The 1,112,939-nt window shown below is 46.7% G+C and overlaps 10 protein-coding genes, 3 long non-coding RNA genes, 3 other non-coding genes and 5 pseudogenes across 33 annotated transcripts; 12 read left to right on the top strand and 9 right to left on the bottom strand.

Annotated features, from left to right (window-relative positions):
- Positions 1 to 872: 872 nt before the first annotated feature.
- LOC101414038 (protein FAM228B) lies at positions 873 to 77,014 on the bottom strand. 6 transcript variants are annotated; one of them, XM_058287693.2, is made up of 15 exons: positions 76,925 to 77,014; positions 76,116 to 76,244; positions 64,711 to 64,779; positions 63,380 to 63,571; positions 62,667 to 62,747; positions 57,164 to 57,251; positions 56,911 to 57,067; positions 49,401 to 49,508; positions 39,232 to 39,376; positions 16,506 to 16,574; positions 14,751 to 14,942; positions 10,890 to 10,977; positions 10,151 to 10,307; positions 4,452 to 4,596; positions 873 to 1,091 (listed from the first exon to the last, which is right to left on the bottom strand). In XM_058287693.2, exons 2-15 carry the CDS (start codon positions 76,212 to 76,214, stop codon positions 879 to 881), a joined length of 1,803 nt encoding a protein of 600 aa, XP_058143676.1. In that variant the 5' UTR covers positions 76,215 to 76,244; positions 76,925 to 77,014; the 3' UTR covers positions 873 to 878. The 6 variants fall into 6 exon arrangements, with proteins under 6 accessions (XP_058143676.1, XP_058143677.1, XP_058143682.1 ...); XM_058287694.2 differs by having other exon boundaries at positions 76,794 to 76,931; XM_058287699.2 differs by lacking the exon at positions 76,925 to 77,014 and adding an exon at positions 64,077 to 64,222 and having other exon boundaries at positions 76,116 to 76,134.
- A 160-nt stretch (positions 77,015 to 77,174) lies between these two features.
- PFN4 (profilin family member 4) lies at positions 77,175 to 93,037 on the top strand. Of its 5 annotated transcripts, none has more exons than XM_058287702.2 (5): positions 77,175 to 77,269; positions 78,254 to 78,382; positions 78,734 to 78,871; positions 80,532 to 80,637; positions 90,846 to 93,037. In XM_058287702.2, the coding sequence occupies exons 2-5, from the start codon at positions 78,266 to 78,268 to the stop codon at positions 90,872 to 90,874; spliced, it is 390 nt and encodes a 129-aa protein (XP_058143685.1). In that variant the 5' UTR covers positions 77,175 to 77,269; positions 78,254 to 78,265; the 3' UTR covers positions 90,875 to 93,037. The 5 variants fall into 5 exon arrangements, with proteins under 5 accessions (XP_058143685.1, XP_058143686.1, XP_071068002.1 ...); XM_058287703.1 differs by lacking the exon at positions 77,175 to 77,269 and adding an exon at positions 77,331 to 77,400; XM_071211901.1 differs by lacking the exons at positions 77,175 to 77,269; positions 90,846 to 93,037 and adding exons at positions 77,411 to 77,587; positions 80,295 to 80,338 and having other exon boundaries at positions 80,532 to 80,617.
- An 11,048-nt stretch (positions 93,038 to 104,085) lies between these two features.
- On the top strand, positions 104,086 to 108,526 carry LOC101414470 (quinone oxidoreductase PIG3-like; annotated as a pseudogene).
- A 9,108-nt stretch (positions 108,527 to 117,634) lies between these two features.
- Positions 117,635 to 124,882, top strand: TP53I3 (tumor protein p53 inducible protein 3). Its single transcript, XM_004471808.5, has 6 exons — positions 117,635 to 117,958; positions 118,340 to 118,482; positions 119,616 to 119,883; positions 122,090 to 122,302; positions 123,175 to 123,371; positions 124,516 to 124,882. Exons 2-6 carry the CDS (start codon positions 118,345 to 118,347, stop codon positions 124,696 to 124,698), a joined length of 999 nt encoding a protein of 332 aa, XP_004471865.1. The 5' UTR covers positions 117,635 to 117,958; positions 118,340 to 118,344; the 3' UTR covers positions 124,699 to 124,882.
- Positions 124,883 to 125,209: 327 nt separating this feature from the next.
- Positions 125,210 to 136,445, top strand: SF3B6 (splicing factor 3b subunit 6). Its single transcript, XM_004471811.5, has 4 exons — positions 125,210 to 125,483; positions 131,622 to 131,740; positions 135,858 to 135,996; positions 136,172 to 136,445. The coding sequence occupies exons 1-4, from the start codon at positions 125,454 to 125,456 to the stop codon at positions 136,259 to 136,261; spliced, it is 378 nt and encodes a 125-aa protein (XP_004471868.1). The 5' UTR covers positions 125,210 to 125,453; the 3' UTR covers positions 136,262 to 136,445.
- Positions 136,446 to 140,192: 3,747 nt separating this feature from the next.
- On the bottom strand, positions 140,193 to 151,406 carry FKBP1B (FKBP prolyl isomerase 1B). 2 transcript variants are annotated; one of them, XM_058287687.2, is made up of 6 exons: positions 151,144 to 151,406; positions 150,465 to 150,684; positions 150,114 to 150,248; positions 147,019 to 147,066; positions 141,807 to 141,919; positions 140,193 to 140,803 (listed from the first exon to the last, which is right to left on the bottom strand). In XM_058287687.2, the coding sequence occupies exons 3-6, from the start codon at positions 150,148 to 150,150 to the stop codon at positions 140,675 to 140,677; spliced, it is 327 nt and encodes a 108-aa protein (XP_058143670.1). In that variant the 5' UTR covers positions 150,151 to 150,248; positions 150,465 to 150,684; positions 151,144 to 151,406; the 3' UTR covers positions 140,193 to 140,674. The 2 variants fall into 2 exon arrangements, with proteins under 2 accessions (XP_058143670.1, XP_058143671.1); XM_058287688.2 differs by lacking the exons at positions 150,114 to 150,248; positions 150,465 to 150,684.
- An 83-nt stretch (positions 151,407 to 151,489) lies between these two features.
- On the top strand, positions 151,490 to 186,149 carry WDCP (WD repeat and coiled coil containing). 3 transcript variants are annotated; one of them, XR_009183412.1, is made up of 5 exons: positions 151,490 to 151,709; positions 162,032 to 163,871; positions 173,494 to 173,608; positions 174,960 to 175,295; positions 181,051 to 186,149. XR_009183412.1 is itself a non-coding variant. In XM_058287685.1 (4 exons), the coding sequence occupies exons 2-4, from the start codon at positions 162,051 to 162,053 to the stop codon at positions 175,124 to 175,126; spliced, it is 2,103 nt and encodes a 700-aa protein (XP_058143668.1). In that variant the 5' UTR covers positions 151,490 to 151,709; positions 162,032 to 162,050; the 3' UTR covers positions 175,127 to 176,852. The 3 variants fall into 3 exon arrangements, 1 of the variants encoding a protein (XP_058143668.1); XR_009183411.1 differs by lacking the exon at positions 181,051 to 186,149 and adding an exon at positions 175,670 to 176,852; XM_058287685.1 differs by lacking the exon at positions 181,051 to 186,149 and having other exon boundaries at positions 174,960 to 176,852.
- MFSD2B (MFSD2 lysolipid transporter B, sphingolipid) lies at positions 186,128 to 194,717 on the bottom strand. Its single transcript, XM_058287649.2, has 14 exons — positions 194,631 to 194,717; positions 192,349 to 192,474; positions 191,433 to 191,557; positions 190,803 to 190,926; positions 190,482 to 190,560; positions 190,273 to 190,403; positions 189,251 to 189,341; positions 189,047 to 189,168; positions 188,685 to 188,768; positions 188,425 to 188,505; positions 188,174 to 188,283; positions 187,857 to 188,006; positions 187,457 to 187,633; positions 186,128 to 186,761 (listed from the first exon to the last, which is right to left on the bottom strand). Exons 1-14 carry the CDS (start codon positions 194,715 to 194,717, stop codon positions 186,737 to 186,739), a joined length of 1,512 nt encoding a protein of 503 aa, XP_058143632.1. The 3' UTR covers positions 186,128 to 186,736.
- Positions 194,718 to 197,484: 2,767 nt separating this feature from the next.
- On the bottom strand, positions 197,485 to 275,439 carry UBXN2A (UBX domain protein 2A). Of its 3 annotated transcripts, none has more exons than XM_058287684.2 (7): positions 275,226 to 275,439; positions 243,112 to 243,166; positions 239,245 to 239,383; positions 235,029 to 235,135; positions 230,957 to 231,094; positions 220,891 to 221,049; positions 197,485 to 201,568 (listed from the first exon to the last, which is right to left on the bottom strand). In XM_058287684.2, exons 2-7 carry the CDS (start codon positions 243,150 to 243,152, stop codon positions 201,376 to 201,378), a joined length of 777 nt encoding a protein of 258 aa, XP_058143667.1. In that variant the 5' UTR covers positions 243,153 to 243,166; positions 275,226 to 275,439; the 3' UTR covers positions 197,485 to 201,375. The 3 variants fall into 3 exon arrangements, with proteins under 3 accessions (XP_058143667.1, XP_058143666.1, XP_058143665.1); XM_058287683.1 differs by lacking the exon at positions 275,226 to 275,439 and adding an exon at positions 275,050 to 275,192; XM_058287682.2 differs by lacking the exon at positions 275,226 to 275,439 and adding an exon at positions 273,984 to 274,173.
- Positions 275,440 to 291,715: 16,276 nt separating this feature from the next.
- ATAD2B (ATPase family AAA domain containing 2B) lies at positions 291,716 to 537,450 on the top strand. Of its 2 annotated transcripts, none has more exons than XM_058287681.1 (28): positions 291,716 to 294,891; positions 330,237 to 330,388; positions 335,790 to 335,839; positions 336,208 to 336,361; positions 337,532 to 337,634; positions 338,670 to 338,778; positions 341,900 to 342,016; positions 344,077 to 344,152; positions 377,641 to 377,739; positions 382,328 to 382,439; positions 406,367 to 406,482; positions 407,986 to 408,160; positions 414,762 to 414,850; positions 419,831 to 419,990; positions 424,606 to 424,696; positions 430,324 to 430,635; positions 433,572 to 433,707; positions 446,091 to 446,277; positions 462,304 to 462,489; positions 487,600 to 487,735; positions 490,269 to 490,450; positions 493,526 to 493,685; positions 511,958 to 512,080; positions 519,970 to 520,107; positions 527,239 to 527,919; positions 530,212 to 530,339; positions 530,674 to 530,802; positions 534,035 to 537,450. In XM_058287681.1, exons 1-28 carry the CDS (start codon positions 294,676 to 294,678, stop codon positions 534,074 to 534,076), a joined length of 4,359 nt encoding a protein of 1,452 aa, XP_058143664.1. In that variant the 5' UTR covers positions 291,716 to 294,675; the 3' UTR covers positions 534,077 to 537,450. The 2 variants fall into 2 exon arrangements, with proteins under 2 accessions (XP_058143664.1, XP_058143663.1); XM_058287680.1 differs by having other exon boundaries at positions 490,269 to 490,465.
- LOC111758725 (small nucleolar RNA SNORA42/SNORA80 family) lies at positions 326,476 to 326,607 on the top strand. The gene has a single exon (XR_002792900.1). It is a non-coding gene; the product is annotated as a small nucleolar RNA SNORA42/SNORA80 family (small nucleolar RNA).
- LOC111758726 (small nucleolar RNA SNORA48) lies at positions 396,752 to 396,894 on the top strand. Its single transcript, XR_002792901.1, has one exon. It is a non-coding gene; the product is annotated as a small nucleolar RNA SNORA48 (small nucleolar RNA).
- A 1,218-nt stretch (positions 537,451 to 538,668) lies between the features above and the next one.
- On the bottom strand, positions 538,669 to 539,736 carry LOC101416225 (elongation factor 1-alpha 1 pseudogene; annotated as a pseudogene).
- A 5,821-nt stretch (positions 539,737 to 545,557) lies between these two features.
- Positions 545,558 to 546,681, top strand: LOC101416656 (bifunctional methylenetetrahydrofolate dehydrogenase/cyclohydrolase, mitochondrial-like; annotated as a pseudogene).
- A 6,860-nt stretch (positions 546,682 to 553,541) lies between these two features.
- On the top strand, positions 553,542 to 567,583 carry LOC131275946 (uncharacterized). Its single transcript, XR_009183410.2, has 2 exons — positions 553,542 to 553,849; positions 567,274 to 567,583. It is a non-coding gene; the product is annotated as an uncharacterized lncRNA (long non-coding RNA).
- Positions 567,584 to 574,931: 7,348 nt separating this feature from the next.
- Positions 574,932 to 577,238, bottom strand: LOC131275945 (mitoguardin 1-like; annotated as a pseudogene).
- A 6,999-nt stretch (positions 577,239 to 584,237) lies between these two features.
- KLHL29 (kelch like family member 29) lies at positions 584,238 to 882,014 on the bottom strand. 2 transcript variants are annotated; one of them, XM_058287678.2, is made up of 13 exons: positions 881,939 to 882,014; positions 717,310 to 717,639; positions 642,975 to 643,116; positions 640,165 to 640,677; positions 607,737 to 607,875; positions 599,183 to 599,385; positions 597,646 to 597,905; positions 595,188 to 595,386; positions 594,877 to 595,059; positions 594,435 to 594,615; positions 589,523 to 589,716; positions 589,130 to 589,274; positions 584,238 to 586,312 (listed from the first exon to the last, which is right to left on the bottom strand). In XM_058287678.2, exons 2-13 carry the CDS (start codon positions 717,592 to 717,594, stop codon positions 586,129 to 586,131), a joined length of 2,628 nt encoding a protein of 875 aa, XP_058143661.1. In that variant the 5' UTR covers positions 717,595 to 717,639; positions 881,939 to 882,014; the 3' UTR covers positions 584,238 to 586,128. The 2 variants fall into 2 exon arrangements, with proteins under 2 accessions (XP_058143661.1, XP_058143662.1); XM_058287679.2 differs by having other exon boundaries at positions 717,310 to 717,642; positions 881,939 to 882,013.
- A 696-nt stretch (positions 882,015 to 882,710) lies between these two features.
- On the top strand, positions 882,711 to 891,344 carry LOC105744393 (uncharacterized). 2 transcript variants are annotated; one of them, XR_009183409.1, is made up of 4 exons: positions 882,711 to 884,374; positions 884,473 to 889,758; positions 890,520 to 890,643; positions 891,071 to 891,344. It is a non-coding gene; the product is annotated as an uncharacterized lncRNA (long non-coding RNA). The 2 variants fall into 2 exon arrangements; XR_009183408.1 differs by having other exon boundaries at positions 884,473 to 890,643.
- Positions 891,345 to 940,182: 48,838 nt separating this feature from the next.
- On the top strand, positions 940,183 to 942,382 carry LOC139437605 (uncharacterized). The gene is made up of 2 exons (XR_011647458.1): positions 940,183 to 940,227; positions 940,906 to 942,382. It is a non-coding gene; the product is annotated as an uncharacterized lncRNA (long non-coding RNA).
- A 26,190-nt stretch (positions 942,383 to 968,572) lies between these two features.
- LOC101426456 (26S proteasome non-ATPase regulatory subunit 12 pseudogene) lies at positions 968,573 to 969,934 on the bottom strand (annotated as a pseudogene).
- An 11,904-nt stretch (positions 969,935 to 981,838) lies between these two features.
- LOC111759773 (U6 spliceosomal RNA) lies at positions 981,839 to 981,944 on the bottom strand. Its single transcript, XR_002793665.1, has one exon. It is a non-coding gene; the product is annotated as a U6 spliceosomal RNA (small nuclear RNA).
- Between the last annotated feature and the right edge of the window lie 130,995 nt (positions 981,945 to 1,112,939).

The raw sequence follows: 1,112,939 nt of genomic DNA, 5'->3' as shown, positions 1-1,112,939 counted from the left end.
TCCGCCCACACTTCCCGTGCCGCTGACGACAACAGAAGCAGACAAAGAAACAAGACGCAGCAAATAGACACCAAAAACAGACAACCAGGGGAGGGGGGGAAATAAAATAAATAAATAAATCTTTAAAAAAAAAAAAAAAAAAAGCAGGTCAAAAACCAGTTCTGGGGTTACTGGTGGCCACTGCTACAGAACAGTCCTTTTCCCAGGACTGCGGGGCGTCACCCCTCACTAGGATGAACTCTGGCTATCACCATTTCTCTATCTCTAGACATGTCAGGGTTCTTTGGTCGGATTCAGGGCAGCCTAAACTGCAGCATCCAGGAGCCTACCGGATCTGAGTCACCTAAGGTCAGGACACGCCACGCAGATCCTCCCATGGCAGGGGAGGGGGCACCTCAGACCACTGGGGCATATTCAGGGCCTCACACACCCTTGAACTTCCCCTCTGGTAGGAAGTCCCCAGCCAGCCCTTCCGGTGCACTTCAGAATCAGGATGTCGTAGGTGGGGAGGGGGAAGCGCCCTAGCCCCTGAAAGGGGACCCAACTTCTTAGCAATTTGGCCAACGTTACAAAGTCTGTGTGTATTGAGGAAAAAGGCACCCTAGCGGAACAAACATGTGCTTCGGCACCAGAGAAGCTGGAATTGCCACTCTCAAGGCGGGGGACTAACTTTGGCTATCGCTGAACCTCCCCGAGCGCCACGGGCTGGGAATACTACTACTGCTTTGCTGTGAAAACGCTTAAATGCCTGTGAAATACCTCACCTTGTTCCCGGATCACAACAGGAGCTCACTTAGCAGGAGCAACAGCTCAGCTTCTGGAGAGAGGGAACAGGTTTGCAGTATTTTAACTTTGGGGCAGACACTGCAGACTAAAATTCACTGAGGCTTTATTACAAACAGCGTCCCCACGTCCTTACAGGTGGTGCGCCCCCGGCTGCCTGGCCCGGCCCCCACCTGCAGTGAGGCCAGGTGCTGCGCCAGGACCTCTGCTGTCATCACTCTTCGTTCCACAGACCGAGGCCCCCACCCACGACGGTGGCCTTCCCCGGGAGCCCAGGATCGGGGTCTCTGCTGCCTGCTTCCTAAAGCCTGTTGACAGAGAAGAGCTGGGTGTGGGGTAGAGAGCCGAGACGCTCACCTGTCAGCCAGTTCCCAGCCCACCCTCCTGCCTCACCTCTCTCTCACTCCACTGGGTCAGCGACGCTCAGACAAGGCTTTCTGTAGCTTTGGGCTTCTAAGGGTACTAACCATTTTATGGTACTGCAGAGGCGACTGCACAAAACACATACTGTCCCTTCCATTGTGCTCAGACAGGCCAGAGTCTACTTTTTCCTGCATCGCACCCCCTACCGTTAGGGATTGCCATATCGCTGGGTCCCAGACAAGGAAGAGGAGAGGAAGTGAATTACACCACTTCCGGGCCAAGCCCAGGTACACCTCCTAAGGCAGCACCTCCACGATCTCTTCCCTTTTTCAGGCTGACAGGCTAACCTTGACAGGCTAACTAACATCCAGGGCAACCTTGGATGTCAGGGGCCTGAAAGAGCCCGCCTGCTGGCCGGCTGACCCAGCCAGTACTGGTACTGCAAGCAGCAGCAAACGTCTGTCGGGTAAGGCAGAACCCGCTTTTGGGCCTAATGGTAACAGCCGTTAGCTTACCCTACCGTGAGGACAGTGCTGACTACAGCCACGTTAGAACTGACTGTGCGGCTCCCTGCGCTCTCAGGTATAATTAGCTCAGAGGAAATCCCACCAGGGTGGCTATGGCGGACCGTCTGAGAACCCTTTCCTCTCTGGAGAGATGGCAGAACAACGGAATTGGGCAGGAGTTGGGTCACGAAACTATCTAACAGGTTGTGGGGTGGGGGGCAGGGGTGGAGGAAGCAGGGGGAACGAGGAGTTAATGTAAAATGCAGGTAGGGTTTCTGTTCCGGGAGTTGGGAAAGTTTTGGTAGTGGAAGGTGGTGAGGAGGCTGCAATGCTGTGCGTGTGGCCCACTGGATGGGTTGAGATGGGAAAGCCTGTTATATATGTTCCCACAATTTAAAAAAAAAAGGCAACTCAAGAGACAAGGACAATTAAATACAATACATGCTCGTCTCAGCAGGATCTCACTGACTGCCACAGTAAACACTGCCTCAAACGGCCGGGCTCCTGAGGGCTCGAGAGACATTTGGACACTATGAGTAGAGCAGACAAGCTCAGGAGTTCAGCGCCCTGCAGCGGGCCTCACTGTGGAATGTCTGCGCCTCAGCTAACAGAGTTATGCTCACTTATAGTTTCCTTACACATGGCTCTTCTGCCCCCTTCATTTAAACTTGTAATTAGCACTTGTTAAATATACATCCCAGACACTTAAATCTTCAGCCTGTTGAGCCCTGAATCTCAGCAGAGTGCAACAAGTTCTCTTCAGTTCATTGGACTCACCCAGGGCAACTAACAAGGGGAGAATGATGGACAACACCCATCCCAAGGAACAGAAAGTCTACATCTGCCAGCAAGACAGTTCCACCCATCCACCCATGGGACCTAAGCCCCCTCGCAATTAGAAACAGAGTGGGCATCTCCATCCCCAAATCCTCAAGATTGGGGTATGAACAGTGGACTAAAATAGACTTATTATTATTCTGTTATAGACTTATTATTAGTCTAGCAATTGAAGAATTCTTATCATTCATCTAAAGGCAGTGGCCACAGGAGGTTCTGAGGGGAGGGAGAGGGAAGAATAGGTGTAACACGGGGGCATTTCAGGACATTGGAATTGTCCTGAATGACACTGCAATGACAGATACAGGCCATTATATGTTTTGTCCATAACCTATAAAACTGTGGGGCAAAGTGTAAATTATAATGTAAACTATAGTCCACGGTTAGTGGCAATGCTTTAATACATGTTCATCAATTGTAACAAATGTACCACACAAATGAAAGATATTGTTAATGTGGATAAGTGTGGGAGGGGGAGGGGGTGGGGTATATGGGAATCCCCCTATATATTTTATTATTGCCCCTATATTTTTGATGTAACATTTATGTAATCTAAAGCTTTTTAAAAAATAAAAATTTAAAAATCTGCTTCCCCAAACTGTAAGCTTTTAACCTAATAAATTCCCATTATAAAAGCCAAAAATAAGTAAATAAATAAAAATTTTTTAAAATTTAAAAATGCAATACATGATCCTGGATGGGATCTGACAAGGGAAGAGAAAAGGCTCAAGGGGCCATTATTAGGACACTGAAAAACTGGAATATAGGCTCTAAGGTTAATATGAAGGATGAATCTCTTGAACTTGGTAACTGTTCTGAAGGTGTTACACAAGTGAATATCCCTGTTCTTGGGAAATGTACATGGCGTTATTAGGTGTTCAAGGAGCATGATGTATACAACCTACACTGAAGTGTTGTGAAGATGGACTGATAGACATACAGATAGATAAACAGATGGAGGGAGAGATGGATAGACAGACAGAATGATCTGCAAATGTGGCCAAATGTTAAAATTGGTGGGTCTGGGTATCTGGGGGTGTAGGGATTTGTTGGAGCTCTCTGTATGGGGATTTGCATTATTTTTGGAACTGCCCTGTATTTCATAATTTAAAAGTTGAAAGAATATATCTAACAAGGTTTTTGAAATAGAAGAAACAAGCCCTCATCCCCTCTCTGTGGTGAGGAGTTGGGGAGGTTGGAGAAAGCTAAAATGCAAAGACCCACTGTATTCTCCGTTATCCACTTAACTACCAGTGGGGGCGCTGTAACTCCCTGGCCGTGGCCGGAAGGGCCCTAAGCCTCGGGCTTTAGGCTCCAGGGTGTAGGAGAGAGGACAGGAGGGTGAAATGCCCTCAGACTGTGAGCTGTAAGCTGTGCCAGCCACCCTGGGAGCTCTGGAGAACAGATGTGTGCTCAGAAAACTGCAGAGAGTAATAAAATACCTTTTAAATATATGGACTTATTTTGCTCCTAATTTTTTTTAAACTATGAGATCCTTTTTTAAAAATTCCCACCCACTGTGATTAAACTAAGGAGAAGATTTTTGGCCTGGCTTGGATGTAATAAGTTAAAAATGCTAGGAAAACAGCAGAAGGGCCAAAGCTCAGGAAAAAACCTGAAGAAACCGCAGTGGCACAGATGGGCGCTGGCCGGCTTTCTCCCCTCAGCAGCTCCCCCTGCAGTGGGCAGCCTTGTAAGGGGCAGCCCAGCCCCTCAAGCGGGGTCTAGGGCCCCACAGTCTCCTTTTCTGAGTAGAAAGGGAAGCTTTTTGCAGCAACGCCAAGCCCGGAGGCCATCCTGTCACTTCTTCCAAGAATTTTTTCACTCCCTTCCTTAGCGACTTCCTCCTCTACCCTGAGGCACTGCCAGGGAGGGAGGGACGTGTCCGTGGCCCAGGTGGTGGACACGACACTTGCCCTCCTGTGGCGGCCACCTCAGCCCCTGCCCCAGTCCTCTGCTCACCAGACCCCTCCTCTTGTCCCTTTGAGTCTCCTGGCTGAGCTTCGAGGAGCGAAACTGCCTCTCAAAAGCACTCTGGCTTAGGTCAGCAGGCCTTCGCTCCTTATCAGACGCATGTTTCTCTTCTGCACAGATGAGCGTTTCAGGTCTGTGAAGACAAATCGAAAGAGTTACCTCGGCTCAGTACAAAGAGAATTGTTTCATTCAATGGTTGTCTGAAAAATCATTTAATGAACGCAACACTCACTTTTATGGAAAGAAAAGCTTAGACAGACATCATGATTTGGTGGCAGACAGTAAATCTGCCTGCCCCACACACCCGCTGTGGGCACACCCTCAAGCAGCCCGTGAGCTACGTGACCCGTCCCCAGCTGTGGCTGAGGGGACGGCCAAAGGGCATCTGGTGCAGAGCTGTAAATGGACAAAACCATGATTCCTAGAGTTGGACCTGGGACAAAGGGGCTTCAGGGCAGCCTCTGGATGAGCAAACAACAAAGTACATTTTCATTTTCCAGCACATGCATAAGAAAGCAAAGAAAAAGAAGTGGGGGCAGTTCACAAAGAGAAGCAATGACAAAAGCCACACTGTCCAAAGAGGAAGGGGCTGGCTTCTTGGCCCCTCGGGCACCCTGGCTTTCTCCCTGACCCTGGCTTCCAGGACACACCTGCGTTTCCTAACAAACCCGTCCCCGCTCCTCTTTGCCTGAGTGGGGCTCTGTGTTCTGTAACCCACCTGCCCCTGACAATCAAGCCACCCTGCTCGTAGGTCCTTTCCTTTCTGTAGCAGAGAGACTGGTAAGACAGCTCTGGGCGTGGCCTCTCAAAAGGGGCCTCACAAGGCTGCGCCTTTTCTGCCTGGGGAAGCCCAGCCCTGTGGAGGCAAAGGGGGCTTCTCCCCCCTTCCTCCACTCATTCATTCACCGACCCTCCCCGTCTGCTACCTTCCAGCTGGGCCCTGGGCACGCGAGGTGAATCAGGCGGGGCTTGCTGCTGGGGACAGGCAGGTGGGGGAGGCACAGGCGCACTACCACGTGCGGACTGACTCCCACCCTGTCTCCTGCAGTGGAAGGGGCAGCGACCGACCACGGAGCAAAGGCGTGGCATGCCCGCCAATGAGGGGACGTGCCAGTGGGCCGGCCTGGCAGAGAGATTTGCCTGCTGAGCTTACACTCCTGCTCTTTCGGGGAGGGGATTCCTTTTAGATGAAGCCAGGAAGGGAGGCAGGGCCCAGACAGCACCTCAGGGGCAGCGTTAAGGAGTCGGGACTTAACTGAAGGGCCTGCCCTTGAGGAGCATCCCTTCAACAAGACCAGTCAGGCCGCTGCGTGAAAGGCCTGCAGGGGCCCAGACTAGAGGGCGGGCCCCGGGGAGGGAGCTGGGGCAGCTGAAGGGAACGAAGCCAAGGAAAGCCTTTGTCCCGGGACGGAGAATTTTATAGTTACTGATGTTGACGTTAAAATGCTTGTTAAAATTTATAAAGTAACTGTGATTAGTGCAAAATGGGATATAAACCCTTCAAATAAATCACTAGAGGAAACAGAAACAAAGGAGAATTGGTTATTCCAACAAAACTCAGGTGGGAGATTAAAAAAAAAGAAATGCCAAGGAAGCGTAACAGGACTTCTCTTCTGTACCGAATATAGAAGTTGGCAGTGGGCCCACAGTCCTGCTGCAACAACTAGAAAAGCCAGAAAATGACCTCCCCAAAGCACATTTTTAAAGCCGCCGGGAAGCTGTGGAAAGCACCGCAGGGAGGGAACAGCCCTTCAGGAGTGAGGTGACCACCGCCGGCTCTTCTCCCTCCAGAAGCACTGCCAAGCGGGCAGGACTGTCCAGGGAGGAGAGACGCCAGCAAAGCTTTGGGCGGGGACTGAGGGCTGGCATGTCGAGTTAAAGCCTGGGCGGGGTGAGACGCGCCCAGGACCTGTCCCCGCAGCGACGCCGAGAAGCCGGGGGACCTGGCGGCACCAACGCACTCAGAGCTCTGGGAAACAGGTAAAGGGCTGAAGTGACAGAGCAAACACAGAATCAGGAAAAAGGCAACTTAAAGGCGGTAGGAAAACCTTGAGGAGACTTTCCTGGTCCTGCCCCCACCCCCTCCCCAGCTTGGTATAGCACTATCTCTTACTCCCAGTGCCGATCCCTGGTTCCGAGTTCGAGGGAGAGCAAACACATGTGTGCCCTGGGGTGTGTGTATGGCCGTACCAGTCCACAGGGTGGCAGCCTGAAGGGCTAATCCAGGGTGCTCGTCTGTTTCACCAGCCCCAGAATTGCTCTGAATACGCAAAAGTGGCTGGCAGGGCCACTAAAACGCCATAAGGAAACAGTCAAACCACAGCAACCTGTGTGGCACCGGGAAGGGAGAACTGGCAAGGCCACTTGCGCATACCCAAGACAAGCCCCGTGTTCAGAAAAGGCCTGAGAGGACACTACACTTCCCCGGGGCTGCTCCTCAGGCGCACTCCTCAGCTGCCGGAGAGCTGGAGGACAGAACACGCACAGAGCCAATCTGCAAAGAGCAGGAGAGGTGTTTTCTTTAAAAAAGGTTTTGGTGGTTGTTGCTAGTTCTGGCACTCAAAGTAACCTCTGTCATAACACTAGCTGAAACCAAGCTTAAGGAATGGAGCCTTTCGTAACTAACTACATCAAGGGATGTAGTCTTTGCATAAACAGTTTGGAAAAATCACTAAAAACATAGACAATAGCGTTCAACGATAAGAAGGAAAATAACTTAGCCAACCCTGTGGAAGGGGGAGAATCTGATTTCTACAGATAACATATTAAAATATTCAAATATTCAGATTTCAACAAAAAAATCACAAGGCATACAAAAAAAAAAATCAGGAAAAAGAAGGCCCATTTAAAGGAACAAAATAAAGCTACAGAAACCATCGATGAAGACGACCAGATTGGGCATACCAGATGAAAACTTTAAAAACACTGTCTTAAAAATGTTCAAAGAGCTAAAGGAAAGTAAGGGCAAAGAATGAAATGAAATCAATAAATGATACATATGAACAAAACCAGAGTTTCAAAAAAGAGATAGAAATTATTTTTAAAATGAACCAAACAGGGAAGTGGATTTGGCTCAACGGATACAGCATCTGCCTACCACATGGGAGGTACAGGGTTCAAACCCAGGGCCTCCTGACCCATGTGATGAGCAGTGCTGATGCACACAAGGAGTGTCGTGCCACGCAGGGGTGTCCCCCATGTAGGGGAGCCCCACGTGCAAAGAGTGCACCACATAAGGAGAGCGACCCCACACGAAAAAAGTGCAGCCTGCCCAGGAGTGGTGCTGCACACACGGAGAGCTGACACAGCAAGATGACGCAACAAAAAGAGACACAGATTCCCGGTGCCACTGACAAGAATACAAGCAGACACAGAAGAACACACAGCGAATGGACACAAAGAGCAAACAACTTGGGGGGGGGGGGCGCGGGGAAGGGGAAATAAATAAATAAAAAATAAAATAAAATGAACCAGACAGAAATATTGGAGCATCAAAGTATTGTAACTGAAATTTTTAAAAATTCTCTAGAGGGGTTCAACAGCAGATTGGAGGAAGAAGAAAGAATCACTGGCCTTGAAGATAGGATAATTGAAACTGTCCAGGTGGAAGAAACAAAAGTAAAAAAGAATGAAGAAAAGTAAGCAAAGCCAAGAGACCTATGGGACACCAAAAAAGCTTGACTTGATTATATGTTCTTTATAAGAGACTCACTTTAAATTCAAAGACACAAGTAGGAGAAAAGTGAAAGGATGGAAAAAATATTCCATGCAAATGATAACGAAAAGAGAGCTGGAGTGACTACACTAACATCACACAAAATAGACTTTAAGGCAAAAACTGTTATTAGAGACAAAAAAGGACATTATATACTGATAAAAAGGTCAATTCAACAAGAGCATAAGACAATTATAGACATATATATAAAGTAAAACTTGACAGAACTGAAGAGAGAAACAGATGGCTCTACATTAAGAGCAGGAGACTTCAATAAATCACTTTAATAATGGATTGAACATCTAGACAGAAGATCAACAGAAGACTTGAACAACATATAAACCAACTTGGCCTAACAGATATATGTATATATAGAATCCTTCACTCACAGCAGCAGAATACACATTTTTCTCAAGTGTACATGGATCATTCTCCAGGACTGACCATATGTTAGGTCACAAAACAAGTCTCCACAAATTCAGAAAGATCAAAATCATACAAAGTAGCCTTTCCAACTACAATGGAATGAAGCTAGAAATACCATAAATATTTGGCAAGTAAACAATATACTCTTAAACAACCAATGGGACGAAGAAATCACAAGGGAAATTAGACAATGCCTTGAGATGAATAAAAACACAAACATAACTTATCAGAACTTACAAGATGTAGCCAAGGCAGTGCTGAGAGGGAAATTTATACCTCTAAATGTTTATATATATTTTTTAAAACAGTGACAAATCAGTAATCTAATCTCAACCTAGGGAATTGGAAAATGAAGAGCAAACTAAACCCAAAGTGAGCAGAAGGAATGAAATGATAAAGATTAGAGCAGAGATAAAGGAAATAGAGAGTAGAAAAATGAAAGAATCAGCGAAACCAAAAGCTGATTATTTGAAAACAGCAATAAATTGACAACCCTTAAAAAAGAGAGAGGACACAAAAACTAAAACCAGAAAAGCAAAGAGGGGCATTACAATGGAGTATTATTCAGCCATAAAAAGGAGTGGCGTACTAACACATGCTTCAACCTGAAAGAACCTTGAAAACATCATGCTAAGAATGAAAGAAGCCAGTCACAAAACACCACATATTAAATGATTCTATTCATATGAATTGTCCAGAACAGGGAAATATATAAAGGTAATTAGTGGTTGTTTAAGGCTGGGGTAGGTGAGGGAGGATGGAGAGATGGGGGACGGAGGTGAAAGATGAAGGTACAGGCTTTCTTTTTTGAGGTAATGAAAATGTTCTAAATTGACTGTGGTGATGGTGGCACATATTTGTGACTATATTGAATTGTCCACTTTAAACGTGTGGTAAATTGTATGGTATGTGAAGCAAACCGTTAAAAAAGACATGGAGAAAGTTTAAATGCATTCTGCTAAGTGAAAGAAGCCAGTGTGGAGAAGAAGCTACCCACTGTGTGATTCCAACTATACGTCATTCTGGAAAAGGAAAAACTATGGAGACAGTAAAAAGACAATTGTTTGCCAGGAGTTAGGGGAAGAGAGGAAGGGATGAGTAGGTGGCGCACAGGGGATTTTTAGGACAGTGAAACTGTTCTATATGATACTGTAATGCTGGACACGTGACACTAGGAACTTGTGAAAACCAACAGAACTGCACAACACAAAGAGTGAACCTCAACAAAAATAATTAACTGGCAAATTAACTAAAATTTTTAAAAAGTGAAGCTAGCCCTGGGGGGAAGCAGGAGATTGTTATGAAGAAGGGACACATTCTATTTGTTGACCTGGGTGGTGATTTCACAGGACTGACAATTTGTTAAGTTGTACATTTATGTGTTATTCTGTTCTTTGGGTCTATTTCACAAAACAAATGTGAACACAGTAGTAAAACTACAAATCACTAACTAAAAGAAAGATCTGCATTAGGAATTAAACTGAACTGCTAGATAAACAAATACTTCTCTAATCCATTACCAATCTGGGAGGTCATTAATCTCTACCTGCATGGACCGTGAATTTTACTTCTCATGGATCTCACAGAAGCTTTAAGCCACTTTTTTGGAATCACACTGTGTAGAGTGAAAGCAGACTGGGGCAATTTGACAAGCAGCTTGGCCTTTTCTATTTCCTTAAGTTCTTTTATGGCATATCGTCTTCCTGCAGGAAAAGAAAAAGAAAATCTAAGTCACTAGATTTGAATCCAAGCTACTTTGGCTGCTCAAAGAGTATGAAATCATTAGACAATTAGCAGTCTCTAAAGAAGCCCAGGGGATCGAATCTGGCTCAACTGATAGGGTGTCCGCCTACCGCACAGGAGGTCCAGGTTCAAACCCTGGGCCTCCTGACCCGTGTGGTGAGCTGGCCCATGTGCGGTGCTGATGTGCACAAGGAGTGCCCTGCCACGCAGGGGTGTCCCCCGCGTAGGGGAGCCCCATGCACAAGGAGTGTGCCCCACAAGGAGAGCTGCCCCGCGCAAAAAAAAAGTGCAGCCTGCCCAGGAGTGGCGCTGCATGCAGGGAGAGCTGACAAAGTAAGATGACCCAACAAAAAGAGACACAGATTCCCAGTGCCACTGAAAAGAATGCAAGTGGACACAGAAGAACACACAGTGAATGGACACAGAAAGCAGACAACGAGGGGTGGGGGGGAAGGGGAGAGAAATAAATCATAATAATAAATCTTTTTGGAAAGTAAAAAATAAAAAATGAATAAAGATGAAGCCCAGTGGTTACCAAGTACCTGTCTCACACTGAAGGAGAGTCCTGTTCTCTTCATCCAGAGCTCGCTGTCTTTGAAACAGAGGATCACAAAACGGTGGGACTGTAACCTACAAGAAAAACGAGACTTCTCAAGATCCTCCTGCACTTTGAGAACTAAGCTTTGTAAATCTGTCCTAAGCATCCAAGTGTGTCCTTCTTGTCCCCCAAGCAGCTGAGAGAAAACCGCCTCAGGAGTACTGTCAGTCAGGAGCGTGGGAAGGGTCGCTGTCTCCTGCCCAAACAGAAGAGACTCGCTTACCCACACCCAGGGCTGCCACTGCGTCTGTCAGCACGCAGGCCTGCAGGCCGCACCCTTGCTACGTCTGGCCCTCAGGGACCTCTCAGTCTAGGGGCACTGACACGTAACAGACCAGGGTTCTGGAGCTCTGTCAGGGGTCAGCTCAGGACACCTGAGGAGCCACAGCCAGCCTGAGAGGAAGAGAGCCGCCAGGGGCGGCCGCCAACTCCACCTGAGGGCCCTGTGAGGACAGGCAGGTGAAGGGCTGCCTGGCTGTGGGGGAGGCAGACGGCACAGGGGTTCCTGAGAGCTTTTTCTCCCCCGCCCCCTGCTTGTAGCTTTACACAGGACTGCCCCCCTGCACCCTCTTTCTAGGCCCTGCAGTGGGCAGGGTAAACCTCACTCAACAGACGGGGCTGCCCCCAACATCTGCCCAGGGGGATGCTCCCCGCCCCAAGAACATTTTATCTTTACAATAATGATCTGTCTCGGTGTTCTGGGAAAAGCAAAATAAGCCACTTCTCGGAGCCATGCAAGTATTTAATGAATTGGCTGCTCAGGAGTAAAGCGGAAGCTACCCTCTAAATCTGGACTCGTATTGGAGCTCGCCTACGAGGACTCATAGCAGGTCATCTCGCAGCGTCTCTGGGCCGCTTTCCTGACACCCTTCCTTGTAGAAGGGTGCTCTCCCTCCCACTCCCCCGGCCCCTGGGTGCTCTCCCTCCCACTTCCCGGCCCCTGGGTGCTCTCCCTCCCACGCCCCAGGCCCTGCCCCGCCTCCCCTCACCGCTGGCTGCACTCGCAGCCACTTAGCTTCTCCTCCCTACTGTGCTTCAGGCTTACCGAGAAGGAGGGAGGGAGGCAGGGAGGGAGGGAGGGAGGCAGGGAGGGAGGGAGGGGGTCACAACATGCACGCCCTCTTCACCCGCTGCCAACTCCCCAGGAGTCTAAATTATTTTGGGTTCCTATTGTAAAAAGGAGGGGTAATATTTTTGCAGGTCTTAAAAAGATGAATACAGATAACTACAAGACTTCTAAAATAACTAGGTTGCCTCCAACCCCACGACTTCTTTTAAAATAAATAAATAAAAGTGAGAAACCTATTTTACCTTTCCATGATTTGGGACCTTTTTTAATCATATAAAAAAGGCTCGTATACTGCAAGATCATAATAGTTTTCTTCCGAAAAAAAAACATGCCTAAGAAGAAATTACTATATATACTAGTTTGCCAGGATTCATAAAAGTCAAATACACTTTGTTTCATATTTACATAAATTCATAAATTCAAAGAGAAGAAACCTCGGAAGTAATTTCGTCTGGGGGCAGAGCCACCACCTTCCAGAGAAGTCTGAAGTTATCAACTAGCCTTAGCTTGAGAACTTTCCACTCTTTGAGGCAGGTGTAATTCTAACCCCTAGGAAGTTTTCCCACATATTCAGTCTATCTCTGCCTTAAAACTTCCAGGCACAGAAACTGGTTCTCCACCTGCCCCCCGAAACCACACAGAACACCTTTATCCACCCCCCACAGGTGCACCTTTTAAATACTGAAAGGTTTCATTTCCCCTCCTGACAGCGCCAGCTCTTCCCCAGTACCCTCACGTCTTTCCTCTTTTCCTCTGCTAAGTGTGCCAGGCCCCATGCTCTTCTAAAGGCTCCGCGGCTGGCGATGTCCCCTCTACAGTGTGACAGGAGTGCCAGGGCAAGGACACGGTGGCCCAGCGCTTTGCAGCACCCCACCCTCTGCAGCCTTCCTAACATACGTCCCAGGAGCAGGTTTCCTTAGAAGCCGGCTCACCTGGCCAGTTCCCACTAAACTTACTGTCACTTAAAATCACGTGGACTCAAGTGATTTCGTGCCCTTTCTGGGGCCCGGCTTCCCCTCCCTATGGTGGCGCGCTCGCCTGTCTAAACACACCCGGTGGGCTCTGCACTTGGATTTCAGACAGACCTGAATTCGAGCCTGAGCTCGGCCTGAATTAGCTGTAAACCTGGACAGGCTTAACCTCTCTCAGGGTTCCTTTTCTTATCCACAAAACGGAGTTAATAATCATAATGCCCACCTCATAAAGCTGCCCTAATGAGAGTTTGAAATAAGAAATATGGGGATAAATTTTCCACATATCCAATTTCATTATAGTGAAAGCAATCTATTTCATATACTGGGTTATTTTATTACGGCATTTGTACATTAGAAATATAGGATTTTTCATATTCCTACTATTGTTTACATATCCAGAAATTTTGTTCAGGAAATATACCAAATACCCTGACATTCCAGTTAAATTACTCTAATAAATAAATACCTAGGAAAAAGACAAACATCTTGTTGTGAAACACAAAAAGCTGAAAGATTTAAATTTGGTACTGCAAATAGGTGGGCCTACATTTCAAAAGAAGATTCTGATTTCAAAGTTAAAAAAAACAAAACACAAGGGAAGAGGATGTGACTCAACTAACAGAGCATCCGCCTACCATACAGAAAGTCCAGGGTTCAATCCCAGGGCCTCCTGCCCACGCGGTGAGCTGGCCCACAGGCAGTGCTGATGTGCACAAGGAGTGCCCTGCCACGCAGAGGTGTCCCCCGAGTAGAGGAGCCCCACGCACAAGGAGTGCGCCCCTCAAGGAGAGTCGCCTCACGCGAAAAAAGTGCAGCCTGCCCAGCAGTGGTGCCACACACACGGAGAGCTGACGCAAGATGACGCAACAAAAAGGGACACAGATTCCCAGTGCTGCTGAGAATGCAACGCAAAACTTCAAAATAAGAAACATTCGTGTTCTTTTGTACAGGCACACTGATGCACAGAGCACAGAAACGGGTGGCTTCTGCACAGCGGCCGGCTAACTCAGCAGTCACGCAGTGTTGCTCACCCTCGCCCACTTCCACCCACAGACAGTGGAAAGCCAGGCACGCTCCTTCCCAGCCCCTTTCACACTAGCTCCCTAGGACTCAGTTCTGGTCAATGAGATCTAAGGGGAAGCCTGTTGGGAGCTTCTGGGGTCACTTTTTTTTTTTCCTTTTCTTTTAGGGAATACCAGGGATTGAACCCAGGACCCCATACCTGCAGAGCAGGCACTCAACCACTGAACTATACCTGCTTCCCCCGGGGTCACTTTAGTTTCCTGATAAAAGAAACAGGTATAAGAGAAGAGTCCCCTAGCGCCATTCCTCACCCCTTCTTCCTGCTTTGAATGCAGACCTGATACCTGGAGCTGTAAGCAACCGCCATACCAATGTGAGGCTGCTGGGGTAAGGACAGCAGAAGAGACCAACAGAAAACACCCAGTTCATCGACGACATTGTTGTGTGCTGCTAGAACTCGCCGCGAGGCCACCTTCCTCTGGATTTCTTGTTAAACAAACAATGTCCTTACGGTTTAAGCCACTTTTATTCTATTAACCTTTACTGAAAAGCATTCCTGATATATTTAATTCCAAATCAACCCTTCTATCCCTTTACCCAAAACTCCAGGTTTAAAGATGCAGTAGGTCAGTGAACTCAGCTTATATACAAAAAGGAGCTTGGCACTGCATGCATAACCTGTGAAAATGATGGTCCAACACTGTAAATTATACTACACATTTTTTAAAAGCCTTAGTACCGTTTTATTTGTGTGCTTTAAGTATTGTTCAAAATTCTCTTGTTTCATCTTTTCTGACCCTCTATATGAAAGTACTTTTTCCATAATTCTCTGCTGAAGAGGTTCTGCAACTTTTTGGATCCATTTTTTATGTAACATCTCTTTTTTTCTTTCTTTAAAAAAATCCAGATGCTGAAAATACGTGTCCAAGCTCTAATGAAGGGATACAAAAGAGGAAAATAAGTTATGACAAAAATTTCCATGTATTGTCCTTTGTATGAGGGGAAAACAAAAACACTTATTCCCACTGCTAAGCTCTCAGCCACATGCAGGTTGCAAACTCCTATCCCAAGTGTTCTTAAACTTTTTTGTTCCACGGACCCCTTTGCCAGTCAGGTGAAAACCACAGACCCCTTATTAAGTCCACACTATACTGTGTATTATTTAAATTAATATATCACACCCTCACCAATACGTCCCCACAGGAATAATGTTTTTGTGAATTTCAAGCTCACAGAGAGCCCTTATTAAGAACCCCTGTCCTAGTACAAGATAATTGAAGAACAAAGTTCTGAAAAGGAATGGAATAGGAAGAACTAAAGAAAAATTCTAAGTTACAACCATGCCTTCAAATTAAACCACATCTAAACCATTTCTAACTCATGAAACTCCTTCTTCTTTTTTCAGTATTTAAAAGCTTTCCCTGGTCCCCCCTTCCATGTCTCCAGCCTTCATCATCAGAAAATTCTATGACAAAACTGGTAGAGTAGAAAGAGCATTAGACTTGCTCTGGCATCTCTCTCTACATCTATGAAGAGAAGGTAATCCCACCTACCTCTTTTTATGTTTATATGAGAATATATGTGAATTCCCTTTATAAATTAGATTACAATACAAATGTCAGAGTATTATTGTAGCACCTAATTTTAATCCCTCTCACTGAAAACTCATTTGTGTTTATTAATTCCATAGTGACTATCCTTATTGGTTGGTCATTGCCCTCAAATTCTGTCTCACTTCTGTGGTTCTATATATCCCCACTGAGACGTGGTGACATTTGAGAAAGAAGGCGAGCATTAGTAGGAAAGAATTTCTATTGAGCACCAGGACAAAAAGGGAGAGGAGTTAGAGCAATCTCTCAAATCCCTGAAGGGTAGATCCACTTGGAATTGCACAGAAGGGGATTTCAAAGTGATATTGCAATGGGGCAGGACAATCTCAGATCCATGTATTACACACGATAAAATCTCCCCTGAAATGATCTTCCTGGAAAGCAGATGTGGCTCAACTGATAAAGCACCCGCCAACCATATAGGAGGTCCAGGGTTCGGTACCCAGGGCTTCCTGACCCGTGTGGTGAGCTGGCCCACACACAGTGCTGCCATACACAAGGGGTGCTATGCCATGCAAAGGTGTGTCCCCCCCCCACCAGAGGGGAGCCCTGTATGAAAAATGCACAGCCCACCCAGGAGTGGCGCTACACACATAGAGAGCTGATGAAGCAAGATGACTCAACAAAAAGAGACACAGATTCCTGGTGCTGCCTGACAAGAATGCAAGCAGACATAGAAGAACACACAGCGAATGGACACAGAGAGCAGACAACGGGGGGGGGGGGGGGGAGGCAGGGAGAAGGGGAGAGAAATAAAAAAATAAATCTTTAAAAAGAAAAAGAAATGGATCTTTCTGGCGTGGTAATCAACTTGATCATGTTGCTATACGTCACTTGCTCACCTAGGATACACTTAGAACACTTAGTCCATAGCCACCTCTTACCTTCACGATGTAATTTTCTCTAAATAATATTTCATGTACAGCTTTGTCAATGTCTTCTCTTGCTAATGCCTAAAATTATAAAATCAAATATCAGGATAGAAAGCCTGCAGAAAAAAATCAGAATGACAAAATGAAGTGTTTTTTCCCTGTTGTTTTAGTGAAAATCTAGTATGTACCACACAGCCTATTTTATAACCAGTTATTGTGGAAAATTTCAAACATGATTCCCCACAAACCCATTACTCAGGTTCAACAATGATCAACTCAGAGTCAATCTTACTTCATTTAAATCACCTATGCGCTTGGGATTATTGTGAGCCAAATAAATCCATGGTATCATTTTTAAAAGTACCAAGAAAATTTACTAATTAAAGGGATCTTCTAAAAAGTGAATTTCTTAATTAAGCATTCCCCGGACATTTTTTAAAGGGCCCCTGAAGATTCTGGCCTTCTGCTCCGTTTTTTTGTAAGTCAAAATCACAGAAAGTTAGACTGAGTTCAGCTAACCACAGTCATGAACTAGTTGGTGGCACCTCCTGGCCTTCCCACATTGTCTCACATCTAGGGACTTGCTTTTTCCTCTGTGTTTGGGTAAAGCTGAGGCACTTCAATCCTCACCTTAGGGCTTTTTCAGTAGGATCACTATGAATTGGCCTTCAAGCTTTTATTCTTATAGTACTAAATAGGAACAAATATCTAATGTCCTAAAAGAATTATTTCTGGTGTAAAGTAATACAGGTTCTTAAAAATATGTTATCCAATCTCCGGCTTTTCCTTCTGTCCTCCCATACCAAGTGTGTAAAAAAAAAAAAAAAAAAAAACACCCAATTACTAGGTCAAATACCACATCTGTGAACGAAATCCCAAAAAGGAGAGTTGTGGTTTTACCCATAGATTTAATAGTTTCACATGAAATCTTCAAGGACATTCAGACAGCAGCTCAGGTCTTCGCCAAAATAAAGCTCTTGATAACATAAACAGTCTTGCTTGAAAGCCTTCCCATCATTATTTTAAGATGGCATCATTATTTTAAGATGGCAAATTATGTAAAACAGTTCTCTCCCCTCACAAGACAATATAGATTTAGAGTAAGCCAATCTACTTCCTTGAAGAAGTAAAAATCCACACGTCGACAAGCCTTTGGGGAAATCACATTTTCGAATCATCCTGGCAACATTATGAGCCAACATATTCTCTTCGGTCATGTGTCACGCTTTTAAAAACCTTGGCTCTTCAAGAGGCAGCTTGTCTTCGATGGCTCCCCCCGTGTGAGTTTGCCAGGAAACAGAAGGTAAACTAAGCATTTGCAGCAGCCTGTTGCTAATGCACCGCGCCGTGCACACTCCACTTCACCGCCCCTGCCCAAGGGGCCAGTGACTTTCCTTTACAGGAGGCAAATTCTAGGATCATCTAAACCAAAGGCCCTTTCCGGCGGGGACAAGCATGACGCCAGCCGACGCTGCAGCTGCAGGCGCCCCGCGCCCCCGGCCCGGCCCGCGCGCACCTGCCCCGCTTCCCCGCGGCCTCTGCGCACGGTCCCCGCGGCCCGCGGCCCAGGCGCGCTCTGGGGCGCCCCGGCTGGCGGCCCACCCCGCTCCACAGGCCACGAGGGCGTCCCGGGGGGCCCACCCGCCAGGAAGCCGGCGGCCTGGGGGGCGCCCCCGCCGGAGGACGAGCTAGCGCCGCCTCCGCGGGGCTCCGTGTCGCGCCGCGCGTTTTACCTCCATGAGGGACACCGACTCGGGGTCTGGCCATTCTTTGAATCTTTCTGGGCCGAAATGCTCCCGGCAGGGCGCAGTCGTCATGGCAGCCGCGGCGGCCCCGTCCCTGAGGAGGACAGGCCAGGCGAGGGGGCGCGGGGAGGCGGTTGCGGAGGCCCGGGCCTCGGTGCTCCCGCGCGCCTTCCACGGCCAGGCGGTTGGCGCTCGGGGGCGGGGCCGGCGGGGCCGACGCGGGAACGGCGCTCGGGGTCGCCTCGCCCCCGGCCTGGGGCGCCCCGCACGCGACCCCGGTCCTCGCCCGCGACGGGCCCCGCCGTCTGGCCGCGGAGGGGCCGCGGAAGGACCGCGCGGTCCTGGGGCCGAGCGCAGCCCTGACCAGCCCGGAGGGCCGCGGGAGGGCTGCTGGAATCTTCTGGGCAAGGAAGGGAACGTTATTTTATGTTTTAACTTTTCTTTCATTGAAGTTTTATCGTTGGTACATGAACATTCATAAAAAATAAGTGTGTACTGAAAGTTGTGTAGTTACAAAACAAACACGCATACGTCATCATACAGGGCTCCCCTACCTCACCCCACACCAGCACCTTGCATTGTTGTGAAAACGTTTGTTACAAACTGTAAAATAGCATCCTCAAGATATTACCATTAACTCAGCTATCATAATATCTTACATTTGGTGTATTTTTCCCCAGACCCACTGGGTTATTAACACCCAGTATTAATATTAAATGCTGGTTATAGTTCATGAGAGAATGTTCTCATATTTGTCCTGTTACCCACAGCCCATCTTCCACCACTGGATTCCCTGTTATTCAGCCCCGTGCTTTGTACAATCCCTTCAACGTGTACACTCACTGGCTCTCATTTTCATCAGAGTTGGGCTGTCCTCACCTCAGTCAATTTTAGAGCATGTTCATTACTTCAAAAGAAAAATTCCATACCCTCTTACACCCCCCAATTGTGGTCCATTAGAATTGATAGATTATCTTTGCCATTGCTGCAAAAATAATGAACTATAATCCATAAATCACATTAGTTGTAATTTTCCTGTGTATCACCATATTCTTAACACTTTGTAAAAGAAGAATATTCTTATACTATTAACCACAATCTTCATCCACCACCAAAATCACTGTTAAACAGTGCCTATATTATTCTCTAGCTTCCTCTCGATTGAAATATTACATCCAAACACTACCCCTTTCAGCCACAATCACATTTATAAAACAGCACCATTAGTTATACTCACTAAAATGTATTACCATGAACTCTATTCATTTCCACACATTTACAATCAAACATTAAAAATTCTACACACATTAAGCACCTGCTCCCATTCTCAACCCACATTCTATTTCCTACTAACCTATGCTCTAGAGAGTTTTCTCATCATTTTAGTTCATATTAGTGAGACCATACAATATTTGACTTTTTGTGTCTGACATTTCACTCAACATAATGTCAAGGTTCATCCATGCTGTCATATGCATCCCGATTTCGTTTCTTCTTACAGCTGGGTAGTATTCCATAGTATGTTTAGACCACCTATTGTTTATCCATTCATTTGTTGATGGACACTTGGGCTGTTTCCATATTTTAGCAATTGTGATTAATGCTGTTAGGAACATCAGTGTGCAAATGCCAGTATGCCATCCTTGCTTTCAGTTCTTCTGAATATGTTCCTAGTAATAGGATTGCTGGATCTTATGGTAGTTCTGTATTTAGTTTCTTGAGGAACCACTAAACTGTCTTCCACAGAGACTGCACCATTCTACCTTCCCACCAACGGTGAAGGAGTGTTCCTATTTCTCCACATTCTCTTCAGCACTTAAGTTTTGTTTTATTATTATTATTACTATTATTAATTGCTATTCTATAAAGTGTGAAATGGTATCTCATTGTAGTTTTTTAAAAAATTTATTTCTGTCCCCCCCTCGTTGTTTTGCACACTCTGTTCTCTGTGTCCATTCGCTGTGTGTTCTTCTGTGTCTACTTGTCTTCTCTTTAGGTGGCACTGGGAACCAATCCTGGGACCTTCTGGAGTGGGAGAGAGGCGCTCAATCTCTTGTGCCACCTCAGCTCTCTGTTCTGCTGTGTCTCCTGTTCTTTCTCCTGTCTCTTTTTTGTTCCATCATCTTGCTGAGCCAGCACTCCATATGGGCCAGCACTCCTGTGCGGGCCAGCTAGCCTTCACCAGGAGGCCCCGGGAATCAAAACCTGGACCTCCTGTATGGTAGACAGGAGCGCAATCACTTGAGCCTCATCCATTTCCCTCATTGTAGTTTTGATCTGCATTTCCAAATAAAACTCTGCATTTAAACAAAAGCCTCTCTTCCCCCAAGCCGCCTCCACTCCCCTCCTCCTTCTCACTGCGGGGGCCCTTTCTCCCGGTGTAGTGGGTATGGGCCCTGGGAAACCACCTAGAGGACATCCCCAAAGGGGCCCAGACTGAGCCCCTAAAGGAAGATAGGTTGGCCCCTTGGGTCCACGTGGAAAGTTCAACTACTGAATCTTCTACCACCCTTCATTTTTATTTTTTTAAATATAAATTAATCTGAACAGAATTTAACCTTTATCTATATTATTGAGGGTGACAATTAGAGGAGAGAAGTGACCTTTAGTGAATTATCTGGCCTGCAGAAGAGCACAGGCTTCTTTTTGAAGCTGACATTGAAGGATATCGTTGGATATTTGTTGAGATAACCTATAATTTCCCAAGGAACTTGACCTAAATATTTAGTTGCTTTGATCACTAGTTTCCCTTAACCCAGAACTGCCAGCTAATAAATGACTATTTACTCTGTTCCACTAAGCCCAAGAACCCTGAGGAACATTTGCGCATCACATATTTACAGCTGAGGTCACAACTTGCTTATGTTTAAATTCAGGACTTTTTTTTTTTTTAGATTTATTTTTTATTTATTTCTCTCCCCTTCCCCCCACCCCCACCCCCAGTTGTCTGCTCTCTGTGTCCATTCACTGCCTGTTCTTCTTTGTCCACTCGCATTCTTGTCAGCGGCACCAGGAATCTGTGTCTCTTTTTGTGGCATCATCTTGCTGCGTCAGCTCTCTGTGTGTGCAGCACCATTCCTGAGCAGACTGCACTTTTCTTGTGCTGGGTGGTTCTTACAGGGTGCACTCCTTGCACATGGGGCTCCCCTACACAGGGGACACCCCTGCGTGGCACAGCACTCCTTGCGCACGTCAGCACTGCACATGGGCCAGCTCATCACACGGGTCAGGAGGCCCTGGGTTGAACCCTGGACCTCTAGTGTGGTAGGCGGACGCTCTATCCATTGAGCCAAATCCGCTTTCCAAATTCAGAACTATCTAACTCAGAAGTGTGTGCTCTTTACCTTAGGCTGTGGTGCCTATTCGTTATCAATATGTATTTCTTAATGTTCAATTGTTTGTCCCATACTTAACAGATTTAAATATCTTTTGATTTCCAGTGACAAAAATTGAAAAATCAATGCATTTATACTGCTCCTTTCTTCTCTTTCCCTCCCAATTTGTGTTAGTGTTTATAACACCAAAGTTCTCTTCCATGACCATAATCCCACTTTGTGTCAGTCTCTGTCCTACTGTTTAATAGCATCACGGTTCATTGTCACTCCTTTTGCTGTATTTGCTTTGTCTTAGTTGATGCAAGTTCATTATCTAGTAGTTTCTTAAAGACTCGTGGGAACAGTACTCCCCTAGTTCTTACGTATTTAAATATGACTTTATACTTTAATGACAGTTGGCTGGGAATTAAAATTCTTGGGTCACAGGCTCCCTGAGGGCTAGGTAGGCCTTTGCCGAGCCTTTTCTAGTGCTGATTGCGCTAGAACAATCAAGGTCACACTGATTTCTCTCCCTTTATAGTGATTTGATCTTTTTCCCTGACTATTTCTAGGATTCTTTATCTTTAAAGTCCAATAAGTGGGGCGGCGGGTGGGGCCGAGCGCGCATGTGCACTGGGCAGTCCTTTCCCATGTTCTCGTAGCCCAGGGGCCAGGCTACAGGTCTGTCCTTGTGGCGGTGGTGACACTGTGCAGAGTACTGCAACTGGTGCCATGGCAGGGCAGGCATTTAGAAAGTTTATGCCCCTCTTTGACCGAGTCTTGGTTGAAAGGAATGTTGCCGAAACTGTAACCAAAGGAGGCATTACGCTTCCAGAAAAAAATCTCAAGGAAAAGTATTGCAGGCAACAGTAGTAGCTGAAAGGGTGAAGATATTCAACCAGTTAGTGTGCAAGTTGGAGGTAAAGCTCTTCTCCCAGAATATGGAGGCACCAAAGTAGTTCTAGATGATAAGGAGTATTTCTTATTTAGAGATGGTGACATTCTTGGGAAGTACATAGACTGAATTAGATAGCTATTGAAATGGCATCAGGTGAAGCTGCCCATTCCACTGAAGTTCCGAAATCTTCCATCATGTAGATTATTTCCATGACTCTTTTGTAATAAACTAATGATAATCCAGTGTCTCTAAAATTTAGTTTCACTGTACTAATATAAACATTTTCAAATGAAAATATGTAAGTGAAAAAATAAATAAATAAATAAAAAGTCCAGTAACTGGGAAGCAGATGTGGCTCAAGCCCTTGGGCAACCCCCTACCACATTGGAGGTCCCAGGTTCAGGTCCCCATGCCTCCTAAAGAAGATGAGCAAGACAGCGAGCTGACGCTAGGGGTTGGCGTGGCAAGCTGACGCAACAAGATGACAACACAACAAGATGACAATGCAACAAGGAAACATAATGAAAGACACAACAAGCAAGGAGCGGAGGTGGCTCAAGTGATTGCGTGCCTCCTTCCCACATGGGAGGTCCTGGGTTTGGTTCCTGTGCCTCCTAAAAAATAAATAAATAAGAGCAGGGTGGGGAGAATAAATAAATAAATAAATAAGTCCAGTAACTTTACTAGGATATGCCTGGGTATTGATCTCTGTGTCATTTTTTTGTTTGTTTGTTTGTTTTGGTGGCACATGGTGTGTTCTTTCAATGGAAAGAGTCATGTATTCTTGTAGTTCCAGATATTTTTTAAAAATCTATGTTAACGTGTTTGGTCTCTGTCTTTATTTTAGTTTTCCTCCTAGGTGACTCCTATTGTGCGTAGATTACCTCTGCCTGTCTTCTAAGCCTTTTTATTTCATTTTGTTCCTTTTTCTTAATCCAGTCCACTGTGCTGCTGTCTTTTCAGCATTGTCTATTCCATGGCTTCACCATCATGATTTTATTTTTTTCTTTAACCTCATTCTAACTCATACTTCATGTCCTTTTTTTCTTCCCATTTCTTCCCTATGCATTCTTCTGTTTTATATTTTATTTTTCAGTAGCTCCTTTTTTAAAACAGCTGTATTGAGATATAGTTCACACACCACTTAATTCACCCATTATAAGTGTGCAATTCAGTGGACTTTTAATATATTCACAGAGTTGTACAATCATCCCCACAATAAATTTTAGAACAAATTTAGACCGTCATCCCATAAAGAAATCCTGTACCGATTAGCAGTCACTCACCTTCCCACCCCCCCACCCCCAACTCCCCAGCCCTAGACAACCTCAGTATACTTTCAGTCTCCATAGATTTGTCTGTCCTGGACATTTCATATAAATAGAATCACCAATATGTGATCTTTTGTGACTGGCTTCTTTCACTTAGCATGACGGTTTCAAGGTCTACCCATGTTGTCGCTTCTATCAGTATTTCATTCCTTTTTATTGCCAAATACTATTCCATTATTTGGATATACCACATTTTGTTTATCCATTTATCAGTTGATGGACATTTGGGTTGTTGCCTTTTGTTTGTTTATTTTGCAACTATGAGTGTTTTAGTTTCCTAGGCTGCTCAAGGAAATGCTATGAAATAGGTTGGCTTAAACAATGGAAATTTATTAGTTTACAGTTTTGAGGTTAAAAGACCATCCAAATCGAGGAGTCATCAAGGCAATGCTTTCTACCCAAAGCCCAGCCTTCTGGTGCAGGCTGCCAGTGATCCTTGGCTCCTCTGTCCCGTGGCAAGTCCCGTGGCAGCATCTCCTGGTCTTTCCCTTCTCTTCTGGGTTCTGTTGATGTAGCCTCTTGCTTTCTTGCAGCGTTCTCCTGTCTGTCTGAATTTCACTCGCCTTATAAAGGACTCCAGTTATAGGATTAAGACCCATCCTGACTGGTCTGGGCTACACCTTCTTAACTGAAGTAACCTCATCGAAATATCCTGCTCACCGTTAGCTCACACCCATGGGAATGGATTAAATTTAAGAACATGTTTGTCTGGAGTACATACAGCTTCAAACCACCACATTGAGAAACGCTGGAATGAACATCTTTAATTTTAAAGAGACCATTGCTTCATTTTTTAAATTCTTGGCAAAATGTCTGGTCACAAATTTCCTCCACAGAAAACACTTTCCTGGTAGGTGTTCTTGTCTGCTCTTCTTTTCTCCCGTTTCCTCATTTTTCCTTATATTGTTTTGTGTCCTGTGTTGGTTCTTTTTTTTAATTACTCATCTGTGGAAAAGGTGAGTTTTTCCTAAACCAGCTGTTGGCAGGAAGTTTTGGTGAGGGCTTCAGACTGGTCGGAACTTTCTTTGTAACCTTGGGTTTCATCAGTTCCTTTAGCCTTTACTTCTCCCCAGTCAATAGAACAATCAGCTACAGAGCTGTTGACAGTCGCTCTCTTCTACCGCTAGCGCATGAACGGAAAACACCACTGTCCGTGTGATTCCTTGTTCAGCACCATTGCTTCTGCTTTTCAGAGTGAACCAGGTTCCGGAAGCACCCACAGTGAGCTGTGCACCCTCTTTCTGCTTTTGCAAACAAGGGATTTGGGTCTCCCCACAGGCGTCCCCCACTTTGGGGAGTGTACTTCGCCAGTTCTTTCTGATATCTGCACTCCTTCTTTCCTGCTTTCTCTCCTGTTTTGCAGTTTGGACTTTAACTGTCATCCGGTTTCCTCAAAGAGGGGTTTTCTAGGTTTCTGTTTTATTTCTATTTCTGCTCTCCTTACTGCCTTTGAATGATTTATACGAAAAATAGTCAATGCTGACTCGACACTACCATCTTCAAATCAGAAGCATAATTTGTTTAAAATGAAAATCTGACCATTTCAGGTAAAACCAGCAAATAGCCTGCTGTGACAGCCAAGTCAGAGAACTTGAAAGTCCCTTCTCCTTTGGTTTCAGAAGTATTGCTAAGTCTTCCTGTCGAGTGTGCAAGACTCTCTCTCTGTCCCACTCTGCCCACCTCTCGTCATCACTTACTAGCTATGTGACCTTGGACAAGTTACTAAATCTTTCCACACCTCAGCTTACACACTAGTAAAATGGGCTTCATAACAGTACCAGCCTTGAAGAGTGACAGTGGCCACGGGAGTTGCTGAGGGCAGGGAGAGGGAGGAAGAGGCGTGATATGGGGGCATTTTCGGGACTTGGAGTTGTCCTGAATGATATTGCAGGGACAGATGCAGGACATTATATATGGACTGGGGGAGAGTGTAAACTACAATGTAAACTATAATCCATGCGGTGCAGCAGGGCTCCAAAATGCATTCATCAAATGCAGTGAACGTGCCACACTGATGAAAGAGGTTGTTGATGGGGGAGGAGTGGGCATGGGGGGGTAGGAAGTGGGGTGTATGGGAACCCTTTGTATTTTTTAATGTATTTGTGTGATCTATGTATCTTTTTTTGAAAAGATAATAAAAGATTTTAAAAAGAGCTGTTGAGAGGATTAAATTAGTTAATACATGTAAAGTACTTGGAAACATCTGACACACAGTAAGTAGAAAAAGAGTCAGAGTTAACTGTTCTGAAATGGTCTCCCTTGCGTTGTCACTTGCTGAGGGAAATTGGTTCTTAATCTGGACATTTTCACATTATATTATGAGACTCTGGATCTTATTTAAACCTTTCTCAGCTGGCTTTCTCTGGCACCTCTCACAGGGGAAGGGAGTTCGCCAGCTCGCCACTGCCCAGTGGAGGCAGGAGTCTGGGTTCCCACTTGGCCCCCATTTACAGTTGGGAGGAGGGGGCTCCTTGTTACTGCTGGGCGGGGCGGGAGCTCTGGCCTCCCTCCCCCATCCCCACAGCCACTGCAGTGGGGGTGGCCTCATCACCAGCGGGCAGCAGTGACAGTCTTACCTCTCCACCAGGCCCCTGCTACCTCCACTCCAGTGGGGAGGCGCGGGGACACCTCACCACTGCGGGCAGGGACGCAAGTCTGGCCCCATGGGGTCTCCACTGACGCAGTGGGGAGCAGGTGCCTTGTTACCGGTCGGTGGGGGGAAGGCGCTCTACTTGGCCTTCTCCAGCACCACCCTGTTGGGGTGTTGGGGCACCTCATATCAGCTTCACGAGGGTGGAAATCTGGGCTCCCCGCTTGGCCTCTGCTGGTGCGAGTGGAGCCAAAGCTTTTTGGGGTTTTTTGGGTCATATTTGGCTAGAGTAGAGTGGTAACTGTCTAAACACTTCCCATCTTACTAGCCTGCCCCTTTACTGGTCCTTTGTCTTCTTCCATTATGGCTGCCAGATTGCTGGCTTCTGCAGATTGAAGGCTGGGATGTAAGGCAAAAAGAAAACCCGGGGAACTTGTCACCATGTCATTCCTTGATTCTCAAGGCTTCTATCTGATCTGCCCTCTTCTTTCCACCTGTCGCTGCTTTCTTATAGTGGTTTATATATATAATGCCCAGGGTATTTAGTTGTACTTAAAGAGAGGAATAGTGAAAAGTACATCTAATCCATCTTCCCAGAAGAAGTCTCTCTCAAATGCATTTTTAAATTGCTGCTATGTTGTATTAAGTTACACGACCACATATATTAACTTATGGATGAATCTGGACAGGAGTTTTGTCCCTGGGACCCTTGTTTCTTCATGTTGTTTTGTTGCATTCATGGTAAATTTATGTGCCATTTCATCTGGAACCACTAAACTGTCAGGACAAGATATGTCAGATATGCTAAGATACAATCTAATATGTTGGGATATATCATTCATGTGACTTCAAACAGACATATTTGCTCTATATAATTCTTCTATATGTTGTGCCCTAGAACACAGGAATTCTAAGACATTCTGTTTCACATGATTCCTGCCCAAGAAGAAATATGGTGCAGTTATAAATTGTCTACCGTGTATATGAAGTATGTTTCTGACAGGAGAGAACTTCTCTTTTAGAAACCAAATCTTCTACTTATAGATTTACATGCCTGCTGATTGGAAGAATTCTCTCCAGACTAGCCTTTGGCTAGTACATTTCAAATGTTTCTCCTTTACTATCTACACCCTTCTGATATCTAGAACCATAGGACACATTGGCCCTGCAACTTCATGTCAGCTGAAGGCCATTCCTGTACCAGAAGGACTAGTAATAGCTTATCTATTCATGGAAGTGACTGCAAATCAACTTCCCCCTAGCCAGACCTAAAATTGTCCATTGCCAATCAAGCACCACCCAACATGAAAGGAAGTGTGACAGAAGAAAAATTGTATTGGAAAGAGACTCTTAACAAAATACAGTTAAGATATCTTACTTTTTAAAACCTTACAAAAATATCTGACCATGTGAACACTTTGCCAGGGCCCTCCCAGAGCCTCAGAAGGAGTCTTTGTGACTCCTTCCTGAAGCTTTAAGCTTCTCTAGCTTAAAAATAGATCCACTTCTGAGGCTACTCAAGCAGATATCCTTTTATCTGCTGATTTATCATTGAGGGAACTGAGGCTTTGAAGATTTAAGAGAGCTGCCTAAAGTCATATATCTAGTACGTGGTTCCTTGGCCAGAGCCCTTTCTACCACTGCCCAAACATCTGGCAGCTCACTCACCCCTGCTAACCTCTGGCCCCTAGAAAACTGACAGCTCATAAAATTCCTAGGTGCTAAGCAGCCCGTTTCACCACAGCTAAGGCAATGTTCACAACCTCTATATTCTGTCTGCCCAGGGGATATGTTTTGAATTTTTATAAGCACAGACAGGGGAAGACCTATGTCAAAAGCCTTGTTCTGCTCAGCATGGCTATGAGATTTTAGAGACTGTTGGATAGATAATAATGCTTTCTCTGCTGAGACCAAATGGTCTAAGAGGTAAACCCAAAATAAGAACTGGTTTAGGTAACTGTATACACCATGATGTAGAGGCTTAAGTCAGACAAGTTGAAGGATCATTCAGCAAACAATTTCATTACAGAGTATGATCTTCTTGACCAAAAGGGCTATGTGAAACTCACCTTTAGCCTTCCCCAAAACATCGAACTATCTATGACTGTTTGAATACAGCAACTCCCAAAAAGAGATTATGTTATTTAATCTATTCCTGTGGGTGTGAGTCCCTTTGATTGCATTAGATTCCTTTAAGGGACATTGATTAGATCACTGGATAGACCACTTCTGATTGGATTACATCAGTGAGGCATGACTCGGGTTAGGTCTCCCCCCTCTTGCTAGGTCTTATATAAACTGAGAACACAGAGAGAAGACAAACAGAAAGAAAGCTGCCATTTTGATCCTGCCATGTGAGAGAGAGGACTGCAGGAAGACAGAGAAGCTCCGAGAAGCTGAGGTTCGGAGTCTAGAATCCCTAGAGCACAGAGGCAGAGGAAGAGGCCCCCGAGGGGCTGGGCCCATGGAGCAGCTCCAGGCTGAGAGATGAGACATTTGCCTGATTGCCCAGAGCTGGGCTCAGGAAGAAAGCAGAGCTGCCAATGTTGAGAGAAGAGGACCTGAAGGAGATAGGCCATTTGCCTGATGGCCCATAGCTGGGCTCTGGGAACTGTGAGCCCAAAGGGGAAGGAAGGGACCTTGGCAGAAATTGGCCACCACCCTGCTTTGCCACATGGCAGGATGCCAGGGTCACAAGTAGCTGACTTTGGTGAGAAAGCATCACTGATAGTGCCTTGATTTGGACATTTCATGGCCTTGGAACTGTAAGCTTTCACCCTAATAAACTTCCCATTACAAAAGCCAATCCATTTCTGTACTTTGCATTGGCAGCCCTGTGGCAAATTAAGATACCATCCAAGACTAGCCCAAATAACAGGTAAACAGAAAATTTCTGTTGGATAGACTTGGGCAGAAAGTAGTCACACACTGATGGTTTAAATTGTATTAAGCATAACTAGAAGGGTATTCATGATAGTATTTGTGATTTCCATATAGCTACTTCCTTATGATCACCCTGACAGAATTCATTTCATTTGAAAATAAAATTTTCCCTGAACTGCTGCTTCAAATTATTTCAATCTCATATAATTTAAAAACTGAGCATTTGTTTCTTCACTCATTTCCGGGTGAGCAAGTCTTCTTTAAATGTTGGGAGTATTTTTAAAGATTGTGCTTTTATTTTATTTATTTTTTAAGATTTATTTATTTATTTCTCTCCCCCTGCCCCCTGGCCCCGGTTGTCTGTTCTCTGTGTCCACTCGCTGCGTCTTCTTCTTTGTCTACTTCTGTTGTTGTGAGTAGCATGGGAATCTGTTTCTTTTTGTTGTGTCATCTTGTTGTGTCAGTTCTCCGTGCGTGCAGCACCATTCCTGGGCAGGCTGCACTTTCTTTCACGCTGGGCGGCTCTCCTTATGTGGCACACTCCTTGCGCATGGGGCTCCCCTACATGGGGACACCCCTGCGTGGCACGGCACTCCTTGCGCGCATCAGCACTGCACATGGGCCAGCTGCACACGGGTCAAGGAGGCCCGGGGTTTGAACCGTGGACCTCCCATGTGGTAGGTGGATGCCCTAACCACTGGGCCAAGTCCGCCACCAGATTGTGCTTTTAATAGGTAGTCCCTTACTGATTCTCCACATAGGCTTTTGCTACTCTTTATACATACCCCAATTAAAGCAGTTCTTACGTATTAAAATATTTTGTTTACTATCTGTTCCTCCCACTGAACTGTAGGGCAGAGGGCACATTTTTTTTTCATCTTTATATCCCTAGCACCTGGAGCAGTCCCTGGCAAAATATAGGTAGTTAATACTTATTAAGAGGAAAATAAACAAACATAATCTTGACTTCTACATGAAGTGAAATTCACTGTCAATATAATAAAAAAGATTTTAAGAGCTGGGAAGCTCTTCTACCAAGGGAGCATCAAACCTTTTGAGGCTTTGCAGTAGGCCTCTGGTTGCCATTTTGGCCTCGTCATATCTCTATTCACTTACAATGTAGCAGACAAAAGCATTTTAATCCAAAAGAAAAAATCCTTTAAATCAAAAAGTCTCAGTATCATTTGTGAAGTATATATATCAATCCTGTCCTTAAGAACAAACTTGCATTTAGATTTCCAGGCTGAAAGTTTGAAATAGGTAGAGGCTGCCTTTTAAAGGCTCCTGAAATTTCCCAATCTCATCACCTGAAGAGAGGGACTGCGACCAATTCGGGTAGCAGAACCTTTTCTTTCTCCAGATAAAATCACAGCAAAGTAACAATACTCCTTGTAATGCTGATGTGATTTCTAACAGTCTGGTTTGACTGATAAGGTAGGATAAAAGAAAATAACCTAAAGAGTATTTTAAAATCCTTCACTGCCTCCCCATAAATCCCAAACCCCATAGCACGATACCTAAGGCCCCTGCTTGTCTCTCCATCTCGTCTTCCCATCTCATCTTCCATCAGTGACTCCCTGCTCTCCCAGCTCCTTGTGATGGACATGTAGTGAGGTCTGCTTCCCATTTCTCTGGAAAATTCTGATCGCACTCACAGGCGTGGGCTCTTGATTGCAATGCTCAGATGTGTGACCCTGTCCTGGGTGTGGCTATTGATCAAGCCAGGATCAGCTTGTCCTGGCTTTTCCCCAGGATTTTAGACTTTTGAATTGAAACAGAGACTGACACGGGACGTGTTCACAACAGCACTCCAGAGCAAGGGCTCTTCACCTTTATTGTTCCACGGACCTCTTACCAAGTTCACACTGTACTGTGGATTATTTAATAAATATATCACACCCATACCAACAGTCTGCACAAGAGTACTTTTCTGAATTTCAACTCAAGTTCACGGACCCCTTGTTAAGAACCCCTGCTCTAGAGAGAAGGTCCCAGATCTCTGGCTGCTCAGAGCCATGCAGTAAAGTTTCTCGCCCCACCTGATGAATTCATATCCAGGAGATACCTCAGTATGCTGCCAATGGATTTTTGCTTCAGTTAGTTCTGGTTAGTTACGTACAGCCACAAGGATGTTAATTAACATAGAAACAGCATCAGAGAGAGGATTACAAGAAACACCTTCAGAAGAAATGTGAGGTATTTGGAATTGGTATTCATAGCTAAGCACAGAGAGGGGCGTGGGAAACTATACTTTGTGATATGATGTATTAGCCAGGGTGCTATAGGGAAACAGAATCATCAAGAGATATCTCTCGGTAGTAAGAGATTTTATCAGAGCCTCTCTGGGACCGTGGGGATGCACAAGTCCAGGTTCCGCAGGCAGGCTGCAACCAGGAGCTCCAATGAAAGTCCAGGGAAAGTCCTTGTCATCTGGGAGATGTTGGCTGTTCAAAGACGAGCTGGGAAATTCTCACTCAATGCTGGAATCACTTCCCCTTTTAAGGCGTTCAACTGATTGGATAAAGCGTCACTCACTGCTGATGGCAATCTCCCTGACTGATGTCATTGTAATCCGCTATCTATGATTTACCACTGCAGTAAAGGCAATGGTGACTAAAGTCCATAAATGTCCTTGTATTACAATTAGCCCAGTGCTGGCTTGACCAAATAATTGGGCACAATTACCTGGCCAAGTTGACACATTGGCCTAACCATCACAACAATATCTGTAGTTTCCTTCAAAATTATACATTTGGAGATGAGAAGTAGGTACAGATATAGATGAAGCAAGATTGACCCTAGGGTCATCATTGTTGAAGTGGGGCAGTAGATATAGAAGGTTTTTTTAAAATAGGATTATCTCTATTTTTTATACTTTCTTGAAATTCCCCATAATATAAAGTTTTTAAAAATTAACACATGGAATCACAAGGGGAGACTGTCATGGTAGGACAATTTAAAGAGGGTGATGAGAAAATAAGACAAATAAGAAAATAATAACAAAAAAGACAAAGGATTTTAAAAAAATAAAGAGGATGATGAATATGAGAGATTAAGTAAAATGGATACCTTAACGCAAGAAAAGAAAAAGCAAGATGCCAGAATGCTATAGACAATGCATTAAAATAAATGTGAATATAATTAATACCACTGAATTATACACTTGTAAGAAGTTAAAGTGGCAACTGTTGATTTGTATATACATTACTACAATAAAAAGTTAAAAGAAAAAACAAAACAGGGCCCCCATCCTACATAACTTCCAGTCTGGGCTCTGAAGTTCGTAAACTGAGCTTGGGGTTGCCGAGTTGCAATTCCAGTAGATGACGAGACCATCAGTCTTCCAAGGAAAAGCCAGGGCACGGACTGGAGCAGAGGAGGCATTTGGCAGTTACATATGTGGGAGCGACAGCTGGAGCTGGAGAACTCAGACGCCCCCAAGCCCTTTGAGAGGTTCCCACGGTGCCCCCCACCTCTGCCCTCTATGCTCTATGCTCTATGCCCTATTATGTCATCCTATGCCCTATTATGTCATCAAACTCAACATGAGCCAGAGGGCGACAGGAAGGATAGGAATCAGCAGGGAATAGCTACACCCAAAATGAATTTTTAAACTTGCTAAAGAACGTTGGGAAAACCTGGGGAGAACACATGGGTATGGATTTTAAGGATGCCTACACCATGAGAACAGACCTCAATTTCAGGACAGGCCAAATTAATTGAGACGGCCACCCAGTAAGGTAAATATTACAGGCACACCTCGCTTTATTGCATTTCACTTTATTGTGTTTTGCAAACATTGCAGTTTTTACAAATTGTATATTTGTGGCAACCCCGCCTCGTCTATCTGTGCCTTTATCAATAGCAAGTGCTCACTTCGTGTCTCTATGTCACATTTTAATTAAGGTATATACATTGTATTTTTAGACATAATGCTTTTGCACACTTAATAGACTACAGTATCAGGTAAACATAACTTTCATATGCATTGGGAAACTAAAAATTCATGTGACTTGCTTTATTCCAAGTCTGGAACCGAGCCCATAATACCTCTGAGGTATGCCTGCATTATTTGGACGTTTCACACAATATTTCTTAACTTCTGGAAAAAATACATTTGCGATTACTGTCAATACATGGTATTGTCATTTCTTAATTATCACACTAGACACTGAGCTCAAAAATTAAATACAGTTTATTGCAGATGCTTTTCTTAAGACATGGAATAATTCTTGAATGCCTTCCTTGATTCTCACCCTGAATGATTTCTCCGAGCAGATGGCTTCCCCTAAAGCAGCTTCTTTCGGGTCCTCTTCCACCAGTCAAGGATCAGGGTGTGTTCTCTTTTGTTGCTAAAACCTTTTCAAAGTGACAGGAGAGAAGAGCTGGGTGTGATAGAGGAAGTTCCTCCGCTTACCTGAGCTGATGCCCTGAAACCTAGAACTCCTGCCCGAGCTGACTGCCACCTAACCTGCCTCTGCGTCTTCTTACACAGCCTGAATTCAGAAACATGCAGAGATTCGGGGACAGAGCCAGCCTTATCACAGGTGGGGTCGATCGCTGATCAGTCATGCTTTGAGGGCCCCCAATAGTCCTGCTTGCAGAGGTCAATATGCCCAGAGTGCTAATTCACACCAGGATTGTTGTGACAGAAAACTCCAGATTCCTTTCTTCCCTTCTCTCTTCAGACCTAACCTCTAACCTCCACCCTCACTATCTGCTGCCCTTCTCACGTCATTGAGAAAATGGAAGGAAATAGATGTGAACAATGTTCCCTTCACAAAACCCACCAGCCTAGCTTCACCTCTGCCCAGGTGCCCTGTCTTCCCTCCGCTTACGTTGGCTGCATACTTCCTGCGCGTCTTCAGAAAGCCCGCCCGTCCATCTGAGCCCCAGATGCCACCTCCTCACCCACTGAAGGACTCTGCTCTTGCACTTACGCCCGCTCTGGCATTATCAATTTTCCCCGTCTGCTGGAGCATTCTCGTCAGCAAACATACGTGTTAGATCATCTAGCATCTTATAAAAACTTTCCCTTGTCCCCACCCTCTCCAGCTACCATCCTGTACTCTCTGTTCCCTTCATAGCAAAATTCCTCAAGAGTTGCTTATCACACTGTCCCCGCATCCTCAGGCCCAATCTCTCTCAAACCCACTCTAACCAAGCTTTCATTAGAACTGCTCCTCAGGAAGCTCAGGAACAAAAATCACCAATTATTTCTAAACCTCACTGAATCCAAAGTCTAGTTCCCAGTCCCATCTCACTTGCCCTCCCAGCAGCACCAACACAGCTGACCGTGCTCTCTTTTGGAACGCTTCCGTCCTCAGGTTCTGTGGCATCATGCCTTCCTGCTTCTCCTCCTTCCCTCCCAGCACACACTCCTTTGCTTTCCTCTGGTGGCCCTGCCTCCTGGACCAACCTCTAACTCTGGGCGTTCCCTAGAACCAGTCCTCAACCCTCTTCCCTTTCTATACTCACTCCAGGATATCTCATCCAGGCACATGGCTTCAAACAGCATCTGCACAAGATGACTCCCGGATACAGATGTCCAGCTCCAGCCTCTCCCCTGAGCTCCAGATTTGTACATCCGCCTGCCTACTTTGCATCTCCTCTCAGAGTTCCCATGGGCATAAACACGATGCTAAAACGGGTCCAATCCTAGTCTCAGTACCAGCATAAGGAGACAGAGCTGGGTTCTAAAGTGAGGTGTGAGACCACTATTCAGGACTTGCCAAGAGGTCAAAACTATTTTCTGTGATTCTTAACCACTCACCCACATTAGGGGTATAAAAGGATCAGGAGTTGAAATTGAAGAAGAGGACTTGGGGCAAAAAGTTGCTGGTGTTCTGTGAGCCCCAGGTAGGTGGCAGAGCAACCCTTTCCCGAGCCCCTAAGTGGCTCGACAGGATCACTCAGCTACATAGTGGCCGATAATCAGCCTCAGCCTTTGAAACCTAAGACGCGAGGCCTGCCTAGAGGGGCCTGCGGCAGCAGACCAGGAGTTACAGTTACTGTTTAGGAAGGCATTGCCCTCCTGAAGCCAGGTCAGGGGTGCATGCTGGCAGTGGCCCAGAAATGGGCTCCACGTAAAAAAAAATGAATCAGGTTGGGTTGCCTTGGATGAGGTCTCAGAGGGCCACCTGGAGGAACAAGGAGATGCCAGCAAAACAAAGTAGCAGGAGTCTTCTCAGATGCTTAGGAGCCAAAGGCAGTTACTTATAAACAACTCGCTAGGAAGGAGTCACCGGGCAGGAAATCCCCAGCATTGGAGTTTTCTCTGAAGATCATCTGGAGTGCCCATGAGTGGGAGCATTAGCCTTCAACACCTGCCGAGCCTCGGGAATGCTTTGCGTTCAAAAGGATCTTCATAAAGTGAAGAGTTGAGAACTTCCCTGCCCTTCCGTCGCCTCTCCTTCCTCCATCCCGCAATGACTCTGAAGATATCAGAATTTAGACACGGGGCTTCAGAGTAGGAGTGGGATGGGAAAGAGGGAGGACGTCAAGCCGCTCCTTTCTCAAGGCAGCAGCCAGCCTGCAGCAGGCCCAGCTGGGGAGCGCGAGCTCACGTGAAGACTGAAGTTCCGGTCATTCCCCCAGATATATCTCATTAATTAGATGTATTAGTTACTAACTGAGACTTTTTATTATCTGAGGATGCCAGAGGAGGGGAAGAACTACACCCACAGGACAGGTTTAAATGGACAATGGGGAAAAAACTTAAGTTGCTTTATAATCATAGCCTACAAATCCTCCTTGTATACTGCAACAGTTACAAATATCTCAAATTTAGCCTGCCCCAGACAGAAATATTCCTTTCCCTTGCACTCCCCGCTCTCCCTGTCAAGCTGCTTTTCCTGCAAACTTCCCTTAGTTCAGGGAATGGGAGCATGTGGCAGTTCAAGATTATTTATGAATCCCCCAAAAAAGAGATTATGTTTGTGAACTGGTCTGTTCCTCTGGGTAGATGCCCTCTGATTGTATTAAGTTTAAAGGTTTTGAGTTTACTTCGATTAAATCAATTGAGGGCTTTTGATTCGACCACGTTAGTGGAGCATGACTCTGGTTGAGTCCCGCTCCCTTGGTGCTGATATTAACAGACACTCACTCAAGAAGACACATGTAGAGAGAGAGAGGCAGAGGAGAGATGCCTCAAACGCTGAAGCCTGGGGACAGATGAGCCCTTCGCCTGCTAGTTTGCTGCTGAGGCCAACAGAGCAGCCGAGCAGCTGGGGAAGTCCTGACAGACAAGCCCTCTGCAGGCGGTAGCTGAGGTCAGAAGCAGCTGGGCCCGCGGAGCTCCACGAGGAAGAGGAAGCCCAGGAAGGACCGTCCTGCTTCAGCACGTGGCATCTGACTTTGGAGAGAAAGCAGCCTTGAGGTTGACTCTTTAGAGCCTTGTAACTATAAGCTTTTGCCCAAAATAAATACCCTTTATAAAAGCCAGCAGATTTCTGGTACTTTGCATCGGTACCGCTTTGGCTGACTAATACAGATCATAACCCACCCCAGTGCTCAGGACGAAATCCTAGGAATTGTCTTTGATTTCTTGTATTCAGTCGCTTCCCATGTCTAATACACACAAGCTCTGTCGGCTTGCTCCCTTCTCGGCACCTCACTACACCGCTGGCCCCAAGCCGCTGTGATCTCGCCTGCTGCACTAGCCTCCTGTCTGGGCTCCCTGCTGCACTCTCGCCCCAAGCAGCAGTCATATTCTTCTTTTTAAAATATTAGATCACCTTTACCCCCTGTCCAAAACCCTTGAAAGGCTTCCCTTCACACAATGGGCTTTACTCAGCTCTTCACCGTGGCCTCTAGCCCCCAATCCTCTGGGGCACCTGCCTCCCCCCACCCTCCCCTCCTGCCTCTCTCCACTCCCCCTCTGTGCTGCAGCTTCACTGGCCTTTTCTTGCTGTTTTCTGAACGTGCCAATCTCACTCCCATCAGAGTTCTACTCGTGTCAGTTCATGTGCCTCAGACACTCTTCCCCCAGATCTATTTCTCATTCCCACATTCCATTCGCATCTCTGCATAAATGTCATCTCCTCTGAGGAGCCACCCCGACTTCTCTACCCAAAGTAGTTCCCCGCCCCACCCGTTCACCCATGTTCTCTTAATCTTTAACCTGCTCGCTTTTCCTCACTGCACTTATTACTGGCTCACACAACATTGTATGTTTATTGGCTTGTTTGTATTCTATCTCCGCCATCAAAATGGGGTCAGGGCTTCATCTGCTGGGCTTACCACTCTAAGTTCAGCCCTCAGGCACTGCCCAGCTCTGAGCAGGTGCTTTTTAAATTTTGTGGAAGGGAGAAAAAAAGCACATGGGAGGACACCAAACTATGAGAGTAAAAAATTTAAAACAGAAAATAAAGTTTTAATAAAATTTCGGGAAGTGGACTTGGCCCAATGGATAGGGCATCCGTCTACCACATGGGAGGTCCGCAGTCCTAACCCCGGCTCCTTGACCCATGTGGAGCTGGCCCATATGCAGTGCTGATGCGTGCAAGGAGTGCCGTGCCACGCAGGGGTGTGCCACATGCAAGGAGTGCGCCCTGTAAGGAGAGCCACCCAGCATGAAAGAAAGTGCAGCCTGCCCAGGAATGGCGCCGCACACAGGGAGAGCTGACACAACAACATGATGCAACAAAAGGAAACACAGATTTCCCGTGCTGTTGATAAGGATAGAAGTGGTCACAGAAGAACACACAGCGAATGGACACAGAGAGCAGACAACTGTGGGGGGGAGGGGAGAGAAATAAAATTAAAAAAATAAATCTTAAAAAATAAATAAATAAATAAAATAAAATTTCCATGAGTGGTATGTTGGTGGTCTCGGTGTAGGTGTTACATTATTTTTTGCAACTGTCCTATAGGTTTGAAATTGTTTAAAATTTTCATGAGTGAGTAGAAACAATAGCTCCATTATCCTTTAGGGGTAGAATTGGAGAAGTGGAGAGACAGTCGGAAAAGAAGAAAGATGCAAAGATTGACTTTACACTCAGAAAACAGGCTGCTTACGTTAATTTCTAACTGGGAGGTTGGGAGGGTGGGGGGTGAGCTATGCCTTCTCCTCTGATTCCACTCCTAGAAGAGGCTAACCTCCTGGGACACAGGTGGGGACGAGGGCAGAGGGGAGGAATGGCACCTAGACCAGGAAGCAGTAGGCTGGCCAGGCAAGCGGTGCCAAGTTCAACTGCAGTTCCCTGAGGATGAGGAAGCTGTGCTCTGTAAACACCTACATTTCTACACATTTTACATTTATAATTTGGGGGCTTTCATTTTACTTCCTAAGTTTTACTACTTTAATTTAGTATACGGTCCTTTTCAAAGATCTCTACCTATCTTGACTGAATTCAAAGATCTCTACCTGTCTTGACTGAAATAAGGGGAGCAAAATTTAGGGCTAGGTAGCAGATGTGGCTCAAGCAGTTAAACGCCTGCTTCCCACATGGGAGGTCCCGGGTTTGGTCCCCAGTGCCTCCTAAAAACAAACAACAACATAAAACAAACAGCAAGAAAATTAATGAAAAAACAACTCAGGAGAGCCAATGTGGCTCCTGGTTGAGCAGCAACTTCCCACATACAAGGTTCTAGGTTCAATTCCTGGCCCTGGTACCTCAAAAAAAAAAAAAAACTAGGGCCTGGCTTGGGTGTAATGAGTGGTAAATGATAGATGGAAGAAGGGAGAAGACTGGGGAGAGAGCAAGCTAGTGAAATCCTAGACAGTTCAGCCCATCTCCCAAAGAGCCCCTCTACTTCTGTAGCTTCACCAAGGTCAGGGAAGCCCTCTTCCCTCTGAATAAAGAAAACCTGCCTCTCAATTTTGTCTACTCTCTCCCTTTCTCTTATTTTGTCCACTGTTGCTTCTCTTCTTGGAAGCCTGCCCTACAGAGAAGAATTTCCCAGCTGCTCAGCTGCTGTACCAACAGCTGCTGACTCGTCTGTTGTAAAACGGGGCTACTGCATTTCTTACTTACCACTTCCTGCTCCTCATCCCTTTCGACCTCCTGGCTGAGGCTCAAGGAAGAAAGGAGACCTTCAGAGAGAGCCTCTTTCGGGCTTGGATACTTTGCATCCTGATAACCTAGAGGTTCCTTTTCCAGAGGGGATGACTCTTTGTTTCTGTAGGAAAGAAACAGAAAGGAAAGAATTCTCTGACCTATTTATCAACTCAACTGTAACATTAAGTATCTCTATTTAAATTTGTAGTTGATGAGTTCTATATGAATTTACACATTTTTATGAAAAGGAAACCCAAACAGGCAGCATTACCTTGCTCTAGTAATATTTTCATCTGAAACTCTTCCCTGCTTAATCAAACAGCAGAGTGAGGGTCCTTTTGAGTAAGTGACACCTTCACAGAGGTGTGCGTGATGCCCTCCCTGGCAAGACAGACGTGTCGTAACTGGGACACTTCTCTAACTCATGGAAGAGAATCCACGCCTCCTCTTTCTCTTTCCAGAGGAGGCTCCCAGACCTAAGCCCCTGGTGTAAAATGGAAGCCCCCAGGTATGCCGACAATGTAACGGTCTTCTTCTTGTTTAGGTCTCATTCTGCTAGAAGAGATATTTGAGGAAAAACAAACAAACTCCTCCTTTTACAGTCAGTTATAGAAAATACATAGAATTAAGATGCTGATTGTCCTAAAATCTTCCCCAAAACAGGTCTGTATGAGGCAGTAAGGGCTGTAAGGGATTGCAAAAGAACTTACTTCCCTGGAACCTAATATAAAAGAGACATTAGGAATCATTCCATTTCTAAGGCCTTCAGCTACCAAATGAATAGGGCTTAGTTTTTAAAACATTCTATTTTTCCCTCAATTTCTTCTCTTATTCAAGAAACAAAGCAGCAGATTGTTAAACCACACTACAAGGACACCGAGAACTCCACGGAAGTCAGGCCATCCCTAATACTCATCTGTTTGTACTTTAAAACATTAAGATCCTCATAAGGCAATGAGTTTTCTGCTGATCATGCCAGCACCGACCATCTCTAACCGACTGCCAGCTCTGCCATACAGGGTTTATTAATAAAATTCTGAGCCTATTCGGGAAAAGAAAAAGGGAAATCATTTCAGCTTACTTTGGGGACTTTCTAGTAACAGAGAACTATAGACCAAACAACTAAACAACATTATATAACCTAATTTTTATTCCTTCTTTTTAGTGTTCCTTTGTTATTTTAATGATGATGTTGTTATCGACAGTTTAATTGGGGTATAATTCACATTTCATAAAAATTACCCATTTTGCCAAACAACTAATATGGTGGCATAAGATATTCCAGGGTGCTGTGCCCCCACAAAATCTTTAAACAACTAGCAAAATCAGGCAGACCCATCTTTCTCAAAATTCTAGAACACAGCAAAGGGTTGCAGTAACTGGGTGTAGCAGTTTGATATTATTGATGAATTCCAAAAAGAAATACTGGATTATGTTTGTAAACCGATCTTTTCCTTTGGGCATATTAGATTATACTGGATTCATAGGTTTATTTGATTAAGTAATTATAAACCTCTTGTGCCAGTAGGGCTTTGAGTCCCCACCCTTTGGTGGGTGGGGACTCATAGATAAAAGACATGGCGAAGGACAGAGTTAAGGGTTTTCTGATATTGGAGTTTTGATGTTGGAGTTTGATGCTGAACTTTAAGCTGGAGCCCCAGGAAGTAAGCACACAGAGGAAAAAGAAGCAAGCCCCAGGACAAGAGGAAGCTTCACAGACATTGGCAGCCATCTTGCTCCAACACATGGAAATAGATTTTGGTGAGGGAAGTAACTTATGCTGTATGGCCTAGTATCTGTAAGCTCCTACCCCAAGTAAATATCCTTTATAAAAACCAACCAATTTCTGGTATTTTCCATCAGCACCCCTTTGGCTGACTAATACACTGGACGAGTGCCAAATCAAGAAAACAGCTTTAAAAAATGAGCTCATGGCACTCTTGCTGGCCCTTCATCCCAGCCCTCCCCAGCACAGTGTAGAACTAGACTATGCTCTCATTGTGGGTCCTTAGCCCTGTTCCAGATGGATCAGAGCAATCCCTCTGCACATACACTGGTGCCTGTAGGTCCATGCCATATACTGGGAAGCAGCCCGAAAGAGTGAACCAGGAAACTCCTCTCAGCGCACACTCCCAGAACTTGCCCTATAGGCAGAAGCATCTTGTGAGCACCCAAAGCAGTGTAAGAAATGAGTAAGTGCAGCTTGGAGAAAAGGATCACCTGCTTCAGGGAATATAATAGAGCACCCAGGTTTGGGGGGAAGGTCAATTTCATAGGGAAAAGAGGGGGCTTTGGGATTGCTGTAATCAGTAATTTCTACAGCCACAAGCAAGCACAATCCCAGGATATGACTCAGGCTCAGAAAAGACTGAGAGGACTATGCACTTCCCTTTCATCTTGGATAGATCTTTTTGACAGCAAGGTTAAACTCTGGATAGGACCAGCCACACAAAACCAGTTTGCAAAGAATATAAAAGGGTTTTTTTGCCTTGGTTTGTTTTTACTAGCTCTTGGCACTCAAATCTCTGTCATATAACTAGCTGTATACAAACTTAAGGGATAGCTCAGGGACTAAATTTTAGAGTTGACACTTTGAAATTTTTAAATGTACAGTATGAAACAAAAGGTTACAAGACAAAGAAACAGTAAATGATGATGGCACATCCAAAGGGACAAGATAAAAATCCAGAAACCACCAATGAAAATGACTGGACTTTGGATATATTGAGAAAAAACGACTTTAAAAAATTATCCTCAGTATGCTCAAGGAGATAAAAGAAAACACAAGGAAAGAATTAAAGGATATTAGGAAAATAATGAATGAACAGCATGAGACTCTGAATAAAGGGATAGAAATTTTAAAAAGGAACCAAATATTACTGCTGGAGTTGAAGACCACAAACTGAAATGAAAAATACTTTAGAAGTTTCAATTACACATAGCAACTGGTCAAAGAAGAAGCAGTGAACTTGAGGACAAGACAACTGAAACGATTCAGGCTGCGGAGCAGAAGGACAAAAGAATGACAAAAAGTAAACAGAGCCTAAGAGACCTGTGTGGGACACCATCAAGTATACCAATATATGCATTACAGGAATCAAAGAAGAAAGAGGGAAAGGGTCAGAAGGATCATTCAAAGAGTAATGAGAGAAAACTTCCCTGAAAAACATGAATATACACATTCAAGAAGCCTGATAGGTGGTGGACTTGGCCCAGTGGTTAGTGCATCCGTCTACCACATGGGAGGTCCACGGTTCAAACCCCAGGCCTCCTTGACCCATGTGGAGCTGGCCCATGCGCAGTGCTGATGCACGCAAGGAGTGCCCTGCCACGCAGGGGTGTCCCAGCGTAGGGGAGCCCCATGCGCAAGGAGTGTGCCACGTAAGGAGAGCCGCCCAGCGCGAAAGGAAGTGCAGCCTGCCCAGGAATGGTGCCACACACACGGAGAGCTGACACAACAAGATGACACAACAAAAAGAAACACAGATTCCTGTGCTGCTGATGACAACAGAAGCGGATAAAGATGCAGCAAATAGACACAGAGAACAGACAACCAGGGTGGGGGGGGGGAGGGGAGAGAAATAAATAAATAAATAAATCCTAAAAAAAAAAAAGCCTGATAAACCCCGAAAACAATAAACCTGAAGAGAACTACACCCAGGCACATAGTAATCAAATTGTCAAATGTCAAAGACAAGGAAAGGGTTCTGAAAGCTTCAAGAGAAAAGTAATGTGTATATGGGAGTCCCAATAAGATTAAGGGCAGATTTCTCATCAGAAATCATGGAGGCAAGAAGGCAGTAGAACAAAATATTTAAAGTGCTGGGAAAAAAAAACAAGAGCCAACCAAGAATTTTATATCCAATGAAACTGTCTTTCAAAAATAAAGTAGAGGGGAGCAGCTGTAGCTCAGTGGTTGAGCATCTGCTTCCCATATATGAGGTCCTGGGTTTAATTCCCGATTCCTCTTTCAAAAAAATAAATAATTAAAAAATAATAAGTAAAAGATGTAAGACATTACCAGATTAAGCAACAACCAAAAAAAGGCTGAGGGAATTTGCCACAAGATCTTCCCTAAAAGAAATGCTTAAAGGGGGTTCTTCAGACTGAAAGGAAAGGACATTAGACAGTGGATTGAAGTGGCATAAAGAAATAAGGACCCCTCGTAAATATAACCATATGAGTAAATACAAATGCCAACACTATAGTATTGCATTTATTGATATGTAATTCCATCTTTTCCTCCTTATATGTTCTAAAATGCAAATGCACAAAAGTTCTGATGAATCTATGACTTTGGACTTTCAATATATAAAGGTAAAATTTGTAACAAGTAAAACAAAAAGTAGAGTGATAGAGGGGTATAGAAATAGTGTATGCCTATGCTATTGAAGTTAAGTTGGCAACAAGTCAAATGTGGTTGTTATAGATTTAGGATGTTAAATTTAAGCCCCATCATAACCACAAAGAAAACAGCTGAAAAATATATACAGAAGGAAATGAGAAAGGACTCAAAATGGTACACTACAAAAAATAAAATAAGAAAGTAGGTGTTAATGGAAGAATCAAGGTATAAAAACTGGCATATGACATACAAAGACAGAATAGCAAAATGGCAGAAGAAATTCCTGCATTACCAGCAGTTACTTTAAATGTAAATAGATTAAACTCTGCAGTCAAAAGGCAGAGATTGGCAGAAGGACTTTTAAAAAACATGATCCAGGGGAGTGGATGTGGCTCAAGCAGTTGAGTGCCTTCCCATATAGGAGGTTCCGGGTTCAGTTCCAAGTGCCCCCTAAAAGAATAAAAAAAGCAAACAGAAGAAAAAAGCAACTCAGGGGAGCTGATGTGGCTCAGTGGTTGAGCACTGGCTTCCCACATGTTCAAACCCCAGCCCTGATACCTAAAAGAAAAATGAAAAAAAAAAAAAAAAAAGGCATGATCCAACTATAGGCTGTTTATAAGAGACTCACCCTAAACTCAAAGACACAAATAGGTTGAAAGTGAAAGAATGGAAAATATACCATGCAAATAGTAACCAAAAGAGAGCTGGTATAGCTATACAAGTATCAGATAAAATAGACTTTAAGTCAAAACCTGTTACAGGGGGCATAGAAGGTCACTATATACTGATAAATGGGTCAACTCAACACTCAGGCATAATATTAATTAATTAATTAATTAATGCCCCTAGTGCCAGAGAAACAAAATATATGAAGCAAATATTAAGAAATGTGAAGAGAGAACTAGATGGTTCTACTTAATAGCAAGAGGTTTCAGCACAACACTTTCAATAATGAATATAATATCTAGACAAAAGATCAATAAGGAAATGGAATACTGGAATGATACTATAAACCAACTAGACCTAAGAGACATATATAGAACATTTTACCCAACAGCAGCAGCAGAAAGCAAACCCTCTGGTGTGTATGAATCATTTTCCAGATATGTGAGCATATCTTAGGTTACAAAAGAAGTCTTAATAAATTAAAAATACTGAAATCATTCAATTTATCTTCTCCAACCACAACAGAATGAAACTAGAAATAAATAACAGAGGGAGAACTGGATAATTCACAAATAGGTGGAAATTAAACAACACAATCTTAAACAATTAATGGGTCAAAGAAGAAATCAAAAGGGAAATTAGGAAATCTCTTGAAGCAAATGAAAGCAAAAACACAACATACCAAAACTTACAAGATGCACCAAAGAAGGAAATTTATACTTACATCAATAAATGCTTATATTAAAAAAGAAGAAAGATCTCCTATCAGAAACAAACCTCACAACTGGAGGGTCTAGAAAAAGAAAAGCAAACTAAACCCAAAGTAACCTGAGGGAAGAAAACAGAAAAGATTAGAGCAGCATATAAAATAGAGAATTGAGAGAGAGAGAGGGAATTAATGAAACCAAAAGCTGGTTCATTGAAAAGATCAATAAAATTGACAAACGTTTAGCTAGACTAACAAAGGGAAAAAAGAGGATGCATATAATTAAAATCATAAATGAAAGGACATTACTACTGCCAGAAATAAAAAGGACTATAAGAGGATACTATGAACAACTGAACACCAACAAATTAGAAAAGCGAGATGAGGTGGACAAATTCCTAGAAACACACACAAACTACCTACACTAACTCAAGAAGAAACAGAAGATTTCATCAGACCAATAACAAGTAAAGAGATCGAATAAGTGATAAAAAAAAAAAAACTTCCCAACAGGGAGCAGATGTGATTCAAGCAGTTGAGTGCCTGCTTCCCACATGGGAGGTTCCAGATTCAGTTCCCAGTGCCTCCTAAAAACAAAAACTAAAAAACAAACAACAAGAAAACAAATGAAAAAACTGACTCAGAGCAGCCAATATGGCTCAGTGGTTGAGCCCTGGCTTCCCGCATGTTCAATCCCCAGCCCCAGTATCTCAAAAAACAAAACAAAACAAAACAAAACAAACAAACAAAAAACACAGCATGGTACTAGCAAAAAGACACATATACAGATAAATGAAATCAAAATGAGAGTTCAGAAGTAGACCCTCACATCGAATTGATTTTTGACAAGGCTGCCAAATCCACTGAATTGGGGAAAGATAATCTCTTCAACAATATCCAATATCTCTTCAACAATATCCAGTATCTAATTGGATATTCATATGCAAAGATATGAAGGTGGACCCCTACCTCACACCGATACAAAAATTAATTCAAAATGGATCAAAGAACCAACTATAAAATTCCTAGAAGAAATCATTAGAAAGCATCTTCAGGACCTTGTATTAGGCAACAATTTCCTAGACTTTATACCAAAAGAAGCAGAAGCAATGAAAGAAAAAATAGATAAATCAAAATTTAAAAATTTTTATAGCAAAGGACTTTATCATGAAAATAAAAAGACAGACTATGGAGTGGGAGAAAATATTTGGAAACCACATATCCAATAAGGGTTTAATATCCAAAATATAGAAAGAAATCCTACAAGTCAACATCAAAAAGACAACTCAATTAGAAAATGGACAAAAGACTTGAATAGTCATTTCTCCAGAGAAGATATACATACGGCCAATTGTTATAGACCAGCGATATCGACCAGACTCAGACTCTGAATAAAGTTCCAATTGAGAGCTTTATTAGCCGTGCGGCAACTGCCTCATCCTACGCAGAGGAGAGAGCAGCCCCGAGTCGCGGAGGGAGTTTGCTTATACAGGCCTTTCAGTTCAGGGCAGGGGGCAATAGCTCAGCAAGCAAGCATGTACAGAAGCAGGTGTTTGCGGTTAATCAAGTACTGGGAATTCTATCAGGGGAGATAAGCGGTTGGGGGTTTTTGTCATTTACAAGGGTCTGAGTCAGGTTGGTCTTTCGGCAGGGGCTGATGACACTTTCTACAGGAGGAGGCATTGAGATAAGGTTTTACAGTCAAGCAAGCTTGTTACAGAAGCGAGATATAGGTGGTTAGGGGGCTGTGGAATTTTCCTCTCGGGTGGGGGTGGTCACAGGCTCCTACTTCTCCACACAGTAAGCACATAAAAAGATGTTCAACATCCTTAGCTATTAGGGAAATGCAAATCAAAACCATGATGAGATACTATTTCATACCCAACAGAATCGTTACTATTGTAAAAAGTGGAAAATAACAAGTATTGGGGAGGATTTAGAGAAATAATAACACTGGTTCATTGTTGATGGGAATGTAAAATGGTTGCAGCCACCGTGGAAAACAGTTGGGTAGTTGCTCAGAAAGTTAATATATAGAATTACCATATGACCCAGCAATCCCACTACTAGATATATACCCATAAGAACTGAAAGCAGGGACTCAAGCAGGTATTTCCTCACCAATATTGATAGCAGCATTATTGATAATTGCCTAAAGATGGAAGCAACCCAAGTGCCCATCAACTGATGAATGTAATAAATAAAATGTGGTATATACATACAATGGAACACTATTTAGCCATAGAAAGGAATGAAGGTCTGATTCATGTTGCAACATGCTTGAACCTTGAAGATATCACGTTGAATATCTTCAAGATAATCAGACACAAAGGGTCAAATACTGTCTTAGTGATATGAAATAATAAGAACAAGCAAATTCATAAAGTCAGAAACTGGATAACAGTTACCAGAGGGTAGGGTAGGGGTAGGGAATGATGAGTCAGAGATTAATTGGTACAGAACTTCTGTATGGGGTCATGGAAAAGTTTAAGCAATGAATGGTGGTGATGGTAGTACAACAGTGTGAACATAATTAATGCTACTGAATTATATATTAGAATGTAGTTAAAAGGGGAAATTATAGGTTGTATATATGTTACTAGAATATGGGTTCATCAATTGTAACAAATGTACCACACTAATGAAGGATGTTGCTACTGTGGGAAAGTGTGGGAAAAGGAGAGAGTGGGGCAAATGGGAATCCCTTATATTTTTTATGTAGCATTTATGTAAACTATAGCCTCTTTAAAAATAAAAAAACTAATTATTTTTTTAAAAAGACATCAAACTGTATAACAGTGAATCTAATGTAAACTATGGACTATAGTTAGTAGTGTAATTATATTGTTTTATCAATTGTAACAAAGTTACCACACTAATGCAGAGTAGCAATAGGAAAAACTGAGCGAGAAAAAATATACAGGAACTCTACTTTCTGCATGATTTTTCTGTAAACCTACAACTTCTCTAGTAATTTTTAAAATTAATAGTACAAGTCAATAGGTGTTAGTATATTTATAGAGTTGTGTGCATCCATCACCACAGTCTTAGGAGCATTTGCAATCACTCCCTATTCCTACCACCAGCCCCAGGCAACTAATAATTTACTTTCTGTCTTCATAGATTTGCCTTTTCTGGACATTTCATATAAATAGAGTCATACTATACCATATAAATAGAATCATACCATATGTGGTTTTTGTGATTAGCTTTTTTCCCTGAGTATAAAGGTTTTGAGTTTTATGCATGTTGTACCATGTACCTTTTAATTGCCAAATAACATTCCATCCATAAGGATACAATATCACATTTTGTTTATCTATTCACCAGTTGATGAACATTTGGGTTGTTTCCATTTTTAGCTATTATGAGTAATTCTGCTTTTAACATTCATGTATGAATCTTTGTATGGATACGTGTTTTAATTTTCCCTGATAGAAACATAGGAGCACAATATAAAATTAAATGGTAAAATTACCATGTAATTTTATATTGTGTATTTAAGAAGCTACTTTTCAAAGTTGCTGTACCATTTTATATTCCCACAACAATGTATGAGGAACCTCATTATTTTTCAATCAGATAGTTAAGTTATATAAAACAATGTAGAAAAAATATCTTACTTTTAACTCCATAACTAGATTATCTTAGTTTATTAGGGCCATTAGGACAAATACCATACAATGGGTTGTCTTGAACAATAGGAATTTACTGTCTCACAGTTTTGGAGACTAGAAGTCTGACAGCAAGTTATTGGCAGAGCTGCTTGCTTTCTCGCGGAGTGAGTATCATTCTGGTGATGTTAATCCTCCGTTGTATGGTAATCTCTTTACCTCTCTCTCTTTCTCACTTGTCCTACTTCTGGCTTCTACTAACCTGGTACAATTTCCTTTGTTTATAAGGACTTCAGCCATATTAAATTAAGGCCACACCTTAACTAATAGCATTCCAATGTCCAGGGGTTAGGACTTGAACATGTTTTTTTGTGGGGGATATAATTCAATCCCTAACACTAGTTAATTGAGATAATTCCCATGCCACATGCATAGTAGTATGTACCATTTTCTCTGCTTATAACATCCCTTCACTCTGGATTCACTCATGTAACAGCTACAATCAACTAAAACTAATCAAAAATTCTATTATTACTACTCCAATTCAATTAAAATCTCCTTTTACCTTTAATACAAGTTATTGACAAAATACTTCCATTTCTGTGCTTGTTATTTCTGAATGTCTTAGCTACTTGTTCTTTTAAACCAGAAAAAGCTGATGGAGGGTCATCTCAGCCTGACACAGCGGTGAGAGATGCTTGATATCATGCCACAGTAGAGCCTGGTGTAGAGCTCAGCACTGACTCCAGGGGGTGGCAAAGTAACCAAATACCTTAAATGAAAGAAGAGCAAAGCTACGCAATATCAGGCTTACTTGTAAATAACGTTTTTTTCCACTTCCTGGGACTCTGGAAGATGAAGAGCTCTTGTGGAGGTTTTCAGATCAAAACTACTATCATTAACATTCTTTTTCACTTTTAACCTTTAATGAGACAACATGTGTTAGATTATTTTAAAAACAACACTAGTTTACATTTATATAAATTTATTGTTACACACTGATTGCATTTCTTGGATGAGATTAATTGTTTAGGAGTTGGTGAAACCATTTGGAGACTGACTTCCTATTTGTTGAGAACCAATAATCAACTTGGCAGAATTTAAAGCACTCCATTGGGAGCTCATATTCTAATGTAAAAAGAAGCTTTAGAGTTGTGTCATTTACAATCAACAATAGTGGATACTTGTCTCTTATGGCTACCCAAAATTGCCCGGACATCCCTTTCCCATTCTGGTAGTTCCCATTCTGGTAATTCCCCACAGTAAGCTTTGCCCAGCGAGAATCCAGACAGTCCATTTCTCAGCCTCCCTTGCCACAGGGTGGCAGACATGTGCCTTAGATTCTTTCAACCTTGCATCCATGCAAAGCTCAATGGGAAGGGTGATTCTGGCCCTATGTGGAGCACCCATTTTGCCAGCACAGATTATAGCAGAGCTAATGGGATTTCATGGCAGCAGCTGGAACCACAGCATCCTGATTCTGCAGTGTCTTAATCATGACAGAACAGCACCTCCCTTGGCTGGCCCATTCTACACTGTGATTTTGGGAGTTGTTCCTGCAAGCCCAGCCCTGCTTCTTAAGACCAACAATTCTGTGAGCAATCAAATCTTCAAAAATGAATCCTTTTTTATGATAGATTCTGTTGTCTGAAACTAAGAACGCTGACCATCATCTGAATATACTCAGTACACCCCGCATGCAGATAGCTATACAATGAATTAATGGAAAGTATCAGCCTGATCCTGATTTAATCAGAATGGGCCTTCCTAGAGAACATGGATTTTTTTTTTTTTTTTTTTTTTTTTTTTTTTTTTTTTTTTAAAGATTTATTTATTTATTTAATTTCCCCCCCTCCCCTGGTTGTCTGTTCTTGGTGTCTATTTGCTGCGTCTTGTTTCTTTGTCTGCTTTTGTTTCTTTGTCCGCTTCTGTTGTCGTCAGCGGCACAGGAAGTGTGGGCGGTGCCATTCCTGGGCAGGCTGCTCTTTCTTTTCACGCTGGGCGGCTTTCCTCACGGGCGCACTGCGCATGGCCAGCTCCACACGGGTCAAGGAGGCCCGGGGTTTGAACCGCAGACCTCCCATATGGTAGACGGACGCCCTAACCACTGGGCCAAAGTCCGTTTCCCAAGAGAACATGGATTTTGAAATATGTTTTTGAGTAAAAGAAAAGAAATGAGTATGGCAGACATATAGATTAGCATGAAAGCATGATTCGCATTTTTCATGAAAGGACAAGAGAATTTCCTTTATTAATAGAGCTGTGAAGGGCTAATGCAATAGTTCATTTGGCTGTAGGAATTTAATTTAGGCAGCGCTGTCCTTGGGCAAAACTTTGAGAATAAAAGTAAATAGTGGAAGCGGACTTGGCCCAATGGATAGTGCGTCCACCTACCACATGGGAGGTCCGCAGTTCAAACCCTGGGCCTCCTTGACCCATGTGGAGCTGGCCCACGCACAGTGTTGATGCGTGCAATGATTGCCCTGCCATGCAGGGGTGTCCTCGCATAGGGGAGCCCCACGCACAAGGAGTGCGCCCCCGAAGGAGAGCCACCCAGGCCGAAAGAAAGTGCAGCCTGCCTAAGAATGGCTCCGCACACACGGAGAGCTGACACAGCAAGATGACGCAGCAAAAAGAAACACAGATTCCCATGCCACTGACAACAACAGAAGTGGACAAAGAACACGTAGCAAATAGACACAGAGAACAAACAACTGGGGTCGGGGGGGAAGGGGATAGAAATAAATAAGTAAATCTTTAAAAAAAAAAAAAAAAAGAAAGTAAATAGCAAGGTAACCCAAGGAAAATGAGAGCTTTGGCAGGGAAGAGTATTACCTTAGAAGGCAAAATAAAAGTATGTACAGCTGGGAAGCAGAGGTGGTTCAAGCAATTGGGCTCCCATTTACCATATAAGAGGTTCAGGGTTCGATTCCTGGGACCTCCCAGCAAAGGCAAGCTGTCTTGTGCAGTGAACTGCCCCAAGCAGAGAGCTGGCTCATGCAGAATGCTGGCCTGCACAGAGAGCTGGGACAGCAAGATGATACAACAACAACAACAAAAACAGACACAGAGGAAAGAAAATAAAAGATGTGGCAGACCAGGGAGCTGAGGTGGCACAAGAGATTGAGCTCTTCTCTCCCACTCTGGAAGGTCCCAGGATTGATTCCCAGTGCTGCCTAAAGAGAAGACAAGCAGACATAGAAGAACTCACATTGAATGGACACAGAAGCAGACAGTAAGTGCAAAACAACAAGGTGGGGGAGAAATAAAACTTTAAAAAAAAAAAGGTATGTACAGGGAGCAGATGTGGCTCAAGCAGTTGAGTGCCCACCTCTCAGCAATTAGATATATAAAGAAATAAAAGGTACCCAAATAGGAAAGGAAAACTTTCACTATTCACTGATAATATGATCCTATATCTAGAAAATTCTGAAAAATCCACAACAAAATTACTAGAACTAATAGATGAGTATAACTAAGTGGAGGGATACAAGATTAATACTAAAAAATCAGTAGCATTTCTATATACTAGTAATGAGCAATCTGAGGAGGAAATCAGAAAAAAAATTCCATTTATAATAGTGACTAAAAGAATCAAATATTTAGGAATAAACTTAACCAGGGACATAAAGGACCTGTATTCAGAAAACTATAAAACATTGCTAAAAGAAACCAAAGAAGGGAAACAGATGTAGCTCAAGCAATTGGGCTCCCATCTACCATATGGAGGGTCCTGGGTTCGATTCCCGGGGCCTCCTGGTGAAAAAACACGAAGGCCTGCACAGTGTGGAGAGCTGGCTGGCCCACACAGCACAGAGAGCTGGTGCAACAAGATGATGCAACAAAAAGAAACACAGAGGAGAGACAGTGAGAGACACAACAAACTAGGGAGCTGGGGGTAGCTCAGGCGATTGAGTGTCTCTCTCCCATGTCAGAAGGTCCTGGGATTGGTTCCCGGTGCCTCCGAAAGAGAAGATGAGGGAAGAAGATGTGGCTCAAGTGATTGGGCTCCCATCTACTATATGTAAGGTCCAGGTTCAATTCCCAGGGCCTCCTGTGAAGGCCAGCTGGCCTGTGCCGCGGAGAGCTGGCGCAGCAAGATGATGCGACAAAGGCAGACGCAGAGGGGAGACAGTGAGAGACACAGCAGACCAGGGAGATGAGGTGGCTCAAGCAACTGAGTGCCTCTCTCCCACACCAGAGGTCCTGGGATAAGTTCCCAGTGCCTCCTAAAGAGAAAGACAAGAAGAAAAGATAAGCAGACATGGAAAGAACACAGCAAATGGACAAAGAGAGCAGACAGTGAGTACAAACAACAACAATGGGGGGAAATAAAAATTTTAAAAAGATTATTTTAAAAAAAGAGAAGACAAGCAAACACAAGAACATGCAGCAAATGGACACAGAGAGCAGACAGCAAGCACAAGCAGTTGGGTAGGGGAAATAAATAAATGAATAAATCTTTTTTTTTTAAGTATATAACAGTAATTTTTAAAAAAGAAAGAAAGAAACTAAAGAAGACTTAATAAATGGATGGACATTCTGTATTCATGAACTGGAAGGCTAAATATCATTAAGATGTCAATTCTACCCAAACTGATTTAGAGAGTCAACGCAATCCCAATTAAAATTCCAACAGCCTTTTTTGGAAAAATGGAAAAACCAATTACCAAATTTATTTGGAAGGGTAAAAGGGTCCCAAATAGCCAAAATATCTTTAAAAAAAAAAAAAAGTACAGGAAGCAGCTGTGGCTCAATCACTTGGGCTCCTGTCTACCACATGGGAGGCCCTGGGTCCACATCCTGGGGCCTCCTTGTGAAGGCAGCCTCGCCCACATGCTGTGGAGTGCTGCCCAGCCCACAAGCGCCACAGAGAGCCGACTCAGCAAGGTGATGCAACAAAAAGGGAGATAAGTAAAAACACAGAAGACCGCGCAGCGAATGGACAGAGAGAGCAGACAAGTAAGCCACAAGGTGGGGGGGGTGGAGTAAATAAAAATAATACAGACATACAGAAAGAACGCACAGCGAATGGACACAGAGAGCAGACAGCAAGCAAGCTGCAAGGGGGGTTGGAATAAAAAAAAAAGCACAAAGTTGAAGGGTTCTCACTTCTGGACTTTAAAGCATTCAACTTAGCTACAGTGATAAAACAAAAACAAAACAAAACACATGGTACTTGCATAAAGATAGAAAGATTGACCAATGGAACCGAATCAAGAATTCAGAAATAGACCCTCACATCACAGTCAAGTGATTTTTGACAAGGATATCAAGCCCACCCAGCTGGGCCAGAACAGTCTATTCAACAAATGGTGCTGGAAGAACTAGATAGCCACATCCGAAAGAAAGAAAGAGGACCCCTATCCCAGACACACACAGAGTATGGACATTATCTTTAAAAACATCTGGCACGCTGGGAGCAGATGTGGCTCAAGAAGTTGAGTGCCTGCCTCACATGGGAAGTCCTGAGTTCAGAAATTAAAAAAAAACAAACAACAAGTAAAACTAATGAAAAAGAAACAAGCAAAACAAAGGAAAAAACTAGCTCAGGGAAGTCAATGTGGCTCAGTGGGTTGGGTGCCAGCTTCCCACATACAAGGTCTCAGGTTTATTACCTGCCCCCTACCCCTCAAGACAAAACAAAACCACAACAACAGCAACAACAACAACAAACATCTAGCACATTGACTTAATGTACAAAGACTAAGATTCAGTGCAAGGGCTCAGATAAGAAGCCAGTCAATCCCAAGCACACCACCCCCCAGAGAAACAGGAGCAGTACAGATCACAGAGAAGAATCCAGACAACAGTCCAATTTAGTAACTAGAAACCACTAGTGCCTTAGTGAGGGTGAAAATAATACTGCAATCAGAACCTACTGTGTGCCCATTAACAGCTCACTACAAAATCAGTATTCTAAATATTATTTTCACAAACAACACAAATTAAATCTATTATAAATAGGTTCCTGCTTCTGTGGACACAACCTAATTAATGGGGGGAACATTTTTAAACTTCTCATCTATAAAATACACTATTAAGAAAATGAAAAGACAAGTCACAGACTGGGAGAAAATATTTGTAAAACACAATCCAATAAATAATTTGTATCCAAAATATACAATGTACTCTTAAAAAACTCAACAATAAGGAAAAACAACCCAATTGAAAATGGGCAAAATATCTAAACAAACACCTCATCATACAGGTGACAAATAAGCATATGAAAAGATGCTCAACATTGTATGTCAGCAGGGAGTTGCAATTTAAAACAAGAGATACCACTGTACCTATTAGAATGGCTAAAAGCAAAGCATTGAAGGCACCAAATGCTGGCAAGAATGCAGAGCTATAGGAACTCTCATTCATTGCTGGTGGGAATGCAAAATGGCACAGCCACTTTGGAAGACAGTCTGGCAGTTTCTTCCAAAGCTAAACATAGTCTTACCATATAATCTAGCAATCTCTCTCCTTTACCCAAATGAGTTGGAAATGTATATCCACATAAAACCTCTTGCAAATTATTATCTTTATTCATAATCGTCAAAACTTGGAAGCAGCCAAGATGTTCTTCCATAGGTGAATGGATAAACAAACAGTGGTACATTCATACAAGGGAATATTATTCAGCAAAAAAAAGAAATGAACTATTGCACCATGAAAAGACATAGAGGAAACTTAAATATATATTGCTAAGTCAAAGAAGCCAGTCTGATAAGACATAATGAATGATTCCAACTATAAGACATACTGGAAAAGACAAAGCTGTAGAGAGTATAAAAAGATCAGTGGTTGCCAGGAGATTGGGGGTAGGAGAAGTAGCATGAACAGGTAAAATACATGGGATTTGAGGGGCAGTGAAAATATTCTGTATAAAACTGTAATGGTGGATACATGACACTATGCATTTGACAAAACCCATAGAACTGTACAACACAAAGAGTGAACCCTAATGTAAACAACGTTCTTTAGTTCATAATAATGCATCAATAATGGTTCATCATGGTACCATACCAATGCAAGACATTAATAATAGGAGAAACTATGGGGGGAGGAGATACATAGGAGCTTTCTGTACTTTCTGCTTAATTGTTTTGTATAGTCTAGGCCAGGAAAACAGAAAACTTCCCTCTCCCCATGCCCTCACTATCATCCTAGCAACAAGCAATAAGCAACTACAGTCTGCTTCTGGGATAGAAGAGTGTGGAGAGAACTCCCTTCCACCTTTGTGATGCAGGTATGCAGAAATAGCTGAAAACTGAGGGGGAAGCAGGAACATTTGAAAAAAACCCTCTGGCACCTCATCCTCTATCCTAAGCATACCACTAGAGGAATTTAAAGCCTGTAGTGCACTGAAGGCAACAATATCAATAATAATATCCAAACCAGTTCAACTAGATTAATTCAACCCCACACTAACGCTTGACAGAATGGGCATGTCAGACAAATATTTAGTTCAGTCTATATTTTCTTCAACATCCAACGTCTGAAATTCAGTAAAAAATTGTAAGACATGCAACTAAGCAACACAAAATAACCCATTGTCAAGAGATTTTTAAAAAAATCAATGGTATCAGATTCAGAAATGACACTGATGTTGGAACTATCAGAGAGAGAATTTAAAATAACAATGATTAATATATTAAAGAATCTAGTGAAAAAGGTGAACATGCATGAAAAGATGGAAAATTTCCAGAGAAATGAAAACTATAAGAAAAAAATCAAATGGAAATGTTGGAAATAAAAATGTCAGAGATGAATTCCTCTAATGGGCTCATCAATTGATGGGACACAGTTGAGGAAAGATTCAATGAACTTAGAAATAGGTCAGTAGAAATTATCCAAGTGAAATATGAAATTGAGAAAAAAATGAAAAAACAAAACCCAGAACAGACTATCCCAGAGCTATGGAACTGTGGGACAGAGTCTAGCATACATATAATTGGAGTCTTATGAGGGGAGCTAAAAGAATGGGGCAGACAAAATATTTGAAGTGATAATGGTCTAAAATTTCCCAAGAATAATGAAAGACATCAAGCCATAGATCCAAGAATCTCAGAGAACTCTAAGTAGGATAATAGAAAAAAACAAACAAACAAACAAAAAACAATAACAAATACAAACCCTAGACATATCATAGTCTATTGAAAACAAAAGATAAAAGAGAATATACTTAAAGTAACCAAGAAAAATAATATCACATATAGAGGAACAAAGATAAGAATTACAGTAGGTTTCTTACAGGGAAATGAAGTTTTTAAGAAATCATAACCGAACACAAAATTTATATCACTGTCTCAAGAAAAAATATTAACCATTACCTGCTCCTTTCACAAAATTCACTTTCTATATAACATGCAGGTAATTTAAGCCAGTCATTTGGAGTCATAAAGAGTCTGGACTTAGATATACTTGGAAATCTGGAATGCAGTTTGGCCTTCTCAACCTCTTTAAATTCTTTCCTTGTATATATTTTGCCTGTAGGAAGAACAGTAATCTAAATTAGCATCCTCATCGCAACCCCAGTTACTCTTGGGCTATGAAATCTTATAACAATCAGCAAGAACTAAGTACCAGTCTCACACTGAAGAAGAGTTCTTTTGTCTTCATCCTTGTCATATTGTGCCTTTTTCAAAGGATCACGAAACGGTGGGATAGTAACCTAAAAAGGAAACACCTCGGGAAGCGGACTTGGCCCAATGGATAGAGCGTCCGCCTGCCACATGGGAGGTCTGCGTTTCAAACCCCAGGCCTCCTTGACCTGTGTGGAGCTGGCCCATGTGCAGTGCTGATGCGCACAGGAGTGGCCGTGCCACGCAGGGTTGTCCCCCATGTAGGGGAGTCCCACATGCAAGGAGCACGCCCCGTAAGGACAGTTGCCCAGTGCAAAAGAAAGTGCAGCCTGCTCAAGAATGGCACTGCACACACGGAGAACTGACACAAGGTGACGCAACAAAAAGGAACACAGATCCCCGGTGCCGCTGATAAGGACAGAAGCGGACAAAGAACACACAGCGAATGGACACACAGAGCAGACAACTGGGGGTGAAGGGAGAGAAATAAAGAAAAAATAAATCTTTAAAAAAATTTTTAAACACCTCTTTGAGGAATGAGCGGCAGGTCTGAATATTGAACTTTTTCAGTCTATCCTAAACATCCACATATGGTTCTTATACCAAAACAGCCAAACACTGTATCTAGACTAAAAGCAGACAAACCATTATATATATTTAACAGATTACAAAGAGATGAGAGCTCTCCAATAACTCTTTTAATGAAGTCAAAATGGCAAGATAAATTTTTGCTTCAAAATATAAGTTCAGTCTTCATAAAATTATTTTGTTGCCATCATAAATCCCCAAATTAAAAAAATTCCTTTACGATGAACAAAAGAAAAATACAACCATATATTCACATTAATCCCTAACATCCATAGTCAACAACATAATTAACAATTATGCAAAACCAAACCACTCAAAACTTAGATTATGAGAGAAGATATTGAAGCTCTAAATCTATTTTATTTTATTTCATTTTTTTAAATGACTGTTTTATTTTTTTTAAGCATTTATTTTATATATTTCTCTCCCCATCCCTCCTGTTGTCTGCGCTCTGTGTCCATTCGTTGTGTGTTCTTCTGCGTCCACCTGCATTATCCTGCAGCACTGGGAAACTGTGTCTCTTTTTTGTTGCATCATCTTGCTGTGTCAGCTCTCCCTATGTGCAGTGCCACTCCTGGGCAGGCTGGGCTTTTTTCACACAAGGCAGCTTTCCTTTTCAGGGCGCACTCCTTGCATGTGGGGGACCCCCACGCGGGGACGCCTCTGCATGGCACGGCACTTCTTGCGTGCAACAGCAGCACTGCACATGGGCCAGCTCACCACATGGGTCAGGAGGCCCTGGGGATCGAACCCTGGATCCTCCATATGGTAGACAGATGTTCTATCAGTTGAGCCATGTCCACTTCCCTAAATCTATTTTAATAAGAAATGTTATCAATATCAAAAATGACATTTCTACATAAGAAAACTGCATTCAGCAACAGTCACTTTCATGGCCTAGCTTATTCAATGCAATTCTACCGCAAGCTAAAAAGGCCATCTATGATATCTTTCTAATAATAATCAGGCTTGCTTTTCCATGTTAATTATAATACACAAAATGACCATGCTTTTATAGACGCAAGGAAGAGTGCTACTTATAAAATATTAAGAAAGCATTAACTCACTCTTAAAAGGGACAAAAACTGTACTATCACTTACAGATATTTGCATGTGACCTATTGATATATGAATAACAAATCAAATTTTAAATTAAGGAGAAAAACAATATTTAAAATGTTTTCCAACAATTATAAGTCCATCTGAGACTCTCCTAACTTTACCGACAAACAATTATAAAACATAAAAACTTGAGCGGAGGTATTTTGACCCAGTAATGCTCAAACTTTTTTATTTCATAACTTATTATTATTGTTACTCTTATTATAAACTCCAAAGAGTTTTTTATATATGTAGGTTAGAGTTATCAGTATTTACTGTATTAGAAATTAAAACAGAGAAAATTTTACATTACTTATTTTAAAATAACAATAAACCTGCTATATTTAACATAAGTTTTATGAAAAGTATTTCCAAAACAAAAATACTATTAGAAGAGTGCCAATATTTTAAGTTTCTTTAATGTCCTGCTTAATAGAAGACAACTGGATTCTCATATCTGTTTCTGTATCTGTTGAGAAATGTTTAATTTGACATATATAAAGAAAATCTATACAGAGAAGCATAGTTGGAAAAGGAAGAAGTATTTTAATAGCCTTTTCTGATAATTGTGGAAATTCTTCTTTGATACTATACTCAAACTTGACAAGGGGTAGTTTCTTAAAGATTAGTTACAATGTGGAATCTGAAAACTTATCAATGAACTTTTTAATATTCTGCTATATTAAAATCCATCAGTCTGTCTTGCATGTTAAATGGATGTTTTATCCATGTATGATTTTGTAACATCATAAATTGGTCATTTGGAAAAAACTGGATCGCTGAGTTACGTGAGATCTTCCAAACATCAACACATTTCATTATACAACATCAAAGAACCACATTCATTAATATTATTACCAATCTCATCAATAAAGTCTTTGAGTATTGGGATGCTGTCACACTCATTATGGTGAATAAGAACTTCCCAAGATTTGAAAGATTCAAGATTTGAAGATTCCCAAGATTTGAAGATTCTTTGAAAGTTCACATTTTATCACTGTAATATATAGTGCCAGTTGTTTTCCTTGAAGTGACAGGCTTACTTCATTTATTTTCAAGAAAATGTCTGCCAAATCGCCACAACTTAAATAGTTCGTAAGCTATTCTTACAAGTAAAATTGGTTTTCATGAAAAACAAAATCAACTAATAATTCAAACAGTCATACTGTATTTCAGAATGCAACAGAAGTGCTCTTTGTATACTTCCCATTTCATCACAACAGAGTATTAAAAAGTATTAAAAATGTCTCAAGGAGTGAGATTTAATAAAATCAACCATTTACTGTTTGATCAAGGATTTTAAGTAAAACTGCATTTTCTTTTTACTACAAGTACAGGACAGTGAAGAATATATCAACTACTAGTACAATTTGGTGACGTGCTTTAAGTTGTTCTAAGACACCAGTTTTACGCATCATTGTTTTTGCACCATTCAGTGCAAATATCAAAACAATGAAAAAGGCAAATAAAACATCATTTTTATGAAAATATGATTGGCCTAATAGACCCCCTGAAGGATTTCCCAAAGGTCCATGTACCTCACTTTGAGGACTACTTCTATAACCTAAAAGTGCTCAGATTTCCTTAAAAGGTCATCTATAAACTTCAGTTAGAAAGAAAGTATAGTAAAAGAATAGAATGTAATTTTGGTATCAAAATATCTGACTTCAAATTCCAACTCTGCCCCTTACTACCTGTCTTACTACTAGATGTTGTCTCTAAGACTCAGTTTAAATCTCACTTATAAAAATAGAATAGTACACATACACGCCAAAAAAAAAAAAAAGACCTAGAATTTCTGTGCAAATGCCAGCAGTTTAAAACGTCTATAATACAGATGAGGTGTTTTTTTTGTTTCATTTAATAATATCTACTACTAGTGAAAGTGTGGAAAAATGGACTCTGGTGTGAGTGTAAACATAAAATCTATCTGCAGGACAATTCAGCAATATAGATAAAAATCTGGCATGCCATACGGCAATTCTACAAGCAACTTTCCCAAAGGAAAAGATTTAAGAAATATATAGCTACGAGGATGTTCATTCTAATATCATTTAACAGCAACATGAAAAAAAAACCTAAATGTCTCAAATAGGTAATTCGTCAAATAAATGATGGTATAGCAAAATACCAAATATGATTAGAAACATCTATTGTTGGAGAAAATACAGCGCTACCTGGGACATGGAGACTGATTGACTATAGACAAAGAAAGATTTATTGAGAAGCTCTCCCTACGCAGGGGCTCTGAAGAGCAGACTTCAGCCCCCCCATCAGCATGGTGGGGGTCTAAAGAGAGACTTCAGCCCATTCCTAGAAGGGGGAGACTTGGATTTATCCAGAACTTTCCTAGGCAGGGAAAAGATAGTTGGTGGGAGGGGGTTGAGGGCCCTGAGTGAGGTGCAGGGGCCAATAGGAAGCCGTAGGGGTGAAAACTTTCCCTGACGATGACTAGAAGATAGTGGGTTAGGGAGTTAAGGTTTCTTGGAATGCTGCAGGAGCAGATGTTTTTTTGTTCTTTAGGAATTTTCTCTCTCTCTGATAGGCAGGTACGGAAGGTTTCCATTTCCCTTTACTTCCCTTCTCTATGTGGTTCCTTTGTTTAACCTGTGGGGAAGTGCAGTGCCCTTAGGCACATAGGCTTAAGGGGGATGAGGTTAGCCTTTCCCCAGTGCATATCAGGCGAACTGAGCTACAGCTTGTTAATTATTGCAAACCTCACATCTATGCTCTGCTCTTTACAGCTGTATGACCTGGACAAGTAACTTTGTACCTCATTTGCCTCATCTGTATACTACCTTACCCTGTAGGAGTGAAATTTAAATTAATTAGAAAAACAATAGTCCTAACACTCAATTAAGACCTCAATTCAAGGTAGCTGCTATTAATAATAGAATACCGTGCAATAATTAAAAATATATATTTGTATTTATTAACATAGAAAGAAGTAAACTATAAACTGTTGAGAAAAGCAGATTTTAAGACTAAATGTACACTATAATCTCAGTCCTGTAAAATAAAAATATACATATAGATATATGTAGAAAAAGTCTAGAAAGGTATACAAAAATATTAACAGTGAGTTAATTCTGGATAGTGGAATTAGGACTGATTTTAAGATTTTCTATATCAAAAGTCAATTTTTTTCATTTATCTATCATGAAAATGTGTTACTTTTGTAACAAATTTAAGTCTATGAAATTTTCAAATAGCTATTCTCAATTATTATACAAGATTTTCAAATTTTACAGAGATTTTAATTTACCTTTTTTTTTTTTTAATTTCTCTCCCCCCACCCCATTGTCTGCTTTCTGTGTCCATTCACTGTGTGTTCTTCTGTGTCCGCCTGGATTCTTGTCAGTGGCACCGGGAATCTGTGTCTCTTTGTTACGTCATCTTGCTGCGTCAGCTCTCCGTGTGGCACCACAACTGGGCAGGTTGTGCTTTCTTTGCGCAGAGTAGCTCTCCTTTCACGTGGGGCTCCCCTGCACAGGGTATACCCCTGCGTGGCAGGGCACTCCTTGCGCGCACCAACAATGTAGAGTGGGCCAGCTCACCACATGGGTCAGGAGGCCCTGGGTTTGAACCCCGGACCTCCTATGTGGCAGGCAAACACCCCATCTCTTGAGCTAAATCTGTTTCCCTAATTTACTTTGGTCTTTGCCTTTCTTTACCTTCTAAGATGTGGAGACAAGAAACTATTCTTAAAATGTGACTGCATACTTAGGGACTCACTACAGGATTACTCATATATTAGGGCTGCTCAAAACCACCAAACACATAATACCAAGGTTAAAATTAGAGATCTACCCTACCTTCAGAAAATTGGGGTCCACTTTGCTCCTATAAAAAGGATCATACTCTTTTGGATCATAATGTTCTATAAATGCATTTCCCTAAAGGAAGGAAATAAAACCACACATAAAAACAAGAAGTACACAATTAGTTTTCAGCACTACAGGATATGAGTCAAATACAAAATTCCATTCTTAAACTTCAAAGTGACATTGATGACAAATTCAAAGAGGAATAAGTCAAATTTGAAATTAATTTATCCAAGTAATAAATATTATAGTGATGGAAGGAATCTACTTAAAATTTGCAAGATTTTAATAAAGAATCTTGGAACACTAAAAGATTTGGGAATTTGTTTTTAAATGCTTACTAGTCAAAAGTCTCAAATCTCTCAGTGTATAACAGATATTTTATAGGCTTGCAAAAAATTGAGTTGTAGAACAAAAGAGTCCTGAACCCAGAGTGCAAAAATTTTTAATTGGTAAATACAATTAATAATTCCATGATAAAAAAAGAAAAAGACAATATAGTTCTAATGTACACATTTAAATCCAGGTCTACCCCTCCACCTTCCACATGCACTGGATTTAAGAATAGTATATACTATAACTGAGTATAGGTTATACATATAGAATATAGAGAAAGGAGAGGCAGACTATTTGGACATTTATAAATGAACAAATATAACCATAGTTTTTAAAACAACTGTAAAAAGCATCAAATGATTTAGTACCTTTTTATTTACATGTTTTAAAAAATTATCTAATTCTTCTTGTCTCCTTTTTTCAATCTTCTTATGTGAAGGAACTTTTTCTATAATTTTCTTCTGGAGAGGGTCTGCCACATGGTCAACCCACCTTTTATGTAACATCTCTTTTCTTCTTGCATTTAAGAAGTCATGATGTTGTAAATACTTATCTAGTTCCTAGTAAACAGGGACAGAAAAGGTAAATGTACTAAAACTGTCTGTTCTAAAATTTAAGCTTAATTCATACTCATAATAACCCAGAATGTACGGTATATGAATATATCTCAATAAAACTGCTTTTTAAAAAAGTAGATAAATTAAAAATAAATAAAATAATCTTTAAAAAAAGAATAACCCACAAAGAGTTTTGTTAATTCAGTCATACTGTGTGACATGTACTATGCTGGAATATATGGATAATACAGACAATATGCCTGCTTTCCAAGGGGGAGTGGGGCAGACTACAAAACAAATGCAATGGGAGGAGGGACAATATAGCAAGACAGATGCATATAAAGTAACTGAAGATATAGATGAGGCAGGACAGAATAGGGACCTGAGGAAGAAGGGCAGAAAATCCCAAGTACCAATTCTCAGAACACAAACATTCTTATTGGAATGCAACTTGTAACATTTTTGCACAGCAGAAAAGAGAAAAACAGAAAGTTCCCTGACCACCCACCTACTGTCATAAACATTTCGCACAGTAAACACACTGTGCAGGGCTGGTGGACAGTATCTCTAGGCCGTGGACAGTTTCTCTAGGCCGTGTCTCCCTAACTTCAGATAATAGCACACTCCAACCATTCCCAATGAATAGTTCCTTTCCTTTAAAAAGAACAATAAAGAAAATTCTTAAGAACATTAAAGAGGTAACCCACTCCAGTGTTTAGCGTGCCTCACAAGGATGTTCTTCTCTAATTAAACTGTCTCACGTGGACATTCTTCTCTAGTTAAATCCATTCTGCCGTTTAAAGCCTTGTTCTTACCTATGCGTGCCTGAGAATGTTCCAGTTACAGCTCTAAAAGATGAGCTCATTGACAGTAATTCTGTAGAAACCCCACAAAGATGAAACAGCAAGTGAATGGGGGAAAGCCTTATAAAGTGTCTGTGAAGGAATCCCCACCAAGTATGGGAAGAAAGGAAGTCTATTAGAGAAATCTCAGAGATCACTTAAGGTTAATTCCAGGTGGTAATAAGTATCTTTCCTTCATTCTGTTTTCTATATTTTCTAAAATGTTCATAATGAGGAGGTACTACATCTAAAACGCAAAAACAGAAAATATTTTTAAGACATACTAAAACCCATTCTTACCTTAATTACATAATTTTCTCTATATAAGATTGATTGAATAGCTGTATCAACATCTTCATTAGCTAATGCCTAAAATGACAGAATTAAACTTTGAAAATTAAATCTTGAAAAATTATTAGTATGATCTAGACTCATATTTTATATGATATACATATCCCTGAAAAGTTCTGTATAAATCCAGTTTTCGTACCTCAAATCATATCAAATATCTTTTAAGACGGGGGCTCTTAACAAGGGGTCCATGAGCTTGAATTGAAATTGAGAAAACATTATTCTTGTGGGGACGTATTGGTGCAGATGTGATAGATTTATTAAATAATACACAGTATAGTGTGGACTTAGTGAGGGGTCTGTGGTTTTCACCTAATTGGCAAAGGGGTCTGTGGAACACAAAAGGTTAACAACCCCTGTTTTAAGAGTATGTGATCTTTCTGCTCTCTGATACAACTCATTCTAGGGTAAAAAATAACCCAGATCACAGACATTTGAGTCCCAAAATGGTCAAATGACAGGCCCAGAGTCACACTGTAGTTAGAACCCATCTTTCCTCACATCCTAAAATAAATGTTATTACTTTTCTGGGTTAAAATTGATACAAAGACCTCCATTTGAGGCTTTTCAACTGCCTAAGGGAGACCAATCTACCCTGATTCTTACAGAACTAGCTATACATCAGTAGTCTCATTAAAAGCTCAGTGCTGCTTAAGGCAAGCTCCCCACCTAGAAGAAACGTCACTAGTGTAAAAATAATAAAATATTTTAAAATAGCTTCTTTTCAGTCTCCTGATCTGCTTTCTGTTCCTCCATAATAAATTCACAGATTCACCCAATGTTGTACTTGAAAATTATTTAAACATAAGCAAAAATAGAAAGTCTGTGGATAAAATGTCAAGGAAATGGGTTATGTTTTTATTCATAAACTTACAGATATACATGAAAGGTAAAATTACAATCAGACAGCTGATTTGTTCTTCGCAACCTGAAAGAAATCTCTTATTGTAATACGCAGAAACTTGCTCTTAAAGTCTTCCTATATTCATTTAATTAATTTGTCCATAGCCATTGACAAATTACCTGAAAGACTAAAACAATTTTTTTCAGATAGTAGGGATATAAATGTAGTTGTGATAAATTCATTTGGTCATCAGTAAAGATTCTGAACCTATTTAGATATTTTCAGATTTAAAAGCAATATAATCTTTAGGAATGGCTTGTAACAATGTTAGTCTTTTCCATTTTCATAATGCCAAAAAATATGAGAGGTTGATTTCTAGCAGAGAATTACCTTTGAAATCCTCTGATAATTGAACAAAACTAAAATATTCTCAAAGCAACTGTCAGTGAAAACAGTTATCTTCAGTTCCAACTATTCTTATGTACAGAACAGAAGAATAAACTCTCATAATCTAAGTCTTATCCTGCACCATTACACCGGAGGAAATCAAGGCTCAGAGAGGTTAAGTAAAAAAACTAGACACCTAGAAATTCCTGAGCTGAGCTAGGATTTAAATTCAAATGTGTCTAACTCCAAATTATTTTATTTTTTGTTCTTTCTGCCTCAGAAAGAAGAGTTGCTATTCCTGGCAAGTCTATTGTTTTCAACCAAGGTGGATACTGAATTAATACTCTAGAAAAAATATAGAGAGTAATAATCTGAAGACCCAATGGAGAGTGGCCAAAGGCAGGGAGAAACAGGTGGGTAGTTAACACTTTGAAGAAGGGAACAATAATGAATAAGTTTTATGGGCTTTTGCCTGAAAGCAGGTTGTAGTCAGAGTCAAAGGAGGTGGCTAAATCTTAAAAGACATGAAAATTTGTCGGTTCAAGAATTAGAAGGTAGACATCAAGGCAATAATGGGAACTAGAAGGTGAAAGGCAAATGCCTGAAAGAAGAGAACCATAGAGCAGTTGCCATAATTTCTGCAAATGAACTGACCAAATCACCGGCAGATCCTTAAACTATGTATACACATGGAAGACTCCAAGCAGCCTAGCTAAGGATAAAATAACCACACAGAGATTATCTACTCCCAACTGAAGAAGAGAAAAAGATTGGCATTTGAATTAAGTCAAGTACAACTGCTTGCTAAAGTAAAAGCTCAATATTCTTTACAGGAACATAACAGAAATCAGATATTCTACACAAAGTATCATTCATAGTGCCCAAAATGTAAGCTAAAATTACTAGACCCACAAAGAAACAGGAAAATGTGACCCATACTTAGAGAAAGACAATCAATGGGGACCAACTTAAGATGAACTATATGTTGAGAATAGCAGGCAAGGATTTTAAAGTAGTTATTATTACTATGATATTACTATGCTTAAAAATTTAAAGGAAAATATGCTCATAATTGATAGAAAATCTCAGCACAAAAAACAACTACAAAATTTAAAAAAGAGAAAAATAGAAACTACAAAAAAGAACCAAATGGAAAATATACTTTTTAAATTAAAAAAATATATCTTATGGGAAGCAGATGTGGCTCAAGAGAGTGGGCTCCTGTCTACCATATAGGAGGTCCAGGTCATATAGGACTCCTGGGCCCTCCTGGTGAAGGGAGGCTGGCCCACACAGCAAGCTGGCAAGCAGAGAGCTGGCCCACGTGGAGTGCTGGCCTGCATGGAGAGCTGGCGCAGCAAGAAGATGCAACAAAAAGACACAGAGGAGCAACAATAAGAGACACAGCAGACCAGGGAGCTGAGGTGGTGCAAGAGACTGAGCAACTCTCTCCCACTCCAGAAGATCCCAGGATCGGTTCCTGGTGCTGCCTAAAGAGAAGACAAGCAGACACAGAAGAACACACAGCAAATGGACACAGTGAGCAGACAGTGAGCACAGAACAATGGGGGGGGGGGGGAATTATATAAATATTTTTAAAAAGAAAATAAAAAACGTATCTCCATGTTCTTAACAACAGATTGAAGATGAAAGGAAAAAAGAAGAGTCAGCGATCTTGAAGACAACTCATTAGAAATGATCCAGTCTGAAATACACAGAGAAAAAAGATTGGGGGAGGGGAAATAAACAGAGACGTAATGACCTATGGGATAATATCAAAAGGTCCAACATGGCTAGAGACCCAGAAGTGTGGAATAAAAGAATGGAGCAGAAAACTGAAGCAATAATGGCTGGGATGAGTATTTCCATTTTCATACAAAATAAGCATAACAGAGAACAGACTTACCCTCTGACTGGAATAACTTGAAAAGAGGACAAAATAAATGAAACTCTTTCCAAGACACTAGTCATCAGGCAGTGAAGGACAGTGGCCCATGAAAAACAGAGGAAAAAAAGATGAGCCCTATGATAGCCCAGCTTAGTGCCTAGAGAGAATCTTCAGACTGAGGCATAGAGAGGAAGAATGCTGTAAAGCTTGGCTGTTTCCCTGAACTGAGGAGAAGACATGGAAGTTTGAGGAGGCCAGGGCAGCTAGAGTTCGATAGGGCAGAGTACCGAAGCGGGAAAGCTATAGAGAAAGAGCTCTGGAGATCTACAAAGGGTCAAATCTCCAGAGAGTCCCCCTTGAATACTAAATAGTGCATGCGTGTGGGAAAACTATCCAAAGAAATACTGGACAAAGAAATGCATGAAAGGATTAGGGAGAACAATCCCTAGAAATCAAAAGGCCCAGCAGTTGTTCCTCTTAACACCAACCGAAGTGAAAAATCCCATGGTTCCCAAGTAATAGAGTACCTTGGAGGGATTTTGTATTAGTAGTAGAGTAAAATTAGCCCTACACTAGCTGCTGCTGTGGTCCTTCCTAACAAAGCTGAAAGGATCTGACTGGGTTCAAGTAAGTTAATGGTCTACCAGAACAAAGCTCAAGAATACTTACAGGAGAGAAGTGAATGTGGCTCAAGAAATTGGGCTCCCATCTACCATATGGGAGGTCCATGGTTCAGTGCCCAGGGCCTCCTGGTAAAAGCAAGCTGGCCCACATGGTGAGCGGGCCCGAGTGGAGAGCTGGCCCACGCACAGTGTTGGCCCTCATGGCAAGCTGACCTGAGCAGAGAGCTGGCGCAGCAAGATGACACAACAAAAAGAGACACAGAGGAGAGATGACAAGAGACACAACAGACCTGGGAGCCAGGGGGGCCCAAGAGACTGAGCACCCCTCTCTGACCTCCGGAAGGTCCCAGGATCGATTCCCAGTACCGCCTAAAGAGAAGACAAGCAGACACAGAAAAATGCACAGTGAATGGAGAGATCAAACAATGAGGGGGAGAGGGGAGAAATAAGTAAATAAATCTTAAAAAATAATATTTATGGGAATATCCAGGACTCAAGATAAAAATTCACAACATCTGACACACAAACAGAATTCACCAGGCATGCAAAGAAGCAGGAAAATTTGACCAAAAATAAGGAGAATATCAATCAAAATATCTCCAGAAAGGACAAAGATGATATAATTAGTAGATATGGACATTAAAATAGTTATACCTGTAGTTTCTAGGTTCAAAAAGCTAGAGGAAAGAGCACACATACTGAGACTGTGAAGATATAAAAAAGAACTAAATAAAACTTCTGGGGGGGGCAGTTATGGCTCAAGCAGTTGAGCACCCGCCTTCCACATGGGAGGTCCCAGGTTCGATGCCCAATGCCTCCTGGAAAAAAAAACAAAAAAACTTCTAAGATCAAAAATAACAATGACTGAAATGAAAGATACACTGGATAGGCTTAATAGCAGATTAGATATTAAAGAAGAAAAGATCAAAAAACTTAAACCATAGCAATAGAAACCATCCAAAATGAAACACAAGGGGAAAAAAAGAATGAAAAATTTAACATTATCAGTGAGGTATGGGACAGACATTTTCAGACTGGATTAAAAAGCAAAGCCTAACCATATGCTGCTTTACAAGAAACCTACTTTAAATATAAAGATACAAATAGGTTAAATGGTAAAAGTATGGAAAAAGATATATCATGCTTAAAACAATAAAAAGAAACTTGGAGTGTCTGTATCAATACCAGATAAAGTGGATTTCAACACAAGCAATATCACTTCCGGGATAAAGAAGGTCATTTCAAAATGATAAAGAGATCATCAAGAAGACATCATTCTAAACATTTATGTACTTAATGATAATACCTCAAAATGCATAAAGCAAAAACTGATAAATGTACAAGAAACTGACAAATCCACAATTATCACTGATTTCAACATTTCTCCCTCAATAATTGATCAAAATAAATACAAAGAGGGAAGCGGATGTGACTCAGGTGACTGAGTTCCCACCTACCACATGGGAGATCCATCATTTGGTTCCCAGTGTCACCTAAAGAAGACAACAAGCTGGCATGACGGGCAGGCATGGAAAGCTGATGCAATGAGAAGACACAACAAGAGACACAAGAAGAAAAAACATAATGAGAGATACAACAAAGCAGGGAGCAGGGGTTCCAGTACCTCCTAAAGAAGACAATAAGCTGACACGACAGGCAAGCGTGGTGGCTAGCACACCAAGATGATGCAACGAGAGACACAGGGAGGGAAAACACAATGAGAGACACAACATGGCAGGGAGTGGAGACGGCTCAGCAATTGGGTGCCTCCCTCCCACATCAGAGGTCCCAGGTTCGGCTCCCAATGCCTCCTAAAGAAACAAGGAAAACAAACAGATAAAGCAAGTGCAAACAACGAGGGGGTAGGGAGAAATAAATAAAATAAAATCTAAAATAAATAAATAAATACAAAGAAAGTCAGTAAGGATATAAAAGACATAAATAACACTATCAACCAACTTAACCTAATGGCATTTTTAGAACATTCCAACCAACAACAGCAGAATACACATTTTTTTCAAGTAAACATGGAACACTTACCAAGATAAATCATATTCTGGGTCACAAAACTTTAAAGAGTTCAAATCAATAAAGTTTTTTTGTTTGTTTTTTGAGGTACCAGAGCCGGGATTGAACACAGGACCTTATACTTGGGAAGCTGGTGCTCAACCACTGAGCCATATCAGCTCCCCTGAGTTGGCTTTTTCATTTGTTTTGCTTGTTGTTTGTTTTTGTTGTTTTTTTTAGGAGGCACCGGGAACCAAACCCAGGACCTCCCATATGGGAAGCAGGTGCTCACTTGCTTGAGCCACATTCACTCCCCACCAACAAAATAAAGTTTTTCCTTAAACAAATTGAATTTAATTAGAAATCAAAAAGAAAAAAATACCTGGAATACCCCCAAATATCTGTAAACTAATTAATATGCTTCTTAATAACTAATGGGTCAAAGAAGAAATAAACAGAATTAGGAAGTATTAAGAACTGAATGAAAATGAAAAACAACAAATCCAAATCTGTAGGGTGCAATTAAAGCACTAAGCACTAGGAGGCAAATGTTTAATACTAAACAACCATGTTAGAAAACAAGAAAGGTCTCAAATAAATGACCTAAACTGCCAGCTTAAGAAAACAGAAAAGGAAAAACAAATTAGACCCAAAATAAGCAGAAGAAAGTAATACACTCATGAAATAGAAAATGAAAAAACAACAAATAAAAAAGTTCATTCTTTGGGAAGATCAATAAAATTGATAAACCTCTAGCCACACTGATCAGGGGGAAAAAAGAGATAAGATAAAAATTACCAATATCAGGAATGAGAAAGTTGTCATCATTACATATGCTATAGCTATTAAACGGTAATAAGAAAATATTGCTAACAACTTCATGCCAGTAAATGTGAAAATTTGGATGAAATTAATCAATTCCCTGAAAATCTCAAACAACAAAGGCCATTAAAGAAGATACACTGAATAGCACTAGATTAGTAGTAAGTTAATTTTTTATTAAAGATCTTCCCACAAAGGAAACTCCAGGCCCAGCTAGCTACAATAATGACTTCTAGTAAAACCTTACAAAAGAAATATAAATTCTATACAATCTCTCCTGGAAATCTGAAAATGAGAGACTACTTTCCAACTTATTCTATGAGGCCAGCATTACCCTAACACTAAAACTTTAGATCATTATCTTTTATGATTGTACATGAAAAAGTTCTAAAAAAATTTTTGGCAATTTGAATAAAATTGGTAACTTACTACGACCAAATGAAGTTTGTCCCAGGAATGAGGAATGCAATGCTAGTTTTAACATTAGAAAGTCCATCAAATGTAATTCACCAAATCAATAGAATAAAAAAAAAGTAAACCCATATGTCTCCCCAGTAGTTGCAGAAAAACATCTGAGAAAACAGAAGATTTATTCCTAAAAAAACTTTGCAAACTAGAAATTAAAAGGAACTTCCTCAATCTGATAAACGGTATTGCCAAAAAAAACCATAGTAACATCACACTTATAGTAATAGAAGAAACCCTAGCATTGATGTGGAAAAAGTGGCCACAGTACTTGCTGAGGGCAGGGAGAGGGAAGAAGAGATGTGATGTGGGGGCATTTTTGGCACTTGGAGTTGTCTTAAATGATACTGCAGGGTCAGATGCTGGACATTCTATATCCTGCCATAACCCACTGAATGTACTGTGGGAAAGTGTGAACTACAGGGTAAATTATTATCCATATGGAGCAGTAGTGCTCCAAAATGTGTTTGCTGAGTGTGATGAGTGTCATAATGATGGAGGAGGTTGTTGGTGTGGGAGGAGTGGGGTGGGGAGGTAGGGGTTTACGGGAACCTCTTATGTTTTTTTTAGTGTAACATTTTTTGTGATGTATATATCTTCAAAAAAATACAATTTACAAAAATGATGGGGGTGAGGAGTGGTTTATATGGGAACCTCCTATGTTTTATTATATTTTATTTTTTAAAGATTTATTTATTTCTCTTCCCTTCCCCTCCCCACCCCACTTGTCTGTTCTCTTTGTCTATTTGCGCATCTTCTTTGTCCACTTCTTTTGTTGTCAGCAGCACCGGAATCTTTGTTTCTTTTTGTTGCATCATCTTGTTGTGTCAGCTCTCCGTGTGTGCAGCACCATTCCTGGGCAGGCTGCACTTACTTTTGCACTGGGCGGCTCTCCTTACAGGGTGCACTCCTTGCACGTGGGGCTCCCCTATGCGGGGGACACCCCTGCATGGCAGGGCACTCCTTGCGTGCATCAGCACTGCGCATGGGCCAGCTCCACATGGGTCAAGGAGGCCCAGGGTTTGAACCGCGGACCTCCCATGTAGTAGACAGATGCCCTAACCACTGGGCCAAGTCCGCCGCCTCCTATGTTTTTTTAATGTAATGTTCTGTGTGATCTATTAACTTTAATTTTTAAAAAGTGTTAAAAAAAAAAAAAAAAAGACTATCTGCTTTCCCCCTAAGATCAGAAATAACACAAGGATGTCTATTTGCACCACTTGTATTCAACATTATACTGAGGATTCTAGAGAGTACACTAAGGCAAGAAAATGAAATAAAAAGCATCCAGATTGGAAAGAAAAAAGTCAAACCTTTAGTTGCAGATAACACAAACATATATGTAGAAAATCCTATGAAATATTAAAAAACACTAAGATTTATAAGATTAAAAATACAAGATTAATATAAAAATCAGCTGTACATCTATATACCAACCAGCAAGAAATAAGAAATCAGAAATTGGAATTTTTTAAAAACAGTATTATTTTAAAGGGGACCAAAAATTACATACTATTTAGGGATAAATCTGACAAAAGTTCTAAACTACACAATGAAAACTACAAGGCACCACTAAGAAACTGAAGATCTATAAAAATTGATAAATACACTATGTTCATGGATTAGAACACTCAAAAATTCTCCTCAAATTGATCGATGATTGATTCAATGCAGTCTCAATCAAAATGCCAGCAGGATTTTTGTAGACCATGACAAGCTAATTATATTTAATTCATACAGAAATGCAAAGAGCCTTGACTAGCCCAAACAACTATGAAAACAGAATTGGATGGGAAGCGGACTTGGCTCAATGGATATAGCATCTGCCTACCACATGGGAGGTCCACAATTCAAACCCCGGGCCTCCTTGACCTGTGTGGAGCTGGCCCATGTGCCGTGCTAGGTAGGGGTGTCCCCCACGTAGGGGAGGCCCATGAGCAAGGAGTGCGCCCCATAAAGGAGAGTCACCCAGAGCAAAAGAAAGTTCAGCCTGCCTAGGAGTGGCAGCCGCACACATGGAGAGTTGACGCAGCAAGATGATGCAACAAAAAGAGACACAGATTCCCAGTGCTGCTGACAAGAATAGAAGCGGACACAAAAAAATACACAGCAAATGGACACAGAGAACAGACAACTGGGGTGGGAGAAAGGGGAGAGAAATAAATAAAAATAAATCTTAAAAAAATAAATAAATTGGAGGACTTACACTACCCTTACCTGAGTTTAAGTCCTATTATAAAGCTACAGTAATTAAGACAGTATGGCATTGGCAAAAACACTGAAAAATAAATAGAATAAAATATCCAGAAATAAATCTTTACATATCTAGTCAATTGATTTTAGAAGGAAAGTACAAGGGCAATTCAGTGGGAAAAGGATAGTTTTTCAACAAATGGTGCTGGAACAATTAGAAATCCATATGCAAAAAAAAAAAAAAAAAACACCTTTGATTCATTCCTCACACCATTAAAAAATCAGGAAAGTGGATGTGGGTCAAGTGACTGGGCTCCCATCTACCATAGAGGAGGTCCCGAGTTCGATTCCTGGGGTCTCCTGCTGAAAGCAAGCTGGCCTGCCCAGAGAGCTCTGAGCAGAGCTGGCACAACAAGATGACTCAACAAAGGAGACACAGAAGAGGGACAATGGGAGACACATTGAACCAGGTAGCTGAGGTGGCTCAAGCAACTAAAAGCTAAAAATTAAAAATCAACTAAAACTGGATCACAGGTAAAACCTAAAACTATAAAACTTCTAATAGAAAACACAGGAGAAAATCTCTGTGACTTTGGGTTAAAACAAGATTTTTAGATGTAACACCAAAAGCACATTCCATCAAAGAAAAAAAATGGATAAACATCATCAAAATTAAAAACTCTTTTGCATCAAAAAAAAATCAAGAAAATGAAAAGAAAACTTACAGAATGGGAGAACATATTTGGAAGTCATCTATCTGATAAGGGTTTAATATCCAGAATATATGAAGAACTTACAAATCAACAGCAAAATGACAAGCAACTGGATTTAAAAATGGGCAAAGGACTTGAACAGACATTTCTTCAAAGAAGATAAACAAATAGCCACTAAGCTCATCATTATTCATCAGGGAAAAGCAAATCAACATTTTAAACCCACTAGGATGACTAAGGACCAAAAATATCAAGGGTTGGCAAGGATGAGGAAAAACTGAACCCTTACATTGCTAATAAGAATGTAAAACAGAGCAGCTGCTGTGGGAAAGTTTGGCAGTACCTCAAAAAATTAAGCAGCGTTGGGAAGCAGATTTGGCTCGATGGACAGAGAATCCGCCTACCACATGGGAGGTCCAGGGTTCAAACCCAGGGCCTCCTGACCCGTATGATGAGCTGGCCCATGCACAGCGCAAGGAGTGCCCTGTCACGCAGGGGTGTCCCCCGTGTAGGGGAGCCCCACATGCAAGGTGTGCCCCATAAGGAAAGCTGCTCAGTGTGAAAAAAGTGCAGCCTGCCCAGGAGTGGTGCCACACACACACAGAGCTGACACAGCATGATGCAACAAAAAGAGACACAGATTCCCAGTGCCGCTGACAAGAATATAAGCAGACACAGAAGAACACCCAGTAAATAGACACAGAGAACAGACAACTGGGGCAGGGGTGGAAGGGGAGAGAAATAAATAAGTAAATAAGTAAATAAATTAATGTAGATGTTAAATTGGGGTGTATCCATATAATGGAATGGCATTCAGCAATAAAAAGGAATGAAGTATTGATAAATGCAACATGGATGAAACACAAAATTATGCTGAATGAAAGCCAAAGATAATAACATACTCTAAGATTCCATCTATACAAAATTTTAGAAAATGCAAACTACAGTGGCAGAAAACAAATCAGTGGTTGCTTTGAGTGGGAAGGGAGGATTGCAAAGGGACGTTACCACAGCAATAAGGAAACCGGGGATTGATGAATAAGTTCATTGATTGTGGTGATGATTTCAGGCACGTATACATACACCAAAACCAAGCAAATTGTATACTTTATATGCAGTTCATTGGATATTAATCATATATCTTAATAAAGCTATTTAGAGAAAAATAAAAATCTAAAAAATACAATCTATCAAAATTTGGGAGAGGCGACTTAAAAAGAAAGGTATACAGTCAATGACTTAGGCTTCCACCCGTAAGGTAGGAAATGGAGAGCAAAGTAAACACAAAGCTAGTAGAAGCAAAGAAATAATAACGATCAGAAATCAAAGAAATAGAAAAAACTAATTTAAGCACAAGCCACTTCTCACTGAAACTAACCAAGTAAAAGGTTCAAAATGCCATGCTATTGTACCTCCATCAAAGAAAGTGGCTGTGGTTCCAACCATTCTTTTGAGCTCTTGAGCCTCGGAAGTTTGTCAGTTATCAGCTCATCACTGTCTAAATTTTTCATTGTGGTCACAACACAGAGTCCCTAGAAAAACTGAAAATTTACTAATTTAGTAATAAAAACTCAGAATCATCTTATTTTCTCTTCTGTTTAATAAATACTTGTAACCAATGAATGGCCATGGAACAGATTCTGAAAATTAGCTATTCACACTTTCCCGAAAAGGAGGCCTTTCACCGTAGGCTTGGGACGATGTCTCAGAGCCAGTCTTCTTCAGGAAAGGGAGGTCCCTCTTTGGACTGAACCCCCTCCCACCTCCGCCCCATTCTGCGATGGTTTCCAGAGGCCTATTATGTGTTCCATTCAAGTGTGTGTGGCAGTTTCAGCCTGGCCTATTATGACTCTGGTGGCCGTCATAATAGGTACATTTTCTGGGTATGAAGCACAGGCTGGGCTGCTTAGAGAGGGATTTTCAGATGGGAAGGGAGGGGCTTTCAGACAAAATAGGCCAGTCTTCAGCCTGAGCGCCCCAAAGCTCACCCCAAGGACTGTATAAGGGCGAAGCTGTCATTAGCGTGTCATTAGCGTGCGCTCGTGGTAGACGACAGCAGCCACCCACCCCCACCCCCACCCCCCAGCAACCTGACCGCCTGTCTGCAAGATACTCCGCGGCCTCGAGCCCCCAGGCTTGGGCCTTCGGCCTCGTGCGCGGACACTGCGCGCGCCGGTGACGCCCCAGGCCCGGGGCGAGGTTCGTAGGCTGCGACGGGCACCTCGGCTTCCCTCCCGGGCCTGGCAGGGCCTCCGGCTGTGTCACACCACACAGGGAACCCGGGGTCGTCCGCTGCGGCGGGAAAGCGAGCCCGCCCGGCTTGCGGCCCATTCGGCCCGAGCCCGCCGCTTCGAATGTGAGAATGTTCCCTTCTAGTGTCGCGGGGACGCAGCCCCCGCGAGGCCCTTCCGCGGTGGAGAGGAGTCCGCGGCGTCAGAGGGGCGGAAGGTTCGGAATTCTGCGGGGGACGCGCGTCCAGGCGGCGGACCCCCGCTGAAGCCCCGCGCCCCACGCAACTGCGCGCTGGAGGCCAAGGCGAGCGAAAACGGAACTTGGGGGCCCGAAGGTGCGGGCTCTAGGTAGTAGCCGGCCGCCGGGGCCCCGTCGGGGCTGGACTTCCTGCTCCTCGATGACGGGCAGCTGCCCCAGCCAATAGCGGGGCGCTTCGTCCTCCCGCCGGGCTTCTCCTTCTGGCGGGTGAGGGGCGGGCCCTCACCATGGCAGCCGCTTAGGGAGCGCTGAGCTCCAAGCCGGAGAGGGTGGTGGTTTCCGCTTCCTTTGGTTCTCCGGTCGTCAGGGCCCTAAGCCCATCTCCCCGGCTACGGGGACTGGAAATTAACCGCCTCCCACCCTGCTCAGTCCTGAGGCCCCATTATCCCGAGAGGTGTGGCGAGGAAACGGGTCCCCGCCCTTCGGTGTTCTTTGGAAGGGCGAATGTTCGTGGATGTTGCCCTGATGAGGGCGGCCCAAGAAGACTTTGGGAACTTGGGCGGAAAACGTTGGTTTAAATGTCACTGGGGGTGTAGACAGTTTCGGTGTCCATAAGTGGACTCATGCTGCTCAGCGGGAAGGGAATGTGAGGATTCATGACTATTTATGCCTCATTTAGTCTAGTTTACTTAGCTCCTTGGTTCTCTGTCCTGCCGGCACGCTAAAGCTGTCAGCGGCGCTTTTAGAAATTACCCATGCCTTGGTGCCACCCCCAACCAATGAAAATGGGTCGCTGAGGGTAGGGCCTCTGTAGTTTTGTTTTGTGTTTGTTTTTTTTTTAAATCCCCAAGTTAGTCTGATGTACGAGGAGAATCGAAAGCCATTGACCTGGCTAGAAAATCTTGAGGCTATCATTTTCCAAACTGATTTCCTAACCCAGTCGGTGAAGTGATTTTAATTTTCTTCTGTAAGTACTGGAAAACACCAATGATGGGCCAACTTTTTCACTCAATCCTTCCAAAGTACACATGCTGATATGAAAACAGTCTGAAGTATCAACCAGACATTTGTATTCACATGCCTTTTAAAAGTTAACTTCGATCACACTTCCCTTTTTCAGAGCTGAGGGAGCATGAGCCATTTACAGAACTTGCTGTTAGATTCCCTGCTGGGAACGAAGCACGTGGACAGCGCAGCTCTTATCAAACTCCAGGAGCGGAGCCTGTGTGTAGCGTCACCTGGATTTAGTGTAAGACAAAACAAGGTTGGGCATAAGAGCTTTAAGGGGACTTTTTCTGTAAAGAGCCAGATGGCAAATATTTTAGGTTGTAGGCCATATGGTATCTGCAGCTGTAAGGCAAGCAGCTATAAGCAATACACAAAAGGATGGGTGTGGCTCTGTTCCTATAAAACTTTATTTGTGGATACAAATTTTAATCTCATATAATGTTCACATCACAAGATATTCTTCGATTTTTTTTCAACCATTTGAAAATGTGGAAGCTATTTTCAGCTTACAGACCATTCAAATGCAGGTAGTGGGCCAAATTTGGCTGGTGGGTCATAGTTTGCAGACCCCTTGTCTATTTAACTTCTACAGGTAATGCCCAGAGATGTTCGAACACTTGTGAATGGATTTGCCAAGAACCCTTTGCAAGCTCGAAGAGAAGGATTATATTTTAAAGAAAAGGATTACAAATGTGTCCGGGCAGATGAGTATTCTCTTTACGCTAAGAATGTAAGTATTTAAGATTTGAAGATAGCTGGGTAAAAATCTTAAGAAAGGAATTTTACTCCACTTTTCTTTGTCCCTCCTGATCCTAGCTATGAAACACACTAAGCCCATTATTGCCTTTAGGCGATATCTGAGACAGCAGTCTAGTGCCAGGAAGGTATATGTTAAAGTACTATGATAGCCTGATTTTGAGAAGCGTTCATTCCAGATTCCATCAACTGAATCTTGCCTGAACTCTCTTCATACTCTACATCATCCTTTAAAAAAAGAAAAAAATAGTTCATGTTATCAGTCCTGTGTTTAAAACCTCTCTTGGCTCCCCGTTGCCTACAAGGAATTAAGTGGGTAAAATTCACATGTATTGGATGCCCTATATGAGTTAGGCACATTTTATCCATAGTATAACCTAAATATCATTTTACACATGAAGGAACTGAGGCTTTAAAAGTTAATATGTGCTGCAGGGACAGTTTCCGGGCATTGTGTGGAATGTGGGAGAGTGTGGGCTATGATGTGGACCATTGACCATGACGTGCAGCAGTACTCAGACGTGTATTCACCAAATGCAATGAATGTCTCAGGATGATGGAGGAGATTGTTATGTGGGGAGGAGTGGGATGAGGGGGTGAGGGGTTTATGGGGACCTCATATTTTTTTAATGTAATATTAAAAAAATAAAGACAAAAAAAAAGTTTAAATATGAGAAGTGGATTTGGCCCAAAGGATAGGGCATCCACCTACCACATGGGAGGTCCAAGGTTCAAACTCCGGGCCTCCTGACCCGTGTGATGAGCTGGCCCACACTCAGTGCTAATGCGCTCAAGGAGTGCCATGCCACGCAGGGGTGTCCCCCGTGTAGGGGAACCCCATGTGCAAGGAGTGCGCCCCGTAAGGAGAACCACCCAGCGTGAAAAAAGTGCAGCCTGCCCTGGAATGGTACTGCATACACAGAGAGCTAACACAGCAAGATGATGCAACAAAACGAGACACAGATTCCAGGTGCTGCTGACAAGAATACAAGCGGATACAGAAGAACACACAGCAAATGAACACAGAGCAGACACTGGGGGCGGGGGGAGGAGCAAAATAGATTAAATAAATAAATAAATAAATAAATAACAAAAGGTTAGGTAACTCTTCCATAGTCACATAGCAGAAAATGAGGGTGCTGAGATTCAAGTTCAGAACTAATTCCAAAATCAATTCTATTTCCATTATATGAGCTGTTCAAATTGGGATAGGCGTATATATTATAATCAACTGGGCAAATTTTTCAAATTACACATTATTAAAATTGTCTGAAACTTTTTTTTTTTAAGGAGGTACCAGGGATTGAAGCCAGGACCTCATACATGGGAAGCAGACACTGAATTACTGGGCTACATCTGCTCTCCAGTGATAAGTTGATTTTTTTGTTTGTTTTTAGGAGGTACTCAAGATTGAACCTGGGACCTTATACATGGGAAGCAGGTACTCAACCACTTGAGCTATATCTGCTCCCAGTCTGAAACTTTTTTGAGGAAGGACAACTAAAGTAGTAGAAAAAAGTAGTGAATCCAAAAACAAGCACATGAAAGGAAGTGATGGAAAATGTGGCTAAAGCATAACTATTGGTCCTGCAATTAGACCAAGAGAAGGGTATCCTCTTTTATTCTTTATCTAGGAAAACACTGGCGTGGTCGTTGTGAAGACCCATCAGTATCTTCTGATAGCAACTTACGTTAAAGGCATGTACCCCAGTGTCTGTGTGGAAGCTACAGAGAAGCTCGGTAAGTCGGCCTCCCAACCCCTACCTTTTTTCCCTGTGTTATTCAGGTATTCAAGTATCAGAGACCCAATTCAAACCAGCTAGGGCAGAAAGGGGGAATTTATTGGAAGAATACTGGGGTTACTTACATGACCACTGGAAGGACAGCAATACAGTTAAGCCAGGCAGAAAACAGATTCCAGGCATTGGAAAACTGTTAGGACTCCTCTTGTCTCTACTTCTCTGTGAGTCAGCTTTGTTCTGTCTTATTACAAACTATTTCCTCTCCTAGCTGGTATCACGGCCCAAGCCTCCCCTTCTACCTCTTAATTCCTCTGAAGACCCTGAGTGACAAGTCTTGGGTCATACAGTTTATCCCTTTATCGATCATCTATCTGTGGGGAGGAACCCTGCAGAACTATGGCTGCTGGGGGCCCAGCCTATAAAAAGGGGCTGTTACCAGAAAAGGGAAATCCGTGAGCCACAAGCAGCCAAGAAGGAATGACACTCCCCTTACATGTTTATTTGTTGTAGAGTATAGATCTAACATAGGGCTAGAAAATTGTATCTGTGGGAGTTAAGCTTAAAAAGTGAGGAAAAATTGTTGGAGTTTAAATTTCTTTGAAGTAGTAGAAGCCTCCGATGAGGAAAGCAGCCATTCATTCAGTCTTTCAACACGTACTCAGTGATGATCTACCATATGCCCTGCACTATCCTAAACAAAGTAGAGAATCAAAGCTGGCTAAGCAGGCTCTGCCTTCTGTGCCTGTACACATGTTGTTCTGCCTGCCTGAAATATCTTCCCTCACATCCAGTTGGCAAGTTCCTAATCATCATTAAGACCCAAGTCAGATTATGGCCTTCTCTTCACTGTGCTGTGTATTTTATATGCACCTTTAATATTACCCCCATTAGAGTTCTTTGCTTACCTACATTGTATGCCCCTGGAAAGCAAGATTAATATCCTAAACATCCTCCTATCCCTAGTACCTAGAATAGTACCTGATGTTGAATAGACAATTCATACATGTTTGATGAACAAATAAATTACTTCTGCTGGTCAAAAAGCCAGGGAAGACTCCAGAGAGCTAAATCTTAAAGGATTAATTGAGAAATTTTTACCGTCATAGAAACAAATTTTATATGTATACAAATGTGTATATGTACAGATCTTTCCAGTTGTCAAAAATAGTTGTCTGGGGGTGAGTGCCATTAACCATGCTACACAGCTGGCAGTGAGGTCTTCTGGGAGCAAATGGGACTGAGCCTGGCCAAGATGCAATTTAGGAAACACCTAATAGAAGGGGCTTAACTCCAATCCACCAAGGGCCCTTCTGAGCAGGTATCAAGATTTGAAGGAAGTTCAATTTCAGTGAAGTAGGGGAAGAGTATATTTCAGGGAAGGAGGGTATAACAGAGATGTAGAAAGGTATAACAGTGATGGGTAGGACTGGGCATTATCTAATTTAAGGAATCTGTACAATAAGGCTAGGAAGATGGGTCATGATGAGACTGTCAGGAGGCCAGGCTTTATCTTATCAGCTGAGCTAATTCCTCAGCTCTCCTGTGAAGACAAAGTCTCTGGAGACCATACATCTGTGCAGAAGTGGACCAAGGAAGATGTCTGACCCTGGTAATGAAGGTAGATGCTGTGACTGGCACTGAAGGATAGGATTCTTTCTCGGGGTTACAAAAGACTCCAAAGAATGTGGGCTGGTTAGAATGGCACAGCCAACATCTTGCTACTAAGATCCTCCTGCTCTAGTAAGGGACAGGCTGTCTTGGAAGCAGTTGAATGTTCCACTACTTCTATTTCCTTCACTTTTTTTCCTTTTAAATCTATTTTTTTTTCTATCAAAAAAAGTATACAAATGGTCATTATAGAAAATTCAGAAAGTAAAGAATTATGATTATCTCTAAAAATTTTTTACTATGAAAGATTTTAGGGGTCTATTTCTTAATTAAAGAACGCCTTCAAACAGCTTTTAGGTAAAGAATATTATGCTACTTTAATGAATTAGTCATGTTTTTAAAAAATTAATTTTTAATGTGGCAGAATATTCAGAACACAAAAAGCATTTTAACAATTTTAAGTGGACAAAGCTTTGACAGTAAGTACATGACAATACTCTAACTTTTACCACTATCTATTTCCTAATTATTTTCATCATCCCAAACCAAAACTCATACTCAGGAATCACTCCCCATTCCTCCCTCACCACTGCCAGTAACCACTATTCTGCCTTCTATCTCTATGAATTTGCTTCTTCTAAGTTTTTCTAGTAAGAGAAATCATACAATATTTTTCCTTTTCTGAATGGATTATTTCACTCAACATAATATGTCTTCAAGGTTCATCTATATTGTAACATGTGTCACTACTTCAGTTATTTTATGGCTGAATAATACTCTATTGTATGGATATATCACATTTTGTTTTTCATCTGTTGATAGACACTTGGATTGCTGCCACTTTTTTTTAAAGATTTATTTATTTCTCTCTCCTTCCCCCCCCCCCCAGTTGTCTGTTCTCTGTGTCTATTTGCTGCGTCGTCTTCTTTTGTCTGCTTCTGTTGTTGTCAGTGGCTCAGGAATCTCTGTCTCTTTTTGTTGCGTCATCTTGTTGTGTCAGCTCTCCGTGTGGGCAGCGCCATTCCTGGGCAGGCTGCACTTTCTTTCACACTGGGTGGCTCTCCTTGGTGTGCACTCCTTTTACCTGGGGCTCCCCTATGCAGGGGACACCCCTGCGTGGCAGGGCACTCCTTGCATGCATCAGCGCTGCGCGTGGGCCGGCTCCACACAGGTCAGGGAGGCCCAGGGTTTGAACCGCGGACCTCCCATGTGGTAGACGGACGCCCTAACCACTGGGCCAAGTCTGCTTCCCTGCTACCACTGTTTGGTTATTATGAATACTGCTGTGATGAACATTGGTGTACAAATGTCCAAGTCCCTGCTTTCAGTTCTTTTGGACATATATTGTATTAGACAGCCAAAGGGGTACTGATGCAAAATACCAGAAATTGGTTGGTTTTTATAAAGGGTATTTATTTGGGGTAGGAGCTTACAGATACCAGGTCATAAAGCATAAGATACTTCCCCCATCAAAGTCTATTTTCACGTGTTGGAGCAAGATGGTTGCTGACGTCTGCGAGGGTTCAGGTTTCCTGGGTTCTTCTGGGCTCAGCGCCTCTGTTTTCTCTACAAGGTCAGCTGTAGACTATGAGGCTCTCTAGGCTTTGCCTCTCTCTGCAAGGCCAGCTATAGACTATCATGTGAACGGCTCTGTCTCTCCCTGGGGCTCCAGCTTAAGGCTTCAGCACCAAACTCCAACATTAAAAGCTCTCAACTCTGTCCTTTGCCATGCCTTTTTTCTGTGAGTCCTCACCCACCATGGGGTGGAGACTCAACACCCTAATGACATGGTCCTATCAAAGCCCTAATCATAACTTAATCATGCCCAGGTACACATCAGATTACAAACATAACCAATATCTATTTTTAGAATTCATCACTATGTCAAACTGCTACATATACCTAGGAGTGGAATTGCCAAATCATACGATAATTCTGTTTAACTTACTGAGTAACTGCCAAACTGTCTTCCACAGCAGCTCCACCATTTTACATACACACCAACAACATACAAGGGTTCCTATTTCTTAGCATCCTTACCAACACTTGTTATTTTCAGTTTTTCAGCTAATGGACATCCTAGTGGATGTGGATGTGAAGTGCATTTTTTTAATGGCTAATGATGCTGTTTAACATCTTGTCATATACTTATTGGCTATTTTAATGATATAAAATATCATATACTTATTTATTGATTGATTTGGAGTAATGTCTATTCAAATCCTTTGCTCTTTTTTTTTTTTTTAAAGGTACCAGGGCGCCAGCCAGGTATTGAGCCCAAGACCTCATATGCGGGAAGCTGGTGCTCAACTACTGAGCCACATCCACTCCCCTGCCCTTTTTTTCTTTTTAAGATTTATTTTATTTATTTATCGCCCCCCCACCAGCCTCTTGCTTGCTGTCTCTGTCCATTCGCTGTGCATTCTTCTGTGTCTGCTTTCTCCCTTTGTTGCATCATCTTGCTGTGCCAGCTCTCCATGGGCATGGGCCATTACCTCTCTGCGGGCATGGACTAATTTGCCTTCACAAGGAGGCCCTGGGAAGCGAACCCAGGACCTCCCATATGGTAGACGGGAGCCCAATCGGTTGAGCCACATCTGCTTCTCCTCCCCTGCCCATTTTTAATTGGATGGTTTGTCTTTTTTTTTTTTTTTTAAAGATTTATTTATTTATTTAATTCCCCCCCTTCCCCGGTTGTCTGTTCTCTGTGTCTATTTGCTGCGTCTTGTTTCTTTGTCCACTTCTGTTGTCGTCAGCGGCACGGGAAGTGGGCGGCGCCATTCCTGGGCAGGCTGCACTTTCTTTCACGCTGGGCAGCTCTCCTTACGGGTGCACTCCTTGCTCATGGGGCTCCCCTACGTGGCAGGGCACTCCTTGCGCGCATCAGCACTGCGCATGGGCCAGCTCCACATGGGTCAAGGAGGCCCGGGGTTTGAACCGCGGACCTCCCATATGGTAGACGGACGCCCTAACCACTGGGCCAAGTCCGTCTCCCGGTTTGTCTTTTTGTTGTTGATTTGTAGGAGTACTTTATATACTCTGACTATTAAATCCTTATCAGATATATGGTTACCAAATATTTTCTCCAATTCTATAGATTGTCTTTTCACATTCTTGATAATGTCCTTGGATATTTCAAAAATGTGTTTAATTTTTATGAAGTCCACTTTATTTCTTTTTTTAAAGATTTATTTATTTATTTAATTCCCCCCCCCCCCCCGCCCCCAGTTGTCTGTTCTCTGTGTCTATTTGCTGCGTCTTGTTTCTTTGTCCGCTTCTGTTGTCGTCAGCAGCACAGGAAGTATGGGCGGCACCATTCCTGGGCAGGCTGCACTTTCTTTCGCGCTGGGCGGTTCTCCTTACGGGTGCACTCCTTGCGTGTGGGGCTCCCCTACGCGGGGGACACCCCTGCGTGGCGCGGCACTCCTTGCGCGCATCAGCACTGCACATGGGCCAGCTCCACACGGGTCAAGGAGGCCCGGGGTTTAAACCGTGGACCTCCCATGTGGTAGACAGACGCCCTAACCACTGGGCCAAGTCCATTTCCCTCTTTTTTCTTTTGTTCCTGGTGCTTTTGATGTAAAAATCTAAAATTCCACTGTAATTACTCAATTACTGCTCTTTTTGTATTTCGTTGCTTTTTTGTAGTGTAACATATTGATTCCCTTCTTTCCTTTTCTCTATATCTTTTTGTTATTTTCTTGATGACTTTCTTTGTAATTACAATTAACATCTTTTTTTTTTTAAAGATTTATTTATTTAATTCTCCCCCCTCCCCCAGTTGTCTGTTCTCTGTGTCTATTTGCTGTGTCTTGTTTCTTTGTCCGCTTTCTGTTGTCGTCAGCTGCATGGGAATTGTGGGCGGCGCCATTCCTGGGCAGGCTGCACTTTCTTTCATGCTGGGCGGCTCTCCTTATGGGGCGCACTCCTTGTGTGTGGGGCTCCCCTACACGGGGCATACCCCTGCGTGGCACGGCACTCCTTGCACACATCAGCACTGCGCACGGGCCAGCTCCACACGGGTCAAGGAGGCCCGGGGTTTGAACCGCGGACCTCCCATGTGGTAGATGGACGCCCTAACCACTGGGCCAAGTCCGTTTCCCTACAATTAACATCTTAAACTAATAACAACCTAGTGTGACTATACCAACCTAGTTTCAGTAGTATATAAACTTTGTACTCCTATATTTCTCCCTCCCTCCTCATTTTTATTGTTATTGTCTCATATTACATCTTTATATATTGTATGTTCATTAACATAGATTTAAAACTTCATTTTATACACTTGCCTATTAAGTCACATTGGCAGAGGGTGGCATTTACAAACCAAAAATACAATAATGCAATATTTAATATTTACCTATGTAATTCACTTTACCAGTGTTCTTTATTTCTTCTCATAAATTAGTTACTGTCTAGTGTCCTTTTATTTCAGCCTGAAAGACTCCTTTTTTGTAGGGCAGGTCTTTGGTAAAGAACGCTTTCAACTTTTGTGTATCTATAAATGTCTTAATTTTCCTTCATTTTTTAAAGATACTTTTGCCAGATATAGAATTCTTGTTGACAGTTTTTTTTTTTCTTTAAGGACTTTAAATATGTCACCCCATTGTCTTCTGACATCAGTGGTTTCTGAGGAGAAATCTGCTATTAATCCTATTGGAAATTCCTTGTATGTGAGAAGTCGCTTCTTTCCTGCTGCTTTCTTTTTTTAAGATTTTTATTTTTATTTATTTCTCTCCCCATTCTCCCCCCACCCCCATAGTTTGCTCTATTGTGTCCATTCGCTGTGTGTTCTTTTGTGTCCACTGGCATTCTTTTTTTTTTTTTTTTTTTTTTTTTTAATTTTTTTATTTTTTATTGACTTTGTAATAATATTACATTAAAAATATATATGTGAGGTCCCATTCAACCCCACCCCCCCACCCCCCCTCTCCCCCCCCCCCCCAACAACACTCGTTCCCATCATCATGACACATCCATTGGATTTGGTAAGTACATCTTTGGGCACCTCTGCACCTCATATACATTGGTTCACATCATGGCCCATACTCTCCTCTATTCCATCATGTAGGCCCTGTGAGGATTTACAATGTCCGGTGATTACCTCTGAAGCACCATCCAGGGCAGCTCCATGTCCCTAAGACGCCTCCACCTCTCATCTCTTCCTGCCTTTCCCCATACCCTTTGTCCATTATGTCCACTTTTCCCAATCCAATGCCACCTCTTCTATGTGGACACTGGATTGTTTGTGTCCATTGCACCTTTATGTCAAGAGGAGGCTCAGATTCCACCTGGATGCTGGATGCAATCCTCCCATTTTCAGTTGTAATCACTCTAGGCTCCATGGTGTGGTGGTTGTTCTTCTTCACCTCCATCTTAGCTGAGTGTGGTAATCCACTGGCATTCTTGACGACACCAGAATTCTGTGTCTTTTTGTTGCTTCATCTTGCTGTGTCAGCTCTCTGTGTGTGCAGCACCACTCCTGGGCAGGCTGTAGTTTTTTCATGCAGAGTGGCTCTCCTTGCGGGGCACACTCCTTGCATGTAGGGCTCCTCTATGCAGGCGATACCTCTGTGTGGCATGGCACTCCTCGCGCACATCAGCACTGCGTGTGGGCAAGCTCACTACACAGATCAGAAAGCCCTGGATTTGAGCCCTGGATCTCCTATGTGGTAGGTGGATGCTCTATCTGTTGAGCCAAATCTGCTTCCCTCTTGCTGCTTTCAAAATCTTTTTGTCTTTAAATTTTGAAAATTTTGCTATAATGTGTCTTGATGTAAATTTTTTAGTGTCTTTCCTGTTCGGAGTTTGTTGAACTTCTTGAATGTGTATATTCATATCTTTCATCAGATTTGGGGGGTTTTCAGCTATCATATCTTCAAATACTTTTTCTGCCCTTCTCTCTCTCTCCTTCTGAGACTCCAATAATGGGAATGTTGGTATGCTTGATGGTGTTTTTATTATTATTATTTTATTTTTGCTCCTTACACTGGATAATTTCAATTGTCTTATCTTTAAGTTTGCTGATCCTTTCTTCTGCCTGTTCAAAGCAGCTCTGGAATCTATCTACCTAATGAGTTTTTCATTTCAATTACTCTACTTTACAGCTCCACTAGTTTCCTTTTTTTTTTTTTTTTTAAGGAGGTACTGGGGATTGTACTGGGAAGTACCCAGGACCTTGTACATGGGAAGCAGGTGCTCAACCACTGAATGACATCTGCTCTCTGTTTGCTTTCCTTTCATAATTTCTGTCTATTTTGTTCAATGTTTTCCTGATTTCCTTTTGCTCTTTGTATATGGATTCTTTTAATTCACTGAACATATTTAAGATAATTTAAAGTCTTTAAATTGATTTAAAATCTTTGACTAATAGGTCCAACATATGCGCTTCCTCAGGGTTTATTTCTGGCAAATTCTTTTTTTCCAGTGAATGGACCATACTTCCCTTTTTCTTCATGTGTTTTGTAATTTTTTGTTGACAACTAGACGTTCTGAGTATTATTTTGTTATAATTCTAGAAATCTAGTATTCCTACTCCTCTGGACTTGCTAGGTTTATTTTTATTGTTGGTGGCAATATTGTTGTTGAGGGTTGGAGCCATCAATTTGTGACTTTTCCAAAATATTTTTGCTCCAAATTGGGGAATGGAAAAAATAGAATAATAATAATTTTTTTAAAAAGATTTCTTTATTTATTTCTCTCCCCTTCCCCCCCCCACCCCAATTGTCTATTCTCTGTGTCTATTTGCTGTGAGTTCTTCTTTGTCCGCTCCTGTTGTTAGCGGCACAGGAATCTGTGTTTCTTTTTGTTGCGTGCATGCAGCGCCATTCTTGGGCAGGCTGAACTTTCTTTCATGCTGGGTGGCTCTCCTTAGGGGGCGCACTCCTTGCGCATGAGGCTCCCCTATGCGGGGACACCCCTGCGTGGCACAGCACTCCTTGCGTGCATCAGCACTGCGCATGGGCCAGCTCCACATGGGTCAAGGAGGCCTGGGGTTTGAACCGCGGACCTCCCATGTGGTAGACGGACGCCCTAACCACTGGGCCAAGTCTGCTTCCTTAATAAATTTTTTTTAAAGGCATTACCTCTATAAGACTCCTCTGCACTTTTGCCTGAGGTGGATTGGAACAATGGCCATCCTCAGAGCTGCCTGCCACTGGGTAGTGATCTGAAGTTGATGTAGCTGATCAAAAGGTGATCAGCAATCAGACCACATGCTCCCAGATTTTGGAGGACTAGGTGCTTATAGCCCATCCTGATCCCAGCAAGCTGCACCAGGAGCCCAGGCTGCAGCCCTCATTGCTGCCTTCCCTGCAGCTCAGGGTCTGAGGGATGGTAGGGCAAAATTCATTGATATTTACCACTATTTACCAGCCTCTTCCTCCAGCTCCTCCCTGGATGCTGGACAGTGTTCTCCTAGACTCCAGAGTTTCTTTAGTGATTCCTGGTGTTTCCTACTCTGCTGCCTTCTCACAATCCTCTACCCAGGTTTGTTTTTAAAGCAAGTGTAAAAAAATAAATAAAAATAAAACATATATTAGTGAATTACACACATTTATAAAATGTTATCTTCTAAGTTGTCAGATCTAAAAAAAAAGGGAACTTATGCACATAGACAACAGTTTTCTTTTTTGTGATTTCTTTTTAGCATTATTATTGAATTAATAAAGAACTATGATTTTTTTTCCTTAAATTTCTTGTGACCTCTCTATAAATTAAGGTTGAAGAATAGACGTGGCTCCCTTAGAAGCCAACAAAGTTTCCTCATTTTTTCATTTAACAGTTGCCTCACTTTGTAACTGAATCTATATGCTAATGAACTAGAATCTGTGTTTTAATAGATAGATATAGACATGGATATACAGAGACACATACTTTAATAGTTTGGGTATTTTGTTTATTCTCATGAAAATTTCCTCCAGGGACCAGATCTCCAACTCTTTAACATAAATCAATGGGTAAATATGATTCATTTTGTGGAATTTGTCTTGCAGCTAACTTTTCAGGTTTTGTCACTTAATACATCCCTATTCTCCCAGCATTTCTATCTGTCATGTTTGCAATTGAGGAAGACAGCTTAAGTAATATCAAGCACTCAGTTTCAGAGATTAATATTTTTGGTGAGTTAAGCCTGAACTTCAAGGTTTTTTAAAAAAGCATTTAAAAATAAAGTGCTGAAATTCATTTCAAATTTAGGTCATAGATTGCACACAGGAGAAGAGGGCAGTAGTTTTGTTTTTTTTTTTGTTCCCCTAAACCTTCTCCCATTCTGTTCCCTTTGCCCCAATTATATGTATCCTACCTCTTCCTTGCATAGAAAACCAGTTCATACTACAGAACTCAGATGGAGTATCTCTGTTATGGCATTTATTACTGTGAAGTATAGTTGATGTATTTGTCTGTCTCTCCTACTAGACATAGGACTCATTGAGGGTAGGGACTGTGTCTTAAATTCATCCTTGTATCTCTAGTACCTAGCATAGTGCCTCGCACATGGTAGTCAGTCAACAATGTTTGTGGAATGAATAAATGAATGGGTGAATCATACAGTGATAATTTACTTCTTATAAATAATAAACATGTTCTGTTTTCTTCCAGGAGAATATCTAAGAAAAAAAGGAAATTAAGCCACCAGTGGGCTATGAAAGGCAGCCTTTATTATTTTAGAAGAAAACTTAGATACTTTAAAAAAAAAAAAAAGTAAGGCCTCATTTTGTGAATGAAAAGCACTAGGCAGAAGATACTGAAAAGGAAGAATGAGTTTAGGGAGCAATTTTCTCATTTCAAGAGATCATCTTCTTTAATGGAATTACTTATTAAACTTTATTCTTTTTTTTAAGTGTTGATCATTGGCATGGAATATAAGAGCACTGATAATTTCACAGAGCATATCTGTTGGGAGACTGTCTTCCATGAGTCTCTTAAACTCCTATGCATCTTTTGGGTATACCAAGAATGAAAGATCCTTATCACTCTTTATCTAGGTCATTTCTCAGGGTTTTGTTGTTGCAAGCAACCCCGAAGAATGAAATAATGTGTCCCTTCAGGACAAAGAGCAAGCTTGTTTACTGCCTGCTAAAAAAGAGATGGATTAGTTTCCTTGTTGCTAAAGGAAATGCAGTGCAATGGATTGGCTTAACAGTGGGAATTTATTGGCTCATGGTTTTGAGGCTAGAAATCCAAATTGAGGTGATGCTTTCTTCCTGAATATTGATGTTCTGGGACTGGCTGCTGGGTTGCTTGGTCCTGGGCTCCTCTGTCATGTGGCAGCCTCTCCTGGCCTCTCCCTTCCCTTCTGGATTTCACTGACGTTCAGCTTCTGGCTGCTTCCTTTAGCTTTCTCTCTTTCTATGACCTTACCTGTAAGGCCTTTGGTACTAAGATTAAGACCTGTCTTGGGAAGCAGATGTGGCTCAAGAGATTGGGCTCCCATCTCCCATATGGGAGGTCCAGGGTTCAATTCCTGGGGCCTCCTGGTGGAGGTGAGCTGGCCTGTGTGGCAAGCTGGTCTGATAGCTAGTGCTACAAGATGACATAACAAAAATGAGACACAGAGGAGAGTCAATGAGAGACACAACAAACCAGGGAGCTGAGGTGGCTCAAGTAATTGAGTGCCACACCCATATCAGAAGTTCCCAGGATCAGTTCCTGGTGCCTCCTAAATAGAAGATGAGAAGACAAGCAGACACAGCACACAGCAAATGGACGCAGCAGACAGCGAGCGCAAGCAGTGAGGTGGGGATTAAATTTTTAAAAATCTTAAGGAAAAAAGACTCATCCTGATTCAGCTGGGCCACAGCTTAACTAAAGTAACCTCATCAAAAGTTGCTACTTACTTTGAGAATGGATGGGGCTCAAGCAATTGGACACTTGCCTCCCTCTTGGGAGGTCCCAGGCTTGATTCCTGGTGCCTCCTAAAGAAGACAAGCCTCAACAAGCCACAACAGCTCAAACAGTTGGGCACTCACCTCCTACATGGGAGGTCCTGGGTTCAGTTCGCAGTGCCTCCTGAGGAAGACAAGCAGATTACAAGGGAGTCATCTCGAGGGGCGGGGGGAAAGGGAATTAAAATTATTTTTAAAGTTCCTATTTACAATGGATTCACACCCACAGGAATGGATTAATTCTAAGAACATATTTTTCTGGGGTACTTAGCTCCAAACCACCACAGATGAGTAGGTATGGGAGAGGGCAGAGAGCATTCAAAGTTGAAGAACAGCGTGTACAAAGGCACACAGTCATGAAAGTTCGTGTTATGTGGAGAGAATGGTGAGAAGTTCAATGTGGCTGTAAAACAATATCTATGGGAGAGTGGAAACAAATTGTGAAGACACATGGGTCCAAAAGAGAAAAGGCCTACATCCCTTGGGGTCACTTGAAAGATAGCAAGCAGTGTTATGGTCTGGACAGTATTATTATAAAACTGTTAAAAGTTTTTATCACAAAAATAACATACCCATGAAAAAAAAATGGGAAAATAAGTTACTCAAGTTTTTCACATTAAAAAAACTTGATAGTTTTATTTTCTTCCACTTTTTTTCAATGCATATAATATATATATAATCTAACCTAGATCACTGATGAATATGGTTTGATATGCCACTTTGTTAATGTTATAAGACTCTGAATGTCATTAAAATCTTTCAAAAACCTTTTTTAATCATTGCATATCATTCCTCTTTGTTAATTGTTATTTCTATTTTCATAACTTTTACATAACTCTTTGAGTCTCTGATTATGTTTCCTTGGATATAGAAGTAGAAGTACAGGATTAAAGAATATGGACAACTTTATGGTTCCCCTGAGTTTCTTTTTAAAGGGAAGGGATTTTTCCATGATGGTTTATAAGTGGCAGTTGGCTTTTCTTTTTTGGAAGGGGGGAGAAGGATTTTGCATCTTCTATCTTTAACTTGCCAGTCTTCTATGCTTGTGGGGTTGGTCTGAGTAGTCTTACTATATATGTCAGTAGGTGAGAAAGAGGAAATACTACATTCGATTAAACTAGGTGAATTGGACTAGAGAGGCAAATTACTCTTTGAATTCCAAATGATGCTAAATCATGCCAACATTGGATAGTTAAAACCTGCACCTTGCAATCCAGAGAGGCCCAAGAGGTTTGTAGAACAAACCAGGAAGCATTTCAGGACTTCTAGCCACACCTCCAAAATAGGCCAGGCAAGCTAAGGTCCCGAGTTAAACAGAAGGCTGCACTGTCAGTATTGCAGGCAAGTGAGATGCCCTCAATACCTGGAAATGAGGGAACTATGATTGTCCTCTAAAAGTTACACTATATTACCAAAACAAAATGAACTAGCTCTCAAGGATAGTTCTCAAGCTTGCAAGACTGAACTTCTGAACATGTTGATATATCTCTGGAAGGATTGTGCGACCATAAAAAATGAAGGTTAGAGTTGTGGATTGAATCATATCCCCCCATAAAGATATGTTCAGGTCCTAAACCCCAGTTCTGTGGATGTGAATCCATTTGTAAATAAGATCTTTGAAGACGTTAAGGTGAGGCAAACTGAATCAGGGTGGGCCTTAATCCAAAATAACTGGAGTATTTATAAACAGAGGAAATTTGGGCACAGGAGGAGGAGACAGATGAGGAGAGAGATGGCCATGTGGTGAATGCAGAGACTGAGTTACTGAGGATTGCCTGCAAGCCACCAGCAGAATGCTGTAGACTTCAGAGAAAATGTGACCTACTGAAACCTTGATTTTGATTTCTAGCCTCCAAAACTGTGAGATAATTCCTGTTGTTTAAACCAACCAATATGTGGTACTTGTTAAACAAGTTTCCTTGGCAATCTAAGACAGTCAGCCAAGGAAGTTCAGATAAAGAGTCATTGGAATAAATGCTGGTTGGGCCCATTTAAGGTGGGAGGGTCTTTGAGGAAACAAAATAGTCTGGTCTCAATGACAAGACTATAACTGATATAGAGGTTGATAATGTCTTGCTATATCTGCCAGATTAATTATTAAACATTCAGTTCATCTCTATCTTGTCCTGAGTCCTGGCTCATCATTTGACTTCCCTGGAGTTCAGTCCTCATGGCAATGACTTCTTGTAAATTAGCACATTGACATCTGAATTTTATAATTCATTTATGTGGACTCTGTACCCACTCTCCACATGCTTACAGGCTGCGGTTTTGAGCCTGTAAGGTAGAGGGTCTGCCCCTGGACCATGGTGATTTTCTTAAGTACTGAAAGTCACCATGACATCTCTTGACAGTTCACCAGCTGACCAGCCCTTCCTGGACACATGCCCAATGCACTGTTGGGTGGTAACTGGAACCCTTTGTCTTAAATTTCAAAGCAAATGTCTTACTATATGGAGCTCTCCTATGCTTCCTGAAATTTCTGTTATGAAGGTCAGTTGGGTTCAACTACTGAGGACACACAAAAGTGACCCTTTGGTGGTAGCTACACTGTACCTATGGAGGTGCCCAGGGAACAGATGATCCTCTGAAGCAGGGGGCTTCAGACTGGGGAAATTAAGTGTCCTGGGAATCACAAACACTTTAGAAGGAGCACACAGGGAAGCAGATGTGGTTCAATTGATAGAGCGTCCGCCTACCATATAGGAGGTCCAGGGTTTGAAACCAGGGCCTCTGGCCCATGTGGTGAGCTGGCCCACCTGCAGTGCTGCTGCGTGCAAGGAGTGCCATGCCATGCAGGGGTGTCCCCTGCGTAGGGGAGCCCCACCTGCAAGGAGTGCACCCTGCAGTGAGAGCTGCCCTGTGTGAAAAGAGCGCAGCCTGCCCAGGAGTGGCACCACACACGTGGAGAGCTGGCACAGCAAGATGACAAAACAACAAAAAAGACACAGATTCCTGGTGCCGCCAAGAATGCAAGCAGACACAGAGGAATACACAGTGAATGGACACAAGGGAGCAGAAGGGGGGGCGGGGGAAGGGGAGAGAAATAAATCTAAAAAAAAAGGGGGGGGGCACACAAGCATGAATGAATTTAAGGGATTTATTTTTTCTGGATCCTTAACTTCCATATGTACCTCCCTAAAACTGATCTGCCATGGTTGGAGTCATGCCAGTTCTACTTTCCCACCTCCCCTCTCCAACCTCCCTCCTCCCAGATGCATGCTGTCTTACCATCATGCTTGGGATGGGGTGTATCATAGTTTTCTAGGGCTGCCAGAACAAAGTACCACAAACTGGGTGGCTTAAAACAACAGAAATCCAAAGTCAAGGTGTTGGTAGGGACATGCCACCTCCAAATGCTCTGGAAAGAAGCCTTCCTTGCTTCGTCCTAGCTTCTGGTGCTTTACCAGCAATCCTCAGCATTACATGGTGTTCTCCCTGTGTCTGTTAAAATTCCTTCTTCTTATAAAGACACCAGTTGTATTGGATTAAGGCCTACCCTAATCTGGTTTGGTCTCAGTTAATCACACCTTCAGAGATCCTATTTCCAAATACCATCACACTCATAAGACTTGGGATGAGGAACTGAACAAATCTTTTTGGAGGACACAATTCAACCCATAAGGGTCTGAGAAGGTGAAGAAAGTGAAGAAAAGAAAAATTGTAAATATTTATTCATTGAATGAACTCTTCCATCCTCTGTTGTCAAAATAAAAAACATCACATGAAACAGTCCCGTGAGAGCAAAGAAAAAGAGCATCAGTGAGAAATAGTGAATATCTTTATATCATAATTCATCTAGGAAAGGAAAGATCTTTGCCTCATTATTGTACAATTCAGAAGAAAGATGGTTGTCATGAGGACGTGTATTAGCATGATTACTTGAATTGAAAAATAAATATAATCAAAATAATATGATTTGGCTGATTAGTTTACCAATGAGAACTGACTTTGCCATAAGAATATGTGACAAATGTTTTTCATAAATGAGCCCCAAGATGCTAGTGAAAATATATTTAAAGCATGTAAAAGGTAAAAAGGGCTTTATGCAAAAATATTGTTTCAGCGTAAGTACATTGGAATTAACACTTTTAGTTTCCCAACCTTTTCAGAGTATATCACGTTTAATGAGGTGCCTCTAAGTGAAAAAATAGCAGATATAATTAATAATCATTTGATAAATCTTGGCAAAGGTTTTTTGGTATAATTCCAGAAATGGAGAACCTAAGTAACACGACTAACAAATTTGTAGGTTTCCCAGACTTTGCTTTTACAAAATTGAAGGAGGAACCTAGTTAAGTTGTCAGATAACAGATCATTGGAAATAATTTTTGATGACAGGTCATTATGTTTTTTATCATGTAACTCAATCATTAAAAGAATTGGCTGACATTCCTATAATGAAATTTCTTTCTCATCTAATTTATTCAAACTAGTTTTCTCAGAACTTGTCTATAAAAATGAAAAATAGGGAGAATAGTAATGCTGAATCCAGTTAATATAGCAATAAGTAATACTCATCCACAGATTTAATAATTATTTGGAAAAATTCAGCCCATCAATAATTAAGAGATGCCCTTCAAAAAATATCTACTTTTTATGTTTAGTAATTATTTAACAATATTTAAAATAATACATGTTGTTTTGATCAATTGTGGATTAATACTATTGTAATGATAACAAAATCCAGAAGAAATTTAACATTTAGAACCCATTGGCCACAAGAAATAATAGTTAAAAATTAATTACAAGTTGCATACATATTTTTGTTGCAGAGAAGAATAACAGCATGATCGATAAAGCATAAAATATATCAGGTTATAATTCTATATGTGAGAAAAGTAGAATGCAAATATTATTATTAGAAGTAAAAATGAAGTTATAAAATGTCCAACTGTTGAAGAAGAGTATGCTTGGGTATTTTTAGTGAATGATTATAAATATCAAATCCTTCTGAAATCTGGATTCACTCGATAGCATTAAAAATCCTGATGGAGGATTAAAAATGTCTGTATTTATGACCAGAAATCAAATCTTTTGCAACTATTTAAATTTAGGATGAAAAGTTTTAGATATTGACTTGAAAATGTGAGAGAGGGTATGTAGCTTTTCAGAATGCTTCTTGGCGTGAGAACAAAAAAAGTGGGAAAACCACTGCCTTAGAATGAACAGGGACGCCTTGGCCCCTGAGCCATGGTGCATGGGTGCCCAGGAGGACGGCAAGGGCTGGTACCCAAACAGCCTCTAGAAGACAAGCGTGCACAAAGGGCCCCCATCGGGCTGACTCCAAGCCTCTCACTCCCCAGAGCCTCCCTCAGTCCCTCTGCTGGGATTTGCCCCAACAGCCCAAGGACAGCAAGTGGAGGAGGAGCCCAGAGAAAGTCCTGTTAGTGCAGAAGCTGGCGTGGTGCCCAGAGGTGAACCGCCCAGTTCCTCCAGGGACAGGTGTCAACCTTGATGCTGTCCCAGAACATGAGTCGCCACTGAAATTCCCAGACACCCAAGCTTGGGCTGCCTCAAGGTGATGCAGGGTAACTGCGCGGAACCCTCTGGAGGGGCTGGGAGCCCGCTGGATATCTGGGGGAGATTCCCCTGCAACTCCATTGAAATAGGGTGGGCAGCAGCGACTGCAGCAGAAGGTGTGTTGGGTTTCTGGGACACCTGCCTTCGCCCCATTCCTAACACAGAAGATGCTATTTGTTCTATAAAATGTAAGCCTTTGGGGGAGACTGCAGAGGTCAGAAATGGGGGCAAATGTGGACTACAGCCACTGCAACCAGTCATTTGACAATGTGATATTGATAGAAAGGGCATTAGGACAGGGGACTGACACCCTTTGGAAGTCAGTGCACACAAAGAGAAAATCTGTGCGGCACACAGGAAACCACCCAAGCGCCCCGCTGCTTCGTGGCGATCCCTTTTCCTTCCTGCTGTGAGGCCCACACATTTCCACCACCTCCTTCCTTCTCTCCTCCTCTGCCCTTTTTCTTCCTCCTCCAGTGAAGCGTTCAGGTGAAGCGGTGATGAGACTGTCTCCTGTCAAGAAAAACCCAGAGTCCCGGGTTCCAGGATCTGCTGTGCCTTCTGGCCAAGGCTCTACCTCTCTGAATCTCAGTTTCCCATCTGAAGACGGAGCTCAGCCCCCTGGCCTGCCTGCCTCCACGGGGGTGTTGTGAGGCTCGAATGCGCGCAGGCGCGTCCATGCATGGTGACCCCAGGCTCCAGGGCTGTCCCTGGGGTGCCTTGGGCTCCCTGCCCCTTTACCCGCCCCCTAGACTGTCCAGCCCTTCCCCTGCCCACCAAAGGGCTGGCACAGACCAGGACCCCCAAATATGTCTATCTGCCCTTGGGTGCTGGAGCCAGCAGGGGACACTGCTGTCCTTTTGCCCTCATGTTCTGGGAGAGAAGCAGCAGCCATGCTTACCTGACCACGTAGACTAGAACAGCCAGGCCCTTGCGCAGGGAAGTGTTGGAGAAAAACGGCGCTCACTGGGACATGGAGACTGATTGCAGGCAGGAAGTCTATTGGGAAGCTCTCCCAATGGAGGGGGTCTGAAGAACAGACTTCAGCCCACTTCTAGAAAGGGGGGATTTGAATTTATACAGTATATTCCTAGGTGGGGAAATGATAGTAGGAGGGGACTGAGGGTCCAAGTGAGGTGCAGGGACCAACGGGAAGCCCTGGAGGTGAAAATTTTCCCTGATATGGCTAGAGGGTAGTGGTTAGGGAGTTAGGTTGACTTGGAATGCTGGAGGAACAGGAGTTCCTTTCATCTGCAGGGAGTGAAGGTCTCTAGCTCCCTTTACTCCCCTTTCCATGTGGTTTCTTTGTTCAACCTTTGGGGAAGTGCTGTGCTTTCAGACACGTAGGCTTGGGGGGGGAGGGGGCTTGTCTTTCCTCAATGCATGTTACGGGGAAACTGAGTTACAGCTTGTTAATTATCGCCAACCTAGTGAAGGGGAACCTCTAACAGGAAGAAAATGAGCTTTTGTTGGGGTGGGGTTGTTTTTATCAAGGCCCACACTTGTATATCACTTTGATCATTAAATTAAAAAAAAAAAAAACCCAAGCAGATCCCCATGACGGGCGGTGGGCAGCCGAGCCCTCCCACCCGGAATGTGCCCAGTCCCTGATGCCCGGTGAGGCCGGGTCCCCCGCCCGGCCGAGGAGACCCTGGCGCAGGCTTCAGGTAAGGCTCCTCCGTGTCCTGGGCTCCCCGCCCCGCAGAGCGCGCAGCCCCCGGGAAGGCGGCTACCTGGTGGGGTGTTGTAGCCCCGTTTTGCCTCGGGTCATCCAGCTAGTCAGTGGGGGACCTGCGCCTTGAAGCCCAGTTTGTGTGCTCCCAAAGCCGGCTGCTGCTCTAGCCTCTCTCCCTGGAAAGATCGCCCAGGAGGTGGCCAGAGCCGGGAATTTCGTCAGGAAAGCCAGACAGAGAGTGAGCAGGTGTGTGCAGGGTGGGACTGCCGGGTGAGGCAAGGGCTGGCAAAGGCCGGCGCTGTCCAGGAGGTGGGTTGTGGACCCTGATTCGGAGAAGGGGGCCCCTTTCGAACCTGTCCCAGTTATCATGCTCTCCCTCCGTCCCTCCACCCTTGCGTCCTCAGAGAACACATTAGCTTCGCACTTTGACAAGCCAGGAGGTCCTCATGGAGGTGGCCAGGCCGAGCGCGCCCAGCGCCCTGAACTGCAGACTCGCTCCAGGTCCCAAGTCAAGTTAGGGGGGGTGGGGAGGGGAAGGCCAGGCGCTGGCCCTCGAGCAGAACTGCTGTCCTCAGGAGGTGACCTTCCAGCTGGGCTGGGTACGGGCCAGGCCAGGGGAGGCCTCCTGCGTGGTTCAGGTTCGCAGCCTCTGTGCCGGACTCAGAAGCGGGATTCCGGCACCCACTGCCCACGCCCTCGCTGCTGGCACTGGACTCCTCCCTCCGCAGGTCCAGCCTTGTGGGCCACCCTGAGTGAGCAAGGAAAGAAACCCTAGCTGTAGTGCCTGCTTCGTGCCCGGCGCCGCGCTAAGGGAACTCTTCTATTTAACCCATGGAGATGGGTTTTGTTTTGGTTTTGTTTAGATTTATTATTTATTTATTTCTCCCTACTCCTTGGTTATTTGCACTTGTTATGTCTGTTCGTCTTCCTTGTTTCTTTAGGAGGGACAGGGAACTGAACCCGGGACCTCTGATGCAGGAAGGAGGTGCCTAACTTCTGGAGCCACTTCTGTTCCCTGTGTTTTGTGTCTTTCATTATGTTTTCCTTCTTGTGTTTCTTGTTGCATCATCTTGTTGTGTCAGCTTGCCGCGCCTGTCAGCTTGCTGTCTTGCTCGTCTTCTTCAGGAGGCACCGGGAACCTCTGCTCCCTGCTTTACTGGATCTCTCATTATGTTTTCCTTCTTGTGTTTCTTGTTGTGTCAGCTTGCTGTGCCTGCCCATCATGCCAGCTCTCTGTCTTCTTTAGGAGGCCCTTGGGAACCAAACCAGGGGCCTCCCAGGGGTAGACGGGAGCTCAGTTGCTTGAGGCACATCTGCTTCCCCAGGATGGGTATTTTTGTCTCCATTTTTGTGTGTGATGAGGAACATGAGAATAAGAGCCAGTAAATTGCTCAAGTCAGAAACCTATCATTTATTTTTGCCATCTTACTTCCTTTTCTCCTCAGCCCCTACATCCATTGCACAAGCATGTGCCTTTGGTTCTACCTCCAGAATAAATCTCCCATTAGCCTGCTTCTGCCTATCGCCCCTGACACCATCCACGTCCAAGACCTATCCTCCCTTGCCCGGTGCCCGCAGCGCCCCCTGCAGTCCATCCCCCACACAGCAGCCGGAGCCATTGACTGAGAGAATGTGGTCACATCTCCAGCTTCTTCCTCTTCAGTGGCAATGCAGCCGCTTAGGATAAAGCCTTTTGTTTTTTAAGATTTATTTTTTATTTATTTCTCTCCCCTTCCCCCCCCCCCTCACTCTCTGCTCTCTGTATCCATTCCCTGTATGTTCTTCTGTGACCGCTTCTATCCTTATCAGCGGCACAGGAATCTGAGTTTCTTTTTGTTGCGTCAGCTCTCTGTGTGTGCAGCGCCATTCCTGGGCAGGCTGCACTTTCTTTCGTGCTGGGCGGCTCTCCTTACGGGTGCACTCCTTGTGCGTGGGGCTTCCCTACACGGGGGACACCCTTGCGTGGCACTGCACTCCTTGCGTGCATCAGCACTGCACATGGGCCAGCTCCACACGGGTCAAGGAGGCCCGGGATTTGAACCGTGGACCTCCCATGTGGAAGGCGGACGCCCTAACCACTGGGCCAAGTCTGCTTCCCAGGATAAAGCCTGAACTGCCCACCACGCCTACAGGCCCTGCTGCCGCCACTGCTGACCCCTCTCCAACTAGCCGGAATCCCTCTGCTCCTTGTTCACCACGTTGCAGTCACGCTGCTATTTCCAAGTGCTTCGCACCTCCCTGCCTCTGAACCTTGGCGAGTATCCTTCCCACTCCCCGGAAGGCTCATCAGCCATTCTTCGTCCGTCAGGGTCCTCCTCGTCTTTCCTGTTCACCTGAACAGTCACCTCCTCGGGGAGGTTCTCTGCCGCAGTCCAAAAGAGCCCCCTGCTAGTCTCTCTCCCAGCAGCCTGCTGTTACTGTTCACAGAACTTGCTCCGGTTTGTATTGCTAGACGTATTATTTACTTCTGGAAAGTCTGTCTCCTCCACTAGACTGCAGGCTTTACCACTAGTCGGCATGCAGTAAATGCTGGTTGTTTGGTGGCCCAAACGACAGAGGCAGAGTTTGAATGCAGATCTGTTTGGCTCCAATGTCCGGACAGGCCACTCTCAGGAGGGGAATGCCCTGCACATGGAAACAAACACCCTCAAGCCAGTGTGGGAGCCGAGCGCCACAGGGCGCAGCCAGAGGGCCACAGGGCGCAGCCAGAGGGTCACAGGGCCCAGCCAGAGGGTCACAGGGCCCAGCCAGAGGGTCACAGGGCGCAGCCAGAGGGTCACAGGACGCAGCCCGAGTGTCACAGGGCGCAGCCAGAGGGCCACAGGGCCCAGCCAGAGGGCCACAGGGCGCAGCCAGAGGGTCACAGGGCCCAGCCAGAGGGCCACAGGGCGCAGCCAGAGCGCCACAGGGCGCAGCCAGAGGGCCACAGGACGCAGCCAGAGGGTCACAGGGCCCAGCCAGAGGGCCACAGGGCGCAGCCAGAGGGTCACAGGGCGCAGCCAGAGGGTCACAGGGCCCAGCCAGAGGGTCACAGGGCGCAGCCAGAGGGTCACAGGACGCAGCCCGAGCGTCACAGGGCGCAGCCAGAGGGCCACAGGGCCCAGCCAGAGGGCCACAGGGTGCAGCCAGAGGGTCACAGGGCGCAGCCAGAGGGTCACAGGGCGCAGCCAGAGCGCCACAGGGCGCAGCCAGAGGGCCACAGGACGCAGCCAGAGGGTCACAGGGCCCAGCCAGAGGGCCACAGGGCGCAGCCAGAGGGTCACAGGGCACAGCCAGAGGGTCACAGGGCGCAGCCAGAGCGCCACAGGGCGCAGCCAGGATATCACAGGGCACAGCCAGAGGGTCACAGGGCGCAGCCAGAGGGTCACAGGGCGCAGCCAGAGCGCCACAGGGCGCAGCCAGAGCGCCACAGGGCGCAACCAGAGGGTCACAGGGCGCAGCCAGGACATCACAGGGCCCAGCCAGAGGGTCACAGGGCGCAGCCAGAGGGTCACAGGGCGCAGCCAGAGCGCCACAGGGCGCAGCCAGAGGGTCACAGGGCGCAGCCAGGAGATCACAGGGCACAGCCAGAGGGTCACAGGACGCAGCCAGAGGATCACAGGGCGCAGCCAGAGGGCCACAGGGCGCAGCCAGAGGGTCACAGGGCCCAGCCAGAGGGCCACAGGGCGCAGCCAGAGGGTCACAGGGCGCAGCCAGAGGGTCACAGGGCCCAGCCAGAGGGCCACAGGGCGCAGCCAGAGGGTCACAGGGCGCAGCCAGAGGGTCACAGGGCCCAGCCAGAGGGCCACAGGGCGCAGCCAGAGGGTCACAGGGCACAGCCAGAGGGTCACAGGGCCCAGCCAGAGGGCCACAGGGCGCAGCCAGAGGGTCACAGAGCGCAGCCAGAGGGTCACAGGGCGCAGCCAGAGGGTCACAGGGCGCAGCCAGAGCGCCACAGGGCGCAGCCAGAGGGCCACAGGGCGCAGCCAGAGGGTCACAGGGCCCAGCCAGAGGGCCACAGGGCGCAGCCAGAGGGTCACAGGGCGCAGCCAGAGGGTCACAGGGCGCAGCCAGGAGATCACAGGGCACAGCCAGAGGGTCACAGGACGCAGCCAGAGCGCCACAGGGCGCAGCCAGAGGGTCACAGGGCGCAGCCAGGAGATCACAGGGCACAGCCAGAGGATCACAGGGCGCAGCCAGAGGGCCACAGGGCGCAGCCAGAGGGTCACAGGGCACAGCTAGAGGGTCACAGGGCGCAGCCAGAGCGCCACAGGGCGCAGCCAGAGGGTCACAGGGGGCAGTCAGAGGGCTACAGGGTGCAGCCAAGCGTCACAGGGCGCAGCCAGAGGGTCACAGGGCACAGCTAGAGGGTCACAGGGCGCAGCCAGAGCGTCACAGGGCACAGCCAGATCGTTGCAGGGTGCAGCCAGAGCGCCGCAGGGCGCAGCCAGAGGGTCGCAGGACACAGCCAGAGGGTCGCAGGACACAGCTAGAGGGTCGCAGGGCACAGCCAGAGGGTCGCAGGACGCAGCCAGAGGGTCACAGGACGCAGCCAGAGGGTCGCAGGACACAGCTAGAGGGTCGCAGGGCACAGCCAGAGGGTCGCAGGACGCAGCCAGAGGGTCACAGGACGCAGGTAGAGCGTCACAGGACACAACCTCAGTCCCAAACTCTTTTGGACCCTCTCTGGTCCAGGTCCCGGGTCCGTCGAGCAGCAATGCGGGGACCACCGGGCAGGGACTGAGCTCAGGTCCGAGTGGGCGGCGTCTGACTCTCCATGCCCCGAGCCAGGCTGGCGTCCCTCCTGCCTCCCCTGTCCCCAGGCTGGAGCTCCCCCTGCCTGGTCTAGTTTCGAGCCTTTTCTGACCCCAGGAAGGCCCACCGTTCCTGCAGGAGCCAAGTTCAGCTCCGGCCCTGCCTCAGGGCTTCCCAGCTCAGCCCCCCGACGCCCGCAGCACTGACAGCTGACTCAGAGAGGGACTGGGGAGCTTCTGGGGGGGGCTCTCGCTGGAGTGGCTATTTTAAATGACTCTGAAAAGATCCTGGGGAGAAGCTGTTTCTAGAATGCCTGTTACTAGAGTAGCCCTTTGGAGACACCATCTGAATTTTCTCCCATCCTAGAACACAAAATATGGCTTCCAAGGGGGGTGGCCGTAGCTCAGTGGTTGAGCATCCGCTTCCCATGTACTAAGTTCTGGGTTCAAGCCCCGCTACCTCCTGATATACATATGGCCTTAAGCAAACAACCATCTTCTCTCTTCCACAAGGAGAGCTGATATTTGACCCATTTTGTCAGATCCGGTCACCCACGTACCACCCCTCTCTCTGCAGAGGCAAGGCCAGTATGCCCCGCCCCCAGGAACGAGCAGCATTTGGGGACTCGAAGCAGCTGGACACGTGGCAGAGCTGGGGCCTGGCTGCCAGAGCCACTGGAAGCCCGGAAACTCAGCCATGGCTCTGCTGCCCAGTGGGGGCCAGGCTCAGTATGTCACCGTCCCCGAAGGGCTGCTCATGCCCGTCCCAGCAGGACTGTCCCTGCGCCAGGCCGTGGCCATCCCAGAGGCCTGGCTCACCGCCTTCCAGCTGCTGCCCTTTGTGGGTGAGCACGTCCCCCACCCCTCAAGCCTCCCTCCTGCCAGCCCAGCCCTGGAACCTGAAGCCAGACGCCGACCCCAGCCCAGGCCTCCGGTTGACCCAACCCTCGCCTCTGAACCCCTCACGGATGCCCTGACACCACCCTGTCCTCTAATCACAGCCTCCAGCTCTGCTCCCAAAGCTGACCCGGCCCAGCCCCTAGGGAGACAGCTAGAGACAGGGCTCTTATGACCAGCGTGAGGTGGATCCGAGGTTCTCAGAGCCAGTCCAGCTGCCTGGCCCCATCTCCTCCAAGGAAGTAGGGGAGACACCCTTGTTCCATCGCTCTTCCACCCAAAGGGATCAGAGGGGTCCCGACATCTGTCCTAGGGCTGTCTCTGTCCCAGGAGCTCCACTGGCTCTTTCTTCTCAGAAGCTCCCCTCAGGACAGTTCTGACACTCAACCCACTCCAGCCCATCTGCTGAATTAACCGTGCAGAAGCACAGCTCTGACCAAGGCACCCTCTACTCCAGAACCTATGGTGGCTCCCACAGTCAGCGTCCTCTCTGACCGGCCTCCACTGAACCCTCCAGCCTCGCGTCTCATCCGGCCCTCCGTGCTCCACAATCCAGCACTCGGTGGCTTTTGTCTCTAAGACCAACCTATGCCTTCCCACGCCCCTGGACTGGCTTACTTAGGGCATTCTAACTTGGATCGTTGTCACAGGAGGTGTGCAAGAGGGGGAGACAGTGCTCACCCATGCTGGCATGGGGGGGTGGGGTGGGCACAGCTGCCACTCAGTTGACCAGCTGTTCACAGGCATCTCCCTGGTGACCACGAGCTCCAAGGAGAATATTCAGGTGACCCGGAGGCTGGGTGCCACGGCTGGGTTTGACTGTAAGAAGAGGACTTCTCCACGAAGCCTCTCAAGTTCAGACAGGGTATATGCATGTGCATTTGTGTGGGGGTCGGCATGCTGGATAAGGAGCCCGGCTGCTCCTCATCCCACTTTCGCCCTTCCTCTCTAGCTCTACATCCTCCTCCTCCATAACTTGTCCTCCTTCTTCCTCTCCTGTATTAGTTATCTGTTGCTGCATAACAAATTATCCCCCAAAACGGAGTGACTTAAAACAACAAGCATTTATTATCTCTGTTTTCAGAGTCTCGGGAATTTGGGGACGGTTTAGTTGGGTTCTCCAGCTCGGGATCTCCCATGAGGCAGCAGTCAAGTGTAAGCCAAGGCTGCAGTCATCTCCAGGCTCTACTGGAGAAAGTCTCCTTCCAAATCTACTCCCCTGGCTGTTAGCAGGCCAGAGGTCCTCAGTGACGGTTAACCAGAGACGTCAGTTCCTTGCCACGCACGTCTCCCCCGACGGTGGCGTAAGGTGGCAGCTGGCTTCCTTCAGAGCAAGTGGGCCAGTAGGAAAGAAAGTGCCCAAGACAACAGCCACATACCCTTTTGAAGCTAATCTTGGAAGCGACAGCCCCTCGCTTCTGCTGTATTCTGGCTGTTAGAAGTGGGTCCATGGGTGCAGCTCACTTCCAAAGGGAGGGATTACCCGAAGATGTAGACATCAAAGGCAGAGCTCATTAGGGAGTCACCCAGGGGCTGCCTCTCATTTGCCCTCCTCTTGTCATTCCCAGCCCCCTCTTCTTTTTCCTCCTTCTCCTTCCTCTCTCTCAACTGCCTGGAAGTGATTTAACCCCTCAGCATACAAGAAAAATTACTTAGAAAAAGAGTATATGAACCAAGGGAAGGAAAAAGAAAAGAAGATCTCATCCAGGTTAATGTGATGACTGTGATCAAGGATTATGTATGATTCTGAGCTTCCAGGCTGCCCTAGCCAAAAATAATGTAAAACAAAAATAGAAAGAGGGATGCATAGCTTTAATGATGAAAAAAGGAGGAAGCATACTGCCTTAGGGGAGAACAATGCCATTCTTTTTTTTTTTTTTCTTTTGAAGTACCAGGGACCAGGGATTAGACCCAGGATCTCATATGTGGGAAGCTGACGCTCAACCACTGAGCCACATAGGCTCCCCTCACTTGTTTTTTTTGTTTGTTTGTTTTGCTCGTTTGCTTTTGTTTTTTTTTTAGGAGGCACTGGGAACCAGACCTGGAACCTCCCGTGTGGGAAGCAGGTGCTCTGGCACTTGAGCCACATCCGCTCTCACAATGTCATTCCTGTGCTCCAAAGCAAGTACTCAAGGTCTGATAAGTCTGTGTTTGACACCACCATGAGATGTCTCCTTAGTTTAACATCTTCTGAACGCTAAATGCCTTGGCACTTTTTCCCATACAACTAAGTGCAGCCAGCATCCCAGAGAGTGATATTCCCTCCTGCTTGGTTTTCTGGCCCATGGGAGATGGGCAAGACGAGAGCTGAGGAGTGGGATGGTGGGGGGATGGTGGGGATGGGGTTTGCCAACTGCCTTCCAGTGACAACTACGTCTACTACTGATGCTTTCCTACCCAAGGTGTGGATGTCAGTGTCATCCTGGGCTGCATTAGTGGCTCCTACTGGGAGAAGGACACCGTTTGGCTCTGTATGGCCTCATGAATGGAGCAGAAGTCAACGGACCACTGTTTTCCAAGCTCTTATGTAAGCGAGGAAACCTGCAGGCCAGTCTGCTGAGGTCCAGGGACAAGAAGGTAGGTGACAGACAAAGGCAGAGTTGACAGGTTCTGGCCACTACCGTTATATTATGACCACCTGACCCAGGCCCGCCTTGATTTCCACGATTCCTATTTATTATCCTTCCCTGATACTGCCAGCTTTCCCGCCTCTGGATGGGACTCTCAGGGTCATCCCACCCCACTCTCCATCAGAAGACTCAGTTCCTTCATCAACTTTCTCATTTGACTGTGACATTTTACTTCCCTCTGCCAGGTCCTAGATTCACATCGGGGCTCCCACACTTTTACAGATTGGGGGTGGGGGCCCCCAGGGATTCTGGTGCCCAAGGGGATTTAGAATGACCGATGACCTTTCATCCTCCGTGACTCAGTCTGACTTCCTGGGGTCAAGGCTACTACTAGGGCCAGCCAGGCATGGTCAGATTTTCCCTCTGTTGCCTGAGGGACCCTTCAAAGTTCCATGAGGTTCCCCCTGGCCGCCCCCCCTCCCCGCCCCCCCATCTCAGTATAAAGAAACATTAATTAGTACTGGAAGATGGCGGATTAGAATGGCATGGGACTCTTTTATCTCCCAGAAAAATAGAGGACGGGCTGAAACAGCCTGGAAAAAAAATCTTCTAGGGTTTAGAACACCAGGTGAAGCTGGATACCACCCAGAAGAGAGAGGGACACAGAAAGGAAAAGAGTCACGATGCAAAACTGTGAGTTAACACCAGCAGCTGCTACTGCTGGCACCATCCCCCACACTTACCACACTTGAATTCTCTGGTCTCTGGGCCAACTACAGACAAAGGGGGCCTCAGGGATCCACCTCCCCAGGAAAAGGGAAAGAGAGCCAAGGCCGACTCAGCTTTTGACCCACAAATCCGTTCTACTGTGTCCCACGGGCCCTTCCAGGCCAGGCAGGGCAGAGCCATTGTTTGCCCTGGGAGCCAACTCAGGACTAAAGCGATCAGGACCAGAGATCCAACCCTCTTAATCTCCCTCTCCACCAACCAGGACTGACTGCTGAGAATGCAGATAGAATGGAATTATTTCCTACCTGGGAAAAGGGAGGGAGCTGCCAGCAAAGGGTAGAAAACTGTCTCTGAGAACGCGTGAATTGCAAGGCTCTCAGCCTTCAGGCAGGAACCTGTATTACATTGATCCAGTCTGGGTTGCAGCAAACACACTCCAACCGGACAGTGACCTGAGGGGGCTGCCAAGGAGAGCCATCTGCTGGCAGACCAAGGAAGTGCATGTGAGGAAATTAAAGAAGAAGAGAGGGTTTTTGTGGCCTTGACAGCTTCCCACCCCAAGGCCCGAGGAAGCAGGTCTGCGTCCCATTACTGGGTCCACAGCCCAGTTTTGAGCAACTAACAGACAATCCTAACAATCCAGGTTGAATCAAGAATCAAAGAGCAGAAGTAACATACAGACTCGCACCACTAAATCCCTACGAAAGAGAGAAATTGAGCTTCTGAGTACACTACCATCCTAATCAGATGCCTTGACATCAGCAGAAAATTCCAAGCCATACTAAGAAAATGGAAGATATGGCCCAAGCAAAGGAATATATCAAAGTTCCAGAAAAGACGCAGGATTTGAGACAACTAATTAAACAGATGCACACAAATTTCGAAAATCAAATTAATGAGCTGAAAGATAATATTGCTAAAGAGATAAATGAGGGAAGTAGGTGTGGCTCAAGAGACTGGGCTCCCACCTACCATATGTAGGGTCCCGGGTTCGGTACTCAGGGCCTCCTGGTGAAGGTGAGCTGGCCTGCATAGAGAACTGGCCCATGTGGAGAGTTGGCCCGTGTGGAGAGCTCACTCAACAAGATGACGCAACAAAAAGACACAGAGGAAAGACAATGAGAAGCACCACAAACCAGGGAGCTAAGGTGGCTCGAGTGATTGAGTACCTCTCTCCCACATTGAAAGGTCCTGGGATTGGTTCCTGGTGCTTCCTAAGAGAGAAGACGAGAAGATAAGACAAGCAGACATAGAAGAACATGCAGCAAATGGACATAGAGAGAAGACTGAGTATAAGTGATAAAGATAAATCTTTAAAAATAAATAAAGAGACAAATGACATCAAGAAGACATTGGATGAGCACAAAGAAGAATCTGAATCTTGAATAAAAAAGTAACAGTGTTCATGGAAATGAAAGACACAATAGGTGAGATCAAAAACACATTAGAGGGAAGCAGATGTGGCTCAAGCAAATTAGCTCCCACCTACCACATGAGTGTTCCCTGGTTCAGTTCTCTGTGCCTCCTAAAGAAGACAGTAAGCTGGCACAATAAGGTGACTCAACAAGAGACACAAGAAGAAAAAACACAATGAGAGATATAACAAAGCAGGGAGCGGAGTTTCCCGGTGTCTCTTAAAGAAGATGAGCAAGACAGCAAGCTGCCATGACAGGCAGGCATGGCAAGTTGACACAACAAGTTGATGCAGCAAGAGACACAAGATGAAAAACATATTGAGAGATACAACAAAGCAGGGAATGGAGGTGGCTCCAGCGATTAGGCACCTCTCTCCCACATTGGAGGTCCTGGGTTTGGTTCCCAGTTCCTCCTAAAGAAACAAGGAAGACGAACAGACACAGCATGTGCAAACAACAAGTGGGGGGAGATAAATAAATAGAATAAATCTTAAAACACATATACACATTAGAGGCACACAACGGCAGACTCAAAATGGTAGAAAAAAGAATAAGCAATACCAAAGAGAGAACAGCTGAAATTGAAGAGAAAAAAAAAGGAGAGGGAAACGGACTTTGGCCCAGTGGTTAGGGCGTCCGTCTACCATATGGGAGGTCCGCGGTTCAAACCCCGGGCCTCCTTGACCCGTGTGGAGCTGGCCATGCGCAGTGCTGATGCACGCAAGGAGTGCCGTGCCATGCAGGGTGTCCCCCGCGTGGGGGAGCCCCACGCGCAAGGAGTGCGCCCGTGAGGAGAGCCGCCCAGCGTGAAAAGAAAGTGCAGCCTGCCCAGGAATGGCGCCGCCCACACTTCCCGTGCCGCTGACGACAACAGAAGCGGACAAAGAAACAAGACAAAGAAACAAGACGCAGCAAATAGACACCAAGAACAGACAACCAGGGGAGGGGGGGGGGAAATTAAATAAATAAATCTTTAAAAAAAAAAAAAAAAAAAGGAGAAAATTGCACAGGGGCTCAGGGAGTTGAACGCTGAAATGCAGCAACAGCGTACATGGCATGGGAGTTCCAGAAGGAGAAGTGAGGGGAAAGGGGGCAAAAAGAGTATTTGAGGAAACAATACCCCAAAATTTCCCAACTCTCATGAAAGAAATGAACTTACATGTCCAAGAAGTACCCTATACCTCAATCAGAATAATTCCAAATAGACCTACTCCAAGACACATACTACTCAGAATGTCAAAGGTCAAAGATAAAGAGAAAATTTGAGAGCAGCAAGAGGAAGGAAACCATCACATATAAGGGAGGCCCAGTGATACTTAGTGCAGATTTCTCATCAGAAACCATAGAGACAAGAAGACATGGTATGACACAATGAGGATACTGAAAGAGAAAAACTATCAGCTGAGAATTCTTTTTTTTTTTTTCTGTCTGTGTTGTCTTCTCATTTTCTCTCTTCTAGGATTCACTGGGATTTGATCCTGGAGACCATTATGCGGGCACTGGCTCACTGTGCGTGCATGCTTTCTCTTCTTTTTCACTGTGTGGGCATGCTTTCTCTTCTTTTTCACTGTGCGGGCATGCTTTCTCTTCTTTTTCACCAGGAGGCCCCAAGGATTGAACCTGGTTCCTCCTATATGGTAGGTGGAAGTTCTATCACTTGAGCCACATCCACTCCCCGCAGCCAAGAATTCTTTATCCAGCAAAATAGTCCTCAAATATGAAGGTGAGTATAAAATATTCACAAACAAATAGGAACTGAGGGGATTCATAAAAAGGAACCCGACATTGCAGGAAATATTAAAGGAAACCTTAGAGCCTAAAAGAAAAAGACAGGAGGGAGAGGCTTGGAGGACAGTATAGAAGAAAAACTAGCAGAAAGGATAACCAAAAGAGTAATAAAACAGACAGAAATAAAATATGACATATGAAAACCAAAGAATAAAATGGTAGAAGTAAATAATGCATTTACAGTAATATCACTGAATCCGAATGGGTTAAATATCTCAATCAAAAGATGTAGGCTGACAGAATGGATAAAAAAACATGAATCATCAATATGCTGCTTACAAGAGACTCACCTTAGACCCAGGGATACAAAATGACTAAAGGTGAAAGGTTGGAAAAAGATACTCCATGCAACCAAAAAAGAGCAGGGGTAACCATACTAATATCGGACAAAACAGACTTTAAATGCAAAAAAGTTATAGGAGATACAGAAGGCCATTCATATTAATAAAAGGGACAATCCACCAGGAAGATACAACAGTCATGTATGTCTTAGGGTGCTCTAAAATACATGAGACAAATTCAACAAAACTGAAGGGAAAAATAGACATCTATACAATTATCAGTGGAGATTTCAACACACCACTAACATCATTAGACTGAACAACTAGACAGAAGATCAACAAGGAAACAGAGTAATTGAACAATATGATAAATCAGTTAGCCCTAACAGACATTCACAGAACACAGCATCCAAACTCAGTGACTTACACATTCTTCACAAGTGCCCATGGATCTTTCTCCAGGATAGACCACATGTTAGGGTACAATGTAGCTCTCAATAAATATAAAAAGACTGAATTATACAAAGCAACTTCTCAGATCATAATGGAATGAAACTGGAAATCAATAATAGACAGGAAAGAGGTAAATTTGCAAATGTGTAGAGGCTAAACAACATACTCCTAAATTATCAGTGGGTCAAAGAACAGATTGCAAGTGAAACCAGTAAATATATTGAGACAAATGAAAACAAGAACACAACTTATCAAAACATGGGGTACAGTGAAGGCAGCCTTGAGAGGTAAATTTCTAGTCCTAAATGCCTATATTCAAAATGAGTAAAGAGCTAAAATCAAAGATCTAACTGAACAACTGGAGAAACTGGAAAAAGAACAGCAAGCAGAAGGAAAAAAATAATGGTTAGAGCAGAAATAAATGAAACTGAAAACAAACTAACAAAATTAGAGAAAAGCAACAAAACCAAAGCCTGCTTCTTTGACAAAATCAATAAAATTGACAAACCCCTAGCTAGACTAACAAAGAAAAAAGAGAGAAGATGCAAATAAATACAATCAGAAATGAAAGAGGGGAAGTTACAACTGACCCCCCAAAAATAAAAAGGATAAGAAGATATTATAAGAAACTGTATACCAACAAACTAGACAACCTAGATGAAATGGACAAATTCCTAGAAATGCACAACCAACCTACATTCACACTACAAGAACTTAACAAACAAATCACATTTAAAGAGATTGAATCCATCATCAAAAAACTCCCAGCAAAGAAAAGTCCAGGACCAGATATTATCACAGGTGAATTCTACCAAGCATTTCAAAAAGAATGTTTAAACAGGATTGAATGTTTAAACTCTTCCAAAAAATTAAAGAGGAGGGAAAATTACCCAACACATTTTATGACGCCAACATCATCCTAATACCAAAGCCATATAAAGATACTACAAGAAAAGAAAATTACAGACCAATCTCCCTAATGAACATAGATGCAAAAATTTTCAACAAAATACTTGCAAATTGAATCCAACAGCATATCAAAAGACATACATCACTAAGTGGGGTTTATTCCTGGTATGCAAGGCTGGTTCAACATAAGAAAATCAATCAACATAATATACCACTTAAGAATTTGAAGGAAAAGAAACACATGACTATCACAATCGATGCAGACAAGCATTTGACAAAATCCAGCATCCTTTCTTGATAAAAGCACTTAGAAAGATAGGAATAGAAGGAAAAATCCTCAATGATAAAAGATATGTATGAAAAACCTACAGCCAATATTGTACTCTATGGGGAAAGGTTGAAAGCTTTCCCTCTAAGACTGGTAACAGGCAAGGATGCCCCACTGTCAGCATTGTTATTCAACATTATACTAGAAATTCTAGCTAGAGCAATTAGACAAGAAAAAATTAAAGGCATTCAAATAGGAAAAAAGGAGGTAAAACTCTATTTGTGGATGACATACTCCTACATTTAGAAAATTCTCAACTGTCTACAACAAAGCTACTTGCAAAGGGGCAGAATGCAAGAGTAACATGCAAAAATCAGTAACGATCTTGTACACTAGTACTGAACAATCTGAGGAGGAGATCAGTAAAAAAATTCCATTTACAATAGCAACAAAAAGACTCAAATACCTAGGAATCAATGTAACCAAAGATGTACAGGACCTACATGCAGAAAACTACAAAGCAATGCTAAAAGAAACCAAAGAAGACCTAAACAAATGGAAAGAGATTCCATGTTCATGGATTATAAGACTAAATATCATGAAGATGTCAGTCCTACCCAAACTGATTTCTAGATTCAATGGAATACCAATCAAAATTCTTATAGCCTTCTTTACAGAAATAGAAGAGGCAATTACTGATTTGTTCAAATTTTGTTTTCTGTTTTCTAATATAGTTTTATATTCTTCATAAAATGTCTGTACCTTTCTTGTTATTAATTTCTATAACTTATTCCTAAGCCTTTTATACCTTGTGCTACTATGTAAAAAAGGACATATTTTGTATTTTCATTTCTAGGAGCTTAGGTAGAATAGAATAAGGCAATTGATTTTGGTGTATGTATTATTTTGTATTCAGACAACCAAAAAAATTATAAATGTCAGTAATTGTTTTAACTGGTATCTCTTGAGTTTTCTAGGTATACAGTTAATCAACAGCAAAAAAGAGATAGTTTTATCACTTTTCCATTGTTTATATCAGTTGCTTTTTTGTCTTATTGAACTTATTAAAACTTCCAAAGAAATGTAAAATAAGGTCAATAGTTGGCATCCTATCTATTTACTATTTTAACTAAAACGGTTTTAATGTGTTTCTATGTAGAATGGTATTTGCTATGAGTTTTTAGTAAATAGTCTGCTATAGTTTCATTTTTATGATGAGTGGCTTCTGGATTTAATCAAAGCCTTTTTAGTACCTATTGATTGGCTCATTTGGTGCTCTCTCCTTTAATTTGTTGATGTTATGGGTTGTATTGATAGATTTCCTAATATTTTGTGTAGTCACAGTGTATAGTTCTTTTGATAAATTGCTAAATTCCATTGGCTAACTTTTTAAAGTTTTTCTCTATTAACGATTTTGCTGAGAAAATAAACTAACCCTAAATCTTAACAATTTGCAACAACAAATGTTTATTTCTTACTCAATTACAGCTATGCTGGGTCCTCCTGGGATCTACTGGGCTTGACCTAGGACAATGAGTTGGGTTCAGGTCTTTTCTGCCTGTTCCTCATTCCCAGACAAGCTGAAAGCAATACCTCCTGGTGGATGGCAGGAGGGCAAAAGAGCTGATGGAAATTACCACACTCTTAAAACTTCAGATAGGACCTAGTGAATGGTCACAAATGCCACATTCCACTGGCCAAAGCAATTCACAAGGCCAAGCCCAAAAGTAATGGGGTGAGAGAAAAATACTCCTCCTGTTAGGAAGTGGGAAGCTTAATTTTGCTAGAAAATCCTCCAGGGTCTCTCGATTTTATAAATGTATCGCATTAGAGTTACATGTAATTTAGTTTTATTATTTTTATAATGACTCCTGTATCTGTAGTTTTATCTCCTTTCTCATTCCAAGTCTTTCAGACTTTGGTTCTCTCTTGTTCCCAATTCACAATGGAGTCCATCTATGTTACTGGTTTTTATAAACCAATGGTGTTACTGGATTTATTCTTTCTAATTAAAAAAAAAAGCTTTTTATTTTACTAATGTCAACTTCTATTTTTCATTAAGTCCTTCTGTCCAAATTATTTTGATTTTGTGTTCCTTTTCTAATTTCTTAATTCCTTCATTTTTAATGTTTCTCATTAATAGTGAACACATTTAGGATTATTTTCTTTTTGTTGATTTCTACATATTTTGTAATTCTTCCTCCTTTCCTTTAATTTCCTTGTGAATATCCACTCTAATCCAAGGATTACCTCAGAACATGTTTCTTAACTTCCAAATAATTAAGGGTTGGGGGGAGGGACATGACACTTTTTATTGTTTACTTTTAATTTAATTGATGTGTGATTGACAAAATATGGTCTGTAAAATCCCTGCTGTTATGAATTTAAAATTTTTCTTTAGACACAAGTACTTAATTAATTTTGTAAATGCCCCAAGGACCTAAATGTTTATACTTTACTTGCAGGGTTAATTAAATCTCATTTACTGATTGCATCATTCAATTCTTCTATGTTTTCATTTTTTTCTCTATTAGGTTATTCAAATTCTGAGAGAAATATATTATAACTACATTTTTATCCATTTATCCTTGAGTTTCTAATGGGGTCTTGTGAATTTAGCTCCTTTGTTGTTTTATGTATTTAGGCACATAATCATATCTTCTTCATAGATGCTACCTTTTTAAAGTCATCTGTCAGTCTTTTAATGGGAAAATTTAGTCCATTTAAATTTATTATGGGAAGCAGACTTGGCTCAATGGATAGAGCATCCGCCTACCACATAGGAGGTCTGTGGTTCAAACCCAGGACCTCCTTGACCCGTGTGGAGCTGGCCCACACACAGTACTGATGTGCACACAGAGTGCCATGCCATGCAGGGGTGTCCCCCGTGTAGGGAAGCCCCACACACAAAGAGTGCACCCCATAAGGCGAGCCGCCTAGCGTGAAAGAAAGTGCAGCCTGCCCAGGGGTGGCACTGCACACCTGGAGGACTGATGGAGCAAGATGACACAACAAAAAGACACAGATTCCCGGGCTGCTGACAAGAATGGAAGTGGACACAGAGGAAAACACAGCGAATGGACAAAGAGGGCAGACAACTGGGGGGGAAGGGAGAGAAATAAATAAAATAAATAAATAAATCTTTTGGGAAACGGACTTTGGCCCAGTGGTTAGGGCGTCCGTCTACCATATGGGAGGTCCGCGGTTCAAACCCCGGGCCTCCTTGACCCGTGTGGAGCTGGCCCATGCGCAGTGCTAATGCGCGCAAGGAGTGCCGTGCCACGCAAGGGTGTCCCCCGCGTGGGGAAGCCCCACGCGCAAGGAGTGCGCCCGTGAGGAAAGCCGCCCAGCGTGAAAAGAAAGTGCAGCCTGCCCAGGAATGGCGGCGCCCACACTTCCCGTGCCGCTGATGACAACAGAAGCGGACAAAGAAACAAGACGCAGCAAATAGACACCAAGAACAGACAACCAGGGGAGGGGGGGGGAATTAAATAAATAAATAAATCTTAAAAAAATAATAATAATAAATCTTTTAAAATAAATTTATTGTAATAATTGATATATTTTATTTTTATTCTTCCATTTTAATTTATAATTAAACATTTTGTTTCCTCTTTTTCCTTGGCTGCTTTATTAAGAGGCTATCATTCCTGTTTATACTCTTATTAATTTAGAAGTTTTACTGTACATTTCTCAACTTCCATAAGATAAATTTTTACTAAACATAATCTATTTCCCACATTAAATTATATCCCTCCTCCTGTGAGCCCTCTCTTGATTCTTTCCCCCACCAAGGCATCACTGATAAGATGAAAACCCCTAGATTTGCTGAGATAGTTTACTACATTTAGTATTTAGCTATTAGAATTTCCCTCAAAGTCATTCCCTTATACTTTAAAGGCTCTTAATTTAGAACTTACATTACACATTCCTCATCTCTCCTTATCCATTTGGGTGGCTGTTTGCTTTTAATCCACTCCATTTTTTTAAAAGATTTATTTGTTTGTTTATTTATTTATCTCCCCTCCCCTCCTTGTCTGCTCTGTGTCCATTTGCTGTGTGTTCTTCTGTGGACCTGTTTCTATTCTTGTCAGCGGCACTGGGAATCTGTGTCTCTTTTTGTTGCGTCATCTTGCTGCATCAGCTCTCCGTGCCATGGAATATTATGCAGCTGTAAGATATGAAGTCATAAAGCATATGACAACATGGATGAACCCAGAGGACATCATGCTGAGTGAAGCAAGCCATCACAAAAGAACACACTCTGTATGACTGTGTTACTATGAACCAAATACATTGTGTAACATAGCATATGATTTAAAAAGAGAAAAGTATGTGTACCCAGCGAAAAAAAAAAAAAAAGAAGCCAGCCCAAAGGAAGGGCCGGATGCCAGAACCATCGTGTAAATGAGCTAAAAGCCTGGCCTGACCGGAAAACAGACCAAACCACACCTGGCAAGAAGTAAGGACTGATTCCCTACGGAAGAGAAGGAAGTTTTCTCTCCTGGCTGAGAGAGCTGAACTAAGCATTGCCTACAAGGAGGACAGAAAGGCTCGTTTTCAGAGGCTGCAGAGGAGAAAAAAAGGTGATGCGCTTGTCACTCACAGCTTTGCATTTTAAAGGGGGCAGGAGGGGCAGGCCGAGGCCGAGGGCTGGCCGTGGTCAGCCCCACCCCCCGGAACGCTCCAGAGGCCGGTGCGTCCCTCCAGGGGCGGCTGGGGCAGCCCCCGCGCTCTGGGGCCGGCTCCCAAGACCCACCAGGGCGCGCAGAACCGCGCGGCGCCGCTGGCACCTGGGCAGTGGGTGGACCGGCCCGGGCGCCAGGGACGGGGCGGGGCGGGGGCAGGAGGGCTGCGACCCGCGCGGGAGGTGGAGACCCGGGCCCGGGGCGGGGCGGGCGCCGCGGGCCTGCAGGGGGCGCCCGAGGGCGGGCTCGGGGGCCTTGACCTTGCCCTTGTGCGCCCAGGAAACATGCTGGCCGTGCACTTCGACGAGCCCGGCGGGCCCGAGACCCTCTACCTCAAGGAGGTGGCCAGGCCGAGCCCGGGAGAGGGTGAAGTCCTCCTCAAGGTGGCGGCCAGCGCCCTGAACCGGGCCGACCTTCTCCAGGTACCCGAGGCCGGGGCGCGGCTGGGGCGCGGTGGGACCCCGCCTCGCTGGCCTGGGGTCAGCGCTGGCCGGGCGCGGGGCACCCCCGGTGACCCGCAGCAGGACGTCCGCACACGGCAGCGGAGGGGGTTCTCAGCGCGCAGTCGTTTGGCCTCCCTTGTTTCCACAACACAGAAGAGCGTGGGCACTGGCCAGGCAGAGTGCTCCCTGTGGGCATCCGCGGTCCACCCAGGCCCCCGGACCCGGAGCCGTGAACGATCGTTGGTGGCGAGTGTGTGTTTTAGGCGGTGCGCTACTGGTGGCGAGTGTGTGTTTTAGGCGGTGCGCTACGCGTTCCCTCCTTCCCTCCTCTCAGCAACTTTGAGGAGTTCACCTGTTCACTATTTGTAATTTACGGGTCAGGAATCCGAGGGTTCTTTATTGCACTGGTAATCAGGCGAGCTGCGATTTGAGTCTTTGTGACTGCGAAGCTTGAGCTCTTTGCACCCTGAGTGTCCCGCAGTTGGCAGGATTCCAAGAGAAGACCTATTTTGCCTATTTCACCTGCTGTACCGGTTCAGCCGCGTTAGCTGGGGCAATTCAGAAATGAGCATCCGAATTGCCAGAGGCACTTTTTCAAAATAAATATAATTAGAGCCCAGGGAAGTGTCCTTTGAAAAAGCTGCTCAGATGGTTCTGGTGCATTCTTCTTCTTAATCTCCTCTGTTCTAAAGAACTTGGAGGACCAGAGGCTTCTGAGGAGTGGAATGCGTGCCCAGCACTGAGCCTGGCATAGTAGATATGGCAGCTACTCTTAAGGAAATGATGCTGAAGGGTGCCAGGGTTTTGTTCCTAGCCTTGCTGCTAATTTCGTTTATGACCTTGGACCTGGCCTTTCCCTGCTGGGGCCTCAGGTTCTCCATTTGTAAAACAAGGGGTTTAGATTAGATAAAGAGCTCAGGGAGGTCCTGGTTCTGACACCCAATGATCTTGTGACCTGCATAGGACAAATGACCTTTCCTCTCCCTTTTCCTACTTAGAAAACCTGAGAGTTTGGTCTGGGAGAAAGAGTCGGTATTAGAGGAGGGCCAGGGATGAGGACACAAGATTTCTGATCATGTTCACCACTCACCCATGCACCCCTCTTTCTGCAGAGACAAGGCCAGTATGCCCCGCCCCCAGGAACCAGCAGCATTTTGGGACTCGAAGCAGCTGGTCACGTGGCAGAGCTGGGGCCTGGCTGCCAGGGCCACTGGAAGCCCGGAGACTCAGCCATGGCTCTGCTGCCCGGTGGGGGCCAGGCTCAGTATGTCACCGTCCCCGAAGGGCTGCTCATGCCCGTCCCAGCAGGACTATCTCTGCCCCAGGCCGCGGCCATCCCAGAGGCCTGGCTCACCGCCTTCCAGCTGCTGCACTTTGTGGGTGAGCACGTCCCCCACCCCTCAAGCCTCCCTCCTGCCAGCCCAGCCCTGGAACCTGAAGCCAGACGCCGACCCCAGCCCAGGCCTCCGGTTGACCCAACCCTCGCCTCTGAACCCCTCACGGATGCCCTGACACCACCCTGTCCTCTAATCACAGCCTCCAGCTCTACTCCCAAAGCTGACCCGGCCCAGCCCCTAGGGAGACAGCTAGAGACAGGGCTTTTATGACCAGCGTGAGGTGGAGCCGAGGTTCTCAGAGCCAGTCCAGCTGCCCGGCCCCATCTCCTCCAAGGAAGTAGGGGAGACACCCTTGTTCCATCGCTCTTCCACCCAAAGGGATCAGAGAGGTCCCGACATCTGTCCTCGGGCTGTCTCTGTCCCAGGAGCTCCACTGGCTCTTTCTTCTCAGAAGCTCCCCTCAGGACAGTTCTGATACTCAACCCACTCCAGTCCATCTGCTGAATTAACCGTGCAGAAGCACAGCTCAGACCAAGGCACCCTCTACTCCAAAACCTATGGTGGCTCCCACAGTCAGCGTCCTCTGTGACCGGGCCCCACCGAACCCTCCAGCCCCGTGTCTCATCGGGCCCTCAGTGCTCCACACTCCAGCACTGGGTGGCTTATGTTTCCAAGGCCAACCTACGCCTTCCCATGCCCTGCACCTTTTCTTGGCCTGGCCACTGTCCATACCAGCCCCAGCACCTCACCTACTATACCAGGCATCGTATCAGGTCCTCAAACCTTAGAACTAATGGCTTGATGTTGAGGACGAAAATCATGGTTAGCAGAGAGAAGGCCGGTGCACAGCTTCACAGTGGAGGCCCAGCATTTGTCCAAGCTTCTCAAAGTCATATTGAGCTTCTCTCTGGAAGCCCAAGTGGAAAAGCACAGGGCCTGCAATCTCATTTATTCCTCCCCAAACCCCGCGGAGGCCAGCCAAAGCTCATAAGAGGGAGCTTAGGAAGACTGGGACCCTGCCTTTAGGGAGTTCAGTGTAACTGGGAAGACAGGGCACATTCACAAGAATTATACAGCAAACAGTTAGACACAGGATTTGAAAGGGTGATCTGTGCCTCTAACTACAATATAAGCTCAAGATGGGAAAAGTTGGTTTGGGCAAGGGTGGTCTGAGAAATCTTCCAGAAAAGAAGGATTTGAAGGGTGGGTAGAGTTGTGATGAAAATAGGTATGCCAGGCATCAGGGGTCACCTAAGAAGTGGCATGAAGGTGATATGGGCTGCTCAGAAGTGAAGGATAACTATTGTCCTTTGTTAGGGATGAGGCTGGAACCTTGAATGCCACGCTGGCTGGACTTGATGCAAATGCCTGTAAGAATGTTTTAGTTTCTCGGCTGCTAAAATAAGTACCGTATAATTGGGTTCACTTAAAAACAGGAATGTATTGGCTCATGGGTTCAATGGCATGAAGGTTTCTTCCCTGGGTCAGTATCTTCTGGCTAGATGGCACTCTTTGGGGTTCTATCACATGGCAATGCGCATGGCATCTCCATTCTCTTCCAGGTTCCATTGACTTCCAGCTTCTCTCTTCTCCCATGGCTTCTCTCTGTGTTCAGTTTCCTTTGCTTATAAGCCATACTGGATGAAGGCCCACCCTCGCTCAGTTTGGGCACACCTTAACTAGTAACCTCTCCAAAGGTCCTATTTACAAATGGGTTCATACCTATGCGACCAGGGTATTGGGCCCTGAACATGCCTTTTGTGGGTGACACGATTTAACCCCCAGCAAAGAACCACCTTAAATTTTGAGTAGAAAGTGGCATGATGAAAGCTTCATTTTAGGAGGGGAGTCCTGGTGGCTCGTGTCTGGTGCCTGGATGAGTGAGACAAGCTAGGGGCTGACGAGGCAGAAAGGCTGGCTTCGGGTGGTGACAGCAGGAATGGTGGTTAGTCTTACTGATTCAGGTCTAGAAAAGAGATGTGATTTTTAGTATTATTTCATAGGTAAAACAGAGCCGATGGGTGTAGCTGCTAATAATAATAACTGTTTCAAAAGGTGGTTTTTCACTTTGACGAGAGGCAATAAGGCAAAAAAGAACTGCCAAGATGGACAAAAAAAGGCAGTTAAGAGCGCAAGAGATGTGGCTCTTGGTGGCCCCAGGGCAGGGCGATCATGGTAGAATGTGCCCATGTGAGGAGTAAGTGGCAGTTGCAAAGTAAAGGGAACTATTCCTGTACTTTCTGTCACAGGAAATGTTCAGGCCGGAGACTCTGTACTGATCCACGCAGGATCAAGTGGTGTGGGCACAGCCGCCATCCAACTCAGCTGGATGGCTGGAGCTCTTCCTCTGGTCACAGCAGGCTCGCAGCTCAAGCTTCAGATGGCGGCAAAGCTCGGAGCAGCTGCTGGATTCAATTACAAAGAAGAGGACTTTTCTGAAGCAATACTGAAATTCACCAAAGGTAAAGAACTGCTTCTGCAGCTTGGCAGGAATTTCAGGGATGATTCAGTAAAACTCATCAGCCTCAAGGTTCCCAGTGCTCTGGATTGGTCTTGCCTTGGCTAAATGCACCACAGATGCCCTGATCAAATTCTACTCCTCTGGCGTTTGACCACTGGGGATAGGCAGTCAATATTTAGGACAAAGATGTTTCCGTGTATATTCTTGCAAGTGATATGATTTATACACATTTTAGAAACTGGATAATCACACAGAGTTGGCTTGGAATTATCTAGGACCTCATCTTTGCTACCTGCCACTCAAGGGAGTGAACAGGAGGCTTGAGATAGAATACCAGTTTTGAGATGGTCAGAGTAGAGTTGGGGTGGTAGGGAGATAAGTGGGAGAGGGGATGTCCATGTCAAAAAAATGCTTGGCTCATCTCTTTCAGTTTTTTCAGATGAGGAGAAAAGGAGAGATGAAACCACAGCCAGCAAGGCTACCATTCAGATACCCCAGTGCAGCAGTGCGTAACTTAAATGTGAATAACTAGCCTGCCCTTAGCCAGGGGAGACTTCCCCTGTTCTGTTCTTACTTGTGCCTGTGTGCCAGTGTGGTGAGAGAAGACAGGAGGTTTTGGTGTTGCCCCATTTTCCTCTTGCTGTGGCTAGAGATCACGAAAGATCAACTGTTTCATATGTGCTCTATCATGGAGTTCAGCACTTAAACTCCATTTGCGACAGTTCCAGGAGCAATGTTTCTAGTTCCAGCCCACAGATTTACCACTTGCACCTGTATATTTTCATCCCCACATAGCCACAATATATCATGGTTCTTATTTTGTGCCAAGCTTTCTATGTCTGACTGGTATCATGAATTTGTTTCACACGGAAGGTGCTGGAGTCAACCTTATCTTAGACTGCATAGGTGGATCCTACTGGGAGAAGAATGTCAACTGCCTGGCTCCTGATGGTCGCTGGGTTCTCTATGGTCTGATGGGAGGAGGGGACATCACTGGGCCCCTGTTTTCGAAGCTACTTTTTAAGCGAGGAAGTCTAATCACCAGTTTGCTGAGATCTAGGGACAAAAAGGTGAGTGATTCGTGAAATGAAAACATGTGATATAATTATTACCCAGAAGAGTGTAGTGTATTGGCATAACCCTGAAAACAGCACTGTCATATCTTAGGTTAGGGAGCCTGTATAGAAACCTACCCCCTCTCTCCCTGATAAAGAAGTAGCCCCAGTTCATAGAACTCATCAGGGTTGGTCAGTGAAGCCTCAGCATCTTGAAAAGAGAGTGGCTAACACCTCATATATTCTCTGAACTTTCTAACAGGATGAGCATATTAGGAAGTAGTTCCAAGACTTTGTTTTCAAAGGCAGAATGCTTTGTATATGCTAAGAAAATTTAGGAAGCCCCTACCTTCAACAGATTATTTGTTCCTGAAATCTTCTAGGTGGCATATCTAACAGGGGCCAACTTTGGAAATGTTTGTTTTGTATGTTTCCCAGCTGCTAAAACCCAATACCATACAATGGGTTGGCTTAACAACAGGAATTTATTGGCTCACAGTTTCGGAGGCTAGAAGGCTTGCTTCCTCCAGGGGTTGGTATCTTCTGGTTGGCTGGCAATCTTTGGGGTTCCTTGGCTTTTCCGTCACATGGCAATGAACATGGCGGCGTCTTCTTTCTTTTCTGGGTTCCATTTGACTTTCAGCTTCTGGGTGTTCCTGGTGGCTTCTCTCTCCTGACTTTCACTCTGCCTATAAAGGCAGTAATCCAGATTAAGGTGCAACCGGATTCACCTTACCTTATTTACAAAGGGTCCTCATCCACCACAATGTGAACCAAGACCAAGAACATGACCAAACTGGGGTGTAAGATTCAATCCCAACATGATGCTTCACACCAGCTGGGGGACAGCAGAGCTTAAGTGTCCCTTTTTGTACTGATCCCATGCAAGTCTTGTCTGCAGCTGCCTCCTGCTTGAAGCCTTTATTTAAAAACAGCCCTTACGTTGTCAGTGATGACAATATTTTACCCCAGGCCTTAACTGGGACAGAACCAGAGTTCCACACCGGGGGACATGCACCCACATGCTGGGACATGATGAGCGTACACGTGCGTGCTTTTTCAGTTGTGTACACTTTTCAGAGAGAGCATAGGCTGAACAGGATGGGAAGTGGCAGCGTAAGGCCTCTGTCCAGTCTCACACTCTCTTTCCTCCTCTCAGTACAAGCAAATGCTGGTGAAGGCTTTCACGGAACAAGCTCTGCCCCACTTCTCCTCGGAAGCCCCCCAGCGTCTACTGCCTGTTTTGGACCGAGTTTTTCCAGTGACCGAGATCCAAGATGCCCACGCGTACATGGAGAGTAACAGGAACGTGGGTAAAATCGTTCTGGAGCTGCCCCAGTGAAGGCTGCGGGGCCCCAACAGGACGTGGCCACCCAGGGCCTTCCCGCAGGCAAGAACCTGGCTGCCTCTCCCCAGCCGGCTTCCCCTGGCTCTCACCCGACCTCGGTACCAGATCCGTGTATATTAGGCTTGAGGAAATAAAGTGGACTTGAGATAAAATAAGTAAAATACATTTTTTTTTATTTTTGAAATGAAAGTGGACTGCTCGCACGAACTGGACCCGTCGGGGCAGATGTTAAATGTGTGTGTGGACGCGCGTCTCCGCGAGATGACGGGGAGGGCCGGGCCGCCCAGTGCTCAAACCCGGGAGACCACAGCAGAGCCGGGCCGCCCAATGCTCAAGCACGGTCAGCTGCGACACAACCCTCGTGTGCGCCCCGCGGTCAAGAGTCAGATCCACCACAAGCACCTCAGGTCCCGCCCCTTCCGGCCAGGTCGCGCGGCTCCGTGGGCCCCGACCGGAACACCACCCTTCTGAAACCAGGCCCCGCCCCTTCCGGTCCGGACCCGGAAGCGTCTCGGACTCTCGCCTTTCCGCCTTCTCGCCTCCGGCGCTCTTTGCCCTGGGAGTTTTTTTGAAGGGGGGCTCTACGTCAGTGCGTCTCGGCGTTCCCACGGCGTTTTAACAGCTTCCGGCGGAGCCTGGATGTTGATGTCTTGCTCCTGACTCCGTGTTGCGCTCGAAAGAGAGGGAAGCTCCGGCAGTGTCCCGAGGAATTCGCGTGTCTCCTGCGGTAACCTCATCAACCCGCCAAGATGGCGATGCAAGCGGCCAAGAGGGCGAACGTGAGTAGCGGGGCCTTTTGCGGAGGAGGGGGAGGACTTGGCTGTGTGAGGTAGCGGCGTGGATCAGAGAATACATGCCCCTCCTCCGTCCCCAGGGTGGGGAAGCCCAGTATTTCTTATCCCATCAGACGGGATTTGTCCCTGGCTCCGTCCTTAGGGATTGTGCTCCTTGAGCCACACTTCCTTCCCCACCCCTTTTGAGTGTTTCTTCAGTCTCTAATATAGTGTGAGCGACAGTGTTAGCCCTCCAGTCTTTGTTGATCTTCTCGGCCTAAAAGTTGATCGCACAGACGAGTCTCCAATAAATAGTTTAATGGTTCATAGGCAGCTAGAGCCTGGGATTCTCCTCCTACGAATTTACATGTAAATAGAGAAATTGGGCGATTGCTGACTTTTCTTTTAAAAATGAGTGATACCAGGTCATTTCCATGGTATGCCAGTGAGAATGATTTGGTAGAGCGGAGAAACTGATGATGTGGGAGAAAGATGACTTAATTTTAGGAGTGAAGTTTTGGGGTAGGTGAGGACTTGGCCTAGTAACAAAAGAGAGGGAGACAAAGTGGATATAGAGGAAAGCAGATTGATGGCTTTAGTGATGTGAATATAAAGTACTTAACCATTTGCTCATACCTCTTTTCTCCAAGATGTAAGAGCCTGGGGTGGACAGGGAAAGGGGTACAGACAATTAATTTCAGGTGTTGGAAGGAGTGGATGTGGTAAGCTTTGAGGAAAGAAGAAAAAAGGTGGTATAGCATATTGAAGAGTGAGAGAGAATTTACTTAGGAATTTTTTATTGTCTTTATTTTTTGTTGTTGTTTTAAAACTTTGTATTTTGAAATACTTTAAAACTTAACAGGACAGCTACCAAAATAATACAAACCCCATACAGAAAACTCCAACATACCTCTATGCCCCCAAGATACGTTTTGCTACGTTTGCTGTATCATTCTATCTGTCAGTCCACCTGTCTGTCCATCTGTCTAGTAATTCATTTTCTGAACCTCGAGTTTAGGTTTTATACATCATGCTCATTGAACACCTAATACTACTTATTCACAGTAAACCAACTCCTCCTTCAGTGAACATATCCCGTTCAAGAAATTCAACATTGGTATAAAACCTACAGTCTATATTCCATTTCTTTCATGTTCCAATAATGGCCTTTTAATCCTCCCCCACCCCTCTTTAGATCCCATCCAGGATCATCCATTGCCTCCAACTGTCACTTTCGCTTGTTTGCTCTTTTATTTTTTGGTTCTGAAAACATATAACACAAACCCTCCCCTTAGAGAAGTTGATTAGGATTTACTTGGCAGTGGTAACCACCTATTTGAACTTAACCTTAAATCATGACAGCTAAAACGTACTTGTTTACCATTTGTCACCACTGCTAGTCTGAGGGCAAGGCATAAGACAGTATCTTATTTGTACAATATTTAGCTTAATATTTGTAATAATTGCCAGCTTAATAAATAGTTTTTGAGAAAATTAATGTCTGTTAGGTAAATGAGTATGTTAATTAGAAGTACAGCAGTGAGATCTGGACTAGAGATATGTATCTGAGAATCATCAATTTACTGTGAAAACCATGGATATGATTAAGAGACCACTCAAAGAGATTGTAAAAAGTAAAGGGAAGTCTATCAAGGATCAAGAAAAGAAGACTAAAAGATAAAGCCCTGAGCAGCTTATTTGAATGGCAAAGAAGATTGAGAAGAAATAGCCAGAGAGGAGGCAGCAAAGGAAATAAGAATGGGACTAGGTAACAGTATAAGAAGCCTAAGTAGGATGAGAATTAAGCATTGCAATTAAAAGGTCATAGTGAGTAAAAGCAGTTTCAGCCGAGTGCTGGGGTAGAAGCCAGATTGTAGTAGGCTGACAGGTGTCACTGAGGCAGACTATGAAGCACTGGGTATAGATTTCCTCTTTTCAGACACTTGATGGGAGGGGTGGAAAGGAGCTGGCAAAATAGGATAAGTAGAGGGAGCTGATAAGTTTAGGGAAGGCAGAAACCTTGTGTTTTTCTCTTCATGATATATTCCTCATATGTGGCCTAATATGTACATAAAGTAAGTACTCATTAAACCTTTGTTGAGTGAATGAAGAGGAATCTAGAGAAGTATTTTTTGTTTTGGGTAAAGATAGGTGGGGATAGGAGTACCTGCTCATGTGAGGAAGAGAGAAGCCCATCAAGATGGCGGAGTGAGATGCTTCGGGGCATCATCCTCCCATAGAAGCTTTGAACAACCAGCAAGAACTGGCAGGTACACCTTTCCAAAAGCTCTAGAGAATAGTTAAAGGATTGCAGTAACAGGGCAAGCACCAGGGCAAAGACTACTTAAAAGTAGTGGGATCTCCTGGTACCCCAGCTGGCCCCTCCCTCACCCTCATAGGTTTCGTGTACACTCCCATTTTGGATAGCTGATCCTTTTCCAGGAGGGAGCAGAGTAACCCTAGAGCACATACTGGGAACACGTCTGTCTGACCCAGTCTGTTTGGTGATGACTGGAGGGACTCACTATCCCAAACCTTGCCCTGCGGAACTCTATGGGAGAGCTGTCAAATTGTATTGCCAGGGGCAAGAGATTGCCAGTCATACAGTACAGTGCCTGGGATCGAGAAGAAACTGTTTCTTAGGGAAGAAGGGACACACCCTTGTAAACAGAATTTCTAGGGCCACATGTGCATGCCCAGAATAAGACTCAGGCACAGAGGGAAGCAGATGTGTCTCAAGCAGTTGGGTGCCTACCTCCCGCATGGGAGATCCCAGTTGGGTTCCTAGTGCCTCCTAAAGGAGACAGCACACAACGAAGAGACACAGAGAGCAGACAGCGCAAACAGCGAGTGGGGAGGGGGGGATAAATAAATAAAGCTTAAAAAAAAAAAGTCAGGCACAGAAAGGATCCAGGCTTTGGCCTGGCGCTCTTCTCCTAACTTAAGCTCTGAAGGAAAGCACTTACAGGGTCAATCTGCAAAAATTGGGAAAGGTGTTTTCTTTTTCCATTCTTTTTTGTTTGCTCCTGGCATTCAAGAAAGCTCTGTCATAACACTAGCTGGGTACAAGCTTAAAGAACAGATGCCTCAGAGTCTAAATTCAGTAATAGCACATTAAAATATCAAAATGTCGAGGTTTCAATAAAAGGTTATACACCATACAAGGAAACTGGAAGTGATGATCCAGGCAAAGGAGAAGATTAAAGCATTAGAAATGATCAATGAGAACGATCAGAACTGGGGCATTCCAGACAAAGACTTTAAAAACAAACAAAAACCCTAAATGTGTTCAGAGAGCTAAAGGGAAACACAGAGAAAGAACTTAAGGAAATCAGGAAAACAACAGATGAAAAGAAAGAGAACATCAATAGAGAGACAGATATTATGAAGAAGAACCAAGCAGAGCTGAAGACCATGGTAACTGAAATTAAAAATTTCATAGAGGGAGCAGATGTGGCTCAAGCAGTTGAGTACCCACCTTCCACATGGGAGGCCCTGGGTTTGGTTCCTGGTGCCTCCTAAAGAAAACAAGCAAACAGACAAGGGAGCCAACACAGGGAAGCCACTGTAATTCAGTGGTTGAGTACCATCATCCTGCATATGAGGTCCCAGGTTCAATCCCTAGTCCTGGTATATCAAAAAAAAAAAAAAAAAAGTTTTTTTTTTTTTCCCTCAAGTGGTTTAACAGCTGACTGGAGCTGACTGAAGAGTCAGTGAACTTGAAGATAAGACAATTGACATTACCCAGTCTGAGAAGCAGAGGAAAGAATGCAGAAAAGTGAACAGTACCTGAGGAACCAGTGGGATACCATCAAGTATAGCAATATACATAATTGTGGGAATCCCAGAAGGAGAAGCAAGAAAGCAAAGAGAATATTCAAAGAAATATGCAGAAAACTTACAAATTTAACAAAAGGCATGAATATACACATCCAGGATGCTCAATGAACTCCAAAAAAGATAAACCTATATAGACCCCCATCACACCATGTTATAATCAAACTGTTGAATGCCAAAGATAAAGAGAAAATTCTGAAAGCTGCAGGAGAAAAACATTGTGTCACATCTAAGGGACCCTCACTAAGATCAAGGGCTGGTTTCTCATCAGAAACCATGGAGGCAAGCAGGCAATGGGAAGACACTTAAAATGCTGAAAGCAAAAAATTGTCAACCAAGAATTCTGCATTGGGCAAAACTGTCTTTCAAAAATTAGGGGGGGGAGCAGATGTAGCTCAAGTGGTTGAGTGCCTGCTCATGTACGCAGTCCCGGGTTTGATCCCCAGTACCTCCTAAAAACAAAAACAAAACCCAACTCTTACTGGGGAGCCAGTGTAGCTCAGTGGTTGAACACCTGCTTCCTGTGTATGAAGTCCTGGGTTCAATCCCTGGTACCTCCTAAAAAAGAGGGGTGGGAATTAAGACATTCTAAGATAAACAAAAGCTGAGATACTTCATCACCACTAGACTCGTCCTACAAGAGATGTTAAAGGGAGTTCTGTGGGTTGACAATTGACTGGAGCCACATGAAGAAATAGAGTGCCAATGAGGGTAATGACATGAGTAAATATAAATACCAGTTCTACCACTTTTTATTTGTGATTTACTTTTTTCTTCCTACAGGATCTAAAAGGCAAATGCATAAGATGTCATGACTGGGAGCAGATGTAGCTCAAGCAGTTGAGCACCCGCTTCCCACACGGGAGATCCCCAGTTTGGTTCCTGGTGCCACCTGAGAAACAGAAAACAAGTAAAACAAATGAGAAAAACAATTCAGGGAAGCCAGTGTGTCTCAGTGGTTAAGTGCCGGCTTCCCACAAACAAGGTCTGGGTTCAGTCCCTGGGCCCCGGTACCTCAGGAAAAAAAAGACATCATGATTAATCAGTCAGTGATTTTGGAATCATAATGTGTATTATGTAATTTGTGACAATAACTGCATAAAAGTAGGGGGACAGAGGAGTATAGGAGCATAATTTATTGTTGTTATTGAAGTAGTTAAGTTGGTATCGAAGAAAACAAGATGGTTACAGATTTAAGATGTTAAATATAAGCCCCATGGTAACCACAAAGAAAATATCAGAGACATATAACTCACAGGGACAGAAAGTAGACTACAGGCTACCAGGGTGGGGAGCAGGGACCGTGGGGACCTAATGCAAAATGAGAGTAGGGTTTCTGTTTGAGATGAAGGGAAAGCTCTCATACTGGATAGCAGGGAGGGTACTGCAGCATTGTGACTAATTAATCTCTCTGAGTGATATGCTTGGGAGGAGTTGGAATGGGAACATTTGTATATATGTTTCCACAATTAAAAAAAAAAACTGAAGAGATAATGACAGTTTTACGGAGTACATGATAATGGATAGAATCTAAGAATGGAGGAGAAAAGGCTCAAAAGGACATTTTGGGGACATAAAAAAATGGAATATAGAATGTAATCTTCATAGCAATTACAAATTTCTTGAGCATGATAACTGCACTTAAGGTGACTACATAAAAGAATATCCAGGTTTGCAGGAAATGGACATGGAAGTATGTGTTTAAGGAGTATGATGTTCACAGTATGCTCTCAGATGTTCAGAAAATGGAAGGATGGGTAGGTGGATGAATGGAGAGTTGATAAAATGATAGGACAAAGGTGACAAAATGCTAAAATGGGTAGATCTAGGCACCTGGGAAGGTGGAGGTATGTTGGAGTTCTCAATATGGGGTTTGTATTACTTTTGCAATAAGTTTGGAATTGTTGCACAATAAAAAGGTTTGTTTTTTAAAAAAAAAAGAAGCCAGTGGTGAGAAAAAGCCTGTAAATTTCAAAGAAAAATCATTGGTACAGCTGGTTTCTGAGAAGACCAGAGAAGGGCCATCAGTGGGAATTTTATTGTGCAGCAAACAAACCCCTGCTTTCTTTCCACACATGGTCTGAGGCATCGAGGACTTTGACATGAGGCTAATGGTCTTCCTAGAACGCGTGCCTAGGCGCTTTTCTGAAGAGCCTGCCGTTTAAACATCAGATTATCGTTCTTATTCTTGGCTTTTTACTATTATCACTGTTCATTCTCTTACTGTTTTATTTACTGTTAAGTTTTTTTTTTTTAAATGGTAGCAGTTGTGCCCCTAATTTTAACAATACACCTTTCTCATCTTAGATCCGCCTGCCGCCTGAGGTAAATCGGATTTTGTATATAAGAAATTTGCCATACAAAATCACAGCTGAAGAAATGTACGATATATTTGGGAAGTATGGACCTATCCGTCAAATCAGAGTGTGAGTCATACTGATGTTTTTAGAATGAAATTTAAAGAAAATGATTTCTTTCAACTTCATCTTTCTATCGAAGATTTACAAGTACAGGAGAAAAGATCTAATTGCAACAAGAATTCCATTTTAATTTCATCTAAAGATGGTTGGCACTATCAAATGATATTTATTGAACATCTGCTGAATACAAATCAGGATAATAGGGGCTTTTATTGGCATCAGCAATACTACAGCCTTGTGTGGAAGCGATATTGTATGTCTTTTACAGGTGAGACTGCCAAAGCCCAGAGAGTAAGAGGATCTTTCTAGCCTCACTCAGCTATTTAGTGATAAAAGATCTTCTGGCTCTATCTTGAATCTCTACACTATACAGTACCATGGCTGCTGCCACCCTAACTGGTATGAAAGGGATCACCCCAAAAGGAAACCCCATAGCCCTTAAGCCATCATTCCCCAGTCCTCCTTTCCCCAGCCCCTGGTACACACAGCATTCTGTGTATGCATTCAGGGGATACGTGGACTCATGTTAAGAAACCCTTTTCTGGATATACAAAGAATGGTATACAGCAGGTCCCTGATGTGATCAAGAGACAAGATTCTCCTTCAGGCTTTGTTACTAACATGCCTACCTTAAAAGAATATTCATGAGGATCAAATTAGGCAGTGCCCATGAATGTCCTTAGCTGTCGTGTGTTTCCTTAGTGTACATTAGCCATCCTTCTTCGGCTCCGCAGCACCTTCTGTGCACAGTACTCTTTTTTTTTTTTTCTTCATTTTTTTAGGAGGCATGGGGAACTCAACCCAGGACCTCCCACATGGGAAGCAGGTGCTCAAATGCTTGAGCCACATATGTTCCTCACAGTGTGATTTTTCAATTCTTCCCATCAAGTGATGGATTCTTTTTTTTTTAATACCATGGCTTTTATTTATTTCCCCTTCCCCGCCTCCCCCACCCCCCGCCCCCAGTTGTCTGCTCTCTGTGTCCATTCGCTGTGTGTTCTTCTGTGTTCACTTGTAGTCTTTGTCAGTGGCACCTGGAATCTGTGTCTTATTTTGTTGTGTCATCTTGTTGTGTCAGCTCTCCGTGTGTGTGGCACCATTCCTGGGCAGGCTGCACTTCTTTTATTTTTTCACGCTAGGCAGCTCTCCTTACAGGGCGCATTCCTTGCGCGTGGGGCTCCCCTACACTGGGGACACCCCTGCGTGGCAGGGCACTCCTTGTGCGCATCAGCACTGCACATGGGCCAGTTCCACACGGGTCAAGGAGGCCCGGGGTTTGAACCTTGGACCTCCCATGTGGTAGGCGGACGCCCTATCCATTGGGCCAAATCCGCTTCCCCACAGTACTCATTAGTTACCACCTGGTTTCGCTGTTGTCTGTGGGCTCACCTGCCTCTCCTGCCAGCCTTTTTGCTATCAGGGCGGGAAGCGTGAATGCTTTCAGCTTTGTGTTTACAGCACTTATGTCCGGTACATGATAAGAGATGCTTATATCAGTGAAGTTAGAAAATATTTAGGTGAAAGGGGAAGTAATCAAGCAGCGGCATTTTTATAAGAGGCCTTTGTACTTGCTGCTTCCTCTCTCTGGTATAGTTTCCCCAGCTCCTCATTTCTGGCTCCTCATTCTGCAAGCTCAGCTTCAGTGTCACCTTTTCAGAGAGGTTTTCCCTGACCACTCCAGCTGAAGCACCCTCCTTTCTTCCCATTATTCTCTCACACAGCCCCCTGTTCATTAATATCTTTCCCTAGGTGACTAGAAGCTAGAAGGAAGGGCTAATCCTTGTAGTTTTCACTGTTGTTTATACAGTGCCTGTCATGTGGAGAGGAACACAATCTGTATTTAATAAATTAATAATAAAAGGTTGGAGTGTAGGAACGTGGGTCCAGATTACAGCCTGAGAATTGGTTGTTTTTCTGTCCCATAGCTGTGGTCCTGCTTTGTCATGTACTTGGCACCTAGCACTAGGGTGACCAACCTCCCCGTTTTGTCCAGGCCTGGGGTTTTCTGGGAAATGGGACTTAACAGTGCCAAGACCTGGACAGTCCCAGCCGGGCTGGTTGGTACCCTGCCTGGCAGGTAGTAGACATAATCGGTATTGGCTTAGTGTCTAACCAAGTACATGCTTTAGAAATTCCAGATTATAATGCGGTTCTCAAAATAGGAAGTTGGGAACTAAGGCCTGGGATACTAGAGAGGGAGAGTCTGTAAAACAGGTTAGTTCCTATCACCATCCACTTCCTAAAATTTCAGAAGACGGAAGGGTAGCTTTTACTTTTGTTTTTTCACCTGCTGGAGAAAGGATGTGTAAGAAAAGTGATGGGAGAGGGAAGGTCTCCACCTTCCAAATACTTCTCGTGGGAGGCAAATGAAATCTAAGATCATCTTTGCTCTTGAGGAACTTAAAATCTCGTTAGCAACAAAGTGTAAGCATGTGAAATGTTAATTAATTCAAGTATTAAAGAGTAACGCAGTAGTGATCAAAGGAAAGTAGGTAAATGATTACTAAACGTAACTTAGTCAGTGTTGCTCTTATTTTGACACTTTATGTTTTTATTTCAAGGGAAGAATTAGATAGAATTTTGTGGGAAAACTTAGGCACAATGTTTTTTCCTTTGTGGAGTCCCCAACTTTCATGCCCAATGCATTCTTGAAAATGATTTGACAAGTCCAAAATCTGAAAGTTAGTAGACCATTCCTCTCGTGCTGCGCAACCTGACAGAGTTGAGAACATTGATTAATGCCAGCACCCTCCAGCCACCCCAGCACCTGTGCCTGTCCCATCCCCTTTTATAGGAAGTGCCAGCTCTGACTGGGGCTCAGGTTCTAGTCTTGTCCTACCTCAAGTCTAGCCAGGTGCCTCCTCTTCCCAAGGCCCACTGCCCTCCCTCGGCCCTACACAGGGACCTTGGAAGGTGGCGAGTCGGCCCACGGTCTGAACACCTCACCCGCAGCAGAACTGGGTGGCTGGAACACGGGGGTGGGGGGTCATCTTCATCACATGGAGGCCACCGCTGCCCATGGGGGCGTGCTCCCTCTGCTCCTCACACTTCCCAGCCCCCGTCCTGGTCGTAAACACTGGTTGATAATCTTCATAAAATATCCAGAAACACCCTTTCCCTACATTTTAGAGCTTATCTTGTCTATTAAGATCTGAAACTAGAATGAAAGAGAAAACCATAATCTTTCAAAACAAGGGACTAGTTTTTAGGTGATAGTATGGTAAATAATTACTTTAGAATTGGTTCTCTTTTCTAAATGCACAGTGAGAAAACCATCATTTTAAACACTGCTGGCTGATAAGAGCCATCACTCCCTTAACCAACCAAAGGCCTGGGCTTTCCAGCTCACAACTGAAAATTGGTTCCTTCTTAGAGAAACAGGAGAGACTGGAACCGGGAACAGGAAGGCTGCGACAGGGTTTCAGGCTGGTTCTCTGCTTGCAGCCGGTGCTGTAGTAGCTGTGCTCTTAGTATTCCTGGTAGAACAAAAAGTCTAACCTAACCCAACACAAGAATTCTCTAATTCGAGAACTTACAGGCTCATTCGGCATATCTATCCATAATGTTTATTTCCTTTAATGGTTTTCAGGTTGATCCCAAAATACTTAAATAAAACTTAATTTTGGGAAACGGACTTGCCCGGTGGTTAGGGCGTTCATTTACCACATGGGAGGTCCGTGGTTCAAACCCCGGGCCTCCTTGACCCATGTGGAGCTGGCCCATGCGCAGTGCTGATGCGCGCAAGGACTGCCCTGCCCCGCAGGGGTGTCCCCTGCGTAGGGGAGCCCCACGCGCAAGGAGTCACCCGTAAGGAGAGCCGCCCAGCGCAAAATAATGTGCAGCCTGCCCAGGAATGGCGCCGCCCACACTTCCCGTGCCGCTGACGACAACAGAAGCGGACAAAGAAACAAGACGCAGCAAATAGACACAGAGAACAGACAACCGGGGGAGGGGGGGAATTAAATAAATAAATAAATCTTTAAAAAAAAACAAAAAACAATTTCAGTTTACTGTCTTGGCTAATTTTGGTTCTCTGGTTAGTGGTTTAGAAGATGGTTCTGTTACTCAGCTGTCAGTGTTCAGGTAAATGTTTATTTTAAATAAGTCCAATTTAACTCTGCAGAGGGAACACACCTGAAACTAGAGGAACAGCTTACGTGGTCTATGAAGACATCTTTGATGCCAAGAATGCCTGTGATCACCTCTCGGGATTCAACGTCTGTAACCGCTACCTCGTGGTTTTGTACTATAACGCCAACAGAGTAAGTAGAGCCAAAGCTGTCCCCACATGTCAGCCCCGCTAAGAGGTAGTTTTGGGCTGTCCTATGGTGGGAAATGCCTACTAGGAGTTTTCTTTTTTTTTGGCTTCTGTTATTGGTGAAATTCACTTAGTTGTAGCTCGGTAACTGTTAACTTTGGTGCTTACCACATTTTCAGGCATTTCAGAAGATGGACACAAAAAAGAAGGAGGAACAGTTGAAGCTTCTCAAGGAGAAATATGGCATCAACACAGATCCACCAAAATAAACATTGTTCTGCATTTTCATTTTGAACTAAAACCCGTAAATGACCACCATCACCTTTTCTTTCTTTCCTTTTAAATTAATACTGAGTATTGTGATTTTTATTTGAGGTTCAAAATGTCCTACTTGGGAATTTGATACATGTGAGAATATATTATGTTAATAAACATTTTAGCTTTTTTGTTAAACATGTCAGCGTTTTCTCTTGAACTTTCCCCTCCTGTTTGATACCAGGAAAAAAAACCCCACAAGCAAGAGTTTTACCACATCGAGAATTGTTTGGTGAGAAGAGGTCCCACAGACGCCAAGCTTCCTAAAAGCAAGGATCTTTTCATATTCTTACGCCTCCAGTGCCCAGTCCAAGTGCCTAGCCATCAAAGGAGCTTTTTACAGCTGTTAGCATTTATTGAATGTCTATTGATAATGCAGTCCTCATAACAGCTGCATGAAACTGGTATCTCCATTTTGTAGAGGAGGAAACGGAAGCATATCATGTTGGTTGAATGAGTAAAGTATATAGAATAGCTGCTGTAACAGCAGCCAGTTACTAGTTACTCCTGGTACACTTGTATAGTACTTGCTTTACAATTAACAAAACATTTTTGTGTATATGGATACCCTTGTCCTTAGAGCAGATGTCTGTTCTAGAATTGGCCATTCAGATGACAGCACATTACTAGAAATTTGAGATCAGCTGCTTGGGTGGGTGTGTTGGTTGCTGCACACCTAAGATGGTGTTTATGTAGCTGTTCCCTTCAGCTATGAGGCTCCTGTGTATAGGCTATCTTTGCCATTAATAAAAATTACTTGATACTCATTCTTTTTTTAAAAAAAAAAAGATTTATTTATTCACCACCTGCCCCGCATTTGCACTCGCTGTCTGCTCTCTACGTCCATATGCTGTTTTCTCGTCTTCTCTTCTAGAGGCACCAGGAACCGAACCTGGGACCTCCTGTGTGGGAGAGAGGCGCTCAATTGCTTGAGCCACCTCAGTTCCCTTCTTGTGTTTCTCATTGCCTTTCTTCTTTGTGTCTCTTCGTTGCATTGTCTTGTGTCAGCTCACCACGCCTGCCTATCACGTCACTCACTGTCTTGCTCGTCTTCTTCAGGAGGCACTGGGAACCGAACCTGGGACCTCCCATGTGGTAGGTGGGAGCTCAGTCGCTTGAGCCACATCTGTTTCCCAATGCTCATTCTTAAAATCATAAGCTCCCAAGGCATGATAGTAACATGGTTGTAACGACGTTCATCATAGCTGCCAACTTGGAGAAAACAGCTGTAAATTTTTTTTTTTATAGTTTAGTCATGGGCCAAACAGAAGATGGACTAATTGTTTTATGTACAACAGTAACCTAAAAGAAATTTGAAGGCCACATGCACTGAAACATTTAAATGGACAGAGTATCCTACTTTTAAACATGTTTTTAACTTTTAAAGCTTTCATTACTTAAAGAAAAACAGGCTATCTTGTATTACTTGTACTATTTTTTCAAAGCCGACTTGAAAATGAGTAAATGATTATGTCTGAAAGTTTTTTTGAAAGTACTGTAAGAGTAGAAAGATTCATTTCTAGAAAAGTGTGGGCAGATAAGGGCACAGCTATAATTTTCTTTCATGTGAATGCTTTTATGAATTCTTAATTTTATTATGCATGGTTTGCCTTTAGTTATTTATAAATGTAAAATAATTTTCTGAAAGACTTTGGGGAAATTCTGAAATTAGACTTCCTCTTTTTTTTCTTGGAGATACTCGGGACTGAATCCCAGAACTCATACATGGGAAGCGGGTGCTTAACCACTGATTTATACCCACTTCCCTGGAATTAGACTCACTTATAGTGTGATTTGTCTAAGTGGCAGATTAGCTTTTCTCTAGTAGAGTTTTCTGTTGTTGTTTGTTCTAAAGAGGTACCGGGGATTAAACCTGGGGCCTTGTATATGGGAAGCAGGCAATCAACCAGTGAGCTATACCCGCTCACCTAATATAGTTGTTTTAAATTAATAACCAGGGGAAATTCTTCCTACTGAAAATTATAGCCAGTCCATCATTTGGATTAGTATATCAGTTAGCTGTAACCCCAACACTTCATGACCTAAAGCTAAGAGTCTAAAAAATTCCTTGTAGTTGGTAGGAAATTCTACAGCCTGTCCCATTTAAGTTATGGTGAACCACCATTCAGTGGACAGAGAGCACCGTCTGTTTACCGGGTAGAGTGCTAAGATGCTGAGGGATACAGTTATGATTGAACCTCTGCAGCAGGTATCTAAGACTCAATTTTTCAAACTGCTTTTAAGAGTGCAACAGATGTGTGTATGTACGTGTGTCTGCATATACATTTGTGCCAGAGCTGATTTACTTTGTTTAGGTTAAATTTTGAGCTTCTAAGATTTTGTTTGAATATAGAATTCACTGACAAAGTTTGAAAACTAAAGGTATGGCACAGATCTTATTATCACTCTTCTTAACAGCGTCCAGTGGCTCTCTCAGGACAGTGTCCAAACTCTAGCATACTGCATCATAATCTGTGTCATTTTAAGAGCTCCCAAAAGGCAGGGGTCAAGTTTAAGTTACCTACATGGCTCAGCATTTCAGCATATCCTCTCCAGGGGAAAACCTGGGAGTATTTGCATATTTTAGGTTCTCATAGTGGGTGTCACCATTTGCAACCAAGACTATAAATATTCTAGACCCTAAATATTTTATCCAACCACCTGAAATGGGCTTCGGTGCCATTCTTAGTCACCCCATTGTCGTCACAGCAGAAAACGCAGGTGTATCATTTCAGCACTCATAGTTCTGAGAAATTATGAAAGATATTCGGGGCATCAAGGAAAAGTGAAAACCAAGACATCCTGAAAGAAATATCCCAGGGAGGAATGAGTGCAGCACTTTCTCTGGCTAGTTATCCCACAGTAGCGGTGAGCAGAGGGACAGTTGGTGTGTGATGGAAATCAAAGCAGCCCTTTCTCATTTCCTTAAGTATCCTAAAGCACTGCCTCTTTGTTGACTCCTTAACACCGCAGCAGCAGAATCGGGCCACGCCGTATAAAAAAATTAAGGGGTGGCTGAAGTAGCCAAAATGGCAAGGTCCCACGTAACATGACATGAGACTTGTATCAGCGGGTCAATGAAGAAAACTAACAGTCCCTGTTACCAGCCCCTCCCTCTTCAACCTTGAAAGAATTCTAAGTTGTCACAGTAACCCTGAATATGACCAAGAGCTTTTCCCACCCTGTGCCAGCCAAAAGAAAAACCACCCACGCTGTCCCAGGCCCCTGTGGCCCACACACAACCCAAATTAAGTGGGCCGATTGTAAAACGTAACTACAGAGATTCCAATGCGTTTCAGTACAAGAAGATAAAAAAATAAGCAGTCTGTGTGGAAACAAGTTTAGATTCCAAAATTTCTTCTCAGGTAGCTTCCCAGTGTACAGTAGAGCAAGTCTGGGTGAAGCTAGGCAGAATATGTGAGAACAAGCTCAGAGTCACACCTTTCCAAAAGTTAGTTCTCAGTGTTTGTGTCTGCACCAGCACACCTTCAGTTTGTTCAGATGCTTCCATCTAGGAGTAGGAAGTAGAGAGCTCCTCCCTTGTACTCTATCCAAACAAACACAGATGGCAGGATACATAAAGTACTCGCGTCCCACATTTGATTGCTAGGCTGCAGGATATGAACACAATATATTCCTTTAATTCCACAGAGAGACTCCTGAGCGTGTGAGATGAGTGGCAGGTGACCTCTCCCTTGTAAGGCTGCATAAAGAATGTGAAAGTATGTAGACCAAAGCCCAGCACGTGTGGTGCTCACACCATGGCTATTGTTTATCAAATCACTCTCATGGCCACTTAGCTCTCTTCTAACCCTTTTTCCCCCAAGGGCAACTGGTTGGGTGATCCTTAAAGCACTTCCTATCTACAATAAGGATAGACAAGAATTTGTCAAGCACAGAGCCTTTATTATACATATTATTTCCGAAGAGAATGTCTGTTTAAGTCAGCAGCAAACATCTAAAAGAAAGTGACAGCAAAGGTAACTGGCTCAAGTCCCTCTGTGTACACCATGTACATTTCGTGTCTGAGCACCTTGTGTGTCTGGCTTAAGTGAAGGTAAGGCAGTGTAGATTGTGCGAACAAGAAATTGGGGTTCCGTGATCAGGAATGGCTACTACATGCGTCACACGAAATGTGCAACCTGAAATGTTTCATCCCGCAACCAAAGTTTCCTCAAGCATAGATGTGCATGAACAACGACGGACACATACAGAGCAACCTGGGCAGAGAGCATGGGTCGTGTGTTGGGGCCGTGAGGTTAGTGCACTGATCAAAAGCCCCAAACAGGAGGAGCCGTCCCAGTGGCAGAGCAGGCTAGAAGGGTGAGCAGCCGCCATCTCCAGCCACCTCGGATGCCTTCCTGCCTTCACTCTAAGTTGAGCAGCTCCACGTCAAAGATGAGGGTGGCATTGGGAGGGATGACACCGGGGTGGCCCGTGGCTCCATATGCCACATCCGGGGTGCAGGTCAGCTTCGCCCTCTGCCCCAAGCTCATCTAGCAGGGATGGGAGCAGGTAGGGAGAGGAGAGAGAGGACCCAGCTTGGTTTAAAAGAAAAGAGTAAGGTACCTGGCATTTCCCAAACCATCCTCTGCAGGTCTGAGATGAACCTTATATGTGGCTCGTCAAGATTGTGCTAAGAACGGTAACAAATAAATTCTTCCTCAAAATAGCTGAGACTTGACAATAATGTCCTCAAAATTGTCTCAAATTCATTCATCCAACAAATATTATTGGTCAATTAGCATATGGCCCAAACATTTTTGTTTGTTCACTACTGTTCCTCATTCTCTTCCAAAGAAGCCTAAGATGGCTGCATACAGAAGACATGTACCCACCCAACTAGATGATAGGAACGGTTCATTAAAGAGGTTAGAGGTCAGAGGCCCAGCCAGACAGGTAGGGCGACGAGGCTACTCTCTTGGGAGTGCTGTGTGACGTCATGGGACAGACCATGGAAGACCTTGAACTAGGGCTCGTCACAGCAGCAGTCAGGAACCCCCTTGGCTCGAGTGGGGCAAGTGAAATTTCAGTCAGGTCTATAGATGAGTTAGCAACATTGTGTTATGTAAATTTCCAGGTTTTGGTCATTGTACCATGGTTACGTAAGATGTTAACATTGAGGGAAGTTGAGTGAAGAGTACATAGGAACTCTGCCACTTTGGTAATATTTTTTAAGTCTAAAATTGTATCCAAATAGATTAAAACCACCGCCACCACCCTCATGTCCTCCCCTGGCCCAGCTCTCCCGCTGCCTCTGTCCTGAACGGCTGGTTCTGAGCAAGCCTGGGGTTCTGTGCTTGGGATAGGAGGCCCCAGGGACACAAAGGAGGGCATGACGCCGGCAGTGGAAGTGATGGGGACACAACTCCGGGACTGAACACTAGATGGCGCCACCAGGCCCCCACTGTAGGATCAAACAGTAGTGCTGGGTTGGGGAGCAGGGGTGGGTGCTGAGCCCAGATCCCCAATTCCCTTTCAAGAGTAGCCTCCTCCTACCTGGGCTGCGCCCTCTTCAAAGCCCTTGATGACCTCCTGTTTGCCAATTCTGAACTTGAAAGGCTTGTTTCTGTCTCTGGAAGAATCAAATTTCTTCCCATTCTGGAGCATTCCTGCCAAAGCAAGAAGAGGGTGGAAAAGAGTTCCGTGTTAACCCCTGATTCGGATTCAACATGTCTAAAATGGAATTCCTATTCTGGAAAAAAACTGCTTCTTTTCCAGTCCTCCCCATCTGTCCTGTCGCTCAGACAAGAATCCTGGACTTGAACTCTCCTTGCCTTTTCCCTACGTTCAGCCTGCCAGCAAGCCCTTCTTCATCCTCGCGTCTCCACTTCTCTCACCACCACCCTGTGGTTGCACCAGATCCCCATCATGCCTCACCTGTGTACAGGAACCACCTCCCGACTGGTCTCCCTGCTTCACTCTTACTCTCTTCTGTTCTCCACTCTGCACCGAGACTGATTTTTAAAGACGCAAATCTCCTGTTACTCCCCAGCTTCTAATGCTTTTCAGTAGCTCCCTACAACACAACCCAAAAGCCTACGTTGCCTGCAGGCACTTCAAGATCTGGCCGCTGCCTGCCTGCTAACCCTCTCTCTCTCTGCTCTCCCTGCTTGCACCCTCTTCCGGGCCCATCTTTCCCAAATACCTCTACAGTTCCTCACCCTGAAATTCTGCTTTTCCAGGCCTTTCAGCCTCAGGCTGAGTCCTGGTTTCCCGAAGGTTCCCCCAAGGTGCAAAAACCAAACATACATCATAAACTGCCATAAACAGTGATGAGGCGGCCCAGAGTCCACCATGACCCCAAACCCTATTCAAGCAGGGCTGGCTGAAGCCGGAACACCCCAGCTGCTGTCTCCACCAAGCCTCTGGCTGCACATGCCTTGTCATCCCCGAGCTCCACGTGTGGCCTCAGTCCAGTAGCTCGAGGCTCTACTTTCAAGTCTTATTGGTGACTCTGACCCAAAGATCAGGCCTTCTATACATGATGCTCTCCCACCACACCCTCCATCCCCTGGACCACAACAGAAAGCAAGCAGTTTGGGAACCGAGGAAGACCCAGCCGGCAAGTCCCTGTCCTTGCAGACACTGGGTTCTGACTTCACTAACTGCCCGTGTGACCTTGGGCAAGCCCCTCCTCTTCCAGCGTCTCAGATCTGCCAGGCTTAACATGGGTGGCCTGAACGGCTGAGGGCTTGAGCATCGAGGATTACACTTCCTAATCCCTCCAACTGAAGTATATACAAGAGAAACAGTTTTCCCTCTTTCTGGGTAGGATAAATTTGGCTCTTGCTCTGGATACTAAATCAGGAAAAGGAAAAAACCCTTTTCTGCTGGCTACACAGAGAAATACACAGATGGAAGGAGATGAAATACAAGCTCATGCATACACACAGGTTGCTAAGATATTCAAATACACAAGGATAATTATGCATGTTCACATGCACTTCTGCATACACATGCAGAAGAAAAATCGTGATGGCCAAACAGAGGCTGAGAAAATATTTAGATACCAAGACCTCCAGACAACACACAGACATATAATTGGACAACTACACACAGGGACATAAACACACATGCCGTCATGTCCACACACTCCATTTAAAGTCTGAATTTCTCATTCTCCAGTTTCCTCAGATTTCATAAAATTTATTTTGTTCCTGACCATATATAGTTATCAAATGCTACAAGTTCAGCCAAATGGGCCCAGTTCTTCAGCTCAGATATACATGGTGACCTGACTCGATAAAGGTGCTGCTGAGTTCAGTGAATAAAGGATGGTGCTTTTGGGAAGCAGATTTGGCTCAATGGACAGAGCATCCGCCTACCACATGGGAGGTCCAGGGTTCAAACCCAGGGCCTCCTGACCCGTGTGATGAGCTGGCTGACGCGCAGTGCTGATGCGCGCAAGGAGTGCCGTGCCACGCAGGGGTGTCCCCTGCGTAGGGGAGCCCCACGCGCAAGGAGTGCACCCTGTAAGGAGAGCCGCCTAGCACAAAAAAAGTGCAGCCTGCCCAGGAATGGCACTGCACACACGGAGAGCTGATGCAAGATGATGCAACAAAAAGAGACACAGATTCCTGGTGCCACTGACAAGAATACAAGTGGACACAGAAGAAAACACAGTGAATGGACTCAGAGAGCAGACAGCTGGGGTGGCGGGGAAGGGGGGAGAAATAAATAAAAAAGAAATCTTTTTTTAAAAAAAGGATGCTTTTGATTAATGTCGCTGGAGCAATTGTATATCCATATGGAAAAAAATTAAAAAGAATCTTGACCCTACTCGCCCATCCACAAAAAAAATCAATTCCAGATGAATTATATACCTAGATTATAAAAGGCAAAAAGAATAAAGCTTCTGCAAGATAATAAATAAGAGAATATCTTCATGATTAGGGACAGACAAAGATTTCTTGAATAGGACACTAAAAGTACTAACCATAAAGGCAAAGATTGATAAATTGGACTTCATTAAAATTAAGAACTTCCATTCAAAGACATCATTAAGAAAATAAAAATGCAAGCCCCAGTGAGAGAAATGTTTGGAATAGGTATAACCAACAAAAGACTCATAACCAAAATACAAAAAGAACTCCTATAAACCAGGAAGAAAAAGACAGGCAACCTAAGTTTTTAAAATGAACAAAATGCAACAAACAGAGGATTAAACAAATGGCCAGTAAGTACTTGAAAAGGTGCCCAACTTCATAATCATCCAGGAAATACAAGACAAAAACACAGTGAGGTATCTCTGGGCACCTACTCTAGCAGGTCAAAACCAAAACAAAAGAAAACCTCACAATACCAAGTGCTGGTGAAGAAGTGGAGTAACTGGCACTTTCCTATGCTGCGGGTGGATGTGTGAATTGGCACATGTACTTTGTTTTTTTTTTAATTTGTTGTTGTTGTTGCGTCAGCGCCATTCCTGGGCAGGCTGCACCTTCTTTCATGCTGGGCGGCTCTCCTTACGGGGCACACTCCTTGCGCGTGGGGCTCCCCTATACGGGGGACACCCCTGCGTGGCAGGGCACTCCTTGTGTGCATCAGCACTGCACATGGGCCAGCTCCACACAGGTCAAGGGGGCCCGGGGTTTGAACCGCAGACCTCCCATGTGGTAGACAGACGCCCTAACCACTGGGCCAAGTCCGCTTCCCAGCACGTGTACTTTAGAAAGCTGCTTGGCAGTAGCTGCTCAAGCTGAGCATATGGACAGCCCCTGACCCAGCAACTCCGTTTCTGGGTGGAAGTGTGATCCAACAGGAACACGAGTATCTGAGCACCAAAAGGCAACAACAAGACTGTCCATTATAACTGGAAACCAGAAACAACTCAAGCATTCCTCAACAACAGAAAAGACAAATAAATTGTACTGTATTCATATGAAGAAATTGTGTATGTGAATAAAAAATAACAAACAGGGAAGCAGATGTGGTCCAACAGATAGAGCATCCACGTACATATAGGAGGTCCAGGGTTCAATTCCCAGGGCCTCCTTGACCTGTGTGACGCTGGTCCATGTTCAGTGCTGCCACGCGCAAGGAGTGCCGTGTCATGCAGGGGTGCCCCCGGCGTAGGGGAGTCCCATGTGCGTAGGCTCACCCTGCAAGGAGAGCCACCCAGCACGAAAAAAGCACAGCCCACCCAGGAATGGTGCCACACACACACAGAGCTGGCACAGCAAGATGACACAACACAAAGACACAGATTCCTGATGCCTCCAAAAATGCAAGTGGACACAGAAGAACACACAGCAAATGGACACAGAGAGGAGACAACAGGGGGGAAGGGGAGAGAAATAAATAAAATAAATGTTTAAAAGCAAACAAACAACTGTAGACAGATCTCCCAGACATAATAAGTGAAATAAGCCAAACATAAAAGAGTAGGTACTCTAAGATTCCATTTACATAAAGTTCGAAAGCAGACAAAACGAATCTATGAGAACCAAAGTCAGCCTCAGGAGGTGGCACAGCCTTCTGGGGGTGCTGGTACCGTTTTATCGGTTTGTTGACCAAGGTGGTGATTGCGGAAGTGGGATCACTTTAAACAATGTGCTGAACCGTACCTCTTGGATTTATCTTCTCTACCGTGTATATTTATGTTTAATAAAAACATTTACCGCAAAGCCCCTACTACAGTCTCCTGTTTGATGAGCCAGGCCTCCCCCAGCCGCTGTGAGTGGTCAGGGCGCACTGCCCGCTTTCTATGTGTATTGTCAAGAGGCTGCAAAAGGATGCTGCAGCTTCGGTAACTTGATAAGTAGCGGTCTGTCTGCAGCATGCAGAACAGACAAATCAATTACACGGGTCAGGGGCCCCTGAGGACGCGTGGTAATTAGGCCACATCGCCGGGAGAGAGAACCCGGCTCCGGCCCACTGACGTCAGCGGCTGGCAACACGGCTGCTGAGATGCGTCCACGCCGCCTGCCTAGGTCGAGCCTGGTGCTTCACACTGGCCCAGAGCGCTGCTAAAAATGGCCCCACCTGCATGTGAATTAGGCCTTAAATTGGCCTTGCTGTCACCAGGCTCCCCGCATTGGGAAGCAGGTGGCGAGGCAAGGCGCTTCCCCCTGGGAACCGACACCTGCTGGCCACCCTCCTGCCAGCAGCCCCAGGCTCTAGAATGGCCCTCAGCCCACCTGGCCATCACAGGCAGACGAGCACCTGCGCTCCCACAGCACCTGTGCCCACCCCTCACATCGCGGCCCCCAGCCCCAGTGAAGGCAGGGTCCCCCTCCCCATCTGTGTGCCGCCCCCCTGGGGGCCATGCCCTGCATCTCACACACAGCAGGCGCTTAATAACAGGAGGCCGAATTGAACAGTAGGTATCCACCAAGAGGAGAGGAAATTCCGAGGCAGCCAACTTCCTCCTTTCTAACAAGCGCAGGATGAGAAGGGAGTCGCTGGGGAGGCTCAGGGCTCCCAGAGCCGTGAGAGGGATTTCCAAATACCGGGCAGAACCAGGAGGACCCAGGAAAGGGAAGGGCCCTTGGGATGCTGGCATCGTGATGGCCCTGGCTGGCATCAGTGGGGAGGGGTGTGGGCCCTCTCCCTCATTCCCACGGCTGGCTGGGAGGAGTGGGGGTATCTGGTCACAGGCAGAGGCTGCTGTGGGCTTCAGGCCTGACCCGGGGGGAGCAGATACCTCTGGAGAGGGGTGCAGAGGGGAAGCCTGCCTGGGGGAGGGGGCAGGCCTGCGGGAGGGACCTACCTGTGTAGTGCACCACGCACGTCTGGCCCTTCTTGGGGAACGTCCTTCCTGTGAGGAAACAGAAGGCAGAAGAACAAGGAGCGTCCTAGGGAGAGCCACCTGACCAAGCGCGCGGGCCCGCACCCTCTCTTCCAACCCAGGTCCCGGGCCTCGCCCCACAGCGGTGTCCCCAGCCCTAATCCTGCCCCGGTGCCCGGCGGGAGCCAGAACTAGTCACTTCGCCTCTCCGGCCTCGATTTAACCTTTCTTCCCTTCGTTTCCTCAATTCCACTCTCTCCTGGTCCTTTACCTTCCTTCAATGGCTCCTTTTACTTTCCCACGTCCCTCCTGCAAACATTTGCTAAGTGCCCACTATGTGCCAGATCTGGATGAGTTTCAGGAGACACAGAGCAATATATGAACACAAGCGAAGTTAGGGAAACAGATATAGACGTGGTAGATTATAATGCAGGGGGAGGACAGCTCTCAAGGATGAATAAACATCATCACCTGCAAATATTTACTGAGTACCTGTTATGGTGTCAGACCTGGGATTGATTCTGGGGATACAGCAGTGAACAAACAGATGAAATCCCTGCTGTTTTGGAGTTCACATTAATGGAGGAGGGCAAGCAAGACTCAAAGAAGCAAGATGATTATGGCTTGTGACAAATATTTTCCCGAAAAGAAACACGATGGTGAATTAAGAGAGCTACGCCAGGACGGGTCATTTTAGAAACTAGGGTGCTCAGGCTTGCCTCTCGGAGGTGACATTCCAGCTGACACTCGCCACTGCAGGAAGAAGTGGCAACACAGGCACAAAACTTGAGCTAGGAAAGGGTCGGTGTACTTGCAGAATCTGAAGGAGACCAGGTGACTGGAAAAAGAACTGGATTTAATTATGAGTGCAATGGAAGTCACTGGAGAGTTCTAAGCAACAGAATGACATAATCCAAATTCAGATTTTTTTTTTTAATAAGATGACTCTGGCTGCTGTGGGCAGGATGGACGGCTAGGTGTCTGTTGCAGTAATCCAGACAGGAAATCAATAATGACGCGAATTAAGGCAGTGGTAGCGGAGGCGAGAGTGAAATAGAGTGAAGATACACTCTGGAAGTGTGGCTGACAGGGCAGGCTAATGGATTGGATGTGGGATCCAGGAAGTGGGAACAGGAGAAAATAAGAGCCATGCCTGGGCATCCAGTTTGGGCAAATGGGTGGATGGTGGAGCTAGTTCCTGGAATGGGGAAGATGGGAGGGACCCAGATTTGTGCGGATGGCGATCGAGCAAGTGGGTTTATATTACAGGTAGGCAGATGGGCGGTCTGCACTGGAAAGGTAAAGGCCTAGGGCTGGATAACAAAGCCCAGAGAAGGTAGGGGCCAAGGTGACGCTTCGAGAACTCCGTGGGAGCACAGAGAAGGGAGCAGCTAACTGACCGGGGGAGTCAGGGAGAGCGACCTCGAAGAGCTCTTGATTAAGCTGGGTCCCCAAAGATGAGCAGGAGTTTGAAAAAAGAAAAGGGAGGTCATCTGGGAAGAGGAAACGGCTTGGTCACGGCTGCGACCCAGGGCCCAGCATGTGGAAAACGTGAGATATTTGCCGAATAAATGGCCTGTCTAACAACACGCGGTCAGCTGGGTAAAGCTGGAGGAAAGGCTGGTTGTGGCGGCAGGACAGGTGGTGAGGAAGGTAAGAAGAGGCCAAATCACCAAAGCCCAGTCTGCCTGGAAAAGGGCCAGAAGACGACAGGATTTCCTGTGGGGCCTGACTGAAGACAGGTGGCCCCAGCGTGGTGGCGTCCTTGTTGCTCTTTTAACTGGTGTTTCTTCCTCCTTGTGCTTCCTGGACACGGGTGTTTAAACAGGGCTGTAAGCAGAAAGCCAAAGCTCTCCTAGGCTCTCCCGACAAGTCTAATGTCCTCAAGAGAAAAATGCCCCTTGCCCCTGACCAAGGAGGGAGGATAAAGAGATTCCAAGGAGCCAGGGAAGGGCCAAGCGGCCTCCAGCCCCACGAGAGAACCCGGGGGTGGGCTGGGGGTGAGAAGGCCGGGGAGATGCTTCCTAGGGCCCCTGCCCTGCGGCTGCCAGGGCGGTTAAATAAGCCTGCGCTCTACCCCGAGCCCAAGCGCCAGCTGGGCCTCCCAGGACCACTGTGGCACAGCAAGGAGGGCAGCCAGGAGCCAAGGGACCCTCCAGATTTCCTGGGGGAAGGGGGTTTGGTAATGCCTGATAGGCAGTTTACCAATGGCTGATCTGCTCCGAATGAAATTTTAGCATTTAAAAGAAAAGTCTATTTCTTGGGTACCCAGACCCAATTATGCAAGGATGACTCCTTGGGCGTCTGGCTGGGGAAAGGAGGACCAGGGGACGCCCGAGAGGGCGCGCTTAAGGGAGGACGGTGGGGGGCATGCGGTCTGCCCTGGACCTGCAGACTTGGGAGGGATCCCTGGGTCACCCAGGTGTGCAGGTCGGGCAGCAGCTGGATACCGAGACCACTGTGACCTCCAAGCTCCCCTGCAGCCTCGAACCCCGGGGGGCTTCCATTCGGAAGCCAGAGGTTTCCAGAGGAGAACGAATGCCGTGGGAGTGGCAGCCCGCCGGAAGGGCGAATGGGGCGGGGAGAAGAAGGCGAGAGGCGATGCGGAGGTGGCAGGCGGGCTCAGTCCCTCCAGCCTGTCTCGCTGCCCAGCCCTGGAACCCGCCCCGACGGGAGGCCCAGCGTGGGGCGCATCAGGAGAGGGTCCTTCCCCAAGCAGGTCCCGGCCCCGGTTTCCAGGGCTCACCCAGGCAACGCAGAGCGACACCCCGGCCCTGGGAAATCGCCGGCGGCGGGTAGCCGAGCGGGTCCAGCGGCGACAGCCGGAGGCCCCCCGGGGCGGCGGCGGCGCGCAGACCCCCGCTCCCGGCCGCCGCCTTCTCCGCACTCGGGGCGCGCGCGCGCGGCAGGGCACGGGGCGCACGGTCTGCTGGACGCCTGGGAACCCCGGCTGCGGTCTCCTGCCGCCGTCCCCATCCCAGACCCCCGCCTCCGCCCCGGCCCCCTCCGGATCAGCCCCCCGCCCTCCCGGCTCCGCCCCGGGACCCCTCCCCTCCCCCGGCGCCGCCGCCCGGTACCGTCTCCGGGGGAGATGGTCTCGATCTCCACGCCCATCGCGGTCCCACAGGCCCCGCCTCCGGGGGTCCCCGCTGCTGCCCCGACCCCGGCTCGGCCCCGGCCCCGCTGGTCTCCGGCTCGCGTCCCCGCCGCCACTGCAGAGCCGGAGGAGGTGCGGCTGGAGTCGGGACCCGCGCGGGGAGGGGCCGCGGGGACGGGGGCGGCGGGGCGGAGCCGCGCGGAAAGGTGGGGTCGCCGGGGAGGGGCCCCGGGGAAGGGACCCTGAAGGGGCAGCTCCCGAGGCCCGCGGGGGCTGACGCGCGTGACCCTGCTGGGCGGGAGGGCCGCGAGGGGGGGGGGCGCCCACCCACCTGCCCACCGGTCCACGCAACACGTATCGATTCGGCTCCCACTCCGGGCTCAACTCTGGGGACTCAGCCCGGTCCCAGAGACAGGCAGGAGGAGGCCGGCAGCTAAAGCGGCGCTTGAATTGGGGTGCTCCCTGTCCTGGGGTTCACAGCGCGATGGCAGCGCCAGAGAGGCACCCACCTTAGCAGACGGGGTGGGGCGTCCAGGAGAAGCTTCCCGGACCTGTGGGAGGGCGCTGGGTGGGCACCAGTCCTTGCCGACCCTCCCCCACCCTAACTCTGCTCCCATTTTGTGTAGTTTGGCTTCCCACACATTTCTTGGGTTCCCACTTTTCTAGGGCAAGTGGTGCCTGCGGCACCAACTGAACGGAGACGGGACCGCGGTCGTCGAGGAGCTGAGTCTGGGACCAGGAGGGGACACAGCGAGGAGGGTCAGTGCCAGCCCCTTCGCCTCCACCCCGAGCAGAGCCGGGATCTGGAAGGGGTTGGGGGAGGAAGTAGCATTTGCTCGAAGGACGAGGGGGACGCCACCTCCCTCTCGTTTTCTCCTTCTTCGCTGCCTTGTTCCAAACCCGGGGGTGAAGGGAGGATTCTGCGGGGTGGCGCCGGGGGGTGGGCTTGGGGAGGAAAGGCGCCCCGAGGCGGCCTGGAGGTGCCCTTCCGGCACCTTCCCCACGCCCACCTGGCCAGGTCGTCAGCATGCCCGAAGAAGGACTCCAGAAGGAAGACGGTCCCCCTGCCTGTGGGCCCAGAGCCCCCCAGGGGCGCAGCGGGCCCGGGGAAGCCCGGGGCGCACCCGGAGCGCGGGGGCACGGTCACCGCGGGGCGGAGCAGCGCCGGGCTGCGCGGGTCCAGGGAGCCGCTTCAGCTGGCTGGGGGATTTTATCAGCTAGTAAAGGGGTCCCGGATCCTACGGCTCCCGGACGCCTTCTTAGACTTAGAACAGACAGGAAGTGGGGGCGGCGCTAAGGGTTTAAACTAGGGAGAAAGTGCGCCTGGCCTACGGGCCGTAGACCTCAGCGAGGACTACAACTCCCAGAGATCCGTGCGGCGAAGCCCCAGCTTATTGGTCGGCGGGAAGGTCGTTCTCCTAACGTGACAAACTGGGAAGCCAATAGACAGGGGAATTGCCGGGGTTGCCCCGCCGTCGCTCACCTATCAGAGGACTGAGGGCCGATGCTTCCGGTACCTGCTTGGGTCTTTGGATCCGCGCTCTGGTGAGGCGGGGCGGCCTTGGGGAGACGCCAGGTATTTTGCCTCTACTGCCCCCGGGTGTGGCCCGAGTGGGGTGGCTGCGGGTGGGCGAGGAAGGATGAGGAGGGGCAGGCTGTGGGGAGAGCGGGCAGGTCCAGGTGTACCGAGAACGAGGCGGTCCCACGTGTCAGGGGAGGGAGGAGGAGGACAGGGCTGGGGGTGGGTTGGGGAGAGTGAGTATATGGCCTGTGACTCAGCCCTCGAATGACATTTCTGGGAACATATCCTGAAGAAGTCCAAAATAAAGAAAAAGCTGTCTGCACACAGACTTCTATCATACCGTTATTTCGGGGGGGGGGGGGGGGGGAGGGGCGGTTTGCGGTACCGGGTCCAAGATTAAACCCCGGACCTCGTGTGTGGGAAACCGGCGCTCAACCACGAGCCACGTGGGCTCCCGAACACTGTCATTTATCATAGAATAAAGTGTTTATTCTATAGTCTCAACAGTGAGGAGTAGGTAGTAAATTGTGTGATGTTGCCGAGGAATGTTAAGTGATATCCAAAAGGACTTTTAAAACTTCTAAGTAACGTGAGAAAGTGCTATTATTATCCTGTTAAGTGAAAAAAAACTGATTTTACAGTATGATTGAAAAGCATTAACAACCCGAACCTGTGCATAGAAAAAAGCCTGGAAGGATATAGTCATAATTTTCTTGGATGAATGGATTTTTGTGAATATGTTTTTACCTTTCTTGTGTGTGATTTTTTTTTTTCAAGTTAAGTGTAAAAAAATTGACATTATTTTATAGTGGAGACATCATAAACCTAGAAACCTAGAAAAACAAATAGGGGTGTGTACCTCTGTGTAAACCTACTGGAAATGCCCCAGTTCACCGAAACCTCTTGGTTCTCATCAGGAGTTGTCTTTAAAGAAGATTAAAAACAGAAGAAGTAAATGGTCCTAAAAGTGAGCATCAGGACCTGTTTCTGAGCACCTCCCCCGGGGACTAAGAGTGATCTTTTTTTTCCCCAGAATACCCTGATTTCTACAGTGTGAAAATCACTTGGCTAGGCTCTATGGGGAATCAAAGATCATTTCAGAAAACTGACAGTCTTGGTGTTGAGGAACCAAGAGATAAACAGTTAGCTTGAAGCAAAATGTAAACTTTTGAAAGAGAGAGAGTAATAGGGAACACCTTTGTCACCCTTTGTCCTCTAGACTCTCTGACCTCTCACAGGGAGCTTGTCCACTGCTTTGCCTCTAATTACCAACGTAATGCCAACGATTCCCAAATCTTTACCTCTAACTGCCCAAGGTGCATTGCTAAATTCTTAAATGAAGCACATTGAATACTGAACTTACCACACACACTTCATATCCTTCTTACTTTGGAAACCTTCTGTATCTCTGGTTAATGGTTCAGCAGTTCCTCAAGCTAAAAATCTGGGTGTTGTCCTTAAGTCATCTTTCTTCCTCACCACTCTTATCGGATATCACTATTTATTCCATCTGCCTTAGAAATATTTCTTGAATCTCGACCCCTTATTCTACTGAAAAAGCGAAAACCTTGGTTCACATTCTCACTTTGGCATTCAAACTATTTCATGACCCCTTGTTAAACTTGTCAACTTTCTTCTCAGTTCCATCCTGCTTATTGTCACAAGAATGTGTGCTGTTTCCCCCAAATTCCTGGGCTGGCCTTTTATGATCAGGAAGATAAGGTAGGAAAGGTAAATCAATATCAGATAATAGAAGGCTATAGATGCCTTGCTAAGACATTTTGAGAAACTTATTTTTTATTATTATTGTAGTCTCTGGAGACGCATTAAAGGTTTTTGAGCAAAAGAGCAAAATGATCAGAACTATGGTTTTTTTTTACTTAATTTTTTTAAATTTTATTTTTTAAAATTTATTGAAGTATGTCACTCATACATAAACATACATAAATGATAAATGTATAGTAATAGTGGTGAATTTACAAAACAGACATACATAGCATCATACAGAACTCTCATAACTCAATGTACCACCAATACCTTGCATTGTTGTTAAACATTTTTAAACTAATGATTAAAGAGCATTGTCAAAATATTACTACTAACCAAAGTATTTCCCCCAACCCACCCTATTATTATTTTTTTTATATCATTTATATATGAACACATATATAAACAATAGGTGTATAGTAAAAGTCGTGGACTTACAAAGCAAACATGCAGAACATTATACAGGGGTCCCGTACATCAGCCCTCCACCAACATCTTGCATTGTCATGAGACGTGTTACAGATTGGGAAAGAATATTGTCAAAATCTCACTAGAACTGTCCTTTTTAAAAAGTTTATTCTGCTCAGCCACAAATGGCATCCAGGCTCACTTGGAAAGAGAAGAGACTGGTATCAAGGGGACTTATTTTACTCTCCTAAAACTGGGAGATGTGGTCAGAACCTGGAAGACCACCGTGTCATGAGGAGTGGAAAGAAATAGAACCCATTTTTGTAATTGCTGTTAGGTTTTGAGAAAAATGTCAAATATCTTCTTGTAATTTCTTTTAAAAACCTTGGTAACCTTTATTAGCATGTTTGCTTTTATTTGCAAATTCTTAAATGCTACCCCTGGCCACATACCTTTCAATGACATTAGACTCAATTAAATGGCTTAAAACATGTCATATAAATTGCCTTAGATATAATTATCCCATTAGGAATTTTCTTTTCCCAGGAAAATGTAATATGCATTGGTTATCAATAAAAGTCTTTTAAGGGAACAAATATGGCTCAAGCAGTTGAGCTCCCACCTCCCACATGGGAGGTCCTGGGTTTGGTTCCCGGTGCCTCCTGAAAAAACAAAAATGAGCAACAAGCAAAACATATGGAAAAAAAAAAACCAAATCAGGGAAGTCAGTGTGGTTCAGTGGTTGAGCACTGGCTTCCCACATACAAGGTCCCAGGTTCAATTCCCAGCCCCTGGTACCTCAAAATAAAAATAAACCTACACACACACACAACTTCATAAGTAGATACTATGGATCAGTGGGATAGAGATTAGTTTTCTTCATTAGTTAGTAATGACAGGAGACTTATTTTTCCATTTAGCAAGCCACTGCAGAATTTAATCTGATGTCACATGTAGAAGTGTAACATACCTTTCCTTTTTAGTAAGTCTGAGAGTAAGGATGAAGCTAGCAAAGACATAATTTACAGATAAGTTAAGGCAAATCACCAGTGTTGTAGAAAATACATTTCTTTGGATTTAGAGTCTGAAGACTTCTTCCTAAATTTTTTTTTTAATTAAATAAGTTGTAGGTTTACAGAAAAGTCATGCATAAAATACAGAGTTCCCATACGACACCCAGTTATTGAGACCTTGCATTACTGTGGTATATTTGTTACAATTCATGGAAGAACATTTTTATAACTACTATTAATTGTGGTCCATTGTTTACAGGGTTTACTCTGTCATAAAATCCTTTTTTAAAAATTTTATTCTGGTAACCTATATATAACTTAAAATTTCCCCTTTTAACCACATTCATGTATATAATTCAGTGCTTTTAATTACATGCACAATGTTATGCTATCATCACCGCCATCTGTTTCCAAAACTGTACCATCAACCCAAATAGAAACTCTGTACACCTCAAGCATTACCTTCCCATTCCCCTTACAGTCCTTTTTATTCCAGTGATGTCAGTGGTAATATGCCCCTTTTCATTTCTGATTTTCATTATTTTTATCCTCTTTTTGTCCACCTAGTTACAGATTTGTCAACCTTATTGATCTTTTAAAAGAACCAATTACTGGTTTTGTTAATGCTCTTGCTTTAAAAAATTTTTTCTTTTATTTATGCCCTCATTTTTCAGTTTGTTTCTTTTGTTTGCTTTGGGTTTAGATTGCTCTTTTACTAGTTCCTCTAGGTGTCCAGATAGGTCTTTGATTTTAATTCTTTCTTCTTTAATGTAAGCGTTTAGGGCTATAAATTTCCTTCCCAGCACTGCCTTCACAGCATCTTACAAGTCTTGATAGGTTGTGTTCTCTTTTTCCTTCATCTCAAGATATTTACTGATTTCCCTTTTGATATCCTATTTAACCATTGGCTATTTAAAGATATATTGTTTAATTTATAGATATTTTTTAATTTTCCATTTCTCCCTCTGTTATTGGTTTCTAGCTTCATGCCATTGTGGTTGGAGAAGATACATTGTATAATTTCAGTATTTTTTAATTTTTTAAGACTTGTTTCATGATCTAAGCTATGTTCTATCCTGTTGAATGTTCCATGTGCATTCGAGAAGAATGTGTTTTCTATTGTTGGATGAAATGTTCAACATGTTTGTTCTAGTTGGTTTTGAGTATTGGACAAAGCTTGTATTTTCTTGTTGACCTGACTAGATATTCTAGCCTTTATTGAAAATGGTGTATTAAAGTCTCCTACTATTAGTGTAGAACTGTTAATTTCTCCCTTAAAATTTTTCAGTGTTTGCTTCATATATTTTAGGGATCGGCTCTTGGATGCATACATATTTATCATTGTTAATTTTCTTGTTGAATTGATCCCTTTTTCAGTGTATAGTGACCATCTTTGTCCCTCGGAACTTTTTTTTTTTCTTATTTGTTGGTTGGTTGGTCTTTCACATTTCTCAATTAAATGTCCTGGATACACAGAAAACATTTTTTTTAATCATACAATGTTACACAGTATATTTGGTTCACACTAATGGAATCATGCAGTATTTGTCCTTTGTGTCTGGCTTGCTTTGCTCAACATAATGTCCTCCAGGATCATCCATGTTGTCATATGCTTTATGACTTCATTTCTTCTTAGAGCTACATAGTACTCCATTGTGTGAATACACCACAATTTGTTTATCCATTCTTTGGTTGATGGATACCTGGGTGTCTTCAGAGTAGGTCTATTCACATTTATTCTGATTGGGGTACAGTGTGATTCTTGGACATCTAAGTTCATTTCTTTCGTGAGAGTTGGGAAATTTTCAGCTATTATTTCCTCAAATACTCTTTCTGCCCCTTTTCCCTTCTCTTTTCCTTCTGGAACCCCTATGACATGTACATTGTTGCATTTTATGTTGCCATGCAACTCTCTGATCCCCTGCTCAATTTTTTCCATTCTTTTCCTTCTCTAGTCCTTCCTTTCTTCAATATTAGATGTTCTGTCAGTATCACTTATTCTTTCTTCTGTCATTTCGAGTCGGCTGTTGTATGCCTCAAATGTGTTTTTTAATCTCACCTATTGTGTCTTTCATTCCCATGAGCTCTGTTACTTTTCTGTTCAAGATTTCAAAATCTTTGTGCTCACTTAATGTCTTTTTTTTTTTTTGGAGGTCCTACTGAGATTTGAACTTGGATCGCTGGATTCATTAATGTCTTCTTGATGTCGTTTATCTCTTTGAATATATTGTCTTTCAACTCATCAATCTGATTTTGGAATTTTGTGCACATCTCACTGATTAGTTCTCTCAATTTCTCCATCTTTTCTGGGGCTTTGATATATTCCTTTTCTTGGGCCATGTCTTCTGTTTTCTTAGTATGGCTCTTGGTTTTTTGCTGATATCTAGGCATCTGATTAGGACGTAGTTTACTCAGATTCTCAATTTCTTTCTCTTTTGTAGGGATTTGGTGGCAGGAGTTTGCATGTTACCTCTGCTCTTTGATTCGTGGCTCAACATGGATTGTTAGGATTGTCCTGCTGGTTGCTCAAAACTGGGCACAGGACCCAATAATTGGTTATAAAGTCACTTCCTAGGGCCTTGGGGAGGGAGGCTATAGAGGTTGGAAAAAGCCTCTCCTACTTATTTTTAATTTTCTTGCATGCACTTCCTTGGTCTGCCAACAGATGCTGCTTTTTGGCAGCTCTCGGTTCAATTCCTGGTCAGCGTGTGTTTATTTGTAGCAACACTGACCTTCCTGTCTGGAGGCTATGAGCCTTGTAATTCAGACTTTCTCTGAGACAGTTCTCCAGCCTTCTCTGGCAGCCTTCCCGGGTTCGGAAATATTTCCACTCCCCTCTGAGTCCTCAATAATCAGTCCAGGTTAGTAGAGGAGGAGATTGGGAGGGTCGTACATCTTTAGCTGGCTCCAAGGCAAGCAATGGTGTGGCCCCACCTGGCCTGGAAGGGCTCCTGGGACACGAAAGACCAAATTTGTGGGTCAGAAGCTGAGTCAGCCTTAGACTGTGCCCCTCACCCTCCCCTTTCCTGGGGCACCCTCAACAGTTAGTCCCAGCTAGAAGAGAGGGCAATTGCCAGGGTCAGATTTCTTCAGTTCTTCCCTGGCTCCCAGGCAGTGTGTGCCCCACCTGGCCTGGAAGGGCTGGTGGGAAACGGCAGACCAAATTTGTGGGTCAGAAGCTGAGTCAGCCTTAGGCTGTGTCCCCCTCTCTCGCCTTTCCTGGGGTAGTAGATCCCTGGAGCCTCCTTTGTCGGTAGTCACGTGCCCAGAGGCCTGAGAATTTTGAAGTGTCTTTAGTGTGGGGGATGGTACCAGCAGCTGCAGCCACTGGTTTCAACTCACAGTTCTGTGTCATGATATCCCTCCTTTGTCCCTCTCTCCACTGGGCGGAGAGAATTTCTAGGGTCCTAAACCCTAGAACAGGCTGTTTCAGCCTGTTCTCTAGTATTTTTCTGGAGGAGAAGAGAGTCCTGTTGTTGCCAGATTTCGTTTAGGTTCTAGGCTATGCTGCGGAAATGAATTTCAAGAGCAAGCCGGATGAGTAGGGCCAGTAATTTATTTAGGTAGGGAAGGAAGAGAAATGGAAGAAAATAACAGGGCAGGGGTCCCAGGTAGAAAGAAAGGGGCTGAAAAATGATAAAGAGGGCTGATTTACAGGCTACAATTTCCATTATAGGTTATAAATGCCCAGGTTTTACTTGCGCAGTGATCTAAGCAAGGGAAAATGCAGCTGGAGTCTGGGGTCCAGAGGCAAGAGAGGATGAGAGACAAGAGCTCTTTCAGACATTGTGCCTGGCTTTTGAGCTGTTAATTATTCCACCCCTTTGCTAATGGCAGGGGAGGAGTTCCAGCTGTTTACTGTTTTTGATTGCTTATTTCCCCCATCAATCTCCCAGGAGGGCCCAATGATAAAGTCTTTAGGGAATATCCCAGGCTTCTCCTGGCTTCCGGAGAAAGTCTTCTTCTGAGTGGCAGAATCTTGGGGGAGGGTCTTCCAGCAGCCATTTTGGGGTTATTGATGTTCACGTGGACTTATTGCCAGGTTCCAGATCCATCTATTGATTCTCTATCTTGCTAGCCTGCTTCACCATGTCGTTCCAGTCCATCATCTTCCCAGAAATCCAGACTGACTTATTTTGATTGTCTTGTCTTCAGCGTTGCTGATTCTTCTGCCAGCAGTAGTCTTCAATCAAAACCCTTCTGGGAATTTTTCATCTCAGATATTCTGGTCTTCAACTCCACTAGTTCTGTTTGGTTCCTTTTTAAAGTTTCTGTTTACTTACTACGATTCCATATTGCTCATTCACTGTTTTCCTGATATACTTTAGTTCTTTCTCTGTATTTTCCATCTTCCTAATCTTTTTCTTTTAGGAATGTATTAGTCAGCCAAAGGGGTGCTGATGCAAAGTACCAGAAATCTGTTGGCTTTTATAAAGGGTATTTGTTTGGGGTAAATGCTTACCGTTACAAGGCCCTAAAGAGTCCAATTCAAGGTTATTTCCTTACCAAACTCTGTTACTAGTTGTTGAAGCAAGAAGTGGTGACGTCCATGAGGGTTCAGCCTGCCTCTTCCCTCTTAAGGCTCTGTGGGTCTGGCTTCTTCCTGTCTCAGCTGCAGACTGGCATAGGGCCCTCCCTTCCCAGGGCTCATCTCTCTGGGCTCAGCTGCTCTGGTCTCTTCATAAGGTCAACTGTAGACTATCAGGCGAATGGCTCATCTCTCTTCCCAGGGCCTCTGCCGTGTCAATGGAGCTCTCTCTCTTCCTCTGTGTATCTACTTCTGTGTGTCTCCTTAATTGAGTGTCTTTATATAGCCCACAAAGGGGGCAGGGACTCGAACTGAGTCACCCTACAGACATGGTTGAATCAAAGCCCTAATATTAATATAATTTAATCAAAGGCATCTCAGCTGAGTAAATACAGTCAAAAGGTATCACACCCGAGGAACCAACCAGTGTACAGACATGATCCCTCTCTTTGGAATCCATAAATAATCTCAAACTACCACAAGGAGATACCAGGGATTGAACCTGGGACCTCATTTGTGGGAAGCAGTTGCTCAACCACTGAGCTACATCCGCTCCCCAAGTTCATTTTTTAAAGTCTTTGTTCAGTGTGTACACATCTGGTCTTCCTTGTTGGTGTTTTCTGGATTTTTATCCTCTTCCTTTGGATGGAATATTATTTCCTGTTTCTTTGTTTATATTGTACTCAAAACTTTTCGTTTATACATGTTCAGTTTGATATGAATGTGGGCAGGGCTGATATAACCATAATGTTGGCTAAGCCCAACATGAATATGGTAATTCAGCAAAGAAACCAGGAGAACAGATGTAGATCTGAGAGTACTATACTTGGGAGATGATTATTGAAACCATGGGAATTTACGACATTGGAGGGGAGCACGAGAGAAAAAAGCCATGAACACTGAGGACCAAATTTTGGCTCTATCCACATCTAGATAAAATTTGGAAACAAGCTACCCATTGTGGAATCATTACATAAATTATGGTACATGACATACTATAGGATACCTTGCTGCTACTAATGTGGCTACGTAAAAGATTGAGTCAGATGTATATTACTGCCTTAGAAAGGTTCCCATATATTTTTTTAAATTAGCGAATAATTTGTAACATATGATCCCGGTGGTAATTGCCATTTTTAAAAAACCGCTTCCTAGTTTGGGGGTACCTCCCTTTGTGTGAGTCTTGGTGGGAGGCAGCGTGTCATCCCCTGTGGATAAATCTTCTCTCCCCCACCCTCCTCCCGGCAGCAGGGCTCAGCCAGCAGTACCTGCGTCTTAGCAGTTGAGGTCGAGCGAAGGGACAGTGAAGTTAGATTCTCAGGAGCTGCGGTGTCCAGCCCTGGTTAATTCTGCCTGGCCTCACTTGGTTCCTTTTGTTTTCTGAGCCTTTTTTTTTTTTTAAGTTTAGCCAGAGTGGTTTCTATTGCTTGTACTGCAAACTGCCTTATACCCCATTTTTGCTTAAAAGAAAAATAGACACATACAAGTTCCTGTAGGATTTTCGTAGACTTCTTTAGCAGTAGCAACAGCTACACACCAGGCTTTTATCAAGGACTTGAAATTTGGGAGGGGTGGGAGAGCGAAAAGAAGAGGGCTTGGCCAGGGATGGGAGGAAGCAGTTAGTTTTGCTTTCAACACTTTTGATTTGTTTGAATTTCATTGCAGTGAGTATGTGTGTTTTTGGTAAATCTGAAAAGAAAAACATGAAGAATGAAAAAATTGAAGATAATATTTGCCTACCCAAATTTACATTATTGTGAAGGATTGTTAAAAAGATAAAACGCAATAGGGAATTGTGTAAACATTCTGAAAATTATTAAATACTATTTGAATAGGAAGAAGTAGAAATAGTAATAGTGACTATTTTTTTTGGGAGATTTAGGGGTCAAACCCAGGACATCATAAATGAGAAGCAGGCATTCAACCGCTTGAGCTACATCTGCTCCCCAGTCCCTGACTTTTGAGTGTATTTCAGTAGAGGTAAAAGCCATTTTGAAGGGAGTTTAGGGAATAAGTACTTATAAATCAGGGCCATGAATATCGGTTATTTGTTGGTTTGGCAGTGAAAAGAAGCAAAAATTAGATACTAGAGGAGGCTTTTCTCTTTTCAACCTTTTAATTTGAAAAGTTTCTAACTTAAAAGTTGAAAGTACGATGATTACCTATATAGCCTTAATCTAGAGTCAACAATTACTAACATTTTGCTACATTTGTTTTATCTCTTTGCCTATCTGTATAAAATTTCATTTGTTTGTAAATCATTTGAAAGCAGATTGTAGATATGATGACACTTTGCCCTAAATACTTCAACATGCATATTTTAACGTAAGGACATTTTCCTGTGTAACCGTGATACCATGCTCACAGTTAAGAAAATTAATAACGCCACAATATCTTCTAATGCCCATTCCATATTTAGATTTCCCCAGTTACTCCAAAAATGCCTTTTTTGTAGAATATGCTTTTTCCCCACTCCAAGATCCACCAGTAGAGCTTACTTGTAGTCTCCTGCAGTCAATAAATTGTCCTCCTGTCCTTTTATTCCTCCACAGTATTAACAAGGGGAGGGCCCAGCCAGCTGTCTTGTAAAATGTCTTACCCTCTGGATTTGTCTGATTATTTTCTCATGGTTATATAAGTTACCTTCTGAACTATTTCAGGGAATTTTTCCTGGAAAGAATGGAGCTGGGAGAAGGACACCTTCTCAGGACTGGACGGGACGCCTTGTATCAAGCAGTACACCCAGTTCATGGCCTCGCCTGGACTGACGGGAGTCAGGTCGTCCTGACTGATTGGCAGCTTCACAGTGGAGAGGCCAAGTTTGGGGACTCAAAGGTCGTGGGGCAATTTGAACATGTCTGTGGGCTGTCCTGGGCCCCACCTGGTACTGCGGACATGCCCGCTCTGCTCGCTGTCCAGCACAAGAAGCACGTCACCGTGTGGCAGCTGTGTCCCATCACTACGGAGTCCAGCTGGTGGCCGATGACTCAAACCTGTGAGATTAGAGAATCGCTCCCTGTCCTTCCCCAAGGCTGTGTGTGGCACCCAGAAAGTGCCATCCTGACTGTGTTGACAGCACAGGATGTCTCCGTTTTCCATAATGTTCGCTGTGACAGTTCCCGGGTGAAAGTGGACATCGACACCCAGGGCCGCATTCACTGTGCATGTTGGACCCAGGGTGGCCAGAGGCTGGTGGTGGCCGTGGGCAGCAGCCTGCATTCTTATATTTGGGATAGTGCTCAGAAGACCCTTCGAAGGTGCTCCTTCTGCCCGGTGCTCCATGTGGACAGCCACATCCGCTCCATCCGCGCCACCGTGGACTCCCAGGTTGCAGTAGCCACCGAGCTCCCACTCGATAGGATTTGTGGCTTAAACGCATCTGAAACCACTGACATTGCGCCTGGTGGTGGGGACACCGGCCTGCACGCTTTACCAGTTATTGGTGACATGCCCCCGCTCGATAAGGGGCCAGTTGCTTCTGAAACAAATTCTGAAAAACTAGCTTCTCCTTCCTTGTCTTCTTCCTCTTTACATCCCCTGGATCTAACTCATCTGCATTTCAGTACGTCTAGATCTGAGGGTGGTTCTCCTATTTGTCTAAGACAAAAGGACTTCTTGACAGGAACTGACCAGGACTCTTCACAGTTGGTCCTTGTGACCTATGAGAGAGAGGTTCCCAGGACCAGAAAAGTGGGCATTCCAGGCCTGCTGGTTCCCGATCTCATGGCATTTAATCTGAAAGCTCAGGTAGTGGCGGTGGCTTCCAATACTTGCAACATCATTTTGATCTATTCCATCACTCCATCCTCTATGCAAAACGTCCAGCAAATTCAGTTAGAGAGTAGTGAAAGGCCAAAAGGCCTGTATTTCTTGACAGATAGACTATTATTAGTTTTGGTAGGAAAACAGAAATCCACTGATTTGACCTTTCTTCCTTCTTCAAAGTCTGACCCGTATATCATCCGCTTGACTGTTCGGGAAGTAATGGTGGCAGAAGAATCTTCAGTGACATCAAGTGAAAGCCACAGTGGCTGCTCTCCATTCAGTGCCCTGTTAAATAAAGCAATCAGAAAAAAACTAACTGCAAGTCTTTCTCCAGACTTTGGTCACCAAAACAGAGGGCTCTTATTAACAGTTGGGACCAGTAGCCAAAGTGGAAGTCTTGGACGAGCTCTTGTTAAAGAAATCCAAAGCCCCACATCCAGTACATGTGGTGACTCCGTAGCCCCAGAAACCCCAGATGCTAAGCCTTTTAACTGGTCAGAGCCCCTGCCTAGACCCAGCAGCACAGCGGAGCCTCCTAATTTGCCTCAAAGGAAGAATTTACAGAAGGCAAAGGAAGTTTATCAGCTGTCTAAGGAACTGAAAACTTTATCTAGGAACCTGGTTGAAATGCAGCAACGTCTGTCTGAACTCAAGGTCTTCCTACATCGGGGGAAGACGTCTTTTCCAGGGTACCCACGCTCTCAGGAGCCTCCTTATGTGCACATCACCTGCCAGGTAACTTCTCCTTTGAGGAGCTGCCACTGTATGTAAAAGCTCCTGTAGCCAGTCAGCTCTAAAAAAAAAAAGGGTTTATTGATGAGGAAGATGGTATTCTGGTTGTACTTCACTGAATTGGGCATATTATGTTATTGGCAAGTTGTTAAACTTCTGCAGGTTGGTTGGGTGTTAGCCTGCTAGCCAGATGGACACACATACCTGTATAGCCCTTGATTTTAGCCTGTACAAGCTACGAAGAGATGAATGATTATGTTCTTTCTAGCAATTTATATTTAGAAAACTATATGTTTTGTTTGTTTTGTTTTTGTTTTTGCTCGTTGTCTGCTCTTTGTATGTTTGTTCCCTTTAGGAGGCATTGGGAACTGAACCTAGGACGTCCCATGTGGGAGGCGGGCGCTCAACTGCTTGAGCCACATGCACCCCTAGAAAACTATATATATATATATATTTTTTTTTTAAGATTTATTTTAATTATTTCTTTCTCCCCACCCACTTGTTGTTCGCACTCGCTGTCTTTTCATTGTGTGCTTGTCTTCCTTTTAGGAGACACCGGGAATCAAACCTAGGACCTCCCATGTGGGAGGGAGGCGCCTAATCACTTGAGCCACCTCTGCTCCCCACTTTATTGTGTCTCTCATTATGTTTTCCTCCTTGTGTCTCTTGTTGTGTCAGCCAGTCTCATCAGCTCACTGTCTTGTCTTCTTTAAGGGGCACCAGGAACTGAACCTGGGACCTCCCATGTCATAGGCAGGAGCTAAATTGCTTGAGCCACGTCTGCTTCCCCTATATATATTTTAATAATTGTATTACTTTGATGTGAAACAATTTTAGGCAATGCAGGTACTCTTACATTTAAGAAAATGATTATGTTCATTTAAAATTTTCTAATGCATCTCTTTATGCATGTATATATAAACATGTAATAATACCTAAATGAGAGTTTTTACCGTGAACACTTTCACCTTGGAAGATGGCTGGGCCCTGCCTTAGCATAAACCACTTTATTTTTTTTTTTTTTAAGATTTATTTATTTTATTTCTCTCTCCTTCCTCCCCCATTGTCTGTTCTCTGTGTCTGTTTGCTGTATGTTCTTTTGTCCGCTTCTGTTGTTGTCAGTGGCACGGGAATCTGTGTTTCTTTTTGTTGTGTCATCTTGTTGTGTCAGCTCTCCATGTGTGCGGCGCCATTCCTGGGCAGGCTGCACTTTCTTTCGCGCTGGGTGGCTCTCCTTACGGGGTGCACTTCTTGCGCGTGGGGCTCCCCTACGCGGGGACACCCCTGCGTGGCAGGGCACTCCTTGTGCGCATCAGCACTGCGCATGGGCCAGCTCCACACGGGTCAAGGAGGCCCGGGGTTTGAACCGCGGACCTCCCATGTGGTAGACGGATGCCCTATCCACTGGGCCAAGTCCGCTTCCCGCATAACCACTTTAATGAGCAGCTTATTGTGGGTCTGTCCATATTTTCGTCTGTACTCACATGCTCTTACACAAGTCTGTGGGCCTATGTGTGTTTGTGGGGGGTTGTCTTTGTTTTACAGAAAGGGGATCATATGATACACTCTCTCCTTCCTGCTAAGAGTGTGCTGTTTATTCCGCTGTCCCCTTACACATTCATTCACTTTGCTTTCGGTTCTTGGCCACTCCACATAGTGCCACAGTGATACCTTCCTGTGTATTCACTTGTATTTCTGTTGGATTTGTTCCCAGATGTGGAAGTGCCAGTGTCAACAGTATATTCGTTTCTATTTTCAGTAAAGTTGCCAGATTGCCTTTTCAAGAGTTTTTGCTGAACCGTGCTTCATCACATGTTTACCAGTGACTTAGGAGCCTGTCCTGTTCCTCCCCTCCTCACCGGTCTCATGAGTGTGTAGTGGTGGTTCACTTTTATAAATTTGTGTTTCCTTTACTGTTAGTGAATTTGAGTATATTTTTGTGTTGGGGACCATTTGAATGTGAATTGTGTATTGTTCATTTTTCCTATAGGATTATCAGCTTGTAAGGGTTTAGGGGTATACTTTAGAAATTAATATACATGTAATGTCTAGATTTTCTTGCACTATGTTTATTATTCTATTTTTTACATTTAAGTTGGGTTTTGTTTTTTTTTAAGATTTATTTATTCCCGCTGCGCCTCCCCTCCCCCATCATCCACTTTTTTGTGTCCATTCACTGTGTTTTCTTCTGTGTCTGCTTGTATTCTCATTAGGCAGCTCTGGGACCTGGGAGAGTAGGAGAGAGGCAATCATTCTCTTGTGGCACCTCAGCTCCTTGATCTGCTGTATCTCTTATTGTCTTTCCTCTGTGTCTCTTTGTTGTGTCATCTTGCTGCACCAGCTCTGCGTGGGTCAGCACTCCTGCATGGGGCAGTACTCTGCACAGGCCAGCACTCCGTGTGGGCCAGCTTGCCACATGGGCCAGCTTGCCTTCACTAGGAGGCCCTGGGCATTGAACCCTGGACCTCCTATATAGTAGACAGGAGCCCAGTTGCTTGAGCCACATCCACTTCCCTAAGTTTTTAATATTTAATTAAGCTTTTGTGTATGATCCACTTCTGTTTTCTTTAGAGGTAAATAGCCAGTTGTGCTGGCAATATTATTGAAAATCCGTCCTTAACACTCCAAATTTGATGTCACCTTTGTTGTATATAAACTCATTTATATTGGGATCCAATTCCGGATTCCCTATGCTATACTTTATTTTTTTTAAGGTGTCAGGGATTGAACCCAGGGCCTTGTATGTAGGAAGCTGGTGCTCAGCCACTAAGCTACATGGCCCCCGAGTTCATTTTTTCATTTGTTTTTTGTTTTGTTTATTTGTTTTTAGGAAGCACTGGGGACTGAACTCGGGAGATCAGTCCATTTTAAAAGATATTTGCAGAAAGTAGGTATTGAAATCAGTGATAAATGTATAAATTACTATTTAAATAATGGGCTGAAGAGGCTTTTATGAGGCTTTTTCAAAGATTATTTCTTTATTTTCCCCCTTCCCCTCCTCCCACCCTGCTGTTTTTGCCGTCTGTGTTGTCTTCTCATTTTTTCTCCTCTAGGATTCACTGGGATTCGATCCTGGAGATCTCTGATGCAGAAAGGTTCCCTGTCAGTTGCGCCACCACAATTCCTGGTTTCAGCTGCACGTTACCTTGACTCTCTCCTTGTCTCTCTTCTGATGCTTCATCATCTTGCTGTATGACTCATTTGTGTGGGGCACTGGCTCATCACGCAGACACTCACACAGGCACTGGCTTGCCACATGGGCACACTTTCTCTTCTTCTTTTTCACCAGGAGGCCCCAGGGATTGAACCCAGGTCCTCCCATATGGTAAGCAGAAGCTCTTTTCACTTGAGGCACATCAGCTTCCCATGGCTTTTTCTTAAAACTGCAGCTTGACCAACTCAAGGATGTTGGTTTTTAGAAGAACCAAAATAGTTTTTTTGTTGTTTTTGTTTTTTTTTTAAGATTTATGTATTTCTCTCCCCTTCCCCCCTACCCTGGTTGTCTGTTCCCTCTGTCTATTTGCTGCGTCTTCTTTGTTCGCTTCTGTTGTTGTCAGCGGCACAGGAATCTGTGTTTCTTTTTGCTGCGTCATCTTATTGTGTCAGCTCTCCGTGTGGGCGGCGCCAGTCTTAGGCAGGCTGCACTTTCTTTGGCACTGGGCGGCTCTCCTTACGGGGTGCACTCCTTGCACATGGTGCTCCCCTACGCAGGGACACCCCTGTGTGGCACGGCACTACTTGCGCACATCAGCACTGTGCATGGGCCAGCTCCACACGGGTCAAGGAGGCCCAGAGCTTGAACCGCGGACCTCCCATGTGGTAGATGGATGCCCTAACCACTGGGCCAAGTCCACTTCCCCCAAAATAGTTTAAACACTGAATTAAAAAAAATTTTTATGATGAAAATTTTCAAGCATATAGTAAAATGTTTTTATTATAAAAAATTGTAAGAATATAGAAAGACTATAAAATGAAACTATATATTATCTGCATCTAACCATTGTTAACATTTTGCCATAGTTGCTTCATTTTTTTTGTTCTTTGAAATATCTTAAATAGAGACGTCATGGTATTTCACCCCTAAATATTTCAGGATGCTTTTCTAAAATGTAAGGACATTTTCCTTAATAACCACAATACCATTATCACACCTAATGACATTAACAATAATTAGTTGGGAAACGGACTTTGGCCCAGTGGTTAGGGCGTCCGTCTACCATATGGGAGGTCCGCGGTTCAAACCCCGGGCCTCCTTGACCCGTGTGGAGCTGGCCATGCGCAGTGCTGATGCGCGCAAGGAGTGCCCTGCCACGCAAGGGTGTCCCCCGCGTGGGGGAGCCCCACACGCAAGGAGTGCGCCCGTGAGGAAAGCCGCCCAGCGTGAAAAGAAAGAGCAGCCTGCCCAAGAATGGCGCCGCCCACACTTCCCGTGCCGCTGACGACAACAGAAGCGGACAAAGAAACAAGACGCAGCAAATAGACACCAAGAACAGACAACCAGGGGAGGGGGGGAATTAAATAAATAAATAAAATCTTTAAAAAAAAAAAAAAAAAACAATAATTAGTTAATATCATTTTTTATTTTTAAACAAGTCAATTTTATTGATGCACATCAAAAAGCATATAATTCATCCAGTGTACAATCAGTGGTATATGCTCTAATGACATAGTTGTACATTCATCACTTCAGTCATTATTAGAGCGTTTTCATTATTTCAGTAATAGTAATAATAAAAAACAAACAAAATTCCTTACTTCATTCTGTGTTTCCCCCACTGTACATAGCTGCTGTTTCTAGCAATGGCTTTTAGTATAATTACAATTCATACATTCATCATCTCAAAAATTTTAGAACAATTTAATTACTCTAAAAAGAAAGACTTCACACCCTTTAGCATTCCTTCATCAGACCCACATAACCCCAATCTCCTTTCATCTTTATAAATTGATTTATATTTACATTTTATAGAAATGGAATCATACAATATGTAATACTCAGTATAATATCATCTTAATACCTCCTGTTTCCCCAATTGTTGTCCCTGAAGAGTTAAATCACTGGTTTTTATTTTTTCTTATTTTTTTATTTCTCTCCCCTTCCTCCCCAAACCCCCCTATTGTCTGCTCTCTGTGTCCATTCGCTGTGTGTTCTTTTGTGACCACTTCTATCCTTATCAGCAGCACGGGAATCTGTGTTTCTTTTTATTGCGTCATCTTGTTGTGTCAGCTCTCCGTGTGTGCGGCGCCATTCTTGGGCAGGCTGCACTTTCTTTCGCACTGGGCGGATCTCCTTACGGGGTGCACTCCTTGTGCATGGGACTCCCTTACATGGGGACACCCCTGTGTGGCATGGCACTCTTTGCGCGCATCAGCACTGCGCATGGGCCAAGTCCACATGGGTCAAGGAGGCCCGGGGTTTGAACTGCAGACCTCCCATGTGGTGGGTTGATGCCCTATCCATTGGGCCAAGTCCACTTCCCAAATCACTGGTTTTTTAAAATAGCTTTTTTCAAATTAACTTTTCAACTACATTAGCAATCGCTTAGGGAAGCAGATTTGGCTCAACTGATAGAGCGTCTGCCTACCACATGGAGGTCCAGTGTTCAAACCCAGGACCTCCTGACCCGTGTTGTGAGCTGGCCCACATGCCGTGCTTATGCACACAAGGAGTGCCCTGCTACACAGGGGTGTCACCCACATAGGGGAGCCCCACGTGGAAGGAGTGCGCCCCGTAAGGAGAGCCATCCCATGCGGAAAAAAGCACAGCCTGCCCAGGAGTGGTCCCGTACACAAGAAGAGCTGACGCAGCAAGATGATGCAACAAAAAGAGACACAGATTCCCAGTGCCACTGACAAGAATGCAAGCAGACACAGAAGAACACACGGCAAATAGACACAGAGAGCAGACAACAGTGGGGGGGGGAGGGGAAGGGGAGAGAAATAAAAAAGAAAAAGAAATCTCTTAGTTATGTCATTTGCCAGAACTAATTGAAATAAATATTTATAAACACTTAACTTTTTTTTTTTAAATATTTAACATCTTTATCCTAGATCAGGGGTTCTTAACCAGGGGTCCACAGACCCCCAAGGGGTCTGTGAAAGATTTCAGGGGATCCATGAGCTTGAATTGAAAATTTTAAAAAGCCTTATTCTTGTGAGGGTGTGTTGGTGCGGGTGTGATATATTTATTAAATAATACACATATCGTGTGGGTTTAGTAATGGGTCCGTGGTTTTCACCCAACTGGCCAAGGTATACATGGAATGAAAAAGGTTAAGAATCACTGTCCTAGATTTTTGGACAGGCCTTTTGGCACCATTGTTTTTATTTTATTTATTTATATCTTTGTTTATTTATTTTTAGATTTATTTATTCCCCCTCATTGTTTGTGTTCGCTGTCTGCTCTCTGTGCCCCCATTTGCTGTGTGTTTGTCTTCTCTTTGGGAGACACGGGAAACTGAACCTGGGACCTCCTATGTGGGAGAGAGGCGCTCAATCATTTGAGCCACCTCAGTTCCCTGCTTCGTTGTGTCTCTCATTGTCTTTCCTCTTTGTGTCTTCATCTTGTTCATCTTCATCTTGCTTCATCTTGTGTCAGCTTGCTGTGCCTTCCCTGTGGTCTTGCTTCATCTTCTCCAGGAGGCATCGGGAACTGAACCCAGGACCTCCCGTGTGGTAGGCAGGAGCTCATTAACTTGAGCCACATCCACTTCCCCCACCATTGTTTTTAGAGACAGCCAGCCATCAACCGAAACAGATATTTAAATGGTTTTATTTAACTACAGGGGTGTTTCTGTGTATTTTTTTAAAAAATTGTATTATTTATAAATGTGAAATCTAGTTATTTTTTACCTCCCATGATTTAAAAACAAAACTTTTTTTTCCCTTTTTATTTCTCTTTTTAAATAAGTAATTCATTTACTTGGTTCAAAATTCAAAATAGTATTTTAGGAAAAAGGTATATACTGACAAGTCTTAATCCCACTCAATTCCTATTCAATCTGTTTCCTCTTACCTTCTATAAGTAACCATTTTAATTTCTACCTATTTATGTAGAAACTAGCAAGCTTTATTGTTTATTTCTCCCTATGTTACACAGAAAGTAGGATACCATATGCAGGTTTTTGCATTTTTCTTTTTTCCACTTAATAGTATATTATGTAGAGTTCTCTATATCAGAACACAGAGTTCTTTTTCATTTTTTTTAACAGCTGCACAGTCTTATTTTTTTCCCTAATTACAAAAATAATATATGCTCATGGAGGAAAAAATTAACTAATACAGAAATATTAAAGATTGTTGAAAGTAAAAATTTTCCATAAATCTTTAGAGAAAGCCACAGATATACTTAGGTATAAATGTTTTCATATATTTTCTATGTTTTTACTAAAATCTTTGTCAATTCAAAACGTAAAATATAATATTTAATTTATTATTTTATTAAACAATAATATCTTTTTGTTTTTTAAGCATTTGTAGATGTGAAATTCTATATTTTATTAATTAAATTTAAACAAAATATGTGGGGAAACGTATGTGGCTCAAGTAATTGGGCTCCCGCCTACCACATGGGAGGTCCGTGGTTTGGTTCCTGGTGCCTCCTGAAGAAGACAGCGAGCTGGAGTAACAGGCAGACATGGCAAGCTGACACAACAAGATGACATAACAAGAGATACAAGAAAAAAAACATAATGAGAGACGCAAAAAGTCAGGGAGCAGAGGTTCCCGGTGTCTCCTAAAGAGGACAAGCAGGACAGCAAGCTAGAGTGGCAAACTGACATGACAAGATGACACATCAAGAGACGCAAGAGGAAAAACATAACAAGAGACACAACAAAGCAGGGACTGGAGGTGGCTTAAGCAATTAGGCACCTCCTTCCCACATCAGAGGTCCCAGGTTCGTTTCCTAGTATCCTAAAAGAAACAAAAAAGACAAACAGACACAGCAAGTGCAAACAGTGAGGGGGTGGGGAGAAATAAAATACTTTTAAAAATAGATAAAAGAAATATGTTTTCTTGCCTTTTCAATTCCTCAACTCTTCTTTTTTTTTTTTTTTGGTAAGATTTATTTTTTATTTATTTCTCTCAGACTTCACTGCCTCCACCCCCAGTTGTCTGCTCTCTGTATCCAGTTGCTGTGTGTTCTTCTGTGTCCGCTTGTATTCTTGTCAGCGGCACTGGGAAACTGCATCTCTTTTTTGTTATGTCAGCTCTCTGTGTGTGCAGCACCATTCCTGGGCAGGCTACACTTTTTTCACACTGGGCAGCTCTCCTTATGGGGTGCACTCCTTGCATGTGGGGCTCCCCTACGCGGGGACACCCCTGTGTGGCAGGGCACTCCTTGTGCACATCAGCACTGCGCATGGGCCAGCTCCACACAGGTCAGGAGGCCCAGGGTTTGAACCCTGGACCTCCATATGGTAGATGGACGCTCTATCTGTTGAACCAAATCCACTTCCCAACTTCTCAGTTTTTAATGAAGTAATCCCAACAAGCTGTTATCTGTAGTTATCTTTGGAGAGTAGTAGTTTCAGAGACTACTTTCTGTATTATAGATTTCTGTTTTGTTTTTTTTTTTAAGATCGAGCCTATATCCATTTTCTACTGAGAAAAATAAAAGCAAAATAATCAAAAGCAAGGAATGGTTTCCCCTGTAATATCAGAAGCCACATTTCATAAGAGTTTGAAATAAATGATGTGTTTCTTCTGACTCTTACGGTTTATTAATGGGACTTCATTTAAAACCTCATCAGTAGACATATTCTTTGAATCACTCATTGTCTACCACAAACGGAATATAGTTTATCTTTCATAGTTGAAAATATGATTCTCAACAGTCAGTAAATGAGTAACAATAATTTTAACAAAATAAGTTGGCATATAAGTTATAAAATTGTTCTTTAATGCTTATATGGAGATATTGTTTCAAATAATACATAATTAGAAGTTAAAAGATATTGTTTTTTGTCCTATGTTTATACCTTTGAGCTATTAAGGTCTTCAATTAGAACTCTAATTTTTATATTTTCTTTCCCTAGGGTAGTTCAAACTATTTTAAGAAGATGACAATTTTTAATCTGACTTGTAAAATTTAAAAATCATTTACTTTCATTTGTACTTTTTCTAAACTAATTAATTTTGACTATAGTTTGTTTATTCTGTTTATACAAATCCTCTGCTACTCTGAAACTTAGGGCAGTCTTTCTTGGCATTTTTCCCCCCAAAAAAGAAAGCATGAAACGACTTGGTTATAGCTGACACTCCCAAGCAGTGGTTTCTCTGCGCCAGGTGGTGTGTCTTGGGCTGCTGTCATCCCTGGTGGTGTCAGTGGGTCCCGCCAGAGCTGGCTTCTCGTGGTAATGGGACATAACCGCAGGGAAGAGCAGAGCCATTGGAAAAGCACATCCAGGGCTGTGTTGTGTTCTGATCCTTAGGTTGTGTTAAATAATGCAGCTTAACGCTCCTTACTTAAAACAACAACAAAAAAAAACCTCTTTACTTAAAATTGAAGTCTAGTTGATGGTGGTAATAGGTAGGGATTTTTTCAAAACTATTTAAGCTTTCTATTTAAGCAACTCCATGGCTTCTACAGTCAGTTTAACAACTTTTATTTTTATAATTGAAGAGACCTAATGTCATTCCTGCTGTTGAAAAAAGAGTCGTGCTTCTCTGTGACAGCAAACTAAGGCTCAGTACGGTTCAACAGACGTTTGGCCTCTTTCTCATTGAAATGCTGCATGGTAAGTAAGATTCAGAAATCTCCCCTTCCCAGCTCCCCCTCTCTCCACTATGTGTTTTGTAGTTTTCACTGGTAGTGAAAATACAGTGTACCATCCATTCAGTGATTTCCTCAATAATTAACAAGTATTATTACTTCTTACCATATGACCCGACCTATCCTAGGTGCCAGAAACACATGGAAAATATAGATTCTGCGCTTAAGAAACTGAGAGTCTAACTGGAAAAATTAAGTATACATGTGAAATAACCAGAAAAAAAGTTACAAAGTAGTATATAACAGCTGTAAGGAAATAACATAAAAACCTTACATGTGCTGGTTGCACTAAAACCTAAAGATCATAGCAGAACAGCAGAATATTTCTTAAAGGAGCTGCCCTCCTAAAGTGCAGCAAACACAGGGACATCTTAGATGTGCCGTCAGATGTGGAGCCTGGCCGTTTTCTTAGGCCTCATTCTTTTCACAATAGCCACCACATTAAACAGAAAACTTTGTCTCATTTTTCCCCCTTAACATTGTATCATCAGCATTTTTCTCATTTTGATGCATGTTCTTCACAATTCTCATTTTTGTCATTTTGACGTCATTTTTGACTGTTCTGAAGTGTGTTTTTTTTTTATATTTAGGTTTTTTCCAATTTTTCATCATTGTAAGTAGTACTTAAAAAAAAAAAAGCCAAACCCTGCATGTTTTGTATGTTATTTTGGGAAAGAGTGGATTTTCAGAAGTGATATCAGAGTCACAAGGTGAGACACATTAGGCTTGAAGGACCCAGAGGAGGTGCAGGCAGGTGTTATGCCAGGGCCCCAGGTGACCCGGAACAGACCGTCCGGGACGATGGGGCCACACTCGTCCCAGCGCTGCCTCCTTGGGGTCTACAGATTGGGGTGGATCTCGCGGATAAAGAGCATTCTTCCTTAGGGCGGCTGTTCCCACCGCCAGAGTTTTTGGAGAAACTGGTTAACAACATGTAGATAAGGTAGGACTGTCCCCATGCAGCCCCTTAAACGTGTGCCCACACGTGCACGCAACCAACACACGAGCTCAGCTGCAGAAGACCCAGTGCGAGATGCCTCGCCTGGGCGCAATTGTACGTCTGGTAGCTGTGCAGAAGGGACCGATTTTGGGAGGGTTCAGTCATCAACACCCTCTCCCTGCCATGTAACGTGACCCTAAGTCATAGTCCTTCCAGCAACCCCATTCTCTGTAAAGTCTGATGATCAGGTTCAATATCTTCAATTGCTGTACTTCTCCCCTCAAAAAAAGCAAAACAAAACAAATTTGTTGTCATGTTTTTCCTTATAGAGTGAGATTCTGCCCTTAATTGCTTGTGTATTTATCTGGCTTTGCAGACTCCCTCTGGATCCTTCTCTCTGCTGACAGTGAAGGCTTCATCCCGTTAACTTTCACAGCCACACAGGAAATAACCATACGAGATGGCGGCCGGGCCAGGCCAGAGGGCTGCACGGACCCTCTTTGTGCTCAGAGTCTGGATCCTGGCCCTGCCTTGAAGTCTTAAGAGACCCTGCTGTCCAAATGTGAGTCCCGCTCACTGGCAGTCAGCGCGGCCAGGTGTTTGTCTGCAGAGCATTTGCTGTGTAGCTTTTCAGAGGAGACCATGAAAAGCAAGGCCTGTTTTCCACCGTGGACCCCGCCCCACCAGCTGGGAGTCTCACTGTCAGGCAGAGGTGAGCGCTTCCCACGCTGGTGTCTTCCAGGTTGCTCGCGGGCTGGGGCTGGCTGCTCTGGGGCAGCAGAGCTCTGTGGCTAGAGGGCTCAGAAAGTGGTGGTTTATGGATTCCCGGCTGCTGTGGTCTCGCCTACAGGCAGACCCCCAGGGTGAAACAACAGTGTGGGGGCCCTAGGGATGGTGTTTTGTGTTTCTCCAGGGCTTTGTGTCCCTTGCCTGGAGCTGTGGTGAAAGTTCTACGAGCTCTTCCAGGAGCACCTCAAAGATATCTCAGCTTTGTTATAGGTCTTTTTTTTTTTTTTTTCAGTATTCCTGTGGGTCAGGAATACTGGAGAGCATATGCTCTAGGGAGTCCTTTTTCCCCCAATCCAGAAAAAATCAGCAGAGCTCCTAGGAAGACAAAAAGCCGGTTGCTGACTCCTGTTCCCAGGGCTGCCTGACACAGGAAGTAGTTCTGCCTTTGGCTGGAACCCTCAGGATTTGAACCTACCCCTCTTGCTTCCCTAAAAATCTCCAGCTGACAGAGGACCAGCAGCTCCTAAAAATTGGCCTTGTGCTTCCTCCCTTCACTGCGTGAGTCCGTTGGGTAGCCGGAGGGTTCTCCAGCTCCCCCGCTGCCACGAGCACGGGCTGATGCTCCCGCCAGGCCGGTGCCAAGGCAGGCGCGGCCCGAGGCCTGATTCTGTGCTGTTGTCACTCATCATTTTCTCCCTGAAATGTTTTCAGTTGGGTGATCATTACATTTTCATATTTTCCTCCCAATAGGCAGCTACCTTAGTGAACTTAATTTGCCACTTCAACATTGATATTTTTCTTTTCCCTCCATCCAAGCTCTCAGAAACCTGTGTAAAGTCTTAGAGAAAAAAGTATTTCAGAAAGTTGGAAATTTCACTGAATCAGGGGTAGTTCTAGTAAATCCCAGTTGATTATACTTAAGGGCCCAAGTGCCAGCTCAGGAGAGCGGAGAGAGCCCTGATTCCCTTCAGACAGACGTCACCTCCAGCCGCCTTCCGGCAGAATCATTGATCTCAATTACTGCAGCGTAACAAATGGATCAGTGCGTGGCTCATCGGAGCACTTCTGCAGATGAATTATTTCAGCCATCGACACTCCATTAGCACATCCATACGCATCTTTTTCTCTTTTCCTTTAGAATTATCTGGAAAGGAGATATTTTGTGCCCTTGGGGCCTGCTGTCTGTCTGTTACAGTTTATGAAGACAAGGCAGGGACAGGAAAGAAGCTTAGGTCCGTTTTGTGGTTCAAATGCATTAGAGAGCCGCTGAGATAATGGAAGTGGAGGCCCCTTGTCTGTCATCAGGGCCTCAGAGCTGACGCCAGGGCGAGTCTGAAGCCTGGCTCCACTTGGGAAGGAAGCGTCTGGGCTCGATGAAATCCCAACAGTTGTGACGCCAGAGGCGGGGGCTGGGGGGCCCTTGAGCAAGATCAATGTGGGTGCCTCAAGGCACATGTTGTAACACGGTTTCTCTGGTCAAAATCCTCCAGATGAGTCCTCAATAAAATCACTAATGGCCCTGAGGGCTACTGTGGCTGTTTCCGTGATGTTTTCTGTGTGGTTATTGCTCCTATACAGAGCTGCTGTTGATTTTATGTGTGTATGTTGTCTCTGTATTTCTCTTTCTGGTGGACATTCTTTACAACAAATCTGATTCCATGACAACTCTCATACAAGAGATGTTTCCTTGGCCTCTGCCACTATTTTAGTCATTGGAACAATCAAAGATAATGCAGTATTTACTGGCTTTGGAGACAGGGAGAGAACTAAATTCTTTATATCATTATTTAATGTTGCATGAAGAAAGACATTGTTTATAAATCCCATTTTGTACCCAAACTATTCTTAATTTTGTCTGGGTATTATTTGATACATGCAATATGTAAGGAGTAGGAAGGCTTAGTAATAAATGAACCACCCACCACCTACCTTAAGAGCCAGAACATTCCGAGAATGTTCAAACTCTGTACCGTGCCCCTCCTTGATCCCTTCTCTGTAGTTCCACCCAGAAGTAACTACTCTCTTAATTGTTATAATGATCATTTCTTCATTACTTTTCTTTCCTTTTAAAAAATAGTTTTACCACGTATACATTGTTAGTCAAAACAATATGTTTATTTTTGCTTGTTCTTGAGCTTTATAAAAATAGTATTATATATAGTGTTTTGGAACGTGCCTTTTTTTTCATTAACATTGTTTCTAAGACTCATCCCTGTTACATGTGTGTTAGGTTACTTTCACTGTTTTGTAGTTACCGCACTTCCCATATTCCTGCCGTGGGCATTTGGATTCTTCCTCAGTTTTACTTCTGTGATTATAAACAGTATTGCTTTGAATAGTCTTATAAATGTCTTCTGATGTAAGTGTTTGAAAAGTCTCTCTAACATCTTTTACTGAAAAGCTGAATCGCTGATTCAAAAGATATGAGCAGGGAAATGGGTGTGGCTGAAGCGATTGGGCTCCTGCCTACCACATGGGAGGTCCATGGTTCAGTTCTCGGTGCCTCCTAAAGAAGACAGTAAGCTGGCGCAACATGTAGGTGCAGCAAGCTGATGCAAGAAGAGACATAGATGCAAGATGCAAGAAGGGCATAATGAGAGACAAAGCAAGCAGGGAGCAGAGGCTCCCAGTGCCTCCTAAAGGGGACAAGCAGGACAGTGAGCTGATGCAGCAAGATGATGCAACAAGAGACACAAGAGGAAAAACATAATGAGAGGCTCAATAAAGCAGGGGAACAGAGGTAGCCTTAGTGATTAGGTATCTCCCTCCCACACAAGAAGTCCCAGGTTTGGTTCCCAGTGCCTCCTAAAGAAACAAAGATACACAGACATGGCAAGTGCAAACAACAAGGGGGTGGGTAGAGAGAAAAAAATCTTAAAAAAAAAAACAACAGTGTGAGCATATTCAACTTTATGAGACAATGCCAAATTGTTTTCCAACATGGTTATATCAATTTTCAGCCTCACCAGCAGCTCAACACTGCTTAATTTATGGCAGTCCAGTGGTAGTTTTAAACGGTATCTCACTGTGATCCTAATTTGTACTTCCAGACCACCAGTGAGCTTGAGCATCTTTTAATGTTTATTGACCATTTGCGGTTTCTCTTTTGCAAAATGCCTATTCTTGTCTTTTATCCAAAACTTCTTTTGGGTTGTCTTTCATGTTGAATTGTAAGGATTTTTAATACAGTCTAAGATGTCATGAATACGTGAAAATAGAATCTTCATCTAGCTTGTGCCTCATCTTTTTCCTTATAGTGTGTTTTGTTAAACAAACTTAAAAAAATTTTTTTTTTGTTTATTATTTCCCATCCCTCCCCCAGAGATGGCTCCCTCGTCTGTCTGCTCATCTGCTAGTCTTTGGGAGGCACTGGGAACTGAACCTGGGCCCTACTGTGTGGGACCCACGTACCCAACCGTTGAGCCACCTCGGCTCCCTGCTGATTGTGGTATCTGCTCATTGTGGCATCTGCTCATTGCAGCACCTGCTGGTTGTGGCATCTGCTTGTTGTGGTGTTTGCCGTTGCTACATCTGTTCATCTTCTTTAGGAGGCACCAGGAACCAAACCCTGGGCCTCCTATGTGGGAGGCAGGCGCCCAATTGCTTGAGCCGCTCCCCTATTTTAATGACATCACATTTATCAGTCTCTTATCAAAGTGCTTCCTTTCACATTTATGTTTCTGTCATTATTCTGCTGAATATTTTAGGATTGCCCTCTGCAGAGCTCCTGAGTACTCTCTCTGCTTTCTCCTCCCTGCTCCTCTGCCTTGAGAACCCCGGCCACTTTGATCTCCCCAAATGCAAGCTGATCTTTTTTTCTTTCTTCTTTTTTTCTTTCTTTTGGTACCGGGCCAGGGATGGAACCCAGGACCTCATATGTGGGAAGCCGATGCTCAATCACTGAGCCACATCAGCTTCCCTGAGTTGGTTGGTTTTGTTTTGTGTTTTGTGTGTATGTGTGTGTTTTTTTAAAGATTTATTTCTCCCCACCCCCTCTTTGTTTGCACTTGCTGTGTCTGTTCATCTTCTTTGTTTCTTTAGGAGGCACCTAAACTGAACTGAACTGGGGACCTCCACTGTAGGAGGGAGGCACCTAATTGCCTGAGCCACCTCTGCTCCCTGCTTTGCTGTGCTTCTCATTATGCTTTTCCTTCTGTGTCAGCTGTTGCTCCATCTAGATGTGTCAGCTCACCGTGCCTGCCTCTCAGGTCAGCTTGCTGTCTTGCTCCTCTTCTTTAGGAGGCCCCAGGAACCTCTGCTCCCTGCTTTGCTTGATGTTTTTCTTCTTGTGTGACCTTGCCCTGCCTGCCTGTCGCACCAGCTTGCCGTCTCTTTAGGAGGCACCAGGAACCGAACCATGGACCTCCCGTGTGGTAGGGGGAGCTCAGTCACTTGAGCCACATCTGCTTCTCCCCGCAGTTGGATTTTTCATTTTGTTTTTTCAGGGGACACCGACCCAAAGCCGGGCCCTCCCATGTGGGAGGCGGGCACTCAACTGCTTGAGCCACATCTGCTCCCAAGCTTACCTGTTCTAACTCAGGGAGTGTGCTGGTCTCCAGATGGGTTCCCTTCGCTCTGGCGAGGAAAGTCTCTCCAGGCAGCAGGCGGGGCCTTGTGCCACTCACCCTGTTTGTTCCCATCTCTCGGGTCACTCCTTCCTTGCCCAGGGCCAGTGTCTTGAAAGTCTTGGCTTCTGTCCAGCGTAGGTTGTTTCAGGTGAGAAGCTACATCTGGTCTATGTTACTCCACCATCGCCAGAAGCAGAAATCTTTCCATATCTTTTGGTCTTATTCCTAGGTATTGAATATTTTTTGTTGCTGCTGTTAATGATATTTTTAAAAAATTGTTTTATAACTATTGCTGGTGAATAAAAATGCAATTTTTTTGTTAATCTTATATCCAACTACCTTGCTATATACTCTTTTATTAATTCTAGTGATTTGCCTATAGATTCTTTTGGATTTTCTATGAAGGCAATTATAATTATTTACAAATAATGACAGTTTTGTTTTTTGTGTTTTTTTGTTGTTGTTGCATCAGCTTGCGGTGCAGGCCAGCTCTCCAAGGCACGGGCCAGCTCCCCTTCACCAGGAGGCCCTGGGAACTGAACCTGGGACCCCCTATATGGGAGACAGGAGCACAGTCATTTGAACCACGTCCATTTCCCAGTTTTTTTTTCTTTTTAAATTCTTACACTGTTATCGTACTGCACTGGCTATCTCCCCTGATAGAGCGTTGAACTGCAGCAGTGATAGTGGCCATCTTTGCCTTGTTCTTGATTTGAAAGGTACTGTGTCTAAAGTTTCACCATTAAGAATGAAGTCTGCTATACATTTTTGGTAGATATCCTTTCTCAGGTTTAAACATTTCCTTTTCTTCTTGGTTTGCAAGTACTTTTATCATGAATGGATTGTAGACTTTTATCAAATGTGTTTCCTGTATCTATTGAGATTATCATTTTTTCCCTTTAATGTGTTAAGCTGGTAAGTTTTATTTGATTGATTTTTCTAGTGTTAAATTTTGCCTTCTTAGAAGAAACCAAATATGTTCGTGATATATTTATTTTTTATACATTGCCAGATTGGTACTAATACTTTGTTTTGGAGTCTTGCATCTATGCTCATGAGTAAGGTTAGCCTTGTAGACTTTTCTCTTTTGCTTTCCTTGTCCGTTGTGGCAGTTTGCAGATATTTATACCCCCAGAAAACCGTGTTCTTGGACTTCACCCATTCCTGCAGGTGCAGGCCCATTGCAAGTAGACGCTGTCGATGAGGCTCCTTCAGTCAAGGTGAGGCCCAGGGTGGGTCTTAATCCTATTACTGGAGTCCTTGTAAGCGAAAGAAATTCAGACAGAGGAAGAGAGAGCCACAGGAAGCCAAAAGCTGAAATTCAGAACCCAGAAGAGAACAGAGGCTGGGAGAGGCTGCCGTGAGCTTTGCGGGGTGACAGTCGAGCCAAGGACCGAGGAGCCCCAGCAGCACCGCAGAACACTGGTCTTCAGGAGCAGGCATCCCCTTGATGACGCCTTGAGCTGGGCTCCTCTTAGCCTCTAAACCGTAAGCTAATAGTCCTGCTGTTTAAGCTGACCCATTGCATGGTATTTGCTTGAGCAGCCAAGGGAACGAAAACATCCTGTTTTTGGTATCAAGCACTGGCCTCACATAGTGAGATACAGGGGGCGCTTTCTCGTTGTGTTTCCTGGAAGAGTTTGTGGACGACAGGAATGCTTCTTCACTGAAAGTTTGCTGGAACCTGGTAAAAACCATTTGATTCTGGCATTTTCTGTTTTAAATACTTGTTTAATTCCTTTAATATTTATGGTATCATTGAAGATTTCTACATCTTATATTCTTTTTGGTTATATTTTTCTAGAAATTTTCCTACTTCAACTAAATTTTCAGTTGTTTTGGTACAGAGTTTTTCTCTTTCAAACTCATTTTTATACCTGCAGCATCTTTAGTAAGGTCTGTTTTTCATTCCTAATGTTATTTCTTTGTGTCATCACTCTTTTTTCTTTATTAGCCTCACCAGAAGTTTGTGTACTTTTTTAGTTTTTTCAGAGAATTTGTAGTTTTGTTGAGCTTCTCTGTTGTGTCTTTAATTCCATGATTTCTAATTTGAGGAGCTTACAGTCTAGTAAGTAAGAGAAAACTGAAAAATGTAGAATAATTAACATATGGACAGGTTCTGGGAGCGCCAAGGAGAGTCGGTATCTTATTAATTCTGCAGATGGGGGAGCTGCTCTGCGCGGGACGCGTGGCCGAGGCTTTCTGTGTTGCTGTTGAGGAAAGGAGGCTGTTCCCGACAAGCAGGCTTTCTAGCACGGGGAGGGGTGTGACAGGCCGAGCACAGTGCTGTGGGCACATCAAGAACAGGGCAGCAGAGGGGCTGGGAAGAGAGGGAAGGCTTCACTGAGGAAGGTGCCTTTTGATTTGGATTTTTTAAAAACTTTTTTATTTTGAAGTAATTTCAAACTTCCTGAAAAGTTGCAAAAATAGTTCAAGGAACTTCCATATACCCTTGACCCCGATTCCCCAGTTGTTAGGATTTGTTGCATTTACTTTATGGCTCTCTCTTTCTCTATACACACACGCACACACACACACACACACTCAGTTCTGTTATAATGCTTGTTTTTAAAGTGCATATTTCTTCTGATACGGTTTATATATTAAGGAACAGTGATAGCAGAGTGCACATTTCTCATTGCTTATGTGCCAGTCCCATCTGTCAGAAAGACTAGGTGATCACCGAAATCTGCACCCAGCAAAACCGAGTCCCATTGGCATACATCAGACGTACCCGTGCACTTCTCAAGCACCTCGGTGCGCCCTCGGGTCACTTTGTGTTCTGAGCCACACGGCCCCCCACATCTGGTGTTACAAGTTTCCACCCAATTTCAAGCAGCTTCTACCACTTGATAACTCACTGGCCGTAACCCTTCTGTCCCGCTGCCCACTTCTGCAAGCAAACTTAGGCCAGTGAGTGGACGCAGGAAGGTGTGGTGGAGCGAATGGGAGAGGAAGGAGTCTAAGGAGATACAAGTTTGGGGGCGTACAGGGTGAATTCGAATGTAATTTTCTGAGAATGCAGGAGGCAGAACAAGAGTGGGGGGAAGGCCACGAGGTCCATTTTGGACATTTGATCCTTTAATTGCCCGAAGAAACCCTCAGATGAAATATTCATTGTGCAGCTGCCCCTGGGGACCCGAAGCTCAAGCTCAGCAGCGGGGCGGCTGAGAGCGTCCTATGGAAAGCCGAGGGGGGGGCGCCTCGGCCCCCGCTGCTCCTGGTCACCCAGTCCCTGAGGGCCTCAGCTCCCGTAAGCCCCAGGCCATCCCCAGAAGCAGGAAATCATCCATGTGTTTGTCCGAACAAGAAACGGAGGCTCAGGTTTCTTAAAGGAATTGACCTCTCACGAGGGAAAAGGTGGAAGCAACACGGACTCCTGTCTCCTTGTCTCCGCGTGGCATCCCTCCTGCCGGGCCGTGTCACCTCCTCAGTGAAGCGAATGGCAGGGACACGGGGAGCGACTGTCATGGCAGGAGGGCGAGTGAACGCTCACTCAGCAAACGATCGTGTTGAGTCTTACTTCTGGACCCAAGGACGGAGCATTCGAGAAGCCAAACTCTCTGCCCTCAGGACGCTTACGTTTTCATGGGGTGTTGAGCAATGAACACGTAACCATGGATAAATATTTAACTGTACAAAGTACCAGCAAAGCGGGGTAGAGATTAGAGAGCCCCGGGGGCAGCAGGAAGCGCCTCCGGAGGGAGCGACACGTAAGCAGCCACCTGATCACGCGAGGCTTAGGCCATGGTCGGGACCCAGCCTGTTGGGAGGCGAGGCTGGGTGGGAGCAGTGCAGCGACTCTGCGGGGCGTCCGAGCCCAGCATCACACCGTCCAAGTCACCACCTCCATTCAAGCCAAGCCCTCGGGTCACCACGAGCAGTGGACACACGGCCTGCCACTCGGCAGGGTCACTGACCCGGTGTCCTGTGCAGCCCTCAGAGGGGGGACCCCTGTGCCCGGGGACCAGCTCCCTGGCTCACAGGTCTGTCAAGTGAGGGGCCTGCGCTGGCCTCTCAGCTGTCCCACTTGTCTCCCATTGGCAAAATCAGGATTTTCTTCACTATCAGCGCTGGGTCTGCCCTGACGTGTGGGCTAGGGTTAAACTGTTTACTTGTCCCCAAATTCCTAACCCACAGGAAACTAGTGCGAGGGAAGGGGGTGTGGCTCGAGCGACTGGGCTCTCGTCTACCATAGGGGAGGTCCAGGGTTCGATTCCTAGGGCCTCCTGGTGAAGGCGAGCTGGCCCAAGCAGAGTGCTGGCCCATGCAGGAGTAACTGGCCTGCGCATGAGTGCTGGCCCGTGTTGTAACCTGGCCTGAAAGGAGAGCTGGCGCAGCAAGGCGATGCAACAAAACGAGACGGAGGAGAGACCATTAGAGCCGCAGCAGACCGGGGAGCTGAGGTGGTGCAAGAGACTGAGCACCTCTCTCCCACCCCAGAAGGTCCCAGGATCAGTTACTGGAGCGGCCTAATGAGAATACAAGCAGGCACAGAAAAGCGCACAGCGAATGGACAGCAGACAGTGGGGTGGGATAAATAAATCTTGAAAAAAAGAAAACGAATGCGAGAGAATTAAGCCCGGTTGGGTGTCACAGCGGGTGCTGCCTGTCCCCGCCACGCCCACGGAATGCTCCCCTAGATCATCTGAATCCCTGACAGCTGAGCCCTGGGCCGACCCGGAGGATGGGAGCTGATCTAAAGCTTTCGGGGGAGCAGATGTAGCTAACTGGCTGAGCACTTGCTTCCCGTGTCCTGGGTTCAATCCCTGGTACCTCCTAAAAAAAAAAGCTTTTGTACTTAAAAAAATGATAAAGCTTCCATCTGCAGTTTTTTATAGGACCTGCTTGGATTGTGAAGAATGTCCTCCCGTGATGAATTTCGTTTGCGAGCCTTTGGTGTTAAGCCTTTCTGTTCCATAGTACGGAAGTATCGTCCCTGCGCTTTTTCACTTCTCCAGCCTCCAGGCCTTCGTGCCAGCCGTCTTTCTGTTCAGATTAACATCCCACTGCGTCCCCGTGTCGTTGGCTCCTGGTCTTCCTTCAAGACTAGGGTCGGGCACCGCCTCTGTGGACTGGTCCCCGTCCTACCTCGCTGTTTCATGGTTGCCACTTACGTCCACTCCCCCGAGCTCCCGGGACACACACACACAGGCTGGCACGGCGACACTCAGGCTTCCAGGGATGCATCTGGAAGGCAGAGCTGGGATGTGCAGGCCCGAGGCCCCAGCTGCAGCCCCTGCCTCCCGTCCTGTCCCACCTGCAACGACGCCCCGAACCCAGGAGGGCGCAGAGACTGACTGCAGCAGCAGGCTGAGGTTCAGACCCATGGCCCACCCGTGGCCTTCCCGGATGTAGCCTCCAGATGGGCTGTGGAGCACCCCGCGGCGGCTGCTTTCCCACCAACACCGCTTCCTGGTCACCCCCCGAAACTGCTCCCATCCCAGAACGTCCCCTCCCTTTGCTCCAGCCGGGCCTTTGTTCTGTGATGCCCAGCATTTCTGCTGCTCACATCCCACCCCAGCATGGGGACCAGCTCAGATGCCTCCCCCTGCCCCGCACCTGCCATTTGGGTCCTGGGGGGGCCTGTCCCTGTGGCCCTCCCAGAGCCTGTGACGTCCCGGCTGGGTAGGGAACCCCGGAGGCAGGGAAGCTCTCCTGCTCCCTGTGTCCCAGCCAGGTTCCCTGGGGGCTCGCGAGGCTCAGCCACCCAAGAAGCAGCTGAAGGTCTAAAGAGGAAGCAGAGGGCGGCCTGGCCTGGGCTTGGGAGGGCCGACCCCATGGAGAGGGCAGAGCCAGGGCGTGTGGAGACCCGGGGGCAAGTCTGTGCCCAGGTCCCTCCGTCGGGTGCCCAGGCCTCTCCAGGCAGGAGGTGCTGGGGCCTCGGGCCTGCTGCACAGGGCCACTCCTAGAGTCCCAACTTTCTGTCTCCTCCAAAGCTAGGAAGTAACCACCTGCTGCCTGCTCCTGCGTCTGAAGAAATGCCTGGTCAAGGCTCAGAGCTGGCGGGACGTGGTCTAGTTCAGGGACTCTAGGCACCCCCGGGCTTCCCAGGAGCTGGGGTGGGAGGACTGTCCATGGCATATTTTAGACTAGTAGAAGATAAGCCTTTGAATTTGAAAAAATAAATCTCTGGATCTTTCTTCCCCCAAAGACATGGCCTCTAGGAAGCTGCGGTTTCCATGATTTTTATAAGATAGAATTTCAGAAAAAAATATTTCTACAGAAATAACTTTTGTTCCTAAGAAAAGATGGATCATCATTTTTAATCAGTGTCTGTGCATTTATCAAAACGTTATTGCCAACACATTTGAACAAAGGAAAAGGCTGTGTGACGCCTCTCGGGCGCTGCTCGGGCTCTCCACCGCCCCTGCTGCCGTCCCCCTTGTGGGGCTCGCTGTGCTTATGCCTGTCCCTCCTTGTTGGACATCCCCACCTTGCCCACGACGTGGTGTCTGTCAGCGTCTTTAGCAGAGTAGGCCAAGGGGCCGCCGTTCCTGTCCTCTGTCAGGTGAGTTTGCCATCTGAGCGATTTGGGGGTCCTGGTGTTCCTATAAGGGTCTGTCGGCCAGGCCGGGTCGGAGGTTTTTCCAGAACAGTTGCTCTTGGGGGGCTTTCAGGATCAAGGTTGCCTGGAGTGGAGTCAGAGGCACAGGCCTCTCTGGACGGTCTGGGGTCAGCAGGCGAGAAGCGGCCAGGTGGGAGTCCTGGAGAGGCCACGGAAGACCCCATATCTCAGGGGCAGAGCAGGCTGTGTGGTCAACTACTAGCGAGGTGCAGACGGGAGAGGAAGAGGGAGGCTGCGGCCCGGCAGAGGCTGGCTCCAGCTGTTGCAGCTCACGGGAGAAGCTCAAGACTAAGCAAGGCTGTAGCTGGTCCTCCTGTAGGAAGAGAGAGACGCCAAAGGGAAGCGGAATTGACTCAACAGATAGAGCATTGCCACACCGGAGGTCCAGGGTTCAAACCCCGGGCCTCCCTGACCCGTGTGGAGCTGGCCCATGCGCAGTACTGATGCGCGCAAGGAGTGCCCTGCCACGCAGGGGTGTCCCCCGCGTAGGGGAGCCCCACGCGCAAGGAGTGCGCCCCGTAAGGAGAGCTGCCCAGCGCAAAAGAAAGTGCAGCCTGCCCAGGAATGGCGCCGCACACACGGAGAGCTGACACAGCAAGATGACGCAAGAAAAAGAGACGCAGATTCCCGGTGCCGCTGACAAGAATACAAGCGGACACAGAAGGACACACAACGAATGGACAGAGAGCAGACAACGGGGGATGTGGGGAAAGGGGAGAGAAATTAAAAAAAAAAAAAAAAAGACGCCAAGGAGCAGGGTGGGTGTGGGAGGGGCTGTTTCAGACACCAGCAGGCAAGAGGGGTCTGAGGAAGGAGCCTGGGGAAGGTGGCCAGAGGGGTAGGAGAAAACGCAGGCAAGTCTGGGGTCCCTGGGGCCAAGGAAAGAAAGTACCTGCAACGGGCAGGACGGTCAGCTGGACAAAACCTTGAGGGAGCTCTGCGGGCTGCGCCGGCCCCCCACCCCAAGCCCGCCCACCCCCCACCCCGAGCCCTCCCGCCCGTGCCCACCTCCGGAGGCTCAGCTGGCGGGCGCTGGCCGGGCCTGGCACCTCGGGCCTGGGGCCGGCCCTGAGGACGCAGAGGCCGGCGAGGATCATGCAGGTGGGCACGGCGCTGATGAGGACCTTGAGAGTGACCGCCACCTCCTCCACCTGCTCACAGGCCCCTGCCTTGTACCCCGCGAACCTGGGGAACGCCACGCCGTCCGCTCAGAGCCTCTCCCCACCGGCCCCTGCACGGAGGGGGCCCCCACCCCACCCACGCTATCCTGCCACGGGGACTGGCCCGGCCACGTCAGCCTAGCTCCGGAGGAGGGCCCGCGTGAGGGGTGGCCAGGCAGCAGTCCCCAGAGCGGGCATGGGCGGGCCCTGGGGGGCGCGGCCCTCTCCAGCCCAGCCCTGGGGCTCACTCCAGGCTGAGGGTGGAGATGCCCAGGGCCCCCGCGCCCGAGAGCTTGGTGAAGAAGACATAGGACGAGTAGAAGATGGTCTCCAGGCCCGGGCCGTGCTGGCGCGGGTGCTGCCGCTGGAAGCCGTCCACCACGTCCGGCAGCATGGACCTTGGAGGGGGCGGGGCGGGGCAGAGTTAGCCCGGGTTTCCCCGCGATGGCCACCAGCCTGTGAGCAGTCGGGGTAGGGACCACGTCAGACGCACCCCGGGGGCCCCAGTGCACAGGCCGGGCCCAGGGACCCGCGCCCCCTGGCCCTCTCCCCTCCCTCAGCATACCAGGGCAGCAGCAGGGACACGGCGGTGCTCACGCCCGACACACAGGCCGCGACGTAGGCCACGGGCGCCGTGGGCACGACGGCCAGCAGGATCGCGAAGGGCACCATCACCTGGGAGACGGGCAGCCTTGCTCGCCACCCGCCCCCTGCCCCCCGGCCTTGCCCCTCCGGTCAGAGCCCCCCGCATTGGGCTAGGCATCGAAGACCCAAGGGACGCTGCCCGCCCCGCGCCCGGCTGCCCGCGCCACTCACGAAGATGCCGAAGGCCGACGTCATCTTCCCGAAGCGCTGCAGCACCCACTCCCACAGCGGGGTGCTCAGCACGGCTGACACCTGCGAGCACATGGCCTCGTGGGGCCCCGACCTAGCCCCAACGCCCCCCTCTGCTGGCAGGTGGCCCAGGCCGCGGCAGAGCCCAGAACGTGGCACCAGCGCAGAGCCCCACGCGTCCCCCGGGCCCGCCCTGTCCCCTCGGCCCCCCCGCGGCCGCCCCCACCGCGCAGGGGCCTCACCAGGACGGTCAGCACCAGGCCCTGGACGTGGCCGTGGAGCTGGGCGGCGTGCGTGCAGAAGAGCACCAGGTAGCTCTGCTCCACCTGCGAGGGCAGGGCCTGCGCTCAGGGCGGCCTCCCCGCGGCCCCGCGGGCGCCCCGCCTCGCCCCCGCGCCGCCCAGGGCAGCAGGTCGTTCCTGCGCTCACAGGTGCCCCGGCCCCCGGCCCCCTCTGCGGGGCTGCCCCCCGCCCACCCCGCGAGCCCTGTGGGGGTTCCCCTCTCCCAGCACCGGCCTCCGGGCCACGGTGGCCACGGGTTCCCGGAACCTGGAGTCGTTCTCCAGGCCAGGGCGGGGGCAGCGCGGAGCGGCCGGGCTCGCACCTGAACCGCCGCCGAGATGAGCAGGAAGGAGACCACCAGGCGCAGGTACGGGGGGTGCCGCGCGGTGAGGCCCAGCCCCGCCAGGAAGCCCAGGCCTGGGCCCGAGTCTGGGCCAGGGGGCTCTGCAGCACAGGACGGTGTCACCTGGGCGGGCAGGACCCAGAGCCACCCCCACACCCGCCCGGCCCCCCGCAAGCCCCATACCTGGCCGCTCCTTCACCCCCAGGCACAGGAGGCAGCTGCACACGGGGTAGGCGGCAGCCACCACGGCCGCCGCGATGCTGTACAGGCGAGCCTGGGGCGGGACCAAGGGGGGCCATGTCCCCAGTCTCCAGGGTGGGGGTCCCCAGGGCTGGGGAGGTCCCGTGGCCAGGCCTAAGGCTGCTGGGTGTCCTCCCGCCCCGGCAGGAGGGAGGCGAGGGGCCCAGCGCCCAAGAGCCAGGGACCTGCCATGCAGGGAGGTGCCCGGGTGCACCCAGAAATGCCTGGGGGCCCCCTTCTCAGGACGGAGGACGCCTCTGGGCGGGGAGGGGCACTCACTGGAGCCCTGAGGTACCCCCCAGCCTGTGTCTGGCTCGGGGTGCTGCAGAGGGAGCCCCGGGGCCCCCGCCACCAGCCACTGCCACCAGCAGCGAACAGACTTCAGAAGAATGTGACCCGTAAAGGGGATGGGATTTGGTCACAGATCGGAGGGGACGGTGGAGAGAGGGAAGGTGAGAGCCCCCAAGTTTCTGGAGGCCGCTGAAGCAAGGAAGGGAAACCAGAAAACAGACGTGGGTGCCCTAACTACAGTGGGACCTGCTCGAGGGGAGAGGAAGGGGCGCCGCGGCGGTTCCCTAGTCACCCGCACCGGGATGTGAGGGAGGGCCCGCCGGGGAGGCTCGGGCTGGGGCCGGGTGCGCCCTGGCCTGGGGAGTCAGCCGTCGGCGAGGGGCACGGAGCTGAGCCCCTGGGGGGCGACCCGCGGAGGGGGTCCGGGGGGAGCGGTGACCCTCGGAGGGGGCCGGGGGGGTGACCCGTGGAGGGGGCCCGGTGGGGGGGTGACCCTCGGAGGGGACGGGGGAGGTGACCCGCGGAGGGGGTCCCGGGGGGGGGGTGACCTGTGGAGGGGGCCCCGGGGGGGGGTGACCCGCGGAGGGGACCCGGGGGGGGGGTGACCCGTGGAGGGGGCCCGGGGAGGGTGACCCGCGGAGGGGGGGCCCGGGGGCCCGGCCGCGCGCACTCACCGCGTGGGGGGAGACGCCGCCCGGCCCGGGGAGCGCGGCCTCGTGGCACCCGCGCGGCTGGTGGGCGCCCGCCACCAGGAGCCCGTGGGCGGCGGCCCCCGCCAGCGTGCCCGCCATCTCCATGGTCATCCCTGGGGACAGGGCCGGGTGATCACCTGTCCCCAGGGCGCCTGCCCGCCCCGGCCCGCGCCAGGCCCGCGCGCACTCACGGTAGGCGGTGGCCGAGTCCCGCTCCTTGGGGCACTCGGTCAGGAGCATGGTGAGCGCCGCGTAGGGCACCTGCAAGGCCTGGGGGCGCGCGCTTAGGCGGGCCACGCGCTGCCCCCCGGGCCCCCCCCAGGTCCCCCAGGCGTGGTGCCAGACTGACCACCTGGCGCCCGAGCCGGGGCAGGAGGGGCAGCAGCCCGGGGCGGGGCAGCCGGTGGGGGGGGGCGGGCAGGGCTGTCCGGGGACGCTTCCCTCCCTCCCTCCCTCCCGGGAGAGCGCCCCCAGCAGGGGGGCTTGCGGGGTCCGCCTGGGCGCCCCCTCACCGTGCTCAGGGCCTGGAAGAGGCAGTAGAAGGCGGTGTACCACAGGCCGCGCAGGCTGGCGGCGGGCGGCAGGAGCCACAGCAGGAAGTAGGCCAGGGCGGCCAGGGGCGTGCAGCCCAGCACCCTGCAGGGCATGGGCACCGTCAGGGGGCCCGCCCCGACCTCGGCCACTCCCGGCGCGAGCCGCCCTGCCCTGCGAGAAGCCCTGGGCTGGGGCTCTCGGGGAGGGCCACGGAGCAAGGCCCAGGTAGGGGCCGCCGGGTGCGGCAGTGGCAGAGGGCACCGAGGGCTAGAGCTCTGGCAGGGGCACTTGGGTGCTGGGTGGTGTATCGAGGACACGGGAGGACAAGCAAGTTGCTCCTCTCTGGGGCCTCCCATGGCCTCGGCCCACCCTGACCTCCCTGGGAGCCGCGGGCCAGGCCTGAGGAGCCCGGAGGCCCCGGGGCCTGCGCTGTGCCAGGGCGCGTGCCCCAGAACGTCTGGGGACTGTAGCACGGTCGGACCCCAGTCCCGTCCCCTGCTGTTCGGGCGTATCCTCCGCCCGTCCACAGGGCTCTGCACCCCGAAAGGGGCGCGTGGCGCATCCCGTGACCTCGGGTCAGGCGCGGGCACCTGGACGCCGCTGCTCACCAGGGCATGAGGTGCCCAGAGCCCGTCCTCCTGCTTCTGTTGATGAGGAAGCCAGCCACGGGGTCCGCAGCTGCCCCTGACACCTTCCCTCCACACAGGACCAGGGACACCTGGGCAGCAGGGATCTGAAACGATTGGGAAGGGGACAGCCAAGGCCCCGCAGAGCTGGAGCGGGTATCCAGGCCTGCCCCCCCACGGGACCTGGGAGCCCGGCTGGGGTCAGGGCCACGGTGTATAGGGTCAGCCAAGCCCCGGCCCCCCCAGGACACCAGTCCAGAAGCCTCTGCACCGGGGAAGAAAGGGCAGGCAGGGAGGGACACGGCAGCTGACGTCGACACCGTCCATTATAACTTAAGCCCGGTCACCTTAAGTGGGGGTGGGGGTCCCCCACCTGGGGGTGCCTCAGAGCTTTGAGGGGTGCATCTAGGCTGCCAGAGGCAGACTTTTGGTTCCACAGTGAGAGTGCTTCATTACTTTTTCTTCATTCCCTCCTAGAGTCAACATTAACAGCCTACTGTGTACCCTGCTGTAACGTTCTCCATGCTCAGACACCCACATACGCGGGACGCGTCCTTGTCTTGTGAGGCCAGAGCGCCTCCTGAAGACTGGCTCTTTGCGCTCGGCCCTACGTCCTGCATGCCCTCGCAGTCCGCTGGCGGAGCTCTAACTCTCCATTTCGAACGGCTGCTCGCAGGGACAGCGCAACTTGGTCCATGCCTCTGTGTTGTTGTCTCTCTTCCACCACCAGCAGGGATGCAACAGACATCCCTGAGGAGCCCGTCCTCAACAGCGTTCCGCTTCTTGTCAGGCTCGGGTGAGAAGCGCTGACGTAGCACAGGGAGGGCTGGAAGGACTGGACGGGGAGCCGCGGGGGACGGTGGCAGCAGGGGACCCCGGGGCCACTGCCCTCGCTCACCTGGGCCACATCGAGCAGGAAGAGCTGCAGGTAGAAGGCTGTGGCGCTGGAGGCCATCTGGTTGGGGACCCCACCGATGCCATAGCACAGCTTCGTGCAGAACGAGAGGCGGCCGGCTCCGCTGTCCTGGGGGAGACCCAGCAGCTGAGCGCCCACCCCCGCAGACACCCCCACCTCTTGACTTCCTAAGTAGCCTGAGGTCCCCGTGACCTCGTGTGGGTTCCTCCAGAACCCCGCGGCCCTAACTGGCCCCAGCGCAACCTAAAGAGAAGTGAGACAGGAGGAAACCAAATGAGAGCCTAAATCATGACCTCTAAACATTTCCAGGGGGAAGTTCTTCCTTACATCCCCCTTCGTGCTTCCTGCCGTGGCCTGCTTCAATTTTCTGAGTCAGCATGCCAGGGTGAGCTGGGCAAAGGAGCCCTGGGCCTCAGCCCTTTCTTGGCCACCTGCTCCTTGTGTGAGCTTGCACCAGTCATTTTATCTCGTTGAGCCTCGTTTTCTTCACCTGTCAAGGGCCATATGCCTGCCAATTTCACAGCGTTGTTATGATGAGCCAAGGAGCTGGTGGCTCGAGAGCTGATGGTTCAATGTTCAGGAAGTTTGCAAGTGTTGAGCCAGGGGTGGCCTGAAATCAGCCACTGTGAGAGTATTTACAACACAAATCAGCAAACAGTACAAATCAACATCTTCTCCCCCTGGCCTGAAGAAATGTGTGAGACCCCCAGATGCACGCCCCTAGCCCTGAGCTCGCCAGGGAACTCCAGACTTGAATTTTCCACTGCCTCGTCGTTTCAGCTCAGCGGGTCTAACACTCGGCCAAACCACCTTCTAACCCTGCTGTCCCCACCGCCGTCCACCGAGGGGCTCAGGCCACCGACCTCAGTCGTCCTTGACTCCTCTTTCCACCCCCCCGCCCCTGCCTCTGCTGCCATCCCTCCACTGGGCTCGCCACCGCTGCACGAGATCCTTCCCTCCCCTAAATCTCCTCAGAGTCTCTGCGTAAAGCCCTCGAGGAGCTGCCGGTTCGGCTGGGGAAAGACCCGACGTGGCCCGTGGGCGCCGCCCAGCTGCGCCCTCTGCCCTCGTTTCGGGGGCTCTTCGGGGAGGACCACGCCTGTTGCCGCCTCGGGGCCTTTGCGCCTCCTGTGCCTGCGGCCCCACCTGGCCTCGTCGTTGAAGTCCTGTCACTCCGGCCTCAGCGGGCGTCTCCGCAGGCCTTCCTGGCCGCCCGGGTCTCCCTCACGCACTGAGGGGCCCGACCCTTCTCTGCCTCTCTCGGGGATGTAAGCGCTGTGAGCGGAGCAGCGGCAGCTTCGCCTGCACCGGTGTCCCCAGCGCGAGAACTGCGGCGCGCGGCGGGTGCACGACAGCGGGCTGCGGAAGGGAGGCGGGCGCCCGGGCTCCCCGCACGCCGGCCGGGGGGGACTGTGCCTCCCCGCCCCGCGTCCTGCAGGCCCGCCCAGATAAGGGCTTATCGCCAGCTCCCGCTTCCTACCCCAGGAGAAAACTGCGCCCCGGCAGGATGCGGTTTTCTTTTCTGTCATTGGTGCCACTCTCCTTTCAATGTCCAGGAACCTTCTCGAGCCCCAGGCGAATCCACCCCCCAGCCCTCCCCGCCCCGGGGGCTCCCGCTGCCCCCTGACGTGCCCGGCAGGCTCCTGGCCCCGCAGCCAGCGGCCCCTCGGGCGGCCCCCAGGCCGGGGGGCAGGGCGGGGGCGCCTCGAGCCCCCGAGGGGACCGAGTCCTGGCCTGAGTCCGACGCCCGCGCGGGGAGGCGCGACGGCCCGGGCAGCCCGGGGCCCCGCGGGGCGGGCGGCTCCTCTCGCCCCGTTTGCAAATTTCACTGGGAAATGCGAGGCCCCGCGCCCCGCGCCTGAGGCCCGGCCGGGGGCCGCACGGCGGGAAGCCCCGCAGGACACGAGCTCCCCGGGGAGCACCAGGTTCCTGCCCCCGGCCCTGCGCCCCGCGGCGGGGACCAGAGAGGTGCTGAGGGGCCCCCCGTTAGCCCCCGGCCCCGCGGCGGGGACCAGAGAGGTGCTGAGGGGCCCCCTACCCCCGGCCCCGCGGCGGGGACCAGAGAGGTGCTGAGGGGCCCCCCGTTAGCCCCCGGCCCCGCGGCGGGGACCAGAGAGGTGCTGAGGGGCCCCCACCCCCGGCCCCCGCGGTGGACAGCTTGGAGGTGCTGAGGGCCCCCCTTCCCCCGGCCCCCGCCCCGCAGCACCGCACCCGGCTGGCCCCGCGCCCGGCCCCGCTCCCTCCCGCCCGCGCCCGTCGCTCACCGAGCGGGACTCGGCCGCGGGCGCCTCGGCCTGGGGCGGCGGCGCCTCGACAGCCGGGGCTGGGGTCCCTCCGGGGGCCCCCGCCATGGCGCGCGGCGGCCGGACCCGGGTGCCACCGCCGCGCCGCGGGGCCGCCGACTCCTCGCTGCCCGCCGGAGCCCGGCCCGACGGGGCGCGGCGCGGGGCGGGTCCCTCCGCGTCCTCGGGCCCCGGGCGCTGCCCGCGCGGAAACGCAGGGGCCCCGGAGGGGGCTTGCCTCCCGGGGGCACAGGCCGGCAGGGCCCCGGGGCCCCGCTCCCGGCTAGGTCTCCGCGTGCGCGTGGGGCAGCGGACAGCTCGGCTAAGTCACCGCGGGGGAAGTTGTAGATGAGCGTGTTTTAAACGGAGCGAGAGAATGGACTTGCCTCACTAAGATTATGGCTGATCAGGCTTTCAGGCTGCTAATTTCCAGCCTTAGTGAATGAAAGCTGAATGCAAACACCACTGGTGCGTGCGATTCCCCAGAAAGGTCCTTTAACGGGTCACACCATACACAAGTATTAACCCAAAATAGATCAGAAACCCAAATGTAAGAGCTAAAACTGTAAAACTCAGAGGAAAAGACAGGAGCAAATCCTGGTAACCTTGAATTAGACAATGGTTTCTTAGGACACCACAAGCACAGGTGACAAAAGAAAAAAAATAAATTGGATTTCAACAAAATTAAAAACCTTAGTCCTCCAAAGGACACCACCATGAAAATGAAAAGAACCCACAGAATGAGAGAAAATAGTTGCAAATCATACATCTGATAAAGGACTTGTATCCATTCATAGGGAGAATTCTCACAATTCAATGGACAATCCAATTTTTAAAAAATGGGCAAAGAATTTGCATGGGCATTTCTGCAAAGAAGATGGAGATACCACTTCACAGCCACTGGGATGGCTATAATAAAAAAGACAGTAACAAATGTCGGCAAGGATGTGGAGAAATCAGAACCCCCATACGTCACTGGTGGAAATGTAACCTGGTACAGGTGCTTTTGTGAACAGTTTGGCATTTCCTCATAAAGTTAAACATAGTTACCATATGATCAACTCCTAGGTAAATATCCAACAGAACCTTGTACATGAATGCTCACACTAGCATAATTCATGATTACCAAAAGATGGAAACAACTGTTCATCCACTGATGAATAAACAAAAGGACAGAAACACATAAAATGGAATATTAAAGACTTGTCATTTTATGAAGCTGGTCTACCAACTATGAACCGTTTCCCTCTGGACTTTTTAAAGATTTTATTTACCTGCCCTGGCCTCATTTGTGCGTGCTGTCTGCTATGTCCATGCACTGTATGCTGTGTCTGCTCATCTTCTCTGCTCCCTGCTTTGTTGTGTATCTTTGTTGCATCAGCTCACTGCACCTGCGCAGCACACCAGCTTGCTGTCTTGCTTGTCTTCTCCAGGAGGCACTGGAAAACTTCGAACCCAGGACCTCCCATGTGGTAGGCGGGAGCTTGATGGCTTGAGCCACATCTGCTTCTCCTTCCTCTAAACTTTATTTTTTTAAAGATTTATTTTACTTATTTCTCTCCCCTTTCCCGCCGCGCCCCCAGTTGTCTGCTCTCTGTGTCCATTTGCTGTGTGTTCTTCTGTGTCCGCTTGCATTCTTGTCAGGCAGCACTGGGAATTTGTCTCTTTGTTGCATCATCTTGCCGTGCCAGCTCTCCATGTGTGCAGCGCCACTCCTGGGTGGCTCTCTCTGAGGGGCACACTCCTTGCATGTGGGGCACCCCTACGCACCCCGTGTAGCGCAGCACTCCTTGATTGCAGCAGCACTGTGCGTGGGCCAGCTCACCACATGGGTCAGGGGGCCCTGGGCATTGAACCCTGGACCCTCCGTATGGTAGGCAGATGCTTATCAGTTGAGCCACAACTGCTTCCCTTCCCTCTGAACTTTTGCAAAGGAAATACAGTTTTTGTTAGTGACTGTTAGAATTTTCTGTTACAGCAGAGTCTAATCCTAACAGATACATTACCCAATCAAAAGCAGGTGGTCCACTTTTTTTTTTGCCTCAATTCCTTAATCTACAAAATGGGTCCTTTCTGCTTCCCTGACAGCCCTCAGATAAATCATGTGTTAAATATTTAAATCCTTGGAAACTAAACAGAAATTCAAGCTGAAGTTTCTTTGGACATTATTTACATAAATATTTTATATACTCTTTTAGCTCGTTTAGAAAGTTTATTCCCAAAACTTGTACTTTGCTGTGTATAACATTTTAATTTTGAAAGGAGCCTGTTTTTTTCCCCCACAGCAAGGTAAAAAGGCATTCTCCTAATAGCTATTATTTTAGCTATTTTAAGGATACGCTCCTACTCCAATTTCTAATAAAAAACAAATAAGGTTAGATTTTAATCAATAAAGTAGAACTATTACAATAACCAAGAAGCATGCCTTTTATTTAAAAGACTCATATACTAAAAGAAATCTGAAAGAATGTACATGAAAATGTTTTAATTAAAAATTTTTTTTTCCTTTTCTCCCCCTCCCCCCTCCCCTTCCCTCCATCTTTCCACCCTGCTGTTTTTGCTGTGTGATCTTCTGTATCTATTTCTCTTTTTGTCTCTTTTCTCTTCAAGGATTCACTGGGATTCCATCCTGGGGACCTTTGATGTGGAGAGTTTCCCTGTCAGTTGCACCACCTCATTCCTACCACCACCAAAATGTTAATAGTGGTTATCTTTGAATGGTAGAATAAGTAATTTATAAATCACTTCAGCATATCTGTATTTTATAATTTTCTATAATAAATGAGTTACTTAAGCAAAAATATACTTTTAAAACAAATGACAAAGAACTATTAGCCACTATTGAATAAATTACTTATATTTGAGGATTTAGTGTGATGAGCAATTTTTAAATTAAATCGTTTGATCTTAAGGGGAAAACAAAAGAGTAAACCTTACAAAGGAGTCTTCATACTTGTTCAACTCAGGACACCAAGGATGACCAAAAAAATAAACATAACCACTGACATAGTATTAAAAATATTAAATTTGTACATTTGAGTATTCAACAAAAATAACACTGGTTAGTACCTGGCACACAGAAGGCACCTAATAAATATCAGTTGATTCTCAAACGTTATGATGTTGCCAAATAAAAATGACATATGCATCCACATGTAACTATTTTATAACAAACATGTAAATTATTTCACAAGTCCTTTTAATGAATAGTATTTCATCCTTAAGAGTTCTTTAACCATCAACAAAAGATTGCTTTCAAAATACTTTTAAGGCACTGATACAGATGCAAACATACTTTCAACACTAAAATTAATGAAAAGCACATTGAATGAGGTATATAAAATAAGATTACTTTTATAACTGTTTATGCATAGTAATTTAATTAGAATCTCTGAAATTAGATTTTTGCCCTAGCAATGACTTTTGGGAAATTGTACGATGAGTTTTGAGACAACTGCTTAGATCAAATTGTTATCCAAAACAAAAATTCTTACTTTTTTAAGATTTATTTCTCTCTCTCCCCTTCCCCCCGTTGTCTGTTCTCCGTGTCTATTTGCTGTGTCTTCTTCTTTGTCCGCTTCTGTTGTTGTCAGCGACATGGGAATCTGTGTTTCTTTTTGTTGCATCATCTTGTGTCAGCTCTCTGTGTGTGCAGCAGCATTCCTGGGCAGCCTGGACTTTCTTTCGCGCTGGGCAGCTCTCCTTACGGGGTGCACTCCTTGTGCATGGGCTCCCCTACACGGGGGGCACCCCTGCGTCTGCGTGGCACAACACTCCTTGGGCGCATCAGCACTGCGCACAAGCCAGCTCCACACGGGTCAAGGAGGCCCAGGGTTTGAATTGCTGACCTCCCATGTGGTACACAACGCCCTAACCACTGGGCAAGTCCACTTCCCCTTATTTTCAAGTTTTCTCTTGGTACATTTCAGTTTGTTTTTCAAAGTCAACCTGCTTTGAGTATTACAAACAGTAAATACCTATCTTTTTTTTTTACTAGGTTTACAACTTTTTAACTTTCAGGCAAAAAGCTAGTGGATGATTCTCATTCTAGAAAACTTCTGAGAATACAATTCACATTAATAAAAGTTTTCAGTTACAAAACTGAAGATTATTGCTGATGGCAGGTCTTACAGAGACCTCTTTGGGGTCCCTATAAAGACACACGCAAGAAAACCTCAAAATTTACCTTCTAATTATAAACCAAAAAATTCACAAAGGAGGCTTTTCTATATGCACATGTAGAACATTTCCACTGAGAGGCCCCTATGTAGAATATATGGAGATAAGGAGTTATGTATTGATAATTATGCAAATGAAATTTAAAATGCCACACGACAGGCCTCTGAAACATTTTCTTAAGAGTCCTGTGCATTAACAATCTTATTTTCTAGATCTGAAAGATAGTAAATTGATTTTATCCTTCCCTCATCTTTTTAAAAAATAAAACAATTTTTATTTTACTACAGAGAGGGCACTAAGACTGCTGTAAATGTTACTGACAATAAATATTGATTTTCTATTATGTACCTGTTCATTTCTAAAGGACTAAATGGCTCTTTTGTTCTCTCTCCCCAATAAAAAGATGGCCTTCTGCCATGTGGAAGGTTGGGAGCTAGGAAAGGAAGCATTCTTAAAATGGACTACAAACAGAAGATAAATCTTATAAGCCAGGTCATCTAGTTTTATATGTGTATTTCCCTTTTGCTATTCCTGAGTTTTTGATAAAAACATTAAATGTTCCAGCCTTGTCTCAGCTGTGCTACTGGAGATAAAGCACAAGGGTTGTTATTCATAGTTAAAGGTGAACAGTCAGAGCAAACTACTGGGGGCAAGGGGGGCGGGATGAAGATCAAAATTTAGAAGTCTAGCAGCCCCTTTTCAGTGGAGAGTCCTCCACTGCCCATGGTGAAGAGAGATTTCATTCCGTCAAGATGTAAGCTTAATGCAGCATTTACCAAAGAAGGGTTCTTTAATCACATACCTAAAAATCACGAGATTAAAAATGCTGAGATCTGGGATCCATACCAGATCTAATCAATATGAATGTGTGTGGCAGACGGCAGGAACAGGAATTTTTGAAAAACTTCCCAAGTGATTCTTATGCTAAGGCTTGAGAACGGATGTTTTATAACACTGGTTCTCCGAGTGTGGTCTCGGGTCTGGAGATCCCGGCAGGGGGCCGATGAGGTCGGGAACTATTTCATTATCACACTAAGATGCTATCTGCTTTCTTCACTCTGAGTATGCAGTGGCATTTGCCAGAAACTAATGATGTGTGATATTGCAGCAGACTGAAGTGAAGCAGATACGAGAATTTATGTCTTAAGTCAGACAAGAAAGCTATTTTCCAAACTGTAAGGCAATGCCATTTTTAACATCTTTTCATATTTTGGAAAAGTTATTTTTTCATTAAAATGTTAACATATAAGTGTCTACTATTCTGAATGATTAAATTTTAAACAGTTTTAATCTGATAGAATATTGATGGATATAACCCACAAAAACAAAAGGTCTTGAGACAATAAGTTTGAGAACTGCTTTAGTGGGTTCACCCAGCGCCCCATGAACACTGCTGTTCTCAGGCCTGGGCTCCGAGCTCTTCAGCACACTGAATGTATACTTTAACTCAAATCTGATTTAAGAGGCCACCTGCAAAAAGGCTTCTTAAACTTGTAATTCTCAAGCAATTTAATTTGATCTGACAGCAAAATACTGAAGTCTAACTGGTTTTATAGTTAAAAGTCTAAGAAACAAACCAAAAATGAGCAAAAAGAAAAAACGTCTAAGAAACAAAGTATGTTTTCCTGGATGACATCAGAATGTAATAAATAATCCTTTAACATATACATGGGTTGATTCTGATGCATGAAATGGAAACCATACTTTACATGATGCAATTTTTAAAATGGTCATTAATTAGTAATGTGGCAACAGACACATTAGCCTCTAAGTGGTGGCAAATGGATGGCTAACAGCAAATGTAAGCATCCTTTTCCACAGAAAATAAAATAGAAAAGGGATGAGCTGGTGTTCGTGGGGAGAAAAGAATTTTTAAAAATTATTTAGAAAATGTAGAAAGGTGAGGCAGAATAATATTGAATTATACTAAACTACAAAATTTTATTCTTATATGAAAATACATCATAGACACTATTGGCAAATTAATATTTGAGAATACCCTGCCTTTAGATAATGAAGATTGAGAACATGGAGAGGTTTAGGTTTAGCTGTGGTAAAGAGTATCATCTAACCCTCTGATTGTATCTGTGTTGTAAAATAATTATTGATACTCTTAACCTGCAATGTGTAATTTTAAATTTACTGCCACCTTTTTAATCTGAAACAGCTAACATGTTAATACATCACTGCTATTTGGGAAAGTAATAGATATGGCTTTGAATGAGAAGGATACTGTGAATGTATACCATATTAAGATTCTAAATGATAGTTATTATAGTTTACCTTACATTGATTCATTGGTAGCTGAAATTAAGCACATTTTTCTCTCTGAGCAGTCTTTTGGAAAAAGTACATTGGATACAGTTTACAGTCATATTTTACTTTGCTAAGTTGTACTTATTCGAGAAATTTCATTGGGAGAGAGCTAAGTAGTACTTGAATCAAAAGTCCAGTGAATCTGACTTTTTCCTTTCCCTCTACTTGGTTTGCATGACTATTTACAACCATTTCTCCGCATGTTTTCCTCTTAGTCTATCAAAAATGAATGCTATGAAAGTCCTCTAAAAGGTTCAGCTGTTTTGTGGAGTCTTTGAATGATTACAGCATTCTGTAAATCTGCTTCTTCCAGAGTGAGTGATTCATCTAGCAATTTGAGGAAAGGAAGAGCTGTGGCCAGAAAAAAGGGAGGACTTCTTTGAGATCCTTGGTATCTTTCGATGAAGTCTTTGATGTGGCTTATCCTGTAAAACAGCAAATAATAATAATAACTTGAGGTAGTAAGTATCTGGCTATGTAATACACAGAGAAATGAAACTATGATACAATAGAACTGATCCTCTGGGCTGTCTTTAAAAGCCTGACCCCTAGGTATTTGATGAGAGTAAAGAATTACTGTTAACTTTAGGTGTTAGAGTTTTATGATTACATTTTTAAAGCGTCCTTACCTTTTAGACATATACTGAAATATTTACAAATGAAAGTATATGAAGTCTGAGATTTACTTAAAATTAACTCAGAGGGAGCTGAGTGATGGACAGATGGAGGTTTCCTAAATTCTTTGCTTTTGCCTATGTCTTAAATTTTCTGTAACATGAAACTCATGTCCATATACCCAGCACTGCACTGATCAGAAATGGACAACTGATGGATCTACATAGACACAGGTTGTATCTCTTAAACACCAGGCCCGGTTGTGCTTCACAGCCAGTTAGGAAAATTTTTAAGTATAGCAATTTCGGGTGTTTTTTTTTTTTTTTTTTTTTGGTAATCCTTAATCTCAGTGCAGATGGAATATTTTGGTTGGTATAACAACAGTGTTATTCACTATCATTTAATATAGTCATTGTAACCTTGAAGGTACTATAGTTATGCTCACCTAAATTTATTATTTTTTAAGATTTATTTTTATTTCTCCCCCACGCCCCGCCCCTCATTCCCTCCATTGTCTGCTCCCTGTGTCCATTCGCTGTGTTCTTCTGTGTTTGTTGTATTCTCATTAGGTGGTTCCAGGAACTGATCCTGGAACCTTCCAGAGTGGAGAGGGGCAATTATTCTCTGGCGCCACCTCAGCTCCCCTGTTCCGCTACATCTTATTTTCTGTCCTCTATGTCACTTGTTGCATCATCTTGCTCTGCCTGCTCTCCATGCTGGCTGGCACTCCTGCGCAGGGCAGCGTTCCTGTGCGGGCTGGCACTCCGTGTGGGCCAGCTCACCGTGTGGGCCAGCTTGCCCTCACCAGCAGGCCCTGGGCATCAAACCCTGGACCTCCTATATGGTAGACGGGAGCCCAACTGGCTGAGCCACATCCATTTCCAACCTAAATTTATATATAAATTTATTTACTAAAAGTGTGAATGAGAGAGAGCACACATGCAGTTCACTGAAACTAAGATGGCCAATGATTTTAACATGCATCATTACTTTATGTATCACAAAACACTGCCAAATTATGACAAAGTATTTTACCATCTAGAACTTTTTCTTTATATTTAATGAAAGAACAGTTTTACACTTACTTTAGGCATAAATATACTCATGTGATTCCATAAAATGGAAAATATAAGTAGAATGAAATTAGTGTTATTACCAAATTTTCATAACATTATTCAGACTCCAATCCTTTCTTTCTTTCTCTTTTTTTAAAGATTTATTTATTTATTTAATTCCCCCCCTCCCCTGACATGTTGTCTGTGTCTATTTGCTGCGTCTTGTTTCTTTGTCCGTTTCTGTTGTCAGCGGCACGGGAAGTGTGGGCAGCACCATTCCTGGGCAGGCTGCACTTCCTTTCACGCTGGGCGGCTCTCCTTACGGGGCGCACTCCTTGCGCATGGGGCTCCCCTACGCGGGGGACACCCCTGTGTGGCAGGGGACTCCTTGCGCACATCAGCACTGCGCATGGGCCAGCTCCACACGGGTCAAGGAGGCCCGGGGTTTGAACCCCAGACCTCCCATTTGGTAGACGGACGCCCTAACCACTGGGCCAAGTCCGTTTCCCTCCAATCCTTTCAATCACTTAAAAAACTGAGAGCAGTTGAAGGTGTACAGAAAAATCATGTAGAAAATACAGAGTTCCCATTTACCCTACCCTACCCCCACAGTTCTCCCTATTAACATCTTGCTTTAGTGTGATACATTGTTTCATTGATGAAACAATGGCATTATAATTATGCTATTAAATTTAGCCCACTTGTTTACATTAGGTTTAAATTGGGTTCACTCTGTGTTGTACAGTTTTATGGTTAGTTTTTTGGTTTTGGTGGTAACACATACAATCTAAAATTTCCCATTTTATCCCTTTTCAAATATACCAATCAGTGGTGTTACTTTCACAAAGTTGTGTCTCCACTGCCTTTATCCACTGCCAAATATTCCATCACCCCAAAGAGAAACACTGTACCAATTAAACATTAACTCCTCATTCCCTATCTCCACCAGGCTCCTGGGAATCTGTATTCTAGATTCTGACACTATGAGCTGACATATTCTGCCTATTTCATATAAGTGAGATCATACAGTATTCGGTCATCTGTGCCTGGCTTATTTCACTCAACATGATGCCTTCAAGGTTCATCCATGTCACATGTATCAGAATTCATTCTTCTTCACAACCAAATAATATTCTATTTTATGTGTATACCATATATTTTTTAATCCATTCATCTGGTGATGGAACACTTGGGTTGCTCCCATCTTTTGGCAACCGTGAATAATGCTACTATGAATTTTAGTGTGCAAATATCTGTTGGAGTCTCTGCTCTCAGTTCTTTTGGGTACTGGAGCAGTTTGATATTACTGATGAATTCCAAAAAGGAATACTGGGTTATGTTTGTACACTGATCTTTTTCTCGGGCATATTAGATTATATTGGATTCAGAGGTTTGCTTAATTAAGTAATCATGTAAACCTCTTGTGCCAGTGGGGACTCACAGATAAAAGGCATGGCAAAGGAGAGAGTTGAGAGTTTTTGATGTTGGAGTTTGATGCTGAAACTGGAGCCCCAGGATGCGAGGAACCCTGAAGCCAGAGAGAAGCAAGACCCTGGAAGGGAGGAACCCAGGAAGCCTGAACCCTGGCAGATATCGGCAGCCATCTTGCTCCAACACGTGAAAACAGACTTTGGTGAGGGAAGTATCTTATGCTTTATGGCCTAGTATCTGTAAGCTCCTTCCCCAAATAAATACCCTTTATAAAAACCAACCAATTTCTGGTATTTTGCATCAGTACCCCTTGGCTAATACAGGTATATATCTAGAAGTGGGATTGCCAGGTCATATGTAATTCTATATTTAACTTTCTGAGGAATCGCCAAACTGTTTTACACAGTTGCCACACCATTTTACTTTCCCACCAGTATCTGAATCACTTTTTTTTTTTTAAAGGAGGTATCAGGGATTGAACTCAGGACCTTGTACATGCGAAAGGAGGTGCTCAAAAGCTGAGCTATATCCACTCCCCAAAGAGAGTTGTTTCTTTTTTCCCATTTGTATGTTTGCTTGTTTTTAGGAGGTACAGGGGATTGAACCTGGGGCCATATACATGGGAAGCAGGCGCTCAACCACTTGAGCTACATCTGCTCCCCTGAATCATTTTTTTTAAAACAAGTCAGTTTTACTGATACATATTAATAAAGTATACAATTTATCCAAAGTACACAATCAAAGGTATGTGGTATAATCACTTCAATAATTATTATAGCATTTTCATTATTTCAATAATAATAAACAAAAAAAAAGGCAAACAAGAAAATTCTTCACCTCTCAACATCTGTTTCCCCTGCTATACAGAGCTGCTATTTGATTATTCTTGCACAATTATTTACTTGTTAAGCAGTTTTACTGAGAAATATTCACATACCATATGATCTATCTAAAGCCCTGAATCACTTTTGCTTTAGTCATCAATTTTGCATTTTCCACATAATATCCATCCCCAGGAAACGGATGTGGCTCAACCAATTAGGCTCCCATCTACCGCATAGGAGGTCCAGGGTTCAATGCCCAGGGCCTCCTGGTGAGGGCAGGCTGGCCCACGCGGGAAGCTGGCCCACACAGAGTGCAGGTCCACATGGGAATGCTGGCCCACATTGGAATGCTGCCCTGCATGGGAGAGCCACCCTGCGTGGGAATGCCACCCTGTGCAAGAAAGCCGCCCTGTGCAGGAGTGCATGCTGACACGGAGAGTTGCACAGCAAGATGCCTCAGTAAGAGACACAGAGGAGAGAAAAGAAGACACAGGAGGGAACAGGGAGCTGAGGTGGCACAAGAGAGTAACTGCCTCTCTCCCACTCCAGAAGGTCCCAGGATCGGTTCCTTGAGCTGCCTAATGAGAATATAAGTAGACACAGAAGAACACAGTGAATGGACAGAGAGAGCAGACACTGTGGGGGAGAGGGTGCAGTGAGAAATAAAATAAATCTTTAAAAAAAAATTCCCATCCTCTCTACCACTGGGTGTGCTGGTAATGCAGAATTTCTAAGTGCTCCACTACCACTGTCTTCAGTGTTCTTTCATGCAAAACAAATGTTCTGAATGTTCTAAGGCAGATGCTAAGGCAAAGACATTTATGTCATGACTGCTACATGACCAATAAGGGATTATAGGGCACATCTCCATCTCAGAGACGCTAAACTGTGAAAAACCACTGAACTCAGAATTGACAAAATGCAGCACACTACTAAGGCCAATGAAGTCTCCCATTCAATCAATTCACAAAGATTCACTATGTGTCACTCTATTATGCCTGAGGGTTACCAAACACATCTCAGGCATGATCCTATGTATTTATTTAGGTAACAAAAACTGGGTAACTAAAGGCTAAAGCCTATGTCAATGACTATAAATTTAAAAAGGAAAAAAATAGAGGAACTGGGTGAACATTTACGGAGGTCACAGGACTTGAGTGGGGTCTTGAAAGACAGGTAAGATTTGGAAAGGCTAGAGAAATGAAGTTATTTCAGGTGAGCGACAAGCAATGATGGGGGTGGACAAACTATGCACATGGAGCAAGGAGGCAGCAGGCTTAGCAGAGTAGAGAGCAAATGCTGGGAGGAAGGGGACATGCACTTTATACAGTGAACAAGACCAAAACCACAGGCTTCCTTATATCCAGCAGAAGAGTTCAGTACTGGAATTCTGAAGTTAATATGTTGTTTACAGTTGACCGATTCTTCCATGCTCCTTTCTCTGCATATCTAATGTCACAAGCACTTGATGAACAGTCCAGTGAACAGGAGACTCCGACCTCATGGTCAATGTTTGCTGGGCAAGGTGTGAAAACCTGACCCCAGTTGAGTCATTCAGCTCATCTCTAATGGGAATCTGGATTTGGGACACAACTCTGGTCAGTCCCTTTAAAGGGCCTTAAGCAGGTCTGTATCCCTGTTCTTAAAATCCTGTGGTTCCAAACAGAGAAAGACAGCGGCTGCCTTGGTTGCTGAATGTTTTCTGGTTGCTATCCTAGTCCCTTGGAAGACACAGTCTCTTTTTATGCACATTATAACCAAAGGTGCTTACCTGAAGTGATTCCCTGTGACTGATACAACTTGTGTTTGGAATTTCAAGCTTGGAGATGACCTACTAAATGGATTAGGAGGAGATACCAGTGACAGGTATAACTAAGAGGTGATTTCTATAATCCAGGTCTGCACTGACACAGGACTAGGAAAGACTACAGCGGTGGAAGTAGAAATGAATAGGAACGACAAATTCACATGGCATAAAAAATTACAAGACTTAGATTGATTAAATTAATAATATTCATTATGTATTAGGTAGCAGATTAACATCAAAAGATAAGGCAATTCTTAAAAAAGTGTTTTTAAACTTATTATGCAAGATATATTCAACATAGAAAATACAGAAAATCTAATACAGAGAAAAACCACTGTTAATCTAACTCATAGTTTTGCTCTGCCTAAATATATTCACACATTGTGATTTATAAAAAATCTGATCATATTGTATGGAAGTCTCATTTTTCACACAAAATATACAGTTGAACTTATTCCCATTTATTCCATAGGAAGGAGGAAGGGAAGAAGGGAGGAAGGGCAAAGGTAGAAAAATGTTAAAACTGGTGGATCCGGGTATATGGGTTACAGTATACTAGAATTCTCTGCATGGGATTTGTATTATTTTTACAACAATCCTGTAGGTTTGAAATTATTTCAAAATAAGTTAAAATAAAAAAAAGAAAATGATGAATTTTATCAGATCTGAAAAACAACAGAAAGCACTAGATTATCAAACACAGTATAACTGAAATTAAGAATTTAAAGGCAGATTAGACCCAACAAAATAGAAGATAATTGAACCAGAAGACAGGGCAATTAAAAAAAAAAAAAAAAAGACATTGAAGCAGAAAGAAATATGATAGAAAGATCAGAAAATAATATAAAATATATATAAGGAGTGGGTATAGCCTAGTGATTGAGTACCTGCTTTGCTGTATGAGGTCCTGGGTACAAACCCTGGTATGTTTAAAAAGAAATACATAAATATATATATATATATATATTTACATATAGTGAAACATCTAACATGCATGTAATTGGAGTCTCAGATGGTAAAGACAAAGAGGATGGGATACAAATCTTCAATACTGGCTAAGAAATTTCTAAAACTGACAAAAGACATAAACTGCAGATCCAAGAAAGTCAGCAAATTCAAAGTTGAATAAATACAAAGATAACTAAATCTAGACACATCACAGTTAAACTGCTGAAAAACAATGAAACAAGAAAACTTTTAAAGCAACAAGAGAAAGACATATAACATTTAAAAAACAAAAGAGCAATGGCAGGATTTTCAATGGAAAGGATGGAAGTTGGAAGACCACATATTGGCCTCCTTAAAGAGCTGATGGAGAGGAAATATAATTTAAAAAAATTTTAAAAGCTGTTGGAAAAGAAACTGACAACCTAGAACTCTAAACCTAGTAAAAATATCCTTCAAAATGAAGATGTGTTCAGACACACAAAAAGCCAAGAGAGTTCATCACTAGCACAACCACAATGAAAGAGCTGCTTAAGGGAGCTCTTCAGGCTAAAGCAAAATGAATTCTAGATGGACACATGGAAATGAAAACAAAAAGCACCAGAAACAGTAATACAAATGAGCAATTTTAAGTAAATATTGACTATTTAAAAACATCAAAGTAATATCTTGGAGGCTATAAAAAAGTGGCTAGAGGTAATATTTGTTGACAAAAACAACATAAAAGATGGAAAAAGAGTAATGGACTGAAACTTGTTATAAGGTTCTTAGGATATTCAATGAAATGGTAAAAGCTCTAATTTAAAGCAGACAGTAAAAATTTTAAAATGCCTGTGATAATCACTATAAAAAATAAAAAGACAAGACAGTAGCCTAAAACCCAACTACTTCAGTGTATAACAATGGAAAAAGTGGACCAAACATTCTAATTAAAAATAACGCCTAAAAAAACACAAAAAACAAAGACTGAATGGGATCTAGAAACTTGAAAAAACATGTCTTCTCAAAGTGTTTCAGTGGCTACAAGAGTATATATCATATATCAAAATACTGCAATTGAGGAAATGAATATCAATAATATTCTGATTTCTCTTAGAAATATATACTTGGTATATTCAAGTTGAATTTAATAGGGTAAGTAAGCACTTAAGAAAAAGACACTAAACAATAATAGTTTGATTTGAATTGATTTATTTATATAGTGTTTGGTTCATTTAAATCAAGTAGATTCTTCAATAAGGCTTTCCATCTTGTGGAATTCTGGCATTAAGGTATTGTGGTCACAGTAGGAGGACAGGATGCTACATGTAAAGAGATTCTCTTCTGCTCTCTTTCCTACTCCAAATACTACCTCTGACTATTGCCACGCCTCTCCTCAGAAGGGAAAAAAGGTAAAAATAGAAGGGGTGAGAGAAACAGTTTTCACTCATCAGAAATAAAGGGAATGAAATTATAGTTCTCAGGAGAAGACTGGGAATACATTTGAATTTATTCTCCATCCCTCTCCACCCTTCTCCTTCCCAACTTTGGGCTAATTTCTCTTTCTCTCCCTACACTACTTTTATGCTTGTGTGTAAAAATGAAGGGAGTTTCTCATCTCATCCACATTACTTTAAACTATATAATTTAAAGTCATGATATAAGAATAAAAGACTGAAAATAAAAGACTAAAAACATTTGGTAAAATCTATTTTTGACTTAATGTCTTTTTTTATCCTGCTTCTCTCTTCTTGTTGACACTTTTTCCTATTTTGGTTTAAAATAAAAATTTAAAATATGGTAGGAGAAACAGTATAATGCATGAAATGTCTTACTGAAGCCAAAGGAACTGAATAATAAAGCTTTTGGCTTAAACCAGAAACAGACACAAAAACAAACAAAAAAGTCTGATTAATCATAAATTAATAAACATGATTGGCTAGCCAAAGTTTTAAAAATATTCCAGTCATTCAAACAAAAAAAAGTCCAAGTGATTTCTTGTCATTGAAAATGTCATAATTATTTCTCTAGACACCAAGGATTAAGTTAAAATATTTTATTTCCATACAAAGAAACAAATAAGCTTTGATCAAAATAATAAATCCCTTTTCCATTTTCCACATTTTAGCTTGTTCTGTTTTCATTTTAAAGGAATTTGGGTTACAGAATAACATTCCAAGGTACCATTTCAAACATATACTTCTATTATTATGATAATCAGTCTTCTGATACTAGCGGTCTAGGGTGCTTTTTTAAAAAATTATTATTTTTTCTTTTCTTTTAAATGTTACATTAAAAAAATGAGATCCCCATATACCCCCCCACCCCCTCACCCCACTCCTCCCACATCAACAACCTCTTCCATCATCGTGGCACATTCACTGCACCTGGTGAATACATTTTGGAGCACTGTGCACCCTATGGACAGTGGTCTACATTGTAGTTTACACGCCCCCCCAGGACACAAAATGTCCAGCATCTGTCCCTGCAGCACCACCCAGAACAACTCCAAATCCTGAAAATGTGCCCACATCATATCTCTTCTTCCCTCTCCTCTAGGGTGCTTTTGACAATTAGGAATAATGCAAGTGAAATGACTTAAAGAACACTCAACACACAGAAAGCACTCAGAAAACCACAGCTAAAAGCAAAACAAAAATCAAAAACACAAAACATAAATCAATAAAGACTGTTAGCTTAAATATAAAAGCAAAACTCAAATAAGTATTTACAAGAGATACCTTTATATATATATAGAAACATTAAAAAAACAGAGCTAACAACAACACTATAAGCCTAGATATGAAACAAAACCTAGATAATTAAATATAAACAGATAAACATACGATAAGTTGAAATTAAAAGGATGGAAAAAGATATACCATGCAAACACTAATTATAAGTAAGCTGGTGTCTGGTGTGACTATATTAGTATTAGGCAAAGTAGACTTCAACTCAAAAATTATCATCAGAGATTAAGAGGGACATTTCATAGTGCCAAAATGGTCAATTTATCAGAAAAAAATAATTTTCTTTTTCTTTGGCCCAAAATATATAAGCTTCAACACATGTAATGCAATAGTGACAGAACTGAAAGGAAAAAGAGACAAAATTCACAATCATAGCTACAGATCTTAGGAAAATTCTCTTGGTAACTGATAAAGTAAGCAGAAAAAATATAGGAACTTATTATTAAGCAACAATAATTAAAACAATGTGGAGTTTGCAAAAGAAAAGACAAATAGACCACTGAAATAGACTGGAGTGTCCAGAACAGATTCAGACATCTTGTTTACAAAAAGGTACTACAGCAATTTGGTGAATAAAGGAGGGTTTTTTCAATAAACAGTGTAATAAGCAGGACTTGGCCATGTGACATGCTCTGGTCAATACGATGCTGGCAGAGTAACACAAGCATATAAATACTTGCTCAGTCAGACCTGCCTGCTAGCACCTCTGCCCTTGAGAACTTGACCGGGTAAGCTGAGTATTTAAGAAGCGTAAGAGACAAGGAACAGACTTAGACTTCCTGATCTGCAGCTTAGATCACAGCTTCTCTAGAGATGAATGAGCCCAGCTAAATTAACAAAGCCACACATGTACCCACATAAAATACTTATTATTCCAAGCCATGAGATTTATGTTTATTACTGGACCATAGCTATATACCCATGTAAACAAATATAAATGTGGACGATTAACAATAAAAATGGAATGGATATATTATTATTTTCATATAATGGAATATAGTACAGTAATGACAATAAATTAAAATAGCTACACACATCAACATGGATGAATCTCAAAAATATAATACTGAGCTGGAAAAAAAAGTCATAGGAGAACACATACAATATGATTCCTTTCCTATCAACTTATAAAAACAAAACTGCCCTTCCCTTGCCTTTCTGAACAATTTGGTCCTAAAGCTGTAAGGTAGGGCAAAACATGGGAGGGAAAAGTGTTGGCCTAGAACAGGCAATCAGAGCCCAAGTAGGGTGAAAAAGACACCTGCACAGGAGAGCTATCAGAGCACAGTGCTGGAATGACCATTAGGAGGAAGGCATCCATGTAGGAGGGGAAGCAATTTGGTATAGGGAGGGGTACAGGGTGGGTAGAGCATAATCAGGATTAGGAGTGTGTCCACAAAGAAGAGCTGTTTCGTATGGAATGTCAGAAGCCTACTGGGGTGAGGAATATACCCAAATTGGGGGTGAGGAGCGATGACACATGGCAGGTTGTCCCAAGCATCACAAGAACATTCATATGGAGGAGTAGCCTTGTGCAGTGTCAAAACCAAAGAGGGGTTAAGAGGGCATCCAAGCATAGGGAGAGGCAGGGCAGTGTCAGCCCACGAGAACGGGGAGGTCATACTGGCATGAGGTGTCACAGTACAAGGAGCGTGAGGAGGCATCCTTAAGGAACGGGGGCCTAGGGTGAAGAGAACCAGAAGAGGAGTACATCCACCTGGGAACTCAACAAGAAGAGAGGCCCAAGTAGGGTGCGGAAGGCTTCCCAGTGGGGAAGGGGAGAGGAGTGGAGAAAGGAGATTGGTCACATATTGGAAAACTGATCAAATACGAAAATATATTAAGAAAAATGGAACTAGGCATAGAAGGAAACTTCCTTAACATGATAAAGGACATATATGAAAAATCCATAGCTGACACCATACTTAAGGGTAAAAAACTGAAAGTTTCCACTCTAAGATCAGGAACAAGACAAGAATGTTCACTGTTACCATTGTATTCAACATTGTACTGGAAGTTCTAGCCAGAGCAATTGGGCAAGAAATAAAAGGCATCCAAATTGGAAAGGAGGAAGTCAAACTTCTACTCTTTGCAGATGGCATGATCGTATATACAGAAAATCCTAGATACTCAGCAACAAAGCTCCTAGAGCTAATAAATGAATTTAGCAAAGCAGCTGGGTACAAGATCAATACCCCAAACTCAGCTGTGTTTCTATATGCTAGCAACAAACAAATTGAAGAAGAAATCAAGAAAAAAAATTTCACTTACAACTGCAACTAAAAGAATAAAATACCTGGTAATAAATCTAATCAAGGGTATAAAGAACTTGTATAGACAAAACTGCAAAACACTTCTAGAAGAAATTATAGAAGACTGATATAAATGGAAGAACTTTCCTTGTTCATGGATTGGGAGACTAAATATTGTTAATATGTAAATTCTACCCAAAGCACTATACAGATTCAAAGCAATGCCAATAAAAATTCCAACAACCTTCTTTACAGAAATAGAGAAGCCAATCATTCAATTTATACGGTAGGTTTATATAAAATGTAAATAATAAATCAATTTATAAAGATGAAATTAGATTAGTGGTTATGTTCGGCTAGGGAAGGCATGCTAAAGGATGTGGAGTTTTTCTTTCTGGAGTAATGAAATGGTTCTAAAATTTTTTGTGGTGATGAATGCACAACATTGAGATTATACTAAAAGCCATTGATTATACACTTTGGATAGATTGTACAGTAGGTGAATATATCTCAGTAAAACTGCTGCATAAATAAATAATTGTGCAAGAATAGCCAGAAATAGCAGCTATGTAAAGAACGGGAAACAGAGATTGAGAAGTGAAGAATTTCCTTGTCTGTCTTTTTAATTATTATTACTGAAATAATGAAAATGCTCTAACAATGATTGAAGCAATGAATGCACAACTGTGATTATACAAAATACCACTCACTGTATACTTTGAATGAATTGTATGCTTTATTAATATGTACCAATAAAATTGATTTGTTTAAATTTTTAAAAAATTTTATATGGAAGGGTAAGGAGACCCAAATAGCCAAAGCCATTTTTTGGAATAGTTGATCGAAGTTGGAGGACTCACACTTCCCAATCTTAAAAATTATTACAGGGAAGCCAATTTGGCTCAACTGTTAGAGCCTCTGCCTACCACATGGGAGGCCCAGGGTTCAAACCCAGGGCCCTCCTGACCTGTGTGGTGAGCTGGGCCATGCGCAGTGCTGATGTGCACAAGGAGTGCCATGCCACTCAGGGGTGTCCCCCAAGTAGGGGAGTCCCATGTGCAAGGAGTGCCAAGGAGTGTGCCCCCGCAAGAAGAGCTGCCCCGCACGAAAAGAGTGCAGCCTGCCCAGGAGTGGCGCCACACACACGAAGAGCTGATGCAGCAAGAAGACGCAACAAAAAGAGACACAGATTCTTAGTGCTGCTGACAAGAATGCAAGCGGACACAGAACACACAGCAAATGGACAGAGAGCAGAAAACAGGGCAGGGGGTAAGAGAAATTTTAAAAAAATTATTACAAAGCCATAGTAATCAAAACAGAATGGTTCTGGCACAAGAACAGAAATACAGACCAATGGAATTGAACTTAGAGCCCAGAAATTTACCCTAACACTTAGGGCCATTTGATTATTAACAAGAGGGCAGCTGATTTTTGACAAGGAAAAGAATAGGCTCTTCAACAAATGGTGCTGGAAAACTGGATCTCCATTTACAAAAGAATGAAGGTAGACCCCTACCTTACACCAGAAACAAAAAAAATAAACTCAAATGGATCAAAGACCTCAATATAAGACTAGAATTATCAAACTCCTAGAAGAAAATGTAGAGAAACATTAACAGGACACTGTATTAGGCAAGGGTTTCTTAGACTTTATACCCAAAACACAAGCAACAAAACACAAGATAGATAAATGGGACCTCATTAAAATTAAAAGCTTTTGTGCAAAGGACTTTATCATGAAAGTAAAAAGTGGAAACGGACTTTGGCCCAGTGGTTAGGGCGTCCGTCTACCATATGGGAGGTCCGCGGTTCAAACCCCGGGCCTCCTTGACCCGTGTGGAGCTGGCCATGCACAGGGCTGATGTGCGCAAGGAGTGCAGTGCCACTCAAGGGTGTCCCCCGCGTGGGGGAGCCCCACGCGCAAGGAGTGCGCCCGTGAGGAAAAGCCGCCCAGCGTAAAAAGAAAGAGCAGCCTGCCCAGGAATGGCCCCGCCCACACTTCCCGTGCCGCTGACGACAACAGAAGTGGACAAAGAAACAAGACGCAGCAAATAGACACCAAGAACAGACAACCAGGGGAGGGGGGGGGAAATTAAATAAATAAATAAATCTTTAAAAAAAAAAAAGAAAGTAAAAAGAAAACCTATACAATGGGAGAAAATATTTGGAAACCACATATCTGATAAAGGCTTGATATCCACAATATATAAAGCACATGAAAACATGAAAAACTACTTATCATTAGGCATCAAAACCACAGGAGATACCACTTCACACCTACTAGAATCCCTGCTATTTAAAAAAAATGGAAAATTACAAGTGCTGGAGAGGATGCAGAATAAAAAGAATACTCAATCATTACTGGTGGGAATGTAAAATGGCAGCAGCTCTGAAATACTGTTTGGCAGTTTCTCAGAAAGTTAGTTATAAAATTACCATATGGGAAGCAGATGTGGCTAAAGCAGTTGGGCCCCCACCTATCACATAGGAGGTCCTGGATTTAGTTCCCGGTGCCTCCTTAAGACGACGAGCAAGACAGGGAGCTGATGCAATGGACTGGCATGGTGAGCTGATGCAACAAGAGGATGCACCGAGAGACACAGCGAGGAAACACTGAGGGACAAAACAAGCAGGGAGTGTAGGTGGCTCAAGTGATTGGTACCTCCTTTCCACATGGGAGGTCCTGGATTCAGTTCCCAGTGCCTCCAAAAAAGATGATGAAGCAAGCACAAACAAGGAGGGGAGGAGAGAAATATTTTTTTTGAAAAATTACCATATGACCCAACATTCCCACTTCAAGTATATACCCAAAAGAAATAGAGCCTCAAACTGATATTTGCATACCAATGTTCATAACAGCATTATTCACAACTGCCCAAAGATGGAAGCAACTCAGGTGTCAATCAATCAACAGAAAAATGAAATGTGGTATATACATACACTGGAATATTATTCAGCCATTCAAAGGAACGAAGTTCTGATTCATGCAGTAACATGGATGAAGCTTGAAGACATCATGTTTAGTGAAATAAGCCAAATATAAAAGGGACAAATATTGTATGATGTCACTTATATGAAATAATTAGAATAAGCAAACTCATTAGAGTCAGAATTTAGAATACATGTTACTAGGAGATGTGATGGGGATAAGAGGAAGGGAGTTAAGGCTTAAAATGTAGTTTCTAGTGAACCGTAAGTTAAGCCATGGACTAAAGTTAATAGTACAATCATAAAAATGTGCTATCATCAACTGTAACAAATGTTCCATACCAAAGCAGGTTGTTAATAGGGTGGTATATAGGGATTCTGTATTTTATCCATGGTTGTTCTGTAAACCCACAACTTCTCTAATAAAGAAAAAATATATACAGTTTCAATTTGGAATGACAGAAATATTTTGGTAACAGATGGTGGTGATGGTAGTACAAAATTGCGAATATAATTAACAGCACTGAAATGTATATTTGAATGTGGTTAAAAGGTGAAATTTTGGGTCTTATATGTAAGCCATATGTTACTAGAATAAAAATTAAAGGGAAAAAAAAATCCATGGAACTGCACAACACAGTTAATATTAAGTTAATGGTGAATGGGGTACGGGAACCTCTTATATTTTTTAATGTAACATTGTGTGATTTATATATCTTAAACAAAAATAAAAGAGAATTTAAAACACCCACTAAGTTAAACCATGATGGACTATAGTTAATAGAACAATTTTTTAAAATGTGCTTTCATCAATTCTAACAAATAATTACACTAATGCAAAATGTTAATAAAAGTGGGGTATGTGGGAACTCTAATTTTATGCATTATTTTTCTGTAATCCTACAACTTCTCTAATAATAAAAAAATAATAATGGGAGCCAGAACTCTCACTGTGGGAGAAGAAATTTAAAATATAGAAACGGGAAAACTAGAATTAACCCTGTGGTAGCACTGGAGGTTTCTCTGGGAACTTATAGTTTTTGGTATATAAAGACACAGACAGGGAAGCAGATTTGGCTCAATTGATAGAGCCTCCGCCTACCACAAGGGAGGTCCAGGGTTCAAACTCAGGGCCTCCTGACCCATGTGGTGAGCCAGCCCACACGCAGCGCTGATGCGTGCAAGGAGTGCTATGACACGCAGCGGTGTCCCTGGCATAGAGGAGCCCCACGCGCAAGGAGTGCGCCTCTCGAGGAGAGCCACCCTGCACAAAAAAGGCACAGCCTGCCCAGGAGTGGCGCGGCACACACAGAGAGCTGACACAGCAAGATGACGCAACAAAAAGAGACACAGATTCTGGGTGCCGCTGACAAGAATGCAAGCGGACAAAGAAAAACACACAGTGAATGGACAGAGAGAGCAGACAACAGGGGGAGGCAGGGAAGGGGAGAAAAATTAAAAAAAAAAATAAAAATCTTAAAAAAAAAAATTAAAGACACAGACATAAATACAGACAGAAATGTATGTGCACGTGCCTAAGTGTATGTATGTGTACGTATATATCCCTGTGTCTACTGAGAGGGCATTGCAATAAACAATAAGTAAACCTAGTATCCAAATTCTGGCTTCTCAATACCATTCTCTACCAAGGCTTGTTGGGAAAAATACAGAATGAACCTAATACAAATTTTTTGTGCAAAAGGAAACGTTCCAAGAAGGATGTGAACATGTCAAAAGAACACAGGAACCAGTTTAAACAAGGTCCTGCTGAAACTGTGTGGGACAATCTGAGCTCAAGATAACTAATGATGGCAAGAGATAATATACCCATGGAATAAAACAGGAAACTATGAGTTTCTATTTCCACATAAATAAATGACTGTGATGCTTTATGAAGGATAGTTTTGCAATATCTAAGTTTTTGCCCTACAAATACTAATTTCAAAGGGAAAAGTATAACTTTATAGTGAAGGAGTCTGGCAGATACCACCCCAGTCAAGTGATCAAGCCTAACATCATTATAATGGAATATATGGAAATGATGCAGCCAGATAGAAAAAGTATCAATTCTGTGATAATTCTGCAAAAATTCATGACCTGAATAAGTCATACGGCAATATCAGACATAAAAAAATGGCCTATAATATACAAAAATGCCAAGATTTGGAAAGTCAGGGAAAGATTGAGAAAGTACTTCAAATTGAGATATAACTGAATGCAATGTGTGATTATGAGCTGGCCTTTTGTTATAAAGGATGATATTAAATGGCAAACTTGAGTAGAATATATTAGTTGGTAGAAGTGTATCAATGTAAATTTCCTGGTTTAGATGGCTGCATTGTGGTTATGTGGGAGAATGTTCTTATCTGTAGGAAACATACTGAAGTATTTGGGGGTAATGAGCCATCAGGTTGGCAACTTAAACCCTTAAATGGTTTGGAAGAAAAGGTTCTTTATACACTCCACAAAACTTTTCTCTAAGTTTGTGATTGTTTCAAATTTATAATAATTAAAAATGAGCAAAAGAATTCAGCATTTTTCAGGGATACATATACACTTGGTAAAACTATGAATAAAAGAAGAGGTTTAATACAAATTTAGGATACTGCTTATCTCTTACACAAAGGGACAGACCTATGTGATCAGAGAAAGGTAGGTACATAAGGATCTATGTGCTAGGTGGTTGTAGCAGTTTAATATTATTGAAGAATTCCACAAAGAAATACTGGATTATGCTTATAATCTGATCTGTACCTGGGCAAGAATGAGTTACGATTAGGGCATTGAGTCCCCACCCACCAAGGTGGGGATAAAAGGCATGGCAAAGAACAGAGTTGAGGTCATTTTTTGATGTTGGAGTATTGATGTTGGAGTTTGATGCTGAAGACTTAAACTGGAACCTTGGGAAGTAAGCTCAGAGAGGAAAGAGAAGCCAGCCCCAGGAAGAAAGGATCCTTGAACCCAGAGTAAAGCAAGCCCCAGGAACACAGGAATCCAGGAAGCCTGAACCCTTGCAGATGTTGGCAGCTATCTTGATCCAAATAGACTTTGGTGAAGGAAGTATCTTATGCTTTACAGCCTGGTATCTGTAAGCTCCTATCCTAAATAAGTACCCTTTATAAAAACCAACCGATTTCTGGTATTTTGAATTTCATATTGTGTTAAAATATTCCAAATTGTAAATTATAATACTAGAGTAGCTTTAGGTAAATAGCAAATAATTGCCTATAAAAGACTGACCTCACCTAGTTACCAAACCTTGGCCAAACTTTATCTTCCACCAGAAGAAAATTTTCATTTTTAAGCCTTTTATCTTATTCTCTTAATTCAGATATATTTGAACATCAAATTTTATCCTTAAAGTTTAAACAATTTTACAAAAAGTTTGTAAATATTAAAAAGTTTGTAAAATTATATTTGAAATCAGTGTACTTTTATAACATTGTAAAGGTCTAAAAAAATAGGCTTCAAGTATTTTTAATGTCTTTCAGAAACTTTGTGTAATATTGTTTGTTTTTCTAGATGTTTAAGATGTCCCATTGAAAATGTTACTTGAAATATATAAACTAATTTCTGATATTTACAGAAATCTCCTAGATTCATCTTTGCCAATCACAATTGAGGGTAAACATCAGATCAAAATGTCTCATTCTGACTTTTAAAATACTGTCCAGTTGAAACTTCCTGAACCATGTAATAGTACTGAACAAATTGGAAACTAACCATTTTTTATGTTGGACACTCCAAATATAGACTGAATACATATTTACTAATTAATCATTGATTGAAAAATTTTTACTTCTGGGGTACCTATTTTTATAAATGTTTTCATCTCGTTATAAGCATATGAGAAGTTTTGTAATAACGAACCAATAATTGTAATGTTCAAAATATTTATCTTCAGAATGTTATATTTTTATGTGAAATCAGTTTCTTATGGTTCAAAAAAATTTTAAGATAAACTGATTTTTAAGTAAAAAAATAAAAAAATAAAAATAAAAATAAATGTCTGATATTTTGCATCAGCACCCCTTTGGCTAATACAGTGGTACATATTTTATTGTTCTTTCAACTATGCAGTTATATAATATGTACTTATATTTATTTGCATAATATAAAATTTCCCGCAAAATAAAAATTCTTTTCAGTAAAGGAACTATATACAGTATGTTCCTACTTTTGATTAAAATGAAAAAATATATATATATTTTTAAGCAGTGATAACCTAGAAAAAGACATCAAACTGATAAAAGTGATTATCTTTGGTGACAGAATATAATTGACGTTAATTTCCTTCAATACTTTTTCATATTTTTCATTGTTTTTTCTACAATTAACAGAGAAATGTATATATGTTCATGACTGAGTATACAAATTATTAAATTATGTATATAGTTAGAAAAACTTATCAACTTACTAAAATGATAATCTATAAACCAGACTGAAAATACTTTTTAAAAATTAAGAAGTTTGTGATCTTTTTTTAAAGATACATAATCATACAAAATGTTACATTAAAAAATATAAGAGGTTCCCATATACCTCCATGAAAAAATTTTTTTTAAAGATTTATTTTTTTATTTATTCCTCTCCCCTTCCCCCCGCCGTTGTCTGCTGTGTCCATTCGCTGTGTGTTCTTCCGCATCTGCTTGTATTATCCTGAGGCACTGGGAAACCGCGCCTCTTTTTTGTTACGTCATCTTGCTCTGTCAGCTCTCTGTCATCTTGCTCTGTCAGCTCTCCGTGTGTGCAGCGCCATTCTTGGGCAGGCTGCACTTTTTTTTTTTTCATGCAGGGCAGCTCTCCTTGCAGGGCACACTCCTTGCATGTGGGGGACCCCTACACGAACACCCCTGCGTGGCATGGCACTCCTTGCACATGGCAGCAGCACTGGGCATGGGCCAGCTTACCTCATGGGTCAGGAGGCCCTCGGGATCGAATCCCGGACCCTCCATATGGTAGACAGACACTTTATCAGTTGAGCCATGTCCACTTCCCAATACTTTATTAATGTCTAAGAATTTCCACTGTCTTTGTGTATTATGTTTATAGAACTACTTATTAAAGTCCTTGGTTAGTTCCTAAAAAATAACTTGATAACTAAAAGAATGAAATGCAAACGTAGGGGAAAAATCAGACAATATCGAGACTGAAGACTCACCTATGTGAAATATTAAACTTCTGGATGATCCTTTTCCCATTGGCTAACCAGATCTGTATATTAGTGATAGGTTCCAAGCTGTTTAGTGGGATAGCAGACATACTATTTTTACTCTCAGCTTCAATACTCCTTGCTTTAGAAATAATTTTTGGCGTGGCACTAAGAAAACAGAAAACAAAAAGTCAGATACAACTTTTTCAATGAGCAGAACTTTATCATTAAACAATAACTATAAAAATTTTACATAAAAGTATAACTTTTAGGAAGATTTTTGAAAATCATAAATTGGTTTGCTGGAATCTAAAAAAAAACTCAAAGTAAAACTGAGAAATGTAAATACGAATAGAGATGAGAAGGAATCTTTAAGTAGCAGGAAACAATTTTATCTTAACTCTATCATAATAAAGACAACCAAATATTTTTAATTTATTGTGTGTCAGGTAAATGTAGACAAATTATACTCGTTTGTCTTATTAAATCTTCACAAACTAATGAAGAAAGTTCAATGTTACTGGAAACTTGAAGCTTAGAGATGTTAAGTGACTTGCCCAAAGGTCACAAAGATAAGTGATGGCATAAGACTGAAAACCAGGCAATCTGACCGAAGAGCAGTGCTGTCTAACAGAACTTTCCCATACATGAAAATGTCCTATATTTGCACTATTAATATAGTAGCCATTAGCCATATGTGGTTATTCAACATCTGAAATATGGCTAGTATGAATGAGGAACTGAATATTTAATTTTATCTAATTTTAACTAATTTTAATTTAGTTTCATGTAGCCGGCTAGTGTTTACCACATCAAAACAGTGCAGCTCTAGAGCCAGTGCTCTTATCACTACACAAAAATGCCTTTTATATGTGACAAAGGATAATATATATGCTACACAACAGAAATACAGATTTATGTCATTGCTCTTAACATTCTTTCATTGCTTCACTGCTTACATAATAAAGTTCAAATCCTTAGCAAGACAATAAAAGGAAAGCCCCCTCTGAAACGGATCCATAACTACCTACCTTTCTGACCTTAATTCTTGCTAAGTGCCTATACCCACCCTGTGCTCTGCTCATACCTACTTGCAATCTGGTATCCCACTTGCTCAACCAGGAACACCTGTCCCTCACCCACTATTTCTTTCTCCCTATCTGCTTGGTCAAAGAAAACCCTTAAGAGTAAGTGGAAAAGGGGTTCTTAATGTTGGAGTTTTGATGCTGGAGTTTGATGCTGAAGCTGGAGACCTTGGAAGAGAGGAACTCTAAGCCCAAAGAGAAGACCTGGAAAAAGGAATCCAGGAAGCCTGAACCCTGTCAGATTTCTGCAGCCATCTTGTTCCAACACGTGGAAATAGACATTGGTAAGGGAAGTAACTTTTCATGGCCTGTTATCTGTAAGCTCCTAACCCAAATAAATACCCTTTATTAAAACCAACTGAATTCTGGTATTTTGTATCAGCACCCTTTTAGCTGACTAATACAAAGTCTATGAAGAAAATGAGCAAGACCTGTTCATCCCTAATTTCATTCCTTAATTCAGACTTTCAACACTGAGTTATTTTCTCTAATTTTGTCCATTTCTCTAAATAGTTTATGTTGCCATTTTCTAAGCTTCATATTTACATACAATCTACTAACTTAAGATGATGACGGAAGTTGATGATCTTTCTTAATCCACTCCTTTCTTTTACACATATATTTGCAGTATTAGTAACATTGCTGTATAAAATTTTGAATTATTTGGATTAAATACTTCCTTTTACAGAATATTTTTGTTTCAGTTTTTATTTGTTTGCCTTTTCTGGAGTTGAAAATGCTTTCCTTTTTTCAAACATTATTTTATTTTCATCACAGCTACATATTTTTAAACTTTCAATCATATTAGGTTATCTATAGGTGTTTCCCCCAGATACATTTCCATTCTCTTGTTCTAATCAAAGCTAGTTGCTCTCTAAGCATACATTCATTCCCATGTATTATAACCTCTCAACTCTACAGAGGTAAATGCTTCTGTTTCAGAATTTCTTGGTTTCCTCTTTTTTGGTTTCCTGTCATTTTCCTGGAGCAAAATTCCCATGAAAGGGCACGCAGGAACAAACATTTTAATCTAGCATGTCTTAAATTTGTTACCTTACATTTGCCCATGAATGACAGTTTGTCTAGGTATATATTTCTATGTTTAAACTCATTTCATCCTCAGGACATTAATGTTATTGGGACATTTTTATCATAAATTTTAGTGTCCCTGAAATACTGGTCATTTAAATTATTATATTCTCTCCAGAAATATTTAGGATATGGTTTAGTCTTTTGAAATTAGTGCAATGATTCCAAGTATATTTCTTTTTCACATTCACTGTGTGAATACACATAGTTGGTCTAAACCATATTGAGATTGTGGCTTTAGTTTGGGAAATACCCCAGCATTATACTTGAAATAACATTCTTGTGTCTTTTTTACTCTTTTGAAAAGTTCTATTTTTCATATTGTTACACTCTTGGATTAGCTTTTATAAGTCTATCTTTGATATCTTTTTTTGTTGTCAGTGGTGACTGCCAACTCTATGTTTCCTTCATGTTATATTCCAAATGTTTCTACTTTTTTGCAATCATAATTTTCTTCTGAGGATCTGTTTCTTGTTTTTTCGATATATCTTTTTGATGTCCACCAGTTCTTCATTTCAGATAAATTCACTAAACTATCATGACACTGAGATTATATAGTTTGATTATTTTACATTTAAGTACTTTTTGTTTAACGAATCTATCCCTTTTTTATCTCAAGATTTTTTTTTTCCTGTTTATTAATCTGGGTCTTTTTCATTTTACCTCGTGTTTCAATTTCTGGTTGTCCCTGACTGTTTCTTACAGTGAAGAATGAAGAAAAAATGCGGCCTGGAATTCTGTGGTTGTGGAAATGTGACTGGTGCAATTTGTTCAGTCATTATGCAGAGTAACAGTCATTAGGCTTTAAAACCAAAAGACACATTTCAGAGATTATCTACTATGGGCATGTTCATTCTTTTTTAGTAAGCCACAGTGAATCTTCAGAGAAAGGGCCAGTAGCCTGGATCCAGGAGTTTTGTGTTCAAGGAGAAGGAGAGGATTAAGGAACTCATTAGCTTCCAAAAGAAACATCAGTATCTGTTTTCAGTCAGAAAAGTAGCTATATTAATAGAGTAAAAAAATAATCTTAGAATGAAAAACTATTTTAAGAGACAAAGACACAATATATTAATAATAAAAGTGGTAAACTATTAAGAAGAACAATCATAAATATTTATGCAGTTAACCAGGATATCCCAAATTACATGAAGCAAATAATGGAAAAATAAGGGGAGAAATAGTTGCCTCTATAATTATATTGGGGGACTTTAATACAGCATGATCAACATTAGAAATAAAAACTTGACAGAGTTAATAAAGAAACAGAGATCTTCAATAATATGCTAGATGATCTAGCCCTAATAGATATAAATAGAACATTATACCCAAATACAGCAGGGTATACCTTCTTCTCAAGTGCACATGGATCATTTTTCAGGATAGGCCACATGTTAGGACATAGAACAAGTCTCAATAATTTATAAATAGCCTCCTAAAGATTGCTTTGCAAGTAAATTTACCAAATAAGTAAGTAAATAAATCATGTATGGGTTCATTGCAAAAAAAAAAAAAAAGAGTGGAAGAGATCCTGACCCTGTTGCTGTTTTTCAAAAGTTAGGCACTTTTTGCTAGCCTAACCTTAAACATCAGTTATTTGCAACATTTATGATGGCACTTGCATATTATTCCAAGTCAGTTTATTTAATGCTTAGACAAGCATAAAAAAAAAACAATGGCAAGGAAGAATTTTGCCCCATTTGTCACTACAATACCTAGCACATCATACATGTTGTTTTTTTTTTTCCTTAAAAGGCAGTACCAGAGATTGAACCCAGGACCTTTTACATAGGAAGCAGGTGCTCAATTACTGAGCCACATTGGCTCCCCAATGAGAGTTGGCTTTTTCATTTGTTTCATTTGTGGACTGAACTCAGGACCTCACACATGGGAATCAGGCACTCAGTCACTTGAACTACATCTTAACACCATATGTGGTTGTTTTTTTAAAAGATTTTTTATTTTTCTCTCTCCCCTTCCCCCCTACCCCCCGCCCCCACTGTCTGCTCTCTGTGTCAATTCACTATGGGTTCTTCTGTGTCCGCTTGCATTCTTGCCAGTGGCACTGGGAATGTGTCTTTTTTTTTTAAGATTTACTTATTTCTTATTTATTTCTCTCCCCTTCCTCACCCCCTCCCCCAGACGTCTGCTGTGTCCATTCACTGTGTGTTCTTCTGTGTCCGCCTGTATTCTTGTCAGCAGCATCCAAAATCCTTGTCTCTTTTTGTTGTGTCATCTTGTTGCGTCAGCTCTCCATGTGTGTGGTGCCATTCCTGGGCAGACTGCACTTTTTTCGCACTGGGCAGCTCTCCTAACAGGGCACACTCCTTTGCACATGGGGCTCCCCTATGCAGGGGACACCCGTGTGGCACAGCACTCTTTGTGCGCATCAGCACTGTGTTTGGGCCAGCTCATCACATGGGTCAGGAGGCCCTGGGTTTGAACCTTGGACCTCCCATGTGGTAGGCGGATGCTCTATCAGTTGGGCCAAATCTGCTTCCTGTGTCTTTTTGTTGTGTCATCTTGCTGCGTCAGCTCTGTGTGTGTGTGGTGCCACTCCTGGAGAGGCTGCACTTTTCACACGGCGTGGCTCTCCTTGCGGGACACAATCCTTATGGGGGGGGCAGGGGACGGACACACACCCCTATGTTGGGGGCACCTCTGCGTGGTTTAGCACTCCTTGTGTGCGGCAGCACTGCATGAGGGCCAGCTCACCACATGGGCCAAGAGGCCCTGGCTATTGAACTCTGGACCTCCTATATGGTAGGCAAATGCTCTACCAGTTGTGCCATAGCCACTTCCCCATTATGTGCTTTTTTTTTTTAAGACTTATTTTATTTCTCCCCCCCAACCCCCCCCCCATTATCTGCTCTCTGTGTCCACTTGTGCGTTCTTCTGTGTCCACTTGCACCCTCAGTGGCACCAGGAAACTGCATCTCTTTTTTGTTGTGTCATTTTGCTGTGTCAGCTGTGTGTGTGTGTGGAGCCATTCCTGGGCAGGCTGCGCTTTTATCATATGAGACAGCTCGCCTTGCAAGGTGCACTCCTTCCATGTGGGGCGCCCACACATGGCACAGCACTCCTTTCATGCAGCAGCTCTGTGCATGGGCCAGCTCACCACACGGGTTAGGAGGCCCTGGGTTTGAACCCTGGACCCTCCCATATGGTAGGCAGACACTCTATCAGTTGAGCCACGTCCGCTTCCCCCATATGTGCTCTTGATACACATTTGTTGAATAGGTAAATACTAAAAATCAAATACTTTTAAAAAGCCTATGTTTTCTTTAATATTGCTTTCTAAAAAGCATTCCTATACTATGGTCTAATAAGGAATCTCCTTGTTATCAAACTTCTCTAATCTACTCAGCTTCCCCTAGTTTTTTTGCTAATAATATACTAACTTCCTCTACCATACCCATTTCACAAATTAACATAATACTATGTCTCCTGCATCCTCATGATATGCCTCAGTGAAAAATCTTCAAAAAATACTTATAAACAGAATGGCAGAAATATAAGGGCACCGTTTGGCAAACCCTAAGGAATCAATAATTACTACAGGCAAGGATCATCACATTTAAAGCAATTAAGTAAAAGGTTATGCTGAACTGAATGCTCAAATGGTGCCAAAGAATCTCTTTACTGGTTGCAAAAGAAAAAAAATATAACTTTACAACAAAGAGCTGTGGCTGTTACCACCTTACCCCAGTGATCATTCTTTGCATTATTCATACTGGGGCAAATACAGCTTTTTATGTGCCTCCTAAATACACATGAAGTGCAATTTCATCTATGATTTGTTTTGCCAAAAATGGCACTGTTCTAGAGGAAAAGAGGTTTGAGAGAAGTGAAAATCAAAAGAATTGTGGCTGTAAAGGGAATTTTAAGGTAAATTTTTAAGTATGTATTTGGCATTAAATAACACTAGGGAATTGTTAATTTTATTAGGTATGATAATTAATATGAATGGATAAACAAAATGCAGTATGCCCATACAATGGAATATTATTCAGTCATTAAAACAAGGGAAGTGCTGGTATAAGCTACAATATAGATGGACCTGGAAAACACCAGGTTGAGTGAGATAAGCCAGACAGAAAAGGACAAATATTCTATGATTTCTCTTACATGAAATACTTAGAATAAACAAATTCAGAGACACAAAGCAGAACAGTAGCTAACGGGGAAGGGGAAAATGGGAAATTATTGCTAAATGAGTAGGAGTTTTGGTTTGGGATGATGAAAATAGTCTGGAAATAGTGATGAAAGTAGCACAGTATTGTCAACATACTTAATGTCAAATAATTGATTTTTATGTTATATATGTTTTACAATTAAAAATAAATTTTTGCTTTATTTGCTTTCATAGGTTAATTTTTTTTTTTTTTTTTAATAACCTCTCTTACCCACAACCTACTCTGGCTTTTCTTCCTTCAGCATAAAGGGTGTTTACTGTGTAAAATATCAAGTGTAAGCAGCCCAGTGTTCATCAACAGATGAAAGGATAAATAAAATGTGGTATAGGGAAGCAGACATGGCTTAACTGATAGAATGTCCACCTACCATATGGAGGGTCCAGGGTTCTATACCACTGGTGAGCTGGCCCACGTGCAGTGCTGCCGTGCACAAGGAGTGCTGTGCCACACAGGGGTGCCCTTACAAAGTGGAACCCCACTCGCAAGAAGTGCTCCCCGCAGAGCCGCCCCACATGAAAAAAATGCAGCCCGCCTAGGAGTAGCACTGCATACACGGAGAGCTGTCGCAACAAGATGATGCAACAAGAAAGAGATGCAGTTTCCCAGTGCCACCTGATGATACAAGCAGACGCAGAGTAACACAGCAAATGGACACGAGCAGAAAATGGTGGGGAAGGGGAGAGAAATAAATAATGAATCTTAAAAAACAAAAACAAAACATGGTATAAACATACAATGGAATAGTATTCAGCCATAAAAAGGAATGAAGTTGATACATGGTATGTGGATGAACCTTGAAGATAACATGTTGAGTGAAATCAGAAAGCTACAAAAGGACAAATATATACCTTTATTTTAAATAGCTTAGATTATGCAAATTTACAGACAAAAAGTGGATTAAAGGTTACCAGGGATGGGGGTAGGTGAAAGGGGAATGGGGAGTTAATGCTTAACGGGCAAAGAGTTTCTGTTTGGGGTTATGGAAAAGTTTTGGTAATGGACAGTGATGAGAGTAGTACAACAATATGAATATAATTAACACCACTAAACTGTATACTTGAAAATGGTTAAAATGTGGTATTTGTGTTAACACAATGGAAGTTTTCAAAAAACCCACAGAATTGTTTCAACAGTTGTAACAAATATACCACCCTAATGCAAAATACTGATAATGGGTAAAACTGGGGGGTAAGGGGGAGGATTACATGAGAACTCTGCACTTTCTGGATCATTTGTTGGTAAACTTACAGTTCTCATAAAAAAAAAAAGAAATAGCAAGGGAACTGGAAAGAGAATGGACTCTGAAATCAGACAGACCTGGGTCCAAATTATAGTTCAGTTCATTGGTGAGATATGCAGCCTTTACTTTACCTCCTAAAGCTTAAACTTCCTCATCTGTAAAATGATGAAAGACTATCACAAATGGAATGTGCCCAATAATATAGTAGTTACTTTTACTACTAATTGTAATAAAATGGTGTGATATGGAGGACCTCTACTATTTTAAGAGTATGTTTACAGGTTCTGTTCTTTTTACTAGCTATGTAATTTGGCTAAATCACAAGCCGTTTCATCAATAACAAAGATTAGATTAGTTACATCCACCTCAAATGATAGTTGTAAAATGTGAATGAAATAATGCATATTTAAGAAATTCATAACTTTATAAAGTGCTACACTAGTGAATAAGTAGTAGCATTTGAATAGTGCTTTGCAGAATAGAACATTTTATAAGGTTGATAGATATATAGACTTTACCTTTACCTAGTCCCATTTCTTTTTTTTTTTTTCATATATAAGACTGTTTGTTTTTAAATTTAATTGTACTTTTTGGAAAATACATACATCACAAAAAAACGCTACATTAAAAAATAAAAGAGGTTCCCATATATCCCACATCTTCCTCCCCCACTCCTCCCACATCAACATCCTCTTTCATCACTGTGGCACATTCACTGCATTTGGTGAATACAGTTTGGAGCACTGATGCACTGCATGGATAATAGTTTACATTGTAGTTTACACTCTCCCCCACTACATTCAGTGGGTTATGGCAGGATATATAATGTCCAGCATCTGTCCCTGCAATATCATTTTGGACAACTCCAAGCCCTGAAAATGCCCCCACATCACATCCATTTCTAAATGAAATTAGATTAGCCCTTGGGTTACAAAGGAAAAGAAAGGAAACAAAGTATTTCCTGATCATTTGGAAAGTCATGTCCAGATATGTTTGCATATGTGGAAAAATATGTATGTACTTTACCAATTGTGGATAATTAAAACAAGAGAATTGAAGAGTGGGTGTAGCTCAGTGGTGTGAGCACCTACTTCCCATATATGAGGTCCTGGGATCAATGCCCAGTACCTCCTAAAAATATATATATATATATAGATGATATAGATACACACACATACACACACACACATATATATATATGGGAGAGAGAGGAAGGGAGGGGGGGAAGAAGGGAGGGGAGAGGGAGTTGATAAAAACCAAAGTGATCCCATGTGGTAGATTGAATTATGTACCCTGCCAAAAGATGGTGGTCTTAATCTTAATCCATGTTCCTGTGGGTGTTAAATCATCTGTAAATAGTATCTTTGAGTATGTTAAGGTGAGTCAGGGTGTGGACTCATTTGTGAATCGGATCTTTGAAGGTCCTAATTAGGTCTGGCCAACTGAATCAGGGTGGCTCTTAATCCACATTACTGGAGGCCTTCTAAAAAGAAAGGCACAGGAAAGAGACAGAAGTCAGGAGAAAAACCAGAAGAGCAAAAACAAGAGATCACCATGTGTTGGGAAGCAGAGATGCAAGCCAAGGCACCTGAAAGATTGTGGCAAGTCAGCACCAGAATGCTACAGACTTTGGGGCACGGCCTTGTAACACCTTGATTTTGGATTTCTAGGCTTCTATAGTGTGAGCCAATAAATTCTTGTTGTTATAGAGAACCTGGCAAACTAAGACATCCTGTATCTGAACTGTATTTTCTGTCATAAGGCATGGTTAGACTGTAAAATGTGAAAATAATTAACAAGCTTTGATGCTAGTAATACTAAACTTATAACAAACATTTTCATTTTTATGAACTCAAAATTGAGGTACTAATAAAAAAACGAACACTATAAAATGTGGTAACTACAAAATGGAACCTTAACATGCAAAAGCTAGCATATAAATCAATTCTGCCCACTGTCTTTAATAAGTCAGTCCTTTTGATCTGATAAAACCAAAAAAGTTTCCATGATTTTATAGTATAATGCCAGCATATGTTAATTTTAAAAATATATGTTTTCTATGTATATATGTATTTGTATGTATGTATTTTTATGGTACCAGGGTGGGGCTGGGATACTGTATGTGGGAAGCTGGCACTCAACCACTGAGCTATGTCGCCTCCCCTGAGTTGGTCCTTTTATTTGCTTGCTTGCTGCTTCCTTGCCCCTAGGAGGCAACCAGAAACTGAACCTGGGACCTCCATGTGGGAAGCAGGCACTCAACCACCCAAGCCGTATCTGCTCCCCAGCATATGTTAATTTACACTAAGGTAAACATGACTTAGAGGCTGTCGTAAAAGTGAAATGAAAAACCTGATTTCCAATGGAAGAAATAACTTGTTTGTGCAATCTACCTGAATAAAATAATGATAACCTGAATATTATTCAAGCCTCTGCTTAAGGAAAACATGGATCATGAACCTACTCACCTTCCTAGTCTGTGACCCTGTCCTGAGAAGGGCTGGAATACAGGCTTTGTTGACAGGCATACTTCATTTTTCTTATCTTCCACTTTAACATCCACCTCTTCTTTATGAAAAATTCCCTGTAATTCTAAAGGTAATTCCCTTGAAAGGCAAAGAAGCAAAATAAAAATAAAAGTTCCCAATGTTTTTTCTCTGAAAAGCATATACTGTATGCAAAAGAACCGAATAACATATAGAAATGAGGCATATAATATTCCCTGCAATAAAAGAATTAAATGTATTTAAAATAAATATCATTAAATAGTATGAACAATACTGAAAAAAAAACCAAAAAAACCTAGTAGAACAACAAATTTTTAAGGCCATAAATTGATGAATAACATCTTTTTCAGTAGCACTAAAAAAGTACTAAAGTCATGAAACATTTTACAACTATATACTGCTATATTTAAATAATTTAACAATTTTTACAGGTGCCCAATTAGGACTAATAAGTGATAGAAAAAATCAAACTCTCATTTCAAGTTTTGAGTGACATCAGGAATTACTCTGGAAATGACAAAGGTAAAATAACCAAACATATGAGAATTTTAAAAAATCCTTTCACATTTCATTCTCCAAACAGAGATTAAGGCAAGGTGAGATCTGACTGTCTACTGCTTTGTTTAGTATCCCACAGATGCATCCATTTTGAAGAATGGAAACTCCAGGTAAGGAGGAAACCACACGTTTGCTCAAAAACATACTCCAGTCCCAGGAACAGTGCATAGTACATAGCTAGACTTGGAAAGATATCTGTGGAATGTTATGATCTTTCAAAGGTAAGGTCTTTTCTAATGAGTCCTTGAAAGTTATAAATGTTGCAGAACATATTTAATATAAGCAATGAACTTCCAGGGAGACTTAAACATTTTAAATTTCTTTTAATATATTTTTTTGCTGTTAACAAAAATACAAACCATTTGGTATAAACTCATAATTTGTATTCTTTTCTGTAAAATGTCATACTTCAGTAAGAAAGTTAAATTTAAAAAAATAAATAACATGTTTAAAAAATCAAGACATTAACAAGGTAAAAATGTATAAACTTAGCAAGTGATAGCCTTTGCAATCTAACTCTCACCTAAAAACTTTTGATATACCCTCTTCTAGATTTTTTCCTATGGACATAGTAACTCCATATAATTATTTTAATCCCCTCACTCCCCCACAGATAGGCTTTATCTACACACACTATTGAGCAATCTGCCTTTTTTTTTTTCTTTCAATACAACATACCACAGATATCTTTCTCTGTTAACATATGGATAGAGGCCATTCGTTTGACCAGATGCATGCTATTTTCTATTCTGAAGTAGGTCCAAATGATACAAACATATAAAATAGGTTTTCCATCTTTATCTAATATGTGTATATATCAGCCATTTACATGATATATGTGTAACAAGTATTTCCAGTATCTTGTCTTTTGACTGTATGTGGTGTCTTTTGGTATATAAGGTTTTCATATTTATGTGATCAAATTTATCCATCTTTCTTAGATTGCTTCAGGGATTCATGTCAACCATAACTATATGTAATAACATGGATGATTATTCCCCTTCTCCCCTCCCCCAAAAAACACATTCCATTTATGTAAAATTGAAACAAAACAACAAAAAGCAGATAATACATAACCAAAAGAACTGAAAGCAAGGACTCAAAAGGATATTTGCACACCGATGTTAAGAGCAGTCTTATTCAGAACTGAATAAAGTTGGAAGCAATCCTAGTATCCACTGATGAATAAATTTTAAAATGTGGTATAAACATATGATGGAATATTATTCAGTCAAAACAAAAAAGGGAATAAAGTTGATACATGTGACAACATGGATAAACCTTGAAGACATCACGTTGAGTGAAATAAGCCAGTCACAGAACGCTTAATACTGTATGATAGCACGGATATGAAATAATTAGAATTAGCAAACTCAGAATCAGAAACTAGAAAACATTTACCAGAGGTGTGGGTGGAAAGAAGGAATGGGAAGGTAATGCTTAAAGGCTACAGAGTTTCTGTGTGAGAGTGGAAAAGTTGTGGTAATTGATAGTGGTGATGGTAGCATTACATTGTGAATGTAGTTAATACCTCTCAAATGCATATCTGAAAGTTGTTAAAATGGGAAATTTTATGTTGCATGTTACCACAGTAACACTTTTTAAAAACCAACATAACAAAAACCCATTATCTCAATAATTTCTTATTTTAAAAAATTTTGAATTATCCATTCATGAGCATATACAAATAAGTATATAGTAAAAGTTGTGAACTTATAAAACAAACATATATATCATCATGTAGGGCTCCTACACATCACTCCACTAACATCATCTTACATTGCTGTGAAACATTTGTTACAAATTATGAAAGAGCAAACTGAAAATATTACTAACAATAGTCCATATCTTACATTTGAGTCAGAAATTTTTCATAGTAGTAAAATGATAAATAATCTAAATTGCCAAGAGAGTGTATGTAAAATTATGGATCATCGTTATAAAATCATATGCAGGTATATTACAATTTTCCATGATAAATTTTGAAAGGAAAAATTTGTTTTGAAATAAATATTTGCATATTATACATGAATTGATATACAAAAACACCAGAAAGAAATCCACAAAAATGTGAATAGCAGTTATTTCTATGTGGCAAAAATGTGATTCAAATTCTTAATATATTCAAAATTTTTCTAGACCAGGCATATCAAAGAATCTAAATATATATTAAGTACTATAGAGCAATGGAAATCACTAGATTTAAAGACAATAAACATACTTAAACATAAACAATAAATAAAGAGAACTTTGGTATTCTTAGCAAAGTGAATTAGTTTAAGACTTTGGTTGATCAGTCCTCAAGTTCCTAAGCTTTTCTTAAAGTTACATCTGTGATCACAACATGGATGAACCTTGAGGTCATTATGTCAAGTGAAATAAGCCAGACACAAAAGGACAAATACTGTATGGGCTCACTAATATGAACTCAAATAGGAAGAATAAACATGTGGAGTTAAAATCTAAAGTACAGGTTACTAGGAGATAGGATGTGGGCTGAGAAGGGGTACGGATGCTTAATGTATGTCGAATCGTTAATCAGCTTGACTGTAAAAGTATGGAAATGGACAGAGTTCATGGTAACACATTGTAGTGAGTATAACCAGTACTGCTGATTTATAAATTTGACTGTGGTTGAAAGAGATAGTCCAGGGATGTAAATGTCAATTGAAAGAAAGCTAGAGAATAATTTAGGGACTAGTATAACAGTGAACTCAGTGGTGGATGAGAGTTGTGGTTAATAGTACAAATATAAGAATGTTCTTCTATGAACTCAAACATATGTCACTATAACAAGGTATGCAGAGTATGGTGATACATGGGAAAATACAATTACTGTAAATTATGGCCTATAATTAACAGCAATATTGTTAATATTCTTGAATCAATGTAAAAGAAGGTATTAAGGGTCAATAGCAGGGAAGTATTGGATTTTTTCTACTGGACTAAGGAAAACGTTATAAAATTTACTGAGGTGGTTAGAGCACAAATCTGTGATGAAACTGAGAGCCACTAAGTGTACAGTTTGAATGAGGACTGTACAAGATGTGGAACTGTATAACGAAGTGAACCATAATGGGGGGGGTTGGAAAAAATACACCAAATGTAAGCTATGGACCATAGTTAGCAGCAATATTTTGATGACATTCTTTCGTAATCGGTAACAAACGCTCCACAATACAAGGTACTGGTGGAAGGGTGATGTATAGGAATTCTGCACATTATTCATGATTGTTTTGTAAGTTCATAACTTCTCTAATAAAAAAAGGACATAAATTACATCTGTGGTTCTCCAAAAAACTTATCTTATGAAAATCTGAATTTACAAAAGAAAAAGTATGTCTGTGAATGTGAAGGTAATATGTAAACATTCATATGAAACATGTCTAAAATATCCTATTTAAACACAATGCTTACCCCTGTTTTTTTTTTCCATCACTATAAGATCTTTTATTTAGTGACATTTTCTGCTTACCCCTTTTTGATGGAGTTCAGAAACTGCTGACTTGCACCATCAGAATAACTTCTGAAATCATCATTGACTGTAAATCCATTTTTCCATAATTTTATACTAACATCTACCTTCAAAGCAATAAAAAGCATAATGCATTCTATTAATAAAATGAAAATTAGAAGTCCTTTTAAAATTTCTAACTGTATATATTTCATGTATCATTCCTACGCACAAAATCCAAACATAACATATAAAAAGCAATACACGTATTATTTTACATACATACATAATATGGTTCAACATCTGCAATATTTTAAAATAAACTATTTAGCTTTCTTTAAGAGAAATCAGAAAAATATATGGTGTCCTGTTTCAGAGAACATCAGAGATAAAGCCTTCTGTCCAGAAGATTTCCCAACAATTAAGAGGACTGCATCTGAAATGACTTTGATCGTTAAGAATAACGTACAGGAGGGGGGAAAAGCCAATGGCCAATTAATAAATTGCTATTCCCTCAAAAATAAAATATCAGAATTAGGCTGTTATCATTATTGTCTCATCCTTCAACATCTTGTTCAGCTCATAAGAACATGATTCATCATTCATTCATTCATTCATTCAAAGTAGTAAGGCACTATAGAACCTTAGAATGACTCATGAGTACAGGGGAATGCAGGGACGCTTAAGAATGAACATAAGATGATTGAGAGAAAACCTGTATGACAAGATATTAGACCCTATGAAACCCTCCCTTGCCTCTAGCATTTATCCATTTATTCATTCAACAAATATTTACTGAGTGTCTAACATGTAACAGACACTTCCCTTAAGGTGCTGGGGAAAAGAATCATCATCATAATAGCATATATTAGAAGCATCTCTATATGGGTGGTACAATCCAACTCCTGATGGGCAGGAGTTGGTGTGGCTGCAAGACCAAAGAAAGCACCTGGCACTTAGTGTGGCATAAATTTTATTGGTACTTATGGATAGGAGAGGCTCTCCAATGGTGGCGGTTTGAAGAATGAAGATAGTACTCTTTGCCAAGATATGGGAAAATGAGGGGTGATTTATGGGGTTTCAGAACAAGGACATTCCATAGGGTATGAGAACAGAGTTTCTGCTAGGGTCACAAGAAGAGTACACCTGGGGTGTGGTGATATTTTCACTATGCTCATAGGAAGGACATTTACTGCTTTGGGAAGATTATACTTTATGATACCATCTATACATTCTCTCCACTGTGGGGAGGGTTTTTAACTTTTAACTTACGTCTAGATCACACAGTTGGCTACATGATGAGGATTTAGAGGGGGGCCCTGGGTCCCCACAATGGAGAAACAGCAATACTGATTAATTAAATGACAAAAAATCACACAGTCAGTTAAAGGAAGAGCTGGGGCTTGAACCCAGGGGGTCTGGGCCATACTCTTAATCACTATACTTAATGAAGTATATTTATACCTTATTTATACCTGTGACCAAACTGCCAAGTCACACGAAAGACCAAAAACAAAACAAACCAAAAGGTAGCACATTAAAAAAAAAAAAAAAAAAGGCACTGAGGAAACCAGAAGTTTAAAACACCAAAAGCCCCCAAATGATAACACACTCATGTAAGAGAATATGATGTGTAAAAAGGGAGGGGGAAAAAGAACATTCGGGAAACAAAAGAGCTCTTGGAAATTAAATACAATGGAAATGAAGAGGTTTAAAATTAAAGTTGAAGAAATACTGTATAAAAAAACAAGGGGAGCGGGTGTAGCTCAGTCGTTGAGTGCCTGATTCCCAGTACCTCCTTTGAAAAAAAAAAGGGGGGGAAAGCAGACTTGGCCCAATAGATAGGGCGTCCGCCTACCACATGGGAAGTCCACGGTTCAAACCCTGGGCCTCCTTGACCATGTGGAGCTGGCCCGTGCGCAGTGCTGATGCGCGCAAGGAGTGCCGTGCCACGCAGGGGTGGCCCCTGTGTAGGGGTGCCCCATGCGCAAGGAGTGCGCCCCGTAAGGAGAGTTGCTTGGTGCAAAAGAAAGTGCAGCCTGCCCAGGAATGGCGCCGCACACATGGAGAGCTGACACAGCAAGATGATGCAACAAAAAGAAACACAGGGAAGTGGACTTGGCCCAATGGATAGGGCATCTGCCTACCACATGGAAGGTCCGCAGTTCAAACCCTGGGCCTCCTTGACCTGTGTGGAGCTAGCCCATACGCAGTGCTGATGCACGCAAGGAGTGCCATGCCACACAGGGGTGTCCCCCACGTAGGGGAGCCCCACGTGAAAGGAGTACATCCCATAAGGAGAACTGCCCAGAGTGAAAGAAAAGTGCAGCCTGCCCAAGAATGGCACCACACACATGGAGAACTGACACAGCAAGATGACGCAACAAAGAGAGACACAGATTCCCGGTGCCGCTGATAAGGATAGAAGTGGACAAAGAACAACATGCAGCAAATGGACACAGAGAATAGAAAACGGGGGAGTGGGGGAAAGGGAGAGAAATAAATAAAATAAATCTTTAAAAAAAAAAAGAATCTAAGTGAGCAGATATGACTCAAGCAGCTGGGCTCCCGCCTACCACATGGGAGGTCCCAAGTTTGGTTCCCAGTGCCTCTTGGGGAAGAGGAGCAAGACTGTGAGCTGACACGATGGGCTGGCACAGTGAGCTGATGCAACGAAGAGACACAATGAGGAAACACAATGAGAGACAGCAAACAGGGAGTGGAGGTGGCTCAAGCAATTGGGCACCTCCCTCCCAGAGGGGAGGCCCAGGTTTGGTTCCTAGCCTCTCCTAAAAAGACAATGAGCTAACAGTGAGCACAAACAATGAAGGGGAGGGGCGGAAGAAGGAAAGGAAAGGAAAGGAGGAGAGGGAGGAGTGGGAGGGAGTGAGGGAGGAAAGGAAGGAAGGGAGGGAGGAAGGAAGGATGGATCTGTGGATTTTGAAACTATATCAATGAACTGGACATGCACTGTTACATTAAAATCCTTTGATATATGTGACAGTCTGTGATTTAATAATACCATGGATTGGTCATTTGGACATTTGGTTTTATCATTTATGAGAATCTTTCAAATAGCACAGATATATATTACATTATATGGCAATATTTTAAAAATTATATTCATTAATATCACCACTGATCTCATAAGAAACTCCTTGTTTGAGGAAGCTGCCAAGCTCATGGTGGCAGTTTTCTAAAATACTTATTTTTGCTAAATAAGGATAATAAAATTGAATTTTATCATTGGCAAAAAATATGTAAGTTGTTTTCCTTGAAGTTGCAGGCTCATTTTGTTTTTGTTAATTTTTGAGAAAACGTCCATGGACCTAACTCTGACTAGCCATAGTTTGTCTATAAATCATTCTTTCACATAAAAAGTGTGCCATGAAAAAGGCAGATAGTTCAATTTGCAACTCAAACAAGCGCACATTTCCTTATGACAGCCACTGCACTTCCATATGCTGTGGAAGAGTTTTACATGTCCTCTACATTTTTTTTAAAGATTTATTTTATTTATTTCTCTCCCCTTCCCCTCATCCCCACCAATTGTCTGCTCTCTGTGTCCATTCGCTGTGTGTTCTTCTGTGTCCACTTGTATTCTTGTCAGTGGCACTGGGAAACTGTGTCTCTCTTTTTGTTGTGTCATTTTGCTTTGTCAGCTCTCCAAGTGTGCGGCACCACTCCTGGGCATGCTGCACTTTTTTCGTGTGGGTCAGCTCTCCTTATAGAGCGCACTCCTTGCACGTGGGACTCCCCTAGGCGGGGGACACCCCTGAGTAGCATAGCACTCCCTCCACGCATCAGCACTGCGCATGGGCCAGCTCCACATGGGTCAGGAGGCCCTGGGTTTGAACCCTGGACCTCCGATGTGGTAGGCAGACACTCTATCAGTTGAGCCAAATCTGCTTCCTGTCCTTTACATTTTGATACACAATAAGATGCATATTCAAGTTTGGAGTTAATAAAATTACTTAAGTTTTACTGTTTCATCAGGGACATTCTTAGTTGAAACCAAATCCCTGCAAGTTCAGGCAAGGATAGAATAACTACTAGTAAGGTTTGGTACCACTACCTTAACCCACCTTTGCTTTTGCAACATTCAAGGAAAGTCAACACAGAGAAAAGGGCAAAATAAAACCTTACATTTTTAGGAAAATTGTTTTGACCTCATGGACCCTCTATAAGGACCATACTTTGAGAATCACTTGTATCAAAAAAAGTAATGGACATTTACCTGTTTCTTTTTTTCAGTGGGTGACAAGCATTTGGCACCACCCTTCTGTGCTTCCTGAAACAGGCTGTCAACAAAATATTCACAATTCATTTGCTGGTTGTCACTAAGAGGTTGGCTGTCAGATCCTGCTTCACAAACCCTACACACAAACACACACACACACGAGGGGAGAGAAAAGAAAAGAAAAAACACTATTATTAATTCTCTCAAAAATTTCAATAGTTAAGGGTCCTGAGCCAAGATAGTACCTCCATGTCTGAAGTTCAGGATGTTTTCTAGGTAGGGGAGTCATTAACCTTTCTGGTCCCCAGAAAGGCTTCTCAAACTTGGTACTTTGACATTTGGGGCCTTCACACTGTTGTTCAGAAGAGTAAGTGAAAATATAGATAAAGTCCTATACATAGTGTCTGGTACATAGTAAGCTCTCAAGTGTTGGACAGTAATATCATTATAACCATTTTATGCTTTATGGCTTGTTTCTTCTGTTCAGAAAGGAGGTGATACTCAATTACTAAGTATAATACCAGCAAAGCTAAGCATTCACGATTTCAGGAAGTGAGCTAATTTGAAAAGCTGAGTTGCTAGAGTAGCTAAGTTTTATTCATTTATGTTATCTATTTGGGATGTATATATATACTTTTTCTCTTCTTTTTCTATTTTTCTCTTAAAATTTTTTCATTTTTATCTTTCTTTTTTGTTGTTCTTGTGCGTTTATAGCTTTTTTCTATTTTTTAAATTAAATTCTATTATATTTCATTATGCTAATTCAAGTCATTCAAATATTTATTATCTCCTATATGCTAGGAGATATTGTGAGGAGACATACAATAACAAACACAACAGAAAATGATAGGTACAATTAAAAATATATAAAATATGGTTCAAGAAAAGAACATGAAACCCACTTGTGGATCTGGCTTCACTGAGAAGGTGGTAATAGATTTCAATTTTGATGAGTACATAAGAATCTAGAGATGGACGAGGGGGCGGGGGGAGGAAAAAAAAAGGAGAAAAGGTATTCCTTGACAGGAAAGGAGTGGGAAAGTAAACTAAATATAATTTAAATTCCCTTGATAATTGAGAGGTCCTCTTTATCTTTTAATATTAAGCTTTCATACTGCAAAACCCCACAGGCATACTGAGGTATGAAGACCTGTTTGAATATTAACTATATCCATAAAACTTTATTATTTCATCTGCTTTTTCTATTCTTTATCTTTTCTCTTACTTATCTCTAACATTTTAGATACAGTATCACTAATCCTGCTCATATTCTGGAATCAGATTACCAAAGTTGTTATGACTAAGTAATCTTATGGTGCCAGGAATTCCTGTATTAAATAAAATCACACAAGCTTCAGGTAGGGGACTTTGAAACATTTATCTTGGCTGCAGTATAGTCTCTTTTGTTCACTTTCTGATTTTTGCCGTGCTCTGAATAAGTAAGCTAGTTATCGTCCAAACAGGAAGGATTTGGATCTGTACATGCTACAGTAGCACATGTGGTAAACATGGAACTTCACCATTTATGGTCTTCTTTTTCTTCCTATGCACTTGAAAAAAAATCAATGTTATTAATACAATTCTTACAAAGTGTACAATCAATGGTATCTGGCATAGTCACACAGTTGTGCATACATCACTTCGATCCCTATGTACTTCTTAAAAATTTATTCTGATAACGTATATATAGCATAAACTTGCTATTTTCACCATTTTTAAGTGTATAACTCACATTTATAATCTTTGAACAAAGTAACATTTAGGAAACCAGTCTTCTTTTAATTTTTTTACTGGACCTTTGTTTCTAACAAAATCCATTTTTGTCTGTATGTGTATGATCTATGCATCTTTTAAAAATCCACTTTTGTTACAAAGTTACAAACTCTTACCAATATTTTTGTGTAGATACCTAGTAAATATTTAAGTAATGATACATGTGCAGCCTGGATGAACATTGAAACAGTATACTAAATGAAAGAAACCAGATATAAAAGGTCAAATATTCTATGATTCCATTTATAGGAAATGTCCAGAAAAGGTAAATCCACAGAAAGAAGATGAGTGCTCATCAGGGACTAGAGAGAGAGAAGCATGGGGAGTGACTACTAAAAGGTATGGAGTTCCTCTTTGGGGTGATGAAATTGCTCTGGAATTCATGGCAATGGGTGGTGCATAACTCTGTGAATATACAAACACCACTGAAGAGAACACTTTAAAGTAGGTGAATTGTATAGTATGTGAATTATAGCTCAAAAAGCTGCAGCCAATAAAAAAAAAAATCAATGTTCTGTTCTTAATTTTATTTTTTTCACTATTCAATTTATCTTATCCCTGAGTAGAAAAGAGTTACCACAGAAGCCTGATTATGAAGCTTTGAAAGTACTGCTGACAAAACTGGTCTTTGAATTGTGTTTGAGAATCTGGATTTTGGAAGGGTTCTTATCACCCTAACTCATGACAATGGTTCACTGTGCCTACCTCTTTGTACAAACAATGTGGTTTATACTGAATGCCTGCTTTCCTTCTGGGAATCTGGAATTTTGATATGTGCTAGGCAAAAAAGTTCCTAAATGACCCAACCCCCAATAAAAATACTGGTAAATAACATTTCACACATGCTGTTGTGACTAGGTGCTAAGGGAATTAAGGTGTCCTTTGTAACTCCACAGGGAAAGGACACTTGAAAACATTTATCTGGTTTCCTCCAGACTTCTCCCTATGCACCTTTTCCTTTTGCTGACTTTGTTTTGTATCCTTTAGCTGTAATAAATCATAGCTGTGAGTACAATGATATGCTGAGTCCTGTGAGGCCTCTTAGGGATTCACTGAACTTGGGGGTGATTTTGGGAACCCCTGGTACAATCTCACATCTCGTTATATAATTATCATAAAATATTATAAGTATATGTGAAACAGAAAAATACCTAAGTGTAAAAATGACAAAAAAGATTTGTTTGACATATAAGCATTCACAAAGCATTTTCACAATTGTTGGCCACAATAATTGTCTGAGGCTGGTACTATCAATTATCTTCATTCAAAACATAAGACAAATGGAGGCAAGTGATTTACCAAAAATCATATAGTTAGCAAATGGCACACTGGAGACTTAAACTCCACCTTGTGACACCATTCCTCATTTCTTTCCTCTATACCAATCTGTATCTATATCAAAACTGTAAAGGGAAAGCAAGTATGAAGTAAATCCCTGTTTGTCTACTAAAATGGACCATGAATGAAAGAAATTTACCTCTTTAAGCATTTAAATATATAGCATAATACAGAAACAGATATTTCTCCTCAGATAAGCAAGATCAGAATATCCTATACTGATAAGAACCACAGGTTCTGCCTCTACCATTTAATGAATGCACTTCTACTAATACTAGGCTAAGTGCTTTCTATCAGCTATATAATTCTTAAAGATATCTTTCAGGTAGATATTTATACCCCCAATATGTACATGACATATTAAGGGTCTAAGAATTTACTTAAGTTGCCCAAAGGTCAGAAAGGTAATACAAAGTCATTATATTCCCACTATGCCTCCAAGACAGTATAACATAAGAGGCCAAGAAAATAAAGTTTCTTGAATTTCTCTCTTAAATAACAGAAGTAATATATGAACAGAGAGAAACTTAAAACATTTTGTTAATAACAAAAATTTAGTAATCTCACTAAAATGTGTTCATAATAACTAAGGTAAAAAAATATATATTACTTTAAATTATTACATTCAGGCATTTACTGAGGTAACTGTATATGATGAAAGTTTATTTTACTACTTTAGCCAGGGACATACAATACAAATAAATACAAGTAGAGAAAGGTATGACAAAAAAAAATTCAAGCAGTTTAACTTACCATTCTTCTTTTATACTATCAAGATTGTCCACTTCTTTCATTCTCTTTTGCCTTACTGTAAAATTAAAAGAAAAAGTTCTCAGTATTTTAAATAAATTCACTCCTATGTATCAGTATTCTTTAACATGTAAGTTATTAATTATGTAGCCCTAAAGAAATGCAAAATTCTTAAGAACAAGTGACCAAACTCAAAGATGTCATTTTCATTTACAAGTAAACCATTAACAAAAGTAAGTTCTGGAATTCAGTAATTTTCTGACAGAAAGAAAGATGCCTCAAAGATTATAATGGGGGAAGTGGATGTGGCCAAACTGATAGAGTATCCACCTATCATATGGAGGGTCCAGGGCCTCCTGACCCGTGTGGTGACCTGGCCCACGTGCCGCACACAAGGAGTGCCATGCCACACAGGGGCGCCCCAGCATAGGGGTGCCCCACGTGCAAGGAGTGCACCCCGCAAGAAGAGCCACGCCATGTGAAAAAAAGCGCAGCCTGTGCCACACATATGGAGAGCGATGCAGCAAGATGACGCAACAAAAAGAGACGCAGTTTCCCAGTGCTGCTTTACAATGCAAGCAGACGCAGAAGAACACACAGCAAATGGACACAGAGCAGACAACAGGGGGGAAGAGAAGAAAAATAAATAAATTTAAATCTTCAAAAAAAAATTATAATGGAAAATTATTTTTAAAAATGTAACGTACACTTTCGTTCAAAAGCAAATGAAACTGAATGATATTCCATTCAAACACCAATAAATAACAGAGTATCAAACAAACATAAACTTCATTTTACAATTCTTTGGAAAAACAAGCAAGATGTATCTACAAGTCAAAAATATTCAAATATTTTGACCCTGATTATCCACATTCCCGGGAGTTTAAAAGAAGATAAGCTATATACACAAAATGTCATTACAGTTGGGCATCTACCTCTGTTCCTAAGTTCTGTTCCCAGTGCCTCCTAAAGAAAATGAGCTGGCCCAACCAGCTGACAGCTGATGTGGCTCAAGGTTGGACACCTGCCTCCCACATGGGAGGTCCCTGGTTTGGTTCCCAGTGCCTGCTAACAAAGATGAACAGACACAAGGAGGAAGTCATCTCAGAGGGGGAAATTTTTTTAAAGTCTTATAGCTATTATTTATTAGAAAAAATATGTCAGTCATGGTATAGCAGCTTGATGAAATATTACCCCTTAAAAATAATTATGGCTTCTGCTTATCTGTGACATAACCAACATGGTAACATAAAATATCCCCCTGGAAAGTCTCCCCTCAGAAATGCCTAATGAAAGAACAAATTCCACTGACATGGAACTCTGGAGGATGACAGAGACTGGAGAAAGACTGCACAAAATGTGAACTGAAGAAAAAAAAGAAAAGTCATCTCCAAGACCAGGTAGGAGATATTCTTCCCAGACCTGCCAGACTGGACCCCTCTCGCTCACCCGGTCCCACGCAGCTTGGAAGTCACACACAAGTAGCATGGCATGGGTTCCTTATGCAGTGGATGCAGAGTACAGAGCCATTCACAGCAGTGAGTTAGAAGTTCACAGATATCCTGGCACAGGGACCTAACTCTGAAGAGACCTTGGGCAGAACACAAGTGGCTGAGGATGGCCATATTAAAAAGTGCCCAAAGAAAATAAACAAAAAAACAAAAAGTGCCCCCAGGTGGATAAACAATATATAGAAAGACAGATCATGGCAGAACTGGTACCAAGGGGTGCACACATTTGATCCAATTTCTGCTGACTGGACTGTATAAATATAAAATGTACCTTTCTGGATTGATACAACCTGGATCCCTGGGCTGGAATACCCTAACAGGGAAAAAACCAGAGGCAGAAAGCCATGCAGAAAAATAAAAGGTGGAGCAGGCAGAAGTGAACTGCTATAAAATAGGACAGGTGCTAGAATTGAAAAGTATAAGGAAAAGGGGGTATAGAGTAAGGGAGAGAATTTAAACAAATCTTTAGAGCTGGGCAGAAAATTCTGCACAAAAACAAACTGAATAGGTCAAGATTTCTGTAGAAAGAACAGAGGAAAGTAAGATTTATCCTAGAGGTGAAACAATTGCCCCAAAGTGCAATCTTAAGAACTGTACCACATATCCAGGGCAAATATCAGATGAAGAACTACTGAGAACATCTAAACAGTTAAACATGGGTTACTCTAAAGGTCCAGAATAAGTTGGGCCAAGCATCAAAGAGGAGTCTTAACACAAAGCCAATCAACAATAAGCCCCACTCCCAAAAGGGGGAAACTGACTTTCACTGTTAACTCATCAAGATAATCAGAGGACAGTGGATTAGAAAGACACAGGACTCTCTTCCATGTCAGAAAAACAGCTACAGGACAGGCAGAAATGGCCTGGAAAAAAAGACTTCTAGGGTTTAGGACACCAGGGGAAGGCTGAACAATGTGCAGAAGAGAGAAGGACAAGGAAAACAATCATGACAGCAAAACTGAGTTTAAAGTGGTGGCTGCTACTGCCAGCGTGCTCCTCCACACCAAAGACACTTTTGAATACTCAGGCCTCTGGGCCTGCAGTTACAGAAAACAGAGGTCCTAGGGATCCACCAACCCAGGAAAGGGGAGAGAACGGGACAGCCTAAGGGTAACTCAGCTTTTGACCAACAAATTTGGACTGCTGTGTCCCAGGAGCTCTTCCAGGCTGGGTGGGACCATGCCATTGTTTGCCTTGGGTGCAAGATAAAAGAGATCCAACCCTCTCAATCTCCCTCTCTACTAACTGGGACTGACTGCTGAGGATGCACCAATGTAGGTAAAGGGAGAAAGTGGGACATAGCCTAAGGCTGACTTCAGCTTTTGACAAATTTGATCCGCTCGGTCCCACCACCCTTCCAGGCTGGGTGGGGCTGTGCCATCGTTTGCTTTGGGAACCAGCTCTGGACTAAAGAGATCCCGGACTAAAGAGACCCCACCCTCTGAACCTCCCTCTCCACTAACTGGGACTGACTGTTAAGGGCAAACAGAAGTGGAATTATTTCCTACTGGGAAAAGGGATGAGGCTGCCAGTGAAGGTTGGAGAGCTGTTTCTGAGAAAGTTTGAATTGCAAGGTTCTTAGCCTCCAGGCAGGAACCTGTATCACAAAAACCCATTCCATATTGTGGTAAACACTCCAACCAGGCACTGAACAAAGAGGGTTTTAAAGCACACCATCTGCTAGAAGACCAAAGATGTGCACATGAGGAAATTAAAAGAAAAACAGACAGGCTTTTCCTGGTCTTTATAGCCTCCCTCCTAAGGCACTACAAAGCAAATTTTATAACCCATTACAGGTCCAGAGCCCAGTTTTAAGCAACTAACAGGGATAATCCTAAAGACCCAGGTTGAACTAAAATTCAAAGAACAGCAGTAACACAGCCTCCCACCACTGAATCCCTACAAAAAAGAGAGATATTGAGCATCTGAGTAAACTCACCATCCTGTTCAGATGCCTAGATATCAACAAAAATTATGAGCCAGAAGAAACACAGGATTTGAGACATCTAATCAATGGATGCACATAAATTTCCAAAATCAAATTAAGGAGTTGAAAGACAATATGGCTAAAGAGATAACGACATCAAGATCAAGAAAACACTGAGCGAGCATGAAGAATTTGAAAACCAACAGAAAAGTAACAGAGCTCACGGGAATGAAAGACACAATAGGTGAGATCAAAAACACATTAGAGGCATATAACAGCAGACTCAAAATGACAGAAGAATAAGTGAGGCAGAAGATAAAACAGCTAAAAGTGAGGAGAGAGAAAAAAGACAGAAAAGAATGGGAAAAATTGAGCACTTGAGAAGAATGGTGAATGATAACATGAAGTGTAACAACATATGTGTCATGGGAATTCCAGAAGGAGAAAAGAAGGGAAAAGGGGCAGGAAAGAGGATTTGAGTAAATAATAGCTGAAAATTTCCCAATTCTCATTAAAGAAATTAATTTATCCATGAAGCACAGCATACCCCAATTAGAATAAATCCAAATAGACCTAATCTAAAACACATACTACTCAGAATGTTAAGTGTCAAAGATGAAAAAATTCTGAGAATGGCAAGGGAGAAGCAAACCATCACATACAAGGGATACCCAGTAAGAATTAGTGAGGCTATCTCATCAGAAACCATGGATGCAGGAAGACAGTGCTATGATACAATTAGGATACTGAAAGAGAAAGCTGCCAGCTGAGAATTCTTTATCCAGCAAAATGTTCCTTTAAATATGAAGGTGAGTATAAAATATTCCTGAACAGAAACTAAGAGAGTTCATAAAAAAAGGATCCAGCTTTGCAGGAAATATTAAAGGAAGCTCTAGAATCTGAAAGAGAAAGACAGGAGAGAGAGGCTTAGAGGAGAGTATAGAAGACAAGAATAGTAGAAAGGATAACAAAAAGAATAAAAGACAAAAATAATTTATAACATATGAAAACCAAAAAATAAAATGGCAGAAGTAAATAAATAGCTTACAGTAAATCACTGAATCTAAATGGATTAAGCTCCCCAATCCAAACATATAGGCTGAGAGAAGAATGTATTTAAAAAACTAAAACAAAAACAAAAAAAACCATGGGACATCAATATGCTCCTTACAAGAAACTCACCTTAGATGCAGGGATACAAACTGGCTGAAAGTGAAAGGTTGGAAAAAGATACCCCATGCAAATAGTAACCAAAAAAGAGCAGAGGTAGCTATACTAATATTGGACAAACAGACTTTAAATGAAAAAAAGTTATAAGACATATAGAAGGCCATTAAATATCAATAAAAGGGCGGCAGGGGCCAAGCTACCTGTTGCGTAGGTGATGGAAGAACATTAACATGACCAAAGCAATTTCAACCTTAAAAAATAAGAAAAAAATAAAAGGGGCAAACCACCAGGAAGATATAACAGTCATAAATATCTATGCACCTAATAAGGGTGCCCCAAAATATATGAGGCAAATTATGGTAAAATTGGAGGGAGAAATAGGTATCTCTACAGTAATCGTTGGAGACTTCAACATACTATTCGCATCATTAGATAGTACAAGCAGACAAAAGATCCACAAGGAAACAGAATACTTGAACAATAGGATAAATGAGTTAAGACTTAAGAGACAAATACAGAATATTGCACCCACACTTAGCGGATTTTACATTCTTCTCAAGCTTCCATGGTTTTTCTCCAGAATAGATCACGTTAGGTCACAATGCAGCTCTCAATAAATATAAAAAGACTGAAATTATACAAAGCACCTTCTCAGATTATAATGAAAGGAAACTAGAAATCAATCACAGACAGGAAAAAGATAAATTTGCAAATGTGTGGAGGCTAGAAAACCACTCTGAAATAATTAGTGGGTCAAAGAAGAGATTGCAAGTGAAATCGGTAAATATATTGATACAAATGATAACAAGAATACAACTTATTAAAACTTATGGGAGGGTAGGGAAGCGGATGCGGCTCAAGCGATTGGGCTCCTATCTACCATACAGCAGGTCTAGGGTTCAATTCCTGGGTCCTCCTGGTGATGGCGAGCTGGCCTGAGCCAAGTGCTAGCCCATGCGGAGTAATGGCCTGTACAAGAGCAGCTGACCCACGCAAGAGAGGCTGGCCCACGAGAGAGGCTGGTCAGCATGGAGAGCTGGCACAGCAAGATGATGCAACAAAAAGAGACAAAGAGGAGAGACAAAGAAAAAGATGCAGCAGACTAGGGAGCTGAGGTGGCGCAAGAGATTGAGTGCCTCTCTCCCACTCCGAAAGGGCCCAGGATCGTTTCCTGGTGCCACCTAAAGAGAAGACAAGCAGACACAGAAGAACACACAGAGAATGGACATAGAAAGCAGGCAGCAAGCGCAAAACAATAAGGGGGAATGTGTAGAAATAAATTAAAATTGAAGGAAAAAAAAAACTTATGGGGGAACCAAATGGGGTCCAAGCAATTGGGCTTCTGCCTATCATGGAGTTCCCGGGGTTCAGTTCCTGGTACCTCCTGGAGAAGGTGAGCTGGTGTGACAGCAAGCTGATGCAACAAGATGATGCAACAAAAGAGACACAAAGAGGAAATACAATGAGACACACAACAAAGCAGGGAACTGAGCTACTTGGGTGATTGAGTGCCTCCCTCCCACATGGGAGGTCCCAAGTTTGGTTCCCAGTGCCTCCTAAAGAGAAGACAAGCAAACCAGGGAGCGCACACGGCAAACTGACACTGAGAGAACACAGTGACTGCAAACAAGAGGGGGATAGGGGATAAATAAAATAAATCTTTAAAAAAACCCAAAATTTATGGGATACAGCAAAGGCAGTCTTCAGATGTAAATTTATAGGCCTAAACTCCAATATTAAAAAAGAAAAGAGGGAGCTAAAATCAAAGACCTAACTCAGAGGTTCTTAATAAGGGGTTTGTGAGGGTGAATTTAAATTAAAAAACAAAAACAAAAACAAAACAAAAACAAATCCTTATTCTTGTGGGGATGTGTTGGTAGAGGCATGATATATTTATTCAATAATACATAGCACAGTGTGGACTTAGTAAGGGGTCTGTGGTTTTCAACTGACTGGTAAAGGGGTCCATGGAACAAAAAGGTTAAGAACTCCTGATCTAACTGAAGAACTGGAGAAACTAGAAAAAGAATAACAAACCAATCCCAAAGAAAGCAGAAGGAAAGAAATAATAAAGATTAGAGCAGAAATCAATGAAATAGAAAAAAAAGCAATAGAGAAAATCAACAAAACCAAAAGCTGGTTTTTTGAGATGATCAAAAAAAATGATCTTTCTTAGCTAGACTAACAAAGGAAAAATAGAGAAGATGCAAATAGATACAATCAGAAATGAAAGAGAAGTTATGACTAACACCACAGAAATAAAAAAGATCATAAGAGGATATTGGGAGAAACTGTATGCCAACAAACAAGGCAACCTATATGAAATGGACAAATTCCGAGAAGTGCACAACCTACACTGACACTATAAGAAGTATAAGAACTTCACAAATCAGTCACACTTAAAAGAGATTGAGTCAGTCATCAAACATTTTTTCAACAAAGCAAAGTCTAGGACCAGATGGCTTCAGAGGTGAATTCTACCAAAAATTTCAAAAAGAATCAACACTAATCCTGTTTAAACTCTTCCAAAAAATTGAAGAGGGGGGGAAATTACCCAACACATTTTATTAAGCCAGCATCACCCTAATACCAAAGCCAGATAAAGATACTATACAAGAAAACAGAATTATAGATCAATCTCTCTAATGAACATAGATGCAAAAATTCTCAACAAAAGATTTACAAATTGAATCCAACAGTATATTAGGGAAGCGGACTTAGCCCAGTGGATAAGGCGTTCATCTACCACATGGGAGGTCCGCAGTTCAAACCCCGGGCCTCCCTGACCCGTGTGGAGTTGGCCCACGTGCAGTGCTGATGCACGTGAGGCGTCCCCGTGTAAGGGAGCCCCACGCGCAAGGAGTGCGCCCCGCAAGGAGAGCCACCCAGCGTGAAAGAAAGGGCAGCCTGCCCAGGAATGGCGCTGCATACTCGGAGAGTTGATGACACAACAAAAAACGAAACACAGATTCCCATGCCACTGACAACAACAGAAGTGGACAAAAAGAAGAACACACAGCAAATGGACACAGAGAACAGACAACTGGGGCGGAGAGGAGGGGAGAGAAATAAATAAGTCTTTAAAAAAAACAACAGTATATCAAAGACATACATCATGTCCAAGTGGGATTTATCACTTGTATGCAAGGTTGGTTCAACACAGGAAAATCAATCAATAAAATATACCACATTAACAAACTGAAGGGAAAAAAACTACATTATCTCAAATAATGCAGAAAAGACATTTGAAAAAAACCAGCATCCTTTTTAAACAAAAACACTCCAGAAGATAGGAATAGAAGGTAAACTCCTCAATATGGCATATATGAAAAACCCATAGCCAACATCATACTCAATGGGGAAAGGTTGAAAGTTTTGCCTCTAAGATTGGGAACAAGACAAAGATACCCACTGTCACCAATGTTATTCAACATTGTACTAGAAGTTCTAGCTAGAGCAATCATACAAGAAACAAAAAATTAAAGGCATACAAATAGGAAAAGAGGAAGTAAAAATCTCACTATTTGCAGATGACATGAACCTATGTTTAGATTATTCTGAAATGTCAACTACAAAGGTTTCTAAGCTAATAAATGAGTTCAGCAAAGTGGCAGGATAAGAGATTACTACACAAAAATCAGCAACATTTTTCTACACTAGTACTGAACAATCTGAGGAGAAAATCAGGGGGAAAATTCCATTTACAAGTACAACCAAAAGACTCAAATAACTAGAAATCAGTTTAACCAAAGAAATAGAAGACCTACATGCAGAAAACTAGAAAACAATGCTAAAAGAAATCAGCGAAGACCTAAAAAAATGGAAGAAATTCTGTGTTCATGGATTAGAAGACTAGATATCATGAAGGTGTTAATCCTACCCAATCTGCTTCATAGATTAAATGCAATATCAGTGAGTAGATGTGACTCAAGCGGTCGATCACCTGCTTTCCACATTGGAACGTCCCCAGTTTGGTTCCAGTGCCTAAAAAAAAAAAGTGTACTGTGGGTGCATTTTCGGGACTTGGAAATTGTCCTGAATGACACTGCAATGACATATACAGGCCATGGTGTGTCTTACAATAACTTATAAAAGTGTGCAGGAGAAAGTACAACTACAATATAAACTGTAGTCCATGCTTAGTGGTAGAGCTCCAAGATGTGTTCATCAATTGTAACAGATGAATCACACTAATGAAGAATATTGTTAATGTGGGAAACTGTGGGAGGAATAGGGGGTTGGGAATATGGGGAGTCCCCTGTATTTTTAATGTAACATTTATGTAATCTAAGTATCTTTTAAAAAAATTAAAAATTATATTGAAAAGCAAAAACAAACAACAAATAGGTGAAAAACACAAGCTCAGGGAAGCCGATGTGGCTCAGTGATTGAGTGCTGGCTTCCTACATACAAGGTCTCAGGTTCAATTCCTGGCCCAGAACCTTAAAAACAAAACAAAACAAAATAAACCAATAGCATTCAAAATTCCAACAGATTACTTTGCAGAAATGGAAAAGGCAATTTCCAAATTCATTTGGAAGCAAAAGTGTACCCGAATAGCCAAAAGCATTCTAAAAATGAAGAGTGACATGGGAGGAATTTAACTGCCTGACCTTGAAACATATTACAATGCTACACTGGTCAAAACAGCATGGAGAAGGGCCCACAGAATGGAGGAATAAAATATGGATTAGAGTGGATTTACTGATATTCTACTATAAAATTATTGTGACTACCAACAGAAGAAATCGTATCATTGACGGGGAGAAAGTGGCCAAGGTAGTTGCTGAGGGCAGGGAGTGGGAAGAAGAGATGTGACAAGGGGGCATTTTTGGGACTTGGAGTTGTCCTAAATGATATTGCAAGGCAGATGCTGGATAGTATATATCCTGCCATAACCCACTGAATGAACTGGGGGAGAGTGTGAACTGCAAGGTAAACTATTATCCACATAGTGCAGCAGTGCTCCAAAGTGTGTTCACAGAGTACGATGAGTGTGCCACAATGATGGGGAGGTTGTTGGTGTGGGAGGAGTGGGGTGGTGCGATGGGGGGTATATGGGAACCTCTTATGTTTTTTATAATGTAATCTTTTTTGTGATGTATATATCTTCAAAAAAATACAATTTACAAAAATGATGGGGGTGGGGGTTATATATTTTTTTTAATGTAACATTCTATGTGACCTATTAACTTTAATTAAAAAAGTGTTATTTAAAAAAAAAACATCACGAAGAGAAGTGGATGTGACTCAAGTGATTGGCTGTGTGGCTACCACACAGAAGGGTCCGTGGTTCAGCTCCCGGAGCCTCCTAAAGAAGATAGTGAGCTGGCATGACAGGCAGGCATCGCAAGCTGACACAAGATGATGCAACAAGAGACAAAAGAAGAAACAACATGATGAGAGACACAACAAAGCAGGGAGCAGTGGTTTCCAGTGCCTCCTAAACAGGACAAGCAGGAGGGTGAGCTGGTACAACGGGCACGTGCAGGAAGCTAATGCAACAAGAGACGCAAGAGGAAAAATATAAGGAGAGACAACAAAGCAGGAAACTGAGATGGCTTAACAATTAGGCACTTCCCTCCCACACTGGAGCTCCCACGTTCAGTTCCTGGGGCTGCCTAAAGAAACAAAGACAACAAGCAGACACAGCAAGTGCAAACAACGACAGAGTGGGGAGAGATAAATAAATAAAATCTTAAAAAAGAAACAAAAACAAATAGCATGGACCTGGCATAAAGATAGACACATAGATCAGTGGAATCAAATTTAGAGTCCAGAAATAAACCCTCACCTTTATGGTCAATTGTATTTTGACAAACCTACAAAGGCCATGTTAACAGGACAAAACAGTCTCTTCAATAAGTGGTGCTGGAAGAAATGAATATCCATACGAAAAGAATGAAAGAGGACCCCTACCTCACTCCTTATACAAGAATCAACTGAAGGGAAGCAGATCTGGCCCAATGGATAGGGCATCCGCCTATCACATGGGAGGTCCAAGGTTCAAACCCAGGGCCTCCTGACCTGTCTGATGAGCTGGCCCATGCGCAGTGCTGATGCACGCAAGGAGTGCCGTGCCACACAGAGGTGTCCCCTGATGGGGGAGCCCCACGAGCAAGGAGTGCACCCCATAAGGAGAGCCGCCCAGCGTGAAAAAAGTGCAGCCTGCCCAGGAATGGCACCGCCCACACAGAGAGCTAATGCAGCAAGATGACACGAGGGGAAACGGACTTGGCCCAGTGGTTAGGGCGTCCGTCTACCACATGGGAGGTTCGCGGTTCAAACCCCGGGCCTCCTTGACCCGTGTGGAGCTGGCCCATGCGCAGTGCTGATGCGCGCAAGGAGTGCCACGCCATGCAGGGGTGTCCCCTGCGTAGGGGAGCCCCACGCGCAAGGAGTGCACCCGTAAGGATAGCTGCCCAGCGCGAAAGAAAAGTGCAGCCTGCCCAGGAATGGCGCCGCCCATGCTTCCTGTGCCGCTGACGACAACAGAAGCGGACAAAGAAACAAGACGCAGCAAATAGACACAGAGAACAGACAAGGGGAGGGGAAGGGCGGAAGGGGCGGAATTAAATAAATTTATTTAAAAAAAAAAAAAGATGACACAACGAAATGACACACTGATTCCAGGTGCTGCTGACAAGAATATAAGCGGACACAGAAGAACATACAGCGAATGGACACAGAGAGCAGACAAATGGGGGATGGGAAAGGGGAGAGAAAAAAAATCTAAAAAAAAAAAAAAAAAACAACTTAAAATGGATCAAAGACCTAAATATAAAAGCCAGGACCATAAAACTACTGGAATAAAATGCAGGGAAACATCTTCAAGACCTTGTAGTAGGTGGTGGTTTCTTGGACCTTACACCCACAGCATGCACAACAAAAGAAAAAAATAGGTAAATGGGACCTCCTCAAAAATAAATACTTTTGTACCTCACAGGATTTTGTCAAAAGCGTAAAAAGGCAACTGACTCAATGGGAGAAAATATTTGGAAATCACATGTCTAATAAGGGTTTTATATCTAGGATATATAAAGAAATGTTATAGCTCAACAATAAAAAGACAAACGATCCAATTAATGAGTGGACAAAGACTTGGATATTTGTCCAAAGAAATACAAATGGCAAAAAAACACATAATAAAATATTCAACATCACTAACAATTAGGGAAATGCAAATCAAAACTACACTGAGATATAATTTCACACCTATCAGAGTAACCACTATTAAAAAGACAGAGTACTACAAGTGTTGGAGAGGATTTGGAGACAGGAACACTTATTATTCACTGTTGGTGGGAATATAAAATGGTACAGCCACATGGAGGACTATTTGTCATTTCCTAAGGAAGATGAATATTGATTTGCCATGTGACCCTGCAATACCACTATTGGGAAGAACTGAGAGCAGCGACATGAAGAGACATCTGCATACCGATACTCAGACTAGCATTACTGCCAAAAGTTGGAAACAACCAAAGTGTCCATCAACTATTGAATGGATAAACTGTGGTATGCTCACACGATGGAATAGTACGCAGGTGTAAGAAGAAATGAAGTCATGAAGCCTATGACAAAATGGATATTACATTGAGTGAAGCAAGCCAGACACAAAGGACAAATACTGTATGACTGCACTACTATGAACTATAGTGTGCAACATATTTTATGATTCCATTTATATAAAATGTAAATATAAATCAATTTATGAAGACAAAATTAGGGCTGGGGAAGGCATGCTAAGGGCTGTGGAGTTTTTCCTTTTGGGGTAATGAAATGGCTCTAACTTTTTTGTGGTGATGAATACATACTAAAAGCCACTGCATATACACTTTGTTGTTGTTGTTAAAAATTTATTTATTTATTTATATTTCCCCACCCCCTCGTTGTTTGCACTTGCTGTGTCTGTTCATCCTCTGTTTCTTTAGGAGGCACCGGGAACCGAACCCAGGACTCTAACCTGGGACCTTCAATGTGGGAGGGAGGAGCCTAATCGCTTAAGTCACCTGCATTCCCTGCTCTGTTGCATCTCTTGTTATGTTTTACCTCCTGTCTATTGTTGCAACATCTTGTCATGCCAGCTCACCATCTTGCTCATCCTCTTTAGGAACCTCTGCTCCCTGCTTTGTTCTGCCTTTCATTATATTTTTCTTCTTGTATCTCTTATTGCATTAGCTAGCTGTGCCTGCTCGTCATGCCGGCTCACTGTCTTCTTTAGGAGGCACCAGGAACCGAACCACAGACCTCCCATGTAGTGGGCAGGAGCCCAATTGCTTGAGGCACATCCACTTCCCTGAGCATACACTTTGGACAGATTATATGGTATGTGAGTATGTCTCAATAAAACTGTTTAATAAACAAATAATTACGCAAGAATAGCCAGAAATAGAAGATATGTACAGCAGGAGAAATAAAGACATTTGGAGTTGAAGAATTTTGTCTGAAATAATGGAAATGCTCTAATAACAATTGAAGTGATGAATGCAAAACTATGTGATTATAACATATACCACTGATTTCACACTTTGGATGAGTTGTATGCTTTATTAATATGTACCAGTAAAATTGATTTATTAAAAAAAAAAAAGAGAGAATCAGATGCCCAGACATCAGGAAAAACTTACAAGCCATACTAAAAATCAAAATGATATGGCTCAGTAAAGGAAATAAATTAAAACTCCAGAAGAGGGAGCTGGCTCTGGACCTGGTGGCGCAGTCGAGCACTCTAGATCGGGACATGGCCTGCGGCTTCCGTCTGCGCATCACCTCTCAGCTTTCCGGAGTGTTGGATCTTCCACCGGAAAATTTGACCAAGTCAATATCCACAGTTTCAATATCCAAAAAAAGAAATAGTACCTTAATTTCAGCTTTCTGTGGATGCTCTATTAGAAAACAACAATGACCATTCAATACCAGATATTCAAGTTGAAGCCAAGAGACTGGCGGAGAAGCTAAAATGTGATACAGTACTGAGTGAAATCAGCACTGGCCAGGGAACTATAAATTTCAAAACAGAGAACTATTAACAAAGACAGTGCTACAACAGGTAATTGAAAATGGTTCAAAATATTGATTAAAAAGTGAACTTTTCTCTGCCCTTCCCCAAAGAAAGGTAGTAGTTGAATTCAGTTCACCTAATATTGCCAAAAAATTTCACATTGGACATTTGCGTTCCACAATCAAAGAAAATTTTATAGCAAATCTCAAAGAAGCTTTAGGACATCAAGTAACAAGAATAAATTATCTTGGAGATTGGGGCATGCAATTTGGTCTTCTGGGAACCAGCTTCCAACTGTTTGGCTATGAAGAAAAACTCCAATCCAATCCTTTACAGCATCTCCTTGAAGTCCCTTTCATGGCTTTTATCCAATTTAAAAAAACAATTTTTTTAAAAAGTTACATAGATCAGGGAAGCGGCTGTGGCTCAATCAGTTGGGCTCCCGTCTACCATATAGGAGGCCCTGGGTTCACATCCCAGGGACTCCTTGTGAAGGCAAGCTTGCCTGCACACCGCAGAGAGCCACTGGCCCACACGCGCCATGGAGCGCCAACTCAGCAAGGTTACACAACAAAAAGGGAGACAAGTAAAAACAGAAGAGCACACAGAGAATGGACACAGAGAGCAGACAACAAGCAAGTTGCAAGGGGGGGGATAAATAAAAATAAATACAGACGCACAGAAGAGCACACAGCAAATGGACACAAAGAGTAGACAGCAAGCAAGCTGCAAGGGGGGGGATAAAAAAAGATACATAGATCACAAAAATGTTACATTAAAATATATAAGAGGTTCCCATATACCCCCCACCGTACTCCTCCCACATCAGCAACCTCTTTCATCATTGTAGCAATGCTTTTATCCAATTTTAATAACTTTCCATTCTACTTCATTTGTCCCTTGGGTACTTTACCATCCTCAGACCTTTCCTGGAGTTCACTAATAAAACTCTTCTTGTCCAAGTTAAAAAAAAAAAAAAAAAAGAGGAGAAGCAAAATTTAGAACAATTAATTAAACAAGGTCAAGCAAATCGGCCAAATCAATTCAAGCAGATAATGAATATATGGATATAATAGGATAAAGTGGGAAACAGATGTGGCTCAAGGGATAGGGCTTCTGCCTACCATATAGGAGGACTCAGGTTCAATCCCTGGGGCCTCCCAGTGAAAAAGAAGAAAAAGCACGCCTGCATGGTGAGCCAGTGCCCACATGGTAAGCCAGTGCCCGCGTGGCAAGCTGAGTGCCCATGCAGTGAGAGTGCCCACCCGGTGAGCCAGTGCCTGTGTGAGCGAGTCATGCAGCACAACAATGATGCAACAAGAGAGAGATGAAGGGGAGAGTCAAGATGAAGCACAGCAGAAACCAGAAACTGAGGAGGCGCAGCTAAAAGGGAACGTCTCTCCAAATCAGAGGTCTCCAGGATTGAATCCTGGTGAATCCTAGAGGGGCAAAAATGAGAAGAGAAGACCACAAAGAGAAATAGATACAGAAGATCACATAGCAAATGAACACAGACAGTAAAAACAGCGGGGCGGGGAGAGGGGGAAGGGAAGGGGAAAAAATAAAATAAATTAAAAAAAAAAAAAAAAGACAAAGTGTGAGCATAATCAAGAATTTGCAAGTTTACCAAAAAAAAACCAAAATGATGGGGGTGAGAGGCACAATAATGGAAATTGAACATACACTAGAGGCATACAAAGGCAGGTCTGGACATGGAGAAGAAACAATCAGCAAAGAAGAAGACAGGAAATTGAAATCAAACACACTCAGAGGAACAGATAGAGAAAAGACTAGGAAAAAAAAAAACATCAAGCAGTTTCTCAGGATTTGAGTGACAGCAGGAAGCACACAAACATCATAGGTGTCCCAGAAGGAGAAGATAAGGCAAAAGAGGTAGAAGGAATATTTGAGGAAATAATGGCTGAAATTTTTCCCAAATCTTATGAAAGCCATAAATATACATATCCAAGAACTACAATTATACACCAAACATAAGTCCTGAAGACCTACTATGAGACATACTAATCAGAATGTCAAATGCAAAAGATAGAGAATTCTAAAAACAGCAAAAGGGATTCACATAAAAGGGATCTTCAGTAAGACTAAGAGGGGGAGCAGATGTGGCTCAAGCTGTGGAGCGCCTGCTTTCCACATGGCAGGTCCCAGGTTCGGTTCCCTATGCCTCCTAAAAGCAAACAACAAGCAAACTAATGATAAAACCCACTGAGGGGCTCCCGAATAGCCCAAAACATTCTAAGAAAGAAGAGTGATGTGGGAGGACTCTCACTGCCTGACCTTGAAACATATTATAAAGGCAGAGTAGTCAAAACCGCATGATACTGGCATAAAGACAGACACATTTATAAGGAGAATAGAACTGAGAATGCAGAAATAAACTACCAAAAGAAAATGTAGGGAAACATCTTCAAGATCTTTTGGTAGGTGACGGTTTCTTGGATCTTATACCCAAAGCACAAGCAACAAAAGGAAAAATAGATAAATGGGACTCCTTCAAAATCAAACACTTTTGCACCTCACAGAACTCTGTCGAAAGAGTGAAAAGGCAGATGATTCAATGCAAGAAAATGTTTGGAAATCACATATCCAATAAGGGTTTAATATCTATAATATACAGAGATCCTACAGTTCAACAGTAAAAAGACAAATGACCTGATTTTAAAATGGGCACCAAGTTTGAAAAGACAACTGTCCAAAGAAGAAATACATGAAAAAATGTTCACCATCACTAGCGATGAGGGAAATGCAAATCAAAACTACACTGAGGGAAGCGGCTGTGGCTCAATCAATTGGGCTCCCGTCCACGATATGGGAGGCCCTGGGTTTACGTCCTGGGGCCTCCTTGTGAAGGCAAGCTGGCCCGCGCCGCATATCGTGGAGAACTGATGGCCCGCGCACCGTGGAGAGCTGGCACAGTAAGATGATGCCAACAAAGGGAGACAAGCAAACACAGAAGAACACGCAGAGAATGAACACAGAGAACAGCAAGCAAGCTGTATGGGGGGGAATAAATTTTTAAAATTACAGTGAAATACAATTTCATACCTAACTAGACTGGCTGCTTTCAAAAAGTCAGAAAACTGTAAATGCTGGAGAGGATGAAGAGAGATAGGAATGCTTATTCACTGTTGGTGGGAATGTAGAATGGTATAGCCACTGCTGAGGACTATTTGGCATTTCCCAAGGAAATTGAATATAGACTAGCCATGTGACCCGGCAATACCATTATTAGGTAATATACACAGAAGAACTGAGAGCAGAGACACAGATATCTGCACACCAACGTTCATAGCAGCAATTCACAATTGCCAAAAGTTAAAAACAACCCAGGTGTCCATCGACTGATGAATGGATGAACAAATTGTGGTGTATTCACATGATGGAGTATTATGCAGTTCTAAGAAAAGATGACATTGTGAAGCATATGACAACATGGATGAACCTGGAGGACATTATGTTGAGTGAAGCAAGTCAGACACAAAAGGACAAATACTGTATGTCTGCACTATTATGAAATAAATATATGTGTAAACTTAGAGAGTTAATATCTAGAATATAGATCACCATAAAATACAATGAGTTTGAGAATGGAAAGCTGATGGTTAATCTGTGTAGAACTGATGAAAGATTGTAAATCTTTGGAAATGAATAGAAATGGAGAAAGCATATCATAGTGTTTGTAACTAGCAGTGCTACGATATATTTTGACAGTGGTTGAAAGTCTAAGGTCATGTATATTACTAGAAGGAAAGCTAAAAAAATGTAACATGGACTATATAGCATAGTGAAATCTCATGTGAATCATGATTATGAGTCATATTATATAATTAGACTGCTTTTCTTTACCAGCTATGTATAGCAAGGGAAGCATAGAGAGATTGAAAGGTGATAAGTTTTGTTTGTTTTTATTACTGGAATAATGAAAATGCTCTAATAATGATTGAAGTGATGAATGAACAACTTTATGATGAACCAAATGCCAATGACTGTACAATTTGGTTGGATTACAGGTCTTATTAACATGTATCAATAAAATTGATAAATAATATAACCAAGGCAAACTGGATAATTATTGTCTCAAGTATATTATAAAGACTTCTTAATCCTTTTGGTACCTCTCTGAAAAATTATTCCCTAGACTTAAATGAAAATAGATTATTTCATTCAAAGAATATTAGTCATTTGTCTAGTACATTAATATTTATTAAATGTATAAGGCACTAGACTAGTGATTAGATTACAAAGTGATGGTTAGGTATAAGTTATTATCAATGTTCTTTTAAGTTTATAGGTGTTTATAAGTTTATAATTTTTTATTAGAGAAGTACATTTACAGAATCATCATGCATAAGTATCATAAAATATAGGATTCCTACCTTCCATCCTATTATTAACACCTTGCATTATTGTGGCACACTTGGTATAACTGATGAAGCAAGCACATTAGTTTAATTGTACTATTAACTATAATCCACAATTTAACTTATGGTTCCCTGTTTGTGCAGTGCAGTTTCATGGATTAAAAAAAAATTTTAAACTCTATTACCATATATAAAACCTAACATTTCCCCTTTTAGCCACATTCAGATATATATTTCAGTGCTGTTAACTTCATTCCACTCTCTGTGTCTGTTCATCTCTTTAGGAAGCACCGGGAACATTCAATTGTTTGAGCCACCTCAGCTCCCTGTTTTTTTGTCTCATTGTTTTTCTTTTCCTCTTTGTTGCGTCATTTTGTTGCATCAGCTCCCCACGCCTGCCTGTCATGCCAGCTCACGGTTTTGCTTACCTTCTCCAGGAGGCACTGGGAACCGAACCCGGGACCTCCCATGTTGCAGGTGGTGGCTCAAGTGATTCAGACACATCTGCTTCCTGTGGTTTTGGTTTGCATTTCCTTGATGGCTAATGATGTTGAATATATTTTCATGTCTTTTCTGGCCATTTGTATATCTTCTTAGGAGAAATGTCTATTCAAGTATTTTGCCCATTTTTTAACTGCATTGTCTTTTCCTCATCAAGCTGAAGGATTTCTTTGTATATTCTGGATACTAAACCTTTATCAGATATGTGGTTTCTAAATATGTTGTCCCACTGTATAGTTTATCTTTCATGATAACATCCTTTGAGGTGCAAAAGATTTTAATTTTGATGAGGTTCCATTTATCTATTTTTTTCTTTTGTTACTTGTGCTTTGGGTGTTAAGTTTAAGAAATCATTTCCTAACACAAGGTCCTGAAGATGCTTCCCTACATCTTCTTGTAGGAGTTTAATAGTTCTGGCTTTTACATTTAGGATTTTGATTCATTTTCAGTTGACTTTTTTTTTTTAACTCAGTTTACCACTTTCTTTAAAAATTATTTTTACTTATTCCTCTCCTTTCCCTCCCATTGTCTGCTCTCTGTGTGTCCACTCACTCTGTTCTTCTGCGTTCATTTGCATTATCCGGCAGCACTGGGAAACTACGTCTCTTTTGTTGCATCCTGCGTCAGCGTTGTGTGCGTGGCGCGGCGCCACTCGTGGGCAGGCTGCGCTTTCTTCACGTGGGGCGGCTCTCCTTGTGGGGCACACTCCTTGTGCACGGAGCCCCCCCTACGCAGGGTCGCCCCTGTGTGGCACGGCACTCCTTGCGTGCAGCAGCACTACACGTGGACCAGCTTACCACATTGGTCAGGAGGCCCTGGGGATCAAACCCTGGACCCTCCATATGGTAGACAAACACTCTGTCAGTTAACAGAGCCAAGTCCGCTTCCCTTCAGTTGACTTTTGCATAAGGTATAAGATGGGGTCCTTCTTTCTTTTGTAAATGGAGATTCTGTTTATCTAGCACCATTTGTTGAAGAGACCATTCTTTCCCAATAGAATGGTCTTTGCCCCTTGTCAAAAATCAGTTGGACAGACCTTCTCATTTTTGCTTCCAGGAATAAGAAAATGTTTCTCAAAGCAAAACCAGACAGAAGGGTGTCAGGAGCACCTTAGGGCCCAGTACAGGGCCCAGTACATCTGTAGCTTTTCTCAGAAACAAAAAGCTTGAGGGACTGGCTGAAAAAGGAGTTATGAAGACCTTGCTAAACTGTGGTTAACAGCCACTGAAACCAAGGACAAATTTGATGTGCTTGAGACAATGCGGGACTGAGAAACTGCATGTACCCTCCTCATAAGACCCCAGCATCACTTATTTTTCTTCTCCCCTACCCCTCTCCTTTGCCTATAAAAACTTTCTAGCTTCCATTCTAATTTTTTAAAAAAGATTAATTAATTTATTTCTCCCCCTTCCCCTGTTGATTGCATTTGCTGCGTCTGTCTTGTTTCTTTTTAGGAGGCACCAGGAGCCGAACCTGGGACCTCTGATGTGGAAGGGAGGTACCTAAATGCTTGAGCCACCTCCACTCCCTGCTTTGTTGTGTGTCTCATTGTTTTTCCTTCCTGCTTCTCTTGTTGCATCAGCTCGCCATGCCTGCCTGTCATGCCAGCTTGCGATCTTCTTTAGGAGGCACGGGGATCTAAACTAGGACCTCCCATGGGGTAGGCAGGAGCCCAGTCACCTGAGCCACATCTACTTCCCTCCATTCTCATTTTGAACTGGTTTTGGAAAGAGTCCCCCAGTTCTTCCCTTCTGCGCTTGTAATAAATCTCCTTTTCCCTGGGGGAAAAAAAATCAGCTGGCCAAAATGCAAACTGTCCTTAGCAGAATCATGACAGTGCATCCTTATGTAACCACAACAAATAAAGCAAATTAGAAGGATGTTCTTGTCATGTTTTCAACTACCCTCTTTAGTCTTATGCCCAACATTTTCCTAGATGAGTTTCAGAGCATAGAAGGCTTGCTTCCTCCCAGCTTCAGTAGTGCATTCTGGCTGCTTATACTTTTAATAACAATCGGCCCATCCATAGATCAATGATGAATGGGATGTCTACAGGGAAATAGAAAAAAGGAAAAACAAACAAACAAACTTGAGCTACAACCATTAGGAGAAATGGATCAAAGACCTAAAGAGCTAGAACTATCAAACTCCTAGAAGAAAACATAGGGAATCATCTCAAAGACAATCTAATTTAAAAATGTAAAAGACTTGAACAGACATCTTTCCAAAGAAGATATACAAATGGCCAAAAGGGACATGAAAAGATGCTCAACATCATTAGTGATCACGGAAATGTAAATCAAAACCACAATGATACCATTTCATACCCATGAGAATGGCTGCTATTAAAAAACCAGAAAATAACAAGGGTTGGAGAGGATGCAGAGAAAGATGAACACTTATTCATTGCTGGTGGCAATGCAAATGGTACAGATACTGTGGAAGACAGTTTGGTGGTTCTTTGAAAGCCAATCCAGTAATCCCTCTTCTACATATAAACCCCAAAGCACTGAAAGCAGGGACTCAATATTTGCACACCTATGTTCATAGCAGCTTTAGTCACAATTGCCAAAAGATAGAAGCAATCCAAGTGCCTATCACCAGAAGAATGAATAAAACGTGGTATACACATACAATGAAACGTTATTCAGCTGTAAAAAGGAACAAACTCCTGATTCATGCAACATGTACAAACCTTTAGGACATTATGCTGAGTAAAATAAGCCAGACACAAAAGGACAAATATTCTATGATCTCACTGATTTGAAACAATTAGTATAAGCAAACTCATAGAATCTAAACATATTCTAAAACACAGATTACCAGGAGATGGGGTGAGGCTAGAAAATGAGAAGTTAAGGTTTAAAACGTACAGCGTTGCTATTTGGAATGATGGAAATGTTTTGGTAATGGATGATGGTGATGGTTATACAATATTGTAAATGAATTTAACAGTACTGAAATATATATTTGAATACAATTAAAAGGGAAAATGTTAGATTGTATATATGGTAATAGAATTTTTTTAAAAATTTAATCCAAAGAACTATACTACACAGTGAATCCTAAGTTAAACCACAGACTTTAATTAATTGTACAATTATAAGAATGTTCTATCGTCAATTTTAACAAATGTTCCACACCAGTGCAAGGTGTTGATGATAAGTGTGGTAGATGGAAATCCTGTATTTTATGCATGATTGTTTTGTAAACTGACAACCTCTCTAATAAAGGAGGAAAAAAAACCATGAAGAGGTTTTGAGAAGAAAAAGGGGTAAGCATAACACAGATAAAAACCTTATCTATCCTAATACAGAAGACAATGTCCAAAATTAATAACTCAAGAGACAGGAAAATATATACTGTTTAAAAATATGGCTGTACATAACAGAAGAAACAGCTATGAGTTCAAAGTAGTTATCTCTAAAGAAAGGGAGTGGAAAGACTTTTTAGTTTTACACTTTCTAGCATTAGTTGTCTTTTAAGTTATAAGCAGGTATTATTTTGATAAAATACTTTAAAAGAAAAGAGAATAATTAAAAAATATATTCAGAAAATCAGAATTCCATGCCCATTAATGTTTTCTCTTAAGATTTCTTCCTTCAATCTCATTTTTAAACTATTTGTCTCCCTTTAAAAATTGTTGAAATATTTCAAACACATAAAAGGATAAAGAAAAATATAAACATCCGTCCCAATCACTCAAATTTAACAATTGTTCACATTTCAACTTAGGTGCTTTTTTAAGAAATAAAGCATTACAGATACAGGTGAATATTATTTCATTTAAAAATATTTGCTAAATGGTACATTTTAAATATATACAGCTTATAGTATATCAAGTATACCTAAGGCTGTTAAAATATTTAAAATGTATATTTATTCAGTGTCTACTATGTAACAATCATGGTTCTAGGTGCTTAGATACATTACTGAAACAGAAAAAATTCCCAGCCCTTACAAACATTATATTCTGGTAGGCTTGTTTGCTTTTCACTTGACAGTTATCCATTATTTTCAACCAGTCCAAAAGAATCCTTTAGTTTAGATCTGATTTTTATTGTCTCATAAATATAACATGTTGGGAAGCGGATTTGGCTCAACTGATAGAGCCTCTGCCTACCACAAGGGAGGTCCAGGATTCAAACCCAAGGCCTCCTGACCAGTGGGGTGAGCTGGCCCATGCACAATACTGATGTGTGTAAGGAGTGCTGTGCCACGCAAGGGTAGCCCCACACGCTAGTGCACCCTGTAAGGAGAGCTGCCCTGCATGAAAAAAGCACAACCTGCCCAGGAGTAGCACTGCACATGCAGAGAGCTGACGCAAGATGACACAACAAAGAGACACACAGATTCCCAGTGCTGCTGACAAGAATGCAAGCGGACAAAGAAGGACAGACAGTGAACTGATACAGAGAGCAGACAATGGGGGGGGAGGGGGGGAAGGGGAGAAAAAGAAAATTAAAAATTAAAAAAATCTTTAAAAAAGTAAAAATAAAAATAAATATAACATTAATTCCACATGTGTTTCTATGTTCGTGTGGTAAGCATTCACATTCTAGGCATTCAATCCTAACCATCCTTCAAGTCGGAGATCAATAACAACTTCTAGGTAGTTGGGTGCCGCTCCATCCCATTCCGATGCATGCCATCCCATTCCGATGCATGCCATCCCATCCCAACACGGGAGTTTTTGCCTTCTGCTCCCGGTCTCTCTCAGGCAGCCACCCCAGTGGGCACAAGCCCAGGGCACGCTCCCTCCCTCTGCTTTACACTTCCCAGCAGTCAAGATCCCTGGAAGCTTTGAAGCTCAGCAAAGAAGGGAAATTCATTGAGAAGTCTGTACAGAAAGCTGTGTTTCCAAAGGTGTTGATTTCTTTTAATCACTCCTGTGGGAAGCTCCCTGGAGGCAGAGAGACATTTAACCTTGACATCTCATGTAAATCTTCCTGCTATCCTTGGAATAAGATAAGCACAGCACTGGCCTAACATCAGTGGGAATTGCTGATCTGTTAATTGTGAGGATCCCTATTATCTTTGTTACCCCAGTTCTCAATGGCTCATACTCTGGAGATAACTGTTCAGAAATCTACAATGGATCCTAAAATTTCCTGTGGAAATATAAAGGACTCAAAATTTCCCAATGTTGAAAAAGTGGAACAAATTTGGAAGACTCACACTTCCTAATTTCAAAATTTACTAAATGCTATAGTAATCTAGACATGTAGATCAGTGAAACAGAACTGAGAGTTTAGAAATAAGCCTTTACATTTATGGTCAATTGAGGTTTTTATTTTTAATATGACTATACTTTTTTTTTTTTTAAGATTTTATTTATTTCTCTCCTCCCAACCCCCCTGCCCCCCACCACCGTTGTCTGCTCTCTGTGTCCACTTGCTGTGTGTTCTTCTGTGTCTGCTTGTCTTCTCTTTAGGGGGCACCAGGAACTGACCCTGTTACACTTCGGAGTGAGAGAGGGGTGCCCAATCTCCTGCACCGCCTCAGATCCCTGGTCTGCTGTGTCTCTTATTGTCTCTCCTCTGTGCCTCTTTCTTGCTCCACCAGCACCCCACTCAGGCCAGCTCACCTTACCAGCTAGTTCTCTACTTGGGCCAGCTTGCCTTAACCAGGAGGTCCCGGGAGTCAAACCCTGGACCTTCATATGGGAGCCCAATTGCCTGAGCCACATCTGCTTCCCTCAATTGAATTTTGACACAAGTTGCCAAGATAATTCAATAGGGGAAACAATAGTCTTTTCAACAAAAAAGGGACAACTAATATCCCCATGTCACGGAATGTGAACCTATACTTTACACCCAAAAAAAAAAAATACACACACACACACACACACACACACACACCTTACACCAAAAACAAAAATTAACTCAAAATGTAAGTGCTAACACAGAAAACCCCTTGAAGAAAACATAGGAGTAAATCTTTTTGATCTGGGATTAGGTTTCTTAGATATGACACCGAACGCACAAGTAATAAATTTTTAAAAAAATAGATAATTTACACTTAACTGAAATTAAAAACTTTTGTGTACTAAGGGACACCATCAAGAAAGTTAAAAGATAACTCACAGAAAGGGAGAAAATACTTGCAAATGATATATCTGATAAAGGACTTGAATCCAGGAACTCTCTAGTTGTACACCCTGGATGAATTGTATGCTTTATTAATATGTATCAATAAAATTAATTTAAAATTTAAAAAAAAGAACTCTCATAGCTCAACAAAAGACAACCTAATTGAAAAATGACCAAAGGATAGGAATACACATTTCTGCAGAGATGATCTAGAAATAGCTACTAAGCACATGAAAAGATGCTTAACATCATTAGTCATGAATGGTATCACAATGAGATACCACTTCACACATCTTCTAAAATGGCATTACTCTAAAGGACAGGCAATAAGAAGTGTTGGCAAGGATGTGGAGAAACTGGAACCTGCATTCGTTGGTAGTGAGGATGTAAAATGGTAGACCTGCTTTGGAAAACACTTTAGCCTTTCCTCAAAATGCTAAACATAAGATTTACTATGTAGCCCAGGACTTTCACCAAGAGAAATGAAAAGGTATGCCTATGCAAAAATTTGTATGTGAATGCTTACAACAGCATTATTCATAAAAGCCAAAAGGTGGAAAAGTCCATCAAGTAATGAATGGATAAATAAAAATCATGAAGTACTGATACAGGTTACAACGTGGATGAACTTTGCAAACATTATGCTAAGAGAAATAAACCAGTCACAAAACTATCAAAACAGGGAAACGGACTTTGGCCCAGTGGTTAGGGCGTCCGTCTACCATATGGGAGGTCCGCAGTTCAAACCCCGGGCCTCCTTGACCCGTGTGGAGCTGGCCATGCGCAGTGCTGATGCGCGCAAGGAGTGCAGTGCCACGCAAGGGTGTCCCCTGCGTGGGGCAGCCCCACGCGCAAGGAGTGCGCCCGTGAGGAAGCCGCCCAGCGTGAAAAGAAAGTGCAGCCTGCCCAGGAATGGCGCCGCCCACACTTCCCTTGCCGCTGACAACAGAAGCGGACAAGACGCAGCAAATAGACACCAAGAACAGACAACCAGGGAGGGGGGGAAATTAAATAAATAAATCTTTAAAAAAAAAAAAAAAAAAAAACTATCAAAACAAAACACAAAACTTCTACCACAAAAGTGAAACAAATACTCCAACCCGACCCTTATTTATATCTCTCCCATAGGCTTTAGAGTCTGGGCACTTAAATAATACTACCTGATATTGTTTACTTTGTTTCTTTTGTGTCTTAGTTCTTTCTACTAAATCCAAGATCCTTGAGGACAGGTAGAGTGACTTAGACATTTCCTATTTCTTCCACAGTGTCCAACACGTGCAAAGCAATGAGTATACACCCTTAATGTAGTATTCTATATTTCCCATTAACAGGTTATCGTTCTCTAGCAAATCATTATTTAATTTTCTTCATACTTTTATAAGTTTAAGTTTCTGATAATTTTTTTCTTGATATTTAAGACAGCACAATGGCTAAGAAAGAACAGAACTTTAAATCAAGTTGACTTGTACTAAAATCTTGGCTACATCAATTTTGAGCTGGGTGACTCTGTGCATGCTATTTAACTTCTCTAAGCCCGAAATGCCTATTCTGTAACCCGAAATGCCTATTCTGTAAAACGGAGTCAATTATCCTCCTCAAAAAGTTGTTCTGAGAAAGGAGATACTGAAAAATACAATATTAGGCTGCATTCTTGTTTCCCTTCTCTCCACAATAAGTTCTATAATAGGAATTGGTAAGGAACAATTTCAGACAACCTTGACTGTCATGAATTTTTACTTTCAATTTCACTAAACTTTTCAAAGCATTAATTTATTTAATGAATTTCCTGCATTGTGTACAAGGCACTGGTTTAGAACTAAGGATAGAAGTTTAAATATTACAGACATAATCTCTATTACCATGGAGTTTACAGGCTAACAAGGAAAAAATATACTGAATTAGTAACTGCAAATCTGGCATCAAGTTATAAAGTAAAAATTAATTCTAACATGGACATGAAGTAACCATTATTTTAGGTACTTGCCATCATAATTAGTAATATGCAAATGAACCATGTAAACTTTATTTATGTCATCTGAGGTTTCTACAAATGTATCAAAGTTATATGATATGACTGAATCTAAGACCTGTACTCAACTATGGAGAATAAAAAAATCCATTTGACAGATAACTGATCAACAAGAAGTTGGGCATCAGAATGGGCAGATCAACAGAATTTCTTTTACTTTGCTTCAGTCTACTTTCAATTAGTACCACCATCTCAGATTTGTATAGTATATCACAGTTTACTGAACTCCTTCCCAAATTTATTCCATTAACTCCCAACAACTATAGTGATAAAATCAGTCAGCTAACAGAGTAGACTGAGTTTTGTAGAACACAGCCACTAAAAGGAAAATATGCTCAAAATAGACTGACTGCTAAGAAATGTAGTCTTTTTAATGTAAACACTAGAATTTGAGTAGAAAAGATCTGCATTTTACTAATTTTTATAAACAGGCCATTTTTTTAAGGTACAGATTTATATTAAGATATTTCTACACAAATAGGCATGCTGAAGTTTCTCCTTCTCATAAGGTAATTCATGGTATTGATCATTAGGAAAAAGAAACTTACAGATCACATTGCTACATAGGACCCCTTTCGCTTAGATCCCTATGGAAATAAATCTCTCCTACAAGGCTCCAGGAGCAACCTCACTACAGTAGCATCAAAAATACACACTTTAAAAAAGTTTATGAGAGCAGTGACACTAACAGACATCTGTACATGATATTCACAGAGATGTTATTCACGATTGTCAAAGGTGGAAGCAACACAGGTGTCCAATAACTGATCAATGGATAATCAAATTGTGGTGTACGGACATGATGGAATATTATGCAGCGTAAGACAAAATTAAGTTGTGAAGCATTTGACAACATGGGTGAATCTGGTGGGCATTATGCTGAGTGAAGTAAGCCAGACACAAAAGGACAAATACTGTATGATTGTGCTGTAATGAACTAAATATACTGTGTAAACTCAGGGAGTTAATAATTAGAATTTAGGTCACCAGAAATCGAATGAGAATGGAAATTTGAGGGTTAATCTGTGCAGAACTGGAAAGAACATTGTTTAGAAATGAAGAGAAATTGGGAAAGCACATCATCATGTTTTAACTAGTAGAGCTATTATACAGGTATGACAGTAGTTGAAAGGGTAAGTCATATCTATTAATAGAAGGTAGGGAAGTGGATTTGGCTCAATGGATAGAGTGTCCGCCTACCACATGGGAGGTCCAGGGTTCAAACCTAGGGCCTCCTGACCCATGTGATGAGTTGTGCTTGCATCACAGTGCTGATGCACGCAAGGAATGCCGAGCCGTGCAGGGGTGTCCCCCGCATAAGGGAGCCCCATGCACAAGGAGTGAGCCCCGTAAGGAGAGCCGCCCAGTGCGAAAGAAAAGTGCAGCCTGCCCAGGAGTGGTACCACACACAGGGAGAGCTGATGCAGTAAGACGACGCAACAAAGAGAGACACAGATTGCCGGTGCCGCTGACAAGAATGCATGTGGACACAGAAGAACACACAGCGAAAGGACACAGAAAGCAGACAACTGGGGGAGGGGGGAGTGGGAAGGAGAAGGGGAGAAAAATAAAAATAAATCTTAAAAAAAAATAGAAGGTAAGCTAAAAAAATATAACATGGGACTGGGTAGCATAGTGAAACCCCATATAAAATACAAATATGGATGATATTGCATATATAAGACTGTTTTTACAAAACATAAATACAAATAAACTAGAGACAGAAACAATAGCATGGGAAGCGGACTTGGCCCAGTGGTTAGGGTGTCCGTCTACCACATGGGAGGTCCGCGGTTCAAACCCCCAGCTTCCGTGACCCGTGTGGAGCTGGGCCATGCTCAAAGTGCTGATGCACGCAAGGAGTGCCCTGCCACGCAGGGGTGCGCCCACATAGGGGAGCCCCATGGGCAAGGAGTGCGCCCCATAAGGAGAGCTGCCCAGCACGAAAGAAAGTGCAGCCTGCCCAGGAATGGCGCCACACACACGGAGAGCTGACACAACAAGATGATGCAACAAAAAGAAACACAGATTCCCGTGCCGCTGACAACAACAGAAGCAGACAAAGAGGACGACGCAGCAAAGAGACACAGAGAACAGACAACAGGGGTGGGGGGGGGGAAGGGGAGAGAAATAAATAAGTCTTTAAAAAAAAAAAAGAAACCATAACAGCTAGAAACTGCAAGGTGATGAATTTTTGTTTTTTGTTTTTATTAGTAGTGTTATTGGAATAATGAAAATGCTCTAAAAATGACTGAAGTGATGAATGCATAACTATGCGATTATACCCAATAGCATTGATTATATACTTTTTTTGAGATTTATTTTTTATTTATTTCTCTCCCCCTCCCCCCACCAGTTGTCTGTTCTCTGTGTCCATTTGCTGTGTATTCTTCTGTGACAGCTTCTATCCTTATCAGCGGCACCAGGAATCTGTGTTTCTTTTTGTTGCATCATCTTGTTGCGTCAGCACACCGTGTGTGTGGCACCATTCTTGGGCAGGCTGCACTTTCTTTCGCGCTGGGCGGCTCTCCTTACAGGGTGCACTCCTTGAGAGTGGAGCTCCCCTACACGGGGGACACCCCTGTGTGGCACAGCACTCCTTGCATGCATCAGCACTGCGCATGGGCCAGCTCCACATGGGTCAAGGAGGCCCGGGGTTTGAACTGCAGACCTCCCATGTGGTAGGTGGATGCCCTATCCATTGCGCCAAGTCTGCTTCCCACGATTATATACTTTTGATGGATTTATGCCTTATTAATCTGTATCAATAAAATTGATCTGTTTTTAAAAAAGTTCATTTGTATATTTTGTGAATTCTGGCTTATTAAATACCAAATGATAGAAAATGAAATCTTTTTTAAAAGTTTCAGCCTATCTTAGTTATGCTCGAGGTAATGAAAATACATATTTGTCCTCTAAGAAAAACTGTTAATGAGGGAGTTATCTACTTCCAAAGACCAAAGTGGTATTGACAACAGTAATTTAGATGAGAAAATCCTGTGGAGCAGGTATAGCTCAGTGACTGAGTGCATGCTACACAAGTATGAGGTCCTGGGTTCAATCTCCAGTACCTCCTAAAAAAGGAAAAATAAATGTGAAAATTCTAAGGGAACGGTGATATTTAGGCAGACTGTCAAGGTTACCCTTCCATACCAAGAAATTTCCAGGGTCCCATCCTGAAATGTCATCTACCTGGCACAGGCCACCTCAAAAACATTCTCCTTTAGAGAACCATCAAGTATTCCTCCAGTTCATGTGAATACAGAAATACTACAAGGTTAGGGGAGCTTAGTTAGGTATCCTTAATAGTCACAATGTCTTCACAGCAACCACTCTGGTCCCAACTACGATTATCTCTAGTTGGTCTCCTCGAATCCATTCTTGCCCCCATTCAATCCAGTTTCTACAGAGCAGTCAGGGTGACCCTTTGGAGACAGAAATCTGACTGCAGACTTCTCTGCTTAAACCTCTTCAATGACTTCCAACTGAAAATAGAATAAGTTCAAATCCTTTGGGTTGTTACATGGGGTTGTCTTTTTTTTCACTATATTGAATATGCTTGAAATTTTCCACTTAAAAGGTATTAAAAAAAAAAAAAAAAGAAAAAGTGGTTCCCAAATTCTTAATTATCCGGCCCTAATCTACTTAATAACCAAACCATCCTTTAGCTTTTTCACTGTCAAAGAAAAAAATCTGCACCAGACCAAATGAAACAGGATAGGAGGACTTTTTGTTCAAAGTAATACCCAAAAGATAGAGAGAGACCGAAAGGCTACAGTAACAGAGAAAGAGAGACTAGATGCCTAGACTAGAGGAAAGTGAGGGGTCAACCCTGCTGAAGCAGAGCGTGGGGGAGTTTTTAAGGACTGAGATGAGCTAATGGAAAAGTAATGGAGGGGGAGGTGAAGCAATGACTTCATTTACATGTCATCTCAGTCCAGCTGGAAAGGCTTCACTCCCAATTAAGGGCTCAGGTGAGGGAGGTCAAGGGCCTAGAGTCAGGAAAAAGCTTGTCTAAAATGTAGACAAGCAAAGGAGAAGTTCTAGGACCATAGGGTTCAGGTAAAATTCAGAAGCATCATTACACTCCAACTGCTTTGACCTTGAAGTCCCCTAAAATGTGCCATCTTCACTAAGCCTTTGTGGGATCTATTTCCTTTGCCGGGAGCTTTCTTTTCACCTCTTGAGTGACATCACCATCAGCTAATTTCTATTTATCCATAATCTAAACTCACAGGTTACTTTCCTAGGAAAACACTTACCCGATTTCCCTAGCTGGGAAACGTCCCCACTGAAAGCTCTCACAACACCTGACATTCTTCCTTGTTCGCTTCTATCACACACTTGTGTGGTTATTTGTTTAAAATGTTTCCTCCAATGAGACTATAAATTCCTTTAAGTCAGAGTCGATAGTGGTCAACAGCATATCCTCACCACACAGCAAATAAGTCACTAAAGAATTTTGAAAGAAAAATTTAGTAATTTAAGTAGAGAGAAATGAATAGTAAGTATGCATTAAGTGATTAAAGTATGCATGCCAAGGACTCAGAATAGTTTCTGTTAATACCATATTCTGCTTTATATCATTATTTGCACGCTGAACCACTTCCTCCTCCCTGCACACAATTCTTACACATTTTGCCTTCCACCAGTGCCAAGCACTAACTTTAGTATACACGGGTGCTCGAAATTCGTTGACCCTAATTGCCTTTTAAATCAATTTGACCTTTGGCATATTGAGACAAAGACCCCCAAAATCAACTTCTAATCAAACCGCCCCCACGAACACTAGCTCATAATTCAAAAAATGATAAACTCACACGTTAGCCACGACTATGAAATAAAAGGTGATTTTCGCTCGCTTCTACAATCCCTCATTCTCTGCGGTGCCACATCGCTGTTCTCTACATAAATTTCCCATCTTTATTTTTAGACTTCAAATTACGCACTAAGGAATCCACGCCAGACGCCACCCCTGCTCTGAAAAAGAGCTGATGACCAGGCGTGGAAAGATAGAAAAAAACATTAACGAACTCTGAAAACCAGAGCTCATCAGACCTGAAAAGAAATGGAAGAAATGGAGAGACTAGTGAAGAAGGGAACCAGCTACGAAATGACCGCCTAAAGCCTTTTTAGAGGCTCGAAAACAGACGTCGTGTTTTCGAAAGGTGTCTCGGCAGTGCGCGTCCTTGGAAACGGAGGCATTTTGACCGCCCAAAACTCTTCAGTTTCCGAGAGAGAAACCACACTGCGCGCTCTCGGCTGACCCTTCCCGCCTCCACCGCGACAGGCGGAAGCACCGTCGGGAGACCGCGACCCCCGGCTCACCTGGGCGCGGCGGGAGCTTCGCCCCGGCCTCGGGGCCGCAGCCGCAGGGTGCGCAGCCCTCGGGACGCTGGAGGGCCTGGACAGCACCCAGGCCGCAGCAGCCTCCCGGCGCCGCCGGAGCCACGCCCGCCCGCCCGGGCCCCGCGCCCCGCCGGCCGCCGGCGCCGGAAACTCACCTCGGGGCGCGGCTGCGGGAGGGGGCCGCGCCGCGATGTCGCCTCACGGCTTAGTCCTCGGTCCCCTCAGGGGCCGCGGGCGCCCGCCGCCGCCGTTCGGCTGGAGCCCCTCAGACCGGGAGCCCCGCCGCCCCGCGGACCGCCTTTGGCTCGGCCGGCGCGGGTGACGCCGCCTCCCTCGGTTCCGTCCGCCGGGCGCGCGCTAGGCCGGCCCTGCGCGGGGGCGCGCGCGGGGGCGGGGCTTGCCCGGTCGGTCGCGGCGGGTCGCGGCGTTCCCCGGGCTAATGGCGGCCGCCGGCTTCCTGACGCTGGCGCGCCTGCTTGAGGCCTCATCACTGGGCCCATTTGAGCACCCGGGGTCTGCTGGCCTCTCTCTGTACCTCTTCGGCCTCACATTGACTCTGTGGAGAGATTTCCCTGCATTCTGACCATGTTGAACTTTACCTGAGCCCTGTGAGCCTGGAAAGCGACCGTTAAAGATATTCCCTCACCCCTTAGCGTTCTGGAAAGGACACATTGCAAGAAAGCACCCTTCCCCGTATGATTTAGATAAGACTCGCGGATGCCCTTGTTTCCTAGGACAACGTCCGATACAGACCTCCAAATTCCCATTTTTTCCTTCATAAATGATTAGCCTACCTCTTTGCACCCCCAACCAATCTGGACAAAATAAGGTCTACCTTGACTTCGGCAAACTTCAGTTAAACTTCTCCCCTTAGAAACTTAAAAAGTGAAGGGGAACAAAAAGAATATACATATGCCTAAGAGGAAACTTGTACCATGATGGCTTTATAATTAATGTATCTTCAGTGTGGTCTCATTGTTCCATGCTTTCAGAAATCGATGTGAGAAGACGACACTCATGCTGTCAACTTTGCACTTTGTTGCTTGATACTGCTTATTTAGAGAAGGCGTTCATATTAACACTCACTCTATCTTCAACCTCATTTCCTTTCTCCATCTTTCCATTTCTTAGACCCCTATTCTCTCATATTCCGTTCTTCCCACCCCTACTAATGCACAAGCAACAAAAAAAGGGAGTATTTCCCCAAATTGTATCAATTTAGTAAGGACTAAAAAATCATGATGTCCAATAAACGTGGTAAAAATTAAAAACAAACTACAGCAGGCCTGTAAATTTTTACTCAGCCTGAGCCAGCATTTAGCCCCTCAACAGTAAGTAGCCCCTAAAAATAGGCTGACCTCAGGGTACAGCGTTCTGTAATCACTGTCCCTTCTCTGCCACCGCCACCTGATCATCCCCATTTTCCCACACCAGATTCTTCTAGCCTTGTTTACTCGCCTGGCAAAGAAAAGCCCCTTTCTGCCTGATTGAAGACCAAAATTTTGCCTGAAGTTTGCAGATCTCATGGTTGGAGTGTTCTCTCTAGTGCAATAGCCTCCCTCCCTTTACTGCAAGAGTCCCTTTCCCTGTTTGCAATAATCCTTTTGAATAAAGTCTCTCCTACCTAAATCCAATTTTGTTTTGTTTTTGTTTATTTGACAGTTGAGTATTCTCCCTATTGCAAGTTTCCCTCCCCTTATTACAATAGTCCTTTCCCTCCTCTTACAATAATCCTTTCAAATAAAGTCTCTGCTTACCTAAATCCAGATTTATTTTTCATATGACAGTTTTTGGTGCAGCTCCACTGATAAGAGCCTGGGCCTCACTTACAACCCCCACCATCCCTGCCCAAGTAACCCCACCCTATAGGACCTTTGAACTTCTCTAGTCTGCTGAAGCACAGGAAGGAGTTACTTTGATTCATTTGGGTAAAGAGACTTTCTTTTGGCACTTCTTTGAGACCCCTTTTGTTTTTCATCCCAGAATCATGTGTCCCATTGAACGGTTGTGGCAGCCTTGTCAAAATTAAATTGGCCATAAATGTATAGATTTAATTCTGGACTCTCAATTCTATCCTATTTATGTATATGTCTGTCCTTATGCCAATAACAGACAGTTTTCATTACTGTAACTTTGTCATAGCTTTGGAATTGGGAAATGTGAGGCCTCCAACTTTGTTCTTGTTTAAGATTGTTTTGGGTATTCACGATCCTGTGTGATTCCATATTTTTTTTGTATGTTTTTGTTTATATTGTTGTAGAATTTGAGAGAAGTTCAGTTATTTGAGTATAGAGAGGCCAGGACTCAGGAATGATTTTGAGGAGGAAAAATGGTTTATTGACGGCCGGCCGGACTCGGGAGCTTTCTGTTTGAATCCCGAGCCCTGAACAAGATTTTCAAATGTCTTTTTTTTTTTTTTTTTTTTTTTAAAGATTTATTTATTTATTCCCCCCCACCCCTCCCCTGGTTGTCTGTTCTTGGTGTCTATTTACTGCGTCTTGTTTCTTTGTCCGCTTCTGTTGTCGTCAGCGGCATGGGAAGTGTGGGCGGCGCCATTCCTGGGCAGGCTGCACTTTCTTTCACGCTGGGCGGCTTTCCTCACGGGCGCACTCCTTGCGCGTGCGCGGGGGACACCCTTGCGTGGCACGGCACTCCTTGCGCGCATCAGCGCTGCGCATGGCCAGCTCCACACGGGTCAAGGAGGCCCGGGGTTTGAACCGCGGACCTCCCATATGGACCTCCCATATGGTAGACGGACGCCCTAACCACTGGGCCAAAGTCCGTTTCCCTCAAATGTCTTTTATACCACGAGGAAAGGCCAAATGGTCGCTTTGTTTCAGTTCTCAATAGGCTTCAATTAGCATATATATCTTCCACATCTTAGGTAAGCTTTTAGCCTGGACTCCAGACATTCTAGATAAGCCTTTAGCATATTTGGTTTGCATTTCTCCTGAATACTTAAAGTTTATAGACCTTGCATTGTTAAACTGTTTCCTGCTCCCCAAGGGCAGGACTGCAGCCTTTCATCATCCCACACCCACAAGTCACAGATAGTTTAGATTATCTCTGAAGAGACAAAGAGCCTGCCACCCATAGCCCACATCAATGTGACACTCTGGAAAAGGCAAAACTACAGAAACATACAACAGTTTAGTGATTGTTGGGATGCAGGTGGGGAGAGAGGTTGATTACAAAGGGACACAAGATGGGGGTATATGGGGACCTCATATTTTTTAATGTAACATTTAAAAGAAAAAAATTAATTAATTAATTAAAAAACAAAGGGACACAAGGGAATTTGGCAAGATATTTTGAAGTGGAACTAAAGAATAAAGCATCATTCAAATGTACTTCTTTCAGTATTTTTTATTTTAATTGTGGTAAAATATACATGATAAAAATAATTTAAATCATTTTAAGTGAACAATTTTGTGACACTAAGTACATTGAAAATATTGTGTAACTTCTACCACTCTCTATTTCCAGAATATTATCATCATCCCAAACAGGAACTCATTCCTAGGAAGCAATAACTTCCCATTTCCCAACCCCTAATGCTAGTAACTACTACTCTGTTATCTCTGAATTTGCTTATTCATAGTATTTCATATTAGAGAAATCATACAATATCTGTCCTTTTTGTGCCTAGTTTATTTCACTTAACATAATGTCTTCAAGATTCATTCTGCTGTAGCATGTGCCAGCACTTCACTTCTTTTTATGGCTGAATAATATTCCATTGTATGGATATACCACGCTTTGTTTATCCATTCATCAGTGGATGGACGCCTGCATTGCTTCCACTTTTTGGCTCTTGTGAATAATGCTGCTGTGAGCATCAGTATAGAAATATCAGTTCAAGTCCTTGCTTTCAACTCTTTTGGATATATACATAGGAGTGGAATTGTCAGGTCTATGGTAATTCTGTTTAACTTCCTAAGGAACCACCAGACTGATTTCCACAGCAGCTGCACCATTTTACATTCTCATCAACAATGTATTAAGCTTCCTATTTCTTCACATCCTCTCCAGCACTTGTGATTTTCTGTTTTTATATAGCCATCCTAGTGGATAGGAAGTGGTATCTCATTGTAGTTTTAATACGTATTTTTCTAATGGCTAATGACGTTGAACATGTTTTCATGTGCTTATTGGTCATTTGTATACCTTAGTCGGAGAAATATGTCTCCAAATCCTTGGCCATTTTTTATTCTTTTTTTTTTTTTTTTTGGTCTTTTTGTTGTTGAGCTGTAGGAATTTTTAATATATTCTGTATATTAAACCCTTATCATGTACATGGTTACCAATTATCTTCTCCCATTCTGTATGTTGTATTTTCATTTTCTAAAATGTCCTTTTTTAAAAATACATATTTATTTCTCCCCACCACCCACCCCCGTTTTTTTCACTCACTGTCTGCTCTCTGTGTCCTTTCACTATGTGTTCTTCTGTGTCTGCTTGTCTTCTCTTTAGGCAGCACCAGAAACTGATCCTGGGACCTTCCAGAGCAGGAGAGAGGTGCTCAGTCTCTTGTGCCTGCTATGTCTCTTATTGTCTCTCCTCTGTGTCTCTTTTTCTTGTATCATCTTGCTGTGCCAGCACTCTGTGTGGGCCAGCTTGCCTTCACCAGGAGGCCCCAGGAATTGAACCCTGGACCTCCTATATTGTAGACGGGAGCATAATCGCTTGAGCCACATCCACTTCCCATAATGTCCTTTGATGCACAAAAGTCTTTAATTTTTTTTAAGGATTGATTTATTTATTTCTATCCCCCTCATTGTTTGTGCTTGTTGTGTGCTCTCTGTGCCTGCTTGTCTTCCTTTAGAAGGCACTGGGACCTCCCATGTGGGAGGGAAGCTTCCAATCACTTGAGCCACGTCTGCTCCCTGCTTGTTGTATCTCTCGTTGTGTCTCCTCATTGCATCATCTTGTTGTGACATCTTGTGTCATCTCATTGAGTCAGTTCACCATGCCAACCCTTCATATCAGCTCACTGTCTTGTTCGTCTTCTTTGGAAGGCACCAGGAACTGAACCCAGGAACTCCCATGTGGGAGGCAGGCACCCAACTGCTTGAGCCACATCCCCTCCCCAAGTTCTTAATTTTGAACAAGTCAATTTTATTTCTTCTTCTTCTTCTTCTTTTTTTTTTTTTTTTTGCTGTTTGTGCTTTTGGTGTAAAACCTAAAAATCCATAGCCTCATAGATGGTCCTGAAGATAATTTGCTATATTTTATTATGAGTTTTTATAGTATTAGATCTTCTACATTTAAGTTATTGGTTCATTTTGAATTACTTTTCCTACATGATGAGAGGTAGGGGCCCAAATAACTCAGGCTTTTGCATGTAGGCTTCCAGTTGTTTCAGACCAATTGTTGATGAAACTATTCCCTTGGTGTATTAGGCAGCCAAAGGGGTGCTGATGCAAATACCAGAAATTGGTTGGCTTTTATAAAGGGTATTTATTTGGGGTAGGAGCTTACAGATACCAGGCCATAAGGCATAAGTTACTTCCCTCACTAAAGTCTATTTTCATGAGTTGGAGCAAGATGGCTGCCGACGGCTGAGAGGGTTCAGGCTTCCTGGGTTCCTCTGGGCTCAGCTTCTGTTTTCTCCACAAGGTCAGCTGTAGACTTGCAGGCGAATGGCTCTGTCTCTTCCCCTGGGGCTCCAGCTTAAGCCTTCAGCATCAAACTCCAACATCAAAACTCCAACATTAAGAAACCTCAACTCTTTCCTTTGCCATGCCTTTCATCTGTGAGTCCCTACCGCCAAGGGGCAGGGATTCAATGCCCTAATGATGTGGCCCAATCAAAGCCCTAATCATAATTCAGTCACACCCAGGTGCAGACCAGATTACAAACATAATCCAATATCTATTTTTTAAATTCATAATCATATCAAAGTGCTACACTTGGGTATATAACCAGAAGAACTAAAAGAGTGACACAGTCATCTGCACACCAATGTTCATAGCGGAATTATTCACGATTGCCAGCAGAAGAAAACAACCCAGGTGTCCATCAACCAATGAATAGATAAACAAACTGAGGTGTATTCACACGATGGAATATTATGCAGCTGTAAGAAGAAATGAAGTTGTAAAGCATACGACAACATGGACGAAACTGGAGGACATTATGTTGAGCAAAGTAAGCCAGATACATAAAAGGACAAATACTGTAGGATTGCATTACTAAGAACCAAATAAATTGTGTAACATATTGTATGATTTAAAAAAAAATTTATATGTATCTATCACATTTAATTGAGAAATACATGTTTTATTCAATTGTGTTTTCTTTTTTGTTTTTAATTGTTTATCTTTTCAATTATTAAAAGTACAAAATAAAGTAAAATAAAAAATTTAAAAAGACTTTTCTCCATTGAATGGACTTAGTACTCTTTTTTCTCTTTTTCTTTCTTTTTATTTTTTAGGATTTGGGAAAGGGTCAGTGGGGTTTGGTTTTAAAAAATCATTAATTTTATATCATAATCGTGACAAAAATATGAAGTATTTGGGGAAATAGTTAATATTGAATATGTATAAGATTTCCAAATAAAGCAAATAAAAATTTCCAATTTTTATAAATTTTAGTTTGTTTCTATACATCACTGTAATTATATTATTAATATAACAATTCTTTGTTGATATTTTACTGAAATAAAACTTTAACTCATTATAAAATGATTATGTTTAAGTCACAAGGTATATGACAAAATAATGATTTTTTAATGAATTATTATTTTATTATTATGGTAACATATAACTAACACAAAATTTCCCTTTTACCACTTGCAAGCATACAATTCAGTGGCATTAATTACATCAGTGATGTTGTTCTACCATCAACTTGGTACTCTTGTTGAAAATCAACTGGCTATAGATGTGGGGTTATTTCTGTGCTTAGTTCTACCTCATTGGTTTATATCTATCCTTATGTCAGAACCAAACTGTTTTAATTACTGTAGATTTATAGTAAGTTTTGAAATCAGGAAGTGTGAATCCTTCAACTTTGTTCTTCTTTTCCAAGAATGTTTTGCTATTTAAGGCCTCTTGCAATTGTACATAAGTTTGAGGATCAGGCTTTCCATTTCTGCAAAAAAAAAAAAAAAAAATGACTCCTAGAATTATCCTATGGATTGCATTGCATTGCATTAATAGATTGCTTAAGGTAGTACTGACATCTTAACAATTTTTTGTCTTTATTTTTTTAAATGTTACATTAAAAAAAATGAGGTCCCCATATATTCCCCACCCCTCTCACCCCACTCCTCCCATAAAAACAACCTCCTCCATCATCATGGGACATTCATTGTACTTGGTGAATCTCTGAGCACTGCTGCACCACATGGTCAATGGTCCACATTATACCTTACACTCTCCCCTAGTCCACCCAGTGGGCCATGGCAGGACATACAATGTCCAGTAATTGTCCTTGCAGTACCACCCAGGACAACCCCAAGTCCTGAAAATGCCCCCACATCACATCTCCTCTTCCCACTTCCTACCCTCAGCAGCTACCATGGTCACTTTCTCCACATCAGTGCTATATTTTCTTTCATTACTAATCACAATAGTTTCATAGTAGAATATCAGTAAGTCCACTCTCTCTATTCCTCCATTCTGTGACCCCTGGGATGGTTATATCCGCTCCACCTCTGTATCGAGAGGGTGCTTAGATTCCACTTAGATGATGGATGCAATTCTCCTGCTTTCAGTTGTAGGCACTCTTGACTCCCTGGTGTGGCGGTTGACCATCTTCACCTCCCTGTTAGCTTGCTGGGGTAAGTCCAATAAACCAGAGGGTAGGAGTTGCAAGTCTGCTGAGGCTCAGGGCCTGGCTATCACATGGACAGTCCAGAGAGTCAGGTCCCCTGAGTATACACTAAACCCCAGTGCCAACCACAGGTCCGGTAAAAGTAACAGGAGAGGCTTGTGAACAAAGATCACATCTGAGTCCAGCTCCATCACACTCAGGAACACAAACTCCAAAATAGGGCCAACTGACATGGCACTGAACTCCATCTGCCATGACCATAGAACCCGTGGGTCTCTGTAGCCCTCAGAAGAACCAATACCTGGGGTTGTATCTACTTTATCTGTCTCTGGGACTCTGCTGAGGTGTGCATAAGGGCAACCCCTCTGATAACCTCCCGGCTCTTTTTGGAGACTCATAGCCATATAAACTCATTTGTCCTTTCCATTTCTCCCTTTTATTCAAGGTCAAAAAGCATTTTTAACTCCTGATATTACATATAGGCTGAGATATTCTGCTGGTCTGAGTTGACCCTTTTATTCAAGACATCTTAACAATTTTAAGTCTTCCAATCTGTAAATATAGGTGATCTTTGCATTTATTTAGGTCGTCGTTAATTTCTTGCAATGTATTGTAGTTTTGTAGAAGTCTTTTACTTCCTTTGTTGACTGTATTCCTAGGTATTTTATTCTTTTAGATGCTATTGCAAATGGATTGTTTTCCTGATTTCCTTTTCAGATTGTTCACTACAGAAACCCCACTTACCTTTCCATATCTATCTTGTGCCCCGCCACTTTGCTGAATTCCTTTATTAGTTTTAATAGATTTCTTGTGGGAAGCAGATGTGGCTCAAGTAGTTGAGTGCCCACATCCCACATGGGAGGTCCTGGATTCGATTCCTGCAGCCTCTTGAAAGAAAAGACACCAAGCAGACAATGAGTAAAAACAATGTGCAAGTTCTCTGCCACTTTATAACAAAGATCACCTTTCTTCCGATTTCCAATAATACATTCATCATTTCCTTCTCAGGTCTCACTGAAGGTACCTTTAATGTTCATATTTCTACTGACAGTTTCTTCAAAGCAATCTAAGCTTTTCCTATCAAGTGCCTCACAATTCTTCCAGTTTCTACCCATTACCCAATCCCAAGCTCTTTCCACATAAATATATATACATATAAATTATATATATATATAATAGCACCCTACTTTGTGGAACCAAAAACCGTTTGAGTTTCCCAGCTGCTAAAACAAATACCATATAATGAGTTGGCTTATACAATGGGAATTTATTAGTTCACTGTTTTGAGGCTGGAAGTTCCCAATCAAGGCATCAGCCAGAAAATGCTTTCTCCCTAAAGATGGTGGTGTTCTAGGGCTGCCTGCCAGTGATCCTTGGTCCTTGACTTTTCTGTCACATGGCAATGCAAATGGTGATGTCTTCTCCTTTCTCCTCCAGGTTCCATTGATTTCTGGTTTCTTCCTCTTCCCATGGCCTCTCTCTCTGTGGCCTTCTCTATAAGGCCTCCAGTAATAGGCTGAAGACCCATTTTGATTTAACTGAGCAATCCACACCTTAACTGAAGTAACCTCAACAAAGGATCCTATTCACAACATGTTCTCACCTACAGGAATGGAGTAAGATTAAGAACATGTTTTTCTAGGGTACTGTATTAATCAGGGTTCTCTAGGGAAACAGAAATTACAGCAGATATCTGTAAATATTATGAGATTTTATAAAAGTGTCCCGTGACCATGGGAATGCGCGAGTCTAAGTTTCATAGGGCAGGTGGCAAGCTGGGAAATCCAATGAAGGTTTTCGATGAATTCTCCAATAGAAGCTGGCTGAGTGAATTAGAGATGGAAATTTCTCTCTTCTTACTGCTGGAATCATCAGTTCTCCTTTTAAAACCTACAACTGATTGGATGAGAGGCCTCTTATCATTGAAGGCAATCTCCTCATTTGATTGCATCCTGTAAGTTTTGGTATTTTTTTAAAAATCTGTTTTATTGAAATATATTCACATACCATACAATCCATCCAAATTGTACAATGGCTTTTAGTATAATCACAGTGTTGTGCGTTCATCACCACAAAAGACACTAGAAACATTTCATTAATCCAAAGAGAAAAACTCCACACACCTTAGCCCAGTCCTACAAAACCAATCTAATTTCATCTTTATAAATTGATTTATATTTACATTTTATATAAATGGAATCATACGATATGTTACACGATATAGTTTATAGTAGTGCAAATCATACAGTATTTGTCCTTTTGTGTCTTTTTTTTTTTTTACCATAGTGAACTCTCACGTGAAACATGAATATGGGTAACATTGCATAAATAATAAATTGGGAGGCAGATTTTTATTTCCTGAGGTGGGGATGACTGTGGCAGAGAATAACCCTTCCTTTGCTCAACTTGCTAATTTTCTTTTGAAATTTCTTCCAATTAAATAACACTCAATATTGCATATATTATTATTTTTCTTTGAAACTGAACAAATGCATGTCAACGTTGCAAGATGATAAATCAGGCAAAAAAAAAAAACAACCCCAAACAAACCACATTATGCTAAGCGAAAGAAACCAGACACAAAGCACTACATAGTGTATGATTCAATTTATATAAAATGTAAATATAAATCAATTTATAAAGATGGAATTTGGTTAGTAGTTATATAGGGCTTGGGGAAGGATAGAGGGATTGAAAGATGAATATTAAAGAGTTTGAGATATGTTGTGTTTTTGCTTTAATTCATCTCTAAGTATTTTCTTTTCTTTCTTTTTTATTTATTTCTCTCCCCTTCCCCTCCTCGCCCCCACCTGTTGTCTGCTCTCTGTGTCCATTTGCTGTGTGTTCTTCTGTGTCTGCTTGTATTCTTGTGAGTGGCACCTGGAATCTGTGTCTCTTTTTGTTGCATCATCTTGCTGTGCCAGCTCTCCACGTGTGGAACGTCACTCCTGGGCAGGTTACACTTTTTTTTTTTTTTTTTTTTGGAGCAGGGCGGCTCTCCTTATGGGGTGCACTCCTTGTGTATAGGGCTCTCCTACATGGGTGACACCCCTGCATGGCATGGCACTCCTTGTGCACATCAGCACTGCACATGGGCCACCTCACCACACTGATCAGGAGGACCTGGGTTTGAACCCTGGACCTCCCATGTGGTAGGTGGATGCTCTATCAGTTGAGCCAAATTTGCTTCCCTCTAAGTATTTTCTAATTTCCCTTATAATATCTTCTTTGACACATTGGTTGTTTAAGAGTGTGTTGTTCAAATTCCAGATATTTGTAATTTTCCCATTTTCTTTGTGATATTGTTTTCTATCTTTAATTCATTATAGTCGGAGAAAATACTTTATATGATTTCACTACTAAAAATGTATTCAGCTTAGATTAGTTGTATAACTTATGGTCTATTCTGAAAAATGATCCATGTGCACTTGAGAAGGAATGTATATTCAGCTATTGTTGGAGCAGTGTTCTACGTATTTCCATTAGGTATAATTGGTTCATAGTGTTGTTCAAGGTTTCTAATTCCTTACTGATTTTCTGTTTAGATATTCTATCCATTGAAAATGGTGTACTGAAATCTCTATTATTGAGAACTATCTATTTCTCACTTCAATTTCTGTCAGTTTTTGCTTCATATATTTTGGGGCTGTAGCAGTTTGATATTATTGATGAATTCCAAAAAGAAATACTGGATTATGCTTGTAATCTGATCTGTACCTGGGCATGATTGAGTTATGATTAGGGCGTTGAGTCCCCACCCACCAAGGGGCATAAAAGGCATGGCAAAGAACAGAGCTGAGGTCGTTTTCTGATGTTGGAGTTGTGATGTTGGAGTTTGATGCTGAAGACTTAAGCAGGAGCCCCAGGAAATAACCTCACAGAGGAAAGAGAAGACAGCCCCAGGAAGAAAGGAATCTTGAACCCAGAGAAAAGCAAGCCCCAGGAACGTAGGAACCCAGGAAGCCTGAAACCTCACAGATGTTGGCAGCCATCTTGTTTCAATACATGACAATAAACTTTGGTAAGGGAAATAACATGCTTTATGGCTTAGTATCTGTAAGTCCTACCCCAAATAAATACCCTTTATAAAAACCAACTATTTTCTGGTATTTTGCATCAGCACTCCTTTGGCTAACTAATACAGGGGCTCTATTGTTAGGTGCAATAAGTGTTTATAATTGTTACATCTTCTTGCTAGACTGAAACTTTCATCAATATATAATATCCTTGTTTGTCTCTTGTAATCTTCTTTGACTTAAAGACTATTTTGTATGTCAAACATATAGCCACTCTGGGTCTCTTTTGATTATTGTTTGCATGGAATATATTTTTCCACCCTTTTACTTACAACTTCTTAGTGACTTTGTACCTAAAGTGAATTTCTTTCAGACAGCATATAGATTGAGCATGCTTTTTCATCTAATTTGCCAATCTCTGCCTTTTAATAGAGGTTTTTTAATTCATTGACACTAACATAACACCTGAGAAGGAAGGATTTACCTCTGCCACTTGGTTATTGTTTTTCTGCATGTCATATATATTTTTTTTGTTTCTGACTTACTCCATTACTGCTTTTTTTTTTTTTTTTGTATCTAGTTGCTTTTTGGTAGTATATCCTTTTGATGTCTTTCTTTTTCCTTTTCCTATATATTTCTTAGTTATTTTCTTAGTGGTTACCTTTGCAATTACAATTAATATCTTAAACTAATACCAAACTTATTTCCATAGTGTACAAAGACTGTACTCCTATATATATCTGTCCCTCCCCTTTTATAGCGTTATAGTCTCAGATTATATCTCTGTATATTGTGTGCCTATTAACACAGATTTTAACTATTATTTTACATATTTGCCTGTTAAGCCATATATGGGGGGAAAAAGTACGATACAGGATTTTATATTTACCTATTTAGTTACCTTTACCAATTATCTTTATCATTCTTCATATGGCTTCAAGTTACTACCTAGTGTCTTTTTATTTCAGTCTGAAGGACTCCCTTTAGCTTTAGCCTTTAGGGCACATATTCTGGTAATGAACTCTTTCAGCCTTTGTTTTCTGTTAATGTCTTAATTTCTCCTTCATTTTTGAAGGAAAATTTGCCAGACATAGAATTCTTTTTTGACAATTTTTAAGGACTTTAAATATGTCATCCCACACTCTTCTGTGTTCCATGGTTTCTGACAAGAAATAGGCTGTTCTTCTTTTTGAGAGGAACTTGTGTGTGACAAGTTGCTTCTCTGTTGATGCTTTCAAAATCCTCTCTGGCTCTTAGATTTGGACCATTTCCTTATAATTTGTCTTGGTGTAGGTTTCTCAGTCTATTCTGCTTTGAGCTTCCTCTTTCATGAGATTTGGGAAGTTTTCTGCCATTATTTCTTCAAATACTTTTTCTGCCACTTTCTCTCTCTCGTCTTCATTACACCTTAATGAGGTATGTATTGGTGTGCTTGATGGTATCTCACAGATCTCTCAGGCTCTGTTTATTTTTCTTCATTATTTTTTTCCATCTGCTTCTCACACTGGATAATTACAATTCTCATAGCTTGAAGTTTGCTGATCCTTTCTTCTGTCTGTTCAAATCTGCTTTTGAATTTCTCTAGCTGGTTTTTCATTTCAATTACTGTATTTCGCAGCTCCACAATTTCAGGTGGGTCTTTTTTTATTTTTCATTTGTTTTTTTTTTTCAGACAATGTTTTCCTAATTTCCTGAAGTTTTTTGTATATGGATTCCTTTAGTTCATTGAACATATTTAAGACAGTTGATTTAAAGTCTTATCTAATACTTTAATATATGCGTTTCCTCAAGTATGGTCTCTGGTAAATTCTTTTATCTGTGGATGGGCCATACATTCCTGTTTCTCTGTGTGTTTTATAATTTTTTTTGAGAACTTGAGTATTATGTTGCTTTAACTCTGGAAATCTAATTCTCTTACTCTTCTGGGATTGTTATTTTTTTTTCCTTTTTTGAGGGGGGGAGTCATCCATTTGTGATTTTTCCAAACTATTTTTACTTCCAATCATAGAATGGAAAGAGATAAAAGAAAAGAAGATACTGTGTTCTCTTTTAAGATTTCTCTGCCAGTTTTTTTTTTTCTCTGCCAGTTTTACCTGAGGAGGGTTGGAGCAATGGGTTTCCTCCTAGCCAGCCCCAGGGATCTATAAGAGCTGGTCAAAAGTGGTGGTCTGTCACACACTTCTAGATTTTGGATAACTAGGTACTTATAGTCTACCCTGGCACCAGCATGCTATGCCAGGAACCAGAGCTGCAGGCCCCACTGTTGCCTGTCACGTTTTCTTCTGCAAGTTTTATGATTTTAGCCCTTGTATTTAGGGCTTTTATCTGTTTTTGACTAATTTTTCTATATGTCATGAGGTAGTGTTTCATCTTCACTTTTATGTATGTGGAGAACCAGTTTCCTTAGCACCATTTGTTGAAGACTATACTTGCCCTCTTTAATGTTCTTGGCACCCTTATCCAAAATCAGTTGATCATAGCTGAAAGGGTTTATTTCTGTACTTTCTATTCCATTGAACTGGATGTCTGTCTTTGTGCCAATACCACACTTTTGATTACTCTAGCTTTGTAGTAAGTTTTGAATTCAGGAAGCCTGAATTCTCCAACTTTTCTTTCTTTTTCAAGATTGTTTTGGCTATTTGCACCCTGTGTGATTCTATATGACTTTAAGGATGGGCTTTTCCATTGCTCAAAAAAAGTCTGTTTAATTATGATAGGGATGCTCTGAACTTATAGATTCCTCGGATAATATTGACACCTGTATTAGTCAGCCAAAAGGGTGCTGATGCAAAATAGCAGAAATCAGTTGGTTTTTTATAAAGGGTATTTATTTGGGGTAGAAGCTTACAGTCACAAGGCCCTAAAGAGTCCAACGCAAGGACCATAAGAGGTATTTCTAACCCAGAGTCTGTTGCCTTGTGTTGACACAAGATGACGGGTGATGTCTGTGAGGGTTCATTCTTCCTTCTACTCCCAAGGCTCCATGGTCCAGCTTATTCCAATCTCAGCTGTAGGCTGGGACAAGTCTTGTCTCTTTCCCGGGGCTTGTTTCCCTCCAGGCTCAGCTGCTCTGCTCTCTCCACAAGGTCAGCTGTAAACTGTGAGGTGAACGGCTTGTCTCCTCGAAGCCTCTGCCGTGTTCAATGGAGATTTCTTTCCTTCCTCACGTATCTGCTTTCCTGTGTGCTTACTCCAGGATCAGAACTCTTAACTTTCTCCTCTGCCGTGTCTTTTTTCTCTGAGTTCCCTCTCCCTTGGTGGGCAGGGACTCAACATCTTACTGCAAGCAGGAGAATCACATCCATCAACTAGGTGGGATCTAAGCCCCCTCTCGATTTAGAGGTGGAGTGGACATCACCATCCCAGGGTCCATAGGATGGAGGAATAAAATATGGATTAGAGTGGGCTTACTGATATTCTACTATAGAACTACTGACTCTAGCAATGGAAGAAATTGTATCATTGATGAGGAGACAGAGGCCATGGTAATTGCTGAAGGTAGGGAGAAGGAAAAAGAGATGTGATGAGGGGGCATTTTTGGGACTTGGAGTTGTCCTAAATGATATTGGAGAGACAGATGCTGGACATTATATATCTTGCCATAACCCACTGAATGGACTGGGGGAGAGTGTAAACTACAATGTAAACTATAATCCATGCAGTGCAGCAGTGCTGCAAAATGTATTCACCAGATGCAACGAATGTGCCACAATGATGAAAGAGGTTGTTGATGTGGGAGGAGTGAGGGTGGAGTGGGGTGTGGGTTTATGGGAACCTCTTATATTTTTGATTGTAACATTTTTTTGTGATGTATGTATCTTTAAAAAAAAAGACCAAAAAAAAAAAAAAAAAACAGAGGCACTAGGAATCAAACCCTGGACCTCTGATGTAGTAGGTAGGCACCCAACCACTTGAGCCCCATCCACTCCCTGGCTGTGGTGGTTTTCTTGTGGATTCTTTGCATTGTTTATATTAGGATATGTCATCTCCGAATATAGTTTCACTTCTTATTTTCTAATTTGCTTGCCATTTATTTCTTTCCCTTGCCTCATCGCTCTGGCTACCACTTCTAATACAAGGTTGAAGAGCAGTGTTGAAAATGGACGTCCTTGCCTTTTTCACTGTTGAGTATGTTGTTAGTCATGGGTTTTCAAAATGCCCTTTTATATGTTGATGAAGTTCCCTTCTAGTTTTAGTTTTCTGAGCATTTTTATCAAGAAAGTGTGCTGAATTTGTCAAATGTATATTTGTCTTCAATTTTGATGATCATGTGGTTTTTCCCTTCACTATATTAATGTGATATATTATAAAGAACAATTTTTCTTAAGTTCAACTACCCTTGCATTCCTGTGATAAATCCCATGTGATCATTATGTGCTATTGGATTTGATTTGCTGGTTTATTGTGAGATTTTGTATCTATATTCACAAGGGATATTGATCTGTAATTTTCTTTTCTTGGGCTGTCTTTATCTGACTTTGGTTCTAGGATTGTCTTTATTTTGTTTATTTGCTTTTGTATTACATTATATTTCCTTGTATGTTTTTTTAAATTTTTTATTGTGAAGTCACATTCATGAAAGATTATATTTTTGTGTCCGCTGTCGAAGTTCATTTTTTCTGAGATGCTTTATGTTTGCTTCTGCTTTGTGCTTAGGGTCAATTTGACTCAAGTCTATTTAATCTAAATTATGTCCTGGGGTTTTTCATACCTAACAGGTTTAGTGAATTCAGGGTGTAAACATGAGGACCAGTTTGTTTTGAATTCTCAAAAGATATGTTTTTTCCCCTCATTCTTTTTTTTAATTGTATTTTTAAATTTTCCTTTTTGTGTGTTTATTTTTATATTGTTCCCTTCTTTTTATTTATTATTTTTTGTATTATTCTTCCTCTCATTTTTAGTGTTAATGTTGGGAAAGGCAGTTTCCTTTGCTGTCCCCTAAGGGTGAGTGATGGCAAGGTTGGTGGGTTTATTTCTAAATCACTCCTTTTTTAAAAACTTTATTTTAAAAGAAGTTTTAGATTACAGAAATGTTACATCGAAAATAAAGGGGATTCCCATATACACCACGTCCCTCTCACATTTTCCCCCGTTAATAACATTTTCATTAGTGTAGTACATTTGTCACAATTGATGAACAAATATTGAAGTATTGCTACTAATCATGGTCTATAGTTTACATTATGGTTTACACTTTGCACCACACAATTTTATTTGTTTTTGACAAAATGTGTAACGGCCGGTATCCGTCATTGCAAAATCATGCAGAATGATTTCAATGCCCTACAATGCCCTATGTTCCACCTATTTTTCCCTCCCTCTCCCCTCAGAATCTCTGGTAATCACTATCTTTATATCAATGCTACAAGTTCTTCTGTTACTATAACAATAATGTCTATTTTGGTCCATGAATACATTCTTCCCTTGTTTGTTTATTCTTCAGTCTTGAGGATTTTGGGATGGTGATGGCTGCTCTGCTTCAGATTGAGAGGGGCTTAGATCTTATGGGACAGTCTAATTCACTCATATATTTAGGGTTTTCCTTGTAGTACCAGGATTTTGCTGGTGATTCCATTAGATTCCATGGCTTGAACAGTCATGGACTTTGTACCCTCTCCTTTACATCTCCTGAGGTAGAGGAAATAGAAAGTCAAGTTCACCAGGGTTGAGTCAATGCGTTGAAAATGAAAACTGCTTTTAGAATTTTGTTTACTTGTCTGAGTTTCTGCTGTCACTGAGCTTTTTCATCTTTGACTGCTCTTTAGTATCTTGCCAGATCATGGATACAGTTTCAAATAACACTGAAAGAAATATTTTACTAAAGAATTTTTAGTTATTTTCACCTGTTTATACTGTGGGAAACAGACAACTCTCCCATATCCTTTCAAAGCCTCCCTTCCTCTTTGTCCATGATGTTTCCTTTCTCCCTTTGGTTTGTGGTTCAAGATGAACATTGGGGATCATTACCTCTCAGAGGCTTTCCTTAACACCCATGCTTCAATTAGGGGTTTCTGCCTATTCCCCAATTGTGTTGCGGTTTAACTGGTTCTTTTCTGTCTCCCTCACTCAGTCCTTGTCTATGAACCGTTTGAGGGCTAGAACTATGTTGTTGTTTTTGAAAAACTACAGATTTCTGGGGCTGGGGAGTACCTTAACACGACTTGGGTTTCCACATTTGTTGATAGTAAATGATTTAGGTCATGCTAATCTGAATCTTGTTGATAGTAAACATTTGTTGGTAGTAAATGGTTTAGGTCATGCTAATCTGAATCTTATCTTTGCCTCCCCAGGTTAGGACAATGAAAACAAAAACAAACAATAGAGGAAAGGAAACAGGTTCTTTGTATACTAATTTGCATATCACAGACCTCCCCAGGAGGCACCATACTGTAACTAAAACCATTCTCTTCCTGCAGGCAATGAAAACGATCATTTCCTTGAGTCATCTTATAGCTAATTGACCGAGGAACACTTAGGTCTGGTTCTAATCTGCGGTCTCCACATCCATTAAAAGGCTGGTTTTTGTTGGAGGATGAAGCGTCCTGGGAGGAGCGTGGTATGCAAATTAGCGTTAGAAGGATTTGTTGGCTTTTTTGGAATCCATACAGCTTCCCAAAGTGAAAAACTGTATCCCCACTCTCTGAGCTACGTCAGTTTTGTTGAATGAGAGTTTGGATGTCCAGAAAGCCATAAATTTGATGACGCCATTGATTTTGGTAGGACTTTTTTCCAATCTTCAATTTTTTTGTGCAGTACACTGGAAAAACTTCTGCCTATTAGTAGGCTCTCTTCTATGCATCGTGAATTTTTTTTCTTTTTCTTTTTAGAAGGTACCTGGGATTGAACCCGGGACCTCTTATATGGAAGGCAGGCGCCCAACCGAGCTACACATGCTCCCATATCGTGAGGTTTTGCTATAAACATAATTTCTACTTTAGAGCAGCGGTTTTGATAATCGTAGTATAAAAATGTTCTTTTTGCCTATGTGTTTGATCAGGTATTCTCATTTTTATCGACATGAAAAGTTCGATTTCTGTTCAGTGTTCTGCCTCGGGTAGCTGCGGAATTCCACCTCCGCGCACCGCGTCCTCGTCACCAGCGCCCCCTCGACCTCCCGCCTTTGCTTGGATGTTCTGCTCCATCCAGGCGAGCGACGGTGATGGTGGTGGTGGTGGGGTGTCTGAGGTCCTCGGCCTGGGTGAGGGGTTCCCGGGCCAACTCCAGCACGCGAGCTCGGCCCGCGCGGGGTCTGGCCGGCTCTCGCCCGGCCGGCTGGCCCAGGAAACCATAGAGCTGACGCGGCCCAGAGCGTCCCTCCCCTGGCCGCCGAGCCGCCGCCGCGCCGCTGGGCGGGGCCTACTGGGCGGCGAGGGAGGAGCGGAGGGAGAAGCCGGGAAAGGAGGGGCTGGCCGGGCCGGCAGCGCCCCACAGCGGCCACGGCCGGAAGCGCTCGCGTCGGCCCTGCGGCGCTTGAGCCCTGACGCACGGAGCGACAGCGAGACCGAGAGAGAAAGAGGCAGAAATGGCGGCTCCGCCCGGCTCCCGCTGAGGAAGGCGAAACCGGCGGAGGGGCTGCGCTGTCGGCCCGGAGCCTCGTGCCCGCCTCCCGCGACTTGCCTTCTCACGCCGACTTCCTTTCCTCGGTCCTCCTCTCACCTGCCCTTGTCCCTGCTCCGCCGCGTCCGGACCGGTTCGTCTCTCCCGGGCCGGTTCGGCTCCAGTGGCCCTGCTTGCCCGGCCGGCGGCGACCTTCCTCGTCTCTCTCCTGGGCGCGGCGGGCGCGGCGTGGACCGCGTCCTCCGGCCGGACCATGGTGAACACGCGGAAGAGCTCTCTGCGCCTTCTCGGGTCCAAGTCGCCTGGGCCCGGGCCTGGGCCCGGGGCCGGAGCCGAGCCTGGGGCGCCCGGAGGCAGCAGCCATTTCATCTCCTCTCGGACCCGCTCCTCCAAGACGCGCGCTGCCAGCTGCCCCGCCGCCAAGGCCGGGGGAAGCGGCGGCGCCGGCGTCGCTGTGGACGAGGCCCGGGTAAGAGCGCGGCGGCCCGGGGCCGGAGGCTTGGCAGCCCCGGCCCAGCCGCCGGGGCTTTGTCTGGCCGGGTCGGGGCAGGAAGCCTCCAGGCTCGGGGGCCTGGAGACAGGGTCTGCGTGTGCGGTGGAGGGTGGCACCGGGCTCGGGAGGGCCGCGACAGCCCTGCTGGCCCGGCTCTTTTGTGTCAAGAACTGGACCTGAGTCCGGGGGGGGAGAGGGATTTGGGGGGGGGGTGTCTTTTGGGGGGCAGTAGAAGGGAAGGGTCTGCTCTCCGTGTCCTTGTCCAGTCTGCGAGGGGGCTTCTCGGGAAGCGAGAGCGAAGGGTCGGGTTCCCTCAGTGGAAGGGGCTGGAGAAGAGAAGTGAAAGTTTTCTGCGGTGTCAAACCCCTTCTTGAAAGTGTGTCAGCTCCTGCCGGTGTCTGAACTCCAGCTTACTTTCAAACTGTTTGGGGGTGGTTCAAGTTGGTGAGGAAGTGAACAGAGAACTCCAGTTGGCAGCCAGGCAGGGACGCTGAAAAAAAGTTTGTAGCCGCTATGACATCAACTTTAAAAACAAAATTAACTCTGTTGCCTCGCAAGGCAGGAGAGATCAAACCTGCTCGAAAATCAGCCAGCTAACCAGGGGGTTCGGGTAGGGACCCAGAGCTTTCAGGTCACAAAGGTGGAAGAGAGAGACGTATAATGTTTTGAATGGTAGGAGTTACCATCCCTAAATTGTATGCTTGCTTGGCTCTCTCCAGTTTTGTTATGGGAATAGCGTGAATTAGCACCACCATTGTCAGATGCAAAAGTGACATTTGAAGATGCCGTTGTTAGTTTTTTTTTTTTTCTTCCTTCAAGTGGTTGAAAGATGTTGAAATTGTATTACCCACAATGTAAAAAACTCTAAACTACCACAGATGATCACTTTAAAGGAATTAACAAGTTTGTATTAATCTTGAAATCAGAGAAATGTCTGTTGCTTCTGTCCAAAAGAAGCTAACTGAGCAAGAGTAACTTGGCTGGAATATGTTATATTTAAAATACTCCTTTATAGCCACAGAATTTCATTATTCTTATGGGGGGAAAACAGTTCTTTTTATGTTCTGGAGGTTTGCAAGATTGTTGTTTACTTTTTCTCTTTGTGTCATATTCTGACATGAATCAGAGAATGAATGTAGGCTAATACAACAGAAACAGGTTTTTTTTTTTTTTTTTTTTTTTACCATACTATTTAATGTATTTATTGTATCTTTGAAAATTTATGGCTTTTATTTTGCTAAAAATCTGGAAAGTATTTTAAAAACTTAGTCTTAATGGACTATTTTGTGGCTCACAGATCTCTTAGGTTGAAATAAAGCTAAAGAAAGTTGTGCATACTATTCAGGATAAATACTCTGAAGACAAGGCTTTCTGTAGAAGCTCTTCTAAAGATGTATAAACTTCTTGACTTCCTGAACCTATCTTATATTTTTAAAATAAAAGTAAGTTTAAGAAAAGGTCTGTAAAATGTTTAGAGTGTAAGCATTTAATTGTAGTCTGCTATGAATGCCTACTTTATTAGAGCAGTATCTAACTCATCTGCAGCAATTAGCTCATCTGTCACTGATCAGTTTGTGGTCCCATTTTTGAATTCATGGATATCATGCTGTCCTTACCCCCTGAGGAATGAGGTGAGGTAATTTGTCAAGCAGCTGTTAAAAGGCAAGAAATCAATAATCTAACGTAGAAATGAACATTTGGTAGCTTTTAAATTGCTGGAAGAATGAAAGATAATAGAATTCTTTCTAGAAGGATGCTAATGAAACTGTTTTAAGGACCCTTTAAAAATATTTGAAGACCATAAATACATAAATATCAGGCTAGGGAGGATTTACTTTGAAATATTTGTTTTTTCACTTTTAAGAAGATTTGTGTCATTGCTGTGGTAGATGATGGACTAATCTGATGGCTTTCTCTGATTTGTGTTTGGTCCTTTAGAAGAGGATAAGTTTTAATTCTGAATTAAGTTTATGAACTATGCATTTATGAAGCAGGTTGTATATTTCTATGCTCTGTGTTTCTGAAGTGGGTTGATTTGAGTCTGGTAAGCTCTTCCTTTCAATAGGTTTTATGTTACTGGTATGCATAAGGTTCCTCTGTTTCTATGGGCTCTTCGATAGACATTTGCTAGTGTCTAAAGTTTTAGTCCATGGAAAATGGATTGCTCAAGCTGTAGATTGAGAAGACCTTTTTTTCCCCATCAAAAATTTTTATTCTTTCAAATGGTTTACCAAATTTAGGTACTTGTTCTAATTTCATTCCATGGTGGAGCAGAATAAAAATTAATTAAAAATAGAAGTATCATGAAAATATTTCCACAATTTAACATGTTACAAAACACAGTTACGGAGTTTTAAAACTAAATCTTGTACACCCTTTGTGTTGTGAGTTTGATTTATTCAGTCCTTCCCATCTTTTGGTAGGGATACATTTTAGTGTTTTCCTCCTTGCAAACTTTAAAAAAATACATAATTGCTACTTGCTAAAAATTTCAAAAATGGCAAGTTTTTCTTTTACATGTTATACACCTATATAATTACCATTCAGTTAAATGTATAGGACATTTCTAGCACCTCAGAAGGCTCCCTTATGTTTCCTCCTAGTTAATAACCAGCTTTAAAGGTGGCTACTACCATTGCCTCTATAGCCAATATTTTTTCCCTCATAAGATTTTTTAGTTAGAGAGCTTGTATGTAGGCTTTCAGAAAAAGCATGTAAAAAATAGTATTCAGAATACCCTACCCCCTATTAACACTTTGCATTAGCCAATATTATTTATTTTTCCTGTTTTTAAATTTCTTTTAAATGGGATCCTGTAGCACATGCTCCATAATGCCTGTCTTCTTTGATTCTCCTTTCCAACTGCATGATTCATCCAGTAATAGTTTGTTCTTTTGCTCCCTTATCCTAATAGCTGTCACGACTACAGCTCAGATTCTCAACTATTTCTTTTGGTTCAGTAGGTGATTTCATGGAAATAGTGGCCTTGGATGTTGGTTATTTCTTTGGGTCATAGCTTTCCTAGCCAGGTAAATGTTTAAAATGTCAGGCAGTTCCTCACTATCCTTTGCTTTCTCCTGAATTTAACAGTAGAGATTTATATTTCACTCAACTATTTTGTTGTTGCTGTTGTTACTGTCATTATTAGAATAATCTTTGATTTACCTAGCTGGCTATTACCAGAGAAGCCATAATCATCATAACATTTTCATGTTTGTTTTGAAGGAGTCAGGCTCTCATGCAGCCCATTCAGTATTTTTTAGTTGTGTTAAAGGACTCAGAGGGACTCTTCGGTAAAAAGTTTTCTGTGCTCTGAGTCTAAGCAGTGTTTTCCCACTAAGGATTTAAACTGCAGAAGACCTTTTTTTTTTTGGTAGAGAGAAATTTATTCCTCTTTATTTGATATGTAATTGAGGGGTTCCCTGTTGCTACTTTTGTACTTTGTTGTTTACTTAACTGCCCTTGATCATGCTGATTTTTCCCTTCCTTTCCTTCTGACTCTTTTTAGATTATTTCCTTCACTGTGTCTAGAGACATTTAACTTGCTCCAAAAAGCCATACCACCAACAGGTGTTTCTCTAGTTTTGCCTTTCCCCCAGGTAGTGTGTGTGTAGGTAGGGGGATGAACTTATGATATATTCTGCATGTTATAGAATGATTTTCTTTTGATATGCTTTGAGTGTCCAGTTGAATTGCAGTGTGATGTATTTGCTGTTGTAATGTCATATTAAGCTCTCTGTTAATCTGAAAACCAAGAATTAGCATTTCTTTGCTCCACCAGTGTGTCACCCTTAGCAAACACACTGATATTGTACTCAGAACCTGACAGGAATCTTTGGAAAATATGTCAAACTCTTCCTACTGCTCTGTTTTAGGTCTGTCTGCTGGTACCTTTGGCTTTGTCACTAGTTTTTGGGCTTTTTGAAGTGGTCATTGAATCTCTCAGAGTCCATGTCTTATTTGTGAGGCTCAAAATAAGTATTTTGAGTAAATGTAAAGTGCTGTATTATTTAATTTTAATTTTAATTAAATTCCTGAGTTCTTCTGTAATGTGCTTTTTTTTTTTTATCACTCTGTACTTCTATTCATGTAATATTAACCATCATAATGCAATCACAGTGATTGAAGTGGAGGGTCAAATATGGGAAAAAAGTCAGAGGGAAATGTAATAATGTATTTGACTCTTGGATGATTAGGGGAAAATATGAGTTCCTTAGAGTAGAGCAAATTTTTCCTTATATCAAATTAAGGGATAGTTCTTATGTGAAGTGCAATGTAGGAGATATTAAGTAATGTGGAAAACAATGTTGTCGCCATTTTGAACCAAAAGTGGTGGTGTAGAGTTCATAGGATTATCTCTGGTAGCCAACTGAAAATGCACCTTTAAAAAATTCTGATACTGGCCATTTCTGTAGTCCAAATATATGGACTTTCAGTTTAGCTCATGGATTAAAACCTACAACATCTGTAGAAGTGAATACATACGAATTCCTTAAACAAGTTCTTTAATAGGTACTTATTGCATGTTTCCCAAATACCTAATTATGTAAAGACTATAAATCTGGAAACCAGCTGAATAGGTGATAGGATTACCACTTGTTGTGGAAACTAAGGAACAGAACAAAAGTGACCATATCCTTCAGGATCCACCTCAGAAAAGTGCTATCTTACTTTGAATTGTATATTTTGCATTTCTTTTGGACAATTAGTGAAGCTTCATTTCTGTACATTACTGAGCTGATTTTCTGAAATTTTTTATTTTAAATTTTCCTTTATTTTTAAAGGCGCTTTAGATTACCTAAATGTTAATTGAAAATATAGGAGATTCCCATATTCTCTACCTCCTCCCCCTGATATTTGCATTTTTTATCTTGTAATTGGAATATTTTATTTTTCTCATACTCCCCAGGGGCATTTTGTAAAACTGAGTTACAGAGTAAAAAGCATTTTGGGTTTTGGGTAAAAAGTTCTATGGAAGTACAGGGTTGGGGGGAAAAACAAGACATAAGGGAAGCAGATGTGGCTCAACTGATAGAGCATCCGCCTACCACATGGGAGGTCCAGGATTCAAACCCAGGGCCTCTTGACCCATGTGGTGAGCTGGCCCACATGCAGTGCTGTCACACATAAGGAGTGCCATGCCACGCAGAGGCATCCCCTGCATAGGGGAGCCCCACGTGCAAGGAGTATGCCCCTCAAGGAGAGCCACCCCGTGTGAAAAAGTGCAGCCTGCCCATGAGTGGCGTCGCACATGGGGAGCTGATGCAGCAAGATGATGCAGCAAAAAAGAGACAGATTCCCAGTGCTGCTGACAAGAATGTAAGCAGAGGGAAGCAGACTTGGCCCAGTGGCTAGGGCGTCCGTCTACCACATGGGAGGTCCGCGGTTCAAACCCCGGGCCTCCTTGACCCATGTGGAGCTGGCCCACGCACAGTGCTGATGTGTGCAAGGAGTGCCCTGGAATGCAGGCGTGCCCTCGCGTAGGGGAGCCCCACGCACAAGGAGTGCACCCCGTAAGGAGAGCCGCCCAGCATGAAACAAAGTGCAGCCTGCCCAGGAATGGCGCCACACACACAGAGAGTTGATGCAACAAGATGACGCAACAAAAAGAAGCAGATTCCCGTGCTGCTGACAACAACAGAAGTGGACAAAGAAGATGCAGCAAATAGACACATAGAACAGACAACCGGGGTGGGCGGGGGGAAGGGGAGAGAAATAAATAAATCTTAAAAAAAAAAAAAAAGACAAGATTCCCATGCTGCTGACAACAATAGAAGTGGACAAAAAAAGAACACACAGCAAATGAACACAGAGAACAGGTAACTGGGGCGGGGGGCGGGGGGAGGAGAGAGAAGTAAATAAAAAAATAAATCTTAAAAAAAAAAAGAATGCAGGTGGACACAGAAGAACACACAGCAAATGGACACAGAGAGCAGACAATGGGGGGGAAGGGGAGAGAAATAAATAAAAAACAAAACAAAACAATACATAAAATGTATTAACTTTATTTAAATATAACCTAGATATTTTTAGAGAGCGAAATGGGTTACATCAAAGATGGAAAAAACATCTACATTAAAGTTAATGGGTTATAATGTATATTGGCTTTTTGAGGTACTTTGAGTATGTGCTGCTCTCAGATCCTAAACTTACGATGTTTTAAAAAAAAAAAAAAGTATTAATTTTCCTCCCTTCCCCTCCTGTCCTGCAGTTTTTGTGGTGTTGTTTTCTTATTTTATTTCCTCTAGGATTCACCAGGACTCAATCTTGGAAACTCCTGATGTGGAGGGAGGTCCCCTGTCAATTGTACCACCTCAGTTCCTGGTTTCTGTTGTGTTTCACCTTGACTCTCCTCTTGTCTCCCTTTTCTTGAGTCATTATCTTGCTGCATGACTCACTTGCGCAGGCACTGGTTCACCGTGCAGGCACCTGTTGTGGGCACTTACGTGGGCACTGGATCACCGTGCGTGAGGACTTGCACTGACCATGTGGGCACTCGTGTGGGCACTGGCTCACTGTGCGGGCATGCTTATTTGTCTTATTTTTTCACCAGGAAGCCCTAGGGATTGAACCCAAGCCCTCCCATGTGGTAGGTGGAAGCTCTGTCACTTAAGCCACATCCACTTCTGATGCTTTTGAATTATCAGTATTTTGCTATTAGATTATTTTTTCATTTTTAGACTGTTACTGTAATTTTATCTGGAGGTAGGTATATACTTTTTTTTTCAAAGATTTATTTTATTTTATTTTATTTTATTTTTCTCCCCTCCCCCCCCCCCCCCCCCCCCCGCCCCCGAGGTGTCTGCCCACTGTGTCAATTCGCTGTGTGTTCTTCTGTGTTTGTTTGCATTCTTGTCAGTGGCACCGGGAATCAGTGTCTCTTTTTGTTGCGTCATCTTGCTGCATCAGCTCTCCACGTGTGCGCCCCCACTCCTTGGGCAGGCTGCAAGATTTTTGCTCAGGGCGGCTCTCCTTACGGGGCGCACTCCTTGCGTGTGGGGCTCCCCTGTGCGGGGGACACCCCTGTATGGCAGGGCACTCCTTGCATGCATCAGCACTGCGTGTGGGCCAGCTTCACCACACGAGTCAGGAGGCCCTGGGTTTGAACCTTGGACCTCCCATGTGGTAGGCGGATGCTCTATCCATTGAGCCAAATCCTCTTCCCAAGGTATATACCTTTGATTAAAGTTCTTCTCCCGTAGGCTCTTCAGTTAGAGTAGGCAATAAGCTCCATGAGTGCAGGCACTCCCTCTTCTCCCCTGCAAACAGCTCTACCCCAGTGCCTAGTGTGTCAGCCACGTAGAAGATGCTCAGGGAATATCTGTTAAATGAATGTATGAATAGCATATTGAATAGCCTGTTTTTTGAAATCACTGTGTACCATCTTTAGAATAGAGTATAAATAAAACACAGACCCTACCTTGAGGACTGAATAGTGTGCATATGAAAAATTATGAACAAAACCAGTCAGTTCAAGTAGATACCAAATGAATGACATAGCTATTCAGGGTGATAAGGATATCTAATACTTTAGTCATTTAATGTTTTGGTGTAACTCCTTTTTTAAAATACAGCAACTGTTGTGTACACAGCAGCTTTCTGAGTGCTCATAATAGTGACTGCCAGACGTAGTGCTCAATCTTTTTGAATGAATTGATGGAAAATATGCCTTCTTTTATTTTATATTTATTTTTATATTTTTTATCCTACCATGAAAAAAGTGTGTATATGTTTTTAAAGGAAATTCTCTTACCTTTTAGAGCATTAATATAAAATTCAGGAAATTTAACCTTGATATAATATTACTCTCAAATATAAGCCTGAATTCTAAATTTACAAATTGTCTCAATAATGTCTTTCATAGCAGTTTTTTTCTTGAGCCAGGATCCAATACAGGACCATGCATTGTATTTAGTTTCATCACTTGAGCCTCCTTTAATCACAAACAGTTAAGGAAATGTAACTATTTCATCTAAGAGATATTTGCACTCTTAGGGCACATCAGCTTGGTTGATTTGAAAGGCTTTAATAACTTATTTTAAATTATGCATTTTGCCCTTCTGCCCATTTGATGGTAGATTAATAAGGAGAGGAGTAAATTAAGGTTTGTTTAATTTGTCATATGAGTCAGGTGTTGTTTAATGTGTCTCATTTAAATCCTACTATAGTCCTATAAGGCAGGTGATAGTATTCCCCATTTTACGACTGAGGAAATTGAGTTGCCAGAGGGGTTAAATGTTTTATAGAAGACCAAATAGATACTAAGTAGTAGGGGCTGTCTTCTCCAGTTGTATATCGTTTTGTCTCAACTTTATTTCTTTATTTTGCTTATCAGTACTCTTTGATGCTATTCAATCAGTTGTTTCCACCAATATCTGAAAAAGTGAAGAAAGTAACTGGCATATAGTCAGTACAAAACAGCTGTTATACAGTAAGTGAATAGACAGATTTTTATCTGTCTTGAATTGTGGTGTCTAAGATTGTACTGGGATTAAAAATGGGAATAGTAGCCTGTAGGGATATGAAATACAGGACGGTGGTTTTCAGTATTACTTGCTGTGTTATTTAAGGGAGAGGGTCTAGGGAGAGGAGCAGGCATATTGTGCAGAGATCATTATTGCAAAATTTTGCTTCCCAGTATTTTAAAGATGGCACTTGGGGGAAAATCCATGTAAGGAGACTAAGTTTCGTACCTTGTGGTATCCAACAAAGGTGTTCTTGTGCTGCCATCTTTGCCTCTGCTTGGTGATTTTAATTTATCAGAGTGTACATTTTCTTTTTGCTCTGGAAAGTTAACTGTCTCAAAAGAGAGATAAGTGTTTTCCATTTGAAAAAAAAATTTAGATTAAACATCTCAAAAAGACATTATGTTAATTGCAACAAGTGTACCACGCTAATGCAAAATGTTAATGATAGGGTGGTATATGAAAACTATCTTATGCATTCTTTTTCTGTAAACCTACAACTTCTAAAAACAAAAGATATTATATAACATATTTACACATGAATATACATACTGTTGAATTAAACATATTTAGCATTATTAGTTTATATCTGTTCTAGGACCCAAACTAGGAGCCCTTAAGCAGTGGTGCTTCAATGCTTTAAAAAATAAGGGTGTAGCTCGGTGGTTGAGTACCTGCTTCCCATGTACGAGGTCCCAGGTTCAGTCCCTGGTACCTTCTAAAAAGCAAAAACAAAATGTTCTCTGAATTTGCTCAACAGGAAGTTGGAGGTAATTGAGATTAAAGCTTTTGTTGGAGAGGCTACCTTGTTCCTTTGTTCATTTATTCAAGAAAAAATTGAGCAGCTACTACACTAAAATGACCACATTGCACCATTGACACTGTGGTCTGAATGGCATTCCCTGGAGTTGTGCAGTATAGTCCTTGTACATCATATGCTATTGCCTGCCTGCAACCCCAGCATTGAACACAGTGCTTGGGATGAAGTAGGTGGGGAACAAAAAAATTTCTACCTTGTGGCACTTAACATCTAGTGAAGGAGACAGAAATAAACACACATATATATAATATTAGGTAGTAACATGCTGTAGTAATATATAAAAAATATTTAGCCCTTCTCTCAGTTCTAGTGCCACCTCATCTGTGTTTATTGAGATGATTTAGCAGCATTGCGTCAGACTCCAATCCTGTGCCCTTTTTCCTTTTATGGAACTGGTTCTCTGTGATTATTCTTCATTTTCAAGAATGCATAATTAACTTTTTTGTCTAGTTGATTTTTTTTTTAACAAATCAATTTTATTGGTACATGTCATAAAGCATACAATTCATCCAAAGTGCAATCAATGGTATTTGGTGTAGTCGAATAGTTGTGCTTTTATCACCCCAATCATTCCCAGGGGATTTTCATTAAGCCAGTATTAATAATAATAATAAAAAAAACTAACCAAACAAAAGTCATCACCTCTCAATCTCGCTGTGCATCCCCTGCCGTACATAGCAGCTATTCGGTCTCCTTTTCTCTAGTTTATTTGTATTTATATTTTGTAAAAACAGTCATATATGCAATGTCACCCATATTTGTTTTTTTACATGAGGTTTCACTATGTTATACATTCCCATGTTACATTTTTTTTAGCTTTCCTTCTAGTAATATATGTCCTTAGACTTTAGAAGGGAATTTTTTAATGTATCAGACAATTATGCATGTTATACAGTTAGTTACTTTACTAAGACCTGGTTTTGTAATCAGGATTTAGAGTATTTGAGAGAGAACAATTGAGGAATTCTAATGTTTGGTACTTAGTCTTGGACTTAAAGTTAGAAGTTACATAAACAACTTGTCAACCATGGTACTTTTTGTTTTATAGTAGAAATCTAATTTTAGAGAAATGGAGTAAACTTAAACTTCTTTGATTAATATTTTCATATTACATTATTTATTTAAAGTACACTTTGGTGTTAGCAAATATTTTTTCTCCCCAAGTGGTGAAGATGAGCCAGTTAGGAATAAATTTGATCTGTGAAAAGTAGAGTTTAGTCAATGAACCCTCTCCCTAAACTTTTCCCTGTTTTACAATTCTGTGAAGTATTTACTCTGTTAATTTTAACTCTTAAAGTTTGAGCATTATGTACTTTTGGAAGCACTTTTCAGTAAGAAATCTCAGATTGAGATGAACAGAAGTTACAGAATTATGCTACAAATTTTTACATGTTAATCTAGTGAAATTAATCTGTAAGTATCCATGTTGATGAGCGATCATAATGCCTAAATAATTTATGTACGTGTTTTAGCATGTTTTGTAGTTTACTTATCACCAATCATCTGAAGTCTAGGAAATTAACAGTTAAAAAAGCAAAGTAATGATTAAAAAATTTTTTTTTTTAAAAATCAGCATGTTCCTAGGTAACGGAGAATAGTTGTTAATAGGTGAGGTAACCCTATGTCTTGGATTACCTCTGACAGTCCTGGTTTTCTTGTCCCAATCACAATTTATTCTTGTCCCAACATGATTATTAATGACCACAGCAGTCTATTTAACAGCTTTGGATGATAAATTATCTGGTCACTGTATTAATAGGATAGGATATGGCCTAAGGCAAACTTAAAAAAATTTTTTTTGGGGACTACTTTCACACTTAGTAGTTTCAAAATTAATACAAACCCCATACAGAGAACTCCAGCATACTCCTACCCCCAGATCCACCAATTTTATTTTATTTATTTATTTTTTTTATTTTTTATTTTAAAAGATTTATTTATTTAATTCCCCCCCCTCCCCTGGTTGTCTGTTCTTGGTGTCTATTTGTTGCGTCTTGTTTCTTTGTCTGCTTTTGTTTCTTTGTCCGCTTCTGTTGTCAGCGGCACAGGAAGTGTGGGCGGCGCCATTCCTGGGCAGGCTGCACTTTCTTTTCACGCTGGGCGGCTTTCCTCACGGGCGCACTCCTTGCGCGTGGGGCTCCCCACGCGGGGGACACCCTTGTGTGGCACGGCACTCCTTGCGCGCATCAGTACTGCGCATGGCCAGCTCCACACGCAGATCCACCAATTTTAACATTTGGCCACATTTGCAGTATTAGTCTATGTATCTATCCATCTATCTGTTCATCTGTCTATATGTCTGTCAGTTCTATTTATCAATCCAGTTTTTGAACACTTGAATGTAGGTTGTATGCATCATGTTCCTTGAACACTTAATACTGCCACGCACATTTCCGAAAAACGAGAGTATTCACTTATGTAACTTCGTTAACTGTAGTATCACGTTCAAGAAATTTAACATTGGCATAAAGTTTACAGTTTATATTTCATTCTTTTATCTGTTCCAATAATGACCCTTCAAGCCTTTTTTTCTCCCTTGCTAGGTGCCATCTAGGATTATGTATAGCATTTAATTGCCATTCTCTCTTTATTTTCTTTAGTTGCTCATTTTTCTTTTTGTAAATTGTGGCAACATATATACAGCATAAACTTTCCTATCTTGACCACTCCCAAACATATCATTCGATGTGATTAATTACATTCACAATATTGTGGCACCCTTACCACCTTCCATTAGTAAAACTTTCCTATCCCCCCAAACAGAAACCTTTATTCATTAAGGAGTAACTCCCCATTTCCTGTTTCTTGCCCTTGGCAGCCTGTACTTTTTTCTGTCTCTAATTGCTTGCATATTCTCCAATATTTTGTTTTACCATGGGCTTTAATTTAACATTCTAAATCTGTGACAGTCTCATTTATTTTGATATTGACTTAACTCAGTGGTATGCACAAACTCTGTTCTTATACAACACCCCACTGCCATGTAGTTTTTTTCACAATATACATGTTTATACATTATGAGTAGAAAACCACTGATTTATCATTACATTTTATGCATTTACCTTTTAGATTCCATAAGAAGTGGCAAGTGGAATACAAACCAAAATGCAATAGTACTGGCATTTATTTTTACCAATGTCATTACCCTCACTGGAGATCTTTTTTCTTCACGCAGCTTTGATATATTGTCTATTGTCCTTTCCTTTCAACCTGCAGAATTCCCTGTAGCATGTGTGATGGTCAGGCTAATGTGTCAACTCAGCCAGGTAATTGTGCCCAGTTGTTTGGTCAAGCAAGCACTGGGCTAACTGTAACACAAGGGCATTTATGGACTTCAGTCAACATTGACTTCACTGCAGTGGTAAATCATAGATAGCTGATTACAGTTACATCAATCAGGGAGATTGCCATCAGCAATGAGTGACGCTTTATCCAATCAGTTGAACACCTTAAAAGGGGAAGTGATTCCAGCATTGAGTGAGAATTTCCCAGCTTATCTTTGGACAGCCAGTGTTTCCCAGAACTCATCAAGGACCTTCCCTGGACTTTCATTGGAACTGCTGGTTGCAGCCTGCCTGCGGAACCTGGACTTGTGCATCCCCACAGTCCCATGAGAGACTCTGATAAAATTTCTCACTGTCCACAGATATCTCTTGTTGATTCTGTTTACCTAGAGAATGCTAATACAGCATATTTTTTTCCCTCAAAAACCTTTATTTTATGAACTTTGAAGAAGGAAGAAAAATACCCACTTTAGAAAATAGTGATAGTGATCTATTCATAAAGTTTTTTAAAAGTTTTATTCACAGTTTATTTTTATTTTTAAATTTTTTTTTATTTTTAAAGAAGCTTTAGATTACATAAATGCTCCATAAAAAATATAAAGCTTTCCCATATGTCCCACTCCTCCCCCCTCCCACACTTTCCCACTCTAACAACATCCTTTGTTAGTATGGTACATTTGTTATAATTGATGAACATATATTAAAGTGTTGCTACTGACCATGGACTACAGTTTACATTATAGTTTATACTCTGCCCCACACAATTTTGTAGGTTATGACAAAATATACAATGGCCTGTATCTATTACTGCAGTGTCATGCAGGACAACTCCAATGTTCTGAAAATGCCCTGATAGTACACCTATTCTTCCCTCTCCCATTCCTCAGAACCTCTGATGGACCTGGCCTTTATATCAATGATAAGAGTTCTTCCACTGCTAGAATAATAATAAATCTATAGTAGAATAATAATGTCTGCCTTAGTCCATTGTTCATTCCTCAGTCTGGAGGATTTTGGGATGTGATACCCACTCTGCTTCTATAATAATTGAGAGGGAGCTTAGATCCCATGGGGCACATGGATGGAAATATCTTGCTTGCAGTTATAGACACTCTCTGTTTCTTGGAATGGGCATTGTCCATCACTATCTCCTTGTTGTCCTGGGTGAGTCCTATGAATTAGAGTAGGTTTTGCAACTCTGCTGAAAATCAGAGCTCAACTGGCACATGGACAGACCAAAGATTTAAGTCTTAGAAACATATTTATCAAGTATAGTGCTAATTATAGGTTCAAATGAAGAGGGCAGAAGAGCCAAATGTAGGGAAACTATAAATGGGTCTAACTTTATTACACTGGGGAACATAAATTCCAAACTGAGGCCAACTGGCAGGGTGCTGAATTCCTGATCTGTCTGCCCTGCTTATAGTTGCTGAATGTCTCTAGAGCCCTCAGGAGCCCTGCTATTCATATAGAGTGTGCATGTTTTTAAAAGATTTATTTCTTTACTTATCCCCCTCTGCCCCCGCATGCCCATCCCTACCCAGATAGCTCCTTTGTCTGTCTGCTTGTCTTCTTTAGGAGGCACCAGGAACCAAACTTGGGACCTCCCATGTGGGAGGCGAGTGCTCAGCTTCCTGAACCACATCTGCTCCTGGATGGCTGCGTTGTCTGCTGGCTGCCTTGTCTGTTCGTTGCAATGTCTGCTTCTTGTGGTTGCGGCCCTTGCTGGTTGTGGTGTCTGCTCGTTGTGGCATCTGTTTGTTGCAGTGTTTGCTCGTCTTCTTTAAGAGGTACCAGGAACTGAACCTGGGACCTCCCATGTGGGAGGCGGGCACCCAATTGCTTGAGCCACATCCAATCCCTTCATGTAGTTTTCTTTCTTTCTTTCTTTCTTTCTTCCCTTCCCCCTCCTTCATATAGTTTTTACACATCCGAAGAAGTTTAAATCAAATGCCTTAGTGGACAAAAATAGTACAGAAAACCTATATGCAGAAAAATTGAGAAAAATCCATCTCCTGAAATATTACTTTTGCCCACCCTCTCCAGCTGGAAATAGGGCAAATGTACTCAGTTAAAGGCCTCACTTAATATAGGAGAATCAACAGGAAATAACAGGAAGCAACATGAAGCCCTCTGCTAAGGCACAAAGGTAGTAACCAGTCCCCATGTAGTCAGGAAAAAGGTCTTTTTCCTCTGCTCTAAGTGCTTGCTTCCAGACTGGGCATGGGGAAGGGACCAGGTCATTTGAGCTAGTTGTCAATCATGGTCTCCTGTGGCTGTTTGAGTGTATTATGAATTACAAAAAGAGAGATTATATTTGTAAATTGGTCTGTTCCTCTGCGTGTGATACCCTTTGATTATATTAGATTCAGCTGAGATGTCTTTGATTATGTTACGATTAAGGCTTTGATTCAACCACCTCAGTAGGGTTTAACTCAGGTTAAGTCCCCACTCCCTTGGTGGGCTCTATCTAAATGGACACTTGCTCAAGAAGATACACAGTGGAAGGCACAGGAAGAAAGAGAGCTCCATAGACACAGAGGAGGAGAGAACTTGGTCATTTTGGTCCTGCCATATGATAGAAAGCCCTAGGAAGAGAGATGAGCCTTATGCCGGCCTACAGCTGAGATCAGAAGAAGCTGGGCCCATGGGGCCTTAAGAAAAAGAAGGAAGGAGAGACCAGGCAGAGGTCACTTGCTATCTTCCTTCAGCATGTGGCAGCAGACTTTGGTGAGGAAGTAACCTTGAGTTGGACTCTTTAGATCTTGTAACTGTAAGCTTTTACCCCAAGTAAATACCCTTTATAAAAGCCAACAGATTTCTGGTACTTTGCATCAGCACCCCTTTGGCTGAGTAGTACATACCCTTCATTTTAGCTTCCTTGGCTTCCAATTCAGCCAGCCTTTGCAGGGCTTCTTGCTCGTGCCTTTGTTTTTATTTTTATTTTTTATTTATTTCTCTCCCCTTCTCTGCTCCCCCCCCCCCCAGTTGTCTGCTCTTTGTGTCCATTCGCTGTGTGTGTTCTTCTGTGACTGCTTCTATCCTTATCAGCGGCACTGGGAATCTGTGTTTCTTTGTGGTGTGTCATCTTGCTGTGTCAGCTCTCTGTGTGTGCGGCGCCATTTCTGGGCAGGCTGCACTTTGTTTTGCGCTGGGCAGCTCTCCTTACAGGGCACAGTCCTTTCGTGTGGGGCTCCCCTATGCAGCGGACACCCGTGTGGCACGGCACTCCTTGCGCGCATCAGCACTGCTCATGGGCCAGCTGCACACGGGTCAAGGAGGCCTGGGGTTTGAACCATGGACCTGCCATGTGGTAGGCGGATGCCCTATCCATTGGGCCAAGTCTGCTTCCCTGCTCGTGCCTTTGTGTTCCAGCTGATTTTCAGTCACTTTGATGTTCTGTGCATACGAGTCAGCAACTTCTCTATCCTCAATCTTTTTCCTCTTCATCAATGATAGATACAGTGACAGAGCTGAATTGACCAATGTCTTTACTCCATTTGGTCATCACCACCTTTGTGTTAGCCAAAGGGTTGCTGATGCAAAATACCAGAAATTGGTTGGCTTTTATAAAGGGTATTTATTTGGGGTAGGAGCTTACAGTTACCAGGCCGTAAAGCATAAGTTACTTCCCTCACCAAAGTCTATTTTCATGTGTTGCAGCAAGATGGCTGCTGATGTCTGCAAAGGTTCAGGCTTCCTGGGTTCCTCTGGGCTCAGCTCCTGTTTTCTCCACAATGTTAGCTGTAGACTATGAGACACTCTAGGCTTTGCCTCTTTCCACAAGGTCAACTGTAGACTATCAGGCAAATGGCTCTCTTTTCCCAGGGCTCCAGCTTAAGACTTCAGCATCAAAAACAAAAATAAAATAAAATAAAAAAGCAGAAGACTTGAGCATAATAACCTCTGACTCTGTCCTTTGCCATGCTTTTTATCTGTGGGTCCCCACCCACCAAGGGGCAGGGACTCAATAACCTAATGATGTGGCCCAATTAAAGCCCTAATCATAAATCAGGTCCAGTTTCAGATCAGATTACAAACTTAATCCAATATCTATTTTTGGAATTCATAACCATATCAAACTGCTACAACCTTCTTAGGAGGTTCTTGTTTCTGAGTATATATATTTGTTTTCCCAAAACCCTGGCCACACTTAATGACTGCTCTATTCACGGTGAAGGCCACGGGAGCAGTCTTCAGCAGGGACTTGTAGAAGAGTGGCAGTCCACACTTTGCATACTTCTTCCTGTACTGTCGTTCAGTGCCTTCAGTCTCCTGGTCTTCTGTGTAACAAAACTTGTGGGCATGTTTGGCAGCATCTGTCACAGGGGACTGATCCTGGGACCTCATGGTTAATTTCTCTGACAGTCCTGCACCAGGACCTTTTGGCCTCACGAACAGTAGTAGACATGGAGGTGCTTCTTGCTGTCATCATATTCCTCTTGTTCCTGGGTATCTGGGCAGATTACTGACCACAACACTATTTTATTTTTTTAATAAAGGGTATTTATTTGGAGTAGGAGCTTATAGATACCAGGCCATAAAGCATAAGTTGCATCCCTCGCGAAAGTCTATTTGAAACAAGATGGCTGCCAACGTCTGTGAGGGGTCAGGCTTCCTGGATTCCTGTGTTCCTGGGGCTTGCTTTACTCTGGCTTCAAGGTTCCTTCCTTCCAGGGGCTGGCTTCTCTTTCCTTTGCGTGCTGACTTCCCAGGGCTCCAGTTTAAGTCTTCAGCATCAAACTCCAAAATCAAAACTCCACAGCACTGCTTTAGACATAGCTGAGGAGGACTTAATTTTTTTTTTTTTTTTTTGAGGTACTGGGGCCCGGGATTGAACCTAGGACTTCATATGTGGGAAGCTGGCACCTAACCACTGAGCTCTATTGTCTTTCTTTTTAGCATGTCTTACAGGGCTGGTCTAGTGGTGATGAACTCCCTTGGCTTTCGTTTGTCTCAGAATCTTTATCTGTCCCTCATTTTTTTAAAGACAGTTTTGCTGGGTATGGAATTCTTGTTGGCAGTTTTCTGCTCTGAGCACTTTCTAGATGCCATCCCAGTGACTGCTTGCTTTGTCAGCACTTAGTTTTATTAAAGCTCCTTTGTGTGTGACACATTGTGTTTCTTTTGTGGCTTTTAGAAGTCTCTCTTTGATGTTCAACAGTTTGAGATAATATGCTGCGGCATGGGTGTATTTGGGTTTATACTGTTTGGGATCTGTTGAGCATCTTAGATGTGTATATTCATGTATTTCATTAAATTTGGGAAGTTTTTAGCCAATATTTCTTTGGATATTCTCTCAGTCCCCTTTTCTCTTTCCTTCTAAGACTCCTGCAGTCTGTATATTGGTATGTTTGGTGGTATCCTACAAGTTCCTCAGCTCTCTTCACTTTTCTTTACTTTTTTCCCTGCTCTTCAGTGTGAATTATGCCAATTTTTTTAATCTTCAAGTCCTTCGATTCTTTCTTCTTCTACCTCCAATCTGTGGTTGAACCTCTCTAGGGAATTTTATTTTATTTTATTTTAATTATTTATTTATTTTGTCTAGGGTATATAAAATTTCTGTTAATCTGGTCTTCAGCTCTATTTGGTTCCTTTTCATAATTTACTTCTCTCTGATGATATTTTCTTTGTATTCTATTTTTTTCCCTGATTTTCTTTAGTTCTTTGTCCTTGTTTTCCTTTAGTTCTTAGAATATATTTAGGACCATTTTTAAAAAGTCTTTGTCTGGTATGTTCAGGTGTCATCCTCCTCTTTGATGGTATCTAATTCTTTATTTTTCTCCTTTGTCTGGGCCTCACTTCCTGTTTCCTTGTATGTTGTGTAACCTTTTGTTTAAACCTGAACATTTTTTTTTTAGGAGTTATAGGGGATTGAACCCAGGACTTCATATGTGGGAAGCTGGCACTCAACCACTGAGCTACATCTGCTCCCCAAAACCTGAACATTTTGATATTTTAATGTGTTATCATTAGAATTTAGACTCTGTTCCTTAAGCTTGTGTCCAGCTACGGTTTTATTTTTAATTCCTCCGCCTTCCGGCTTGCTTGCTGTCTACTCTCTGTGTCCATTTGCTGTGTGTTCTTCTATGTGTCTGTATTTATTCCCCTCCCCTTGTGGCTTGCTTGTTGTCTGCTCTCTCTGTCCATTTGCTGTGTGCTCTTCTGTGTTTTTACTTGTCTCCCTTTTTGTTGCGTCACCTTGCTGGTTGGCTCTCTGTGGCACTTGCAGGCCAGGTGGTACTCCACGGTGCTTGTGGGCTGAGCGGCTCTCCTCAGTGTGTGGGGGAGCCTGCCTTCACAAGGAGGCCCCTGGACGTGAACTCAAGGTAGACAGGAGCTCAACTGATTGAGCCACAGGTGCTTCCCTCCAGCTAGTTTTCTTTTTTTAAAAATTTCTCTCCCTTTCCCCCCTACCCCCCCCCAGTTGGCTGCTTTCTGTGTCCATTCGCTGTGTGTTCTTCTGTGACTGCTTCTATCCTTATCAGCGGCACCAGGAATCTGTTTTTCTTTTTTTGTTGCGTCATCTTGTTGTGTTAGCTCTCTCTGTGTTGTGCGCCATTCTTGGGCAGGCTGCACTTTCTTTTACGCTGGGCAGTTCTCCTTACGGGGCGCACTCCTTGTGCGTGGGGCTCCCCTACACGGGGGACACCCCTGTGTGGCACGGCACTCCTTGCGCGCATCAGCACTGCGCATGGGCCAGCTCCATACGGGTCAAGGAGGCCCAGGGTTTGAACCGCGGACCTGCCACGTGGTAGGTGGATGCCCTATCCATTGGGCCAAGTCCACTTCCCTCAGCTAGTGTTTTGACACAGCTTTCCTTAAATGCTAAGAGCTAACCAAAAATAAAAAACAAAAAAGGAAAAAAAGAAAATAAAGAAAGCAAGTTTCCCAACCTTTGCTCATTAACCTATGCTTGTCTTATCCTACAGGGCTTATCTATACAATGAGTTGGGAGGATAGTTCCAGGCCAAAGCAGAGGGCCTCATTAATCCTTTCTGTGGCTGTGTCTTGTCTTGGGCATGCACATGTGGCCCTAGGAATTTCCCCATTTACACATATACAAATGTCCCCTTCTCTCTAGGAAATAGTATCCTCGGTGGTCTCAAGCACTACAGTGTATGTTCTAGAACTGGTTATCCCTTGCCCCAGGCAGCATGACTTGACTGCTCTCCCATAGCATTCTGTAGGACAGTTTTGTGAGCTCCCTTGTACATGCAGGGCAAGTTCTGGGACAGTGAGTCCCTCAGGCCACCACCGGACAGATTTGGGCCAGACATACAAGCTCCTGATACGAACACCAAGGTTACTTTTGTCACTATTTACTTCCAGAATATAGTCAGACCTCTTTTTTTTTTTTTAAACTTTATTTGGTGTATTTAATATTTGAAAATTTAAACAATTATAAACTAAAAAAAGAAAATACAGTTGAATAAAAACATACTTCTCTCAATTAAATGTACTGGAGACCTATACATTTTTTTTTGGAATCATACAATATGTTACACAGTATATTTGGTTCATAAAAATGCAGTCACAGAGTATTTGTCCTTTTGTGTCAGACCTCGTTTTATGCAAACATAACACTTGCAAATTTAGATATATATGCTTGACAATAGAAAAAATAAAGGCAATGAGAATTAAAATTTAAAAATTTTGATTAATTTTATTTATTGCTACTAGAATGTTTATTTGCCTTATAATAATATGTGATAGGTATTTTGTATAAGAAATACTTATTAAATAATGGGGTTCACTAATATGCATATGCTGTGTAGAGTTGGGGAATTGGGAGTGGTAGGGTGACATGCTGGGGGAGGAGGCAGAACGCTGACCAGCCCCCGTCTTCAGGTATCACAATGCCACCCACTGGCTTGCTGATGTCAGGCACTTTGCCAGCCTCTCATTGATGGCCACTAATTTTTTCCCTCTGGGGGACGGGTGGAGAGAATTTGGGGCAAGGTAGGCTGGTAGGGTGTTGTATTAATCAGCCAAACGACTGATGCAAAATGCCAGAAATTGGTTGGCTTTTATAAAGGGTATTTATTTGGAGTAGGAGCTTACAGATACCAGGCCATAAAGCATAAGTTACTTCCCTCACCAAAGTCTATTTGGAGCAAGGTGGCTGCCAACGTCTGTGAGGGTTCAGTCTTTCTGGGTTCCTATGTTTCTGGGGCTTGCTTTTATCTGAGTTCAAGGTTCCTTTCTTCCTGGGGCTGGCTTCTCTTTCCTTTGTGTTCTGACTTCCCGGGGCTCCAGCTTAAGTCTTCAGCATCAAACTCCAACATCAGAACTCCAAATCAGAAAACCCTCAATTCTGTTCTTTGCCGTGCCTTTTATCTGTGAGTCTCCACCCACCAAGGGGTGGGAATTCAATGCCCTAATCATAACTTAGTCATGCCCAGGTACAGATAATATTACAAGCATAATCCAATATTTCTTTTTGGAATTCATCCATAATATCAAACTGTTACAGGTCTGTATGAATTTTAAAAGCTTAAAAACTTATTTGATTAATTTTGTTTACTTATTGTTACTACACTGTTTATTTGCCTTACTTATAAAAAAGTGATAGGTATGGTTGCATGAGAAGTAATAAGTAATGGGGTTCAACTATTATGTACCATTTTCAACTTACGCAAAGGGTCTTGGGATATATTGGTTATGTGAAACGAGGTCCTAATCTATTTGCATCATTCATTCATTTATTTATTCATTCCCCGCCCCAGTTGTCTGTTCTCTGTGTCTATTTGCTGCGTCGTCTTCTTTGTCCGCTTCTGTTGTTGTCAGTGGCACGGGAATCTGTGTTTCTTTTTGCTGCGTCATCTTGTGTCATTTCTCCATGTGGGCGGCGCCATTCATAGGCAGGCTGCACTTTTTTTCGCACTGGGCGGCTTTCCTTATGGGGCGCACTCCTTGCGCGTGGGGCTCCCCTACGCGGGGTACACCCCTGCGTGGCAGGGCACTCCTTGCACACATCAGCACTGCGCTTGGGTCAGCTCCACACGGGTCAAGGAGGCCCGGGGAAGAAATCATATATTATTTGTCTGGCTTATTTCACTCAATGATGTCTTCAAGGTTCACCCATCCTTGTAGCATATACCATTTTATGGCTGAATAATATTCCATTGTTATGGATATACCACATTTTATTTATCCCTTTATCTGCTGATGGACACTTGGGCTGCTTCCGTTTTTTGGCTATTGTGACTAACACTGCTATGAACTTTGGTGTACAAGTATCTGTCTGAGGTCCCGCTTTCAGTTCTTTCAGTTCTGTTGGGTATATGCCTAAAACTGGGTTATCACATAACCATGTATCATATACATAAAACTGGGTTATCATATAACCATATATCATATACCCAAAGGAACTGAAAGTGGGACCTCAGACAGAGACTGAGGTTATATGCTGGGTTATATGATAATTCTATATTTACTTTTCTTAGGAATTGCCAAACTTTTCCACAGTGGCTGCACCATTTCATAATCTCACCAACAATGTATAAGGGTTCCTATTTCTCCACATCCTTGCCAACACTTGTTATTTTCAGTTATTTTAATAATAGCCATCCTTATTGAGGTATCTTATTGTAGTTTTACTTCACATTTCTGTAATGGCTAATAATGTTGAGCATCTTTCCATATACTTATTGGCCATTTGACTATCTCCTTTGGAGAAATGTCTATTCAAATCTTTGGGCCATTTGGCAATTGTGAATAATGCTGCTTATGAACATTTGTGTGCAAATATCAGTTTAAGTCCCTACTTTATATTGTTTGGAGGTATTTATCTAGAAGTGAGATTAGGAGTCATATAGTAATTCTGTACTTATCTTTCTGAGGTCTAATTGGTTAATAGTGTGTTCAAGTCCTCTGTTTTCTTATTGATTTACTGTTCATTTGTTTTACCCATTATTGGAAATGGTGTATTGAAGTTTCCAATTATTTATTGAGAACTGTTTCTTGTTTCAATTCTGACGATTTTGGTGTTCTTTTGTGAGGTGGATGTATGTTTATAATCATTATATATTCTTGCTAGTTTGACCCTTTTAGCAATATGTAATAGTTATCTTTGTCTCTGTAATCTTTTTTGGATTAAACTGTATTTTGTCTGATAATGATATAGATACTTTGCTTCTCTTGATTACTATTTGCATGGACTCTTTTTCTACACTTTTATGTTCAACCCACTTCATGTAATTATTTACACTGCACTGGGGTGTTATTTTGTTTTTTGAAAGTACATTCCTTTACTAAACGTATATAAGCAAATACACAACTAAAACCACTGTTAAAGCTGTTGTATGTTCTTCCAGACCATTGCACAAGTGTACATGTATATGTAGGTAGTTTATATGTATATATATATATATTTTAAAGATTTATTTATCTTCCCCTTCCCCCCCCCGTTGTCTGTTCTCTGTGTGTATTTGTTGCGTCTTCTTTGTCTGCTTCTGTTGTCAGTGGCACGGGAATCTGTGTTTCTTTTTGTTGTGTCATCTTGTTGTGTCAGCTCTCCGTGTGTGCAGCACCATTCCTGGGCAGGCTGCACTTTCTTTCGCGCTAGGCGGCTCTCCTTACGGGGCGCACTCCTTGCGCGTGGGGCTCCCCTACGCGGGGACACACCTACGTGGTGCAGCACTCCTTGTACGCATCAGCACTGCGCATGGGCCAGGTCCACATGGGTCAAAGAGGCCCGGGGTTTGAACTGTGAACTCCCATGTGGTAGATGGACGCCGTAATCACTGGGCCAAGTTTGCTGCCTATATATATTTTTTTAAGCAATTGGAATCATATCCTATATGTTGTTTCTGGTAGTTAATGTTTTTGTGAGGATATTATGTTAGTGAAATAAGCCAGATAGAAAAGGACGAATACCTTCCTTTTAGTAGATGAGTATTTAGTCTACTAAATACAAATGAGTAGACTTCTGGAGTTGGACTATGAAGTGTAGGTAGGTGGGAGATAGAATGTGGGATGAGAAAGGGGAGATGACACTGGGTGTATATAGAGTGTTTAATAAGATCAAATGTAATTATGTGATAATGATTGGACTAGAAAGTAACACATTATAATGAATGTAACAAACTATTGATTTATGGACCTGATTGAGTCTGAAAGGAGTTAGTCTAGGAGATAAGTGTTAGTTGGAGGACAACTGGAGGATAATATAAGGAATGGAGGATAATATAGGGAATGGAGAATAATATAGGGAATGTAAAACAATGAATTTTTTTAGTAGATAATTTTTGTAGTTAATGATATAAAAACAGGAATGTTCTATAAGGTGTTAAGAATGTGGTGGTATATGGGAAAATATAACTAATGTAACTTATAGACTTTAGTTAACAACATTGTAATATTTTTGTAGCAAAAGCAGCATTGGTACTATGTTCATGCTTAAAGGTAAAAAAAAAAAACAATATGGAGTTGGTTTTGTTGAGATATAAATATGATTAAGCATTTTTTTCTCTTCATTTTTTTTGTTAATACAAAAGACCTTGACCATGTCATTTAACTAATCTCTGTTGATCTCTGTATCTTTCTGAACATTAGAGGAACAACTGAGTTAGTAGTTGGAATTAGCTGAGTTAAAAGTGCCTGGAAGGAGTAAATATAGCTCAAGTGATTGAGTGCCTGCTTCCCATGTATGAGATCTTGGGTTCAATCCCCAAAACCTCCTAAAATCAAACAAATGAAGAAACCAACTCTTATTGGGGAGCAGATGTAGCTCCGTGGTTGAGCGCCTACTTCCTGTTTATGAGGTTCTGTGTTCAATCTTCAGTACCTCCTTTAAAAAAAAAGTGCCTGGAAAGAACTTTTTAGGAGTAATGTTTACATAACTTGTTAAGCTACCTTTTTCTGTTATTTTTTTGAATTTGAAATGAAATTATTAAAAAAAGAGTAGGGGACTGTCTTAGTAAATATGCCTTGTATTTGACACTTGATACTTTTGTTTGTATGGGAAATTAATTATTGAAGGTAATTAATCTTACGAAGTTATATTAATCCAACAAAACCAGTTATTATCCTTACTTGAAATTTGTTTCCTCTTTCAGACTATACATGTAATATTTGTTATTTCTACTGGCTGATCTGATTCTTCTAACAATTTAAGTGGTAAATAATAGTTTCAGAATTACAGTGGTAGTGCTGCCATGTAAAACTGGTTCTAACTTCCTAGTCTGTACATTTTTCTGTACCACATGTTGTTTCTTTCTCATTTTAAGTAATGTGAAATTTTCAAAAAGATTATCTTTGGGGTGTGGATGTAACTCAGTGGTTGAGCTCCTGCTTCCCATGCATGAGGTCCTGGGTTCAATCTCTAGTACCTCCTTAAAGAAAAAAAAAGAAAAATATTATTTTCCACAAAGAAAAATGCGTTTTAAGTTGTTACAGACTTTTTACAATTCCTCAAATCATTTCCTCATTTCTAATTATTTTTTACCTTTCTTTATTCTTTAATGATGATTGTTTATAAATACTAAGCCAGTAACATAGTCGCTTTTGGGATATTTGAGGGCAAATTTAGGACATTTTGAGTGCCTGCAGTTTCAGGATTTTGTGGAGTAGCGTTGGTTCCACGTAAACAAATGGAAGTGTGATTTCGTTTTCTGCAGTTGTGGTAACCACTGTGCATTCTTTTTACAAATAAATACACAGCACTCCTAAGCTTTCTCGTAAAAAAAGGAGTACTTGTAAAAGTAAAAGATAGGCAAAAACGACAATCTTATAAAATTAATTGGAAATGATTGCTCCCCTTTCACTTTGTCATCTAACTTGAGGAAAAATGTTTCTCGTTTTCTCTTGCTTGTCTCTTAGAGGATCTTTCTCTCATCAGTTATCTTACCCTATTTTTTCTTTTTTTTAACAAATAAATTTCGATAAATATTAATAAAGTATAAACCCAGCCAAAGTGTATAATCAGTGGAATTTGGTATTATCACATAGGTATGCATTCATCACTTTAAACATTTTTAGAGCATTTGCATTATTTAAGTAATAATAATAAAAAAAACAAAAACCAACCAACCAATCAAAGCTCATCACTGCTCAATCTCTCTATGCTCTTTTTAAATTAAAAAAAAAAATCATTTTCTTTTATGGTTCCTTTTATTTATAAGCAAACCAGGTCAGCTTATTTTAAAGAAAACATTTTCCTTCTCTGATTTTATAACCTCTTCAGACTGTCTTATTAACTCTTTATTCACGCCCCCCCCCGCCCCCGCTGCTTGCACTTGCTGTCTGTTCTCTGTGTCCATTCACTGCACATTCTTCTGTGTCTCCTTGTCTCCCTTTGTTGCATAATCTTCCTGTGCCAGCTTTCCGTGGTGTGGGCCGCCAGCTCTCCACGGCATGACCAGTTTGTCTTCACCAAGGGACCCTGGAATTGAACCCAGGGCCTCCCGTATGGTAAACGGGAGCCCAGTTACATGAGCAGCATCTGCTTCCCTGTCTTATTAATTAGTACATTTCTTCTAAGAATAGCTCTGTAGTCATTACCTGTACTTTCTCTCCACTTTCAGTTTTTTACCTAGTGATTTCCCCTAGGTACCCTAACAGAAATTACAAATTTCCTAATTACAAAATCCACAGGCTTATCAGCTTTTGTTTTGTTTAGTCTTTTTGGAGCAAAGTTCAACTTCCTCCATTTTGCTTGCTCCTTTAATGTAGGCATTTTTCCCCCCACAAAGCACTTTAAAGTGTTTTTCCTTCATAATGTCCACTCTAAGGAAAACAAGGTATGTGTTACTTAATTTCATCAGATTTTTCTCCCTTCCTTCTCTGCGTATAGAAGTTCACTGTATCGCTGCAAAGCATAAAGAAAACAATCTAAAGACAGTGGCTCTTCCCCATAGTGTTAAAACATGTGAGCACTCCTGTGGGCACCTCTCTAGTTCTTCACCAGTGTCAGCTGAGTGGCTGCACCATGATGTATTTTATGGCTCTCAGAATGGCAGTTCTCAAACTTTTTGGTCTCAGGGACCCCTTTACAATCTTAAAACTTTATGGAGGGGGAGCAGATGTAGCTCAAGTTGTTGAGCGCCTGTTTCACATGTATGAGGTCCTGGGTTCAATCCCCAATACCTCCTTAAAAAAAAAGTAGCACGTATGATATGTTAGGTATTAAAGTAATAAATGGGACAAAATTCTTATGCAGGACCCCAAGGAGCTTTGTTCATGTAGGTCATAGTAATGTAGGCATTTTTAATTTCTGTTTTCTGCCCTCTTGTTTTTTCATTCTGTATATTAGCCTGTTTATAGATCATGATCCTTTCCTCTTAGCAGTTCTTTGTATCTCTATCTCTAGTCCTTATTTCACTCCATCTCAGAGCTGCATTGTCCACAGCCGGCTGGACATCTTCCTAGATTTCTGGCCAGAATTCCAGACCCAACTTGCAAAATCAAAACTCATCATTACATTTCTCCCCTCTCAACACCTGTGTCACCCCCTTCCACTCCTCCCAGCAATACCTTTTTTTTTTTAGGAAGTACCAGGGATTGAACCCAGGACCTCATACATGGGAAGCAGGTGCTCAACCACTAATCTACATGTGCTCCCCAATGAGAGTTGGTTTTTTCATTTGTTTTTAGGAGGTACTGGGGCAGGTGCTCAATCTCTTGAGCTACATCTGCTTCCCAACAATAACCTTTCCCCCACCCCAGATGGCTCCTTCATTGTGTCTGCTCATTGTCTGCTTGTCTTCTTTAGTAGGCACCACAACTGAACCTGGGAGGTGGGTGCCCAACCGCTTGAGCCACACCTGCTCCTTTGCTTATGGTGTCAGCTTGTCACATCTGCTCCTTTCTTTAGAAGGTGCCAGGAACTGAACCTGGGACCTCATATGTGGGAGATAGAAGCCCAACTGCTTGAGCCACATCTGCTTCCAAACAATAACCTTTTAAACGTACCTACCCTCATTTCTTTATTTTTGAATATTGTTATCAGACTCCTAGTTATTATTCTTTCCAAGATTGGTTTCTTATTTTCTCTTATCACAATTCTAGATGATGCCATCAACTGTTGAGTTACTCTCATGGTCTGCTTATTTCCTTGAAGCTCTCATTTTTTAATGCTATACTTGGATACATTCTTTTTTAGGTACCAGGGCCAGGGAATTGTACCCAGGACCTCTTATGTGGGAAGCTGGTATTCAACCACTGAGCCAGATTGACTCCCCTGAGTTGATTTTTTCATTTGTGCGCTTGTTTTTTTTTTTTTTTTTTTTCTTGTTTGTTTTTAGAAGGCACTGGGACCTGAACCCAGGACCTCCTATGTGGGAAGCAGGTGCTCAGCCACTTAAGCCACATCTGTTCCCTGTATACATTCTTTCTGTCTTTAGATTATAGCCTAGACTCTAGGAGAGTGGATGTAGCTCAAGTGGTTGAGTGCCTGTTTCCTATGTACAAGGTCCCAGATTTGACTCCTGGTACCTCCTAAAAACAAAAAAATGAGAAAATCACCTCTTATTGGGCAGCAGATGTAGCTCAGTGTTTGCCTGCCTGTTTCCCACGTACGAGCTCCTGGGTTCAATCCCCAGGACCCCCTAAAAAAAAGTCTAGGCTCTAGACCCTCAAATGATGTTCCTCTTGTAATCTTTATAACTGTATTTGCCATATCCAGCTCTCCTGTGTTCTTCCCTTAACATTTTGTTTTTGTGTCATATGCCATTGTTTTATTAAAAAAGTTCTCTTATCTTTTAATATTTTGCTCTGCCTTCAGAGAACTGAACACTTGCTCAAGTAAATTTTACTACATCTGTGATGCTTTCTTTGACTCCCCCAGAAGTTGAAATTATTTTTTTACCATGAAGTATGTAGAGCTTTTAATTTTTTTTTAAATGGTGCTTATTTTATCTGTTAAAATCGTATGGATATTTTTTGAGCTTGTGACCTTGCCATTCTTTTATTCACTAAATATGCACCCCTACTATGCGCAAGGCATGCTCAATCGTAGGTTTCAGGTATCCTGTAGCAAACAAGACAGATGTAGTCCCTGCTGTCATGAAGCATATTTTCTGTTTGGAGAGACAGAAGATCAGTGCTACAGAGAAGTACAGGTAGCTAAAATATTGCTATTCAGGGTACCTGAGAAATTTGATCTCAGAAGGTCAGCACGCCTTCTCTGAGGCAGTGTCTTAGAGCATTAATTGTCTTAATATTCATTGAATATAAATTTATCAACTAATTGACAACCAGAGCAGCATGAATTCTCTCCTTCATTAATCTCAAGTTCTTTTGCCTGATTTTAGGAGATTTGTGGCCGAATAATTGTCAGTATTGGTGGAAACTGGTGATTTATGGTTTAAGAGACTCTATTGGGGGGAATGATTTTGTGAATTTGAAAACATTATATAACTATTTTAGAAAGCTAGAATTTAGAGAAAAATAACATCTAAGTGGGAATGACTTTATCCTTTCATTATACTTTTCCTTTCTGTAGCATTTAACACTGTTACTATTATACTTTTCTTGGAAATTATCTTATACTTGAATCATGATCCTCTGCTCTTTCTGTGTGCTCCATTATTATGTTACAGAATATCTTTTCACTCTTACAGAACGCTCAGTGATTCTTTAAAGTCCTTATATTTGTGGTGTCTTCCTTACCCTCTACTAGCACTAATCACTGCTCATTTTTGGCTTTCAGAGAATTACTTCTTTTATAGTACTTACTATGTTTATGATATAACATGTTTCATAGTTGTGAGTGTTGCCAACCCAGCTGATTGTGTATTGAGTTCAAGAAAGTCTTATTCTTTTTTATACACCCCCATATCTTATGTACATAATAAGTCCTCAATAAGTATTTGGTAAATGAAATTATTTCCTTAGTCTGAGATGTCTTTCCTGCTCTGGATTGTGTTCTGACAGATTGCAAAATGACTGTATTTAGATTGCACAATCTCTTTTAAACATCTTCGTCAGGAAACTGGTTACGCCTTCCCTCGAAGCGTTAGGTCATAATGAGCTAGTAAAATTCTTTGAAGATGAAAACTTTTAAGGTTAAGCATTATGATCGTCCTGTTAAAGGTGAACTATTAGTATCAGGTGTGTGAGTAAAAGCTTTCCCAAAGCTTGAAGTTAATTAAATGGTGCTGAAGTAATTATTTTATACTTATTTACATCTTGGTTTCTTAAATCCCTTATGTCTTTGGAGGGAAGGAACCTTTTGTAATGCTATTTTTTCTGAGGGCTCATCACAGAGCCCAGTCATGGTTAAACCATCCTATGATAAGGGTACAGGAGTTAGGATGATGTGCCTCATTATTTTTAAACTATTATTATATGCTAGAGTTCCTCAAACTGAAGTGTATTAAGATTCATTTGGAGAACCATGTTAAAAATGTCTCACCTCCAGAGAGTCTGGTTTAGCAAGGGTATGATCTTTAATGAGAAATCTTGGTTATTTTTGATTCAGGTAATATGTGTATAATTCTTTGTGAGACACTCCTGAATGGAACTGAAAAAAGCCAGTAAAATATGAAAATGACCAATATGTAAACGTACAAACTAATTTAGGTTGATAGTCAACAAGTTATATACCCAGATCATTTAAAAAATTACTAGATTGCAAATATTTTATTTTTTTTTTGTCATTAACTCAATAGGTACATAGTACTTTTTGCCAGAATATTTTTGGAACTTCTGCATTTACAGGTGCTCTGTGTAAAAAGAGAGCTTGGTCAAATTAGTTTGTGAAATGTTATATACTGTATTCCATACTTAGAGATTTACACTGCATGTGACGGTATTAAAGACTCTTAGAAGTCCTGTAGCAAAGAAACTTAGACCTCATTGTTTCTCCAACTTTCCCTTCCTTCCTCCCTTCTTTTCTTCCTCCTTTCCTCCCTCCCTTCCTCCCTCTTTTTTTTTAAACAATAAATAGATCACAAAATATTTATTTTTACTCTTTCTTACTTTGCTAGTTGAGAGCAGGTAGATGGTGCACACGTACACACAATATTATAATAATAGTATTCATGTACTGAGGATAGTGTGAAGAGATGGCCATGCACATTTATTTCTCTTTAATACTAAAGATCTAGAAAGCAGTTTAGCAGTTTATATCAAGGAACATAAAAATGTTATTTCCTTTAATTAATTCAGTCCTTGAGACCCAATCTTATTTGAATATGAGCCCATCTTTGTTTCCCCTACTAATTCCTAATAATAATTTATTGAACAAACTTGGAAAAATCTTGTTTGTTACTTTTGCTTGGTGTTGTGTGGAATTAAAAAGAAATAGGGTATGTTTTTGTAGAGAGCTTAATATCTTGCTAGAATTTTGAAACTTTGACATCATATTTTAAAGATGGTAAATGCATAAATATTAAGTTGATTGTAATCAAGTGCCAAAATGTGTAGTAGGGTTGTGGCCAATTTAGGTTAGATTATTCAGGTAAGAATTCATGGAAGAGAAAAATGGGTCTTAAAGGGTGGATGGTGGGATTTGATTAAAGGAATTATGGCTGGCCTGTGCTAGCTAAAGTGGGAAGTAGTTGACAAGTATTAGTTTCTATGTTCACAAATATACTATAGCTTAGTACACAGAGAATAGCTTCCTCAGTCTACTTGTTAAATATATAGTTGTCTGCGTATGAATCATCCGGGGATCTTGTTAAAATGGTTTGTGATTTAGTGTGTCTGGGGTGAAGCCTTAGGTGCTGCATTTCTAACAAGCTCACCGATGAATGCCTGTGCATCCACACACCACATTTGAAGTAACAATAATCTAGTCTTGGGTAAGTGGTTGAGTTAGATGACCTTTACGACACACTTTAATATTGCCATTCTAAGAGAACTGTTGAAATAGAAGGACCCAAATTCTAGTTTTTTACTCTAATTCGGTCACTTGCTAGCCTTGTGACCTTGGGCTAGTTAGTTAACTTATCTCTGAGCTGCAGTTCTTTTCTCTGTTCAAGGGTTGGATAAGGTGAGGGCCTGGGAAACTGAAATAGTACAATTTAAAAATCACGCATTAGATGCATGGGTTTGGATTTATGGCAGGTCCGTCCCCCTGGACTTCTCTTAGTGTCCCATGCAAGAGCAAACTGTTGCCGCAAACAGTAACCTGGTCTTGTTCAGAGGCCTCAGTATTGAAGCGGGTTGCACAATGTAAAAGAAGAAATAAAAAAAAAGAAAAAAAAAGTCACACATTTGTTAAGTACCATAATATTGCATATTGATAAAGTATTACTCTATGATTGAATTTCATATTAAGTGGTTTTACTCCCTCTACTGAGGATAGTTTGGAAGTAGCTACTAAGCATTTGGGAAACTAACTTAATAAGTCATGATGTATATTACATCACTAACATGTTTATAGACACTCTGATGTTTGAATTTCTAATTGTTTTTCTCTTTATGCTTTTTAGTACCAGTGTAGTTTTATGGCTTTACAAACTAGATTATGGTAAATTGTATTACAATACAAAATTAGATATTGGTCTTTTTTGGGAAAAAATGTTAGCAAGTGAAGGCTAATTGTATAGGCTCTACTTGGATACCTTTTAAACATATTCAAATTATTTTCTATGCTTGCTTGTTAGTAACTACACTTTGTGAAATGTACTTGTCTTGCTTTGGGACAACATTATTTTTCAAATAATCTTGAAATTATTTGTGAAATGTTTCTTGCTTTGGGACAACATGGTATAGAAATGTGAATTTATGAAATGGATAGTTTTTATATGTTTAAAAGATGTGTAGTATAAAAGGAAACAGCTAGATTTCCTTAAATTTGTTCATATGGTAGCAAATTGAAAATGATCATACATACCACCGTTGACATAAATTGATATAAAGAATTAGCATATAAATTAAGTCTTCTCTAAAGAAAAGGTTAATTTTCCCTCTCTTCCGCTTCCCTGTCCATCCCTCTCTACCCCTCTCCACTCTTCCCTTGCTAGCATTGTAGGGAGGTGAGGAGGAAGGCTGCTGTGCAGAGATCTGCCTCTAGTCTGAGAACATAGGACTGGATAGGGGATGATGGAGGTGTGAAGGATGGAGAAGGACTCTGGAGTTGTTGAGAGATTGGTTATATTAAGTAAATGAATTAATTGAGCAAATGAATAAACATGCTGAAGAGATTGGAAGCCGGGTTTCTTACTGTCTGAGACATGTTTACAAACAGAAATGGTGAAGACCAGAAAGAAACTTAAGGTATATGGTTGGAATTAGAAGTATTGGTGTTTTTATTACTTATGCACAGATATAGAAATAAGTATAAATGTGTGTGTTTATATAAACTGTATGTCTATATATGGTATGCATTCATTTATCTCCTAGTTCTGTCTGCTGATAGGGCTTAACAGTAGTGAAATTCCAATAATAGTGAGCACAGGGTCTAAATAATTTCCTTGGTTTCTAAATAATTTCCTTGACTTAAAGGAATCAAAGCTACTTGGAGAAATGGCTAATTCTAGGGCTGTGGCAGAGAAAGTACAAGATGAGCTTAGAGCATTCTGTTTTGTAGGAAAGTAAGGAAGTAGTCAAGAAATGGTGGGTACATGTCAAAAGGATACAGATACCACCTTGAAGGGGCCCCTGCTGGCCAAATCTTGTATCGTTTTTTTCCATTAAAAAATTTATTGAAGGCTCTCATTCATACATCAACATAAACAATAAATGTATAGTATGAGTTATGAACTTCCAAAACAAACATGCATAACATAATATGGGGCGTCCATACACCACCTTACCACCTGTACCTTGCATTGTTGTGAAACATTTGTAACAAATTATGAAAGAGCATCTTAAAAGTATTACTCCTAGCTGTAGTCCATGTCTTACCATACCAAATCCTGTATACTTTGAGCAATAAAATAAGCTGAGGGAAGTGGATATGGCTTAACTGATAGCGTGCCTACCATATAGGAGGTTCAGGGTTCGAACCCAGGGCTTCCTGGCCCATGTGGTGAGCTGGCCCATGCACAGTGCTGCCGCGTGAAAGTCATACCATGCCACACAGGGTTGTCCCACGCGTAGGGGAACCCCACACGCAAGGAGAGCCACCCTGTGCAAAAAAAGTGCAGCCCGCCCAGGAGTGGCGCTGCACACACGGAGAGCTGATGCAGCAAGATGACGCAACAAAAAGAGACACAGATTCCAAGTGCCGCCAAGAATTCAGGTGGACACAGAAGAACACACAGCGAATGGACACAAGAGAGCAGACAGTGGGAAGCGGGGATGAGGGGAGAGAAATAAATAAAATAAATCTTAAAAAAGAAAAAGAAGATAAGCCAAATAGTGAATAACCCATAGAGTAAAACAAGGTTCTTTGAGTCCATATTGATATATATAAATGGATAAATGAATGGGGGGAAAGGGAAAGCTCTTTTTTTTAAAGCGGAATGCTAGCTTAAAATGTCGAAGAAATGATGGCATTAAATAATCACCCTCATAGTGATATAGGGTAACTGCAGGAGTAGGAGTAGTCAATGAATGCTAAGTCTGGTGGGTGGAAGTTTAAGGAGGAACTGGATATTGGTGAGTTATCACAGGACTCCCTAATAAAAGAGTAATCAAATACAAAAGGAAAAATCATGATTTTATAGTGGAGAAACCTGGAAGGCCCCAACTTGACAAGGTGATCAAGGTTAGCATCTGTAGTGGGGAGAGTTGCTATATTGCCCTGCGAATAGCACAGCATCATATTTATATATTCTTCCCAAGAATGTATGTCTGGAATCTGGTTAGAAGAATTTCAGATCCAGATTGAGAGTCATCCTCTACTGAAAGGCTGTACTCTTTAGGAAAGTCAAAGGCATGAAGGTAAAGTCTGAACTGTTTTAGCTTGAAGGAGACTGAGGAGATCTGACAACTAAATGCAGTGTGTGTTCCTGGATAGAACCAGAAAGGATACAGAGATATTGTTGGAACATTTGTCAAATTTAAATGTCTTTGTGATTTGGATCTGTGTTGTATCAGTGTTGGTTTCCTGATGGGAAGGGGTGTACGGTGGTAATATAGGAAAGTTTTCTTGTTTTGGGATATAGACCCTGGTGGAGCCTTTAGGAGGGAACCAAGTATTATCATAAAAAGGTATACACACCTGCAACTTTTCTGTAGGCTTGAAACTATTTTGGAACAGAGAGAAAATAAAATTTTTTTTTCAGATCTTAAGTTTATTTTTTTAAATTATTTTTTATTGTCTTTTTAAATATAGATAAATAGATCACACAAAAAGTTAGGTTAAAAAACATGAGGTTCCCAAAACCGCCCCCCCCCATCAACATCCCCTTTTCATCAGTACAGTACATTCACTGCATTTAGTAAATGCATCCTGGAGCACTGCCTTACCACATGGACCATAGTTTACATTGTAGTTCACACTCTCCCCCAGTCCATCCAGTGGGATATGGCAGGATAAACAGTGTCCCGCATCTGTCCCTGCAGTATCATTCAGGACAACTCCAAGTCCCAAAAATGCCCCATAACACACCTCTTCCTCCCTTTCCCTGCCCTCAGCAACTCCTGTGGCCACCGTGCCACATCAGTGATGCTACTACTTCCATTGCTAGAGTCACAGCAGTTCTATTAAATATTTTTATCATTATAAATTTAATCTTCCTAATTTTCTTTTTTGTTTCTTTATTCACAGATTATTACATTTTGCTGTTTGTAGTATGATTCATTCAGTAGTTATTTGTTGGTTGAGTAAAAATTATTTTAGATTACCCAAGAATATTAAGAATTCCATGTGTTTTACTAAAATAGTAATTACATTTTAACTTTGTCTTTCAGAAAGCTGAAATTGATGGTAGTTTGAGTGATAGCCATGTGTCACCTCCAGCCAAACGCACTTTGAAGCAACCTGATTCTGTTTGCAAAGACAAATCAAAATCAAGAAATACTAGTCAGCGAGAGGAATGGAACATATCAACTGGACAGGCCAGGTGAGAAGAGAGAACTCAATAACTGTTTTTTCATGTTTTTTATATGATTCAGGGCTGCTTAATTAATGCTGATTTCTAAACTTGTAAAATCATTAGTGCCTGCAAATACTTCTAAATAAATTACATTAAATTTATTTTATAATTTTTGTATGTAATTTTGTTTTTTCTTCCAACTATGGTAAAAAATAAAATATATTTGTTTTTACAAAGGTACGTTGTATAGTAATAGAAACTATTGTTAATGAAACAGTAAGATCTTGAATTTGCACACATTTGTATAGTCCTGAAGATTCAAATGGTCAGAATTATATTTTTTCATTTGAAAATAAAATCTCCCCTTTCTAAAATTATTTAATATTCACTTGAATTTATATACTAAAATGTAATGAAATCTTTTCATCCATTAACTTGTTTTCAACTTAAAATTTTTCCTTGATTTGGTATGTTTTGGGACAACCTATTTTACTCAGTTTCAAGGTATATGGTGATAATTTAATATGGATAGGGTAGGCACGGAAACAAAAGATTTAAACATTGGAATCAGAGTCTTTAGCTTCTCTTCTCCCCATTCTTTGATGTAGAAGTACTGATGACAAGCCAACTGCAAACAAAAGTAAAAGAAAAATTTTGTCTTCTTACCTATTTGAAGTATTTAAAAATATTTTGATTTTAGTTTTGTGTAGGTAAAATCTGGATACTGTTACATTTCAGTGGAAAAAATTGGGTTATGTCTGGATAACCTTGAAGATTAACACTTGGTATACTTTTCAATGGCTGCCATTAAACTAATGAGATAACTAAATACTTGAAGGAAGTGCCAGCCAATTCTTATTTAAGTTGTACTTACCAACTTGAGAGAAACTGTCTTTACTCTTAATAAAACAAAGGTGAAAATGTTCAGAATTAAATGTTTTAAAATCATTCCTTTTATTGTTATTAATTCAGTCTCCTCACCCCCGTGCCACCCTCTTCTATCAGAAAGCACAAAACAAAACAAGGAATAGGGAATTATTTGAATTCTCAGGTTTTTGTTATTTCCTAGACTTTGACAGATCCTGTAAATTTACTGGTTCCTGAAGGATCTGTACCTGCTTCAATATATTCCATAAGAAATACCATTTTATTATGTGTTTATTTTGCTTTGTCAGTTAAATAGAAAATACAGGAGTCATAGTCTGCTGATTTTTTCCCTCCCCTTCCCACACATTCATCTGTGAGAAGAAACAGATCTATATCATTATGATGTTACTTAAAATGAATACTGCCATTTAATTATACTTCTAGACTTACTCTTCCTGTTGTAATCTATATCCTTTATTTATTAAGAGAGTGAATCACATTGCTTTTCCTAGATACATGGCTTTAAAAAATTATCTTTCAGTGTTAAGTTTGACTTTTAACTAAAAGATAATTTTAATGAATATTCAAGTGTGAGTATATAATAGACTAGAGTCCTATCTTATCTACCCAGAGGGTATTTTGTGCAGATGGAATCTTGATCATGTCTTTCATGTGAAAAGTAACAAAAAAAATTTGGGGGAACCTGGGAGTTAGTTTTGCTTCCAGTACACTACTCGGTGTTATAAAAATACTAAGTACATATGAAATAAAAAGCTTAAATAACCACCAAAACATTATGACTTTGGTTTTGTCGGAAGAATAATTTTTAGCAGTTCACACAACTTTAAAAGTTTTTTGAGTTTATTTTATTTAGGCATATAAATAAGTGCTACATTGTTAGTATTAGAATCTTTTGGTGTCTCAGTAGCCTGAAAAGATAATGCTATTTGACCTATTAGAGTCAAAAGAATTAAATTTTAGGTAAAACATGTAGTTTAAATATTTTCAGATTTTGAGTTAGTGTAACTATAAAAATCAGATTTTAATTGAAAGCTTATATTTGTTTTTATGTCATGAACCTGACAATCCTGACTCCTTTAATTTTAAAAATCTAAATTCTTTTGAGCATCTGTGGTAAAATTAATGGAATTCTTTAAAAGATAGTTAGAAACAATTCATATGAAGGAAAATTGAATATAGACAAGAATAAGTATTTACTATGAAAAATAATGAATCCTAATGGACTTCACAAATACCACAAAATTCTTGAAAGAATTTACTACCAATTGATGTAATAACTTTTCTTTTTAGAGACAGGTAATTGGATGAAGATAGAAGTAAAAGTGGAACTAGAACTTCTTAGTTTTCATAAGTGATTTGAGATAGATGATGAGTTTTCATTTGAGGGGAAATCTTTGTTTATGTATTTCAAGGCACACATATATATCCACGTATTTTAATGATTAATAATTTTTTAATGAGGTGTTTTAAAATACACGTTCTTTATGTTATGTAGAAATTCACAAATATATATATATACTAATAGGGTCCTGTACTCAAGACAGAACCCCATTTCTTTGGTTTTTGTCAGCTGACATCCATTAATTAACCATTTATTTTGATCTTTGACAAGATTAAAATTCACTTAAAAGTAGCATTCCTAAAAATTTACTTTTGTGGTTATATGATGAGGGAGTAGTAAGGTTAGACAGAAGTATGAGCTATATTTGATTGCTGAGGCATATTAGAATTGAGGGGTGCTGGTGACTGGGTGAAGTCTTTCAGAACTAGGGCGTTTTCTAAATTGAGTTTTAGAACTCTCTTAAATCATTAAATGCTTTGGGCTTATATGGGAAAGGGAGAATAAGTATTGCTTTTCAAGTTTAATATTACATTGATAATGTGCCTTTGATAACTAAAGCCATAGCAAATGCTAATCTAGCACTCATGTAATATAAAGTGATACTTGACTCATTTAAAAAATTCGGGAAGGGGAGCTGATGTGGCTCAAGCAGTTGAGTGCCTGTTTCCCACACGGGAGGTCCTAGATTTGTTCCTCGGTGCTTCCTAAAAACAAAAACAACAAGCAAACAAATGGAAAAAAACAATTTAGGGAAGCCAATGTGGTTTAGTTGTTGAGTGCTGGCTTCCCTATGTGCAAAGTTCCAGTTCAATCCCATCCCCAGTACCCAAAAAAAAAAAAAAAAAAAAAAAAATCAGGAAATAAGAGATACAGGAGAAGATATTGGAGGGTTATTTAAGCAGTAAACCAAACTAGTTATGTCTTCTGTGATCATCTTTTGGGAACATTGATTTACAGAAACTTTTTAGACATGTTATTATGTAGGCAAGCCAATTCTTAAAATTCCAGTATTCTTTCTTTATGTACCCAAGTATTTCATGTTCTCACTCCATTTTTTTTAGCTCTCTCCTTTTTTTGAAGAAGTGCAATGATGGCAATAATCTATGACTCTAACACTTCTTAAAATTTTTAAACATATCTTTTTTTAGTAACCAAATGAAAGTCAAGAAAGCATTATTTTCTTCAGCGTGAACAAAAAGCTATTGTGCTTTTTCCCCTGCGATGTTGTCATTATTCAGAAAAGTTTTATATTTCTTTCGTGAAATGATTTTCAGGTCTGCAGTCTTACTCTTTTGAATAATTTAAATGATGCAAAATTTTTTTTTTTTATTGACTTTGTAATAATATTACATTAAATATATATATATATGTGAGGTCCCATTCAACCCCACCCCCCCACCCCCCCTTTCCCCCCCAACAACACTCGTTCCCATCATCATGACACATCCATTGGATTTGGTAAGTACATCTTTGGGCACCTCTGCACCTCATTGACAATGGTCCACATCATGGCCCATACTCTCCTCCATTCCATCCAGTGGGCCCTGTGAGGATTTACAATGTCCGGTGATTACCTCTGAGGCACCAAATGATGTAAAATTTTAACCACTTTTTGCAAATAGCCAAAATTCATTGGGAGCCAAGACTTGTGAAAAAATTGTTCAAATTGGGGAGCAAATATGGCTCAAGCAGTTGGGCACCTCCCTCCCACCTGGGAGATCCCGGATTCAGTTCCCCATGCCTCATAGAAACAAAAACAAACAACAAGCAAGCAAATGAGAAAACCAACTCAAGGGAGCTGATGTGGCCCAGTAGTTGAGCACCAGACTCTCATATATGAGGTTCCAGGTTCAATCCCTGGTCCTGATACCTAAAAAAAAAATTATTCGAACTGATAATACTTTATTGTGTAAAAGCCAGAGTGTAAGTATGTAGTAATAAAATTGATTTTTTTGTGTAGTTTTGAGTGGATTTTGAGATGGATTCTAAAGAATTCCACAATGCATTGTGCAGTGGCAGCACTGATAAAATAAATGTATGTATATTCCTCTAAGGTATGATCTATTCATACATACTCTTTATTACCTTATAGTCATACTTGTACTCAGAATCATTCACATTATATACAAGAGTGCTAAAAATGAAATGCTCTCCAATCTGATAGGTATTAGGACAAGGTAAATTTTTGGTTGTTGTTTTTTTGGGGGTTAGGGAAAGGGACTGAAGTATTCTTGTTTTTTGTTTTTGACAGGCTGAAGACACTTGGTACTTTGAGATTTTCTTTGTCCCTCTTAGTCATCCTGGCTGTGACCTTCATTGTGCAGGAGCATTGTGATAGATAGTTATTTATATTTTAACATGATGAGTCCTGGAATAACCAAGAATGTTAAAATATTTTAGTTAAAAATTTGTGCAAACCACAAAGAATAGCAGAACAGAAGATAACCATATATTCTATTTTCTGAATGTCCTTCCCTTTGTTTTTTTCTTCTGTCTTTGAAAATAGTGATTGTTGGGTATTTCAGAAATATCTTAGTAAGTTTATATTGACAACACTTTCATTATATAGCAATTTAGTTTTCTTTTTTGAACATTCTCATTATACTGTGGAGAACCCTGACTTTTTTTTCTTAAGTCTTCATGTTGGTGACCATTTAGTATCTTCTAGTGACTTAGTGTCTCTTCTGCTCCCCAACAGGGAGAATTATAAAATGACTGTTTTGAGAAATCAGCTAAGTTTTCATTTATTAGTTTAAATGTGTAGTAAAATATTTTGAAGAATTTGTTAATTAATATCAGTGTTAATGTGCTTTTCCTTCTTACAGTTTATTATTTGGATAAATTTGTTGTGGTTTCAATTTCATTTTGTCAGTCAAAACTGATAGTTAATGTCTGTGATGATTGCTGTTTATGACATCAGTTTAAGCCTTTTCATTGTAATTTTAATTATAGAGCTGAAGACAAAGTTCTGTTTATAATGTTATGAAAGATTTTCTTAAAGTGATGAAATGACTTTTACTAGTAGCATTTTTTACTAATTGGTATCTTACACCAATTTTAGAGTAAAATAATATCTTTACTCTTGAAAAAATAATATTGTTAACATTTTAAGATTAAAATGATTCCAGCAGTATTGCTTTTCTTGCTTCTTTAAATGAATGTTGATGTATTTGCATATTAAATATAATTGTGTTCTAGGTTAACTTCTCAGCCTGGTGCTACATTACCAAACGGACATAGTAGCTTATGTGAGTATTCTATTATGAAACTGGTTAGTATTGAAATTCTTGTAAGGGTGTTAGAGTAAGCGATAAAGTGGGGAAAATAGAGAGATTTTAATAGTATGCTCAGCATACACTTGGAGATGGCTGAATTTCTGACATAATAAAAACAAATGTAATTATTAAATTTTGAGAGATAGGTCACAACTGAAGTAATTTAAATTATTATGGCATATTGTAAAACAGTTATAGAAGTTTTAGATTATTGAATATTAAAGCCATTTAAGAGGTTATATTCAATTTTATAGTCATTTAAATAATTTCTTGATTTTTTTTCTTTTCTTGATTTTTTTTGTACTTTGTACTTTGAAATGGAAATATCTCTCTTCTTATAGCCCTTCGAAGCCATCCCCTTCGAGGGGAAAAGAAGGGAGATGGGGACCTTTCTTGTATAAATGGTGAAATGGAAGTCAGAAAAAGTTGTCGTTCCAGGAAAAACAGATTTGAAAGTGTGAACCAGAGTTTGTTATTTGATCAACTAGTAAATAGGTATGAATGCTTTATGCAGTAAGCAGTATCATTTAATTATTTGCTTTTAAAACCAATAATATTTTACAAAATAACTTAAGCACTATCTTAACAGTATTCACAATTTTTTAAAACTTAATTTGAATTAACAGTGGTTAGCAGTGTTTGTCTACTTTGAGTCATTTAACTAGGTTTAAATAGAATTCGAGTAATAGCTAAATTTTTCCCATCCCTTTTAAGCTCCGGAACATAGATAATATAAAAAGTAATTTTATTCTGTCTATTATTATAGTTCATTTACTGATAATGTAGTGAGTGGTAGTTATGTTTAATCAAGATTTTGAATTGAAGGTATTTTGAGGCTGAGTATGTGGGATTGAGTTATTTAGCTAGTGAGTGAGTCTAGCAGTCTAGCAGACTGCTAAGCATTTATATCCAATGAAACTTTATTCTTCTCAGATACTATATTATCCTACTTTATCCTTAAAACAGCTTGGGAGAGGTAGGTTAGTATAATCCTTATTTGACAGGAGAGGACATTATGTTATAGAGGTAATGTCAAATTTGGGGATTAGCTATTTGTTTAGCTCTTAGGTCAGTATCTTGGCACACAGCAAATGCTATGTTGTGTTTGTTAAAAATAAATGGAATTTATTAAGATGTTAGCATGTATTTCGTGGATGTCTAATTTCTAAAAATATCTGTTAACCTCATCAGCTTTAAACTTTTTACAAATCCTTTTATTTTGTATAGTTTTTAATACCTTCTTCAAGGAAAAAGATTAAATTGGTTATTATTTTTTGTTAGCATCATGGATCTGTAGTCAGTTATTTGTGGTGGCATTGTGGTTTTATTTATGTGGAGGCTTACAAAAGCCTATATTTCAAAGGCTTTTTTAAATATGTTAAGGTAGACAGTGTTAAAAATTACTATCAAATAAATCTACTCCAATAAGGTTTTCTTTCCTTTTTGTAAATTAAGTCCTCAGGATTTATAAACTGTTGTTGACGTTTTTTATTGGGCATTGTCTTTTGATGGATACTGATTATAAAGGAGTCAGTAAATTGGAATGTTATGGACAGTTACATATCAGAGATGAAGTAGTTAGGCTTTGATGAAGAGTTCTTTCACATGTATGATGCAGTATATGGTCCTACCATGGTCTAAACCCTAGTTTTATTATAATTGTAGTACTGCTGAAGCTGTACTACAGGAAATGGACAACATTAACATCAGACGGAATCGTCGATCAGGAGAAGTAGAACGACTTCGAATGTGGACTGATACAGAATTTGTGAGTGAATTAACTCTAACAGCATTTGCAAGTATTTTTCTTGATTAAAGAATTCAAAGGGAGAACAGACCACACTTGGATTTTATAGAATTAATATGCTTGTTCCTTGTTCTTTAATTCCACTTAATTTGAGGTTCTTTTCTTTTCTTTTTTTTTTTGAACATAGCCTACCTATGCCAACCTGGCTCCAAAGAAACCTGCTACGATTTTGCCAGATGAGTTATCTTAAAGTGCAGCTCTGATTCTGTCACTCTTCTGAGCCTCACCTTTAGTGTTTTTAAATTATGTACCTGTTATTACTTAAAAATAGCTTGACTCTCATAATCTGGCTTCAACTTAATCTTCTCATACACCACTTACCAAATATAAAAAACATTCTTGTCCCCATAACATTTGTTCTTATTAATACTTCTGGTTAGTGATTGATGTAGTCCTGCCTTTTTTACAAGTTCGTTTAAGATGCTGTCGCCTTTTTTACCCCTTAACAAGAGGAGGGTCATCTCTTCAAATTCTAGAGTAATTTGTACTTTTCTTTTTGATATTTTAAAAAAAATAAGTATTTCTTTTAAAAAAAAACCGATTTATTTATTTTCTCCCCTTCCCCTCCTCCCACCTGGCTTTTTTGCCATCTCTGTTGTCTTCTCTTCTCATTTTCTCTCCTCTAGGATTCACTGGAATTCAATCCTGGAGACCTCTGATGGGGAGAGAAGTTCTCTTTTTGGCATTTAACTTGTTTTAGTTTCTATTGTAATTGTCTGTGACTTGTCTTATTCCTTCCTACTAGGTTGTAATTTGCGGGAGTATGTCAGTGGCATTGTTTATTTTTAATCTTTAAGTATTTCATAAGTTTAATTTTATTTCTTTTTGGATCTTAAATTTATTGAATTCAGGAAACTCAGTTCTTACGAATATGTGCCTTGCAAATAGTTGCTTAATAAGTTTTATTGAGTGTGGGTCTGACCAGTTAGGTTAATATATTAGTGGTGGGGTATAAATGCCATATTAATATTTGACAGATTTCCTTTCTTTAAAAAGGAAAACATGGATATGTATTCAAGAGTAAAGAGGCGAAGAAAGTCCCTGAGAAGAAATAGCTATGGGATACAGAATCATCATGAAGTTTCTACTGAAGGTGAAGAAGAAGGTTTGTAAAGCACTGTACTAAATAAATATTAGAAAGTTCTGGTGGGCAGGAAGAAAAATATATACAAATAATATATGTGTAATGTTGGGTGGTGATTTTAACTTTTTGAGGTCTATATTACATAATTTGGGATAATTTTTATTCAGTTAGGCATTCTGAGCTTTCATTTCTTTCTATTGATAAAATGCTTTTAAGTGTATATTATACATTGTTATATAATGTATCTCATTAGTAGCTATTGACAGTACTTGACTCACCCAGTATGGTGTGGCATTTGCTGTGGGCTAGTTAGCTTATTAGGTGAAGCCTCTTTTTATATTTAGGCATCCTCTAGTAGGTTGTTTTGCTGTTCATAGCCTTGAAATCGCTGATTTACTTATTGACCGAGGAGCAAATGGTGAAGTTTAGAGAGAGGACGCTTACACTGGTGGAAGGGGGTGTGCTGTCCTTTCCAAGGTCTGTTTGAATTCTGAATGAAGAACCCATAGTGATCCAAGTGGAATCTAAGCGCCCTCTTGATACAGAGGAGGAGTGGACATAGCCATCCCAGGGTCCACAGAATGGAGGAGTGGTGTATGGATTGGAGTGTACTTGCTAATGCTCTATTCTGGAATTGTTGTGATTAGTGATGAAAGTAAATGTGGTGTTGAGGTGGGGAAAAAAACAAACAGAGGTCTTTAGACAACACAGTATTCCTTAAGCACCTGGGCAGAACTGTTCTTAGTAGTAGTTTACTTTTTTTCTTTCAAATTTGATTATGGCAATATGTATATAACATAAAATTGCCACTTGAACCATTGAAAGAAAAACAAAGAGAACCCATAGTGAATATGTAGGACAGGAACTGGGAATATGAGGAAAGCACATTGACCCCAAGAATTACAAACTCATAATTAGTATACATAAAGGATTTAATTCTGTAGATGTTAATCTTCTCTACGGATACAGATTTTCAAAAGATTTGGTATATTGTAAATAGTGATATTTTTACCAGGAAATCTTACTAGTTCGCACTATTTGTATAGGTTAGATGGAGAAGAATGGGTTTATTTCTCAGGTCAGCTGGTATTTCTAATGAAGGTACTTTATTGAGCAACTATTATTGTTGTTACAACTAGAACACATTGCTTCCTTTGGAGAAAATTAGTATAGGTGAGACAGCGTCATAATGTGATTTTTGCCTTTTCATTAACTGGCCATCTTGGTAGAGATTCCAGAGTAGATGTGCCTTGTGCAGAATTTCTTCCCATGGTAAATAGCCTTTTATTGTGCAGGCACTTTCAAAAAGTAATTTTTGAAGATTTAGGAAGCTTCTTTTGGGGCAAGTAATTTATGGTATTATTTAGATGAATAATAATTGAATTTGCTGATTTTCTCTGCAACCTAATACATTTTCAAAAGTTGGTGTAAGCTTTCAGATGTCATGAGTAAAATGTGAAGGCCTTTGCGTGCATTTTTGGTCTTCTCCTTCACTCAGCTTCACTGGCAGTTTTAAAATTTCTCCTATGCTTTGATATTATTACATCAACAATTCTTGTGATACACAGTTAATCATAAAATGTATTGCATTTGGGAAACATGTTCCTCTAAGTTTTCATCAAAATATTTTATTTAAACCTCTAACCAGCAATAATAGCAGAGTGAAACCACTTTTTAAAAATAGACTTTAAATACTGCATTACAGTGTACATGAAACCCAAGAGTACAGCTAGGTGAATTATCATAAAGCAATCATTTATGTCAAGAAATAAAGTACTATCAACACCCCAGACGTCTGCATTATGTTCCCTCTCATTCCTAACCACATTTTTCTATGCAAATGTAACTAATATCATGCTTAACTTTTGTCAGCAGGCCTGCAACCATTATATTGCCAACAAAATTTTTTCTTGCTGTAACATTAATAATTTGCTTTATAAGCATATATATTTATCTAACTACCAAGTTGAATTTGAGTAGTAATCTTATTCAGTGGTTAATTGGTCACCGATTGAGATTTGCTGTAGTTTGGTAAAATTCTTTCAAACATTTATTTTATTTCTCCCCCATCATTGTTTGTGCTAGCTTTCTGCTCTCTGGGTCCATTCATTGTGTGCTCTCTGTGTTTGCTTGTCTTCTTTTTAGGAGGCACCAGGAACTGAACCTGGGACCTCCCACGTGGAGAGAGGTGCTCAATTACTTGAGTGACTTCCACTCCTTGCTTTATTGTGTCTCTCATTGTGTTTCCTCCTTGTGTCTCCTTGTTGTATCATCCTGTTGTGTTGGCGCTTGCTGTGCCAGCCTGTTGGGTCAGCTTGCTGTCTTACTAGTCTTTTCTAGAAGGCCCCGGGAACCAAATCCAGGACCTCCCATGTGGTAGGCGGGCACTCAAATGCTTGAGCCTGAGCCATATCCACTTCCCAGTTCGGTAAAAATTTTTTTTTTTTAAAGATTTTCATTTATTTTATGTATTTCTTTCCCCTTCTCCCCCCTGCCCCAGTTGTCTGTTCTCTGTGTCTATTTGCTTTGTGTTCTTTGTCCACTTCTGTTGTTGTCAGCAGCACGGGAATCTGTGTTTCTTTTTGTTGTGTCATCTTGTTGTGTCAGCTCTCCATGTGTCAGTGCTATTCCTGGGCAGGCTGCACTTTCTTTCGTGCTGGGCGGCTCTCCTTACAGGGAGCACTCCTTGCGCGTGGGGCTCCTCTATGTGGGGGACACCCCTGTGTGGCATGGCAATCCTTGAGCGCATCAGCACTGCGCGTAGGCCAGCTCCACACAGGTCAAGGAGGCCCAGGGTTTGAACCGCGGACCTTCCATGTGGTAGATGGATGCCCTAACCACTGGGGCAAGTCTCCTTCCCCAGTTTGGTAAAATTTTAAGTCACCTTTTCTAGTTTTATGACCAAAGAAATTGAAAGGTCCTATACTGATCATTGATAGGAAAGCCTTGTTTTTTAAAATAGCTATCTAGGTTGGATTTTAATTATATTAATTTATGCTGTATCATGAAATGTTGGCACTTTTAAATGTCACCTGTGCAGAGAGAGTAAATGATAAAATATAAATGTTTAGTTCCTAAGTGAATCAGTCTTTGTGGATTAAAACAGTACTTTTTTCTTTTCTTTTCGTGTGTGGAAAACTAGAATCTCAAGAAGAGGATGGAGATATAGAAGTTGAAGAGGCAGAAGGAGAAGAAAATGATAGACCATACAATTTGAGACAAAGAAAAACAGTGGATCGATACCAAGCACCTCCAATAGGTAGCGAACCCTAAATAATTTTTTTCCTTTTTGTAGTTAATTAGCTTATTCTGCTCCAACCCTTCTAAAAAAATTAAAAAATTACAGAAGTGGCATATACAGGGCTGTAGCTTGGCCAGTCTTTTTTTTTTAAAAGAAGGAAAAAGTTAATTTAAAGTTGCTAAATCTGATAAGTAGTCTTTTCTAGAGGTATTGTTTTGTTGACCTTTTTCCAGTTCTTGGGAAATTTATCCTTTCTAAATTTTTAAAAATTGAGATATAATTCAGATACCATAAAGTTCACCATTTTAAGTGTACAATTCATTGTTTTTTAATATATATTTACAGAAGGTTTTTGTCACTTCAGTTCCTCCTTCTCTCTAGACCTTGGCAACCACTAATCTACTTTTTGTCTCTATGTATTTGCCTATTTTGGTCAGTTTATACAGATGGGATGATAGAACATGTGACCTTTTGTGTTTTACTTCTTTCACTTAGAAGAATGTTTTCAGTGAAGAACCAAGGTCTTTTGACTCAAAGTCTAAAGCAGTGATTTATTCTCAAGTATGGGGATGTATCAGGGTTATCTCAGTAGAGTCTTTGCTGTCCATGGATACAGACGCCTCTCTATGCCGGTTAGGAGTCACTGTCACAGCTAGCCCTGTTACTAATGTGGGGAGGGTGTTAGGAAAGGAAAAGGATTGTGTTCCATTGTTTTAGATTTGTAAATCAAAGCTTTATTGAGGTATAATTGAAATCCAGTGAATTGAATGTTTGAAGTGTATAGTTTGACAAGTTTCGAAATGTACACATGTGTATGTATTGTATTGGTACACACAGACACACACACACTCAAACCATCACCACAATCAATATAATGATCGATTTCTTCATTTGTAAGCTACTCTACTCCTTCTTGTGCTTACTCCCTCCTTTTCCAAAGCAGTCACTGGTCTGCTTTCGGTCACCATAGATTATTTTGCATTTTCTCAAATTTTATATAAATTAAGTCATAAACCCTTTTTTGTGTGTGAACTGTTTCACTCAACATAAGACTCACCAGTATTGTTGAATGTAAACAGTAATGTGCTCCGTTTTATCGCTGAAGAGAATTTCATTATACGGCTATACCACAATTTGTTTATTCATTTGTTGATGGACATTTGGATTATTTTCACTTTTTGGGTGTTAAGAAATAAAAGTATTATGACCATTCATGTACACGTCTTTATGTGAACGTACACTTTCATTTTTCATGGATGTATAACCGTATAACCTAGGAGTGCAATTGTCAGGTTTTATGATTAGATGTGTCTTATCTTTATAAGAAATTGCCAAACTATTTTACAAAGAGATTGTACCATTACATTTTCACTAACAGTGTATTAAAATTAAAAAAAAAGTAAAAAAATTAAAAAAGTTAATAAAGAGTGTGTGAAAGTTATACTTGTTCCATATTCTTGCCAACTTGGTATGGTCAGTCTTTTAAATTTAATTTTAATAGATGAATAGTGGCAGTTTTAATTTGCATTTTCCTAACAACTAATGATGCTAAACAGCCTTTTGTGTGCTTATTTGTTAATGATATATCTTTTGTGAAGCGCCTGTACAAATCTTTTGCCCATTTTAAAAGTTGGGTGCTTATTTTCTTAATGATTTTTGAGATTTCTGATTTATTCTGGCCCTCAGTCCTTTATCCATAAGTAATTTGCGACTATTTTCTTCCATTCTATGGGTTGTCTTTTTATTCTCTTTGTATCTTTGAAAGAGCAACTTTTTATATTTTGATGCACTCCGGTTTATCAATTTTCTAAATGGATTGTACTTATGGTATCTTACCTATGAAATCTTTGCTTCATGTATGGTTACAAAGATCTAATTTAACCTGTTTTTAGAATGTTTATTTGTAACTAACATTATTACCTCAAGGTTTATATTTTTTTTGTGCTCTTTCCAGACAGCATTTGGAATTTACAGACACATGACACCTCTAGGTTTTATTCAACAAGTTAACAGAAATAATTTCTGCAGTTTTAATACATTGATTCATTAATTACAGTTATTTATTTATTTCCTTTTAGTACCAGCTCATCAAAAAAAGAGGGAAAACACACTGTTTGATATTCACAGATCTCCAGCAAGAAGAAGCCATATCAGGTAAATTTTGTTTGTTTTTGAATGGAGTAAATATTTACATCTGTCGTTTGGATATGTGCTTTAGTCTTTTTTTTTTTTTTTTTTAAGATTTCTTTGTTTCCTTCCCCCTCATTATCTGCTCTCTGTGACCATTTGCTGTACGTTCTTCTGTGTCTGCTTGTCTTCTCTTTAGGTATAAAAGATAAGGAAAAGATAATACATTATCCTTGGGTCCACAATTATGAGCATGAAATGCTTTGCTCTAGCTTTACGCTCTAGTCTTCCATCCTCCCTCAGTAACATTGACATTGTTATTAGCTTTTTTTTTTTTAAGATTTATTTTATTTTTGCCCCCCTCCCCCCATTCCCTGCTCTTTCTATCCATTCGCTCTGTGTTCTTCTGTGTCTGCTTGTATTCTCATTAGGTAGCCCCAGGAACCGATCCTGGGACCGGTGAGTGAGAGGAGATCGTTCTCTTGCGCCACCTCAGCTCCCTGATCTTCTGCGTCTCTTATTATCTCTTCTCAGTGTCTGTTTTGGTTGTATCATCTTGCTGCACCAGCTCTCTGCGCTGGGCAGTACTCTTGCGCGGGGCAGTACTCTGCACAGGCCAGAACTCTGCGTGGGCCAGCTCCCTACACGGGCCAGCTTGCCCTCACCCGGAGGCCCTGGGCATTGAACCCTGGACCTCTTATATGGTAGATGGGAGTCCAATTGCTTGAGCCACCTCTGCTTCCCTTTTTGTCTATTTTTAACAGTTCTTTATATAGTAAGGAGATTAGTCCTTTTTGATATAAAGTTTTCCCCCAGTTTGTAATTCATCTTTTGACTTTGCTTTTGGTTTCCTTTGCCATGCAGAAGGCTTTCATTTTTATATAGTTAAATTGATTACTCCTTTCTTTTCTGGCTTTCAGATTTTGAATCCTAGAAAAGCCTTCCCAAATCTAAAGTTATAAAGGAATTTGCATGTCTTTATTTCTTTAACTTAATTTAAAAAAAAATTATTTTTTATCTCCTCGTTGTTTTGTGCTTGCTGGCTGCTCTCTTTGTCTGTTCATTGTGTGCTCATCTTTTTAGGAGACACATGGGAGGCACCCCCAATGGCTTGAGCCACCTCTGCTTCCTTCGTTTTCTTTTTAAATTCTTATATTTTGGAATGATTTTGAATTTTATTCTGATCTAAGGTTTGTGGTATAAATCCAATTTTTTTCCCAGATGAAAAATGAGTTCTCCTAACCTCATATTGATGTGCTTCTGGATGTTTGTTCCATTCATCTGTCCATTAGAACTTCAATTATTGGGGCTTTACATTGTAATATTATGTTGCAATCTGTTTTAATGTTTGTAAGGTCTGGTCCCCTTAACAGCTTTTTCAGAGTTTTCTGTTGATATGACTTTCCATTAAAGTACTTTATTTTAAATGTCATTGAGTTGCGTTTTAAAGCTCTCTCTCTCTGATTTTTGCACATATATTGTTAACTTTTTCTTTAGGTAACTTACTTTTCTGTTGTTTTGTAATAGATTCCCTCCCTTGCTGCTCCCACCCTTTTTTCTTTCTTCCATTGTATTTTCTATCTGGTTGTGGTTTATATGTATGAGAACAGTTGATATCTGTATATTAATTTGGCATATCACTCCTTTTTTCTGTTTACACCACTCCTTTTTTCTGTTTTAACAAATCAGTTGTATTAGTACATATTAATAAAGCATACAGTTCATCAGAATTGTACAATCAGTGATATTTCTTATGATCACAGAGTTGTGCATTCATCATATAAGTCATTATTAGGGCATTTTAATTATTTTAGCAGTAATAATAACAAAGGAAAAACAGACAAGAAAATTCTTCACATCTCAATCTCTCTGTTTCCCCTGCTGTATATAGCTGCTATTTGTGGCTATTGCACATTTGTTTATTTATTTATTAAACAGCTTTATTGAGATATATGCAAATACTGTGTGATCTATCCAAAGTGTATAATTAGTAGCTTTTAGTATAATCACAAGGTTGTGCATCCATCATCACAGAAAAGTTTAGAACCATTTCATTACTCCAAAAAGAAAAATTTCACACCCCTTAGCATTACTTCCCCAGCCCTACATAACCACTGATCTAATTTCATCTTTATAAATTGATTTATATCTATATTTTATAAATGGAATCATACAATATGTTATACAATATATTTAGTACATAGTACTGCAATCATACAGTAGTTTTCCTTTTGTGTCTGACTTGCTTCACTCAACATAATGTCCTCCAGCTTCATCTATGTTGTCATATGCTTTATAACTTCATTTCTTCTTACATTGCATAATATTTCATCATGTGAATATATATACTATAGTTTGTTTATCCATTATTGTGTGATGGACACTTGGGTTGTTTGCAACTTTTGGCATTTGTGAATAATGCCACTATAAACATCAGTGTGCAGATATCTGTTCAAGTCACTGATCTCAGTTTTTCTGGGTATATACCCAGTAGTGGTATTGTAGGGTCACGTGGCAAATCTATATTCAACTTCTTTAGGGACTGCAAAACAGTCCTCCACGGTAGCTGTACCACTCAACATTCCCACCAACAGTGAATAAGTTTTCCTATCTCTCCACATCCTCTCCTACACTTTCAATTCTCTATCTTTTTAGTAGTGGCCATCCTCATAGGCGTGAAATGATATCACATTGTAGGATTGATTTACATTTCCTGAATCACTAGTGATGGTGAACAGTTTTTGTGTGTTTTTTTTTTTGCCATTTGTATGTCTTCTTTGGACAAATATCTATTCAAGTCTTTCGCCCATTTTTAATCAGGTCATTTGTCTTTTCATTGTTGAGTTGTAACTTTTCTTTCTGTAGCCTGGATTATTAAACTCTTATCGGTCATTTGATTTCCAAATGTTTTCTCCCATTGAGTTGGCTGCCTTTTCACCCTTTTGACAAAGTTCTGTGAGATGCAAAAGTGTTTAATTTTGAGGAGGTTCTATTTATCTATTTTTTCTTTAATTGCACTTGATTTGGATATAAGGTCCAAGAAACAATCTTTAAGATGTTTTCCTACATTTTCTTCTAGTAGTTTTATGGTCCTGGCTATCATATTTAGGTGTTAGGTCCATTTTGAGTTGATTCTAATATAGGGAGTGAGATAGGAGTCCTTTTTGATTCTTTTAGTTATAGGTATCCATTTCTCCCAGCACCTTTTGTTGAAGAGCCTGTTTTGTCCCATTAACATGGACTTGGTAGGTTTGTCAAAAACCTGTTGACCATAGAGGTGAGGGTTTTTTTCTGGACTCTCTATTGTATTCCACTGATCAATGTGTCTCTCGTTAATCCAGTACCATGCTGTTTTGACCACTGTAGATTTTATTTTAGTATGTTTCAAGGTCAGGAAGTGAAATTCCTGCCATGTTGCTCTTCATTTTTAGAATGCTTTTGGCTCTTTGGGTGCACTTTCTCTTCCTCATGAATTTGGTAATTGCCTTTTCTATTTTTACAAATAAGATTGTTGGCATTTTGGTTGGTATTGCATTGAATTTATTAATCAGCATAATTAGGATTGACATCTTCATGATATTTAGTCTTCCAATCCATGAATGCGAATGTCTTTCCATTTGTTTAGGTCTTCACTGATTTCTTTTTAGCGTTGTTTTGTAGTTTCCTGCATGTAGGTACTGTACTTCTTTGGTTAAATTTTTGTATTTGAGTCTTTTTTTTTCTATTATAAATGGAATTTCCCCCCTGATTTCCACCTCATATAGTTCAGTATTAGTGTCCAAAAACATTCCTGATTTTTGCGAGTTGACTTTGCATCCTGCCACTTTGCTGAACTCATTTATTAGCTCAAGTAGCTTTGTGGTAGACATTTCAGAATTTTCTAAATATAAGATTTTGTCATCTGCAAAAGTGAAAGTTTTGCTTCCTCTTTTCCCATTTTGATGCTTTTAATTTTTATTTCTTGTTTAATTGCTCTAGCTAGAACTTCTAGTAGAATGTTGAATAATATTGGTGACAGTGGATATCCTTGTCTTGTTTCCAATCTTAGAGGGAAAGCGTTCATCCTTTCCCCATTAAGTACAATGTTGGCTGTGGGTTTTTCATATATGCCTTTTATCACATTGAGGAATTTTCCTCCTATTCCTATTTGTAGTGTTTTTTATCAAGAAAGAATTCTGGATTTTGTCAAATGCCTTTTTTGCATTGGTTGAGATGATCATGTGTTTTTTTCCCTTCAGTTTGTTAATGTGGTTTATTACATTGATTGATTTTCTTATGTTGAACTAGCCTTGCATACCAGGAATAAATCCACTTGGTTGTGATGTATGGGTCTTTTGATTTGCAGTTGAATTCAATTTGCAAGTATTTTGTTGAGAATTTTTGCATCCTTGTTCATTAGAAGGATTGGTCTGTACTTTTCTTTTCTTGCAGTATCTCTATCTGGCTTTGGTAGCCGGGTCATATGCTAATGCTGTATTTTCTCAGGAACTGCCAAACCATTTTCCACAGTGGCTGCACCATTTTAAGTTCCTATCAGCAGTATACAAGAATTCCTAGTTCTTAACATCCTTACCAGCACTTGTTATTTTTGTTTTTAATATTAGCCATTTTAAATGGTATGAAGTGGTATCTCATTGTGGTTTTGATTTGTATTTCCCTAATAGCTGATAATTTTGAGCATCTTTTCATGTGCTTATTGGCCATTTTTTCTTTTGAGAAATGGCTATTCAAATCTGTGGCTCATTTTTTGATTGGATTGTTTTTTTAATTGTTGTTAAATTGTAGGAGTTCTTTATTCTGGATATTCAACCAATATCAGGTAATGGTTTTTCCTATTCTGTTTTTCTTTTCACTTTCTTTTTTTTTTTAAAGATTTATTTATTTTATTTCTCTCCCCTCCCCCGCTCAAGTTGTCTGCTCTCTGTGTCTATTTGCCGTGTCTTCTTTGTCCGCTTCTGTTGTTGTCAGCGGCACAGGAATCTGTGTTTCTTTTTTTTGTTGTTGCATCATCTTGTTGTGTCATCTTTGTGTGTGTGCGGCGCCATTCTTAGGCAGGCTGCACTTTCTTTCGCGCTGGGCGGCTCTCCTTATGGGGTACACTCCTTGTGAGTGGGACTCCCCTATGCAGGGGACACCCCTGCATGGCACGGCACTCCTTGCGTGCATCAGCACTGCGCATGGGCCAGCTCCACACGGGTCAAGGAGGCCTGGGGTTTGAACCGCGGCCCTCTCATGTGGTAGATGGATGCCCTAACCACTGGGCCAAATCCGTTTCCCATCTTTTCACTTTCTTGATAATGTCATTTAATGAACAAAATATTTTAATATTTTTGAGGTCCAATTTACCCATTTTTCCTTTGGTTGCTGGGGCTTTTTGTGAAATATCTTAAGAGTCCAGTGTCTAATATAAAATCATGAAGGTATTCCCATATGTTTTCTGCTAGGAATTTTATAATTTTAGTTTTGTTTAAGTCTTGATCCATTTTGAGTTAATTTTTATATATGGTGGCTCATTTAACTTTCTTTTGCATGTGGATATTCAGTTTTCTCAGCACCATTTGTTGAAGAGACTATTCTTTCCGTTGAGTGGACTTGGTTCCTTTGTCAAAAATCAATTGACCATAGATGTGTGGGTTTATTTATGTGCTTAGATCTATTCCACTTGTCTGTATGTTCTTCTGTAAATACCGTATTATTTTGATTATTGTAGCTTTGTAATGCTTTTTTAAAAAGAAGCATCAATTTTCTTGATACATATTGATAAAGCATAGAAATCTTAAAGTGTACAATCAGTGGTATTGGTATAATGTAATACTTCTAATTAGGAAATGTGAGTCCTCTAACTTTATTCTTTGTTTTCAAGATGGCTTTGGCTGTTTGGGAATCCTTGCCCTTCAGCATGAATTTGATGGTTACCTTTTCTGTAAAGATGACTGTTGGCATTAAAAAAAAAATATATTTATTTCTCTCCCCTTCCCCCCCCTTCCTGGTTGTCTGTTCTCTGTGTCTATTTGCTGCGTTGCCTTCTTTGTCCGCTTCTGTTGTCAGTGGCACAGGAATCTGTGTTTCTTTTTTTTTTGTTGCATCATCTTGTTGTGTCAGCTCTCTGTGTGTGCGGCGCCTTTCTTAGGCAGGCTGCACTTTCTTTCGTGCTGGGCGGCTCTCCTTACGGGGCACACTCCTCACGTGTGGGGCTCCCGTACGTGGGGGACACTCCTGCGTGGCAGGGCACTCCTTGCGCACATCAGCACTGTGCATGGGCCAGCTCCACACGGGTCAAGGAGGCCTGGGGTTTGAACTGTGGACCTCCCATGTGGTAGACGGACACCCTAACCGCTGGGCCAAGTCCGCTTCCTGACTGTTAGAATTTTGATTGGGATTACATTGAATCTATAAATCACTTTGTCTAGCATTGACATCTTAATGATACTCAGTCCTCCAGTCTTTGAAACTTGCGGTTAGCAAGTAATTAAACATATTAGTCTAATTCTTCTTATTAGCTTTTTCAAAGAGATTAAAAAATACAAACTACAGACTAGAAGAAAATATTTGCAAATCACATACTTGATAAAGAACTTATATCTAGAATATATAAAGAACTTTTAAAATTCAGCAATAAGCAAATAACTGAAATTTTAAAAGTGAGTGAAAGATTTAAACAATTTACCAAAAAAGTTATATAGCTTGCAATTTAGCAAATGAAAAGATACTCAATATCATTAGTAACTAAGGAAATGCAAATTAAAATGATCAGTATCACTGCACACCTATTACAAAGGCAAAAAATAAAATCTGACCGTATTTAGTGCTTATAAGGATGCAGGAAAACTTGAATTCTTATACGTTGTTGGTGGGAGCTCAAAATAGTTTAGCCGCTTTGGGGAAATGGACTTGGCGCAGTGCTTAAGGCGTCCATCTACTACATGGGAGGTCCACGGTTCAAACCCCGGGCCTCCTTGACCCGTGTGGAGCTGGCCCACGTGTGGTGCTGATGCGCGCAAGGAGTGCCGTGCCACGCAGGGGTGTCCCCAGGTAGGGGAGCCCCATGCGCAATGAGTGTGCCCCGTAAGGAGAACCGCCCAGTGTGAAAGAAAGTGCAGCCTTCCCAGGAATGGTGCCGCCCACATGGAGAGCTGACACAACAAGATGACGCAACAAAAAGAGACACAGATACCTGTGCCGCTGACAACAACAGAAGCAGACAAAGATACTAGACGTGGCAAATAGACACAGAGAACAGACAACTGGGGTTGGGGGGGAGGGGAGAGAAATCAATCAATCAATCAATCAATCTTAAAAAAAAAATAGTTTAGCCACTTCGAACAATGATTTGACATTTTCCTATAAGTTAAACATACTCTTGTCATACAACCTAGCAGTCCTACTCCTAGGTATTTACCCAAATGAAATGAAAACCTATGTTCACAAGAAAACCTGTACATGAATATTTATAGCAGCTGTATTCATAAACGCCATAATCCAGAAGCAATTCATATGCCTTTAAACTGGGGAATGGATAAACAAACTGTGGTATGCCCATGTAATATAATACTGCTCAGCAGTAGAAAAGAGTGAATCAGTGATATACACAACAATCTCAAATGCTTTATGTTAAGTGAAAGAATCCAGACTCAAGATCCTACTACTGTATTCCACTTGTATGACATTTTCCAGGGCAAAACTAAAGGGGAATAAATGAAAAAATTATGGGTTGCCAGGAGCTAAAGTCAGGGGAAGAATTGATTTTCATGAGGCTCAGAATTTTGGATGGTGATGAAACTATTCTATATTTTGATTGTGGTTGTGGTTACACATTGTTTACCTTTGTCAAAACTCTCAAAAGTATACACTAAAAAGGATGAATTTTACTATATGTAAATTATTCCTTAATTTTAAAAATGGAGGGAGTTATTGCTTAATGATACAGAGTTTATGAGGTGATGAAAAAGTGTGCCAATGGCTGTGTAAGCAATGGTAGCTACACTATTTTGAATATAATAATATTAAAATACTGAAATGTCCACTTGTAAGTGGTAATTTTGAGTTGCATATATATTACCACAATAAAAAACTTAAAGAAACAAAACAAAACTAAGTACCAGTGGTGAAAGTGGGCATAGTGGTCTTGTTCCTGATCTTAAGTGAAAGTTTTCACTGTTTCACCATTGAATATGGTATTTTTCATATATGAAGCACAATATTTTATTTATTTATTTATAGTGCATTTGTAGGTTTACAGAAAAATTATGCTTAAAGTACAGAGTTCCAACGTACCACTCTGTTATTTTTAAAAAATTTATTACTCATTCATTTGTGTCCCATCTGCGCTTTCTTTCCACTTGCCATGTGCTCTCTTTGTTTGCTCCTCCTCTCTTCAGGAGCTGAACATGGGACCTCCCATGTGGGGGAGAGGCGTTCAATCACTTGAGTCACCTCCGCACCTGACCACCCTCTTATTAATACCTTATGTTAGTGTGGTACATTTCTCACATTTTTTTTTTACTTAAAAATTTTTCTTTTGTCCATTTTATACATACTAATAAAGCATACAGACCATCCAAATTACATGGTCAGTGGTACTTGGTATAGTCACATAGTGGTTCATTTCATTATTTCAGTCATTATTAGAGCATTTTCATTATTCTAAAAATAATAATAATAAACCAGAAAAAATTTAGCCCTTTAATAATTACCTCACAATCAGTTTACACTTCCCTTGCCTTCATAGCTGCTATTCTGTTTCTAATTTATTTGTTTTTATATTTTATATGGATGGAGTCAAATAACATGTAGTACCTTTTGTCTAGTTTCTTTCACTTAGTATATTTCCTGATTTTTTTTTAACCTTAGTGGAAAATTATTAATACATTACTATACACTACTGTTCATTGTTTGCTTTGGTTGTGTTTTTGCCTGATATTAACATCTTGTAACATTACCGTACATTTGTTCAGTTTCAAAGAAAAGCAGTTTTATATATGCAGTATTACCTATATTCATATTTCACATGGGGTTTTGCTATGATATACAGTCTTATATTTTTTTAGCTTTCCTTTTTTTTAAAAAAATTTCTCTCCCCTTTCCCTTTGTTGTCTGCTCTCTGTGTCCATTCGCTGTGTGTTCTTCTGCATCTGCTTGCATTATCTGGTGGTACTGGGAAATTACATCTCTCTCTCTTTTTTTTTTAAGTTTTATTTTATTTTATTTATTTCTCTCCCCTTCACTCCCATTGTCTGCTCTGTGTCCATTCGCTGTGTGTTCTGCGTCCGCTTGCATTATCAGTCGGCACTGGGAAACTGCATCTCCTTTTTTTGTTGCATCATTTTGCTGCGTCAGTTCTCTGTGTGTGTGGCTGGGTGGGCTGCACTTTTTTCACGTGGGGTGCACACCTTGCATGTGGGGCATCCCTACATGGGGGCACCCCTGCGTGGCACAGCACTTCTTGTGTGTGGTAGCACTGTGCGTGGGCCAGCTTATCGCATGGGTCAGGAGGCCCTGGAGATAGAATCTTGGACCCTCCATATGGTAGACGGATGCTCTATTGGTTGAGTCACAGCTGCTCCTCTGTGTCTCTTTTTAGTTGCATCTCCTTTTTGTTGCGTCATCTTGCTGTGCAACTTGTCTGTGCATCTTGTCTGAGGTACAACTCCTGGGTGGGCTGCGCTTTTTTCATGCAGGATGGCTCTTCTTGTGGGGTGCAGTCTTTACGCATGGAACTCCCCTACGCAGGGATACCCCTGTGTGGCACAGCACTCCTTGTGCGCTGCAGCACTGTGTGTGGGCCAGCTTACCACATGGGTCAGGAGGCCCTGGGAATTGAACCCTGGACCCTCCATATGGTAGGCAGACGGTCTATCAGTTGAGCCATGTCTGCTTCCCTAGCTTTCCTTTTACTAATATACATGACGATAGACTTTCCCTTTCAACCACTGTCATACCCTTATATTAGGGCTGTTTGTTAGAAATACTGTGATGTGCTTTCACCGTTTCTATTCATTTCCAAAGATTTATGAACAACCTTTTAACCAATTGTGCACAGATTAACCCTCAAATTTCCATTCTCTAACTTCATTTTATATACATATTTAAAAATTTATTTTGTTTATACCCCTACCTCCCCTTTGTTTGTGCTCAGTGTTTGCTCTCTGTGTCCATTTTCTGTGTGCTCTCTCTGTCTGCTCAGTTTCTCTTTAGGAGGCACCAGGAACTGAACCTGGAACCTCCCATGTGATAGGCAGGAGCTCAGTCGTTTGAGCTACATCTGCTTCCCCTCATATTTTATGGTGATTTCTCTTCTAGGTATTAACTCTGAGTTTACACAATATATTTAGTGCCTAGTAGCACAGTCATACAATAAGTATTTGTCCTTTTGTGTCTAGCTTGCTTCAATCTATATAATGTTGTGCAGGTTAATCCATGCTGTCACATGCTTCATGACTTCATTTCTTCTTACAGCTGCATAATATTCCGTCATGTACATACACCACAGTTTTTTATGCATTCATTACTTGATGGACACCTGGGTTGTTTCCATCTTTTGGCAATCATGAATAATGCTGCTATGAACGTAGGTGTGCAGACATCTGTTCATGTCACTGCTCTCAGTTCTTCTGGGTATGTATCTGGTAATGGTATTGCCGGGTCACATGGCAAGTCTGTATTCAACTTCCTTAGACCTGCCAAACAGTCCTCCATAGTGGCTATACCATTCTGCATTCCCACCAACAGTGAGTAAGTGTTCTTATCTCTGCACATCCTTTCCAGTGCTTGTAGTTTTCTGATTTTTCATACTGGCCATTTTAATGGATGTGAAATGATATCTCATTGTAGCGTTGTTGTTTTTTTTAAAGATTTATTTTTTATTTGTTTCTCTCCCCTCCCCCCACTTCCCGCCCCAGTTGTCTGTTCTCTGTGTCTGTTTGCTGCGTGTTCTTTTGTCCGCTTCTGTTTTCAGCGGCCCGGGAATCTGTGTTTCTTTTTGTTGCGTCATTTTGCTGCGTCAGCTTTCCGTGTGTGCGGCGCTATTCTTGGGCGGGCTGCATTCCTTTCGTGCTGGGCTGATCTCCTTATGGGGCTCACTCCTTGCGCGTGGTGCTCCCCTATGCAGGGGATACCCCTGCGTGGCGTGGGCCAGCTCCACACGGGTCAAGGAGGCCCAGGACCCAGTGGTTAGGGCTTCCGTCTACCACATGGAGGTCCGCAGTTCAAACCCTGGACATCCTTGACCCATGTGGTGCTGGCCCATGCGCAGTGCTGATGCGTGCAAGGACTGCCGTGCCATGCAGGGGTGTCCCCCGCGTACGGGAGCCCCACGCGCATGGAGCATGCCCTGTAAGGAGAGCTGCCCAGTGCGAAAGAAAGTGCAGCCTGCCCAGAAATGGCGCTACCCACATGGAGAGCTGACACAACAAAAAGAAACACAGATTCCCGTGCTGCTGACAACAACAGAAGCGAACAAAAGAAGACGCAGCAAATAGACACAGAGAACAGACAACCGGGGTGGGCGTGGGGGCGGGGGGGGGGAATGGAGAGAAGTAAATAAATAAATAAAACCTTAAAAAAAAAAAAAAGGAGGCCCGGGGTTTGAACCGTGGACCTCCCATGTGGCAGTTGGATGCCTTAACCACTGGGCCAAGTCTTTTTCCCTCATTGTAGTTTTGATTTGTATTTCCCTAATCGCTAGTGGTGATGAACATTTTTTCATGTGTTTTTTTGCCATTTGATTTTCTTTTTTGGATAAATGTCTATTTAAATCTTTTGCTCATTTTTTGTCTTTTTATTGTTGAGTTGTAGCGTCTCTTTATATGATGGATATTAAACCTTTATCAGATATGTGCCAATATTTTCTCCCGTCAAATTGGCTTCCTTCTTGCCCTTTTGACAAAGTCCTTTGAGGTGCAAAAGTGTTTCATTTTGAGGAGGTCCCATTTATCTGTTTTTTCTTTTTCTTTTTTTAAATTTCTTTTTAGTTCTAATTTTTCTTTTAATCCTTGTGCTTTGGATGTATTATCCAAGAAACTACTGCCTACCACAAGATCTTGAAGACGTTTTCCTACATTTTCTTCTAGTAGTTTTATGGTCCTGGCTTTTTTATTTAGGTCTTTGATCCATTTTGAGTTGATTCTAATACAAGGAGTGCGATTAGGGTTCTCTTTCATTCTTTTGCTTATGGATATCCAGTTCTCCTAGCACCATTTGTTGACATGACTTTTTTGTCCTAGTGACCTGGACTTGGTAGGTTTGTGGTTTGTCAGAAACCATTTGGTGGAAGCAGATACGGCGCAAGTGATTGGGCTCCCATCTACAATATGGGAGGTCCAGGTTTGATTCCCGGGACCTCTGGTGAAGGCAGGCTGGCCTGCTTGGCGAGCTGGCCTGAGTGAAGAGCTGGCACAGCAAGATGATGCAACAAAATGAGACACAGAGAAGAGACAATAAGAGCTGCAGTAGACCAGGGACTGAGGTGGTGCAAGGGATTGAACACCTTTCTCCTATTCCAGAAGGTCCCAGGATGTGTTCCCGATGCTGCCTAAAGAGAAGACAAGCAGGCATAGAAGAACGCACAGTGAATGGAGACAGAGAGCAGACAACAAGGGGGAGAGGGAGAGGGGAGGGGAGAAATAAATAAATGTGATCAATGCATCTATCTTTATGCAAATACTATGCTGTTTTGACCACTGTAGCTTTGTAATATGTTTCAGTGTCAGGCAGTGAGAGTCCTCTTACATTGCTCTTCTTTTTTAGGATGTTTTTGGCTATTTTGGAGCTCTTTCCATTCTTAAAAATTTAGTAATTGCCTTTTCTTTTTTCTCTAAAGTAGGCTTTCGGAATTTTGATTGATATTGTATTGAATCTATAAATCAGCTTGGGTAGGATTGATAACTTCATGATATTGTCTTTCTAATTCATGAACATGGATTATCTTTCCATTTGTTTGTCTTCCTTGATTTCTTTTACCAGTGTTTAGTAGTTTTCTGAATGTATGTCCTGTTCATCTTTGGTTACATTGATTCTTAGATATTTGAGTCTTTTTTATGCAAATTTGAATGAATTTTTTTTTTCTGAGTTCCTCTTCAGATTGTTCAATACTAGTGTACAGACACATTATTGATTTTTGTGTGCTGATTTTATAACCTGCCACTTTGGTGAACTTGTTTATTAGCTTAAGTAGCTTTGTCATAGACAAAAATCTGGCTTTGATATGAAGGTGGTATTGGCTTCATAAAATCTGTCAAGTAATTTTACCAGCTGCGGACTCGGCCCAGTGGTTAGGGCGTCTGTCTACCACATGGGAGGTCCGCAGTTCAAACCCTGGGCCTCCTTGACCCGTGTAGAGCTGGCCCAGGCGCAGTGCTGATGAACGCAAGGAGTGCCCTGCCACGCAGGGGTGTCCCCCGTGTAGGAGAGCCCTACGCGCAAGAGTGCGCGCGCACCTGTAAGGAGAGCCGCCCAGCGCAAAAGAAAGTGCAGCTGCCCAGGAATGGTGCCGCATACATGGAGAGCTGACACAACAAGATGACGCAATGAAAAGAAACACAGATTCCTGTGCCACTGACAACAACAGAAGTGGACAAAGACGACGCAACAAATAGACATAGAGAACAGAAAACCGGGGTGGGGGGAAGGGGAGAGAAATAAATAAATAAATAAATCCTTAAAAAAAAAGTAATTTTACCGTCTCTTCAATATTTTTGGTTGTCTTAATTTCTTTTAAGATATTTTTGGAAGAGTTAAACAGGATTGGTGTTAATTCTTCTTGAAATGCTTGGTAGAATTCACCTGTAAAGTGATCTGATCCTGGACTTTTCTTTGTTGGGAAATTTTTGATGACAAATTCAATCTCTTTAAACATGACTGGTTTGTTGAGTTCTTGTATTTTTTGTAGAGTCCATGTATGTCATTGTGCGTTTCTAAGAATTTGTCCATTTCATCTCAGTTGTGTACCGTGGTTAGGTGCGTAGATATTATTTTTATATCTTATTTTTTCCCTTGTGATTGTTCCTTTTATTAATAAATAATGGCCTTCTGTCTCTCATAACTTTTCCACATTTAAAGTTTATTTTGTCCGATATTAGTATAGCTATTCCAGCTCTTATTTAGTTATTGTTTGCATGGACTGTCTTTTTCCCACCTTTGACTTTCATCCAGTTTGTATCCTTGGTATTATATATGGATGATACATATTTTTTAATCCATTCTTTTGGCCTGTATCTTTTATTTTTTTAAAGATTTATTTATATTTTATTTTAAAAATTTGTATGCTTCCCTCCCCCACAGATGGTTTTCTTGCCTTTCTGCTCATTGTTTGCTCACCTTCTCCAGGAGGCATTGGGAACCAAACCCAGGACCTCCCACATGGGAGGCGAGTGCCCAGTGGCCTGAGCCACATCCACTCCGTGCGGGCTGTGACATCTGCTGACTTGTGTTACCTGCTCATTTGGGCATCTGCTTGTTGTGGCGGGTGTGGTCTAACTTGTTGTGGCAGGTGTTGTGTCTAGCTCCTTGTGATGGGTACAGTGTCTGCTCATCTTCTTTAGGGGGCACTGGGACCCAAACCTGGGACCTCCCATGTGGTAGGTGGGCGCCTAACTGGTCTAGCCACATCTGCTTCCCCCAGCCTATCTCTTTTGATTTAATCCCTTCACATTCAGTGATACTATTGTAAATGCATTATTTAATGCCACCTTTTTATTCGTTGGCTTTCATGTTTCATATCTTACTTTCACTGTCATTTTACCTTTTGGTTATCCTTTTTGCTAAGTCTTGCCTTTTATACTCTCCTCCAGGCTTCTTTCTCCTGTTTTTTTCCTTTAAGGCTGTACGGCTTCCTTTAGTATTTCCTACAAAGGTGGATTCTTTTTAACCAACTCTCTTAGTTTCTGTTTATTTGTGAATATTTAAAACTCATCTTCACATTTGAAAGACAGTTTTTCCAGATAAAGAATTCTTGGCTGGCAGTTTTTCTCTAGTAGTATTCTTATTTCCATGGTTCCTTTCCTTTTTTTTTTTTTTTAAAGATACATAGATCAGCAGAAGAACACATAGCAAATGGACAGAGAGAAGACAACAGGGGGCAAGGGGAAAGAAATCTTAAAAAAAAAAACATAGATCACACAAAATGTTACAGTAAAAAATATACGAGGTTTCCATATACCCCGTTCCCCACACCCCCCACTTCTCCCATATCAGTAACTTCTTTCGTTAGTGTGGTACATTTATCGAGTTTGATGAATACATTTTGGAGCACTGCTGCACAGCATGGATTATAGTTCGTGTTGTAGTTTACACTCTCTCCCAATCCATTCACGCTCTCCCAGTCCATGCAGGATATATAATGTCCTGTATCTGTCCCTGCAGTATCATTCAGGACAACTCCAAATCCCAAAAATGCCCCCTTATCACACCTCTTTTTCCCTCTCCTGGCCTTCAGCAACTCCCGTGGCCACTGTCTCCACATCAATCTTCCATTGCTAGAGTCATAATAATTCTATAGTAGAATACCAGTAAGTCCACTCTAATCCATATTTTAGTCCTCCATACTGGAGATCCTGGGATGGCAATGCCCACTCTAACTCTAAATTGAGAGGGGGCTTGAATCCCACATGGCTAATGCGTGGGATTCTCCTGCTTGCAGTTGTAGACTCTCTTGGATTCTTTTTTTTTTTTTTTAAGATTTATTTATTTATTTATTTACTTATTTCTCTCCCCTTCTCCCCACCCCGTGCCAGTTGTCTGTTCTCTGTGTCTATTTGCTGAGTGTTTTTCTTTGTCCGCTTCTGTTGTTGTCAGAGGCACAGGAATCTGTATTTCTTTTTGTTGCGTCATCTTGTTACATCATCTTGTTGTGTCAGCCCTCTGTGTGTGCAGCGCCATTCCTGGGCAGGCTGCACTTTCTTTCGTGCTGGGTGGCTCTCCTTACAGGGTGCACTCCCTGTGCGTGGGGCTCCCCTACTCAGGGGACACCCCTGTGTGGCAGGGCACTCCTTGCATGCATCAGCGCTGCGCGTGGGCCAGCTCCACACAGGTCAAGGAGGCCCGGGGTTTGACCCGCGGACCTCCCATGTGGTAGACGGATGCCCTAACCACTGGGCCAAGTCCGCTTCCCCCTCTTGGATTCTTGGTGTGGTGAATGACCATCCTCACCTCCTTGTTAGTGTATCTGGGTAAGGCCAACGAACTGGAGAGTAAATGTTGCAACTCTGCTGAGGTTCACAGCCCAACTGGCACATGAGAATCCAGAGATTTCAAGTCTCTTGGGCATACACCAACCCTAGCACCAAACACAGGTTCAGTAAAAGTGACAGAAGAGGCATGTGTAGAGAAGTTACATCTGACTCCAGTTCCATCACACTCAGGAGCACATATTTCAAAGTAGGGCTCACTGGCAAGGCACTGAACTCCAGAGCTATCTGCCATGACTGTAGGACTTGGGTGTCTCTGTGGCCCTTAGGAGCACCACTACCTAGGGTTGTATCTACTTTGGCTATCTCTGAGTTCTTGCTGAGAAGTGCATAAGCGTGACCCCTCTGATGAACTCCTGACTCACTTTAAAGTCTCTTAGCCATATAAACTCATTTGTCTTTACCTTTTCCCCCTTTAGTCAAGATCTTTTTCTAGTTGCATCACCAGCCAGTGATTAGTTGTAATACCTCTGTGCCAGGAGTCATGTCCCACACTGGGGGCAAGGTAATGCATTTATATGCTGAGTCTGGCTTAGAGTGGCCACATTTGAGGAACATGAAGGCTCTCAGGAGGTAACTCTTAGGCACCCCGCACCTCTAGGCCTAGTTGAAATTTTAAGCACACAGGCTCATAAGTATAGTCATCAGTATCAAGGGCCCATCATTGGACCATCCTTCTTCATTGGTCTTTGCCCTTGCACTTGGGGAATTGTTGCTGTTCCATTGGGAATGCGACAGAGCTCCACAGGATGGGAATTTAGCACTCCCTCAGTTGCCATTTGAAACTTTTCCCATTATGTCAATACCCAGTGAACATCTGAACACATCTATATACCCTATATGCTTGCCCTGGAGAACTCCCTTCTACCCATTAATGACATCCCCCACCAATGGTCCTTCCCTGCCACAGTTGAACCCCTCTGTGATCTAAAACTTCTTAAAAAATGAAGGCTAATATATTGCCAAATTCGATTAATAAGAAAATGAAATAATAATGATAAGGTTTAAAGATTAGAAATAAAATACATAATAATTTAGAAAAGCTAAATTAAAAAATTGGGTATTAAAAATGAAAAATATCATAAAATTTTTTTTGACCTTCTGCCTTTTGTCACTGTAATACGTGTTTCCCTGTAAGTACAGTGGCAGGGCAGTCTATTCCATTTCCTCAGTGTCTTACTTTTTTTTTTCCAATGTCTTCAAAAAAATTTTTAGGTCATAGTAGTCACATATAGAATACAGGGTCTCCCACATACCCAACATTCTCCCATTTCACCCCCTCCCCAGCAATGATCTTTTTACATGTGGCTATTACATTTGCTACAATTAATGTACAAATATTGAAACATAGCTACCAAGCATGGTTACATTATGGTTTACATTATGGTTTACATTTTAGACTGTACACTTTTATAAATTTTTGGGTACATTATGGTTTACATTTTAGACCATACACCTCTACAAATTTTTGGTGAAATTTAACATGGCCTGCATCTATTACCATACAGTCCTGCAGAGTACCTCCATTGCCTACCAGTTACCCCCTCTTCCATTTATTCTATTCCTCTCCTATCCCCCACCGGGGCCCACAGTGACAACCAAGCTTCACTGCCTGAAGGACAAGATCCATAGATATCTGCAACAGTGCTGAGGGCTTGACATACTAATCTGTCCTCCCCCAATGGGGACCACCTATGCTCTTGAGAGACACCTTCCCCTCTGTTTGAGAACATCAGGCCTCCCCGGATGTGGGTACAATACCTTCCTGCTCATTATATGGGTCTCCACCCACTGATACAACACAGTATGACAAGATGAGCACTCTCACACTTCCTAGAAGCCTGCCCCAGGTGCACCCTGTGCCAGGTGTCCCCCGTCAAATACCTTGAACCTATAACCCTTCATTATTGTATTTTCTGAAGAGTTTTCTCAACATTATAGTTTCAGCCACTACCCAACGATCTCCCATGTTCGTCTGCCTCCCACCACCCCTGCCCCCAACTCCATGGACCGTCTGACCCATCCTCCCAACCCTGGTCCCCTTCAAACCTGCAAAGCCTAACCTAATAGTATCCCTATACCCCCATTTTATCCCTTCACTGTACAACTACTTACCTCTACTTTATTATAGATTTTGCCTGTGTGCGCATTGGCTTACAACCTTTCTTATTTCTTGTAATCCTAGCTTCCATTCTATATCTCTCTGAGACAGCTTGATTTGCTTAATTCATATCAGTGAAGTCATGTAGTATTTGTCTTCCAATGCCTGGTTTGCTTCACTCAGCATAGGGTCTTCAAGATTCATCCATGTTATCATCCATGTTATCCTGTGTGTTAACTGTTTCTGACAAAAACAGAATCAGTTAGTAAAATATAGAAAACAGAATAGAAGTGTTAGAAAGAAAAAGCCAGAAAAATTGGGGGCTAAATAAAGAGAGGTAGAATTAAGAGCAACAACAGAAGGCTGAAGGTAGAAAGATGTAGGAGGGAAAAGAGGTAGCGTTGGTAGTTAAAAATCAGTATACACAGAAAAGGAAATAAGAAGAGGAAACTCAGCAAACAAGAAACAACCTGGGGGAAGGTGATGTGGCTCAGGTGATAGAGCTTCCACCTACCATATGGGAGAACCTGGGTTCGATCCCTGTGGCCTCCTGGTGAAAAAGAAGAAGAGAAAGTGTGCCCGCATTGCAAGCCAGTGCCTGTGCGAGTGCCCGCATGGTGTGCCAGTGCCTGCACAAGTGTTTGCATGGTGAGCCACTGTCTCACACAAGTCAGTCATGTAGCAAGATGAGGATGCATCAGAAGAGAGACAAGGGGAGAGTCAAGGTGAAGCACAGTAGAAACCAGGAACTGAGGTGGTACAATTAACAAGGAACCTCTCTCCCCATCAGAGGTCTCCAGGATCGAATTCTGGTGAATCCTAGAGGAGAGAAAATGAGAACAGATGACAACACAGACAGCAAAAGCAGCAGGGTGGGAGGAGGGGAAGAGGGGAAATAAATAAATAAATCTTAAAAAAAGAAAAAGCTGGCAGCATCTTCAGCAATCACTCTTTCTGTCAAGCTCTCCAGATTGATGCCCTGAAGCCTCCTACTTTGTAGGTTCCCCAAACAACTCACTCAGGCAAGATTTTGCTTCCACTCAGCCGTTTCTTGTAGGAGAGATGATGTGGGTGCACTTACTCCAGCGCCATCTTGCCCCTCCTCCTCCATGGTTTTGATGTGAAATCCATACTGAGTCTTAGTGGGCTTCCCTTGTTTGTGGTGATTTGCTTGTCTGTTGCTGCTCTAATTTTCTCTTTATCTTTGATGTTTGACATTCTGAGTAGCATATATCTTAGAGTACATCTGTTTGGATTTATTCTCATTGGATATGCTGCACTTCTTAGATGTGTAAGTTCATTTCTTTAATGAGTGTTGGGAAATTTTCATCCATTATTTCCTCAAATATTCTCCCTGCCTCTTTTCCATCTTTTCTCCATTTGGAATTCCCATAATATGTATGTTGTTGCATTTCATTTTATCATCCAACTCTCTGATCCCCTGCTCAGTTTTTTACTTTTTTTCTCTCTGTTCTCTTTATTCAATTTCATCTGTTCTGTCTTTGGTATCACTTATTCTTTCTTCTCTCATTTTGAGTTTGTTTTTGTATGCCTCTAAGGTTTTTTTTTTTTTTTTTTTTTTTTAAGGCAGGTAGCAGGGATTGAACCTGGACCTTGTACATGGGAAACATCTCAAATATTGAACACCACCACTCTTGTCTAATGTGGTGTTTTGTTTTTTTGTTTTTTGTTTTTGTTTTTTTGAGGTACTGGGCATCAGGGATTGAACCTGGGTGCTTGTATGTCAGAGGCCAACCCACTGAGCCACACTGGCTTCCCTGAGAGGTTTTTTCATTTGTTTTGCTTGTTGTTTGCTTTTTGTTTGCTCAGGAAGCACTGGGAACCAAGCCTGGGACCTCTCATGTGGGTGGGGGCACTCAACCAAGTAAGCCACATCAGGTCCCCTGAACATGTTTTATTTTTTTTAAACGATTTATTTCTTTATTTCTCTCTCCTCCCCCCCACCCCTGTTGTCTGTTCTCTGTGTCAATTTGCTGTGTTGTCTTTGTCCTCTTCTGTTGTTGTCAGTGGCATGGGAATCTGTGTTTCTTTTGTTGTGTCATCTTGTTGTGTCAGTTCTCTGTGTGTGCGGCATCATTCCTGGGCAGGCTGCACTTTGTTTTGCGCTGGGCGGCTCTCCTTATGCGGTGCACTCCTTGAGTGTGGGGTCCCCTACGCGTGGCACGGCAGTCCTTGTGCATGGGGCTCCCTATGCAGGGGACACCCCTGCGTGGCACGGCACTCCTTGTGCGCATCAGCACTGCACATGGGCCAGCTCCACACGGGCCAAGGAGGCCTGGGGTTTGAACCGTGGACCTCCCATGTGGTAGATGGATGCCCTAAGCACTGGGCCAAATCAGCTGCCCTGAACATGTTTTTGATTTCACCCATTTTGTCTTTCATTCATATAATCTCTGTGAATTCTTCTTCGTGCTCTTCCATTGTCTTCTTGATGTCCTTTATCTCACTTTGGGACTTGAATACATTCCTTTGCTTGGACCATTTCTTTCAGATTCTTAGTATGTTTTTAATTTTTGTTCATATATCTGATTATGATGGCGAGTTTACTCTGATGCTTAATTTCTCTCTCTTCTGTAGAAATGTAGTGGTAGGAGACCATGTGTTATTGCTCTTCTTTGATTCTTGTTTCAGTCTGTTCTAGGTCTTTAAGATTGTCTCTCTCAGTTGTTCACATATGTGACAAGGACCCAGTTACTGTTTGCAGACCTACTTCTAAGTGCCTTGGGGAGGGAGACTGTAAAGACTGGAAAAATCCTCTCATTTATTTCAATTTCCTTGCATGCAGTTCCTTTATCTGCCTGCAGATGGTGCTCTTCGGCAGCCATATCAGTTCAAATCCTGGTTGGATTGTATTTGCTGCAACACTGCCTGCAACAGTGTGACAGAGAATCCTGCCTCAAGGCTGTTCAGAGCCTGGCAAATCAAACTTTCTCAGAGGCTGTTCCCCAACTTTTGTCAGCAGCTCCTTCACTTTTCCTGGGTAGGAAATAATTCCACTTCCTTCTGTGTCTTCAACAACCAGTCCCAGTCAGTAGCAGGGTATTTGTGAGATTTGGATCTCTTTCATCCTCCTCTTTGTCCCAGGGCAAACAGTGGTGCATCCCTGTCTGGCCAGAAAGGGCTCTTGGACATAGCAGATGAAATTTGTTTGCGAAAAGCTGAATCAGCCTTAGACTGCGTCCCTCTCTCTCTCCCCTTTCTTGGGGAGGTGGACTCCTGCAGCCCCTCTGTAGCCTCTGGTCAGAGGCTGGAGAATTCAAAGCTGTTTGCTCCATGGGTAGGGTTATGGACTCTGGCAGCTGCAGCTTTTACACACTGAGTTTACCCTTTGAGATTCTTTTCCTTTGCCCCTCTATCTTCTGGGTGATGTCCAACCATCCCCTGGTGCCCTAAACCCTAAACATTTATTTCAGGCCATTTTTTGCCTCTCCTCTCATTATTTTACTGGGAAATAAGTGAGTCCTGAGTCTCTCTAATCTTCCATCTTCCCAGAAGTTTGTTCTTCTTTACAGGTGAGCCTCTTGGAGCATGAGCTGTGTTGATTGGTTTGACATTAATTTTTGTCTATGGTATGTAGTAAGCATAAAACTTCATTCTTTTGATGTGTCTATTCTTTCCCCATTGGATTGTCTTGGCAAACTTGTTGAAAATCTGTGTAGCATACATGTGTGGTTTTATTTCTGGACTCTCAATTCTATTCCTTTGATCTATTGTCTTGATTTCAAAATTTTAGAAAAGTTGTCCAAGATTGTTGGGCTTTTCTGTGTCATTTGTGATTCTATATGAATTTTAGACTCAGCTTGCCCATTTCTATGAAGAAATCACCTGATATTCTACTAGGGATTTCGTTGAATTTGTAGACTAGATTGGAGAGCCAACTTAAGAATTTTGAATCTTCTAATTCATGAACATGGTATTCCTATCCATTTATATAGGTCTTTAATTTATTTCTATGATGTTTTGTAATTTCCAGAGTATAACTTTTGTGTTTCTATTGTTAAGTTTATTCCTAAGTTTTTTATTCTTTGTGATGCTATGATAAATGTAATTATTCTTTTAAGTTTGTTTCTGAAATATTCATTGTTACCATATAGATGTATACTTGATTTTTGTATGTTAATCTTGATACTACATCTTTTTTTTTTTTAAGATTTATTTCTTTATCTCCCCCCATCCCCCTGTTGTCTGCTCTCTGTGTCCATTCGCTATATGTTCTTCTGTGTCTGCTTGTCTTCTCTTTAGGCGGCATTGGGAATGGATCCCTGGACCTTCTGGAGTGGGAGAGAAGTGCTCAATCTCTTGTGCCACCTCAGCTTCCTGGTGTGCTCTATCTCTTATTATCGCTTCTGTGTCTCTTTTTGTTGCGTCATCTTGCTGTGCCAGCTTACTGCACGGACTAGCTTGCCATGTGGGCCAGCACTCTGGTGGCCCAGCTCACTGCCTGGACCAGCTTACCTTCACCAGGAGGCTCTGGACTCGAACCCTGGACCTCCCATATGGTAGACGGGAGCCGAATCGCTTGAGCCACATCCGCTTCCCAGTTCTTAATTTTTTTGGAAGATTCTTTAGGATTATTTTTATAGAAGAGCATCATCCATTTATAAATTTTTTTTTTTTAAATCTATTTTAATTTATTTTTATTTTTAGTTTTTTGCTTAATTGCCATGACTAGAACCTCTACCACATTGTTGAATAGAAGTGTGAAAGTAGATATCCTTGTTCTGTTTGTAATCTTGAGTGAAAGGCATACAGTTTTAGCCTGACTGGCAAAGGGTCCATGGAACAAAAAAAGTTAAGAACCCATGATTTGGACTATCTCTTTCTTTTTTGAGTCAATTTGATATTTTTCATCTGTCTAGAATTTTCCATTTCCTTTAAGGTATCTAATTGTTGACATTTAATTGTTCAGTTTTCCTTCTTAATCCTTTTTATCTGTCTAATACTTTTTATCTGTCCCCTTCTGGGACTGCCACAGTGCATATATTTGTACACTTGATTGTGTCCTTTGTGTTTCTCAGACTGTCTTCACTTTTCTTCATTCTTCCTTCTTTCTGTTCTAAAGATGGAATAGTATCATTTGTTTTATCTTTAAGTTCACTGATTCTTTCTTCTGCCAGCTCTACTCAACTGTTAAACCCCTGTAGGGAATTTTTTTTTTTTTTTTTTTTTTTTTACGTCTTTTGCTGTGGTCTTCAGTTCTGGTTCCTTTTTATAGTTTCTTTTTATTGATATTCTTTTGTTTTCATTGTTTTCCTAGTGCACTTTATTTCTTTGTCTGTGTTTTCCTTTCATTCTTAGAGCATATTTAAGATCAAGTAAAAAATTTTTTTCCTGGTGTGTCCCAGGTCTTGTCTTCTTTGTTGCTGGATTATAATGCTTTCATTGTCTCCTTTGAATAGCCCATTGCTTCTTGTTTCTTTGTATGTTTTGTAATCTTTTTTTGAAAGTTGGACATTTTGATATTTTAATATGCTGTTGCTGGACTTTAGACTTTGGGACCATTGTTCCTTAGGCTTTTATCCATCTAATTTTGTGGTAGATATTCCCTTGAATGCCAGGACTTAACAATGAAAAAAAAAAAAGAAAACACCTTTCCCAGACTTTGCAGATTAGTTGGGAATGTGCTCCTTCACAGCTGAGCCATACAGTGAATTTGGAGAATGGCTCTGGGCAAAATGGTTTTCCTGGGTTCTTTCTGCATGTGATCCTGTCTTGGGCATGTGCACTGATCATAGGGATGCCTTTTTACATGGATTCAAGAGTCCCCTCTTCCTGGTGGTGGACTTGGCCCAGTGGTTAGGGCGTCCGTCTATCACATGGGAGGTCCGCGGTTCAAACCCCGGGCCTCCTTGACCCATGTGCAGCTGGCCCATGCGCAGTGCTGATGCGTGCAAGGAGTGCCGTGCCACGCAGGGGTGTCCCCCATGTAGGGAAGCCCCACGTGCAAGGAGTGCACCCCGTAAGGAGAGTCGCCCAGTGCGAAAGAAAGTGCAGCCTCCCCAGGAATGGTGCCACACACACGGAGAGCTGACACAACAAGATGACACAATAAAAAGAAACAGATTCCTGTGCCGCTGACAACAACAGAAGTGGACAAAGAAGACGCAGCGAATGGACACAGAGAACAGACAACCAAGGTGGGGGGGGAGGGGAGAGAAATAAATAAATAAATCTTTAAAAAAAAAAAGAGTCCCTTCTTCCCTAGGCAACAGCATCTCCTCAGTATCCTGGACTCTGCACTGTGTGTCCCACAGCTACCATCCCCTTGCCTTAGGCAATGAAAGCATGATTTCTCTCCCATAGAGTTTTGTTTGTTTTTTAAGGTGATACTGGAGTTTGAACCCAGAACCTCATATATGTGAAGCAGGTGCACAGCCCCTGAGCTACACCCGCTCCATTCCCATAGAGTTTTGTAGGAGACTTCTTTGAGGCATCTATATGCAGGTCAAGTCCTTATATGGCAATCTTGGGACCAATGTCCTGGCTCGTTCTTTCGGGATGCCACCAGATTTGGTCAGATAGTCACGATCCCAGGATGTGAATGAGGCCCTTTAAGTATATTCTGGGGCTTTGAGAAAGATGTTTCTTCAAGTTCTTTTTATTTTCTTTCTAAATTTCCTTGGGGCTATGGACTCCTTTGGTCCCTCACTCAGTCATCTTCATTCTCCCCCCTTCTGTTTTTTTTTGAGATACCAGCTGGGGATTGAACTTGGGCCTTCTTAAGTGGGAAACCAGTGCTTAACCACTGAACCACATTGCCTTCCCTGACTTGGTTTTTATGTTTATTTGCTTGTTTGTCTTTGTTTTTAGGAGGCACTGGGAGCCAAATAGGTATTTCCCATGTGGGAAGCATGTGTTTAACTTCTTGAGTTACATCTCCTCCCATCCTCCTTTACTTCCTTTTTAAAAAAGATTTGTTTATTTATTTCTCCCCACCCCCTTGTTGTTTGTATTTGCTGTGTCTGTCTATTGTGTGCTGGTCTTCTCTTTCTAGGAGACACCAGGAACCAAACCAGGACCTCCTATGTGGAAGGGAGGCACCTCATCGCCTGAGGTACCTTCACTCCCTGCTTTGTTGAGCCTCTCGTTGTGTTTCCTCGCTGTGTCTCTTCAATATGTCATCCCACTGCCTTAGCTTGCTGTGCAGCCACCATGCAAGCTTGCTATCTTGCTCTTCTTCTCCAGGAGGCCCTGGGAACTGAACTTGGGCCTCCTGTGTGGTAGGCGGGAGCTCAGTTGCCTGAACCACATCCACTTTCCCCTCCTTTACTTCTTTTTTTTTTTAGATTTATTGAAGTGTATCACTCATACATAAACAACAAGTGTATAGTAATAGGTGTGAACTTATAAAACAAACATACATAAGATCATACAAGGCTCTCATACCTCACCTCATCCTACCACTGATAGTTTGCATTGTTGTGAAACATTTTTAACTAATGATTAAAGAGCATCCTCAAAATATTCTCCTAATGAAAGGATCCTACATTTGATGTATTCTCCTCCCAACCCAGGCTGCTATTATTATTATCATTATTGTTGTTACTATATCGTTTGTAAATGAGCATACTTGAACAGTAAGTGTATAGTAAAAGTTGTGAACTTAAAAGCAAACTTGCATGACATCATACAGAGGCCCCATACATCAACCCACCATCAATACCTTGTATTGGTGGGAGACAATATTTGTTACAAATTATGAAAGAATATTGTAAAAATGTAACTACTAGCTATAATCCTTATCTTACATTTGGTGTATTTTTCCTCCAACACACCCTATTATTATTTTTAAAATATATTTTTATGACGAAAGTTGTAAACTTAAAAAACAAGCATGTACATGTGCAAATTCCCATAGAACATCCCTCTATCAACACACCACACTGTAGTAGAACATTTGTTGTAGATTATGAGATAATATCAGACTATGACCAGGTCCATAGCTTACATTTGGCAACTTTTTCCATATTCTCCCATTATCAACACAGTACATCTTTGGCATGGATGCATGGATATTACAATATTACTGTTAACCACAGCCCTTAGTCACTGTAGCAGTTTGACATAGTTACGAATTCCAAAAATAGATACTGGATTATGTTTGTAAACTGCTTTGAACCTGGGCATGATTGAGTTATGATTAGGGCTTTGATTGGGTTACATCATTAGGGCACAGATAAAAGGCATGGCAAAGGACAGAGTTAGGGGTTTCCGATGTTGGAGTTTGATGCTGGAGTCTTAAGCTGGAGCTCCAGGGAGTCAGCATGCAGAGGAAAGAGAAGCAAGACCCAGGAAGAGAGGACCTGAGCCAGGAGAAGAACACAGAGGACTAGAGACGGCTCCGTAGTCATGGCAGAAACCCCAGGGAGAGACAGAGCCGTTCACCTGATAGTCTACAGCTGACCTTTTTTTTTTTTTTTTTTAAGATTTCTTTCTTTCTTTCTCTTCCCATCCCGCCCCAGTTGTCTGTTCTCTGTGTCTATTTGCTGTGTGTTCTTCTTTGTCCACTTCTGTTGTTGTCAGTGGCATGGGAATCTGTGTTTCTTTTGTTGCGTCTTCTGTTGTGTTAGCTCTCCATATCTGTGGTGCCATTCTTGGGCAGGCTGCACTTTTCTTTTGCACTGGGCGGCTCTCCTTACAGGGCGCACTCCTTATGCGTGGGGCTCCCCTGCGCGGGGACACCCCTGCGTGGCAGGGCACTCCTTGCGCACATCAGCACTGTGTGTGGCCCAGCTGCACACGGGGTTTGAACCGCAGACCTCCCATGTGGTAGGCGGATGCCCTAACTACTGTGCCAAGTCCGCTTCCCTACAGCTGGCCTTGTGGAGAGAGGCAAAGTCTAGAGAGCCTCATAGTCTACAGCTGACCTTGTGGAGAAAACAGAGGAGCTGAGCCCAGAGGAACCCAGGAAGCCTGAACCCTCACGGATGCAACCATCTTGCTCCAACAAGTGAAAATAGGCTTTGGTGAGGGAAGTAACTTATGCTTTATGGCCTGGTATATGTAAGCTACTACAGCAAATAAATACCATTTATAAAAACCAACCAATTTCTGGTATTTTTGCATCAGTACCCCTTTGGCTGACTAATACAGTCATTCTAGTTGTATTTTTCCCATGCTTCTCCACATTTACATTACCCTGCAGTAGTGATGTACATCTACTCTAGCTCACAAAGGGCACTCTTTTATCCATACCATCAACCACAATTCTCATCCACCTCTGGGTTTACTGTTTTAGTCAGTCCCTAGTTTATTCTCTGGCTTTCTTTCAATTGGCATTTTTATCCCTAGACTACCCTTTTCAGCCACATTCTCATTTATAAACCAGCTGTTACTCACTAATGTGTTACCATCAACTCTGTACATGTCCACACTTTTACAGTAAAATTGATGAAAACTTCTACATATATTAAACATCAGTAGTCCATCTCAGTCCTCTTCTTATCTCCTTTAAGAATCCATCTATCACCAGGTCTTGAAGATATTTTCCTTCATTTTCTTCTAGAAGCTTTATGGTTCTTGCTTTTATATTTAGGTTTTTGAGTTAATTTTTGTATAAGGTGTGAGATAGGGATCCTTTTTCTCTTCTTTTGGCTATGGATATTCAGTTCTCTCAGCACCATTTATGGAATGGACTGTACTGCCCCAGCTTGGTGGGTTTGACAGGCTTGTCAAAAATCACTTGACTGGTGGCGGACTTGGCCCAGCGGTTAGGGCGTCTGTCTACCACATGGGAGGTCCGCAGTTCTAACCCTGGGCCTCCTTGACCCGTATGGAGCTGGCCCATGTGCAGTGCTGATGTGCACAAGGAGCGCCGTGCCACGCATGGGTGTCCCCTGTGTAGGGGAGTCCCATGCGCAAGGAGTGCACCCCATAAGGAGAGCCGCTCAGCGCGAAAGAAAGTACAGGCTGCCCAGGAATGGTGCCGCACACATGGAGAGCTGACACAACAAGATGATGCAACAAAAAGAAACACAGATTCCCGTGCCACTGACAACAAAGAAGCGGACAAAGAAGACACAGCAAATAGACACAGAGAACAGATAACCGGGGTGGGGGTGGGGGGGGAAGGGAAGAGGAATAAATAAAATCTTTAAAAAAAAATCACTTGACCATTAACTTGGTTCCATCAATCTGTGTGTCTGTCTTTATGCCAATATATACTGTTTTTACCACTGTAGGTAGGTAATATGATAAGGAGTCCAGAAGTGAGAGTCCTCCAACTTTGCTTTTCCTTTTTAAGATGTTTCTGGCTATTCAGGATACCTTACCCTTCCAAATAAATTTGGTAATCATGATTTCCATTTATTTAAAAAATGCTGGTGGAATTTTTATCCTGATTACATTGAATCTGTATATCAATTTGAGTGGAATTGACATCTTAATGATATTTAGTCTTCTATTCCGTGAGCATGGAATGTTTTTCCAATTGTTTAGATCTTTTTTTGATTTCTTTTAACAATGAGTTGTAGTTTTCTGAGTACAAGTCCTTTACATTGTTAAGTTTATTCCTAAGTATTTGTGTTTTATCTGTCATGTTTTATTTTCACCACTCTTTTTGACACTTTTAGTTACTTTTTCTGATGTAATCTTCATTTCTAGACTCTCTTCCAAGCTTCTCTCTTTCTCCCGTCTTTTCTTTTCAGACTGTAGCACACCCTTTAGTATTTCCTACAAAGCTTATCTCTTGGTTACAAACTCTGTTTCTGTTTATCTGTGAATATTCTAAACTTGCCCTCATTTTTGAAAAAGAGTCTTGCTCGATATAAGATTCTTGGCTAGAAGTTTTTCTCTTGCAGTATCTTACATATATCAGACCACTGTCTTCTTGCCTCCATGGTTTCCAATGAGAAATCAGCACTTAATCTTATTGGATATCCTTTATATGTTTTGTTTGTTTTATTATCTCTTCTTTTTTTTTTTTTTTTGGTCTCTTATATGTTATGCATTGCTTTTCTCTTGCTCTCAGAATTCTCTCTTTGGCATTTTACATTCTGATATTAGTATGTGTCTTGGAGTTGGTCTTTTAAGGTTTATTTGGATACGATTACATTGTGCTTCTTGGACATGGATATCTATACCCTCCAGTAGGATTTGGGAAATTTTCTACCATGGTTTATTCAAATATTCCTTTTGCCCCTTTCCCTTCTCCTTCTGGGATACCCATGATATGTATCTTGCATGTCTCTTGCTGTCGTTTAGTTCCCTGAGAATTTGTTCAACTTTTTCCATTCTTTCCTTCATCTCTTCTTTTGTATGTTCATTTTCAGAGGCCATTTCTTCAGGCTCACTGATCTTTTTTTCTGCCTTCTCAAATCTGCTATTATATGGTTTCAGTGTATTTTTAATTTCATTTATTTCATAATTTCATTCTTGTAAGGTCTGCTATTTTTCTCAGTATGCTTCCAAATTCTTCTTTGTGCTTATCCAATGTCTTCTTAATATCCTAATCTCTTTAGCCATCTCACTGAATTTATTAAGGAGATTTGTTTGAACATCTTGGTTTAGTTGTCTCAACTCCTTTATGTCATCTGGAAGTTTATCTTGTTCCTTTAACTGGGCCACATCTTCCTCTTTCTTGTTATGGATTGTAATTTTTTGTTGGTTCTTGTCGTCTTGCTTACTAGATGTATTTATTCTGTGTGCAGTTTCTCTCTTTAGGTTAGGGCTTTCTTGCCCATTCTCCCTTGCTGGTTGTGTAGTAGGAGCCAAGGATGTTGTTGTTGTTATAAGCTGTGGAGACTCAAGCTGCCCTCCTTGCCCCAGGGACTGATAAAGCGTTTCCCAACTTTCTCCTTTGCCAGGGGTAGGGACAGAGTCACAGCTGTCTGGAATAATCCACGTGCAGGCCTAGACAGTAGTTGCCCACAGAGACTGATGAAGCTTCACACCCCTTTCTCCTCTGTGGGGTGGGGATGGAGCTACAAGTGTGGGCAGCAGTCTATGCTGTGCAGGTCCATAATGACTGCAGTTGCCCCAGTCCATTTATGACTGTTCAGTCTGTGTCAGCCGAATGTTCCTGCAGTTACCCAGAGAGGCTGGTACAGGGCTCACCAGCTTCCTCCCTGTCAGAGGTGGGGCTGACACCTAGGCTAGGGCTGCAGGCTGATCTGGGTGAAAGAAATGGGTCTCTACCACCACTGTAATTGTCAGCCCAGCTTTCCCTTGTGCTGGGGGCAGAGTCACAATAGCAGCTACTGGCCTCTTTCCAACTTGAACACGTTCAAACTTTAGCTGTTCTTAGGGTTATAGTTTAGCCAGCTGAATTTACAATCAGTAGCTGAAAATCAGTGACCAATTGTCTCTTCTTCTCCTGCTTAGGAAATGGGGCTTCCAATTCCAGCCACAGAACAGCTCCCCACCAGTAGAATGATAACCTGCCTCTGCTGCGTGGCCTGTATTTTCCCAGAGAGGCTGGTGCAGATCTCCTTTGCTTCCTCCCTGCTGGAGATTGGGCTGGGACTTAGGCTAGATCTGCAGTGCAATCTGATGGAAAGAAGCTGGTCCCTACCAGCACTGTGATTTTCAGTCTGCTGCTTCCCCTTGGACCACAAGATGGCAACTACCAGCCTCTTTCTGACCTGGACAGGTTCAGAGTTTAGTGGTTTGAATTTACTAAGTAGTAGCTGAAGGTGGTGCCCAACTTTCTCTTCCTCCCCTGTTTTTGGGAAGTGGAGCTTCCAGTTCCAGCCATGAACAACTCCCGAGGCTGCTTCAGCCTCCAGTGGAGGATCACTGGCCTCTGTGGCAGGAGGGCTCTACTTAAGAATCTTCTCTGCAGATGGGCAGGTTTCTCCTTCCATTCCTTCAAGGATGTTGCAGGATGCTCTTCTGGTCTCCTGGAGCCCTCTTAACAGGTGCTTTAGATAGCTCTGGGTGATTATTAACTGCCTTGTAGCTGGAGCTGACTCTAGGAACTCCTTACTCTGCCATCATTTTGCTGGTTTTCCCACCTTTACTTCTGAATCATGTTTTCATTTAGTTCTATGAAGAAATTTGTAGTGGCTACTTTGAAGTTGTTAAATTTGATACCTGGTTGTCCTCATAGGCAGTTTCTGTTGCCTGATTTCTTTTCTGGTGTATGATCCATATGTTCCTGTTTATTTCCATTCCTATATATATGGAAACTAGATATTTCAGATGTTACATTGAAACAAGTCTGGTACTAGTCCCACCTTCCCACCATTCCCACTGTGTTAAGCTTCTGGAGTTCCTCTTCAAGGGGAGCATTTGGGTATATCCACAGTCACCCTGGGATGGAAACAACTTCGGGATGAAAGTTCACTTTGACTTATTTTTTTTTCCTAGCACCATTATTGCCGACTGATTGCTGTATTGTTTTCAACACTGATTTTGTGCCAAATTACTCCATAGACTAAGTCTATTTTAGGCTTCTTGGAAAGAATAGTTCATGAGGTTAGTGTTTGAAATTTGTTCTGACCCTGAGTGGGTTCATCCCAGCTGTTTCTTTAATGGTTCTCTCCTGCAAACTAGCTGGCCTGCAGTTTAGTCAATATGTCTAATGAGTTGAATTGTTTCCTTTCTCTTGCCTTGTATCACAACCTCCATTGTTTGAGAGTGCCTTTAGGTTTGAACTTATTAACACTCAATTGCAAATTATGTGAGTTCTTTGAGAAGAGGTCAGGATGTCTCTGTTTTTCCTGTGTTCTATTTAGCCCAGGCAAAATCTTGAGCCAGTGCTCTAGTGCTGGGGATGGAAACACTGGCAGACTTATGTGAGTGGCACCCCTCCCTGCTTTAGCACCTGAGCCCTGGGTCAAGTATTGTGGACAGTGGCTCCAGGTCTTCTCGGTTTGAGCTGAGGCAAATGTGATTGGAGTTCCAGAATTCTCAGCTGCTCTATGCCCAATGTAGGCCTCCTGTTGCAAAAGTGGAGACTCTGCTAAAGAAGGGAGCCCTACCTCAGCTGCCCTCATCTGGCTGGAACTTTGGTGTCAATACCAGGTAGTTGCAGGAAGGATGAGAAATGCTGATGCCCTGTCTCTCAGAGATCACTCTCTGATTGAGAGCTGGGGGGAAACGGAAACCTCTTTTCTTGGCTGTACCTGCCTGGAATGGAATTCTATTCACTGAGTTTGGAGGGGGTAGAGAAGGAGCAGACTTTGTTTAAATACAAAGACTTTTGCTTCCCACATTTTAGTAGATTTTTTTGAATATGTTTTTTCATTTGTTGTATATCCGTAGGACCATTTCAAGAAACTGTAAATGGTTGTTTTTATTTTTGAAATAATTTTCATTTGTTTTACTGGAGAATGGGTCCACAGAGCTCCTTATGCTGTTGTGTCATTTGTTCTTTCTTCTGCCTAGCTTTTTATATCAGTCTACTCTCCGCTTCCATGTTACTTATCTAGTTAAATTTTTAGTCTTCTCTTGAGACTCTCTTCCCTTCTTTGCACAGAGTCATGGAGTTTAGGAATTATGCTGATTCACATGAGTTTTTACGATTTGGTGATTGGTATAATAAATGATCGCACTTTTCATATAACACTTCTAACTTCCCTGTAGGGTTTCTGGGAGTGGTTGGGTTGTGAGAGATGTTACCAAAATACAGTATTTATTCAGTAACTTTTATTTTTAAGGTGGTGGGATTGGAGAGGTAGAGGATATCAGTGTTTAATTTTTATTTATACAATTATTAATAATTTGGTGTGTCTATGGGTGGTTAATTTTTGGAAGATTTTACAGTTTTGATTTTTAAATAAAAGTGGAAAAATTCTTTAGTTTTTTAAATGTCTGAACTGTTTCTGATTATTTGGGAAAGAGGGAATAATAAAAGAAAAAGACTTTTTTTCCTAACAAGATCCTAAAGTTATTTTTAAAACAATGACAGAAAATTCCTAAATTTGGATACAAATTAAATCTGTTGCCTGCCTTCTGCAGCCATCTGATTTAAAAAATTGTAGGCTTCTTATTCCCTTCTAATCCTTAAACTTCACTAGATGTAAACTGCATGAGGGCAAGGATATTTGTCTGCTTTGCTGTTATAGCAACAGCACATAAAACAATGTGTGGCATATGGTAGGCACTCAATAAATGCTTCCTGAATAGATGAATGTATTTTTTACTGTACCGTGGGAGATATGATGCTTATAGTGCGTTTCAAAAAGCACTCTAAATTTCAAAAATTCTCTAAAAAACAACAAAAAATTAACTACCATAAAGGTTTTAAGGATTTTATTCTGTTTAAATAGGAGAAAGAAGCATGCCATTCATAGTAGTGACACAACTTCATCTGATGAAGAACGTTTTGAAAGAAGGAAATCTAAAAGTATGGCAAGAGCAAGAAATCGGTTAGTAAATTTTTTAGTGTTATTTTCATGCTTGAAAAAAGGAAGAGCAGTTCTTTTGAATGAGGTGCTTATCTATACTGGCATTTACTAACATTGTTAAAACACACATTTATTCTTTAGACTAGAGTGAAAGAACTAACTTGTTTCTACTTAATAATTCTTATAATAGAAATGTAACCTTTGGAAATTTCCCCTAAATTAATTACTCTGTAAGCTCTCAGAAGAAAATAGTGTCTAGGAAGGTAAAGAAAGGAGAGCAGAGGAAAAGAGGCCAACCTGTTAGGACAGCATCTGCCTTCTCTTTATCTGTATTTCCCCCCTAATCCAAATCCTTTTAATGAGGCTGATTTTAGATGCTTATAATGATTACAGTACTCAGAGTAACATATTGTTTCTAATAGAATTGTCTCTGGATCCCTTGGAATTTTCCTGGAAAACTTGTTTTTGGTTGACTGAGTGCCTCTGGTGGTCGGATTCTTTTACTACATGGCTCACTAAACATCAAAAAAGTTTTCACTTTGGGAGAGAATTGTATTGGTGTAGTAAATAAAGTGTCAAATGGAAATCTGAGTTAATATTTTAGTTTACATTTATAATAAAAGTAAATTATATTTAGGGAAGCATTTCTTTACTTTGGTGATATATAAATATTGTAAAACTACCAAGTTTTCAGTTAGCAGTTTTTCTTCCCTCAAGAGTAAAATGTGAGTTTTATTTAGAAATACCCAAGTACAAAAATGAAAAATTATGTATCTAAGATTCTTAAGAAAAGGTTGAAACCACTAAATTGTTCCGAGAATGTTACTAATACACCTTGAATTTCAAATATTCTTTGAGATATAAATTATCTGAATTTCTTACATCTTTAATATTCAGATGTTCATTTTCATTTTCTTTTCAAAAACCATCTTTTAATAAAATGGCTCTACCATCTTATTTTTTTCCTTGGAAGACAGAGTTTTAAGCAACAAGTAGGTAATGCATCCTAATGAAAATAGGATACACCCAGTTTCAAAGGTACTTATCACTAGCAAGAGGGGTTTATAAACCTGGATGATTTTACTTTTAATCATATTTTTGTTTTGTCACACCAATCCATCAACAACAATAAGGCATATGGAAGCGTAGAAGGTCATCATGCTATATAATTTGATCCAGAAGCTTGGGATCATATTACTGATTAGGTAGTTATATCAAAATTTAAAAATTTCTATAAAACTGTTGAGAGGTTACACAATTTAAAGTATATAATACACTTCAAAACATACTCCCACAATTTTATGTTTACAGTATTTTTGAGAAGAGTTATCTTGAAATATAAATGCAATCAGATTTAAAATGAATGAATTCTGTGTTTTCAATGATACTGAGACTTTTCTCTTTGGTATAATGCACTGTAGTGTTAGTAACTTGGCAAGAGGGAAAAGCAATCTAAATTCATTTCCAACCAGCAATTTAAAAATTCTTAACAGTGAATATGTAATTAGTATCATTTACTTTAGCATATATATTTTGACCTTATACTTGAAAGTATTTTCCCACAAGTTGCAGTTACTGTGGCCATTTGCCAGATATAGAACTAATAAATGATACAGCAAATAAGAACAGTAAAAAATAAATCAAAGCATACTCCAACTTTTTAATAACTTTTGCTTGTGGTACCTTCTGTGATGTGCAATCCTGGAACCTCTGTTTTACATGTAATGGGAGCTGAAAGAAAAAAAACCCTTTGGTACAATAAAAACCATATACAAAATGAAATTACAAGAATTGTTAATTTTATAAAGAGCAAACACAGGGAAGCAGACGTGGCTCAACTGGTAGAGCGTCTGTCTACCATGTGGAAGGTCCAGGGTTCAGTCCCGAGGGCTTCCTGGCCCGCGTGGTGAGCTGGCTCACACTCAGTGCTGCCGCTTGCAAGGACTGCCGTGCCACGCAGGGGCATCCCTGTGTAGGGGTGTCCCGCACGCAAGGTGTGCACTCCGCAAGGAGAGTCGCCTCACGTGAAAAAAGTACTGCCTAACCAGGAGTGGTGCCACACCCATGGAGAACTGATGCAGGAAGATCGCGCAACAAAAAAGAGACGCAGATTCCCGGTGCCGCCTGATAATGCAAGCGGACGTACAAGAACACACAGTGAATGGACACAAAGAGTAGACAACCAGGAAACAAATAAAATAAATCTTTAAAAGAAATAAAAAATAAAAAATAAAAAAAAGAGCAAACATGCACCTAATATACTAGAGGATATCTAGCTCCTAGGAGACTATGGAAAAGAAAAAAAACCTCTACATTATTTCTTGAGGATTGATCCTTCTGTGCTCTCAAAAGTCTATGGCCTTGGCCATTATTTAATAAAAATTAGCATGTTCTATGGATTCTTGGGTGGAACAGAGTGGTCATTTTTACAAGATAAAAGTTACTGACTTTCATGTATGAAATTTGGGAATCCAATTTTAGAAACAATGGTTTAAGATGAAAGTATAAAAAAGCCCCTTTGTTTTATAATTCAAAGCATTGATAAATTATATTTGGAGTTGTCCTTTGAAAGTCAATGCTTTAACTAAATGATACATAAAGAAAACATAGCTATTATATGATCATATTCATTTTATCTACTATTGCTGGGCATTGTTCTAGGCTTTAAGGATGGATACATCAATGAAACAAAGATCCATGCCCTTGTAGATTTTACAAGATTACATATGAGAATTTCTCTTGTCCCTCCCAAACTATGAAATCCATACGCTGATTAAATCTACCAGTCATTGTGGATTTACTTCTCCCATTTCAAAAATGGAAAGCCACCCTGGCCATGATTAGGTTTTCCTGACTCTTCTGAAGCTGAGAGTTATAATATTCTGAAAATAGTGGGTTTGAAATAGATGTAGTGATTAAAACAAAAAGTGTTGCTCTGTGAGGAGCATAAGGAGAATTTAATGCTGCTAAATAGAGGTAATTGGAGTGAACAGAGGCAAAGACCTACAAAGTCAGGAAATAAGTCATGAATTTCAATAAGTCATGAATTTCAGTGACAGTCAAATAGATAAACTGACAAGGACATTGTGAGGGAAATAAAATGAGGGACACAAAGTACAGAAGGAAATAATAAAAACGTAAAAAAAAAATCTTCTTTTCTAAAACTTTGGAAACTAATTTTAACACATACCCATAACCTGTAAGCCTTGAGATTGTCATCCAAATGCTACTCATGGCTGCCCCATTGTACTGGGGCCCTCTGTACCTTCACTACATCTCTGTGTTTTTCCATCTATCACAAGCTCTGATATCAAAGCACAGGAGTGTGAATCGATAGCCTGGACCCCTTATTAAAATTAAAATTCTCATAGAACCAGTAACAGAATTTGTTCAAAAAAAAAAAAAAAGTGAGACTAGGAATTACTTTTTAAATAAAGTATTATTTTTATGTCTATGTTTCTCCAACAAAGTACATAGTTTTCACTTAGAGATGAAATTTGACATAATTAATGGTAGATTAATAGTCATTTGCTGTGTCCTAGAGCCATAAGCTGAGCTTTGAAATAAGAATAACCAATTTTTTTTCCTTAGCCAACTAACCCTTTTTACACTGTGATGTATTTTTATTTTACTCATTCATTCATTCACTCACTCACTCGTTTTGGCAAACATTTATGAGAATGAAAAATGAAAATCTGAATAATAGTTTATAATAATAAAGACAGATTATATTTAGCAAAGCATTTCTATACTTTGGTGATATATAAATATTGTAAAACTACCAGCCTTTCAGTTAGGTCTTAGAAATAAGTTTCAATTGGTATAGATTGTATTTTAAATAAGATTTTAGCGTGGATAATGGAAGGCAAAAATCCAATATGAAATAAAATAATGATTATTTAATCTGAACTATTCTGGTATCTGATACAGGAAAATATATTTTAATTCAGAAATGTCAGTGGAGGTATATTCATTATAGAATGTACATTTCAAAAAATGAAGCTATTTATGTTGTCTTTTGATATTTATATAAGGTTAAAAGAGGTAATAGATTATATTTACTTAAGGAATTAATAAAATTAAATAATATAGGATTTTAGATACCTGGAGATCTATTTTATAATAGCTACACAAAAGATAAAGCTTAGTTCTCAAGATGTGATCTAGAAATGGCCTTCTTTGAAAAAAGATAAAGAAATTTTCAGTTATGGGAACTAAGTAGACATAGAATATCTGTGGATAAATTTACTAAATTTTAATTTTATAATAAAGCTTAATTTCATTTTAATGCCATAAATATAAGTATATAGTAGATCTACTTTTATTTTATTCTTTTATACTATGAGGTTTCAGGTGTGTTAAGTTTTCCTAAATTGGAGTAAATTGAGCTCTTTGGGCAAATAGATTAATTATATTATTTGCTTTATATAGAGGATAACTTTTTTTTGATGAAAAAAATTTAGAAAAAGTTTAAAAATAAATTCTTCAGTGTTATTTTCTGGATTTTGAGAATAAGAAAAAGATGAAAATGTGTCAAAGACATAAACTTATTTAGATATTAAAATGTGAAGCTTTAAATGTTATTTTCTTGGGATTTCATGAATTTCAGTTGTTTGCCTATGAACTTCAGAGCAGAAGACTTAGCTAGTGGCATTCTCCGAGAACGAGTGAAAGTAGGTGCAAGCCTGGCCGATGTTGATCCAATGAACATTGATAAATCAGTAAGTTTTAGAAATGCTTTTCTAGAAGTAGCTTTTTTTTTTTTTTAATGTTTTCCTTATCTCTAAAGCTACACATGAAAAAAGCACAAAATTTGTATATAACCATTATTATGTTCTAATGTATATATTTTGGTGCGTAGAACCCTGGTCATGTGATTTTCAGTCAAGTTTTCCATTTTTTCCATTTCATTGTTAGTGGAGTAGAGAATGAAAAATGGGCATGGCATGTAATGGAGCTGAGAGGTGGGTCAAGGGCAAGACCTCATAAACCATGATAGGCTGTGAGCAAAGCTACTTAGTGTCGTGGTGAGATTTGTATTATATCACACTTACTACGACAATGTAGGTAATGAATTTCAGGGAAGGAAAGCTGACTTTAGGGAGACTAGTTTGAACATGGTTGTAATTAGGTAATCTAGAGTAATAATCATGGTAGAAAGTAGGATAATGTACAGAAATAGTTAGATTTTAAGAGAATTAGGAGGTAGATATGACAGAATTAGTTGTTTTTGGGGAATGAGGGAGAAAATGAAATTGAACATATTATCCTGGTTTCTGGCTTAAGCAACTGGGTGAATAATAGGTAGCTCTATTCCTTTCAGGTAGGGAACTTAAGAGATGAGTAAATTTGGGGTGAGAAGCTTTAATTAGTTGCAGACATGTTTTAGATACCTGTGATAACATCAAAAATGGAAGTAATTGGTAAGTAATTGGTTACTTAGGTATGGTATTAAGGAGAAATATCTGGGCAAGAAATTCAGGTATGAATTACCAATATAAAGGTCACTGTGGAAAATAGATGATAGTACCCAGGGAAAGTATTTGGCAAGAAAAGAGATATCAGATTTAAAGACATGGGGTAGATTCTTTAAAAAATTTCTTATTAGAGATGTTGTAGACTTACAGAAAAATCATGAATAAAACACAGAGTTCTCATAAACAACCCTATTTTTAACACCTTGAATTAGTGTGGTGCATTTGTTACATTTAATGAAAGAGCATTTTTATAATTTTACTATTAACTATAGTCCATGGTTTATGTTAGGGTTCGCTCTCTGTGTTGTATGTTTTTTTTTGTTTTGTTTTGTTTTTGAATTTTTCTTCTTTACTGCCTAAAATTTCCCCATTTAACCATATTCTAATACATAAATCAGTGCTGTTAATTACATTCGCAATGTTGTCCTCCCATAACCATCATCAATTAACTAAACTTTTCCAGCACCACAAATAAAAACTGCTGAATTTAACCATTAATTCCTCCTTCCATACTCCTTCTAGTTAATCTATATTCTAGATTCTGTCTCTATCAATTTGCTTATTCTAATTACTTCATATCAGTGAGATCATGCAGTATTTGTCCCTTATTTGTGTGTGGCTTATTTCAGTCAACATGATATCTTCAAGGTTCATCCATGTTGTCACATGTATCAGAACTTCATTCCTTCTTATGGCTGAATAATATTCCATTGTGTGAATATACCACATTTTATTTGTCCACTCATTAGTTGATGGACTCTTGGGTTGCTTCCATCTTTTGGATTTGTGAATAATGCCATGATGAACACTGGTGTGCAAGTATCTATTGGAGTCGCTCCTTTCAAATCTTTTGAGTATATATGTAGTAGAGGGATAGCAGGGTCATATGGTAATTCGGTGCTTAACTTTCTGAGGAACTGCCAAACTGTCTTCCACAGCGGCTATAACCATTTTATATTCCCATCAGCAATAAAAGAGTGTTCCTATTTTTCCACATCCTCTCTAAAACTTGTAATTACTGCTCTTTTAAATATTAATTATTGTAGTGCGTGTGAAAGGTATCTTATTGTGGTTTTTTTTTTTAAGATTTATTTATTTATTTAATTCCCCCTCCTCCCCCGGTTGTCTGTTCTCTGTGTCTGTTTGCTGCGTCTTTTTTCTTTGTCCGCTTCTGTTGTCATCAGCGGCACGGGAAGTGTGGGCGGCGCCATTCCTGGGCAGGCTGCACTTTCTTTCACGCTGGGCGGCTCTCCTTACGGGGTGCACTCCTTGCGCGTGGGGCTCCCCATGCGGGGACACCCCTGCATGGCATGGCACTCCTTGTGCGTGGCACGGCACTCCTTGCGCGCATCAGCACTGCGCATGGGCCAGCTCCACACGGGTCAAGGGGGCCCGGGGTTTGAACCACGGACCTCCCATGTGGTAGATGGACGCCCTAACCACTGGGCCAAGTCCGTTTCCCTCTTATTGTGGTTTTGATTTGCATTTCCCTAATGACTAATGATGTTGAGCATCTTTGCTTATGCTTTTTGGCCATTTGTATATTTTCTTTGAAGAAATGTCTACTAAGTCTTTTGCCCATTTTTCAATTGGATTGTTTTGTCTTTTTATTGTTGAGTCGAAGGATTTCTTTATATGTTCTGGATATTAAACCCTTATCACATACATGGTTTCCAAATATTTTTTCCCATTGTGTACGTTGTTGTTTTACTTTCATGGTAAAATCCTTTGATGAACAAAAGTTTTAAATTTTGATTAAGTCCCATTTTGTTGTTGTTGTTTGTGCATTTGGTGTAAAATCAGTTGGCTATAGAAGTGAGGTTTGATTTCTGAACTCTGAATTCAGTTCCATGGGCATGTATATATATCTTATATCCATATGTCCTTGTGCCAATACCAGGCTGCTTGTAATACTTTGGCTTTGTAATAAGTTTTAAGGTTGGAAAGTGTGAGTCTTCCAACCTTATTCTTTTTCAGGATGCTTACCCTTCCATATATATTTAATGATTGGCTTCTACATTTCTGCAAAGAAGGCTGTTGACTTTTGATTGGGATTGCTTGAATCTGTAAATCACTGTGGGTGGGATTGACATCTTAACAACATTTAGTCTTCCAGTCTATGAACCTGGGAGGTATTGCAGTTATTCTTTGATTTCTTTTCATAATATTTTATAGTTTGTAGTTTTCCTTGTATAAGTTCTTTACATCCTTATTTACATTTATTTTTAGTTATGTTTCTTCTAGTTGCTGTTGTAAATGGAATTTTTGTTTTGATTTTTTCCTTTCCATTGTTCATTGTTAGTGTATAGAAACAATACTAATTTTTGGGTGCTGCTCTTATAAACTGCCACTTTGCTGAATTCATTTATTAGCTCTAGGAGCTTTGTTGTAGACTCATAAGGATTTTCTGTGCATAGGATCATGTCATCTTGAAGTAGGGAAAATTTTTCTTCTTTCCAATTTTTGATGACCTATTTCTTTTTCTTGCCTAATTCCTCTGGCTAATACTTCCAATACAGTGTTGAATAACAGTGGTGACAGTGGGCATCTTTATGTTAATCCTTATCTTGGAGGGAAAGTTTTCAGTCTTTCACCATTGAGTATGATGTTAGTTCTGGGTTTTTCATATGTGTCCTTTATCAGGTTGAGAAAGTTTCCTTCCACTGCTAGTTTTCTAAGAGTTTTTATTAAGAAGTGGTGTTGGATTTTGTCAAATGCCTTTTTTGTGTTGATTGAAGTGATTGTTTGATTTCATGATTTTTTCCCAATCTGTTAATGTGGTATATTACATTAATTGATTTTCTGATGTTTAACCACCCTTTATACGTATAGTCGGGATAAATCCTACCTGATTATGGTTTATAATTCTTTTACTGTGCTGTTGGATTTGATTTGCTAATATTTGTTGAGGATTTTTGCATCTATATTCATTAAAGATTTTGATCTGTAGTTTTTTTTTTGTGGTATCTTCATCTGACTATAGTGTTGGGGTAATGCTGGCATCATAGAAAGAAATAGGGAGTGTTCCCTCCTCTTCCGTTTTTTTGGATAAGTTTGAGTAGAATTGGTGTTAATTCTTCTTGACATGTTTGGTAAAATTCATCTGTGAAGCCATCTGGTTCTGGGGTTTTCTTTGTCAGGAGGTTTTTGATTACTGATTCAATCTCTTTACTAGTTATTGGTTTGTTGAGATAATCTATTTCTTCTTGAGTCATTGTGTATAGTTTGTGTGTTCCTAGGAATTTGTGCATTTCATCTGTTATCTAATTTGTTGGTGTACGGTTGTTCATAGTATCCTAGTATCCTTTTATAGTCCTTTTTATTTCAGTGAAGTTGGTAGTAATGTCCCTCCTCTCACTTCTGACTTTATTTGTGCATTCTCTATTTCTTTGTTAGTCTAGCTGAGGTTTGGCAATTTTATTGATCTTCTCACAGAGCCAACTTTTGGTTTTATTAATGTTCCTGTTGTCTTTTATTCTGTTTCATTTTCTCTATTCTAGTCTTTCTTAATTCCTTCCCTCAGCTCACTTTGGGTTTAGTTTGCTCTTCTTTTTGTAGATTTTCCAGTTTTTCAGGTTAGGTTTCTGGTTTGAGGTCTTTCTTTTTTTATATTACAAGTTTTTAGAGCTATAAATGTCCCTCTCAGCACTGCCTTTGCTATATCCCATAAATTTTTGTACATTATGTTTTCATTTTCTTTTGCCTCAAGATACTTCCCTGTTTCACTTGTTCTTTTGGTGTGTTCTTGTTTAAGAACATCTTAGTTAATTTCCATATATTTGTGAATTTTCCCCTCTGTTGTTGATTTCTAGCTTCATTCTATTGTGGTTGGAGAAGATAACTTTGTGTGATTTCAGTAATTTTTAATTAATTTTTTTGATTGGAGTTTTAAAAATTAATTAATTTTAAATATTACATTAAAAAATATGAGGTCCCCATATACCCCCCCACCTCCCTCACCCCACTCCTCCCACAACCACAACCTCAACCTCCTCCATCATCATGGGACAGTCATTGCATTTGGTGAATACATCTCTGAGCACTGCTACACCACATGGTCAGTGGTCCACATTACAGTTTACACTCTCCCCCAGTCCACCCAGTGGGCCATGGGAGGACACACAATGTCCAGAAACTGTCCCTGCAGTACCATCCAGGACACCTCCAAGTCCTGAAAATGCCCCCACATCACATCTCTTCTTCCCATTCCGCCCTCAGCAGCCACCATGGCCACTTTCTCCATCTCAGTGCTACATTTACTTCCATTACTAATCACTTTAGGTCCAGAATAGAGTGTCAGTAAGCCCACTCTAATTTATACTCTATTCCTCCATTCTGTGGACCCTGGCATGGTTATGTTCACTCCACCTCTGTGTTGAGAGGGTGCTTCGATTCCACTTGGCTGATGGATGCAATTCTCCTGTTTGCAGTTGTAGGCACTCTTGGCTCCCTGGAATTTTTAATTTATTAAGATTTGTTTTGTGACCTATCATATGGTCTATCCTGGAGAATGATCCATGTGCAATAGAAAAAAATTTGTATTGTGCTGCTTTTGGGGAACATATTTTTTATATATATGTATAAAAAACGTTTTTTTTTTTAGGTCTAGCTGGTTTAGAGTTTGTTTCAGGTCTTCTCTTTTCTTATTGATCTTCTGTCTAGATAGTCTAGCCATAATTGAAAGCAGTGTATTGAACTCTCCCAATATTAATATGGAATTGTCTTTTCTTCCTTTAAATCTGTCATTATTTGCTTTGTGTATTTTGGGGTTCTGTTAGGTGAATACATATTTATAATTGTTGCCTCTTCTTGTTGAATTGGCCTCTTTTTTGTCCCTCATTACAATTTTTGACTCATTTTTTATCTGTTATTAATATAGCTACCCCAGTACTCTTTTGGTTACTACTTCCATGTTATATATATTTTTTCTGTCCCTTCACTTTCACCCAGCTTATGTCTTTCAGTTTAAGGTGAGTTTCTTACAAACAGCTTATTTTAATTTAAAGTAGCTATTCATAATGCAGATTTCTTCTGGCACTTTGCTGTTTTGTGTTTATGTCTTACACCTTTTTTGTCCCTCAATTCTTCCATTACTGCCTACTTTCATACTTACTTGGTTTATTTGCATTGTACCCTTCTGGGACCCTTCTCATTTCTTCCTGTATATATTTTTCATTTATTTTCTTTGTGGTTACCACAGGGTTAAAGTTTAGCACCCTAAACCTATGACAGTCATTGTTGATTCGATATCATCTATTTCCAGTAGCATGCAGGTACAGTATTTTATACCTCTCCATCCCCCACCTTTTGTTTTTTGTATTTGCTTCCAATTATCTTTGTAAATTGTATGTCCTAAACCATAGATTTATCCTTACTTTTTATTCATTTGCATTTTAGCACCTGTAAGAAGTAAGAAGTGAGGTTAAATACCAAAAAAATACAGTATTATAGTACTGGCTATTGATTGATTTATTTATTTTTCCAGAGGTACTGGGGACCTTGTACATGGGAAGTAGGCATTCAAACACTGAGCCACATCTGCTTCTTCAGTCCTGGTATTTTTAATTACCCATCTGGTTACCTTTATTGGACATATTTATTTCTTTATGCGTCTTTGATCCACTGCCTGTTGTCCTTTCCTTTCAGTCTGAAAAACTCGCTCTACCATTGCTCCTAGAGCAGGTCTACTGTAATTCTCTGAGCTTTCGTTTTCTGAGGATGTCTTAATTTCTCCCTCATTAAAAAAAAAAGTTTTTTTGAAATGTATTCATAAAGCATACAGTCCACCTGAAGTGTACAGTCATTGGCTTTGGATATAATCACAGAGTTGTGCATTCATTACTACAGTCAATGTTAGAGCATTTTTATTACTCCAAAAAGAAAAACGCTGTATCCCTAAGTAGTCACCTTTCAATCCCTCTATCCTTCCTGTGTCATCCATAACTGTTCATCTCTTTCCATCTCCATCCTTTTATTTGTTTTACCTTTTGTATAGATGGAGTCAAACCATACATAGACTTTGTGTCTAGTTTCTTTCACTTAGCCTACTTCCATTTTTTTACCTTCGAAGTATGAATATTAATATATTACTATCCCCTATAGTTCATCACCTTCATATTTTATTAAGTAGTTTTATTGAAATATATTTGTACACCACATAATCCATCCAGAGTTTACAGTGACTCTGATTATAGTCACATAGTTATACATTCATCACCGCAAACCACTTCAGAACATATTTGTTATCCCAATAAGAAAATCCCATACCCCTTTTTCCTCCCTATTACTGACTTTTAGCATTGAAGTTGTAACTTTTTTTTTTAATAAAGTACTGGGGATTGAACCTGGCACCTTGTACATGCAAAGCAGGTGCTCAACCACTAGCTACACCCAGCTTGCACTTTTTTATAATTGATAAAAGAATATTAAAATACTACTTTTAGCTACAGTCCATAGTTTGCATTATTTGTATTTTTTTCCATATACCATGCTATTGTTAACACTTCATAATAGTGAGGTACAGTTGTTTTACTCCATGAAGAACATTCTTATATTAGTGCTATTAAGCAGTCATCATCCCCAACAGTGTTCTCTGTGTTATACAGACCCACTTTTTGTTTTTTAAATAAAAAAGGTGTAGGTTTACAGAAAATTTAAGCAGTAAATACATTCTCATATACCCTGCTATTATTGACACTTTGCACCAGTGTGGTACTTTTGTTACCGTCGAGGAAAGAATATTAAAATATTATAGCCCCTTTGTTGCAATTGATGGAAAAATATTATAGTTTTTACTGTTAACTATAGACCAATAAAAGGTGGAGAACTGGTAAATGAATGAATGTATGGAGGTTGAACAACACATGCTTAAACACTCAATGGGTTAAAGAAGAAGTTGAAAGAGGGATCAGTAAGTATCTTGAGACAAATTAAAATGAGAACACAACACTTAAAAACGTATGGGATACATCAAAGGCAGTACTGAGGCAGAGGCAGAGGGAAGTTTATAGCTCTAAATGCCTACATTAAAAAGGAAGAAGGAGGTAAAATTAAAGATCTAAGTATGCAACTGGAGGAACTAGAAAAAGAAGAGCAAACTAATCCCAAAGCTAGCAGAAGGAAGGAAATAAAGTTTGGAGCAGAAATAAATGAAATTGAGAACAAAAACAATAGAATCAACAAAACCAAAAGTAGGTTTTTTTAAAAGATTAACAAAATTGACAAACACTTAGCTAGACTGTCAAAGAAAAAAAGAGAGACGATGCAAATAAATAAATTGGAAATGAGAGGGGAACATTATGGTTGACCCCACAGAAATAAAAAATGTTCATAAGAGGATACTTTGAATAACTGTACGCTAATGAAGTAGACAACATAGATGAAATGGATGAATTCCTAGAAAAACACGAACAACCTACACTGGCCCTAGAAGTAATAAAAGACTTCAACAAACCAGTCACAAGTAAAGAGATTGAATCAGTCATCAAAAACCTCCCCAAAAAAGAAAATCCCAAGACCAGATGGCTTTATAGGTGAATTCTACCCATTATTCCAACATAATTTAGTATGAGTCCTATTCAAAGTCTTCCAGAAAATTAAATGGTAGGGAAAGCTACCAAGTTCATTCTGTGAAGCTAATGTTACTGTAATACCAAAGCCAGATAAAGATAATATGAAAAAGGAAAATTACAGACCAATTTCTGTAATGAATATAGATGCAAATCTTCACCAGAATACTTGCTGAATCAATCCAAAAGCACATTAAATGAGTTATGCACCATGTTCAAGTGGACTGTATCCCAGGTAAGTAAGAGTGATTCAGCATAAGAAAATTAATCAATATAATATATCACTTTAGCAAATTGAAGGAAGAAAATCACATGAGCATCTCAATTGATGCAGAAAAGACATTTGACAAAATTCAGCATCCTTTATAGATAAAAACACTCCAAAAGATGGGAATAGAAGGAAGCATTCTCAACTTGGTAAAAGGGATGTATGAAAAACCTACAGCTAACATTGTACTCAAAAGGTCAAAGAGTGATGAAACCTTTCCTGCTGAGATGGGAAACAAGACATGGATGCCCATTGTCACCATGTTATTCAGTATTGTGCTAGAAGTTCTAGCTAGAATAGTTAGGCAAGAAAAAGAAATAAAAGACATCCAAATTGGAAAAGAAGAAGTTTAATGTTTGCTTTTTGCAGATGATATGTTCCTCTATCTAGAATGTCTCAAAAACTCGACAAAAGAACTACTAGAGCTAAAAAATGAGTTCAGCAAAGTGGCAGGATACAAGATTATTACATAAAAATCTGTAGTGTTTTTATAAGTTAGTAAAGAGCAGTATGAGGAAGGAATCAGGAAAAAATTTCCATTTACAGTAGCAACTAAAAGAATCAGATATTTAGGAATAAACTTAACCGGGGATGAAAATGATCTGTATTCAGAAAACTACAAAACATTGCTAAAATAAATCAAAGAAGACTTGAATAAATGGAGGGACATTCCATGTTCATGGATTGGAAGAATAAATACCATTGAGATGTCAGTTCTACCCGAACTGATTTACAGATTCAACACAGTCCCAATAAATACTCCAACAGCCTTTATTTTTTCCCCCAGATATGGAAAAATCAATTATCACATTTATTTGGAAGGGTAAGGTCTCCAAATACCCAAAAACAACTTGAGAAGGAAGAATGAGGACCCTCACTACCTGACTTTAAAGCTTATTCCAAAGCTACAGTGGTAAAAACAGAATAGTAGTGATATAAAAATTGACATATTGACCAATGGAAGCAAATTGAGAGTTCAGAAATAGACCCTTACATCTGTGGTCAATTGATTTTTTATTTTTTTTTATTTTTAAGGAGGTACCAGGGGTTGAACCAAGGACCACGTACATGGGAAGGAGGTGCTCAACTATCAAGCTACATCTGCTCCCCAATGATAGTTTTTTTTTCATTTGTTCATTTTAGGAGGTTCCAGGGATTGAACTTGACCTGGGACCTCGTATATGGGAAACAGGTGCTCAACCACTTGAATTATATCCGCTTCCCATGGTAAACTGATTTTTGACAAGGCTGGGGTGGAACAGTTGGGGTGGAACAGTTTGTTCAACAAATAGTACTAGGAGAACTGACTGTCCATATCCAAAAGAAAAAAAGATGACCCCTGTCTCACACCTACAGTTAACTCAAAACGGGTGGAACAGTTTGTTCAACAAATAGTACTAGGAGAACTGACTGTCCATATCCAAAAGAAAAAAAGATGACCCCTGTCTCACACCTACAGTTAACTCAAAACGTTTCATAGGCCTAAATATAAAAAGCTAGAGCCATATAACTCCTAGAAGAAAATGTAGGGAAACATCTTCAAGATTATGGGTAGGAGGTGGTTTCTTAAACTTTACAACCAAAGCACATTCATTGAAAGAAAAAATTGATAATTGATACCTCTCAAAATTAAATATTTTTGTGCTTCCAGTGATGTCACAAAGGTGAACAGACAGCCTACTTAATGGGAAGAAATATTTGGAAACCACATATCTGATAAGGATCTGATTTCCATGATATATAAAGAGATCATGTGACTCAGTAATAAAGGGTCAAGCAGTGCAATTAAAAAATGAGCGTAAGAATTGAATAGACATTTTTCCAAAGAGGTAACACAGGTTGCTAAAAAGCTCATGAAAAGATGTTCATTATCACTAGGTATTAGGGAAATGCAAATATATCATTTTCCACCTTGCAGAATGGCCACTATTAAAAAAACAGAAAACTACAAGTTTTGGAGAGAATGTGGAGACATAGGAACACTCCACTGTTGGTGGGAATGTAGAAAGGTATAGCCTCTGTGGAAGTCGGATTGGTCGTTTCTCTGGAAGCTAAATATAGAATTGCCATATGATGTGGCAGTCCTCCTACTAGAAATATATTCAGAAGAACTGAAAGCAGGGACTTGAACTGACATTTGCACACTGATGTTCATAGTGGTTTTGTTCACAATTGTCAATAGATGAAAACAACCCATGTCCCTCTACTGATGAATGGATAAACAAAATGTGATATATACATACAAAAGAAACTACTCAGCTATAAGAAGAAATGAAGTCGGGATGCATATAACAACATGGATAAACCTTCAGGACTTAGGTTGTGTGAAATAAGCCCAACAGAAAAGGGCAAATGTTGTATTTTCTTACTAATACGAACTAAATGCAGTGAGTAAACTCATGGTTCCTAGGAACTTGAACAAGGGTTGACAAGGGAGAGCTGATGCTTAATGTCTGCAGAAATTTTAATTAAGTTGATTATAAATGTTTGGAAATGGTTGGAGATGATGATAATACATTATATTGAGTATTATCAATACCCCTTATTTATGGATGTGATAGTGGCTTAACAGGATAGTCTAAGGTTGTAATTGCCAATAGAATGAAAGCTAGAGGCTAAACTTCAGAGTGTAAAACATAGTGAAATTAGTGTTGAATGAGGAATGTGGTTAATATATTAGAAATACAAGAATGTTCTTCCATGAACCAGAAAAAATGTATGTCACTATAACATTGTCTTCATTTTTTTTTTTTTTTTAATATATTTTTATTACAGAAGTTGTGAGATTGCCTTCGTTTTTGAAAGTCTTCCCTGGGGGATGGATGGGGTGAGAGGTAGGGATCTCAGTTGGGAATTGTTTTCTTTCAGTACTTTAAATATTTCATATCTCTACCTTTTTTCTTCATGACTTCTAATGAGAAATTAACTTACTGATATTCCCACATAACAAATTGATTTTCTCTTGCAGCTTTCAGAAGTCTCTCCTTTTTGCCATTGGGCAGTTTAATTACTGTGTGTCTAGGAGTGGTTCTTTATGAGTTTATCCTGTTAGAAGTTCCTTGGTGTTCTTGAATGTGCATATTCATGTCTGTTTTTCAGTTTAGGAAGTTTTCTGCCCTTTTCTCTTTGAATATTCATGCTCCTTTCTCTTTTTCTTCTCCTTCTTGGCCTCTCATAACACGTATATTGATGCATTTGATGGTTTCTAACAGGTCCCTTAAGTTCCGTTCTTTGTCTTCTTTTTGTTTCTGTTCCTCAGCCTGAATCACTTCAATTGTGTTGTCTTCCAGATCACTGATTCTTTCTTCTAACACCTCCAGTATGGTGTTGGAATCATCTGGGGAATATTTCATTTCAGTTATTTTTTGTTCAAGTCTAGTATTTCTGTTTTCCTTCCTATTGCAAATCCCAAAGAGATTCCTGTATTTTTCATTCATTATCTTCCTCATGTCCTTTAGTTCTTTCTTCTTATATTCCTTTATCTCCTTGAGCATATTGAAGATAATTTTTTTGATGTCTGCCTGGTAAATCCAAAGTCTCTTCTTCTTCATTGATGGTTTCCAGCTTTTTGTCTTGTTGCCTTGTATTGTCTTCATTTCCTCTTTCTTTTTCTTGTAATCTCTTGTTGCACATTTTAATATTTTGAAGTGTTACCTTTGGGATTTAGTCCTTGAGCTGTTTGTTCCTTGAATAGTATTAAGCTAGTGATATGACAAAGATTTTCTTAACTGCCAGGAGCTAAAGAAAACAAACCAAATAAAAATACACCTTCCAGTGTCTTTGTAAATTGGCATTGTTTTGGCTTGGGTCTCCTTCAGTGTTTAGTCTCCTGTCAAGCAGATCAGCCAGAGGCAAATGTGAGTACATTGTCCTCCCTGTCTTATCTGAGCCAACATGGAGCCTGACCCCCTATCCTAGCCTGGACCTGCTAGAAGGTCTAGGAATTCTCCATTGGCAGTTTTTGGGAGTTTGTTTGAATGCATCCTCTACTCTCCCTGTAATAGAATTTTATCCCTTCTGGGTACTCTCTTCAGTGAATCTATGCAGGTAGTCTGTTGCCCTGGCCACTTTTTTTTCTTTTTAATACCATCCCAGCTGTCTGCAAGTCCCTTTTCTGCCCTCTGGAAAAACTGTAGGAGGGCAAGCTAGACAAGTCTGGCTTTGTCGCTCAGATTTCTACCTGGCAGATTGGCAGTGAGTTAGTCAGCCAAAGGGGTGCTGATGCAAAGTACCAGGAATCTTGTTTTTATAAAGGGTATTTATTTGGGGGTAAAAGCAAACAGTTACAAGGCCCTGAAGAGTCCAACTCATGATTGCTCTTCTCATCCGAATTCTGTTGCCACGTGTTAAAACAAGATGGCAGGCGGTCTTGTGAGGGTTCAGCCTTCCTCCCTTGCTTAAGGCCCCATGGACCCAGCTTCTTCTGATCTCACCTGTAGGCTGGAGGGCTGGTTTCTTTCTGGGGCTAGCTGTTATTTTCTCTTTACAAGGAGAGCTGTAAACTGTCATGCAAATAGCATGTCTCTCTCCCAGGGATGGGTTCAGGATCCTCTTCTGTGTCTATGGAGCTCCCTTCCTTTTTTCTTTGTGTTCTTAATTGAGTGTCTATTTATAGAGCCCACCAAATCAAAGCCCTTACCTTAATTTAATCAAGTAAACATAAAGCCTTTGAGTTTAAATCAGTCAAAGGGTATCATGCCCAGAGGATCAGACAGACATAATCAATATCTCTTTTCGGAATTCATATATAATCGCAAACTGCCACATGCACTCAAGTATGTGCACCTCAGTATGTGCACAGGGTCGCTCTGCTCCCACAGTGGGAGCAGGAGCTGATTCTACTCAGATTAGTGGAGGGTTGGGAGAGGGGCAGCAAGTATCTTCTATTGCTTTTGAAGCTGCTGTTTCTTGATTCAGCACTTCCCTATCTCATACAGCCCTGTAGCCATCGTTTCTGATGATGATGGGTGCTTTCTTTAAGGCTACTCTGCTGCCTTTGTATGAGTGACCTTGGAACAATGACTGCCTTCAGTGCTGGCCCCTAGCCATGTTAAATTGCTCATCAAGTAGTTATTATTGATCAGGCCACCTACTCTCAGAATTTGGAGGACTAGATATTTATTTCTCACCCTGGTACCAGCAGACTACTGGGCTGGAGTCTGACTGAGCTCCAGTCTCCTCTGCTGCCCAACTCTGCATCGAGGGTCAAACTCCTCACGAGTATTTATCACAATTTATCAGCTTCCTCCTCCTCTTCCTCCCTCAATGCTGCACAGTTTTCTGCTGGACTCCAGAGTTTCAAAATAGTTGATTCAGACAGTTCTTGCCAGTGCAGTAATTGTTTTGGTGGAAGGGATGATTCCTGGAGCTTCCTACTCTGCCATCTTCCGACAGTCTTCAGCTGTAGATTCTCTCTTTTCTTTTCTTTTCTTTTTTAGATTTTCCCTTTTAGTTTCTTTATTGGGGCGGGGAGGGGGTAGGTGTTACTTGGGAATAAATTTGCTTTATTACCAAGAACTTATTTCATAGTTTTTTCTTTTGTTCCCATCAATGTCTTTTTACATGTAATCTAACTCATTCTTGTGAGAGACTTAAAAGATATCAAATGAATTTGTATATGTATATTTTATTAAGCAATTTTATTGAGATATATTCACATACTATACAATCTATCCAAAAAACATATAATCAGTATCTTTTAGTATAATCAAAGTGTTGTGAACTCTGTGGCAATGGGCAAAGAGACACCCGATTGGTGGTGGTGATCTTACATCAGCCAGGGCACAGCATTTACAGTCCTTTGTTCATCTCTAGCTTGATACCTGCTCGGTGGCCAGAGCTGTTTCATGCCTAGAGCACATACTGTCCTTAGAGTTGGACTTGTACTTTCTCCCTGGCTCCTAGATGAGAAAGAATAAAATTCTTGATCTCATGAGTCAATTGCTTTTTGGGCTCAGAGAATGTATTTCTCTTTCAAGAAGTATAGGGAGTGGGAGGGGGGAATGTGGCTTGAATGGTTGAGCACATACTTCCCATGCGGGAGGTCCTGGGTTTGGTTCCTGGTGCCTCCTAAAAAACAAAAGAAAAAACCTGCTTAGAGGAGCGGATGTGGCTCAGTGATTGAGTGCCAGCTTCTTACATAAAAGGTACTGGGGATTGAACCCAGGATTTTAGTACATGGGAAGGAAGCACTCAAACCACTGAGCTACATCTGCTCCCCTGTATTTCTTTTTAAATGTTCTGTGACAGAGTAATCATTCCAGTAGTAACTTTTGGATAAGGATAATGTAACCAGAAAGTTCTGTTCTAGGCATGTTCACTTTTAACAGTTATGTTCAGAGCATACTTCTCAAGGGTGAACATGCCTCACCTAGCTCAGATTGTGTGGCAGGGGTGCAGTGTAGTAGGACCATGTTTATGTCATCCAGTCCATTTGTAGCCTCGGTTACCAGAAGTGTGCTTTCAGAAGGCTAATTCAGGCTCTTAACTATCTAAAGTAAGAAGCCAAATTGCAAGTTCTTCAGAGAGGCAGTATAGTGAGACTCTACCATTTTGAGTTTACAGTTTTGAACTAGACTGAGTTCAAACCCTGTTTCTCTCTGCCACTTAGGAAAAAAAATGTTGTGCATATATCACCAAAAACAATTTTGGAACAATTTCATTACTCCAAAAAGGAAAACTTGACACCCCTTAGCAGTTACCTCAATTCCTTTGTCCTTCCACAACCCCACATAACAAGTAATCTTATTTAATCTTTATAAATTGACTTATATTTACATATTAAATAAATGGAATCATACAGTACATAGTACTTTTGTGTCTGGTTTCTTTCCCTTAGCTTAATTTTTTTTTTTGTCTGATACAGTTTGTAACATTAACATACCTTTGTTCAGTTTCAGAAGAATACAGTCTTATATATGTAATATTTACATATTACCCATGTTCATATTTCATGATGTGTTACTATGTTATATAGTCTGATGTTACATTTTTTAGCTTTCCTTTCAGTAATTTACATGACCTTAGATTTTCCCTTTCAACCACTGTTGTACCCATATAATAGCACAGTTAGTTACAAACACTGTGATGTGCTTTCACCTTTTCTATTCATTTCCAAAGTTTAACACACATCCTTTTTACCAATTCTGCACTACTTAAACTCACCAGTGTGCAGATGTCTATTCATGTCACTGCTCTCAGTTCTTCTGTGTGTATACCCAGTAGTGGTATTGCCGGCTTATGTGGCAATTCTGTATTCAGTTTCTTTAGGGACTGCCAAACAGTCCTCCACAGTGCTGTACCATTGTACATTCCCACTAACAGTGAATAAGTGTTCCTATATCTTCACATCCTCTCCAACACTTAATAATCTTGTTAATAGTGGCCTCTCTAATAGGTGTGAAATGATATCTCATTGTAGCTTTGATTTGTATTTCCCTAATTGCTAATGATGTTGAATATTTTTTCATGTGGTTTTTTTTGCCATTTGTATTTCTTCTTTGGACAGATGTCTATTCATGTCTTTTGCCCATTTTTAAATTCAGGTCATTTGTCTTTATTGTTGAACTGTAGCATCTCTTTGTATATTATGAATATTAAACTTATTGGATATGTGATTTCCAAATATTTTCTTGCATTCAGTCAGCTGCCTTTTCACCCTTTTTACAAAGTTCTGTGAGGTGCAAAAGTGTTTTAGTTTTGAGGAGTTCCCATTTATTTTTTCTTTTGTTGCTTGTGCTTTGGATGTAAGATCCAAGAAATCATTGCCTACCAGAAGATCTTGAAGATGTTCGCCTACATTTTCTTCTGTTAATAGTAGTTTTATGGCCCTGGCTTTTATATTAAGGTCTTTGATCCATTTTCAGTTGATTGCTTTGTAGGGAGTGCAGATAGGTGTCCTTTTTCATTCTTTTGTTCATGGATATCCAGTTCTCCTGGCATCATTTGTTGGAAGAGACTGTTTTGCTCCTAACATAGACATGGGGGAAGCGAATTTGGCTCAACAGATAGAGCATATGGGAGGTCCAGGGTTCAAACCCAGGACTTCCTGACCCATGTGGTGAGCTGGCCCACGCGCAGTGCTGATGCGCTCATGGAGTACCGTGTCATGCGGGGGTGTCCCCCACCTAGGGAAGCCCCATGTGCAAGGAGTGCACCCCTCAACGAGAGCCTCCCCATGCAAAAAAAAAGAAAAAAGCGCAACCTGCCCAGAAGTGGCGCTGCACATACAGAGAGCTGACTCAGCAAGATGACACAACGAAAAGACGGATTCCCAGTGCCACTGACAAGAGTTCAGGCAGACACAGAAGAACACACAGCGAATGGACACAGAGAACAGAGGGCAGCGGGGTGGGTGGGGAAGGGGAGAGAAATAAATAGAAAAAAAAAAAAAAACACAAAAAAAACACATAGACTTGGTAGGTTTGTTGGAAATCAGCTGGCCATAGAGTTGAGGGTTTATTTCTGAACACTCCATTCTATTTCATTGATTGATGTGTCTCGCTTTATGCCAATACTATGCTGCTTGACCATCCTAGCTTTGAAGTGTGTTTCAAGGTTAGTCAGTGAAATTTCTCCCATGTTGCTCTCTTTTTAAGAATGTTGTTAATTATTCAGGTACACTTTACCTTTGATAAAAATTTGGTAATTGCCTTTTCTATTTCTGTAAAGTAGGCTGTTGGAATTTTGATCGGAACTGCATTCAATCTATAAATCATTTCAGGTTGGGTTGACATCTTCATGATATTTAATCTTCCAATCCATGAACATGCAATGTCTTTCCATTTGTTTAGGTCTTCTTTAGTTTCTTTTAACTTTGTTTTGTAGTTTTCTATATGTAGGTCCTGCACTTCCTTGGCTAAATTATTCCTAGGCTTTTGAGTCTTTTTGTTGCTATTGTAAATGGAATTTTCCCTGATTTACTCCTCTGATTTTTCAGTACTAGTATACAGAAACATTATTGATTTTTGTGCATTGGTCTTGTATCCTGCCACTTTGCTGAACTCACTTATTAGCTCAAATAGCTTTGTGGTAAACATTTCAGAATTTTCTAAATATAGGATAATGTCATCTGCAAAAGTGAGAGTTTTACTTCTTTTTCTATCTGGTTACTTCCCTCACCTCCCCCATCTAATTCCTCCAGGTGGAACTTCCAGCACAGTGTTGAATAACATTGGTGACAGTGAGCATCCTTGTCTTGTTCCTGATCTTAGAGGGAAAGCTCTCATCCTTTCCCTGTAGAGTATGATATTGGCTGTGGGTTTTTCATATATACCCTTTATCATATTGAAGAAGTTTCCTTCTATTCCTATCTTTCAAAGTGTTTTTGTCAAGAAAGAATACTGTGTTTTGTTGAATGGCTTTTCTGCATTGATTGAGATGATTATAGGGTTTTTTCCCTCCAATTTTAAAATATGGTATATTATGTTAATTGATTTTCTTATGTTTGAACTCCCCCACCCTTGCATACCAGGAATAAATTTCACTTGGTTATGATATATAGTTCTTTTGATATGCTGTTGGATTTTAATTGCAAGGATTTTGTTGAGAATTTTTGCATCTATGTTCATTAGAGAGATTGGTCTGTAATTTTTTTCTTGTATCTTTATCTGGCTTTGGTATTATGGTGATGTTGGCTTCAAAATGTTTTGGGTAATTTTCCCTCCTCTTCAGTTTTTTGGAAGAGTTTAAACAGGTTTGGTGTTGTGAGCGGATGTGGCTTAAGCGGTTGAGTGACTGCTTCCCAACTGAGAGGTCCCCGGTTCATTTCTCAGCCCCTGGTACTTTACCTAAAAAAAAAAAAAAAAAGGATTGGTGTTAATTCTTCCCAAAATGCTTGGTAGATTTCACTTGTGAAGACTCTGGTTCTGGACTTTTCATCATTGGGAGATTTTTGATGACAGATGCAATCTCTTTAAGTGTGATTGGTTTGTTAAGTTATTGTATTTCTTGTAGTGCCAGTGTAGGTTGTTTGTGCATTTATGGGAATTTGTCCTTTTCATCTAGTTTGTTTAGTTTGTTGGCATATGGTTTCTCATAACATCCTCTTATGGTCCTGTTTATTTCTGTGTGGTCAGTTGTAACCTCCCCCCTTTAATTCCTGATTGTATTTATTTGCATCTTCTCTTTTTTTTTCTTGTTAGTTTAGCTAGGGGTTTGTCAATTTTTTTGATCTTCTCAAAGAATCACCTTTTGGTTTTGTTGATTTCTCTTTTTTTTAGTTTCCTTTATTTCTGTTCTAATCTTTATTATTTCTTCCCTTCTGCTTGCTTTTGTAATAGATTGGTGATCTTTTTCTAGTTTCTCTAGTTGTTCAGTTAGATCTTTGAGTTTAGCTCTTTGTTCTCTTTTAATATAGGTGTTTAGGGGTATAAATGTTCCTCTCAGCACTGCCTTTGCTGTATCCCATAAGTTTTGATATGTTGTGTTCTCATATTTGTTCCTTTCAATATATTTACTATTTTCACTTACAGTTTCTTTTGTGATCCACTGGTTATTTAGGAATGTTATTCAGCCTCTACTCATTTGCAGATTTTCTTTTTTCTGTCTATCATTGACTTCCAATTTCATACCATTATGATCTGAGAAGGTGCTTTGTATAATTACAATCTTTTTTATATTTATTGAGAGCTGCATTGTGCCCTAACATGTGGTCCATCCTGGAGAAAGATCCATGGGCACTTAAAAGACTGTATAACCTGCTGAGTTTGGATGCAGTGTTCTGTATATGTCAGTTGGTCTAACTTGTTTATCATTTTTTTAAAGTTCTCTCTTTTTCTTGTTGCTCCTCTGGGTAGTTGTCCTAGTGATGTGAGTGCGGTGTTGAAGTCTCCAGCGATTATTGTAGACATGTCTGTTTCTCCCTTCAGTATTGCCAGTTTGCCTTATGTATTTTGTGGCACCCTGATTAGGTGCGTAGACATTTATTACTTACTTCTTCCTGGTGTATTGTCCCTTTTGTTAATATATAATGGCCCCCTGTATCTCTCATAACTTTTTTGCATTTAACGTCTGTTTTGTCCAATACTAGTATAGCTACCCCTGCTCTTGTTTGGTTACTATTTGCGTGGAGCATTTTTCCCCCAACCTTTCACTTTGTCTATTTGTATTTCAGGGTCTAAGGTGAGCATATGGACAAATCATGTTTTTTTAATCCATTCTGTCAGCCTGTATCTTTTGATTGGGTTGTTTAATCCATTCACATTCAATGATCTTATTGTAAATGTGTTATTTACTTCCACCATTTTATTCTTTGGTTTACATATATCCTGTCTTATTTTTGTCTTTCTTTTACTCTTTTGGCTATCCTTTCTGGTATTCTTGCCTTCTACATTCTCCTCCAAGCCTCTCTCCTCTGTTGTTTTTTTTTTTTTTCCAGGCTGTAAGACTCCCTTTAATATTTTCTGCAAAGTTGGATTCTTTTTTATGAAATCTCCTAGTTTCTGTTTATTTGTGAATATTTTATACTCACCTTCATATTTGAAGGACAATTTTGCCGATTAAAGAATTCTTGGCTGGCAGTTTTTCTCTTGCAGTATCCTAATTGTATCATACCACTGTCATCTGGACTCCTTGGTTTCTGATAAGAAATCCACACTTAAGTCTTACTGGGCATCTTTTGTATGTGATTGCTGGTTTCTCCTTTTCTCCTCTGAGAAATTTTCCTTTTTCTCTGACGTTTGATGTTCTGATTAGTATATGTCTTAGAGTAGGTCTGTTTGGATTCATTGTGATTGGGGTACATTGTGCTTCTGGGACATATAAGTTCATTTTTTTCATGATTGTTGGGAAATGTTCATCTATTAGTTCCTCAAATACTCTTTCTGCCCCTTCTTCCTCCTCTTCTCCTTCTGGAACTCCCATGTTGTGTGTATGTTGTTGCTTTTCATTTTATCATTCAACTCCTTGAGCCCCTGCTCAGTTTTTCCATTTCTTTCTCTCTGTGTTCTTTTCTTTTTTCAATTTCAGCTGTTCTGTCTTTGATATCCTTTATTGTATCATTTTGAGTCTGCTGTTGTATGCCTCTAATGTGTTTTTGATCTCACCTGTTGTCTCTTTCATTCCCATGAGCTCAGTTACTTTTCTGTTCAGGTAGTTATATTCTTCCTTGTCCACTTTCAGTGTCTTCTTGATGTCCTTTATCTCTTTAGGCATATTGTCTTTCAGCTGATTAATTTGATTTTCGAAATTTGTTTCAATCTTGTTGATTAGTTGTCTCAAGTCCTGTGTCTAATCTGAGTCTTTGATAAATTCCTTTTCTTGGTCCATTACTTCCAATTTCTTACTATAGCTTGTAATTTTTTGTTGATGTCTAGTCATCTGATTTTGATGGTGAGTTTACTCTGTTCAATTTCTCTCTCTTTTGTAGAGTTTAATGGCAGGAGACTGTATTCTTCCGTTCTTTGATTCTTGGTTCAACCTGTTTTAGGTCTTTAGGATAGTCCCTGTTAGTTTCTCAAATCTGGGCCCTGGACTCAGTAATTTGTTGCAGACCTGGTTCCCAAGGGCCTTGGGGAGGGAGGCTGTAAAGGCTAGAAAAAGCCTCTGCTACTTTTTAAATTCTCTTACGTGCAGTTCCTTAGTAGGCCAGCAGAGGGAGCTCTTCAACAGACCTCTGCGATATCAACGACAGGGTCCTTGCCTGTGGGCTAAGAGCCTAGCAAATCACACTTTTTCAGAGACAGTTCTCCAGCCTTTTCCTGTAGTCCCATTAGTTGGCAGAGCGTTTGAGAGGCTTAGATCTCTTTAGTCCTGTGTTGGCTCCCAGGGCAAACAGTGATGAGGCCCCACTGGACCTGAAAGTGCTCCTGGTTCACCAGCTGAATCAGCCTTAGCTGAGTCCCTCTCTCTGCATTCCCTGGGGAGGAGGCCCCTGTGGCCCCCTCTGTCTGTAGCTGCAGGCCTGAGGCCAGAGAATTCAGTGCTTTCTCTCTTTAGGGTAGGGGTGGGGCACGGGCAGCTACGCGGCAGTCTCCTCAAGATCTTAATGTTGCCGTTCCTTTCTTGTGTCTCTCTGTCTTCTGGGTGGCATCCAGCCTTCTCCCAGGGTCCTGGACCCTGGAATTCATTTTTCCTAGGCCATTTCTGCCTGTCCTCTAGCCGTTTTTCTGTGAGAGAGTCCTGTGACCTTTCAATCTGCCATCTTCCAGGAAATCCCTGTGTGTGTGTGTGTGTGTGTGTGTGTGTGTGTATAGATAGCAGTCTGCTATCTAAAGTCATTGGGAAAAATATTTTTCTATTTTATCAGAGAAGGTCCTAAGGAAATTTCAGAGTATTGACTATACCTAGAATATCATGTTTAGTATTTCATTTTCTCAGAGGACCTTGTGTACTTCATTTTACCATACTCTCTTGAATCTAGTTAACTCTGCCAATCAATTAGAATAACTTGTTTCTTTATAATTTCATATTATATATAAGAAAATGTAGCTTCTCTTAGAACGTTTTTATTTTTGTAGTTTACTTAGTATTTTTTTTTTAACCACAGTAAAATATTTGTTGTAAACCATTTCAAGTACCCTAACAGAATAAAGGGGCAAAGAAAGAAATATCCCATACTCCAGTATTCAGAGGCAATTACTTAATGCTTTGGTAAAATTTCCTTCAGGCATCTTTTTCCTTGAGTTTTATTTTTCTTTGCAAAATCATTTTGCTATTGTTTTAGTTTCCTAGGATGCTTAAGCAAATAGCATGAAATGGGTTACCTTAAACAATGGGAATTTCTTCACTTATGGTTTTGTGACTAAAAGAAAGTCCAAATCAAGGTATCATTAAGGCAATGCTTTTTTCCTGAAACTTGGCATTCTGGGACTGGCTGCCAGGGATCCTCGACTCCTCTGTCACATGGAAAGGCACATGGTGGCATTGCCTGGTTTTTCCCTTCCCTTCTGGGTTCTGTCGATGTCTAGCCTCTTGCTTCCTGTGGCTCTCTGTTTGTCCGAATTTCATTCTGCTATAAAGGACTCCAGTAATAGGATTAAGACCCATTTTGATTGAGGTGGACCACGTCTTAACCGAAGAAACCTCATCACAGTTAACAATGGTTCACACTCACAAGAATGGACTAAATTTAAGAACGTTTTTCTGGGGTGCAAACAGCTCCAAACAACCATAGCTATTTTAAACTTTTCTGGGTGGGAGGTACACTTGCTGTTGCTTCTTGGAATTGGTCAGTTTCTCAAACATTTTTCATTATTGCCCCTACAAAGAGAAAAATTAAATTTCTCCCTAACTAGAGAAATTTAATATTTAAGGAATAAGACTTTGTGAGATAAGGTTGAGCTCTGGAAGAACACAAACCATTGTAATTGTGAAGATTTTCTTTTACCAACCAACACCCAAAAAAAGTTTTTATCTCCTTTGGGATAATATTGTTGTTACCAGATTTTATTTAGGCTCTTGGCTATGCTGCAGAAATGAATTTCAAGAGCATGTGAGGTGAGTTAGACCAGTAGTTTATTGAGGCAGGGAGGGACAAGAAATGGGAGAAAATAACAAATCAGGGGTCCCAGGTAGAGAGGAAGGGGGTAAAAAGTGATAAAGAGGGCTTATTTGCAAGCTACAATTTCCCATTATAGATTATAAATGCCCAGGTTTACTTGTGTGGCCATGTGGCAGAGGAAAATGGCGAGAGCGATGTGCAGAGGGCAGGAATGGGTCCAGAGGCAAGAGAGCGGAGAGCGAGAGTGGGCTTAGGCTCAATGCCTGCCTTTTTAAACTGCTAATTATTCCACCCCTTTGCTAATGGCAGGGGAAGAGTTTCGGCTGTTTGCTGTTTTGATTGATTACCCACCTATCAATTCCCCAGTGAGGACCCAATGATAAAGTCCTTGGGGAATATCCAGGGCATCTCCTCGCTTCCAGAAGAAGTTTTTGTTCTGAATGGCAAAATCTTGGGGGTGAGAGTCTTCCAGCAGCCATCTTGGGGGTTATTGATGTCCACGTGGACTCTCTGCCAGGTTCCAGATCCATCTATTGATTCCATATCTTACTAGCTGCTTCATTACCCCCTCTAAGGATGCATGTGATAGATGATCTTTTGAGAAAAGGCATTTAAACTATTAAAGAGTGTAAATATAAGATCTGCTGTAGATTCCATTAAAGTTTTAGTTTAGGCTTCAGTCCCAGTCCTTAGTTAATAGATTAAAGATTAACGGCTTTATTTGCCTGAACTAAAATTTAAACTTGAATTTTATTGCTTTAATGTTATTTTAATTATGTTCAAAAGCTCCTGCTCAAGGCATTTATTTTTGAACATAAGGCTAGCTCCTAAATTTTTTAAAAGTCTCTAAAACTTTAAAATCATTTTGTATTAAACTTTTCCTCTTCTTTCCAAGGTGCGGTTTGATAGCATAGGTGGATTGAGCCATCATATTCATGCACTGAAGGAAATGGTAGTATTCCCACTTTTATATCCAGAAATTTTTGAAAAATTTAAAATTCAGCCTCCAAGGTAATTAAAGTCTTAGATATTTATAATTTTGTTACTGTGAATTTGTCAAATTTCAATTAATTATAATTATTTTATAAGTATTTGGTATATATTTATTTGATATGATCTAGCAGTGAATATTAGGAATGAAAATTTATTATTTGGGGCTCAGAGGTTCTGAAACTAAGTTATGTTTCAGGATTTAGGAATCAGGCAGAAAAAATTCTTTATGCAGGCTTTGAATGTATAACTGGATTACCCAAAAGGATTTTCCTGAATTTGGCCTATAAATAGCATCATGCTTAATGCTATATATTGTTTGGTCTTGGAAGTGTATTTTCATTGTAGTGCTTCTTTGAATTGACCATAGAATATTTTTTAAATGGGGTAGCTTACTAATTTATTTTTATGAACAAGTTAATTATGTCTGATCATGAGATGGTTATCTAGTGAACTCTTAGAACACACTGAGAAATTATGTTAAAGAAAATTGGGCAGAATCAAATATTCTAAAAATGTACCTATAGAGTATTAGTAGATTTAGACTGTTGAATGTTCTTGTTAATTGAGGAGGCACTTTTTATTCAGATTTGGTCTTAATTTTTCCCCTTATATTTATTAATTAGCCTTTTTTTGGCTAGTAGGTTTAGCAGTTGGTCTATAGTTCTGTAGTGGATTCTAAAACTCAAAATATCAACTTATTTTTTAAATGATATAACTTATATTTAAGAAATCATCACTTTTTTCAAAGCTATAAAAATAGTACATAACATTACAAATAACTTAAAATAGTTATAAGCAGGAAGTATTATGGCACCTCCCCCCACCCAACCAAGGTAATCCTACTCCTTAGGGATCAACAATTTTGTATTTTCTTTATAGATTTATATTAGCAGATATATATGTAGTATGCTTATATTTTGCCTATATTGTACATTTATGAACATTTACTATAAATGAGATTATATATATAATATCCTTATGTACCTTTTTGGTTTTCACTCTACATTGTATTTTAGGGGTATTCAAATGTCAATATATGTGTATTATTCTTTATTCTTTTTGATCCCTTACAAATGCTGTATTGTATAGTTGTAACATGGTATATATAACTATCCTTTATTAATAGATAGTATTTATGTTTTTCACAATTGAAATCTATGCTGTTTTGAATATCCTTTAAGGACTGATATATTTTTGCACTTTTTTTCAAGTATTTCTATATGATACATTCTAAGGTGTGAAATGTCTGGGTTATAGGAAATACACATTTATAATTTTGGTAGATCTTGTGTAAAACTCTGTTCTAACCATTTCTTATCAAACAAATCTTGGTGCTTTGAGAATATCCTTTGGGGACTCAGCCAAGTGAACCTTCTTTCCATATACTGGAAAAAGCTTTACTAACATCTAATAATTATAATTTATATGAATATACTATTATATGGGAAGGACATTATTTTATATTGGTATCAGTGGTAGTGTTGACATTAATTTATTTTTCTTGATTGTTCCTTCTACTAGGGGCTGCTTGTTTTATGGTCCTCCTGGCACAGGCAAAACTTTGGTTGCCAGAGCATTAGCTAATGAATGCAGTCAAGGAGACAAAAAAGTAGCTTTCTTTATGCGAAAAGGAGCAGATTGTTTGAGCAAGTGGGTTGGTGAATCTGAACGGCAACTTAGGCTTCTTTTTGATCAGGTAAGAGATACCTGCTAATCTGAGAATGTCTTTACAATGTTTGATAGAATTTAGTCTGCAAAGACAAGCTGTTATTTCTTCCTGGTGGATTGTCCCTTTTTAAAATACTTAATGCCCTTGTATCTTTTATAACTTTTTTGCTTTTAAAGGCCGTTTTTTCCCATATTAGTATAGCTGCCCCTGTTCTTTTTTGGTTATTGTTTGCATGGAGTAGCTTTTTTCCGGCTTTTCAGGAAACTTTCAGCCAGTTTGTATCCTTGAATCTAAGGTAATCTCTTCTAGACAGCATATGGATGGCTCATGTTTTTCAATCCATTCTGTCAGCCTATATCTTTTGATTGCGGAGTTTAATCCATTCACATTCAATGATATTACTGTAAATGGATTCCTTAGTTCCACTATTATTCTTTGGTTTTCATATACCATATCTTATTTTATCTGTCATTTTACTCTTTTGATTATCCTTTCTGCTATTCTTGCCTTCTACAGTCTCCTTCAAGTCTCTCCTTTTTCTTTTGGGCTGTAAGTCTCCTTTTAATATTTCCTGCAAAAGTGGACTTGTTTTTACAAACTCTCTTAGTTTCTGTTTATTTGTGAAGGACATTTTTGATGGATAAAGAATTCTCAGCTGGCAGTTTTTCAGTGTTCCAATTATATCATACCGCTGTCTTCTTGCCTCCAGGGTTTCTGATGAGAAATGCACGCTAAGTCTTACTGGGTGTCCCTTGTATTTGATGGTTTGTTTTTCCCTTACTGCTCTCACAATTTTCTCTTTATTTTTGACATTTGACATTCTGATTAGTATGTGTTTTAGAGTAGGTCTATTCAGATTTATTCTGATTGAGGTACGCTGCACTTCTTGTACATGTAAATTCATTTTTATCATTAGAATTGGGAAATTTTCAGCCATTATTTTCTCAAATCTTTCTGTCCCATTCTCTTCTCTTCCTGGAACTCCCATGACACGTATGTTGTTGTGTTTCATGTTATCATTCCACTCCTTGAGCCCCTGCTCAAGTTTTTCCATTCTTTTCTCTCTCTATTCTTCTGTGTTCAATTTCAGCTCTTCTGTCTTCCGTATTACTTATTCTTTCTTCTATCATTTCAGGTTTGCTTTTGTATGCCTCTAATGTTTTTTGATGTCACCTATTGTATCTTTCATTCCTATGAACTCTGTTATTTTTTATTCAGGTTTTCAAAATTTTTTTGCTCTCTCAGTATCTTCTTGATGTCCTTTATCTCTTTATCCATGTTGTCTTTCAACTCTTTCATTGATTTTGGAAATTTGTATGAATCTCATTGGTTAGTTGTCTCAAATCCTATGTCTCATCTGGGCTTTGATATATTCCTTTCCTTGGGCCATTTCTTCCATTTTCTTAGTATGGCTTGTAGTTTTTTGCTGATGTCTAGGCATATGGTTATGATAGTTTACTGTGATGGTCAATTTCTCTCTAGTCTTAACTTTAAGTTCTGGCTTTATTTACTTGTGTGTTCCCAATTTCTTTGTTGGTCTAGCTCAAGGTTTGGCACGAAAGGTTTCCTTCCATGACTTTAACTATTTCAATTCCCTGTCTTCTTACCTTCATTGTTTCTGATGAGAAATTGGCACTCAATTTAATTGCAACTCCCTTGTTAATAGCGTGTTGCTTTTCTCTTGCAGCTTTCAGCACTCTCTCTTCATTCTTTGCATCTTACTATTTGATGAATATGTCATGGGGCATATTTCTCTTCAAGTTTAGGAAGTCCTTTGGGCTTCCTTTCTTTGCATAGTCATGTCCTTTGCTAAGTATGGGGTGTTTTTTGTCATTCTTTCTTTGAATATTCTTTCTACTTCTTTTTTCTTTTTCCTCCTTGTGAGATTCCTGTAATGTATAGATTGATATGCTTAAGAATGATGCCTATTTTCATTAAAAAAAAATTTTTTTTTCCCTGCTCCTTATCCTGACTTATTTCAATAGTCTTGTCTTTGAACTCACTTATTCTTTCCTCTGGTAGCTCTAATCTTTTGTTGAAACCCCCAAGGAGTTTTTAATTTCAATACTTGTGGTCTTCAACTCCAGTATTTCTTTTTGTTCCATTTTTGAATTTCAATTTCTTTATTACCATTCTTATATTGCTCATTATATTCCTACCATCCTTTAATTTTTTTTTTTCCATATTTTTCTTCATCTCTTTGAACATAGTGGAAGTCATTTTTTTCTAGTCTTTTTCCAGCATGTCAACAGTTTAGCCTTCTTTTTGTTTTCTGGATTTTTATCCTTTATTTTGAATTGGTCATCATTTCCTGTTTCCTTTTTGGTCTTGTAATCTTTTGTCACATACTGTACGTTTTAATATTCTGAAATGTAACTCTGGGATATCTGTTTCTTGAGCCTGTAACTACTTGGTGTTATGACAGAGATTTTCTTGTCAGCTCTCTTATCAGGAATGTCATCCCTTGACGAATGCAAAGTACAGGATCTTCCCTGTCTTTTCTGGTCCTGTGTCTTTTCTTGGGCTTGTGATTATTAGTGGCTTAGGAGTTCCCTGTTCATAGGAGTTTGAATGCCCCCTCTGCTTCCCAGGAGACAGGTCTTCTCCTCTCAGATATTCCACTGACTTAAAGCAGATAAGTCTTTGACCTAGACTTTCCCCCTCAGTAGTTTGTTATGCTGCTTTTGTTGTCTCAGGTTGCTTTTCCCTGTACAGAAGATCTTGCAAGGTGGCAAGGTGGCGTGCAGGGGCACACTGGAGAGGATCTTCCCAAGAAAGTCTTTTCCAGCCTGAATAAGCCCAGGGACCCGTAAAGTGCTGACTTCCTCCAAACTACCCTGGAGAGGGAGTAAGGGGGGGATCAGGAAGGACTCTAGGAGCCTATTCCAAGGCTCCCCAAGCTGCTATTTTTTGCCTCACCTAGGAAATATAGCCCTTCAGCTGTCTTCTGCAGCTCTGAGGAAGCATACTGTTCTTTAAGTCTTCTCTGCTGCCTTGGTCTGGGGCAGGTTGGAGTAATGGCCGCTCTCAGAGTTGGGCCTGCAGTGATCCTTAGGTGCTTATCTAAAGCTTTGATCAGCAGCTGGTCCATGTCTACCCCAACTCTTGGGGAAATGGACTTTTATGTCTCTCTTGTCATCAGCAAGCTGTCCCACTGTCCAGACCTCACTGTTGTCTACAGCAGGAGTGGGGGATGAGCACCAGTAACCACCAGGCAGAGAGAGCAATTTATTGGCATTTAATTTAACTTCCTCTTACTCCCCCTTTCCTTGCATGCTGTACAGTGTTCTACTCGACTCTGGTGTTTAGAAGTAGTTGATTCAGACAGTTCTTGCTTGTTTAATAGTTGTTCTGGTAGAGGGACTAAATGCTTGCAGCTTCCTACTCTGCCATGTTCCCACAATCCTGCTCTTTAAAGTTGTTTTGAAACATAAAAAGATGTACATTAATTTGAGTAAATGATATAATAAAGAGTTGTCTGTTGTCTTCTAATATTTATTCACCTTACATCAAGTTAGGTTTCTTCTAGATCAAAGAATTAAACGAGAAAAATGACATTGTGAATGTATCAGAAGAAATCATGGGATAATATTTTATATAATATCAGAATAGGGAAGGTCTAACTATGAAAGAAAAGACTGAATATATAAATTTTTTGAAGGCTTGCATTAGTAACAAAATATCATCAATAAAATTGAAAGATAAATAATACCCTTGCGGAAAAGTATTTGCATTTGCTTCCACAGATTGAAGGCTAGTATTTAAAATGAATAAATAGTGCCTAATAATCAATGAGCAAAACCAGTGACACAAGAGACATGAATAAAGAAAATGCACAGGACTTTCACAGCAAGAGCAGTATATGTGGCTCTTAAAGCTATGAAAACTGCTCATCTTCACCAATAGAAAAAAAAAAACAAAACTGAAATGAAATATTCTCCACCCTAAAGCATTAGCAAAGACCAAGAACTTTGATAATACATTTTCGGTGTACATCCTTACATATTGCTGGTAAGAGGGTAAATTGGTATAGCAATGGAAGGCAATTTGCAAATATATAACTAAATTTGAAATGGTCTCTGCCTTTTGAGTCAGGTGTTCCATTTTTAGAATTTATTATATAAACATGTTTATACTCATGTGAAATGTGCACAATTATGTACTGTCAGTGTTGATAATAGAAAGAGTCTGAAAATGGCCTAAATGTCTGTGAGCAGGGAACTAGTTTAATTATGGCACATACATTGTGATATTATGTAAACTGTTAAAAAAGAATTAGGCATCATTCTTTACCCAAATTCAATCCTCCTGTAAAGTTAAGTCAATCAAGACAGTGTAGTATTGGCTATAGAATAGACAAAGCAGATCATTAAAATAGAGGAGACATTCCAGACGGAGACCCACACAAATCTATTTGCCTAATCCTTATAAAGGAGCAGTGGCAGTTCAATGGAGAAAAGTGCTGGAACAACTGGACATCGATGTTCAAAATAATGAATCTAGACCCAGATCTTACACCTTTTACCTAAAAGTAAATCACAAAGTATACAATTTCTAGAAGATAGTAGGAGAAAATCTAGGTGAGCTTGGGGTGGTGATGGCTTCTTACCTGTACCACCATAAGCATGTTCAGTAAAGAAAAATAAAATTAATAAATTGGACTTAATTAAAATGGAAAACAAAAGATGCTATTAAGAGAATGAAAAGACATACCACAGACTGAGAAATTATTTGCAAAATACATATCTGGTAGAGGACTTGTATCCAAAATATACTGAGAACGCTTAAAACTCCACATTAAGAAACAAAGAACCCAATTACCAAATGGCAAAAGATCTGAACAGATACCTCACACAGATGGCAAATGAGTATATGAAAGGATGCTCAACATCATGTCATTAGGAAACTGCAAATTAAAACAACATATCACTACATACCTCTTAGAATGACTTAAATAAAAAACACTTAAAGCACCACACACTGGGCAAATGTGGAGCAACAGGAACTCTTACTCATTGCTGGTGTGAAAGCAAAACAGTACAGGTACTTTGGAAGGCAGCCTGGCAGTTTCTTACAGAGCCAAACATAGGCTTACCTTACAATGTAGTACTCATATTCCTAGGGAGTTAACCAAATGAGTTGAAAACTGTTGACCACACAAAAATCTGCATATGAATGTTTATAATAGCTTTACTTATAATTGCCCAAAATGGAAGCAACCAGATGTCCTTCAGAATGTGAGTTGATATACTGTTACATCCATACAATGAAGTATTATTGAGGGAAAAAGAAAGTATTATTGAGGAATTAACAGTCAAGTTACAAAAATATTGGGAGGAATCTTAAATGCGTACTGTTAAGAGAAAAAAGCCAGTGTCAAAATACAGTTGGTTCCAACTATATGACATTTTAGAAGGGCAAAACTATAGAGATAATAGAAAGATCAGTGGTTGTCTGGGGTTAGGAGGTGGAGCCCAGAGCATTTTTTAGCGTAATGACACTATTCTGTATGATACTGTAATGGTGGATACATGACATTATGGATTTGTCAACTCCCATAGAACTGTACATTACAAAGAGTGAACCCTAATATAAACAATGGATTTTAGTTAATAGTAAATCAGTATTGGTTAATCAAATGAAACATGCACCACACTAATGCCAAGGTATCAATAATAGAAGAAACGGTGAGTATGTGGGAACTCCCATATTTTCTGGGCAGTTTTTCTGTAAATCAAAAACTGCCTCAAAAAATAAAATCTATTAAAAAAAATATGAGGCAGGGAAGCGAATTTGGCCCAATGGATAGGGTGTCTGCCTATCACATGGGAGGTCCAAGATCAAACCCAGGGCCTCCTGACCGGTGTGGTAAGCTGGCCCACGCACAGTGCTGATGTGCCCAAGGAGTGCCGTGCCATGCAGGGGTGTCCCCCGCGTAGGGGAGCCCCACTCGCAGAAGTGTGCCCCATAAGGAGAGCCACCCAGTGGGAAAAAAGTACAGCCTGCCCAGGAATGGTGCCGCACACATGGAGAGCTGATGCAGCAAGATGATGCAACAACAACAAAAAAAAACGAGACACAGATTCCAGGTGCTGCTGACAAGAATACAAGTGAACACAGAAGAACACGCAGCAAATGGACACAGAGAGCAGACAACTGGGGGGAGAGGGGAAAGGGGAGAGAAATAAATAAAAAATCTTGAAAAGAAAAAACAAAACGATTAGTAGAAAAAAGCCCACCAATAAATGTCATATTAAAAAAAATGAGGCAGATCTTTATGTCCTTATGGAAGATAACTGAGTTATATTGTTATATGATAAAGGTGGAGTTATATGATTAAAGGAGCAAGGCGTATAGCATGCTATCATTTGCGTTTAATAAAACATTTTCTTGCATGTGTAAAAATAATATGTATGGAAGAATAAACAAACTGAAAACAGTGGCTGCTTACTGGGAGAAGACGTTGTGGTTGGAGACTGGGGTGGGAAGGAGATTTTCTTTTTCCTGTATATTCTTTTATACCTGCTGTATGTTGTACCATTTGCTAATATTTCATGAAAAAATAAAGATAAAATTTTAAAATGAAAACTCAAACAACAAATGAACATTTGTTTTCTTTTTACCCTAGGCATATTTGATGAGACCTTCTATAATATTTTTTGATGAAATAGATGGATTAGCTCCAGTTCGCTCGAGCAGACAAGATCAGATCCATAGGTAAGTTTTCCTAGTCTGTTATGTTGAGTTTTTTTTTCACTCACTGGCTTAATATTTAGCCTTAGTCCTTGGCTAACTTCTGTGAGGCTTACAAAGAATTTAAAAATGTAATCTGTGTACTTGAAGAAATTTTCAGTTTTAATAATGATATTTAAGGTTAAGTTTGAGTGACCAAGAGATGTGGAAATGATCTGAAGAGGTATGAGTAAGTTCTGGAGAGGAGCGATCTTTCCAAAGAGTTTATTTCTTCTAGAACTCTTTTGGGTGGAGAAGGCATTAAAGGATATATTTATTGAGCACATACTGTCAGTTATATGTAAGATACTTGTCTAGACAGTTGAGAGGGAGCAAAAATAGTTTTTCTTCTAGTATGTTACAGTTTAAATGATGAAATGAATCTAATGAATAAGTTTAATATAGAGTTAGAAATAGTTTATTCAAGGACTTATGTTCCTGGGACTACAGCAGGCTGAATTATTTGGGCCATATCCCCCACTGAAAACAGCTAAAAATTCTTGAATTGAAAACCAAGATATTCTCTGTAGCATGGAAGAGCTGACAAGATGATAAAATACCTGGTTCGAAGCTGAACGAAAATAAGAATTCTGAGTAATAGCTGAAGTGATAGTTGAAGTTCCTTTTTCCTTTAAGGCATTTTGCTGAATTTTGATGACTTCTTAAGGTTAGGTATTCTTTTGGTAGTTTGCTGCTTTCCACTCCTCTGTGTGGCTATCTTTCTCTTTGTCATTCTTCTTCTGACTGTGCCCATATTTTCTCCAAGAACTCTAGTCATGTTGGAGTCAGATATCCTATTTACAAATCAGTTCATACTCACAGGACTGGAGTTGGGACTTGAACATGTGTTGTGTGTGGGGGTATGATTCAGTCCATAACAGGTACATACACATTTATTGTTGTTATGTCTTTATGTTGAAGTCATCTTCTTATCATTATGAAATGCCTATCTATGGTAAAATATTTTGTTTCAAAATCTATTTTTATCAGCAATTAATTTAGATAGTCTAGCTTTCTTACGCTGTGTGCATGGGATATTTTTTCCTCTCATCTATTTTCACTAGAAAATGTTTACTTAAAATGTTTTTCTTTTAGATATTTGATTGGGTCTTTCTTATTCTGACCATCTCCATCCTTTTTATTTAACTGTATAATCTGTTAATGTTAAATAATCACTTATTTGGTTGATTTCTTGTTTTCTCCTTGTCTCTGCTAGTTTTTTTGTTTTCTTTTCCTATTTCTCCTTTCTTGTCTCTAAAAAAAAATTTTTTTTTGGAAAGTTTTCCGTTTCAACTTAGATTTTCTATTGAATTTGAATGCTTTATTGAGGTATAATTATACAATAAACTGCACATATTTAAAGTGTCCAATTTTGATAAGTGTTCACATAGGTTTACACCTATGAAAATGTAATGCAATCAAGTTAATGAATATATCTATCTCCCCACCCCCAATTGGCGTTTACATTTTATGATTATTAATACACTTATGTTTACAGCTGTCATCTTGATGATTGTTTTCTCTTTGTCCTATCTGTTCCTCACTTCCTTTTTCCTATTATTCTTCTGCATTAATTGAATATTTTTTTATGAGTGTACATTATCTTTTATTGGCTTATTAGCCATGACTGGTTTCACTGTTTTATTAGTAGCTTTAGGGTTTATATCAAATGATGATGTATCCTTTTACATATAGTATAAGAACCTTAAAATAGTATACTTGAATTTCTCCTCTCCTGAGATTTGTGCTATTGTTGCCATACGCTTTAATTTTGCAATGTTATAAACTTTAAAAAAATATACTTTTAATTTATTTTTAAAAGATACATAGATCACACAAAATGTTATATTAAAAAATATAGAAGATTCCCATATGCCCCACTCCCCACACCCCTCACTTTTCCCACATCAACAACTTCTTCCATTAGTGTGGTACATTCATTGTACCTGATGAATACATTTGGAGCACTGCTACACAGCATTGATTATAGTTTATGTTGTAGTTTACACTCTCTCCCAGACCATTCAGTGAGTTATGGCAGGATATATAATGTCCTGCATCTAAACCTTTAAAGAGATATAAATATTAAAATTTAAAAAATCTTAAATATTTATTCATATAGTTGCTCTGGTGTTTCTTATTCTTTTGTAGGTATCCATGATTCTATTCTGTAACATTTTCTTTCTTCCTGAAAGATGTTTAACATTTCTTTTACTGTGGGTCTATTCATGATAAATTATGTCAGCTTTAAAATTTCTAAAAAAACCTTTATTTAACCTGTTTTTAAAAAGCAGCTTTATTGAGGTATTTTTATATATCATAAAATTAATTTATTTCAATTGTATAATTCAATGATGTTTTCAGCAACTTTACACACTGTTACAGTTATCAACATAAATAGATTTTAGGATATTTTTCTCTCCCTAATAAGATTCTGTATACCATTTACAGTAGATCTTTGTTCCCACCTCCAGCCCCAGGAATCAGTAATCTGTTGTCTGTCTCCCTAAATTTGTTTTTTCTGGTCATTTCATATAGGGAATTATATAATATGTGGTCTCTTATGCCTGGCTTTTTTTTCACTCAGTAAAATGGTTTCTAGGGTCATTATGATAGAGCTTATGTCAGTAGTTCCTTCTTTTTTGTTATATTCCACTGTATAGTATTCTGACTGTATAGTTAAACCACACTTTGGATGAACATACAGGTTTTTCTAGTTTGGGGTTATTGTGAAATATGGTGTAATTAACATTCATATGTATGTCTTTTTGTGGACATATGTTTTCATTTCTCTTGGGGAATTATGTACCTAGTAATTGCTGGGTTGTGTGGTAGTGTTTTATGTTTACATTTTTGGGAAACTTAGCCTTTGTTTTTGAAAGATATTTTCTCTGGATAGAGATTCTAGGTTGATATTCTTTTTCTTTTCAACACTTTAAAAATGTTGGTCCACTGTCTTCTCACTTTACTGATTCAATTGGGAATTCTGATGTCATATTTACCTTTGTTTCTTTGCATATAATGTATCTTTTTTCTTCTGACTTAATGGTTTTTTATTGTTTATCACTGATTTTGTATAGTTTGCTTAATGAGTATCTTGGCAGAGTATTCTCCATTTTTCTTGTTCTTGGATTTAGTTTTTGGACCTGTGAATTTATAGTTTTCATGAAATTTGTAAATTTTTGGCCCCTATTTTTCAATTATTTTTCTGTTCTCTCATTTCTCTTCTCCTTGCCAGACTTTAAATAAAAACAAAGCAAGATTGCTGCATATTAAACAGACTCTCTTATTTCTTTATTTAATAACAGCTTTATTTAGATATGATTCATTCATTTATACAGTACAATTCAATGAATTTTAGAACAAATTCATCACCCCCAAAGAAGTCTTTCAGATTTTAGCCATCACTCTTTTTTTTTTTTTTTAAAGATTTATTTATTTATTTAATTCCTTCCCCCCCCCCCCCAGTTTGTCTGTTCTTGGTGTCTGTTTGCTGCGTCTTGTTTCTTTGTCCGCTTCTGTTGTCGTCTCAGCAGCACGAGAAGTGTGGGCGGCGCCATTCCTGGGCAGGCTGCCCTTTCTTTTCGCGCTGGGCGGCTCTCCTCACGGGCGCACTCCTTGCGCGTGGGGCTCCCCCACGCGGGGGACACCCTTGCGTGGCAAGGCACTCCTTGCGCGCATCAGCACTGCGCATGGCCAGCTCCACACGGGTCAAAGGAGGCCGGGGTTTGAACCGCCGACCTCCCATATGGTAGACGGATGCCCTAACCACTGGGCCAAAGTCCGTTTCCCTAGCCATCACTCTTAAACCCGCCATCTACCTTTCCCAACTCCCATCCCCATCTTTCCATAGGCAGCTACTAATACGCATTGTTTCTTTAGACTTTTCTCTTCTGTACATGTAAATGGAATCATGTAATATATAGCCTTTTGTGTCTTTTACTTGGCATAATGTTTTCAAGTTCATCATGTTGAAGCAAGTATCAGAGAACTTCATTCCTTTTTGTGATTAAATTTTCCATTATATGGATATGTTACATTTTGTTTATCCATTCGTCAGTTTGTGGACATTTGAGTTGTTTCTACCTTTTGGCTATTGTGAATAATGCTACCAGAAACATTCATGTACAGGTTTTTGTCTGGATATATGTTTTCATTTCTTTTGGATGTACCTAGGAGTGGAATTGCTAGATCATGTGATAATTCTATATCTAATCATTTGAGCAACTGCCAGAATGTTTTCCAAAGTAGCTACAACAATTTACAATCCCAGTAACAGAGTATGAGGGACTCAACTTCTTCATATCCTCCCCAACATTTGTTAAAATTTTTCTTTTTTATTATAGTCATCCTCGTGGGTGAGAGTAGTATCTCATTGTGGTTTTGATTTGCCTATCTCTAATGACCAATTATGTATTGTTTATCTTTTTGGAGAAATGTTTATTAAAATCTATTGGCTGGGGAGCAGATGTAGTTCAGTGGTTGAGCGCCTGCCTGCTTCCTGTGTAAGAGGTCCTGGGTTCAATCCCCAGTACCTCCTAAAATAAATAAATAGATAAATACATAACTTAAAAATTTCATTGGCTGCTTTTAAGTTGGGTTGTTTATCTTTTTATTGTTGATTTATAATAATTCTCTTTATTTTCGGGGTACTAGACCCTTAAATATATGATTTGCAAATCTTTCTCCTAACGTGTTTGTTGCTCTTTCACCTCCTTGATAATGTTCTTTTAAGCAGAAAAGTTTAAGTTTTTGATGATGTCCATTCTATCAATGTATTCTTGGAATACTTTTGGAAATGATTTCTTTAAATTACTTCACCTTGCATTAAGACATAATCATGTCACAATTATTTTATTAGCATTTAAGACTTATAAAATTATTATAAGCAGTTTTTTACAAACTTATTTTTCTTTCTTTCCTGAAAAAAATTTTCAATTTTGCCTGAAACTTTTTTTTTTATAGCTCTATAGTGTCAACCCTTCTTGCTCTTATGGATGGATTAGATAATAGGGGCGAAATTGTTGTTATTGGTGCTACAAACAGACTTGATTCTATAGATCCTGCACTCAGGAGACCTGGTCGTTTTGACAGAGAATTCCTTTTCAACCTGCCTGATCAAAAGGTAAGAGATTTTGTTTTCAGAATATTAAAATTTATGTATAATTTGAATTTGAAGCACATATATCCTTTGAGAGTAGTAATTTATGAATTTTCATTGTTCAGATTTTGCTGCTTATGGGATATCTTAGTTAATAATTCAGAGGAAAGCTCTTGATTAGGTTACTATATCTGCTTATTTGATATTTTCTTTAGTTCTCCAGATTGTTGACGATTTTGTTGTATGGCAGTTCGTGTGTCTGCGGAAGTATAGTTGGCCAAATTGGCTTTGCTTCTATAAAAACGATGTTTTCATAGAATATTGGTGGTTTATTAATAAGTGCCAGTATCCAAATTTTCATGAAAATCACCATAACATCATATTTAATTAACAACACAAACATTTTGCATTACAATGTAAAGTTGTTTTTTTTTTTAAACAATGAAGGTATAAATAAAACAGGGCAGTGTAGAGTCATTGATTATGTAAAATGTTATTTAATATGCTGTGAAAATATCTTTTTTCCTGATTCTATTTAAAATTTTAATAATAATTAGTCTTTGACTGGTTTAACCTTTGACTCTTCATTGGGAACTCATGGGTCCAGAGGAGAAACGTATTTGAATATGTACTTGTTGATATCAGGCTCTGAACTTAGATCTTTATGTGAAATGCTTGGTTTAATTTCAAATGTATGAAAGACTTAATTTATTGGGACAGGCTAGAATACCATAGGGAAACCAAGGCAATGACTTCGTGTGCAGAACAGTTAGTATCTCAGTTTGTTATTAATTTGCACAGCCTCTAAGCAGTTGTCTCAGATTTGTATTGACAGCCCAACTTGCAGTCTTTTAATTGGCACCAGGTTTACTTAGCTTTGTCAATACAGAAAACATAGCGTACACAACACCACTTTCATTGCACTAAGCACAGAGATGTGCTTAGTTGTAGGAGACAATGCTAAAATGAGTTCAGCCTTCACTAATATGGGGAGCCATCAGCTATCATGTTTTGGACATTTAACCACAGTCCAAGCACAGTTTCCAGACTCTAACATTACCCAGAGAATGAGTGTGCTTAGTTTGTTGTTTGTTTATTTTAAGGAGGTACCAAGGATCGAAACCCGGGACCTTTACGTGAGAGGCAGGCACTCAACCACTGAGCTACACCCACTACTGTGTCCTTAGTTTAAAAAAAAATCTATTTTAAAGAAACTTTAGATTAAATAAATATTACATAAAGAATATAGGGGATTCCCATATATCCCTTTTCCTTACCTTCCCTCACTTTCCCACATTAACAACATCCTTATTAGTCTGGTACATTTGTTACAATTGATGAACATGTATTGAAGCATTGCCACTAACTGTAGCTTATAGTTTACATTATAGTTTACACTGTCCCATGCAATTTTGTAAGTTATGACAGAATATAATGGCCTGTAACCCACTGGCTGTGTAAGCGACACAGTTGTCTTTTATATTGTCCTTGCCATGTAGGTTTCCAGGTCTGTATGTCAGTTCACAGCCCTTACAGTTTAGGAGCAGTCCACAAATCAGGAGTTCAGGAATAAAGTCTAAAACAGCACTGACCATTCACGTTTTCGGTGATGATGGAAATGTTCTGTATTTGCACTGGAAAGTATCCAACGTGATAGCCACTAACCACATATGGCCATTGAGCTGAGAAACTGAATTTTTAAATTCTATTTCTAATTTAAAATTTAAATTAGTGTTGCATGTAGTGGCTTCCCTGACATATAGTATGGATCTAGAGCAGAGTTTTCCACATTTATGTTAACTTTCTACATTTCGAGGAAATTGTGCTGTGAGACAGTAAACCTAAGATCATCTTCCCAGTACTGTATCTGTGGAAAAGGCCTAGGCTGGCCTTTCCCTTAGATAGTACTTAAGGTCATGAGACTGCAGGAGGTGACTAAATCTGTCTTAAGGAGCAGTCAGTCAGGTAAGAGAAAACTAGGAGGGGGGGTGTCCTGGAAGCCAGATGAGGAAAGTATGTTAGGGAGGAGGGCATGGTGAACTGTGTCACACTGCTGCTAAGTCAAATCAGATGATGACTGAGAATTGGGTATTGTATTTAGCATTCTGGAGGTCATCAGTAAACTGGAGCATTTTCAGTTAGAGTTCCAGAGTTTGACTGGAGTAGGTTTAATTTAATAGAGATTGGGAAGGGACGAATTAGAGATAGTGAGTGGAGGTCAAATTTCTGAGTTTTTCTGCAATGGGAGGTGTAGAAATGAGATGACAGATGATGGGGAAAGTGTAGAGAAGAGTAGGTGTTTGTTGTTTTGGAGAACTGTCAGCTTGGAATATCCCAAAAGAGGGGGAAATGTTGGTGATGAAATTGAAAAGGGAAAATTATCAGAGAGGTTGCTTTAAGTGGACAAGAGGTGATAGGGTTAGTGTATGAGTGGGAGATTGATCTTAGACAGGAACTGGATATTTTGTCTCTGAAAGTAGGGTGAACACAGAGTTTATGGGTGCATAGGCTGATAGATGATAGATTTGGTGTGGGAAGTCCATAGTAGTGTTTTTCTGATTGCTTTAATTTTCTCAGTGAGTTAGAAAGCAATGTCATAAGTGAGCTTGAAGATATGGAGAAGATATACACTAGACTGCTAAGAGAAAGGCATAATGAATGGCTTAAAGAAGCATTAGGTCAGTAATAAGAACCCATTTGGGTCATTAATTTAAAGTGATACCAGTCAGTATCTCATATTAGTCCTGAGGTTTGTTCTTTGAACAAGTAAAATATTTTAAACAGTAGGTCTTGATTCCAAATTTGAATAATTTTCTTAGATCTTTTGTTAGCTCAAATACTACATGTCTTCTTTGTGGAGTAATGCTTTTTAATTTCTTTAGTTTCCTCTTCCTCCTCCTCCTCTTCCTTCTTCTGCTTCATCTTTATCATCATCATTATTGTTATTAGTGTGTGCGTGTGACTGTGTATTTGTGAAACCTGGAAGACAACGGGGTAAATTTGCCTTTCACTCTTAATAGTAGAAGCCACTTCCTATCTGAGGAAGCCATTTGACTTACTATTCTGTATGCCATATAGAATAAACTATGTAATAAAACATTTCTTGCTTTAACTCTTTTTCATTCTATATCTTGTTTTCAGTATGATTTTAAAAAAAGAGACTGATTAGGTTGTATAGGGAAATAACATGGCACTCAACTGTTTTAGAGATGTAGAGTTAATTTTAAGATTTATTGATAACTTTCTGACCATAGGGCATTAATTTCATTTTTTTTGAACCATTGTTTACTTATTTTGTAAAATGAAATAACAAATCTTTTTTGAGTGTCTTTCAGCTTAAATTTTTTAAACACGCTTTTGATTTTTAAGGATCTTTTAAACTTTTTTTTAAAACACTCTGCTGCTAATGAAATCATTGTAGAGTCTTTAATATCATCTTTCAGAATAGATAAGCTTTCAGAATGACATTTCTTTTGTACTTTGACTTTATGCCTTTTTAGTGTCTGTTCAGGCAGATACTTCAAATTGGAAGAAGATAAGTGTCATAACATGCCTTTATTTTTGGTATCTCAGTGCTTAACTTAGAACTTGGAATTGAAACAATAGCAGTTGATTCCAAATTTTTCAACTTTTTGAGCAAGATTTATCTTGATGACTTTTAAGTTCTTTTTATTTTGGTACTAGACCCAATTTTCATATCAAGCCTGTAAGATACTGTTCTCGTGGTTATAATTTGCTCCTGTCACAGCATCAAGAAGCTTAGGTAGCGATGTTGAGGGGACTAGTGTTTTCAAGTTGTTTACTCCCCAAAGAAGTGTTTTCTTCCCAAAGAAGGCAAACAGGAAAAAAAAAAATTCTAATCTAACTCTTAATGGTAGTAGTATCTGTTCTTTATGGATTTTTATACTTTGCTTTTTCTTTTCTTTTACTCTGGGAAATAAGTTGAGTTTATTTTATAACCAAGACATTAAAATCATTGCTGTACTATACAGTCAGAATTTGACGTAGGGGATGTCATTTTGAGAAAAAATTAAGATAAAATTGTTTAAACTTTTGATTTTTCAATGAATTATTTTAATGTTTACTGAAATTACCTGGAAATATATGGAAAGCCAAAGCATCAGTTCACTTACAGAAGATAATAATATGCCTTATACTTAATTATTAGTTGGATATTTTTAAAATTAAAATTTATTTCTAGTTTCAAATTGCCTGTCAGCTGTCTGTTTAGTCACAATACCTTATAAATATTCTAGGGGCCACATTTTGTGAAATCTGAAGTTTTTATAAAAGTTATTATAGTGTTAAATTTTCTACTTTGCATATTTTTAAATGTTAAAAATGATGTAATGAAAAAGTAAAGTTTAGTTTTAAGTTCTAGTCTTATAGTAATAACTAAGTTGTCATGTGCCACTACTGAAGTTCCTTCACCTCTGAAAACCATAAATATCTTAGTGAAATAGAGACCAGATCTCTACTCCCTAGAGTTACTGTGGAATCAGACTTGATGTGGATGCCAAGGTGTTTAAACTTCTCTTAAAATAAATATTTTTTGTTTCTGTAATTTGGTTAGTCAAAATTTGTTCCAGCTAATACATTTGAGGGGTTGGTGATACTTTATCTGTACTTTTTTTCTTAGGCCAGAAAACACATTTTACAGATCCATACCAGGGACTGGAATCCAAAATTGTCAGATGCTTTTTTAGGCGAATTGGCTGAAAAATGTGTCGGTGAGTGCTGCTCTTGAGTGCTTTGATTGTCATTGTTTATTCTACTCAGCCTCCCTTTCTCCTGATATTTGGAATTTGATTGAGTGTAGTTATGTCTTTGTGCAATAGATGGCTCTGCCTTTATCTTAAAGTATTCTAAATATTTCATTTAAGGTTTGAATACTTCTAAATTAGAATTTTTTGCTATTGTTTGTTAACTGTTTGAGTAACAAAGTTCAGTAGTAGTATGCCGTGAATTGAGTGCTTGATATCCTTATTTATGGCATGCAAAATATTACTGTATTCTATAGTGGTGGCTGCTTTTAGGATTTGTCTCCTTTTGGAAATTTTACTCCAAAGTAATTAAACGAAGACTTGGGAGAGAAAGGTTCATGTCAAAAGCAGGAGAGAAGATTTTTACCTTGCAGATTACACAGTGAGCTCATCATCATACCTGAGGACTGGAAAGGAGCTGGATGTGAGAGGTCTTCAAAGAAAATAATCAACAGCCACTGCTATCTTCCCAAAATATAAAACTTCCCAATTTAGTATTAAATTAGTCACAGTGGAAGATTGCCCCACAGGGTAAATGAATAATACTGTCCTAAAAGGACATGGTGAAGACATTTCATGTATATAGATGATCTTATAATAGGAGATGGAATTCAGGATTTTGATTTTAATTAGGTTTGAAATAAAAATGGATACAGTATTAAGCAAGTGAATAAACACATAAGTATTTTTCCTTCATTCTGTTTCCCTCTTTTATCTTTTTCTTCTCATTTTCTCAAAAATATAAATTCTCTCCATTAACTTTTAGCATTAAGAAACCCCCAAATAAGTCCATAACAATCAATGGTCTACTTGGGAAAAGTGTAAAGTTACCAAAACCAAAAAGAACAACTTAGTTCAAAATTCATTGTAATCCACCATCAAATAATTAAAACTTAAATAGAACATTAGTCCATTCAGTTAGCTACATCCGAATTATCCTCTTCATCCACAGGGACTTCCATCTCCGATGCAGCATCCCTCAGCTTTTGAGCCACAAAGACCTCGACATCTTCTGGTGAGGAGAAAACGTAAATCTCTCCAGCACTACTCCAGTTTAAGCTTTGCCTGGTATAAGAGAGCATGCGCCAAACCCATTTCATGTAAATTTGGCTTGACCTTTGCAAAGCCTTGTGCTGCTTTATGGGAGAGGGTGGTATATTGGTATAAATCCAGTCTTTTCCCTTTTGAAATTTGACCCTTTTTATTTCCTGCTACTTTTATGATATTGTGTAGAGCTCAGATCAGACTGGAAAATCCTTGTAGATTTTCTGTGAATTTGTCCCAGAATAATTCTTAACTGAAATAAACAGAATACTTAGAAATTTGGAAATTCCCTAAAATTAGGTATATTAAAATTACTTTCTGTTACCCTTTTTACCATCTGAAATATCATATACCTTAATTAATTCTTCATACTAAATATTAGAATTTTAGTTTCCTTTTGCATTTCTTTTCCAAGTGATTTATTTTAGCTTTTAGTCAGTTTCTTAAGTCTTAAGACATAATTTTTTACAGGGCTGTAAAAGCTCGTGTGTGTGTATGCGTGTGTGTGGGTGTGTATGCATGCGCAGAATCTGCTTATATATATTGTTATCTTTCTGGAGAGTGACATAAATCCATTATAATTAAAAGAATTCTATTTTTGCTTATGACATTTATTAAGAAATCCGTTCAAGTAAAAAAAAAAATCAAATACAGGTCTTTAAACAGAAAGGAAATAGTAATAAATTTTAAATCCACTATAAATTAGTTTATGTATCCCAAACACATTTTAATATATAAGGGTTCAAGTCAGAGAAATTTATGCCAAACAAAAGAGTTTGCAGTCTTGATGAATAACTGCGAAGATAGATGACCTTTTGTTAGAGGTCATGGATTTGGTAACTTTTACCTTGAAAGGAATTCCCAAGAATTTAGAGGTTTTGCATAGACAATGGATAGGAGGTTTTTTGTTTGTTTGTTTTTTTTAGTAGTTTCTTGTTTTAGAGTTACATTTTTTTCATTTAAAAAAATTTTATTGAAGTATATCATTCACACATGAACACATAAGCAATAAGTGTGTAGTAAAAATTGTGAATTTACAAAACAAACATGCATAGCATCATACATGGTTCCCATACATCACCCCACCACCAATACCTTGCATTGTTGTGAAACATTTGTTACAAATTATGAAAGAGCATCATCAGAGTATTATTACTAACAATAGTCCTTATAATAATTTGGTATGTTTTCCCCCCATCCTACCCTTTTTTAGTTTTTATTCATAAACCATACACTTTGCTTAAAGTGTACAGACACTGGCATTTGGTATAATCACAGAGTTGTGCTTTCATCATGAATGTGATTTTTAAGTGGTGAAAATTTCAGCAAATGTACCTTGGTGTAGAGAACGTTTAAATAAATAGTAGGCGCTTAAGGTTAATTCTCTATTCTATTTTCACGAAGAGGGCTAAAACAGTGAAAGTAAAGCAATTATGAGGTTTCTATCTTGTGGGTCCTTGTTATGTTTGATGTTATGTTGTGGATCCTCTTTGTGTTTGATGTTTTACTGAAAACAACAACAACAACAGCTTGATAACATTTTGTTGTGATCTTCTTTCTAGACTAACCTCTCTAAATAGCTATCTTTGTAGTATCTGCAAAATTTCCATCCAGATAGCACTATTCAAGGATGGTCTTTCTCTGGTATCTAGATATTTGTGTTCAGGTCAGTAGTAGAATTGTAATGGTAGAATTAGTGTAGTTTTTAGAGTTCTTAGGAAAGGGGTGTTTGTAATTTCTTTGTGAACTTTTAACTTTTTAAAAGCTGTAATAAATCTTCAATATTACTAAAATGATCATATAATTTATTGTCCAACCAGAGAGCGAAAAGGCTTACTCTTAATTATGACAGAACAAAAGACATAAACCAGGACATTTGGTCACCCTAAATATAATCCATGTTAACCATGGTTATAATATACTTTTAATTCTGTTTTAGAATCTAGTAAAGGAAGCTTATTAAGTCAGTAGCTTGCAACTTTTTGTGTGTATATCAGAATCACTTGTTAAGGTTTCTCAAAAAATTTATGCTCTCAGCCTCCAAGAGATTATAATTCTCTAATTTTGTTGTGAGGCTTGGGTATCAACATATTTTGTTTAAGTTGCATGGTTTGTTTGTTTTTTTTTCTTTCCAGATGAGTATTAAAGGATGAGGTAAACTAATAATTCTCACTCACAAGCAAATGTGAAGAAACTATTTCCTATCTTTTATTATCTATTGATTATGAAAATCTACTTGAAGTTTACTTCTTCAAAGGGGATCTATTATTGTTGATAAACTTTTTAATTGTCTAGAACAAATTAGGAAAAAATGAATACAGTGTTATTATGTATGTAATCAACATATGTTATTAGCCACACATAAACATATAGGTAACATTTACTGCCTAAAATGTCTGTTAGTGGCTAATTTTTTTCCGTTTTGTGTTAAATATTTTTGAGCACTTTTTAAATGCTTGGTTTTTTAATTTAATTTAAAATAGGACCTTACAGTAACTGGGTACCTTAATAACTGTGTATATTTTTCTCTACTGAAAAAAAATTAATGTAATTGTTTATAACTGAAGATGATAGTATTCTTTACTTCCTCTGATTTGGCAGACAGACTTCATGTACTCTGATCACATTTATAGGTTGTTTTAACATGAGCTGGTATTCTGCACTCATTTTGTCGAACCATTGTAACAAATATGTAAGCCACAGGAAAAGATAATTTTTTTCCTATATTTATTCATTGAGAAATAGAAAATACAATGAGACTAATAGTAAATCCAGTTATTCTGAGAAATCATTTAGGAAATACATTGCTCTAATGGTGTACAGTATTAATGCTTAATTTCATAGTTTTATGAATTAAATTCTCTGAGGTCATAATAAGTTTTCTCCTAACTCTGAGAGCTTTCTTAAAGAATACAATAAAGAATGCAGTACTTTTCTATAGTTTTTCACAACTCTCATTTCTATTTTTACTTGCAGGGAATAAGTTGGTTTAATAATAAAAGAATTTAAATTTCTTAGAAAATACTTAAAAATCTGATAGTCACCCACTTTTTTTTGTAGTACATGATACCCTAGTAGTTCTATTTTCACAACTGTAACTTTGCAGTTACTCTCTTCTATTTTCACTCATTCTTTCACTCTTTCACTAACTCCACAAATACTTATTGGGTATCTCTTGTGTGCCAGACACTGATTTAGGTATTTCAGATATGTTAGTGAACCAAACAAAGATCCATACCCTCACATACCTTAGTTTGGGAAGCCAGACAATAAACACAATAGGTTAATGATATAGTATGTTAGAAGGTAAGTGTTATGGGGAAAAAAAAGTAAGATAGGGAGGGTTTTTCTGTTGTTTGTAGGCTTTGATTATTAACAGGATCATTTACCTTAATGATAATTGGGATAGAGTTAATTATAGATTGTATGAATGACTTGAATTTTGATTTGTATGCTTTTGTCCCTAGATGTCCCTTAATGGTCTTTTTCTGCCAGCTAATCTGGGCCTACTTCTCTGCTCATAGTTTTCCTGCCTCATCACCATTTTTATTTAAAGTATTCTGTAAGGTTATTGTGAGGTATAAAAAGATAAATAAACCTTATACCACTCTTTGCTGAGCTTAGAGTTCTATAACTAGTCCAAATAGTTCCCCCTGCTGGCATAACTGGTAAAGGTGAACAAATGTGAGTGTCATTGCTGATGTTAAAAAAAAAGTAAGGCCAGTCTGAGGTTTCCTTCATTTTTGGTAAAGACCTAAAAGTCCATGTTTTTATATACATTTGTTACTCAGATAAGTGAAATGACATAAAAGCATAAGGAGCTTGACCTATTGTTTAACTGTATAATCATTTAAATATGGATAATGCATGTTTATGTCTTATGTTGACATGCCGTTAGAACTAGATTATCAGTCATTTTATGCTAGAATGTATATATATAAAGGAAATAACTCTGGGAAACCAATGGGAACATTTTTAGCTTATCTTTAGTGCCTTTGGAACAGTTACAGGTAAATTAAAATTTTAAATTATAATTTTGGGAGAATGGATGTTAATTTACTAGTGGGTTGAACTCAGATTTGGTATTAGAGCAGTTTAATTTTTGAAACTTCTGCTTATATACTACTTTATATTACTCCTTTCTTTGTGTTTGGAAGTTAGTAATATTAGAAAAGTAATTTCTTTGTAAGTCTAATGTCTTGAGATCTAAACTAATCATTGGGAATATCACTAAAGAATTCAGATAGAGCTTAAAACCTTTGTAATTAGTGATTTTGACATATAACACATGGCGTTTTAACATTGATAGTTCATATTTTTGTTATATAAAATGTTCAAAACATTTTCAGTCTTACTGAGCATGTAACCCTTAATTCACTAATTTTATTAGGTTATTTTAAGTGGTCAGTTTTCATTTGTTGATAAAATTGTACGTGATTTTTGATTTAGTACTAATTATTACTTGAAAAGCTAAAGATAAGTGTGTTTGGAAAACATTGTCAGTGCCTAGAAGAATCAACTTATGTTATCCTTTTCCGTTTGTGCATTAGGCTACTGTGGAGCTGATATCAAGGCCCTGTGTACTGAAGCTGCCCTGATTGCCCTGAGGAGGCGTTATCCTCAGATTTATGCTAGCAGTCATAAATTGCAGCTGGACGTTTCCTCAATCGTGCTCAGCGCACAAGATTTTTATCATGCAATGCAGAATATTGTGCCTGCTTCCCAACGTGCTGTAATGTCTTCAGGACATGCACTATCTCCCATCATAAAGCCACTCCTGGAAAGAAGCTTCAACAATATTCTAGCAGTCTTGCAAAAAGTGTTTCCTCATGCTGAAATTAGCCAGAGTGACAAAAAAGAAGGTACCGTAAATAACTTTTTCATATTCTTAAAATGTGAAAAGTACAGTATTAAATAAACAAAATTTGAGTTTCCTCATAGGATTATTTTTATATGCTCTTTTATATGTGCCATGAACACTATATAGTCACTCATCACTGTATATTCCAGACCTAGTATACTCCCTGGTACATGGTAGGGACCCAGTGAATGTTTGGAGAATGAATGTTTGCTTGCTCTTGGGACATTCTGACCATCTTAATGTAGGAATTTTACTGTCTTGAGAAAAATTAGCTCTGATAATAATGACTTACATATATTTTATTATTCTAAAGTTCTTATATCTATTGTCTGTTATTGACAAAATAATCCTGTGGAATAGGTATTCTTATTATCCTTACCATATAGAGAAGGCAACTGGGAGATTTAGGAAGGTGATTTAACTTATGTAAGGTCGCTCAGTAAGTTCTGGAGCCTGCATTCAAAGCCAGGGAGCCTAACTTCAAAGTTCATGTTCTTAACTGTGTTGCTGTAATACTTCTCTGGATTCAGCTCATCAGTATATTTTGTTATTGGCATAGAGATTGGAGCAATACACAGACCATGGTTTTAAGGGCATAAAGAAGGTTAAACAATATAACTAAGGGGCTGTATAGAACCATAAAAGGGCCAAATATATCCTTTTGGAGGGGTTCGGGAAGATTTAATGAAGAAGAATTTTTGAGATGTACCTTAAAAAATAACTAGAATTTTAATGATGAGAAATAGAGGTTGAGGAAGGCATTCCAGGTAAATGGAACTTTTTGAATAAGTGATGGAGTAGGAAAGATTGAGACATATATAGGGTTTTCTGGTCTGATGGGAGCATAAGATACTATTTGTAGAGGATCTTAAATTTTAGCCTCAAGTTTATACTTTGGAACTGAGTGAAAAACAGAAAACTGCCTTTAAAAGCAAAGTACCTTGTACTTTGTTTGGCAGGTAGTCTGCACTAAACAGAACATTGTTCAATGAATTATATTGACACTTTAAATATTATATGTAGTAAAATATTATGAATATTGTTTAGTCACTGTAACAGTTCAATAGCACTATTAATTTTTTTTCCCCAGAACCTTTAATTTTTTTAGGGATAGAGTCACATGATTACTTGATTTCTTAAATTTAGCAAATAGGAAGTGGAACAAAATGTTTTATTGAATAGCTATGAGCTGGGCACTATACCACAAATTGTTCATTTCTTATTTCCGATTTTCATAACTAGAAATTTTCATCTTTCCTTCAGGTTCTCAACCTTTTAAAAACGAATATCTTCTTGAAAAAATACTATATTTCTTGCCTTCTCTTCTGAGAGATTATGACAGTCTCTATATCTACATTTGAGATTACCATTTTATGGTTTTATGGCATTGTTATCTATATTTTCTTACAATTTTTCCCCATAAGTATAAAGTATTGTGTTCTAATTTTTCTTCAGTTGATGGCACATACCAGTGGAGAAAAGAAACCAAATTTTATTTTAATTTTTAATAGTTTTAAAGTTATTTAAATGTATTATTCTGGTTTGTTTTGGTCTATAATATTTCCTAAGACAAATATCTTTCCTTTGTTTTATAAAATTATCATTCAGAAGGTACTCAATTATTTGCTAGGTTAATTAAAAAAAATAGTAGTTGTCTTAAATATTTAGATTTTAAAAGCCACTGAGATCTGTCTACCAGCACAATTCAGTATCTCACCTTAGAAAGCCTTCCTCCCTCCCTTTTTCTCTCCCTCCCTTTTTCTCTCCCTCTCTCTCTCCCTCCCTTTTCTCTCCCTCTCTCTCTCTTTCTCTCTTTCTCTGTAGGATTTCTGTCTATCTTCTTTTCTATAACCCCTACACATTTTTAGCATTGCTTTGTATTTGCATAAATTGGCACTTTTGATATGTATGTGTGAGGTATAACTATTAATACTTGATGTGGCCCAGGCAACTTTTTAAGTATTGTACTCTCGATAGTGATTTTAGTTCTACTTTAGTCCATTGAATAGTAAATTTAAGGCCCATATACAGCCCAATGCTACTTGAATGAGTGCATTTTCAAGATTAACTTTGTTCTGACTGAATTCTTTTTTTTTTTAAGATTTTATTTATTTATTTAATTCCCCCCCTCCCCTGGTTGTCTGTTCTTGGTGTCTATTTGCTGCGTCTTGTTTCTTTGTCCGCTTCTGTTGTCGTCAGCAGCACGGGAAGTGTGGGCGGCGCCATTCCTGGGCAGGCTGCTCTTTCTTTTTCGCGCTGGGCGGCTCTCCTCACGGGTGCACTCCTTGCGCGTGGGGCTCCCCCACGCGGGGGACACCCTTGCGTGGCACGGCACTCCTTGCGCGCATCAGCACTGCGCATGGCCAGCTCCACACGGGTCAAGGAGGCCCGGGGTTTGAACCGCGGACCTCCCATATGGTAGACGGATGCCCTAACCACTGGGCCAAAGTCCGTTTCCCTGACTGAATTCTTGATTCCACCTTAACTGGATTAAGTTTTCCTTAAAAAAAAAAAAAAAGTTGTGTGTGTTGTGTGTGTTGTTGCTTTCATAAAAAATGGCCTAGACTCAACTACTGTATTAACTAAACCAAGTATATTATATAAAATGGACTATGTTTGGTCTGAATTAGCTTAGTGATTTTATTAAGTAGGTAGGTGAGAATTTATGAGAGTGCCACTTCTTCTCCACACATGTTGCAGTTAGTGAAGTCTCTCAAATTACATCTTATAACACTTAAATGGAGAGTATGTAAAGGCAAAATTTCATTCATAAAATATTTGAAATATTGTACATGTCCATTTACCTAGTAAATCTGTATAATTTCATAGATAGTTTGTTAATTTCATTTGATTTTTAACCTAATTTTCTTTAGTTGTGGTGGGTCACTAATATTAAAGGATTTGTAAGCCTTATAACCTTCTCGATTTTTTAAACAGATATAGAAACTCTAATTTTAGATGATAGTGAAGATGAGAATACCTTATCAATTTTTGAGACCAGTTGTCACTCAGGATCACCAAAGAAACAGTCATCAGCTGCTGCTGTACATAAGCCCTACCTTCATTTTACAACGTGAGTATTTTATATTGAATTTCTTTTTATTTAGAGTTATTTTTGCTACTTACAGTTAGAATTATGGTTTATTTTTACTTATTGTAACCTTGAGGACTTTGTTTTTCTGCTGTTTGGACACAACTCTGGGAGACTTTTACTGTGCGTGCTTTTACTGTGTGGTAATAATGAGTTTGTTGGTTAACCACTTAAAATTTTTTTTCCCCAACAGGAAAATCTTATTTGCTGCAGTCTCCTTGCAGGGGATGGGGTGGAACAGGGAAGAATTACCCTTAGAAAGCCCCCAAATTTTTTGCCTTTTTTTTTTTTTTAAATAAAATTAGAAGTAATGAAATGTTTACCATGCTCTAAAAGTACTTTAAGTTGTACTAAGTTTCAGATGACAGTTTAGGGGCTCTGTACTACTGAAATTTTGGAATTAGAAATTGCTTGTTAATCAAACAACTTTTTGATTCTGCAGAACTTCATTAATTTACACTTTCTTAATTTGGGTTTTATGATTATTATGTTTATGTTTTTACTATGTTAAAGCACCTTTTGGTGTGCATTTTAATGGAGAAGCAATTTTATTGTGAATGTAATTCTAAATTAGTAGGCCAAATAGTTTTCAAATACTGACAGCCTCATCACATGCATTTTCATAAGCACCATAGTTAAAGGACCGCAACGCTCCAGTTGGGCAGGTCTGATAGTACTCCTTTGTAGAGCCTGGCTTGTGTGTACTTTTAAGTCATTTTTCCTTAGAGATATTTTGAACAAATTTAAATCTTCAACTTGAATCAAAGTTTTAAACTTGAATCATTATTTCCCCCATGTAGGTTTCGGTGAGATTTTGCAAAGTTAGATTTGATTATTTGCATGCATTGATAACCCTTTCTTTTTCACTTTTCTTATGCGAACCTAATTTACTTTCATTTAGTCTTTCTTCTTGATGTGCTCTTTATCAGCAAGCTTCTTCTATTAGAACCGTATCTTCTTCTCTAGACTCTTTCTTTTGTGTTCTCAGGGAAGTTTTCTTAGACGATTGCAACATTTTACCAGTCTATGTTATTGATGGTTAAAGGAGAGCCAAGTTAACATTTTTTTCTGGCTTTCACTTGACTAGATTTCGTGGAGGTGTGTGCATGCACGAGTGTGCACCTGTATGTATGTGTGTTTAACAATTACAGTTTTTCAGATTTAAATTATATAGCACCAGAACTCAGAAATTATCAAAAGACGTATTTTTCAGTTTTATAAGATAGCACTCTTGTCAGTAAAAGAATTTAGAAATAGATTTTGATATTAGAAAACTTCGTGTCCTAATTTGATTATTTTTTTAATACTAACATTCTCTGCCATTGATGCACTCTGTGTCACCTGGTATGGCTTGTTTTGTTTGATTTAGCTTTTCTTAAAGGAATTGGTTTAATTTCAGCATCCTTTATATAAGCTTTTCTAGTTCATTGATTTAAGACTTTGATTTATATCCTTGAATAATCTTTTTTCTTTTTATATGTTTGGATAGAATTTGTTTAGCTTTTTATACACCCACACATTCATCCAATTTTTATGTGTTTACTATATGCCAAACACTGTACTAAGTCCTTAAGGGATCATAAGCCTGAATAAGATATAACATAGTTCTCACCCTAGAGAAGTTCATCGTCCTAGAGGTGACAAACACTGTGATATGGCTAACGCGCTGTGAAATCAGAATTAAGAAGCTTCCATTAGGGAGTCCAGGAAGGCTTCACAGAAGAAATAGTCACATTTGCTGTCCTTTAGAATATTAAGTGATGGAAGTTAGCATTTGCTTTTTATAGAACAGACATTGTTCTAGGTATATGAAGCTCAGTACTTTATATATATGATATTTAAGCCTCACAATAGTCATTTTATACATGAGAAAACTGAAGCGCAAAGAAGTTAATTGCCCATAATCATGCTGCTAGCAGGAGTCAGAGCCGGGCTCTATGCTGTTTGTTCCTAAAATCATATTTTTTGTTATATTATGCAGCTTCTAAATGGATTTCTGAATTTAATAGTTAGAGAGGGACTTACCTTGCTCCTTTGGGTAAGGTGATTTCTCACTTTCTCCAAGAAACATGTACTTTAGAATAAAGGTCCTTAATAACACAGATGTAATGTGTTTGTTGTTGTTGTTTGTTTGGTGTGGTTTTCTTTTTGAACAACATGTTTTAGCATGCCAGGTTAATGCAAAAAAGGTGCTGGGCAAGTAGAAAACATGACCCTTAGTGATGGTCTCCAGTCATATTAGCCTGACTGCTCATGGGTTTCTGTTTCTGGGAATAGTCTCCTAAAACAATGTTGAGAACTTTTCTTTAGATTTAAGGTGAAATCGCAGTCAAGATATTTAAGGTCTACCTGTCTGGTAGAGAAACCTTATGATGGGAATATAAGTTTTCTTTCTTTCTTTATATTACCATAAGGAAATTAGAAGCAGAACTTTCTGAGGTTTTCCAAATGAAAATAGCTTTGTTTTTTCTGATTAGAAAGATGATATACTCTGTAGAAAATTCAAGTAATAAAGAAGAGAATAAAGAAGAAAGTAAAAATTAAAGCCCCAACACTTGAAGGTAATCTTTGTTAAAGTTTTGGTGACCACACTTCCATATTCTTTTTCTGTATATAGACAGACCCATTATTTTATATAAATTATATCTTCTTATAAATTTGTTAATGTATTTTCATTTTTGCTCATTGTATTGGGAATGTTATTTTATGTCAGCTTATGTTTAGTATCATTATTTAAAAATAGATGCGTAGTATTTTTTTTCTTTATTAGAGAAATTGTGGCTTTAACAGAACAATCACGCATAAAATATGGATACGTATATACCACCCTATTATCTGTACCTTGCATCGGTGTGGAAAATTCGTTGCAATTGATGATAGCACATTTTTATAATTGTACTATTAATTCTAGTCCATAGTTTAGGGTTCACTGAAATTTAAAAAAAAATTATTCTGCTCTCATATATAAATCTAACATTTCCTCTTTTAATCATATTCAGATGTATATTTCAGTGCTGTTAATTATGTTCACAATCTTGTGCTACCATCATAGATGCATAATATTATATTTTATGGATATTCTGTAATTCATATAACCTTACTGATAAAAATTGAAGTTTACAGATTTCCGTTTTCATAAATGGTAGTGTGATAATTTTCTAAGGTTATATCTTTCACCCGTATCTGATCCCTTCAGATAAAATTTGAGAACTGTAATTGCTGTGCCAAAGGTTATATACATTTAAAACGTGATATGGGTGGTGAAATTGCTTTCCAGAAAGGTTGTACCAATTTACATTTTCATTGCTAATCTGTGAGAGTGCCATTTTTCCTTTACCCATGTCAACTCTGAACACTGCTGGTCTTTTTAAAAACTCTTTACTAATTACAGATAGATGGAAATATTATTTGTTTGAGCCATTTGTTCATTCATTCATTCAGTCATTCATTCATGTATTTTGTAAGTGCCCATCATAGGCCAGACATCTTAGGTATTTAGAGTGTATCATTGAATAAAATGCACTAAGATCCCTGCCTCATAGAGCAAAATAAAACAATAAATGTAATAGATAGATAGATACCATGTTAGAAATGCTATGAAAACGTATGTGGAGAATGGTAAGCAGTAAGGAAGTCCTTGGGGTGGGGTGATTTGCAGAATATTCTTGTAAATACATTTTGGCATATTTAGAATTACAAATAAATTTCAGAAAAGTAAATTTTTTCACCCCCACTCATTGTGAGAATACCAGTTTTCCTATCTTCTACTGATAATGAATATTAAGATTAATTTTTAGTTCAGCAGTCTGAGAGATAAAAGATGTTTCTCATTATTTTCATTTGTTTTCTTAATTTTTTCATCTCTGTGTTAATGTCTACCAAATCTTTCTCAAGCCTGGATTGCTTTTGAGCTTTAGACTCTGTCCAGCTACCTGTCTCCCATAGATCATTGAACATATAACTGAACTTGCCCCTGTTTCTGTGAGTTTGTTATTTTGAATGGAGTTATTATTCATTCAGTTGTCCCAGCTAGACTTGGGCCTCATCTTGAACTCCTTCCTTTTTCTTCCTTTTTGTATCCCATCAGTGACCAAACTCTCTTGATTTTTCTTATTACATTAGTCTCTCATCTCAAGCTGTTTCTACTCACCTCCTCTGACGCTCCTTCTCTGTAGACTATCATAATCACTTCCTGTCAGTTTCTATAACAGTCTCCAAACTAGTGTTTTATTCCTTCTGTTTTGCTTTCTTTCCAAACCCTTTCTCGTACTGAGCTAGAATGATCTTCCCAAACACATATTTGATTGTTATTCCCCTTGCTTAAGTACCTTAGTAGTGGTTCCCCGTTGCCTTCAGTAAAAATTCTAGACTTTTAACATGGACTTTACAGGCTTTCAGTAGTCTGACTCTCTTTCCCTTCTTTCCCTCCCCAGCCCCAGTAGCTTTATCCTCCATTGCTTCAAACACCTTAAAAGCTAACTGTGTGAATTATCCCAAACGGCCATGTTCTTTCTAGCCTCTGTCCTTTGTACATTCTATTGTTTCTTTCTTGGAATTTATTCCTTCTGCCCCCCAGTCTGTTGGTTTTCTGTTTTGCTAACACTTTTCAGGAAAGGCTATTATGAGTTTGTAACTGGGGTCTTATAAAATACCCTGTAGTTAAACAATACCATTTATTAATCACACTGAATTACAGTAATCTGTATTTGTTTTTTCCAATAAATACCTCTTAATTATGACCTCTTTGATAACAGCGGTATTGCAGGATACCTAGGACTGAGGCATTCAGTGTGAGAGGCTTTTTACAAATGCCTATTGAATGAATTAACACTTTCAGAATGTTTTTATTTTTCTATTTAATTATCTATTTATGTCCTTTGTCCATGGTAGTATTTTTTTAAAATGCTACTCAATAAGTTCTTTATATATTAAGAATATTAAACTCTTTTCTTTCTAGTTTATGGTAACTTCTTCATTACATTTGGTTGTTTGCCATGTAGTTCAGATGGTAATTTTTGAGTTCTAAGGCTTTTAGATTTTGATGAATTAAAAATCTATGAATCTTTTATTGTTTAGTTTTTGTGTTTAAAAAGTCCTTCCCAACCATAAAGACATATTTGTTTTTTTCAGTCTTTTAAGTTTTATTTTTTAGTCCACAATTTATTTTTTTATGCTGTGAAATAAGGATCTGAATTCTCCCATGATTTTTAACTATTTATTTTATAATTCATTCCTGTTCCATTTAATTAATTAAAATTATGTGTTTACAGAAAAATCATGCATAAAATACAGGGTTCCCATCTATCACCCTATTAATACCTAATGCAGTACATTTGTTCACAGTTGAAGGCACATTTTAATAATAGTACTTTTTTTTTTAGAAGGTACCAGGAATTGAACCCAGGATCTTGTGCATGGGAAGCAGGTGCTCAACTACTGAGCTATATCCACTCCCCAATAAAAGTTGTATTTTTCGTTTGTTTTGTTTTTAGAAGGTACTGGGGATTGAACCCTGAACGTTGTTCATAGCTCAACCACTTGAGCTACATCTGCTCCCCAATAATTGTGCTTTTAACTATAATCTATGGTATAACCTAGGATCCACTGTGTTGTACAGTTCCAAGGATGTTTTTGAGCAGTTTTTGTTCTAATAACATATCTACAACCTAAAATTTCCCCTTTAACCACATTAAAATATTCAGTGCTGTTACTATGTTTACTATGTTGTGAACCATCCATTACCAAAATGTTTTGATCATCCCAAATAGTAAGTCTATACATTTTAAGCATTGACTCCCTATTTCCTATGCCTGCTCCATCCCCTGCTTCCCATGTACAAGGTAAGATTGTGACTCTATGAGTTTACTTATTCTAATTATTTTTATATCAGTGAGATCATGCAGTATTTGTCCTTTTGTGTCTGTCTTATTTCACTCAACACAGTGTCTTCAAGGTTCATTCATGTCACATATATCAGAACTTCATTCCTTTTTATTGCTGGATAATGTTCCATTGTATGAACCTACTACATTAGGCTTATCTCCTCATCAATTGATGGACACTTGGGTTGCTACCATCTCCTGGCAATTATGAATAATGCTATTAAGAACATTGTTGTACAAATACCTGTTCGAGCCCTGCTTTCAGTTCTTCTGGATATATATCTGGAAGTGGGATTGCTGGGTCATATAGTAAAACTGTCTTCCATGGCAGCTGCACCATTTTATGTTCCCACCAGCAATGAATGTTTTTTTATTTCTCCATATCCTTTCTAATGCTTGTAATTTTCCAATTTTTAAAATAGTAGCTATTCTCGTGGGTCTGAAGTGGCATTTCATTTTGGTTTTGATTGGCATTTCCCTAATGGCTAATGATATTGAGCATTTTTTCATGTGTTTTTTGGCCATTTGTATATCTTCTTTGGAGACATGTCCTTTTAAGTTCTTTCTTTTTATCTACATCAGTCTAGTTAAATGTTTGCCAATTTTAATCATCTTTTCGAAGAACTAGCTTTTGATTTTGTTGATTCTATTTTTTTTTTATTCCCTATTTCATTTTTTTCCACTCTAATGTTTGTAATTTTGCTTCCTGATTGCTTTGGGTTTAGTTTGCCCTTCTTTTTCTGGTTCTTACAGTTTTAAGAGTAAAAATCTGATTTGTAATCTTTTTTTCTGTTTTAGTATAAACATTTAGAGTTATAAATGTCCCTCTCAGCACTGCCTTTGCTGTAACCCATAGTTTTTTTTTGTTTTTGTTTTTTTTTTAAAGATTTATTTATTTATTTAATTCCTCCCCCCCCCCCCCCGTTTGTCTGTTCTTGGTGTCTGTTTGCTGCGTCTTGTTTCTTTGTCCGCTTCTGTTGTCGTCAGCGGCACGGGAAGTGTGGGCGGCGCCATTCCTCGGCAGGCTGCTCTTTCTTTTCACGCTGGGCGGCTCTCCTCACGGGCGCACTCCTTGCGCGTGGGGCTCCCCCACGCGGGGGACACCCTTGCGTGGCAAGGCACTCCTTGCGCGCATCAGCACTGCGCATGGCCAGCTCCACACGGGTCAAGGAGGCCGGGGTTTGAACCGCCGACCTCCCATATGGTAGACGGACGCCCTAACCACTGGGCCAAAGTCCGTTTCCCCATAGTTTTGATATGTTGTATTTTCATTACAGTTCACCTCAAGAAATTTCCTAATTTCCCTTGTTATGTCATCTTTAATCTATTGGTTGTTTGCACATATTTGTGAATTTTCCATTTCTCTCTCTATTATTGATTTCTAGCTGTGTTCCATTGTGGTTGGAGAAAATACATTGTATGATTTCACTATCTTTGTTATTGAGAATTTTCTTGTGACCTAATTTTCTTGTGACCTGCTGAATGATCCATATGCACTCTATATAAGTGTTAGGTCTAGTTTGTTTAGGGTATCATTGATCTTCTGTCTATTATTGAAAGTGATACATTAAAGTCTCCTACTATTAATGTATAACTATCTGTTTCTTCTTTCAAATCTGTTAGTATTTCCTTCATATATTTGGGGCTCTGCTTTTAGATGCATATATATTTGTAATATTTTAATTATTACATCCTCTTGTTGATTTGAACCCTTTATCAGTATATAATGACCATCTTTTTCCCTTGTAACATTTTTGACTTATGTCAGAATCTCCCAGCTCTCTTTTGTTTACTACTGCATGTGATATGTTTTTCCATTTTTCCACTTTCAACCTTCATATGTCTTTGAATTTAACATGAGGCTATACTTCATATAGTTGGGTCTGGCATTTTTATCCATTCTGCCAGTCTCTGCCTTTTGACTGGAGAGTTTAATCCATTCACATTTAAAACGACTCCTGATAATGCAGTAGTTTCTTCTGCCATTTTGTTATTCTTTGTAAGCCTTATACCTTTTTTGTCCCTCAATTCTTCTGTTAATGCCTAATGTTCATATTTATTTGATTGTTTTTTACTGTATTATATTGAGTACATTCTCATTTCTTTCTGGGTGTATTTTTAATATATTTTCCTTGTGGTTACCATGGGTTAAAATTTAACATCCTGTGGAGTGGGTGTAGCTCAGTGGTTGAGCATGTGCTTTGCATGTCCAAGGCCCCAGGTTCAATCCCCAGTACTTCTTAAAAAAGAAGAAGTGAAATAAATAAATAAAAATTAAGTTTTCAGTGAGAATCAGGGAGTTTGGAAAATTTAATATCCTAATTTATAACAGTCATATTTGCTTTGAAAGTTATTTGACTTGGATAGCATACATGTAATCTGTTACTGCATACTTCTCTGTTCCCCCCAGGTTTTGTACTTGTTATCACTTATGTCTTTGTACATTGTATGTATAAAATAATAGATTTATCATTTTCTATGTATTTTCATATTAGCAGCTATAGTGATTAAAAAATGGAGTTACATACCAAAATAAAAACAATAGTACTGCATTTATAATTACCCATATGGTTACCTTTACTGGTAGTCTTTTTTTCCTTTATGCTTCTTTGAATCACTGTCTAATGTCCTTTCCTTTCAGTCTGAAGAACTCCCTTTTGCATTGTTTGTAGGGCAGGTTCAGTGGTAATGGACTCCCTCAGCTTTTGTTCACCTGGGAATGTCTTAATCTCTCACTTACTTTTAAAAAAGTCTTTCCAGACAAGATTCCTTGAGCATATTGAAGAGTTTTTTTTTTTTTAGGAGGTACCAGGGATTAATCCCAGTACCTCACACTCAAACCTCTGAACTATACCCACGCCCCATGATCATTTTGATTAAAGTTTTTTTCAGTATGTCCAATGCCTTCTTCATTGATGTTTCCTGGATTTTTATTCTCTTCCTTTGGATGGGCCATCATTTCTTCTTTCTTTATCTTCTAATATTTTGTTGTACACTGTACATTTTAATATTTTAAAATGTTCACTCTGGGATTTTTCTCTCGAGATTTCTACTTCTTGAGTTTGTATTCAGTTAGTGATGTGATAGAGATTCTCTTGATAGTTTACCACTAACAAAACCAAGTAAACCTAAACAAAAAGCACCTTTCATCATCTTTGAAAACTCGGGTTGTGTTGGCTGGTGTTCTCCTTAAGAGTTCAGCCCTCCTATCATGAATCTCAGCCCAAGGTGGATGCGGAGTGCAGGGTTCTCCCTGTCTCTTCTGGGTCTTTGTCTTTTCCTGATCTATTGCTTACTCATGGCCTTAGGAGTTCTCGTTTTCACGTAGTTGGAAAGTCCCCTCTACTTCCCAGGAAATAGACCTTCTCCTTCTCCAGGGTGTTTCCCTACAGGTACAGTAAAATAGGTAAATCTTTGCCCCAGGCCAACTGCCTTAGTTGTTTCTGACACTGCTTTTATTGTCTTAAGTGACTTTTGCCTGGAGGGCAACTTTTGGGAAGGGGCCATCCTGAGGAATTTCCTAAGTCAGTCTTACCCAGCTAGAAGGAGGCCTGGGGTCCACAAAAGGAATGTTGATGGGCTCCAAACTGCTTTTGGGAAGGGCATGAGGGAGGGTTTGGGGAGTATGCCAGGAGCTTCCATGCTTTGCCAAAGCTGTGCTGACTTGACTGCACCTGCCCAGCAAATGCAGCCCTTCAACTGGCCTCTTCAGTTCTGAAAAAGTGTATTCTCTTCAAGATTCCTCTCCCGCCTTTGTTCAGGGCAGATTGGAACAATCACCACCCTCAGAGCCCGAGCCTCAGTAATTCCTTACTACCCCCTAACCCCCCATTTGCGGAACTAGATTTTTATGTCTCCTTCTGGCACCAGCAAGCGACAGCAGGGGCCTGATTCCACTGTGGCCTGCATTGAATGGAGGATGGGCAAAGTAACTGCCAAGAGGGGAGAGATTTACCGCAATTTGTCATCCTTTTCCTCCTCCTCTTCCCTGCATGCTCCATAGTGTTCTGCTGCAGTTTGGATTTTCAAAATAGTTGTTTCAGACAGTTCCTGCCTGTTTAATAGTTGTTCTGATAGAGGGACTGATTCCTGGAGCTTCTTCCTTTCCCATCTTTCCACAGTTCATCCCATATATTTTTTATGCTTTTTACTTTACATAAAATTGTTTGCGTTACTATGATTTATAACCTGGGTTGGCTAGTCTCTTCCATTGATCTGTGTTTCTTTTCTTTGGTATATTCTACATTCTTTTAATAATTGCTATTCTCTAATATATTGCATTATAAATAAGGACAAATCTTAACATAGTGCTTCAGAACCTGGGCTTTGCAATCATGTGGACTTGAATTAGATTTTGAACTTTCCTACCTAGATGTGTATCTTGAACATATGTCTAACCTCTCTGAACCTTGGTTACTTTACTATTTAGTAAAATGATACTGTTTACTTCATAGAATTGTTAAGAAAATTCAATAAACCTTCTGTGTGATGTGCTGGTCATTTAAACATATTTGAATGCTCTAAAATTGAAGCTAACCAGCTTTTTCGAACTTTTTTGGTGTTCTTACTTGGTTATTCTTTCAAGTAAAGTTGAGGATAAGTTTTAAATCTTTCCCCCACCGAAATAAAATTCTTTTGGGATTTTGATTCAAGCTTTTAAAAATGTACAAAACAAAATGTATATGTGTTACGGAAAATTTCTTCATTATGTATTTGGTCTTTGTGTCCAGACTTATGGTATATTTCTGTATAGTTTCATGCTTTTCTTGCTAAGATTATTACTTGATATTGTTTGCTTTACCTTTTGTATTGTTTATGCAGTTGTGAATAGGATCTCCTCTGCTTTATTTCTTTGATTGGTTATTGATGGTATATTAGTGAATCTCTTGAATTTTCTAATTCTTTCTTCTGTCTTGATAATTTGCTGGTTGATTCTGATATTAATTGATTCTCTTGGGTTTTCTGTGGATAATCATATTCTTTACAAATAATATTTTTTTCTTATTATTTCTTTCCATTAGTTCCATTTTTAATTTTCTTTTTTCTTATTGCATTGCCTAGAATTTTCAGAATAGGGTTATCTACAATAATAGTAGATTCTTTTTTATTTATCATTTTAATAGTGTTGTATATCCTGAGAATACAAGTTGAGTTTGGTTTAATATGTTTTCATAAACTTGCACTTTGTAGTGTATGGTGTTAGATATCATATTAGGATAAGAAAATTTTAGTTTTTTTTTTTTTTTTTAAAGATTTATTTTTATTTATTTAATTCCCCTCCCCTCCCCCGGTTGTCTGTTTTCTGTGTCTTTTTGCTGCGTCTTGTTTCTTTGTCCGCTTCTGTTGTCGTCAGCGGCACGGGAAGTGTGGGCATAGCCATTCCTCGGCAGGCTGCTCCCTCCTTCGCGCTGGGCGGCTCTCCTTATGGGTGCACTCCTTGCGCGTGGGGCTCCCCTACGCGGGGGACACCCCTGTGTAGCAGGGCACTCCTTGCGCGCATCAGCACTGCACATTGGCCAGCTCCACACGGGTCAAGGAGGCCGGGGGTTTGAACCGCGGACCTCCCATGTGGTAGACGGACGCCCTAACCACTGGGCCAAAGTCCGTTTCCCGAAAATTTTAGTTTTATTGTCTCAAAAACAGAAGTTGCTGTCATTGAATAAATAATACATTCTGAGTAATTTTCTTTTTTTTTTAAAGATTTATTTTTATTTCTCTCTCCTCCAACCCCCACCCCCCACCCCCAGTTGTCTGTTCTCTGTGTCCATTTGCTGCATGTTCTTGTTTTTGTCTGCTTCTGTTATTGTCAGCAGCACAGGAATCTGTGTTTCTTTTTGTTGCATCATCTTGTGTCAGCTCTCCATGTGTGCGGCACCATTCCTGGGCAGGCTGCACTTTCTTTCGCGCTGGGCGGCTCTCCTTATGGGGCACACTCCTTGCGCGTGGGGCTCCCCTACGTGGGGGACACCCCTTCGTGGCACGGCACTCCTTGCGCACATCAGCACTGCGCATGGACCAGCTCCACACAGATCAAGGAAGCCCAGGATTTGAACCGTAGACCTCCCATGTGGTAAACGGATGCCCTATCCACTGGGCCAAGTCTGCTTCCCCTGAGTAATTTTCTGATCCATCTTTTTGTTGGAGAAATTGATTTGCTTAACATTTGACCTTGGATAAGTGTCTGAAACATTATCCAAGTTAATTTAAGTGACATGATAGGATAAATATCCAGGTATTTTTTTCTTTCTTTTAGAATGGATTGTTTTTACTTTTATATCTTGGTTATTCATATGGTTGGAAATGTCAACATTTTAAAGCCATAATTAATGAAAAAATAATTAACTGTACTTAAAAAGTATAAATGATAAGAAATTTCTGTGAATTTGGAGTTTCATTATTTTAATGTAAATATTTTGCTTAATGTTTCATATTGCTTTTCAGAACACATGGTTTTTAAATAATTATGTCTTACATGTATTACAGGTCACCATATCACCAGCCAACCTCTTACAGGCCAAGATTATTGTTGTCTGGAGAACGAGGCTCAGGTCAAACTTCTCACCTTGCTCCAGCACTTTTGCACACTCTAGAAAAATTCTCTGTGCACAGACTAGATCTCCCAGCACTTTATTCAGTTAGTGCCAAAACACCTGAAGAATCATGTGCACAGGTAGGTGTGTTCCATATCAGAGTACTTCCAACTTTCTTACTGCATTATGTCTTGGTAAAGATTATAGATATAATTTTTTTCAAGAACAGTAATATGAATGTTAACTTTTTACTGGTTATTCATTGGCATTCTAGTATATGGGCAAATGATCCTTTTTTTGAATAATGTTTTAAAAGTGAGCTCGTTTTTTTTTTGTAGTGCTTATCCCTGTCCCAAAATTGTTATATATCTTGTTTCTTGTATTAACATTTTCATTAAACATTGTAGAAGTGAAGTTTGTCTTTTTCAGACCCTTTTCAAAGCTGTCGTTTCAGAACCTTTCTAAACTTCTGTCTTTATTTAGATCCTTATCATAGAAAGGAAAATGATATCTAGTTTGTGATGTCATGATTAAAAATTAATACCTAACAGTGATAATGGTGTAAAAATTATGAATATTTGTATTAATAGTCATGTATGTTTGATATTTGATTTCAGCTGCTTTGAATTTGCTAGTTTGTGATGTAAAATTCTTGTGGGGCTGCTTATATTTCTTGATACTTTTACTTATAACCATGAATACGTTGTAAATGTGTCACTTTGGAACATGAGCAAGGAAAATAAATATTTTGAGCCAAGGGACCATGTCTTAACCATTTCTTTATCTCTGCACAGTGCTCAGCTCATAGTAAGGGCTCATTAAATGTTTCAATAATAATGTTTAAATAAGGAAATTAGAAGGAGGAATGCTTTGATCTACTTTAATCTTTAGAAAAGTTAGATGAGCAGGGTAATAAAACTTAAGAGCATTTCACACAATTTCAATGTTCTTTTTTTTCCAGTTATGTTTTATGTAACTATGTAACTACTAAATACATATTACTTTAAGTGTCTTATTTGAAAACTGTTCTGGACCTTGTAGCAGAAAATCTTTTTTCTTTTAAACAGTTTGTAGTGTCGATTTAATTTCTCTTTTACTTAGAGTTCTCTGGTTATGCGTAACCTAGGAACATTTCACTGCTTATAAAGCCCTATTAAAGGGTTTCTTTCCAAAGCCCATATCCCAGATAGGAAATGTGTATGCCTCTGTTTTCCTCCAATTTTGTATATTTTACTCGTTCTGGCTGTGTTTCCCAGTAATGTTTCCAGTATATGTTTGCTTATAGTTTTACTTCTAGTGAAACAAATTATTTCAATTATATGCAAGTATAGACAATTATTTAGTATGATTTAAAATAAATCTAAATGATTTATTGGAAAAATGCTAATTAAAAAAATTGACCCCCAGAAAGGACAGAATCTAAATGAACACTTGGTGTAGAAAAATAAATTGAGCAAATGTGGAAAGACACTAATCCTTGACAGTTTCATAGCCTTTTAATTCTTTTAATCTTAAGTGATAAGGTTATTTTGATTCTACTTAAACTGTTCCAAACCCTAGAAAAAGAAGGAAAGCTGAAAAATTAGCAAAAATAGCAATACCAAACGTATCAAGAAAATTCCAGGAAAACTGTAAACTAGTCTTACTTAGGCATTGGTCATAAAGACAGCATTACAAATGGAATATAGCAATATATCTAAAGAATAACATCCCATTATTAAGGTATTCAGGATCTTTTATTAGACATTGAGATAGAAATATTGGAAAAGATGCATTGAAATTAGGAATATTTGCTCGTGATATGATACATATTTGGAAAACACAGGATGAATTGAAAAAATTTTAGGGACAATAAAAAGAACTCTATAATGTGGGCAATTTTGATGTTAATATTCTAAAATGGATAATTTCCTTTTATATAAAGAATAGTATCTTAGAAATATAATGAAAGACGAGATCCCACTTAAAATAGCAACTAAGTATTTCTAGAAATTAACTTAAACAATTAATATACAGGATCTAAAAGGAGGAAACAAATTAAGTTCTGGGTGAGAGTTGAATAAATGGGAGACATACCTTTTTAAAGTTACTGTACTACAATTTAGAGTACAGGTTCAAGTTAAATCACCCAGATTCAAATCTCAGCTACTTTGCCTATTATTTGTGACCGTGGACAAGTTGCTTAAATTCTATGAACCTTAATTTCCTCATCAATGATATGGAGATAATGGGATTTATCATATAAGGCTGTTGTGATTATTAAAATAAATTCATCTAATAGGCTTGGCACATAGTAAGTGCTAAGCAAATTTTAGCTGTAATCATGATTATCACTACTACTGATGCTGCTACTACTACTTTTACAGCTAATGGATGATGAGACTTATAATTGTAAAGGTGTGTGTTCTCTATATTAATCTATAAATTTAGTGCAATTCCAATTATAATCCCTAAAAATTTAAGAGGAGAGATTAATTAACAGCTCTGCTTTTCATCTAGAAAATAAATGTTGGAGTAGCAAGGATAATTCTAGTGGAAAAAGTGTAATGTAGGAGCCCTAGCGGATTTTGAAAGGTATTGAAAATTATTATTGCTAAAGAATGTATACTTGGGCATGGAAAAACAGATAAAGTAATACATGAGAGAATTCATACTTAGGTCTGTGTGGAAATGAGAATTTAGTATATGATGGTGACATTTCTTATTAGTAGATGGAAGAGATGAATTATTTAATGAATGGTCTTTGATAGTTGGCTAGCTCAATGAGGGAAACAAATAAGCTGGATTTCATATGTTTTTCTCTAGCCCAAAATGAATTCTACATTGCCAGTAAAACTGGAAAAGTACTAGGAGAGTTCAAAAGGTCACTATATTTATGATCTTGGTATGAGAAAGTAATTTCTAAGTGATGTACAAAAGTCCAGAAAGCATAAAGAAAGAAATGAAGAAATTTTGTATGGAATTTTAAAAGAAATTATTGCATTTTCTTTTTTAAAATTTTCATTTTATTTTAATTTTTAATTTTTATTTTTAAAGAAGTTTTAGATTACATAAGTGTTACATAAAAAATTAGGGGATTCCCATATGCCCCACCCATCCTTCTCCCACACTTTCCCACATTTACAGCCTCCCACACTAGTGTGGTACATTTGTTACAATTGATGAACACATATTGAAGCATTGCTACTAACCAGGGACAATAGTTTACATTATAGTTTATACTGTATCCCACACAGTTCTGTAGGTCATGACAAAATATATAATGGCCTGTATCTGTCATTGCAGTATCATGCAGGACAATTCCAGTGTCCTGAAAATACCCCCATATTACACCTGTTCTTCTGCCCTCTCTCTTCCCTCAGAACCTCTGGTGGCCACTGCCCAGTGCGGTGAGGATTGCTATACATGGCATTCAGAAAATGTTTAACTTGGAAGTGTAATCAGTTTTGAGAATGGTATGGTGCTATTGCTTTGCTACATATGTTAGATCAGAATTTACCAAGAAGTATTCAGTTTCCAACCCACATGAATACTCAATTTGCTTCACCAAAAAACTGGGCACCATTACCTGGCCAAGTTGACATATTAGCCTAACCATCACAGGGACCTTGTAGCTTCCACATTCTCCCTGGTGGGGCCTGGAGACCCCATGGTGAAGAGAAGACCCGTCTAGCCTACTTTGGAGGTGAGGCCTCATGGAGGAGAACTGAGGTGCCCCAGCCAGTAGCTAGCACCTGTGGTGGGTAAAGCCATCTGCAACCTACAAACCATTGTCTGTTTAGCTGAAGGCATCTATATGGGTGAGTCTAGGAGAAATCAGCAGAACTATCAAGCCTTCCCACAGAATCATGAAAAATCATTGCTATTTTAAGCCACTCAATTTTGGGGCATTTGGTTATGTAGCAATAGATAACAGATCCCAGTATGTGAGGACCTAAATGGAGGGAATTTTGACCCTCAGAAGGAAAAGGGAGCAGAGAAGGCCAGGGCACTGCTGGATTTTGTGTCTGAAAAGGTAGTAGACCTCTGAGCCCATCACGGTACCGGTCCTGGGAGGTATGAGACTCAGAAGGTAGGCAAAACCTTGCTGTATGGCATCAGGCAATGGCCCATGGCCAGGGGACCACCCCAGCATTGCAGCCGCCACACACACACCTCCACCAATTCATCCTCTATTAACTAGATAATTTGGAGCCAGGTAGTTACTCTGCAGGAATACTGCCAGGAATTTCCCATCAAATCACTAAAATGGGACCCAGCAACATATGGATATGAAAGATTGAACACTCCAGCAACAGTCCTTAACTTGCCCAGGAGGCTCTTCCGACATTTAATACTAATGGGTTGGGGGGTTACTTTATATATATATATATATATATATATATATATATATATAATTTTAAAAAATTTATTGAAGTATGTTATTCACACATAAACATATGTAAACTCTGAAGTGTATAGTAATAGTAGTGAACTTAGAAAAAAAAACATACTAATATCATACAGGGCTCTCAAACCTCACCCTACCACCAATACTTGCATTGTTATGAAACATTTTTAACTAATGATTTAAGAGCATCCTCAAAATATTACTGCTAACCACAATATATTACATTTGGTATATTTCCTCCCAACCCAACCTGTTATTATTTTTTTATATCATTTTAAACGTGAACATACATAAACAATAAGTATATTGTAAAAGTTGTGAATTTATAAAACAAACATGCATAACATCATACAGAGGTCCCATACATCAACCCACCACCAACACCTTGCTTTGTTGCATAACATTTGTTACAAATTATGAAAGAATATTGTCAAAATCTTGTAACTATGACCGTATCAATTACATTTGGTGTATTTTCCCCCCCACCCACCCTATTGTTACTTTTTAGAATATATTTTTATGACAGAAGTTGAAACAATTATGCACATGTGCAGAATTCCCATACAACACCCCTCTAGTAACACACCACACTGTGGTGGAACATTTGTAACAGATTATGAGATAATATCGTTAGACTGTTACCACTAACTGTGGTCCACAGCATACTTAAAAAAAAAAAAAAAAAAGATTTATTTATTTATTTATTTCTCTCCCCTTCCCCCCTGCCCCGGTTGTCTGTTCTCTTTGTCTATTGCTGCGTCTTCTTCTTTGTCCAATTCTGTTCTTGTCAGTGGCATGGGAATCTGTGTTTCTTTTTGTTGTGTCATCTTGTTGTGTCAGCTCTCTGTGTGTGTGGCACCATTCTTGGGCAGGCTGCATTTTCTTTTGCGCTGGGTGGCTCTTCTTATGGGGCGCACTCCTTGCGCGTGGGGCTCTCCTACACGGGGGACACCCCAGTGTGGCACGGCACTCCTTGCGCGCATCAGCACTGCGCATGGTCCAGCTCCACACAGGTCAAGGAGGCCTGGGGTTTGAACCGTGGACCTCCCATGTGGTAGATGGACTCCCTAACCACTGGACCAAGTCCACTTCCTCACAGCATACATTTGGCAAAATTTTTCCATACTCTTCCATTATCAACACAGTACATTTTTGGCATAGATGGCATGAATATTACAATATTGCTGTTAATCACAGTCCATAGGTCACTGCAGTTGTGTTTTTCTCATGCTTTTCCACATTCCCACCAACCTGCAATAGTGACATACATCTGCTCTAGCTCACGAAGGACACTCTTGCACCTGTGCCATCAACCCGTTCTCCTCCACCTCTAGGTTTACTGTGTTATTCAGTCCCTAAATTATTCTCTAACTTTCTTGCAATTGACATTTACATCCCTAGACTACCCTTTCCACCCACATTCCCATTTATAATATTTACAGTGCGTTACCATCATCTCTATACATTTCCACACTTTTAAAATAAAATTAATTAAAACTTCTGCATACCACTTAAGCATCAGTAGTCCATCTCTGTCCTCTTTACCTTCTTTAAGAATCTACCACTTACCACCAGGTCTTGAAGATATTTTCTACATTTTCTTCTAGAAGCTTTATGGTTCTTTTATATTTAGGTTTTTGATGTATTTTGAGTTAATTTTTGTATAAGGTGTAAGATAGTAAACCTCTTTCTTTTGGTTATGGGTATCCAATCCTCTTGGCACATTTGTTGGATGGACTCTTTTGCCTGAGCTGGGTGGGTTTATCAGGCTTCTCAAAAATCACTAGACCATAGATCTAAGAGTCTGTTTCTGAACCTTCACTTCAGTTCCATTGGTCTGTGTGCCTGTCTTTATGCTAGCACCATCCTGTTTTTGCCACTTTAGCTAGGTAATATGATTTAAAGAAGTGAGAGTGTTCCACCTTTGCTTTTCCTTTTTAAGCTGTTTCTGGCTATTTGGGGCCCCTTCCCCTTCCAAATAAATTTGATAATTGTGTTTTCCATTTATTTTAAAAATGCTGGTGGAATTTTATTGGGATTGTATTGAATCTATATATCAATTTGAGTGGAATAGACGTCTTAATAATATTTAGTCCTCCATCTCTAAAGTCTATTTCATCTGATGTAAGTATGGCTGCTCTGGCTTTTATTTTATTTATTTATTTATTTGTTCATTTGTTTATTACTTGCATGCATGGAATATCTTTTTCCAGCCTTTCACTTTCAGTCTATTGGTATCCTTGGGTCTAAGGTGAGTCTCTTGCAGAAAGCATATAGGTGGCTCATATTTTCTTATCCATTCCGCCAGTTTGTCTTTTGATTGGGGAGTTTAATCCATTAATATTCAATGTTAATACTGTAAAGGAAGTTCTTATTTCACCAATTTTGACCTTTGGGTTTTATCTGTCATATTTTATTTTCACCACTCTTTTTAGTTATTTTTCCTGGTATAATCTTCATTTCTAGACTCTCTTCCAAGCCTCTCTCTCCTGTCTTTTCTTTTCAGATTGTGGCACACCCTTTAGTATTTCCTGCAAGGCCAGCCTCTTGGTTACAAACTCTCTCAGTTTCTTTTTATCTGTGAATATTCTAAACTCGCCTTCATTTTTGAAAAGACAGTTTTGCTGGATATAAGATTCTTGGCTGGAAGTTTTTTGCTTGCAGTATCTTAAGTATATCATGCCACTGTCTTCTTGCCTCCATGATGCTGATGAGAAATTGGCACTTAATTTTATTGGGTATCCCTTATATGTTATGTATTGCTTAATGAAGAAGTGGGAGGACAGTACGGGAGCCCTGGGCCTAATAGTCTTTTCCTATTTTTTCAAGGATGTTACATGATGCTCTTCTGGTCTCCTGGAGCCCCCAGACAGGTGCTTTAAAACGCTCTGGGGGATTACTAATTGCCCTCTAGCACAAGCTAAATCATGGGGTTCCTACTCTGCCACCATCATGCTGGTTTTGTATGCAATTTTTAAATTACTCATAGAAAAAAATTCTTGGGGAGCTGATGTGGCTCAAGCGGTTGAGCTCCCACCTACCACACGGGAGGTCCCGGATTTGGTTTCTGGTGCCTCCTAAAGAAGACAATCAAGACAGCAAGCTTGACACTGTGATCTGGTGCGGCAAGCTGACACAACAAGGTGACTTACCAAAGAGACACAAGGAGGAAAACACCATGAGAGGAACAAGAAAGCAGGGAGTGGAGGTGGCTGCAGTGATTAGGTACCTCCTTCCCACAAGGGAAGTCCCTGGTTCGGTTCCAGTGCCTTCTAAAAAGAAGATGAACACACAACAAATAGACACAGCTAGTGCAAACAGTGAGGGGGGGCGGGAGCAGAAAGAGAGAGAAAGATCTTTAATGTTAATAAATCAACTATATATTAAATAAGGTGTCTTTAAACAAATACAATTAAACAAAGATAAATTTTTAAAAAATTCTTTAAAATTAATAGATATAACCTGGGGAACAGTATTTGTGACTCACATGTCAAGTAAGAGAGAATACGAACTTAATATAAAAATTAGCAAAAGATAGGAACGTTCTATTTATGGGAGTGTAGTAAAAAGAAAAAGCCACCAATAAAAATTTGGATAGATTCTTAGCCTAACTAGTAAGTGAAAAAAAATGCAAATTAAAGCAACAAGATACTGTTTTTTAAAAGAACATTCAGGGTTTCAAAAATAAGAACTTTAATAATAATCAGTATTGGAGCTATGAGACATACTCAGTGGGAATGTAAATTTACCTAATGGTTTTGGAATGTAGTTTGGCAGTATTTTTTAAAATTTCAAGTACATATTACCTTAGACCCAGGAATTCTACATTTAGGAATTCATTCAAAACATATTAGGTACAAGTGTTCAATGCTGAATATACAAAGGATAGTCATCACAGCATTTTCTTTAATTGCCAAATAAAATAAAACATAAAAAGAAAGAAATGTCCTTTAGTTGGGAATTAGCTAAAATAAATTGTTGGGTATCCATACATAGAATACTGTGACTCCATTAAAAGGAATGAGATAGATTTACCTAGCTTGATATGAAAAGATGGAGAAGATATTATTGTAAAAAGCCAATTGTAAATCAGTCAATCTTATATGATTTGTGTGAAAGAAACAATATATGTCTATATGTATACATGCTTGTATATAAGTACCAGTTTTATCCAAAAATACCCCTTGAAAAAAACTGTTCATTGTTGTTTTGCCTTTAGGGGCATGATTTGGAGAATCGGGGACTAGATAAACTGTCTTTTTAGTTTACACCCTGCTGTGCTGTTTGGAAGTTGTGTTGTTGTTTTTATAAGAAGCATATTTTACTACATTAAACAAACTAAAGATAAAATCATTTTCAAAGAGGGACATTTTAAAAGTAAGAGGGAGTGGCTGGAGTCCTATAGCTGTTCCCTTATGGTTAATATGTATATATATTTATAAACACATTAATGGTTTAATGTTAGTCAAATATAGGTAAGAAATCACTTAGGAAGCATTGTAGTAAGCTGTATGCTGATGTTATTGGGATTCGAGCCTTTTTTCCTGAATCCTGCTTGACAACATTAAGCTGAATTTGACTTCTAACTTCATAGTTTTTGGCCTCTCTCACATATCTTGGCTTTCACTACTTTTTTCTAGTGATGCTGAGGGGAGTGTGGAGACAGGCATTGCTTGGTAGAGCAAAATAACAAAAGCCCGTTGATTTCCATTTTTGGTTGTATTCCAAACTAAAACTTCTCATTTTCCCAGCTTATGCCGATGAGCATCTGGGTTGGAAGCAGAGTTTATTCTTGAGTGACTTCCTCCTGGATGTCCAGTCTGCTTGGCAATGAGATATTGGAGGCCGGATGGCCCAAGCCCAGATTTGCTCTGTACGCTGACCAGAGACCAGATGAACTGTCTTGGTTAATTCCTTAATTATTTGTATCTTCATAATATTTAAAATTACTTAAAATTTATTAATATAACAGTGCCCTTTGTAACAAATTCTCTAAAAAGAGACTATTATATAAAGAAACTGAGGAAGTTTTTCATTATTTGTTGATGATGGCAGGCCCGCGTATAAGTAGGTATAAAAGTCCTCGGAAAGAGACCACCCAAATCAGTTGCTAAAATGCTGGGAGGATTAAAATGCATTTCTCTTCTGTAATATGTTCCCTTCCTTTTCTTCCCCTTTGCCTTACCTCTCTTAGGAGCCAGTCCTCCTATAGTCAGGATTCTCTACAAATAGATGGGGAGTACACAGGTTTAGTCTGTGGCAAATTACTTTTGAATACTTCTCTCTTCCCCCTGGTCTCTAAGATACTTATTGTAAATTAAATTGTGCTATTTCATGTAACATGAACATCAACATGAAAGTCAGTCTTAAAGAGAAAAGTCTTAAATCACTGTGTTTATGTGAGTGATAATATAGAAAGAAGTGTAAAAGAGCCATACTTGGTATTTCCTTATTGTAGTGTGGGGGTCACATTTAATTGTATTTCTGTCTTTTAAAAGACACACATGCACACACACACCATGATAAAACTTTATTTTCTCCCTTTGACAGCCTCAGCTTTTCTTTAATGTTGTTGGTTGGGATAGAGGTGAAATATGGTAGAGGACTTAGTTTCTGCTGTAGGGTTTTTCTCAGTATTTCTCAAGTTAGAATGTGTCAAAATCACGTGGGGGTGCTTATTAAAATTTCTGATTCCTTGACTTTATACCAGGTTTGAGCTCCACAAATCTGTATTTCAAACATCTCACATTCTAGATCTTCAATAGATCATACTTTGAAATATAGTAGCCTTTATTGTGTGTGTGAGTATGTGTGTGTGTGTGTGTGTGTGTGAATTACTGTGCATTTCATGGTCTTCCAAAGGCTCTGAAAGAATGGAAAACCTGATATAGCCTGGAAGATTTATGGTTGTCCCAATCACTTGACAAATAATTATTGAGCCCTGCAACAAGGTAGGAGATATTAGTATCTGTAATAAAAGAGTTATTTATGTTTCTACTTGTCTTTAACACTACAAAAAAAAGCAACAACTATGATCCTACTTTTCCTGACATCCTCAAATGCTTTTTTTGCCTACTGTATTATTCCTACTGTTGGTTTTCTAAAAATGGGCTGATGTGTGTAGTGTTTTATCCATTTCATTAAGAAAGAAGTATGATTGAATTACTTAACTTACATATGGTTTATCATAAGCTTCAGAGTTGAAGTACTATATGGTGAATAATTTGAAATCATTGATAAGTTCTTTTTTGGTGAAAATGCTAGTATTTTTCTTTCCCTAGAAAGAAATTGTATCAGGAAATTATCAAGGGATATCCTGTTTTGCTAATTTGGATTAAGGAATTAATATATATACTTATGTGTATACTTTGGATGCTTTTGTGTTTGTGTGTATGTGTTTCTGCGTTTTTCTACAGCAGGCTTGGATGTTTTTGTGTTTGCACCCATGAGTTTCTGGTTTTTTCCTTAGCAACTTTTCGTTTTTTTTTAACACATCAATTATACTGATACATATTAATAAAGCGTACAATTCATCCAAAGTGTACAATCAATGGTATTTGCTATAATCACATAGTTGTGCATTCATCACTTCAGTCATTATTGGAGCATTTTCATTTTTTTCAATAATAATAAACAAACAAGAAATTTCCTCATCTCTCAATCTCTCTATACTTCCCCTGCTGTACATAGCTGCTGTTTCTGACTATTCTATCCAAAGTGTATAATCAATGGCTTTTAGTATAATCATAATGTTGTGCATTCATCATCTCAAAAATTTTAGAACAATTTTCATTACTCCAAAAAGAAAGGCTTCACACCCTTTAGTATTCCTTCCTCATCTGTACATAAATTAATCTCCTTTCATCTATATAAATTGATTTATATTTACATTTTATATAAGTCTACTCATACAATATGTAATACTCTGTGTCTGGTCTCCTTCACTTAGTATAAAGGGGTTTTTTTTGTGTCTGATACTAACATTGTATAGTGTTAATTTAAATTTGTTCTGCTTCAAAGAAAAATGGTCTTATATATGCAATTCTACCCATATTCATATTTCATGTAATATATTTATATTTCACATAATATTGTTAGTTCATAATAGGGCAATCATACAGTATTTTTCCTTTTGTCTCTGACTTGCTTCATTCAACATTATGTCCTCTAGGTTCACGCATGTTGTCATATGTTTCACAACCTCATTTCTTCTTAACACTGCACAATATTCCATTGTTATACTCCGCAATTTGTTTATTCATTTATCACTTGATGGACACCTAGGTTGTTTCCAGCTTTTGGCATTTGTGAATAATGCTGCTATGATGTGCACATATCTATTCGTGTCACTACTCTCAGTTCTTTGGAGTACCTAAGATACTACCAGGTCACGTGGCAAGTCTATATTCAACTTCCTTAGGAACTGCCAAACAGTCCTGCACAGTGACTGTACCATTCTCCATTCCCACCAGCAGTGAATAAGCTTTCCTATCTCACCATATCCTCTCCAACATTTACAGTTTTCCAACTTTGTTTTGTTTTTTCATTGAATATGTAAGTCAGTTTGGGTGGAATTGACATCTTAACGATATTTAGTCTTCTAAATCCATGAACACGGTATGTCCTTCCATTTAAGTCTTCTTCAGTTTCTTTTAGAGCTGATGATGTTTATAATCTAGTTTGGTCTTGCAAATACCTTTAAACTACCTACTGTGCTGCATTACTTAACCTTCTGTTGTTGTGCTGATATCGTTGATATATGTTGGCAGCAGAGGTTCTCAACACATATTCCTGGAAAACATAACCCAGAATCACTAGAATGGAAGGCAAAAAATCATTTTTCTTTCTAAAGGCATGTTTTCTTATTTCTTTTGTGCATTGGGCTTCTGGTAATTTGCCTAGTGCATATTACCACAAGCCCAGCTTGTGGTGAGTTTTGTAAGGTTTTTCAGTAAGTGATAACTCTTCAGTCTTTTTCATATAATTATCGTTCTCTCCCTGTTGACTCTCCTCAGATTTACCAGCAGAGTGGAGAGTTGGAAAGTGACAAAAGGAGTCAGTCACTGATTTCCACATACATATTTGATTTGGGTGGCACGTAGTACTTTTTTAATAAACAAATTCTTCACTTGCCTTTGTGTTCTCTGTGGTTCCTTCCCTTTGCTAGTATTTATGCTTGTTTTTCTCCTATGAACCTTCTACAAGAACCGTTGTGGGAACATGCTTGATCCTCTAGATTCTTGGCTGTTAGATAAAATACTTAAGAAAATGCCAGTTTAATTATGCCAATAAAGAGTTTATTGAGAAATGAGAGAAAAGAGAAAAGTACCCCACTGAGATGGGACCTCCAGGCAAAGAGGCATGCCTGGGGCAGGGGGTTGCCTTTATCAAAGCTGTTCTTCCCTCCTCCCCTTTTCAGCTGTTCGAGGTTCTAATTGGTTGCCCAAGGATTCTCACCTGTAGCTCTCAGGGGTCGAGTGAGGGGGCTTTTTTGTTTGGAATTCCCTGGGACCAATGGGGAAGCCTGTGTGGAGTTCTCCATGGCTTCCTCTTGAGCCCAGGAGGTCCAAATGGGACCTTGTGGCCAGAGTTGTGGCAGTCTTTCTGACTTTGTTCTTAGTGGCACCCTTCCCTCAGGGGGTTTCCAGGTGGGGTCTCATGTCCATGTTCTCTGCTGGGTCCCATCTGTGACAGGACATCTTCCCTCATCTTCCCTATACTAACCTGCTCCAGAACTTTGGAAGAAAAAAATCCTTGGATTTTCAAGATCCAGGATAGGAGGGGTACATGGTCTCAGAAAAGGTCAAAATTTGAGAGTCCTAAAGAAGTTGTCCTTGGACAACTGTTCTGGGTTGGAGGATATGTAAATATTAAAGGAAGGGAAGGAGCAAATATTACTTAACAATTTTTTTAAAAAAATTATTTTCCCTCCATCCCTCCTTGTTTGAGCTTGTTGTGTCTGTCTGTCTTCCTTGTTTCTTTAGGAGGGACTGGCAACCGAACCCAGGACCTCCGATATGGGAGGGAGGTGCCTAATTGCTTGAGTCACCTCCATTTCCTGTTTTGTTGTGTCTCTCACTGTGTTTTTCTTTTTGTGTCTCTTGTTGCATCATCTTATTGCGTTAGCTCACTGTCTTGCTCATCTTCTATAGGAGGCACTGGGAACATTCACTCCCTGCTTCATTGGATTTCTCATTATGTTTTCCTGTTGTGTCTCTTGTTGTGTCAGCTTGCTGTGCCTGCCTCTCACGCCAGCTCGCTCTCTTCCTTAGAAGGCACCGGGAACTGAACCAGGGACCTCTCATTTCCTAGGCAGGAGCTCCGTTGCTTGAACCACATCCACTTCCCCAAATGTTACTTTTGATATGAGTGATCATGACATCTACATTTTTCCAATTTGGGAGAAGAAATTTTATTTGATCATCTTTCATCTGGTTTATTATTGAATTGGTAGTATACTTTATTTCATACACCAGGTTTAAAGCTGTATAAAATGGAGTATTATTTTAAAAATTCATTCAAATGGTAAACTTACTATTAAAGAGAACTAATCCTTTTGATTCTTAGGTAAATTTCAATAATCATTACTAATCATTGTTCATCTTATATTTATATTTCTATATCTTACATACTACACAGGCTGATTGAAATGCATTAGTTTTAAAATAAGGGAAGATAAGTAGAGAATTTTGGAATAAGATTCTCCAATTAGATTGAAGAAACAGATTTTTACACTCATTCTTAAGCTTGTTGAAAGTATTGAAAGGCTGTCACAGGGAAGCGGATTTGGCTTAACTGATAGAGCGTCCTCCTACCATATGGGAGGTCCAGGGTTCAAACCCAGGGCCTCCTGACCCATGTGATGAGCTGGTCCACCAGCAGTGCTGATGTACGCAAGGAGTGCCGTGCCATGCAGGGGTGTCCACCGGGTATGGAAGCCCCATGTGCAAGGAGTGTATCCTGCAAGGAGAGCCGCCCCACACTGAAAAATGTGCAGCCTGCCCAGGAGTGGTGCCACACACATGGAGAGCTGACACAGCAAGATGACGCAACAAAGAGACGCAGATTCCCAGTGCCGCTGACAAGAATGCAAGCAGACACAGAAGAACACACAGCAAATGGACAGAGAGCAGACAACGGGGCAGGGGGGAAGGGGAGAGAAATAAATAAATCTTTAAATAAAAAAAAAAGGCTCTTAAATTAACATTTGAGAATTTGTCAATTTTTTTTTAAAGATTTATTTTTATTTCTCTCCCCTCCTCCCAGTAGTCTGTTCTCTGTGTCCATTTGCTGCGTGTTCTTTTTTGTCCGCTTCTGTTGTTGTCAGCGACACAGGAATCTGTGTTTCTTTTTGTTGCATGATCTTGTTGTGTCAGCTCTCCGTGTGTGGGGTGCCATTCCTGGGCAGGCTGCACTTTCCTTCACGCTGGGTGGCACTCCTTATGGGGCGCATTCCTTGCGCGTGGGGCTCCCCTACGCGGGGACACCCCTGCGTGGCAGGGCACTCCTTGCACGCATCAGCACTGCACATGGGCCAGCTCCACACGGGTCAAGGAGGCCCCGGGTTTGAACCGCAGAACTCCCATGTGGTAGACAGACTCCCTAACCACTGGCCAAGTCCGCGTGCCTGTCGATTGTCTGTTGAACTGTTGATTTTTATGTAAAGGGTGATAATTCTGCTTTATTAGCCAACCTGGTCTTTATTGGTGTTTGCTGGCAGATAGAGATTGATGCTATACATGCTCAGGACACTTTTTAACATCTGAGAAAAAAAATCATTTTGTATTTTCTGTCATTTCAAGTCTCAGAGCTCTTCGCTGATTTACTTCTTGCCCTTTCGAATGGTAATGGTGATTTGTGACTATTTTTTGGACATTTAAATTCTAAGATAATAGAAGGTAAACAAGTGGTTCAGTAGATAGTTCATTAATTGTAAACACCAAGATGGTGCATCTTGGTTAAAATGTTTATTTCATTCATATATTGAGTAATTTTAGGCAAAATGCACAAACATGTTAAATATGACTTACATTTCTTCTTTTGTGTATAGGTAATTAATATGTTAACATGGGTGACTTATAGGTACATGTTTTTGTCTTTATTTGCAGAATATTTTATAGTGGTGTTTTAACCACATCTTTACATGATAAATAAGTAGAGCAATATGATACCTTTATACTAGGAATAATAGGGAAACGGACTTTGGCCCAGTGGTTAGGGCGTCCGTCTACCATCTGGGAGGTCCAAGGTTCAAACCCTGGGCCTCCTTGACCCGTGTGGAACTGGCCATGCGCAGCGCTGACGCGCGCAAGGAGTGCCGTGCCACGCAAGGGTGTCCCCCGCGTGGGGGAGTCCCACGCGCAAGGAGTGCGCCCGTGAGGAAAGCCGCACAGCATGAAAAGAAAGAGCAGCCTGCCCAGGAATGGCTCCGCCCACACTTCCCGTGCGACAACAGAAGCGGACAAAGAAACAAGACGCAGCAAATAGACACCAAGAACAGACAAACGGGGAGGGGGGGGGATTAAATAAATAAATAAATCTTTATACTAGGAATAATAAAAGGGCAAAAAGATACCTATTTTTAGGGGGGGCAAGAATGAGTAAAAACTGTATGTAGGATTTATGTATGCTTCATGTCTTGAAGAACTTAAGTATGTGGGCTGGAACTAATGATAATAAATAGGCCTGACATATTTCATGTATTTGGAGGTTACTAGGTAGGCTTTAGTATAATATCAATTTCTGTTTTTTAATGCCAGTTTTTTCTTCAAATTAGATTTTTCGTGAAGCTCGAAGAACAGTACCTAGTATTGTTTACATGCCTCATATTGGTGATTGGTGGGATGCTGTCAGTGAAACTGTGAAAGCAACTTTTCTGACATTGCTACAGGATATACCATCATTCTCACCTATATTTTTATTGTCTACCTCTGAAAGCATGTATAGTGAACTACCTGAAGAGGTAAGAAATGACCAGATATTTATCTTTGCTTATGTTGTTTTAAGATGGTTGTTCTTGTAAATTGGATATACCTTAATTACTGTAAAATCAATACGATTAGAGTGCATACCCTGCCTGGTCCAACCATTTATTGGCTTTGTGATTTATGGCAAGTTATTAAACAATCTAAGTGTCGGGGTTGGTTTTTTTTTTTTTTTGGTAGAGGTGGGGTGTATAATGGCAATATCTTCTTCCTGAGATAATCAATAGTTAGCAGAGAACCTGACATATAGTAACTACTAAGAAAATATTGGCTGTATCATCATTAATTCCATTATAGTCATCTTCCTCATTCTTATCCTTTAAATTACTTGGTAGGATTTTATCTCTCAGCTCTTTATTTGGTAGCATTATGTTAAGTTGAATATAGTTGCCAATATTCATATTTTCAAGTCTGAAATTTAGCTTTCAGATCAAACCTGACTCATTTAATATATTAGAATAAAAGGTAAAATTGTATCTGGTTCAGAAAAATTAGTAGATCAAATCATGTGAATGAAACTGTTTTTTAAAAAATTGTTTTAATGATCCAGAGCGTACTCAGATCTTAAGAATCTCCTTTAGAAATGCTTAGAAATATTTTTCCCAGGAACGACAATAGGAAATGATTTTATTGTATTTTATTATTGCAGGGATAATAGAATTTAGTAGAATACTGTAGTAAGAGTCAGGAAAACCAACATCTTTTGATCTTGGATAAATATTAAATATGAGACAGTGTTTTGGTATGATATATATATGAGTTTATTTTGGAAATGAAATAATACAAAATGTTGGTTTTATATGAGTATTATGAAGTAGGAATGCAGTTAAAGTTGATTTAAAGGAATGGATTAAATCTAAACATAGCTAGTAGCCACCTTTTGAATTAGATCCTCACTCTCAAAGAATTTTATTATAATATAAAAAGAAAGAGATAAAAGAAAATTTGGGGTAATTAAGGTATCTAGTTGCAAATATATAATTAGGTTAAATTTTCCTCTATGTTGAAACATTTGCAAATAAGTCTTATGAGCTTATCTTCTTGACACATCAAGTTATATATTGCCTACTCTTGCCCACATGTATACATAATTTCGTTTAATAAAGTTAACATCATATCATATACAGTTTCAATGTTGCTATATTACCGTAAATTTTAATGGATTCATAAAGCTTACTGATTAACATATACATCATTTGTTTACCAGTACTCTTAATTGGAAGCTAAGATGGTAGAAATTTACTGTCATTGAATCCTGAAAAGTCATCTTTTTTTCCCTTTTTCTGCTGTACTCTGCCCTTTTTTTTACTAAATAGCTTTGAAGAATTTTTCATGGTTAAACACAGAGTTATAGCTATGAGGGTATTTATCATAGCCTTTGATCATAGTTTAGAAGCTCCTAAATGTCCTTTAGTGGGGGATTGGTTAAAGTGTAGTAGATTCATTCCATGAAACAAAACGAGGCCTTTAAAAATATTAATGTAAAACATTTAATGTCATGGAAATGTGTTTAAATACATTGTTTATAAAGGCAGGTATTAAGTAAATATATGTTATTATTCCTGTTTATAAAGAAATAAAGACGCTTATACATCAAAATGTTAAAAGTAATTATCTCTGAGTATTGACGTTATGATAATTTTCATTTTCTTGTTATTTGTATTTTCTAAAACTTCTGTAATAACTACTAATGTTCTAATAGAAAATAAACTCATAATTTTGATAATCATAGACAGGGATCTCTACTCTTTTACTAAAAATGGAACAAAATAAAAAAATCCACCATGGGAATAGTGTTTTATTTGGAATGTAGAACAACTACTTTTTGAGTTGAGGGAAACACAAAGTGGAACAAAATGAGAAAATCTCATCTTTTAGAGCCCTTATAACATTCTGTTTTAAATGTTTCTTTGTAGATATCTCTTTTCTCTTCTAGTCCAGTAGTCCCCAAATTAAGTTTGTACTCAAGATACCAGAAAAAAAAATTCAAATGTCTACTCATTTTTGCTTTTTATATTATCTTAAAAATTTTGTGTGCATATTTTATAAAAATAGTACAGTAATAGAATCATGTATATACACATATGAAGATGAATATTCTGAAGGGAATATTTTTAGTTTAGTTTTTTTTATTACTAAAGTATATGATTTTAAAAATTGAGGAGAAAAATCATTATTGTAGACCAGCTGTTCTCAAAGTATGGTTCAAGAACCCCTGGGATTCCCAAGACCCGCCAGTGGTTCATCAAGTTCCTCCATTTCCAGCTGCATATCAGCTGCTGTCTGTATTTTCTTTATTCAGACTAACATATTGCCATTAAATGCAGAAACAGGAATGAGAATCCAGTTGTCCTCCATTAAGCCAGATACTAAAGTATTTTAAAGAAATATAAAATTGCCATTTTTCTCACCAAATTTTATTTTAAATTTTATGTATTTCATATATTTTAGAATTTTTGGAAAAATATATTTTTCCAAGGAATATATTCTTAATGTTAACCTGTAATGTATTTTTAAAAAGAAGTGAATAATATAACATTTTCTTAGTTTTAGTTTTTAATATGCAAATAATGACCAATAAATCCCACATAAATAAGAGCTCTTTGGGGTCCTCAGTAATTTTTTTAAATTTTATTTCTCTCCCCTTCCCCCCATTGTCTCCTCTCTGTGTTCATTTGCTGTTTGTTTTTCTTTGTCTGCTTGCATTCTTGTCAGTGGCACCAGGAATCTGTCTCTCTTATTGTTGCATCATCTTGCTGTGTCAGTGCTCCGTGTGTGTGGTATCACTCTTGGGCAGGCTGTGCTTTTTTCGCGTAGGCAGCTCTCTTTGAGGGGTACGCTCCTTGTGGGTGGGGCTCCCCTATGTGGGGGACACCCCTGCATGGCACAGCATTCCTTGCATGTGGCAGCACTGCACGTGGGCCAGCTTACCACAAGGGTCAGGAGGCTATGGTTACTGAACCCTGGACCTCTTATAGGGTGGGGGGATGCTCTATCAGTTGAGCCACATCCACTTCCTAATCAGTAATTTTTAAGAGTATAAAGAGGTCTTAAGACAAAATGTTCGAGAACCTTTGATCGGGATCACAAAGTTTTTGAGGGGAGAGAACTTTCTTACTCACCTTCACATCCTATATCCTAGCACAGAACTGACACACAGCAATCATTCAGTAAATATTTGTTAAGTGAAGGAACTAAGAATTGACTCACTATATAGGCTTTACTTTATTTATTTTATTTATTTCTCTCCCCTTCCCGCCCTACCCACCCCGCCCCAGTTGTCTGTTCTCTGTGTCCATTTGCTGGGTGTTTTTCTTTGTCCGCTTCTGTTGTTATCAGCGGCATGGGAATCTGTGTTTCTTTTTGTTGCGTCATCTTGTGTCACCTCTCCATGTGTGTGGCACCATTCCTGGGCAGGCTGCACTTTCTTTTGCGCTGGGCAGCTCTCCTTACAGGGTGCACTCCTTGCACGTGGGGCTCCCCTATGCGGGGACACCCCTGCATATCGTGGCACTCCTTGCGCGCATCAGCACTGTGTGTGGGCCAGCTCCACACGGGTCAGGGAGGCCCGGGGTTTGAACCGTGGACCTCCCATGTGGTAGATGGACGCCTTAACCACTGGGCCAAGTCTGCTTCCCCATATAGGCTTTAAGTAACCTCTGCCAACCTCTTTCCATTTTTTGCAAAATTCTAGTCTTAACTAAATTTACTTCTGTAGACCCTTTCTGATGATAGAGAAATTTTAACTGAGGTATATGGAAATTTAAAGTTATTCCTGTTTGGGAGACTTAAAAAAAAATTAACTGAGGGTTGAAAATAGAAAAGACTCTTTTAAAGGAGAAACCAGAAAAATTAGAGATATATGCAAGAAGGAAAGCAAACCGAGGCCATAATTATTAAACTTATGTTTCTGAAGAGATTCACAGTATATGCTTTGATATTTGATTATTAAAGACAGACTGGAAATGTTATAATTTAATGTATTAGAAAGGAATTTAAAGGAAACATCTCTTCTGTCATACTGATGGAAGTAAAGATTTTGCATATAGCATTTGTCATCTTAACTATTTCATGTCATTTTGTGTCTCTGGGTTTATTGTGGGATCTCAGGTGAAAATAAGTAACTTCGAGTTAAAAAAAAAATCAAACGGGAATCAAAAACTTAGATGAATGATCATACATACCAGGGAAATATCCTAAAATTAATTCTTAGTAATGAAACAATTATATGATTCTTCTTAAAATCTAATTGGACATAAAACTGAAACAAAAAATAAAAAATCTAATTGGAAGGAGATGCTCACAAGTTTTTTTTTAACCTAAAAAGGGGTAATAAATAAACATTAATAATTAACTATTTTAAGATATGTGGAATATTGTTTATTTTGATTTTGTGGAATGTCTTCCCATTTTATCTTGGGGCAAGCAAGTTTTATTTATGAAAGCTTTCTTAGGTTCACTTCTGGGATCTTGCTTTCTACATCTTTTCAAGATCTTGTGATTTTTTTTTTAATTTGGCAAAACACATATATCATAAAATTTGTCATTTTTATTTTTATTTTTATTTTTATTTTTTTAAAGTTTTATTTTTTATTTATTTCTCCCCCCCCCACCCCCAACCCCCGTTGTCTGCTCTCTGTGCCCATTCACTATGTGTTCTTCTGTCCGCTTCTATCCTTATCAGTGGGACTGGGAATCTGTGTTTCTTTTTGTTGCGTCTTCTTGTTGTGTCAGCTCTCCGTGTGTGTGTGTGTGTGTGTGTGTGGGGCGCCATTCCTGAGCAGGCTGCACTTTCTTTTGCACTGGGTGGTTCTCTTTACGGGGCTCATCCTTGCGCGTGGGGCTCCCCTACGGGGGGGACACCCCTTCGTGGCACAGCACTCCTTACATGCATCAGCACTGTGCATGGGCCAGCTCCACACGGGTCAAGGAGCCTCAGGGTTTGAACCGCGGACCTCCCATTTGGCCAGCTGACACCCTATCCATTGGACCAAGTCTCCTTCCCTTAACTGTTTTTATTTTACACATTTCAGTGGCATGAACTATATTCTCAATGTTGTGGCTCTATCATTGCATTTAATCTATTTCTAAAACTTCTTTTTATCACCCCAAATACAATTTCTATATCCATTTTAAGCACAAACTCCCCATTTCCTTCTCCCTAGGCCCCTGAAACCTCTCATCTACTTAGTTTAACCTACTTTTTTTCTGTGAATTTGCCTATTCTAGATATTTCATATAAGTGGAATCATATGCTTTTTGTCATTTTGTGCCTGGTTGACATTTTGTGCCATTATGACTTAGCATAATGTCATAGTATATAAGGCATAACAGTGTAATGTTTCCAAGGGTAATCCATGGAACTTCACTCTTATTTTACTACTGAATAATAATATTTCATTGTACGTATATACCACATTTAATTTATCCATTCATCCATTGAGTGACTCTTGGATTGTTCCTACTTTTTGGCTATTGTAAATGAGGCTGCTGTGAGCATTTGTATACAAGTGTTTGTTTGACGCTCTGTTTTCAGTTCTTTGGGATGAATACCCAGGAGTGGACTTCCTGGATCATGTGCTAATTTTATGTTTAACGAGAGTCGCCAAACTGTTTTCCAATGGCAGCCACATAATTTTATTAATACGTTCCACCAGCAATGTATAAAAGTTCAGTTTCTACACATCCTTGCCACCCTTGCTATTTTCTTGTGTTTTTCTTTTCTCTTTAATTTTAATCATAGCTGTCCTCATAAGGTGAAGTGGTATCTCATTGTGGTTTTGATTTGCCTCTCCCTAATGACTGATGATGTTGATCATTTTTTCCATGTGGTTATTGACTATTTGTATATATTCTTTGGAGAAAAATCCTTTGCCCATTTTTTAATTGGGTTGTTTATCTTTAGTTATTTAGTTGTATGAATTCTTTTTATTCCGCATATTAACCCTTAGGAGATAAATAATTGGCAAATTTTTTTCCCATTCAGTATATTGCCTTTTCACTTTCTTGATAGTGTCCTTTGATGCATAATTGTTTTTATTTTTAATGGAATTCTGTTTGTTTTGTTTTGTTTTCCTTGAGTTGCTTGTTCTTTTGGTGCCATAGTTAAGAAATCATTGTCAAATCTAAGGTCATAAAGTTTTGTCTCAGTTTTCTTCTAGAACCCTATTGTTTTAGCGCTTAAATTTAGTAGCCTTTGGTCCATTTTCAGTTAATTTTTGCATATACGATAATGTAAGGGTCTAAATTAATTCTTCTGCATGTGGATATCTAATTTTCCCAGCACCATTGGTTGAAGAGACTTTTCTTTCCCTAATGAATGGTCTTGGGACCCTTGTTGAAAATCATTTGTTCATAGATGTGAGGGTTTATTTCTGGGCTTTCAATTGTATTCCATTGAATATAATTCAACAGATGTCCATCCTTATGCCAGTGCCACACTATTTTGATTAGTATAGCTATATGATAAAATTTTAAATTGGGAATTGGGAATTCTTCGATTTTGTTCTTCTTTTTCAAGGGACCTATGCAGGGTCCCTTGAATTTCCACAAGAATTTTAGGATGAATCTTCCTTTCCTTTTAATCCTGTGAGATTTTGGTTAGGAATTGCAAGGAGTATGCTCATCACTTTGACGCATGTTGTGATCTTAACAATATTGTCTTCCAATCTATGAACTCAATATGGCATTCCAATTATTAATATCTTCTTTAATATCTTTCAGCAATTTTTTTTTAGTTTTTGGTGTGCAAGTCTGTGCCTCACAATTAGTTAGGGTTCCTAAGTAAACAGAACCGATAGGTTATATCTGTAAACGTTATGAGAGATTTTATAAAATTGTCTCACATAACTGTGAGGATGCACAAGTTCTAATTCCATTGGGCAGGCTGTAAAACAGGGACTCTGATGAAGGTCCTTGAGTTCCCCATGTTGTCTGTCTGAAGTAGAGATGGGAATTCTCCCTCTGAATGCTGAAATCACTTCCCCTTTAATGCCTTCAGCTGATTGGATGAGATGTCATTCATTGCGGATGGCCATCTCCTCAGTTGATTGCAGATGTTACCAGCCATCTATGCAATCAACTCTCTGATGATTAAAGTCCAGGAAATGCCCTTGTATTATAGTTAGTCCAGTAGTTGTTTGACCAAACAACTGGGTACCATTACGTGGTTGAGTTGAAACATTAACCTAACCATCACAGTCCGCCTCTTGTAAACTTGGCAGCCATACCTATCACCTTAAAACATTCTAAGTCTCTAAATAAAGATGGTAGCACATATCTGTTTATAACAATATTTAGCTGCCCTATGTACAACTGGAAACGTACTAAATTCCTCCAGAATAGGAGGCAAGTTCACGGATAATATTCACTCTTAAACTTGACATCCTTAAATATTATGACATAAAACTAAAACAACTAATGTCATATGATTAGGGGAAAGATTAAGGAAGAAAACAAAGTTATTTGTTTCATGTACATATACAGACATACTCATAACGAAACAAGGAAGAAATTATTCATGACCATTGCAGTCCTTATTTCTGTAACTGGTCACATGGTTGATGTTTTTATTTTTACTACCTTCTTCCACTACCATTCTATGTTCCTTTTACCCTCAGCAAGCAAGTCAATGGCCATGCTTATTTGCCTAGTGGTGAGACCCAAAATTTCATTCCTGAAGATTCTGGGCCATTCTTAATCCTGCCTGGATTGGGACATTACAGTTTTCCATTAACTTTAATCATAGGGCATGGCAGTTTTAAGAGACACCCTAGGGGATCTCTTGTATTCCAGCAAACTCTTCTTTGCCTCCATTGTGTAGGTACAGTCCTATTTCCTTTGATGGTCAGGATCATTCACCCCAGCCAGTACAGTAATTCCCTTCTTTGCCTTTTTTTTTCAACTTTTAAAAAAATTTATTGAAGTATCTCACTCAAACATACATAAACAATAAATGTATGGTAATAGTTGTGAATTTATAAAACAAACATACATAACATCATACAGGGCTCTCATAGCTCACTTCCTCCTACCACCAGTTCCTTGCATTGTTGTGAAACAGTTTTCACCAAAGATTAAAGAGCATCATCAAAATACTACTACTAACCAAAGTATCTTATATTTGGTATATTTTTCCCCCAACTCACTCTATTATTACTTTTAAAATATATTTTTATGACAGAAGTTGTAAACTTACAAAACAATCATGCACAAGTGCAGAATTCCCATACAACACCCGTCTATCTACACACCACACCATGTTAGAACATTTGTTACAGATTATGAGATACTATCATCAGACTACTACTAGGTCCTTAGAGTACATTTGGCATACTTTGTCCGTACTCCTCCGTTATAAAAACAGAATGTCTTTGGCATAGATGCATGAATATTACATTATTACTATTAACCACAGTCCATAGGTCACTCCAGTTGTATTTTTCCCATGCTTCTCCACATTCACACCACCTTGCAATAGTGATGTACATCTGCTGTAGCTCACAAAGGACACTTTTGCATCTGTATCATCAACCACAATTCTCATCCACCTCTGGGTTTACTATGTTAGTCAGTCCCTAGGTTATTCTCTAGTATTCTTTCAGTTGGCATTTATATTCTTGGACTACCCTTTTCAGCCACATTCACATATCTAAACCAGCTGTTGCTCACTAAAATGTGTTACCATCAACACTATATATTTCTACACTTTTACAGTAAAGTTAATTAAAACTTCTACATACATTAAACAGCAGTAGTCCATCTCAGTCCTCCTCTTATCTCCTTTAAGAATCCACCACCTACCACCAGGTCTTGAAGGTATTTTCCTACATTTTCTTCTAGAAGGTTTATGGTTCTTGCTTTTGTATTTAATTAACATTTTGCGTTAATTTTTGTATAAGGTGGGAGATAGGAGTCCTTTTCCCTTCTTCAGGCTATGGATATTTGGTTTTCTTAGCACCATTTGTGGAATGGGCTGTTCAGCCCAAGCTTGGTAGGTTTGACAGGCTTGTCAAAAATCACTTGACCATACATGTGAGGGTTTGTTTCTGAACCATCAATTTGGTTCCATTGATCTGTGTGTCTGTCTTTATGTCAGTACCTTGCTGTTTTTACTACTGTATCTAGGTAATACAATTTAAAGTCCAGAAGTGAGAGTCTTCCAACTTTGCTTTTGATTTTTAAGATTTTTCTGGATATTCAGTACACCTTACCCTTCCAAGGAAATTTGATAATCATGTTTTCCATTTATTTTTAAAATGCCGGTGGAATTTTTATCGGGATTGCATTGAATCTGTATATCAATTTGAATGGAATTGATATCTTAATGATACTTAGTCTTCCAGTCGGTGAGCATGGAATGTTCCTCCAATTATTTGGTCTTTTTAAATTTCTTTTAGTGGTGAGTTTTTGTTTTCTGAATACAAGTGCTTTACATTGTTGGTTAAGTTTATTCCTAAATGTTTGTGTTTCATCTGTCATGTTTTATTTTCACCACTCCTTTTGACACTTTTACTTTTACTGATGTAATCTTCATTTTTAGACTCTCTTCCAAGCCTCTCTCTCCCATATTTTCTTTTTAGACTGTAGCACACCCTTTAGCATTTACTGCAAAGCTGGTCTCTTGGTTACAAACTCTCTGTTTCTGTTTATCTGTGAATATTCTAAACTCACCCTCATTTTTGAAAGATAGTCTTGCTGGATATAAGATTCCTGGCTGGAAGTTTTTCTCTTGGAGTATCTTAAATATATCACACCACTGTCTTCTTTCCTTCATGGTTTCCAGTGAGAAATTGGTACTTAAATCTTATTGTTTTGTTTGTTTTATTTATATGTTTTGTTTGTTTTATTTCTTCTTCTTCTTCTTTTTTAATCCCTTATATGTTATGATTTGCTTTTGCTGCTCTCAGAATTCTCTCTTTGTTTTGGCATTTTGCATTCTGATTAGTATATGTCTTGGACTTGGTCTATTCAGATTTATTCAGATGGGAGTACATTATGCTTCTTGGAAATGAATATCTATGCCCTTCAATAGAGTTGGGAAATTTTCTACCATTGTTTCTTCAAATATTTCTTCTGCCCCTTTTCCCTTCTCTTCTCCTTTTGGAACACCCATGACAAGTATGTTTTCATGTTTCTTGCTGTTGTTTAGTTCCCTGAGAATTTGTTCATTTTTTTCCATTCTTTTCTTCTTCTGTCCTTTTGTATGTTCATTTTCAGAGGCCATTTCTTCAGGCTCATTAATCCTTTCTTTTGCCTCCTCAAATCTATTACATGATTTCAGTATGTTTTTTTAAAATTTATTTTTATTTATTTCTCCCCTTGCCTCCATTGTCTGCTCTCTGTGTCCATTCTCTGTGTGTTCTTCTTTTGTCTGCTTGCATTCTTGTCAGCAGCACTGGGAATCTGTGTCTCTTTTTGTTGCATCATCTTGCTGCATCAGCCTCTGTGTGTGGGGCGCCACTCCTAGGCAGGCTGCACTTTTTTCAGGTGAAGTGGCTTTCCTTGAGGGGCGAACTCCTTGTGCGTGGGGCTCCCTTACATGGGGGATACCCCTGTGTGGCACAGCACTCCTTGTGCGCATCAGCACTGCACGTAGGCCTGCTCACCACACAGGCCACGAGTCCCTGGGTTTGAACCCTGGACCTCATATGTGGTAGGTGGACGCTCTGTCAGTTGAGCCACATCTGCTTCCCTGATTTCAGTATGTTTTGAATTTCATTTATTTCACTTTTCATTCCCATAAGATCTGCTATTTTTCTCTGTATGCTTCCAAATTCTTCTTTGTGCTTATCCAGTGTTTTCTTAATATCCTTAATCTTGTTAGCCATCTCACTGAATTTATTAAGGAGATTTGTTTGAACATCTTGGTTTAGTTGTCTTCACTCCTTTATGTCATCTGGAGACTTACCTTGTTCCTTTAACTGGGCCACATCTTTCTCTTTCCTGGTGTGGATTGTAATTTTTTGTTGTTGTCTTGGCATCTGGCATAGTAGATGTATTTATTCTGGGTACAATTTCTCTCTTTAGTTTAGTTTAGGGCTTTCTTGCCCATTCTCCCTTGCTGGTTGTGTAGTAGGAGCCAAGAATGTAGTTGGTGCTGCGAGCTGTGGAGGGTCAAGCTGCCCTCATTGCCCCAGGGACTGATGAAGCTTCTCCCAACTTTCTCCTTTGCCAGGGGTAGGGACAGAGCCACAGCTATGTAGGGTGCAGGTCTAGACTGTAGTTAACCCAGAAAGACTGATGAAGCTCCACACCCCTTTTTCCTCTACCTGGGAAGGAGATGAAACTGCAAGTGCAAGCAGCAGTCTGTGCAGGTCCAAAATGACTGCAGTTGCCCCAGTCTATTTCTGACTATTCAGTCTGTATCAGCTGAATGTCCCTGTGGTTACCCAGAGAGGCTGGTGTAGGGCTCAACATCTTCCTCCATGCTAGAGGTGGAAATGAAGCCTCAGCTAGGGCTGCAGGCCGATCTGTGTGAAAGAAATGGATCTCTACTACCACTGTGATTTTCAGTCAGTCTGGGTTCCCCTCATGCTGGGGGCAGAGTAAAAATGGTGGCCACTGGCCTCTTTCCGACTTGAACAGGTTCTTACTTTCGCTGTTTCTAGGGTTGTACTTTAGGCAGCCGAATTTACTAATCAATAGCTGAGATTGGTGGCCAACTGTCTCTTCCTTCCCTGCTTAAGAAATGGAGCTTCCAATTCCAGCCACAGAATAGCTTCCAGGCGGCTTGTGCCACCAGAGTATGATGATTATTTGCCTCCTTGGCATTCTGCGGGGACTCAGGTCCCCCCAGCTTCCTCCTTGCAGGTTGTGGAGCTGGGGCTTATTCTAAACATGCAGTCTGATCTGGATGGAAAAGAGCCGGTTCCTAAAGCAGTGTGATTTTCAGTCTGCCTTGCTTCCCCTTGTGCCAGGGGTAGAGTTAAGACGGCAGCTACTGGCCTCTTTCTAACTTGAACTGGTTCAAGTTTTAGCTGTTCTTAGGATTATACTTTAGCCCACAGAATTTGCTCATCAGTAGCTGAAGCTGGTGCCCAACCATCTCTTCCTCCTTCATTTTTGGGAAATGGAGCTTCCAATTCTAGTCGTGGAACAGCTCCCAAGGCGGCTTGTGCCTCCAATGGAGGGTGGGCACTATACTTAAGAATGGGCACTATACTTAAGAATCTTCTCTGCAGGTGGGCAGTATCCTCCTTCTGTTCCTTCAGGATGCTCTTCTGGTCTCCTGAAGCCCCCTAGCAGGTGCTTTTGATAGCTCTGGGTGATTACTAACTGTCCTGTAGCATGAGGTGACTCTAGGAGCTCCTTGTTCTGCTGTCATCCTGCTGGTTGTGTTCCTTCTTTGCCTTTGATTCAGAAGCATGAGGAGCCCAAAGTGGCCAGGTGGCAGTCTTAACTTAGAGTTCAATGGAATCATTGTTGTGTTTCCTGGTAGAAGTGCTCCTTCTTTTGGAACTAAGACCTGTAGAACAGCAGAGCTTAAGATTGCAGAGACAGGAGGCAAAAATTTCCTAGTGGATCACTCGAGGTTATAGTGAGTGGTGCCACTCCCATTCCACCCCTTGATTCCTGGACCTGTGAATCCTGGATATGGGAGAAACAGCACCATAGAGTGGACTCTGATTTAGAGCATATACAGCCTCCTGGAAAACATTGCCCCAGCCCTGCAAGGCATTGCCACCTAATTAGTGCTGTAATTGAGTCTTCAAAAGGCCATTCCAATGTTCTATCAATCCATTTGCTTCAGGATGATGGGCAACATGGTGAGATCAGTGAATTCCATGAGCATGTGCCCTTTCCCACACATCATATGCTGTTAAATTGGTGCCTTAATCAGAAGCAATGCTATTTAGGACATCATGGCAGCAAGTAAAACAATAAACATTTGGTAAATCCACAAATGGTAGTTTTGGCAGAAGCATTGCATGCAGGGAAGGCAAACCCATATCCAGAGTATGTGTCTATTCCAGTTAAAACAAATTGCTGCCCCTTCCATGTTGGAAGTGGTCCAGTGTAATTACCCTTCCACCAGGTAGCAGGCTGATCACCTTGAGGAATGGTACCATACTGGGGGCTGAGTGTGGGTCTCTACTGCTGGCAGATTGGGTACTCAGCAGTGACTGTAACCAAGCTGGCCTTCGTGAGGGGAAATCCCGGTTGCTGAGCCCATGCCCATTCCCACACATCCCTACCACCATAGCCTCTTTGTTCATGAGCCCTTTGGGTGATGACAGGAGTGACAGGGGAAAAAGGCTGCGTGCTAGCCACCAAGTGGGTCATCTTATCCAACTGATTATTAAAATCTTCCTCTGCTGAAGTCACCCTCTGGTGAGCATACACATGGGACACAAATATTTTTTGTTTTTTTTTCCCCACTCAGAAAAGTCTATCCACATAACTCTTTGTCACCAATTTTCCAATCATGTTCCTTCCAAATCCCTGACCATCCAGCCAAACCACTGGCAACAACCCATGAATCAGAGTACAAATGCGCCTCTGGCCATTTCTCCTTCCAAGAAAAATGAACAGCCGAGTACACTGCTTGAAATTCTGTCCACTGGGAGGATTTGCCATCACCACTTTCCTTCAGGGATGTCTGAGAAAAGGCCTGCAGTGCTGCTGCTCTCTGTTTTTGGGTGGTACCTGCATATCATGCAGAATCATCTGTAAACCAGACCTGAGTTTTCTCTTCCTAAGTCACCTGATTGTAAGGAACTCCCCAAGAGGCTATAGCTGTGAACTGGGAAAGAAAAGGTAATGTGGCAGGAGTAGCCTTTGGGCTAATTCCTCATGCAACTTACTTTTGCATTCAGGATCCACTCGAGTCCTATCTCATATATACCATTTGGATTTTATGATGGACTGCTGCTGTGCATTCCCAACTTTATGGTTTGCTGGATCAGATAATTCCGAACTTGTGATAGGCAACTTGGGTCTCATGGTAACTTGGTGTCCCATGGTTAGCATTCATTCTCTACTAAGGCCCTGTAGTAGGCCAAAAGCTGTTTCTCAAACAGAGAGTAGTTATCTGGAGAGGATGGCAGGGCTTTGCTCCAAAATTCTAAGTGTCTGTGCTGTGATTTCCTACAGAGGCCTGCCGGAGGCTCCATACCACATCTCTATTTGCCACTAACACTTCAGCACCATTGGATCTGCTGTATCATATGGTCCAAGTGGCAATGTAACTTGCACAGCAGCCTGAATCTGTCACAGAGCCTCTTCTTGTTCTGGTCCCCACTCAAAACTAGCAGCTTTTCTGGTCATTAAGTAAACAGGGTGGAGTGGCACATCCAAATGAGGACTATGTTGTCTCCAAATCCAGAGAGACCAACTAAGTGTTGTGTCTCTTTTTTGGTCATTGGAGTGGCCAGATGCAAAAGCTTGTCCTTCACTTTAAAAGGGATATCTTGACATGCCCCACACCACTGGACATCTAGAAATTTCATCGAGGAGGAAGGCAAAGGCCCTTGTATTTTTGTTGGATTTATCTCCTATCCTCTCTCACTCAAATGTCTTACCAATATGTTTATAGTAATTGCTCTTTCTTGCTCACCAAGTCCAGTCATCATGATATCATCAATATTATGGACCACTGTGATGTCTTGTAGGACAGAGAGACAATCAAGATCACAAGGACAATATTATGACATAAGTATGGAGAATTGATATACTCCTGAGGCATTAAAGTGAAGGTATATTTCTGGCCTTGCCAGCTGAAAGCAAATGTGATGGTCCTTATTAATGGCAATTGAGAATATAGCATTTGCCAGATCAGTAGCTGCATACCAGGTGTGAGGGATGTGTTGATTTGCTTACGTAGTGGTACCACATCTGGAGCAACAGGTACAATTTGAGTCACCACCTGTTTATGATAATTTACTGTCATCCTCCAAGGTCCGTCTGTTTTCTGCATAGGCCAGATAGGAGAGTTGAGTGGGAATCACCACCTCTGCACCCTTCAAATCCTTGATAGTGGCATTGATCTTAGTAGTCCTTCCAGGAATCTGGTATTGCTTTTTTTTTTTTAATCCCCTCCCCCTTGTGACTTGCTTGCTGTCTTCTCTCTGTGTCCGTTTGCTGTGCATTCTTCTGTGTCTGTATTTATTTGCTTTTTATCCACCCTCCCCCATGGCTTGCTTGTTGTCTGCTCTCTGTGTCCATTCGCTGTGCACTCTTCTGTGTTTGTTTTTTTTTTTTTACTTGTTTCCCTTTTTTTGTTGTGTCACCTTGCTGAATTGGCTCTCCGCGGCACTTGCGGGCCAGGCGGCACTCTGCAGTGCTTGTGGGTTGGCGGCTCTCCATAGCGTGCGGGCGAGCCTGCCTTCACAAGGAGGCCCCGGGATGCAAACCCAGGGCCTTCCATATGATAGATGGGAGCCCAACTGATTAAGCCATAGCTGCTTCCCCCTGGTATTGCTTTTTTTTTTTTTTTTAAAGATTTATTTTTTATTTATTTCTCTCCCCTTCCCCCCCAGTTGTCTGCTCTCTGTGTCCATTCGCTGTGTGTTCTTCTGTGACCACTTCTATCCTTATCAGCAGCCCCCTGGTATTGCTTTTGATTTGCTATTTTGCTAGGTAGGGACAGTTCTAATGGCTTCCACTTAGCCTTTCCTACCCTAATAGTCTTCATTCAACAAGTCAGGGATCCAGTGTGGGGATTCTGCCAATTTACTCTGATAGTGCATTCTGGAACTGGGGGAATAACCACAGAATGAGTCCAGGGACCCACTGGATCCGCTGTGAGACTGACTTGAGCTAAAACTCAATCATCTGACCTCCTTCAGCCCCTATTCTGACTTGTGGACCACAGTGGCTTTTTGCATCTCCTGGAATTAGTGTCGCTTCTGAGCCAGTATCTAATAATCCCCCAAAAGTCTGATTGTTTCCTTTTGCCCAATGCACAGTTACCTTGGTAAAAGGCCATAGGTTTCTTTGGGGAAATGTGGGAGGAAGATTAATAGTATAATTTTTTTTGCAGTGTAAAGGATCCTCCTGCAAGGGGACCTGGCCTTCCCCTCATTCAAGGGGGCTCTGGGTCTGTAAACCATCTCAAAATATGGGAATTGATTAAGGGGTTGTGACTCTCTGTTTCTGTAATTCTAGTTAGGGTTTTATTCACTCAACCTAAAACTCTCTTGGTTATACAGATCAGGTAGGAATTTAGGTGACTGCCCATCTCTTTTACTTCTAAGTATCCCATGATCTATTAGCCAATGCCATGAGTCTATGGGACTCAGAGTCTTGATTGCTGCTTTGAGTCTTCCTTTCATTGTGGTAGCCACACCCACCTTGTCTTTGGCGATTAAATGCTGCTGCTTGGCCTCTGCCAGCCTGGGATCCAATCATCCCCATAGCGTTTAAAGATTCTAGTTCCATGACAGTATTTCCCACAGTAACATCTGATCTACAGAAAAGATCAATCATAGAACTTTTCAGGGAAGATGGAGTTAGTCTCACAAATTTCTTCCTCACAGTCCTGGTAAAGGTTGTGTCCTCTGGACATTCCTGAGGTAGCTGGGCAGGTCTTAATGTGGTGAATGCATTCTGGCATTCCAATCTTTCTAAACCTTTGGATTCCCTCATCTACAGTATACCAGGGTAAATCGCCATCTTGACTTTAGTTAGTCATTATAAGCTATCTTTTGGTCCATGTTTCAGCCAATCACCTGAACAAACTAGCCCTTTCTAGCCTTTTGAGCTACAACATTGAATCTAGAATCTCTGCTTAATGGGCCCACATCAGTGAATTATGTCTGATCCAACTTTATATTCCTTCCACCATTATCCCATTCCCTTAATATCCATTCCTACACCTATTCCCCTGATTTCTGTTTATGTAATTTTAAAAACTCATGCAGTTCTTCTAGAGTATAGTGTACTTCCTCAACATTATACTTTGTACTTCAAGTTTGGGGGCTTGTGATTTCAGTCTAGTTATAGGCCTGAAATAGAAGGGGGTGGTGGGAGTGGGTAAGGGGAAGAATTAGAAATGTCTTGCAAGGTAATTCCCTCAGGGCATTCCATTGCATTTTCATTCTGTGAGACAGGATTAATCTCTTCAGGTAGGTTTTAGATGGCAGACTTCTCAGGGCAGGGAGGTGGTTGGGTGTTGGTTTTTTTCAGGGCAGGGAGGAAGTAGAGACTCCTTGAGGCAGGCTGAAAATTGGGCAATATAGGTTTGAGGTTGGGGGATACCCTCCTTAGAGAGGGGTCTGGACTCCTTGGGGTAGGCTGGAGGTTGGGTCATATAAGTTTGACATTGAGTGTTTTCTTCAGGGGCAGATCATTACAGTTTATCTGGCACAGTCTCAGCAAAATTTAGGTTTCAATATCCCCACCAATATCATCATCAACCCTTGCGTCTCCATCCTAATCTTCATGGTTCCACTCCTTTCCAATCAATGCCTTTACTTAAACAACAGACTATCTTGCAAGGTTGAGATTGTAGTTTCTGTTGTAACTCTGCTATTCATACAATGAGAGTCTGAATCTGGGTTTCAGAGATCTCAAGTCTGCAGCTGCAAAAACAAGATTTTTTATCCGCACACATAGAACCTTTCACATTATTTATACGGTGCTTATGTTGCAAACTTGAAGCCTTCAGCTCATCTCTTTCTTCTGTAACTCTGTCCAGTATCTTTAGGAGCAGCTTGCCAACATCATGGTACCTTTTAACTCCACAAAATTCTGTTAAGGTTTTAAAAACACTCTCACCCAGATCTTGAGTCTTTTTTAAGCATGTAAGTATTCAGTGGTGATATTTTGTGTCTCTCTCTTGCTAGCTCATGACATGTTGTTAGTGGCCTCTTGATTATTGGAAACAGATTCACTAGTGCCCTTGAATCTAATCAGAGTAGAGAGCCAATTGCAAAAATTCCAGAATCAATCCAGAAATCCCATTTTTAACATTCTGTTTCTCAAGAACCATTCCTGGTACCACGCTGTATTAGTCAGGGTTTTCTAGGGAAACAGAACCAACAGAAGATATCTGTAACTAATACAAGATTTTATAAAATTGCCCCATACAACTGTGGGGATGCACAAGTCCTAATTCCATAGGGCAGGCTACAAAACAGGGGCTTCTATGAATGTCCTTGATGAGTTCCCCAGGAGACACTGTCTTTCTGAAGTAGAGATGGGAATTCTCCCTCCAAATGCTGAAATCACTTCCTCTTTAATCCTTTTAACTGATTGGATGAGACATCACTCACTGCTGATGGCAGTCTCCTCAGTTGATTGTAGATGTAACCAGCCATCTTTGCAATCAATTCTCTGATGATTAAAGTCCAGGAAATGCCCTTGTATTACAATTAGCCCAGTGCTTGCTTGACCAAACAGCTGGGCACCGTTACCAGGCTGAGTTGACATGTTAACCTAACCATCACAGTTTCCTTGGTTAAATTTAGTTCTTCCTTAGTATTTTATTCTTTCTGGTGCCATTGTATATGGAATTGTTTTCCTAATTTACTTGTCGAGTCTTTCTGTTGCATTGATATAGAAATACAACTGAGTTTTGCATGTTGATCTTGTATCAAGCAACATTGCTCATGAATTCATTTATTATTTCTTCTAGATTTTTTGTGCATTCTTCGGGTTTTATAAATGCATGATCTGCAATGGAGATAATTTTACTTCTTCTTTCCCAATTGGGATTCCATTTATTTCTTTAACTTGCCTAAAAGCTCTGGCTAGAACTTCCAGTATGGTGTTGAATATAATTAGTAAAAGTTGGCATCCTTGACTTGCTCTTGATCATAGGGGAAAACTTTCAGTCTTTCACACTTGAGATGATGTTTGCTGTCAATTTTTCATTATAGCCTTTATCAGATTGATGAAGTTCCCTTCTATTCCTAGTTTATTGAGTGTTTTTATCATGAAATGTTGCTGAATTTTGTCAAATGCTTTTTCTGCATCAATTGAGATGATTCAAAAGATATAACAATTATAAACATATACATATCTAACAACAGTGCCCCAAATATATGAAGCAAACATTGAAAGAATCAGATAGACAGCTGTGTAATACTATTTCAAAACTTCAGTAACAGAGCAGCCAGACAGAAGGTCAACAGAGGAAAGAGAACACTTGAGCAGTACCATAAACCAATTAGACATGATAGACATGTACAGAATACTTGTTGAACAACAGAAAAATACTCGGTCTTTTCAGATGGCTTATGGAACAGTTCTGTAGGTCAGACCATATGCTAGGCTGCAAAGCAAGCCATAATGAATTTTAAAAGTTTGAAATGATTCCAAGTATCTTTTCTGATCACAGTGGAATAAAACTAGAAATGAGTAACAAAAGGAAAACTGGAAAACTCACAAATATGTGGAAGTTAAATCTCACGCTTTTTTTTTTAAGCAGTTTTGTTCACATACCAAAATCACTCACTCTTAATAAACCAGTGGGTCAAAGAAGAAATCAGGAAATATCTTAAGACAAATGAAAACAAAAACAACATACCAAACCTTATGGGATGTAGTGAAAGCATTGATCAGATGGAAACTTATTGCTGTTTACATTAAAAAGGAAGAAAGATCTCCGATGTACCTCATTGTACATCTTAAGGAACCAGATATAGCAGATTAAAGTAAACCCAAAGATAGCAGAAAGAAGGAGATAAAGAATAGAATGGCTATAAATGAAATAGATAATAGAAAAACAATAGAGAAAAATCAGCAAAACCAAAATTTGCTTCTTTGCAGGGATCAATAAAACTGACATTAACTGGGTTGACTAAGAAAAAAAGAGAATTACTAAAATCAGAAATGGAAGAAGGGACGTTATTACTGACTTTACAGAAATAGAAAGGGATTATAAGTGCATACTGTGGACAACTGTATGCCAACAAATTGGATTATGTGGATGAAATTGACTTATTCCTAGAAATACACAATCTAACAAAATTTTCTTGAGAAGAAATAGACAATCTGAATAGACTTGTAATAAGTAGGGAGATTGAATCAACCAAAATCATCCTAACAACAAAAACCCAGGACCAGATTTCTTCACTGGTGAATTCTACCAAACATTTCAAGGTGGATTAACACCAAATAATCCATTTCAGACTCTTCCAAAAAATCAAAAAAGAATGAACACTTCCTTACTCATTTTATAAGCCTGTTATTATCTTGATACTGAAGTAAAGACACTGCAAGAAAACTACAGACCAATACTCTTCATGAATATAGAAAATTCTCAACAAAATACTAGCATGTCAAATTCAGCAGTATATTAAAAGGATTATACACTGCACCATGCCCAAGTAGGATTTATCCAATGAATGCAGTATCATTCAACATATGAAAATCAATCAGGGCAATACACCACATTAATAGAATGAAGTAAAACAAGATCTTCAGTTTTTAAACTTCATTTTCTCTATTACAGCGGTTACAGGATCCCTCCCTTTAAAATTCATGACTAACAATTCTATTTAACATTTTAATATGTTTTAGTTTGCTATAGACCTGCCAATCCTAACTACCAGACATATGTTTGCGTTTATAAAAGGGATTCATTTGGGGTAGAAGCTTACAGTTTGAAGGCTATGAAATGTCCATATCAAGGCATCAACAGATCTTTCTCAGGCAGGGTCTTGCCGCATGGTGAAGAAAGATGGTCAGCGATCTCTACTGAGGTCCTTGCCTTCCCCTCCACAATCTCCTATCTCCCGGAGCTTAGCTGTGGGCAAACAGACATATGGCTTTTCTCCTCCAGTCCTCCTCTGTCATTCTTTTGCGGGCTTCTCTGGCTTTCTACAGCTGTAGGAGAACCTGGAGTCCTTTCTCTCATGTTGCCAGATCAAAATGGTAGAGCTCCCTTTTCCTGTGCCCTCTCTCCGTGTGTTTCCATTCAGATGAGACCCAGCAAGAGGGCAGAAACTCAATCTGAGTCATGCCTCACTGACATAGTCTGGTCAAAAGGATCTCACATTTGCAGGAATGGATTAGTTCAAAAACATAATCTTTCTCTTTTGAGGATTCACCAGATTCAGACAGTCACACTCCACCCTCTGAATCCCAGAAAGACTTGTTCCTTCCATAGCCCGAAGACATTAATTGCATCATAATATTTTAACAACCTGAAATCATTGCAGTAGCAATAATAAGTACAAAATCTCATAAAAATCAGTTAGAGGCATGCAGTTTGTCTTGGACAACGTTCCTTTCTGGCTGTAGACCTGTCAAACTTACAAAACAAGTTAGCTGCTTCCTATATACGAAGGAGGGACAAACATGGAATAAACATTTGCTTTAACATAGGGAGAAATTGGAAGGTAACAGACATAACGTGTCCCAAACAGTTCTGAAAACTTGCAGGGCATACTCCTTTAGATTTCAAAGTCTGAGAGTCATCTCTAGAATGATGTTGTCTTCTTCTTGGGACTTCATGGTTGCCCACCCCTTCCACGGACTTCCCAGTGGCCGTCCTCTCATTTCTACCCTCATCAAGTATCGGTGGCAGCTGAGCGTTAGCCCTCACTCTCCAAGAATATTGGGGTGATGGCCACACTTTCCACAATCTCTGGGGGACAGTCTTAATCCTCTTAGAACAGGGGGGTGGTGGCAAGATTCTCCATAATAATCTGGCATACAGACCCAACCCCCTCAGAACAGTAGGTGGCCACTGTTGGGTGAATAGACCCAACTCCCTTAGAGCAGAGGTGTGGTGACCTAATTCTCCCCAACCATTGTTGAATGTGCTCCACTCTCTTTACAACCTGGGATGACCAAACTGTCCTTGAGCAATGGGCTGGAGCATCCACCCTCTTCAAATGCCAGGGCAGACTCATCCTTTCCTTAAACACGGGCAGGGTCCCTCTCCTAGCTGGAGAAGATGTCCCAAGTCAAGACCTCACCTTCCACAGTTTTTATCTTGAAGTAGTCTGTCCTTCAATTTCTTACTTTTCTGTACCTTTTAGTGGTTTTGTTCATATGGATCTCATTTGCTGGGGATTCAAACCATCAAACAGTAAGACTTTCTGCACGTCGTTCTTGTATAACTTTGCTTCGAATCCTGAATTCAATGAAATGGCTCCCTGTTTCCAAATTCAGTTAAGTCCTCACATGGGCCACTACCCTTGGGAGGCTTGTTTTCTGGAAGCTTGGACTTTCCCAGACCATCAATTCCTGGTTTCTTTGGGCCCAGCAGTTCAGTTCTCAGCATATCTCTTTTCTCTCAAATTTTGCTGTAAGCAACAAGGAGAAGCTAGGCCACATTTTCCACATTTAATTGGAAATCTCCTCTGCTAAATGTCCAAGTTCATCATTTTCAAATTCTGCTCTCCATCTAACATCAGGAATGAATTTTGCCAAGTTTTCTGCAACTTTAAAACAAGGTTCACCTTTTCACCAGTTTCCAATAACACATTTACCCTTTCTGTCTAAGGCCTTATCAGAACTCTCTCTAGCATCCATATTTTTACCAACAGTATCTTCAAAGCAGTCTAGTCTTTTCTGTCAAGCATCTAATCTGATAGTTCCTCCAGAAAATAAACAGTTAATAAAGTTCAAAAACTTTTATTCTTCAAAGGACACCATTACGAAAATGAAAAGACAAGCTATAGACTGAGAGAAAATATTTAAGTATATCAAATTCACGTATGTGATAAAGGACTTATATCCAGAATATATAAAGAACTTCTTGCAACTTAATAATAAAAAGGCCAAACTTAAAATGTGAGCTAAAGATTTCAGTAGACATTTTACCAAATCATTTATCTAGGTGGCTAGTAATTACACGAAGTTGTTCAATATCATTGGTTGTGCAGGAATAAGATACCATTACATACTCTCTAGAATAGATATAGTAAAAAAGATAGATATAGTAAAAAAGACAGACAATATCAATTATTGGCAAGGATGTGGAAAACCTAGAACCTTTTCTTGGAGCTGGTTGTATTATAAAATGCTTCAGCCAGCTGGGAAGAATTTGGCAGTTTCTTAAAAAGTTAAACATAAATTTACCATATGAGAAAGGAAATCCACTACTAGGTATCTACCCACAAGCAAGGAAAGCATACGTTCCCACCAAGACTTAAATGTGAATATACTTAGCAATATTATTCATAATAGCCCCACATTGGAAACAACCCCAGTGTTCATTAATTGGTGAATGGCTACACAAAATGTGGTATATACATACAGTGAAATACTATTCAGCAATAAATGGAGTGAACTTTTAATCCATACTAAAAAGTGGATGAACCTCAAGATACTAAGCTAAGTGAAAGAAACCAGATACACAAGACTACCAGTTTTATGATATAAAATTTCTAGAAGAGTTACTTTTCTAGAGAAAGCAAATCAGTGGTTGCCTACAGCTGAGTAGTGGGATTGGAGAGTGTTTGCAAATGGGCATAAGGGAACTCTTTGGAGTGATGGAAATGTTCTTAAATTTGCTTGTAATGGTTTCACAACTGAATAAATTAAAAAATAAACATTTTTGGACTGCTGAATAAAACTTTAATAAGAGATATATTAGAATGTGTGACTAAATGCTTCTGGGAAAGTATTACTCCAAAAGCATGGGCTTGAATGGAGAGTTGAAGGTGTCTCCGGTTTGCTTTTGTAGACACAATTCCAACACAATGTTGAAAAATTATGAGAAGGAAGAATATTTAAAACTGAAACTACATGTTTCGCTGCCCTTGAAACAAAATTATGATACTCTGAGGGTACTGAGTTCTGTTTATTTTTCAAGACCTAGTTAATGTTAACTATTTCTGCTATATCTTATCTAATGCCTTTTTGCCCATTTCTTGCAGTCTCTCTCCTGTGTTTTTCTCTATGTCCGTTACAGCACTTACAGCCTGTTGTCATAAACTTTCTTATGAGACTCTGAAGATTTTGACAACAGGGACCATATTTTCTTCAGTTTTATCACTTCAATGCCTGTTATGGTGCTCGGCACATAGTAGGTGTTCAGTAGTAAAGTTTGCCAGAACTTTGGAAAAAAAGGGCCAGAGAAGCATAGCTCAAAGTAGTGGAGTTAACCCAGTAAGAGGTTAGACATGATAAATTGAGTGAACTATCCAAAGTTTACTGTTAGTGGCTAAATTTGGGCTAGAATCCCAGTGTCTTTAATCCTAATCCAATATTTCCACACTATCATGTTTGGTACTTTTCTCCATACTAGGGACTTTGTCCCTTTTTTATTTGCTGTTTCCAGACTGATGTGGGTTGGGAAACAAAAGCACAAACTTTATTCATGCAGTATATGCTTATTAAGTATTACTATGTACCAAGAATTGTGGTAGATAAAGGAGAACAGACTAAGAAACAGTCCCTGTTCTCAGGAGCTTGGTGTCTAGAAGATTGAAGCTAGACCTTCTAGAAAAACATAAATTTAAACAAAATGTTAAACTTCATGGTAGATAAATGTGGATGACATTAAAAGGATTTATCAGCTTATCTTGGAAGAGGAATGTCTAGGGTCAGAATTCTTATAGAGCAGGTGAGCAGATGAGAGGTAGATAAGCAGCAGGTGGAAGGAGCTGAGGGCTGTGAGAATGATAGGCTTATTTTTGCTTGGGAGCGTTTTGTGGAAGGTGGTATCATTGTGGCGCAGTCTGTGAAAAGACCAGAGGTATAGTTTATTTTCAATGGAGTGAGGATTTCAGAGGATACAGTGGAATAGATTTTGTAGGAAAAAGAGCACAGGAGGGAAAGCCAGTGGATAGGAAGTATGAAGAAACACGAGGACAGGAGAAGGCAGTGTTGGTGGCATTCTTCCATTTCCCTCTTATAACTTCTAGGTGATTATTTTTCAGATCTCATGCAAAAGTCACTTGAAATCCTTGCCATCTGACTATATTACAGTCAACTTGTTGTAGCTCTCTCTTTCCCAGATGTAGCCTTGTTTATTAATGATTTGGGCAACTGGATCATTCTTCCACTCTTGTTTAGTCCATGAGGTTGAACCTCTCAATAGCATAGGCTAGAACTGGATTAGTCTGCATGAATATCCAATGAGTATTGAAAATGGCATGAAAAATTGAAGAAGAAAGTGTAATTTGGTACAATATGTGAGCTTTTAATTCTCTGTATTTAATGTCTTTTTTTGTGTATGTGTGTAGGTTAAATGTATCTTTAGAATACAGTATGAAGAGGTCTTGTATATTCAAAGGCCTATTGAAGAAGACAGAAGAAAATTTTTCCAAGAATTGATTCTCAATCAGGCATCAATGGCACCACCACGAAGGAAACACACCGGTAAAGTTCTTAAAGCCATTTGGCAAATGGGGGGATGGAGTTAGGAAATGACCTTTCCTGGAATCAAGAATTTTTAAACAATTTCTTCATGAAAGTGAAGACACTTTGTCAAGTTTTTTTATCTTGAGAGGAGAAGTGGCCAATGTGTTCACTTAATTTAAGGAGGTTGAGGATACAGCCTAAATGTTAAAACTTTACTAATAGGTGACAGTTAATGAGCTTTAGAACCTTAGTCCAGATGCTCTGGTAGTTTTCACATTCCACGACTCAGAAAATCAAAGAAAAACATCTTCCATTCTACTCTGTTTTAGTCTCTTTATGAACTCAGGACTTGAACAGTCAAATTGTGAATGCCAGGTATTATGTTGAGTACTTTGTGGACTAAGAGCTGCCTTTTCTGGATTATTTTACGTATTGATTAATTTTTAAAATATTTGTCAGGCACCTATATGTTAGATATTTTACTTACGGTAGTCACTCAGAAATCTATCATGGCTTTGTATTTTAGTTTTCTTGAATTTGGATTCAAAGAGGGATATCAAGAATTTGCCACATCTGATCTCCCTGCTTAAGTAAGGATTGCATTCTAAACCATTCAACAGAGAGTTTCTTTTCCTAATCTTAAATGTGCATAAAGAATAAGATTCCTGCCTCTGTTTCTCAATCTGCTAAGACAAATATCACACAATGGGTTGGCTTAATACCAGGAGTTTATTGGCTCACAGTCTCAGAGTCTAGAAGGTTTGTTTCCCCATGGGGTGTCTAGCTGCGTTCTAGCTGCCTAGCAGTCCTTAGGTTCCTTGGCTTTTCTGTCACATTGCGATGCACATGGTGATGAGCTCTCCTTTTATTACTGGGTTCCCACTGACTTCCAGCTCCTCCCTGTAGCTTTTTCTATATATTTGAATTTCTTCTACTTATAGAGGACTCCAGTAATTTGGATTAAGGTCCACCCTCATTTATTTGGACCACATTTGAACATGAAAATAACATCATCAGGAGATCCAATTTACAATGGATCTATTTACAATACCCACAGGTGCTATGTCTAAATTAGGGTACATAATTCAGTCTACCACAATCCCCTAACTTAGTCTTTCATCTTCTACCAGGAAATAGCAATCCTGTTTGGTAAAAATTTTTAAGGGGAAAGCCTTTTCTTCCATCTTACATGTTTCTTATAACAGGTCTTGTAGCATGTTAAATAAATTCCTTTTCCTGCCAAGTCCTACTTTTCCATATTCCTTGCAGTTTTCTGTTTGTTTTCCATTGATTATATTAACCAACAGTTTAATAATTTTGTTGCTTTTTAGTGGCTTCTTTACAAATTTTCTCAGTGTGTAAAAATAAACACCAGGTGGCTATAGTTATATGGGTTTTCCCCTAGAAACCTTGGCAAATTCAATATGTAAATTATACCTTTTGATTATTAGTTGTTGCCTCCTCTTAATCTGAATATCAGTATTTAAAATATTTCATTATGAAACTGTTTAATCTCTTAGATCTGAAATTTCTGTGTTTAAGATTGACATGATTCTTTTTCTTTTTTAGTTGCTTCTGTTGAATTTAATGTTTCCTCTTAGGAGCTATCTAGAAATCAGTGAGACTACTTAGATTTTAAATCCTGAGCTTCAGTGTGATACCATGAAAATCTTTTAAGGAATTAGAGAACAATATGGTGAAGAAAGTGAATAGTTTATGTTTTAAAATTTTTGTTTTGGCTTAGGGTAATTAGTGAATACCAAAGATTTTTATATAGATTTGATTTCTTTCCTTCTCCTCCATGTTTCTGTGATTTTCTTTTTTTCTTCTACTCTTTTTGCTCCCTCCCAGGAGTGCCATTTACTATGCCTACTGTTGTAGTAAGAATACGAGGGTAGAGGACTTACCTAAAATCAGAATCCTATTGGGGATAGGAAGGATCAAAGAATTGTTACTTGCCATTTTTACTTTTCACGCTTGTAAGACAAGCCCATGTTGAGAAGCAGTTTAAAACAAGGTTGATTTAAGCAAATGAGTATAGAATGCAGAATCTTGAAGATATTTATGCTGATTTAAAGTATTTTTTATGAGTTGTGTGCAAATAATATTTGAAAGTCAAATTATTTAAAATCATTTGCCCTTAAAGAGGTTCTGTTGTGAGTTACTTTATAAAGAAGGTATTCCCTCATTTACTTTATATTTCCATTCATGTTTTTAACTTGCTGGATTTGCTTGGTTCACATATATTTATAATTCTCCAATGGTGGTGATGGTATCACAACATTGTGACTGTAGTTAAACAGCGCTAAAATATATATATATATGAATGTGGTTAAAAAGGGGGAAATCTTAGGTGGTTTATATAGTAACAGAATGAAAATTAAAAACAAAGTCCATGGAACTATGGACCTGTACTACACAGTGAACCCTAAGTTAAACTATGGACTGTTTCAAAAGTAGGGGGAGGGAGTATTGAAGGAATGCCAGAAATGTAATTTAGGTCCAGACTCTACCATATTTGAATCTTAATATTTTCTTCTGTTTTCTTTAGCTCTTTGTGCTATGGAAGTGCTTCCTCTTGCACTACCCTCCCCACCTCGTCAGTTATCAGAATCAGAAAAAAATCGGATGGAGGACCAGGAGGAAAATACTTTAAGAGAGTTGCGGTTGTTTCTCAGGGATGTAACCAAGAGGCTGGCCACAGATAAACGCTTTAACGTCTTCAGCAAACCGGTGGATATTGAAGAGGTCTTGTTTCAGTAGTGTGCAAACAGTGAAGTTGAACTGGCTAAAAGAAAATAATATTGACATCTTTTTTTGGAAGGAAAAAAAACCACAAAGGCATGGATGAATATTACCCCTAGCCTGTAAAATTTTAATCCATGTGAAAACTATCCAGGTCATCAGCAAACATCTGGTGACTTTTGTATAAAATTAGTAACTGATTTGTGTAACTCTTCTTAATTATTATTGATCCTTATGATCTCTTAGTCTTCAATTTAAGAAGAGAATTAAAAGTTACTTTCATGAAATGTCCATATATACTGTTTTTATTCCAGGATAAATTCTGCTCTCCAAAAGTATGTTGATATTAACTAATCACTACCAATTAATACTGGCATTTCCCAAATTATGTATACCTCATTGAAAGAGGTGGCTAAGAAACCTAAAATTTCTTTGTCTGTCATATTTTGGAAATGCCTATGGCTGAGATGCTGTTTGAAGTTAAGTATGTCATGTGCAGCCAAAATTATTTTTCTCTCCAAGGATTTGCTCTGCTTCCAGTGGAAAATTTCTCACTTTTTATGTGTATTGTTTTGTGTGCTTGTGGGAGCATGGTTTGTGATGATGAGAAAAGAGATTTTCCATTTGGAATCTACCATAATGGTATAACTATTTATTTTCTTTATCCTGGGATAATATAGTGTGTGGATGAAACAATTGTAATCTTTACTGGCTGCCTTCTTATAGTTCAGACTCCATGTTTGAACAGCTTTGGTGTTTTTGGTTTTGAATTTTTTTTCGTCATTTTCCCTTTTTAAAATTTGAGTTATAAAATGATTCAGAGTTTAATGTTGCATCCTAGTTGTGAAATCTGTGCTTCTGGATCTGAGTAGCTTCCTTTGGAACCATTACTTCATGTATGACTGGGAAGAATGAGCTAGCATTACATTTTTGCTCCCTGGCATGTCTCAAAATAGGTTTTCCCTTTTAGTGGAGTAAAGGGACTATCTATAAATTTATTTGCATATTTAGCCACAGTACACAGTTTTATCCATTTTATTCTCTCAACAACCTTGCAAGGTTAGTATTATCTCATTTGCAGCTGAGGAAATTGAGGCTTGGTTAGATGAAACAGTTGGCAAATGACATAGCCAAAACTATGTTTTTATAATTGAGTCCACATTGGCTATGCCACATTCTTTACACTACATCACAGATACCACCTTTCTTTTTCAAATGGGGTCATTTGCTTTTCTGATTAATAAATATCAGTTTATTTTTATGGAACATTTTTCCTAATAGTGTTTTCAGATCATGTTAAAACTCTGAGCCAATTTTAAAGAGGGTTTTAAATGTCTTTTTATTTTTTCGGATTGGGTATGTTTGGATTCTGGCACATTTTAATGCTTGGAGTAAACCAGTTTTGCCTTTATCCAGGAAAACTGTTTTTTTCCTTCTTTCTAACCAAAAGAGATTGTCAGATTTCAAATGCCATCTATATTAGAGTAAAAATTTTAGAAATGATGATAAGGCAGTGGAAGGGGAAATAGAAATTGGATAAACATTTTATTAAGGGATTGAGTTATGTTCCTTTTGTTTCTTCCTTTGTTCTCTCTTCTCAGGTTCATTCTGCCACTGGTTCTTTGCTCTTGAAACTGAAAGCATAGGAGCCCCTGGAAGAATTAGAGAGGACAAAATAAGATAACATTTTGATAACTTAAAACATAGTGTTTATATTCAAATAATAAATTTAAAATGTCTACAGACTTTATCATATTCCCAAACAGACTGCAGAGGAAACAAAACTAGAATATAAATGTTGAATATTAAAATGAATGAAGCAGAAGTACTCAAATTTTATAGCCTTTATGGTTACATAAATTTTTATTGTCATTTACAGTTTATAAAACATGTATTACATATGCTCAGGGCATGCAAAGTACCAGAGTCAAGACTCCAGTTGGTATCTTCTGCACTCTTACTTATTCCAAGTCTAGCTCCACTGCCCTATAAGGAGAATGACTGGCTTTTCAGCACTTAGAGGTCAAAAAAATAAATTTAAAACACACACACACACATACATACTCACACATGCCTAGCTAATTTTTTATATGTAATCTTAAAATTTTAAAGCTACATATAATTTACATGTATTTCTGTATATATGTAATTTTAAAAAGTCAAAACAATGGTGCCATCTCAAACTATGAGAAAATTAGCCTTCAGTTTCAGAGAGAAGAAATGACCCTGTCCCCAGAAATTGGTCATTGATTAATTAAACAGTATTGCTCAGATTGCTTTTATATCAGACCTAATTGCTTGATTTGCGATTTGCAACGGGGAAAGCCATGAATAGGTTGCTAGAGCTTTATTATTGATCAAGTGATATGAAATATAAAATTTTCTGGGCAAGCCATGAATTAATGTCTCAATTTTGGATAACCCAAAAAATCAGCACATAAAGCAAAATGTTTTTCTTTTTCATAGATTTCCTTACCAGGAAATCTTTTACTAGTCCTGAAAGCAATATTAGATTTTTTGATATTAGTGATTCAGAAAATCTGTAGTGCTTCTAAAGGAGTGGAAAGCACTTACCATGAAAGAATTTACCCTCAAAAACTGTAAAAAAAATAAAAATAAAAATAAAAGAAAGAAATTATTCTTATTTAAAATTTTTAAAGATTTGACAGAACAACTTCTCTAATAATAAGAAAAGTTGAGATTTCTTTTTTTTCTCTCATGACAACATTTGTTGATACTTATCGGGTGATTTTTGCTTTTATCCACACATTGTCTTCTCACATATGTCCAAAGAATTTGGGGGAGGGCGGGAGAAAGCTGAGGCAATTAGTTTCAGATATCAAGATGAGAAACATTTCAGAGAAGATTTTAATATGACTTTAGAAACTGATACCTTTCATGGAAAGTATGACATGATAATTTTAGTACGATAAGTTGTACTGTAATAGTTTCTTAAGTATCTAGATTTAATTTTTAAATAACTGTGTTTTTGTGTTTTTATGGATTGAGATCATTAAAAAAAAACCAGAAATAATTTTCATTAAAATATCCTGTTTGTTACAGGTTTCAGATTATCTTGAAGTAATTAAGGAACCAATGGATTTATCAACAATAATAACTAAAATTGATAAGCATAATTACTTGACTGCTAAGGATTTCCTGAAAGATATTGACCTCATCTGTAGCAATGCTTTGGAGTATAATCCAGATAAGGACCCAGGAGGTAAGCGTGCCTAGGGCAAGGTTGACTTTGCTAATTGCTGAGAAGATAGTTTAAACATTTATTCATGCCTGTGTTTTAGATAGTTTTAATGACCTATTGTGTTTAGAAACTTCTTGGTGAGAAACTAATAATATTCTTTAAACTAATATACTTAAATCAGAGGATTTAAAATTTGTTTTAGGTATTTTTTCAGAATTTAGTTTCTTCATTTGCCTTTCTTCCATTCTTTTTTTTTTTTTTTAATATACATAGATTACGATTTTGTTTAGGGTAATAATGGAAAACTGGATACTTAAGAATTTAAAATATATTGTCGATATCACCACTGCTCATAAACACTGGGGGTTTTGTGGAATCAAGGATGGGATAAGTATACATATTGAAAGACCAACCCCCTTATGTGATACATTATCTGTTCTATGAGTTGTGGGTATTTTAGTGAGTTTATTATTTTACTCCTGCTCCCACTACTTATGCTCAAGTCTGTGGTCCCCAGTCTTTGTCAGTGTTTTCCCTCTACCCTTACCCCCTGGAAAGACCTCAAGGAATATGTGTGAAGTTAAACAAGTTGAATTTGTTGATTATTGTAACCAGGACAGTGTGCACCACAGGGAACCATATAGGATTTGGGCTTATGTTAAGTGATTTTGAGGAGAGCTTAAGGAAGTGGGAGTTTGCAGTGGATTGGATGCTGTTAAGAAGTGGGGATAATTTTGTGATTGGCTCTTTTAAGACCCTAGGAGGCAAGAAGGAAAGAGTGTGGCAAAAGCTTTGATTGGTAAAGAAGCAGCAGTCACTCATAGGATTATATTTGGTTATTTTTGTGGTTAGGGCAATGTTCATGTTTTTGTCTGTGTTCAGACCTTATTACAGGGTAGTCTTGCTTTTATCTTGATCCATAATGGTTACAAGTGGCCTTGTCTTACATTGGTGTTCTGTGAAATTGTTTGTTTAACATGAAGACGTCAAAGCCTACCTGATAGGGCCTGGCCAGCCTGCAGGTGTCAGGGCTGTTTTTCTCTTTCTCACTCTTGAGAATTCTGTTTCTTCAACAGGTGATACACAAGTAGATGTCTTTTATTTTGTTTAAATTTATTTAAGCTTCTAGCTACAAATATTTACAGTACAGTTTCTGCTTTATATCTCTGTTTTTGGACAGTATTTCTCAAGATTTTATGTTAAAATGGCCTTAGTTTCTCAGTTCCACTTAAAATTAGGCATTTCTTGCTTAAATTTAGACCACAGTACATCCTAATCCAATTAATACATCTTAATTCCAAGTTAAGAGGCAGAATGAAGTTTTCACTTAGCTGTACCTGTTATCAGTTCATACACTTTGTAGTAGGGTGTTTGCCTCTTGTAGTTTTTGTTACATGTTTGTCTTGCTTCTAAGTTTGGCTTTTTATTATGTATGTCTTACAGAAAGACAAGTAAATGAAGATTAGAACAAAGAATAGAAATAAAATATCCTTTAATCCCATTATCTCGCGTTATACTGCACGCACAGCAATATATATGAAATATTTACAAGCATAATGTTTTTACTAAAATGATAGAATTTTTGTAAAGTTTGTCATTCATGTAATATTTGGAGAACAGCCTTCCAAATTAATGAATCTATTTCTGCCCCATTATTTTCATTATATAGATATACTATAATAGCTTATTCTCTGTTGTTGGACATACTAGATTTTTCTCTATTATAAAAACACTGATGAATATAGAGTAGGTTTTACATACCTCCTTAATTATTTCCTTAGGATAAAATCCTTAAGGTAAAAGTAGGTCAAAGAATATATCTCTCTTTTAAAGCTTTTAATGTGTATTATTAAAATTTTCTCACAAAATATTTTACTACTTTTTACTTCTGTCAGCAACAAACATCTGGACCACTGTTAGCCAAGAAGGCAGTTTTTGGGGAGTTAGAAACTGAATGCCCTTCTTCAGCGTGGATGCAGTCCTGCACCAAGACCACAGTTTTGGTGGTGTAGTTAGCGTGGGCTGGATTTCAGCCTCCCTTGCTGGAGTCTTATGTGCATGTACAACGTCTGGATGTCTCTACACAGTAATAGATACTTTGAGCAAAGTATTGAGGGAAACATAGAGATTGTTAACACCGTGTAGTCTATAATGGGAGCTTAAGTTTTGGGTTTGGATCTTAGATTTAGTTCCATTTCTACCATTTCCTAGTGTGGCTTTTTTTTTTTAAACTTTGATCAAGTTAACTCCTCTAAATTTTAGTTTCCTTATGTATAAAATAGGGGTAATAATAGTTCCCTTCTCATGGGGATGATTATGAGGATTAAGTGAGAAAAATGTATAAGGTAAGCCATATAAAATTGCCATTATCAGGTAGTTCAACCTAAAAATATTAAGCCCTTATGTAGCACAGTGGCTGGGACATGGTAAGTATTCCATAAAGGTCAATATAAAAATATATTTTTATTTTGTCCTCATTATTATTTAAATTATTCAACTTTTGCTTTAAACTTTCATAAATTGGTTCCTTACTGGGCACCTGCATATTTGTTTTGCATTAAACCCTTGTACTTTTACTGTCTACATTCCCTGGATGATGTTTTAAATTTAGTCCTATTTTAGAACAAATCTAGGGACTGATAGTGAAATAGAATTTTTAAGTATATAGAGAAAGCTAGCTGAGAGAAGTTCAAATTTTTTTAAAAGTAATTAATTATAGCCACATTGCTTCTTTCTTGAAAGTAATATTATTATACAGTAATTTCTGGTGCTTTCCTCATTTTACTGTGGGGTATAGTTGTTATAATAAAAATAGGACTATCTCACAGTTATAGTTAAGATGGTCAGTACACTTGTTATTTTCCTCCTTTGTTCTTTCAGATGCAAAAAGCATGTTATAATCCAGAAGTATTATTTTGGCTTTGTTCATATTTTCTCAAATCTTTAGGCAAGAGGCTTTTTCATTTTCTTGGCAACAGAATGACTTGTTATGTAACAGAAAAAAACCTCAGGATCTGTTGTGTAGCAGGTGGAATTTACATGAATGTTGTATTACTTTTACAAGCTCCCTTGAGTATTTGAAAACTTACAGTGCTCTGTTTTTAGAGCACTTGGCCATTTGAGATGAAAAACCTAGCATATACATAGAAGACAAAAGCTAACCTTTTGAAGGTTATATATGTTACCTAAGTTTTTATCCATATTTTCTCCCTTGAGGATAATGTGGATAGGAATTAAATATGGAAACAGAAGAAATTTAATTTGAGGTTCTAAATGTGTCAGATATTTTACTCTAAATATTTATCTCTTGGATGTGTGATAGACCGTGTTTAAATGCTCTCCAGTCTTGGTCTTATATTGCATTACCACACCTAACCCCGAAGCTCATCCATTTTCATATGTTGATTTAACTAATTTTGTTGACATTTCAACCTTAATCTTGTAGTCTTCTCAAACTCTTCTATTTTGTACCTGTGGCTTATGGAATAAAGTTTCCAGATACACCCTAGCTTTTGGAGCTCTCTGTTTTCTGTTCTTAATGCAATTCCTGAATTTATTTGCCATAGTGATATTTCCTGAGTTCTATGCTTCAGCCAAACTCATTTATATTTCCTGTTAGTATTTATGTGTGTACCATGTGAGATCACAAAGATGACTGTGATAGTTCCTGCCACTTGAGGCAGTGCTCATAAAATCAGTAACATATACTGGATAACTGCTATATGGCTGGTATTATTCTGTGTGTTATATATACAAAGGTAACTATAACAAAAGTTAGGAGGGACAATGCAAATATTTAACTAATTATTGGTAACTATATAACAGAAAATGATTATTAAAGTATAGAAACAGCAAAGAGGTAGCTGTAATCAATTTTGTCTTGAGATGGTAGCAGATGATTATAATACAGTGTCAAAAGGTCTGTATTAGAAATATTTACAAAGTGTTAGTGGAGCACAAAATGGATACTAACTGGAGATGAGCAAGACTGGGAAAGGCATTCATTCCAGGATGAGGGAAGTACTATAAGAAGAGCATGGCTAGAGAATAGAGTACTGCGGAGTGATGGGAAATTCATTTACTCACTCACTGCCATTTTCTGAGCACCCATTTATTAAATATTCTCTATAAATCATTGTGTTCAGCGCTAGAGATATGCAGATGAATAAGAAACAGCCCTGGCCTCTTAAGATGTCTGAAGCTTTCTAAGTGGAGAGTCTTACAGATAAATTAATATCTTAGTAAGCATCTTGTTTTCTTTTGAGCTTGTGTAAGGATTTTAGACTTAATTCTCTAGATGATAAAGGGTAATTAATATGGTTGAGAATAAAAGTGGTATGATTTGATTTGCATTTTAAGAGTTTTGTATTTCAGACAATTTCAATTATGGGTCAAGGATGGTGAGGTAGAAGTTGGGAGACCAGTTAGTATTTATTGCAGTGACAATGAAAAAATAATATATTCTATTATTAGTATACAGAGGAGTTGGTAATCAGTCAATCAGATGTGGCTGACTGAAATCTAGAATGGCTCCTGAGTTTTTGGTGTGAGTGTTAAAGAATCAGAGAAGGAAAACAGATAGAAGAGTAAGCTTGTGAGCAGGATACTAAGTTTAATATTGGACACGGTATGTTGTGAGTTACTCTTGGTATACCCAGATAAATGTAGATGTTGTATGTGGTTGGATATGTGATTCTGGAAAAGTTTGGGCATGAGATTTTGTTGGGAATTATCTCTGTTTAGGAATGAATGAAATCCCATAGGCAGTGTAGAATGAGAACAAAGGAGAACCCACTAGGAAGTTTTATCTGTATAGAATTGGTCCCAATCTTACTGCTTTTTTCCTGTGTTAAATATATTACCTTTACTGGGAGTGTGTATTTTTTTTAAACCATGTTTTTTTTGTTTTGTTTTGTTGTGCAAATCCTACTTATGTTTCAAGGGATATTAAATGCTATATTCATGTAAGTCTTTTCTGATTTCCTTCCAGTTATAAGTGACCTTTCCATCTCTGAATCTCATAAGCCTATGTCACTTTTCAAAGACATGTCGTACACTGAAGCAGTTATTTATATATCCTTATCCTTGCTTTAGAGTCTAAGCTAGTTGAGAACAGGATTTCATAGGCATTGTTTGAAACATGTTCTTAATAAGTGTGGCCAGTGATTAAATTTTATTAATTACTTTCTTGTCAAATACTAACTCAAAGTGTCTCAGATTAAATAGAAAGTATAGAATGGAGATATAATATTATAATGCAGATATGTAGAAATATGCATTAATACAGTAATGTATAAATATGTCCTACAGCCAGTAAAATTTCTTATTTATAAAATAATTTGGAACAAAACATACCATAAAAATTATTCTTAGAAATATTAAGTAATCTTACTGAATAAATCTGACTGATATTCTTCTGGTTTTTTCTTTAGTAGTGAATTAAAAAATAAAAGCTCAACAAAATACAAAAGAAATGTAGACATACTGTGAGAGGTGTGCCTTTCATAAAAGTAGTGATTCTATTAATTTTAAAGATACTCATCAGTTTGTCCTAAGTCATCATTACTTTTTTCCTGAAGGCAAATGGATATGGTAATATCTTTATTTTATAGGTAATGAGGTTAAGGCTCAGAGAGATTATGTAATTTGTATATAAACCAACAAACGTTTTATAGCACAACTGAGTGGATTGAGAGCTTTCTTAATTTCAAAGCCCACTATGTGGTTTTTGGCTGTGCTTATGTTACTTTCAAATATCATAGATTTGGAGAGTCTAAAGATGTTAAAGCACAAGACAAAAGATCTGATAAATATGTAGCTTTTATTTATGCACAGTTTTAAAGCAGGATGTTCCAAAAGAGTGTCTGACCAAGATGACAGTGTGGGATGCTGTCGGGTGCCATTTCCCCAAAGAATCTTCGAACAGCTAACAAACACTGACAGAACCATTTCCCTTAAACCCTGGGAAGCAGTTGAAGGGTTGCAGTAACAGGGCAAGTGCCAAATCAAGAAAGTGCCATTTTAAAAAGCAGTAGGAGAAGCTTGTAATTACGTTGCTGGCCCCTCCCCGGACTCTACCCTGGTGCGGTGTTGAGCCAGCTTACGCCCCCATTTGGAGTCCCTAGCCCTGTTATAGAGGGAACATAGTAATGTCTATGTGCTTACTGGTGTACCTGTATGTCAATGCTAACGTAGCAGGTGGAAACCTCAAAGACTGAACCATGAAGCTCATCTTGGGCTTGCCCTCCCAGAACCTGCTCTGCAGTCAGAAGCAGCTTTCAGATAAAGTAGTGTAAGAAAAAATTGTCAAAGTGGCTGGGAGCAAAGGATTATCTGCTTTAAATCATACAATAGAGCACCAAGGAGAGGAAGATGTCTGTTTTTGGAGAAGAGGCATTCGAATTCCTGCAAACAGAATTTCTAAGGCCACAAATGAGTTTAAGCCAAGTACAAAATGCAGGCTCAGGAAGGATAGGACCCTATACTTCACATTTGTCTTGGAATGATCTTTTTCATAGGAGGACTAAATTCTGAAGGAATGCATGGCTCAGCTCAAAGCCAATTTGAAAAGGCTGTGAAAGGTATTTTTTTTCTGCCTTGGTTTGTTTGTTTTCTTAGGTCCTGGCATTGAAGGCAACCTCTGTCATAATACTAGGTGAATAGTAACTTAAAAAACAGACAACTCAGGGACAAAATCCCAGAGTTAACCCCTTAAAATATTAAATTATACAGTGTGCAACAAAAGATTACAAGACAAAGAAACAGGAAATGATAGCCCATCTAAAATAACAGGATGAAAATCCAGAAACCATTAAAAAAAGACTGGACTTTGGGCATACCATTCAAAGACTTTAAAAAATGATCCACAGTATGCTCAAAGAGATAAAGAAAAACACAGAAAAAGAGCTAAAGGATATCAGGAAAACAATGAGCAAAAAATATGAGAACCTCAGTAAAGAGATATAAATTGTAGAAAGGAATCAAAATGAAGTGCTCGTATTAAAGACTATGATAACTGAAATGAAAACCCTCAGGAGGATTCTAACAGCAGATTGGAGCTGGCAGAAGAAAGGAACAGTGAATTTGAAGACAAGAAAACTGAAATGATTCAGGCTGAGGAGCAAAAAAGTAAATAAAAATTAAAAAAAAAAAAAGTTAACAGAGCGCAAGAGACCTGTGGGACACCATCCAGCATACCATTATACACATTTTGAGAGTCCCAGAAGGCAGGGGGGAAAGTGCAGAAAGAGTATTTATAGTAATAATGGCAGAAAATTTCCCAAATTTAACAAAAGCCAAAGATACGCATATTCCATAAGCCCAGTGAACCCCAACAGGATAAACCACATCCAGTCCTGTAGAAATCAAACTGTGGAATGGCAAGCACTTATGAAATTTGCTAGAGCAAAGCAACATGCTATGTACAAGGGAGTCCCAATAAGATTAAATGCTGGTTTTTTCATCAGAAACCACATAGGCAAGAAGGCAGTGAGATGAAATATGTAGTTTGCTGAAAAAAACAATGGTCAACCAGAAATTTTATGTCTGGCTAGAGTGTCTGTCAAAGATGAGGGAAAGATAAAGCCATTCCCAGATAGTGTTTGTCACTATTAGACAAGCAATACTGAAGGGAGTTGGTCAGACTGAAAGGAAGGGATATTAAGACAGTGGCTCATGGTGACATAACGAAAGTAAAGGTATGCACATCAGTAATTATAAATGGCACTACTATCATATTGTATTTTTTGGTATATAAGGCCAGTTACTTGTTACATCTTCTAAAATGCAAATGCATAAAATAATGATAAATCTATTGTAACAAATACAATAAAGAGGGGAGGTTATAGTGGAGGTGGTATAAGAACAGGGTATGTATATGATCATTTTATTGGCTCTGGGGTTTTATACTATACCCAGGGGACCTGAATCTCTGGACTGACCATGTGATAGCCAGGCCCTGAGCCTCAACAGACTTGCAACTCCTACACTCTGGTTTATTTGACTTACCCCACTCACCTAACATGAGTGGTCAACCACCATACCAGGGAGCCAAGAGTGCCTACAACTGAAAGCAGAATTGCATCCCGCATCCATGTGGAATCTAATCCCCCTCTCAATATAGAGGTGGAGTGTACACAACCATTCTAGGGTCCACAGGATGGAGGAATAGAGTATGGATTAGAGTGGACTTACTGATGTTCTCTTCATGAACTATTGTGATTAGTAATCGAAGAAGGTGTGGAATTGGTGTGGAGAAAGTAGCCATGGTGGCTGCTGGGGATAGTAAGTGGGAGGAAGAGATGTGATGTGGGGGCATTTTCGGGGGTTGGAGTTGTCCTGGGTGGTGCTGCGGGGATAGTTACCGGACATTGTATGTCCTCCCATGGCCCACTGGGTGGACTGTGGGAGAGTGTGGGCTATGGTGTGGACCATTGACCATGAGGTGCAGCGGTGCTCAGAGATGTATTCACCAAGTGCAATGAATGTCTCATGATGGTGGAGGAGGTTGTTGTTATGGGGGGAGGAGTGGGGTGAGGGGGGTGGGGGGTACATGGTAACCTCATATTTTTTTAATGTAACATTAAAAAAGACAAAAATAAATTTAAAAAATACTTTAGGTTACTTAAATGTTATATCACAAATATAAGGGATTCCTTTATGCCCCACTCACTGCCCCTTCCACCACTTTCCTACATTAACATCCTTCATTAGTGTGGTATATCTGTTAAATTGATGAACACCTTTTGGTGCACTGCCACAAAGCATGGATTGTAGTTTACACTCTGTTCTACACAATTTTGTAAGTTTCGACAAAATATATAATGGCCTGTATCCATCATTACAGCATCATTCAGGACAATTCCAATATTCCAAAAATGCCCCCATATTACACCTATTTTTCCCTCTTGCTCCCCTCAGAACCTCTGGTAGCCGTTGCCTCCACACCAATGATAAAAGTTCTTCCATTACTAGCGTAACAATAAATCTATAGTAGAATTACTGTAAGTCTACTCTAGTCCATCATTCATTCCCCAATCCTGAGGATTCTGGGGTGGTGATACCCACTCTGCCTCTAATTGAGAGGGCGCTTATATCCCATGGGATTTATGGATGGGAATATCTTGCTTGCAGTTACAGATTCTCTTTGTTTCTTGGGATGTCTCCTTGATAGTTGTCCTGGTGAGTCCAGTGAACTGGAGAATAGGTGCTGCAACTCCATTGAGATTCAGGGCCCAACTGGCACATGGACAGCCCAAATATTTAAGTTGCTTAGACATACACCTATCAAATCTAGTACTAACTGTAGGTTCAAATAGAAGGGGCAGAAGAGCCACTTCTTGTGCTGTAGGGAAACCACAAATGAATCCAACCCTGTCACTCTGGGGAGGGTAAATTCCAAAGGAGGCCCCACTGGCAAGGCACCAAAATCCTGAGCTGTCTGCCCTGACTATAGTGTCTGGATGTCTCTAGAGCCCTCTAGAGCCCTCTAGAGCCCCACTATTTGAGGCAGTATTTACTATGGCATGTAAATGCTCTTGAAGTTAATTTAGTATCAGATGAGATATGATTATTATAGATGTAGGATATTAAATTTTAGCTCCATGGTAATCACAAAGAAAATATATGAAAAATGAGGAGACTCAGAATGATAGCCCACAAAAAAAAAAAAAAAAAGAAAATAGGCATATAACAGGCAGCTTAAGAGACAAGAAGATATGAAACTGACAAGGACTGTTTTAGCAAAATAGCAGAAGAAAGTCTTACATTATGACTAGCCACTTTAAATGTAAATGGCTTAAATTTTTCAGTCAGAAGGCAAAGATTGGCAGCATGGATCAAAAAGCATGACACAACTATATACAGTTTACAAGAGATTCAAATGGAAAGACAAAAGTAAGATGAAAGTGAAAGGATGGAAAAAATATACCATGCAAATTGTAACCAAAAGAGATCTGGGGTGGCTACACTAATGCCAAATAAAATAGACTTTAAGTCAAAAACTTTTATGCAGGACAAAGAAGGTCACTATATACTGTTAAAGGGCTCAAATAAATTAGAAGACAAAACAGTTAAGACCATACATATACCTAATGATAGAGTGCCCAAAGTATATGAAACATATGACAGATTTCAAGGGAGTGGTTCTATGTTAATAGTATGAGAATTCAGCACACTACTTTTCAAAAACAGGACATCTAGTTAGAGGATCAATAAAGAAAAAGGAGACTTCAGTGATACTATATCACTAAATCTAAAAGACATGTATAGAATATTTAATGAATTGCAACAGAATATATATTCTTCTTGAGTGCACATGGATCATTCTCAAGGAAGGACGGTATGTTAGGTTACAAAACAAGTCTCAGGGAATTTAAAAAGAATGCAATCCTATGATATGTTCTCTTTAACTACAGTAGAATGAAACTAGAAATCAATAACGGGGAACGGCAAAATTTAAAAATATGTGGTAAGTAAACAACATACTCTTAACCAACCACTAGGTCAAAGAAAAATCATAAGGTATATGAGGAAATATCTTGAAATAAATGAAAATGAAAACACAACATACCAAAACTTAATGTAGCAAAGGCGGTCCTGAGAGGGAAATTTGTAACTCTAAATGCTTATATTAAAGAAGAAGAAAGATTTCAGACCAAAGACCTAATCTCACAACTGGAGGATTTAGGACAAGAAGAGCAGACTAAGCCAGAGCAACCAGAAGGAAGGAAATAAAAATAAGCAGAGATAAATGAAATCGAAAATTTAAAAAAAAAAAAAAAAAAAATCCAATGATGGCTTTTTGAAAAGATCATTACAATTGACAAATCTTTAGCTAAAATGACAAAGAAAAAAGAGTGAGCACGCAAATAACTAAAACCAGAAATGAAAGGGGAAGGCATTAATTCTGACCCTAAAGAAATAAAAAGGGTTATAAGAGGACACTATCAACAACTGTATGCAAAAAAAATATTAGATGACAGTTGAAACAGACAAATTCCTAGAAACATACAAACTACGTACAATGACTCAGGAAGAAATAGATTATCTTAACAAACCAATAATTAGTAAGGAGACTGGGTCAGTAATCAAAATCCTCCCCACAAAGGAAAGCCCAGAACCAGATGGCTTCAGTGAATTTGGTGAATTTACCAAACATTCCAGGCAAAGTTAGTACCATTCTGCTCAAACTCTTGCAAAAAATTGAAGGGAACATTCCCTAATTCATTCTGTGAGGGCAACATCATACTAATACCAAAGCTAGATAAAGATGCCATAAGAAAAGAAAATTACAGAGCTGTATTTCATATGAATATGATGCAGAAATCTGCACCAAATATTAGCAAACCAAATCTGACAGCCCGTTAAAAGAATTATGCATCATGATCAAATGGGATTTATCCCAGATATGCAAGAGTGATAAAACACAGACAATCAAGTAATGTAATATTCCTCATTAACATGATGAAGGCAAGAAAACTACATGATCATCTCAAATGATGTAGAGAAGGCATTTGGCAAAATTCAGCACCCCTTCTTGATAAAAACACTTAGGAATCTAAGAGGATAAGAAACTTCCTCAACCTGAGAAAGGGCATATATGAAAAACCCACTGCTAGCATCATACTCAGTGGTGAAAGACTGAAAGCGCTTCCTCTAAGATCAGGAACAAGACAAGAGTGAGACCACTGTTACTTTCCTTAAAATTGTACTGATAGTTTTAGCCAAGCACTTAGAAAAGAAAAAGAAAGAAAAGGAATCCAAATAGGAGAGGAAGAAGTAATTTTCTTGTTTGATTATCTATTTTTTCAATTATTATCAAAATAATGAAAATGCTCTAAGAATGATTGAAATGATGAATGAACAATTATGTGATTACACCAAATACCATTGATTGTACATTTTGGATCTATTGTATGTTTTATTAATATGTACCAATAAAATTAATTTGTTTCCAGAAAACTTTCTCTATTTGCATATGGCATGATCCTATATATAGAAAATCTTGAAAGATCTACAGCAGTGCTACTAGAGCTAACAGTCTCAGCTCAGTGATGGATACAAGATCAAATGGAAAAATATGTAGTATTTTTATACACTAGTAATGAGGAGGAAATGAAGAAAAAAATCCCATTTACTATAGTAACTAAAAGTATCAAATATCTAGGAATAAATTAACCAAGGATGTAAAGGACTTAAATACAGAAATGTACAATACATTGATAAAGAAAATCAAGTAGGATCTAAATAAATGGAAGAATATTTCACTTTCTTTCAATGGAAGACTAAATATTGTTAAGATGTCTTTTCTACTGAAAGTGATTTACAGATTCAGCACATTCCCAATCAAAATCCCAACAGCCTTCTTTGCTTAAATGGAAAAACGAATCATCACATTTACATGGAAGGGTAAGTGGTCCTGCATAGCCAAAGCCATCTTCAAAAAGGAGAACAAAGTTGGAGGACTCAACACTTGCCAAATTTTAAACTTATTATATAGCCATAGTAATCAAAGCAGCAAAATACTTGCACAAGAACAGAAATATAGCCCAATAGAATTGACCTGAGAATTCAGAATAAACCTTCACATTTCTTACGAGCCGATTTTCGACAAGGGAACCGAGTCCACTCAATGGGGAAAGAATAGTCTCTTTAACAAATGGTGTTTAGAAAACTGGTTGTCCAGTATACAAAGGATCAAATGGACCCCTACCTCACAGTATATACAACAATCAACTTCAAAATGGATCAAAGACCTAAATATAAGAACTAGGATTATAAAATTCATAGAAAAAAGCACAGGGAAGCATATTCAAGAGCTTTTGTTTGGCAGTGGTTTCTTAGTTTTTATGCCAGAAGCACAATCAGCCTAAGGAAAAAATAGATAATTGTGGCTTCATAAAAATTAAAAACTTTTGTGCATCAAAGGATCATCATGATAGCAAAAAGAACCAAAATTCTATAGTATGGAGGAATTATTTGGAAACTACATATCTGCTAAGGTCTTAGTATCCAGAATATATAAAAATCCTACAACTCAATAAAGAAATGAGTTAAAAATGGGCTAAAGACTTGACTAGAGGGAAACGGACTTTGGCCCAGTGGTTAGGGCGTCCGTCTACCATATGGGAGGTCCGCGGTTCAAACCCCGGGCCTCCTTGACCCGTGTGGAGCTGGCCATGCGCAGTGCTGATGCGCGCAAGGAGTGCCGTGCCACGCAAGGGTGTCCCCCGCGTGGGGGAGCCCCACGCGCAAGGAGTGCGCCCGTGAGGAAAAGCCACCCAGCGTGAAAAGAAAGAGCAGCCTGCCCAGGAATGGCGCCGCCCACACTTCCCGTGCCGCTGACGACAACAGAAGCGGACAAAGAAACAAGACGCAGCAAATAGACACCAAGAACAGACAACCAGGGGAGGGGGGGAAGTTAAATAAATAAATAAATCTTTTTTAAAAAAAAGACTTGACTAGACAATTCCACAAAGTTCCTATAAAATGGACAAAAAGCACATGAGAAAATGATCAACATCATTAGCCATTAGGGAAATGCAAATCCATACCACTGTAAGATAGCATTTCAAACCCATTCAAATGCCTAATATTAAAAATCTGAATAGTTATAGGTTTTAGAGAGGATGATTTTTCCCTTATAAAACTCATGTTCAAGTTTTAATATTTTGACAAAATACATGTTTAAGTCTTAATTTCTGTTCTTGTGGGTGTGAGCCCATTAGTAAATGGGAATTTTGAAGATGCTATTATTTTTTTTTTTTATTTTTTAATTTTTTATTGACTTTGTAATAATATTACATTAAAAATATATATGTGAGGTCCCATTCAACCCCATCCCCCCACCCCCCCTCTCCCGCCCCCAACAACACTCGTTCCCATCATCATGACACATCCATTGGATTTGGTAAGTACATCTTTGGGCACCTCTGCACCTCATATACATTGGTTCACATCATAGCCCATACTCTCCTCCATTCCATCCAGTGGGCCCTGTGAGGATTTACAATGTCCGGTGATTGCCTCTGAAGTACCATCCAGGGCAGCTCCATGTCCCAAAGACGCCTCCACCTCTCATCTCTTCCTGCCTTTCCCCATACCCTTCGTCCACTATGTCCACTTTTCCCATTCCAATGCCACCTCTTCTATGTGGACATTGGATTGGTTGTGTCCATTGCACCTCTATGTCAAGAGGAGGGTCAGATTCCACCTGGATGCTGGATGCAATCCTCCCATTTTCAGTTGTAATCACTCTAGGCTCCATGGTGTGGTGGTTGTCCTTCTTCAACTCCATCTTAGCTGAGTGTGGTAAGTCCAATAAATCAGATTGTAGGTGCTGGAGTCTGTTGAGGCTCAGGATCTGGCTATCACATTGTCAGTCCAGAGATTCAAATCCCCTAAATATATCTTAAACCCCAACATTAACTGCACCTCCAGCACATTGGCATGAAAGTCTTATGAAGGGAGATCCCATCTGAGTCCAGATTCATCACACATAAACACCATTTCCAAAGAGGGGCCATCTGCCCTGGTAGTTAACCCCATCGGCCATGACCATAACTCCCGTGGGTCTCTTTAGCCCTCAAAGGAACCAATTGAAGATGCTATTATTAATTAAAGTGTGGACTCCTTTATGAGTAGGATCTTTGAAGACATTTTAGATGAGGCCAAATTGAATGGGTATGTCCTTTAATATGTATGAGTGGACACTTTATATAGAGAGGAAATGCAGATGCATTTATTCTGAAGAACCACAGGAAGAAGCCTCAAGCCCATAGCAAAGAGAGAGCTCACTATGTGAGCAAGCATTGTCATCACTAGAATATTATAGATCTTGGATAAATCATGGCCTTGCTTTTGGACTTGTGGCTTTCAGAACTGTGAGACCATAAATGTTTTTTGTATGGTATTTGTTATAGAGGCCCTGGCAAACTAAGACACCAGTCCAACCCAGTATGACCAGATGTTCACTAATTACATCTGCAAAGACCCTATTCCAAATAAAGCACATTCTGAGGTTCTGTCAACCCACTACAGCTTCGAACTTAAGAAAAAGAAGAGCAAATGAAAAGTAAACAGAAAAAGAAAGTGGGGGAAAAAGGAAAAAAAGAAAAAGGAAGTGGAGACATTAGCAGGAGAAAAAAAAAAAAAAAGAAAGCAAGCAGTGAAGCCAAAACTTGGTTCTTTTAGAAGTTCAATCATTGAAAACCCTCTCTCTGACCTGGTCAAGGTAATGAGAGAAGACACAAGTTACTAATAACAGGAATGAGACAGGTGACATTGCTACATATTGTACAGATATTAAAAGAATAACAAGAGAGGATTAGATGTAGCTCAAGTGTTTGAGTGCCTGCTTCCCATATACAAAGTCCCGGGTTTGATCCCTAATACCTCCTTAAAAAAACAACTGAAGAAGCCAACTTGGGGGAGCCATTGTAGCTCAGAGGTTGAGCACCAGCCTCCCATACACAAGGTCCCGGGTTCAATCCTCGGCCCTGGTACCGCAAAGAAACAAAAAAACAAACAAAAAAAGGTCAACATTAAAAAAAAGAAGATTTTGAACACCTTTATGCCAGTTGATTTGACAACTTATATAAATTGGACAAATTTTTTGAAAGACCCAAAATACCTCAGCTCATGAAATTAGAAATAGGTAGCACAAATAGCCCTAAATCTAGCAATTGGATTTGTAATTTCAGACCTTCCTACAAGAAAACTTTAGTCCCAGATGGTTTTATTGTTAGTTTTACCGAATATTTAAGGAAAAAATTATAATTCTTCACAAACTCCCAAAAAATTGAAGTGGAAAAAATTCTTCTGAAATGTTTCATAAGGTCAGCATTACTCAAATACCAAAGCCAGAAGATGTTACAAGTGGACAAATATACACACACTGAAAAACTATGGACCAGTATGAACCTAAACAAAATTTTAGCCCATTATATTTAACTACATGTTATAATGATGGTACATTGTGATTGAGTAGGTTTTATTCAGGAATGCAAGATTGATTTAGTAGTCAAAAGTCAATCAGTGTAATTCACTGTATAAACTTGTAAACATACCCAGAAAGAAAAATCATTCCTTTATCTCAGTAGATGATGACATGATTTTCTTTATTATATAAATAACTGTTGAGAACCATATTCATCTGCCTGTGTGATCTCTTCATTTTGATATTTTATTGGCATCTCAAAATTTGAAACATCCCAAACTAAACTCTTGATCTCTAACTTCTTTTCTTCCTCCTCCCTCTGTGTATTCTCTAGGTTTTTTTTTGCATACTCATAAATGGTGCTTCTATGCATACATTTTTCAGGCAAGATGCTAGGGTATCATTTTTTTTTTTTTTTGAAGGTTTTTAAAGTAACATTTATTTTTTTTCAAACTTTTAATTGTGCAATATAGAGAACTGAATCATTTTTTGACACTTCTGTCACCCCCATATTTACTTAATCACCAAATCATATCATTGAGAACACATTTCAAATCTGTAATCTTTCTTCCTTCATGACTACTACCACCACTGCCACCACCACCACCCCAGTTCAAAATGCTTTCTTCTCAGTAGAAAAAAGAGCCTTTTCATTTTACTCTTTGGTTTTATTCTTGACTCCTTCTGTGTAATGTCCAGGTAACAACTGACGAGATCATTTGCAGGTGTTCATTTAAATCACATTACATCCCTGCTTATGTCTCATCAATGACCTCTCAGTTGCTTTAGGATAAAATATAAAATTCTTTAAAATGATCTGGTTTTCCCTAGTTTATCTTTTGCTTATTTTATTCTAACCACACGGACCCCCTTTCAGTTTTGTGAAATCTCTAAGCTGTTGTTACTCTTGGATTTTCTCACGTGGTGTTTCCTGAGCTGCACTGGTCTTTCCCCTAATCTTTCAGGGCTACTCGATGTATGCTTCAAGTGTCTGCTTGAACACCTCTTCTTCCGAGAGACGTTTCCTGATGTGCCCAGTTGAATTGGCACCTTCCCCAATACCCTGTAGGTTTTCTTGAGATCTAATAGTCAGGATTTTTTGTTTGTTTGTTTTTTGGAGAGTAGGGTGGGATATTTCTACATGTGTGTGAGAAATTATTGACTTAACACCTCTTTCCTATACCACAGTGAGAAGCTCCTCAAAAGTTGGGACCATGTTTGTTTTGTTTATGACTATTTAGCTAGTACCTGGCTCAGTTCATAGTACAGTTGACAATATTTGTTGAATGACTTTTTAGAGAAAATGTATTGACAGGAAATATACCAATGGTTGCCTTTGAGTAGTACATGTTTGTTTTTCTAAGATTTCCAAAATGAACTATTATAATTTTCCAATCAGAAAAATTAAAAATACAGTATCTCTTCATCTTTGTCTATACTTTTAGTCTTTACTAAAGAGGGAAAAGCAGATGCTGTTTTGTGACTTTGGATTCTTTATTCTTGATATTATTACAAAATTGATTACCTTGATATAGTAACTTGACTTTTAATATCTTTGGGTTGCACAGTTGTAGGGGGCACTGTTTACATTGTATTCTTTATGAATGGGACATACAGATCAGTGCAGAAGCCCTTCTTTTAGTACCATTTCTGGATATAGTTTACCTAGGAATATATGTGTGTTTCTCTGTTGGATCTACCTACAATTTATATACCATCTTGCATTCTTTAGCTCATCTTGCTATATTTGTCTGTTCCTGTCAACATTATTATTATTTTAAAAAAATTTTTAGTACCAGGGATTGAGCCAAGGACCTCATATATGTGAAGTACTCCCTCAACCATTGAGCTATGCCCGCTCCACCTGTGACTTTATTTTTAATGAGTCACTCTTACTTAGGATGTATAGTATTTTTTTAAACACAGTTTTGACCAATTTTAACTTATTGAAAAAATTACATAAGATTTTCTGAATTCTTAGTATCCATTTGTGGAAACTCTGGAGCTGGGTATATGGTGAATATCCTTTAAATCCATATTAAATTAAACATGTAAGAAAATTGTACATTTTCATCTTCAAAAATTTAAAATAAAACCATATGTCTTTGAGATAATGATTTGGTTAATATGCTTAGTACTTTGACATTCTCCAAGTACAATTCTTAGAGAATTATCTATCGATTGAGTAGCTTATTATTTTTACTTTTTACCTATTATTAAAATGAACCTGTTTCTCACATAGAAATGCTTTTTACAATTTAAATTCTTCTACTTCTTTACTCCTTTTCTTAAGATACTCTCTGTTAATGTTATTTTGTTTATTTCTATAGTAAATGTATATCAACTTTTTTAACAGACAAAATAATTAGGCACAGGGCTTGTACTCTGAAGGACACTGCACATGCCATCATTGCAGCGGAATTGGATCCAGAATTTAATAAACTATGTGAAGAAATTAAGGAAGCAAGAATAAAAAGAGGTAAGTTACAGAAATGAGCTTGTGACTAAACTTAAGATCAAGAGTCCTAGAATGGTATTTCTTTAGGGTTGCTGTATTATGAAAATAATATATTCTGAGGCAGAACATATACTTAATTTCTGATACTAAGATGTGTTGTGTAATTAACTGTTGTTCAAAGTTTATATTAGGTGTATTTTTCCCCCATATACCACCTAGTTGTTAACACCTTGTATTAGTGTTGTACCTTTGTTATATAACCCATGAAAGAACATTCTAATACTTGTACTATTAACCATAGTCCATCGTCTACAATAGGGTTCATTGTGTTATACAATCCTTTGTTTATCTTTTAATTTTTATTCTAGTAACATATATTAAGTAAAGTTCCTCTTTTAACCACATACACCTATATAATTTAGTGCTGCTAATTACACTGATAATACCATACACTGCTACCATCACCACCATCCATTTCTAAATCTTTACAATCAACCTAAATAGAAGTTCTGTACAAATTAAGTGTCAACTCCCCATTCTCTACCCCGGTTTATTCCCTGGTAACCTATATTCTAGATTCTAACTGTATGAGTTGGCTTATTATAATTAGTTCATATGAATGATATAAAATATTTGTCCTTTTGTGTCTGGCTTATTTCACTCAGCACTGTGTCCTTAAGGTTCATCCATGTTGTCGCATGCATCAGGACTTCACTCTTTTTTATGGCTAAATAATATTCCACTATATGTATATACCACATTTTGTTGATCCATTCTTCAGTGATGGATACTTGGGTTGCTTCTATCTTTCTGTAATTGTGAAAAATGCCATTATGAACATGGGTGTGCAAATATCTCTTCAAGTCCCTGCATTTTCTTCTGGGTATCTACCTAGTAGCAGGATTGCCAGGTCATATGGTTATTCTATACTTAGCTTCCTGAGGAACTGGCATACTGTCTTCCACATTGGCCCCACCATTTTCCATTTCTACCAGCAGTGACTGAGTGTTCCTTTTTCTCCACATCCTCTGCAACACTTGAAATTTTCTGATTTTTAAAAAATAGTTGCCATTCTCGTGTTTGTGAAATGCTCTTTGTGTTTTCTATTTGATTTCTATTTGTATTTCCCTAATACCATCTTTTTCATGTGCCTTTTTAAAGTCATCTGTATATCCTTTTTGGAAAAATGTCTATTCAAGTTTTTTGCCCATTTTATAATTGAGTTGTTTGTCTTATTACTGTTGAGTTATAGGTTTCTTTATATATTCTGGATATTAAATCCTTATTGGGTATGTGGTTTCCCAATATTTTCTCCCGTTGAGTAGGTTGTCTTTTCATTTTTCTGACAAAGTCCTTAGATACACAAAAGTTTTTAATTTTGAAGAGGTCCCATATATTCATTTTTTTCTTTCATTGCTTGTGCTTTCAGTGTAAAATCTAAGAAACAATTGCCTAATACAAGATCCTGAAGATGATTCTCTACATTTTCTTATAGGGGTGTTATAGTCCTTGTTCTAGCATTCAGATCTTTTGATCCATTTTAAATTAATTTTTGTATATGGTATAAGGGTAGGGGTCCTCTTTCATTCTTTTACATATGGAGATCCAGTTCTCACATTTGTTGAAGAGACTATTTTTTCCCCAGTTGATGGGACTTGGCAGCCTTGTCAAAAATCAATTGGCCATAGAAAAATGGATCTATTTATGAACTCTCAATTCAATTTAGTTGGTCATTATATCTGTACTTGTGCCAGTACCATGCTGTTTTAACCACTGTTTTTGTAATATGCTTTATTTTATTTTATATTTATTTATCCCCCCCCCCCCCCAGTTGTCTGCTCTCTGTGTCCATTCACTGTATTCTGTGACCTCTTCTATCCTTATCAGTGGCACTGGGAATCTATGTTTCTTTTTTTTTTTTTTTTTTGTCTTAATTTATTTTTTTAATGTTACATTAAAAAAAAATATGAGGTCCCCATATACCCCCCAACCTCCTCCATCATCATGAGACATTCATTGTCTGTGTTTCTTTTTGCTGCATCATCTTGTGTCAGCTCTCCGTGTGTGCGGCGCCATTCTTGGGCAGGCTGCACTTTCTTTCGCGCTGGGCGGCTCTCCTTACAGGGTGCACTCCTTGCACGGGGGGCTCCCCTATGCCGGGAACACCTCTGCATGGCAGGGCACTCCTTGCACGCATCAGCACTGTACATGAGCCAGCTCTACACAGGTCAAGGAGGCCCGGGGTTTGAACTGCGGACCTCCCATGTGGTAGGTGGATGCCCTATCCGTTGGGCCAAGTCTGCTTCCTCTAATATGCTTTAAAGTCAGGAAGTGTGACGCCTCCAACTTCCTTCTTTTTCCAAGATGTTTTCAACTATTCAGGGCCCTTTACCCTTCCAAATAAATGTAATATTTGGCTTTTCCATTTCTAGAGAAATTTGCATTGAAGCTGTAAATCATTTTGGATAGAATTGACATACTAACAATATTTAGTCTTCTGATCCATGAGCTTGGTATGCACTTCTATTGATTTAGATCTTATTTGAGTTATTTTAGCAAAGTTTTATAATTTTCTGTATATAAATCCTTTACATCCTTGGTTAAATTTATTCCTAGATATTTGATTCTTTTAGTTCAGGGGTTCTTAACCTTTTTTGTTCCACAGACCCCTTTGCCAGTCAGGTGAAAACTACAGACTTCTTACTAAGTCCACACTATACTGTGTATTATTTAATAAATATATCGCACCGATGCCTACATGTCCCCACAAGAATAGGGTTTTTAAAAAAATTTCAATTCAAGCTCATGGATCCCTTGAAATCTTTCTACAGACCCCTTGGGGAAGTTCCTGGACCTCTGGTTAAGAACCCCTGTTTTAAAACAGTTGCTATTGTAAATGGAATTTTTTTTCTTGATTTCTTTCTCAGATTGCTTCTTACTAGTGTTTGCAAACAGTATAACCTTGCCAATTGTTTATGGTATCCTCTTATGTGGGGTCAGTAATAATGTGTGACATTTTTCTGATTATATTTGTTTTCTTTCTCTTTTTCTTTGTTAGTCTAGCTAAGGGTTTGTCAAGTTTATTGATCTTTTCAAAGAACCAACTTTTCTTTTTTTAAATTTTATCTATTTTAAAAAATGCTTGATGTCACTTATTTCTGCACTAATATTTGTTATTTCTTTCCTTCTGCTTGCTATGGGATTAATTTCCTGTTCTTTTACTAGTTCCTCCGGGTATGTAACTAAATCTTTGATTTGAGTTCTTTCTTCTTTTTAAATGTAAGCTTTAGGTCTTTAAATTTACCTCTCAGCACTCCTTTGTTTGATCCTGTATGTTTTGATATGTTATGTTCTCTTTTTCGTTAGTCTCAAGATTTTTACTAATTTCCCTTGCAATTTCTTCATTGACCAGCTCATTGTTTAAGAGACTGTTATTTAACTTCCATGTATTTGTGGATTTTCTAGTTTCTGCCTGTTACTGATTTCTGTTATGGTCAGAGAGGATGCTCTGTATAATTTCAGGTTTTTAAAATTTATTGAGACTTGTTTTATAACTCAACATGTGGCTATCCTAGAGAATGAGCCATATGTATTTGAAAAGAATGTATATTCTGCTGTTTTGGGGTACACTGTTCTATATATGTCTGTTAGATCTAGTTCATTTATCATATTACTCAAGTCTCTGTTTCCTTATTGATCTTCTGTCTAGATGTTCTATCTATTGCTGAGAGTGGTATATTGAAATCTCCAACTATTATTGTAGAAGTATTTATTTTTCCCTTCAGCTTTTCCAGTGCTTCCTTAAGGAATTTAATGCACCTTGGTTAAGTGCATAAATATTTATGATTGTTATTTCTTCTTAGTGGATTGCCGCTTTTATTAATATATAATACCCTTCTCTGTCTCTTATAACAGCTTTTGACTTAAAGTCTATTTTGTTTGAGATTAGTATAGTTACCCAGCTTTTTTTGGTTACTATTTGCATGGAATATCTTTTCCAACTTTTTTGAGTCTTTGGGTCTAAGGTGAGTCTCTTGTAAAATTGTAAACAACATGTAGTTGACTCATGCTTTTTAATACATGCTTCCAATCTGTATCTTTTGATTGGGAAGTTTGACTCATTAACATTCAGTGCTATTATTGTATATGCAGTACTTCAGCCATTTTGTCCTTTGGTATTTATATGTCATCTTTTTTTTTTTTTTTTAAATCTTTTCTTTTATTGCAATTTCCTTTTCTGTATAGTTGGTCTTTTTGTAGTAAATCTGACTGATTCCTTTCTCATTTCTGTTTCTGTATATTTTCAAAATATTTTCTTTATGATTACCCTGGGGCTTATATTATTCAACCTACATCTATACCTACTAATTTTAAAAGATACCACCTTAGCTTCAGTAACTTGCAAGTTCTCTGCTCCCATATCCCCGTTTCTCCTCTTTATGTTGTTTTTTGCCGTCATTTGGGTAGTCTTTCTCCAGTCTATACCATCCTCCAACGTTCTAAGCAAGTGGCATTTGTCCTTTCATTTCCTGAGAACCTGGGAGGTTTTTTCCAGGGAATGTTTTACATCACAATATTGGATTTCACTCCCTTTTCATTCACTTTTTACTTTATTCTTCAGGAACTTAAACTCTGTAAGAAAGAGTGAAATATAAAACAAATTAAGTGCCGTGTGATATATGCAGTAGTTGTAACATGTTCAGAGCACAGTAGGTAACATGTATTCTAATCAGAGTTTATAGGAGTAGTCTCCTTAGTAGGGGAGATAAGGCAGTGACAGGGAAGGAGGCCCTATTGCAAGCAAGAGGAAACAGTAGCGTGTATATTGGCACAGAGGTGTGCAATTGCATGATGTGTTAGAAGAACTGAAAACTGGTATTGCTCAATATATACAGAATGGAGGGAGATAGGGCTTGAGAGGTGAGCTGGGCTAGGACATCAAAACTATGGAGCAGTTTTTCTTCTTTCTCCTTAGAGACCCTTTTCTTGAGCACCTAGTGTTATATAGACTGTGGTTATCATAGTATAGCACTTGGCATTTTGCTGTTTGTCTTTTTGTAGTCTCTTTCCTCCTTATTTAGAATAAAAATGCTGTAAGAGTGGTGGGTTGAATGTCTTGTCTATAGCTCTACTCCAGGCCTTAGAACTATCTGGTATATAACAAGTTTTCAATAAATATTTGAATGAATTAATGCCATGCTAAAGAGTTTGGAGCTTTCTTGTAGGTAAGTGTTTTTCAAAATGTGTGTATATATTATTCACAACAGCTTAGACAGAGAAAATTAGATTCTCTGAGAGAATTAGGCCAAGGAATCTGCTTTTTAACAGACTATTCAGGTGGTTTTTACTATACTAAAGTTTGAGAACTGTTGTCATAGGCAATAGGAATCATTGTACAGTTTTAAGATGCAGCAAAAAGACACAGTACAGACAACCGGGGGAGGGGAGGGGAATTAAATAAATAAATAAATCTTTAAGTAGTGAAATGAATTGGTCACATTTCTTTGGTCTGAATGTGACAGGGCTAAAAGATGAGTGAGCTATTAAAATGCTGCTGGAGGGAAGCAGTTATGGCTCCATTGATACAGCTTCTGCCTACCATATAGGAGGTCCAGGGTTCGATACCCAGGGCCTCCTGGCCTGTGTGGTGAGCTGGCCCATGTGGAGTGCTGCTGTGTGTCAGGAGTGCAGCCTGCCCGGGAATGGTGCCGCACACATGGAGAGTTGACGCAGCAAGATGTCACAACAAAAAAAGAGACACAGAGAAGAGACAATATGAGATGCGACGAACTAGGGAGCTGAGGTGACACAAGAGAATGATCGCCACTTTCCCACTCCTGGAGGTCCCAGGATGGGTTCCCAAAGCTACCTAATGAGAATATAACAGACACAGAAGAATGCACAGCGAATGGACACAGAGAGCAGACAATGGGGGTGAGATGGAGGGAGAAAATAAAAAACTAACAAAAAAAAAAAACCACAAAATGCTGCTTACGCCAGTTTTGAAAATCGTTCAGAAGTTTACTATAAGTTGAATGCAGATTTACCATACCACGCAACAATTATGGTCTTAGAAATCTACCCAAGAGAAATGAAAACATAAGCCTACTTAAAGACTTGTACATAGATGTTCTTACCAACATTATTCTAAATAACTCAAAGCTGAAAAGAACCCAGATATTCATAAACTGGGAAATGGATAATCAAAATATGGTATATATTCAGTGGCATATTATTAAGTAGTACAAAGAAACAAAGTACTGATACATGCTACAACATGAATGAACTTCAGAAACATTATATAGTAAGTGAAAGACACAAAAGGCCACATATTATATGATCCTATTTATATAAAATGCTCAGAAAAGGCAAATCTATTGAGAAAAAAAGTTAAGATTTAGTGGTTGCTTGAGGCATTGTTGCTGTGATGGGTATAGAGCTCTCTAAATTTACCAAAAATCATTGAATTGTATGTTTAAAATGGGTGATTTTTATGTTACATCAATTATACCTCAAAAAAGCTGTTGGGAAGAGGGAAAAACTACACTGGAATAGTCTAAGGCTTTAATTAGTGAAGTGAGAGTGAAGATAGAGATGATTAATATGAAAGATGTAGCTGCAGAGGTGGAGGAGGTTGTGAAGGAAAGGAAAAGTTGAAATTGGCTCCAGATTACTCATTGAATGACGTAGTAAATGCAAATACTACCAATCTAGATAGGGGAAATGTGAGGATAAACACTTTTTATATATGTGGGGAAAGATAAACCAGTTTTCTATAATTTGACCTATCTTTAGGATGTCCAGTTGGAGATATCAAATAGACTTTTGGATATGTGGGTAGCAAGTTCAAGAGGTGTTTTGGCAAAAGTTGCAGATTTGGGAATTATTATGTAATAGTTGTTTTAGTTTCCTGGCTGCTGAAACAAATACCATACAGTGGATTGGCTTAAGCAATGGAAATTTATTAGTTCATGGTTTTGAGACTTGGAGAAGTCCAAATGATCAAGGGGCAATCAAGGTGTTGCTTTTCTCCAGAAGACTGTGGCATTCTGTGATTGGCAGCTGTTGATCATTTGTCCTTGCCTTTTCTGTCACATGGCAATGCACATGGAAGCGTCTTCCTTCTCTTTTGGATTCTGTTTATTTCTAACTTTTGGCTGCTCCCCTTGGTTTCTCTCTGTGTGACTTTCACTCTGCTTGTAAAGGACTGCAGTAATCCAGATTAAAACCCAATTTTGCTCATTTGGGCCACATTTTAACTGACATAACATCTTGAAGAGATCTTGTTTATAGTGGATTAATGGGTTAATCCACTTAATGGATTAAATTTAAGAACATGTTTCTTTGGGATACAAAGCTCCAAGCTACCACAACTGGAGGTATCAGTGATACTTAGTGTTGACTAGCTTAAGAAAAGAATCTAATGAAGAAAAGGGAGATGGAATGGTTACTCTTAGGAAGATCAGTTACTTCAGTTTGATATTACAGGCACCTAAGATCAGATGGAAACAGTTCATGTGAATGGAGTTTAGTGGCCCAGTAAACACTTAAACACTCAAAGATGACAGGAATCATGACTTTTAGACAATATACAGTCTTGCTATCTCATAGTCATTATGTGAAATGTTTCCCTTGGAGAATTAAAATAAGTAAAATTGGGGCTCCTTTGGGGTTTAAATGTAAGCATCGCCCTGCTGGGTTGTTTTATTCTTAAGATTTTATATCTAGTTTCTTTCCTATCTTAAAACAAAAGATACTGTTTCCATCAGAATTGCAAACTGTCCCAGTATAATTAATGACTTTAAAAACTCAGGTCTGTATTTCAGGCTTTTTTTTTTTTTTGCCTTTAAAAACCTTGTTTTATGTAGCTAGGAATATTTAAATAGGTATGGCTTATCTTCTGTTTGCAGGCTTATCAGTAACAGCAGAACAAATAAATCCTCACGGTACTGGAGCTCGGAAGACAGAAACTAGAGTTGAAGAGGCATTTCGGCACAAACAAAGAAATCCAATGGATGTCTGGCACAACTCTGCAAATAAATGTGCATGTGAGTATAAGAGATCACATTATCCAACAGTGGGAACAAATAAGGATGATGCAGATTTGTTAGGAATTGGGTACAAAAACCAAAGTGCTGCTTTCACACAGCTCTTTGAATCTTTTTATCTTCAGAGGTGAAAAGCTTGTGGGATAAGATACTAAATCAGAAGTGTGTTTCTTTAGCTTTATTTGCTATTTTCTAACTCTATTCAGTACTTGCTGTTATAATTAAACTAGGTTTAAAGATTTTCAGTTTCAAACTTTGGTTTTTGGATGTTGATTTGGAGGCAATAAACTTTACCTGTTCCCCACCCCTTGCTTGTACACTCTGCAGGATGTTCTCTTTATGGTGGGAAAGGGAAACACCTACTATATAGAAGTGTCAGATTTGACAGTAGAGAGTTGATTTTTCTGTGATATTTTGTGCTCAACTTGCAAAATCTGTACAGCCTTCTTTATTTAGTTTTGCCAGAGCAAGATTAGTTAGAGGGAAAATTCAGTGTTCTAAGCTTTTTTTTTTTCCTCATTTTTCTTCATTCGTGCTCTTCTTCCAGCGTAAAAGGTGATCATATTGTTCCAATTTTCGGTAAAGCTGACCATAATATATTCTTTCTCAATGGTGTTAAGTTTGAATAAATAAACCATACCAACTTTCTTTTTTTAAACTTGTCCTCTTTTTGATAAATAGCATTCATATGTGAGAAAATTTGAAGGACTTAATGGTGCATTTAGCTGCCAGGAAACCGATTAAAGTGTTTTGGCTTAGTTGTAAATTAGATCATGACTTGGATTATGTAACACAGCACTCTAATTTAAACTTTGAAACCCTTTTCATACTCTGCACTAGATAGAAATGTTTACTAATTAAAACACACCAAGTACTTTGCTTTAAGCAGCTTGATTTCTTTTAAATATTAAAAATGTTCCTTTAATTTAGAAATGAGTTTTGTTTTTTTCCACCAGTAGATGGCATATGTGACACATTAACTGTGTATTTTACATTAACTTAAATCGTAAATCTACATGTTTCTTAGGGAGAGTTGCTTTCCCTAGTCTTAGTTTTAGAAACAAATTCAGTGATGATATAAAAATTGGCTCTAAAGATTGTATCCCTAAATGTGTTTTTCACACAGGGCACCCCTGAAAAAGGGAGTGATATATTAATATAGTTTTTCCACATGCTAGGTGTTTTGAAGATACAACCGTACATTAAACAGAGATTCTAGCTTTTATGTTGCGTATATTGTCAATTTCTCTTAGTTTGCCAAAATTATCCTAACCTTTAGAAATAATGAAATAAGAAGAATACCTCTAGTTCTGCTTCCCAAAGAATAAGAACATTTTCTCTCTCTTATTAACCAGGATGAAAACATTAGAAGGAAGCTTGCTTCAGTAAGGTTCCTAGCCTTTGCTTAATGTATTACACATAAAGTAATTGAGCTGGCTCTTGATTGAGCAGAGTTCAGCTTCTTGTAGAGTTCTGTGGCTTAGAGAGGATAGAAAAAGAAAAAGAGATGCTCCAGTACTTTTGGTTATATGTTTGCAGGGTAAGTGAGGTCACGGTTTCAGGAGTCTCTTGTCAGGCAGTAAAAACCTTAACAACTCCACCTTTTAGGATAGACAAACTGAACATTTTTCTTATATGAACTGAATTAGTTTTTGTATAACCAATGGAATGCTTATGAATGCTCATCACTTGATGTTATATACCAGCTTTTTTATTTTTTATTTTTGAAGAAGCTTTAGATTACATAAATGTTCTGTAAAAAATATAGGGGATTCCCATACTCCCCTCCCTCTCCCCCTCCCATACTCTCCCCCATTAACAGCATCTTTCAATAGTGTGTTACATTTGTTACAATTGATATACACATATTGAGCATTGCCACTAACTGTGGACTGTAGTTTACATTATAGTTTACACTCTGCCTTGAACAACTTTGTAGGTTATGGACAAAATGTAAAATGACCTGTATCTGTCATTGCAATGTTATGCAAGACAATTCCAATGTCCTAAAAATGCCCCCATGTTACACCTATTTTTCCCTCTTCCTCCCCTCAGAACCTCTGGTGGCCACTGACTTTATATCAATGATAAAGTCCTTCCATTGCTAGAAAAATAATAACTATAATAGAATAATAGTAAATCTACTTTAGTCCATTGCTCATTACCCAATCTTGAGGATATGGGTATGGTGATGATCACTCTGTTTCTGATTGAGAGGGGGCTTAGATCCCTTGGGGCAGATTGATGGAACTATCTTGCTTGCAGTTGCAGGCACTCTCTGTTCCTTGGGATAGGAGTTGTCCATCATCATCATCCTTGTTAGTTGTCCTGGGTGAATCCAGTGAACTGAAGAGTAGGTGTTGCAACTCTGCTGAGGTTCAGGGCTCAACTGGCACATGAACAGGAAAAAAAGATTTCAAAAAAATCTTTAAAGATTTAAGTGTCTGGGACATATATTTAACAAGTATAGTGCTAATTATAAGTTCAACTAAAAGGGGGAGAAGAGCCATGTGTAGGGAAACTATAAATGAGCCTAACTCTTTTATACTGGGGAGAATAAATTCCAAAGTAAAGCCCACTGACAGGGTGCTGAATTCCTGAGCCTTTCTGCTCTTTTTATAGTATCTAGATGTGTCTAGAGCCCTTGGGAGCCCTACTGTTGAAGGCACTATTTACTGTGGCAGTCAATGAGATCCTGCTGAGACGTGCATAAGTGTAACCTCTGGAATGACCTCCCAACCCACTTTGAAGTCTGCTAGCCATAAAAACTCATTGGTATTTAATATTTTCCCTTTTTGGTCCAAGTTTTTTCCCAACTGCATCACTAGTTGACACTTGGTAATAATCCATCGGTTCCAGGGAGGCATGTCCCATACTGAGGGGAAGGTAGTGCATTTGTATGCTGAGTTTGGCTTAGAGAGAGGCTAAATTTGAGCAACAAGGAAGCTTTCTGGAGGTAATTTTAGGCAATTTATAATATTAGGCTAAGTTTCAATTTCACAAGAAAAGATTCATAAATACAATCATCAGATCAAGGGCCTGGAGTAATAATCTGTTTTCCTTCACTAGGTACTGCCCACTGCACCTGCTTTAACAGTAGACAAATACAGAAACATTTTCCCTTATGCTAATTAACCTATAACTGCAAATCGTAACAATGGAAATTGATAGGAGAAAAAGAATAAAGAGACAGTTCTAATGGTATTACATCTTAAAGGAAAATATATTTCAAGACAGTTGACTCAGTAACTTAAATTTTGAAATTTTTTTTTAATTTTTTTTTAAAGATTTATTTATTTATTTAATTTCCCCCCCTCCCCTGGTTGTCTGTTCTTGGTGTCTATTTGTTGCGTCTTGTTTCTTTGTCTGCTTTTTGTTTCTTTGTCCGCTTCTGTTGTCGTCAGCGGCACAGGAAGTGTGGGCGGCACCATTCCTGGGCAGGCTGCACTTTCTTTTCACGCTGGGCGGCTTTCCTCACGGGCGCACTCCTTGCGCGTGGGGGCTCCCCCACACGGGGGACACCCTTGCGTGGCAGGGCACTCCTTGCGCGCATCAGCACTGCGCATGGCCAGCTCCACACGGGTCAAGGAGGCCTGGGGTTTGAACCGCGGACCTCCCATATGGTAAACGGACGCCCTAACCGCTGGGCCAAAGTCCGTTTCCCAAATTTTGAAATTGATTTCAGAAACCTTCAGTAGACATTTTCTTAGATAAGAAATGAATATTTATAGTGAAATTTGCCCATTTCTAGTGAATACCTTGGTATATTTACAGATACTCACTAGGGGTTAAAGTTAAAAGGATTAAACAAATATGTAAATATACTATACACTGTTAATAGATTACAAGTTCATATTAAGCAGTGGGAATATAAGAAACAAGTGTTGTCAGTATGCTTATGAGCCTTGCTCCTTAAGTATGAACTAGGCCTAGAGCTACAGGGTGCCTAAGAGTTACCTCCTGAGAGCCTCCATGTTGCTCAAATGTGGCCACTCTCTAAGCCAAACTAAATATATAAATGCATTACCTTCTCCCCAGTGTGAGACATGACTCCCAGGGATGAGCCTCCCTGGCACTGAGGGATTACTACCAAGTACCAGCTGATGATGTAACTAGAAAAAGGCCTTGAATAAAAGGGTCAGCTCACACCAGCAGACTTTCTCAGCCTACATGTAATATCAGGTGTTAAAAACTGCTTTTTGACCTTGAGTAAAAGGGGGAAATGGAAAGGACAAATGAGTTTATATGGCTGAGTCTCCAAAAAAGAGTCAGAAGGTCTTCAGAAGGGTCACGCTTACGCACGCCTCAACAGGGTCCCAGAGACAACCAAAGTAGATAGAACCTCAGGTACTGGTTTTCCTGAGGGCTACAAAGACCCACAGGTTCTATGGTCATGGCAGATGGCTCTGGAGTTCAGTGCTATGTCAGCTGGCCCTACTTTGGAGTTCATGTTCCTGAGTGTGATGGAGTTGGACTCAGATGTGACCTTTCTACACATGCCTCTTCTGTCACTTTTACTGAACCTGTGGTTGGCGCTGGGGTTAGTGTATACTCAGGATACCTGAATCTCTGGACTGTCCATGTGACAGCCAGGCCTGAACCTCAGCAGACTTGCAACTCCTACCCTCTGGTTTATTGAACTTACCCCAGCCAGCTAACAGGGAGGTGAAGAAGATCAACCACCACACCAGGGAGCCAAGAGTGCCTACAGCTACAAGCAGGAGAATTGCATCCATCATCCATGTGGAATCTAAGCCTCCTCTCGATATAGAGGTGGAGTGGTCATAACCATCCCAGAGTCCACACGATGGAGGATTAGAGTATGGATTAGAGTGGACTTACTGACATTCTGCTATGGAACTATTGTGATTAGTAATGGAAGAAATTGTAGCATTGGTATGGAGAAAGTGACTACAGTAGCTGCTGAGGGTAGGGAGAGGGAAGAAGAGATTTGATGTGGGGGTATTTTCAGGACTTGGAGTTGTCCTGGGTGGTACTGCAGGGACAGATGCTGGACAATGTATGTCCTGCCATGGCCCACTGGGTGGACTGAGGGAGAGTGTAGACTACAATGTGGACCACTGTCCTTGTGGTGCAGCAGTGCTCCAAAATATATTCACCGAATGCCGTGAATGTGCCATGATGATGAAAGAGGTTGTTGATGTGGGAGGAGTGGGGGGAAGGGGGAGGAGGTATATGGGAACTTCTTATATTTTTTTAATATAACATTTTTAAAAAATAGAGAAAAGAAATAAAAAAAGTGTTGTCAGAAGACCATATTCCCATCTGTCTCATGCACAGATAAAGTGTCAGTGAAAATTTATGGACTGATTATTTAAAATGCAATTTTTAAACTGTGGATTAAATAATCTACATATTTATATATGTTTTTTAAATTTTTTTTTATTTTAAGATTTATTTTATTTATTCTCTCCCCTTCCCTCCCACTGTCTGCTTTCTTTTTCTTTTTTTATTTCTCTCCCCTTCCCTCCCCCCAGTTGTCTGTTCTCTGTCTATTTTCTGCTTGTTCTTCTTGACCGCTTCTGTTGTCAGTGGCACGGGAATTTGTATTTCTTTTTGTTGCGTCATCTTGTGTCAGCTCTCCATGTGTGAGTCACCATTCTTGGGCAGGCTGCACATTCTTTCACACTGGGCGGCTCTCCTTACAGGGAGCACTCCTTGCGGTGCTCACTCCTTGTGCGTGGGGCTCCCCTATGTGGGGGACACCCCTGCGTGGCAGGGCACTCCTTGCACGCATCAGCGCTGCGCGTGGGCCAGCTCCACATGGGTCAAGGAGGCCTGGGGTTTGAACCACGGACCTCCCATGTGGTAGACGGACGCCCTAACCACTGGGCCAAGTCCGCTTCCCTACATATTTATATTTTATTTTTAAAATGTCTGTATTTAGAAAGCTTTTTGGTTTTGATATATTAATAGTATATAGTCTTATTTAATTAAACCAGACTTACTACTTTCAGAGCCTCAGAAAAAAATGGATTATTTTTACTCTCTGGTGGCTTATTTTCAACAAACTAATATTTAGAATTTACAATTGCAGAAGTAATAGGGCTTTAGTTTAACTGGCTTGCTTTACTAATTTTTGCATTTAAATCTTCTTTGTGCAAGTGTGCCAAATAGCCATCTAGAAATTAACTTCTTGTTTATTTAAAGAGCAGCGAGGTATACTTGCCTGACTACCATTGTTACATATACAGGATATTAAAAATCTTTGGGTCCCTCATTGCCTGGAGGCCTCAGCTGTGCTCTCAGAAGGCTCATGATTGGTTCTGGTTCTCCCTACAACTTTTATAGGTCTCCGTTTTCACATAACTAACCAAATATTTATTTTCAGTGTTTGGTTAATGGTGGTATTGTTGCTGTAATAGCAGATGATTTAATTCTCTCACATACTCTTAAATAACTACTTTATCAGAAATTGATGCTGCTAGGTGAGCTGTTTGTGTGAGAGGAGACTAATAGTTGGTTGATCACATTGTCCAACATAACCATCATAGGACTTGTGTCTATGACCATACTTATTGTGGGTGACAAAGGAGAGGCATAGGAGATTTCTTTGTGGGTATACCCATAACTGTTCTGCCTTGGGATATTGGACCTTATCTTCATTTCTTTTATTACTTAAGAGCTATTTTTGGGGGTTATCTTGCTGGCAAAGCACCCACCTTTCTGGCAGAAAACCAGGGCTGTGACCCCAAACCTTCCAGGCATCCTGGTAATATGGACATTCCTTAAATGGATGTATTATATACATTCATATATATTGTGTATATTGTATACAATGTACCTAGTGACCCTTGGATATTCGGAACAGCTATAAAATAAAATTAGATTCTAGGTCAGTAGAAAAGATTATCACTGAGTAAATTCATACAGGAAGTAAATTTTTAAAAAAGTCCTTCTGCAGAGGTTATGCCTAACATCATATCTCTTCCAACTGTAGGTTCTGAGATTTAATCAGCATGGATGTCAAGGGCTATGTATGGGTAGTTCTTGTTGGTGTGCTTTATCAGTGTGGGTTTACTTCCTTTTGGATCCTATTTAATAAACACTTGTAAGACAAGTATTTGTATTCCAAGTTCTACATATCTTTTTTCCTTCCTTAAAACACAGTTCGGGTTCGGAGAAAATCGAGGCGGCGATCCCAGTGGGGTAAAGGAATTATTAAGAAAAGGAAAGTCAATAATTTAAAAAAAGATGAAGAGGATACTAAATTTGCAGACTATGAGAACCATACGGAAGACAGGAAATTGCTAGAGAATGGAGAGTTTGAGGTAAGCACTGACTGCCATGAGGAGAATGGAGAAGAGACTGGAGACTTATCTATGACCAATGACGAGTCATCATGTGACATCATGGACATGGACCAGGGGCAGAGGCTTAACAATGGAGCAGGCACAAAAGAGAACTTTGCATCTACTGAAGAAGAAAGTTCAAATGAGTCCCTACTTGTCAACAGCAGCAGTTCTCTAAACCCAGAGCAGACATCTAGGAAAGAGTCTTTCCTTAAAGGAAACTGTCTAAATGGTGAGGCCTCCACTGACAGTTTTGAAGGAATACCAATTCTGGAGTCTCAGAACGGCAAAGCTGAAGTAGTTTCTTTCTGTAGTGGAGATAAGTGTAGTTCTGAACAAAAGTTTCTTCTGGAGGACCAGTCAAAAGAAAAACCAGAAACTTCAAATGAAAATCATGGAGATGATCCTGAGAAACTAGATGCACTGGAATGTAGCAATAATGAGAAGTTAGAACCTGGCCATGATGTGGAGGTTAAAGATGCAGAACTGGATAAAGAAGGTAGAATTAGTATTTTTTAAAAATCTTCTCTGAAGGCTTAAATTCCAGAGTAAATTCATTGCATGTTTTGTATGGTCTCTACTAACAGCAGTTGGTGAATAATTATTCCTCTTTGAGAAGCTGTTTTCATCCCTTCCCTAGAAAAAGTACACCTATACATAGTAAATTTTGTTGAAAGTTTCAGCGGGTTATGGTCCAGAATGTATTACCATCCTGATTGTTTACACAATGCCTTCCACCTGATTATCATTCTTGTCTTAAGGGATTTATGACTAAAAGCTGAGTAAATCCACAGGTGGTAAGAAGATGGAATTAAAACAGAATTATTGGCATGAGGTAGACAGAGAAGACTGAGATCAATAGCAGTGTAGTGTATTAGAGCCATATGGACCTACATTAAATAAAACATCACTTTGTGTCCATTGTAATCATGGGACTTCGAGCTAATCACATACTCAAACCCTGTTTTTTTCATCTTTTAAGTTAAACTTCAGATGGGTGTTATTGCAGGGATTAAATAAATTAGATAAATTAATTGCCTCTTTGTTTATGGTTCTTTAGCCTGATGGGGATGGGGTGAATTGGATATCTTAATATACATTTCCCTCCTGGGCATATAGTTTTCTTATCATTAAGTTAACTTTAAACTTTACCATGTTCTCTAGATTGTATGGAATACACAGCTTTAGCCTGGGATTTGGGCTAGATGGGAAGTTTTTTTCCTGCCAGTTTCCTCAAAAACCTCAAAAGGTTGCTTAGAGCCCTCTAGTAGAATTAGGAAGTAGAAAAGTGTAATTCAAAGCTTTAGAATTCTTCTTTTTAGTAAAGAGATACTTACTGTTCTTGAATGCTACCTGCTAAAATTATTATTTTTTCTCAATATTTAATAATAGAATATACTTTTAAGAACAGTATTCTGGGCCATCAGAGAGACAGAACTTTAAAAATGGGTTAAAGCTAGGGTTATGCTAGAGTTAAGTAATAAATGGGACAGAGTAGAAAAATGGGAGAAATCTAAGATATTATGGGCCAGAGTAGGTGTAATGAGGAGGATTGCATTCTAATACTATGGTACTGTAAGATTTTAGTAAGCATGCAGAAAAGTTTTGAATTAATACTGTATTCAATTTGCAATTTACAAGCTTTAATATATGTATTGTGTAAAAGCTTACTTGAAGTTTTTATTTGGAATTGTCAAGGCAGTATTACCTGATGCTATCCAAGTTCTCAGGCCTTTAGAAGTCCATGGATATGGTGTTGTGAGGATCCATATGGTCATAACAAAAGCCTAGCATATGTTATTGAATTATAAAGGCTGCATCTATAGTTGATATATTATGGTATGTATTTTTAAAGGTGACTTTTTAGTTCTTCACTATTTGTGGAACAGGCATGGAAGAGAAGGAGTTGTTTAAAGACTGAGGAGTAAAAGGATTAATGCAGAATGGAGGAAGAATGTTCTCCTTAGTGGTATCCTTCATGTGGGCCAGACCTGGTATAAAATAATCCCAGTTTGTCTTTGCATTTCTTCTCCATCGGACTCCTCTTAGACTGACTACCCCCTACTTTGAGGAGCACAGGTCTCGAAGGTCTCTCTATCCTCTCTACCCAACAGAGTGCCCAGGATGGTGATATTATGTTTACCCCCTACTCAGAACCACTATTTTCTCAGTGTGACTGGTCTCAACAAGATGTTAGAAGGGATTAGATTATACTAAATCATTCTAAGGCAGGAAAGAATGCTACCAATTATATTTAAAGTTGATTTATATTTATAAGAAAAAAATGTTATAGTCCAGATCAGTCTGTGATAGAATTTTGGGCAGTATAACAGGAAAAAAAATGAGATTTCAGATAGTACTGTAGTAAATGTAGGTTGGGAGGCAAACGTGTAGACAGGTTGGCCTCACATTATTTTAGTATCTGCTTTTCTAGGTTGCTTTCCTTCCTCCAATTCTGAAAGCGCTGAATTTTAAAATAATGCTATCAAAGAAAATGAAGGCTGTTTATAAGTCAGAGCTTGGAGGTGAAGATTGACTTTTAATCATCTTTTTAGTGGATATGTTTACTAGATGATGTTCTAATATGACTTGGGTTTCTTTCATGGTTGCAGTTTAGTTCTCCTTAATTATTTTTACCAAAAATTCACTGAAAGAATACTTATACCTTTCCTCACTCTAAAAAAAGATTTGTGCTGAATAAAAGAATTTATAGCTGTACAAACCTGATTTTTCTTATGTTTTACTTGCTGTGCTGTTTTTGTTTTTGTTTTTGTTTTTTTCTCATTTGTAGGTGCTTCTAAAGTTAAGAAATATCGTAAGGTAATTTTAGAGCAGGCAAAAACAACAAGCCTGGAACTGGTTCCAGAAGAGCCGTCTGAACCTGTGCCACCTCTTATAGTTGATCATGAGAGATTGCAGGTAAGTGTAGCTATTTCCAGTTAGGTGTAAAAGTTGCAGAAAGAGATCTGAATATGTTTGTATGTAGTTGATAAAACTAATTTTGGAAATTCTTGCTTTAATACAAATATCCATGCTTTAAGGAATATCAGTGCTTCTAAGAAAAATGAGTTGCATGTGTTTTGAAAGGTTGGAATTGTCTTGGTAATAAACTAAGTCCTAGAATTTTCTCACATCAGTTGTCATTGTTATGCCATAGCTTTATGATGCCTATTACATAGCCATTCAAATACAGTTTTCAATTTGACTAAGAAATCCAACTTTATTTTCTTATTTTTCTTCTCATTTTTCTTAGAGATTGCTTGATTTGCTGGTAGATAAAAGCAACAATTTGGCTGTTGATCAACTAGAGAGATTATATTCTCTTCTTAGTCAGTGCATCTACCGTCATCGCAAAGATTTTGACAAATCACAGCTTGTAGAGGTAAGTACTTCATTTATCTCTAGAATAAACAAGTATACAAGTATATGCTTTTGCTTGTTTCTATGAATAAATAATTTCCTCTAAGTCTGTATCTTTCACAAAGTAACTGAAGAATGTTATGAAGTTTAAGATTAGAGGAAACGTTCAGAGTTACGTTTTGAAGAGTAGAGGCTTTTTGTACCATTTCTTCTCAGGGCAGAAATATTCTAGGGTTTCTGAGTATGCCAAAACACAGAAATTCTTGGTGCTCAGGGTTGGCAGGTACACAGAATAGTATGTCACAGTTATTCCTAGCTTGCCTGGATAGCTACATGAAGATAGCCCTGGAGCAGGTGGAAGAATATGTAAGTGGACAACTGAAGAATAAGTATGGGGATGAGTTTATTTGAGGAAACCATGTGTTATAATTAAGTGCACAGAAGAGAAGGATGTGATGATGTCATTAGGTGAGCAATACATTTCATACTTAGACATATTTTTTATGAAATGTTTTTTTTTCTTTTTTTCTCTTCTGTTATATATTAATAATTTGTTCCCTTTTATAATAGTTGGTGATATTTTCACTGACATGGGGGTAAGATAAATGTATACAGTTGTTGGATTTAATTGTAAAGGATTCTTTCACATTTAAATTTGTTATTTTACCTCTGCATAAAGAATGTAAACAGAATTTGAAAAGGGATATTAAAAAAGAAAGGATGGTAAATGGATGTGGCTCAAGTAATAGAGCTTCTACCTACCATATGGGAGGATGTGGGTTCTATCCCAGGGGCCTCCTGGTGAAAAAGAAGAAGAGAAAGAAGAGGAACAAGGGGAGAGTCAAGGTGAAGTGCAGCAGAAACCAGGAACTGAGGTGGTGCAATTGACAGGGAGCCTCTCTCCCCATCAGGAGTCTCCAGGCTCAAATCCTGATGAATCCCAGAGGAGAGAAAATGAGAAGAGAAGACAACACAGACAGCAAAAACAGCAGGGTGGGAGGAGGAGAAGGGGGAGAAATAAGTAGATAGATAAATAAATCTTTAAAAAAAGAAAGGCATTGGCATGAACAATGAGACTGACTTGTCACCCCATTAATGGTTGGAAGAGAACTTAAAGACCATCTCATTAATCAGATCTAGGTCTGTAGCGTAGCCACATCAAGGAGTGGTTGTCCTTTTGCTTAGACATTTTTAGAGTGTGCTTCTGGACACGCTTCCTTTCTCAACCACTCTAGACCATAAGAAAGCTCTACTGTATAATAATATAATGAGTTTATATATCTCTATTCATATAATTTACATAAAGCTCCACTATTGTTTTTTGAAGTCATCTAGACAAATGTCATACCACATCTATCCATCAAAAAGTTAATTGACTTAATTAGATTCGCTCGGTTTATTTGCCTGTAAGTTTATTTATTTGTGGGCCATCTATCAAATATTTGTTTAGTATCTTTAGTGTCAGACACTGTCCCAGGTGTTTGGGATGAAAAAAATAAATAAGATAAAATCCCTGCTCTCAAGGAGCATTTCTAGTATATTAAAGATTTACATTTAGTGAATATGGTGCAAGAGAGCATTTAAAAATTATCACATTTTTATGAATTATATACTTACAAAGCTACGCTGTCATTAATAATAATGGAAATTACAGAAAAGCACAAACAAGAAAAAAACATCACTCGTATCCCACCATCTAGAGGAAACTAGTCAATATTAATCTTATGATAGATCTACCATCCTTTAAAAGTGTCTAGATATACATACATAGTTTGTATAATTGTGTGGGCATTTATTTAAACATTGGTATCCTACTGTATATTCTGTTTTATAATCTGACTTTTACCCCTACTTAGCAATATATGATAAAACATTTAGCAGCAAGTGATTTTGATTAATCATATAGAAACACTTTTTGATCATATGATCTCTCTTTTTTTTTTTTTTTTTTCATATGATCTCTTAATATGGCCTATTAGTTCTATAGTGATGTTTGAAGGAAGAAAAGAATATTAAATTTATTTGACATTTGCCCACATGAATCTGTCAACTGAGAAATAAAGCTGCAAGGCAATAAAGGCATTTATTTGGGCTCTTAAAATTGCATTTTGGGGAGCACAGTTTCAGGTGGCAACCCAAATCATGTCCATTTTGGCATTTCTAAGGAAGGGCTTTTAAAAGAAAAGATGATGAGACAAGTTGGGTGTGTGCTTGGTGGATATTTGATTGGATAGTTAACTGAATTCTTTATCCTGTGATTGATTATGGTGTCCGGATGTACTTAGGGTTCTGAGGAACCTGGTTGCCTGATGTTTTGGTGGCAGCTATGATACCTGGCTGAGACCTGCTGTAGAGTAACCTCCAGAATGACCTCTGGGCCCCATTTTAAGTCTCTCAGCCATAGAAACTGTTTTGTTTCTTTTAACAATCGAATGACGGGGATAGAGTTCTTTACCTTTTTTAAAACTTAAGAATATCTTTGTTGGTGGTTGAGATTTCGTTAGCTTAAATGGATTGAATACTCTTCAGCAGTGAAACTCTTCTCAGTAAGGGATTTAGAAGTTTTGTAATCCAGGAGCCTAGTTGACAGAAGGAAGGGGATCTATAGCAGAATCAGAACTGAGTGGCTTTCCTGGTGTTGCTGATGAAAGTGACTCATTCTAGCTTTATTTTTCTCTTGAAAGCCCTGGTTGGAGTGGATGGAAGTGAGAACAGGGTACATTCTATTCTGGCATAAGCCTAGTAACTATGCTGAATGCATTCATTTTGCTTTGGGAGTTCATAGAATGTTATGTAATGAGTAAGGAAGGAAAGGCTCAGACTCTGGAGTCTGTGTTCAGATCCATACCCTGCCACTTACTAGCTGGCAAAGGATTTATCCTCTCTGAGCCTCCCTTTTCTTACATGTAAAATGGGCATCATAATAATACCCATTTTCAAAATTTTTGTGGGGATTAAATGAATTAATATATATAAAAATTTTGTAGCATAGCATCTGACATAGTAAGTACTCATTGAATGTCACTATTATTATCCTCATTAGTCTAAATATAAAATAGGAGGCTCCTTGGAGTGCCCATTGGTAGATTGTTTGACAGAGCAGCTATGTTATTGTAATCAGGAAAATATTCAAAGATTAATTTGCATCTCAAATTTGTTCTGTCAAAAGTTGTTAAAGAGAATTCTCCCATAATGAGTATCTTTGTGGTTCCCTTAATAGATAACATTATCTTTTTTCTTTTTCCCTCTTATAGGAGATGGAAAGAACAGTTCATATGTTTGAGACATTCCTATGAACTTTCCAAGATGAGTGGTTTATCCTCTCCAATCTGCTCCTGACAGAGCAGTCTTCTGAGCCATTCAATTCCAAATTGCACCAATTATGTGCAGAGCCTTGGTCTTAAGTGCTCTCTCACTCATTCTCTCTCTGTTGAATTTGGTGCTATTGTCTCAGGTACCTGAAACCAACCAGCCTACAAGAACCAAACAGAACTTCAGAAACATGTTGTATTTTCCACAAATAAAAGATACAACCCTACAGCTTGGAGATTTTGGTGCTACAGAAACTGCTTTCGCTTCTGCTCCTCTTTTTGTGCACTCTCTTTTGGAGACCTCTTTAGGGAGCAGACCAGCAAACACGTGGAAACTGGATGGGGCAGTTCTAACCGTGTTGAATCGTTTGAACAGTGGGCAACCTGTTTGTGATTTTTTTTTTTTCCTCTTTTCTATTCCCTTGATATTTGTTTTCTTATTCTCTGGGTAAAGGACTGAAACCTGTTTTGAGTTGGCTGTGGTATATTCTGGTGGGATGAAGAAACTGGATGAAATTAGGTTAGGCTCTTTAGAACTGCCTTTAATGTGCCTTTTTATTCATTTGAGAAAGATAAGGCTAAACAGATGGGTGGGCTAGCTGGAAGCAAATGACAGAATTGGAATGTTTTCTTTGGTCATGACCCTGAAAATAAGTTTGCTATTCTGTGTCATTAAGAGGCAACTAGTCTTTCGGTATAAAATGCCTGTCTTGCTCTTAGAATTCAATCAAGACACTCAGCCATGCAATATACTAAAATGGTAAGTTTTCCTATGTGCTCTGTTTCTTTTTGAAGAAACACTTAATAAAACAACAAATAATAAACATTCCCCTACCCACCCACACACAAAAACACTTTTTGGTATTGCTGACAATAATGACCAGAAAATAGATAGATAGTTGCCATTCTTTCTTCTGTTAGTGAGTGGCAGTTTAATAGTTGCCGAGTTTGAGTTCCCAGAGAAGAATGATTTCGTATATAGTTTTGTTTTAAAGCCAGAACTTGCCAAATGGACGGAAAAGAGAGGAATTTGTCAGAAGCTCCAGTTCATTTTCTGTGTGTAATTGCAAGTGAGCTCTGGTATAACAGTATTAATGTTTAAATCTCTTCCCATAATCTTACCTTCACAACTATTCATTTTGATTGGAACCCATTTTGGATCTTGTTGAGTGATTTCTGTGAATTGTACTTATCTAAAATGAATTATGGGTTACTAGTTTTACAAAAACCTTGCTTTCTACAAATTTGGAGACACAGTCTAGGCAGTTGCAAAGAGGCAAAGGGAGTGCCGTGAAATTTTTTTATCAGATGATTTTTAAACAAAAAGTAAAAAAAATTTTGCTGACAAGTTGGCTCAATATCTTCATTCATTATAGCCGTTAGCTGCAGGTGTGTCTTTCCAATATATGCAACACATGTAGTTTAGGTTTTAATTAGAGCAAATGGTCTTGGACTACTGCAGAGATACTGAGCTACCTCAGCTTTTTTGTATTTTAGTTACCAACAGTGTTTACAGAGTCCTGTAATCACTTTGCCACAGTTTACATGCTGAAGCTAAGGTACTTGTCTCTGGTTGTTTGTAATGTGCTGGATGTTAGTGCAGAAAGCACGCTTTGCTCCTGCAGTAATCCTAAGTGCTGCTTTGCATTTGCATTTACATTTTACACCTTCTAATTCTAGCTGGATTTTTTTTTTTAAATGCCACTTGTTTTCTCTATACATAGTCTATGAAGTTTTCATAGTATTCAGTTAGTCATGTAATTCAAGATGCTACCCATGTAGACACACTGTATTTTTAAGATGGGCAAGTGCGATTAACGATGAACCATTTTAAAGGGGAGGTTATTTGAAGCCTCCAATTTGATTATTGGGAGGATTTTCATGCTTTCTTTAGTATTTATTACCATCATACCAGTTCAAACTATTTTACTGTCTAATACATTAGCATTTTGTATTTTGATGGAAATTGTTACAGAATTTAAAGATTTGATGAAATAAGATGTAGCAGATTTTTTGTAGCAAGTTTCTGGTAAAAGGGTTTTTTGCAAGTCTCAGGTTCTTGCTGCACTATTTTTTTTTAAATATTTATTCCAGTTACTCTAATTCAGAAGCATTCTGTTCAAGTAACAGCAGCACTTGTGAAAGGAAAAAAAAACGCACATGTTCTTAGTAGGTTACTAATTTGTACAAGTTAATTAAGATTTTAGCCATCAGTGAGTTTGACAAAGGAAATTTATTTATGTTCAGCATTAAAATGCTTCCATAAGATCAAGTCTTTTTATTTTAACCTTAACACGTAGATGGAGAAATAGGAGGCAACCTCAGTATAATAGGAACTGCCACTTTGAACAGTTTAGGTCTTAAAGAGAAAGCCAATCTAATGCCAAGGGGAGAAAAATGAGCTGATATTGTAGCAGCTCCTCTGGCCCCATTCCCTGCAAAAAGAAACACATTACACCAGATTTGCTTATTTTACAGATATCTGGGAGTTCTATAGTTTAAAGCAGCTTGTGAAATTATCCAAGTGGACTCAATTTTGTTTATCTTTCTCTAAGTTCTTAATTTTTGCTGTATAGCATTGGCAAAAATATGTACAAAATTGACCTCTGTTCTTATTTCCTATTGTGAGCATTATAAATGATAAGCTCCTGTGTAAAACCTTGCACTCAGATCAGTCAAATATATATCACAGCATAGCCCGACAATAGTTAATGCTCGGCTGTGGGGACCATGGGAGCTGTTTTGAAGATGATGGAACCGCACTAGAGTTGAAACTGATGGCTGTGGAATTAATTGTGTTTTTGAACTTGAATCTCACCTGTGATTATTATTATTTTTTTTATGTCCTTTCATGACTTGATTTTTCTCATATGCCAATGTATTTGTAGATTTACTGGATTTTGTTTTTAGGGAGTGGGGTGGTAATTTCTTATCTTCCCATTTTTTGATTAAGTTGGTTCAGCTATGGTGCTATTCAGTAGGTATCTTCAGTGTCAGGTCCCGTAGCTGAATGCCATTGTTATTATAATTATTATTTGTAATCACATTGTAAGCTTGAATTTGGGCTTGTACCTGCATCTTTTGTACTTTGTACATTTGGTTCTTTAGCGTTTGGGAGTCCTATTTGGTTTCAGTCATATATGTCTACTTTGTAGATTAAGGTAGACTTCATCAACTATGGTCTCTTTGGATTTGTAGTTTAATTTAGAATTGTGTTAAATTGATGTTTTGCATTTGACTTCATTTTACATTAGTTTGAAATAAATTATTTAATTTTTGAATTCTGGAATTTTGAACATTTACTGTAATTTGTAATATAACTGCTGTGAAATACTTGAATAAAGATGACAAGAAAAACATCTTTCTTTAGCCTAATTATGATTATTGTTGCCTACAAATGGAATGCTTCTATGCTGGCTGAAAGCATTCATTCTACAGTTAGAGCATATTGATGTCTATTATGCACCCCCCAAAATTCTCTTATATTTTCCTTTTAAATTTTAAGTAGCTCTCAGTGGTTTTTAGCTGAAGTTTTTATTTTGAGAAGGTATGGTTTTATTTTCAGTTGAAGGTTGTCTAAAATATTCTGTATAGAAGCACACCATTTTGTGATTGGAAGACTGCTGTAGCACAGTATGGCTTGGTTATTGTATAGTGTTTTTTCCCTTTTATTAGGTCATTATCAGCATGCTTTGAATAGTGTACAGAATTTTAAGTTTGGAGAGGAATTTCATGCCAGAATTTTGAAGGACTTGTTTCAAGTGAACTGAATATTCTTAGCTTTAGAATGCCAGTGTTTCTGCTGCCTGCTAGGAGAAAACTTTTCATGTTCCTATAGTATACTGATCTTCCACAATACAAATCCTCAATTTTCTTGTCCTTTTTTTTCCCCCTTATTAAACTTTGTTTTAATGAATCTCAGGATTCTGTAACACATTTTTGGTCAAGTTTCCATTTAAAAAGTACTGATTTAAAAAAAATAACTTAAAATTGCCACACAGTAGAAAAATGTGGTCCACAAATATTCCTTCCTTCTGAATATTTTATAATACATTGTTGTCATTAACTATTTTTTATTATTAAACATAAGTGACCAACTGAGACAAAACAGTTCTGAGACCTTCCACCACTAAGACTGGGGCAGCAGATGCAATGGATAATATTCATTTAGCCTTCTTTTTTCTTTTTTTTTTTTTAAGATTTATTTATTTTATTTCTCTCCCCTTCCCCCGCCCACCCCAGTTGTCTGTTCTCTGTGTCTCTTTGCTGTGTGTTCTTTGTCCACTTCTGTTGTTGTCAGCGGCTTGGGAATCTGTGTTTCTTTTTGTTGCATCATCTTACTGTGTCATCTCTCCATGTGTGCGGCGCCATTCCTGGGCAGGCTGAACTTTTCTTTCATGTTGGGCGGCTCTCCTTACAGGGTGCACTCCTTGCGCGTGGGGCTCTCCTACACTGGGGACACCCCTGCGTGGCACAGCACTCGTTGCGTGCATCAGCACTGCACGTGGGCCAGCTCCACACGGGTCAAGGAGGCCCAGGGTTTGAACCGCGGACCTCCCATGTGGTAGACGGATGCCCTAATCACTGGGCCAAGTTTGCTTCCCTCGTTTAGCCTTCTGAACTCTCTGGGCAGACTTGGTGACCTGGCCAGCTCCAACATCCTTCTTGTGCACTGCCTTGGTAACATCCACAGCAACTGTCTGCCTCATCAGAAATAGCAAAACGACCCAGTGGAGGATGGAGAAGCTCTCAACATACATGGGCTTGCTAGGAACTATATCAGTGATGGCATCAGCACCCGATTTCAGAAGTTTGGGGCCATCTTCCAGCTTCTTAGAAGAACAGTGATTCAATCTTCTTCGGCTCAGCAAACGTGCAAGCAGTGTGAGCTGGGTGACAACCCAGCACAGGTGCATGGCCAGTACTGATTTGGCCTAGATGGTTCATGATAATCACTTGAGCAATGAGGCCAGTTGCTTCTTTGATGGGTCATTTTGCTGTCAGCAGCCACGTTGTCATGATGTTCATGACACTGAAATCTGTGTTGTCTCCCGAAGGAGCTTCATTCAAAGCTTCATGGTGCATTCCAACAGACTTAACTTCAATTATAATGCTGGCTGGAGCAAAGGTCACTTCCATGCCTGGTTTGAGAACACTGGTCTCCTCAGCCCCCAGTTGACAGTGCTGGTACCAACAATTTTGTAGACATCCTGGAAGAGCAGGCACAAAGTTTGTCAGCTGAACAGGTAGTAGGTGGCAGGATGCTGTCCAGAGCTTCAAGCCATGTGATTCCCCTGATGTTGCCGTCCTTATGAGTGACTCTCCATTCCTGTTAGCACTTGGCGCCAGCACGGTGTCACCATTCCAGCCAGAAATTGGCACAAATGCTACTCTATGAGGGTTGTAGCCAACTTTCTTAATGTAGGTGCTGACTTGCTTCGCGGTTTCCTTTCTCTTCTGGCTGTAGGGTGGCTCAGTGGAGTCCACTTGGTCAACCGAACAGTTTGTCATTCCACACCCAGTGTCTAAGCCAGAAGGTCATGCTCATGGGTCTGCCCATTCTTGGAGATCCCAGCTTCAAATTCACCAACACCAGCAGCCACAGCCAGGACAGCTCAGCCAGCCTGATACATGCCTCTGATCATGTTTTTTATAAAGTCTGTGTCCCCTGGGGCATCAATAATGGGCATATAACTCTGACTGGCCTCAGGTTTCCCCAAGAACGTATTGGTGGTGATCCCACACTCAGTTCAGCTTTTCAGTTTATCCAAAACGCAGGCCTCCTGGAAGGAGCCCTTGTCCATCTCGGCAACCTCCTCCTCCTATTTCTCAACAGTTCTTTCATTGAATCCACCACCTTTGTAGATTAGGTGTCCAGTAGTGTGGGCTTGCCCAAACCTAACGTGTCCAACGAGGACAGTGTGGGTACGAGTCTTTTCCTTTCCAAGTTCGGCTTAAGGTGTAGTGGTGGTTTTCACAACACCTGTGTTCTGGTGACAAACCCATTGCAAAAAAAGCTTGTCCAATTTTTGATTAACAGTAAGCAGGAACTTTTTGAATTTGACAAGACTTTGGTCTTGATTTTGTAGGTTGTATAATTTTTACGTCTGATTGTTTATGTATATCAAAAGTAACTGAGAAACAGCAAGTACCAAAAAAATTCTACGTGAATGTTTAGGTCAGAAGTATGTAATTGCATCAAAGTTTCAGGATTCTGAAGATGAAGTGGGGTTTTATAGCTCCAGTTTTACTTTCCATAGGATACCAAACAACAGTAAAATAAGAGACTAATGTTTTAAATATTTTATGTTATTCCTATGCTCTAACACCTTCACCATTATCTGTTGGCTCCTTTTTCATACATAAATTCCCTCTCTCACCTCCATATTCATTATATCTGTTTTGTCCCAGGCAGTATGCTAGGCATATGGGATACATGGATGACACATTTCCTATCCTTACCTAGTTGATGGTCTACCAGGAGAGTTTGGTTCATGTGGCAGTTTGAAAATACTTTGTGAATCCCTTAAAGAGAAATACTTTGTAAACTAATCTACTTCTATGGGTGTTGACACCCTTTGAATGCCTTAAGTACCCTGGAAGGGTCTTTGATAAGATTATTCGGTAAGATTGATTTAGGGCTTCTGATAGGACTGCATCAGTGAGGTATCTCTGCCACTTTGTTGGGTTTGATATAAACAGACACACAGACGGATGGAGGGAAAGGGGAGCTCTACCATTTTTAATCTTGCCGTGTGAAGATAGGAGAGGATCTAGCAGCTGAGGCTCCAGGGAGCGATGAGCCATTTGCCTGATAGCTTGCAGCTAAAGTCAGGAAGACAGCAGCGCAGCCGAGCCGGAAAGAAGAGACCCGGTGAGAGACAAGCCCTATGCCTGGTTGCCTTCAGCCGAGCTCCGGAGGACGGTACAGCCCGGAAGGGAAGGCAGAGGCTTCTGCAGAGATGCCCGCCATCTTGCTTCAACACATGGCAGCTGACTTGGCTGAGAGCGCCGTTTATGGTCCCTTGAGTTGCACTTTCCACAGACTTGGAACTGTAAGCTTTTACCCTAAATAAATCCCCTTTATAAAAGCCAGCACATTTCTGGTACTTTGCTTTGGCAGCCCTTTGGTAAACTAAAACAATGTGTATACCAGTAGTAATGATCCAGTGGGACAAGGACTCTAATAGAAGGAACTAGAATAGTGTTGTTCAGAGTTCTGGGAAGGGAACCAATTAATTCTGTTTAGGAATGGGGAAAATGAGGAAAGGTAACAAAGAGTTGGCATTTTGTTTGCCTTTTGTTCAATGTGGCTTTTCTAAGTGTAACCCGACTTTACCAAAACTTTTCTCCATTTCTGTGACCCTTCATATCACATCATAGCATTTTATTCACAACAGTCACCTGGACTATCTTTTCTTCATCTATTGATATCCTGTTCATATTTCAGGACTGGGCTTAGATTCTCTATCCATACATCTCGCTTTTTAGCCTCACTCTTCCTTCCTGCTCTGAACCTGTTTTGTGCTGAGGCCATAAATTACTCTTGTTATACAAATCTTAGTAACTTATTCATTTAACAAATACTTTGATTGTCTGCTTAGTGCTAAGGCTAAGTTGACATGAATAATATATTTAATAATAACCTTAATTTTTTTTCTCCCTGCCAATTTTTTGCTTGTTTTTTTTTGGCAAAACACAGAGGAAGTTTATTTCTTTTGTATTTCCTGTAGAAATTTAGAACATTGCTGAGCACATAGTGGATGTTTATTGGTTTGATTGAGATGAAAAGTTTGAAATTTTTGGTTTGATAGAGATGGAAAGTTGAAATTTTCCTACATCATTCTGTCATTCATTTGCCCAGTATATATTAAGTGCCTACCATGAACCAGCAGTGAACAAAACAGCAAAGTGTCTGTCTTCATGGAGCTTAAAGTTCTTTTGGACAGAATGTTCCAGATTTCTGTCAGGGTTGATGAGAGTTCAGATTATTTTTTTAAGTGTTCTTCTGTCTTTAAGCACTGAGTGAAGCATTTTGTTGTAAAAATTTGCAAAGAACTCTCTTCTTTTCTCCTTGCTTTCCTTATAGTCCCTCTTTTGGGAATAGAACCATAAACCACCAAGTATCCGAAACCGGCAACCTAGGTGTCATCCTAAAATTTGTCTCCTTTTTAATGGCTGATTTCGTCCTAATCGTGACCACATGTTCTTTGACTTCTTTTCCCCCCAAACGTGTCTCATATCCATACACTATTCCTCCATCTTTATTGCTAGTACCTTCATTTGGGCACTGATTTTTGTTTGGACTAGTCCTATAGCTGTCAGTTCAGTCAACATTTAAACATTTATTCAGTGCGTACACAGTGCTAGGATAAAGGTGAATCTGACATTGTGCATATCTTCAGGAGACTTAAAGTAACATTTAATATATCATATTTACTATGTCGTAGGGACTTATTTCTGTACAAATATATAGGCTTTTCGTCCTTTGAGAACTTTTTTGAGAGATAGGTGCTGCTATTACCTCCATTTTATAGGCTAGGAAATAGACATCAGTTAAGTAACTTGCTCAAGTATTTTGTATGGCCAGTGTTCAAATGCAGGCAGGCTGGCTCCCAAGTTACTGCTCTTAAGCTCTATGCTTGACTACTTGTGGGGGCAGACACACAAACATTATTTCAACACAGTACGGCATGTGTTGAGATTGAGCTATGCTAAGGCATGTGCATAAGGTGTACAGAGGACGAGCCTGTAGCCCAATATCAAGGGCTTCCCTCCTGGGAAATCTGATGCCTGAGGTGAGTTAGGATTAATCTAGATGGGAAGGGACTTCCATGCAGAAGGAACACCAAAAGCATAGACTGAGAAGTGAAATAACGTGACAGCTACAGGAGAAAGTACCAGCAGTTCTGTACCACCAGATCAACATCTACTTAAATTTATTTGAGCATTACTGTTTGCCAAGCACAGTTACTGGCACTGGAGCTACAACTGAGGACAGGACAGCAAGATTCTGGTTCTCTTGGAAGCTTACAATCTAGTGGGCAAAGAGTAAACAAATAAGATTATCTAATAGTGATAAATGCTTGGATGACAATAAATGTGATAGTATGATAGCAGGGAACATCTGAGTGCCAGGTACTATTTTAAGCATTAAGTCATAGAATCATCAGTGCAGCTATGTGAGATAAGCACTGTTGTTGGTCCCACTTAACAGAAGGGGAAACTGAGATAAAGCATGATAAAGCATCTCTCCCAAGGTTACACAGGTGGCTGGGATTCTATCATGTGCTGTGGCTTCAGAGCTTAGATTACTCTGCCTAGTGCGTGTGGGGGCTTTCTTAGATGAGTGGACAGCAGTGTTGTCTCTGAGAAGATGACCTTTAGGCAGTAACTAAGGAAGAGCCATTTGCCCCCTCAATCCCCATGATCAACCCTTTTTCATCTAAATCTCTTCCAATGATATGGTCATGATAAAACATTCCCAGTTTTATCTTGCAATTATTCCAATAATTTAGCCTTTAAATAAAGTTCCTTTCCATAAATCAGCTTTGTAAATCAGTCTGTCATTAAAGCAAATGATAAATTCATTTGCCTTTCTTCAGGTTTTCCCCCTATTAATAAATATTTTTACAACTATAGAATATTGGAGAGAATAATAACATGTACGCTCCCACCATCTAGAATTAAATATTAACAGTTTGTCGTATTTGTTTTTAAAGAATAGATGACTACGGTCGAACACTTTTTATCCCTCCCCAGGCTCATTCCTTTTTATCCCCAGAGGCAGAGCCACTTCGTGGCTTTGATGAGTGTTCTTCCTGTCCATGTTTTTATTCTTTGATTCTAGAAGGTAATAGTATGCTGAAACCAGATCGTCTTAGTTTGAATCCTAGCTCTGTCCCTTCTTGGGTGTATGGCATGGAATAAATCATTTCACGTCTCTTCACATTAGTTTATTTAACTGTAAGATGGGGATGAAAGCACCAACCTCATGCGTGTTTACTGGGAGGTTGACATAGTTGAGTCATCTCACATAAAGTCAGGCACACAGTAAATGTTCAGTTTTAGTTATTTTAATTATTACTGCTGCTACATTTGCATGTATCCATTAAAAAAAGGTGATTTTAATCCTGCTTTAAAATTTTCTTTTTTGAATTGGAAATGCATGTATATATAATAGTTTAAAGAATAAAGTAGTTCTTAAAAGGCTTGTTATAAAATACAATAGTCCGTTGATGTCCTCCCCACTCCTCAAAAAGACATAGTCTCCTCAAGCCAATTGTTTTCAATACCTGGAACATTATTTTGGTAGGAATATCTTTATTTCTAAATAATATTCTCATATGGCTACTTTTTGATTTTTCAGTTTTTGCAATTTTGATTTCCCACTATAGAGAAGAGTAGTCTAAACATACCTGCCCCAAGTACACACCTATACTTCTTGTCTCGTCCTTCCTTTGTGGTTCTAATTTCAGTGAGCTCTCTCAGTATTTAAATTATGACAACTGAGCCATCAAAAAACTATGATTATTTTTCCTTTCTTGTGCACCTTTTTGTTAATAATAGTCTTCATTGTTGTTTACCCAGTTTTTTATATATTAACCACTGATTTTTCCCCACAGTCCAATTTTCTTATTAGTATTCTCAAATATATGATATTGTAGCATTCTCCCTTCTTGGGAAAATTTCTCCTAGAGCATTCTAACTTCATCCAGTTTTGCATTGGTATATACCAAGGTCTTGTGTAACCGTTTTCTTTCAATCTTCCATTACTATCATCCTTCACCTTTCTCTTATTCTGAATCCTCTGTTACTAGACCCTATTGCCATCTATATCCTTTGTTGCTGTTGAGAAGTCCAGTGTCGTTCTGATTCTTGATCCATTTTCCTAATTTTTTTTTCCTTTTCAGATGCTTTTAGAATCTTCAGTTTGTGCCTAGCATGGATGTTTTCTCCCCTATGTTTATTTATAGACTCCTGTTCAGGTATTGGGCCTCCTAGACTATACTGTAAATTCTTTTATTTCTTTCCTAGTTGGTATTTCTATATTTGATTTTTAATTTCCAAAAGCTGTTTTGCCTTCTTTGAGTTTTAAAAAAAAATGTAGCAGTTCTTGTTTCATAGATGGAAAGTTAGCTCATCTCTCTGAGGATATCAATAATATTTATTTTTTCCTTCATTATTTTAAGTTTTCTTCTTCCTGTGTAGTATTTCTTTCCTCCAATTGGCTTTTCCTGTTTGTTTTATCCTCTCTTTAGTAATACAAAGTTTTCCTCAAATGTTTGGTAATTCTTTGCAATCTGCTCATATTTAAGAGTGGGACACCAAAAAGCTGCTTTTAAACCTAGGGCAAAAATCTCCACATAGTTTTTCCAGAGCCATCCCTTGGAAATACTACCATCCCAAGTGGAAAAAGCTAAAGATAAGAACACTGGGGGAGCCCGGCCTGAGCGCGATACCAGCATGGCGGCATACTCTCTTGTGTCCACAGTGGCTGCCCGACTGCTCTGCCTTGTGCAGAGCTGCCATACCCGCCATCACCCCTTCCACCTCTTGGCAGTTGAGAATTATCAGTGAAATGATTTTGAAACCAGCTTCTATTTCAGAGGAAGAATTGTTGGACTTGAGCAATAAGCTAAATTATGATGCATCCTTGTTCTTGTGCCTCTTTCAGAGCACATTGATAAGAGAAAGATCTGCAAATGCTGTTTCTCCAGACAAGAAATAGATGGCTTTTGTGTAATTAATGGACAGTGAATATGTTTGGACTAGTATTCCATGTTCTCTGCTACCTGATGAGGAGTGTAGGAATAATTAAGCTGACTAGAAGCCCAACCCTAGGGAAGAATGTGGTTGTGGCTGGAAAGAATGTTGGACCGCCCATTGAAATTTTGCTACACACGGATGGGACAGGTGAACCTCCTGGAGGTGATGCCACTGTGACAGTATCTCATCACTATGCTCCCAAAGCCCAACTGAAGAAACATACAGTTCTTGCAGATATTGTGGTACCTGCCGCAAGCATTCCAAATCTGATCACAGCAGATATGATCAAGGAAGGAGCAGTAGTCATTGATGTGGTGGTTGAAGATCCCATAACCCCTATGGCCAAGTTGATTGGAGATGTGAGTTTTGAAGCTCTCTCATTTTTAGATTGAGAAAAGAGATGACAGACCTGGAATGTTAAAACAGTTCTGGGGAAAAAGCGATATTCCTGAAATTTGAGTAGGTGCTAGTAGATTGCTGTTCCTTGTTATTAAATAGTCAGGAAGAAAGCCAGTTACCTCACTCCAGTCCCTGGGGCCATTGGTCCTACTAGACTGGTGATAGTAATGAAATATACCATTACTGCTGACAAACAAAAAACAAAATAAAACAAACAAAAAAAAACCTGCTAAGGCCTGAAGAGCAAGAAGTGCTGAAGTCTAAAGAGCTTGGAGTAGCAACCAATTAACTATTTTATCTTCTCTTCCATGAACAGCCTTCCCAGGCAGTTCAAGAAGCAAAACAGGCCAATAGAAATCAAATAGCTTTTTAATCCTTCTGAAATGGCTTCAAATGGTGCTTTGTATTGATTGAAAGCTACATGGGTGGGTGTTTGCACACATAGCTTTCACCCAGCACCTCACCCAGCACCTCGCCTTGCTGGGCCATGGGACCCAAGAGGAGCCGTTCTCCAGAGGCATTGCCACATTGTGAATGGATGCTTAACGTTGTCAGGCCACTTCAGTTTTTAAAATTTGCCTTTTCTAGAATTGGATTTCCCAAGTCCTATTCAAATAAGAGTTGATAACTCACTTTAAGGTCCAAACCTTCTGAGTTCAACTGGTCAAACCAAAGGAAAATGTTGTCAGAGAAAATGAAGGGAATGGTAAACAGGAAGAAATGGTAGTGTAGCAGTTTGATATTATTGATGAACTCCAAAAAGAAATATTGGATTATGTTTGTAAATTGATTTTCTCCTCTGGGCATATTAGATTATATTGGATAATTACTTAATCGGGTAAACCTCTTGTGCCAGTGGGGCATTGAGTCCCCATTCCTTGGTGGGTGGGGACTCACATAAAAAGACATGGTGAAGGACAGAGTTAGGAGTTCTTAATGTTGGAGTTTGATGCTGAAGCTGGAGCCCTGGGAAGGGAGGAACCCTAAGCCCAGAGAGAAGATGACTTGGGAAGAGAGGAACCCTGGCTGCCATCGGCAGCCATCTTGCTCCAACACGTGGAAATAGACTGGTAAGGGAAGTAACTTATGCTTTACAGCCTGATATCTGTAAGCTCCCACCCCAAATAAATACCCTTTATGAAAACCAACTGATTTCTGGTATTTTGCATCAGCGCCTCTTTGGCTAACTAATACACGTAGCAATTGAATCAAAGAAAAAAAATTACCCAGATTTATACATGTATTCATTGATTGCCAGATTTATCTAGATAAAACAACTAGGTAGGAAAGAAGAAAAACTAGGTTCCTGGCCTTGCTGGGCTCCACGTGCCACTCTACTGTCTGCTCTAGCCCCTGCCCAGGTCAAAGGGCACCTGCGCAACCAGGGAGCAGCTGGGAACCCTGCAGCCCTGGGGGAGGGGGGTTCTGTGAGACAAGGATTGAAAAGCCGCTGGCAGCACCTGTTTAAAACCAGGACATGTGCTCTGGTGCTTGGCCTCTGACTGCTGCCTGACATGTGGCCAGCCATTTGCTGATAGTTTGTAGCTGACCTTGTGAAGAGAACAGCAGCTGAGCCCAGAGAGATGAGCCCTTGGAAGAGAGAGCCCTATGCCAGCCTGCAGCTGAGATAGGAAGAAGCTGGACCCACAGAGCCTTAAGAGGGAAGATGAAGGCTGAACCCTCACAGACGTCGCCCGCCATCTTGCTTCAACACATGGCAACAAAGTTTGGTAAGGAAGTAACGGTTGAGTTGGACTCTTTAGGGCCTTGTAAATGTAAGCTTTTACCCTAAATAAATACCCTTTGTAAAAGTCAACAGATTTCTGGTACTTTGGGTCAGCACCCCTTTGACTGACTATTATACATGTTAATTGGATCAGACTGTTTTGTAGGAAAGATATCTTGTTATTCCACCCAAAAGCCTGAGGTCTCTGGAGTGTGAGCTAGTCTGCTGATCAGCCTCTTAAAGTCTTTTCTAGAGCAGTGTGAGTAAGATAGAGGCACCCTCTGGACTAGCACAACCACCTCTCAAGCACTATTGCCATCATGCCCAAGAGAGAGGCAGAAGGCGATGCTAAAGGTGACCAAGTGAAGGGGAAGCATGAGTCACAGGCATCAGCATGGTTGTCTACTAAGGCTGCCCCTCCAAAACCAGCGCCCAGGCCCAAGAAGGCTCTGGCCAAGAAGGGAGAGAAACTACCCAGAGGGAGAAAGAGAAAAGCAGATGCTGGTAAGGATGGGAATAACCCTGCAAAAAACAGACATGTCTCCACAGTGCAGACACAGAAAGTGAAAGCACTGGAGATGCCAAGTGAAGTGTACGGTTTTGATAGCTTTGTACTCCTAGTGACTCTACTGTTTGAAATGCTATTTTTAAAATCAAGGTTTATAAAAATGTGGAAGTTCAGTTTACCTTTTTGTTGTTATGTTGTTAGTATACAGACTGCTTCATTGTTGTCTTTTGTGGAAAGGTCAAGTACCACTAATAGCATGTTTCTCAGAAGATGACTGAAATTGGGAAAATAGAATTTTCTATCCTGTATTTTGAAGACTGTTCTTTGTTCCCAGGAGGAATTCCCTGACATTTTGGCACAGAAGCCTGGTCATGTGGGGAAGCAAGACTTCATGTCCTCTTCTCTGATGCTATCAGCAGAGACTTGAAACGAGAGTTGATGTGTCCCTGGCACCCCTAAGAACAACTGTGTTAGGTAACAATACTCAGGCAGTACAGACTTTCTGGTGATGACATCAAGACAGTGTCATTCAAACCAGCCGAGATTCCTTTTTCCGTTTGCCGATTGCCCATTGACAATCCTACTTTTTAGTTCATTTCTTCCACGTTAGAGTTGGTCTCTGAAAAGCTCTTAAACTACAGCCTTATGTGAAATGTCTACCCTGGTCAAAAATTTTTCCAATTCAAAGGAACAAAAGAAGACTTCTCTAAATTTTACTGTGACTTTTTTTGGAGGGGAGTTTGGAAGTTGTAAAATGTTGCTTACCATTTGCTTATGCCCTGCTGGAAGTAACATGACTGTTTTTGAAAGGGTGTCTTAGAAAGCTAATACAGGTTGGCTTGGAGAGGGGGGACAGAATCATTTCCTACCAGAAGTCATAAAGATAGTCTCCAGTACTGCCTTGTAAAAGTTTTTTAGTTTTCCTTTTAACATCTGTCCTTAGGCTGCCCTCAACTGATTTTTGTGAAAATTGTGAAGTAGAAATCCTATTTAATATTTTTTCCGTATGGAAAGTGGTTGTCTCAAGAACCATTTACTGAAAAATCCATCCTTTCCCCACTGATCTGTAAATGCTGGCTCTTTCATAAATCAGTTTGTGCATGGGGGTGGGTGGAGGTGGGTTTCTTAGTGGGCTTTGTTCTGATACACTGATCACTCTGACTAACCTCGTACCAGTATTAAACTCTCCTGATGACTACAACTTTAGAAAAAAGTCTGTATCTCAGAGGGCAGATCCTACTTCCAACCCTAACATCACCACCAAATTTTTTTTCCTTGAGAGTATCCTGACTCTTCTTTGCCATTTGCTCTTCCGTGCAACGTCTAAAATTAGATTGACGAATTCTACAGTAAACAAAGTAAAACAAAAAAATCCTATTGAGACTTTGTTTGGGTGTATAGATTAATTTTGGGAGCCATGCCATCTTTACAATATTGCATCTTCCAATCTGTGAACATGGTATAGCTCTGTATTTGTGTAGGCCCTTTAAATGTCTTTCTATAAAGTTTTATTTTCTCCATTAAAAAACCCCCTAAAACTAGAAAAACTACAGGCTATGTTATCAGTGAGATCTCCCCATTCTTGTTTTCTGGGATTTAAAAGACTTATGTTATAAATTATTCATGTGTGTTGTCATATTTGGCTTTTGCTATATCTTTAAACCTCACTGTTAAATTTTTACTACTAAGGCGTGTCTAGGAGAGTGGATGTAGCTCAAGTGGTTGAGTGCCTGCCTCCCATGCATGAGGTCCCAGGTTAGATCCTCGGTACCCCCTAAAAACAAAACAAACAAATGGAAAAACCAATAAACCAATTCTCATTGGAGGGGCATATGTAGCTCAATGATTGATTACCTGCTTCCCATGTACAAGGTCCTGGGTTCAATCTCCGGTACCTCCTAAAAAAAAAGTGTCTATACTTTTTTTTGGTGTATCTTGAAGCCTATTTTTGAAAAAAAAAACTGATGCAGAGTTGGTCTTGGTAATCATGAAGGCAGCTTATATTAGTATGCAACTTATTTTTTTCACCAAGAATTGTCAGTAACTAACTTTTCTCTTTAAACCTGTTGGTTTTTTGTTGGAGAAAAACAGCATTCACTGGGACATGTAGACTGATATGACCATAAGCAAAGAATTTATTGAGAAGCTCTCCCAATGGAGGGGCTCTGAAGAGCAGACTTCAGCCCATTCCTGGAAGAGGGGGCCTTGAATTTATCCAGAACTTTCCTAGGTAGGGAAATGATAGTGGGAGGGGGTTGAGGGTCCGAGGGAGGTGCAGGGACCAATAGGAAGCCCTAGAGGTGAAAACTTTCCCTGATAATGACTAGAGAATGGTGGGTTAGGGAGTTTGGAATGCTGCCTAGCAGATGTTTCTTTTAATCTGTAGGGATTAAAGGGTTTCTTTATCTCCCTTCAATATATAAATAGTGAAGGTTTCCGTCTCCCTCTGATATGCAGGTGGAGGTAGTAAAGATCTCCATCTCCCTCTGATATGCAGATGGTGAAGATCTCTATCTCTTTACTCCTGTCTCTACAGGGTTCCTTTGTTTCACCTGTGGGAAAGTGCCTTGCCTTCAGACACAGGGGAGGGGGTTTGCCTTTTTCCCAATGCCTATCAGGGGAAACTGAGCTTCAGCTTGTTAATTATGGCAAACCTCTAATATTTTCCTAAAAGGATTTTAAGAACTTGAAATAATACTGATTTAATCAGACTTTCTAATGAAAGTTCTGGTTTTTTTTTTTTTGTTTTTTTTTTCAACCTCTGTTGGGGTATCTCTGATGTTTCTGTATCTGTTGGGACCAGCCTGAGGTTACCGGTTTTTGGGTGATGCAAGCACACTTTTTTTTTTAACAAATGAATTTTATTGATGCATATTAATAAAGCATACAATTCATCCTAAGGGTACAATCAATGGTATTTGGTATAATCACAGAGCTGTACATTCATCACTCAATCATTGTTAGAGCATTCTTTGTTTTAAATAAAACACTTTGGTATGGTGTGGGGGGAAAAAAGAACATTGGGGTTCCTTTATAAAATTGTCTAGCTAGATCACATGACAGAGTTGATTAGAAATAATAAATACAAAGACTAAGTTGGCTACTTTGATAATGTTCCCTATTCTTTAAAGAGCTGACCCTGAACCTTTGTAGTTGGCTGAACCTTTGTAGTTTGTCTCCCAATGTAAGTCTCCAGAAGGAATGCCTTGTTTTGTTTTGTTTTTATTATATTTACAAATGACTTTGAGATTTTAAAATATTTATATGTAATTTTTTGTTTGCTTTCTCCTTTGCCCTCCTAACAATTTTCCTTCCATTAGGCCAATATAATAGAGAAACTCAGAGGAAATTACAGTGTTCTTTGGAAGATTTTGTACTGATGGTTACTCCCCTCCACTGTTCCTTTTAGGAACAACAATTATCTTCAGAGTGCTTGGAGGTGATGGAATCAGGATTTCTCCTTTCTTTGACTTCTACTAATGCCAGCTGTTTTCCTGGTAGCACCTGTTGCTGTAGAAACGAAATGATTGCTCTGTGTAGGGCCATTTGGGAATGGTTAACGTGGCAGGTCTGAAAGGCCATACACCAAAGGTTAAGACGTCCTTAAATTTTCATGGTTCAGTTCTATTTCCTCCTGGAATTGTAGCTATCTACTAGTTACTCAGTGAGTGTTTCGATGAACTGAAACACACCCTAAAGAAGGCCTAGTCTAGCTAATTTATTCTTCTCTTTCTGGATGACTTTCCAGCTACAGAGGATGCAGGAAGACTGGACTGGAGGAAAATAACTGACTAAAGCAGAAAATAAAAGTTTAGAAGTTTCTTACAGATCTGTTTCTTTCTTTTTTTTCCAAGTTAAAAAGTTATCTTGGAGGAAAGTGAAGACCAAGATGGCAGTGCAAGATGTCCCAGGATGCCATTCCCCAGCAGATCTTTGAGCAACTGGCAGAACTGACAGAGCCATTGTTGGAGAAAATACAGCGCTTTCTGGGACATGGAGACTGATCGACCATAAGCAAAGAATTTATTTATTGAGAAGCTCTCCCAATGGAGGGGGTCTGAAGGATGGACTTCAGTCCCCCCACCAGCATGGTGGGGGTCTGAAGAGAGACTTCAGCCCACTCCTGGAAGGGGGGGACTTGAATTTATCCAGAACTTTCCTAGGTGGGGAAATGATAGTTGGTGGGAGGGGGGTTGAGGGTCTGAGTGAGGTAGTGGGAGGGGGTTGAGGAAGTTCCTGGCTTCTTGGAATGCAGCAGGAGCAAATGTTTCTTTTGATCCGTAAGGTTTTAAAGGGTTTGTAAATAGTGAAGGTTTCTGTCTCCCCTCCCTCTGCTAAGCAGGTAGAGGTAGTACAAATCTCCATCTCCCTCTGATATGCAGATGCTGAAGATCTCTATCTCCCTTTACTCCTGTCTCTATGGGGTTCCTTTGTTTCACCTGTGGGAAAGTGCCACATGGGGAAGGGGATTTGCCTTTTTCCTAATGCATATCAGGGGAAACTGAGGTACAGTTTGTTAATTGTTGCAAACCTCTAACATTCCTAAGTCTTTGTTTATATATATATATATAGGGGTACCTGGGTATTGGGGCGTAAGGTACTGGGCAGGATAGGAGGGTAAGGGGATTTGGGGCCTCGGCTCTGTCTGGCTACTTCCTGCTGTCAAGGGGCAGAGAAAAAAAGCTTTTTTCCATCCTGTACGGTGGGCTGTGGCTTAGGTTCCGCAGGGGTTGATACTGTTGTTCATGCAGCAGAAAGACACCGTTTACGTATTTCTGGGTTATTGACTATGAGATTCAGTGTATGAATCGGACAAAAAGCTGTGAAAGACAAGGACTAAAAAGAAGCAGCAGCAGTACTGTTCCTAATGATGTTATAATGGATGAAAGGATTGATTTTATGGGTGAAGAAAAATAAAAAAGGAATGAGGGATAGCCATGACTAATTTCCGTAATTATTATTTTGGATATTCTGAATGATTTCTATTTTTTTTTTTAAGACTTTAAGATTTTTTATCTGACCAGTTCTGTTAATGTAAAAACAAGTTTCGTTTATGATTGCACAGGTGCCTAGTCCATCCTGTTGGATTAGGGACAGGGGTGGGGTTTGGGGTGATTTGTTATCTGTTACTGCGGCAGGGGAGGCCTGAAATTCCCAACTCTTTTTGATATGGTTGGGGGAGGGGGAGAGCAGGAAGGCGTTGTGGGATTTAGTTACTGTTTTTCTTTTGGCGCTGAGGTGTTTTGGCTTCTGGCACGGCGGCTGGCACTATGTTTTTGCAGCAGGAGAAGATCGTGTACAGGATCATGGGTGACATCTTGGAGGCTGTCTGGATAAACTGAGTTATCGCATGAAGGTGTGTGGACCTGCTGATAGGAGGGGAATGAGAGTTATATTTGTGGTAAGGATAGGGATTAATTAGGAATTTTGGGGTGGGCTGTGAGGTTATCGCTTCCAGGAGTCTGAGGAGAAGGAATAAGATATATTCAGCATTAAACAATGGCATTAACGGTTGACAGTGAAATTACAAGATTGGATGGGCTTATACATATAGTTTTAGCTGGAATAGGAGACTTTAGATTATTAACTGTGGTTTTATAACAGTGTTTTTGAGTGATTTTTTAAATGGATTTAAGATTTCCAAGCAACAGAGCTGCATAGACCAGTACGGTGATCAAAATGACCACATTTTCCCCCAGTTTATATAGTCTGAAGCACAGGCAACAACAAATTATTGTAACTTCCCTTTTTGGGCTTGGAGCAGCTGGCACTTTCATTTGTAATTTAGACTTAGTCCATTGTTGTAAGGATTCAGTTATAAGGTTACGTGAGTTTCCTTGCGTGCCTGCAGCACTGAAAGCACACCTTGCCCCTTCTGAGAGAGAGAGGGGACGGATGTCATCCACTTGCCATCGTGCTGCTGGAGTCTGTGCTTGGCCAGTATGTTTCGTCCAGTGAGGCAGTTGTCACGGTCATTGGAGTGAGCACGATGGACACTCGTGGGTGCTGTTCCCGAGCAGCTGGGGAGCGACAGGAAGTTGCAGCTGCTGGACTAGGCACCACAAGGTCTGGGATCCATGATGTTTGCCTTTTTGGTGGAGCCACTCTGCTGCTTTTTGGATTTCAATAGTATGGCTCTGGATCTTCGTGAGAGCATCTGCCTTAACAGTTTCAAGAGAGATGTTAGAGGAGGGGGCAGGGACACGATAGACAGTTACCTGTCACTGCCGGCCGGCGTTCCAGAGGTTCTTCCACAGATTTCTCTTTTTTATACAGGGCAGCTTAAGACAGTTTATTGTTCTTGTTTTGCACTTGGGTTTTTTCTTGCAATTGTGACTGAAACTTAAAAGTGGTATTTGTTTAGAAAGTTGTCTTTGCCACAAGCCCCACCCAAAGCTACTTTGGTACTGGCTACATCCAATTTACAGGGTAAGTTACGATTCACCCCCTTACTGCTTGAGCCTGTGTTATTGTTTTAAAAGCAGCCTGCTGGGGGGCTCTCATTTCCGTGCACAACCTTTTCTAATTAGCACATATAATGGTTTAAATATCTGAATTAAATGAGGGATGAAGGGTTTTCAGTATCCCAATAATATGAGAAAACATTATACTTTATCAGTTAAAACAGAGGGTACAGTTTTTGTTTTATTTAACTAAATACTATTTAAGAATGTGATAGATAGGACTTTGTAGCTTGTCCTAATTGTTTACCTATTTTAGACTCTTAAGATAAACCAGTTGTTTTATTTTAGGACAAAATTATTATTTTTCCCTTAACAATAAAACACACTGTATATACTTTACATACATAAATTATTAAAATGATTTTAGAAACTTTTGAAGCAAATTTTTTAACATGCAACTATCATGATTAAATTAATTAGCAGGTATTTTATTTTAGCAATGCAGAAAAACTACTTTTCTCATTATTTTATGAATTAAGATTTCCAATGGAATTAAAATGATTTTTTCTCTATTACCATTGTAATATGCAGATTGAGGTGGCTTTTAATCATCAATTCAGTTTCTGTTTGAGATGATTTTCTGTAATTAGTTATTTGAATATTTCAATTTAAGCAATGCTTTACAAACTTTTTATAACCATTTATAACTGCATAGAGTTACTTCATTTTAAGACAAACTCCGCCTTTACAGAACACTTTCCCTTACTCAATGCTACCACAATACTTTCTACATTTGCATTCAAGTTTTGTCTTACATACTTCCATTCTGATTTTATGAAAACCAGCCAACTTATTTTAGGACAAAACACACTGTCTTGAACAAATTTATTAAATTTCAGTCAGCACTCTTAAAACTTTTCACTTCTTTCAATACTTACATTTCATTCTGTGAAGAAAAATAAACTTCATTTTCATTTAGGCAAGAACCATTTTTTAGGAAGAGATTTGTAGCAATTTTATCAGTCAAGATTTACAATTTTTTTCAATCATACCTACTTATTAACGTAAGTGCTTATTTAATTTTTGGCCATTTGAGTAGAGCTCTTGTAGGAATTAATATTACCATCCGGAGGTATGAAAATATATACTGGCAGTAAACAAACAGACAAACACAAAAAGAGTTTCGGCACACGGACAGAAACATAAAGTTCATTAATTTGACTTATAATTTTTACTCCTTTGATATGGTTATTTTACTGCTTTTAAGATTTCATTTTTTGGAATTAGTCTTGCTTGTAATATGCAACTTTGTTTTTGGAAACACGTTTACTAGGAATCAGCAACAGGAATATTTGAGCATGATAAATGCAGTTAAACTTTAAAACAGTTTAGATAGACAGATATTTAGCACATATATTTTAGATTACTGCTTTTTAGGAATGTATTTAGACTTAGGAGTCAGCTGAAAACTTACTTGTAAGAGGTGAGCAATTGTAGATTAAGGAAGGTTATTAGGGACAGCTGGGTATTGGTACAGAGGAATAGCATCTGAGAAGGTGTTTGATTTGGGAGAGATCAGATTGAGAAGGGGATGTGCTTTCTGCCTCAGCTCCTTCCTGGAGAGGGAGGACAAGAGCTGGGGAAGGAGCCTGGAGAGTAGGGAGCTGGGCTTGAGAGTGGTGGTGGGTGGGGAGAGGGGAGCAGGTTTACAGGGAGATATGGGGGCACTGGAGGAGGATGGAGTAAGTTGGGGTGTGGATGAGGCATATGGCAGTAGAGGAGGGGCGTGATCGGAGAGATCTGAGTTGGAAGAAGGGTTTTCTGTGTACGGATGGAAAGGAGGGGTGGGGAGAGAGGGGGGAGCTCCAGCCCTAGTACCTGTATGAGGAGGGGAGAGAGCTGGGGTGGAAGGCGGTGAGGACCAGAGGGGGTAAAGGGAGTTAGTGGACGTGGTGTATGAGGAATATATGGAGGAAGTGCAGGGGGAGTCTGATCAGCTGGATCAAAGTCGAGGTTTTTTGGGGAATTCGAGGTGCAGAAAGGAGAAAGAAGAAAGCTTTGCAAGAGGTTTTTGGTGTAAAAGAAGAACAGTATACAAAGATGAGAGAAGGCCTGAACGTCAGGAATCTCGCATGCCTGCCACTGCTCTAGGTAAAGTTTTTTAAGTTTTGGAGAACTTAGGAATTAAAAGTACATTGATTTTCATTGTCCAGTTGGTATTGCGGCCACACAGCGGTCGAATAGAAAATGAATTTTTTATGTCTGATGTTTCCTTCTAGGTACAGAGTTTTAAGGTTATGAAGGAGACAGCCCAGAAGTGTGGATTTTTGGGGAGCCGAACTTGAATTCCCCATTTTAGGTGGCTTGGGTGAGACTAAGGACCTCTGGAACCGGGGAGATTCTGAGTGAGACAGGCGTCCCCGAATCAGTCAGATATCTCCAAGGAAATGGGAAACCGCTCTTGGATCCAGGCATCTCTGGAGCCAAGGGGTTTCTTCCCACGAGGACTCAGGCTTACCGCCCGCCGTGGCCCGTGGGGAATGGTGAGGATCCTGCCCTAGCGCTAGGTGTTCCCCGTGGGTTGTCCTGGATAACAGAAAACGAGAGAGAGAGAGAGAGAGAGAGAGAGAGAGAGAGACAGCAGGATCTTCTGGTTGGGAAATCCTTAACTCACCCCGCCGAGATTCGATGTCGGTGTTGGATGGGCATTCAGCCATGGCAGAGGGGACATTCCTTTCTAGTCAATCAGTTTCAACATGATCCCAGTCCCGGGTTTTGGCACCATATGTTGGAGAAAATACGGCGCTTACTGGGACACGGAGACTGATTGACCATAAGCAAAGAATTTATTTATTGAGAAGCTCTCCCAACAGAGGGGGTCTGAAGGACGGACTCCAGCCCCCCCACCAGCATGGTGGGGGTCTGAAGAGAGACTTCAGCCCACTCCTGGAAGGGGGGGACTTGAATTTATCCAGAACTTTCCTAGGTGGGGAAATGATAGTTGGTGGGAGGGGGGTTGAGGGTCTGAGTGAGGTAGTGGGAGGGGGTTGAGGAAGTTCCTGGCTTCTTGGAATGCAGCAGGAGCAAATGTTTCTTTTGATCTGTAAGGTTTTAAAGGGTTTGTAAATAGTGAAGGTTTCTGTCTCTGTCTCCCTCTGATATGCAGGTAGAGGTAGTACAGATCTCCATCTCCCTCTGATATGCAGAGGGTGAGATGGTGAAGATCTCTATCTCCCTTTACTCCTGTCTCTATGGGGTTCCTTTGTTTAACCTGTGGGAAAGTGCCACACGGGGGGGGGGGGAGGGGCCTTTTCCCAGTGCCTATCAGGGGAAACTGAGGTACAGCTTGTTAATTATTGCAAACCTCTAACAGCCATCTTCCTAAAAACTCCAGAAAGCACTTAAAGGGTTGCAGTAACTGGACAAGTACAGAATCAAGAATATACAGCTTTGAATGATAGATGGAGCTTGTGATGCCCTCACTTGCTCATCTCCCCAACCCCTCGCCGGCACAGTTTGGAGCCAGCCTGTGTTCCCTTGTGGGTCCCTGGCCCTGTCCCAGAGGAAGCAGAGAAACCACTAAGCACATACTGGGGTGCCTTTATGTTGGTGCCATTCTGTCCAGTGGAAGCCTGAGAGACTAAACCCAGAGACTTGAACCTTGGGCTAGCACTCCCAGAACTTGATCCTGCAGACAGAAGAGGCTTGCTGGGAGCCAAAGCAGTGTAAGAAACAAATCAACTCGAGGTGGCCTGGGGCACAGGATTATCTGCATTAAGCATACAACAGAGCATCCAGGAGGAATAGAAAATCTATTGCATGGAGAGTAGAGGGAGCATTAGAATTCCTGTAAACAGGAGTATCCCTAAGGCCACAAGCAAGCGGAAGCCCAGCACAAGAAGCAGGCTCCAGCCAAGCTCAAATAAGAGGAAGAGGAGCCTGCACTTTGCATTCGCCTTGACCTGATCTAGAAAGGAGGAGACTACCAGCCAAAGCACAGCCAATTTGCAAAGACTGTGAAAGTGATTTTTTGCATACGTATTTTTTTTAAAGATTCATTTTTTATTCATTTCTCTCCCCTTCTCCCCTGTTGTCTGCTGTCTGTGTCTATTCACTGTGTGTTCTTCTGTGTCTGCTTGTATTGTCAGCAACACTGGGAAGCTGCGTCTCTTTTTTGTTGCATCATCTTGCTGTGTCAGCTCTCCGTGTGCACGGTGCCACTCCTGGGCAGGCTGCACTTTCTTTCACGCTGGGCGGCTCTCCTTACGGGGCGCACTCCTTGTGCGTGGGGCTCCGCTATGCGGGGGATACCCCTATGTGGCACAGCACTCCTTGTTTGCATCAGCACTACACAGGGGCCAGCTTGCTACACAGGTCAGGAGGTCCTGGGTTTGAACCCTGGACCTCCTATGTGGTAGGCAGATGCTCTATCATTTGAGCCAGATCTGCTCCCCCATATGTATTTTTTTTTTTAGATTTATTTATTTATTTAATCCCCCCCCTCCCCCGGTTGTCTGTTCTCTGTGTCTATTTGCTGCGTCTTGTTTCTTTGTCTGCTTCTGTTGTCGTCAGCGGCACGGGAAGTGTGGGCGGCGCCATTCCTGGGCAGGCTGCACTTTCTTTCCCGCTGGGCGGCTCTCCTTATGGGGCGCACTCCTTGCTCGTGGGGCTTCCCTACGCGGGGGACACCCCTGTGTGGCACAGCACTCCTTGCGAGCATCAGCGCTGCGCATGGGCCAGCTCCACACGGGTAAAGGAGGCCCGGGATTTAAACCGCGGACCTCCCATGTGGTAGACGGACGCCCTAACCACTGGGCCAAGTCCGTTTCCCCTTATGTATTTTTTAATCCCCCCCCTCCCCCATGGCTCCCTCAACTGTCTGCCCATTGTCTGCTTGTCTTCTTTTGGAGGCACTAGGAACAGAGCCTGGGACCTCCCGTGTGGGAGGCAGGCACCCTATTGCTTGAGCGGCATCCACTCCCTGATTTATTTGTTTTTGATAGCTCTTGGTACTCAAGGGAATTTCTATCATATCACTGGATGCATACAGACATAAGGAACAGACAGCTCTGGAGCTAAACCCAAGTTAATGCTTTAAAATATTTAAATGTACAGGTATGACATAAGTTTATAAGACAAACAGGAAATGATGGCCCAGCTAAAAAAAAGAAAAAGATAAAAATCCAGAAACCATTAACAAAGAGGATTAGACTTTGGACATACTAGATAAAGACTTTAAAATAAAAAAATCCTCAGAATGCTCAAGGGGGTAAAGGAAAACAGAGAAAGCACTAAAGAGTATGAGGAAAACAAACAATATGAGAATCCCAATGAAAGAGAATTACTGGAGTTGAAGACCACAATAACCAGAATGAAAAATTCCCTAGAAGGATTCAACAGAAAATTAGAGCTGTGTGAAGAATCAGTGATCTTGAAGACAAGAAAATGGAAATAATTCAGGCTGAATAGAAAAAAGAATTAAAATAAAAAGAACCTGAGAGACCTATGAGACATCATCAAGTGTCCCAACAAACACATGATGGGAATCCCAGAAAGAAGAAAGGGGCAGAAGGAATATACAAAGAAATGAGGATGGAAAACTTCCCAAATTTAATGAAAAACTGTGTACATTCAAGAAACCCATGGGAAGCGGACTTGGCCCAGTGGTTAGGGTGTCCGTCTACCACATGGGAGGCCCGCGGTTCAAACCCCGGGCCTCCTTGACCCGTGTGGAGCTGGCCCATGCGCAGCGCTGATGCGCGCAAGGAGTGCCGTGCCACACAGGGGTGTCCCCCACGTAGGGGAACCCCACACACAAGGAGTGCGCCCCGTAAGGAGAGCCGCCCAGCACGAAAGAAAGTACAGCCTGCCCAGGAATGGCGCCGCACACACAGAGAGCTGACACAACAAGATGACGCAACAAAAAGAAACACAGATTCCCGTGCCGCTGACAACAACAGAAGCGGACACAGAGAAGACACAGCAAATGGACACAGAGACTAGACAACTGGGGGGGGGGGGGGGGTGGAGAGGGGAGAGAAATAAATAAATAAATAAATCTTTTAAAAAAAAAGAAGCCCAACACAATAAACTCGAAGAGAACCACACCCAGTCACATGGAAGTGAAGCTGTTGAAAGCCAAGAAAAGAGAGAGTTTTAAAAACTGCAACAGAAAAGCACCGCGTACAAGGCGACCTATGGGTTATTAGAAATGGTACTGCTGGTGCTGTTATCTTGCATTTTTTGCTATGTAATGTCATTTTTCACTTCTTACAAGGTCCAAAATGCAAATGCATAAAAAGTAATGATAATTCTATGGTTTGGACATATAATAAATAAAGATATAATTTGTAACAAGTACAAGAAAAATGGGGGACAACAGGGTGTAGCAAAAGTGTATGTGTCTACAATTAAGGTTAAATGGGTACAAAATCAAACATGATCTTTATACACTTAAGATATTATAATTAAACCCATGATAACCATGAAGAAAATATCTGAAAAAATATATTCAGAAGGAAATGAGAAGGGACTTGAAATGGTACAATATGAAAAATGAAATAAATATGAAAGTAGACATCATGGAAGAATTGAGGGACTCAAATGTCTAAAACTTACAAATCAAAAATAGCAAAATGGCATAAAAAAAGGCCTGTATTATCAGTAGTTACTTTAAACGTAAATGGATTTAACTCTCCAGGCAAAAGTCAGAGGTTGGCTCCTGTAGTTGCTGTATCTCTGTCAGGCCCAGCTGGGTTATGGGATTGTGCATCTTCTATTTCCTTATTCGTCTTCTGTCTAGATGCTCCAGCCTTTACTGAAAGTGGTGCATTGAAATCTAGTTCTGTAAATGTAAAACTGTCTAGTTCTCCCTTCAAATCTGTCAATATTTGCTACCTCTATTTTGGGACTCTGTCATTAGGTACTTTGTTTTAGTTTCCTAGGCTGCTCAGGCAAATATCATAGATGGGTTGAATTAAACAATGGGAATTGATGCACTCATTGTTTGAGGCTGGGAAGAAGTGCGAATCAGAGTGTCATCAGGGTGATGCTTTCTTCCTGAAGATTGTGGCGTTTGGGGACTGACTGCTGGTGATCTTCTCCTGAGCTTGTTACGTGGTAAGGCCCATAGTCCCTCCTGGCCTCTCCATTCTCTCCTGGGTTCAATTGATATTCACCTTCTTGTTCCATGGCTTTCTTTCTCTCTGAATTTCATTCTGCTTATAAAGAACTCCAGTAATAGGATTAAAATCTATTCTGGGGTAACAGATGTGGCTCAAGTGGTTGAGCGCCTGCTTCCCCACCCGCTTCCCACATGGGAGGTCCTGGGTGTGATTTCTGGTGCTTCCTAAAAAACACACACACACACACACAAAACAAGCACACAAAGAAAAAACCAATTCAGGGGAGCTGGTCTGGCTCAGTATTTGAGCACCGGCTTTCCACATACAAGGTCCCAGGTTCAATTCCAGGCTCCTGGTACCTCAAAAAAAAAAAAAAAAAAGGACCTATCCTGATGGGCTGGGCCATACCTTGATGGCAGTACCTTATCAAAGCGTTCTCTTTACCAAGGGTTCACGTCAATGCATTAAATTTAAGAACATGTTTTTCTGGGGTACATAAAGCTTCAAACTACCACACTCCATCCTCTGGATAGAAGACATAAGAGCCATTATCAAAGAACTCAAAAAAAATAAATAAAGACTTTGCCTTTTGCCTCCCAACCTCCCACTTTCCGTGCTGGGGTTGCCTGATTCCCAGAAGAAAACACTCTCTTAATATTATGTTCTCCTGACCTAAAACCAGGTAAGGTTCCACAAATGAATTTGAATTTGTACTCCCAGGGCAGCAGTAGTGGGCAATAACAGGTACATCCGAGGGCTATTTTTCCTCTTTCTAGCCAGATGGCCAGGAGAGGGGGTCTGTGGGAGCCTCACAGCGTGTGAGAAGATCACGTAGAGAAGGGAGCTGGAGAATGAGATCCTTTAGATCATTTTACGAAGTCCTGGGTTCACTCCTTAGCTGCAAAAGCATAGAACTGACCAGAATCAACAAAGCAAAGGCTTTGCGAGCTGAACTATGCTGTAGACTGGACTCCTGGGTGGTGCACATGGGAGCTGCATTATTTATTTCTGCTTTAACAAATTATCAGTCTTGGTAGCTTAAGAAAACACAAATTTTATGTTTCTGGCACTCCGAAGTCCAAAATTGATCCTATGAGCTAAAATCGAGGTCTGGGTAGAGCTACATTCCTTCTGGAGGCTCTAGGAAAGAATCTGTTCCCTTGCCTGTTCCAGCATCTAGAGGCTGGCTGCATTTCTTGGTTCGTGGTCCCTCCCTCCAGCTTCAAAGCACATCACTCCAGCCTCATCTTCCATCATTCTATCTCCTTTTTAGAATTCTGATCCTCCTGTTTCCTCTCATAGGGACCCTTGTGATGACATTAGGCCCACCTAGAATTCAGGATAATCTCCCTAATTCGAGATCCTTCATTTAACCATGTCTGCAAAGCCCTATGTCCTCTCCATTCTGTTATTGAGCCCTTCCAGTAAACTTTTTATTTTCAGTTTTATACACTTCAGTTCTAAAATTTCCAATTTTGGGAATGTCTTCTATTTTGTTATTGCACACTTCTATAATTTCAAGACTTTTTGGCCTCAGTTTTGGGGGCACTGTTATAATAGTTGCTTTAAAGTTGACGATTATTTCAGGGTCTGGGCCATCTTGCGGTTGGTGCCTGTTGATTGCTTTTTCCCTTGAGAGTTGTTTATGCTCCTTGGTTCTTTGTTGAGTAACTTTGGATCCTGCCCTGGACATTTTGAATATCATTTAAGAGATTCTGGGCCCTATTATGGTCTTGTGGAGAATACTGACTTTTGTTGTTGTTGTTTGAGCAGTTATTCAACCTGGATAGGTACAGCCCTTGAGCCCTGGCCAGCTTCTGGGGATTGTGATTCTGGTGTCAGTTTAGTTTTCAGAGACTTTGCATTGCTTTTCCCTTCTGCCCCTTTGATGAACTGAACAATGGGGCAATGACGTCCATGTCTTAATTCTCAGAACTGGGGAATTTTTTGTAACAATACTTGCTAAAAGAGACCATCTTAACCGGAATCAGAATTTCTTCATTTCTTTGTTAAAGTTTTCCTGTTTTTTTCCTCCTCCCTTCTGTGTGTCTTATCTGTTGCTGTTGTTAAGATCCACTCTATGTTCTTCCTAGTTTAGTCTTCATTTCTAAAATACTTTTTTCTAATCCACTCCTGAGTTATTTCTTTCTTTGTGAGTCTAATTGTTGTGTATATTGTTCTTTCATTTCTTCTGTTATTTTCTTGTGTCCTTAAGCCTCCTTTTGAAATAGGTTATACTTTTCATGTATTTTATGGGCATGTCTTTGTGGAGTGCTTTTATTTCCTAAAAGGGTAGCCTTCTCCTTTTTGTTGTCCTTGAAATATATTTATATGAGATTTTCTCTCAATCTTTTTGTTGTTCACTTTAATATGAAACTCCTTTTCCCAAATTTTAGAAGGAAGCTGAATTTCACAGCTCTAGAGTGCTCTCTCCTGTTATTTTTGTGAAGTGTTCCAATATATGGCTGCTGACTTTTTGATGTTTCATGGCTTTGATCCCCTCCCCTACTTTTATCTGGACCTCTCTTCCCCCTTGTCCCTTTTGTCCCTAGGCTGCTCAATTTAGATTCTATCCCTGGCTTTTTTTTTTTTTTGTTTTTGTTTTGGTTTTTTTAGGATGGCCCTTTCTCCTGGCAGGGGCTTTGATCAGTTTTAAGAACGCTCAAGCCTTATCCTCACACAGACCTCCTTCAGTTTCAGGTGCTCTTCTTAACTTGGCCCCTGAGCTCTCCCATGGGTACCTGTTGGGATTTCAGCTCCAATATCTCCCAAGCCTCACGGTGTTGGAGAGTATCCATGGGTCCTTGGATATTTCACCCTTGTTTTCTGTACTTTTAATGGGCCATACAGGAGGATTGAAAAAAAAAACAGCGCTGCCACTGCTGCCATCCTCCACTTCAGTTACTCTGATTGAAAGGTATGGCCGTGTGAGATGGAGGGTTGGGTAGGAAACCTAAGGGGGAGAAGCGACAGTTTAGAATCGTCTCCAAAGAAAATGAGAAAGCGCTCTCTCCAAGAACAGATTGGAATGAAGGGAGGGTGCAGCGGAGGGTGGAGACCAGATCGTGCCCAAATCCCATGTCTTTGGCTAGTTACGTGTGTAGAACTTTCTAACATTCTCACTGTGGCCACAAATCAAAATTAATTTTGATATGCGATAACAGTCTTTCTAAACATTGTATAGAGTTCCTGTGCATAGAGCTTAAAGTTCCTTGAGAATATGTTGGACGTTAATTATAAATTTCTCTTTTTAGCATTTTAATGAGTGCAAAATAGTTTAACAAGACTTTTAAAAAAGAAGTGTGGCAATCCGTATGTAACATTTTATACTTAATAAATATACATACTGACATAAAGGCTTCTTGTGAGTGGTGGGAAATCTGAAATTACATGTATTTGAAAGATAGATAAGGGAGCTGTCAGTTGTACTTTACTGTGGTGCCTTGGAGCTGCATGGACCTCAGAAAAACGTGTTCTTAAACCTTGTCCATTTGTGCGGGCTCGAGCCCGCTGTCACGAGGACCTTTTTGATGAGGTCGCTTCAGTTACAGTGTGGCCCACCTCTGTCATGATGGGTTTAAACCTATTACTGGAATCCTTTATAAATAAAATGAAACTCATATATGTGTATGTGTATATATCTATATATAAAACCCACAAGGAAAGCAGCCAGAAGCTGAGCATCAATAGAGCCCTGAATAGAAGGGAGTCCAGGAGAGGCCGCCATGTGCCTTGCCATGTGACAAGCTAAGGACCAGCTCCAGAATGACACAATGTTTGGAGAGAAAGCCTTGCCTTGAAGATGCCTTGATCTGGACTCTTCTCTTAGCCTCAAAACCACGAGCAAATAAATTCTCCTTGTTTAAACTGAGCCGTTGCATGTTATTTGTTGAGAAGCCTCGGAAACGATAACAATTTTTGGTACCAGGAGAGTGGGCTGCTACTATTACAAATACCAAAAAATGTGGAAAAAGTTTTGGGATTGGGCAATGGATAGAGGCTGGAGGGATTGTGAGGCACTTCATAGAAATAACCTAGATTGCTTTGAAGAGACTGTTGGTAGAAGTATGGCTGCTAAAAGGTACTCCCAATGAGGCCTTAAATGGAAATGATGAAACCAGAGGAAAGGTGATCCTTGTTTTAAAGTGGCAGAGAACTTGGCAAAATTGAGTTCTGATATCAGATGGAAGGCAGAACTTGTCAGAGGCACGGGAATCTGTGTTTCTTTTTGCTGCGCCATCTTGTTGTGCCAGCTCTCCGTGTGTGCGGCACCATTCCTGGGCAGGCTGCACTTCCTTTCACACTGGGTAGCTCTCCTTAGGGGGCGCACTCCTTGTGCATGGGGCTCCCCTACGTGGGGGACACCCCTGCATGGCAGGGCACTCCTTGCATGTATCAATCAGCACTGTGCCTGGGCCAGCTCCACAAGGGTCAAGGAGGCCCAGGGTTTGAACTGCAGACCTCCCATGTGGTAGACGGATGCCCTAACCACTGGGCCAAGTCCACTTCCCATGGAAGGCAGAACTTGAAAGCAATGAACTTGGATATTTAACTGAGGAGATTTCCAAGCTAAATGTGGAAAGTGCAGCCTAGTTTCTCCTTGCAGCTCATACTGAAATGAGAGAGGAAAGGGATACGTTGAAAACTAAACTCCTGGGCACAAAGAAACCAGAAAATGAACCCTTGTGAACTACGTGCAAAGCTGACAAGTTTTTTGTGAGACTGGTATGAGTGGAACCACCGCAAGTCTGGACTGAAAGAGACAGAAGATATGGGGCTGCCAAACCATCAGGTCCAAAGGACAAACCATGGATTCATAGATGACTCTCAGACCTTGAAGTCCAACGGAGTTTGCCCTGCTGGGTTTCAGAATTGTTTGGGACCAGTGACCCTGTATTCCTTCCACTTTCTCCCTATTGGAATGGAAGCATGTACCCCTCCGTTGTCTACTGCAAGTAGATGACTTGTTCTCTAGGTTTCACAGGTCCGTAGACAGAGGGGAACTGTGCTCCAGGATAGACCCTAAATGATTTGAGGAGACTTTGTACTCAGCATCGTAACTGAAATGGCTTAAGACTTTTGGGATGTTGTGATGAGATGAATGTATTTGGAATGCAGAAAGAACATGTCTTGTGGAGTTCAGAGGGTGGCGGGTGGTGCTTTGAGGCTGTATGTACCCCCAGAAAGACATGTCCTTAAATCTAATCCATTCATGTGGGTGTGAACCCACTGAAAGACTCTTCTCATTTCAGGTGTGGCCCTCCCCAATCAGGATGGGTATCCTGTTACTGGAGTTCTTTATAAGTGGAGTGAAATTGACTGAGAGAAATAAAGAACCCACAGAAAGAGCTGCCAGGAGCTGAACCTCCTTGGAACCCAGAAGAAGATGGAGAGACCAGGAGACCCTGACTTGTGCCTTGTCATGGACCTAAGGGGTGCTGGCAGCCAGCTCCTGAACGTCACAGTCTTTGGGGAGAAACTATTACTTCGATGATTCCTTGATTTGGACTTTATCTTATTCTCAAAAACGTGAGCAAATAAATTCTCATTGTTTAAGCCGAACCATTTGTGCAGAGGATTTACTTGAGCAGCTCAGGAAATGAAAACATTTACCAGACTTTAATAAAGAAATTTATTTCACAGAATTATGTTTAAATGGAATTTGTAGCAAAGAAAGGAATCATTGTCTATCACACTGAAAAATATCAGTTTCAAATTTTTGGAATGTGTCTTTACACTACTTTTCACATTGTTCAGATGTAGATACTTATCCACAGGAATGAAAAAGCAAAAGATCATCAAAAAGCATTTTTTCCTGCTTTTTCATATGTTCAAGATTTTATGACTGGCATTGGATGGCACTTTTGTCTATTAACACTGACATTAATTGCAATACAAATATTAAATGGTATATTTTCATAACTATACCATTAATAAAATATTTTACCATTAATAAAATATTTTTAATGAAATGTTAGAGTTAATGTGAAATTTTTTAAATTTTAAATATAGAGGAGACAAGTGATTGCTTTTTCTGTTCTCTGCTGCAGCCGTCTTGTTGAAATGATTGTCATGGAATTCAATGTTATTAAAATATACAGCTTCCAAGAGTCTTCCAGAAATTGTCAGGTCACACTTTTGTAGCTATCAGTGGATGTGGTGATTGGGTACATTAGTTGATGTGTGGAGTGGTTATTGTAGGTGTGTTTATTTCAATTTTTTTTCAATTTTTTTTTGCATTAAAGTATGAGTAGAGATGCCGAAGTCTTTCTGGGACTCATAACATTACAGTGAAACATAGTTTGCTGTATTCAGAAAAAGGAGTTTGCTGGCTTCAAAGACTACTGCCCTTATTTTTTCTGCTACCGTATAAAAGTATATCCGTTTGCCTTAAGAAATAATGTGAGGATTCTCAATTAGAACTTGTTTCTGAATCTTTCAGAGTGTAACCTGTACTTTCTGCTGTGCTGCTTTTAAAGATGAGAGGGAGAGTGGCTCGACCCCACAATCCCATGACTGCTTGACCTTGTATCAGAATTTAGAAGAGGAAACCTTTCTAGATTTTGTTGCTCAGAGTAAGAGATTTATGGAAGAAAATAACTACCGATGGTATACACTGAGATGTGGAGTTATTGCACGAAATGTTAAGTTTCCCAGAGCTTGTTCCTTAAGAGCTCTGGTGTTACAGGATGCTCTGGGGAGTGAAGGGATGCAAATCTGTGGCCAGATAAGTTTGGAAAACTCTGCGTAGTGCGTTTACTTTGGCAAAGTTAGAATGAATGCTAGTCTATTTTTGACTCTGAGAAATCCTGTAGTAAAGAACATGTTTAACCTTGTTAAACCCAGCACTTCCCATATTTACTTAATCTTAGAGCCTTTTTTATCCTCCCACAGAATTTGTATTCTAAGGAATTTCTGGGAAATGGTGATCTAGATTTTGAAAATAAAAATAGCCAGGTTTTCTGAAAAAAAAAAATCAACCAACCCGGGAAGCGGCTGTGGCTCAATCAGTTGGGCTCCCGTCTACCATATGGGAGGCCCTGGGTTCGTGTCCCGGGGCCTCCTCATGCAGGCAGGCTCGCCCCCACGCTGCAGAGAGCCCCTGGCCCGGGCGCTGCCGAGTGCCCCCCTGGCCTGCAAGCACTGCGGAGAGCCCACTCAGCAAGGTGACGCAACAAAAAAGGGAGACAAGTAAAAACAGAAGAGCGTGCAGCGAATGGACACAGCAGACAACAAGCAAGCCACGGGGGGGGGGGGCAGGATAAATAAAATTAAATACAGACACACAGAAGAACGCACAACAAATGGACACAGAGAGCAGACAGCACGCAAAGCTGCAAAGGGGGGGGGATGAAAAAAAAAATCAACCAACCAATCCCAAGTGTGATTCAGGGATAAAAGTATTCCAAGGAACGCTTGAAGTTGTTTGTATTAGTCAGCCAAAGAGGGTGCTGAGGCAAAGTGCCAGAAATATGTTGGTTTCTTAAAAAGGTATTTATTTGGGGTAAAAGCTTATAGTTACAAGGCCCTAAGGAGTCCAATCAAGATCCCGTAAGAGGTATTTTCTCACCCAAAGTCTGTTGCCGTGTGTTGATGCGAGATGGTGGGTGAAGTCTGCAAGCGTCCAGCCTTCCTCTCCTCTTAAGGCTCCATGGGCCCAGCTTTTTCCCATCTCAGCTGGAGGCTGGCAGAGGGCCCTCTCTCTTCCAGGGGCTCGTTTCTCTCCGGGCTCAGCTGCTCTGTTCTCTTCACAAGGTCAGCTCTAGACGATCAGTCGAATGGCTCATTGCTCTTCCTGGGGCCTCTGCCGTGTCTGTAGAGCTGTCTCTCTCTCTCTCTATCTCCCCTGTGTATCTACCTCTCTGTTCTTGACTGAGTGTCTGTTTATATAGCCCACCAAGGGGATGGGGACTCAACCTTGCACTCTCTAATGACCTGGTCGAATCAAAGCCCTAATCTTAACATAATTTAAGCAAAGGCATCTCAGCTGAATCTAATGCAATCAAAGGGTCCCAGAAGAACAGACCAGTTTACAAACATAATCTAGATCTCTTTTTGGATTTCCTAAGTAATATCAAACTACCACATTGCTCAAAAGATTTTAGTCTTGTGATTAATAGGGATGGAAACAAGAAAGACATTTTGAATATCTTTAGGCTGTCAGATATGAGTATGTTTGTAATTTTGCTGTTAAATTCTTGGTTTAAAAAAGTCATTGATTAAAACTTTGTATAAAATACAGGAATTGTTTTGAGACACTTTAAGGTATATTTAAATTTTAAAAAGATTTTATTTTATTTATTTCTCCCCACCCCCTCATTGTTTATAATTGCTGTGTCTATTCGTCTTCCTTGTTTCTTTAGGAGGCTCTGGGAACTGAACCCAGGATCTCTGATGTGGGAGGGAGGTGCCTAATTGCTTGAGCCACTTCCCTTCTCTGCTTTGCTGTGTCTCACTGTGTTTTTCTTCTTGTGTCTCTTGTTGCATCATCTTGTTGCATCAGCTTGCCACACCTCCCCATTGTTTCAGCTTGCCATCTTGCTCGTCTTCTTTAGGAGGCACCGGGAACCTCCACTCCCTGCTTTGTTGTGTCTCTCATTATGTTTTTCTTCTTGTGTCTCTTGTATCAGCTTGCCACACCTGCCCATTGCACCAACTCGCTGTCTTCTTTAGGAGGCACCAGGATCCAAACCAGGGACCTCCCGTGTGGTAGGCGGGAGCTCAATTGCTTGAGCCACATCTGCTTCCCTCTTTAAGGTGTATTTAGAAAAATAGAAAAAAAAAAAATATATATATAAAAGTAAAAATATATGAGGCACTCTAGTATGGATGGAACAGTATGCCAGCATCTTCATTAGAAAATGAGTGACAAATGATAATATAATTACCAATGATAAATTTTAGTCCTCTGTAATATATTTTTTAGTCCTCTGTAATATATTTTTTTCCAGTAAAGTTAAATGTTTGTCAGAAAAAGTGAATTTTTAAATGATAATTAAATGTAACTTTCAGTTTCTGATACATGGATGTTCTGCTTTATTTCTGGAAATTTGGTTTTCGCTGGCTTCCCGATTATGAACGTTCAGCCTTGTGACTGGCCCTAGGCTTTCCTCCTGTCGCTGCTCGAGCCAGTACTGGTGGGAGAGCAAGGAAGCACCCCACTCTCCCGAGCAGACTGCCGGATTACCTGAGACCGACTGGCAGCACTAGAAGTGTTTTGTTTTTTTTAAAGATTTATTTTTTAAAATTTCTCTCCCATCCCTCCCCCCCCAGTTGTTTGCTCTCTGTGTCCATTCGCTGTGTGTTCTTCTGTGTCCGCTTGCATTCTTGTCAGCAGCACTGGGAATCGGTGTCTCTTCTTGTTGCGTCATCTTGCTGCGTCAGCTCTCCGTGTGTGCAGCACCACTCCTGGGTAGGCTGTACTTTTTTCGTGCTGGGCGGCTCTCCTTACGGGGCGCACTCCTTGCGCGTGGGGCTCCCCTACATGGGAGACACCCCTGCGTGGTAAGGCACTCCTTGCACGCATCAGCACTGCATGTGGGCCAGCTCCACACGGGTCAAGGAGGCCCGGGGTTTGAACCCTGGACCTCTCATGTGGTAGGCGGATGCTCTATCCATTGAACTAAACCCACTTCCCTAAAAATATTTTGGGTTATGAAAAATTACAAAGGAAAGGCCACACTATGCATTGTGTAGAGCCACTCCCGCGGCCTACCGGTGACTAAAGAAATAATAGGTTTTGCTAGAGTTCTCATTTATTCTGTGAGGAACATTCCTTCAACTTCGGTGAAGCTAGCCACTGCTCTGGTGTTGCAAAAACTGAACTAGACAGCCGTTTTGCCTTCAGATTTTGGCCCTGGGGGCTTTGCATCCTTGTCAGTAAAAATAAATCACTTAGGAGAAAAGAAGAAGAAAAGTCTCTTGGGCCTTTTAGAACATCCCCCCTAAATTCTCTAGACCCTTTCTATTTCTCTGCCTTATTTTAAGCTCTCATCACTGCTCACCTTAATTGTTCCAATAGACCCCTCCAAAAAGGGGGGCCATTTTTTTTTTGTAATAGCTTTATTGAGATATAATTCATACTGTAAAATTCACCCTTTTAAAGTGTGCAATTCAGTGATTTTTAGCATATTTGCAAAGTTTTGTGACCATTGCCACTAATTCCAGAATATTTTCATCACCCTGTAAAGAAACCCTGTACCCATAATAGTCACTTCCTCCCCCCTTTCCCCCTGGCAACCACTCATCTGCCTTTTGCTGCCCTTTTAACTTTTCATATAAACAGGACCATACAACATATGGTCTTTCGTGACTGGATGTGTTCACTTGGCATATTTTAAAGGTTCATTCCTTTTTTTTTTTTTTTTTAAAGATTTATTTATTTATTTAATTTCCCCCCTTCCCCTGGTTGTCTGTTCTTGGTGTCTGTTTGCTGCGTCTTGTTTCTTTGTACGCTTCTGTTGTCGTCAGCGGCACGGGAAGTGTGGCGGCGCCATTCCTGGGCAGGCTGCACTTTCTTTTCATGCTGGGCGGCTTTCCTCACGGGCGCACTCCTTGCGCGTGGGACTCCCCCACGCGGGGGACACCCTTGCGTGGCACGGCACTCCTTGCGCGCATCAGCACTGCGCATGGCCAGCTCCACACGGGTCAAGGAGGCCCGGGGCTTGAACCGCGGACCTCCCATGTGGTAGACGGACACCCTAACCACTGGGCCAAAGTCCGTTTCCCGAAGGTTCATTCCTTTTAATGGCTGATTAATACTCCATGCTATGGGTCAACAAAAGGCATATATTAAAATGGATACGTTTGGGTTGTTTTCATATTTTGGCTATTATGAATAATGCTATGAACATTTGTGTACAAATTTTTGCGTGGTCATATGATTTCATTTCACTTGGATATATATCTAGCGTGGAATTGCTGAGTCATATGGTAACTCTATGTTTAACATTTTGAGGAACTGCCAAACTGTTTTCCAAAGTGGCTGCACCATTTTACATCCTCACCAGCAATCTATGAGGGCTCCAGTTTCTCACTATAGCCTCTTATCTCCCACCCTCGGGTCCCTCCATACCCCTGCTAGAGTGATAATTCCAAAGCGTAATTCCTTCAGTACTTCTTATAGCTGTCAGGACAGAATACAGGTTCAGAAAGCTGACCATCCATTGCCTTTCAAGATCTGGCCTCTGTCGACATTTTTTTTTTAAAGATTTATTTATTTATTTAATTTCCCCCCCTCCCCTGGTTGTCTGTTCTTGGTGTCTATTTGCTGCGTCTTGTTTCTTTGTCTTGTTTCTTTGTCCGCTTCTGTTGTCGTCAGCGGCACGGGAAGTGTGGGCGGCGCCATTCCTGGGCAGGCTGCTCTTTCTTTTCACGCTGGGCGGCTTTCCTCACGGGCGCACTCCTTCCGCGTGGGGCTCCCCTACGTGGCAGGGCACTCCTTGCGCGCATCAGCACTGCGCATGGCCAGCTCCACACGGGTCAAGGAGGCCCGGGGTTTGAACCGCGGACCTCCCATGTGGTAGACGGACGCCCTAACCACTGGGGCAAAGTCCGTTTTCCATCTGTCGACATTTTTTAAAAGCTTTTTAAAAATTGTGACAAAATAGAAATAGCAAGCTTTGTGCCCATTAAGTAATAAATCCCCATTTCTCCTCTCTCCTGTGCCTGTTTCTGTCTACCTTTTCAGTGTCACATCTTGCCACTTGCCACCTCACATTTTACTTGATAGGGCATGTTAGTCATGCCTGCCTGACCTGAACATGCTACGCCTTCTTCCTCGAATGTGCTCTTTTAATAAAAGCCAAGTTGTTTTTATCTAATTATAAAATAATACATTTTCACTGGAAATTTGGGATATGAGAGACGATGTTTCAAAATTACTTTTTACCGCCCACAGATAATCAGTTTAAATTTTAGTGTATTTACTTCTATTTTTTTCTCTTTGTGTAATTTTCTAAAATATGGGATCATTGTACATTTTCCTGTTCATCGTCATGAGTGTTTCCCATATATGCCATCACATTTTCTTTAACTGTAGCAAGCATCATTTTACATAAATCTTAGTGTCCCTTTAGGAAAAAAGTAGAATTACTAGGTCAGAGGACATAAGTAATAATACTGAACCTCTTTTAAATACAGAGTGCCAAAATGGTTGATAGAAAAGTTGCACAAGTTTTCTCTCCCGCCTGTATATGTGAATGCCAAATTTCTCACACTTTCACCAACCCCACATATTATAATTTGTTAAAACTTTTGCCAACTTGGTAGGCAAATAAAGGTGCATTCTTTTTTATTTTTCTGTCTTTGGAAGAGGGTTTCTTTCCCCTGCTTAAATTTTATTACAAACAAATAACTTTACAATTAAAAATACATTTTCAAACAAAAATGAAATAAGCAACAAAATAGAATTTAAAAAAGAGAAAAAATTAAAAAAGTTAAAAAATACATTTTCAGGCAAAGTTAAATATGTTGATACCAGTTGTAATATAGTCTTGCAAATGTGGGTCATAAAGATCTTGGCTAAAGTATACATTTTCTAAGGTACAAAGTCTAAGAACTGCTTTTGAAAATGATACTGGACGTTTCTGGACAGTTAACAAATCGGTTAACTCCCCAAGTACTGGCTTCCATTCAAGCAGTATTTCTGAAAACAACACAGCATTTCATGACCTAAATTATTACCTAAAGATTGTAAAAACTTAAATTATTACCTAAGGACTGTAAAAACCCTCTTTAGATCCACTACACAGAGATTCACTAACAGAACTTCTGTGTACAAACAGTACGGTCATCTCATCCTTTTCTAGATTTTTTTCTCCTCCCTGAGACCACATGTACCAATTCTGTTGATTTTGTAATACCTTAAGATAGTTCCTAGCACATTCAACTTGTATGGTTCTTGTGGTAATTATTGTACTCTGGCTCTCAATAGCCCACTGGACGTGACAAGGCCAAGACTATTTGTACAAAACTACTCGTATGCCTCAGTGAATCTGCTCCAACCTGGGCGATTAAACATTCAGTACAGTGAATGCATAACTGTATAAGGTCTTCAGCCAAACTTTCTATATTTAAATAGCACACCTTCTCGAAGTCAAAAATATCTTTGAGAAAGATAAGAATTGGATTGTTAAAGAAGCAATGTAGGGAAACGGACTTTGGCCCAGTGGTTAGGGCGTCCGTCTACCATATGGGAGGTCCGCGGTTCAAACCCCGGGCCTCCTTGACCCGTGTGGAGCTGGCCATGCGCAGTGCTGATGCACGCAAGGAGTGCCCTGCCACGCAGGGGTGTCCCCCGCATAGGGGAGCCCCACGCGCAAGGAGTGCGCCCGTGAGGAGAGCCGCCCAGCGTGAAAAGAAAGTGCAGCCTGCCCAGGAATGGCGCCGCCCACACTTCCCGTGCCGCTGACGACAACAGAAGCGGACAAAGAAACAAGACGCAGCAAATAGACACCAAGAACAGACAACCAGGGGAGGGGGGGGAATTAAATAAATAAATAAATCTTAAAAAAAAAAAAAAAAAAAAAAGAAGCAATGTAAATCACAGAGGGATTTTCTAGGACCCAAAAAGTCCCAGGCTAGGACAGGGCTGATGTGCTTACAAATGTCATAAAAATGGGCAAAAAATCCATGTGGGATTTTCATCTGTTGCCTTTTCTGTTTCACCACTGACCAACAACTTGAAGCCACAGCAGTTTCTTTGGAGGAGGAGTTGAGCCAGCAATTGTTTACTACGTTCTGTATGGGTGTGGGTGGATTTGCTAACTCTTCAAAAGACACCATTAATATAAAATCTAGAACAAAGTCATAAAAATTTAGATTTTTCACCCCTCTCGAAGCAAGTTCTATTTCAGTACTATCCCAGTGATCAGTTGGCTCTAAAAAGTAGATCATTTCATCAAAAACATCTTCAAACTTCTTTGGATTCTTTCATGCCCTTGCAATTAAAGCTGATAAAATTTCCCTTCCACCTCTCAGCAAGGACTATCCTGTTGGCTGTTTCTGAAAGAATTACCTGAAAAGCCTGTCTAAGACAGGGGAGCTTGGCAAGAAAAGCCACTGCCTCCTAGGCCCTCCAACATTTCTAAGAACTCCTGAGTGAATCTTTCCTTCTTCGACTAAAGGCATGGCTTCATGAAAGGGCAGTAGTGAAGAGACGAGACCACGGGAATGTTGAGTTTCTCTTCGTTCTGCAAGCTCTGCTGCTGGAGGCAAAGGCATCTGTGGGTGTGATGCTCAAGGTGCCTGGCGGTGTACACCCTCCTCAGCCCCCTTAAGGTGATATCGGTATCTTTATCAGAGTCATCAGCAAGGGAATTAGGAGCAGATGCCAGAAGGGTGGCTGCAAATTCCTCTTGGAAGCAATATGCTCTTTCAGCAGAGTTTCAAGATTACTACAGGACGGATATCTACAGTTTCTTCAGCAGTGGCATCTCCTGCACCCAATTTAACAGAACTAAGAAGTTAGAGTTTTTTCCCGTTGGCTCAGTGCCTCTTCAAACAATTCCGTACCCACCAGCCTAAATTCTTAGGAGTGCTCACAGGAGTACCAACAAGTTCAATATGATCCTTACCTGCTTTGCCCCAGGAATTAGAGTTGACGCAAGCACAGGTATGACAAAAATGGACACTCTGAACAGAGGCCAGACCCTGCACAGAACCCGAATATTTACTGAAAATTCCTCCTTTGGCATAGTTACAAAACTGAGATCCTTTGTCTTTGGTGGAACTCCAAGATAATATCAAATTCTGTCTACTACTGGAACGACGGGAGCTTCGGTCTGATTCTGCTCTTTTAGTGTATGCAAGCATGAGGTACCTGTGGTTCCTGTGGCAATATATTTCCTTTCCCCGTCATCTTTTAAAGTGATCTTTTAAAGTAATTTTAAAGAAAAATTACAGCTACAGCACTTACTGCAGTTACCACACTCAACTTTTTCACTCCTGGTGAAAATTTACTTCAGAAGAAGTGAAAGCAGGGACTTGACCAGATATCTGACACTGATGTTTGTAACGGCATTACTCACAATTGCTGGAAGAATGAAGCGACCCAACTGCCCATCGACAGATGAATGGATAAGCAAATTGTCATATATACAGCCAGTGGAATATTATTCAGCTGGAAAAGAGACTATCCCAAGACAGGGGAAAATCAAGCACTCGGTGCTGCTCTCTTCAAGGAAACCTGTGACATGTTGACTGGTTCTCCTGACATGACTCCTCTCCTAATCTGGCACCGCAGCCCAGGTGCACCCTGGCTAGCACCTACTTCCCTGCCGCAGCCTGGCGAAGAGCAGCAAGCAACCTGGGTGTGGGTGGCGAGTCCTCTGGAAGAGGCTTTTAATACATCTCATTACCATTGTATTAATTTGTACATTGTTTGTTCATGTCCTTGCCCACTTTTTCCTTTGTGAGTTGCTGGTCATTTTCTTATTGATTTTCAAGAGCTCTTTATATGTGATGCAATGACACATAAAGGCACCCTTTGTCAGAAGTGCTACAAATACTCATCTAAGCTTGCTTGTGGTATTTTTGGTGGTTTTAAAGTACAGAATATGTTTTATGAGGTCAAATCTATTCATCTTTTCCTTTGTTTTCTGCATTTGCTTTTATGTATGGTGCTTCCTTAACCAATAATTTTATTTCTAGGTAATTATCCCAGAGCAACACTCCCACATGTAACCAAGGAGGCATGTAAAAAGATGTTTATTACAGCATTGCTTTCAATAGAGAGGGTGTGAGAGAGAAAGAGAGAGAAAGACAAGCACGTACGTGGCCTACGGTCCATCCAGTCTAATGAATACTATGCGGCAGCTAAAAAGAATGTGAAAAATCTATATCTAGTGATATGCAATGATTTCCAAGACCTACCATTAGTGACAATAGCAAATTTCAGAACAATGGGTTCAGTAGATCAATTATGTTTAAACAAAACCAAAATTCATATTTTTATGTATATACATGGAAATGCCTGGGATGTGTCTGAAAGGACACACAACTGGTAACAGAACTTACCTTCAGAGAGGAGTCTTTTGCCAGGGGGTGGATAAGGTAGACTTTGTATACATGTCTTATAATTATGTGACATGTCTCTCCTTCTAGCCTGAACTCTGTGAGGACCAGGACTGTGTCTTAAGTACCTTTGTATTTCCAACATTCATAGAGCCGACGTGGGGGACACCCGTGTGGCACGGCACTCCTTGCACGCATCAGCACTCTGCATGGGCCAGCTCACCACATGGGTCTGGAGGCCCTGGGTTTGAACTCTGGACCTCCCTATCTGTTGAGTCAAGTCCATTTCCCGGAGCTCACGTTCTTGTTGGAGGAGAGAAACAAGGAAAAAGGCCAGAGCAGTGCTGCACCAGTGAAGCCCGATGCAACGTCTTGCTCCTCCCTGTTCCATGTGAACTTACCCTTCTCCAAAGCTCATTCACGGATCATCTCCCCCGGCCAGTGTTGCCATCTCTGATACTGCCAGGCGGGGCTGGGGCCCGTTGTGTGCCTCCTGTATTTTTATCTAGCAATGTGCTGCACATGGGCCTGTGTCTTCCACGATGCTGAAAACGCGTCTTATTTCTCCCTGTGGCCCCAGCATCTGGCCCTTAGAAAATGCCTGGTAAATATTTGTTGAATTGAAGTGAGGCATGAGTCAGGAGCAGCTATGATGTAACGGAGGCAATGTTTTACTTTGCCTTAGAGGGTCAGGAAGTTTCACGGAGGAGGTGCGGAGTTGCCCTTTGAACGATGTGGTCTGGGTGATAAAGTCCTCCAAGCAGAGGGGAGACACGAAGCCTCTGAGCTGGGCAGAGCTGGAGCCCAGGTGAGTGGTGGCGTCATGGGGAGAGCCAGAAGAGGCAGAATTTGAAAAGGAAGGATGTTCTAGGACCTTCTCTGAAGTTTGGAGTTGTTCTTTTGAGGGAAGGAGGGAATTTGGAAAGTGCTGAAGGAGTTTAAGGACTGGAATTGAAAATCAGATGTGTGGGAAACGGACTTTGGCCCAGTGGTTAGGGCGTCCGTCTACCATATGGGAGGTCCGCGGTTCAAACCCCGGACCTCCTTGACCCGTGTGGAGCTGGCCATGCGCAGCGCTGATGCACGCAAGGAGTGCCCTGCCACGCAGGGGTGTCCCCCGCGTGAGGGAGCCCCACGTGCAAGGAGTGCGCCCGTGAGGAAAGCCACCCAGCGTGAAAAAGAAAGAGCAGCCTGCCCAGGAAAGGCGCCACCCACACTTCCCCGTGCCGCTGATGACAACAGAAGCGGACAAAGAAACAAGACGTAGCAAATAGACACCAAGAACAGACAACCAGGGGAGGGGGGGGAATTAAATAAATAAATAAATAAATAAATCTTTAAAAAAAAAAAAAAAAAAAAAAAAATCAGATGTGTGTTTTCAAAATAGTGGGCGGCAGAGCCCATGGTTTTAGTTTGGGAAGATGAACACAGTTCCGACTTATTTTTTTGGGGGGTAAAGAAATCCATGGGCTCCCTCTTCATCTCTGCATCCACCAGCAAATCCCAATCTTATTTTGACTGTATGTGGCGTGGGCTCCTTGTTTTAGCCAGGTCCTTGATCTCGAAGGGCAAACACTGGGACATCCTCCCTCCTCCTTGGGCACCAGGCTGGTGGTCGGTGCCCTCTGGACCTGAGGGGGTGCGGGCGGTCCTCACTCTTCCCTCCTGTCGAGCCTCCCGGGCACTTGTGGTCAGCAGGGATGCTGGAAGCTGCTCAAGAGGCCGCTGGAGAGGAAGGGCCGGCAGGAGGGGTTCCAGGCACGGCAGGAATGGGCCGTCTGGCTCTTCCTGCAGCGGGCTCGCTCAGACCCAAGTGTGCCATGAAGACGCCGAGCCTCTGGGGAAGTCAGCTCGTTGTCGGGCTCTCACCACGCCTTTTAGAAGCTGCTTCTAAAGGGGACTTGGACACAGAGCCGAAGGTCTCCTCGCAGAGTTCTCTGCTTCCGTACTGGAGGTTTCCGAGGAGGCTTGGGCAGGAGAAGCCGCCGTCTCAGTCCTAAAGGCCACACCGGGGGGCCGGGGAGGGCGCTGGGGGCGCACAGCCCCTCTGCAGGCCCGAGACCTGTGCCTTAGACGAACTCGCTGCTTCCTGTCCCCCACCTGGCCGCCTCACCTGAGTGAGAGCGGGGACCCTGCTCTGCAGGTGTGTAGCAAGGATTAGCTGCAGGATCGCTAAGAACCCTGGGGGCGAGGCCCAGCCTTTATGGGAAGGAAGAGCGGGGGTGGTGGCCTCTCTTTTAGGGAATCCAGAGGCCCAAGTGAGACAGTGTGCAATGACGTCATACAAATATATTATTAAGGTTTGCTTAGAGAAGACCCCGGAGGGATTTTGGTAACCCATTTCAGAGATTTAGCACTAATACGTGCATCCTTGTTTTGAACTAGAATTTCTCCTTTTTTAATTGCTTCTTTGTTTGACCTTCCAAGGACACAAGTATTTTTTTCTTCATGAAAATCTTCATGGAAAAGAACCACAAAACTTCATGTATGGAAAGATATAACCCACGCATCCTTAGCCTGTAGGTTTTTAAAAGAAATCTTGATTTTACTGTCAACCTATTTTCTTATCTGTCTTTGTTTCTTCATTCTTAAATTGCTCCATTGCTTATGGTGCCCAGATAAAGGAAATGATCTTTAAAAATGATCATTTCTGACTGGCATGTAGGGGAAAGATTAGTTGCTGTCCCTCATTCCCCAATGTCTTCTAAAAATATATCAAAACCTTTTTTATAGAAATAATATCACTTTACAGAAATTTGGGGAGGGGGGAAAATTGCTTGCAATTTCATCAATTAATAGTATGTATTATATACTATATAATATATCTGCTATAACCACAATCACAGTCATGTATACAAACATGAAGCTTGCTTTTTCCCTTCTTACATCCCATCATAAGCATCTTCTCTATTGCGGTGTGTGTCTATAGAGCACTTGTCTCGTATGATAGACTTGTGAGGAACTCAATGCCTTAAATGTGAAGCATGCTGCCCGGTCGATAAATGGGAGCTATTATTATACGACTTTCTCCCTAGTTTTCATTATTTTCTTAGGGACACCCAGAAGTGGGCCTGCTGGCTTGTGACGCACAGAGCCTGCCGCACAGCCTTCTAAAAGGGCCCGAGGTTTCCCTGTTCCTCACCAGCAAGGGAGTCTCCACCTCTTTTTTTTCCTTCAGTTTTGGGAGCTAATTTAGTAGGTAAAAGATACTACCTCATTTAAAAAATTTTCAATATATGAAAACAATTAAGGCTGAACTTTTTTTTTTTTAGGGGGGTGTGTTTACTAGCTGTGTTTCCTCTTTGTGGGTCTGTTTAAAACCTATTTCTATTCAATGGTTGGAATTATTTAATATATTCTTATTGAATTTACAGGGGCTCTTTGGTAAAGGTAGTAATCCTTTGTCGTATGGGCCACAAATATTTTTTCTGACCGTTTTCTTTTGATTTTGGCTATGGGTTATTTCAAACTGCCATACACAAATATTTCAAGTCATGTACTCTGAAATTTGGGTTGTTGGATTCAATCCAGTTTTTATAGCATCGCTTTACAATTAAGTGAGGTCAGTTGGGATTGAATTCCTGCCTCCACAGTGTACCGTCTCTCCTCCTCCCACCCTCAGCGTGGTACAGTTTAGACTCTTGATGAGCTTATTTCTGATCCAAGGGCTCAAATAAAATGGATAATTAAAAAAAAAGGAAAAAAAACACACTTTGGAGAAAATTCAGGCTGTGCAACTTTAACCAAGTTATTCAACCCCTCTGAGCCTCAGTTGCCCCACCAAAAAATAGGGACCGCTCACAAGCTTGTTTTGAGGAAAAAAAAAAAAAGAAATAATCTACATGAAAACACCCTGTAAATGGGAAATACTAAAAACCATGAAATGCTATTACCAATAAAGATGGCGACAGGAATGGCTCTAAAAGGTGGGTCCAGACCTTAGCTCAGTGTTGACTCAGTCACCTGATGTGGGGGCTGGACTCAAAGCTCCACGGGGGCAGGGGCCACATCGCCTTTGTTTATTGGTGTCCTCGGTCGCTGCCAGTGCCTGGCCCGTGGTCTCTCCAAGCTTGATCCCGCCCTCTTACGTCCAGAAGTAAGAACGCTGATCTGGACACGCTAATACGTGCTTCCATACCCATGGTTTGATTTGTCCCACTCTCTCTAGAATGTCGCTTTATGTTGGCACTTTCTAAGGATGGGCATATCTGCCCCTTTCTTCCTGGGCTCTCCGTCCCTTCAGACACCTTTTGAATATCTCGTTGCTAATATCACCTTTGCAGGAAGGTTCTCCATGGAGTGTGGTGCCAGGCCCCTAATGAGACCACAGCTGTGTTGTCTAATCTTGCTACTCCCTTCAGCCTCCCTTTCTCCTTACACTGCATGTGCCACGTTCCAGCTCTTTTTTGAATGCTGATGAAAAAGAAGTCAGACTGGGAAAATGGAAATTTGTTTTTTACTCTTGGACTAGATTATTTTATAAATCTCTTTGATTTCTAGCCAACCCATGTTTTCTGCAAGGTAAATTCTCTTAGCTAGAATCTATCTAGTGACTCTCATTTCTTGTTGCCTCCAACAGAAAGTTGCCCTAATATGACCTGAAACCTGCTCAAGATACATGGATCCTTGGATTGTTTTCTTAGCTGACGAACTTTTGCATGCACTAGACTGTAAGCTCCTTGAGGACAGGGCCTTTGTCTTATTCTTTCTTCTATACCAGTGTGGAGTAGAGGCTCAAATCCAGAGCAGAGGCTCTGGATAAATGGCTTTTTGTCTAACCGGATTATAAATTATCATTGAAGATCTGCACACACACACCACACAAAACATGCTGTCTCCTGCTGGTGGTTGCCACAGTGGAATTTCTCACCGTCCATGCCAGGTCTAATGGTAGTACCGTTAGTCCAGGGGTTCTTAACCTTTTTTGTTCCACGGACCCCTTTGCCAGTCAGGTGAAAACCGTGGACCCCCTACTAAGCCCACACTATACTGTGCATTGTTAAATAAATCTATCACACCTGCACCAATGCGACCCCACAAGAATCATGTTTATTTGAATTTCAGTTCAAGCTCATGGGTCTCTTGTTAAGAACCCCTGCTTTAGTCCTGCAAGAGAGACTCTCATTGGTTACATGAGCTCCTAACATAGCGGACAGATATGTCTTTTATGGTAAATGTAATCTGGTCACTACCCCGGCATTAAGTCTAGAATAAAGTCTCCAAGAACATTTCCCTTGATTTGGGGGTAATGGGGCAGGCAAGGAAGGAGCTAACAAAACTACTGTTTGGTTTTTATATCAGATTATAATTTCAGCTCTTTGTGATTGGAATTTTCTAGGATTTGCCATCCTTTCCTCTTGAACTAGTGTTTCTGAAGATATTGCAAATATTTATTTGGCAAATGTGTGGATCACTCAAAGGGTCTCCATCAAGTTCAGTGCAGAAGTTCCTCTCCCACCTACCTGACCCACCTTCTTAAGAGTGGAAGGAGCTGGTAGGTCTTGGTGAGATTTGGGGATTAAGTGTATGAGGCCTGTCGCATGGACGGCAGTGCTGGCAAGTCTGCTTTCTTCTACTGATCTGTTAAATCTACACTTCTTCAGGGGTGAGCAGTCCTCTCTGGTGTCCTCCCTTTCCCCCTGGGCAGCATTGCCTGCATGCCCTTGGCATAGCCAAATGGACTAAAAGTTGGCTTAGAGGAGAGCCCAGGCATTGCTCAAGAAGGAAGGGGAGGCCTCCCCCACTGACTCTGAGTATAGAAATACCTTATTTTTCTTCCTAGAGGAAGTATGTTGTATCCCTTCTCAGGTTGATGCGTTAGAGTCGCCATGTGGCTCAGCCCACGACAATGGGTCCCAGCCACAGGACTGACAGCAGCGGGACGCTAACTTTGATGCTTTCAGTTGCACAAGTCAACAAGAAGAACCTTTAAAATGGAAGGAAGAACCTCAGAGTCAATTCCAGAGTGTTTGCAAGTCCCTTATGACTTTGATTTCTAAATGTCCTGCATTCTTGGCTTCCTTTCCAGCTCTCTCCGTCCCCTTGCTAAGGAGTCCTCTCCTTTCTAATCATCACAGTCTGCATTCAAATCTAGTCTAGAGCCCAGAAAGCTGAGGTTGGGGAGGAAAATCGGGCCTCTACAGGTGCTCCTCTCACCATGGCAGAGACGATGGCACACGAGAACATCACATGGGCTTCCGGGTCTAGATCTATAAATATATTTATTATAATATAACAAGAACTTAACAATAAACATATACTATGTACAATGCCATTACAGAGAACCCTGTTTTAGATCATTCACAGAAACAGCCAGTTTTGCTCCAGTGTGATAGATGAGGAGAGACGGGATTTCACCGTCCTCTGCTGAGTCCCGCTGACCGCTGACACCTCCTTTGGAGGCAGATGCACACCGACACAGACCTTAGCCCTGCCCCAGGCAGTTAGAAAGTTGTGCTCCAGTCCTTGGGGTCACACTTGCACCCTGTTTGACATAAATACTTTCCATGACATACAACGTATGTAGTTTTGTGCTTATTACTCGGTAAAATAATAAATAATATTTAAAAACTGCATAACGAAGCTCGGTTGCTCGTCCAAGTGGGAGCCACACTTGGTGGCGCTAGAAGCCAACGCCCGACGTCAGAACGGGCACGTCGCGTCTGCCCACGCCGAAAGAGGCAACGCGGGCCCGGTCCTCTCCTTCTCAACGGGTCTTCTCGCAAAGTGACGGCACGTTGACCCCCGGGAGAGAGCAACGTGGTAGATGTGTATTTGGTACCAACGTCAACGAAACAGCGTGGCGGCGGCCTTCTCCCTGCCCTGGAGTGGAAACTGAGCCCCGCGTGCGGGCCGAGGCCTGGCGGGAAGGCCTCTCTCCTGGGCGCCAGGCCACGTGGTGGCCGCCCCTCCCGGCTTCCCCTGCGCCTGGCGACAGGCCACGAGCCCAGCGATTCCGCTCCTGCCCTCCGGCCTCGGCTCGTCTGAGAAGGCGGTGGGCATCCTGAGAGCTCTGAGGCAGCTGCCTTAATATATAGCTATGAATATCAAAAATAGTCTCCTGTGCTTTGTAGACACTGCCGTCCCCCCCAACTCCCCGCCTGGCTTAGGGTCCTCAGCTCGACCTCATGGAGGTTTCCTTCCGGAGGAATCTTTCCTTGACAATGCCTCCGCGAGGCACGGCTTTTTAGGGGGGCCCACCTGGGAGTGACTTTTTCTAAAAATAGAATGGGGGTGTTTGCCTCCCCCCCCCCAACCCCAGGAGAGATCTTCTATTCTTCTCTTAGAAAAACTAGAGCAAATGCCCCTTTCTGGCACTACTGACAAAGAGCTTTGGGAATTCCCACATCATTTTCCCTCCAGTGGCCTCCTCCTCCTCTTGTACTTAAAAATAGCCTTTTGTTTATCAAGAAAATGCCTTGGAAATCTAAATAATTCATATTGGATAAGAGAAAGCTAGCACAACCGCCTCGTCCTTCTCCAGCAAAAACACCGTAGAAAAACCCGCGAAGGACAGGCAGCTCTCCCCCGGCCCAGCCCGGCACTGGGGCGCAACTCCTCTCCGGCCCCTGCGGAGCCAGCAGCCTTCTGGGCGTCCTGCTGCTCGGGACTGTTCATCCTCTTCTCTCCACCACTGAAAGTGTGGCTCGGTTAAAAACAGGAGGAATCAAAGTGATAAGGATACTTTGATCGTCTTTCAAGAAAGCCTGATGCCTCCCATTGTCCTAGAATGACGGCGCCCTGGTGGGCTAGGCATCAAGCGGGCTCTGCAGGAAGGAAGCAGCTTCCCTCGCCCAGTGGAGAAACAGGGGACGCCCTCCTGCACCAGGCAGAGCGCGCGCCTCCGTTCAGGGCAGGAGCCTCGGCGGCAGGGGGCCCGGGCGGTCCCGTGGCGGCCGCTGCTCACAGCTCTGCGCCCTGGACTCACCTGGAGGCAGGGGCGATTCTCTACGTCCCGGGTAGAGACCCTTCCAAACGTCGCGTGCAGTGAGTTCCCAGATGGCGTTGCGTTGGCCTCTGATGGGGGTGGCTGAAAAATGATCCCGGCATGAAGGGGTGGCCTGGCCAGGCTCGGCGCGGGCTTTCTGCTGGCGTCAGCCGCTCTGAATGTACTTCTTGATCACCACACAGCCGTGCCGGAACACGGGGCAGGGCATGTGGGGCAGGAGGGTCCACGTGTTGGTGGCCGGCTCGTAGGCCTCCATGTTGCCCAGGGCAGGGCCCTCGCTGCTCACGATGCCCCCGGTGGCGTAGATCTTGCCATCGAGCACCACGGCGCTGGCAGAGAGAGAGAGAGCGGGGAAGGGGGTCATGCGCCATCCCACGCCTCTGCTTTGCCCTCCCACCCGGGCATGTTTCCTGTGGCCACTCGGGGCCCTGGACCTTGCCACCCTCCAGGCTGCTGGAGACACTGACGTCTCCAGGGCCACTCCCCCACCCCCCGCCCCGACCTGCTGGACGGAGGCACGATGGCCGGGAGCTGAACCGCCGCTGCCTGCCGGCCTCAGCTCTCCGGCCACTTCCTGGTGTGCTTACTGAGCAGCTTATTTTCCTGCACGGTTTTCCTACGGAAATTTTGGGGAATGAGAGGCAACGGGGTCACAAGGAGCCAAATCCTAACCAGATGTCAGTCGCGGGATGGAAATTCCACCCTTGGCCAAGGGGGTCAGGGCCAGACCTTCCTGCTGTGCCCTGAATGCATGCGCGTCCCGGTGCCACTGCCCACCCGTGACGCAAGAGCCAGACGTGCTCTCTGCGGGGGTGCTGATGGCTGCTCCCCCAGATCCCCCCTCGTGTGATGCCCACTGGCTCGGTCCTGTCGTCTCGCTCGGCCCTTCCAGTTGTGCGAGCTCAGCTCCAAACTCCTCTTATCTCTTAAGGAATTCCAGCTTCACCCTCACCCTGACCGCCCAATGGATGCTTCTAGCCCTGATTTCTCTCTTACTCAACTCATGGCCATTTCATCTTGGCCATCCCCTGAGACGCGACATAGAGTTTCAAGAAAGGTTCCATCCATTAATGCAATTCGGGGCCTCGAACAGAACCTGCTCCGAGCTCCCCTCTTCCAGCGCCAGGCCCCTGGACCCCCATGTTTCTCCTTGGTGGCGTATCTGTTCCTTGATTCTCTTCCAGGACCAGCTTAAATCTCTCTTCTGGCATTATGTTGCCCCTACAAGCAGTAACAGTCTTTATCGGCGGACAGTGTGGCCCTGCACGCTGCCCACATTTAGAACATGTCACGTGAAAGGGTGGATGGAGAACTGTAGACTCGGTGCTGACGGGTATGTAGCAGTGATCGGGCCCAACTCCATTTTGCAGTCGGGACAACTTCCCCAGAGCGGAGATGGCATTTGTCCAAGGTCACAGGACAAGTGAGCAGCAGCGTCCAGCTCTCCTGGCTCTGGCCATGAGCGTGCTTGGCCAACAGTGGGCACTGCACACACGCCTATGCCAGTCACGCCCTGAGGAGTCGGCCACCCACTGCCACGCAGGCCCAAGTGGCCTCCAGGGAGGTCTGTCTGGAAATGCTGAGCGGGGTTCTGGGGCATCTTTCTAGTCCTTGTTCCTCCAGGGAGGGCAGGGCCTGGCGTCTCGGTGCCCAGGGCAGCTGGGCCTCCTCTGACCCCACCTCTGTCTTCCTGCAGGAGCCGGTACGTGTGTCTTCACCCACGCAGCCTCGGAGACTAAGGCAGCTGTGCCTCGGGCCGCTTGCGGGGCCAGCGCCAGAGCAGCGCCCGCGGCCCCCTGCGGGGTGTCGCCCAGCCCTGGTGCTTCCTCCCGCCTGTGAGGAGGAGGCGAGCTGAGGGGCAGCTGACCTCCCAGTACCGCCCTCGCCTCTCACGGAGGATGCCTGGCCCTGCGGGACCCAGGCCCTCGGGTGCCCTTCATGTGTGCCTTCAGATGGGGTCAACTGGCGCCACAGGCTGCCCTGGTGCTTGGCATCCGGCTCTGGCCCCAATGCCCCGGGGCCTGGGGCTGGAGGGAGAGGGTGCGCAGCTCTGGGCCTTTGTGCTCAGTCCCTCCTCGTGTTTTTACTTCCCTTCCCCACGCAGCCTGAGTCATGTAGCCCCTCACCTGCACCCCCTCCCCAGGCACGCAGCCCTCACCTGCACCCCCAGGCACGCAGCCCTCACCTGCAACCCCTCCCCAGGCATGCAGCCCTCACCTGCACCCCCTCCCCAGGCATGCAGCCCTCACCTGCACCCCCAGGCATGCAGCCCTCACCTGCAACCCCTCCCCAGGCATGCAGCCCTCACCTGCACCCCCTCCCCAGGCATGCAGCCCTCACCTGCACCCCCTCCTCAGGCACGCAGCCCTCACCTGCACCCCCAGGCACGCAGCCCTCACCTGCACCCCCAGGCTCGCAGCCCTCACCTGCAACCCCTCCCCAGGCATGCAGCCCTCACCTGCACCCCCAGGCACGCAGCCCTCACCTGCACCCCCAGGCTCGCAGCTCTCACCTGCACCGCCCCCCCCACCCCGCGGCACACAGCCCCTCACCTGCACCCCCAGGCTCGCAGCCCCTTACCTCACCCCCAGGCTCGCAGTCCCCCACCTACACCCCCCCAGGCACGCAGCCCTCACCTGCACCCCCCCGCAGGACACAGCCCCTCACCTGCACCCCCAGGCTCGCAGCCCTCACCTGCACCCGCAGGCTCGCAGCCCTCACCTGCAACCCCTCCCCAGGCATGCAGCCCTCACCTGCACCCCCTCCTCAGGCACGCAGCCCTCACCTGCACCCGCAGGCTCGCAGCCCTCACCTGCAACCCCTCCCCAGGCATGCAGCCCTCACCTGCACCCCCTCCTCAGGCACGCAGCCCTCACCTGCACCCGCAGGCTCGCAGCCCTCACCTGCAACCCCTCCCCAGGCATGCAGCCCTCACCTGCACCCCCTCCTCAGGCACGCAGCCCTCACCTGCACCCCCAGGCACGCAGCCCTCACCTGCACCCCCAGGCTCGCAGCTCTCACCTGCACCGCCCCCCCCACCCCGCGGCACACAGCCCCTCACCTGCACCCGCAGGCTCGCAGCCCTCACCTGCACCCCCCCGCAGCACACAGCCCCTCACCTGCACCCGCAGGCTCGCAGCCCTCACCTGCAGAACTGGCGGGAGTGGTTCATGTTGGGGCCCGCCTTCATGCTCCCTTTCGCGGGGTCGTAGATGGTGGTGGCCCTGGCGTATGCGCCGCCCAGGATGAAAACGAAGCCGTTGAGGGTGACGGCGGGCGCATACTTGTTGTCTGGGGGAGCAGAGCGCGCGGTCAAGGTGCGTGGCCTCTGTGCCTCCCCCTCTTCCCCCGGGGGCCGGGGGAGGACCCCGAGAGGCCTGACTGCGCCGAGCCCTGGGCCTGGACTCGCCCCCCCCCCAACGGGCGGGCGCCCCTCCAGCCGCTCCCGGCCTTGGGGGTCGGCCCTCCCCGACACGGGGGCTGCAGGGCCACGGGCGGGAGGGGGGTCCCTGCCGGGCCGAGGGACGGCCGCTCCTCACCGATCATCGGGGACTCGATGAAGCTCCAGGTGTTGGTCTGCGGGACATAGGACTGCAGGACGCCCGCGGCGCGGCCCGCCTCGTTCACCCCGCCGAACACGTAGACCTTGCCGCCACACACCGTGGCCGCCGCCGAGTGCACGGCCTTGGGCAGAGGGGCCACGGCCTCCCATTGGTTGGTGATGGTGTCGTACCTGCTCAGAGGGGAGGAAACCTGCGTCACAAGCAGCCCGGGGCCAGGCAGGGCCGCCGCGGCCGCCCCTCGGGGAGCACCGCCACCCGCTTCCTGCCCGGGCCAGCCCCCTCGGCCTGCCCGAGCCTCGGCGGGGGTCTCTTCTGCCTGTCACGGCCTGTCCATACATTAAAAAAAAAAAAAAAAGATTTATTTTTTATTTATTTCTCTCCCCTTCCCTCCCCTCCCCTGTTGTCTGCTCTCTGTGTCCATTTGCTGCATGTTCTTCTTTGTCCGCTTCTGTTGTTGTCAGCGGCATGGGAATCTGTGTTTCTTTTTGCTGCGTCATCTTGCTGTGTCAGCTCTCCATGTGTGTGGTGCCACTCCTGGACAGGCTGCACTTTCTTTCACGCTGGGTGGCTATCCTTACAGGGCGCACTCCTTGCGCGTGGGGCTCCCCTATTCAGGGGAAACCCCTGCGTGGCAGGGCACTCCTTGCGCGCATCAGCACTGCACATGGGCCAGCTCCACACGGGTCAAGGAGGCCCGGGGCTTGAACCGCGGACTTCCCATGTGGTAGACGGATGCCCTAACCACTGGGCCAAGTCCGTTTCCCTGTCTGTACATTCTTGTCTCCTTACTGTTCACACCGTGCGCCCGCACCCTGGGCCCCTGCAGCCGCTCTCTCCAGCTCAGCCCTCCCCTTGCACCCACAGTCCTGCAATGAGCACGTCCTCTGTGCCCCGGCTCTGTGCTGGGAGCTGGGGAAATGGGGGGGATGAAACAGCCCTCCCGCCCTTCCGGAGCTTATACAGTATGACGACAACTATACAGTAAGTGGGTGAGAACCAAGGTGCACACAGTGGGCCATCTTGCCTGCCCAGATGGGTCAGGGTAGGCTTCCTGGAGGAGGTGCTGCCTGGCTGGGCCTGGAAGTTTAAATCAGCTACTGAGTCGGCACAGAGGGTGACAGGAGGCACGTGTGCCAAGTTGGCATTCGAGGACATTTAGAGAAGCTGAGAATGGCTAGAGGGGAGGGCAGAGGCTGGAGCTGGAATAGGGCCATGCCTGCCAAGCCAAGGCACCCGGCTGCATCCCCAGGGGGCTGCGCAGGGCAGTAACACGACTGACAGGGGCTCTGGACTGACAGGGCGGCTGTGGGCTGCAGGGCGGAGGGGGCGCTGGAAGGAGGAGGCGGAAGCACAGCACTAGCCACGAGGCTGTTCCAGGAAGCCGGGGAAGTGACAGCGGTTGGGAGCCGGGCGAGACGCAGTGTGGACAGTGGAGCAGAAGGCTCTAGGGGTTCCTGGGTGCTGGAGAGAGGGTAGTTAAGAGTGTCTTTGGTGGGGGAAGCTGGGCGGAGGGTGACACGGCCAGTGGGGCAGGGACCCAAGGAGGACGTGCAAGTCGGGGGAGGTTGGGGGAGGCGGGATTTCAGTGTTTTTTTAAAGATTTATTTTCTTTCTCTCCCCTTCCTACAATCCCTCTGCTCTGTGTCCATTCGCTGTGTGTCCTCCTGTGTCCACTTGCATTCTTGTCAGTGGCACCGAGAATCTGTGTCTCTTTTCGTTGCATCGTTTTGCTGCGTCAGCTCTCGTGTGCGCGGCGCTGCTCCTGGGTGGGCTGCGCTTTTCACATGGGGCAGCTCTCCTTATGGGGTGCACTCCTTGCGTGTGGGGTGTTCCTATGTGGGGGCCGTCCCTGCGTGGGATGGCGCTCCTTGCACGCGGCAGCACTGTGCATGGGCCAGCTCATCACATGGGACATGAGGCCCTGGGTTTGAACCCTGGACCTCCCATATGGTAGGCGGACGCTCTATCTGTTGAGCCATATGTGCTTCCCGGGATTCCAGTTTTATTGACAGTGAGAGTCAAGACCTGTGGGCAAGAAATTGGGGGCGTCCAGCAGGCAGCTGGCCAGGGGTCTGCGTGGCAGTCAGCTTTGGGCTCGTCGGCACAGAGGGAAACCGAGGAGGCGGAGGTAGCGTGTTCACGAGAAGAGTGTGTGGGCGAGAACGGGCTCGGGGGGGGGCCTTTGCTGGCCTGGAAGAGGGGAGCCGGGGGCGCCCTGGGAGAGCCCAGGTCGTAGGAGGCCACCTTCCAGGGCTCTTCAGCAGGATGAGAGGTGGAGAAGCCGTGTGTGCGCACCGAGAGGGAAAGCACGCTGGGCGCGCTCTGCCCACCGGGGCCTGGGGTCCCTCCTGGCCCAAGCCTCCAGCTTCAGGGGGGCATGGGGACAGTGGCAGGCTGTCCGCTCCGTGCGCGCCAAGACCCAGGATTCGAGAAGAGGCTGGATGATCTTACAGGGCAGCAGGAGCCCGTTCAATTAAGCCCCAGGCAAATGGGAGGTGGCCAGGACACAAGGGAGGAGGTGTGTTTTTGGACAGGGTCAGAAGTTCAGGTATTGGTGACTTGAGCCAGCGTGGCCGAGGTCCAAGGAGCTCCGGCGGCGGGGACCAGGAGCCGGTGGGGACACCGCGTGGCTGTCGGTCGTCAGTCTTTCGGGGGGATAATGGCACATCGCGCCGAGTGCGAATTTCCTGAGAGCTTGTTATTCCAGTGGCTGATTGCCAAGCCACGAGCCCTCCCGTCAGCTCAATCTGTCAGCTTCCTGCTGGAGCAGGATATGCTAATGACATGCAAATGACCTCGCGGAGCGAGGCACTGGGCTATCATTTATCCAGTAACCACAGCTACTGTGATATATTGCTAGAAAATATTAGCCCCGGTTATTTATATAATGATATAATACAGGTTTGTCTATGGCACTGTTGTTTTAATCTATAATTATATAATCTTGCTCTATCCCTGTAAAGCAGTAATGTAATATAATTATAATGTACCATATAGCTCGTTCATTATCCATGTACCAGCCGCTTGCCACAGTCCTGCCGCCTGGGGAACCACGCGCCTTCGCTTCTGTCCCCATTACCCTTCCTGTCACCCTGAATCCTCATCACGGCCACCACGTGGCACAGGAGGAGCCATGCCCAAAGGGGACCCCCGATATACAACTTGGGGAGCGGCGGGCGCGCGATGAAACCCCCTCCCTTGCAACCTCTGCTCCACCCACACACCCACGTGGGAGACCGAAGCCTGGGTCCTTTCTCCCTGCGACAAAGGGGCGCCCCGTTGGCCGGCCGCTCCCCCAGCGTGGGGATCTGGGTAGGCTTGCTCTGGGGAGCCGGAGCTGCCGTTTCACAGCCCGAGGCCTACCCCTCCAGGGAAGCTCTGGCTCCAGGGCCGGTGCCCTCTGATGGTCCACAAATCCCAGGAGTTATCAATAAGCCTGTTGCAGAGTGAGCCCTCAGCGTCTTAGGGGGTCAAAAACAGCTGACAAAAGCAAGACGGGATGACGGAGCTTGCTCAGTTTTCCTCCGACATCGAAAATGTCTCTTTTCTTATGTGTTCATTATGGGATGACAAATGATCGGAGGCTGGTGCTTCCAGAAGGCTCCGGGGCACGGGGGGCCGCCAGCGGGTCACGCGGCCAGCTGTGAGCACCGGGGCCGGTCCGGGTTCAGCGGCGTATTAACATCCTCCTCATCACACGGGGACTCCCCGTGATCTCCAAATCAATACGACAATTAACTGTTGTTACCGAGCCGTCCCCGGGCTCCACTGGGGGGAGGTAAAAGCCTACAGTGGATGCTCACATCCTGTCTCACTCTGCAACCATCTTCGCGGTAACATTTGTCAAGTGTCCAATTAGCCGCTGAGGGGGAAAATATACAAATTGAAGGGCGGGGGCAGCTGCACAGGCAAAGAGACGTCACCCAGGAACAGGTGCTTTCTGGGGACAGTGCGTGCCGTGGCCCGGGTGGCGGGGCGGGGTCCGGGGCGCTTGGGGGTGGTCTCGGTGGGGGCTCTTGGCCTCTAACTCTGGGCCAGGTGGGCCCAGCTGTCATTCTCCGGGGCACAGGTTTCTCCCGGGGCGGGACTGCCAAAGCCGCCCCATTTTTCGGCAGAGTCACAGGGCTGCCCGAGCTTTCCGCAGCCTCTCTCCCCGGTGTCTATTTTCTGCGAGAACACGCTCCCCGGCTCGCGGAGGAGGGTTTGGTATTTCCACGCAGGAAAGGGCCCCCTGGGGCCCCCCGGGCCTCACACCTAGCCGTGCCCCACACCAAGGAGCTTGGCTTCGCAGGGTCTCGGTGGTGACGCCAGCCCGAGACTCCAGCAGGGGGGACAGGCTTACCTACGAGGCTCTCTGGCTTCCATTTTCCCCTGGAGAATTCTAGAAGGCTAGCAGATCTGGCTGCCCTGGCCTTGGTCAGTTTGTGTGCAAACGAATTTCCTGGGAGCATGTGTGTGTGCGTGGGGCGCCTGTGGTGTGTGACCTCCAGCTTCTCAAGGTCAAGGACGGCCCTACCAGGGGCACCTTTTGGCCACTGGTTGCGGCTTTGTCTCCAGGATGCAGGCTGGCGCCTCTGTCCCTGTACGTCCTCTCTAACTCCTGTGCCTTTCTGTGAATGGATCTTGTGCCTTGTCTGACCCCTATGAGGGCTGTTGGGACAAGGGTGCCCCATCTCAGTCTCTGGATGAGGTCAAGCAGAAGTGGCCCTTCCGGCTTCTCTCACCACCCCACGGCCCTCTCCCCCTGCTGCGCTGGAGGGACCTGGGATCACTGCCTTCGGGACGGCCTGGCCTCAAGTCCACATCCATTGGGGGAGGAGGAGGGATATGGTTTTAGCGTCCAGGGGCTGTGCCCCGACACCCCTCTGTGGGACCGTGGCCTCATTACCTCTCCACATGGTCCAAGTTGCCCGCCACGCCCAGTCCCCCAAGGGTGTAAATCTTCCCGTCATAGACGAGGCTGTTGTGTCGGCAGCGGGGGACAGTCATCCTGGAGACCAGGTTCCAGTTATCCAGCAAGGACATGTAGCACCAGACGTCAGCCAGCGTCACGCCCGATTCCATCCCACCTGCAGGGACGGGCGGCATGGGGGGCAGGCGGGGAGTGAGGCTGGGCCCAGACGCGGCCCCCCCAGGGCTTGGCCTGCCAGGCCACAGGCCTCTTGGCCACCACGGGCCGCTGTCCCAGCTCCCAGCAGACACGGGGTACCGCGTCCCGCTTCCCGACCCTACCGTCCCCCGCCGGTCTTCTCTGCCCTTGGCCCTGACATTGCAGGGGAGGAGGTCCCTTTGGGAAGCCCCTATCCCCAGCCCAGCCCTGGGGGCCTCACCTGAGAGGTAGATGTTGTCCCCGGCGCTCACTGCGCTGAAGAACTCGCGGTCGTAGAAGGGCAGCGAGGCCAGGGGGTACCACTTGTTGTTCTGCGGGTTCCAGCAGGTGACGGCCACCAGCGAGCGCTGGCTCATGCCCACCATCTGACGGCCCCCGACCAGCACGATGACCTCGGCCACGCCTGCGGGGACACGGATGGGCACCCTTGGGACGCGCCCCCTCTTGGGGACCCACCGCCCGGAGGCCGGCGGACCCCGAGGCACCTTGCATGAGGGGTGTGTGTGTGTCCGGGGCCCGTCACCCCGGTACCTGCTGAGAGGCGGGGCCGGGTCCGGGGCGTCTGCATCTCCTGGCGGGCGTGGGGCAGCATGTGGTAGCGCTTGGCCTCGTTGACCAGGTCGCGGCAGGCCTCCGAGGACTTGATGAGCTCCTCGTTGTCCACCACGTTGAGCAGGTAGCTGGGGTGGATGAAGGGCAGGCGCACTACCGCCAGCAGCTCGGCTGCGTGCTGCGGGCAGAGCAGGCGCCTTAGCGTCCCCTAGGCCCGGGGGACCGGGCCGTCCCCCGGGTGGTGCTGGCACTGCACGCACGGGACGGCTCTGGTCTGCTGGGAACGGAAACGGGGAGGCTCGGGCCCCGACGAGGTGCCACGCGTCACGACCCGGAACGGCCCCAAAGGGGACCTCGGGGACGGGTGGAGGCCCCCAGCGAGGCCCACGGGACACGGTGACTGCCAGTCACCTGGGCCTCCCAGCACCAGCAAAACCCCCTGGCCGAGGCCCTCAGGGGCCACCTGGACCCTTTTGCCCCGCGCTCGAGGCTTCTTGTGGACCCACTCAACTCTCCCTCCTCCTGGCCACCCCGGGCTCGTGGCTCCCCTTTAGTGTCATCTGACAAATCACCGGTGAGCCCCGTGTGCCCCGCGCTGAGCTCGTTCTTGGGGTGCAAAGACTCCCAAGACCAGCGCCTGCCCCGGAGGTGCACCGTTCGAGCAGGGATCCTGCTATGCCCGAGCGAGTTGGGGGCACAAAAGCAGGAGTCGGGTCAGGGCTGGGCAGGGGGGAGGGGCAGATGCTCGAAGAGGGCGCAGAGGCGAGGGGAGGGGAGGCCTGCGTTTGGGGGGTTTCATGGACTACTTTCTCGTTGGATGCCAAAGGTTTCTGCCGGGGCGGGGGGAGACGGGGGGAATCGAGACCCCAGAGGGTGGCGGAGGCCAGGCGCGATGCGCTGTCAGGCTCGCCGAGGCTCTTGTCGTTTACCCTGCAGAGCTGATGATGAGGGAACTAATGAGAGGTTTAAAGCAGAGAAATGACAGGAGCGAATCTGCTCGTTAGAAAGATCACTCAGGCTGCGGGGTGGAAAATGGACCCGGAGGGGACAAGACCGAAGGCCGGCGGACCACCGGGGACAGGGTGGCGGTCAGCCCGGTGAGACCTGGGGGCCTGAGTGTGTGCGGGGGGGTGCAGGGAGCCCCATGTGAGAGAGTGCGGAGGTAGCAGGGCAGGCCTGGGTGCCCCACGGACGCGGGAGGCACGGGAGGAGTCGGGCTTTGTCTTGGGGGAGAGAAAGACCTGAAGTCAGACACACGGATGAGGTGTGGGGCTGGGGGAACTAGAGGGGCTTGGGGACACCCCGCTGGAGGGGGCCAGTAGGGACTTGGGGACACCCCGCTGGAGGGGGCCAGTAGGGACTTGGGGACACCCCGCTGGAGGGGGCCAGTAGGGGCTTGGGGACACCCTGCTGGAGGGGGCCAGTAGGGGCTTGGGGACACCCTGCTGGAGGGGGCCAGTAGGTAACTGGTGAAAAGGGTCTGGAGCTCAGGAGAGAGCCCTGGGCTGGGGGCAGAGGTGGGGGGTGGCAGACGGGGGCAGTCGCTGCCATTAGCTGCCCGGCCGAGTCCCTTCCTCTGGAAAGAACTCCAGCTGCTTCGCCTGGGTCGGCCGAGCATCCCATGTCCCTGGACTCCGTGACAGGTGGGGGGGCGGGAAAGCTGGCTCTGCTCCCGGCATCGGCCGACACTGCCGCTCCAGCCCCTGGACCCCCCCCACCCCCCACCCCGCATGCTCCCTGCTGGTGCCCTGCTCAATGAGCGGCCCCCACTGCTCCTGGGCCCTGGCCTCCCTGACCCCGTCGGCGTTCTCAGGGGGACCCCGAGCTCCCCCAGGAGCTGCTGAGCAGCTGCACTAACTCCCAGGGGGCTCCTTCGGGTGAAGCCGGAGGCGCCTCAGTGCTGGGCCGGCCAGGAGTCCTGCCGGGGGTGTGCTTGGACCCCACGGTCCCATGACCCAGCACCTCTCCCGGGGACACTGCCCTCTCTTCCGGCCTCTGGCTCTGATTCTCCCAGCTGCGCCAGCACAGCTTCCGTTTGCTCCAGGTGTCCTCTCACCCAAGAACCAGAGGCTGGGGCAGGGGGGGCTCCTCCTCCTGGGTTGCAGCTCACGGGAGCAGAGAGAGCCCCCGGCTGGGACACAGGGCCCTGGAGCTACACACCCAGGTGCTGCCCTCTCTTGCTTGGCCTGGGGTCTCCCTTGCATGGGAAATCCCCTGTCGAGTGTGGGATTTCTCACCCTGGGGCCTCTCGGCCACCACAGGCCCCTGTCCCAGCTCCCAGTGGACACAGGGTACCACATCCCGCCCCCCCCCCCCGACCCTACCATCCCCCACCAGGCCCTCCACCCAGCACACCAGGCAGGCCCCCTCCCATGCCTTCCAGCCCACCCCGGCCCCCGCGTCCACCCGCCAGGTGGGTGGAGGGCACCGGCCCCACCTGCGCGCGGGCCGCGGGGTCCTTCTTGATCCACTTGATGACCGTCTCGTACACCAGCTCCTCGGCCTTGGTGTTGAGGCTGTCGTTGGACACGTAGGCGATGAAGTCGTCCTTGGAGATGCTCAGGATCTCCTCCTGGGCCGCCACCTCGGGGAAGAGCTGCAGCGCGAAGGCCTTGGCCATGTGGTAGAGCTCGCCGCACTGCATGGCCTCGGCCATGGCCAGCACCCCCAGGCAGTTGCCGGCCGTCAGCTGCTTCTCTGGGGTGGGGCGAGGGGAGCCGTGTCACCCACCGAAGGCCCCGGAAGGTGGCTCGCGCCTCCCGTGGCAGCCTGGCCCGCCCCCCTGCCCCTGTCCTCCCCCACCCCGCGGCTCACGTCCCCCTGCCAGCCTCCATGGTCCTTGCAGAGGGACTGAGCCCAGGAGGGATGGAGCCTCCTGGCCACCTGTGTTGGGCAGGAGAGCCAGGGCCTGGGCTGGGGGGGCAGGGGTCAGGCTGGAGCCGGGGTGGGGGGTCACAGCGAGGCTCACGGTATCTTCTGTAATGGAGCCAGGTGTACCTGGTGTCATGGACTCTCTCTTTTTTCATCGTGGCACATTCATTGCATTTGGTGAATACATTTTGGGGCCCTGCTGCAGCACATGGATAATGATTTACACTGTAGTCTACACTCTCCCCCAGCCCACCCAGTGGGCCGTGGCAGGACATACAACGTTTAGCATCTGTCCCTGCAGCACCATCCAGGACAACTCCAAGTCTTGATAATGCCCCCATATCCCATCTCTTCTTCCTTCTTCCTGCCCTCAGCGGCTACCGTGGCCACTTGCTCCACATCAGTGCTACAATTTCTTCCGTTATTAGAGTCTTCCCAGGAGCGGTCCCCACCTTGCCCGAGCCAACCCTCTAGCCCCTGGGTCCGTCGGGCCAGCTCTCCTGAAGCTTTGGGATGGCAGGAGGCCACTGCCGCTGTGACCGAGCCCTGGGGCCAGCGGTCCTGGCCCCTCCAGGTCGCTCAGCTCCCCCAGGCCCCATCTCGGGGCCCCAGCAGCCTCGCGCTGACCTGCTCCCATCCCCAGGGGCGGCCCTAGTTTCCTCCCTCTGCACCCCACGTCCCCGGCCATTTGGCTCTCCGCCCCTCCCTCCCCTCCCCGCCCCAGGCCACACAGCACCCCACTATAAAGTAAGCGCGGTCCTTGGATAGGGCCTGCCGGGAGCGCCTGACATTCAGAGCCGTGCTCTGGGCAGCAAGCCTGGGCGTCCATAGGCCAGGTCGGGGGTTGACTTCAGGTGTGGACTGGGTAGGATGTACCCCAGGGGGGTAAGAAAGCCTGTGGCTAGTTTGTCCAGGGCTTAGAAAACAGGGCCGGGAGGGCCCACCTCGCCGCAGCCACCTGCTGGGAAGCAGCGCAGAGGCCTGAGCCACTGAGCAGGGGCCTTCACACCACGCCGGGGCCCTCGAGGCATGCTTGCGAAATCCGGCCACTGTCTGAGAGGGCCCGCGAGCTCCCCGGGGCCCGCCCCGCGTCCCGGCCTCACCGAGAAAGGAAACGCAGACTTTGCAGAAGGTGTGAAACTGGAACTTGCTGGCAGCCTCCAGCAGCGTCTTCGCGTTGGCCGAGTCGATGACCAGGGAGCCGGTGTAGACGAACTCCAGCAGCAGCTCCAGGACGTCGGCCCGCAGGTTCGACAGCGCCAGCTCCAGCTTCTCCCGGCCGCCCTGGCCGCCGCCGCGCACTGACCTAGGCACAGAGACCAGGGTGTCCTCACCTGCCGGCCCCTGCGGCCACGGCGCCGCTTCCTCACAGGGTCAGGTCTCCCCTGCACGCCTCGGACACGCCCTTCGTGTAGGGACTCAAGGGCCACAGCCATGGACACGCCTGAACCTAGTGACCTCGCACGGGATCTGCAAGAGAAGAGCCTGGCTAGGGGTGCTCGGAGGACAGAGACCCCGCGCGGCCACTCGGCATGTCCATGCAGGAGAAGATGCAAATCAAAAAGCATGAGCTGGGCATGGTGACGAGCACCGGGACTGGCCTCAAAGGGAAACAATACGGGTCAGCCCCTGCTCGGCCTGGCATCCCCCTCCCTGCATGGGACCGGCCAGTCTCGGGCCCCGGCTGCTGCAGCCGGGGGACTTTCCGGGGCCACCGAGGCTGGCCCAGCCAGTGGTGGTCAGAGCCAAGGCCAAGACCGAGGGCCTGGGCTGCCCTGGAAGCCGCCCTCCAGCCCACCTCTTCCCCGTCACATATTGTTTCCTTTTAGGCCTGGGAAGGGATCCCCTCCATGACATTGGCTTTGAAACTGAGGACGAGACGAGATAGACGGACAGAATGGTTAGAGCCGGGGAGGAGGGGAGAGAGGGAGGATAACCAAGGACTTCCGCCACAGACAGCCAGCAGCCATGACCTGGGACCTGGCCCGGGGCGGGGCCCTCCTGCCACATGGAACACGGGGTCAAAGTCAGAGTGGCCTGCGTGCAGAGTGTGCGTCGGGCTTGGGAACTGGGGGGAGCAGGGGAGGGACACAAAGATATCAGTGTGTTTAATTTCTGGTGTCTACAGAAATACGAGACCGCGGGCCGCCGCGCCCCTACAGCTGGACCTGGAAGGAAACAGAAGGAAGCAGAGACAACCCGGTACGGAGGTGACACCAGGAGGAAAGGCACCCAGGATGTTAGGGGGCAGGAGGCAGGCTGCTCGGAGGGGGCCGGCCAGGCCGCCCCCGCTTCCTGCCTGTCTCGCTCCCCCCGCTCACTTCCTAAGAGGCCAGGGGCTTCGAGAGTCTCGTGACGGGTCCCTTGGGCGCCCCTGTGGCTGGCAGCGGGAGCGGGCGAGGTCCAGGGCGGCCCGGGCACCGGGCAGGGACTCGGGCCCGGCTTGCCCTACCCCGGCTGGACTCTCGCGCCCGCAGACCCCTGTTCTGCAAAACAAGAGGCCGGACCCTGACGAGTTCCAAGTCCCCTGGGAGATTCCAGGGGGAGGGGGCTGGACGATGCCCTTCCCGAGACCCCCGGCACGCCTGGGGCCGAACTCCACCGTTAGAGCCGCAGCTCCAGGCTGGGCCCCGGGACTGCGGGCAGAGCAGGGGAAGGCAGGGTCCTGCTGTCCCCACGGCCCACCTGACGGGGACCTCAGGGCCATCGCGACCACGCCCCGGGCAAGCGGGAGGCTTAGGGGGATGGTGCCGGCGGAGCGCAGGGCCCGAGCTGAGCCCCCGGACACGGCGCGGACTCGCTCCGTGGGACTCCTTCCGGAGACTGCGCCGTTGGGGTGCGTTTCCGCCCTCGGGGGCTGTGCCAGGGTACGAGCAGGTCGCCCGGCCACAGGAACCCCGCGCCACTTGGCCCTCCGAGGCCAGCCGGGCTCCCTCCCGCCGCCTCCCGCTCCCGAGCCCCCGGCTTGGCCTGGGTTCCACGCTGCTACTGGCCTGTCCCTGCTCTACCACGGCCCTGGCCCCGGCTGCCTCCACTCCACAGAGTCCTCCAAGGTGCACAAAGCCAGCCAAGAGGCGAGCGGGACCTTAGGCTACGCGAGTGCGCCTCGGCCGGCCCTGGGAGCCCGGGGACCTCCTGAGGAGTGGGGCGCGGGGCTGTGGGAGCCTGAGCAGCCCGTGGCCCCGCGTCTGCTGCGGCAGGGGGCTGCGCCGTGGGTGGACGCCCATGCCCGGAGCCTCAGCCAGGGCGGGGGGGCTCAGGGACAAGCCTGTGCAACTGGGGGGCGCACGGCTTTGGTGGGGACGCACTGGGGTCCCTGCGAGAAAGGCGGTGGCTCTGCTGTTTCCGGGCCCCTTGTAGAACCCTGCAGAGGGGCAGGCGAGATGCGTGGAGAGTGGCTGAAGGCCACTGCCCGCTGCTGTGAGGAGTGACGGGGCACACGGGGCAGCCTTGACAAGATCTGCTGGCCGGAGGGCAGGGTCCAGGGCGGGAGGCGCGCACATGTGTCCTTGAGAGCTGCCGGGGCCGAGGGGGCCAGTGGGGAGCTCTGTCCCCAATGGGCTTGGGCAGGGCCTCAGTGCTCCGGAGGCCTCCTCCCTCCCTGGACAGGAATTTCCCGAGAAGCCAGTCCTGGGTGCCCAAGCCCCACGGGCGGTCTGGGGCGTGCTGCGTCATCGGTGTCCTGGAAGAGCCTTGGAGGGCGGCGGGGAGGCAGGGCCCGGCAGCGGCAACCCTGCCACGTGCAGTCGGCGCTACTGACCCTCGGGGAAGTCTGCATGGGAGCGGGGGGTGGGCTGGGCGGCCTGGCCCCCCTCAGGGCCCGAAGCTTCGGCCAGAAGACCCGAACTTCCAGAAGCCTCCGACCCCTGGGGAGGGCCCCTGCTCTGCGGGCCTGAGTCTGGGGACGTGCCGAGGAGGCCTCGTCCCGAGTATTCGGCGATTCGCTCATCCGGGCCAGGCAGGGCCTTGCCGCCTCTGGGAGGGGCAATCTCTTCCCCGGCTCACCCGGCTCAGTGGTCAGGTATTTTCATTTTGCGGTGTGGGTGGGCTTGGTCTGGGGCGCCCTGGAACGGGCGGAGGGGACGGGGCGGCCGTGGCGGGTGGGGGCAGCCGCGGGTGGGCGAGGAGCCCGGCTGGCACCTGCTGGAGGCACAGCTGCCTTTCCTGCGTGGCTCCCGTGCTGCCCCGCGTGCAGAAGCTCGGGCGTCACCGTCGGCTCCGGGGTACAAACAGGACTGGGCTCCCAGGCCCCGGCAGACCCCGGCTGCCCGCCCATTGTGACCTGGCGATGGGGGTTGGTCTCTCTCGGGCCCCTCTGCTGGCAGCTCCTCTTTTTTTTTTTAAAGATTTTTTATTTATTTCTCCCCCACCCCCGTCGTTGGCTCTCTGTGTCCATTCACTGTGTGTTCTTCTGTGTCCGCTTGCATTCTTGTCACTGGCACTGGGAATCTGTGTCTCTTTTTGTGGCGTCATCCTGCTGCATCACCTCTCCGTATGTGCGGCGCCACTCCTGGGCAGGCTGCACTTCTTCTTGCTTGGGGCGGCTCTCCTTACAGGGCGCACTCCTTGTGCGTGAGGCTCCCCTACGTGGGGGACACCCCTGCGTGGCAGGGCACTCCTTGCGCGCATCAGCACTGCGCGTAGGCCAGCTCCACACGGGTCAAGGAGGCCCAGGGTTTGAACCGCGAACCTCCCGCGTGGTAGGCGGACACTCTATCCGTTGAACCAAATCTGCTTCCCTGGCATCTCCTCTTGTCACCTGGTCCCCTAGCTCCAATCCGTCTACTCGCTGGAGAACAGGGGCCGGTGCGGCAGCCAACGTGCGCGAAGGAGAGGAAAGGCATATGTGGGGCTCGATTACGCAGTTAAGAACCCAGGGCCCATGCCCCTCAATTAGGCAGGTCTTTTCACAGCTGTCCTCCTCACTGCTGGGGAGGGGGTGAGAGGCCCACAGCCTAAATGTGGGGCTCTGTGAAATTACCTGGGAAGAATAAGTTCTCTCGTCCACCCATCCTCAATATGAAGACAGAATTGAACGCAAATGTGCTGGAGGCTCCACCCGGCTCGGTGAGATGAGGCTTCGGCTGGAGTGGAGAAGGCCAGGCCGAGGCCTCTGTCCCACGTGGCTCATGAGGGGGCAGCTCTCCTCTGCGGCTGGGCGTGGCCTTCCATGCGTGGCCTTGGGGAGTGTGTGTGGCAGTGCTGGCAGGGAGCGCAGTGCCTTGGCTACCTCTAGAGAGGACCAGTCCCCAGCCTCTGAGCAGGCTGCCGGCTGGTGAGCTGGAGGGACCCAGAGCTGCAGCCAGTGTCCCCAAGCCCCCCTCAGAGGTGCTTAGGCCCTGGCGGGTACGTGAAAGCACATCTCCGTGAGCCACATGGGAAACTCCAGGCAGATGGAGGCAATGACTGGTGGTGGCGAGAAGCGACTCTGAACTTGGGAGGCTGCAACCCCAGGGCCCTGCCTAGGTCAAGCCTGCTCCAAAAATTCCTCCTTCCTTCTGGAAGCCCAGGGCTAGGTCCACTTTCCTGTTAAAGCTTCATCAAGCCTGCTGGGGTTCTCCTCGGAGCCCGGGCGAGGGTGAGGCATGACCACTCAGCACCAGCCTCACGCCGTGCACAGCCCTTTCCCTGCAGGCCTTTCACCCCTGACATCACAGGGACTCAGGTAAGAGAGGGACAGGTGGGGCAGGCCCAGCCTTCTTGGCACGGCTCCGCCTTGAGCTTTCCGGTGACGGCGTGCATTCGCCCCAAGGCCCCCCAAGCCCCAGCCCTCTCCAGGTACGGGGGTGAGCGCCGGGGACCCTGTCTTCCTCGGGCAGGTTTCCAACAGACACGCACATGCAAACCCTGCGTACCCTTTTCGCCGTCAGCCCTGGGATTTCACTTTCCTCCTTCACAGACTTCGCGCCCAAATTAAAATGATATTTTTGTTTCTCTCTGAGTCAGCAAATTGTTGGTCAGAGCACGCGCTTGGGAGGCAGGCCTCACCTTGAATCCCAGCTGTGCTGGCTATTTCACTTCTCTGGGCCTCCATTTCCTCATCTGCAAAATGGGGACAATCACAGCCCCTGCTTCTAGGCATTTCCAGGATGACATGAGACATCTCTAGAAGTTTCCTTGTGGGCTGGGTCTTGCCCTTCTCAGATGAAGAAGACAGGTTTGAAATCCAAGAAGGGAAGAAGTAAGGGAAAGAAGGCCCGAAGACCTGGACACGTTTGACAAAGCGGGGTCAGCCTGGAGCCTGGCCTGGAGAGCAGGGTCCGTGTAGACCGTGCCCTGCCCCACCTACTCGGCCCCGGGCCGGCGGGCGGCCGTGCTGAGGGGGAACCAGGAGAGGATGGTCCGAGGCTCAGACGTGCCCGGTCTGCTGCCTTTTTTTGTTTTCAGAGATTGATTTTATTTACTCCCTCCTGTTGTCTGCTCTCTGTGTCCATTCACTGTGTGTTCTTCTGTGTCTGCTTGTCTTCTCATTAGGTGGCTCCAGGAACTGATCCTGGGACCTTCTGGAGTGGGAGAAAGGCGATTACTCTCTTGCGCCACCTTAGCTCCCTGTTCTGCTACGTCTTCTTATTTTCTCTCCTTTATGTCTCGTTGTGTCATCTTGCTGTGTCAGCTCTCTGTGTCGGCCAGCACTCCTGCACAGGGCAGCTTTCCCGTGTGGACTGTCACTCCATGTGGGTCAGCTCGCCGTGTGGGCCAGCTTGCCCTCACCAGGAGGCCCCGGGCATTGAACCCTGGACCTCCTATATGGTAGACGGGAGCCCAATTGGTTGAGCCACCCTCAGGCTTAAAACAAGCCACCGTGACCTGGCTCCTGCTTCCCTCTCAGGCCCCGTCCCATCCGTCTTTGCCGTCGCGCTCGACCTCGCGGCAACACCGAGTTACGTGCTTGGTGCTGAGTGCCTCCACCCTTCCTGGGGCATCACCTCGCACGGCACCGGCTCTCCGCCGGCAGTGCCTGCCCCCACGCCTCTCCCGGCAGGTTCCTAGTCTTGGTGCCAACACTGCGTCTGCTGCCGCCTCTTCCAAGAAGCGCCCCGAGAGGCCTTCTCCACGGAGGCAGGCAGCTGGTCTGGGAGCCTCTAGATCTCCACTTCCGGGGCTTTGCGCGAGACCCGGCACCTGTGCTTGCCTGCTGAGGGCGACGTAAGGAAATGCCCCGGCCTCCCACGTCTTCCTGTGGCTCTGGGTGAGGCCGTCCACGGGTGACCGGGGCCGGGAGGCAGCGTCCTGCCCGGGCTCAGGGTGCCGCGACGTGTCCTTGCTGGAGAGGGAGCGTGGACGTGTCCCCTGCCCCAGGCAGAGTCATGCCCGAGTCCCCGGGTCGGGGGTGGCTGGGATGGCGGAGGGTGCGTCACTGCTTTTGACGGTGCCCGCCGGGGCAGCTCTTGCCCTCGGGACGCGAGTTCCGGAGTGGTCCCCGAATGAGAGGCGCCTCCTCGGGTTTGGAGGGCAGGGCCGCCTCTGCTGCGTGGGGCCATTGCGGCTGCCCCGCCCAAAAGTCTCCCGGGGTCATGGACACAAAGGCGACGGAACGGCAGGGGGACAACACCAGCTGCTCTCTGACCGTTGGGAACGTGGAATTTGTGGTCATTTTACGTGGCCAGAAAGGAAACGCTCTTTTTGGAGGTATCTGTCTGCTGTTGGCAGCACGACGATGATGGACGCCTCATCGGTCAAGGGAAGTGAACGGCTCCGGTGAACGCGGGCTCTTCCACCGCGGAGTCCCTCTGGGTTTGGCTGCAGCCTCGTCTGCCCTGGCTCTCCGGCTTGGATTCATCCATCCGGCGGGCCCCCCGGCACCCCGACGCGGGTGCCTTCAGGCTAAAGTGCGCCCCGAGCTCACCGCCCTCCCCCAGCTCTCGTCCCCTCCCTGGGGCTCTCCTCGTGCCTGCAGGGACCTGCCTGCAGGCCGTGCGCTCTGGTGTCCCTGGTCCACGCCCGGCGCTTGACCTTGGGAAGCGTTGCTCTGGGGTGTCAGAGCTGGGAGGCGGGATCTGGACCCCCCCTTGAAGCAACCCCATTTCACAGGTGAGAAAACCCGAGGTCTGACAGAGGGACTGTGACTTGCCCGGGGTCAAAGGAAGCGGCAGAGTCAGATTTAGTGCCCATGGGGCGCTCTCTCCCCTCATCCGCTCCCGTGAGGCCGTCCCACTGCCCTCCCACCCGCGGGGCAGCCCTCCCTGCTCCCAATGTCCTTCCCCCAGTAACTGCCCCGGCCCTCCTGGAGCGCTCTGCCTCCTCCTCCGCGGCCTGCCCGGCGCCCTTCACCGCCCGCTCCCGCCGGCGCCCTGCTGTCTCAGGCTTCCGGCCCGGTGGGGTCCCCCTCGCTGCCGTGCGGGAGAGTTTGGCTCGGAAGGTGGGGCCAGGGCCTGCTGTGCCCCCCTTCCCTGCCCTGCCCCGCGTCCTGCCCCCTCCTGCTAATCTGAAGCTGGGGCCAAGGCCCCGAGGCGGCCACACTGGCAATTCGGCCCCAGAATCTGCCAAGAAGCAGCGGCACAGAGCCCTTCCCGGCCCGAAGAAGAAGCTGCCGAATGGGGCCCCGCACCCCCAGACCTCCTGCCCCTGACCCCTGTGCTCGGACGGAGAGGAGCCAAGCGCGGGGGGGTGGACGCGCGTTGCCCGCGAGACGGGGAGTCATAGAGGGCCGGCCCCTTCCGGCTCTCCCCCCGGCGGGCCTCGCAGGCCGAGCAGCTGGGCTTTACGTGAAAGGACACGATGGGGTGGGGCGGAGGTGCCGGCCAGCGTGCCATCCTGCAACAAAACACAGTCACTCTGGGGTTAGTTGGCGAGGTCACACACGGCAGTGGGAAGCAAGCACAGGTCTGTCCTCCTGCTCTGGGCCCAGTCCTGGCCCAGCATCCGCCCCGGAGAGGCTGCAAGGCAAAACGAGCAGTGGCATTAACCTGCTGGTGGGTGAGAGAAACGGGAGCGTGACCCGGGCCCGGCTGCTCTCTCCCTCGCTAAGGAGCTGAACGGTGTGGCCCCTGACTTCTTTGCCAGGGCGGGAAGCAGACAACTTAAAAAGTCAGCGGAATTGGGGGGGAAAAAAAAACAAGACAAAAAAGATGCGCATGTACCATGAAGAATCGTTCGGGTAGAAAAAGCCGGGGGCCGAGCGGAGAGCCGTGTTTAGGACACGCCTGCCCTGCGCCCAGATGGCGCTGCTTGAGGCTCGCGCACAGGGATCGAGCCCCGCGGCAGGGACGGGGCTCGGGCTACGCGTCTCCTGCCTCCCGGCCCAGGCTGGGGCCAGCGGCCCCTCGGGCACCCTGTGCTCCTCGGCAGGGGGCTAATATGGTCATCTGCGTCCCTGCCGCTAAGTTCACCGTCCACGGTGGGGATGAGGGTGGGGAACCCCCCGCTGGCCCAGTGGGGGCAGGGTGCGGCGGTCCCTTCAAATGGAGTCTACCGTCTTCCTAATCCCAGGGAAGGCTTGTGGGCCACTGAGAACAGGGGATCCTGAGGGGGACGGGCCAGGGGCAGTGGCTGCTCTGAGACTGCGTGTGAGAGGGGACCCGAGGAGGAGAAGGTGAGATGGCTACTGGCTCTGTGACAGGGAATCACGCTTCAGGAACCTGCAAGAGAGGGGAGGAGAAAAGCGACACAAAAGCGTCCTACAAAGGAACAGACCCGACAGCTGGAAGGAAGGCAAACCTTTGAATCAGGTCCTTGAAATACAAGCTGCAGGAAGCTAGAACATTTTGGTGGACTTCAAACTCTCTGCCTTCAACAACAATTTTCAGGTCTGTAAATGCTTTCGCTCTGCGCTGCTGGTTCAATTCCTTCAACATTTCTGCAGAACAGAGAAGACAGACAGGGCCAGGTTCCCATTAAGAGGTTTTTTTTTTTTTTTTTAAAGTACTATTTTAATTATTTTTTTCTCAAGAAGTAGAGAGATAGGAAATACTTGATACTGTTTCTTGGCAAGACTGGTTCAACACTGACAGTCAAAAAGAAGTCACAAACATAATGCGTGAACAAGCAGGGACTGGGAGGGGCCACATAACCAAAAGAATAACAACTTTAAAAAGCAAAACACAAGTGCAATAAACAACAACAAAAAAGTCAAACCCAGGAATTGAAAGTTTGGGGTGGGAGGAAGATTCCCACACTGACGACTGGAAACATGGAGAATACGTCATCAGAGACAATTAAAAACTGCTAGAGAACTATGCAACAAGACCTCCAATGCCGATGAGCGCGGATGGATTTGATACCAAGTAAAGTGTGGCACTGTGATGCAAGATGGGCTGGACATGGCTCAAAGAAGTAAAAACCACAAAACCTGCAAAAACAGCATCCCTTACGTTAGACACGGCCGCGCTGCGGGGCGAGCTTCTCGGGGAGGGGGGCCAGGGGTGCACTGGCCGAGAGAAAGGAAAGGGGCGTCCTTCCGTGTCCCACTTACCGGGATTGCTGGGAATCAAGCAGGGGCTAGGGCCTCTGACCCTCTTCCCATTTCCGGGGCCATCCTCCAGGGACTCCCGCCCTCCCCCGGGGTTCAGTGATGGGCAGCCCACCTTGCAGCCCCAGCAGGTCCCAGGAAGTGGCCTCCGGGGCTCCCCTCCCTGGGGCACACCTACCTTTGCCGGGCGTCACGTGGAGGCTGGCACAGAGAGTGCCCCAGCCCCTGGGCCCCCACCCTGGGGATGCCAGAAGCTTCTCCCAGACCCACCCTGGGGCTCAGAAGGGAAAGAGCCTGCAGCTGCCCGTTAGAGTTTATAGAAGGCTTTCATGTCCAGCCTCGCCTCACCTGCCTGTCCCCTCTGCAGGGGTCTCGGCATACCGGGTTGAAGTTCCTGCACGAAGCCTGCACGAAGCATCCCCGGTAACCCAGATTCCTGGGAATGACCCGGGCTATTTCCCAGGGGAGATGAGCAGATAGGGGCTTCTGCAGAGCTGAGCCCCTCACCCCAAACCAAACCAGGTCTCCGCTGAACCCCAGCTGGTGTTCTGGAGTCATCCCCCAGCGTGCCCTGTCCCAGCCTGACTGATCACTTCCATCCCCAGTCACCCAGGGGCCAGCAGAGCTGCCCGCTTGGCCACTGAGCCTTGGACGACCTGGGTGTCACCCTGAGCCTCTGCGCCTCTGCTTCTCCATCTCTGAAATGAAAGGTGGAGGCACCATGCCTACCGCTGAGCGTGGAAGCGCCGATGATTGAGCGGACCTTGGGGAGGGGAAAGGGCTGCCGTCCCTCCTTGGTGGGGACACACTGGGTTCTGCGCAAGGCCAAGGCACACGGTGAGAAGTGGGGAGTTCCCGGGGAATACGCTGCCCACGAGGACTGCCCACGGGGAGCTGCGGGCACTGCCAAGTCACCCGGCCCCACGCACCGGGCTCCACCAGGAGACGCAGCCACAGGAGCCACGGGAGGTGGGCCGGGAGCCAGGGCGTGCTCTGACCTGCGGTGCGGGCATGGGTCAAGCCCGTGGCTGCACGGTCTGGGGGCATGAGGGGGCCACGCCTGGGCTGGCCGCCAGCCCTGCCTCCCGAGTGCCTTGCCACGGGAGCGTGACCTGAACCCACAGCCAGCGGGGAGCCGCCCGGGGCTTCCGAGCCAGGGTGCAGCGGGAGTCTGCCTGGCTTCAGAGGAACCCCGCTGGCAGCGCCAGAGGCTGGGTGGGGAGTGAGGCGGGAAAGCACGGGGGCCACGGGCCAGCCGAGCGGGAGACCACGAGCGCGTGGCATATGACCCGGGGCAAGGTCCGGCATGTCCCCAAAGCCACAGGGTTTACATTTGTTGGGGGTCAAATGAGAGGTCACGGCGGGCTGCCAGCCGAGAGCCCCCCGCGTGGCACACTCGGCCGGGGGGTGACGCAGTTATGGCGATGGCGAGGCTCCTTTGGTGACGCACGTGGGGCGCGAGGAGGGCCCGGCCGCGGCAGCCCCGTGGGGACGGGGGCAGGGAAGCCGTGGCCCTCCGTGTCGGGCAGGATGGTGCCAGGGCGGCCGGGGACGGTGGTGGACTGTTTGGGGGGGGACAGCTTTTGCGCTGGGAGGCCGGGGGCTGCCGTGCCGGAGGCAGTGGGGGGGCCCTGGGACGGAGGACCTGGAGGCCGTGAGGCCAGGCGAGGCGGAGGTTGACCTACCGCGCGCTTGATGGACTCTACAGTTGCCGCCGGTGGAACCTCTTCCCCAACGCGCACCGGGTGGCGCTCCCTTGAGCGAAGTGGGGTCGGGGACGTGTCCTAGGCCTGGCCGCAGACGGACTGTGTGACCTGGGCAAGCTGCCCCGGCTTTCTAGGCTCAGCTCCCTCATGCAGGCAGGGGACACCTGCGCCAGTACGCGGCGGCGAGGTCAGAGGGGCTCCCACAGGCCAAACCATGACCGTAGACAATGCCTGTACCTTCTGGGCCCTGGAGATTTCCCCTTCAAAACGGGGTCCTGGCAACGGTGACATCTGCAGCCCCGGGCAGCCCCCCACCGAATCCTGGGGCCACGCCTGGGAGGTGCCTGGGGACCCGGGTGTCACCGCTGCACGTGGAGGCATTTTCCGCTCCTTGTGACTCACTGTGTGGAAATCTGGATTTACTCACCGGGCGGGATTACTCGCTTTCAGAAGAATTCAATTTATAAACGTGCTCACTCGGGGGATTCCTTTCACAGCAGGGCCCCGAGAGCCTTCCAAGGATGATGAGTGGGGATGAGCTCGCTGCAGCCGGCCGTGGGGACGGGTGGCACACCAGGGGGCGGGGAGGGGAGCAGGAGAAGGACCCAGAGCCCGCCAGACGGAGCCAGGGCCCTGGCCAGGCCTTGGGGCGCAAGCTGCCCTCCTCCACTCCCCACGCCTCGGCGAAGGCCCCCCTCGATCTCTGAGAAGCTTGGAAGGCTGTGGGTGCTGGGGAAGCTTCCGACCCGAGGGACCTGTTCCCAGGGTGTGTGTAGACCCAGCGGGGGCGGTAGACGGCAAAATGTCAATGCAGCGCCTCCCATCAAGGGCTGGAGGCCGCTTCCCCCCGCTGGCAACCCTCTGACTTAATTTGGGGTGCAGAATGGGGTGGAAACGACACTGTACGCTTGCGCCGGCTCGCTCTCCGCCACCGCCGCCACGGGAAAAGGATGAAAAACCACGGGAAGCACAGACAAGGGATCCCATCCGAGCCATTCGGATCATGATGAGCAAGCCACACCCAGATCAGCCTACACTGCCCGCCCGGAATCCCGGTCTGAATAAGTGCTGGTTTCCAGCCACGACGTTCTGCAGGGCGGTCTGTTAGGTCACAAGAGCCAACCGGCACAGAAGGCACGAGTGAGCGATGAAGGCGAGCGCACGGAGAGCTGTGCCCGGGCCAGGATCCCCTTTGCCACCACTTCCCAGCCCAGGCTCGGACCCCATCGCGGGTGGTGGGCCCGGCAGCGGAGGGGGCGCCGGGGAGGGTCTGCGCCGCGGCTGGAGGCTTCGTTTCGAGGAGGGAGAGGCCACAAACAGGCCCGAGATCCAAGATGAAGCTGCAGCCAAACTTCTGCATATTTTTCACCCAACGACACCGGTTATTTGTCAGAGACTAATGGGCTCGTTCCAGCTGGACTCGAAAGGCTGTCCGAGGTGGTAATAAAGAGGATGCGATGTCAAAGATTAAAAGGAAAAGAGCGCCACTGGCTCTGCAGCAGGGAAGTCCATTAAATCAGAGCCCCGAGAAAGGTTCTGCGGCCAAATACTTTTTTTCACAGCTCCAGGAAGGACCCGGCTAGGTGATAAATGCTGCCGAGTCCGTGGGTATTTATGACACCCCGTTGATGAAGGGCTCGAAAAAATTATAAACTCGGAGCAGGCGTGAAATATACCGAGAAAGCCCAGGGAAGACCGCGTCCCGCACGCCCAGAGGATAACTCACCCGGGAGCGGAGGGCGGGCGAACCCACGCTGGCAGGACCCCGGGCACCGCCGCGCGGCAGCAGGCGGCCCCCCGAGCCGAGCGTTGCCTCTCCCCCCGCCTCCCTACGCCAACCTCATAGACAAGCTCTCCTCCTCCAAGGAGGACCTGGGCTCAGAAGCAGCCTCGAGGGCTGGCCAGGCTCCAGCTTCCAGGCAAGACCCAACGACACCACCCGTGGCCCTCCGCCCACCCTGCCTGGGAGGGGCGGCCTCTCCCCTGGGACATGGCCCCTTCCTGTCGCCCATCCCTGTCTGCACCCAAAGTCCCGTCCGGGCACACCGGGAAACTCAGTCCTAAGAAGGTGGGGGCAGGAAAGACCAGAGCTGCTGCTGGACTTAGGGTTTCCGTGAGGAGACCTGGTTGTTGCCCAAATGGATACCCCCTGCCGTTTCCCTGGAAGGGACCCGATGCCGTGAGACAGATACCTGCCTTCTCCAAGCTGTTGCGTGCTCGGTGACAAGACCTATTTCTTGACTGGTGACAGTTTGCACCCAGGGTCCTCTCTGCCCCTACGGCCCCCACCCAGCGTGCACCCTGGTGCGTGCTTGGTATGCGCTACCTGTGTTGGTTACCTTGTGTTGGAAAACTCCTACGCCCTCCGAGATGGCAGATAAGCCATTCACATCCTCCTCTGTCATTTCTTTTGCAATCGTCATAAAATGGAAACACGCCCTTCTCATTCCCTGGGTTTGTGTTCCTGTCCCTTGGGTCTAAGGATGGACGAAAGGCAGCTGCCAAGATGGCTATGGGGTCCCCACGGCTCCCACTGACTCTGGGGTGGCCTTTGGCCACTGGGGGCTCCGTCCTCACGTAGGGCCCACTCAGGGGGAACGCCTTGACCCCTCATCTCCACCCTCCCCGTGATTGGCTCAAGCCCCCCACCCCGTGTGCCTCGACTCAGAGCTCCGTCTTCTGGTCATGCCCCCGCAGACCCTCATCCTCCCTCCGGGTTTGCTCACGCCCTGGACCGCCTGTCCCTGGCTTTGGTGGCTTCTCTTGCTGCCCCTTTGGCCAAGTCTTCCCCCACCCTTACTCGGTGGGGTCCCGTCCATCCCTCAAGCCCAGGTGAAAGCCAATCCTCCCAGAATTTTCACCGAGTTCCCTGGACAGAGCTAACTTTGCCCTGGGGCTGCCGTATTCCGGGGCGTGTCTGTCTGTCTGTCTCCTTTCTCGGCTGTACCCTCCTGGGGGCCTTGTCCCCTGGCACCTGAGCCCCGGGTGCCTTCCTCATCGGCATTCAGGGTGAGCCACCGAGCCCGTGCAGACGCATGCTAGGTGGACAAACAACCTTTCCAATACGTGATCCATCAAACCGTTTGAAATGTCACGGTCGCGTGGGGAGAACGCAAAAGTCAATCTCCTCGAACCGTGACGAGGACAGTCAGCGGGCGCGGGCCCTGTAGCAGGCGTCGGCGAGGCCGTCGGGCTCTGCCAGGGGCAGCGGCGATAACCCCACCGTTTGCCTGGCAGTCGAGGGGTGCTGAAGCACTGCCCCCTTTATTACCTGGGCCCTCCTTGGGGACGGGTGTGGTGATTCCCTGCTGCGCCAGTGGCTCCCAAAGGCCTTCTGCTGGGGAGGGCTGACCACCCCAGCAGCCGCTGGCACGGGTGCGGCCAGGGCCCCCCGTGCATCGCTGCACAACACCTAGCTAGTGTTCCATTTTATTCACCTGTTGTTTAGAACAGGGGCTTCCCACCTGGGCAGAGAGAAGATGCCCTCTCGGCGCTCCAGGTTTCCAGCTGCCCTGACGGCGAGAGCTGCCCCCAGGCAGGCCACTGCCTGGTCACAGCAAGCCCTGGCCTTGCAGCTATAGGAGGGCAGCCTGCCAGGAGGTGAGGGTGGGGTGGGGGGGCAGAGTTCCACAGCTGCAGCCCGAGGACCATGGCTGGAGGGTGCTCACTGCGGAGGTGGGGGCAGGCCCCAAGGCCGCGGGTGGAGGGAGGTGCCTGCTTGGGTCAGACAGCAGCAGCTCCTTTGTGCCCTGAGGAAAGAAGCACCTGCCTGACTCCCTCCCATCCTGCGAGGGGGCGATGTAAGCAGGAGGGATGAAGAGGGTCTGGGGGGTTAGGGTCGAGAGGAGGCCGGGGCTCGAGGGTGTTAGGTAAGAAATGAGCCGAGACCAGGGGAGCAGCGGGCACCGCAGGGCGCTGGGGCTCTAGGTTGGCATGCTGGAGCCGGGCAACTGGGCGCCGAGAGCTCTGTGGGGCTGGAAGCTGAGGTCGGGGCTCCAGCAGGGCCAGGTGCGGTGCCGGGGCAGGTGGGCTGAGAGTGGCCAGGAAGGGTGGGTGGCCCTGTGGTCCCTCTGGGAGGCAGGTGCCCCCTCAAGGGGTTGGAACTTGGAACTGGGGGTGGGGGTGGGCCAAGGGCTCCGGGAGCAGGACCCGTGGTCTTGGGTGGGGGAGGCTCACGTCCCCCTTTGTGCTCTCCTGATGCCCTGGGCGTCTAGGAAACTGCCTGCACAGCACCTTTACTTAGAGACTTCTCTTCCACTGGGTGGGGGGCCCTGGGAAGATGGGTGGGGTGCGGTTCCTGCCTGGAGGAACCAGAGCCAGGGCAGGGGCCCGCGCGGAACCAAGTTCAGCACCTTGGAGAGCTCCGGGGGGGGGGGTGGCCGGGGCAGCAAGCAGGGGTGCCCTGGAAGGGAGGGGGGCCTGGCAGCTGGGACCCGTCCCCCGGGGCCTGGAGGGCAGGGGGCAGGCAGGAAGCGAGGCCGGGGTGCAGGCCAAGGCCGCCCGAGAGAGGCCCGTAAGTCACCCTAAGGACTTTGAGCCCGGGGGGAGCACCGAGTAGCCACCCCGGTTACCGGGGGCACAAACGAGCAGGGCTGGAGGGGACCTGCCAGTGCTACTCTTCGAGCCCAAGGCCCAGCTTGGGGCCCCAGAAGGGGCGGAAGGGGGTGCCGAGGCCCGCTGGGGCAGCCAAACCCCAGGACACCCCGATTCCATGCGGCCGGGCAGGGGGAAGGGCTACCTGAGCCGGGGGTTGCCGCCCTCGGCCCCGGGCTCAGGGTTCACAACCAGCTCACGGGCTGCCTGCCTCTCGCCCTTTCACCATTTCCGAGCCCTTCCTGGGGAGGGTCCCCTCCTGGCCCGCCCCTCAGGTCCTGGCGGGCAGGGGACCCTCCTGCGACAAGAGGGACAGGCCCGCTCCAGTGTCCCTCTCTCTGTTTCACCATCATTTTAGGGGCGAGACGTCAGTTGCCCCAATACAAACGAGAATCCGTCGCCGGCCCCTGAATCAGGTGGTAACCTCAAGAGAGCCGAACCGCACAGGCCCCCCGAGAGGTATAAACGCTGGAAGGCAGCAGAGATGAGCGAAGGCACATCAGGGGAGCAGACGGCGGCCACCACCCCCCAACTCTGCCCTCGGGTGGAGAAATACGGGGTCCCCCAGCAGAGCCTCATGCACCGTCACGCCATCTGGTTTCCTTGCCTGGCGCAAGAGAAGGGCTGCCTTGCGCTCCGGGCAAGCGGGCACCGGGGCAGGGGAGGGTGCAGGTATTCCCAGGGGACTCCCAGCATGGCTGGGCTCTTTCTCCCACCTGGCCGCCTCGGTGTCACCTGTCCACTATCGACCCAGGGGCCCTGCTGCCGGGGGGTCCTGGGGGACACAGCTGTTTGCACGGTGCGGGGAAGCGGCGGAGTGAGCGGCGCCGGGGCTTCTGTACCCAACAATGTGGCCCCAGGTGGGGGGCTGCTTTGGAAATAGAGAGTGGCGAAGACCTGGGGGAGGAAATGGCATTTTCAGTGACGGGAGGGAGAAGCCGGCCTTCTCAGATGCCACCGCCGAAGCCCGAGGTCCCATGTGTCATGTGCCATAAGTCCTCGGCACGTGGCACGTGGGACCTTAACCCTTCAGAGGTCAGTGACCGGCCAGGGCCTCGGGATGGTCGGTGACCTGCCGTGGAAGGACCGCGGAAGGCCCGAGAGGGGTGGGTGAGGGGCTGGGGGCCGGGCCCGAGAGAGCCCTACAGAGAGGAGGGCACACTCCCACCGCACTTCAGCAAAACCCATTATTACCAGAACCCGAGAGCCACGGTCCCAGCAAATAAACCAACAGTTTCACAGGATCTGCAAGAAGGAGCGGACGGGGCCGGGAGTCCCACTGGCTCTGCGCCCAGGGGAAGAGGGACAGCAAGCGCGAACCCAGGGCGCCAGGGGCTGAAGCCACTCGGGACAGCGGCGCCGACGGAGGGTCCAGAGCCGGGGGCCCCCCGGGTCAGGAGGGAGCAGGGAGCATGGGGGTGGGGGGCGCGGGGACCCCCTCCTGTTGGCCCTTGCCAGGCTGGGATCTGTGGCATCAAATTCGCCTCCTGCTGTTTCAGAGCAGGTGAAATCCTGGGGGATCGTTTCCGGTTTTCCAGACGACTAATGTTTTATCTGATGATACAAGCAACCTGTGATCATTCTAGAAAACACCAACACAGATAACAAGGCAAAAAGCGAGCCGGGTGCGGTCAGGTCTGCCCTAAAGAGCCACACCCTGGGGAGCCTGCAGAGGGTGGCTCACTCCCTCGGTGCCCCCTCGGGTGCCAGGCCAGGTGTCCCGAGCCCCTGCCCGTCCCCCACCTGTTCACCGGCTTGCTGAGTTGTGCAGGCACCTCCGGCCCCTGGCCTGCGGAGGAGGCGCCGCTGGCCTGGGCCCCGGCAGTGCCAGGCTGGGGTGGACCAGTGGGCGCGACTCAGCCCCCTACCCAGCCACCGCGCAGTGCTGCCGCCTCCCGGTCTCCTGCTCGGCACCCGCCCTGCTGCCCGCTGCAGCCATCTCTTCCTCCCCGTGACGAGCTTTGCTGATGATTCTGTCTCCTGTTAAACGGTAGCTCTGGGGCAGAGTGGCCGCTCCACCCCATCCCCCTCGAGTCTAGCTTGGCGTGCTGTGTGGTCCCGCGGGGTTCCGCGCTGCGCTCCGGGCGCCCTGCTAAGTGCCCGAGACCCTGGATGGTGGAAGCAGGGCCCTTCCCGGGGGCAGACCCTCTGATGCCCTCTGCCCAGCGGTGCTGCGGCCGAAGTCGCCCTCCCTGCCCAGCCTTCCCTGCAAGGACAGCACTTGACCATTGTTCTGGAGGGGCTGCGCCCGCGAGACGCTCTAATGAAGCTACATGCGCCGTCTGAACAGCTCATCGTTGGCTCCCGGAGCAGCCGTGTGAGGCGGGGGCCGGGCCTGTACGCTCGGCTGCTCCCCAGGGACTCTGGGCCCGCCGCTCGGGTGGGCACAGCGGCCGCGCGCGGGGAGCTGACAGGGCAGGGGGGTGCCCAGGGGCACCCACCCCTGCACAGGCAGAGACACTGAGGAGCCAAGGCCCTGGGGGTGCCTGGCTCCCCCCCTCACTGCGAAGGACCCCCGGCCCCAGCTCCAGAGCTGCCTGCCGGCTTGACAGCTACTCACTCGGGGGTGACGCTGCCTTGGAAGGGAACTAAAGGCAGGGGCGAGACCTGTGCGAGGAAGGGCGCCACCTGGGATGCCCTCCTCTTCCTCGCCCAGAGGACGCTCATTGTCCTGGGCCCACCCGCTCTGCCCAGTTTACTGCCTTACCTCAGGCCATCTGGCCCACAGGTTGCCAAGGAGGGTGTCCCGGCGCTGACACCAGGCTGGGCCCCAGGGGCGTTTGTTGATCGAGAAAGTGACCTTGGACAGAGAAGGGAGAAGAAAGCTGAGAGCCCCTCCCAGACTGGGGGGTGGGGGCACCGTGCCACTAACAGCTCTGCGGTCCCACGGCCACACAGCGTCGGAGGGGACTCCTTGGCAGCAGCCCTGGACCCCGGGCCCGGCTCAGGCCCTGCCTAGCCTCAGTGGTGAGCCATGGTGCCCACTCAGGTCACTGCTCTTTGTGGGAATGGACCCCGTTTCCACAGCTCCGGCGTGGCGGCCTGGCTGGCTCTCCTCTCGGGGTGAGTGCTGCCACCCCCCAGGTTGCGGGGGGCATGTGGGGTATGACTGGGGAGCCTTGTGAGGTGGAAGCAGGGGTCAAGCTCAGCTCAGCGCCCGGGTGGGGTCGGGAGCTCCTTCCCCAGGGGGCCGCAGCTAGGCCGAGGGGCGGGCAGAGAGGACGCGCCCCGCACAGGGTCCCGGGGAACCCGCTAGGCCTCCGGGAATGGCCTCATGTGCCCCCTGAAGGTGGACCCAGGAGGCGAGTGGACGTGCCAGGCCTGGCTGCCGGTGGAAGCCGCCCCTGGGCTCCTGCCTGCTGCTCCCTCCCCGTGGAGGTTCTGGAACCAATGCTTCCTGCTTCCTCTGCAGGCCAGGGGACCCCAGCTGCCGTCCCTGCGGGCGGGCCCTCTGCACTGCGCCGCACAGCCTCTGGTCCGACCGTCCTCTCCCGCCCCCCGTTAACATGCTCCATCTGCACAGAGGGACGAGAGAGGTGCCAGGGAGGGGGCCAGGGTTCCGAGCACTCCTCAGGAGAGCCCCCCAAAGCACAGCCCGGGCCTGACAGGTCTCTATGCAGGCCCCCGGGGCTGAGGGCAGAGAGAGGGGGCCTGGCAGCTGGCAGGGGCCTGGCATCTGTGTGGACCACAGCTCCGGCCGCCGGGGGCCAGCTGGTCTGCCCTGGGCACTGCGCCAGCCTGGGCCTGGCACTCAGCCTGTGCAGACGGGGCGTCCTTCATCCCCCCCAGTGCCGCCTGTCAGGCCAGGCCCACCAGCTCATTTACATGCGTCCAGCGGGGACCCGGGACCAGGAAAGCTCCTGCTCAGGGCCAGGGACCAGGGCCCCCACCGATGTGTGCTTCTCAGGGGATGCTGACGGTGGGGTCAGCGTTAATCCATGCCCTTTCTTGTGTCCTGTCACTCCAGAACGTTCTCGTGCTGTTACCTCAAAGATGTGCTCGTTCTGCAGCCCACTGGCCGGTCGGCCTGTCCCCCAGGGTGCCATGAGGCTGACCGCTCCAGGGAGCTCCTTCCCGAGGCCGGACATGCGCCCCCGTGGATGCCTGGGTGGGGGGAGCTTTATGGGGGGGCCAGGGGGTGGTGCCGAAGAGCCACTGGAAAACCGAGCCCGGCTTCCTCGTGATGGCCATGCGGCCAGTCTCGGACAGCCCCGGGGAGCCGTTTGGTTTCTCGCCTCTCCTGTCGCCGCCTCCCGGAGGCCGTGGTCACTTGGGGCGCTGGGCTGTGATGGTCCAGGCAGGGCGTCATGTTTCTGTGACCAACATGGGGCCTGCAGACGGCAGGGGCTCAAGGAACGTGTGTCGACGGCTGGAAAGAGCGGAGGAGCCCCGACATCGACGCCATGCTCCCCCCTGGCTGTCCCTGTGCCTCAAGCTGGCGTGGGGGACGGGGCCTGGCCCCCCCGGGGAACTCCCCTCCAGGAGGGCAGCGGCGGCCAGGCTCCCGAAAGCTCCTGAGCCAAAAGGCAAGTTTCCCTGGGCACGCGTCTCGCTACCGGTTCAGTGGGTGGGAGAGGGAGCAGGAGACTGGAGACCTTTCTAGAAACTCAGGGACAGTGTCCCTGTGGGCTCCAGAAGCCAGTTCAGGTGCCATTCTGTCCCAGCAGACACTTGCTGCAGGGCCCTAGTGAGCACAAAACTCTCTCGGCCCCTGGTGACAGTCCACCCCCCAGATCCTCCTGCTGGGTCGCAGCCGAGCAGGTACGAGCCGGCTGGGGTGCGCCAGGGGACAGAGCGCTGCCTGGCCCGTACGACCCCCCACTCGCGCCCCTCCGGGGTCATTCTCGGTTCTTGTTGGCCCACCGTCTCACGGAGAAAGAGCTTTCCACCTTCGGGAAAGCTGAGCCAGCTGGCCCCGGCTGGCCCCGGCTGAGCCGCCCGCCTCCCCAGGGGGGACGCCGAGCCTGTCGGGGCCGTGGAGGCCAGCTGCCTGCTCCACTGCTGCGGGCTCAGACGGAGCTTTCAAAAGGCGCTGCTGTCCTTTGTTTCGGGCTGACCCTTCATATCCTCAGCTTTTCTGGGCTGTTCAGGAGATCCGCTGTGGCTGCACTCACTCAGTGCGGATGGGGGCTAAGGGACAAGGACGTAAAGGCCCCCGTCCGGAGGGGCAGGGGCTGTGGGTCTGGCTGGGGCAGGCTGGGGCCGAGAGGGACACGGGTGCGAGGGGTGGGGTGTGTGCTCAGGGGGATCCACCAAGCCGACAGCAAGCTAAGCCTGGACAATGCGGAAGCTTCTATCTCCTGCGGACCGTGGGTAGAGATCCGCGGTGGCGTCAGCTCACACGGGGTGCCGCATCTGTCACCGTGAGCCTAGAACAAGTCCAGATGCCGGAACCCAGAGTCCGGAACCAACTTAGAATTGACACCTGGGCCCAAAGCCCAAGGTTGAGCAGCGTCTGCCCAAGCCAAGCCCTAGGCCAGAGCTGGAAAGCTGGATTTCAGGCAACTGGACAGAGCCCCGAGAAGGCTCCGGCGTGCGAGAAAGTTCCCCGCACGGCCTCTGGCCCGCCGATTGGCACCTGACAGCATGCGGGTCGTTAATTACGTTCCAAGCTTTTCGACACGCAATAAAAAGCCTTTTACAATGTTCCGATGGGAGGTGATTAACTCTATTAAGTGGCATTATGGATCTCGCTATCTGTTGCTTTCATAAACACGGTTGTAGGCGGCATGCTTTATTACGGGCATAAAAACGTCCCACATTACAATGCAGAAGCACATATTGATGTTATATTTCTTTACCGAGCCACGCGCCCCAGTCCCCAACCACTCCGCAAAGAAACTACACGTCGCCACAATTTATGCTCCGAGTTTTAACCGGGATTATCAATGGCAGCTTTTGAGCTTTCTCTTTTGGCAACACAATAGATCATAGTAAAAACGCACCGACAAGCGATGTGTCCGTTTGATTTTTTCCACCTGAATCAGCAAGCCCAAACTCCAGACACAGCAGTTTAGGGCAAGTAGCATGCTGAAGAATTTAAGGCTAAGCATTTAATCTGTTCTTTCCATAAATTTCTGCTGCTTGCGCTTTATAATGATTCTACCCGAGGAAGTTTATTTATATCGCCGATTCTCAGCCTCAGCACATTGAGAACACGGCGGCGGCCGTTCCATCAATAGCTTACAGCCATGTATAATATCGCCCTGGAAATCAAAAGCCCATTTGAAGAAACGGAGGCTCAGATTAAAGTCACTTTTAGACATCCATAACCAGGGACTGGCTGAAGAGAAGTTATAAATACCCAGCCTGCGCGCATGCAAATACGCGTCGGCCGACGGGTCCCCACCGCCCGGGGACCTCCCGGCTGTCCCCTCCCGGGAGGCCGCGGCACGTGGCGGCAGGTGGGTGGGCCGAGTGGGGGCGTCACCGGGGGAGGCTCTGGTCCCCTCCCAGGGGCTCAGTGTCCAGCTCCTGCCCTAGAACGTCTGCCCTGGCTGCCAGGGGCGTAAAGCAGGTGAGGAGCTGGGACCCCACTGGGCATTACTAACCCGATAAACGAGAGACTCAAGGGCGTCCCCGGGTTGCTTGGGCTGCGGCACTTCCACTCTGGCTCAGCCTCTCGGCTTCCTTGCAGCCCCATACGTGCCCGACAGGCTCTCACCCGTCCTCTCCGGCGCTCGGCCGTGGGGAAGGGGAGACGAAGGAAGCCCCAGCCCTTGGAAAGGCCGGCTCCCGGGGTTCAAGTCCACGGCCGCCGAGAAGGGCTGATGACGTCACCTCCTCTAATCGTCACGGCAGCTCTAGGATGGATGGTGCCCATTTCACAGATGAGGAAAACGAGGCGGAGAGGACTTGTCCAAGGCCACACAGCCGGTGAGTGGCAGAACCAAGACTGGTGTCAGGCTCTGCTTCCTACCACACTGGGCTTTTATTGTTTCAAACCACTGCCTTGCACTGGTCGGCGCTTATCGGGGACCTCTTCCTCAGGGCGGGGTCGTCCCAGGGCCCGGGAAGTTTTAACACCACAGATGGCCATGATGGTGACAAGGCAGGACCGAAGACAGCCCAGCCTGGGCTGAGGAGGTGGCTCGGAGGGCTGGCTGGTGGGACCACTTGGGGGGGCTCCCTGGCGGGAGGGAAATGGCAAAGGCTCAGGTGGGGGTCTGCAGCCAGCTGGGGTCCTGGGCCCTGGAGTTGGGGTGGCACGGGCGCCTCGGGCCTGGGGGAGGAGAGAGAAGGCAGGGTGGACCTGCTTGGAGGGGCTGGGACCCCCGGTGGGGCAGGCAGACTTGACTGCTGGGAGCCAGTAGAAGGCGCCACGGGCCAGGCACTGGGGGGCAGAGCAGACCCCAACCCGTGCCCCATGTGGAGCGTGAATTCTGGGGGGACCTTGCTGCCCCGTTTGTCTCCCATGTGTTAAGAGCAGCTTCGGGGAATCCAAGGGCCAGGCGGTGTGCAGAGGGGTGCTCCTCGCCCCCCGTGTTCAGCTGCAGCCAGTCCCAGGGACCCGGCAAAGAGTTTTTCTGAGCTTCAAGCTATCGCCACCTGTCACCTTGTCCCTTCGTCCTAGCAGGGCCTAGGGGTCTCGTTGACCTGTTTCTGGAGACCCTTCCCGGGACAAGAGCCACGGGGGGAGGTCTCTGCTCCCCAGATGGGTAAAGCCACGTCTGTCCAAGAACGGCCTCGTCCTGGGAGGGGCTTGTCCACCGTGGCCCTCCCAGGGCAGGGGGGCTCCAAGTGGGCCCCAGCTGGAGTCCCCAGGGGTGTGGTGCTTATGGGACAGTCAGCCTGGAGCCGGGGCTGCTGTCCCCTGGCTGGACCCCCCGCCTTCCGACCGCCCGGGCAGCGGCTGGCAGGACCCCTCTGCTCCCCGCTGGCTCAGGCAGGCCCGGCTGCTGCCTGCCCCAGGGGGCTGGGGCCTCGTGAGGGGGACAGATGTTCACCTCCCTGGAATTCTCCTTCCATCCCAAGTCTCTTCTGGAAAAAACACAAGGTTTTTTCCATCGTTTTCTGGGCCAGCGCTCCATTCTCCTTTTTTTTTAAAAAGATTTATTTTATTTATTCTCTCCCTCCCCCCCGTTTGTCTGCTCTCTCTGTCCATTCGCTGTGTGTTCTTCTGTGTCCGCTTGGATTCTTGTCAGCGGCATGGGAATCTGTGTTTCTTTTTGTTGCGTCATCTTGTTTTGTCAGCTCTCCATGTGTGCAGTGCCATTCCTGGGCAGGCTGCACTTTCTTTTGCACTGGGCGGCTCTCCTTACGGGGGCGCACTCCTTGCGTGTGGGGCTCCCCTATGTGGGGGACACCCCTGCGCGGCAGGGCACTCCTTGCGCGCATCAGCACTGCACGTGGGCCAGCTCCACACGGGTCAGGAGGCCCGGGGTTTGAACTGCGGACCTCCCATGTGGTAGGCAGATGCTCTATCAGTTGAGCCCTGCGTGGTCGGGGACTGCAGGCATTATGCCCAAGCCCTTGATTCTCCCTGACAGCGCAGAGGCCCTGGGCATGGTGGCTGGGGTCCCCGACCACGGCACAGCTCACTCCCCACCCAGGACCAGCTCCTCGCTCAGGTGGGAGCGTCTGCGCGGCTCAGGGGGAGGCGGGGCAGGGCGGGCAGCGGGAGGCAGTGGGTGCTGTGGGTGGTATCCCTGTGTGGCTGACCGGAGCCAAAGATTCCTTGGAGGTGGGGGTCAGCGGGGGTAGGCGTGGCGGTGGGGGACCTGCGAGGCGGCGGCTCAGCCACCCAGGGGAGTCCTGGGAGTGGCCTTGACAGCAGGTGGGTGGGAGGTAGAGCCGGACCCCCTTGGAGGCCGACCGGGCCAGGAGGACGGCGTGGATGAGGGCGGGGCCAGGGCCCGGGGGGCCAAGCCTGAAGGCTCAGTGAAGAGGCACCCCCGGGCCTGATGTCCCTGTGGGTGCTCAGGCACATGGGAGGGCGCCCCGAAGCCTCTGCGGCCCCCGTAAGGGCTCAGGGTTCTGAACCCCCGAGGCTCACTAGCACCGGCCCCAGAGACCCCGGGGTGGTGGGGAGGCGGGGAGGGGCCGCGCCAGCTGCGAGCCAGGCTGCGCGCCCTTTCGTGTCGATGCGGGCGGGCCAGCAGGCACTGAGGACCGGACAGCGAGAACGGGCCAGGGCGAGGCTCCAGGGCCGGCCCGTGCATCCCGACCCCGTCCCTGACCAGTGCGGCCAACGAGGGAAAGTCACTTCAGGTCCCCGAGTCAGTTTCCTCGTCTGTGAAACAGGAGTCATAACCGTCCCCGCTGTGAGAATTAAACGCGCCCCAGCGGGCAACGTGCCCAGGACGGCGCCTGGAACCTCCTACCCTCATGAGCCCGCAGGGCCACTGCTCACAGTGGTTCAGGTTGCGCACTGCTCAGCTTAGGGGGTGCCGTGCGTCACAGATCCCTTTAGTCATTTTTCAGGCAGGTGGCAGGAAAGGAGCTTGAGAAAAGGGAACAGAGAATTGCAAAAGTGGCGGGGGGTGCCACCGAGTCATCCACAGTAGGGGGGACAGTCATGAAAACGGGCCATCAAGATGTCCGGTGGTAAGAAGTCTGCCCGGCGCACGGCGGGGTCAGTGGGAGAGGGGCTCTAAGTGTTTTGAGTCTGTGCCTCAGTATCCCTGCCTGGAAAGTGGGACTGATGGCAGCCTTGCCCGGGATGTTTCCGCAGACCGGCCAGGCCACGAGGCTGCAGCGTCCAGCCTGGAGAGGCCCAGGTCCCCCTCTGAATTCCAAGGTCAAGCTACGCAATGGGATGCCGCGTCGACGCACCTCCTCTTCCCCCTGCGCTTGAGTCGGCTGCGGGAAAGGTGGGTGGACCGAGACAAACAGCCAGGGGACCCGCGCACACCCCCGCGGTCAGCCCTGCGTGGGGTCCAGTGGGCGGGGACCGCGGTGCCCGTGGTGGACAGCAGGACCGGCCGGCGGGTCCCAAGCCCCCTGGGTCCCCCCGTCCCCCGGTCCTGGCCCCTGCTTGGGGGCCTGTGCTAGATCTATGGGGGGAGGAGGGTGGGTGCAGGGGGGCCCAGAGGTGACCTCCCCCCCCCAAGCCCCTGCCTCCACGAGTGGCCAGCCCGTCACCCGCAGGCTCAGCAGCCCGCCCTGAGGGCACATCGTGGCCACCCGGGGGTGCAGGGCTTGGGGGTTCTTCTTGAAAAGGGGGCTCAGGGTGGGATGAGGTGCTGCTGCACAGGCGTGGAGCCCTAGAAAGAGCCAGAAGGAGACCCCTGGGCTGGCCTCTTGGGGAGGGGTCTTGCAGGCCGAGGAGGAGAGGGGGGACGGGGGCAGGCAGGGCCAGGGGACTGACGGGCCAGGGGACGGGAGCGTGTGGGTCCCAGGCAGGGGGGTCTCCAAACTCCTCCTGGGGGCTCCCCAGGGCGCTCAGCTCAGGGGCCCGGCCGTCCCCGTGGGCCTCCGACGGGCAGCAGCCAGGGAGGACGTGCTTCCCAGAGAGCGGAGGCACAGGGGCAGGACGCCCACCCTCGGGGGGGGTCTATGCCTGCCAGGGTGGGGGCGGTCCCCCCTCCCAGAACCCAGGGGAGGAGGTGCTGGGGGGATGCCAGCAAAACGGTGGCCGGCGCCATGCGCCCCCGTGACAAGCCCCACAGGGCCCCAAGCGTCCCTCCCAGAGAGGGCCGGGGGACTTCTCCTGCGCAGCCGAGCGCCTCCGAAGCTATCAGCACGTGGTTAATCTTCCTTCTGTTCAGAAATGCAGAGTAATTTGCCCGAATAGGGATTTCTGCATATTTATCCTAATGTCTGTGTTTAAAGCTTATGAGACAGGGAATTGCTGAGAGATGTCCATTAGCAATACATACAGGCTGCAATTATTTCTTTATGGCGTGTGGCTTGACTGCAGAATATTTTATTTCAAAGGAAGGAGTGAGCTTTGCCTTCTGTGTTGTCTTAGGAGCCCACGTGAATCCTCAAGAGCAGGACGGAAGGGCGAAGAAGCGAGAAGAAAAAGGAGTGTGACCTTTTAGGCTTCTGAGAACCTTGAATACTCTCCCCGGGGTATACGGCCTCGCCTTGGAGTCTAAGTGTGTCCCCAGAATCCAGGATGGGCGAGGAAGGGGGCAGATGCCTGCCAGCCTTCCCCAGCCGTGGTGGGGCTCCCACGTCACCATCTGGATGAGCTGGGGACGTTCAGGCTAAGGGACCAAGGCTGTCCTCAGAGGCCCCCTGCCTCTGACCTGCAGCCCCTCCCCTATTTCCATCCTGGGACAGAAGCTAAAAAGAAAAGCAGGTTTCGACTTCCAAGAAAACATGCCTCCAATCCTTGGAGCAAGGGGCTCTGGGGTCTGCACAGGTTCTGGTGCAAACCAAACTTCTCTGAGTGAGACACACACATACACCGGGCAGGCCGGAGCGAGGACTGTTGCAGAAGCCACGAGCCGGGACCCCCGACATGATGATGGACGGGGCACGTCGGTCCAGCGGACATGCCGCCTGGAAGGCTCCGGCAGGGAGCCGGGAAGCCCTCTCCTGAGTGCTCTCTCCTGCTAACTTCAGGGTCCCCTCAGCCCCCAGCCCAGGCTCTCCTGGACCCCGGCCCTGCTTTTCCAACACTGACACCAAAGGGCTTGAGACAGATACACCGTAGCCAGGCCTCGCGGACCGATGGGACGCCTGCCCAGCTCTGGAAGAAACCTTGCGTGATCAGCCGCTAGAAGGAAGCCGCTCAGCCTGTGGCAGCCGCAGCTCGGAGAGCCATCCCAAGGGGCTTTGCAACGGGTTGGGGTGGTGGGCTGCAAAGAGGTGCCACCTGCCGGGGAGTCTCGGCCAACTGCTGACGCTATTTCTGCAGGGGCCGGGAGTGCCACCCTCCCACCCTCGGTTCTCCCAGGGGGTCCTTCAGGCTGGGGTCTCTGCACGGCAGGAGCATCAGGGCATCCCCACCAGGCCACGGCCCGCGCCCTCCCGCCAGCACCTATGGCGCGTGGCTTTCCTCTGGCGGCGCCGCGGGCCCCGGTGGACAGGGGCTCCCCGGTGGACAGGGGCTCTTCCTCTCTATGCCCCCGAGTGGTTCGCGGCCGTCACCGCCGACCCCTCACCGCCTGCTCGCACAGAAACCGCTTCCAGAACACAACTTTTGCCTCCGGCAGATGTTCTGCGGGCACAAGCGCCACCTGTGCTCTTGAGCAATGGGGCCTGGTGCCGACTGGGAGGGAAAGTGAAATGAGACAAAGTATGGGTGCGGGGTCCAGGGACCCCGGGCTCAGGCCGAGGCCAAACTGGCGTCTCTTCCGCTCAGCCGCGCCCAGGCTCACACGCTTCTGGAAAACTCTGCCTGCCCATCTTCCCCAAGCCCAGGGACGGCCCGGCGCCACGTCTCCATGGGCAGCCGCCACTGGGGATGTGCTGGCAGCCTCGCTGTGCCCTGCGCACCTATCCGAGGCCGGGATGTGATGGCTGCGGCTGCGCAGATGCTGTTTCGGAGATCCCTGAGCCACGGGCCGGTTTTATCACTTCCTCCCTCGAGCTCTTTGCTGTGGCGTTGTCCAGTGCCTGTGGTCATACGGGGCCAATCCCGGGACTTTGCAAAGGACGGGAACGGCTGGCCGACGTGACACCTGCTGCGTTCCCAAGGAGCCGAAGGCGGTGCTGGAAGCCGGCGGGGAGCCAAGTGGCCCGGCCCTGCGCCGGGGGCTCCTCGTTCCTTGGCGACAATGACGGAAGGCGTCAACAGCGACTTCTAAATGGATGTGCCGCTGTCGGGTGGATTTCAAGAATTTCATTCATTTAAAAGGGCATAAGCTCAATTAATAGACCTCATTAACTTCAAAGATGTATCATCTTTGCATGGAATCGGCTCCTTTGTAGGATGACGAGCTCCATTAACTTTATTGCATCGGCAATACTCTGTACGCAGCGCGGGGCTCGCAGAGATTGGGAAAGGACCCCCGTGGCCCCCGCCTGCCAAGCTCCGGCGGTCTTGGTGGTGGCTGGGACCCTGAAGCCTCCTCGCAGGGCCCAGTGTCCATCATGGACTTGCTTTGGGAATTAAGAGCTCTTCCCCGTCCTTCCATCCCACCACTCTTGCAGAGATGAGGAAAGGACGCAAGGGTCACCCGTGTATACTGAGAAATACCGGGCACGTGACTCTGGGACACATCAATAGTCACTGTGGGACTTGTCCATCCTTAGCCCAAACACCCCCAGTAACAACACAGGCTGGACCCGGAAGCTTCTGGGGGACTGGTGCAAAGGGTGGGGGCATGGGAGGCAAGCGCTTCCGAGATGGACCCCTGCTCCCCCTGGCCAGGGTCTCGCCACGCCTGGTTGGTTGTCTGTCCATCCCAGGGAAGCTCAAGGATGACCTAGCACTGCGCGACTAGGCAGTGAGGATAGCGCGGCAGGTCCACGGGCGCATTGGCTCCCCACCTCCGCGCCTTCCGGAAGACGGCCGCCCAAGCCCGATCTACCAGCATGGCCCGCCGGCCCCTGCAGCGGCGACCTCTGACCCGCAGCCCACCGCAGGGCCAGCCTCCCGTCCTCGGGTGTGTCACTGCCGCAGACCCCAGGGAGAGGCCCCGCACCTGCTCCTCTGCCCTCTGGGGGGATTGACGTTAAATTAGGAATCTCGGGGTCACTGCTCGGAGCCGAAGAAAACCTTGTCTCGTGAAAGGCTGAGCAGCCCAAGAAGGGAACGGACATCTCCACGTAGAGGGACGACTGGCACGGAATTACTTCCGGGTCCACCTGCAGTTCTGACCCCTGCCTGTTCAAGGAGCCGGATGGACCAAGCACCTGGCGGTTCCCAGACTCAGGGGCGGCCGGGGTCCTTGCAACAGGCTCCACCGGGGTCTGAATGGTGACCGAGGCACCCTGGGGGTGCTAACCGGTCCCCGGGCCGGCTCTTGAAGTGGACGTCCTCTGGACGGGGCTGCACACCTGGCCATCAGTGGCACCTGTCCCCTGGGCGGGGCCGTGCTCTCTAGAAGGCTCTCAATTTACTGAAGTAACCTCAGTGTGAGGCCAGTGCTCACAAACCACAATCCTTTTCTTTTTTTAAAAAGCTCACCCAGGGGGAAGCGGCTGTGGCTCAATCAGTTGGGCTCCCGCCTACCATACGGGAGGCCCTGGGTTTGTGTCCCGGGCCTCCTGGTGAAGGCAGGCTCACCCTCACGCTGCGGAGAGCCACCCTACCCACAAGCGCCACAGAGAACTGACTCAGCAAGGTGACGCAACAAAGAAAGGGAGACGAGCAAAAAAAAAAAAACCCCAAAAAACAATAAAAATGCAAAAGAGCACATGGTGAATGGACACAGAGAGCAGACAGAAAACAAGCCACAAGTTGAGGGGGGAGTGAATAAAAGATACACAGAAGAACGCAAGCGAATGGATGCAGAGCAGACAGCTGCAAAAAGTTGCGAGGGGGGCATTAACAATAATAAAAAAAAGTTCACCCAGTGTTTTGGGGACCTGGAGGGCAGGGCTCCCTCAGGGTGCGCTGAGCAGGCGTTTCCAGGAAGCCCCCAGCCCTGGGAAGGGACGGGGCTCGGGCCCCCATGTCCCAGTCGGAGCCTGCCTCGATCCCTGCCCCTCTCCTTTTTGGGCGACCCTCCTCTCCAGGCAAAGCACACCCCATCCTGCCCCCTCCTGTGCCTGGGGCATGCGTGCCTTATCCCTACTCGGCCTCCCTCACCCCCAGGCATGGACCCACAGGGGCTCCCCAGGGTCCCACCCAGCACACCTGGGGGCTGCTGTCGGTTTGACTGTTGGGAGGCCAGGATTTCCAGGGGGAGGAGCCCCTCGTAGCAGATGACGTTACTTCACGGTGCACCCCCAGGGAATGGGGGTGGCAGGGTGGAATTTGCCAGGGGCAGTTTCTAGGGGTAATGTGACATTTTGGTGCTACTTTTGAGCCTCAGTCTCCCCTCCTATAAAAGGAAGGTTTTTCTCCAAATGGCACCCCCATCTGCATGGCTCCCTCATCTGTTTGCTTGCTGGGTTTTTTCGCTCATTGTTTGCGCTCATCTGCTTGTTTTTTGCTGGTTGTCTGCTTACCTTGTTCGTTGGTTTTGCTCATCATCTGCTTGTTGTTTTATCTCATTGACTCCTCATTGGTTCTGCTTCTGTCTGCTTGTTGCTTGTCTTCTTTTTTATTTAAAGAATTTTTAATTTATTTCCCCCTCCCCCGTTCCCCGCACCGTTGTCGGCTCTCTGTGTCCTTTTGCTGTGTTTTCTTCTGTGTCTGCTGTATTCTCATTAGGCAGCTCTGGGAACCAATCCTGGGACCTCCCAGAGTGGGAGAGAGGCGATTCCTCTTTTGCGCCACCCCAACTCCCTGTTCTGCTAGGTCTTCTTATTTTCTCTTCTCTGTGTCTCTTGCTGCATCATCTTGCTGCACCAGCGCCCCACATCAGCTGGCACTCCTGCGTGGGGCGGCATTCCCGTGTGGGCTGGCACTCTGCGTAGGCCAGCTTGCCCTCACTAGGGGGCCCTGGGCATCGAACCCTGGACCTCCTTATGGTAAACGGGAGCCAAATTGGTTGAGCCACATCCGTTTCCCTGTTTGTCTTTTTTAGGAGGCACCAGGAAATGAACCCGGGACCTCCCGTGTGGGAGGCAGGTGCTCAGCTGCTTGAGTCACATCCACTCCTCCTCTCCAAATGGCTTTGGAGGTGATGTCCTACTTGAATATCCACTATCATGGGGTACAGGCATGGGAGGAGTTGAAGGGTGGAAGCAGTGGATGAACTGTGGTTTGGGAATAGTTTTCACCAACAGAGAGACGGGGTAGGGGTGGATGTTAGACTCACCTTGCCCTCAGACTTAGAAAGGAAATAATTAAATTCAGTGAAAGGTTAACTTGGCCCCATAGTCAAAAGTTGACAGCAGAAGAAAGTCCCAGAAACGAAGGGGGCTGCATAAAAAGGAAGGGTCAATAATCCCAATCCTGACTAGCAGGGGAGGCAAGGACCCCAAAGAAATCCCCTAGGGGACAAGTCTTGAGACTTGTTTCCTTTCCTCTCACTCTGGAAGTCTGAGCGTGTGTGGGCGTGTGTGTGTGTGAGCTTGCGTTTGCTACCCGTGAGCCATGATCATCAGAGAAAAGCCAGAAGAGCCGCGACAGGACGCTCAGCCCGAGCTGCCCGGTCTGTCACCTGGCATCCCTTCAGGAAGTGATCTGGCCAGCATGGCAAAGAGACCCTCACAGGACGAGCAACTGAGGTCTCCAGAGGTATCTGCCCTGTAGGAAAGGAAATACTGCTGTCTTCAAAAATCTGGGGGAATGGAGTGGCTCAAGTGGTTGAGCGCCTGCCTCCCATAAGGGAGGTCCTAGGTTCGCTCCCTGGTGCCTCTGAAAAACAAACAAACAACAAGCAAACGACCACAAGCAAAAAACAATGCAGGGAAGTCGATGTGGCTGAGCGGTTGAGCACTGGCTTCCCACAAAGCAGGTCCTGGGTTCATTCCCCGCCCTTGGTACCTCAAAAAAAAAAATCTGCAGTGCTGCCCGGTGGAAAAAGGACATGACAAAGCTGTGGACCTTACAGGAAGACAGCTCTTGACCTTTTTCCCCCCTTATCCCCTCCCTTTGCGGCTTTTTGCTGTCTACTTTCCGTGTCCTGCACTGTGCGTTCTTCTGTGTCTGTATTTATTTTTTATTTATTCCTCCCCCCTTGCAGCTTACTTGCTGTCTGCTCTCTGTGTCCTCTTGCTGTGTGTTCTTCTGTGTCCGCACTTATTTTTTATTTATCCCCCTCCACTTGTGGCTTGTTTGCTGTCTGTGTCCGTTCACTGCACGCTCTTCTGCGTTTTTGTTTTTGTTTTTGTTTTTGCTTGTCTCCCTCTTTGTTGCGTCACCTTGCTGAGTTGGCTCTCCGCGATGCCCAGGCCGGGCAGCTCTCCGCGGCATGGGGGCGAGCCTGCCTTCACAAGGAGGCCCCGGGACGTGAACCCAGGGCCTTCCCAATGGTAGACGGGAGCCCAATCAATTGAGTCACAGACACGTCCCAGCTCTTGACCTTTTAACGGGATGGAGCATGTAGCAATGGGTGACCCAGCAATGGTCCCTGCTTGGGCTGCAGTGGCAGAGGACAGAGGCCTGTGCTCACTAGATGGCTTGTGGGAATGAAACGAAATTAATTCCAAAGATGGTGATTCTCACAGTGGAAAGGGCCATCAACACTCAGAGAACAGAGGCAGTGGCAGCGAGCGGCTATAAAACGGTCAGCGGGACCTCGATGCGAAGGTTCAAATAACCACAGGCCACTGAAAATGGCCACCACCAGCAGGCCTACGTCGTCTAACGTACAGAGCAGCTGCTGGAGCATTCCCTGCCCCCTCCACTGGCCAGCCAGGCTGGCCCGCGGCCCACGACGTGGTGTCGGCAGAAGATGGCAAACACCCCATCCGCGCCGGTCGCGTGGTCACTTGGCAGCGGGGGGACGAGACGGTGCGAGGCCAGCGGGCAAAACCAGCCGGTTCCCGGGGCGAGGCTGGGCCGCCCGACGGGCCGCAGGCAGGTGTCGAGATAAGTAAGAGCCTTTGTGCCAGGATGCGAGGAAAACACGTGGCCTTCCGCAGACCTTTGGCCACTTTTTCCTTCAAGCAATTTAACACTTTGTGTTCCTAAAACACTGTGCTCGTATTATTTTTCACCATCGACGCTTCTAGAACAGGGACTGTGCTCCTGGGCGGAATGTGTTTTCAACCGACTCGTTTCTCATTAAACCTCTTTGATGCCACGTTTTTCTCCGTTTGGTGATCTGGGGTACCCGGGGCCTCCCCCGTGCTCCCCGTCACGTGGGTGCAAGGCGCACGCAGACCCGCCTTTACCCGGCGCCCCCCCCTCCCCCGCCTCTCAGAACTCACTCCCAGCCTCAAAAACTGAAAACCGAAAGCCACGGCGTGGCGCGGGCTTCCCAGGAAAGGCGGGATATCTGTGCAGCGATTAGGCGACAGCGAGCCTGTCGGGGAACCTCTGTCAGGACTGGAGGAGAGGAAGTGGACACGGGACTTCTGGGCCTGGCCCCGATTTCCCAGCCCGGGGCTAGCGGCCCGAAGGGGTCTTTGCCTCACCGCACCCCAACAGCCCCTGGGACGGACGCAAGGCCGCACGCCCTGCCACACGCCGCGCGATGCGCTCAAGCCAGCCTGGGGTGCTGGCGGGCTTCCTAGAAGCCGGGCATCCCGAGGTCGGAGAATGGGGGACTTGTCAGGCCCTGCGCTGACCTGCGCTGAGGCTGCCCAAAGCAGAACAGGCTGCGCCCCCCGTTTGGGTGGAAGCGCGCGTGTGTGGATCTCTCTGAAGGCCGAGCCTTTGGAGACCTCATCATCCTGTGCCCCCGGCCCCCATCTCAGGACTCTCCCCGGGGCCTGGCCCTTGTGGACGACCTGCCCTGCCCTGCCTGGTTTCGGCTGCCCGCCAAGGCCCAGCGGCCACCTGCCATCCAGCTCCTGTGGCCCTTACTGCTGGAGCCTCCTGTCTCCCCAGGCGAGGCGCAGGCTCCTCCAGGGCTGGCTTCTATGCACCCCCCTGCCCAGGTCTGGGACATCATGGGCATCACACGGCGCCCACAGCCAGGGCGGCCGAGACCTGAACCTGGCACAGCGGCCACTGCTTTTCTATATTCTGCCAGGCACGTGGGAGGAGTCAAGCTTGGGCTGTGTAGACAGTAGGTGTCTAATACGGTATACATGAGGTGTTCTATAAATGTTGGTGACACAGCAGGGGGAGGCGACATGCTCTCAGGGGCAGCCGTGCACCATATCCCAGCTGGGGCCGGCTTGGGCCTCCGGCTCCTGAGGGTGGCCAGGGCCGGGGGGCAAGGGTGGCACGTGGCCTGCCGAGGGCCGGCGCCGCTTCTGGAAGGCCGTGGAAGGAAATGCAACCTCCCTTGGCTCCCACCGGGGGAAGCCCACTCCTGCCCGTGAGAACCTTGACTCCCCTGGCATGGGTGGTCATTCGTTAGGGCCCAAGCAGGATTTCTGCCCTCCAGGGCGCTCAGCAGTGGTCTGGGCCGAGCAGCCCATGCCCCTCCCCGCCTGGCACTCGGCTGGGAGCCCGGGGGCGCGGGCCAGCCCACCCTGCCGGCCCCCTCCCTGCCCCGAGGTGGTCCTGCCTGTGCTGCACCCCTCCCCTGGCGCGGTTGCCCCCGGTCAAGTGACCCATTACAGAACCATCCAGCCCTGGACAGCCCTGGACAGCAGGAGGAGGGCTTTCGGAGGTGGGGACCCCCAGCGAGACTTGCATTTCCTGGGTGAGGGGTGGGAGTGGGAAGGCGGAGAGGCAGGGTGATGGCGAGACGGTGGGTTTGTCAAGGGTGAGGTCGATCGGCCTGGGGAGCATCTGTCCGACAATCCTGCTTTAACGGCGCCAGTGGTGCAGAGCCAAAGCTGCCCTGTATTAGTCAGAGGGGTGCTGATGCAAAATACCAGAAATCGATTGGTTTTCCTAAAGGGTATCTATTTGGGGTAGGAGCTTATAGAGACCAGGCCATAAAGCATAAGTTATTTCCCTCACCAAAGTCTATTTGGAGCAAGATAGCAGCTGACATCTGCGAGGGTTCAGGCTTCCTGGGTTCCCATGTTCCTGGGGCTTTTCTCTGGCTTCAAGGTTCCTTCCTTCCTGGGGCTGGCTTCTCTCTCCTCTGGGTGCTGATTTCCCGGGTCTTCAGCCTCAAACCCTAACATCAGAAATCCCCGCATCGAAAGCTCCAACTCTGTCCTTAGCCATGTCTTTTGTCTGTGAGTCCCCACCCACCAAGGGGCGGGGACTCCACGACCTAATGAAAACTCAATCATGCCCAGGTACAGATCAGATTACACACATAATCCAGTATTTCTTTTTGGAGTTATCGATTATATCAAACTGCTACATGCCCCGAGGCCTTTTCCTCCCGGGACCCTCTGGGACAAGCAGCCACAGCAGTGACCACGGCCAGCCGTCCTGCGTGCTTACTCCGTGCCGGCGGCTGCGTGGTGGCTGCAGAGCTCACCTCCGGGGTGGCGCTGCTTTTTACGAGGCCTGGGGGCACCAGCACTTGCGCGGCCAGCAGGACCTGAATTCTGCTCGAGCAGGGACGTGGAGCCTCTCTCTGGACCCTTCCGTGCCGCTGGCCCCCCGTGCCTGATGAGCTCTCGCGGCTACAGCTTTGGTTGCTGACACATGGGCATTCCCTGACCCTGTCCAATCTGTTGCTGTGGCCACAGGGGGGATCCCCTAGGCTCCTTGGCACCCCGAGATCAAGCCAAAGGTCCCAGCATGCCGGAGGGTGGACAGAGGAGCTCTCCCAGGACAGACGGGCACAGCCAGAGGTTGGGGCCTTCCTGTTGCTATGGCGATGGTGGAGGATTAGAAAATGTTACAACAGGAGAAGGTAATTTTTTTTTTTCCTGCTCCACGTGCACCCCTGGGAGCTGGGTGCTTTGAACGTCCCTGTGTTAACACCAGCTCCTGAGATTCCGGAAGGCAGACCGGTCTTCGACTTGGCTGTATTACCCTAGGCCCTAAAAGGCCATGGACATTGCGCGGTGGCTCTGTGCTGGCGGTGATGACAAGACCAGCAAGCGGCTTGATGGCAGCGCGTGGCGTGCTGGGCTCTGGGCAGGACGTGGAGCATAGAGTCACCCGCTCCGTCCTCGCTGCCCTTGTCCCCCCGGCCCTTTTACAGATGAGCAGACAGAAGCAGGCTGGCAGCTCCTGCCAGCTCCTGAGCAGGTGGAAGGGCTCTGGGTGCTGGAAGAACCCCGAAACAGATGTCACCTCGCCAGGGCGGGGGCAGGTATGCGGGCCGCTGGCTGCGAGACCCCCAAGAGCCCACCTGCTTCTGCCCCGTGGACGGAAGGGGGCGTCGACCTAGAGAGAGGTCACACAACCTTGGGGGGGGTCCTCCTAAGCCCTCGGGGCCCTCCTCATCCAGTTCGCCTGAGCGTCTCCCCCAGCCAGTGCTGCCTTGGTGCTGGGGGCAGAGGGCAGGGAGGCCTGGCCTGCCCCTGCCCCAGGGGCTCACGGTTGAGTTGGGAGCAAGGCAGAGCCCCCAAAATACAGCAGGCCCAGAGCAGCTGGATGGGGGTGGACCCCAGGCCTGGGCTGGCTAGGGGGCCGCACGGGCCACTGAGGAAGGCAGGGGTTGGGGCAGATGAGAGCAGACCCTAAGGTACCATTTCAAGGACTGGGCACCACCCGGGGGGCAGCGGGGCCCCCAAAGGGGCACGGCAGGACAGCGGCTGCATTCCAGAAAGACCCCTCGGGCTGTACCACGGAGCCTGGGTGGAGGGGACGTGCCACGGGCCAGGAGTTCACCAGACAGGGGCATGGTGGGGGAGCCAGGTTGTGGAGGGAAGCAGGCGGCCGGCCTGGCCTGGTGTGGGGACTCAGTGCACAAGGGGACGACGCACGGGGTCAAGGGCGAGCACGCGTTTTGGGTTTGGTCTCCTGGGTGGACACAGGAAGGGCAGGGCCCGGGGAAGAGGATTTCAGTTCGGACAACGCGTCGGGCCTCCGGACCGACTGCGTGAGCCAACGGCTTTCCTGCAAGCTCCCGGCTCCTTCCAGAAGATCTGTTGAGGTTGCAAGGGGAGCCGTGTGTCCCAGGCACGCCCTGGATGTGCAAGGATGAGCTCGGTGCGGGGCTCCCTGGCTGGGGAGCGGGGTTCCCAAAGTCCCTGCCAGGCAGGTGCGGCACACACCCTCCCTTCTGGGGAGGGGGAGTGGGGGTCCTGCTGAGTGGCTTGAGCTGGGGCCCCACCCATGATGTGGTGGAGCTTCTCCTCTCTCTTCTGCGCAGGGGAGGTGGCCCTGGATTTCCAGCCACCTTCAACTTTCTCCAAACTCTCCAGACCCTGGGCCAGGGTCGACAGCAACGGCAGTGCTCAGCACCCAGCAAGGGCCGTCCTTGAGCTCGCTGAACCCGCTCCTGTGTCCCGCCACCCCATTTTCAGGAGCAGGAAAGGGGGCCCGGCCCCACAGCTGGCTGCAGACTGGAACTCAGCCGGCTCCTGTCCAGCGCCCGCTCTGCCTCCGTCCCCTGACGAGCTCTGGCCTTGGTCACTCACGGAGCCTGGAGCTGCTGCTGCCCACGCAGGGTGCGGGGGTGAGGCCAGAGGGACAGGGGCAGGGCCAGGCCCGGGTGACCCCCTGGGGGCACTTCCTCACCACGGCCCCACCCAGTCGAAAGCCAGAGGTGACGTGTCCCCACCTCAGGTGGCCCTGTGGGGAGCAGGGGGCTGGTTCCGGGGCAGCTCAGCCTTGGGTCCAGAGTCTGGCCTCTGGAAGGTCTCCAACTACCCTCAAAGCCACCAAAATTCCGTCTGGGAAGAAGGCAGGGGAACGTCATCAGCCCTGCGTCCCTGCCAGAAGCAGCGCACCAGCTGGGCTCGCCAGAGAGGCAGTGGCCGTGACCTTGGATTTCAAGGTCTTACCCGAGCCTGCGGTTGGGCAACACATGCCCCGCCTCGGCTCAGCTCAGGGGTCCCAGTGCAACCACGCAACACAACTCTCCGGCACCTTCTAGCAAGGTTCCCACGGGAGGAGTTCTCTTGTCCGCCCTCATCCCTGCACACACGAAATCTATTTTTAATTACCTTTCAATACACAGTTTACAAAAAAAATTCCTACGGATGACTCCCACCCACAAATTATTCTTAGAGAAAGAAAGACTCATCTAAGTTTCTTTAAAAAAAATCTATATGCTCTCAATGCATTTAAATAACACTCATTGGGGTGAATGGCACACAGGCTGGCTTCTCTGGTCACACCTGGTCACACTTGACCAGGTGCAAATCAAAAAGCATTTCCACACCACCTTTATTTTTCAATCGGTTAAGTTTTAAATTAAGGTCCCAACACCCTTTTTGGGAAAGTAGACTAACAGCCCTGGCTAAAATCTCAGCTCAGGCCATTGGAAGATAATTACGAGAAACAAAATGGGAAATTTGAAAATCAGGGCACTAATGAAGTGTAAAAATACCAGTGGCCCCTCCCTCCGGTAGACAAGACCTGCTCTTCACCGAGGGGTCTCTCTGTAATTACTCAAGCCCCGCGAGAGGCCGGCTGTCACGTCAAATCACAGTAGGCAAGAATCTTGGGGCTTTAATGAGATAGATCTCCAGGCTTTCCGCGGTGAGTTTTATTATAACGCTAGGTAAGGTTTTAAATGGAGCCTAGAAGGAAAGGGACGTCGTGTGTGTGCGCGTGTTATGATGCCTTCACGCTGTGCCGCCAGGTTTCCACCCGTGCCAGCTGCCCGTCATTTACGGGTATGAAATTCATCGGGCTTTGGAGATGGAAAATCCCTAGGGGCAAAATTAAAAAGTGACCCAAATCCAAACCACGTGGTTCTGTCAGGAATAGTACCCTAACTCAGCAAGTTTGAAAGACGTGGTTTCAAAATTCAGGTTTCTTATTAAAAAAAAAAAAAAGGTAGTTGTTTGACATGAGATCTGACAGACAAAATTACAGCTTTGGCAAAAAAGGCTTTTAAGATGAGACATGAAGGGAGAAAGGACTTAAAACACACACGCGCGCGGCCGCAGCGCCCTGGGCTCCCTTCTGAGGCATCTGTGTGGGCTTCATTGTCTTTACCTCAGCTCTGGGGGGTGCACGAAGGCCGGAAGTGGAGAAGAGAGTTGGGTGCCCTCTCTGGGGCGCCGGCTGGCTAGCTGGGGAGCTAAGGGAGCCGGGACGACGGGCGGTGGGTGCGGCCCCTGGCCGGAGCCAGAGGCTCTCCAGGCTCATGTGGTGGGCTCAGCAGAGCGCGGGGCCAGGCCGCGTCCGCCCTGCTCGGCCCTCGCCTGGCACCCAGTCTACCCCGGGGGCTGGAAGAGGGCGCCCGTCTCCCTTCTCTCCTCCTACCCACTGGCCGGGGCCCACCATGGGGGCCGGTTCACCCCTCCGGCCTCTCCCACAGCCTGCACGCCCCTGACGTCGCGGGTCAGCAGCTGTGGCTCTCCAGACGGCCCGCGCGGTGGACCCGAGGCCACGACCGGGGACTCCAGCCACCTTTATGCACAGAAAGCCCCCCCAGATTCCTGTCTGAAAGTCGGCGAGCCAGGCAGACGTTTCATGGGTCCAGGGGGTCTCGAGGGGACTGGTTCGGCCATGGCGGGGGGAGGGTGGCCCACCCAGGGACTCCCACTGCCCAGGGTGTCCCCGTCAGCAATGCATACACTGGAAGCTGTTTTTCTTTTTCAACTAAAGGGAAAGGAACTTAACCAAAACAATTCCAACAAAAGATCAATTGAGTCAATTTTTTTAAAAAAAGATCTTAAACAAAGCAAGAGTTTACCAGAATTTAGAGGTAATTTTCTATAATTTTGTCATTTAAAACAAGTGCTGATTTCCCAAACAAAGGCCGCTGGGCTCAATCAGCTTGGGAATGAGACCCAGCGGAGAGCGAGACACTGGCTTTGTCGCTGGAACGTTTGACAAGGCCTGGAAATTGCTCAAAAGGATAAAGACAGATTTACAAGCGAGGGTGGCCGGAGAGCGACTGAGACGCAGGGCCCGCCGGGACGTGGGTTCCAGGACCTTTTGCGTAGACGACGCGTGCCCAGAGGGTCACGCCGCCTGGGGCCCGGGACCACCTAGGGGCCACTCTCAGAGGCCGCCTGGCCCCCCCGCCGAGGGCAGACGGCCCGCCACGCGCCCGCTGCCCCTCCTCTCCTCCTGACCCGAGCCCCGGCAGGAAGGCAAGCCCACCCCGCCTCCAGCTCTCGGCGGACCCCGCCGGCTAGCCCGCGCTAGCCCTTCCCGCAGACACCTGGAGGGAGGCCTAACTGACCTGGGCTGGGGCTTGGCTCTAGAACCTTCTTCCTGGCGTGCTGCCCTCCCCCCAGCTCTGTTCTTGGGGACCTGCCTTGGAGCTCCCTGGAATGATTACCGGGGGGAAGTGGGTTAGCAGAAGGCCGAGGAGACCAGAGGTGCTCTTTCTAGAGACTCACAGACCTGCATTTGGGTGCTTTAAACAGAAGAGTCCATGGGCTCGGTGTGGCCGGGAAAGTCCCCCGGGCCACTCCTCCCAGGGCATGTCTGGGATGGACACAGCCAAAGCCCGTCCTGCCTGGAAAACGGAGAGGGGGCCCAAAGAGACGGCCCCCTGGGGTCGCGGCATGGCTTTGGGGGTCAGAGGCGAGGCTGGCTCAGGGCTTGGGCTGGGGAAGGGCAGTGGGTGCTGCAGGCTCTCCCAGCTTCTTCCTTTCCCCCTCCCTGCCCCTGGCGCACCCCTCCTTCCGCGGCCCGCCCTCCCCATGTCCCCTCGGCCTCCCTGAGGGGAGGAGGCCCCCCGCAGCAGCTCGGGGGCGGGCGAGGCCGGCGAAGGAGCCGCTGGAGAGCACGGGCCCGTCCGGCTCCCCGCTGCTGTCGCGGTGGCTGCGATGGGGGCCCCGGGCGCAGGCACACGGGGCGGGAGGCGGCGGGACTTACCCTTGGGGTGCTCGGGGTCGGTGAACTCGTATTTCCCCACGCCGATCGTGCGCAGCATCTGCAGCCCGTGGGCCGGGTCGGTGGCCGGCGGCCCGTTGGTGGCAGGTGCGCCGCTGGGGAGCGTGGCAGCCGGCTGGGCTGGCGGCGGCGCGGGCAGCAGGGGCCCCGCCATGTGGCCGTTGCCCACCGCGGCGGGTCCCGGACGGGCCACCGGCCCCACGCCGGGCAGCGTGGCCACGGCCAGGGGCTGAGGGCTGGCATAGAGGGCCTGGGCGGGCATGCTGACCACCACGCCACTCAGCGGCTGCGAGGGCGGCTGGGGGAGCGAGTAGTGGCCTGGCATCAGCGGGAGCTGCGGCCCCACATGGGGGGGCAGCGAGGGGGTCACCCCGATGACCGGGGCCTGGACATTCACCGCCGGGCTGAAGGTGGGAGGCTGGGCCACCCCGTAGGAGTGTGCGATCAGGGCGGGCTGGCTCCCGGCGGCCACCGCGGTCACCCACGGCCCTGTGCCTGCAAGGGAGACGGAAGAGACGTCACGGCCGGTCACGCGGGTCCGCTCGGCAGGCGCCGGGGCCCTGGGCTGGGCGCCGGGTCCCTGGGGTGCAGAAGCGCCTGCTTCCAGGAGCGCGCAGATCAACAGCTGCGGTTCCGGAAGCGCGGGATACGCACTCCAGGGTACATGCGCAAGCGGCCGTGGGGGCTCAGAGGAGGAAGTGGGATCTGCCTGGGACAGTGGGAGAGACCACAAAGGACAGGCTTTCCAAGAGCCCTGGGTTCGGATCTTGCCGCTGCCACTTCCTGGGACCCCACGGAAGCGCCCCGAGATCTTTCTTCACTGTCAGACGGAACTAGCGACCGACTAGAAGGGTTAAATGAGGAAACTGTAAAAGAACTAAAACGGTAGAGAGCCCAGCCTGGGGGGCCCTTCTCCGTGTGGGGTTTCTCCTTCTGCCTGAGAGTGGGGAGCATTGGGTGGTGGACAGGGAGGCATGTGCTGGGAAGGCGTGAGCACCAGAGCAGGGAGCCGCATGAGAGCCCGGTGGCCGGGGAGGCGGGGAGGAGGGGGCAGTGTGGGGCCGGAGGGGGTGAGGCCACGGACCTTGCCGGGGAGGTCGGGCACGGGCCGAGGCCACCTGCTCACCACCCCACCTGCGCCCTCAAGGCGATTCGGGCTGAACAAGGGGGCCTGGATGAACTCCTCGAGACCTGATCCAAGACGGGCCAGCTGGGTGCTGGGCAGGCGGAGGGGCCCGAGCTGACCTGGGGGTGGCAGGCTCCTGAGCGCCGCCGTCCAAACCCCACCTTGATAGTGGCTGCGCCTCCAGGAGCGGCTGGGGAAGGAGACTGGTGCTCAGGGGTCCCCTTGGGACCCCTGGGCCCGGGGGATGGACGGTGAGGCAGGGCAGGCGCCAAGAGGGCGGGGGGCCGTCGAGCCCCTGGTGGGGCGTCTTGGAGCAGCTGGCATGGAGGCGAAGGGCAAGTTTTGGGGTCAGACTGCCCGTGGCGTGAGTCCAGGGCCCTGGACTCAGCGTCGTCACCTGCAACGGGGACGAGGAAACACCAGCCTCCTGGGCTGGCTGAGAGGACTGAGAGCCACGCGGGACAGGCACGCAGCGAGTGCGCGACGAGTGTGTACGCTTTAGATCACGACAGGGGCGCAGAGAACGAGAAGTCGGCAAGCCTCCGGGGGATTCTAGGGGGCAAGCGGACCGAGCCTGGAGAGGGGAGGCGGTGGCCGCTCTGGACCAGGTCAACCAGGTATCTCAAGGCCAAGGCGTGTCGTCCCAAGCCCGGCACCTTCCGTGATTGGCCGGGGAGCTAAAGCATGAGGATTTCAGAGCTCCGCTGGGCCTTTCCGGTCGAGACAGGGACATGCAGTACCATGGAGGGACTTATTTATGGCTGGGGAAATGACCCAAAGGGAGGTCTCCAGGAAGGCGCCACGAGGCCTGTCCCCCTTCGCTAGCGATGACTTGGATGACGGTACAGAAGACCCCAAGACCAAGTCTGCAGGCGCCATGACGCTGGGAGGGTGAAGACCAGGCCAGCAACGCAAGCTGGCACCCGAGACCCCCGGAGTCACGCAGTCTTGTCCTGGGGTCTCCAAGGTCACGGAGGCACCATGGCGGGAAGGGGGCATCGGCTGTGGGGACGGCCTGAGCCGCAGGCAGTGGCAGGCGCCATGTGTGGCCGCGGTGGCCTGAACCAGGGAGCCCTGGCTGGGAATGCGGGCATGGGACTCCCCGAGGCAAGCGCAGAGCGCAGCAGTTCCCCGGGACACCACGGGGCTGGAAACCGCGGGCTCCGGGCAGGGCCGCAGGGTTTGGGGTGTTCATCTGGCAGAAGACCTGGGGGTGCTGAGGGGTCTCCAGAGAGCCGAAGGCCGGGCAGGAGTGTTGTGTCCCCCCAAGAGGAAGGCCTGGGACCAACGGCAGATAAGAGGGAGGGCATTTACTTGGGGCACGGTTGTCGGAGAGGGACTAGACTCCTGTCAGGGGTGGGGAGCCCCAGGGGTTCTCACAGGACCCCTGGCTAAACCTGACTGGAAGGTGCGACGTGAGAAATCTGAGGTAAAGTAGAGTCCCAGGAGTGACTAATGACAGGAAATGACCGGCTGGAGCTTCAAAGTCACCTCCACTGGGCCTCTCTCCCTCCGTCCCCGTCCCCAGGGTTTTCCTGAGGAGGGAAAGGAAGGCCACGATGGCCCGCTCCGCCCGGGGCCTGGGCGGCCGTGGAGGAGTCGGGGGGGCCGCCCCACGCCCCCAGCCCCGGGGGTGAGGCGTCTCTGTCCCCCGACGGGCACGCACCTGGGTTGTCGCTCTCCCTCATCTGTTTGGAGGGCGGCTCGTCGGTGTCCCAGGGCGTGGACTGGTTGACAGGCGTCTGCCCCCACCGGATGCTGGTCGCCAGGCCCTGGGCCTGACCGTCCGCTTTGGAGATGCCGGAGGCCTGCGGGGAAGCAGAGTGGGGAGGGTGAGCACGGCCCGGCAGGGCCCCCCGTCCCCCACGTCCATCGTTGTGCTGCCCGAGTTGCGTCCGGTCTCAGGAACCGCAGTTCTGTGGAGCCACAGCGGCGGCCGCGGCCTGTGCGAGGCACCTGCCTCCGGGGGCGGCCGGCCCAGGACCTCCGCGGCCACCCCAGGGCCCTCGCTCCCCAGTGACCCCTGTGCTGTGAGATGTGACCAGGCCCGGCCCTCAGGGCATTAATAAGCCACAATGACCCCTCTGCTGCCAACTCCTCCCAGGCCTGGGTGAGCACTGATGCCACGGGGAGCCCGGGCGCCCCCGGTCACGGGGGGAGCTCCTTAAGGCGCCTCATCCTGCCCCCGCACCAGCCTGCTCGGCCTCGGACCCCGGCAGCGGGGCCCAAGGAGGGCAGGGCGCGCCTTCCGGGACCCCCGGATCCTCGCCTGTGGCTGCTTCTCTGTCCCCCAAGACCACTCTCTAATGAGACCTTTATTTTTATTTTTATTTTTTTAATGTTACGTTAAAAAAATATGAGGTCACCATGTACCCCCCCACCCCCCTCACCCCACTCCTCCCCCCATAGCAACCACCTCCTCCATCATCATGAGACGTTCATTGCATTTGGTGAATACATCTCTGAGCACCGCTGCACCTCATGGTCAATGGTCCACACCATAGCCCACATTCTCCCACAGTCCACCCAGTGGGCCATGGGAGGACACACAATGTCCAGTAACTGTCCCTGCAGCACCACCTAGGACAACTCCAAGTCCTGAAAATGCCCCCACGTCTCATCTCTTCCTCCCACTCCCTACCCCCAGCAGCCACCATGGCCACTTTCTCCACACCAAAGCCACATTTTCTTGATTACTAATCACAATAGTTCATGAATAGAATATCAGTAAGTCTAACAGGACCTTTAGACAAGCGAGGGGATAAATCTTAGAGGGACATGCCCAGGCCAGGATGGACTCCCGGAGAGCTGTAAGAGGGAGCAGTAAAATCACGTTTACCAAGAACCCTAACGAGATGGCAGGATGTTTACCCATAATGCCAGCGGAGGAAAGCAGGACGACAGATGACCCACCGCGTCACCTCTCCAGGTAGACAACGTGTGCAGGAGGAAAATGAGCAGGCATAAAATTGCAGAGAGAAAGCCCTGGGGGCCCCTCAGAGCAAAAACCAAAACAGAACAAAACAAAAAATTAGCAAAAAAAAGAAAACAAAAACATCACGTCCTCTTTATCTCTTGCAAGTTGAAGTCCCTACCGAGGCAGCTGACCCAGGAAGCCGGCCAAGGCCCTTGGCAGTTACCTTTGACCTGCCCTAAACCCGCCCCAATCAGTAGGAGCCAAACTCATTTCCTCTGTGTGTTTGTAAAAGTCCTCTGCCAGCCCCGAAGCTCCTTCCGCCCTGGCTTCCCTTTGTTGCCTCTGAATTTTGGGGTCCCGAAAAACACGGTAGTCTGTAGACTCGACTCTGGTGTGCCTCCCACGGCAGGGACTTAGCCCGGGTGAGGGGTTTAGGGCGGCTTTTATTCTGTTGTCCACTCGTTTCTGTAGTTGCCAGAGTTTCATCTGTGCCTGCTATTTCGCAAAAAAATACAAAACACAAAAACAAAAAATATGTTGGGGTGACGGGGATGGGTATGACAGGGAGGTGAGGGGAGAGCGTCTCGGCAGAGAGGGGCTTCTGGAAAGAGGGGCCCCAGTGTCCGGAGGGAAGGGTGAGGCGGGGTGCAGAGGTGGGGGCCCACCAGGGACGGCCATGCGAGTCCTGAGGGGAGCCTGTGGGACCCTCCAAGGTGAGGGGGCCTGGATGTTGGCACGGGGGACTGGGGCAGCTCTCCTTACAGGGTGCACTCCTTGCGCGTGGGGGTCCCCTATGCGGGGACACCCCTGCGTGGCACAGCACTCCTTGTGCACATCAGCACTGTGCCTGGGCCAGCTCCACACGGGTCAAGGAGGCCCTGGGTTTGAACCCTGGACCTTCCAGGTGGTAGGCAGGCGCTCTATCAGTTGAGCCACATCCACTTGCAAACAGTGTTCTCTAAATTTAAGACAGCCTCTGAGCCACGCCCTGTCTGCAGGATGGAGACAGATGGCTGGTTTTTGGGGTGCTGGTGGGATCAGATATAGGTTGCGTCCCCCCTGGAGTGAAAGGCCTCTGGGGGGGGAGCAGACTACGAGATGTCCCACTCAGGGCTTTGTTTGGGGGTCCCCCTCAACAGACTCCCCTCCTGCCAGGAGGGGTGCTGCAGACCCCTCTCTCCTGTCCAGGAGGCCTGGGGCCTCCCCAGCAAGGGGCTGATTTGGTTTTGGGGTCCTCTCTGGCTGTCCTTTCTCTTAACCAGCACCCGTGCCCACCCACCAGTAACGCCACAGGATGGGGGGGGCCCCAGACTCTGCCGCCTCCAGTGGGGGCGGTGGGGTCTCCTCCAGACGTCTCTGGTACCAGTTCAGGAACCCCAACTTTTGCCCTTGCAATAGGGGAGCTTCTGACCTTGAGAAGCGGCACACTTTGCCAGCACGGGTGCCCAGGCGCCAGGTGCCGAACGCCCGCGCCAGCCTGCTCGTTGTTCCTCTGCTCCTCGGTTGGCCTGTTCATTCAGCAAACAAGTGCCGGGCTCCCCGAGGCACCGGGGGCCCCGGGGGCCCCAAGACTCAGCCCTGCCCCCAGGCAGGTCCCGCCACAGCCAAAGGCGGGCATTCGCAGGGGGTGGACACCTTGAACCCCGGGGGGGGCGCCCCGGGTGGGTGCGGGAGGTTAGAGCAGCCCTGCTGCGCGGCTGCGCTGTCATGAATTTGATAAGCGCTCTCCCATGCGCAAGGAAGCCGTGCTGCTGCGACAAGGGAAACAGACTTTTTTCTTTTCCTCTAGGAAAGAAAAAATAAGGCCACTCACATTCCACTTGTCGCTGGCAACTTCGGAATCCGTGAGCCACTTGCGACCCAGGAATTTCATTAAAATGATGAAATGAACTCTCCTTCCCCGGCTCCCTCCAGAAAAAGTACTGCAGAGGAGCCCGGGCTCCTGAGTGCGGGGGTCCCCCGGTGACGTGTGCCAGCCCGGCAGGGTCAGAGCCCCCTCCTCCCCGAGAGGGCTCCAGGCCCGACAGGAAGGCGTGTGGGCCCCAGGATCGCGCGGCACCGGCTCTAGCCTGGAATCCCCAAAGGTCTGCGACGCCACCGAGCGCGTTCCACGCCTCTCCCGGCCGAGGCCCGCGCACCCCGACCGGGAGCACGCTGCCTGCGGGCCGAGGACGCAGCAGACCCGGGGACCGCCCCCCCATCTCCCTGAGATGCCCCTGGCGCCTCCGGGCACTGCTCCTCTCACTGTGGCCCTGCCCACGGCTTCTGCACCCGCAGACCAGGTGGGCATGGAGAGCCCTCCCTGCCCGGCACCCGAGGAGGGGCCGTGTGCCCCCGGCAGGCCTGAGCCGGCCTCTCTGGGCGTTCCTTTAATGAGATGCTAATGGGATGCATCATTAACGCAGCCGCTCTTTAAACCCCCGGGCGCTTGTAGATTTTCGAAGGTCACATCTTCCCCGTGGCTGACAGCACCCCGCTTCCTTCAGCGACCGGAGACCAGGAATGCCCCAGATCCTTTACGGGTGCAGCTGCCGGGGCGGCAGCAGCCTGGACCGAAGAAGGCGTCTGCGGTCAGAGCTGGGGACCCTCCACTCCGAAACGGGCCTCGGCGGGCACCTGGTAGAGAGCTACAGTTTGGGGGAAACCAGTTGCCCCCCAACCCTACCCCCCCAGAGCTGTTCTTTTTCGGGGAAGGGCCGTGGGGGGTGCACTGGGTAAAGACGCCCGTCTCAGGGGGCAAGTGGGGGCTGAGGCAGCCCCAAGGCCTGCTCTGTGCTCGTCTGTCCCCCCCAAGGAAACATGTTCGGCTCATTTGCGGGGGGGCCACGAAGGCTGCCCGTACCCCTGGGGGTCGGGGACGGTCGATGGTGACACGGCGGTGGCCTCCCGGGGGGCTCCTTGCTCCTCCCTGAGTGCGGCGGGCGCCGGTCCCCATCCTGGCCTGTGACCCAGTGAGGACAGAGAGAGGCCTGGCCCGGCAGGGGGCTTGGCGGGGGTGCATGGGGTGGGGGACGAATGTCCGAGGACAGGGTGTCGAGCCCCGGCATCGGCCCAGGGCAGGCCCGATTCGCGGCTGTCGGTTTGGTGGACAGAGGCTGGGAGGGCACCTCGGGGACAGAGCAAGGGAACAGACAGGAAACCGCGTGGCGCACTCAGGAAACTCCGCGCCTTTCCGTGGGGCGGGTGGACCCCAGGGGCCTCGGGGGCTGGGACCCTGTCGTTGCTCCCCGGGGGTCTGCCTGGGGCTGCTGAGGCCGGACTGATCCCAAGGGCCCATCACGCGCTGGCTGCGTGCCCGGGGGCTGTGGCAGTAGCGGGAGGGGCTGAGAGGCCGCGGGCTATCGGAGGGGCAGGATCCAGCCTCTTCCACGGTCTGCCCAAGGGCAAGGTGGACTCCGCGGGGCATGGAGGGCGGGGAGAGCTTCTGGGGAGACGGGCCTGGGCATCCCCGAATCCTCGACGGGATTCAAGGGCAGTCAGAGCCGGGCGACGTCACCAAAGGACCGGCAGCACCTAGTGTAGCTGCAGCCCAGGTACACGGGTGCTGGGCAAAGCTGGGCGCCAGGGGCCCCTTCCACGGTGACCTGGGCCTCCTTTTGGGACGGCAGTGCCAGGGGCCGATGAGCCTGTGTCCGCGGCCTGAGCCCTGCAGGCCTGATGTGCTCGGTGCCCGTGTGGTGGACTGGGCTGGCTGGGACTGCCCCTCCTGAGTGTCCTTCCTACCGGGTGCCCACCCCCCACCTCGGCTCCTGCTGCCGGATGATGCTCCTGCGCTGACCCTGGGGCACTGCCAGGTGCCGAGGGCCCAGGGACGGTCAGGGCACAGCTGCTGCCCTTGGCGAACTCACGACCAGCGGGACGCCTGCACCCACGGGCCCGAGGGTGACACCGGCTTGCACACCACGCCCGGGGCACCCGCAAGAGGTACAACAGAACCACGATGAAGCCAAAAGGGGCCTCCGGGCCAAGGAAAATGTGCACGGAGACTCGAAGCTCTAGAAAAGAAAAGCACAGGCATGCCGGGCACGAGGGCTCCTGGAACCGCAGTGGCTGAGCCTTTGCCTTAGTGCTGAGCTTCCAGGCAGCCACGTCAAAAGGGGCACACAGTGCACTGTACCTACTGCTCAGTTCAAATGACCAGAAGGTCACCTGTGTGTTGCTCGACACATAAATCTGACAGTTTCATATACATCCCTCTGTGTTCCCACTTACAAGATGCATTATGGGGGCAGCATAAATCTAGGAGGGTCAGTAGTTGCCTACATGTTCTCAGTGCAGCCTCTCCCCCAGGGTGGATGGGGTGAAGTGACCTTGGATAGAAAGCTCTGAAGCCACAGGTGGGGCTGACCACACTCCACACCAGTGCCGTAGCCTCATTTTTGCCTCACGACTCCCCATGCTGCCCACCTAATTTGGGAAAGGCAAGCCTCAGCGTGCCCGCCCCCACGGCCCCTGGCTCTGGATTCCGAAGGCCCCTCGTGAGGGTCCGCCTCTGCGACCTGGACCTCTGCGTTTCCATGCCCACCTGGCATCCACATCTTGAGGTTCAAGCCAGAAAATCTGCTCTGCCAGCCTCCCTTGCAGCTACCTGCCCTGCCAGCCTCCCTTGCAGCTACCTGCCCTGCCAGCCTCCCTTGCAGCTACCTGCCCTGCCAGCCTCCCTTGCAGCTACCTGCCCTGCCAGCCTCCCTTGTAGCTACCTGCCCTGCCAGCCTCCCTTGCAGCTACCTGCCCTGCCAGCCTCCCTTGCAGCTAGAGCCCAGGCTGGTCGAACCCATGGGGAGGGAGTTCCGCGTGGGGGTGGAGGAATGGGAGGGGGCAGCACTGCGCCGAGCCCGGGTGCTGGAGAGGCTGGCAACGGAGGCACGCCGAGGCGGCAGGCTGTAGAGGGTGGAGGCTCAGGGGTGGGTGCTGTCATTTCTTTCCTCCTTACTCGGGGGGCTTATCATTCCCCCGGCAAGAGCAGGTTCTCACACGGCTGCCGGCAGAAGGGAAGATGGCTCGGGCACCTCTCACCACCAGGCCCCAGCTTGCTGGGACTTCCACCCTGGGAGCCGCCAGCTCCAGGGCTGAGCGTCACCGGGGAGGCCTCTCCCTGCCAAGAGCGGACTCGGCTTCCTCTGCAGTGACCCTCCCCTGCAGGGCACACACGGGGGCCTGGTGCCATCCTGGGTCCCCTATCGGGGAGGACGGAGGCTGGATTTTGGTCCATGGATTCAGATTGGGGTGTCGGGGGGCAAATGCAGGATCCCTCCCGGGGGCCCCCCTGCGTGACCAAGGGGAAGCTGAGGCCATCACTGGTACTTGAAAGGAATGGCATGTGAATTCAGGCTCTGGGAGTGGGTTTTTGGGGTCCGGCTTCTTTTCTAGCTTCTGGTGCCTGGATTTCTACACAGAACGTCTGGGGCAGCGGCCGGCCACTCCCGGGAGGGGGCTTCTCCAACTTCCGTGCACATGAGAAGCATCTGGGAGTTGAGGAATGCAGGTTCCTGGGCCCCACCCTCAGAAGAGCCCCAAATGTCCCTCCTCAGCAGGCCAGCCAGGGGATGCGGGTGCAGGTGGGTCGGGGACCCCTCGGTGGTATGCGCGTGCTTGGCTCGCAGGCGCCTGGGCCTGGAGTGTGGGTCTACGTGAGGCTGGGGGCAGCTTGTCCCAGGGCCAGGTTTCTGGGAATGGCTAGTGTGGCCCATGGGAGCTCCTTGGGTTCCTGCTATGAGCCTGTTTCGGGGACTCAGACACAGCTGGAAACCTGGGGCCTCTGGGAAGGGCACACGCATTTACAGAGCTCTCGCTTCTCATTTCGTGATTGCCACTGAACTCCCAACAGGAAAATAATTGCAGTTAAATCCCCACCAGGACTGGGGCAGGGGGCTCCGCAGCCCCTCGTGCCCTCAGCGACGGAGCTGCCCCCCCGGCCCGGCGCCCCCAGCCTCCCCTTCTGAGCTGGCGTAATGCACTCCGGGGCCTGATGAAATTTCTAATAATACTAACCAATGAGGTGTTAAATTGAGACACTTCTGGCCCGCACGCCCGCAAGTGCACGGCGCTTTAAAGGCCCAGTGCTTACCTTTCTCTATCAATTTGCTGCTAAATTACTGCCTTCGGAGCAACTTACAGAAAAGTAATTCTTTATTTAAATTTTAATTTCCATCTTGTCATTTTAAATATATATTCAGATTCCAATCATATCACGGAACTCGAAGGCGTCCCTGGAGGCTGAGTGATCCTGCCCGGAGCCTGCGTGACGGCAGTGAGGGCTGCGGGAGCCGGGAAGGAGGGGGAGCGGGTGGGAGACAGGCCATGGAGGCCCGGCAGGGTCCCAGGGTGGCACCCCCCGCCTGGCCCCGAGGCCGGGTGCCCCGACCTGGGAGCTGGTCTGTCACCCAAGCTGTCCAGCTGTACCTGCCAAGCCCTCTCTCGTTGGCGTACCATGATGCCCCCCCAAGCTCCCGCCATGCCCAGGTGAACGGGGGGGCTGCCCTGCCAGCCGCCACCTAATGACTTTCACTGCCTCCAGTCCCAGGGAGGGCGGACGCCCCCGCACGAGGAGCCCTGCACTTGTGCTGTCACTTTACCCATGGGGACAGTGACGTCCCGAGAAGTCTGGGAGTAGCCGGAGCATGGCAGGCTCGGGTCTCTGGCCTGGGCCGGTTCTACCTGGAGACACTGGGGTGGCCAGAACATTCTCCAGCCCACCCTGCTGCTGCCAATGGACCCCTGGTGCACCAGCCGAGACAGGTGCACCTGCCCCGCCTGTTGGAACCCCCACCGCTCAGCCTCGGCTCGCCCTCCCTGCCTTCTGAACAGCGGGGCCTCCCGCTGGGAACCTGATACGCAGCCGGGAGCTGCCCCCAGACCCCCCCACGGCCATCCCCCCTGCCAGCATGACCCCCAAGGCGCCCCAGGACCCCTCTCCCCTCTTTTCAGCCCTCCCTTCATCCTTCCAGCGCCGGGGCTGGAGGAGCTCCGTTTGCCCATCCAGCTGCCGTCCCGGCGCCCCCCTGCCTCCTCCTTGTGGAAGAGCCCCCGGCCGCCCCCTCGACACCCCCTCCCCTCGCTAATTCCAGGCCTGCACTGCAGCGGAACTGCACCTCGGAGTGGACTGTCCCCTCCCAGGGCCCAGGCCATCCTCGCGTCTGCTCTTAGGTCCCGGCCGGCCTCCTCCTTGGAGCCCACCCCCAATTTCTGTAGCAGCGGCCTTCCAGGCTCTTTCCAGAATCCTCTCCCGGGGCCGCCCCGTCTTCCAGTGGGGTCGCGCTCAGGCCAGGCGCCCACCCCTCTGGCCTGTCAGGGCCCCCTCTCCCGTCCGCATGATTTTCCCAATAGGAAACACCCGCGTGGCGGCCGCTGCCTTCTGGAGAGTCTTCTGGAAACACATCTGCTTTCCCCCTTTCCAACATCAAAGTCTGACCCTCGGAGACATTCAGGCTGACAGTTTCGCACAGACGGCCCTGGCCCTGCTCTGGCGGCCTGTCCAGGCCCCCAGCCCCTCCCGTCACTCCCCCCCCACGCCGCCCACTCATGGACAAAAGAAACGATAAATCTGGCAGGACCTCGCAAATCAAAGCTCTCAACGTTCCTCTGACAGCTTTCAACCGAAAACTTCTTAGTCCCATTTCCAAGTAACTTTTCATCCATTACAAAACCCACAGAATTTTCAAAGGGGCTTTGAAATAAGATCACCTAGGAAAAAAAAAAAAGCCCATCCCCTACGAGAGTCTTTGAAGAGGGAGAGGTGCCTTCCTGCGCTCCCGCCCCCTGACGCCAGCTCCCTTTCATTCTGCGGAAAGGCCTGGCAGACGCCTGTGATGGGAGGGGGCGAGAGGCCTGGACGGATGGATGGATGGACGGGGCTGGGGAGAGGAGCGCGGGGCACCTGCCAGCCTCCCCCCACCACCCTGCTCCTTATAATCTGCCCATCCCGCTACCCTGGCGACAATGCAGCTCCCGCGGGGGCCCAGTGACCCGGCTCCTTTCGTGTTGCCGCCGTGGGCAGGGAGGTAGGCGCGGCTGCCCGCTCTGCCTTTGGTGGGACACTGCCCCGCGCCAGCCCCGGGGCTCGGGGACTGCCCCCGACCTCCCAGCCTCAGAGCCCGTGACATGCGCTCTCACACACACGTCAGGCAGCAACCCATCCCGGGGTGCTGCGTCCAGACCCCAAGTCCTCAGTGTCCAGGGAGAGGAAGTCCCGAGCTCGGAGAAGCTGCGCTAAGGGCACGAGTGGGTTCGATGCGGGCGGCCTCGCCACTGGCCTGGCCCTGGGAAGCCCGGGCTCTGCGCCCGGTTTTCACTCCAGGCCGGGCTGGGGGCCCTCCTGGAGCGGGTCCGAGCGCCCCGGGGGAGCAGCAGGCCCCGGAGGAGGGCGCCCCAGCCCATCCGGGACAAGAGCCGCAAGGCTGGGCCCTGGCCCTCGGTCCACGCCCGCCATGGCCCGTCCCCCCGACACCCCCGGGAGCCTTTCCCGCTGTGGCCGACAGCGCCTTCCCTCTATGTGTACAAATAAAGACCCCTGGCCGGAGGCAAAGTACTAAGGGAACCCCTCTGCCAGGCGGCCTGGGCTCCCACGAAGTACACTGACCCCACGCGTGGGGCCACGACGCCGACATCTGCCACCTCGTCAGAGGCCCCGCGGCGGAGCGTGTCACTGAGGGGTCAGGCCGAGGACCAGGCGGGGCGGGGAGACCAGCAAGGCCGCGCGGGACCAGAGCCCGGGGCCGCCTTGCGGGGACCTGAGCTGTCTCAGGACAAGGCTGGGAGCTGTGCGGTGCGGGGCCCAGAGCCGGGGGTGGGGGGTGGGGAGCAGCGCTGAGGGAGGGGGGGCCACGTCCTGCTGTCCCTGCTCTGCCTTCGGCCTGCTCGGGCCTCTGCGACGAGGCCGGTGCGGAGGGGGCGTGCGGCCAGGCCCTGGGGACAGCCGTTCCCCATAGGGGCGGCTTAAGTGAGTCAAGGACTGGGCGTCGTTTGGCATGAAACCCACGTTTTAGAAAAAATTTTTCAAACAAATAAATCTTATTGTTACATATTTTTTTTCCTCTAATTTCTTAAAATGTTGTATTAAAAAAATATTAGGCCCCCATATACCCCACCCCCCTCACCCCACTCCTCTCATATCAACAACCTCTTTCATCATTGTAGCACACTCGTTGCATTTGGTGAATACATCTTGGGGCACTGCTGCACCCCATGGATAGTGGTCCACATTGTAGTCTACACTCTCCCCCAGTCCACCCAGTGGGCCACGGAGGGACACACAGTGTCCAGCATCTGTCCCTGCAGCACCACCCAGGACAACTCCAAGTCCTGAAAATGCCCCGCATCCCATCTCTTCTTCCCTCTCCCTGCCCTCAGCAGCTACCGTGGCCGCTGTCTCCACATCAGTCGAGCCCACTCGAAGGCTCCAGGACGCCCACTGGGGCGACAGTGGTCTGGGGGGCCTGGCCAAGGGGGCAGGTGGGAGGGCAGGAGGGCCAGGAGTGACGCTGTGTGGGTGGTCGCTGGTGACGGAGGACAGTCGGGCTCCGGGCCTGCCGTGCAAGGAGCGGCTGCGGTCCCCCCCACCCCTGGACACGGCGCGCAGGGCCTTCCCTCTGCGCCGCTTGCCGTGGACCCCCGGGGCAGGGAAAAGACGGGCAGACAGCGCCCTCCGCCGCCACCCCCGCCTCGGCAGGGCCCGCCTTCCCGCTCTCGACTGCCAGCGGGGTTCCGCTCTGCGCATGCAGGGCCGCGGCACAGGTCCTTCAGCGCTGTGCCCACTCTGATGGGCCCGTGGCCATCGGCCCGTCCTCCCCGTCATCCATTTGTTCGCTCCCTCACCCTGCGCGTGTCAAACGCTTTCGTGCGCCGGAGACACGAACACGAATCGTCTCTAGGGGTGGACAGGGCAACGGAGGAAGGGCAAGCCTGGGTATAACCGCCAAGAGCTGCGGGGGCCCCAGCGCATGCCAGCGGACAACCCCGAGGCCTGGGGGTCTTCAAGGCCAAAGTCTGGGTGTCCAGAAAACGCTGCTGCACCGAGAGGCAATCTCTCCGCTCGGGCTCCACCCCGTCCACCAGCCTGCAGCGGGCGCTGAGAGGAGAGAGGCCCCCTGGCACGGGCAGCTCCTCCCACAGCCGGCGCTTTAACTTTCTGACCGTCCGCTTTTCTCCCCGCACAACATAATCTCGGTGAGCTCGTCCTCCCCGAACGCTGTCGAGAGGCTTGTCGTGTTTATCTCCGGAGAATCCGCCGTGCCCCCGCGCAATTTTCCATTGTCATGGTTCAGTTTAATTTCCTCTAAGGCTGCCGGCCACTTCCGTGTTCAGAAATAGCTTGTTCCACTTAATAAAAGCGCTTAACTACGCGGGCACAAGAAGTTTCCTTCGCTCGCCGCTCGGCGCCGCCGTCGGTGGAGTGCGTGACAGGCTCTGCCTCGTGCGGGGAGGCGCAGCGCGCGCCGGGGGGCTGCCCGGGAAGGGGCAGCTCCGCGTCAGGGGTGCCGGGGTGGCAGCGGGAGCCAGGACGTTCCGGGCAGGGCCCAGGCGGGCCGGGTGCCCACACGGCCCGGGTCAACGGTGCCCATCTCCCCAAGCGCCTCCACCCTCCGCGTGCCCGGAGGACGCTCCTGCCCGCCAGCCGGAGGTCCAGCCCGAGGCCTGCTCCAGCACGGACAGGCCCTCTCGGAGCCGCCGCTGCGTCGTCTAGAAAACGGGCCGATCCCTCCTTCATGGGACTCATCTCGGTGTGGAGTGGAAAGTGCTACACCTGCCCAGAACCCGGGCAAAGCAACGGGTCAGCAAGTGGCCCTTTCGGTGGTGTCAGGGGACCCCAGACGCAGGGAACCTAAGGAGCCTTTGCCAAGAAGGACGCAGAGCCGAGCGCCCGAGAGCCTTTCTTCTATGTCGGTTTTCTCTGCCACGCTGGGGCCAGGGAATCCCCCCTGGTTGGGGCACCTCAAGAGGGACAACGGGGTGCAAAGCAGGAGGGCTCCCCATCCCTCCACCAACCCTCTGGAGGCCTCAGTTTGGCCATGGGGCCAAGGCCAGGGCGCCCCTCTCTGGCAGCAGCTGGTCTGAGAGGGAAACAGACTTGGCCCAATGGATAGGGTGTCCGCCTACCACATGGGAGGTCCAGGGTTCAAACCCTGGGCCTCCCGACCCATATGGTGAGCTGGCCCACGCACAGTGCTAATGCGCGCACGTAGTGCTGTGTCACGCAGGGGTGTCCTCATGTAGGGGAGTCCCCCGTGCAAGGAGTGCGCCCCGTAAGGAGAGTTGCCCTGCGGGAAACAAGCGCAGCCTGCCCAGGAATGGTGCTGCACACACAGAGAGCTGACGCAGCAAGATGACACAACAAACAGAGAGATTCCTGGTGCCAATGACAAGAATATAAGCGGACACAGAAGAACACACAGCGAATGGACACAGAGAGCAGACAACTGTGGGGCGGGGTGGGGGGTGGGGGAGATAAATAAATAAAAATAAATACATCTTAAAAAAAAAGAAAAAGAGTCTGAGAGCTGTGCTGGGCGTGGAGATCCAGAGACTGATGGGCAAAGTCAGGGCCCCTTTTCTTGGCTTAAATATCAAGGATCAGGAATCAAGAGTCCAGGGTGACTGGAGACTATCGTCACGGAAGGGGAAGGGAGTGGAGCGTGGTAGGCAACGCGTGGAAAGGCCGAGAGGCACCGACCGCAGATTCTGGGTAACGTGGCGGCCACTTCCAGCCCCGTGATGCTCGGGGAGCTGGTCCCTGCAGGACGCTGAAGCCTTCCCACCCATTGTGGGTGGGGGAGGGCACAGGTCAAAATACCCTGGGTCCTTGGGGAGCAGGTGTGGCTCAGTGGTTGAGCACCTGCTTCCCACATCCAAGGTCCCGGATTCAATCCCCGGCACCTCCTAATATATATATATTCTGGGTCCCAAGTGCCACCAGCGACCGACGTTTCAGGCTGGGCATGAGAATCCTAGCGAGGCGCAGCTCACCTGCCTGCCACCTGGCCCTGGCGGGAAGGTTGGGAACTACCTTGGGTGGGGGATTGTTCTATAAAATACCCTCCACATGGGCCCAGCTTGCCCCCTCCTCATCCGAGTCCAGCCCTGGGTTCAAAACGGGAAACGGGTTACCGATTCACTTGAGATCACCCAGGGGAGTCGAGCGCAGCGGTGGGGACCCTCCTGAGCACACGGCACCAGCCTCGCCCACACGCGCTCCCTGGCGCGTCCTCACACAGCCAAAGCCACCCACGTGCACTCCGCGGCCCACAGCCCCCACAGCCCTGGCCTGCCTGGGGCGCTCGGGTCCCCCACGGGGCAGGCGGAGCCGGCAGCGCCCCCCAGCCACCCCACAGGAGCTCTCCTCCCCCGGCAGCTGCCAACACCCAGTCCCCGGGGGCCGCTTTGAGCTCCCACCCAGACGCTTCTTCCAAAGTCAGCTTCCAGGCTGACTCATTTCAGCTTTAAAACAAGAAAACATCAACAAACACCAGGCAAGGCAACAGATGGCGACAATGACGGGAGGGGGAAACCAGAGCCCGCTCCCCGACGAGGGGCAGGCAAACATATTGCTCCCCAGGAGCGGGGGGCCCCCGCCACTGCCGCGTGGCCCTGGGAACCCTATACCCACCCCCCCAGGTGCCCAGGAACGGGCTGGTGGCACCGGGCACTGCCAGTCACGGGGGGACCTCGGGGCACGTCCCAGCCTTTTTGTGAGTCTGACCCGCCTGGGGCCAGGGTGGCACGGCCTCCCGTCCTGCGTGGCAGGCCCCCCGGGACTGGCGCTCCTCGCCTCCCCATCTCTATCCCAGCAGAGTGCCAGCTCCCGGGGGAAGGACGAGGGTTTTCACCACAGGGGGGCGGCGGAGAGCTGGGCTCTGGGGCTGGGGTGCTGGGTTCAAATCCATGCCCTGCCGCTTTCGAGCGGAGAGCTGGGGCGGGCTCACGGACCTCTCCTCGCCCCTAAAATCACAGAGATGATTCTAGAACCTCCATTGTAGGCTGATGAATTGAAACGACTGTAGAGGACGGGACCGGGGGTTCCAGGAGGCCATGCACTGATGCTTGGGCTAGAGCGTGGGTCCCGCTGGGGGGCGGGGGCGTCCGGGGGGCTGGGAGTGGGCACCCCGGGTCCCGGCAGGGCTGGCCATATGCCATCTCCTCCCGGGACCGTTTGTCTATCCTTTGTGTTCAGAGCAGAGCCAGGGCTCTGCCCTCCGGGAGATGGGATGGTGGAGAAACGGGCAAGAAAACAGGTGCAACCCACGGCTCCGGGCGGAAGGACGGCCCTGTGCAGCAGAGAGGGGGCAGCAGCGCTGGCTGTGGGGCTCAGGGAAGGCTGCCTGGAGGAGGAGGCAGCCAGGAGCAGGGTGTGGGGGGGGGTGACAGGAGGGGACTGTGCCCTTAGGGGTCAGAACATCAGGACATGGAGGGGATTTGAGGCCCCGTCCCTCTGTTCCCTGAGTGCCCACAGGCAAGGATTTAAAGTGAGCCTCAGTTTCCTCAACCGCTCAAGGAGAATTATAGCTCCTTCTTTCCCAGGACTGATGAGGGGTCTAAGCAAAAATGTGCATGAAAGGTGTCTGGTCAAATAACAAGTGTGGGGGGATGCGGAGAAGTGGGAAGGCTGGTTCGCTGCCGGGGGCAATGCAAACTGGGGGTGCTGCTGGGGAAGGTCTCAGGAAGCCAAGTGAGAAACGATCACGTCACCCGGCACCTCCACTCCTGGGTACAAACCCCAAAGGTTGAAGGCAGGGACTCCGACATCTGCACACCGCAAGGCGGAAGCAGCCCAAGGGTCTGTCCCCCCGTCACAGGGTCTTTCCGTGCCACGGGCTATTACTCAGCTGCGAAAAGAGGGAAGCTCTGATGCATGTGACGACACGGAGGAGCCTGGAAGACGCCGTGTTGAGAGGAGTAAGCCAGAACAGGGCAGACGCTGTGCATTTCACTTTTATGAAATACCTAGAATATTCAAACTCACAGAGACAGAAAGCAGATGACAGGTTCCCGGGGCCGGGAAACGGAGATTAAAGGCTTCAAGGGTTCAGAGGTTCCGTGTGGCGCGATGAAAACCTTTTGGTAATGGAAGGTGGCGACGGTGGCACGATATTGGGAGTGGAGTGGATATCACTAAATTGCATACCCATAAGTGACGGAAACGGGAAATTTCAGGTTGCGTATACGGTACCCCAATACCAAGTTTTAAAACAGCACCCTCTTTAAAAGCTGAACACGTGTCCAGTCGGCTCCCGGCACACCTGAGGTGCTCGCTGCAGGGGGCCACGGCGACTGGGCCTCCCGGTGGGGCAGGCTGCCACGTGGGTGCTGTGTGTAGACACACACGCCCTCACCCCCCGAGGGGTCCCAGCACAGCCGTCCTCCCACGTCCCCACGTAGGTTCCCATCCACGTGCACACAGAGACGCCAGGGGTCACGTGCTGCGTTACCCACGTCGCCCTATCTGCCCCACATGTGCTCGTGCCCGGCTCCTCCCCGCCCCCCGGGTCCCCCAGGGGCGGCTGTGCCCCCCGCCCCCAATTCCTGGATAAGGCAAGTGGCATTTAACCGCCAAGGAGCAAAGTCGTTTGGGGGCTCATTTCGGGCGCTAGGCACGAGCAGGTCGGGGCAGCTCCAGAACGGAGGCGAAGAGGGTCCCTTCTGCCCCCTCCTCGCCCCCCCACCCCGGCCCCTTCCCCACGCGGGTGCGCCAGGCAGCTGGTCTGGTGAGTCATCTGAAGGTGGGTGGGGGCAGCTCCTTCTCTCTTAAAACATATTGACGCCCCCGCTTGCTCTCCTGGGGGGCTTGGCATTTTCCAGTTCTTTTCAGTCTGGAGACGTGGCTCCCGTTGGCAGCAGAGCGCGCGCCATGCATGGTTCTTCTTGGGCCCTCGGCTGCCACCAGCCCCGCGGGGGTCGAGCCCCCTGCCCTCGGTGCCTGGCACGAGGCCCCTGTCCTCTGGGCGTCCTCTGAAAAGTGTGCAGGGGGACGAGGGCGGCACGCGTGAACCCCGGATGCCCCTTTCCTCTTTCCCCTGGGGAGTCTCGTTCCAGCAGAGTCTCAGCTGCTGAGAACGAAGTCAACGGACTGGGTGTTTCACCGGAGTGGTCTCCTTTCCAGGCACCCACCGCCCGCTGGGTGCGGCTCAGAGTGCTCCTGTCCCTCTGCCAGGGCCGCTCCCGCGTGGGCGCGTGGCCCCAGCTGCCGAGCCTTGCTGAGGAGCGCCCCCTGAACGCCGGGTTCTGGGCGCCATCTGGTCTCCCACGCAGGCTCGTCCACGTGGGAAGAAGGTGCTGGTGGGACTGACGGCCGTGCGCTCTCCTCCCGTAACTCCTCCCGGTGCTTCTCGGGTTCTCTTGGCTTCTTCCTGGGCCTCCCTCACCCGTGCCCGGAGCGGGTCCTGCTCACACTTGTGGATCACTGCCCCATCACCGAGTCCTCGCCACCTTCAAGACCCAGGCCCCAGGGATCCAAATGCCCGCTGGACTTCTCTGGCTGATGCGTGGCCTGATCGCAAACACAGCGTGTCCTCGATGGGGTTCCCAGTCCATTGCCTCCACCCAGATCTGCGCTGCCCGCTTGGTCCCAGAGCTGCACTCTCCACCCCCCCCAAAAAACCCATTACCTTACCCAAGGCAGGAACTCTCCCCACAGCCCCAACCTGTCGATGTGCTCCTCAGCCCCGACCTTGTCGGTGCACCCCCCCCATCCCCAACCTTGTCGATGCCCCCATCCCTGAGCTTGTAGATATGCCCTTCCCTCCACCCCAACCTTGTTGGTGTACCCCCATCCCCAACCTTGTCGTTGTGACCCCCACCCCAACCTTGTTGGTGCACCCCCCACCCCCAACCTTGTTGTTGTGACCCCCCACCCCAACCTTGTAGGTATGCCCTTCTCCCCACCCCCGACCTTGTCGGTGCGCCCTTCCCTCCCCCCGACCTTGTTGGCACACCCTTCCCCACCCCCCACCTTGTCGGTGCGCCCTTCCCCCCATCCCTGACCTTGTCGGTACGCCCTTCCTCCCACCCCCAACCTTGGTGCACCCCTAAAGCTTCCTTCAGGCGGCCCGGCCGCCTGCCCCTCATCCACCTGCCCGCCGGCCTCCCTGTCCGCCCTCGCCGCTTCTCTGTGGGCAGCCAGTTGCTCCCTCCCCCTTAAGATCCTCCAATTCCACAGTCTAAAGGGGTCAACTCCAAACTCCCCGACATGGCTCCCACAGCGCCTTCGGTCCAGCTCCTGCTGGCCGCCTGGCACCGTCCCCGCCGCTCCTGGCCTGGCCCGTGACCCCCCAGCCCCTTCACTGGGGTCAGCTCCACCTCATCCTTGAGACTCGGCTCGGGCCTCGCCTCCCTCCAGCTTCCCGCCCTGGCCCGGTCACTTCCGCCTCCGGCCTCCCAGCACAGCCACGGGCACGTGCCTCCGTGCGGTCCTGGATTGCAGTTCTCTCTGCTCGTCGGTCGCGTTGCTCGACATCAAGACGGCGTCTTCTTCCCGCGAGAGGCCGGCTACGTAGCTGACGCCCAGCCCAGCGCAGAGGAGTGAACGGAAGCTCTGATAGAGAAGGTTCTCCCGGGTGCTCGGGGAGCGTGGGGGGACAGCCGGGACTTAACGTGGCTGCCAGCGTCACCAAGACCCAGAAGTGCCCCCGTCTCTTTCCTAGAGTGATTCCAGGGAGATGTGAGCTTCGAGTCCTGTGTAATCAAGCTGTCAACAGGGAGTCCCGAAGCCAGGGCAGCTTCCCCGCTGCGTGGGGCCTGCAGCCAGCGCAGAGTTTTACACCAAGCTCGCAGCTGGTTCCGCACACCGGGGCCCGGTTTCCTACAGACCGCCCGTCTCCTTTGCCAGGCGTGCTGGGATTTAGAGAGGAGACGGCCGAGTCCGTGGCAGAGGACTCAAACCCGGCCCCAGGAAGATGCAAGCCCTGGAAAGAGAGGAACCTTGAACCCAGAGAGAAGCAAGACCCTGGAAGGGAGGAACCCAGGAAGCCTGAGCCCTCACAGATGTCAGCAGCCATCTTGCTCCAACACGTGAAAATAGACTTTGGTGAGGGAAGTAACTTATGCTTTAGGGCCTGGTAACTATAAGCTCCTACCCCAAATAAATACCCTTTATAAAAACCAACCAATTTCTGGTATTTTGCATCAGCACCCCTTTGGCTGACTCATACACCCATCTTGCCCCTTTCCTGTCACTCTAGGGCCCAAGGCCCCTGAGCCCTTGAAATATCCCCCCAACCCTGGCCCAGGCCACAACTGGCCACCTGACGCCGGAAGGAAGTCAGGTGTTGTGCTAAGCCCTGCTCCCCACCTGCTGCGGGAAAATAACGGGGCCCTTGAATTAAAGCACATTTAATTCACATTTCCTTTGCCTTCTAGCAGGGGAAAGCAGAGGGGCCGTCCCTGAGCCTCGAAGGTGGGCAGGCAGGAGCATGGGGCGGAGTTCAGGGGGAACCGCCCGCCTGCCGCAGAGGAGGGGTACTTCCCTGAGCTGGGAGGGGCCTGCGTCTGGCTGCTCAGCCCCCACCGCGGGGACGTTTGGTCCAGGGACGGGTAAGTAGTGGGCAAGCGGCCAGAGAGCAGGGACCCAGGCACACAGTGCGGCCGAGCCACCGTGTATGAACAGTTTGCAGAGCCCTTTTGTGCTCGTCCGGCCAGGCCGGGGGTGTGTTGGGGGCTGGGGCTGAGTCAGGGGATCGGGCTGCTTGGGAGCACTCTGGGTGGGGGGAGCCCGGAGGGAACAGGTAAGAGGCAGGGGAGGGAGCCTGAGGCTCTCCACAGCTCCCCCCGCCTCACATGCCCTCCTCACTTCCGTTCACTTGATTTTCATAGCAGAGACGTGTGGCTGGAGCTTTCCAGAAGCCTTGGCAGCAGTGCCGTGGCCCTTGGCTGCCACACTCTGAATCCGGGCTCTGGGTAGGGAGAGGTCAGGCGGAAAAAAAGACAAGCAAAAACAAGAAGAATACCAAGCAGCGTTTGAGAATTCCTTCCACGATGAGGGAACTTTTCCTCTGGCTCTCCTTTCCTAATAAATACCATCTCCGGAGACACGGTGCCTGCCTCTCTCTCTCTCTGCCCACCACAAATCAAAGAGCCACCGCCGCTCCCCAGTCCCGCTGCCCCCTCGCCACGCACCGCCTCGCCTGCTTCCTAACTGTTACGGCGACAGCGGGCAGCGTCCTCTGCCTCTCGGCGCCCCTGGGTACACCTTGAGGCTCAGCCTTCCCGAGCTGCTTCTCTACGTGGCTCCAGCCCCAGCCAGAACCTTCCACCGGAGGTTTCCAGAGTCCTAAAAAATAGATTTGAACCATCATTAATACTCCCCGAAGAAGCGATACGTTGCAGAAAAAGCCAGAACCTTCAGTGTCCACGGCACTCCTCAGGCCGGCGAGGGAGGTAACCGAGGCCAATTTTCATTCTGGTGGCTGCTGCTGCCCACCCAGGGCCCGCGCTCCCAGAAAGGCAGCCGCTGCATTTCTGAGCGTTTGCCTAATGCCCTTTTCCATAACCTGAAAAAGCCTCTCAGGCCTTGAGGGCGCTCTCTTCCAAGAAACAGCCTTCCCCTCTGAGCACAACACCCCTGAAAATAACCCTGCCCGTTTCCACAGCCGTGACGGGTCCTGCGCGGAATGCGCCTCCTGTTCTTCCCCGGCCCCCTCCCGGGGCTTGTGACGCAGGGCCGCAGCCCTAGGGCCAGACCCGCGGGGGAAGCGCGACGAAACGCAGTGAGCCAAAGCTTCCCGGAGACCCAAAGCCGCCGAAGAACTCCCCCCTCCAAAGAATGGGGGACAGGTGTGGGATGGGGGTGAGAAGAGAAGGTACAAGGCCTCCTTGCCCGGGAGGCTCCCGAGAGGAGGCCGCTGCCGGTGTGGGGGGGGGCAGACCCCCACTGTGCCGGGGTGTTGAACCTCGCTTCTTCCTTTATTTTTTTATTAAAAAAATAATTTTTAAAAATGATTTATTTCTTTCCCCATTCCTGCCACCGCACAGTTGTCTGTTCTCTGTGTCCATTCGCTGTTGTGTTCTTCTGTGTCCTTCTGTATTCTTGTCAGTGGCATGGGAATCTGTGTCTCTTTTTGTTCCATCATCTTGTTGTGTCAGCTCTCCGTGTGTGCGGCACCATTCCTGGGCAGGCTGCACTTTCTTTTGCGCTGGGCAGCTCTCCTTACGGGGCGCACTCCTTGTGTGTGGGGCTCCCCTACGCGGGGGACACCCCTGCGTGGCATGGCACTCCTTGCGCGCATCAGCACTGCGCATGGGCCAGCTCCACACGGGTCAAGGAGGCCCGGGGTTTGAACCCTGGACCTCCCAGGTGGTAGATGGACGCTCCGTCCACTGAGCCAGATCCCCTTCTCAGCCTCGCTTTTTTCTGACTTATTGCTCTGGACAGTCAAAGCTAGCTGGGAGGGGGAGACGAGAGGCCGAGAGAAGGAAACCGGCGAAAGGCTTCCTCTTCCTTTGGTGAACAAAGTGTGTGCCTATTTTCACAAGCATATTTCTATTTCAGTAGCTTACAGTTCAAACCAGGCTGGGCACGGAGTGTCCTCTGGGAAACAGGTCTGACCCAGGTAGAGGCTCAGACTCGGGGCAGAAGGAGCAGGCACGCGTTCTCCTGCGGCCCCTTTGGTTTGGCGGCCAGGACATCATTAGGCTTTAGCTCGTTTCCAAGAAAGCCCCGGCTTGTTCTCAGGGCAGCCCTCCCCGCTGCCTGCTGAGGTCTGAATGGAGCTCGCTCTCCTGGCAGCTCCATGGCCTGGAAACAGCTCCAGAGCCCCAAGGACTTGGTCCAAATGCTGGTGCCACCTCTTACGAGCTGTGTTTCCTTGGATGGGTTGCTCAACTTCTCTGAATCTGCTTTTGGCCCATAAAAAGGGAACAGTTTCAATCTTATCGGGGCACCTGCTGGGCAAGGATGACGGACGCATAACCCACAGGCAGAGCCTGGTGTGGATTCGGCCCTCAGAAAACAGGCACTTTTATGACACTCATTATCCTAGAAAACGTCTTTGTGAATAGTTTGCTGGATGAATAAAACCATGTTTCTTTCGAATAAAATCTTGATTTCAAGAAGGCCTGAGGGTTTCGCTGTGCCGCAGAACAAGGAGGCTGGCGAGGACGGTACGTGGAGATTCAGTAAAGCTCTGCCTCTTCAACTTCCGTCCCCACTTCTGGTTTCCTGCTTTCGACTCTCCCTCTCTAGCCAGGTTTAAGGGAAGTGAGTTTAGGTAACACGGGAGTTACGAGGCTCCACCGACTTCCAGTCAGACGTGAGGATTAAAGCGAACCCCTGGCTGGATGTGAATGTTGTGGGGCCCCTGAGGGTCAGGATAAAACAGGGCTGCTGGCTCCCTGGGCTGCGGGAGGCAGCGACTCGGTGGGCGAGGGCCGCGGGGGCAGGGGTGGGGGTGGCGGCTCGTGGCCTCGTGGGCACGCCGCCAGTGGGGGTGGGGGGACAGGCGCAGAGCGGTCCACGCTCCCGGCCAGGCGGTCCTTCTCCTGAGCCCCGAGGTGACCGACAAGGGCACCCAGGTCCAGAAGCGTCCAAGCCAGGGCTGCCCCTTTTGCCCGGGCTCAAAAGGGCGGCAGAGGCCGGACGTCCGCGGAAGCGGCCGGAAACGGGCAGCGGCTCGTGCTGGCCGAGAGGGAAGGCCCCTCGGGGCTGCCGGAGGCCTGTGCGGCGCCCCCAGACCAACGCGGCCGCTTTCTTTTAACCTCGGCTCGACCCCCACGCGTACCTCATCATCCGGCTGTGGGTGACAAGAAGCCACGGGGGCCAGATGAGTGGGTGTCCTCAGAAAGCACGGCTCACCTGAGCCCCCAGTACCGAGCCCCTTCTGTCAAGGTGACTCCAGAGCTACGCCCCGCAGAGAAAGCCCTGCACGGTGGGCCGCGGGAAAGCGGAGCAGGGCGGCGGGGAGGGGTGGTCTTTTCTCCAAGCGCATCCCCTTGTGATGCTCAGACGTTTTCAGGGCGAGCACTAGGAAGTGGGAAAAATGCTGGGGATCTCCTGTTCATCTTCGGAAGGCACAACGGGATTTCAAGCCATGCCTGACTTGGGACGAGCCCACCCAGCGTTGGAGACTCTGAGCGACGGCCATGGACGCCTGAGCGCCCGCTGTGGCTTCCAGGGCCCCAGCTGACCCTCTGGGGTCCTACCAAGATGCTCCTGCTCTGAGGTGGTCCTGCCAAGATGGCACTCAGGAGAAATGGCCCAAGGACCACCCTGGAGCGGCTCTTCCCCTGCAGCTCATTGGGCAAGCCCGATGGGTTGTGTTTCCAAGCCCTGGCCTCTCCAACCATTAAATGGGGGGTGATGATACCAACCTCAACCATTCACTCAACAAATATTTATTAAGCTCCCGTCCCAGGCCGGCATTGTTCTAGATGCCTGGGAGACAGAAATGAGAAGAAAGAAAACCAAACCTGACAAGGTCCCCACCTCCCCGGGTCTCGCGGGGTAAGAGATACAAATGAAAGAAGACAATTTAATAGGCAGTCCATTGTCAGATAGCGGAGAGGGCCCTTAGGAGAACTAAAGCGGGACAGAGGTCTCGGGGTGATGGATGTGCTTTCTTTTGCCCTCCGGGTCGCCTCCCCGCACTTCTCCGCCCCGCTCTGCCCTTGGGGGTGACCTCTGAGGACATCACTCGGGTCCAGGGTGGGTCTGGCCTGTGGGTAGGAGGTGGAAGGTGGGAAGGAAGCTGGGATGGTGCCTCCTGCCCACTCCTGGGGCTGCATTCCTCTGCTGAAGGGCACAGCTCCCAGGGTGGACCTGCCCAACTTCGGCCCCCTCTCGGGGTCCTCATAGCTGCCCCTTCACCCCTGGCTTCCTGCATTGCTAGCCCTGGGGTGCTTCAATACCCAACCCCAAGCGTCCCTTTGCAGGCAGACCCTTCATTAACCGACCTCCCATCTCCCCTTCTGAATGTGCCATTTCCTGCCAGGCCAGGGTGCTGCTTCCGACAGGGTGCCCTGGGCAGGCCTGGCCGGTGGAAGGCCACTGGAGCAGGACATGAGCCCGCAGCTGCGGATACCTGGACGCGGAGCAGGGTTTGAGGGGCGAAGGAGGGCAAAGGTCTTGAGGGGGAACCATCCTTCTAGGAGGACACCAAGGAAGCTGGAGAGGGTGAAGCACATCGAGCAAGCCTGGGGAGGGCAGGTGGACATGGGGCACGAGCCAGAGGCAACATTTGCAGGCAAGGTAAGAAGCGTGGGCTTTCTTCTAAGTGAGAGAGGAAACTCCTGGAAGGTTTTGAGCAGGATAAGATGTGATCAGATTTAGGTTTTAAAAATCTCACTGTGGTTTCCGTGTGAGGAGAGCTGATGGCAGAGTGAAAGAGTGGAATCAGAAAGGCCAGTGTGGGGAAACGGACTTTGGCCCAGTGGTTAGGGCGTCCGTCTACCACATGGGAGGTCCGCGGTTCAAGCCCCGGGCCTCCTTGACCTGTGTGGAGCTGGCCCATGCGCAGTGCTGATGCGCGCAAGGAGTGCCGTGCTACACAGGGGTGTCCCCCGCGTAGGGGAGCCCCACGCGCAAGGAGTGCACCCCGTAAGGAGAGCCGCCCAGCGCGAAGGAGGGAGCAGCCTGCTGAGGAATGGCGCCGCCCACACTTCCCGTGCCGCTGACGACAACAGAAGCGGACAAAGAAACAAGACGCAGCAAAAAGACACAGAAAAAACAGACAACCGGGGGAGGGGAGGGGAATTAAATAAATAAAAATAAATCTTTAAAAAAAAAAAAAAGAAAGGCCAGTGTGGAGGGACGCCAATACCCTAGCTGGGGAGAAGGCACCTGGCAAGATGGTGGCAGTGGAGAAGGTGAGAAGGAGCTGGATTTGGGACACGTGTTGGCAGTACAACCAGCCAGATTTCTGGATGTGCGAGTCGAGACGGGCTCTCTGGCTTCTGGCTTGGGCATTTGGATGGATGGCGATGACTTGGGAAGTGCAGAGACAAAAACGTAACCGTGGATGCACAGCGAACTATCAAATGCTGGTCGGTGCTCAGGGGTTGAAAGGAAAATGCGCGACCCTGGAGCTGGGACCTCAACCAATCTCGGAACGGTGAGCAGTACTCTTCCCTTCCTCTAGAAGAGGAAGACGTCACCATGGGAGATGGAGCGGAGGCCACCGGAGAGCCCTGGGCTGGTGAGGAAGGCAGTGGCCTCGAGGGACAAACCGAGCCCTGTGGCCACAGGCCCCCAAGGGCTGGGGCGGTCAGAGAAGGCCCCAGAGGGAGGGCATGGAGAACGGAGAGGGCTTCTTCTCTGCTGGCCCTCGGCTGGAGGTTGGAGATGGTGACCCAGCACGAGGACAGCCTTGGAGAGGTGGACGGGGCCAGGTGCCCGAGTCGGCCCCGGGAGGACCTCCCAGCTACCACCGCGGCTGGAAGTTGGTGTCCGGGGCTTGGTGGCACCTGTGGGAGCTCTGAGGTCCTGCCTGGTTCACTTGGCTGAGGGACACCCATGGGAAGCAAGGAGCAGCAACGCCCCGAGGGCAGCAGAGCCCAGTCTCTGTTCAAATGGAGCAGAGCGGGCACCCGTGAGGAGGACGTGGTTACGGAGGAGCAGGGGTCTCAGAAACGGTTTCCTCTTCTGGGACATGGGAATCACGCCGCCCGCCCTCCAGGCCTGTGAGGGGCAGGTGAGGCACCTGCGCAGGCCGCGCGCACTGCGGGCCCACGGGTTCCCTTAAGACCAGTCCCCGCTGTGCTCCCTGCAAGGATGAGAAAGACAGGGAGGAAGGGCTGAACCAAACAGGGAGAAAGTTCTGGAAACCATGGGAGACTGGAGGGCTTCTAGCTTGAGGATGCCCTCAGCAGATATGGGTAGAAGTGACAAAACAACTTGACGAGGGTGGAGGCCTCCTGCTGGGATGGACGCGGAGCTGGCCTGGACGTCAAGGGAAGTGCGGGCTGGCTTCCCCCCGCCAACGGCCAGGGCTCAGGAGTGACCCACCCGTGGCCTGCACAGCCCACAGCCTCTCTCCCCAGGGCTCCCTTTGCTTCGGGCCTGCAGCCTCCTTCTACTCTCCTGAACACCAGGACACGCCTGCTTCCGGCACTGAGCCGGGATCTGTGCGGCTCACTTTCTCACCTGCTCCTGGTCTCTGCTCGAGGGTCACTGCAATGAGTCTTTCCTGACCCCACCTCTTAAAACTGCACACCCAACACTCCTTATTTATTTTTCTCCATTGCACTTATACGTGTTATGTGTATGAGTCAAAAGAAGGGATATTCCCTGGTTGTTTGGTACAATAGTCTATGTACGTACATTAAGTCATGTCTACTAACTGCACTTTCAGATCTCCTGCTTCCTTATTTTTTAAATTAAAAAAATGATCTTTAGAGAATGTGCGAAAAATCTCCCACTCTGGTTATGGATTTTTCTCTTTTTTCCCTTGTAGTTCTATCAATTTTTGCTTTATCTAATTTGAGACTACGTTCTTAGGTGCATGCTATTGTTTTATCCTGCTGAACTAAGTTTCTCTTTAATTCTAATATTGGTTTTGTCTTAGACTACTTAGTCTGAAAATGGTGTAGCTACTCTTGCTTTTTGCTTGGTCTATCTTTTTTCTACCTTTTCACTTTTAAACATTCTGTACCTTTTAGTTTTTAATATGTTTCTTGGAAACAGCACATATTCAGTTTTTAAATCCAGTCTGATACATTTTATCTTTTAGTTGGAGCATATACATGTAATATAATTACTGATACATGTAGTTTTAAATATATGATCTTACTAAATGCTTTCTATTTGTCTCACTTTGCTCTGTATCACCCTTTCTCTCTTTTATTTTTCTTTGACGTCTCTGGATTGAGTATTTTGCATCACCTTGTAATATCCATAGACGTTACAACTTGCATCCTTGACATGAGTCTAATGTGAATTGATAATTATACTCTCTTCTTTGTCAATTCAAGGGTTGTAAAATAATTACACTCCATTACCCGCCTACCCCTGACTTCTATGCTACTGTGCCATCCATTTTATTTCTCTATTTTTAACTCCAGAGGAAAGTATTTTTTATTGTTTTATACAGCCAATATTAATTACATACACTCTCATGTTTATAATTCCTCCCTGACTCTCTGACCTCTTATCAGGGATTAGTTTTCTTCTGCTTGAAGAACATACTTTGGTATTTTCTGTAGCCTGGGCTTTCTGGTGACAAGTTATTTCAGCTTTGGTTTTGCCTACAATTTTCTTTAACCTCGCCTTTGTTCTTAAAGGCTATTTTCACTGGGTATAGAGTTCTATGCCGGCATTTTCTCTCAGCACTTTAAAGATAACATTTCATTGTCTTCCGACTTCCCACGTTGATGCTGAAAAGTTGGTTGTAAGTTTAATTAGGATACCTTCAAAAGTAATCTGTCCTTTAAAAATTCGGGCTGCTTTTTCTCTTTGTCTTTAGTTCTTAGCCATTTTATTGTGAGTGTCGAGATGTGGATTTCTTCTTATTTTATCCTGCTTGGAGTTTGTCGTAGTCCTTTAATCTGTGAGTTTGATGTCTTTTAACAATTTGGAAAGGCCTCAGCCATCATCTCTTCAAATATTGCTTCTGACCCGTATTCTCTCTCTTCTGCTTCTGGAATTCCAATTACCCATATGTTAGACCTTTGCATTGCAGCTCCAATGTCTCTGACCTTCTTTTTTGTATTTCCCCCTTGTCTCTCTCTGCTTCATGTTGGATATTTTTTTATGACATATTTTTCAGTTCATAATTCTCTCTTCAGTGGCATCTGTTAAGCCCATCCATTGAGTTCTTATTTTTGGGTATTATATGGTTATTTACATTTTCTGGTTCTCTGATGAAAACTCCAGTTTTGCCTTTTAACTCCTTGAACATGATAAGACATAGTTTTTTTTTTTTTTTTTTTTTTTTAGATTTATTTATTTTTATTTAATTTCCCCCCCCTCCCCTGGTTGTCTGTTCTTGGTGTCTGTTTGCTGCGTCTTGTTTCTTTGTCCGCTTCTGTTGTCGTCAGCGGCACGGGAAGTGTGGGCGGCGCCATTCCTGGGCAGGCTGCTCTTTCTTTTCACGCTGGGCGGCTTTCCTCACGGGCGCACTCCTTGCGCGTGGGGCTCCCCCACGCGGGGGACACCCCTGCGTGGCACGGCACTCCTTGCGCGCATCAGCACTGCGCATGGCCAGCTCCACACGGGTCAAGGAGGCCCGGGGTCTGAACCGCGGACCTCCCATATGGTAGACGGACGCCCCAACCACTGGGCCAAAGTCCGTTTCCCGACATAGTTATTTTAAAACCTACACTGGATAACTCTGGTATTTGAGGACCCTGTGGGTCTCCGTTTCCATTTCCTGTTATTTTTCCTGCTGCTTCTCCATGCTGTCTCGTTGTATCTGGTTGCTTTTTGGCGTGTGCCCGGTACTATCTTTGCAAATTGTTGGTAGCAAGAATCTGAGGCCTAGGATGAGCTTATCTTTCTTCAGAAACTCTGTTCGCTTGTGCCAGGCACTTGAGCACATAAGCAAACAGGAGCCGTCTTAATTGAATGTGAAGAACTGAGGAGGTTTGAAACTGGGGCAATTCCTGCGAGGAGCCCTCACCCACCGCCCCCCTTGGCAAGCCCTGGGTGCCAGTCCTGTGCCCCAAGCCCTGTCAAAAGTCCTGCTTACAAAAACCAAAAATAAAAAACCAAACACAAACAATATGTACACGCCAACAAAAAACAAAAGTGCACACACACCAAAAAAACAAAACAACACAAAAAAACAGAAAGAAAAAAACAGGAAGGAAAATCACAAAAACTCCCTGCTCGGCAATCAGTTGTCCCGTCGACTGGCCACCAGCACATCAGCACCAGGGCAAAGTGGCAGTAAACACCAGGCTCACCTCCACGGACCTCGTCCCTTCCCATCCGGCAGTTCCTCACTGTCGCGTTAGCTCTCGGGGCCTTCAAGATGGGAATTATTATAGGCTGCCTGCTTTTTGAGTTGTCCTCAGCAAAAGGCTGGGTCAGAATTTCCTTGTCCACCACTTTTGGAAGTGGCTGTCCTTAGCACTTCTTACCATCGAAGACACTATCTATTTCAGCCCCTTATTTTCTTCGTTGCTTTTCTCTCCACCAGAAGGCAAGCTCCATGAGGACAATGATTTTTGTCTGGTTTGTTTACTGCTGTATCCAAAACACGTAGAACTATCCTTGCCACATGACAGGTACTCAATAAGTATTTGCTGAATAAATGCACGAGCCTCCCATCTGACTTTACTGCCACCAACATTTACCCCCTAAGCATTTGCAATTCTATTTTTATAGAGGCGTATGAGGTCCAGAAAGTAAGATGACTTGGGCCAAATTACCACAGTGAGTTGGGACAGAGTCACTTCTGACTCTTGAGTACCATTTCAGGGCACTTGTCCCGACTGCTCACAGCTAATTTCCTGTCCTAGGACCAGGTCCCATATGAGGACAAGGCTGGACTGGTAACAGAGAGCTACTTGCTCATCAGATGACTGATGAAGCTGAGAATTTGTCCCACGGGGCAAAATGCAAACAGAGGGCTTGTAGGGAAGTGAGAAGTTGAGGACACGACTGTGTTTTTCAAACTAGCTGTATCATGCAGCTTATTTTGTACCAAACCTCCGAAATGACCAACTTAGGAACTTCATTTCAGGCAAAAGATGAAGAAATACCGACGGAACTGTTAGGAGAGTAGCAGAATCTGGACGAACGCTCACGCCGGTGGTGATGAGTCAGGGAGCTGGGAACCCCAACGGGCTCTCCGAGCCGGGCCAGACTAGAGCCGCAGGGTGCACCTGGGCACTGAGGGGCCAGCAGGAACTGGGCTCGGCGCTCAGGCCAGCCCTTAGGCCCAGTGAGCATTAGACTGACCCCAATCTGTGCCCGATCTGATCCCAGGTCACCAGCACCGAGGGAAAGGCCTGTATTTCTAAGAGTTGGAAGAAAAGGCTTTGTGGGCAGGCAGCCCGCTGCTTCTGACGCCACAGGAGCCCCAGAGGACTGTCAGATGCAGCTGTCACAGTCACCTGCTCAGCCCTCTCCTCCTACCTGAGTGACAGGTAGGACGTAGTACTTAGGACTGTGGGCTCTGGGGTCAAAGGGGAGTCCGGGCTCAAGTTCACAGGGGAGTCCAGTTCACGTTTGCCACTTATCTTTATGTGCCTGTTTTCTCATCCATAAAATGGGGATAATAGATCCTGCCTCATAGGTTTGGCTTAAAAATGAAATCAAACATGGACAGAGCCTGGCACAGAGCAGGAGCTCATTATACACTTGCTGCTGCAGTTATTTTCGCCTGCTCTGAATTTCCCATGCCCTTCTATCCCCACCCACCCCCACTGCTATTACGTCTAGCCGCCATTACACAGCTCCGACACCTGTCTCTGCGGTGGAGCGCCAGCGTCCTCACCCACTGCGAGGCAGAGCCCAGGTCCCCAAGCCCACCTCTGAGCCCTCTCCCAGGAAAGCCCTCAGCACGCAGGCTGCCCAGCCTCGCCAGGTCATCCGTGGTCACTTCCCACTCTCCTGATGATGTTTTAGTCCTTGAGAGGATGGAGCTCGTTTCCATTGCTGGGCTCTCTGGGAACTCCATCCCTCCCCACTGGCCCACGTCCATCTGGGTATTTCTTTTTTTTTAAAAAAAGATTTATTTTTATTTATTTCACTCCATTCCTTTGTTGTTTGCATTTGCCACGTCTGCTGGTTCTGTGCTCGTCTTCTCTTTAGGAGGCACCGGGAACCGAGCCCGGGACCTCCGATGTGGGAGGGAGGTGCCTAATCACTTGAGCCACCTCCACTCCTTGCTTTGTTGCATCTCTCGTTGTGTTTTCCTTGTGTCCTCTTGTTGCAGCATCTTGCTGCGTCAGCTCGCTGCGCCTGCCTGTCGCGTCAGTTCACTGTCTCCCTCGTCTTCTTTAGGAAGCACTGGGCACCAAACCGGGGACCTCCCATGTGATTGGTGGGAGCTCAATCACTTGAGCCACAACCGCTTCCCCATCTGGATATTTCCAACTCTTCTTCTAGGTCTCAGCTAAGACCAAATACCCACAGGGTGCCTTCCTCCATTGCTGGCCGTAATACACCTCACCGTGAGGCACGTACACCTGCCCGTCACCACCCCCGGCCCACAGCGTGGTGTTCCCCACCGCCGCCAGCACCTCGCAGACTGCCTGGCGATGTCTACATGGCATTTAGTATGTGTCCGTTAAATGAATGAGGGACCAAACGACTGACATCAGGGACACGGTTTAACAGAATCGCAGTGACTGACCTCAGGTCCCAGGCAGAGAATTCTCCGGAACCAGCTCTCCTACGAACCTCCCTTGTAATTATTCTACTCCAGCTCTTAGCACACCATCAATATTGTTTCCTAATTGCTTATCTGCACCTTAATCACATAGCAGTTTTATTATTATTATTGTTACTGTTATTATTAACAGTGATAAATAAGATCATAAAAGTATTTGCAGAAAAAAAACCATTGCGTGATTTAGAATTTTAATTAACCCGAGTTGGAGTTTGTATTGAGTGCTCAGTGGAAGAATGGCTAATCCTCAACCCCTCTCCCAATGGGTTTGGTATCTAAATGCTCCATATTGTAATTTACATCCTGAGGGGCCAGAAGTACTTAGAAAAACATCAGTTCTCCACTTATCTGGTTCCTATCAGCATCGCTTTCTCCAAATGAATGCATTTCAATTAAAGGAAGAATTTACCGGAGTAAATGTGAGCTGTGTATTTTGCGAATTATAGCTCTAACTTTGAATAAAAACAAGACGCTGAGCTCCTATGGTATTCCAGGCACTGAAGATAAAGAGAAAAAAGAACGGCTCTACTCCAAGGGCTGCGGGGATGGTGGGAAGCAGGTTGCACCGAGCAATGAAACCTCCACGGCGAAGCAGGGGCGTGTGGGAGCTCCCGGTCCAGACAGCAAGCTCTAGATTCATGCAGCAGAAAGCCAAACAAAAGCCTAAAAGTTCACCAGCAGACACAGCTAGCTGAACGCCAATGGGTTCTGCCTTTTATATCTTGTACCACCGTGCTAATGATTTCTGAGCGCAGCCTCTTCCTCCCTGAGGTCGGGGAAGGTGACTGAGATGGCTGCCTTGGTGTGGACATGCCGAGCTGGCCTTTTTGGCCAACTTCAGGCTTGAGTCTCCCCCTCCTCCTCTCCCCCAACCTGGTTCAATTTAAGGACCCCGGGAAGAGGGTCCCTCACCATAGAGGGTGCCGCGCTGTTGTGGGTTGGGACGTGTGAGCATCTCAGTGGACCCGAGAGAGAAACTGTCCCAAAAAGAACCATTTCAGGGGCCTTTGAGGAACGAGGCACCAAGTCTACGCTCAATAGGATAGGATTTACAGGTATTCAATTAGAAATACTTTTTCCATCTGGCCCAAGGACAGAAAAGCAAACCTGATCCCGGTCGCTGCCTGCCCCCATTTCTGCACATGACCTGCGTTTCTCAGTCCCACCTGGGCCCTTTCTGCCCTCCCAGCAGAAGATTAGCCTCTGGGGTCATGCTGACCTCCTTTCCCATCCCCAGTCAACCTCTGATTGCTGGGATGCCCTGGGCAATTCACGGGAGCTCTCTGAGTCACTGTCACCTCACTGGCTACTGCTGGGCATCTAAGGTTTGAGGAGTGTGCCTGCCATTTAGTGTGGGCTCAGCCAGCCCCAGGCTCCCCCTTGCCCCCCTGATGTGCCCATATCACGCCCCAACCTCCCAGACACCCCATAGGGGATGCCCCTCTTTCTCTCCTCTCTTACTTCAGCTTGGCTTTAGGAGAAAAACTCTCTGATAAAACCCACCCATGCCAAATAGCAAATGATCTGTTTCCTCGGGAGCTTAAGACTGCTAACTGTGTTTTATTAGGGGAGGAATTCCATAACGTGGATCTTTAGTTGTTAAACGGGTCAGGATGACACCCTGAGCACAGGATCCTGGGCAGACACCTTAGGGTGCTTTCGCGTAGTGTTTGAAGCAGTGGATTGGATCTAGCGGCGAGCGGACAGAAGCAAGTACAAGAAGGGGCGTCTGCAATCATGCAGGGGGCTCTAAAAGATGAGGCCACAGGACCCCTGGACCTCAGCAGAGCCTGCCAGGCAGATTCTAGCCCCCAGGCACCACCCTGCGGGCACACGCTCTCACAGCTGAAACACGGCCTCTGCCTGGCCCACCGTCAGGAGGGAACCTCTAAAGAATGTTCTGGAATCTCTCTCTCCCCCTTCCTCCCAACTGCCTTTCCTCTTATACACACACAGAAAGCACACAGATATGCTGACCATACGCTCCATAACCTGACCTGTTCCTTGAGAACGTTTTTACCGGTTCCTAAAGAGTTGTAGGATTTAGCGGTGTTGAACCATCTGAGAAGAAGGAAGGTTCTGGATAACTCTCCCACTTTCTTACAGCTCCTCTTCTGTTCAGGCTCAGAGGCTAGCGTGGGCGATCCAGTCAATAAGGATTGCCGTCTTCCCGAAACATGACCCAAATCTACTTTATATCTCAAGAAAAGACGAGGGAAGGGGAAGAGCGGGGGCCTCCTTCCTTCTGTCCCTCAAAACGCAGCCGACCCCGGAAGCTGGGCCACACTCTGCGGAGGGATCCCCTGGGCCCCTCGGGCTCCCCCGGCATGGAGGTCGCCCGCGCCGCCCCTGGGTGGGGGGCTTACTCCAGGGTCCTGCTGAAGGAGGCGACAGGCCAGGAGCTGGCAGGGGCGGGGGCCCGGCTGGCCCGCAGGGCTGAGGGGGGCTTGGCTGTGGACGCTGCTGATGGCCCTGAGGCCACTGTATACCAGGCCGAGGCAGGAGGTTGTGCTGGCTGCCTGCCAGGTTGCTGAGAGGAGGGGATACGGGAGAGCACGGGGTCCCCGACTTCAGGGGGGTGGGGTCTGCACGTATCCTTTCTGCCCCCAGCCCCTGCTCCCTACCCCCCCGATGCACTGACGTACCCTAGAGTGAGGTGCATTTCCCATTTGGCAGGTGGGCACCCAGGAATCCAGGGCCAGAGCCGAAGGACAGGCTCCCAGGTCCACCTCCGGGGCCCCAGACACTGCCCAGAAGGGATGCTGTCTCCCAGGAAATCCTCCCCTTTCATCGGTGTCAAGTCCTTCTCCGGTGACACTGCGTCCCAGCGGGACCACTCACAGCAGCGGGGAGGAGACACCCACCAGCTGGCCAGGCTCCTCTGTCCTGACGCCTCATGCTGGGCAGCCACGGGGTCCCCAGCCCCTGGCTGTGAGGACCAGGCCACAGCAGGCCACTGCACCTGGCCCGGGGGCCGAGCCCAGGGACTGGGCCACCTCGGCTCCACTGGGCACCTTCCCCCAGGAGCAGACGGGGCAGGAACGCCGTGGGAGGGAGCGCTGGGACCCCTCAAGAACGCCCCCTGCTCTGGCATCTCCGGCCCATGACGGCAGGTTACGTACACCCCAGGGGGCGGCTGCTGCCCGGGGCTGGGCAATGAGCTAGACCGGCCTGGGGGCCAGCGGAGGGCACGGGGGTGGGCCCTGCAGGTGTGCCCATGGCCGCCCTGGCCTCTAGAAGGTTCATCTCACATTCCAACAGCAGAGAGAGGAAGCGGCTCCCTGGAGGCACCTCCTCCCCTTCCTCTCTCAGGACACTGGCCGAGGGGAGACGCTTTGTCCACAGGTCCTCGGACCTTCCGAAGGCCTGCACCAGAAGCCGCCTGCAGAGCGAGCGGCGGAGGGGGGAGCCGGGCTCCTTCGGCCCCGGAATCACCGATTTGTGTCCTGAGACACCACAGCTCAGGCCCAGAGAGACGTTTCGAGAATTCAACAGCTGGTCAGGTCCACCTAACTCTCAACGGCGGGTCCAGGAACCCAACGGCTGCTTGGAGATGGGGGCGGAGGAACCCTGAGGGGACGTGGGGGGGTTCAGAGCTGCCTGGACCCCAGCGAAACCCATCCCCAAGCCTGATCCATTCCTGTGGCTGTGAGTCCACCGCCAGCAGGACCTCTTTTTTTTTTTCAATGTATTTTTTTTTGGTCTTTATTTTTTTAATGTTACATTAAAAAAATATGAGTTCCCCATATACCCTCCACCCCCCCTCACCCCACTCCCCTCCCATAACAACAACCTCCTCCATCATCATGAGACATTGCACTTGGTGAATACATCTCTGAGCCCCGCTGCACCTCATGGTCAATGGTCCACACCATAGCCCACACTTTCCCACAGTCCACCCAGTGGGCCATGGGAGGACATACAATGTCCGGTAACTGTCCCTGCAGCACCTCCCAGGACAACTCCAACCCCCGAAAATGCCCCCACATCACATCTCTTCCTCCCACTCCCTACCCCCAGCAGCCACCATGGCCACTTTCTCCACACCAAGGCCACGTTTTCTTCGATTACTGAGGTTCCTTGAGCTAAAGTGTGTCCCACCTCAACCGGATGGGTCTTAAACCTATTACTGGCGTCCCATGTAAGCGGAATGACATTCAGACAGAGAGAGAGAGCACACCACGGGAACCCGGAAGAGCCCAGGAGCGGCTGCCACGCCTTGCCAGGTGACAGAGGCGCCCAGGACCAGTGATGGCCGGCAGTCAGCCCTGGAACGCCAACCTTTGGGTAGAAAGCATCGCCCGGTGATGCCTTCATTCGGACTTTTATCCCGTCTCAAAAAACATGAGCAAACCAATTCCCATTGTTTCAGCAACCCATGGCACGGAATTTGCTAGAGCAGCTGAGGAAACTAAAATAGGATGAAGCAGGACTGCTGGCTTGAGGCCCGCCCCCCTCTGGCTTCCTTTCCTGGCCCCACGTCTCTACCAGGAGCAGCGGCTCCTGCAGGCTCCACAGGCTGGGGCCCCCGTTGTTCCGAGGCCCTGAGCTTCTGGCCTTCCGAGGACACCCCCTTTCTGCCTGACCTCGGATCTGCTCAGGAGGTCCCTTCCTAGGCCCCTGCTTGCCCTGGAGGTCACGGCCACGACTACGTCGAGGGGAGGCTCCGTGCCAGGCTGGGCACAGGCGGCTGCTCCCTCCACGTCCCGTGGTGGATCCGTGGATTGGCAAGAAATCAGGGGGGTCCACAAAGCCAGAGAATCGTGGGACAATCCAAGGTGGTCCGGGGCGTGGCAGACCCCCTCCTGCCCCCTGGGGTCTCAGTAAGGGGTGGAGCCCCCAGGGGCAAGGCCGGCTAAGCCTCTGAGATCCAGCCTGCACCCTCTCCCGGCCATTCCCTCCCTGGCAGGAGACCCAGAGTTTGAACAAGGATTGGCTCTCACACGGGTGGCCGCAATGGGCGGTGGCCGCCGGGAGCCGTCCCTTGGCTGGGATGGGCGTCCACCTGCTTACGCTGACCTCACCCAGGCGTGTCCTCCCCCAGGACCCTGCGGCGGCCAGAGTGAGGAGAAGGCTTCCCGGGTGGGGGTGGACATCCTGGCTTGGGGTCAGCCTCTGGGCAGACCAGGACAGAATGTCTCTAGGAGGCGCAGCCGGGGCCAGCGCTGTTACTAAGAAAAGCCAAGGAGGCCGGGTAACCCGAGCCGCCGGCCTTGGACGGGGCCTGGGGTGGCCGGGGGTGGGGGCGGATGACTCAGGAGATGCTCCCCAGGAGACGGGGACAGACGTCCCGCCCAGCTGACTGGCACGGCCTGTTCCCTGGTTGGTCAGGGTGCAGGGGCCCTGCCCTCTGGGGTCTCCCATCTCGGTGGGAATCAGGCAGGGCCTAGCACAGTGCCCCTAGGGGGGTGGACACAGTGCTCATCAAAGAGGCAGGAGGACAGGGACACACTCGGGGATGCTGGCTGTTGTCCCCACCCCCAGGCAAGCATGTTTCTCCGGGGCTGGGAGTCCGTGGCTACTGGGCTTGGCTCCCCCTGCCCTGTTGGAGCTCTGGCCATTTGCTATTGTCTAGATCGAGAGTCCCCAGAGCTCCCTTTGCTGCATGACATCAAAGCAGCAGCTAACTGAGCCCCCGTGTGCTTGACATGGGAAAGGGGTGGGGGGGGGGGCTCGGGTGTGCACCTGGCCTGCCCCCGTGAGAGAGCTGGCAAGATTAAACAGGATTCAGGAGCAGGGATAGAATTCCCAGGGGACAACCTGGGAACGTCATCAGGCGAGACCCGGCTGGCAGGGCAGTGGGCTAGCCTGTGCACCTGGCCCCCTGGCCTGCTTACTTCACGGGGGTTTGCCTCTCAGATGCTCAGCAAACATCCCCGTTACCCCAAGGGTGCCTGTCCTCACCCCAGCCCAGGAAGGAAAATCAGTATGGGGCGGGGATATGGCTGGACGCTCAGAGACGGGACCTCCTGAACTCCTGCCCTGGGGCTCGAGGCGGCCCCTATAGGGTCTGCCCTGACCTGAGGGCAGGGAATCCAGAGGCTCAGGTGCGACCACAGCATCTGCATTAAGACCCCACACCTGGGATGCGGACGTGGCTCAATGAGTAGAGCGTCCGCCTACCGCGTGGGAGGTCCAGGGTTCAAACCCCGGGCCTCCTTGACCCGTGTGGAGCTGGCCCATGCGCAGTGCTGATGCATGCAAGGAGTGCCCTGCCACGCAGGGGTGTCCCCCGCATAGGGGAGCCCTATGGGCAAGGAGTGCACCCCGTAAGGAGAGCCGCCCAGCGTGAAAGAAAGCGCAGCCTGCCCAGGAGTGGCGCGGCACACACAGGGAGCTGACGCAGCAAGATGACGCAACAAAAAGAGACAGATTCTGGGTGCTGCTGACAAGAATGCAGGCGGACACAGAAGAACACACAGCGAATGGACACAGAGAGCAGACAACTGGGGGGGGAGGGGAGAGAAATAAATAAAAAACAAATCTAAAAAAAAAAACAAGACCCCATACCTGTCGCTTCTTTCCCGTGGCAAATGCGGGTGCCTCTCGGGCTGACCGTGGAGAGTGGCCGTGAATGTGTGCGCCGGTCCCGGGGCGGAATTTCCCTCCCTCACAGTCACGTGAATTACGTCAGCTCGTTGAACCACCATTAGCCAGTTATTAATATAGATTCACATACCCAGAGGGAACTCCCCGAACACAGACATCTTCCTATCACCCACCATCGACTCCCAACCGGAGCCCACTGAAAATGGGCCGAACGGCACCCACGGAGCATATCGCGCACTCCACTTGCTGAGTCCCTAACTGACCCTGGAGGGCGTTTACAAGCTCTCCCCCCGTGATGACCTTTTCATTCCGGTCAGAGAATGTGCAGTCAGTACAGTCTTGGGGCTGAACAGATGGAAATTTGAACTCCAAACCATCTGAACATTTGCTAAGCTGTGACCTTCTCCAGGCCTCAGTTTTCTCATCTGTAAAATGGCAACAATACTCGCCGCAGTCCTGTGGGCTAACGTCCACGTGGGCTCCGCCACAAGCATTCGCCCGACGACGGCTCTCCTTGGGGCTGTCGCCGTTCTCGGCTAAGGAGAGGTGGACGGAATCATCGGGGCTCCCGCCCCGGGCTCGGCCGCATGGACCTGGTGGGAGGCAGGGTGGACCCGGGAGGAGCCAGGCCTTCCGGTCGCCGGCCTGAGGGGTCCCCTCCCATCCCTTGAGCTCCCGTCTTCCCGAGCAGGCGCTTCAGCCCAGCAGAGATCCTCCTTCCAAGGGTCCCTGACGTCTCGTCTGAGAGTTAAGGGGGGTGATTTGCCGAAAGGGCGAACCCGCAAATAGCTGAGCTTGCCGGGGGCACAGCGCCTTCACAGGAAGGTCCCTGCCAGGGGAGAGGGGGTGTCCAGCCCCCCGATTCAGCAAAAACACTCCCTGGATGGGAGCACGGAGCCGCAGACACCCGGCGCCTGGGTTGGCTGCAGAAGGCCTCTGCCGCTCGGTCCACAAGCTTCTAGGCCTTTCCGCTCCTTCTCCAGTCCACGTTGTAACAACCATGCCCTGAACACGGGCCAGTCTGAATAACTTCACTCTTTCCTCAGAACTACGCTTCTGAACAGGGGCTGTGTAGTCCAGACTGGCCATGATTCACGACGCCGAGCTCCCTTCCATCTGGAGGGTTAGACGGTGGTGGAAAAGCTGTCGCTGTAACCTACTGTCCCTGCAACCTTTCATGAACCAGCCTACATTTTTATGTCAAGAATTTATCTTAATGGCCTCACGGCTCTTACCTCCAATTATTTCGGTGTCACCAACCTCCAGCTTGGGCTTCATTCCAGCTCAAACGTGGGGACAAATTCCCTCTCCACTCCTTTGCTCCCAGCCTGGCTGGCACCGAACATACGAGGAAATCTGTTGGCTACCACTGTGAGTCCCCTCTAGCCACACACACACCCACACAAGCTCTCTCTCACACACACAGTGCAGAACGTGAGGGCACCCCAAGACCTCTGAGCTACACCCTAAAGAAGCCTGTGGGATGGGGAGAGCTGGGCAGCTGTAACTAAACCAGAGGAGCTGTATGTACACCGCCATGCGGAAGGAAATACAAGAGGAGGGACCTGGCATCTGGCGGTATAATGCCAAGAGCCGAGCTCATTTTCCCTGTGTTTTAAAATTACAGTTAGACACACACTCCCTGTTCACACAGCAGGAAAAGCTAGGGACATATCAACAGCTCCCCTTGAGGCTGAGTACCGGTATCTTCATTTATAATTTCTCATTTTGGCTTTTCCAAAATACATACGTATCCACGTCTGGGTTCACAGACATGTACACGCACATGTGCCAGAGAAATTTCTCTGCTTTAGGAGTCAGTGGTTGTGATGGTTAGCCTAATGGGTCAGCTGGGCCAGGTAATGGTGCCCAGTTGTTTTTGGTCAAGGAAGCGATGGGCTAACTGTAACACAAGGGCCTTTTGTGGGCTTTAATCATCAGTGAGTTGAAGGCACAGATGGCCGATTACATCTACAATCCACTGAGGAGCCTGCCGTCAGCAATGAGGGACATCTCGTCCAATCAGCTGGAGGTCTTAAAAGGGGAAGTGGCCACTTTCTCTGCATCGATGCTACAATTTCTTCCATTACTAGTCACAATAGTTCTACAGCAGGGTCAGATGCTGGACATTCTACGTCCTGCCATAACCCACTTAATGGACTGGTGGAGAGTTAAACTACAATGTAAACCATTATCCATGCGGTACAGCCGTGCTCCAAAATGTGTTCACCAAATGCAATGAGTATGCCACAACGATGAAAGAGGTTGTTGATGCGGGAGTAGTGGGGTCAGAGGGGTCAGTATATGGGAACCTCTTATATTTTTTAACGTAACATTTTTTGTGATCTACGCATTTTCAAAAAAAATACAATAAAAAAATAACATGATAAAAATAAAGGGAGAGTGTAACTGCTGACTAATGCAGATTAATTATTATAGTTAATCTCCTGTGTTAACTGAGTAATTTTAACATTGATACAAAAAACGATTCCTAGAAATTTTCTGAACAAAATAAAGAGAACAAAAAAACCCACACATAAACCTATCTCACTCCATAGAATCAAAATTTTTGAAACTCTTGAAGATCATATAAAGCAAAATAATTGGAAAATCATGGAAATATTTCAAATGGTAATGTTGCAATGAATAATGAAATGAGACATGATTTTAATAATGGGCATAATATTGACATTTGTCAGAGAAAAAGAATTGCGCAGTAGAAAATCTCACCCTGCAATTTACAGGGTATCATTAAAAATCCCTAAATACATAAGGCACTCCTGCTCAAGGATGGGCAAGGAAATGCTAAGAATAGTAATACTTTTCACCTATTGTATAAGAGCAAATGAAATTTAAAAAAGCACTTTCAACTGTGAGGAAAAAAAAACAGAAGTGATTTCAGCATTCAGAGACAATCTCCATCTCTCCTTCGGACGGCCAGCTTCTCCTGGGAACTCATCAAGGACCTTCACTGGCGCCCCTCGTTTGCAGCCTGCCCTATGGAACTTGGATTCGTGCACACCCTCCAGTCACGTGGGACAATTTTAGAAAAACCTCACACTATTTACGGGTATCTCCTGTCGGTTCTGTTTCCCTAGAGAAGCCTGACTAACACGCTGATAATTGAAAAGGGGTTCAAAGAAAGACATTTCCTTCCTTCCTTCCCACTGATGGGAAAAGTTGCTTTCTCATTTGGAGGACTCCTTGGCCACCTCTGAGGTGTTCCGGGGTATTTTATTTCCCGCACCTGATAGATGAGGAAACTGAAGACCAAAGCGTGCTAGGAGAACTGCCTGGGCTGGCCTGGGGGCCATCGGCACATCTGGGGCTTGACCCCCCGTGAGCTGCAGCGCAGCGTTCTGGTCGCCAGCTGTGGGCAATTCAGCACGGCGCGGTTTTCTCCTCACCGTTTTGAAGCTGAGAAACCAGCATCTCCTAATTCTCTTGCCCCTGCCTGTTCCAGAGGAGCTGCATAAGGAACAAACACTCGTCAAATAGGAAAGACTGCCTGGGATGAGAAGCTGGGGGTTTCCTGGGACCCTCCCCCAAGCAAGTGGGCCTGGGTGACGGCAGCTCCCAAGGGGCCTCCAGATTGGGCCTGGCTTTCCCGTGGCCCTCATCACACACCCACCCCCCTCCAGGCCCCCCAGCCTTTAGGTCTGAAGAAGGCTGCCCTGTGTCCGCAGGCGCAGGCAGTGCGGCCTGACCTGTCAAAGCCTAATTTCAATCCTGTCCGTCTTGAGCCATCGGGCTCTCTGTCTCAATGTCGGCAGGAGGGCGGCTCAGGGAACCCAGTGTGATGAAACAAATGGCCTGGAGGCGGACTTGGCTCAGTGGTTAGGGCGTCCGTCTACCACACGGGAGGTCTGCGGTTCAAACCCCGGTCCTCCTTGACCCGTGTGGAGCTGGCCCACGCGCAGTGCTGATGTGTGCAAGGAGTGCCCTGCCACACAGGGGTGTCCCCGCGTAGGGGAGCCCCACGTGCAAGGAGTGCACCCCGTAAGGAGAGCCGCCCAGCGCGAAAGAAAGTGCAGCCTGCCCAGGAATGGCGCCGCACACACGGAGAGCTGACACAACAAGATGACACAACAAAAAGAAACAGATTCCCGTGCCGCTGACAACAACAGAAGCGGTCACAGAAGAACACACAGTGAATGGACACAGAGAGCAGACAACTGGGGGGGAAGGGGAGAGAAATAAATAAAAAATAAATCTTAAAAAAACACAAAAAATCCCCCCAAAAACAAAAAAACAAATGGCCCCAGAAAGCACTGCAGCCTGGGCCTCTGCTAAAACCTTCCTTGGGGTGGCCTCTGGGTGCTCCAGGTGGGTGCCTGTGAGCCATCTCTGTTGCTGCCAGGAAAGAGGGGGGCACGTACCCGGGCACGCCCGTGCCAGCTCACAGGCTGCAATGGGGGCCACCTGACATGCTCTTTGCTGGAGGCAAACACAGGCTGTTCACCTCTTACCCTCTGTCTTGGAGTTACATGGACCTGAGTTCGAAACCTGACGAGGTCCCTCTGCAAATGAGCTCGGGCAAAGCACCCCTCTAAGCCGTCTTACAAGGAGCATACCACCACCTGCCCCACGGGAGGATGCAGTCAATGCCCACGTCAACGCCCACCTCACTCACCACTCCTGCGCCCACCCGGCAGCCGCCCGGTCCATTTAGCACTGCCACAGTCCGGCCATTTCCCCTGCGCCCCTCAAGGGGCTTGGCCTCATCTCCTGCTCACTTCCCGACTGCTGCCTCCAAGGCCTGGAGACCCCCTGGTGCCAGGCCCAGGGCTGCCCGTCCCGAGCCCACGAAGAGAAGCCCCCGGCGAGGGGATGAGCCCATGGGGGGAAGGGGCCGTAAGCGGCCTGCTCGTGGACGCCTTTTCTCTGCAGAAGAATCCAGAAGGGCTCCCTGTTTCCCGCCTTAGACGGGCACCACGTCAGGGCTGGAGGAAAGCCAGCAGCTGCGCACTTTAGCGAGGGGTCAACGGATGGACAGGGAGCTCCCGACAGCCTGGGTCAAGCCCACTCCCACCCAGGCACCTGAGCACCCCCCCCCCCCGTGCAGACTCACTCTCCCCTCTCTCTGCCGGGCACCCCGTGCTCCAGCCAGGCCGGCTCCTCCCGAGCCATCCCGCGGCCCTCTGCCTGCTCTGCCTGCCTTTCTCTGTCATCTGCCCTCACAGAGCCCGCCTGGCTCCAGCCTCCTTCGGAAGGCGGCTGTGCCTGCTGTAGCTGGCAGCCTGATTACAGATGGCCTGATCTGGCTCCCCGGCCTTCTCTAGAGGGCCCCGAGGTGTAAACCTACACGGAAACCAGCAGCCCACACCCGGGCCGAGAGCGCACGCCTGACCCGGGCTTGCAGGCTTCCGAGCAGAAGGCACCGCCTCTTCCCAGCCGCGGGATCTCAGCCAAATCCCTCCATTTCCTCATCTACAAAATGAGGGCATGGGTAAACAAATGCCCAACTGCATCTTTTTAAAGGGAATTCTCCCCTGAAGACTTTTTTTTTTGAAGATTTATTTTTTAAAATTTCTCTCCCCTTCCCCCCCTAATTGTCTGCTCTCTGTGTCCCTTCACTGTGTGTTGTTCTTTGTCCACTTGCATTCTTGTCAGCGGCACCAGGAATCTGTGTTTCTTTTGGTTGCGTCATCTTGCTGAGTCAGCTCTCTGTGTGTGTGGCACCATTCTTGGGCAGGCTAAACTTTCTTTCGCGCTGGGCGGCTCTCCTTATGGGGCGCACTCCTTGCGCGTGGGGCTCCCCTATGTGGGGGATACCCCTTTGTGGCAGGGCACTCCCTGCGCGCATTAGCGCTGCGCATGGGCCAGCTCACCACACGGGTCAAGGAGGCCCGGGGTTTGAACCCTGGACCTTCCATGTGGAAGGTGGATGCCCTATCAGTTGAGCCAAATCTGTTTCCCCTGAAGAGTTTTTTAATGCGTGAATTTCTAGGGGAGCTCATCTCCGCAAAGCACATGCTCTCCTGTCTAAGGCAGCAGGCGATCCAGTTCTAGAAGATATTTTATTTCCCTTTTTGGTGAGAAGAGGCTTCACCGTTAGCTCTCTTTGATTCTAAAGTCTAGTCCGCAGGCACCCATCTGGCTGGGACCGATCCAGAAGTACCCCATGGTCAATGCTGTGAGTAAGAAGCAAGAAAATCTGAAAAATGGGTAAAGTATTCACCGGGAACCTCCTATTTATTTCCGCCCTCCTTAGGGAGCCTGCTCCTGCAACGAGAAGAGAGTTTGCCTTCCTCTCTAAGAGGAGGCCCTGCCCATCTCTAACGGAGCCGCAGCAGCGGGCGTGGGGCTGTGCCCATGGATGCTCCCTGCACTCGGGGCGTTCCCACTCCGACACCCCCACCTTCCCCCATGGACGAGGACGGCGGGGCGCGGGGGCTCTTTTCTGCTCAAACTCAAGCCGCGTTGCGCGCGAGGATGGTGGGGCGGCCACGCTGTCCCTGTGTGGAGACCGCGTCACGCCTGGACCTATTTGTGGCCAGAGCCTGGAGGGAAGCTCAGGAAAATCCCTGCAGAAAACAGAGCCGGCGGCGGGGAAATGAACGCAGTTTATTTTATTTTATTTTTTAAAGATTTATTTATTTATTTCTCTCCCCTCCCCACCCCTGCCCCCCGGTTGTCTGTTCTCTGTGTCTATTTGCTGCATCTTCTTCTTTGTCTGCTTCTGTTGTTGTCAGTGGCACGGGAATCTGTGTTTCTTTTTGTTGCGCCACCTTGTTGCATCAGCCCTCTGTGTGTGCGGTGCCATTCCTGGGCAGGCTGCACTTTCTTTCGCTCTGGGTGGCTCTCCTTACGGGGCGCACTCCTTGTGCGTGGGGCTCCCCTATGCAGGGGACACCACTGTGTGGCACGGCACTCCTTGTGCACATCAGCACTGAACGTGGGCCAGCTCCACACAGGTCAAGGAGCTCCGGGGTTTGAACCGCAGTCCTCCCATGTGGTAGGCAGAAGCCCTAACCACTGGGCCAAGTCCGCTTCGAATGAACACATTTTAACCTGAGAACAGCCCCAGGGGTTTGGGCCGTGGCCACCTGGCTGTACCCCAGCCGAGGGCACTGGTTGTCCCGGGAGGGCACCTGCGGCCGAGCCCAGGCCTGCTGGCTGGGGGGGCCAGGAACGCTCTACCCCGGGGTCTGTCACCTTTTCTGTTCCACCGACCCCTTCCCAAGTCCACACTACACTGTGTTTTATTTAATAAATATATCACACCTGCAGCAACATGTCCCCATGAGGAAAACGTGCTTTTTAAACATGCAAGTTCAGGCTCACGGACCCCTTGTTAAAATCCCCTGCTTGACGTAGAGCCTTGCCAAGCCAGCGCTGGGCCCCGCTTCTCCATGGCAACCCCAAACGGCTTGTTCGTTCTAGGGGCTCCCACGGGCGGCAGATGACGTGGACCTGGTGCCATGAACTAGCGCCGTGGCGTGATGTGCTCTTGACACGCCGTGGGCTTCTGAGTGACGAGGGGAGGCCCTGGGGGGGTAGGAGGGGGGGCCAGGGGGACAGGGGAGACGGGGCACTGCAGAGCTGGGGGGCACTGCGCCCTGTGCTGGGGAGCTCACGTTTCCTGACCCGGCAGCCTGAGAGCTGAGGCTCTAGGGAGAAGGAGAGGCGGGCAGGGATGGAGGGGCCCTGGGGAAGGGGACCCCTCAGACTCAGCCAGCGATGCCAGTCTCTGGCTTGGGGGCTGGGTGCTGGGTGCCTCCGAGGTGGGCTGAGGGGTCCCCTCCCCATTTTCTCGTCACCTCTGTCCGTCTTGCCTGCTTCCCCTGCTGCCTCCTCCCCGGCAGCCTCTGCCAGCCTCCACCCTGAGGCCTGGCACAGAGAAGGCGTGCGGCTTAGAGGTGAAGAGACCGAGTCTTGGAGTTAGTCACACGTGACTTTGAACCTGCTCCTTCCTAGCTGAAGGGCAGCGAGTTAACACCGGGGAAGCTCGGTGTCCTTATCTGCTCGCGCGCTCGCCCGGAGAGATGGGGTCCGTGCCCCTTCCCTGGCTGGGCCTCTGTGTCCCCCCCATTCCTGACACCTGCTTGCCCCACTGAGGCCTTTTCCTGGGTCCCCGCACCGGAGGATCAAACTTGGGGAAAGCCACCACCAGGCGAGATGCCGGGAGAGGAAGTCCACCAGGATGGCTCCCAGCACTCCGTCTCCGCGACGGTAAACGATGACTTTAATTTACAAAGCCGACGAAGGCTAAATCTTCACGAAATTAAAAACTGTATTATTTATGCGGGCGGAAACGGAAAACGCTCCGTCGCTAGCAGCCATCCTGCTTTGCTGGAGGAGCACTACAATAATTAAAACCACTCGTGCTTCGGTAATAAATAACGCTAATAAATAAATGCCCTGACCCTAAGCAAAAATATAAAATTAAAACCCATTTGGCATGTAAATTCATTCAGGACACCAGCGAGTCTCCCAGCCCAAAGCCGGTGTGGTGCGGAGGAGGAGTTCGCTCCATGAATTTTGAAAGGGAAATCAAAGAACAACAGAGCCGTGCGTGCGCGGACTCATTATTCTCCTTTAATTCCGTCTAATGCCTCGCGGAGCCTTGAGGCTGGGACATTAATTTCCTGCTTTTTCTGTCTCACCGATTCCTCATGGAGACTGGGAGAGAGAATTTCAATCCTGGAGGATGGAACTGGGGGCAGCGAGAAGTTTGGGGGCGAGGTGGCGGAGTGAAACTTGGGAAGGCGGTTAAAGCGCTCGCAGAAGGACGATGGAAAGAAGCGGGCGAGCCACGGCGCGGGTGTGGGCTGGGAGTCGGTTCTCCAGTGCTTGGGACACAGCTCGTCCGGGGGGATGAAATGTCCCTGAACTTGGGGCCAGGCGGGAGCCGTGCCAGGGCCCAGGCAGGAAATCTGTGGATGGCCTCTGAGTTCAGGAAGAGCCGATCACTTCCAGATGGCGTCCCTCTCCTCACCCCGACAGCCCAGCACCCCACTTTACCTTGAAGTTGCCCACAGGGTGAGTGCGGCCTGAGGCTCCCCGGGGCTCCCCAATGAGGCTTGTCCAGGAAACTACAGGCAACTTGCCAGGCAGAAAAATCAGGAATTTCCAGCCGCAGCTGCAGGCTTGGCAAGTGCTGTCTAATAAACTCATGGGCACCTGTGTGTTTTCATTTTCTCCCACGCCCAGCCTCGCGTGTCAGCCTCACAGTGACTTTGGGAGGCGGGCAGGGCGGTCACGGTGATTCCAGTTTGTCAGGTGGGAAAACTGAGGCACAGCCAGTAAGTGGCAAGGGAAGGGTGGAATCCTGCCCTCCGGTGGGAGTTCTTGTCCACCCCGGGTGGGATGGGAAAGCGGGCGAAGCTTGGGGACGGTGAGCTGCAGGTCTGCCCGGTTCCCGCGCCCTGTAGGTTTACAACGAGGGTCCTGTCTTGGCATCCGCTGCTTCGCGCTGCGGCAGGCCGAGCTGTGAGCTGGGCTGCCCCGAGCCTGGGATCCAGTGGCCAGAGGCACGGCAGCCGGGCAGGGCCAATGGGTCACCCCGGGCCCGACCCCACACCCCCGAGGGCTCCGGCCTGCTCCCATCGCCTCTCCCCTCCCCACTGCCCCCCAAAGTGGTGGGAGCGGGGAGCCCACAGGAAAGAAACGATACCCAACCCTGGGCGTCCGGCGCCTGGGGCTCTGTCAACAGAACGTCTGCGCAAATGGCTGGTTTTCTCTGCTCTTGAATCTCAGACAGTGGGGATCACCGAAAGTCAACAAACCACTGGGCGAGGCCACCTGGGGCCCGAGATGGCCTCTCTCTCTGCAGCTTCCCTGACCATCTCCAGCCCAAGGGCTCCGGGGCCCCACTTGGAAGCGCCCCTGCCCACAGGAAATCTGCAGGCCCCTCAGAGCCAACTAACCCCCCCACCCACTCGTGCCTGCTGTGGACACAGGACCAGGGAAGATGCAGAGAACAGGAAGGCCCCGGGGTGCCTGGGGGCAGTGGGGGGAAGAGCCTTAACACCCCCTGAAGATCTCGGAAAAAAAGTCTCTCCTGGGCCAACGGGCCAGCAGGGAGGCGCGCTGGCTCGCCGCAGGGCCCCCTTTTGGTCTGGGGCTTGGCCATCAGGTGAGAAAGAATCTCCTCTTAGCTGCCCCGAGGAGTGGGGACACCCCAAGCACACCGTCTTTCTTTCTCTTTTTTTGCGGACGAGCCACCTCTGTGCCGTGTCCACTCTGGAAAGGATTATTTCCCCTAAGACACCTGTGTGTATCGTATAGACTATTGTAGAAGAGAGGGTTTGAAGATGACGGGAGAAAGTTTCCTGTTAAAAAAAATAGCCCCTGTGTCCTCCAGGCCCAGGCTGACCACGGGGCATGCCAGACCCAGGCGCCTTAGGAGGCCACGCGGCTTGTCTGCAGCCCTACGCCGGGCCTCCCCGCCAGGCCAGGACGCGCCAGCCCAGGAGGCCGCGCTCAGGGACGTGCTGGGCACAGCCTCCTGGGCTGCAGGGTCCAAGGGACCGGGGGGCTCTGCTGACCAACGTGGGGTGCTGCATAGGCACCGGCTCCCCTTGGACTGACGGGGCCCCAGAGCCGCCAGCCCGCCGCTAACGGCCCAGCCTCTAACTGCCCCTGCACCCCCAGCCGTCCCCCTCTTGGGAAGCTCACCGCCACCAGGGCCTGGCTGGGACCCCCCTCTCCTGGTGACAGTGGGACCCCTCCCCCATCAGAGCGCACAGGGCTCGCTTGAGTGGGGGCTCAGCGGTCGTTCACCGAATACCTCCCGTGCCCCCGGCCCCCACAGGCGCTTGTCCGGCGGGCCGAAGAGAAGCTGGGGGCTGATGCGCTCAGGCGCCAAAGGAAGGGGCTGCTGGAAGCTCGGGGGACCTCACGAGTCCTCGGGTCTCCCTCTGACACCTGCTGGGGGGCTCTGGATGTCAGGCTCAGGAGACGGAGCGGTCCTGGAGGTGGGCGGAGGGGGCTGCCGGGAAACACTGCAGGGAGAGGCTACGGCCAGCTCTGTTTGTCCCATGTCTAGATTTATTTATTTACTTTTTTTTCCCTCTGAAAAAATGATTTATTGGTTATTGCAACATAACTCAGTCTTTGTTGCCTGATACAATATCAAAGGATATACAAAGCAGCTATCCCCACTTATAAATATAAATACATATGCTGTATGAGGATTTCTTTTGTTCCAAGTCATCACCACTAATTAGGGCTTCCAGATTATTTTACTTCCAGTCTGTTGAAATTGTGGCACTGCCTCCTGGTGTCGGTAACTACGACTATATTCTTTTACTTTTCCACAGGGTTAATGCTCCTAGTGTACGATTTATTTTTTATTTTTTTTTAGAGAAGTTGCGCGCTCACTATACAACCCAGCGTAACGTGCAGGATTCGCACACAGTGCCCCTCCGCCCACACCTTGCACGGCTGTGGAACGTTTGCTACAAACCATTACCACTAACGATGGCCCACAGGTGGACTTGGGGTATTTTTTCCATCACCACCCTACTATTAGCCTATGCCTTAGTACGTCTGTTACCGCTCATGAGAGAACATCTCACGTCTGTCCTGGTGCCCACAGTCCGTCTTCCGCCATGTGGCTCACTGCGTGGCATGGTCCCAGGCCTTGTAACCAGAGTGGACACTCAGTGGCTCTCGCTTTCATCCCTGAGTTGTGCGGTCACAGGTGAAGGCCAGGGTTTGGGAGGTGAGCGAACGTTCCCCACTGGGAAGCAGTGATGGGGGGCACGTGGGGAAGAGGTGGCCGCGAGGGGAAGGCTGGGGCGAGGCAGCGGTGAGGCTGGGGGGCAGTGGGACGGGGCACTTGCTCCTGGGGGTGCACAGGAGCGGGAGGGGGGGCTGCGGGGACAGGAGACCGGAGGCTCATGGCCTTTCCCACCAGACAGGGGACACGGGCCGGGACCGTGGGGCCAGGGGTGTGGAGGGAGAGGGAGTGCGGTGGGGATGTCTAACGTGCAGAGTGGACGGCACTTGAGTGCCCCTGGCCGGAGTCAGGGATGACCCCTGGGTGCAGGGCTGGGGGTCTGAGTCAGGAAACCCGGGGGGAAGGGGTGCTAAGGTGCTGCCCAGGAGAGGGGAGGTCGGAGGGGATACAGGGGCCCCTTGTGTCCCTGCTCTGCCCTGTCCCCTCCAGTCTGTTATCCATGTGGCAGCCAGAGGGGTCCAGTTAAAACCAGCAGGCCCTGCCGCAGGGCCTTTGCACTTCGCCCTTCCCAGGCACCCACACGCTTGCCCTTCAGATCTTCGGTCAAAAGCCACCTGTTTCAAATCGCCACCACGCCCCTTTGCAGCCTGGCACCCTTGGCTGTTCTCCCCGCTTTGATTTTCTCTGGAGCGTTTTTGGCCAGGTGGCATCCGTGTCTTGACTTCCTTGGCTGTCGCCCCGTTAGAAAAGAAGCGGCGTCGAGGCAGGGCTGTTTGTCTGTCTGGGTTCCTGCTACCTTGCCGGTGCGCCTGGTCCACCTGGGGCTGGATCAGTGCCGGTTTACTCAGGGGGTGAATGAATCAATCAGTGTCCCCAGCTGGCTCCCCACCCCACCGCCGCTGAGGAAAGGAGCGCTGGGCTTGCTGCGACGCTGGCCGGTCAGCTCCGGGCCCAGCTGCTGGGGTGGGCCATGGCCGGCCGCGCAGCACCCTCGGCTCAGGTGGCCTGGCTCTCGGACAGTGGGGGGTGTCTCGGCACGTGCCTTTGCCCCCCGCAGGCCCCACACAGCCGGACGGGAGAGCAAGGCCTGCGCAGGATGCCTGAATCTGCGTGGAATTATTGCTCCAACGGCATCCTTGGTTTTCAGGTCCTCAACGCAAACCCTTACGCTTTGTGTTCTGCAAAAAAATCAAAAGTGAAACCCACAGGGAACAATCTGGGAGAGCTAGGGGTGCAGCGCGACATGGACAAAACAGGAACAGAGAGGGCAGGGAGAAGCGTTGGCCCTGTGTGGGCCTCGAGGAAATCAGAACTGAGACGGCTGCTTGGCAGGGATGGAAAACTCTAGAATGTGAGTGTCCTCCAGGGCTGCACCCCGCGAGGGTTCAGGGGCAGGTATGAAACCAGGAGAAAAGAGCAGGAAAGGCTACAAGAGGGAGCAGAGGGCTCGGGCCAGGAGGCCGGGTGAGCCCTGCCAGAAAGTCTGGGTGGTGTTGGCAGGGCCCCTTTCCTCTCTCGGCCTCCGCTCCCGCGTCTGGAGAGGGAGGGGTCTGACACTGGGCTCCCCGCCCTGCTCCCCCTCCTGCTCTGGAGGCGGCCTCCTTTGGAGGGGCCTGCTGGGCCCCCCAGGGTGGCGGCTGCACACCTTCCCCAGGCCTTACCACCCGGCTCCGGGAGGCAGTGCACGGTTGTCCAGGGCAGAGCTTGGGCAGCTGTCCGCGGTGGCCCGGCCTGCCCTCTGAAGGCCACGGGGCCCCAGTGCTCTGCAGAGAGCAGCCTCCAGCTGGCTGCCGCTTCGGCCCTGCTCTGCTCAGCTCACATTTTCCTCTGGGGCAGAGAGGAAAAGCCTGCTTCCCTGCAGGGCCCATCGGGGCCTCCCGTCTGCTGGCCTATGTGCTGTGGCCAGTGGAGGCGACACGAGCTCTTCCCTGGCCCGGGGGCCCGGGCAGCTCAACTTGGCTCCCACTGACCAGGCGGCTGCGGATGGACCCCCGCCTGGCCCTCTTCCTCCTCCCCCGCGGGAGCTAGCTGGGGTGGGCGGGTGCCCGGGTGACCCTTGCCCCCCGTGGCCCACAGCTCCGGGGAGCCCCCAGGCGCCCCGGCTGCCCTACGACAACCCCAGCTGGGGGAGCGCGCTGCCTCCCGCGGAGTTTGCATTTCGCTGGCGCTGGGACTGGCTGTCCCTGAGGGCCAGCTTCCCTGCAAAACAAACCGCAGTGTCCCCGGTACTTCCTCCAGCGGGGCAGACGGGGTCCCCAGAGGCAGCTCAGGCCCTCCCCCTGCTCGGCGCTAGGTCCAGCCGAGGGCACAGCGACCACCTCTATGAAGACCGGCGGGTTTTCACGGGGCACCTCCAATGCCTCCGGCCCCACTGGGCACGAGGGAGGGAAGGAGGAAGAGGAAGGCCCTGGGCCTCAGGGAGCACGGGCAGCGGGGGACAGCCGGTGCAAGGGGCCAGGGCCCGGGGGGGGGGGCCGGAGGACCGGGAGAGACCACCAACCCTCGGCAGCGGTGCCCGGCAGCCACGAAGGTGACTCCGTGCCGCGAGGCACGTTCCGGCAGAGCCTCTGGGGGCTGTTTCTGGGTGAGGAAGGCCCTTCTTCTCAGCAGGCCTACCGGAGAGTTCTGGAAGAGGGACCCGGCGGAGGGCCGCCTTGTCTGCCTGTCCCGCTGTCCACCTGCCCGGGCGGGCCCAACAACTCCATCCTCATACCTCATGCACAAGGCCTGCAGTGGCGTGTTGTTAATAAAATACAAATCCAGGCCCCGGCCCTCGGGAGTCAGAATTGCTCGCCTTTGGGGGAGTGACAGGTGGAGCCTGGCCCCTTGGGGGATTCTCAGACCCCGCCTGACACTCAGCAGAGGTACTGGATGGATGAAAGGTTGTAGGGGGAAGTGGACTTGGCCCAGTGGTTAGGGCGTCCATCTACCACATGGGAGGTCCGCGGTTCAAACCCTGGGTATCCTTGACCCGTGTGGAGCTGGCCCATGCGCAGTGCTGATGCGCGCAAGGAGTGCCCTGCCACGCAGGGATGTCCCCTGCATAGGGGAGCCCCATGAGCAAGGAGTGCGCCCCGTAAGGAGAGCCGCCCAGTGCGAAAGAAAGTGCAGCCTGCCCAGGAATAGCGCCGCACACACGGAGAGCTGACAAAACAAGATGACGCAACAAAAAGAAACACAGATTCCCGTGCCGCTGATAAGGATGGAATTGGTCACAGAAGAACACACAGCGAATGCACATAGAGAGCAGACAACTGTGGGGTGAGTGGGGAGGAAGAGGAGAGAAATAAATAAAAAATAAATCTTAAAAAAAAACAAAAAGAAAGGCTGTAGGATGCGTCTCCTCCAGGTGAGCAAGGGAGGGTCCCTGGCCTGCCCGAGCCCCCTGACCCTCCGGGCTCATTTCCCGATGGCCAAATCTGAGGGCGGGGGCCTGGCTCCAAGAAGGTTTTGCCTGACCTTCCCCTCCTGGAATCTTCTCCCCATCTGCATTCCCAGACCTCAGCCTCAGTGGAGCAGGAGTGTGCGTGTGCTCAGCATCCTGGGCCCGAGAAGAAGTGGAAGACGTTTCAAATCCCACCTGCCCCAGTGAGCTGAACACCAGCCCAGCCCCCCCACTTGCTGTTGCTCAGGTGTAACGAGACCTGACGGGGACGGGGACTGTGGCCCAGGGGAGAGGAAGATGGCAGCCCCTGGCCCGCAGTCGGCCACGAGCTTCCTCAAAGGCTCGGGCGTGTTTTGCGAGGTTCGAGCGGCCCGCCCTCTGGCCTGGACGCCTGCTGGACTCCACGGTGGGCAGGTGCTGTGTCCCGCCCACCCCTCCAGGTCCCCGCACAGAGCGCCCCCGGGAACTGCCTCCAGCCTGGTCAGCTCGTCTCCCGGGCCCGGCCTGGCCTGAGCCCAGCTGCGCCGGGGGCCTGGCACCCATCGGGAGGTGGAGGTGTGCACAGAGGAAAATCTCTTTGCAAGGAAGCTTATTGGGCATTTGGAACTCAGGGTGCGTCTGGATTTCAGGGGGACGTAAAGCTCTGGACATACAGTGTCCTTTTTGTCCACAGCCCGGGAGTCCATGGGGCTGTCCAGTGAAGGTCACTCTGTCCCAGAACAGCTCCATGAGGACTGCCTCTGTCCCCAGTCACAAATACCACGGGGACAGAGCCTCCAGAGGTCCCAGTGCTGCCTCGTGGAGAAGAAACCAAACAGAAAGGAAGATGGACCCTCCCGGGTCCAGCAGGTGGCCGAGGGGAGGCCCAGGTGTGGCTGCTGAAAACAGGGAGCCCTCTGAGCTCTGGCTCAGCCACTGGGGAGGAGGAGAGTTGAGCTGCCAGGGGCGTGGAGGAAGCACCCAGCCTTGTGCCAGCCTCGTTGAGGGGAGTCCGGGAGTTGAAACAGAACGACGACTGCCAAGGGCTGTGCACAGGGCCATCAGGAAGCTCACAGAGCGCTCGGCCAACCTGGAGGCAGGGTGGGGATTGGGACTTCTGGAAGAGGCTGCTGGGACGGCCCCCTGGACGAGGGGGGCCACAGGGGAAATCTCAAGGGTAGTGGGGTCGGGGCGAGCAGAGGGCAGGCGAGAGGGCTTTGCCATCGCCCCCAAAGGACAAGCTGGAAGACCCCCCCCAGGAGAAAAAGGCCACAGTGGGGCCACACCTGGGCTGTTCCTTCCTCGCCCCCTAAATTACTGGCCGATAAAAACGTCCCCCAGAGCAGAGCACTAGTTATTTGAAGAACCTGCTTTCTGCAGTGGCGTGCCAGGATTTGGTACGGGGCGAGACCCTGTGGGTGCTACAGCCTGGGCGTGGGCGGCTCAGCAGGAGCGGTTTAGGCCGGGAAAGGAAATTAAAGGAGAAGTGGGGAGTAGGGGTGATGTACAGCGGGGGACACAGCCCAGTTAGAATCCTGCCGGCAAATGCTCACAGAGCAGGAGACCAGGCCTGACCGTTAGTTCATACCTCAACTGGTCCCCCCCCAGTGGAGGGACAAATGGGCGCCATGTGTGTCACCTGCCCGTTTATCTTTCCAGGTCACGCCAGGGAGCCGACGGGGGCCTGGGGAAGGGGGCGAGAGCGGCGCTCGCCATGTAAGAGGGCGCGGGAGCGGCGATCTCCTTCTGACTATGAAGCAGAAGCACCGATTCTCCAGGTCCCATGCCCTCAAAAGTGAGAAGGGGGTGCCCCTGGGATCCCGCCCCATCCCGCTCCCCTCCTCCATGAAAGGAGCGCCGCCGTGGACACAAAGCTCAGCGAACGGTGCAGGCAAGAGGCAGAACGTCTTAAAAAAGCCAATTGGCCTTTGGAAGAAAATGAGGAGGAAAGATGAAAACGAGCCTCCGGCTTCCTTGGTTAAGAGCTTCTTTAGAGCTTCTAGACACCCTTGGAGCAAACCCAGCACGAAAGTGCTGCAATTTACAGTACGTCTAATTAAAAGGAGCGCCATGAAAGGCCTTTTCTTCCCACTCTGGATTTTGCTTCTTTCCAAGCAGGGTTCAAAAGGATGACGACAGGACAAAGGGCTCTGTCCCCAAACATAAGGAGCGGCGTCTCGGTTACAGATTCGGGTTTTTGCAGCCTCCCCTCCAACAAATGCCGCCGAGGTGGCCCGTGGGCAGACGTTGGGCTAGGAACGTGGGTCACAAGGCCAAGGCAGACCCTGGCAGTGTCCTTGGGAGAAGCTCTCCCGCTCTCCCGCTCTCGCGCTCAGACCGCCAGGCTGGGGGTGGCACGGCCCTCCAAAGGGCCCCAAGAGGCCTGTGAGCCCGAGCAAAGGCCCTTCTCCCTCCCCGTGTCAGCCAGGCGGACCTCCGGAGGCCGCCCTCGTACCCTTCCTTCTAGAAAGTGCCGCCTTCCGAGGTCCCGCTCAACTGGAGCCCCGCTTACAACTTCAAGGGTTGCCGGGCGGTTTCTGAGCCCGGGGGCGTCCCCAGAGAGCGGCGTCTTCCCAGGGTTTTGCCCACCATCCTCCCTCCGCAAGGGCCTGGCTCGTCACTGGGCTTAACCAGAGACGGAGAAGGCCCATGGCCCCATCTCAAGGCATCCCCTCCGAAGGCCACCGCGAATGGCTCCCAACAGCAGGGTCCCCTGAGCTGCACCTGGTCTAATTTTAAACCCTCCCCCGTGCCGGAGCCACCCGAAGCGCTACCCCTTCTCTTGAGAAGAAGTTCACTTCTAGGGAGGCGGCTGGAGGACTTGGCCGGGCGCCGCCTTCCTCTCACCCTCAAATCCTGCTGACACTGCCCTCCTGTTCCCAGTTCACCAAAGCCAAAAATCTGGGGAGGTTGGCAGGGGCGGGGTGGTGGTGGGAGACGGGGAAGAGGAGGGGCGGAGAGGGGCTGGGGAGGAGGGGGATTCGGAACTAATTCGAGATTTGGCTGAGACCCAAAGCCAGATCCTCCCGATTGTCGAACTCGTCTTCCGAGGCGCCCCCCTTCCCAGGCCCGTGCAAATGTTGAGCTTCGCCCTGGCGCAGCCGGCCGTCCATCTGTTAACACGCTGGCCAGGCCGGGGGCCCGGCGGCCCGGCGGCCCGGAACTGACGCAGAAGCAGGTATAATCCTCTCTTCTAAATGTGCTCAATGCCACTGATAATCTTGTCACATAGATCTCCCGGTGAGCGGCGCGCTTCAGCGACGGCTGCCAGCGTCTTTTGGAATCCATCTTACGCTGACTTCGGCTGCCATGTTGCCGTGCACGTGGGAGAACCGCCTTGGCCTTCACGGACGCCCCAGGGTGGCCACACGTGTCGGCAGATGAGGCCCCCCGGGACGACGCACCCCTTCCCGGCCCACCCCCCGGCCATTTCCCGCGGTCGGAGTCCGGAACCGCGGGCCGTGCCTTCCACGCGGTCTCCTTGTTCGGCAGGCTGAGCGGAACTTTCTGCACGAAGTGACGAGCTCCCTTGACTTTTTTGTGTCCTCCTCCCCAGACACAGCCCCCCATGCCCTGCCTCTGTGCCCAAAGTCAGCCTGAGAACCTGCTACCGCACTGCCGGTTTGGGGTTTAGCCGTCACCTAAGGCTTGGAGGGACGTGATGAGCTGAAACTGTTCACACGCTCCTCCAGAGAAACTGAGCTCAAGTTGTGTGGTTAATTCCCAGTCACCAACTCCCAGCATGAACATCCCTGTGCACAGTCCATACTTTCCAAATTTGGAGCCTCCCTGCTCCCAGAGTTCCAATTCCCAGAGGGCAAGGGAGGGGGCTACTTTCGTCCCGGAGAAGGGGACACACAGGCCTGCTTCCACTCCTTAAGTGGTGACGGGGCAATAGCCTCTGAGCAGCACTTGACGCTGTCCCAGGGTGGCCTCGGGGCCACCAGCAGCCGCAGGGCCAACACCGGTCAGTGGGCCCTACCCAGACGAGGGGTGAGCCGGGAAGGGACGCGGCCCCATGGCCTGCCTGGACCTCTGGTCTTCTGAGCCCAGAGCCTGAGGCTTATGCTTGGGGTACAGGGCCACTTAGGCAGGTGCGTGGATTTGGAGAGCGTCCACGTTGCTTCCCTGGGACCAGAACCTTCTTGTCCCTCTGTAGAAAACGCCTGGTTAGAAAGAATAAAGCACACCTCTTGGAAGTGAAGAGCACTGGGTCCATGGATCTGCCAGATTTTTTTCCTTTTAATCAAGTGAGCTAAAGAGGAGCTGAGATGAGAGCAAAGAGAAATTTCTTCTGAATGACAGCCAGTGAGAAGAGGGAAGTGGTTAGCGCTTGGAGCTTTTATTTGGCTTGTGTGGTGTTTTTGATTTTAAAAATTTCCCAAAACGGGCTCCCTGAGTTTGACCAACAGCCTGCGCTAAGGGGATAACTGGCCGACATGTCCATTTTCATTTTCTTCGTGCTAAACAGGAGACCCGGACGTAGGCTCGTTTTAAATGGAGGTTGCATTCACCCCATGCTCGCAAGTCTGTCTCTCTCTTGGTATAAGCGCATAAGTGCATGTCACGACGCACCCGGTGCCTTCGCTTTCCTGGGGGCGAGGGTCCTGGGAGCACCGTCGCTTCTTGCTTTAACTGGCCCTTGAAAGTTTTCCAAAGTGGAGCCCATGTGTGAGAGGAGGCAGGTCACTGGAAGCTTCTGGAAACATTTTTTGACACCGAAGAAAGCTGTGTGATGGTGATTCCCTTCAGCCGAGCAGAGCAGAAGGTCGGGGGCTACCCCGACTGGATTAAACTCGGAGCATCGGGAGCAACCTTTGTGACAAACCAGCTGCCGCTGAGGTGGCCTAAAGGGAATCCTGGGAAGAGACGCTTCCACGGAGCGCATCCGTCTCCTGGGCGGCGTAACAAAGCACCACAAAACGTGCGCCTCGCAGCGACGGAAACATCACCTCTCGGGGTCCCAGAGGCCAGAAGTCTGAACTCAAGAGTGGGGTGCCACACTCCCTCCAAGACTCCGGAATCCTTCCTGCCTCCTCCAGCTTGTGGTGGCCCTGGGCGTTGCTTGGCGTGGGGCAGCCCCAGCGCCCGCCTCTGTCTCCACAGGGCCTTGCCGTGCAGTCTCCAATCTCCTTCTCTGTCTTTTCTGAAGTCGCCTGTCCTTGGATTTAGGGCCTCCCTAAGCCAGGATGATCTCTCAAGATCCCGGCCTTAATTACATCTTTTTCCAAATAAGGTGACATCCTGAGGTTCCAGGGGGACGAGCGTGGGGGGCCACCATGCAGCTTCCTACGTGGAGAGTGACCTACAAGGAAAACCCTGTCCCCCCAGCGCTGCTTGCTCATCGACGTGAATGGTTTCAAAGAAGAGCCAGGTTTCTTTGGAAGTGACTCATTCTAAAACAGCTCAGATCCCCATGTGGACGTGATGGGGGGAGAGCTGGGAAATCTCAGCAAGTTCATGGGTGAGTCCAGGCCAGGGTGGGGCACAGAGCTCGAGCCCACCCACTTGTGCCCTTGCCCAAAAAACCAGGGCACTGTCCGGAGAATCCCCTCTGAGGAAGCGGCTTCCTGCTGCTGTGAGCAGCCCACTCCTCCACCTACTAAGAGGTATTTCCCGGTACCTGTGGGCCTTCTCAGCCCCCAGCCTCCCCCACGACTCCTGCCTCGGTGTTGGTGCTTACAACTGTTAAATAACAATAATAATAATAACACATCTGAGTGCGACACTTTAATAGCCAATCTGTCATTTTCCTACTTTATTCTTGAGAGTTTGAGAACGGTGCCCTTCCTGCACAAAACATCAGGGTGCATTTAGATTAAAAAATGAAACTAATTAAAATGTTTGAAAACCATAAACCACACCACCATAAAACAGCAGCAGCCCTCTTCTACCAGCCTAAAAAGATTTTTCTTCCTAGTTTTGTGGCCTGCCCGGACATGCAAACTCCTGGGGTCGGGGGGCGCCGGGGATGGGAGGTGGGAGGCGGGGGGAGCTGCGTTGCCCCTGAGCAAGGCCACTGGTTCCTGGGACCACGGCTCAGTGTCCAAGGGATGTTGCGGATGGGAGGGCCACAAGACAAGCCGGCTTTAGGGACGCTGGAGCTCAACCTTTGCTTAATGAGGGGTTGTCTTGGGGACGGCTTTTCAAAGCGGAGCTGGCAAAGCTAACGAGCAGTGCTGGAACACAGCGCCATAGTTCTGTTGGCCCCAGGGCTGCGCTGGGCGCGGGCGGTGGCTCAGCTGTCACCGCTCCTGACTCGGGGTGTCCCCAAGGCAAATGGCTGCCCGGGAGACGAGGGCCCTGGGGTTCTTCTCAAACCGCGGTGAGAACCTTCTCGGCGCGGATCTTAGTTGCATGAGTAAATGAGAAAGTATCCAAGCGATGTGCAAAATGGTGGGAAGGCGGGGAGGTGGTGGGGCCGAGGACACTGCAGGGACCGGGCAAACAGGCAGGTCGGAGGTTACCCAAGCGCCAGCACGGCGCGCAGGGTGTCGGGCTCTCCGCAGAACGCGGGGAAAACCACACGCCGCCACTGCTGACGCACACGACTTAACGTTTTCTCAGAAGAGTCCGTTTCTTTCAACGCTGTGCCCCCAGGAGTTCGGCTTTAAAACACCTCGAATCTTGCAGGCCACCGCCACCCTTGCCAGCCTCTGCTGAGCGCCCACGGCTCACCCAGTGACGACGCGGTGTGGCCTGGAATCTCCCCAACTCAGAGCCAGTTCCCGTAAGGCAGTGGTGTGGCCACCCTGGTTCTGTGGAGAGGTGACGGCGGTTAGCGCGCCCGTCTCCGGGCCTGTGCGCTCTCCAGGCCACGCTCAGCCCCACACCCGCCCCGGGGCCACGTTCAAGGCCAGCAGGACTCACCTGCGTCAGAGTTGGGGCTTGCCGCTGCTGAAATGCGGGGTACGGGGGAGACATGGGAGATGAGCCGGCGAGGAGAGGGGAGTGACCTCACCAGGGGCTTAAGTCACTTTCTCCTCTGGGCACGTATGGAGGAGCCGCCAGCTTGTGTTTTTGCAGGTAGAGGAGTGGCAGGGCCAGATTTGCAGCAGGGGGGACTGGACCGGAGCGGGTGGGCAGCTGGAGGCAGGGAGGTGGGCACCGAGGCTGCTTGGGCTACGGCGGTGGGAGTGGCGATGGGAACAAGTGGGCGGGCTCGAGAGAGGCGAAGGCGGCGCGAGGCGGCGAGGGAGGGTCCGGGCAGGCTGCATCCTCGGGCTCCTCGGCTGGGTGGATGGACCCATTCCCACGCCCCGTGCCCGGCAGCGCACGTGGGGTTCTGATCCGCTCATTTTGTATCTCAGGTGCCGCAGGGGTCTTCGAGGGCAGGGGAAAGAACTGGGAGTTAGGGACAAATGGGCTTTGGAGAAAGAAAGGTCCCGAGTTCAAATCCCGGTTCTCCCCCTTGTGAGCTGGAATGCTGAGTTCTCCCACTTGTGAGCTGGAATGCTGAGTGCGTCAGCCCGGCTTTCGGAAACTCCCTAAAACAGGAATGAACTTACCGCAAGGGGTCTGCTGTGAGAACTGCCAGACGAAGTATGAAAAGCTCTTGGCACAATGCCCAGCCCCCACCACCCATGGTTTAAAAAACAAAACAAGGCAAGACAAGGACAAAACACTGCTGTCACCACGAGCACCAACGCACAAAGTGTGGGCCGGAGCAGGGGGGCGTGCGGGGCTTGGGTCCTGGACGGGGGTCTGTCAGATGGGAAGAAGAGGTTTCATTTCATGGACCGATAGGAGCTGCTCTGCAACACACCTTGCTTTCCTCTAGTAGGGGAGGCCCTAATGTACATCAATATCATTTTAATTTACTTAGAGACTATTGATTAGTATCGCTAAGAAGCCACACAAAGAACAAGAGGCAGCTACGGAGCTTCTCTGAAATGAGAATAAACCATCATGGAAAAATGGAATATAATTTTCAAGAGGACACAGCTATTTTTCAGCAAAGCAAGTGAATTTCCATTTCTTCTACCCACAGCCCGACTAGATAATTCTAAGCACCCACCACAGAGCGGCGAGCGTGAGGCGCTGGCAATACAAACCCAAACAAGAGAAGGCCCTTCGTCTCAAGGACCCACCATCTAGAGGCGGACAGAGACAAGTAGACACGCGAAGGCCACCCCCGATGACTGGAGTGACATCCGCCGACGGGGCACCCGGCGCTGTGGAAGGGCTTTGCCTCAGTGACTCATCACTCTCTCCAACCACCGGACAAAACAGGCGGTGCTATTAGCCGATTTTACATCAGACAAAACCAAGGCTCGGAGAGGTTAAGCAACTTGCTAAAGATCACCCAGCTAGAAAGAAGAGCTGGAATTGGAACGTGGGCAGCCTGAATTTTGCTTCTGGGCTCCCCATCCCATCACTGGTCAGCACAGATGGGACTTAAGTAGTTAATTGGAACACAGGATCGACCGGGAGACCAACAACTGCTTCCCGCTCCGTGTAAAACACCTCTTGGCCCCGACTGCCTCTCGGAACGCAGACCGCGCTCTCTCACCAGCTGCCCCCAAGCACACCGTGTAGCGAGTCCAACTGGAAATCCTGGAACAGTCACTTACTCTAATGCCAAGGCGGCAGTCACGGTTGTTACAAGGAGCGGGGGCCGTCAGCAGAGGTCACAGGACAATTTCCCGGGGCCCTGGAGGGGCGTAGACGGGCAGGCTCAGCTCTGGAGAAGCTTCTGGCCATCAGGGCCAGGGGAAAGGGCGTGTGCTCACCCGCTCTGTGCAGGTGTGCGCGCAGGGTCACGCCTCAGCGTCCTCCCTGCTTTCCTTCCAGACTGTCCTTGGGGGCAGCCCCTCCTCGGCCCCAGGCCAAGTTCTTGGCTTTGAGAACTGACGAGAGAAACTGGCCTTGGCCCAGTCCTCAAGCCACGGGCCACGCGGCCACGCCAGGGGTCTGAGCGAGAGGGGGCGGGGCCATCCTGTGGCCTCCTGGGAAGCTCCGGCTGCCTTCCGGCCTCAGTCTCGAGGACCTGGACATAAGGGCCCAGCTGGCCAGGCGTCCCCCAGGATGGGGGTGCAGGGCTGGGAAGCCCGCCTTCCGGGGGGGGGGGTGGCTGGCGGGGGCTCACTCACCAGGGAAGAAGCCGCTGACCCCGGGGGCTGGGCCGGCGCTCAAGCCCGCGGTGGGTGCCCGAGGCAGACGTGAGCGGGGCAGAGGGCACGGTGCTGCTGACCCAGCCGTGCCGCAAGAGCCCCTGCGCCCTGGACACGAAGCCGGGGTACCTGGGACCGGAGGCGAGGGAGGTGGGCTATCTGGACGAGGGGGGTTTCTGGGAGAAAAATACATAGACCTGCATGGGATGCGGCAAATATTGATTTCTGCTGGCGGGGAAGAGTCTTTCTGGGAAGCACGAGGCTGGTTTTAAGGTGCCGAGGGCAGGCTTTCAGAGCCAGGGGACCTGCTGGGCTCTCGGGAACGGACGCTCCCCAATTCCAAGCACCGGCTTTTTCCTTAATTATTTACAAGGAACACGGTGTGGGGCGACGGAATCTCACTCACGACGCCCTTTTAATGCCTTCATAACGCCATATTCACAATATTCACTTCTAATCTCAGCAGCTGACAAGTTGCCACTATTGAATTCCCATTACTATGAATTATGGGTACAATATATCCTGCCCAATATCATCTCCTCAGCCTAATACCGCGGGGGGATGAAACTCACACCCTCAGCACATTTCCGGGCGAGAGGCGACAGCGGTGCGGGGGCTCGGCCGTCTGGGCCCGCCCTCCCGACTGTGGCGGGCACGTTGGGGAGCCCGGGCACGTTGGGGAGCCTGGGCACAGGGTCCGCTGCGGCAACGGGGCCCGTCCCCTCGTCGGGGTCAGACCCACCCTGGGAGCCGGGGTCGTTCCCATCCCGGGCAGGCCCGTCTCCCCGGGACAAAGCGGCCGGAGGAGGTGGCCGGGGCCCCGGGGCCCTGGACGGCGCGTCCGCTCGCCAGGCCTTTGCTTCCTCTTCTGCAAAACGGGAACCACCTGCCGTGGGGACACCGCGGGCCGAAGCACGGGGCACTGCGTCCGGCCACGTGCGCGCCCGGGGAGGCCTAACGACGACGACGGGGCAGCCCCGAGGGCGCTTCTAGGGTCCCAGCCGCCTGGGGTGCCACCTCAGCCCTGGGTTCCTTCCGGGGATCGTCCCCCACACCGGCCAACGAGATTTCTCACTCACTTCTGAACACTGCGCGGCCGAGCCTTTGCCCTCAGCCCCGGAGATGCCCCGGGGCGTGCTCTGACCGGCTCTGGCATCCACCTCTGCTGCCCCTTTCCGGGGCCTGCCCTTCACCGTGGCCGGCGGCGGCAGTGGTGACCCCTGAGCCACGCGGGACCGTGGCGTAAGGTGAGTTAGAGCACAGCATCTGCCGAGCCCGCCGGCGCCCATGAGCCGTGACAGCGGGGCCCCGAGGGACCCCGGTTACCCGGGAAGTTCTCCCGGGGGCCGCCCGCCCTCCGTCGCTCAGGAACTCTCCCCACATGTCAGTCATGCCGACGCTGGCCTAAGTGCCCTAATTGGACTGGCCTCTGTTTTCATCACGGTGACTGGCACTGCCATTTCTCCCGATAAAGGAAGTTACTTGGTGCGCCCACTCTGAGCTTACACAGACGCTACTTCTCCCTCTCAACCGCAGGGCCTTTAATTTGAGAGCGCGCCTTCTCCCGGCTACTTCCTTCAGCCCTCAGCACAGCACCGTGAAGCCGGCGTCTCAGTCAGAGGAGCGTGGAGATGGGCCCCGGGCCCGGCCTGGGCTTTTCACGCCCCCCGACGGCCCCCTCAACGCGGCCTTTGCCCACGGTCCAGGGAAGACCGGCCCCTCGTAGGGAGGGGACTGGAGGCAAAAACCTAAGCGACTGGCGACCGCTGCTCTCTGCCCGCTTCCCCGATGCCACGGCGGGCTCGCCTGGGCGACACCGGCAGGCCCCGACCGCGCGGGCCCCTGTCACGACCCGGGTTTAAAAAGACCCCTGGGTTTTTGGAGACGCTCCGAGCTCGCCCCGGCAGCCCCCACGGGCGGTTCTGAGAAGGCAGGAGCGCGCGGGCGGCCTCTCTGGGATGGAACTCAGCCGAGGCCTTTTGGGGGCAGCCGCCAGGCCTGCGCCAGCCACGCGGATGGAAACATAAACCCTCGCGGCCGAGGCCCACGGGCGCCACGGTCCCCAAGCACCTCCCAGGTGCAGCGTCCACACAGCGTGCGGTTGTGCCCCTCTCGGGGGGCTGCTGTCGTGACGGGACACGGGTTGGGGGGCTTCAAACAGCACAAACGCGCCGTCTCCCAGTGCCCGAGGCCCCAAGCTGAGGCGCCGCAGGGCCGCGCTCCCTCGGAGAGCTCGGAGGGGGATCCGCTCTCGGCTTCCCGGGCTCCCGGCGGCAGCCGTCTCCTTGGCTTGCGGCTGCCTCGCCCCGATCTCTGGCCCTGTCATCACGCGGACTTCTCCCCCGTGTCTCGTGTCACCTTCTGTTCTCCTGAGGACAACAGTCACCCGGATTCGGGGCCCACCGTACCCCGGCGTGGGCGCGTCTTACCAAGTTACACCCATAAAAACCTTGTTTTCAAGTAGGGTCACGTTCCGAGGAGCTGGGGGCTAGGACGTCACCTTATCTCGCGGGGGGACCACAGCTCAGCCCGCAGCAGCGGCTGAGGAGAAAAGGTCTTTGGTCGAGAGCACGGGCCTTGGCTGGGCATCTTGAGGGGAGGCTGGGCCTGGCAGCCCGACCCCTCCTGTTTCGAGCCGCTGGGGCACCGCCACGTGTGAGGGGAGCCTGGAGCTACCCCTCAGGGGCTGCCCCGAGCACCGGGCATTTAACAAACTTGCTCCGGGCTGGGCCTCGCTGCGGCTGTAGGCCTCGAGCCTGCGCTCGACTACCCGGGGACGCCTCAGGCCTGCGGCGTGGGCGCTCCCTCATCTCTGAGGTGGGAGAAGCAATAATTACCTCAAAAAGTTACCATGAGGATTAGATAAGGGTTGGCGAAGGGATTAGAACCAGGTATGACACAAAGTGCCAGCAGAGGCCTGAAAATTCTAAAAAAATACAAAAGGTTGCTGTTAGAGGAAAATGGGAGAAAATTCCTGAGAAAAGATTGCTACTTGAGGAGAAGGGCTGCAGTGTAGTGAGGGTAAATGCCTCGGGAGAGCAGGGCGGGTGCAGAACCGAGGAAGGCCTTGGCACCGTCAGGGCGGCGCCACCGTTGCCGTCTTGTTCTCTGGACACAATCCTTGGTGAGCCCCTAAGACTTTCTGGCTCGCCACGTGAGAGTCTCCTTCATCCTTACGGGCAGCTGCAGAAAGCTTTCAGGCTTTGGAGGATTAAGAGGTAGTAGATCTTCTGTTGCTTTTACTGAACCTGTGGTTGGCGCTGGGGCTGGTGTACACTCAGGGGACCTGAATGTCTGGACTGTCCATGTGACAGCCAGGCCCTGAGCCTCAGCAGACTTGCAACTCCTACCCTCTGGTTTATTGGACTTACCCTGGCCAGCTAACAGGGAGGTGAAGGTCAACCACCACACCAAGGAGCCAAGAGTGCCTACAACTGCAAGCAGCAGAATTGCATCCAGCATCCATGTGGAATCTAAGCTCTCTCTCGATATAGAAGTGGAGTGGACATCACCATCCCAGGGTTCACAGGATAGAGGAATAGAGTATGGATTAGAGTGGACTTACTGATATTCTACTATGGAACTATTGTGACTAGTAATGGAATAAATTGTAGCATTGACATGGAGAAAGTGGCCACAGTAGCTACGGAGGGCAGGGAGAGGGAAGAAGAGATGTGATGTGGGGGCATTTTCAGGACTTGGAGTTGTCCTGGGTGGTGCTGCAGGGACAGATGCTGGACAATGTATGTCCTGCCATGGCCCACTGGGTGGACTGGGGGAGAGTGTCAACTACAATGTAAACCATTATCCATGGGGTGCAGCAGGGCTCAAAAATGTATTCAGCAAATGCAGTGAATGTGCCACGATGATGAAAGAGGTTGTTGATTTGGGAGAGGTGGGGTGAGGGGGGTGGGGGGTATATAGGGACCTCATATTTTTTAAATGTAACATTTAAAAGAAAGTAGAGAGAGAGGAAAAAAAAAGAGGTAGGTAGAGGTGATGCTCAAGGCTGCGGCTAAGGGAATCGAGCTCCCCAAGCCTGGACTCCAGCCTATCCTCACACACTGGGGGCAGCAGCCAGCGCAAAGGCCCTGGGGCACGAGAGAACGTGATCCGTTTGGGGAATGGCCTGCAGCCTCGCCGCTGAAGTGGGTGGTGGGTGAAGCTCTCGAATGACCTCACGGCCCAGGCACCGGATGCACTGGCGGGTTTCCCGCAGGCAGGAAAGCGGAGAAGCGTGGCGGTGGTGAGCCAGCTCTGGTTGGCATTCAGGGAAGCTACAGAAAGCAGGAGCCTGGTAGGCAGCCGTGAGCGCTGGGATGAACAAAGTAACAGGGACGGGGCCCCCGCAAAGGTCACTGCCGCTGTGTTCAGCCAACAGACGCGCCAGGCGAGGCCTGGGAGACGGAAGCAGGCGTCTGCGCGGCCGCTCCGTGCCCGAGGCGGTCATGACGTAGGTATTCACTTTACGCGTTCAGGAGGCCCAGAGGCAGGCAGCGACCCAGCAGCACGGCCCTGGGTCTGTATTTCCAGAACCCCCCGGTCCGCCCTGCCCTCGTGTGCGGGTTCCGTCCTCGGGCTCCTAGGATGACGGCTGCGGCAGACGTGACCGGGTCCAAGGGAAGAAGGGGGAACTCTTTCTTGTAATTCTTAGAAGAAAAGCTCCCCGGCCCCTCCCTAAGCAGCTTTTAAAAAAATTATTCTCTCTCTTTTTTAGATCACAGAAAATGTTATATTAAAAAATATACGAGGTTTCCGTATACCCTACTCCCCCCTCACTGACAATCTCTTCCATCATCAGGGCACGTTCATTGCATTTGGTGAACACATCTTGGAGCACTGCTGCACCACGTGGATCGCGGTTTACGCTGCAGTTTACACTCGCCCCCAGTCCATCCAGTGGGTTATGGCAGGATTTAACCCCACATTCCGTTGGCCAGAACTGGGTCACACACCCCTTTCCCAATCCGTTACGGCAAGGGCGAGCGGGATTAATGCTTCCCGTCTAGAATCATCCCAATTCGCCCCCGGGCAGGGCCTGGGCTCCCTTTCCCCAAAGCCTGGGAGGCGGTGGGACCCTGAACAGAACTGGGGTTCCATCAGGAAGGAAGAGGGGGAGCAGTGGGCAGTGGGTGGAGAGCCCCAGGGCGGCTGTGCCAGGCCTGGTGCCGTTCTCCAGCTTCTGCACTCCCATAACTACAGCTGCCCATGTCACCTGCGGCTTGGTCACCCCACCTGCCCAAGCCCCCAACCCGTTGGCTTTGGGGCCAGCTCTGACCTGAAGCAGGACTTCTTTAGGGAGCGGGTGAAGCACCTGGACCATCTGCCAGCCAGTGTAGCCCAGCTGGTCTCTGCTCCCCTGTAACAAGGCCACCCTTGTCCTGCAGAGAAGCTTCCAGGGAACCTCAAGGCAGAGGCGGTTCTAGAATCCCAAAGAGGATCACGGAGCAGGCAGGGCCGCCCCCCGCAGGCTGGAGAGGTGACCAGGGACAGACGCCTTCAGGGTGGGAGGCACCGGCCTGCTCTGTGTGGCCAGTGGAAAGGGCTGGCCTGGTGCTGCTGCTGGACCTGCCCCTCCATGATGCCCACGGCCTCGTCCTTCCAGCCAGTTGCTCTCAGTCACCTGGACCCACATTTTAAGAGAAATAAGCTGAGCGGAGAGGAGAGGCGCCTGGGATCCTCCCCACCAGCCCCCTCCTCACCCCCACAGTCTCTTGGCCTAGGGGAGCCCAGGTGGGTTTGCTGCCCCAGCTCTCCAGGCGGGACCTGCGTGGGGGAAAGGGACTGCGCGGGGGTCACCCCGGGCCCTTGCCAGGTGCAGAGGTACGTGACCTTGGTGCCCACCCATGGCTCTGTCTGGGAGGTGCAGAGTGCTCCTTGCTGGGGACAGCTCAGGGAGGGGCCAGGGGGACAAGAGAGGGCAGGACTGGGGGACAGCGAGCCTAACCTGAGACGCTGGCCCTCAGGCAGGTGGGAGCGGTTTCTCCTTGCCAGCTCTGGGGCAAAAAGCAGTTTATGTCAAGGGAGGGAGGTGCTGGCAATGGTTTCTACCATCGTGTGTGCACCTCACACCCTCCCCGGCTCCAGAGATCCTTTCCATGGGCCAGAAGCGTACAAAGTGTCCACCCAGCTTCTCCAGGGGCAGAAGGGAAGCTGGGAAAGCAGGGATTTTCCTGCAACCGACAGGAAGGGTGGCGGAGGCTCGAAAGCCCACGTGCTTTGCTCCCTTCCCAGGACTCTTGGTTTCCCAGAGCAAAGGGAGGTTTCTTGACCACAGATTCTAGACAGGCAAACTCACAAGGCAAATGAACCCTCCGCGAGAGGCTGAGATGCAGCGGAACAGCACGGAGGATGGCCCCAAACCTTCATTTTGGGGGAGCGAAACTGATGGGTCACCCCCAGGCTCTATGAGCTTCTATCTGCAGGGGCGTCCCCGACGATGCATTTAGGCTCTGGAGGACCCGAGCCAACTTGGCCACTGGGACCATGAAAGTAAGTGCAGCAGGGGTAGGGCCAGTCTGGGTTTGGAGGAAGTTCTCTTTCCCCAAATTAAACTAACTAGGTAGGGGTCGACATGTGAGCAAATGATATTGTGGTGCATTAAGCTTTCCTTTTTATGTCCTCGTCGCCAAGTTATTTTTAGCATTACAGATAATTCCCAGATAACAAAATGGGTTGGGTTCAAAAAGTTCATTCGTGATTTGGTTGTTTGGATTTCGGAACATACTTTCCCTATTAAAAAACAACGCTGTAAACGGTGATGAGATTCTCAGGCTAGTTCTCCAAAGCCCATCCAACCCATAATGTAGCTAAAACACTGTCCTTCTGCAAGAAAAACATTAATTGCAACATGAGTAACTAGATGAAACAGGGAAAGCCATTAAAACCGAATAAATAACAGGTTTATGTTTATCTGGATTGATGTTGTTGGCAGAGCACGTAATTTAAGAAGGAGTCCTTCTTGGGGCTTTTTGGAAACTGCACGGAATTTATCCTGTATGGAGAGGGAAACCTCCGGCTGTTGGAATCTGCAGCCACTGAACATTTGTATCCCATAATGGCTCCCCTTTCCTGATTCCAGGCTTGCCAGGAAGTCTTCCGAAGGGAATTTGCCTTCCCATAGAAGAAATCCCCTGCAGTTCCCGGAGACCAAGAAAACGGTCTCCCTCGGGCGAGGTACCGTTCATTCCAAATCAGTAGATGTCCTCAGTGTCCCACCAAGTCTGCGCTATAACAGAGCCAGGTGCTGGCACCTTTGTGGCTTCGGGGGACAAATCCTGACTAGTGGGGATTCTCGAAAGCAAATGTGTCTTTTGAGGTTCCCTGGAGCCAGTGGATTGCCTTCTCCCCAGTAATGCAGTCCCTGCTGGGTGCTTTGGATCCTCATCAATCAGCTCCCGTGAGAGACGGGATGTATGACAGGCCTGTCTAAGTCAGCGAGGGTCCCATGTGGGTCCCCACGCCAGGCCACGTCGAGGAGAGCGCTAGACCGCATCTGTCCTTTCGACGAGGCATGCCAGCATGGCCAGAGGCCCATGGATGAATAACTCTGTCTAATCAAATGTGCTGGACCCACAGGGGTGGGGGTGGCATATCGCAAAAATGACCCCAGATCCTTCCCATCCCTCTCCTTCTGCCCCTTTGCCACGTGGCCTTGCGGCTCCTCCTGTCGAGGCATGGCGCCTCTCTGGCCACTCCTTACATCTGGGTTGGTCACGTGGCTCGCTTTGGCCCAGGGGGCCTGAGGGAGGTTTGAAAAGCCCCTGGGCATTGAGCCTGGCCCTCTTGCTGCTCTTCAAACCCCGAGACCACCACGAGCCAGAGCCTGCGCGAGCTTGATGGAGGACAATGGCTAGCCTGAGGGAGGAGAACGGAGGCCTTGGCCAACAGTCTGCCAGCAAGATGTGTGAGCGAGGCCACCCCAGACCACGCGGCCCGTACCCAACCCACGGCTGGCCACAGACACGCATGGGGGCCCCGCAGGGAGTGGCCAGAGCATCTTGGCCCAAAACTGACCAGCCAACCCCCAGAACAGTGATTGTCATTTTAAGCCACTAAGCTTTGGGGTGGTTGGTCTGCAGCAGAACCAACTTATATATGCAACTGGCTCTAGTTGGCGATGTCTTCTGGCATCTTCTCTTTGGAATCCACAGCTGTCTCTTGTCCACACCGAAGCCCCTCCCTTCCAAATGGGGGCCACATTCTCTTCTCTCTCGCCAATCAGATATTTAAGTTCAAGCCACTCAGGTCTACCCTCCCTCAAATGCGGGCTCTGCAATGGGTGTTTTGGGAATCAGGCAGTTTTTCAGTTTTGAACACACTGAAGTGATTGACAGATGGGTTTTAAGTCAATGAAGATACAATCCAAAGCGCACGCAGGCAAAACCCATTAGCTCAGTACAAGTTGTCTCGCTCTCCGTTACCAGTGCCCTGATAATTTATCACCAGGGAGAACACAAATCCTCGTTCATGGAGCAAGAACGTTTCCAGGATAAAAATCCCTCGCAATCGAGAAATCCACCACCGAAGGGCCCTGATTCGTCAAACCTGGGGCGCGCAGCAGCCTCTGCTCTTCCACGTGAGCACGAGAGGCGAGGGGTGGGCCTCTCACCCCGTACCTGGGCGACAGCACCCTCCACCCACCCGCGAGGTGCGCCTGCTATGCTGGGCCTCACAGAAATTCCAAATCCTCTGTACCCAAGGAGCATTTCTGCAGGGAAGCTGGGATGCACAAGGGGGGGGGGTCACCGTCCGCCAGGTTGTCTCCATCACGGCAAATCTCCAAAGGGAAATCCCCCAATGCGCCCACGTGCCCAGATCCCCGGGCCAGACGTCTGGGGCCCCGTGGACGCAGCCCGCAGGCTCCCCGGCCTCGCCAGGTTTTCCGCAGGCCTGCGCGGCTGGCTGGGGGCCCCGGCATCCGAGGGCTAAGCTCCGGGGAGCGCTGGGAATGCCGGGCTGCCCCTGGAAAGGTTTCGGCCTGAGCGCTCCCGGCTGAAAGGAAAAAAGGCCCCAGGACATCTCACAGATGTCAGCGAGGGCCCTGCAGAGTCCATTCTCCCCAGAGCGAAACTGCATTTTATGAAGCCGTCCCTCTGCTGTTTCATCCGTCAAGCGGTTTTGCTGAGAATAATTTAAATTTCACGCAGCAACCGCGGAGCCCGGGCGCTCCCTTTCCAGCCCATCAACAGGCCCCTGGCTGTGGAGTCGCGCCTCTGCTTCTCGGCACTGTGCCCCGTGCCTGGAGGGGCCTGACCAGGGCATCGGTGGTGGGCCAGGAGTGGGGGCTGCCCACAGGTGGGGGCCACCCTGCAGCCAGCTGCCGGGAGGCTGGTTTCCCCCACACAAAGGCATATCGGAATCACATTTCTGAGAAAGACAGGCGGAAGCCCTCGCCCCCGAACAAAGGGTCTGGCCTTCTTTGGAAACAGGGTCGCTGCAGCGGTCGTGAGGCTTAGACGAGGCCAGGCTGGACTAGGTGGGCCCTCAGCCCCACCTGTGCCAGGTGCTCCTGACAAGAGGCGAATCTGGACACAGAGGGAAGAGAGCGGCCGAGCCTGGAGCGAGAAACGCCCGAGGCCACCAGCAGCTGAGGGTGGCAGGAAGGGCTGGCCTCTAGAAGCACCCCCCGTTTGTGGCCACCGCTACGGCAGCTCTAGGGAAGGGGTCAACGCTGACCCAATCTGCGGTCCAACTTATTTAAAGTTCATTCTGAGTGCTTATCACCCGGCAGGGCCTGTTCTAGGCTCTTCTACACTCTGATTTATCTACTCCCCACAACGTCCCCAACGGGGAGATACTGTTATTCCCATTTTACAGACAAAGAAACTGAGGCTCAGGCACCGACGTGGCCTGGATGTGGCAGTGCTCGGGTTCAAACCCACTTCTGCCTGACTCAGGAACTTGAGCTCTGACCAGCTGTGCAATCGTTGCCCTCCATTTTTCTACTTAGGAGGTAAATCGTGCCTGTTTTCTCCCGGAAAGTCTGTGCTCGCTGTCCGCAGGGTGGATGAGGGGGCGGCAGGCGACGGTGATGGCTGACATGGTGGGGAAAGGAGAAGGGCTGGCTCTGCTTCCCGCCCCCTCGGTGGCCTCGGTCGGCTGCTTTCCGTCCCTGCCCTCAGTGTCCCGTGAAGCGAGGGGCTGGACGGACATTCCCTCCGTCCTCTCGGGCTCTGGGAACTTGAGTCCTGGGACGCGAGGCACCGAGCTGTGTGGCCCTTGAGGCCCTCCCGCTGCCTCGGGGGCCCGGGGGTCTGTGCTTGGCCAGCAGAAACGTGCAAGACATCAGGCCACGGACGAACGAGGAAACGGAAAACCCCCTCGGGCTGAAGTCACCGGTGACAGAACTGTCCCCGCCTCACTTCCCGGCCGCTGACACCGAGGCCGGCTTCCCCACCACCGGGGGGCCAGGACCCTCGCCACAGGGCGTGGCAGGAGGCAGGCCCGGCCTGGGGGGAGAGCTGCTGACCAGGGTCAGGCTGAGGGGCAGACCGTCCTAACATGGCGGTGCTGGCGTGGGAGGAAGGGGCCCGAGAGCTCCAGGGACGCCCACCCCGCCCCCTGCCCGTCCGGGGAACCTGGAAGGCTGACGGCGGGCGCAGGCCCCGGGCCCCTGAGCGTCGCCGTCCTGGGGACCTTTCCTTGGCCCACAGGCGGTGCTAGACCGTCCCTTCACGGAGGCGGCCCACAGGCTGGCGGCTTTTACCACACCGCGGTGGCACCCATCTTCACCCACCATGGGTCTCGGCTCCTGTCACATCTTGGGCTTTCCTCTGAGGAAAGGACCCCCTGGCTGGACAGGAGACGCTTCTCAAAGCCCTTCCCTGGCCAGTCCGGCCTACAGGACAGTGTGGGCTGTGAGGCCGGGCCTCTGCCCTGGAGCGCCCGCCTGCCCCCCTGCTGCCAGCTCCTCAGAACCACCGTCTCCTTGAGACCGGGCTCCTTTCTTATCTGAAGACTCAGCGGCCTCCTCTGGGGAGGCCAGCCACGAACACCTCTCCTCAGGCAGCCTCGTCCCCCGGCACCCGGGGATGGCGACGGCGGCAGGGCCGACGGCACCTCCTCAGGACTTGGCGTGTGCCCGGCTCCGGTCTGTTCATGAGGGGAGCTCACACGATCCTCCCCGGACACGAGCAGGCGGGTTCGACTAGCTCCTCCCGCCTCAAAGAAGCGGGGCCCGGAGCCATCGGCAGTGGTGCCCATTAGCGGGCGTTAGGGAAGCCCGCCCAGGCCACCCAGCTCCGGGGCCTTGCTCTATCCACTCCGCTAAGCTGCCTCGGCCAGCCTCGGGTCATTCGGTGCCCCTGCCTGCGCCACAGGCTCGTTGTCCACTGGCCCGTGACCTCCCTGAGGGTGAGCGGCCCCGTAAAGACCCAGCTTTTTGACCAGGGCACCCGCAGAGACGTCAGTCCCGGCCTGCACGTCGGCTGAGGCGGTACTGGTGCGAGTTTACACAAACAGGCCGGGGGTCAGGGGTCGGGGGTGGGCGACGGCCAGACTCTAAGGACAGTTAACCCTTGGTGGCAGCTGGCTGCCGTCCTCCTCTCCCTGCGCCCTGGAGAATGCAGGGCACAACCGGGCACCTTGCTTGGTCAAACGAGCCCCTGCAGGTAAGCAACCGGGCTGGAGACGGTCCCAGAGCTGGGTGGCTCTTGGGCACGAACTCTCGCTCCCTCTCCGCCGCCCAGCCCTTGCCCAGCTGTTGTTTTCCATTTGAGGCTGGGTCCCTCCCTTCCCACGCAGCTGTGGTTTGGGGCCCGGCCAGTCCGGGACGGTGGAGCGACGCGGGCGCCCTGTGCGTGGGGCGGTACCGTGGGAGGCGCTGCCAGCGCCGAGTCCCCTCCGCCCCCTGGCCTGGCCGAGCAGCCTGGTGCTATCCTTAAAAAGGCTCCCACCGAAGGGGGACGGGGTGGTGACCGCCTGGGGCGCTCTGGGGGCCAGCGGCTCTCTCTTCCACCTGGAGGCCGGCAGCAGCTCGAGGCGCCACCCTGCTCCATATGGATGACAGCTGGCCCTGCCGAGTGACGGCTGCCAGAGGCGGGCAGCGGGGCCAGCCGGCCGGCTCCTCGGGACAGAGGTCACCGAGCCGGGGCGCCGGCCAGCGCGGGCATGCGTTTGGCTGGCCCGAGGGCGGTGCGCCTGAAGAGTTCCCAGACCCTCTCCCCCCACCCGCCGTTCCGTCCCTCCCTGCCTCGGCGGGGTGGTATTTTCATAACAGGAAAATAAAATCAATACGGCACTGCGGCAGCGAGATGTCAGCGTGCGCCGAGGCAGCCTCAAAGAGCCCCATTGTCTCGGGCCTCCGCCGGCTCCGCTGCCGCCAGCACGCTCGGTTATTAATGGGAAGCAGGGCTGAAAGGCAGTCTGGGAAATCAGAGACAAAGGCGGCGGCTCACCTGGAGCGTGGCTTTCGCGCGCCACGGACCCCTCACAATGGCCCGGCCGGGGCTCCCCCCGCATTTAACTTCTCCGGCAACTTTTATGAAAACAGGAGAGAAAAGACAAGATGCCCACGCAGGCGCCGGTGCAGAGGGGGCCCCCGGGAGCCCCTGCTTGGCCCAGCGGGGCAGCCTGCAGCCTGGCCGCGGTCCCCGTTCCTGTCCCCGGGGGCTCGGGCAGCGTGAGGGGGGGTCCTCGGCCGGCCCCAGGCCAGGCCAGAGCCTCGGCGACGTTCCCGGAGGCCGCACGGACATGCTTCTGCGCCATCCCCGATGCCACGAGGGCGCGGCGAGGGCGCGAGGGGACGTGTTTGCGAGGAAGCCCCGTGCGGGGTGCACAGATGGTGGGTGTATCGCCCGTCACGACTCTTCCCGGGAGCCTTGGGCTTGCCAGCGCTCACTGGAGGGCCTGGCATGATCTCAACTCACCTACTTGGGGAATCTGTATTGCCAGCTTGGCATCTCCCCATCATTTCATTCACCGAGTAACGTTTAAACCAACGAGGCACAGGTAATTAACCAGTGGCCTCGGCATCTGCGTGTCTTCCTCCAAGTCACTCACAGAGACGTCAGTGAAATAAAACACACGTTAACCCTCAGGAACGGGGGCCCAGCCCGGGGCCGCCGCTCCCCCGGAAAGCGTGGACGCTGGTGCATGCGCAGCTGACGCCCGGGGCCCGTGGGGGGCGGCGGGCGCCTCTGCCGCCCTGCCCGGCCCGGACGCCGGCTCTTACCTTGGAGGTGACGGCGGCGGCGGAGCTGGCCACGAGGCTGGTGATGGCCTCGCTGCTGCCCGTGGTGCAGGGGGCGGGGGCCGAGGCGGGCGCGGGCAGCCGAGAGGACGCCACGGGCAGCGGCAGGAGCCCGGGCCGGGCGCCCAGGCCGCCGGCTGAGCCGCTGCCTGCGCCGGCCGTGGCGCTGCAGATGCTGGTGGATCCGTGCGTGCCGTTGGCGCTCCACTCGCGGCGGTCCCAGCCCACCCGGTAGTCTCTTTCGAAGCGGCTGTGGTGCCGGGACATGTTGGTGGAGGGCGGCGACTTCTCCCAGGGAAACGGGGCACGGACCTGCTGGCACAGAGAGGAGGGCCGTTTAGAAAAGCGGTGGCTCTGCTGGGACGCGAGGCGGGTGGCCGCTGGCATCTACCCGGCACCTTCTCTGTGATCAATCAAAGGCTTTCAGACCTTAGCGCATCTCACGTTCACAACCAGCCCATGAAGGGTGTATCATCAGCAGCCCCGCACAAACCAGGAGAATGATATATCCAAGATGAAGGGGACTGTTCTAGATAAACGGCCCCAAAAATGGAAAGCAGGGACTCAAAAAGAAACAAGTCCACCAGTGTCCACGGCGGCATTATTCAGAGCAGCCGGAGGGTGGACGCCACTGACAGCAGACGGAGGGAGGAGCATGTGGTCTATCCATACAAAGGAATATTACACAGCTGTAAAAAGGAATGGAGCCCTGATGCACGTGACAACACCCATGAACCTGAAGCCAGACCCAAAAGGACAGATACTGTGTGATTGCACTGATCTGAAACAATTAGAAAAAGCAAGCCCCTAGGGTGGGACGGGCTAGCAGAGGCTGGCAGGAGGGAGAGCAGGGAGCTGCTGCTGGATTGGCCCAGTGCTGTTGGGGTGATAAAATGGTTTTGTCATGTATTGGACGGTGGTGGTTGGACCACAACATTGTGAATGCACTGAATTATATACTTAAAAATGCTTCAAATGGGATATCGGATGTTACGTATATGTTAACGCACACGCAAAGGCAGTGCAGACGGTACGTGAACGCAGGGACAGTGCGAACAAAATAATGCTTTTTGCTCTGGGCTATCACACTACCCTGAAAGCAAGAATGTGTGCCTTTTAACCAGCGTTGGAATTTTACCCCCACCCTGTGACAAGGCAACCCCCCTGTGCCCACATCAGTGGACTCTCCACATAAACTTCCCTTCACCCACACCGCGGCCCTGGGAGGGGGTGGGGCCTGGATTAGCCTCATTTCCAGGGCCAGGTAACCCAGGACAACCCCCCCAAGGTCAGGGAACGAGCCCGTTGCCTTGGTCTCTAGCCCGCAGACCCCCGCTCGATGTGGGACTCCGGCCCGAGAAGGTGCCAGGCCTCCAGGAGTTAAGAGCTTTTCTTCACAGCCCTGAGTCAATCACCCAAACCGAGACCCCTGGGCCCCCCATCGTGTGTTTAACCAGGTGGCTTTCTGGAATATTTCTGGAATATCTGAAGAAAAGGCCCTCAGGGTTGTCAGGGGGACCTAGACCCCCCACGATCTTCCACAGGGGTTTCTGACTCCGAGGATAAAGACTGCGCAGCCTGCTGGCTCCCTGCCCACCGGGCCCTGGGCTCTCCTCGATTAGGAGGGATGCAAAGGTCAGGCAGAGGCTCCCCAGCCAGCCAGGACACAGCGGGCAGAGGGGAGGGGGCAGCGCCGGGCCCCGATGGGCGGGTTAGGCTCGGTCCGCCCCGCACCTCACTCCCACAGCCCTGGCCCCGGCTCGGGTGGGACTTGGTTTTCTTGGACCCTTTTCCATTTTCCAACCACTTCCTGTCTGGGATGTGAGCTCCTGGAGGCCCAGCTCGGCCCTGGTGGAGGCCAGGCCTCTCCTGGTGCCGGCTGGTGGCCTGACGGGTGCTGGGTGTCCACTGTTTATATTTCCCTGTAAAGTCTGGCCCTTGCACACGCAGGCCCAGGTGCCATTTTCTAGTGTCACGGAACCAGCGCCTGCACCCACCCCAAGCCACCCCTCACTCATCATCTACTTGTGTGGGGGGTTGTGCCCGGGAAGCCACTGTCCCCTGTGCCAGGTCCACGGAGCCCAGCCCTGGCTCGAGTCCGCAGGCCCGCGTGGTGCAGAGCTGACCGTCACCTCCTCGGCGGGATGGTTTATTTGATTATACGACGTTACGAAGACGACTTTTTATTGTCAAACGCTACAGGATAAAACGTAGATATAAATTCCCCTTGGGTCACCCTTCACCAACTTTTTTGAATTTTTTTTTTGGGAGGGGGGTAAATGGGGACCTCATATTTTTTTAATGTAACATTAAAAAAATAAAGAAAAAAAAATAAAATAAAATTCACCAACTTTTTCAGCCAAGGTTCTTGAGAATCTAAACTTCAGCCACCTTCATGTTCTCCGCTCCCGGCCGCTCTTCAGCCTCCCTGGAGGTGGCTTCTGCTCCCGCCCCTCCACAGGGATTGCTCTTGCCACGGTCGTGGGTGGCCGCCTTGGGAAGTCCAACGGGACGTTTACGCCCTGGTCCTCTCTGTTGACCTCCCTCATCCTAGGCTCTGGTTTCCGAGACATCTTGTCCTCTCCTGGATCCTCTGCACCTCACGCTGCTGCTTCTTCGGTCACCCCGGCAGGGTCTTTTTTGGTGGCTCCTCTTTTAGAGGGGGGTCCCCTATAGCCTCTGCTTTCCTCACCGAAGACTCCCTAGATGACCTCGCTCCCCGGTCACCTCTACCGACGGCTGCGTCCTGCCCTCCCAGCTCTCCTAAGCACCACCCCCAGCTCCTGCTGCCTGCCCACGCCTCGACCTGGCTGTCCCACAGGTACCTAAAGACGCTATCTCCCGAAATGAACTCATTGCTCTTCTGTTCACACACTCACCCCCAAGGAATTCCCCTTCTCGGAGAAAACCAGCCCCCTGTCCCTCTTCCCTGACCTCGTATCCGACACCCGGGACGTTGATTACGTTCCTCAGTTGCTCTTCCGTCTGCCGCCTCTTCTCTGCCAGCGCGGCCCCCACCCCAGCTCAGGCAGCCGCGCCGGCTCCCGCAGAGAGGATGACAACCAGTCTTCCTGCTTCCAATCTCACACTTTCTTAATCCATTCTCCACACGACTGCCAATAAGATTTTTCCCCAAATGCAAATCTGGTCAAGATTCTTTACTCTCTCGCTGTAAAGCCTGTCCTTCAGAAGGGGATGCAAACTCTTCAGGGCGGCCCAGACGACGTGTGACGCTCTGGGCTGGCTCACTTTTCTAGCCTCGCCTCTCACAGTGCTCACCCCAGAGGCGACGCGCCGTCATTTCAGATGCCTTCCGGTTTGGGAAGACGTGTCCTCTCGCAGCTCAGGGCTGAAGCCTACGCGGCTCCTTTGCCAGGATGGGCTTCCTGCCCTCCCCTGACTCCTTAGGGGCTGCGCTAACCCTGCCCCCTTCCCGGCTGGGCCCGGCCCCCCTCCAGTCCCCAGCGGTCACACTCACCACCATCCCAGCATCGACGACCGTCTTTTATTTGTTATCCGAAGGCAGGCTCCAGGCCTCTATTATCCCCGTAGCCCCAGCACCCAGCTCTGGAACGCTAGCACCTAGCATCGGATTTCTCTAGACAGCATTAGGCGCCGACGCTCCTGCGTGCCCACTCGGAGGCTCCACGGGGCCCGCCATTTTGCCCGCACTGATGTGGCTCTCGGGTCCACCACCCCACCAGTGTCTGACGTGGAAAGGTGTTCGGTACGTAGTCGCCGAATGAGTAAACAAACAAATATGTGTTCTTCTTAGCTGGATATTCCCAGGAAGGACAAAGGCATCTTCAGGCGTGAGGGAGAGCCGCGCTCCGACACAGAAGCTCCGGTCTTCCGGCTGGACTGCTGCCTTCTTCATGAGCCCAGCTCCTGCGCCTCCAGGGACGACTCCGAGAGGAGATCCTCTACTTCACCTCCGCGCCTGGTCTCCCAAGAGTCACCTGCCAGGGTGGGGGTCTCGCTATCTCTCACTGCCTCAGGCTTCCCTTGGCCGGATCCTGGACGCGACAAGATGACGTTACGTGCCCACCATGCCGTGTCCTCGCTCCCAGGACCCAGGCCAGCTCTCCCAGCCTTCCTTGCTTTTGGGTTGGGATCACATGACCGAACTCCAGCAGATGGAAAGAGCGTGGAAGGGATCAAGACCACTTCTGGGCCTGGCCCTTTCCAGGCGTCTCGGATGATCCTCCAGTTCCCTGCACCTGCTGGGCAACCTCGGAGGCCACACGTTCCGGAAGGTTCACCTGTCGGATGGAGAAGAGTCGCCCACCTGTGTCGCCCTCCGCACAGCTGGGACGCAGATCCTAACTGAGCTGAGGCACTCCCTTCCTCTCCGGGAGCTACCCTAACAAATGACCACCGACGGGGCTTCACACCGAGTTATTCTCTCAGTTCGTAGGCCCAAAGTCTGATAAAAACCAACCCCACATGGGTGGGCCCTGCTGGCTCGCAGGCTCTGGGGAGGGTCCTTCTCTTGCCTCTTCCTAGTGGTGGCTCCCGGTGCTCCTTGCTTGTAGCTGCCTCTGTCCTTGCTGGCGCTCTCCTCTCGGTCTGCCTTCTTCTCATAAGGACCCTAAACCCACGTGACCTGAAGGTCCTGAGCTCATTACACATGCAAAGACTCTATTTCCCAATGAGGTCACAGTGGAGTGTCTGGGCGGACACGGATTTGGGTTGCGGTGGCAGTGGGGGGCACTTACTCAGCCCACGACGGCGCAGAGCGTAGCCTCGCCCGATGAATGCGGCCGAGCAGCCCCTGCGTTCCTACAAAGCAACGCGACCTACGTATGCCAGGGTGCCCTCTCCGTCCAGAGAGGAGGATGTGGGGTGGGCACACAGGCAGCCGGCAGCCCCGCCATGCCCAGAGGGCGGCCAAGTATGCCTGGGGTCGGGTCAAGGAGGCCTCTGGCCGGCGCAGCCCCGATGCCAATAAAACCTCTCAGCCACTGTTTCGGGGGACACACTGGGCCTCCACCTTCCAAAGCCTGCGCCCCAGCGGCCTGCCGCTCCCGCCGTCCCCACCCCGCCGCACAGCTCTCCAAGTCCCCTTACGGTGCCAGGGAGGAGGCGATGGAGACGTACGCAGCTGGAGGCCACGCCAGCTGGCTTAGCCTCATTAAGTGTACGGAAAACAAAGGTCAACTGTTTGGGCGCCAGTGTCTGGGGTGGACGTCCACTCCTCCGTGTAATTCCCCCTTTCAGACAGAAGGAAAAAAATGTGCTGCAGCTCACCCTGGGTGGGGCGGCAGAGCGCCAGCCGCTTCCTGCTGCCCCCGAGCCTGCGGGCTGCCAAGACCCCGTGGGTGCACGTGGGTGCCCAGGAGTGGCTGTGGGGGAGGCCTGGGAGGCACTGGGGGGCAGGTGGAGGCCAGAATGGACGGACGGGGCGCCGCAGACGCGAGCGGACAGGCTGGCACCGACAGGACCCATGCCGGAGCCTCCCTGCCACAGTGGGCACCTTCTCCCAGCCAGCTTCCAGAGGGCTGGCAGGGCCCCTTCTGCAGGAGACGGGGGAGCCTGAAGCTCAGCCATCCTGCAGAGTGGGGAGTGTTTAGAAAGAAGCCAGTATCTCTTTTTTTTTCTCCATTTTTAAAAAATGTAACATACAAAAACTATAAGCAGTCCCCACATATCCCACATATCCCCCACCCCCCTCCTCTCACATCAACAACCTCTTTCACGCCAGCATCTCTTTAACTGATGGGCACACGCAACTCTAGCCACAGTGTCTAGAAAACCTTGTATACGGAGGCGACGCCCACGGTGAAGTCCCGGCAGGGCAGGCTCTGTGCTGAACCGGAAAGGCCTCCCAGAGACGGGCATCCTGTGGGCCAAACTCCTGGCCCCTGGAATCTGAGTGCGGCAAAGCCGTGTCTCCCGCCCCAGTCCCGTCCTTAGCCAGTCCCGGGCGTGCTGGGCTGGCGGGCGAGGGCTGACCCCGCGTTCTGCTTGGCTTCCATCTCACGCCGTTCCGAGGGCCCCGCTGGGTGAAACGCACACACCGCCCCGATCTCCCGTGACCGCCCCGGCCACAGGCATCCGGCGCTTTCCGGAGCCGGGCACAGCGAAGGAAGTGGACCCGGTTCCCTGCGCTCTGCACGTGCCTCAGCGCCCCCAGGGGGCAGCGAGGGGAGAACCCCACGCGCGGGCGCACCAGCCTGCGCGGGCACCCCCTAGAGCTAAGGGCCCAGAGCTCCCTGCCTCCCGAGACGCAGCCGGGAAAGTCATAACTCAACCACCTCTGATTTAGGTCAACGCGCAGTAGGACCGCAGAGGCTGCCCTCTTGGCCGCCCCTCTGAGAAAGGCCTCCTGTCCCCCTCGCCCAGCTCTACTCCTGCACCGGCCCGCTCCCGAAGGCAGGGGTGCGGGCTCCCCAGAAGGCTCACGGCTCGCTGGAAAGCATCGTTCCCCGGGAGGGCCCTGGCCTGGGATCTCCACAAACGCACTTCGCCCTCGGACTGCCCGTGCTCCTAGCAGGTGGGGCCCAGCCCCCCACTGGCCCAGCACCAAGGGCCTTGCAATGAGTGGGGGACCCCCGCCCCCAGAAGCACTTCACTTCCCTTGGAGAACACGGTGTAGGGGCTCACGAGGACAAAACCCACAGAGACAAGGTCACTTCAGCCCCTGGCTTGCAGTGCCTCCCCCCAAACCTTCGCCGTGGCCCGTCCCTGGGCCCTCGCCACCCCGTCTTCCTCTCGCCTGTTCCTGAGGCCCGACAGGAAACGTGCCCCGGCTCCCCCTCCGCGCCTCAGCTCCCCGTCTCGGCTTGGCTGGCAGACTTCCAAGAGGGGCTGCGTAGCGGGACGGGGCTGGAATCCAATCCCAAGTTGTAGGTGTTGGCTGCCTTTTCTATTTGGATGTTTTTTGGAATGTGGCTAGGTGTCCTCTATCATGGCAGAAAAAGTGAATGGGAAACGAAAATATTTTTTATCCGCTTTGGAGCCATGTAAGAAAAGTCTAGGAGGCAGATGTGGCCCAGGGGATTGGGCTCCCGCCTACCATATGGGAGGCCCCGGGTTCAATTCCTGGGGCCTCCTGGTGAAAGCGAGCTGGCCTGCGCTGCCACGGAGAGCCGACAACCCATGCTGCAGCGGAGAGCTGTGAGACAGCAAGTGCAAACAACAAGGGGGGGTGGGGTGGGGAATAAATAAATGAAGTCAAATAAATCTTAAAAAAAAAAAAAGTCTATTGAGCCTACCCTATGTGTATGCCCTCCCCCAGCTCCCCTGGGAGAAAAGGCTCAACTCCCATAAGAGTGATAGAAGGCTCTGGAAACCTCAAGTGCTCAATGCTCCTGTCTGAACCCCAAACCGGGGAGTGGGGCCACCTCGCAGGCCCCGTGGCTCAGACTGGGTGAGTAGGTCAGTGCTGGGGCCTCTCTGCTAGGGAACCCCGCTCTGTGCCCTGTCTGGTGGCACTGCCCCTTCCTGGGCGCCCCTCTGTCCTGCAGGCTCAGAGCCCCCCAACCGCACCAGGCCTCAGGCCTGGGCTGGGAGAAGACACACGGGGCCTCGCTGTCGGGCAGCGACGAGGGTGGAGAGATGTGGCTGCCCCTCCCAGGCCAGCAGGGGCCGGCGGGCTCCGGGCCGACAGGGGAGGCTGCCAACGTGCCTGGAAACATGTGACCGCCGACACATGGCCGGCCGGAGGGTGGGCGGAGGCCGGGGCCGCGCAGGCCGCGCCCTCGCCCAGGGCCGCAGGAGACCCCAGGCGGGCTGAGCGCATCCTCGCCCTGACACTCCAGGCCCAGCGGACCCCATGGTCACGACCCCCTGGGCCCGCCTGGACAACGGGCTTCTCCCAGCGGCCCCGGGGGCCCCGGCTCTGAGAGCTGGACGGCGGGGACACCGGCTGGACACTCAGATTCGCCAGGAAACTCAACACGAGTAACACGTGAGGCGAGTAACTAAGTGTGGCCGCAGGCCCCGATGCACTGGTGAGGCACACGCAGCGCTGGATGGTGTGGCTGGTCAGACGCGCAGGCCACTGGCCCCCCGAGTCCCATGGTCATTAGCAGACATGGCCCCACCCAGCCCAGATGCCTGGGCAGAGTGGTGGGTCCGTGCACGGACACCTCAGGGCCTTCTGGAAGCTGGCCCATGGGCTGCGTGATTGGATACGCTGTCCACGGGCGCACATGGGGCCAATGACCCTCCCCTTGTTCTCATCAAGAAACGCCGCAGGAGCGGGCGGCCGGCTCTGAGGGCCCCGAGGGCGAGACTCAGCCACTTGGAGGTAAGGGGGGGCCGGTACTGCCCCCAGACCACGGAGCCGAGGTGGCCGGCAGAGGAACGAGCTATGGCCCGTCGGGGCGCCGGTCGGAAAAACAGCGTCGCCTCGTTTGGGGGAGACGTGAGGCCAAGCAGAGGGCAACAGCCCGTGGCCACCGTTGTTACTTTCCTTCCTCTGCATCTTTTAGCCTTTCTCCTGGAGGGAAAAAATAATGAAGACGGGAAGCGGCTGCAGCTCAATAGATTGGGCTCCTGTCTACCAGATGGGAGGCCCTGGGTTCGCGCCCTGGGGCCTCTTTGTGAAGCTGGCCCGTGCCCGCGGAGAGCCGATGGCCCGTGGAGAGCTGGCGCAGCAAGATGGCGCAACAATGGGAGACAAGCAGAGACCGTGCAGGAACTGGACACAAAGAGCAGACAGCAAGCAAGTGGCAAAGTGGGGCGGGGGAATCAATAAAAAAATAAATCTAAAAAAAAAAAGTTAAAAAAAAATTAATTAAGAGCAGCCAGAACCCTGTTGCAGCAAATGCAACACAAGGGGACTCCCGGGGAGCTTCTGGAGCCGCCACCGTGACCACGACTGGAGCAGATGTTAACGGGAGCCGGCGCGGCAGAGATGGAGGCTTTCTGCTTCCTGGGGCCAGCCCAGCTCCGAATGACCCCACGGGGCGCCCACGGACTTGCTTCCCGAGGCTGGGCTGCGGCTGCAGCCCCCTCCCTCAGGGGCCTCCCTCCCCAGCAGTCTAGCAGGGCCCACCCCCCTTGTGAGCTCTGACCCTGCAAGGCTGCAGGTGCCCTGACGACGGGGCCGCCTCTCTCCCTCCATTCCCCCTGGCAGGGCACCCCAGGGCAGGTCTCAGGAAACACCTGCCAGATTGAAGCGACCAGCCCCTCGCAGCAGGGCGCGCAGGATGGGCCGCGGCGGGTGGTGGATCCCCTGTGACCCGGCGTGAGAGCCTCCTGCGGGTTCCACCCTGCCCCGCGCTCCCCTGACCTGGCCCTCGAGCCGCACCCACGGGCGACGAGCTCCTTCGGGAGGGTAGCTGTCCAGCCGTCTCGTCTGAGCGGGCGTGACGTGCGCGAGGGGAGCGGGGATGGGGCCTGCCTGCCCGCACCCGAGGCTCAGGCCCTCTGCACAGGCTCAGAAGGATGCTCTGGGGTCAACGCTGACAGTGGCCTCCGTCTCCTGTGCCGCCAGTGGCCTACGTCACGGACTGACCGCAGTCCCCTTGCTGACAATCCCAAGGCCCAGGGGACCCGAACACGACCACTGCCGCCCCCTCCCCCTTGCCTTGCTCAGCCACGAGGGGCCGGCTCCTCGCATCGCCCCCCCAGCTCAGCCGCCCCCAGCCCCTGCTCTCGGGACCACGTGGATCCCGCTCAGCAAGGGGCAGCGTCGAGACCACACAGGCCAGGAGCCCGGCAGGTGTCCCCCGGGTCCTCCTGCAGGCTCTGAGGTTGGGACTGACCGAGCAGCCCCCACGAGGCCCTCCGGGCTGGGGCTGGAGAGCAGGGCTGCGCTCCCTGCATGCCACCTCCACTCCTGGGGCCCAGGCAGCCTGCGCCTCTGCAAGGGGGGGCGCTGGCATACTGGCTTGAGCATCCATTTCTGAAGAAGACATGGAAGTTGCTTTCTTAATGCCAGCAAAACCTGCCCGGAACTCCCCGGCCTCAGCCCCTCCAAGGCGCTGGGGGACGCAGACCCCAGCAGGCTGAGACCTTCGACAACAGCACAGCGCTGCGGCCTCGGGTCCCTGCATCAGGTCAGCAGTGACCACGGTTCAGCCCCCCGGGGCCGCCCCCTCCCCGCCGAAAAGCTCTTTTTTTTTCTCTCTTTAATTAAAAAAAAAAAGTTATATTAAAAAACTGTAAGAGGTCCCCCTATACCCCTCGCCCCCCTCCTCCCACATCAACAACCTCTTTCATCATTGTTGCACACTCATTGCATTTGATGAATATATCCTGGGGCACTGCTGCACCCCATGGATAGTGGTTTACATTGTAGTCTACACTCTCCCCCAGTCCACCCAGTGAGCCGTGGCAGGACACACAATGTCCAGCATCTGTCCCTGCAGCACCACCCAGGACAACTCCAAGTCCTGAAAATGCCCCACATCTCATCTCTTCCTCCCTCTCCCTGCCCTCAGCGGCTACCGTGGCCACTCTTTCAAAGCTACCGCCCATTTGCTTGGGGCTGCGGGGAAGCCTCGGGGGTCACGTTTTATAAAGGAGGAAAAGGAAGAGGCGGGAGGCCCCGGCAGGGGGCAGCAGCTCAGTTCCGGCCACTCCAAGCGACGCCCTTTGCTGGCAGGGCGGGCACACCTGGGGGCCGGCTAGACACGGAGCCCAGGCCCCCCGGGGCTACTGAGCCAGGCTCTGCACCTTAACGAGCTCGCCAGGGGACTAGAGTGCAGGGGAGGGTGGAGACGTGCAGTGCCCGGGGCGTGAGCCCTGGCAACCCACATCCCCCCGCAGCGCCGGGCCGTGCCGCGGTCCTCCGATGGCCCCGGAGGGCAGACGTGTTTGGGGTCAAAGCCATATTCCGTAATTACAGGCCTTACTACCTGACCTAAAAAGCCACGTTTCCAAATGCTTTTCTGATGATAGGTTTCAAGGGAAAATACCACGATGCCTTGCCCGGGCGCCGTTTCTTCCGCCGAAAGCCATCTGCCCGCCTCGGAAAGGCCGATTCCGTCCTTGATGAACGATATTAAAAAGCCCGAGTCTCCATCTGCCCCCCTCCCGTGCGCACCTTTGCTTCGACAGACTCTGGCTGTGGGCTGTGATGCAGTGATTTTTTTCAAACACGCACACATGATCCCGAGACTTTTCTCTTGGGACTAATTGACTAGGCATTCGTGCTATTGCTACTGGAGTAAATCATCATAATGGTGATAATGAGAAATAAAAAAGATATGGGAGACGACAGTTGGCAACATAACATCAGCATCAACGCAGGGCAGGAGGGAAGCGGGTATGAACGAGGCGCTCGTGAACAGCGCCATCGACGCGGCAGCCATGGCGGCTGCGGTGTGATTCGCCGAGAGGACGAAGCAGGGTCGTCGTCACAGACACCTGTCCCCGCCGCGCCTTCTGCGCCCTGCTCCTCTCGTTGGCTCCGTGGGGAATGGAAACGCTAAAACCCGGTGCGCTGCTGGCCCGCGGTCCTGCGAGACACGCAGCGTGGCGAGCCGGATTTTCCGATTTCCTCCCTCCCCTGCCCCAGCTGGCCGGTGCCCGCCGGGTCGGCCTCCCACTCTTCTCTAGGGGTGACTCTCGGGGCTGCTGGATTATCCCAAGTCCACTAATTCGAGGAGCTTGCGCTTCGTGGGAAACGGAGTTTGCCAGTGACCCAAGCTGATGGTGCCTGGAGCCGACCCAGGGGCGAGGGCGGCGAAGCGAAGGGCCGGGTGCCCTCTCTCTATCTGGCTACCAAAAAGGCGCTTGCAATTTGCTTTCTTCTAGACAAGAGTCTATTCAAAAGTCTATTTGGAAACATTAGGGCATGGCCGCCACACGGCCGGCAGCTCGTACCGCCGGTGACAGGATATTATCCTTCTTGCGAGGGACTCCACTGCTCTTTTATTTCACCAAGTAGCTAGCGTCTGGGCTGACGGCTGCACAATTGCTCTGAGGATCGGGGCCATTAAAATCCCCGTCCAGGGCGAACGCGGGGCCGACGGCCACGCTGGCACTGCAGGACGGGCGGAAGCTTCCCCGGTGGCGCGGAGGCGCCTCTTTCTCATCTCCCTCTCTGGGTGTGACCTGGCATGGCGGGGGGCTGGCTGCCCCCTCTGGCATCCCGAGAAGCCCCAGACGACCGGCCTCCTCCTTCTGGGGTTCCGCGTGACGAGCCAGGACTCTGCGCCGCCTCGTCCCCTCCGAGCACATCCCCGGGCGGGACCGCGAGTTAAGGGCCATGCCGTCCCCTCTCTTATCGGGTCATCTCGAGCCCACTGTCCACCTCTTCCCCGCTGGGGCCGGCTCAGTGCAAGATGCAGCAGGGAGACCCAGAGCAGGGCAGGGTGCCCGTCATCGTCATGCGGGAGGGTGCGGTGGGAGAAGAGGAACACACGAGCAAACCGAGCTGGAGGGCAGGGCAGGCCGAGGGGCTTGGGCTCCTGGGTTCCAATCACCCAAGGCAGCTCCCCGGCCCCGCCGGCTCAGGGAGAGGCACGCAGCCAGCCCGGGGGGTGGCAACCCCAGCCGCGCCCTCCCATCCGGCTCCCGGCGGCTTCCTCCAGGCTGACCAGCCGGAGACAGCGGAGGGGCGTTTTGGGTCATGCGGGGGGAGACTTTGTCCCCTGGTTCTGGCCGCTGAGCCTGTTTCTCCCCGTCCTCCCGCGGACCTCTCGGTAATGAGCGCTGAACCCATCCCAGGCTGTCTCATCGTCTTGATTCTAGGTCCGTGTTTTAATTGAATTTAAATTAAAAAAAAAAAAAAAAAACCAAGCCCCAAAACCCTGACCAAGAGGGCAGCCTGTTGCGAGGTTTTGTGTTTTATCGCCACTCAAGCATGCAAACGAGGCAGCCTCTGTTGACAAGTTCACGTCTCCAGCGCGGGGCTGGCTGTTTGAACAGCTTGTGTGCGGTAATTGAAACATAGATTTTTGTTGCCTTTCTGTTTATTTTTAGATTAACCAAGCAGGGACACTGTGCTCTTGGGCTGCCCGGTAGGCCCTGCCGGGTAGCCTGGGGCCCCGGCCCCACGTACGCCGGCAGCCACGGGCGTCGGGTTCTCTCCGGGGACCCCCCACCCCCGGTGTGTCCTGCACCTGACCCTGGACAGGGTGCGACCTTCCCCGGGTCAAGGAAGCGGCGAACGCAGGACGCTCCCTAACTCGGAGGCCCCTGGCATACTGGCCCTGACCCCCCACCTCGTTGGACTCTGGCCGCGGCTCCGAGGGACAGGCGGGGCAGGGGTCGGCATTACCCCCCGACAGGGTGGTCACTGCTGCACAGCGTGGCAGGAGGGAGATGGGGCTAGAACCCAGATCTTCTGTTGCGGTGGCCGGGAGGGAGTCCTCCCACAAAGGAAGGACACATGGCTCAGAACGGGTCCTCTCTTCCGTCTTGACCACGGAGGTGCCATTTCTACGACAGTGGCATCCGCCAGGTGGGGTGGGTCCTGCTCCGGTCACTTCAAAGCTCAGGGGTTGAAACGACCACGTGTGCTTCTCGCCCCGGCCCCCAGTTCTCGGCCAGCCCTGGCCCCCGGCTGATCTGCTGGGGCTCGGCTCCACGCCACCCTCTCTCTGGGACCCGGGTGGGCCTGGGGTCCCTGGTGGCCCCTGGAGGCCACCAAGCCCTGGGGGAATCCCACGCCGGCGCTTAGTTGTCCCTTGGAAGGGACACGCGTCCTTTCTGCTCATGTCACTGACCGGTACGAGCCACGCGGCCACGTCTGCCTTGGAGGCATGAGGAAGTGCAAGGCTATTGCGTGCCCGGAAGGAAGATGGGTTTTGGGGAAAGACGGTGAAAGGGCAGGGTGTGTGGGCATGTTAACCGCCTCCCGGGCTGGGTTGAGTTCTCCTCCGAGGCCGCGGGACCCCTACAGCTCTGCATCTCAGCGTCAGCCTCGTTCACTCGACGGTCTGCGAGCCTTTTAAAAAAAAGATTCATTTATTTATTTTTTATTTAGTTCTCTCTCCTTCCAACCCCCCCACTGTCTGCTCTCTGTGTCCACCTGCTGTGTATCCTTCTGTGCCTGCTTATACTCTTGTCAGTGGCACCGGGAATCCGTCTCTCTCTTTGCTGCGTCATCTTGCCGCGTCAGCTCTCCGTGGGTGCTGCGCCACCCCTGAGCAGGCTGCGCTTGTTTTGTGCTGGGCAGCTTTCCTAATGGGGCACACTCCTTGCGCGTGGGGCTCCTCTACGTGGGGGACACCCCTGCGTGGCACGGCACTCCTTGCATGCAGCAGCACTGTGCATGGGCCATCTCCACACGGGCCGGGAGGCCCGGGGTTCAAACCCTGGACAGCCTATATGGTAGGCAGATGCTCTATCCCTTGTGCCAAATCCGCTTCCCTGTAAGCCTTTCTAAAACAGTTTTTTCCAGTAACATCTACAACCTAAAACGTCCCCTTTCTCCACGTTCATGTATCTAACTAGGGAGGGCCGTTGATGACATTGGCGATGGCGTGCTCCCATCACCCCCAGCCAAGGACCCCAGCTTTCCATCACCGCAGCCAGCAGCCTGGTCCGTGGAGCTCTAGGCTGTGACTGTCCCCCTGCCCAGCTAGGCTGGCAGCTCCTTGAGGGCAGAGCCTGGCTCTTCCCATCTCCCTGCCCCCAGGCTGGCACACTGCAGGGGCCTGGGGTGGCTCGACGGAGCGGACATGCCCCCTACCCCGAGACGCCTTCTCCAGCCACCCCGGCTGCAGGGACAGCTGCTCCGGGCTGCAACCAGCACCTCTCATCACCAACCCTGCGACAGTGATCACAGGACGGCTTTATTCAACAGGCTGAATGCTGTGGGGTGCCAGAGCAAACACTGCTTTTCCCCCCACTACCTCCTTTCAAACCCACTCTGCCAGAACACCGTGAGGTACTCACGCTCCTATTCTTTCGACGGCGACAGCTTGGCTGCTGCCTCTACTGCTGACAGCTAATGCTGGGACACAGATTTGGCTCAACGGATGGAGCGTCCGCCTACCACATGGGAGATCCGCGGTTCAAACCCCAGGCCTCCTTGACCCGTGTGGAGCTGGCCCATGCGCAGTGCTGATGCACGCAAGGAGTGCCCTGCCACACAGGGGTGTCCCCCGCGTAGGGGAGCCCCACGTGAAAGGAGTGCACCCCATAAGGAGAGCCACCTTGCGGGAAGAAAGTGCAGCCCGCCTCGGAGTGGTGCCGCACATATGGAGAGTTGATGCAGCAAAATGATGCCACAAAAAGAGACACAGATTCTGGGTGTCACTGACAAGAATACAAGCGGACACAGAAAGACACACAGCAAATGGACATAGAGAGCAGACAACTGGGGGTGGGGAGGGGAGAGAAATAAATTAAAAAATTAAAGGAAAGCTAATGCTGACAGAGCGCTAACTGTGCGCCAGGCACCCACTGTGTGAGGGCTTGGCAGGCATCTGCTCGTGTCATCCTCAGAACAAACCTACCAGCTCCTTAGGAAGCCGGGGACGGGGGAGGCTTGTCATGGGCCAGAGGTGGCACCACTCTTCGGACGCAAGTCCTGCAGCGGCTCCCCCCTCACCCTGAGAAGCCAGCCCCCTGAAAGGGCCCAGGGGGCCCAGAGCCCACTGCCCTCGCCTGCTGGGCCTCCCCCGCAGCTCCGCTCCCACCAGCCCCCTGGCAGCACCTCCCGTGCTCTCTCCTTCCTTGAGACTCCCACGCCCAGTGCTCTCGTTTCCGAGGCCTCCCCTGGCCGGCGTATTTTAGAACGGCTAACTCTTCCCACTGCATCCTTTTTTTAAAAAAGATTTCTTTAATTTATTTCTCTCCCCTTCCCCCACATTGTCTGCTCTCTGTGGCCATTCGCTGTGTGTTCTTCTGCGTCCGTTTGCATTATCTGGCGGCACGGGGAAACTGCATCTCTTTTTCTTGTTGTTGCATCATCTTGCTGTGTCAGCTCTCCATGTGTGCGTCACCACTCCTGGGCGGGCTGCGCTTTTTTTTTTCACGCGGGGCGGCTCTCCTTGCAGGGCGCACTCCTTGCGTGTGGGGTGCCCCTTCCCTGGGAGTCCCTGCGTGGCACGGGCACTCCTTGCGTGCAGCTGTACCGGGCATGAGTCAGCTCACCGCATGGGTCAGGAGGCCCTGGGGATCGAACCCTGGACCCTCCATATGGTAGGCAGATGCTCTATCAGTTGAGCCACGTCCACTTCCCCTGGTTGCATCCTTTACTTCCTTGGACTGCCCTGTCTCCCCCGCCCTGGGGACTGAATCCAGGTCACAGCCCCATGAAGCAGCTGTCATGGTGGCCACCTCCATCCAGAGGAGGAAACGGCGGCACAGGAAGGTTGAGCGGCTTGCCCAAAGTCACCCAGCTGGAGAGGGGCTGAGCCGGGATTCAAACCCGGGCAGCAGGGCTCCCGCTCCCCACTCTACACCACCCTGCGGCCCCCCTTTCCCACAGACGGAACGACCCTCGAGGCCGGGGCCTCTGTCGTCCCCTCCCACCCCCCCGGCTGCCAAAATCTGACGGGGACCGACCTAAGCCAAGGCCCGTGAGAGAGTGGACGTCCCCGTCTTAAAGGGTCCTTCCGCCCATGGTTACCGGAGCAGCTCAGCACGGCTGGGGCAGGGCGCATACCTCGGAACTGGGGTCCGGAGCCACGCGTGGCACCCCAGGCCCGTGAGAGGCCACCCGGGGGGCTTCAGAGATGTGGGGGCAGGGCCAAGCCCTGTGCACCCCAGTCACACGTGCACACACGCGAAGCAATTCCTCTGTGGAAAGCTACCCATGCAGCCGCTTATTAAAACACAACCACGCCCCAGGAGGCCCCTGGACAGTGGAAATCCAAAAAACAGCTTGAAGCGGGCTTCCGGGTGCTCTCCGACTTTCCATCTGCTGGCCCTTTCCCCCGCCTGGAAGGCCTAATGAAACGTTGCGCTGGGAGGAAACAAGGCAATAAGTCACCTCGGAGGCGAGGGCATCTGTTTAATTCTTTGCCTTGGTCTGCTAGTTGCCTAAACCTCAAGGGAATGGCCCGAAAGAGAAGGAAAATAACATCAACGGGTCCCCTGGGCCAGGAGCCGCGCTGGAAGGCTGACGCCGTTCCCATCTAACGCCCCAGCAGCCTGGCGAAGGAGGGCTTCTCCTCCCTGGCAGAGCCTGCTGGTGCCCCCAGCCCCCGTGTCCTTTCCTTGGGGGTCTGCAACTGGACGACTCTTCCCAGACCCCCTCGCCTCTGGCTGGGGCGACGGGTCCAGTTTTCCCCGACGTGGAATGCGTGCGGAAAGAAGTGGAAAGAAGGCTCTTCAGGGCCTGGAGGGCTAGGAATGGGTGCCATCTTCGCCACCCCAGCCCCTCCACTGCAGAGGTGGCAGACCTTGTAGATGGCAGACCTCTCCTTCCCGCCCACCCACCCTGGACAGAGGTGACCCGAGGGCAAAAGAAGCCTCTGTTGCATGAAGCCACGTAATACTTGGAGCTGTTTGTTCCAGCAGTTAGCCAGTCCTAATGCTTTTTTTTTTTAATTTAAATTTTGAAAATAATTTCAAACTACGAGTCAGTTGCAGAAATACCACAAATGCCACACCGAGAACTCCAACAGACCCTAGTAGAGAGGGCCACCGATTTTAATATTTTGCCACTTCCTTCATGCTACATATCTAACTACTGCCTAGATATTTGAGAGCGGGTTGTACACATCGTGCTCCTTGCACACTTAACACCGCCACGTACATTTCCTAAGAACGTGCCACCTCAAGTGCGGTTATCACGTTCAAGACATTTAACTCTGGTATAAAGCTTACACAGTCTTCATATTCCCAATTCTGTCCTTTGGGGCATTTTCTCCTCCATTATAAGATCCAGGCTAGGGTCATGGACTCTTTAATCACTCTCCTTTTAAAACTTTTTAAAATTGTGGAAACAGACATGTGGCATGCACCTTCCCGTCCCGACCACCCCCGAGCTCACAACTCAGTGGGTTTAACCACACTTACCACCATCCCTTACCAGAACTTTCCCTTCACCCCAAACAGAAACCCACTCCCATGCACAACGCGTTAAGTCCTTCCTTCCCCCCCTTGGTAACAGACTTTCTGTCTCTGTGAATTTGCGTCCTCGAACTGTTCCACATCAGTGGGATCACATGCTCTCTGTTCTTTGCATCTGGCTTGCATCACTCAGCGCGGTATCTTCTAGGTTCACCCACATGGGGGCATAGGGCTAATGCCATCTTCGTTCGACAGATGAGGAAACCCAGGCTCTGAGAGTTGAAAGTGCCTTGCCTGAGGTCACCGAGCGCCCGGATGGGAGCGGGCCGGAGCTGTGGGTGTGCTGGCCAGCCTGGCCCTGCCCCTCAGGTGTCCCAGGCGAGAGGTAGCCTGAGCTGGCCCATCGCCCGGGTTGAACTCCCCAGGGGCCGAGCAGGGCTCGCCGGGGTCTCGGGCAGGACACTCTCCTTGCAGGGCTGGCCCCTTCCCTGCCTCCACCCCGGGGAGAGAGAATGCAGGAGGGCAGAGCCCCGACTCTGGCTCCCGGGGGACCATTTTCTTTCAAATGCCCGCTAAGCCTCGAGGATCGCGCGTGCTTTGCGGAAAAGGTCAGCTCCAGAAAGCAGGAGACTCAGCAATTCCCCAAATAGCCAAACCCTGGGAGAGGCCCGCCCCCGCCGGGGCGCACACACCATATGGAAACAGAGAGCAAGAAATAGACAGCGACGGGGCGGGGGTAGGAGGGGAGGGAGAGCCTGGCGGGAGAGAACCCAGGAGGGTGGGGAGAAAGCCTCACGCCTCTTCAGCACCCCTCCCGCCAGCAGGGCTGTCTCGAGGTCCAATTTTCCAGACACACAGGTCTATTGAGACTGAAATAACCCCTCTAAATGCCTAGCTAATTCTTGTTCCTTAATAAACACATGCACAGAGAAGGATGTGATTGAAGAAAGGATGGGAAAAGTACTAAATTACCAGGGAGGAAAGATGATTGCCAAATTCCAAAAGGCTATTTTAAACGAGTGATTGAAGGGATGGAAATGAAAACAAAACGAATCGCCATCCCAGCGCCAGTCGCCCGGCCGAGCCCTTTACCCTCGTGACACGCCGCTTCCTAAGGCCACCGCTCTGACGACAACGAGGCGAACAACACGCGGCCCCCACGGCAGCCACTCCCAGGGGTGCTAATTACTTCCCAGGATTAATTCTTCAGTTTACGAGACAGTTCCAGCGGTCGTGCCACCGCAGCCACTGCCAGAAACAAGAGCTCTTGGATGGGAGACACACCTACTGTTTTCTGGGACCTGGACTTTGGGCCAGAATCCACAAATCCTCTCGCACAAGGAGGCGCCAGCCCTGCCGCCGTCCGCTGGGAGCTCCAATTATGTCGAATTTTGGCTTGGGCTTTTTGAAAAAAATTTCTTTTCCACTGTGAGCAAGGATGATGAAGACACTGCTTAGGAGGTTGGGAATCCAGGGAGAGTTGCTGCCGCAGACACGCCAAATCACCTGCAGCGGTGCATCCGTGCCTCTGTCCTATTGTCCCTCGAAAACAAAGAGGTGCCCAGAGCTGCTGCCAGGCACTCAGGGCCCATTGGGTGGCCTCGGGCGAGGACCGTGCCAGGGGTTCTGAGGGGTGGTAGAGAGGAGCAGGGCCAGGTCCTGCTCTCAGAGAGTCCACACTCTAGCAGGACCGGAGAGACCCCACGGGTTCTTAGACCACGAGGCGTGAAGTGGCGCATCTGCTCAGCAGGACCGCGAGCCCTGGAGCTGCAGGACCTCCTCGTGCCTCCCCACTGCATCCATTCATTCCCCCCTCTCCCCCCCAGCCACTGACTCACTCATCTGTCTAGCCATTAATGCCTCAACTGTTTACTAAGCATCTATTCAGGATGGTTTTAGGCATCTGGAATTATCACTGTCAAATGAAGAACGGGAGAAAGAGTCACCAGAATTCAGCAGTGGAACCTGGGCTGTGTCTGACATCCACTGTCTCCTGCATCTGGCAATAGAATCTTCCTTTGCCATAGATATGGCTTGGGGGTCCTGATCCACCCATGGTGTGAACCTGTGCTCCAGGCCAATCAGAGCGCTCCATTCCTATTGGCCAAAAAGACTGATTCAGGGCCCATGACCCAAACAGCTCCAAATCCCCGAGATGTGATGTATGAACTCAAAAGACAACAGTCTCCCCTCCTTTGGGGTCACGAGCAGCAAGGGCGCCCTAAGTTGGAACTGCTTCTGCCATCTTCCCTGGTCACAGGGAGGAAGCAGTCGGTGGAGAAATGAAACCGGCCAAGAGAGAAGCAGAGAGGAGAGACCGGCAAGGGCACTGAGGTTCCGTGAGCTCCTGGATCAAGCTAGGGCTGGAGCTGTGGCCGAAATTTTCAGCTTCAAGAGCTACCGCAGTCTCTTTCTCACTTTAGAGTTGGGTTCTTGTCCACTGCAACCAGGAGAATTCTAGCAAACTCTCAGAGAAGTACTAAGTCCTGTGCTGCGTCAGGCACAGGTGAGGATCCAAGGAAATGTCTTTGTGACTCTTGGGAAAATGGAGAGGATTCAGAGAGAAGGAGGGTGAAGGAAAGAAGCTTGACATGAAAGAATGGCATGGATGAGCACTGCCCAGTAGAACTTCCTGCCACGTTGGGAATGCTCTCTAGCCACGCCGCCCAATCCAGTAGCCACCAGGCATGCGTGATCACTGAGCATTTGAAGAGTGGCTGCTAGGAATGAGGAAGTAAATTTTTCATTTCATTTCATTTTAGTTAATTTCAATAGCACCTGTGGCTAGCGGTTCTGGTATTGGACGGTGGAGTGTGGACTATGGTTTCCTGGGAGAAAGCATGAGGAAGTGCAATGGATGTGAGGGAGATGGGCGGGAGGATGGAAAGCTGGAACAGGGACGATCATTTGGGACAGGAGTCCAGGGGAGGGTGGATGAGGGTCTGGGCTTTGGCAGAGGAGAGAAGGAGGAGCCAGAACGTTGAGAAGAAGTTTGAAAGGGGAAGACTCCAAAGCCAGCCAATGCTCAGCGCCGGGAGATGGTGCCACCATTCATGGAACAGGAATGCAGACGAGGAGGAATGTTTGCGGGAGAAAGTGGAGGATTTTGCTTCTGGACATATGGAATTCGAGGTGTGGGAGGACATCAGCGTGAAAGGTGGTTAGCAGGAAGGCGGAGGCTGGAGACCAAGTTTTGGGGGTCACTGGGGTTTAGGGGTAATGGATCAAACTGTAGAAAGAGAAAAGTACTGCCAGGCTAGAACTGCAGAGAACGCTACCTGTTAAGAGGCTGGAACAAGGGAGACTGGGAAAAGAGATGTATAAAGTGGTCACAGGGAGGTAGGACAAATGTAGTTCAGCGTCATCAGTTCTGCTGGGATGACTGAAAAGAGTCTCACCCTTCTGACACAGAGCTAGATTTTTGAGATACCTGAAATTTACTCCTTTAAATGTCCAATGTTAAACATAAACAACACATTTTTACCATTTTAGAGACAAAACATTTCGTGCACTTCTGGCAAACAGCATCCCCTAAGGATGGAAGGAGCCTTCGAGGACCCTGAGTCCCGTCTCTAGGTGGCCCCAGGCTCCTGGGCTTTCTGGATATGCACGATGAATTCCTGAGTTGTGCAGCTGCCTGACCTCAGAGAACCTCCTAGCCAAGGCTCCCCGCTGCTGCTACCTTTTCCAGTCCCGCTCCTCACCCTGCCCAGATCAGGAGTTCATTAAATTTACTCAACGTTGGTTTGGAGCTATGTATCCCAGAAAAACATCTTGAACGTAATCCATTCCCGTGGGTATGAACCCACTGTAAGGAAGTCCTTCCAATGAAGTTATTTCCAATATGGTGTGGCCCAACTCAGGCAGGTTGGGTCTTAATCCTATGACTGAAGGCCTTCTAGAGAAGGTCACAGAGAAAGACAGAGGGGTCAGACAGGAGGCGGAAGTCAACAGAGTCGAGCGGGGAGAGGCCGCCACGTCCATGGCCACGGGTCAGAAGAGCCAAGGGCCGAGGATGACCGGCGGCCAGGCCCAGAGCGCCCCAGTCTTCCGGGGGAAAGCACTGCCTTGATGGCACCTTGATTTTGGACTTCTTGCCTCAATATTTTGAGCCAATAAATTCACATCGTTTGAGTCAACCGAAAACACAAACACTAGGTAATCCATCTCATGGTCAATTTTGCATTAAAAAGGAGAACGATTCTGAATGAAAGGGATTGCTGATGAAGAAAGACTGAGAGCTCAGTTGATTTTGTCCCCACGCAGAGGTCCTTTCTGCTCTGTCCTCCCTCAAGGCTCTGGATAAGAGCAGACACGTGAGAATGGGGAGGTCCTGACACTGGAGACTCGGGGCTCGTATTCTGAGAGTTCAGCGGCACAAACTGCCCCTTCTTCTCAATGTAGACGACAGACACTCTAGAGGTGGCCAAGCACAGCCCTGGCACCAACAGAGTGACAGAATCCACACTGGCCCCCTCCCATGACAAAGGTCAGTCCCCACGTTCACCCCCCCAGGTCCACAGGCGGATGCTCTATCCATTGAGCCAAATCCGCTTCCCAGGCCAAATGCTTTTTGACATCTCGGTAAAAGCAGACCTGAGTGAGAGCTGGGACTCCCCCCTTGCCGCAGGACCACCCACTCTCCCCCCAAGAAAAGCTGACATCACGCATCTTTGTTTCTCAGAGTGGTCCAGGGAGCCGCGGCATCAACATCCCTTGGGGGCATGTTAGAAACGCAGGGTCTCAGGCCCCACCCCGATCCGTCTGCATTTTGCAAAGCCTCAGGGGAGTGGGGTGCACAGCAGGGGGTGGGAAGCGCTCCCCCTGCACTGCCCGTGGCTCTGCTGATGCAGTCAGGGGCTGCCCGTACAGGGGAGTCAGGAAAAGACTGGGCTCTAGCCCATGCGCTGCCACTAGCGGGTGCTGTGAATTGGGATGAGTCCTTCTCCCTTTCCGGCCTCTGTTTTCCCAAGGCTAATTGTGAGGCTCATCCCACGGCGCACCACGGTCCACCCACAGGCCACCTCCCACCCCCCAAGGGAGGTCTTCATAGGCAGAGCCTCTTGTCCCCAGGGTGGGAAGAGTCTGGGTTTTTGGAAGCGTTTCCGGCGGTCCTGAAGGCCATCGCTCAAATCCCGACATCTTCTGGACGCCTTCCAAAGCCCAGAGAAACGCCACGAAATCCAACCGAGCATGCAACGAGCCTCATCAGGGCGCGGCCCTTCCGCCCCGAGCCCGGCCTCCCCGGCTTCTCCCTTAACACGTGGGTGGAGGTGGAGGCGGCCAAGCTCCAAATGCCCAGAATCGCGGCCAAGAGCTGATGGCCCATCCCTGCCCGATGGGGCCTCCGGTGTCTGTTTGTCCCGGAGCTCTGTGCTCTGAATCCGGCCAATGGATGAATCCCGGTGCAGTGACAACAACCCTGCTTTCCAAACACGAATGCAGCTGGCACAATCCTGGGCATGGGATGGCCAAACAAGATGACTCTTTCCGAGCTGCTAGGGACCGTGTGAGTTTGTGGTCTATGACAGGGCCACGGAGTCCACGTCTTGGACCACTGCCGGCATCTACAGCTCCAACCCAACTGAGAAGTCCCTCTTCCTTCCCAAAGGACTTCACAGGTCCTTCCTTCACGGTGGACGATGCAGAAGGCGAGTGGCGGGAAGCAGAGACCCCAACCCCAGGAAGAATGTCCAGTGGGGGACACAGGCTGCCCAGGCTGCAGCCCACGGAGAGGGCGGCAGATGGCAGCACCCAGCGGATGAGCCGGGGGACGAGGGTGGTGCCAAGTGTGGCGCCAAGTGGGGCTCCAAACAAATGCAACAGCAGCCTGGAAGCCAGAGGGAGAAGTGACGTTCCATAAGCGGGCTGGTGGGACACACACGTGGAGACGCCTCGGGGGGAGCAACATGGTGGACAAAAGGGGGCGCCAGGCAGGTCCGGCACAGTCCTTCTCACCGAACCGGGGAGTGGGGCTGGGTGGGGCCGCGTGTGCTTTGTTTTACACATTTCACTAGCTGGGAGGACAAACCGGATGCTGGTCTCAGAATGCCCCCGCACTGCCCGCGTAGCGTGCGGCGCGCCTTCACCTGCAGACAGTCTCTTTCCAGGACACGGGCACTTTCGACGGCTCCTCTCCCTTTCCCTGCTGAAGACCCGAATGTAGGAAACCTTCAGGGGCAGGACGAGGACGCGACATCCTGGTCCAAAAGGCCAGAGCCCTCCCTCAGAAGGGGCGCCTCCTGTCCTCCGAGGTGGCACGGGTCCCCCGAGAGCCTGAGGTGGCGACGGGTCCAAAGCACAATCAAACGTGGGGAGGAGAGGGGCCAAGCCGCCCCCTCCGAGCCTCCCACAGACGGCCTGTCAGGGCCACGGGCGTCCACAACCATGCCCAGCTCCCCCGAGCCGGGTGACACGCGGCGTCACAGGCCGAGAGTCCGTCGGCCCCGACGGCCAGGCCGCCTTCACCAAAGCGCGCTCCGAGCTCCGCACCTGGGGTGAAGGCCCTGGGGTCTCGAGGGGGGCTCACCCCAGTTACTACGCGGGGGATCCCGGGCTGTGGAGTAAAACCCGCCCCCGGCCTGGCAGGTGGAGGCCGCGGGATACCTGAGGGAGTCACCGCGAAAAAATCCCGTGAGCGCCGCGGTCTGACTGCGCGCTCGCCCGCGTTCGGGAGGAGCCGGGCCTTCAGGACAAACGCTCTGAGTTTAAAACGGGGGCAGGCATGCTTCGTCAGCCTCCGGCTTCCTCACCTTTGTTTTCAGGACCAGGGATCAACCCCTCGGCCAAGCGGCGCCTCTGGAAGACGAGATGTCAGCCTGCAGAGGATTAATTTGAACCCTGTCCCCTCTAGACACAGGTAGACCCAGCCTCAGAGAAGCTCATGGGTGGTGGAGGCTGCGAGGCCAAGGGCTAGCGGGGGATGCCTCTGCAGAGGCCAGGGGAGGGGATCCCCAATTCCTGAGCTCAGGGGAGGCGGGGGAGGCCCAGCTCAGCAGTGTCACACACAGAGAGGCGGTTCTGTCCCTTTTCCTGCCAGCACAATCCTGTGACATGCTGGCTCGAGCCACATGTCTCAAAGCCGCTCCCCCCCAGCTACCTCCCGGCCCCTCCAGTGAGGCTGCAATTGGTTCTGTGGTCATGGCAGATGGCTCTGGAGTTCAGGGCCATGTCAGTTGACTCTATTTTGGAGTTTGTGTTCCTGAGTGTGATGGAGCTCGACTCAGATGTGATCTTTGTCCACAAGCCTCTCCGGTTGCTTTTACTGAACCTGTGGTTGGCGCTGGGGTTGGTGTACACTCAGGGGACCTGAATCTCTGGACTGTCCATGTGATAGCCAGGCCCTGAGCCTCAACAGACTTGCAACTCCTACCCTCTGGTTTATTGGACTTACCCCAGCCAGTGAACAGGGAGGTGAAGAAGGTCAACCACCACACCAGGGAGTCAGGAGTGCCTACTACTGCAAGCAGGAGGATTGCATCCAGCATCCGTGTGGAATCTAAGCCCCCTCTTGATATAGAGGGGGAGTGGACATTACCATCCCAGGGTCCACAGGCTGGAGAAATAGAGTATGGATTAGAGTGGACTTACTGATATTCTATTCATGAACTATTGTGATTAGTAATAGAAGAAAATGTAGCATTGATGTGGAGAAAGTGGCCATGGTGGCTGCTGGGGGTAGGGAGTGGGAGGAAGAGATGTGATGTGGGGGCATTTTCGGGACTTGGAGTTGTCCTGGGTGGTGCTGCAGGGACAGTTGCTGGACATTGTGTGACAGTTGCTGGACATTGTGTGTCCTGCCGTGGCCCATTGGGTGGACTGGGGGAGAGTGTGGGCTATGGTGTAGACCATTGACAAAGAGGTACAGCGGTGCTCAGAGATGTATTCACCAGGTGTGGTGGATGTCCCATGGTGATGGAGGAGGTTGTTGCTATGGGAGGAATGGGGTGGGGGGGTGGGGAGTGTATGGTGACCTCACATTTTTTTAATATAACATTAAAAGATATAAACAAAGACCAAAAAAAAAAAATCACAAAAAAGTAAAAAAATAAAAAATAAAAACAAATAACTTTCCAAACGGAAGTGTAATTTCCATAAAGTAAGTGCTCAGGTCTTATGCTTATAGCTGGGTGCGTTTTGACAAATGTGTACGTCCACCTAGCTACCATGCTAATCAAGATACAAACCCTCTCCGTCAGTCCAGAAAGTTCCTTCGGGCCGGACTGCATTTTAGCAGCTTCTTTTAGAGCCAGTTGATACTGTTGCAGCATCAAAAGGATTAGGGGACTTAAAAAGCCTGTTGGGGGTTTTAGGCTGAGAAAGCCAAGATGCCTTCGGCTCTGAGTCACCGCAAAAGGCACTTTTCTCTTCTTTCGAATTCCGCAGTCGACTAGCCAGCCAGGGTAGCCTGGCAGGGGACGTTTCGAATCACTGCAGCCCAAAACAGACTGGTGGGACCTCGGCTTCCCTCGACCACTCAAGACCCACTCCCTCTCTACACCTGTCTCCCATGCCCACCTGTGCAGGGCCAGGTGCACGGCAACTGCCCTGGCAGGCTGGGATAAAGAAGTGGCCTCTACTTGTGCAGAGTACAGGGCCATGGGGGAGACAAAGCTTGGTCCACTGAGTGGAGGGAAAGGAGGACATCTGGGCTGGGAGTCGTGTTAGCAACTGGTGATCCTGCTTGGGAATAAAGCGTTCCGGCTAAGATCAACAAGGAAGGCTTCCTGGAGGAGGCAGTGTGTTCTTTAAAGGAGGCACAGGATTTCAACGTCAGGCAAGAAAGAGAAGAAAATCCCAGGTTGGGAGGGCACTGCCTGTCAACAACTGCATCCAGGAGCAGAAGAACTATCATTTACCGCCCATCATGCAACAGGCCTCTGGCAGGTGCTCCGCACACACGCTGCTATTGAATAAAAGAAAACAATGACACGCGCCCTACGAGGCCAGGCGTATTGGGTCCAGGGCCCTGGTGCTGCGCTGGATTCGAGCCCGATGGGGAGGGTCCTGCAGTCGACAGCACTGTGGGTCCACAGGAGGAAACACGCTAACGCCGAAGCCCCAGCCTGCTGCAGGCGCAAGTGGGCAGCGGTCCACGGCCACCCGGAACGGCATTCGGGATCCGGCACTGCCCATCCACAGTGGTTCCTCACCCGGCTCACATTTTGGTAAGAACGGCAGCCGCGACGTTCCGTATACAGAAAGAGCCGTGGAAACTCTGCATTATGCGTGCGTATTCCCGCGTCCTTAGCGCACCGTAAGAAAATCTCATTTCTTGAGAATAATGGGGGTTAATTAGCAAAATTATTTTTTCTAAAAAGCAGTCTTATTTATACAAAACAGCCCAGACTAGGTTCGCAAAGGTTGCGGGAAGAGCTGGCTCCTAATTAGCATTCCCGTGCCCGCGAAGAGCTCTTCTAGAGAGCGGGCTAGTGCGAGGAAATTCTGCTCTCTTCATCACCGCAAATGCCTCGATCCACGGAGTTGCTTTTCTACCGAGAGAGGAGGGTCCTCAAACTCCTAGGAGCATCACCCTCTTCCCAGCGCCGCACCCACCCGGGACGCCCCACCCCACCCAGAGCTGCCAGTCAAGGAGCTTTTCCGGGGAGCCCCCAGGTCCCCCTGGCTTTACCTGCCCTGCCCGGTCGGTGCGGGGGCTCCGTGACGCGGGAGCTGCCCCCACGCCCGGGCCTCTCGCGTGGCACGGGCTGCTGGGCTCCAGGGAGGGGCTCGCTCACCCCCTCACGCCGACCTGGTGGCCCAGGAGCCTCCACAGAGCGGGAAGAGGGGCTGTGCCAAGGGGGGCTGGGGTCTCTCGGGCCCCTAAGTGAGGCCTCGCTGCGGGAGCGCTTGGGAGGGCAGGTCTCCCCGGAGTCAGGAGCTCACGCTACACCCCCCGTCCAGGGCCGGGCGCCTGGGCACGGCGCAGCCACGGCCGAAGGCACGGCTTGCTTTTAACACACACGTGCTCACGCACCGACCACACACTCTCCTACCCACCCCATCCCGGGAACACTGCTGCCTGTGGACGGGCTGGATGTGCAAGGCACCCCGCTTCTTCCCCGGGTACCCCCGTCCTGCTTCACGTGCGCACAGAACCGACAACCGCTCTCACGCCGCTCGGCAGGGAGCCCCCCCCACTTCCCTGGAGAACAGGCCCGGCTGCTCCTCACTCTGGGGTTCCTGAGCTGCAGCGCAGTGGAGGGGGCTCCCCCCGACGCTGGCCCCCAGGCCTCCTCGTGGCTGGGCCCTGCCCCTCGGCCCACGCAGCTGCAGGGCTGCCTTTCTCCATCTGCTCCAGTGGGTGGTCTGGACCCAGGCCAGCCGCTCCCCTTCCCCCAGAAGGCTCCAGGCCTGCAGGGGTCTGCGGCCAACAGCCGCCCCACGCTGACCCTCCTCCCAACACCAAGGCCAGGGGGAGGGTGCCAGGAACGCCCCCTCCTGCCCACCCACCCCAAATGCGGTTACAAGTAAGTCCAGTCACTGCCCCCCGAAAGAAAGTGCTGGGTTCAGATTGTAACACACAAGCGAGAGGAAGCATAACCCGGGGTCTGCACGCCGTGACGGGCCCTGGGCAGGGGTCTCGGTCTTGGCCTGGCAGAAGGGGATGCGTAAGCCCCCTATGGCACTTTGCCGGCTCCCAGCGCGTCTCGGCGGCTTAGCAAAGCACGCTGCAAACCAGGGCGGTTTTCCCCCTTGCAGTGAGCCGTCACTCTCTCTGTGGTCCAGGAGGAGGCCATTACAGCGAGCTCACCGAGTTTTAAATTTGTTTTGAAAATTTATAATGCAATTCACCAAATTCCGGGTCTGTGCGCAGCGTTCGGGTTTGGGCCAGGAGGCATGTGTTAAACTGACCCCAGCCCACCCCCCTCCAGTGAGGACAGGTTAACTCTGTCGGGGAACTGCCAGGTGCGGCGCCGGTGGGGGGACACCTGCCAGGTGCGGCCCCGGTGCGGCAGCGGGTGGAGAAAGGCAGGAGGGCTGCAGGCCGGGCTGGTGGCTCGCGTAAGACACCCTGTGCACCCCCCACGGCGAAGTGCGACCCCCACGGCGAAGTGCGCCCAAGGCCGCCCTGGGGCCTGGGTCACCGTGCCGAGGTCCCTTCCTGACCGGTGCGGGCCACCTGGGAGCCCCTGTTGGCTCGTCTAGGGGCGCGCCGTCACGGGCCCACGAGTCAATGGGAATGAGAAAACGCACGGGGCAGGGACGGGAGGAGGCAGCTTGCTGATCTGACGGGAGCACATTTCTGCTATTTTTCACCCAGAAGGACTTCCTGTAAGGACACGTTCACCCAAACCCGGGATCCTTCCTGTAACTTGGGACTGGGCGCTGCTGACTTGGAAATAAGTGAGATTTATGAGGCCGGGGGTTCGTGAAGATGTCTCGGGCACAGGGACGTGCGGCAGATCTCCTGTATCGCTAACTGCAGGCCATCTTACCTTGTATTAAGCTTTAATAAGTGGCTTCGGGTCTGGGAAAGTTCTGGAATAGACATCCCTGCCAGAGGAAAGCCAGCTGGGTCCCCGAGCGGCCTGCGGTAAGACAGCTCCCCGCAGCCCGAGAGCCTTCCGCTCGCGCCCGGCACAACCTGGAATTGGGTGGTGGGTGGGTGGCGAGGGCACAGCCAATGACCAGCGCTCACTCCATCGTGCGCTCCCGCCTGGCGTTGGCCCCCCAGCGCCACCATGGCTCCGGCGCTGGTCTACTGTGAACGGGCCGTGGTTCTGGGTTCTCAGTGAATGGACCCCGTGGCGCAGCTGTCTCGGCGCAGGTCCAGGAGTGGCCAGCGGGGGGGGCGACTTGCAGGAACCACTGGTCCCTGACCTCGTCTCTTGGGCACAAGGAGCAAGAGGCTTCCCAGCCAGGCTCCTGTGCGCCCCTGAACCCCTCCCCAGCTCCTCCTCCGTCTCACAGAGCCTCCAGGCACCAGGCTAAGCCTTGCACTTCTTCCAATGAACAGACCGCCAACAGAAAAAGACCCCTTCTTGGCACCCCTCAAACACCCTGTGCCACCTTCCCCTGCGTGGGTGGACTTTTGCCCAGGGGTCGCCTCGTGCCGTGACGGCAGGGCCCGGCCGCCCCCACCTCCAGACCTCCCGCAGAGAGAGCAGCGGAGGATGGGGCGGGGGGCAGCGCGCAAGGCGCCTCTGCGGCCCTCCTGAGCAGATTCAGGAGCAGATGCTGGCAACCGGGCACAGGTGGGTTCCGGCAGCCGGGGCGGCACTGGGCGCGGCAGCCGGGCGGGGGCAGAGGACACGGGCGATGGCCCTTTCTTCTCTTTTTGCATTCCAGGGCTTGCCGGCTTCCAACTTGCTACTTACCGCCCGGAAAGATATTTTGCCCACGACTGAAGAACTGCTTTCCAAAACAAAACGTTGGCGTTCTTCGGGAGGCGGGCCGCGCGAACAATTCCGTTTTGTTAAGTACCATATGGCCGCGGGGAGGGAAAAGCTAACATGCTTCAACAGTACAGCTGGGGCAGGGCTCCTCTGTTCAGCAGGCAGATGGCTCTAATTGACATCTCTCCTAAAGCAGGTCTCCAGCTCTTGTGCGGGATCATTAGCGCGATTAGTTATTAACCGCCAGCTCCGCTTGGAGGGGGGGTGTCTCATCTTTGGCAACAGCCCACTGAGACGGGACGGACCCGTCCCGGCGGGGACAGGGGTGACATTTCCTCCTCTGACGGCAAGGCCAGCAACGGACAGAGGCTGCCCGAGTTCCGGAGCAGCGCTGCCTGCGAGGAAAGCGCGCTGGACCAGGCTCCGGGGGCCCGTCCTCCTCTTTAGCCGTGGGACTTGACGCACCGCCCCCTGTCGGCTCGGCCTGTCTGCTCATCCTCACGTGGGGGCGATGCCAGCCGCCTTGCCAGCAGGGCTAAGGCCACGAAGCGAAGGGCGCATGGAAAGCGCCGGAAGGGCTTGGGTGCGAGGGTCTTGAGTCACGCTGGAGGCTGAGCTAGGCCCATGCTCCTCGGACTTGGTGAGGGACAAGCCGTGGCGTCCAGGGTGGGGCCACCCCCGGCACATGGTCCCTGACACCGTCTGCTCCCCGTGCCACGAGCAGAGTCCAGGCTGAAGACGCGGGCCACCCAGGTGGTCCCGGGAGGCCGCCCTGATGGGGACAGCGGGCTGGACACGTTCTCCATGAGCCCCGGGGCCGGGAGGCTGGTCCATGCCGGACGTCAGCTCCTGGAGAGGGCCTCGCACTCCACGCCCCAGGCCGGCCCTCGAGAGCGACTGGGACCCGGCAGGGCCCCCGGCGTCCACCTGTTGCCCTCAAGGGTGCTCGTCTCCTCTACCAGGCCGGGGTGACGTCGACCCCGTGCCGGGCAGGGAGGACAAAGGGGGTGCGTGCAATGGGGCCCAGGAGAAGGAAAAGGCCGGAGGGCGCTGCTCATGGGGTTGAAACATGGGCAACTGGCAAACCCACGCAGCAGGTGCAGAGCTGAGGTCCGTGTGAGATTTTAAAAAGGGACCCTCTTTGGGGATCGCCGGTCGTGAACCCCAAAGAGAGATGAGGGGCAGCGGAAGGTGGACGGGGACCCACGCGCTTCACTCGTACCGCGGAAGCTACGAGGAGCCCCTGGTCACCCTGAGGTCCACAGGGCGGCCCTAGCCCAGCCCACCCGCAGGCTCGGCCCTCCCCGACCCCTCCTGGCCGCACGCATGACACACGCACACGGCGGCGTGTGCGCCTTTGAAGAAGTAAACACATGTATCCAAAGGGTGCTACGGGTTTAGGAAAGAGCCTTCACTTTGGAGTCATTTCCCATTGATCGAGGGCTAATAGCGCGACATTATTAGTTTAATCTCACAGTCTAATCAGTTTCCTGCTTTATCGATCCAAGCACTCGGAGCAATTGTCATTTTGTGAGGCTGCAAGGCAAAAACCCAAACCTGGGGCCAGACGTGGCTGCGTCCCCCACGTGGCCTGCTAGACGTGGCCTGAGCGACCCGTGGGAAAGCTCTCGGGTCACGTCCTCCTCCTCCCACTGGGGAGGCACGTGGAGGGCACAGTGTGTCCCCGTCCCACGGGGATGACCGCCAGCATGGGAGACGGAGACCAGCCCGGGAGGGCGGGCCAGGCCCGGCTGCGCCTCGAACGCCGCGCCCCGGGCGCCTGCGGAGCCTCATTATGCACCACCGCCCGTCAGCAGGCCCCATCTGCGTGACGGAACTTTTTTTTTTTTTGTCACTTTTTCAAATCAGAATAGAAACAATTTTAGTCTATAATTATCGTTTCTTTTCTCAACAGACAAATGTTTCCTTTTAAATTGTAGGGCGGAAAAAGCAAAGAACAACATTTTAAACCAAAAAGAAAGACTAAAATTAATTTCCTCTTTACAGAAAAATAAAATACAACAGCTCTAAGAAGCCAGGTTTTTCTTCTCCCCAAAGAGCAGCAAAGGCAGCCGAGGTAGGCACGCCGTCGTTAACGCCCAATTTTGAGGAGCAAGTCCTCGTGGGATGGTGGCGATGGGGCGTGCAGACCTGTCCCTGGGGTCAGGGACCGGCAGGGACGAGGGGCCTGGCCGGGCCTGGGCAGCTCCTGAGCTCGGAGCCCCCCTAAGGCTGAGTGACCCCAAGTCCTGGCTGTCAGCCCCAGGCCTGGGGTCCACCAGTTGCTCCGACGGAGCCTTGCTGTAAGCGAATCCCCTGCGCCGTCGGTTTCCTCACCTCAAAAACGGGAGCGTGACTCATCTTACCAGCTTGGCGTGCGCGTTCTGTGGGCTGCGGGCCCCGAGGCTCGAAGGCACTGAACGAATTCTACCGCCAGGTCTGAACAGACGGCCAGCCCGCCCCGAGGCTTCTCTGGCCTCCCTGGGGGATGACATTCCGGCCCGCTCTGGCTCGCACGCACCCCCGGCCTGCTGCGGGGGAAGGCGCCGCTCACCCCAAGGGGCAGGCACTGGGCTCCGGCCTCTCAAGGATGGCCCACGCAACGTGGTGGGTCACGTGCTGTGCTGCCAGAGAAGGAGTCTGGGTTCAGGGTGGACCGAGAAGTGCCCGAGCCTGCCCAGCTCTCCCGGCAGGGGTCCCCTGATTCCACTCCCACGCGCCAGCCTCCCCCACGGGGGAGGGCATGGCACCTGCCAACAAGTGCATGACACTGTGCGTCCGGCTATGTGCTCCCCCAGCATACAGCCCTCGGGGGCTCCCCACTACCCAGGGCTGGGCTGATTGGTGCTTATGAGCAGGCTGGGGCCAGGGGCGAGCCTGGAGGGAAAACAAGCCCAAACCCAGCGGACGCTGACGTACAGGGGTTGCCAGCCTCCGCAGTGTAAATTCTTCTGCCGCGGCCGTTCGACCTCCCAACGCGAAGGCGAGGCTGGGAAGGCGGCACCAGCCGGCCTGCAGGAGCTGGCGTGGGGCGGCGGCTGCACACAATACCCCAGGGCTGGGAGAGGAGCCGTGGGGGGGCTGGGACCCCAAAGCTGGTGCTCCTCTGACCACGGCGGGGAGCGGAGCGGCCACCACGCGTGGCCACACGCCTCTGCCCGCCCCTCAGGGCCGCCCACCTCCGTGGGTGCTGGCCTCAGCCTTGCCCTGGCCTGCAAGACCCTCAAGGCCAGCGGCCCTGGCGCGCTCTCCAGCCGTCCCTGCCGGCCTTTGGCGGCAGCCCCAGTGCTCCCCACGCTGTCCCCAGCTGCACTCACGGGCTTGCCCACCACGGGGCCATCGTGTCCACTGCGGCCTCTACCTGCAGGGCCTCCCGTTCCGCAGCCCTCATCAACCACCCCCATTCAAGTCCAGGTTCACGCGCTGCCTCCTCCAGGAAGCCCCCCTGGGTACCCGCAGCAGCTCCCTGCAGGAATTGTCAGGAACTCCACGGGGGCACTGCTCGGCCGCACACTCGGGCGCTCTGGACCCCTTCTGGGCTCCAGAATCTTCTGCTCAACCAGTTAACACCTGCACGGTCAACTCCCACTTCAAGGTGAGCCGACGTCACCTGCTGACCTCGGAAAACGCCCTCTCCGGGAAGCAGACGAGGCAAGCATCAGCGTCCCACACGGGTGCTAAGAGAGCAGAAGGCCCGTAACCCGAGGAGCTCCGAGGCGTCACCTGCCCTGGCCAGGGAGGGCGCAGGGACCTGAGGCAAGGCCGGCGCAGATTCTCAATAATGAGCCCGAACAGGTGGAAAAAGGCAACCGAGCAGCCCGCATACCTGATAGCTTTCTAAAAATAGCTGGTGGGCCCTGGCTTTGCAGCCCTCCCTCGGGGCAGAGGCTCACGGCGACGTGGCCACTAAGTGCCAGGGGAGCGAGGCAAGTTGCAGCTGGCTGCGTGTCTCGCCCCTGGAGACAGGGCTGAGGCCGGGTCTCTGCGAGACCTGACCCCACAGATCTCCCCCTGCCAGCAGCAAGTGTACCTTGTCTGCTGGCCTCGTGGGGACAGGAAGGGAGTCGGGGCGCCGGCCACTTCTTCTTGGCCGAGGGACCCGAGGACACAGACCAAGACACTGACAGCATCGAGCAGAAATGCCCCGCGCTGAAGCCATGTGGTGGAGGAGGAAGCAAGGAAAGAAGACAAGAATTCTCCGGGCCAAGCCCCAGAAGCATCCTTGGCCTTGTCCCCGCAGGCCGAGGGACAAGCAGGGGGCAGCGGAACAAAGCAGTGCTCTTTCGGGCCCAGGCCTGGCCTGATCCGGACTTGGCTCTGAGCCCACGTTGCCTCGGTTTCCCCTCCCTCCTGCATGCCTGGACGGGAATGTCACGTTCCCAGCACCCCCAGGCCACATGCGTGGCCCCCATTCTGAGCAGCAGCACCCGGGGCACTCGGCAGTCTCAGGGAGATCTTCGAACGTGGCGTCACACTCATCCCGAGTCCCAGCGGGCATTTCTACGAGATAAGAGAGACGGCAAATTTGGGAGATCACTAAGTCGTCCCGCGGAGAGGCCGCGTCCGAGGGAGCTTGAGTGAGAAGCAACAGGGAGCAGGGCGGCTTTCGGTTGCAAACCCCCAGCGACTTGACAGTCTCCACCCTCTCCGCTCGGAAAACGCCTTCCAATTCTTTGGCCAAGAAGCAAGAGAACTGGGAGGTTTTTGTTTTCTTTGAATGTTTTCCCACCCAGCGTGCTACTCTCGCTGTGATGTCCGTCAGGAATGTAACTTTTCGACCCTGTTTTCTTCTAGGGTCTTGGGAGGAGCCCACGGCTTATTCTGAAAACCCCAGCAAGGCCAGCAAGGAACGGGAGCGGAGAGGACGGGAGCCATGGCCCTGCACCGGCCCGGCCCCCGGCCCCCTCTCTGAGGCGCACGCTTCCCCCGCCTGTCCCGTGCCCAGGCTCACGTTGCTGAAATGTGACACCTGGCCCGGGCCCTGCTGGCGGGGTGGCCACCCTGGCACCGGTGCGCCCGTGCCACCCGCCTGCCCGCCGTGAGCGTCCGTCACCGTGCCTCAGTGGCGGCCCTGCTTCTCGGCGCGGGCGGCCCATGGTGGCAGAGCAACGTGGGCCCGCCGGCTTCCTGGCCGCCCCGGCTCAGCTGAGCCCGCGTTCCTGAGCGCCGAGGCGTGGAGGGGACAGGCCCGGCGCCCCCAAGGTCCCTTCCGGCACCGGCTCCGATGTGGAAAGAGATGCAGATAAGGAACCGGGCACTCAGGGCTGGGCGCCACTGCCGCTGGGGCAGCACTCTGGTGACAGCTTCCTTCTCTGGGGGACTAGGGATGGCCGCATCCCCTCGCCCTACCCTACAGCGGTGCCAGGGTGAGAAAAAGAAATTCTAGATGGGAAATGTGCCGCTAATGTTAACAGAAAGCGTCGTCATTGCAAAGCAAAGCTGAAGGTCTAGGAAAGCGTCTTAAAGCATCTGCGGGCGCAGCCTCGCCACTGATCTTCCCTTCACGAGCCGAGGACCGACCTCGAGGCGCCCATCTCCCCTCCGGTAAAAGGAATGGTGACGCGTGCCAAACCGTGTGGTCCCAGTGGCAGACACACACTTGGAGGAGGAGCCTGCGGGAAATGAGCGCATGGCAGACGAGGCCACCTCGTGGGCCTGCCCATCACTGCGCTCTCCTCGGCTCTGGTCAAGATGACCTCAGCTGGACCCTGCCAATTCACAGCTCCCACTATGTGCCCTGTGCACAGTAGGCATCTTATCCGTATCTGCTGAACTGGATGAGTGCAGGGGCAGCTGCAAGGGTGAGGGGGAGCCGTGGCAGAAAGTCAAGGCCAGCAAAGATAACTCCCACCAGGTGTGCCTGCGGCCTGGAGCAGGGGCCATGGCCAACCTCGGCTGACCGGGGTTCAGGGCGGGAGCGGGGGGAGGGAAGGTTCACAACTCAGTGGGGATAGGGCTAAAATTTGAGGATCTTCCTTAATGAGACTCCTGCCTTCCCTGGTTCTTCTTATCAGAGCTGGCAAGAACTGCAGTTGAGTGCTCACATCCTCTGTTTTAGGATGAAGGATCATAAGAGAGACTGGAAAACTTGCTCTGGAAGTGACCCGTGCGCCTCTTTGTGCTCTCCCCTGCAGAAGCAGGCACCCTGTGCCCACCCGACACGCTCTGTGGACCGGCATCCCTGCGGCCAGCTCCCTGAGATGGGTGCTTCTGGGACAAGATGCAAACTGGGGCCTGTAGAGGAGCCAGTGGAACTTAGGGTGCCTGCTCCCCCTTTCTCTGCCCACCAGATGTCCTGGCTCACTCCTGCGGGCAGGCGCACAGGCTCACCTGGGCTCTGCAGAGGCCGGCGCTCAGGGCTCACCTGGGCTCTGCAGAGGCCGGCGCTCAGGGCTCACCTGCGCTCTGCAGAGGCCGGCGCTCAGGGCACCTAGAGGCGAGGCTGCCTGAGAGTCCATGAGCTCTTGTCACCTCTGCAGAGTGGAGCTGGCCCTGTAAGCCCGGGGCGGGGAGCTGGGGGCTGCTCAATGGTCAGCTCCGGCCCTGTAGGTGCGTGACTCCACGCCACCAGACAGTAGACCTGGCCTTGGTGCTGGACTGGGAGGCGGCGCCTGCCCTCTCCGCGGAGCCTGGGCCTCAGCTTTCTCCTCCCACGCTCCAGGCCCTGAGGCTCCTGGCCCCGGCCCACCTGGGGGGAAGAGAATTGCCAGGCCTGCCTCGCCAGCCCACCCCGCTGGGGAGACCCTGGCCTGGCAACAGGTTGCTTGGCCCTGACCAGATTTCAAAAAGGCCCAAGGCCAAGAGCACAGCATCTTTTATCTCCATCAGACCCAAATCTAAGACCCGTCAAAGGGCCTTGAAACAAGCCAACTGAGGGCATCTCGGGCCCAAGCTTGGTTCACAGGACACTCCAGGGGCCCCACTGGGAGCTGACCAACGCTTCCTCTGCACACGATTCTAGCCAGCAGGTCCAGGTAGGTAAGAGAGGGTGCTGCAGGTAAGGGAGGTGCTGCAGGTAGGAGTGGGTGCTGCAGGTGGGAGAGAATGCTGCAGGTAAGGGAGGTGCTGCAGGTAGGAGAGGGTGCTGCAGGTAAGGGAGAGTGCTGTAGCTCTGGGCAAGAACGACCACCCCAGGGCAGCTTAACGGATGAGAAGAAGGGGAGATGCAGAAAGACATTCAGAAAGCAGGGCAGCCTTTGGTTGTCAAGTTCAAGGGCAAAAGCCCTAACTATCTCTGGGACCCCCTGAGCACCACCAGCCACCCCACTGCCTGCACATGGATAGCCCGCTGCTCAACAGGCGGCCCTCTGACGCTGCGGGGTGGGTAGGGGCACAGCTGGGCTCCGCTGAGGTCTGTGTCCTGGGCTGACACCCCACATCCCTGTGCGACTGGCTTGCACTTCCGGGCCTGTGGGGACCCTGGCAGTCCCCCCTGCCTACTCTGGGGGGATGCTCTGGGCCTGTGAATGGAGCGCCTGAGTCTCGCGGTGAGGATTCCTTCGTGCCCAGCAGGGGCCACCAGCGCTTTCACAAAGCTCTGTCCGACACAGCCCAAATCAAAGAACAAGGCTTTAGCAGGGGCACAAGTGACAGAGAGGCAGGCCAAGGGGGCACCAGGGATGCGAGGGTGGGGGTGGGAGGCCAGCGCCGGCCCTGCTGGGCGAGGCGCTCCGCGGGTGGGTTTGGTCTAAGTCCACCCCCTGCACCCCCACAGCTGCATGTGACACGCCACGTCCCGGGGCGGGCTGTCACCTTCACAGCAGCACAGGGCCCCGCCCGAGGTGGCCCAGCTCCCAGGTGGGATGCAGGCGTGTTCTGGGTAGGATGCAGGCACGTTCCGGATTCCAGAGCCTGCAGCCCCGGGGGAGGACATGCGGGGGCGCGGCACAGAAGGGCACAGGGGACACCTGCAGCAAGGAGGTGGGAGAGGAGCCTAGAGGCCCTCCCTCGGCATTCCGGGGGACCCTGCGCCCCAAGGCCCTCCTGTGACATCAGCGCATCACCCCTGCCGGTGGCTTGTGACCTGGTGGAGGGGCACCGAGTCCACTGAGAAGCTTCCCATGCAGGGACCTCCTCTCCCACTGCTGGGGCAGGAGCCCCCTCCCCTGCCTCAGCCCCTTCCCACATCCTCCCCTGCACCCATCCCTGGCCAGCTCGTCAGGGGAGGGGGTAGCGGGGCACAGGTGTGTTCCCTGGAAGACTCCCCTAGTTCTTGTCACCTGGGCCCTGTGGAGCTTGGGGGAGGAGGAGGAAGGTACCTGAGGATGAGAACACCTGAAAACACGGGGAGCGGGCGGGGAGCCCGCAAAGCACGGGCAGGGATTAGAATCCGCATCCAGAGATAAACGCCACTGTCGAAACCCCGTCTGCAGCCCGAGCTCTGGTTCACGATGAAGTAACTGCCGACGATGACAGCAGGAGGAAAGAGGTTGACAGCAGACTGAGCTTTATTTGGGGATCTCGTCATGGGGAGGAGGGCTCCTTTTGCTAAAATGCGGCCATTTCCCGTGATGGACTGAGAAATGCATGGAAAGTGACCCGAGAGCCCGGGGAAGCTTTTTTTTCCCTTTTGTTTGTTTTTCTTTGTCTTTTAAAATTTATTTTTAATGTTACATTAAAAAAAATGGGGTCCCCATATATTCCCCCACCTCCCTCATCCCACTCCTCCCCCCATAACAACAACCTCCTCCATCATCATGGGACATTCATTGCACTTGGTGAATACATCTCTGAGCACCACTGCACCTCATGGTCAATGGTCCACATTATAGTTTACACTCGCCCCCAGTCCACCCACTGGGCCATGGGAGGACACACAATGTCTGGTAACTGTCCCTGCAGTGCCACCCAAGAAAATTCCAAGTCCTGAAAATGCCCCCACATCACATCTCTTCTTCCCACTCCCCACCCTCAGCAGCTACCGTGGCCACTTTCTCCACATCAGTGCTACAGTGTCTTCCATTACTAATCACAATAGTTCTATAGTAGAATATCAGTAAGTCCCCTCTAGTCCATACTCTATTCCGCCAGCCTGTGGACCCTGGGATGGTGATGTCCACTCCACCTCTGTATCGAGAGGGGGCTTAGATTCCACCTGGATGCTGGATGCAATTCTGCTGCTTGCAGTTGCAGGCGCTCTTGGCTCCCTGGTGTGGTGGTTGACCTTCTTCACCTCCCTGTTAGCTGGCCTGGGTAAGTCCAATAAACTCTATGCATTAAGATACAGATGTTTGTTCCTCTTTAAGTTGTTGGGGCATAGAAACAGCCACTGAGAGAGGACACCTGTGTGCTCCCTGATGTGCACCCCTTCCTTCTGGTTCTAGGGTCCCCGGGGACAGGAGGACGGTGGCCTGGCCTTGGACCCTAGCGAGGGGTGGGCAAGCCCAGTGAGTTCATGCCTTGGACTCCAAACACGAGCCAACGTGGCAGGTGTTGTCCACCCTCTGCCTGCGTGCAGCGCCGCAGGCTCCGTGTTGGGAACCACGGGGTGGCTGGACCGAGAGGCCCCGCCGGGCATCTCCCCCTCCAGTCTGCCCCTCCCCAGATTAGGAAACCGGAGACTCACTGGCCCCAGAAGCCATGACTGTGCCGAGGCCACGCCCGGGGAAACGCGCGCCAAGCACGCCGCAGTGGCCCGCGTGCAGGGCTTTACTCTGCAGTGGCCCCGGGCCACCTGCGGTGAGCTGGGGGTCGGCAGCCCGTCCGAGGGCCACTCCTCCTCCCTGGCCTTCTTTCCTCGGCTGGCAATGACCAAAGCTGGCTCGCACTGGCATCCTGACGCCCCCGGGCTGCCGTCTACCGGGCGGGTGGCACCTCAGTTCCCAAGCCACGCCCTGGCCCGGGGCCAGCCAGCGGCCTTGCTCACTGGCCAGCAGGACTACCAGGGAAAGGGGCATCCTGGGGGCTGAGCTAGCAGGTGAGTGTGCCCAGGAGGAGAAGGGGGGCCGGGGTCAGCCCTAAGCTACGGGACCCGGCAGGGCTCCTCGCCTCTCAGGCTGCTCCGTGGCCCAGCCTCCTGGGGGTACCAGCCTAAGTGACTCTTGCGTCTTCTCTGCCATGGAGGAATTGGAACTGGTGGCTCCCCTTTCCCAGTGCGTGCCTGCATCCCTCTCTGCGTCTCTGTTTTTATGGGACCCAGCAAGAGGGCAGAAACTGTATGCAAACTACGCCCCACTGGCGTCGTCCAATCAAATCCCCCTTAGCAGGCGATGCGATCGTGGGCCCCTCAAACCTAATCGAAGGCAATCAGCATTTCACACCCATAGGAACGGATCCATTTAAAACCATCATCTTTCTCTTTTTGGGATTCGGAAAATAACCTCGCACTGCCACGGCTGGGTGCTTTTCAAAACTTGCGCCACATTGCTTAAGTGCTAGGCCTAAAGAAGACAACACTCAGCAGATGGCAGAGCCCCGGGCTGGAAGAGCGGCCGGGAAAGGTACGACCCGGCCTCCCGCTCAGCGTCCAGTGCCGGGCTCCGCACACCGTTCCCTGCACGCGTTCTCCCTCGGCACCGCGAAGCAGCTGACGGAGGGGCCGGCTCCTTGCCCTCTCGGAGATGGGTGCAGCCAGGCTCCTGCCTTGCTCCCAGCGCCCACTGCCCACCGTCCTCCGTCCTCACGGCAACCGGGGCGGACGCCGCCCGCGAGACGTGGCTCTCGCGCCAGGGCCTGGGGGAACCCCGTCTCCCAGCCAGAGCTGCAAGGGCCCTGGAAGCAGGGCAGGGCTCCCTCGACCCTCCTCGGCCTCTGTGGCACCCAGACTGGCACACGCTTGGGCCCATGTCCCAGCAGGTCCCTGCTGGTGAGCAGCTTGAGTTCCAGAAAAATCCATCAGGGACTCGGCTGACTGTTAAGTCGGACTGCACCTTGCCGTGGAGACAAAACCGCCAATGGCCCAGGGGTTGCCAGGCTGGACCACTGAGGCCGAGACACCTTGCTCCGGCTTGCTGTGCCCTGGCACAGAAGCCCAGGGCTGGGGGCCATCCCAGGAGGAGCTGCAGCGCGAGTGGGATGGGAAAGAGGAAGGCGCCGGCAGCGAGCCTGGCCGGTGGAGTGCTCCCCTGTTCGCACGCGGTGGAAAAGAAAGGAAGATGGAGAGGGCGACGCCTGACTTGGCCAGAGGAGGGCAGCGGCTGGGCTGTGTGCAGGGGCCCCTCACCCGCCGCTCCTCGTCGGACCTCCCCAGGTCCCCTCTGCGGGTGCCCCACCAGCCAAGGGGGTCTTCAGTGGCGGAGCCCTGCCTCGCTTCTCCCCCTACCTCTTTTACTGCTCAGCTGGCCGGAATGGGCAGTGCCGGAAAGATCCGTGTTGGGCCAAAGCTCAAATTCAGGACCCCAGAGGAGCCCTCCTAGCATGAGGGGTCCTGCCGTTCGGTGTCTGATGCCAGGGCTGGGGGCTTCGGGGACACAGGCGGGTTCATTTGATCTCTTTGACAGAGCCCTTGGAGGGGCCCGTCCTTCGTGGGCGCCAGACGGCACCAAAGGTTCTTGCTTGCTCCAGGATCCTCCGCCGGGGAGGTGGGGCTGGAGCACCTCATCCTGGCGCTGAAGACGGCTTGTGCCAGCCTGGCGGGCTTCCCGACGGCGCAGGTGCGTGGTGGGGCGGCCATCTCTGGCCTTGCTGAGCCGGGATGCCACGTGCTTGGGCTTGATGTCGGTGTCTCCACACTCGCCTTGCTTGTGGACATTGGGGCGGTGCCCCTGCGACGTGCCAGGCCCCGTGCCGGATGCTGGCCAGGCTAAGTGGGGTGCTGCGGTGTCCCTGCCTCATGGAGATGCATTTATGATTGTGACCAGAGTCCAGGAAAAACACAAGGAGCTGTGGGAGCAGGGAGGAGCACCAGGGTCCCAGGGGCAGCTGGAGAGGGCTTCCTGGAGGATGGGGTGCCTGAGCCAAGCCTCCAAAGACGAGTCGAAGAAGGGGAGGAGGGAAGCGGACGTGGCTCAATGGATAGGGCCTCCGTCTACCATATGGGGGGGTCCAGGGTTCAAACCTCGGGCCTCCTTGACCCGTGTGGAGCTGGCCCACATGCAGCGCTGCCACGTGCAAGGAGTGCCGTGCCATGCAGGGGTGTCCCCCGTGTAGGGGAGCCCCACGCACAAGGAGTGCACCCCGTGAGGAGAGCCGCCCCACACAAAAAAAGCGCAGCCCGTCCAGGAGTGGCGCCACACACAAGGAGAGCTGACACAGCAAGATGACAAAACAAAGAGATGCAGTTTCCCAGTGCCGCTGGATAATGCAAGTGGACAAAGAACACACAGCAAATGGACACAGAGAGCAGACAACAGGGGGGGGAAGGGGAGAGAAATAAAGAAAATAAATCTCAAAAAAAAAAAAAAAAATGAAGGGGTGGACATTCCAGGCAGAGGGAACGAGCTCAGCGACGACCCTGAGGCAGGGAACTGTGCAGATGGTGAATGAAGCACGACAGGTGAGGGGCAGATGAGGCTGGAGGGGTGGGCAGCAGCCCGGGCCCGACGCCGGGTCCCAGGACCAGGAGACCCAGCAGGGGCGGCGCTAGGCAGCTCCCAGGGGGCCTGCGGCGGGCAGCGGCGGTGGGCCGGGGAAGAGGGACGCTGAGGAGAACTGGCCGGAGGGGACGGCGGCAAGCCTTGGTGGCCGACTGGAGAGCAGCTTCCTGAATTCCACTGGGGAAGTCATTTCCTCTGGACTCACAGCTGCCCAGTGGCTTTTGGGGCCCGGGCTGGCCCCGGGGTTGAGGGAAAGAGTCGCGTCCAGGATGAACCCCCGATTTCAGGCCGGGGGCCGTCGGAGCTGGCGGTGAAGCTCTACTGAGTGTGAGGACACCGGAGGAGGAACCAGCTCAGGGAAGACCTAAACAGTGGCGGAGGAGCCACAAGGATGGGGGAGCGGATGGGAAAGAGCATTCCAGGCGGGCGAAGCCACGGGCATGGAAGGAGGGGCTGTGGGCCGTGGCAGGGTCTCGCCACCTGGACCATGGACCCAGACGCCGCGCCTCTTCTCCACTCGGGCCTTGGAGAAATCCAGTGATGCCTGCGGTTTCCTGACGGGCCACGGCGGCGCGGGCCCCTGCCACCGGCCCTCGCCCACCATTCCCGGCGAGCGCCTGTCAAGGTGGGCGGCAGCGAGGGAAGCCGCTCGCGGGGACGTGTGCGGCAGTTTCCAGGGAACGCCATCTGCCCGCTTCCTCGGGGGCCGCCGGCTGCCTGACCACGCCGGGCTCCGGTCCCCGGAGCCGCTGGAGTCCTGTCTGCTCCGGGCCCTGCCCCTGCTCCTCTGCCCAGGGCTCCGAAGAGCCTGGCGGGTTCCAAGAACCGAAAAAGCGGGCAGCCTGATGCACAGCCCCTTCCAAGAAAAATGGGCCGTGGCACGGCTCGCTCCTCCTCCCAGGCTCCGGGGCCCACCCCTGGCAGCGTAATTACAGGTGCCTGCCTCCCCCCAAGGCCCTCCTCCGCGCCGCAGAAAGGAGTACAATTTCTGGCTGTCCAAATTACAAGAGACCATAATGCACAAAGGCAATAAACACAGGTTCTAACGGCAATCGGATACCACTTATCGTAAACAACAGTTTCTGTGATTTATTGCGCTCGAAGCAGGTTCAGCCTCGCCCCTCGGAAGATCTGGTTATTCCTGTTTTCGAGCAGAGTTGCTGGCAGCCAGCTGACGTCAGACAAAATTGCTCAGGCGCAGCAGATCTTAAAAATAGGGCCAGGGTGATGTTAAAATCATCATAACAGAGAGACCGGGGTGCCTGTGGGATGACACGAGAGTCTAAGGGCAGAGCCATTGGGGATTTCCGAGCACCCCAACCAAAGCTGTCCAATCCTGGGCGGGTCTATGGCTCGGCTGAGCTCACGTGCTAATGCCTGGCACTTCCCTTCCCTTCCACTGCCCTCCTGCCCCCTGCAGTGACGTGGGAGGGGCGAGGCGACCGGTCACCAGAGGGGGTCTGGGGACTCTCTGGATTAGCAGGTGGAGCTGCTCGGCTCAGCCCACGGTAGCCGTGGCAGTCAGAGGGGAGAGTGTGGACCAGCCACGTTCAGACGGCACGTTGGGGTCTGCAGTGGCCAGGCAGCCTGGAGGACGCAGCCGCCAGTCCAGGCAGGAGCGGCCCTTTCTCTCCTGGACCCCACCCCGCAGGAAGGTGCCGCAGATGCCGTCGGGGCAGAGGCCCGGTGCTAGGGACGGCCTTAGAGGACAAGGCCCCGATGAGAGCAGGAATTCTCAAACAGGGCTCAGGGACACCTCAGGCCCCCAGGAGAGGATTTCAGGGATCCTAAGGGGAGCCCTCCTGCTCCAACCAGGGAGCTCTTCCTTAACTGCCTATGGGTGAAGGTGGGGGAAGAGTCCTACTCATAAAAACCCAAACGAGACCCAACATTAGATGAGAGAATTAATCGCCAAGTAGGAGCTAGCGAGTGCAGCCTCTTCGCCCTCTCGCTCCCTGAATTCAACACTTCGCACGATTTTAAAGTGCAGGCGCCGGGAAGGACGATCGAGAAGGACCGTGGTCTCAGAAGGCAGGTGGCAGGGAAGGGGTGGCCCCCCACCCCAGGACCAACCCGCTCCCCATCACGTCCCGAGCAGCCTTCCCAGGACAGCGCCCGGCCCCCCTGCCTCCGGGGACTGGCCCCAAGGAATCTGTGGGAGAAAATGCCACGTGCCCGGGCCACGTCCTCGCGCAGAGCTATGCCCTGTGGCACGACACATGGGCACCAGAGCAGGCTGTCAGCTGGATCTCAGGAGCTGGAGGAGACACCCTTTGACCCATGTGCAGCCCCCTCCAGAGGGACAGGAGCTGGGGTACTTGTGCCCCACAGGAGGGCGACAGCCAGCCCTGGCCGAGGCTCGGCGCCGTCCCAGAGGTGAGCCTCTCTCTGCTCTCGACTCGGAGCAGGCCGCGGGAAAATCCCTGAGCTTTGAGACCACGATAAGAGAAATGGATTGCTCGGTGACTGCCACGTCCTCAGAGAAAGAGCTGTGCTATCTTGTTGGAAGCAAATTCCCTGCAAATCCCTCACCCGGGCTGGGGAGAAAGAATTGGTGGCTGACACCTATTGTGCTCGAGTCTCAACTCTTCTCATAATTAACCTATTTCATCCTTACCACGATACGGTGTGATGGGCAACACTGTTACCCCATCTTACAAAGAAGGAAACTGAGGCACGGAGAAGCTGGGGAGTTTGCCAAAGTCTCCCGGCTGGGAAGCGTGAACACAGCCCCAAAGTCCACTGGCCGGGGTTTCTGCCATTTGCAGGCACCCTCCTTGCCTCGAGAGACGGCACATTCGTGGGTGGTCCCCCGTCACGCCTTTCTTGGCTGGGACCAACCCACATGCAGGAGCACAAGTGGGATGGAAACCACGTACCACAGCATCCACGATAACACGCGACGGCTGGTGTGAGACCGCCAGCAGCTCCCCAAGCCCCCCGGCCAGGCCCCACGCTCCCCGTCCCCAGCCACACAGCACCCCCAAGAGCTAACGTCCTCCCAGCCGGACTCAGAACATCTGAAAACCGACAGAAAACTGAACGTCGCTGCTTCAGGCACCGATGCCACATCCCAAGAGCAGGAATCCCAGAAAAAAAACAAAACCTTTTTCTTTTTGGTAAAGGAAAAAGCAATAGCTTGCTCAAAGCGCCTCTTACCACGAAAATAATTTCATATGCAGATCCTCAGGATTCCCGGCCTCGTCGGTCGCGGGGTTTCCGCGCAGGGGAAGACGTGGGGAGGGGCGCTCTCAGGGACGCCTTCCTCCCCCCTGCTCCCGTCGCCAGGCTCCTCGGGCCTCGGCTCGCCGTGAGCTCCCTGATGAAACGTGCAGCCCCTCCTCCGACTGCCTCGTGTCTGCCCTTGCCCGCCAGGCCCCACTTCTGCCTCTCTCTCTCCTACACAGACACACACCCCCCGCCCCAGGAACTCAGAGGGCACCAGGCTCTCCTGGGACAGTGAAATACCAAACCCTGGGCCGCAGCCGCAGAGCGTTCGGCTCAGTGGCGGGTACGGCGCAGGAACTCCCTCATTCACTTAGCGCCCCGGGTGCTCCCGATGTCGGCTGCCCGAGGCCGGGGCTTCGGGAGACCCTCGTCCACTTGGCTCGCCCGTACAGCGTCCACCGCATGTACCTCACAAACGCACTTGTGTCAGCAGTCACCTTGGCCAGCCTTTCGAACCGCCCTGAATTCCTCCCCGCAGTGTACCCACCCCTGGGGGACGGGGACGGCAGCCTCCTGGCCTTCTGCCAGACCCATCCCCGCAGCATGGTGAGTGGGCATCTCTCGCCAGCCCCAAACCTGCCTTGGGACCGAGCCGCAGCTACTAAGCACTGCTCTCAGGAGCCGGATGCCACCCTGCTCTCGTCCCCCCCACTCAGGGGGCGTGACTGCCCCTGAGAAACCTTGTCACCCGTGAGGCCCTGCTGCTGACAGGTCCATGGTCACCCCCGGCACGACCAGGGGTCCCCCACAACTGGCCACATAAAGCCCAGGTGCTCTCGGCTAGGGCAGAGCCAAGGAAGGGCTCCCGGGCCACCAACCCCGAAACTCAGCCAGCAAGCCTGGGTACCGAACACGGGGCAGCGGCGCGACACCACACCTTAGCGGCCGGGGCAGCCACGGGCCCCGCGTCTCGGTAAGGACGCCTCCGTCTCACGGAAGTGCCCTGTCGCCCCTCAAGCCGTCCCCCCGCCGTGAGGGCTGCAGGAAGCAGCCTTTCTGCAGGCGAGATTTAAACGCGCTCCCGCCATCGAGCACTTGGCCTTGCTCGGAATAAAGGGTCTTTAGATGCTCTCGGCCCCACCTTCTTCTCATTTCCCGCTCTCCTTGATCCTGCCGGCTCCCTGGGCTATGGGTGACCGTGAAGCCGGCGCGATTAACGCAGCCGGGACCGTCATCTCAAGGAGGGATGGAAGGGGAATCATTTTTGGAATATAAATCAAAGAGGATTTCGGCCGAAGTTATTTAAAAGAAATTAATTGACTCGGACTCGCCACAATACACCGATAAGGGTTCATTGCCGGATCCATCAGGAGTCATGAAAAAACAGTTAATAAAACTCAGCTGTCAAGAGCGGTAGGCAGGAGTCCTCTGGAGAAATCACGCAGCCCCCAGGTCATGGGGTGGCGCAGGCGGGCTTTCAGGGGCCACGCTCATCTTGGCTGTATTTTTCTCCGGTGTGGGATTACTAAGTTTTAATGCTCTAAGATTCTCAGGGCTGATTCTTCTCCTGAGCTGCTCTGTCCTTCTGCAGAGCACTGAGCACATATTAAAGCACAGTGGAAGGAAGGATGCTGGCTCAGAAAGGCCCGGTTTGCTTTCAGTCATTCATTTTTTCAAATAAGCCTTCTAAAGAGATATCCCCACCCCTGACAGGGCAAATGACCTTGCAGAGGGAGTGCCGGGTTCAACAAAAGACGTCTTCAGCTTCTCTCCCCGACGCTCCCCAAATCCACACGTAAGGGGAAGCCATGAACTTAAAACACACGCGCACCCACCCAGATAAAGGAAGGGTAAAACCTTCACACTGGGGAAGCGGACTCGGCTCAACACATAGGGCGTCCGCCTACCACATGGGAGGTCCAGGGTTCAAACCCAGGGCCTCCTGGCCCACGTGGTGAGCTGGCCCATGCGCAGTGCTGATGTGCGCAAGGAGTGCCATGCCATGTAAGGGTGTTGCCCGCATAGGGGAGCTCCACGTGCAAGGAGTGCGCCCCGTAAGGAGAGCCGCCCAGCACGAGAGAAAGTGCAGCCTGCCCAGGAATGGTGCCACCCACATGGAGAGCTGATGCAGCAAGATGACGCAACAAAAAACGAGACACAGATTCCCGGGGCTATTGACAAGAATAGAAGTGGATACAGAAGAACACACAGCGAATGGACACAGAGAACAGACAACTGGGGGGGTGAGGGGGAAGAGGAGAGAAGTAAATAAAAAATAAATCTTAAAAAACAACAACAACAACTCCACACTGGAAGACTCCGTCCTTGTTAGACCACCTACCCCCACCCTCACACCCACAGCGCTTCCCAGCCCCGGTGCACAGAATCTGAGGGGGAGCCTGGGAGAGCGCCCGCTCACATGCTCCTGGCCTGAGGGAGCTGACGGGTCTTTATTCTCACAGCTGCCACTATATGCCAAGCACATTCCAAACACCCGCTCATTTGATTCTGATGCCAACGCTATAAGGAGGTACTGTTTTTTTTTTCATCCCTATTTTAGAGATGAAGGGACCAAGGCACAGATAGTTTAAGTAACTTGTCCAAGGTCACACAGGATGCAGGAGAACCAGGGCTTTCCCAGACTCTGTGTTAAATGTCTTGTGAAAAGCGAATGCCCCTGGGAGCTGCTTTGCTACATTTCTTGCACTGAGTCAGTGGGCTCTGGGAACCCAGGCCCGTGGCGCCCGCGACGCACCGACCCCTAAGGCACGCTGCAAAAACTCCAGGGTTCAGTCTGCTTGATGGAGGGAAGTGCAGCAGAGGTGCAGGGGCAAAGTGGATTTTCAGACTTTTCTAGAACTTCTTCAGCAAGAGGCAGAGTCTAAGTCCCCTCTTCCTGAATCTAGGGGGGCTTGTCACCAACAGAACGGAGGGGAAACGATGATGCATGCTTTCTGAGGCCGAGCTGTTGGCACCAAGGTGGACGGGATGCCCGCCTGCAGGGCCCTGGGCTGCCACGGCGGGCCCTGCCGGTGCTGTAACCGTGGCCCGCGTGGCGCAGCCTCCAGACGTGGCTGCCACCACCGTTCTGGCGAGGCCCTTCTGGGTTCTATGAAGAGAACCCGAAGGATCTGAGGTTCAGCTCGGCAACCCCCCTTCCCTGGCAGAGAGAACCTCCCCCTGCCGTCCCGCAGGTGCCCCGGGGCACGCGGCCCAGGAGGTGGGCCTCGGGAGAGTCGAGCTGACAAGGCGTGAGGCCCTGCAAGCCAAGATGGCGCCCACCACGCGGCTGGGAGCGGGAAGGAGGTGGTGACTCCTGGAGGAGGGGCAATCGCCCGAGCCAGAAGACCCGATACATAATCCTGTGTTGATTTCCTGTTTTTTCTCCCTTGCTTTTGGTAAAGCCTGTTTAACGTTCTCGTACGATCTCAGCCACCACAGAGAAGGAAATTGGTTAGCCACACTTAGGCCAGAGTGGAAAAGAAGGGGGGCTGGAGACTCCTCCTCAGGGGTGCACGGGGCAAAAAGGATTAATAAGTGGCCCGAGGGGAAGGAGACTCTCGGGGAACACGGGGTCTGGGGCTGAGGGCCCTCCTGGCCCTCCCCACACAGAGGGTGCCCCTCCATTGCCAAGATGGAGGCCGGAAGCTGACCTCCCTAGGAAGGCAGCCATTTTGCGGCCAAGGTGCTCTGTGGTGATGTTTTAAGGCAGCTGGGTCTCCGTTCAACACGTGGCTGAGGGGATGGGGCGTCAGCCTTCACGTTCCTTCAACTTTGTCACGACCAGCAGCCCCGTCTGCTCACAAATGACTCTTAATCGGAGCCTCTTGGCTCATGGAAGGTGACCCCGCGGGGGCAGGACTCATGCCCGTTTCCATCACTTCAGGGCACTGCCCGCCCCTCATGGGGAAGGTTCCCCGTTTCCTCAGCTGGAGAAGGGACGATTCCAGGGCGTCCCCAGGGGAGCTCTCCCATGGTCGAGGGGCCTGCACATCGCTGGTCATGGAGCCTCTCCTCAGAGCCGCCCCCGCCGCCGGCTGCTTGAGGAGGGGGTGGCTGACCGGATTAGCTTGGCCGGGGGCCGCCTGGGTGGTCCTCCTCAGAGACCCCAGGGCTGGCCAGTGTCCCCTGAAGCCCACCCACCAGGGAAAGGCTGGGAAGTGTTTGTAGGAGGCCTCCACCCACCCCCAGCCGTCCTCTGGCCCCTCCAGGAACCACAGAGACCATTTCCTCCCAAAGCCTGTGCCAGGAGGGCTCGAAAACGCCCCTTCCTGTCACCACAGACCCTCCGGTGGAGCTGTCCGTCCGTCCGTCCTCTGCAGCTCCCGGTAGCCAGTCCAGAGGGGTCCCGGGGACCCACCCTCCTGGGACACGGGGCCCGAAGGGCAGGTGCAAGCCTGACCAACAACCACGGAGTGTCAAAGCCAGGCCCCTGGAGAGCCAGGCGGGTGATCCGACCTGACGGGCAGCGGACACGGGACGGACAGGCTGTGAGTGGAGGGAGAAGCGGCCCTGGCCGGGGCTGCGGCCCCCCTGGGGGAAGGCAGGGGTCTGAAGGGCATCTCATGCACCCAGTTCCACTCGGGGGCCTGGAGCCTCCGTCCCCGGTGGACAGAGTGTCCGCCCACACGGACAAGGGGCCCGTAGCCTCCGGGCCCGAGGGGGGCTCCTGGGCTGGCTTGCGGGGACCAGGCGAGTGTCCCGACACCCCGGCTCACGGGCTCTCCGCCCAGCTCTCCCCTCGCGCCAGGGCCTCGCTTTCTTCCTTGGCAAAGGCGCCTGCGGCAGGAAGTGAGGACAAAGCAAACCCCGCAGAAACGTGGAGGCCAAGGAATTCCAAACGCGGCGTATACAGGGCCTGCGACAGAAGGCAGGAGAGCTTTAAGGGTGTCTGCTCCCCCGGGGGAAGCTTAAAGGCTGAAGAAGCTTCTGGAAAGGACGGTCGCCCCATGGCAGCAGGTCAGTGGATCGAAGCTGCCCGGTGCTCGCCTGGGGGGGGCTGACACCGGGGAAAAGGTCACTTCAGAGAAGGTTGGGGGAGGGACCCACGGCCTAGAGCAGGAGCGCAGGCCGGGGTGCCAGGCTGCAGGGCGAAGGGCCGCCACGGCGCGCAGTGTGCCCATTGCAGCCGCCCACACGCCTCCCAGCCTGGAGCCTGGCACGTGCCGCCCCGAGTACAGTCTTGCCCCCGGGCCGCAAAGACCTCTGCCAGGAGCCAGACAGAAGCCTTACCCCAGCGCCTTCTCCCAGCCTGGCCGCCAACGGGCGCACGTCCCCCTCTCAGCTCCAGGAAGGGTGGCTGCCGCCCTGAGCCCTCTCCTTTCCCACCTCCCCGGGGCCAGAGGCTGCCCGGCCTTAGCCGTCCACTGGGAACGGCCCCGGGGCTCCCCAAGGGCCTGGCTGGCCAGGCTCACCTCTGCTGCCCGGGAGAGCGCACACAGGTGTGGCCCTGCAGCTGGAGGTCCCTCATCCCTGGGGTGGGACAGGGACGGAAGCTGGTACTCCAGGGAAGTGGGGGAGCCCCGGGGTAGGCACCCCCGTGCCTGCGGTTTCACCACCGGCAGCTGCCCTCGGTGGCTTAGGGGTCCCTGCTCCGGCAAGCTCAGGCTGGGGGCGTGTCAAAGCGCCTCAACCCCTGCGTCAACTTTTTCCAAATAAGCACATTTTCCAGGTCCCTCCTGTTCGTCACTGAGCACTGAAATATTACCTTTTTAAAAAAGATCAATTTTCAGAAGATTAAAAAAAAAAGTCTCTAGTAGATGATAAACTTGTCTGGTCCTTGCACAGAGGATGGAGAACGTAACGCCCTTGTCCCTTGATGAACTGGAGTGGCCTAAAGAATAGCCAGAACCGGCCTGCCCAGAAAGCCCCTGGGCTGGCCCGAGAGGCCCAGATGGCGCAGGGAGTAGCCGGGCTGAGCCCTGCCCTCGGGGCCCCCCTGGCTGGCCCGGAGCATGCGCTCCCGTGACCTTCCCAGCTCAGTGGACCCCACTGGGTGGGACCAAGAGGCTCCCAGCAGGCAGAGGCATTTCTAATTTCTACAGCCTTCAGAACTGGCCCCCCCTTGTCTGAACAAAGACGCCTTAGGGCCGCGGGAGGCCGGGGTCTGCTGTCCCCCCTATGCCGGCAGCCCTCACCTCTCGGGGGTCAGGGGCCTCCCTCTGTCTTTACTTTACCCACCGGGGTCTGGGTTGGAGACAGAGCATGGGGGCTCAGGGGCCCCCCGGGCTGCCGCCACCATGGACAGCCAGGGCGGCAGCGGGCTGCGCTGGGCCGGCAGGCTGTGAGTCGGTGGCGGCTGCTGGGGGATGATGGCATGTACCCTAACAGGACGATGTGAATTTCTATCGTCTTTTCTGTATTTTCCAGCCCGGGTCTCTAACATTGAATAAACTTTCACCAGCCTGGCCAGCTACGGTCACGGCAGACGTGTAAGTGACCGGGGACGGCAAACACGATACCGGAGCCGCAGAGGGGCACTGCCGGAAGGGACTTCTGGGACCTTTTCATCCCGCCCCCTCACTCGCGGAGGGGGAGACCGAGGCACGGGTGAGGGAAGATCCGCCAGCGGTCGGGGCGACAGCAGGGGCGGAGTGGGACCCGGCTCGGGACCCCCGCACTCCAGTCCGGGGCACTGCCTGGCCGGGGCTTGGCCCCAACTCTGCCCTGCCTTCACCTGCCCAGCCCTCTACCTTTTAATCATTTATGGCTTTTATTCTTATGCCTTGGGGTGATTTCACAAAAGGCACACTTGCAAATCCTCCAAGAAAGCACATACATTCCTGGGCTATTTTTCTTGATTGAAATCATCCCGATTAAAGAGGAAAATACAATTGCAGGTAAAACAAAACGAATTATTTTTCCAAGCTGGGCTGTCCCCAAACAGCCCCAAGCCCTAGTGGGGGATTTTAGCCACCCAATCAATGGGGCTAAGTGCAGAGACCCCCAAAGGGAGAGCCCAGAGGAGGGACAGGGAGCACGCCGCAGCGGGGCCGGCGGCCTCGGTTTGGAAGTGTCCCTGGGTCCCAGTGCCACTGACTGCTCGCCCCGGGGAACAACAGATCCGGAGAGGCAGCCGGGAAGCCGACACGGACCCTGCTGGAACGCAGCGCGGCCGTCGGCATTGCGGGATACAGGTGCACGCGGCGTCCCGAGGGCCAAGGCAGGAGGCCCGAACGGTGGTCTGGGCGCCCTCTGACCTGCGAGGCCGGCGGGCCTTGCCGGAAGGGCCGAGTACAGGTGGGTGGGCTTGCCAGAATTTTATCGGTATCCCAAAGGAATCTGTACCATCTCTGTGCGCTGCCAGGCTCCGTGTGGGTGACCCCCTCCTCAGGAGCCAGGAAGGTGGGGGCTGAAAAAAAATAAAGGGGGGGTGGGTGGCGGGTGCAGGGGGAGCTGCTGAAGAAGCCGACGCCCTCTCGGGAGAACCACCCACCGGCGAGCCTCTGAGCGGCAGCGCTGCTTCCCGGGAACACACTGTTCCCTTTGTTGGGGCAGAAATATGTTCGAGGCTGATTACGCTGGCCGCCCAGCAGGCTTCTCTCGCTCTCCCCTCCGAGCGGAGCCCTCCTGGTCCGCAGGCACAATCGCGTGCAAGCGATCCTGGAAAGAAAGCCCAGGATGAATTTCCTTGCCACCCGTTGTTCTCGAGCTACTGCCATGTTCATCAAATTCCAGGTGCAGAGTTACGGCGCCGACTCGATGTCAGGCAGCCCCACGCCCGAGCCGGGGAGCGCCGCCATCCTGGAGGGCGCGTGCCCAGTCCTGGCTGCACACGCGGCGGCGGCGGCAGCGGCGCAGACGTTCCTCAGGGGCAGGAGTCCTTTTCCATCTCCAAATGCTCCTGGCCAGGTAGAATGCGTGGTGGCGCTTTCCAGCGGAAGCGTGACACGGAAGGGGCACGAGGGCGCGTCCCGGGTGACGGGAGTGCTCTTTTGCCCGGTAGGGACGTGGGCCGCCTGGACGGATGCATTTGGTGAGAACCGATCTGGCTGTACCCCTAAGGCCTCTGCGTTCCATCATCTAGGAGATGGTTAGAACATTCTTAGGCCAGGGCCTCTTAATCAGGGCTCTGAGAGCTTGAAATGAATTCAAAAAGCCTTACTCTTGTGGGGACGTTTTGGTGAGGGTGTGATGTATTTATTAGACAAGACAAGGTAGAGGGTGGACCTAGTAAGGGGTCCGTGGACCAAAACTGGCTAAGAACCCCTGCTTTGGAGAGAAGCTTTGAGGGTGGTGGGGGTGGAAAGGAATTTTGGCTAAATGAATTCTCCAGATAAAAACAGACGAACAGTTTAAACATCAAACCCAGTTCTAGTTTAATTATTTTGAAATGAAACAAAAATACTGCAACCTTTGGAAGCTTAATAAACAAAGGACGCCACGTTACTTAATCTTTTTTACCGACACAGGCTCTTTAACATCGATGACCGGCCAGCGTGAAAATGGACTCCAGCGTTTTGACCCGAAAGCCTGGCCCTAAATACCTCCGGCCGCAGCGCCACCAGTCCAGTTGTGTCCGCCTTTACCCCCGGTGAGCCTGCTGCGTCTACACCTCCTGATTGCCTGGGCTCAGGAGTCACTATCCGCGCATCTCAACGAGGGTCAAGTTCAGCCAGGATCAGCCCGTCCTCCCGGCCGGAGCGGCTCCCAGGCTGGCCGGGACGCCAAGATCCCGGCGTGGAACAGAAGGGCGGGCGGCTCGCGTGCCCAGGCTGCGAAGGACGGTGGGATGCCGGCTCTCGCATCTGCACCGTTGGCCACTCCCGCCTCCCAGATCCCCGAGATGCCCCCGGTTCACCACCGGCCCGACGCCCCCAAACTGCCGCAGGAAGCAATTTAAGCTAATCAAGACGCGCCTCGGCGCTCCAGACGGGGCCGCAGCTTCTGCAGACAGCACACACGGGCGGGGAGACGCCGCGCGGTCGGCAAGCAGATGCCATTTCCACTTTTGTTCTCATTAAACAGTAGCATAATCATGATTTATAAAAATATTCAAGTCGAGAAAGGCATGTCAAAACGCAGGCTTGTGAACCGAACTTCAGAAGCTACTCGCTCAATGCCCATGATGTAGGTCCTCGTTTTTTGTTTTTTTTTTTAAAGAGCCTCCAGGGGATGTGGCGTTCTGGGAAGCAATCAGGTTTTAAAACTCTTTTCTTGGAAATCGTAAATTATGTCTCCAAACTCAAAATAGTTCCACCTGTTATAACCCTTGAAACCCACGTCCAACGTTTCAGACAGGTTTTTAAATCAGAGGCACGGCGTTCAAAGTGGCTTTGGAATCACAGGCTGTTGACCGCCCCACAAACGCCGTGTCCTAGGTCTCCGGAGCTTGCTTTTGTGTCTCCGTTTCCTTGGCCTCTCAGGGCGGCCGAGGTGGGGCAGGTGGGTGATGGTTTTGGGGGCGTCTGCAGGTAGAGAGGCAGATTTCTCCTCCTACTGGTCCTGCTTGACTCAACTACAAAACCAGGAGCTGATAAAATGATCCCAGGTGCACTGCAAATTCATAGAGTTGACACAAAGCAAGTATCTGCCAAAATAACTGGAAATCCTACCACCACCTCCCCATGGTTTCCATTCCCTCACCTGCGCCCTTTTCTCCACCTCTGCACCTGTTGTGTGCAGATGGCTGAAGAGTCCTCGGGTCTCTTCTAAACCTCTGAGGTCTGCTACGGTCCCAAGGCTCAGGTCAATTCTCGCCTCCTCCAGGAAGCCCTCGTGGCCTGCCCTACCTTCCGGACCCCGCTCACTGGCCGTGAGCACATCACCCTTGCCGACGCGCTGAGTACCACTTGCTGACCCCATCCCAGTCCGTGAGCGCCTCTAGGTCTGGTGAAGTCATTCGCTGGTAGGGAGTACAGCTGGACCAAGAAATACTTTTGGTTTAAGCAAAGTCCCATATAAGCCTGTTATTCCCCCAACACTAGAGCAAAGCACTTTAAGTGAACCAATCCACCTTCTGTCCTGGGAAAGGCACCGCTCCCTACTCCTCTGTTCCCATCCCTCTCAGCCAGGGGACGAGGGCCAGGTCTCCAGAGAACGAGCCGCACAAGTTAAGTTTAGAATCCTAAGCATTCCACGGGGAAAAGATGTATTGTCAACGTAATGGGATGGCTGAGCTGGCCCCCTTCACCGCTCCCTCATCTCCCGAGACATCACACTAGGGGTCTAGAAGGTTCTAGATCTCCAGGTCATGCCCTTTCACACAAGATGTCCCTCCTCCAGGGCTGGTGGTGGCTGGGAAGAGACCCCCTGCTGCCCCCACACTGCCGAGGGGCTCACAGCCCTGTTTCCTCCTTCCCAGTGCCAACGTGCTCCAGCCGTCCCATTTCCCCCACCCCGCACCCTTGCCGGCTCCATCTGGGACCCCAGAGCCAGGGCACGTCACCAAACCCCCGAAAACACAGCCACTGCTTGGGCCTGACTGTTCTGGAGCCAGAAAATAAATATCTACGCAGGTATTCCTGACTCGCACCCAGCGACGCCAGGCGCTGCCATGGAAGGCGGCTCGCGCTGGTTTCCTGTCGCTCAATTCCTTCTCCAAGCAGCCCGGGGAAGAGCGTGCTGGCTCGCAGGCTCACCGCCGTCTGGTTGACAGGAAATGCCGGGGGACGAGGGGCCACCCGCCCTGGGCAGGAGCGAGGCCCGAGCGGCCAGGAGCTCCGACGGAAAGTGGGCACCCGAGGACGACGCCGGGGGATCTGCCAACAAATCCCCAAACGACAAAACCCTGCAAAGCCATTTTTCCAGGCAGCTGGAATGCAGGCGACTTCGAGCGGCAAGTGAGAAAAGGGCTGTAGGGAAAACCTGGCTGCACCCTCTAAACCATGACTAAGACGATTCGTCCAACCACCGAGGGAAGCGTGCCGGGTCGCATGCTGCCCCCGTCAGCGTGGCTTTCGGGATGATTTCTCTCCCAGAGCTCCATATGCTCGGCGGCTCCGAGGAATCGATGGGGACCCAACGGAAGGTCCTTTTGGAGTCTCGCATGGCACTGGGTGGCCTCGCCCGGCCCCCTTGAATCCTCCCGGCGTCGTGCTGCCTAATTCAAGAGCTGCCGGTTGATAACGGTGCTTTCAACTGAAATTAATTTAAGTAAAATTGATAAGTCTGTTCCCCGCTCACGCTCACCACATTTTAAGTGCTCAGTAGTATCTCACCGCGCATCTCTGTTCCCTCAGCCGAAGGGCTGTTCTAGAAAGTTCCGGGCTATTCTAGATTTTCTGAGGAGCCCAGAGAACCGGGGTGTGGCCGGGTATCTGCCGGAGCGGGACCCAGTTCTCCGTCCCACCCCCCCCTCCCGATCCCTGGCCGCTCACACTCAGGACCAGGAGGGCCGGGGGAGGCCACAGCCGGCGGTCACCTGCCCGGCCATCAGGACACCCGAAGGCTTCCTAGCTCCTCGCCCACTCGGCAAAGAGTCTAAGGGGAGGATTTCAGAGAGGAGATTCACTGCTGTCCAGATCTCAGACTTGCCAATCGTCAGGGACATCCTTAACTCATCTCCCGGGGGTGACATTTACCTTAAAAAAAAGGGGGGGGTGGCCAAAAGAATCCACGCTGCCCAGTACGTGGGTCTGAGAGGGCCTCCTCGCCGCTCGGTAAGGTCCCAGGTTCTAGACTGAAGCCGGCCCTTTCCACAGGCCTCGACAACCTTCTCTGTCCTCCTGAATACAGTTCACCCGGTGCCCACGAAATGTGGGTTTAATTTTGGAACGGTGTCCACACGGCTGTTTTCCCTTTACCTCCGGGAACCGGCACCAGCCTCGACCACGGCCACCCCCCCAGGCGCGTCCCCGGCTTCTCCCAGCGTCTCTCATCCAGCTGGGATTTCTGCTTTTCTCCACAGATCCGGCTCCTTCCAGAAGGATCCAGCGGAAGACACTGCAGGGCTAGCGAACCTTCCCCGGCTCCCCTAGACTCGCGCCATGCCCACCTCGGAAGCCCCTACCGGGCCTTACCGCTCGGGCAGCCGGGAGGTCTGACCTCTTTCAGTGCCTTGTGTGTCAGCCCATCCTGGCCGAGGGACTATGACGCCACTTCGCACACAGGCCTGTGCGCCAGGATGTTTTCGGGGCTCAGGTATGGGGAGCACGCGGGCCGGGGGTGCCAAGCACCGCTGCTCCGGCCCAGGAAATGCCGGTCCCCTGCTGTGGCCCTCTGGCTCGGGAATTCTGCACCCAGCAACAGAGACAGAGAGGAAGGGAAAAGAGGAAGGAGAGAGAAGCAAATGGACAGCGGCTGCTGGAGAGGCAGACCCACGGGGAGATTGCCAGGCAGGAAAAAGAGGGACTTATTTTAATCCTGTTTTCAAATAATTGCAGTTGCCAAGAAAGAAACCAACCCAGCCAATATATCCAAGGGCTGGAGGGAGTAAGAAATTTCATACTAAGAGAAACAGCCTGGCCGAGGAGGGACGGCTGTGATGGGACCATTAAGTCGTTTTTCGGGGCTCCTAAGTTTTTCTCTACCTTGCGGGAAACTCGCGATTCGTACGTGTGTCGCGGAAGACATACGGCTGTGACTTAACGTTTTGCCATTTGCAGAGCTGATTTCATGCACTTTCGGCAGGAATGTATTTCTGACAATCACGGTTCTTGACGCTGGGGTGTTTGGAGGGCAAGCGCCCCACGCACCTCGCTCCCCGATTTGTTTTCAGGACTTGCTCTCAGGGACATGCACGCGGTCGGCGCCCATGGCTGCCTTGAGGCCTTGAGACCTGCCGCGGATGTCGTGGGAGGACCCGGCAGAACCCGGTCTGTTAAACCCCCTGGTCTGGAGGCCTCTGCGTCTTGCTCCCTGCCCGTCCCCCCAGAGGGTGGAGGTGGAGGCTGCAAACAGCTAACGGGTCGGGCAGCTGGCGCCTGTCCTCCAGATGGGGGGTGGGGATGCGCCAGGGCCGCTGTTCTCCCTGCAACCTCTTTCCAAACCCAAGAGAAGCTGGAAAGAATCGGGCAGAAAACCAGATTCCCTGGTTCTGGAAGTGGCCCGGTTCTTAAGGTGAGCGGGGCATCCTGGGTGTGTATGTTATTGCTATGCTATAAAACGCCTAATGCCCTAGGGTTCTTATCCACGCATCTCACGGAATTTTTAAAACGCGGCATCCAGGGATGCCTGGTGTCTAGGGATGCAAAACCGAATTTCTGAGCTCAGGCTGGCTCCAGGAGCTGCTGATTTCACACCCCCTTAGCGGGGAAGCTGCAGACTTCTGGGGCACTGAGCGTGCCCCTCCCTCGTCCCGGGAGACCGGGCAGAGCCACCCCGGCTGCGAGCGTGAAGGCCGCGCATGGCGCGGTCAGGAGCGTGCTCGGCCCGGGCCACGCCGGGCGGGTCCAGGCCCGGGGAGGCGCCGGGCCAGCCGCCTCGGCAGCAGCCGCGGGATTTGGTTCATAAGCAAAAACAAGCAGTGGGGGAAGAACAGCTGGTGTTGAGTCTGGAGCTCGGATTAGTCGGCAGCGCTAATCACAAGAAGTGGGAAAAATTAGGAGGTCCTGCTTGCCAAGGAGGTTTTCAAACACGCGCATATGCCGCAGGCGCGGCGGGTTCAGATGCTCCCGGCGCGGGCAAGTTGGCGGCCGCGGCCCGTCGCCGGGCATCACCACTGGGGCGTCCGACACAGCGTGGGCGGGGGGCGTCACCGCCCCTCCGCGGAGCTGTTGGCACGGGGGTGACAGTGTGTGTGGGGGGGCAGGCCAGGCTGCCAAAAGCCCCCCCTGTGATGCCCTGGAAAGAAGCTGGAGCCGACGGAGAGCGAGAATGTTCCGGATCGTCGTTTTGGACACAGCAGAGTTGAAAGTTAAGCAGGATGTGAGCCAGGGCAGAGAACACATATTTCACAGGTTCAGAATGTACCCAAAGACAAGGGGACGGGGTCCCACACTGACTCCAAAGACGCAGCCCTCAGACAACAACTTGTGACAACATTACCTGGCAGGCTTGCTACAGGTGTGCCTGCAGAACCTTCTAGAAGGCCATCCCAGAGCCTCCGTTCTGCAGTCCCTCACAGCGTGGTGTGTAGCTTCTTTGAGGAAAGGGGCTTTCCTTCCTCAAGGGAGTCACAGCAATAAAGCCCCAGGCCCTGCGGGGTGGGGAGGGGGTGAGCGAAGGAGAGAAGAGCCAAGAAGAGGAAATCCGGGCTTCAAGGCTAACTTCGTCACAACGGACACGGAGCAAGGCCGTGTGGCACCCTGGGGCCAGGAGACACGGACAGAGGAACAGAAACCCCAGAAATGAGAGCAAACTGGGGACACATCACGAGAATCCCCGCTGGGCCGGCCGGCGGCTGAGGCTGTCTGAGGGGGCCTGGGTGGCCCTCGAGGGGGGCGAGACGGGCCCTGCCCTCAGGTCCCTGGTGAACACGGGCTGCCCACGGTTCCTCCAGCCACACAGCTCTTTCGAGCTGGCCCCGCAGACATTTGCGACGAAGTGTGGGGTTTTTACAGCTGCCCGCACTGGCTTCATTTCCGTCTGGACTGCACAGAGCTGAAAACGACTCTGGGGCCCGAGACGTGCATTCCGTTACGGTCCCGCGAAAGCGCTTCTCCTCAGGGGCGCAGGGGCAGGTGTTCTCCAACGCCCTTCCTCACCCGTCCTGGTGCCCCCAGACACGTGTTTTGGTGTTGCTATTTGCGTCTACAGAACGCCGAGTTTTCCAAAGGGCCTTCAATTTCTTTTGTCGCTGTTTGGTTGCCACAGTCAATTAAAATCTATCAATGCCCCTGAATAAATCTGTGCGAGGTGAAGAAAGCACCTTGGTGCAATCGCTTGACGTGATCTCTATTACCTTATGTTACTTTAATAGCTGGAGTAATAGTTTGTTATTAATGGAATTAAGCAATTTAGTTCAAGCTTCCCAGAGGTCTTCTAAGACAACTATCATAATTTGTATTCTCAGATTTTTTCATTGAGCAGATGCCACGTGTTTTACACGACTTGCTAATGTTTCAAGAGATAGCAGTAGTATATTTAATACCTGGCTTTGTTTAATGATTCTAAGCCTCTTTCAACGTAGGTAAGTGCTGCTGCAATTCTGAGTGGCTTAAAAGGCGACACTGTACAAATAATTACTGCGAATATTATTCAGCCCAATTTCTATTTGCACGTCACTTTGCTACCCATCCTTCCTAAAAATTGGACCCAAAAGGGGTTCTTCAGTTTTCTCCCTAAAAATAATTTCCTGTCCCTCTGAAGACAATGTACACATTTCAGGTGTCCCATCGATGGAAATTCGCCTACACACACCACGCACCCAAAGTTAGCATGTTTGAACAGTCCTATTTAATGAAAGACTTTTAAAAATCTGATGGCTGCAAAACCTGTTTTTAGAGGAAATAAATGTATTCACCGCGTTATGAAACAGCTTGAGAAAACAAGATCTTACAATGTACACCATCTCTGTATTTAAATAGTTTCATTTCTATTCATGAGCTCCCTGATTAGATGCATGGAAAATATCATCAGTAAAATATGAATAATTCTGACAAATTAATAGCTGATTTTTTTTTTTTAAAGAATGAGAATATGTATAAGCATCTCGCTCTCATTAGATAAAGCTACCGTGGGGGGGACTGAAAGTCACGCATCCCTCTTAACAACAAGCAATGAAATCGGGGCCCCTGGCTAGGGCCTCTCCAACGAGCTGGGCTGTGCCAGCACCCAGCACCCAGCACCCAGCACCCAGCACCTCCAGCCTGTCAGGGCATCACTGCTTCCAGGAACATGTGGGGGCAAACGCACAGTGAGCTGTGCCCTGACACCCCGCCACAGGGGTAGGCACGGGTGACGGAGCTGTGGGATGTCGGCGCCGGAAAGGACGTCAGAAATCATTTCGTCCCACTGCCCGTTACATTTTGGACTATTTCCATGGTGACAGACTCAGGGGCACGAAGGGATTTGCTGAACATTCCCCAACTAGTAGCAGACAGGGGCAGAACTTGAACCCTGGCTCCTGGACTGACATGGATGCTTTCTCTGCAGGCTGCATCTAAATGAACGAATCCTCGTTAGTATCGGTGCCTGCCCGAGGCCGGCAGCTGTGCTGGCAGTGGAAGCACAGGGTCCTCTAAGACCGGGCGGGGGGCAGTGCACGCCGCAGCCGGGGACGCCGCGGGGTGGGCATGGGGTGGGGTGTGCAGCGGGTGCCGCGGACGCGCGGGAGCCGGGTCTGCCCCTTGGCTCCCCCTCTTCCTAGCCTGGGCGCCTTGGACATCCTGCTTCCTTCTTTTGAGCCTCACTTTACTCCTTTGTAAAATGGGAACAGTAATTCCTACTTGGCAGGATTACTGCAAATCACTCAAAGGAGTCATGCCAGCGAGGGTTCGTTTGGTTTCGATACAGAGAACCCAGCCCACGGCCTGTTCAAAGGAAGGCATAAGGTAAGGCCGAGAGGGTCTCGGGGGAACCTAGCAGGCAGGGGTAAGAGGGGCTCGGAGACCACCACTATGAGCTCTGCTCTCCCCTGGTCCCCATCGGCTTCCCACGAGAGGTGACCCGCGACGGCGCGGCGCCCCAGGACTGCACGGCGCCCCAGGACTGCGCATGCCCCGTGTGTCCCCATCTGCCCGACAGCCCCATTCACAGCTCTCTCTCTTGTGGCCACATTGGGAAGCCGGTGGGCCCAGCCTCGTTTTGATGTTGGGACCAGTGAGTCACACGTCCCCAGCCAGCCCCTGGAAGGGCGGGCCTGTGGCAAGCACCCAGCCCCTGCCCCCCGGGCCCCACCGTCACCCAGCGGGGTCTTCCGAAGGGGTTGGTCCAGAGAGGGTGTCAGGCGGGAAGGCTGCAGGCTGCGGCACAGCGCGGAAGATGCCGAGTGTGGCCGTGGGCCGGGCGCGGGCCTGGACGAGCTCCCCCCGGCAGCGGTCAGGGTGCAACGGGGACCGGATAGGCGGGTCGGCGTCTCGGGGCATCTGGGATGCCCGCTTGGGGGGACAGACTGGGAGCAGGGACAGGGGTGAGATGGGGAACTGCTGAGGCCGTTGAGGTTACAGTTGGGGAGGGGACCCCCGAACCAGGACGAAGCGTAGGAGTGGGGGGCGAGGGGTGGACTGGAGAGGTGGGGCTGGGGGAGGGGGCTGGGGGACCACCTGGCGAGGGGCTCAGCAGGAGAGAGCAGGGTGGACGGGCCGCTGAGGGAGGTGTGGGGGCCGCTGGTTCACGGGGGGGGGGTGGTTCGTGCCAGGGTGGGGGGAGCAAGGGTGGGCTTGAAAGGACCCCTGGGGGTCAGGCCCCTTGGCCGGGGTGGAAAGCACCGCCGACCTGGGAAGAGGCAGCGGCCCGGGGGCAGAGCGCTGGCACCAAGGCCACCGAGCGCAGAGCCGGCGCCAGGCTTGGACACCCGCCTGGGCGGGGGCTCGGGGCCTCAGGACGGCAGGGCCCTGCAGGGGTGCAGGAAGGGAGCCTTTCTGGACCATCGGGGCTCCTCTCTGCTGGGGGTGGGTGGGTAAAGCACGGGGGGGAGGGGAAGCAGCCGCCACCCCGTGTGCAAAGGGGCGTTCACCTCCACGTTAGGAGCCAGCGGGGAAGACGGGCGCGGGATGGGCCCCGCTCCCTGGACTGGCGCACCCTGTACCCGAGCTGGGCCCCAGGGTCGCCGGGACCCTGCTGCCCGTGTGGGGGTGGGGAGGTGGGCCGGACTGGGAGCCCACGCAGGTAAAGAGGCCCAAGGGGGAGGGCGCAGAGGCCAGCAGCATCGACCGGCTGCCACTCGGTTGACTTTTACAAGCCCCAACTTCCCATAAATGCATGTCAGAAGCAATCATTTTATGGAAGATATTAATGGCAATTCCATTATTTAAATCCAATCAGTGCGAGGTCTTTTGTTTTTCTTTTTTGGCCCTTTGCATTAAAGCCAAGCAGTTGGGGGAGGCGGGGAGGCTTTGGGCCAAGCAATGGAGGGAAAAAAAAATTAAGTCTAGCAGCCCGGCCTTGTCTCGGTTCTGCAGTGAGGTAGCGGCTCCATTTACCCCCCGAGCGGGCAGGTTGGACCCCGCCGGCCGACGGGAGGGAACAATCTTGTCCTGCATTCACCGTGCCTTGTCCCCTTGCTGTCACGGACACTCGTCGTGCCTGCCTTTTAAACCCGGATGTCAGAGAACTTGGCTGCGATCTAGTGCTTTCCAATCAGACTTTTTACTGCCAACTCTCGCCAGGAACCGGCTCCGGGGGCCTACGAGATAGCTCGTATTTAGCAGAAACAAGTGGGGGATCATTTGTTCCCAGAAGCAGAGAGACGCGAAGTCAAGACAAAACTACTCTTCGAGAACCCTCCACAAAACACACTGCCGCACAACGTGGGACCCGGGGAAGACGTGTGCAGCCTCCTGCTGCCCGCCTCTCTCCCTGGCCGACCGCAGGGCAGTGCACGCCACCTCCTGCGGGAAGTCCCCCAGCTCCTGGCCCCCTCTCCTTGCTGCCCTCTGCCCCGTGTTCCACTGTCCATTCTCACATCCGCCTCCCTGCCCCCCAGAGTGGTGGGGCCTCAGTCACCTGCGCCCGCGGGAGGGACTCTGCCACGACGTCCTCCCGGGGGCGCGGGCTCGCGGCACGCGTCAACGCCAAAGCTGCCTCCCGGGGAGGCTTCCGTGGGGCGAGGGCAGGGGCTGCTGACCCCCCTGCTGCAGGAGCGGCTGGCGAGCAGCTGCTCTCCTTTTCCACTTGAGCAAAACAAGGGAAAATGGGCTTAAATTGCAGCGAGGGAGATGTGGGTCAGATAGACGACCAGCCGCAGAAGCCACCGGAACGGGGACTCGGGAACTGATGGAATTTTCTTCTCTGGAGACCTTCGGGATGAGTTTCGGTGTCAGCTGTGCTCCCTCCCCAGAGCTCGTCGCAGACGGTGGCGGACAGAGGGCCTGGCAGCTCTGCCTCCTGCGGCCCACCCCTCAGCAGCCCCCAGCACCCCCTCCCCGGCAGCCGAGGCAGATGACGTGTGAGCACACATGGGCCAGGACGTCGCTTCCTGGGGCTGGCGGGAGGTCAGACTTGCTGCTAGCCAGGCTCTGTCACCGGGGGATGGCAGCCCCCTGCAGGTGCTCCTCTGATGGCTGTGGCTGGAAACTCTCCCCCTGCCTCTCCTTCCTGCTCCCCACTAAAGCTGCGCCTTCTGCCCACCTATCCACACCCAGGCCAGGAAAGCCACGGCCGGGGGAGCCGCTGGGACTTCTTCTCTCTCCGGCTTTTGGTTTCCTTGGTCTTGCGCGTAGCCTTTTAGGTCGCCTTCCGTCCTTTCTGGAACTGGCGAGGTGGAAAGCTTCGTGCCGGCTCGGGCTGGGCCCGGGGTGCAGCTCCTGCCGCGTCGGGCCTCCAGGGAGAGGGGGCTGGAGACCCCTCCTCCCCTGCACAGGAGCTGGGCTCGGCGCCCTCCCTCTGCGGGGAAGCGCAGCCAAGAGCTCCCCGAGGCCCCATCAGAGGGGCTCAGCTAGTTCCCGGCCCCTGTCCGCTGGGGCTGGACTGGGCCGAGGCTGGGGTTTGACGGCCATGCCCCTCCAGGGCTTCCCTCTGCCCAGGAAGGTGGGGGCGCCCTCCTGCCCTCCTTGGGGGGCTTGACTCAGCCCCTAGCTGAACACCCAAGCTGGGCAAAAAGCAGGTCCTGCCCCACGGGTGGGGTCCTTAGGCCCCCCTCCCCCCCCCGTGGCAACGGCTCAGGAAGGGCGGGTGGCACCGTGCCCTTTGCCTGCGCTCGGGGTGGGGTGGCCTGGGGGCAGCTCACTCTAGCTGCGGAGCCTCGCCTGACACCTGGGCTGGAAATAGCTCATCTGCAAACCTCAGGGTTTATTTTTGGGGCAAAGTTTGATGCTCCCGGCGGCCTCTCTCCTCCCTCACCTCGCGCCTGCCGCAGCAGCCAGGGCTGCCGGGAGCAGGTGCGGGGCCCTACGCGCGGGGGCCGTCACTGGCCCGCGGTCCCCGAGCAGGGGTGCCTTTCTCTAATTTTCAGCCGAGGACCCGACGGGCTGGTAGCGGCCCTGCCGGCGCCCTGCGCGGGGCCGCGGGCGTCCGTTCGCCGTGGCCCGCGTGAGGATGCTCCGTCCCTCACTGAGCATCCCCTTCCTTCACACTCAAATGTCTTCTGAAGGAACTTTTCCACTTTTGGCTTCTACTCATCAATTTCCCTTTCAAGAAAACAGCACGACAGAGCCAGGCGAACCAGGGGGCTGAAGACTGAGCATCCAGCCCACGGCGGACGAAAGAAAGGCTTTTTTGTCCGATACTCTCACCTTCCTTCGTTCCGTCAAGCACTTACTGGCATCCACTTCACAGATTGTTCCAGGTCTGGGGTCCAGGGACCCAAGAAGGAAGCCCCTCCTCAAGGAGCTCCCAGCCCAGCGGGGGCGCCCGCAGGGACCCTCCTCTAAGATGACGCGATAAACGCAGCCGTCGGCGTTTACGCGAAGCAGTACGGAAGAACGGCGCGCCGACGCCACGGGTGTTTTTTGAGCACCTACTATACGCCTGGCCGTTGTTCCAGTCAGTGGGGATGTGAAACAGCAGTGACCGTGTGAGTCAAAATCCCTCACCCGGCGCTGAGGCCAGAGGGGCCCAGGATGTGTGGTCACTGCCGTGGTTCCCCACGGCTGCCGCCAAGGCGCCACAAGCTTGGCAGCTCAAGACAACAGCAATCTATTCTCAGTCCTGGAGGCTGGAGCCAAAAGCAAGGTGTCCCAGGGCCGGGCTACCCTGGGACCTGTGGGGGACCCTGCCCTTGCCTTTTCTGGGACTTGCTGGGGGGCCTTGGCTGCAGCGCGTCCATCTCGTCACATGGGATTTCCCTGTCTCGTGTCCTGGCTCTGTCCAAATTTCCCTTCTGTATTAGGCAGCCAAAGGGGTGCTGATGCAAAATACCAGAAATCTGCTGGGCATTATACAGGGTGTTTATTTGGGGCAGGAGCTTACAGATACCAGGCCATAAAGCCTAAGTTACTTCCCTCACCAAAGTCTATTTGGTGAAGATGGCTGCCGACGTCTGCGAGGGTTCAGGCTTCCTGGGTTCCTATGTTCCTGGGGCTTGCTTTACTCCGGCTTCAAGGTTCCTCCCTTCCAGGAGCTTGCTTCTCTCTGGGCTCAAGGTTCCTTCCCTCCTGGGGCTGGCTTCTCTTTCCTCTGTGAGCTTATTTCCCTGGACTCCAGCTTAAGTCTTCAGCATCAAACTCCAACATCAAATCTCCAACATCAGGGAAGCAGACTTAGCCCAGTGGTTAGGGCGTCCGTCTACCACACGGGAGGTCCGTGGTTCAAACCCCGGGCCTCCTTGACCCGTGTGGAGCTGGCCCACACGCAGTGCTGATGCGCCCAAGGAGTGCCCTGCCACGCAGGGGTGTCCCCCGTGTAGGGGAGCCCCACGCGCAAGGAGTGCGCCCCATAAGGAGAGCCGCCCAGTGCAAAAAAAGTGCAGCCTGCCCAGGAATGGCGCCACACACATGGAGAGCTGACACAGCAAGATGATGCAACAAGAAGAAACACAGATTCCTGGTGCTGCTGCTAAGGACAGAAGCAGTCACAAAAGAACACATGGCGAATGGACACAGAGAGCAGACAATGGGGGGGTGGGGGAAGGGGAGAGAAATAAATTAAAAAATAAAATAAATAAGTCTTTAAAAAAACAAAACAAATCTCCCACATCAGAAACCCTCAGCTTTGTCCTTTGCCAACACCCTAATCATAACTCAGTCATGCCCAGGTACAGATCAGATTACAAGCTTAACCCAATATTTCTTTTTTGAATTCGATCAATTATATCAAACTGCTATACCTTCCTTATAAGGCCACTAGTCATATCAGATCAGGGCTCACCCTCATCTTAACTAACCGCACCTTCAAAGGCCTGATTCCCAAATGAGGCCACACCCAGGGGACGGGTGTCAGGACTTGAACAGGGCTTCTGGGGGATGCAGTCCCATCCACAGCGGCAACTAATTACGTCTGGTCCCAGCCAGAGCATTCAATGCAGAAGTGACCGGAAGCTGGGCTCCGAAGCCCACGTGCTGGGGGAGCGGTCCAGGCGAGGGCCTGCAAAAGGCGTGGCGGAGGCCCGGTGAGCCCAGAGCAGGGCGCTGAGGGCAGCCCGGGAGGCGGGAGGTGTGGCTGGACACGGGGGTTCGGTCCAGGCTGTGACGGGCCTCGAATGCCACGCTAGGCCCCGAGGCCACCCCCTCAGGTGACAGGGACATAGCTGAAGGCTCCCCGTTCTCACAGCCCAGCTCCCTTTGTCTCCCTGACCCCAAAACAGATCCCTTGGCAGCCCGTGCTCTGGGTAGCCACTGCCACAACCTGTTTCTGTTGGAACGACCAAGGCCAAAGCCGCCTGACTCATCCAGAACTGCCTCCTCCCACACCCATGGTAGCGGTTTGATACGGTTAGGGATTCCAAAAATAGATACTGGATTATGTCGTGATCTGGTCTGTACCTGGGCGTGACTGAGTTATGATTGGGGCTTTGATTGGGCCACATCGTTAGGATGTTGGGTCCCTGCCCCTTGGTGGGTGGGGACTCACAGATAAAAGGCGGAGGGTTTTTAATGTTGTTTGATGCTGAAGACTTAAGCTGGAGCCCCGGGAAGTAAGCTCACAGAGGAAAGAGACGCCAGCCCCTGGAAGCGAGGATCCCTGAGCCCAGGAAGAAGCAAGCCCTGGGAAGAGAGGAACCCTGAACCCAGAGAGAAGCAGGACCCTGGAAGGGAGGAACCCAGGAAGCCTGAGCCCTCGCAGACGTCGGCCGCCATCTTGCTCCAACACGTGAAAACAGACTTTGGTGAGGGAAGTAACTTATGCTTATGGCCTGGTATCTGTAAGCTCCTACCCTGAATACCCTTTATACAAACCAACCGGTTTCCGGTATTTTGCATCAGCACCCCTTTGGCTGACTAGTACACTCAGTGCTTCTGGTTAACGGTGTTTTCACCTGGGTCACAAAGGTGAGCCAGGAGGTAGACAGAAAGGACTTTCGTCTCCATCTAATATACCAAGGAGCAAACCAGGGCCCAGAGAAGGCCAGTGTCCTGCCCAAGGTCACACAGCCATCAAGGCAGGGCAGGAGCTGGAGGCGGCGTGTCCCAGTTCCGCATTTGGATCCTTCTCCCGCCTCGTCACGCGGCTGCTGGTGCAGACGCCCCAGAGGCTCAGGCCACGTGCCCGCCTTCTGCAAACATTAGGTGGCCATGCACTGACCATCAGGCCCAGGAAGGAAACGGAGAGGGCCGTTCCTCCTTCCCCCGGGACCCGAGAAGCCCCGGGAGCCTGGCCACGCACCCGAGCAGAGCTGCGCAGGAAAGAGGGAGAACGACCAGCTCGGCCCCCGCCCCTGAGGCTCACTCATCACCCTGGCAGGGCCGCGTTTCCGGGGGCGCGTTTCCACTCGGCGCTGCGGGCGAGCTGGCCGCCGAGAGCGGAGGCCCGAGGCTCCTTCACGCAGCCAGCGCGTGCCCGAGCGGGAAGGCACAGCCTGGCAACCCTCGCGGGCCCTTCCTGCGATTTGTAGCAACTCATTTAGACAAAAGCGCCTGGTTCGGAAGGTGGCAACAAAAAAAATTATTAAAAGCGTATTTCTGCTTTTACAAAGGAACCTAGTAACGGCGCGGGAGGGAACGATTAGCCTGGGTCCTCCTTCTCCAGGTCCACGGGCAGGTGTTGAGAGTGGGAGATGAAGGTGAGGAGGCAGATTCTTCCCAGGCTCCCTTCGCAGGCCGGCACACGGGGGTGCGCCAGGCAGCCCCCCATTAGCCCGGGGGAGCGGCCCGCCCCCAGCCCAGGACCAGCAGTGCGATTATTTACGCAGCACAGTGCAAGGCCTTTGAAAATGCACTCAGAGGGTAAGATGCAACCATGGACCACAGCAGGCCTATTCTAGAAACGGAAGAACTTGTAACCTGGATATAAAGACGGTGACCAGAGGTCCTGAGGGGAGGCAGAGGGAAGAAGAAGGGGTTCACAGGGCATTTGGGGGGCGCTGGAATTGTTCTGCACGATCTTGCACTGCTAGTCATGGGCCAGTATACATTTTGTCATAATCTTTAAAAATGGTGCAGTGCAAAGTGTAAACCATAATATGAACCACAGACCACAGTTAGCAGTGATGCTTCGATACGTGTCCATCCAATGTGCCACGTTAACGAAACATGTTACTAACAGGGGAAAATGGGGGAGGGGGAGGGGCGGGGGTATGTATATGGGAATCCCCTAGGCTTTTGATGCAACTTTTCTGCAATCTCGAACTTCTTTAAAAATAAAGTTTAAGGGAATCAGATGTGGTTCAACGGATAGAGCGTCTGCCTACCATATAGGAGGTCCAGGGTTCAAACCCCGGGCCTCCTGGCAGGTGTGGCGCTGCCACGCGCGAGGAGTGCTGTGCCACGCAGGGGTGTCCCCTACATAGGGGTGCCCTACATGCAAGGAGTGTGCCCTGTAAGGGGAGCCGCCCCATGCAAATAAAAACAGAGCCTGCCCAGGAGTGGCGCCACACACACAGAGAGCTGACACGGCAAGATGACGCAACAAAAAAAGAGACACAGATTCCCTGCGACACTGACAAGAATACACGTGAGACAACGGGGGGGGGGGGGAGAGGGAGAAATAAATAAAACATAAATCTTCATAAAAATAAAAAACGCGCCCGGAGTGCCCCACCGGCGTGCGAAGGTACGCACTGAACGGCAGCTACTGACTCTGTGACCAAATAAAGCGAATGGGACCCCTCGGCTTCCCCCCAGCTCCCCTCCAGGGCCCTCCCCAGCCTCGTGAGATTGCTGGCCGTTCCCCCAGGGCAGGGGCTGCGCCTCAGTCCCTCGATCCCCCCCAAAGACTCGCACAAAGTGACCTCTTGAGCGTCACGGAGAGAACGAATGGCGCGTGTGCCTCGTTCGGAAGCGCCCGGTTTCCCACATCTCGCCCGCCACACACGGCGCAGGCAGAGGCGAGTCACACCCCGGAGCAGCCCGGACACAGAGCTGTCCCCAGAGACTGCCGCCCCAGGCAGCAGCCCCCAGCATGCGCAGGACCCCAAGCTCTCGGAATGCTCAAGTTCACGCTGCAGCCACGCGTGGGAAGGCGCACTTCGTACTCGAGATTCCTTGCTTCATTCCCTCACACATCCGAGGAGCCTCTAGGATGCGGCAGCAGCACACCCACCCCGTGGCGGTCACGATTCCGGGACCCGCCTGGGGGTCAGCCCTGCCACGGGCCAGCTGCGCGACCTCCGGCCGGTCCTTCAGCCTCCCTGGGTCTCGCTTTCTTCACCCGCGGCCCGGGGGTCACGGTAACGCCTACCTCCTGCGGTGGCTGCGAAGGTGAAACGCATGAACGCCGTAAAGCGCTGCCAGAAGCGCGTTAAACAGCTCTGGACTGCGGCTCACTGCCACTGGCCTTTTAAGGAGCTCGGACCGCAGCCGGGCCGTGGGTCTACAGGCCCCGACGTGCCGTCGAGGAGGGGCCTGGCATGCCCACCTCCTGCCCCTCCACCGTGTTGCCCACCGTTTGCCTGCTGGGTGCATCCTGCAGCAGGATGTGAGGTGCCTGCATCCTCTCCTTTTTTATATTTTATTTCTCTCCCCTCCTCCCACCCCAGTTGTCTGTTCTCTGTGTCCATTTGCTGCATCTTCTTTGTCTGCTTCTGTTGTTGTCAGCGGCATGGGAATCTGTGTTTCTTTTTGTTGCGTCATCTTGCTGTGTCAGCTCAACGTGTGTGCGGTGCCATTCCTGGGCAGGCTGCATTTCCTTTTGCGCTGGGCGGCTCTCCTTACGGGGCGCACTCCTTGCGCGTGGGGCTCCCCTACGCGGGGACACCCCTGCGTGGCAGGGCACTCCTTGCGCGTATCAGCACTGCGCATGGTCCAGCTCCACATGGGTCAAGGAGGCCCGGGGTTTGAACCGCGGACCTCCCATGTGGTAGACCGACGCCCTAACCACTGGGGCAAGAACGCTTCCCCCTGCATCCTGTTCTGATCGTCCCCGGTCACAGGTAGAGGACCTGGGACCCCTCCTTATCAATGCCAGGGGGGAGTCTCCAAGGATCCCCCCCAAGTCCCTGCAAAGAGTCTCAGCCTCAGTGCACAGGATGGCCCAGCACCCTAACCCCGGGCGGTGCACCCACGGCCATCAGAGACGCTGCGGCTCGTGTCACCCGGTGCTGCCGTTGAGGGGCTTCGGGACCTGGACACATGTCCTGGCCCCTCTCTGGAGCTCGGTTTCTTCATGCCGTGAGAGTTGGAGCCGTGACTGGTCCCCAAGGGTCAGTCGGGCTCTGTCCCTGGAAGGGCCACTGCCGATGTGGCCACGTGGGGCCGGCTGGGACTCGGCCACAATTAGCACTGAGACTTCAGAAGTCATGTCAGCCTGTCCTTGGGGCATCTGTTGTTTATGATTATGAAGGCATTAGCTGGTAAATAACACATAACCCGAGAGAGGGGCCGCCGATAAATAACGTCTGGGACACGCCTTGGCAAGGGGGGCACAGTACAGCCCCCTCCTGGCCCGTGGTGTCGACGCGGCCCCCACTCGGGAGCCCTGCCCAGGCCCGGCCTCCTCTGCAGTCCTCCACCACCCCCTCCCCTGGGCTCGGGCCAGGTCCGTTCTCCACGATGACGGCAGTGCGTCGAGTGTGCGCCAAGTACGTGCTCTGCTGAGCTCTAGTAAGAGCTGCCCTGTTGCGGTTGACCTTCCCAACAACCCGATGGATGTAGGGACTGCTATCATCCCCCTTGACAGACAAGTAAACTGAGGTTCCGAGACGCCCAGCAACTTAGCCAAGGCCACTTAATCAGAAAGCGACGGGTCTGGGAGCAGAGCCAGGTGGCCGAGGTGGCAGCACACGCCCCTATGGTGAGCTCAGCATTCGTCACTGCCTGGCCTTCGTTTCCGTGTGACCTGGGTCCGGCCAGCTAGACTGTGAGTCCAGGAGGTATTTCACACCGTCCGTAGCCCACGCCTTACCTGGCTGGCTTGTTACTGGTGTTTGGCGGCCAAACCCGGGGACACTGCGCAGGGAGAGGAAGGCGATGGCTTCCAGACGCTGTACCTGAATTTCGCATCTGCTGATAGACCAGTCGCATTTCTCCTTATTGGCCTTCTGGCCGCGGAGAACCCCATCCTGGAGAAGGAGCCGTTGGCTCAGGTGTCCCCAACGCTGGCCGTGTGGGCTGCCCTTTAGGACGGGGCCAGCTCTCCGTGAGCGCCTCCTCTCCCATGGTCAGGGACCAGCAGGGCCACTCGCCCGCCTGCCTTATGTCGTGGGACCATTTCAGAGACCTGCCCTGAGGCCCCCAGTCTGGGTGGGGCTTGGAGGGGTTTGCCTCATTCATTGCTAAGAGGCTCCATTCTTGTTTTTTCCTGGGAAGGGGCAAAAAAGGCCTCGTTAGCACCCATCTGACCGGCCTTCCCGAGGCCGGGTGCCCCGGAAGGCCCTGGCCAGGCTCAGGCCACCGAAGCCGCCCTGAGTCGGGATCTCCAAGGAGGGGGGAGCTGCCGGACGCTGGCCCTGCAGTGGCCGCACATCTGGAACGCTGCAACAAACCTCGGCGGCCGGGCTGGGCGGGGACGACAACCGCGGTTAACCCGGCTGACTCATTTTCCAATAACTTGTGGTAAGCAGCCCGAGACGAGGCCATTTTAGCCTTTGAACCTCTCCTCCTGCGGAGAGCGGGGCGGGGCGGCCAAGACTGGCAGGGCACGGGGCGGGAGGAGGGCCCGTGCTGCTTTCTAGGGCAGCCCGGGAGAGCCGAGCCCCCCCGTTTCCTCTGAACGGCCTCGCGGAGGAGCTGGTCCTGCCCCGCGGGCCAGGCTTCCACTGGGCACACGTCCCCCGCCTCCCCCGAACGCGCCTGCTCCCGGGAACGGCGCAGGCCTCCAACCACGAGGCGTCTGCTTTTTGCCCTGTCACATCAGAACCGGGGGTCTCAGCCTGGGGTCCACTTGGTGGCTGAGTCAAGCCCCCCAAGGAGGGTAGAGCAGGGTGGGTGCCCCCACTGCCCTGGGCAGAGGGAAGCCCTGGGTGGGGAACCCCTGGCTTAGCCCAGTCTCGTTCCAGCAAACGGATGCTGGGAACTAACAGCCTCTTTCGTGGGGCCATGGAGAGCTCCGGGCTGAGCTGCTGCGACTGCCCGCAGTGGGGTCAGCAGAGGGGGGCGCCGAGCCCAGCTCCTGTGAGGGGAGAAGGGGTCTCCAGCCCCCTCTCCCTGGAGGCCCGACCTCGTGGGAGCTGCGCCCCAGGCCCAGCCCGAGCCAGCATGGAGCTGTCTATTCTGTTTCCACCTCCCCAGTTCCAGAAAGGATGGAAGGTGCCTTAAAAGGCTGCTGCCTGGGAAGGAGACATGTCTCAATTGGTAGAGCATCCGCCTACCACACGGGAGGTCCAGGGTTCAAACCCCGGGCCTCCTGACCTGTGTGGAGTTGGCCCATGCGCAGTGCTGATGCGCGCAAGGAGTGCCGTGCTACGCAGGGGTGTCCCCCGCGTAGGGGAGCCCCATGCGCAAGGAGTGCGCCCCGCAAGGAGAGCTGCCCCGTACAAAAGAAAGTGCAGCCCGCCCAGGAGTGGCGCCGTCCATACGGAGAGCTGATGCAGCAAGATGACGCAACAAAAAAGAGACACAGATTCCCGGAGCCACCGAGAATGCAAGCAGACACAGAAGAACACACTGTGAATGGACACAAGAGAGCAGACAACAGGAGGGAGGGGGAGAGAAATAAAAAAAATAAATCTTAAAAAAAAAAAAAGGCTGTTGCTGCTTACGTGAAACCATAGAGCGCGAGCGCCGGCCACTTACCACCAGTGGGTCACAGCTCTACTTCCACGCTTGGCAGTGCTTCTGAGCTTGACTGCCCCTGGAGTCACCCGGGGGGCTTTATAAAAGAACTAATGCCCAGGCCCCACCCCCAGAGTGTTTCCTTAACCGATCTGCTGTGTAGCCTGCCTATCGGGGTGGTGTTGATTTTTTCTTTTTAATCATCCTAGGTGATTTTAACATGCAGCCAGCATGGAGAACCACCATAGAGCATGCCTGCGAGAAGCTGAGCCGTTACTGCACGATTCGCCAGGTCCACGAGACACTGAGGTCGTGGCTTGGTAAGGAATGCATCTGTGGTGCAATCAGGGAGGTTTCTCCCAAGCACCTGAGCCAAATGGGCACCAGTGACACGCTAAACACGACCTGCCCAGAAGCCTAAGCGCGGGCACGTTGCTATTACTTGTCCGGCTGCAGATACTCTGACCTCCCGGCCCGTTCACGTGGAAGCACCCCGGGGGAGGGGAGGTGAAAGGGTTCTTGATACGACAGAACCTAGGTGCCCGGCTTTTGGATGGCTTGATCCAGGGGGTAGCTTTTTAGACTATCCGAGGGAATAAACGAAGTATCTACCACCCAGGAGCACCGTTTTGCCAAAGCTCCATCGCGTGCATCTCATTTCAAGGTTGCATATTTCTCAAAGTTCTTTGAGGATGGAAGGCATTAAACCAGAAGTGCAATCAACTGGAATTTGGGAATGCTATGTATTTGTATATGTAAAAAAAATTTTGTAAGGAAAATACGGTTGCAACTAAACTTTTTCCGAAGTTGTACTATGCATATGTTTAATGAAAGAAGACATGTATCTGCACAAAATTCTTAGGCACATTAAATTATTATAAACTGATGTGAAAAAAAAAAAAGGTTTAGGATTCAGGCCTCCTGACAAACCTTTGAGTTTAGAGTGCTGATTCATGTTTTAGAAATGACCATTCCCCCCCACCGCTGCAAGAACCGTTAAATTGGAATACTTGGGGGGGACACCCAGGACGCTCTAACTTTAAAGCCCTCCAGGCGATGCTAACGTGCATCCAGAAGGGAGAACCACTGCGCCCGGGTCCCCCAGTCACCCCTCTTAACCTCTCGCTCTTGACCTGGGGAGCAGGAAGGTCAGGGGTCATTCCCATTTTACAGCGGAGGAGACTGCGGTTCAGAAAGTGCCATGGGACTTGCCCAGAGTCAGCGGCGACCCAGGGGCCCGCCTTCCGGCCAGGGTCCCCACTCCCCACTGCCCTGGAGGTGTGACACCCTCCCGTGGTCCCGGGAGCTCTGGCACGAACACGATCATCTCATCTCATGACACGCACGCGTTCCAGGCCCGAGGCCAAACCTGTGTCCCCGACGGGCTTGTGGTCCGGGGAGGAAGGGAAGGGACGTTCATGACCATGGCAAAGCAGGCGTCGAGGCCAGGGAGTGTAAAAGGCCTCCCAGAGGACGGCGAATGAGCAGGTGTGCTTCGGACGGGCTGGGCCGGAGCTGCACGTCCGGCAGGTGGTTCACGGACACTCGGGATGCAGTTGGGAAGGAGGCCCGGACCTTAGAAGAGAAGTGCCACCTGGGAATCAGGCCTGGGGAGGGGTCCCGGGAGGGGGCAGCTGAGGCCGAGGGAGCAGAGGGATTTCTGGGGAGGTGGGAAAGGAAGACCTTAGGGAGAAGGTTCGAATGGGCCGCTGATGCACTCGCGACTGCAAGATTCTGCATTTTCTTCTCCATTTGCAAGAGCTCGAGGAGGGGACGGTCACCCAACCCCACCGTCTCTGAGTCCAAAATAGAAAGCTCTCTGACCAGCCAAGAATCTGGATGCGGCAGGAATGCATAGCCCGCTGCCCTGGAGGTCACTTGGGACTGGGGTAGAGACCCCAAGGCTCGCGGTCAGAGGGCACCAATGCATGGAACTCCCGGGAGAGCCGCGAGGGCCTCTGCCTGCCCAGCGCTGGCCCTCTGCGCCGCTGCCGGGGCAGCCTCGGCCTGTGGGCTTCACAGGCTCCAGCGCCACGAGGACACGTGAGGCGGGGCCAGCTCAGCCCAAATGCCCTGAATCCAGCGCCCGCTCACCCACCCTCCAACCTGCTTCATGCCAGGCCCGGCCCCTGCCCCTCCAGTGGCAGGAAGCGGGGAGGCCGCTGGCCCTTCCGGCCATCTGGCCCTGCTGGGCGGAGGTTCAGGAGTCTGGCAGACGCTTCCCAGGAGATTTCTGCCCTCACACCCTTGTGGCCGCCTGGTCTCTGTCATCACGGTTGGAGACTTCTGAGTTCAAGTTTAACTGCATGACTATGAGCTGCAGAAAGGAATGAGTTCTGATAAGATGCCACAACAGGGATGATCCCAAGGGGCCCACGTAGGCGAGAGAAGCCGGCACAGAGGCCCATAGCCTAGGAGTCCATTTACAGGAAGTGTCCAGAACAGGTAAGTTCAGAGGGACAGAGAGCAGAGAAGTGCCGGGGCTGGGAGGGGGAATGGGCAGTGACTGCTAAAGGGGTGTGGGGTGCCCGTTTCGGGTGATGAAACATCCTGGAATTAGATAGCGGAGACAGTTGCACAACACTGTAAATGCATTTTACGTTGCTGAATTGTACACTAAAATGGTTAAAACGGTAAATTTTATGTTCTATTTATTTTCACCATGATAAAAAATATTAACCCAAGGAAACAACCAAACAATTGTGCAAAAATGTGTCATTTCTAATAGGGATGCAATTAAAATATGCTATCCCTATAATACAAGGTCTTTAAAAATGATGACATAGATTTGTATTTGATGACATGAAAAGATACCTGAAACACACTGTCAAGTCAAAATGACATGTTACCAAGCATCACGTGTCGTATGATCCTATTCATGCGTGTGCATCTACATTCATGCACTTTACACGTAAGAAAAAAGTCTGGGAAGAGACACTAAATGGTTACCTCTGGGGAATGTGATTTTAAGTAACTTACATAAATTTAGATGCTATCTTTTAACACCTTTCCACAATGAACAAATAATATTTTAATGATAGTTAATAGTACTCGCTTAATAACAAAAAAGGGAAATGACAAAAGAAGAATGACAGCTTTTCAGGAGCTTCAAAGACACCTAAGCTCGGGGGACCCCTGGGAAGCCCAGACCCAGGTACGCGAAAAAGAGTCACAGCAATTCTCTCAGCTTGATTCCAGCAGGATCTGGGACAGAGACGTCTTAGCTAAACTGTGGGCACCAGTTAATCACACGCCTGAATCAAATGCTCCAGAACAAAAGGGCAAGGAGAGAAGCGACATCGCCCTCATCTCTCCCAGAAAATCAGTTTTAGAGAAGATAGCTCTGAGGCCTTTTTCAAGACTTTATTTCCAGACCAGGCGAGCTGAGCAACGACCTACCTTGCATCGTCTGTCTCTGGCAAGCTCGGGATTTGCCCCCAAGAATACAAATTCCTTGGAGGCCACCAACAACTGAGAGCTGCTGGAGAGTCTCCAGGAAGCAAGAAAGGGTCTGGAAAAAGACAGTGGGGAGAAGCCGGGGTGGGGAAGTGCGAGCACCTGTTGCCAAAGGATCTCTTTTGGATTCTAGGATCTTAGATGATCCCCACCCTCAGTGGACGCTGGTTCCTGCCTCTGGTTTTCCCAGCATCTGCCAAGGATGGACATCTCACTCAGGGTCCACACGCTGCCACGGCACACCCAGGTAACAGGGTGAAGTGGGCAGAGAACCCAGTGCCCGGAGCCCAGGCACTTACCAGTTAGCTCCTTTTTCTATCCCCCCAAAACGCAAAGTGGTGGTTGAGCCATTGATGTTGACTAAGAGAAAAATGGTATTGCCTTCCATCTAGTCTAAACGAAGCAACTCCAGAGATGGGAAAAACAAGAAACTTAAGTATCTGATCTAATGCTGAAAAGAGAACAGGACTCAAGCTCTACTTATCTTAGACAACGGCCAAGAAGACCTGGAGGAGGCAAAGGATGGGTGCACTGGAGGGAATTTAAAAATATATATATAGATTTAATACCTAGTAGAAAGAGGCTATCCGCTGTGGGGAAGCAAGACCATAGCTAGTTCCCTCCTTCAAACATAATATGTGAAAGCGAATCTTCACGACAGGAAATGGCATTCTCCACCGCAAAATCTCACGACTGTCATTACCTGGTGTGATGGGTAGGCTAACATGTCAGCTTGGCTAGGTAACGGTGCCCGGATGTTTGGTCAAGCAAACACTGGGCTAAGTGTAACACAAGGGCATTTCATGGAATTTAATCACAGGGAGATGGCGGCATAGATGGCTGGTTACACCTACAATCAACCGAGGAGCTTGCCGTCAGAAATGAGTGATGTCACACCCAGTCAGTTGAAGGCCTTAAAAATGGAAAGGGATTTCAGCATTCTGAGAGAGAATTCCCATCTCTACTTCAGACAGCCAGCGTCTCCTGGGAACTCATCGAGGCCCTTCCTCAGAGCCCCTGGCCTGCAGCCCGCCCTATGGAATTTGGACTTATGCACGGTGGCGTGAGACAACTTTATAAAATCTCACACCATTTACGGATATCTCCTGTCGGTTCTGTTTCCCTAGTGCAGCTGGGTATCGATATATTTTTTAAACTGAATACATCATTATCAATTGATTTTCCTTTTTTATTCCTTAGCCCTCCCAGAGTCCCGGGCAGCAGGGAAAGCTTTAATGAGCTACGCAGGATCTGGACAGGTAAATAAGTTATTGTAAATTAATTCCACCTTGTGGCGGGCTTCTCTCCGACAATGTGACCGGTCTCTTCTCAGATCCCCTCAAACTAAGCTTTTTCAGCTCATACTGACAGAAACACACCCGAGTCACATCAAACAGCCATTGTAAAGCTGAAGGTGGCATAAATGCGATTTTCCCTGTGGACAGAGTGTTCCCCCTTACGATGAAGAAAGAACCTCTACGAAGGAAGCAAAGCGAGCCAAGGTCACCATTTAAGTGTGACACAGAACCAAAGTCGTGAGCACATTTCCTCTGCCAGCCTGCGTGAAGACGTGGATAAACTGATCAGTCTGGACGATAGTGGTGGCAAGAAGGAGATCAACGTACTTCTAGGAATCATCCTCAGTGGACACTGAGTGCTCGTGGAGAAAGAGGTCCCAGAGACAGTGGCCAACCCATGCTTAGATCCTCTAGAATGTCATTTATTTCATAAATATGTATAGAGTGACTGCCAGGTGTCAGGTAGTGTTCCAGGAACTGGGAATACATTGGTGGAAAAAAACCCCATAAAGATTCCCAACCTTGTGGAGCTAATATCCCAGCAGGGGAAACATATCATCAACAATGAACTAAAAAAAAAAATCAGTCAAAATTGGATAGTATCCAGAAGGTTGCATGGGCTACTTCTTCGGAAAAAAATACAACAGGGTAAGTAAAAGTTATAGAGGACAGTGGAAGGTAGTAGGGGCTACCTATTAGGGAAGAAATAGAGCAGGGTAAGGAGGAGGAGCGTCTGGGGACTGCGGTGTGGTTTAAGTAAGGTGGGCAGGTAAGCCTCCTGGAGGAAAGGAAATCTGAGCAAACGACGGAGTGGAGGGAGTGAGGAGGGGCCTGCAATGCAGGCAGAGAGAACGGCCAACGCAAAGGCCCTGGGAAGCACGGCTGGTGGGCTGCGGATCAACGAGGAGGCCAGGGAGGCTGGAGGAGGGAAATTCTAGTAGGAGACGAGGACAGAGAGGCAATGGGCATCCAGATCGTGTCGGCGTGGCAAGCCTTTACCAACTTAATGACAGCCCAAAGATCTGACCTTTAGCAGCCTTAGAAGCAGCTCTCAGTCCCTTGAGACAAAACTTTAGGAGGTTAATGTCAGGTTAATCTGCTTCTCTTCTCTTCAACCCAGATGGCTCGCGTCTCTCCTGCCAGCAACTGCCTACACTCCAGCTCGCAACCAGGCGGTCCCGAATGAATGGCATGCTGAGAACAGACAGCAGCGAAACGTGTGAAACTCAAGCCCACGGCACCCAGCACGTGGTGGGATAAAACAGAGTTTTGATTCATTAGCTCTTCTTCTTAGGAATCCTATAAGCGACATCCATGCGCTCTAATGAGATACAGGCTATTTAGAGGGATTGGAAGAGAAGTTACTAGAAAGAGAATTCTAGTGAGGGTCAGTTGGGTTCCCAGGTGAACACTATAAACACTTGAGTTTCCAGAGATCATGGCCTTGGAGAACAAATCTCGGGAATGAGCCCCCGAAAATCACAGTGACATAGGTATGACTTTCCATGATGGGGTCAGATGAGGACCTACCCCAGGACCTCTGATCAAATCGATCATTTTCCTTCTACTTCTATCATCATCAAAGGGCAGCTACAAGTTTTAACAAAAACAAAAACCCAAAGCCCGGGGACTTTTGTAGTTTAGTTTTCAAAATATGGTAGGTTAATAAGCCCCTGTGTGGGAAAGGGTCTTGCAACCTTGACCTTCTCAAGGGACTTACGAGACACTAATTGTGATTCACACAGTAGAGAGGCCAATTGGAAAGCAAGACATCTGAACGGGCTGTTTGGGTTAAATAATTGCCAAAATGCTGGGAGACCTTCAAAATTAAACTCAAAGAAAAATTTCGAGATCCATTCTGACGCTAAGTCTATAAATAAAGATGGCTCCTGACAGAAACCAAATTGAGAGGCAAGAGAATTATAAACAAGGGCCCCAGGATTTTTTCCTCCTTTAGAAAAGATGCCAGTTTTGGGGAGAGAAACTGTCTTACGAGAGGAGAAACCAATTAGGGAGCTTCCAGACTGAAGCAGGATCAGAGAGCAGCCTTGCTGGGTCTTGGCCCCACTGCCCAATTACGGCTCCAGCACGGGGGTCGCTCTGCACCCCTCAGCGAACTGGGAAACGAGGATTGTTTTTGCCTCGGAAAAGAAAAGCAAAGGAACTAGAGGGCTGTAAACCGCAGCGAGGAGAGCAGCTCCCACACCCGCCCGCCCGTCCGCCCGTCCGCGCAGGTGCGGCGCTCTGACGTGCACCTGGCAATGGGCTTGAACGTCCGAACGCATCCTGCGAGGGGAGCTCTCGCTCATGCTCTCCGAAGAAGAAGAAGAAACAAAAAACAGGTCGTCCGTTAATAAAATCAAGCCTGGATTCAGCAAGGCCTGGCAGGCATCCTGCCAACACCGAAAAGGAAAAAAACCACTCTCAGAAGGTTTATACATCAGGTTCATGACAGTTGGTGGGCTCCGGGCTCCGGGAGGACGGCTTTTAAAAGGGAGGACGAAGACGCAAAGAGGGAGTAGGTTAGAGACGCCCACCCGGCTCAACGCCGAGGTTTCCTGCACCCGTGAAGGAGCTGGAACTGGCCAGGGAGGAAATACGTTCCGTACTCCCCGCCGCAGGGCTGTGTCGCGGGGAAGTCCTGACGTCTGCAGAGGCCAGGGCTCCTGGGGAGCCGAAGACAGGGGTCTCCAGAACCCTCGCTGTCGCCAAGGCCTGGCCCGCTCGCGCGTCCTTGCTTTCCTTTCCCCACCCATCAATGAGCTCGTTGTTATCATCCTCATTTACGGATGGGGAAACTGAGGCTCACGGAAACTAAGAGTTGTCCCAGGTCACTCGGCAAGTCACCGCGGAAGCCAGAACCGCAGCTCCAGATTCCGGGCCCTCGCGTCCCACGCCTGCGTTCTGAACCGCCCAGTCGCCTCGCTCCGGGGGCCCCACCGAAGGGGAGACGAGAGCCGCGCTGTCTTCACCCGGCCACCGCCCTGGGCTGCAGAAGGCCCCGGGGTCGGCGGACAGCCTCCCGCCAGCCCGTCCTTGGTGAGCCCAGACCGAGCCTCCGGCCCAAGTGGCCGCTGACCCCTGTGTCCCACCACTCAGCAGTGACCCCCTTACCCTGCCCAGACCCTCGCAACCCAGAAGCCTAAGCTGCCCCCTCCACCTACCACAAACCCGGGCGACAGTGCCGCAGGCCACCTGGATCTGCAGAGCTTTTTTTTTTTTTTTAAGATTTATTTATTTATATTTATTTTACCCCCTTGCCGTTGGCTTGCTGTCTGTTCTCTGTGTCCATCTGCTTCGCGTTCTTCTGTGTCTGCGCGTCTCCCCTTATCGCGTCATCTTGCTGCGCCAGCTCTCCGCGGGCATGGGCCAGCTTTGCCTTCACCAGGAGGCCCCAGGACGTGAACCCAGGGCCTCCCATTTGGTAGACGGGAGCCCAATGGATTGAGCCACAGCCACTTCCCTGGATTTGCACTACTTTTTTTTGGTCTCTATTTTTTTTAATGTTACATTAAAAAAATATGAGGTCCCCATAGACCCCCCACCCCCCTCACCCCACTCCTCCCATAACAACCACCTCCTCCATCATCATGGGACATTCACTGCACTTGGCGAATACATCTCTGAGCACTGCTGCACCTCATGGTCAATGGTCCACATTATAGTTTACACTCTCCCCCAGTCCACCCAGTGGGCCATGGGAGGACATACATTGCCCAACATCTGTCCCTGCAGCACCACCCAGGACAACTCCAAGTCCTGAAATTGCCCCCACATCCCATCTCTTCTTCCCACTCCCCACCCTCAGCAGCTATCATGGCCACTTTCTCCACGTCAATGCTACATTTTCTTCGATTACTAATCACAATAGTTCATGAATAGAATATGAGTAAGTCCATTCTAATCCATACTCTAGGGCCCCATCCTGTGGACCCTGGAATGGTGATGTCCACTCCACATTTCTATTGAGAGGGGGGCTTAGATTCCACATGGATGATGGATGGAATTCTCCTCCTTTCAGTTTTTAACTCAGCGTTCTCCATGCTTCTTTTCCATGATCACACCCTCTGAACCCCTCCACCACACACAAGAGGAAAAAAAAATTAAATTCTCCCTAATGAGAGAAATTCAGTATTTTGTCAGGAGGGTACGGCTTTGGAGGGAGCCCATTGAAATCTCTCTTTTTTGCCACCCCACCCCCAACTCCAGGAAGCGATTTCTGCCCCTTGGAGCAAACCCTCCCGCTTGCCAATGCTGCATCAACTGATGCGCTTTCCTCCAGATCTGCTACTTCCAGAGTCTCATCTTAGGGTGCGGCACCCCCTACCCAGTCACCCCCAGCCCACGCCTCGTCCCCTCTCCGCCCAAGGCAGCACTGATCTGAAAACGGAGTGGCTTCTCTGACTTTCCACTGCCACTCCCTGGAACGAGGCCTGTCTCCCACCCGTGCCCCGGCCTCCCCTAGAGGCACCGCCTCCCGAGTGTCCCAAGGGCCACCCTAAACTGGCCCCAGTCTTCCCTGTCCAGCGCCCACCCGTGGCCCAGGCAGCCCCGAGGCCCCCCAGGACGGCCGTAGCTCCTCCGCTCCGGCTGCCGGGTTTTCCGCTCTCCCCACGCTTGCTCTCCGCTTCCGTGACTTGACACCCACAAGCCCCCTCCCTGGACCACCTTTCACGCCTCTGCCGCCTGGAGACCCCTCTTCGGAAGCCTGGGTGCACCCTCTAGAGTGCAGAAGCTCTTCGAGCAAATCACGGGAGAATATTAAAGAGCCCTCTAATTGTCACCGAGGGACAGAACTCTGACGCGAGTGTGGACAAGCCTCTTCCCCTCCTTCTCCGGGCCGTGCCGCCTGCGCAAGGCCGGGCTGGCGTCTTGGGGAGTAAAACGGGACGACGGGCTGGGCAGGGCCTGGAGAAGGACAGGTGCCAGGCCTCTCGGGCCTCCGGCCTGTCCTGGGGTGGGCTCGTCCCGGCGCCACGGCGGGCGCCAGCTTCACATCCACCGCTGAGGAATTCACACCTGGGCAAGAGCCCCCTGAACCTGGACTCCCCAGGCAGAGCCCCCTGAGGAATCTGGGCTCTTCCCTCTCCCCTCTTCCTCGGTGCCCGGGACTGCTCTTCAGGGGAGCCCTGGCCCCGTACCCCAAGCAGTATCAAGGAGCCAACCACGTGGGAAACGCCAAAGCCGGACCTGCCGGGGGCTGGAGGGAGTGTGGGCACGGGCGGCCCCCGGGGACTGGGGGGGGCCAGGCCTGCTGGTGCCCGGGCCTCTCAGGGACCCCGCCTCTTGAGAGCTCTAAAGAGAAGTGGTGGGGTAACGGTGGCTGCACAGGGTGAAAGGAGGTGGGCTTCGGCGTGGGGGGTCTGGGTCCCCTCGGGGACATGCTGCGAAGGGCTTCTGACTGCGGCCTGCAGCCTCGCCCACGTCTGGTCAGCGAGGGGCCCCGCAGGGCACCCCCACCTTAGTCTCTGCCACTCCCGGTTCAGGGCCTGGCTTGGGGCGTGTGGGGCCAAGAGCCTGCAGGACCGACAGCGAGGCTGGCAGAGCGGCCACTCTGGCCTCAAGCTCCTCATCGGAAATTGGGGAGGGTTTTACGAAACACCCGTGTTCTGAGAGTGAAATGTTTTCACATTAGAAAGGGACTTAGCGCAGTCCCTGGCACCTACCGAGGGTGGCTGTAAACACCGTTACGGCCGTGCTTGCTCATGGAACCGTGGGATTGGGGTCCCCTAATGCCCAGTGCTGCAGGGAGGAGCGGACCCCCCCAGACGGTCCCTTCTCCTCCATCCAGACAAGTGACCACTGAGGGGATCCACGGACCTGTGTGGTGGGGTCCTGGGTCCACTCACCACCGCTCCCCAGCCGTCTCCCAAATTGTCCTGGGGCAGCTCCAGCCTCCACCAGCCTCCCTGGCCCCACCTTCCTTCCCCCCATCCCCACCCCCTTAGCAATTGGCAAACCAAACACCCAGGCCTGAGCGCAGATGCTGCAGGCTCACCTCTCCCTATAGCCAAGCTCTGGGCTGGCAGGTTCAAGCCCCTCCAGCCCCAGGAGGTCAGAGGGGCAAGCTTCCCACCCAGGAAAGCGCCAGCTCATTTGAATCACCCTGAGGCTGTTTCTACACTCTCAGAGGAAACAAAAAAATTATTAAAGAAAAGCCTCTGGCGATTACAGGGCTTTTTACCAGATACATGAGTTACCCATTTAAGTGGCCACGGTAGCTGTTGAGGGCAGGGAGAGGGAAGAAGAGATGTGATGTGGGGGCATTTTCAGGACTTGGAGTTGTCCTGGGTGGTGCTGCAGGGACAAATGCTCGACCTTTTATGTCCCGCCATGGCCCACTGGGTGGACTGGGGGAGAGTGTAGACTACAATGTGGACCACTGTCCATGGGGTGCAGCAGTGCCCCAAGATGTATTCACCAGGTGCAGTGAATGTGCCGCGATGATGGAAGAGGTTGTGGATGTGGGAGGAGTGGGGTGAGGGGGGTGGGGGGTATATGGGACCTCATATTTTTTGAATGTAACATTTAAAAAAAATAAAGAGGAAACAAAAGCACCCAAGAGATTAAAAAAAAAGACTATTAACCCTTTACCAAACAAATATAATTAAAATAGGCTCTGACGATCATTTATCTTTTACATATGAAATGATTTTTAATTTAGAAAATTACATTTTTTATGTAGTTATACAGTCAAAATAAATAAGTAAAGTACGGGCAGGCATGTTTCTCTGTGCCCAAGAAGAAAGCAGTCATTACCAGGAATTCCTGTAAGGATCCTGCTTTTCTTGGCCAATGCAGAAACAGCCTTGGGAGCTGAAAACAGCCTTAGAAGCTACTCCAGTTTTCCCGATCTCTACCCACGTGTGCAGGCAAGTGGCTTGACCTCATGGTGGCTTCGTGCTCCATTTGAAAAACCAAAGCAAAAAACAAGCAAAAACGAAAGGACCACTTGCCAACCTCATGGCGCTTTTGCAAAGGAAACCAGCAACCCAGGAGTCAGGCCCGAGCCCAGAGCAGTCACCTGGAAGGCACGAGACCGGAGCCGTGGCCCGGGATGGCCCCGCGTCCAGGCACCGGCGTGGAAACCGAAGGTGAGAGGGAGGACGCGGCCACAGCCAAGGTTCCCTCACTCCCCGCAGCTGCTGTTCCTTCCACCCAATTCTCTTCCTGTGATTTAAGGGTAACTGAAGCCATGCCAGGAAAGTCCCTTCTAAAGGGTCACCCACCTCCCACGACCCGCCTTCCTTCCTGCAGGAAGTCCCTCGCTCGTCCCCCCGTCCCCTCTCCTCTCCAGCTGGCGTTAAGTCAAGTATTCCTTGTGCATTCGTTTTCAAGCTTGAGGATTCCGAACCCAAAGACATCCATCAATTACACATCGTCATTTATACGGATGTTTAAAAGATTTTGAAAAACTAACAAAGGTACCTGTAGATGCTGATGAATATTAATGGCCTACTTAAAACTCAGAGGAAGCAAATGGCTCCCAGGGCCAGGGACCCCCACGGAGGCACTTGCTGCCCCGCCCTCCTCGGCTGGTACCACGAGGGAAGCCCCCCATCCTGAAGCCACGCCGTGGCGGCTCCTCCCCCACGGTCCCACGCAGCCATCTGCTGCTTCCTGTATATGGGGGCTGTGCATTTTTTTCCTCTTCAGTTTCATACGAAACATTTAGCAAGGAAGCAGCAAATAAAAATACACGGCATCATCTAAGAACCACGGAAAACTGTAGTTGGCTCTAATGCCTCCCAAGGTTGATACACAGAAACACAGAGATGCTCCGTAGAGGCTTATTTTATTACACGGTCCATCCCGCGCCATCGAGAACATTGGGAAGGTGACGTGGTTCTCTCTGTCACCAACCCACACGGCCAAGATCATCACATCTAGGCAACAGCTCTCCTTTGGAACATAATGCACGTGTGTAAAACTACCCCAGCGGATGGAGCTGGTGCAGATGATCCATCAGGCATGCGCAGACGCCTTCGGAAGGAGGCACTTCTGCCCTTTTTTGGGAAAGTGTGTTATGCTACACGTTGGCAGCTACCCCACTGGCCACCCCACGTGACATCTTTGCTCTTCACGCTAAACTGAGGACCCGGAGGGAGAACCATCCGGTCTTGGGCCAACGCCCGGGTGCACTGGATGACGAGGGCAGCTGGCCCAGCCCACGCCCACGTGCAGAAAGACTGGGGGGTCCCAAGGTGGCGAGGGGTGCAGGCTGTCAATGACGTGGGTGGGACAGGCTGGGCCGGAGGAGGAAGCTTCAGGGCCACAGGGCTCCTGCCAGGGCTTGGAGGATGACGCAGAGCCCTGCAGAAGGGCAGGTGTCTAGGCTTGGGCTCCCCCAAGGAGGACCCCGAAACCAAGACTTGAATACAAATGGCTTCTTTGGGAGGCGACCCAAGGAAGCACTGTGAGGGGTATGGGAGAGGTGGGGGGTACCGCTGTGGCCAGCTGGGGTGCCTCGGAGGGGCCGTGTCGCGCACCCAATGTTCCCCTGGGGATGAAGAGCTGGGGACTCACCGCTTCCCACTGGCACTGGTTGAGGGGTCCTCACGGGGCATTAAGTCACCCACCCTGCCCTGAGGTGGGCCAGGCACTCTCCACCTGCAGCGGCGGGAAGCGATGGGGAGCAGGTGGGACGCGCAGCCTCTGCTGGGATCTCCCGGGCACCCGGGTATTTCATGCTGCTTTGTTCTCCTCTAAGTGAGCGGGACACGCGCGGCTCGCCATGGCGGGCAACCTCGAGCGCGCATCATGGCTGGCAGCGCCGCGCCAAATGTGTCTGTAAGGTGGTTGTCTGCTACCTGCCAGCTGTGCAGCAGTCGTCTGGAAAGGTACGTGGAGTAGCAAAGGAAGTGGCCTGGCTGCAAGCACCTGTGCAGGTGAAGAAGGGCTGCCGGTGGCCAATCGACGAAAATGATACATGGGGAGAAGCGGACTTGGCCCAGTGGTTAGGGCATCCGCCTACCACATGGGAGGTCTGCGGTTTAAACCCCGGGCCTCCTTGACCCGTGTGGAGTTGGTCCATGCGCAGTGCTGATGCGTGCAAGGAGTGCCCTGCCATGCAGGGGTGTCCCCCGCGTAGGGGAGCCCCACGTGCAAGGAGTGCGCCCCGTAAGGAGAGCCGCCCAGCACGAGAGAAAGTGCAGCCTGCCCAGGAGTGGCGCCGCACGCATGGTGAGCTGACACAACGAGATGACGCAACAAAAAGAAACAGATTCCCAGTGCCGCTGATAAGGACAGAAGCGGTCACAGGAGAACACACAGCGAATGGACACAGAGAGCAGACAACTGGGGGGCGGGGGAGAGAAATAAATAAAAAAATGTCTTTAAAAAAAAAAAGAAAATGGTACATTGGTTCTCTCGGAGCACGTGGATATGTGTTCAGAATGGGGACACTGACAAAGGGCATTTAATGTATCACCTGGATTTAAGTCACTGGGTCTCGTCTGAATGGAGTAACAATCATTAAGAAGAGAGGTGAGGGAAACACATTACACCCATCACCTTCCCAAACCAAAAAAAAAAAAAAGTCCAGCATTTCCATTTTTTTTCAGAATGGCGATGCCTTCCAACATTGAGACTTCTGGGTGCCGCCAAGCAACCCCCACAGAACAGAGACCTGGAGGTGGGACGGGTCCCAGGGTGCCTTGAAAGGGGGACAGGGAGGGCTAGGAGAGCAGGTGCACCTCTCTTCTCAACTGGAGCCCCAGAAAGGCCGGTAGGGGAGGGGGGACGTGAGCCAGGTAAGTGAAGAAGCCAAGACAGACTGCTCGGGGGTGAGCTGTGGGGGACCTCCTAGAGACAGGTGGAGCACGCCTCGAGCTACGTCTCACCTGAGGTGCAAGGAAGCTGGGATGTTCCCGCCACCTTCCATGCGTCATTGCCTGCGGGCTGCTGCTAAGCAGGGGTTACCTCTCTGGCACGTGGGGCCTGTCTGAGTGGTCAGCAAAGGCTGCCCGGGGGGCTTGCGCAAGGGAGGGCTCTCAGAAGATGACAGCAAACACATTGCTGGGGACTCAGGACCTCTAATTACTTGGATGGAACTCAATTTGCCACGTTCAAAAGTCTCAAAAACAGACTACCCCCCCTCCCACGTAATCGCGGAATAATATTATAATCATTTTGCATGGAAATTGCATTATTTCCCTGATGGAAACATAGGCTCTGAACCTCTCAGGGCTTCACCTGCTCCATTACTTTTCAAAGTGTGAAGTAGCAGGTTCCAATTATCTGAAAAAAAATTCAAAACACTAACAGCACAATCCATAGTGTGATCGAGACGGAGAGAAGACACATTTTCCGGGCCGGGCACCTTGATTAGCGAAGGCGATGGTTAAGCACATTTTGGGTAATATAGTGATAATGGACATTAATAGTGTAGCAATAGTGCCAGAGTGCTGGAAATAGAATCATTGCTGATTACGGTACTGTTTCCTTTTGTGGCGCACAGTGCGTATTTCCAAATGACTCGATGCTCATTAAAAGACACAAAAGCCCGCGGCAGGTTGCCGGAAGGCGGTCGGAAGAGGCCTGCAGCTCCTGGTGTTTGGAAAGTGAGGCAGGCGGAGGCCGGCGGGCACGGGGGCCCCAGCGTGGCCCACCATCTTCTGGCTCCATCAGTGGCCTCTGCCGTGGTACCCCAAGAAATGCACATATGAGCAAGCTGATGGGGTTTCAGGGGGATTGGGTACAATAAAAATCGTCTATACCCACATCGATGGCCACCATCCCCCTATGCCCAGGTAGCCCGCAGAATAAAAGACAGTTGCTGTGTATTCAATATATTCTCTATCTCCTCCATTCTTTACCCATCAAGAGACCAGACAGGGCACACACTCACGCTTAATTAACAAGGATGTGGTAATTATTTCTGGAGCTATGGCCTCAACACTTGAGTTGTGGGATGTCGGTGTTTTGAGAAGTCGTTGTAAAACAAGACTTTTAAAAGGTCACTTTCAAAAACAGCCTAACAAAGGGTTAGCTGTGGCAAAAGGTTGTGAATATTCACCTAAAGGAAAATGACAAAATAAAACAAACAAAACCCACCTCTCTCTGTTTCAGGCACGGGGACTTGTGGCTTGGGATAAAATTTTCAGTGCAGGCCTAATCCATGGATTCAAGAAGAGCCATCTCTCAAAAACTTGGCTGGAAGGAAGGCTCATGAGCTCCGGAAAACAGTCAGAGGACTGAAAAACAGCAGCTCTGCTGATGAAAAATTATCCGAGTTGAGGTGCACCTGACCAGTCTGAATAATGACTCATGAAATACATGCGGCAAAGGCAATGTTGTGAAATGAACGTCTTGCAGACTGCGTAATTTTAAGTATGTGTACCTGAAGTCATTAGTTCAGGATTGTTTTGTTTCATCTGTATTTCCCAAAATTCTTACATTCAGTTTGGTCACGCACAAAAAAACTGGAGACCTTTTCTTTGGTGAAGTGGGAGACTTGCCTTATATTTATTTGGACATAAAATAAGTTCTTAGCATTCTTGGCAGATGCCCAATTTAATCATCAAAAAAAAAGCCCGTTGGGACCATAAGCTAGAGGATCGGTAGTTGAACAATCCCTTCATTTGCAGGTGGGGAAACTGAGGCCCAGAGCCTCAGTTCTCTGTCCGACCACAGAATCACTGTAGGAAGAAGTGAAAGGTAGAAGAGCCCAGAATCAACCATGGTTTCTCTCTCCCACTCCCCACGTGGCCTCCGTGGCTTCCATCTGGCCGCTGGGTTTAATGCAGGCTCGGGGGTGGGAAATCACGGGACATAAACTGCCCTTCCAGGAACCATCAGCTGGACCACAGCGCCTGCCTGGTGAGCTCCAGCAGGCCGTACACCAGGTCAGCCTTTCCCGCGCCCTGCCGGAAACCTGCCACGGCTTTCAAAATATTGAGAAACCTTCCCTGAAGGGCCCGTGTGAACAGGGAAACACACCTCCCCTCTTCTTTCCGACGGGAAGCGCGTGGCCGAAATCCACAGGGGGGTATCGTTGGCCTCCCCGAGCAGCCCTTTCCCCGAGAGCCTCGGCTCCTCCACACCGGGCCTGGGCGAGGCGCTGTGACCCCCGGCCGATGCGAGCCCGTGGCGCAGAGGTCCTGTTAGTAAAACCCTGGGAAGCAGAAGCTGCACTCGCCGAGGACGCAGTTTTGGGCCCTGGGCCTACTTTAAGTTTTTTTTTTTTTTTTTTAATAGTTCAATCCCATCTTTATTAGACAGAGTAAGGTTACAGAAAAATCTTGCAGTGAATACAGAGTTCCCATACATACCCTTATTAACATCATTAATGTACTACACTTGTTAAAACTGATGAACGAGTATTTTTATAATTATTTTCTATTACTGTATATAATATATTTTTTTCAAATTCTACGCAATTCATTTTTTTAAAAGATATTACATTAAAAAAATATGAGATCCCCATTCGCCCCCACCGCCCCCACCTCACCACTCCCCCACAGTAACACTCTCCCCCATCATCATGTCACATCCATTGCGTCTGGTGAGTACATCTCCAGGCATCGCTGCACCCCATGTCCCGTGTTCCGCCCACACTTTCCCACGTTCCATCCAGTGGGCCATGCAACATCCGGCAATTGTCCCTGGGGCATCACCCAGGACAACTCCAAGTCCCGAGAATGCCTCCACATCTCTTCTCTTCCTCCCATTCCCCGTACCCAGCAGCCACCATGGCCACTTTTTCCACATCAATGCCACATTTTCTCGATTATTAACCACAATAGTTCATGAATAGAATATCATTAAGTCCACTCTGATCCTTACTGTATTCCTCCTTCCTGTGGACCTTGGCTTGGTTGTGTCCATTCCACATCTATGTCAAGAGGGGGCTTAGATTCCACATGGATACTGGATGCAATCCTCCTGCTTTCAGTTGTAGGCACTCTAGGCTCCATGGTGTGGTGGTTGACATTCTTCAACTCCATGTTAGCTGAGTGGAGTAAGTCCAATAAATCAGAGTGTAGGAGTTGAAGTCTGTTGAGGCTCAGGGCCTGGCTATCATATTGTCAGTCCAGAGATTCAAATCCCCTAGATATATCTTAAGCCCCAGCACCAACAATTCCAGTAAAGTAGCATGAAAGTCTTGTGAAAAGAGATCCCATCTGAGTCCAGCTCCATCACGCAGAAACACCAGCTCCAAAGAAGGGCCAACTGGCATGGCAGTGAACCCCATCTGCCATGACCATAGAACCTGTGGGTCTCTTTAGCCCTCAAAAGGACCAATATCTGGGGTTGTATCTACTTTATCTGTCTCTGAGACTCTGCTCAGGTGTGCATAAGGGCAATCCTCCTGACAACCTCCACACTCTTTTTTAGAGACTCATAGCCATATGAACTCATTTGTCTTTTCCATTTCTCCCTTACTTTAGGTCAAACAGCATTTTTAACTCCTGTTATTATATGTAGACAGGGATATTCTGCTGGTCTGCGTTGAACCTTTAATTTAAGGTCATTTTCTAGTTACGTCATCAGCTGGTACTTGGTAGTGATCCCTTGGTGCCAGGGAGGCTCATCCCCAGGTGTCATGTCCCACACTGGGGGGAAGGCATTGCATTTACATGCTGAGTTTGGATTCAAGACTGGCCACATTTGAGTAACATGGAGGCTGTCAGGAGGGAACTCTTAGGCACAGTGCTGCTCTAGGCCTTGTTCTTATTTCAGGTGTATAGGCTCACAAGCATAGTCATTAGTATCAGGGGCTCACTGTTGGACCCTCATTCCTTCCTGGTCCTTACCGTTGCACCTGGGGGACTGCCGCTGCTCCCCTAGGGACCACAACAGAGCCCCCCCTGGCCAGTAACCCAGTAACCCTCCAGCTGTTGTTTTTAATTGTTTCCACTATGAGTATATCCAAACATTTCCATTACTTTAAGTTTTAGTAGTCATGCAAGTCCACCCCTTCTCCCTCCAACGGAGGTAAAGGAGAAAGGGTGCACTTGGCAGAGGGTGGGGTGTCTCTATGGAGAGGGCAGCCTGTCTACCAGGAAGAGGGGCCACCTGGGGTTACTGCGGCCCACCTAAAGGTCTCGGGCAGCAAACAAATCTGACTTCCCATAAGCACACTCTCCTTGAGAGCTTCTCTTTGGATGGGGCATTTCACCCAGACAGTGCCTGAAAAATTACACAGCTACACGACCACTACTGAGTAGGAAGAATTAAACTGGCTACTTCAAGGCCACGTGCCTCAAGTCTGGCTGCGAAGGGCTTTCAGAGCAGGTGCAGAAAGAGCTGGAATGTGTCAATTCTGCAGTGAGACCCCACAGATGCCCAAACCTGGCTGCAGACCCCAGACCCAAAGGGACAGACAGAAAGAACCACAGGTTATCTCACGCTGGATGGGAGCTCGGCTCTCACGCTGAGTCCAGCTTTGCTGCTTACTTGTCATGGGACATCGTGCGAGCTAAGTAACCCCTGCCAATCTCTTCTGGAGTATAACAGGGCTAACAAGAGTACCTTCCCCATAAGGGTGTTGTGAGATTAAATGATGCCTGGCATGTAGTAAATTCTCAGTAAACATTGTGATAATTGTTTGAGCAGTGCCTGCCCCTAGAATGTCTTCCTAAGAGCCAAATCTGATTTCCTCTCCTTTGGAATCTTTGAGTGGCTTCCCACTAAGGAGATGACAAAACAGAGGCTTTAATTTATTAATATTTCTCTATCACTGAGATCTGGTACGATACTTGGCAAACACTAAGTGCTCAATAAATGCTTGCTGAGAAGAATGAAATGAAAAAAATGAATCTAGTGCTCATAACACAGTAAGTATCCTATTCAAGGTGGGATGAGCCATGTTGGATCGAAGAAAGAATCAACGAATGTGCTACACAAAGCACAGGCTGAGTGAATACACACTGAATAAATAAACATCCCTCACCATTTCAACATCTTGAAGAATAATTCCCTCAGCCTCATGTCCTCTACAGCTCCCCCTACCTATCCTACCGCCCTCTTTTGTGCCATTGTGCCTGGCTTCCTTCACCGCCCATTTACGTCTTGGTCTATTGCTCCATCTGAAGGTCCTTTGTGGGTGTCATCACTGATTGTGCTGCTAAATCAAGAACAGTTTCCAGCCTTCATCTGGTCTGCTCTCCCAGGAATGGGTCCATTCCTTGGAACCAGGGGTGGCCATCCAGACATTTAACAGCTGGCATGGCTTGGGCACAACCACCCACTGTGGACGCACCGACCAGTCAGAATGGCCACTGGGTATCGAGAGCCAGTCCTGCGTACCTATGGGTACAGGCTAAACCCCAGCCTCACTTGAACCCTCTCTTCCCTCGAGTCCAGGGCACAACCATCTCCTATTTTGATCCCTACTTCTCTGGCTGCTCTTTCTCACCAGTTTTGCAGGATTCCCTTCTCCCTATGAGAACACCAGAGTTCCTTTCTTTGCTTCTCCTGGATGATCTGATCCATGCTCCAGGCTTCAGCTACCCCCATATGTGGACGCTTCTCCATTCGTGTTATCTCCAGCCCCTGCCTTGCCTCTGGCTCCAGACCTGTACATCTCACCTGCTTGGCTGACACCTCTAATCTGATGTTTCAAAACTAACAGGGAGGTGAAGATGGCCAACCACCACACCAAGGAACTGAGAGTGCCTATAACCGCAAGCAGGAGAATCGCATCCATCAGCCATGTGGGATCTAAGCCCACTCTTGATTCAGAGGTGGAGAGGACATCACCATCCCAGGGTCCATAGGATGGAGGAATAAAGTATGGATTAGAGTGGACTTACTGGTATTCTACTATAAAACTGTTGTGACTACTTATAGAAGAAATTGTAGCCTTGATGGGGAGAAAGTGGCCACAGTAGTTGCTGAGGGCAGGGAGTGGGAAGAAGAGATGTGATGTGGGGGCATGATATTGCAGGGTCAGATGCTGGACATTATATATCCTGCCATAATCCACTGAATGGACTGGGGGAGAGTGTGAACTGCAGGGTAAACTATTATCCACGTGGTGCGGCAGTGCTCCAAAATCTGTTCACCGAGTGTGATGAGTGTGCCACAATGATGGGGGAGGTTGTTGGTGTGGGAGGAATGGGGAGGGGGCATGGAGGGTATATGGGAACCTCTTATGCTTTTTATAATGTAACCTTTTTTGTGGTTGTATGTATCTTCAAAAAAATACAATTTACAAAAATGATGGGTGTGAGGGGGTGGGGTGTGGGTTATATGGGAACCTCTTATGTTTTATTAATGTAACATTCTATGTGATCTATTAAATTTAAAAAAGTGTTATAAGAAAAAAAGAATGATGTGAAATAAAGATCGAAATTATTTAAAAAACAACAACAATAACAAAGGCAACTCAAACCTATCATGCCCTGCCCTGACCCAAACCAAACTAAACACGGCAGCGTGGCCGTGCCCTGGTTCTCTTGGGAGAAAGCACCACTGACCACCTAAGCACACACGCTCCACACGAGGAGCCAATTGGGCAGCCGTCTCCTCCATCCTCAACCCAGCACCATCCCCCCCGAAACCTCTCTTATCTGCATCTACTCCTTGCACCTCCACTGTCACCCTCCCTGCTTGCAATAGTCTCCCTGAATCTTCTCTTGCCCAATCAGGTCTTCCCAATCTGCTCTCACGTGGCAGCCAGAGTTTTCAAAATGCAGATCTCGACCTGCCTCGACCTGGCATTTGTCTCAGGATGAAGGCTGGAGCCCCAGCATGGGCCAAGGCTCGTGTGGACTGATCCACTGCCACCCTCTGCCTCCTCTCGTGTGCTTTCCTGGTCCTTCTCTCCGGGTCACCCACGCTGGCTGCCTCTCAGTTGCCAGAATGTTCCATACGCCTGCCATCGGGCCTGTCCCCACGCTGTCTTGTCTCTTCACCTGGCTAACTCTGATTCCAGCCTCAACTCAAGCTTCAGCTCTCCAGGGCAGCTCCCTGGACCCTGAGAGCAGGTTCACAGCCACGTGAGGACGGCTTTCCTTCAAGCACCAAGGTTCAGAACGGTTAATTCACGCTCACGGCTACAGGGTTAACTTGGACCTTCTTCACTGGAGTGGAAGAGACCTCTGTGTCTCTAGTCCAGGGATCAGCACCCAACCCGGGGCCAAACCCAGCCCAAGGCCCGCTGCTGACAGTTATTTTGGCCCACGGCCGCCCCTGTCTACGCGTCGTCTGCGGCTGCCTTCATGCTACAAGGGCAGGTCGAGGAGTCTGGACAGAGACAATCTAGATCTTGAAGCCTAAACTATTTGCCCTCTGCCCTCGAGAGCACAAGGCGCTGCCAGCCCCAGCTTCAGGGCCGAGCACGCACGCCCACCAGAGAGCAGGCGAACGGATTTGCAAAGCTGAGGAGTCAAAGGGCGGCCGAGTAAATGTGGGTCCAGCTAGGCCCACACGTGAGCAGCTGGACGGGGTGGTCCCCAGGGTGCGGCTGCCTGCAAGCCTATGTTGGCCTGTCTGTGGGTGTTCTTGGGGTGCAGACCCTCACCCGCCTTCCCAGAAGCAGAAATCCTGGACTTGTCTTTGATTCTCAGCCTGGGCAAGGAGGAGGCCGTCCTTCACCCATTCTGGACCTTGTATGTCCCGCCATGGCCCACTGGGTGGACTGGGGGAGAGTGCAGACTACAATGGGGACCACTGTCCATGGGGTGCAGCAGGGCTCCAAAATGTATTCACCAGGTGCAGTGAATGTGCCACGATAATGGAAGAGGTTGTGGATGTGGGAGGAGTGGGGTAGGAGGGTGGGGGGTATATGGGGACCTCATATTTTTTGAATGTAATATTTTTTAAAAAATAGAAAAAAAAAAAGAAAAAAAAAAAAGTCTCTTCAGCCACCCCCGGCGCTGTCCCAATCCTCGTGGCAGCCCTAATGGGTGAACGGGAATTCCAGAGCCACCCCCATCGCAAGGAACGTCTGGGGGACCCGGTGGGTCCAAAGAAGTCTTGACCACACAGCGGGGGCCCTGGGCAGGGCAGGACACAGTCCCCACCCGAACCCCGAAAGCAAGAGATGGTGGGGGATGAAGGGGCGGACCGAGGAGAGAACGAACCCCCCCTGACTGTCTCTTCCCCTGCCCAAAGCCCCCAGGTCCCCACACTCCACTGGGAAATCATTTTTTGGCCTCTGGCCACAAAGACCCGCCCAGGCCCTGCTCAGAGCCCTGCGTGCCCAGCCCTGGGTCGGCCATCGGCCTCGCTGGCACTTCCACCTCCACACCTCGCCTGGCCGGGGCCCTCCGTGGCCCCCGCGTCCACCCGAGGGCAGCCCCCCGCCCCCCGCCAGCCCCGACCCCTGGATCAGGAAGGCACAGGCAGGCACCCAGGGGTGTCTCGGGGAGGCACGGCCTCAGGCCGCGCCGGGACAGGCCGCGCTGCTCCTGACTCTGGAGACGCGATGGCCACGGCCCGGGCTCCCGCTTCTTCGGGCTGACCCGGGGGACCCCCTCCCTTCTCCCTGCCCAGTGGGGGGCCCACCTGGGCCCCATCAGCACGAGGAACCGCGTTCTCCTCCCCAGCTAGCAGGAACGCCGCACGCGGGCGGAAGCGTGAAACGCGGCAGGCACGGCAAAGGCACGGCGCAGTCACACCCGGGACCCGCGGCCAGGAGCCGCCGAGCTGGCGAGGGTTTCCAGCTCCTCGCTCGGGGGTGCCAGACTGCGCGTCAGGTGGCTCTGCCAGAGCGCGGCATGCTCAGGCCTCGGGTGTTCTGTCAAAACCCATGGCGGAGAGGGGGAACGTCCCCGAGGCAGCGCCCTTGCTCCCGGGAGTCCAGCTCGAGCCCCTCGACCTGCGCCCGAGGTGCCCGCCTGCGGCCCTGGTGCCACCAAGCAGCCCTGGTGCCACCAAGCAGCCACCAAGGGCTGGCAATGGGGCTCTGCGGGGCGGCGTGGCCCTGTCCCTGCCGCCGCCCCACCGCCCCGGGGCCGGGACCTGGGCTCCTCCGCCTCGGCCTCGCCACCTGCGGAAAGGCTGGCATCAGCGCGCCAGGGACCCTGTGGAACGCGCACGGTGGCCGAGGGGCGCCCGGAGGGCAGGCTCTGCGCAGCACGGCAGGGTGACGGGCACTGGCAGGCTCTGCCTCCTCTGCTCTTCCTGCCACCACCCAGATGCGAGGTGCCCGCCCGCAGTGGAGGTTCTTAAGCAGAAAGGTGAGCTAGAAAAAGCACCTTCCACGAGCCACACTTGCCTTTATGGGTGAGTTCTCAGCAAAGGCCTTCGCTACGATGATGACACTGAGAGGAAATGATAAACCAGCCAACGACCAGGCCAAGGTACAATTTTAATTTAAAATGGGCTCAAGTCGAAAAACATCACTTCGGACCTGAAATGAAATTCGGAAGGACAGTACACTGCATTTGTAAAATATCTATTTAGTTAACCTTTTCACAGAGCTTTATAAACCGACCGTAAAAAGGCCATGGATATATATATATAAAGTGGTCCAATGTCATGGGTGAACCCCAACTTTATTTCTGGCTACCGGAGAGATGAAAGGAAACAACTCTAGCACACAGAGCCGGTCCAGGAAGAGTGCACACCCGGGAGGCTGCAGGGGATGGGCCGATGGGAGTCACAGGAAGCCAGTCTCCAGAGACGCCACGCTGACCGAACGCGGGGTGTGGGCATGCGAAAAAGTTAACATCGCCTCCCTCGTGTCTCCGCAAGTTGTCCAATCGAGCACGACGCCCTTCATCTCGTCAAGGGCCGGCTGGACGGCTCGAGGGGCGTGGATGCTTCAGCCCTCGTGGCACCTGGCATGGTGCCTGGTGGGCAGCGGGCACCGGCAAGGATTCCATTGCATGGAATAAAATAAAAAGGACCATATTCACCGTGGAGGGGACTGGGGCAAGGAGCAAGATGAAAAATGCAAGAATCAGAGGGCGAGCAGAAAGCACAGAGGAAGCATTCATCCTAAGAAGAACGCGAGACTGTGCAAATGAAAATGCCTAAATCATTATTCAGTTTCCTGGTATGATTCTAGAAGGAAACAGAAAAAGCTGAATAAATCACTGCTTTAAAATGTATACTCGACAATCTTCCAAACAAAGCAAAACACAAACTAGGAGTTTGTGGCGAGTTTGTATTAAGGTTATATACAAAACATCAAGACTATACATTTTTTTGAACTTTTTTTTTAATTAGGGAAGTTGTAAGTTTACAAAACAATCACGCATAACATACTGGAGTCCCATACATCACTCCACCATCAACACCTTGCATGGTTGTGGAACATCTGTTACAAATGATGAAAGAACATCCAAATATTACTCTGAACTATAGTGCACAGCTTACATTAGGTGTATTTCCCCATAAACCACCCTACTGCTAACACCATGCATTTGTATATTTGTTATAGTTCATGAGCAAATGTTCCCATATTTGTACTGTTAACCATAGTCCGGCATCCATGTGTTATACGGTCCATGCCTTGTACAATCCACCCAAAGTGTACACTCAGTGGCTCTCAGTTTCATCACCTGAAGTTTTCATTACTCTGAAAGGAGTACCCCCTCTCACCCCCGATGGTTGACTATTAGCATTGATATAGTACTTTGCCACTGATGCAAAAATACGACAATATTTTTTTAACTATAGTCGATAAGTTATATCTGTTGTATTTTTTCCCATGTATCACCCTATTCTTAACATCTTGTAATGGAGATGTATACTTATTCTAGTTCATAGAAGAACATTCTTGTATCTGTTCTATTAACAGTCCTCATCTGCCACCACGTTCACTATGCTCTTATGCTCCTCAGTCCCCAGATTATTCTCTAGCTTTCTTTCAGTTGACATTTACATCCCTAGACCACCTCATTCAGGCGCAATCACATTTATAAATCAGCCGTGTTAGTTATACTTACTGTAATGTGTTATAGTCACCTCTATTTCCAGACCTTTATAATAAACCTTATGAACGCTGAGCATCGGCTCTCCCTTCTCCATCTCCTAGCACCCTGTACTCTAGAGTTTAACCCCATGGGTTTCCTGGTCGTATTTAGTTCATATTAGTGAGCCCATACAATATTTGTCCTTTTGTGTCTGGCTTATTTCACTTGACATAATGTCCTCAAGGTTCATCCATGTTGTCACATGCATCCTGACTTCACTTCTTCTTACAGCTGAACAGTATTCCTTCATATATATGTACAACATTTTGTTTATCCATTCATCAGCTGATGGACACTTGGTCTTTTTCAAAGCTATCCATTAAAAAATTTTTTTCTCTTTTTTTTAATGTTACATTCAAAAAATACAAGAGGTCCCCATATACCCCCCACTCCCCCCACATCAGCAACTTCTTTTGTCATCATGGCACACTCATTGCATTTGGTGAATACATTTTGGAGCCCTGCTGCACCCCATGGATAATGGTTTACATTGTAGTTTACACTCTCCCTCAGTCCACCCAGTGGGCCATGGCAGGACACACAATGTCCAGCATCTGTCCCTGCAGCACCACCCAGGACAACTCCAAATCCTGAAAATGCCCCCATATCACATCTCTTCTTCTGTCTCCCTACCCTCAGCAGCTACCGTGGCCACTTTCTCCACATCAATGCTACAATTTCCTCCATTACTAATCACAATAGTTTCATAGTAGAATATCAGTAAATCCACTCTAATCCATACTGTATTCCTTCATCCTGTGGACCCTGGGATGGTGATGTCCACTCCACCTCTGTATGGAGAGGGGGCTTAGATTCTACACGGATGATGGATGCAATTCTCCTGCTTGCAGTTAGAACTATCCAGTTTATAAACAAATTTCAATGGCGTCTGCCTAGGGATTTAAATAAGATCCATTTTACTAGCCTTAAAATAAAGTTCTTTCTAAAACAATATATGAAATAAAGAATAAACATACTAGTTTACTGTTTTACCAAACTCATCCTACAGCATCATCCAGTAAGCCTCCAGGACAAAGTGAAGGGATAGGAGAGGAGAGAGGGAGAGGGAGAGGCTGGGAAAGAGGGAGGGGCAGAGAGGAGGGAGGGGCTGGGAAAGAGGGAGGGGCAGAGAGGAGGGAGGGGCTGGGAAAGAGGGAGGGGCAGAGAGGAGGGAGGGGCTGGGAGAAGGCTAATAAGAAAGCCTATGGGCTCAGCCTGAAGGGCAAGGGTGTGAGGGTCAGAATTTGGGTCTTTCTCCTCCCCCTAGGGGGAGCCAATGGAGGGTTCTATATGAAGAGTTGAGACTCAAGGGGATCTGTATTTCAAAAGATGACTCAAGGGTTAAAAGGCCCTCATGAAAGCAGTAGCCATCAGGCAAAAGAAATGCAAAACGGGCACTGAAAGGGCTCTTCCAAGCAGACAAACGCTCCTAATTTGCAGGTGTTCACCAGGAATTAGACAGTGCGTGGCCCTTGGGTCTCATACCTTGGGCTCACTCTCTTGGCTTCAAATGTTATAGAATCACTGTAACATAAAACTCCTCAGATGCAGTTCCAAAACAACTTCCTTGTTAAAGAGTAAATGCACGTCAAGTAAAATGTCCTGGAGTTTGCCCATTGTAAGTTACCAGGCAGCCTGAATTTTCTTCTTCAAAGGAAAAAACCGATATATACCAAGTGCTTCTTATTTCATGATCCTGCTTTTTCTAAATATTCACATAAGCTGACCTTTTCAAGGCAATGCCTGAAACCAAAAACATGCTAGTAATAAATCGTGTTTCTCTGGCTTAAATGTCTTCGCTCTGAGTCAGGGGCGCTGGTGTTCATTTCTCAAGGTGCCCAGAGAAGCAGAGCTCAGTGAGGCAGCACAGAGCTGCTTGCACCCAGCGGGGGCTCTGGCACCAGCGGAAAGGTCTGCTCTACACTTCCAGCAAGGGTTGGGAGAAGAATGGGGGGGGGGGTGGGGGAAGACCCTCCCCCTGAATCTCCTATCTTCAGGTTCTCCAAGAGCAGCTCTTCAAAGCACTTTCCAGGGACTGGCAGTAGGTGTTAGCCAGGTGCACTTTTGGCATCCCCTAGAAGCCTGTGGACCCCTCTGCACAATAATACTTTCAAATGCATAAAATAAAGCACAAAGGATTACAAGGGAAACCAATTACATTTAAGTATAGTTATCAACATATTTAAAAAAGTGTTAACATAATAAATGTGCATCTTTATTAACGCATTAAATAATAAAATCTAGTGGCATGTCTAAAACTACCATAATTTCAAACAAGCAATGAGTAGGAAAATATCTGTAATTCCTACTGGTGACAAAGTCAAAGGGACAGCTAATTCTACTGTGGTTTGTCGTCTGCATTCATAAATTGGAAGAAATGCTAAATTTCACTTGGAAAATAAATATGATTTTTCCCCATCATATTCTCAGACCTCTTGTGCTAGACTACGTATGGAAAACAACTGGCCCTAAAACATGCCTCACAAGGCTGAGAGAGGGATGCTGTGCCCCAAACTAATCACAGAGCACCTCCCCCAGTGACTTTTATGGGACATTTCTGCTTGAACACCATGGGACTGTTGTGTGGATTTAATGAGAAGATACTTCCTTTACCTAAGAATGATAAAGAAGAGGCAATAGTGGTCTGGTTAGCCAGGATGGCAACATAAGATGCTCTATGGTGCCATTCCCCCACAGAATCTTTGAACAACTAGCAAAAACTAGCAAAGCCATCTTCTTCAAATTCCTAGAAAGCAGCTAAAAGATTGCAGTAACTGGGCAAGTGCCAACGCAAGAAAATGCAGCTTTGAAAATGGCAGGAGAAGCTCCTTACTGGCTCCTCCCCAACCTCCTCCCTGGTGCAGTATGGAGCCAGTCTGCCTCTCATCGTGGATCCCTGGACCTATTCTGAGTAACCCCTATGCTCACACTGAGGTGCCTGTATGTTGGTGCCAATCTATCAGGTGGCAGCCTGAAAGACTGAACCAGGAAACTCCTTTAGGGTTCCCCCTCCCAGAACTTGCCCTGGAGAGAGAAAAGATGCTTGAGCACAGCTAAAGCAGTACAAGAAACGATTAAGTCAAAGTGGCCTGGGGCAAAGGATTACCTGCTTTAAGTCATATAATAGAGCACCAGGAGAGGAAGAAAGATCATTTCATAGGGAATAGAGGGGAACTTCCTGTAAAGAGGGGAGTTCCTAGAGCCAGGAGCAAGTGCAAACCTGGGGCAAGACACATGCTCATAAAAGCCAGAGGTCCCTGAACTTTGCACTCCTCAGGCTGATCCTCCTGATAGGAGGACTAAATTCTGAAGAGTGCAAGCCAACACAGAACAAATTTGCAAAGACATTGAAAGTTGTCTTTTGCATTTGTTTGTTTTATTAGCTCCTGACACTCAAGAATATGTCATATCATTGGCTGGGCAGCTCAGACCCTAAATCTCAGAGGTAATAGTTTAAAATATTAAAATGTAGGTGAGTGGATGTGGCTCAAGTGGTTGAGCGCTTGCTTCCCATGTACAAGGTCCTGGGTTCAATCCCCAGTACCTACTTAAAAAAAATATATATATATGTGTGTGTGTGTGTGTACGTGCGTGTGTGTGTACGTATGTGTGTACAAAAGACTACAAGCCAAAGAAACAGGAAATGGTGGCTCATTCAAAGGAATAAGATACAAATCCAGAAACCATCAATGAAGACCAGACTTGGAACATACTGAACAATGGACAAACACTTTTAAAAAATGATCCTCAGTATGCTCAAGGAAATAAAGGAAAACACAGAGAAGGAACTAAAGGGTTCAGGAAAACAAGAAATGAATGTGAGAATGTTAATATAGAGACAAAAATTTTAAAAAGGAACCAGACAGGAATTCTGGAGTTGAACACAACAATTGAAATGAAAAATTTCCTAGAGAGTTTCAACAACAGCAGCTTAGAACTGTCAGAAGAAAGAATCAGTGAATGTGAAGACAAGACAATTACAATGATTCAGTTTGAGGAGCAACAAGAAATAAGATTTTAAAGAAGCAAACAGAGACTAAGAGAACTGTGCATCACCATCAAACATACCAATACATGCATTATGGGAGTCCCAGAAAGAAAGAGAGAAAGGGGAAAAAGGAATAGCTAAAGAAGTAACAACAAAAAACTTCCCAGATTTAATGAAAGACATGAATATGCATATTTAAGAAGCCAAATGAAACATAAACAGGATAAACTCAAAAGAAGTAATCAAACTGTCTGACAGTAAGGACAAGGAGAGTATTTTGAAAGCTACAAGGGAAATATCAATGTGATATATACTAGGAAGTTTCAGTAAGATTAAACGCCTGTTTCTCATCAGAAACCATGCAGGCAAGAAAGTAGTGAGATGAAATATTTTAATTGCTGAAAGAAAACATTGTCAACCAAGAATTTTGTGTATGGTGAGAGCAGCTTTCTAAAATGAGGTAAAGATTAAGACATTTTCAGCTAAACCAGTGCTAAGGGAGTTTGTTGTGACAAGACCTGTCCTAAAAGCAATGCTAAAAGGAATTCTTCAGACTGAAATGAAAGAACACCAGACAGAGGTATGAAGCAAAATAAAGAAATAAAGACCTCCAATAAAGGTAAACATATGGGTAATTATAAATGTCAATACTATTGTATTGTACTTTTTGTTATATAACACCACTTTTTACTTCTCACAGTTTCCAAAATGCTAATGTATAAAAAAGTAATGATAAATCTATGGTTTTAGACATACAATATATAAAAATACAACTTGTAACAAGTACAAAAAAAAGGTGGGGGAAGAAAGGTACAGGAACATTGCTTGAGTACACTGTTGAGGTTAAGTTGGCATCTAATCAAGTGTGATTGTTATATATTTAGCCCCATGGTAACCACAAAGAAAATATATGGAAAATATATCCAGAAAGAAGTAAAAAGGTACTCAAAATGATACAGTACAAAAAAAACAAAACAAAACAAATAAATATGAATGTAGGCATTAACAGAAGAATTGAAGGACAAAAGGTACAAGTCTTACGAAGACTAAAGAGTAAAATGGCAGAAAAAAGCCCTACATTATCAGTAGTTACTTTAAATATAAATGGATTAAATTCTCCAGTCAAATGGCAGAGACAGGAAGAATGGATTACAAAAGCTTGACCCAACTATATGCCATATACAAAAGACTCACCCTTACATTCAAAAACATAAGTAGGTTGAAAGTAAAAGGATGGAAAAACTACATTATGCAAATAGTACCAAAAGAGAGCTAGGGTAGCTATACCAACATCCGACAAAATAGGCTTCAACTCAAAAGCTGTTAAGAGGAACAAAAACGATAACTATTTATAAAGGTGTCAATTCAACAAGAAGACATAATTTAAAAAATATCTGGACCTAAAGGCAGTGCCCCAAAACAGTTGAAGCAAATATTTACAGACTTGAAGGAAGAAATAGACAGTTCTACATTAATAAAAGATTTCAATATGCAACTTTCAACAATGGATTGATTTAGACAGAAGATCAATAAGGAAATAGGAAATTGGACTTATACTACAAACCACCTAAACCTAACAGACTTAAATGGAACACTTCACCCAACAGCAGCAGAATATACATTCTTTTCTAGTGCATCTAGATCATTCTCCAGGATAGACTTTCTGTTAGGTCAAGGAAAAGAAAGTCTTAATAAGTTAAAAAATATTGAAATCACACAGTATCTTCTCTGACCCAATGGAAGGAAGCTAGAAATCAATAATAAAGGGAGACCTGGAAAATTCACATATATATGGGATTATACAACACACTCTTAAAAACCAGTGGGTCAAAAATAAATCACAGGGGGAAGTAGACTTGGCCCAGTGGGTAGGGCATCCGTCTACCACATGGGAGGTCCGCAGTTCAAACCCCGGGCCTCCTTGACCCATATGGAGCTGGCCCATGCGCAGTGCTGATGCGCACAAGGAGTGCCCTGCCACGCAGGGGTGTCCCCCGCGTAGGGGAGCCCCACACTCAAGGAGTACACCTCGTAAGGAGAGCCGCCCAGCGTGAAAGAAAGTGCAGCCTGCCCAGGAATGGTGCCGCACACATGGAGAGCTGACGCAACAAGATGACGTGACAAAAAGAAACACAGATTCCCGTGCCACTGACAACAGAAGCGGACGAAAACAAGAACACGCAGCAAATGGACGCAGAGAACAGACAACTGGGGTGGGGGTGGGGGGGGGAGGGGAGAAAAAAAAATAAAATAAAATAAATTAAAAAAAAAATCACAAGGGAAATAGGAAATGTCTTGAGGCAAATGAAAATGAACACAACATACCAAAACTTATGGGAAGCAGAAAAGGCAGTGCTGAGAAGGAAATCCATAGCTCTAAATGCTGACATTAAAAAATAAAAAAGCTATTGAATCAGAGACCTAAGCTTTTAACTATAGAATTTAGAAAAAGAATAAACTAAACCCAAAGTGAGCAGGGCAGAAATAACAAAGATTAGAATGGAAATAAATGAAATAGAGAATAAAATACATACACATTCAAAGAAACCAAAGTTGTTTCTTTGAAAAGATCAATAAAATTGACAAAACTTTAGCTAGACTGAAAAGGAATAGAGAGGATACAATAACTATAATCAGAAGTAAATGGGACACATTACCACTAGCCCCACAGAAATAAAAAGGACTCCAGGAAAATACTATGAACAATGATATGTCAACAAATTACATAACCTAGACGAAATGGACAAATTCCTAGAAACATGCAAGTTAGCTATACTGACAAGAAGAAAGAAACATCTCCGCAGACAAACAACAAGTAAAGAGCTTGAAAGAATAATCAAATATCTTTCAACAAAGAAAAGCCCAAGATGAGATGGCTTCACTGGTAGATTTTATCAAACATTCCAAGAAGAATTAACAGCAATCCTGCTCAAATTCCTCCAAAAAATTGAAGAGAAGGGAACATATTCTAACTCATTCTATGAGGCCAATATCATCCTAGTACCAAAGTCACATAAAGATATTAGGAAAAAAATTAGAGACCAATATCCTTTATGAATATAGATGCAAAAACCTTCAACAAAACACTAGCAAACTGAATCCTACTGCCCGTTAAAAGAATTACACACCATGATCACGTGGGAGTTACCCCAGGTATGCAAGGGTAGTTCATCATAATAAAATCAGTTAACGTAATACACCACATGAATAGAAGGGAAAGAACACCTGATCTTCTCAGTTGACCCAGAAAGGCATTTGACAAAGTCCAACACTCTTCCTGAAAAACACTCGTAGAAAACTAGGAATAAAAGGAAACTTTCTCGACTTGATAAAGGGCATATAGGGAAAACTCGCAGCTGACATCTTACTCGATGGTGAAAAAGTAAAACTTGCCCCTTAAGATGAGGAAGAAGACAAGGATGCCCCTGTCACCACTGATGCTCAAGGCCATGCCAGAAGTTTTAGCCAGAGAAGTTAGGCAAGAAAATAAATAAGCAAGCAGAAAAGGGGAATCCTGAAAAACCCACAATAAAGCTCCTAGAGTTAATAAATTCAGTAAAGTGGCAGGGTACAAGATCAACATGCAAAAGTCAGAAGTGTTTCTAAACACAAGCAATGAACAATCTGAAGAGGAAATCAAGAAAATGCAAACAGCAACTAAACAGCAACTAAAAGAATCAATTACCTAGGAATAAATTTAACCAAGGATGTAAAAGTCTTGTATGCAGAAAACTACAAAACAATGCTAATAGAAATCAAAGAAGACCTGATTAAATGCAAGGGTGTTTTGTGTTCATGGATTGGAAGACTAAATATTGTTGAGATGTCAATTTTACCCAAAGCTATTTACAGATTGAATGCAACAGAATCAAATTTACAGGAGCCTGCTTTTTGGAAATGGAAAAGCCCACACCATTTCCATGGAAAGGTAAGGGGTCCCAAACAGCTAAAGCCTCACTAGGGGACAGACCTAGGGCAGCTGGCCATCTTGCCCCGGGACCCACAAATACATCCTGTGCTCAGGACTAGGTGGGATAAAAGAGAGTTCCCAACTAGAGAAGGGGTCTGCTGGCACAGTCCTGCCTCTATTGTCCCAAGCATATGTCAATACCTACCGGAGACCATCTGATTCTGACCTTGCACTCACACCCTGGTGGTTTATTTGTCTCTGTCAGGGAGGGAGCCCGGCTCCTCCACCTCCGCGCACAAACACGCGAGGGGGATGCCGTGCACGGGATCAGCTCCCCGCCTGGACTGGGGAGTGAGACCCCCTGACTGTGGGGAGCCAGTGCCCACCGGTGAAGTTGACCTTGCTCTTTCTTTTCTTGACATGAGCCTGTGTGCTCTTGCTGGCGACCCCAACACCTGTATTGGCATCTCCGTAAATGACGCCCTCTGACCGACGCGCACCCGTCCCTATTTCAAAACTTATCACAAAGCTACAGTGATGAAAACAGCATGGTACTAGGGCAAGGACAAACTCACAGACCAGTGGAGTTGAACTGAGAATTGGGAAATAAACCCTAGCCTCTACGGTCAATTGATTTCTGACAAAAGGGCAAAGAGGTGGGTTTTTTCTGTTTTTTACTTTAATTCTCGTAACATATTACAACCTAAAATTTCAAGGCACAGTGAGCCCTGAAGTAACCAGGGACTAAAGCCAATAGTACAATTATAACATCCTTTTATCAGGTGTAACAAAGGCACCACAGTAATGCAAAATGTTAGTAACGGGGGGATCCGTGGGAACCGTGCACTTTCTGCATGATTTTTCTGTAAACCGACAACTTCTCTAATTAAAAAATATACTAAAAAGAAAGGAAGGGGCCCTAAATGCAAAGAAGCAGGAGTTGTTGAAGCAAAGCTCACATGGTGATCTGCGGTGCCTTGGCCCACCGGGCACAGGATGCTTGGTGGGCACCTGGTGAGAAAACAGGGCGGCGAACTTTTTACATAAAGAAGCACCGTTCGAGCCAGGGGGACGGCTGCTGGGCAGACCCCGGCACCCTGGCTTTCGCTGCGGCCGTGGTATGGTTTGCAGTCCCGGTTCCATCACTAGAGGGGACACAGAGGCTGTTTCTTTCCCGTGGCCCAGGTTTCTATCGGCAAGTGGAGCACGCCGTCATCTCCCTCTAGGTTTTGTAAGCATGAGATGATCACACACATAAAGTGTTTCCAGCAGGCCTGGCACGTGGGACGTGCCTGGGAAAGGCCAGCCACTCGGTGGCACTCCCGTCTTGGGCCAGGACGAGGCCCGGGTGACAACACAAACGTTTCTGCCGTGACCCTCCAAGGGTCCACAAGGAAGCCCAGGTTGTGAATGAAGATGGGGCTCTTTCCCCAGCATCTCCCACAGCGGGGAGGACAGTGGACACCCCCCACGCTGGTTTCCAGTAGCGATTCTGAAGAGTCACGCTATGGGAGGCGTAGGACACGCTAAAGAAGCCCGGAGCTTCAGGAAAATCCTGCCTTAGCCCGACGTATTTTCTGCCAGGGAGTCCCAGAGCGACAGACACGCACGGCGGGCTCCTGCACGCAGGCTGAGTGACAGGTGGGCTCTGTCAACAGCCGACAGGGGCCGCGAGGGGCCGCAGAGGGTTTCTGATGTTCAGACGCACTGCGTGGACCCTCGTGCCAACCTGAGACTACCGTCGGTATGGGTAAGGAACATTTTTAAAAATGCATCTTTACTTATTTTTGGAGAAATACACCCTCCAATAGAACAAAGCAACATTCTTGTTGTTCTTTACAAGTTGACCATTTCTCAGGGGTGGAAAAAGACAATAACGCACGAGTGCCCGTACAAACGGGGTCGTTACACAGAGCTGTGGTTCGAGGGCTCGGGGTGCAGTCCTTCTTCTTGGGGAACCCTCCCCCCCACCTGGAGATGGAAGGAAGGGGGCTCCAACAGGAAACCAGGAAGCGCGTTGGGGTGGAGGGACTTCGTTCCCTTCACCTAGTGTCCGGCCTTTCTAAGTGTGTTTCCATTGTTAGATTGTCAGTAGTCCTGTGTCACTACTGTCCGCCAAGAGACAAGTCTAAAAATTCAAGACGAGGGAGATGCTTCCTTTCAACCAGGGCTGTGATGACGCTTGACTCTCCCCCAACTCGAGGGTAAATAACGAGTCTACAGAGGGGTGGCTGGCAAGCTGAGCCAACAGGGAGTCACCCTCCAGGTGACGCCCCCAGAACGACTTCAAGGAGGTTGATGTCACGTTTCCCAACCTGCCACCCCGGATCCAGGAGGGGGCCAGCGGGCCAGTCCCCCGGCTCCAGGCTAACCCTTTCGACTCATCCTATCGACCCACAAAATGGATTTCTGGGCAGAAAAAGGGATTGACATGCCAGGGTCTAATCCTTCTGTCATCTCATGGTGCACCAAGGTGGATGCTCCCAGGGGAATGTGATGCCACCAAGGGCAGCCCAGGGGCCAGGCTAGAGGAACAAGAGCTGTCAAGGGGACAGGCCGACCGACTTTACTCTCTTCAAGGCAGAAACTCAAAGTTCAAGAAGGGCCACGAGACGGCCGTGGTAAGGGGGCAGGAAGCAGGAGACCCTGGAGATGGACGAGAACGTGCAGGGCACAGAGAGGGTGACCCGTGCAGGCTGCACCAGAGAAGCCTGCAAACTGCAACAAATGCTGGCGGAGGGCACAAACCCAGAAAGGCAGGGTTCCCCCAAATGATCAGGGCTAGCAAGGCCTTTGGAGGGGGGGCACGGCACAGTTCCCAGGCCCGGGCAGTCCAGGTCCCTGTGTTTACACGGGCTGACCCACCTGGGGTGCAGCGGCGAGCCCTAGAACTGTCCCCGATGGAAGGTGGGGCAACTGAAGCACAGAGAGGTTAAGCCCTTCACCTCCAGCCACACAGCCAGTGTGCTCTCAAGCCAGCATTCAACCAACCCGGTCCTCTGCCTTCAGAGATTGAACTTGAAAACCTTTCAAGCAGGCTGAGCAGCAAAGCAGAGACCATAGAATGCTGCTCTCCAGGCCGGGGGGAGGTAGCTCGACTTCAAAGGGAAAGGGGGTCCACATGAAAACAGGGGAGCAACGCTTGCTGTCATCGGCCTCTTCCGATATCAGAGACGCTGGGGGGACCCTCAGGCGAGAGGCAGCCCCCTCACGTGCTGGGGAGAAGGGACACGCGGGGCCCTGCTGCACAGCCACCAGACAGCACCGCCGGGTTATTAAATATGAATTAAGAAAACGTTAAGATCTGCCCGCTGAAATAGAAGCTGGGAAACACAACCCTGACCCTTCACATGATCCCGCAAGGCCGGGGGGACCGTCGTGGCGGAGGCGCGTCTCGCTCCGGCAGGCGACGCTGGAAATCTTGGGAGCGTCACGGAGAAGCGAGATGAAAATGCGATTATGAGGCTGGCTTCCTGATGAACTCACCCCGTGCCCTGCCCGTGTGGGCTTCAATGGGAGAAGTGCTTTCCCTGGTATCTGTCACGGAGAGGGCAAGGAGGTTTTAAGTGGCGAGCGAGCAGGCGCTTTGCCTGAGATGGTGAAAGACCTGGCTGGGTTGAAAAGCAGCTCGGCTAAGCAGGGGCGGGCTGGAGGCGACGTCCCCGGGACAGCTCGGGGGCCAACGGCTCAAGCATCAGAAAATGGTCACGGTAGCTGCTGAGGGCAGGGAGAGGGAAGAAGAGATGGGATGTGGGGCATTTTCAGGACTTGGAGTTGTCCTGGGTGGTGCTGCAGGGACAGATGCTGGACATTGGTGTCCCGCCATGGCCCACTGGGTGGACTGGGGGAGCATGTAGACTACAGTGTAGACCACCGTCCATGGGGTGCAGCGGTGCTCCAAAATGTATTCACCAGGTGCAGGGAACGTGCCACGATGATGGAAGAGGTTGTTGATGTGGGACGAGTGGGGTGGGGGGCGTGGGGGCTCTATGGGGACCTCTTATATTTTTTGAACGTAACATTTAAAAGAAAATAAAGAAGAAAAAAAATAAAAAAAGAACCAAACCAGCCGAAATGAACGACCACGAGCTCGTGCGCACCCCTGCACATCTCTCACGGGCTGAGAGCACAGGCGGTGTGGCCGCTTTACGGGCAAGGGCGCTTCTGCTCCGCGAGGGTCACCACGGTGCCCCAGCTCCCCCAGGGGGCCCCCCTGCAGCCACACCCTGTGTCCCCACTAGGATGCCGGCCTTGACCGCGAGATCGCTTTGAAAAAGAACGGGAGCTTTTCTGCTTCCTCGCTTGCTTCTCAGCCATGGCTTAGCCAGAAGTCGCTGGCCAGGTGTGCTGGAGGGAGAGCGACGAGCCAGCCGATCCCAAGCGTGTGAAAGCGCCCAAGATAAGGGGCATCGCCCCTCTGACCTGCTCCTGATCACAGACGCACGAGGCCCCAGCTGACACCAGGAGAAACAGGCAGCCTCAAGACCTGTGAGCGGTAACAGGCGTGTACTGGGTTGTCGCTGAGTTTTGGGGAAACCCGTCGGTCACTGGTGCACCCCACCAGGACACAGGAGCTGGAGATCGTCATTGCCAGCCCCCAAAGGAGTCAGAGCCTGGCTGTCGAGGCCTGATACCCCACAGACACCCGGGCCAGCCATGGGCCTGCCAACGGGAAAGGGAGCGGCGCAGCGGAGGGGGCAGCCGGCGCCAGGCGAAGCCCACGGGACAGGAGAGCTTACAGAGCTTTGGCTCTGGAGCCTGACAGCCTGGCTTCCAACGTGGGTTCCACCCCTTCCGGAGTGCTCTCGGGGAAATGGCTTAAAACACGGGGCCGTGACGTGGCACAACAGCCATTTGACTCTCCTGATCGCTTCCTGCGTATCAAAGCCGAGAGAGCTCAAGGGGCATTTCTAGCACCTCCCGGGCCTAGAAGGTTCTAGGTTCTACAGGGTGGCCGTGCCTGTGGGCGAGGGACCATGGGGACGAGGTGGAGGCTGTGCCGTCGCAGGCTGTGCTCCGTCCGGCAGGTGGAGGCGAGGAGGCTGCTGCCAGCTGAGCAGGTTGAGAAGCGGGATCCAGGTCGATGTAGCAGGAGCGATGCAACTCTGAGGCCAGAGGTTGGGGTGCCACCCCCCCCGCCGCCCCCCAGCACCTAGATGGGAGCTAGGTAGGTGGTGGCTGTCCCTGAGGCCGGCGGTCTTTGCTTATGAGTTTGGAAACGCCCACTCCCCCTCTATGAATCTCCTTCGGCTTAAAACAGCCAGAGGTTTCTGTTTTCCTGCATCTGAACCCTACCGGTGGGCCTCAGTTTCCTCTTCTGTAAGGGGATACTGACATCTGCCTCGTGTGATCAGATAATCCCTACTAAGTGCTCAGCACCGTGCCTGTCCCAGAGAAGGCATTGAAAAGCTCGGCATTCTCAGCTTCCTGAGTCTGGAAACCCGCTGGTGTCAGGGCACGTGGCGCTGACAGAGTCTGGGGACAGCTGGACATCCAGTTCTACTCGGATTTTTTCTAGGCTTCGTGCTTACCTGTGACCTTCCAGGCGTGGGGAGGCCCTGGTGTACTACCTGTGTTTAGAGCTCCTCCAGGCCCGGAACACCGTGTATTTTCACCCTTCCTGGCAGGGGGGCACTTCTGTGTATGATTATCCCATCAGACAGAGTGAAGTGACAGGACCCGAGCCTCCGGTTTCAGCCAGCCCTGTCATCCCTTACACCAAAACTCTGGGACCAGATCCGCTTTGGAATTCAGAATTGGAATGTTGTGTATCACGATACCCTCAGCAGGTTCTGAGACCGTGCCCCGGGATCAGCCGTGCCAATATTGTTACAGCCCAAGGTATGAATATTCACATTTAACGGGATAAATAAGGGCTATAAATGGTTCAGGGCAGTCTAGGTCGGGTTTTGCTGTCAGGCGAGTCATCAGAGCATTTTTTGTTTTCAGAGCTCTTGCAATTTCATAACTCTGGATAAGGGGTGAGGCGCTTTGGGATAAGGGAGAATGACACTAAGGGGCGTGTGGCCTGCCGTGGAGGGGCCCCTGCGCCGAGGCGAGGAGACGTGGTGGGACGCCACGCAGGTCGATTTGTCAGAGGGGACTTTAAATATCTGCACAGAGGCTGGATTACATGCAACAAATGCAGAACCCACCCAAGTGCTGGCTCTGCAGAGCTCTCGCCTCTCTTCCAAAATTTAAGAGAGAAGGACGAGATATCAAAGGCAGACGTTTTCTGGAAGAGCAGAGGAGAGTTCCACCGATTTGGGAAGAAAACATCCAGTTTGCACGGAAGGCAGGTGCACGCTTGGAGCCGGCCAAGCCCAAGGTCCAGAAACCGACGTGGTCTCGGGATCTTGTGTCTGAAGTCAGGGATCGCCTCAGGACCACGGCCCACGCCCTCTGCGTCCTCTCTGCCCCGTGCCTGCTGGGACCCAACCACTTTCTTGGAGCCCCTGCAGGGCAGGGATCGCGTCCCTGGAGCGGCCGGAGCCACGGGACACGCAGTGAGCGCTGTTCCAGCTCTGGGGTGCGGTGTGTCCACCGTGAAGATGGCACAGAGGAACTGAGGACGCAGGAAAGCAGAGCCGGTGATGGGACACAGGATGAGAGGGGCCCAGTGCTGGGGAGACTGGAGCAAAGGGGACGGAAAGGGACCAGGGCAGCCCAGGTTTCCAGGGGAGGGAGGGCGCAGGCTTGGGTTAAAAGGGCTGATGGACCAGGGGGTACCAGCAGGTGAGGGACCCCACGTACCCGCAGCAGGTGCCTGGGGGGGCTTCGACCAGTGCAGACGAGCCACGTTTGGTCTGACGGGCATGGCGGCGTTTGCCCCAGGGCACACCCGTGATGGGAAGGTGAGTGGAGGCGCCGGCGACTCTTCACAAGGCCCACGTGGAGGCCCCCGCTAACTTGGTCCCTAAAACACTTGTCTGATCTTTGTCAGCTTTCTTTTTCTTTTTCTTTTTTTTATGGTTTGTAAACTGGTCTTTTCCTCTGGGTGTGATAACCCTTTTTCTTTCTTTCTTTTTTTAATGTTACATTAAAAAAATATGAGGTCCCCATATGCCCCCCACTCCTCCCCCCATAACAACAACCTCCTCCATCATCATGAGACATTCATTGCACTTGGTGAACACATCTCTGAGCACTGCTGCACCTCATGGTCAATGGTCCACACCATAGCCCACACTCTCCCACAGTCTACCCAGTGGGCCATGGGAGGACATACAATGTCCAGTAACTGTCCCTGCAGCACCACCCAGGACAACTCTAAGTCCGGAAAACGCCTCCACATCTCATCTCTTCCTCCCATTCCCCACACCCAGCAGCCACCATGGCCACTTTCTCCACACCAATGCCACATTTTCTTCAATTACTAGTCACAATAGTTCATGAATAGAATATCAGTAAGTCCACTCTAATCTATACCCTATTCCTCCATCCTGTGGACCCTGGAATGGTTGTGTCCACTCCACATCTATATCAAGAGGGGGCTTAGATTCCACATGGATGCTGGATGCAATTCTCCTGCTTTCAGTTGTAGGCACTCTTGGCTCCCTGGTGTGGAGCCCATCTGCATTCATTCCTCCCTGATCAAAAATGGTAAGATTGAAAGGATGAAAGCTGTCTGACCTGAAAGCAAAAGGCTTTTCCTGCAATCCGCAAACCCACCCAAGAGAAGCACCTCCCAAGAGGGCGGCAAATCGAGCTGGAAATCAAGGACGGCACACGTTCACATATTCAAGCATCTTGCTAGATCTCAGTCTTGTGTGATTCTCCTCCTTTCCCCTCTCCTTCAAGAATCCAGCCTCCTATCCCAAAGCAGCTTGCAAAGACACACGTAGTTTAAAAAGATAAAGCAATGTTGGGAAATCTGGGTAAATACCGGGAAGAGGAGATAAAACCCAGACACCACACTGCACACCACCTCCCGGAGTCACGGCCTGGCTACTCCTCGGGGTGGGATAAATGCTTGGGCCTGGGCTCCCACCACCCAGCATCAGCTGGCTCCCAAGAGACGGGGAAGAACAGGGCAGGGGCGCACAGTCCCTCCACCCAGAGGTGGGGCACGTGCGCTGCAAGGATCTCAGCTGGCGGAGCAGTGGAACAGAATACAAGGTTGGTAAACAGACTCCAGTACAGGTGGAAATTCAGTATATGGTAAAGGTGGCGTCTCAGGCCTTTGGGGAAAAGATGAGCAGCCTTCTGGAAAAAGGGAAACCGAATCCATGCCCTATACCACTCACCAGAGTAAACTCCAAAGAGATGAGATATCTAAGTGAAGAATGAAATTATGCCTAGACTAGAAGGTGAATTCCTTTATAACCTGGGAGTAGAAAAGCCTTTCCAATTATGACTCCAAATCTAGAGGCAATAAAAGATGTAATAAAACAAAGGCATTGGCATAAGTATTGTGAAAAGACAAACTACTGAACCACAGGAGGAAAACCTTTGCAAAACTTAAAAGTGCCAATCTCCCTAATATTAAAGCTATTAAAATTGAGAAGAAAAAGGCTGAAAGGATGACAGAAATATGGCTAAAGATATAGATAGCTCATAGAAAGAGAAAGGGCAATGATCCTTAAGTATATAAAAAGTTCTCAACCTTAATTATAAATGCAAATAAAAAATAAACTGAGATACTATTTCTCATTCATCATATTGGCAAAAATCCAAATTTTGACAAATATTTTTGGGTTAAGGCTGTGGAGAAAGAGGAACTCTGACATATGATGGCATGAGGGTGAGGGTGGGGGGGCAAATGCAAAATGCTACAACCCTAGAAAGGAAAATTCTGCAAGGCCTGACAAAATGATACCTGCTTTTATTTTTTGACCCATTAAACTTGAAAACACACCTTCAGAGGCATGAAGCAACATATGCTAGAGAGCACTCATCGTGGCACTGCTTGTCAAAGAAGGACTGGGAATAACCCACTGGCAGGGGGCAGATTGACCCCACTGGGGTGTACCCCAGAGTGGGGGATTACAGAGGAGGAGGGGGGAGGCCTTGAAGTGCTGAGATGGAGAAATTTCCAGCCTATATCGAAAGGTGGACAAAGCGAGGGAAAGCACAGAGGTAGCGTGCAACTTTCGCCCAAGAAAAAAGGACCGATGAGAATGATTCCATGATCTGCTCAGTTTTACAAAAAGATACACTGGAAGGATAAATCAAAACTCATCAAAGTATTTGCTTAATGGGTGGCGGGGAAGGTACAGAACCCAGATATCTTTGAGGTGACCTTTTTATAGACTTTTGACTTTTCAACCATGTAAATGTTGTTCTACATCTTCCAAAACCACATTATTTTCAAAGGGGAAGGGGACAAGTCTTCCGATCCACAACAAATGTGAATAAATGACTCTCACTCTATGTCAAATGGAGAGCATCACGCAAAGAAGGGAATTATTTCAAATGGCTCCGAAGACAGTCCTCTGAGTGGACATTCTGAATGGGATACATTGTAAGGGTAAAAAGCAATGCAAAGATAGACTTTACTGCGTCGTTTCCTCGTGAGTGTAATAAAGGTATTGTAAGTCTGAAACTATTTTATGTGTATATTATGTATAAATAGGTAAATACTTTTAATACTTAGGCATCAGTTTTTCAGTTTGAGGTACAAGTATAAAAAAAATCTAAGATGTTAAGAAACCTTGAATATTAAATGTGACTTGGAAATATCAACACGAACACATAATTTTCAAAACACATGTATTTCCTGGTGCTATGTGCCCAACAGGCCTGGCTCTAGGGCCAAGATCTTGGTTTTAAATGCCATTCTCTACTCCAAGAGCCACGCTCCTTAGATAAATTGATTACAGGCCTGGAGCAGAGAAGAACGAGGTCTGCCTGGGACCACGCGGTTGTGCCTGGAAGTGAGGAAGGGCTCAGGGAGGGAAACGAGCTAGAGGTTCAGCTAATAAACGGAGAAAGAATGACAGAACTAGAAAACCACCATGCTAAAGCCCCCTGCCCCCACCTCCCCAAGCCCCCCAGCGGGTAAGGATCACCAAGGGATGCAGAGACCATTCGGTGGAAAGTTCCCGGGAAGCAGCTGATCTGCCCAGTGCCACAGATCACTGGCTAATTACAGAGGAGACAACCTCCCCTCAGCGCGGGGAGCTCTCACCACACCCACTCTAAGCCCGTGTCGGAACTGAGAGCCACCGATGGGGAAGGCGGGACGTTACGTGCCTCTGGATGTGATTCCATGGGAAGGACACAGAATCATCTGTGATGAATTCTTCCCCAAAGCGTGTAATCCGACTCTGACCAAGCCTTTAAATGTAACCTCTAACTCGCAGGAAACACAGTGGGGTAGGTGGATGGGTGAGGCACCGTGGCAAGGAAAGAACTGAGCAAATCCAGGATGTGGAACCTTCTACCAGACGACTGGCCAGACCGCTTCAAAACATCAAGGCCATGAAAGGGGGAAAAGGGGAGGAGGAATGTTCTACAATAAGAGACTGGAGAGACACTAACAACCAAATGTAATACACGAATGGATTAAAAAGCAGCTATGTGTTTTTTTGGCAATTGGGAACATTTGAATGCAGACTGGGTGTTGGATGATAGTGGGGAATTATTAATTGTCTCAGGTGTGATACAGCATACTGTATTAGTCAGCCAAAGGCACGCTGATGCAAAGTACCAGAAGTCTGTTGGCTTTTTTTTTTTAAAGAATGTTCTTTTTCAAGATTTATTTTTTTTAGTTATTCCTCTCCCCTTTACCCCCACTCCCCCAGTTGTCTGCTCTCTGTGTCCGTTTGCTCTGTGTTCTTCTGTGTCCGCTTGCATTCTTGTCAGCGGCATCGGGAACCTGTGTCTTACTTTTGGTGCGTCCTCTTGCTGCGGCAGCTCTCCGTGTGCGCAGCGCCACTCCTGGGCGGGCCAGATTGGAGCATGGTGGATTTCACCGAGATTTGCTGTTTTAAGTAACCTGAGATTCAGATGCTGGTTTGCACAGACCTGCCCTGCTTACTGCACTTGGCCCACACATTCCGCGGAGCTAAGCCAGCAGCCCAGCTGAAGCCAAAGCATGGGGGGCTGATTTTCAGACAGCCTTGGTCTTGCGATGAGTTTTTGCTACAGCAGGTGGAAACCTGTTCCTTTCTGGTCTGTGGGAATTTAGATTTTCAGTCTCATCACCCTTAGAAGAGATGCTTAAAATTGTCCATCCTCCACTCCCTTTGGCCTGCAAAGCTCCTAGGAACCGCGAGGGAACAGAGATCCAACTCCTAGGCAGGAAGCAGCGCTCGAGTCCAAGCACCTTTTCATTTACAGCTCTGGCCTTGAAAACGTGGACCGAGCAAGATGTGGCTCGAGTGGTACCTCGGAGGCTGAGAGCAGCAGCCGTTCTCATTTTCTCCACTGCTGCACCTCCAGAGCACCCTCGAGTCTGCCACAAGGGATTCGACCCTCCCGTCGCTTTCTTGTGTCGTCGCGGCTCGGGACGCACCCCGCAGCTGGGTCCCGCTCTCAAGGGCACACCTGTGACTCATCTGCTCCCATCTGGGCCGCGCGACACCTAAACCCACAGGCATGAGGGGAGGCTGTCCCCGGGCGCCTCCGGCTCATGCCAGGCAGGTAACAACAGGTGGAGGGGAGGACAGCGGGGCTCTCGAGTGCGGCTGGGTAGGGGCGGCGCCCGAGGACTCGGGGAGGCGCCACCTGATGAGGAAAACCAGCTGAAGGCGAGTGACAGCTTTTAACCTGTACATGCTTACAGTGGTCACAGCAAGCTCAGCTCTTGGGTGCCGTGTGTGACCCGGAAGCAAGGCGACCGCACCCATATGCGTGGCACCCAGTCACCCTGGAACGAAGCTCCGGAAGTGGGGAGAACGGAGTGAAACCCAGCAGCTAACCGGGCGCCCGGTGCCTGCAGACTTCCTTCGAGAGGAGCTGCAGATCTGAAGCTCTTGGGCCATTAGAAACAGCAGGGGACCGGGGGACCGAAAGACTCTGAGAAATGACAACTGAGAGCAAAGACGGGAAGCGGGGGGAAGAGCAACAGTTTTTGTGATTTTATTTAACTTTTTTTTAAAGACCACACTCAGAACCACCTAAATAATACCAGAGCCTGGGGCCACCCAGGGCCGGCGCAGTGGCCCCGGTCCCATCCGATGGCGGTGACATTATGTTCCACCTCTTTTGCTTAAAAAGGCCGAGAGTGGGGCTCGACGGTCGCGGTTCAGAAAGCGTTCCATCCAGAAAGGACTTCATTCGTATTTGGGCACTTAAATGAATCAACTCAGTGGAGCAGAAAATGGATGCATGCGCAAGAGCGGCCCGAGTCCCCCAGCGCGGGAGCTGAGCGCCACTCCTCCCCCACCGCGTCCCCGGGACGGCAGCGCGCCCTGCCCGGGCCTCCCGCTGGCCGTGGCCTCTTCCCAGCTGGGCCCGCTGGCGGCCTCCAGCCCGGCCCGGCCACCTTCGAATGGGCGCACGGACGCACGGCGCCCGCGCACCGAACCCTCCGAAGGCCCGGAGGGGACGTACGTGGGGACGGCGTCCAAGGCCACGCCAAGCAAGTCAAAACCCAGCCCTCCTGCAAAGCCACTTCTTCTGACCCAAATATTGTCCTTTCGTAGAAAACACGTAGAAATTCCCAGTAACTGGCTCACCACGAAGCCAAGCGCGAAGTGAGGCGAAGTCGGGTCCGCCGGGGAAGCTGCGATTTATCGACTCTGAGCCTCCTCTTGACATAAAGGTGCCTCTAGTTTTAATTGGGGTTGCGTTCCTGGCCGGTGCCCTACGCCCGATGGGACGGGCTGGACAAATCTCTCCCCACCGAGAGAACAAAACTGTGGCTCTGCTCTTTGTCAAAGACCGGGGCTCCTCTGGCATCGGACCACGACCCGTGGTGTTTCTGTTTCTTTTTAAAGGATTCTACACATCCGGACCACCCCCCACACACCCACACGCCTCCTCAGAGAAGGAGGAAACTGACTCCACTTGGCTCAACCATGGCGTGTGTTTTTTTAAAAACACCATTATCCATGTGGAATCTAAGTTCCCTCTTGATCTAGAGGTGGAGCGGCCATCACCAGTCCAGGGTCCACAGGCTGGAGCAATAGAATATGGATTAGAGTGGTCTTACTGATACTCTACTACGAAACTACTGTGATGATGAATAGAAGAAACTGTAGCATCGAGGTGGAGAAAGTGGCCGCAGTAGTTGCTGAGGGCAGGGAGAGGGAAGAAGAGATGTGATGTGGGGGCATTTTGGGGACTTGGAGTTGGCCTACATGATATTGCAGGGTCAGATGGTGGATTTTATGTCTCCTGCCATAACCCACTGAATGGACTGGGGGAGAGTGGGAACTACAGGGTAAACTATTATCCACGTGGTGCAGCAGTGCTCCAAAATGTGTTCGCCGAGGTGATGAGTGTGCCACGATGAGGGGGAGGTTGTTGGTGTGGGAGGAGTGGGGTGGGGGGATGGGGAGTATATGGGAACCTCATACTTATTAAGGTAACATTTTTTGTGTATCTTCAAAAAAATACAATTTACAAAAATGATGGGGTGGGGGGTTGGGAAGCAGGGTACAGGGGAACCTTGTAAGTTTTTTATGTTTTTTTAATGTTTTTTAAGGTAACGTTCTTTGTGATTTATTAACTTTAATAAAAAAGTGTAAAATAAATAAAAAAATTAACTATAATCCATAAAAAAATAAAATAAAATAAATCAAATGGTTAAAAAAACCCCACACCATTATTGCTTTGTAAAGTCTGTCTGGGGATCTGACCCCATCATGTGCCTCCTGCCAGCCTCCTTCTCTCAAACGGCTGCTGGGGGGATGCACTTTCCTCCCGGTCCCATCTTTCTTTCAATATACTTGTTTCTTGTTTATAAACTATGTCCTTTCCTAGATGTGCAGTGACAGGACAGGGAGCCTCTTTCATATTTCATGGAATCCCCAGCGTCTGGCACAGGGCCTCTCATACAGTGGGGGCTCAGTAAACATCTGCTTGGACAAATGCATAAATAAATAAGCTTCAACATTTAAGAACTACCCAGCAGCATAGCTGGGGGTAATTGGGCAAGTGCACAAAGATATGAACAGTGTTCATAGGGCAAAGCTCGAAAATAATCTCAATAACCAACAAAAGGGGATTGTGGAAATCAGTGCTTGGGCATTATCAATTACTGAATGCTAGTTAACAAGGATGAGTTAGCTCTTTATGCATTGATGTGACGATGTGCCAAGACACTCAAACAAAAAGGTAGGTTACAGTATGCACAAGCACGCCTTCATTTACGCTGCAAAAACCAAACCAAACCAAGCTATCACACGAAGTAACCTGTTTATAGGGGCATGACAACCGTCAGTGAGGGAGGGAGTGCGGGAACAGGGAAAAGGGTGACGTGGAATTGATGCCCGTCGTTTTAACTGTGCTCTCTTTGGGGCAGGGGGGAATCTGTTGTATTTTTATTCATTTCTCTTTTTGTTCCTCTTTTCTGATCTTTAAGTAACAAACATCTATGGCTTTTGTACTAAGAATAAAATTAAAGCCCATTTTAATTTAAGAATAACCCCCACCATCCGTATTCCCGGCACCTGCTGACAAGTAGCTGCAAGGCAAGGGGCTCTGGAAGCAGGTCCAGCAGGAGACCTTCGGGGAGAAGGTGGAGAAGGTGGAGGTGGCCGCGGGAAATAATTAATCTCACCCCAGCCCGAGCCGGCTTGTTCGATAATAGACACAGAAGCCTCCAGACATGTTCCCTTCCCACGGAGAAGGACCCGCTGGGGCCTCCTTGCCCATTACTCACACCTCCGCGGCTCTCCACCCTCAGCTCTGAGGGCACAGACACGCCTTTGGCTAAAGGTCCTGCCTGCCAACCCGGGCACCTGGCAACTCGGCTGGGTCCCCGGAGACCCCGAAGAGCTGCCGTGCCTCGACCCCGGTGGACACCTCATGGACACCTCACGGACGCTGGGACCCGGCGGCTGCCCACGCGGGGCCAGACCATGGCCGTGGTCCCAGGGAAGGAGGGACGCTGGCCGCCCCTGGCCAGCCCCAAGCCTGCCTTCTTTAGCGTAGGGCTCTCTGCAAAGTCCCTGTAAAAGCAGAGACCGTAAATAAACTGTAAGGCCAAAAGACAAATCGATCGCTGTCGTGAATTAATTCAAAATGGAGCTGGTAGGGACAGTGTGATGGGAGCTCAAGCACTTCCCCCTCCTCTTCCCTCCCTCCCTGGGCCTCACGTTCACCATCCAGCAAAGCAGGGGGCTGGCCGGAACGTCTTCACAGGCCGCCTCGCAGGACAGAACGGCCGCCTCGCAGGACAGAACGGCCGTGGCCTTGAGCCCCGGGGCTCTTTAGAAAAAGGGCATGATTAGTGCCCACCCTCCTAGCAAGGCAATCAGTTGCTGCGTCCTGGAGGTGGGGCCCAGAGATCTGCGGTATAACAAGCCTTCCAGATGATTCCTGCCCCCTCTCCCGCCCCAACGGTTCTCTTGCCTGTGTGCTCACTGTTTGCTCGCCTTCTCCAGGAGGCACCAGGAACCGAACCCAAGACCTCCCACATGAGAGGCAAGAGCCCAACAGCCTGAGTCACATCTGCTCCCCACGGGCTGCGGTGTCTGCTGGCTTGTGGCACCTGCTCACTTAGGCGTCCACTCACGGTGCGTGTGGCACCTGCTCATCTTCTTTAGGAGGCACCGGGACCTCCCATGTGGCAGGCGGGCACCCAACGGGTAGAGCCACACCCGCTTTTAACACAGGTGACATTGGAGAGCCGCTGGACGGGTGGAAGGAGGACAGTTTCTGGAGTCACAGGTCAGGGGTCAAACCCCTGAATATCCTCTGCAGCTCCCTTCACCCCTGGTGGCTCTCTTATCTCAAACTGGGGTTCACTAACTTCTCTCCAGAAGGATTGTTGATAAGACCCAAGTAGACAATATATGTAAAGTGCCTACTGCAGTGTCAAATAGGACAAAAAATGCCATAAAATAAACAGAAGGAAGAGTCCCTAGAAGGAAACTTATGAAATGATAGAGCAGCTATTGAGAAACTGATACAGAGGCAGCTCCCCTTCCCCGCTCTTCTATTTTCTAAACTCTTGGTGACGCAGCTTTCTTTTAAAGCAAAAAAAGGAAAATGTATACAGTGACCTCGCACAGCGAGGCCCTGCCTCTGAAGCCCGCTGCACCCCTCGGGGCTGAGTGGCGGCTTCACAGCGAGGGGGACACCCGCTGCCCACCGCGGCCCCTCCTGGGGGCCCCCAGCCAGCCCCCACGGCTCCCTGGGCCACGCAAAGGGACTCACGTGGAGAGGCGGGCCCGGGAGCGGCCACCGAGCACGTGTGCGCCCCTGTTCACGCGCGAGTGTGCGCAGGCCTGCGTTGGAGGGAGCGGAGGCTCGCCCTGGCAATTCAGAGCCGGCCCTTCCTTCCAGGTCCCCTCGTCACGCAGCAGGGGGAGCCGAGACCCAGAGGGCAGGGCCCACTTGCCCGGCCAGGCCATGCCCAGCTGGCGGCAGAATTAGGAAGGGAACTCGGAGTCCAGCCTCGCTCGGGCTCAGAGCGGGCCCACGAGCCCTTCTGGATGCTCTGCAGAGGTGTCGGGGAGGGACCTTCGGGGGGCCAAGTGCCAAAGAAGCGTGGGCAGGGCTTACCCTTGCCCCTCCGCCTCTGTCACCGGGGGGGCAGCGAAGGGCCCTCGGTCACCCCTCGCCTCTTGTGAAATCCTGAGCACTCATGAGACCCTCAGGCTTGGGCAAGAGGTAGGGACGCTACTCACGGCGCGGGCCTCATTTCAGCTCCTGGCACACCCGCCTGGGGTCACGTCTTGGAACTCGGGAAGGAGGGATGGCAACGAGGCGGCCACCCTCGGCCCCCGAGCGCTCCGGCGAGGGTGCCCGCGGGCAGCAGGGTAAGCAGGAGGATACGGCACGTGCACCCATCACGACGCGACGGGCCAAAGCGACTGCGAGGTGGACAGGGACAGGCATTTGGGAAGAGTGTTAAGTCCGGCGCCCAGGCCAGACCCTAAACGTAACGTCACCCCCAGGCCTCCCAACCTCACCCACTGAGCCAGGGAACGGCGTGGCCACTCGCCCCCGGGTAATCCTGCCCGCCTCCCCCGGGCACCTGGCCACCCTGCGACTTCAAGGCCTCCCTGGGCCCAGCCAAAAAGCCACTTCCATTTGGACGGGGGAGGCGGCGTGGCAGGCGGTGCGTCATGAATCCGTCCGCTGCGACAGCCTGCGACGCTCCATCCGGGCATGACGCATTTCACTACCAGCCGAGAAGCGGGTGGCGGGCGCCCTCCGGAACGCCTGCTATTGGCGTCTCTAAAGCGGGAGCCGCCCAGGTATGAAACCGCTACCCGGGCTGGATCCTCCCCGAACACAGGAAGACGGGCAGGCCGACAGCTGCCGGGCTTCCGACACGTTTTACTGGAGGACAACCTGCCAGAATATTCCTCGGAACAGCTTACGGTGTTTCAAAATATGTCACCGAACTCCCATCAAGGACTGCGCTCATCAACCGACAGGATTTTACATTTTTATCCTCAACATTTCCCACTGGGTGAATTACCCAAATGAGTCGATAAGAAACCCCACAATGGCTATGTTTGGCCGATGGAGGGTGACACCAAGATGCCTGGCCACACGGGCCATCTCTCCCTCAACGCTCTTTTCCCACAACCGTCCACCGGCGCTGCAAGGTTGCCATTTCACTGTGATGATGGGACGCTATGGCAGGAGGCAAAACACCAACCCGCACACGTGCGTGTGGACACGCAGGACGCGCTGTCCCTCCGAGCCTCACGGAGGACACGGAGTCACCGCTAATACCTAGGGATTTTTAAAAATGTTATTTCCACCAATATCAATTTTTCATCAGGACACATCATTCAAAGCACGGCTTCCCATGGTGATAGACTTTCCCGGCAGCTCAGGTTAAAGGAGTCATTCAGTAAAGAGTGATTTTTGACAGAGTCATTCATTTCCTGTGATCAGACCACATTGTTAAGCTCACCTCCGTTTGGGTGTAAATATAGAACGTTGTAAGACACTCAGCCCAGGACGTGCCGCCCTCCCGGAAGAGCCTTCCGCCCAGGTTTCTGCGACGTAAAGAGCTGGCACCTTCTCGTGAGGCGTCGGGGATCCCTGGGCTCCCGTGAGGTCCTCAGGTTTGGGAAAGAAGGGTAGAGGCTTTGAGATGTGCCTCTCGGCCGTGACCTGGATGTCACCGAGTGAACCACTTGATGTCTCAAGCCCCTACTTCCCACAGCTGAAAAGGCAATCGGATTTTGGTCCAACTGATCGAGCGTCCGCCTACCACATGGGAGGTCTAGAGTTCAAGCCCCAGGCCTCCTGACCCGTGTGGAGCTGGCCCATGGGCAGTGCTGATGCGCGCAAGGAGTGCCGTGCCATGCAGGGGTGTCCCCCGCATAGGGGAGCCCCACGCGTAAGGAGTGCACCCCGTAAGGAGAGCCGCCCAGCATGAAAAAAGTGCAGCCTGCCCAGGAATGGCACCACACACACAGAGAGCTGACACAAGATGACGCAACAAAAAGAGACAGATTCCAAGTGCCGCTGACAAGAATACAAGCGGACATAGAATGCACAGCGAATGGACACCGAGAGCAGACAAATGGGGGAGAGGGCAGGGGAGAGAAATAAATAATAAATAAATAAATCTTAAAAAAAAAAAAAGGCAATTGGCTATTGCTTTTCTCTGGCTGGAACAGGAAAAACAACGTTGGAGAGAAATGAGCTTCCTGAGCCACACGTGGGGTGAATTCCACCCTCTCCGCTCCCTGCACCTCGTCCCGTGACAAGCTGCCCCACTAGAACACGGGAGCCCGGAGCAGAGCTGCCAGTGCCGCCGGGGCCAGCCGGACACCGAGACCCGGGCTCGCAAGAGCCGGCAGGCCTGGCCACCACTCTCGGTCGTGCCCCTGGCGCTCGGGCCGCACCGCAGCACCGGGAAGAGTGGGGAGCTGCTAAGAGGACGTGAAAAGTCCGCGTGAAGAGCAGGGGAAGGGGACGGCAGCGCTGCCCCGGCACTGGCTCACGGCAGTGGGGAGGGCGTCCTCCCCGCGGTGGGAGGGCCGAGCGTGCTCTCCCGCGGAAAGAACCTGAACTAGAGGGAAAAGCTGGCGGAGGAGGGGCTTGGCTTGGCGAGGCCTGCACCCGAGGTATCCACGGCTCGCCCTGCCCTTGGAAGCGCCCAGCTGCGGCCAGGAAGTCACCGGGCGGGGACATTTGCAGGAGCCGATAAGTCAGTGAGTCTATAAATAACAGCACCTGGGACGGATGCGGTTGGGGATGGGCCGTGGCAGGTCAACCAGCCGGAAGGGTGCAGATAAACGTTTCCAGAGGATGGTACAGCCCCCCAGCACAGGGTGACCACGTCTGCGGGTGCTTCGGGCCTCTGGCCTGACACATCCCTTCGTCCCCCTCCCTGCCACCTCCGGAGCCTGAGGCCATCTCCCCACGCTGCAGAGGCATTGCCCAGGGCATGGCGCAAAGCCTCTGGACGGGTGTCCTTTAAGGGGCACATTCCCTTGAGCAAAGATCCCCTGGAAGAACGCGCACACGGGGGCCGCTCTCAGAAGCGTCCACGTGGCAGCACCCGGAGGCCCGGGGCACGCCTCGCCCCACCTCTCTCCCATCAACAGAAACAGGGCTCAGGATGACCAGTGCCCGACCGCCCTTCCAGCTCCCCCACCTGCGCGGAGGACGGAATCCTGCTGGGTTGCTGCTGTCCCGTCAAGTCCACGGGGACCTCGACTCAAAAGTGGCGGCGCCTGCACCGGCGCCCGCGTTCTCATTCCAGGCAGGGGGGGGGGGCGCAAAGCAGTCGAGCCGGGGATTAGTTGCGGGATGTACCGGGCGCGGTGGCGGTCTGGGGAGACCCCATTTCAACCGCAGCCCCGCTTGCTGCCCAGTGTGACCACAGGTGCGAGGAAGGGGTGTGTGTCCTGCTGCCCGCCCAAGGCTGTGCCCTTTCTATTTTCTATTTTTTCTTTTTTAGGAGGTGCCAGGGGTTGAACCCAGGAACTTCTGTGTGGGAAGCACGTGCTCAACCACTGAGTTACATCCGCTCCCCTGTGATGGCTGTTGTTTTTTTAAAGATGTATTTTATTTATTATTTCTCCCCCCCCCTCGTGGTTTGCACTTGCCCTGTCTCTTGTCCTCCCTGTTTCTTGGAGGAGGCATCGGGAACTGAACCCCGGACCAAGCAGAGCTGTTTTTATCGTTTGTTTCTTTTGGGGAGGTACGGGGGAGTGAATCCAGAACCTTGTACGTGGGAAGCAGGCACTCAACCACTAGAGCTACTTCTGCTCCCCAGGTAATGTTCTGTGAAGGAGGTATTTTTCACTGTGACTTAGTTTGCGGAAGCGTGAGGTAATGGTGTCACCGCCAGCTGCCCTGTCCCCTTGGCTGAGTTTTGGCATTTGCCACGGGTATCGGGTCTGGTGGGCTGTGGGTGAGAGGAGGAAGCCACACACGCGGGGCGCGCAGGGACGGGCTCCCCTGCCCGGCCGCCACGCCTGCTCCCTGACCTGCACTTTACTGCTAGCAACTGGGCTTGGACCAGCGTTCCCTGTCCTTTTTCTGACTAACAAACCCCTTTCACAGTAATCTATAAATCCACAATAATCCCTCCACAATTAAACGAAGTCGCTTTTACATGGCTTACAGTAAAAAAGACTTTTAGTTCAATATTTTTAATATATTCAATATTAAATGAGCAATAAGACAATTTTTAAGAATGTTTGTTATATATAAAGACATATTTCAACATTTTCCCATTTAAGAAGTTACATGTAACTTATCATTTTCTTTAAATTAGTTGCGCAAAGAAAGACTGATTTGTTGACAAATTTTAAAAATGACACTTTGGTGTGGGGACCAACCTATTTAAAACATAATTGAAATTTGTGTGCATCAGCTTCAAAAATGGACAAAAATTGCTTTTGTGACCTGATCCTTAGAATTCTTGCATTCTGAGCTTAAGAAAAATCAAATGCATTATTTTTGTAATGTTCATGTTATTTGCAAATGATAAGATAAAGCAGGATTCAGAAAGATATATTTGTCAGTTCTTCAAAAATAACACCTTCTTGGTAATAATTTTCATTTCCAATCAATGAAAAGGCATGCTAAGTTAAACTATGCCTGCTTTCCTCTCGCCTCACCCTTCTCCCTTCTTTTAATTTGATGCACTAAAAAACATTTAGATGACCTATTTAGGCACTGGATCAGGTGATCCCAACTTGCGGATCCTGTAAAAGTGACCTTGAGGCAAACGTGCAGAATTATCATTCTTAGACGCCTCCATCACTTGGAGTGGCTCAACGTCTAATTTCTTCCTGTCTTTAACCAATAGTCCACTTTGGCTATAAACGAAACCAGATGTGACAAATAATAAAAGCAAGAGAAAAGCAGAAAACAGTCAATGTGAACCAAAATGATAAACAAGTGACCAAGTTAGAAACATGTCCTAGTGATCGCCTCTGAGCATCCGCATCCGCACGTGATGCCCACACTTGGAGGCACCCACAGTTCCATTTTAGGGGAAACTACACAAATAATCCCAGACGGACTTTAAAAAGACAGGGCTTGAAGGAGATGCACTGACCACCTGTATTAGTCAGCCAAAGGGGTGCTGATGCAAAATAGCAGAAATCGGTTGGTTTGTATAAAGGGTATTTATTTGGGGTAGGAGCTTACAGATACCAGGCCATAAAGCATAAGATACTTCCCTCGCCAAAGTCTATTTTCACATGTTGGAGCATGATGGCTGCTGACGTCTGCGGGGATTCAGGCTTCCTGGGTTCCTCTGGGCTCAGCTCCTCTGGTTTCTCCACAGCTGCAGACTATCAGGTGTACGGCTCTGTCTCTCCCTGGGGTTTCTGCCTGGCTAAGGAGCCATCTCCAGTCCTCTGTGTTCTTCTCCTGGCTCAGGTCCTCTCTTCCCAGGGCTGGCTCCTCTTTCCTCTGTGTGCTGACTTCCTGGGGCTCCAGCTGAAGACTTCACCATCAAACTCCAACATCAAGACTCCAACATCAGAAACCCTTGCCTCAAAAGCTCCAACTCTGTCCTTTGCCATGCCTTTTATCTGTGAGTCCCCACCCCTGGGTGGGGACTCGATGCCCTAATGACATGGCCCAATCAAAGCCCTAATCGTAACTCAATCATGCCCAGGTACAGACCAGATCACAAACACAATCCCATATCTATTTTTGGAATTCACAACCATATCAAACTGCTGCACCACCTTTTAACACAGGTAGCTTAGCTCCTAGCAGTTCTTCTAAATGTACTGGTTGTACCCATCATCGTTCTCTGGGGAAAGGGAGTGATTCAAACTTCCCTTCGGGGAGCCATAAGTGGAGGGGCACGTAGGGTGTCAGGGGGACGCCTGGGGGGACAGAAGTGAGGGGGCGGTGAATGCATGAGGGTCTCGGGGAGAGGTGCGAGCAGTGACCTGGATTAGGAAACTTGCAGGAGGGAAGAGGTCCCCAAAGAGGATCGGGGTGTGCCACATGGGACCCCTACGCAGACCTCTTGAGGGGACTGTACGAGCTCCACATTCTGTGCCAGGGAAAAGACGAGCAGGAGGCACCACAGACTCTGCACACCGGCCCATGGCAGGGACAAAGCTACGCTCGGGCGACCTGCAGGCTGAGAAGGCGCGCAGCGGCCCTGAGCATGAACCAAGGTCCAGGGGTGAGCAGGCTGGCCAAGAGGGGATGAAAGTCCCACGGGCCTCTCCATCCTGCTCCTGGGCCCAGCCTCCCCCGACCGACCCACCGCCAGCAGCTGCCTGGCCATGTCCGAGGGGAGCCGAACATGCCAGAAATCACGGAGGCCGCTTGCCTTTGAGGGAAGCACACGCCCAAAGTGCTCCAAGGCGTGGGGATTTGAGAGGAAGGAGCACCAACTGCAGTTGCTGAAGTTCTCAAGGAGGATCTGAACACGAGCGCCATTGCGGCACGAGGAGGGCGGAAGGAGCCGCTTCTGCAGAGACGCCCGTGGGCCGCGAGCAGCTGGCCCGTCAGCCGGGGAGGCCGCGGCCACGACAGCCGCCTCCCACCGCCTCAGAGGCGGCCGAGTGTGGCACTGAGGAGACTCACACAGGCTTCTACATCCCCAGAGAGAAAAGGAACAGGCAGCAGGAGGGTGAGACCACTTCCCAGCACCCAGAGTCGCCGGGGACCCCTGGTGGAGCCCAGGCAAGCCCGCCGCCTCGGCGAGGGCCTGCGGTGCCAGCCTGCCCTGCTCACCCACACACATGGGGGGGACCTGGGGTGACAAGATCCCCTCTGGAGGGGTGCCTCGCCCCAGCCCACGCACGTGCGTCCCCGGATGTCCCTCCCTCGGGCCCCTGCGCTGGCCCTGCCCGCTCTCGGGCCCGGGGCCCGCTCCCACACTTCTTTTCAGCCACCAGCTGGGGGAGGCTTCTGATGCCTCCCACATCCTCCCCTCCCCTTAGCGCAGCGGCTCGAGACGCAGGCCCTTTCCTGGGGACCCTGGGAGCACCCCGTGGCTCGGGTCCTGGGGCCAGCACACCGGGTCCCGAGACCCACGTCCACCAGCGCCGTTCCCAGGCCGCTTTTGCTGAATGACTCGAGTTTTCCATTTTCCAAGAAATGGGGACACAAATGGCTCGTTGGCATTTTACTGACAGAGGTGTGGGCGAGCGACTGGCTCCCTCGCGGGCTTGGCACGGAAGGGAGAGGAGGGGCCTCCCGGCGCGAGCCCGGCGGCATCTGTTGGCACTCATGTGCCACAGGCTTGCCTCAGACTTCCTAATGGTCGGGACAGGAGGAATCTACTTCCCTTCTCCCCTCGAGGAGAAGACAGCTGGGCAGGGGCAAGAGAGAGGTGGGGACTGGAGAGACTCTGGCCTCTGTCTACCCCTACTTGACAGGCCCATCCCGCCCCCCAAGGGCTCTCACCTAATTTGGGGGGAGACCAGACACCCCTTCTGCAATGGACGATGCGCAGTTCCACCGTAATTCAAGGCAACCCAGGGGTCAACCACCGTCTAGCATTGCATGGACCATGGAGGAGTTCAGAGCAGCTGGAATATGACGGAGAGGACAATGGACGGCCACCAGAAGGTGGGTTCGAGCCTTGGCTACACCACCAAGCAAGTCACCAAACCTCTCTGAGCCTCAGTTTCCCTATCTGTACTTCCTAGGAAGTACAGTGAGGATGGAATGAGTGAGGAAATGAAAGCATGGTGGCCTGGCCCAGCCTCTCTGTGGGTATCTACTACTTGTTAGGGGAGAAGGCGAAACCAGACAGGGCTTCCTGCAGGGCATGCGGTCTACGCTGGGGTCAAAGGTCGGGTAGGACTTAGGTGCAGGGACGACAGGATGGAGTTCCAGACATGGCGCCCGCCCCACCCATGGTCCTGCCCAGCACCCCCTGCTAAGGGCTGCAGTCCTCGGCCACTCCTGGAACAAGGGGTGGACACAGAAGGGACTAGGGATGGGCCAATGACTCAAAAGCAGTCAACATGTGGTCCAGGGGCAGTCCACGGGGTCCAGGCGGCAGTCAACACGGGGTCCAGGGGGCAGTCAAACACGGTCCAGGGGGCAGTCAACACAGGGTCCACGGGGCAGTCAACACGGGATCCAGGGGGCAGTCAACATGGGGTCCAGGGGGCAGTCAACACACGGTGAAGGGGGCAGTCAACACGGGGTCCAGGGGGCAGTCAACATGGGGTCCAGGGGGTAGTCAACACGGGGTTCAGGGGGCAGTCAACACATGGCCCAAGGGGCAGTCAACACGGGGTCCAGGGGGCAGTCAACACACGGTCTAGGAGGCAGTTAACACGGGGTCCAGGGGGCAGTCAACACATGGTCCAGGGGGCAGTCAACACGGGGTCCAGGGGACAGTCAACACGTGGTCTAGGAGGCAGTCAACACACGGTCCAGGGGGCAGTCAACACACGGTCCAGGGGGCGGTCAACACACGGTCCAGGGGACAGTCAACACATGGCCCAAGGGGCAGTCAACACGGGGTCCAGGGGGCAGTCAACACATGGTCTAGGAGGCAGTTAACACGGGGTCCTGGGGCAGTCAACACGGGGTCCAGGGGGCAGTCAACACATGGCCCAAGGGGCAGTCAACACAGGGTCCAGGGGGCAGTCAACACGCGGTCCAGGGAGCAGTCAACGGAAATGTCCTGCCACAGAAAACTCTGCCCAATGAGGACAGGATCAATTAGCAAAGGCGACTAGACTCTATTCCTTCAGAATTTTTGCCAGAAAATACACAAGATTCATGAGCAGGAGAGGCTGGGACTGAGCAGCAGGCCCTCTGTCGGGAGAGCGTGGAGACGAAGGGGCGGGGACGTCCATGCCGGTGCAGAGGGGGCCGGTGGCACGACCTGGTCCTCAGAGCCTCCCGGGACAGAAGTCTCGGTGCTTGATGGGAGTGGGGGGCTCTGATTCCAGAGAAGAAGCCTGGTGAGAGGCGGAAGTAACACCAGTTTGGTGGCGGCAAGGAGTGTGGGAAACAGGGTATCAAGAAGCAACCGAAATGGTGGGCAACCGCCCACCCTGGCTAAAAAGTCAGCTTTTATCGGAAAGACAGAGGGGGAGTCAAGCAGGCCGGACGAGCGAGGCCTGCGGCCCAGAGCTTCCCAGCTGTGGGCTGAGGCAAGGGGTGGACGCGCTGACAGGCGACGCCCCCAGCCCCCCGCGCAGCCCTCACCCTGGCTCCCCGTTGTGAGGAGAAATATTTTCCTCTGTGTGTGCCATGAGGTGAAAAATTGGCAAGTGCTGGCCTAGCCTTAGAGCTGCGTCATGTATGAGGCCTTGAGGCTCCGAGAGAAAAGGGGAGTTGCCTGGAGTCCCCCAGGGCCGGGACGAGAACCCCAATCCTGAACGACTGACGGGTCCCAAGTCCCTTCCTCTCCACAAACTACCCGTGACCAGGAGCAGAACAAGGTCAACGTGGAGCAACCGGCCGCACCCACGGTGCAGGCTGACAGGAAAGCTCTCGGGCTCTGCTCGAAAGCGCCGCCTCAGAACCCGCCACGAACCCGGGGCCCCTCGTTAAGGACGCCGTGATCCCGGAGACTAATTCTGCTCAGCGTTGTTCAGGGAAAGGGCAATTAAAAATCTATTCTGAATAGAACGAAGACATATTTTAATATGAAACTGAGATGACATCCTGAAAATAACATAAAACGTCCGAGTCCAGAGTGATTAAAAGGAGATAAATCAGCCGGGTCTCTGAGGAGGCCCGGGGGAGACGCCGCTCCCTGAAGCTACAGGAAGGAGGGCCTCCTGGGGCCGGCCCCGGATCAGCGCTCAGCCCCAGGGCCGGCTCCTCAGCCCTGTGTGGGCAAGGCCCGGATGGCGGAGTCCCACCAGCCGATGAGCGTGCAGCCGTGGATTCACACCCGCAGCAGGGAGCGGGCAAGTGGACCCCAGCCGCCCAGCCTGTGTCCATCTCTACCCCCCGCCCCCGGGACCATCTGCCCTAGGGGAATGCCGGGAAGGCAAGGAACTTTCCAGGTCTCCGCGGTTGCTGACTCCAGACATGGCAGAAGTGACTGGAGGGTACAAGGGAGGAAGAGGGGCGAGGGAGCCATTTGGGATGGGTGAGGAGTGGGGCGAGTATCTGCAGAGTTCAAAGTTTCAAGTCACCACCTCGACTACAGGGAAACTCTCCTGGCACGTGTGGCTAAGCTTGGCCTGGAATTGGGGAGCCTGGCCTGCATCTGTTTTAATTGGCCAGCCGGGTAATTTTCTAGCATGTGTAGTCTGCAACTCTGACTCGAAAAAAAAAAAAATTCAAATGGGGCGTGTGACAGGGCAGGAAGATAAGGGAGCAATACATTTTAACCTTATTGGGAGACAAGGAAAGCCCATTCATTACACATATATTCCTTTACGAAGAAAATAATCATCACGTACCTTCTGGAACGAATGCTCCAATAAACAGACCTAACATGGGCATGAAGGGGCAGGAAAAAGGTAATAAATGTTTACTGAGCACCAACTATGAGTCAGGCACTGTGCTTTCCATATACTTTCTCGTATTTAATCCTCACAATGACCCGTAAGCAGAAGGTTCCACTACCCCTATCTCACCACTGAAATCACTGTCCTATGTTGCTAAAGGGCAGTGTAGGCCTCCATGCCCACTTCTCGACAGCAGCTGCTGGTGTCCACAATTTCCCCACTGCCCTGTGCTGGTTACTGTTTAGCATGCACCTGAAAAACTAATCAACAAGGAAAGCTCCTGTGTCAGCAACAGTCTGTGTGGGAGAGAGTGAGCACCAACAAATGCCTGATTACCGTCAACTAGTCCGGAAATGCCAGGGCAGTAAATCCGGCTAAAGTCTAACATTTCAAAACCAAAGCGGTCTGGCGGCTGACCCCTCGGAGCATCACGTGTCGTCTCTACGGGCCACCGGTGGCTTGGGAGGGGGAGGGGTGGGCAAGGGGTGTGCACCCAGATGCAGCCGGGGGCCCAGACAGATCCCCCTGCCCATTTCTTCCCATATGGGGTGGGCGGCAATGAAGACTAAGGAGCAAGCCCTGGTGGGATGGTTTGAAGCTGAACGGAACCCAGAAAATTAAGTTCTTAAAGTTAATCCGTTCCTGTGGGTGGGAATCTACTAGAGATGGATGAGGTTACTTTAGTTGAGGTGTGGCCCAGGGTGGGACTTAATCCTTTAGAAGAGAATGAAATTCAGACAAAGAGAAAAGAAAGCCAGGGAAGCAAGAAGATGAAAGCAATGGAACCCAGAAGAGAAGGGAAAGACCAGCAGATGCCACCAAGTGCTGTGCTGTGTGACAGAGGAGTCCAGGATTGCCAGCAGCTGGTCTTCAGGGAGAAAGTGCTGCCTGATGATGCTTGGTTTGGACTTTTTTCTTAGCCTTGGAACTGTAAATTTGTAAGCTAATAACTCCGCATTGTGAAAACCTACTCATTTCCCGGTATATGCATTTTCCCTGGGCTCTGTTCCCAGGGTGGAAGAGGGGAGCTGAGGGTGAGGGATGGGAGTCAGGAGAGAGAGCAAGCCGGATCATCGTGACAGTGGGCAGGACCGACGAGCAGGATGTGGACTGGTCACTCCTTGAACAAACACAGAGCGTGCGTTTACCACGTGCCAGGGACTGTGCTGGGTTCTGGGGACCCAGAGATGAAGAGAGAACCTTCCCTCAAAGCGCTCACAGCCTAGATTAGAGGACGATGAAGGGCTTATTACAGAGAGCAAAGAGGAGGGCACCTCGCCTGGCCTGGGGGGACGGCAGTGCTCAGGGGAAGCTTCGCCTCCTCTGTCTAGCCCCTCCATGCACGGCGGGCTGGGGTCAGGGAAGATGGCCCAGGCAGAAAGAAGTGAGCGTGAAAAAAGGAAGAGCTCGCTGTATTTGCACAGCTCAAGCACTTCCACAGAGCTGTGGCAGAGGGTCTACCTGGGGAAAATGGTAGAAACAGGTCATGGTGGAGGGGACACAATCCAGTGACCAAGATGGAAAATTTGGGGGTCACAGATTGCCTGGTCACGGCCTCCCGTCAAGACTTCCCTTTTGTCAACTTGGACAAATTGCTTCCTTTTCCTCTGATTCTGTTTCTTCACCTGGAAAGTGGGATAACAACAGTTCCTACTGCACGGGGCCAATACAAGGATGGAGGCAATGGCATGTAAAATGCACACCCGTTCAACAGTCAGGAGTTACCACAAGCAGAGAGGAAGCTGGGGGCAGAGCGTGCTGCCAGGCCAGGATCGGAGTGTCCCTCCCTTGAGCATAAACGCCTGCAGGTATGTTATTCACTTTTGTCCCTCCATCACCTGCTCATGGCAGCCACACAACAAATGAGTGTCTCAAAACGATACTCAAAAGCCACGGCTTTAGCAGAGGGCTGTCAAAATAGATTTGTGGCCGGGATGGATCTGACTGTGGGGAGAGAGCAGGTGGGAGAACACAAGTCCAGAGGCAGAAAGATGAGCTGTTCTGGCCCATTTTGATTCCTCCAACTAACAGTATCATCATCAGTTGATTACTGGTCCATGTTTTCTTATTTAACGCCCAACAACTCTGAAAATGGGTCATATTATCTCTACTGAACATGTGAGAAAAACAGGGCCTTGGAAAGCTCATGTGACTCACATGAGCCTACTCGGCTAGTATGAGGCGGTCTTGGGATTTGGACCCAGTGTGTCCAGTGGTTCCCAAGCCTTTGGGTTTCATGGAGTATACACCTGGGGACAAATAACAGGTTGCCCACTTGGCATTTGCCAAGGACCAATACTGTTTTTATATATCAAACTAACACACATGCACGGAGGAAGGACAGAGAAGAAATTCCTTTCATTCCGCCTGGCTCTGGACCCATCCTATGTCTGTGGAAGCCCCTTTTTTCGGAGGCAAAGCCGGCCTTCTGTGGGAGGCGCTGAAAACGGCAAACATACTTGTCTCCCTTGCTCCACCAATGGGACTCATCAACCTACACTTTTAATCAGAAGCTAGTGATGCAAAGAAGTGGGGGGCACGCAGAATCCACTGGGTGAGGGAGGCAGCCGCGCCCACACCTGGTGGCGGCGGTGGGGGCAGTGCCAGCTGGAGGCCCATGCCCAGCGGCACGGCGGGGGCCTCACGGGGCCCGCTCAGTCCCGGCCTGGTGGCCTGAGCCTGGATCTCCACCCTCCCGGAGACTCGGGGCTGCCTTCTGTCCTTTCCGTAAATTCCTTTTTGGCGTCAATTAGCCAGAACTGGTTTCCACTGCTTGCTCAGAATCCTGACCCTTAGAACATAATCTCAGAACAAAGGGCTGCACTTTCAATGGAATACATTTAGTTCTATGGAAACCTCCCGACACGCCGTCCTGCCTTTTTCTCCTTCTGCAGGGGTCTGCCTGGGACAGGAAGGGGTAGAGACAAGGGGTCATAAACCAGAACCACGAGCCCCAGAACCGTCCCCCCCCCAGTGCCTAAGGGTATTGGTCACAGGGCCCTCTCAGGCCCCGTCCCCCTGCCGCCTCTGTAAACTCTGCTCTTGAGCTGTGCACGTTTCCATGCTGCAGACCCATGCAGCACGTACCTACTTCTCACCTTCACCCATGCCTTGATCCCCTGCTCCCCTTTCAAAGCCCCTTGGCCCGCCTTGCCCAGCCCTCCGGGGCTCTCCTCCCCTGAGGACTGAGTTCTGACTCAGCTCCAGGCTTTTCCACTTTTCCTTCCAGCAGAGGACTGCCGCACCTCTGCCTCCCACCCCACGCCGCGCACCTGCCCGTGCCGCGCCCCGCGGCTCCCGGGATGTCTCCCCGAGCCCCTCCTCGCAGGAGGCTGGAGTTAACCAGAAACTTCGCCCACTCGTTCCAGCCCCTCTTTACATCCTCCCCTGGTGCGATGGAGAACAGCTCCTCTCTGCCTTCCACAGGAGGGCCCTTCAGTGACAATTAAGTCCCTCCTCAGCCTCCTTCATCTGAAATGAAATGAGCCCCAACCCTTCATCCTGTTTTTCGGTCCTCTAATGGAGTGGACTCCATCCGGGGAGCGCCACAGCCTGGGGGGGGCCGAGGAGCTCAGGCACGGAGCTTGCAGGTGCCGTATCTAGAACAGTGGCCTCTTCCCCGATCATTTGCGAGGTGACATTACCTGGCTATTTACTGGAGCTCTCTGCCCGATGCCATCTCACTCCAGAGCAGGGGCCCGAACCCTTACCTCCAGCCTATGAGGGAGGCAGGGAAATCATGCAAAGGGGAGGATAGCCCGGGCCAAACCGAGGATCTCGAATGCCAAGTTCAGAGCTCTGGGTTTTGGTGGGGAGCCAAGGGCTGTTGAAACAGGGAACCAGCAGGAAAAATGTGGTTCTCCCTGCAAGGTCAATGGCTCCTTCAAAGTCGAGAACCAGGCCACTCTTCCTTCTGACTCCCTTGGTGATGGTAACTCAGTTTCGGCCTTGGGGGCGGGGGAGGGAGGAGGTGAGTCTTAATGAGCGAGTGGATAATTACATGAAATCTTCATTAAGCTCTCCCCAGTAACGGCAGTCCCAGATCAGTGGAGTGGAAAGGACGATATTGTGACACCGTGTCTAGAGGTCTAGAAGGACCTGTCCTTTGCCAAAGAGGATAAAAGGACCACGTGGCAGAAGGGGTGGGCCTGGCACCTCCCATCCCCAACCCATGCGCGTGGTTGACCTTCTCATGGAGATGGGCCTTGCCTGGCCAACTTGTGTCCCTACAACACACAATCCCTACCATGAGGTCCAGTAAGTACCTTGATCCTTCTAGAAGCATAAGCCTCGAATCTCAGCCACACACCAACCCCACCTACCCCTCAACACCTCAACGTTCTCGTTACACACATTTCCCCAACTGAAAGAGAACCACAGGCATTGTCTTGAAGGCAAACAAGAAAATTGCCCAAAGAACCGAGCAATTGTCAAATGTCAAAAACTTCTAGTGTGTGAATCACGCTTAAGTAAGAGCACAGGAATTTGGCAAAGCGACAAGCAGTGGTTTCCAACATCAAAGGTGACTTGGGAAGAGTCCAACGGTCCAAAGCAGAGGTTGAGAAAGAAGCCTGACCCAGCCGTCTCCCTCACAAGGCCCATCGCCTGCCATTTTCCCATCTGGGGAAAGGGCGCTCGAGCTGCGAGCTTCTGGAAGAGAAGGTGAGTGAGCCTTGGGGCCTTGGAGCCTCGCTGGGCCTGGCAGAGCGCTGCTTGCCTGCAGCACTGCCTTGGACACCTGAGCAGGAAAGAGCAGGGCTTGTGCCCATGCAATGGCCCAAGGCTGGGACCTCCCTCATTCCCTTTACCAAATACAAGATGACAGCTGCTGGAAGAACCTGGGAAACTCTTTGGCCAAAGAGTTTTTGAAGAGTTCTGGATGCCTCTCATTTGCAGTAATCACCACTGCCTCTGCTTCTCGCAGCTCTGTCCCCAGCTCTAGGTGTCCCAGGCATTCCTTCCCTCAAGACAGCGATCCTCGGGCCCTGCCACCTCTCCCCAGCCATGGCAGGTGCTGTGGTCCACACTGCACCATTTGGTCCATAGACAATGGTCAAGCTTTGAACATGACAGTCCACAGGCTGGCACTGCCACCCCATCTGCCTTATCACCCATGAGCTTCTTGACCCCTCTGCTCACCTTTCTCTATCCCTCAGTGCTTACACCTGGGCTGGTTGCCCAGAAAGTAATGAACAGATGAGGAGGGTCTGGTCCAGGAACCTTAATTCGGAGCTATGGCATGAATTTGTTTGCCCTCTTTCTCTGAAATCCCTCAACTTATGACAATCTCCGAGAAGATCCGGGTGCCCTCTGGCCACTCAACGGCCCCACAAAACCCTAGCGCCTGGACCTGCTGAAAGATGCTGGAGGAAGCCCTGTCCCAGCTGTGCTGGGCTGGGTCAGAGCCCCAGCGAGATTTCTTAAGGAACCTGAAAGTAAGATGGCTCCTTGGCCAACCAGAAGGTCATTCCAATGAGAACATCCGCGACTTAGGCTTCGGCTCCCCAAGAAGGATGCTGGTTAATAGACTGGGTCCATTCGCTGGGCCCAGTGACTCAGTCAGAAACTTGTCTCAGCTCTGCCAAAACAGCCCGGGGGAACCCTCACTGCAAATCACCCAACACTGGCGATGTGGGGAGCCGCCATCTTCCCTTCTCGAGGCGGAGAAGGCAGAACCAGCAGTAGCTGTTAAGAGCCGCGTCCAGTCTTTCATTTCCCAATGCAAGGAAGAATAAGGGTCTTTTCATTTCATCTGCCGGCTGAGAAAACTCTTCTGGCACAGACACCAAGGAAATCCGGTCCGACCTCCCCACTCCCTTGGGGAGGCTCTGTGTTACCTGGAGGCGTCCACCCTGATGGCTTAGCCTCACATCCATCTCCCCTGGTCTACCCCATTACCTACCTGTCCCCCCCCACCCCCAGCCACATGTATCCACCTTCCCAGCATACCTATGCTATGCTCCAGTCGTGGAAACCACCTCAGTGCCCTAAATACCCGCTCCTACATGTGTCGCTTCTGCTAAAATGCCCTCACTGCCCCGTTCCTGCCCTTGACCATGTGTCACATGTCCCCTTCCCCCTAACCCTTCCCAGGCCTGCTGAAGAAGCCTCTTCCTCCCCTGGCCTCAAATGAGCTTTCAGACATCCCTCTATTTTATCCTTTGTCTCATCAACATAAGTCCACCTCTTTGCCCTCCATCCATTCCCTTAGAAGTCCTCGAGAGGGGGTGTGACCCTGTTTCCTTCGCCATTTTTATCCACCTTACTGTACCTGGCCTGTGGCCCAGGTAGGAGTTTAATAAGTATTTATTGAACATATGAGTGCACAAATGAGCTGATTGACGCAACCTTAATTTTCTTCTGAGCATTAGTGTGTGTTAAAAATTGGCCCATGTAACAAAACCGTCGGGCAGTGTGTGTCCAGGCGCATCTTTCAGAAACGAGTGGCTGGGAAGCACGGGCTCAGGACAGCGGAGGGAGGGCAGGGGAGGCTTCGGGTGCCACCTCTCGGGGCCTCAGACTGAAGGGGGGCCCGTGAGCCTGGAAGGCCAGCAAGGGCTTCCAGACTCGATTATCTGGATGTGAGTGAGGATCCTGTTGACAGCAGGGGCTGCCTCGTTCTTGGGGGACACACAGGGAAAGGCTGCCTCCCGACCTGGGCAGCACCGGGCTGTGAAAGCAGAGCGGGGCAGAAGCAAGACGCAGTAAGCTGCCCCAAGAGGACCGGGTCCCGCTGGCTGTGCCAAGAGCTTGGGCCCCTCACGGTGAAAACACTCCTTCTTGAGGATTTGGGCAATTGGCCCAAGCGACGTCTCAGGACATTTTTTTATTTTTTGCAAGAGCCAGACCCACCCACCTGGTTGTCTACCTACCACCACCGCCAGGTCTCAGGAGCCCTCACGCTTGGTCCTGAACAAAACTCGGGTCTTCTCTGGCGATCCCAGCTTTCCCAACGCCCCAGGGGCACCACCCACCGCCCCATTCCTCAAACCAGACACCCGGGCATCAGCCTCGAGACTCCCCTCTCCCTCGCCTGCCCACACCCGACCCACGAGGGCCTGCCGACACCACCTTGCAAATATCTCACGCCCTTTGGCTTTGCTGTCTGTACCAAGCAGCTGTGGCCGGGAGCGCTGGCCTGCACTCTGCTGTCACCTGACTGCACTCCCACATTCGTCCTCAGCAGTCCGCCGTCAGGCCGTCAGGTCGCCACGTGGCTGCCAGAGCCATCGCCGGAGGCAGCCGTTGCCTGGCTTTAAAACATCAGGGAGCAGACGTTGCCGAGCACCTGCTTCCCATATGGGAGGTCCCGGGTTTGGTTCCTGGTGCCTCAGAAAAGCAAACAACAAGCAGACAAGTGAAAAAACCTACTCAGGGGAGCTGATGGGGCTCAGTGGTTGAGCACCAGCTTCCCACATACGAAGTCCCGGGTTCAATCCCTGGTCCTGTACCTCATAAAACAGAAACAAAACCCAGAACAAACTATCAGTCATTTCGTTGCTCTTTCAATTAAGATAAATGTTCCTAGTGTGGCCAGCAAGGCCCTGCTGTCCCCGTCCTCCCCCTGTACCACCCTCTACCAGGCCCAGCACTCCAGCCTTCTCCCCTTTCCCTCAATGCATCATACTCTCTCTGAACATTGGGCCACGGGACGTCTGTCTCCTCTGTCTGGAATGCATTGGCCCTGCCCCTTCCCCAACTCGCCTTCCCTTTTGGCCCTAAGACCAGCAATTCTTTTAAATCTCAGGTCAGGGAAACGGATGTGGCACAAGCAGTTGGGTGCCTGCCTACCACGTGGGAGGTCCTGGATTCGGTTCTCGGTGCCTCCTAGAGGCGACGAGTAAGATGGCGAGCCGGCATGGGCGGACGCGGCACGCTGACGCAACAAAGAGACACAATGAGAGACACAACAAGCGGGGAGAGGAGGGCTCGAGTGACTGGGCACTTCCCTCCCATGTGGGAGGTCCCAGGTTCGGCTCCCGGTGCCTCCTAAAAAGATGCCAAGCAGACACAGAAAGCAGACAGTGCGTGCAAACAATGAGGGGGAGAAATAAAACAAATCTTTAAAAATCAATCCACCCACCATCTCAGGTCAGTCGTCCCCACCCTGCTGAATCCAAACTGAGATAAGACCCCATCCCGTCCATGGCACCCCTTCTCTCACGGGCCAGCTGCTGTCAGAACGGTCTCCCCACTGGCCTGTAGGCTGCCTGAGGAGCACCAGGCAGGTCCAGGCCCACCTCGAGCTCCGGGGCCAAGCACAGGGCCCGGCCCGCAGAAGGCACTCAGATATTTGTTGAACTGTGAATAATGGGTTTTGGTTTCATCGAGGGAAGACGCCTCGCCTTGCAGTCTGGCTTCACAGGAGATAGTTACAACACAGAGGAATTGCTGATGGCAACAGATTCCTTCCGAGGAAGATTTTCAAGCGAGAGAAAAACAACCTTCTCAAACTGGCAGAAAACGCAGAGGGGAAAAGATGAGCTGTTCCTCCAACGAGGAAGCGCACGCCATCGGTACATTCACACGCCGCCGTCTGTGTGGGGAGGGGGATCCCACCCGCACCCAGCCATCTGCCAAGGAGCAGCAGCCCAGGAGACTTCCTCTTCTCCCCTGCGACTGCGGCTGGGTCCCCGTGGGCGCCGTGGCACAGCTGCTGGGAGCCCGGTGCCTCGCCGTTGCCGGCCCATTGCTGGGTGGCCTCTGGCTCCTGCTTTGCTCACTTCGAGGGCTTGTGCCGTGAGCGTACGTCCCCTCCAGGGACTCAATGGTGGGCCAAGTGACGTCCAACTGTTTTCTCCCACGCAGCTTTGTCCACTGTGAGCATGCATTTGGGAGAAAGTAAACCTAGCACGTCCAGAGCCGGCTGCCGAATCCTTCCACCCTTCCCGCAAGGCAGGTCTCTGAACCCCAAGCCCCGATCTTAAAAGTGAGCCACGACGGTTGCCCATCATTTCCGGAGTGTTCGACGCGCCAGCCTTACTGCCTGCTAGGCTAGTGCATCCCACATAAATGATTCTGCCAGGACTCTGTCAGAAAAAAATTTCATTGAAATAGTACATAGGACAATTTTCCTCCCAATTGATAAAGATTCTTAAAAATTAGAAGATCGGCTTTCCCAGAGACTGCTGCTGGTTGTATCATCTTTCTGGAAAACAAACAGCGTGGTTTGAAAACCTTAAAACCGTGCTTTCCGTAAGAGAGTTTGGTAACCTGCAAGATATAAAATAAATACATAAAAAAACCACAGCTCTCTTATTTGTCAGTAAGAAAAGCTGGGGCACACAGATCTCTCTGTGTAACATCGAGGAGTGAAGTTTCTAAGAACAGTGCAGTGCTCACAGGAAAAAAATCACAAATATTTACAGAGAGCTATGAAAGTAAACAGAGAGACAACAAACGGAATAAACGGAATAGCACATTTCTGGGTGGGAAGACCCAATTCCGTAGTCAGAATGTCAATTCGTCATAAATCCATTTACAGATAACTTGGTAAAATGATTCTCAAGTCCATCTGGGCTACTAGATGAGTCAGAGACAGGAGCCAAAAATATTTTGGAAAATAATAATAGCGAAGACTGATTTGTACTACCAGATTTTAAACACAACACGAAGGCTTCCGTAATTAAAACACGGCAGAGCACTGGGTCGGACAGGAAAATGGAACAGAAATAAATAGCTCAGAAACACACCCTAGCCTACAAAAGAGCTTAGCGTAGGAGAGAGGTCGCTTTTCAAATAAAGGGGAAAGAAAGATCACCCGCTAAACAGAACTGGAAGAATTAGATGACTATCACGAAAAATGTTAAATTCCTATCTTAGAACACAAAGGGAGAGAACCTAGAACTGGGTAAAAAGTCAAATCTGTAAGATGAAATCATGAAACAAGTAAAAGAAAATATAAATGAATAGATAACCAAAATCAGTTTGGGATTGGATTTTGTAAAACAAGAGACAATGCCAAAGGGAGAAGGGTTGATAAACAGGAGGACAAGCAAATCAGACTTCTACACAGTCAAGAAACCATAAATGAATTTAGAAGACAAATGACAACCTGGGAAAAATATTTCCAACATTACATCAAAAGGTTAACATCTTCTTATGCATAAAGAGCTCGTACAAATCAATAAGAAAAAGATGAATATAAATAGAAAATAGACAAAGGACAAGAATGTCAATAAACACAGAACAAATGTTCAGGTCTACTGGTAATCAAGGAAGTGCAAACTGAGACCAGGGGACACCATTACTCACCTACCCAACAGGCTACGGTACACGTATTTTTAACGACAATAGGAAGAGTGGGGGATATAGGGCTTCACGTGCTATTTTGGGGGGAGTAAAACAGCACAGCCTTTCGGGGGGGGGGGGCTAGAGGGGGTAGGGAGGGCAAAGTGCTGATACCAACCGACATTTTCAGCAGGTCCATACCTCTGACTTGGTAATTTCAATTCCAGGAATTAATCCTTTAAAAAATAACCCCAAATATCCACAGATATTTATGCTCACAATAATTAAAAATAGCAAATGAATTATCTAAACATCCAACAGGAAATGAGTTAAATAAGATATGGCATGTTAATAACAATATAATGAAATACAGCATTTCAAGATCATGTTTCCAAATGTGCACTGACGAGGGAAAAAAATCAATACAAGATTAAAAGGAGAAAAAAGCAGGAGATAAAATTATATATTTAGTATGATCCCGATTCTCTTAAGAGTGACAAATAATAGATTCTGAAATGTTAATTGCTTTTATCTCTTGAGTGATGAGATTATGCAGTTTTTGTTTTCCTTTTGTTAACATTTTCCCATAATGAATGTTACTCTTATAACTGGAAAGTTATATAATTTTAAAAAGTCTCGCCCCTTCTAGAACTCTATCCACATCATTATCTCACTCCGCTCTTCCAACCACCCGAGCACGTTGGTGCTACTGTCTACACGTGACCCTTGGGAAGACTGAGGACCAGGTGGATGCTGTGATGTCCTAAAGTTACCACCAGAGTAGGGCCTTCTTGACGCCAAAATTGCAAACCAAAATGATGTACAGAAAGAGCCGTCAGAGTATTATAGTAGGACAAAAAAGTAAACTTAATGGGATGGCTGAGTAATGAGACTGCAGACGTAAGGGAATAGCACACAGCCATCAAAAAGCAATGTTTAAGAATAATTTTTGATGCCATTGGAAAATAAAAAAGCAAGATGCAAAGTTCCTATGCCACAGGGTCCCAACTATTGTAAAAATGCAAAAACAAAAAAGACTAGAAGAAAATTTGATCAAATATTAGCAACAGTCATCACTGGGCAATAGGTTATTAGAGATGATTACTTTCTTCACTATGCCTAATGAATCCCATACAATGGCTGTTACTTTTCTTATTTAAAAAAATGTTCCATCTTAACTTTGAAAAATGAACCTACCCAACATTTAAGGCCAAGCTCGAGGCTCACCTCCCCCAGGAAACCCTCCTTGCTTTGCACAGCTCACTCTGCTCTGACCTCCCAAACATGTCTTTCAAGAAGTGCTTTGACTCCTGGCGTGAGAAACTCTCACACGGGTCTCTAAGAGCAGCAGGGCACTTATGCCTGCCACCCCACCACGTCTCCTAGACACCCTAGAGCGGGGGTGGGCCACCCTCTGCTGTGTGCTTTGTGAGATGTGGCTGTGTGCCGGCCGGGCTCGGGGGACCGTCGCCAATGGTCACTGTAGCTTCTGTGGCTTGGTCCTCGTGTCTGGGGAAAGGGTGGGCAAATATAATGAGTGGCACCTCCGGAACCCAGTGCTGGCCCTTTACAAGATCCAGTCCATGGTGATGTCTTCATAGAAAACTCAGGACAATGTAGTAAATTTTCCAACTGTCCTATATCCTCCCTACTCTTTGGTGTAAAAGCCTGCATCATCCTTTAAAACAGTGGGGCAAAGAGGAGAGGGTAAGTTTTTAATTTAACGAAATCACTAGCAACCCCGTGTTGGTTACCCCATTTTTATCATGTTTGATGGCCTATAAATCAGAAAACATTACAACTCATATTTTTGAAGAAAAGAAGGGTGTTTAAAGGATTTATTACATTTATAATCCAAATAGTATGGGTGTCGCTTGAACAAAACTAGACTATTTGTCACTCTTAAGAGACCTTTCCCTAACTAAAACTAAAATAACCACCTCTTTCCTTCTCCCAGGTATTCTTGCTCATAGCACTCACACAGATCTAAATTATACCCCAGCATTTATTTGCTTCCTTTTTTTAAAAAATTTTAATATTTTTTTAATTTTTATTTTTTTATGTTAACTCTCCCAATCGAAAATACTTCCATGACGACAGCCTCTTCGCCTGGACCAATGCTGACACGTGATATGTGCTCGATTAAACAGGCAAAATAGATAAAGAAAAGAATGTGCAGCTGGAGAAGGCGGAGGGCTTACTGCCCTGATGGACTTAAAAGATGAGAAAGCCAAACTGAGCACCGAAGTCGCATCGGCTGCGCACTAACGTGCGGCATCCTGCATCTGGAGAAAACGCTTGGCAAGGATTCCTTTGGTCCCTAGTCATTCTGGGAAGAAGACATTTAAAAAAAAAAAGAGTAAACAGGGTGAGGAGGATTCCCAGCCGGCGGCACGGGCACACACGGCCAAACACGGGTGGCGCCTCGTACATGGAAACACGCACAGCTTGATCGCAAGCAGCTCTCGATGCCTGCTTCCCATCGACACCCTCCTTCCCCAGCCCTCTCGGCTTCTCCTTAGAAAACAAATCATTCTTACAGAAGTTGATGAGAAAATGCCCTCTGGGGGGCGTGACAGCGGGGCCACCTCACCAGCGTCCAAGATAGCTGAAAACGGGGCGACTCGAGAGTTATGCCATCGTTGGATTTTGAGGCGCTCTCGTATTTTTTTCAAAAGCAACCCTTTGTCAAATGAAAATACATTTTCCAGAAGATCCATTAAACAGTACTCCACTCCCTTCTGCATGTCTGACTTCGAAATGCAGGTTCTGATTATCCCAAGCCGCAGCATCACAAAGATAATTATTCTCCGTTCTAAACTTCATACGACTGGCTAATGACTGGGAGCCTTCTTTTTTTTTTTTAATCACCGCCCAGAATCTGGCTCCTTTCTGCTCCCAGGAAACCATCACCTGAGATTGACAGGCAGCGATGGAAAAATAATAAAATTATGTAAGATGAGCTCGTAATCACCAGCGTTTCACGAGAAGCAAAATGCATTTCGCTCTGGCGGAGGAACAGAAAGTTTCTTCCTCATTTTAAATCTGTATCAGAGGTAAAGCCTTCTATTAAAACACAATTCTCTGTACACTTACAGCCCCTGGCAGACTGCCAAAGGAGATTATCGTGGAGCTATTGCTGCAGAAAAGCGGCCGTCAACGCTTCGAGAAGGAGGCGGCGCCCCAATTCTTGGGAGGGCCCTGCCGGCAGCCACCGGCACCCCTTTCTGGGCAGGCCCCTCTGCAAATGGAAGCAACAAACACTCTCCTACTTGCACGTCACCTTTCTGGAAAGGGCATGAGGAAGGAGGAAAAGATTCAGAAAATCCTTCCCTGCCTTGTGCTCCACGCAACACACACACACACACACACACACACACACAGTTTGGGTTTCTCCCCCCCTCTCTCAAGGCCATTCTTCGTGTACTATTATTGCCATCGTTATTATTTGACTGTAAACCCTGCAGCCCGTCCGGGACCGGGTCCATTGCAACCCTTTGGCTGGCTGGAATTTACAGGTACAAGTGACCACTTGGGGGCACAGTGACTTGAGAAGGTATCCCACATCGTGGGTGTGCAAGGTTCAAAGTCTGCTTTAGCTGCCTTAGAAAAAAAGCCCCAAATCTCGAAATTTGCAAAAGTGCCAGGATGGAGGAGAACGCTGAAAGAAACGTTCGTTTAAGGCGAACAGGAGGTTCCCTGGGAGGTATATTTTTATATGAGATTTCATGAAACTAGTTGGTTCCTTCTCCCATTTTAAAAAACGGTTCTTTTAAAATTTCTCCCACACTATGGGCCCTTCCTTTTTCGCGTTTTCATCAGATTGGGCAGGATCCGCGCACAAACACGTATTGCTCACAGGGTGGGGGCAACACTGCAATGATCATCGTGAAGCTTATTTCCCTTGCTGGGTTTTTACTTTTCTCATTAAGAAAAATACCAATTGTTTTGAAAAACTAGAAAACACCAAGCCTTTATGTTGTATTTTCAGCCTTTTCTCTGCTTTTGTGGTTGTACATACTTGCCATCACAGCATACGTATGACTTCGCCCTGGTTTCTTTTTATTACCCAGTTTTCTTTCTTAATGAAAAACCATTCTCTCAAATAATCAAACTCAGGATAATATCACTTCAGACACTTTGTTTTCAGTCCCTGAAGAAATGTCTCGCTTTCTATCTTTTCTTATGGTTTCCTGATAGGAAGAAAGGCAAGAAATGGTTTTCACGCCACTTTTTTGCCCCCCACCCTCAACCCCATCCCAGGACAGGTTTTCTGAGTGCGTCACGCGTTGGCAGTGCAGACCACGGGTCGAGCGTGAGAAAGACACACCCCCGGGGAGGGGGACGTGGAGAGGAGGACGGGGGCTCAATCCCAGGAGCCAAGTCCAGGCTGGGCTCTCACCAGAGACCCCCGAGGGCTGAGGACTGAAGATGGGCACCCCCCCGGGCTGGAACTTGGAAAGATCCGTCTGGTCCGCAGGGAAACCGGAGCAAGAGCCACCCTTCCAGGCTCAGCGTCAGAAGCACAGGGACCCGCGCCCCGGTGAAGGGGTCCCTTACAGAGTCACACGTTCCAGGAAGGCTTCCCCGGCTGTCCCACGTGGCAAGAGCCAACACGGAGCCAGCGAGTCCTCCAGCCAGGACAGCTTGACACGGCCTGGGAGTCACACGGCACGACGCGGAGCCCCCGCCGACGCCGTCCCCGACGCTGGGGGCGTCTCGCCAGGCTCTGCCTCTGCCTTAGAAGAAGCACATGCTTGCTCACGCCTGCCCACGCCTGCTCATGCCTGCGCACGCCTGCCCATACCTGTCACGCCTGGGCATGCCTGCGCACGCCTGCCCTTGCCTGCTCATGCCTACTCATGCCTGCCCATGCCTGCTCATGCCTACTTACGTCTGCACACGCCTGCGCACGCCTGCTCACGTCTGCACACGCCTGCGCACGCCTGCTCACGTCTGCACACGCCTGCGCACGCCTGCTCACGTCTGCACACGCCTGCCCATATCTGCTCATGCCTGCCCACATCTGCTCACTCCTGCTTACGCCTGCTCATGCCTGCCCCTGCCTGCTCACGCCTGCTCATGCCTGCCCACGCTTGCGCATGCCTACCCATACCTGCTCACGCCTGGGCATACTTGCGCACGCCTGCCCATATCTGCTCACGCCTGCCCCCGCCTGCTCACTACTGCTTATGCCTGCTCATGCCTGCCCCTGCCTGCTCATGCCTGCTCATGCCTGCCCATGGCTGCCTGCTCACATCTGCTCATACCTGCTTACGCCTGCTCACGCCTGCTCACATCTGCTCATACCTGCTCACTCCTGCCCATGCCTGCTCATGCCTGCTCACATCTGCTCATACCTGCTCACACTTGCTCACGCCTGTGCACACCTGCCCATGCCTGCTTATATCTGCTCACACCTGCTCACGTCTGCTCATGCCTGCTCACACCTGTCTATACCTGCTCATGCCTGTTCATGCCTGCTCACACCTGCCCACGCCTGCACACACCTGCCTACGCCTGCTCATATCTGCTCATGTCTGCTCACGCCTGCCCCCGCCTGCCCCCACCTGCCCACGCCCTTGGGGCAGATGGACAAAGGGAGACCAAGGAGAGGCGATCACCTCCCCGGAGCACATGCCCTGCTGGGGACTCCGGTGCGGCTGGGAACAGTTTCAGGGAGGACCTGGGTCAGGGATTGCCCTGGAGGAGGTGTAAAGGACAGCGGAGCAGGGGTACAAGGGTGGCATCAGCTCTCCGGCCCCTCTGCCCAGGGGCGCCCTCCCTCCTGCTCCTGCAGCCCTCTGGGGGTGCTGCGGCAAGAGCAGATCCTTGCCTCCCGCCCTGGCCCCCATGCCCTGACGGCTGAGACGGCGCCACACACCGCGCCCGTAGCCGAGTGTCAACGTGGCGAGCTCGGGTGAAGCAGCTGACCACGCCGTCGCACCCCCGGTCCCGCCACGACCGCCCCTGGGGATGAAGTCGGAGCACCGAGTCGTTCCGACGGGGTGGGTGCCGACCCGAGCAGGGTCTCCCAAGCTCACCTCTCACGGGTGACGGTAGATTCGTCAGCTTTGTCAACACACCTGGCCTGAGAGCACATGCTGGGGCGGGGGCCGCGGGCGCACAGAATGAGGGTCTAGATGGAGAGGGGGGCCGCGCTGCCCACGGAGGTCACCCAAATTCTCCCTGCGCCCTGGGGCTTCCTGTGACCGCAGCCTAGCCCTGTCAACCCCGGTCTTGGGTCTCCATAGCTCTCGCTGGCTCTACTGTTGTGCAACGTGGAAGTTGTCACCAACACTCCAGGGACGTGGAAATAGGCGCAATGCTGTCCTCACTGAAATCCCCCCGAAAACACTCACCGAGGTCAGCAGGTGCACGGAGACAAACTGGGTCCCAGTCCCCTGAAGGCAGGGGCCACCCTCCCTGCCCAGCCCCCTCCGTCCCTATCGCAGGGGCACAGGGGGCATCGACAATCACCGCTGGAGGGGCAGCTGTCCACAGAACCAGGGCCGCTGGCCTGAGAGCCCGCGTCTGCCAGGCACGCTTCCAGGACCTCGAGCCCGGGTCCACCTGCGCCAACGGGCGCGGCGCTCCAGCACGGCCTCGCCACTTCCTAAGGTGAGACTCTGCCCGGAAATAGGGAGAAACCCACTGACCTCAGAGTGAGCCTCCAGACTCAACACAGAATCTGTCAGAGCAGAGAGGGCAAGGTCACTCAGAGAGACGCTCTTGTGCTGCCGCTCCAGCCTGAGGCTTGAGCGTGGCTGAAGAAGGCGTGTCACCAGTACCGCTGGCACCAACCGCAGGGGACAGGGCTGGGCGGGGCCAGCGGGCAGCCACCAGCGTGGGGGGCGGGGCGGCAGCCACTGCAGCTCAGATGCTGGCCCCGAGACCATCCACCTCTGTCCCCAGCACCACCAAGCAGCCCCCCAGTCGTCGCTTAGCTTCCCACGGGATGTGCCTTCAGGGAGAAATGGCTTCAGTAATGACACACGCGTCGGGGCCACGAGAGGTCATGTTTTTAGGGTAAGTCAACAAAAGGCCATTCTCCGGAGACCGCGCACCTCTGGGTTCCCTGCCAGATACAAAAGCGCCCCGCCCCGAGAACTTGAAGGGTGGCGGCCTCACCCTGGGGGATACTCCGGGCTGGCCGGCCCGTGTCCTCGCTCACGGCTGGTCTTCTCCATGCCACAGCGCCACCCGATGTCCACACCACCGTGGGATACATCTAGCCAGAAAGCGCAAATTCCCGAGACAAGCATCAGCGTGGTGAAGTAACACGCTACAAAAAGAGTACCTAGGAAGCGGATTTGGCTCAATGGATGGAGCATCTGCCTACCATATAGGAGGTCCAGGGTTCAAACCCCGGGCCTCCTGACCCGTGTGGAGCTGGCCCATGTGCAGTGCTGATGTGCGCAGGGAGTGCCGTGCCACGCAGGGGTGCCTCCCGCATAGGGGAGCCCCATGTGCAAGGAGTATGCCCTGCAAAGAGCCGCCCTGCATGAAAAAAGTGCAGCCTGCCCAGGGGTGGTGCTACACACACGGAGAGCTGACACAACAAGATGACGCAACAAAAAGAAACACAGATTCCTGTGCTGCTGACAAGAATACATGTGGGCACAGAAGAACACACAGCGAAGGGACACAGAGAGCAGACAACAGGGGGGAGCGGGGGGAAGTGGAGAGAAAAAAATAAAAATAAATAAATCTTAAAAAAAAAAAGTGCCCACTGCGAGAGTCTGTGTAGACAAGTCCAGAACACCAGAGAGCAGGTGGGAAGAAGGGGGTCTGAGCAGAAGGGGTCCCAAGAACGTGCTGGGGTGATGAAAAGGCTTTGTAGCTTACTTTGGGGGGTCACACAGGTAGACAGAGTTACTGAAATCAGGTAGACTCTGTGGGTTTTACTGCAGGCTGGTTATACCTCGGTGGCATGGGGCAGCCGGCTCAGGGCTAGGCACAGGGGCAGCGGGCCGCACGGCCGGCCAACTGTCCACGTAAACCGGTCTTCCGCTTTGCGCAGGCCTGAGCACCAGTTCCAGCCCTCCCCGCGGTCACCCGCGGCGTCCCCTGGTCACCTCACGCCCCTGCCCGTCACCCCTCGCTCCCAGCACGCTTCCCAGGACCAAGGAGAGAAAAGAAGGAAGCCAGGGCTCTGGGACCGTGGCTCCACGGCTCAGGGGCCGCGGCCCCCTCAGTGGCCCCCCCTGCGCTCCCACCGACAAAGCCGCCTTTTGTGCCGGCTGCTCTGTGGTTTCCACAGGCTCTGGGAGGGAAGTTTCAAATTCCTGGGCGGGAACCCGAGCAGGGCCGAGGCAGCGGGGGCCCCTCTGGCCTGGGGACGTCGGGGTGGCGCGTGAGGAGAGGCGGGGGGCTGCCAACGGGCCCCCCGCCAGCAGCCAGGGTGACGGGGCGCAGTCTTTATCCCGGGAGGGCAGCGGGGGGCCTGCCTTCCAGGCTGGGCTCTCCACAGCCGCCCGTGGCTCTCCCTCACGGCCCGGTTCCGGTGGCTTCCAGAGCTCACGGCCTCCTCAACTCCGGGGGGCACCGAGTGGACCTGCTCAGATGCCAGGCCAGGGAGGAACCCGCCCTCCGGGTCGAAGGAGGCGGCGACTTTAGGGAGAGGACAAAGGGCAACTTCCGGGAAACAGGGCTCCCGTGGAAATCACTTTCCTCCTCTGGGGAGGAAAGCGGAAGATTTTAAATCTCAGTGCCGTTTCATTGGGAAGAAAGGCAGTTTCCCCGTTTCTCGCGAGGTAAACAGGGGCTCCTTTTTCTTTCTTGGCAATACGCTGTCATAGATGGGTAGATGGAGAAGCTCTGGCGTGTCCCCTCCGCAGACTCAGTCTTCTGCAAGAAATACATTCCTGCCTCAATTTCAACATCATTCCAGCCTTGATTAGAGCTGGTGGGAACAGCATGAGCCAAACGGATTATAGGGCAGCCCCCTGGTCGAACCAAGCCAGATTCCAAATGCAGTGCTTACTCTTTCCAAATCCTGGGCCCCGGTTTTGGTTTGGAAAGCCAAGATCAGAGCATGGTCACCTTACCGCTCTTCATATAATCCAAATAAATGAATGAGCTAATTCAATGACAAAATGACCCACCCCTATCTAAAAAAGTCAAAACAGGGAAGCGGATGTGGCTCAAGCAATTGGGCTCCCGCCTACCACATGGGGGGGGGGGCGGGTGTCCATCATATGGTTTCTGGTGCTTCCTGGAGAACACAGAGAGCCAGTGCGATGGGCAGGCACAGCAGCCTGATGCGGGAGGATGATGCATGCAAGAAGAGTTTAGGTGCCTCCGAAAGAGGCTGAGCAGGACGGCAAGCTGGCACAGCGGGCAGGTGCAGGGAGCTGACGTGGCAAGATGATGCAACAAGAGACACAAGAGGAAAAACATAATGAGAGACGCAGCAAAGCAGGGAACGGAGGTGGCTTAAGCGATTGGGCAAGCCTCCGTCTTGTATCGGAGGTCCTGGGCTCGGTTCCCGGTGCCTCCTAGGGAAATGAGGGAGATGAACAGACACATCAAGTGCAAACAACAAGGGCGTGGGGAGAGAGAAATTTTTTTAAAGATCATAAAAAAAAAAGTCAAAAGCATGGTAATAAAATGGCCTCAAGATGTTTGAGGGGATGAGGTCCTCAGCAGAGACCCTGGGTGACACCCACCCAGCACCAGGGAGACCGACTAACTGGAGATGCACATAAGCAGGGAACGTGCACGAGCCCACTGCGGTGGTCTGAAGCCACATGTACCCGGATAACATGTTCTGACGGTCAGTTCCTGTGGGTGTGGACCCATCGTGAGTACAACCTCTTGATGAGGCTACTTCAGTCAAGGGGGACGGCTCAGTCAGGATGACCTTCACCTACTACTAGAGTGTTTATAAGAGAGTGACGCTCAGGCAAAGAGAAAGCCACAAATGCAAGATGCTGAAATCAACAAAACCCGGAAGAGACAGCAAGGCCAGCAGACGCCGCAGGTGCCTCGCTGCGCGGGCGGCGGAGTCAAGGACCACCGGCCCTGGGTCTTCAGGAGGAAAGAATCCCCTTGATGATGCCTTGATTTGGGCATTTTCTAAGCCTCACAACTGTAAGCAAATAATTTTCCTCTTGTTCGAGCTGAACCATTGCAGGGTATTCGCTCGAAGCAGCCTAGGAAAGGAAAACGCCCCCTAAAAACGGCGGCCAGTGCTGGGCAGCTCAGGCCAACGTGAGCACCCCAGGCCAGGCAGCCTTCCCCACCTGCTGGCCCAAAGGTGGCAGGGCCGGCGGCACTGGTGAGGGATTCTAGAGGGGAGTTTCACAGAATCACTGCCCCTGCTCGGCAAGACAACTGCAGCTAGGGTTTCGCCCCCATACCTAGGTATGGGGCAGGACCAGGCATTTGCTTTTTGTTTGTATCCCCAATCCATCAAAATGTGCTCCCACCACACGTGGCTACAGCACAACTCATGCCACACGCAACTCGCCGTGCGAGCTCGACATCACCCAAACTGGTCTCTGCGCTGGCCGGGAGTCGAGCGGCTCACGCCCTCGGCCGTCAAGTCCACGTCAAACGCAAGCACACTTTCTAAATGCGTGTCAGAGGCCGGCGGCGGTCTGGGAGCCACGCCGTGAGCAGCGCCTTCCACGCCGCGCTGCTGGCTCGGACCGACGGCTCTACCGCAGCGTCGACACCCAGGCGGCCCTCTCGAGCACCCAGGAAATCCCTGGACCGGGCCCCTCGCCGAGCTCACTCTGCCCTCTCGCCACCCGCGCCACGTTAGCCCAGGCGCCGTCACCTTGCACACTCGCGCAGCTCAGGGCATCCGAACAGACAAAGGCCAACGTGTTCCCGGCCCAAGGCCAGGCGCCCCAGAGGGTCCTCCCGCCCAAGGAGTCCATGGTCTTCAAGATGAATCCAGAAACCACCTCTCGCTCCCGGGATCTGAGCAAAGCCCCCCTGCGCCGCTCACGGCGGGCTGGCACTGTCCCACGCGCTCCGCCGACACGGACGCGGTGACTCCTGGGCTACTCGAGCCTCGTGCGTTGAGGCCGGGCGCACCCCAGGCAGCTTCTGACCACGGGTCAGGGAGCCCAAGAGGCGATCCCAGAACCATGCTTTTGTCCCGCTGACAAACAGCGACGGCAGTGCGTTCAGGCGTGAGGGGGCTGGGACTCACTCCAGGGGCGTCTCCATTTCTTTTATTTCACCCCTTGAAATGAAATGAGCTCGGCCTCAACTTATTGCGTCCGCTGTGCTAATCAGTGAGCAGCGGGCCAAACGAGGGGATCTGTTATTCTAATAAGGGACGTGCATTCTACGGAAAGGGGGACACGGCCGGCACCGAAGGACCTGCCCTATCCCTTCCCCGCGTGGAGGAAGCTGTCCAGAGAACAAGCGTGTGAGTCCCCTTAACCCACCCAGCAGCCACCGTGGGCCCAGCACCCAGGCTTGTTGATGGGACACCTTGGGTGGATGCTCTGTCCCCAGGAGCTCCTCTGCAGGATGGGAACACAGTCGTGGCACAGGGCGAGCGACCAGTGAGACGCCGTGTCCTGGCGGAAGTCCCTTCTCCATTGTGCCTGCTCGGGAAATGGTGATTGAAGCTCTCCTCGTTTAGAAGCTCTGGGAGCTAAATATACATCGTTCAAGTTCCTGAGGGGGCTGGGTTCAGCTGCAGTTTTGATCCAAAAGGAAATGCTTAAATGTAAAGCTGGAAGATGGGGAAAGAGACGGTGAAAGGGAAAGGCGAGTTTTGTTTTGTTTTGTTTTTTAATCCAAGTTTCACCACTCCCGCACCGCTTACTAAACGTGTAAAAGGAAAACACGGATGTTCTGACAAGCGTGAGGCCTCAGGTCTGTCCTAAAACCGGCGAGCTTTGGTGTTTCATAAAAAAGGTGCAGAATGCCCGTCCCCGCTTCCCTCGCCCCGCCTCCAAGTGGCTCCGAAGGGCTTTGTGGGGATGTCTTACCTTAAAAGACCTGCGGCCTGCTTTAAGGAAAAGAGAAGAAGCTTCACGCCTGGTTTTACCTTTAGGGCAGAAACTGAGCTCCAGGAAGGGGAGGTGGGGGTGGAGGGGGCGCTGGAGCTGGGCAGCTGGCGATGCAGGAGCGGCCTGGGTCACCCCAGAGGCGCAGCCCCCCGCCAGGCCTGCCCAACATTTCCATCTGGCCGCTGGATTACGAGTTTTATTACAGGCACTCGGACCACGCCTTTCTTAGGCAGTCTCAAATTCGAGAAACCGTTACTAAGCTGAAGGAGGATAAGAAGAGTTAAAAACAAGGGGAAAGCACATTTTTGTGGTGTCTGTGCAAGACTCCGTTCACACTCTTTACCCACCTCCAGAAAAATGTAGGGAGTCAAAAAAGGACAGAGTTGGAAAATAAAGTGTGTTATTTCCCTTTCATCGCCATCTCTATGATTGCTAGGAGTTTCGTTTTTCTTTAAAACAATGCTTTTGTAAAAGATCACAATTTAAAAATCTGAATGGGGATAACACCTGGCAAAGGAAGCATGATATGAAGGAAGGACTTGGTGTCAACTCTCCAAAGTGCCAGATGGATTCAAGTTGTCACCAAAATGATGAAGCTCCAAGAGAAAATTAGTCTTCAAAGCCTGGGGTCATCAATCCTAGAAGATGCCATTTAGATTAAAGTTCATCAACAAGCATATGTAATAGACAGAGCACAAACAGAACATCTAATATTCTACACAGCGACAAATCATGAACACAGAACTTCCGCCGCGGAGTGAGAGGAGCAAAGAGTAGGCTTTGCTGTCTAATTATCTTCCACCTTCTCTGGGCATAAATTTACAGAGGCAAACATTTTTACTGACCACTTTTGCGCTGGGCATCGAGATGCAAAAGAGAAGCAGACCTGGCCAGCCATTGGTGGTTCCGGATGTATCCCTGACAATGTCTAAAACAATGTTTTCACTCTATGACTTGCGACTTAGTTACTACTTTGGCTCCATATGGAAACGGATGGCATTCAAGCCTCTAGAAGTTTTTCTCATCCGCCTTCCAGGAACTGCAGTAAGTGGCAGCAGGTGGGCAGATCTAATCGTACAGTGAATGCTGGTCTGATCTGATTAATATTCTTACTTAGGCTCGCGTTCCTGCGAATAGAATTATTTTCTTTAAAATAGACAATGCGAGACCTGGCACATAAAGGCAGCATGAAGAGGTGCAAATGCACCCAGACACAGTCCAGAGCATCAGAGAAACCAAGACACACACACAAGCGTGGAAAAGACAACACAAGACAGACTTGGGTAGCTAGCTAACACATCTGGGTTCAACCCCAGATGCACAAAGCTAGATGTGTGGCCTTGGGCCAATTGATTACCTCTTTGAGCTTCATCTTTATTTGTAAAATGTGGATAATCCTCGCCTCGCAGTGTTGATATGAGGATTAGAGATAATATATGTAAAGTACTAAAATATAGGGGGAAGCCATAACCGGAAGCTATTATATTACTGGGGCTTGATAAAGGTTTGGTGATTGAATAATAGGTAGATTAGCTGACCTTTAAAATCAACTCTAAAATTATGATACTAAAAATGGAATTAAAAGTTCATACATCAAATCGACTCAAGGGAATTTTAAACAATTGGAATTGTGATGCCAATCACACTTTTCAGTGTGAGTACTGATAGTGACACTCACAGAATCCAATATATGTATGCACCCTTACGTACCATTAAAATATTTATGATCAACTTCTATCAGAACAGGTGTCTATGATTCCCGAGATCTCTAGGGGTGGCTGCGGCCCCTTCTGCCATTCCTTTTCCACCTAAGCCCTTCGCAGACCACTTCGCCAGGCCAGACCTGCTGACGCAGGGTTTATGGGGTTCTCTCTCTTACCCCTCACAACCACCCCAGGTAAGCCACTCTTACTTCCTCCATTTTTATAGAAGAAAACAGACTTAGTGAAATGAAGGATCTTTCTGAGATCACACAGTTGGCAGCAGACACCGGACTTAAATTCTGACAAGGCCCATGCTTTCACCCATGCTGCAGTATCACCTGAACTCAGGTAAGCCCACCTGAACTCAGGTAAGCCCACCTGAACTCAGGTAAGCCCAAAATTCAAAACGTGAGAGACTGGAAGGACTTGTGAGGAAATACCCACCCCAAAAAGGAGGTGCCAATGTCAGTGGCATCTACTACGTTCCTCACCTGACTGTATTCTGTTCGCGGATCACCAAGTCTGAAGCAGAAGACTTATATGATGTTTGTTAAAATCATCAGGCTAGATCAGATGGATGGATGGATGAATGGATGGATGGATGGGTGGTAGACAGATAAAACTCTTTAAAAGGGCAAGTGACTAAGACATTTCAAAAACTAAAACATACATGATATAAATAGACCCCCCTGGGCCAGTGGTGGTCTTCAAATGCCTGGGAGCTATCTTTCCTCTATGCCCATACCTGGTCCCCTACCCGAGGACACTCAACCATCCTGGTTCCAGCTTCTGAGTCAAGAGCCCAGGAACCATCTGAATTTCATGCAGTTGCCCTGTCTTGTGGGAAATCTAAAATCGTCTCCTTCCCATCCTCAACGTGGGACTCCCCCCAAACAAGGAAAGGTCATTCCATGAATACCTGTGTGGCTACTTCCAGTCATCGACCTACCTCTTCTTTGTTTGCAGTTTCAATTTCCATGTTTTTAAGTGATTTCCTTGAAGTCCACTGTGGACTTTGGGAAAGTTAGCACGTAACTGCTACAGGAAGAATGACAGAGTTGGCTTGCAGAGTGGTTCTGATCTCAGCAATTTTGATCCAGTGGGCAGGTGAAGAATTTGGACATACCTTTCCTATATAAGCAAAATTATTAAAACAATTTCCGATGGCAAATTTTACTTCAAATGGAAGTACTTTCCAGGGATTATGTAATGTAATTAAAAAAAAAAAAAACAACTTATTAGGGAATGACCCCAGATTTCCTGCATAATAACAGATAACTCTCTTCTGCACAAATATTCACCTAATTTCTCAGCATTTATGCCTCTATGTGCTGTGACAGTTTGAAGTTCTTTTATGAATCCCAAATGAAAATTGTGTTCTTGATCTATTCCTGAGGGTGTGGTATGCTTTGATTGCATTAGATTCCCTTTAGATGACTTGATTAGATGGCTTCAGTGAAGCAGGACTCAGGCTGAGTCTCTGCCCTCTTGGAGAGTCTTATATAAACGGGGACACAGACACAGGAAAAGGGAGCTCCGCCGTATTTGACCCGGCTCTGTGAAAGAGGAGTGCAGGAAGGAATAGAAGCCCTGAGAGCTAAGCGGTCCCGAAGCCTGGAACTGGCAGAGCACAGAGGCACGGAAAGAGGCCCCCAAGGGGCTGGGCCCACCGAGCAGCCCCGGCTGCAGAGCCGAGCCATGTGCCCGCTGGCTCACAGCTGAACTGGGGAAGAAAGCGGAGCAGCTGAGACTGAGAGGAGGAGGCCTGGGAAGAGGCAAGCCCCACGGCCTGGTTGCCCACAGCTGAGCTCCAGAGAGAGGAGAGAGAGATCAGCAGAGCCATCCTGTCACCTCACCACATGGCAGGACTCCAGGACCTGCCGGCAGATGACCTCTGGTGAGAAAGCATCTCCCACGGTGCCTTGATTTGGACATTGCACAGCTTCAGAACTGTAAGCTTTTACCCCTAATAAATCTCCCATTACAAAAGCCAACCCATTTCTGGTACTTTGCATCGACAGCCCTGTGGGAAACTAAGAACATGCGCAAGTCACAGTGAAAAGCTTAGGGTAAGCCTGGGGAACATGTGACTTACCTGTCCCCAAAGAGACTTCCTGCTCTCCGCTTGTCCTATGCCGCTACTCAGCCACCACCACCAAGGGCTGCGCTTCTCAGCCATCGCGCGTCTTCCTCTCTCCCTTCCCCGCCACCCTTTCCTCCCAAGTAGGCTCTTAGTTCAATGATTAGAGAATCACAAGTTTGGTTATAATTTCACTTCTCCCTGACTTTGAACTTAAGTGTTCCAATTACTTTGCCCGATCCTAATAAGTCAGTAGCATGCTAATGCTTGCCTTGATATTTCTGAAATATACAGAGTTGTGATGAGCATGGGACTGCATTATTAGAAAGCCAAGTTGAAAGCGGGTGAGCAAAGCCATCGCTCGCATTTAAGTAAAACTGCCCGTTCAGTGAACCTGTAATGTTACTATGATCCTAGGGACACTATATCGCTGTGACTAAAAGAATACTTCATTGGGAAAAGCCTATGACGCTCCGGAGGCTTCTTCTAGCCTTGGCCACTGCCAGAAAAGAAAAGGGCCTGAAAGGACGAGCTGGCTTCAATATGCAACATTTCGAAGTCTCTCTCAGCCAGATGTAGCGGAAGACACAGAGAATCCTTGAACCATAAGCAGGCCGAAAAAAAAAAGAGGGGAACACACACACACACACGCACGCACACACACCCACCCTTAGTCAATTCTGCTGGTTTGGACTGGACTCCAAAGCTTTCCCTTAAACCTGATTTACCTTAAACCTGCTGGAAGAAAACACACACACACATGAAATCAAATGCAAAAAAAACTATATTAGCATCCCCGGTGTTACCTGAGTCTATTAAAAAAATTAACCCCTTTATATCTGTGTGGAACAAGGAATGGTATAAACTTTTGCGAACTAGCCAAATAAAAAGGAAATGCTTTAAACTAGGAATGATTTGCAGCCAAATCAATTGATAAATGTAAGGGGGGAAAAGATGGCACAACTGAAATTGATGCCAAAGATTTATAAGGTTGACTAAGTAAACAAAAATGGAATAGATCACCATGGAAATGCATGAATATTGAAATAGGCAAGATTTGAATAGACTAATGACATGCCTCACTTAGACTGACAGGTGTTGCTAACAACTGTGACACTCAATCCACACTTCTAACATGTTTATTCCTAGAAAACAGGGGCTGGGTTTAAAGATTCCTTTGGTAATGTAAGTAAAATACATTTTCTAATCTTAAAGAGACAGATTCAATCCTCATGGACTTGAAAAACAAAAAAGATTTCATCCATTTGCTTTCTGGGCTATGAGGAGCTGCAGAAGTCATCATCTTGGGCTCTAGTGGTCTTTGTTCCAATAAATCGCTCACAAAACTGAATTCATAATCTCACTTATCTCCCGAACTGAGTACTTGAAGTATGACCACCACTCGTTGGAAACATAATTAAAAAGATACACATTACACCCCCATCACATACAGATGAAAACCAATAACGCTTAATCTATTTGTTACCATGACTACCATAGGATATTTTATTTCAGTAAAACTCTAGGTATTTCATTTGGATTGTTGCTTGCAAATGAAAGCTGGAGACCTATAAATTTCAGTAACTGCACCAGAAATGGAGAGACTGAACAGCAGAAAATGTTTTTCTTAATCACGGGCAAATATGGTTTATAAGACGCTTGCACAGAAAAGTTATTAAAATTGGTTAAATACATCGTCAGCCCATAAACCAATTTAAATACCATTAAGCTCATATAGAGTTTAAGGACACATATGCTAGTAATTCCCTGATTTATCAAGTGCACTCTAGAACGAATGGGGCAGGGACTATATCCACCAGTGCTGGCCAGCTCAGTACCTGGACACACATCCGGAATATGTGCCACCAAATACGTGCATGTCAGCCTTTAACCGATGCACCTGAGTGGAGAAACAATCTATAAAATTACCCACCCCCCAAATGAGAATGTAAGCTCTACACTCCCTCCCTAACCACAATAAGAGCATTAAGAATAAAACCGTGGGGAACGGAGTGGGGTGACTCGGACCCTAAACAAATAATTCCCTAACCCTGACCCTCCCAAGGCGGCGTGGAGAGCCCAGAGCACACGGCCCGGCAAGGAACTCTGTGGTGACTAGACAGACGGCTTGAAAGAGACCGAGGGTAAACGCAGCTGTAACCAGGACAGATCTGTCACGGCAAGAGGAGTCCGAGTTCCAGGGTTGCCTGGCTGCGAGGAAGCCGAGCCTCCGGCCGTGGAGCCCGCAGATCCGGGAGCTGACGGCGTGCAAGTTTCGCGGGCAGCGGGCAGCTCGGCGCCTGCGATCGCCCCTCCCGCGCGCAGGTCGCCCCGAACGCCACATAAATACCTGCGTCCACGATCCGCCCCGGGAGCGCCGACGCGCCAGCACCGCAGGGACGGAGGACGGCGTTTGCAGAACGCCAGCGATGGCAGCGGCGGCGGCGGCAGCTCCCCGCCCGCCGGCTTCCCTCGGGAACAGCGGGGGGACCCCGCCAATCGACCGCGTCTTCCTTCCGTCCGAGCCTCCGGAGGGGACAAGTGGCTTCCCGGCGAGGGGACCCAGGCATCCGAGACCCGCACTGGCCCCCATCCCCTGGGCCGAGACGGCTGGCCACAGGCAGCGCGCTCCCGGCCTTGCCCAGACCACGCAGCCCGCACCGACCCCGGGCTCTCGGCTCAGCGATCCGGGCCCCGGGTGCGCATGCCGCTCCGGAGAGGCCCCGAGCTGGAGCTGCCCGGCTCGGTCCCTCGCACGTCCGCGGAGCCAACCCTCGCGCCCCTCGCCCGCTCCAGGCCCGGGCTACCCGGCCCCGCGCCGCCCCCCGCAGTAGCCCGGGCGCACGTTCACACTCCACACCCCGCATCTCCGGGTCTACACGGCTCCGCGTATAAACAACCCCTCCCCACCAGACACCCCCTCCTCGCCCACCACCCAGAAAAATACGCGGGCACTCACGCGGCGTGAAGGGAAGGGGCGGCCGCATCCAGGTCGGTGCGGGCTCCCTCCCGATGGCGAAAGCGCCTCTACCTCGAAAGTTACTTGGGATTGAGTGGAGGCCGGTCCCTCGAAGCGGGGTCTCGGGACCGGAGAGGGCAGGACCCCCAATCTGGCTGCTCGCGGCACAGCAGCGCGCGCCTCCCCACGGCGCAGGGCGCGCGAGCGCCCCCGGGCTCCAGCCCTCGGGTGCCTCCTCCTGGCCCCCGGCCCGGCCGGGGCCCTGGGCCGCGCAGGGGGAGGTGGCCTGGTGAGGGGCGCGCGGCGCCGGGCGCGGAGGCGCTGGCCCGCTGCGGGGTCACACTCGCGGCCAGCGCGCCCTCCCCCCGCCCCGCGACAGCGGCCCCGGGCATCCCCAGCCGGGAGCAGGAAGTTTTTCCCCCCTTCTGGTCCCCGGGAGCAGCGCAGGCGCACGGGCTCCTGCAGCCTGCCGATTCCAGACGCGGGAGGCTCCCGCCGCCGCCGCCGGAGACGAGCCCAGCGCGCCGGGGCCCCGCTCCCCAGCCCAGCCCCGCCGAGCCGCCCGGGCCCCCGGGGGCCCGCAGCCTTCGCACCCCGGCACTTACCTCCGGCCGCGCCGCTCCAGCCCCGGCCCGCCGCGCGCGGAGCCCGGGGGCGCGGGGGAGCGCCAGAGGACCGGTGGGTCGGGGACGGTGCGGGTGGGTCGCGGTGGCGGCGGCCGCGCGGGTCCCGGCGTTGAGGCACGCGTCCAGGTCCGCCTCGTCGCCGCCTCGCTCTGCGCCGTCTCCCGGCTCGCCTTCGCCGCCGCCGCCGCCGCCTCCCGGCAGCCCAGGGAGGATGCCCGGGAGAGAGGGAAGTCGCGGCGCCTGCCCGGCAGCCTGGGCGGCGGGGCGCGGCGCGGCTCTCAGCGAGGCGGCGGCGGCGGCCCCGGCAGCATCGCCCCCGCCCTCTCCCGCAGCCGCGGCGGCCGCGGGGCTGGGGCCGGCTCCCGGCTCCGGGGCTCGGGCCGGGGGCCGCGCGCTCAGGCGCGGCGGGCGCGGGGGCCGCTGGCGGGCGCGGCTGGGCCGGAGCTGCGGCCGGATCGGCGGTGGCGGTGGCGGCGGCGGCGGCGCGGGGGCTGGCGCGGCCGCGGCGCGGGGACCATGCTCCCTTCTGGCTCGCTCCGCGCCGGGGACCGTCTGCTTTAGCGGCGAGGGAGGCGGGCCTCGGTGCGCCGCCAGGCCCGGGCGGAGCCAATCGCGGGCGTCCGAGTGGGCGGGGGGTGGGGTGCTGGAGGCGGGGCGCCCGGGGCCCGGCCCCGCGCGCCGCTGCGGGGGCCCGAGGGATCCCCCGCCGCCGCGCGCTCGGCCCGGGGAGGAGCGCCGGCGGGTGTGTCCGCGCGTCCGGCCGCCGCTCTCGCCCCCCGGCGGAGGCTCCCGGCTCGCCGGGCTTGGCGACCGCGCCCCGCACGCGCACGGCGCGTGGCACCGGGTGCTCCGGCCGGGTCTGCGGGCCCCGCCGCCCGGGTTGGCGGGCGACCGGGACCGCCGCGAGCTCCCCGTCTGCTCTCAGCCCTGGAGGAAACCGGCCGAAAAGTTTGAGAGGGAAAAGTCCAGTCGGCTCTCAGCTTGCGCCCTCCCTTCTGACACTCCGGCCACCGGGAAGGGGCAGGAATTTCCCCCATCTCCGAGGAACCGCGGTGAGCCCCCGCAACCCCGGCCACGCCGACCCGCGCCCTCGCTCCCCGCGAACTGTCCTGTGGGCGCTGACCCTGCTGCCTCCAGCTAGTGGCTGCGGGCGGCCTGGGGAGTCTCACCCCCCCACGGGGACGCTTCCCTGCCCCGTCGCCTCTTTCTTTCCAGGCTGACTGCCCACTTCTGTGCAGAGCCACCCCTCCCGGAAAACTCTGCCCGAGGCCCCTGGTGGCTCCCGACCGGCTTGGACCTCTCATTTCCGCACCGGCTCGCCCTTCTGGTCTCTGCGTCGCTAGATCGGGTTTTTGTGTCCTGGCCCCTCCCTCCTGCCCCACCTCCCCGCATCTGGTTTCGAATTTGAGGGCACCTATCTGGTCACCAACCCCTGCCCCCCCCCCCCCAGCCTGAATGTGCAGGCTGCTGGGCCTCAACCCCCCTGCAAAGTGCTGAGGCCTGGAAGGAAACTGGGGGGAGGCCTTTGCTCCTGGACTTGAATTGGGAGGAGCCCCTGGGGCTGGCTGGGCCCTCCGGCCCCCACCTGCCAGGGCCCGGGGAAGGCCGGCCTGGGCTGTCCTTGGCTTTCAACGCTGGCAGAGATTGTGCCTTCTTTAATATCTCGTAGGAAGCAGAGTAGAGTGGCGGAGCTGATAAATAATAAATAATCATCATCTACCGAGAGGAGCAGCAGGGTTGGTGGTGACACGGGGAAATGGTCCACTGGTGCTGGGGCGTGGGTTCTTAACCACCGACCCCTTACTAAGTCCACGCTCTACTGTGTATGATTTAATAAATACATCACACCCGCAGCAACACATCCCCACAGGAATAAGGGCTTTTTTTTTGAATTTCAAGTCCACAGACCCCTTGTTAAGAACCCCTGTGCTAGAGTGACGGCGTGTCCTGAAAAGAAAACTCACCTGATGAAGTTTCTGTGTGTCAGAAGGGGGCAGGGGAGGGAACAGAGCAAAACACCCTAGGGAAGAAGTCGCCTTGATGGGTCAGATGGGACACTGCTGTGCCACCAGGGGCCACCCGGGGGGCCTCAAAAAGGGGGGGAAAGCGCCCAGGGGTCCTCAAACGCCACCCGAAGGTGAAGGATGGAAGTGGTCCGAATGCTAAGTTCTTAAAAGGGTGCATGAAAATTGGTGGAAGACTAATGTAGATGTAAAAATGGGAAAGAGGGATTACTTGGAATTTAGGGAAGACACGCTGGTAAGAGCCCAAGCAACCGATAGCAAAGAGGAGGACCAAGCAGGAGGGCCTGGGTGCTCGCTCTGCGCCGCAGGAAGCCGTCCTCTGAGATAACCTGCGTGGAGCCCGCACCTGTTAGCCTGCCAGAACCCACAGCCGCTTCCGGAAGCCGGTAAGGTACGGCGGCTATAGGCGTTGCGGGGCTGTGGCAAAGGTGTGCGGGATGTGGGAGCGTTAAGATCTGGGCAATCTGAGACACTCCTACTGTCTTACAGATAATTTTGAATGATTCTCAAATGAAAGAAGAAAACGTGCACTCCAGCAATCCTTCCTCAGCTGCATCTTTAAGGGAAGGCGGAAGCATTCTCTGGGTTCCCAGAGGTGCCAGCTGGTCAGGGAGGAGGAGAAAGGCGGTGTGAATTTGAATCGCAGTGGGCTTGTCTGCCCCACGCCACCCTTCTCCCATCCCCAGAATAAAGATTTCCGGAGTCCGAATCCCACGTCTTCTCCTGCAGCGCTGGCGGCTCTTTGGCTTGAGCAGAGCTGTTCTGTGCAGGGTCAGCACAGGTGCTCCCTGTGCTGTCGTCCATGTCCCCTGCCCCACAGGGCATGCTGGCCCGTGGTGACGCGGACTGGCTCAGCTCTATTATTGAGTGGGGGGGGTCTCAGCTCTGGGTTGTTGAGTGAGGGGTCTGCCCTCTGCCTGCATACATCTTGCTGGTCTGGGGGAGCTGTCCTGGTTCTGGGGTACCCCAGCTACACTCTCTGGTTTGCACGCATCTCTCTGGAATTTGTTGGGTATTGTATGTAGGAGCCTCTTCTGCCCTGACAAAAGATTGCTACAGGAAGCCCAGGATCGACCCGTGGCTGGGGCACCAGAAGCCCCTCCTGTCCTGGCAGGACTGGGGGGTCCGGCTCGAAGCCGATGGGGTCTGAAGGAGCAGGCCACCAAGCCCAGGGGACTAGAAGGCCCCAGAACATGCATTCTCTGCTCAGTGCACAGACCCTTCTCTGTGCAGTCCAACAAGGCGCTTTGTGCTGGGAAGGCCCCTACTGTCACCTCGTGGGCCCCTGGGGCTGCACCGACGCCCACGGTGGCTGAGCAGGACTTCTCGCTCTGTTTGTGTTTATAATAACCACCACAACAAAACTGTCACGTCAGGTGTTCTACCCACGTTCTCTTGTTCATCATCCCAGCAGCCTGTGGAACTGGTGTTATTCATGCCAAAACCTGAGTCACAGAGAGGGTAAGTGATTTACTGCGATCACACAGCAAGTAAGCGCCAGAGCTGGGAGTTGAGCCTGGTAGCTTCCAGAGCCTGTGTTCTTTTCACTGCACTCAACAGATGAATGCAGTTTCTTTTGTCCTTCCCCCGGAGCTGCTTCTCTTGCAGTAGATGCAAGTGGACGCTGATTCTTTATCAGCAGGCAGTTCTGGACCCAGAAGGGGAAGTCAGCCTCTGCATCCAGGGCACTGATGGGAGGAGCCTCTGATTCAGGAAGCACAGGTCCCTTGGAGAGTGGAAGCCTCACTTGAAAGCCCGAGGGAAGCGGACTTGGCCCAGTGGTTAGGGCGTCCGTCTACCACATGGGAGGTCCGCGGTTCAAACCCCGGGTCTCCTTGGCCCGTGTGGAGCTGGCCCATGCGCAGTGCTGATGCGTGCAAGGAGTGCCGTGCCACGCGGGGGTGTCCCCGCATAGGGGAGCCCCACGTGCAAGGAGTGCGCCCCGTAAGGAGAGCCGCCCAGCGCGAAAGAAAGTGCAGCCTGCCCAGGAATGGCACCGCCCACACGGAGAGCTGACACAACAAGATGACGCAACGAAAAGAAACACAGACTCCCAGTGCCGCTGATAAGGATGGAAGCGGTCACAGAAGAACACAGCGAATGGACACAGAGAGCAGACAACTGGAGGGGGGGAGGGGAGAGAAAATTTTTTTAAATCTTAAAAAAAAAAATAAAAACACGCTTACATTTATTAAAAAAAAAAAAAGAAAGAAAGAAAGAAAGCCCGGGCTTTTTGGTGCCACAAACTTCCCCTTGACAGTGCGTTTTCGGGGGCGCAGTGGGGCTGAAAAGAGCGGGTGCCAGCCGCTGTGCTCATTGGGGTTTTGTGTTCACTGCTTCGTTTTTTCCCCCTAACGTGTTCCTCTAAAACCTCCCTCATTTGGCACCCAAAGCATTACTAAATCCTACATCAGTCACCATCCCTCCAGTGGCTAAGCCACACCAATCCATAAACATCTATTTAGCACCTACTGTGTGTCCAGCGTTTCGACCCATGGTGTTGATTAAAGCTGGAAGGAGTCACAGCTGCTGAGTCTTCTCGGCAACCCCTCTGCTCTCTGAGGCGCCCCCAAATCACGTGCCAATCATTGGGTCAGGCCTTCTCGGAGAACCTCTTTTAGACCCAGCTCTGTGTCAGGTGCCGACGCCAGACCAGGAAAGGTGCTTTCCACCTGCTCATTTTCACCCCGCCCAGCCCCCCAAAAGGCAGAGACAGCTGATTACAGGGCTTGCTTCTTGCTTTTGACAAGGGTTAAAACAAGAGCTGTTGCTCTCAGACAATATGATTTAGTGCTCAGCTACAGGGTCAAGGGGCCAGTCAGCAAGAGCTGGTTGGTCAGGGGTGGCTTTCTGGAGTGGGCAGGAGTCAGACCGGACCCGAGGAGGGAGAAGGCAAAGGGGGGGGGGGCGCCCAGAGGGGAGGGCAGGGCCAGGAGGCAGATTGCTGGATCAGGGGCCCCAGCACAGTGTAAGAGTTGCTTGAACTCGTTTTTAAAAGTCACCTCCTTTGTGTGAAAGTGAAAGTGTATTTCCCTCCTTTGTCCAAATCAGTGAAATATTCGATTCTGAGACTCACAATGAAGCCAGTGTCTTTTTTTGGCATTCTTGGTGGCAGGAATTCAGCACCTTTTTTTAGTACCACTTGTTTGCAGGTGGCAGGAGTGCTAATTAGACCGAGCCAATGACAATTTTCCTCGGTGGTTCCCACTTCAAAACTGACAACAGATGCTGCTCAGGCTTTTTGAGAGAACCTTCTACTCTGCCCACGGACAGAGATTCTTCACCCATGGTGGACCACAGGAATGGACTTAATAGTTGCTCAGTAAACCTCTATTGATTGTCAGAGGGATCAAATCTCCACTCTGCCTGTAAAAAGTTTAAGAATGGGCCAGGGTTTTGATATGAGAGTACAAAAATAAGACCCCAAATGACTGGCAGGGTAGGCTGTAAGGCACATTTAGCTTGAACCTTTCCCGCGGTGAACCGTGCTCGCCAAAGGGAAAATTCAGAAGACTTTCCCGAGAAGACAGCACCCTCGCTGCTGCTCTTTGCATAAACATCTTTTTGAGCTATTTTGAAGAATAAAGACAGCACTTCCTCCAGGGAACCAGTTCTCTCTTCTCTCTGCAGTCCGAGGTGCTGGGAGCCCAGCCCCGTGCTCGCTCGTAATTTGAAGCAAAGCTCAGTTTGCAGCGTGAAGTGTCTACTGAGTCCAGCTTCTCTGGGCTGGATGGAATGGAGGAGCCTGTGTTTCTTCCTGTTGGCTTGGCCTTCTTAGACTTGGTGAAGCTGCACCCACTTCCTGTGCCGTAGGGTCGGGGAAGAAGAATTTGTGAGGCCACACCCAGTGGAAACGAAACCCCTCCAGAGGGACCTCAGTGCTGAGGATGGCAAGTACCTGGTGGAGGCACCCGCCCTCCACAAAGCAGCGGGACCTGAAGCCTGGCGACCCTCTGGCTCTTTACGGAGGGTCTTAAAAAGAGCCCAGAGCTGTGATAAAAGTCACCATCTGGCCCCGGAGCACCTTGCTGTAAGAAAATACGATACACGGAAAATCAAAATCATAAAACAGAAGGACGGGCTCGTCTGCATTACAAAAGAACGCCTGGCCTTCTTTAAGCGAAGCTTTTCCCTTTGATATTTAATCGGTGGCTGATGTACTAGGAATTCTGCTCACCTACGACTGGTCAGAAACACATTCCTTTATTTGTATTTATTTAAGAGTTAACACCCACCTACTTCCAAGAGGTCCTAATCAATTTACGGATTAAAATGTGGGGCAAAATTCCATCCCCGGAGGACACTGAACAGAGAGCACCCAAAGGGAGGAGATGGGAGTAGAAGTCCTGAGCTCTCGGGATGAACAGATACCTAGCCTTTGGCTCTCCAAGGAGAAAAGGCCTGAGTCCTGGGTTACCTGATTGTATAAGGGAAGGCACATCTGTATCAGGTAAGAAAAGATGCTTTGAATAGGAGCTGCTTAACAACCAGACTTAGAAGTGGAAGAACGTGCTATTGTTGAGATAAGAGGTTTCTCCTTTAGACCTTTGCAAATGAATGCTAAACTAGAAAAAGTGGAGCGCTACAGGCCTATTTTGTTAGAATTTTTCTCTACTTTTAAGCCTTTGAAAAATATTTACCAGACAACTTTTATTAAAAAAAACATTCCTCTCCTTTATAGATTTGCTTATTGCAGGTTCAGGAAAAGGGCTGCAAACCAGGCACGTTTCCTTTAGGTGGCTGTGGATTTTCCTAGAAAGGAACAGGTATCTTCCAGTGAACGTCTCACCCCTCGATAGTGTCAATAGAGCTTCGGGACAATTTTTTTACAATTAGCCAGACAGTTCTGGCTCAAGTAAAATTACACTAGAAACAACCAGAATTTACACGTTAAGAGTAGATGGTTTTAGGAAGGCCTAGCAGGGCTTGGGCAGAGTCAGAATAATGCCTGGAATCTGAGATGGTTGTAAAGTCACCTGCAGATAAATCACATGACACTGAACTTGAGCGTTTAAAAGGGTTGCAACTATGACCTCATTATAATTGCAAATATGACCTCTTCATTAAAATCAAGGCTGTTTTACTGGGAATCAAGTTTGACATGTGGCAGTAGGGTGTCTGTGTCATACAAAAGAAATAGAGCTGGTTGGATGACAGTATATAAAATAATGAGGCACCGATAATGAAAATATTAACATATTAATTTAGCACTTATTAGGCGCCAGACCTTGTTTTAAGCCCTTTGTCTCTCTCCTTCCTCCCTCCCTCCCTCCTTTCCTCCCTTCCTTTCTTCCTCCCTTCTTCCTTCCTTCCCCAGTCTCCCTCCCTCCCTTTCCTTTATTTTTTTCTTTTAAATCATTTCTTATAATCCTTATAACAAAAGATGTGCAAATCTATGCATCCTGAGTGTAAAACTGTAGATACGGTCCTAGAGAGGGGGGGTCAGGATACCTGCTGTGGCTGCAGGACCCACCTGGTTGGAGGACAAGGCTGCGTCCTCCCTGACCCACGTCGCAAGACCAGAACGGGAGCTGGATGTTATGTTGTGCTTTTTCACCGCTCAGGCATCCACTGGGTGCCTCCTGTGGTAAGCGCTCGACATCCCCGGCTGATGGCCGCACCTCTTATGCCCTGAAGCCTGATCAAAAGGAGACTGGAAGGAACTTGAGGAGGAAGGAAAGAAGCCCAGGCGCGTTTGTCACGTGTTGCAGTGTAACAGATGACCCCCAGCGCCATCTCATCACCACCAGCGCCTCCCAGCGCCCCCACGTCAGGGTCAGGCACCCAGGGTCAACACAGCTGGGTGGCTCTGGCTCGGGTTTCTCACAAGCTTGTAGCCGTGGTCATCTCAGAGCTTGAAGGGCTGGAGGATTTGCTCCCAAGTCCACTCACATGGCCTTTGGCCAGTGGCCTCAGTTCCTGGCTTTGGGGGCCCCTTGACAGAGCTGCCTCAAGACAGGGCTTCTGGTTTCTCCCTGAGCAAGTGCCCCAAGGGAGAGAGGGAGAGAGCTCAAGAGAGAAGCTGCAGCGGCTTCCATAGCTCAGTGACATGCCGTGCTTCTGCCTTATTCTCCTGGTTTAACGTGAGAGGGGATTATACAAGGCTGTGAGCACTAGGAAGTGGGGACCAGACATGGTCATCTTGGAGGTCACACTGGTCATCTTAGATTCCATGACACCCAGAGAGGGCAGCATGGGATGCCTTTCTTGGATTTTAGGAAATTCAAGCTTGATAAAGGTCCCTGAGAAATCAGGGCATGTGAAACTCCAAAAAGGAAGATGGTCCAAGATGGGGGAAACCGTCCTTGGGAGAATTATTAGCATGTAATTGCCAATGTTCTTGAAGTGAAATACGTGGTGGGAATGGGTGTTGGAGCAACTGGAGTGGCTCCTGGAAAGTTCGCCTTTGAGTTCAGCTGGCAAAGGGGCATAAAGGTAGTAGAGCCACACAAACCTCATTTGCTAATTAGACCTAATTAATCGTGGCAGCCAAATTGTAAGGATCTTTTTTTTTTTTTCTTATGTGACATGAACAGAAAATGAAGAAAGCTGCTCATCACTGATGCGAGAAGTTGTCTAATACAAAGGATTTCTGAGGAGCCAAGTCTTTTTGAGTGCCATGCTGGACCAGGCAAGGTGCCAGGTGCTGAGGATGCAAAGGTAATTAAGAAAAAGTCACTGTCCTCGAAGATCTCCCAGTCTAACAGGAAAACAAACATATACATGAAATGCTGTTAGCATTATCAATACCATAATGAGATTCAGCTCAGGTACAATAGGGCCAATAGGGAAGCCTTCGTCAGTGCTACTTGGGGGCAGGTGGGGCAGGCAAGGCTTCACAGAAGAGATTACACTTGAGCCGAGCCTTGAAAGAGCTGCAGGAGTACGCTCAGGAAACAAGAGGAGAAAGGGTAGAGAACACAAGGATCACAAAGCCCAGAGGTATGAAAGAGCATGGCAGGGCTGCTCCCCTGGCTTCCTAGATCCGAGTCATCTTGGCTGGTTAAAACAGAGATTTCTAAGACCAACCCCGTGTCCACCCTAGCAGAGTGTTCACCATGACCATTTCCTCTTCTTCCCGGGGCAGACTACATTCCCCAGCCTCCTTTGCAGGTGTGGTCATGTGACAGAGTTCTAGCCAATGGAATGTGAATGGGAGTGATGGGAGCCTCTTCCAGACCTGACCCGTTAGAATCTGCTGTGTGTGGGTCTCCATGCTCCTTATTCTCTCCATCTTGATGCAGACAAGCCCTGGGACCCTAATTCTTGTTTGGAGAAGCTTGCCCACAGATCTGGAACACCCATTTTTGGGTTTTATGAAAATGGGAAATAAAATTCTATTGTGTTTGTGCCCTCATGCATTTTGGGGTTTGTTTGTTTTAGCAGCTAGCGCCACCCCAACTCACAGAGCAGTTGACTCAGAGAGTGGATCTGGAGAATGCTTTTTTCTTTGCTATTCATTTTTTAAAAATTTATTGAAGTGTATCACTCAAACATAAAACATACACAAACAATAAATGTATAGTAATAATTGTGAACTTACAAAACAAACATATAACCTCATACAGGACTCTCATAACTCACCCTACCACCAATAACTTGCGTTGTTGTTAAATATTTTTAACTAATGATTAAAGAGCATTGTCAAAATATTACTACTAAGCAAAGTATTTTCCCCCAACCCACCCTAGTATTATTATTATCTTTATATCATTTATGTATGAGCATATATAAACAATAAGTGTATAGTAAAAGTTGTGGACTTACAAAGTAAACATGCATAACATCATACAGGGGCCACATACATCAACCCTCCACCAACACCTTGCATTGTTGTGAGACACTTTTTACAAATTATAAAAGAATATTGTAAAAATCTTACAACTAATTATAGTCCTTATCTTACATTTGCTGTATTTCCCCCCAACCCACCCTATCATTATTTTTAAAGTATATATTTTATGACAGAAGGTATACATTTATAAAACAATCATGCACATGTGCAGAATTCCCAAGCAACACCCATTTATCAACACACCACACTGGTGGAACATTTGTTACAGATAAGATAATGTCATTTGATTGTTACCATGTCCATACTGTACATTTGGCACACATTTTCCATACTCCCCATTATCAACACAGTACATCTTTGGCATAGATGCAAGAATATTATATTATTACTGCTAACCACAGTCCAGAAATCTCTCCAATTGTGTTTTTCCCATGCTTCTCCACATTCCTACCACCCTGCGGTAATGATGTACACTTGCTCTAGCTAACAGAGGACACTCTTGCATGTGTACCATCAACCACAATTCTCATCCATCTTTTGGTTTACATGCTATTCGGTTCCTAGATTATTCTCTAGCATTCTTTCATTTGGCATTTACATACCTAAACTACCATTTTTAGTCACATCCCCATTTATAAATTAACTGTTCCTCACTATTTGTTATCATCCACTCTATACATTTCCACACTTTTACAGTAAAGCTAATTAAAACTTCTACATATGTTAAACATAAGTAGTCCATCTGAGTCCTCCTCTTATCTCCTTTAAGAATCTACCACCTACCAACAGTTCTTGAAGATATTTTCCTACAATTTCTTCTAAAAGCTCTATGGTTCTTGCTTTTATTTTCAGGTTTTTGATCCTTTTTGAGTTAATTTTTGGATAAGGTGTGATATCAGGGTCCTCTTTCCTTCTTTTGGCTATGGATGTCCAGTTCTTTCAGCACCATTTGTTGAATGGACTGTTCTGCTCGAACTGTGTGGGTTTGACAGGCTGGTCAAAAATCACTTGACCGTACCTGTGAGGGTCTGTTTCTGAACCATCAATTTGGTTCCATTGGTCTATGTGTTTGTCTTTATGCCAGTACCATGCTGTTTTTACCACCATAGCTAGGTAATATGATTTAAAGTCTGGAGAGGCAGCAGACTTGGCCCAGTGGTTAGGGCGTCCGTCTACCACATGGGAGGTCCGCGGTTCAAACCCCGGGCCTCCTTGACCCGTGTGGAGCTGACCCATGCACAGTGCTGATGGGCACAAGGAGTGCCGTGCCATGCAGGGGTATCCCCCGCATAAGGGAGCCCCATGCACAAGGAGTGTGCCCCATAAGAAGGGCCGCCCAGCATGAAAGAAAGTGCAGCCTGCCCAGGAATGGTGCCGTGCACACGGAGAACTGACACAACAAGTGATGCAACAAAAAGAGACACAGATTCCCGTGCCGCTGAGAAAAACAGAAGCGGACAAAGAAGATGCAGCAAATAGACACAGAGAACAGACAACCAGGGTGGGGGGGGGAGAAGGGAAGAGAAATAAATAAATCTTAAAAAAAGAAAAAAAGTCTGGAGATGAGGGTTTGCTTTTTCCTCTTTAAGATGTTTCTGGCTATTCAGGACCCCTTACCCTTCCAAATAAATTTGATAATTGTGTTTTCAATTTAAAAAATGCTGGTGGACTTTTTATCGAGATTGCATTGAATCTGTAAATCAATTTGAGTAGAACTGACATACTAATGATATTTAGTCTTCTGATCTCTGAGCATGGAATGTTCTAGTTATGTTGGACTTTTTTGATTTCTTTTAACACTGAGTTGCAGTTTTCTGAATACAAATGCTTTACATCATTGGTTAAATTCATTCCTGACTACTTGAGTTTTATCTGTCATATTTTATTTTCACCACTCTTTTGACACTTTTGGTTACTTTTATTGATATAATCTTCATTTCTAGTCTCTCTTCCGGGCCTCTCTCTCCTGTCTTTTCTTTTTAGGCTCTAGTACACCCTTTAGTATTTTCTGAAAATCTGGTTTCTTGGTTAGAAAATCTCTCAGTTTCTGTTTATCTGTGAATATTTTAATCTCACCCTCATTTTTGAAAGACAGTCTTGCTGGATATAAGATTCTTGGCTGGAAGTTTTTCTCTTGTAGTATCTTAAATATATCAGACCACTGTTTTCTTGCCTCCAAGTTTTCTGGTGAGAAATCAGCACTTAATCTTATTGGGTATCCCTTATATGTTATACATTGCTTTTCTCTTGCTGCTCTCAAAATTCTCTCTTTGTCTTTGGCATTTGACATTCTGATTAGTATGTGTCTCTGAGTTGGTCTATTTGTATTTTTTCAGATGGGAGTATGTTGTGCTTCTTGGACATGGATATCTATGTCCTTCAATAGGCTTGGGAAATTTTCTATCATTATTTCTTCAAATAGTCCTTCTGCCCCCTTTCCCTTCTCTTCTCCTTCTGGGACACCCATGACATGTATGTTTGCATGTTTTTTGCTGTCATTTAGTTCCCTGAGGCCTTGTTAAATTTTTTCCACTGTTTTCTTCATCTCTTTTTCTTGTATGTTCACTTTCAGAGGCCATTTCTTCAAGCTCACCAATCCTTTCTTCTGCCTCCTCAAATCTGTTATTATATGATTCTAATGTCTTTTTAATTTCATTTATTGTGCCTTCATTCCCATAAGATCTGCTGTTTTTCTATGTATACTTTCAAATTCTTCTTTGTGCTCATCCAATGTCTACTTAATATCCTTAATCTCTTTAGCCATCTCATTGAATTTATTAAGGAGATTTTTTTGAACATCTATGATTAGTCGTCTCAACTTCTTTATGTCATCTGGAGACTTATCCTGTTCCTTTAACTGGGCCATATCTTCCAGTTTCTCGGTGTAAATTGTAATTTTTGGTTGTTTTTTTTTTTGGCATTTTGCTTACTAGAGTATTTACTTTGGGTGCAGGTTTTCTTTTTAGTTTAGGGTTTCCTGCCCTATCTCCCTTGATGGTTGTGTAGTAACAGTCAAGGATGTAGTTGGCACTATAAGCTTTGGAGGCTCAAGCTACCCTCATTGCTCCAGGGACTGATGAAACTTCTCCCAACTCTCTCCTTTGCCAGGGGTAGGGACAGAGTTACAGCTGGGTGGAATAATCCAAGTTGTGCAGGCCTAGACTGTAGTTGCCCAGAGAGACTGATGAAGCTTCAAGCCCTGTTCTCCCCTGCCTGGGGAGGGGATGGAGCTGCAGGTGTGGGCACCAGTCTAAGCAGTGTGGGTCCAAGATGACCACACTTGCCCTGGTAGACTTCTCATTATTCAGTCTGTGCCAGCCAAAGGTTCCTGCAGTTACCTGGATAGGGTGGTGTGGGCCTGCCAGCCTCCTCCCTGCCAGAGGTGGGGCTGAAGCCTAGGCTAGGGCTGCAGGCTGATCTATGTGAAAGAAACTGGCTCATACCATCACTGTGATTTTTAGTCACTTGGGCCACCCCTCAGGCTTGGGGTGGTGTCAAAATGGCAGCCACCAGCCTCTTTCCAACTTGGACAGATCCGCACCCTAGCTGTTCTTAGGGTTGTACCTTAGCCAGCCAAGTCTACCAAACAGTAGCTGAAATCGGCAACCAACTGTCTCCTCCTCCCGTTTTTGGGAATTGGAGCTTCCAATTCCAGCCATAGAATAGTGCCTGGGGTGGCTTGCCCTGCCAAAGTAGGATGATTACCAGCCTCTGTGATTTGGCCAGTAATTTCCCAGAGAGCCTGGCACAGCTCCCCCCAGCTTCCTCCCTGCTGGAGGTGGGACTGGGACTTATGCTAGACCTGCAATCTGACCTGGATGGAAATAAGCCAGCTCCCACCAGCACTGTGGCTTTCAGTCTGCCCTGCTTCCCCTCATGCCAGGCGCATGAGTTGAGATGGTGGCTACCGGCCTCTTTCTGACTTGGACAGTCTCAAACTTTAGCCTTTTTTAAGATTATACTTTAACCCACAAATTTACTCACCAGTAGCTGAAGTTGGTGCCCAGCTGTCTCTTTCTCCCCTGTTTATGAATCTCCTCTGCAGATGAGCAGTCGTCTCCTTCCATTCCTTCAAGGACATTGCAGGATGCTCGTCTGGTCTCCCGGAGCCCCCAAACAGGTGCTTCAGCTAGCTGCAGAGAGCTCTGGGCGATTACTAACTGCCCTGTAGCAGGAGCTGACTCTAGGAGCTCCTTACTCGACTGCCGTCTTGCTGGTTGTCCCTGGAGAATGCATTTTTAACAAGTACCCCCGGGGGATTTGAGAACCATGACTGAGGGCAGACAGGAGCCAGCCAGTCCTGGGTTTAGGGCAGACCAAGCATTATGGTACTATTTGCATTTTCGAGTTGTAGAGAGAAAGAGGAAATTTACCACTTTCTGTTTTGCCAAGGAGAACATTCTACTGACTGAAAAGAAAAAAACTTTGGTAAGAGAAAATTGAAGTTCAAGATGAATAAAGAGATTATAACAGCACCAAACTACTGTAAATGAGCTCAAGGCTCTTGGCCAGGAAAATTATACTCCAGGGAGTAGAAAGAACTCAGCACTGAAGCAGTAGAACCTCTCCTGATAATCTTTGAGGAACATGGAGAATGGGAGAGAAATTGAATGCTAGAGATGGGAAACTATAGCTCAGGTTAGTTAAGAGGGGGAAAATGATTCTGTAAACTATGAGAGTGATGATATTCATCCTTATTAAATTTCCTGATCAGATTATTGAAGGTTGATTTGTAAGTACATGAAAAATGGAGCCGTTTTCTCTAGAATCCTGTGTGCATTCATTAAGAGCAAGGTAATCATATTTCCGGTTTTGTGGTAGGCTTGCCATGTTGTCAGGAAGTTGTGCTAGCTATGGTAGAGGCAAAGCACACCCCAGCTAGGAATCTCACGATAAGTTTGTCCACAGATGAAACAATTTCACCTCCATATTGGTATGCACAGTAGGTGGACTTGGAATTGTTTTACGACCATCTCCAAAGATGCTGATCAATGTCAGTGTGAATGTAATTTTGTAATTTGGGGACCACAGTCACGGTCCCATTTGGTATTTTTTTCATCATGAGGACGTAGTTTGCTTTGTTAGTACCTAAAATGGGAGTTGACATGCAGAGAACCCAGAGGTTGACATCACATGGCCCAAAGAACCAGCTAGAGTGCTGAGTGAACTGTGATGCTGGGGACTGAAACAGAGACACTTGAAGGTCCAGCCTGTGGATCTAGACAAAGCCCAGGCCTGGGAGACATTAGCCACAGACTAGGGGTCAAAGACTCAGCAGCTTCACCGGTCAGTGACGTGGCACTGGTCCCCTGTGTACTTCAGCGCCCAGAGCCCAGCGCCGTCTTAGGGGCGTGGAGGAGAGCCTAACGGAGGGGGCTGAGTTCCCTGTAGCAGTCGCCCACACCTGGCATGTGTGCTGTTCCTTTGGCCGGGACGCCTGGGCATGTCCAGGGGAGGATGGCCAGCCTCACCCGGGAACGTCTCAGGATCTGGTCGTTGGAGAAACTCTGGAGGGACTGAAGGCAAGAAGACTGGGGCTTATATGTAGCCTTTGGGATTCACCGAGACCGTGTGCAGCTAGCTGCAGGGGGTCAGGGGCACGGGGACCCTGTCTTAGCAAAAGGGCTTGGTGGGCAGATTTCAGGACTGTGCAAGAGTGAGCTCACGCACAGCCGTCTCCCAGCTGTCCCAGACGGGCTGCTCAGGAGGTCTGGCGGTGCTCACGTGGAGAGCAGAAGATCCCCTGCTGGGCTTGTCGGGGAAGGGATTGCCGCACTGAGCAGGCGTCATGCCGCCCAAATCACGAAAGGCCCTCCAAGCCTTGGGAGCTGTTATGACTGCCTGCCGTTCAGTGAGAACCTGAAATATGGCAAGCACTGTGCTAAAATGGGCTCAAAACCCCTGTGCTTGTTTCCTGTGGCACCTGTAATAAATGATCACCAAAGGAGTGGCTTAGCACCTAACGTTATTTGTGGACCGTTCCGGAGGTCCAGAGTCCAAAATCAAGTTGTTGGCAGGGCTGTGCTCTGGAGGCTCTGGGGGAGAATGTTTCCTTGCCTTTCCTGGGGCACCTGCACTCCTCAGCTCACAGCCCCTTCCCCGCCTCCCCCGTCTGACTTCTGCTTCCGATGCCACCTCACCTTCTCTGACTCTGGTCCTCCTGCCCGCCTCTTTTGAGGACCCCCTGATTATATTGCTCCTCTGATAACCTAGGTTACTCTCCCCACCTCAAGGACTGTAATTTAACCCAATCTGAAAAACTCTTTGGCCACGAAGTCATATTCTTGGGCTTAGGGACTGGTTTTGGACATCTCCTGCTGGCCTAATGGCCCGTCCGCCGCAGACTCTTTTTTTTTTTTTATTGATTTTGTAAAAATATTACATTAAAAAAAATATGAGGTCCCATTCAACCCCACCACCCCCACCCCACCACTCCCCCCCCAGCAACATTCACTCCCATCATCGTGACACATCCATTGCATTTGGTAAGTACATCTCTGGGCATCGCTGCACCTCCTGGTCAATGGTCCATATCATGGCCCATATTCTCCCCCATTCCATCCAGTGGGCCCTGGGAGGATTTACAATGTCCGGTGATTGCCCCTGAAGCACCATCCAGGGCAGCTCCAAGTCCCAAAGGCGCCTCCACCTCTCATCTCTTCCTGCCATTCCCCATACCCATCAGCCACATGTCCACTTTTCCCACACCAATGCCACCTTTTCTCTGTGGACCTTGGATTGGTTGTGTCCGTTGCACCTCTATGTCAAGAGGAGGCTCAGATTCCACATGGATAGTGGATGCAATCCTCCTGCTTTCAGTTGTAGGCACTCTAGGCTCCATGGTGTGATGGTTGTCCTTCTTCAACTCCATCTTAGCTGAGTGAGGTGAGTCCAATAAATCAGATTGTAGGAGCTGTAGTCTGTTGAGGCTCAGGGCCTGGCTATCATATTGTCAGTCCAGAGATTCAAATCCCCTAAATATATCTTAAACCCCAACACCAACTACAATTCCAGTAAAGTAGCATAAAAGTCTTATGAAAAGAGATCCCATCTGAGTCCAGTTTTATCACGCAGAAACACCAGCTCCAAAGAAGGGCCATCTGACATGGCAGTGAACCCCATCCGCCGCAGACTCTTTATATACGCCAACTCGGTTCACTGACTCCCTCGCTACCTTGAAGCTTAGGGAGTCTTCTCCACCCAACACCTGGAGACCTAGCGACACTGCACCTGTATGAAGTCACGCAGCTGGGATTTGAAACCGGCTCTATCCCTGAACGCTGTCCCCTCACCCTTGTGGCATTGCACTGTGCATATTATTATTATTTTTAGAGCCTATACTCCGAAGCACTGGTAATTGGTCTTCTTTAATGGTGCTAATTCAGTGGTGACACTATTGCAGCTTGTTTTTCTAAAATGTAACCTAAGTCAGACATTTCTGGCTAATAGTCATTTTCACCGGCCTCCCCCTGCTTTCTGCTCAGCCATCAGCTAACAGTTTCTTTTTCCCCTCTTGGATTTTGTCACCTTGGGCCTTCTAAGCTACAGGGGTTTGGAACAGTGTTATTTTCTGAATTCACATCTGACAATCTTTGTAGACGAAAGGTTACCCAGCTGCAAAAGTTTGTTTTTAACCCAAGTTCACGGAGCCGTCAGGGAATGTGTAAAAGGATTCCGGAAGCGCAGGTTAAAAACCGCGTGGTGGGCGAGGCGGCGGGGGCGGCGGCTGGAGGACGGGGGCTGAGCCCCTGGTGGGCCCCGCTCTGCCCCGACGGCGCGCAGGCCCACGGGGAGGGCGGTGCGCGCGGCCCCTGTTCAGGCTCCCGGGGCTGGGAAGGGCCCAGAGCCCTCCGGGGCTCGTCTACCCCACTGGGAGATGGAGGGAGAGGCCGAGCTGGGGGCCTCTTTTAGGACGGAGGCCCCGAGGACCAGGGACTGGCTCAGTGTCCCGTGACCGGAGCCTCTGGGAGCCTGAGTGCCTCGTGCCTCTTCCCTGGCCATCCTTCCAGAATGTTCCACCTCGACCATCTGGAGCCTCGGGAGGTCCACACGGCTGACCCACCGCCCCCGCTGGCAGTGCAGTTCTCACCGGCCTTGCGGTGTTGGGCTGGGCCTGGGCCCCCCCCCCCCCCCGAGCTGGACGCGGGCTCGGCAGAGCCGGGCTGAAGAGTGGCCTCGGGCACAGGAGAAGGGGCTCCTGTTGCCTTCAGCTCTGCCAGCAGCCAGCAGGTGGCAAGAGGGTCCCTGGGTCTTAGGAGGGGCTTGGCGGGGGTGCAGAGCCTTGAGCTGGCTGTGATGGGGGCGAGGAGTGGAAGGGCCAACCCTACTGATGAGGCGCTTTCTAGATGGTTATGCAGCAGTGCCCTGCCCTCTTTCTTTTTTTTTTTTTTTTAATTTTGGTGAAATTCATTTAACATCAATTAACCATTTTAATACAAGCAAGTCAGCGGCATTTAGTACATTCACAATGTGTGCAAGCGCCCCTTCTCTCGGGTTCCAAACATTTCCATCATCCCAAAGCAAAACCTAGTACTCGCTAGCGGTCACTCCCCGTCCGCCCCTCCCCTCCCCGCCCCAGCCCTGGCACCTGCCCGTCTGCTTTCTGTCTCCATGGGTTTACCTGTTCTGGATGTTCCATGGAAAGGAATCCTGCAGGATGAGCCTTTGTGTCTGGCTTCTTTGATTTGACATAATGCTTTCAGTGCTCACTGCACAGTAACATGTGTTGAACTTCATTCCTTTTTCATGGCTGGGTAATATTCCATTGCACGCACAGTCCACAGTTGGCTTAGTCATTCATCTGTGGATGGACATTTGGGTTCTTTCCACCTTTTGACTCTTCTGCACAGGGCCGCTCTGACCATTGGGTACAGATATTTGATTGGGTACCTATTGGGGTAGAGACCTAGGAATGGAATTACTGGGTCTCCGTGTTTACGTTCTGGAGGCACCACCAAACTGGCCTCCACAGCAGCGACCCCATTTTACATTCCCACCAGCGACCTGCGAGTGTTCCCACTTCTTCACATTCTTGTCAAAACTTGTTATTTTCCGTTTCTTTAAAAAGAGCCCCCTAGTGACTGAGAAGGGGTGCCTTGTGGTTTTGATTTGCAGTTAACAAATGACTAATGATACTGAGCATCTTTTCATCGGCTTGTTGGCTATTTGTTTATCTTCTTTGGAGAAATGTTTAAGTCCTTCACCAATTTTGTAATTGGCATGCGCCTGAGATTCTAGAATCTTCTCTATGCCAGGCACCGACTGGGGGCTTTCACTGACCCTGGGTGCAAGAAGAACTGCGCTGTTCCTGCACTTGGAGGGTTCAAAGTCCTCAGGTCTGTGGAGACATTTACACAGACAGCCAAGGGTGGTAATTAATGAGGATGAAAGGGAGCAGCAGGAACAGCCAGAGGGGAAGTGCTGAGTTTGGGAAGACAGTGCTCTGTTTTCTGTCAGAAACCTGGTGTTATGACATGGAAGGTGCTGCTTTTAGAACCTGTTCCAGGAAGGGTCTTGAGTTCCTAAATATAACATTCCACAGCTGATTGGTGTTCATTGTTTAGCTTGTGGTCCACTAAGACTCTTGAGTCATCTTTGCCCATGCTTATGTCTACTTTGCTTTTGTGTAGTTGCCTTCTTTCTCTGGAAATCTCCCTTCTCAACACTAAGCATTCCCATGACAAGATGAGAGAAACAGAAAAAATTCCTAACTGTTCAATTGACTTAAAACAAACAACAGTTTTACTGAGTTATAATTTATATACCATAGAATTCGTCTACTTTAAAGTATGGACTTCAGTGAATTTTAGTAAATCTACAGAGTTGTGCAACCATCACTACAATCCAGTTTTAGAACATTTCCATCAGCAGAGGGGGTAAGTTAGGGGCATAGTACAACAAACGTCTGTTTATTCAACCTACTTGAGCATTCATTTCTGAAACTCTTGTGCTTAAGAAAACTTGTCACCAAACTTTGAGTGACTTCATAGTAGACTTCTGTGAAAAAAGCAAAAGGAAGCAGAAAGAAGAATCCCTGTGTCTGAAATCTTGAGAAGTCATTATCCATTTTTGCAGACCACTTCATTAATAGACATACGATGACAAAAGTAACTATTTTAGAGATGGCAAGTACCATTAGCTAATACTACGTTGTTGTCTCTTGGGACTTATATAAAAAGTCTTTTTAATTTTCTCTTCAAAAATCACTTACACCCACAAAACCACTTCAGCCAACAGAAAAGATGTAGGTAGGGGCAAATCTTAGTTACCATGGCAAACACAGCTTTACCTTTTTACCATTGAAATTTCCTTTATTAATGTTGTTGTCACATTTTCTTCCCTCTCGAGAACTCACTGTTTTATAAGGTGCACGGTACCCCAAGCCCATCTCTTTGCCAAAGTGGCCACCTCTCTGGCATGAGAAGTACCCGTCAATCACCCAAATCTTGAGAAGTGAAGAGTTCAGTGAACAGTGGGTGCTTGACCAGTTACTACCGTAAATACCTGTTTATGAAAGTTCATTTGGCTCCTCTGTTAGGCACGCCATGGCTTGCATGGGCCGGTCCCTCTGATCTGGCTCATTGGATGGAGCCATATTTGCTTCCCCCTAATCTCCTTGTCTGTCTTCCTTAGCTGGAGGTCCCGCCAACAGAGAGGACCATTCATTCCCAGGCAGAGGGGGGAAACAGGAATATAGGCTGGGAGCGCTCAAAATGTTCTTGAGTTCTATTTGTGAGAGTATGGATGGGGAGACGATTGCACTGCTGTCTTCTTTTACGAGAAAGATCGATTCCAACAGACAAATGTGCATCTGAGATTTATTTAGTATCTATTTGTAAGTTAAAAAACGCAGTTATCATACGCTCAGAAAAGTGCACAATCTTAAGGATGCGGCTTGACAAACTTCTACAGAGTGAACACACTCAGATCGAGACAGGGAACTGTCACCACCCCCCCAGCCTCTGTTATGATACCCACCCTCTCCTCTTCTCCCCCCCGTTACTGGCATCTGTCCTCTATCAGAGCAGACTAGTTTGGCCATGTACATGAAATCATACAGTATGTCTTCTATGTGCATCTGATATTTTCACTCAACAGTAGTGTTGGCGAAATGATCCACCGTGTTGCCTGTAGCAGGAGTTCAGTTTTCACATTGTTGTATCGTATTCCTTTGTGTGAACACACCATGTCATATTCTCCTACTATTGATGGGCGTATGGGTAGTTTTCCGTTTTTGTCTGTTAGGACTAGTGTCCCTCGTAACATGCCTGCCCACACCTTTTGGCTCACCTCGGGGAGCATTCCCACTGGAACAGAATTGCTGGGTCCCAGGAAGGCATATATGTTCAGCTTTAGTAGGTAGGACGATGATGACTTTTTAATTCTTGTGTCGAGTTGGCGAGTTGTGTGTTTGAATTTGTTCATTTAATCTAAATTGTAAAATTCATTGGCATAAAGTTGTTCATAACGTTGTTCTCATGAACCGTTTAATGTTTGTGTGAAGCTCTCCTAATGGTACCTTTTGTTCATTACTGATAGTACCGTATACATTTTATTAGTCCTTTCAAGAACCCATTTTGGCTTTGTTGAGTTTCTCTATACTGCATTGTTTTCTATTTCATTTTTTAAAATGTAGATATTTACTGTGTCTTCCCTTCTAACTTATTTACAATCAATTTGATATTCTTTTCTAGCTTCTTGAGGTGGTCATTAGACCACTCATTTTCTGCTGCTCACTCTTCTAAAATATACATTGAAGAGTATAGAGAGTTTATGCTCTATTCTTCGTATTTTAACAAGTTCATTATTATTCAGTTCAGAATAGTTTATAATTTCCCTTGAGATTTCTATTTTCTGATTTATTTTTTTGAAACACAGGTTATTTTGAAGTGTACTGGTGGCTTCTAAACATTTGGGGATTTTAAAAAGTGTTTTCCTATTTATTACTAGTATATTTCCACTCTATTAAGAGAACAAACTTTGTATGATTTCAGTCCTTTGAAATTTATTGTGAATTGCCTTATGACTCAGAATGTGGTTTATTTTGGTAACTGTTCTACAAGCACTTGAAAGAACAGCATGTTGTTCTTGGGCTCAGTCATATCTCTCTCTCTAAATATAGATATATATGACAATAAGATATATATATCTTAATAAGTTCAGATTTGTTTTTCATGTTCAAGTCTTCCATATCTTTACCGATTTATCATTTCATTATTATCTCAGATGCTGAAGGATGTATGTTGAAATCTTCAACTTTGCTCATGGGTTGGATTGTTTTTCCTTTTAGTCCTGTCAGTTTTTGATTTGCATGATTTAAGGTTTTTCTTTTAGGTATATATAAACTTCAGACGATCAAATCATCCTGCTGAATTGACTTTTCATCATTATGAAATTCTCTTTATCTCTAGGTATATTTCTTGCCTTAAACTTGAAGTCTTCTTTGTCTGATATTAGCTGGCCAGCTTTCTTTGGGCTAGTGTTTTCCCGGCATGTTGTTTGACATACTTTTGCTTTCAACCTTTCTGTATTTTTTGGTAAGTAACATAGAGCTGGTTCTTGTTTTGTTTGCTTTGTGTTTCCTAGCCTTAAACTGTTTTTCTTTTAATTGGCGTATTGAGTCCCCTTACATTGAATGCATCACTGATAGTTTTGTTATTAATACTATTATCATGTTTTATAGGTGTTCCAATTCCTTTTCATCCTTTTTTCCCTCTTCTCTTGCCTTCTTTTGAATTACTCAAGTACTTTTCATTATTGCCTCCCCTCCTTAGATTGTTAGTTACAAATTATTTTATTATTCTTTTAGTGTGCCCTAAGCAGGGGTGGTGGACTTTGCTGCAAAGGGCCAGATAGTAAATATTTTAGGCCTTGAAGGTCACATACAGCCTGTTTCTTCCTCTTCCTTAAACTTTCGTCACAATCCTTTAGAAACACAAAAAACATTCTTAGCCCCCAAACTGTACAAATCTGGCCATGGACTGAATTTGAGCATGGGTGACAGTCTGCCAACTTCGACCTGAGATTTACCATGTGCTTTAACAGAATTTACCTTTCAATTAGTAATTTTACCACTTTCTGGACAGTGCATGGACCTTACAACACTTTAATTCCATTTATCTTCCCTCTCCCCTTCTTTTCATGCTATTTTAGTCATGTATCTGAATTCTATGTTATTTGAAATCCCACAAGACATTATTATTATTGTTGTTGGCAATAATAATTGGCAGCTTCTCCATTTCTGAGTTCTCTATTCCTTTCTGCACCACTGTTCTTCTAACTGGGATCATTCTGTCGGGGGCACTTCCTTATGTGTTTCTTTTAGTGTGTATTTGTTGGCAACACATTTTATTAGTTTTCATTTGTCTGAAATGTTTGTTTACCTTCATTTTTAAGGATATAGAATTCTAGATTGGGGTTATTTTCTTTCAGGGTTTTAGAGAGATCATTCTATTGTCTTCTGACTTTTGTTATTTGTGTTGAGTAGATCTTACTGCTGTCCTTAATGTATTTTCCTCCCTGCATCCCCCACCCCTGCTAGTTTAAGATTTTTCTCTTGGATTTGGTTTTATGAAGTTTTACTATAATGTGCCTTTGTGTAATTTCCTTGTATTTATGTTGTTTGAGTTTTTTTTAGCACTTATTGCATCTGCATATTTGATATCATTTGTTGGTTTAAGAAAATTCTTGGCCTTTATCTCATCAAATACTGTTTCTGCCCCATTTCTTCTCTGCTTTCCTTCTGGGACTCACATTACACCTGTGTTAGTTATTTTTGCTGTATCTCTTTTGTCTCGTGTTCTTTTCCGTATCTGTGTATTTAATCCTTTAATCTTTCTGCTTCAGTTGGTTATTTTTCTACTGAACTGTTTTCCAATTTGCTAATCCTCTCTTCTGCTGTGTCTAATCTGTAGTTAAACTGATCTACTGGGTTCTTAGTTTTACTTATAGTGTTTTTCAAGTCCAGAATTGCCATTTGTTTCTTTTAAATAGATTCCAGTTCTCCATCTTTTCTTTTCTTTTTTTCTATTTTTTGAAACACATCAATCTAGGTATTTAAAGTCATTGCTATAGTATCTGGATTGCTTGTATGCTTCTTTCTAAAATCTGTCCTCTCCCCTCCACTTTTGACTTGGTTTTATTTCATGTGTCCTAACATGCTGGGCAGTTTTTTTTATTGAGTCCTAGAAATGGTGAATGAAAAATTTGTTGAAGCTTTCTCTGGAAAATGTTGCTTTCCTTTAGAGGGGAATTTTTTTTCCCTAGCAGGCAAAAGAGTAGGCAGATCACCTTGACCCAATCGGCAATTAAGAAATTTTGAGAGTGAATTTTAGGCTTTTTGAGGGTTGTCCTATGTCCAGCTGGTCTTTAGTTTTAGGGTATAACCCTCCAGTTGTCTGAACTGAAAATCTACGTTATTTACTCAGGCCTCTCCTCCTTGGTGGGTCCTGAACATCAATATTTTTAATCTCCAGAACGTTGAGACTGCTCGAACCTCTAGCTGGCTTTCCAGCCTTTTAGAAGCTAGTTTCTTGGCCTGTTGCCCACGAGATGCAAAGCTTAGGAGTCAGAACGTTCCCTGAGGGGAAATTGTACACAGAACTTTGGCTGATTTTCCTATGGTGCCTTTCCCCAGGACCTTGGCCCTCTGTGTCCTGACTATGTTGGTAGCTTTGAACTCCAATTTTTTATTTTCCTGCACCAGTGAGGCTGATGCAGCTCCAGGCCAACGTTTCTGCTCTCACCTATTGAGAACTGGCAAATGCCCTGTGGGGAAAATGCAAGGGAAATTTAGGGTTTACCTCCCTGCATTTCCCTTCTCCCCAGGATCTTGGCCCCTACAGTCCTGGCTGCTTTTGTTAATTTGCAATGACTTCTAACAGCTGTTTTCTGCAATTTATTTCGTTTTCATAGTTGTTCTCAGCATGATGGTTAACCTGATGCAAGCTACTCTGTCACAGACAGAAGCTAAAGTCTCCAGAGATTTATTTTTTAAGGTAGTTTGCAGGCCTTGTCCTGAGGCAATTGCACATTAAGCTCTATCTCCTGCATCTTCTTGAGGCATCCCCAGCTGAGGGCCTACAAGCTCTTTCGGCATCTTCAGCACCTTCAGAAATAAAATATTTAAGTTAGGCTAAATATGATTTGTAAGTATTAACTAGGCTATAAGCATTAAAAAAAATTGAGGATGACATGCCAAATATGGTAATTCTCAATCGGATCAGTTTATCATAACACTAATTCTCCCATTTTCTATATGAAATGGTTTGCCATCTTGTAGTTTATAGTGTTTTGAGGCATTCAAGGATAAACACATGCACACACATGCCACTTCCACCCACCTCCTCCCCTGACCAAATAGCATAGACCTGAGCTGACATTCGGACTCCAGTGCTATGTTATAATATGACTGTGGTCAAGCCAATTTCAGTCTTCATTTGGAATAGGAGGTAGGGGTGGAGGAGTAGGACAGGCCCCTCACAAGCTTAAGGGGTCCTTCCAGCTCTAGGGGTCAACCGGTCTTTAACGACTGGGTCTAGGGACTCCTTGGCACTTAGGCTGCTCTGCACTGATGGGTTCCTACTGGCGCTGCAGACTATACTCTCCTAAGTAAGCCAGGCTTGCAGCTTTGGGGCCGGTTCTCTCTCAGGCATGGGAGATGAATGGGCCAGGCTGGGGCTGTGCTCGTGGACAGTCAGGTGGCCTCACAGAGTGCCGCATCCCAGGGTCAATGACAGGATGAGAGAACATACCTCATGCTGCACCTGGCCTGGTAAACCTGCATCGTTCGACCACGTTCAGCTGGGAATGATGGATCTCGAGGTGGCTGCTCCTCAAGTCTGTTCAGATGTCCTCCTCTTGATAAGCCTGAAAATGCCTTCTGGTAAGCAGTGTCTGAGGGACCCTAATCCCTCCTTTGCCCAGTTGTAAGTTTTAGATCTTAGGTTCAGAAGCCGTCACTGTGCTGTGCTCCTCTGTCAGCGGGCTCCTGGCTGAGCTGGACCAACAGGAGACACTGGTGGGAGACTGGAGGGCAGGTCACCCTCCTGTTCACCTTGGACTGAGTCCTTGGCAGAACCACGGCTTCCGTGCCTCCGGGTCCTGGTAGATGGGCTTGCTGTGCTTTTGGCCTCTGCTGGGCAACCCAGTGCCTTGACTCAGGAAACACTGTGATTTTCTTTGGTCCTCCAGCCTAAGGGTGGCAGTAGCTTCCAGTCTTGCTCATCTCTGGGTTGCCTTGCTGCCCCCTGTTCGTGTCCCAGCCTCATCTATCATCTAGGCTACCAGGAAGCACCATTAAAAACTCTATGGATACTTGGAGGGGTTGCAGCTCTCCTCTTTAGATCCTGGCGAATTTAGTGGCTAAGAATTACACTTTGAACACCTTTTTCTTTCCCATGTATATAATTCTCTAACCTCGTAGAGCACGCGGCTTTGTGGGCCAGGCAGGCTCTCTCACATCCTTGTTGAAAGTGAGATGGTTTCATAATTTCTAGGTCTAGGAGACAGACAGAATTGGGTCCGACCTCAGACCCTGCAAGTTACTCTAGGCCGTTTGCACGAGGGCAAGGCTCTTAGCCTGTCTGTGCCTCGGTTTCCTCCTCAAAAGCTCATCTGGCTCTCTGGACCTCATCCTCTCCTGCCATGTTTTATGTTCGGCGAGGAGGCTACTGTTCCTAGCCGCATATGGCCTTCCATGATTAAATGAGTCGCCATTTGAGAAAGGGACAGACGCCAGGAAACAAACGCATCGGAGGTTTCCTGCAACTCGCAGGGCTGAGTCAGTGCTGAACGGCGAGGCTGGAGGGGTGAGCCTGAGGACTGAAGCCCAAAGTTTGGCCAGAGACCATGGCTAGCAGGAGCGACTGGTCACAATGCTGGAGTTGTGACCATGGTGCTTTAGGCTGGCGGCCAGCTTAGTGGCCACACTGGCCTGCAGGCGAGTGGAAGCAGGAGTCCCTTTCCCTTTCTCTGCCTGGCTGAAATGGCCGTTCCTCCAGGAAGGGCTCGCTGACTCTTCATCTGGCCTGCGGCTCCGTTACGTGTCCTCTTTGCTTCTCCTGTGCCATTATTGTCACCACCATCCTCCTCGCCGTGGCTGACACTGGCTGAGGAGCTCCCTCTTCCCGACATCTGGCTCACGGCTTCCTGGGGCAGAGTCTGCCTATCGGCTCATGTCCGGTGCTCTTTTTATTTCTCCATATCATTAAGCCCAAAACCTTCCGTGGTTCGCAGAGGTGAGAGGGAGGCACGCGTGGGAGTGGAAACCTGCGTATGCCCCGACCATTTCCAGTTGAAGGTCGGACGTTTCGAATCCTCAAACTTTGTGCTTATGCTGCGTTACGTATGATTTTAGCATTGAGGATGTTGCGATTGTTTTGGAAACTTGGGTTTCCACGTGGACGGGAGGGAGACTTGTGCTCCGTGGTCAAGGTTCACAGGGGCCAGGCGGCTCACCTGTTCTTGACAGTCATTGAGGCTGCATGTGGCGGGCCTCATGGGTCAGCCCCAGTTTCGGGCCCCACTGACCGCCCTCTGGGTGCTGCCGGGGGCTCTCTCTCCTCTTTGGATTCAGACGTAAATGAATCATTTACTTAGATTTTGCTCACAATTTTAAATCATTCGACAAACAATATTCTAATAGCATTAAATAATTGCAGAATCTAATAAAAGCCAACCTTAACCTCATTGGAATCTCATTAAGCATAGGGCTGCTCTTTGTGACAAATTGTTGGAGATTATTAGGTCTGGTTTTATTTTGCTTGTATGGCCCAGGAGAGCAGGGGTTATACATAGAATCACGAAATGTGGATTCACACATTCAAAAGCAGGTTTCAATCCACTGCGTATAAGTGCTGAATTTACAGATGGCAAAAACAAAACCCACGGAAGGGAGGGGACTTTTCTGAGGTCGCCCATTAGATTTGTGACAGTTGCAGAACTGGAACTCAGGCTGCCTGCCTCTTGGTCCAGCATCTCCCCCGCGACGGCTGGGTTTTGGGGCTCCTGGAATGGCTTGCCGATTTTCACTAGCCTATCTTCATGTGAGCAATTGTGCAATGGATCGGTGGTCCTTTCCTCCATCCAAGAAGTCTGGGGCTCTATGCTGAATGGACACTGCTGGAAGGTTTGAACCACGCAGAAGAAATGGGTCCTGCCCCCTGGAAAACTTAAAAGCCTCCAGCAAGAAGGCTCGTGCATGTGAAGTTAACAAATGATCAAATGCAGCCTCGTTGGGTGCTTGCTTTTTAAAAATCGGAATACCGCTCATGCACTTTTTTCCAGGTCAGTCCAAAGGTGGCATCCTTCCCAGTTCCATTCAGTTCCACGGCTACCGAGCCGAGGCCTCCTGTGTCCCAGGCACTGAGACAGGCGTGGACTGTTTGTCCGCTAGAATGAACAACCTCTCCATCAGAATGGCTCCTGGGGTAGGACCAAGAAGTTCACAGGCCAACGAGAAGAGAGAAAGGGAAGAAGGCCCCGGCAGGGAGCCTTTCATGATTGATCAACACACAAATGCTGGCAGCTCGCGCTCTCTCTCTCGGAAAAATAAAAACCACGGCTCACATTCGTGATCCCAGCCAGCTTCTGGGTAGCCCTTTGCAGTCTACCACGTGCTTTTGAACCCATGATCTCATCTCACTATGGCTGGGGGGGGACTGGAGAAGTGGAGAGTGACGAAAGCTGGCCTCTGGGGGAGTCGTCAGCCGCCTTGGCCTCCCTGCGAGCTGGGCCTGGCACGGTGGCGCTGCTCTACCGACTGTCGTGGGCGGGTGTGGAAATGATCCTTGCCGCTGATGGCCGATACCTCCTGAGTCGCTGCTCCCCACGGAACCTTCAGCAGCCCTCCCCAGGCCATGCACCTGGAAGTCTACCTTGGTTTTCCAGTCTGGCAATTCAGTTCTTCTTAGGCCAAAAGCCGGGCTGGTGCTGGGCATCCTGCCCGCTCCCTGCGGACCACCTATGGCCTGTGAACCTGTGGCCCCTGGTAGTCCCTCAGTCAGCAGAGAAGGACTGTCCCTGGAAGAGAGTGGCTGCCACAGACTCAACTCTACGAACTGCCACAGTCCAGAGATGCCTGCTACTGGGTGTGCCCATTGTAATAGGCCCTGGTGACACGGTAGGTGGTGGAGGGGCTGAATTTTAAAGTCAAAAATTGGTATGTGCCAGAAAACATAGATATCTCTGTTTTCCAGATCTAACCCCATCTGGCTTTCATGCTGATGGCAGGAAAAATAGCGACAATAACAAAACACAAATCCACCACTGCCACTGTCACCAAAAGAGATCTTCACCCATGACAACCAAAGGAAGCAGTATTTTTTTCGAGTTTAAAAGAGCCTTCCACCCAGGACATATTAAATCAATTAAAACTCATACCTTGAAGACATCGTGTTGAATGAAATAAGCCGGACACAAAAGGATAAATATTGTATGATCTCCCTGGTATGAAATAAGTCGAATAAGTAAACTGATGGAGGAAGAATCAAGAATTTAGGCTCCCAGGGGAGGGGGTGGAGGTAGGGAATGGGGAATTATGTTTAAGTTGTACAGAGTTTCTGTTTGGGATGATGGAAGAGTTTTGGTCGTGGGTGGTGGTGATAGGGACACAACATTGTGAATGTCATTAACAGCACTGAAGTCCATATGTGAACATGGTTAAAAGGGGAAATTTTAGGTCGTATATATGGTACTAGAATAGAAATTTTAAAAAGCCTTAAGACTGTACAAGGCAAACAGTGAAAACTAAGTTAAACCATGGACAAGACTTAATAGTACAATTATAAATACGTTCTTTCGTCAGTTATAACAAAGGTACCACACTAAAGCAAGTTGTTAATCATAGGGTGGTATGTAGGAATCCTGTATTTTATGCATGATCTTTTAGTAAACCTTCAACTTCTCCAATAAAAAAAAACAACAGCTTGACTGAGATATAATTCACATACCACACAATTCAGCCATTGAGAGTGTACAAGTCAAGGAGTTTTAGCCCATTGGCTGGGCTGTGCAATCATTACCTCAATCTCATTTCTGAACATTTTTGTTCCCCCTAAGAGAAACCGCATGCCCATTAGGCGTCCATCTCCATGCTCTTCCTACCTTCTCCCCACAGCCCCTCAGCCCTAAGCAGCCTCGGGTCTGGTTTCTGTATCGATAAACTTGCAGGTGAGCGATCCAGCAACCTCGTCCTCTCCTTCAGGTCTGTAGCTCCCTATTTCGAGGGGCTCTTCTCTCCTTTTCCCTCCTCTCCCTGTTTCCCAGAACGACGCCTGGGTCCAGGGCATCTTCCTGCCTGGGAGCACGATGGGCCTGCTGGTTCACCTGCTGCCTCCAGCTGACCGCCCTGCCCCTCTCGGACCCGGGACGGCCTCTGTCCTCACTAGCGCCCCCACTGGGCGTCCGCAGCAGGAGGTGACCTCTAGTCTGTTTTCTGGGCACAAGCCGAGCGCACAGTGGGTCCTGGGGGCTTGGCGTGAGGGGGCTTCTAGATTCCTTACACAACACTGCTGGGACGGGAGGAGACGGGGTGGGGGCAGCTTCGGGCCCTCTGGGTGACCCCGTCAGTCCCTTCTAGTTGACCGCCCTGTTCCGTGGTAGACACCATGCCTGACAGATGCGTTTGTCAATGGCCCTAGGATTTTTCTGGGACGGGCCCCGGGAGCTCAGGAGTAAGCTCTTTGTCCAGGGGTTTCTCTACAAATCCTCTGGCTGACTCCATCCACCTCTCTAGTCCCCCCAGAGGTGTCAGCCCCTAGCGAGCACCAGGTATTCCCACCTGCCCCTCTACCTGCCTTTCTCTCACTCGCCCAGCTCCTCCCCCAGCCCTGGAAGGATGCCCTGCCTCCTGTGTCAGGTATTTGGGCGCGTCTTGCTGTCACGTCCTGCTTCCCTGCTCCGGGACCTTCTTTGATGCTTCCACTTTCACAGGCCTATAAGCTTTAGAGCCTGATGGAAAGACCATCCGGAAAGGGGAAAAACAAAAACAAAAAACAAAACTGAAAACAATGAAACGGAAAGCAAAGCCACGCGAGGGGCCCCAGGCCTCGGGACCCTTTCTCAGCCTCGGTTTCCCTTGGGAGCCCATCTCACTTAAAACAGAAATATTTACCCAAAATTCCAAAGAGAAATTTGAGCAAGTATATAAGGTTTCACACTTACTATCTTGATTTCAGAGCCTCTCTTTACCTGTGCTCAAACCAGGAAATCCTAAAAGTGTACCCTTTGGGTATGGTTTTAAATAAAGTAAAAAGTTTTAACTGTTTATTAATTTGGAGGCCATCTCTTCATTAAACAGATAGAACAACAGTCTGTCTATGCCCTTACAACCTTTTATTTTTATTTTTCCCCCCCATGTATCCCACTCCCCTCACCCCCTCCTCCCACGTCAACAACCTCTTTCATCGTTGTGGCACATTCATTGCTTTTGGTGAGTACACTCTGGAGCACTGCTGCACTGCGTGGATAATAGTTTACATTGTAGTTTACACTCTCCCTCAGGACATTCAGTGGGTTATGGCAGGTTATATAATGTCCTGCATCTGTCCCTGCAATATCATTCAGGACAACTCCAAGTCCCGAAAATGCCCCCACATCACCTTTCTTCTTCCCTCTCCCTGCCCTCAGCAACCACCAGAAAGTGGCCACTTTCTCCACATCAATGCGACAGTTTCTTCCATTACTAGTCACAATAGTTCTATAGTAGAAGACCAGCACGTCCGCTCTAAAAGAGAGGCAACTAATGGGCCATTAATGCCCAAGGTTCTATAAAAATCAGTTGTCCTGGGGAACTGGGAGGGTGTCGTGCTTAATTTTGAGACAGAACCGCTGGTTTTGCTAGTCCTCCTCACCGCCCACCCCCCGGGACGGCTTTAAAGCAGCTCGCCTCTGGCCACGGCCCTGTGGCGGAAGACGTGGCTGTGGTGTCGGCACCCAGCTCCGTCAGGCCTGTTGAGGGGCGTCTGGGGGATCGTAGTGAAGCCGGGGTGGGGTAAGATAAGGAATCAATAGAAAGATCTGGAACCTGGCAGAGAGTCCACGTGGACATGACTAACCCCCAAGAGGGCTGCTGCATTCCCAAGATTCCGCCATTCGGCACAAAGACTTCTTCTGGACGCCAGGGGACGCCCAGGCGTTCCCCAAGGACGTTAGCACTGGGGCCTCACTGGGGGACTGACGGGTGGGGTGACCCATCCAAACAGCAAACAGCTGGGGCCTCCCTGCCATCAGCCAAGGAGGGGATAATTAGTGGCTCAAAGGCCAGGCGGGAGGCCTGGGCGCTTGCAGCCTCCTCTGGCCCCCGACTCCGGCCGCCTTCTCCCCCGCGCGGATCACCACGCAAGTCAACCTGGGCATTTGTCACCTATCGTGAGAAACTGCAGCCTGTAAATCAGCCGCTTCATCCCTTTTCAGCCCCTTCCTCTCTACCTGGGTCCCCTGCTCTGTTATTTTCTCCCATTTCTACCTGAATAAATTACCGGCCTAACTCACCCGGCGCGCTCTTGAAATTCATTTCTTCGGCATAGCCAAGAACCGAGTCAAAATCCGCTAACAACAGGGTGGAAAGATGCGTGCGAAGGACTGCAGGCCGGATCCCCCGGAGGAGAGAGGCTGGCGCTCAGCTCACCACGCCACCTGCCCTTGCCCCTCAGCCCTCGCCACGCAGGACCCTGACACGCGCCCTGCCTCAGCCGCCCTTCCTCTCTAGGGCTCCTGGGTGCGGGATGGCGCAGCGCCCTCCCGTCTGCTCTCCCGCTGGCCAGCGTGGGTCTTGGCCCACCGTCGCGCCTGGCCCTGGTTGACCTGGCTTGAGTACCTCCTCCTCTCCCTCCATCGACTGAACCCAACGGACACCAATTCCTTGACGTCGGAGTCACCCTCCTCAGTCAGGCACGACTGGCCAGAACAGAGTCCCAACCAAATCTCGCCGATTCCTCTTCTAGCTGTGCCAGCCGCCCATGCTCCACCCGAGGCAAGTCCCTGTGGCCGGAGCGGGCGCTGAGTCAGGCCCATCATAGACATCCAGAGCTGGCGCGGCTTTCCCTCAGGAATGATGCTTCAGCAGCCTTTTGCTTTTCACCCATGTTTTCTGGGAGAATTTTGAAAAGCATGCGATTGCATTTGGAAATACGGCCGTAGATAATACACTCTTTCCTCAGTTGGCCCACAGCAAATTCTTCAGTAAAGGCCGAGTTTTTCAGAATAATGACAATTGGAAATTTACCTGCAGATTTGTGTTGGACTCAATGATTCTTTCTTTTTTTTTAAGATTTATTTATTTCTTTCCCCTCCCCCTGCACCCCGGTTGTCTATTCTCTGTGTCTATTTGCTGCGTCTTCTTTGTCCGCTTCTGTTGTTGTCAACGGCATGGGAATCTGTGTTTCTTTTTGTTGCGTCATCTTGTGTCAGCTCTCTGTGTGTGCAGTGCCATTCCTGGGCAGGCTGCACTTCCTTTCGCGCTGGGCGGCTCTTCTTACGGGGCGCACTCCTTGCGCATGGGGCTCCCCTACGTGGGGGACACCCCAGTGTGGCAGGGCACTCCTTGCGTGCGTCAGCACTGCGCATGGGCCAGCTCCACACAGGTCAAGGAGGCCTGGGGTTTGAACCTTGGACCTCCCATGTGGTGGACGGACGCCCTAACCACTGGGCCAAGTCCGCTGCCTCAACGATTCTTTTCTCCTTGCAGAGTGATGATGAGGATGATGAGGATGTGTGTGTCCATATGGGGACATGTGGATGACCAAAGCTGGCCGGGGCTTCTTCCTCCCCTTTGTAACTGGTTAGGACACGGGAGCTCGAGGCTTCTGTTTCGTTCTAGTCTCTAGAACCCCCCTGTGCACTGTGGGTCGGGAATGGTCATGTTTAAAGCCATTTCTGCTTTAGGGGAATCTCCTGTCACGCAGCCTCACAGCACGCCCGGACCATCTTTTTCCATCTTGAGGACCAGCAAGCACCCTTGCTATCCTGGCTTGGGCAGGCTGCCTGGACCCTCTTTGCTCTCATCCTGTCAGGGGTTTTGAGTGATTGTGTCTATCTCTATGTATACACGTTGAAACAAACCCACAGCTGACTGGAGAGAAGTTGCCCAAACTATGTTCTAGTTGCATGGCACCAAAGGATCAGGTTCACTCGTCACTTCTTTCCCCCCCCACACAGACTGTTTCATGGAATTGTGGTTTTGGCACCTGCGAGGGTCAGGTGTAAAGGAAAGCATCACCAGCGTCACCAGTCTCCACAGGGGACCGCACCTGCACCAGCCTTCAAACGCGCCTCTGTCCTGAAGGTCCCTCATTTGCATCCCCAGGAAGCCCCGTCTCAGAGCTCCTGAGGCCTGTATCCTTGGCATGTCCACGTGGATGTCATGCAAGCATCTATTTTTTTTTTTTTAAGATTTATTTATTTCTCTCCCCCCCCACCCCAGTTGTCTGTTCTCTGTGTCTATTTGCTGCGTCTTCTTCTTTGTCCGCTTCTGTTGTTGTCAGCGGCACGGGAATCTGTGTTTCTTTTTGTTGCGTCATCTTGTTGTGTCAGCTCTCTGTGAGGGCAGCACCATTCCTGGGCAGGCTGCACTTTCTTTCGCGCTGGGCGGCTCTCCTTACGGGGCGCACTCCTTGCGTGTGGGGCTCCCCTACGCGGGGACACCCCTGCGTGGTACGGCACTCCTTGCACACATTAGCGCGTGGGCCAGCTCCACATGGGTCAAGGAGGCCTGGGGTTTGAACCGCGGACCTCCCATGTGGTAGACGGACGCCGTAACCACTGGGCCAAGTCCGCTTCCCTCACACAAGCATCTTAAACTAAGGTGTTTCAAGCAGGGCATGAATCTGTCCCTTCTTCCCTATTGTCCAGCTCAGAAGATTGCAGCTGTACTTTCCAGCTCTTGGGGCCTCCGCGTAAAAGCCAGCTCAGCAGTGGGGCCTCTCCTGACCACCCCGTGTGAGCGTGGGCCGCATGCACCCCGATGTTTCCCATCACAGCTCCCCGTTAGTTTTGCTCACAGCACTTCACAGTTTGGAATTAGTTGTCACCTTGTTTATTGCCTGTCTCCCTCCCTGGGCGGCAAGTTCTGTGAGGGCATCGCCATATCTCTCTTGTTCCCCACGGCGTCCCCTGGCCTAGCACAGCGCCAGGCACAGAGTATTCAACATGCGGTAAATATTTGTCAAAGCTACACGAGGCAGTGGAAAGTGGGGCTGGTAATGGCTGTTCAGTTTACCACCCAAAGTTAAAAGAGATCACGGATACGAAAGTGCTGTATACGTTGTCTGTGTACTAGAGAATAGTACAGTTGATGTCTCTGGTTAACTGGGTACACGAGGAGAAACAGATATGGAGAGGAAGACTCCATGCTTGCGTGAAAACCATAAAGCTGCTCTGCTGTCCTAATCTTAGGAGATGGGTGAACACTTTCCAACCTAACCCTGATGGCAGTGGGGCCAGGTGGTCACGCATATTTCCTTTTCCTTCCTTTCTTTACCTGGCTGCTGAAAAGCTTACAGCTCAACTGGGTACTTGGTTGTCACCCAAAAATTAGCCCCAATTTTTCTGTTGAAAATAGATAGTGTGAGAATCCTTAGCACTTAGCAGGACCCACAAAGGAAGCCCCAAATTAAATGTAACCATCCACAGGAATAGTCTTGGATTTGATTATATCTTCATCACGATTCTGGTAAACTGTACCATCTCCTCTTTGGAAGTGGAGAAAGCATAGCTCACTTTTGTTTTTTTTATTGTAGTATTACTCATAATAGCCCCAAAGAGGAAACAATCCATTTGTCCATCAGCTGATGAATGGATAATTATTAATAAAATGTGGGGTATCCATACAGTGCAATATCATTTATCAATAAAAACAAATGGAATGCTGATACATCTCACAACAAGGATGAGCCTGGAAAACATTACTCTAAGTGGGAGAAGCCAGGCACAAAAGATCATATTACATGATTCCGTTGATAAGAAACACCCAGAACAGGCAAATCTACAGCGACGGAAAGTAGATTAGTAACTGCCCAGGGCGGAGGGTTGGTGGGGGAGTTGGGGGGTGATGGAAAAGGGGTGCGGGGTTCCTTTTGGAGGTGATGAAAATGTCCTAAAACGGATCCTGGTGATGGTGGCCGAGCCCCTAAAAACCACTGAAGGGTACACGTTAAATCGGTGAATTGTATCGTACGTGAATTATACCTCAAAGCTGTTAAGCAAAGAAACAGACGAATAACTAAACAGAAAGAAAGGTACTGATAATGAGAATATTATCCTATTAGTTTAGCACTTACTAGGTGCCAGCCCTTGTTCTAAGCCCTTTATCTTATCTCCCTTCCTCCCACATTTTCTCAGCACTCTTCTGGGAATGCTGCCCCTGAGTTGTCCTCAAGGAGCTCAAGGCTTTGCTGGGGAGGGACAGAGCGGCCATCTGATGTGTAAGCCCATGAGCGCGTCATGATGGGCTGAAACAGCGCAGGTAAATATTGTGGCCATTCTGGGCAAGGAGAATCACTGCGTGTGCAGAAACATCTTATGTCACAGCAAATACCGTTTCATTCCTTCCTTCTACAACAACCCACCAGGCCGCTACAGTTCCTGGAGCTGGGGATGCAGAGACCACGGGGACGGCGGGTGCCCAGGGCGTGGAGGTGGGTGCGGGGCCTCCAGGGCAAGCGCTGTGGGCGGAGGAGGGCAGGGCGCCGCCCGGGGCCGCGGGGGGCTTCTGCGCCCCTGCTGTGGGAAGGCAGCGGCTCGGAGGCCTGAGCTCCGCAGCGCGCTGCGCCCTGGCCAGGCCCCGCAGCTCTCCCGAGCCCAGGCCAGGGCGGCGGGCTCCCGGGGCGCGGGGCACAGGACGGGGGGCGGCCCGGCTGTGCGTGGCTCGCGCCTGGCACGCACGCTCCAGGGGCCTGCGCTCCCCAAAGCCGCCGCGGGGGAGCGGAGGGGGCCGTGGCCGGGGCGCAGCTCTGCGGGACGCCGGCCGCCAGAGGGCACTGGCGCGAGCGCCGCGTTCTCTCCGCCAGGCAGCGGGAGCACGTGGGCTGGCGCCGCGGAGCCCCGCGGCATCACTCACCTGCCTTCTTCCATCTCGAGATTTATCGGGAGAAGCTGGATCCAAGCATCGCTCGCCTTGCTTTGCAGAATTTGCAGAGCCCTTTGGGTGCGATGTAGTCAGGCTTGGGGTTCAGTAGCCAAGGGGGGAGAGAAGCCCAGGCCCTGGTTTGCTCTCCCAAGGCAGTGAGCAAGGGCTGGGCCCCTGAGCCCCTGGGTGAATGGCTGTGCTCTGTGCCACCCTGGAAGAGGATGGGAGAGCCAGGAATGCGATGACACCAGGCAGGACGGGAACCTGGCGTTAGGGACCTGGAGACAGGGAAAGCTGTCTCCCCGGATCTCGACCATGGGCCAGTGGAAGTGCCGGGGCACGGTGGGTGGCTCAGGGTGCCAGCCCCCTGTTTTGGTCAGAATGGCTCTGCTGTGGCTTTCTTGGCCTGGCACAAGGGGGGCAGCAGCAGATGATTTCTGGATGCCCCTGATTCCCGGCTTTAGGCAGGAGGGCCTCCTCCTGGTCCGCGCCAGGCTGGCCGCCTGCAGGTGACTTGCTGATGACCGCCACCTTCGGGGGCGGGGCTAGGACTGGACCAGGTGTGCCGAGAGTGAGGCCTGAACCTCAGACCCCCACGACGCGGCCGTCTTCAGCCTCTTCTGGCTCGGGTCCTGCTAAGGGCCGCGGGAGGCTCGAGGGCCCTCCCCTCCCCCCCCCCCAATCGAGCCCCGGCTCCGGGGCCCAGACCCCCATTTGCTGTTCCCGGGTGCAGGCGGCAGACGTGCCAGGTACAAACTGGGGGGCCCGAGCGCCGGGTCACAGCTCCCCCCCGAAGCTGCAGGACGACGGCGCGCCATCTGCAGTGGAGCAGGTCAGAGTGGGTGCCCGGAGGCGCCCGGCGCTGCCGTGGTTAGTGCTGGCGATTGCCATGGTTACCCGCTCCGACAGTCAAAGGCAGAGAGGAAGGATGGCCTCTCCGTGCTCCGAGCTGCAGAGCTGCCTCTCTTTCTGCTCGGATTCTCCCGGCAAATCCAAGGCTCCGCGCCCAGGGAGCAATTCTGCCAGGGCTTGTTCCATCCACGCATCCTGAATCTCCCAGCAATGGGGGCCTCTGGGGGTTCCTGAGGGAGGGGGCACCTGGCCCTGCCCGTGGTGGGCCCAGCCTGGGGAGGATGGAGAAGGAGGCAGAGATGCTGAGCCAGGCCCGAGGAGCTCGGAGTTGAGGAGGGAAGCAGCTATGGGGGTGCATTTGGCCTAGGTGTGTTCTGGAGATGACATTCTGGTTGTGCGCTGACGGTGCCACCTTGGGACTGTGGCACGCCCTCTGCCCGCAGGGCTCTGGCAGGGCCACCTGCTTTGCCGGTGGCTGTGAATGGCTCCCACTGGGGCCTGCTGCCCCCTTCTGCTAACCGGGTCAGTGATTACCAACCCCCACCAACTTCAAGTCTGTGGGGAGATCTTCGAAACGAGTCATTTGTGCATTGAAATGAGCCGGTGGACCTCGAGTCTTGGGAGAGAAGACTTACATGTTTTTGTTTTTTTTTATAGATTTATTTCTCTCCCCTTCCCCTTCCCTGCCCCAGTTGTCTGCTCTCTGTGTCCATTTGCTGTGTGTTCTTCTGTGACTGCTTCTATCCTTATGAGTGGCACCAGGAATCTGTGTTTCTTTTTGTTGTGTCATCTTGTGGCGTCAGCTCTCTGTGTGTGCGGCGCCATTCCTGGGCAGGCTGTGCTTTTTTTGCGCGGGGTGGCTTTCCTTGCGGGGTGCTACGTGAGGGACACCCCTGCATGGCAAGGCACTCCTTGCACGCATCAGCACTGTGCATGGGCCAGCTCATCACATGGGTCAGGAGACCCGGGGTTTGAACCCTGGACCTCCCTTGTGGTAGGCAGATGCTCTATCCATTCAGCCAAGTCCGCTTCCCTAGATATTCTTATTATCCACTCACTGAGCAGAAATTTCACTTCTCTCTATCACTGCCTCCCCAGGGCTGCGTGGACCCAGAGCCCTGGGACCTCCGCGAGATGGTGGGGCCCTGCGCACTGCCCAGATCCCAGCCGCAGGGAATGCTGGGGCCTGAGGTGGCAGGAGAGGCTTTGCCCGGGCTCTGGGGAGTTGAAGCATCAGAGCAGAGTGGAAGCTCAGACCCTAATGCTGCGACAGGGGCTGGAAGGGTCTCAGCGGGTGCGGGGTGTGGAGGTGAGAGCTGGGGCAGGAACGGGGTGAGGGGAGAGAGCTGCTGCCGAGGCTGGAGGACGCCTGCTTTGGAGACTGTCATTTCTCTTCGGTGCATTATCATTATGTGCTGACTTTAAAAATGAGAAAACACAGATATGCAAAAAGGATGAGAAGGAGGCCAAACATTAAATTAATTTTATTAAATTAATTAAATTAAATTCTGTCACCTGTTTCCAGCAAAATGTCTAACACAGAATGTCCCTGTAAATATCTAAGGGAATGAGTGAACTCAGAAGATGGTACCTACTGCTTGGAAATATCCAGACTTTTTTTTTCCGCTCTGTATATACACACCTATGAATATTGCCCCCAATAACATATAATAGATATATTTTTAAGATGTATATTTTTACTTAATTTTAAAAGATACATAGATTACACAAAATGTTACATAAAAAATATAGGGGATTCTCGTATGCCCCACTCCCCACACCTCCCACCCTTCCCCACATTAACAACTTCTTTCATTAGTGTGGTACATTCATTTGCAATTGGTGAACACATTTGGAGCACTGCCACACAGCGTGGATTATAGTTTACATTGTGGTTTACACTCTCTCTCACTCCATTCTGTAGGTTATGGCAGGATATATCATGTCCTGTATCTGTCTTTGCAGTGTCATTCAGGACAATTCTAAGTCCTGAAAATGCCCCCATATTGCACTTCTTTTTCCCTCTCCCTGCCTTCAGCAACTCCAGTGGCCACTGTCTCCACATCAATGATATATTTTCTTCCATTGCTAGAATCACAATAAGTCTATAGTAGAATACCAGTAAGTCCACTCTAGTCCATATTTTATTCTCCAGTCCTGAGGATTCTGGGATGGTGATGCCCATTCCACCTCTAATTGAGTGGGGGCTTGGATCCCACACGGCTGATGGATGGGACAGTCTTGCTTGCAGTTATAGACTCTCTCGGTTCCTTGGTGTGTGGTTGTCCATCCTCACCTCCTTGTTAGCTGTCCTGGGTGAGCCCAGCGTATAATATCTTTTAAAAATAGGATCCTACTCTATATATTGATTGGGAACTTATTTCGCCCCTGAAAACTGCAACAGGGATAATGAGCTGGAAACATTTCCTGATGTATCTTTTCTTTCTCGAAAATTTGGGTTTGATCCCCCAAAGTGTTTGTATCCTTCAGACAAGATCATGAGCCTGGAGAAGGGCAGAGAAGGGTTTTACGTGAGGCAAAGGAAAGAGCCCCTCTGGGGCTGGGTGGGAGAGGTGGCAGTGCAGAGGGCACTGAGAAAGCCTGGGGGGACCCCCAGAGTCCCCACCTCACGGCTGCACCCCAGAAAGGCTCTTGGGGTGCTGGCCCCTTGCTTTGGTTCTGTCACTGCTTCCTTTTGGCAGAGCTCTTTGCTCCTCAAGGGAGTTGCTCACTGAAGAAAAGGTGTCCACGGGGGCAGGTATTTTGGGGGTCAGGCAAGCCTCCCCAAGACCTCAAGGTATTTTCCGAGGGCCTTCCTGGCATGTGGGCTCAGGAGAGAGTCCCTAGAGTGCCACGTCCCCCTCTGTCCACTGGGTTTCCTCCAGTCTGCCCCATCTATGCTCGGCCCCTCCTTTTCCTTTGGTCTCCCTGAATCTCCTTCACCACTGATATGCTTGGGGAGAGTCCTCTGGTCTCCACACCTCGTGAAACCCCATCCAGGCCCACACGGGGGGCTTACCGTGATGTCGGGCAGAAGCAGAAGCAGCATGCCGCTAGCCGGCCGAGCGGGAGACCTGGCGAAGCAGGGCGCCGAGGCCTTGCTCCCTGGTCAGCTGTGGCGGCTGGTCTGGTCTGAGCGGCCGCACCCAGGCACCAGCGGGGCCCGCTGGGATGACGCTTTGCAGGGCCGATCCCCCAAGGGACACCTGTCACCCCCCCCCCACCTGGATCTATTCGGAGCCATTGAGTTGGGGTGTTCAGAAAGGTGTACTGTTTGTTCCAGAAAATCCTGGCCTCTGAAGACTCTGCTTTAAAAATTCTTCTGTCGGGGAAAGCGGACAACTGATAGAGCGTCCATCTACCATATGGAGGGTCCAGGGTTCGATACCCAGGGCCTCCTGACCCATGTGGTGAGCTGGTCCACGTACAGGGCTGCTGTGTGCGAGTGCTGTGCCACACAGGGGTGTCCCCCGCATAGGGAGCCCACACTGCAAGGAGTGCGCCTTGCAAGGAGAGCTGCCCCGTGTGAAAAAGCGCAGCCTGCCCAGGAGTGGCGCCGCCCACATGGAGAGCTGACGCAGCAAGATGATGCAACCACAACACAAAAGAGACGCAGTTTCCCAGTGCCTCCCGATAATACAAGTGGACACAGAAGAACACACAGCGAATGGACACAGAGAGCAGACAACGGATGGGAAGGGGAGAGAAAATAAATAAATCTTTCAAAAAAAAAAAGAATTCTTCTGTCAGATTTTTATGCTTTTTCGACCTCAGGTGACATGCTCACACTCTATTGCTCCCCGTTTCTTCCTGGATTGGGTAAAGCCACGGAGCAAATGTCAGCCTTGTCTGTGGCCCAGGCAGGGGGAAAGTCGCCTCGCTGACTGGCCGCGTGGACAAAGGGCCCTAGATTAGCAAGCTGGCACACTGGGACAGACGTACAGCTCCTCGGTGGCCTTCGCTCCACAGGGGGTGGCCTGGACACTTGCAGGTGCTTGCGTTGCCTTCACATCTCACCTGAGATGCCACCTCTGTGCAGAGGCTTCCCTTGGCCACCAAATTGCAGGTGGCTTCCCCCTTGTGCCTTCGATTTACCCGCATTTTTCCTTCTTAATATGCATTTCGGCTGTCTTTTATTTTGGTTGTTACTTAGTTAGCACCTGTCTCTCCCACTAGTCTCTATGTCAGAGTTTTGTTCATCATTGTATCTCCTTGTGGGGTGCAAGGCATATAATAAGTGTCCCCTAAATGGTTGATTAAGGAATGGTTTAGCAACACGAGCAAGGAGGTCTTGGCTCTAGGTGACTTTGAGCTCAACCTGTGTAAGGTGCTGACCTGTTGCTCTCCTATGGGTGTTTGCTCTCAAGCTGTAGTAGCAGGAGCTCAGGACCCAGTAGGGGCTTGCCTCACTTTTCTTTACACCAGGCTTGCAGATCTGTGCATCGTTCTGTGTTCTCAGTGTGTTAGCAAAATGTCATATGCCTGGAGGAAATGGTGACTTGAAACCACAGGCTTGGAGGAAAAGCTTCAAAAGTCAAGGCCTTTCTCTTGGAGAAGGGGAGGCTGAGGGATGCCTCAGGGCTGTCCACAGGAGCTGAGGCGCTGCCATCTGCTAGAAGGAGGATTGTCTTGTGTGCTTGGAATTGTGGTTTTGAAGGAAACGATCTCCCCCTCCCCGGAGGTGCCACCTAGAAAATTCCCTTGGCAGGGAAGTAGGGCTAGATGACATTTAAAGTTGCTTTCAGCTTCAAGTGTCCATGCTTCCAAAAATGGTTTTGAAATGTCTTTATTGAGCTGCTCCATCCAGCCTGGGATGGGGAGGAAGGGCAGGCAGTGCTGGTTTCACAGGACTTACTGCCTTCCAAAGCGGTCCTCTCTCACCCTGCCAGTCTCTCTCTCTCTCTCTGTGGTGTTTGGGGTAGCTTGGATTATTGTGCAATATTCACTCTCCGGTCTGCCTCAGAAGGGCATGTACTTATTAGCCCCTCACACTTTGGGTGTGGCCACATAGCCAGTGCTCAGAAGTGAGAGTGCACCAAGGTTTGACCTCTGGCACTCCTGCCTCCACCCTGAGAAGAGCATACCATGGCCAGACACAGTTCCAGAAGGAAGAGACAAATGGAGCAACCTTGGCCAACCCTTAGACCAGTCAGAAGAAATGAAGGATAGCTGTTGTAAGCCACTACTGGGGGGGTTATTTGTTACACAGCATTATCACAACATAACCTGACTAATACATATCCATGGAACTACTCTAATACTCAGGCCTTTTTTTCCAAGGGCTTCAAGTCTGAGAAGCTTGCTCTGTTGTGAATCACTGAGGAATCTGGGTTCAGTATATTCAGTTATTTTGCCCTCCAGATCCCTTTGCATGGCCTCTTCCTGGAATGTGCCTCATCTACACACACTGAAAAGTTAACCACATTTACAAAATTCTGTCCTTTCCCCAGTAAGCCACGTCTACAAGTTTCTTAGAACTGCCTGTCCCTGACAAGTGGCTCTTTCTGCATTGGGAGGACTGCAGCTTTAGGGGAAGGACGGTGAGGGCGGCTCTGAGAGATGGAGAATCCTTTTAAGGTGTTGCAACAGGTAGAGAAGGCACAGCTGTCAGGGACTGAAAGAAGGAGCAGAAAAGGGGAGCGGCCAAACGCTCATGGATGGTGAGGCCTACGCAGACCCAGAGCCGGCCGTTCTGGGATGGCAGGTGAGCAGCCACTTAAGCACCTCCACCTGCAGCCTGCCCGACACGGACCTGCTGAAAAGTGGCTGGTAAAATGCCTTTGACTCTCAGCTCTCTTTCAGCAACGTCTGAAATGAACTCTCCAACAATTTAGCAGGGTCTGATGCAGAGACCTGGAAGAAGCTAGAGAGGTTCAGACAGAAACAGAACAGAAGGAGTCAAAAGCCCTGGAGAAAAGCCTGAAGGGGCTCGGAGAGGACATGGAAAAGAGCAGAGACATTTCCACGGGTCTCCGCTCCCTCTCTGAACAAAACAATTATGAGATAAGAGCGGCAGGGACGGGAGGAAATTCTTTCATTTTTCACGTTGCAAGCTCGAGAGCTCCAATAGCCTGTTTATGAAGAACAATAAAGAAGATACATGAACTCAGTAAAGAGGTTGTTACGAATATATGGGGTGGCTTAGAAAGGCCAGGGTTCTCTCCCTCTTTTGGATAAAGCCGTCGGCTAGGTATTAAAGGATTTTTTTTCTTTTTTCTTTTTCTTTTTTTTGCAAAAAAGCAATAACTGGCACCAGCAGTTTGTTACAATTGGCAGAAAGAGTTATCACTTTTATTTAGGATTTGGAAATGCAATCAAAGAGGGGCAGATTGGAGCTTGAATTAAATGAAGCTTAAACAAGCGAAAAGAAAAATCTCTGCTGGTCTTTTAAACAAACAAACACAAAAATTACAGCTCCTTGTTGTTAATTTGAGGCTTTAAAAATTTTGACACTCATCCTTGATAAAATGGTGCCAAGCAGAACGGTTGCTACATTTTTTTTTGGTACTCAATGTTCTGCTCATTTTTAAAAGTAAAAACCTATTGTTTTTTGGAAACTCTTGGGTAAGCCGCGTCTGCTCGTTGTGTGGGAAATCAAAGCGATGTAGCTTTGGAGGACATTATTTCTTTCTCAGATAATTTAAATAAATGCAAAAGCTGGAGGGATGACTTCTTTTTAGTTATGACCTATTTGCCCATTCGTTCTGGTTTATGCTTCCTAAATACAAAATTTCCCCCTAAGTTTGTGCAAACATCCCCTCCTGTGGTGGCCCACAGAACACTACTGTAATTTTTGTTTTCATCTGGGCTAATACAGAAAGCTTTCGCGGTATCTAACAACTTTGTCTGCACACAGAATCATAATGGAAGCAAAATTTCCCTGAGTGGGCAAAAGAGATTTCCGCGAGGGGTTCCGCTGCATTTCAGCTGTTTCGCCGACAGGGGAGTCGTTCTGGACCCTGGTTCCAACCAGAGAAGTGAGGCCGGGAGGGGACTGTAAGTGGAGAGAGACCTTCTTCAGGCAGGGGCGGTGACCGTGGGGAGGGACAGCCACCAGCCTGGCAATCGAGACAGAAAAGCTGCAAAGCGGACATGCTTCCCCCGCTCTGCCGAGTCGAGGCACCGTCGCTTCCCTGCCTCACCTCGGTTTCGGGGCTCCGTGCGGCTGCCCCCTTCTCCCTCAGTCCGGGCGCTGTGCTCACCGCCGCCTGCACCCTGCCGGGCTGTGCCTCCTTGTGTGAGGTGTTTTGAGCATCCCTGAGGCCTCTCTGTGCTCCCACGTCCGGGGACCCTGAGCAGCTTCTTCTTTGCTGGCTCCCAGCACCCACAGGGGCAGCAGCCTTCTAGAAATATGTGTCGAGGGAATGGATTGTTCTCAGGCCCCTCTTAAATTGGTGTTGAATAGAAAGAGTTTAAAGAACGCGCATTTTAAATAATGAATAGTGATCATTTCCTAAAAAGTATTAAAGTGTAGAGAGAAAAACTCTCAGGCTCTGCCAATGTCCTTATTTCTTCACTTCCCATCATACCCACCCCCCCTTCAGTGCCAAGGAGCTGGGTGCGAATGCTGTCATCAGGCATGCTCAGTTTCTAGGAAAAGGCTGCGTAGGAGGAGACAAGACAAAGCTAACATGACTTCCTTAACGAAACAATGTTACAACCAGGGTTAGAGTCTGTGTTTGCCAGTTTTTATGGCAACACTTGATACTTCAGTCCTGAAGCATGAGTTGGCTTGGAGTCAGAACTACAGAGGGGAGAAGCAGATTTGACCCAACAGATAGGGCATCCGTCTACCACATGGGAGGTCCGCGGTTCAAACCCCGGGCCTCCTTGACCCGTGTGGAGCTGGCCCATGCGCAGTGCTGATGAGCGCAAGGAGTGCCATGCCACGCAGGGGTGTCCCCTGCGTAGGGGAGCCCCACGCACAGTGAGTGCTCCTCATAAGGAGAGCTGCCCGGTGGGAAAGAAAGGGCAGCCTGCCCAGGAATGGCGCCGCACACATGGAGAGCTGACACAACAAGATGACGCAACAAAAAGAAACACAGATTCCCGGTGCTGCTGATAAGGACAGAAGCGGTTGCAGAAGAACACATAGCAAATGGGCACAGAGAGGAGACAACTTGGAAGGGAGAGAAAAAAAAAAAAAAAAAAAAGAACTGCATTCGGTTTCTGCTCTGCCAGGTGCTGGCTGTGGCTTTGCAACCTCGGGAAGCCTCCCAGCCTAGGTGGGTCTCAGGTTCCTCATCCACTAAATAGGGAAAAATACCCAGCTCACGAGGTGTTGTGAGGATTGAACCCAATAACGTAGGTAAAGTGCTTCGTGCATTACCTGGCACATAATAAGTGCTCAATAAATTTTAATTCCCTTTCTCCCTTCTCCAATTCAATCAAGTTTTCTGATAGATGTGTTTCCTGTGCAGTATAAGGCTTTTAAAAGTGCACATAAATCAATTAAATAGGGCAATGCGTTAACTGATCACCTGACATTTATTTAAGAGATCCTGGGGACAGCGGGGAGAAGATGAGGAGCTTGCAGGAAACTCCAGAGCAGCCCTGGGAGAGGACTGGTTCAGGTGAGGACCCTGGTGAAACGGCCTGGAAGGGATTCTCTAAGGAAGGGCAGTGGCTTGTGACGGGAGATGTGGGACCCTAAGAGTCAGTGAAGTGGTCGTGACCGCTGGGCTGGAACCTGCTGGAAAAGGCAAAGGGATGGGAAATGGCTACTGAAATGGTCATTGGATTTGCGACCACCTCAAAGAGCAGAGATGAGCAACCAGGCACCCCAATCTAAATTACTCACCACCGGGTGCTGTGAAGAGGGCGGTCTATCCTTCCCCTCTGGCTGCTTGGGGCATAAACGCTGAGGGCAGGGTTCTCCTGGCTTTGTTTGATTAACTCTGGGGAATGCCAGTGGGGGTTGGAGGTGATGGGGGGATGTGCCACAGACAGTGAAAAGGGTTGGAGTCCCTAAGGACTGGTCATTCAGCCGGCAGAGAACGGCCTGCCACGTGGTTCAGAGTCCAGGCAAATCTAAAAGTCCCTAGACCATCTTTTTCTCTGGGGGAGCAGGGTGGGGTGAGGAGGAGGGGTTCTGTTTGCCCAGGTACAAATCCTTGCTTCTCTGGCTCACCCGTGTTCTTTTTTAAAATTTATTTATTTTTTTATGTTTAAAGAAGCTTTAGATTATATGAACACTACATAAAAAAATATGTCCTGCCTCCTACCTGTTCCATGATTTCCCACATTAACAACATCCTTCATTAGTGTGGTACATTTTTACAATTGGTGAACACATATTGAAGCATCGCTACTAACCATGGACTGTAGTTTACATTAGAGCTTACACTCTGTCCTACACAATTTTGTAAGTTATGACAAAATATATAATGGCCTGTGTTTGTCACTGCAGTATCATGCAGAACAAATCCAATGTCCTGAAAATGCCTCCATGTTACACCTATTCTCTCTCCAATCCCTCAGAACCTCTGGTGGCCACTGCCTTTACATTAATGATAAAAGTTCTTCCATTGCTAGAATAATAATATCTATAGTAGAATAGTAATAAGTCTACTTTAGTTCATTGTTCATTCCCCAATCTTGAGGATTTTGGAATGGTGATGCCCACTCGGCTTCTAATCGAGAGGGGGCTTAGATCCCATGGGGTGGATGGTTGGAACTATCTTGCTTGAGGTTGCAGACACTCTGTTCCTTGGGATGGGCATTGTCCATTGTCACCTCCTTATTAGTTGTCCTGGGTGAGTACAGTGAACTGGAAAGTAGGTGTTACAACTCTGCTGAAATTCAGGGCTCAACTGGCACATGGATGGATGAAAGATTTAAGTATCTGGGACATGTATTTATCAAGTATAGTGCTAATTATACATTCAAATAAAAGGGACAGAAGAGCCATGTGTAGAGAACCTATAAATGAGTCTAACTTTGTTACACAGGGGAGCATCAATTCCAAAATAAGGCCCACTGGTAAGGTGCTGAATTCCTGAGCTGTCTGCCTTGCTTATAGTTTCTGGATGTCTCTGGAGCCCTCAGGAGCCCCACTGTTTGAGGCACTGTTCACTGTGGAGTCAATGAGATCCTGTTGGGGCTTGCATAAGGGTTACCTCTGGAATGACCTCCCAACTCACTTTGAAATCTCTAGCCATAAAAATTCATTAATATTTATTATTTTCCCCCTTTGATTAAGGTCTTTTTTCAGAAGCATTGCTAGTTGGTGCTTGGTAATAATCTCTTGGTGCAAGGGAGGCTCATCCCTGGGAGTCATGCCCCTTGCTGGGGGGAAGGTTGTGTGTTTATATGCTGAGTTTGGATTAGAGAGAGGCCACATTTGAGCAACAAGGAGGCTTTCAGGAGGTAACTCTTAGGAAGTATATAATACTAGGCTAAGTTTCAATTTCACAAGAAAATTAATATTCATCAGTATCAAGGGCCTAGCACAATGGTCTGTCTTTCTTTACTAGGCATTGTCCCTGCACTTGGGGATTCTTGCTGTCCTATTAGAGAATGTGGTAGAACCTTCTGGGATGGAGGGTCAATATTCTGTCAGTTATTGTGTGGACAATGCCCCATGAACACTTGAACATGTTCATAAGCCTTAGAGGCATGCCCCAGGTGATCCCCTTCCCGTGCATCCCCCCATCACTGACACCCCACACCAGTGGTTCTCCCCTGCCACTGCTGTGACTCTTCTGTGATTCAAAACCTCTCCAAAAATGAAGCCCAAAAAATATCCAAATGAAATTAATAAGAAAATGTAGTAATTTAAAAAATAACCAGTAAAATTCAAAAAATTAAAAAAAAAAGAATTGACCCATGGTTTTTATTTTTTTAGAGATTTATTTATTTCTCTCCCCTCCCCGCTGACCCCAGTTGTTTGTTCTCTGTGTCCATTTGCTGTGTGTTCTTCTTTTTGTCTGCTTCTGTTGTTGTCAGCAGCACAGGAATCTGTGTTTCTTTTTTTGTTGTTGTTGTTGCATCATCTTGTTGTGTCAGCTCTCCGTGTGTGCGGCACCATTCCTGGACAGGCTGCACTTCCTTTCGTGCTGGGCGGCTCTCCTTATGGGGTGCACTCCCTGCGTGTGGGGCTCCCCCACGCGGGGGACACCCCTGCGTGGCATGGCACTGCACATGGGTCAACTCCACACGTGTCAAGGAGGTCCGGGGTTTGAACCGCGGACCTCCCATGTGGTAGGCGGATGCCCTATCCACTGGGCCAAGTTCGCTTCCTGGCCCACGTTTTTGAGTGGAACGAAGGGGACTGTCCATTCTTCAAGCTGGGGCACCATCACTACCCCCTGATGTGAGGAGATCTCTCTGCCATCCTTCAAGATCAGGCTCAAGGGCTTTATCCTCAGGAACATTCCCTGCCTCCTCTGGCTCTGATCTCACCACCAGATGAGGTAAGAACTCTCAAGGGAGGGCAGGACTCTGACTCTATGCTGTGCGTGAGTGGGGGACAACAATTCCAGGGGTGGATCAAACTCCTTCCCTCCCACTCTGTCACTTCCCTCTCCCTACTCTGGCACATATGGCCTGGTGCCTTATCTCTTCCTTCTAATCCAATGCACTCATGCCTGGCTCCACCCCTTGTTTGAGCATTTCTGGGTGACCTCCCATCCTCAGGAAGAGAAGACTATTCCAGGGATGCCAGCACTGAGGGAGTAGAACCTTGCCAGCATGAGGAACACTCACAATCCTCATCCTCCCAGATTCTCGTTGCACTCTGCCTCCGCGTGCGGTGCCATGAGTACCTGTCTTGACCTTTGACGAGGGTGCCTCTACCTCCTAATCCCCCAGAACCTGGCACCGTGCCTGCTGCACACTGGGATGCAGTAGTGGCTCAGACGGACAAATGAAATGGGACCAGATCCAAAGGTGTTCTGTAGTAAGGGTGCCGAGGGGGGCTGCTGGCACTGTCCCTTCCTGGTTTCTTCTCTTATTTCCAGCCTCTATTTTCACGCTTCCAACTGTGCCACGCCATATGACCTTTCTTAATCTGTTCTCCCTGTTGAAAAGCACTATTCTTACAATCATGATCAAGCAACAAACTGACAAGCCTTGACTGAGCATGCCTAGTCATGGACCAGGTTATGGCCGTGCTGGAGAGAGCTCCAAGTGCACCTCTTAGGGGATCCTGGGGAAGAAGTGCAATGACACAGGAGCCAGCAGTGACATCACGAGATGCAGGAGAGACCCAGAAGGGAAGAGTCAGCAAGGCTGGGTGGACTGTAGGCGTTTCGCAGGTGAGGAGGCTCGTGCTGGGCCCTGGAACCCTCAGCCACTGCCAGGAGCAGTGGAATGGGAATCCCTGGCCTGATTAGATATTTGTGTCTTCGGGTGGCACAACTTACCATGGCCTTGCATGGATCTGCTTGCACCCCTCTTGGTGTTTGAGAAGATATTTTTGAGTCCTCCCTTCCCCTGCCCTTCCCTAGTCATCCCAAAGAGCAGGCAGTTGCATTTGCTCAGTCCTTTCTGCGGAGGCAAACGTTTCACCTGTTTTATGTGATAAACGGTTCTCCCTCTTGAATGCATTAATGGAATGGATTAAGGGGTGTGTGAAAACTTATGGAAAACTAGGGATGTCAGCCTAGACTATCCTTGAGCTGCTCAATATTGATTCATTGATTCATTGATTCATCCATCCACCCACTCATTCACCCACACACCCATCCACCCATCCACCCATCCACCCACCCATCCATCTACCCATCCATCCATCCACCCATCCATCCATCCACTTCAGTGACTATCACTTAAGGAGTCTTCATTCTGGGCTGGACTCTGCCAGGCTCTGTCCTGGATGCTGGTGGACAGTGGAGAATGACATGGGTATGTCCTGGCCTCAGGGCCCTGGAGGCTAACAAGAGAGACAAAGGGATAATAAATGCAAACTCTGATTGTGCTCCTGGCGGAGGTACAGGTGCCCTGAGAAGGCAGAGTGGAAGATCTGTCTTAGGCTGGCTGGCCAAGGAGGCTGGCTGGAAGTGCCGTTCCTGAGAGCTCTAGAGTCTAAAGCACCAGCAGAGCGGGTGGGTGAGGAGAGGGGGACCTCACTTGGGGAATATAGTAGGATCCTCGGAGGGCATACAACGAGTGGAGGGGGATACAGACAGAAGCACAGAGAGCAGAGCAACCAAACATACAGAGCGGCCCCTTCGCCCAGAATGGCCTGAGAAATGGGCTGATCTGGACATACTGGGCTTCTGGCCCCTCGCTGGCTGTCAGCACAGTCCTGGGGTGGGGGTGGGGGGACAAAAAGGTGTTGTGGCTGAAAATAAAGTACGGGAAATCCCAGGTGGCTTTCCAGGCCCTCGAGGCCTGCCCTACAATGGTGCATCGTGGGCACGCGGGTCCAGGCACAGCAGAAACTTCTGGCAAACGATGCCTTTATTGCTTCTGCAGTATAGAGTCCAGAAGGGGTGGATAATCTCTCTGTCACTCACATGGTGCGAAAAGCCCCAAAGAGCAGGGGAGGGCCTCCCAGGGAGGCTGAAACTACCTGGGGTCGGGACCCACGGATGGCAGCGCTGCGCTCCCCACCTTGCGTCGGAGAAGAGAGACCAGGTTGGGCTGTCCAAGTGGGTTTTGGCCATGGCCCGAGGATTCCTGTTCCTGTAAGCATCTAGGGCTACTTGTTTTGCCTTCTGTTTGTGGTTTAAGGTCTGGCAGGACCTTCCCGTTAGCCTTGACTTTCCCCCGGGTTATGGAATGGCACATGATGGAGAAGGAGGTAGTTGGGAGCGGAAGGTTGGGGGATGGCCGCCTGGCTTGTGTTTGTGACTTTCCCCAGAGAAGGAGGTGAGGTCTGGGTGACAGCCCCTCAACAGGTGCCTGTGACTTCCCCAGCAGGTGGAATTCCCACACTGTGACTGCACGCCCTCTGATACACCCTTCTGCAGCGGTTTTGCCAAACTCAGCTCTTTGGACTCCGCCATCTTCTACTGCATTCAACTAATTATGACACCTGCCTTGGAGTTCTGAGGCCAAGGCACCTGCTGTCAGATGCCAAGGGTAATGACAGCAGAGTTCAGAGGTCAAAGACCCCTGCCATGGGGTTCAGCAGTTGGGGCACATGAGATGCAGCAGCTTTTTGCGCCAAGGTCGGTGAGAAGCTCATTTCCTCTTTTCTAACATTTTCTCAGTTGAGCGAGTGGTCTATGGGCGCCACGCCAGCGCTTGACAATACAAATGAGTGTATGTTATTTATGTTAAAAATAGCCTGTAAACAAGACAAGGCCTCAGTGGCAGCCCCGATGAAGTATCTATTACGCTTCTGCCAGGCCCCTTTCCCTCGGAGGTGATTGACAAAGTGATTTTCCATGGTGCTTTAATAAAGCAGAGGACATCGTACATGCACTGAGCCTTCACAGCCCCGTTACGCCACTTGGGCCCTGTCTTGAGGCCTCCTCCCCAGGTGGTCCTTGGAGGTATCCCGTCTCAGCAGGTCACTCTCAGGATGGTGGCCATCCGGAAACAAGGGCGGGTCTAGGTTCAGCACAGAACACCTGGCAGCCAGAGATCTCCAATGGCGGGTTGGCTGTCATGGATGAGGGTGGTAGTCGGTGGGACACAGCCAAGGGAAGCAGGTGCCTGAGTCCACGTGCCACACTCTCCCCGGGACCGTGGCCGTGGTGGCTGCCACACAGAGGGCTTCTTGCGTGCTGGCCCGTGCTGGGTACATCGCGGGAATGATCTACCTCGGGGGGTTTCCAGGGGGTCTCCCCATCCGAGGAACGAGGATGCACAGGCTTCTAGAGGCTCAGTCAGTGACGTGAACATACGGGGATTGCAAGCAGGGCTTGATTCTGTGAGGTGCGGGCTGGACGCCGATTTTTTTCACAGCCTTGCCCCAAAGTTGAGAGCAGGAGGAGGTGGTAAGGATGGTGTCAAGGGGGCGAGAGGCTCATTCAGGGTGGCAAAATGAAGAATTCCAGATGGGTTCTGAGCATTGTTTTTGAGAGGCTGATGAAAAGCGCTTGCTTTTAAATTCAGCCATGCCATCCCTAAATCCCCGCAGTGTGTTTAGGACATAGAGAGTGGGACAGAGAAGTCTTAGTTGAAGTTTCTGAGGGAGAAGACCAACTCAGGCAAGTTGCCTTGGCCCTGAAACTGCATAGAATGCAGGGCCAGTACACAAGTAGGTGCTTAATTATTTGTGGACTTTAATCAGAGTCACTAAAGAGGAATGTGTGCCTACCCCTGTGTATTTGTTTCCGAAAAAAAGCAGTAACACTGTCTTAGTTTCATGGCTGCTAAAACAAATACCATCCCGTGGGTTGACTTAATCTATGGGAATCTGTTGGCTCATGCTTCTGAGGCTAGGAGAACCCCAAATTTGAGTCTTCAGCAAGGTGATGCCTTCTCCCCAAAGACTGGCGCTCTGGGGCTGGCTGCTGGTGATCCTTGGTCCTTGGCTTTTCTGCCACATGGCAGAGCACACGGTGGTGTCTTCTTTCTCCTCCAGCTTCTGTTGCTTCCTACAGCTTCTCTCCCTCCGTCTGAATCTCATTCTGCTTACACATGTCTCCAGTCATCTGGTTAAAGCTCAGCTGATTCAGTGGGGCCGCACCTTAACTGAGGCAGCGTCTTCAAGAGGTCCTAGGTCCAGGGCAACCACACCCACCAGACCAGGACCAGGACCAGGACCAGGACCAGGACCAGGACCAAGACCAAGACCAAGGCCAAGGCCAAGGCCAAGACCAAGGCCAGGACCAAGGCCAGGACCAAGACCAGGACCAAGACCAAGGCCAAGGCCAAGGCCAAGACCAAGACCAAGGCCAAGGCCAAGGCCAAGACCAACGCCAGGACCAAGGCCAGGACCAAGACCAAGGCCAGAACCAAGGCCAAGGCCAAGGCCTGCAGTTCACCCAGCAGTCTCCCTTCTCCCTCTGCCTCAGGCACGGCGTGGCTGTCCTCTGTTCACAGATCCTCGTGCCACCCTGGTACATGGGTGTTTGTGACCTGGGATCTGCAGGCAAGGAGTGGACTCTGCCTTCAGAAGGGGCTGTCTGATTTGCTCAGCGGCTGTGCCCGGGGCTCCAAGGTCCCTGGGTCTGGTTGGCTGGGCTGGGCTACGCTGCCTGAAGATTCGCGGGTGCTCTGTGCATTGGCAGCTCAACAGCTCAAGGGAGTCAGACCCTCAGCATCTTCGCAGCGGTGGCTCTGGACGGGCGGTGGGAGAGGGGCCCCTTGGCTGGCTGTGGGGAAAATGCAGTTTCTGTCTTTCCTCCTCGTCTCCAGGAGTGTGCTCATTTGAGAGAGCAGCGGGCCAGGCTGAATTCCTTCCGAGGCCACATCTCGGCCTCACCCTGGATCGTGGCCTGATTGGAAGTGATCTTCCCCCAGGCGTCAGCGCGGTGCCCGGCGGGCTGGCAGTCTGGCTTGTGTTGGGAGAGGCCCTGTGTCAGCCTTGCTTCCAGGTGAGCTGCTCTCTTCTGCCTGTCACATCATGGATGCTCCCTGACACCCACGTATGCAGACAGTGCTGACGGAGCGGGGGCCGCTGGGGGGTGGGGCCGGACAGAGGACTGCCCTCAATGACCCTGTGATCAGGAGCGGAAGCCGGACCAGCCACAGCCGACCCGAATACCAAGCACGGGGGTGTCCCTGGTAAGCGGGAGCCCTGAGCTGTATCGTGGGGGCTGCTGAGCTCACTCAGGGGGCAGCAGCTGGGGTGTCCGCCCGGGACTTCAGGCCCATCTTGCTCAAGCTGTCGGTCAGCCTCCTGTAAGTGCTGCTGCATGCCTCAGGCAGGGTGAAAGTGGGAAGTGGTCAGGACTAGTCTTGGCTTTGCTCTTAACCAGCTTGTGACCTTGAACAAGGCTCTCTGGGCCTCAACTTCCCCATCTGCAAGAAAGGCAGGGACTGGGCTATCAAATTTCCAAGGATTCATTTATCTTTAGCATTCTAGGTCCTACTTACCCTCCTACAACCCTCCCCTGCCCTTGCTCCCAGAAACCTGTATGGAATTGATCAAATACTTGGTGCTCAATAAATGCTCACTGACCACTACTATGCGCTGCAGCCCAGATCCCTGAGAGCAAGTGGCCTTCAGCTTCGCTTTCCATTTCCCCGAGAACCAGGACTGTAGGGGACCCCTCCCACCCCATTAAAGAGTGGGCGGTGCCAGTGGGTAGGGCTCTCCATCCCTCAGCGCTTGAAGGACACCGACTGTGAACCTGGCCTTGGGCCGCTCGATTGTGAGGACGCAAAGATGGAAGAGGCAGATGAGTTGCACCGGCCCCCAGGGGGAGGCTCCAGCCTCGGCCACATGGGCAATCCCGGCAAGGAGACGCTGGTGTCCTCATGCTCAGGTCATGGGCTGTGGCCTCCTGGGGCACCCTGACCACGCCTCGTCTTCTAGAGCCAACATGCAAGGCATCTGCGGGGATTTCAGCCCAGGCCAGGCAGGGAAACTCTTGTTACTCGAAGTGTGGCCTGAGGGCCAGAGGCACCCCCCCACCTGGGAGCTTATTGGCAATGCAGGCTTTAGGGGCCCCACCCCACGCCTGGGAACCAGAATCTGCATTGTGACAAGGTTCTGGGTGACTGGTCGAATGATGCAAAGCCCTGGCCTGGATCATTCTCCCCAGGCAGGAGGCTCGGGGCTCCCCCTGGCCCCCCAGCCCAGGGCTCTTGCTGCCCTGTGAGCGGGTGCCGGCTTGTGCTGACCTTGCAGGTGACAGCCAGGCCTTTCTGAGTTTCCTGGTGCTGGGGCTCGACTCCCTGGTGTTGTCACGAAAGGACACCCCTCTCTTTGGAGCTTCACATTCATGGAGTCACAGAAAGGTTTTCCAAGTTTCAAACTGAACACATTAAAAACCCCTTGGACTCTGCCTGGGGGAATGAAGCCCAGCCTTTCCCTTGTAAACACAGGGAGAGAGGAAACAAACAAACCAAACCGCGAGCAGGAAAGACGTTCAGAAGGAGATCGCCGAGGGGAGGGGTTTCGGGGGCCCTGGCTGGGCTTCGGGGGACCCCGAGCCCCTGAACCCATGTGCGGAATAGGCGCTCATGTGCGTTTTCCTTGAGAGTGTGGGTCCGTGGCTTTTTTAGACTCTCGAAGGAGACAACGACCTAAAAAAGCCAAAGAAACCTTGGTTTTGGTCCAAGTCTGCTTTTTGGGATTTATTTAACATCCAACTGTTTGGAGACAAATCAGGGACTAACTGAAGGGCTCTTTATGAAAACAACTTTTCTGTGCCACCATTTAAGCATGCCTTTTCTTCCCTCTCTCCGTGCCTCTGAGTTTCTCTTTGTTCTTCCCATTATCTCTATCAAGGGCTATTTTCAGTGCTGATTAGAAACCGAGAGCGGTCCAGCGGCACAGTGACAGCGGCGGCTGTTTGCCGGAAGAAGCATGGGCTCCATTTGTGAGCAAAGGCAATTAGCCCTCAGAATTGGCCCGTGCGCCTTCCTTCCCGTCTCTCCGCAAGTGACACAGTGAAGCCATTTTCTAGAAAATGGCAAAGAGCAGATTCAGATCTGCAATTGCCTTGTCTACCCAGATGGATGCTTTGGGACAGGCGCCATGTCCGCGGGCTCTGGTCTCAGGCTCTGATTCTCTATTCATCCTTCTAGGGCTTCGCCTTGACGCGGGAGAGGGGCGAGCCTGTCCCCAGGGGTGGCGAGGCCAGTCTGCCTGGGCAGAAGCAGGCTCAGGGCTCTGTGACCGCTTGTCCCTGCAGGGCATCCTGACACAGGTACCACGGCCGGAGGCATGCCGGGAGACCCCCAACCTGGCTTTCGTTCCCCGGTTTCTTTTTTTTTAAGATGTTATTTTATTTATTATTCCCCCCCCCCCCCAGTATGACATGCTTGCTGTCTGCTCTGTGTCCATTCGCTGCACGTTCTTCTGTGTCTACTTGTTTTCTCTTCTTGTCGTCTCTTTAGGAGGCACCGGGAACCGATCCTGGGACCTTCCGGTGTGGGAGAGAAGTACTCAATCACTTGAGCCACCCTAGCTACCTGGTTTGTTGTGTCTCTCATTGTCTTTCCTCTGGGTCTCTTTTTTGTTGCATCATCTTGATGCATCAGCTCGTTGCGCGGGCCAGCTTGCCTGCACCAGGAGGTCCCGGGAACCGAACTGGGGTCCTCCCATAGGGTACATGGGAGCCCAACCGCTTGAGCCACACCAGCTTCCGCTCCCCAGGTTCTGACCCTCCAGCAGTGCGGCCCCGTGTTTTGGGATCCACACAGCCGGCTCCTTGATCTTGAAGGTGGGATTTGAGTTCTCTGAATCTTTGAACCCCAGTTTTCCCTGGCCTGTGGCCCTCACCCCCCTTCCCCAGCCCCACCTCTAATACCCAATTCCCTTAGCCTGACGCCAGCACCTTGCTTGCCATTGCCCGTGGTCAGGGGAGATTTTGTCTACCCAGCATCTTTGGCAATCAGCTTCCTTACCACCCCCCAAACACACCTGGTGATGCCCACTCTGCACTTTGCCAACGCCTCTGCCCCCTTCCTGTCCCTTCCACCTAATCAAATGACCGCCCTTTAGAGCCCACTTCCCCAGCAATTGCCGCACCTCCCACCTGGGGTGGATTCGTGTAGCCTCTGTCAAGGCTGGACTCCCCTCTCCCTGGCCAGGGGACCCTCTGGCCTCTGAAGTGCTCCTCGGGCAGGGACCTCATTTACCTGACAACAGGCTGCTGGATGGCAGGGAGACCCGGGCTATTAGAGATGTCCTCTCCCTGTTGAGCTGAGATCTGCCTGGTGGTCATCTCTCCAGGCTGGGTGTTCTCGGCGATGGGACAGTGGATAGGGGCACAGGCTTTGGAGCCGATAGACTGGAGTTTATGTCTCAGCCCTATCATTTCCTGACTGTGTGACCTCAGGGAGATCCCTTAACCTCTCTGAACCTGCTTTTTCCCTGCCAAATGGGGGTAATAATAATAATATAGATTTCTGACAGTTATTGCGAAGATTAAAGACTTTTTGGCACAGAGGGGGCATGCGTTCAGGAATGGTCACTGTCATCATCTGCCTCCCTTAAATGGCTCATTTTCCCTTGGTTCACTCTTTTTTTTTTCTTTAAAGATTTGTTTATTTATTTCTCTCCCCTTCCCCCCTGACCCCGTTGTCTATTCTCTGTGTCTATTTGCTGCGTGTTCTTCTTTGTCCGCTTCTGTTGTTGTCAGCAGCACAGGAATCTGTGTTTCTTTTTGTTGGCATCATCTTGTTGTGTCACTTCTCTGTGTGTGCAGCACCATTCCTGGGCAGGCTGCACTTTCTTTCGCACTGGGCGGCTCTCCTTACAGTTTGCACTCCTTGCACGTGGGGCTCCCCTACGCGGGGGACACCCCTGCATGGCAGGGCACTCCTTGTGCGCATCAGCACTGCGCATGGGCCAGCTGCACACGGGTCAAGGAGGCCTGGGGTTTGAACCGCAGACCTCCCATGTGGTAGACGGACGCCCTAACCACTGGGCCAAGTCCGCTTCCCCCTTGGTTCATTCTTATTTCTCCTCATTTTTCAGGTGTGGGTCTCATCCGCCAGCGGGCTGAGCCCTTTGAAGGTACAGCCATATCTTCATCTCTGTCCCCACCCCGCTATTCTTAGGGGGCTGATTGCACCATATACCTTCAGTGGGTGTTGGTGGATTCGACCCTTGCCAGGAGTATTTGAATTGATGCCACCTTGCATATGATTCAGATTCTATCATAATTAGCTAAGTGACAGGTTTGTACCAAAGGCTACAGATTGTTCCCAAAGCCACCCCTTGCCACCCTCCACGGCTCTGAAAAAACAGAGAGCGGGCCCACTGCCCCGAAGGGGGCGGGAGGTGCTTCCAGAGCCTTCCTTAGGAGCACCGCGTCCAGAGCTGTGGCGTCCCCGAGTGAGCCTCCCGGGGGGGGGATGGCACTGTCCACGTGAGAGGCGGGGGGGGACTCGGAGGGAGCCCCTCCAGGGGTCCCTGTGGGAGGTAGCAGGGCATGGCGGGGAGGAGTCAGTGTGTGCTCCCGTCAGCACCTGGCCACCCGGCTCAGGTGCAGGCGCAGGTGCAGGCGCAGGTGCAGGGAGTCAATTCCCAGGGTCCTTCCCGCTGCCTGTCACGTGCGCCGTGCTCGTGGCGGAGCACCTCGAAGGCACCTTCCCGGGCTGCCAAACACCGAAAACCCGATGCCAGGGGAGGCTGCCGGGAGCACGGGCCGTGCCCCCCGCCTCGGTTCTCCCGCCGCCTGCTTTTCCCCAGGCTCTGGCCGGCTCTGCCATCCTCCGCGTCCCCGAGCTGTCTGAGGCTGAGGTTTACTGGTGCCTGAACCGAGAGGAGGCCGCACTTTTATTTCCATGTGATCCAGCCCGACTGAGGGGAAGAAGGAAGTGGGGAAGTTAAGGCCTGTTTTAATGAAGAAAACACATGGCGGATGGTTTTATGTGCCATGCAGGCCCCTCGCAGTGAGCAGCTCTGTGTTCAACGAACATGTTTAACTTATTGCAAAAGAAATTGGCTCAGGGGACCGTCACGGGGGTGGGGAGGGAAATGCATGAAGCAGAGCTCACAGCAAGGCACAGCCCCACGCAGGAACTGCTCACCAACCACGGGGACGAGCAGGAGGAGGACGGGGCTCTGCCTGGGCTCTGGATGTGCGTTCTCAGCTCCATCCCTTGGACCGCTGGAAGTGAACAGGGAAGAAAATTGCCCTCTGGACAGTGGTTCTGGGGAACTGGCCGTGCTCAGGGGCCCGCCCATCATGTGCCTGTGCGGGAATGGGCTGCCTCCCTTTGCTGTGACACTTTGGTCTCTGTCGGAGGGAGGGCCTGCTAAGGAAAGGGGCATCGGCCCCAGGGGTTGGAACACGAGCCACAAGGGAGGCCTGAGCCCATCAGCTTGTCCCCTTCAGAGCCCAGGAGCTCAGCTCACACCAAGGGAAGGTCACTAAGATGGCACGTGCTGGAGAACCCCTCATTGACAGGAACGAAGCATGGAGGCCATTTTTTAAGACTTATTTTATTTCTCTCCCCTTCCCCCCTGTTGTCTGGTCTCTGTGTTCATTCGGTGTGTGTTCTTTTGCATCTGCTTGCATTCATGTGAGCAGCACTGGGAATCTGTGTCTCTTTTTGTTGCGTCATCTTGCTGCATCAGCTCTCCGTGTGTGCGGTGCCACTCCTGGGCGGGCTGCACATTTTTCGCACTGGGCGGCTCTCCTTACGGGGCACACTCCTTGTGCATCGGGCACCTCTATGTGGTGGACACCTCTGCGAGGCACAGCACTCCTTGTGCACATCAGCACTGCACATGGGCCAGCTCACCACATGGGTCAGGAGGCCCTGGGTTTGAACCCTGGACCTCCCACGTGGTAGGCAGACACTATCAGTTGAGCCACAACCACTTCCCTGGAGGTCATTCTTAAGAATTCCTAGGAGAGCAGGCATGGCAAAAACTCCTTCTGAACAGGCCAGGTCGGGGAGACCAGGAAAGAGCTCCCTGGGGGCCTTGGCGAGAGGCTTCTCACCGGGAGGAGAGGGCAGAGACAGTGGCAGAGCACAGCGCACAGATGCTCCGCTCTCCTCCTCTGGCCACTGGCTAAGTGGTGACTGCTCTGAGAGCTAGCAAGGGGGGACAGGGAGCCCTGCCAGGAGAAAGGACCCTGGAACTCCGAGTGGCTGCTTGAGGAGAGCAATGGGCTGTTGTGTGAGTGTCATTGAGAAATAAATGCTGATTGCATCAAGCCACTGAGCTATGGGCCTGTTTGTTACTGCAGTTAACCTTCCCTGCCTAATACAGAACTTAACTCTGCCTCGGCTTCCGTGGGAGTTAACGCAGACTCTGAGCACAACTCGTGCATTCAACAAACCCGTCGTGTGCTGTGCAGGCAGAGTGGGCCCTGATGAGCCCAAGGAGACAAGGACAGAGAGAACTTCAGAGTCAGCGGGGGTGTGGGAGGCTGGTGGGAGGTGGGGGGGGGTGGGGGGGAGGTGGGGGGGGTGGGCCCAGTTTCTAGAGGAGAGACGTGGACCTTGCTCTGATGAGCTCCAGGTGTGTGCCCGTTGGCTGGGGGCGGTGCAGGTGGGCAGTGGGAAGGCCTGGCCAGTGGACTCTGGACTCGGAGGTCCCTGCCCTGCATATCCAGCGGGCCACGCTGGCATCCGGGAGCCTGGACCGCCCTGAGCGCACCCTGGAGAAGCCAGGGTGGCTCTCCCTGTTTCCCGAAGGATTAGTGCCGTCCTTTCAGCTCCTGTTTTCAAATGGGCAAGGGAGAAACGTGCATTAAGGCAAGAAATGACTTTAAGCCATACGTGTTGTTGGTGCGAAGTGGTGAGGCCAGGGAAGTGCTCCCACGGGTTTGCCAGGGCCCAGCTCAGAGGCAGGGCTGGCAGTGGGCCCGGGAGGCCCCTCCCGCCGCCCCCGAGCAGCCCACCGGCTCCTCCCAGGGCCACCGTGGAGCTGGCAGCACATGCATCTTTAATTTTTTCAATTAAAAACAATCTAGAACAAATGGAGTTGAGTTTTAATTATTCATAATTCACTTAGGAATAAAATCTTTGTAAACTAAAGGAAGGGAAGAGCCATATTACCTGTTGTTGTTTTTTTTTTTTAATTTAAAGGAGAGGAGTGGAAGAGGATGAAAAATCTCCTCTTTGAAGTGGCTTCCCGGTGGCTGCCCCTCCTCTGCCCACGTGAGCAGGGCCACTGGTTCAGAGTGGGCCCAGGGCCTGCGCGTGGACAGGCTGCTGGCACCCGTAGCCACACAGACCGTAGGGGGAGGCCTTCCAACAGCCACGCCTACCTGCGCCCTCCCCCCCCACGACACCGCAGCTGCACACACACACACGCACGGGCACACGTGCCTTGCACGCACATGCACATCCATGCACATGTGCACACACACGGAGTCTGGACTCCTAGACTGGAGCGGCAGCTGGGGCAGCTTTAGGATCTGAATTTTTGTATTCTGGGGATGGTCTGAGTTCAGAGAAGGGACAACCGGGACAGCGACACGAGTCAGGGAAAGCCGCCCCTGAGGCCGGCCTTGAGTAAACAGGGGGGGGGGGGGTGGGGGGGGGGGCGGCCCTGGGGAGGGACCCTCAGGGGCGCCGCGTGGAGGGGGGTGGGACGCGCCTGGACCGGGGCCTGAGCAGCGGAGGTGGCCTGCGTTGAGGTCTGGGCTCTGGCTTCTCCCTCCCACTTCCCTGCCGGGCTCTGGCCTGACCGGCGCCATCGCCTGCTTGCCGCTGTCCCCCCAGCCTCCAAGCAGCTCTGGGCGCATCTCGTCTGCGGCCCACCTCGCTTGCTTCACCCCTTCGGGGACTCCCCGTGGTTTTCAGGGTTGAGTCCAAGCGTGGGCCCAGGGCAGACGGGGCCTCCTCTTTCTGGCCCTGCCCTCCTGCCTGTGTCTGCTCCAGCCCCAGCCCAGGCTGGGCTGCCCGCCGGCCGCCTGCCCACCCTGGTGCCCGTGCACAAGCCGGCCCCTCTGCCTGGGCAGCCCTCTCCTGCCAACATCTCACGCACTCTCGAAGGCTCATGCCAAGGCCCTTTGTCAGCAAGGGCTTTCCCTCCCTCCCTCCCTCCCTCCCTCCTTCCCTCCTTCCCTCCCTCCCTCCCTCCCTCCCTCCCTCCCTCCCTCCCTCCCTCCCTCCTTCCCTCCTTCCCATCTTTCTCTCTCCTTTCCTTTTTCCTTTCTCTCTTCCTCCTTGCACTCAAAGCCCCACAATGGAGAAGCAGACTTGGTTCAACGGATAGGGCGTCCACCTACCACCTGGGAGGTCCAGGGTTCAAACCCCGGGCCTCCTTGACCTGTGTGCAGCTGGCCCACGCGCAGTGCTGATGCGCGCAAGGAGTGCCCTGCCACGCAGGGGTGTCCCCCGCGTAGGGGAGCCCCACGCGCAAGGAGTGCGCCCCGTAAGGAGAGCCGCCCAGCATGAAAAAAGTTCGGAAAAAAAAATCCCAGAACAGTGCAAAGCCTGGTAAACGCTTACTAGACTGAACTCCCTTGCGGCTGCCTCGGGTGCTATGGAAAGCAGGGGTAGGGGCAGTGTGAGATGAAGTTGTTTGGGAGGATGAGACCGTACAGCAGGGGTCTTGGTTGAACGTGGCAGGATCCCAGGGCAATCGCTTTAGTAGAAGAGGGGCAGCACCGACCCGGCCTCGGGAGCTCTCCCGCCATCCCGCCTCCCTTCTCTACTTCTTGCTGTGTGGGAGCGACATTCCTTCAGACTGGTTGTTCCCATGAGGTGGAACCAGGGGTAGAGGTAGCTCCAGGCTGAGAGCCTTACAGTCGCACAAGCTTTTTCCACCAGGTCCTCTTGGGAAGCTCCCAGGGGCCCCGTGAAAGCATGTCTGTTCTCGGGTCAGTTATGTGCTGGGTATTGGAAGCTGTCTCCACCAGCTTGGTCATCCGGCCACTCCTGAGACAGGAGGGGAGCAGGTTGTTTTATGAGAAAATGCGTTTTGGGGCGGCGTATTAGGTTCCTATGACAGCCAGAACAAATCACCACAAAGTTGGTGGCTTAAAACAACGGAAATGAACTCTCTCTCGGTATCGCTCGGTGGCGATCAGTGTTGCCCGCTCACCCCCCCTTTGGAGGTCCTGGGGAGAATGAGCTCCTTGCCTCTTCCCCCTTCTGGTGGCTGCCAGCATCCTGTGGCCTGTGGCCGCAGCGCTCCACTCGTCAGGTCAGCATCTTCAAGCCTCTCTGTGCTCTGTCACACCACCTTCTCTGCGTATGTCACATCTCCACCTGACTGCCATATAAGGACGGCTGTGACTGCAGTTAGGGCCACTTGGGTAAGACAGGATGATCTCTCTACCCCAAGCTCTGTCCCTTACTCACGTTATGAGACCATTTTGCTATATGAGGTGACATTCTCAGGTTCCAGGGGTTGTAACCTGACACCTCTGGAGACCATTATTCAGCCAACTAAGGCCCACCCTCTGGCTCCCAAAAGATTCATGATCATCCCACGTGCAAAATACATTCACCCTGTTCCAGTGTCCCTACAAGTTTCACCCCATGGTAGTATCAACTCAAGTCCCAAATCTCTATATACCATCTGCTCAAAAGTCCCAAATCTCCTTATATAAATCATCAGAACTGGTATAAGTGTGGGTCTGGATATGACCCACCTTGGGGCAAAATTCCTCTATCTGTGAACCTGTGAAGTTAGAAAACCAGTTATCTGCTTCCAAAACACAATGGTAGGGTGACACTCTTACTCCAAGAAGGGAGAAAATGGATGAAGAGAGGAGTCGCTGGTCCCAAGCACTTTCCGACTCCAAATTCCACAAGGCTTCAGGGCTGGGAGCAGTCTTCCTCGCTCACCACCCAGCCCTGCCCTCTGGGTCATTTCTTTTTTCTTTTTTTTTAAAGATTTGTTTATTTATTTATTTCTCTCCCCCCAGCCCCGGTTGTCTGTTCTCTGTGTCTATTTGCTGCGTCTTCTTTGTCTGCTTCTGTTGTTGTCAGTGGCACGGGGATCTGTGTTTCTTTTTGTTGTGTCATCTTGTGTCAGCTCTCTGTGTGTGCAGTTCCACTCCTGGGCAGGCTGCACTTTCTTTCACGCTGGGCGGCTCTCCTTATAGGGCGTACTCCTTGCGTATGGGGCTCCCCTATGTGGGGGACGCCCCTGTGTGGCACGGCACTCCTTGCACGCATCAGCACTGTGCATGGGCCAGTTCCACACGGGTCAAGGAGGCCCAGGGTTTGAACCGCGGACCTCCCATGTGGTAGATGGACGCCCTAACCACTGGGTCAAGTCCGCTTCCCTGGGTCATTTCTTTCTTCTTCTTGAAGGGAGGCGGGGCGTGTGTCTGCAGGAGAGCTGATGGAGCCGCCTGTTTTTGGGGGTCTGAGAGCCTTCCTTCCTTGTCCATCTCCGTGCATTCCATTCCCAGCTGGCGGCATTTCTGTGAGTGTGGCATTCTCAGAAGCCTGGTGGTCTCCCGTGGATGTCACCATCCCCGTGCCATTAGACAGTTCTTTCTGGGGAAGCCCCATCTCTGTTCCTGGCTGAGATGGCTGGGGGTGTCCGTGAGTCACAAGCTCATCTCTTCAGCACCAGAGAAGGTTGTCCAGAGCAGATGGGAACCTGCAAATATACCCCCTCCCCATGGGTTCCATAGGCCAGACTGGGGGGCACAAATGTCGTGTCTAGGATGGTGCTGCAGGTGCGGAAGCATCCAGCTGTCAGAAGCATCTTCCTTTCCCCAGTTCACGTAACAGGCAGAGTCCCTCCGCCTAGGGCAGGCGGATGCCCCCAGACCCCGCCCCTCCCAGGGGCTCTGAGTGCAGGAACCAGCCTTCCCGAGCCCTGCCATCGTCTTCGGTAATCCTCACGACAACCCCCGGTGGGAAGCCTGGACTCCGGGGATGTGATCAAACAGGCTGACTCAGGCTTCAAGCCGGGCTTGCGATGGCACCTCCACCTCCTAGGGGAAGGCAGGGAGAAGGCTGTCACGGGCCGGCCTTTGAGAGGTACCTGGGGCCTGCAAGCACCTTCTTGGGATTTTCTTTAGTGTCGGCCCAGTGTGCCCAGTTCTGTTCTGGCTGCTGGGCTGGGAGATGGAGGAAGGGACGGTGGTGCTTGACAAGGCAGCCTGGGACAGAGACATGCCTGGGAGCTGGACCCGTGGGGAGGCTGGAGTCAGCGCCCCTTCCTTCCCTCCAGGACACCCCTCAGCCTCGAGGCAGGCCACTGCCACACACAAAGAGATGGGCGTGGGAAGGACACGTGGATGCAAGGAGCGACAGTCACGGCTGTCCCAGGCCAGATGCCAGGACAGCGTTTGCATAAAGCACAGTCCGCAGCCTCCGAGGCTGAGCCCCAGACCGCCAGGCAGGCTAGTGCAGCCCGGGGACTGGACGTGCCGCCACCCATGCCCCTTCGTGGGCCCTGAGCCATGGGTGCAGGCACAAAGAGAGCCCCTCGTCATCTGGACAGATGAACATGGTCACAGACAGAGAACTGAGATGGACTCGCAGACACAGGCAGGGGTCAGCAACAGGGAGCAGGCTCAGTAGGGAAACCATTTCAGACAGAGGAACGGATGACATAGCCACAGGGGCTGGGTGGGAATGGCGTCTCCCAGTTGTCCCCCAACTGTCGGCTCAGGCTGAGGACAGCACATTCCAAAGAAGCAGCTTGTCCACCATGGAGGCCAGTCTTCCATCAAGGAAGAGCAAGCCTTGACCTCCAATGTCAGCCTCTGCCCCTGGTGCCCCCTCCCCGCCGCCTCCAGCTTCCGTTTCCATTAAAGAAGACAGGGTTCAGGATGACAGGAGGGCAGCGCTCGTGGCCAGGAGATTTCCTTTCTGCTGCCCACTCTCTCCCCAAAGCCAGGTGGGCAAGGTCTCCAGGAGAATTGCTTGGTGGGTGCTGGCATCTCAGCCTGAAGTAAGAGAGCGAGCTTGGGGGATGGTCCCTGTGACCCCCAGGCTTTCAAGATTGACCTGACAGCCTGGTCCCTGGGGATTTCTGAAGGCGGTGGGGTGACGGCAAGATCAGGGCCTGGGGTGGGGGTATGCCTTGGAGGAAGAGGGTGAGAATGGGGAGACGGGCCCTTGGAGTCTTCTGAAGACCAGAAAGGGGCCCCCAGTGGTCCCTGCTCCTCCCTGGGAAGGAGCAGATATTAGGACACAGGAGCTGTGGGGGCTGCCGTGGTTCAACGACACCTTCAGGGGGCGTGGGGGCTGCTGGAGGAGCCTAAGGGAGCTGCCTTCAGCGATGGAGGGAGCTATGGTGAAGCTGGCCAGCCCCACGAACCCCCCGGCACCATCTACCCTTCAAGACCATAGGGCAGGCACCGCCAGTGGTCCATGAGCACGGCCCCAGGGCCGCAGGGGGCAGCCACGGAGGAGGGCATCTCTCCTGGCTCTCCTGATTCCAGAAGCGAGCGTGGGTGGTGGGAGTGGAGGAGAGGAGCACACTTCCTCTCTCCTGCTCCGGGTTGAAGCTGGATGTGAGCCTGGGGGCTGGACTGAGAGTGCCCAGAGAGCCAGGGGACCCTATCGAGACATCAATAAGTGACAGGGAAGGGCTTTCGCCAAGGAACTGGAAAAAAATAAAGCACTGTCACGATTAGACGTCACCAAATAGAGACCGCTCAATCAGCCACGTACAAACCAGCTGAAATGCGCGGGAATCGCCGTGCCACTGGTCCCCGCTGGTGTCTGTTCCGACTGGTGGGTGCCGTGTAAGTTGTTAAATATTCTGAATATCGCCCCTGTGGAAAGGTACATTCGCAATGGCAGGAAACACTCACCAGGACAGTAAGGATTTGAAACAACCCAAGTGCAATTGCTCATAATTCCAGGACCAGGCATAATTATTCACGGCACAGTGATGGACCTGGATGACCCAGGTGGGGTCACAGTTACGTCCAGTCTGGGACAGTGATGAGTCCAGAGGCACAGGCTCAGAGGCCACATCCTGTTCCCGGAGATGCGCAGCTGAGAGCCTCAGACCCCGACATGCACAACCACAGCCCTGGAAAGCAGACTGCCCAGCCTTACCCTGCCTGATGCTTTCAGGAGCTGGTGTTTCAGAGGGATGAGCCTTTTGTTATAGCAAAGGTTGGCTGCCTGTTCCCAGCACCTGGCTCCATCTGTTCCCTGGAGGCTGGCATGCCTACTCCACCAGGTGTGGCCTGAAGATTCCAGAGACGCTCATTGCTGGTGCGTGAGGCCCTCCATGGTGGGGCAGGAGGCTGGGGAGATTTCGGGAAGAATTTCTCTGTGGCTGTCATCACCCTTGCCTGCGGTCACAGATGCGCGGCTGGCCCCCCGTGAGGGGGAGATGGAGAGTTCTCGGGTAGAAATCACCGGGTTAGGGAAGCAGACGTGGCTCAAGAGATTGGGCTCCCATCTACAATATGGGTTGGATACCTGGGGTCTCCTGGTGAAGGCGAGCTGGCCTGTGTGGTGAGCTGACCCCTGCGGGGTGCTGGCCCATGCAGAGAGCTGCCCCATGCAGGAGTTGTGGCCGGCATGGAGAGCTGGCACAGCAAGATGACACAACAAAAAGAGCCACGGAGGAGAGACAATAAGAGACGCAGCAGACCAGGGAGCTGTGGTGGCGCAAGAGAATGAGAGCCTCTCTCCCACTCTGGAAGGTCCCAGGATCAGTTCCCAGAGCTGCCTAAGGAGAAGAAGCAGACACAGAAGAACACAGAGTGGATGGACACAGCAAGCAGAAAATTGAGTGTGGGAGAAATAAATAAATATCAAAAGGCATCGCCGTGCTAGGGCAGCTCTGTTTAAGGAGTCCTCTCACCTGGCTTAGTCCCGTCGGGGAAGAGTGCCCTGAGGTGGCGAAGGTCTTACCCACGCCACATCAGTTACAGAACATGGAGAAGTACCTCCCACGACGACACAGAGAGAGCCTAGTTGAGAAGGCTGCCGTGAGACAGAACTAGAAGGGGACGCAGGCATGCGTACGACAGCAGGTGGTGACCCACTGGGTTCCGGCACTACTCATTCCTTCTCTCTTACATCACAGTTCTGCTCGGGTCCAGTTAGGACCCCTCATTTCTCCCGGGTGTCCCGTGCTGTTCTCATCTGCTCAGCTCTGCATTTCCAAGTTTTGATTTGGAGAAAATTCTCTCTCCTGGTCTGTGCCCTGGCTCGATGTCCTTTTCTGTCCTAAGTTTTCACTCTGTTGCTCAGGGGCCTTGCCACTGCGCGCACCCTCGGCACGGGGCTGTGGTCTGCCTCCTTCAGTACCGGAGGATGGATTTTTGGCTCCGTATCGACACCTCAAGCCCGAAGGCTCTGCGCTCGCCGGGTGAGTGCCTCTGCCCACGTGGGCCACTGAGTGGAGACTAAGCTTCCGGGACATTTCTCCTCTGGCAGAAACGGCCGTCCCAGCAGTTCTTGTGGACAGCGCATCAGCAGGAAGCGTTCAAAGGTTTTCGTTGCCAGCATCTCATTTGTAATATCGTGGGGGCTATCCACCAGGGCCGGCTGGTGGGATTGTGACCCCATATTCTCTGAACCTCTGCCAGGCACCCCTCGGTCATGACTTGACCTGCAGTGAAAGCCGGGGAAACGTTGGGGAACCTGATTTTCTGGTCTCTTGACTGGCTCCTGGATTTGCAAGGGATTCCCACAGGAAAATTCCTGCTCTCTGCAGACCGGTTCTGTAATTCAAGAGGACCAGAGAAACGCTGATGGGGGGGGGGGGGCAGATGCATGACAGAGCACCGGCGGGTGCCCTTCCACTGAGGGTGTCCTGAAGGGGTGCCTGGCTCTGGTGGGCTTCCCAGCCCCCCCCGGGGTCTGCCTGGAGACTGAGATGGCCAGAGCTTTCCTGCTCTCACTGGAAATCTTGCCGTGCTTGGTTGCGTGACTGTGAGTATACCTCGGGTAACAGACACCTCAAACCACAAAACCCGAGACACCTGGGTTACCTGTCCTCCTCCCTCCCCGTCCGCCATAAAGCAAGGCCAGGTGGGCCCCGGCGTCACTCGGCAGTGCGTGGAAATCTGGCTCTCTCGTCGAATGTCTTTTATTACAGTCTCAATCTCTTTCTCCTCCTGTTTCAAAGAGGTGCCGCAGATGATGAGGCCTTATTTCTTACATTGATCGCCCACAGCGTCTCCCGAAGGCTCGACGCAGAGGGATGTGACCGGTCCTAACAGCCGGGTTAGGTTTACTCTCTCTGGCTCCCGACTCAGTGTTTTGGTTGCCCCCGTCTGGAGCGGGGGTCTGCAGAGAAGAGTCGTGGTCCCAGCTTGGCCCCCAGCTCGCCGCGGGTCCCTGGCTGAGATTTTCTTGGGCCCTGGTCTCCTCATTGCAAAATTCTTGAGTCTTGGGCCCGTGTGCTCAGTGTGGGGTGTGGGGCCTATCGCTTGCAACTCCCAATAAACCGAGGAAACTGAGGCTCCCAGAGAGGAAGCGACTTGCCCGAGCTCTGACAGCTGGAAAGGCGTAGGCTGGGCTCGACCCTGAGACGCCTGAGTTCAGAGCCAGCTCAGAAGCCCCCCTGCCCTCCCGCCTCCGCAGCTGCTCCCCAGCCTGGGGGGAGAGAAGGGCACACGGCGCAGGCCCCGATGCTGTCCCAGCAGCATCTTCTCTCTGCCTCGGACGTGGCTCCTGCACCTTGGCAGCACCCACCAAACTCATGCCCATCCCATCCCAGGTCCTGTCACCAGACGGCTTCAGCTAGCTCTCACAGTGGGCCACCCGGACCTCCGGATTCATTTCTATTTCTGTTCGATTTGTATTTACCTTCCCTTTACAAATGGAATATTCGTTTGCATAATGCATTTTCTTATTTGGCCCCTCCTTTTCCCTCCTTTCTTTTCTCTTCTCGCCTGCTCTGCAGGGGCCATCCCCTTGGACCAGCCCCCTGAGAGCCTGACCAGAGCTGGGAGTGAATCCTGTCTGCGGTGGCGGCCCCTCGAGGCTCTTAAGTCCGGCAGCAATGCGATGAGCTGGTTATTTACGGAAGCTCGTTCTGGAGGCAGAGGAGGAAGGCTGGAGTGGGGAGACCCACTGTGGGGAGGGCAGCTGTATTGAGAGCTGCTTGGAGGGAGAGCCTTGAGAATGTTAGTCGTCCTTCCGCAGAGGCTTATTGATTGGTTGCTCTAGGCTCAGCCTTACGCTGCAATCTGCTCATTGAGGATTTCACTCCGTTGGGAATTTGGGGGTCCTCTCTTTCCCTCTCTCCCTCTCCATTTGTTGGTTTAAAAACCGGAGGCCCAACCCAGGTGTGTCAGGCCTGGACCAGCGTCTGGGTTGGAAGTTCTGGCACCCTTTGTGTTTGCTGTTGCATCTCCTGGTTCCATAATATCAGTGCCTCTTAAATCTGACATGCACATTTATCCAAATAAGGGTGGCCTCTCAGACTGAAAGGGAGTTGAGAGCCCCCCATGAGAGGTAGCAGCTCTGGAGCTCAGGACTCGGTGGGGAGAGGGGGGGCTGCTTTGTCACGTGTCCCCTGAGCCTGGTTGGGGGGGAGCAAGGGCTGCCAGGTGTGCTGTAATGATTGTTTTCGCAAGAATTTTGGACTCCGTGCTGTACAATTTTCATCCTTTTTGCAAAATGGATGATAATTTGGGTCTGTCTTGACTGCCGGTTTTGCATTGCTAATATTGGTGGGAGGAGGATTGTGCCCAAGTTCTCCTAAAATACGAGAATTTCAGTCCAAAATATGTGAATTTTTAATTGCCATCCTGGCAGCCCTGAGTGGGCTTTTTGTGCAGCATCTGCTCCTTCCTCGGCAACTCCTGCAGGCTCTGCCCGCCGTGCCTTCTCCTTTCAAGCTTTCCGCCGGGCTGGGGCTGCCCCCTTCGGTACCCTGCAGAGTTTGCCCCCGGCAGCCCCGGACCAGCTCTGCCTCCTGCCCCGGGGTGGGCTCAGCGGCTGGGTGCTGGCTGTGCTTCCGTTACAAACGGGGTTTTCCAGGGCTCCTGAGCGAGTTATCCACCCGCGTCTGGGCTTGGAGCTACCTCAGCCCTTGCACGGCCTTGCGGTTCTCTCTAAAGTCTCATTACTGTCAGCTCGGCCATTTTCCGGGTTGAGAAACGGGGCCACAGCTGCGTGGTGTTCGCACGGCAGGGGCAGTGACTCTTTCCAAGAAGCACCGTCCTCTCTTCCGAACCTGCCCGTTCTGCTGGTGATCAAACGCGGCAGGCGCTGGGCCTGCCAGGAAGCCCGAAAACGCTGTGCCCTCCCGAGCTCCTCAGCTTCCCCCAGCACTGGTGCCTGACATTTAAAATTAATCTGCGTGGCGAAGTTATTAAAGGCGGCGTGTTAGCGCCGGAATATCCACTGTGACCTCTCGCCCCACGCTGCTGTTTGTTTGATCAGGATTCCCTGGTTGGGTGGGAGCCGAGAGCCACACAGTCACGCTTGCTTTTTATGAACGCAGATCCTGGGCCTTTCTGTGGGAGATAGCCAAGCTCTCTGGAGGGTGCCCCGAGTTGGGATAGCCGGGCGAGTGTTGACCCGAGGCTCAGGGGCGTGTGCTGGTACATGCCATGGCTCTTGACCATCAACTGGCCGGAGGCACCCAGGCCATCAGAGCGGGAGCGGGGCTGTCCGGCTCTGCCTGGCCACACGTTCAGTGTACACACGTTAGCTGTGGGTGCCTTACGACTGATGGGGACAGAAGGCAGACGGAAAGCTGCAGGTTCGCTGATCGCTCTGGCAGCATTTGGTCAAGGCAGGAAGGTGGCATTGTGTGAATGAATGAATGGTGGCCAGAAAGCTAGGGAGATGCCGAGGAAACAGCTCAGGGCCATTCGGCTGGTGCAGGGGCCTCTTTGCAGGAGCAATGACTGGACGAGGGTGGAGAGATTTGTGAGAACCAAATGCCAGCCTAAGAGGGGAAATCTTTTGAAGTGTGCTGAGAGAGCAGATGTCATGGTTATGCACTTTCCGAGGATTAAAGTGACATCGAGTTGGAGGGTGGGTGGGGAGGGAGGTACTGGACCAGATACCAGTTCTGTTCAAGAGAGACTTCCTGCCCCAGAGCTGTTCTTCTTGTTTGGTCTCTGAGCTCCTCAGCCTTCTGGTCTTTCTCCTTGAGCGTCTTGTCCTTTCCCTTCTTCTCTGCCTATAGCAACCCTTCTTAGTCCCTTCGAGGAGCTGCCCCCTCCTCTGACCTCCGTGGCCTTGCCCTTGCTTTGGGGATGGGCACCTGCAGACGAACCTGCCCCCACCTGTCTCGTTCCTGCAGACTGAGTGTGGCTTAAGGCTCGTGACAGTGCTGGTCCTTCAGACACCCGGGCCACGCCCCATCCATAAACATGACTCTGTGACACAAGACCCTCCAAGCAAACGGGACCCTTAGGGGGCTCGCAGAGGGAGGGCTGTTCTCCCAGCCCTGGAGTTGGAAGAAACTAAGAGGGTGGGAAGGGTCCAGAGACGGCAGGCAGGGGTCAGGAAGCTCAGCGCCCAGGCAGGGGGCCTGCCCGGGAAGGCGCGCTGGGTTGAGATTGGCGAGCTAGAGTGGCGCAGGGGTTCTGTGGCCTGCGAGGGAGTTGGTGTGGCGGGTTTTGATTTCTGGGGTCATGAGCCTTGTGGCCAGAGGTTTCCCTTCTCCTTCTCCTCCGCAGTCCCCTCCCTGGAGTCCATCAGCATATGGCAGTCTTTTTTTTTCATTTCTCTTCCCTTCCTCCGCCCCTGCCCCTGCTCTCTGTGTCCATTTGCTGTGTGTTCTTCTGTGTCCACTTGCATTCTTGTTAGCGGCACCTGGAATCTGTGTCTCTTTGTTGCGTCATCTTGTGTCAGCTCTCTGTGTGTGCGGCGCCATTCCTGGGCAGGCTGCACTTCTTTCACACAGGGTGGCTCTCCTTGCAGGGTGCACTCCTTGCATGTGGGGCCCCTGTGTGTGGGGGGCACTATTTGCACACATCAGCACTGCACGTGGGCCAGCCCACCACATGGGTCAGGAGGCCCTGGGTTTGAATCTTGAACATTCCATGTGGTAGGCGGATGCTCTATCCATTGAGCCAGATCTGCTTCCCGGCAGAGTCTTTTGGAGAACTCAAGTCCGTCCACCTGGGCTCAGAGAAGCCAAGGGCAATATTTGCCAACCCTGATGAACCAGCAGCTTCTGGGGTGGGGGGTGTTGTGTGGCCAGAAAGAGGGTCCCAAAGGAAAGCAGCGTTGGCAGAGAGTCCAGTCCTCTCCAGCCCCTTCCCAAGATTCTTTCCCAGTGTGGAACTTGCAGAGATGCAGGTGGTCTCCTGGGAAGGCGATGCCCTCACAGCATCTACCCCCTCCTGCTCTGGGCAGCCTTCTCGAAGGCTGGGAGCTGAGCCTTTGTCAACTTCAGCTAAGCCCACAGCCCAAGCACAGAGGGTCTCTCTGAGCAGGTGCAATAAATATCCTTTATTGTCTTCCCATCTTTTCTTCTTCCCCTCCCACTCCCACCTACATAAACACACGCTGATTGTGGAAGGGATGTAATTGATCAATTTTTAAAATGGCAGCCTGTGCTGCTTCGCAGCTGATGGCCGAGAGTGCGTGTGTTGGCGTGAGCTGGCGTGGGTGGATTTGCGTGCCTTGATGTGGGGGTGAGATGGAGAGTCTATAGAGAGAGCTACCTTCGGGGCAAGTGTAACGGCCAGGTGGGGCGGAGCCAGGTCGGCTCTGGATACAGGGACCTGCACCATGGCATTTGCCTGCCTCCTTCAGACACCGTCCCGACCGTGGCTGGAGTTTGCTTTTCCAGCCATGGGGCCCAGGGCAGCTGTCGGCCTGCAACTGTGAGGAAGGCACGAGGCACCTGCTCGCCGCTGCCACCAGGTCTTTCTTCATTTGCAGACATGCCTTGCTTTTGTGTAGCAGTGGGCCTCCTGCTTGGCCCTGCCCTCTTCGTATCGCCAGGATAAGCAATCTCCTTGGCTCTTCCTTTTTCCCTTGTTATTGAGCTAGGTGAATGGCGAGGCCCCACTTTTTTTTTCACTAATAAATTCTAACGAGAGGAAACATTTCTATCCCATTTCCTGCTCCTCTGCAAAATGTTCAGCACCAATAGCATTAAAGCTTTGATACTTAAGGCTCGAAGATTGCCCTTCTAGGGCTGTGACTGAAGAGCAAAATATCCCCATTTGTATTACTCAAGTTCTTCTATAACACATAGAACACTCAAGAAATATATTTATTTATGTACGTACACGGAACTTGCCGACAGGCAGTGACATTCAGAATCTACATTTCTTCAGCCATCAGTGAGACGAGCACGGCTCTGAGAAATGTGAATAGAAAAAGGCTTTGATTTTCCATTTTAGGCCCCAGCATGGCCTGGGTGGCTAATTTAGAAGTTTTCTTTCGAATAAGCATGCTGTAGCACAGAGCTCACTTATTTATTTCTTTGGCTATAGAGCGCTAGAGAAAATGGGGGACCTTGTGAATCCCTGCATTCTCAGCCAGACATGGAGATGTGTTAATTAGTTGTTTAATATGGCTACAGTTATTTCCCAAGGGGGAAAAACATCCACAAACATGACAAGTAATTGCTATTAATCTTAATTATTATAATAACCTTCCTATAAACAATAACTGTCTGGCTACCCTATCACGTGCTGATTTCATTGCTGACAAGAGAGATCTTTAAAATTTCATGATAAATTAATGCTTTTACCATTAGCTTCAGTATGTTGGCCATGGGGAAGACAAATGATGGCTCAGTTTATCAAACTGTTGGAAAAAATTCTCTGGCTCCAGCTCTAATAGTCTAAACCTTTCATCCTCATAGAACTCTTATTTTTTAATTGCCTTTTCTTTCAGCCTCTCCCCAGTTTTAACTCTCTGTTTAAATGGTCCTTGATTCCTGATGGACCCCAGTGAAAGCAGGTTTCTGTTCGGTAAGTGCTTTTGTGAGAATCCTCAAAGGGCACCGTGCCTGCTCTGTAAGTACCTGTGATTTGCTGATGTGTTCGTTTTTTGCTTTGGGCCACAGTAGGCAGGCCATGCTTAACCCCATCTGAAATAACAAAGGGGCTGTGTCTCTTTGGCACCTCCAGATTCCTTGTGAACAAACACCGAGGTGAAGACACTGGCCCTGAGCTAGCCAGTGCGTTAGTCTTAGAAACGGGACCCCGTGCAGCGGCCCCCAGAGCCCCACAGCAACCAGGTGATGAGAAAAGCTGATGGTGACAAGGGGAAACAGCCCCTGGTGAAAGTCTAGCCTCCATCTCCCAGGGGGAGGAACTCAGTCTGAGTGTTTATTGAGGCTTTTTGGAATCTGGTTTAAGGTGGATCTTTGGTTTAAAGTGGCTCTTTCAATGCAGAAGTTGATTAGGACTAGGTAAGGAGAATGCTAGCCTAGGTGAGGCTCAGTGGACCCAGCAAGGGGGGGATATGGGGGTGAACGGTTCACAGATCCTGTCATTTGGCGCTTTCTGTTGAAGAGTTGAGGAGTATCTCAGCATGTGCTTGGCAGGGACAGCTTTTATCTTCCTGGGAAGAGTCAAGTCATGTTAACGCAGACAGTGAGTTGTGGGGATGGTATTGCTTCTGTGTATGTCCTTACTTAGTTATTTGTTATCCAACTTTTGTTGTTTGGGACTTTTGCACTTGGACTGCCATAGGCCGCTGACTGTTTTGTCATCACTATAATATGGCAGTGAATGTCCCCTTCCCTCACCCCAGTGACACCACAACACTCTGAATTAGAAATAGAAATTTCGGCCTCTCTTGACCCTAAGCTGTAGGGTCAAAGTTGACCTTAGCAGAAATGTTTTCCTGTGCAAGTGAAAGCTGGGGGTACCTTAGCTGACATTATTTCATTGAGACCCTTTCTCCCTGGACTTGGAGAATCTCTGAGTTGTGGGAGACACTTGGCCCGAAGTAGCTCGTGCTTGGGAATTTCCAACCTTTGAACCGGTGGCTTTCAACCAGTGTGAGCTGGACGAGAATCCACTAGGGGCGAACTGTCAGCTCTTACAGGTGGGCAGCCACAGTACTGAGCAATGTATAAGATTAATTTTTGTGACAAGTGACCCTGGATGTGGTGGGAATTGAATGTTGAGTGGAATGGGTGGAGTGAGGGAGTGTAGAAACAGCAAAACATGTCGTAAGAAGGATGGTATCATGACACAGGGAGATCACATGTTCAGTGCAAAATGCAAGACTTTTGCCTCCTTTATATGTAAGCAAGCAAGTACATCAAACCACTCAAGCAGCGACACAAGGTCAGAGTGTGCAGTGTGACAATTTGGGTGGAATTTAGTCCCATCAAGCATGCTGGCAAAAACTCTAACATCTAAAGTCTGCCATAAACACCAAAATGAGAGAACACAGCTTCAAATAAACCGTTAGTGTATTAGGATATAGTTAGGGCATCTCTCACTTCTGACAGAGACTGTCCGAATTCCAGAGGTTTAACACAACACAGGTTTATCTCTCACTCACATGACACCATCTGCCTTGGGTACTCCTGATTGGCACCCTCGGGGTTCTAGACCGATTTCTACCCTTGACCCCACCATTGCCTAGGACCCTGGAACCTTGGCTTCCAGCTGCCAGAGGGGGAAAAGGAGAGTAGAGATGAAAATACCTACTTCTTTTTTTTTTTAAAGATTTATTTTATCCCCCCCCCCCATTCCCCACATTGTCTGCTCTCTGCATCCATTTGCTGCGCGCTCCTCTGTGTCTGCTTGTATTCTCATCAGATGGCTCCGGGAACCGATCCTGGGACCTTCTGGAGTGGGGGAGAGGTGAACACTCCCCCACACCACCTCAACTCCCTGTCCTGCCAAGCCTTCTCATTCTCTCTCTTCCACGTCTCTTGTTGGCCATCTTGCTACACCAGCTCTCGGCGTTGGCCAGCCCTCCTGTGTGGGGTGGCTTTCCTGTGCTGGTGGCATTCCCACGCAGGACAGCACTTCTGCGTGGGGCGACACTCCCATGTGGGCTGGCACTCAACATGGGCCAGCTTGCCACGCGGGCCAGACTGCCCCCACCAGGAGGACCTGGGCATCAAACCCTGGACGTCCTATATGGTAGAAGGGAGCCCAACTAGTTGAGGCACATCCATTTCCTAACACCCACTTCTTAAGAACCCCAGCTTGAAAATGAGGCACATCTCTTCCACACATATTCTTTTGGTGGGAAGGAGTCACTTGGCCACTCCTAGATGCAAGGGTTGAGGGAGTTGGGAAATGTAGTCCCTGGCTCAACAGCTGCTCCCACCGATAACCCTCACCATGGAAGGGCAACATGAATTGGCAGACGGCTAGTTGTCACTCTGGATAGAGAATGTCTGGGCACAGGCTTCTTCCCACCCCTGGCCAATCCATGCTCCTCCTCAAAAGTCCATTCTGCATCCAGCTCAAATTCCTGGAACTCCAGGTGATGCACAGAACCTTCAAGTCTCGATGTGACTCATGGTGGCCCAGTAACCAATGAACCAAAAGGTGATGGCATTGGAAACACTCCCATTCACCAACAGGCCATTGAGAAAACTTCCATTGATCAGCCCTGATTTTGGGAGGAACGTTTTTGTCAGCTGTTCCTGTGATCCTTGGCTCCACTCTCTGGAAGGTTTTCCGTGTCCATCATCCTTTATAGGTACATCTGAAGTACCTACTTGGGGGTGCTCTCTTCTTGGTTGCTTCTTGCTGGTGGGAGTTGAAAGGGCTTGAGGGTTGTTTAATAATTACAAGCTGTATTAGTCCAGGATTATAATTTCTTTGGTAATACAATTCTTTCAACAACTTAATAGACTTCTGGTATAGTAGCTTTGCATCCAGTTGCATGGGTCCATAACTTCAAAGTTCTTTCCCAGGCATAATTACCAAACAATCCTTATTTATTTGCTTACTTTCCCTCATGCTTTTGTCTCTCAGCTTAATGGCAGTTATCTTGAGACTGTCTAAAATGATAAACTTGGGTGGGAAGATTGCATCCTTAATTTAATCTTTGCTGCAAGACCTTCTGCTTAACTGAGAAGTCTTAATGAGCCTGAGTTGCCCAAAATATTTTTCAGTCTCATCTCTTAACAGTTTGGAATATGGCTGTGGGCCCTAATTTCTGGACTCTCTTGGTTCCCTGTCATTTTTGCTTGCAAACCAGGTGATGATTTTCCTGGGCTCATATTAATTTTTCAATGCAGGGAGGAGCAACCAAAACACAGCAACATTCTGGCTCTTTCCAACTACTTCCCTTAAGCCATAAGCTCAGTAGGTACTTAGTCTGCCTCCCAAGTAATGGCAGGCGACAGCTAATGAATAGTTGGCCATTGTATAACGTGGGCATTCATCTTCCCAGTCTCTGATAGCTATTGTTTGCTCATCTGCTGCCCAACCACTAGGGGAAACACATAGGTTATATTTTGTTTTGGTGGCATCTGACTTGTTCTGCTGTCTGAATCATCCCTGCTCGGCCTGACTTTTCTATTGTACCATTGCTGGCCATTCTAGACCACATTCCTCTCCCATGCCGGTGGCTCCCCTGTCTGACCCCAATGCTCTGTGCTTGTTATGATCTCCCAAAAGCTCCTGGAATTTTTATGATGGATATCATTTTATTGGTAGCCACAATTTATGGGTAAATTTTCAATTGATCTTTGCAGCTTGAAAAGCATATCATTAATTAGTACTACAGCTAAGGTATTGAGTTGTGAAAATGAATGTTGACAAAGACTCTGTGTGAGCAATTCATGACGCCCAGTTCTCACTGGCTGAAGTTCGTGTGGACCAATTGAAATTAACATCCAATAGGGGAGCACATTACTAGGGGTCAGGTGTCTGCAACTATTCTTATAGTGAAGTAAGACGACACACATTTTATATGTCACCTGGTACCCAACAGTATTAAAACTTAGTTTTCTCTAAATACCTGAGCTTGTCCAGGCCAATGGATGATATGCCGCTAAACAGAAAACATTTATACCCTCTAGTAATTGTGAACTACGCTTTGGCAAATGAAGCAGGAATATGTCCACGTGAAAGTCTTGGGTGGTGACATTTCATAGTTAGGCTAGGAGGGTGTTTCAGGAAATCTAGCTGTATGGCAGAGCTTCACAGGCTCCCAGAGTTCTCCTTAGCTTCCCAGCCTGTGCCAAAGCCTGCTGAGATGGAGCCTTTGTAAGGGGCGCCAGTTAGCCAGTCAGGCAAGATGGAAGGGCTCTGGATGGGTCAGGATAGGCTACCTTCCACTCTCGGTGACCTCACCTAAGAAGAGTCTGATGTGGGGTGGAAGGCTCTCCTGGCAGCGCTTCCTCAAGGGGTGACTGAAGGCCCAGGCTTCCTCTACCTTGTCCTGCTGCCATTATCAGCCCTGGCCCCCAGGCCTGCTGAGAAAGGGGAAGGGACAGTGTGGGCAGTTGTCTAGGGGGTATTATGGCCAGGACTGCAAGTCAGATATATAATTTCCTCCCACATCTCACATCGCATGACACAATGTAACAGCAGGAGGGCTAGGATATGTAGTCTTTCTGTGGGCCCAGAATGGAATTAGTGAGCATTTAGCCAGTGTCTGTTTGGAAATTGTTTTAGTTTGCCAAAAGCTGCTGGGAGCAATGTACCAGAAATGGGTTGGCTTTTTTAATGGGAATTTATTAGGTTAAAAGCTTATAGTTTGGAGGCTGTGGAAGTTTCCAAATCAAGGCATCATCAAGAGTTGCCATCTCACCAAGTTGCAAGTGTGGGCGAGCAGGCACGTGGCTGCATGTCTGAAGGTGCTTTCTCTCCAGGCTCAGCTCTGGGTGACCAGGCACATGGCAGGGCACGTGGTGGCTCTGCTGGTCTCTGCCTTCTCTTCCAGGCTATCTTCCCTAGCTCAGCTGTGGGTGATCAGGCATACGGCTTGTCCCTCCCCTTTCCTCTGGGCCTCATCTCTTTCACCTTCCCGGGGGCCTCCGTGCTCTCCTGATCCCAGCCTCTGGTCTCCTGGACCTCTCTCTCAGCTTCTACGGGTTTCTCTGTTTATGCAGCGTTTTTTTCTGAGTCTGTGGCTTTTTAGTCCTCCGTTTATGAAGGACTCCAGCAGGAGGATTAAGACCCGCCCTGGGTCCTGCAGTCTAATCAAAGGTCCTTAACCTAAGCAATCTAATCAAAAGTGATCTAAATAAAAAAGTCCCGTAACTGAATCTAATCCAAAGTTTCCATCAAATATAGGTGTACAGGCACAGGAACGGGTTCACTAGAAGAACAGGATTTTCTGGGGTCCACAGAAGACTCAAACCAGCACAAGAATCAAGATGGCATCTCTCTAAATGTGAGGTGCAGAGAGGGGGTGGGCTGAGGAACAGAGAGGAGGGACAGAGCATGTCCGGCATGGAATCTTCTGGCCAGTGGGAGTGGTTGGATGTTGGGTGTGACGAAATGGGAGGATACCCTAAGTTTTGTTCTGAGCTCCAGGGAGAAAAGTAGAGGGCTGACTTTGACCTTGGTGGAAAGAAGACAGAAGGTTTGTTTTAAAGAAACCCTTGCTCATGTCTTGCCTCTGACCCCATTTCTCATTTTTCCCACTGTGGGAAATTGGCCTTCCACACACTGGCATCATTTGGAGCCTACAAAGTGGAGACTTGAAACCATGAAGGATTCAGAGATAGGTTCCACTGGCTTGCTTGCCTCTGCTTTGCCCGTAGCGTGTGTTGGGTTAAGATATTTTCTGCTTCCTTTGGGTTAATTAATGCACTATGCAAACTCCATTTTTGTTTCCAGAGGGTTCAGTAAAGTTGTCAGGCTGAGCTTAAGTTTTCTTGTATAATTACACAATTGAACCAGCGCTCACCAGTCGTCATATAGCCGAGGATGAATATTCTTTTCTTCTTGATAGTAAGAATGAATGGACAGTTAATAAAATGCATCCTTAGTTTTTTTTCCAAGGTGGGTGCTCTGTGACTTCCTGCTCTCTGAAGTGGAAATGGGCTATTTGGTCATTATCTGGTCAATGTGAATCCTGACAACTAAAAGGATAGATGAGCTTATATCTGTGGAGTGGGGGCGAGGTGGGCTCTGGGCCCGCTAGCCTGGTTCCATCAGGGTGGCATGTGGGGCAGGTGGTCAGAGAGGCAGAACGAGTCACCTGCTGCTGACTGAGTGCTTCTGGGATGGCTTCTCAGGGGGTCTCCTGCCATGCCTCCACTGATTCTTCCACTTAGGGGCCTCAGTCATCTCTCTAGAAGCCTCTGTGGTCCAGCTGCAACTTGACTTCTCAGTCTCATTTCTCACATAAACTTCTGTGCACCCTACATTTTGGGGTGCACTGTGTTACCCGTTGCTTCTTGGACCTGTTCCTATCCAAATCCTGTGTATCCCCTAGAATCTCCCTTAGCTGCCAGCGCCTCTGTAAGCTATCTCTGATCTCCCCAATTGGAACCAACCTCTTCTCTGGCTCCCTGGGCTTCTCACCTCTGGATCTCTGAAATCCTGAAAGGGTTTTCCTTTGAACTCTGGTTCTTTATGTGCAGGACTTGTCCCCGAAGAGAATGTAGTTTCTCAGTGGTCAGAAGCTTCCCTGAGTCATGATGTATGGCTGCTCAGGAAGTGTTTGCTGGAAGGATTCAGGACGTTGCCTGAGGCCATACAATTAATACGTGGAAGAGCCAAGATTCAGAGTCCCCCTGGTTGACTCCGAAGCGTGCACCCGTACACCCCCCTCCCGTCCCCAGGCCTCTGCGCAGCCGCAGACCTGAAGGCACACGTCGCTTCCGGGAGAAGCTCGGCAGGAGATCACGGAAGGTCAGTTGTGCTGCCATGATCTAAAAAAATTGCCTCGCGCCACCCTCACTCTGGGCTGTGTGAAGCTGTTGGGAGTCAAGTCCATCTGGGAGATTTGGTGCCCAACTCAGGGCACCCCCCAATAGCAAGTGGCCCCTTGATGGTGAGGACCTCCCTGTCCCACAGGGCAGCAGCTCCAGCCGTGCACGCGGTCACGGCCATGGCCCGTGGGACGCCACGAGCTGCTCCAGGCCGGGCTCTGACCTACAGCCTGGCTTCCCCGAGCAACACCCCTCACGATCTTCTTCCATAGGCTGAAAGCCTTGGCGCTAAATTTACACATTGCTTGAGGGAGCCAGTGACTGCAGCCCCTCCTAGATTTTACTGGCTACCACGTGGGCCAGGTTTTCTATAATTTTTTATCAAATTCTAGCAAAAGGAAAAAAAGCAGGGAAACGGGGCACTTTGTTCTGTGAAGGCCTAGGAAACCTCTGCCTTTACTTGAGTTCCCCAGACACAGACTCTGGGAAGGAGATTTGTGGGCAGGAGGTTTATTGGGGGTGCCCTGGTGCCATAGTTATTTATGGCTGGGTCATAAATGACCCCTCAGTGCAGTGGCTTAAGACGACATTTACTACATCACAGTTTGTGGGGCTCAAGAATCCGGGTGGGGGGCTGGGAAACGGACTTTGGCCCAGTGGTTAGGGCGTCCGTCTACCATATGGGAGGTCCGCGGTTCAAACCCCGGGCCTCCTTGACCCGTGTGGAACTGGCCATGTGCAGTGCTGATGCATGCAAGGAGTGCAGTGCCACGCAAGGGTGTCCCCCGCGTGGGGGAGCCCCACGCGCAAGGAGTGCGCCCGTGAGGAAACCCGCCCAGCGTGAAATGAAAGAGCAGCCTGCCCAGAAATGGCGCCGCCCACACTTCCCGTGCCGCTGACGACAACAGAAGCGGACAAAGAAACAAGACGCAGCAAATAGACACCAAGAACAGACAACCAGGGGAGGGGGGGAAATTAAATAAATAAATAAATAAATCTTTTAAAAAAAAAAAAAAAAAAAAAAAAAAGAATCCGGGTGGGGCTCAACTGGGAGTCATGAGGCGTGTGGCCGGGGTGCCAGCCAGGGCTGTGGTCACATCCAAAGGCTCAGCCCGGGGAGGCCTCCACTTCCAAGCCTACTCACGTGCCCGCTGGCAGGCTGCGGAAGATCCGCTCCCAGGCTCACGCATGTGGCTGCTGGCAGACCTTGGTTCCCCACCACATGGGCCTCTCCATCGGGTGCGCACGTGTCCTCGTGGCACGGCAGCTGGCGATCGGAATGAGAGTGAGCCAGAGCCACCCGAGGTGGCAGACACAGTCCTTTTATAACCGAATATTGGAAGTGACACCCCATCACGTCTACCCTATTCTATTCAATAAAAGTAAATCAGTAAATCCAGCTCCCGCTCCAGTACAGCATGAATCCCAGCGGGGACATTGTTGGGGGGTCACCTACCCTACCTTGGGAACAACACCTGTCAGGAAGCAAAGGGAGCAGGATTGTGCACGGGGAGGAGCCAAATCGAAGTGCAGGGGCTGTGGATGGCACAGTCGGCGCCGCTGGCAGCTCTGGAGCGGAGCTGGCCTTGCAGAGCTGCCTCCAGGTGAGGCAAGGTAATCGAGTCTCTTTTACCCCTAGGGATGGGGTGACCTTGGGTAATCCAGAGGGGATCTTGGCTGGGAGCTGCCGGCAGGGGAAGGGATGAGCATCTTGGTCCTGGCTAGCATCTGCGGTATGTGTCGTTCGGGTCCAAGTGCTTTTTATAGTAAACTCACTCCACCAGGGAACAGTTGCTCCAGAATTCCTGCGGATTCCTTTTTCTGGGGAAGGTTAGCTGGATGAACCCATGGCCCTTGCAGCAGTAGCTTTGTTGAGGCTGTGAATGTGAGGATTCTCTTCACTCTCAGGTAGCTCCCCTGCTCGTCTACATGGCTTCACTGACCGTGACGGGTCTATTACGTAATGTGGGCTAAGTTTAAGTCCGAGCCGCAGGTCACCATGACCTTAGGCAGTGGCGGTGTCCACTTACCACTCAAATGGGCAGCGGCGTCCTGAGAGGGGCCCCATGGAGTCGCCTGGGTGCCACACAGTTTCCTCCCCTCCTCATTGTGCGTCAGGAGCCCTACATCCTCCCGATGATTAGGGTCAATTACCCCTGCCAGTATTGTGGCTTCTTTCCTCGCTTGTTGGTCCCTTGGCGCACGTAACCATTCAGCACTTAGAGCTAAATGTTTAATGGGAGTCTTATTTGTCCCATGGTGCAAATATTCTCCCTTTAGAACCAGGATCTCCAGACCCACAATGCCTAAAGTTGCGGGGATGGAAATTGCAAATTCCCACAGTGGGTGACTGGGCATGATGGGAAATGGGGCCATTCCTCTTCCCCCTTCTTGGTTCCCAGACCCCCTGAATACTACCTTTTGGGAACACAGCACCAAATAACATTCATTGGTTGGGGTGACTCCCTCATCATCTCAGGGTATCCTTCCAAGCTGGTGTTCGAATTAGAGCCACCAAGTCTGCACCATCACTTTAGTGGACTGGCAGCTTCTGAGTGTTGTGGTGGGGACAGGAGCAGTGGACAGTGGGTCCCATGGTCACATGCCCACTGCAGCAACAGCTTGGAGATGGAGTGGGTCCCTTAGTCCTGGGCCTTCTGGTGCAAGATCTCAGGTCAGTGGAGTAAATACTCTAAGCTCTCACTGCTGGCCAAGGACCTCCAAGCAGGAAAAGCAGACATATACCTGGAAGATGCATCTATCCCAGGCAAGAAGACTCACTGCTTCTTTTAGCGTGGAGGGGCTTCTGTGTAGATTACTTGCCACCAAGTTGCTGGTTAGTCTCCTTGAAGGATAGATCCCTATCTGTTCTCCTTGGCGAATGGAGCCGCGGGTCTCTGTTTATGGCAGGTCAGAGAATTGGCTGTGCTGAAGCTGAATCAGTCATGGTGAGTGGAAGTCCATGCTGTTGTACCCATTTGTAGCCTCACTTCTGCCACCATGGCTACTACATTCATGAGCCATTGTGCCAGCACTAGAATGGCCAGGGACAATAGCTGGCTAATGTCAACTGGCCAATGGTTTCTGTCTACTTGGTTGTTTAATGACCCTTCCATGGTGGGTGGTGGATGCTCTCTGGTGGTCATTAAAATGCAATATTATGTGGGATAGGAGAGGGAAGAATAGGTGTAATATGGGGGCATTTTCAGGACATTGGAATAGTTCTGCATGACACTGCAGTGACGGATACAGGCCATTGTATATTTTGTCATGACTAACAAAATTGTGGGGGAGAGAGTTAAACTAGAATGTAAACTGCAATCCATGGTTAGTAGCAATATTTCAATATGTGTTCATCAACTGTAATAAATGTTCCACATTGATGAAGGATATTGTTGATATGGGAAAGTATGAGAGGGGGAGGGAGTAGGGCCAATGGGAATCCCTTATATTTTTAAAGTAACCTTTATGTAATCTAAAGCTTCTTTAAAAATACAAAAAAATTATTTAAAAAATGCAATACTGAGATCTTAACACTTCATTCCCCCTCCACAGCTCCACATGCCTCTACCCCAGGCCTCCATGTCTTCCATTTCCCCATCTTTATCCTTCCAGCCTCTCTGTCCCTACTAGGAGGAAATCAGCCAAGCCATCTTTCTACTGCCCATGAGTCTCTGTGTATTCTCAACTTGGGCAACTTCTCTTTCCATATAGGATGGATGGCCAAGTGTCTTGATTAAAGCTCTGCCCATTGGAAGGGTTTCCCTTCATTATCGTTTTTCAGGACCATGCCTGAGTGAGCAGCAGTCTGTTTTTGGCTTGCACCCGCATATCAAGCTCACCTATCTGGGAACAAAGCTCAGTCTTTTTCTGCCAGCGGATCATAAGGGAGCACTGATGTGGCTGCGGGTGTGAGCTGAGGGAGAGGTGCTGGAGCACCAGTGGTGGGCACAGGCGTTTGACCCATCTGTTCGTGCAGCTTACTTGTGCCCTACAGTCCTGTTTATTCCCTTTCCTAGAATACCACTTTAATCTTACTATGAACTGCTACTGGGTCCACTTAATATTATGACTGGGTGGGTCTGACAGAACAGTTTATGGTGGGTTGCTCTGCCAACATAGTCTTCTTGATGTTCCAGGGTCAGGTTCTCTGTCTCTAATAGGGCTCAGTATGACACCAGGAGTTGTTGTTTAGAAAACACAGTTCTCTGCTGCACAGAATGACCTTACCCCATACCATCAGGGTGGTTGTCCTGTTGGAGCTTGCTGTAAACTTCACATGGTGTCTTTTCCCTCCATTCTAACAGGGGACCGTGAGTTCACTTTTGGTATCAACGTCAGCTTGGACTCTGTGTCTATCATTCCTTGAAATGTCCAGGTGTTCCCTTTCCTCCAGTGTATGCTTTTCTTTCTTTCTTTCTTTTTTAATGTGCATATACTGCTTTTATTATTATAATTATGGTTGTTAGCTGGATGAAACAAATAGCTAAAATAGAAAAGAAAACATAAAATAGAAAACATATTTGGGTAAGTTATGACAGTTTTTTTTTGAGTACTCAGACAATAAAAATGTATTATATTTTTGTACCAAATATAAAGTTAAACAATGAAATCAGGGATCCTAAAAGTTAAAAAGGGCCTCAAACATATTCACTATCTTTTAAATTTTAGACAAAGGAATTGAGAAGGGGAAAAACCCAACATATACACCATTCTTTAAAAACAAATTGCTTCCAATTTTAACTCTTTTCTAAAAGCATCAAGGGCATGGGAATCCTTTTTGTAGATTTTGCATCATCTCATCTTTGGTTATGAGGTGTGTAGTTTTCTTAATCAGAAGACTTCAGTGAGTTCATTTTCTGAGACCAGTCATTTAATAAATTATTTGTATCCTTGGGTCTCTGGAAGTTGACAATTCCCGCCAACCTGTCTATTTTAGCAAAGACGGTCTTGTTAACTACTAGATTTGAGAGAAAATCCTCTGATTCATCAACAGATAGATCCAGAAGTTGTGCCATCTTTTTCATTGTTATTCTTGTATATTGTTTGGCCATTTTTCTACTATTATGTTCAACAACTCTGTTCTTCAAGTCTTTCCACTTTTTTCACCTTCCTCTGTATGACCAAAAACATCAAATGCAGGACTCTCAAGAGAACCTTCTCTTAATTCCATTCTATAATCCTCAACAAGTGTGGATCAACACAAAAACTCCGTTGTGGTAAAAAGCTTCCAAAGATCCCTGTATTTAGGAATTTCTTCTAACTTCTTGTCACTGCTTATTTGGTGAACCAAATCTGATTGCTCGTTGTCAAAAGGAGTCAAGATAACATAGAGAAGAACACTTTTCAAGCCCTGCTGCCACATTTCACGTTCTGCCTGTATACAGGGAGTATTGCTCTATAGTGCTCCCAAATAGACAAATGGGATGCCTTGTGTTGATCCAGCTGAATCATTAAGTTATAGTAATTCAACTTTAATTTCTCTGTATTTTCTTCCTGGAAAAATTTGGTGTTAATTTTCTTGCTGATGATTTGTGTACAAATACTTCACAGCTAGGTAGTGCCTCATTTGTTCCAAAATAAACTCCAGTTGCTCTTTCTTTTCCATTGATGCATAGGTTTCCACCTGTAACTCTCATAAAATGGAGGCTGCCTCTTTCACATCACCATTTTGTTCCTTTATAGTTGGTAATTTTTTGTCAGTCAAGGACACTCAATTTCAACATAAATATTTTCTTCTGTAACCATTCATAGAATATCAATTAATCAAAGTTTGTTTGGGAGGTCTGTGATTTCTTTAACATAAGTGCAGCACTGCTGAACCATTTTTACAAGAGCTTGTTTTAACTGACTCTGCCTTTTTGACAAAAGCATAATAAATCCCATTCTTTAGCCTCATGGTACATATTCATATATAGAACTAAGATATAGGATGTAGACACCATGTCAGAAGCAGTACAGGTTTGTTTTCCAAAGAGAGAAGGGTTTCAATGACTTCTTGAAGTCTACTTTCCTTGGCCAGCTTCTTGAATTTGGGCAGATGCTGATTCACAATGGTGCTGTAGTCCACTTCCATCTTGACGATGTATCCATTGGTGAGCCCCGAGCCACCGTCTGCCATGATTGTTGCCTGAGCCTCCCTTTTTAAAAAAATATATTTGTAATTTATTTTTAAAAGACATTTAGATTATATAAAATGTTACATTAACAAAAATAAGGGATTTCCATATATTCCACTCTCCACACCTCCTGCCCTTCCCCACATTAACAACCTCTTTCATTAGTGTGGTACATTCATTGCAGTTGATGAACACATTTTGGAACATTGCCACTAAGTATGGATTATAGTTTACACTGTAGTTTATACTCTCTCCTACTCAATTCTGTAGGTTATGGTTGAATATATAATGACCCGTATCTTTCATTACAATGTCACTCAGGACAATTCCAAGTCCTGAAAATGCCCCCATATTACACCTCCTTGTCCCACTCCCTGACTTCAGCACCTCCAGTGGTCACTGTCTCCACATCAATGATACAATTTCTTCATTGCTGGAATCACAATAAGTCTATAGTAGAATACCAATAAGTCCACTGTAGTCCACATTTTATTCTCCAGTCCTGAGGATTCTGGGATGGTGATGCCCATTCCACCTCTAAATGAGAAAGGGCTTTGATCCCATATGGCCGATGGATGGACTCTCTTGCTTGCAGTTGTAGACTGTCTTGGTTCCTTGGTGTGGTGGTTGTCCATCCTCACCTTCTTGTTAGTTGTTCTGAGTAAGTCCAATGAACTGGAGAGCAGGTGTTGCAACACTGCTGAGGCTCAGGGCCCAGCTGACACATGGACAGCCCAGAGATTCAAGTCTCTTGGACATACACTTACCAATTCCAGCACCAACTATAGGTTCAAATAAAAGGGACAGAAAAGGCATGTGTAGAGAAGTCATATCTGAGTCCAACTCAGTCATACTTGGGAGCACAAACTCCAAAGTAGGGCCCACTGGTGAGGCACCAACCTCCAGAGCTATCTGCCATGACTGTAGGGCCTGGGTGTCTCCAGAGCCCTCAGGAGACCCATTATGTGGGATAGTATCTGCTTTGGCAGCCTATGAGATTCTGCTGAGACGTGCATATGTGTTACCTCTGAGAAGATCTCCTGACTCATTTTGAAGTCTCTTAGCCATATAAACTCATTTGTCTTTAACTTTCCACCCTGTTATTCAAGATCTTTCCCTGGTTGCATTGCTTTGGTGTTAGGCAGTAATCCCTCGGTGCCAGGGAGGCTCATCCCCAGGAGTCATGTTCCATACTGGGGGGAACATAATGCATTTACATGCTGAGTTTGCTGAGCTTCCCTTGATATCCCCCCACTTTGGCCACCACTTGTCACCTACACCCAGTGTATGCTTTTCTTGCCACTTTTATTTCCTGTCAGTTCTTCCCCAAAGGGAAAGACTGGGTAAGTCATTATTCTCTAAACTTGTCATGGCATTGCATACCCTTCCTCCTGGGGATTCAGCCTTCACTTTGGTCAATGGGCTCTGGTTCTGAGAACTGGCTGAGGTCTAGAAACTGTTCAAGGAGTCATGAATTTTTATTAGACAACTGACCATCTGACCTTGTTTAATTTTTTTTTAATTTTTAATTTTGAAGATACATAGAGCACACAAAATGTTCTTGTTTTGTTTTGGTTGCATAAAATACCTTTGTTAGCCACCTATTACCTTGCCCCTGGGAGCCCAGAAGGCTCAGCTGATCCCTGGGGAGCTCTGAAGCTGGGATGGCTATACAGAGTTGCCTCAAATGAGACAAGTGAGGCGTGCTAATCGATGGTTAATCAGGCTGCCTGTGGGGAGGTCTCTAACTTTTGGCCAAAGTGAGAGCCTTCTTGAAGAGTCATAAAACCAGGTACCCTCAGCATCCAGCACTCCTGTGAGAAGGAAGGAGCCAGGTGGTGAACTGAAGCTTCCACCACTATTCTGCCTTGAGGAGGCAGCTGAGACTATCTTAGACAGATTACACTGACTATAGAACTGCCCATTTCTTTAACAGGTTGTTCAGCTTGAAGCCTAAGTGAATTGGTCACATATATTTTCCTTCTCTTGCTCTTGAAACCCCACTCAAATGAAAGTAAGGGAATAAAAAAAGTTATACTGCCATGAGGATAAAGAGAATGGAAATGGAGTCAACACAGGATGAATGTTTACAATAATTGTTTGGAAAACAGAAAGCGAGTAGAGTGGTGGTTAATTAACCTAAGTAGGGGAAGTTATGATCTAGGCGTCTTCAGAGATAAATCAGTGAGATGTCGGTCAGTTTGCTCTTTGGTGGAAAGGGCTCAGGACCTGTGGATGAGGGGCCTCAGGGAGGGCAGGGGTAAGTTGTGGATGCAAAAATAGAAGCTTGGTTGACAGCTCTATGTGAGGGAGTCAGAACTCCTTACAGTCAGGGCTCACTGCCTGTCTTAGCAACAAAGGATGTTTACACATTATATAAGTAATGCCAAAATAGCAAAATTACTATTGATTTAACTTAAAAAAATGCATGTACATTTTACAGAGGATAGGAGGAGGCGAAGTGAGGGTATGGTGGTATAAGAGCACTAAATCCTTATCCAACATAATAGGAAATCAATGTACAGTGTCTAAAGTTGATAAATCAAGATATATGGAGGCAAATATCAAAATAAACAGGTAAAAGAGATGGGAGTGCCTTCTCTTGGGATCAGTCCTTGAGGATGTAGAAGGGTGCAGAAGGAGACTGCTGCCCTCGTTTTATGTAATCTAGGAGTTTTATTTGGATGATGCATATATATTATATTGATACAAATAAGCATTGGTTAAAAATAAATATAAGCACTTTTCCCCCATGTTCTGGGCATCTGTTTATTTATACATCATGTCAGCTTTTATGCATTTGTTCAGTCACCCAATGAATATTCCCGGAGATCCTTCCTCCTTTAGGGAAGGAGCTAGTCTGGCTATGGGGGATGAAGGATCACAGTCTCCTGTCTCTGTGTAGTTTGGGGATTAATGGGGGAACAGACAATGCTGGATGATTGATGCTGCACCAGATATGAGCAACCAGCTCTTGGGGATTTTCTCCTGGCAGCTTCTGGAAGTGGACTCCTGCCCTCAGTCTTCTTTTAGGCCAATTTCAAGGTGGAAATGGTCTGGTTGGAGGATCTGGGTGTCTACTGGGGGTGTCAGGGCTTCACTGGTGGCTTGTGAAATTGCAAAGCAGAACTGAATTGGGGAGACTTTGGGGGAGCTGTCTGGATTTGTTCTCTGGTCCAAATGTTGAGGTCTCTTGCTCCCTGTGTGAGCAGATATGGCTCTGGAGCAAGTGAGGCCCCAGCAGAAACCTGATTGTGATTTGTACATCACCCGATTCAAAACGTGTGCCCTTATCATTTCAACACACACTTCTGAGATAGACTTAATGACATTTTATTATCGTCAATAGCTGTGGATAATGGTTATTTTCAAATGATCTATGCTGCTTATGAAGAGCCTTATCAACTCCTCCTACATTTTAGATGCTGAGCGTATTAGAATTCTATTGCGTAACAAACTAACACAAATATGGTGGCTGGTAACAACGCACCTTCGTGGATCAGTAGGCTGGGAGCAGGTTTGCTGGGCCCTCTGCTAAGCTGCAATCAAGCTGGGGCTGGGGTCTTATCTGAGCCTTGGAATCCTCTTCCAAGCTCTTGAGGTGGTTGGAAAAAGGCAGTTCCTTGCGCTGGAAGGGCTGAGTCCTCCTCTTCTAGAGGCCACCTGCTGCTCCCCAAGTGGTCCTCTCTACAACCTGGATGTTTGCTTCTTCCAGGTCAACAGGAGAGCACTTGCTGCTGCTTCAAGCCTCCTGTAGAGGTTAGCATGATTAGGTCAGGCCCATGCAGGACAATCTCCCCTTGAAGGAACTCAAAATCAACTTATTAGTGCCCTAATCATGAGAGCGGTATCCCATCTTACTCCAAGGTCTTGCTCACACTGAAAGGGAAGGGATTATACAGGACGTTTATACCATGGGAAGGGACTCTTGGAGGCCATCTTAAAACACTGCCTACCACCCTGAGTTTTGATGGCCGCACACGCCAAACCAGAAACACTGTGTGTGTCCAGAACTTGATGGGATGAGGGGCGTTAAGTTCTTCCATAAACTGAAAGTTTAGCTTATAATAAAAATTAAGCTTATTAGTTATTTTTTTAATTCATTTTTTTACCATGTAATGCATAAAAATAGATCAAATACTGTCATAGGGAAGTAACTAACAGTTAAAAGGAAGGGAACTGCACCACTACCCCCACTGCACCCCCACCCATCCTCTGTCCCCTGGCCCCCCCCAGCCACTGGGTAATTTCCCCTGCACCCTCATGGCTCCTGATATCCAAGATGGACTGGTGCTCTGGCTCTTCTCAAAGACCCTGGCACTTCCTGACTCCATGCTTTTCAGAGGCCATGCCCCTCCCTGGGATGCCCAGTGGGCTCCTTTTGAAGTGCGCCTATGGGCCACCGTCCACCCACGGGCACCTCTTGGGTGGTGTAGACTCCTCTGGCGTCTCTTGCCCTCTAGGCTCCCTCTCTTCGAGGAGCTCCTCTGGGCTGGGCAGAGCCTTTCCTTCCTTCCTTCCTGTCTTCAGATGCCTCTTCACATCCATGGTTCTGTTGTCTTCTGAATCTTGCATCTAATGACCACTGAATGGATCATTTGTCAATTGGCTAAATGGATCAACCACCCCAAAGAGAGGGGCCAGGGATCCCCTGGATCATTCTTTCCTTCATTCCACAAATACCCCTGAGTGTCTACAGGATGCCTGAATGCTCAGATGACGTGTCCTCTGCACAGCGAGGCCCTCGTGGACGGCCTCCAGCAGAGGGCCAGACCTCCAGCAGGTGCTCATCGCATACTCTGTTGAATTTCTGAGCAGAGAAGAATCTGCTCCTGGAGGTGGTTGAAGTTTTTGTACAGACAAGGTCTTTGCTCGTGGAGATTGCTCTTAACTCATTCTCAGAACACAAAGTTTTCAGGATGAGTCTTGGGAGGTGCTGGCAGGTGAGCGAGACAATTGGGAGAAATGCCTGGGTTTGAGGGGCCGGTTGGTATCTGGAAGGGGCCCAGGGATCAGCCAGGGGACAGCTGACCTGGAAGTCTGAAGCATCGGGCTCAGCAAGCGGGATGCCAAGCCCCCAGCTGTGCCTGTCCCCTGCCAAGCCCCCAGCTGTGCCTGTCCCCTGGTCCCCATTGGCCTTTATGAGACATCTCACAGCGCCGCACCCACACTGCCAACTGGGGTGCGGAGTTCCTCTTAGTGGGAGACGTGGACGATCCCTCCCAGGAAGCTGGAGCCAGGGACAGCAAAAAGAAGAAGAGAAAGAAGGGAATGAGAATCAGGCAGTGGGACTAGAAGTTCTGCCTGAATAAAGATTTCTGCCGAGAGTTTGCAGGGGGAGAAAGAAAGGGACTTTTGTTTAGACACTGTTTTCAACAACCACGGAAGTGCTTTCTTCGTTTTTATTTTCCTTCTTGATGGAAATTTTGTTATTTTTACACTGTCACCGAACAAATAGAACTGTGACTTGGAGATCACAATGTATAGGGTTGTTTTGATGTGCTTTTGACAGTTCTGGTGCATTTCTGACAGGCACTGTTTTTCTCTGCCGGGAAACCGGGCATGGGGAGACAGGCTCCCCAGATGTCCTACTCGGGCTTGGGGCTGGGCCCCCACACTTCCCTCGCCGAGGCTTGGGGAAGCTTCCAAGAATCCTGGGGAGCCTTGCAACGAGGACCATGCCCCTGAGAAAGCGTTGAGGGGAGTCACAGTGGCAGCGGGGGGCGCCTTTGGGGCTGTGGACGGGTCAGCACCCACGTCTCCATGGAAAGCCAGGTGTGTCTCTGCCATGGCGGAGGAGACAGGTGAGCTGAGCTGGAGGTGGCAGCGGCAGCTCCTGCTTGGAGGTGAGACGGGGCGCCGCTACTGTGGAGCCTGCCCTCTCCGAAGAACGGGTGTCCAGGGCTTTCCTTGTGTTCTCAGGGCAGAAGAGTCATTTTCCTTCCATCCGGGTTCTTTTCAAAATTTTTAAACTTTTCATTGAAATGTAAGATACCAACAGATGAGAGCACGAATCGAAGTGGATGTGGCTTGCTGACTTTTCAGAGTGCACATACCCGTAAAACCAGCATCCAGCTGAAGAAAGTCTGTCGCTAGCCCTGCAGAAACTTCCCTCACGCCTCCTTGGAAGAGCAGGGGGGCACTGGCCCCCACTCCAAAGATAACCATGAACCGGGCTTCTAATCTCATAGGTCAGCTGGGCCTGGCTTTGAACTTGACATGGAATCATGCGATAGGTAGTCTTTGGAGTTGAGTTTCTTTTTTCTCAACATCAAGTGTGTGAGATTCCTCTACATTGTTGTGTGTAGCTGTTTGTCCATTCCAGTTTCATCTGGGAAGTCTCTAGTATAAAATTCCTGTCTTCTGATGCACATATGTAATTTCCGCTGGATATATTCCTAGGAATGGGATGGCGGGTTCATGAGGAGTGTCTGGTGAGCTTCAGTGGACTCTGCTGCACAGTCTTCCACAGTGGTGGTAGGATTGGCACTCCCCTCAGCAATGAGTGAGATTTTTGGCTGGTCCATGTCCAACCAACCCATGGGTTTTCTTTCTTGAAAAAAAAAAAAGTTTTTTCTTTATTTCTAAAGGAGCTTTAGATTACATAAATTTTACATAGAAAATATAGGGGATTCCCGTATAACCCCCTCCTCCCCTCCTACATTTTCCCACATTAACAACATCCTTCATTCGTGGGGGACCTTTGTTACAATTGAGGAAAACCTATTGAAGCATTGCTACGAACCATGGCCTATAGTCTACTAAGGTAAACTAGTGTAAATGGTTCGCACTTTCACAATTTTATAGGTTTTGACAAAATGTGTAATGGCTGGTAGCTGTCATTGCAATATCATGTAGAACGATTTCAATGTCTCAAAAATGCCCTGTGTGACACCTGTCGTTCCCTCTCCCTCCCCAGGATCCCCAGGGACCGAATGCAGAGGAAGACAGCTGTGGGTTTACAGCGCAATGATGCATCGACACAAGACTGCCATCGGGCTTCCCCGGAAGGGGGTGCTTCCCGGCTTCCCACCTGGCTCTGACCAGGGAAATGCTGGAGCAGGTGCCCAGACATGAGTTAAGAGTTTTCCTCCCAAGGTGCTCTAAGCTGAAGTCAGCACGAAGCCCTGGGGACCTAGGGCTTAGCTCATTAGCTTCCTGCACCCCAAAGGCGTCCCAGGCTGCACACAGGCTTGGGGAAGGGGAGGGACAGGGTAGCCTGCTTCCCTGGAGTTCCTCCCTCACAGATTTCAAAGACATCCTCACCTCCTCCTCTACCTTCACCCTGCTTGCCAGCATGGCCAAGTCTTGTGTGCATTACCTTTGAAATCCTTTATCTCCTTTTTTTTAATTAATATTTTTTTTCTCTCCTTTTTTAAATGTTACATTCAAAAAATATAAGAGGTCCCCATATACCCCCCCATCCCCCTCACCCCACTCCTCCCACATCAGCAACCTCTTTCATCACCATGGCATATTCATTGCATTTGGTGAATACATCTTGGGGCACTGCTGCACCACATGGATAATGGTTTACATTGTAGTTTACACTCTCCCCCAGTCCACCCAGTGGGCCATGGCAGGACATACAAGGTCCAGCATCTGTCCCTGCAGTACCACCCAGGACAACTCCAAGTCCTGAAAATACCCCCACATCACATCTCTTCTTCCCTCTCCCTGCTCTCAGCAGCTACCATGGCCACTTTCACTACATCAATGCTACAATTTCTTCCATTACTAATCACAATAGTTCCATAGTAGAATATCAGTAAGTCCACTCTAATCCATACTCTATTCCTCCATCCTGTGGACCCTGGGATGGTGATGTCCACTCTACCTCTACATCAAGAGGGGCCTTTATCTCCTTTTCATCATCACTCTTCTCTTAGTCACTGCTTTGATTTGGGTCAAGATGGCCTTGAACCTGGACCACTGGAACAACCTCCAACTACCTCCAGAGGCTCTTTCTCTGAGAACTTGACCTTGCATCCCTCGTCATGGGTGGGGGTCTGTTTCCCAGGTGACATGTCCTCCCCAAGCATGATCTCTCTCTCTTTTTTTTAAGATTTATTTATTTAATCACTCCCCTCTGCCTCCCGTTGTTTGCTCTCTGTGTCCATTGGCTGTGTGTTCTTCTGTGTCTGCTTGTATTCTCATTAGGTGGCTCCAGGAACTGATCCTGGGACCTTCTGGAGTAGGAGAGAGGTGATCATTCTCTTGTACCAGCTCATTCCCTGGTCAGCTACATCTTTTATTGTCTCTCCTCTGTGTCTCTTTTTGTTGTGTCACCTTGCTGTGCCAGCTCTCTATGTTGGCTGGCATTCCTGTGCGGGCTGGCACTCCTGTGTGGGCTGGTACTCCACGTGGGCCAGCTCACCATGTGGGCCAGCTTGCCTTCACCAGGAGGCCCTGGGCATCAAACTCTGGACCTCCTATATGGTAGATGGGAGCCCAACTGCTTGAGCCACATCCATTTCCCCCAAGCATGATCTTTAATTTTGCTTTCTTTGCTCTTGCTGTTCTCCCAGCTTTAGGCACCTTCCATAATCTTCTCTGTCTCTTCAAAGCCTACCAGCTGAGGCCACACCTCCACCATGAAGCCACATGTTCTCAGATTGCTCTCTTTGAACTAATGCTTCCAGTCTGTTCTGCTTAATCTAACCCTCAATAAGTTTTATTCTTTTCTCATTTGTTTCACAGGGTTACTTGTGTCTAGTCCATTTGACCATGTGCTCCTTGAGGACAAATCTCAGGTTTTTTATTCACTTCTGTGTCTATTTAGTGTTAGGCATGAGGCTGGTGATAAACAATATTTTAGACTGATTAAAAAAAATTGACTTCCATGTGACCTTTGAAAAGCTCTATAAATGCTAAATAAAAGACTTCTTCCCTGGGGAGGGGTTACGCTGCAGCATTTGAATGGGTTCAGGAGCCTGTGGCACCACGTTCTTACTTTAAGATGCAATGAATTCAGGGACCTGGGAAAGGTTTAAACATGAGTCTTAAGTTATTTGCTCAGCTTTGATTTTTATTTTACAAGATGCTGGAGCAGCGCTGGGAGCTATTTGCAGAGGGGAGCGTCAGAAAGATGAAGAGAGACTAGAAGTGGATTTACCTAGATGTTATGTCGTAGGAAAATATGTGTGCACTGGACAAGGGCTTCTTGGATTTGGAGGCACAAAGAACACCAGGTCCAGCCCCTATGCTAAGTGGAGGGAGCTTTGATTTCCCACCCTGCATTTCTGCCCCTCTGCTGGGATGCGCTGAGCTAAGCCACCATTGAGAACGAGCTAAGCCACCATTGAGAACGGCCTCTCCCAGCAAATGAAGGAAGAGCAGCCGTTTATAGGCCAAAGTCAGACATGGCCCAGCTTCTCAGACTGTAATTTACAGTATATGGTGAACTTGGATTGCCGTAGGAACGTTACGAGGACAGGAGGCTGACGTTTCTGCTGCTTTGGGGTTGGCGCATGTGCTTGGGAAACGTCTGTGAAAACGGCCACTTAGCTCTGCCAGGAGACCGCTCTCCCTGGTCTGAAGTACCAGATGCAAATGTGCAGAGGGCACCCACTTAGGGGTGTCTCATTTAGGGACAGCTGTCAAGGGACGGGGGTTTCTGTAAAGGGAGGAGGAGAAAGAGGGGAAGAAGGAACGAGCTGTGGCGCCGTATCTTAAAGAGTCTAGACAGGGTTCTGCCTTCCCAAGGCAGTGACTGCACATCCAAGAAGTGACCTCACTGGAAGGTAGGGGTGGGTTGACCCCTTGACCCTGTTCTTGGCCACCCTCTGGGCCAGAGCTCCTGCCTGGAGCCAGAGACCTTGAGCTCAGAGACTGAGGCTAACCTTCCCCCCCTCGATGGCCAGCATTCCTGGGGCTTCCTGGAGAACGTGCAAAGCTCAACCCGGCAGTAAACCTTTTATCCACTCTGTTACGGGCCGGGCTCGTGAGCCAGGCGTCAGGGTGAAGAGGACGTGCAGGATCCCTGCCCTGAATCTCAGGCCCCGCCACTCCCGGCCTCCCCGCCTCCACCTGAGTGCCAGGCCCTGCCATTTGCCGGGTGCTTGCCGAGGGGGCCCTGCCCCTCCTGCCGGCTGGCTCCTGAGCTGAAGGCTTGACCACTAAACTCGCCTGTCGGACATGGACGCACAGGGAGAGATGAGAGGCCAGGAGGCTGCGTGCAGTGCGAGGGGAAGAGGGGGGCAGGGCCTTGGCAAGGCTGGCGAGGACGCTAAAGGCCCCAAGGAAATGGCAACCGAGCGGACAGGGAGCTGGAGGAAATGGAAGGCAGGGTCAGAGAAGTCAAGTTATCACAGAGTTTCAAGAAGAGCAAAGCCGACAGTGTTAAAAGCAGAGGAATCTGGTAATTGGGTGGTCATAGGTGACTCTCGGGACCGGCATTTCAGAGCAGTCTTGTGAGTGGAAGCCGCTGGCTGAAGAGTGAATGGGAAGTGAGCAGTGCAGACGGAGGATGTGGGGGGAGAGTTCTAGATTGATCCACTAGCTCAAAAATTTTAAATTGTGTTATTCAATTCATCTATACCTTTACTAACTTTTGCTCTCCTTAGCATATGAAGTATTGCAAGAGGTGCTAAAATTTCCCACTGTGATTGTTGTTTTATCAGTTTCACATGGTAATTTGGTCCATTTTTGCTTCATCTATTTTGCAGGTGCATAACTAGGTGAGAAAATTTTTGAATTTTGGTATCTTCCTGGGCAATAATTCTTTTTATTATTGGGTCGTGAACATCTTTGTCTCAGGTAATGATTTTCCCTTTAAACTCCACTTCGTTAGGTTTCTTTTAGTCAGACTTTATCATCTATGTCTTTGCTCATTGTTTTATATTCAATATCTCTGCCCTTTTGTTTTGAGTTTATCTTCTATGAAGAGTACATACCTAGATTTAGTTTTTCTATCAATCTGACAATCTGGATTTTAATGGCTGAACTTATCATATTTAAATTTCTTATGATTACTTATATATTCTATATATGATTACTTATACTTTTTCTCTTCCTTTTGATTTTCTCTTTTCCTTTACCTCCTTATTTGGATAGACAACATTTTCTTTATTCCCCCTTCATCTCTTCTACTGATTTGAAAGCTATATATTCGTTTCCCATTTTTATAATGGTCACATTTAAAACTATTTCATGTGTATTTACTTAATCATCAAAGTTAATCAATAGCTCTATCATCCTCCTGAATAATACAAAGACTTTCAAAAGATTTTACTGATTTTACTTGATCCAGCTTACAAGGTTTTATTTTTTTTCTTCCTTTTTTTCTATTTAAAAAATATTATGGTAAAAAATATATAACATAATTTTAACCATTTTTAAGAGAATTCAGGGGCACTAATTGCATTCACAAACTGTTGTTCAACCATCACCACTGTCTATTTTAAAAGCTTTTTCACCCCAAACAGAAATTCTATACCCATTAAACAATAACTCCCCATTCCCTTTCGTAACCTCAAATCTACTTTCTAGCTCTATGAATTTGCCTGTAGTAGACAGTTCATATATGTGGAATCATACAATATTTGTCTTTTTGTGTCTGCCTTAGTTTACCAAACATGATGTCTTCAGGGTTCATCCGTGTTGTAGCACATGCCAGAACTTCGTTCCCTTTTATGGCTGGATAATGTTAAATTGCATGAATATTCTACCTCTTGTTTCTCCATTCCTCTGTTGATGGACACTTGGGTTGTTTCCACCTTTTGGAAACTGTGAAGAATGCTGCTATGGACACTGGTGTACAAGTATCTATTAGAGTCTTTGTGTTTAATTATTTTGAGTATATTTCTAGGAGTAGATTTGTGGGATCACATGGTCATTTTATGTTTAGGTTTTTGGGGAAATACCAGACTGTTCGCCGCCATTTTACATTCCCAGCAGAGATGCATAAAAATATGAGCTGCTCCACGAATTGCATGTCATCCTTGTGCAGGAGCCATGCTAACCGTCTCTGTATTGCTGCATTCTTAGTAAAGATGCTGCCAAAGTGAGCACCTGCAAGTGTCTTTTGTCCAGTATTGTTAGTTCCCTCTTATTTTTTATACCCCTCCAAATTAGTCATGATTTTCACTCAGGTTGGTATTGTGTAGGTTTAGGCACATGCTTTCTCATTTCTTGCTCACCATTTCTTCTGACATCTTACTCCTGGGTTCAGTTTCCTTTTTCCTAGTTTGCATCCTTTATGTTCAGCGAAAGGAAATTATTATTTCAGCAAGGGTCTGCAAGTGGTAAATTCTTTCAGTCTTTGCTCTCACTCTTCAATGATAACTTAGCAGAGGTTAGAATTCTGAGTGGGAAGCTACTTTTTTCTCAGCTCTTTGAAAATAATATTATATTGCCTTTTGGCTTCTATTGGGGCACACAAAAAAGTCCAATTGACTTCTGCGACCCTCAGTGTCCCTCATCCATTAGAGATGCCCTCAAACAGTCATGCATGAATGTGAAAGGGATTTGCATTTACAGCAGTCTTGCCAAAAATTATGACAACTGGGTCTGTGAGCTGGGTGACCTGCAGGTCTGGAGGCAGGTGGGGTGAATGCTGTGAAGTGTCTGGGAGCCTAAGGGTGGGAGTGGGCTCGGGCTGGGCCTCCCCCCAAGCCCTTGTCCATAGGGGGATCACAGAACTCACTCTGCAAGCTTGGATTCACCCTGGTAGCAGAGAAGTTGTGAGATGCTAATTTGGGAGAAGATCCCTGAAGCTTCATTGTAAGAGGGAAGAGCTCATGACCTTGGTTAGCCTTGGTTAACCTTGGCCAGGGAGTAAGGAGACTTGACCCAGTCCAAGAGCCACTCCCACCTTGGGCTCTCTGGGAGGGTGTCCTTGGCCACTGCCTTTCTCTGGGATGGCTACAAACCTATGGGAAGAAGGGGTGGACTAGAACATTTCTACAGGATTTTCCTCTCTGATGGTCTCTGTCTTCTCCAGACAAGACAGTCCAGTTGGATCTTCCTACCTGTCATCTCCTTCTCTTCCTGTACTGCCTTTGGCCCCTCTTGTGAAATTCAATGAGAATAAGTCAATTGATCAGTTCACCTGTTCCTAATTTGGATTGAACAAGGTCCTTCAGAGGCTGGGCATTTGTGAGTCCTGTAATCAGTTCCTGGATTTTTTTTTTTAACTGCTCCAAAGGAGCAATACAAAGCAATGTGTGGAAGCCTCAGATTGTTCTAGAATCCACCATCTTGTGACGAAGGCAAGCGTCTGCTCAGTGTGGCACTGCACTGACTCTGAGAATGTTCAGTCGTCCTAGCTGGCAGCTAGGCAGGAACTTTCCAGGAACTTTTGTGAGAGCTGATACAAGGTGAGGACTGCGGGAAGGCTTCGCCGACCCCCACTTTGTCCTTCTAAAAGAGAGCAAAGCAGCTGCTGCACGTTTCTCTCTGGTGTCTGGCACGGCCAGCTGTTCAAGGGGCTCGGATCAGCCTCCGCCAAAGGCCCCGTGCTCTTGGCAGCCCTCCCAGCACAGGGCAGCTTCTCAAGACAAATTTGTGCCTTGACGGTTGATAAGGCAGTGCTCCTCATCCTGAACCCCCAGGGAAAGGGGACAGTGAACTTGTCTGTATACCACCAGATCCTCAGACCTGGGGAGCGGGAAAGTCCACTCCTCTGGAGATCACGAGGAGCACGGAAGCGTAAAGTATGACACACTTCTTGCCCTGCAACTGAAAGCCTTTGTTCTAAGAGCAGCAAGGACCGTTGCCTGCAAGGGCAGCTTCCAGCAGCTTCTCTGGACCTGCAGAGCAAACTGCCCACAGCAGTGCAGAGGGGCTGGTTGGAGAAATTTTAAATGCTCGGTGAGGTGGGGTTAGGTCCTCAGTATCTCAGCACCCCGTGGGGCCCACTGAGCGGCCACCCCTTGACTCAGAGCAAGGCTTTCGCGGCAGGTGTTTTTCCTCTTTTTTCTGAATTGCAAAATGTGGCTGAAGGATGGGCTGGGTGGGGTGGAGGGGCTTCGGAGCTGAATTCTTGGACTCTTCAGCCTGCTGCTGCTCTGCAGGGCAGAGGAGGGCAGCCACTCATGTTCCGGGCCCCATTCACTGGTAACTTACTACCCACTCCCCGCGTGCTGGGCTGCTCCCAGCTCTTTGCCATCATCATACTCAGAGGGCAACTTCCCCAGCAATGCCCCGAGTCTAGGGCAGAAGCCACGGCCCACAAGGCAGCGAGCTCAGAGGCAGGATGTGAACAGTGGAGAGCCGTGTGTCTCAGTCTGGAAACATATGTCTCCTTTGCAGAAACACAGAAATCTTGCAAATTCCTTTAAAGTTTGTGTTTCAAAAGCAATAGAGGTTTTTTTTTTGTTTCCAAATATGAAATTATAATATTGAATATATTTTCAAAACTACACATGTCCTCCCTGAGATGAAAAAAATATTGAGGTATATACTATGCATATAGAATATAGTGCATGCATTTTTTTTTAACCTACACAAACCTTGGTATAAAACCACCCAGATATATAGGGAAGATTTGCAGCATTGCAAGAGGCTCCCACGTCTCTTCCAAATCAACCTCCCGGCCCCACTCACCCAGCAGTAACCACTCTTCTAGCTTTCCTCAATGTCAGTTGCTTTGTCCTATTGTTGAACTTCATGTAAATGGAGTCATGCCTTTGTGTTTGGTGCCTGGTTTCTTTCGTTCAAGTTACACGCTGCTGCATGCACATGGCTTGCCCCTATTCATTGCTGCGTAGTAGTCCTTCTTTCGACTTGACATGACTTAGGTATCTATCCTCCTTACTCGAAAGTCACTGATGTGGAAGAGAGCTGTCCTTGGAGCCAGACATACTTAGAAAGTCACAACCTCCGGGGGCAAGCCACGTAACCAGAAGCCTTCGTTTCTTTGCTTGCAGAAGGAGGGTAATTATCCTTATGTCATGTGCAATGACAGGAGTCACTGAACGTAGAGGCCCCGGCCCGGTGCCTGGTGTAGAGCAGGCGTCAGTAAAGGGCAGCAGCCACCACAGAGGGAAGGGAGGGTCGTGTGACGGTTGCCGTGGCTGCGCAAGGCTGTGGGGTCCCTTCATGTACAGGATCCCTGGAGGGCTTCATGGAGGAGGCGGCCTTTGAGGCAGGCATACACGGTTAGTGACAAAGACACAGAGGGGTGACAGTGCAGAGTGTGTTGGAGGAACAGCCCTGAGGGGCTACGAAGGCGTGAGGACTGTAGCCCTGAGCAGGCCACGCAGGAAGCTAAGAGCTCGCCTGAAAGTCAACAGCAGGGAAGCAGACATGGCTCAATGGGTAGAGTGTCCACCTACCACACGGGAGGTCCAGGGTTCAAACTCCGGGCTTCCTGACCCGTGTGGAGCTGGCCCACGCACAGCGCTGATGCACGCTAGGAGTGCCGTGCCATGCAGGGGTGTCCCCGTGTGGGGGAGCCCCACGCGCAAGGAGTGCGCCCCGTAAGGAGAGCCACCCAGCGCGAAAGAAAGTGCAGCCTGCCCAGGAGTGGCACTGCACACACGGAGAGCTGACACAGCAAGATGATGCAACAAAGAGAGACACAGATTCCCGGTGCTGCTGAGAATACAAGCAGACACAGAAGAACATACAGTGAATGGACACAAGAGAGCAGACAACTGGGGTGGGGGGAATAAATACATCTTAAAAAAAATTAAAAGTCAACATTAAGGCTACAATGCTGGGTTGGGGCCAGACCAGAGCCCTGTTGTGTGACAGAGAGTTCTGGAAACCCATCTGGGGGAGCCAGTGGGGCTGGATGATAGGAGAAGAGGGACTGTCTATGGGAGAAAGGAGGCGGCATTCTGAGGGCAGGACAGGAGGGGGTGAGTGGGGCTGTGGGAGCGGGCGGGTCTAGGGTGGCTTGGGTGGCGCTCACTGCAAGCCTCCAGGCTTCCTGCGGTGCGTGGCTCGACCTCCTGCTGGGTGCAGGGTGCTGCGCCCAGCGCTCCGTGGCCCTCGCATTTACTCCCCCCAAGGTGAAGGGAAGCAGACCCCGCTAGTTCCTCCTTTTGCCTCTGAGGAGCCTTGGGGGGTCAGCTGGCTGGAGGTCGGGTGCCATTTCCTCCTTCGCTGCGCGCGACCTGGCCTCGTGGTCCCCAGCCCCTGGGTCGCGAGCGGGTGTCCCCCCACGAGAGCGGTTATCCCTTCTCGGCACCTCGGGACCCGACAGCCTGGCTGTAGTTTGCAGTCTCTAAGCCCCCTCTCCATGTAGAGGTGGAGTGGACATCACCATCCCAGGGTCCACAGGATGGAGGAATAAAATATGGATTAGAGTGGACTTACTGGTGTTCTACTTTAGAACTATTGTGATTCTAGCATGTAAACTACAATGTAAACCACTATCCACGTGGTGCAGCAGTGCTCCAAAATACATTCGCCAAATGCAATGAATGTGCCACAACCATGAAAGAGGTTGTTGATGTGGGAGAAGTGGGGTCAGGGGGTGGGGTATATGGGAACCTCTTATATTTTTTAACGTAACATTTTTGGTGATCTAGGTATCTTCAAAAAAATACAAAAAAAATGATGGTGTGTGTGGGGGGAGTGAGGTATATGGGAACCTCTTGTTTTTTAATGTAATGTTTTGTATGATCTATTAACTTTTAGAAAAAGATAATTAAAAATAAAATAAAATAAAATAAAGTAATTGTATCATTAATGTGGCCACGGTAGTTGCTGAGGGCAGGGAGAGGGAAGAAGAGATGTGATGAGGGGGCATTTTCTGGACTTGGAGTTGTCCTAGATGATACTGCAGGGTCAGATGCTGGACACTATATATCCTGCCAACCCACTGCACTGCTCTTTAAAGTCTCCTCACTCCCGAGTCCCGGGGAGCGCGTGCTCAGTAGTGAGTGCCGCCTGCGGACACCAGCTCTTCTGTAGATGAGGTTACTACAAAATAATTAGCCACAGTCGACCTGCTGCTTCTCCCAGAAATGCCTGCGCACCTTTTCTCTAGCTTTGGGGACCAGGAAGGGAGACCCATGGCAGGGTGCAGGTTGCTTCCTTGGAACTTACTTTGAACTGAGATGTGTCCGGACTCCAGGGGCCACCAGCCAGCTCAGGAGGGGACACTTCACCCAGGTACTTACCCCAGGACAGTGTGAAGGTCCCGGCTAGTGACGCAGTGGGGTGAGTTAGAGCCGGTGGTGGGATCAAGTGCCCCGCTCTGCCCGACCAGCAGAAGAACGATGAGAACTGCCCGGCAAGGGGGCACGGGAGCTGGCAGGGCAGGCCCAGAAAGGTGGGGCAGCCTTGCTGACGCCTTTTCTTACTAAGCTTCCCAGGATGGGGGCTGGCCTGGGCAGGGCTAGGTCACGGGCAGTGACCTGGGCAGGGCTAGGACATGGGTGGTGGCCCGGGCAGGGCTAGGTCACGGGCGGTGACCTGGGCAGGGCTAGGACATGGGCGGTGGCCCGGGCAGGGCTAGGACATGGGTGGTGGCCCGGGCAGGACTAGGATACAGGACGGTGACCAGGGCAGGGCAAGGGCACAGGATGGCCCTTGGGCTCCCACGGCGGCCGCTGACGGGAGTAGCCGCCCAGCCGAGGCTCTGCTCCTTCCAAAGCCCCCTCCCACTGTCCCTCCTGCGTCTGGGTCCCTGCAGCCTCCTGGGCAGGGGGCAGGACAGCGGGCGCTCGACGGCAGCCTGAGGCGGGCAGCGGAGGAGGAAGCCCCGGTGGGGGAGGATGGGGCTGAGGAAGTCCCTCCAGGCCCTGGCTGGCTTCTGGAGACGCCTCTGCCCGGTTCCCCGCGACGCGCGGGCCTGGCGCGGGACGGCTGCTTCCGCGTGGCATTCTTTATCTCGGTTAGTTGATCTCCTTCTATTTTCCCTTCTCCACTCCCCCTTTCCTGGTTTAGCTTCTCTTCTTCTTTCCTTCCTACCTCTTGTCTTCTTCCTTCTCTTCCTCTCTAGTCTCTTGTATTACAGAATTTCTTCTCTTTCCTTCCTTCTCTCCCTTTTTATTTCCCAGTTTCATTTCTCATTTCTTCTCCTCAGTCTCAACAGTATTAATAATTACTTAATTAACAACGAATAATTATTACTGTTATATAATCATATCCTATTACAATATAACATAATCATGAATAATTAATTAATAATTACTTCTTTAAACTAACGTTAGTGGCATTCAGCATTCAGCACCCGCCAGCCATTGCTACGCACTGGGCGCCTGGTGAAAAAGACAGAAAACCACCTGTCCTGCAAACCTGAGATGCCCAGAGAGGCAGACTGATGACAGGATACACAACAACGAGTACACGATAGAGTGGAGGTTTTTAGAAGGTCCAATTAATAAGTCTCCTCTTGGCCACCCAGGATTTGAGCCAGCCGAGAAATGAGAATCACTAAGGCGGCGGGACATGGAAACCGCCCGCGGACGGCCGGGGAAGCTGCTCCTGCGGAGCGCGGTGTCCGCATCTTCAGGCTGGGACACTGCCTGGTCCCGCACGGCAGGGTTTGTCCCCATCGTCCCAGGGTGGTTTGGGCCAGCACAGCAGGCGCCTGCACCCCTGTCCCCCCACCGCAGCCCCAGGAGCAGCCGCGCCGATGTGCTTCCAAGATAGGGGCGGCCTGGGGCCTGGACCGTCTAACTTGACCATCTAAGTCCCTCCTCCTTGGTGCAGAGTGAGTGAGGGGCCAAGGGGCGGGGGCAGTGTGACATTAGCGGAGGGAAATGGCAGGGGCAAGAGACGTGCCCTCCCCAGGCGCCGTCCACCACCACTCCCGACACGGGTGTGCGCGCGTGTGCGCGTGGGCCAGCCCACGGGAGAGGAACCCCACCTAGCGCGGGCTGACAGCAGCCCTCTGCCCGCTCGCCGGGCAATCCGACCCTGCAAGGACGGCTACCTGCTCTCAGGTGAGAAGGTGCCACAGAAAGGAAGCCACCGGCTCTCTGTCCCACCCTCGCGAACCCTCTTCTTTCTAAAACAAAACTCCAGGGAAGTGTTTCATTCACTTAATCTGTCAACAAATATATATTTAATGTCGATGAAGCGCAAGCGCCTTTACGCCGCGGGAGGAAAACCAAGATTGATGGGCTGTGGCTGCTGCCCGCAGGGAGCCTTCCACGGAGCGCAGCAGGCAGGCGTGCCGGTAAATCACAGGCCTGGGAGGAGCTGGTGAGCCCGCGTGGGCTCTCGAGGCACGGTAAGCGCTCTCGGGCAGCTCTGCTAGGGTTTATGGGCTCGGGCGAGGCGGGTGGGGAGAAGAAACTTCCGGCGAAGGGGCGGAGGTGGCCTCTGGGCTGAGCCTTGGATGGCATGTCGGAGGTGAGCGGATTCTGACCTGGCATCCCAGGGCCTGCAGCAGCAGCACCCGAGGAGCCGCGCAGGGGTAATAGGGAAGAAGGAGGAGGCCAGGGGACTCGACTTCTGGAGCAGGTGGCAGCCACCCTCCTGGCCTGAGGTGTCCGTTCACACCTCGGTGATGATGCAAGTTGCTGAATAGGAAGCATGACGGGATGCGCGGCTTTCAGAACCATCGCCCCAATCGCAGTGCTTTGGGGGCTGGCGGGGGAGCAGCTGGGCATGGGCAGCTTGGGAACCCAAGGGCTAGCAGTTGCGGTTGTCGGCGGTGGAAGCGAAGCTGGAGAAAGGGGGTGGGTTCCAGGAGAGGCTGGCCCAGCTCCTCCACTTTCTCCGCAGTGCCCCGGGGCCTTTGAACGCACAGTGGGAAGTCAGGGGCCGGCTGCCTCGGGCAGGGGACGGTCCAGACAGACTGAGGAAGCTCATGGGGTTTGGGGGACAGAGAGCACGGGGCGCTCCAGCAGGGCGGGGTCATGTGCTGGGCTGGATGCCCATGTGTGGCAGGGCGGAAGAGCGCGGAACTTGGTGGGCTGGCATTCAGTGAGGCCCAGGGCAGATTCTGCAGGAGCTTGAGGGTCCTTCTAGCTGGGCTGGCCTGTGTCGTGTGAAAATCAGGTTCTACCAAAGGGAGAAGCAGCCAGGACAACGCAGCCCAGAGGGATGGAGAAGCCACAGCGGCCACCAGGTGCAGGCTCCCCTGCGGGCGGTGTCACCCCCCTGAGTCCCTGCGTTCCTCCGTTATTGCTTGGACTTGATGGCTTTCTTGTTTTCAACAGAGAAAGGAGCTTATTAAGTGAGGTGCCTGCCAAGTGTATTTTAAGATGAACAAAGCCCTAGATCATTTTTTTTCTCTCACCACATACCATACATAATTGTACAAAGGGCAGGATTTATTTGGTTTGCATTATGATTTTTTTCCCCCAAGCTTAATTACAGTGTTAAAAAGGCAACTCCAACTTGAAAGAAACAAGCTTCGCGGCTGTGGAGACCAGCATGACTGTTCTGAGTTTGAAACACCGTTTCTTTGTGGAGAGAATTAATTGTGTATGAAACTTTGGGGCTTATGTAAAACACATTTTGTGAAAATAAACTTGAACAGTCATTAAAATGAATAGTTGTTGTTTTAAATAAGGCTCAAGCTGCCCGGTGGTGCCAAGGAATTTCAGGCGCCTCCTTTGTCGGCTTTGTTTTGGGTTCAACTCCGCATTTACTAAGACAATGTCAGGGCCCTGGAGATAAGCCTTAGCTTATAATTGCAAATCGAATGTATAATTCCAATGATAGATTATTAGGGGAGGATTGGAAATGCAAAAAAATCGCGTGTGGCATTTAGTTCTCAACCCCTTCGTGAATGAGGCATTCTGGCCTGGGCAAGTCCGGCATGTTAGCGGGAAGTGTTGCCTGATGGTTTGGCCTCAGGTCAAGGGTCCCATGTGGACTTTTGGGCTTCTGCTTGGGGACCCTTCCTGTAGGTCAGCAACGTGAGGGCTGCGCCCTGCTTTCTCACCTGCCAGCACTGGCGAGGGGTGCCCGTGGCTGGAGATCTGAGCTCGCGGGGCGGGAGTGGGGGCGGTGAGGGGGCACCTGGAGACCTGAGCTGGAGCAACACAATGCTCTGGGGCTCCATCCGGGAATAAGTTCCTGGGTCCGGAGAGGTGAGGGAGGAGGGGCTGGCGAGACCCTTGCGTCCTGCCCCTCGCCCTGCCCCTTTCTCCTCAGCCTGGGCAGGTGGGGTTGCAGCACTGCTGAGGTCACCTCTTGTTCTCGGGCAGATGGGCGGGGCCTCCCTTCTCCAGTGGGGGCAACCTGCGCTCTTGGGCTCCTCGCTGCCCTGCCCGCCCCCTGCCCACACGTCCCCTCCCCTACTAAGCCGCTAGCATCTCTCCCTATGGGCGTCTTTTCCTCTCAGCGCTGAGAGCCTTCCAGTGGCTTGATTAAAGCGTCGCGTTCAGGGGAAAGACGGGAGCTCGCGGACTTGTGTGCGGGGAAGTGTGTAAAGGAGGCCCGCATCAGCTTTGCTTTGAAGTCCACAGTTTAACAGGCGCGTCCTTGGCCTCCGGTCCAGGGCAGGTCAGGGGACCCATTTTGCGTTTCCACAGGCTTGCAGTGACGTCCCACGGAGCAGCACCCTCCTCAGCCCCGATGCCCTGCTTTTGCATCTCACTTCACTTGAACTGAGAGGCCCAGTGGCCGTCAGAGGCCTCCAGAAAGGGGGAGCAAGGAGTGTAGGGAAGTGAGAGAGCATGGCTGTGTCTCCTGCCACCCCCAAGTGCCCATCGGGCTGGTGCCAAGAGATCGCAGCTCCCGCGGGGGATGCTGGAAGCACCATTACCGCCACCCTCCCCTGGGCACGTTCCTCGGCCTACTCGTCCCCTTGGCCCCCCAGGAGGGATGTGGCAGCTTGGCCCCCAGCCCCTTGAGCCCGGGTCCGTTGAGAGAGTGAGCTGCATGGATGGCTCTCCCTTGCGCTTAGCCCGAGGCTGACCCCACCTCCCCGTGGTCAGCTCTCCGAGAGAGAGGGCCAGGTTGGTTCCACTTCCTGTGCTCCATGTCATGGCATCTGAGGCAAGGGAGATCACATGATAAGTGCTTAGAAAAGACTTGTCCAACGATTTATCATTCAAACCTAGAAGTTCTGAAGTGCATTTTGGTCTGGTCCACAAATGCAGGCCTGGAAGCACGGGGCTTGACATTTTCCCTTTCAGTGGCATGACTCGGTGAATCAATTCAAACCCATTAAGATTTTCAGAATGACAGGAGTTGAAAATCCTCCCGGTCAACACACTTAGAGTGCTGGGACTGAAGGCCATTTCCTTGGAGCTGGGCCGTTTTCTCATTTTTGAAATCCCATCACCTGCACGCCCCTCCTCGAGGCTGAGCACCTGGTAGCCACTTTCCTATCTCTTGATGGCCAGGGCTTGTTGCTGTATGAATTACATAGTGAGTAACTTGTTAGTAACACCATGTGGTCCTGTGTTCAGGAGGCGATGTGGAAAGGGCCCTCAGATTTTCTAGGTTTGTGCATCTAAACAGATAATTATGCTTCAAAAGAGCGGGTGTAGGCAGTGCACAAGGCAAGGAGCCTTGGATGCAGAGCTGGACTTCAAGGCTAAATAGTTGTGTGATTCTTGTTTGCAGCATTCCCCAGGGAAAGTGTGTGTGTGTGTGTGTGATGTCTTAAGAAAACTGTTTATCTGTGAGAACACAATTGAATTAAAACTATCTAAATTAAACACGTCTTCTCCAGAAGCGCAGCTGTTGCACAGTGAGGGCCATTCCTTCAATGCAGAGCAGAGTCATGCCCCATCTAATTCCTTAAAACCAGGAACGAGGATAACAGGCCAGGATTAATTATTAAATCTCTTCCACGTTTCGCAGTTCTCCTTCAGAGAACCCAAAGATCACTGACATATTTTCAGGAACTCAGGTGGGTAGCTAATGGACTGCAGAAGCGTCACAGCTCAACTGGAGCCACCCACAAAGAGAAAACTTAATTACAGCCAGGATTCGGTGGGTTAACCTGATAAACAACTAACCTCTGTAGTTCTCAGTACCTAAGATGGTATTGATTTGGAGCTAGCACCATTAGTTTAGATGCCCTTGGAAAGAAAAAGTACTGCCAATTAAACCATGACATGATGCTTTATAGCAGAGCTTTCATTTCATTCTTATTGAAAGAGTTCTTTTAGTCTTATTTAGACACTTGTCCATGCATTAAAATGAAAATAGAAGCAAAATGAAATGGCTGCAGTATCACTGAACTGTCGTCACAAGAACGGCTCGACGAGGTGACGCTCCAATCTGGGGACCTGGTGTCCTTGCTTCTCTGTGCAGTGCCTCCCTCCATGACTTCAAGTGCAGTGACGGCAGTCAGTTCTTCCCAGGGCACTGTACTTTGGATCTGGAGTTGTTTACCCAGACCCTGACACCCCTTTACAGGTTCAAGAGCTGGTGCATGCTTCATCTTACCTAAAGGTGAAAGGGTCAACCACAGGGTTTATCAAACCCAGGGCTCACCTTCTGTTTTCAAATGGTCCTTAGTTTGTTGCCTGAAAGATCAAAGCTTGCAATTATCTAATCTTGTTACCAGGGATAACAACCAGTGACAATGTCATGACCTTCCCCTTGCTTGACACCAATTGTAGATGTCATCGATTTTAAGATGCCAATTTAGGATGCAACCCAATGCCATAACTTCCTCAAGAGGTAGAAACAGAAGTCCTAAGGGATCTGGAGTAGGGAAAGGTTTATATTTAATTTTAAGGGAGGAGATACCAAGGGGTCCTGAAGAATGGACACAACTGGGAGTTATGGGTAGAGATTGGGATCAAAATCTCGTTATTCATCTGCTCCTCTAGCATTTGTAAGAGATTATGACACAAAGCATAACCATCAAATGGATAAGGAAATACCATTGTATTTTTTCACTAGCTGGACACAAACACATCCCTTTGTCCTCTAGGAAATACACAGTACCCACACACCTGCATAACCTCCTCTTCCTCCACCACCTGCACTGTACTGGGCCTCCCTGGTAAGTCACCTTCTACTTTCTACTCCCCCCCACCCTAATGCCCGATAGCCATGATTTGTAGCATGGTCTCAGGAGTAACGCATCCAATCAGATGTACGGATGAGGAGGCCTGCTATCCTAAGAGGCTAAGTCCTGTGTGTTACATGGAAAGAAGTAGGGGAGAGAGGATGAAGTCTAGATTCTTGCCCCTAAGGAACAGTAACTGCACCACTAGTGAAATGTGGCTCACGAATGACCCAGCTTCAGTTGCTCCTGTTCCAGACAGTCTTGCCCAGTGCTCTTGGGGCAGGAAATGCTTGGGGGTAGGGAAGTGTCAGGTTTAGAGAAGGTGGAGTTGTGCTGTTTGGCTGAAGTGAGGGTACCTGAAAAGAAGTATCAGAACGTCAGAGCATGAGGGCAGGCTGGTGCCAAGTCACAGAGGGCCTTGAGTGCTACCAGAGGGACGATCGCTTGCAGCATAGAACTTGGTAAGGGCTAATTCAGGGCACCTTTGTGGAATCAAATGTGTACATTGAGTCACAGATGACAATGTGGTGAAATGAATTGGTCACAATGAACCATATGCTTGATGAAGTTGTCTAACTAGAAAACCCGATACGCCTGTAGTTTTAGTAAATTAGGTTTTTTTTTAATAGTAGCATTCATTCATTCATCCATTCAAATATTACACAGAGATTCGTGGATAATGTCCATGTACCAGGCACCAAGGATGCAGAGGCATGGGAGGGCTAATGCACAATGTATGCCTTAAAGGTGATCCCAGTCTAGAAGGGAAGGCAAATCAGAGCATAGCCATATATTTAAAATTGGATATATAAATATGTGTGTGTATGTATGGAAAATATAAAACTATTTGAGATTCAGGGTATTACATTCCCAGTGCTGTGGGGTCACAAAGGAGTACGGACTATCTTTACATGGGGGAGTCAAAGAAAATGCCACAGTGGCTAAGATGATACTTAAAAATATTTGATTATCTCCATCTTGATCATAAGTATTTCCCACAGAAGGCATTTCCCACAGAAAACTGGTATCCTTTGACAAAAAGAATTCTCTGGTCAATTAGGTATAGAAACCAGTACATCCCTCTTGAAATTCACAGTGTGCATTAGTGGGTGAAAGCCTCCATGTAGACCAGCAGTTAAAAACAACCAACTAAACAAAACCTTAACAGACGCGATTGGGTTTAATCTGCCCTTTTCCCAATTTAGTTGACCTCTGAAAACTTTCTGTGGGGGGCTGTCTATTAATATCTTACCTGTTACTATCTTGATAGCTTAACCTCTTACTGCCTCACACCTATTATCTTAATGTAGCAGTTTAGGAGACATGGTGTGACAGCCTGATTTGGGGGTTACCTGAAGGCAAGGGGCACAGATAAGGATGTCCTTTTCTGCTATTTTTAGAGTTTTCACTGAGAATTCATATTTGTTTTATGTGTGTCATAAGCATGGTTTTGTGCCTTTTGGCATCCAAAATTCTCATAATAAAGATAAAAACACATGTAGTTTTCCCCCTCAAAAGCCATTTAAGTTTGCGTGGGAATAACTGTTGCATTGAGATCAGCTGTTATTACACCATGAAATACTACTGCTTGTGAAATAACTTAGAGACTGGACAAACATTTGCATTTGACACTGCCCTTAGAGAGAACTGTTCCTACGTAGAAAAAGGGCTTCCAAGGCATTCTGGCTTGTTGCCATGCTTTCCTAGACTTTAGCTTTATTAGAATCTTGATACCAATGCAGAAATCACTTGTCAGATTACCTGGAGATTTTTTTCGTCTCGGTGACCGAATATTGTAAAATTCCAAGCAGAAAGGAACCCTCTTGTTATAATGAGAAAGTTCAGTTTTAACAGCCACCAAAATGAATGTTTGCCTATAAATTCCTCTGAAGAGTCTGTCGTGTGCTGAAGGTTTGTAATGACTGGCATTTTGATCTCCGTTTTTCTGGGTTGGAGCATCCCTGTCAAACATGTCTGTAAAGGGAAATCTCTTACACCAAATCCGTATTTCCCAGTTTAACCAGAACCATGTCTGGATTCGTTGACCCCTAGGTGATGCTCAGTGTACACTTATTGATTGGCTAAACCCTGGCTGAGCCCATCCCTGACCTTCTAGATGTCCAGTCCCCTTCTTTTACTTCAGGAAGAGACCCAAGCAGAATTTCACAGCACATCACTTCGTGATAATTTGAGACGAGGCTTCGGGCAGGGCTAAAACCGTTTCCTTTGCATGTGTTTGGGTCAAGAGAAGGTTCTGGAGACATATTTGTTAACTGAATGATTGAGTGAAGGAAGGAGTAAATGCCTGGTCTCTAGAGCAAGAGTCCGACTGGAGCTGTTTATGTGCTAGAAAGGCAGATCCGCGCTCAGTGGATAGATTCTGAAGCAGGACAACTCTCTCTCCCCTTGCCTGAGCACACATTATAAACCCGACCAGATGCTATTCAGAGAGTCCTCAGGATAGCTGGACCTGAAAATATCTCCTTTCACCCTCCTTCCAAAGTGTGTTCCTCTCCACAGCCCTTCGGCCAAGCTCCCTGTGTCTGGGAAAGGTGCCAGCGGGAGGAGTTGGTAGCAAGCCTCGAAAGGCGTCTGAGGGTAATGAGAAAAACACGTCTCACTGCGCGCACACAGCTCCTTCTGCCTGGGCTTTGCCTGTGTGGGCTTGTGGGAGAGGCTGCAGTGCACATTCTTTAAAATCCTGACCCTTAAAAGGAATGCATCTCAGGCTGAAATGTCAGCTTGGCTCTGCCCCGACGGCAGGACAGTTCTTTGACTGCTGGCTTTTATGATATGAAAAAAATTCAGCCCCTTCCCGTCCATTCTGGGGCTGGTTCATAGAACGGATGAAATTTCAAGCCCTCACTCAGCCAAACGGTATTGGATTTTTATCACAATACAAAGATTTTACAAATTGCATTTCCTCTTTAACCTTCTCCCCACCTACGCCCACCGAAAAATCATGCCTTATCCAGAACCAGCCCCATTAGATGTCCAAGTGGGCCCTTACTCCTGACCCTGGGGTCAACTGAGGCACATCCATTTCTCTCCACCTTTTAAAAGGCCAGTCTGAGCCTCCACCTCTCACCCGCAGCAGGTTGGGTCAGAGTGTGGGTGGCCCAGGGATGAGCTCACCCGCTTGTCTCCCTGCCCAGCACACAGCTCATCTTGCTGAACTGTCACTTGGTGAGTTAAATCTGAGTTGCCGAGACATCATTCTTCAGTTATTTTCATCTTCGGAGATTTTAAGCTTTGCCTCTTTAAACTAATTCCAACTTTGTTTGGAAATTTGGCTTTGCTGACTTCTGACCTGACAAGGAAGGCAGGGCCCCTGGGTTTAATTGCCTGATGTTATTTTAGAATCGGCCAGAAATTACTTCTCCCCTTTCCTCGCATTTGGAAATGCAAACTGTCACTCCTGCAGACAAGGGACTTCTCTGTGGCTTTGCTCACCTCCTGTCCTGGATCTTCATAGGCAGACTCTGAGCAAGGGATTAAAGGGACGAAGCTGGTGGTTTCTGAAAAGAAGGGCTGAACAAACATTTCAGGAGATGAACATACATTGGGTACCTAGTTTATGAAAGACTCTCAAGGGTGGTCGGATAAGACCACTGCATAGAAAGTGGAACCGCGATTTGTTCATCCAGTCATCCCTTCCTTTGCTTGGATGACTTGTCTCCCAGCACCGTAGTTGGCACTGGTGACTCAGGAGATGATGCCAACGTGTTGTCTTTACCTTTTAGGGACTTAGGCCTAAGCTGAGATGAGAGGATGCACTCACAGAGAAGCCATATTCAAGCAGAACCAGGTGCCACAAGTAAAGCCTCTAGGTTCATGGGAAGGAGCAGGAGGCATGCTAAACTGTAAAGTGCTCTGAGCACTAAACCTGGGAGGAGCCTCTTCAGGGCCTGAGGGGGACAGAGGAGTTGTTCTCTATCCGTAGCCTCAAGGAATTTACAGGAAAGTGGAGGAGAGGAAACATGTGCGAGTACTCTGGATACTTGCCCACGGAGAGGTATGCTCCCAAGACTGAGCTGTGGCTGTAACTGTCCAGGTAAACCCCTTGCCATCTGTTCATCCCACTGCTTCATGGGCAGATGGTTCTTGGGAGTTACGAGGGTTCTAGAAAGCCCTGCGACACTGGGCAGGGATTACCAGGAAGGGTTAGCTTTGGTGACCACTTTCCTAGTGCTTTCCCAGATCATGTCCCAGTTATCTCCAGTTTTTAGATTCCGAAATGACTTTGATTTCCAACATGGTTACAAGTATCTTGGGACTTTTCATCTAATGAAGTGGCTTTTAAATAAGTGCAGAGACACTGGAGAAAAGGGCAAGACAGAGTTCTACCTTATTTCCCTAGCTATTAACCACTAGTTTCTGCCCTCCTGGCCACTGGCACTCTACTTGGAAGAGGAGGGGAGGAGCAGTTGCAGGAGTAGAGGACAGGCCTTTCAGGAACCTGCACTCTGAGTATTGGAATCCTTCGGGTTTTCCTTAGGAACAGGCGGGTGTTCCTGGGCACAGCAGGAGGCTGTCATATTTCCAGGGCTTCTTGGGAATGACATCCCTGAGGAAGGGAAATCGCCAAACTGGAAGAACATTTGTGCTCTCCTGTAAATATCCTCTGAAAGCTCTCACGTGTTCTCTCTTTATCCTGCTTTTCTCTTGCATGTGTATGAACATACCTAGATTCACACGGAGACACACGTAGCATCCGTGAGAGGCACGGAGCGTGTGAACACGTAGGCCATCTGCAAGACCAGGTTTGTAAGGCTGGTGGTAGCTCTGTAACACAGCCCTGGCCTGGGGATTGGGAGGCTTCAGTTTTAGTTTTTATTCCCGCGTGGCCCTGGGCAAGTTACTTTCCCTTTCTGGGTCTCGTGTTTCTCAAACGAACCATGAAGGATTTGACAATGCAGTTTCCAAGGGCTTTCTATGATCTTGCTCTCTATTTGATCACCTTCTTCTGATAGGGGCAGGGGCTAGACTTGGCATGGGCCACACCTTCGTTTCCACTGGGCCTAAGGTGGGGCAAGGAGTGGAAGTGTGGATGTGTCAAGTTACGCCTGTAGGGGGTGTTGGGGACAAAGCTGAAAATTGAGTCCAAATGCAATGTCCATCAATTAGCTCCAAGGAAACCATGGGGGCCAGGGTGCAGTGCCTTATGGCACAGGGGGAGGGATATCAAATAACTAGGGCCCCTATTGTGCCCATGCCTGCAGGGAACTTTAGTATTTCCAGGCCAACATTTCACAGGTAAGCTTATTTTTTAAATTATTTTATTTATTTCTCTCCTCTTTTCCCCAGTTGTCTGCTCTCTGTGTCCATTTGCTGTGTGTTCTTCTGTGTTCACTTGCATTCTTGTTATGCAGCTCTGGAAACTGCGTCACTTTTTTGTTGCATCGTCTTGCTGCGTCAGCTCTCTGTGTGTGTGGTGCCGCTCCTGGGTGGGCTGTGCTTTTTTTTTTTTTGCGTGGGGTGATTCTCCTTGCAGGGTGCTCTCCTTGCGTGTGGGGCACCCCTATGCAGGGGACACCCCTGTGTGGCATGGTACTCCTTGCGCACGGCAGCACTGTGCATGGGTCAGCTCACTACATGGGTCAGAAGGCCCTGGGTACCGAACCCTGGACCTCCTATATGGTAGGTGGATGTTCTATCAGTTGAGCCACAACCACTTCCCCAGGGAAGCTTATTTTTAAAGTCTTTAATTGAGGACAAGGCTGGAATAAGTTCTGACCTCTTTATTCCATGTTGGGAATTAGGAAAACTGACATTTTTCTTTAATGTTTTCCTTCCTCATTGTCCTCTGATGTTTTCCAGAATAAATCATTTAAAACATACACCAACCATGGGGAGGTTTTCAAGCACAGGTACATCCATAGGATGTACCCAAAGGACCTGGGCTGCTTAAGAGTAGAGGCAGTTGAGCCTTACATTATAATGCCCGAGTCCTGCTCTCAGGCAAAAGTTGGTCAGGGCAAGAGTTAAACTTTCTCAGAACTTTGAGGAGATGCAAATAAGTCCTTCTCTTTCAAGTTCAAGGTTCAAGAGCGATCCCCTAAACAAAAGGCTTAAGTATAATCACCTAAAAGAACTTGTGGACAAACTTGTGTGTTCTTCGGGGAAAATGTCACGTTTTGGCCAAGCATCTCAGCCCATTCTTTGTCTGCTCCCATGGACCAATATCTATTGTAACTAATTCGGAATTTTAGAAGGTAGGACTATATCCCAGTGTAGCTTTTCTGTCATAACCATGAGTTTCCTTCCTTCCTTCCTTCCTTCCTTCCTTCCTTCCTTCCTTCCTTCCTTCCTTCCTTCCTTCCTTCCTTCCTTCCTTCCTTCCTTCCTTCCTTCCTTCCTTCCTTCCTTCCTCCCTCCCTCCCTCCCTCCCTCCCTCCCTCCCTCCCATCTCCCCATTCACCCATCCATTCATCTAAATATCATGCATTCCCTGAGCATTTACCCAGCGCTAGGTGGTGGGGGATAAGATGGTATAATGGGTCTTTGTTGACTTCCTCCTGAAGATTCATTTCCCAAACTCTGCCAAAAGAAAATTTGCAATGTCTGTGGTTTGGAAGGGATTGCCTCTATCCCCAGCTACAGGTGTGATTAACTGAGTCAGTGAATCCCTTCCACACTATGCAGTCTTCTCAACAACTGGTCACACTGATTAGTGGAGGGTGAGTCCCATGACTCAATTAAGGTCATTAGGGCTAGCAAGAGTCAACCCAAGGACTACTATTTGCGATATCCAGTATGTTGACCTGTATTTTCTTCTGGATTAGAACCTGGAAGCATGTCCAAGGGCAGTCATCTGGCAACAGTGAGGGGAGAGCCTGCAGAGGATAGTACCAGTGCTAAGAAAGTTTGACTGAGGAACCAAGAGTGAGAACTCAGGTTCTGATCACATCCCTTGAGCCTTTGCATCAAGCTAAACCTGGTGCCAGGCCTAATTAAGTTATGGAGGCCAATAAGTTCCTTCTCATAGTCAAGCCAGTTTGAGATGGGTATTCTATTATTTGCATCTGAAAGCATTTCAAAGGAGCAGAGACAGCATGTAGAGGGTAAGAGATTGTATGTGGGGATGAAAAATAGAGCTTGGACCTGGTGTCCAGGCCACTTGGGTTTGGATCCCAGCTTTACCATCCACTAGTTGTATGCCTTTTCATGCCCCATTTTCTTCATCAGTAAAATGAGAATGATATTCATGCCTCCTAGTGTTGTTAATATGATAAGTTATTTAGAACTTGAAAGTGTTTAAAACACTGCTTGGTACATAGTAAATGCTTTGGGGTTTTGTTTTTTGTTGTTGTTGTTTTTTTTTTTTAATTGACTTTGTAATAATATTACATTAAAAATATATATGTGAGGTCCCATTCAACCCCACCCCCCCACCCCCCCTCTCCCCCCCCCAACAACACTCGTTCCCATCATCATGACACATCCATTGGATTTGGTAAGTACATCTTTGGGCACCTCTGCACCTCATAGACAATGGTTCACATCATGGCCCATACTCTCCTCCATTCCATCCAGTGGGCCCTGTGAGGATTTACAATGTCCGGTGATTACCTCTGAAGCACCATCCAGGGCAGCTCCATGTCCCAAAGACGCCTCCACCTCTCATCTCTTCCTGCCTTTCCCCATACCCATCGTCCACCATGTCCACTTTTCCCAATCCAATGCCACCTCTTCTATGTGGACATTGGATTGGTTGTGTCCATTGCACCTCTATGTCAAGAGGAGGCTCAGATTCCACATGGATGCTGGATGCAATCCTCCCATTTTCAGTTGTAATCACTAAATAAAGTGATGAAAAAGACTTGGTTTCCCTTCTGGAGAAGTTTAGTTTTCCTTCTGGCTCCTACCTCCAAGAAGAGATGGGACCAGATAATAGAAACACCAGTAGATACAAAGACCCCTATCTGAGTAAAGAGTTCTAAACATTGTATGGATTGATTAAAATATAAAACTTCACCATTGTTTAAACCATCGATTAGCTTTATACTTACACACATGAGTAATATCACTTTCCCCAAGAGTGGAGGCTATCAAGCTTGCTTTTAACATGGCAAGTAAATGAAAGACATTTAGTGTCTTTCAGCAGCTAAAATGTTGTTTTTCTGCCATATAGCCACCTATTTGCAGCTCTCATATTGACCCATTGAATTTGTGTGTCATGATGACATAATAAATTTATCATGGTTGTGCCATAATAGGTTATCTAACAACAGTGTAAAGATGTCATACCTGTCACTATGACATGGTGTACTTGCCATAATAATTGGTATATTTGTGTGTCACCATGATGGATGGTACCTGTCTGTCACCATGACATGATATACCTAATTTTCAAGATGTCATTGTAGTATTTTTCCATCTTGATGACACAGGATATCAGTTAAGTGTACCTGTTTGTCACCATGACATCATGATGATTTGGTGCATCTATCACTGGTGGTGATAGGGTATACCTGGCTGTACCAGTAGCCCAGGACTCTTGCTCTTTGTTGGTTTTCCAGAAGCTCCAGAGGTTAACTCCTGGTCAATTCTGTGTAGTTTATGTACTGCAGCTCTCAACTGACCAGCCTCTTGTTAGTTGTCTTCTCTTATCAAGACAGTACTCCAAATACCTAACATGTACACCAATCAAACTCTATGCTCTTACTTTCTGAGCCTGATCTTCTTGTCCCAGCAAATGACCCCACCTTATTGTCACTTACTGGCATCTGGTACTGTCTCTCAAACCTCAAACTTAAGATTCATCTCAGTCTCTTCCCTCTTCTCACTTCATATGAGCCATCCAGTCCAATGGCTTTACTTCCCAAATATTGCCTAATCTAACTCCTCCTCTCCATTTCCACTGCTCCTGTTGGAGCTATGACCCTGGCCTCCAGACAAGTCTCCGTACCTCCAGAGAGGCTCTTGGATAATCCATTCTCAAACCTTCGGTCAGATTGATCATTCTAACATTGATTGGTAATGTCAGATCCTTTTCTCCAAGAACTGAAAATTAGCAATGGCAATTTATGTTTTCCAAATTCAATCAATTCTTTTTTTTTTTTTTAAAGATTTTATTTTTATTTATTTAATTCCCCTCCCCTCCCCCGGTTGTCTGTTTTCTGTGTCTTTTTGCTGCGTCTTGTTTCTTTGTCCGCTTCTGTTGTCGTCAGCGGTATGGGAAGTGTGGGCGGCGCCATTCCTCGGCAGGCTGCTCCCTCCTTCGCGCTGGGCGGCTCTCCTTATGGGTGCACTCCTTGCGCGTGGGGCTCCCCTACGCGGGGGACACCCCTGTGTGGCACGGCACTCCTTGCGCGCATCAGCACTGCGCATGGGCCAGCTCCACACAGGTCAAGGAGGCCCAGGGCTTGAACCGCAGACCTCCCATGTGGTAGACGGACACCCTAACCACTGGGCCAAAGTCCGTTTCCCTCAATCAATTCTTATATTGCCATTCCAGGTTTTCTGGGATTTGGCCCCAAGTACTTATTAGTTACTTTCATCTTGTCTCTTAGCACTTCCCTTTGCACTCTTCATCTCCCAGCTCCTCACTTTTCTATCTCTGTATTCACACCATTCTCACCACCAGACATGCTTGTTCCTGTGAAGTGGTGAAGAGTGTAGGCTCTGGTGTCAGAGTTTGAATCCTGGCTGCAGAGTTTGAATCCTGGCTTCATAACCCAATAAGTGTGTGATCTTAGGTAAGTTATCTAACTTCTCTGAGCCTCAGTTTTCTCCTCTGTAAAATGGGGATAGTACTATGTCTAACACTACCACATAGCGTTGTTGTGAGGATTGAAAGAGTCAATTCATATAGCAACCTTAGAAAACTACCCAACTCCTATCAAGCACTCAGTTAATTTATGTAATTGTTGTTAATCTTTTTTATCCATCAATATCCAAATTAAATGATAACTTGCCTAAATGTATTCATCAAGTATTTCTTAAGCACTCAAGTCAGCCATTGAAACTTTCATAGGATCACTTGACATTTATCACAGTTTACCTCATATATGTTATTGCCACATTTACTCTAATAAATCCAAGTTCTTGAAGGTAAGACACATCTATTTTAGGAATCTTCCTCAGAATGTGGAACAATGATTAGCACAAAATAAGTGCTCAATAAATATGACAATTGAATTGTCATGACTGAATGATTCTTACCTCTGAAGTTGTAAAGACCTGGCCATTTTGACAAGTTGGAAAATTCAATTCAGAGCTCTCTGTACAGACTGAGGACTCCCCCATGTCACCTAGATCAGGGGTGAAGCCTGACCCAGGCTCTGACCCATCAAAATGAACACTGGCCAGAGAACCAGATGGTGGCACTTCTGTGGGCCAGCTGAGCCAGGGCTGCCCTAGCCCACCTGTGAGAGGGAGGATGCTCCAGCTCTAAATAACTGAGGACTCTGACTCACCTGGCTTAAATGAGAAGGAATAGGAATTTGAAGGTAGGACCACCCCACGTTGGTTACTTCAGTAACTCAGTTGCATAATGGAGGTCTCTTTTCATTTTTCTGCTTTGCTATCTTTGGAATTGACAATGTTTTCAGGCTGATGTCCTTTACAATACTCTTCTGACAGAACTAGTATTTCCCTTACAACACTCTCCTGAAGGAGAATAGAAGAGGGTGTGTTCCTTTATTTTTATCAGAAAGAAAAAGGTTTCCCTGCACCAGTTGCCAGGAAGGAGAATGGGGCCTCCATGACTGGCTTTTCCCAATCAGGATTTACCCAAGTCAGATGGAGGAGGAGAGGACATTGGAACAAAACCAGTGCATTTCCAGCATGGAAGAAGGGCAAGTAACCAAAGATGTCTGCCATATTGCCCTTCATAATGGCAGAGAATATCTGTTAGATTATCTTAAAAGATCTTGAACTTATTTAAGTCATATTCATTTATAAATAAAACTGAATATGATAAAGGTAGAGGCCATTCTTTGTGTAGACATTTCTGCATTTATCATAGAGGTTGTCTAGTTCAGCACTTCCCAAATCTTCAGGAACATCCAGTCATTTGAGATGTCAGGGTAAATGCTTCTGATATGAGACAAATAAGACACAATTCCTTAAACAAAACCTATCTCTCCTGGCTATAAAAGTAATAGGAAGAAAATTCTCAGTGACGCATCTTGTTTCTAATTTCCTAATGGGTCCAGTGCTTTGGTGGCTCCCATTATCTATTAGAAAAACTAAGCCTCTCAGCAAGGAACCCAGAGGCCCTCTGGGCTGGGCAGCTCTGACTTTTTGTCCCAGCCCTGCTGTCCCTATGGGGCCCTGGCTTTACAGCTATGGGCCCACTTGCTATGTCTTAGGAACATCATACTCCTTACCTTTATTCTTAAGTATTGTGCCTTTCACTCTTTGTCAATCTGGCAAACTCTACTCATCCTTCAAGGCCTAACTCCTTTATCATAGGCTTTCTAAGGCAGGCAGGTGATGTGCCTCTGCCAGGTGCTGCCCCAGCACTAAAGTTGGAGCTGTTAGCACATTGCTGTAATGACCTACCCTGATGGACCATGAGCTGCAGGTCACTCTGCTACCCTCTGTACCACCTGCTCTGCCACAGACCTTGGCACATAATGGGGTGGGGGTGATAAATCAATGGTTTCAAATGCAAGCTTAGAGTTTTCATTAAAAAAGATCAGAGATAACTTGATGGATGCATTACTTGCTGTTCCCTTTAAGACGCACACATTTGAGTCATAATCTGATCATTTATGAATAGATTAGCTTCTTGCAAATGGGCACATTTCTGCATATTCACCTTGACATGTATGTACTAATGGCAGCAAAAACCATTAGCAAATTCATTATTTTTGAATCCAAGTTGCACTTCTGCTGCTAAGGTTAATTATTGATTTGTTTTATTCTGTGATTAAAGCCATTAGCCACTACTAGCAAATGACGATGTTTATGCATGTTGGAATATCAGCTGGGTAGCATTTCCTAGCAGGGGCTCAGGCTAAATTAGTACTCTCTGGGAATGACATCCAGTATAGTGATACATAAACTTGCTGCAGGTAACAGATGATTTTTCCTCTTACAATAGAAGGATAAACAGAACCTGATTGCTTTTGCTAATTATTCTTCCTGAGTGCAGATGCTAGCTGGAATTTCATTTTAGTTGAATTTGGCCCCTGCCCTTTTCTGATTTTGAATGACTAGAGACTTCTGAGCAGGAGTCCCAGAGAGTCTGCCATGTCCCCTGACTCCAGTGTCTGCCGACTTTGCTCCTTAACTCTCCTTTGTCAGGGAGGTGGAATAGGCTTGTTCTCTTGGAAATAGTTGGGAATGGTGACTTCAGATCAGAACTTGACTTCACTTGGACCCATCTTCTGGCCAATGAGAGGAAGACACTGCTCTTTGGAGGCTTCTTTGAGCTGCTTGTTCCTTTCCCAGTCATGCCCTCATTGGGAGAGGGTCGGCCTGAATGCAGCTGGCACCAAGACAGCCCAGGTGTTGAAACTCCTTCCCTCAATCGCACTCTTTGGGCTAGTGATAGATTGTATCATGGACTCCAATTTAGAAGTGTGGTTAATCTTAATCCACATTTCTGTGGGTGTGTACCCCTTGTAGACAGGAAGTCTTCAACATGCTATTTCAGTTAAGGTGAGGCCTAACCGAATGAGGTTTTGATGGAATCCTTTATAGGCAGAAGACATTCAAACATAGTGAGAGAAAGCCTTAGGGAGGAGCTGGGAGCTGGATGTCGGCAGGAACCCAGAGGAGAAAGGAGAGGACATAGCTGTGTGACAGGAAAGCCAAGGAACCTTGAGGAATCCCAGCAAGCCAGCACCAGAATGTTACAGCTTTGGGGGAGAAAGCAAGCCTTGCCAGGGTACTAGGCTTGAGGAGAAAGCATGGTCTTGCCAATGCCTTGATTTGGACTTCTGGCTTCTGAAACAATGAGTCAATAAATTCCTATCATTTAAGTCAACCCATGGTGTGTTATTTGGCATAGCAACCCAAGTAACCAAGACAGGTTTCTCAGGGCAGGCAAATTATTATAACCAATAACCCTCAAATCTTAGGGGTTTAATATATCACAGTCCAATGTGGGGTCACCAGTGGCTGGAAGTTGGGAAGCCCTTCTCTATCAGTCACCAGGAACTAAGAATCCTTTCTTTTGGTGGCTCTCTGATATCCCCTAAGGCCTCCCACTGGGTCCTCCATGACCATGCCTACAGCCTGGGAAAAGGGAGGCAGAGGATTGCATGGGAGATTTCATGGGTGATGCCTGGAGAGGCAACTATTGCTTCTGCCCTTATTGGCCAGAACTTTCATGTATCTAATTGCAAGGGAGGGTGGGAAATAACCTGGCATCTCTGTCTGGCAAAAGAAGAGAAAGACTTTGGTAAAGAACTAGCCAGTGTCTGGTGGACTTTCCTTTGCTTCTTTCTAGCAGGTGAAGCTAACACATGCTGAGGATTTTTCACACCTGGGCCACTTTCCCGGTTGGCCATCTCTTTCTCTGGTGTCACAAGGAAGTCTGACTCATCATTCCTTGAACGCTCTTCAGCTTTCTCTAGGCAAATGAAGGAGAAAATACAAGTATGATGAGATCCTCAGGGCAGTGATAGTCACAGACTTAAGTTTCTGGAGATAGAGTCACATGTACATGACTTCCAGCTCCCAACATGGTATGAGGAACACAGTAAACATTTGTTGTGGAAATGACTGAGTGAATGAATGAAGAATTTTGGGTAAACCTCAGGTTCCTGTCATCTGACTTTGACCTATATTCATTTTAGAAGACTCACCTCTTTACCCTTTGCACAAACCTTCCTGATTGTTATCTACAGTTCATCTTTCCCAGGGAGATGGTTCAATTAAGACGACTCAAAATGAGTCCCTGATTCGCAGGTACAGCTGACTGCACTCTGATTAACTTCCTATTCATCAGTCACATAGATATATGACAGGAATTACCAGGGCTGGCAGAAGGAGGGCAGGTAAGCCAGGGGGGAGAGAAGTAAGAGGTAGGAACAGCAGGTTGTGGGGTGCAAAGAAGAAAAGTGCCAGAAAAGTGCCAGAAGATGGCTAAGGGGGTCCAGAAAAGGGTTAGAAGCCCTGGCAGATAGCATAATACAACAAGCAGTCTTCAAGGAGATACAGTTTGATGCCTTAGCACTGGAGTGATTGGCTTTAATATTAAATTGAACTTTTTTATGATGTGAGAAGGAAACTAAATATTAGGTGGTGGGAAAAGCTGATGACTCAGAGGCTCCACAAGGAGCTTCTAAGGCCTTGCCATCCAATGTCCCCTCAGCTACATGATCCCATTGTGCCTGAAGACACAAGCATGGATGGTGCTGCTTACCCAGAGAGGCTGCTGCTCCCTCATTGGGGGTTCTAACTGTTAGGGAGAACTTGCATGCTCTCATGACTTCACTACCAAGAATATGCTAAAAACACTAACACCCACACAAGTCCAGAAGTGTCTCCTGATGCCACAGCCCTCCACCCCAATGTCTACCCAACATCTCTGCTGGCACGCCACAAGCAGCTCCAGTTGAACATGTAAAGAGCTGAGCTTTTCCTCCCTCTCCTGTTGCCCCCAGCTCAGGGAGCTGGCCACTAGCCACACAGTTCCCAGGAACGAGGGCCTTCTCTCTTACTTATTTATGACAGCCGATTGTTCACCAGATCCTGCCAATTTTGCACTCTTAATCTCTTTCCACTCCTACCTGGATTATAGCCCCAGTTCCCTAACTGGTCTCTTTGCCTCCAGTCTTGCACCATCCAATTTCTGCACATGTGACTAAGTGACCATTCTATAGTGACATTTGCTTAAGTGTTTGGCTTCCCGTAGTTTTTAGCACAAAGATTGCACGGATCCTCACGTCTGAATGCTGCTAATTTCTCTATCTTCATCTCTTGTCCATCTTTCTTTTCACTCCATGTTCCAGTCATATGGAATCTATAGTCCCCAGAGGACAGCATGTATTTTACCTCCATGCCTTCACAATTTCAGAAACTCATTTACCCCACCCCACTCCCATTTACCCACACAAGTACTCATTTCCCATCATACGGGTGAGGCATGCTTTCTGGATCTTTCAACTTGACACCTATTTGCTCTGCTTTCATGATGCTTTGGGTTATGTGGACTTATTATATTGTACTTCTCTGTATATTTCCTTCTCTGTTTGTATTACCAACCTATCATGACCTTTTTCATCTGGAGTATTTTTTATACCTGGCTTCATAACCAAACCAAAACTGGACTTCTTGATCCTAGAGTTAACCCTGCTCCAATGTAAATGCCAGAGTCACTGCCCACTGCCTTTAGGATAAATTTTTTAAAAAGCTTAACATGTTTTTCATGACCTTTGATAATATCTCCCATTTACCTCTCCAGTCTTACTTCTCTCCCTCTCCTTTTTTTTTTTTTTTTTTTTAAAGATTTATTTATTTATTTAATTTCCCCCCCCTCCCCTGGTTGTCTGTTCTTGGTGTCTATTTGCTGCGTCTTGTTTCTTTGTCCGCTTCTGTTGTCGTCAGCGGCACGGGAAGTGTGGGCGGTGCCATTCCTGGGCAGGCTGCTCTTTCTTTTCACGCTGGGCGGCTTTCCTCACGCTGGGCGGCTTTCCTCACAGGTGCACTCCTTGCGCGTGGGGCTCCCCCACGCGGGGGACACCCTTGTGTGGCACGGCACTCCTTGCGCACATCAGCACTGCGCATGGCCAGCGCCACACGGGTGAAGGAGGCCCGGGGTTTGAACCACGGACCTTCCATATGGTAGACGGACGCCCTAACCACTGGGCCAAAGTCCGTTTCCCTCTCCTTTGTCTTTTGACTTTGAGCTGTGGAAGCTGCAGTTCCCTAGCAGTCCCCTGCTTTCTCTTGCCTCTGGGCTTTTGTCCATGCCGCTCACTCTGCTAGAAGGATCCTCTCTTCCACTTCCTCTTCCTTCCAGCTGCTAATCACTGCTCACACTTCAGGCTAGCCCTCATTTCCTTTGTCAGAAATCCCCTTAACTCCCAAGAGGATGCCCATAGTACCCTGCCCTGTTACAATGGGCAAGAACGGAATTGCATCTGACTCATCCTGTGACACCAAGTCCAATATGGTGCCTGGCTTTGGTGCCTAATCAAAAGAGTTGTCCAAGGCCCCCCTTCTCAGAAGAGTCCTACATTTGGATTTACTGCTCTGTGGGTGTTGTCTTGAAATTCTTAATAATAATTTCATCTTTGAATTTGTACCAATGGGACAATGAACATGGAGAAGTGGGGAGGGCACTTGGAGACGTGATCCCTATGCATGTCAACCTCCCACTGCATCTCTGGCATGGGTTCTCAGTCGTCTGCTCCCCTGCCACCACCCTGGGACCCCAGAAAATAGTGCTGCACTGAGTCACAGGGTGGGGCTGTGGGTCCCCAGGAGGGTCTGCACTCCCCCTGCAAGTTTCCCCAAGGCAGGCTCCTTCCAGTAAGTTGCAGGTCTCCTCCATCAGGGGACGTGGGTTCATGGACTTCCATCAGTCTTGCTGAACCTTTTTGGAACTGTACTGTAGTCAAGAGGCAACCTGAGCAATGGAGGAAGAAAGAAAAAAACTTTATTTCTTGCTTTTTTTTTGAACAGGTGGCCCCAACATTTTCATGTAGCAAATTATGTAGCACGTAGCAGGTGCTCAGGGATGGCTGAGTCTTGATCCTCTTTAATCTCTCTCCAATCCACTTACTTCCCTCCCCTTCCACTTCCATGACCCTAATCCAGGACCAAGCTCCTCCCTTGGATTATTTCAATGGCCCCCAGTGCCTAGCAGAGGACTTGCCACAGAGTAAATGTATCATGAATGAATGAATGAATGAATGAATGAATGAGTAAATAAATAGTTTTTAAAATAGCAAGTTATCAGTTCTGTAGATTAAAGTCCCTTTTTTAAAAGCACTTCTGAGATATGCCATCAATAAACATCCCTGGTAATTTTTAAATTACTTCTGCACTCTGGTCTCTGCCAAGAGGTAGTGAAAGCCCTGTGCTGATCTCTGGACAGTACAGCCCTGCCCTGGATTTCCAGGAGATTTTCCCTTAGGAGAATCTAGTTGCAGGAAGGGGATGCACAACTGGGACCCACAGTTGTGTTTCAAAGGTTGAAAGCTGATTCCGAAGCATTTGAATGACCAAGGGACTGAGTTCATTATCAGAAACAAAGACCCATTAGGCCTTCATGATGTTTCTTGTAGGCCAAATCTAGATAATAAAAGCTCTGTTGAAAGAGGGAAGTGATCTGACTCAGTAGCTTACATATAAGAGGAAAGGTGTGTTGAGAAAGAGAAGGAGGCTTGATGTGAATAGGAAACTAAATATTAGGTGTGTGTGAGAAAATTGCTTCTAAGGAAATTGTGCCTGCGGTCCATGTGCTGGCTGGTTAATCCTCTGCCACCCCAGCCTTACTAATAGGGCAGAAAAGTCCACTAGGCTGATTTTCTTTGCATTCAAAGACCCATCACCCAACGTAGGGTTCCATTTAAACGGGTACAAGAATTTACGGCTGCCTATTACTGGGTTGGGACTTGCTCTAATGCTTCAGCAGCTCTTAACATTGGAAAATGGTCAAGAAAGTTATAGTTATGATTCCCACAACAGCACAGACTATTGCAGACCCATTCCGCTAATAAAGTACTGAGAAGTACACTTAGTGGCCTTTATAATACTGGATTCTTTTATTGGAAAGGTGTACTTTTCAGTGGTTCACACAGTTCAGGCATTGTCTGTCAAATATTGTTTTGGCAGGTGTCATTACTTGGCGCGCAGGTGTAGTCAGTGCATGGAAGGCCTTTTTATGGTGTGTGGTGCCATTGTCAGTGCTGACTTATGGTGAGAAGAGTGCAATCTACTTCTTAGTGATTGCAGCAGCTATAAACCAAGTGATATAAAGGTGTCTGCTCTTCTCCATCCACTTTCATTACTAAGAAGAGATAAAATTTGTATGCTATGGACAACATGGAAGTTCTTTCCAGGTCCTTTATAGGTCATGTCCTGGGCATGTGTGGGAGGCAGACCCCTTCTGGTGAGATGCAGAACTCCATTTGGCTTGAATATGTCCATCAGTCTTGCCCAATCTTTCAAGAAACTGTGCTGCAGTCCAAAACTTTTTCTCCCTGAACCCTCCTTCCTTCCCTCTCTCCTTTCAGAGATGTCAGATCTGCTCCACAGTCTGAAGACTCTCCCTTCTTTCTCCTGCTCCCTCCTCTAGTGAATCTCTTGAATATTGTAGCAGTTCGATATGGTTATGAATTCCGAAAATAGATATTGGATTGTGTTTGTAATCTGATCTGTACCTTGACCTGACTGAGTTATGATTAGGGCTTTAAAAGGGCCACATCATTAGGGCACTGAGTCCTTGCCCCTTGGTGGGTAGGGACTCACAGATAAAAGGGATGTCAAAGGACAGGGTTGGGGGTTCTTAATGTTGGAGTTTGATTCTGAAGCCCTAAGCTGGAGCCCTGGGGAAAGAGACAGAGCCATTTACCTGATAGGCTACAGCTCTCCTTGTGGAGAAAACAGAAGCTGAGCCCAGAGGAACCCAGGAAGCCTGAACGCTCACAGACACCGCAGCCATCTTGCTCTAACACATGAAAATAGACTTTGGTGAGGGAAGTAACTTATGCTTTATGGCCTGGTATATGTAAGCTCCTTCCCCAAATAACTACCCTTTATAAAAACCAACCAGTTTCTGGTATTTTGCATCAGCACCCCTTTGGCTGTCTAAAACAAATGTCTTTTCCTGTTTTGATGTCTGCTTCTCAGGGCCCTGAATAAATTCATGCCCCCTATGTCCATCCTTAGAGATAAGTGAACAACTTATATGTTTCAGCCTGATGGGGTTGTTGGTGATCGGGATCAAGCCATCCCTTCCACGAGTTGGTGGAGACAGAAGTTGAAGAAGGGGACAGTCATCCCCAGGAGACTGGAAATGAGCCTTGAGTTTGGGCATCTATGAAAACTAACTGTGAAAGACCAGTAATGTCTCACATGCAGAGCCCAAGGAGGGGAGGGCCCCGAAGCCTGGGGAGATGTACCGGAGGTATCCGGGGACCAGACTGCATTCACTTAGTAACACCACAGGGAGGTGAACTTGGAGCCCACAGGTGTGGTGGCGACTGAGAATGGCAGGGACCAGCATCCTCAGTCAACAACCCAAACACTTCCCATTTTCCAAGCACATCAGAAGTTATTAGTATTTAAGTACCAACAACACTGGGGACAGGGAGGAGAGCTCTTAAAATGACAGAGACTGAATTTATCTCTCATCATGGTTAGTCAAGGCCATGAGTCAGGTTAAATATGACCTAGAACAATAAGGTGATTATACAATTCTTTCATTTAAGTATTATGGAGATCCAACCACACACATATTCTTGTCTGATTTGGTAGGTACACTAAATGAAGCTGGAGGGAAAACAGTGGAATTGCCCATGAATGGGCCAAAGCTTGGCTTCTTCTCAAGAGCAGTCGCTGAGGCTGGAATTTGTAACCAAATGCAGAGCTTACAAGGGGCTGAGCTTCTTTATGGGAGAAAGTACAATTCAAGTTAGGGACAGGCTCTGTGAGACTGAATATAACTTAATTCCCTAAACACTGACTGAGGACTCTACCCAGGCTGGTTCCTGAAACTTAGCACCTGTGTATGTAGAGAAGAAGTTAAAGGACAGAAGCAGGTCTCCCCAAATCAGAATGTGGAGTTTATCAAGTACCTGGGCAGAGCTGAGGGCTGCCGCAGACTTGCAGGTGAGTCATAGAAAACACCCTGAGGCACTTCTCAAGCTTTTCAACTGATGTACCTCTTATGACAAAGTAAAGTGTGTCCCAGTGCAATACTCAAGAACACTTAAAGAAATACCAAAATATCAAGTACCAAACAAGATAATATTTACAATTTCTGGCACACAGTAAAAAATTAACAGGTATGCAAAGAATCAGGGTAATATGACTAATGAAGGAATAAATCAATAAATATAAACAGACCCATAAATGATATAAATGATAGATTGAGTAGACAGGGACAATTATTACAAATGTATTTCATATTCAAGAAGGTAGAATAGGAGTTTGCAAACAGTGGCCTGTATGCCAAATTTAGCCTTCAGCCTGTTTTTTATATGGTCTGAGTGCTAAGACTATAAGGGAATACTTAATTTTTCCCTTAAAAAAAAAAAAGTGTCTTAAAGAGTTACAAAAGGAAAAAAAATGTGATAGAAAACATTTATTGACCACAAGGTCTAAGATATTTACTAACTGGCCCTTTAAAGAAAAAAGTTTTCTGACTCCTGAGGTAGAGGGAAGCATGAACATGATAAAGAGAGACAAGGAAAATATAAAAAAGACCCCATTTTATATTGAAGAGATGCAAAATACAATACTTGAGATGAAACAGATACTGGATAGGATTAGCAGGAGATAAGACACTGCAGAAGAAAAAATTACTGGACTTGAAGACATAGTAATAAAACCATTCAAAATTAAACTTGGAAAGAGAAAAGACTGAAAAAAGAAACAGAACATCAGGCAAACATGGGACAACCTTGAGGAGTGTAATATACATGTAATTAGAACCCCTGAATGTGTGTGTCTGTCGGGGGGGGGGGGGGGAGCAGTCAGAAAAAATGTTTGAAGAAAAATGGCTAACATTCTTCTAAATTTGATAAGATTAAACCTATAATTTCAAGAAGCTTAACAAAACCCAAGCAAAAGAAAAATGAAGAAAACTACACCAAAGCAAGTAAAAATAAAATTGCTTAAAAACAGAGATGAAGAATATATTAAAACAGTATGAGGCAAAAGACACACCATGTGCAGAGGAACAAAAATGCCAGCAGACTTCTTACTAAAAACAATGCAAACGGGAGGATAGCAGATCAATATTTTTAAAGTACTGAATGAAAAAGAAAATAATGGTCAACTTAGAATTATGCACCCATCAAATATATTTCCAAAATAAAGTCCTAATAAAGGCATTTTTCAGGCATACAAAAGCTTAGAGACCTTCACCTGTAGACCTGCACTACAGGATATGTTAAAAAACTAAGCAGATGGAACACGATACCAATGAAAATCTGTGTCTGCTTAAAGGAATGAAGACCATGGGGAATGAAAAAATATGTGAACAAGTATAAAAGTCCTTTTTTCCATTCATAAAAATCTTTAAAAGGTATTGAAAATGTATTGTGGTTTTATAACATAGACAGGAGTAAAATAGTACAAAGCCCAGGAGGGGGGAAATGTAATTATAGTCTTCTTACATTATATATGAAATGTTATTATATTATTTGAAGTTAGGTTGTGATAAAGACATATACCATAATATGTAAAGAAACCTGTAAAAAAAGTCATAAAGTCATCAAATGAGATAAAAAGAGTTTTTATATAGAAAGTCACAAATAAGTTAAAAGTAAAAGGATGGAAAAAGATATTCCATGCTGAAAATAATCAAAAGAAAACTGGAGTGGTTATTTTAGTATGACAAAAAGTAGACTAATAAAGAATATCACCAGGGATAAAGAGGGTCATTTTTAATCAAAAAGAGGCCTAATATTGCATCAACAGGAAATAACAAAAATGATTATGCACCTATGATAAAAAGGATCATTTTTAATGAAAAAGAGGGCTATTGTTACATCAATAGGAAATAACAAAAATGATTATATGCCTAATAGAATTTCAAAATATATGAAGCAAATACTAATAGAACTGAAAGGAGAAATAAACAAATGTACCACTATAGTTTAAGATTTCAACTCCACTTTCTCAATAATTGATAGAAAAAGTCAACAAAAATCAGGAATAATATAGAAATATTGAATAATGCTGTCAATCAACTTGACCTAATTGACATTTATAGAACGTTCCATTCAAGAACAGAATAGAGATTCATTTCAAGTTCACATAGAACATTTACCAAGATAAACTATATTCTGGACCATAAAACAAACTTCAACAAATTTATATTCTGGGCCAGAAAACTAGTGTCAATGAATTTAATAGAATTCAAATCATGCCAAGAATGTTATGTGGCCAGAATGAATTTAAATTAGAAATCAATCACAGAAAGACCTCTGGAAAATCCTCAATTATTTAGAAACTAAATAACAAACTTTTAAATATTTCTTAGGTCAAAGAAGAAACAACAAAATAAATTAGGAAGTATTTTGAACTGAATAAAAACAAAAACATGACAAAACAAAATTTGTGAGATGCAACTAAAACAGTGATTAGAGGAGACTGTAGAGCACCTAGTGTATGTATTAGGAAAAAAAGAAAAGGTCTCAAGTCAATGTTGTAAACAGAGGGTTGTCAAACTATGGCAGATGGGCCAAATCTGACCTGCTGCCCATTTTTGTAAGTAGAGTTTTATTAGAACATAGCCATACTTGTTTATTTATATTTTGTCAACAACTACTTTTTAAAAAAATAACTTTTTATTTTGAAAGACTTTCAAACTTACAAGACAGTTACAAGAATAATACAAACAATGCAAAAACAATTTTGTACAGACCCTTCCCAAAGGAAGATATACGGATATGTATAGTGCTGGAAACAACTCAAATGTCTATCAACAGGAGAATGCATGAACACATTTTGGGATAGCCATTCAATGGAGTATTATTCAGTAATAAAAAAAAGTACTGATGCACAAACAACATGGATGAATCTCAAAAAATGTGTTGTGTGAAAAAGCCAACCACATTTGTATAAAGCTCTAGCATAAGTGATGGAAATCAGAACAGTGGCTCCTGAGTTGTGAAGAGTTGACAGAAAGAGGCATGGGGGAAATTTCTGAGGTGATGGAAATGTTCTACATATTTTTTTAATTGGGGTAATGAATATGTGAACTTATAAATTTTAAAAATTAATCAAACTATACATTTAAAGTCTATGCATTTTATTGCCTGTAAATTATACCTCAATTAAAAACAGAGTATGGGAGAAAATCTTGTGAAATTGTGTCTCTCTCCCTCCTTAACTGCCTCTATTCCCAAGAATTAACTGTATACCACACTATTTACTCCATTCATAGCACTTATCCAGATTTGTAGTTATACCCTGTTTGTCTCTCTCTCCTCTCTCTCTAATTTCATTAAAAATTGTTTGGCTTACATTTGAATGTATGGCTTTAATGTTCTATAGTTCCTTTTTTACTACGACTTCTCCATTCATTCTTGAATGGCTAGATTTTGTCATCAATTTTTTTTTCTTAAAGGACTAATGGATGCTCTATTTCCCGAGTTTTCACAAGCCTGTGAATGCATATCTGACACCTTTATACTCAAACATACCTGCTGGGCTGAAGTTCTTTTTTCTTTTTTTCTTCCCTTAAGTAATTCATAGATACTGTTTTATTTTTTTTTCCTCTGGATTTTAATGTTGCTATAAAGAAACATGAGGCTAGCCTTTTTATCTGCCTGTAAGGAAATACTGTTTTGTTTCTTCTTCTCAGATGTCTAAGGAATTCTCTTTTTCTCATATTCAGTAATTTACCAGGGTTGATTTTAGTAGTGCTCATGTATCAAATTTTCTACACCACCATCTACTTGGAATGTCCTTTCTATGCATAGATTCACTTCTTCCTTCATTTAAGGACAGTTTTCTCTTATTATATCTTTTTTTTTTTTAAGGTAGTACCAGGGATTGAACCCAGGACCTCATACATAGGAAGCAGGCGCTCAACCACGGAGCTACATCCGCCCCCCTTATTATATCTTTAATTTCTTTTGTGCCACTGGTAGGACCTCTACTTCAAGGATATCAGTTATCATTTGTTCCCTTATCTGATCAATAGAAGATACTTAATCATCTTCCATTTATTTTAGTGTATTTGTCCTAAGTGCTCAAATGGCCAGCTCATTGTCCTCCCAAGCTGAGAGCTCCAGGGCCTCCGTTAGAAGGGCCCGCAGACGGTCAGAATTAGAGGAGGGGCCAGGGCAGTGCCAAATCTGCAGACCACGTCCATCCTGCTCCCCCTGTCCTGGCCGCAGGGACCCAGCCCCAGCTCTAAGACCAGCTTTGCAGCAGCACTCCTTGGTTTCAGCCCACTTTACTCTCAGAAAAGGGTCTGATGTCGGTTATCATGCCGCCTCTCCCAAGGGCTCTAATTCCCTAAGCCCAAACTCCTCCCTGGATTTCCGGATCTCAGGCAAGGTGTGACAAACTGAGCGGCCTTCCCGGGCCACACCGTGCCCCCGTGTTGGGGTCATACCTACTGGTGTCAGCCTATGAATCCCCCGACTCTAGTTTCATCCCCTATGCCCTGACTTCTGTAAAGCCCCTGCCCTGTCATCCAGGGAGGGACCTCCAGGTGTGCTGCCCTGTTTCCTACCTGCCCACTTACCTTGACACCTTTTCAGGAGGGCACCTAGCTCCTGACATCAGGATTTTATTCTCTCTGGTTTTTCTCTCATGCTGTGTAGTAGATTTCTCTCACTTTCAAATGAGTTGTAAGCTTCTAGTTTATTGGAAACATTTAATATTTGAACGAAGCTTGATAAAGTGTTAAGCACAGGGAGGAAACGTCCGAAGACAAATTGCGAGCTTTTCTGTTAAGGTGCAATTGCTTTTATCACCTTTATGGGGAAAGTGATTGTTAGCTTGAAATGCTCTTGCTTGAAATGCACTTTTCCCCCTTGGATTTATTTTAGGATCCCTGGGATTTAAAAATATCCCTCACAGTACTTCTTCCCAGCTTTCGATGGTCATGTCTCCTTTCCTCACACTGAAACATCTTCTCTTCTTCCTTAGAGCCTGCTCCATTTCCCATCATTCTCGGTCACTGCATCCTCGTACTCACAGTGAACCGTTTTCTTTCTTTTTACACCAAACTCCATTGGCCTGTCAGGAAGTGATGGGTGCCTCTTCATTCAGCTCCTGATGGATGGACACATGTGCTTAATTTCACATACTTGCTGGTACCCAGCATTCTATAGGGCTCAGAGGAGGCCCCTGGTGTTTGCTGAATGCTCAATGACTTTGTAACCTCCAGAAAAAAATGCCTGGGCTGCTATGGATTGGTTCCTTTCCCCCAATTCCTGAGAAATTCCTGTGGTTTCTGACCTGTGGTTTCAAAACACAAAAAACTCAGCCAGTGTGGTCAGTCTGGCCTTCGGCCTATTTCCTCTTTTGGTATCGACGGGTTGTTTGAAACACAATCTGAAAGGGAAAGGAACGATGCTCTAAAAGAAGGTTCTGTTGATGACAATTTGAGAAGGCCTTTTGGACCACTGGGCGACAGAACTTGAAGATTAAGTTGCTCAGAAGTGCCATTCAAAGAAGAGAATTGACTATTGCTAGGTAAACCATAACTTCTCATTTTGAAACGGTGCTACTTTAAAATTCTCAACCCCAGTTTCATGGTAACGCACTGCATTGAATAGTAATTGTATTTCTCGCGGTGCATTACCAATTTTTTTGGTCTGACCTTTAAGAGGAGCAGCTTTTAATTTTAATTAAAGGATTTCCTTTTGAACTTTAAGGAAGGGCTGCTGATGTACTCCTCTATAGACTTTGACAAAGAGACATCTCTATGAAAGGCAAAGGCTGTCCACTGTTTACCAGAGTGGACCTCATCTTGGATATTAATGAGGTGGAGACTAATGGGAACAAATTGATCTCTTCATAACTTGTCAAGTGAAGTGCGGCTAGCTGAAAATTCTGTTATCAGCACTGTTCTAGGGGAACTGTAAAGAAAGTTGACAAAAGTCACATTCATAAAGTTTCTTTTCAGGGTGAGGAGGATTATTAGTTGTCATTCACTGAAGGATCTGCTGTGGTTTCTATGATGCTGTTGCTAATAAAAAAGTGATTTGTGAAGTTCTCTCAACTCCCTTAGAAAGGAAGAAGAGCCTCATTCCATTTTCTGAAACTGAAATATGGTTTTAAGTTAAGAAGCAGCTTTAGGAACTGCTGTTCTAGCCATTAGAACTGTGATGTAGCTATACATTTATCGACATGGAGAGATATTCACTTTATATTAGTGGAAAGAGTAGGTTACAAAATAGGATATAAAATGTGATACCATTTTTGTTTAAGAAAATATATATATTTGCATAGGAAAAATCTGGAAAGATATACTTGTATTATAATAAAACTAAATAAGGAAAAAGGTAAACATACCAACCAAAATTAACTAAGTATATTCACAGACAATTACAAAGAAGAAATTCAAATATACAAAAAGATGAATATTTTAAACACCATTTGTAATCACATAAACACAATTTAAAATAACAATGAATGCCTTTACCTCTGTCAGTTTGGCAGCAATGATTAAAATAACAAAATATCCATTGTTAATGAGAAAGAAGACAGAAGGGATGTCTATACATATTTGGTGGCAATGTATTTTGGTATATTTTTAAAAATAAAAAAATATATATGTATTTAAAAATTTATTGAGGTATAATTAATACAGAAAAACTGCATCTATTTAAAATATACATTTTGATAATATTTGACATAAGTACAAACCCATGAAACCATCACAATAATCAAAATACTGAATATACCCAACACCTCCAAAAGTTTCCTCCTGCTGCTTTGTAAATCCTCCTTTCCTCCCCTCTACACTGCACCCTCTCTGTCGGGGCAACCTCTAATTGCTTTCAGTCACTAGGGATTAGATTGCATTTTCTAGGATTTTATAAAAATGGAATTATACCATGTGCACTCATTTTTGTTTGGCTTCTTTCATTCAGCACAAACATTCTTAGATTCATCCTTGCCATTACATGTACCTCTTGTTCATTCCTTTCCTAGATGAATCGTATTCCATTATATGGATTTTACCCCAATTTGTTCAATTTTTGACGGACATTTGGGTGACTTCCAGGTTTTGAATTTAACAAATAAAACGGCTATGAAAATTTGTGAACATGTCTTTTTATGGAAATATGCTTACATCTCTCTTTAGTAAATATCTAAGAGTTGAATGGATGGAGCATATGGTAGATGTTCATCTAACTTATTAAGAAATTGGCAAACTATTTTCCAAAGCGATTGTACCAGTTTATATTCCTTCCTGTATTCCAGTTGCTCCAAATCCTCACTAACAATGCAGATGGACAGTCTTTTAAATTTTAGCCAAGCTAATGAGTATGTAGTGGTATCTTGTGATTTGAATTTGCATTTCCCTAATAACTAATGAAGTTGACCATCTTTTCATGTGTTTATTTACCATCCATACATCTTCATTGGTGCAATTACTTTAAATATTTTGCTCATTCTTAAAATTTGGTTATTAGTCTTATTGTTATTATAAGAATTGTTTATGTAATTTTCATACAAGTTCTTTGTCAAATATATATTATGCTATGGTAGTTTGAGTCTATCAAGGAATTTGTTCTTTTTATCAATGTTGTTAAAATTTCTGCATAAAGTTTTTCATAATGTTTTCTTATCACTTGAATACTTATTGAATCGGTAATAATGTCACCTCTATGATACCTGATTTTGGCAGTCATCTCTTTTTTTTTCTAATCATTATTGGTAGAGATTTATGAATTTTATTTTTTCCTTAAAGAACTAGGTTTTGGTTTCATTGAGCTTGATTGACATTGTTTGGTTTCATTGAGCTTGATTGACATTGTTTCTTCTTTTGTTGATTTCTGCATTTATTTTAATTTTTTCCTTCTGCTTATTGTGGGTTTAATTTGCTGTTCTTTTTCTAGTTTCTTAAGGTGGATATTGAGGTTATAGATTTGAGATCTTTCTTCATTTCTCATATACCTTTAGTACCATAAATTTCTAAGTAAATGCATCCCACAAATTATAAGCCTTCAATTACATTATTTTCTAAAAACCTTCTCTTTTTCTCTTTTTGTTTATTTGTTGACCTATACATTATTACAGGTTTTGCAGATATATTTTTGTGATTAGATTTTAATCTTACTGCATTTTGTTTAGAGAATATACTTTGCATGACTTTAACTCTTCTAAATTTATGGAGACTATTTTATGGCCTCAAATATTGTATATATGGATAAGTGTTCTATATGACCTTGAAAAGAAAGTGTATTCTGTACTTCTTGAATGGAGTGCTATATAAATATCAATTAGGTCAAATTGGGTAGAGGCATTGTTCAAATTTTCTGTATTTGTATTAGTCAGCCAAATGGGTGCTGCTGCAAAATACCAGAAATCTGTTGGCTTTAAAAAAGGTATTCATTTGGGGTAGACACTTATAGTTCCCAGGTCATAAAGTGTAAGTTACTTCCCTCACCAAAGTCTGTTGCCACATGTTGGAGCAAGATGACTGCCTACATCTGCAAGGGTTCGGCCTCCCTCTTCCTCTGAGGCTCTGTGGTCCCAGCTTCTTCCAATATCAACTGTAGGCTGGGATAATTCTTGTCCCTCTCCTGGGGCTCATTTCTCTCCAGACTCAGCTAGTCTGCTCTCTCCACAAGGCTAGCTGTAAACTGTCAGGCCAATGACACGACTCTTCCCAGGGCCTCTGCCATGTCTAATGGAGACTTCTCTGTTTCTTCACGTATCAGCTTCTCTGTGTGTTTACGTTCTGGGGCTCCAGCTCAAAGCTCCAACCTTCCTTCTCCCCAGTGTGGTTTCTCTGTGAGTTCCCACTCACCAAGGGGGTGGGGTCTCAATGTCATACCTACATGGCCCAATCAAAGCCTTAATCATTATTTAATCTAGTAAAAGATAAACCTCTGAATCCAATATAATCTAATATTCCCAAAGGAAAAGACCAGTTCACAAACATAATCCAATATCTGTTTTTGGAATTCATAAATAATGCCAAACTGCTACAATATCTGTCTTGATTTCATGTATACTTGTTTTATCTATTATTGGGAGGGAAATGTTGAAATCTCCAACTTTACTTATGGATTTGTCTATGTCTTAACTTTTTGTGAATTTTTATCTTGCATGCTTAAATTCCATTATTAGTTACATAAACTTAGGCTATGTCCTCTCTCTGAATTGATCCTTTTACTGTAGAAGGTATTTCTTCTTATTCCTGGTAATATTCTTGATTCTGAAATCTACTTTGTCTGATATTAATATAACCATTCCAACTTTCCTTCCATTGGTAATAGAATGCTATACATGTTTTTATTCTTTCAGTTGTGTCTTTGTATTTAAAGTGGGTTTCTTAAAAGCTGCAAGTTATTGTACCTTACTTAATTATCCACTCTTAAGTTCTCTACCTTTATTTGGGATGTTTGGCCATTTATATTTAATGTGATTATTGATGTGATTAAGTTTAATTCTATAATCTTGTAATTTGTTTTTCTTTGTTCCATTTGCTCCTTATTCCAATTTTCTTATTTTCTACTTTCTTTTGGATTAAATTGTTGTTTTTTTATATGATCCATTTTATCTCTTTGTTTGCTTATTAACTAGACTTCCTTGTTTAGGATTTTAGTAGTTGCTGGAAGTTTCATAGTAGGGGTAAGTAAATATTTTTTGTACAGTTCCAGAGGGTAAGTATTTCGGGATTTGAAGGCTATGTATTTTTCATCAGAACTTAATTACGTGATTGTATTGTGGAAACAATAAATATACAAATAAACAAATGAGATTGGCTAGGTCCTAATAAAATAATATTTACAAAACCAGTGGTGGACCACATTTGGTCTATGGTTTTCTGACCCCTGTTTATAGTACAAATCTTTAAATTTTCACAGTTTATCTGTAAGAAATATTATATCAGCTCTTATCTAGTTTAAGATCCTTGCAACAGTATACTTCCATTTCCTACTCCTAGTCTTTATATTATTATTGCTTCACATTTCACCCATAAATGTGTTACAAAACCCACAATAGAGTGTTACTATTTTTGTTCTGACCATTATTTCTCTTTATTAGAGAAGTTGTAGGTTTATGTAAAGTGATGCAAAAAATACAGGGTTCCCATAAACCACCCTATTATTAACACCTTGCTTTGATGGGGTATATTTGTTACCACTGATGAAAGCACATTTTTATAATTGTACTATTTACTGTAGTCCATGATTTAACTTAGGATTCACTGTTTGTGTTGTGCAGCTCCACGGATTTAAAAAAAACATATTCCGTTACATATATACAATCTAAAATTTCCTCTTTAACCACATTCAAATATATAATGCTGCCTATCATCACTACTATCCATTAACAAAATTCTTCCATTGTCCCAAATAGAAATTTTGTACATTTTTAAGCATTAACTCACTATTCCCTACCCTGACTCCATCCCCTAATAATGTGTAATCAATATTCTGACTCTGTAAATTTGTTTATTCTAATTATTTCACACAATTGAGCTCATACAATGTTTGTCCTTTTGAATCTGGCTTATTTCACTAAACATGATTGTCTTCAATGTTCATTATTTCTACATGTTTCATGTCTCCTGAGCATACACAAACCCCAGCGCCAACCACAGGTTCAGTAAAAGTGACAGAAGAGGCATGTGTAGAAAGGTCATATCTGAGTCCAACTCCATCACATTCAGGAACACAAATTCCAAAGTAGGGCCCACTGGCAAAACACAACTCCAGAGTCATTTGTCATGACTGTAGAAACTGTGTGTCTCTGTAGTCCTCAGGAGCACCAGTACCTGGGGTTGTATCTACTTTGTCTGTCTCTGGGGTCCTGCTGAGACATGCATAAGTGGGACCCCTCTGATGACTTCCTCATTTTGAAGTCTCTTAGCCATATAAACTCATTTGTCTTTACTATTTCCCCCTTTTATTCAAGGTCTTCTTCTAGTTGTATCACCAGCTGGTGATGGTAGTAATCCCTTGGTGCCAGGGAGGCTCACCCTGGGAGTCATGTTCCACGTTGTGGGTAGGTAATGCATTTACGTGCTGAGTTTGGCTTAGAGAGTGGCCACACTTGAGTAACATGGAGGCTCTCAGGAGGTAACTCTTAGGCATCCTGCAGCTTTAGGCCTAGATGGAATTTCAAGTACACAGGCTCATAAGCATAGTCATCAGTATCAAAGGCCCATCATTGGAACATCCTTCTTCACTAGTCTTTGTCCTTGCACTTACAGGATTTTTGCTGTTCCATTGGGGAATACATTAGAGATCCCCAGGATGGGAACTTAGCATTCCCTCAATTGTCATGTGCAACTCTAGCCACTACGACAATACCCAATGAACATCCAAACATATCTATATACCCTATATGCATGCCCTGGAAAACTCCCTCCCATCCATGCATCCCCCATCAATGACATCCCAATGCTCCTCTCCAGCCACAGTTGAACCCCTCTGTGATCCAAAACTTCTTAAAAAATGAAGGCTAATGTAATGCCAAATTCAATTAGTAGGAAAATGAAATAGTATTGACAATTTTAAAGATTAGAAATAGAATACATAATAATTCCTTCCTCAGTGTGTACATTCTTTTTTTTCATTTTTCATTTTGCCTTCTAAAAAGTTTTATATCAAAGTAAAGTCACATATACAATATAGTGGACTCCCATATATCCAACATCATACCCTTTTTCCACTTCCCCAGTAATGATCTTTTTACATGTGGATGTTATATTTGCTACAGCTGATGTACAGATATTGAAATACAGCTATCAACCATGGTTCCATTATGGCTTAAATTATGGTTTACATTTTAGACTATACACTTTTATAAATTTTTGGTGAAATTTAACATGGCTTATATCCATCATTGCATGATCTTGTGGAACACTTCCATTGCCCTCCAGTTACCCCGTCTTCCATCTATTCTATTCCTCTCTCCACCTCTCCTCAGGGCCCACAGTGACAGCCAAGTTTCACTGGCTGAAGGACAAGATTCATAGATACTTACAACAATGCTGAGGGCTTGACACTCTATTCTGTTCTCCCCCATTGGGAGCTACCCATACTCTCAAGAGCTACCCCTCCTCTGTTTGGGAATATCAGTCCACCCCAGGATGGGGGTAAAACATTTTCCCACTCATTTTATGTGTCTCCATCTACTGATATAACACAATATGACAAGATGAACACTCACACACTCCCTAGAAGCCTGCCTGAGGTAAACCCTTTGCCAGATGCCCCCCATCAAGCACCTTAAACAAGTAACCCTTCCTTATTATATTTTCTGAAGAGTTTTCTCAACATTACAGTTTCAACCATGTACCTGAAAATCTCCCATGTTCACCCACTCATCCTAAACCCTCCCCCCTAATCCATGGACCATCTGACCCATCCTCCCAACCCTAGCCCCCTCAAGCCTGCAAAGCCCCAATGAATAATATCCTTATGTCCCCGTCTTATCCTTTCACTTCACAACTACTTACCTCCACTTTATCATAGATTTTGCCACTGTAGGCATCAGCTCACAACCTTCCTCTCTTCCCCATTTCCTGTAAGCCTATCATCCAGTCTCTAGCTCTCTGAGACAGCTTGATTTGCTTAATTCATATCAGAGAGGTTGTGTAGTATTTGTCCTTCAATGCCTGGCTTGCTTCATTCAACATAAGGTCCTTGGGAAATGGACTTGGCCCAGTGGGTAGGGCATCCATCTACCACATGGGAGGCCCATGGTTCAAACCCTGGGCCTCCTTAACCCAGGTGGAGCTGGCCCAAGTGCAGTGCTGATGTGCGCAAGGAGTGCCGTACCACTCAGGGGTGTCCCCACATAGGGGAGCTCCATGTGCAAGGAGTGTGCCCCATAAGGAGAGCCATCCAGCATGAAAGAAAGTGCAGCCTGCCCAAGAATGGCGCTGCACACACGGAGAGCTTACACAACAAGATGATACAACAAAAAAAGAGAAACAGATCCCCAGTGCTGCTGATAAGGATAGAAGCAGTCACAGAAAAACACACAGTGAATGGACACAGAGATCAGACAACTGGGGCAGGGGGCAAGGGGAGAGAAGTATATAAATAAATCTTTAAAAAAAAATGTAAGGTCCTCAAGATTCATCCATGTTATCCCATGTGCTAGTGCTGTATTCCTTCTTACAGCTGAATAGTATTCCATGATATGTATATATCACATTTTGTTTATCTATTCCTCTGTTGGTGGGCATTTGGGTTGATTCCAACTTTTGGCAATAGTGAATAATGCTGCTATGAACATTAGTGTTCATATATCAGTTCATGTCCTTGCTTTCAGTTCTTCTGGGTATATACTCAGCAGTGGAATTGCTGGGTCATATGGCAAATCTATAGCTAGTTTTTTTAGAAAGTGCCAAACTGTTCTCCAGAATGACTGGATCCTTCAACATTCCCACCAGCAGTGGATGAAGGTTCCCATTCCTCCACATCCTCTCCAACACTTGTAGTCCTCTGTCTAATGGGTGTAAGATGGTATCTTATTGTAGTTTTGATGTGCATTTCTCTAATTGCTAGTGATGTTAAGCATCTTTTCATGTGCTTTTTAGCCATTTGTATTTCTTCTTTGGAGAAGCATCTGTTCAAATCTCTTGCCCATTTTTTTGAATGGGTTGTTTGTCTTTTTATTTTTGAGATAGAGGATGTCTTTATATATGTTGGATATTGGGCTCCTACCAGATATATGGTTACCAAATATTTTCTACCATTGGGTAGGCTGTCTTTTATTTCTTGATAAACTCCTTTGAGGTGCACACGGCTTTAATTTTGAGGAGGTCCCATTATCCATTTTTTCTTTCGTTGCTTATGCTTTGGGTGTGAACTTCATGAAGCCATTTCCTATTTCAAGGCTCTGTAGATGCTTTCCTACATTGTCTTCCAAGGTCTTTATATTCTTGGCTCTTATATTTAGATCTTTGATCCATCTTGAGTTGATTTTTATATAAGATGTGAGATGGTAATCCTTTTTCATTCTTTTGCATATGGATATCCACTTGTCAAAGTTCCATTTGTTGAAGAGGCCATTCTCTCCCAGTTTAGTGGGCTTTGTGGCCTTGTTGAATATCAGATGACTGTATATGTGAGGATCTATATCTGAACTCTCAATTCAGTTCTATTGGTCAGTGTGTTTATCCTTGTGATAATACCATGCCATTTTGACCACTATAGCTTTGTAGTATGTTTTAAAGTCAGGTAGTGTGATTCCTCCAATTTCATTTTTCTTTTTCAATGTTTTTGGCTATTCAGGGCCTGTTTCCCTTACAAATAAATTTCTTTTTTTTTTTTTTTTAATTAATTAATTTATTTAATCCCCCCCCCCCCCCCCCGGTTGTCTGTTCTTGGTGTCTGTTTGCTGCGTCTTGTTTCTTTGTCCGCTTCTGTTGTCGTCAGCGGCACGGAAGTGTGGGCGGCGCCATTCCTGGGCAGGCCGCACCCTCCCTTCACGCTGGGCGGCTTTTCCTCACGGGCGCACTCCCTGCGCGTGGGGCTCCCCCACGCGGGGGACACCCTTGCGTGGCACGGCACTCCTTGCGCGCATCAGCACTGTGCACGGCCAGCTCCACATGGGTCAAGGAGGCCCGGGGCCTGAACCGCGGACCTCCCATATGGTAGACGGACGCCCCAACCACTGGGCCAAAGTCCGCTTCCCACAAATAAATTTCATTGTTACTTTTTCCAGTGCAGTAAAAAATGCTGTGTTGATTTTTATTGGGACTGCATTAAATCTGTAGATCAGTTTTGATAGGATAGACATCTTAATAATAATTTGTCTTCCTTCCTTCCTACCTGAACAGGGAATATTCTTCCATTTATTTAAGCCTTCTTTAATTTCCTTTAACAGTGTTGTGTAGTTTTCTGTATATAAGTCTTATACATCTTTAGTTAAATTTCTTCTTAGGTATTTGATTTTTTAATTTACTATTGTAAATGGTATTTTTTTTCTTGATTTCCTCATTGGATTGCTCATTAATGGTGTACAGAAATGCTACTGATTTTTGCACATTGATCTTATAACCTGTGACTTTACTGAACTAATTTTAAATTCTAGAAGCTTTGTTGTAGATTTCTCAGAGTTTTCTATGTACAAGATCATGTCATCTGCAAATAGTGAAATTTTGACACCTTCCTTTCCAATCTGGATGCCTTTTATATCTGTTTCTTGCTCTAGGCTTGAGCAAGTACTTCTAACACAATGTTAAATAGGGGTGGTGATAGTGGGCATCCTTGTCTTGTTCCTGATCTTAGAGGGAAGGATTTTTAGGATTTCACCATTGTAAATGATGTTAGCTGTGGGTTTTCATATATATCCTTAATCATGTTCAGAAAGTTTCCTTCTATTCCTTTCTTTTGCAGTGTTTTTATCAGGAAAGTATGTTGTATTTTGTCAAATGCTTTTTCTGCATCTATAGATATGATCATGTGATTTTTTTCTTTCAGTCTGTTTATGTGTTGTATTACATTGGTTAATTTTCTTATGCCAAACCATCCTTGCACACCTGAGATAAATCTCACTTGATCATGGTGTATAATACTTTTAATGTGCTGTTGGATTTGGTTTGCTAGTATTTTGTTCAGGATTTTTGCACCTATATTCCTAGGAAATATTTTTATATGATTTTCTTGTGGTTTTTTAAATCTGGCTTTTGTTTGAGGATGATGTTGGCTTTGTAGAATGAATTAGAAAGTGTTCCCCTTCTTCAAATTTTTTTGCAAGATTTTGAACAGGATTTTTGTTAATCCTTCTTGGATTGTTTTGCAGAATTCCCCCATGAAGCCATCTGGCTCTGGGGTTTTCTTTGTTGGGAGGTTATTATTGTTTACTGATTCAATCTCTTTACTACTTATTGGTTTGATAAGATCTTTTATTTCTTCTTGAGTCAGAGTAGATAGTTTATTTGTTTCTAGTAATTAGGAATTTATCCATTTCATCTAGTTAGCTAATTTGTTGCGATATAATTGTTCACAGTATCATCTTGTAGTCCTTTTCTATTTCAATGAGGTTAGTATTAATGAGTCCTTTTTCGTTTCTGATTTTAGTTATTTGTGTCTTCTCTCTGTTTTTTGTTTTTGTTTTTGTCTGTCTAGCTAAATGTTTCCCAATTTTATTGATCTTTTCAAAGAACAAACTTAGGTGTTTATTGATTCTATTTTTTAAAGTTTTTTTTTTACATTTATCTTCCCTCTAATCTTTGCTATTTCTTTACTTCTTTTCATTTTGGGTTTTGTTTGTTCTTTTTCTAGTTCTTCCAGTTTTGGGTTTAGATCTCTGATTTGAAAACTTTCTCTTTTTTAAGCACATAGAGCTATAAATTTCCCTTTCAGGCCTGATTTTTCTTCATACCATATGTGTTGGGGGTGTTTTCTTTTCATTTTCATTCACCTCAAGATATTTCCTAATTTCCCTTGTGATTTTCTCAAGGAAATCACTCATTTTTAAAGAATATGATGTTTAATTTCCACATATTTGCTAATTTTCCTTTTCATCCTCTGGTATTGATTTATAGCTTCATCCATTGTGGTCAGAGATGGTATCTTGTATGATTTCAGTATTTTTTATTTTATTAAGACTTTTTTTATGACTTAAGATATGGTCTGTACTGGAGAATGATCCATGTGAACTCAAGAAGAATGTGCATTCTGTTCTTGTTTGGTAAAATGTTCTATATATGTCTATTATGTTTAGTAGGTTTAGAGTATCATTCAAGTCTTGTATTTTCTTATTGATCTTCTGTCTAGACTTTCTATTCATTTTTGACCATGGTGTACTAAAATCTCCTACTATTAATGTAGAACTATCTATTTCTCTCTTCACATCTGTCAGTACTTGCTTCATGTATTCAGGGGCTCTGCTGTTAGGTGCACATATATTTATAATTGTTACATCATCTTGTTGCCCTGATCCCTTATCAGCATATAATGATCATTTTCCCTTTTATCAGTTTTTTACTTAAAGTCTGTTTTATTTGCTGTCAGTATAGCTACCCAGCTCTTTTTTGCTACTACTAGCATGGTATATATTTTTCTATCCTTTCACTTTCAGAGTTATGTCTTTGAACTTTAGGTGACTCTCTTGTGGACAGCACATAGTTGCTAATGAAAGTTGTTAATCAAAAACACTGATCAGCAATCAGCCCGCATACCCATACTCCTAGATATTGGAGAAATGGACTTTTATGTCCCTCTCTGGCACCAGCAGGCTACACCAGGGGCCAGACTCCACTGCTGCCTGCCACAAGAGTGGGGGATGGGCTATAGTATCTGCTGTGCAAAAAGAGCAATTTACTGATATTTGTGTAATTTACCAGCCTCTTCCTTCCTATTGTCACTGGATTCTATACAGTGTTTAATTGGCTCTGGAGTTTCAAAACAATTGATTCAGATAGTTTCTGCCTGTTTAATAGTTGTTCTGGAGGAGGGACTGATTCCTGGAGCTTCCTACTCTGCCATCTTCTTACAATCCTAAGTATTTTTAAATTTTATTTTATTAAAAAATTTTTTTAAAAAGATACTTAAATAATACAACTGTCACAAAAAATATAGGGATTCACATATGCCCTCCTCCCCACATCTCCCACACTTTCCCACATTAACAACATCCTTCATTAGTGAGGTACATTCATTGCAGTTGGTGAACACATTTTAGAGCATTGCCACTAAACATGGATTAAAGCTTATGTTGTAGTTTACACTCTCTCCCACCCAATTCTATAGGTTATGGCAAGATTTATAATGGCCTGTATCTGTCATTGCAATGTCATTCAGGACAATTTGCCAGTCTCAAAAATGTCCCTGTATTACCCCTGTTTTTCCTTCTCCTTGCCCTCAGAACCTCCAGTGGCCACTGCCTCCACATCAATGATATAATTTCTTCCATTGATAGACTCACAATAAGTCTATAGTAGAATACCAGTGAGTCTACTTTACCCCATGGTTCAGAATCCTGAGAATTCTGGGATGGTGATGCCCATTCCACCTCTAATTGAGAGGGGGTTTTGATCTTATATGGCTGATGGCTGGGACTCTCTTGCTTGCAGTTGTAGACTCTCGGTTCCTTAGTATGGTAGTTGTTCATCATCACCTCCATGTTAGTTGTCCTGGGTGAGACCAATTAACTGGAGAGTAGGTGCTGCAACTCCATTGACATTCAGGGCCTAGCTGGCACATGGACAGCCCAAAGATTTAAGTCTCTTCGATGAACCCCTACCAACTCTAGTACTAATTGTAGGTTCAGATAGAAGGACAGAAGAGCCATGTGAAGGGAAATCACAACTAAGTCCAACTCTGTCACTCTGGGTAGCATAAATTCCAAAGTAGGACCCACGGGCAAGTCACCAAACTCCTGAACTATCTGCCCTGACTATAGTGTCTGAATGTCTCCAGAGCCCTCATGACCCTGCTATTTGGGTAGTATCTACTTTGGCCATCAAAGAAATCCTGCTGAAACATGCATAAACATAACTCCTTGAATGACCTCCCAAGTCACTTTGAAGTCTCTTAGCCATGTGTGCTCATTTGTCTTTACCTTTTCCCCCTTTTGGCCAAGGTATTTTTCCAGTTGCATTGCTAGTTGGTGCTTGGTAGTAATCCCTCAGTGCCAGGAAGGCTTATTCCCTGGAGTCATGTTCCATGATGGGGGGAAGGTAATGTATTTATATGCTGGTTCAGTTTAGAGAGAGACCACATTTGAGGAACAATGAGTCTCCCCGGAGGCAACTCGTAGGCACCCTATAAAACTAAGCTGAATTTCAATTTCAAGAGTAAAGGTTCATATGCACAGTCATCAATATCAATGGTCCATCAGTGGATCATCCTCCTTCACTAGTCATTGCCCCAGCCATTGCCCCTATATTTGAGGGATTCCTGCTGAGAATGTGGCAGAGTTCCCCAGGATGGAAATTTGATATTCCTTCAGTTACTGTGTGAATCTCCACCCACTGTGACTATGCCCCATGAACATTTGAACATATTTAGCCTGATATGTATGCCCAGGTTAGCTTCCTCCCATGTATCCCCCATCAGTGACACCCTATACCAATGATCCTCCCCTGCCACAGTTGTAATCCTTCTGTGATCTAAATCTTCTTCAAAAATGAAGCCAATAAAATAGCTAAATATGATTACTAAGAAAATGAAATAATAATAATAGTTTTAAAAATAAGAAATCATGTGGGAGAGTGTGGGCTATGATGTGGACCATTGACCATGAGGTGCAGTGGTGCTTGGAGATGTAGTCACCAAGTGCAATGAATGTCTCATGATGATGGAGGAGATTGTTGTTATGGGGGGGAGAAGTGGGGTGAGGGGGGTGGGGGTATATGGGGACCTCATATTTTTTGAATGTAATATTAAAAAAATAAAGACAAAAAATAAAAAAAGAAATAAAGTACAAAAATTAAAAAATAAATAAATAAAAGCTTGGGATAATAAAAAAAATGAAAAATATTAAATTTTTTTTTTGAGATTTTCCCTTACATCACTGTAAGATCTGTTGTCCTAAGTGTATGGGAGCGTTGTCTTCTGTTTATTCCCCCAGCATCTTACTTTTTTTTTTTTTCATTTTATCCTCAAAGAAGTTTTAGCTTACACAAAAGTCACATACTGAATACAGAGAACTCCCATCCTGCTTTTGGAAAGTATTTTTGGAAAATATTTTCACTGGCTATAGATTTCTAGATTGACTATTTTTCTTTCAGTACTTTGAAGATGTTTTCCACTGTCTTTTGGCTTGCATTCATTTCATTGAGAAGTCTGTCATCATTCTTATCCTTGTTCCTCTGTATATAATGTTGATGCTTTTAAAGTTTTAACTTTTTCACTGGTTTTAAGCAAATTGATTATGATATGTCTTAGTGTAGTTTTCTTCATGTGTCTTATGCTTGACTTCTGTTGGTCTTCTTTGATTGGTAGTTTTATGGTTTTGTATGTTTGGAAAATTTGGAGGTATTATTATTTTTTGCAATTCTTTTCTCTCTCCCATAATCCATCTCTTCTCATTTGGAATTTAGACACATACTAGATTACTTGAAGTTGTACCCAAACTCTTTCATTCTCTGTATTCCTTTTTAATTCAGTCTTTTCTTTTTTTAATTGCTCTTTCATTTTTGTTAGTTTCTATTGCTATGTTTTCAGGTAGTACAATCTTTGCTTCTGCAATTTCTAATCCAATCTCAGTTAACATCATCCAGTATATTTTTCATCTCCTACATTATATTTTCATCTTTAAGAGTTTAATTTTGGTCTTTTTATGTCTTTCATGGCTCCAGTTAAGCTTAATCTTTCCTGTTCCTTCTTGAGCTTTTAGAATATGGTTAGAACAATTGTTTTAATATCCTTTCCTACTAATTCTACAATCTGTGTCATTCCTAAGCATGTTTTCTTCATTCATCTTCCCCCCTCCTCCACCCACATTATGAGTTGTGTTTTCCTGATCCTTTTGGTTTGTTGCAAGACATTGTTTATTGGTCCTTTTTGAGTTCTTGGACACAGTTAAGTTACTTGGAAACAGTCATTTTGAGTCTTCCTCTTAAGATGATTTTAGGTCACACTAATATAGCCTTTAATTGAGAGTTAATATTGACCCAGCACTGAGACAATATCTTTCTGAATTCTCCACCTGTTGCAGAGTATAATATTTTCCCTTATGGTTAATAGGAACAAGAAATATTCCTGACTGTGTATGTGCACCTGTGTTATTCCTTCTGTTCTTTTTGGGTGGTTCTTTCATTGATATTGAGTAATTTCCTTGCAGACATTTGCTAATCTACTTAGCTGAAGACTCAAGGGAAGAACTCTACAAATCTCAAAAGCTCTTTTTCTGGAATGTTTTCTTTTCTCTGGCACTCTGCTCTACAGCTTTTTTATTCCCTTGGCTTTCCTGACCTCCCAACTTTGTTTCCTCAACTTAGTATTCTGGGCTCTGCCTGGGTTCTTTGTTCCTGCTCTGCTGCTGCTTGGAAACTTTCTCTGGGTCTTAAATTGGGGCAATCATAGGCCTCGCCTCAATTATTTTCCTTCTTTCTGGGGTTGCTGCCCTTTGCTACCTGATGTACAATGTATGAAAACTGTTGTTTTATATATTTTGACAGGTTTTTAATTTGTTTCTGGTGAGAGAATAGATATAGTCCCTCATTAGGAGCAGTGACTTGGTTTTCCACCTTGGTTAGAAGCAGAAATCCAGTTCCAGTACATATTTTTTTGGATGACAATTTTGGAGATACATTTTAAAAACCTTCAGTGTGGGACAAATCCTTTTCCTATTATGTATTAGGAATTTTACTAAATATTTTGCATAAAGTATCTAAATAAACTGTCTAAAACAACTCTGTGTGTTAGGTACTATTTTAATTCATATCTTTAGGTACAAGAAACTGAGTTTATAGGGGTTACGCAACACACCCAGGGTAACACAGCTAATATGAGGTAAAGACAGAATTTAAACACTGATACTCTGACTCTAGAATTCACTTTACCAATTACTAACTTTGAAATATTTTTAGAACATTTAGAAACATCTTAAAATCCCTCAAATAGGAGAACAAGTCAACTATTTTATGTTTATGTAATGAAATCTATGCAATAATTTAAAAATGATGTAAGGAAGCAGATGTGGTTCAAGCAGTTGGGTGACTGCCTACCACATGGGAGGTCCCAGGTTCAGTTCCCAGTGCTTCCTAAAGAAGACAGCAAGTTGATGTGATGGGCTGGTATGACGAGCTGATGCAACAAGATGATGCAGTGAGATGATGCAACGAGGATACATGAGAGACACAACAAGTAGGAACAGAGGTGGCTCAAGCCATCGGGTGCCTCCCTCCCACATAGGAGATCCTGGGTTCAGTTCCTGGTGCCTCTTAAAAGAAAAAAAAAGGATAAGCACACAACAAATAGACACAGAGAGCAGACAGTGGCACAAACAACAAGGGGGGAGGAGAAACAAATCTTTTAAAAAAAATGATGTTGTGAAAGAATATTTGAAAAAGACATTAAAAATAAAATAACACTGGTTATTTCTGAGTGATGAAATAATGGTTGTTTTAATTTTCTTCTTTTTTCTTTCTTTATAGTTTTCTTGAATTTTCTCACAAAGGAATAAAAGTCTATAAAAAGGAGGGCTGCCCTTGGTGCTTCCATGTGCGTTAGCCATGAGCAGTTCCGGTGACTGGGCTCTTGGCCTACATTTATGATGTTTGTAGGTTTCCTTCTCTTTTATGCCTTCCAAATTTTACCCCATCCTTTTTACCCACATTCTAACTCTTCTGGGATATCTCTTCTGGTTACATCTACCGCCATTTTTCTGAACTCCTGTGGGACACTGTAACTGGCTTCATGACTGTCTCTGGTGATGCTCCTCTCTTCCAAGCCCCTTATGAACTCCTTGAGGGTGAGGGCAGCACCAGGCTGTACATGAGCATATGCCCGGGGCCATGTTGAGTCCATGGAAATAACAAACCCTCATTTGAGTGCGCGACCATATAGTAAAACCAAACCAAAACCAAAACCAAAAACAACTACATCTTTGGCTGTGGACACATTCAACTCTTCAAGAAACCCTCTTCAGTGAGGAAGCAGGTCACCCCTACTTTTTAAGGAGTTGTACTGAGACCCGGATTGGTCAAGTTACTTTTTTGAGGTCCTAGAACTTAGCAAGTGGCAAAGCAGAGATTACTTTTGGGTGGACCAGTGCCAGCCATGGCTCTTTATTTTCTGCCAAAGGCTGGTGGACAAGTCATCAGTCACAGACACTGGGGCCTTAGCCTTCTCCTCCCTCCCTACCCTTTGGTGGCTTTTGGTGTTTGGACCCAGCTGCCTTTGGCTGCTCTCTCTCTGGCTTGGAGGTGGGCACACGGTCCCGGAGACCATCAGTGCTTCTTCATGGATTATCCACACAGTAGATCTGAAGGTGCAATAGTGTGTACCTACTCTTTAAAAATAACCATAATCTCTGTTATTGGGTCACGTTGTCATGGCCCCAGGTGGTGAATACTAATGTACTTCTGCCATTGAGTACTAACTTGCTGCCACAGCTTGTTTAGTTGGTTTCCAAGACTGAAGAGATGTACAATTCAGTCTGTGTTACCCTGAATAGGGCAAGGTACCCTCTCCTCTCAATGAATAAAGAGCTTTTCTGCTGGTACTTTCTTCCTGAACTCCCCACTGCTAATCCCTCTATGTCCATGTGTGTCTAATTTGGCATACAACACTGCCCTTGAATATTAAGACTTTAGGACTCCACATGAATGCTTTTCTGGGTCCTGAGAGAGGACTTGGCCACTGGTTTGGAAAAGGATTACATGCTTCTGACACTCAGGGATTGGCTGGACGGGCTGGCAATAGATGAAATAGTGGACTAGGGCCTCAGCCTAGGAGGTGGCTTTAGCCCGAGGCAGTGGTTTTGATTCCAGGACAACTTTCACTAGCTACTCACCTATTTTTCCTTTTCTGAACTTCACAAGGAGGAAAGCCCACCCTCATTACCCCTTTCCCAGGAACTTTTCTCCTCTGCCTCTCTATCCTCTCTGGTCTGTGTAACTGCTAAAACCCATGTTCAGAAGCACCGACCTCCTCATTGTGACTCAGTCTGCTTTTACCCATTTCTCACCACCCCAAACATAGAGTCAGCTGTCCTCTTTCCCTGGAAAACCTCATGGTTCCTCTGGCCTTAGGAGGTTCTATCCTTCCTTATACCTAGAGTGACCCTGCTACTCACTTTACAGATACAAGTTCCACTCCTTCTTGGAGGATTAGTTTGAGTTCCTACTTCCTCCTGGAAGCCTTCCTGATGACTTCTTCCCCATCAGTCTTTTCCTTTCCAGAAAACTCATCTGAGGATGTTATTACATTTGGTTGTCATTATCACACTGCTTCCTTCTCTCATTTTTTTTCATGATCAGGTAGCATGTCTCTAAGCAGACTGTGAACTACCTGAAACCAGGAGTGCTCCCTGAAATGCCCAGCACAGCTCAACCACTAATTGCTCAATGGCCTGAACTTTCCAGGTATTTTGGAATCCACTTCCTTTAATTAGATCATCTCCTGATACTGCAAAATTTCAAATGAGAGATGTTAAAATGAGAACTCTGGTGTAGGGTAGAGATAAAGTATTAAGGGGTTAGCATAGATGCATCTTAGAGGCCTTAGCTATTGGTACAGGGGAGTAGAGGGGAAAAGAGTCTGTCATGATCTAGGATTTTTGGATTGAGCAACCAGAAGGATCCTTAGGCCATCCATTGAGATAGGGGATATAGGAAGAGGAGTATATATGTATGTAAGTGTGTGTGCTACATCAGTGTGTGTGTATGCTTTGTGAGCTGCATAATAAATGTGTGCTGTGTTATGTGTGTGTGTGTGGAGGGGATTGGGGATCTGTTGCATTCCATTTTGGATATGTTGCATTGGAGACACATGTGGCCCAAACCTTCCCTCGGGCTAGGGCAGGCCTGCCTGATTCATGCTCCAACAAGGGCGCTGGAGACAGAATTGCTCCTTAGAGACTCCAGCTTCTTCTGTGAGTTTGCCAGGAGAAGACAGAGCCAAAGCAATGAGCCCCAGCCAAAGTCCTTAGTAATACCGAGAGTCACAGCCAGGGAATCGATGCAGTATGACTTCCCTGGCCCTGCTCCGGTTCCATGTGGGTCACCTTTGGTGGGCTGGTCATGCGCTGTTGGCCTCTGCTATATAGAAGGATGGGTTTTTCCTTGAGACAATCAGCAATATCAGTTTTAATCTTATTAAAAGGTGAAATATACTTGGGAAAATAAATGTCATTGAATTTTACAATGTTTCAATAACATGTACTATAAAAATGTGCCCAAGAACCTTTTACTCTGATATGTTCTATCTTGGATGAAGTATCGTACTTTTAATGAAGAGTGAGTTGAGTTACCCTTTCCTCTTTGAGCTTAATGATTGAAATTCAAACAACTCAGCAGTCATTCCTCTCACCTCAATCTAATTTCATTTTGCAGAAGACAATGTTATCTGGAGGGAAGGCAAAGTACATAATTTAAGTTTAAATTTAATAGGGGATGGGAATTTGGAGATGAGCAGGATATCGCAAGAGTTTGGGTCTAGAGTACTCAAGTGTTCTCGTCAGCTAGAACTGGGCAGGTCCAAAGGCAGAGGAGCAGAGGACACAAAGAGTGTCTTCCCAGGAAAGGGAGCTGGCACTGGGTCTTGGCACTGAGACTCTGTCACAGAACTGTGTGGCCTCCATTTACCAGCGCTTGAATCTGTCATGTCCTCATATTGTCAAGAGGCTGCAGTGAAAACTACAACCTCTCTACTCCTAGGTACCTCTGACTTCCATAAACTCATCATCCTGGCCTTTGTTTTCAGCCCTGTGAGCAAAAAGCCTGTGATGGAGCCCTGGAAGCTTCAGCTGCCTAACAGCCCCTTACCCACCAAAGCCAAAGGTACCAGGGTGTTTCTGTTAATCTTGCCCAGAAGCGTATAAAGCCATGAACAAGCAAGAAAACCAGCCCTGGGCAGCAGCGATCCAATCTCACTTGAATTACTCTGTGGGGTGCTATTTGCTGCAGTGGGAGAGAGGACCCAGCTGGAGTGGAGGCTTCCTGGCCCTTGGGTAGGGTCCTTTTTGACATCACACAGATTGATGTGATCACTTTTCTTCAGTTCTGTGGGGCCAAAACTCAGTGGTGCCTTTATACAGAGCTGGCCGGGTCCTCGGGGACTGACATGGGGAGAGCCTGTAGGGTGAGTGCAGCTAGGTTCAATATCTACAGTGGCCAAGCATTCATGGTGGTGACCTAACTGCTTCAGCTCATCACCCTTCTTCCCTTCTCTGGGCAGGATTTCTGAAACAATGGGTTATTACTCAACACTGCTTGGTGAGCAAGAGTTTAGAGCCAAAGGAAAGACTATCTGGGCCATGATGGAGTTGACGAACCATCCCCAGCTCAGAGCAGACAACACATTTCCAGTGGCCAAGTGTCCACACCCCCAGATCCTGGGTCTCTCTCCTTTGGGCTCTGCGGGGTACACATTCAGGACCTGTGGGCTGTCATTTTCTGGCCCCAGACCCAGACATGCTGGTGGTCCCCAGCAGCTCAGATTCCATCGCACAATTTGGATCTTGGCTTCTTTCTGTGGTTGGCTTAGCACATCCTTGGTGAGTAAACGCAGAAATTACCTTTATTTCCATATTTAGGGATAATCTGCGTTCTCACCCTTAAATTATGATGATTATAAACAATGAAGGCTATTGTGACACAGAAACAGAAGAGACTTGGAAAAATACAAAACAGATGAGACTATAGAAATAAAGATACACAATTTTATGTAGGTCCTGCTTATCCCTGTAAAAATTTGTGTGAATGTGTAAAAGGGGGACAAAAGATTAGGGGGAAAATGTAAATTTTCACATGATTAGATAGTGGGATTTTATGTACTATAGTTTTCCTTGACATGAAAAACATATTTTAATCATATGTTTTTAATCATAATTTTAATCATAATTTAAAAACATATTTAATAAATGAAAAAAGAATGCCCTTGTTTTTCAGACCCAGGTGCCCCAAACCCCACCTGCATCAGAGGAGGCTGCCCAGGGCAGTTATCTCCATGCCTCCCTAAACACAACCCCTGGACTTGCCAGTCTTCCCCGGAATAGCTGTAGTGTCCTCGGCGGTCTGGTTTGCAAACCTTGGCCCCAGGAATTCTGATGGGTCTGTGGTCAGTACCTGGAGGAAGGCTCAGGTGATTTTTTTTCAGACAAATTGGCTTGAGCTCATCAAAAGGAAGATCATGACAAGGAAGTGACCAGAGGCTTTTTAGCTCCCTGGCTCCAAAAAGGACAAGCATATTTCACTGAGCCCTTCCCACATTTTCCAATCTATTTTTCTTTTCCTGATGCACCCCTCTGCGATTCAGCTTTCTCTGCCTTTTCCCATTCTTCTGTCTCTAAGCAAAGAAACCATTTATTTACTTGATCAAGTGAGATAATGTCTGTGAAAGGGTTGTGTAAAATGCAAAGGGCTGTGCGCTGAGGAGGGTTACTACAGTTTATTTTGCCAACCCCTATTTTGAAGGATCTAACAAAGGCATTTGTTCATAAAACAGTAAACACCTTAGAATTTTAACCCATGTCTGCTTACCAAGGGAGATGGTAATTTAGTTTGGCGAAGTAGGAAACAGATTCAATGTTGAAAAAGGACGTTGGCACCCTAGAGGTTTGAAAATATATTGATTAAGTGGATGATTGGCATGGGGGGGTGGGGAGGAGGTGTCCCCTTGAAGCCTAGAGAGACCTGGACTAAGTGCTACCTGAGGCTGGTTTCTCTCTTTTTTGTCTTTATTTATTTTTTTAATATTACATTAAAAAAACATGAGGTCCCCATATACCCCCCACCCCACTCACCTGACTCCTCCCCCCATAGCAACAATCTCCTCCATCATCACGAGACGTTCATTGCACTTGGTGAATACATCTCTGAGCACCGCTGCACCTCATGGTCAATGGTCCACACCATAGCCCACACTCTCCCACAGGCCGCCCAGTGGGCCATGGGAAGACATTCAGTGTCCGGTAACTGTCCCTGCAGCACCACCCAGGACAACTCCAAGTCCCGAAAACGCCTCCACATCTCATCTCTTCCTCCCATTCCCTACCCCCAGCAGCCACCATGGCCACTTTCTCCACACCAAAGCCACATTTTCTTTGATTACTAATCACAATAGTTCATGAATAGAATATCTGTAAGTCCACTCTAATCCATACTCTATTAATTTATTCTCCTTAGCGGCCTCATTTGTAAAACCAGGGGTTGCCTGGGGTCATTTCCGAAGGCACGTCTATGCCTAATATTTGTGACTCGCAAAACCTTAATGGAAATATTCAGTTCTTGTGTCCTGACTTTTCATCACAGAAAGTAACAGGAAATCACATGTGGCTGCAGTACAATAGCCACAGCCTAGAGGTGGAAGTCCAGGGAAAGCACTGGGTATTAAGGGATCTGATATTTGAGGTTCCTTTTTTTAATTAAAAAAAATTTTATTAGAGAAGCTATAGGTTTACAGAAAAATTGTGCATAAAGTACAGAATTTCTGTATGCTACCCTATATACCTTGCATTGGTGGGATACATTCGTTATAATTCGTGAAAAAACATTTTTAGAGCTGTATTAGTAACTGTAGTCCATCACTGACAATAGGGTTTCCGGTTGTGTTGTACAGTCCTGTGTTTTATTTTTTCTAATTTTTATTCTAGTCATGTATATGCAACCTGAAATTTCCCCTTTTAGTCACGTTCACATACGTAATTCCGTGCTGTTAATTATGCTGACCATGTTGTGCTACCATCACCACCATCCGTTTCCAAAACTTGGCCAGGGGACTGGGTTGGGGTAGGGAATGCGGAATTAATGCTTAAGTTGTACTTGGGTTGGTCGTAGAGCTGTGGCTCCTGTTTCACTCGGAAGGTCGGGTACGGAAACTCAAGTTACAAAAGCACGCGGCGTGTCAGCAGGAGACCAGGATCTCAGTGAGCGCTGGGGGTGGCTTCGGGAAAGGCTGAGCTGCCCTCAACGGAGCCGGCACCTGCATTTCTGCCTGGAGAAAGTCTGGCCTCTCAGAATGCATCTGTGGCCTCAACCCGTAAAAACCATCATGGAAATCTAATTCCAGTACTTTCCATGGGTCAGAGCATATAATGTCTCCTCCCATAAAGGGACACCCTAGAGGAGGAAAACCAGGATGAGGTACTTTATTTTTATGCATTGTGAGTCCTGTGCTGAAGCAAGCCGAAGAAAGTTATGGGGTTGGTTAAACTTAAATTGTGCTTAGGAATTACCTACAGATCAGAACATTTCCCAGGGACTCAGGTTCCCTTGTTTCATGCTACGGTAGCTGAAATGGGCTTTGATGGATGTCAGCAGTGTGATATGCTTCACTGCATGTCATTATGTCTTGTTGGTATCTTATATTGATGTTATATAAAATAAAATAATGAGAATTTACGTGCCATCTGGTCCCATCTGTCCACAAAGTGTTAGGTAATAGAAATTGGTGTGCATATATGTACATACAAATATATAGCGTAAGGATAAGTACAACAAATGTTGGGAAACACAGCCAAAAGGAACAAGTTGGCAGTTTTTATTTAGGCTTTATAGCTGGTCTACGAATTTAAACTTGCCCCTCTTAACAGCCAGTGTTGACCATGGGAAGGTTGGGTCATTGGCTGCAACCACTGGTCCCCAGCCACAGGCCCTGCCTTGCATATGACACTGAGGAAGGGCCAGCTGTGGCTAGAGCTGAGGTGGCCTGGTAAGGTCCATCCATCAAAGAGCAAGCTCAGCTTCAGGCAGCGATGCGTCTTCCCTCAAATCACAGCCTGGTTATTATCTGCAGGTAGCATTCTATTTAAAAAAAGACTGTCACTCAAAGGTTATTAATTGAGAACAGCTATGACAGAGCTTATAGAGGATTTTAAACAAATGCATGCCATGGGCCCTGCCGCAGGGACTTTATTGTTGGCGAATTAGGAAGGCTGCTGGCACTTAAAAGATATTTTACGTATTTTAGTAAACAAACCGGGTGGAGGGATGTTTTAGTTACTTAGGCTGCTCAAGCAAATACCGTGCAATGGGTCAGCTTAAACAATGGGAATTGAGAGCTTATGGTTTTGAGGCAAAGAGGAAGCCCAAATCAAGGCATCACCAAGGCAATGTTTGTTCCCAAGGACTGGCGTCCCGGGGCTGGGTGCTGGTAGTCCTTGGCCCTTAGTTTGCCACCTGGCAAGGCACATATCAGCATCTCCTGGCCCCTCCCTTCTCTTTGGGTCCCGCTGGCCTTCAGCCTCTGGCTTCCCCTGGCTATCTTTCTCTCTGTGTCTGAATTTCCTTCTCTTACAGGGACTCCTTGTGATGGGATAAGATGGCTTTTGACTGAGGTAGGCCACATCTTAACCAAGGACCCTCATCAGACGTCCTCTTGACAATGGGTTCACACCACAGGAATGGACGAAACGTAAGAACATGTGTTTTCTGGGGTACCTTCAGCTTCAATCCACCACCAGGGAAGAGTCCAGGCTAGGGGTGGAAGAGTCACTGGAGGGGACAGGGAGAGAGAGAGAGATTGGGGGAAAAATGGTGCATGGGCATGCTATATGTCTAACAAAATAACTTAAAACTGTTTGACATTCAGTACGTTTCTAGGCTGCGATCTTACCAATGACCACCAATCATCCCTTCGGACAGAGGAAAGTGGAAGCCGGGTCTTGAGCCACTGTGGTGTGAGGGTCTCCAGCCAAAGAGCCACAAGCCAGTACCTAGGACCTCTGTTTCCTGGGAGTGGCTTTTGGAAAATGTCCACATTAGGAGATTTTTACCACACAAAAGGATTTGTCTGTTGTGTTTTTATTTATTTCTCAACGGGCTTGGGAACACAAGACTCAAGGTCACAAGAGTTTACCAGATTGTCAGGGAAAGAGAAAAAGAAACAGAAAATCCAAACATGTACCATGCACCTAGTGTGCCAGGTCCAGCGGGTGAGCCGATTCAACCCTTACACTTATGCAGTGGCATGCATGAGGTATGTATTATCTCCATTTTATAGATTAGTCATTAATTAGGACAGAACCCAAACAGCATGCACAACTGAGCAAGCCGAGAGCTGGACTGTCACATGTGATACACTGATTAATTGGTGGGTTCTTGGTAGATAGTATCTGGCTGGTGGGTCTTAGCTAAGCTATACATTCACTTGGGCTCAGAAGAAACGTCTTGGGTGAAAACAAATTTATCAGAGATAAACATCACAATATTATGCTTTAAATCTCATGTATAAAAATTCAAATATAGAATACACATATAATTTTCCCCTTCTTTCTAGGTCTCTTTGATTTTAAAACTGCTGTAACAATCACAGTCAATTTGAAAGTGTTGATCATAACAATTCCATCCTGAATTTTTATAGAGACTTTTTCTTCCAAGGACCTTGAAGTGCTAAAAATGTTGTCATCCACATAGGCAAACCTCGGGAATATCTAATTTAGCAAATGTCAGTGATAAATTCTTCTGGTGCCATTCTCCATGTCTTTGAATATATTAGAACGCCCTGGAAATAAGAATGTTTATTCTGCAGCAATTGACTGCTGGTAATACAGTTAGTTGGCATAAGTCCCCTTGTATTTACTGTTTATCTTTCAAAGAGCTGTTGGGATTAAGAAAAATCCTTTATATTTCCCTCCTATTTCTAAAGAGGTAAGCATTACCCACTTTTTGTGCTTTCTCCGGGTGGTCTAGGAAACACAGTCTTCACCTAACTTCACCAACAGTGCTGCTGCGCACTCTTCCCCAAACAAAAGGAGAAGAATTAGGAAAAAATTGGAATTTTGAAGGCCAAAAGCTGCAGAGACGGTTCCCGTGCCAACAGAAAGAGCAGGGAACTGCAAGAGCCTGCAAATGGGTGAAGGGTGCTGGGAAGAGGTGGCGGCGGGCCTCCACGGGCTCGGACGAGCCCACTCCCCCGCGCATGGGACAGCTGGAGCACCAACTCCGGAGGAGACCGAGGGTGCCCCGTGCTGTGTGCAGACGTCACAATGCCATTCCATTTCACCGGAACGTGCAAGCCTTTCCATCTTGGCTCTTTATTTGAATTTTCAGGGACTAAATTACCTAAAACTAAACTTCGGCCACAATAGCAGCATGATGTTTAAGAGTCAATTATGGGTGGTATATGGGGACCTCATATTTTTTTAATGGAACATTAAAAAAATAAATAAAGACACACACAAAAAAACCCAGAACAAAGTAAAAAAAAAAAAGTCAATGAAATCCCAGGCAGTGCCGTCGAATGGAGCGGTGCAGGCGGCAGATCCGGGGGCGCTCGTGTGAGTGGGCCGGCGTCCTGGGCGCCTCGGGGGTGCTCGGGGCCGGGTCTGGCCTGGCACCCAGCAACCAGACATGGTGCCCCCTCGTTCATGGGGAGTGGCACCCTCTCCCACATCCAGAGCTGCCGCTTCCCTCCCCGAACTTTCTGCCTGCTGCGTCCGCCTCAGATCCAAAGCCCCTCGGTTCTGCACGGTCCAACCTGGATCGCTCCGTTCACAAAACGGCCCCCTGTTCCCTTCTGGTCGCCAGCCCCACAGGATGAGAATCCCAAGTATCGTTTGGAAATAGCTGTGTCTTTCTGGAACCCGGTGACCCGGTTACGTCTCCGCAGAGGCAGGATATGGGAGACACGCCTGATGGGAAGAGGGGCTGTAAATGTGGAAGTTCTGGGGAACGGGAGGGCAGAGCGCCAAGACGGTCTGTTGGCAGGAGGTCGGCCGGGTCCTGCCCCGGGGTTCTGGCCGCCGGGTGGGCTCTCCAGATCCCTGGGACGAGTCTGCTGGCACAGGCTGCTGGCTGGAGCGCCCGCCTGGGGCTGAGTGGTGTCCCACCCATCCCTCTTCCCCGATATTTGTAATTCACAAAGAAAGGACCCCCTGGTGTCACCCTAGTCCAGAACGCCTCTCCCAAGTGGGGCAGGGGTGCGTCTTCAGGGCTGTGGTTAAAAGGCAGGGCAGGGTGTGTCCCCCCAGATTCCAGAGAATCTGGGTGTCGGCTTCCTTTCTCATCCAAATGGGGGCGCTTTGGAGATGAGCAGGCGCTCTGTCAATGCAGATGCGGAGGCCACACCTGTACCGTTGTGGGGTCCCCTGGCTTGGCAGCCCCCGAAGCAGAGGCTGGCTGCCGCCTTCCTGCCTCCATCTGCCACCGGCCCTGGCTCTGTCCTCTGGGCTGGGTCACTGCATGTTTACAAGATCTCAGTGGGCAGAGCAGGAAACGGGGGGACAGGGGCTTGCCAGAAGGGTCCTGGGGCTGTTGCAGCCGTGAGCTCCTCGCCACCTCCCACCATGCCGGGGAGGGTAGCCCTGGAGGCCGCATAGCCGGTGCCATGGAGGTGACGTGGCCCTGGCTGTACCCGGGCAGCATTGCCTGTTCTGGAGCCCAGGCCAGAGCCCGGCACCCCCAAGACACTGCCCAGAAGAAAGGCTTCAGGCCCTGAGCCCTGCTGACCCGGGGCCCAGGAAAGACCCAATCATGTGCAGCAGAGTTCCCTCTGCCGCCCACTTGCTCGTGCCCCCCCCCCCCCATGGTTCTTCCATCTAAAATCAGCAAGCTGGCTTCTCTCCTCTGGAGGGACCCCCTAAGGCTACTGCCCTGTCGCCCCCCTGAATGCCAACCATGTATAGGGCCTTCGCGCTGCCGGAGTCATCTCCCAAATGAACAAATCGTGTTTTCTTCTTCGTTGAACCTGATATTGGAGCCAATCTGTGCAGGCAATTTCCTCCTCTTTGTTTTGCTGACCCCGAGCTCCCTGTGCGCCCCGCCGTAATTACCTGCCCTCCTGTTCCACAGCAGCCACGGTGTTGCTGAACATGGAAAGAAAGCAGCCCGGACCCAGGCTTTGTGTCCCTTTAGGTGCTGGGTAAGCACAAAGCCTTCGTTGCAGGTTGCCTTAGACTTTTCTTGCGTCCTAGGAAAATCGTGTTGCAGGCTCCACGCGGAAGGGCTGGAGCTCACTTGCAGGATCTGCTCCTTCCTCCAAAGAGAGCCCGGGCACTGCCGAGGGGGTGAGAGGACCTCCCCGCGTAGTCAGCCGTCTCGTTTGTTATTCCTGCTTCTGCACGTTCCTCCAAATGCGGTGTGTCTGTCCTTGGGCTGTGAAGGGAGCAACAGGGATGAGTGGCGTTAAAAGCAGGCCCTACCAGGGAGAAGGGAAAGGATGGGGTGAGTGGAAGGGCCAGGACCTGAGAAAGAGCCCCCCAACCCGCTTACCCTCCCTCCTGCTCTGTCCCCTGGCAAAGGCCCGTTGGGCTGGCCATTCTGTTTGCCTGCCTGTCCCTCCACCCATCAAGCCCATACCAGCTATTTTTTTTTAAAGATTTATTTTTTATTTATTTCTCCCCCCTTTCCTCTGCCCTCATTGTCTGCTCTCTGTGTCCATTGGCTGTGTGTTCTTTGTATCCACCTGCATTCTTGTCAGGTGGAACTGGGAATCTGTGTCTCTTTTTGTTGAGTCGTCTTGCTGCATCAGCTCTGTGTGTGTGTGGTGCCACTCCTGGGCAGGCTACACTTTTTTAGAGCAGGGCGGCTCTCCTTGAGGGGTGCACCCCTTGCATGTGGGGCTCCCCTACATGGGGGACACCTCTGCATGGCACAGCACTCCTTGCACCCATCAGTACTGCCCGTGGGCCAGCTCAACACATGGGTCAGGAGGCCCTGAGTTTGAACGCTGGACCTCCCATGTGGTAGGCGGGCGCTCTATCCGTTGGGCCAAATCCGCTTCCCCCATACCAGCTATTAAGCATTCAGACCCTTAGTGGTCTCTTCCAGAGATGGGCCAAGGTTCCCCAAGGACCCCGGAGCCTACCTTGACCTGGAGCCCCCAGTAAGGAACAGGCAGCTCTGGGCTTGCTCCTCCTCCCATCAGGCAAAGCGTAAAGGAAGGGGGGTTCTTGCCAGAAGTCAGGGGTGACCGGCAGGACCCGTGGCTGTAGGCTCACTGTGCTGATGGCGTCCTAAGGGGCACTAGAGGAACGTGAGCGTCCCGTGGCACCCTAAAGGGGCAACATCGAGCACACACGTGCGGCCGTGTTTTTTCATCCCAGGCGGGCGGGCCGGTGCATTGGTGTGGAGACACGGGTCCCCAGCTCCGAGATTAATCAGCGAGTGTTTACTGAGCTGGGTGTGCTCTGCTCGGAACGGGCTCATGGGAGACGGAGGAGGAAGGAGCAGAGGGGCCTGGAAAGACCCGGGCCCCACACCGGGGTGCTCCTGGGTGTGCACCACGTGCCAGCGCCAGTGGCCCAGGCCAGGGCTGCTCTAGAGGTCAGAGCAGAGGGAGATCAATGTGGACTTGAGTGGCTCATTTAAGTAGCAATTAGTTATAATTAATCAATTATGTAATTGAGTGGCACTTAATTATTTACTGCCTCTTTTGGTTTCCCAACCGCTCACAAGTGTCAGGCTCGTTTTCTCAGCCGGACCCGGAGCTCCCTGAGAACAGGGGTGGGCTCCTTCCTCGGTGCCACTCACGGCCAAGGTCAGGTTCTCACATCTAAGGGCGGCTTTCTGGGGAAGCAGAGACCCTGGGGTGATTTCTTCCAGGTCCAAATTGCATAATCTGCTAAGAAGTACGTGCTGAGTGGGGTAGCACAGGGCAGGGAGGACGGGTGCAGCTGACCGGTGGGACAGGGCCATGGGAGGGAAGCCCCTTGGGAATGAACGGTGACAGCAGCTGAGGGGACCCTGCCTGTCACCCAAGAGGGCAGGGCGCTGTGTTCTCACTGCCTGGGACGGAGTGTGGGTGGAGCTGGCCCAGTCCCACCACAGGGGCTTGGGTGCTCCAGCCGTGTTCCTGTCGGGGTCAAGGGCAGTCTGCTGAGGCCCTCAGGAAATCAAGGGCAACGAAGCCAACAGCTCCCTGGAAACAGGTGGAGGGCGCTCCGGGGCTTCAGGCTTCACAGAGACACTGCTAAACGCAAACACATGGCAGCCAAACGGGTGGGAAGCTCCTTTGAGGCCAGATTCCTGGAGCTGTGGCTTAGCGGGATGCTAAAGTTTGTGGGGGAATCCAGACAACACAATCCCCTAAATTCCAGGTGTCCCCGGCTGGCTCAGGTCTGGCTCATTTGCAGAGAATGCTGGTGCCTCCCTTCTCTCTGTCAATTCGGTGGGGTTCGTACCTGTATCCACAAACTGGGCAGGGCACCCCGAGATGCGCAGATGGATGGCTTTCATTAACTTTAATTGGATTCTTTCGCACTTGGAAGGAGAAGTCTAACCAGGGTTTAATTGGAAGAGCATCTCAGACCCAGGGTGACACAAGATTGTAAACATTGAAAGTGCTACAGCTGCGTTGGTGGGAAATGTCAGAGCCACTTATGTTGTTTGTAAGAATAGCTCGCACGCTTGGGGGATGTTCAGAAGTTCTGGGCCTGTCAGATTTGGGGATTATTTTTGTGACTGTTTAGAGAAAAAGACAGTGTGAATTCAGATGTTTGCAAGTGAAATTATAGAAGAGACCAAACACATTCCATCTCCGGCATGTGCCAGGAGAAATCTCGGAAGCTGGGGGACCTTTAGCGCAGGTCCATTCCCTGAGCTGGCCTGGGGCAGTAGGCAAAGCCTTTAAAGTTGGAGTCCGTGGAGGTGCAGTTAACGTTGGGGTTTAAGATATAGTTAGGGGATTTGAATCTCTGGACTGATAATGTGATAGCCAGGTCCTGAGCCTCAACAGACTCCAGCACCTACAATCTGATTTATTGGACTTACCACACTCAGCTAAGATGGAGTTGAAGAAGGACAATCACCACACCATGGAGCCTAGAGTGATTACAACTGAAAATGGGAGGATGGCAGCCAGCATCCATGTGGAATCTGAGCCTCCTCTTGACATAGAGGTGCAATGGACACAACCAATCCAATGTCCACATAGAAGAGGTGGCATTGGATTGGGAAAAGTGGACATGGTGGACGATGGGTATGGGGAAGGGCAGGAAGAGATGAGAGGTGGGGGCGTATTTGGGACGTGGAGCTCAGGGGTGATCACCGGACATCGTGGATCCTCACAGGGCCCACTGGATGGAATGGAGGAGAGTGGGGGCCATGATGTGGACCATTGTCTATGAGGTGCAGAGGTGCCCAAAGATGTACTTACCAAATCCAATGGATGTGTCATGATGATGGGAACGAGTGTTGTTGGGGGGGGAGAGGGGGGGGTGGGGGGGTGGGGTTGAATGGGACCTCACATATATATTTTTAATGTAATATTATTACAAAGTCAATAAAAAATAAAAATAAAGTTGGAGTCCGACTTGCTAGCCCTTTTCTCTCTTCTGTTGTTTTACGACCGTGGTGTCTTTTGCCTGGGGTCCTCTTCTCCCGTCTTTCTGCAGGGCTGGCTCTCCCTCACCCTCTAGCACCCAAAATTTCCGTCTTCGCCCAGAAGCCCTGGCCAACTCTAGAAGAGTCGGTTGCTCTATGTTCTGTGCTTCCACAGAACTTGGTTCATATCAGTAACACGCAAGCATCCCAGATCCTGGAGGACAGGCCGGGGAGAAGGGAGGTCATAAATCCAGTTAAATACAATCGACACCACTTTAACCCTTCGTAAGCAGTTAAATGGGGACCTTGGTATTTTCTTTTTTTTTAAATTTTTTTTATTTTTAAAAAATTTATTGAAGTATATCACTTGTACATAAACATACATAAAGTGTATAGTATTAGTTGTGAATGTACAAAACAAACATATGACATCATTCAGGATTCTCATACCTCACCATAGCAACAATACCTTGCATTGTTTTTTTTTTTTCACTAGGCACTTGTTGGACGTGTGGATAAGTGGATTGATAATGCCAGGATTGGCTCATCTCTCACTCAGGGCTTTGACTGCTGGCCTTGCTGGAGAAGCCGGGCGAGACTTGCTGTACCCCGAGAGCTTGCAGAAAGCCCTAGAGAGAGCGGGCCAGCTCGTAGGAAGGGCAGATTATCACCTTTGGTCCCATATCCCACATCCAGCCCGAGTCCGGGCCCGGCACCACGGGAGAGCAGCCAGACAGCATCTGTGCCCCATGCCCCACCTGCTGTCCTGCCTTCTTTCCTGGGTACTCCTCTTTTAGGCGCCCCCCCTAGCTTCCTTCTTGACTCTGGGTGCCAACGGTTCTCCTAGGGCTTGCTGTCTAACCTTCGGGCAGCACGCTAAGTGCAGAATCCCCGAGCCCCAGGCCGTTCCATGAATTATCTTGTCGCTGCTCCTGACTACAGAATTCGGATCTCCCTGCACACCCTCGATTAGATTTTCCACCTCCCTGGAGGAACCCACTTTCCATGCCTTGCGCTCCCGTGGGCTGCTTTGCCGACTCCCTGAGGACAGCTGGCTGGCTGCAGCGGGAGCCCCCGCCCTCCTGAGAGTGGATGTGTGTTTTTCCTGCTGGAGGCCAGTTCTGGGGTTCAAGGTGCTCACACAAGGTCACTGGTGAGGAGCTCCTTTCCCCTAAAGATCACTCTTTGATTTTAAAAGATCTTTTCTTTTCTGCATGAAGAACTAAAACATCCTCTGGTAATTTTTAAAAAGGTTGTAACGTTCTCATCGGGACTCAGGCTGGAGGCTGGGACCTAGGTGAGAAGAAAGGATGGGCTCTCTGGACTCCGGGTGGAGTTGACTTCCTCCTGCTGGTCAACGCCACGAGGGGGTTTGGGGAATCAGATGCATCACGCCCTCTCTCTCGTCTAGGAGCTCAGGGTTGGGTAAGGCAGGGCATCAGGTGGTGGACAGGGAGGCCACCAAGCACGGGTGGCTGTTGAGCTCATGGAACGGGGCTCATCCAAACCGAGATGTCCCATCAGTGTAAAATGCACACACTGGGTTCCGAGACAGTGAGAAACAAAGAATGTGCTATAGCTCATTAACACCTTTTACACTAATTACAAGGTGAAATGATCATAGTTTGGATAGGTCGGGTTAAACAACATATGCTATTAAGACTGATTTCACCTGTTTCATTTCACTTTTGGCAAGTGTGGCAGGTGGACCTGAGACTTTGAAGAACATGCCCCCAATCTTGCAATAAATATCTTTTGGTAACTTGTCCTAAAAACCACAGCAGCGAGAGTTACCTTGGCATTCCAATCTCCTTTTCAGAACTGGGGCTTGTATAACACATAGCAGGAATTTTCTGACAGGATTGGGCTTTCTTTGGACCCTGTTTTGGGGAGGGAACTGAGTTGATCTTCTGACTTGGGGCTTCATTGTCTAACTGCAATTGCCAGTGGGGTTGCCCTGGTAGAGACACCCTGTCATAAAAATTCCCAAACTAGGTTGCCCTGGTAGAGACACCCTGTCATAAAAATTCCCAAACTAGCTCTCAACTCAAGCTGGATAATGATCATAAAATAATTAATTGAGGACATTCATAATATGGAGTGTACTAACCAGTTAACTTAAGGATGAGTATACAAATGATTCTGTTTGCTTTTAATTTTGGGTCTGATTTTACTTCCCACCTCCTTTTATTATGGTCACTTAAAAAAATTTACTTTTTTAACAAATGAATTTTATTGATACATATTAATAAACCATAAATCCATCCAAAGTGTACACACAAACTCATCACCTCTCAATCTCTCTATGCTTCCTTTGCCATATATAGCTGCTATTCTTTTTCCTCTAGTGTGTTTCCTCTCTAGTATGTTTCTATTTATATTTTGTGAAAACAGTCTTATGTATGCAATATCACCCATATTCGTGTTTTACATGAGGTTTTACTATTGTATTAGTCAGAGTTCTCTAGGGAAACAGAATCAACAGGCGATATCTGTAAATAGTATAAGACTTTATAAAATTCTCTCATCTGACTATGGGGATGCACAAGTCCACATTCCACAGGTGTGCTATAAACCAGGGGGTCCAATAAAGGTCTTTGATGAGTTCCCAGGAGACATTGACTGTCGAAGTCAAATTCTCTCTGAATGCTAAAATCACTTCCCCTTTTAAGACACTCAACAGATTGGAAATCACTCATTGCTGATGGCAGTCTCCTTGGTTGATTGTAGATGTAATCAGCCATCTATGCAATAAACTCACTGGAGACTAAAGTCCATACTGTCCTTGTATTACAATTAGCTCAGTGCTTGCTTGACCAAACCACTAGGCACAATAACCTGGCCGAGCTGACACATTAACCTAACCATCACAGTCCACCCCTTATCAACTGGGCAACCATACACATCACCTTAAACCACACTTAGTCTCTAAATAAAAACAATAACAGACATGCACATACACACACATATATATATATTTCTGCCTAACAATATTCAACTGTCCTGCATACAACTGGAAACACATTAATACCCTACAGAATAGGGTACAAGTCGTTGGGTAGTAGTCACTCTTAAACTTGACATCCTTAAATATTATGACATGAAACTAATACAATATCATATGAGAAGGGAAAAGCCTAGGGAAAAAAACATATTTGTTTTATGTACATATGTAATCATACTCATAACAAAACAAGGAAGAAAGCTTCATGACCATTACAGTTCTCATTTCTGTAACTGGTCACATGGTTGAAGTTTATATTTATCACTACCTTCTTCCGCTACGCATTCCATGTTCCCATTACCCTTAGCAAGCCCCTCAGCTGGCTGTGGCTCTTTGCTTGGTGGGGTGACCCAAACTTTCATTCCTAAAGATTCTGGGCCATTGTTAGTACTGCTTGGATTGGGTCATTCCAATTTTCCATTGACTTTAATCACAGGGCATGGCAGTACTAGGAGATGCTCTTGAGGATCTCCTGTATTCCAGGCAAACTCTTCTTTACTCCCATTATGTAGAAGCAGTCCCATTTCCCCTTGATAGTCAGGAAAGCTCATTCACCCCAGCCTGTACAGTAATTCCTTTCTTTGCCTGTTGATTCTGAGGTAAGAGGAGCCCAAAGTGGCCAGGTGGCAGTCTTAAGTTCCAGTTCAATGGAATCATTGTTGTGTTCCCTGGTGACCGCACTGCTCCTTTGGGGACTAAAATTTGTAGACCAGCAGAGCTCAAGGTTGCAGAGACAGGAAGCAAAAAATTTTCCTAGTGGATCACTAGGGGTAATAGTGATTGGTGCCCCTCCCATTTCCACCCCTTGAATCTGGTACCCATGAATCCTGGCTATGGGAGAAACAGAGGGGATGCTAATTTAGAGCATACACAGCCTCCTGGAGAACATCATCTCAGTCCTGAAAGGTATTGCCACCTAGTTGGTGCTGTAATTGAGTCTTCAAAGGGCCATTCCACCGTTCTACCAATCCAGCTGCTTCAGGATTATGGGAAACATGGTAAGGCCAGTGAATTCCATGAGCATGTGCCCATTCCTGCACATCACTTTCTGTTCAATGGGTTCCTTGATCAGAAGCAATGCTGTGTGGAATGGCATGGTGGTGGTTAAGACATTCGGTAGGTCAATAGATGGTAGTTTTGGAAGAAGCATTGCGTACAAGGAATGCAGACCCATATCTGGAGTATGTGTGTATTCCAGTTAAAACAAATTGTTGTCCCTTCCATGATAAAAGTGGTCTAATGTAATCAACCAGCCACCAGGTAGCAGGCTGATCACTTTGGGGACGGTACTATATCGGGGGCTGAGTGGGGGTCTTTGTTGCTGGCAGATTGGGCGCTCAGCAGTGGCTGTAGCCAAGGTAGCCTTGGTGAGGGTAAGTCCATGTTGTTGAGCTCATGCTTAGCCTCCATCCCTACCTGGATGAACACTTTGTTCATGAGGCCACTGGGGAATGATAGGAGTGGCTGGGGAAAGAGGCTGAGCATTAGCCACAGAGCAGGTCATCTTATCCACTTGATTATTAAAATCTCCCTCTGCTGAAGTCATCCTCAGGTGAGCATTCACATGGGACACAAATATTTTCATGATTTTTGCCCACTCACAAAGGTCTATCCACATACCTCTTCCCCAGACCTCTTTGTCACCAATTTTCCAATCATGTTCCTTGCAAGTCCCTGACCTTCCAGCCAAACCATTGGCAACAGCCCATGAATCAGTGTACAAATGCACCTCTAGCCATTTCTTTTTCCAAGAAATGAACAACCAGGTGCACTGCTTGAAGTTCTGTTCACTGGGAGGATTTGCCCTCACCACTGTACTTCAGGGACATCCCAGGAAGGGGCTGCAGCTGTCCACTGTCAGGTGGTACCTGCATATCATGAAGAATCATCTGTAAACCAGGCCTGAGTTTTCTTTTTCTTGGTCAATCGATTGTCAGGGACTCCCCAAGAGGCCAAAGTTGTGACTGAGAAAGAAAGGTAACCGTATTAGTCAATCAAAGGGGTGTTGATGCAAAATACCAGAAATTAGTTGTTTTTTGTAAAGGATATTTATTTGGCATAGAAGCTTACAGTTACCAGTCCATAAGGCATAAGTTACTTCCCTCACTAAAGTCTTTTGCCATGTGTTGGAGCAGCATGGCTGCCGAAATCTGCCAGGGCTCAGGCTCTCTGGGTTCCTCTCTTCCTGAGGTTCATTTCTCCCCAGGCTCAGGTCCTCTGTTTTCTCCACAAGGTCAGCTATAGACCATGAGGCTCTCTAGTCTTTGCCTCTCTCCACAAGGCTAACTGCACACTATCAGGTTAATAGCTCTGTCTCTCTCCTTGGGGCCTTCTCTCTTTCCTCATGATCAAGCTCCTCTGTGTACTTTCTTCCTGGGGCTCCAGCTCAAGACTCCAGCATCAAAACTCTAATTCTGTCCTTTTCTATGTCTTTTATCTGTGAGTTGCCACCCACCAAGGGGCAGGGACTCAACACCTTACTGATGTGGCTCAATCAAAGTCCTAATCATAATATAATCATACCCAGGTACAGACCAGTTTACAAACATAGTCCAACATCTATTTTTGGAATTCATGAACCATTTCAAACTGCTACAGTAACATAGCAGAGATGGTGACCATGGGCATTTGGGCTACTTCCTCATGTAACTTACTTGTGCCCTCAGGACCCACTCAATCCCTATCTTGTTTATACCACTTCCACTTTATTATGGAGTGCTGCTGTGCATGACCAACTTCATGGTTTGGTGGGCCAGACAATACCCAACTCATGGTAGGCAATTCAGGTCTCATAGTAACTTGATGGCCCAGGGTTAAGCATTCAATCTCCACTCAGACCCAGTAGCAAGCCAAAAGCTGATTCTCAAAAGGAGAGCAGTTATCTGCAGAGGATGACAGGGCTTTGCTCCCAAATCCTAAGGGTGTGCATGGTGAGTCTCTCATAGGGGCCTGCCAAAGGTTCCAGACAGCATCTCTATTTACCACTGAAACTTCCAGCACCATTGGATCTGCTGGATCATATGGCTCAAGTAGTAGTGCAGCTTGTACAGAAGTCTGGACATGTTGCAGAGCCTCCTTTTCTTCTGGCCCCCATTCAAAACTAGCAACTTTTCTGGTCACTCTCATTAGATGGGCTAGAGGAGCACACCCAAATGACAAACGTATTGTCTCCAAAATCCAAAGAGACCAACTAAGCACTGTGCTTCCTTTTTGGTCATAGGAGAGGCCAGATGCAGCACCTTATCCATAACTTTAAAAGGGTTATCTTGGCATGCCCATACCACTGGACATCTAGAAATTTCACTAAGGTGGAAGGTCTGTGTATTTTTGTTGGATTTATCTCCCATCCTCTCTCATGCAAACACCTTACCAATAAGTCTAGAGTCATTGCTACTTCTTGCTCACTAGGTCCTATCAATATGATAAAAGCAATATAATGGACCAGTGTGATGTCTTGAGGGAGGAAGAAATGATCAAAGTTCCTGATGACATATGACATAAGGATGGAGAATTGATATACCCTTGAGGCAGGCCAGTGAAGGTATATTGCTGGCCTTGCCACCTGAAAGCAAACTGTTTCTGGTGGTTCTTAGAAAATGGCAATTGAGAAAAAAGCATTTGTAAGATCAGTAACTGCATACCAGGTACCAGGGGATGTGCTGATTTGCTCAAGCAATGATACCACATCTGGGACTGCAGCTGTGTTTGGAGTCACCACCTGGTTAAGTTTACCATAATCTACTGTGATCCTCCAAGATCCATCTGTTTTTCTGCACATGCCAAGTAGGAGAGTTGAATGGGGATGTGGTGGGAATCACCACCCCTGCATCCTTCAAATCATTGGTGGTGGCACTGATCTCTGCAGTCCCTCCAGAAAACTGGTATTGCTTTTGATTGACTATTTTGCTAGGTAGGGGCAGTTCTAGTGGCTTCCAGTTGGCCTTTCCATCCATAATAGCCATCACTCCGCAAGTCAGGGATCCAATGTGGGGATTCTGCCAGTTACTGAGTTAGTCTATTCCAATTATACATTCTGGAACTGGGAAATAACTACAGAATGGGTCCAGGGACCCAGTGGATCCACTGTTAAGACAGACCTGAGCTAAAACTCCATTAATCACCTGACCTTCATAAGTCCCGTCCACAGAGACGTTTTGGGTCTTCTGGAATTAATGCCACTTCTGAACCAGTGTCTAATAATTCCCAAAATGTCTGATCATTTTCTTTTCCCCAAAGCATAGTTACTCTCCTTGTTGGTCTCCTTGGGGAAAGCTGGGAGGAAGATGAACAGTATAATTTTTGGCAGTGTAACAGGATCCTTCCCCAAAGGAACCTGGCCTTCTCCTCGTTCAAGAGGCTCTGGGTCTGTAAACTGTCTCAAGCCTGGGAATTGATTAAGAGACTATAACTCTCTGTGTCTGTAATTCAAGATAGGGTATTGCTCACTTGACCTAGAACTCTCCTGCATATATAGATCAAGTAGGAATTTTGTAAACTACCCATCTATTTCTCTTTAGGTACTCCATGATCTATTAGCCAATGCCATAACTCTCTGTGACTCAGACTCTTGATTGCTGCTTTGAGTCTGCCTTTCATTGCAGTTGCCACGTCCACCTCATCTTTGGTGATTAACTGCTGATAATTGACTTTTACTGGCCCAAGATCCAAGCATCCCCATAATGTTTAAGTATTCTAGTTCCATTACAGCAGTTACTACAGTAATATCTGGACTACAGAGAAGAGCAACCACAGAGCTCTTACAAATTTATTCCTTACAGTCCTGATTAAAGGTGTGTCCTTTGGACATTCCTGGGGTGGGCAGGCAGGTCTTAAATGTAAATCCATTCTAGCATTCCAATATCTCTAAACTTTTGAATTGCCTCTTCTACTGTATACCAGGTGTATTAGTCAGCCAAAGGGGTGCTGATGCAAAATCCCAGAAATTGGTTGGTTTTTATAAAGGCTATTTATTTGGGGTAGGAGCTTACAGATCCCAGGCCATAAAGCATTAGTTACTTCTCTCCCCAAAGTCTATTTTCATGTGTTGGAGGAAGATGGCTGCTGATGGCTGCAAAGATTCAGGCTTCCTGGGTTCCTCCCTTCCAGAGTCTTGCTTCTCTCTAGGTTCAAGGTTCCTTTATTCCCAGGTCTTGCTTTTCCCTGGGCTCAGGGTTTCTCTCTTCCTGGGGCTGGCTTCTCTTTTCCCTGTGAACTTACTTCCCAGGGTTCCAGCTTAAGGCTTCAGCATCAAACTCCAACATCAAAAACCCTCAACTCTGTTCTTTGCCATGCCTTTTATCTGTGAGTCCCCACCCACCAAGGGGTGGGGATTCAATGCCCTAATGACATGGCCCAATCAAAGCCCCAATCAACTCAGTCATACCCACGTACAGACTAGATCACAAACATAATCCAATATCTGTTTTTGGAATTCATAACCATATCAAACTGCTACACCAGGGTAAATTGGGCATCTCAACCTCAGACATGCTAGGCCATCTTTTAGTCCTTGTTTCAGTCAGCCACCCAAACAAACAGTTAGAGCCCTTTCCCTTGAGCTATAGCGTTGATTTCAGAATTTCTGCTTAGTGGGGCCATATTGATAAATTCAGCCGGATCCAACATTATATTCCTTCCACCATTATCCATACTCAGTATCCATTTCTACACATATTCCCCTGATTTCTGTCTCTATAAGTTGGAAAACTCATGCAGGTCTTTTAGAGTATAGTGTACTTCCTCATGGGTCATACTTTGTATTTTGCCTTTGGGGCTTGTTTTGATTTTAGACTAGTAATAGGTTTCAAAGAGAAGAGTGGTGGTGGGAGTGGGTAAGGCACATAGAAAAGGTGGCATTGGATTGAGAAAAGTGGACATGATGGCTGATGGGTATGGGGAAAGGCAGGAAGAGATGAGAGGTGGAGGTGTCTTTGGAACATGGAGCTGCCCTGGATGGTGCTTCAGGGGCAATCACCAGACATTGTAAATCCTCACAGGGCCCACTGGATGGAATGGGGGAGAGTATGGGCCATGATGTGGACCATTGACCATGAGGTGCAGAGGTGCCCAAAGATGTACTTGCCAAATGCAATGGATGTGTCATGATGATGGGAAGGAGTGTTGTTGGGGGGGGGGAGAGGTGGGGTGAGGGTGGTAGGGTTCAATGGGACCTCATATATATATATTTTTAATGTAATATTATTACAAAGTCAATAAAAAAAAAATTCAAACTAAAAAAAAAAAAAGAAATGCCTTGCAAGCTACTGACCTGAGGGCATTCCTCTGCATTTTCATCTGGTGAGATAGAATTCATCTTTTCAGGCAGGGGTTGGAAGGCAGATTCCTCAGGGCAGGGTAGAGGTTGGGCAGTGCATGCTGGAGTTTGGTTGTTACCTGCCTTAGGGCTGAGAGAGAGGTACAGCCTCTTTGGGGTAGGCAAGAGGCTGAGCATCATAGGCTTTAGTTTGACTGGTACCCACCTCAGGGTTGGAAGGAGATCCGGACTACTGGGGGCAGGCTGTAGGCTGGGTGATACTATGTTGACATTGTGTGGTCTCCACAGGGCAAGCCATCACAGGTTTATCTGACAAAGTCTCGGTGAATATAGGGTTCCGATGTCCCCATCAATATCATCATCTTCCCATACACTTCTCCTCCAGACCTCAGTATTCCACTCTTTTCCAATCAATGCCTTCACTTTAATAGCAGACACCCTGAAATGTTGAGATTTTAGTTTCCTTTGTATCTATGCTACTCATAAAATGAGACTCTGAGTCTGGTTTTCAGAGATCTCAAGTCTGTGGCTGCATGAGACAAGACTTTATTTCAGAGCACACATAGAAACTTTCACATCATTCATGAGGTGTTTAAGTTGCAAATTTGAAGACTTCAGCTCATCTCTTTCTTTTGTAACTGTATCCAGAATATCTAGGAGGAGCCAGCCAACATCACTGTACCTTTTGATTTCACAAAACTCTGTTAAGGTGTTGAAAAGATTCTCACCTAGATCTTGCCTTTTATAAGCAGGGAAGTATTGGGAATTCAGTGAAGATATTTTGCATATTTCCATTGCCAACTCATGATATGGACTGTTAGTGGCCTCATGATTATTGAAGGTCATTAGTACCCTTGAGTCCAATTGGAGAAGAGAGCCAATTGCAAAACCCCCAGAACCCCTTCAGAAATCCCATGTTTAAGATTCTGTTCCTCAAGAACCACTCCTGGTACCAAGCTGTATTAGTCAGGGTTCTCTAGGAAACAGAATCAACAAGCAATATCTGTAAATAGTATAAGATTTTATAAAATTCTCTCACATAACCATGGGGATGCACAAGTCCAAATTTCACAGGCAGGCTGCAAACCATGGACTCCAATGAAGGTCCTTGATGAGTTCCCAGGAGAGCTGTCTGTCTGAAATCAAGCTGGAAAATTCTCTCTAAATGCTGAAACCACTTCCCCTTTTAAGGTATTCAACTGATTGGAAATCACTCATTGCTTTTGGCAATCTCCTTGGTTGATTGTAGATGTAATCAGTCATCTATGCAATAAACTCACTGGAGACTAAAGTCCATAAATGTCTTTGTATTACAATTAGCCCAGTGTTTGCTTGACTAAACAATGGGCACAATAACCTAGCTGAGTTGACACTTTAGCCTAACCATCACGACAATCTTATATAGTCCCATGCTAGAGTTTTTAGCTTTTCTTCTAGTAATATACTTGACCTTAGACTTTCCCTTTCAACTACTGTCATACCCATGTAATAGTTCTGCTAGTTACAAACACCATGATATGCTTTCACCATTTCTATTAATTTACAAAGATTTACAAACAACCTTTTTACCAATTCTGCACAGATTAATGCTCAGCTTTCCACTCTCCAATCCTTTTTTAGAGTGGAATTGATAAGTCTCTTAGCAACATCTGACCAGGAGAACCTCTATCTCAGGATTCCACCTTGCTCTTCCTCTTTTGCTTCCATGAGTTTCTTTCTGTATCATGAAAGCATCTTTTGTATTTCATGCTGTCCCATGTTCTGTGGTAGTCTGTGTCAGGAAAACCATTTTGAGACTTCTTGGGATCAAATGTGCTTTCTCAGGATTATGTTTGTTGTGTCTTTATCAGCATTTGGATAGTGGAAGGTGTTGGTGACAGGGTGATATGAGAGAATCCTGTATTTTATGCATGATCTGTAAACCCACAATTTCTCTGATAACGGAAAAATAAAAAAGAATAAAAAGAATAGGCAGGAAAAAAAAAGAAAAAGAATAGGCAGACAGAAAATTTAGCAGGCTTGCTCTATTCCACAGAACTGGAGGAGTTTCCTTTTCTCCAGTGGGTGGTCAGAAAATCAGCTGCCATAGATGCCTGTGGCAGAAATGGTTTTGTCTTCTCTTTTTGCCCTATCTCTTGTTTTGCTGTAAAAAAAAGTAGTTCTACAGTCAGCTCTGGATTTCAATGGGAAGAGAATAAATTCTGTGTTGATTGGCCTGCAAAGTTCTCCACTGCACAGAAATCATTGAACCAATCACTCTTCCTGGTGTAGGTGGGATGAGACAGGTAAGGTATGATATGAGGGGAATTCTAACAACTTTCCTATTACAACTAATAATTGCCGTGACTCTTCAGCAAATATCCCAAATCCAGCAATACATACCTTGCTTTTCAGTAGGGTCTTCCCTGATGAGGTCTAAGCTGGTGTGAGTCACTAACACTCTAGCGTGAGTTAGGTCATCATGTTCTTTTCTCCTGCGGTCGGGCAAACTTTAGGGGCCTAAACACCAAACAAATCAGGAGCCTTTGATAGGTGAGTCAAAAGAAAATAATACTAAGCTGTAAAACATGTATAAGATAGTGCAACAAAATTTGCATTTCGTCCCTGTGATTACCTTGATGATTTTTGACGTAATTCAAATATCAAATTGTTAAATTTCAAACCTATTTTGGGTGCTTCTGTTTTGTCAGTGCCCTGATTCTGGCTTAGACTGGCTATTGGCTGCCCCAGTGGGGCTATGGGGTGCAAAAGGGGTAAGGAGAAAAGCACCCAGGTGGGCAGTGAGAGCTTCATAGGTGGTCCCGGTACAGGGCTGCTGGCCTCGGCATTTCAGAACGCCTGGGCGGTGCTCCAGGCCCTGCATGGCCAGGGGCAGGGGAGCTGGGTCTCCTGACTTGGCCTTTCTCTTTCTAGCCTGTGCCCTCACAGTCCTTGGTGCCCAAGGCCCTTATTTTGGAATGAGGCAAAGCATTCTGTCTGCAGGGAGTAGGGGGCAGGGCCCACCTAGAATCCAGGTGTCCTGCTCTTGGCATTTCCCAGAACCCCTTGCAGCCTCTCTCATATCCCAAGGTGTTCCTTGCACATTGCCTGGCATCTGGTAAGCATGCAGGGCATTTTTGTCGAATGAATGAATGAATGAACTAATGATTGCCTCCAGGATGATTTCAAGCCATACGGCATCCTTCTCAACAACATTTTGGGACAACCAAGCCCTTTAAAATTGGACTTAATTCTTGAAATAATAGTAGATGCCAAATATTTATTTGTCTATTCGATTTTTAGAGCAGCATCCTTCATTCTAAAACCTCAGGGTGCATTCGAATAAAATTACAAATAATTAAAATCTTTTAAAGAACCATAAAAATCTTAAAAACAAAAGTGATGCTTTATGGTTAATAAAGCTGGAATATACGCATGGTTATAATGCTATATAATCATGTATGTAATTATTACATAAATAATATATAATCATCCTAATAAACCATGCAATTTCAACCACTCCTTCCCCAGAAGCTTCTCTATTTATAGGCCTGATGTGGCTGGCAGGGGGAGAAGATAGATTTAGGGGCTGGTTGAGGATTAAGCACAGTATGCAACTTGGAAGGGCCTGTGAGGTTTGCTGATTTAAGGGAATCTGCATCTGAACTGGATGAGGCAAACCAGCAAGGGGTTCAGAGGTGTCCTGAGGGAATTACCTGGACCCAAGGACCCAGCACCTGCCTGCACTGCTTCCTGCTTGGGGGCTCATGTCTCCCCCAGGCTCCCCACCCACTAATGCCCTTCTTCCTCTCTGCCTCTTTTTTTTTTTTTTAAAGATTTATTTTTTATTTATTTCTCTCCCCTTCCCTCCCCCTGTCCCCCATTGTCTGCTCTCTGTGTCCATTTGCTGTGTGTTCTTCTGTGTCTGCTTCTATTCTTGTCAGTGGCACTGGGAATCTGTGTCTCTTTTTGTTGTGCCATCTTGCTGTGTCAACTCTCCATGTGTGCGGCCCCACTCCTGGGCAGGCTGCACTTTCTTTGTGCGGGGCAGCTCTCCTTGCAGGGGCGCACTCCTTGCACAGAGGGCTCCCCTATGCGGGGGACACCCTTGTGTGGCACGGCACTCCTTGAGCACATCAGCACTGCACATGGGCCTGCTCATCACACGGGTCAGGAGGCCCTGGGTTTGAACCCTGGACTTCCTATATGGTAGGCGGACACTCCATCTGTTGAGCCAAATCTGCTTCCCACTCTGCCTGTTCTTAGCCAGGTAACGTCATGGAGACTTTAGTTAGATATGAACATAGTGGCAGCTAATTGCCCTCCCCCATGTGTCCCACCCCTGTCGCAGAGCGAGTCTCTGCAAAGCAAAGAAACGCCACATTCTGGTAAATTCTGGCAATTTGCTGGTCATCTGTGATTGTCTATGGATGTTTTGCTCCCGTTTAGTCTGAATTCCTCCAAAAGGCAGGAACAGAGAACGGAGCCTCCTCCTCTTCGTGTTGTACACACCCCACCCCACCCCATCCACCCCCACCCCCACAGCAGGCTGCAGACGGCCCAGTGGGCTAAGGAAAAGCAGTGAATGGAGACAGGCCTACCTCAGAAAAGTCACAGATTCCTTCAAGCCGAGGTTTTCATGAGTGGTCACCTGCCATCCTGGTTAAAACACAGATTTATCCCAACCCCCTTCCTCCCGCAGGACTTTTTATTTGGTTGATTGGGTCTCATAATTTGCATTATTTTAGATGACGATGGTGAGGGGATGACACTTTGAGAACTACTGGTTTAAAGAAAAATCATGTGGACAGGCCATGATTTCAAGATCGTGATGGCTTCTAGCATGAAAATAGTACTTATCTCCCACAGTTTAGCAGTGCTTTCATGTTTACTTTCTCATGCGTTTTTTCCCACAGCATCCCCTGGTGATAGACAAGGCGGGTGTTGATTCGTTTCTATTTTACAGAGAGGTGGCATGACTTGCTCAACCCCCCAGGTGGCGAGCAGCAGAGCTGGGGTTCAGGGCTGGGCCCCTTTCCTCGGTCGCTGCCTCTGCACCGGCTCATTGCTTCTTTCTCTTTGGACTGAACTTGGTCTGCCTGGTTTGAGTTTTCAGGGAGCTCTTCATCCAACAATGCAGGCAACAGAACAAAATGTTCCGTAACTTCCAGGAGGGCGGGTGGTGCCAGGAGGTCTGCAGAATCCATCACCAGAGGCTCTTGCCTCTGATGGATAAAGCACACTCTTCTCACACCAGAAGGGAAACCAAGCAATGATTTGCAAGACGAAGCCCCTGGCACTGGGGCTGATGCCCTGGGCTGCTGGTGCCAGCTTCTTGGTCAGAAGAGATGGGGCACGTGAACTTTTGCTATTGCTCACTTGCCCTCGTTCAGATGTTCTATCCAGGGAAATCTCTGTAACCTTGGGTTCTGGAAGGCCAGCGGCTGCCGGTCCAATGACTCACTTGAGTGAAGTGGCAGAAGGTTTGTTCTCCAACTCAGCACAGCCTGTGACCAGGCCCAGGAATGGGAGCCGCCCAGGCTTTAAGGGCCATAGACGGTGGAGGGGTACCCGAGAGGACACGTGCCACCAACTTCACTGTCCTCTTCACTCGGAACATCACGTTCTGTTCTCAAATAAAACCTTTCTTTCTAACTACTGCTGGCTCCATTTTTGTATGAGGTCATCTGTTGATGATAGATTTCTCTGTCCTTTTAGGGCAGAAACCCCACACCTTGGCAGATTATTGCCCAGGGACCCCCCTGTAACAGCCCCTTCTATTGTTTCCCACCCCTACCTTTTCATAGCTTTTGAGGTACCCGTGAAGCCTCTGGGTCATGGTCAGCTGCCTGAACCTTCAGATCTTGCAGCGACACTTGAGAAGAAGGGGACAGCAGAGCTCCGTGCTTCATTTCCGGGCTCTACTTTGCCTTATTTGGAAAACCCCAGTGGTAAAAAGAAGAGTGTCTCAGGCACATCTGTATTTTCAATGATGATTTCCAGGGTGCAGGAAAAAGAAAAAATCTAATCAGCAGCTTCTGTGTGACGCGAGCTTGGGTTGAACATAATTAGGGATGCATGAGCCCGTGCTTTGGAGGAGACTGGGGCGTCGTTTCCTTGGCATCGGTGCCACCCAGGCCTCGGTGGCGGCTCTAATTGTCGTCCTCACACTGTCTGCTCTTGCCTTTCATGGTGCAACGGAGGCCAGGCCTTCGATGATGTCTTTTTCAGGACTTGCTTATCCTTGGGGCTCTGCGGGAAGCCGGTGATCCTTCCACGGACGAGCACGCCTCCTGGACCACTGTGCGCGAGGCGGACAATTGATGACCCGTGGCTGCTGCTGTCCCGCAGAGGTCGGGACTGGGGGGATTCGCGGCTGGGTAATTGGCCCTGATGCTAAGATCTTCATTTTGAGCAAATGCAGGCATCAGGGGGGCAGTTGCAGATCGATGCAGGGGCACTGAACACACAGGCCTCTGAAAAAAAAAAATCCAAATCAAAAAATGGATTTGTGTTTAGCCTGCATTGTACATCCTGGTCTGGTTATGAATAATTTAGCCTTCCCCAGGCTGAATAGACTATATTTAGCAAGCCTATTTTGCTTATAATACATCCTATCCTTTTATGAAGAAGCATAAAGCACAAGAGAGCGGCTTACAATTCGGGGGGACTCGGTTTTGTGGGAGCAGGAGCGCGGAGCTGTCCTCACCTGCTGGGGCTGTGCAGCTGGGGCAGCCAAGGGCAGGAGTGCTCAGGGCCCAGGTTGCTGCAAAAGGCCCCGGGTTGTAGCTGTCTGGCTGGGAATGGGGCAGAGCCCATCTGCCTGGGTCCTCGGTGGCTCCCGGCCGGGAGACGGGATGGTGGCAAGATCGAAGGGTGCTGAGAGGGTCCATTTACCTCCAGTGTTGGTACTGCTCTGGCAGGAAAAGGGTGGGCCACTCAGATTAGGGAATCTGAGGCCACCTTAGCAGATGATATGCAGAGGTGCAGGCAGGACGATGGGAGCCCACAGGAGAGCATGCAGAATTCCAGGGCAGGACCGGCAGAGCTCCTGAAAGAGCAAGGTGGGGGAGCGGGCCCCCGAGCCCAGGAGAGGCGGGACTGGGGGAGGGGAGGGCAGCTCACTCTTCGGTTGGGGAGCCCTACAGGAAGGGAACCGGGAGGCTTGGCACCCCAACCTCACTCTCCTCATGTTTTCTCCTCTCCTGCTCATGCTCCACGTTGATGGAACTCAATGCACCCCAATGGAATCCGTGGAGGCCGGCCTCCTGGGAAGAGAAGAATGGAGATGGATCTGGAGGGGCGAATGGCAAATAGAAGACCCTGATGGACCCCCTACCACCTCTTGCAGAGACATTTCCAGAATTGCCCTACTGTGGGTTGCATGGCCTTGTATCTTGAAGGCCCCTCTCTCATCAACATGTGTCCTTGGGAAAGGGACACATTCACCCATGTGTAAGGAGGCACGCGAACATATTAGGGGGGCCTAAGGGTGCAGGCATGGGAGGTTCCATGAGAAGCAGTCCAGGTGAGCACCTGGGGGGGTCCTTGGTCAGTGTGACTGCTCTGGATCACTGAGTGGGGGGCCAGGGGGAGGGGGCTGGACGGAAGCCAAGGTCTTGTCCTTGGGCCTGGCAGATCCTGGAGATGGTTGGTGGCATGACAGTCATTCCCAGTGCTGGCGGCTAGGGGTCTCCCAAGAGGTCCTCCCTGAATTTTTTTTTTTTTTAAGAATTTAGAACATATTTTCCTATAAATAGCAATTCTATAAAAACAGATTAAGATTCTCAACTACTCCTCAAAAGTCAATTTAAATGCTGGGTGGTAAGTGCAAGGGTGATTACTAAATTATTTCCTGTTCTTTTCAGTGTTTGAAATAGCTCATATTTAAAGATAAAATGAACTAAAATTCAACCTCCTAATATATTATTCTGACCTCCCGTATCCTGGGAGAGGATCATTGGAGACGATAAGGGAGGTGAAGTTGAAGAAGGGAAAGAAACCCTCTTCCCCTAAGTTTTTAGGCAAATCTTTGAAACAGGCAGCTCTCTCTTTGGCTTCCTCCCATATTCCTTCGAGCAGCTTCACCCAGTTCCAAGCCCCACCCTGTCCTCACATCCTCAGAGTCCCCCACTTCAAAGCCGTGGCTAGTCTTGGTAAGCAGTTAGAATAGCTGTTATCTATTCGACTTAGTATAATTAGTAAACTATCCTAAACCTTTGAGGCTTAAAACAACAACCATTCGATCCACTTCTGCTTCTGTGGGTCAGGAATTAGGACAGGGATGTGCGGGCGACTGGCCATATCTACCCCCCAATGCCTGGGGTTTCCAGCGGGGAGGCTCACAGGCTGGGGATGGCGTGACTAGCTCAGGGGGTTGGGGCTTGGCTGTGAGCTGATCTCTTGCGTTCTTGTGTGTGTTGCCTCCTCACAGCCTGTTGTTCTCAGGGTGGTTTGACTTCGAGAGGTTCCTATGAAGGGAGACCAATAACTGCTCAGAGTCCCTCTGCTGCGTACTATTGCTAAAGACAAGTCACAAGAACTTCCTTGACTCCAGGGGACGGCAAGGGCCTCCATGTTCTGACGGTGAAGCACGAGGTGTGTGCCATGAAGAAAAGAGCTGATGGAGGTCATCTTTGGAGAATATCTTTCATGGAATAAGGCTGATTTAAATTTACAGAAGTGAACCATCTGTAGCCTCACATGGCATTTTTTTAAAAAGCCAGTTTCTCAGACACTTCTTCCATAGACGGGGGTCCCTCTCCTTGAATCTGGGTGGGCATAAGGCTGCCCCCACTAATAGACCATGATGTGGCAGAACTGACTCTGGGAAACTGCCAAGGCTGGGTCAAAAGGGACATGTAGCTTCTGCAGGGTCTCTCGGGATGTTCACCCTGGGGGAAGCTGACCGCCCACTGTCTGCTAAGCTGGAGGGACCACCTGGAGGCACTGCAGTCTACCCTCAGCTGAGCTCCCAGCCAACAGCCAGGAGAGCGAGCCATCTTGGTCGTCAAGCCCAGTTAAGCCTTCATACCTGCAGCCCCAGCTGACATCTGCCTGTAACCTCACAAGAGACCCCAAGCAAGAACCGCCCGGACGAGCCCTTCCCAAATTCTCAATCCACAGAATGGTGAGTGGAATGAAATGGTGATTTGAAGCCTCTAAGTTTTGGGATGATTTGTTTGCATCAGTATTATGGGAACACCTCATAAACTTCCTGGAGATATTTCCATTTAAGTCCATTGGTGGAATCACAATTGAGCAAACAAAACTTGGAGCAATAGGGAACAGGCCTTTGAGATGGGCAGGTGTGTCCTGTGGTCAGAATTACTTTGACCGGGAATCTGGCTTCTGTGAGTGGCTCCTGATTTTCATAAACCCTTCTCTTCCTGCAATTACGAAGCCATGGGTTATGACAGCCTCCAGGCAAGATGCCAGACACTTCCCTTTCTGAACTCCAGTGGCCTCATCTGAAAACAGGGACATGAGCTTTTCCCTGAGTTTCTGTGAGGTTTAGATGAAGTAACATTGAGGAAACCAGGAAACATTGAGGAAAGCAGTTTACCTGAGATATAAGTGCTTGGCCATTTACTTAACATGCATCTGAGAACACACTCATTCAACAAACGTTTATTGTGGAACTGTTTTGTGAATTCTTTGTTTGGTGGAAGGATGCAGGGGGTGGTAGAATTTGGTTATGTTATTCCAGTTTCTGTATATGTAAGGTCTCCTCTGATGTGTGGCCAGGGGTCAGGGCCAACAGTCATGGTTTGGGGAGGGAATTTCATTCTGGAATGCAATCCTCTTCTTGTCTCCAGCATGAGCTATACCAGGAGAACTGGCTTGGATGGACGCAGGAGTCCCGTGTCAGGGAAGGTCTGGCATAGTGATGATGAGCATGGGGATGTGGGGCCAGACTTCTAGACCCCAAGAGTCTGGAATTGCACTTATTAGCTCATTGATCTTGAGCAAGCTCTTTGATCTCTTTGGGTGGGCCACAGTTTCCTCACCAGGGAAACAGTGACAATAATGGTAGGTAATCCCAGGTAATATCGGGAGGGTTCCTGCTGGGTGTTGGGCACATCAGCCCAGGTCTGGTGATGATGATGATATTGTTATAGTGTCCATGTCATTACACTTAGCTTTGAGGATTTGGTATAGACATGTGTGGGCGGATTCTGGAGACAGGCTGTTAAGGCCTTGAAAGGGGGCACAAGAATTTTGTCCTATAGGCAAAAGGGGGAGTTTAAACTGGGGAAAGTCGGGATCCCGATCTCCTTCCCCTGCTCTCTGTCCTTGCTTTTCCATTTCCCCTTCCCTCCCTCCTCAAAATGAGGCTGGTAAGTTCAAGTTGTACAAATTAAAGGACTAGATGAGAAACAGTAGAATAAATGTGCTTAGCAGACCTGGGGAACCTCCAGGGGACTGGGTTTGATTACCCAGCATGTCACACATAAAATGATTATTTTGTGCCTGTGGTGAACAATGGGCATGAAGCAGAGGGTTTGAAGCGTCTCCCCACTCCAATCCCCTTAATCCAATGGGGTTTTCTTGGCGATGTTATGCAGTCATGGCAGTGGGAAGGCATGGGCTGGGCCTCTTTTCTGGAAGGACTGGTGGCAGAGGAAGAGCAGAGTCCTTTCCAGGGCACTTGTCCTCCTCATTTGGTTTGGAGAGGAGGCCCTGCCCATCCTCAGAGATGCCGGGGCCTCGAGAAATCACGTGGGTGAAGGGACTGACGCTCTCTGTATGAGGTAGCTGATGCCTGTAAAATGCATCCAAAGCTCCCGCAGGTGAGGGAAGGTCTGCTTACATGACCTCTGTGTGGGCTACAGTAGCCCCCAGTCATCACTGGGGGTAGATCCTACTGCTGGACCTCAGCTGGATTCATCTGGGCCAAAATCACCGTGATTTTGGAGAACCCCATATGTAGGGTGGGTGCAGGACGGGGTTCGAGAGCTCTGTTTTGTATTTCACATTAGTCTGAGTCAAGATTGGATGTGGGAATCTGGCTTCGGGTAGCTCACATATCCGTGGCAAATGAAGTCACCATTCTATCTGGAGGAGTAAGATTCTGATTTCTACCTGCTTCTCATCCTAAAGGCTGGTATTTTTCTGAATATAGCATGAGCTGCCAGTTTATATCTATATAATATCCATATGCTGTCTTTGCATAAATAAGAAAAAAACTCGCCTTCAGGACATATGTAGTCCAACCAATTCATGACTTGGGAGCAGGCACGGCCTATACTTTAACCCCCTACTCATCCCTGATCAGGGAGGTTTTGTGCAGTGCCCAACTTGCACAACCAGATGTAGCAGCCCTGCACCAAGGCTTACATCATAATGTAAGTGCTTCGGAGAAGAGCACCGGCCTCGGGGTCTGGATTTTTGTATCCTGAGACTAATCTCCCATTTCTCTGCAACAGTGGTTCTCGAACTTGAACGTGCATCAGCATCGCCTGGAGGGATTTTTGAAACACAGTTTGCTAGTTCCCACTGCAGAGTTGCTGCTTTAGTAGGCCTGTGAATTTGGATTTCTAACAGGTTTCCAGATGATACTGATGTCCTTGGTGTGGCCACTACATTTTGAGAGTTACTTGCTTGGACTGCAATTCCTTGATCCAGAGTTTCCCACTACCAGGTGCCAGTTAACCAAATTGCTCATCAAAATAAAGATGCTTTCTCATTTAGTGGTGCAGATGGATCCCGAATACATATGGCTTTCCTGGAACCTTCTGGAAAGGGCTCCCTCTACCTCTTTTCTCAGCAGTTCCCCAGACTCTAGGAGCTCCTGGATAAACATGGAGTGGGTCTGCAGCATCTCTACCAGCACAGCCATCAGTGTTGGAGAGGGGTAGATCTTATCCTTTCCCAAACTCCTCATGTCCGACATACTTTCTCTCCTAGAATATTGCTTCCTGGAAGAAAACATCTGCTTAATTTCAGTCTAGAGATCTATTTTTAATTTTTTTTTTTTTTTTGGCGAAAAATATGCTTTGCTATTTTTCTGAGCTACCCAAGGGTTGAAAAGAAAGCTCCATGTGTCATGAAATTGTTCAGATTTCATTTAGTACTCAAGTAACTTGAAACACACATGCACGCACATGGTCACACATGCTCACATGCACACAGACAGGTTGGAGACACCCGAGTCAGGATAAATGGGCACCTACAGCTGAATCAGAGCAGTCAGGCCTCTTTGGAGTGGGGTTGCTGGCATCGCATGCACCCTCTAGGCCATCAAAGTGTGAAACTAGAACCCTCCTTTGTGTAGAATTTGGAGTTTCAAGCTCCTTCGCATCTCGGCAGAGAGCCTGGCTGCTTTCAGACTTGGGTGGCTTTTGGACTAATACCTAGTAGGGCCCTGGGATATTTTTTTTAACAGGTTGAGCCCCAAGTCACCACATCTTGTTAGTGACATCAGTTGCTTTATTCATGAGAAGAACTGTCCTTTTTTTTTTAAAGATTTATTTTATTTATTTCTGTCTCTCCACCCCCTCTGGCCTGTTCCCTCCATTGCCTGCTCTGTGTCCGTTCACTGTGTGTTCTTCTGTGTCTGCTTGTATTCTCATTAGGCAGCTCCGGGAACCGATCCTGGGATCTTCCGGAGTGGGAGAGAGGCAATTACTCTCTTGTGCCTCCTCAACTCCCTGTTCTGCTACATCTTCTTATTTTCTTTCCTCTGTGTCTCTTGTGTCATCTTGCTGCACCAGCTCTCAGCATTGGCTGGCACTCCTGTATGGGGCAGGTTCCCATGCTGGGAGGCATTCCCATGCAGGGGGGCACTGCTTCGTGGAGCAGCATTCCAGGAAGTGCCGGCACTCTGCGTGGGCCAGCTCACCATGTGGGCCAGCTTGCCCTCACCAGGAGGCCCTGAGCATCAAACCCTGGACCTCCTATATGGTAGACGGGAGCCCTATTGGTTGAGCCACATCTGTTCCCTAACTGTCTTTCTTAGCTTCTCAATTTGTCACCTCTGCAGTGATTTATTACCTTCCAAAGCTGCAGTAATTGTATAATGATGCAAAAAAAAAAAAATGATGACAAGCTGTCTGATAGCCATTCTGTAGCTCCTTGTATTCAAACTGCATTCCAGCATGTTATATAGGATTACAGAACACACCCCCGTGACTGAATGCAAGCACGGGGCAGCTTCTCTGGACAAATGGTATCCAAATTCCCTAAACAAAGGCTAAGAAGAATTGGGCTGGGATAAGTTGCTATCATCAGGGACACATATGCGATAGATTTACCTTACTTTTTTATCCTAAGAAATGATATATTCAACAGAATATTTTAAGTTGGGAGTATGGAATTGCCTCTTAAAATTTTTAAATGAAGTATATGTTGAAAAGACCATATATAAATAGTGTTCAGTTGAGCCTCCATTTTTTATTCCAGCCCCCACCCCTACAGCCTCTCCTTTCTATCAAACGACTAAGCTCTCCGCTTCCATGTTGGCCCAGACGTGCTTTTACTTGAGCTGAGTTGTAAGGCTTTGTGCAGCGTTCTATGCTGCGGGCTTAAAGGACTCGAGAAAGCTGTGTTATGAGGTAACTTTCAGATTTGCTTCTCATTTTAGAAAAAGATATGAAGGTTGAAAAGTCTCCTTCATGTGAAATTGAGACTGGAGATACAAAATGTATTCAAGTAGGGCTGATAGGAGGGTTCTCCCAAGAAGCGGAGCTTATCTGATTTGGGTTTGTGGTGGAGGGACAAGTATCCCATTATTTTCCTGAAACAGAGAGGAATGAGACCCCTTGTGTAGCTGGCTGTGGAGGCAAAGATAATGGATAGCATTATCCCTCTCCTTCACGGGACCCGACAATGCCTACAGGCTGTTGCTGTATCTTTGATGATGGATTCTCTTGGGATTGTGCCAATAGGCTTGGGCCAGGTCTGCATCTGAGTGTGAGTCTTCGAAATGAGGACTAGAAGGGACTATACCAGAGTCCGGTCCTGCTAGTGCTGGCCAGTATCTACTCTCCTCATCCTCTTAGGGTCACAGTTAAGCTACAGCCTCTCCTGTGGTTAGACAGGACTGTGTGATTTATGCTGGCCTGTGGAAAGTAGTCATTTCAGGACTGGCCTTAACCTCTCCCTTGTGTTGTCCTTCCTTCTCTCTCTTTCCACTGAGTGCCACTGGAGGATGCAATGCAACAAGATAGAAGAACCACAAGATGGAAGCAGCCTTTGATGGATAAATCACTGCTGGGAGGAGAGACTTGTGTGATCACATTGGACTCCGATGTGAGGGAGAAATAAATCTTTCCTGTGTTGGAGCATTTAGATTTCAGGGTAAATTTGTTAGCACAATACCATCTAGTTTATCCTGACTTCTTAGCTCTGAAAAGCCCTGGAATAGGCCAGTCTTTTGCCCCACAGCTATGCCTTGGACTCCTAGAAACTGACAAAGGTCCTTCTGATTGTTTAGGACTTCATTTTCCTCTTCTGAGTCCTTTTATTTTTAGCAAATTTTTTTATTGTCTTTTTTTTTTTAAGATATGAAGATCACACAAAATGTTACATTAAAAAATATAAGAGGTTCCCATATACCCCGCTCCTCATGCCACCCCCACTCCTCCCACATCAACAACCTCTTTCATCAGCGTGGCACGTCCATTACATTTGATAAATACATTTTGGATCACTGCTACACCACATGGATGATAGTTTACATTGTAGTTTACACTCTCCTCCAGTCCATTCAGTAGGTTATGGCAGGATATATAATGTCCTACATCTGTCCCTGCAATATCATTCAGTACAACCCCAATCCTGAAAATACCCCCATATCACACCTCTCCCTGCCCTCAGCAAATCCCATGGCCACTGTCTCCACATCAATGATATAATTTCTTCCATTGCTAGAGTCACAATTGTTCTATAGTAGAATACCAGTAAATCCATTCTAATCCATATTTTATTCCTCCCCCTGTGGACCCTGGGGTGGTGATGTCCACTCCACCTCTAAATCGAGAGGGGGCTTAGATCCCACATGGCTGATGGATGCAATTCTCCTGCTTCTCTGACTCTCTTGGTTCCCTGGTGTGGTGGTTGACAATCCTCATCTTCCTGTTAGCTGACCTGGGTAAGGTCAATGAACCGGAGAGAAGATATTGCAAGTCTGCTGAGGCTCAGGGCCCAGCTGGCATATGAACAGTCCAGACATTCAGTCTCCTGAGCATACACCAACCCCAGCACCAACCACAGGTTCAGTAAAAGTGACAGAAGAGGCATGTGTAGAGAGGTCACATCTGAGTCCAATTCCATCCCACTCAGGAACACAAATTCCAAAGTAGGGCCCATTGGCAAGGCACTGAACTCCAGAGCCATCTGCTATGACTGCAGAACCTGTGTGTCTCTGTAGACCTCAGGAGCACCACTTCCTGGGGTTGTATCTACTTTGGTTGTCTCTGGGGTCCTACTGAGACTTGCATAAGTGCTACCCCTCTGATGACCACCCAACTCATCTTGAAGTCTCTTAGTCATAAAATCTCATTTGTCTTTACGATTTCCCCCTTTTATTCAAGATCTATTTCCAGTTGCATCACCAGCTGGTGATTGGTAGTAATCCTTCAGCACCAGGGAGGCTCATCCCCAGGAATCATGTCCCACTCTGGGGGGAAGGTAATGCATTTACATGCTGAGTTTGGCTTAGAAAGTGGCCACATTTGAGTAACATGAAGGCTCTCAGGTGGTAACTCTTAGGCATCCTGCATTTCTGGGCCTAGTTGAAATTTCAAGCACACAGGCTCATAAGAACAGTCATTGTATCAAGGACCCATCACTGGACCATCCTTCTTCACTGATCTTTGTCCTTGCATTTGAGGGATTGTTGCTGTTCCATTGGGGAATGCAACAGAGCTCCCCCGGATGGGAGCTCAGCACTCCCTCAGTTGTCGTGTGTAACTCTACCTACTATGACAATGCCCAAGGAGTATCCGAACATATTTATACACATGCCCTGGAGAACTTCCTCCCACCCATGCATCCCCCATAAATGACACCCCACACCAGTGCTCCTTCCCTGCCATAGTTGAACCCCTCTGTGATCCAAAACTTCTTTAAAATTGAAGCCTAATATATTGCCAAATTCAATTAGTAGGAAAATGAAATAGTAATGATAGGTTTAAAGATTAGAAATAGAATACATAATAATTTAGAAAAACTAAAATAAAGTAAAAAATAAATTGGGGTATTAAAAACTGAAAAATATCATGAAACTTTGTTTTTGACGTTTTGCCTTTCATCACTATAATAGGTGTTGCCCTGTATGTACAGTGGCAAAGCAATCTCTTCCAATCCTTCCTCAGTGTCTGCATCATTTTTTAAAGAAAAAATTTTATTATGTCTTCAAAAAAGTTGTAGATCACAGTAACGTCCCATATAGTTTCCCACTGCAAGGATCAAAATGAATGGTGACTCCAACTCTGGAGGAGCCTGGACCAACAGATGCAGCAAGGGAGAGAGTGGCTGCAAGGTCAGGGCTAGAGCAGGGTTTCTCAGTCTTGGTTCTATTGACATATTAGGTCGGAACACTCTTTGTTGTAGGTTTTGACCTGTGCATTGCAGGATGCTAAGTAGCCTCTGCTCACTTCATTCCTCAAATACCAGCCTTGCAGCTGTGACAATCAAAAATGCCTCCAGACTCTGCAAAACGTTCCCTGGGGTGAGGGGTGGATCTGCCCCTGATTGAGAGCCACTGGGCTAGAGAAAGGCAAACCTCCAACTTGTGACTTCTAGCAGATGAGTTTTCCTCTTCTCTGTGGTCAGAGGATCACTACCCTCTGTCTTTTCCCTCCTTCGGGCATGTCTTAGAACCCTCAATAGTTCCTTGTGATGCAAAAGCTGCCCTTTCGGCTTTTGAGGTTGTCCATGAGCGTGGGCACGTTGCCCCTCCAGCTTTCCTGCTTTTCCGACATGAGTTATCCGCTGCCAACAAAAAAAGTTACCCCCAAACTTAGCCGCTGAAACAACAAAAATTTATTATATTGTGGGTTCTGTGGGTCAGGAATGTGGGAATGGTTTTGCTGGGTGGTTCTGGCTCAGGGTCTCCCACCTGGTTGCAGTCGGGATTCATCTCCACGGCGGTGCACTCACCTGAGTGCTGGCAGCAGACCTTGGGTCCTCACCATGAAGTCTTCTCCACTGGCTGCTTGAGTGTCCTCGCAGCACCTCCCTGCAAGCTAGAGATCCAGGCCAGGGTGAGTGAGGGTGGGGAGGAAGCCTCGGCGTCTTTAGGGCCCGGCCTCTGGAGTCACACACATCACTTACGCTTTATTCTACTCAGCAGAGGCAAGTCACCAAGTTCAGTCCACCCTTGTGGGAAGAGGGATTGGCTTCCATCAATTGAAAGGACCAATATCAAGGAGTTTGTGGACTTAGTGTACAACTGTCACGTCCCCCGACCCAGAGCTTTCTCGGCTGAGGTATCCTGGCCTGCTCATTCACCTAGACCTCAGCAGACTCCCTCCAAAGCTTGGAAGTCATTTCACCCCATCTTCCAGAGTCCGTCCATCTTCCAGAGCCTGTGAACTCACCAGCAGCCACTTCTGGACGTTATAAAATAAAAAGGTTTTGAGTTTGGCCCCTCCCAGGTTTGCAACTTTGCAGGCTCTCCATGACCAAAAGGATCCTGCTGATAGGAGGATTTCAGACCCCATGACCGGCATGTGGAAGGGGTTCCTGAGAAGTACAACTGCCCCCTGCCCCCTGCCCATCTCAGCCCTGGTCGGATTCTCAGCTCCTCCTGAGCCCTGTCTCACGGGCAGCTCTTGAGCCCAGAGCAGACAGCATAATGAGAAGGACAACATATTCTTGGGCCAAGGTGCTGGGTTTGGGACCACCTGAGCCTTGGCAGTCCCTTCCGTGTGTAGGACGGTTGCTGAGAAGTGGCTGCCCAACCAGGGTCTACAGATTTTTAGACACTCACTTGCACCCGGACGAGTCCATGTTGCTGCGCCCCAGTCCCTGGACTGTAGATGTCCCCTTGGGGTGTGGCCCATAGGCACCTGTGGTGTGATCTCTCACCCTCCCCTGCTGGCTGGATGTGGATACTCAGAGCCAGGCTGCAGGCCGCATGCTGAGGATGGCAGGTGGCAGAGCCCCAGGCAGGGGGTCTTGAAGAACTGCCTGGGGCTGACTGCCCCCTCCCACCAACAATTAGACTTCCTGTGAGTGAGGTGGAACCTTCTAGCATATGAAGCTGTAAGACTTCAGGGGTATGCTTGTTTTAGCAGCTAGCATCGTTGACCAGTGTAATCCCTTTTTAACCATATCATTTTGGGAAAATTGTCACCTTTCTTGTCTCAGTTTCTTTATGGATAAAGAAAAATCTTTCCCCCATAGTGTTGTTGTAATGAATAAATGTGATCAACCCCACATAAAGCACTTAGCACAATGTCTGACCCATAAGACATGCTCAATAATGTCACCAATTATTATTACAAAAAATTAGAATGAATCATTGTCATCTGCCTGGGCTCTGCTGCATGGGAAAGGCCTTTCCTTTGAAACCTCTTCCCCTTATGGTTTAACAAGATGCTGGGGTCCAGCTGCCTTGGGTGGTGAACCCAGGAGGCATTCTCACTATGCCAACATCTTCTGATGGCCGAGGCCACCCCCCCAAGGGGACAACCAGCTTTAGAGGGACAGAAGTGCAACCCTGCTGCTCATCAGTGTCCATGGACGCCTCTCCCTGTTTCTTCCCAGCCCAGCACGGAGGCATCAGGCTCTCAGTCCTTGCTAAGCTCACTTCTGGAACCAACAGAGGAAAAGCACCCCTGCTCCTCTGAATCAACCGTCCTTCCTGCTTTGCTACATAGTTGCCCTTCATGCACGCCTGAGGAATGGCAGTTTTTGCTTTAGCGGTTGAGTTGGGGGTGAGGATGGGCGCCTGGAGAATTTACTTAGACTTTGCCCCGTGGCCCACTTTTACTCACCAACGGTTTTCCTCTTGGATGCCCCCAGCTCTGGGGGTACTTGCAGTGCTCCTCAGAGCATTATGAACTGGGAGCCTTTGCTCACTCGTCGTGGAGGCGACGTCTGTGGAGGCCTGGGATTCACTGAGCTCGGCCGTGGCTGGTTGATCAATAACGCATCTCAGATAAAACTCCATTTTTGCTTCCAGCAGAGTCCCAGCCTCATTTTGCCTTTGTAAACAACATCGTAAGCCTCGCTGATTGTCCGTCACCTCCCATGCTCTTTTACGCCCCTCGTGCTGTGCGGGCATCCCAAGCGCTTGGTACAATGGGCAGAGGGTATCTTTTCACCCATGAAGCAACTGATGCCTGGGGGATGACGGGGGCTTGCCCGAGGCCACAGTGAGTCCCTGTGGAGGCAGGACCAGTTCCTGGGGAAAAGGTGTGCATCCTCGGAACTGGGCCTACCAGACCCTCGCCGATGTTTCCAAGGGCCCCTGGGAGATACACCTGTGCTGAGCAAGACTTTCCCAGCGGCACTGGCTCCGCACTGGCAGAGTGAGGGCTGGAACCCCTGGAACAGCTCTGTCCCTTCCCAAAGCTACCAAGTCACCTGCTGAGGTCAGAGGGCAGCTGAGCAGCCTGCACAGGTGTCAGAGCAGGTGCAGAACTGAGCCGAGGGGAAGCGCTGCTGTGAGCCTCTGGGCGGGGCAGGCAGCGAGCAGCATCTTTACCCCACAACTGGAGTTACGGGTGAGCTCTCATGTCATTTCGGGTCAGCGGGTCCTGGAGCCAGCTCCAGGGCTGGGAAGAGCTGATTGCTAAATCTAGAATTGGGGGAACTGACTGATACCTTGTTGCATGACTCACATTGGCTGAAGGGGAAATATCTACACCGTGGACATCAGCGAATGCTTAAAACCGAGCCTCCCTCCAGCCCCGGAGCTGTTTGCTAAGCTTTCCCACCACACCCCTGCTCAGAGTTCCCCTAAAGGTGGATGTGCTTTGCCCGACGCCAGCCTTTCTCGCGTTTTGCCCTGACCCACAGGTCTCCTGTCAGCGGCTTCCGGGCGACCCTGTCCTGATTTGGAGTGGCCCGAGCCCTCTGCTTCATTTCTCTCTCTGGCAGAAGGGCAGGAGGCTGCCCTGCAAGGCCGCAGACCCGTGTCCTCTCAGCTGGGGCAGAAGCCCGGTGACCCTCAGCTGACGGCTGCTGTTCCGTTCCGGGCTGCCTGTCAGAGGAGCCCCAGCCTCTCTGACCTCCGGCTTCTCTTGTGCCTTCTCGCCGCACATGTGTCTTCACTGCAGCCTGTGCAGGTCACCTGCATCTGCTCACGGCTCTGGCGAACGCTCCGGGCGGCCCCTTGGCCGGGCCAGCAAGTGCTGCCCCGGGGCGTGAGCCACCAGCGTGGGCTGCACTTCCAGATCTTTCCCCTTTTAATGTCAAGGGTCTCGCCGATCTAAGGGGTGCTCTCTCGTCTCCCTTTACCCTCCTGGGTCCTCCTGGCTCCCGCTGAGAACACGCCTGCCGGTGCCAGGTGCTGTGACGTGCCCCCAGCAGGCCTGGCCTCGCCAGCCTTCACAACGGCCCTCTGCGGAGGCATCGTTCCCAGCTCCATTTTGCTGATGAGGAACGGAGAGCGGTGCCCTTGGCCTGCCGCTTGGAAGGGGCCAGAGAGGGACTCCAGCCCAAGTCTGTTGAGTGTTGGGACCCACGGCCACTGCCGAGGAGCTGTCATGGCCGTCAGGAGCGAGGCCGTGCATTTGAGCCGTGCAGCACCTGCGGGCTGTCCACCCGTGGGGTGGCGGGTATGGGCGCCCGGGTCTCGAAGCTGGCTTCACTGGGTGTGGATGGGCCCAGGTGAGGAAAAAGATCTTCTAGACATAGTGCTTGGGTTTATTCCCTTAGTTCTCAAACCGAGAGAGACTTCCCATTTCTTGTAATAAACCGCTTTATGTACTGCAACTTTTGATCAGAATTGGGCAGCTGAGTGCGCTCTCCTCGGAAGCAATTCCTATCTGTGTCTTTCAGGTCCTAAAAACCTCTCCAGACCTCCCAGGTCCCTTGGATGTGGCTAAATCATAGGCAGGGACGGAGCTTCTCCTTCCCCAGTGTTCCCCGCTGGTTTTCTCCTAGACCCTGGGATTTTCTTCTCTCGTGGCTTTATTTTGAATCTAAAGATCTGACTATTCCGTGCCCTGCAAGCCAAACATGCAGCACCGAGGAAATGGTTCTGTTAGTATCTGCTGCCAATTTGGCTGTCAGAAGCTTCATCCTTCAAGGCAGGGTCCCATTGAGGAAGTGAAGCCTTCCGCAGCCTTGGTTGGCTGGTGGCTGCTTCCTGAAGGGCAGGTGAGCTCTGTCGGAGAATTCATGCTGTCCATTCCTGGCCAGGAGGGGCTGGGAGGGGGTGGGAGCCAGAGGGAGGACCAGCGACGCTGCTGAGCTCGCTGGGGCTGCTTCTTTGAGCATCGCGGGGTCCTCCCCGGGAGCACCCCCTGTAGGTGCTGGAGGACCCCCTGGAGTCTTCCCTGTCCTCGAGCAGATGCTACCATTTCAAACTGGGGCTCATGGTCTTAGGGGCCAAATCATGACTTGCTAAGCTCCACCAGAGACCCAAATATTTCTCCTGCACCCCAAGACTGGGCATCTCCCCTTGATCTCATCATCTAGTCACCTACTTCCTCACTCAACCAAAGACAAAGTTGGCTGAAGTGGCTGGGGAGGGAGTATGTCCTGGGTACAGGGACAGCATCTGCAAAGGGCCCAAAGTGGGAGCAAATTGTCATGTGCCCAAGGTGCCAAAAGCTGGTTCTGGCTGGAAGGTAAGGTGGGAGTGGAGGGCGAGTACAGTAGACAAAGTAGAAAAATATTTGGCATCCAGGTCAGGAAAGTTCACGTGAGAAGACTATTTTTTTTCCTGAGGCCACTGAAGTCTCTTAGATGAGTGACATGAACGATTGCTCTGGAAATAATGTGGAAAAGACTTGGATGGAGCTAAGATTGGTGCAAAGTGACCAGTTAAGGGCTGCTGTGATAATCCGAGAGTTCACTCACTCACGGGCCCCGAGGTCTGCTTGCTGGGCTCGTGGAAAGCAGGAGGCACTGGGAAGGGGTTACAGCGCCTTGAAACTCGGGGCTTGCAGCCGGCGGAGCGGCTCTCTCTGCCCTTTCCTGGGATGCCACAGCCCCTGGGCAGGCAGGCTCCAGGCCACGCTCTGTGACTTTGTGCTGTGAAGGGGAGAGCAGGGGGCTGCCAGCCGTGTTTCCTGCCGCACGAGGAGAGCTTTGTTGGACGAGGTTCCAGAGTGCAAAAGTCAGGTCGAATACAATGCAGACACAAAATGAAATTGCTCTTTACAAGAAATACAGGCGCCATAAAATGGAAGTACACTTGTTTCCATGCAGCAAATGTCGCGAGGATTTCTAAAGGCTACTGAGCAGGTTAAGCCAAAGTGGGGGCAGATAAGGAAAGAAGGAAGATGGGTCAGGCGGGCTGTGGGGGATGGGCTTGTGCACACACGTGCACACCCACACACGCCCGCACAGCCCCACGTGTGCCACTGAGTGACCTGGGCCCTCCAGGCTTGGTGGAGGGGCTTTGAGCACCAGTTAAAGACCCAGCATGAGCTGGAGGCTCAACCGGGGTGAGAAGCCTTGTCTCCTCCTTCCGCATCCCCGGTTCTCACCTCTGTGCTGGAGAGCATGAGTCTTGGCAGTCTTGTGCTTGACCCTGCCGGCTAGTGCATTCATAGATACGGCACGTGTCCTCTGGAGTGGAGGCCATGGGGGAGAGGGGTGAGGAGCAGCAGAGCCCACACAGGAAGTCTGCAAAATGGGAGAGTCCCTCCCCAGAGCAGATCCCTGTCAGTGTTGACCTACATGACTTCTTGCAACCTGGCTGAGCATTTTAAATCAAGAGGCTGAGCCTTCAGCCAACAGAAGCTCCTTAAGCACCAGCTATATTTCCCCCTCACTGTCGGGGCTAAGCTTGCAATGAAGATTAGAGCCACAGGGGGGCAGTCTGCAGGTCCAAAGGCTCCTGCTTGACTTGGATGGCATAATTTATTTAGCTATTTTGTTAGTTTAAGTGCCTTTAGATGGAGCAAGCCCCTTGCCAGGGAATCACAATTCTGGCCACTGTCTCACACCCCACCATTGCTCTGCTTGCAATTTATATGAAGAGAATAGATGCAGGTGCATGAAAGAAGTGTGGCCCTTGACTTTGTGGTGGGAGTAGAGGTTTTGGACAAAGGGTGTCAGAGGCACCAGGTGCCTGAGAGGGCCACGGGGAGTAGCAGGGAGACCTGAGGGAATACAATTGTTCTCTGTAGCCTCAGTGGTTAGAAGGCCACTGGACTTTTGCTTGTGCCGTTTCCATTTGGGATAGTTTTGGACGTTGGTCCAAATAAGTTGGTGTTTAGAGAAAATAAGTGATTGGAATGACTAAAGAGGATGCTTGCAAGCGTGGATTTCCAGTCTTTGGTCCAAGCTGAGATGAGGCAGGGTGGAGACCAATTACTCAGCCTGGAGCTTCTCTTCTAAGCTGATTTCATCCTTCCTGCTTCCAGCCCAACTTTTCCCTAAGCTTGAGGGTAGCCTGGGGCCAGTGTTCTGAGCAGTTAACTGGGACTTACACTTTCAGTCCCTGAGCACCCATGTCCTTCTATCTATTCAGTCATTTGTTCAGTATTTACTGAGTGCCTACAGAATGCCAGGCACCATCCTACATGTTGGGGATGCAGTAGTAAACAAATGGAATGCAAAATCTTTGCCCTCGTGGACTTACATTCCAGTGTGTTGGGGGTGGGTGTGGGGAGACGAGCAACAAAATAAATCAGTACATTTTGTGATATGTTAGGAGGAGATAAAATAATACTATGGAGAAAAAAATAAAGGTGGGGTGGGTTAGGACATGCCTGTGGTGTTGATGGGGAAATGGCGCTATTTTAAATGGAGCGGGCATTTAAACCAGCATCATTCCATGCTATTGTTAAGCAGGCCATTGAGAAGGTGACATTTGAGCTAGCCCTGAACCAAGTGAGGGATCGTAGGGCAACGCTGGGAGGAAAGAGCATTCAGGTGGAGGGATGACTCAGTTCAAATGTCCTGAGGCAGGAATTGGCGGCTTTTTCTGAGCAATGGCGAGTTGGCCCGTGGGGTTGGGGGAAGGGAGGGGGAACATAGGGAGGTGGGAGAACGGCTGGGGGAGAGCAGGTAGGGCCCAGCAGGGGGTGGGGGGTGGGCTTTGGCTTTTACCAGGGGGTGGGGGGTGGGCTTTGGCTTTTACCGGGTAAAGGAAAGAAGCCATTTCAGAGTTCTGAGCAGAGAGTGTCAAAATCCAGCTTATCTTTTATTAGGATCCTCCTAATAGACCGTAAGGGACAGTCAGGTGACATAGGGCTTTAGTGTGGGGACTCCTGTGTCATCCAGGTAAAAGATGATGATGGCTTGGGACAGTGCCTCCCCCTTACTTTGGTCTCCTGGGACAGGGAAGGTAGGTGGTTGGGGATTTAGTCCGCCTACGACATGCCAAGCACTGTGCTACGTGCTTCACACAGCTCATTTAATCCTCCGGCAACCTGGGGAGGTAGACATGCTTTTCTCATTTTCAGAAGAAGTGGAAGCCCAAAGAGGGGACTACTGAGTCCCCGCAACTATTGAAGGACGTGGGGTGGGGTGGGGTGCCCCGTGGCCGCCATACTCTTCCCTCCCCCACACCGAAGAAGGTTTCTGGTTCCAGTGAGAGATGATGAGGCTTTGCCTGAATGAGGTCGCCTGTGACTCAGCCGGGAGTGCCTGAAAGATGGAGCTTCTGTGGAGCCTCATATGGAGGTGTCCTGTTGTGTCCACGGATCAGGAGTGTCCACAGTTGGGGGCGGGGGTGGGGCCTCTTCCGGCGCTTCCTTCCCCAACCCCCTGCTTTATTTTCAGCTGGTCCTTGAACTGCACTCTTTAACCAAAGCCTGGGTCAAGCTCAGCCCGATTCTATTCTTTCCTGAAATGGGAATTAAGGTTCTTTGGGCCAGCGTCTCCCACTCGGGCTCCCAGCTTTTGCTCAAGAAGGAGGCGAGCAGAAGCGATTTAAATTAAGTTTGAGATGGAAGTTTTCAATTTGCCCGACTTCGGATAACCAGAAGTGATCAGGAAGTTCTGAGATCTGACCAAGGTGTTGTTCAGGGATGGGAGGGCCAGGCTGGGTTGCAGTCAGTGAAGGGAGCTAATTCGTGTTTCCACCCCACCAGGTAGACCCTGCTCAATGAACTATTTTGCACATATTTTATAAAATTATTGAAGCAGAGCTAATATCAGAAAAATATCCATTATTCAAATCAACCCCGCACCGACCTAAGAGGTCAGCGGATGTTCAGCACCCGGAAGTCCTGCCCAGGTGTCCTCGTCTGAGTGGTTGTCATGGAGCCCCTGGAATGCGTCCAGCCAGGCGGAGAAACGCACAGCACCCAAGGCGCAGGTGCAGGTGGAGAAGCTCCTCAGAAACACCCACCTTGTACTGATTGGCCGGTTAAGTTAATAATTAAAGCTTGAAAAAAACAGGAAACAAAAAGATTTCGGAAACATCTTAAACCTGGGGAAACCCCAATGTGGGGCTCGGCGGCCAGCCACCTGCCACCAGCCTTATGCACGCTGGAAGATGCTCCCGAGAGGCCCTCTTAGACTGTGGGTTTTATGGAATATTTGGAGCAATGACAGACACAGGGGCTGTCTGATCTTTTAATCTTCCAGAGGCAGGGAGCACTCCCAAACAGCTGGGAACTGGCTGGGAAGGACATGTTAGTGTCTAATTATTCCCATAAAAGACTTGAGGACTTGTTTTTAAAACATGGAAAGCACATTCCTAATTCCCCAGTTTTCTTCCTTCCACACAGAAATAACTGGCTGCTTCTAGGGTCGCATACATATTTGCACCTAGTCCTATTCATAGCACACATTAGATTTTAGTCTCTGCTTTTGCTGTAAGCATTGGCTTCAAATTATTCCTCCTCATTGGTATACAATATTCTAATGCACAGGCCAGGACACATTGAACTATTTTCATATAGGAGTTAAAATTTTTAATATTATACAGGATATTCCAGGGAACATCTTTGTACACATGGATTTTCTTCCCTTTGAATTAGGCTATGAAAGACATATTCTAGAGGTGGGATTTTAGAGTCTGAATGGGTCCAGGCTGTCATGACATGTGATGGTTTGAAGCTGCATGTACCCCCAGAAAAGTATGTTTTTAAAGCTAATCCATTTCTGTGGGTGTAAAACTGTTGTAAGCAGGACCTTTTGGTGAGGTTACTTGAGTTAAAGTATGGTCCATGGTGGGTCTTAATCCTCTTACTGGAATCCTTTATAAGAGAATGAAATTCAGGCAAAGAGAGAGAAAGTCATGGGAGCAAGAAGCTGAAAGCAACGGAACCTGGAAGAGAAGGGAGAAACAAGTAGGTGCTGCCATGGGCCTTGCCACGTGGCAGAGGAGCCCAGCGGCCAGTCTTGGTGGAGAAAACATCACATGATGATGCCATGCTTTAGACGTTTTCTCAGCCTTGAGGCTGTAAGCTACAAGAAACACTAAGAATAAATTCCCACTGTTATAAGCCAGCCCGTTTTTGGGTATCTTTTTGAACAGCTTTAGAAAACGGGAACACCACCCATGCTGGTGTTTTCCTGCCTGGGGCTCTGACTTCACCACGGGCACCATTTAGCAGAGGGGTTCCAGCAGGTGTGGGTGGAGTGCCTTGTGATGACACCCCACTGGAGACTTGCACTCTACTGGAGATGGAAGTGATTGAATTTTTGCAGGCAACTTGTTGACCAGCTTTGAAAGGACTGTTCAAGTTCAGGTATTTAGGGTTGAACAGAGTTGACTTTCCATATCTAATAGTGAACATTTATTCTTCTCTTCCACCGACCCTTGGCCAGTTATGGTTAAACTCTTTATTAAGAGCCCACTTAGCTGTTTGCTACTATAAAGCCCCAGGCCCCCCTCCCCAGGTAAGACTGAGCCCACCTAAACAATTCATTCACCTTAAATCCTGTTTTAATAAAGACTCCTGATTTAGACCTGGGTGGGTCCTGGAAGGGAGGGGAAAAATGGAGAGCAGGCAAGGCTTGCTTACCTGCAGCTTCCTTCAGTCCTCCTGACTCTCTCTGAGTGTCGCCCTGCCTCATTATAACATTTGAGCACTTACTCTGAGCTAGGCATTCCTCTAAATATCACCATCTCATTTAACCTTCACTGCATTTTATGAGGTAGGTGCCATGACTGTGTTTGTTTAACAGGGGAGGAAATTGTGGCACAGAGGTTAAGAAATGTCCCCGAAGTAACATAGGTAATAAGTGGCTACCTGGGGCCATGAAGGAAAGAGTTGATAAGGCAGAGTCTCCGGGACTTAGGGGCTCATGTCATGTGTGTGCAGTTGTGCATGCATACATGTATATGTGCATGCATGTGCATGCATGTGCATGTGTGTATGTATGTGCATGTGTGTGTGTGTGTAGGGGAGTGATAGCCCAGGAAATCACCAGAACAATCCTTATAGGGGCATTGAGAGCTCAGAAAGGGAGGAAGGTCTCACAGAATGTTTTCAGAGTTAATCTTTTAGGAGGGGTAGGCATTACTTAGGAGAAGAGATGTACTTAAGAGATAAGAGATGTACTCAGTGAAAATTCAACTACAGAAAAGGCCAAATATGGTCTGGGACAAAAATGTGGGCCTCCGGCACTCTGTGAAGGGTGGCAGAGTGGGCGGCAGGGGGCTACACTGTTATTGAGGAAGTGGGGGATACATTGGGGCCATTTCTGAACTGGGGAGGCCCTGTGGGTGGAGAGGAACGGCTGTGTCCTGACCTCAGAAATAGGCATGGGTCAGACTGTCTACTGGAACATTTCAGAGGAAGAGAAGCTAGGGAGATGTTCTTTGCTTTCTTCAATAAACATTCATTACAGGCATATGTCAAAGATGTTGCGGGTTCAGTTAGAGACCACAGCAATAAAGTGAATATCCCAATTTAATAGGTTTTTTTGTGTGTGTCCTAGTGCATATAAAAGTTATTTTACACAATACTTTAGTCTCTTAAGTGTGCAATAGCATTATGTCTAACAACACAATAAATGTACCTTAATTAAAATGTGACGCAGAGACATGAAGTGAGCACATGCTCTTGAAAAAATGGCATTGATAGACTTGCTTGATGCAGGGTTGCCCCAGACCTCCAATTACCAAAAAGCGCATTATCAGTGAAGCGCAATAAAGCGAAGTGCAATAAAGTGAGGTATGCCTGTAGTGTTTATCGATTATGAAGGTTATGCCGTATTTCCTTGATGCTAAGACACCATTGATTTTTAGACACATTATCAATTTCATAGTCATTTTAGGGAGAAAGAAAAAAAGAAACACTGCGTCAATGTACATATCGATTGCTAGAATGCTTCCAAATTTCAGAAGTGTTAAAATGAGAGAAACTGTGAATTAGTCAGTGTCAAGAAAAAAATGTAGAAAACTTAGAGAATGTAGAAGGTAGAAAACACCCAGAGCGGAGTATAAAAATTCTATATAATGTCGTTCTCTAGGGAGGACCATTGTTATCCTTTTGGCGTATTTCCCTTTTTCTATGTGTCTCGTTTCACATCACAGATAAAAATGTACAAATATACAAATCTTGGATAAAAGTTGTGTTCTTGGTTTTCCCTTATTATCACATTATGAACCTTTCCCCATGATATCAACCAGGACCCTTTTCCTTGCCCCATTTTAATGGATACGTTATATTGTATATACTCCATGTCATAAGTTGCTTAACCTTTCCAGTATTGTGGGATACTATTTTTAGTGTCCAGTTTTTAAATTTTATTTTTCCTATTATGTGTAATGCCGTGATGAAAATCTTTGTACAGACATCTTTACGCTATTGTAGATTATTTCCTTAGAGTTAGCCCTCAGATGTAGGATTAGCGGAACAGAGGATATGGACATTTTTATGATTATTGGCATATATTGCCAAAACATTTAGGTAAAGTTATTATTGCCTTTCCTAATCTGGACAATTACAAATACGATGTGACCAGGAGAGGAAACCAAAATTATCATTTCCCTTTCCTGGGGACAATGGACAAGACATGGAGTTCAGACACAAAGCCATTTTTTCTTTTCTTGTTCATGTGGATTTTAAGGGAGAAAGTAATGTCTACATTTCAGAAACAGAACTGATGTAATGTATGAGAGACAATCCCAGGGTCTCCGTGGAGCCCTGCCTGAGGGACGCCCTTAGGTTGTGCTGCACAGTCCGTTATATAGGAACCCTAAAGTCACCACCAGGTCGGGTCCCCCCCGTGGAGACAGAGGCCATCTCATCTCTGACTCTCACTGGAGCTCATCTGAGTCAAGGCAGCCCCCAGTGTCAACGACCAAAGACCCAGAGTGAGACCTGGGCCTCTAGGCCGTTCCTAGATAATGCTGGCACTGTCTCCAGGTCCCTGAAGTCAGACAAGAAGGTAGCAGTGCAGAGGCCTGGCTTGGCAGGGGTCTGCCTCCCTGTGGCTGGGGGCCCTGCCTTTGCTTCTCGGGACCCCACTCTTCAGGGGCCCACCCAGGTGCAGACCCCCAATCTCAAGTTCTACCCTCCAGGCAACCAAAGATTTTGAAAGAAGTTAGGCTGTGCCTACTTTCTGGGTTCCTCATGGTTTTAAGACGATGCTCTGAAAAGTAGGACTGCATATTTTATTTGGATGGCGCTTTGCACCACCTTGTTTTTTGGTTACAGTACCTTTAATATAGATTTACATGTCACCCCTAGTGCTCTTACACTGTTCCCACGTAACCATTCTTGGCACATTTGACAACGTCAACATTCACAGTGGTTCCCCGATGCGTTTGACAGTATCGGCCCTTAAAATGTTTTCACAATTCGTACATGGAACCACATCTGACAGGATCAGCAGCTGAAATGTTCCACAAAACTATGCATTCACAGTTTTGAATATCAGCAGCTACTGTTTTCACAATATCTCTATGTAGTGACTGCTCATTTATTCAGCACACTTTTTCTTTCCCTTCTTTTTTTGAGAGCCAGGCTTTGGGATAGGCATTTTAAATTTTTTATTTTTGGGTACAAAGATCAATCAGATTTACCTGACGCTTTCAAAAAAACCTTTAGTTCACCAAGCAATCAAATAAATAATAAGCAGCATTTATCGAGGATTTACTACATGCCAGGCATTGATCCAAGTGGTTTTCATGCAATAACTCATTAAAATCTTTTCACCAACCTCAGAGGTAAATTATTATTAATCTCATTTGACAGGTGGGAAAACTGAGGAACGGAATGGATAAGCCCTTTGTCCCAAGACACTCAGCCAGAAAGAGGCAGAGCTGGAATTTATTCTCGCACTTTCTCACACCATTGAAGGAGCCGGTGGCTACTGGGGAGGGGAGAGGGTAGTGAAGGAAGGCTCCAGGAGAGGGAAATATTTGTAGGATTTCAAAGATTTAAGAGCAATCAAGTGAAGTGGAAAATGCAAGTGTGTGTGCGAATTCCATGAGCCACACGCCCAGAAGCACCAGTTGGGGAACAGGGTCCAGTCTGGGGGGGCTTGGCGGTGCGAGAGGGCGAAGCAGAGTGGGGAAGGTTTTGAATGCCCTGCTAAGGAATTTGGCTGCGTTTTATAGCTAGAGAGAAGGCTTTCGCCTCAAGTGGCACTATGGTCAGGTCTCCATGCTTGAAGCCTCATGCTGGCTGCAGGTGCCAGAAAGGGTTAGAAGGGGAGATGCTGCAGGCAGAGAGGCGAGGCCCCCACCTGGACTCCATTCCCGTGGAGAAGAGAGAGAAAAGAGGGAACCCTGCTTCGGGAAGCCGAGCCCCCTGCCTTCTTTAGGTCCTCAAGGAGACCTGGGATTTCAATTTCCCTCTTCCTTTGGAGGCTGCTCCATCTGTGCAGGGCTTATCGCAGCTGCTTCCAAGGCGCAGAACCCCAGAGAGGCTCTTGAGTTCCACAAAGCTCACCTGGGGATGTGCTCACGCGCTGCTCCCACCTTCTTGAAGGATCTCTAAAGAGGCTGCGTGCAGAAAGCTGCCTCCGGTACCACTGTGCTTCCTTCTTGCTCAGGGGGACTACCAAGGTCCCTGATCCCCTCGATCTCGACTTGCAGACATTTACCTTGAGAGACAGCTGCTGCTGGCGATATGCAATATGGGTGCTTTGTCATTTAGAGTCCAGGAAGTATTCACGGACACACAGACAGGGGCAGGAGGAGGGAGGGGATTCCCTTCTCTCTTGGCAAAGAGGTAGAGAACATCCCCCTGCCCTACTTCCGTGCAGCCCCAGAAAAGCCAAGCCCCCTACACCCACTCTTACTGCTCAGTGCCTTGCCTCCCCCACTTCCAAGATTCCGGGGACATTGAAAGCCCTGCTCAGCTCTCTTGGGGCCAGCTGCTCCCCTACCAGAGAGGATTTCTCTCCAGAGCTGCTATAATAGCTTGACAGTGTTCCACCAATAAGGGAAAGGTAATTGATTAAGGGAAAATATACATTGTAATTGAACTTGTCACATTTCAGTTTTTCATTATCGTGTGACAAGTCTCTTAGTGCATTTGCAATATTTGAAAGGACTGCATGGATGGAGGAGGGACAGGGAGACTGTGGAGGAAAGCTGTCCTCTGCTCACATACCCAGCACAGTAGATGCCCTTCCTAATTGTAAACCGCCTCACTGGGACTCCTATGCACAGGAGATTGTGCATGTGTGTGCAAATGCTCACCTATGGATGTGATCAAAGTAAGCTATATAAGAGAAGTGAGGTGAAATTCTTACATGCCCTTGACTGCAATGTGTAGGTCCAGTTTGAACTTCAGACTTGCATTTCTACTGGACTTTCAGATTCTTTAACAAACTCACACTGTCACGGACCTCACCCCAGGCAGGTATGCTTTCTGGATCTCATTTAATATATGTATTTTTTTCTGTTGGATTTTTGTTTTATTAGAGAAATTGTAGGTTTACAGAAATAGCATGCATAAAATAGAGATCCCATCTACCACTCTGTTATTAACACCTTGTGTTACAGTGTGGTGCATTTGTTACAATTCATGAAAGCACATGTTAATAATTGAGCTGTTAAGTATAGTCCATCTTTTACAATAGGATATACTGTGTTGTACAGTCCTGTATTTTAAAATTTTTATTCTAATAGCATATATACCACCTAAAATTTCCCCTTTAACCACATTCACATGTATAATTCAGGGCTGTTAATTACATTCACAATGTTGTGCTACCATCACCAACATCCACTACCAAAACTTTATGACCCACCAGATAGAAACTGTAAATTTGAGCATTAACTCCTCACTCCCTACTCCCACTCTGCCCCCTGGTACCTATAGTCCTGGGATTTCAATTTTCCTCTTCCTGTGTGGCTGCTATTGGGAGGCTGCTCCATGTGTGCAAGGCTTATTACAGCTGCTTCCAAGGTGCAGAACCCAGAGAGGCTTTTGTAATAAGTTTAGGACTGGGAAGTGGGAATCCTCCAACTTTGTTCTTTCTCATCATGGTTTTGATTATTCAGGGCCCCTATCCTTCCATATAAATTTGATGACTGGCTTTTACATTTCTGCAAAGAAGGCTATTGGACTTTTGATTGGGATTGAGTTGAATCTGTAAATTGCTTTGGGTAAAGTTAACATTTTAACAATGTTGGTCTTCCAATCTCTGAACATGGAATGTCCTTCCATTTCTTCTTTGATTTCTTTTAGCAAAGTCTTGTGGTTTTCCATGTACAAGTCTTTTACATCTTTGGTTAGGTGTATTCCTAGATATTTCATTCTTTTAGTTGCGATTATAAATGGATTTTTTTCTTCATTTCTTCTTCAGATTGTTCATTACCAGTATACAGAAGCACTACTGATTGTGGGGTATTGATCTTGTACCCCAATACTTTGCTGAATTCATTTATTAGTTCCAGTAGCTTTGTTGTGGGTTTTAAAAGATTTTCTGAATGTGTGTGATCATGCCATCTGCAAATAGGGAAAACTAATTAGTTCTTCCTTTTCAATTAGGATGGCTTTTATTTCTTTCTTTTGCCTAATTGCTCTAACTGGAACTTCTAGGACAATGTTGAATACAGTGGTTACAGTGGACATCCTTGTGTTGTTCCAGATCTAGAGGGAAAGATTTCAGTCTTTCACCACTGGGTATGGTGTTAGCTGTGGCTTTTTCATAGATGCCCTTTATCATTTTGAGGATGTTTCCTTCTATTCCTAGTTTTCTAAGTGTTTTCATCAAGAAGGGATGATTGTGTATCTGGGATGAATCCCACTTGATCATAATGTATTATTTTATTTTATTTATTTTTCTTTCTTTCTTTTTTCCCATATAACCACCCCCCCCATATATCATTTCTGTAAATTATATTTTTTTGGTGATATATACATCACATAAAAAATGTTACATTAAAAAATATAAGAGGTTCCTATATACCCCCCATACCCCACCCCACTCCTCCCACACCAACAACCTCCCCCATCATTGTGGCACACTCATCGCACTTGGTGAACACATTTTGGGGCACTGCTGCATGACATAGATAATAGTTTACCTTGTAGTTTGCACTCTCCCCCAGCACATTCAGTGGGTTATGGCAAGATATATAAAGTCCAGCATCTGACCCTGCAATATCATTAAGAACAACTCAAAATTCCAAAAATGCCCCCACATCACATTCCTTCTTCCCTCTCCCTGCCCTCAGCAACTACAGTGGCCACTTTCTCCACCTTGATGCTAAAATTTCTTCTATTACTCGTCACAATAGTTTTATAGTAGAATATCAGTAAGTCCACTCTAGTCCATATTTTATTCCTCCATTCTACGGACCCTGGGATGGTGATGTTCTCCCCACCTCTAGATCAAGAGGGGGCTTAGATTCCACATGGATGATGGATGCAATTACTCTGCTTGTAATTGTTGGCACTCTTGATTCCCTGGTGTGGTGGTTGACCATCTTCACCTCCTTGTTAGCTGACTTGGGTAAGTCCAATGAACCAGAGAGTAGGAGTTGCCACTCTGCTGAGGCTCAGGGTCCAGCTGGCACATGGGAAGTCCAGAAATTCAAGTCTCATGAGTATGGACAATCCCTAGCACCAACCACAGGTTCAGTAAAAGTGACAGAAGAGGCATGTGTGGAAAATTCACATCTGAGTCCAGCTCTATCACACTCAGGAGCACAAATTCCAAAGTAGGGCCCTCTGACATGGCACAGAACTCCAAACCCATCTGCCATGACCATATACCCTATGGATCTCCATAGCCTTCAGGAGAACCAGTACCCAGAGTTGTATCTACTTTCGCTTTTTCTGGGGTCCTGCTGAGGTGTGCATAAGTGCAACCCCTCTGATGATCTCCCGATTCTTTTTGGAAGAGTCTTAGCCATATAAACTCATTTGTCTTTGCCATTTCCCCCTTTTATTCAAGGTCAAAAAGCAGTTTTTAACACTTGATCCAACATGTAGTGTTACACTGCTTCCGCTGGCTGCAGAGCTCAGCTGGCTCAGGGAGAGCTGCCGGGGGGCCGGGGGCCCTTTGAGCTGGCAGCAGGTGGCTCAAGCTGTGGTGGGGACGTGCAGCGCGGTGGAAGAACGCCACAGAGACGAGGACTGTGCGCAGGTCTACTTTATTGAGGAAGTGCACTTGGTTATATAGTGCCGGGTGAGGGAGGGGTTAGTGCAGGGGTGGGCTAGCTACAGGGTGGCGGTGGATAGGTGGGTAAGGGCGGATGGCTATGAGGTAAGCAGTGGCTAAGGAGGGAGGCAGATTACATGTTGGCAATGTGGGCGGGAACAAAGGCTAGGAGTAGGGGTGAGGGGAGGCAGCAGCATAAGCTGCTGCTAAAGAGGGCTATAGTGTAAGGAGGTTACTAATGGCTAGCGGGCAGGGGAAGTGAGGTGGGGAACAATGTAGGCTGAGATATTCTGCTGGTCTGAGTCGACCTTTTTATTCGAGGTCTCTTTCTAGTTGCTTTTCCAGTTAGTGACTGGTAGTAATCCCTTGGTGCCAGGGAGGCTCATCCCCAGGAGTCATGTCCCACATTGAGGAGAAGGTAATGCATTTACATACTGAGTTTTGGTTAGAGAGTAGCCACATTTGAGCAACATGGAGGCTCTCAGGAGATAACTCTTAGGCACTCTACAGCTCTAGGCCTAGTTCATATTTCAGGCACACCTGCTCCTAAGCATAGTCATTAGCATCAAGGGCTCATTATTGGACCATTGTTCCTTGTTGATCTTTGCCATTGCATTTGAGGGATTATTGTTGTTCTATTGGGGAATGTGACGGAGCCCCCTGGGTGGGAACTCAGCACTCCCTCAGTTGACATTTGTAACTTTATCTACTATAAAAATACCCATCATATATCATATTTATGTCCACTATATACATGCCCTAGGGAACTCCCTGCCACCCATGCAACCCCATCAATAACACCCCACACCAGAGTTCCTCCCCTGCCATAGTTGAACCTCTCTGTGATCCAAAACTTCTTCAACAATGAATCCTAATATATTGCCAAATTCAATTAATAGGAAATTGAAATATAGTGATGAATTTAAAGTTTAGAAATAGAATACATAGTAATTTAGAAATACTAAAATAAAGTAAAAATAAATGGTGTATTAGTAAAGTGAAAACTATTATAAAGCTCTGTTTCTAACATTTTGCCTTTCATCACTGTAATAGATTTTGCCCTGTATGTACAGTGGCAAGGCATTTTCATTTCTTCCTCAGTGTCTACATCCTTTTTTTCTTTTTCCTAATTTTTAATTTTGTCTTTAAAAAGTTTAAGATCACAGTAATTCACATACACAATATAGGCGACTCCCAGATGTCCAACATCAATCACTTTTGCCCTTTCCCCAACAATGATCTTTTTACATGTTCATGTTATATTTGCTGCAGCTGATGCACTGATTTTGAAACATAGTTATCAAACATGGTTCCATTTTGGTTTTCATTATTGTTTATATTTTAGACTGTACAAATTTCTAAATTTTTAGTGTCCTTATGCTTTACATTTTAGTTTCGTAGACTTTTATACACTTTAGATGTAAGTTAATGTGTCCTACATTCATCATTGCTTGACCTTGTGGAGCACTTCCATTGCCCCCCAGTTGCCCTGCTTCTATCCATGCTATACCTCTCTCACCCTCCCCTCAGGGCACACTGTGACAATCATTCTTCGTTACTTGCGGGACCAGATTTACAGATACTGCAACAATGCTGAGGGCTTGACATACTAGACTGCCCTAACTAATTGGGAGCTGGCGATTCTCTCAAGAGATACAATTTCCTCTCTTTGGGAACATTAGGTCTCCCCAGGATGTGGGTACACCTTCATACTCATTGTATGGGTCTCTGCCCAATGATATAACACACTATGACAACATGAGCACTCAAATACTCCCTGGAAGCTTGCCCCTGTATCAGATGCCCTCCACTTAAGCACCTTAAAAACATGATCCTTCCTTATATTTTCTAAAGAGTTTTCTCAACAGTATATTTTTCAACCATATACCTGACATTCTCCCATATTCAACAGTTCCCTTCAGCCCTCCCTCCACGTCCTTGGTTCATCTGATCCATCCTCCCAACCCTAGCCCCCCTCAAGTCTGCAAAGCTGCACCCAAAGGTATCCCTATGCCCCCATCTTATCCCTTCCCTGTACAAATACTTACATCCAGCTTTTCATAGACTTCACTCATGTAGGCATCAGCTCGCAACCTTCCTCTTCCCCCCCAAATTCCTTTAAGCCTATCTTCTAGTCTTTAGCTTTCTGAGACAGCTCAGTTTGTTTGTTTCATATCAGAAAGGTCATGTAGTATTTGTCCTTCAATGCTTGGCTTGCTTCATTCAACATAAGGTCCTCAAGATTGATCCATGTTATCACATGTGTTTGTAATGTACTCCTTCTTTTAGCTGAGTAGTATTCTATTGTATGTATATATCACATTTTATTTATCCATTCACCCATTAATGGGCATTTGGGTTGATTCCAACTTTTGGCAATAGTGTATAATGCCGCTATGAACATTGATGTGCATATATCGGTTTGTGTTGTTATTTTCAGATCTTCTGGGTGTATACCCAGCAGTGGAATTGCTAGGTCATATGGCAAATCTATAGCTAACTTTTTGAGAAATGACCAAACTGTCCTCCAGAATGCTGGATCCTTCTACATTCCCACCAGCAGTGGATAAGTGTCCCCATTCCTCCCCATCCTCTCCAGCACTTGTAGTCTTCTGTTTTTTTTCATAGCTGCCAATCTTGTGGGAGTAAGGTGGTATCTCATTGTAGTTTTGACTTGCATTTCCCTAAAAACTAGTGATTTTGAGCATTTTTTCATGTGCTTTTTAGCCATTTGCATTTCTTCTTTGGAGAAGCATCTGTTCAAATCATTTTCCCATATTTTAAATGGGTTTTCTTTTTATTTTCAAGATACAGAAGTTCTTTATATATGCAGGATATAAGTCTTCTATCAGATATATGGTTACCAAATATTTTCTCCCATTGGGTAGGCTCTCTTTTCACTTTCATGACAAACTCCTTTGAGGTGCAAAAGGTTTTAATTTTGAGGAAGTCCCATTTATCTATTTGTTCTTTGGATGTGAAGTTCATGAAGCCATTTCCTATTACAAGGTCCCGTAGATGCTTCCCTACATTGTTTTCCAAGGTCTTTACAGTCTTGGCTCTTATATTTAGGTCTTTGATCCACCTTGAGTTGATTTTTGTATAAGATGTGAGATGGTAATCCTCTTTCCTTCTTTTGCATATGGATATCCTATTCTCTAGATATCATTTGTTGAAGAGGTCAGGTGGCCTTGTAGAATATCAGTTGACTGTATATATAAGGATCTATATCAGAACTCTCAATTCAGTTCCATTGGTCAGTGTGTCTATTCTTGTGCCAATACCATGCCATTTTCATTACTGTAGCTTTATAGTATGTTTTGAAGTCTGGTAGTGTGATTCCTCCAGTTTCATTTTTCTTTTTCAATATGTCTTTGGCTATTCGGGACCTCTTTCCTTTCCAAATAAATTTCATAGTTAGTTTTTCTAGTTCTAAAAAATGCTGTGTTGATTTCTATTGGGATCACATTGAATCTGTAGCTCAGTTTTGGTAGGATAGACATTTTAATAATATTTAGTCTTCCTATCCTTGAACAGGGAATATTCTTCCATTTATTTAGGTCTTCTCTGATTTCCTTGAACAGTGTTGTTTAGTTTTCTGTGTATAAGTCTTTTACATCTTTGGTTAAATTTATTCCTAGGTATTTGATTTTTTAATTTACTATTGTAAATGGTATTTGTTTCTTGATTTCCTCCTCAGATTGCTCATCATTGGTGTACAGAAGTGCTACTAATTTTTGTGCATTGATCTTATACTCTGCGACTTTACTGAACTCATAAGTTCTAGAAGCTTTGTTGTAGATTTCTCAGGGCTTTCTATGTATAGGATCATGTCATCAGCAAATAGTGAAACTTTGACTTCTTCCTTTCCTATTTGGATCCCTTTTATATCTAGGTCTTTCCTCAGTGCTCAAGCAAGTCCTTCTAGCACAATGTTAAATAGAAGGGGTGATAGTGGGCATCCTTGTCTTGTTCCTGATCTTAGAGGGAAAGATTTTAGGATTTCACCATTGTAAATGATGTTAGCTGTGGGATTTTTATATATACCCTTTATCATGTTCAGAAAGTTTCCTTTCATTCCTATCTTTTGCAGTATTTTTATCAAGAAAGTGTGCTGTATTTTGTTAAATGCTTTTTCTGACTCTATAGATATGATCATGTGATTTTTTTCCCTTCAATCTGTTTATGTAGTATATTACATTAATTGATTTTCTTATGTTGAACCATCCTTGCATACCAGGAATGAAACCCACTTGGTTGTGGTGTATAATTCATTTAATGTGTTGTCAAATATGATTAGCAAGTATTTTGTTGAGGATTTTTGTATCTAGTTTCATTAGAGAGATTGATCTGTAATTTTCCTTTCATGTGGTGTCTTTGTTTGGTTCTGGTATTAGGGTAATGTTGGCATCATAAAATGAATTAGGCAATGTTCCTTCTATTTCAATTTTTTAGAAGAGTTTAAGCAAAATTGGTGTTATTTCTTTCTAGAATGTTTGGTAGAATTCACCCGTGAAGCCATCTGGCCCAGGGGTTTTCTTAGTTGGGAGGTTTTTAATGACTGATTCTATCTCTTTATTTGTGATTGGTTTGTTGAGACATTGATTTCTTCTTTTGTCAATGTAGGCTGCTTATGTGTTCCTAGGAATTTGTCCGTTTTCTCTAAATTGTGTTTCTTGTTGGAATACAGTTTTTTGAAGTATCTTCTTATGATAGTCTTTATTTCAGTGGGGTCAGTGGTGAGTGGTGATATCATCCTTCTCATTTCTTGTTTTGTGTATTTTGCATCTTCTCTCTTTTTTCTTTGTTAGTGTAGCTAAGGGTTTGTCAATTTTATTGATATTCTTAAAGAACCAGCTCTTTGTTTTATTTTTTCAAGTGCTTTCCTCCTTTCTATTTCATTTAGTTCTGCTCTAATCTTTGTTATTTCTTCCTTTCTTCTTTCTTTGGGTTCTTTGGTTTAGGTTTTTTTTTTTTTTTTAACTAATTCATCCAATTGTTCACTTAGTTTTTCAATTTTAGCTCTTTTTGATGTATGAACTTATGGCTATGATTTCCCTCTCAAGACAGCTTTTGTTGCATCCCATAAGTTTTGTATGTTGTATTATTTTTATTAGTTTCAAAGTAGTTATTGATTTCTGTTGAGATTTCCTCCTTGACCCACTGTTTTCCTAAGAGTGTGTTGTTTAACTTCCATATCTTGGTGCCAAATCTGGGCCTCTGGTCCTTGCAGATTTCCAGCTTCACTCCGCTGCAGTCAGAGAAATTATTTTCTATGATTTTGATCTTTCTGAATTCATTGAGACTTTCTTCGAGGCCTACCATGTGGTCTATCTTGGAGAATGATCCATGAGCACCTGAGAAAAATGTATATCCTGCTGTATTTGGGTATGAATGTTATGTATATGCTATTAGGTTCCAGATCCTCTAATATATTGTTCAAATTCTTTGTTTCTTTATTGATTCTCTTTTGAGATATTCTGTCCAATGGTGATAGTGGTGTGTTAAAAGTCCCCCACTATAATTATAGAGTCACCTATTCCTTCACTTAGTTTCTCCAGTGTTTGCCTCATGTATTTGGAGGTGCCATTGTTAGGGGCATAAGTGGTTATGATTATTTTTTCTTCTTGAAAGATTATCCCTTTCACTAATACGTAGTGTCCATCTTAGTCTCTCACAACAGTTTTGCATTTAAAGCCCATTTTGTCTGATATTAATATAGCTAGCTACACCTGCCCTTTTTTTTGTTATTGTTTGCCTGTAAGATTGTTTTCCAGCCATTCACTTTCAATCTCCTTGAATCCCTGGGTCTAAGATGAGTTACTTGTAGATAACATATAGATGAGTCATATTTCTTTATCCAATCTTCCAATCTGTTTCTCTTAACAGGTGAATTTAATCCATTGACATTTAGTGTTATTACTTTCAAGGAATTACTTATATTAGCCATATTTTGTGTTTGTGTTTGTCATATGTTGTTTCATTTTTTTCTCTTTTTGTAGTGTTAGTTGTTCTTATACTCTCCTCCAACTCTGTCTCTCCTGTTTTTTTCTTTCCTCCTGCAGAACTCCCTTTAGTATTTCTTAAAGGGCAGGTTTCTTGTTGGTATACTCTCTTAGTTTCTGTTTATCTGTGAATAGTTTGAACTCTCCATCATTTTTGAATGCTAGCTTTGCTGGTAGAGTATTCTTGGTTGAAAATTCTTTTCTTTTAGTACCTTGACTATGTCATACCACTGCCTTCTTGCCTCCATGGTTTCAGATGAGAGATCAGCACTTAATCTTATGGAGCCTCCCTTGTATGTAATGGTTCTCTTTTCTCTTGCTGCTTTTAGTATTTTCTCTTTGTCTCATGCATTGGATAATTTGACTAGTATATGTCTTGGGGTAGAGCTGTTGGGATTTATGCTGATTGGGGTGTGTTGTGCTTCCTGAACATGTACATGCATCTCCCTCAACAGGTTTGGGAAATTTTCAGCCATTATTTCCTCCAACACCCCTTTTATCCCCTTTCCTTTCTCTTCTCCTTCTGGGATACCTATAATGTGCATGTTTGTGCATTTTGTGTTGTCATTCAGGTCCCTAAGTCCCTGCTAGATTTTTTCTTTTTATCGATAATTCTACTATCTGATTTCACATGTAGTCTCCCACATCACTAATTCTTTCCTTTTCCTCTTCAAATCTGCTGTTATTTGCTGAGAGTGTATTTTTGATTTCTTGGATTGTGCTATTGATCCCCAAATATCTGTGATCTTTTGGAAGGCTTTGGGCAGGATTGTTGTTCATTCTTTTTGAAATGTTTGGTAGAATCCTCCTGTGAATCCCTCTGTTCCTGAGTTTTTCTTTGTTGAGAAATTTTTGATTACTGATTCAATCTCTTTTTTAGTTATTGGTTTGTTGAGATCTTCTATTTCTTCTTGAGTCAAGGTTTATAGCTTGTGTGTTTCTAGTAATTTGTCCTTTTCATCCAGGTTATCCAATTTGTTGGCATACAGTTGTTCTTAGTATCCTCTTAGAGTCATTTTTATTTTTGTAGGCTCATTAGTGATGGCCACCTTTTCATTTCTGATTTTACTTGTTTCCTTTCACTTTTTTCATAAGCCTAGCAAAAAACACCACTCAGGGAAGCAGATGTGGCTCAAGTGATTGGGCTCCCATTTACCATATGGGAGGTCCGGGTTTGATTCCTTGGGCCTCCTGGTGAAGGCAAGCTGGCCTGCATGGTGAGCTGGCCCAAATGGAATGCTGGCTCCACACAGGAGTGCTGGCCTGTGTGGCAAGCTGACTTGGAGCAGAGAGCTGAACAGCAAGATGATGTAACAAAAAAAGACACAGAGGAGAGACAATAAGAGATGCAGCAAACCAGGGAGCTGAGGTGGCACAAGAGACTGAGAACCTCTGTCCCACTCCAGAGATCCCAGGATTGGTTCTCAGTGCTGCCTAAAGAGATGACAAGCAAACACAGAAGAACACACAGTGAATGGACACTGAGTGGGGGTGGGGAGAAGGGGAAATAAATAAATAAATGTTTAATAAAATAACATAATAAAATAAAAAAATATAATTGCTCAATGGAACTGGGTTTTCTGGAAAAAAAACAAAACAAAAAACTCACCATTCACTCTATTTGCAAATTGGCTCTGCTTTGGCAGGTGACTCCTTCAGAGCTTAGTTCTCCTGTCAAGTAGATCAGCCCAAGGTAAACGGCAAGTATAGAGTCCTCTCTAATCTGAGCCTGTGTGGAGCTGGAACCTGAGAGTTTGCTTCTTCTCTTGGGTCTGTGCTTGCTGGAGGCCCCCAGGAATTCCCTGTTTACAGTCCATGGAGTCTGAATGAAAGCCCCCTCAACTCTCTTTGGAGCAGAACTTCTCCCCTTCCTGGCTGCTCTACAGAGTGACTCAATGCAGGTGGTTCTTTGCTCCAGGGCATTTCAACTTAATTGTTTTTCACACCATCCCAGCTGTCTGCAAGCAGCTTCTCGGCCCTCAGGAAAAATTCTGGGAGGGCAAGCCCTGAACATGTTCCTGGACTCAGTCCGAGATGGCATTGACATACATGCACCCAGCATAAACACAGGGGCCACTCTGCTCCCTGTAGAACAGAGCCAGGGACCCACGATGGGCATGCAAGCTGGCCCCACCCTGCTTGTGGAGGGGGTGGAGGAGGGGTCAGCAGGGTATCAGGAGCTTCTTCTATGGCTCTTGAAAATGTTTTCTTTTCTTTTAAAGATTTATTTATGTATTTATTTATTTATTTCTCTCCCCTTCACCCCCCACCCCCACCCCGGTTGTCTGTTCTGTGTCTGTTTGCTGCGTCTTGTTTCTTTGTCTGCTTCTGTTGTGGTCAGCAGCACAGGAATCTGTGTCTCTTTTTTTGTTGCATCATCTTGTTGTGTCAGCTCTCCGTGTGGGTGGCGCCATTCTTAGGCAGGATGCACTTTCTCTCATGCTGGGCAGCTCTCCTTTTGGGGCGCACTCCTTGCGCATGGGGCTCCCCTACCCTGGGGACACCCCTGTGTGGCATAGCACTCTTTGCGTGCACCAGCACTGCGCATGGGCCAGCTCCACCCGGGTCAAGGAGGCCCGGGGTTTGAACCGTGGATCTCCCATGTGGTAGATGGATGCCCTAACCACTGGGCCAAGTATGTTTCCGAAAATGTTTTCTTGATTAGCACTTGCCCAGTTTATGCAGCCCTTCATTTTGAGGAAGTTTACTGTCTTAAAATTCCTCAGCTGCCTTTGCCTCAGAGGGATTGGAACAATAGCTGTCCTCGGAGCCGATCCCCAGTAATGAGACCACACACTGGTGGAGTTTGGGGGACTAGCCTTTAGAACCACCCTGGCACTAGCAAGCTGAGCCAGGGCCCGCAGCTCAAGTCCCCGCCATTGCTTTCCAGGAGGCTGGGGGGATGAATGGTTGCTGCTGCAGGGAGGGAGCCACTCTTTATGGCAAATTACCAGTCTTTTCTTCCCACTCTCAGTGTTCCTTAGACTCCTGAGTTCCGAAGTACTGGTTCAGACAGTTCCTGCCAATTCAGTAGTTGCTCGGAGGTGGGACAGATTCCTCAGCATCCTTCTCCGTCCGTCCTCCATCTTCCCACAATCCCCGGTACCTCTTTTAATATTACGGGCGGAAGTATGTCATTGGGCTTAAGAACGGGGCTTAAGGACCGGACTTCCTGCCTTGGGTAAGTACTAACCTCTCACCGTCTCCGTTTTTCTCATCCACCAAATAAGGGTAATAATAACATTTAGTGTTTAGGATTACTGTGAAGATTAGATAGGGCTAATTTAGGTAAAGCAGTTAGAATAATACTCATGGGAAAAACGGAATAAATATTAAACATTAATAATATTATTTCTTTCAAGACCAGTTTAGATGTTTATGTGAGCCTAGGTACCTAGAAAACACCTCCAGGCCAAGCTTGTCGCTTCTGTTTTACTGGGGGAAGGGGGTTAAACCAAGTTGCAAGAAGGAGTGGAAAGGGGAAGAGAAGCAGAGAAATAAGGAAAGCAAACAGCAGCAATGCATTATTATTTTGCCTGCCCTCACAGAAACACAGCCTGAGTCTTGGTAATGTGAGGTTCTCGGGAGGGGTCAAGCTTGGGTCTTGGGGGTAGTCCACGGCTGGTGCAGGAATAGGAGGAAGACAAAGAAATTCATCTGTTGGCTCCTTCTTACCTGTCTCTCATTGGTCCAGATTTGCTCTCTCAGGCATTCATTCACTTGCAGTTCTGGCTCCTGGCATCCAGCCCCTCCTGCAGCTTTGGGGAAGTCAGAGCCTTTGTGCCTCTGGTTGGGTGAGTCCTGGGTGCTGGAGCTTCAGAAGCTCCTGTCCTGCCCTGCCCTTGCCCTCAAGCATTTAGAAAGCAGGGGAAGTGAAGGCCAAGGTTCTCCATTGAACCTGTAGCTAAAGGCTGGGGATTCGTGGGCCTGATTGAATTTCTTCACGTAAACTGGGTCCAGTACAAGCTTCCCTTGTGCACGCAGGTCAACTTAAGCTCTCATATGAAATTTTCTTTTTTTAAACAAAATCTTATATGAGGAATTAATGCCCTCACTTCTTCCCTGATGGGGAAGAAACAAACCCATTCCTTCAAGATGGGGGCCAACTGAAATTTTCTAAAAATATGTAAAGAGCTTTTTAACTGGTTTTGGGGCTAAGTCTTTGCTTGGTCTGAGATACTGCCTGTCGGGGGAACACACATCTTCATTTCCGAGGAGCCAGACCTTGGGGACCCTTGTCTGTGCCAGATCATGGTAGCTACAATTTCCCAGTCATGATTATCCCTGAGCATGGAAGCACCCAGCAATGCCCCAGTGAATTTGTGGGTTCTAGAAATACTCCTTCCTGGCAACCTTGGTGCCACATGTTGCTTGTCAGACTATCAGCACCCCAGCTCTTTTCTTTGTCTACTGTGCTATCGGTGTAAGGAATCCAACGTGATGAAGCAATAGCCACATCTTGGAGTTCAGAGGAACCGATTTTGTGTTTCTGAATGGAAGAATCTCAACCCACATTCCACCTCACCCTCCGTGTCCCTGACCCAGGATCGTCACATAACCTGACAGAGCCCAAGTGTGAGCACAGGGACCATGGATTCTAACAGGGTTTCTGGGAATGATGGTGAGAGGAAGAAATCCTACCTCTGCCCCTGAGTTCTTGAATCCATAAATACTAGCTTTTGGGGACACAGCACCATCTTTTTCTTCTTTGCTAAGGTTTAAATATTGTCCTTTTTTTTTTACGCCTTTTGAGATGATTATATGATTTTCTCCTCTATTCTACTAATGTGGTGAATCACACTGCTTGATTTTTGAGTGTAAATCTAATGTTATAAGCTTGGGATAAGTCCAACTTTGCCTTGATGTATTATCCAATTTATTATTGCCTGATTCAATTTTCTAGTATATTTTTAGGGATGCTCATGTCTGTGTTCATGAGTTATCTTAACCTGGGATTTTCCCCCTGAAATGTCTTTCTAAGGTTTTGGTGATCAGATTATGCTGGCCTTATAAAAGCAGTTGGGGTTTGTTCTCTTCTCTTTTATTTCTGCAAAGTGTTTGTGTCAATTTGGTGCTGTTTCTTCCTTAAATTTTGAATAAAATTCACCTGTAAAATTATTTTTAATGGCAAATTCAATTTCAATACACACATGTACAATCATATATAAATATAAATATGTATATGTATATATGCATATTTATATACATATATGTATGTTTGTATGTACGTGCATATATATGCCTGTTTATATTTTTTGCATCCATGTTAAGTTAATTTTAAAAGAATCCATTTTTTCTAAGTCATCAAATTTATTGGCATAAAGTTGTTTAAAATAGCCTCTTACATTTTATTATAATAATCTTTTATTATATTTTAATGACTTTAAGATCTATGGTGATACACCCTATTTTACTTATGACATTGACAATTTGTGCTTTTCCCCCTCCTTTATTTCTTGATCTTTGATACTGAAGTTATTATCAATATTATTAGTCTTTTCAAAAGACCAAATTTTGACTTTGTTGATTTTCTTTATTGTTTATCTTTATTTCATTCATTTGTACTCTTATTTTATTATTTCATTTCTTTTACCTACTTCGGTTTAACTGACTCTTCTTTTCCTAACTTCTTACAGGGGTAGGCATTGTTTTAATGTCTTTCATCTTTTCTATTCTAGGCTTCTAAAAGTACAAATTTCTCCCTAAGCACTGCTTTAGTTGCATCCTGCAGATTTTGACATCATTATCACCCCATTTGAAATATGTTCTGATTTCTTTTATGATGTCTTATTTGACCCTTGGGCTATTATATTTCTAAATATTTGGGGATTTTCTTGATATCTTATTGTTTTGGTATACAATTTAATATCATTGTCATCAACTATATGCTGTATGTTATTGAGCCATTGAAATTTTTGATACTTGTTTCATAGCTCAGGATACGGTTTTGTTGAAAATTTTCTGTACATGTGCAGAAAAATGTGTTTTTTACAGTTTTTGGTGTAGTGTTTTGTAAAGGTCAACTACATCGAGGTGATTGATTAAATTGTTCAAATTTTCCAAATTCTCTCTGCTTTTTTTGTCAGCATTTTTCTATCAGTTATTGAAATAAAGGGGAAAAAAACCCTCCATTTATTTAAATTGTCAGTTTATCTTTGTTGTGCAGCCATATTTTTGCTCCATATTTTTGAAGCTCTGTTCTTAGGTGCATACACACTTAAGGTTTTTGTCTCCTTGATGAATCGACCCCTTTATAATTGTGAAATGTTTCTCTTTATCAGCAGTAAACTCCTGGTCTTGAATCTATTTTGTCTTTTATTACTATAGCTACCCTGGTTTTCTAATGCTTAGTGTTCCTATTGCATATAGTTTTTTATCTTTTTATTTTCAACCTGTATCTTTATTTTTAAAGTATGTTTACTGCAAACAACTTATAGTGTTGTCTTGATTTTTTCAGACTGATAATTTCTGCCTTTTAATTAGAATGCTTAGTTAATACAATTATTGATATGGTTGGATTCAAGTTTACCATCTTGTTGTTTTATATCTTTCATTCTGTTATTTGTATCTTTTTCTCTTTTTCTTCTGTGTTTTTCCTTCCATGTTTTGCATAAATGAAGTAGTTTTAGTATTCCATTTTATTTCCTCTACTTACCTTTTAGCTATATTTATTCGTGTTATTTTAAACGATTTTAAAATGATTGTTTTAAATGATTAAAATGATCATTTAAATGATTGTTCTGGAGATTACACTAATCTTTATCACAGTCTGCCTACAAATAATATTATGTTAGTTTATGAGTAATGTAAGAAAATTACAACAGTATATCTCCATTTACCTCTCTCTGTTTATGTCTCTGTATCTTTTACTTCTACATGTTTCATAAACCCACAATACATTCTCATTATTTTTACTTAAGTAGCCTGTAGAATGTTAAAGAAATGCGTGTGTGTATATGTGTATGGTATGTATAAGAAAGAGACAGTATTAAGAAAAAAGCTTTAAAATATTTACATATATATATATTTACCTTTTATGATGTTCTTTATTTCTTTGAAAGATCCAAATTTCCAGATGGTATCATTCTTTTCTAGAGCCAGAAAGCCAGAAGAAACTTCTTCAATATTTTTTTTAGTACGAGTGTGCTGGCAAAATGTTCTCTCAGATTTTGTATGGAAAAGACTGTATTTCTCCTTCAAGGATATTTTGCTGGACATAGAATTCTAGACCTTTTAAAAAAAATTAGCATTTCTTCTTAAATTTGTTATTGCTTTGTCTCCTGGCCTCCACTGTTTCTAATGAGAAGTCAGTCATCGTTTGATCTTTTTTCTCTGGTATGTAATGCATATTTTCCTTTGTTTGCTTTTACATTTTTTCCCCTCAGCTTTGGTTGCCAGCATTTTGACTATGTGAGCCAAGATGATGGTTCTCTGTTTTTACTGTGCTTGCAATCTGCTGTGCTTATTTGGATCTTTGAGTTGATGTCTTTCATCAATTTTGAAAAATTCATTATCCTTTTAAAAAATATTCCCGTCATCACGTGTAAGTTCCCAATTTCTCTGTATCCTCACCAGCACTTGTTATTTTATGTTTTAAAAAAAATTTTTTATTAGAAAAAAAATTTTTATTTAAATAACAGCCATTCCATGGGTGTGGAGTGGCATCTCATTGTGGTTTTGATTTGCATACTCTGAATGACCAGTGATGTTGAGTATCTTTTCATGTACTTGTTGGCCATTTGTATATCTTCTTTAGAGAATGCATATTCAAGTTCTATGCCAATTTTTGATTAGGTTATTTGTCTTTTTTGTCATTGCACTTAGCAATTCTTTATGTATCTGGATATATTTGTTAGCAATTATTTTCTCCCAGCATTGAAAGAATTAATACCAATACTTCTCAAACTTTTCTAAAAACTTGAAGAAGGAAGTCCTTCTTTGTCATTTTATGAAGACTACATTTTCCTAATACCAAAGCCAGATGAAGACATCACAAGAAAAGAAAACTACTGACCAATATCCATTATGAATATAGATACAAAATTACTCAATATAATACCAGCAAATAGAATCCAACAGCATATTAAAAGGATTATATGCACCATGACCAAGTGGGTTTTATCATAGGAATGCAAGTGTAGTTCAGCATTAGAAAATCAATGTAAAACACAGAAAGGAGGGAAAAAAAAGTCACACAGTCTTCTTAATTGATTGCAGAAAAGGCATTTGACAAAATGTGACACCTTTTCATGACAAAGAATCCTCAGGAAACTAAGGACAGAAGGGAACTTCTGAACATGATAAAGGACATATATGAAAAGCCCACAGCTAATATTATATTCAGTGGTGAAAGACTGAAAACTTACCCCCTGAGGTTAAGAACAAGACAAGAATGTCTGCTTTCACCACTGCTATTCAACATTGTACTGGAAGTCCTTGCCAGAACCATTAGGCAAGAAAAATAACTAAAAGGCATCCAGTTTGGAAAAGAAGAAGTAAAAATATTTGCAGATGACATGATTCTTTATATAGAGGACCCCAAATAATCCACAAGAAAACTACTAGATTTAACAAATTCTGCCAAGTTTGAGGCAACAAAAATAATATGAAAAAAATCATTTGTGTTTCTATACACCAGCAAAGAATATCCTGAAATGGAAATTAAAAAGGAAATTCCATTCCCAATAGCTCCTAAAAGAATAAAATACCTAGGAGTAAATTTTGTCAAGGAGGTAAAGGACTTGTACATTGAAAACTACCATTTTTGAAAGAAATTAAAGACCTAAATAAATGGCATGACATCCCATGTTCATGGACAGGAAGACTTAAAGCCAATCCTCAAGTTTGTATGGAATTGCAAGGTGCCCTGAATATTCAAATCAGTATTGCAAAAGAACGAAGTTGAAGGTCTCACTTCTGATTTCAAACTTTACTACAAAGCAACAGTAATCAAAACAATGTGGTATTGACATAAAGGTAAACATAAAGGCCAGTGGAGTAGCACGGAGAGTTCAGAAATAAACCAACTGCTTTTTGACCAGGGTGCCAAATAAATTAATTGGGGGAAGGAACAGTCTCTTCAACAAATGGTGCTGGCAAAACTGAATATCCACTGCAAAAGAATGAAACATATGCAGAAACTAACTCTATATGTATCAAGGATATAAATATAAAAGCTGAAACCAAGAAATTTTAGAAGGAAACAATCTTCAGTGATTTCTTAGACAACAAAATAAAAAATGGATAAAATGGACTTTATCAAAACTAAGAAAAACTTTTGCACATCAAAGGACATTATTGAGAAAGTAAAATGGTATCTATCTGTCTTTCAGCTCACCCAACAACATTCTGGGGCACTGAGGAATTCTTTGTTTCTCCAGTTCTTCCCCTGGTTTGCTATTCCTTGAATAGTCTCTTTCCGTCCTGCTGCCCTGCTCCCTAGCTTTGGAGGGGGCACTCCAGTGCTCTAAGTGAAGACCCAGAGAGCCTTGAAAGGACTTTTCTTAGCTCTCCTGCCCACCCCCCAAACCCCCAGGCTTTGATGGACTTGTACTGCTGAAGTGATGAACGTTTCTGGTGTCTCTTGGAGATTTTTCTCAGCTCTCTTGCCCTGCTGTCATCTGGTAATGGGTTGAGAATGGGAGGTGATTTCTTTCATCTCTGCCTTTTATATACTACTTCCATATACTTGTTGAAGGCCTGTAGCAATTTGGTATTGTTTATGAATTCCAAAAATAGATGTTGGGTTGTGTTTGTAAACTGGTCTTTTCCTCTGGGGATATTAGATTGTATTAAATTCAGAGGTTTCATTTTCACTTGATTAAATTATGATTAGGGTTTTGATTCAGTCACATCAGTAGGACACCAGTAGTCCCTGCCCTTGGTGGGCGGGGACTCAGAAAACAAGGCAGAAGAGAGAGTGGGAGTTTTGATGCTGGAGCCCTGGGAAGTAAACACACAGGAGAAGAATGCTGAGGACTAGAGACAGCTCCATAGACATGGCAGAGGCCCCAGGAAGAGAGCGAGCCTGCTAGTCTACAGCTGACTTTATGGAGAGAGCAGAGCAGCTGAGCCTGGAAAGAAAGATCCCCAGGGAAAGAGACAAGCCTTATGCCAGCCTACTGCTGAGAATGGAAGGAGCTGGGACCACGGAGCCTTAGGAGGAAGAGGAAGACTGAACCCTCTCAGAGACTGGCAACCATCTTGCTCTAACACATGGCAACAGACTTTGGAGAGGGAAGTAACTTATGCTTTATGGCCTTATGACTGTAAGCTTCTACCCCATATAAATATCCTTTATAAATGCCAACAGATTTCTGGTACTTTGCATCAGCACCCCTTTGGCTGGCTAATACAAGGCCTATGGGAGAGATTTGGAGAATGAGTACACAGTTGTTCTGTGGCTGGGATCCCATGGCTTCCTTTCTCAACTGATCACACATGGACATGAAATTTTTATAAAATGCCTGGCTGGTTTTTCCTTAGCTTTGTCTATTATGCTGAATTCTTCCTTTTCCCAAATATGAGAGCAGCTGTGGGTCTCTTTTCTCTAAGAAAGGGCTCATTGCTTTCTGGAACTTAATTGATTTGAGCTTCTTGACATCCCCATCACTCTGATGGGCAAAAAAAATAACTTTAATATTGTAGATTATCTGGCTTCTTCTGATGGTAGGATGGGAGTGACATTCCCTTGAGATATTCTACATCCTAAACAGACCATCTGTATTTTATAGCTCTGCTCTCTAAAAGCTGTCTCTGGGACAATAACAAGTTTCATATATGAACAATGAATGATTATTAAACTCTAACCATGGTGTTTTTTTTTCTTTTTTAAAGGTTTATTTTATTTCTCCCTATCTCTTATTGCTTGTGCTCACTGTCTGCTCTTTGTGCCTGTTTGTTGTTTGCTCTCTGTGTCAGCTCATCTTCTTTTTAGGAGGCACCAGGAACCAAACCCAGGACCTCCCATGTGAGAGGGAGGTACCCAATTGCTTGAGCCACAACCACTCCCTGCTCATTGTGTCTCTCATTGTGTTTCCTTGTTGTGTCATCTCATTGTGTCATCTTGTCATGTCTGCTTGCTGTGTCAGCCCCTCGTATCAGCTCACTGTCTTGATCATCATCTTTAGGAGGCACTGGGAACCGAACCCAGGACCTCCCATGTGGTAGGCGGATACCCTACTGCCTGAGCCATATCCACTTCCCAGTTGTTTTGTTTTGACATCCAGAAATTCATCCATATAGACACAGACAATAACACTCTTAAATAAATCCTTCTTTGTTTTCAAGTCATTGTGCCTAACATTTGGAAAATAATATTGAGGAGCAATATTAATCTGAATAGGCCGATTTTGGTAGGGGGGTTTGATAAAGCAAATATTTTCTCTCTGACTTTGGGCATTGATTCGAACCAGTTCTACAGCAAGCAGAGACCAGAGCATTTCCCTTTGTCCCTTTCTGCTAAGGCCAGGCCCAATCTCTGGGAAGGAAGAGGGCAGTTTCGCCAAGTAAGAGAGCTCTCTAGGCCCCCTTCTATTTTTATTCTCTCGCGATGAGTGACAGCTTGTTCACATGATCCACAATTTTCACTAACCATTTGATATAAGAAAGCCCTCTCTGGAGTCCAGTTTCTCTGCAGGCTCAATCTTCTGTTGTTGTTTGGGTTTAGAACACTACTCTTCCTCATCATACCTTGACATTCATCAGATTCCTTTGTGGGGTGTGCTGAGAAACCACTAACACTGTCAAGGTACCTTGGAGGGCAAGGGGGCTCAGTAAATTAGGGGGATATGGGGAGGCACTTTGTCAAAAATAGCAACCTCTGCAAAGAGCACTGCAGCTACTTTAAATCCCTGAGCCCTGTTGGGTAGAAACTCTGTAGGCATGGTTATGATGCCAGAGCTAATGAGCCACATTTTGCTGGTAGAGTAATAATAATTTTAATTGTTAATGATCATTGTGTAGCTCTTCATGTTGACAGATAAGACCAGACACCTCAGGAGGGTGTACCTCTGGAGATAAGCCGGCTGGAGGGGCTTCCCCTTTATATTCTTTATCCCTTGGCTCATGTCAGGGACACTCTCAGTGACTTGGGTTTAGCCTGTGACTATGAAGCAGGGAAAACTAACTCCAGGGCCTACGTCCAGCGAAGGCTAGAATTGCTTTCTTTAGTAAGATATCTAAACAGATATAAAAGCTTAAGTAGGCTTATCTCCCACAACTTTATCATCAAGTCATCAAAATAATTGTTCTGAGATTGTCAGGACAACCTGTTTGAAATAATGGTGAGCAGAGGATGATCCCTCTAAGTCAATTTCGCCACCAGATATGGTGATAGTCACTGTTATTACAAGCAGCTGTGTGGATTTTCAGCCCACCGCCTTTTCAGGTAGACTTGAAGAAACCATCAGTCACGTTTCTCCTTCTATGGGCATGGTTTTCAGAGCCCTATTTAAAGTTTCCACCGGACAAGCTCAAAGTAGAACGCTTGATTCTCCCCTGCACCTCTTTGTGCCCTGGTATTTCTCACCACTTGTTTCAAAGCCCTACCATCTTTGGTTTGCCTCTCTCTCTTCTCTCCATATCCAAACCATTTACAAATACTATTGACTTTGCCTGCAACACATACATAAGCCAATCCACCCATCCACGTGCATGGTTTATGTGTGCATGGATTTATGC

This window comes from Dasypus novemcinctus, chromosome 25, assembly GCF_030445035.2.
Source record: "Dasypus novemcinctus isolate mDasNov1 chromosome 25, mDasNov1.1.hap2, whole genome shotgun sequence".
Lineage (NCBI taxonomy): Eukaryota > Metazoa > Chordata > Mammalia > Cingulata > Dasypodidae > Dasypus > Dasypus novemcinctus.
This window is presented reverse-complemented; position numbering and strand designations above follow the sequence as displayed.

Excerpts from the sequence above, each read along its gene's own strand:
- LOC101414038 (XM_058287693.2), bottom strand. The coding sequence starts at position 76,214 with ATGAAAAATTTAGACAGTGATGAGCTGATAACTGACAAACTTCCGAGG. Across the intron at positions 63,572-64,710 it reads GAGAAAATTATGTAATTAAG|GAACTAGATAAGTATTTACA; the intron begins GTAAGAATGGGT and ends CCTGTTTACTAG. Across the intron at positions 49,509-56,910 it reads GAATTTTGTGAAAGGAGCAG|GTTAAAAGTGAAAAAGAATG; the intron begins GTAATGGTTAAT and ends GTCTCATTAAAG.
- PFN4 (XM_058287702.2), top strand. The coding sequence starts at position 78,266 with ATGAGCCATTTACAGAACTTGCTGTTAGATTCCCTGCTGGGAACGAAG. Across the intron at positions 78,383-78,733 it reads TAGCGTCACCTGGATTTAGT|GTAATGCCCAGAGATGTTCG; the intron begins GTAAGACAAAAC and ends TAACTTCTACAG. Across the intron at positions 80,638-90,845 it reads GGAAGCTACAGAGAAGCTCG|GAGAATATCTAAGAAAAAAA; the intron begins GTAAGTCGGCCT and ends GTTTTCTTCCAG.
- TP53I3 (XM_004471808.5), top strand. The coding sequence starts at position 118,345 with ATGCTGGCCGTGCACTTCGACGAGCCCGGCGGGCCCGAGACCCTCTAC. Across the intron at positions 118,483-119,615 it reads ACCGGGCCGACCTTCTCCAG|AGACAAGGCCAGTATGCCCC; the intron begins GTACCCGAGGCC and ends CTCTTTCTGCAG. Across the intron at positions 119,884-122,089 it reads CCAGCTGCTGCACTTTGTGG|GAAATGTTCAGGCCGGAGAC; the intron begins GTGAGCACGTCC and ends TTTCTGTCACAG.
- SF3B6 (XM_004471811.5), top strand. The coding sequence starts at position 125,454 with ATGGCGATGCAAGCGGCCAAGAGGGCGAAC. Across the intron at positions 125,484-131,621 it reads AAGCGGCCAAGAGGGCGAAC|ATCCGCCTGCCGCCTGAGGT; the intron begins GTGAGTAGCGGG and ends TTCTCATCTTAG. Across the intron at positions 135,997-136,171 it reads TGTACTATAACGCCAACAGA|GCATTTCAGAAGATGGACAC; the intron begins GTAAGTAGAGCC and ends CCACATTTTCAG.
- FKBP1B (XM_058287687.2), bottom strand. The coding sequence starts at position 150,150 with ATGGGCGTGGAGATCGAGACCATCTCCCCCGGAGACG. Across the intron at positions 141,920-147,018 it reads GTGCGTGGTGCACTACACAG|GAATGCTCCAGAATGGGAAG; the intron begins GTAGGTCCCTCC and ends TTGCTTTGGCAG. Across the intron at positions 140,804-141,806 it reads TTGAAGAGGGCGCAGCCCAG|ATGAGCTTGGGGCAGAGGGC; the intron begins GTAGGAGGAGGC and ends CATCCCTGCTAG.
- WDCP (XM_058287685.1), top strand. The coding sequence starts at position 162,051 with ATGGAGCTGGGAGAAGGACACCTTCTCAGGACTGGACGGGACGCCTTG. Across the intron at positions 163,872-173,493 it reads ATGTGCACATCACCTGCCAG|AGACCTAATGTCATTCCTGC; the intron begins GTAACTTCTCCT and ends TTATAATTGAAG. Across the intron at positions 173,609-174,959 it reads TCTCATTGAAATGCTGCATG|ACTCCCTCTGGATCCTTCTC; the intron begins GTAAGTAAGATT and ends CTGGCTTTGCAG.
- MFSD2B (XM_058287649.2), bottom strand. The coding sequence starts at position 194,717 with ATGGCGGGGGCCCCCGGAGGGACCCCAGCCCCGGCTGTCGAGGCGCCG. Across the intron at positions 190,561-190,802 it reads TCTTCCAGGCCCTGAGCACG|GCCTTGCAGGTGCCCTACGC; the intron begins GTGAGGGGGCGC and ends GCGCGCCCCCAG. Across the intron at positions 190,404-190,481 it reads GGACTCGGCCACCGCCTACC|GGATGACCATGGAGATGGCG; the intron begins GTGAGTGCGCGC and ends CCCTGTCCCCAG.
- UBXN2A (XM_058287682.2), bottom strand. The coding sequence starts at position 274,038 with ATGTCAGGTGTTGTGAGAGCTTTCAGTGGGGACGTTTCCCAGCTAGGG. Across the intron at positions 239,384-243,111 it reads GATAGTATAAAAGAAGAATG|GGTTTGTGAAGCAGGATCTG; the intron begins GTAAGTTAAACT and ends GTTTGTGTGTAG. Across the intron at positions 235,136-239,244 it reads CCACTGAAAAAAAGAAACAG|GTAGATGTTAGTATAAAATT; the intron begins GTAAATGTCCAT and ends ATTGCTTTGAAG.
- ATAD2B (XM_058287680.1), top strand. The coding sequence starts at position 294,676 with ATGGTGAACACGCGGAAGAGCTCTCTGCGCCTTCTCGGGTCCAAGTCG. Across the intron at positions 338,779-341,899 it reads TACTGAAGGTGAAGAAGAAG|AATCTCAAGAAGAGGATGGA; the intron begins GTTTGTAAAGCA and ends GTGGAAAACTAG. Across the intron at positions 487,736-490,268 it reads ACCACGAAGGAAACACACCG|CTCTTTGTGCTATGGAAGTG; the intron begins GTAAAGTTCTTA and ends TGTTTTCTTTAG.
- KLHL29 (XM_058287678.2), bottom strand. The coding sequence starts at position 717,594 with ATGTCCCGGCACCACAGCCGCTTCGAAAGAGACTACCGGGTGGGCTGG. Across the intron at positions 640,678-642,974 it reads GAGGGAGAGCGACAACCCAG|GCACAGGGCCGTGGGTGACC; the intron begins GTGCGTGCCCGT and ends TCTCCCTTGCAG. Across the intron at positions 599,386-607,736 it reads TTCAAGGACCTGATTCAAAG|GTCAGTGCGCGGCGGCGGCC; the intron begins GTTTGCCTTCCT and ends CTCTGTGCCTAG.